A 1,050,767-nucleotide genomic window follows, 5' to 3' on the forward strand; every position below is an offset into this window, starting at 1 on the left:
CAGAGTGGGTCTAAGAATTAGTGTCTGTGTCAGGCCCTGTGTGACGTATACCAACCAGAATGGACATAACCCAAATACCTCTTCACACTCGTATCTCCTGCTCATACAGCCTCCCTGGTTGCTCTCTGGATACTGTCACCAGCAAGGACAGGCAATCAATGGTGACACTTTAATAGCATTTTTATTTGGGCTTGGCATCCCCTGTACCTTGTTGAGAGGGTTAACTTGTGATCTGATCTGACTGCTAGTCCTTATCTCTGGAAATGATCCAAAACCAAGAAGGAATGAAAGGAAAAAAGCTCACAAGGAACCAACTTTTTCTTGCTATTGTACCCAGAGTGGACATTTTGAGTTGCATTTGGATTTTGCATTTGGGGGTTTTGTTTCTGTTTTCTTTGCAAAGTAACAAAATTCTCACAAAACTGACAAGGAGAACAAAATGGTTTACTGTTGGGGTTTTTTTAAGCTAGAGAAAGGGGGAAATAGGAAGAAAATTCCAATCTTTTCATCAAAAGACAAAAATATCAGCCAAAAGAAAAAGATTTTCAACATTGTGTTTGGAAAATTTGTAAGAATATCAAAGGTGTAACTATATTAACTATACTTTCTCAGCTTTATACAAACATTTATAAAACATGAATGGATACTAGAGGGAATATTTTTATTAACAAAAAATTAGAACACAAGCTTTTAATACCTATACCAGGAAAAACAGTTCATTTACTTAAACAGCAGTTTAGAAACCAGAAACAAACAAAAAAGAATTAGTTACTTTCCTACGGATTTAAATTTTGGAGTTAAAATCTCTTGATAGCTTCTAGGGAAGCCTTAGGTCTGTAGTAATTCTCAGGAAACAGCACTGCTGACTACAGCACAAAACAACTCAAATTGTGCTGATTCGGTAGGCAAAGCCTTTGAAATCAGTGGAGCTTGTGGAGGAGTCAGAATCTTAAGAAATGCCAATATTATTTCAAGACGGGGGAAAAAAAAAAAAGCTCTTTTTCCAAAAGGAACAAAACTGGAAGGCAATTAAACTCAGCAGCATCCTAGAAGCCAACACGAGGCTTAATTTCTGAGTTCAGCTTGGACTGAAGCTCATGGTTGAAAGCAGATACGGGCTTTTCCTAGTGCAGGGATAGTTAAAGCGTGGTCCAGCAGGGCTGTAGCCTGGATATACTCTAATTCTGAGTGCTGAGACATAGCATGGACACCATGCAGTGATCTGGTAGAGTGTGGAGAGTAAGGTGGTTTATACATCGTTATTTCTAAGGCCTCACCTCTATGTTAATAATCGTTTGGATCAGTCCACCTTGTACGAACCAGGTTTAGCCCTGGCAGATTGTCAGTGTTGCCCAGGGCTGGGCAAGGACCGGCTGCCCCTGTTGAAAAGCATGAAGCATATCTGCACTGGGGCCTCGTGCTTGGAGTAAGAAAAACTATTTTCAGAAGGGAAGAAAAACACAAAACCTCTTCTTATACCTTTCTCTCCTTATGGTGCCCTGTTATGAAGGAAGGCTGGTTGAGTACCAAGACCCAAGAAATGCTCTGGTACATTACCACCACTGAAAATGTTACCAGCCATGGATACTGACGCCTTAATCTATGCTGCTTGAGCAGAAGTCACTTTGTAAATGTCTAATAAAGGACATGATGGATTTTTTTTTTTTTTAAACGAGATGATAACCAAGAAATGGGATTTACTTCATTTTTTAAGAAATTAGACTATATCAAATGTGTAATAAAAATATTTTCTATAGGATTTTAAAATATATACATATATAAACTACCTTAATTTTTAATGCCCTGTTGATATTGATGTGGTCTCTACAATATCTAAATGTAACTAAGTGAGGCTGCCCAGCAACCTCCATTAGACCTCAATCAGTGATTACAAAACTTGAAGCCTTGTCCACACTGTACATTAAACCTGCTTGAAAACGGGATCTGAAATTGTCTGCTCGGTCTGATCCAGCACCCACTAATACTCAGGCTAAGTCCACTCCTGACTGCAGGAGCTGGATTAGGTCCTAGACTCAGTCCTGACATGACGTAGTTTCCAACCCTGTTGACTGGGCAATGATAAAGGCTCTTGAGAGAGTTTCTGAGACCCTTGAGGCACTTCCTGGTAAAATAAAAAATATTAGATATTTTATTTAGAATATTTAGGGATATTTAGAAACAGTTTCAAGACAATTTGGGCACATCTGTACTTCATTTTGAAGAGGGCCCAAGCTACCAGTGTCCTGGACGTAGCCTTTGCTCAGACACTGGATGTAGAATTTAGTCAAGCTTAAGGGAGGTTGAGACCTTAGGAGTGATGATGGAGCAAAGAGCATTCATGCCTGCATTTCCTACAGCATCCATCTCCATATATCCTCTTGGCCTTGCTTGCCCAGCCCATGTGGAGGACGTAAGTTGGCACCAGATCTTTCCAAGAAGATCTCCTGTGTCAAGTGTCTGTAAGGGCTGAATGGGCACTTTAATCAAAGGCAACCTAAAACTGGTGACAGAGGTGGAGGGGAGTGCAGGTGGAGAAGCACAGATTAGAGTCTGGCCCTCTGTCCACTGAGGACATGGCTTTGGGCTGTGCCTCCAACACCCAGCCAAACACGGTTTGCATTCCTGTGTCATCTAGCACTGTGTCTAAAGCAAGTTCAGATTCATTTTCCATGCAAGATTTCAAGCACAGTGTAGACAAGGTGTGAGGGCCAGATCCTGATCTAATGCAGGCAAAATTCACCATCATTTGCCTGAGCAGTTACCCTTGCATTATACTTTAAGGTAGGTAGCATGGGAGTTCTCCTGCTTCAAAGAGTTAATATAGGGGATTTGACCACCTGCAGAGGAAAGTTTCTCACTGAGCTTTCGGTTCATCTGCTCCATGTGCCTGGTGTTTTTCCTGGCTTGTCGGAGAGACCTCTTGACTTTCTTCACCCGATCTCGCAGCTGCTTGTTGCGCTTCTCCAGCGTCGCCACTTTCTGCTGCAGCTTCTTCACTCTGTCCTCCTCCTCAAACAGGGCTTTCTGGACTGAGGAGCACATGAGCTGAGGAGACAGCGGAAATGAAATAGCAACAGGTGAGCTTTACACAAAAATGTATTAAAGCAAGAGTTAATTCAGGTGTTCCTTGAAACACCTCACAGCTCTTCAAAAGTAGAATGCTTTTTTTGGAAGTTCTGTTCTTCTTCTATACCTTTTTTAGTAAAATCCTCTCTTTCACTTCTGTATTCAGATAAGACTCAAAATTCTAGATCTTAATGATAGTAGTGATTCACAATTACTTTTACAAACTGTTTTGACAGACCTGTCCAGCCCACTGAGGCTACATCAAATTTATGGAGGAAGGCTGACCTGTTTCTGTATGAAACTGGAGTTCAGGCCAAGGCATGCCACTTTTGGAAAACTCTAGATTTGATTCAGCTTAGCAGCCCTTCAGAAACCCCAGACTTTGACGTGAGTCTGCCCTTTGGTCTTTATATCAACATGTGAAATAGCGACAGCACCTGCAAAACACAGAACTAGTTGGTTTTGTCTTTTCAAGAACTGAGTTGTCGTAAATATCTCATTATATGGGCTTCTTTCAGATTAAACCCTAAAGGGTAAAATCTCAGCAGTCTCTAGGAGCATTTAAGATCCCTCAACAGAAGTGATTTTTGGGGGGGGGTCATCGGCTGTAAACTGCCCCTCCCATTCTACCCACTACCAACTTATTGCAATATTGCCCCCAGTAAGGACATCAAGCTCTTGATGTCCACTTATGCTGTGGTTATTAGATAGGAAAAAAAAAAAAAAAGTATGGAGCCAGCTTCAAAGGTGCTGCACCCAAGGCATCACTGAAAGAGCAGCTCACAGGGTATTTTCAGATCCACTGGGTTGGATGATGGTCCAAATGAAAAACGTCTGTTGGACAATTGTTCTTCCTCTACTACCTCGTCCTAGGATGACCCAGAGGTCTATCTCTGCTATATGTGATTGCCATGTTCACTGTCTCCTACTTCTGACTTGCTTTCTGTCTGTAGGTGCAGCAGTAGGGATGGGATGAGAAACACCAGCTACAAAGTGTCTTGACTAGTGTCAATGCAGAGGAGTTGTGCTCCTGACGCACAGTGTTGGGACGGGATTCAGTAACCTCCTCTTAAGCAGGTAAAAGTGAGACTCAGGTCGGGCTCCTGTCTTTCAGTTTCACCTGTAATGTCTGCAGGGAGAGATACCCTTCAAGAGGGTGATCTCCACCTTCCACAGCAGTGGAAGGAATCACCCTCTGAACACAAGTCTTTTCTTTCACTGACTACAAAGGCACCAACGTCCATGTTTTCTACCTGGGCAACATCTTCCAAGCAGAAAAAGAGGAGGTGCTGGGGCTTAAGGACAGCCTCACCATAAAGTTTCTGATCTAGCAGAGCCACCACAGAAATCTATTTCTGCCCAGGGTGATGTCTCTCCTTCTTTTTTTCCTACAAAAAGCACCCTGAGATATTTTATTGTGCAAGTAGGACTTTTGGCTGATTGCTGCACTGGTGTGCTGTGAGGAAAGACAGTGTATTCTGCTGGATTTATCTCCTATATACATCTAGATTTCTTTTTCTCACGTGTGTCAAGTGCTCCTGGAGCCTGGATGGGCTTTCTCTGGCAGAACATTTGGAACAGACAGTGAATCTAAATAAACAAGTAAATCCTCACTGTGATGATGAAGGATTACATGTTTCTTTCCATCTTACTTTGTAGTATTTTCAACAACTGAAAGCAGGGGGAGGAGCCCACTTTGGTGATTAATATTTCATTTGCTTTGGAAACCCCCAGCAGCTGAAAACCATGGCCAGTCCGCACAAACACAACAACTGCTTCTAGTCACCACAAGATCTTGTTTCTTGTGCAAAAGCATTGCAGGGCTTTGCTAAAAGGTAAATGCTTGCCCTGACGGTCCTCTCATTAGGGCTCTTGTATAAATGCATGGTGGGGAAACTGGGAGTTCGCAGATAAGAGGGCCAGAAATTGCACTGAAGAGGAGGGAATTTGGTTTTGATCACGGCTCATTCCAAGTGGTATGTGAAAACAGCCAGCACCTCTTGGCTTTTGAGTTTGCCAAACTCTTGCAAAACTGCAAGCAGAACACTTCTTGAATTTAAATCCCTGCAAAGGAGAGCACTGAGTTAGGAAAAGACATTTGTTGGGAAGACAGGAGGTGGAAACTCTACTTCATGAGAGATTTCTTGCATTTTCCATTGATGCAGTGATAGGCATGGCATATGACAGAGTCCAGTGCAGAAGAACAAACAATTCATGTAGCTGAAGTGTGAGGTCGTGTGAACCTAATCGTGTTTCATCTGTCTGAGATGACTGGTGGGAAAATGGTAATGTCTGATGGCAGACATCAGGCATGGCATCAGCGTCATCCCAGAGGCACTCCCAAACCTTCTGAGGTTGGTCCTCTGCCAGCAGAGGTAGTTCAGCTCTACAGAGCCACTCAGAAACTTCTCAAACACCATCAAAAAGCCAGCCACCTCATTTGCTTATGCTGTTCCTCTTCCAGTTCCTGACTCTCCAGTCTGAAACCTATGGTTTAGTGGTATAATTATCTGGAGATTTCCAGAGACATCACTGGAACAACACAGTTATAAAAAACTGAGGTACTGTCAGACACGCACAGCTCTGCTCACCAACAGGGCAGACGATAGGGAGAGCCCAGCCTGATAATTGAATGCCTGCCTGCAATTGCAGGACTACCAGCTGAAAAATAAACTCTTTGTTCCTTCTGCAAGGGGAAAAATAACAAGGTGGAGTCCTCACATTCTCACCAGCTGGTTACAAACTGCATTTTTCACAGAGCTCTGCAGTGAGTATCACAGAATGGTTTGGGTTGGAAGGGATCTTTAAAGGTCATCTAGTCCAGCCCCCTGCAATGACCAGGGGCACCGTCAACTAGATCAGGATGATATTTAAATGTGAGTGCTGTCCTACCCTTGCTGTTACTGCTAGGGCTGCGGTTCACATGAGTGCAAACAAATTATTTTTAAACTGGTGCTGAGAACTGAGTAACCGCAACAGTTAGGAGCTCAGCACAGCCTGTATAATTAACCCAGCTGCTAAACAAATGGGTGAGAAGAAACCAGCCTTTGGTCTGTGTTGCTACTTGAGTACTTCATGTTTACAGCCAGATGAGATATCCCTGCATTGTGCAGTCATTCCTATGGAGCATATCTACAGACAGGAATTTCACACCCCATTTTGTCTGGTCTCATGCACCCATAAACGTGCACAGTTTGCACTAGTGACCATCAAGATCAGACTGTAGTCCAAAGGCATTGCTAAAAGCTACAGAGAACTGGATTTTGTTTCTGGGAGTGGCCTGTGCTCCCATTTTCCCTCACAGCTTGCCATGTCAGATACACTAGAGAAGGTGGGTTGTGTGAGGTGTTTTGTTTGGGTTGTTGTTGTTGTTGTTTGTTGGGGTGGGGGTGGGGGGTATGCAATGTTTAAGGGACAATGAAATCTCTGTCCAGCAAGGTAAGTCACTGAGGAGCCAGTTCCACTTGGTGCCACTGAAGGAAAGGATGGGAAAGAGTGGATAGCTGACAACTGCTATTCCCACAAGGAATAGGAAGACAAGACAATTATGCAAGAGCTCTGGAATGCCACACTTAGCATGGCATACATGCCCACAGACCTGGGAAATGGAGAGCAGGACCAGGAAATGGCTCGTCAGAAAAACTTATTCTTCTAGGTTTCCTTCACAAGCTACTTTGTCTAGTGACCCACAGTTCAGAAGAGCTGTTTGTTCTGGAGATCTCTGTTTGCATGTCTGCTTGTTCCACAGTTTTGTTAGCAAGGCATCCTCAGTAGTGGTTGAACTCGAGTCCAGAGCAGTACCAGGAGATGTAACAAGAAAGGTAGCACATCAAGAACTATACAGGTCCTTGGGATTTAGCCCAGACAGCCTACAGCTGTGAAACCACAAATTAAATATATTTAAGTATTTGTCTGAAACATCCTGTCACACATATACCTAGTTTTAAGTTTCACTGCATCTAGATGATTTACAAAAGCTGTCCATCTGCCAAAAAAATCAGGACTGTAACAAATCAAACTGATTTTCTGAGAGTCACAGTACAGGCGTGTGAGCTGTTTACCAAACACCATGAAGTGATGCATATATACATTTGCCTGATGACAGACACACACATCTGCCTTCTATAAGCTTCATTTGAATGGGACAGTGGCTAGGAAATGCCCAATGGATAAAGGCATGATGGTAGTGTTCATCCACCACAAATTGTCTTTAAAGGGCTAAAGTTAGGGTTACAGACCTCAAGTCACTCAAAACCCAGCAGTGACACTCAAGTGTTGCCCTTCATTTACCAAAGGAAGAGAAGTTGAATTCTAGCTAGCTGTCCTTGTGCATGTGACCTATGGGCAGCGCTGCTAAAAAGCACTGGAGCTCCACTACCTAGAAGTCTTTCATTTCAGGTCTCCTAAAAATATCGTTCACAGCTGACAGAATTTTTGACACTTTGATATAGGGTGTCATCAGGCAAGATGATTGTAGGAACGTCTTTAAATGTGTGACAGTAAGACCTGATCTCCTCTGCATGTACATGATGGTTTTTAGAAGACCTGGGCATGAGTTACTTTGGTTTCTTGTCCTCAAATCTTCCTCCTGACCCACACTGTTAATGGGACCAGTGTCTAGCTGGGATACTCCCTCAGCATCCCAGGCCCAGCATCACCCCAGCACAACATTTGGAGTGTCCAGTGAAAGATATGAGAGCATCTCCCTCTGGAAATGCAGCCTGAGCACTGCTGGTCGGGGAGCACAGTTCCTGCTCTGCTGCAGAGCCTCCTCCGCACTGCGTCCCAGCGAGCTCACCACGTCCCCGCACTGCTCTCACACCCTTCCCTGCTATAAATCTGCTCTGCAGAAAAGGTAAAAACTGTCTACTTTTTCTGCACACTGACTTGCTGCTCTATGCTTTACCACTGTTCAAGTTATATAAAACATCTTAAACCAAAGCCTTATGCAGCATGAAGTGTGTACCTCCAGCTCTATTTGTCTCAGCACAGCAATAATTCATGCACTCTCTCTTGTGGGGCTCAAGAGCCAAACATAGCTCTTTTTTTTTTTGTTTGTTTTGGGGGTTTTTTTTAACTCTACCAGGTTTTATTTCCCCAATCCCTTCTGTGCTCTTAGCAAGAGGAAGGGCTCTGTGCCCTGGGAAAGATAATACAGCTCACACAGGTGAACTTCACCTCTTCCGGCCAGGAAGGTCCCCTTTGAGCTCTGCCTTGCCATGGCCAGATTTCAGACCCTAAGCATCACTTTCTCCTTTTGTTCAGCCCCTTTGGGCAGGCTGCGTGGGAGTGAGCATGTTGGATAGAAAGACGGTCGGTGCAGCAAAGGATAGCAGGAGGGGTCTGGCAGAGGAGGGTATTGGGTTTGGGATGGAGTGACTTAACCTCCAGTTACTGGGACTTTTTAGCCAAGACTAACATTTCTGCTGAAGTGTGGAAAAGCCCCTGTCAGCACTGTTAAACCATCGTGTTTGGTGAAGTGGTGGGGGCATGGCAGTGCTGGGTTAAACCACCTCTGCTCGCTGCAAGACTGCACCTTTCAGAGGTACCGAATCAGGGTCCCAAGGGCAGATCTAGCATTACTAGCATTAACGAGGACAAGCTGGGATTTCACCATAGGACTTCATGTGAATCACCAAGATACATAAGACATTCACTCTAACTGAATGCTGGGTCACCATTTGCTGTAGGAGGTGTAAGGCTTGTGGCACCAGTCTCCAATTCATCTGAAATATTAGAGATGGGAACTTCATTGGGGTACGAAGCACTGCCTGCAGGCAGCCTCTGCCAGGCTACACCCACCCTAAGGTGTCTCAGCACTGCAAAGGTTTCTTTCTTCCCATTTTACTGCTCATTAAAAGCAGCTTTTCACTTTAAACACCAAAGAAGCAGCCAGTAAAGGCAAGTCGTCTTGCCTTTCCCAACCATCATTAGAGAGGAATGGGCATGTCCAAGGGGAGACCTTGGCCTTCTTGCCTACCTTAGACACCTTCCTTGGGTGAACTATTTTTAGAGACCCCTCTCCATTGCCTAGATAACTAGCTCAGACTAAGATGGATCCCATCCTGAGTCCCCGAAATGGCAGCTGGCATCACTGCCTACCCAGGGCAGCCTGCAAGGGCAGTGCACGGACAGTTTCCTTGGAGTTTGGAGAACCTTGCCCTGGAAACAGACTCAAATCTGCGTCCACAGGCAATTGGGAGTCTTTAAAAACAGCCCTGTTTTTGTTCCAATCTCCACCACTGCTTGGTGGAAAACCACCCAAAGAATCATTGGAGGGCCTGCCAGGGCCAGGTCTTGGCCAGCGTCTTGGCAGGTCTCTTGAGTGATACTTGGCCCTGACATCCCTCTGAGCTGAGAAGGGCCCATGTACCTGGAAAATGTGAACAGTGTTTACAAGCTGTGACGTAAGGCCCGAGTGCCAGCAGCTCCACCAAGACACTGACTCAGCACAGAGGATGGTCTGCTTTACAAGGAAGAGTGTTTTTCACAAGGAAAAACACTCTTAACCTATTCTTCTGATCTTTTTTTTAAATAATGATCTTAAGCTGAACAACAGATTTTTTACAAAGATTCTTCCCTGTGATTAAGTACTTTGAAAAACCAGACCTTCCTCCCTGGCAAGGTGTCTGAATTGCTGGTGGCTGTCATCTGCAATGGGTGTTGCAGGCATCTGTTTCAAAACCCTACCCTTTGCCTTCAAATTCACAGCCTTTGCATCCCCTGGCTGGGGGTGGTTTTAGAGGACACATGGGGATTAGGAGGCACTTTGGGGCTGGTGAAAAGACTCTTAAACCCAGAGATACCTGGAGACAGGTCCCGGGCCCCAAACCCACATATAGAGCATGTCTTGGGGCATTGCTTTCCTCATTTGAGCATTTGAGCCCTGAAGCCTGAGACGCTGCTGAGGGGCAGGATGCAAAGATACCAGGGACAGTCTCACCCAGTCCCCTCTGCCAAGATTGGGGATGGAGATGGAAATGTGTCTCCATGGTACTTGGTTTGGTCACTGCCAGTACCCAGGAAGGGATCAACACCTTACTCCCTATACTTGCAAAGGAAAAATGGCAATGGTTTAACGAGAAGAGAAACCACACTAACCAAGAAGACAGGAAAGAGAAAAAAAAGGTGTCGAGTATGAGCCAGGCTGCCTACCACAGGCACCTCACTTGTGCCAAGTGAGCAGATAAGCCAGTCCTGACAGTAAATCCCTAAATTCCCTGCCAGGCAGTGGGAGACAGAAGGTCTCCAGGAAGAGAAAAACAAATCAAGAGGGCAGGACCTCACTCTGGGGCATCTCCAAGTCCCTCTCCTCTCCTCGCTGACCACGCAGGCAGTGAGGGAGGCACACCAAGAGCCAACCAGCTGTTTTTCCCCATCGCTCCAAGGTGCAGGGGCTCTGTTCTTGCCTTGTTTCCTTTGAAAACATTCCTCCGAGCGATTTGCCCAAGATGCCACAGGAATGTGGTGGTGGATCTGGGAGAGAAGCAGCAGTGAAGTCTCGCGTCTAAGTGGTTTAGCAGGAGCAGCCATCCTCCTCCTCTCCTGGCTGCAGCCGCCAAGCACTGGGCTCACTGCTCAGCCCCGCCAGCCCATACCTTGTGCTTTCCACATTTCCAGGAGCTTCCCAGCACTGCTCCCGGCTTCAGGTTGGGCAAAGCACACCTGCTGAGATAGGTCAGGGTTGGGAGGAAGCAGAGGGTCTTTCAGCCATCCCAGGGGTTTAGCCCCCGGGGACAGGTGGTGCCACCTTGCCAGCCTCTTTGCTGAGACCCATGTCACCCCCTCTGACTCCCTCCACCAAAAATGCTCAGGGCAGCCAGTGAAATAACGACCCGTGGAACGCCACACGCCTCCATAGCGTACAAGAGCAGAGGCAGCAGCCAGACACTACTCCTGGCTCTCCACCCCTATTACAGGGGATGTACAAAGCTCATTGCAAGGGCAGACAGCTCGCAGACTTTGCAACACAGCTATCTGCAACTCGCAAATACAACCCAAGGCAATGCAGCGTCTGCTCTGCTTCCTTCTAGGTGCCATGCATGGGTGGGAGATATTCCTGATACACCTCTGTCCTGTTCCTGGGGAGCACACGGGGCAGGTATGGATTAAGCTGCTTACTTACAGGTAAATGACACTGAATGTTAGTGCACTATGGAGCTCAACTATGCTTAAAGGAAAATGCTTTGAGTAAGGAAAAAAAAAAAATCTTTTCTCTGTTACTAGAAACAATTTAGGTTCTGAGAACAAACATGTTTTTAAGTCTACCTTACAAGACAGGTTGCTTCATAGATTTCTGCATTTTGCTCTGCCTGAATTCTGAAAATGAGTGAGTTACTGCTTTTACTTTTTCGGGGTTGTTTTTTTTTTTTCTGTCTCAGAGGTAGGGTTGCAGTTTCAGCTGGGCTTCAAAAGTCTCTGTAAGAGGCTTTTTTTTTTTCTATAACAGAAACTTTCCGTTTCCACAGCTAACAAACTTTCCAAAACTTGCTATCTGCTTTAATTTCCAGCTCAGCTTTTTCCCATCTAGTATTTTCATTATCACAATAAAACTAATTAGGTCTGATACCCCTAAAACTACTTTGCCAATATACCTTACCTCAAGTGTATTGTTCTCCAACTGAAAGTTGCTGTGTGACCGCGTCTCCATCTAAACTTGTTTTACTTGGCTTGTATTTCAATAGGATTAGGTCACCATTCCCCCCCCACATACACACAGCAAATTAATTAAATACCAAGGAAGGGATAAAACCAGCAAGACCCAGAAACAGAGTGTATTGTGTCCTTCCCTCTCACTGATGGGAACGCAGGGAAATGAGAAACTGCTGATCAGAGCAGCATGACATCTCTGCGCTTTGCTCCTATTTATTGAAATGTCGGCGTTGATTTTTGAATGAGCCGACCTCTACCTCATGTTACAACAGCTCCTAGAAACTTCGTTTAATTTAATGGTCCTGTTAAATAGACAGGATACACCCTATAGCAGGGTAGCGGTTAGGCAAGTACAATATATTCAAATACACCATCCCCAGATGCAGCTGAAGCTGAGAACCAGCATGAGCTGGTGAGGAAATGTATTTATCTTTACCAATATTAATTTGCATGAGAATATTAGTTTAAACCAGGATTATACCTGGTTTGAGGTGTTTACTTTAAGTATGGTTTACTTCAGTCTAATGTATTACAACTCATAGGAGTTCCCTGGGGGTCCTAACAGAGGTGATTGATGCTCCAGTGTGGCAGGTGCTGTAGGGATGTCTGCAAGCTGAGGTTTAGATTAAATATAGCTGTTAGGGGTGCAAAATAACAGGTGGGACATGTGGGCTGTGGGAGAACGGGGCATATGGAAACAGTGAAACCAGGTTGATTAGGGGCTTAATGAATTCAAAACCTCCTGTGGGTAAAGCGATGCCAGACCTCTGCGTACCCCCCGGGAGATTCAGAGCACAAATGCTCAGTGCCTGCATCCTCTCTGCTGAGAAAAGCAGGGAAGGACTGTGATTAGTAACTATATAATTAAATATATTTTATATACAATATAAAAACCCCTTTGCTTCTCTGTCACCTCTAGGTCAGAATGGGGAAAGAGAGAAGCAGAGCAAATCCCAGTGGGCTGTGGATGGGTATTTGCAAATGGCCGCAGTGTGACCGCAATGCTTTAAATGCTGCCTCTCAAGAAAGCACAGAAACAGGGACATTTACTGTAAGTGGAGTCCGTGTCTCCTCCCCAGCAAATACATCATACCTAGGGGAAGCTTTATGCACAGGAGGAGAACCCGTGCTGAGAAAGGCAAATGTTTAAAGTTAACGCAATGCCTATAAAAGTCATGTTGCCCTATAAATCCCTCCACTCTGGACGTCTTGGCTTCATACTTCACATAAGCTGCTGCAGCTCAGCTGCCTTTACAAACAGATAGGATTTCCTTGGCTGCAGGCTCAGCTGGAAGCCCTGAGCATGCTCTGCTGCTGTGCAAAGCTTCTGGATTTCAAAGAGCAAATGCAGGTGCCCTGGGGCAACCTGCCATCCTCTGGTGCCGCTGGGAAGCGGAGGTGTCCGCATCGCTCCTGAGCATCCATAGGAGCTGCCGGAGCTGTTGTACTTCATTTGTCAAGTCCGCTTGGGTGCAGAAAAGCAGGAGGAGTCAAAAGGGCATACTGAGACCCATATTCACCTGGTGGGTCCCTTGGGGTAGTCTTTGCGCCACCTTGCTTAATGCATCTAACCTAGATCCTGGGTAGGAAACACTGGTTTTCTGGGCTCTTTCTACACTTAATGGAGAGACAGAAATTCCTCCAGGGGATGAGTCAGAGAAACTAATTTAGGGCAGGGAAACAGGCACTAAAACAGAGCTGAGTAGTATGGAAACAACTCCAGCACCGTGCTTACGCACACAGCCGGAGGCGCCCCTGCCACGGCAGGAGCAGGACAAGAGGCTCTAATGAAGCCTTTCCCTGTAAACAATAAGGGATCTGTGAAACCTTGAGAGAAATGACGGCAGCGGCATTGAAATCAGACTGGATGAAGCACAGGAGCTTGACAAAGGGCGTCTGAATCTGCTCCTGAGCTGCTCTGCAAGCCCAGAGCAAAGAGGAGACCTCAGCAAGAAGCTGATTACTGTGCCCCACGCAAGCAGCCCTGGGAGAGGTGACCAAGCGAGTGGTGACGAACAGGCACAGGCACAGCAGAGGACCAGGCTCAGTCCTCATCCCAGCGCGGAAGTGCCACAGGTTGCCACAGCGGTGAAGTGGAAAAGCTTCGGTGAGGTTGAAGAAGCAGAGACAAAGGGATGGAAAAACACACATCTGTGATCTGCAGGCGCTCTCTGGCTAACGTCAGCACGCCGGGAAAGGAACCGAGGAGGCAAAATGCCTGAGAGACTCATCAGCAGCTCTGAATAACAAGCTCCAAGCACTAACATCTGGCTGACGGAAGCACTCTGCTACTCACAGATATTCCCATCCCACCGGGCAGCTCAGAGCAGCCTGTCCACAGCTCTGGCCGCTGCGTGGGCTGTAAATCCTGAAAGAGCCCTGGACCACCCTGGATGCAATAAATGGGCAACAGGCTACTCTGAGCATGGCAGGGTTTGGAAAATAACCAGCCTTCAAGGTGCAGAGACGTGGTATTTAGGGGACCACCCTCCTGCTTGCCCGTGCTCGAATGGCCCTAACCATTCAGGGCATTAATGGCTTTTTCCCCAGGAGTGAAAAGCTGCTGTTTCACTCTAGTACAATCCCTCAGATAGGGTCCTGTTCCTGAGCCAGTACTTCAATTCTCAGTAGAAATTTTGGGCCAGGGAAATACAGCTTTACATTTGAAATCCAGTATTGTATTTTACGGCCCAAGTCTTTCCTTGCCACTTTGCTGCGCTTCATGTGGACGCAGAAATATCAGAAACTCCCATCACGTGCTGGCTGCACAACTTACTGCCTTACACAGGGAAAGCTTTTCACATAGGACTGGTTACAATGCCCATGTAAAATAAGGTCTTAAGGTATGCGTGAATTGGGTCTCCCCGCACACACAAGCCTGGAGCCCTCTTTCCAGCCTGATTTCAGGAGGAGGAGGATTGCAGTCACAGCTACACCGGACAAAATGCCTGCAGGGCTGACGAATGCCCGACGGTGAACTCTTCCCTGCAAGCATCTAAATTATAGAGCATGCACTCCACTGCTGGTTAATGTTACAATGGTGGCTCTTGACTGTTTAATCCTAAGTTAATAATTGTGTTGGAGCGAAATAATTACATAGCAAGTGCCACACCACTGCACACGAACACACGGCGATACCTCTGAGCTACAGTTCAATCACACACTGCTTTGGTTTTTGGCTCTTTTGTGAATAATTGCCCTGTGGTCTGCAAAAATCTTGTAAAATCCTGCTGTCGTGTACTTACCTATAAAATCTGGTATTGTTCCTGGTAAAATACTTAGGTGCAGGTAGCAAATGTATCCCTGTAAGTCTGTGTTACATTTGTGTATGCATCTGCATATGAAGGCTTTAAATTTCATTATGAAAGTAATTTTCTCTAACACTCCAAAATTTTTCTGTGGATATTCCTTTTTCTTTGCTCACATTTCCCTGACACAGAAGTTACCTGTGCTTTCACCAGCTTTGTATTGCATCCCTTTAGCAATAGCAAGAGCCAAGATCTGGACGGTCCCGAAGAGCAGATGATCTGAATTGCCCCCCACCCTTCCTGCAGTAGCAATCACAATATCCACACCAAGCACCATCCATACAACCCCACAAGAATTGCCTGACATCATAGCAACAGAAAAACCACCAAAAAACTCACTGTGAGGAAGCCAGGACCTGGGCTCCAGTCTAGTCTCTTAACTAGGACACTTTCCTTGTCTTTTGGCAATGGTAATTTTGGAAGATCAAAATTGCAATTATTTTGAGCTGCGTTATCTGAACAGTTTGTTCTCATTAAGCAACAGACACACTTCACACCTAATCAAAGAGGGCAGATAAAATTAATGTCCTAATCAGAGGAAAGGAACTGGATGTCTCCACTACAGAGAGGGCAATAATCGGTTAGGGGGAAAGCAGTCCCAGTGAGAACTAGTTTCTCTGTGTTTCGATTCCCCATCTCCAACACTGGGGATTACAGGACATTTGTGATTTACAGAGTTTTCTGAACCATTATAGTCTATGGTATATAGTGAATATAGACCTCCTGTCCCTAAAGCCAGGGACAGGAGCAATAGGGGAGCCAAGACTTGTAGTGAGATACTTCACTTGCGTGTGGAATGGCCTTTGTGCTTCTCTGTGCAAATTCGGACTATGAGCCCAGAAAGCACATTTTTCCATGCATGGTACTGCTAGGCATTGCCCACCACTGCAGCCTTGTCTCCGGTGATCTGAAAACTCATTTTCCAGTAAGGATCCTGGATAAATTGCTCAGCACTGGAGCCCATGACTGGTTGAGCTTTCAATAATTAGGGGTTTAGTCAATAAAAAATTGTAATATAAAAGCTGCATCTCTGAGTGTCATGGATCGAGGTATTTAAGTCCATGTTATCCAAAAAGGGGAAAATCCTGTCTACGTGAATTCTTGGCTTAGGCAGCTCAGCAACATCCATGGGATTTGGATGTGTGGTGCCTCACATTCATGACAGACAGGAGGAATTTTCAAAGCTGGGAGGATCACAGATCCCACTCAAAATCATTGAACATTTTTTGAAATCTCCCCACGTGTCTAAATGATTTACCATTAGTTTAAGTTTTCTTTGAAGAGAACGGTAATGGTGATTAAATGTGCTGCAATCCTGAACCCTTATTCCCTCAGATACTGAAGACAGGAGAATGAGCTGTAGGTGATGTATGTACTCAAGGCTTCAATCTCAGAAGTTTATAACACTGGGAAAAGAGACATCTCTGAGGCATTAAATAATTATTATTTTCTCTATATTTTTAATGCTTATTTGTAAACCCTCTTTACCTGCAGGACAAGGACAGACCTACTCAGCTTAATGAAAGTGGCGTGGCGCTGTACAAGTGTCTGGTAGGTTGAAAAGGACTAAGAAATGGTGGACTGTCACTTCACCATCTGCAAAAAACATCTTCTTTTGGGAGCTGAAGGGTGTCTCACCAGCTAAAACCTGGGCCATTTATTATTTGATTACACACAGTCATGTCATAATCTGTCCTCAAAATGGGACAATTGTGCCCTCTGCTTAGTGCACGATCGCTGACTTGGCAATGGGAATTGGAGAGGGCACGGACATATTCATACTTCTGCTCAGCTCCAGACGTACCCAGTGGAAGATGCAGATAGGTGGGTGTTATAGCCCCAAGACCAAAGGTTTCAAGCATGACTGAAGGGACAGCTTCCAGCAACTGCCCTCATGGGGACATAGATTACAAAACCAACCGTCCTTTTGGCACCATTCACCAACAGGCAACAAAACGGGTGCGAGCAGTTGGTCAACAACATGCCAATGGTCATACCTCTTATTCTTCTGGACCTAAGGGTCAATAAACCAGCAGAAAAGCCAGCAGAAGAATACACAAGGAGATTTTACAGGAAGGGAAGGAAACATTTATTCTCATTCTTTGGCTAGGACAGAAATTAATGGGAGTTTGAGTGAGTGTGGAAGAGTACAACAAGAACAGGGCACTAAGCCCCTGGAGGGATTGGTAGAGACCCTTTTCTGCTGGTATTTGAGGCCTCTCTCCATCAATCAGATGTGATTTAGGGTTAATACTTGTAAACTGCAACACAAGCTCAGCTGAAAAGACTGGATGACCAATTTGTTTAATATGATTCCCATCCAGACAGATCTATCAGTCCTGCCTTAGTCTGTTTAATCCTGTTAGTAAGTACTCACTGTACTGGCATTACAGCACCTACACTTCCCATAGCAGCCGGTGTTACTGAAAGACAATCAAACTGTTGATCTACACTGCTCCCTCAGGATATTTGTGAGGCATTTCAAGTGAAGAAACACAAAAAAACCCATAAAAATTTGCATAATTTCAAATATTTTTCCTTCCATGTTCTCCCCATCCTAGAGATCCTGCTACTTACTAATGTTTCCTTATTTAATCCCTTCCTAAAATAACCTTTTTCCATTGAGAAATTTGCAAGTGTTTGGGAGGGGAAGGAGTTGTTTGCTGTTTTGATGGAAGGAGAGAAACTAAATTATTTCCTGGCTGAGATTTATGTGTCAAGTTTTAGCTTGCAGCCAGATTTTTTTAGCCAAGTTATAAAATCTGAAGATAATTCCAACTTTCCTCCTCAGTGATTTTTATGAAGTAATTCCTGATATGTGCCAAAACAAAAGGAGACTACACACTATGGAGGTTTTCAAAGGAAACGAGGAGACCCATCACTGCGCAGAAGGAAGGGGCAGGAGTATACGTCAGTCTAGGCAGAGCTGTCAGAAAGCAGAAACTCAGCCCCATCTTACTAAAAACTGGTGAACGCGCTGATGAACCCGTGTCTCTTAAATGCTTTGGATGCCAACTGAGAGCAAGGCAGAGATTGCACTTGACCATGGACAAAATGAAGCTTAGTTTTGCTTGAGGCATCGGGCTTTTTGGAAACTTAAGAGCAAATGTCTTGATGAGCTACCTTAAAGATGCTCCTGATCTGCTGAGACTATTCAGTTAGAGACTGGTCAGCTGGAAGGTGTTATGATCATGTCTTCCAGCAAAAGGACCCAGAAATCCCTCACTAAGCCATGGGCAACGTTGCACTCCTCCATCCCTTCTGTCACATTTTCCATGCCAGACCAGCGCAACAGTGATAGCCTGACCCATGCCTGAGCAGTAAGGTGGCCAGAGCAGTTAGTTTCCCATGGACTGGATCAAAGCAAAGAGAAAAAAGGCAGCAGAGATGAGTAACTGTGTGTGCCAGAAACCCACAGTGAGACTTGGGTGCCTGAAACACAAGGTCCCAGGTGAGACACTGTGAAAAGACTGGGGCTGTTGGCTGTGTCCACATTAGCAAGTCAGTTGGAGCAAGAGGAACATACCTGCACACTGAAGCTCTAGATGTGTTTGGGGTGAGCAAATATACGGGGAAAGGGGATCAGAAAGTGTATGAAGGACCAACCATGGATCCCTGGATCCCTTGCGTTCCCATTAGGAGTTGGTGCACACCAGCTGGTGCACAGCAGCCTGGCTCTGTTTCCCCCAGGAGGAATCTACTCAGTGTGCACCAAAATCTCTCTGTGAACTGGACCAACATTTGTCAAGCAAAACTACATGTCTCCTACTCACCTGGCTCATTCCCTTCCATGAAGAAGATTACACTGATTTGACATGTCTTCTTGTTGACAAACCTAACATGGCTGCTATTCCCACAAGAGTTTTCCCTTAGCTCCGTAGCTTGGGAAAACTTCAAACAGTAGACCTCACAACCATTGCATAGCCTGAAATGGTTTCACACTTGCCTCCCATCCTTCCTGATGGGCCGGCTCCAGCCTCTGGAGGTCCCAGCACTGGGCTGGCGGGGGGCCCCTCGCAGCTCGGCTGTGGACAGGAGGTGGTGATGAATGTGTAATGCAGCTCCGTGATTGTGTAATCCAATTGTAACTCAGAAATAGCAGCTGGCGGCTCCCCAAAGAGTCATCTACCACTGGAGCTCGCTACGTTTCTCTCCCTGAAGTTTCACTTGAAAGCTCAAGCAAAGAGGAAGGCTGGCTTGGCTCTAAAATAACCCGCCTATTTCCCCCTACTTGACACACTGCAAATCCTTACTGGTGCTGACATCCACGCTCTCCCAAACTCCCACATTTTTTAAGAACAGTTGAACAACAAGTGCTGGGAGAACACAGAGCCCGTGAAGCCACCTTGGCTGTGTTTTAATGCCTTCTGGAAAGATCCTAATGCAAGACAGACATTCATGATATATTTGCACTTGTAACTAAGCACTGGCTACACTTGAGCTTGGCTGTAATGAGCTCTCCCCAAAATACCACACATGAAATGCAGGCAAAGAGACAGGGAAAGTGGTTTCAGAGTTACATGTGAAGGCAGACAGCTGTCTGGAAGCAAGAATTAGTGAGTAGATATGAGGATCCCCATATTGCCTCCCAGCTCTGCTAATGACTGTCCACACCTTAAAGCCAGCTAAAAATTGTTTTGATACTCCAGTTGTGAAGTGAGTCCCTCAGACACAACCAGAACATGATTTTCAGGTACACCATGAGGCTAGAGCTGGACTGAGTTCAGTAAAACCCACAGATGTTCATATCTACCAAAAACTGCCAAGAGAGTTTGCCCTAAACTTTTGCTTTGTATGAGGGGACGGGGAGTGACATATTAGAGGAGATGCTCTGCTGTAGACTTAAGGCAATGAGTCTAAGGCTTGCTTACATGACCAGGTAGCAATTTGGATAAGGTGACAGAAAAGAGATCAAAACTAATGTGATAGCAGCTAAAGAAACTGCCATTTGTCCAACAGCCACATGTCAGCTTACATCTGCCGTTTGAAGTCAGTGGTATCGTTGCTGGGGAGGTGTAAACTTGTGTCTTAGGTCACTAATTTGAATACTCAAATTTAGTGAAGACTATTGAAAATGCATGCCACATCCTTGTGTATGCCTTTGATTACTGAAGGAATATTTCCCAGGCATCTCAAAGCTTAGTTATTCAAAGGCCTTTTCAGACAATTAGAATAAAACTGATGCATATGTAACAATAATCAAAAAACAAGAAAATTACAGGGATAATCCAACATAAACACCAGCTGATTCAATTACTGGGCTGAACCCCAAAGTTCAGGCTCCTCCTTGGGTTTGCAGATAGCTTTTTGCCTCTTTGTTTGGCCAACCCCAAACCCAAGTCTACTCCAGACAGTGGTGAAAGAAGAGCTCACAAAGCAATGTTCCAGCTCTACCACTTATCTAAGTAGACCAATACCCTAAAGTAACAAAGCCACTTTTAACCAAAAAATTCTGAAAGTGGTTTCAGATTTCAAACTCATTTATTACTTTATTTTTGTACGTATGACTCATAGTTCATGAGGTCTACACAAAACCACATACAAGGGAAGAGGAAAAGGGAGGAATCCTGTAATAAATGCTACATTACTTGAAAAGATAGGTAAGTATCTTGAAGTATCAAGTCCCCTTGATGTTAAATCACAAGAAGGGGTTATATGCAGTTATACATAAACGGTTCTGAGCTGAATTTTAAATCCTGGATGATGACACAGTGGATGCATATTTGGGTTGCCTGGACTTTAAAAATCTTGGTTAAGAAACAACAAAGTTACAGTAATGGCCATAACAAAGCACATCTGTAGCAACCAGAGATGGGCACTCCTTAATCTTCATCCTGAGTGTGTGTTACGCATTAAACCACTATACGCATTACAGCACACAAATAATTCACACACAGCATCTGTGAGGCTTGCAGAAGTTCAGAGGAAGAGGACACAGCTCCGCTCAGCACTGACAAAGTACAAAAGTCATGGTTACAGATTTTTCATGTCTTCAAGGGCAATGTGGTGTTATGGGGCACTCTTGCTCCTTGTAGTCAGCAGAGTCAAAAGCTTCCAGAAGGCTACCTCAAAAATCCCTCTCCCTATTTCCATTGGGACCCCAAAAAAACCTGTAGTGGCCATGAGCAGATGTTATTCCAACCTCCCTTTCAACAGCTGCCAGGCACCTCCGAGCGTGGGGCTGTGCCGGCAGGATCAGCGTGATGCATTCTGTGTCCTCTGCCGGTGGCAGGTCTGGGGCGTGCTGCAGGCCTCAATCTCCTTCCTGCTCCTCTTTTAAACTTCACGGTGTCAGCTGAGTTGAACCAGTCTTCTGGATGCTTTCCCATTTCCTTAAACACTTCAGCAAACAGCACTAAGACTGCAAAAGGACTCAGTGCACATTTTTTAAAGGCACCCAGGCCTGAGAAGCACTATTTGGCTGTCACTGCTGCGACGGAGATGTATTGGCCCTTGCTTTCCCTCTGTTTTTAAAGCTGCTCTACAGCGTGTTTTATTGCATTTGATGGGGAACTTTAAAAGGTTCCTGTTCTGAAGTGATTTTAGAAGACAGCCTCCATACAGCAATGCTTTTTCTGCTATAGTCGAGCTTGGTGAAATGGCGCTCTGGACAGCTTCTGACCTTGCTTTCAGGGCTGCTTCTTGTTCACCCCTGTGGTTGGGATTTCTTTGCGATTACGACTGTACAAGGTTTCCCATGGCACACAGGGACACAAATCACTAAGGATGGGCCTCGGGGCAAGGACACTGAATTCTCCGTTACAGGGCATATAGCCCCCAAACCCAAGTTTTGTGTTAGTCAAACTAGAAAATAACATGCTGAAAACTCAGGTCTGGTATAGGGCAACAAAAATCAGTTCTGTTTAAACCAGGCTAGATCTGACTTCCTGTACAAAACTGTTGCAAGTCATCCCTTGCGCTCACCGAATGACCTCAGCAGGTGCATATCTTATCTAGAAAAAAGATCCAACCCCTTTTTCAGTGATGGGCACCCCTGGCAAACTAAAGATTAATGATCTACTTCAGTTTAAAACCCCATCATATTTAAGTTGGGTTATATGGGCATACATCGCTACCAATTTCCAGTTGCAGGTCAAAAAAAAAAAAAATATTTAAGGCAGAACAGTTCTGGTTTGATTTCCGAGGCAGGAAATCCTGACTGTAATTGCAGTCTCCCAGGTAAGTCACGCTTCCCCCCGCACTCCCACCCACACCACATCCAGGTGTTTAAGGAGGTGCTACTTTCCTCTCCAGGGAAACACGCTGGCCTCTAGCAATTGCTAATTAGCACTTTGCTGATCGACGGAGCGCCAAAGAGTGTTTGCTTCTGTATCGCCGCTGACTCCGTAACCGATAATTACATTTTTGTCAGGCTGCCAAGGTCCTCACACACACCTGCACGCTGCCCACACGGTTGTTATGAAGAGATTTATAATAATTAATTGTAACATTCCTATCACACATCTCCCCACCCGCTTCCAGCAGCAGCCTGTAAGTCCAATGATGGGCATGTCTGATTTCCCCTCCTTGTTAACCGGGTTCACAGCATTAGAATAAAGTCAGTTAAGAGTATCTTCTGTTTGCATCCTTTGAGGATTTGATTCATTTTTTTCCTGACATCTTAATGTAATTCTAGATGAGGAATCATGCTTTCTTTTGTTCTTCTTCTTCTTCTGTTTTCCCCTGGTTATTTGTTCACGCCTTCCTGACTAGTCTAGACAGCCCTACCACTCATGATTTTCCTGAGGTGGACACTTTCCAAACTGCACAGCTCTCCCTCCTACGTGGGCCAAGCTTCACAAAACTAAACCTCTTCCCATGGATCACCATTTTCCTGGCTCACAATTGACTTCCAGAGCTGTAGAGGTGGGAACTGAAGTCCATGCACGATATTCATCACCTCCAGGACTCTTCCCAATTTCCAAAGGCATCTACTGTCCATGCAGCATCCCACCAAGCTGCAACCCGCTCCCTACTTCGTGAACACCCTTGGAGCCTCCCAAGCTGCTAACACTGATGAGTCCTTGCTGTACTGCTCCTCTTACTGGTCTTCATGCTGCCTTTCCTTGGGAAAGCAAAAAGCCCTGTTGAAATTTTCCTTCTCCTCAATTTGCTTCTAATCTGTTTTGCATTTTATTCTTTCCTTTTTTTCCCCCAGCACCATGTTCTGTTTTCATGTCCTTCTCAGTTTTCACTTTCTCTCGCAGGTTGCTGGCACTATTGACATCCATCTGCACTTAATCTTTTTGGGGTTAAGTCTTACACACAAATATTTGCTTCCCCTGTTGGCACTTCCAGCAGTCTAGGCAAAACTTTGAATTTTCCCTGTGGCAATAGCAGTGGGAGGTCCCAGACAGTCAGGGAAGGGGATTTACTCTCTCTTTTCTCACGGACTTGCATCACAGAGCATTTGTGGCAGCTGATTCCCATCCAGGATAGGACAGAAACAACCTCCTTTGAGGCTCAGACATCAAGCGAGGTCTGTAACCTTGAGTCCTAGGCCATGAGAGGATATAGGATAGAGGTCTACACAACCACGAGTGCCAGGGAGGGAGTAAACAGAGACTGACAGCATCTTCCAGCAGAACTGGGGGGTATCAGATGATATAATAGGAGCCAGGTTCAAGGCAATCAAAAAGTGGTGATTCTCAACAGGAGGCTGGACAGCTTTATGGAAGATAAATCCACTGAAAGTCACTGACTATATAGAAACAACTTAATATACAGAAATAACTTCACCTCAGTGATTTTTTTTTTTTTTTTTTTTCATGATTACTTTGATTCACTTCATGTCCTCCAGCTCTGGATCCAGCTCTAGGTCAGACACCTGACTCTAAGAAGAAGATCCAGTTGCCCAACTGGAGGTGCCTACCCTCATTTTGGGTAGTAAGCATTACAGGTAGTGTGCATTTTCAGGCATATTCCTACCCGCCATCTGCCACTGCAGATGGTTGAGAGTCTTCCACAAGTTCTGTGACATATCTGCCAGCTCTGCACATCCAAGGACATTTCAAATGGTGTAAGGATTCTACAGATAGATAACCAAATCCTCCTCTAGGTGTCTACGTTATAGGTATTAATGTATGAGCGAAGTTGTGTACGTTGTCTAAGAAACCCTTTATCCAACAAGCCCTGACCCCTGCAGCATCCACTGTCCCAGCAAACCAACACTTGAGGACCCTGCAGCTGACAGTCTGAGGATCACCCCAGCTAAGCAAACCCATGTCTAGAACAAATCACATGGATTTTTCTTAATTGCATGTTCTTGAAAAGTTTAAGTTTACTGTATTGCTAGGCCTTCGTGTTAAATATGGCATGATTCACTGTTCCTTTCAAAGGGCTGACCAGGCCTTGACACTACTGCAGCTACTAGGCTAATTGATCCTTTAATTTAGAAAGATAATTTTAAGCTTCTTAGGCCTGGTTGGGTCTTCTACTTGCAAGTTCAGCTCTCCCCAGAAATGAGGCCATGTAAGGAAAGACAAATTCTAAATAATGGTTTGAAGCAATATAAACTGCTACAGTGTTTTAGTTCCTGACAAAACCAAATCTTCCTAGGATCATTGGTATCTTTCAGGCACCGTGCTACTGTTTGCTTCATCAGGGCAAGAGACAGCCCTATCTCCTGCCCTTTTCCTTTTCCAGAAATGGAGTTTTCTCCAAAAGCATGTCTCCTCTGTCTGGTATGGGGCAATCCTCTATTCAAAACTCATGAACAGAAGCAACATTGTGGTTGGCTTGGCTGGTTCTTCTGCACGGTATCTTTAGTTTCCTCCAGCCCAATAGTCCCTCACACCAACTTCTTCTATCACAGCCACAGATTACACACTTCTCAAACTACAGGCACAGGCTCAGGAGGAGGAGAAAGTGGGCTATATTCCTTAACACAATTCCTTTTCCTTTAAAATCAGCATGAGTTTCAGTGGACATGGGACAAAGTCCCAAACTGCTTCCACTAAGTAGGTTGCACAAAGCACAGTAGATTTGGCTATTCAATGGATTGCTTCACTTGAATATAATTTGATTTCCATTTCAAAGTTTTAAAATCAGACAGGCACATATCTTGTCCTTCTTTTGTAGCCCCAACTTGTATTGTCCCCTTTTTCCTCAGAAGACACTATTTTGTGTCAATTCAGGGCTTCCGATACTAGAGTGCCTGTCAAAAAGACTCCTATGCTGCACTCTGTTGCTGGCTGTGGCACTTTAGAGCCCTATATGGAATGAAATCCAGTCTTTACTCACATTTTGGGAGCAGTACTGAAGAAGATAAGCTCCCTAACTCCTTTCAACAACTACTTAAAAAAAATCCAACCAAGAAGCTAACCCCAAAACAGAATATTTATACCTAAAATGCATGGAAAAAATATGTTCAGAGTCCTATCTAGAGTATACACTTGGAGATCAAATAGAAAAAGCCCTAAAATTAATGTTGAAGTGATTCAAAGAGCCCCAGGTAAACAGGTGGTCTCACATGATGGTTCTGACAATGTTGTCTGGATTAGAAAGCTTATTCCGGTTGTTACTGCAAGCTTTGGAGTCTAAGGCTTTCCATGGTCAGAGATATTGTTCACTTTTGGTAAAGTATTGATAACATATGTGTCCTCTTTTTTTTTCTTTTCCTAACACCATTTTGAAAAACGCTTTTAGTTTCATTTACACATTTTGCACCATTTCCTGAATCAGTCTGTAATTGACCACAAGCATTTAAAAAAAGGGGGCCAGGGGTTTTGGAATTTCAAAACACAAGGAATTGCTTTAAAGCAATTTAGAAGATTGGATTTAAATCCACAAATAAATCTCAACATCTTACATGCATTCAGAAAATCTTATCCAAAAGGTTTTATAAGCTAGAAAATAAAGACTCCAAAATGCATCATAAGCTCCAGCCAAATTCAAGCCACCTGCTCCACACAGCAACAGATATGGAAGGAGGATCCCAGGCAGGCTGCGGGGCTTGTTTCAAGCCATAGACTTTTCTAGAATCCACTGAATCTAAGCCCAGAACTGCTATATCCAGAAAAAGCAGAAAGTGAGACAGAGTCATGGTCACAGTCAAGGTGTTGTAGCATAAATGGTCCAGGACCACATCAGTCCTTTCAGACACTAAGAAGTCCATACGGGACGAAGACCAGACCACAATGTGAGCTCAGATGAGCTCTGTTTCTGCAACAGTAATATATTATCTTTACGCAAAAGGCAAGCAGAATCTGCAACCAGTTATTTGCAGGGCTACCCTCACTGTTGGGTGCGACACAGGAGCTCTTTCAACTCGCATATTGTGCTGGGCGTGGATTTCCAAATCACTGTGCTGCTCTAGAGAAGTCAGGATCACTAAATGCAGCTGACACTGCAAGCACAACCTGGGTCACGGGAAGAACCCGTCTCAATATTTGGACTGATCCCCCCATCATGTGCACAAGATGCACATTCATTAACCTGTCACTTCAGTATCAATTTATGCCTGGAGAAAACATCAGTGCTGCCAAGCAGAGGACACAACGCTGGCATCACATAGCTCTGTTTTCCCAAGCATGTCTGTAAGCAGTAGTTCTGTTGGCAATTCTCATATTTAAAAGCCAATTCTCATAATTAAATAAAATGAAGTGTGATACAGATGCCCACCCTGTGACACCTAGTGACACCTGAAATGCCCGTGTGGGCTCCAGCTGCCGTTGGAGAAGGTGATATTTCAGTGATGAACAGCAGGCTTCCTGCTGTTCCCGTTCTTGTGCTCGATCTCTCTGATCCCTGTGGCATCTCAAACGGCAACAGGCAGTTGAATTGCTCCCATAAAGGTGGGTGTCTCGGTCTGGCTGCTGATTCCCACCCAGGGCTGGAACTGCTGGTGATGCCCAGTTGGCCTCATCTCTGAGCATTCTGGGCTTGAGAGTGGAAAAAATAAAGAACTTAATTTTTGTTCTTTTAGTGGTTTCCCTTATTAAAAAAAGGCATGACACACTAACTGAAAGCACATTTCTAAGATGCTGAATAGGAGAATACCACATTTGAACATCTGCTTGGTGCTAGTGACCTCCTAGGGTAGGCAGAGATGAACCTCTCCCTGAAAACACAAGACAAGTCTGCCACAACCTCTATTCCACTCCTGGAGTCCCAAATTGCTCTGAATCCTCATTTAAGTAGATTGAGAACCTGCCTCCTCTCCCTCTCCTCTCCTCGTCCATTGTCTGCCTGTACCACTTCCTGCAAGGACTGCTGGCGGGAAGGGGAAGGGGAAGGGGAAGGGGAAGGGAAGGGAAGGGAAGGGAAGGGAAGGGAAGGGAAGGGAAGGGAAGGGAAGGGAAGGGAAGGGAAGGGGGAAGGGGGAAGGGGGAAGGGGAAAGAGGAAAGAGGAAAGAGGAAAAAGGAAAAAGGAAAAAGGAACAGAAATTCCCTAGGATCTGTAAAGGAAGGGACAAGATACTGCCCCTGATCAATACTGAGAGCAAACATTAACACTGCAACAGTCACATTCCCAGCTCAGTAGCTGTGGGGTTGAGACCGACCCTGCACACCGCCAATGCGTATGTTAATGTTTAAAGATACATGTGTGTTTAGGAGCAGGTTAGAGTACACAATTAGCCCTGGGCAAGCCTGAGATCTCTCCATTTCAAAACATAGGAAATGCTGTAAATACCATAGCAAATGCAATTACCAGAGCGTGATAAACACCACTTTGTTAGCAGGGACCACGGGAGACTTCTCCCATTTCAGACATTTCTGACAATGAGCAGGAACCAGAGGTCAATCTTGAAGTGCGGACACAGAACAGGCATCAGGGATGTCTCCAGTCTGAGATTTTGGTTTTAGCCCTTCTCTGTCCTAACACTGATGGAAGGAGTCTGCTCCTTCACATCCTCAACATCTGCAATGTGTTTCTGGAGCAAGGACCGTCTGTAAGGAGAGGGATGCATTCCAGCGGCTCCAGAGTGCCACTGACTTGGAAGCACCAGGACATTTCCCGTCAGTATTTCAGCTGCTTCTAGACATGGGTTAAATATAGGAGAGTTTTGTCACTGAATGTGGTTTTGAGCCATTTTTATTGCAGCGGGAAAGATTTGAGCATAAAATATTCTTTCCAGGATACATTTAATCTACAGTTTCGCACCTTTGGGAAAAGAACCAAGAATCACATTCGTTCCCCTGCCCTTTGAAATCGAGACTTAAGAAAACACAGGCTCAATTAGGATTTCAAGGGACGGATTGTGAAGTGTTCACTGAACTCAGACAAAACATGCCTGAGCCTAAAACATGTAAAAGGGCAGAAACCAAATCACCGATGGCAGTAACAACCCTTCCCTGGGGTCTTCTTAAAATTGTTTCCAATCCACAGGCTTTTCCCAACATTGCATTCATGTCCAGCACGGCTGTAGCTGTCTGAAGGGCCCAGGGAACTTGTAAGTGATTTTTGGAAAAAAATCAACCCTCCAGGTTGTCTTTTAGAATCCAGCTGATGGAGGTGGGCTTTGGATGCTACCTGGTGCCTCTTGGAGCTGCTCAGTCACAGCGTGGTGGATCTAAACCCTCTGCAGAAGGAGCAAGTCACTACTGTCACCACAGCCATCCAGTTTGAGGATGGCGCTCTGAAACCTTATATAGTCACTCGCGGAGCCATGTCATGACCTGTGCAATGGATCTTCCTCCGGAGGCAGGCAGCCAAAGGAGAGTGTCTTCTTCTGACTGAGAGACCCACCGCAATCTCCAGCTTGACTCGAGTCTTGTAAGTGATGGAGATTTCACCACATCAGTTGGTTACATATTTTGGTGGATTATTTCCTCATTTCCTGTTTCCATGTTATTTTAATTTTCTTGACATCTGTTATTTTTTCTTTGCCTCTACTTAGAGATATCTCCCCAACAGAGGTACTTACAGGGCAAGAATAAGCTCCCTGTTTCCTTCTCACAGATAAGCCACGTACACAGAGATTCTCCCTTTAAGATATCTTTTATAGACCATGAATAAACTCTCTCCCACCCATCTGAGACCTCAGAAATCTTTTAAAGCATGGGCTGGCATCTAGCAGAACTCCCTCATGTTCACTGTGGCTAAGCTCCTTCCTCATTATCCCTCCTCTTCCACACCCCAAGATGATGCTTTTAAGGTAGAAAAGAGCTTTCCTGCTCTGCAAAAAAAAATGGAGGATTTTGAGTGCATGTGGTTGCTATGTTCATGCTTCAAAGGCTATGAAACAAGATTTCTTTACCATGTAATGGAAATGGGAACTTACAGCATCTGAATTTCTATTCCTATCCTCGGTCAATGTCAGTATAAGCTGTTCCTCCATTTTGACTTTCCTTCCTTTCTCTCCCCGACTACCATCCAGTTATGCAACTAACTGAATTTTTTCCACAATGAAAAATGTAATCAAAAACATCCAGAAGAACATGATCATGTTCAGATCCTGTCTAAAGGCTCTGGAAAGACAAAAAGCAAGCCAAACAAATGAAAGTGCTCTGAAACAGGTTTACAGTGAAAACAAATGGAGGCGATAAACTTATGGTGTTTTGAAGCAATGAAGAGGACACATGTCACCATCCACCTGAAGAAGGAAGCCAGGCTCTGTACCACCAACATACTTTGGTTTGAACAAACAACCAAACCCCCATTGCTCATGTGTCACCCACCTGTCAAAGTACAAGAAGGCCGGAAGACACGGAGGGGGAAGGGGAAGGGCACAGGATTTAGACTAGCAAGTTTATAGACCAAAAAAATGTTCAGACGGTTGTTTCTAATCCCGGTGGGGATAAATCCTGCATCAAAGAATATTTTCTCCACTGGACTGGGATACAGAGCCTAACATGCCTGCCTTGCTTTTACCATCCACGCTATCCCTGCATGGTGATGAAGATGAGTTGTTTGAGGATGACAGTGTGTAAGTAGTAGCTTGTGTTTTCATCCTACATCTTGTCTCAATACAAAACACTGCATTGACATTCCCCTTTGCAGTAGCTAGTACTTCTACTGGTTCCCCACTGATCTAGGAAATGCAAAAATACTGCAGAACAAGTCCATTAAGTGTTTTCAGATCTCAGGAAATATTTTTTTGCTTGCTTGCTCTTAAGTTTTTTGGGCAGAAATTCAGACCTGGCTTTCTAGCCATATTATTTCCCCTTCACATTATACAATGTCATGGAAACTTGCCTCTCCCTCAGTATATTTTTCCCTACCATCATTCATTTTAAAGATAACTGGACTAACAGTTGTAGCAGCATTCTTCAAAAAAAAAAACCCCCAAAAATCCCAAATTGGGGCAGCAAAAGGAGGTAGTCACTGCATCAGCTGCCAGAGGCACCTGCAATGATTTGAGCAGCAACCAGCCGCAACTGGTCACACTGAAACCACATACTCCCAGTCCCCCGAAACCGGCCGCCCTGGTTTGTCACTTTGCATTAGCTGCTGCAAGGGGCTGCGTGCTTCCAGGGCCGGCAGCGAAGCCAAGCCTGGCACCGCGTGGCTGCTCCTGGCCGATTGCAACGGGGCAAAGACACTTCTCCACGGGAATTTGGAAAGGCGCTTGGCTGGCAGAGGCAGGATGGGCTTTAAAAGGCTCCGTCTGCAGCTTCCATTAGGGATTCGAACTACCGCTGCCTTGGAGCCAACTTGGCTTGCCGTTTGCAAAAATAAACGTCAAAATGCATGGGCTGGGAGAAAGTATGTCCCAAATTGAAAGATCTCATCTCCCTTCAAGCCGCAATGGCTGATCCGGTTACAGGCAGCATTACAGGTGTCCTGGCTGCCAGCTGCCAGCTGGATTTTGGTGGCTGTTGATTTTAATAAATTTTTTGCTCCATCTTTTCCTGTATCTATCTTACAGGTGGGTCAGGAGAGAAAGAGAAGTGGAAAAAGACTTTTCCTCAGATTCAAGGTCAACTGGGGCCAGCAACTAAACCAAAGACCAGATCTGCCCACAGTGCCTGTGGGACCAGCGCATGCAAAAGGATAAATCCTGGCCCAGAACTGCTGGTCCACATGAATCATCCTTCCCAAGCGCTGACCAACAGAAAGCATGGATTTGCACACACACCTAACACATCTACAGACTCACAGATTTACAGAGGGGCTCCCATAATTGGGCTGAACAATACAGAATTTGGGGACCTCCCTCATTCATTTTGACTGCTCTTGGCCCGGAAAATTTGCCTGAGACACACTCTGAATATATTGCCCAAAACAGCTGGCCCAAACCAAGGTTTAGGAGAATCCAAGCAAGTGAAGAGCCAAGTGCACCCAGTTCAGATGTTTGCTTCTGAACCCAATCAAAAGCACTGAAATAGGCCCAGTGGGTTACTGGGAGACATATCTAAGCATCTTCCAGTAGCTCTCAGGCTAAGTCAGTACCTCGACTCTCTAAGGTTGAAAAATCATGTGACAAGTATGAATAATAAGCATGACTGGATCAAAAAACACCCATGATCTGCTCCTTCAGACTGCACATTTTGTTTCGCCTCAGGTCAGTAAGATAATACATCCCCCTTACAAGAACGCCAGCTTCAACTCTTCTCCTTGGAGGCCAGGTCCCAGATACCCAGGGGAGCAGCTTGAGTACAGGAACCTGTGTCGAGGAAGGTGATTTGGCCGTGAACACAAGTGCTTTCAAGTACATGTTGTCCTGAACCACTTCATTTCCCAGCTCCAGTAACCGCCCAAGTCCCCATCACCTGTCTCCCCTTGCCAGCCAGTGCTTTCACCCTTCGCAGTCCATGTGCAGTGGAATGTTCTCTCTCACCTTCCCACACCGTGAACAGGAGGACAGGGCAGAAAAGCAGAGGAATCACCAAATTGCTCACACACAGGGAAGGAGACAAGGGACCGGTCAGCCTCCTCGTGTCTTCTTCTTGCTACTTTTCCCATGACAGTGTCATCTCCACAGGGTATGGACGAGAGGTCCACTTCTCATTACAGTGCTGCAATTCCCAGCCCACCTTCACATGCAGATGCTTATGGGCTTAGCTTCAAATTTTACATTGCAGTCCCCAGAGGGAGATGTCTCACACTTCAGCCACTTCTGGCCTAACACAGAGGGAACGTGACCGGCTCAGCGAAAGTCCTGTCTCTCCTACCTACCTTGAGACAACAGCAGAAACATCCTACCTGTGCTGTACACTATGAAGTTAGCCCCAGTCAGGTTCCTGCATCTTTCCAACATGACTGGGAAAGACATTGCTTCAGCCCTTGGCTAAGAGTCAGCAGTTGAGGGGGCTTGCAAAAAAATCTTTATCCAGCTAAGCAAGCACTGTGGCAAGATTTGTGCTCAGCAGCACCACCACAGGTCTTTCAACCACCTCCAGGCTGGAAACCTCAAGGGTGCAGCACCCCTCCAGGCAGCCTTGGCTCTTTGTGCAAAACAGGAGGGACCACAGGTTCCCTTCAGCCCCACCTTTGCGTCTCTCAATGTGCAGACCTCAGCCACCAACCACTTCTGTGGCCACCAGCAGTTTCCCACCCCTGTGGCGGTGGAAGAAGCCAGATGGAGAGCCGAGATGGTGTTCTGGGGCCAGAGTCAGGTGCATTGCTCACCACCAAGTTCACGTACAGCAGCAGATAGCCTCATGACACAAAATCCAGAATGATTTAGTGCATTTGGCAGAACTCCTTTAAAGTGTGGCTCTGGATAATTAAAAGCAGCCTGGAGCCATGTGGATCTTCATTCACTGCCAATTCCTGGAAGGATCGCTGTTTCGCCCTTTGGAGGAGGCAGCTGTGTACATACACACACATACCCATGGCTGTCTGGGCATTTCCTTGCTCGGTGGGCTGGAAACCGGATATTTTTAAGGATATCATGTACTTGGATGTGCCTGAGATGTAGTCAGAGCGAGCTATGCTCTGGAATAATCTGTACTGGTTGATAGGGAGCAAGTTGGTCCAGACTCGTCCACCAGGAGCTGGGACCCTGATTTGGGACTCCCCTCACCTTGTCCTGTGCTCGTGCCAGGAGGGTGATAAGTGGAGGCCTCGCCTTGGCAGCTCCCCACCAGTCATGGTTGTCAGCAAGGAGAAGAGTTCAGATGGGTGGGGAAAAGCTCCTTATTCAACCCCAAATTCAGAGTGTTCACAACCAACATCAACTTCAAGGTTCCCATGCTACCTCAAGTCAACCCTCCTGCATTGTATATGGCAGTCAGCCAACCTGCCTTCTGATACAGAAATACGGTGCCTCTACGAGACACCCTAAAACCAGAGAAATTTCCCCATTTTCTCCTGGGAAACGCTCAGAACACCTTCTGGGTGCTATAAATACAAGAATAGACCATATGCAATGGAAACATCCCATGCATAAGACTATTTTGAACTCCTCCATGATCTTTTATTCTGTATTTTAGCACCCTGTGTGCATGTGGGAACACAGAAAACTGATAGGGAGATGCCAGTCAGACCTCTAAGAGTCGCCTACTACAGCCTGGGTGGGAAGATTTGGAAATGAGTCAACGTCATTTCTATGCCAAAAGACTCTTAGGGATGTTACCCAAACATATCAACTGTCTCGTGGTCTCCTCTCATCCCAGACACTTGTCAGCATTTCATCTAATATTGCTTACATGTATTCAAATTAAACACAGATTGTAGAGAGGGGATACGCTCTGGGTGGGTTTCTGGGAGGAAAACAAAAGCACTGTAAATCACTATTGAAACTGCCCAGAAGCGATGTACACTTTCTATCATGCTATTAAGCTAATGGAGCAACAACTCTTCTAACAAAGGGCAGGGCAAGAAACTGAATGTAAAACAAGATTTTCAAACCTCTAGATATTGGACCTCATTTTCATCTATTTTGAAGTCTTTTTGCCCTGCCTTTGCCACGTAGCACTGTTTTGAACTGAGAATATTTTCTATTATTTCCTTTGTGCCTTAGGACCAGGGAAGGGAGCACTCTTTATGCAGCTTATGCCACAAGCAAACACAAAGGCCAGTAGATGGGAATTAAAGAAAACTATCTTAACTAAGCCAGGCTGCTGCCTGCTCTTTTCCAAACCGGTCCTTCCCTTAAAACTGCTGGCTCTGGACTCCATGACTGGCATTTTCCAGTCCTGCGCTTTGTCTCCCAGCACTGAGAGCAGAGAGGGAGCTCCTCAAGTGAAAAAGTTCTTAACTTTTAAAAGAGAAAAACCAAAATGCTTTTTCATTTTATCTCGGTGGATATCATGGATGAAAATTCAGCTGAAATCCATTACAGTTACCAGCTTTTTTTTTTTCTAGCAGCCAGGCTTTGTATGATTCACATAACAGAGTCACCTTCAGCATCACCGACGTCCAACTCAGCCACAGCAGGAAGAGCTCAGGTCCCTGTATCCAAGGCAGCTCAGGTTGTCTCCAGAGATGCCACAGGCATCTCCCTAGCAGGTATCCATCCACACTTTCTAGCCATGATACTGTTTAAACTCTGTCCAGACTCAAAATCAGGGAGGTCAGAAAAATTATGGGGACTTCCCCAACTTGCCTTCTTCTTTTCTCCTCTCCAGGGGCATGTTGCGCTATTTCTCTGTGATTTAAGCCCTCACGGTCCTGTGAAGTGTTGCTGAATGAAAGCCGCTACCATTTGCCCGGTTTGCCAGAGATCATCACGGAAGAGACAGGCTGGGGCTATTGCTGAGCAGATGTGCTACTGCTCGCAGATGGATTCAGAGAATGATCCGACCCAGTGGCTCCCAGTTCACGCACACGGCTGCTGCTAAAATACAAACAGCTCTGAAACTATTTCCTCTACTTCCGCAGAGGAAGAATGCCATTTAATTTAATTTTTGCTTTGCATAATAATGGCAAGGCCATTTATGTAATTACATTGCTTTTCTTATCTGGTTCCCTTTTCAGCTGCTCCAAAGCCTTGCAGGTGTCCTAATCAGGTCATCAGGTTGTTACAGCAGCCCAAGTGCCACCGGAGAAGAGGACCCAGGCCCAAAGATGCTAAGGTATTTGTAGACAGCCCTGCTAACCCACTAATTACCTTGCTTTTTATTTGGGACACCGACTACTCTCATAAAAGCTTTATTATTACCCAGCTAAATCTCTGGAGGTCTCTCAAAAGGCAAGTCCATTCATCTAAATCAATTGAAGTAACAGCGTGGTTGTGGTTCTTGTGCTCAAGAGGAGAACAGGCAACGCAAGGAGAGAGGCTTAATAAAAGATATAATCTACCCCTGCAAACTCACCAGGCTTAATTGAGGTTATTGGACTCCTTAATATCCGTGGGCTTTATCACAGTACTAGTGCTCTCACAGTTGCTCACGATCAGTTTGACACATTGCTGTTATTCCCTTGTTATGATGCATGCGGGCTCATTTTTCAGCTCTTCCACGTGAATAAAAGGAGAGGCCAAAAGACTGCGTTTCCCCATCAAGCTATTGACAAACCCCTCTGAATAAAAAATAACGAGTGCTGTTTGACACTTCTGTAGACCTTATTATCACCAGACCTCACGTCACTTTGGTGTAATCCCCCATGTGCACACAAGGCAACAGGTCTTACTTACAAGATCGCACCACCCTGCAGAAGGCCAAGTCAGGAGAAGAAATTACAGCCTCTAGATTTGCACTAAAATGATAAAACTCTTCAGGGGGACAAGATTTTAATCACCCCCAGACTTAGCAGGAGGCACTGTGAGAGGGGGGAAACCACAGGGATGATTCCCACCTCCCAGCTTGAGCAAGCAGAAATCAATTCCCTGAGTGTAGAAAAGTGTCATTTAGCACTTAGCCATAAAAAAAATTTGTCATGAGAAAGAGGCAGTGGCACATACAGATGGTCTGTGGGCCTTCAGGATTTTCCTGTTCCCCTTCCCCATCCCTGCAGGAGGATGCTGGCTGCACTGCCGAATGCTCATCCCCATCTCCAAAAAATAACTCTGACCCCTTGGATTCCTTTTGAGCAAGAAAAGATCGCAAGGCTGCACCCTAAAAGCGTCAGTAATGAAACACCAGTGCCACCAGCTGCACCGGAGAATAACTGGGTGGCACACAGGGGTTCATGAGCAAATTTAGGGACACTGGGGGAAGCAGGGAGTAAAGGAAAAGAGGTGTCTGGGGTGGTTTCCCAAGGCAGGGGTGACCCAGAGGCTGCACACCAGCCGGCACAGGACAGCCTGGCATGCCCGTGTAGGAGGCTGTCAGACTTTGCAAACTCTTAGATACGTCTGAGGGTCTTTGCTCAGGGGGTTGACATGAGACTTGGGTAAAAACACAGAGCTTTTAAGAATTTTAATTAGGTTTTTATTACTTCTTAATTGTTCCTTTCTTTAATAAAAGCACCTTATTAAAAGAAACTGCTGTGACTGCAAGATTCCTTGGATGGGTGAGTAAGGCGTGCCTCCCAGGGGTGGAGAGTGGGAAGAATTGACTAAAACTGTAACTCTGAAGGGGAAAAAGAAGCGTTTCTGTGTTATTATCTCCACCAACATCAGCTCTGGGACTGGGCCAAGCCTGGGACCCAGGTACCTGCAACATGCTACAAGAAGGGGTCCCTTGCTCTGCAAGAAGTTGCAACCACTTGATACAAACCCAGCCCCAACCCCAAGCCGGGTGGGAACTCACGGCTTTAGCAACAACCTTGAGGAAATCGCTGTGGTGGAGAGTTGGAGTAAAGCAGGACGTCTGCAGACATCAGTAAGGGGCAATGAGAAAAGTCAGGATGGAGCCCAATTAATTACTGCCTCTGCAAACCTGGAAGCAAAATGCAAGTGCCTAAAGAAATGCCAGCCAGAGCTACCAATGCTCTCTGGAGTGGCCAGAACAAGCACCTGAGTGAATTTATGAGACTATGGGGTTATTGGAAAACTATGGAAAGCAGCACCTGGCCCTCAGCCCAGACTGCAAGGGGCTTAAAAACGCAGCTGGAATTAGCTGCCAACAACAGCAGCATGCCCAGGATGAGGAATGTATTATCCCCAACGAGATGTGCCTTAGGTCTGGCCTCCTTTCACCATGCACCATGGGGTTTTCCGAAAATTAAAAGGGCTTTCCTGCAACAGAAAAGGCAGGTTGCGCATTCCAGTGTATTGAGAAGTTCCTGCACACCTCTTTGCTCTCTTTTGCATCATCAGACACATTTGCTGGGTGGAAGAGAAGAACCTGTCAGGATTTTCCTCGTTTCACCCCATGGGACAGCATGGCAGAAAGAAGAGGGTGAGCAGGAGAACAGCACATCAGACGTCACCTTTGGGTGACCGCTCCACAGCCATCTCAGGCACACCTCGCAGAAGGAACCTCTCACTGGAAGCAGCATTACGTGAGGCTAAAGACATTCACCCATCACCCATCAGAGGGTTCTCTCACCCCAGCGCTACAAACATGAATTATTCATTGCAACTGCACATGCTTCCAGTGCTGAATTCTCCCTTAAAATGTCCACCCCAGAAATATATCAAGAGTAGGGCACAGGGCCATAAGCAAATACAGGGATTCAAAAAGTCTTTCGGAGTGTGGGATCCAGCTATAAACAGGAGATTTCATCACTCCTGTATTCCAAACCTACTTGGGCATGCCGCTTTTTGACAGAGCTGCTTTTTAAGATGTCCCTGCACACAGCTGTCCCAAGACCTGGAGGCAGGACCTTAGATACTAACTCCTGGAACCAGACCTCCACCCCAGCTGTCTTCTGCTCTGAGGATCTCAGCGTCTCCATCTCTTCCCTCTGACTGCACAAAACATCCGTGACGGATTTTAACTAGCAATTTATGTCAGTAAGTGGTAGCTAGTGAGACCCCTGACTCCTCACTGCAGTGTGAGTCTCATCAGAAGACCCTTTTCTCTCTGCCTAGGTTCTTCACAACTTGACACCACTGTGGATGTCCCCAGGCTCCCTAAGACCCTCTTTTCCAAAAAGCTTCAAGAACAATGCTCCAAGTAGTGCTCACTTTCTGTGCCACAAAGTCAGCACACCCCATAGGTTTCAGCTCAGGAGCCAGCATGGGACAGCTCAGCTGAGCGCATTGGGAAATGGAAATTGTTCACAGTGTGATGGGATGTAAGCAGACGTGGTGGCAATTGGGAAAATTACCATCAGATGCGACAAGGCAAAGAGAGGAGGAAAATGCTAAAGAGAGCTGCATCTTGGACATGGGCACCTGCCTTGGGAAACCAACCAAATTGAGACTCCTACTCTTGAACAAGTCAACGTAAGATCTCCTTGGAGTCAATAAAGAGTAACTTCTAGGTAATAATTTATCTATGTCTGTAATAGATGTATAAAATATTCGAATACCGTGGCAGCCAGAAACGCCATCCCCTTCCCAGGCTGGGGCACGCACGCACCAGGAGCTGGCGCTGGGACTGGGCAAACACAGATGCAGGAACTGAATGGGAGCACAGTCAGCCTGAACTATTTTTAACTGGTGCAGAGGAAGCTTTTACTTTTCATTACGAGGGGGAGACAAAGTGTCCGTCAGTTGCGCTGAATTTATTCACTGAATGGGTGGGTGTTGACGTACGTAAAGCCCCCAGCCCAGGTCTGTGCGACCAGCAGCTCTAATCCCCCCTAATCTGCTCACAGCTGCATGGGGCCAAAGAGTGCAACAGCTGAAATGCATTTTTGATACATATGCTTTTGGTTGCCCCAACTTACCCTGGGGGTTTCTGCCTTGTGATTTCCATTAAAGCCAACTGGTGAGATTCACTCCTGGCATAAACGAGCACCAGCCCATTAAGATACCCTGTGTTTAGCTCAGCACAGCTAAATAAACAATGCAGATGCATCGCAAGCAGATGCTGGGAGTTGGCTCTGGTGGTCCCCCAACGCCACTTTGCTCCCCTGGAGTAAAATCTGCGGATTTGGCAGCAGCAGAGCCTTTACTTGCCAAATACGTTGCTTGGGGCGCTGGGGAGCCTGCGGGCTGGCAGGGAGGAGGCAGGGCTGGGACCAGAGCTCTCCACCTCCCCCTTCTTGGCCAGCCAGGGTTACAGCTCTGCAATCTAATTGTAGGATAATTAATTTTTTCCTAGACATCAATTCATGCTGCTGTCCCCAAATATATATTTGAATATCACCATTCCTCATTTCCTCCCCAAAATATCAGCAGTGAGAAAATGCTCGCTCGTGGGGCATCCCAAGGATGTGTCACTGTCCAGATGGCCATGCAACAACTCCAACTTTGTACACTGGTGGCTGGCCAACTGGTGAAAGGAAAGGGCTCAGCCAGCTACCAAGTTCCCTCTGTCCTTCTCCCAAACAGGCCACCATCTGCTGCTGGACGCAAATATTGTGCCTCAGATGAATCCACAGAAGACGCAAGCCATGACACATGTCCTGTCCATCCTGACCTAAAGAGATGCTTGAAATGTACAGGTGGAAACCACCAGCCTCATAAAACAAGGTTTGATACTAAAACAGCTCTCCAAGTTCCACTTTTGCAAATGTATGTGCACATCCAGAACATGCACACACATAACTGCAGGTTATGTGTTACTCCTCTCTGCCAAGAAAGTATTTATTAAAATCCTGCATTTATTACACACACTACAGCCTCATAAATGGGCTAAGAAGCCACTAACAATGGGTACGGTTGGACTTTCCATACTAAAAATGTACTTTCTTAAGGGAGGATCGCCTAGAGGGTGAACTACTAGCTGTGGCCTCCCTTGAGCGAAGAAAGAGGCATTTCACTCAGCTTGTTCAGAAGTAAGTGCCGACATCGCTCAGACGAACCATACCCTCATCACTCAGACAAAACATGCCCTCAAGAGTCTATTTTTCCCCAGCTGCTACAAAGACAGCTTAGGGCGATCAGTTCAGTAGATATTTATGCTGTTATGTGGAGTTAGGCAAGAATAATCCCTTACAGTCTGTCATGGTCCAGGCACTGCTCTCGCTACATGACATGAACAGAGAAGTACAAAAGCAAAGCTCTGCTCCTCAACATTTTGCCTGAAGTTAAAGTATGGGGTCTAGAGATAGCAAACCCAGGAATGACCTGGGAGGAGTAGGACAGGATCACAAGCAATACTGGTTTACAATCTATTGAACATGAACAGGTTGATACCAAGCTTTGCTCAGGTCCATGAGAAGCTAAAGAGCTAACACAGAAGTCAGCTTTGAAAACAGAGTTTAACATCTCCCCACCAGTGTGTTACTTTGCCAGTGACACCACCAAAGGACCAGAAAAATCAGGGATCTGCTGCTCTGCATTCATATATACACATTTGCAAATGACATGGGAATGCCAGTGCCCACTTTGAAAACAAGCACTGGAAAGCAGATAAATCCCTTACCCGGTTGTCCTCTTGAATCTCCCAGTCACTGGAGAAACTCAAGACATGCTGCGCCTGCGAGCAGTTAGAAAACTGGAAAAGGCTGGCAAACATCCTTCTGTTCTCCTGGGTGTCCGGGAAGATCGCCTCTTGGAAGTTGACTCCATGCGGCAGGAGGATGTAGTTCTCATCCATTCTGAAACACAAATTGCACAGGCAGCTCACTGTGAGCCTGAACGGTGCTTTCTCTCCGGCAGAAGTCACCCGTCGTACTTCAGCCTGGCTCAACAAGTGCCACCAAAGTCGCACACGCAGACTTTTAGCTGTCATGTGGCTCTCAGCTCTCCTGACACTTAGTTGCCAAGATGGCAATTTCCACCACAGAGGATGGGACCTGGCAGCAGCAGTAAGGTCCTAACAGGCTCCTGCTGCCCTCCGGACATCAATGAACCCCCACGAATCAGGCAAATCTATATTTTGGCCCTTGGTTCCTACTGAATTTTCATCGCTTTGCCCTTGATCCTGGTGTTTAAGTACTCCTTCAAACAATCAATAAATAACTTGTGTAAAATGTGTTTAAAGATATAGCTACAGACAGCATCAAACCGTGTTTCCTTACGCACCCAGTGTAAGAACATACCGAGTATTTCGAAACAAGCCACTGAGTAGTATTTCGCAAACGCTCTTGGATTGAAAGGTCACAGCGATGGCTCTGTTCCTACATTGCGGTTTATTTTCTTTTTTTTTTTTTTTCTTTTTTCGATGAGCCCAAAGTCAGGATTTTGGCTGGGACTCGGCAGAGCCGAGAGAAAGCTATCGGGTGAGTATTTGGGGATGGGTTTTAAACTCCCATGCCAAACTTCGGCGAAGAGGCTCTGGCCCCTCTCCAGCGCCGTGACCGTCCCGCCGCAAAAACAAAAGCAGCAGCACGCAGGAGCTACTCGACAGCAGTTCCTCGTACATCTGCTGCCCGTCAATGCTGGAATATTATGGGTTTGAGGTTGTTTTTTTCCCCCGATGAAACTGTGGGTGGATGCGCGCAGGAGAAGGCGCAGCGGGACGGAGCGAAGCCTCCCGGGCAGGACCGGGCGCGCATCCCCCCGGCCGCGGAGATGCCCCGGAGCCAGGGTTCCGAACCCCACCCCGAACCCCCCAAAACCCCATCCCGGGACTCACCGGAGGAAGAAGAAATAAGAGTAGCCCTGCATGACGGTATGCGAGTGGCAGGAGAAGTAGCCGAGGCCGGTGAGGTTGAGGCGGGACCCGGCGGGCACCTCCAACATGCTGCCCCACGCCTGGTCGCACAGCAGCTCGATCTCGGCCGAATAAAAGAGCCCCCCCGCTTCTTGCTGGGGGCCGGCGGGGGGACCCCTCTGCCAGGGCAGGTAGTTGTAGGCGCCGTAGGGGTCGGGGTGCAGCGCCAGCACCTTCGCGTAGACGATGATCGCCGCCAGCTCGGCTCGGCAGCCCTCGCTGAGCGGCCGCCACTCGGCCGGCAGCTGGCAGCCCCCCCCGCCGCCCGCCCGCCCCCCCAGCCCCAGCCCCAACCCCAGCACCAGCAGCGGCAGCAGCCGCGGCGGAGGCGGCATCGCGGGCGGCTCCGCGGCCGGGCCGGGTGCGCGCCGCGGCGGGCGGGCGGGCAGGGGAGGGGAGGGGGGTTTAGGGGGGTTGGAGCCGGGGAAGGGGGGCGGGGGGGAGGGAGAACGGCCCGGAGCCGCTGCGGGCTGACCCGGAGGCTGCGGGGGGGGGGGGGACGGGGGCGCTGGGGGAGAGGTGCAAAAGGGCCCGGGTGGAGAAGGCAGGGAGGCGGCGATGCGAAGGGGCAGGGAAGCGAAAGGGCGGGGATGCAAAGGCGCGGTGGGGGGAAGCGGAGGGTGCCAGGAGGCAGATACCCAAAGGGCTGAGGTCCAAGCAGGCAGCGGTGCAAAGGGGCAAAGATGTAAAGGGTCGAGGGGCAGGGGGTGTACGGGGGCAGAGATGCGAGGAGCAGAGATGCAAAGGGGAGGGATGGGAAAAGGCAGAGATGCGAAGGGGGCAGAGAGGCAAAGGGGAGGGATGTAAATGAGAGAGGTGCAAAGGGGGAGGTGAAGAGGGAGGGATACAAAGGGGAGGGATGCAAAGGCAGAGTTGCAAAGAGGAGGAATGCAAAGGGAAGAGGTGGACAGGACAGACACTGAAAAGTGCAGAGATGCGAAGGGCAAGCACAGCCCGGGGTGGGAGCAGCTGCTGCCAATGCATCTCCGGGCACCGGGGTGGGCACTGGTGGCACCTAGGCCTTTGGGAGGCGAAGGGGTGGCTCGTAGGGTGCTGGAAATGCAAGTGTCCCAGGGGAGCAGGGGGCTGTATAGCTCCTGCTGGGAAAGAAGAGCCTGGGAAACTGAAGGTGTGTGGGGTGGGAAGCTTGTCTCCCCGGTCACTCACTTCTCCCGCTTCAAATGAGAATGGAGAAAAACTTGCAAGTGGAGGAGAGCAGCTCTTCTTAGCAGTCTGCAACCGTTTTTCAAAATACATCTGGTGAACAAGGTAAAAATAAAAAGCCAGGTCTCGATATATTTTTGCTTCCCACTGTTTCCTCCTAGAACTGGCTGAGGCAGCTTCAGGCTTCTCCAGCTTTTTGGCAGATGGCTCAGAGGCTGACCCTCTCCCCGCACATGAACTGCTGTGGAGCTTCTCCCGAGGATCCTCGGGGGCCTCGCGCCACTCGCAGCCCAAAATAGCCTCCTTCTATTTCAGTATTCTCCTTTTCCCACATCTGATCTCACTGAGGATAATAGAGTCAGGAATGGGCATGGGACACTTAGAAACTTTTGTTAGAATACGAATATCATGGATACATGGTCCCAGTTAAATCTCTCCCTAGCTGTGATGGTTACTAAAAGTTTGACAGCATGTCCTGGCTGGTTCCTTCAATCTCATCCTCTGTCTGTCTGTCTGTCTCCATCTCCCTCAGCAGTACTCTACAAGGACTAGGAGCTCTTGGGAGCAGAAGGTGCCTTTTTTGTTCCATGTTCATGCTGTGCCCAGTATAGGGGGGTCCTCGTGCATGACAGGCATTTGAAATAGTGTGCAAAATAATGAGTCATCAGTTAAATAATGCTGAGCCAAGTTCATGACAGTGAGACAAGACTTCTTCTGTGACAAGTGTCTCCCTCCGGAATAGCTCCATCAGACTCAGCTGTGTGCAGAAAATGGGCTGAAGACTTTAACAAAGGTAATATTCATATTTCACGATGGCACAGTCCTATAATGTATTTCATCATAGCTTTATGCAAGAACAGCAAAGTTGGTTCTTGCTAAAACAGAAACAGGTTTTGATAATTTTTTTTCCTAACAAAAGCTCCATAATCACAGAGCTTTTCTAACTTTTTTTTTTTTAATAGTCTGTTTCCTGAAGATCAACAAACTGCTTCACAACTTTCAGGAAAAAAGGTTTAAAGGCAATCTGAAAAGAATTTTTTGAAGAAAACATCCTCAGGAAATCCCAACAGACCAACAAGCTCAGTATTTTTTAATGTTAACCATCAGGAAAAATTGCTTTTGCTTTGGAAACTGAAGAGACTAAACTGGTAAAGAAGGTTTCAGAGCTTCATGCAGTAGTTTTCAGATACATAATAAGAACTAAGGAGAAAAACAAAGAATTGAGGCTGTTGTTGACTTCAAACAAAGCAGGGGCAATCCTGGAGGCATTTTGTGCAATCTAGTGTACATGGAAGCCTCAGGTTTCTGTTGAGAAATGGTGCTTTGAGATGTTGGCAAAGACAAGGGGGTCATGTGAAGAAAGAGAGAAGTGCTGCAAGTGATGGAAGAGATGTTCAGCCCATGCAAGGTGGTCTCTCCATGTCTCTCCATGTCTCCCCAAGGTCTCTCCAGGTGGTATGGCTGGTGTCAGAGCCTGGCGGCTTCAGGAACATGAATCTCGTGTTGCATGTGGGCAGCAACGTACGTTATTACTCCAGCACTGCTGCTGAGGAGGTAGAGCCCCAAGAAGTTGATGAGACATTTGTAACCTAGGTTGGTCGCTTTTGTCCTGGGAACCAAATTCTTAGCTTGTGTGAAATGCAATTGCTATTTCTGCTGTGTATACATATGAGATTGATATCTTCTGGGTAGAAGAGCCTCATATTTAAGCTTCATCTCTGTTTACTGTGTGTTGCAAGTGAGTAATGGTCAACTGCCCTCAAACCACTTTGGAAATATCTCATCTAAGCTGTGATTTGTTCTGCTATTCCTCACATTTCAGTTAGCCACCACATAGCAGCTGGGAAGGAGGACAGGATGAGAAAGGGAGGGACACAGGCAGCTCACACCCAAAATATGGATGTGTCTTTCCTTAATGCTACTGTTAATAGTCTAAATTAAACTGCTTATATTTGGCGAGAGTGTTTGAACCGGTGAGCCATCTGAGAAAACACAACAGCATTTGCTGGCATACACTGGCTCTGAGCGATGCTCTCCAACTGTCTTCCTGATTACCAGAGTGTGGAAGCAAGCAATTAACATTCTTTGGAATTTCTCTATCATCCTGCAGAGTGGTTGTGTCGGTGTTTTGAGGATACAGTGGGAGTCCATGGGAGCTGACTTCAGAGCTGAATGAGCTTAAAGGAGGTCTTGGCCATAACTCTGGAGGAGATGCAGTAGGTATGCAAGTCTTCATATAAAAATAAAAATACCTCTCACTTAAAAGTGTGCAATTTCCTTGTTCTCTTCCATTTATGTTTGCTGGTGCTGTGCCCAGTGCCATTGTAAGGGCTCGGAGTGGCTCGTCTTCTCTCATGCCCTCTGCAAGACGTCCCCAGCTGAGACCTCTCCCTGTCGGGAGGCTCTCTGGAGATTCATCAGTGTGTAACCCTTCCTTCCCATCCTGACAAGCTGGTCCCTTGGGCTATTTGCTGTTTGAGTTCATTAGCAACATTCAGATCAGTGTTTTAGTAAGGAATTAAAACTATCTACGTTCAGATCACAGTGATTAATGTGATTTTGCTCTTAAATTTCTCTCCACAGAAGCACCATCAATTTTCTTCTCTCTTCAATTTCTGAGGTAGTAAAAAGTAGCAGGAGTATCTGAATCAGTTCCAGGAGTCCTTTCTCTTCCAGCTCTGGTTAACAAGGAATTAGTGACATGAAGTAAGGATTTAGAAGCCCTCCCCGGAGACTGCATCCTTCAGATCTGTGTTTGCTGTTTCTCTGCAGGGATCCACTGGCTGATCTGAGACGTTCTTCAGTGCAGCGTGAATACTTTTGTGCTGTGAACTCAGCGTGGGTCTGACGAGCGCTGTAGCCAAAACCAGCTAATCAGAGGAGCACCAATAGAGCCAATTACCACTCAGGCTGCGCTTTCAGCCACTCATGCATGTGCCACAGTTATTCATTCACTTCCTCCGCTTAGATAGTCTTGTAGACTTTGAGACAGGCTTGTGGTTTTCCCAGGCAGGAGCTCTTCCTTTTCTTCCACACATCTTTACAGATATTTAAACCAAAGTTTTCTCCCTCCGGGCTGTGTCATTTTCTTTGCTGTTTCTGTGGCGATGCGGGTGATTTAAGCCTTTTAATAAAACATAGCTCTGCTCTGTCTCGTTCTTTGCCTTCAAAGTATGGACAGAGTTGAGCATTAGTCCAGGTATCAAACAAGAGAGCACGGTGCTCAGAGTCTGGCTGCCTTTCTGATGGGTGTAGGTGATCTGAAACCTCAACCCAGCTGTACTTTATTTATATATCCGCAGTGATTCCTTTGTAGTCCAGGGTACAAAATATCAAACCCAGATTTCTTTTCCGCTGCCCACCCCTCTTTAAATTGGGAGACCTACAAAGATGAATATTTGGCTGTGTTAGTGTCCCCACAGGAAGAGATGTTTTTGTTACCTTCTTCTCTCTATGCTTCTCTAATTTGAGTCATTCTTTGCATAGTTTGACATTTGGTCCATCATATGTCACTATTTTTGTACCAATGGCTGGGCTGGGTGATTCCTATTTAAAAACAAACAAACATATTCCCTGGCCAAAGTTTCCCAGTAGTTCTTTTTGTTTCTTTCTCTCTTGAAGAGTAATCAGGACCATGAAGAAATAGGAGCTGTCTTTGGGGATCAGCCGGGAATACACTGCTGTCTCAAAGAGTTTGCAAAAATTTCCTTTATGCGCAGCAGTAAAAAGACTTTCTTTAATGCCATTTACACTTTAAACAGAAAAGTGCGTAGAAGGATCAAAGAGCTGGTACGGATGGAGACCTTTCCCTACACCTTCATTTTATCTTTCTGCCCTTTCTTGGCCCCTTTGACCTTTACCCTTCCCCACTGTCCATCTTCCCCATCCTGCCCTCACTGTGCCCACAGAGTCCTGCTCTCCTCTCCCTCTGTCCCTGATCTCTGACAAATCTCACTTTCCTTTGGATATGGACCTCTGTCCTGTTAGCTGTGTCCTCCTACCCAAACTCCTATCTCAGCCTGGCTCCCTGACACCTGGGGATGTCTGGCCCTCACCTCAGACCCATCATGGCTGAAGAGGAATGATAACTCTCATTCCAAATGACCCTTTCTCAATCCCTGGTACTATCATCTTCTCTTATCCATCACTTGGGCTTACAACCTGGATGCCATCCTCACCTTAGACTTCCCTCTCTATTCTTAAGGTTGTGTAGACACTTTTCCTGTAACTTCTCCCAGACGTGGCCTTTCCTACCATTACACAACCAAGATGCTGTGCTGGCTCTTTCCTCTCATGTCTTGAGTCCTGCAGTACATTTTCCTGGGCAGACCCAGCCTTGGCCTACCAACTTGTTGCTACACACACTGTTTTTCTAGCTCATCACTACTGAGCACATTCATCACCCATCTTTTCCCTGGGCTCCCTTGGCTACCAGCATCCACCCCTTGCTTCATGCCAGGCTCTTACAGAAGAGCTCTGAGGCAAGGACCTCCTCAGCTCTGCATTTCTGCAGCATCTGGTTCGTAAGCCATGACTGCAGGTCCAAGAATAAGAGTAACAACAATGTGCAAGCTGATTCCAGCCCAAGTCAGCAGAGGCCAGAAGCTGCTGCGCTCAGAAATCTGTTCATAAATCAATGTGAAATGTGCTGTCTGAGCATAGCTCCCAGTAGACACACATCTGCATAACACATACCACTGACACAACTGGTGATGGGAAAAATATCTAAACATATCATTCCCACAGCTGTGGAAGAATGAATAAAGATGTCTAATTTCCCTGTCCCTGGGGTGAACCCTGGTCCAGGTAAATGAACTTCTTATAAATCAGAGGTTTTAAAGGCAAAGGGACCATTAGGAAAGTCTAATCTGACCACATTGGCTAGAAGATGTCACTCAGGGACTACTGTGTCAAAATCATACATGAATTTAGAACAAAGCAGAAGACAGACATCCAACCCTCACTTTAACATCTCAGATGGTGGAGAAGCAAGCTTGTCCTTTGATGAGTTGTTCAAATGCTAAAATCTTGTGCTTTTTTTCCATTCTAGATTTGCCTAGCTTCAGCTTCCAGCCATGGGATCATGTTGTGCTGTTGTCTGCTACTTGAAAAAAACCTCTCTTATTAGAAATCCCCACCCAGTTTTGGCATTTATAATCCACTAATCAAGGACTCCCTTGAATAAATTGAATGCAAACAGTTTCTTTTACTCAGTGACAGGATGACCAGACTATCGGTCATTGTTGTAGCTTGATTGCCCCAGATTTTCAACATCCTCTTCTCCTGTAGAGACCAGAGATGAACTCTGGATTGTAGAGACTTTTCTCCAAAGAGTCAGGATGAGGGTAGCACCACCACTCCTATTTGGTTTTCTGCTCCTTCATCCAAGAACCACATTTATTACACAGGTATGGGGCAATTTCCATTGGTTATTCCTGAAGAAAAAATGTATTGGCAAAGTACAGTTTACACTTCAATCCTAGCTCAGTCAAGTGAAGGCAATTCTGGCCTGGTTTGGGGCCAAAGTAATAATCCCTCCTGCACCCAGTCACACTGGGTCTCTTCAGCTGCAGGATGACAGGGCAGTGACAAAAAAAGTGATGCTGTACGTGTCTGATGCAGCAGTGATATTGTAGGACTTTGGCTTCTTTTCTGGAAATAAAAAGATGGAGATGTGAAATGTTTTGCCTCTGCTTTAATAGCTCAGGTTTTCTGGATTTATATCTTCTTCCTCCTATGTTTTCAAAGAGTTGAATCTGGTTTAATTTTTGAATCACAGATGGAGGTAAAATGTTTGACACTGTCTTTTTCTCATGAGAATTTAGTGCTGTTAAATGGGACCAGATTGCCAGGGCTGACTTCTCTCTGTGCCCCCACAGAAGAGAAGCAGAACAAACCTCAGCTGGGGAAGGGGCTGCCTTTCAAAAGGCCCAAAATGCTCCCAAACCAAAGCCCGCTCTGTCTTTGCTGAGCACAGAGATGATGTGCTGGTAGATTCAGCTGAGGTGGGTGATCAGAGATAACATCTCTCCCTGTGCAGCCTTCCAGTCTGCAGGAACCACCTTACTTTTCCTTTATCACTGAGAAACCACCATCTGACTTCAGGATCTTGTGTAGAGCCCCTATGGTAAGGAGAATCATGATTCTCATGCTATTACTGACTGAGCAGGAAGGGGCACGTGTGTCCAGAAGGTTGCACGACCCTGACTTGGGATGGTCCCACGCACACCGACCTTTCTTCTTGCAGTTCAGCTGGAAAAAACAAAAAGGGGAGAAAGGCATCTTATAATGAGAGACCTTGGCACCACGTATAGTTAATGCAATTGAACTCACACTCTGCTCAGTTTTCACAACTGGGTTCTTACTCTGATGAATTAATTCTTTTTGATGTCCCTTCTGTCCCTCCCCTGCTTTCGTTGAGCCTAAAATAACCCAACTGTCCATCTTGCTTATGGAATTACTGAACTTTTAAGAGAACACAAAGTGCTCTCACATGAGGATTTGGGATTAAACCTCTCTTGTTTATGTTAAACATAACATCTTAATTCTTCCACTGCTGGAGGGCAAATGAGTCTCCACAACCCCAAAGAAACCTGCTTTCAAGCCTTATCGCAAAGGTCAGCGTGATTTGTTTCTCATTACAGATGTTCTTTCCGGTAAAGTTGTCTCATGGTATATGACAGTTCTCTTACAAAACACCTTTATGCAATTTAAAGCATTTTTACTTAAATATTTTCCATTGTAAGACAACATGTGCTTAATTTTCAGCACATTTCTCTTTTCTCAAACCGCACTAATCAGTGGAGTACCTGATTTTTTTCCAGGGATGTGGTAAGGAACACATCTTTCTGACATCCATGTCTCCTCCAACACCCAAGGAGCTCTGGATTTGGAGCGGGGAATCACACCAAAGCTGGCAGTTTCCTGAACTGGGTTTGACTCCAGCATCCTGGCTCTGGGAGTACGTGTACATTCTGTACAGATGTGCCTGCACATCTGGAGGGGTAGACCTATGGGAAAGGGGGACAAGGCAGCACAGATTACTGAGTAGTAGATTACTGTGGACTACTACAGGGGTGAGAAGTGCACCTGCACCCCATGAAGTCCCACAGATGAAGGGAATAGGAAATAACATGAGAGATGAGGCAGACACAGCGATGTAGAGCCCAAGAGAAAACCAGAGACAGTGGGGGAAAGGCATAGGAATTGGGAGGAAAGGCAAGAAAAGACTCAGGACAGGAGAGAGGGGGTGGTGAGGGAAGCTACTGGTCAAGGAAAATTTTAGGCAAAGAAGGAATGAATGAAAGAATTAAGAAGTTTGGAATTTAACTTATTGAACATCATATGGTAAAACTATTGAAATAGGGACAAGAAATGAAAAAAAAGGAGCAACTAGAATCCTAAGCCTTTTTTTTTTTTTTTTTTTTTAAAGTGAGCACTGCTTGCAGGTGTCCAGTATAAATATCATGGAAGACACTCCCCATAGGAGCTGTCAGCCCTTCTGTAAAACCAGCATTCGCTCAGCAGTCTCACACTGACCAGCTTGCATTGCCTCTTGTCCTGCAGAAAGCTGGGCTTAGCTTGAGTGTCACACCCTGCTCCTCGGCTGGTCTCCATGCTCCTAACCTGCCTGCACCAGGACAGCTGCTCTCCTTCATCTGCCCCCACCATGGCCCCACCATCACCTCCTCTCTTGGGTCATGAGCATCCCCACATCTACTTCCATTTCTGGGCCATTTAAAGGAAGTACCCAGAGAAGGAGAGAGATGGAGTTTCTTGTCTGGGATGGCTTTACAAGCTGTGTCCTGGACAGTGAGCACTCATAGCTTTCCCACCAACATCCATCAACACTCACATGAGATGTGCCTGCTCCCCACAAACCACCTCTTTCTTTTTAAATGATACTGAGAGGGCATCAAACCGTCTAGACAAACCTCACAAAATGGCTCAATGCCCTGCTCCATCAGTGTATAAGCTCTATATTTTTCTGTGTCTTGAGTAGGTCTTGTTCTTCTCTGGTGTGCTTTTGCATAGGGCTTTCTAGGTCTTTGACACAGATGTAGCATTCACAGAGCAGCCGACATGAAAGCACATCCCCCCTGCCATTGTGCAGGAGGTTTATTTGGATTTTAGAAATTGCCCTCAGCAAAGGATAAAAAACCTACACTTAACTCTGTCAGTTAACCCAAGCACGTGGCCAAGGTAGTGAAACGGGCTCTGATCCAGCTCTCCCGCCAGAGATTGCTCCCTGCTCTCATGGCAATCAGCTCTCTCATTGCTGAGCAAAACTGCCCTGCTGACTCAGGGGAATGTCTTCCCCCGGGAGCTGGCTTAGCAATGCCACCAACATTCATGGAGGATTCACTTGGATGATAGCAATGAATGCTGCGCTGCTGGTGGTGTTGGTCATCCAGTCCTGCTCCCGACCTCCTTGGCAGTGAGATGCTTCCACACACCATTGGCATTACCAAGGAGGAAACACCTCTACTTCTGAACCTGCCTTGGCTGAGTGAAATGCATCCATGCGACTTGCTGATAACCCATTAGCAGAGGCTGACTGTTATGCTACTGCACAGTAGATTGGTGCATTTGCACGCACACAGCAGCCAGAGCAAGGTCTTATGTCAAGGCCAGGACAGCTACAAAATCCAGCAGCAGCAGCAGCCTAAGCAAATGATTTGCTGAATTTTATCGCCTGTTAGGAAATCTGTCTGGCTTCTCCTTGGACTGCACTAACTGTTTGGGCTGAAACATCACATATTGCTTGTTTATCTTGGGTAGATTTCTGTGGAAAATATTTCAATGGTCTCTTCATCAGGGAAAGCTAAAGAGCAATGTCTTGTTTTGCCTGTGTTCCTATGAGTAGGGACAAGACCTTCGTATCTGGCTGAAAGGTAGGGATGGAGAATGGGATTGACAGGAAGGATAAGATTTGGGGACCAAAAAGCCAAGCCTGGTAAGTCACATAGGTACCAGCTTCTTACTACATAAAGGGACTGTGAATTCACATCCATTAACATGTTTGTGGCACTCAGATAATGCAGAGACAAGCATCACAGGAAAGCCCATATAGGTCTTAGTAGTTCTGCCTCTCAAGTTCTGCCTCTCAAATCCATAGTGATTCAAGGACAGGGGATTTCAGGATGTTTGCACACTGAGCAGTGAAAACACAACTGCTCTCTAGAAGGGCACAGTCCTGCTCAGGGCTCACCACCCTGTATGAAGGTTTAGGAGATAGCAGACATTCTTGTGCTACTGAAGATTTATCATTACTCATTTGTGTCCATGTATATGTAGGGCTTGTTGAGACCCCAGGAAAGACCTTCTCTGCTGTTCCCATCTCCAATGCAATAGTTAGAGAAGAGCTGCCTTCTGCAGACACCCTGCTAAAAACCCTGCTGTACAGAGGCTTGCTGGACCTGGGCACAGCCACAGCCTGAGGACTTGGAGGAGTCTGAAACACATGGCCTTCACAATGCAGATAGCCTTCATTTTCACAATGCAGATAGCCCAAAGAAATTGTCCTCACTACTTGGAGGGCCATCCCATTCCAGGAGTTACAGGGAATAAGAGTACAAAGTCCCGTGCAGCCCCTCCATCCTCTTGCTATGAGTTCACTGCTGAGGTTCAGCTCGGAGCCTTGTCTGCTGCACAGGTGATAACATAACTACAGGGGAAGGAAAATATCTCTTTCACAGAGATCTATGTTAATCTCCAGTTCTGATTAAATATATCCCAGCTGCTAGGAACAGCTGTGAAAGATTTTTTTTCTTTGCCTTTTTCAAGCGTGATGCATTCCTCCTCTTCACCATCCCCTCGCGAAGGAGGGGAAGAAGTGCGTTGGATAAAAGCCTTGCTCCAGGGCAAGAAAAGATCCAAACTGCAGCTTGGCATAAATCTGTCACTTTGATTCCCCTGAGAACAACTGCAAACTTGAAAAATGGCATAGTGAAGCAGGCACAGGTGTTAACTCCTCTTTTTTTAATTGGTAAAAAAAAAAAACAAAAAAACCACCAAAAAACCACCAAACCAGGGAGAAAAAGTTGCTGCCAACAGCCCCCCGAACATTGTTTCTTTCACTCAGCTTTAAGCTTCATTAGCTCTTCCAGGACTATCTCTGTGTTGATACAAATCTTATTTCTAAACCAGAAAGGAAATGGGGAAATTGTCCTGTACCAATATTTGCTGCAAAATCCACATTAACCACACTTTGCTGCTTCTGCTGTTTTATTCTCTCCCTGGAAAAATTTGTAAGGGGGGGTTTCCTCTCACTCTTTCTCACTTTTAAATGCTAGTGCATCAAAGATATGATGGGTTTGGCTCAGGGGTGGGAGGGCAGTCTCTGAGGAGGCTCAGTGATGTCTTTCACCCCAGGGTCAGCTCTGTATCCTGCATTAAATTTGCCTCTTTTACTTGAAACAAAGAAACACTGTTGTTATAAACACTTCTCTCCAATCCAAGCACTTTCATCCCCAAACGCTTCAGCAACAAGTGGCCAGATTTCGCTCCCTCGAGCGGACGTGGCTGTGGGGGCCGAGTTCATCTTTGCTGGGGCCCAACACAAGGATGCCCTGGCTGTGCCCCAGGAGGACTGGCAGCACCGAGGAAGCCTGGAGGCAGGGGCTACCCCGAGACGGGTGCAAGGAAGACAAATTGCTCACATCAGGGGCATGCAGCGGCCCTGCCTGGGGCTCCTCTCGCCCCCGCCAACCCAGGCAGACCCGGCTGGCTGCGGCCCAGCTCCACACCCCTGCTTTTGTCCCTTAATCTGTCAAGCTCTCATTAAGCAGGAAGGTTTTTCATTAAGGCTTCATTGTAAAGAAGGAAATTGCTTTTGCCACTGCCATCCCAAGGGCTGTACATTTCTCAGGCAGTTAGACCTCTATCAGGCTCTATGCTGCAGAGATAAGGTTTGCTGAATATGTGTTGGCTGACACAGACTGACACAGATATACAGCTTAAATAATATAAATTAAATGCTTTGAAGTTCTTTTTTTCTTCTTTTGGGGCTGTTTGTTTGTTTTAAGTTCGTGCCCAGTTGATTGGTGAAACTATATTTGCAGTAAAAGAAGTGAAAATATTTAGGAGCGTGTTGGGTACCGCTAGTCACAGTGTCTAGACCTGGCAAGCTGCTCTCTCCAGGCGTGATGGACTTGGTGACCACTTCTCTCCTGTGACTGTCTCAGGAGCACAACCTGATGGGACTGGAGAGCCCACCAGATTGCTCACCACTTTTTCTTGCACTGAAACTCCCCAGGACTCACAGTGCCGAGCCCAGGAGACCTGGCTCTCGCTCTGACATTGGGGGAAGCTGCCCATACCAGGGCAGCTCTAAACCTACTCAGCTATAATCCGAGAGTATGTGGAAAATGGTTTACCCACCCAGGTAGTTTTGCATTTCAGTGCTTGCGTTGGAAGCCAAATTAATAATGTTTGGCCAAGTTCTGCGCAGGTTGAAACCTGACTTTTGGCTCAGCTTCTGTCTGACAAAGAGCAGGATTTTGGTGTCCCCACCAGCAGCTTTGCTTCTGGGGCTGTCGTTCCCATCCCAGCAAACAAGCCATGGGTGGCTTGCCTCCAGATTGAGGATACCTGTGGGTCTTGTGAGTTGTGGTGGAAGGCTTACATGGGATTGGGTTTAAATAGATGAAAAGTCAGAATTTGTGAGATTTTTGCAGCCTATGCAATTAATTCATAATGACAGAGCTAGCATGAGTTCCACCACTGCAGTACATGGCTGTGCCTGGGGACATGCAGAAATTCAAGCTAATGTACGGCTCTGCCCATTGCGTGGCAACTGATGGATCATACTGAATCATACCAGGACTTGTGCTGGATTGTGCTTGGAATTTCTCATTTCAATAATTTACCACCCCTCACAGAAATCAATGGGAGGCTGAAATTGTGGTTTTCAATGTGAGTTGGGTTGGCTGTTGAAACCCAACGTTATTTGAGATCATGTCTCTTACGTTGTCCCTCTGAGATCCAAGAAATTTACCACGGACAAGCGCTATCATAAGTAGATATGATGAATATATGATATGATTAATATGCCACAGTTCAGATCAGAGTTTAGACCAGATTTCAGATCTCTCTTAAGCAAAAAGATCTTTTTCTATCCAATATCCAGAAGTGCTAGAAGACAATTTCCTGAGAGGAGTCCTTGGTTCTTAAAATCATGTCCCTCTTGGTTCATCTTTCCTTAAAGGCATTTGAGAAAGTGATGAGTCCTACATGGATTGGAAATTGCAGAACGTTTTCTGAAAGGCAATAGAAATCCACTGAAAGACAGTACAACCAAGCCAGCCCAGCAGCAGGGACTTGAACCTGGCACACCAGGGTGTAATTCCCTTTTCTGCCACTGGGTTCCTGTGACTCGTTGGGGAATCACCAAAGGCCAAATACGAGTCTTAGTCCCATTTGTAAGCTGGGGATAACACCATTTTCTTTGATCACAATGGTGTGGTGAAGCAGAGATCCTGCAGTATCACAATACTACAGTAATGGGGACTACATGAATAACGCTCATGTTGTAGGAAAGACTGCTAACAAAGAATTTATAACTAGCAAATCGAGGAAAAGAAATACAGCAGTGAAATGTTCAGAATTGCTAACTGTGTGTTTAAAGGTTTGGGAAAATGCCTAGAGCCACAAGTAGGTGCCAGAGAAATTAATTATGATAATAAAACTTCTGGGAAGAGGTGGAAATGTTGGAATGATCAAATCATGTGTAATTATGAGGAACATTTTCTGTCTTCTTGGTAATGCAGAGCAGCAAGGAATGTGTGTGTTGCCTCCAGAAATGTTAGAGGCCAGGATGTCATTCTTTTAGAAACAAAACAGACAAGAACCAAAAGGGGGAAAAAAAAAAAAAAAAGGAAGAAAAAGAAAATAAAAGCCAAACCAAACAAATGCCTCACAGGTCACGATGTAGCAGCCAGAGCTTTGAAAGGCAGCCAGGGGAAATTCCCTGAGCAGCTTCCCTCTGCTCAGGTAGGAATTCCTCACCCCTAACCTTTGTTTGGGATCAGCTGAATCATGTTATACGGCCTTATTTTTCCCTCCAGCAGTACACCTCCAGTCTGCACATATCTGAGTGGATTATCAGGGACAAATATGCCTCTACTCTTCCTTTCTTTCCTCCTGCCTTGGTGTTTATGGTTCGAGCTTCTTTTCCAAGGTAGTGGCCTCTGCCGGAGCCACGCTGGCCTCAAGGGGCAGTGGGCAGAGCCTGTGAGACCAGCAGTGCCTGCTGCAGCAGCCAGCCACGCGATTGCTCCTTCATTGACATATTTAAGGGCAATGTTTGACAAACTGCTGCTTATTGCAAAAAATTTATTCCTAAAACCCCAGCCCTGCTGGCAAGTTGGCAGCACAATTACCTAAACTCTCTGTATAGAACCTCCAGGTCACTGGTGACTGTTTAAGGCTGTGCTTTTTCAAGACGAATTAATTGCCTCCTGGGTTTCCCCTGGCTCTGCAAGGCTTTTCCTGGATTCAGACACACTGCCAGCTGCTGCACAGAAAGCCAGTTGGGAAAGACAGGGCTGGGAGAGGAGATACAGATGGGCCCTGTCTAGCAAAGCTTTGGTTTCATGGGCTTCTGAACACCACAATCTCTTCGTGCTGCAGCTCTTGTTGTGCTGCAGGCCATTGAAAAGAAATAAAAAAACACATCGCAAGCCATGAAAATGAAAGGCTTTGATCTTGCTCTGCTGTTTGGGAGAAAGGCTGCAAACTCCACCCTGCTAAAGGCAGCATTAGCTGAGCTTCCTGGAAACTCACGCTTTACAGCCTTCATCCAAACTACAAGCTGGGTCCACAACTGCAGCCTGTGTTGTCCCTTTAAAGAAAGTTTTGATACACAGTAGTGGGATTCCCGCACACACCAGTACAGAAGGTTTTCTTCATTCCTATGCCTTATAGAAATGGCATGTAATTCTTAATCCTCATAGAAACAGCATGCAACTCTCTATGAAATAATTGCTTCGGTGTATCACATGGCTTGTCCTCAACACAGCACCCAGAAGCTCTGACACAGTGAGTGTTCAGCATCATCCCAGAGCACTGTCCTGGTGGATGCTCCCATCCCTCAGCAATATTTGAACACCTTTAAATCAGGCTGTCTGCCTCCTCACACTGCTCAGGATTCCGAACATTCTTCCTGGACACTCTGAAGAAGGATCCCTGGAGATCCCATGGAAGAAAGGAAATCTTTACATCGTATTTTGTGTCTGTTGGCTCTGCAGTGATGCTATCATGTATCTCCAGGATTGCTGACATCTTGGCATAAATTCTCATTGGATTTCTTTGCCAGCTATATCCTGATGTCTCAGACATGATTTATGCCTTTACTGACAAGTCCATCAATAGACAGTCTACTCCATTAAAACAAGAACACAAACCTGAGAGAAACCCCCTCTTCTCAGTATTTATAAGTGAGTTTGATCTAGAGATTCCCAAATCCAGCACTTACAAAGAACCCACCATGTGGGCAACTTCCATCTGTAAAGTGCACAAGCCATCGGGGCAGAATGACAATCATCTGACGTGCCATCCTATTGCACGCCTTCCCAAAGGCTGACGGGGATTAAGACCCTGTCCCATAACCACTGTGTAATTTTACCATGGGTGTTAGAAGTTTATTGCAGTCTTTTCCAGAGATGACAGCATTTCAGTGAGGGGATGCCGTGGAGCATCACATGCTAGTGGGGTAGTGGGGTTCTCATCCTGCACTGCAAAAGTGTCCAAATGCCCTACAGAAACACCTCCACCAGTGTGTTTATTGCCTGGTTGTTGGGGTTCTTTTTTACTCGCTAAGTTAAAAGCTATTTTTTGTCAGGCTCTTTTCTTCTTCATGTACTTTATATGATCAGCTCTCACTAAGTGCATCATTTAAGCTTTAGGATGAAACCTGGAAATAGCACTCAGACCCCTGGAGAGTTCATTCCTACAAACTAAAGATGCTTTCAGACCCTTCTGCCTGATTACATGCCGATACCAAATGATTCAAGAGAGCAATCCTTATTCACTTCTGCCGCTCTTTTGGTGAGAATCATGACAGCACAGCACAGGAGGGAGTAGGCTGTTTGGCTTTTTTTTTTTAATTTCGGTGGTTTTATCCCATTTTCCACCTCCGTCTACACCTAATTCTCAGATACGTTAGCTCAAGCTAAGAAGTAACTGCTCTGATTTCAAGTGAGATGGGGTTTACTCAGCTGGCTGCCTGCTTTGCTCAATTATTAATGTTGGAGGACTATTGATTTTGCCTCCCTGAGCTTAGTGGCAAACAAGTGCTGAAAAATGGAGGTGGCAAGCAAAGGAACAAGGAGAAAACAGCATCTGCTTCCAATGCGGTTCAGTCATCTGAAATCCAAGTGGCCCATGAATTATGTTAACCTGTGAAAAGTCATTCCCACAGAAGTTATTTTTTTCTTCTCAAATTCCTCTAGTTTCTTTCATTCAACATATTCTTCATTTCCTAGGTTCAAGGATGAGGTGTTTTGGGGTAATGGCTTTGGGCAAATGATACCTTTACATGAGCTGGCTGTAATCTAGGAAGCTCTTTGAGATTTGGTATGTAGATATTGCACTGAAGCGCTTACAGGTAAAACAAGTTGCAAACCCAAATTAATGTATCAGCCCAGCTCTCACTCTCAAACCCAAAATGTACTTCCCCTCTCAATCCCAAAATGTACTTTACTGGCTACAGTCTCAGGCAGTCCAAAATCTTAGATGACCCCTTGCTTTCTTTGAAATAAAGCAGAAAAAATGCCTCTTAAGAAGTTCACCTTCATGAGCTCTCCCCGCCCCAGTCATAAGCTACCCCCTAGCTTACACATCCTACACAAAAATCCTCCAGGACCCTAAAGGACCCTCCAACATGGTTTCTCTGCTCTGGGACACACTACTGCTGTCAAAACCCACTGTGTCCAGCTGGGACTCCAGCAGCAGCTGTGCTAGAGCCCAGCTTTGGCCTCGAGAAGGAACTACTGGGGCTTTTAAAGAGATTTGTACTGAATCCCTACCCAGAGCACAGCCTATGAAAAGAGGGGAGAGTTTCAGAGGGAAAGTTATCAGGTCAAGGAAAAATCTTTGCAGAAGTCAGAACTGGCCATGGTTTTACCATGATATCAGGAGGAACCCAGATCATATAGTAATGCACTATAGATAGAAAAAACCCAGCAAGTAGAAGCAATCCCTCAAACAGAAACCCTGTTGGGATTGATGCCAGGTCTTAGTGATATTTAACTGTGGGCTTGATTCAGATTTTGTCACAGGTCCTTTTCCTGGGGAAGAATAGACTAAACAAAAGCAATGAGACCAGGATAGGAACTCTGTCATTTGGGTCCTACTCTGACATTGCAATTCTATTAAGTGCATAAGATAAAAATAATATGTCAAACTAATAATATCTTACATGAGTATCCGAAACCTTCAGCAAGAGCAGATCCCTAAAAATCATTACATTTCCTTCCCCTTTCAGTGTCTCTTGCACAAATAACCCCCTTTTAATTGACAGAAGCTATGATGTAATGCAACCAAACATAAGCCTGACTTTTCTTTCTCTGCAGCACACAGTTGAGACCAGGTACGCCTTCTCCTTTGTACCCTCTAACCCAGTGGCCAGACAGAAGAATCAGGCAGCCAGGAAGAAAGGAAAGAGATTAAAAGAGATGGGTGTAAGTGAAACAGTGAGCACCATAGGAATGACTGCAAGGAAGCTCTCTGGGGTCCCATTTGGGCCTCCATGATGTCCTGTGCAACTCTGTTCATTTCGGGGGATCTTAGCAAACAGAAGTGACCACATGTGTTTACCGCCTGTACACCATATTCTCCAATAATCCACCCAAAGAAAACAGTATTTCTTTAGACAAGAAAGCAAGGGAACAAGTAAGTGATGAAGGAGGAAAAAATAAAACATGCGTAAAGCAAGCATCAGCTTTGAGGCTACAAGCTGTGGGTTAACAAGATATTTTAATAGGTTGTTTCTCTGTCCTCACGGAACTCAGCATGTCTAGAAACACATTTTTTATAGCTGGCTTTCTATAACATCAGCTTGTTCTCATCTCTGTAACTAGTTTATTCCAGCTATGATAATAATTGATCAACCTGTAAACCTGATTATAAAGTCTGCTCCCTCATCTGCTTTGTTCCTTGGTTGACTCTTGCTTTTGAAAGCAGCAAGGATTTACAGTGGTGGCTGTTTGTGGCATCCCTCCCCTCCTTGGCTTGCCAATAACACTGCCTGGTTTGGGAAGAGCAGTCTGGCACCCATGGAGTGGCTGAGGATGTCTGGTTACAGAGCCTCCAGCCATTAACTGCACCTGGATCGGGTCCTAGCTGAAAATTGGAAGTTGTGGAGGGACTCAAAAAGTCTGACAGAGGGGAAGAAATGCCTCGGTCTGGTATTCTAGCACCCCGCGGTCCTCATGGGTCGCACTTGTGAGACACTGAACTGCACAGAAGTGGATGCCCTAAGGCACGTGAAGGCCAAAGATAGACAATATATTAAGTAGGAGATATCTGAGAGGGATCACTTGCTACTGGGGACATCCACAGGCCATCCCTTGAGAAATCCAGTCTGAATCACCCCAGCAGAGTGATTCAACAAAGTGTCTGACATCTGGGTATCAGTCTGCATGTCGTCAAGAAGCTAGACCTGATTTCTGCATGCACCAGTGTCTCTCCCTTTAATACCCAGGTACATCCTTCTGTGGAGAAAAGAGATGGTTACTGTGCTGCCAAAGGAACTCAAGTGTTGCCAAAGCCATTTTTTATCTCACTGGAAATGCTGAAATGAGTTGGGCATTCCAGATTATGAGTACTGAGAAATGATGTTTTCACAGTGCAGAAAGCACCAGGACAAGAAAGAAGCATTTTGCTTTTTCTCTGCAGCACCGTGCTTCAGCCCTCAGTGAGGCAACCACGGAATTGGGTAGCTCAGGAGCCCAGTTCCATGCTCTGGGGTGAAAGGGAAATCCCACCTGCAGGCCCCATGCCAGCCACAGCCTGGCTGTGTGATTGGACCTGTCACGCAAGACAAAGAGAGGAAGATGTTTTTTCCATGACATAATGTAGAGTCTTAGATGCCAACGCACCTAAACAAAGCAAATGAGCCAGTCCACGCCATGCCATGAGGCTCTGCACAGCTTGAGTTAGGAATCAGTATTACAACCGCAGTCACTCACAAACCCTAAGTTAAGGCAATTTATCTCTGCATGGGGGAATTCACTGTGCACACGCGTACCTAAGAGAGATGAGCTAGATGCCCAATGTCAACTGGCCTTGCAAGTAATAGGTGCTTTAATTTAATTACCAGTGCTTGAAAACTCAAGTCTAAGCCTCTGTGGATGAAAAATATGGCAATTGAGTGACATAAAAATCCTTAACTTTCTAACCCAAGACGTCCTTTAGAGCTGGAACAAGTATTGAAATCATTGCTGCAATAACTAGATTAATCTTTCTTTTCAAGGACGTGAGGTATCCAACTAAGCAAGACTTTAGTAGCCGTAATGACTTGATTTAAATAAAATAAGTGTATGTATTAAGTGCATTTCAGCAAAATACACTGATTTTTATTCATATCATTAGTGGTAATAATAATGGTTAACAAATCAGAAGCACTGCTTCATGTTCTGAGGAGCTTTAGGAGCACTAAGGAATTAAGGATTTGCTGATAGACTGGTGAATAAACAAAAATCACAGAAGGATTTTAAGAATAAACTACAGAAATTGATGGAAGATACATGAGAACTCAGAGAAATCTGGTTTATATTAAAAATCCCTAAAAACAATAATGTAGCATGGTCTGGGTGAAATGAGGGCAGTGTGCCTCTTCCCATAACTGAACAGACATGCCCACAATGCAGAACCCATCACAACAAAGGTCCTTTTTCCAGGAAAGTTGGGACAGATAGAGATGGTGATTCTGGCAAAGGTGCGCCACGCCAAGAAGCAGATCCCAAGGACAAGGATAAACCCAAGATGGAAGAAAACCACAAGATGATGGTCAGAACATAAATATCCACATATATTAGCCTAACATCTTTCTCCAATGCTACTTTTATGGTGATACTTGAAATAATAAATAATAAATAAACCCCTGCTGTTTCAGAGGGTGAAATCTGTGATCTAAGAGTTCTTTCAAGATGCCATTAAAATTAAGGCATTAAATTTATGCTTGTACTGAAACACATAAGCAGCTATTTAACCAGCTTTGGGCTTTTTATTTTTCAGCTGTTGGCAATGTTAGAGCCTAAGCCCCTGCCCAGGCTTTGCTCACTAGCAGCACTATATTTGATTCAAGCACCAGTGCATTTTAGTGTTGGATCTTAAGCCTCAACCCTGCAAAACACCAGCTTCACTTAACAAGTGCTGAGCGCCCTCAGCTGTCTGAAAAGCACTTTGTTTTCTGCCAAAATTTCGAGTCTGTGTTTACGGCCTTAAATAGCCTTGGAAAAATTCTCCTTCTCTCCTTTTCCTTGCAAACCAAATTCTTCCCTGTATTCACCACTCTCCCAGTGACAGTGCAATGGCAGGCTCTGGATTTCTGGCCTGTTTTGCAGAGGACAAGTGCTGCATGTTTGCCACCAAGCCAGGCAGGTTACTCCTGTTGTGCCCGGGAGGCAGAGCAGACGTGCTGAGCAGCTGGGGCTGGCTCTGGGATCTAGCGCATCGCTGTGAGCTGGGGTACCCCTCTGTGGTTTGCAGGGCAGATGCCCATTGAAGGCCTCTCACTCTAAGTCCCCATGATGATAACATCCTTCCTTGATCCCACAAGGTCTCTCTGCCTTGGGATTCAAGGTTCTCAAACACACTACAGTTTCACGCAGTTTATGCCAGCAAAACCTAGCACAGCTGATGAAAGAATCAGCCCTTCTTCCCCCCCATCATAGAATCACAGACTGGTTTGGGTTGGAAGGGACTTTTGAAGATCATCGAGTCCAACAACCCTGCCATGGGCAGGGACACCCTCCACTAGACCAGGTTGCTCAAAGCCTCATCCAACCTGGCCTGGACTGTTTCCAGGATGGGACATCCACAGCTTCTCTGGGCAACCTGTGCCAGTCCCTCACCACCCTCACAGGGAAGAATTTCTTCCTAATATCTAATCTAAACTTACCCTCTTTCAGTTTAAAACCGTTGCCCCTTACCCTGTCACTCCCTGCCCTTGTAAACAGTCCCTGTCCAGCTTTCCTGTAGCCCCTTCAGGTACTGGAAGGCTGCTCTAAGGTCTCCCTGGAGCCTTCTCTTCTCCAGGCTGAACAACCCCAACTCTCTCAGCCTGTCTTCACAGGAGAGGTGCTCCGGCCTTCTGATCATCTTCGTGGCCTCCTCTGCACTCGCTCCAACAGGTCCAAAAGCCACTTCTTCACAGTCTTCCGCCAAAGTCGTGTGAGCATGTGGTGAGCCAGCACAATAGAAATTATTCAGGAAAAAAACTTTGATCCAGGTTAAAATCTTTGGTCTGGTTCACTCTGATCTGGCTGTCTGTACGTTTCCACCTGCGCTTCTTTCAATGGCACTGCTGTCTTATGCAGGCTTAAACACTCCATAAACTTTTCACTCTAAGCCTCCTTGTGGGAGGTGCATCCCCAGGTATGCCGGGGTGTTCCTACAGTCATTACAGAGATAAGCCAAGGCTGCAACATGAGACGGTCCCCTAAGTGATCAGAGAAGTACTGCAATTTGTGAGATGGGCTTGCAAGCTTCATTTCCACTCAGTAGCAGCCACAATCTGTCAAGAGCAAGATGAGGTTATGGCCCCATGTCCTCTGGAGTAGTGTTGAGGGTTCATAGCTTCTAGAGCCAGAAGATGCCCCAGAAACAAACTCAGCTAGTTCCTACCATGGAGGTGATCTGGGGTCTTTCTTCAGGAAACTCCGTACACAACCTCCACAATGTTGCTGTAATTGTTCCCTTAGTGGTTTGCAACACCTGACATGGTCTTCACTGCATCCTATCAAAAATGTCAGTGCAGCTCAATTCACTATGATAGCAATATTTCCCTCCTTCAGATTGTGTAAAAACAGAAATAGTGATGAGTGCACTTACACAACCCACCAGAAGTTATATTTTCACACTTAGTAGGAAAGCAGCTTGTGGAGTCAGAGGGCACTTCAACTAAATATCAGAGCATGATATTTGAGGTAAAAACAATATAAAGGACATTTATGACTAAAAATATTAGAAGGGGATTTTCAAAAGGATTTAAGTGGTAAAATACACGAAGAAGTGGATGCCAAAATCCATTTGCCTCCAGGCATTAGTTGAGAGTTATGTCATTTAAAATAATGTTATGCTTCCATCCAAATATTATGGTTTTGACCATTTCTGCAGCCAGGAAGCAATGTTTCCTTTATGTTAGAACACATGATGAGAGCCTGACTCATCTCTCCCCATGGCCCATGTGGTGGTACAGAGCTGCAGACACTGTTCTCTTTTAATGATGAACACAGGTTCATTTCATTTCAGGATAAAGAAAACAGTATTATCTGTGAGAGATTTTTGCCACAGTACTTTCAGAATAGAGGCTTCCTCAGCACCATTCTGGCTTAATTTCCCCTTGCAGCTTTATAGAAGCATGGCAGATCTCCCCTCCATGGAAACATTGAGGAGTCACTTCTTCCAAGAGGAGCATGCTGCGCTGGACAGACTGCTCTCCCTCAAGAAGGTGCACTGTCACTGCTCCTTGGCTGTCCAAGACTTCTCCATCCCACATGGAATCCTGATGTTCTCCTCTCTCCATGGTTCTCCAATTCCTTCTCAGTAATTCCCTAAAATAGTCCCACTTTTACTTTTGACCATCCTTAGGCAAAAATAAACCTCCCTTCCCCCATCTCCTAGCCCTGAGTCACGTTCGCTTGTTGATCTGCCCATGTTTTCCTGGCATGGCTGTACTTGGCAGCAGTGCCACATTCCAAGGGCTTCAGACATTTTCTCAGTCTGCTGCCTTCTTGGTCCAAATTTCACACTCAGAAAGAGCAAAAGAAAAGGGCAAAGATGCCTATGTTTTTAAACACTTGTGGTATTCTGGAGCTCCTGACCTGTTCAACTGACAATGATCTGGAAAGAGAACTGGTGCCATCTATTGGAAAGAGAAAACAAGGGGAGTCATTGGTTTGGCTTTTAGCTTTTCTGCACATTTATCCATTTTATTTTTTCCTTCCCCTTTATCACGGGTGTAAAGACAGAAAGAGCAGCACCTGCTGGCATGGCAGCTGTTGAGTGAAATGTACTGCTTCCTGAGTGGACACCAGTATCTGTTTAGTGGCCAAGAATGGAGAAGACAAGTCAGAACAAGGATCCTATAGTACTGTCAATGGCAGTTATTCTGCAGTCACAAGTCAGTTCATCTCTTCTGAACTGCCAGAGACAGAATCACAAAACCATCAGACTCGTGGTTAACATTTTGCTCTTCTCCTCTGCAAAAAGTCTAAAGCATCCTACTGACAGGCAGAAAATTACTTTGTCATCAGGGCTCCTAATGCAGGACTGTCTACCTAGAGGAAATAGTGTGGAACACTTTTCATGGCTGCTGCTCTTGTTAGACTGAGAATAAGTGGGGGCATTTTTGGCAGTTTGACTCCAATCACTAAATTTATTAGAAAAAAAGATTACAGATAATATTTTTGACTGGTGACAGAATGAGGTTATTTCAAGAAAGAAATCAGAGCTGCTGGTGAGGAATTTCAGCAACTCAGAACAATCAAACTGCAACTCATTTGAGGAAGGAAAAAGCTAAAAAGAAAAACCATTACATTACAATTTCTCTACATACCTGCAAGCTCCGAATTAGATCATCTACAAGCTGTGCTAGAGGTACTATTTTTACTCTTCTATGTCATTGCACAGGGATGTTATATAATCACAGTTGTAAAAGAAGTTATCCATTCGGCTGTCTGTGGGAGGGAAAGTGGTACACGACACGCTGTATTAAACTGCTCAGAACGTGCCAAAAGCAATTAGACACTTTCTTTGGCACTACCTTTGCTTCACATATCCTGCCTACAACAGGACTATTACACTGAAAACATGATCTTGGGGCACTTTTTTTCTACTGTTTTATTTCTGTCATCTCTTGGCTTCCTGGACCTCGGATTTGATGATTCTCCCTTTGAAGGTAATAACAGTATCAATAGCAATAGGTTCAATACTGGACTGATAATCAAAAATCCACGATGATCCCAGATTTAACATACCACACCATCTGTTAATGGTAGATAAACATTCAGATCATACATCTGACTTTGTAGCTGGTTTACTGTAGATGATAATCTAAGGCCTGACATCATTTAATGTAAATTTTACCAGCTGGCTCTGAGCCCTCTCCAGGCCATGGTAGCATTTATTTGTTGGAAGAAATGAATGCATTTCATTATCTTACTTCTCTCTAGGTTATGGTGACATTCATCACACAGTACTGCTGACTGCAGAAGTTGGATGCACTTCATAACATCCCCTCTCCCCCACTTAATCTGCTCAAAGCCTGCAAAGAACATATCTTTATGGTGTTTTCAAATTACCTGCCAATTGGAAATTAAGCTTAATCAGCAAATCTAAAGTCACAGCAAACACTCCAGCATTTATGTTGGCAAGAAGCCCAGGTATTAATCAAGCGTAGTAGTCCCTCCACGGACCCATAGATACCTCCATGGACAGAATAAAGCAAAGTCTCTTTAGGAACCTGAGCTGCTCAGAGGAAGCAATCCAGACTGGTGTAGTGTATATTCATAGTGTCCTGAGAGAGAAGTCAGTCTTTGGGCTACATCTGTAGAGTATCTAGGGGATCCTGGCCAAAATCAGAAGTTTCCAGCAGCTACCACAGCAACAGTCAGAAGCAAGAAGGAAATGCTGAGACTAGAAAGACAAGAACAGCAGAGCCAACATGAGAGAGTCAAAGGCAGCGTGAGTTCCACATAATATAAGACAGACCGATAAAACTTAAGCCCTGTGTGTATATATGTAAAGATATACATAGAGACATGTTCTTTGTATCAAAGCTTTCTTAAGTTCAAGCCTTTGTTCCAGCTTCGTTAGACTCTCAGGGTTCAGTTCCTGCACAACTGCAAGAACAGTATCCAAGCTGCTAGCCCAGGGCGATGTGAAGATAATTCAGCGCAACCCTCCGTCATTTCAGACTAAGCTAAGCTGCATTATCTCACATGTGCTGGGGAGTAAGGGTGTACACAAAGACTGTTTCCATGGCTCAGCTGCTGCAAGGGAATTTCTTAAGTAACTTGACTGAATCTGAGCCCTCAGACTCAGAGCTGACTGATGTCTATTTTTGCAAATAAATGTTATGGAGTGGCTTAAGGAAGGCTAGACACTTTTAAACCTCTTGCCGCCAAATATTTACCATCTGTGCAATACAGCATAGATAGATGAGCTACTCATAACTCAGCCCAGCAGCTCAGACCACTCGCCGGAGAGTTAGAACAGAAGTCTCCTTCCTTCACAGAGCCAACATGCTCCACTCCTGCATGTAACTCACAACCTGCAGAATGAACAAAACAAATCCATCACAAAGAGACTGTGGTGAAAAAAAGATCTGAATAAAATAGGTGGGCCCAAACAATTGTTTTCTCCATTGTATTCCCACAATGCTGACGTGTAACAAGACTTTTGTGCAAACACTTTAAAGTTCCTTAGATAAGGAACATGTTTCTTTTTATGTAAAAAACTTGAATTATCTCATTTTCTTATTTTTCACAAGGCCTCTTTGGTTATTTCCCTCCCTCCGCTATCTACAAGGACTTTAATTTTTCTTTGGCTTTTAAACAGCAAAATGTTTCATTCCAGTTAGAATCAGATACATCACTTGTGATTCCCAAGCATCCCCCCTCCATTTTACAACTGCAAGCAAGGACTGCAAGGACTGTTCTTGCATTTGGATCTCTTCAAAGAATTGCAAGAAGCATCTTATTGGCAGTGAAGCGCACATCAAAATGCTAAATCGTTCCCCCAAAACTTGGATATTTGTTGTCTGCATAAGATTTGTTTCCAAAAATTAATTCTGGGTACTAAAACCAGATCTGGGATTACTGTGGGAACAAACAGCTATCAGAAGTATAATAAAATAGCAAACACTTCTTTAAATTCCTCTGACAAGTAAAACTGTGGATCTTTGTTGCTCTTCTTTTGCCTTTGCTGCATGCACAGTGAAGTCCTGCAGTTTGCAAGAACTTAGCTCAGAGCTCAAATAAAGAGCTATGATGAGCTGCTAGTACTTCTGCTCCTTGTTCTCACAGAAGCTCCCTTTATTGCCCCTCTAACTCCCATATACTCCTGTCTAACATACCCGCCATGGATGCAGTGATGGGAGATGACAGTAATTCAGAGATCTCACTCCTGCAAGAAGAGATGATCTCGGTGTACCTGTAAGAAGCTGGGTTCCCTTTGTTAGCAGTGTAAGCAGAAAGCACATGGATTATGGGCTCACCATGCATAAACCCGCTATCAATCAGCTCTGTTCCTTAATACATAGGTGGTCCCAAATATTTGCTGGTTTTATTTGTAGGGAGATTTGTAACCTGCACCCTCAGTTTGAATGCTGAAGTGTCTCAGCTGTAAAAAGACTGCTCCCTGCTGCTGTTCACCATCCACTGTGCACCTCTCTTCTCTCTCTCGTGCCGTGAAGTCTCTGGCTGTGGCGCTCAAGGGCAGCTGGGGAGACCATCCACAGAAGGGCATGACTTCATTAAACAGCAGACAGTTCACAGCTCCTAGGAGATATCAAAGCAACATTTTCAAATCAAAAGAGCTTATTCTCAAGCCAGGTGGTTAATTAAAGAAAGATTGGTATTTTCCACATGGAAAGCTGACATTTTAGCTAAAACTACATTTTTCCCATTGAAAACAAAGGAATCAAAATATCATTGCTGGCCCTATTACCTAAGAACAGGCACTGTGGGGGTACATCCAGCCCAGCATGCGGCTAAGGACAGTCACTAAGCACTGGGACTGTGCGGGATCAGCTGCTCCAATCAACTCCATCCCTGGGAACCAGGCACTTAAGGACTTCCCAGGCCATACACTGCGTCCAGCCGTGATGTTTGACAGCCGTTAATGGACTACATCCCCATAGCGTGGCAAGCCCCATCCCAATTGATGTGACCCCATGGCAATAATCACTAACAGGTTACTGTGCCCTGTGCAAAAAGCATTCCCTTTCTCTTGCCTCACATTTACTGCCTGATCCTGTCTTTTAGGCCTCGTGCAAGAGAAGCCCTTTCTAATTATCCTCTTGACGCTCCACCATATCCCCCAGTCTGTCTGTCTTCTCCTGTGAAGACCCACAATTTTCCCTGTTGATGGGCAGCACGTTCCCACACAACCTCGCTTCTCCTTGGGAGATGTTGCTTCGGTTCTCGCTTGGTTCAAAGGCCCTGAGCTCCTCAGGCCGGGAACCGCGGCGGGGTGTGTGAGGGAAGGGAGACGCTGTGTGCCCGGGAGAGGTCGAGGCCGCTGGAGGCCTGGCACCAAAGGGTGATCGGCAACCTGCCCTGCCGCCGAGCCGGCGGTGGGCAGGAAGCGCGGAGCTGGGGAAGTCCCCGCGGAGGAGGAGGCGGGGACGGCGGGGGAGGGAAGTCAGCTGAGCCGGGTCGCTGCCGCCATGGGCGCACCGTGAGGGGGGAGACGCTCGGCGAGGGGCGGCGGTGGCTGCCCCTGAGGCGAGCCCGGCGCGGGGTAACAGCGGGCGGCGGCGGCCGGTTTCCCGAGCGATCGCCGTGGGCGAGCTCGCCCGGTGACTCGGCAGATCCGGGGTGGGCCTGCGGGCAGGGCGGGCCGCGCCGGGGAAGGGCAAGTGGGGGAACGCTGGTTTTCGGCTCCCGGAACCCCGGCCTGGGGGTGGTGGCGGGACGGAGCGGCCGTGACTGGGCAGAGGCGGGCGCGGGCGCCTCAGCCTTCCCCGGTACCGCGGCGAGGTGCTAGGTGTGCAGTGGAGAAGGAAAAAGGGGTCAGGAAAGCGAAAATGAAAGTTAAACATCAACAGAAATGGAGTTTCGGCGTGAAACGCAGCGTCGGGGCACGCTGGGGCCGAGCGGGGCGGCGGGAGGCAGCGGCACCCTGGGCCCTGTCAGGGCCGGGTCGGTGTCGGAGCCCGCTGTCCTCAGGGACGGGAGCTGCCGACCTCCCAAAATACTGTCAGGCTGTGCATGTCCAGGGCTGGTGAAGGAAAAGGGGGACAGTGGGTGAGACAGGGGTTCTTGTTGTTTCGTCCCCAGAGGAAGGGTCCCGAGAGCCTGAGAGGCGTCTCGGGGATCACTTGCTTTATTCATGCAGCCCTGTGAGGGGTTAATGGGATATGGAGACTCACAGATACTCTGGTGTAGCGGGGTCAGAGGGATTGGAAGGTGCCTGCGTGTTAGGACAACATGCGTGGCTTGCTTGTCTGGATAAAATAAAGGTATGATTATGGGTTTTTTGCCCATTTATTGGGCAAGAAATTGAGAGTTTTCTCTTTGCAAACCTTGTAGCAGACGCTTCAGAGATGTCCAGCAAGTTGAAGAGCCATCCTGATGAAAATGGAGAGGATCCCAGGAATAAAATGGAAAACGGAACAGACAGCATGACTGCCCCAGCCCTTAGTACTTACACCCCAGAAGAGATGGTACAACAGATGAAAGAACTAATCACTGAGAACAATGAGTTAAAAGGTGAATGTGCATGTGAACTGGTCTTGAAATGCAAAAGCCCTGAGTCTCTTCTGTGGGGTTTTTTGTCCTATGAGTATGAATTCAGTGTTCATTTGCTGAATAACATTTTATACCTGGGTAGCATTTGCTGTATAAGTAACTCTGCAAATGGCCAGGCCAGTTTGATAGGACGCATCAAATTAAATCAGTATGGAAGATTAGGGGAAGAACAGCCCAATGTATGGGTGATTTATTTGCTTCAGAATTACACATAATAAGCAGTATAGAACTGTATATTTTGGGAGACAAGGTGAAAAATCTCATACTATGATATGCTCTTTGCTCATCAAACTCTAAAAGCTTTTTTGGTGTGTATTTTAGGATTGATGGGCAGCTCTGTTATAGACAGACTAACATTTTGCCACTGCTGCATCAGGAGGGGTGGGTACTGTACAATGTCCACAACAGTTTGTGTTAGGATGCTCTCCGAAAGGAGCTGCATCCTCTTGGGCAGAGAGGGGAATTGAGGCAGGCTGTCCCACACTGTGTGTCGTAATGACTATGGATGTTTAGATGTGGCAGCACCTTCCCTACTTCACAAGGAAGTGACAGCCAGGGCAGGGCCTATCTGGGAGAAACCAACAGGTTTCCCTGAAAATGCCTAATAAGTTGAGCCTTTCACGTGAGAGAGCTTTCTTTCTGAATCCCAGGCGTTTAGGTGTCAGATATATATTTTTTTGAAAATGGATAGAGCAAAACCCAAGGGATTTGGGAATTTTCTGTATAAAAGACAGAGGTACCTCACTGTTTATATGACAGCAGAGCATGAAGTCACCTATCTTGTGTGCTGTGATTTTACACCAGTGTTTAAATTCCACCTGAATAATTTTTGGACTTGGTCCAAGTTCTCTGCCTTGGAATCCCATGGGTATCTGGCAGGAAAGTTGTTTCTAGAAGTGCCTCTGCTATTTTGCTAAAAGGTCCTATATCATATAAGATAATGTTTTGGGACCATATTTACAGCTGCAACTCATACTTGCAGAATCATTCTCCAGAGCTAGATTTATTTACATAACCTGATGGACTTGTTGGCAGCTTATACATCAGGACATAATGGAAGTTACTGGAAAATACAATGTATAAAAGATTTTTCAAGCAACTGGCTTTGAGTTTCTTGCTTTAAAAAAAGCAAGTCTGAAATATTTCCATTGACTCTTCCTAAAAATCTTGTAAGCATTTTGTAATATTAAGACTGAGGCTGTTACATACTGACTTTGATACACACACATAGCTTCCCAGCCAGGGGGAACTAACTTAACTGTAAGTTGTCAGGTGTATTTTTTCAACATTGTTGAGCATATTTGAGACTTTCGATTAGATCACATCCATTTTCATGCAGCAGTTTATCAGTCTAGGATGTCTCTTTTCCCTACCAGGTCTCAGTAGTTTCAGAATATCAGTTCAGTAGTTTCACTTGAGTTGATCATGTAAATAACACATGCAGCAAGATACCAAGTACCTCTTGTGAACAATACTTCTTGCTTGGACTTCTGGGTTTAGGAATAAGTCAAAAGTGAGAGAGTGTGGGCATGTGATTTCAGCAATATATTTAATGCTATTTTTTATAGTGCTAACTATAATAAGTTTCATTTTAGTTTGGTATTTAAGATACATGAGGAGGAGGTTCGCATTTCATACCTAATTATTGCTAACCCACTGAAGAATGCTGAGCTGACCATAGAAGAAATCTGCTGTTTCATTGACAGAGTATTAACGTGAGTCACTGTCTTGTCTCTGGCTATCATTTAGAAGCCATGAAGTTGCATAACCAAGCTATGAAGGACCGATACGAGGAACTTTCCATCTGGCGAGAGAAGCAGAAAGAAGAAAGAGAATTTTACGAGTTAAAGTTTAAGGAAGCTAAGCAGTGCTTGCAAGCCAAGTGCATTGAAAATGAACAGCTACAGCAACAACTTCACAGCTTAAAGGAAAAAGAAGAAGGAGCTGAAATGGTAAATAAGGAATTGGTTGGATTGATGTGATTTTAAATGGAAAGTCTGGAGAATTTGTGTCCCTTCAGCACACTGGGAGGTTTGGAGATTTGCTAACATCTCCGGTTTTATCCTTATGCTCTAACAAGAGGTCTTGGCCTGACTTATTTTATAAAGTGAGTCTACTCAGAGTGTATTAATTGTGCCAGACCTGAGATAATTTACATTTTAATTAACATTTAATTAATGATAATTAACATTCTTGACATAAGAAATTAATGTTTCTTGCTAACTTTTAATTCTTTATTTTGTTTAGTATTGAGTAGCTCTTGACTTTATCCCTCCTTTTGCTCATTAGATTATCAATCTCTCATGATCATTTAATTGCTTTTGTAGCAGATTATAGAGACAGCAGCAAGTCAGGTGGGTAGGGCAGTACTGTGGGATGAGACACACTGTTAGCATAGCAAGAGTTTGCAGATTTGGCATGAATGATCGATTAGAATGTAATTCAGGCTCCAGGAATTGTCCATAATTTACACTGATGGTGTGTGGTGTAATAAAGGCATTACCAGGAGGTGAAAGGCTCAGATTACAAAATAAGGAAGAAACAAACTCACATGGAAGGTTTCATAATAGGGTAAGGCATCTAAAGGAGAGAAAAAAAAATGAGGCTTCCTGGTTATGTAGAGGCTTAAGAGAGGGTTTTGAGGGTCCTGGGGAAAGGGAAGAGACAGAAGTTGAAGGAGACAGTCATGACTGTAAGGAGAGATTAAGTTTGGGGAGAATCTCTGAGGCACAGAGGCTTTGTGGAAGGGAAGGGATATAGGGAGAGGTTTACACGTGGAGATGGGGTACAGAGTTGTGTGGCAGGGAAAGGCTGAAAGCTCTCTGCCTGCTGCCCTTCCTAGAATCTTAGGTAGATTTGGGAAAAGAGGAATAAGGATATAGGTGAAAAAATACAGTAATTCTGGGCAAGAATTCTGTAGGTTGGCTGAGACCCTGTGTGGTAGTGAGAGGCATAGATTCAGGCAAAGATTTACATCGTAATTATCTGTGCATTCAGAGAACTAGGCCCACATTTTCCAGAAGCACGATGCTCATCGTTTGATTAACTTAGTTTCACAGTTTAGACTTCTTGCCGTCTAGTGGACAAAAGCATAGTTTAGGGATTTGTACACTGGGTTTTTTCAGGCAAACTTAAACAGAGAAGGGATGCAGGACACCATTGTTACATACAGGCTCTGTGCTCCTGGACTGGTATTTCCTTTTGGTTGGCTAACGCAGGGTTTGCTTATCCCAGGAGGGCTGCGTGGCTCCTGAGAAGGAAGTGAGGCAGCTGAAATCCCAGGTGCAGCGGCTCCAGGCTGAGAAGACAGATCTGCTAGCCATCATTTCAGAACTGCAGGTCAAGCTGAACATATCCTCAGTAGAGGATTCCTTTGTGGAGATCGGGATGAATGTAAGTGAGAGGACTAAAAAGAACACAGTGACGTGTGGCCAGAAACTTTGTTTCTAGCTTGGTCCTCCTTTACTTGCAAACTGAATTTTCTTCTCGTACCAGGCTGAATGTTGAGGAAGTCAGGTCTGAGTGTAATTACGGTGACGATGTTTACTTGATGACATTCTACAGTGAGGTATTTAGTACCCTGTCTTCCTTTAGTAAAAAGGGTGAATCTATGCCCATGTCAATGAAAAGTCTTTCTGCCCATTTGTGAGGGAACAGCAAACTGCTAGCACAGCAGTAATACAAAATACAAGCATGGTGAATTTGGGAGAAGAGTTGCATAGTCTCTTAGATTACCTGACATGGAGCACTTGTGTGTTACAAGATGTAGTGGTAAAGGACTTGGAATTTTTGTCCTTCCACTTTCATGCTCAAAGTAAATTAATTTCATAGGTAGCCTCCATCACACTAAAAATATTCTCTGAAAAAAACAACATGCTCCAATGGGTGACTTCTGACTGATTCAAAATGTTGAGTCTTATGTTAGTTGGAATTCCTGGGAACATCTGTACTATATTTTGTTAAGGGCCAACACCTATGCATAGAGGGGGGCATTCTCTTTTGAGAATGGGGCTCGCTTTCTACTGACAGATATGTAATGATGCAGGCAAACTAAACCAAGTGCAAAGCTGTAGAGGTTTGCTAGAGGCACAAAAATCTACTTTTTATACTGTTCTTGTGTCTGAAAAATCTTCACAGGCAAAATGTGAAAATTTGGGTGTCCTCTATCCCCATAATAGCAGATCCCTCTCTGGAAAGTACCAGTGCAAGAAGAAATTAAGAGAATTCAATTAAAACTTGTTTGGAGTTGCTGGAGAAAACTTAAGACTGCAGGAAACCTTCAAGGATGTGTTCTCCTTTTTGTGCTACAAAGATTGTCCTTTGGGCTACAAAGATCAAGGAGTGAGTTTTGTAGTGGAAAGAAGAGTGGTTCTTTTTGGAGGCAGGAGAGTGGGTTTTAGGCTTATATTTAACGTCACCTGCAGTGCTGTTGCTGTGTGGTGCCCAGTCATCTCTGTAGGGGAGAGTGGCCATGGAAGTTGATGATGAAAGGAGAAGACTAAATCTCATTGTTGTTCCTCTTCTCTGATCAGTCTGGAAGAGATGCAGGGAAAGGCATGTGAAGTATTTAAGTTAAGAATTTCCAAACATGAAAACTTATCTGTAGAATTTTTGCATTTTATTTATTTTTATTGCCACAACAGTAGTTTTTCCCTCTTTTTTTCTTCCTTCCTTAACTCAGGTAAATAAAATTGTGTCTAGTTTAGTCCACATACCAAGCTAATAGTGTTTTTTCTTTCCTAGGAAGGAGAAATAAATAGAACTGCAAAGGAACATCAAGAGAATAGTGGTGAAACGACCAGTAACGTTGCTATCTACATGTATGTGTGCTGTGTATGATCCAGACTTCTGCAATGTGTTTTGTTCTCAATGTGAGGGAACTTTTTCTGAGGAATGCACTATAGAAAATCCTGTTTTTCTGTGGACTTGGATGCCTCCATTGCTCTACCTTCCTACCATATCAGAAGGACCCTCAGCGCTCTGGCACTTTTCCTTGCAATTGTCGCTAGTTGACAAGAGGGATTGTGGCCAGTTGGCCAGGCATTTACATACATGCTGACTTGCTAACTTTTCAGGCTTTTAAGGAAGGCCAAACAGAAAAGATAAAGAGGGGCTGCAGGGACTCCCTCCCTTCTAGTCATTGGCGACCATCTAATAGAATATCTGTCCTCCACCCAATTACAATGATGTTGGTAAGAATCAGAGGTCTTGTAGTCTTGCAAATCTGAACCTGTCTGTTCTGTTTGTGCATCATGGTGGGGTAGACTGACAATGCAATAACATAGTCCTTATTTTTCAGGTTACTAGGCTTAAGATAACAGCATTCTGTTTAGGTTACTTCTCAAAATTTGATCTTTCCATCAGCTCCAGGGCACAAGGGACTTTCTTGCCCCTAGCTGAACCTTTACTGCTCATGGACATAGACAGCTGATACTATTAAACTTTCCATTTTGGATACTGCCCAATTTAGCAGCTAAATGGTTGTGGCTGAACTCTCTTACTCACTTTGTGGCCTTTGCTTTTGGAAGGAAAGGATACAGAAAATGCTAAGGGCATAGCAGGCCAGAAAGTTGTGCTCCATGTACAGGTTGTCACTCCCTATGTCACTGCAAGGAAGAACAGTGTTTTAATGTAATGACATAGAAAACCTGTCCCTCAGCATGCAGTTGAGAAGTTGAAAGGGGGAAAAAAAAGTTATGCTCATGGATGAAACTGAGAGAACTCACCACAGACCAGGCTGCAAGTATTAAGCTTGTCGACAGCGGTGGTTTGTGAGACCACTCTGATTATAAGAAGACATTCTCTGTGGGAGTTGCTTACCTTTTGATGAGTGTCTGGGCTGTATCTACAAGAACAGGGGTTATATGTACCTCTTAAAATATTTCCTGTGTCACCATGTGTCTTTGTCCAGCATTGAAACTTTAGACTGGTGCTGTTAACAGGTTCAGAGAAATGTGATCCCCTCAGGACAGGTTTATTTCTGTAAGAGTAGAACTGTGCAATAAAAATCCCCTGATAAAAGTTATTTACTTAAAATACCCTGGCTGAACACTGTCTTTGGGATATTGAATTTTGCTCACCAAAGATTTTGAGTTCTCAGGAGCACAGAGAGGACTATGCTTTACTTTCTGTTCTGAACTACAAAAGCAAAGTTTTAAACACATGCTATTTTACAGCTGAGCTTCTGAAATTTACAGTGTATATAACCTGCCTATCTTACCGTATAGTTAGGGGATTTTGACTTTCTGTGTAGATGGACATAAAAATGTAGGGAATGGAATACGGTATTTTATTACCAGGAAATTAACTTACCTTTTTTTTCAGATAGTTTTGTATTTGTTTTCATTCACTTCTACAGTAGCATAATGCTGTAGCTATAGAATATGAGGGAGGTGAAACATTGAAGAGATTTTTTTCTGAAAAAGAAAGCAATTTCTGATCACCATTTTTAGTGGAACGTGCCTTCTTTTCCTGGAAAGGAATGACATGGACATAAGAAATATTGCACGTTTCATTGGAAAAATGTTATTTTGGGAACAGACAGCAGTACTTTGCAGAAGGGGCTGCAAAGTAGGTCAGAAATGCACTGGCTTTTGTATTGTCTTGACTGCTTTTGTTTTCCTTGCTTAAGTACTAAATTGTTCCTGCAGCTTGAAGGGGACTCTGTGAACACTGTGCAAAGCAAGGACATATGCACGCACGAGGACTGTGGCTAGAGGCTTGTGGGCAGGTCTTGGTTCTTGGGAATGAGCCCTTTTCTCAGAATGTTGGTTTTCAGCACTGTGTGAAGTGGTGGTCTCAGACTGGATCCCAGAATTAGGGATAAGGGAGTGCTCTAGTGAAATCATAGGTGTTGTTACTTACTTCTGGTTTGGTTTGGAGCAGGAGAAAACCTGCAGATGAATCTAAGAATTTGGAATCTGAGGAGCTAACTGTGAGCCAGCTGCTCTGCTGCCTTAGAAACGAAACTCAGAAGAGGGAAAAACTTGAGAAGGAGCTGCAGGATCACAGAGAGAGGTATGAAGTGGGTGCACTGTAACATTTGGAGCTGTTTTCTTTCAGGGCTGCTGCAGTTACCAAGTCTGTGGATGATCAGAGACAAGCTGAAATATCAGTGTGACCTGGATGGGGAATTTCCTGAGCACTCAGTAGTAATAACAACTTATTTTTGTGCTAGTCCTTATAGGGATAAACCACGGGTTCTCTTCTGTGGGCAAAAGAGTTTCCATGTTTTATTATTTCCTGTAGCACCACAGATCAAGACAAATTATGCATTTCCTCTTGGGTTTGAACTTTCCCCAGGTTATGTCAGAATGATACGATGACTAGTTGAGGATGTTCACTCCACTTGCTCCTCTATAGTTATTTGGTTTTGTATGAATCATCTGCGTGTGGGGCCTTAAGTAAATCACTCTGTATAAAACAGGGATTACAGTCTTCTTCGTGATATCGGCAGGCTACATTTAGCAATGCGTAAGCTTGCAAAAGCTCCTTAGAAATGTCTAAAATAATTTTAAGTCCAAACTTGTCTAAGAGAGAGTTTTTCCAGTGAAACCTGCATGAGGATCTGTCTCAGCTCAGTTATGTTGGTATAAATTGGCATGGCTGTTCAGGCATGGAAAATTGCCTAAGCAGTAGCTGTTGCAAATCCCTACTTCGCAGAGACAGAGTAAGACTTTTTGGACATTATCTACTGTGAAAAGTTGGTGTCATGGTAATTGCTTCTACGTGGTCATTCTAGAAGAGGTAATGAGCCATAGCCAAATGATTCTTAGAAATCTCAGCCTCTGAAAATATCAAAGAAAAGTAGAGGCAATATTAGTTACTGGATTCAGTGAACAGACTGACCCATTTCCAAAGGGTTAGCAGTTTTGGACCATACCAAAGATCGCTCATTGTGGACTGAAGGTCACTGTCATTCACCACACCTGCAGACTTATACATCCTTTTTAATTAAATATACGTGTTCTGTGTTCTTCAGGAACCCCCATGATTGTGCAGGCTTTCCTGCATGTCTGTGCTTTCAGTTCTGCCTCTCATTTGTGGCTGTGATGTTAGGAAGAGAGTACATTGCTTACATGAAATCCTTGAATAGACACAATCTCACTTTAAATATTGGCCAAATCCATCATTATTGGCTCCTTCTGTTTTCCAGACTATCAGAGCTGGAGAAGGAAACCAGCAACTGCCTGGAGAGTGGGACACAAACTGAGTGGGAAGAAGAGAAGAGTTCAGAGGCTGTAAGTACCTGTCCCGAGCTGAGATTTAACAACATACAGCTTACTTGTTGAGGCCACCAATCTCAGGGCCTAGATTTCCACTTGCACTCAGAGAGCGATGGACAAATATCCTGCACAGGGCATGGAAGTGAATTTTGATCTCTCCAATCCACATCTTAGAAGTGGTCCCAGCCACCAAAAAGGGGTGAGATTGATGGCCAAGAATTAGGGAAGCATGGCATAACTGCAGATGCACTGCATTGTCATGGCAATGCCCACTAAACAGAGAGGGATGCAGTCATTTCCAGCTCCACTTCTAGACTGGGTGAATTTCCTGACTGCTGGCTAGGTCAGCTTTTAGATTAGAATGCAGTAACAGCATACTGTAAATCAGACTTTAAATGTGGAGCTCATATGGCATCTGGTATTTTTTTCATGTTTTTGGTGAGATGTATTACAATGGTGGCACATAACTGTCTTGGATTGAGACACAGTTCCAGGCAAACTCAGTCCTGATGTTTTTAGTTAAGGCTTTGAATGGATGTCGGGGTTGGGATTCACCTCCAGATTCAGACACCTACATTTATGTGCCTGCCATTGTAGGTGTCTCTGTGAGGTAAGTGTGTAAGCTGCCACAGCCAGAGAGATCCATTCAGGTTCAGTGCAACTGCATAATACAGGCAACTAAGAATGCCTGTATATGAGGTAGTGTGGGTTATCTGAGGTGCTGCATGGGGCTATCAAATATGCTGTGGGATGTGCAGGGAGACCTGTGCCCTTCTGAAGGCCAGGACAAGTATTTTAGGGCAGGGCTGGCTTAGTTAAACAAGACCAGTTTGTGGTCAGGCCAAGAGATGTCCTTTCTAAGGAAAGCAGATTATGTCTCAGTTAATTCTTTCCAGTATTTTTATCTCAACTTTGCCTGAGTTACAGCTTGAGCCAGATGCTCCTCATCTAAGTACTGATATTGAGGTCACCGTAGTGATATCCTTGTGATGGCACTCGTTGTTTCCATTTATATGCTGTTCAGTTTCTCCAGAGGGCTGTTGTCAGCGGAGCTCATGTTATCTCCCCCTATTGTAGAATTTCTGGATCTTTAATGAAACAGTGTGGGGGTGCAGTGTGGACCATTTGAGGACTCTACATTTGAAGACAACCTGGTACAGAAGGAAAAGTTTCTCAAACCTCCTTTGGCTTTGGAGAGTGAGGAGTGGCTGGGGGAGAAGAGACTAGAGCACATCCTCTGCCAAACAGGCAGACGGACACTAACCTCAGCCAGGTCTCCTGACTCGAGTCATCTTCAAGCACCACTGCAGTTATTGCTCTGCCTTCCCTGGGATGCTGCTTGCAAGCTTGCCGGAAGCAGAGACCTATGAGGCTATGATTTAGGCGCTGCTCCTTTCCTGGGCAGGCTAAGAAATGGGTGTTGGGGAGAGACGATCTGTGCTGTGTGATGGGACTTTTTGAGTCAGTTAAGCCTTTTCTTTCAGTGAGGCTGCCAGACTTGCTTTCTAGAAGCATGGATCAATTGTGTCCCATTTAAGTAAAATATCTTGAATTACAATGGCTTTCACCAGAGACCAAGAACTTACAGTCCTGCTTTATTAGAATTCAGACTCTTGCCAGTATTATATGGTTTCATTTGTTGACATATTTTCTGTAAGGCAATTTCTACTGATGTCTAGTTTTCTGCAAATTGAAATGCCACCACCTTTCAAAAATCAGTGCTTTCATCCGTGACTGTGATTGGATTAGTTGGATTGCTGCATGAAGTAATTTTGTGGCTTCTTTTGCAGCTATGATGGTAGAAGAATGATCCCTTTGCTTCTGAGACAGAAAAAGCGCAGTGCAATGTGCTTTGTGAGCGTTCACACCATTATGTTCAGTCCAGTTAGAAAACTGGAGCTTTTCTTCAAGGAAATAGGACAGCAGCATGCTCTTGATACACCTGATATCTTTTTGGCTACAGCCACCCGGCTCATTCCCAAGCTGGACTGGAGACTTTCTGTGCATTTGATAAGACATTTTAAATGAAAATTACAGTACTAGGGACAATTAAACTTATGGGATTCATATGTTTCTTTAGGAAAGAAAGCTCCAGGATGTTTCTCCAGAGACTACAAACCAGTAGGAGTCAAAGGTTGCACACCTTCCAGAGTGTGGAGATATGTTTTAAGAGTTGAAACTCTTATGTGTCCTTTGTGTCTTGGGTTGGAGGAGGAGACCTGCTGTTTCTTTCCTCGTACTACTTTTTTGCCTGTCTTCAGGATCCTTCAGCGATCTTCCTGTGGTCTGAAGCCCAAATGAGAGGGCCAGTGACTCAAAACAAAACTGATTACAATTTTACTAGAAATCATTTTCTTCTTGGTTTGCAAAGGTGATTCATGAATGAATGGTAATGGAGTTACCATTTGGGGTTGTATTTTTTCCTTCAAAAAGTCAAGAGCTGAAGCCTTCCAGTCCTGTGGTACTCGTACGTGTGGCGTGGGAGAGGCTGGTGTATGTAGGGAGAGAGCTATTTGGCTGGAGGGGTTTCATGCATAATTGAAATAAATAACAATGCATTAAGCCTTCTGTTTTCTCTGCTTTCTGCACAAAACAAGAATGGAGGAAACTAGAATGGAAGGGATAATGCCAGTGCAGGATGTAACTGGGAAGAGAAAGTCCAAGGTTTTAGTCTACTTCTCTACTTTCAAACTGCTGCTTCTGCTTTTTATCTGCTGTCACACCTCTTTTGAAAGAGCTCACTGATGCTAGCAGACTGGAAGCCTACCTAGGGACAGATCATTTGTTTATGTTTCTTTGACAGACTACAACTATTGCTTAGAGGAGTGGCAGAAATCACTAAGTCTGTCTGCTTTGTTCATGAGTGTTTTAAATTGTGAACTCTGAGAAAGAAAATCTAAATGTGTTTCCCATCTGCATGATGTGTGTTCTAGTCAACACTGGAAATCAGTAATAGTGTTGTCTTTTGAGTCGCCTGGATTTTATGAAAGTGTTAAGTCAAAATGGGGTTCTGCCGTATTTAGGAATAATTGGTAATTGTGAAGCCTTGTGGATGGGGCCTTACTGAGTATAGAGTGTAACAGTGCATACTGACTTACACTGTTTTCTCTAGAGAAAGAATGATAGTTCCTGGTTAGATCTCTTAGTTAGCCTGCCACTTTCCTATCTTGATTTGTCCATATGTAATTTTCCTTATTTTTTTCTCTAAAAGGTTGGCAGTGAAGTAGAAACCCTGAATTTGCAAGTCTGTGCTCTGTTTAAAGAGCTTCAGGAAGCCCATGAGAAGTTAAAAGAAGCAGAATTGATTCAGAAGAAGCTTCAAGAAAAGTAAGGTTCAGAAGAACAAAAGCTCTGTCATGACACCCAGTATATATTTGTATGACAACTCCCACCTTGGGAGGAAACTCACTAGCTCTACAAATATCAACTTAAAAATCTGTTTCACAGAAATGCTGTGAAAGATTGGTCCTTCTTTGTAAGTGGAGATGAAAGTACAGAAGTACAGTAATTGTCAGAAAATCTGAGCTGCCAACCTAGTTCTACAAATAGAACCCCAGTGCCTTGAATTTTAAGATTTGAGTTTTAATCTTTCCTGATGTAAAGGCAAATATTTCCTGTTCTCTGCTTCACATAATCAATCTCTGTTCTAATCTTAGGGGAAAAAGCTAATTATGGGGACCTAATTATGACCCTTTTCACATGAACTGTCTGGGCTTTTGAAGACCTATTGTGTATGTTATAAAAAGTGGTTACAAGACCATGGGTTTAGTTGCTTAGTTTTCTGTCAAATTCCAATAGTAAGAAAGTAAACATTGGTTTCAGTAGCTTTGTTTTCTGATGGTTGTGTATAGATTAATTTTTGTTTTTCCTTGTTCTTCATCAAAATAAACCTTTAAAGTGAACCACACAAAAGATTCTTTTTGTCTTATGCCTAGTGTGCCAAATCTGTCAGGAAAAAGTGAACAGGTGAGATCAACTTTTTCCTTGTTCTATCAGGTGCCAAGTACTGGAAAGAAAAAGCTCGGCTGCTGCATCAGAATTGGAGGAGAAGCACCAGCTAACATACACCATCAAGAAGCTGGAACTTCAGGTGGAGAGCATGCAGGCAGAGGTCAAGCTGGAGCAAGCCAAGACACATGAAGAAAAGTGAGTATGACTTGGTTTTATATTTCAGGAAGGTATTGTCAGTGAGGAAGGGAGTCCAAGGGAACCTGGCCAAAGGGGAATTTAATCTGAAATACAAGTTTTGTGTTCTGCACCCTTTGAAACCAGGTTATGTTTGTAGAATCTGAATTAGAAACCCGCATTCACCTCGGCATCTGTGTTACTTTGAATCTGAAGTCTCCACATTTGGCCCAAATTGTATTCTTTCGTCTACTGAACCCCTCACTTCTTAGGAAAATTTGAGCTGTAAACTCTGACTAGTATCTTCCTTTTGTAATAAAGTCAAAGATGGAATAGGGTCAGGTATAATATACAAGCAGAGGAAGCAGAAAAGTGACAACAGTTGTCCCATTGACTAGCAGGGGTAAATGCGTCCACAGTTTGGAGGGTAGGCTTAAGTCAGGTGGTGACAATGATGGGAAAGTGACATTACTGAAGAGGTCTATGGTCTCTACAGTACATTTGCAACTAGGAGAGTATGCAGTGAAGCTGAAGTAAAGACACTCCCTGTTTGCTCTGGCTTCCCTCTCCCTTTCACGTACAGTCCATGTAAGGAGTGTGACAATGTCAATCCAAGCTGTACAGAGAGGCTGAACTCCCTGAAGGACCTGTCTGTAGCTGCTGGAGAAGCTGCTCATTATCTTTGGAGTTGGTCTGATTCTTCTCCTGATGAATTCTCCTTCACTTGAAGTCTCCGAGTCAAGACTCAGATGTCTTCCTAAGAGGGGTGTTAGATTTTGAACAGAATTTGTGAGCTTGATATAAAAATACTGGGTGATGGATTCAGATGATCAGTAAGGACATTTGTTTGGACTCAGTCCATGGATAGAGCAGCACACAACTCACTGGAAGAGAGATGGAGCATATTTTCTCATCAGAAATGCAGATTCATTTGCAAGGAGCTGGTAGTGTGTTGTTTTTTGGGTTTTGAGTTTTTTTCTAAATTCTGACACATTATTTAGATTTCAAAGAATTTTTAAGTGTTTCAAACTTTCACCTCTTTTCTTGTCATAAACAGGGCAAGATTTAGTAGCTTGCAGGAGGCATACAGCAAACTCCTTCCTGATCTCACTGAGGCAATGAAAACAATCAACGAAATGAAACTTAAAGAGGTAAACTCATCACAAGAAGAAATCATAATTAATTAGAGGGGAGTTGGAAGGCATGGGAGAGTGTTTCTAGGAACAAATTTGGGCAGGAAACAACTGTCATCTTCTACATAATATAGCATGCAACATAGCAGCATTGCTCTGATAAACATACATCCTGTGCTGTCAGTTACAGAAAACTTTATCCACACATCAGTATTTCTGTGGTGTTTTCTAGATAAGGTGCAATCTGCAGTGCAGTATGGAGCCCAGTCCTTAGAGATGAGTGATAAGCAAAGGCATATAGGTGTTCCTGCAGCATAATTTGTAAATATGGGAAGGTAGACCCCTAAACATTTTTGTAAGCTTAAATAGAATGCCTGCCACTGCGAGGTGCTGCTCATAACTGAGGCTCCATGGAAATGCCAGATTCTTCTGTACAATTTTGGAAAATGGGCAAACAACCTTTGCACTGTCCTTTAGGGAGTTCTCTTTTAATTTTATACAGTATAGTTTGAAAGCTTAAAACTAACCTTTAAATTAAAATGTCAATCACCACTGCTGTCTTAGTCTCTAAGTTCCTTTGATGACCAAAATTGGAAGCTTTTTCAAGGGCAGGATGCATAAGAAGCAGTGTTGTATTCTGAGTTCATCTTGTAATCATAGTTCTTCCTTGCAGCTGGACAGAGTGGATAAAGTTGTGGTGGAACAACTGAATGCAAAGGTGGAGTTGGCAGAACAAGCCCTTGCTGCAAAGCAGCTCCAGATAGATGAAATGAAGCAGATAATTGCTAAGCAAGAGGAGGACCTTGAAACCGTGGCTGTGCTCCGCGCTCAGGTATCAGCTCTTCTTCAGAAATTGGCTAGTTCCCCCACCCAGTGTTCAGAAGCTATTTAATGGCTCACTCTGGAGTACTGAATACGTTTCCTCAATTCCGAAGCATAATTCCCTTACTCGGCCTGCCTTGCAGATCACTGCAGAACCGTCACCACCATATCCTATGGTTCTGTAGGAGGGACTGTGTATGCTGGAGTCTGGCACAACAAACAAAAGCTGGGAATAGATGTGTTTGTGTATTTAAAACCACTGTCTGCAGAATCACTGCATATGTTTTGGGGATGATTTTACTCAAACCAGCATGTGTAAACAGTGACTAAAAAGGGTGTCCCTCACATTTAAGCACAGAACTGGCATCTTGGCCCAGTTCCACCATCTGTGCCACAGATTTGTCTGCATCAAGTCTCCTCCTCACTGCTTGTTTATACCTCACTTCTGCCTCTGTACAGCAGAGGGCAATAGCACTGTCCCAGATCAGACACTTGAAATATCTTACACAGAATCCAGAAACTACTGAGTCTTCTTCACCTTGTAAGTAGTGCAGGTCTTCATTTTGCAGTGTGTAGGTGCTGTAGGAGAGTTTTGAGTAGATGCAGGCTGTGATACAGATTTGCTGTTTTGGCATGTGATACACGACTGGTTCCATCCAAGTTACAAACTCTCAGCATGATTTCATTTCTCTGATCAGATGGAGGTTTATTGTTCTGATTTCCATGCTGAGAGAGCAGCAAGAGAGAAGATCCATGAGGAGAAGGAGCAGTTGGCTGTCCAGCTGGCATACCTGCTAAAAGAGCAGCAAAACCTTGAAGATCTTGGCCGGTGAGAACAGATTTTGTCCGAGCTGTCTGTGGACTGTCTTGTTACCCTGTGTGCTGGAGTTGTTACCATAGAATCACAGACTGGTTTGGGTTGGAAGGGACCTTAAAGATCATCTAGTTCCAACCCCCCTGCCATGGGGGGACACCCTCCACTAGACCAGGTTGCCCAAAGCCCCATCCAGCCTGGCCTTGAACACTTCCAGGGATGGGGCATCCACAGCTTCTCTGGGCAACCTGTGCCAGTGCCTCACCACCCTCACAGGGAAGAATTTCTTCCTAACATCTAATCTAAATCTCCCCTCCTTCAGCTTAAGGCCATTCCTCCTTGTCCTGTCACTCCCTGCCCTTGTAAACAGTCCCTGTCCAGCTTTCCTGTAGCCCCTTCAGGTACTGGCAGGCTGCTCTAAGGACTCCCTGGAGCCTTCTCTTCTCCAGGCCGAACAACTCCAATTCTCTCAGCCTGTCTTCTTAGGACAGGTGTTCCAGCCCTCTGATCATCTTAATTGACCAAGATCTTTGAGTTGACCAACACTGTCTTGCTAGTATCTCAGTAGAAACAACTTTCCAGACATTTATTTCTTGGTTAATTTGAATTTTAAAAGAGGAAAAAAGTGAGTTGGCTGACTTCTCATTTTAATTTTGCAATAAAGTCCCTGTAAGGCATGCTAGTTCTTACTTGGGTGCCTTAGCAAGATTTCACTTTGGATGATTCATACTTTGTAAATTCTCCCTGCTGATTCAATTGAGTTTCTTTGAGTTCTAGCCTCAATTTTAGTGGTGAATCTGCAGCTAAGCTTGCTGCGTATCTGCCAAGGATATCTGCTACTTCTCCAGGTGGCAGTGGTAACTAAGTACCCGTAGTTTCAACTACTGTGATACCCTGGAATTGCACCATTTTAGCACTCCTAGCTGTAGAAGAGAAAAAAGAAATACTAACCACGTGTCTTCCACTCATCTTGTGGACGCCATGGGTACAAGAGTACCCAGAATTTGAAGAAGCATGTTACATTTCACGTTAACTATGCACTGAACCCTTTTTATGGTATAAGTTGCTTTTCTACTTTAATCAAATTTGCTGTTTGCCCTGAATAGCTGACAGTCCTTGGAGTTTCCCAGGGGAGTGTGCCCCAGATCCCTTGGTGTGTAGCTGCTCAAACCCTGCTGGTGTCAGTTGTATGACCCTGATTCCAGCAGGACCCTGGCACGACCTCACAAAGCAGCAGCGTTTCTAGGTCCTGTTTCTGAGCCGCAGTTGAGAACTAAACACATGACCAGTTGACATGATTTACTTGCAAATCCGTTGATTTATTTTGAAACCTCTTACATTTTCTGGCAACAAAGGGAAGATACCTTTTGTTCAGTCTTTTTTCAGACCCCTTGACTTACGTTTTTATTCTCAGAAACTCTTTGGCGGAGATGCAGAATCGCCACGGAGCCAGGGCACCAGATCAGGAACACTCACCTTGCCTTGTCCAAAGAGGTACTGTAAGCTCATGGGGCCAGGCCATGCTGTGTTCAGTTTAAAAACAGCTTTGCTTGGCTGCAAGCGGCTCTCCAGCTCCCCTGCGGCGATTCTGCCAACTGGGTAGCTGCAGAGAGCACGATTCTCTGGCTGTTAGAAGTCAGCTGCCAATCCTCTTTCAACTGCTCCACAAAAAGAGGGTGGAAAAAATCAAGTGATACAACAGGTAATCATTTATCTTGTCTGCTTGCAGGAACTGGTAATCAAGACTGGCCAGAGCAGCGGAATATCTCAATGTATTCATGTCCCAAATGTGAAGAAATTCTACCTGATTTGGACACGCTGCAGATTCACGTGATGGACTGCATTAATTGAGTGATGCCCTCCAATTCTTCACCTTCTGGAATTTCACCTGCCCAAACACTTTTGGTTTTTTTTCTTCCTGCTTGAATAATGCTCAACTCTGCATCCCATGAAGGAGGTTTTCAGGGTTTTTCTCATTAATTCAATGGGAAAAGGGTAAAAGCCATACCCTGCCCTGTATTCACTAATCTTCTTTTAATCTGCTTTAGGAAGAGAATTTTTATAGGTTAACAACACGGATGCGTTAAAGAATTCCCAGTGTGTCTGCTGCTGCGAAATCTTTAAGGAACATTCCTCTGATGTGCTCTGCTCTTATGGCTAGCCCGCAGAACAGGGCTGAATCACTGAAGTCAGAAGGGAGATGGCATATATGCTGATCAATTAAAGTACCGTGAGCCTGTAAATACTTCATCTCTCGTATACTATATATCAGGAAACCAATACGTTAAAAAAGCTGTTTGAGAAGCTTTCAGCAAAATGGAGTAGTGCTGTATTCGTTGAGCATTTGAAATGAACCCTGCTCTTTCTCCAGATGGCGGTTTTATTGCTGCCCTTGTGACCATACTAATCTGATGTTAAATTTTTGATGGCTTACGTAACTTCTTGCTTTAGCCAGCTGTGGATAAGGTTTACAACAGATCATTTAGGTCTGATACATGTAGCTCCTTGTGTACCTAACTCACTTGGTTTTATAGAACTGTTCATTTTTGTGTTGATTCCTCTTTATAAATTCATTTGAACCTGTACAGTATTGTGCTAGAAGGAGTGGAGATGGATGTAACCTAATTTGAAGAGCAGAGTATAATGGATTTTCACATCTCAAAATAAATCTATTGCAAGTATAAAATTAATCTATGCCTATGAATATTTTGGAGGCTGAAACAGGATTGTAAATACCTACAGGTGAAAGTTCTTGTAGCAAGAACTGTAGTGTGTAAGGTCTTGTTCTGTGGTGGGTCTGTTAAGCTTACAGAGGGGAACCAGCAAGGTCCGTTTGCCCAGTCCACTTCATACTGATTGCCAGAATCATGAGCTCGGTGTTCAGAAGGACCGGGGTGGGATGATCACACAACCTCAATATGGAAGTTCAACATTTTATAATGCGAACTTTGAAGCGATATTGAAAATAATAAGCCTGAACGTTTCCTAATTTGGTAATACAGTGCCCTGGTCTCAGAGGTGTTGGGTTGCCAGAGTTAGGAAGCCTGAATCCTCCTTCATATATAGGCAGTGTGATCTGTAGAAATACTAGAACCTCTGGAAGATAAAAGGCAAGAGAAACTGCATGTGTAACTAAAGCACCTACACTGGAGTAGGTTTATGTAAAGGGAAAAACTATAACAAAATGCAATTGTAGTTAGTTTTTGCTTGTTCAGTTGTAATGGCTTTAACAAAAGACAGGGTGCCCTGATCCCAAAACCTTACTCTCACCATGAGGTGTGGTTATCTGAGGGACTAATCTGTTAAAAAGTTGTTCAGAATAAAAACAAGCAAGCAGGAATTTGTGTCTCTGGATTTTAGGCAATTGCACATTCCTAATGCAGAAAGAAATGAGCAGAAAGGAGAAGGTGAGGGAAAGGTCTTCTGTGGAGATGGTCACCTAATATCCCCCCAAAGGACTGTGTGGATCACAAGCTTCCCATGGAACTTGTGTGTGTGAAAGTGACTGACTTCCTTTATGTACCCAGCGACCTTAGGTTAGTGCCACAGTCATCATAAACTGCTGCTATTGCACAGTCTGATCAGAATAACTACCTTCAGCATTAGTCTAATAAAATGGTAAAAGTAATTTAATAAAAGGGACATGAGTTCTACTCAGAACATAGCAAATCAGGGTAAAAGACCATTGTAGCATTAATTATTCACCAGGCATGCTTTAAGTAGTCCAAAGTGGGAATTTGTGAACAGAACTGACAGCTATGATGACAGTACTCAGTGTGTCCCACTGCAGGAGTTACTGGAAATAGCATTAGATTTAGTAAATCAAGCAAGGGACAAAGGTGGTGGGACAGAGTAAGGTGAGTTCAGGACTTAACAGATCTCCATCAACGCAATCTTTTTTTCGTTTGAAAAGAACAGCTACTTCCATACCTGTTGTGCAGATAATCACATAATACAATTTGGCTAGAATACGTCTTGAAAGGTCTTAAACATCAGAGCAATTTATGATCTGACTACAACTAGCAATTATTTTAGTCCTAGGAGCTAGGGTTTCTCCATTTCCACATACACCAGAAATGGAGAAAGCAACTGTCACTGCTGAGCTACAAAAGAACAGTCCCTTCCCCACAAGCACTGCACCAGGGAGGTAAGACCCAGCGTTCAAACACGTCTCCTCACAGATCTGACACCCTCACCAGAGCGTTGCATGTGTGAAGGAGTTGTGTACTCACCCTCCATGACGTGGCTTACGAGCTGCGTCATCCGTCCACAAGAAATACAAGACTATGACTGACAGCAACTGGTCTGTGGCCTTTACTGCTGGCTGACTTCATGTAGGGCTTTCACTTCCAGAAACACTGGATTCCAATTTTAAGAGAGATTAGCTATTTTTGTCATTGCTTGTCCTCTCTCCACTGCGCTCACGGGGTCCATGAGAAGATCCCAGCTCAATGCTTTGGTGAGGAGACAGGGTGCATTCATGCACTGGGAAGAAGGGTTCTGGTTTGAGGATGGCTGTTCTAGCATAATAGCGTATGTGGAAAACTCCTCTGGGCCCCCAGCTTCAAACAGGGTAATGCAGACCATTCTCAACGAAAAGCAGCCAAGCCATGGTACAAAGTCCAAGTGTTACTGCTGTCCATGAGGAGTGGCTGAGGGAACTGAGATTGTTTAGTCTGGAAAAGAGGAGGCTGAGGGGAGACCTTATCGCTCTACCACTACTTGAAAGGAGGTTGTAGTGAGGTGGGTGTTGGTCTCTTCTCCCAAGTAACTAGCAATAGGACGAGAGGAAATGGCCTCAAGTTGTGTCAGGGGAAGTTTAGATTGGATATTAGGAGAAATTTCTTCACCAAAAGAGTGGTCAAGCATTGGAACAGGCTGCCCAGAGAGGTGGTAGAGTCACCATCCCTAGAGGTGTTCAAAAAACTTGTAGATGTGGCACTTCGGGACATGGTTTAGTAGGCATGGTGGTGTTGATGGTTGGACTTGATGATCTTAGAGGTCTTTTCCAACCTTAATGATTCTATGATTCCATCAGCGACAGCTGACAGAGAGTAGCACAGCTTTTCAGGTACTGGGGCAGGAATGCTTTTCTTCCAAACGAAGGTAAAGGTCAGGTCATGTGTGGCTGATTAACATGTTTCTGTACTCTGAAGTTCATGAAAAGGATGGTACAATCTGTGAGAGAGATGCTTGTGCAGAAAAATTTGTATATATTGCTTATGTCATATTGTTGAGCTAAGGAGAATGGAACAATTGTACAGGAGAAAGCCTTGGAGATGTTTGATACTGTAACTGAATGGGCAGAGTTACAGCAGATATTTTGTACTTGCAAATGACAAATTCTCCTGTCAACGTACTTTCCTACATAAGTGCCAATAGTGGAGTTAGAAATAAAAAGTTTGGTGACTCAATATTTTACTCACTATTTAGCTTCCAACCTGAAACAGAAACTAATCTAGAGCTGATTAATTCAAAACAAAGGCCTCAATAGTGTAAGATTTATGTTTCACTCTCAACAGATGAATATTCTTAAAATATACACAAGAAAAATACCTGTTGATGTTTCTTGGGGCAAAGAAAATATTCCTTCAATGTATTTTTCATGTCATGCTGCAATGAATTCTCAGCCACCAATCCCAGCAAAAACAACCTCTTTTTTTGCCCTTGTAATTAAAGTAAGGAGCTGTTTTTATTCTGCTGGTTGTCAGTGTTGTTCTAATTCTCTCTTGCAGACTCTGGCTTCTTGTCTTCTTTTAGCTATAGCTCACACAGCTTCACCCATAATTTCAGGTAATACAAGAGCTGACTGAAATCTGTCATAAAGAGGAATTCATCAGCTTGGTTGCAACCTTCTTCATCAATTACCAGTACTCCCAGCAGATGCAATCTCTTACTGGCTTTTAACTGGTTCCTTGCGACAGTAGGATTTATGGGCTTTTTTCCCTGAATCCAATTTTATTATGGGAGCTTTGTGATAGTTATGGATTCTGCAGTGATCAAAACCTGATGGAAATGCTACTAGGCCAAAATCAAACTAATAGAATGATAATAGAGCTGATTTCATCTGAGGAGCATTAACCTTAATGAAAACACAGAAAATCTGTCTGAAAGGCCAAAGGAGGAATTACTTATCCATCCGTCAAGTAAAAATTAATCATTTTAAGAGGCGTCAGAAAGAGAAGGGATCTTACCACAGGAATACTAACAGGAAGACATAAGCATTAGTTGAAGTAGGTCCTCATAGAAAGATAACATACTAGTGCTAATAGTGCAAATCAGGAGGGTCAAGGAACTGCAAAGAACAAAACCACAATACACTGAAACCTGTTCATACAACGGGGAGGATTATTTGTCTGTTGTCATCATTAACTGCAGTCCAGAGGACAGACAAGCTATTACGCCAGCAGATGCTCATTAGCACAGGTTTAAAAGCACATCCCCTTTCTTTTCCCTTAAATGAAAGATAAGATAAAATGTATTTGTGTTTTAAAGTGACTAGATGCTACACGTCCATGAAATACTACTTGTCCATGAAATACTACTTGTCCACATATCCCTGGTTTTTAACAAAGGACATTACTGGTGTAGCAGTGTGTCCCATAATCAGTACCCTGATTCGATGTGGAACAGCAGCCAGAAGTGTTTCGTTCCATTTCAGATTTAAAGTCCAGACTGGGAAGGGGCCAGAACAGCCCTGTGGGGTGGACTTGAGATTTGTTACCTAGAAGGTATCTCTGGATTTGCAAACTTCAAGTCACAGGAGCAGGCAAGTCATCATTACTCCAGTTCGGTGGAGAGCAGGGAGGCTTGGTGGTGCTCTGTGATTAGCCTGGGTCACACTGGCAGTTAGCAGCCAGAGGGAAGGAAAAGATGAAAAACACAGCGTCCTGCTGCCTGCCCATGGATTTGCACCTGTGCCAAGATGTGGCACAAGGTGCTTCCCCGCTTCCATCGTGGATGAGCAGCAACATGGAGGAGCCCCCTCAGGCCCTCTGTGCCCACACACTCCTCCCCAGCTCCTGTCGTTACTCATCGCTCTGGCTCCTCAGAAACACCTTTGCACAAGTATAATGCAGGTGATGCATCCAGAATGAGTTAGCGCAGCGTGCCTTGGCTACACATGTGGTTTTCAGGAAAAATCCCCAAAACCAGAAAGTCTAACGTGACATGCACTGGACAGCTGGGTTGACAACTATTCAGCAGAGCATTTCAACTGCTCAGCAGTGCATTTCTCTCTCTTTTTCCTGCCATCTGCTGGAACTTTTTCTTGACTCCTTCAGCTACCATAGAATTTCTGTCTTTATCTTTCCTCAGCCGGTACTGGTACCGCTGGCCTTTACATCACAGAGACATCCTCCTTCTTTGTGTATCATCTTGCAGGGTGGATTCAGTGCAAAAGCCTTGGGATCTGAGCACAAATCCTTCTGTTTCAGTGGCAATTTCTGCATATAACTGATGCAAGGGGAAAGGGAGTAGAGCAATGAGCTGGTACATATTCAGAAATATTATTTTGCACAGAATCATAGAATCACAGACTGCTTTGGGTTGGAAGGGACCTCAAAGCCCATCTAGTCGCAACTCCCTGCCATGGGCATGGCCACCCTCCACTAGACCAGGTTGCCCAAAGCCCCATCCAACCTGGCCTTGAACACTGCCAGGGATGGGGCATCCACAGCTTCTCTGGGCAACCTGTGCCAGGGCCTCACCACTCTAACAGTAAAGAATTTCTTTCTAACATTTAATCTAAATCTCCCCTCCTTCAGCTTAAACCCATTCCCCCTTGTCCTGTCACTACACTCCCTCATAAACAGTCCCTCATCACCTTCCCTGTAGGCCCCTTCGGGTACTGGAAGGCTGCGATCAGTTTCTTGTACTGAAGAAATACTGTTGTCAGTACAAAATCCTGTCAACTGCACAGGACGACACCTCAGTTTTAATTTGCTGGCTTAACGCTAGTGCTGACATTATTTAGGTAATTCGGATGACCATGGCGCCTACTCTGACCAGACACTGGCAGCTCTTCACAGCCCAAGCGGGCTCACCCAGAGCCAAGAGCACTCACACCATGGGGCTACCCTGGAGGGCAAGCCCTGACACCTCATGCAGCTGAGGCATGTAGCAATGGCATGACGTCGTCACCCTCACACCCGTGACGTCTCTCAGCACAGCAGCTCACCCCTACGCCCCCACCTCCCCGTCGTTTGGCTCAAACCCCGGCGGGCATCCGCATCCTCCCCGCCTGCCCGCAACCAAGATGGCGCCGGCGGTTCCCCTGCTGCCAGGACTAACGATGGCGCGGGTGCGCGCCGCCGCCGCACGCAGCCGGGACCTGCGTCCGCGCATGCGCGAAGGGAGGGGGGCCGGGTTTGAGTTTTGGCGGGTGCCGGGCAGCGCGCGGCCGGCGGTGAGCGGGGTTGTGTGAGGGAAGGGCCGGTGGGCACCGGGGGTGCGGGGGCTGGGAGCCCGGACAGCGATCCTCGGCGGGGAGAGGCTGGGGTGAGGGGTCGGAGATCCGCGGGGAAGTCCTGGAGGAGAACGGGGGTTCTCTGGGTAGAGGAGGCGGCCGAGCAGGGAGGGGAGCCGTGAGGGGAAGGAGGATCCTCTATGAGAGGGGAAGGATCTCGGGTAGCGCTGGGGGAGAATCGGAGTCCACTGAGGGCAGGGATGGGGATCCACTGAGGGCAGGGATGGGGATCCCGCGGCTGCTGTGGCCCATGGGAAGGGAGGAGGGGGTGGGCACGGCACAGCAGAGCTCCTTGGGCCTCGGGAGCCCGGGGCTGGCCGTCAGGAGAGAGGCAGGGGCAGATCCCGGGGTGACCCGCCGCGGCCGGCCGGGTGAGCCCCAGCAGGACCCGCTGGGCTGCAGGGTGGGTCCCTGGGCCAGTGTCACCAGCAGGACGCGGGAGCCCGGAGCTGCGTGGTGGTCACCAACCACGCCTGCTCGTGTATGCTCGAGTTTTGTTTTGTTCTTTGCTGAAAATTAATATTCTGGAGCAAGTGAAACGAGAGAACTACTCAGAGTGGAGTTTATGGGTGAAACAAAGTCTTTGCAGCAGGAACACCTGTAAGCACAGAGTTCAGAGTTTGGGTTTGTGAGTTATCCGTCCTCAGTGGATCTCCCTTATCCAGTCTTCCCTTGGCCATTTATGTCTGCTTGTGCTGATTATTTTTCCTGGGCATGTGTCCACAAAATGGAGGAGCTGTGTGAAATGTAGACTGTATGTTCTTAAGAACTGTGTTGTGAGGAGAGAGTGAAACCCTGATACTTTCTTCCTTTTTCAAATGACTGAATCCATTTCAGGAGATTTGCTTTAGTTAAATGCTGATTATGATTATAGCACAGGACTAATGAGGTGGAAATGGTTATTATTATTAGAACATAGTAGGCATTTCTTAAAATCTGTGTCAGTTATGGGCTTTTTTCTAAAAGTAATGCCCTTGTGCTGCAGTGAGTGCAGCATGGGTCAGACTTTACACGTAGAAAACTTACATGGGGATTTTAAATTTAACATAGTTCTCATCTGCAGTTGTAAACAAAACCAGTTAGTTTGCAAATCATCAAATAAGCCTGAACACAACGTTTATTTCCAGTTGAGCTGTATCTATTTTAACAGTATCAATGTTGTTCTCCCCATAACAGAGAATATTTTCCTTGAGGGGCTCTTGAAGAAATCCTGGTGAAATCATGGATGGTAAGAGGGAAAGTACTCTTTTACTTTCAGTAGGAAAGTTATCTTCTGACTGAAATGTTAGTTAATAAGATCCAAGTGTTCAGAAAGCTTGATCAACCTTTTAGCAAGGGAAATAATGTTGCACTGACTTCACTTGAAGAGGCCTTTGAAGTCACCCCTTACCTTCATTGTTGTCACCTTTCTGTGAGGCTGCTCTGCCCCTTCGCTGGTTTTATTTTTTCTTCAGCAACAAAGGCTAAATACATTTCTTATTTTGTTCTTTCAGTTCTGCTCTGTTTGTCCCATTCCTCTCTCTGTACTTGGTTTTCTTTTTTCCATTATTTGTACCTTTGATCCATGTTTCTTTGCTCCATTCTCTTCCTTGAGCAAAGCATATATGAGAATACACTTTCTTGCTTGCCTTGCATCTTCCTCTTCAGCTCCTATTGGCAAAAGCCACATGGGTGTTTCTGTAGAACTCCTGGCTACACCTTTACAGGTCTCAGGGCTTTTCCTTCTAACAGCAGCTATTGTACAAGCAGCTGCATAAGAGGAAAAGCCAGCACTAAGTGGCCTGCAAGGTTTCTGCTGGCCAGCCAGCCTAGATTGCAAGCTGAGAATGTATGCAACCACGTTTCCATCTGACCAGACAGCAGGAAGCTGTTCTATCTTCCTTTAGCCAAAGCTGAAATAGTTTTAAAAATGCCACTTGCTACTCTGATTTAGTTTTGGTTGTCATTACCTTGTGATTAGAGTATCATGGATATTTTATTCCATGGTAGCATTCCTCTAACTGGACAGAAATAACGCTGAGTTTAATTTTTGCCTTAGCTGATGATGACTTGGATCTGTTGGCTTCCCTCTTGGAAGAAAACGAGGCAACTGAGGAGAGAAATTCTCCTGAGGAGGAAGATGCCCCAGAGGATGAGGGGGGAAAACCAGATGAATACGATGAGCTCTTTGATGCAGAAGATGATGCATCCTACACTGAGGAGTTTGATGCTGAGGACAGCATGATTGATGAGCAGAAGGAGAACCTGGCTACGCTGTTTGGAGATGTGGATGACCTGCTGGAAGAGGAGGACGAGGCAGAAGAAACTGTCTCCACTTCAACTCCCAGTCAGACAAAAGAGAAAACCAACCAAGAACTGCAAGGTTTCTGTTTCAGCATCTTTTATCTAATTTGTCATATATATATCTTCTCTCTAGAGAGCTAATGGGCAGAAGGTAGGGCCTGCTGCTTCTCACTTCAGGATGGTGCCCAGAGGGGGAATACAGAAAGTCCCTGTGAAAGTTTTTAAGTCCAATTTTCAGTGCTCAATGGCCAAACTCACCGAACTTATTTTCCCAAAAGAAAGAGGACTGAAGTAAGCCAGGGAGACTAAACTAGTTCTGCTGACCAGGACAGAGGAGGTTGCCTTCGTACCTGTGCCTTGTCTGATGAAGAACAATGTCACTTCAGTCTTGAGGGCTGTCATCCTGGCATCTTTCACCAGCACAGTATTTCCTTCCCCCTCAGGACTTACTGGCAGGAAGTTCTGCCATACCAGTCAGTGTTAGAACTGAGCTGGCCACTGAGCTTTCCTGTGTCTGGCCACATATTTGATTATATCAGTAGCATTTCTTTTGCTAAGGAATGCAATCATCAGCCATTTAAGTTGTCATGTTCGGTAGGAAAGATATATTCAGTGTGGCAAGGAACATGCCATGGTCAAGTAAAATGTTTATATGAGAAGAGTCAGCTCCAGGCTGTAGGGAAAAATGCCCCTTCACTGTGAGCTATGTAGAATCAAGTAAATCTGTATTGTGTCTCTAGTCTTTGTTTTCTAAGTTCCTATGATATAGTAAAACTGCCAGACTTCCAGGGATCTCATAAATCCCTGTTTGCAATGGCTTCCTGCTGTCTTCATGATTATCCTTTTTCTTCTCCTTTCTTTCCTAGCTGAGCTGAGAAAATTGCAAGAACAGATGAAGACATTACAGGAGCAGTTGCAAAAGACTGCTATTGGGCAGCAATCCAGTTCAGGCCCTGAGAAGAAAATCCCTGGTAATGAGACTAATTAAATGGGTTTATGATTTGTTGGCCTACCAACATGCAATTCATCGGCAAGACTCCAGATAATCCTAAAGTGGGCACTGAATAGTAAGGAGGAATGGTGATCTGGTGTATATATCAGGTTGTTTCCTGCAGCTACAGAGTAAATCAATGAGCTACAGTTTTGGTATCTGTGTAGTGGGTTGGTTCTACGTGGGGCAGCTTTCACGACTGAAGTGCTCCAGGGTCTTCTGCTGGAAGTGTTCCTTCTTACTGGCAGATGTTGGTACACCCAGAAAATACAGGTGTGTTTGTTGCTGTGGCACATTGGGTGTAGTAATAAAATTATATGGGAAAATTGAAAAGCAAGGGGATGTTCCTACTTTCCACAGCTTTGTGGTTTCGGTGGTGCCCGGAGTTTTAGTTCATCATGGGGAAGAGTCACTGGGGCTTTTCCAGCAGTTGCATTTTGTATGCTGGCAACTTAGCTGAAGGGTTTCTGCGAGGGACCCTGATTTGGACTTGTTATTCAGAGAATTACTTCGTTTGGATCAATTCTTAGTGTTTGAGTCCAGATCCTGAGATCTCATGGTTTTTGTTTCCTTGGCCAGGTAAATCTCCCTGTCCACCCTTAAAGGAAAGGAAAGTTCAGAAGCTGCAAGAGTCACCATGTTTCTCGGCCCAGCTGAGCAATCATTTACTGCCAGCCAAGCGAGGAATGCAGAAATCAAAAGCATCAGCAGGTACCATTCTCAGTCTGCCTTTCACTGGAACACACTGGGCTTTTGTCAAAAGCCTGTCTCGTTCACAGCAGAGGTGCAGACACATCCAGGATAGTTTTACACTAGTCGGTGCACGAGTAGCAGTCTGGTCACAGCAGAACAGAGCTAATTACAGAGTTAATTATTGTATTCTTTGCAACGGGTGCTATGCTCTGTACTGCTGTGGTTTACCTGGACACTGACAGCAGTCTAGTTTGCATCTGTGTATCCTACAGTTTAGTTTGCCTGGACAATGAGAGCTGCTCTGGGAAGCTCCCCACCAGGCAGAACTCATTGCTTGAGTTACATATGACTGATCTGGAGCTGTCAGTTCCCAGCTGACTGAGAGACCAGTTCAGTACAAATAAGACAGTTTTGCACCTTTTTCTTAAGTGTCTTATATTAGACTCCTGTCTCTGGTCAGGTGTAAGTTAGTGTTATTTTTATTTAGAATTTTTCTTTCATTATCAAGATATTTTTTTTCTTGCTTTTTTTCCTTCTAAAGAGAACAAGACTCCTCCTCCACGGCAAGTCCTCAGTCTGGCATTCCAGCCTCTCAAGTCTGCCGCAGGGAACACACCCAGTAAGGTGACCAGAGAGAAGACTCCTCACATGCCTACGTGCTCCAGTGCAACAACTCCGTCAGTGTCTGTGGAAACCTTCTCAGGACTGAGATTAAGGTCAGCAGCCCAGCACTGAGCTCTGTCTGGGGACATTACCCTCAAGTAGTGGGAGAGAAAATGCAATCAGTCCAATGTACTGTGACACTAGTCACAGAAGCAGTGCATGGAGGGCCAGATTTCTGATTTGCTGTATATACATCGTTTAACCATGGCAGATTAGTCAATTGTCATTAGGGTATGTAACACCTAAAGCCACAGCATTGGCTGCTTGATCAACGAATAAGTAACATTGACTTTTGGCTTAGTACCGTGTTTCTATTTCTGTTTTCACCTTTGCTCTTCTAACAAAAACAGCTATCATTTTATTCGCGCTGCCTTCCCTGGGATGTGCTCGGTTGTGGAGGAGGCAAGCAGCGGACATGTGGAAAGCCTGACTGTGCTCTAGTTGAGCAGATTTTACTCCACATGAAGTAGCCCCAGGAGCCACTCGCGATCCCCATACTCGATGTGGCCACAAGAGGTCTCTGAATACTCACGGTGTCTTTCCTCACCAGAAACCATGCTGGATTTCCAAACCTTGCTCAGACAGTCATGATGCTCAGTCTTTCCTGAAATGAGCAGAGTTAATGCAGGCTCGGGGCTAAGTTGCAGTGCAGCTATTTGGACAAAAAACAGCGTGATCAAGTAGTGTTCTGATATTTGTACAGTGTCCTGAGGGGTTTTGTTTCAAGTGAACTCAGGGTGAAATAAGGCACAGAGGCATTTTGCAGGGGGACGTAATCTCCCCAGAAGAATGCTGGATGGTTTTGATTGTCTCTGTCCATTAATGCCAATGGATATGTTCTCTTTTACATGCTTTCACTTGATCTAGAAAACCCCGGGTTTCATCGGCTGAAATGGACAGGAAAATGGCTAACCGGAAGCTCATCCGACTGTCCCAGCTGAAGAGCAAACTTGCTGCAGAAAATCTGGAGGAAATAGACTGGGTAACATTTGGGGTCATAGTGAAGAAGGTCACTCCTCAGAGCGCAAATAACGTGAGTAACTTTGTTGTATCCCTTGCTTAGTCCAGGTGAAATGCTAGTCTTCTTTCCTGAGAAACTAGTTAGGTCTTCAAATTAATCAGCCAACTCCATGTAGTTAATGAAAATCTATTTTAAAGATCTTGGCTCATCTCGTTTCATGCAGAAATGTGGCTTTTAGTCCTCAGGGTAAGTCCTTTGCTTATCTGGTGCAACGGACCCAGACACTAATGTAAGCAATGTAGCCATGGCACAAATGTGTCTAAATCTGTTCATCCACTGTTATGTGTTAAATGCCAGTGTGGAAAAAAGAACTGTGACTCTCAGTCTTTCTAGTCAGCCCTCTTGTTTTAAATGTGCTACCACATCCTGCTTCCATCACTTCCCTAGGGGTCACTCTGTCCTATATGGTGTACATGTCTATAGAAAGTCACTGATGAAACAGAGATCTGGATATGCCTTGGTTTTGTTTGCAAGCAAGAAAGCTGTCCAGCTTTAATATCAGTAAGATTGGTGGTAGCAGTATTATTGTGCTATTTTGGCCTTTAAGAATCCCAGAACTAGCTGTGTGTCACAGCTGGAGATAGCGTATCTAACCTCTACTGAGGTTCCAATTTGTGCTTTTCTAAATGAGGAAAACCTGGGGGAAAAAATCAGAATAGCTCTTTAAAAGCAACAGCTAGAGGGGATGCAATCAGTGTGGCCTTGCTGAAAGGAAAAGCGAATGTCTGTTCCAGGGCAGAACCTTCAGTATTTGGCGGCTGAATGACCTACGGGATCTCAATCAGTGCGTCTCACTCTTCTTGTTTGGTGATGTCCACAAAGAGCACTGGAAAACAGACCAAGGCACAGTCATCGGGCTGCTCAATGCTAATCCTATGAAACCTAAAGAAGGCTCAGATGAGGTGAGAGGATTTTTCACTTGGTCCTCAGCTGTAGATAAAACCCCATAGCTGAACTTTTCAATATCTACTTGAGATTTAGCCTTATAACACGTGCTAAGGCTGAAATTACAGCAGTCTGCCTAAACAGTTTGAATTGCATTCAGATATCTGTGTGGTGTGTATTTGCTCCTGGCCTTCTGGAAGACTGAACTTCAAGAAGACCTATTGAGCATCTAAAACCAGAGTTTATTCAAGTGTTTAAGCTGTTCTTGGTAGCAGTCGGCTCTTCTACAGATGTAGGGAGCGTATTTTCATTTCAGTTTATTCAGCTACTGCAGTGCAATGCCTACTTCAGCCAAGAGGTCTCTAAAAAGCTGAAAAAGGTGGGGAAGCTCGTTTCTCGCTTCTCATTTAAGCATGAGATGCAACTGCAAAATGTTTCCTGATTCCAAAATCATGACTGAGAAGAAGCAATATTTGATTTATTAAACAAATGATGTATTATGTATAGTAAATTGATATATAGTACTTCACTTGTTTAATCAATTACTTATAAATGCAGAACATGATGAATTACTTTTCTTTGTGTATCAAAATATTTAAGGTGGCTTCATTTTGCTAATAAATTAATTTTTTTTTAATATCTTTTTAATTGCATTGGAATGGAAACCGTTTTTACTGACTTCTGTCAAGGGTAATTTCAGTCTAGTAGCTGGTGATGTACTGTTTTGCATTTTAAATTCTCCAAATGGAAAAATTAGGAATCTCATTAATTGTCTATTAAGCTATATAATTGCTTAAATTAACATGAATAAGCAGTAGAAAGTCCTGTCGGTGAGTAGAAAGCCATAGCAGATTTAATGTACAAGCTGTATTTAACTGTTAAGAATGACTCTTCTCGGCTAAATGTACACATTTAGAACTGCATTAAAATGTACTTCTCAAAGTGTTTCTTACCTACAGATACAAGTCCCAGTATCTTTGGGTAGTGTGAAGATGACGCTCTTATTGTATCACAGGTGTCAGTTTTGATTGGGCCTAGACATATGGAGAGGGACAGAGAGCTCCAGTACATCTCCTCTTCACATTCCCTGCTAAATGTGGTTGCCATCGTGGCATCGGAGCTAAGCGGTTGTACAGGACTATCGTTAATAGCACAGCTAGATCTGCCTTTGCTGGTTCTTGTTTTCCTGAGGCTCTGAGCATAGAAATCCAATGTCCTTCATCTCTTCATGGGAAAGAAATTAACTTTTTTTTTTTCTTTTTAATTGAGCCTTTTCTCAATCTGAACAGAACATGTGGCTTGCGTAAACTAGACCTGCATTTTAAAACTGCATTGTTAATACCAGAGGTACCACTGGACCAGAACCAAGGCAGTGACATCTAGAGAGAAGCCCATCCAGTCCTGAAGGCATGTGCTGATTTTCTTCTAGGTGTGTTTGTCTGTTGACCATCCCCAGAAGATCCTTCTCATGGGTGAAGCTCTGGACATGGGCACCTGCAAAGCCAGGAAGAAGAACGGTGATCCTTGTGCACAGATTGTGAACCTGGTCTGTATCTCAGTAGTTAGGACATCCTTAAGCTGTTGGTAAAAATCTGACTGCTGATTTTGCTCCAACTCTTTCCCTTGTTTTGGATCTTGACTTGTAACTGATTAAAGTGGGTGGAGAAACTGAGCAATGAAACCCAGAGGAGCTGCTTCCATGATGGCACTGTAGCAGCAGCATGGTAGTTCCCTAAAAGCTGGTGCTGCAGTGAAAAGAGGTGGTCTTGACCCATGACTGTCAACCATCTCCACACCCTCTTACTCTGCTTTGAACTGCTGCAAACTTCCATGCACTGCACTAGAGAGCTCATCCAAGCTAAAACAATAGGAGGTTTTTCTTGGGAATAGTTGTGTTTTTTGGAGATGGTTTTAACTCCCTTATCCAGTGTGCCCACAAGCTTCCAGAATATTTATACCTGAATGTGGGGCACCGGAGATGACAGAAAAAAGGTGTTTGGATTCTTTTAGGGGCAGTACTGACTTGTCCTAGTTTAAAGGACTTGTGGACTATGTCACTTCATGGTTATGGTGATGTTATGATACCTGAAAGGAACCTTGTCTAAGTTGGAAGGGTTATTGTTAGCAGAGTAGCACTTGGGGGAGAGAAAATGAAGGAACAAAGAACTGGGGAGGAATTTAAAGTGTGTGGGGTGGGAGGAAGACAAATACAGAAGGTACTTGTAGCAAAGCAAGGCTGTGATTACAGACCCGCTCTGGGATGTGCCTGTGTGCAGGGCACTCAATGTCAGTGAGATGTTCCAGTGCCATGTGGAACAAACCGTAAATGGAGGCTGTCTGGCAGAAAAACCTCATGAGGGAATTGGCTGTCTGTTTAATTAGTGACAAAAAATGTTTGATTGTGGGGTAATTGTAGTTATACAAATCTGGGGCAGATCAATATCAACAAGAATGGAGGGATTATTTTTTTTTGTAAAAAGTTAAAAAATACCCCAAAGTGAGTACGTTTATGGCACTGCTGTCTCTGACTGGCAGGCTCACTAGCTTCAGCTCCAAACTCCCTCAGATTGACACTGAAAACTGCTGAATTAATTTTAAATGAGAGCATGAAATATCTTGCTACGGTGTTAGTTTTCCTTTGTGTTCATACCAGTAAGAAAATTGCATACAGTTCAGAGTGAAGAGCACAGAGTCTGGGCAAGAGGACCTGCGACATCAGTTGACTTGAGCCAAGGAATAACCTTAAAATTCCTGGGATGGAGAAAGTCCTTGACGTACAGGTTTTTTTCCAGTGATTAGTATGGGCAATTTTAGTTTTGCTTTTTATTGCTGGAGTGTGGGTATTTGTTGGCTGACTTGGTCAAATGCTGGAGTATTACAATAGAGGTGTCACTTCAGTTTAGCTATAGAAGGATGCATGTGGGTGAGAGAAATGAAGTAAATTGTAATTGCTAGTGTTCTGCAACAGGCTTCTCCCATTTCTTTTCAGAATGACTGTGAATATTGTCAGTATCACATACAATCCCAGTACAAGAAGCTCAGCTCGAAGCGGGCAGATCTGCAGTCCACTTTCTCTGGTGGCCGCATTCCCAAAAAAGTTGGTCGGAAAAATCCCAGTTTGAAGGAGAGGCTGTGTCAGGATGGGTTTTACTATGGTGGTGTCTCTTCAGCAGCATATGCAGCCTCAGTGTAAGTTAAAACACTTATTTCCCTTGCTTTTGAACAGAATTTCCCTCCCATATACAAGTGAGCCTGAAGCTCTCTCTAAGGGGGTCTATTTAGTTAGAGATCCCTTTGACTTAACTACATTCACCGAATAGGAATAAATGCCCCTTGTTTGATATAATCTTCCTGGTCTCATGGGGTAACAGAGTTGCTATTTGATAGAAAAACTGTAACAACCAGCGCTAAGATGTGGTAAGGGGTGTTTTTACCTCTAAATTAATACTGCGTTGCGAAGCCAGGCGGCATTGTGTTTCAGTAGATGAAATGAAGATTTATCATGAGATCCCAAACATTCAAGTCTCTGAGATGAGTATTTTTCAGCACCGTTCCCTTACTGTGTTTTGTTATGGCTCATTGCATTTAATCCCAGGCTCAGTGTATTCTGTATTTCCTCCTCCTCTCTTTGTTGCCTGAAATAATAAGGTATCCATATGTGTTAACAAAGAAACAGGAGTACACCCTGCGTATTAAGTGACCAAGGTCAGTAGTTCAGTATGCATCTCATAACAAGCACAGAGAGGCCAGGCCCTTCATCCATTCACCTGAAGACAGCTGTGGAAAGACTTGAGTCACAGCTGGATCAAGCTCTCTGCTTTCACACGGCTTTCATTCCTTACCGCTGCCCTCTGATAACTGGTGTGACTCAACAGCAATGAAGCAATTTCAGCCTCCTCTCCATCCCTGGAACTAACTGTGAGCAAAGCTTAGCCATTACCTACGTTTAGTTTTCTCACAATGCATAGGAAATACATGTCTCAACCCCAGGAGAAATGGGAGATCCATACATTGCACTAGAATTTGCAGTTAGATCCACGTCCTTCCCAAAGACAGACAGATGACAGGAGAGAGGCACCCGTAAAGGGTGGCTGGAGTTTTGTTGAAGCACTGGGCTAGCATTGGAGCTCCTGTCCTTGTTCTAAGCATGGGAAAACTGATATTTTGGTTTTGTTTCCTCTTTCTAGTGCAGCAGCTGCAGTGCCAAAAAGGAAGATTCAAACCACTCTCTCCAATCTGGTCGTGAGAGGAGTTGATGCAATTGTCCAGGAAACCAGGCAGAAAATTGGTACCTAATTACCCATGTAGTCTCTTCACCCTCCAGATATTTCCAGCTTGATGTGTAGATGTGTCCCAGGACCCTGCTACTTACTGAATGAATCTGGCAATTGGTTTTCTACAGAGATAGCTGTTTGCAGGCTGCTTTCTCAATTGATCAAAACTCCTCTCTTGAGATTGCGGCTGCAAGGCAAATGTAACTAAGCAACTGTGTAGCTTTGTGCATCTTATTTTCATCAATGCCTCTGAATTAATTCCCCTGTTGTGTCTTTGGACAGTGACAGAAGATCTTTGCCAGATCAACAGGAATTGGAAGTTTTAAGAACTTTGAACCAGAGAATTTATTTTATTTAAGTAAAATAAATGACTTCTGTCAATCTTGAAAGCTTCCAAGGAATACTAAGTATAAATCAGTCAGGTCTGCAATGCAGAGGACCTCCTGAGTACCCAGCCTGTTTCTAGTGATTTTCAAAGCATGTTCCTTCCATAACCTTTGGAATGCCACCCATCTTCTCTGCCTCCATTTTGTTTCTTTAAAGCACTTAATATTGCACCCTCTTTACACTCGGTGGAGAGCAGATGACAGATTATTCAAACTATGTGCTCTAGATGCCAATTAAAAGTCTTAATCACATCTTTCAGTTCCCTCAGTTGCCTCTATTTCAGACAACATAGCGTGTGTCCTGTCTCTAACTTTTAGCTGCTCTTATTTCTGTGGGGATAAGATGTGGTTTCAGGGCTTCCAAGCATTCTGAAAATGGGAATGGTGGGAGCACCACAGACAGCCAAGGGTGATGGAGAACTAACTGACTGATGAAATTGCTGAAGGGGTAGAAGTGTCTTTGTGATGTGCTCTGTGAGAGCAAGGCCTTGGGCAACCAAATAGAATGTAGAAGTTGGCCTTGCTTTGGGACTGGTGCTCACTGAGGTGACCTGCAGGGGTTTCTTCCAACCTGGACTGCTCTACATCTCTAAAGCCAGGCCTGCTTCCCTTCCTGGCTCCACATCTGTTGTATTTCTGCCTCTTCTGCTTCAGGTGCAGCAAAGAGACCCATGCAGTGTTCTGAGGAATTCAAGGAACTGCTGGCACAGCCAACCTTTGGAGCACGAAACCTCTGCAAACACTGGACCAAAGCAGGTATTGTCCTTTTGCCTGAAGGAAAACCCACTCCTGAAAACACTCAACCTCCTTCTGAGCAAAGATGACTGGCTTTTTGTTTTGAGTTTGTTTTGGGTGGTTTTTTCCCCCAGATGCTGAAAAGAAGCAAGGGCCCAATTTCCAGTCTGTGTCTGCTTCAGCACTGCTCAAGCAACAGAAGCAGAAATTGCTGGAGGCCAGAAAAAAGCGGTCTGAAGAGATCCAGAGGCGGTAATACATACTGACTTTCACAGGAAGGGTTTTGTTATTGTGGCCCTAAGTATAACTGTGGAGGTGTTTTGCTGTTTTTATGAAAAACTTCATTTAAATAGAAATACCCCAGTGTTCAGTGGAGAACCAAATGATCCAGCATGGTGCCCAGCAACTGGAAGGCATGATGGGAAGAGGCTGATTAGAGTAGGAAACTAAAGTCAGGGCTCCTGGTTCTGTTCATTGTTGGCTTGCAGGGGTCTTCTGAATCTTGAGACTGGCCAAGTGTTTTGTGCATATCTTGTTAACAAACCTAAGAAGAACCTATACAGGCCACCTTGGCTGAAACTGGGATTAGTGTAGCCAAGTAGCTTCAAAAGGCTCAACAGGAGCCAAAACAGAACCTGAAAGAGAATAATAAGACTAGGCACAATCATGATGATATATCCTCCAAATACTCTTCCAGCCTACAGCAGTGTGTATTTCAGGGACTTTCCAAGCTAAAGGTAATGTCTGTTACAATATCTCTGAAGGGATTCTTTTTTTTTTTTTTTCCCACGAACCTGTCCAACCTCCAGTATGACCAGTGTAAACCTAAACATTTATGTGACTCCTGTGACAGGGAGTCCCCCTGCTTAACCACTTGTTCTGCCAAGAAGCCCATTTTTCCAAGTGCTTTCAGTTCCCACTTCCCAGCTTCGTTTGGTGCTTCTCTCTGATTTTAGTTTTGAAAGCAATTGGTTGTTCACTCTTTCTGGTGACTTCTTCAAGTCACTCTTGATTTCAGCAACCCAGTGAGTTCCTTACCGGTCTTGTTTTACTTTTCCTGAATGCCTAAATTGCTGCATGTTTTTCTAGCAATAAAAGGCCAATTGGTGAAAAATCAGTCTGCAGCCCTTCTATTCCTGTTTCTGAAACCTTTCTGTCTCTTTGACTTGTGTCCCTATTTCAATGGATTATTCTTGTTTTACAAGGTTTCTCCAGAACACAAGTAAAGCTGGCAGTCCTGCTCTCCCGTCTTCCTCCAGACAGTCCTCGCTCCGTTCCCCAGTGCCTGGGGCAGAGTTTCCCAAAGCTCCAAAAATGTCAACTCCTCAAAGGCCCAGGCTAGGCACAGGCTTCTCGGAAGGAGAAGATATCCTCTTCTTTGATGGGTCTCCACCTCCAACACCAAAGCTAGACAGCTTGGCAGAAGCCAAAAAGGTAACAGCTCTTTGAAATCTTTTAAGTAATAAGAAGGGGAGGTTAAGGGAAGTTTGGTTTGTGGTAGTAGAGGAGTCTTTGACCAGATATAGGACAGCTCAATGCTGATATTGGTGAAGTTTCTGATCTGTGGGATCAGACTGGGCTGTATTACACAAGAAACCTGCAGCTCCTGACAGCTGTTAGTACCAGGGTCCATTCTGCCATCTTGCCTGTAGTCAACCTCCAGAGCAGTGGAACAGCTGCTAAAGAGGGGGCTGTGTCTGTGAGATTTGGCCACGGGAGCTGGTGTTTCTTGCTAAATCAAAATCCACCTCAACTGCTCAGGAATGAGTTGTTATGATATGTCTCATGTGATACTCATGAGCTCACTCTTGATCTCTGAAGACAAACATCACTGAAGCCACTGACACAACTGGCAATTTCAGCAAATGCCAAGTAAGCATGGAGAGGGGACAGACGCCTCTTGGGATGGGACGAGGGAAAAGGAGATGGGGAGCTTCTCTGAGTAGAACTGACTCCCTTCTTCATGACATGACATAGTCACCCCTTGGGCAAATTACCTTTGGAGAGCAGTTTGGAGCAGCTGTGTGCTGTCCTTATGCTCTATTCTTTGTGCAGGTGGGACAGAGCTTCTCTGGCCACCAGCGGCTGCTCTTTTGCTCCTGTGTTTTGGGGGTTTGGGACACCTTAAAGCATCAGGTTCTGGATGGGTCCTGGACTGGGATGGGAGGTGCTGAAGTGATTTTTACAGAAGAAAGGACAGCAAGGCCTGTCACTATTTTGATTGTTTTACAAGCATGAAAACCCTTAAGTGCTGGGAAGGGGCAGAGGATTTGTGCTGAAAATCCCTGGAGTGCTAAAACTGTGCATGTTTGTTCTTTGGCATTGCTGGTAAGCACCAGGGAACTAAATGGGTTTAGCTATGTTGTGCCATAGTTTGGACAAGTTTGATATCTATCCAGAACAGACTGCATCTTTCCTTTGCACAAATCTGTTCACATGTTTGTCAAAGAAACTTTTCTCTTCCAGCAAGGAAGGAGGAGTCTTAACGTTTTGGGAGTATGGAAAGGAATAGTTGCACGCAATTTTCTGTTAATGCCCAACTATTACCAATTTATGTGGAAATCTCAAGTGATTTGATTCCTTTGGAAAACTTACTGATCTGTGAAACAGTTAAAGCACAGCTGCAGAGATATCAAGCCTGGTAACACCCCTGGAGGAGTGATTTTTGTGGACTGGGAAGTCAAGAGGGGTTGGGTGATGCGGTGAATTAGATGTACAGCAGAGCTGGGAATTTTGTTGGGCCCCTCTTTGGCCAGCTCTGTGCTCAGGCCAGTGGATCTTGTCTCCTCTGTTTGACGGACTTCCTCTGCTACTTCTGGAAGTAGGAACATGGGAGCTAGAGTGATCACCAACATATTCGCTGCTCTTTCCTGTTTTCTAGCTGGCTGCGATACACCGACTACGAGCAAAAGGCCAGATTCTTGCTAAAACTGACCCAAATAGTATCAAGAGGAAAAGAGCTGATGTTGGTGATGTCCTAGAAATTGTTGAAAGAGTTGAGAAAAATGTTGCTCAGCCACAAGGTACAGAAGCAGAGAACGGTATGTAATTTTAGCTTCTCGAATAGGGAAAAAAGGTTATGTCCTACTGAACAGAGCACTAGTTGCTGAGTTAGGGACTTAATTGCTCTGCCAGAGAGGCCTAGTTAGGTCTGTTTAGAACTTAAAGGGTTTGTTGCAAAGGCTAAACATCTCTAACCCTATGGAGAGAGTGAGAGTTATAATCTCTGATAGCTCCCTGTCCTCATTTCTGTTCCCTTTCCTCCAGCTCATGAGCATCTGCAATGCATGGCTGACTTAACCAGGGGAAACCAAGAAATAGTCCCACCTGCGAAGGTATCTGAATTTTCTGTGGGAACTTGAGTATGCCTGCTGGTGATTCACTGTGTGATCTTGGATTAATTGCTTAATTCCCTTTAAAGCTTCTCCATTAGTCAGGGAGGCAACAGTGCTCTCTCCCCTAGGAGTGATGTGAAAATTCCTAGTACAGTATTTTGAGAGAAGAGGCAATGTTATTTAAAAAAAGTAGGGTTGGGGTTTTTTTCTGAAGCCATATTTGAACTTGGCTTCATGTTCTCCTGAACTATGAAAGGTTGCTGTTTGACCTGAACATCTGCCTGAGAGAACTGAGACTTCCAAAATCTCTTGCAGTGATCATGTTTAGAGATCACAACCATGTTTTGAACTTGGTCTCTGTAGGACTAAGCCTTTTTGTCTCCCTAGATATGGATGAACTGGAGCCCACCCAAAAGAAACGGCGTGAGCAGCTGGCCTATCTGGAGTCAGAAGAGTTCCAGAAAATCCTGAATGCCAAGTCCAAGCACACAGACGTCCTGAAAGAGGTATGGCCTCAATCCAGGCATGACTGAGGGCTCAGAACTAGGGAGTTGTCTGGACATAATGATTTCAGCAAGAAGCAGGCACCCAAACATGTCATAGGCTCCAAATCATCCTGATGAGTAGGGTCAGGGATCTCCGAGCACACAGGGCAGTGTCTGCAAGTCAGCACTATTGCCATAGCCACAGTAAGGTCAAGTTGCCATCGTCTTTTTTTTGCTGTGTTCGAAAGAATCGATGAAGTTTCCTAGTTAGTGGATGATCAAAGAAACCCGTCTGCCTTAAAACCAAACTAGCCACGTGCCTGTTTTGTCCCTCATTTCCTGACATCTTGGCCACATAAAGACAGCTGCCACCTTCATCTGGGACTCATATAAGTTGTGGAGCCTGTGAAATGCCAGCAGTTGCCCTGAAGAGCTAAGAGGTTGGATTTCTCCCATCGGTGGTTTTGCTGAGCATGTTCCCAGGCATGCAGCACTTCCAGTGGCAAGAGATTTTTGATGTTTCTCTAGCTCCCAGACTGCAGTCTGCTTCAAGCAGTCCTGGTAGTGATTCACCCTAAGGCCGTTTATGGAATGGCATCTCCCATATTTGTCTCCCCCACACCCTTTTTGTGTGCCACCACAGGCTGAGGCTGAACTGCAGGAGCAATACTTTCAGCCCCTGGTGAAAAAGGAAGAAATGGAAGAGAAGATGAGGAGCATTAAAGAAGTGAAATGTCGAGTTGTGACGTGTAAAACGGTGAGTGAAGGGAAGCCAGGGTGACAGCAGGGGAGTGGGGTATGGATTGTACAAAATGAGGCTGGACCTCATTTTTGGATGACAAAATAAGCAAAGTGCCTTGAAAACATAACACTGGGTGGGATTCCTCTGTCTGCATTTCCAGGGACTTTGCCATCAGGCAGAGGAGTGGAGCTTTGTTAGTCTCCTAAATGTGCTGAGAGGAAGGGAGGAGTTATCTCCCATTCCCAGAGTTTCAGCCCCTGCCGGACTTTCCCTCTCACTGCCTTTCCTTTCTGTTTTGGGGCTGCACAGAGGGCCAGCGTGTGCCCCGTGAGGTGCCAGGAGCTGGGCCACAGGGTGGTGGCAAAGAGGGGGGAGGATGGTATTAGAAGGAGCAGTGACAAAGCCTGGGGTGATGATCTCAGACTGGTGAGTTCCTCAGGATGGGAGAAGACTGAGATGCTTTCCTCTGGATGTTCAGCTGTCACCAACCCACAGAACAGGTCTCACGTGCTGGTGAAGCGCTCACAGCTCTCTTTCTCCTCCCTGACAGTGTAATTACACCTATTTCAAGCCTCTGGAGACGTGTGTGCAGGACAACCATGACTACCACTGGCATGATGCCATCAAGCGATTTTTCAAATGTCCTTGTGGCAACCGAGCTATTACCCTTGACAGGCTCCCTAAAAAACCCTGCAGGTAAGAAATGAGCCTTGTGAAATAGCGACCGGGGCTTTTCTACTGTCCGTTCACAAGTAAAGCGTTGTGAGTCACATAACCATGTCCTAAAATGGGAACATTAGTCCTCATGCTAAGCAGTGTGGGAAAGGTGTGGGGCTAGTTTGGGACCCCCTCATGCTGTGCAGCAAACACACACTGCAGTGGTCCTCACCTCCCGTCTTCATCTTTCAGTACCTGCGGCCTCTTCAAGTGGGAGCGAGACGGGATGCTAAAGGTAAGTGGGAGCCAGCAGTTTCTGAGCACCTCAGCGCTCTGGCTGCTTCTCTTGGTACTTTTGTCCCATGCTTTGCTTCAGTGCCCTTAGGAGCTCCCAGCAAAACCAAGCAGCTCTGCGTTTTGTCAGGTACATACAGATACCTGCAGGCTGTGTTTCAGTGGACGGTCTCTTCGTGCTTTCTGTTCTGGAAGCTTTGTTTTATTTAACCTTGGGGAATTTGGTTTTGACCAAAGTTGTAAGAATTCAGAATGTTGAGGTTCCTAGAGTGTCTGTCAATATTTAATCAGATAATTTAGCCCTATCACAACTTCTGTCTAAGAAATATTTGGGAAACATCTTGCCACATATTTAACTTGTTTTCTCCGTGGTTCATGTTTCTAGGAGAAAAAAGGTCCGAAGATTGGTGGAGAAACACTTTTACCAAGAGGGGAGGAACAACCAAAATTTCTCAATAGTCTTAAGTGACCTGGAGTTGATATTTTTCACAACATAAGGATGGATTTCTATGTCTAAAACACACATTTCTTTACTGGGATGCCAAGAGGGTTCTGGTTTTAGGGATGAACAAGCAGGGGAGTCAATTCCTGATGAGAAGGACATCTGCAAAGTCTCTGCCAGGCCACTGCAGGGATATTCAGCTTTGATCTCTTCAAAATTGACTGAATAAGGCTGCATGTGAAATGCACATTCATGCCTGTTCTTTCTTACTAATAACTTGTTTACAAGATTTAACCTAGAAAAGAAAGAGCTAGAGAGGAAACAGCTAGATTTGTACCAAATCCCACAATTTATCTTGAATGGCTGGTGTAGAGTGACTTCACCAGAATTTTAAGTGACAAATCATGAACTGGGATGCACTGTGGACTCCATAGCACTTGTGAAGTTAATACTGTGATGCGTGAATGCTGGCCTGTTGGGATTTTTCAGCTGATGGCCAAAAAGGGATGTGAGAGGCTGAACCTTTAAGGACAGATGTCAAACAGGTCCTGAGTTGTCTCCTTGGCTTATGTGTTAAAAACCCCTCCAGTGGCTTTGGCATTGCAAACCAGCGGTGTTCACACGGCAGAGTATCGGCAGCTCTTCGGGAAGGCCTTTCCCCATCACACAGCCCATACTGGTTCCCAGCACCATCCACACTACAGCACCTTTTATGGCTCTGAACCTGCAGCTCCCACTTTGAAAGGATTTTAATGAATCTGGCACCAGTTTGTGAGTGGTTTTAAAGAGCTGAGTGATTACATTTAATAATAGATTTTTACCCTTTTTCTGGCATTTTAAATTTTCCTAACATCTTTTCCAGTCATCACCATGTCACCTTGGCTGCTGGCACAGCTGCATGGGGACAGTAGCTGTCCCTGACCAAGCAGGACGAGGTGTCCAAGGGGTGGCTCCTGAGAAGGGCTGTCTTCACACAGGCATTTCCTGAAAGCACAGCTCTGTAGGGCTGCCTGCAGTGTTTGGCCAGCTTTTCCTGGACCTGACCCTTCCGCTGCCCCTGGTTCATGCCCGGTGGGATAGATCACAGGGTATTTTTAAGTGCCTAAACCCACCGGTGTCTCAGTGATTTGGTGAAACTGCCACCAACAGTCTCACATGTCCCAGTGGCCTTCTCAGAACCTCTTGTTTGCTTGCACAGGGGCTGGAAGAGAAATCAGTTACTTCACTTGAAGCAACTCAGCAGATTTACCTCAGTATTCTGCAGCCCTTGTCTCCTACTGGCGCTTTTGCTGGGCAGCTTGGCTTGGCACGTTACATTCATTTCAGTCTCGTGTTAATACCGTTTGATGGGGGGGGTGTCGCTAAACTGTGACATTGCCTGGCAATGTCTCCTGTGGATTCCTCATTCAGAATAAATACAGTGCACAATAAAACACTCCCTGGGTTTGTATGGTATCATTTCTCTGAGGAAAAGGATGAGTGAGTTGTTGAGCATCTTCATTTGCCCAAGAGCTCGGTGCTGAATCACCAAAAGTAATTGGTGCGTGGTTCGTAACTCCGGCTGCCAAGCGGTTTTCTCGTTCAGACCAACAGGAGTTTCTCACCTAGAGTCCACAAAATCCCACAGTGGTATCAGCCTTCAGCCAGCACGTTGAAAGCTTCAGGCTTTTTCCAGTTCCTGCCAATGGAAAGGAGATTTCTGCAGAAACCAGTGTCAAAGGTGGGTAATGCTTTATCTTCGCGAATGCCCCCGGGACTGTGACGTAGGAAAGGTGTGTGCCTCCTTGGGAGCCAAGGAACGAAAGCAATTCTCTCAATTCACCCTGGTATGAAAAACAGGATGGACAAACCAAGGGCCATTGCTTTACTTAAACCCCAGCAATAAACCAGGAGTGGAGGAAACTGATGTCATGGATTTTATGTGCCTCGATCTATTTTTGGAGATACTTCTCTTGTGCCAGAGGTGGCTCCAGCCCAGCAGAAGCGGGCAGGGGGCAGCTGCTCACTGCCCACCAACTCTTGGGAGCAAGAGCAGAGGCAGAGACCCACGAGAGGCAGCTCGGGCATGACCTGACCAGCCCAGCTGGATCTGTGCTGTCACTGGCACTCTCCCCATTTTGGGAATGTGATACAAAGACCTCCAACCTCGCACCGAAGCAGCCCGACCGCGTGCCAGGCTGTGTGAACAAGAGCAGCCAGCAGATCAAGGGATGTGTCTGCCCTAACGCTACCAGTGGGTATAAGTCGTTAAACTGGATTAACATTATGGAAACCTCTGCTGCCAGCATTAGCATCGCTGGTGAATCACGACAGCAGTGTTGCCGAAGCTGCCCTATCCCCTAAATTGTTACGCAAAATCACACTAATAATACTGAATTCTCAGAGCCGTTATTAAGATTTGCAGAGTAGTAAGCTGGTAAATCAGCCCTTTCCCCAGCCAAATTTTCACCTGTCTGCCAGGTTGTTTCTCCAGTTACAAAATGCCTTGTGTGTATGTCAAAATGGGCAGGAAGATCTCCAGCTTTTCTCATAAGAACTTCTTATAAAATCAGTCTTGGCTTTTAAATAAGTTAAGCATGTTGCCTCTCCTCAGCCTCTGCTGGAAGGTTAATTTAGAACACCTCGCCCTGCTGCCACAAATTATCTTTGCTTGGATTTTTACAAACACTTTGAAGAAAAATTAAACCTTTAGTGTTTTCTCCCTCTGCACTAACCAGTTTAGGCTTATTAACTCTTGAGTAAAATCAGCTTAATGAAAATTTAATACCCTTTCACAATAAATACACTGCTAAAGGACCTTCCTTTTTGCCCATCAGTTTTTCATGGCTGAGCCTGTGCAATGGTCTCTTGGTCATCACATGCAGCTCCCCGGCAAGCTGGACTCCCCCAGCCATTTCACATCATTTTATTTTTCTCACCCCCTTGCTGCCTGGCTTTTCCTTCCCAAAGTTAAGTATGTGAGGGAGAAGAGCGCAGGCAAAACTTTTCCCCTGTTATTTTATTCTCATTTCCCGTGCAAAGCCATGTTGCAGATCCTGTTTCATTTTGCCCTGAAAACACGGGAGAGCCTCAAGGTGCAGCTGGGGTCCTCCACTGCTGGCTGAAAAAACAGCCTGGGCGATCACTGTTTTGTTGTTTGTTTTACTTCTATTACTAACAGTGACTCCAAAATGGCAAAATAACCTTTGTCCATGGTCCCTTAGACAAAAACTCAAGCCTGGCTTTTAGAATGACGGGCAAATGCAGAGGGAAGGGAAACCCCTAGTGCCTCTGGGGATGTGTCTTCTCCAGGACAATTATTTTCACTATTAAGTTTGCGCTTTTCTATTAGATTTCTTCCAGACTTTCCTACCTGCTCGGGTGTGTACTCATGCCTTTCGTTGGCTGCCTGTCAGCTCTCGGCACAGGCAGCCGGACTTGCTGCTGTATCAATGTATCACACGTCTTCTTCTCCAACACAGCTGCTTATATCGTGTTTTTCTGTTCTGACTTCATAGACGTAGAGCCAAGAGAGGAGCAGCTCTGGTTTCGGGGTACCCACACCACTTGCACAGACAGCAAGCAGGGGAGCAATCAGAGCAAGGAGAAGAGGATATTTTGCAGAGGAAAAGGTAATTGCTCCCTCTTTCTCCCCACAGCAGCTAAGGGCTGGAGAATAGACACGTCCAGGCTGGTTATCCAGGCACAGATTGGGGCTGGGAAAGGCACAGGGGACGGGACACGTGCAAACATGAAAATAAGTGACCTCGGTGCCAGCTGCTGTCCTGACAGGTAGTACTGGCCAGGCGAGCCCCTGTGTTGTAACCCCAGATAACTCGGCACGTGTTGGCTGTGCTGCTTTTAGGGGAGGATGTGTGCTGCTGGACGTGAACGAGCATAAAATGAGCAGGTTCTTCCTTCCCTTGCAGAGCTGGAGTAAATAGGGTGGCTTAGAGGACATCGGGGGCTGGACAGGAGCGCATCATGGGCGAATCACCTGGTGCTCCTGTATCTGAGCCCATCCTGTACACCACAGAAAGTAATTACAGGAGGTCTTAATTTAGAAAGGCAATTAAGGCCTCAGCTACTTGCTAGCATATGCCAAGACTTGTATGCCCTGTGTGTTAAACCCGCCTAGTGCTGTCGGTCTGGCTTCATTCAGGCCCATGGCAAGCCTGGTGATAAAGTACTGAACACCCTGGTAAGATTCGCTGAGTTATGTAAATCCTTCCCAAAAATCTCAGTGCTCTTTCATCCCTGAAACTGCTGCTCCGCTCCTAAGAGAAGGCTGCAGATGACTGTGGGGTCTTTTAGCCAAGAAGTTGCTTGGAAATAGAGGCAAGAAATGCTTTCTCTGCTTTTTTTTTTTTTTTTTTTTTTTTTTTTTTTTTTTGCTGTTGCTGCTTTTGAGAAGTCCTTTTTGGGGATGAAATTCCCATGCAAGGCCTTAGCCTGGAAGGGAGATTTCTTGGAAAGGATGGGCTGAATTTTTTCCCTTAGTTTTGAGATTAGGAATTTTGAGAAAAATCCTTTTTCACGCAGCAATGGAGACAATTGCTGAAGACCGAAGCTGAACATCTAGAAAACTCAAGCCAAACCACAAGCCTAAGTGTGAGAGAGTGTATGCTTTTTGTTAATAAAGCAGCTTTGTCAAGTGCTGACAATTGAGTGGACCTTATCACACTAATGAAACCATCTTAAAGAATTGTAAGGACTAGGATCCCATTTTTCCACCCTTTTTTTTTTCTTGAAGAGGGTCCTATTTTTTCAAACTTCTGTATTTAGAAACACTGGGGATGAGAAGAAGACCTCTGCTTCCCGTTTTTCTCTAATTCTTGAAATCTTTGTGTGACCCAGAGAATTTCTGGAACTGAATCTTTAAGAAAAAAAAGGCCATACCCCAGCCACTACCAAACACGTAATCAAAATCACACGAGGGGTTAATGGGGTCAATACACTTAGGACCACTTGTGAATTAGTAATCATCAAGGCCAAAAATGCAGCCAAGGCCTGTGGACATACACGGACCTGCCAAAACCCCTGCCCTCCAGCCCAAACTGCTCTGTGGGAAGCGTCGGAGGAATGAGGATGGTGCTGTGCGCTGCTCTGGTCGCCCTCCGCTAGCCCTTGGGTTTGGCAGTGGTCCTGCAGGTGGAAGGGGACCACAGATCGCTGGGGCTGCAGATACGGGGGTGAGCCGGGGCAGGAGGGCGCCTGCTGCGACGGGAACGGCCGTGACCCCGCGTGGGTGGAGAACTGGGGCTCGGGCTTTAAGTGCACGTGTCGCTGCAGGCATCTGGGTGTCTGTCACTCCCAGGGGAAATGCAGCTTTGGTGTTCTGGAGATGCGCAAACTTAGGGAGTCTTGAAACAACAGGGGAGGCAAAATATGTAATGGAAACAATTTCTTTTTTTTATTTAAAATTTAAAAAATGATGCTTAGAGAGCAAATGAATGAGAGAAAAAGATACAAAAAGGGAGAATGAGAGGGAGACAGAAAGAAAGAAAGAATGAAAGGAAGGAAGAGAGAAAGGAAGAAGAAAGATAAAGGTACATCATAAAGAAGAAGATGGAGAGCAAGAGGAGAGAGGGAAAGGCTGCATCCATCAGGGGAAAGGTGGTCTGAAAACATTTTGGCTGTTGTGCAAATCTGGACATTCAGGACATGTCTCCAGCTCAAGTCACTGACAACACCCCTGAAGAGTGAGGGTTTCCCCTGTATTTCAGGGCCAGAAGATGCTGAGGGAAGGCACGTGTCCTGTGGAGAGCATCACCCTGTGCCCCAGCAGGAGGGGAGCTGGGCATGAGTGCAGAGAGGAGATCCACCCACTGCCCGGGAGGAGAAAATACCATCTGCCCACAAAGTCTTCCTTAGTCTATGTTCCCCTCACTTGGCAGCTTTGCCTTACGGTCGGGAGAACAAACACCCAATGGAAGGATGCTGCAACGATAAAATCAGGGCCAGGTCTGTCTGCACCGCGTCCCTGATGCTCAGGTCCTGAGTTCTCCTGCTCACTCTCACACAGCACAATGGGGCAAAGTGACCTGGGGAAGACCAGGCCACCAATGATGGATATGTGTAACATCACCTACAGCCCTGAAACCACGTAACTTGCCTGACGATTAGGGCCACAAAGATGATCAGAGGGCTGGAGCACCTCTCCTATGGAGACAGGCTGAGAGAGTTGGGGTTGTTCAACCTGGAGAAGAGAAGGCTCTGTGGGGAGACCTTACAGCACCTGCCAGTACCTAAAGGGGCTACAGGAAAGCTGGACAGGGACTGTTTACAAGGGCAGGGAGTGACAGGACAAGGGGGGATGGCCTTAAGCTGAAGGAGGGGAGATTTAGATCAGATGTTAGGAAGAAATTCTTCCCTGTGAGGGTGGTGAGGCACTGGCACAGGTTGCCCAGAGAAGCTGTGGATGCCCCCTCCCTGGAAGTGTTCAAGGCCAGGTTCGATGGGGCTTTGGGCAACCTGGTCTAGTGGAGAGTGTCCCTGCCCATGGCAGGGGGGTTGGAACTAGATGATCTTTGAGGTCCCTTCCAACCCAAACTCGTCTGTGACTCGATGATGTGGGTGACCTGATGTTTGCAAGGAGATGATAGGCTTGCAACCTCCTGGTTCAGTGCAGGTTGCCTCACACCCCACAGACAAGCTGTCTATCCACTCCACTCCACGTGTGCGGGTAAATCAATTGCATGAAACCTTGCTGCATACCTGTTGCTCAACAAAAATTAACAATAAGCGAAACCTTTCCATAAACATGTGTGTTGTTTTTCCTTACACAACAAGCTGTCCTTAGGCCTTCAGATGCAGCTTGTTCTGTATTTCACATAATAATTCCTTAGGACAGTCGATTTGCAATCACTGACACAGCATAATTCAGCTACTGTTGCACTGATATCCTGATTTTCGAAAACTTTGGTATAATGACGTGAAAGGCAGAACATGGGCTGGGACTAGGATGGTCATGCAGTAAGGAGGTGATTTGGGGTGGTTTCCCAAAGTTGTCTCCAAAATGATTTTTGCCATTGCCATGTCTATGAGCAAAAGCTGTAATAAACAGTCATGAAATATCTGCTAGGATTTAAAAGATGAAAAAAATGGCCTTAGCTCACAACAAGGAGATTGACTTCGATGTTAGCCACAAGAGTCATAACTGCACTGAAATATGGTGCCAAGGAAGCACCTACCAGCCCCTGGGAATCATTAATGTCTTCTGATGATATTTGGAGAAGGTAACAGAGAAGGGCCACTCCCGAACTGCTCCCTGGTCCTGCTGATGGCACCGGGGGGGCTCAGCGGTGGAGCACGGGGTTGCTCTCAGCTCCCCTGCCCTGTGCCTGGAATTCAGTTGCCTGAAGCATCCTCCAGGACAGGCAGGGCACAGGCAGGGCACAGGCAGGGCACAGGCAGGACAGAGGCAGTTGGCACCTGGGTTTTGGGCGACTCTCAGCTGCAGCATCCTGATGTTTTTCTCAGGCCAAACACCTTACCAGCATTTGCTTCTTTGGACAATTTTGTTTGGTTATTCAACCACACCCATCACCAGAATTTCTGAACCATAGAAATAATACAGAGCAGCCACCAAACATGGGTTTTCTCCAATTTAATCTTTATTTTTGAAAAAAATAAATAAAAGCCACTCCACATCTTCATCAGCTGTACTAATGACTTCCCACGTGAGCTCATACTGAAACTCGCATGAAGCTCTGATTCACCATGTTTACTTTGCATAGAAAAAGGATGTTAAAAACCTTAAAAACATAATCATGCATAGGATCTTATAGTAATAACATTAATTTCATCTAACTATAATATTTATTATAATTCTATTAAGATTATTAATACCCTTACATTAATAGAGCATCAGCCCAAAAGTATATCAAGAGATTAGAAAAAAATAATCAAGAAGTAAAGCACATCTCTCATCATCTTTTTTTTTTTAATTACCTAAAATAACCGCAGCAAATCTGGTTTTGTAGGTCAGGTTTTTCTTTGAAGTACATCAGCTGTTCAACCTCAGTGCAACTACTTTGTATTAGCATAAAATGATTTTGTAATGCAGTATTTCTTACATAGAAGGCAAAAAGCATGTATGTCTGGCTACTCAGAAGCTGATGCTGAGGCACATATTTTCCATTTTCCATCCTGGTCTTCAGAGGCCACTTTAAAGATTAATTCTTTTTCCTTGTATGATCTTTGCTCGCTTCTTCCAAACACCCTGCATTAAAAACAAAACAAAAAAAAACAAACCAAACCAAACCAAAACAAAACAAAACAAACACCCCAAACCAACCAACCAACCAACCAAAATACTTAGAAGTACACAGTGTTTCCTGCTTATTCCTGGCATGACCTTATCTGTTTGGCCATGTATTCATAAAAATACCCATAAATTTATTCATTGTCTCTTCAAAGTCTCCAATAGAAAAGACAACACTAAATGCAATAAAAAGCTACAAAGCCCAATGCACAAAACCACACTTGAAATAAGCCAAAAGGCTCATTGGATTGATGTGGTATGCAGAGAAGACACCACAAATGGGTCATGTATAAACTGTGCCCTCCGACCCTTGCAAATTCAGTGATGGTCACCTAAAGAGCTGCTGGGCTGATTTGGACTGAAAGGTACAAAGGCACATGGATGAAATCAGTTTTGGCAGCTCAGAGGTGGGAACGGTGATGAGCAGAACTGGAGGAGAAACTTGCAGAGCTCCTCCACTGCTTTCTAGAGAGGTGAAGTGGCTGCCTGGAGAGCCAGGGCTCTTCTCCAGCACAGGCAGCAAGAAGCAACCTTATCAGCTAAAAGGCCAAAAATTCTTGCTAGTTACAAGATAAGGTCATGATGTAAAATTACCGCAAGGTCTGAGACAGAAGGTCTGATGCATATTTTGCATATCCAAATAATTCAATTGCTTCTTTCTCCAGGATTGTCTTCTTGATGTCAATGTAGTAGCACTCTGAGCTGGTGAAGTGACAGCTTATACTCTGCGTGAGGAAATTGGGCATCACTCACTACTACATGGATTACAAATGACCAGTGGAAAAAAAGCTCATGCAGATCATGTCTGGATCGTGGACACACGTGACCTAAAGCAATACTTCACCTTCTTGATCTCATTACCAGCAACCAGAGTGGCAATCAGGGAAGTCAGGTCAGAACAGATCTGTGTGTTCATAAGGATCCTTACTCTGCACCCAGACAGTTGCATCAACCCACTTATTTTGCAATCAGTTCTTAGTTAAGAAGACTTTGATGGTGTTCAGCAGCTAAACAAATATTCCTACCTTTCAGAAACCTGATGTCTTGTTTGCTTCAGAGCCATGAATGAGCAGGGGATGGAAGAACATCATGTCTCCCTTCTGCATGACAATATGAATCCTGGGACAACTCTTATCATAATCCAGCAGCCTGCGGAAAAATTTGATTGACGGACTCTAGAAACCAAGGAAGAGTTGAAATAATTCAGTAAAATTAGAACACCACCAGTTTCTCCATGTAGGAGAAGAAGAGATGCACAGGCAGTTACTCATCTTCTTTCTTGAAGGCAGTACATTCAAGATACCTGATGAAGAGTCTGCATGTTCACCTATGAGCCTTGCTAATCAGTTATAAAGGACTCATAAAGAACCAGAATGATCCACGCTGCTTTCTGGATCATCTTTGCACACCTCACAGATCGCTCAGCTTCCCCAGTTGCACCTCATACACACATATGATAGGACTTCTCTGTTCACTTTCTCTTTTGACCTGCAAACCCCTTTGAGAAATTCCCATCTGACAAGTAAAATGTTCTTCATCTGCTTTCTGAAGTTGAATTCAGCCAATTAAGAACTTCTCTCCACTAGAGAGAATGAGAAGAGCACAAGGGCGCCCCGCAAGTGTTGCCTGATGCCACCTCTGGGTTGTCAAGTCCAGCCTCCTGCTCCAACCACAGCCATCGCCAACACTAGGCCAGGTCAGGAAGCATCCTTGCTTAGAAGAAAAATATTGCTCAAAATTAAATTCTGGTCAATTGTTTATCATCCAGTTTTCTTCTACAGGAAAATAAGCACACTTGCCTGGCAGGAATGAATTCAGAGAAGGAGAAAGTGTTTTCAGACTTGGCAACAATAGCGAAAAACACTTGATTGGTGTGAACAAAGATCAACAGATCAAACAGCTGTTTGTAACCAACAGCTTCCCAGACACAGAGTGGGTCAGAGTGTAAAATAGCCAAAATGTGGTCCCCTCATGCACATCCTCCGACCCCCTGGTGCCACTCTACCTCCCACTTTGGATAGCCATGAGGCTTCACGGGCTCCTTGTGCGTCCCTGGCTGCATGACCAGGCAGCCATTGTCCTGGTCAGCCCTCTCCATGGCGGTCCAGGAGGACACGAAGTGAGCCGAGGCTGGAAGGGGAGATGATAATTCAAGTCCTGATGCATGGGGTGGTGGGAACTCAGGTTACCTGAAAGACAGGGAACGTGGGTGGCTGGACTGAAAAGGCTCTTCATGTACTTTAGATGTGACATAGAATTGTCCTGGGGAACATCACATCACTTATGGTGGTAACGTGTCCCAAGGAGCTGCTCCAAAGCTGCAGGTGAAGCACTGTCTCTAAGCACACTCCTTGCTGACACTCAGTTCTGAGGCCAAATGAGTTTAAATCTCACTCTATGGCCACAGTATGAGCCCACACAGGGTTCTTGGGTCCATAGCTGATCTGAGGAATTGTTGGGAACGGCATGAACAAACTGAGTGTTCTAATAACTCAACATCCTCTGCCCATGCAGAAGCTGGACACTTCAGAATAGGAAACAGCTCAGGTCTCAACTCTGCTGAACTGCGAAAGCTCATGAAGAGTCAAATCAGCTTTGAAAAAACTGTAATGTAGTTAATTAAACTTCCTTTCCTCCCCCCCATTTCTCTTGTGTGAAGCAAGACTTTGATCTGCAGCACTAGAAGCCAAAGCCACGATTCAAAATCCTTCCTTTGGCACCTATTCAAGTGTCTTCACATCAAAGCGCTGAGATTGCAATCACTGTCAGCAAGGTCAGGAGTCAGACTAAATTTGACATTTCTGAGCTATTAGTCTGGAAAATAGCACATAAACTCTAAGCAAAGGATCTTCTCTGTATTTATTGTCTTTTACCAAGCTCCAGGAAACACTTGTTTTCAACACATGTGAAATGTCAAGCCTAAAAATAAAAGTGTCTTAAACAGTGGGACTTCATGCAAATGCAGATGGCTGGATAAGCAGCCGAGTGTCCAATTTTTACACGTTTCTTTCTGAAACTTGCATGCCACTTTTTTAAAAAAAAATAGTTTAGGGACAGTTAACATGGTGCAAAGACCTAAACTGCAGAAACATATTAAATTAGTTGGAAAGAATATTTTAGATGTAACATGTGGTTAGATATAACAGCGCTTCAATTTAGGAGGTGCAAGCATACCTCCCAACTTGTGACTCCAAACATCTAGAGCAAACTGAATGATAAGAAACTTCTCCCAGCAAGCCAGGGCTAAACTAACACACACTACTACCAAAATAACTTCATATATTTTCAGAACTGTTTTTAATGCAATTCAAACAACTTTTCTAAAAGGGTAAAAGTGCCACTTCAGTTAAATACACGGCAACCCAGGCATACATACGTAACAACTTCTGTGTCCCTCTCTTTGGACCTCTGCTTACCAGGATCTGGAAGTTTATTTATCAGCATCATCTGCATGGCCATTATATTTGGCCCTGTGAAGTATTCAACATATTTTAGGATCTACAGAGGAAAAAGCAATAGAAAAAAAGATGCGTTTTATGCAACGGTAATATATTGCAAGTAAAAAAAGTGTCCTGGTTTTGGCTGAGATGATAGAGTTAATTTTATGTCTGGTAGTTGGTATAGTGCTGTGTTTCGGGTTTAGTGTGAGAATAACATTGATAACACACTGATGTTTTAGTTGTTGCCAAGCAGTCAAGGACTTTTCAGCTTCTCATACTGCTCCACCAAGGAGAAGGCTGGGGGTGCGCAAGAAGCTGGGAGGGAACACAGCCAGGACAGCTGACCCAAACTGGCCGAAGGGATATTCCATACCATATGACATCATGTTCCATATGTAACTGGGGAGTGGGCTGGGAGGCAGTTTCGCTCAAAAACTAGCTGAGTATAGGCTTTGGTTGGTGAGCAATTGTGCTGCGCATCACTTGTTTTAGCTTTTTTTTTTTTTTCTTTTTGATGATTGTCTCCCCCATCCCACTGCGGGGGGAGTGAGCAAATGGCTGTGCCATTGTTTTAGCTGCCGGCCAGGTTAAACCACCACAAAAAGCTAGGCAGATCTAGACTATGACAGTTGATTGGGTTGTTTATGATGGTGGACCCTTTATCAGCGGTTTTATCCCAAACAAAAAACCGAGCACAAACAAACCACCTATAAACACTGCCATAGGTGCAATGCTCACCAGGGCTTTTTCTGCTGCAGTATAGGTCAAGACATGGCCAAAGATGGATGACTGCCAGGGCAACAGCCCAAGAGCTCTACGAAATCTCAGATGTCCACCTCTGATTCTCCAACACAACCAGACTTCTGCAATACTCCAGGATCCAGCACAAGCCCATACATGAGGAGCTGTACCTACACATTACATACATTAATGTACTTTCTTATCTTATGAAAAGTGATGGGAATCTGCTGCTGATAACTACCCTAACATGAACACCAAGTACAAATCCATCTGATATTGGACGGAACATGTATTGAAGTAGGCCTGTACAGAACAGAGCATCACATAACCTTCCAGAAGGGTTAGTTTGGCCTGCCCAGCTTGGACATTGCCTTCACCTTGGGATTAAAACATATTTCACAAATCTCTACTAGGTTCTCCCACCATCATCCCCGTATTGACTTTTTACCTCTGGCATCTTAACAACTCTTCATCTTCCCAGAAATCATGCACTTTTTATTAACTGGTTTTTCAGATGAAATGAAGTTGGGTCTGTGGATCTCTTCTCTCATTATCAGAACTCCAGGTGGATTCACCTCCTTGTTACAGATCCTCACATACTCCATCCTGCAAAGCAGAGGGAACTGGAGAAGCCAGAGCACATTTTAGTCACATTTGGCCAGATTACTCTTCTTAAAGACACTATTTGTATGGAAGAAGGCATCCAGCAACACCGCACACATTCATGTTGGGACAGTCCAGCTTCCTCCAGGTTCCCACAGCTCCCTTGGGATGCTGCTGACCACTGGACCTCCCAGCACCTTAGACAAGTGCCCCGTACCTGGAGTGCTCATGTCTGTTGCATGAGCCAGCAGTGTGCCCTCATGGCTAAGGCAGCCAATGTCATCCTGGGATGCATTAAGGAGAACAAGGCCAACAGGTTGAGGGAGGTTATCCTCTCCCTCTACTCTGCCCTGGTGAGGCCACATCTGGAGTTCTGTGTCCAGTTCTGGGCTCCCTAGTTCAAGACAGTGAACTACTGGAGACAGTCCAGTGGAGGGCTACAAAGATGATGAGGGGACTGAAGCATCTCTCGTATGAGGAAAGGCTGAGAGAGCTGGGTCTGTTTAGCCTGGAGAAGAGAAGCCTGACAGGGAATCTCATCAACACTTATCTAAAGGGCAGGTATCAAGAGGATGGGGCCAGACTCTTCTTAATGGTGCCCAGTGACATGACAAGCGGCAATGGGCACAAACCGGAACACAATATGAGGAAAAACTTCTTCACTTTGAGGATGACAGAGCACTGGAACAGGCTGCCCAGAGAGGTTGTGGAGTCTCCTTCTCTGGAGATATTAAAAACCTGCCTGGATGCAATCCTGTGCAACCTGCTCTAGGTGATCCTGCTGTAGCAGGGGGGCTGGACTAGATGATCTCCAGAGGTCCCTTCCAACCCCCACCATTCTGTGATTCTTCATCAGAAATGAGCTTCTTAATGAGCAGAAACCCATTGTCTTCATAGAGCTGCCTTTGCTCTGTAGCGAGGACATCATTGTCCAGAATATAGCTGAGACACAGAGAAACACCTTAGTAGGGCCGGGCAGAGCGATGGGAGCACTGATGGTGAGACCTGGCAGGAGGACAGTCCTGTGCTGGGGATCAACAGCTACGGGGAAGAGGCAGGCAGCTCCGGGGGAGAATCAGCAAGAAACTCTCCCCATAGCAGATGCCAAGGGCACTTGAAAGAAAATAATTAAAATTAAGTAGTAATGGAAATTCAATGGTTTTTTTTATTTTTGTATGAACGAAGATACAATTTACCAAAACATCCTTGGTTGAGCAGCAGCATGAGCTGCTGCTGGAGCAGGAGCAGTTATCTGGGATATAAATTAAGGAAAACACACTCAAGCATAATAGAATATGAAAACATTACTGCAGAGAAATTACACCCCTCCCGACATTTGACAAGGAAAGCATGCAGAAAGGAAACCTCCAATTAATTTTAACGAGTTTAAACAAACACGACTGTGTTCTGCCAGGCAGAGACAGCACAGTTTCACCCAGAGGACAGTTAACTCCCGCTGCTAATGAAGCCTCATGACTGCTTTGTGCCTGGTTTTGAAGCTTAAGCCTTACCTGGTAAAGAGTCACTCCAGGTGTGAGCACGGAAACACAGCCCATGCACACAAGTGCAACCAACAGCAGCGAGTCAGAGGAAAGCAAAGCGGGTATTGGGTTTGTGCGGCAAGGTTTTGGTAGCAGGGGGGCTACAGGGGTGGTTTCTGCAAAAAGCTGCCAGAAGCTTCCCCCATGTCCAACAGAGCCAATGCCAGCCGACTCCAAGATGGACCCGCCACTGGCCAAGGCCAAGCCCATCAGTGACGGTGGCAGCTCCTTGGGGATAACAGAGTTGAGAAGGGGAAAAAAACCCTGCTGTGGCAACAGCAGCCCAAGAGAGGAGTAAGAAGATGTGAGAGGAACAACCCTGCAGACATGTAGGTCAGTGCGGAAGGAGGGGCAGGAGGTGCTCCAGGCACTAGAGCAGAGATTCCCCTGCAGCCCCTGGAGAAGACCATGGTGAGGCAGGCTGTCCCCCTGCAGCCCATGGAGGTCCATGGTGGAGCAGAGATTCCACCTGCAGCCCATGGAGGACCCCACGCTGGAGCAGGTGGATGCCCGAAGGAGGCTGTGACCCCATGGGAAGCCCACACTGGAACAAGCTTCTGGCAAGACTTGTGGTCCCATGGAGAGAGGAGCCCACGCCAGAGCAGGTTTGCTGGCAGGACTTGTGACCCCGTGGGGGACCCACGCTGGAGCAGTCTGCTCCTGAAGGTCTGCACCCCATGGAAAGGACCCACGCTGGAGCAGTTGGTGAAGAACTGCAGCCCATGGGAAGGACTCAGATTGGAGAAGTTGGTGGAGGACTGTCTCCCGTTGGGAGGGACCCCAGGCTGGAGCAGGGGCAGAGTGTGAGTCCTCCTCCCCCTGAGGAGGAAGGAGCAGCAGAGACAAGGTGTGATGAACTGACCACAACCCCCATTCCCCAAAGGGAGAGAAATGGGGAGTGAAGTTGGGCCTGGGAAGAAGGGAGGGGTGGGGGGAGGTGTGTTAAGATTTGGGTTTATTTCTCATTGCTCTGCTCTGATTTGATTGGTAATGATCAGAGTGGGTCTCACCACCCTGGGTGGGCGAGGGGCAGGAGTGAAGGAACAGGAAGGTTTGGGAACAGGAGGACTTCTTGCTAGAGGCTGGGAAGTGGGTGGGGAAAGGTCAGGCACGCTCCGACATGTTCCCTTTCCTGTACCCTGCTCATTCGCAGCTGCCAGCAGCTGCCACGATGGCCCTGAGGACACAGTCAACAAGCAGGCAGAACCCAGTGCCTGGTGCGCTCAGTGACACACCACATCTGTGCTGGCATGGGTGGTTTGCTAAGGTGTGATGGCTCCTGTCCGCCAAGAGTGCCCTGCTGGGAAAGAAAAAGTCTGGAGGGGAAATCCTGGAGTAGGGAGAGATGGAAAATTGAAGCTAGCTTAAAAATGGGAAGCTGCAAACAGAGGTTGCAAAGACCTTGTATTCCTCTCAAGTTGGGACATCCTTAAAAATTATATATTCAACATACACTGTCCTTAGCAGTGCACTTGGTAGTCTCATCTGCATTAACTCTGTGAGTGATATTTGAGAGGAGATAAATGTTGAGATTGAATATGGATCCATAACAGACCTGCAGCACAGTTCATAAGGATATTTTTGACATCTTTGCACATGTCTCCTGTTGCCACCACGCCATAGAGCCTCACCGCCCCTGCGAAGTGGACTTCAGCGCCACCACATCAATGTTTCAGACTAGCTTGTGCCATCCCTGTGACAGTCAGTTCATCCTCACTTTTCCCTCAAGCTCTACACTGTGGAGCAGATGCTGCCGAAAGATGGGGGTTGTCCTCCTGGAATTTGCTGTCCCATCATTTTTCCCCTCTTCCTGGGCCAACTTCACAGCCCACAGGTCCCATAGGTCAAGGCACTTGCTGCGGGAGGGAAGGTGGAGGTACAGCTCTTGCTGCAATAACCAGGAGTGGACTGAATGCAGCATGTCCTCATTACAAACTAGGGTCGGCTTTTTCAGGCCCCATCCCTGGAAGTGTTCAAGGCCAGGTTGGATGGGGCTTTGGGCAACCTGGTCTAGTGGAGGGTGTCCCTGCCCGTAACAGGGGGGTTGGAACTAGATGGGCTTTGAGGTCCCTTCCAACCCAAACCATTCTATGATTCCTTCAGCCTCTTATGACTTCAAAAAAGTTGGAGGCCACAGGCTGAACATGGTCCTTCTCTTGGCAGGGTTGTTCTTTTTTTTTACATGAGCTTTTCACAGGATAGAAAAAAAAAAAATCCCTTTCTGATGGGAATAGCTTGATATTTTGGGATTGCAAAAATCATTGAGGGATGGGCAGTGTGTTTGGGAACAGCACTTGGGTTCCTGCACTTGTTCTTCATGGGGCTGTGGCACACCAGGCAAGTTTCCTCCTGGAAAAAAGTAAAACCTGGGGCAGTGGGCGATTTGGTTAATTATTGTTTTTCCTCTCCTCCCCTTTCTGCTGCCGTGGTGGCAGTTCAAAGAAGAGGGAGTTTGGACCTGAAGGCTGGTGAGACCTTGCCGCTCTCCTGTGGCAGCAGCTCCCTCTGCAGTCACCCGCCTCACATGCACTGTACTGCCAGGAACCCAAACCCTAGGAGATACATGGTTGTTACAGTTTTGTTTTTTACCCAGAAAGCCAAGTGCTGGACACCAAGATGAATTTCTAGTCGTGATTTTCCACTAGTGGGACGTGCTTTGGAAACCTGTGACTGCAGAATCTCTGCTGGCTGGGATGGGTGGGAACAGGAACAAGAAAGCACTTACCAGGTAGATCCCTCAACACAGGAGGTCACATTTATGTGAACTGATGAAGCATCCATTGGGGTCCAGGCCTTGCTCAAATATCGCATGAGGAAGTGCTTGTAGATCCTTACTGTCCCAGGGACACGGTCCTGCACCCATGAGCATGTAGCTTTGCTGGGAAGGAGCCAAGAACCCTGCTGGATCTAGCTCTGCCCAGCATCATTTCGGGGGGCAGGGATCAGACTCCTTGGCATTCCTAGGATGCCACTGAGCTGGCCTGAGCTTAGTCCTCCCCAGGCTCTGGAGTATCCTCAACCTGTTGTTGTAGGAAGGCCCCATCCCTGGAAGTGTTTAAGACCAGGTTGGATGAGGCTTTGGGCAACCTGGTCTAGTGGAGGGTGTCCCTGCCCATGGCAGGGGGGTTGGAACTAGATGATCTTTGAGGTCCCTTCCAACCCAAACCATTCTATGATTCTATGATTCTAAGTGAGGACATGAGTCTCATCAGGTGGGACAACTGCTGAGTTTAGATGATCTGCGAGGTCTTTGATGGGTTTGTTCTTCTGAAAGAGGAAATTTAAGCCTAAATCCATAGGCAGAGATGAGCAAATTTTAAAAAACAATGCTGAACTTCTTCCTTTCCTTCTCTCCCACAACCATAGTAAGACAAATTCAGAGTCTGGAAACTCTGGGCATCTGATGGACTCTTGTATCTCTCCTCTGTGGTCACAGCTCCCTCTGTAGTCAACTCAGCTACACCAATAACACCAGTGAAGCCTCTCCACAAATCCTGTGTCTTGAACCAGACGGGATACTCTAAGTCCTCACAAAAATCGAAAGGAAAGCACCAGCGAGACTGTGAGCCAGAGGTCAGAAAAGTCAACAGGGGAGCCTCCAACTCACTGGAAATCATTCGCTCAGGCCCATGCAGCAAACAAAGACCAGGCTGAGAAGGTCCAAGTCTGGAGAGGCATCCTGGCACATCTCCCAACGAGCAAGATCAGTGCCAGGGTTATACAGAGGGCATGGGAAGAGATGCAGGAACCAGGACACTCAAAATCACCTTCTGAGCAGGGCTGGGAGAAGAGTTTGAGCCTTGTGGGTCGAGAACAGGACTACACCTGATCTCCTGTCTCGACCAACTGACCTCCCAAGATGCAGGATAACAGAGCAGAAGAAGCCATGAGAGTCTATCAGTGCAGCCTTTGGTGCTGTTTTGGTACCTTCTTCAGGTGGAAAGGGGGAGTGGTGAAGAGCTGAGGATTTATGTTTTGCACTGGGGTATTCAACGATGCACCCACCACCAGAATTTCTGAGCGGCAGAAATAATACAACACAGCCCTTGAACGTAATTTTGCTCTGATTTAATCTGTATTTCAAAAAATAGATTCTGAAAGCAAAAGAATCTTTCAGAAAGCAAGGAAAAACATTGTGAAAGGTGAGAGGATCACTTCAGTGCACATCGCTCCATCCTGCCACCAGTGCATCCTGAGGAGCATCCAGCTACCTCCCTGACACAGCAGCACCAAAAGGCAACTTTCCCAGACCCACCAGACTCAAAGGAGGACTTCCTCATTTCACACAGCCTTGGATCGGTTGTGCAAGGCCAACAGGAGGCCGGTTGGCTGGCTCAGTAGCCCCCAACTCTGTCAGCCGCATATTTCACTTGTGCCAGCACTGCTTGGTAAGATATGATGCCACTCAGGTCATGTTTGAGGAACTCTACTAGCGATCACGTTCCATCAATCCCATTTTTCTATGGGAGTGGTTGCTGCTTCCCCTTCATCCAGTTCCTTACACCGTTGATTCTGCTGGTACTAATATCCATATCTTCATAGCTGTACTAATTACTTCCCATGCGAACTCATACTTGCGTGAAACTCTGATTCATTTTATTTCTTTTGCATAGAAAAGGAAGTTGGAAATGTTAAAAAACATACTCTTGCATAAAATCTTATGTTAGTATAGCATCATTCCAAAGGTATGTTATGTGAGAAACTTTTAAAAACCAAGAATGAAAACATCAAGAAAATCAAGGTGTTCTTTCAAGACCTTAATTCTTCAATTGTCTAAGATAACCACAGCAAATCTCTGTTTTTCTAGGTTAGGTTTTCTTTGACATACATCAGCTGTTCAAGCTCAGTGCAATTATTTTGTATTAGCATACAAAAATCATGGCTGTGATGCAGCATTTGGCTAAGTTGCCAATCCAAAGCACACGTAATTCTGACTGCCGAGGGAGGGTCTGCACTCTCCGATCGGAGAAGCTCATTCTCAGGCACGTGTTTTCCATCCTGCTCTTCAGAGGTTGTTCTACAGGTTAATTCTTTCCCCTTGCACAAGCCGTGCTCGGAAATTCCAGATATCCTTCAAAACAAAAAAGAGGCAAAGGAAAAGCCTTAAGGGCCAGCAGAAATGGTGGCCAGGATTCCAGTTTATGGAGATGGAAATAGATACAGCATTCTCACCTTAGCTACCTACCCATAAAAACATACCAAAACATTTACTGACTATTGTTTCAAATCCTAAATATCAAGAACAAAGATACAGCCCAAAGTAAGGAAGAGTACATGAAAACACACGGACTCCTCTGAGGCTTGTACGGGCACACACTCATTTCCACTGACGAGGAGGAGAGCGCCTCGCTGAGCATCGCTTTGGCTTTCACTGTGTACCTAAATAACTTCAAGAATCAAAAATCAAGCAAGCCGTAACTTTACAGACAACGTGTAAGATCAGGTTTGCACACAGCTGGACACCCCACCAGACCCAGGTACACTATGGGGAAAAATCAAAATAAACCCCCCAAAGGTGCAGAAGTTCTCTCCTCCAGAATGTCCTGGATATTATAATATCTGTAAAATATGTAAATTTTAAAAAAATCACTGGCTATTACATCTAGGCTTTACTGCCTTGATACAGGTTGTGCACGTGTTTGGTAACTGCTGCAGATTAAGAAATTCAGAACATTTCCACCCCTGTAACAAGGTTTATTTTTCTTTTTGTGGCTGAATCCCTGCAGAATTTAGATTTGCTTTCTATTTTACACAATGGTTTCAGTTATTCAGCAAGAGTCCATTATCCGCCCCCCCCTTTTTTTTTTGAGGCAAATGTACATCGCTGCTGACATACCTGCTGTAGCCTCAAGTGTAAACAATTGATGTGGGAATATATTTAACAGAAAAAAAAAAAAAATCAGCCTACTATTGCAGTCAGGTGTGGCTATTTGTTTTAAAAGGAAAATCCACCTGCCATTAGGAGGGGAAACTAAGAACTGCGGACATACAAACTCTGGACGAGCACTGAATTTATTGCACCTTCTTATACTTGTGAATTCAGGGCAAGAGATGACCACATCTTCCTATTTACATCATGCAGTCCAAATATAACCCCAAAGAGCTCTGGTTCAGACACAGTCCCCACAACAAACCATGAACCAGGAGATGCAGTGAAGTGCAAAGACGTCACCCTATTCCTGCCTTGCCACATTAGCCCTCCTCACTGCTACTCAGTAGGACAAAGTCTAGACCCCCTCAAACGGTGGAAGAAGTGCATGTGAGCAACCTCAGGGATGAGCCACGATGACCGCTGGGTCCACAGCTCCTCCTCACTTATGCGATGACATCAGTCGCAGTCACATGACAAAGTGCTGATCTAATCTGCACCAGCTCAGCCGGTACTGGAAGGGATCAATTCACGCTCACAAAACTCATTTTGACAAGCAGGGCTGGAGGAGGAACTTCCAGAGCTCAAGGGATGTGAAGGGGCCACCCAGAGAGCAAGGCCACTTCTCCAGCATAGCAAGAAGCAACCTTAGGAGCAAAAACGCCCCAAAAAAATCCTGCTGGTCATCCTCTGAATATCAGGTCTTTTATTCTACCAAACCCCCTTGCTTGGCACAGCTTGATCTGCCAAACTGGGCATAGCAAAAAGCACAAATCTATCGCATGAGAGAGACTTAGGAAGGGGAACCGACCTGGATTGTAACAAAGGGCACGTAGCCAAGTCTTACCCTGAGTTCCACGGAAGTCATGTTGTATTTCTTGCGAACCATTTCTACCAATTCTTCCTCCAGGTGCTCTTGGGTTGTGTTTTTGACATCAATGTAGTAGCACTCTGAGCTGGCAAAGTGACAGCTTATACTCTGCGTGAGGAAATTGAGCATCACTCATTACCACATTGATTACAAATTACTGATGGGGAAAAAAAAAAAATCTCGTGCATCCCAGATCATGGACACTCCACCCCTTCAGCAAATTCCTTCCTCCTTTCCAAGCACTCCTGCTCTCCTGAGTGTCCCCTTGGAGAGATACTCTTGCTGGAGAAACACTCTTGCTTGCTGACGTGCTCCTCTTCCTTCCCTACTCTCCCCAACACTCCTCCAGCATGAACTGTACCACTTGATCTCAGACTATCAGCAACTAGATTGGGAATAGGGAAAGTCGGAGTTGGAGCAGACCTGTGTGTTCGGTAAGGGTTCTTGCTTTCTGCATCCAGCCATATCAACCTACTTATTTTGTGATCAGTTCTTGTTTAAGCAGAATCTAGAAGAAATAAATAGCAATGCCCCACCAGAAAAAGCTGTTCTCATTATACAAGCTATGCCAGCTGCAAGCCAGATCATGCCAGATGTCAAAGGGCGCTGGACCACAACCTGGCTCAGATTGCTCCAGGATACTCACTGATTTACCCAAAAGGCAGACAAATGTTGGGATTTGGCACAGTATGAGGAAGGTCTTGTCCTTCTGTGGGATACTAAACAGGACTATTGCTCTACTAGCCGGGAAAGAGCCAGAAGATGAGACTCTCAGTACCTGATGTCCTCTCTGCTTTCAGGATTGCAGGAGGAAGGAATTCCACACCAGTAAACTGCTACTGGGGCTGAAAGAATGGGCCATATTGTAGTCAATGCGGGCAAAACAAAATAAAAATAGAGCAGCCTGTGTTGCAGGGGGAAATATCTGCTTGGCTACTAGTGGCTATAGTAGTGGCTACAGTTCTCCTACGTGCCTGGATGAATCCACTTCTGAGAAAGAATCAGGCCGCCAAAGGAGGGCACGTTAGCCTGTTTCAGTTAAATAAACATGATGCAAAACAAATACATTATGTGTAGTCAAATCTTTAATAGAAAAATGGGTCGTGTTATCATATAAATAAATATTATTTATTGGATGTTGGGAGCTCCTGCTGTCTAGAGATGAGATACCAAGAAGGCAGGGGGAAGAAAGTTAGAGAAGCTCCTGATATTCACAACAGCTGAAAGGGAACTATCAGAAAAACGAGTTCAGCCAGCCAGGCTTCAAACGTAGATTCAACATCTAACTTCTACTCCTGCTGTTTTTTGCAAGCAGCCGCACAGCATGTTCTTCTCCCAAAAGACACAGATGTTTAAAAATAAAAAAGGGAGTGTAAAAGCTAAAAACTCATTAAAAAGTTCATCCGTATATTCATGACGTTGGGAAGAGGGGGGGTTAGTCTGATCAGTTTTTAAAAAAACAAAAATATCAGAAGCTGTATCAAGATACGGTTTCGTACCTTTCGGAAACCTGATGTCTTGTTTATCCCAGAGCCGTGAATGAGCAGGGGATGAAAGAACACCGTGTCTCCCTTCTCCATGACAAGGTGAACCCTGGGACTCTTCTCATCCTCATCAAGCAGCCCATGGAAAAGTTTGTTGGTTTTACCCTATTAAAAAACAGGTTGAGTTGAAAATCAGTTGGCTAAAATTAGAGCAAGCACCGATTCTCTGTGTGAGGGACAGCAGGGACAGCTACTGATCTGCTTTCCTCTGGGCAGTGTATTCAGCATGCCCAGCTAAAAGCCTGCCCACTTGCCTACAAGTCTTCCTACTTCAAGCCTGAGGTACAGCAAAGTAACACTTTTTCTGTTTTCTGAAGCTGGATTCAGACAATTAAGAATATTTCTCATCTGGAGAGAACAGAGAAGATCATCGGGAAATCCCACAAGTGTGGCCTGATGCCACCGCTGGGGTCCAGCCTTCTGGACCATCACCAACATCAGGCCAGGCCAGGAAACATCCATTCTTAAGATGAAGATACCACTTGATATTTAATTGCATCCAGTTGTTTACTGTCCAATTTTTCCTCTTTGGGACAGTACACATGCTCACCAGGCAGGAACAAATTCACAGGAGGAGAAAGAGTCCTCAGATTTGGCAAGGGCAGTGGAAAATGATTACGTGTGTTTATGTTGTTATGGCATGACATGCTGAACAATTTCTAGGTGAAAGTGGAAATAGAGGCAAATCAACCCAGGTTACATGGAGTGAAACCAACCAAGCAACTCTCTGCTGAAGCAACAAGTCAGTGTTTGCATAAACAGAAAAAACATCACTGAAAACCTCAGCTTTGACCTGTGCATCATCCCTCCATGGTGAGCTCTCCCCAGCCACAATGTGACCCTCATGCACACCCTTCCCAAGCTCCCCGTGCCGCTCTACCTCCCACTTTGGATAGCCATGAGGCTTCAGGGGCTCCTTGTGCGTCCCTGGCTGCACGACCAGGCAGCCGTTGTCCTGGTCGGCCCTCTCCATGGCGGTCCAGGAGCACACGATGCGAGCCGCAGGCCGGAAGGGGAAATAGTGCAAGTCCTGATGCATGGGGTGGAGAAAAGTCTGTTTATCTGCAACATAGGTTCAAAAACCTTCAACCTCATCAAACATGACAGAGTCTTTTCCTTCCCGTTCAACCATTGCACTGGTTGTAACACATCCTAAGAAGCTGCTGCTTGCCACTGGAGAGATTTTGTGTACTCAGTGTCTGCTCCAGCCCACCACTGCCTTGGAACCAAATGGGTTGGCTTACACCCTGTCCCAAGATGGACCAAGACCACAGTGGTGGCTCTTGGGTCAGCAATGGCACGGGGACGCAGTGAATGCCAGGAGGCTGCCTGGCTGTGAGATCCTCAGAAGACTCCTTTTGCTGGCTTTCACCACCAACAAACCCCTGCCAAGTTTTCACCATTCACTTTGACTGCTCTCCAGTTTTGTGAACTTTAACCAGCACGGTGTTGCACAAACCTTTCCCAGTATGAAGACTTTCAAACAGCTGTGCTGTCTGTAGTCACTTGATCTATCACTGTGTTGCAAGCAGAATCAACCCTGTCTGTGCTGCACCCAACACATGGTTATTTAGCCTTCTTTTGAAGAAAAAAAAAAAAAGTCAATTTATGGACTGCAGCCTCCCCAGACAGTCTACCCTACATTCTATTAGCCTTCGCCCTAGAGGTTTATTTTCATGAAGTCTAAAAAAATTAAATATTTCTGAAGTTTTGTTTGTTACTTCTTTTCCCACTAAGGAAGTGGAAACATATCATCCACACCAAAACAGCCTTATACATATATTTTTATGTATTTATTTTGCCATTGAGTTTGCTCCTCAAATAGATACAGTTAGGAAGTTTCCACTTGCCTCATTTGCCATATTATTTAGTTTTGGGGCAGCCTCAAAAACCCTCCTGAGATCTGCACCTCTCCTAAAGTATCCGTCAAACATATTGAACGGTGACCTTACAAATATGGAGCAGCTTTCCATTTCTTGTCTGTTAATGTTTTGGTTTTACTTCAAAAATATTTTGGTTTGTTTTTACTTTACTCAACATCCTGTTGAGTTTCCAAACCAAAACGACACAGCTTTCTGTGGAGTATTTAAGATGACAAATGGAGATGACTTGGACAAACTCAGTTTTTTAATAACTCAACGTACTATATATCTGCTCAGAAGCTGCACACTTGAGAATAAGAAACATAGCTCAGGTCTCAACTTCACTAAACCAAAACAGCTTATGCAGAGTCAAAGCTACTTTGAAAAACTGTAATATGGTTAGTCTGGTTCTCTTCCTCTCTCCCTGCCCATCACCCTTGCATAAATTACGATCTGAATTTCCAGCAGTAAAGCCAAAGCCAGGCTTCAAAATCCTTCTTTTGGCACCTGTTCAAGTATCTTCATATCAAAGCGCTGAGTGTGCAACAACTGTCAGTGAGGTCAGGAGTGTATAAACTCCAAGCAAAGGATGAACTCTGTATTTACTGCCTTTTACTGAGGTCCACGGAAGCACTCGTTTTCAACACATTTGAAAAGTCGAGCTTAAAAAGCTTGTCATGGTTTAAACCCTGGACCGTTATAGAAGTGCAGCTGGGTGAACAGTGAGCTCACTTGCCTGCTCTGAACATGAGTGGTGCAGCCAAGACAACCACCATCCTCAGGAAACAAACATCCACTGAACATTGAGAGACAAGAGATGTTATCTTACTAAGCCAAAGTTAAAAGAAAAAAACCTATTACCAAAGTGGCCTTGTAAATTTTGAAAATTATTTGGTTTTAATTTATCTCACTTTATTCAAAGAGCTTTTCTAAAACACTAAGTTCCATTTTGGCCAGACAGACAACAGACACACAACAATTTACCTATTTGTTAATTATTCAAGTTTTCCTTACCAGAATCTGGAAGTTTATTTATCAGCATGGTGTGCATTGCCATGATATTTGGCCCTGTGAAGCACTCAACATATTTGAGGACCTACAGGCAAGAGAACATTAGAAAAAATATTAGAAACATGAAAGACAAAAGGAAAGATTTCTGGGGAAGCACTGGGACCTGGATGGTTGGCTGAGGACAAAGGTACAGGAGGAGGAGGTTGGGATGGAGGGATGCAGGACAGAAGGCAGGATCTGGAATGGCACACAAGCAGGCACGGTGGTAGGAGACCAAGGTAGAAGATGATGCAGAAGGCTGCTGGGTGGGGTTGGAAAGATATGGAAGGTCATACTTCCACAAATCTATGGCTTTCTACCACAACATGAATGTTGGCTACAAAGCCGGACCTGCCCAGAGAGCAGATGCTTTGCCTGGATAAAAGACATTGAGAAAATGTTGCTGATGTGCCCTGCTAGCCCGACATGGTTTGGACTAGTTGCATTCCTGACTGGCTCACCCACCACAGGAGCAGAGGAGCACTGCTTTAAGTCTTCCGCCCTGACCACCATGCATTCCTTGTTTATGCAGAACACTCTAAAAAGATGGCTTGATATTCCTTCCTCACATATATACTTGTGGGAGTGACTTACAGGTGCTCTAATTGATAAAGGATATAGCTTTAGCAGAACCGAAAAAAAGCTTCTTTGCATAGGCATTAAAACATAGATACATTCATATAGGCTCTTCCACCACCATCCCCCTTTTTGTTGGTTTTGTGGGGTTTTTTTTAATTTTACCTCTGGCAGAGTACAGTATCTGAACAACTCTTCATCTTCCTGGAAATCCTGCACTTTATTAACTACTTTTTCAGACTGACCATACTGGGATCTCAGGGACTCATCTTTCATAATCATAGCTCCTGGTAGATTCACCTCTTTTTTACAGATCCTCATGAACTCCTTCCTGCAAAGCAGAGGGAACATCCATGTTGGGAGAATCTGGCTTCCTCCAGCTTCCCACAGCTCCCCTGGGATGCTGCTTCCCACAGGAACCCCCAGCACCTTAGGTAAGTGCCCTGTACCTGAAGCGCTCAATGTCTTCATCAGAAACGAGCTTCCTAATGAGCAGATACCCATTGTCTTCATAGAACTGCCTTTGCTCTGTGGTGAGGACATTGTTGTCCAGGGTATAGCTGAGACACAGAGGAGAAACACGTTAGTAGGGCTGAGCAGAGCAACAGGAGCAGCGTTGGCGAGACCTGGCAGGAAGATGGTGACATGGTCAGACATTTTCAAGATGCATGGTTAAGCTTTAGTGTTAAACTGAAATTAAACAAGAGAGATATACCCTTGCAAAATGAAAGGCTATACAATATCTGGTGATCAACACGTGTGCTAGGGTAGAAAAAAGAATTGAGTTCTGCAGATTTATTTTTTTTTAATATCCCTACAAAGGAAGACAGAGCTTACCGAAACCTCCCTGGTTGAGGATCAGTGCTAACCTGGGCTGAAGTAGGAACGCTTGTCTGGGATGGAAGTGAAGGAATATACATGCAAGCACAATAGAGTAGAGGAACATCTATACACGTGTCCTGAATCCTACAATGTGATTCATCTTAAGGATAAGTGCTGTGCTGGACATTCAATCCATGTTCTTGTTTATTTTGCTTCTAAAAATATCTTTCCCACCTTTGGAGTCACACATCTGGCAGAGAAGTATAAAATAACAGCAGAGTACAGCCTTATCCACACATATAGAAAAGTCAGTACAAAATGCCTGAGACTCCAGAGTAGTCCACAGGCCTTGATTCATCTCCCAGAACATCAAGAGACTCAATGAGATGCTCAGTGGAGATGTTTACTTGCCCAATTTCCCTCCCTGTGCTCCAGAGAGCAGCCAGACCTACTCAAAACCTGTGTTGTCTCCTAGAAGTGCTTCTCCATCTCTCCCCTCCTAACATCAGTGCACCAAATTCGGAGCCAGAAGTCATATGGGGTAAACCTGGGACTTCATATTCCCATGCGGTGGTGCAAACCTTCACCTTCTCTCCAGTTACTGCAGAGATTAGGTCCCTCCCAAACTTGATATGGAGAGCACGAAGAGAGGAGAGTTATGGGCTTGTCCTCCGCCTCAACTCGTTTCAACAGGTTTAAAAGAACACAGTTGTGTTCTCCTATGCAGAGAGAGGCAATCTCATCTTCAGAGCAATTAAACCCCGCTTGATGAGAGCTTTGTACATGGTATTGAAGCACTGTCCAGGAGCAAGGACAAAAAAAAGAATGTTTTCATGCAGATCTCCCTGTGCTTCAAGGCTTTATGTAAACCCAAGTCTTTCCTCTACTGCTCACCACGACCTTTTAAATGTGCCATAAAAGCATGCATGCTTCTGGAGTAAGAATTAGGTTTCATCACAACAGTCGCATCTATGGTCCCTACACCAGGAAGCGGGTCAAGAGTCACATATGGTGGGAGAAGAAACACGACACATGGACAAGGGTGTAGCAAAAATTATGAACCAGAGGGAGGAAAAGGTGCTGAGAGCTGGCTGCAAGAGAATGGGAAGGAAAAGGACATGGGGAGAGCAGGTAGAAACCACCATAGCAGGTCCCAGAACAAGGGATTCCACAACCGAGGGCACTACTGCTCCACACACTACATTTCAGGTCCAGTTTCAGTGAAAATGGGACTGCTGGCCATTCAGGCTGCTAAACGTCCAGAGACAGCTGATGGAGACACAGGCACTGGTTGAACCCCAGCTGTGGTGCCCTCCTCAGCACACCTCCACCTCCCAGAACGGGGGACCAGCAGACAAGTCCACCAAGTGCTAGACCCTGTTTTAACACCTTCCTCCTGGGCTTTGCATCGCCTCTTACTCTCACTCTTTTTGCTCTTGCCACCTCCACAATGCTCAAAGGACAAGTTTGGATTGCTTGGACAACTGAAAACAAGAGATACACAGGCTGGGAAGGAGATGCCACCTCTGGCAGCTCATTTTGGTGAAGACATGGAGTATTTGAACGTTTCTCTTCCCCTCACACACAAACTTTTGGGAATAACGTATTCACAGACACATTAGCCAACGGAGCAGGCAAAAAAATACCACTCAGAAACAAGTAAACATTTTTTGAGAGACCAAAGCACAGGCACAGCAAAGTTCAGGATCCCCGGAATCTTTTCCAAAGCATCTCCCTGCAGAGTCTCAAGGGATGGTGCAAAATCCTGCGTATCTAAGACAAGCACAATAAACTTGCATAGTTCTCTTAGAAACCACCTCACAGACACCTGGTGAGATGGTCCTGGCCTGACAGCCACGGCACTGCCAGCACAATCAGCGTTTGACCAGAAGCAGCCGAACACCCAAATCACTCGAGAGGTGCAGTTGCTTTCTGAATTTCCCCTGTTTGTCTGCATTTTGAGGAAACCTTTACTTCTACAGTTGGTGTGCTGGGTTTTTTTCTGCTGTGTCCCAAACCAGGCAGCACCCAAGGTGAATTCACAGCTATAGGAATGGAGGTCTTCTACAGGCACTTGCAAATGTGGCTTTTTCTCAGCTGCCTTTCTGTAAGGAGATAAGTGCTGGCATTACTAACACAGCACTCCTCTCTGGCTCCTACACCAAGCTCCCAAGAAAAACTTGCCGCATTTCACCTTCTGCTGCTTCCTCTCCTTCGTAAGGCCCATGGGAGGACTCTGCAGAGTTTTTCCACTGTTGTGTAGAAATAACTCATCTTCCAAAAAAACAGTAGAACCAACATACACCAATCTCTAATACACCGATCTCTAAAATCAACTACAGGAGGAAACTAGGTATGTAGAAGATGGTACTAAACTCTCCATTACGCAGGTTTAATTTTAAATAAAGAGAGGATCAGGATGCTCTGGTCTCCAGGCTGGGAAGGTCAGAGCCTGGGGCGAGGCAGAAGGCAGCCAAGCCCTGCTGCAGGGCTCACTGAGCAGAGACAAGTGGGTGCACACATCTGCACCCCAGCACGGCAGCGCAGGCACCCCGTGGGCTTTGGGTGGTTTTCGTATTTTATGTCTCTATCAAGACATTTCTGTTACAGTATTTCTCCCTTCATAAAAGGAGAGGCATTCTCTGGAAGGAAAATTGACTGTCCTACCCAATTCACCAAGCCAGAAATCACAACAAAACCAGTGCAGGGAGGTAACATATTCTGTCATTTACTTTATCCGCACACTTTTCTTGTTCCAGATGAATTTAATCATAGTTTTGTCCAAAGCTCTTTGCATCAGGGCCACTGTAGCTGGATTTAAAAGCAAAACAGCTTGTGCAGCGCCTCTCCTCACTTACTCTCTCTTTACAACCAGGGTGCCTTTCTTAGCATTCATTTCCAATTTTGTGTTCCTACTTGCACCTTTATCTTATGGCAGTCTGAATCAACTACTATCCATCTAGCTTCATATTTTTAATATATTTGAAGACTCCTACATGCTGTTTGATCACATCCTCTTCGCCAGTTTATTAGAACTCAGAGGTAACTTGTCAGCATTCAGCTCTCACCGAGAATCAGCGGCATTTAAAAATCTTTAAAAAAGCACCAGGCAACAAGAGGTTTTTTGGGGTGGGATGGGTGCTGATCCCAAAACACCAGTCAAGGGCTGCCAGGGGAAGCGCTGCCCTGGCGCATCCCGGCTCACCGAGGGGCTGCATGGGGCACGACCCCCCCCTGCACATAGCCAGGGCAGAGGCAGGGACATTGCCCGGGTGCCCTTGTAGGGCAAACCACCACCGAACCCCTCCTCGGCGCCCACGCACACACAAGCACGCAGCGTGCGGGGAGCGATGCGCAAAGCTCACCGGGGCAGGGGAAGCAGAGCCCCAATCCCAACGGGACCAACATCCCGCTCCCCCCCACACACCTTCCCCCCCCACATCCTAAAGGATACAGGAGCAGGGGCTGCTCCCAGCCGGGGGGAGAGGTGCCGGAGGATGGCGTCCAGCCGGGCCGCCGGCCCTGACCGTTTCCCGAGCTGCTCCATCGCGTTGAGGCAGCCGGAGCACTCGGTGCCCAGCCTGACCCTACAAACACGGCCGGGGAGGAGCAGGGCCCCGTCGGCGTCTGCAGCCTTTGCCTCGGCTGCACATGCGCCAGCAGCCGTGCATGCTCAGAAAGGCCGCAGAAACCCTGCCGGGAGCCAAGGGTTGGCAGGGTTTGCAAATGGGAGGGCCTGCTGGTGGCTGGGAAGTACGTGGGGAAAGCTCAGTGCATGCTTTTGCACATTCCCCCCCCTTCCCCTATTTTCCCCTTTTTGTGCCAGCAGTTACTGAGCTGCAAGGATTTCATCAGCCCGGTGCAGAGAGCAACGCTTGGTGCTCTCGGGCACAGACCACGGCCAAGACCGGCACTGATATCCTCTTTATTTATCTCCCATCTCTAAGGAGACTGTCAGAGCTTGCCTCATGCCTCTATGAATCAGTTTGGAGAGATTTTTTTGGCCCCAGCGTGGTGGCAGGGCAGCGTGTTTCCCAAGTACCTCATTTGCACTGATAGAGATCTGGGATGTCTGCAGACCGTATCGAGAATCTGCGCCAAGGCTGGCTGTGGTGCGGGGTGGCCTTTCTGTCCAGCCTTCTGGGACAGCCCTGCTGCTTTTGAGTAAGAAAAGAGGGGAAGGAGCAAAAGGAGTCCCACCTGGGGAGGTGGGAGGGGAGGAAAAAAACGTGTGGAGGGAAAAACTCGGGGTAGGGAGAGGGAGAAGTGGTGTAAAAATGTGCAGCTGCAAATAGAGGCTGCCAAAAATAAGCTGTAGAGTGTTGGTGCTCCTTTGAAGCTGGTATATTCAATATACGCTGTCCTTAGCGCGCTCTCATCTGCCTTAATTAACATGTGTCAACTGACACATTTGAGGAGAAGAATATTAAGGGAGTGAAACCAGCCCCACAACTAAGACCTGCAGCAGAGTTCAGAAGATGATTTTCATCATCTTTGCTCATGTCCCTGTTGCTGCTGCACCGCAGAGCCTCACCAGTTCTGCAAAGCGGACATCAGGCCCCCCTGTGTCACAGCTCAGACGCGCTTGTGCCATTGGTGTGACCGTCAGTTCATCCTTCAAGCCCTACGCCATGAAGTTGATGCTGCTGGAAGCTGGGGTATGTCCTGCCCTTTCCCTGGGGCCGAGGGGATTCATCTCTGAGCAGGACAGAGCAGGGAGGTAGGGGCAGAAGTAACAGCTCTGAGGAGGATGAAGGTGGGAGGAAGGCAGTGTGCTGCCTGCTCCAGGTCCAGCCTTGCAGGCTGCTCTCCCACCTAATCTCCCAGGAGATGGAGAAATTGGGGATCTGGATGAGAGGGAGGAACGGTAAACTGAGGGCTGCAAACCCACTGACAAATACGTTGTAATAATGTAAGCTGGATGGCACATCAGGACTGGAAAGAAATTACACTAAGAATTTGTGTTATTTTGCTAACTCAACATACGCAAATAGATCCTCACACCTGCCAGTTTGTTCCTGAAACCCCTCTGCTCATGAGTAATCCAGCCAGGCCCTGCTCTCAAAGATGCACCATCAAGAGTAAGTAAGTCCTCCATTGCTCCAGGCTGTCTCATGATGATAGGGTGTGCCCCAAAACTCCACATCTACACAGCTACTTTAGGAAGCTTAACTCCATTTTGCAACAGGTTTTGCTGGAATCCAAGATGACATGTTGATGGATCAAAAGCTCAACTGCCGATGTACTAAGCTTCGTGTTAGTGCTACAGATAAACAGGAGCCAAGGCATGGATCGGAAGTGCTTTTGAACTTAACCTGTTTCTTAAAAGCTGATTGCCTTTAAAACTCAGTGGCAAAACTCCCAATGATTTCAGTAAAGACCTACCAGAGCAGGTTTTACACACTCCATTTGTGGCCGCTGCCTGGACTGGAGTGCGCTCCTGTTCATGGTTCTCATGGTCAGCGGCTCCACACGTGCTCGGTGCAGTTAGTCACTCCCTTTGGGGGCTACAGCAAAACATAGGCTGTTCACAAAAATGGGACAAACAAGATTAGGAACCAAAAAAACCCTCTCATATGACAAAACTATTTTGTGTGGTGGGAAGCAAGCGTACAGGCACTATGAAGGGACGACTAGCAGCAGTGGTGACAGCACGCAGCCCTTCATGGCCAACAAGATCAGACCTTTGACTCCTGAGCTATAGGAAAACTCTTAGTCATAGGTCAACAGAAAGTTAATAAAAGTCCCTCAAATCAAATTCAAGTGAGGGGGAAGGGAAAGAAAAGAAAAAGGCAATTAAAGTAACAGTTTTATTACTGAAGTCCTTATTATAACTGCACTCAAATGTCTATTTATAATTTAGATACATGTTGCAATTGCCTTCACAATCCAAACTGAAACAGTAACCCAAATGAATCTTCATCTGTTTCAAAATTCAGGTAAGAGTCCAATCAAAAAGATAAAGTGGAAAAATACTACACGCGCCAATTCTGACACAGACCTGTTTGCAATTGTAGGTATTTCTTCCACTGGTATGTGTTTGACAGTATCTTATTCAAAGGTGTCTTTCATACCTGAAAAAAAATTAAACAAGAAGTAGTTAGTGATTTTGCTGTCCTGATTTAGGAGTCTGAGAACTAAGATGCTTTTATACATTCATAATACACACTTACGTACATAGATACACATTTCCAAACAAGACGACCCTCAAAAAACTAATATCTCTGTGCATTGAATACAATTATTCCTTCTTACTTACTGCTTCTCCAGTAATCTTGGTAATACTTCCGGTAATACCCAGTAATACTGGCTTGGGCAGCAATTCCCCTGTCACTGGAGCACCCTGTTACATCACACCCTAAGATGACTCAGGATACGTCATCCACCTTGGCACGGAGGAGTGGGTGGTTGAGGTCACTGCCCTTTATTTGTACCCTCGCGCTAATACAGGCCATGAGCAGACTTTGATACAACAAAAGATCGATCTCGGGCGTTGCTGGCACCGCTCTGGGCTGCGGCGCCAAGAAGCACGCGATGACATCGATGGCATGACGGCTGGTTGTGGCGTAAGCATGGTCTCTTGAAACAGAAGTGTGTGGGCACATATGAAAAACCTTGTTGTTGGTATCTTACTCTGATTTTTATTAAAAAACAACAACAACCACCTCAAAAAAACCAAACCTACAAACCAAAACACTCCAGAGTGAGTAATTTTCAAATCTGCTGATAACCTTCACTGAAGTACAGACTGGATCTCATGAACCTAGGAAAAGAAATGAGGGAGAGATTTGCTTCGTTAAGAAAACTGATGGTGGCATTCATCTTTTTATTAAAATTAATGGCATTTAAGAGGAGCATTGTCTCTGCAAAGTACTTTTACAGTTATGGCTGTCAGTTTCCCAAATTTTATAGAACATTTTTATACAGCTGTTTTGCATTTGGCTCTTAGTTTTAATGTTTTCTGTTCGTTAAATCACAAAACTAATAGAAACTAAACAATTGAGATTTCTCCAGCAGTACAGGAATGGTCCTAATGCGCAGTGTTATAATTTAATAAGCATCTCAAATTACTATTTAAATCCACATTAAGATCAGAATTGTAATTCCAAAGATGAGGTCTTCTGAAAGCTTAATTTACTGTAGTGGGAAGTGGCAGCTGCTGCAACTCAGCAGAATTAGCTTTTTTTACTTAGATGCCAGGGAAGACAGATGTAGATGAGACAATAACAACAACAAAATCCAACACCACCACGTAGATTCATTTTTCATCACCAGAAGATTCAAGAAGGGCTTCTACAGACATATTAGCAGTGAAAGAGAGGCAAAGGAAAATATGCACCCGATGGAGAACAAAATAGGGGGCCTAGTGACAAAGGACGTGGGACTCGATGTCCTCTCTGCCTCGGGCTTTGCTGGCACAGTCTGTTCTTGGCTTCCTCGTGCCAAGCAATGGGGTCTGGGGTCACAGACCATCACCCACGCTGCAGAAGACTGAGCTGGAGACAACTGATGCAGATGGGCCATTTTCAAGTCCATGGGAAAAAAAGCCGCCCTCTCTCCTGGTGCCAGGAGAGGTTCCTGATGAACGGAGAAAGGCGAATGTCATACCCATCTCCACAAAGGGCAAGAAAAAGGACCTGGGGACCTCAGGCTCCAAAAAGATTAGGTATTAAGCCCTCCTGGATTTTGCTGTGTCCATGTACACCAAGGACAAGATGATTGCGAACAGCCAGCACAGATTTACCAAGGGAAAATTGGGCCTGGCCCACCTCCTAACCTTCTGCGATGGAATGACTTTACGGACTGGGGTAGGGCAACGTGCAGCCTGCACCCGACCTTAGGAAGGCTTCTGCCTTCTTGGGACAGGCAGACTGTAACGTGGGTGGAAAACGGGCTGAACCGTTGGGCTCAAAGGGCTGAGATCAGCAGTACGAAGTGCAGGTGGTTGCCAGTGGCATCCCTCAGCGCTCCGTAGCAGAACCGATGCTGGTTTCTCTCTCTCTTACTGACCTGGACAAGAATTAATCTTCAGGAAGCTGACTGGTGACACCAAGCTGGGGAAGCAGTTCCTACTGCTGGAGGGCAGGGCAGCCACTCGGAGGGACCTCAGCTGGCACCCCTGGAAGTTCAGCAAAGGCAGAGTGCTGTACCTGGCATGGAGTAACCCCATCCTGCAGGACAACCTGGGATTATATCTGGACACTGTGTCTAGTTTTGGGCTCCCCAGCACAGACACTGACATCCTGGAGTGAGTTCAGTGGATAGCCACCAAAATAAGAGGGATGCAGCACATGATGCACAAGGGAAGGCTGAGAAAATAGCTCAGCTTGAAGATGAGAAGGCTCCAGGGAGATCTTACAGCTGTCTGCAAGTACCTAATGGGGGGAGATAGAGAAAACAGCCAAACTCTTCTTGAAAGTTTACAGCAAAATTTAGAGACAATAGGACCGAACTGTAGCAAGAAAAAAATCCCGTTAGATGTAAAGAGAAAATTCTGCAGAATGGGGATGAACAAACACTGAAACAGGATGTGCACAGAGATTGTGTGATTTCTGTCCTTGGAGATATTAAAAGTCTGACTGCACACAGGCCTGAGCAACCTAATGTGACCTTAGGGTTGTCCCTGCCTTGGACCAGGAGACTGCAAGACATCTGTTCCACACCTAATTATTCTGAGTTCAGCTATGGTGGTAGGAGCATTCCTCAACTAAGGGGGGGATTACTACAATAAGGAATGTGCATCTAAACACAAATCTATTTTTACCGGGGCCATTTTCCTGATATTACTATTCCCCTGTCTCTGAAGGTTGAAGATGTGGGGCAACAGCTTTTTCATACCTCAAAAAATTACAACAGAAAATAGGTCAACATTGTAAGGACAAGCACAAAACAGCACTGGTTGGAATATCAGCATTAGCTTAAATGCGTCTTGGGTGACAGAAGGAAAGACGTAGTGTCGTGGCCTGGAGATGGGACAAGCAACAAGGTACTTACCTGGAATCAGAGTCTGGAGCAGCAAAGCCTGTGCTAAAGTCTAAACTGCTGCTACTGGAAGCAGAGCAAGCCAGAGTAAAGCTGGTCTAGACACACGTGGAGGAAATCCTCCATGCAGAGGACGCACGGTTGTCGTGCAATTCTAGTTTGTTGAGAGACAGGCTGCCACCAAATTGAACAGTGTTGCCTTCCACAAAAGCAAAGCCCTGTCTCTAGCTCCTGGCCTCCACTGAATTTCAAGCTTTGGCCAGCCCCTACCCACCTCCTGAGGCACTGCAGCCTGGCTTCTCTCTCCAGCTTGAGAAACGGGGTCTCAGGATTACAGCTGTCCCTAACTTCTGAGCTGGGGGTGCCCACCCACTCCTGAAGACAGATGCCTTCAGAAGTAGCAGACAGCTGGATCCATCACAGCCAGCTCAGACCACTAAGAGACCACTCAAAAAACCCCAAGCTCTTCCTGCATGGTTGGCTCTTGCAACACCAGCTGACCTCAGCTGTGAGTGAGCTCATATGCAGAACTCTCCTTCATGGAGATGTTGCTCCTATTGAGGTCCTACAGCTCCCCAAAGGGATCCCCTTCTCCCTCATGACCACCCAGCCTGGGAAAAATACCTCTCTATAGCCTGAACAAGGGGATATTTTATTACCTTCTCCCTTGTCAAGCACTGGCCAGAGGTTGCCATCACGTCTTTTAGTCAGAATGCAGATGTACCCCCAGAAGGTGACTCTTCCCAACTGTTCGCCAGATGTTCAGTGAAAAATCAGTAAAACTGTAAGTATTGGCCATCACGCCCATCTGTTGCCTCTGCAGTCACTCAGGTTTGCTGCCCTCTCGCTGCAGCGTTTGCAGGATTTTTCATCGCCTAAGTAGAAAAAGGGTCAGTCCTGAATTTCCAGCAAAACATGAAATCAAAATACTACCTGGAAAAAAAAAAAAAAAGACAAAACTACTCTGACTTGCCACAGAGAGTTTTAAGAGTTATTTTTCCCTGAGGCAGGGGGAAAAGCAAAAGGCTGAGAAAACCAATATATTAAAGGGACAGCAGATACTAGCTGTGCAAGAATATATGCTAGTTATCAAGTGTATTGCTCAGGCTAGTGAATATTCCAATTATTAAATTCTTCTCAATTTGGATAGTTTTACAAGCAGCCTTCTCACACAGAGGGATGGAAGTCGGTGCATGCAGAGGTACCTGTACATGCAAAGTACATTCGTATAAATGATCGGACATAACTAATAAAAACAACTGTTTGCTGTTGAGTTCTCGTACCTTTTTGACGCCAGCATCTCAAAAAAAACCCTTCATTTAAAAGATCTTCAAGTGTCTTGCTTAAAGCTGCAGGTCTTTAGACTTGCTACGCCCTCCGACAGCTTATGCTTATCTGCAATCTATTACTTAGGAAAACAAATCATAAAAACTCTTCTACAAATCACTGCACCCCCCAACTGATTAGGTGATGCTAACAGAGCCTCAGTGGCGTGTTTCAGCTGGCCAAGCCAGGAAGCACTTTGGGATGTAAATTCCAGCCACCAGGAAAGGCTTCAACCATCAGTTCACCCGTGAAGGGTTTTGATCCTAGCTGGCTTTGGCCGCTGTGAAGGGAAGTTTTCCTCTGAAAGTCCAGCTGAAAGTGGTTCTTGCCATAAAAAACTGGTGAGATGGTTGTGAATTTTTGCTCACCTTGCTGGCTAAGCAGTCTTCTTCTGCACGCCCTTCCCCTTGAAGACGAACCTTCTACTGTTCCAGACATGTCTAGGGAAGGGGAAATGTTGACTTCTCATCTGGCTGATGAACTAATCAACACAAGTGAAAAAAACCCCCAATATCTACCACCTAGTACATTTTTCTGCTTACACACATCTAGAGCCAGTTTAAAATACAACAGATCTTTGTAACAACCACTTTCACACAGAAGTGTACACATTTGACCTAGTTAGGGGTTTCTTTTTAACCTAATAACCTATGTAATGACAGTCTTGCCCACAACCATAAAGAAAATGAATAAAGCCACCTCCATGGTTTGCTATCAGGATACAGAACAAACTTCACAAAACAGCAGAAAAAAAAAAAGGATTTAAATCAGTAATTTTTGCACAGACAACAGGTTTCTGATGCTTTATTTTCAGAACTGCTGTGAAAACCCTAACAATTTTTTTTTCCAAAGCAAAGTCAAAAACTCAGTTACTGCTTTGAGGTTGTGGTGAACACACAACTCACAGATTTCTCCAGGAAAAGGAGCGTGAGATTCTGCATGGGGGGAGGGAGAGGGAGGGGAAACAAGGAAAAAAAATTTTAGGTGTCTGTTGAGAACACTTCTGAGTGGAAGAGAGATGAGACAAGATTTGCCAGTCTTCACTAGGAGCAAGATTTCAACTTTAAACCTCACATGATGCGCAAGACTGGTTCATCTCTAGTGACCCATTTTTCATCGACGGAAGCGCTTGTAATTCGTGCTGGTAGCAGTAATGATTATCTGAGATTTTCTTCTTCCTGGTCCGAATATCAAGAGGCAAATTCCACAATCTGGGAAAAGCTTAAAAAAGCTGGCTGGGTGAGGCGCGCTCAGTCCCATTCGGCAGAACAGCATGGTGGGTCTCGGCAGAGCAGTCAGCCTGCTGCCACGGGGCAGCTTACCGTGCCGTCGGGGAAAAGCTGGGTTTCAGCATCCGTTGCGTTTACAGGGCTGCTCACAAACCCCCGTCTAGCTCACAGCAGGCATGGCCAGGAGGACTTGCGGAGGAAACAATTCAAAATCACTTTGTGCTGATAAGTAAAATAAACAAAATAAAGTGGGTAATATACTTGGAGATAACCTACTTGCCCCCAACTTTGGCACGCAGGTGGAGATAACTCTAGATTACCACTGGACATCACAGCTTGCAGAATTGATCAAAGGAGTATTAACAACCATCAATATAATTACACTTGCAATAAAATAAAAAAAGGGAGGATTTCTCCTCTTTCCAGTTTGTAATTCATCTAGGAATCAAAAAAGTTCATGCACTTATACAAGAGCAATAAAAAAAATTAAATATTTATTTTGAATAACAAGCTTAAGTTCAAGCTGCAATGTTGGCAATGTAGATTTTAAACACAGATCACAAAAGCGTGCACAAAAATGTATTTGAGCAAAGAACAAAATAATACTAAGAATTATACTAAACAGCTGCTGATTTTAAAGAAACAAAAAAGGCTTGTAATCACTATACAAAATATAAAATGTATTAAACACTACCATCCACAGAACAGAGGTTTATTTTAGTTTGATTATATTTAAAAATTATTTGTGTAGTTATTTATATAGTGAATTGTAAATGAATATTATACAGTAACCTCCTTTTGGTCTGCAAAACCTTTGTTGCACTATAGCACATCCAATCACATTGCAAAAAAAAAAAAAAAATTATTTTTCCTTACTATCAATAAAGAAAATAATCGTTGATAATACAGTAAATATTGTCAGGTCTACAAATAATGAAATTAAAAATGACTCCTTCGACTCTGAAGCGCTTTCCATGCAAAGTCAGCACTTGCTCGTTTAAACAGAGTGCACTACCAAGCAATGCCCAGGGTCGTAGATGCTCTTGGTAAGACTAAACCTTACAAAAAAAATTAAAAAAAAAAATAAAATCAAAGATTGAATGTAATCATGCAACCCTCTTACTACTGGGTATACCCACTGTGTCACTTATCAATTTATTGCCTTTCTGGAATATCACTCAAGGCATCAAAATTAGACTTATGATAAATATACACATAATGAAAGGACACAAACTGCTATTCGACACTACTACTGGTAATGTCTGTGCTACGTGAAAGCACCTTTAAAAAGAGCCTATGCGGCAAGAGATAAGTGTCTAAAGATTCAAAATGAATCAACAGTATTGGATAACAATATAATTCTCAACTCAGAAGCTGCCTCAAGATTAGGTGCATCTTCAGTTAATGTAACAGGAAAAAAGGCAATGGATTTTATTTTATTAATTGTATCCACTCATAAACTGACCTAAGGCCACCAGATGTGCAGACACAACAAGTTTTCTTTTCTTTTTACAGTTCTTTAAATTGTAGGATGATAAAGGAATAGATCTATTTAAAAACAAACAGCTATTTCATCTATATTAAGAGGTGGCACCAGGCGTCGGGTTCACGTTCTGAGTGGCCACCTGTGGTGCAACTTCAATGATTCGTGGTTTGTCTATAATTCTGGCCGTGCGGTTGCCCTTCTCTACAATGCCGATAATCCATGCTTGGTGACCTTCGCCGTATTTTGGAGATTTGATCTCGGCACAGAAACGTGCTGCCTGTTCTCGTGGTAAACAGATGAGGAGGCCTCCTGAAAAAAAAAAAAAAAAAGGCAGAGCATTAAAACATCTGATTGCAAAGCATTTCAATCTCGATCTGCCAAATCCCTATTTAGACAAGCACTCGGTGACTTCAGTGGATTCTGTTGAACTCCAAGGACTCCAGGAGAAGACACGGTGGAAGTCTGAGCTCTTGCTTTACGGAACGAAGTTTGTTCCTGAATTCAGTTTTTAGTGGGTATGTAAATGAAGCCAAATACACAAAAAAGACGTTGGCAAAGGGACATCGTACTGATGCCAACAAATGACATACTGAAACAACACCAGCATTGTGAATTTCCAACAGAGGACTGCAAAGTGCCTCTACACTTGACCTTGGATAAAGGTCATATTCAGCTACCTATAACCACATACTGGTAGCAGCTGATTTCTGCAAGTAATCCCACTGCCTGCACTGAAATCATTCATCAAAGTAGGGACTACTACCAGAGAATGTAAGAGGCAGAAAATTAAATACAGGTTTGATCCAGTGCTCCCTGTGACAGTCCTGTCTTCTTAGACTTTTCTAACCTTTCTTAGCCTTTCACATAAGATTTTTTTCTCAGACACAACTGAAAAATATTTTATTTACTAATGAATGCTTCTCAGAAGCAGCACAATAACTAGTTAGCAAGCACCCTTGAAGTTATTAAACCAAAGAACAATTCCATTCTAAGAATCCCAGATCACTGAGAAAAGGCTTGGCGAGTGAATTCCTAGAATGAGTTTCATTGTCAGCTCTGGCACAAGTTTCCAGGGGGCTATGACCAAGTCATTAAATGTTCTGATGCTACTCTATATTACTATTCAGCTTTTCTACATCCCTTATGTTTTTTACATGTATGCTGCACTATACATGCACCACAGAGCTACAAACTCATCCACAGATGCCTAATTAAACCTCAAAGCATTGTATGCTACAAGCAATTCATGTGGCGCACGTCTGCATACTGTGCTGCATTCTGACACACAGCAGCCTCTTGTGAGAGATGTTAAAATATAATCTCCCTGTGGAAAATGCTTGGAGAGCATGGAAAAGAGAGTATATTCATGCAAACGGGAATTTGGGCACATGCTGAGGCTTGCTTACTCTTAAAGAGTTATTTGACCCAAAGTCTTCTCATCCAGGCAAAGGGCATCAGCCTGCAGCACAAGTCATGCCACCAGCTCCGAGCCAACCCTGGGGAAAAAGGGTCACCTGGTGAGCCGGCCACCCTGGACTCGGTGCCACCACCTCCTCTGCGGCCCTTGGACAGCTTCTTAGCACCTTGGGCACCTTTATCGTGACTTTTCCAAGCAAACAGTCCTCTCAAACAGCTACTGAAGACGAGGAATTATTTATAAGGATACGTGGAAGTGTGAAAGTTATTTTTTAGGTTCTATATGAAGCAAATGAGTGTGCCACCTAGAAAAATGCCTACCTCAGACATTTCAGAACATAACATCCAGGTGCTTCCATCAAAAACAACAAAAAATCCCAGAAGCTTGAAAGACTAAGCTAAGAAGATTAAGCTACTCCAAACAAATCAATTGCAAAGGAATTATGCGCCATTCCCATGGAAAGCTCTAAATCAAATTGAAGAGAAACTTATGTCATGTTGCAAGCAAATCAGGAAAGAGGTTTACAAGTGGTAGTGCAGAGAACATGCTAACTAGCCAGAAGGGAGGAGTAGAAGTATGGTGAAAAAGGGAAAGAAAGAGCACAAGAATAACCTTTGCTCAATTATCTTTTTCCCACACACTCTCTTTCTGCAATTTTGTATCACTTGTACGCATACTCTGTTAACACTCTTCAGCAAGATCAGAAAAAAATGTACAAAATCCCAGTTTCCAATTAAAAAGAAAAATAAATCACTTCCCACCTGTTGGCTGTGTCCCACAATTTGATCAATAACCCTTAATAAAGGCTATGGGCTACTCTCCATCAGTAGTAGGATTCCTGTCTGCAGGGATTATAATTATTTCTCTGGTAGACTGACCAGTCTCTTTAACCCCTAAGGTTTTCTACTACACACTCTAGTCTGTAACTGGCATTCCCAGCTGCTACTTTTTTTTTTTTTCACATGGACGACTACAAGAAGTCTTCACCTGCACAAGGTCAAGACCACCAGGAGCTTAAGTTCATGCAACATGCCTGCGGAAAATGAAGCAGGAGTGCCACTCTGCACTGAAGCAAGCAGCATTTCATGGTGTACCAAGTTTTTGAGGTCTGCATCAGCCACCACTGAAAACAAAAGCAAATAGGCTGCAGATGGAAGGAATGAGTGGCCGTAGTGGTTTGAGAGATCGTTGCATGCTTCCTTTGGTGGTTGAAAGGACACAGATACTTGTGCTGGTTAGAATGGTACTGGCTTACCATTGTAAATGTCTAAGGGGTGTTTTGGTAAGAGGTTTTGCACATTGTTGGTTTTAACTGTTCTAGTGCAAGCGGGGAGCTTGACAGAAAACTTCAAAAGCAGACTAGACAAAGCTTTGCAATGAAGAGCAGGGATATAAACAGTTCATGAATTGAAACCAAGAGTCCTTGCTCCTACTATTGGCTTTCTCCCACAATGACTAACAAAAAGATGAGATCATTAGCCTTGCCTCTAGTCAGGCACTAACATAGCCCTTCTTTTCTACCCATCTGCCTATTTACACAAAATTTTCACAAACACTGAGCTGTTGAGATACCTCTACTACACTAAAAAACTTGGCCGACAGCAGTCCACAGTTTCAAAAGTTATTAGGACTGGCAAAAATACACACATGCATAACTATCCTATACAGAGTCATTTTGTAACTTGTTTCTGTAAGTAGCCAGTCTAATAAACATAATTAATTCTTTTGAAACTGACTGTAACTTTAACCATTACCAAAGAGTTACCCAAAAGAGACTGCAAAATCATGTGAAAGTGCAATTTTAAGAAAATACACCATAAGGAAGAGCGCCTGGAGGATGGAACAGATGACATAATAGATCTTTCCAACACTGACTTTTGTCAACAGGTGCCCAGCAAATGCACGCTGGAAAAAACCACAACAGCCTTAAAATCCATTCAAACAGTTTTCCAGTAAATTTCTCATTGCCTGCCCACTCTGCTGAAAAACATCTGTTCACAAACGAAGAAGCTACAGACAGAACATTTCTGGAAGTGTAAGACAACAGAGAAAGAACGTCTCTATATTACACTACGAACAGCCCAGCAAAAGGCATCGTCACAACTAGATGTAGAGGCGCAGCAAGACAGACGCTTGTCTTCATATAAATCAACCCCAGACACAAAGTGTGCAAACAGCCTGGGTCTGAATGCTAACCAGCCATCCCAGCACACCATGCCCAAGCTAATAAATGCTGCTGCAATGTATCAGGCTATCCAGTGTAAGCCTAGAGCCTATGGGATTGCGGTTATACAGCTTTCACACCAGAGCTGTTGTGTCCACATGGCTACGGATCTTTCTAATACCTGGCAGATACTGCCCTGTAACAAATCCCTATAGCCACCTCTAATGTGATGAAATCAAATATACATATTTTGAGGCACCCAAAGTTCACAAATAACCAGATACGTCTTGCTGGTTTTTTGATCATCATCTATGTGGAAATGTAAGCTGTTCTGCGTTTCAAAGACACCTCTTGCTCTCAGTCCCAAAAGAGATTCTGAAGTCAACTGTTTTCTGCTTCTGAGTCCTCTCACAGCAGTGCGTACATCTGCACCATTTTACATTCCTTCAGTGAAAAGACAGAACTGGACATCCTCAGGGTGCAAGATGTAGAGCTTGGAGGACTCAAGTGCTCAGTTTGCAGCTAAACCATTCCCATGCCAACTGCTACACAAACCTCTGCCACAGACACTCACTTGGAAGAGCATCTTGCAGTTCCAGCTCTGTGTCCATGTATTTTTTAGACTTTTTGCTACTGATAACAAATGCTCCTAGCACTCTGGTTATGTGGACTCCTGGCTAGTAAGAATCTGTCTGGTACTACCAACCCCATTGACACAGCTTGCCAAACTGCCACCAGATATTTCTGGTCTCTGCTGACTGACGCTGGATTTGAACTCTTGAAAGGGTTCATTTCCCATATCCTATTACAGATCATCTGAGCCATACGGTCTCTGTAGGACAGAGGTCTGTTTAAACACAGATGGCTAAGGAACAATTCAGCAGATCATGGTAAGTTGTGTATTCACAAGGGGAAAAAGTTTATGGCTCTCACTGATGCTTCTTTCCAGATCTTCGGGCTGTTTTGCTTCAAGAGGCCCACTCTGCTGTGAACTACAGAGAACTTGGATAATACTTTTGGAGAGCAGGAAGAGGGTGGAGAAATGAGATAAGAGGAAAGACAGATTTGTTGCTACATCTTCTCCATTTACCAAAGAGAAAGAATGGTCAGATTAAAGACGAAAACCAAAACAGAACGGGGCAGAAGATTCAAGGGGAAAATAAAGTGTAGAGACTTCCATCAGAAGACAGTGATCATGCTAGTCAGCAAAGTGGCCTACAATTAATAGTAAGGCAACTCTCAAACATCAGAAGTTCTCGTCACCTGACGACTGTTTAAATGTTTATCTGACATGAACTTGGTGTTCACAGCCCAGTTTTCAGTACACGTCTGTTGCATTCATTGTCACTGCAAGTAGCAGCTTTATTAGAGAACTCAAGTAATGAATGGGTTGGAAACCAAATTCTTTTTTTTGGTTTATTTTTGGGGTGGGTTTTTTTGGTTTTTGTTTGTTTGTTTGTTTTTCTGCTAGTCACAGTACCTTAAAGTCAGATTTCATATATGTAAGGGAGAAAAATCTATATTCTTGGATGTCTGTATGCTGTGGACCGAGGTGGCCTCAGTTGCTGAGATCGGCCCATTCAGCACTAAACTTCACACATATTCATAATGAGAAACAAAAACCCACTCATTTGACTGGCAAACCTACTGCAGATGGCTTTACCTTTGAGAAAACTGTGTCAGCTGTGCTGGGATTTTCAGATATTCACTGTTCTGGAGTTAACAGCTAAGAGAAAAATAGGTTTCAAAAAATTCAGATCACTAACTTCTAACTGCAAAATGTTCTAGAAACAGCAATAATAGCATTTCAGAAGGAAGTAGAAAGCATTCAGAATAGGATGGTGGTTTGGAAGTTAGACTGAAAAAGTTAATTGTGAACAGTTGTGTGGCTAATGCTCATTAGCGTGGCGACATGCCAAACCAACTGAATGCAAAGCACATGATTTGTATATTTGCAATGTTATTAAATTCTAATGTGGAGGTGTAGGGAAGGAAGAGGGTGGTACAACTGTCACCTACCTGAAGTTTCTGGACAAGTCCCGTGCATGAGGCCAAACATATTGCCACAAGCCTTACTGACAGCAGCCATCTTAGCAAGAACAGGAAGGTTATGAATAACAAAGGACACCTCGTTTCGCTGCTGTTTGGCAAGGTTTTGTGCATGCCCCAGGATTCCAAATCCCGTGATGTCTGTAGCTGCATGTGCATTGAAAGTGTGCATGAGTCCAGCAGCTACAAGAGAGGGAGGGGGGAAGAACCACAAACAAATCAGAAAAAAAAAATTTAAGAAAAGCAATACTTCAATAATATTGTGTGCAGTTGAATGAAGTTGCATATCTTTAATTTGAATCAGGTTGGGTTACTGTTTAAATTAATAGCAATAAAAAAAATCATGCTTGAAGGGAACTGGAATTCACCAATACTGCATGTAACCCTCAAAAAATTCAAATTGTATTAAAGGTATTAAATCATGCTGAAAATCCAGCACCAAAGTTATATTTATGAGCAAGCTCTATTAGACATGTGCTACTAATTTTTATTAGCAGTCTAAGAAACAAGGGTTTGCTCCAGCTTCAAACTTCCCAAAGTTGAGGGCCAGAGAGATTCTGAGCTCAGCTTTGTTTCATTATCGTCAAGGACCAGACTCATCCTGGGTCAATTTTCTCACATCTCTTTCCCTGCCCCTCCGTAAAACGATCACATCAGAACTTAAGTTCTGGACACTTAGTTTAAGAGCTTAAGAACAAAGCCTGCAGGTTGTAGGGGAAGGGCCCCAGCCTCCCCACCTACACATTCATGAAATTCTTGGGCATTTGTAACTACAGAGCCCTGGGTGGGAGAAGGGCACCTCTGCATGCAGGACAATAGCTCCAGTTAAGAATATTTAAGTGTTGTCAGAGGTGCCTGACAAGAGTGAGTGGAAAAAAACAAAACCACGAATGCTTTGCCCTTCTTTGGTGCTTCCCAATACATGAGCAGGACCGAGTTCTTTTCCATAAGACAATCCTGGACATTTATTTTTCCTGGAAGACTTTGTGAAAGAATGAAAAACCAGTGGGATGACATAACAAATACCAAACAAAAACTGAATAAATGGGTAAAGATATTTAACTATCCCTGTTCCTTTGACTGAGAAGTAAGTAAGGAAACGTCTAATTAAATTCTCTGCTCTGCCAAAGATACTTTGTTCAAAGAAGGAAATCCTGGATTAAAATTTGTAGGATAAAAGAAGAACCTTCCCCCTATTAAAAAGAAGAAAACTCCACAGAAACAGATGAGGGTAGGGGTAAAAAATAAAAGAAAACACATGCTACATATTCCACACTCTGGGAAGCACATAACATGACAAAACAAAAAAAAATTAAATTAAATTGAAGTGTACCAAAATGAAGAGCTTTTCCTTTTTTAGCCTATTTCAATTTTTTTTTTTAAACGTTATTACAGTCAAGCCCTCACGAGTTCTCCAGGCACAGAAGATAAGAAGGAGCAAATCCAATATATTTCCCTTTAAAACATCCTCTAACTCGTTTGGATGTTACTTGCAGCACTCACATGAGTCATAATCATCTCCAGCGACATTTGTGTTTTTGCTGTATAATTAAAAGAGGGCGTTTGATTTTAATTTCCTTGCTTCACAAACACTGAACAGCAGAAACAGGGGGCAGAAGGAAGGGATAAAGTGCCTGTGCCACATTTCCCCACGGCAGCAAAATAAAATTAAGTATGGAATTGGAAAAACCCACAACCCCCCCTTCGTCCCCTCAAGATGCACATCTCTTCTTACCTGTTCTGTTCAGTCGTGCCATATTCATCATTGCTTCCTGGTATGCTAGTTCTACATCTTCTTGCGTTACCACTAGTTTGATTTTATTCCACTTTTCTGGCTAATGGACAAAATAAAGATGATTATTTTAGATTTTCAGCTGTATATTTTAAAGCACACCCTTAGCACTTAAAAAAAAAAATCCTTCCGCCAAAATGTATTTGTCCTTTATTTTTTTTTTTAAACTCAAAGAGGGACAAAAGGTTCAACAGTAAGTGTGTGCCTTACTCTGCTGTACCTAAGTGAAGTTCATTTAAAGATCTATTAGGCACTAAACACCTCCAATCTTGCTTTCAGCAGCAGAGTGGAGTGGAATAACCTACCCTAGGGCAAAGGCAACTCTGGATTGAACTCCACAGCCAAATGAAAAGAACTTTGTTGCTGGATGTGGAGATTTGTAATCTCTGGCTTCTTCATTTTTTAAGAGAAAATTCTTGATTTCTCATCTTGACACTTTGATCAAGAAAGGCCACTGATACCCACAAGTCCAGGTCTGAGGAATGTATGCTAAGGCAGGATGTAATCACTCTATTGAGTTAGGATTAAGGCAGTTTCATAAGCATCCATTGCAGTTTAGTATCAGCATCTCCTTCCACTCATTCTCCAGTGTCTTGTATGAACTCATGTCTCCATTCCATGCTAAGCAATGCTTTTCATCCCAAAGGGGTCTCAGAACAATTTAGGAAATGGTACCTTTATAAAGGGCTATTGTTTCATTCAAAGCTGAAGTAATTCCAGATACAGAATGAAACAAAGCAACCACTTAGCTGTTAAGAGCAACACTAAAAACTGGTTTAATTTTCTTCTTTTTTTGTAATGGAAATAAAAGTTACAGATAACTGAAAGTAAACAAAAACAGGATTTTTTTTTTTTTTATGCCACAATGCCTACACTGCCATTCCACAGAATAAATGCATAGAACAAACTTACTAAACCAATGGTGCAAAAACTACTAAGACTTGGTATATGACGCTGCAGTGGAGAAGGATCTTGTCAAAGAGGCTCTTATCCTTAACACGAGTCCTGACTTTGAGGGGCGTAAGAGACTATCCAGAAATGGCAAGAAGGGGAAAGAAGCTGGTCAGCCAAAACAAATCATTTGTTAAAGACCAAGGAAGTACAGCAGTAAGATCAGAGCTTCTGAAATTAGGTTGAACTGGGTCTGATCAATTAAGTAAGAGAAAGAGCAAGTAAAAGAAAAAAATAAATGAGGCTATTAGAGAGGGGACAGAATAGTGATTATTCTTACTGTGGGTATGACTGAAAAACCTGAGCAGTCATTCTGCCTTCGTTTTCAAAAACACAGTTCTGAGGCTGATCATAGGGTAGAAACCACTCAGATGATGGGAATGGAAATCACAAATGAGGTGGAAGCAGAACTCAAGGCTGAGGCTAGAAGAGCCACAAACACAGGTAGGATACAAATCAGATGCAAATTCATCTCCACTACAGCAATCAGATACTGGGGTTCGCAGAGAGGAAACAAAGGCAAAAAAACTCACAAAAATCCCCAAACAACTTTTAACAGTAAGCTTAAATTTCCAAATGAGAAAGGTCTGCAGACAACAGCAAGGGCTAGAAAACCCCTTGTGAAGGGGCACATCACAGCAACCTCTCTTGTGCTTTTCAGCTGAAAGAGGAAAAGGCAAAGGGATGCCAGTTCCCAGCTGTGGACCAGCCTCATCAGTCCACATCAGCAGTCTGGCAGCCAAAACCACAGCAAACAAACAGCTTCATCACCCCTAGCACATCCCTGACCTGGTTCCCTGGGGCCCCAAGGGGCCCAGCTCCCTGCAGGCTCTTTGCATTCTCTTCCTTTGCACCCCATGGCAGCTGCTGCCAGCAACACAGCTGGGGCTTGGCTGCAACAATGCTGGCAGGAACCAAACAAGGAGGACAAATTTTGCCTCCATTTGGATCGTCATTTCACTCGTCACCAGGAACTCATTCGCTACCACTCTGTTTAAATACCTCAGCTTTTAGCTTGACCTTTTTTAATCTGTTTTGCAGCCACATATCTCTACACTCCAGTTTTCCTTTCTTGACTATACATAAAATTGCTGTACTATATACCTTCTCCCATATACTTTTCAATACAAAGTCAAATCTCCTACCGAAATTTGATTTATGGGTGGATTTGTGATGGGTAATTTTAGTTCGCTTTCCCTACTCTTTCACAAAACAAAGCTGAAAAGGCAGCACTGCTACTCAGAAATTTTCCTACCACAATCAAAGATATATTCTGTTTACACATAATAGGAGGATTGATTTCCTTGCTGTCCTCATTTTTCAGACCAGAAAGTGTTTCTGGCTGACAGTCAAGGAAATTAGAAGTACCTGAAATATGTGGAAATTCAGAACATCCTTAACTTGCAAGTCTGTTTGTCAGTACAATAACAGATACGTTAAGAAGTAAGATTATGGCCAGAAAGCATACTATAAAACTAGTGTCTTGTGAAAATGAAGCGAAACAACATCAAGATTATCTGAGACTCTGATCCTTACATCTGATTGCAGGATTCTGCAGAGGTCAAAATTGCTAGTTCAAACTCTATGAAGGAGAAAAATGTTTTTTGGTTGGTTGTGTTTTTTTTTTTCCTTGTTGCTCATGCTTCAGACTCCAATGAAGGTTTAGGCTGGTTCTCTCCCACTTTTGCTAACACAGGCTTTGGAATTAGAATTCATCTGACAATGTGTGGCCAACAGCCAAGACAAAGCACATTCCAGCTTACTCCTCTGCCAGTCTATTGGCTCAGTAGTCCCAAAAGTAGAAGAGATACATCTTTTTAAAAGTGTAAACTGAGCAGTTAGAATTCTGAAGACACGTACAGGGAGCCAGACAACATAAGCAGATGCCAATTTTGCAGTCACTTTTCAGTTCAGTAGTTACATTTTTGCCTGAAGTAACAGATGGAAGTATGTCTACATACATAATGCTGCTAGAAATATTCTTACTGAATGCACAGGGTAATACATGTGAAACGTAGATATATTTCCATGTACACAAGCAGAAAGCCCATGAACGCAGACAGCAATCTTGGCCTAATTGCCATCAATAAGCTTTTGCCAATTACTTTGGCAGGTGGAGTAAGGCATAATTTTACCCAGGGTGCTAGTCTGTTGTTCTGTTGGTAAACAATTTTGTTTACTACAGCAATGCCCAAGAACTAACTAAGAATTAGATGCAATTAAGATGGGCTCACTAAGCACAAAATAGTAAACTGTCTTGATTCCAAAAGAGTTTTGCACATAAGCAGGTACGGCTGACACACCAAGGAGGAAGGAGGAGAAACAAGTGGTAGATCATTCCCAGCTGAGCCCTCAGTGTATTTATTACACTGCTGAACTTTGTCATTTTGAGGGTTTGAGGGAATGAGGAAGGTCACCGTTAACTTGCATGCCTCTTCCCTATTTCTTTTTTTGCAGTGTACTCACAATATCTAGCCACTGGTGAACAGCTACAGCCACTTGTGTTCCCAAGGGTTTAGTTAATACAAGCACATCTCCTGGCACTGCATTGTCTGGCCTGAAAACAAAGAATTCATATTAATTACACAGTGAAATTCACACACATTATTAGGAATAAATGCTGATGATTATGTTTTCACAGATCCACATATCTTGTTGCACAGTTAAAAAACTGACTAATTGCAGAATTACCCTTTGGGATTCATTGCCATAGGATATTATTGAGCAAAAAGCTGCAAACTTACTTAAAAGTGCTAATCCTTCTTTCTTGGAATAGAACAATGCTTGCAGTCAGACACACACAAAATTAAATCTTTTCGTGCAATTTACTGGAGACATAAGATAGGATAGTGAAAAAAATTGACCTTTGTTACTCAAGGCGTAAGATAACCATCACTAGGATCACACACAAATTCCTTTGTACAGTGTAACATGTCAGTGGGACATTCAAAATCAGCTACTGTTAAATGGACAGAATGCTGTAAACACAGCAATTCTGTAGTTCTCTATAGCCATTAATAGGATAATTGGAAGATGGTTTAGTATGTATTTATGTCCCAAAACAGTCTTCAATACCTTTAAAGGTTAGAAGCTTAACTCTCCTGTCAAAAGGAGAATAGGATCAAAAGATACTGGGGGCGGGAGGGGTGGTGGGGAGAAGTAAAAGGACATCCTGTTTAAAAAAGCAAATATGTACAAAAGAGATGTGGCATCTGTTGAGTGCTAAGGACAAATGCAAGCAGGAGAAGGTACTGCTTTATTCAGCAGGAGACAGATCACAAGATCACAACATGGTATTTAAAGGATTTTTACCGTATCCCTTCAGACCAGTGCCTTTGATTGTTTAGCGATTTAACTTACATTATAAATTCATTAGGCTGACAGACTGTCGTGGCCACTCCTCCTAAAACAATCCAGGGATTTAACACTGTTTGGCCACCAGTAACAGATGTTCCTGCCTCTTCTGCTGCATCTTTGAAACCCTGGATAATTAGAGGCATCACTTTGTCTCTTTCCTAGAGATCAAAACAGAAGTCAGAATTCCATACACAGCAGTGCTCGTCATTTCAAGACTGGTCCAGGGCTTTCAATCACTCAAGCCAAATGCCCTCGTGGTGAATAGTTCATGACAGAAAAGCCAGACTTAGGAAGAGGTTAGCCTCCTGAAAATTGCGTGTTATCCCATAGAGCTATGGTTTTACAGCTCTTTGTAAAAGAGGTGAAGAGACATTCTTATGCTGAAAAAACATTCTTCAAAAGGTCACATAAAAGTAAAGAAATCAGAGTTCTGGAAACTCAGAACAATTACCCTGCTGTTGTAATCAGGTACAGACAGCTACAGCAGTGCAGTGCAATAATGCAAAGTTAAGTCAAGCTGCATTTGGCCGCCACTAACCTGTAAAGTTTCAACTTATTTCCTTCTAAGGATAAACATCCCTTTTTGCTAAAGCAAAACAAACATGCTGGTCTCAAAGAGAGGAAAAAAAAAAGAGAGGGGGGCAAAAAAAAGAAGAGGGGGGGGAAAGCAATCTATTTCAGTTTCTTCTGCTTCAGAGAGATGTTACAAAGCTGGCATAAGCAAACCAGAAGTATCTATCCAGACTGATATATGAATTGATAATCAAATGCTGTCTTGGAGTAATATTGTCCTGAATTGACAGAAGCAGGGACACCATTTTGGTGGGGATGAAGGTATTAGCAGCAGCAGATTACAATGCCATAAACCCCTGAACTTTCAGCAAGTGACTCGGAATGTTTACGAGGCAATGGCAGGACCCATACTATGAACTGAGACATTCAATAAAACCATCTCTTCTTTAAAAGGGTTCAAACTTTGAGGAGAAAATACTCTAAGGGTAAATACATTCTAAGCATGTTTAGCTGTTTGGGTCTTCCTTCAAAAGTAAGTACCAAAAATCTTACCCTATCTGTCATTTTATTGCTGATTCCAAGGAGCATCAACATGTTGTCGCATTCTGTGACCCCCATGGCATAAAGGTCACTTAGGACATTGGCACACGCTATCCGTCCCTGAAAGAGAAGGAAAGACAGAAAAAAAATAATCTGCAGGAGTGTTTGTGAATGTTCAGACAAACACCTGTAATGAACAAAGCTTCCAGCATGAGTCCACACTCTTGAGACAGCTGCCTATTTCACAGGCTCCTGCATTAAGAAACCCACATAAAGATGTGGTATGATCCATTTCATGCAACATGCAGACATCTGTTCCCTTTACGGGTAAGGGGAGAATTCATCCAGGCTGTCTTGGTCAACATACTCTCTCACTGACTGACACAGGACTCCCACACTGGGTTTAGACTGGATGCTTAGTTTCAGAAGCTGAAGTTAAGATTGACAAAGTCTAGCTTTGATAACAAGCTCAGTTTACTTAATCTGATACATTCCCATTAACTTTATTCCTGCACAAAACTGTACACACTGATGAAGACAACCATGGTATTGTAATTCACAACTGCTAGGAAGCCAATCCGAAAAGCCTCTATTGCTGTACCCCTTCTGCATCAGAATACGTAGGAGACAGGGACCTCATTGAAAAAGTCGTTGTTTGTTCTGCACTACCCTGGAGGCCACATCTACATTCCCAAATTTTTTTGAAGAGTACTCTTCTTCCCGGAGGACAGTTGTGCTGCCAGCGCACAGCACATTGGGGTGCTTTTTCTGTTGGGATGTCAGTAAAAAGCCGTCTGCAGGAGACAGCACATGCTGGGGTTAAGGAGCTCAGGGGTCCCAGAAGCTGGCCTTGTCACCACCTAGAAGCATGCACAGCTGCTATGGGGAGACGGCTGTCCCCCACCACTTGTACAGTGAGGGAGATGTGCCTACTCTGTCACTTGGTCGAGTGACAAGATAAGGCTGAATTTTGGCACAGCGCATACATTTTTATTGACTTCTGGGTGTGTGAACATTTCCACTAGCAAAAATTTGTCCAAGACACCTGGTCGCTTGCTAAAGATTCCTCTAAGAAGTCGTGAAGCTGACAGGACTGAGAAGGGATCCCTTGCATCACATGAGCTTAGCTACTACTAATTCTTGTTTGTTGGGGTGCGGACCCAGCGCAAGATGAGACATCAAGTCTCCTAATGAAGATGCAGAACTTTCTGATATAGGATATGCCCTAAGAGATGGCAAGATAATTTTAAAACACAGGACAAATTATGTTGTGTTACTCTGGAAGACTCCATGCATTTTATTAAAATTGGTTTAGGTTTACAGCTGCAGAACTGTAACCAACATCTGGTTTAATGATTTTAAATCTGTGGTTTTTATAAAGTTCAGAGACAACACCACTGTGATAAAAACAACAACATGCTTATTTGACACAATTTAGACTACAGAAATATGCCTTTGCTGGAAGACAGGTTTATTGGGGGGGGGGGGGGGGTAGTGTGTGTATGTGTGGCTTTTAAACACATTCCCAAAACCTTACTGTCTAATCACACATCTAGGATTTTGGTAAAAATTAATGTTTTCAGGCAGTTCCCTCACTCGCAGATGACAGGAAATAACACCTCCAAATCACAATTAAATACAATCCAGTTTTTCATAAACTCAAGAGCTTCCAGTGGCATCAGGGGAATCTCTTATATTTGGAACTGGAATATGTTTTAATCATTTAAATCTTAAACTATTACGAGAGGAGTGAGCTGAGTACTGCATGGTTTGATGGATACTGGCTGTCAAATTTCCAGATGTTTAAGAACACTAACGCCTGCCATTTTCCTTTTCCGGAAGGGAACTATCAAACCATTCTCCGCTATCTTCAGTATTTACCAAGTAAACTGCTGGTTTATGCCCTCTTAGGAATGACAGATAAGTTTTTAAAACCACACTGACAACAGCTCTCTGTTCTAGTAGTCAGAGGTCAGTCTAACACCACTTCTGCCAACTGGCAAAACCACTACAGAAACAAATTCAAGGAATACAAGTCTCAAGTCTGAAGTAGTAGAGGGAGCAATACATGGCTTGTGAACACTGATAAACACAATGGGATTCACAAACAGGGGTGAGCCTGGGTGGGTCCCGCATGCTACCCGACCGCTTGCTTAGTCCCCCTCAAACACAAGTATTTATGTGCAATAGTAAGAACTATTTATCTGGGCAAAGGATGAAGTATCAGACCCCTGTCCCCTGTCTTGAGTGAAGGTTCTTCTTAAAATAGCACAAAAAAAGGCCCCTGGAACGGAGAGGGAAGGAAGTCCACTCTCAAACCAGCCAGTTTCCTGCTCCTGTACTCAAAAAGGTGTCTCCACAGTGCCACAACAGGGGCCAGTACCAGTTCTATTATCAGTGGCTGGATACTTACTACGAAACCTATTTTCAATTGCTTGTAACTTTTCCAATATCAAACCATTTAAGCTGAAAAGTCCTATGCTGGATACAGATTTTACAGGTGTACATCCTAGGGATACTTCGGACAACATGGATCAAGTATTTTCAAGAACAAAGCCAGAGCTGAAAGGGGAAAAGAAGGAAGAGGGGTTTTGCATATAACTGCAGAATTTTTTTTTTAAAATAGGCAGCGACAGAGCGAGAGAAAGCTGTTTTCTGAAGCAGAAATCTGAAGTTCAGCTGAGTCCACATGCAGTTTTGCCTCCCTCAGCCGTTTTCTAATCCCTTCTGTCACAGAACCCAGCTTGGAGTCCACGTGCACATTTGGCTTTCCCTCCTTGCTTCCTCTCCCCACAACTAGAAGAGAGATCAGATAAGGAGCTGCAGGTAGACACTGTGCACAGAGAAACAAAGAGACTCTAAATTAGGGAACACCCACCCAAAATCAGGCTCGAATTGACTAGGCAAGGAGACAGAACAGAAGAGCGAGCAGAGTGTCTACTGCATCTAAGTGGTAGCAAGAACAGAGATTGGTAACAACAGACATCAGGGGTCAGGGGGAGTCTAGACTAAAAACAGGGGGAAAAAAACAACTGGAGAAACAGGGCAGCAGCCGCCTGTCTCAACTGGAGCAGTCCAGAGCACGCTCTGTAGTGTGGACGCAAACTCAAAATTCCCCAAGTCCCACCATTCCTCTGCTCTTAACACCCATCCATAAATCCCATGGCAAATTGTATTTGATCATCCTCCAACTGATGTTGGTCCACACAAGAAAATGGCAATCTACATTGCTCCCACATACTCTAGTACCCAAGAGCAAGAGGTCCGAGTAGAAGATGCAGCGGCTCCAACCCTACTGGATCATCACTGCAGGTATCAGCAAGAAGGATTGTGACAGAATCCCTGTTCTCGGCTTTTTAAGAAGAAATACACACCTGCAACCAGATTGGGAAGTGGCAAGCCACCACATTAAAATGAATGTTGACAAGAATGAAAAGTGAAGGACTTGAGAGTTAGAAAACAACAAAGTTACAGCTGCTGGTGCATCACAGTATAGACTGTAACTACGATGAAACCACTGAAGTTGGACAAAGGCCAAATTTACATTCCACTCCTACCACACTGGCCTAAACTTCATCTGGGCACAGGCACATCCATCCGCTCCTGCGGCATCTCAGACTCTTTGTATCTCCAAACAAAACAACCCTCCCTTTTCACCACAGCCGTCCCACGCTGTCCCACAAGTTTTTGTTACAAGGTGAGAAAAGAGTTTCTCAGCTGATATACTTGAACACAGCTCTCCAACAACATATATATATATATTTTTCTCTGGTTGCTGATGAGTTCCCACATGATATTAAAGCAAGCCACTTGAATAAAATTTCTCAGGAGAGCTCAACAACTCTCTACTCTAGAGGCCATCCTGAGATCTTGGTTGCTCAGTTTGCAGAAAGAGAGCTCTTCTGGAACAGAAATCAAAGGTGCTAGGCTTGCATATGTGCACAACACCTGGTCAAGCATGCTAAAAAGAAAAAAAGAAAGAGTTGGTCCCAATCTCAAACTGTGTGTCCAAAACCTACCCAACAGGTCTCGCAGAGCAAACAATGAACCAACAACAGCAAATAAAGCATGCAATCATATAAACAGCAGTAAAAGCATGCCTTAAAGCAAAGGAGTCACATTCAAATCACAGGAAACATGAATTCGAGCATTTCTTAACTTTCATTTAACTAACACCTCCCATAGAATTCCTCACAGCTTTACTAAGTCCTTTTTTAAAGTCCATTTGTTTCCCTATGATCTTCTGTTCAAGTCAGTACTGAACACTGCCACACATAACACCACAGAGAGGAATCTCTACTGACACGGCCTAAATGAAATACAGACATAGAAGGAACCGAAGTCAAAGAGCACCCAACTTCCAACAAGTCATTTCACCTTACCCATCTGCAAGCGGAGGTAGTACGACGAGAAAACTGGTGCTCATAAAGCACTCTGAAGTTGCCAGATGCTATTGCCAACTACTGTAATTTAGGCATTTCCAGTACTAACATGTACCTGGTTATTTCAGAACCTCAAAAGAGGCCAATTACAATGCAGTTCTGCTTGTAAATGGAGTTTACTGTCTGCTGCTTCACAGGCAGCTCTTTCTCACCCCCTTTTGGGCTTTTCAAGGCAAATCCCACAGAACAAGAGACGGAGGGAAATTTGAATTAAAGGTGGCAGTTCTCCCAACCTTCACTTATAGAAAGCAGCACTGCAGCGTTCCTGGCCAACATGGAAAAGATTACAGGATGAAACTATGTCTTTCCCTCTTCACGTGTATTTAGGAAAGACTCTGGATGCAGTTAATCAAACAATTAGCACTGCACATCTAGAAAAAACGGTCAGAACTGCCATCAGATTGGTAAATAAGAAGCACAAATCAAATCAACAATACAGCTAGCAATTAAGTTTAGCCAACTTACCATCATATAAGGATCATCCACAATAGGATAAATATAATCTGTCGTCTGGACCAACGACAAACCTCCATGTCTTAATGGAATAACGCAAGTGTCCATTCCAATTCCTGCAAAGACAGAAATCCATCAGTGAGGTAATTTTGCCCTTAATTAGCTGTTGCTCTTAACAAAAGAACTTACAAAACGCATCTGTGAAGTACAACTCACAATATTGCCTAAACAGACATGGCAAATTCCTTCCTTAGAGAAAGCACGGAGCACAAAAATAGGAGGAAAACCAAGCAAAGAATGAAGACTCCTGACTGGAGCACAACAGAAGTGCAAACGGCTGAAAGCAAGAACTAAACTGCAATGTTCTACGGTTTGTTGCAGCATAATAATAGCGCATTGCTTTTAAGAACATGTGTGGTTGTATGTATGTACATTTAAAGTTAGGAGGAACTAGTGAATTGATATTGTCAAAAGCAAATAGTTTTCCTCAGTCCCAGCTCAACAAAAACATAGTGACAGTTTGAAAAAGACAGACCCTTTCATAAAGGGCATTTCCTCACTTCAGGAGGAACAAAAAGAATGCCACAAGTCACAGCCTAGGCCCTTGATGAAAGATGATTCATCCACTTGGAGCTTCTGCAATTGTGTTAACCTCACCTTATTTGTGAGGCTGAAAGGCAGCGAGACAACCTGCTAGACAGGGAAACTCCTTTGAGAAAACCACACCACCACGCTGATGGTGGGTATTTCAAACAGAATAAGTGATATTAAAACCTCCAGGCATTTGCTGCAATGCAAGACCCTGCACAAAAGTGACAGGTGACACATCACAACATGCTAACTGAAACAATATCCTCGTGTCTTGTAGCAAGGGCAGGTAGCTTACCTCCTTCCTAGGCTGGCAGCAAGCTGCCTAGAATTACTCTGCATACCTCACAGGGCAAGAGTCTTCAAACAACCTGTTTTCAGGGAGGAGATGCCACACAGTAGCTTTTCCCCATGTATTAATGAAACACACTACCTAGGAAGAGCTACAAGCCAGTATTTGGCAGTGTCCTGTACAGAAGGACATCTTGCCTTGGAAGAGAAGGGATACTGACAGAAGCTCACAAGCAGGAATTTAAGGTTGCTCATCCGCTGCAGAAGTTACCAAGCCACGATGCATGATGTCCAGTGTCTCCAGGGAAGTGCATATAAGCAGTTACACAGAGGTGGCTCCTGTATAGGAGCTGGTTTGCCCTTAGTTCACCTAGTCATGCCACAATGCTGCAAGACTGATTTCATTTATGCAGTTTTCCACAACTTCGGCATAAGTGCCGCTTGACAGATGAGCCAAGGGGCCATGACAGTCCATCTGAGGCTACCTTTCTGTCCCCCCCCCCCCAAAAGGATTGACTAAATAAGTGAATCTGTTCAGAGAGGTGACTGAAAACAGTGATTTCAAGGTCCATAACAGCTCTGAGAATTAATGTCAAACTCGCAGTTTCTTACCCATGGATATACTCACAGCCATATTTAAGATTGCTCTGGGTAACATCACTTGCAGAACTAAAAAGGAGCGAGCTTGAGCCTGCTATTGGCAATTGCTCTCTTGACTGCAGCTCAAAAGCATGGTGCATATGCACAGGCTGTAAAGTTACCTGTCTATACCTTTTAAGCACAAGGCATCAGAGGCCAATCACACCAAACTTATCTGAAGACACATTTGTTAAAGGGATACTGACCACAAAAAGCGTATTTTTAAGAGACTTGAACTCTTCACCTTCTATTACTAACAGATTTCCTGTTACATAACATCACACCTACCTATTGATGGCATTAGTCTACTTTTTTACCTTTTCATATAGCTGGAGAAGAAAAATCTATTAGCAGTTCCATTACTGTTTAGAGCCTGTAAGTTTATAAGAGGAAAAAAAAAATCCAGCTAGATAATTAAAACAAACTACTACTGATTTTAGAAATTTGCCAAATTGAAATGCTGTTGTGAACAACTTAATTTAGAAAAAACATATAAATAGCAATTTGGGGATAAAAGCAGCTGGAAGTGTCCTTCATTAGGGAATATTAAATTATAGTGCCACCCCAGCTCCACATACAATTGCTGCTTAGATATTTCATACAAAGATCGCCATTGTTTAAGCAAGAACATGGGCTCCTTACTAATCTCTCACTGAATTCAATCTCTACCAGAATAATGGGTTGCACCCTGTTAGCCCGCTAATAGACAATTAGCAATGTTAAAATAATTTTAAATAAGGTTATTGGACACTAAATTGATAATTAAATAACTTCAGAACAAATACTACATTGATATTCCTAAGCTGAGGAAAAAAATCCATTCTGCACTGCAAAGCAGACATTGAATATGCAGAGCTGAGTAAATAGACAAACAGAATTAAAAGTGTCATTAAACACATTATCTACATTAATTTATCTATATCAATATTACATACAGTAGCTGGTATCAAAATACCTACATTCGCCCTGTTCCCCATGTAGGTGGCTTGTGCAGGTTGTTTTCCCTTATTGCTTGCATCATTGTGCAAATACCAAAAAGTGAAGCTGGCAAGAACACAGAGGTCTTGGAAAGACAGCCTTTCCCAGGCAGCTTCTACAGATGAGCAAAAAAGTTAAGAGTGGGGAACAACGAAAGGACTGAAAGTGAAAATGACAACTGTGAAACAATCTGCTCCCAGTCAGCTAAAGCAAAAAAGTTTCCTCTTGCTCACTTTCTCTGACCCAGGAACAGAGGGGAGGGGAGGGAGAGGGCAACTTCACCTGTGAGTCATCTAATTGTATAAAATTCATTGCATAAATTTTCAAAGGCAATGTATTAATATAGAAGTCTAGAAATTGATACAGCTTCAGTTTGCAAAGCATCTACTGGGGAAAGGAAGGAGACTAACACCTATCACAATGACCATTCCTGACTGATTCTTCTTTGTCGTTGAGTGCACTGCAGGATGTTAAACAATTAAAATAATATTCTTGTATCCCAGATGCAAATAAATGACAACATGAGATTCATTCTTCAGATTTCTGCATGCTACACATGCATTATACAACATGCAATTTTCAAACTGATTAAACAAACTGCAAATGAGATCATGTCACTAAGCAGACCAAACAGAAGGACCACACGTGTCTAGAGGAGCAAACCACTTACCCAACCTGGGCATAACTGCCCCCAGGAACTGTTCATCTTCCTGAAAATGGTTTTCTTGTAAAGATTCAAGCAGTTTCTGTAAGACATCCTGCGGCACTTTGCAGCCTGTGCCTTTCAGTTCAGTGAATCGGGTCAGACGGAAGCTCTTGTCCAGTTCGTAACTTTCTGGGTTAAATGACTCCCGAACAGACATGGTTCTCTCGCACAGACTGCTGGCCTTTCCCACCCCAGAGCAACAGTATCAGTTTCTCTGCTGATCAGTCTAATTAAAAAAAAAAAAAAAAAAATTAAAATTAAAATTTGGAACATCAGAAATTCCTAGGACCTGCAAGACAACAGGTTTTCCACACAGAGCAAGTTAAAAAGAAAGCACTCGATGTCGTCGTTCACTTGTTAAGACAGATGGGGACATCTCACACAACTCATTTCTCTAAGACTACAAAGCAATGACTCCTCTTCCTACATTTACAACTATAATTATGCCAGGCAAATCAGAGAATGAATTTCTTTTCCAGATATGCTGCATAAGTCTTTCATTAAAAAAAAGAATCTAACACACTTACCAACCTCATTTAACACAGAGGTAATGAAAGAAATAATAGATCCCAGAGCACTGAGACGGATTTCCAAAAGACAACCTGGGCCCTGATCCTGCAACACGCTCAGCAGAGACATCTGTTTGTACTCAGCTCACTGCGGGGTCATAATTTTAGCCATTAACATATTAATTGCAAAAATAAGATGCTTTTCAAATAATGGGTCTGCTTCAGTTCTGATGAAAGAAGCTGAAACTCCATAATACACCTGTTGTCCTTGGGGGAAAACGCAAGCTGGGTGTTCTGTTAGTACCGGTAACAGAAGAACAAAGAGGCTGTATTTAAGCAGACTGGTTTACCTACAAACACCTCAGTTTACCTTTTAGTACGTTCGCAGACAGAAAAATGTTGAAAAGTTTCTTGCCTCTCCAGCCCTTTTTTAGTCAGCTAACGATACTGACAATAGAGAGAATTGCCCATTAAAATGGTAATGTAAAAAGACACTGATGCAACTCATTTAATAAAATTCTTAACAATGCATGTCTAATTTTAGAACGTTTTTCCACTCTGACTCACATACACCACACTCCAAAACTAATAAGAGGCCTAACAGAGACACTGACTTCTGAACAGGAATGGCCGTGATAAAATGCAATTCATCTTTCTCAGAGAAGAAGTTTTCAGGAATTACTAAAAACAACCTGTCTGCAGTAGTTTCTTAGAAAGCAAGGATCCTGCCTAACAACAAGAACAGAGTTCAGCAGCATCGCTGACAAAATCTGATACTGATGGTCATGCTGTTACGGGGTTAAGCTGAAAAGCAAAAGAACGAATGCAAGTGACTGGTATTTGCTTAGTTCGACAGCGCTAAACATAAGGAAGAAGTAAATCTACAGGCTGTGCAACTGATCTCCCCTATACAACACTTATTAACAAGTATGTCCATTCCATAAACCTTTAAGTCTACTAATTTATTGAATATACTTCATAGAAATTGAAGTTTTAAGCTCTCCAAGAACTTCTGATGCAAAGCCCAGCTCCCCTTCACAGTACTTTCCCTCCTTCTCTGGGAGGCGTGGCACTTATTTAAAACAAATCTTCCAAAGCCCAAGCTCGGGCAGTAATCCAAACTCTAGTTACAAGAACGTGTCTTGGATGAGCAATGAATTCGGTTCGTAGCTGTTGTCTCCCAATGCAAGACATTAAGCACTTGCAATCAGGAAAAAAAAAAAAAAGTGTCTGGAAAACAACCTGTCAACAGAAACGGGAGACAAAAGCTTTTCAAGGATAGGGGTTTTTTTTTCCCCTTCATTCTTTTTTAACACTTCATTCTAATTAATTCCAGAAATTTATAAAAAGCAGCTTGCCCCACAAGGGAAACATTTTCCTTCATCTAGCTAGCAATTGCAATATGCTTAGCACCCCCTACCTACTCATACAGGAGAGGATTCAGAGGCCACAGCCTACCAAGGAACTTTTTCCAGTCTTGAGAACTGTAAGACACAGCAAATTATGTTCCCTGGTTTGAAAACAAATATTGAAACAAACAAGACGATTTTATTTAATGGAAAACATCCACCGTGCAAGAACACAATAACTTTTTAATTAAGATCTCAATAAAGCTACATGCAACTATGTATTTTGCAGACTGCCATGGGAGCAACCTTCCTTGCAAGACCAAGTTTCTCGGGACTGCTGGCAGTCTATGCAGGCATGCAATCTGTGCGTTAAGCATCCCTCCCCAGTAGAAGAAAACACCTCCTAACCCAGATGTTTCTTACTTTAAAAGAACGGCATAATAAATATTAAAAACTAAAGTTTAACCCTTGCCTCCCTAAAGAGCAGAGAGAGGAGAGCACAGGAGCAAAAGGGGAGAGCGAGATAGAACTAGAGCCAGGTACCTACCCCAAACCAACCCAAGCGCAATTAGCAGCAACCCAACCGCCTGAGACCTACAAGGTGAGGAACTGCAACAACCATTTATCCACGGAGTGCGGCGAGGAGCGCTGCGGAGAGACATGGCTCTGGGACACCTTAAATTTCCAGCCGCTGCCTTTAAAGGCAAGCCAGGGCCTTCACAGTTGCTCTTTGTGCAGCCCGAGAGGAGGAGGAGGAGAAGGCGGGGGTGGAGGAAGAGCAGCCCGGCTCGCTGCATGCAGAGAGGAGCCGCGCAGGCAGCAAGCCCCTTTTCCTTACTGCGGAGAGGGCAAACCCCGCGGGGGGCGGCTGAGCCACGGGTAAGTGACCCCACGCACCCCCACACGGGTCCGGGGCACACGTGCGTGCAGGTAAGATGTCAGCGGGGCGGGGTTAACCCCTCGCTGGCGGAGGCAGGGTTTGCAGGCGGCGGCGGCGGCACGAGCCGCCAGCCCCAGGGCGCGCGCGCGCGCGAAGCGGCCGGTGAAACGTTGGGCGCGCGCGCCCGAGCCCCCCCCCCCCCCCCCAACCCCGCAGCCGCCGCGGCGGCTCCGTGAGGGGGAGGGAGGGGAAGGGTGGTGGGGGGGTGTGAGGTGGAAGGAGGGAAAAAAAAAAAAATGTCGGCGGGCGAAAAATTTAACCCGTCCATTACCGGCGCCGGATTTTTTTAAAGCGGCCGCGGCGGCGGCGCGGTGAGGCGTGCACCCCCCCCCCCCTCCCTCTTCCCCCGCCCTTCCCCCGGGGCCGGGCTGAGGGAGGGCGGCGGGGCCCGGGGCCAGGCGGGCAGCCCGCGCCCCGGCGTCGCCGAGCTGCCCCCCGCGCCCGGCCCGGCGTAACGGCGGAGGCGAATTCCCCTTTAAATCTCCCCGCCTTGCACCCCCACCCCCCCTCCTCCTCCCTCCCTCCCTCCTCAGGTCTCCCTCTTACCGGCTCGCCTCCTCGCCCTCCGCCTCCTCCCGCGAACGGGACTCCCAGCCCAGTCCCACAATGCACCGGGCGCGCCGGGCTCCCTCAGCGCCGCCTGAATAGAAATGCCGCCGCCGCGGCCGCCGCCGGGCACGGGGGGGTTAAACCTCCCCCCCCCCCCACACACACACCCCCGCCTCCCCGCGCCGCGCGCGCGCGCTCCCCGCCCCCTCCCCTTGGGCAGCCGCGCGCGCGCAGCGCTCTCTCCTGCCCCCCCCCACCCCGTCCGCGCGCGTTCCCGTCCGCGCGGCGGTGGCGCGCGCCCTGTTGCAAAGCGACTTGTTGCACGCGCTCCCCGCCCTGCCCGTGCACGCGTGGGCTGCAGGGGCACGTTGCTTTGCACACCCACACACACACACACACCCCCCACACACACCCGTAGCGCAGCGCTCCACGCGGGTGAAGGGGGCGCAGCCCCTTGGGGAGCGGGCGGGCGCTGCTCCGCGCTGCAAGCCCCTCGCTTTTTTTGGGGGGGGGGGGAAGGAGAGCGGCGTAGTGGGGCCACGCAACCACCCCCCCCCCCCCGGAGCTGCTGGGCGGGTGGGAAGTGTTGCACCGCGTGGCTGGACACGGGGGGGGGGGGGGGATATGCATCCTACTTGTGGGGGCTCGCCTCCGGGAGGAAGCGTAATACCGAGGTGCGGTCTAGGTTTTGAAACGGGGTTTAAGAGCAATCTGAGTGCGGTGAGGGCGAGGACAGACCCGGGGGCTCGTTTGGAGTCCTCCCTCCGCCGGGACGCTTTGTGCAGGTGTGCGGCGATGGCTCCCGGGGCGCAGAAACCCCGCTGGCCGCACTGCACGTTTCCTCGCTAAAGCCCAGGTCTCTCTGTGAAATCTACTGCTCCAAGACGTTGTCCGTGAATAGCCAAAATGTTGGGTTCGGGAGCGTTTTGGGGGAGAAAATATAGCTGGAGCTGAGGAGGCTCTGCACTCTTCGTGGCTGGCGTGAGAGACACCCACACCTCCACCAGTGCTGACTCTTGCCCAGAAACTGGACAAAAAGTCACGTTTGATCGACGTTATACCCAAAAGCCGGGCAAGAAAGTAACCGAGGGGGTCAGGTGGACTTGACGGTGGGCAAAAATTGGCCGACGTTAAGTTTTTCTGGATGCAGAGCCAAGACCGTGGCCCTGGGGAACCAGAGGAGCCCTCAGTATTGTCCCCGAGGGTCTCCATTGGTGCGTGGCCCTCGGAGGCTGCAGTTACCACAGCACGAGTGCTGCTACCTGGCTGGGTGTCTTTTTATTTTTCCCCCCAAATCTGGGTTGGAACACACTTCAAAAAACACGTAATCTTGTTTTTAAGCAGGTGGTGATGAGTTCAGTGCAGCCCTGGAAAGCTGCGCTGTGTTTTAAGCACCCGTTCAGCCAGGACATTGTTTCTTGTCTGAGAGTATTTGCCTAAAAATCAACCCTTTTCCATCACCGATTTGCAAAGCATCCCATTTTTTTCTTACACATTTCATGCATAAATCACTGGAATCTAACAGATCATTAATAGGTCTGATTCCCAGTGTCTTCTCAGTTTGTTTTTCTACCTCAAAGTGGTTTCCTTGCTTCTACAGCCCCTTTTCCCAACCAATTAAAGCCAAAAATGAAATGATTCCAACTTAAAAATTGTCTTGCTTTACGTGAAATCAAGTTTTCCCCAGAAAGGATGGGATTTCGGTGTTACGTTGCCAAATAGATAAAAAAGGCAGTTTGCTGCTTGTCATTTGCGATTAAGCACCTAATTACCTAATTGACCGTTAATTCAAAGATTGCCTTTTGTGCAACCATCTTGGAAAAAGTCCTGCCTAAAAACAAGCAGAAAGAGAAGAAATTAAAACGTCGCTTTTCTTGCTCGATTTTAATTACTCTTTTTATCTCCGAGCGAATGTAGCGCCCCTGGACCACGATGCAGAGGACCAGAGGTGCGTGGGAGCTCCCGGCGCCGAGCACCTTGAGGAAGTCCCTAATATTAGTTGTATAATTAATTTATTTTCAGGCTCCTCCCTGTTGCTCTCCTAAAGCATTTCAAGCTCGACACACAAAAGTTGTTTTTTTTCTCTGGGAGCAGCCGTGGTTCGTTTGACCGGTGGTTTTGACAGCAGAGATGAATTGAGGATGCGGCACCCGCAGTTCTGACCTGGAATTTGAACTCTTCTTCGTCCCTCCTCTCAGAGGGAGAGGGGGTGGAAGATCTCAGGATCTTCTGATTGCCATTGATCCGAGCTGATTTCCTGAGCATCGGGTTCGTATCGTGTCTACGTGCTCCTTGATAGATGATTCCAGTCTGAAAAAAACACCGTGTCTCGAGAGGTGGTAATTGGGTGCTCTGATCTAACATTTCTTCAGTGTTTAGCCATCACCCCTACCACTAGCACCTCATTTAAAAAAAAAAAATAATCAGGAAGCGTAAGGAAAGCCATGAGATAAAAGAAAAAAATGAACGTCACTGATTTTTAAGCCCTGACTTCGTTTTTTCCTTTCTGATTTTTTTTTTTTTTTGGAGCAGAGAGGGAATTGAATCATATTTTCATCTTTTTTTTTTTTTTTTTCCCCACATCCATGAGGGCTAGACGCTTATTTCTTTAATACAGGGGAGGAAAAAAAATAATAAATTGAGATTTCCAGGTGGTAGCACGACTGAAAGAAAACCTGAATCCATGTCCCAGCGGACACATGCACCGGGCCCTCGTGCCTGTGCTGGGGTGAGTCTTTGTGTGGGCAAGCAGCGGGCAGGAAAGCGGCTTTGCCAGGAAAACAAGCCAAGAGGGAGCAGCGAGCCACATCTCCGCTGCAGCTTCAGGTCGCTGTTGCTGCACCCAGCATGCACATGCCCCACACTTCTGCTGGGGCCCCATGGTTGAAATGGTGAAACTGGAGGATGTGTGGGATCCAGAAGGGAATCCAGTGCATCCGGGGGAACGTTCTTTTGGTGCAGGCTCATAAGCAAAACCCTAAAAGAGTAATGATGGATCCAGCAGCCCTGGGGAGAGCCCACGCTGCTGGAACCACCTGCTTCATGTAACATTTTCCTAGAGTTAAATGGTTTTCTAATGGTTAAAAAATGATCAGATGGCTTCCCCCCCCACCCCTCCCAAAGGCTTTTTCGCTGTCTGGCGTGCAAAAGCTCCAGCAGAAATTCCATGATCTGGAGCGATTTGGTCCAATGCCATGAGAACGGGCGGCTCTGCACACCTTAGTAAGTGTAAAAGGGAGGAGATCCAAAAAAAAAAAAAAAAAAGAAAAAAAAGACAAGAAGATAAAGAGCCCTCCGTGCTGCAGCCCCTGGGTGCTGCCTGATCTCTCGGTCACATCAAAGCTTGCTGCCTCCTGCGCCAACATGAGGATGCAACAGATGTCCTTAACCTTTACAGGTGCAGGGTCTGCATTTCTTCAGTCTTTTTTCCTTGGATGACTCAGAGCATGGATTATTAGCGGCTTAGATTTCTTTGGCCAAAGTGCATCATTGCATATACATCCGGGTTAAATCTAAGCAATATTTCTGATCCACGTAGGCTTCTGACTTGGTTCTGCATCTTTGGCGTTTACAAAATGACCAACGTTTGAACTCTTCCTGTTCTGTTTCTTAAATGTCAGCAGAAACTTTTTTTTTAAAAATAAAACAATGCAGCCTCCCCCTGCAATGTTTGTAACCAAGAAACTGCGGCATCACAAGAGCATGAGAAAATATTGCTGATTAAAACCAGGGTACGAAATGACAGCGAAAGTGATTTTTTTTTTTTTTTTTTTTTTTTCCCCCCTCATTGCAGAATTCACAGTAAGTGGCTGCTAAAATGGGACCAGCCGGTTCAGCCCCGCTTGTGCTGAATACTGGGTTTAATGCACTGAAACTGCTTCCACTGGCATGTGGGGCTGGTCATATGCTTAAACATATGCATTTACTTAACATCCACAGACTTAGGACCTTATGTGTTAGACAATCTCCTAGTCTAAAATCCAATTGCTGTGGTTTTTTGATATGAAAACTTTTAACTTTGGTGTGATAATTTAACTTCTCGTGTTATAAAACATCTCACCGCGTAGCTTTTCCCCCACCTCCTTCTGTTTTGACAAAGCAAAGTTTGTGCTACCGTCGGCTTTCCTTGCCTTGTTTTTCTCTTCTTCCTGCATCTCATTAATACACAAGTGGTATTAAATAATAATGATGCCAGGAGTGGCCTCTGCTGTGCCTCAATGTTTGCTCCTTTTTACTTCGAGGAGCAGATGTTCCCTGTCTTTGTTTTCTGTTGCCAAATGGGGACTTTGCCCCTTTAACCTTTGATAAGGTGCTTTAATCGTCTCTGACGTGAGATTTTATCAAAAGCCTTGGCAGAAGCTAAATAAATGATACCCGTCCAGTGGCTTTTATTAAATGTTTCCATCGTGTTTTACAACAGTTTAAGGAAGTGCAGTTTCCTCTGCGCTTTTGCAGGCTGTATTTATCCCATGCTCCCTTCGCCCTGTTGCTCTCTCCCCAGCCCCGGTGGGCTCAGGTTGGGCTAAGCCCCCTTGTCACTTCACCCAGGTGGCCATCCACCTCGGAGGGAGCACCCATGGGTGCAGGGGAACCGACCAGGGCTCTGCAGAGCTGGGTGCTGCCCCAGCACCAGCCCCTAACCAAGCTGCACTGCGTACCAGTCAAACAGGGTGAGCCTGCCTACAAACAGTCGATGGACTCCGACTGGTCTCGCCTGGACCCTGTTTTCCAGTGATTGCCGATGCGAGACGGGGAGGGTGACATGTACATGGATGCTGCTGAGGTCTTGGTGCTTGTTCTCCTCTTGCCATATACGTGGCCAGAGGTCACCGACTGCTTTTGCACCAGCAGTTAAACGCCATTGCGCATTAAAGCTGCTCTAACCCTTCCTATAAAGAGGCACCCTCACAACACCCATCTCTTCCTCATCCCTTTTGCAGCGTTTCATACCTTGCTCCTGCACTCGGTTGCCCCGAAAGCCTCAAGGGAGCATTCACCTCCCAATTTCTACCTATTTAATTGCCCGAGCCTCACCATGGCTCGTACCAACAGCCGTCAGCCCTGGGCTGGGTAGCGAGGGCTCTCCCAGAGCAGGCAGACTGAGTTGCAACTTAGATGGAAGCGTGCCTGGCTCCGAGAAGCCTTATGGGCAATTTGGGAAGGCGGCGCTTGGCAGCCGAGGCACGTCTGTGTGCTCTCCCACGGCCTCTTGCAAAAGAGCCGCTTGCAGCGTTAGGGGTGGCTTCTGCTGAACCCCCCTTGGCCTTACCCACATCTCCCCAAAATTGCCTTAGATTTGGTGTTCCCACCCCTGCCTTTGCTGTCTCAACCTATTTGACATCCTTGCCATGTCACACCTGGGGAACACTTCACTGACCCTCTTCTTCTGGGCTGGGTGGCAGACGTTGCAGAGCTGCTCTTTGTTACCGGCCGGTTGGTCTCCGCATGGAAAATCAAACAAGCGCCTGGGGCTGGGTGATGCAGCAGCCTCTGCCATGCTCCCGGCAGCGCTGCCTACACGTGAGCCACCTTATCCCCCTCCGGCCCCGAAAGTTCACCCGTGCTAATGACGCCTTCTTCGGTGGGCAAGCTTTGAGCCTTGCATTGTCCGCTAGCGCGCTCCTTGTGTCCTTCACAAAGGACAGGGCTTTGTTTCCCCAAGCCACAACGTCCCACCATGCTGAGCTTGGGCATCCCCAAAAATTTACCATCCTCCCCTGCCAAAAAAATCTTTGGCTGGGTCATACCCTGTGGAGAGTGTGTTGGAGCAGCAGCTCCTGCAACGTGGATGGCACCTGCACAGCACCATTATCACCGCGGTGGGGGTGCTCCTGCCTCACGCACAGCCTGCACACCCCGTGCTTTTCTGCATCGAGCTCCTCTCCAAGGCTGGAGCCTATCAATAATTCAGGAGCCTCACCTCCCGCCCCGCTTTGCACACCACTACCCCGCTTGTTTCAGAAAGGGCTGTGCCATCCTGCCAGCCAGACCTGTAGCCACCCGATACGGGCTCTCTTGGGGTGAGCCTCAAACGCTGACTTCCCGAAGTACCGTCTGGAGCGATGGGTGCAGCTGAGCTGAGCCAACGATCCTATTCCGGCTGCTGGCACTCGCCGAAACATCTGCCTCGCCTGGATCGCGCTTGTTGATGGAGCTGTGTACAGCTCCCAGCACGTCGTTTGGGAATATAAATTGAGTTCCTCTGAGCTGGAACCACCTGCTTCAGATAATTTCTTTGGCAAGGAGTCTTCTTACTTACTCTCCAGTTTTTTTCTGTCTACCCAGTAGCAAGGGGGGGTTTGGTATTGATGGGTGGGAGTTTAGGTGGACCCATGGGGGCTGGGGCGCAGCAGAAGGCAAATGTGCTGTTTAATTTATATAATCATAGAAGCACAGAAGGGTGTGGGTTGGAAGGGACCTTTGAAGGTCATCTATCTATCTAGTCCACCCCTCCTGCAATGGACAGGGACAGCTTTTACTAGACCAGGTTGCTCAAAGCTGCATCCAACCTGACCTTGAACACTTCCAGTGGTGGGGCATCCACGGCTTCTCTGGGTGACCTGTTCCTGTGTCCCACCACCTTCATCATAAAAAAATTCTTCCTTATGTGCAGTCTAAATCTACCATCTTTCAGCTTAAAAGACTGTGGTGGGTTGACCTTGGCTGAGGGCCAGCTCTCAGACCTCCCAGCAGGACTCATGCAGAGGGGCTGGGGCTTCATCCAGAGGAGTTTTCCCAAATCCCATCAAGACAGAGGTGAGACATGCTCCTCTCCTCCACCACTGACGGGCTGAACGGCCTCAGCTTGGACTTGAGCTTCTGTCTTCAAGGCGCCGGGCGCCCATTGATGCTGAACTGTGACCGGTTGGACACGTGAGCAAAGAAGGTGGCAGCTCCCTGGGCAAACACGTGGCTGTTGCAAGGAGCAAACCGAGCAGAGCGACTCAGCCTGCTTTGCCTGCTGGAAACCAGGGGAGTGATGGTGGGTGCTCCTGGCTCCAGCTTCCCTTTCCCCTCTGTAGGGTGACTCGCAGCCCTCCAGGTCTGTCCCTGCCTCTGCTCCTTCTGCTCCAACAGTACCCATTAGATAAGCATCTAATTAGGAGCCATTAAACACGCCCAAACCATTGGCTGCCGAAGCAGAGCTGACTCCCACCCTGGGATCGTGCCAGCCGGGCACCCAAAACTTGAGCAAATGAGGAAAAGTGGTTTATACGCCCAGTTCCTCCGTTGGGAAATAGGTGTAACGTCAGCAAAGCGCTCTCAGGGCTGCAGGCGAGGTGCCCTGGAAGAGGCCGTGTGTGCTCAATGCAACTGCTCGTCTCCGCAGGGATTACCGATGTGCAAGGGTGTGTTTTTCCCTTTGGAAAAGCAAAAATAAACCAACCCCAAACCCCTAAGCAGGGGTTCGCTGGTTTGCTCTCCTTGAGGGGCTGAATGTGAGCGTGTTGCCATAACAATCTCACAGCAGAGGAGGAACCTAAACATCTCTCTTGCATCCAGTCCAGCTAGCTGGGGGGAAGCGAGGTTTGCCGAGCCAAGCCCACAGGTAGTGACTCCCCCAAAAAACTCCCGGAAAGCCCCTGATTTAAATGCAGCGAGAGATGCACAGGCTGTTTCATGGGGACGATCGGTGGAGCTGCCAGGAGGTGAGACCCCTCCGGTGGGGCTGGACCTCCCACTGTGCTGGGACATGGATGGAGGAGGACGTTGGGGCTCCCCACAGCCTCTGCACCCCCAAATGCAGCCCTGCACTCACCAGGAATGCCTGGTGGTGGTGAGAAGTGCTGTAACGTGGTGATACACATTCTTCTCCTTTTTTCCAGCATTTAAAAAAAAAACCAAACCCCGGAACACACAGGGAGAGCAATGATCACACCGTTAAAACTTCCCATTTCTCCTTTTCTTTCCCATCCTCTGCATCCCACTGTCTGTGTCCCGTCCATCCCCCCCACTACAGCCAATTCCAAATGTATTTTCCCAGGATTTGTGCCCAGGATTGGCATTAAGTAAACTCTCCACAGCAGCATCCACCTTTCCAGGATCTCACGTTCGGGCAATGGGATAAGCCCGTGGAAAGGGGTGAATGCTCAGGGCACCTTGGGGGTCCCTGGGGGAGAGATGTCCCTCTGGGTGAAGTATTTTCCCGTGCAGACAGGAAAGCAAAGCCAGATGGGCAGCGCTTGGGGGAAAGCAGCAAAGCAAAAACCAGCGATCAACCCCAGCAACGGCCGCTTTGATTTCCAGAAATGCAATTAACACCCGCCCCGACGCAAGTCTGTGCCAGAGAGCGAACCAGCGGGAAAGAGCCGTTCTTCCCAAATGCAAAGCGTTGCCCCAAGCCCTGTCTGCCGCTTGCTCGAGTGATGCCTGCGGAGTCCAGGGAGTCACTGCAGAGCCAAGTCTGAGTGTTGTTTTTAACTCAGTTATTTGATTTAATCCAAGCTGTAGAGCCAAACTTTGCTATGACTAATATTCTTATCACTATCCGCGTCTGCTGTGTAACTAATGGGTCGGAGAATAGATTTGGGCTTCAAAAAATGAGTTTTCCACTCTTTTCTTTTTTTACTGGTTTATTCTAGGTGATTCCGCAAAAGCTGGTGCGAACGTCGGAGGGTGAGGAGTGGACGCGGGATGGGTGGACTGCAGCAGAGAAACACAGGGGGCTGCTGGCAGGTCTGCTTGTGCCACTTAAATTGCCACCAAACATCAGCGTCACGTGCAGCTCCTGACACTCAGCAGATAGCACCAGGGATGGAGCAGTGAACCCAACCCAGTCTTCCCAGTTTGAGCAAAGACCACAGGCACTGGAATGGCTCTTGCTCATGGAATCACAGACTGGTTTGGGTTGGAAGGGACCTTTAAAGACCATCTAGTCCAATTCCTCTGCCATAGGCAGAGGACATCTTCAACTTGATCAGGTTGCTCAGAGCCCCGTTCAGCCTGACCTTGAATGTTTTGATGGAGGGGGCATCTACCACCTCTCTGGGCAACCTGTGCCAGTGTTTCACCACCCTCATGGTAAAAAAAAATTCTTCCTTATATCTAGTCTATCAATCACGCCCGAGGTGATTTTGGTGGTGCATAACACAGGCAGGTCAGGGTGGTCCTGCATGGCTTGTGGTGCTGTCTTGCACTGCACCACCAGCGTCGGACCCAGGGGGGCTGTTGGCACAACTGGGACGGGCAGAGTTTGCTCCGAGGGACTCCTCGCTGCCAGGAGCCCCCTGCAATGTTCACGACATAGAGTCCACATACCCTTGTTGAGTGAGTCGACGGCTATTAGAAGCAAAGATAATATTTTGGAGGTGATCTCCTTGAACAGGCAATGATATTCCAGCAAGTTATAGACCAAGGAGGCAGAGTTCAGAGTAGAAAATTGCTTTTAAGTTCAGACATTTAAGATATCAGAGATAGTTTTGCTTTTAAAACTTCTCGAGTGTGAGCAAGAATCACCTCGCCCACCCACACTCACTAAATATTTAGTCATTTTTAACAAGTTAAACAAAGCCCTTTGATTGGATTTATGCTAATGGCTCCTCCGTAGGCATTTCTGATTCATTTACATTTCATTTTAAAATTGCCTGTGTACATTGCTGATTCTCACCAACACCATTAGCAGATAAAAGGAACAAGTAACAGGTCACAGACGCCACAAGATGGCAATAGTTGAAGAGCAATTTGTTTCTGGAGGAAGAGATCTGGGGTTCGCCAGCAAACTGTCTCTCGAAGGGCACCGCGCTGCCTGTGCATTAACCTTCGCACTTACAGAGGGGTTTGCGTCGGATGAAGGCAAAGTAGGTTGTGTGTGGGGAGGGTGGGTTCATCCTTCCACCCAGATACAGGGATGGAGAAGGATGGAGAAGACGTGAAAGTTGCCCAAGGTTGCCCAGCAGTGTCCTGCTTCCCAGTTTCATGGCTCTTTGACCAAAAATTGCAACGTGAAACGCGGGTGGCTAGCACACCTGGAGATGGAGTGGGGTACCCACAGCCCCCGAGTCCTGGCTATGGGTGCAAAGGTTGGGTGTTCCTGGCTCTGAGCCTCATGGGCGGCTGGCAGCTGGGCACGTCGCTGCACCGACCTCCTGCACACCTCTGATGTGTGGGGTCAGGAGAAGAGGTCTCAGCCCCACAGCACCCCCAGACCAACACAGAGGGTTTTGCAGCGGATGGGAGAGTCTCTGACTCTGTGACAGGGCTAAGACCCTGTGGTGGGCTGACCCTGGGTGGACACCAGGTGCCCCCAAAGCTGCTCTGTCACTGCCCTCCTCAGCTGGGCAGGGGAGAGGAAATATAATGAAAGGTTTGTTGGTGGAGATAAGGACAGGGACGTCACTCAGCAATTCCTGTCATGAGCAAAACGGACTCAACTTAAAAAAAAATTCATCTAATTTATTACCAAGCAAAACAGAGCAGAGCAATGAGAAATAAACCCAAATCTTAACACACCTCCCCCCACCCCTCCCTTCTTCCTGGGCCCAACTTCACTCCCCATTTCTCTTCCTCCGGGGAATGGGGGTTGTGGTCAGTTCATCACACCTTGTCTCTGCTGCTCCTTCCTCCTCAGGGGGAGGAGGACTCACACTCTGCCCCTGCTCCAGCCTGAGGTCCCTCCCAACGGGAGACAGTCCTCCACCAGCTTCTCCAACCTGAGCCCTTCCCAGGGGCTGCAGTTCTTCACCAACTGCTCCAGCGTGGGTCCTTTCCATGGGGTGCAGACCTTCAGGAGCAGACTGCTCCAGCGTGGGTCCCCCATGGGGTCACAAGTCCTGCCAGCAAACCTGCTCTGGCGTGGGCTCCTCTCTCCATGGGTCCACAGGTCCTGCCAGGAGCTTGCTCCAGCGCGGGCTTCCCATGGGGTCACAGCCTCCTTCAGGTGCCTCCACCTGCTCCGGCATGGGGTCCTCCACAGGCTGCAGGTGGAATCTCTACACCCCCTCATCCTTCCTCCATGGGCTGCAGGTGGAATCTCTGCTCCACCATGGACCTCCATGGGCTGCAGGGGGACAGCCTGCCTCACCATGGTCTTCTCCAGGGGCTGCAGGGGAATGTCTGCTCTAGTGCCTGGAGCACCTCCTGCCCCTCCTTCTGCACTGACCTACGTGTCTGCAGGGTTGTTCCTTTCACATCTTCTTACTCCTCTCTTGGGCTGCTGTTGCCACAGCAGGGTTTTTTCCCCTTTTCAACTCTGTTATCCCCAAGGAGCTGCCACCATCACTGATGGGCTTGGCCTTGGCCAGTGGCGGGTCCATCCTGGAGTCGGCTGGCATTGGCTTTGTCGGACATGGGGGAAGCTTCTGTCAGCTTTTTGCAGAAACCAACCCTGTAGCCCCCCTGCTACCAAAACCTTGCCACACAAACCCAATACCCGCTTTGCTTTCCTCTGACTCGCTGCTGTTGGTTACACTTGTGTGCATGGGCTGTGTTTCCGTGCTCACACCTGTAAGGTCTTTGATACAATCACCCCCCAACACTTCTGCCTCTAAATTGGAGATATGTGGGTTTGGTGGATGGGCTGTTAGATGGATAAGGAATTGGCTGAATGGCCATGTCCAAAAAGTTGCAGTCAACATTTCAGTGTCCAAGTGGAAACCGGTAATGAGTGGTGTCCCTCAAGGGTTTGTACTGGGACCAGTACTAATTAATATCTTCATCAAGATAATATCTTCATAGGCAGTGGTTTCTAGTGCACCCTCAGCAAGTTTGCAGATGACACCAAGCTGAGTGGTGCAATTGATTTGCTGGAGGGAAGGGATGCCATCCAGAGGGACCTTGACAGGCTTGAGAAGTGGGCTTATGTGAACCTCATGAAGTTCAACAAGGCCAAGTGCAAGGTAGGGGCAATCTCCAGTATCAATGTAGACTGGGTTGTTCAGCCTGGAGAAGAGAAGACCTTATTGTGGCCTTTCAATACTTAAAGGGGCCTTATAAAGATGGAGATAGACCCTTTACTAGAGCCTGTAGTGACAGGACAAGGGACAATGGTTTGAAATTGAAAGAGGGAAGGTTTAGACTGGACAGAAGGAAGAATTTTTTTATGATGAGTGTGGTGAGGCACTGGCACAGGTTGCCCAGAGAAGCTGTGGATGCCCCATCCCTGGCAGTGTTCAAGGCCAGGTTGGATGGGGCTTTGGGCAACCTGGTCTAGTGGAGGGTGTCCCTGCCCATGGCAGGGGGGGTTGGAACTAGATGGGCTTTAAAAAGTCCCTTCCAACCCAGACCTTTCTGTAATTCCATTCCTTGGCTCTCGCTGTGCTAGTGAAGCCGATGACTTTCTGCTCATGAAAAAGATGTGCCCACCACATACAACGTTGTGAATGGCAATGCAGAGCCCAGTGTTGGACTTGCAGGAGAGAGGGAGGTGACTGAAGTCGATGGGGCAGCAGATTTGCAGTTCTCCATCCTCCCCAAGCAGCTCCATCTCCCCCAGGGCTGGAGCTCACCCAGCACTGCTGAGCAGCAAAGCTACAGGCTGAGACCTCAGCAACGTCCTCCTTGAAGTGAAATCCCTCCCCAGCTCAAGCCATTACATTCCCTCTTTGAGCTTGTTTGATTTTCTGCCTAGTGCGAAAAGAAGTGCAGTGGTTTGACTCAGAGCAGGAAGGGCATAAACGTTGGCCATGAACCTGAGCTTCTCACCTGAACAGCAACAAATGCAGTTACCAGAAGCTCTCCAAAAGCAATCCTCAGCTGTGAGAGATTTTATTTTGGAGGAAACATACACCTCTATTCATAAAAGTGAATGATGGCTTGCATGGAAAGCCTGGCAGCCTGGGATGAGGTCTGTGGCTGCAGCTTCCCTGGGTTGGCAACACCTCCTGCTCCTGCCTGCAGCTGCTCTGGAGGACAGGGGCGTCACAGCAAGCAGGAGGTGCCCGTCATCCTTGGTGCAGGTCCATCACACCTGCAGGTACACCTTCACCTTGGGCTTTTCCTTGCCATCCCAAAGGGGCATCCTCTCTGCTGTGGGGAAGGATGGGGAAAGGGAGAACATCACCGCAGAGCAAGAGATGGAAATAAAAACCAAGGGAGAGGTGAGACATCCTGGGGAAGGAGGAGGTCCTCACTGCCTGGCCCTGGCCATGGGGTTGGATGGAAACCTCAGGGACACCACCTCCTGAGATGGGTGCTGGGAACTTGCATGTGGGTGACCTGAGGCCAAGGCTGGAGTCTCCACTGCTCTAAGGCTTCCCAAAGGGACATTAAATGGGAGATGGGGGATGATCCATCATGCTCGGTGAAGGGCGGCGAAGGAATCACACAGGAGCTCATTGCTGTAATAAATGTTAAATCTATGTTAATGCAGTGGGGTTTGGCACACTTTGTGCTCTCCAGGTGATGAAACTGGGAAGGTGATGCTGTTATGGGTAGAGGAGCCAGGAAATGGAGGATATCTTGCAGCAGCGCCCAAAACTCCATCTCTGTGGGGTGCAGCACATCTGCTGTCGTGCCCTGGCTCCCCTCCCTGGGGACCGGCAGCACCTGGGTGTCCCAGTAAGTTTTATGTGAACAAAGGGGTTTTCTAACTCCAAGGTAAACCCTGTTCCCCCCAAGGCATCCAGCCTGTCTGGCTGTCCTTGGCTCTCCCCATAGCATGGTCCCCGTAAGGGCAGGGGGGATGGAGAGGTAGGGAGTGGGTACCGCGCTGGTGCTGCCAGCATCAGGCAAGGCAACACGTGCTCCAGGGAGGTGGAGGTCTGCAGGTTTGGGGCCGGAGCCATCACCAGAAAAAATAAGAAACCCAAGGGTGGGTGGTATCACCATTCCCACCAACCAAAAAGGAGGTTGGGTGCTGCAGGCAGGACCCGCCACTGCCGCGCCGGAGTGGCAGGAGGCAGAGATGAGGCAGAGGGGAGAGCTGGGGTCTGAGCACACATGCAGAGCTCAGGAGAAGGGGAATCACCTGGGGCAGAGGTCCAACTAAGAGCAGAGCAGTTTACACACGTCCCCCGTGCCACAATGAATGGAGATATGAGATACAGTCAGCGAATCCTGAAATCTCTCGGGATTAAATGATTACATTAATCTTTGCTTTCTCTAAGCCGCAGTAACGGCAATAGCCGCATGCTGGTTCTAGTCCAGATCCTTCTGTGCTAACTTCACAGCGACTCGTCGGGGAGCTGGCACGGGTTCACAGCATCCTGACACGTATATGTCCTTCCCATCCCCCTCCAGCCCACACTCGCTTTCACCTGGTGCCTCCACGGTGGGGCCAGGTGCAGGGCGAAAGCGTAGCAGGGATGCTTTGGGATGGGAGCGTTGCTGCCAATGAGGTTTTTTTGGAAGTCTCCTGGACTGATTTCACTTGCTAGAGTGCAGGACCACGTCTTAGTGTGCACATGCTGTCCGTATAATGGTTTGCTGAACCACCCCAGGGCAGGGAAGGTCCTCTAGGCCACCTGAGCATCAGTGGATGACAGAGCTATGTGGGTTGGCCTTTTCCATCCACCCTGACCTGTTTAGACATCACCTGAAGATGACATTTCTCCTGGCTGCACTGCTGATGGACACGACCAGGGGACATCCCTGGCCATGGTGGTGGTTGCCACCCCAAGCTGGGCCTATAGCCGGGCTCCAGTAGGAGCCATGGGCCACCATGGTCCTCCAACCCATGATGGCTCTTGCTGGGCAGAGGTAGATGAAGGTCTTCACTCCATGCTGGGTGGCAGCTTTGGTGGCAATCGTGGCAGTGCAAATGCTTTAGTGCAAAGTTACACTGGGATGCTGTGTTCCCCACCACACTTCATAATCCTTGACAAACCTCCCTCCTTTCACAGGGCAAAGGTGAGCCAAAGCAGCTCCTTCTTGGCCTTGGCCCAACACTTCCAGCAGCAGTGCCTTGCTCACCCCTTGCAGCCACTCTTGACTTTCTCTCTGAGTGACGTTATTTCTATCTGGCAGTTACCTTCCTTGCTCTGCTGTGGTGAGGTCTTCTAGGGCTGGAGGGCCACAAGGTCAGCTTGAGGCAGGCTTGGACACCCTGGGAGGACTCCTCCTGAGAGCAATTTTGGAGCAAACCAACCCATCTGAAGGCAGCTGCTGGAAAGGTTGAATGGATGCTACGCGGGGCGAGCTCGGTGCCTGCATCCACCCGAGGGAGTGAGAGGAGCAAAGGGGAGAACGTGGGTGACGAAACGCAGCCTCTTCTCCTCTTACCACCATCCCTCTGGTCAACGATTACTTGCAATTACAAGCTACAATTACATCTTTGTTCCTAATTAGCTCCCTCGCTCATCCCGATTCCTCTATACCTCTGAGGATCTGGGTGGAGGAAGGAGCCAGCGCAGAAACACAAGGGGTGTGTCTCCCCAATTTCCAAATTCCCCAACTATTAGCTTCTGCCCCCATTAGCAGTCACGCATAACGACATAAGCATGGAGGGGAGGGGAAAAAGCTGATGGAATTATTTCATTTTTTTAAAGCCCAGAATCCATGTTTACACACCGAAGCTAAATTATTTATACACATAATGTTATAGGTTTCACATCGGTGGCTTTTATTAGCATTTGGCGGATGAGAAATCGTACCTGACCTACTTGTACAAACCCCTCTCATGCCTCTCCATGATGACAGCGTGGTGAGGAAGGGGAGAAGGTGCTTGCCCCAGCCTGGCTGTGGGGGTGCTCGAGCAGCAGGAGAGCCAGAGAAGGGAGAAGGAATGTCTTGGCATCTGCTATGGGGCATTTTGCTACCTGGGATTTGGGGGAGAATATGCACAAGGGGGTTATTTTTGCAAAGTCTCATGAAATCCTGGCTACCTGTCTCTCTGGGAGGACGTGGTCCTGTGGGTTTTTCCTGAGGCCGTGCCCCCTCCCTTCCCCAGCAAAGGAGACACGTTTCCCAGCGAGGCATCACGACCTCAGCACAGGTAGGTTTTTGGGGGCAGAAGATTTGTCTCCAGGAGGGGTGGCCGCATCAGGGCCACCCATCCCCAAACCGCTCTGGCGTGACGGTACGTGTTTGCCCCGAAAGACTCAACCAGCCATTTCTAAACCAACATGTCACAGGCACTTGAGATGACTTTCTTCTTGTCTCGTAATTAATGCATTTTTTATAAAGCCTGGGCTCCAGTTTCCTTTCACTAGGAGGATATCCTTTTTCCTCTTAAGCTTCAGAAGGATTTTTTTCACCCGAAGCATTAATCTCAGGCGTCCTGTACACAGGACAGAGGGACGCACTGGCCGAATGGCCCAGCGAGGATGCTGGACCTCAGCCGGAGCCCACGCGTGGGAGCTGGCAAAGGCGTTTGCTCCATCCCGAAGCCGTTTCAACAGGTAAAACTGCAGCCTTGCAGTAGTACTTGCTGGTGGCTTTGCAGCTCGGATGACATTTAGTGCCTTACGGATCCTGGCACACAGCAACATTTCTCACTCCTAATTGTATCCTAAAGACAGACGTTCCACTTAACATTACAAATAATGGTGTATTAACCTGCCCCCTGTTTAAAAAGCCAAGCCAAACAAAGCCACGCTTTTGGAGATGACTTGCAGAGCAGAGCAGGTGAGTGAAAATACTTGTTGTTTAGCGAAGGATGGATTTGTTCCATCAAGCTTGAAGATCCCTAATCGTGTGAGTGATGAGTTGCATTCAGATCTGAAGCCAATTTGTGGGCATAGGCAAACTCAATCGCTGTTGACCTTGGCAGGCTGAAGGAGCGGGCCCATGTGAACCTTACCAGGTTCAACAAGGCCAAGTGCAAGGTCCTGCACATGGGTTGGGGCAACCCCTGGTATCAATACAGGCTGGGGGATGAAGAGATTGAGAGCAGCCCTGCTGAGGAGGACTTGGGGGTACTGGTGGGTGAAAAGCTGGACATGACCCGGCAATGTGCGCTCACAGCTCAGAAAGCCAACCGTGTCCTGGGCTGCATCACAAGGAGCGTGACCAGCAGGTTGAGGGAAGGGATTCTACCCCTCTACTCCACTCTCATGAGACCCTCATGAGACCCCAGACTGCGTCCAGCTCTGGGGTCCCCAGTACAAGACAGACATGGAGCTGTTGGAGAGAGTCCAGAGGAGGCCACGAAGATGATCAGAGGGCTGGAGCACCTCTCCTGTGAGGACAGGCTGAGAGAGTTGGGGTTGTTCAGCCTGGAGAGGAAAAGGCTCTGGGGACGTCTTAGAGCACCTGCCAGTACCTGCAGGGGCTACAGGAAAGCTGGAGAGGGACTGTTTACAAGGGCAGGGAGTGACAGGACAAAGGGTGATGGCCTTAAGCTGAAGGAGGGTCGATTTAGATTAGATGTTAGAAAGAAATTCTTCCCTGTGAGGGTGGTGAGACACTGGCACAGGTTGCCCAGAGAAGCTGTGGATGCCCCTGGATCCCTGGAAGTGTTCAAGACCAGGCTGGATGGGGCTTTGGGCAACCTGGTCTAGTGGAGGGTGTCCCTGCCCATGGCAGGGGGTTGGAACTAGATGGGCTTTGAGGTCCCTTCCAACCCAAAGCAGTCTGTGATTCTATGATTTAGTTGCTCTTTCAGTACTCCCCAACGGAGAGGTGCTGAGCTGACTCACACCATGTCACACAGATGCAAGACGTGCACCAAGCTTCAGCTGATCCATGCAGCCACCGAAGCGTAAGGGAAACTCTCGCTAGACTTTTTACCCACAGTTTATCCTTAGCGCTCCTCATATAAAGCTGAAAAGGTGTGGTGAGCCGCTCTTTCACTTCACTGGCTCCTTGTAATTGATGGAAGATTACTGGGAACATGTTTTTGCAAGAAATATTTTCTAAGGCTAAACAACATTTGATGAGGGTGTGATAATAAATTACCAAGCATATATCTTTGCAGCTACTCCAAATTATGAGTATGCGTTTGTCCTTCCTATGTGTTGTTTCCATAGAAGCGGAGCTTAACCTTTTAAGTGCAGATTATAAAGGCACCTAATTCAATTAAAATTAGACTTCAAGCATATCAGCACTTAATACTCAAGAGTTATTATGTGATTGGATATAGACGTTGTCGTGATTGGCAGGCAGCGTGGTTTCCATCTGAACCAGCTGGAAAAACAGTGTCGTGGTTCTAACTTTTAAGGTTTTCCATACATTTCCCTATGTAGTCCTAGTAATTGCTAGGTAATTCCTCTGAAATACAGGAATCCAGCACAGAACACAGGAACACACGTGCAATTAAAGTTATTTATTGTAGGTTTTCTTTTCTGAACTGACAAAGAGGTTTTCCCAGAGATCGGTAACACGACACAATGTTATACACCATTTCACAACTAGTCCCTTGTTGCTTTATTAAGAACATAGTAATTTAAAAATATCTAAATATTTACATATTAATAAAACCTATATACAGAAGATTGAGACATTTTTACCTAAATATGGAATGATTTTTTTTTCTTCTCTCTAATAAACCCTATAAAAAGATTTCTGAAGAAAGTCTGAACAGTAGTCACAGTAAGTAAACACAAACGCAATCTTCCAAATTTACAAAACGCTGATTCTGTTGCTGAAGGGTTATGATACGGACACGACAGACCAGTGCCCCCTGCCCAACGCAGGCAACTCCAAGCCACGAAGGAAGGAAAGACTCAAATTTTAAGGTTTGCAGTGCACATTCGATCTATTCCACAGTTTCAGAGAGAACACGGTCATTCCTAAAAGTTCACGGTGGGTGGGTGGGGATGGGCTGGGAGCCTGGTTTCTCAGACGCCGACAGAACAAGCCGCTCCCCGTTGGCTTTGGTGTTATTTGTGGGCATTTGATGACCTCTGAGAAAACAGGCTTTAAGATCATTAAAAAAAGAGATTAAATATTTTTAAAACCATCCCACTCTGTAATAGCACTTCTGTTGAGACACTCAAAGGCCAAATAGTTTCCAAAAAAAAAAAAAAAAAATGCACCTAAAATATACACAGGGAAATGAAACACCGTTGTAAAGGCTCTAGCAAGCTCTCCCTCGAATTGCAGGAAACACACTCAACCGCTTGGTGATCAACAGATGTTGCAGGTAAGACCTTCTAGACTATTTCCCTACATTTTTAAAGTGAATTTAGTGCTGATGAAAGGTGCAGAAGTGAAGGTTTGCATGGAGGGCCGCGTACAATTTTACCTCAGCCCTGACCTGAAAGGACCGACCCCTTCAACGTCTAAGAGGGTAGTGCAATTTCTTGATCGATTCACTCAACTGCTGAGATATCAATAGTGTGCCAGTCAAAAGGTGACTTTTTTTTTTTTTTAAAAAATAAGTGAATATTGTCGCCATGGGCAGTGGTTGAAAAATCACAGTGTGCAGACCCTCTTCCTGGAAATCGGCAAACTAATAATACGTTTTGAGATTGAGGTGGCAGGGCAAGCTGGGGGGGGAAAACAAGGGGAGAATGACCACCTCCAGCAATCTGCACTACAAAGATGCTCGAGGACCATCCTGCTAGGACCACGTAGGGGAAATTGTTTGAGGAACAGCTTCTCCCTGCCATAGATTAGGAAATGGGCATTGGTGGGAGGAATCCTGCTCTATTTCCTGCTAAATCCAGCAAGGACATTTTAATCATAGCTGCGTACAACTGGTCATTGGTACCACAGCAACCAGGAAAGGAAAAGTGCTTTGCACAAAAAAACTTTGCTGAGTCAAATGCTCATCGAGGCCCTGGGGTTTGTGATGGAGAGAGATGCCACCCCGGTCCCCGGGGACGGGAAGAGTCACCCGGCTGTGTCTAGTCACCTTTACGTGGCTTAAGACGAAACACTGCTGGCAAGCATACAATCACGTGGAAAAATACAATCATGGAGGAAAAACAAAAGCAAGAGAATGTCTTCAGAGTGGATACCCTGCCAATTAAATAATGCCTTGGTTACAGAGGGAAATCATCTTTAATTAAGATGAAGAACAGTGAAGCAATCTGGCGGTTTTGTTATTTGAGGTTACATGGAAAAGGTGTGAAACAACACAAACTTGAAGGGAAAACGGTATGGACGTCCATGCCTTGTGGTACGCTGAAGTTCTTGCGCCGATCTTGCAGGAACATTATTCAAAGGAGAGGATGTTTCTATCTGCTAAAAACACTGATGTAGGATGTGAAATTCAAGCTGAAAAATCTGGGTTTGTGTCTATCAGATGATCTGTTGTGGTGTCGAAAAGGTTACCTGAAGGAAGAAAAAGTTTGAAGAAATCAGTTAAAAAAAAAGAAAAATTTAAGAAATCAGTAATTTGCAAAAAAATAAACAATAAAATTATGGAAATTACATATTTTAGTTCTAACTTTAATTTTGATGGCGCTGAACTGCTGGTGTGTACGCAGGCAGCGGGTGCTGAATTCCATTTAGAGTAGAGCCCAACTGGCTAAAGAAAGCAAATTAAATAGATTTTTTTGAATACAGAATTTGCCAGCCAACATATAGTGCACCCCACTTCAGATGTAAAGCGCTGCATTAGACTTTGGCACAAACTGCGCTGCGATGCTCACCCCTTTGAAGTTACGGTTCTGAAGAAGTGAAAAAAGCACCACATGAATTTTAAACCTAAAGTACATACTTTGGGATGTTCTTTGGAAAAAAACCCCACATCACTCCACAGCGGTCTAAATGCATATGGGAGAGTGTGTATATATATATACACATACATATATATAAAGGTGCGTGGTATGATTATATCCCATCTTTTTAAAGGCACTTTAAGAATGTGCTTTTTCTAAACAGAACAATGAAAGATGGACAGAAGAATTACAACTAGAGCGCTAAGAACACAGGGCAAATAGGAGACAGACATCAATCAGCCTGAGAGGCAAATACAATCCAATGAAAAGGGAAGACTCATACAATCATGCACTGAAAGGATAAAGATTTATATTACAATAAAGGATTTATATTTAAGGTTTAGAAAAGGGTTGGGTTTTTTTTTGAAGTTTCGTTTTCTTGATATTGTATTTCAAGAGAAAAGGAGACAACCTATATAGAATTGGATCGTTGCTATTTTCTTATCATCGGTTTCTTTACCAAGGGATTGCTCTCATCTTTTTACAAAGCTGTATCACCCCTGGACCTGAGGATTGGAATGTTAGTGTTTCGGCTTCTTTTAGGGATATCAAAATTCTTTCTCATCTTGAAATTAACCCAAGTGTGGAGAAACCATACAAACTCTCAGCACAGCTGCGGTCCAAAGTGCGAGTATAAGGAAGGCTCTCTCATGTTCCTGGGCTGCTGCATATATCTTTCACATGAAATTTTCAAGATGAGGATTCAAGAAAAAAGGTGTTGCAGCTGGGTTACAGTTGTTTCCATGTGCAGAACTTATGGGTTATGCCTTCCTTTTTTTTTTTTAAACACAAAAATCAGATGCTTCATGTAAATTACAGACCAAATTAAGATGAGCCTTTTTGTAGTGCCAACATATATAGAAAGACTCTAAAAGCTGCCACATCTTCATCCTGATAAAGATCTATCTCACACCTTCCAGGTTCCTGTATCACTGAGAAACCAATCAGTCTTTCCACTTAGTCCATGGTCATTAGCCTGGGAGCTGTCTGCTCTGTCTCAGCTCAGGTCTGGACACAGCCTTCAGCTTCTGGTAGGCGCAAAAGCTGGAACTGTGGAAGACCTGAGCTTTTCTAACATTTCTTAGAGACAATTCTTCTAGTATTTTCTTGAGATTTATCTGTCAATGCACCAAAGTTCCCAGCAAGTTTAACTGCCACAGTTCTTCCAATTTGCTTTAAACACCCTTCAATCAACAGCTTTCAAAGGAAAGGCCCTCTTAGCGTCGAGGGCGATTTTAAAACAGGAGCATGATTTCTGCTCGGAAGTGCTAAAATATAATTGGGCAAAAACGTCTTCCTTAGTTTTCTGAAGATGTACCAGCTCCATTTTTTTTCAAGGCTTTTGAGTTCCAAAAGAGGGTTTTGAAAACAAAACAACTCCTGTTCACCCCAAAGTCTGAGACTTTGCTAATTGTGGGCACAGAGGGAGCAGGTTCCAACCCGGCTGTAGCACCCATACCGATGCCCTGCACTGTGAGCCCAGTCCTGCCAGCACCTCCAAACACCACCTGAGCTGACCCGACCCTCTCTCGGGAAGCAGCCCTCTTCCCACCAACGATGAAGAGAGCTGAAAGCAACTGCACTTCTGACTGAGGTGTCTCACATGAAGTGTCAGCCATAGGCTGTGACCTGAAAACGCATAGGTTGAGACATTTCAGCATCGGTAGTCCATGTATACCCAGATCTTGTTCATAATGTCGTCAGCGTCACAGGCAGGGGTGACTGAGCACGAAAGGCAGATTAAAGGCATCTGAGTTTTCCCTTCATTTTGCACCAACACTTACCATTGATTCAAGTCATTCACTCTGGGTGCTTTTACATCACAAGTTTGTTCAATTCTTGAAGACCAAGAGAGCAACCCTCTTTCATAAATAACTTCCGTACCCCACCCTTTCCCCCTCTCCAGTCTCCTGCAAGACTCCCCTCGAGCAATCCAATTTGGTCTGGTTTTATTCTACCAACACACCAGGTTAACCACCGATCACAGAACCACAGAATCATTTAGGCTGGAAAACACCTTTAAGATCATCGAGTCCCGCCGTTAACCTAGCACTGCCAAGTCCACCACTAAACCATGTCCCTAAGCACCACATCTACACGTCTTTTAAATACCTCCAGGAATGGTGACTCAACCATTTCCCTGGGCAGCCTGTTCCAGTGCTTGACGACCCTTTCAGTGAAGAAAGTTTTCCTAATACCCAATCTAAACCTCCCCTGGCGCAATTTGATGCTGTGATTTATCTGATATTAGCTGTCATCTGCAACCGAGGCCCATTGCACCAGGCACTGTACAAACACAGAGTCAGACAGACTCTTCCCCAAAGATTTTTCAAGCTAAACAGAGAAGACAGCTGAATAAATCGCACAAAGGCTCTCTTTAAAGAACCTGTCAGTAGCACCCCTTTATAAAACCAGCTGTATTAAGAGATGGAAAGACCTCTGGAAGAGTTATATTCCACCTCTTTTGCTATACTCCTTGAGAAAAAGCATCTGTATTTTGGCTATTATAATTACTGTCATTATACTGTCTGTGTATCACTTTAAATCATTTGCTTCCAAGAACAGTATGATATTACATGGACACATACTATAAAGAGGCCCTCGCACACACATAATAATGGCTGTGAGTCAAATGCTTGGCTTACAGCCTGTGAGCATCACCTCCCCCACCGATGCAAATTGCAGCGTGGCTTATTTAGGCGTCCCTCCACAGATAGTACGGAGAGGAACACATCGCAAAGGAAACCTTTCAGCTCAAAAATTGCATGTATGGATGCTCAAAGGTGTTCGAGCAAGCAGATTGCAACGGTGATCTGCTGCGGAGTGGAAAGGGAGTCATCTCTACCGTAGTCATCTCGGCACGCTCAATGACGTACGACGCAAGTAGTAACTACAGAAACTGCGCTCAAAGAAAAGCACAGCAATCCGATAATTCTGCTCCTTAATATGATTACCAGAGCAATGAAAAGATAACACTACATCACATTAGCAACCTTTATGAGGGTCCTCTTGCAACGGAATCGCTTCCCTCCCCGATAAATGAAACGAACAGGATGTCAGTTGGAAGAGACCTTTCAAGCCAGAGCTTCCTGCATCTATTATCACAACTGTACCCTGAAATATTCAGCGGCTGGCCAAGAAAGCAGCACGGTGGCTCGCAGTCAGCGCGTGCTCCCAGCCCCCACTGGGTCCATGCCAGAACAAGACTATAGCTGCTTGTCCTCCCAACTGCTTCGCTGGTCCTATTCCTTAGTAACTGCACGTGCTCCGACAGCGGGATTTCAACCGACAGTGCTCCATGGCTGGCAGCTGCTGCTCCGGCACACAGCAGCGGGTGTGTGAAAGCGCCTTCTCCAGTCCTTACGCGACACAAGAGAGATTAGGAAGCCCTTGCACAAGAGACAGATGCTGCGATGGTACTAGTACTCTCCCGACCATCCCATAGCCTCCAGGTACTGTGCCCTGCGCTCAGCAACTCAGTATCAGCCCTGTCCTGTTCTTCAAAGTAACAGCATCACTGATCTCCAACCACCCTTTGTTGTTACACCTTAGAAATATGATAAAAATGCACCATAATCCACGACTCTATTTGTCTGCTCAAGATCTTCCCTTGTTTTAATTTGGCTTTGGGGATAACAGGTAGCATCTTGGTGAAATTACAGGGAAATGACGCTGTGATGCAGGAAAAGGACCATCTCCCCAGGCTCCAGCCCCACTGGATTCAGTTCCCCATCAGCTCAGTTACTATTGACAAGGCACCTATTGATGAACTAATTCTTAATGAGAGGGTGCTTCATATTTCAGTCTCAGCCTGTCTTGGTTTCAATACCACGTGCAACAGCGTGCAAAAACCTAATTTCCTAGCCCACACTGATGCATAGCTACAATGCTGTTTAGCAACTGTCAAGCTTTTAAGGCAGGGTGGCTGCACTTCAAGAAAAAATAAACCAATGCTTAACTAGCTTATAGACAGATTTGCAATCCTTCTGTGAATCCAAGATATTATTGTTAATACTCTGGACAACTGAACAGATGCTACAATACAAATTATTGTGTCTGTCCCTACCAAGAACTCTGTTAAGAATTCAAATCTCCCAGAAATACCAGAGATGAGCGTGAGTCCCTGTCTGGCATAAGAAGGGTAACTTACTGGCTTTGTTAGCTCAGCTGTTGCCATGAACCTTGAGGTTTTTCGAACAGGAAATAGAGGGGGAAACTGCAAGATTCTGATGCATTTGTTTTTTAATACAGGGCATTCAAAACTTAAGATAGCTGGGTCCTGTGTGCAATTACCTGACTGTATATGGCACACCAGGATTATTGAAAACTGCTTCTGTGCCATAAACAAACACACACTGGAAGCTGATAAAAATTTTAATGCATTTTACCTGTTTGTAGTAGAGAAATGTCCGGCTTCTCATCACAGTCGGTTGCTTCTGCTGATTACAAATATAAACAAGAAATCTCATTACTTTTACTGAATAAGGGAATGCGATTAAAAAGCTACATACTGTAGAGTGATTTTGCATTTTCCATCTACTTTCCTCAGCTGCAATTTGTTATTGCTCAGTTAAAAACTCACTGCTTGGAGGCAAAGGTCATATAATAAAAATGCAAACTCAGAAGAGGGAGTTGGGTATTAAGAAGCAGTAGTGCCAGCAATGGGATGGAGTAACACTTGCTCTTTTTAAGGTTTCAGGATATCCGGATGATAAAAGGAGTTGCAATCATTTGATAAAATCACATCAGAAAAGTCCTCAGCGGTCTCTGGAGGAAGAGCCTCTCATGCTGGTACTCCACCCTCTGACAGCTGCCATCATCCGACGCCTACAGGGAAAGGGTGAGTACTCCATTGTGCACCCAAACTTCCCGTGACCACAGGCAAGCTCATTTTGCAGGGGACAGATTTACTAGGGCAAAATGTTTTCAAAGATGCAGGTGGGCACCTGGTGTAATTACAAAAGCACGTAACCACTTAGGTACACAAGCAATTACCATCTATGTATACACACGTGCTTTCAACCCACGGCTTATGCAAGATCATTTGACTTAATTTAGCCCACGGTGAAGGAAGGCTAAAAGCCTAATTTGTTCATCTCGTATTTGCCACAGGCCAAGGGTATGCATAAAGATAGCTAATTTGGCTCAGCAGATGTGCAATGACTTGTTAGACTGCAGTACCCTGGAGCGTGCATGTGAACCCCAAGTAAGTTATAGGCGTGTAACAGGAAAGCAGTGCCTAACCTACACAAGCCCTATTCAAAATCCTATTACCTTTGTCTTCTGGCACTTCAGCATGATATTTAAGGCCTTTGAAACACAATGAGATCTTTCAGAGTGCTTCAGCAAACTAGGTGTGGGCCTAAAGGACCAGCCCATTACATTGTACACGGTCAGTGTGGTGGATATACATATACTCGCATCCATTCATTGCACAATATCCATAGGGATCAAATCTGACCAAGGCTACAGATGTACGGAGCAACTTAGTTCAGCTCCCACTTGAAACTAAGCTAACTGTCGTGGTCATCTTTACCATGGCTCTGTACATGAGGATGTCGAGTTGTTGCCTTTATGATGATATTCTAAGAAGAACTAATCCAGTTCCTGACCTACATTAGTTTCCTAATGTACTTAGTTTCCTAATGTAGATCCATCAACCTCTGTCTATCCACCCCAGGACCAAGAGGCTGCTCTCTCTCGCACGTGCATGGATGTCAGTTTAGTTTTTAGCTATAAGCTCTCTACTCAGTTCTGTAAAATTAATTGAACTAAACGAACTAAAACCCCTAGTGCTAAGCAGCTTTCCTCCCACAGAAGGTTTAAATGGAGAGCCCTGACAAGTACATGGCACAGACCTGCAAGTGACTCTGTGCCTTGAACCGACACATTTTTCTGCTCTCTGTGAGAAGGTGGCACACTGGGCAGAAACAAATTAAGTGGAAGGAAAGGGTGGCTCAATAAATGGAAAGAGGTTACCTAGGCTGGTTTGAATCTGGACTGGACGATGGAAGGATTGGATGTGCATGGGAGGAGACAGCACAGTGAAATGAGCAGCTGAGAAACAGCCAGCAGGATATACACAGCTTAAAAAATCTGGACTGACAGTCTGAGGCCAACTTCTAGCTATGCTAGGATGAACTACGTGCACCAAGTGATTCTGCGGCAGAGCTACTCAGCATACGAGAGACAAAGCTGTAACTGGTCCCTTGGGGTGAAGGGTCCCAAGCTATGGAAAGCCTTCGCTCTACCAACACCAGGGTTGGTGCCAACTAGGCTGTGCTCTCAAGTGATAGGTTTTCTGGAAATCTCAGCAGCAACTCCTGAAGTAGCTCTAGAGACGTGGTTACCTTTCTGCCTAACTGGTCTCCCTACACCTCGCTAAAACTGAGCTCAGAGGAAGGCAGTAATACAGGAAGAAACAACTAGGAATTACCTCGCTTTCAGAGGATAAGGACTTGAGTCTCCAACTTTGCAGAACCAGCTTTGTTGGTAACAGAGCTACCCAGCCATTTTAATCTGACACAAGCCTGATAGATGAAGTCCAGCTCTCCACCAATTGTTCCAGTCCTGTTCCTCAAGCCAGCACAAACGTTTATACAGTCACCGAGATCAGATCTAGTTAAAAACTGACAACACATGAATGCTTGTGCCAGCGCCAGAAAGGGAGTGGAAGCACGGCAGATTTATGAAACTGGATACGTAACCACAGCTTCAGGTGAAGTATGACACAAAGGCAAGACAAACACCTCGACCTCCTAACATGGATGTAAACCATCAGCTTCTCACATGTCATTCCAAGCAGGAAAGAAGGGTTTGCCTTCGACAACCGCACCCAGAGACTGCCAGCCAAACTTTACTTGTCCTGAGCCAGCTTGCAAGACAAGGCAAGCAGGAATAGATCCTACTGTGGGAATTCAGAGCCTCTTTTCTGTCCTTTGCTTAGAGCTCAGTAGCTCTTGCAAAACAAACCTGGTAGTCGTTTCCTTAGAATTTATTTTTTTTTCCCCAAAAAAAATTGTTTGGCTTCCAATGTACATGGTTGTCTGTTAAGTGTACACCTGCTGGTTTGCTCCTTGGACAGGAGTATATGTATGCTTAGGGTTGGGCAGATGAATGCAGCAGTTACTCATTTTAATATTGCCATCTCTATCTAAGATACTGGCCACAAAAGCACCGTACCAGATGTTGGCCTCATATCCTACATCTTTCCTGGTCCTGTATGAATTGCTAAGAAAAAAATCAACCTGATCTCTCGCCGACACATAGATACTGCAGCAAAAATGCAAACCAGAGAAATCAGAAGGATGAAGAGAAATAGAAAGCAAAAAAACCCTCATATGAAACAATGGAAGCAGTAGTTTGAACAAGGACGTGGGAGAAAAGGTGTATTTCCAGAAAAAAGGTAAGCATTTTTTCTTCCTTCATTCCCACTATTTTACGCTGCAACAAGTTAATGTTAATTTTAAACAACAATTCAAGGATGAAGCATCATGGCATGTAGTTTATTTAAATTAATCCTGCCTGAAAAATTTCAGCATGTTTTCTAATATTGTCATATTTTCCTTTATGGAGCAGGGCAATCAAAAGCTTCCAGGTTACGTGCAAGGTAATCACTTTGCATGAACAGCTCTTACCCTCTGTTATTGGGGAGTATTACTCATACAGTATCAGCTTTCCTGTCTACGCAATGGACAGCCGTTACAGAATAATGGCTTACAGGCTCTTCAAAACATAAAAAGGGAGGAAGAACTTACTGCGAGAGATGTGTGGCCCCTGACCTACTGCTTATTAGTGGATGGAGAGTTTAGTAATCAAAAGGCTTGGATGCTATGTCTGGCACAGAGGTGACAGGAACAGCGAGTCAGCTCCTTCTGATTTTACCTGGTTTAAGATCTCTGTGCTAATGGTTGACTGTCTCTCTGTGTGCTGCCGCTGGCAATGCCACCAGCCACCAGCCACCTGCCCATATTCTCTTTTGCAGGGTGAAAAGACCACGCCGTGGGAAACCCGCCACCGTAAATTACAAGGCAATTTGCATTGTAATTCACGCTGCTTTAAGAGAGGAAACCTCTGCACATGCCTTTTCCTTTGACTTCTTCCCTTCCAGGGCCACTTTTCATCCCATCCCAGCAGCCAAAAAGGTTCATCTTCTCTGTTGGGAGAAGACAGATCTGGCACTATGAAGCCGTGCCCCAGTACTGTGCTGTTGGCATGAAATGGGACTAGTAGTCAAGGCTGAAGAATATTATCATACTCTTTAATTTTAATTATAACATCTGTTTGTAACATTAACCTCACAGTCTCTTCTCCCCTTTGTGACAGCCAACTTGTGAAATTTTGAAAAGACTGAACAAGGCCAATAAAAATTTAATGGCAGTGACAGCTTTATTCTCAGATCTAACAAATAAAAAAAACCCTACACAAGTCTCAGATCTCAAGCAATAATCTAAAAGAACTAAGAAAAAGCCAAAGCAAAAAAAAAAAATAAAAAGAATATTTCCAGCTATGAAAAATATTGTCACTGATTCAGAACTTAAATGAATTTTTATTTGGCTTAGGATAACAACCTTTCAAAATCTACACAGGGGAACTATTTTCTAGAAAGCAGAATTTTTAAGTGTTTTTTTGATTAGCTTTCCAAGTAGGGAGCTTTTCTGTCCCTAATTCTAGGAGATGAGCCAAACATGATAAATAAGGTTGAAGCTGGGGAGCATCTACGATCCAGTGATCATGATTTCATTTAATTTGGAAACACTCAGGAGAGTACGCCCTACAGAAAAAGGTACAAAAAGCAGATCCACCCCACTCATTTGCTACAATTCTCTGAAATTATTAATATCACTGAAAGCTAGAGCAGGATTTACATTATCGGACTGAAATAATGTTTCACAGGATAAAGCAGAGAGGGCTGCTCATGAATGCAGTGTCTTACTGCCTGGTTTGAAATGAAGAACTAATCAGAGGATGCACTAAATGGCTCAGGGGAAGGCAAGCAGGATGGAAAGTCTGCCTCTCCTCTCTTAAATTTAAAATTTAGCGCAACTAAAAAGTTGTCTTGTGGCTTCTGTAAAATAAATGGATCATCTTAAGCTTTTTTCAGATAAAGCCTGCGCGTTACGACAAACCAGAAACCAATGTAGACAAATCAGTGCGATCAGGCACCGGAGGGACATATTGGCTCAGAAAGTCTCAGGTGAATTTAGTTTAAGGCTGGCGCAGATTTGTTCTTTGGGCACCTTAGCCTATACCCATGGACTTAGCCGGTGTGTTTCAGTGAGCAAGTGGAGACAAAACTAAGAGAGAATGACGTGGGGGGTCCGTACATTGAGGACACTCACTCGGAAGGGCTCAGCCTCTGCTCCACCGGACACACACGGACTGGAAGAGCTCAAGAGCTCAGCTGGAAGAGTGTGAGTCCCATGTCTCAGTGGCTGCAATTCCCATAGTTTTCAGATTCTTAAAAGCTATATTTTGCAACATGGAGTCCTGGGACACCTTCTCCCCATAGCAGATCAAACCTCTCTCCACGTCTGCCCTCTGCTCCTGTTTTGGTCTCCAAGTTACACACAGCTTTAATGATTTTAGTATGGCTGGCTTCACAATGAGTAGTTAAAATGTGCACAGTTCCCACATGACCAGTTTTATATCAGGATAAAGCTGCTGAGGGCAGTGAGACTATGCTAGCAAGCATTGCAACATCCTTCCCTTGGTCCTAGACCTCCCCGGGCATCTGCTAACAGCCAGCGCTGGAAACAAACTACGAGACTAGATGGATCTGTGGCCTGATCAGCTCTATGTCCCTCACATCAGAAGCTCATGGTTGTAATGCACAAATACTAACAAATTTTGTTTCAACAAGATGAAGATGTTACTGCAACCAGCTACCTGCTCCTGCCTCTCTGCTTTCTGCTGTTTTGCTGTCACAAAGGCTGTGGAAACTTCTCATTTGCTTCAGTGCAAGGTCAGGTTGGGTTAGCGTAGGCCACCAGTGAAGATGGTAGCGGAGGGTAAGGTGCAGATGGCCACTGTGGTGTGTTCGTCACTCCTGCTAGGTCGAAAAGAGCATGTCTGCCTGTGGTCTCATGTCCGAGAGAAACCGGTGCACTTCAGGGAACGGCCAGTAAACCAAACAACACAAAAAAAGATCTTTTCTACCCATCTAGGTGTCGTGTACTTTTTTTCAGCAAATAAAACTGAGGGGCTGCTAGGTACATTACTGCTCACTACTTATCCACATACCAGTTAACGAGTTACCTTCCCTCTGCAGGCAGAGACAGATATTGGACCCTATCTTATTCAGTCACACTATGCTCAGCTTCACTTATTTTTCTTCATAGCCTTACTAGCTTAGAGACAATATCCTCTGCTTAGATTCTCCCATCCTGAGAAAGGACCAGAGATGGAGATGGCCCCATTTGAAAGGCAAAAGCTGAACTTCATTGTCATTTTAATTAATATCCTGCAGAGGCACGAAGAAAAGCAAATAAAAAAGGATGAAAGAAAATAAAAATCAAAACAAAATTAGGTCAATCCTCTTTCCTGAGGGATCTTCTGCAGACAGCCTAAGGACCTTCTGCTCCCTGCAGCCCACGCTGCACTCGTCACCTTATCGAAGCCTGGCATCCCAATTCCACCCTCCTGTCCTGTGGGGGGGCAGGACAGGCAGCCTTGGAAGGGGCAGAAAGCAGTCCTGTTGTACAACACCAGTAATCTGACACTGTCTTTAACAAGATTATCTTGTATCCCTCTCTCCTCCCTCCCCCAACACGCACAAGAAACCCTTTTTAAGGCTAGCGCTGGTTTGCTTCTCCACTCAGAGAAGCTTATGTTACTGAATAATCTGCACTTTTTTTTCTCCCCCTGTGTGATTTCTGTCTCTGGGTGTTCCTCATTTTCCTCAGACTTACCCTTTTCCCTCCTGGCATTAATAACATTGTGGAGAACGGTTTCAGATGCCAGTCTAAGTGTGTGTTTCAGATACACAGCTTTGGATAGAAAGCGTTGGTTCTCAGAGACAGGGAGCCGGAGAGGACCTTTCCCGTGGTCTCTCCCCGCAACCCGTAGCCACGGGGACCACCAGCATGCCCTGCAGAGCCATCGGGTTTCCCATCCGTGGATGCGAACAGGCACTTAATTGTGGTGATGGGCAGAAGGGAAGAGGGGAAAAGGCAGGCAGCTAAATATGGTAACAGTGAAGGACCGTGTTTAAGGACATTGGCACAAGTGATGTGCCTCAGACAATGGTGTCAGATGCTCCGAGGGAGCAATGGGTAAGAAATACGACCATGAGAGAGCTTTAAGGAAACACTAGGGTGAGGAAGAGTAAGCGAAGCCTTGTATGAAGAAAGCCCCTTGTAGGATAGGAGGCATGAAGATGGGAAGGAGACTAGTTAAGGTTTATAAAGTAATTACACATCTCTTAATCAGTGATATTGCTTTCCCATGAATTCTACCGGGGATTTCAAGACTGCACGTTGCTGTTCATTGCTGGAGCTGAGAGCTCACCAGCTGCGTGCTGCCAGGGTGACAGCTTAGCGCCGAGCCTTCACCACTGGCTGGTCCCAGCCCCAAGCATGCAGGTTAACCCAGCCCAAGTTGAGCAGCTTTGCTGCAAAACCCTACCTATATTACCTGTTATTCGCTGCTGGAAAGCTCCCTCCCATGTACTGCAGGGCCTTGCTGGCACAACCAGGGTGGGTGGGTTTGGGTTTTTTTGCTACAGCGATGCTGATTCTTTCACAAGGAATGTGAGAAAACTCATCTATCCTTCCAGACACAAATAGTTTAGAGGGAAAGGTCGTTTGGGTTATGTCTTGACAGTACAGTGAGTGGCTTGTCAGATCAAGTAACACAGAATTAAAAAAACTTCCACTTGCAACCCTGGATGGATCAGCTAGTTTAGGACTCAGATTTCATCAAACACTGGGAAGAAGAGTTTGGGTGCTAATGGAAAGGGGTTTGAGACAACACGTGAGAAAGACTCAAAGTTAACTTGGCTTCAAAGACAGCTCCTAAACTTGCTACCATACCAAACATAAGGAAACACTGTGCTTTGCACAGAAACCTGCTAAAATCTCAGAGGTCTAATTTTCATGGAGTGAACATGTACAACTCTGCAGTTAACAAGAAAAACGCTTCTGTGGATACAAAGGCTGTAAGATTTTAACCTCACACTCGCATGTCGTTCCTTATATTTTTATACATACCTGAGCCTCTTTTTAATCGTCTTCTTGCCAGTTTAATTTGATCCTGAAGAATCTGGACCCAGTCCCTAGGACCAGGAAGTTTATCCACATGGTTAGCAGTGCAGTATTTTTCCGTAAAGACTGAAATAAAAAGATATCATCTTTTTAAAATGTGTCACCAGAATGGAGAAAAGGAGGATGGGGGGGATGATGAACAAAATATATCAAATTATCCACTTATAAAAAAACATGTAAATGGCCAAATCTAGGATTGCGAGAACAGTGTCCAACTCAGCGTTTCACAAGTTTATGATTCAGAAGTCATTCGTGTGTATAAATATCACAGCAATACCATAGTTAGTACTTATAAAAGCCCATCCCTGAGAAACTGTCTACACCTGGTGTCTTCCATTCATGATTTTCACACAAAAACATCACAGAAAAATACTAGTGTACTTTGAACTGAGTCTCCAGATGTGGCAGGCACTTATAAATGCCGCCTTCCATATGGTACGAGTACAGAGCTGAAGATTTGGTCATTTGGTGGCCTCTTGGTCAGGTTCCTAAGGCTGCAGGCAAACCGATGAAAAATAGAAGTCCTACCACTGCAGAAATCTCTATAGTTCTCATACTGCCAAACCAGAGGGAATAGAATTTTTATACAGCTACTAAAATAAAAAAAGCCATTACTGAGAAATAAAGAAGTATGCTATAGGCCTAATTTTATATTTTGTAAAAATGGTACATAGAGGGTCAACAATCTCTTTAATTCCATATTTATAGCAAATTTAGGAATGTTATACCAAAAATACAAAATTATAAATGGAGTGAAATTGATGCAATTGATTTTCACCACACACCTGAGAGGTGTGCAAAAAAATAAACAAAAGCAGAAATAGAAAAAAATATTATTACTGCAGTCTTGGTCAGAGGCCTCAGAGCTCAGTGTCCAATTATGACTGCAAACAAAGAAAGAAAACTGGTCCCAGCTCAAGGAATTTGTGATCCTTGAGAATAAATGTCACACGAATGCCAACAAAAAATTGACAAAATTCACTATTTTTAACACACGCTTTTGAAACAGCATTAGCTGATAAGTATAAAGGGACCAAAAGTAAACACACCCTCCAAACTCCTTCTGTGGTAACAACTCCACAAACCCATTGCATGAAAGGCATTAGCAATGTTTTCCTCTCAGCCCAACGCTGAGGGCTCCCCAGAGAGATCAATACAGCCCAACACATTGCCAGTGTCCGATTTGCAACAATTACGGTCTCTCTGAAGGTAGAAATCACCCTTCCCTTCTGAATCCATCCCGTACCTGACACAATGGGAACCTGATCAATGACTTAAGACTCCTGCTTACTTCAAACACGCAACTGCAGTTCCTGTTTGTGATCAGGGCCTGGGGACAACCTGTGACACCAGGCCACCCACCACAGGTGCCTACTGTGGGAATTACGTCTGCTGCCTGCTGTTGCCTGCACAGGAAGCCAGAGTCCAGCAGCCTTGGAGAGCCAGTATGTTAATTTGCTTCTCTTCTCTAACTTGCTTGGTCCTTCTCTTGAATGAAAGTCAAAATAGCTTTGATTGTTCAATGTGTGGTTAGGGAAACACCAACATGGGCAAAAATGAATGCAATAGGAAGGAGGCAGAAATGGGACCTCTCCTTTCTAGTCCACCTGAGCTGTACAGTGCTAACAACTCCCTGTATCAAGGAATCACAGACTGGTTTGGATTGGAAGGGACCTCAAAGCCCATCCAGTTCCAACCCCCCTGCCATGGGCAGGGGCACCCTCCACTAGACCAGGTTGCCCAAAGCCCCATCCAACCTGGCCTTGAACACTGCCAGGGAGCCAGGGGCATCCACAGCTTCTCTGGGCAACCTGTCCCAGTGTCTCACCACCCTCATTGTAAAAAAAATAATTCTTCTTTATGTCCAATCTAAATCTGCCCTCTCTCAGTTCAAACCCATTACCTCTTGTCCTGTCACTACAGACCCTGGTAAAAACTCTTTTGCCACTGTTCTTACAAGCACCTTCAGGTACTGGCAGGCTGCTATCAGGTCTCCCCAGAGCCTTCTCTTCTCCAGGCTGAACAACCCCAACTCTCTCAGCCTGTCCTCATAGGAGAGGTGCTCCAGCCCTCTGATCATCTTTGTGGCCTCCTCTGGACTCTCTCCAACAGCTCCATGTCCTTCTTGTACTGAGAACCCCAGAGCTGGATGCAGCACTACAGGTGGGATCTCAGGAGAGCAGAGTAGAGGGGCAGAATCACCTCCCTTGACCTGCTGGTCACACTTCTTGTGATGAGGCCCAGGATATGGTTGGCTTTCTGGGCTGCAGGTGCACATTGACAGGTCATGTCCAGCTTTTCACCTACCAGTAGCCTCAAGTCCTTCTCCTCAGGGCTGCTCTTAATCCAGTCATTTCCTAGGCTGCATTGATACTGGGGATTGCCCCGATCCATGTGCAGGACCTTGCACTTGTTGAACTGCTTGAAGATCACATGGGCCTGCTCCTCAAGCCTGTCAAGGTCCCTCTGCATGGCATCCTTTCCTTCCAGCGAATCAACTCCACCACTCAGCGTGGTGTCATCCACAACTTGCTGAGGGTGCACTCAATCCCACTGTCTATATCACTGATGAAGATATGAAATAGTAGTGGTTCCCAGTACCGACCCGTGAAGGACATATCTCACATACGTGTGAACACAGTTCATTGACTTCTGAAGGAAGGACTTCACTGGCTGGATTTCTAGTCAATGACATAAAGGAAAAATAACCACTTCTGATCTCTTTTTTTCTTTTTTCCCCCAGTCCTGAGTGAAAGATTGATGTGACTCACAAGGGAACCTGATCACCCAGGAGAAACACTACAACTGATTCAACAAGTGCCACTGAATACCCAAAGTAAAAAGAGAGAATTTCTCCCCAGCTAATCATCCTGTTATAGAAGCACTAAATTACTTGTAAGGATGGCAGTTAAAATGTTTTCAGACAGGAAGAGTGATTTTCAAGCAAACACTCCCTCCTTTAAGTTCTCTGCTCATTTTTGCCATGAATGTAGCCTTTTCTCCACTTCTGTATCTCTGTCATGGAAAAGGAGTAAAAGTGTATCCACTAAAGGATATCTGAGCACGTGATACAGCAATGTCCTACTGATAATAACGCAAACAACATGACGCTGTTCTTGTGGAGATTTCATACTGGCTCAGTTATTTCTTGGAATAATGAAACCACAGTGCTGGATAGCCCAGCACTTTGGGGGGGAAGAAGGGTGCTATTGGGGCCAGGCTGAGTAAAGATCCACAGGACGTCAGCTCTTGGCATCTTATTCCATCACAGCTTTTAGGGATGGGCTCCCCTATCAGGGATCAGGCACTAGCAATTGGGCAATACTGTAAATGCCAATAAAGATCACTGTTATTGTAGCGGTACCTCGTAGTACCATCACAGATGAAAATTATCTGTTGGAACTACAACTCCCTCCTTTCTTTCCCCTGGGCTCAAGGGAAGAGGTTAAACCAAGCTTCAGAATTTGCTCTGGTAATATGAGCTTAGCTACGGAGAAACACTGCTCTCTGCAGTGGGTAACGACAGCTATTTTAATAGTGCTGCTGTATCTACTGAAAAACATTTCTTTTATCACAGTGCTGCTCAAATTAGAGTTTGGTTTTCTTTAAAAAGTAATTGTGAACTCCTTTTTTCTTCTATTTAACTTATTTATTAAAGTTTTTAAGGAAGAATGAGATACAGATGGAGTGAATTCAACTTTTGCAGATTATTGAGCTCAAGAAAAGAAGGTATAAAAAGAGTTTGTGATTGAAACCTAATTATAAGCATAACTGTAAGAAAGTCTGCCAGAAACTCTGAAAGATGTGTTAGGACTATGACACGGCCACAACATACACTTTAGTGCAGAATTGCACAGGTTGAAAGGGTCCTCTGGATGTCTCCAGGTCCAGCCTGGTGCTCAAAGTATGGCCAACTAGATCATGATGCTCTGGACTGCAACCAGTCAAGTTTTGAATATTTCCAGGGATGAAGCAGCCCCTCTGAGCCCCTATTCCACTGTTCAACTACCCTTATGTTGAAAAAGCTTTTCTTGCTGAAATTTTCCATGTGTCCGATGCCTCCTGTGCCTCTGAGAAGAGTCTGACTCTGTCTTCCCTACATCGTCCCATTAGGTAGTTGTGGACACCAATAAGGTTTCTCTTGAACCTTCTCTCCAGTTCTCTCAGCCTCTCCTCATATGACACTTCACATACATACCTCACCTGCTTCAGCATCACAAGTCGTGGTGGCCATCCACAGGACTCAAGCCAGTACATCAACGTCTTTCTTGCATGAGGAGAGGGAGCCAAAAATGGACACAGAGGTGGCTGCAAAAGGTTCCTCTGCCTCCTTTTGCTGCCAATGGACTTATAGAAGCTCTTCTCATCGCCTTATGTCTCCTAGGTTAGCAATCTGTACCCTAGGATGAGTCACAGCCTCTAAAATAAGCTCTATTTTGCAACACAGCCAGCCTTTTGGTAACTTGGGTATTTTCCCTACTACGTCCGATTTCAAAATAATAGAATCCTGTTAGGAATCTCTGATCTAATACTAACTCTTCATATGTTGGGATCACAGAGTTTGAAGCTAGAAAGCAGAGATTGCTAAGAAAAACCACCCAGCACAGGGTCCTCACATCGACTAAGAAATTTGCTTCCACTGATGAAGGACCACCACAGTTCCTACGAGCATCAAACTCATCTCAGTCCCAATTTTACCTTCTTCCATGTCTCCTCAATCCAACCACCAACTACTAAACTATTTACGAACAGACACAGTCAGATACAGTGCAAGCCTCAGACTTGTGATTGAAGAGGATAGTTATGCTGTCATTATGTTTTCAAGATTTCTTTGCATCTCTGATAGCCAGAAAAAAAAATATTATATGAACACTGAGATTCTAACCTTACAGCCCGACTTCAGAAACCAGGATCATTGGCTTAAAATTAACACAAGCTCTCCCTGTAGAAGCTATTTTTAACAAATGTATGAAAGGGAATAAAAATAAGACTGCATATTTTAATAGGTCTAACACACGTCAGAAATTCTAATCCCCTTACACTCTCCTTCACTGAGAATATGTTCTAATTACACACAGGAAAGCAAGCAAAAACATACCTTTTATTGCACCCACAATATTTTGGTCTAGTCCTTTCCGGTTGTCATTGAGCCCTCTTTTCCTTTTGCCGTTTGGTAAAGAGTTAGCCAAAGTCTTGTCATCAAAAAATGCACAGACCAGTTTCCTAAAGAGCAGACTTCCTGAGCGAGTATAGTTTGATAATATAGAGTCCAGCTGAGATTTCGGCATGAAGACGTCAAAGCCTTCTGCAAGTTGCACTTCTGGCTACCAAAAGAATACAAATGTTTTAATTAAACGAGCATTCAAAGACATTATTTTACTTCAATCATGCATCTGGTGAGACTTTACAATCACTTCATCAAACCATGAATCTCTTCCCAGCTATTCAGTACCACAGCAGTCTACTTCATTGAAATCAAACCCCATCAGTGAATAAGCACCTTAAAAGGCAAATCAAATAATCATACTCATCTCTAGCCACTGTAATAGTTAACAATTTTTCTAGGTGTACAGCTAACAAAAAGAAAAGAGATACCTTTCAATATTGGATAATAATGACAAACCAGAGGATCGTCCCAGAGCAATACTCCTTATCGATGCTTTTTGGATATTTATCTAACCATTTTATGGACTTGTTTCACTGCTAAATGATGGGAATGGGTGTGCTGTGGGGCAGCCAGGCATTTCCAAGAAGCACAAATGCAGGGCTACCAGCCTGTTGCATGTGGATTCCCAAGAGAGCTTCCAGCACAGATATGGCCCATATGAGTAGAAGCAGATGGTGAGTTTGAGGTTGCCCTTGGAGCCAGCACTTGCTGATGATCCATTTCTCCCTCCTTTTCATATTCCCAAAATGCATCCTTAGAAGAGGAGCTTATTTCAGCACAAAAAACCTCAGTGGTAAATCACAGGGATTTATGTGACTGTTAGAAAGTCAGACGGAGGGAAAGAAGAGGAAGCAAAATCATCCTGTATTTCACAAGAATCTCAAGTACATTGTGGGCCAAAGCAGACAAAGGCCTTCGAGGAAGTCCTGTTACTAAGAGTCTTTTTGCTGCCCCTGTCTGTACATATCAGAAATTACACGAACAATATTTGCAGTATCTTCTTCTGTGACTACCACACAGTGGTTACACAAGATGTCTGTATGGAATAATTATATATCTAGAATGAAGATACATCATGAATAAGCTGAAATTTTTAAGATATTATCTGGAAGCTGGCAAGGGGGGAAAAAAATCAGTGGTTATGGTGTGAGAAAATAAGCTAACATTACAGCCTTGCTCCTAATAACTTGCTCTTTTTTTTCCCCTATATGAAAATATATCCACCAGTGATGGTGAGTTTTCTAAGATATTTACAGAGCAAGAGCAAATGCCATCTCCCATCAAATCACCTGCAAATGTCTTGAGTCTAGACAGAAGAAAGGGCTGCCAATCTCAGAAGGATATGGCTGTGTAAGTCTTTTCCCATGGATTTTTTAAAAATCAGTATCAAGAGACTTACATCAAGCAGAATATTTTCAAAGCACATACTATCATTGGATATGCATGGGTATTGTGTGTTAAAACTGAAGATTACAATGCTTTGGGAAGCCAGGATGAAGAATCTTAAAATATGCAGATAGTAATTAAAAAAAAATAAATCTAAAAAGCACATAAGTTTCTCAGCTTTTTCTGGATGAAAAGTTGTTCTTTTTACCTTGAGAACTTTCAAAATGCTGGATCCAGCAAAACAGTCAGAGTTACTCTATTTGACATTTGACAATCTTCTGATGTAGGTGGGGTTTTAATATGTTACTTCTAAACTTTCTGGTGACAGAAAAGATTTTCAAGAGTAAATAAATGTGGGCCAAGTTTACAACTTGGGAAAAATTGTACTTCATATTAATCAAAAACCAGTTGTCATGGTGATGAAGGCATCTTGTCCTATTCTGTTACTTGGGTCTTGGGTCTTATGATAGCTATGTAAGTTGACCTCGATGATACAAGATGCCTAGGGCAGACAAATCACCTTCAATAATACAGCTGTAAAATACATTTCAAACCTTACCAGTGCACCAGCGTGGAGGAGTCAACATTATTTTAGTTTTGGCTATTTTATTCTTACTGTATGAATCAATTTGTATAATAGTGAAATAATTTGAAGGCAAAACGTTGATTTATTCTTGCTTTCCTTGAGTGGCAAACTATTCTTCAATCAAAGGCAATCAGTACCTAATTGAACTTCATGACCACTTTGAGTGCGGTTTCTCAAAAGGAAAAGCATTTTTTAGCAGATAATGATCATGGCACAAGGAACTGCTAGGTAAACTATTTGTGTACAATAAAGTAAATAAGACCTGAATGCCAAAGGCTTTTGCTGTGCTAAAATTAACAGGCAGCTAATTAGATTTAATCCTGGACATTTTACCAGGTTGTACTACACAGATTAGGAATGATTAGATTATAAATGAAATATTGTAACAGTAAAACAAGCACGAGAAAGTTTACCTAAGAGTAACAGATCACTACATTTAAAAAACAGGTTCTCTGATTCATGGGCTGGATTAAGAGTTGGTCTCACAAAAACTTTTTCCGTCTCCATAAGTAGTAGTATTTCATCTCAACAAATCTGAAGTAATTGCAGTGTTTTCAGTAGCCCCAATTTTACACATATTAAACTGAGATTTTTCTTAAAGTTCAATAAACGTTGGCAAAACAACAGCAGCGACAGTCCTGGCGTGTGACACAGCAGACACTACAGACAATCCGTGCAATATTCTCAAGGGAACATTCATTTATGGTGGTGCGTAAAATGTCTTTCAGTTTTTTCAGGCACTCAGACATGCTGGTCATGAGCACAGTAGAGATGCTTATGAATAAATAGAAAAAGATAATACCGCCATTCATTCTGAAGTAAGTGACTTTCTTTAGCCTTCTCAAAATGTTTAAGGTCACATTTTATTTCGCTGTTAAATATATAGATTTTCAGAACTCAACTGGTTTCTTTCCAAAGACAGAACAAAATCAATTTACTTGTCTCGGGGTTCTGGCTCTGTAAATTTAGTCAAACAACCACTGTGGCAAGCAGGGGCCAAAGCATGGCAGGGCAGATGAGGACCTGATTTATGAGCCACATGTCTTCTCTTTTTTTTTCCCTTAGGTCAAATTGGCAACTACGAAAAATGGTGTCCAGCGATGGAACACATTCATAAAGCCAAATTAAATTCCATCGCAAGTATAAAACTGTTTTCAAAACCATGTTTCAAGCTGAAAAGAGTGCCACAAGCAAAGAAAAATTATAAGCACAAATTGAGTATTGGAGATAAATTACCAGTCCCTCCCCAAACCATTCCCTCAAACATTATTAAGAATAATACTACAAAAGAAAAACCTCTAAAAAAGCATTGAGCTAGTTACTCTGTATCACTACACTGACTCTATGGCATGAGACTGCAATCTAATTAGTGGTGTGGCTTGCATCTATATAACTGAATTATCATGACTGCTCTTTTTTATTATTAGTTCCCACTTCCAGAAAGGTAGAACATTATCTGCTGCATTGTTTTCATTTACGCTTATTGATACTGAATTTAATTATGTTATTCTAGCTCATAGTACTTAGGAAATTGGAAACTGCCTGCTCAAAATTAAAAATATATTAAGAGAAATTAATGATCAGTTTACTCATCAGTGAACTGGTTCAGATGACATCTACTTGGTCATTAAACAAAGCCAATCAGCCACCAGATACATGAAATTTCTATCATTGCGTACATGTTGTATGAATCAAGAAAATATGCTTATTGCAATTTTACATGTGACAAGTACACATTTTTAAAGTGGCAAATTTTGGCCCCTTTAGTCACACTGACATCATCAACAGCATCAAGGCCGTCATCCAGCAACCACAGCAATGAAGACCAAATGACCCAATTCAGCAAAGACTGAGGGATGAACTTTATAGAGGTGAGGAGTCCCCTGAAGCTGGTGGGACCAGCCAGGCATGAAACACAGCACATAAATACATCTTGGCAGGATAAGGGCATACGTGTGGACTACGCGCGCTCATCAGCAAATGACAGGGTTGTGAACGGTTTATACACGCAGCACTTTTCACGGTTCCTGATCTCACGGTGACTCTTGGCAACAGGAGAGATGAAGAACAAGTTTCCACTGCAAGCTCAAACAACAGGCAGCCTTGAACTCAAGGGAGAACTACATGCTCATGAAAGTTAAAAAAACAAAACCAAACCAAACTTTGTAATCAGCACTCCCTATGTCTAAACCTTCTGTCTCCATTCAACCCTACCCAAGATTTGCTTGTTTATTCTAACAAAAAGCGGGAACACATGTAACCTGATTTGAGTACTCATTCTCCTGAATGTATTAGTGCTTTAAAATCCTGTGATCCCACATATTAAAATATTAACTTACATCTGATGAAGCCGATTCAAGGATAATTCCAAATCCTGAAACAGGGGTTTCTGGTTTTAGGGGGGATTCAACTGCTGGCAGGCTCGATCGTTCTGTGTTTGTCGATAGCTTTTTTTCGTTCTCTGCAGCGTTGGGTTTCTTATTCATGGTAAGTGGTTCAACAGTTTTGAGGGGCAGTTTTTTCTTTTTATTTCTCTTTCTTGATATAGTTGACTTTTGCGTGCAAATCAGAGGAACAGGGGGCTGCTGTCTGTTTTGAGTCCCAACTGAATGAAAGAAAGTAATGAATTAAATTTACAGAAAAAAGAACATGCATAACCACACAGACGCAGCATTAAACTACCAACATACTAAACTTATCTTCTGGATAAATGGTACAGTTTTCAGGGCTGTTTGTGCACATGAAACAGGTACATTCTATCACCTTTGCATCATTTTCCAATCTGTACAATGGGGATAATGACACTGAGCTCCGCTATGAGGCTTTTCAAGACATACTGATGAGTAGTGTTTTAGGAAAATTAGGAATATATGGCTCTTTCCCAGTGACCAGTGGATGGCTGGTGACATGAAGAACTTAAGCAATGATTAATTTGTATATCCTCTTGAAAGACTGAGAATCTCATTGTCTTTAAGCACCTTGTCCTGATAAAGTAAGATAATACAAGTGCTAATGCAATTACAATTATTTTTATGAATGTAGTCACAAAGCTAATTAGCTCAGCAAGAACATTTCAAGTACCATTATGTCAAGAATGAGTGAAAACACTATTCAGTAGTTTAATTTCTGGGAAAAAAGTAACCCAAAGTTGCAACAGTTTGTTTTGCTTATTCACAGTAACTGACAGTTCATGTATTACCTCTGAAATCTATTTTATATTTTATATTTATCAATATTTTGCTTTTTCCAGTATCCACAGTCATTTGTATAAACTAAGGCACCAACCCTGAACCTGTATCAATGTGAGTCCTCCAGCAGAATGCTATGCACATACAACTATAGGTCTGGATGAATCAGTAAGATCACGGTCAAAAGTGTGACCAGCAGGTCGAGGGAGGCACCTTCTACTCTGCTCTCCTGAGACCCCACCTGGAGTATTGCGTCCAGCTCTGGGGGCCCCAGTACAAGAAGGACATGGAGCTGTTGGAGCGAGTCCAGAGGAGGCCACGAAGCTGATCAGAGGGCTGGAGCACCTCTCCTGTGAGGACAGGCTGAGAGAGTTGGGGTTGTTCAGCCTGGAGAAGAGAAGGCTCCGGGGAGACCTTACAGCACCTGCCAGTACCTGAAGGGGCTACAGGAAAGCTGGAGAGGGACTGTTTACAAGGGCAGGGAGTGACAGGACAAGGGGGAATGGGTTTAAGCTGAAGGAGGGTCGATTTAGATTAGATGTTAGAAAGAAATTCTTCCCTGTGAGGGTGGTGAGGCCCTGGCACAGGTTGCCCAGAGAAGCTGTGGATGCCCCATCCCTGGCAGTGTTCAAGGCCAGGCTGGATGGGGCTTTGGGCAACCTGGTCTAGTGGTGGGTGTCCCTGCCCATGGCAGGGGGTTGGGACTAGATGGGCTTTAAGGTCCCTTCCAACCCAAACCCTTCTGTGATTCTATGAAAACAAAAAAAGCCAAAAGGGCTACACATGCAAATCAAACTCATTCAAACTACAAGTGAACTACAAATAGTCCTCATCTACAAAGCCTGAGGTAAAAAAAAAACCCTTGGAATACTGTTTATTAAAAGATTTCTCAGGTATTTCATTTCTGGCAAGGATTTACAAGACTGTAATTTGTAGTTTATCATTTAGACAGAAGGGTGTTTGAATACTAAAATAAATATTACACTTTCACTTATATGTTTGCATTTTAGGTTTTTTTCTTTTAGCAACAAAAATGCCAAATGATTTTTTTTTTCTCTGCAAAACCATCATTTCATGCCTACCAGAAAATATGAACTACTCCCCGGCCTTTTCATGAAGAGATTCACTAATTAACAAGGTACTTTTACTGCAGATACATAATAAATAAGAAACATTCCTCCTATTGAGGAACCAGCTCTGCTGGCATAAACCCCAGTTCTGTACCTCTCACCCACAAGCCATTTTTAATCATGCACATAATTTCAATGAAATTGGTGCAACTGCATCAAGAATTCCCTGCCCCAGTAAAAATTGTAAAACCGGGCCTTTTTGTGCTTCTTTGTAAATAGATGACTTTTCCAAAAGCATTTCTATGTGTATCAACTGATATTACAAAACATGTCCGATCCCTCCTGTTGCTCACTCAAGCATTATACGCCACGGAGACAAGGAGTTTAGTCAGCCCTTCACTCCACCCATATCTCAGTTAATGACTCAACACTCCCTTTTCTTACAGAGGTCTTATCCAGCTACGCTAAGAGAAAAACCTCCATGGCTCCACTCCTCATCACTCACGATGGACGGGCAACTCAAATGACAAAATCTCCGACGTCTCCAAGTCCTCACTAGCATTAACACTAATTTTTAGGAAGCACAGAGGCTGCAGCTTCACAGTAGCCCATGATGACCTACCTAACTCCTAGCTGCCATGGTCTCTCGTTACCTTGTGGGCTCTAGTGCTCTTCTGGCTCTGCACCGTTCTGTTTCAGCTCCTAACCTAGCAGAAAACTAGACTCAATAGTTTTCCCCAATGAACAGATTATTGCTGGTTCAGCCACCAGAAAGAACTGGTAAACCAGCTTGAAGAACAGTGGAGGCAACAACATGCAGCTGCTGCAAGCTCGGTTGAGGCTACCATGGAGCTGTAACTTGAAAGATCTTTGAATGAAGTGTTATACAATAACTTTAAGTGGCCTTCCTTATCTTTTTTTCCTCCTAAGATTAGTGAACTGGTAAGCAGATAACAGGTAAAGTAGCATTTTTCACCTCTGATTGAATACACCGTGAAAACAAACTGGGGGTGGTTACGGCATATTGACCTACCCACTCAGCTCCCATTACTAGAGTATCTAACCACTTTTTTTTTTTTTAATTTAGCCTTAAAAGATTCTTACAAGATAATACTCCATGTTACAGGTAAGGATCTGAGAAGTAAAAATTACATTTCCACGAAGCCTGTGAAAATATGAACAATGATGTGTCCAGAGAGCAGGAAACAGTTCAGGTTTTCCTGAGTCTCCACATAGATTTCCGTCTTACTAGATCATTCCTCCTAACAAGAAGATCATAGAATCACAAAATCATTTGGAAGGGACGTTCAAAAATCATCTAGTCCAACTGCCCTGCAATGAGCAGGGACATCTTCAACTAGATGCTTGTCATGGATATGCATGTATGGGACCGGTCATTGTACCTGCTTGAATCTGCATCAATTTTCGCATGGTCTTGAGCTCTTGAAGAATAGCCTGCAGGGTTGACTGGCAATTACACGTACAACAGTTTGGTCCAATTGATGAATTCACCATTGGGATTTCTCCTGAACGAGAGAGGAACGAAACAGGGGAGAGACAATGTAACCCACACAAAACCACCCAAACGACAATTACCAGCAGGCGTTAGAAACTATTATCGATATACCCGATCGTGAAATTATATCCAAAACCAAAATTTTCAACATGGTCCCTTTCAAGAGGAAGGGGCCACTCGTTTTTATCCAATTAGTAGCATGTGCAATTATATACAGTAGGGGATGCAATGTTACATGGGCTGGAGAAGACTGCTCTGAGCGTGAATACAATGCACTCTTCACAGCAGGGCTCTATTGTCAGGCTAGTTCATCTTGAATAACAATAGCACCAAACCTCATTATAAACATACTCACTTTATCACACACACACACAAAAAAAAAGCCCATCTCCCGGAACAGTCTTACAAAGAATGAAGACAGTCTGTGTAATAAAGGTTTAAACTGTACATTAAATGAGGGCCTAAGAATTTTTAAAGTGCTTGAATGTTACATGTGATTCTTTACCATGTGAAGAATTGAGAATGAAAATAAAATACCCTATTCAGAGGAAGAAAAAAAAAACAACCACAACAGGATGGAAAAGAACCACCAGCAAGGAAAGCTTTCAAATCTGCCCTTCTGTTTGCTAGGGTGGGATTGCTTTCTATGGCTTGTTTTCCAGCACTGTGACCTACGAGATGGGCTTTCCATAGTTTGAAAATGAATATAGTAGTTCACCGGATTCTTCTTTTTCTAGGAATTTTTACTAGTGTTTAACTGAATTTACACTTAGTTCTAGCCCTTTGCAGTGCTTTTATTACTGCCTTGCTTTCCAGGAGTTTTGTATTGTAGGTCCTGAGTTAGGACAGGCTGTAACAGCTAAGAGATTTCAAGCTTTACTTCAACAGTTGTACCCTGTGCTTTAGTTTAAAATAGCTGTATCCCTAGCTTTAATGCTGCAAATAAAAATTTGAAAATTCAACAGAATACCTAGCAGAATCTGCTTGAAACTGAGGCCAGATGGGATGTGCCCCCCTTCATTTCAAAATGTGCTTACAGTCATTTAAATTGATGGCTATTTTACTGCTCATCAAAGCATGCAAGAGGAGGGATGATCATTTTATGAAGATAGGTACAAATGGATCTAACAAAAATCATCTCGCTTGGTGTCACGTGGTGGACTTCAGAGAGTGTATTTCCCTTTTTCTTCCATAGCCTGACAGTTGTCAGGTGCCCTTTAATCATTACCTAGCTAAACTGAACATAAGCAACTCATTTAATCTTCGCTCATAAATCCTCCCATTTTTCATTATTACTTTTGCTTTCCTCTGAAGCCAAACCAGTTTATCTATACCCTTTTAGGTTTGGTTTGCGTTCTTTCATCAGAGCTCCCTGATGTCACACACACAGATCCCCTGACTTCAATCCTCATTTGAAATGGATGAAAATCTGGCCACCACTAAATCGCTCCCACCCTTTCCTAGTTCTTCCAATGTGTCCCTCCATCCTCAAATCTCCCTTCCCAGACACTTGTTCTCTACCTCCTTCCATTCAGTCCTTCAGCTCTGAAGCAACATCTATCAGGCTTGAGTAAACTGGTGGTCATTCTCCCAAAAGTGAGTTACTTGTGAAGCTAAACTGATACATCACTTAAAGATTGCTGACATCTCCTGTGTGTCATGCTCCTCCTTTACTCAGATACTTAGATTGTCCACACTACTGCAATCACAAATTTTGGTATTTTAAAATATCATCCATGGACAAAATCTGTTAATGCTGCATTACGATAAATGGAGTACTTCAAGAATCCTGCAAATCTAGCAAATACAAATTCAATAGTTCCACTTGCTTCTTCTCTCCAAGGTTTCAGCTGTAAATAAAATAACTTTTTAAAAGTAAAAAGCAATCTGGAAAACAGGCTGAGGGTCTCAAATTAAAACAAAAACCAGGTTACTGACTCAGCAGGACTCTGCCTAGTTTGATCTCACCCCTCCTTTGTATGCTGTCTATTCAGACTAGAAGTTCCTTGGGGCATGGATGGGATTTTATCTTTTCAGTGGTCCACAAAGTGTTTAGCCCATTGTTACAGGTACACAGGGGGAAAAAAATGTTATCTTTAGCTTTGCAGCAGGTTACTCAGAATCCCTCAACTTGGCTTCACCAATACCCTTTATCTATCTGTTAGACTTTTAAGTAGATGAGGTTCAAGACTACTTAAAATTTAATAGCATCAGCATAACTCTGTACCCTTTAGTAAGACAAGCAGGCACCCCAGAAATGGAGTCCCAAGAAACTAGGATAGTTTTATTAATAAAAGACAAGTACATAGTAAGAACATCCTTCCTCCAGTGCTTTCTCAGATGTTTTCAACTAATAAGCTCCTCGGGACAAGGTCTATCCCTTCTCTTGATCAGAATCCAAGATTCCTGTGGGCCCCTGGAAATAATATCTGAAGGACTACAGAGGGAGACAGGCCTGGTGGCTTCTGTTTCCTTCTTAACAAAGACTCGACATTGTGGTGAACCGCATGTGAAAACTTGGACAAATTGTATCAGTAAATACCTGTACATCTTTCCTGTTGCAATGTAACGTGTTCCTAATGAAAGCACACAGGCACGCAGGCTGCTGATGGAAAACCAAAGGGTCTATTTTCTCATTGAGGCATGGGGGATTTACATTATAATCCCCATTAGCATTGATAGAAATTACCCACGTAAATCCACCATAGGTACTGGAAATGGGAAAAGAGACCACCAATATTTCAAATCAAAGCAGGGTTCTACTGACTTCATACATATTCATGAGGGTTTTTTATTTTCTTTCTATCCTCCCTCTTCTGATCAGTTACTGTGTTGTAAGAAACATCTTGTAGAGTGTTCTCAGTCATTGTTCCTAGCACTATCTTTATCATTTTTAGAGGACAAAAGCAACCCTTTTCAACTTGTTATAAATCAATTTTTAATTTTAAAAGGAGAACAGACTTTTTATTTTTATGAAGGAGTCTTTAAAGACCCATCTCCCTCTCTTTTGGAAGCTAGCCAGCAGGCAAATTTGATACCAGGTCGTATGATTGAGAGAAGGAGACGACACAAATACAGTAGTTGTTTCCCTCGTGTAAGCAGCAGGTAGCCCAGGACAGCGGTTCTTGCAGCTGGATCTACTGAAAGTGAATTCACCTGGTGTAACTAACATTGCTACAGCAAGGTTACATTAGAAAAGCATGCAAGTGCAATCCATTGAAAACAAGCTTGACATAAGCGAAAAGCAATTCAGCTGCTGCGTCACTGCTGGATTTGCTTTTCCTTTTCTCTGTTTTTGCCAATATCTTTTTCACAACTGCTTTCTACACCAGCACCTATTAAATATCCATTCCAGCCTCTCCTTGAGCCACCTTTACCATGCGAGTAGATAACTACGCTAGTTAGATTGACTTCGATGCCTGCTACATTCAAATTTGAGTAATTCAGACAGCCTACAACATATATCTTGGCTTCCTATACGGTGTCTAGCCACAATGGACAGAAACAGTTTCTGGACTCAGACCACCTGCTATAGATGCCTGGACATCTCCCCAGTGATGGCCGAGGCCTGACAGGTAGTATGTTTATGTCCTACCTGAACAGTTTAGCTCTGATGAGTTTAAACACCATGGTAAGTACCAAGCAGTAGTGTCTCCTTTGATGTATTGTTCAGCATTTCTACACCCAGCTTCTAAGGACTTTGTCCACCCTCCAAATCACATCTACAATAGAGTTAGATGCTCAGACTCCCAACGCAAGGGATAGGGGAAATCAGGCATGTTACAATGGCCTCCCAGAGAGCTGCGTGCTGGGTGAGGAGGAATTTTAGAGCTTGCTTACAGCTCAGAAACACATCAGAAGTTTCCCTTTCCTAGAGACCGAGCATCGGAGCCAAAGCAGCAAAATTGTCTGGCAGGATCGCAACACCCCACTGGAGGCAGACACCTCTAACCAAGGAGCTGTGCAGATTGCCTTTTCAAAGGTGGCCAGCAGAGAGGGCCCACACCCATCTTTATGTAATAACCTAAAGATTACATTCCTTTCTGCAGCCGGACAGCTGCAGAGGGAGGGGTGGAAGGTGCCTCCTGGTGCACTTCCCCAAGAGCTGGGAGCCTGGGCATCCACCCTGTCCAGCCCAGGAGGTCACTCAACCCAATCCTTCTACTCTCTCACAGACATTCTAACCTGTAGGAGATCATAAATCAGCCAAATCCTTCTTCCTCATATGAAAAATTAAAACACTGACATTTTCTTGCATATGGGGCCAAATCCTGTCAACACGTTTTAGCTCACATGCTGAATCAGGCCCCTGAGGGGACAGAGGTGCTGCTCCACCTACTTTCTGGATCCAGGAACTAGGCACCTAAGCTGTGCAGGCTTGGGCACTTCTGTGCATGCAGAGAACTGTCCCTGACGGTGCCCAGGGACTCTCAGGGCAAAGAGAAAGATGTGTGATGAATTTTGGGTCCTTCCACATTTAGAAGGTCATTATAGTGGGATTTCGAGAGGATAGTTTTAGACTTGGATGCTAATTCCCATCAAGTGTTTTCCTCTCTCCCCTGAATCTTCACCTTTAAAAACCTCACAACTATTTTTTGTATTATAAAATAAATACAACTAGCACAACTTACTGCAACATCTTTCTCCAGGTCACCTGCTACCTCTGTGGGAATCTTTGTCTCTATAGAGAAACAGTCTGGTGAAACTTAGGGCTGCACGGTTTTTTAGTGCAGTGACAGTAGAGGACAGTATTGAGAATAATAATAGGTTGGGGTTTTTTTGTTTGTTACAAGCAATAAGAACTTGTATGCCTTTAGAGAAGGACACACAGCAGATGCCCCTATTGGGAAGCATGAACACCTTCAGAACCAACTGGAAATTGTAAATTCATAATGTTTTCAGATGAAATCTCACTTTTTTATTTTCCAGAATTTAGAACTGAGGTACCCCTTTAAAATAAAACCACCCTGAGGTTAGGGTTGAGTATCAGGAGAAAAAACTTTCTGAATTGCATTTAGATTGTTAAGGAAGACCTTCAAAAATCTGGTAGTTAAACCTCCATTCTCTGGGACTTAAAACAACTCGAAAAAGGCATTTTAAGGGCACACTGCCATCTACTTCAGGGCAGAATTCTCTGCCAGCGCAAGATGGACCATGCTCTAGTACATGCTGTTCATAGGTAGATTCCATCACCTCTTTTCTCCAATGGTCCCATCAGAATAAAAGCCTAAGGCTGTGATGGGATTTTGTACTTGAAGTTCAGCAGCCAGTTATAAGGCTGATGCCATCCCCTTATGAAAGTCAGTAGAATCCTGCTCCGCAAGTGGTGTCACAAGAGCGCTACATTACTCATTGCAAAGAGGAGTGGTAGAGGTTGACATTTAATTAGCTATGAATTTAATAACAATGGCAAAAGCTGTTTTAATAAGTACTGTATAGAAATTAAGCCTGTAACAGCATTGAGTAATTCTGTCCTATCACCAGGAATCCATTTTAAAAGCTAAGACAGATGGTAGCAGAATGCACCGTGCCCACTTTCGCACCTTTTCAGAGTGGTAACTATGTGCTCATTTTGTAGACTCTGAACTATAACTGATTTCAGTGCAGCAGTACAATAAATCATCACAACAAAGGCAGAAGTTTGGTACAGTACAAGGAGACAAAATTAAAAAAAAGTACTTTTCTCAGTATCTAATGAAGATCATACCATTGGATGCCACGGTTCGCGTTTGATTTTGGAATGTTTTGGATCGAGTTCCGTATTGCCCTGAAAAATGGCTAGCTTGGGGTGATAATTCATTCCATGCACTGCTCTGTGAAGGATGAAGGCTCGCCTGGGACTCTGCAGGGGGATTCAGGCGCTGGGCCCAGGCTAAATCTAAATCTTGGGGCTCCTCCTTCAGTTTTTCTCCTTCTTTGCCAACTCGTTGATAGATTCTTCCAGTGCTGTCATTCAGTAATCTTCTCATCCCTGTAATTTGTTTTTTAATTTCCCGGCTTTCATCTCCTAATGAAAACAGAGCCACAGTTATCACTGTAAATTAGCAAAAACTGTAATGGGTAGAGATCAGTGATTTTAGATGCCAATAAGAGTTGGAGTATGAAAATAAATAAATAAAGATGAGAAAGAAAAGAGATGGTTGAGCAGTCGTTGGTATGTACCACGCTATGCTTTAACACAGTGATGGCTGACATCTCATGGTTGAAAGACCTGCTGAACTTGGCTTTCTTGATGCCATTTCTAAAGCTTGGGTGAGTAAGATTATTTTCCTCCAGAAGGAAATAATAATAGCTCGAGCATTTTTAAATAAACTATCCTTTTAAGAAACTGATCCTATTCAGGCATTGACATCAGTGGATATTTTCCTGCGTAAAGCCTAAAGGATCAGACCCTTTTTATATCAGTTTGCGATATGCTGAAGGATGGATCCCACAAAAAAAACCCCCACAACACAAAAAGCACCACACACATACACAGAGGAACACTGCATCTATTGATTTTAATGAACAAGATCAGTTCCTTAGTCCACAAAATTTAATAATACTGGATTATACAGGAATAAATTAAAAAGCAGCTAATATGCGTATAACCATATATAGCCTAACTGCTGGTTGTCTTAAAAATGTAGATTATGAAAATACATACAAGAAAAATGTGATGGTTCCAAATAAATTCAGGGCATTTAAATAATAACAATTACATACTTTAATACTCCTGGCACCATTTAAGTATTAATTTTACATACGAAACTGCTGATTGCACAATGAATATATGTGTTTTGGGTAGATAGTAGCTATTTTGCTCGTTAAAGCATACATTACAATTCACTAGTAATAAGGAAGTGTTCATAGCCCTTTCTGAAATAAGAATCTCCTGATTTTTTTTACTGGTAATAGAAAAATCAAACATCCTGAGCAAACGGAATAACGAAGATCAAGAAATTGATGAATCAACCTTCCTTTATAGTATACTTCATACAGTAATACTTGGTATCCTCTATTCAATTTACATTCGCACTTCCCAAAATAAACCTATTTTTGGCAAAACAACAGCGCAAAGGAAACTTCAGAAGAAAAAAAAAATAATTATGCTCCAGAAAGCAAGATGCAACGTGCATCATCTCCGGTTCAACAAGGTGTTTGAAAGTGTGCTGATGCTAAGCATGTGAACAATTTTATCAACTCAACAGCACTATTCAGTTGCTTAAACTTAGGCGCGCGCTTAGGTAACTGGCTAAACAAGACAGCTAAAAGAGCAGCAACCCTCTCTCCAACAGGGACCAAGCTCAACATGGCTGGGACACACTGCAAGGTCGGTGTACCCAGGATGCGTGGTACCCGAAAGAGGTAGTTTTTGCTCCAGAAGGTGAATAAGCAGAAGGGGAGACGAGCTGTAAGATCCGCTCCAGCCTCCGCTGAATCAGAGCATCTCCCACTTGACCTGGCGCACTGGTTCCCTGGGCCGGCGCCAGCTGGCTCCAGCCCACCCCGATCTAGCGAGGAGAGTGGGCGGTTTGCAAGAAAGCTCCTAGTCCAAACTTAGAAAAAAATTTGTCAACCCTGTAGAGCGATACTGTAGCACTGTTTCCACTCCAGCTAAAGTGGCGAGAAAAGCCCAAGGAAGTTCTGCTTTGTATTTATTTTACTGGTTTGCCGGCAGATTATGTGTGTGGGTGTGATTTAATTAACAAATCACAGCACCAATTCTTCTAAATTGACTCTTTTTGGCCCCAACCCAACCAGGGGTTGGCTGTTTGCGGTTCCCAACCTCAAGAGGCTGCAAAGTACCACTGGGCTGCAGTTATCGAGATACTCAGACCCATACACTGAAGCCTGCCTTTCTCCTGTACGTGGCTGTATCTGCGCATAGCCAAGCTCCAAACGCTCCCATGACACCGCAGCATGAAGCAATCCCTTACTGTTGTACCATCTAGCAGTACACCGGGCTCTCAGAGTTTTATGTTGGCAATTTGGATTTCTATTCAATAGCAAAATATATCAGAATATCAAAAAAAAGCTTCCCACTCACCTCCTCCTGCCAGGTGTAGTGACTGCATGCTTGTCGGGTGACACATTGTTGGAAAGATTAAATTCCCCTTACCCAATTACATAAAATATTAACGTTAATTGAGCTTATTCAGCCTTGATTCAGGTCCCTTGTTTCTTCTCTTATAGAGGCTTTCCTATACAGCGACATGAGCATACTTACTTCCAAGCAGAAAAAAACCCCCATATTTATGTTACAGCAAACCCTGAACTTGCATCCTACATAAGCATGTCTTTGCGTTTAGGTAGCTCTCTACTTCTAACTGGGAGATTCCCTCTTTGTGAACTTGTTTGTTGGGGGTTTTTTGTTGTTGGTTTTTAGGGGTTTTTTGTTGTTGGCTTGTTTTTGGTTTGTTTTTTCCCAAAATATGTCTTCTGTTTTGTAAGGAAGGACATTAACAACATACAGGCTATAAGCTTGGCTTAGTTTCAGTGCAAGTTTACATCCCCCCTCTCCCAATCATGACTTTTTACAGCTTTTAATTTGTAACTGGCCAGCGACAGCAGCATCTTTCCCGACAGAAGCGGAGAGTAGCTGATATTACACTGTCTGAATCTGCAGGCAGGCACAGGAACAGTAACAGATTTAACTTCTTGCTCCCTAGTTATCTCATTTGGCTATTAGCTCTAGAGCCCATTGATAGCGTTTTGTTATTTGCTATTCCACTGCTGATGATTTTCACAGATAATAACCATATAATTTAAAAACTTTAAAAAAAAAAAAATGGGGCACAGAGAGAAAACCAAACAGCTCAAGCTACTGTGTCCTAGGGAAGAGCCAGCCTTCCTTTTTAAATGCTGAATGGGATAATCAAGCACCACAAAAAATTAGTTTATTACATAAAAATATTCATTACCTATTGTGAAAAGCCTCCTGAGAGGAGTGGTGCATGTTTCAGCCTCTCCCTGTACCCATACCAGGAGTCTCCAGCTCTCTCGAGGAGATGGGGATGGCCCTGACCAGCAGGAGACAGGTTTTGGCATTTGGATTCCCCATATAATCCCTTTGGTTTTAGCTGAAACCAATGAATTTACTTGCAAAACACTAAAATACTTCCAAAACACTACTCAAAATAGGTAAGCATGGCAAATTATAGCCCTACGTAGGAACTTATATGTAAAGATGATAACAGTCGTAACAAAAACATGTTAACAATTTTTTAAAATTACTATTATAGTCGTTTCTATCATGGCCCCTTATATACAACCTATTTTTTTCCACATGGCCTGACTGTAATCTTGAAAACCAAAAAAAGGCAAACCAAAGCCCCTTCATAAATTCTACATCAAGTGTTCTTAAAAAGCAATTTCCCTAAAATTAATTTCAAACTCTTTCCTTACTGAAAGTGTGCACAGTATAAAAACTTCCCGCTTTGCAAGTTGTAAAAATGTTAAAAATTACAAATGCACAAATGTAAACCAGAACTGTCCCAGGATGAAGTAGCATCCACATAAGTGTGCACCTGTCTAAACCAACAGCCCTGTAAACAACTCCAGTTAACAAAATATTATTGATAATTCATTAATTCCATTCTTTGCCCCTATACGTCTGACCATCTGCTCACTATTATGTTTATTAAACTTAATATAAATACAACACACTGTCTACAAACAAGTTATTATCCTTTTCCAAATAATTTGTCAAATATTATCATAGTGCTACAAAGAATGATAAAATTACCTGCAACCATATCCAAAAGTACTTTGTATCTCTCAGAATTCTACCTTTGTATCAAATTAGGCTGAAATTGGTGGATGAGCTCAGAAGTTATCGGGAGGGTAGGAGCGGCAGCGACAGACAGCTAGACAAGCACATGTGAGCTGACAACATTAGCCTGGGTTGTAAAGAAACAAGTCTTCAGAGGTGAGAAAAAGTGGAAGTCGATGCATATGGCTTGAAAGCTCAATAAAAAGTAATAAATAATTGCAATGGGTTATATAATCAAACATATTAAATGCCAGTTTATTAGACACCACTTGAATGCTGCCCTTCCTGGAAGGAGGCCAGCAAAACTCGGCTGCCGTGTTTGAAGATTTTTGTAAGGGCTAATTCAGAGCAGCTCGAGGAATCGTGAGGCACGTGCGCGCACGGCACACGTCTCCGCTGCACAGCCAGGCGGAACTCCCCAAAACACCTTTCTGAATGTTACATGGTATTCAAGTATCTTCTTAAAGGACAGTTATCCTAGAAGGGAGCTAGGCATCCCTTCTCAGCAAAAACTATACCCACAGATATTTTTGCCATCTTGTACCGCAAGTGGTCCTGAAACAGAAAATTGTGAAGGTCAGCATGGGGAAAATAAAGGAGCCATGTGCATGATTCCTTATCAGATCAAAGGTTTCCTAAATCACATGGAAAGTTGTTGTGACTGCTCTGTGGGTAATCTGAATCTGGCATCTGTGTAGCTAAATTGATGGGGTAAGCATGCATTTCTCAAATAAGTGATCCCCAGTCTTTTTGGCATGTAAGAACCTCTATTGAACAAGTAACACAGGCAACAACATGCTTTGTAAATTAAAAACCTAAGCCCCAAGTCAGCAGGGAGAGCAGCGGTCACAAATCATGTCAGAGGGTCACGCAAGCAACCTGAGTTATGAGCCGGGGACTTTGAGTACCCTAAGTTTAACTTATAGGGACATACAATGGGGCACAGAAAGTTAACAAGCATCACAAACACTAATTCCAGCAAAGCAATTTTCAGAATAAAAACCAGGATCAGACCCTGGGACCATTCAGGACCTGAGGGGTTATTTCTCTGGAAGCTGGATCAGCCTAGGTGGCCTGGAGAGCAGCACAAATTTTGAAGAGTTTGGTGAAACAGTTTCAAAACACCCCACAGGAACACATACAGAAGTGTAAGTTACACACTTTCATGCCACACTGCAACAGCTAAATCACTCAGGAAAGGACAAGTGAGCAATTATTCAATAAATGTAAATATTAATGGGGTCATACAGTTAAAATAATAATAATAGATATACAACAACTTCCCCTAGTTCTTGGAAATATCCCAGGTCAAGATTATGCTTCAGCCCCAAAGGGAAATGCTTTACAAAGTTAAATCATTGGAGGACACGGATATATAAAATAAACTTTTATGCAGTCTTAATTACAGAAGGTACCATTGCAACAATCAGACTTGGGATATAATTCTATTAAAAATAACAAGTAACTTCACAGACTTGTGTTAAGTCAACTTTTCCTCTGTGAATAAATTGCAAAGGATATTATTTCTGGGACAGAATAAATTCTTGAAATTAGTGAGTAACTTATGCATCGCTGCCCTGCTCCAAGAACACATTATTTATTTTTACCATGACATAGCGAAGTTATTAATCTGCTGCCTTCCATTTCAACAATGCGAAATGCTGTAAAATGCACAGACACCTGCATTACAGTACATTTCAGTTCCACTTTATATCAGTCATAAACATCTCTGTTTTGGACATCTCTTCAAAACAAATGCTGCAAGCACACTGTGCGTAGCATTCGATTTTATGAAACTATAAAAGTTCTTCACTGTTAATTACACAGACAAATGTCTCATCACACATTTGGTTACCAGGATAATATAATTAGTTTTCTACATTAACCTTTCAAACACAGAGCCTGAATTTCAAGTTGAAAGCATTGTAAAAACACTCAGTCTGGAGGTATATTATACTTCCTCTTTTTTGTGATGATAATAAAATATTAAGACTGAAAAAACCCAATGTTGTGTTTGCAAAAGATATTTTTTAATAGACAAACTAGGTTTAACCAGCATTATCCACAAGACATGGGTGTACAATCCCCTCATGGGCTTGTATTTCCAAGGCTGGGCTAGCAGCCCTGTGACAGAAGGTTTATGCTGATAACCGGTAAAAGCTGAAGTCAGAACTGTCTTAGATCTTGTCCATATTTGAGGTTTAAGCATTTCACTCTGGGCTGCCGCCTCCTTTTCAGGTCGAGCAGTCTCCTGGTATCAGATAACTAAGCCCGTCCTTTCAAAACAAAACAGATGCCAGTCCTCATCTGCAAAATGCAGTAGCAATATTCCCCCCTGAATTTTGTAAAGCCTCTGTTTAGTACGTCCTTCGTCTAGAAGGCCGTGACTTCTTGTTTATCATCTTATCCGAGCAAAGGATTGGAAGAGAGGACAAGCCACCGTGTCTCCCACTCTGACACCACATCACATGAGTGAACTTCCCAAGCTCCATTCAAAAAGCAATTGGCCTCTACACCATCGCAACCGTCAGAGCTCACGTCCAGTATCATGTTCCTCTAATTGTGCTGAAGCTTCCTCCAGTTTTCAGCCTACATTTACACAAAGCCATGTTTTGCCCATCTGTGCTGGTGCAAAAAAAACCATCTAGGTTCAATGGGTCTTTTCTGACATTTGATCCTTAATTTATCTCCACCTTAAATAAACTGGATTCTTCTGATTTACTCATTTACCCCACTCTTCTCAACAGTGCACCTCTTCAGTTTGAGTTTACCGTTCTCGACTGTGCATCCAAAACATACGCACATCCTATTCCAGATTAAGCTTCACTTGTTTATATACTGGCATTAACATTTCACCTTTTCTAAAGGTAACAGTTTCGATGACGTATCTTAGCATTCATTCACACACTAAAGCCTGCATCCCATTGATGTTTCAACAGCTGATCCCCTGGATCAGTTCAAACACCTAAATTGGAAAACAAACAATTCTAAACCAACAAGTTGGAGTGAAAGTCTTCCTGGGATGAATTTTGGCATAAAACAATGAAATCAAGTGAATCAGTGATTATACCCTGAAGCACCTTATTAGTGGACACGACACCTAGCTGGGGAAAGTGGTGTGATCTCACCATCCCTGAAGCACAATATTACTCCATGCAATGTGAAATGTTTTAAAGGAAAGCTGGAATGCCAAACAGGTCCCTGCCGAAAGGTGAGAGCCCAGATTTCAAGTGCTTTCGGCCGAGTTCAGTCCCCGCCACTGCTTTCCCTACATCTCAGATCATTGCCTTTGTCACTAGGAATCTGGATAGAAGCGGACACCAAAGTAACCTATTGAAAATAAAGTGGAAAAGGTTATGTGAGCTCTGAATAACTTACTGAATTGAACCCAACTCCCAAGGGGAAAAAAAACCCCAGTCTAGCCTACAAATCTTGCATGATCATCATTTGGTCTTGTCAAAACCAACATGCTTTGAGGAAATCTGAAAGCTGGACACTCAGGATGTCGTCAGGAAATAGCACCTTTTTCTTTCCATAGCAACTGAAGGTGGGCTGCCAGGACTGCAACTCTGTGCTTCAGTACCTGGTAAGGAAGATCCTTGATACGACTCATATTCTTAAAGGTTAAAATCTGACCGGCTCTTGAAATAGGTGAATTTTTGGCACTTAAATGTCAGAGCATGTTCAGTCACAATGAAAAGCTGGGCATACTGATAAAATTCACCAAAGCAAACCCAAAAGACAACACAGCCAAACCAAAATCAAAATCAATTGGGCTGACCCATGGCACAGATGTTGAAGCACAGACTCCTGCACATTCTTAGAAGCATCCTAGCTTAAGCAGCTAGATGGTAACTCCTGCCAAAGCTTTATCATGATTTAGGGTTGGAAGAGAAAGCATTCAATGTAAACCTCTGGTGGTGGTCATTCCATCGGGTTTATCAGACTTCACCAAAAGTGCTTACAGAACATGAAATCCAAACACAAAGCACAGCAGCCACCTTTGCTTCTCCCTGGAAATGGGTGTAGGGAAGAAATATTTGCTCAAAATCCTAATGGTGAGAAGCTGAGAAGGGAATTTAAAGCAGCTCTCACCCCCGTGTAAATATTCCAACCATCAGAAGATTCCACACTGTCCAAGACATCCTCTTTTTCTCTCCCATTTGCTGCTGACCTCTAGAAGAGGATATGGCACTATGAATTAAGGAGACACAGGCATTCTGCGTGCAGATTGAGTTCAGTTGCTGATTCACACACTCAGGACCAATGCTTCTTGCTGGCTCCAGGGGGCAACATGCCCAGACTACAGAAACCTCAAATCACCCTACAAAAACGTTTAGGCTCCTGGTGCAGTTAAGGTGAGGCAGACACCCCCAAATTTCTCACTGCAAAGGCACCTGCCTTCTCCAAAGCCTGATCAGGGTGTCCAAGAGCTTGCTTTATAAGGCATGAGTCATTATTGTACCTCAAAATCTGGCCCTTACTCCTCTGAGTTTGGCCCACCCAATTTTTGCCAAGAGGTGCAGCACCCAGGTGAGGTCCTAGATGCGACAGGAGGGGGCTGGAAGCAGGAAAGGAAGAAGCACTCTGCAGCTGAGGACTTACACAGGACAAAAAACCACACAGATAGGAAAGATAAAGGTTCACTGATAACCAGTTCTATCATGCTGTAGTACATATCATGCTACAGACTCTATATTACTTCTCTGTTTTCTTTACACATTTTTAACTGTTGATTTAATTTCATTTTGCCATGACAGGATTAGCAGGCAGGCTACAGAGGTGAAAGGACATTACATTAAGACAGCACATTAATCCTCTATCCCACCCAAGGCAGAAGCAAAACCAAACAAATAGCAGCTTCCTGGAAATTGAATTTCTGTTATCCAGATGTCAAAGATGTAATACCCCAATTACACAAACTATTGCCAGTGAAGCATGCCAGCGAATATGCAATGTAAATGGGGTGAGCACAGAGCTGCAAAACTGCAGAGTCAGCATCTGGCTCTCTGAGTGAGTGATAATTAGCACTGTGTGTAGACACTAATAAACATTTATGTCTGAAATTACAACTTTTAGCAGTGTTAATAAAGGATATATTGGCAATTCGTGGAATAAAAGGGTCTTGAAAAGAACGTCATATTAAACAATGGCAGGCGCTTCCTGTGCTTGCACAGAGATTTTTTTCCTCCCTAATTGCAAATGGCCACGCTATGTTGCTCGGAAATTAATCAACACAAGCACATACCTAAAAAAACTGGTTGTGTTTCTTTGGTCTCCCCATTAACATCATTGCTGTAGTCAGAGATCTTATATATCTCATGATGGTAATCTGGAATGAAAAACGATAAAAAAAATTAGAACTCAAGTGATCTGGAAAAAATGAACACTGAACACATTGCTACAGTTTTACTACATAATTTATCAATATATCTGCAGTTTATTTCATGTACATCAAATTAACCACAGAAAACGTGCTGTGTATCCGCACCTCCTAAAAAAAAAACAACAAACAACTTTGCTCATACTGAAGAGACTCAGCTCAAATATTTCACAGATTTTAGGGAATAGCTACGCCTGCCCTAAATTACTGTGTTCATTTTCACAGCAAATTATCCCACCAGATGCCAATTATCTGGCTTCTTGCTTTACAGATGGAAAGCAGATTTATAACGAAAACTTTACCTTCCCAGAGACCAAGAGAAACTTTCAAACTTCACCTCAATCAGCAAATCAGCAATGTACATTAGGGCTGCATCGTTCAGCTGTACCGACTCACCTTGGTGTCATTGGCCTCTGAATTCTGAAGAAAGGAGGATCAGGGACACCTTAGGATATTCACCTATAGAAACTAATGTCTGTGATGACCCTAAGGATAAACATTAGCATCTGGTATTCAGAGATGTTACAGGATAAAAAAAAATAATAATTCAACATTGAATTTCTTTTTCAAATAAAAGAATATTTTGCCATGAAGGTAAAATATATCTCTACTGTAATCCCAGGCAGGTGTTCAGTAAAACCAGAACTTTGTTTACATGTGTTTACAGAGGGAATAGTAAGTCCAAGAAAAAAAATAATGTCTAAAGGCAGCTCTCCTGGATGCTATTTCTGACTTTGCTACTGGCACACACTTTGTCCTTCGGCAAATCGCTCAAGACTGAACAATATATTCAGTGTCTTGAAACAGCCACCTCCCCACCTAACTCCTTTAGCACCCTCCCAGTTCCCAGCACTCTCAGCTGCTCCCTCTGTAAACTGGTTTTTATGTTTACCTGCCTCACCAAAAGCGAGGTAGAGATTAACTTATGGAAGAGAACTTTGGGGAACTCACTTAAAAGGCACAACAGAAATGGAGGGTGGCATAAGCAGCTCCTCCTCCCGCAAGCAGCACACCTGCACCTCTGAGAAAACAGCTACAGGATCAGAGAGGTCTCCTGGAAGCCAAACTTTTTTTTGCTATGTGCCGTTTATTTGTACAGCACAACTGTCTCGAGGGCACAAGAGGAGGAACAACCCAATAAGTAAACTAGAATCGAGCTTAACACAGCAACGTAAAAGAAAGAAAAGGGCCTGGAAAAAAATGAGGGGGAAAAAAAAAACCACAACAGAGAGTTGGAGAGGTCAGCGACGAGGTGCTATGCAAAGGGTTTCTCTGCCTACCGAGCACGCCCAACAAGTGAAACGGTTAAAGGTGAAGTTTGAGATACGACGTCAAGGAAGTAAAGGCTTCTTTCATAAGGCTAAAACTATGGTGTTTACGCTGACTGCCTTCCATGGTCATTACTGTCCTGTCAAGGAGGGGGAGCGATGGAGCGGCTTGGTGGGCACTGGTGGGCAGCCAAGGTCAACCCACCACACTCTGCACTTTCATCCTCTCAGGGGTGTCCAAGATCTGCTAGGAGTGAGTATGTGGTAACTAGGAATTAAATGACTTAGAGACTCATGGTCCTTACATACATAGATTACACGTGGTTTCTTCTCTAGCACTTCCCTCTCTACATTCAGCTGGCCACAATATTCTTCTGACCTACAGCTGCTGCCCCAGAGGCGGCTGTGTTTTAGTGCAGGAATGGATTTCCTCTCGATCTGGTCATTGTTGGATCATCTCTATGAGGTGCTCTGAAGTTTTTTTTTTGGGACAGAATAAGCACTGTATTGGTGCACATCGTTAACAGATGGTGTGTTGCCAATGGATCGACACAGCATACCCTTTTCTCTTTGGTTTCCTTCTTCTGCCTCAGATGTCACAGTCCAGGCGCTGCGAAATCCATATCAATTTCACAACAGTAAACACCAAACTGTGACATTACGGAATGACTCCAGCAAGAGGCAAAGGCCAATTACAAGAGACAACTATTTATACATAATTATCTTTCTAATCAACTGTGATAGAAAAAGAGTATGCGAATGCAGACTCACATGCAAAATGAATTTTTATTTCCTCCACTCTCAAAGTACAAAGACATAATTTTCTCTCTAGGATGTGTTTTTAGTGTAGCTTTCTATTTGAATTTCCACATCCAAAAAGAGACCCCAGATAAAATATGAATTACTAATAATGTACCATCATAACTGAATTTACCTATTAAAACAAGGTTAAATAGATTGTCTTATACACTGATGCATATCTAAACCTGTAAGGAGTGGCAACTGAGAATTTGCAAAATAGTAATCTATTTCTGATAGTGCACATATTCTTTTTACAGCTCCATTAAGACAAATAAAACCAAGTCTTCAATTTCAGTTTTGCTTTTCCACATGTTTCACTTTCACCCCCCCAGGCTCTAGCCCAGTCCCACACTAACTCTGCCTCCGAGTCGGGAGCATGTTCGATATCAAAACCCTACAAACCAAACCTGTTCTCCGTAGAAATTAAACCCCTCGACAGGTTTGCTAATGCATACAGACCTCCAACACATTTTAGACAAGTCTGATGGGTCACTGCCCCTCTAGTTTTTAACAGGGGATATGTGTGGTGCTCCAGACCCCCTACAAAGATCCAGCAGTCATTATTTACCATTCCTACCAAGAGAGTTTATTTCCATCTTTAAATTTCTTCGCATTGAATGTGATTTTGCCAAGTGCCTGCAAAGACATCGCTCTTTATACAGCAAGCCTTGACACTTGCATGTATGTCCCCCCTTTCCCAAGTGTGACATTACACCCAAGCAGTCACCTGCCTTGAACTTGGCATGCAGGACACACACGGCGTTTCATGGAGATATTACCGTCCAATACTTGGAAACACAAAAGGAAAAAAAAAAAAAAAAAGGATCTCGAGTCAAACCCATCAGGGCAATAAGACCTCATCGACCGGAGAAGGGATAAAGCCTCAACCAAAATAAATCCCTAGGGCTGGGAAGTCCACCTGTTAAAATGCCTACCAGCGCCTCTATCTTTTTTTTATTTATTAAAAAAACCCCGACAACAAGACTGAAACACAGAGCTGTGCTTCTTCCCCGACATGGATCCAAATATTTTCCCCCGCGATCTCTCTTAAAATATCCTCTTTTCCAAAGCAAACACACCCCGAGTGAACAAGTTACACGCCAGCGGCTCTCCCCTGCCCACGTACAATTAATTAGCTGCATGGATTTTTAATAAAGCAACCTCTATTCGGCTTTTCTTTGAAATACGCGGATGTACGCAGTCAAGGGGAAGAAAAAAAACCCACCCAAAACACAATAAATCCACAGGAGTTGAATACTAAGAAGGTCCGTTGCTGCTCAAGTGTCATTATTTTTTGCTCGCTTCCCGATTTTACCTTTTCTCTCCCCCCCCCCCCCCCAAGCAGGATTTACCACGAAACACGATCCAACTTTATTTTGTGCGAGACCTGCTTGGGAAAAAAACACGTCCACCTTTGGAGGGGGAGGGAGGGGGTTGTTTTTGCAACAACACGTAACACACATGCAAAAAATAATAATAATAAAAAAAAAGACGAAAGGGGGGGGTTAAAAGAAAAAAAAAAAATTAGAAAGCGTGCAATGGTTTCGGGGAGTTGAACCACAGGATTGCGGAGTTAAATAACAGATACGGAGAGGGAGAGGCGACTCGGGGAGCGGGAACACGGGCGTTTCATAACGCCCCGCTCCCCCCGGTACAAAAGTCGCGGCTGCCCCCGGCGAGGGAACAAAGCCCGGGCCGCCCCCGCCGCCCCCCGGCCGCCGCCGCCGCCTTACCTTCGTTGATCAGTTTAAAGCTTTGGGATTTCCTGCTTCTCTTCCTCTGGGTGAACTCCATGGTGCGGGCAGGAAGGAGCGGGGCGGCCACCCGGCGGTGGTGGTGGTGGCAGGACCAAGGTCCGTCTCTTTAATCAGCAAAACACGCGGGGGTTGGGAGACGGCGGCTCCGGCGGGTGAATAAAGGGATCCGGGACAAGTTGGCTCCGGTCTTTCCCCCCCCCCGCCCCGTACCTCCCGCCCCAAACTTTGAGGGAAAGCGGGGTGCGGCGGGGGGAGCCCGCGGGGGCGATGCCGGGCAGCGCCGCCGCCGCCTTCCCCCCCGCCGGCTGCGCGGCCGCGGCCCGGCGGCGAAGGGCGGCCCGCAATGGCTCGCCGCCGGCTCCGGGACCCCGGTGCCACCTGCTGGGGGAAGGCGGCGCGCAGCCCGGCGCGCCCCGCGGCGGTTCCGCCAGCCCCGGCCGTAAGCCGCCACCCCGAGGCCGGCCCGTCGCCACACGATACGCCGGGGAAGGCGGCCGGCGCCGCCGGGCCCCGCCGCGGGGGTGGCGGAGAGGGGGGCTGGAGGGAGAGGGGCTGAGAGGGCAGCGCCATTTTGTGTCCCCCCTCCCGCCGCCTCCGCCCCCCCCCCCGTTCCCCCGGACACCCCCCGCTCACGGGCACTTGCGCGCTCCCCCTGCCGTGCCCTGCCGCCGCCGCCACAGGTTCCCCTTCCCGCCCCCGGGAAGGCGCTGAGGCCCCGCGGCTCCCTGGCGGGCAGAGGGGTGCCCGGCCGTGAGGGAGCGGCGACCTCTCGGCGCGGCCTTGCGCTGCCGCCGGGCGCTCGGGGCCGTCCGCTGCCCGCGGGCCCCGTCGGGGGCGATGGGTTCCCTGAGGGGCTGGGAGGGGGGGGAACGCTTCGTGTTTAGCGGGACCGGAGACGTTCCCGGGCCAAGGTCCGGCGGGGATGGGCTTGAACTTGGCGCTGCTGTGGCTGCGGCGTGAGGAAAGTAGCCAAACCTCAGAACCGGGGCTCGGCTGGCGCTAACAGCTGCTTATTATCGTGTTTTACTGTCATCATCACAGCGATGTGCCCGCTCGCATCGTGGACCAAGGCCCGGCGGAACACACTGACCCGCCGGCCGGGCCGAGGGATGCCGAGCTTCGCCCACGTCTGTTAACCGCGGATTGCCATAGCAAGAGGAAGAGTCCGGGTCCTCTGAGGAGTGAGATTTAGCACATCTGGCAATGCTCCGATGGTCACCAGGAGGTCACCACAGCCATGCGGATGGCCCAAACACAGCTGAAATTGGTGCTCTGATTTATTCACCACTTGACGCCTTCAGCCATACTTCCAGTTCCCTTACTCTTAATAAATTCGTTTGTGGTGTAGCTTTTTTTTTTTTTACAGTCAAGAGTGCTTTTGCCTAAATTAGTTTGTGTACCTTTTTTTTTTTTTTTTACAGTCAAGAGTGCTTTTGCCCGTTGCCTGTAGAAGAAGCACCCAGGCTTTTACAGTTATGACTACCGATAACTGAAAACACAGCTCCCGATCATCATCTTGTGTTTTAAGTGTAGTCAGGCTGTGTTATGACAAGGAGAAAAGTATGTGATACTTGCATACGCCCACTCGAACAGATGCAAATGCAGATCTTCCCTTGGTCTCGTCAGAGTACCCAGGAGAATCCCGTTGGCTCCAGTAATATTGACTGACCCTATCACTTGGAATGACGAAATAAAATTAGTAAGAGGAAAGCAAGCTGAGTATTAACAATAGCGATTTGTATCCTAACTGTCATCGTAGGCGCAGTCAGACCTGAATTCTCTCGTGCAAGGTGCTGTGTGGAGAGGATAGCCGGTTCTGAAAAAAAGCAAAATCAGGAAATGGGCTTAATGGTGAAGCAATATCAGAAAATATGCCTAATGGTAAAATTTATTAGACTCTGGAAAATTAAATTCATGAGGGAGGTTATGGAAACCTCACAGATTGGGTAAGGGTGTAATTTTCTATTAAATTGCTAAGTGGAAAATCCCAGAGGCAATCAATATGCTACTTTTGGAATTTTCCTAAACTTCGCTGTAAGACTTTGTGAAAGGAAACTGGGCTAACGTACTATTTAAAATCCTGCATTATATATTTTTGGGAGGATGCTGAAGCAGCAAAGGTAGATGGATGTCATCTGCTGTTTGCTAAATTGTGTGGGTCCAATTAATCTCTGGTACAGCGCAGTAAAATCAGGTCTGAAATGCAGCAGCAGCATGCCTAAATTTTATGTACAAAAAGAGTATTTTCTCTCTTTTTTTTTTCCCTCCCCTGCTGATTCCTGTCTGCTAACTTTATTTACAATACTTAGAACATTGCTGAAACTGTTGTGTTTGACTCTCATCCTTCCTGGGACAATAGGATAATTTTTATAAAGCATAAGGCCTTCATTTACTGTTCCACTCACATGATAGGCTTTATCTTGCATTGGCGCAAGGAATGTGCTATAAAAATGAAAAGGTCTTTTCTGTTTTCCTCTGTTACTCAATTTTGTGAAACATTTTGGGGTATCATTCATGAAAAAGTGATGGCAGTGTTTCATCAACTGCTCTTTTTCTCCTTTTAGTTCTTCCTTCTCTGAGTGGGATTTTTTTGGCTTAAAGGGACACTCATGATACGAAATGACATTTTGGTCTGAACTCTGCACGCTGCAGTTTCAAGTAACATTTTATGAGAGTTAGCACATCCCCTTTTTAGTAGTATTTCCCTTTTTCTTCATGTGAATTAGAGATTCACTCTTTTCTACATGCAGAATAAGCCCGATCCTGCAAGCAAACCTCATGATGGTTACTTAGATGAGTAAATCTTGCGATTTTCATTCATGGAAGTATTAGTCAGTTAGGGTACCGAGGCCCCGATCCTGTCATCTCATCTGCATAAAAGTGAATTAGAAACTAGGACAAGGTGACTTTAGGTCAAAGTCTTCTAGTTATCCACACAACACGTAGGAGGATCCGGTAGCTGAAAACCAAGCTTTCTCTCCTGTACTGCTAATGTTTCTGAGCCGTGACTTGGAAAAAGCTACTTTGAGAACTCAAAGGCTGCCGTGTACAGTAAGTTGTGAGCCCGTCGGGGGGAATTTTGGGGTGGGTATCCCGCAACTGCACTGGGACTGTCTGCTCATTTGTCACGGGCCACTGTGGCATTCTAGCTGGAGAAACCCGGCGATGAAAGTCGTCTTTATTCCGTTAGAATGGCTGCCTTGTGTCACCCCAGATAGTCGCCGGCTGCATCGTGGTGGCAGCCAAGTGACTTAGGATATAAGTGCACTGGCTCCGAGGGGCAGTCAGCTTTTAATTCCATCTTATTTCAGTGAATATCTCTGTATTGGATTATTATTATTACACATTAAGAACCTCTAGTTCTTTTTTTCTGGTGAAAATACAGAAAATTCAGAGCATTTTGTATATATTCATGAATAGTCTCAAAGTATTTCCTCAATCAAACCATTAATTGAGTAATGTGTTTTTCAAAATGCCATGAAATTAGCTAATAAGGGCTTTATCTTGCAACATATCCCAGGTCAGTATGATTATCCCTGACTATTTCCTAGTTACCATTTTATTATGCTGCAAGTTACTTTCAAAATATTCCAACTGATGTTAGTTTTCCCAACAGTTTTCTGGTATGTAAAATGCCTTTTTTTTTTTTTTCAGATGCTAGATCATGAGCTAACCAATTAAATAGAATTAATCTATTAATACTTCAGTATTAACAGCAACAGTGCTCTTCACATCAGGATGTCCCAGACTTTTTTCTTCGCTTCCAGGCTCAAAGGTGTGTCCAGTTAATTACAATATTATGATTATTGTTCAGAAAGTAGGATGATGTAGGACAAAGAAGACCGAAGAATTCTAGAGCTGAGGAGAATTACAGGGGTGTACAGAGAGCTCCTTCAGCTTTTCAGTTGGAAAAATTATAAGACTGGAAAAAGTCTCGCAAACTCGATGATTTGATCTGAGGCTTTAAGTCTAATGTCAAGGAATCCATGCGAGGCCAGGTGAAGTAGGAAGAGCTGCCGACAGGCATATTAATTAATAGCGCCATGATTACTACTCATCTTGGAGCCTGAAGAAGTTCAGTGTGGTATTAGGAAGCCGGAGAAGGGTGAAGAGGTAAATTGGAGATCAGGAGCTGCATAGGTGACAGGTTAATAGGTTAGCTATTTTGGTTAGTTACATGTAATGAATGTCACTGAGGATTTTATGAACTGCGGTAGCGTTTTCCCCTCGCTGGTTTCCAGTGATGTTTTTGTAGTCATAAAAAATATGTACTCCCAGTACTCCCACCTGGAGTACTGCGTCCAGCTCTGGGGTCCCCAGCACAAGAAGGACATGGAGCTGTTGGAGAGAGTCCAGAGGAAGCTGTGAAGATGATCAGAGGGCTGGAGCACCTCTCCTATGAGGACAGGCTGAGAGAGTTGGGGTTGTTCAGCCTGGAGAAGAGAAGGCTCTGGGGAGACTTTAGAGCAGCCTGCCAGTACCTGAAGGGGCTACAGGAAAGCTGGAGAGGGACTGTTTACAAGGGCATTTAGGGATGGGACAATGAGTAATGGCTTTAAGCTGAAGGAGGGGAGATTTAGATTAGATGTTAGAAAGAAATTCTTTACTGTGAGGGTGGTGAGGCCCTGGCACAGGTTGCCCAGAGAAGCTGTGGATGCCCCATCCCTGGCAGTGTTCAAGGCCAGGTTGGATGGGGCTTTGGGCAACCTGGTCTAGTGGAGGGTGCCCCTGCCCATGGCAGGGGGGTTGGAACTAGATGGGCTTTGAGGTCCCTTCCAACCCAAACCAGTCAGTGATTCTATGTAGGCAATACTTTTTCTCAGCTCCCAACTTGACAATAGGCGTTGTGGATGCTGCGCTGTCTTCCTACAAACCTTCTCTTTCAGAGGCTTTCATGTTGGCGTATCCAAGGACTGGGTCATTACAGAGGTAGGTTTCTGGATGTCCTGAAGAAGTCTCAGCTAGGAGTGCAGTTTAACTTGTTTTCTCATCCCCCTTAAGTTTTCCTGTACCATTTCAGTTACAGTACTTGACATCTGATTATGTCTCTAGCCTTTCTGTTTACTTTGGGACACTATTTTGAAATGGTTTCTTGTCCATTCTGCTGCTTGTTAATCTTCCTCATATAAATTTACAAGAAAAAACTACAGGATGGACCAATGTTTTCATCTGTTTGCCAGCTCAGGGAGACCAAAACATTCCAGAACTGTTTCAACAATAAAGAATATAACTGAATCTATGTACAAAGTGTTCTTTGTGTGTGTGGTTACAAACCCTCTGTATTATTTCCATATCAGAATGCAAACCCATTTTGACTGTAAGGCTGGGCTTTTCCTCTCCTCTGTTGTTTTCTGTGTAGCCTGGACTAAGGCTGGAAGGAAGGGCAGTATAGTCTAAGAGTCAAAAGTTTGCTGGTCATCCACTCTGATCAAATACTTGGAGGATAATTGGATATTAAGGTATTAACTCTTCCCTAGGACAAACCAGTTTTCAGATTTGAATTGGGTGGGGAGACTGAGGTGTCTAAGCAACAGATGTGGTTGGAGGATAAAGAAGAAAAGGTCTCAACAATGCTTTTATGAAAGCTAATGTGGAAGAGTAAAAAAAGTCTGCCCATGTACATGCATGTCCTCTGTTTCTCCACAACATGGAGAAATCATGAGCTGCACAGATTTTGCCCTGCTTCCGACTTACAACCCAAGATGCTTCAAGGGAACTGAGGGAACTGCGAGTAGGGCTCGTTATTTTGCCTAGAACTCTTTTTTGTGCTATAGAAAGAATAATAGTGCTTAGAAATCTTAGTCTGGATGTGCCTTTGCATCGCTACTACCTCTGTCTAAAGAGATGAAGTGTAAAGCCAGGCTGGCATTTTAGGAAAGGGCATGTTTGAGGTTTGGGTAGTTCAGGAGTTGACGTTAACCGTGGGAGCCTGACCACAGCTAGGGTAAGCGAGCCCGTTTCTGATGAACTCTACAGCCACAAATTGCGGCAAGCTCAGCTCAGGGTCCAGCAGCCCAGTGCGTCCCCTGGTAGGAAAAGTTCAAAGAGGGTCATGCTACTAATCATACCTCCGCTTTTGTGTCAGTTTGCTTCAGACACAGCAGCTGAAGGCAGATATAAGAGCACAGCCACGGAAAGAGTGAATCACTGGAGCTATGGACAGAAAATGAATGCAGAATCAGCTGCGGGAACAATAGCGTTTAGCAACGTTAGACAGCTCTGTGGGGCTGCGGGATGAAGAAGCCCAGACAACAACCATCCTCCGTTAAGTTCTGACTGAGACTGATGTGGGACATTACGCAGTGCCTCCCCAGCCCAGCCTTCTCGCTGTTCCCAGCTTGCCACAGGGAGCTGCTCTATGTCTCCATTCCGCCTTGATCCTCTTCCATTTCTCCTGCCACACATTAGTAAATGCACTTGCACTAAAATCAATGGGAGTTTGAAAACTAAAAGTAATGTGTGCTTTGGTATGCTACTAATCCACTTATTTGGATCCTCTTACTGCTCCTCTGGGCTACCCTGATCCTCTCTATCAGCCCACCCAGCTGCTCTGATCTGCTCTCTAAACTTCTGCTGTGGCTATATTAGCATCCCTGTCAACTCACAGGGCTGCTGCCTTGATGCCTTCAATCCCCTCTCCCAACGAGAGTCTCTACTAAATTATAATCCTTGTAGCTCAGAATACTGATGCAAGCTAAAATAAATTCATGAAAAGTTGCTGCAGCTCCTACTAAGATGTTCTATTTCCCTAAATGTTTTCAAACAGTACTTACATTTCAGGCTGGAGAAGTATCTTAAGACACGTTCATAACCACCTGCCTGCTTTTCAGTTCTAAAAAAAAAGAAATTTCCTTGCAAGGTACAATGTAGTTCAAAATCTACTCACACGTGCACTTTTTAAAGAGAGATTATGTGAATTTAATATCTGTGTCAGGCTGGAGACTGACAACATCTGAAAACGATGCTTTTATTCAGCAGTAAGATATATGCAGCAGTGTTTTCATTAATGTGCTCCGCCCCCCCCAGATTTACCCTCGGAGATGTGTAGATATTGAAGACTCCATCATGCATTCAATCCCTGACCTCTCTGCTGAGGCAGCCAATGCACCCAAACGAGTATTTTCTCTGAGATGGACACATCCTGTGGGGATCAAACTGACAACATAGAAGTATGATCATTTAGTAACAACTTTGAGAGATTTCTTGTCTGGGTTGAATAGAAGCTAATGAACTCAAACTTAGAAGTACAATACTTTACGCTCAACCATTTATCTTCTATGTACACATAAAAATAGAAGAAAAATAGACATTTTTATGAGCTTTTCTATCATCCAGTGAGATCTTTCTGGCATTTTTGGGGGGGTCTCTGTTGTGTTTATTCACCTATAATGTGAATACAGCTAAAATGTCTCCAAAACAAGGGTTATGAAGTATAGACCTTGCTTTGGGGAAGGCTGAGGAGAGAGACAATCATATGGATCTAAACCCTCAGTGCATGGCATTTGACAAACCAGTCTGCATTTGCAGGGATTAGTCCTGTTTCTGCATCTTTCCTAGCAGGAGTTTGCTGCTTGGTTATCTGTAGTGCAAACTGATGCTCAAAGTATGTTCCCTGCATAACGTGGTTTGCCCTGTAGTGCTGAAAGGCTAGAAAGAACATCTACAGAAATAACAACAACAACAAAAAAAAAGCATGATCATTTTCCTGCAAAGTGTTTTGAATTCTTTAACAGTCACAAATGGTCACTGCTGTCAAAAGAGCATGGTCTCCCTAGTGACATCTTGGGAGTGATTCATTAGGTGCTCTGATGACACAGTGCCATAAGCTGAGTTACCAATGCTGTTTTCTGAAGGAACAAAATTTTCCTCAGATAACTCCTGTACCAGCCAGTTTGACAACAATTAGCTGTTCTTAAATGTAAAACTTTTTTAGAAGCAATAATGACTTTTTACACCACCTCAGTTTTCCAGGTAATAAAGCTGCTGGGATAGGAATTGACCTATGCATCCTTTAGACAACCTAAACAATTGACCTAAATATTCCTTTCTCAAAACCAGAGCATAATTATCATTCAAACAGTTATTTCAAGCATGTTTCTAAAAGCCATGCTAGCCTTACTAACCAGTAACATCCATATGTATGTCACTACTTTCCTAAGCATTTTAACGGTGCATTACACGTTCCTGGCAGACCGGAACTATGGGGGTTGACTTACCATGAAAACTAATCAAGCAATACTTTAAAAAGCAAACCAAACCAAATTAAAATGCCACCTGCTTCTTTTACCCCTAATGATGCATGAGTATCATACACTTTTGAAGCCTTCTCTTGGCTAGAAAGGCCAGGAACTTTTTTTTTTCTGCCACTGCCTCACCTGTGAGCTTTTCTTGTCTTTGCTGGTGACTTTTGGACACCCATGGTGGAGTGCTACCACCCACTACTTCTTCCATCTTCGCTCTGGCTGAGTGTTTCTCGGTCTGTGACCTCCTGGTGATTGTGTGCTACTGCTTAGTCAGTTCTGAAAGGTAAATACGAAATAGCAAGCCTAGTATGAGTGGTTTAAATTCACATTATGGAGGGGATGGCCACATCCCCAGTGCAAGAATTGTAGGGAAGTCCAGTTTGCAAACCTTAGCAGAAGTGCTACCAGCAAAAACTGTCGCACATGCGAAGGTGACCTGTGGATGTGACACGCTGGAGCTACCTGTAAACAAACTAAATAAATGTGGAGGCAGAGCATGGGGAACTGGGTGGGTTAATCCCTTCCACAAAGTTAAGGACTGCTTTAATAACTGAAGAAAAGAGTGAGACTGGATGTGGAGCTCCCTTTGCCAAAAGTGGACATATTTAGTCACGGTATAAAGGCAATTTTATCAAATTTCTTTTTTGTTATAGTATTTTGAAGATGAATAAAAGGAACCATGTACCTATCTGAAAAAGGTTTCCAAGACTGATCTGTGCCCTGCATTACTTGAAATGAGCTCTTCTGCAATCTCGGTCAGCTGTACGGCACCAGTTCTGCCTCCTGTGTGCAAGGGAAAGCATACGCTGGCTGAGCCGGGGTTTTCCCCTGGTTTAATATCAAATGGAAAGTGAAACTGGATACTCATAAAGTATTGAATACAACCTGAAAGCAGCTAAATATAAACTGAGTACAACAACCGAGCGCAACCGAAATCATTCTGATCAGCTTTAGCACTTTGGCAAATAGATGACATCTGGGTCTTTGGGTGAAACGACGTATTTCTGAGCTGCCATCAATAATATTCCTCTAAGTTGACAGTTGGCTTGCAGCAGATAAAGCTGAGCGATCACTTCATCATTGAGAAATTGGAATGAAACACCTCATGTGTGTTTTAAGCTTCTATTTCTATTACTTACAAGGCTCTTATAAATGTTCCAAGATTTCAAGTAACTTCTAGATTTCCCTTTTCAGTCTTGATTTCATATGGAATATTGTGAAGCAAATTACTTCAAAGTAGCTTTGTGGTTAACTCCGTGGGGTTGTTCCAGAGGTCTGTGGAAACCTGGATCTAGCAAAAACATGGGTAAAACTATTGCTTCCAGACTCAAGCTCAGTTACAGTGAGCTCTCAAGACTCTGCAAGTGGTTTTGGGAGAGCTTAACGGCCTGGCTAGAGCCCTGACAGCAAATATAACATTTATTAATCACACGTGAGACAGAAATGTGCAGCCGTTGTGGTACCAAACCAGCAGCATTGCTCTGAAAAGCCAAACAGGAGCAGTAGAAAACAAATACTCAAACTAAGAATTTATAGCAGTGATCTAATCGACTCTAATAAGTAGAGTAATGCCATATATAATAAATTGATAGTTTGATATACAGCTTGGAAAAGCATCCATTTCACATGTTAAAAATATCTTAAGCACTGATTTCATCAAAAGGATCACTGGATGGATGAGGGACCGGCACAGGGAAGCAACTGTCCGCTTTCATAACACACTGCTAAGCAGTTTCCACAGTCTAAGGCCTCCCCAGAGCAAGGGGGACTCAGAGAAACTCTCCTGTGGTGCCGAGGAACAGTTTCCACTGCGTGGTCCAAGGAGCAGAGCTCACAGTGTGAGCTTTCATGTGTGCCATGAGTTTGTCTGGTAAGGGGAGCTCCAGATATCCACCCTACGACCAAGCAGCGTGTGTGAATGGAATCAGTCAAAGGACAAGAGATTCGTAACGAAGCAGGCAGGGACCGTAGCGAATTGCCAGTACAGATATACCCTCGGGAAGACATTCTGAGGAATAGAGGAGCTTTGAACAGAATCCAGCCCAGACTTGACCCAACGATTCATGTCCCTCAGAAAATGTTGCCCTGACCCCAAGGCAAAGAGGAGTCAAACAGACTTGCCATCTGGGAAATGAGAGAGCAAGCTGGAGTGGATCTCCCCGTGAGTTGTCAGTGAAAGAAGGCACCACTGCTTCTTACACATCAGATTTTCTAATTCCTTCAAAAAAGAGAAGTCTTGAGGAGATGTATGACACCAAATATTTTTCCCCCCTTTCCTTCTTCAGGGAGATATTAGTGAATGCTCTCAGAAAAACAGAGCCGACGTATATACATATTTGCATACATACAGCAACTCTTTTGGGAGATGTTGTACTTTGTAGATTGCCACTTCGCTTCCACAGGACAAGACAACTAGGGGATTTACATTAAAGGATGTTTTGATTTGGAGACAAGAGAGCACAGAATCAGGAGTACCGGAAGAAGGGCATCAAATCAACTGTGGAGGGTTGTGTCATCGTTAGGGAACTTTTAGACACCTTTTAGAGGTACAGCATTATTTTCGAACCTAGCCAAACTTGGTTTTACCAACATAAACTGTTCAGATGCTTTCGTTGGCGTTATACCCCTCCCTGCCACTTTGTTGGTTTAATTTTTATAAACTGGAAAATCTTTGGTCTAGGTAGCACCTCAGAGTAACGGCACCATCCTTGTGAATACTGTGTGTGAACTGGCTTTCCTCCTTCATTCTGCACTCTCTAATTGAGATATAATGTCAAACCAGAGCAGGAAATGAAGCAAGGTCTAAGGTTATGTCTACGCTACAGTTAATTGAGGGGGCAGCTGGCACTCAGACATGAGCATCCGGATTCGTTTCCCATAAAGTCCTCTACAGAGTATTCTTACAGCCTCAGGATTTATGCCCTTACCCAAGTGTGGGCACATCCCCCTGGACCTCTCTACTGAGACCTTCTTGGATCCTTTCACCGTCAGATGTGCAATAATTTCCTTTTAGGAGAACTATGAAAAAGTGTAGGAGGACTGTTCCTGCTTCCTGCAAAGCGATTGCATTCAAGCCTGAGGTAAAGGAGGGCACAATTTCTAAATCCATACCCCTCCAGCCTGGGTTTAAAAAACACCCGTAAACCAACAGGCCATTTTCTGCAAGAAAGAGCCATGGTGCACGTCTCAGATTATCTAACAGAGGTGAAAAGCCAGTTGTGGTTACAGCCCCCCAAAATAGCTACTGGAGCACTGGGGAAAGGCAAAGAAAAAATCTAGGAGAACCTACAGGTGAAAAAAGCCTGGCAGAGCTACGGAGGCAGAAGCTGCCACGTGCCATAGCATGAGGCTGGAGAAGACAGAGGTGCTGCCACCAGCCAGGCTGCTTCTAAGCAAAACAGAGGAGCTGAAGTTACAGCAACTTCCACCCTTCACTGTTCAGTGGCCTCTGTTTCCAGCAAAGGCCTGATGAATTTAAGCATAGTGAGTACTGGTTGTTCTTACCCATTCTTCAAAGCTTTTTCTGGACCTCTTGGACTTTACAAGCCACAGGATGGAAAATGCTGGACAAAAGCAGGTAAATAAACAAGACATTAAATTCAGAGTTCAGCCTCTCTTTGTGTTAACCTGTGTCACAAATGCCATGTGCCTGTGACAAGGACTCAAGCTAACGAAGGCAGTAGTTTTTACTTCCAGGATACGCACATTAAGCCCCCACTTTGGAGCTCAGATCCTGCCAGCTACCTCAGTCCTCTAGGAAGCAGAAACCAGGCACCACACTTAAATCCCAAGGCGCTGTCTCAGGTGCATGGACAGCACAGGGACAGGGAGCACAAATCCTTCCCATCTCCAGGGTGATTTTTAATACCAGCATCTAGGGACGGAGTGGGGTACTTGTGAGTGCCCTGCAATTAAACCCTACACTGTTCGCTGGTGTAGTTTCACCTGAGGGCATCCTGGAGTCAGCGAAACAATTCTGATTTCCCTCAGGGCGTTGTTAAGGCTCCTGCAGTGAACAAGCGAACCGGCTGGTGGCAGGGAGCAGCCAAGAAGGCGTCCTGCCCTCCCGTGCCACAGCCGCACCCTTGTATGGCCAGGCCCACACGCTCCTTGGGGCTGGTGACAGCCTCGTGGAATCGTTTAGGTTGGAAAAGACCTTTGAGATCATCCAGTCCAACTGCGAACCTAGCACTGCCAAGGCCACCACTAAACCGTGTCCCCAAGCACCACATCTACACGGCTTTTAAATACCTCCAGGGATGGTGACTCCACCACTTCCCTGGGCAGCCTGTTCCAGTGACTGACAGCCCTTTCGGTGAAGAAATGTTTCCCGACATCCAGTCTAAACCTTCCCCGGCACAACTGGAGGCCATTCCCTCCCATCCCGTCACTTGTTACTTGGGAGAAGACACCGACCCCCACCCTGCCATCCCCGGGCCCAGTGACTAGCCCCAGGCCCTCGCCAGCCCCAGTGACCAGCCCCAGGCCCTCCTCGGAGCCCAAAGAGCTCCCCCTGCGCACACTCACGGTGTCGCACTGTCGCGCACTGTCGCCCACTGTCACCGCACTATTGCCACCCCCCCCGGCGCTCCTCCCAGCCACCAGGCGGCGCTGTGTGCGTGCGTGCAAGCATGGCTTTGCGGCCCGACAGACCGGAAGTGACGTTATTGTTTTGCTCAGCCACTTCCGGCGGCGGCGGTGGCGGTCGGGGTCGTCATGGACATCCTGAAGCGGGAGATCAGCCGGAAGCGGCAGCAGCTGGAGGAGAAGGAGCTCGTGGGGGTAAGGGCGGCCGGGATGCGGCCCGGGAGCCGCCCGAGGTGGGGGACCGAGGCCCAGGAGGCCTTCCGGGATGGGGGCCCGGGTGGAGGGCGGAGGGAACGGCCTAAGGTGGAGGCTCGGGGCGGGGGTGAGGCGGGAGCGGCCCGGGCCGGGGCCGGGGGGAGGAAGCGAGCTGGGAAAGGGATTGGGGTAAGGGGATCCGGAGCTGCCCAGCGTGCCGTTTGGGAGTGCGAGGAACGGCCCAGGATGAGGTTTGTGGGAGGGCCGGGAGCGGCCAGGGTTCGGGGCCTGGGGAAGAGGCGGCGGAGTGGCCCGGAATGGGATGAGGGGACGGGGTCAGGAGGGTTCGGGGTTGGGGGACCAGAGAGTTGGGCGCGCAGAAGCAGCCTGGCTTCAGGGCCTCGCCGTGTGCCTTTGCCTTTCGGAGCTGGTTGTAGTTATTTCAGGCACTGAGAGATGAGAAGAATCTGTTCCACCTTTTGTGAACGATTTTCCTCACCACTGCTGCCTTCTGTTCACAGCAGTGGCAGGGTCGCAGAGATGTGTGTGTGTGCGCTGAATGTGTTAGCTTAAAAACACACAGAGTAAAGCAGAGCACTTTTATGGGGGTCTGAGTTTAGGTTTTGGCGTTAGTGGTTGAAGTAGGGAGCTGTAGTCGGAGGCTGCTGTAGGTCAGGCAGCAAAGTATGAAGACAGATGTAATAGTCCGTATTAATCAAGGGAAATGGTTCAGCGTGACCACAGTTGCCAGCTTATCAAGGTCTTATCAAGCACATTTCTACATAGGTGCACCAAGCAAGCTTACAAAATACTCTGTACAAAGCTGATTTCTCCTGCCTCCTTGATTTAGTGTAAAATGACATGTTTTATTTAAACAACATTCCTGTACTCCAACCGGGGCCTCGTGCACGTTTGAAACAAAGCTTTATGCTAAGGAGTACCATGGCCTGACATGACAGAGAATGTGTTTTTTTTAAAGCGATGGTGACCACATTGTACTTTTAAGTCTGCTTATACATATGTGCTGCAAAGTCACTCTATATTGCTGATTTTCAGAGGTGCTTCCAACTAGTTCCTCCTTTTACATGACAATGTAGCCATCTCTATGAAAGGATGTAGCTGAATTCACCGAATCAAGTAAGGAAGTTTGAGCCATTTTTGCCCAACTATGCAAAACTAAACCGTTAACAGTCTTCGTCTTTTTTAGGGAAATAAGAAATATTTCAAACGCAGTGAGTTAGCTAAAAAAGAAGAGGAGGCCTACTTTCAGAGATGTGGCTACAAGGTATGGTAATTGTTCTTCCAGGAATTTGTGTGTTTACTTTGAAGTCTACATTTTAATTACCAACAGTATAAATGTTGTTAATGATCATTGTTGTTCTTTGTTCAATCTGTTAATGTTATACATTAGCCTGTAAATGAGAAGCCACCTGGAGAGGTATGAGATTCCAAAACAATTTTCAATGCAGGAAAAGATATGCATGATATACAGCTACTTAAGTTTGTGTTATGGTTTGGCTTTTATTTATTTTATTTATTTTTTCGTGGAAAGCATGAAGTGGCTTGGGATTAAAGCTTGTCTTCCTTTCTTTTTAAATTGTGCTGTTAGGCATGAACACTGGATCTGATATAGCCACCTTCCCCCACCCTTATCAGAAAAAAAAAAAAAGGACACATTCGGATAATTTTATCCATTCAGATAATTTTCACGGTCTTGTCAAAATGTCCAAAAGAAATCAGTATAGTGTGGACGCATATTAAAAAGATCTGCCAACTTTCAAACTGTATATATTTGTATTTGGTTTTTTGGCCATCAGCCATCCAGCATTGAAAGAGTGCAACAACAGCATTTGTTTTCTTGCTGGCAAAAATATGAGAAAACAATTGGTAACCTAGGGCACATTTTGAAACAAATGAGTGATCTGGAAGGCTTTATCTGCCTTGTAATGATGTCAGGGCAATAGTTTACCAAGATGGAAAGAATGTTGTTTTCCTTTACAAGTGTGTGCGTCTGCCTGCCGGGCTGATTGTACGTGTACATGAGGGGGTTTGCATTCCCTTGTGGAAGATAGAGGCTCATAATCTTGTTTGCTGTTACTGGGCACAAATAGGGGCTTTGTTTTCAGCTGAACTTTACCCAGTTAGTGACTTATTCTGAAACCTTGATCTATTAGAATATTTGAACATTAATGCCAAAACGGTTCTCAGAACACGCAGCATATAGTCATGAGAAAGTGTTCTGTGAATCCAGTCGCTCTTCCAAGTGGAAATGACTACATGATGCTTTTTGAGCATCAGCTTGAATTCCTCAGAACCTCACATGGAGGTTAAAATGGAGTTATCTGTGCTGCTGCAGCACCAGTTTGGGTTTGAAATGTCACCCTGAAAACGGCTTTAAAATAAGTTGCTTCATTAAATTTAGTACCTTATTAGAGCCTCCCAGATTTCTGCATTTGATCTTTACTGTATTAATGAGATGTAGCATATAGACTGATTTCTTTTTAAATTCAGGTGCTTTTTTTGCTTTGCTTAGACTTAGTAAGTTCTAATAATTTGACTTGCTTGAAGAAAGCATTGAAACAAAAATAACTGTGGTAAAGATACCGCTTGTAACTTGGTGTCCAGCTGACAGAACGGATCAAATCTTTTCCCCCAATGCTGCTGTCTCTTTATGATTTCAAGAATGTTTGTAAGTTACAATTTGTACGTATCCTTCTGCCATGGGAGTGTATTTTTTTATATTTATGCACTTCTTCCATATTTTCTGTCCCCTGTCAATTCCCCCTTTCCTGCATCGATAGAAGTTTTATTTTTCCCCTCCCTTGATGTGTTAAGCATTGATTTGATTGTCCTTCCCTTGCTTGTTCCAAACACCTGTGGTTGTAGGATTGATGTCTGTGCTTGCTAGTATAGCTTTGAATATAGATTTGTGGCTGAATCTTATAGCTGGAGCCACAGAGGTGGATCCTTACAGCCGTATGGAGCCATACTGACACCAGAGTGCAAGACTGGCACATTGGCCTGAAAGAATAGAAAACCTTCTTTAAAAAAATCTGTCTAGTACATTCATCAAACTGATCAACCCGAATACAGACTGGAAATGACAGTGTACTGCCATGCATGGAGAATGCTACAGGGTGCTATAGGATTAAGTGAAGCATTTCCCTTTTGGCAAGAACGAAAGGGAAATAAATTCTAATAAGGAGTCTAGGAAAAAACAAGATGTGAGTAAGTACTGGAAATGTTGCCTTATTATAGGAATATTACCAACAGCAATCTGCTTATGCTGTCAGAAGCGTGAAATTTGAGCTTATAAAGAGAACTGTAGTTACATGACTGCTGTCTCAAAGTTACTTTGATCAAAGAGTTGGTTTGCATTATTAAAATATTTGAGAAATGAAGAAGGAAAGGTCTGTTTGATTCAGGGACCTTCTTTTAGATTAAGTAGAGTTGTTAATGAGATCCCATCCCTATGAAGAGTGGAGGTGCCTTTTTTTTTCCTAACCCGCAAGAAACTATGGCAAGCTCGTTAGAAAGATGTGTTACCTTAAACAAGCACCTCTTAAACCCAATAGAAACCATGGGTCACTGCTAATGGCACTCAGCTCGCTGAAGCTGTAGGTAATAAACATTTTAAGCTGATACTGCCACCGAAAGAAGCAGCCCCGCTCTCCCTGTCCTGAGATTTTCATTTCTGCCCTTATGTCGATGCATGTGCTACGACTGGTGAGCTGGATGAGGAGGTAAAGTGAAGTGGGCTGGGAAGAATACCTTTCTTTGTGTTTGCCAGATTATTTTCTGTTTGAATCATTTCCCCCATCTGGTTCATCACATAGCAATTCAAATGCTTTTGCATGGGTAAGGAGGATAGAGCAGGGGCAGGAATCAACAGGCAGAGGGTGGATTTGCTATTTTTGGCACCAGTGCTGACATCTGCCTGCTAAAGTGCCAAACTTTAGCAATTGTCCTTTCTATTTGCTATAGAGACTGCTTCCTGCAACCTGCAGAAGTGTTAGTTAAATCCTGATACTTTTTAAAGCTTTTATTGTTCTGTGACATTCAATTATACACAATAAAAACTATGAAACTCAAGGTTGAGTTGTCATATTAAAATCTGTGTTCCAGAGTTCTGCATTTTCACGTTGCTATCAGTATATGGGTTTATTTCCATCAGCACATTAGTAATTGTCTGTTGAATGTAGGTACAGGAGCAAGAAGAGGAGGAGAAACCACTGACTTCATCAAATCCAGTGCTGGAGCTTGAACTGGCAGAAGAGAAGTTGCCAATGACCCTTTCTAGACAGGAGGTAAAATCAATCGTCATGACCAGACTTTTCAGTTTACAGCAAATGCATCTGAAACTTCTTGCTAGGGCTGCTTTTTCTAGTGAAGTGTACTTTTTATGGCAGTTTGTATTAAATACTAAGCCTCCATTTTTAGTCAACGATGATGAGGCTTTGGGCAACGTGGTCTAGTGGAGGGTGTCCCTGCCCGCAGCAGGGGGGTTGGAACTAGATGATCTTTAAGGTCCCTTCCAACCCAAACCAGTCTGTGATTCTGTCATCTTCATTCATCAAGGATCTGCTGTCCGACTGAATGCATAAGGAGGTACAGATGGATAGAGCCTCTGTCATGTGGATTTGCACAGATGATGTTTTACAGCTCTTTCAGATGACTTCTAGAATAGTACCCTGAATATCAGTATAATACTTGATACTTGGATAATACTGAAGATGGCATGCTGGTTTTCCCCAAGATTTTTTCCCCCAGGTTCTTTTCTTTGTAGCTCATTGGTCTGAACCCAAATTTAGAAACTAAGTTTTGGAAGTTCACCTTGATTTCTAGGAGAAAAAGTCCTGAAGTCAGAGCAGGTGGTCTGTTCTTTGACCTTTCTAAGGATAAAAATACCTATATGAATGTGAGTTCACAAACGGATCTATACCCCAAAGCAGAAGAGAAACAAGAAATTCAGAAGTACAGAATAAATTCTAATCTTGGAAATACTGAAATTTACAGCTGAGATCATCCAGGGATGTCACATGTCACAGAAGCACAGACTGGTAGGGGTTGGAAGGGACCTCTGGAGATCATCTAGTCCAACTCCCTTGCTAGAGTAGGATCACCTAGAGCAGATTACACAGGATCGTGTACAGGCTAGTTTTTAATATCTCCAGAGAAGGAGACTCCACAACTTCTCTGGGCAGCCTGTTCTGGTGCTCTGTCACCCTCAAAGTGAAGTTTTTCCTCATACTGAGATGGAACTTGCAGTGTTCCAGTTTGTGCCTGTTGCTGCTTGTCCTGTCACTGGGCACCACTGAGAAGAGTCTGGCCCCTTCTTCTAGACGTCCACCCTTAAGATATTTATAAGTGTTGATGAGATTCCCCTCTCAGTCTTCTCTTCTCCAGACTAAACAGACCCAGCTCTCTCAGCCTTTCTTTATATGAGAGATGTCCCCTTAATTTTGCAAGATGCTTACTGTTTTTTACAGGAGTATACCACGGTATATCGCAGTATGAGCTATTGGTTTCATGTTTGGTTTGAGGTTTGGTCTGTATGTCCTGTGTAGTGCGCGCTGTCTCACTGCTGTTGATCTGCTTGGGTGCACATGTCGGTCAAGGTTTAGATGTTGCTGTGCCAGCATTCCATCCACCCTTGGTTTTGTGATATATTTACGAGTCAAATGCTTGCCAACGTACAGCAAGACACTTGAACTGAATAAACGAATTCATATCTGAATTCATTTAGTTTCTTGTTGTCCAGCCAGTCTATTGGTACGATGAAGTGGTGGCATGAAATGAACTGTAAGCCCTTCTCTTGATCACCAAAGTGTTGCGTGGTGATTCATATATCAATAAGCCTATTGCTTGATACACTAAATAATTAATGGTAGGTATAAAGAAATTTAGAAGCAATGCATGAGATAAGGAACTGGGAGAATAAAGTTCAGTTTCTAGCTCAGTCCATGACTTTGCAAATCAGCCGCGGGAGGATATTATACCTCTGTTATTTCTAGTTTTAAAGTAACTAACACATTAGATTATGCGACTTTAATATTAGCCAAATGCTTAAGGATGAGAATTTTCAGCAAATCATCTTGCAGATGTGCTGGGACAACCTGCAGCCTAGTTAGGGAGTATTTTTATTGCCCTGGACAAGTAGGTGCGTGAGATTATCGTCAAGTTCCTTTGTGATTTTGAAAACGGTTTTGAAGCTCGGCCAGAGGGATGTTTTTGTGTATTTGTTTAAAAAAGTCAGAGCAGGAAGAAGTTAGGCTATGCCAAACAGCTTGGGATTTTATGCAAAATTTAGATTGGTAATATTTGGAATGACCTTTCACTGAAATACTGTGGGAATTTTATATTTAGATTGTCAAGTATCTGGAACATTTTTCTACTGCTTAAAATATTGCCATTTCCTCTCCAGTCCAGCTCAGCTTGTTATTCTAAGCAAAGTAAATAAATCTGTCGTTCTGGACTTTATTTTGCTTCCTTTACGAGTTTGCGTAAGGGAATGCTCTGATTCCTTTCAGGTTATCAGGAGGTTACGAGAGAGAGGTGAGCCAATCAGACTGTTTGGAGAAACAGATTATGATGCATTTCAACGTCTGAGGAAGATAGAAATTCTTGCACCTGAAGTGAACAAGGTAAGAGTGGCTAGCTATTAGTTACTTATTTGTAGTGACATAACCAATGAGGAACCCTGTAAAAATTACAGAAAACAGGTTTCAGTAACTGTTAATTTTCAGGAGAGAGGGGTAGTACAGAGCAAAGAGAAATACCTGCTCCACCTCATTTATTGCCTGAGAAAGTATGTTCAATGTCATAGCTTTGTACACAACTAAAATTCCTTACGCTGGACAGTTCAGCCCTGGACCCTTTTCAGTTGAAAAAGAGGCCTTCAGGTGGCAGTAATCCCCCAGCCTGTGCTCTTACCTGCTTTTTAACCAGCAGAGAAGACAGTCATTCACTGTTAAAACTAGCCTGTGTCTGTGATTATATGTGTTTCTGAGAAGGTACAGGTAAGTTGGAAGAGGACTGCATTCTGTCTTTCTGCTATGGAAATGATTTGTTCAAATCCCTTGATTCCAGAGCTATAACTTGTTAGGTAAACTTCATTTTCACACACACCCCCCCTGCCAAGTAGCCATCAGGTCAAAAAATGACTAAAAGATATATCATAGTTAACTGATTTATTCCTTTTACCTTGAGAATTGGTCTGTTGAGGAGATGCGATTGGGGTTTGTTTTGCTGGTAACCAAAATTTGCCATCCAGCTAAGGGAGTGACAGTTTGGATTTTCTTCCCTAATTAGTGGCAAACTAAATTATTTGAAACTTCTTTGATGGAAAAGGAAAGCCTTTACCTGTTCAAGTCTTTTAAAAAAAGATAAACAGATCTGAAAGTTTTAAAAAAAAATGCTGTCAGTGAAAGCTTCCCCCTAGTGACATCAACGACTGTAGTAGGAGTATTAGGACATAACTAGGATTGTGTTGGATTTTTTTCACAGTCACTCCTGTTGCTATGTGTTGCTTAAAATGTGAGTAGTCGCTATAACCAGTTTGGTGTTCAGACATTTTTAGACTACTAAATGATTAATAGAAACACTCCAGACAGTCAAGTATGATGATGGAAGAGGGGAAATAACTATATATTCCCAGTGGAGCAGCTGAATTTATCTTAGGGTAAGAAATGTCATACTCCTTTACAGAGCTTTATAATTTATGTCTCAAGATAAGAATGCAAGTCCTCTAACTGTGACTAAGCCGAGTTTCTTACTCTGTTTAAAAGCAGCTCTTAACTACAGCATCAGTTTGAAACCCTGTATGTATTATTTTTATCACCTATTCTAGAGCAGGGGATTTTAAACGCTTATATATATAAAACATTCTGCTATATTTAAATCATTGATAATAAGGGGAAGACATAAATTTTTTATGTGATAGTACTGAAGGAGTGTTACCTACCTTATTTACAGGCTTTTTCGGGACAGATGTGAAGACTCTAGAGCTGATGATAGTTATGATGTATTTTCTGTTTGTTTTGGGGTGGTTCAGTGCATTCCTTGAAGAAAATGTCTGGAAGAAACTCCTAGAAGTTGATTCAATGCTCCATGCTTTTCTGGTGAAAATATGGTAAAAAGTCTTGTTCGTAGGTGTGAACATTGCAAAAGTTCATGCATCTTCTTTTTGTTAAGTGCTGAAGTGATCCAGAAACTGTTCTTTGAATTCAGTTTCAGTTCAGACAACAAAGCTAGTCCTTTATGCATGTTTTTACAGAATTGGGCTTTTCTGAAACAGAGGTTGGATACTCACTGTGACAGAACTGAATTGCTTTTATTTAGTTGGGTTTTTCTTTGTAAATGCGTCATTTCTTATCTTTTCCAGGGTCTGAGAAATGACCTGAAGGCTGCTTTGGATAAGATTGACCAGCAGTACCTGAATGAAATTGTAGGCGGCCAAGAAGCAGGAGATGATGACTCACAGAATGACTTGAAAGTCCATGAAGAGAATACTACTATTGAAGAACTGGAGGTATGTGATGGGTAGACTTTAATTAAAGGATTTTAGATGTAGTATATCATTCTTATTACATTGTTGTGAGAAAACTTTGTCTAAACCATCCCGAAGCTATCTTGTTTCCAACATCGTTCTGAAAAGTCGTTAAATATGTTTTGTTAGGAAATTTAGGTTTCTAAGCCATGAGTTGCACCATGGGTGCCTACGGTGGACATGTGAAGACTCAAGTGGTCTTTGTTTACAACACCTCACCCAAAAGAGGGCGGGAGTTACCTGCAAGGAAAGAGATACAGTTAGGATTCCCTCTGCAGGGGTTTTGGAAGTAGGGAATTTAATAAAAATACATTACCTGGTTGTAAATTCTAAAGCCTTTCCAATGAGGGTAATAAGCTTAGTACTGATGAATTTTCTTTATACAAGAAAGATGGAGTCTAAAAAATAGACACACAAAAGGAATGTTTGATATTAAATCAGCCAGGGCAAAAAAAAGTGGACATCAGAAGTAGGCAGATCACAGGAAATGTCAGAAGTGCAGAGATGACGTGTCCCAGAAACTTTAGTGCAAATGACTGCTATGTTCTGAAAGAATACCACAGTGTTTGTGTGAGTGGAGACTGAACGCCATGAAACGCGTTCAGCACCTGGGGTATGGTTTAGGGTATGGTTTTGAAAGGCGCATTAACTTGAGCTGAAGACTTTCGCTCTTAATCTTCAAAACTCTTTGCAGAAGCTAATCTTCATATCATCCTTCCAAAAATGTGTTTAAGAAATATTCTGATTTATAACTTAAAAGCTTAAATTAATAAATTATTATTAGGAAATAGCCTTTGGCTTTCTTTTGTTAGAGGTTTTGGTACAGAATAGTTGTAGTACCAGAATGGATAACAGTTGTAATGGGGCTGCAGTTACCGATCTGTTAGTTCTCAAAATAGCCCCTTTTTGAGGTATTAGGGCAGGCTTGATTTGAGCCATGAAAGTAATTTTTTGTCTCAAAAGTTTGAAAACACTGCAGTCTTAATTTTATGCTACTTTAACTGGATTCCCTTGAGTGTAAAGGCTTACAGTGAATTTGGTTCCAAATCTAAAAGATTTTTTTAAATAAAACTCACTTTGGAAATGTGAGGATAATGGAAATAGATTATAAATCCAACTATACCTACTGGAAAATATTTCTTAAAATATTGTTACTATTAACAGTTTTGAGGTTTTGGCAGGAAGCTAGAGAATTGGAGCATACTGTTGGGATTTTTTGGTGAGTTTTGAGTTTTTTCCCTGATTTGTTCCCTCAATTTCACAGTTACAATTAAGTGAAATGGTAAAAAGCCACAGTACATCAGAGGATTGAAATAGCTTAACAAAATAATTAGGTTAATTGATGGCTTTTGGGATCTCAAAAATGCAATACACCCACAGTTCCCCTTAATACAGTGCTGTCAGCTGCTAATTATGCCAATAATTTAGTAGTTAATGAATGAAAAATTACTGTTGCATCGACATTTCAGAAATGATCGTATTTGCTTTTTGACTTAAATGGTTTTAATAGATTAATGAATCTCAGTAACATATATAGTTGTTCAGTCCGTTTCCTAATGAGTGTTTTGTATTACTGGTGGAGTTTATTACAGATCACGATGCAGTGAATCGTGCTCTGCTGCAGTGGTGGCGGCAGCAAACTTCTCAACAATGTGGAAATAATTGCCTTTTTTCCTCCTGTTCCAGGCTTTGGGAGAATCCTTAGGACGGGGTGATGATCACTATGATATGGACATCATAACGAAGTTCTTGAAGGTAACAAACTCTGGTTTAGTAGATTAATTACTTTGTAGCCTGTGTCATATCTTCTACTGTCACACAGATACATTTGATGAATAGAAGGGCTGCTTCCAGTTGCTTGGAGAGAAAAACTTGCACATTATGCTTAAGGTGTGGGGTGGTTGGGTTTTGTTGGGTTTTGGGGTTTTTTTTTGTTAATGCTTGGCACTCCACAGCCTCGGTTAGTCACAGTAGTGTCTTCTGCTAGACCTGGGAAAGAGCTATTGAGAGAGCAGCTTTCTTCAAAATCTGGTTCTACTTTTCCAGACAAAATCAATATGGTTTTGATTTCCATATGATAATTGAGGCAGTTGTATGTAGTTGCTTCTATGTACAGCTATGGCATTAAAAACTTCCGCAGAGTCCCTGCCTCCCTTCCCCGGGAACAGTGCAAGCTGAAAGGAAATGCCAAAATGCCACCTGGTACTGTTAGGTGAAATAAGAGAATTTTAAAGGAAGTCCAGTGGCTCTGCTGAGGAAACAGGTTCAAGTGGATGGTAGAAAATAATTTCCTTGTTTCTTGGCAAGAAGCCTGCATTGCCTCTCATTTGAGTCAGCTGGTCCCTGTATAACTATTGTGATGAATGGAAGTCACAGCAAGAGTCGAAGCTTTCGTTTGTGCGTGCCAGATGCTTTGGTATTTTAGTATAGTTTGTCTGGGCAGTCAGACAAAGAAAGCTCAAAAATGGTTTTCTAGGTGGAGTGAAGGTATGTTTGACATATTTGCCTTCCATTGTGCTGAATTTTCACTGTGATCTTTACTCTTCCTTAGGCTCCTTCGCAAAAGTTACCCTGAAACATCATTATTCTACTTAGATTTTTGCTCTTATACGTACCCCTCCTCCCTCCCAGCACTCATAGCTGCATTGTTGTTTCCTTGTACATGCCTTTTCATACGTGCTCCTCCCTCACCCACGTGGTTTTACGATAGGAGAATTGTTCATATCCTGCCTTGCCTATCCCTCTGAAAGAGACTTGTCTATTTAATTCAGATTTCTCCAAAAAACTCATTTTGCCATGGTGGCTTAAACCACACTCTCCCCGTGTATTTTGCCGAGGTAGTCACTAGATGGCACTATGACACAATTTTGCTTGTTCTTTGTACAGTTTCTTCTTGGAGTTTGGGCTAAGGAGCTGAATGCCAGAGAAGACTACGTGAAACGGGGAGTACAGGGAAAGCTGAACAGCGCTACTCAAAAGCAGACAGAATCATACCTCAGGCCACTCTTCAGAAAACTTCGGAAAAGGGTGAATCGCTTTTAAATGTCACTGTTCTCTAAGACTTTAACTTCTGCTTTCCGAGTACCCAGTGGTTAGTGCCCTTTCCTAAAGTAATGTGTTCTTCACTGAAGAAGAGAGGATAAGTGAGTTGGTCAGGGTTTCTGTATCCAGAGATATCAAGATCTGTATCTTGATCAGTGAATTCTTCTGCCTACTCACTGCTTTTCCAGGTGTTGCTTTACGTATCACCTGTTCATTGGGTTGCAAATGTGATAGAGAATGGGGATTTTATTTTGCACTTCCCCACTAGCTACTAGGTGTAACCACTTAACCTCTCTTGCTTCAGTTCCTTCATCTAAATAACAAAGACATTTTCCTTTGTTAAAGTCCTCAAGCTAGGGTAGGTGCTAAACATTGCGTAAATGCTGAGTAGGATGATTTTCCTGACCTGCTGTTCTGAAGTAAAGATGTGTTGTGTTTTGTTTTGTTTTTTTCTTCTCCTGTAGACACTTCCTGCAGACATCAAAGAATCGATAACAGATATTATTAAATTCATGTTGCAAAGAGAATATGTGAAGGTATGTTTGTTTGCACTCTTCCGGCACGTTCAGACTGTCTGGTTCTAATAGATTGAGTTTGTTACTTCAACATTCTCATTTTTTTGCATTTTGAAGATATATAGCTGGAAATATGCACAACGTATATTCAAACAAAATGAAAAAAGGCTACTAAAGGTTAGGCTCTGGATCATGTTTGATCCACAGCCTGTCAGAAGATCTTTTGAGGTTGGGGAAACTGCAGAGCTTTGCAAGCACAAAGAGAATTTTTCTCAGAGATGGTTACATTAAGTCGCTGAGGAATCCTGAATGGGTAACCTGATATTGTAAGGTTAAATGAAGGCATTGAATTATTAGTAATAGGGTCTTGATTAATTAATTAGGAATTAATTGAGGTGAACTGAGTTATTGAATATGAGATGCGGTCCCTTCCTTTGGCTATGCTAATGTTAGCTGGCGTGGTAAGGTTGAGATAAGTTAATGAAAAGTTTTATGGACAAAGTCTGCCTGCTGGAGGAGGCAGAAGTACTTTGGTACACAAGATCAAAGGCAGCATTAGGTTTTGTTTGTAGCTGCCTTCAGAAGTGGAACTCAGATACCAATAGCATTTGCTTAAGCAGCTTGTGTATGCAGAAGAAATTGAGCTGTGTTGTGCCTTTAAATTTCTCATATTTCATATTATTCTTGTGAGACTTGGGATAATTTGTCAAGTAAGCAAGCAAACCTCCTTTCGTTATTGAAAAAACTTTAGATGGCCTAAGGCAAGTTTAATCCAAGTCATTTGAAAGCAGAACTGAAAGTGCGGGATGTATGATAGTGGGGTTTTGTTTGGGGCTTTTTTTTTTTTCTTTTGGTTGTCCTACTGCTTTCTTAGGTGAAATGCTCAAAAGATTTAAATTTTGAAATCCAACATGTGACAGTAGGTAAATGCCAGAATGCAAGTTGTCCACTCAACCTTAATTAACCCAGTTGTGACAGTCCTGGAAAGGTCTTTAATTGCATACTCAGGTACTATGTTTCATCACAAACCCATATTTAAGTTAGTAAGTAGGTATTTAACTAAGATTCTGCCTCATGTAGGTGAAGATAAAGTCATGTCCCTTCTTCAGGTTTACTCTCAGCTCCGTCTCCAACCCCCGCCTTGTTCATTATTCATGTCCCAGTTTGCTCAGTGCCAAATGGGAAGAAACTGCAGCCACTGGTCATGACTACTACTTGTTATTTTCTGGTCTGTAAATGAGAGTTGATAAATGAACTCTTTATCAGCGAGTCTTGTAGCTGCTCGCTAACAGTGGAGGAGTGTCCTGCTCCGCATCCTTCTTGATGCTGTTTCTGTAATTGCATATATATGGCTGTCCCCCTCACTTCCTAGTTCTCAACTGTCATTTTTTAAGCCCTGTACTTCTCTCTTCCTTTTTCCCTTTCTTTTTATTAATTTTCCCTTAAAGTTTTATCCCTGTTCTTCCCCAGGGATGTTGTCTGCTACAGCTTTACCTTAAGAACGGGATCTGCTATCTTGATTGGCACCTTTCAAATTAATTTACTGCTGCTCCTGCTCTGTTCATAAACATTGTTACAAATGTGCTTATTTAACTCAGTTTTGTGGAGAGCTGGTTCTCAGCCCCTTTGGAAGCTAGCTGTGCTCCACAAGAGCTGTCAGGCTCCAGTGCACTGCTGTGTACCAGGTGACCTCAGTTCTGCACACACAACATCAACCTGCAGTGGGCTGCACTTAGAGACAGGTTCCCTGGTCTAGTCTTCACCCGAAATGACAAGGGTTGTAAAGGTGATTACAGCAGAAAAGCTTATGGGAACCTGAGAAGGCAGAGTTGAAAATAGTCCCAGTAAACTTTAGTCTTAATCAATATTAGACTGCCTTATCCAGTGCTTTCTTTCACTGGGTAAAGTCCATGGTCCTTGTTTCCCTCATAGTTCAGCAAAAACTTGAATTGTGTTAGGAATATGTGTTGTAAAATTGGTTAATATCGTGCAATGAAACCTGATTCAGAGAGACTGGAATATGTGTTGTTGCTATATCCGGCAATGCAACAGTGCTCAGCTTTCTGATGCTCTTTCTGTTTTGCTAAGAGTATATGTGCTGTATTTTTTCAGGCGAACGATGCCTACCTTCAGATGGCTATTGGAAATGCTCCCTGGCCTATTGGCGTCACTATGGTTGGCATCCATGCTCGAACAGGTCGTGAAAAGATTTTCTCCAAGCACGTAGCCCATGTTCTCAATGATGAAACTCAGAGGAAATATATACAGGTAATGTTAGCTTTGGAAATCCCAACAGATTCGTGTTTGAAGTTAGGGGATATTTGAGAAATACTAGTTTCAGGTGATGTGGTAAGAAGGTCCTAGAAATGGAGAGTAGCCTTAGTTTAGGTCAAACATGACATCCATTTAATAGGTAGCTCATCCTGGACCTGAAGGCTCTTCAATGCTGGGCTAGGAATGGCATCTACTGGGTTTTTCTGCGTCTTAATTATTGTGATCCTATATGAACGCTGAAGTCGCTGTGAAGACATGCTTTATTCTTCTGAATTCCTTTCCTGCTTAACTCATGGTTTGAACATCATGGATGGAACTTAACACCATGAAATACAGTCCTTCTGTCTATTTCTGCAACTAGATAAATGCATTCATTTTTCAGACATGCCTTTCTAACAGTGTGGGCTCAAAATTCCAGGTTAAGTTACTCCTGTCGTAGAGGAACTCATTCATACTCATGTTGTGAACTTCTTTTGCTTGTGGAATTAGTAGCAGTGGTGTTTTTCTTGTCTGAGGAAACAAGTCTCCTCTCCTTGTACGGCTAAATGTATTTGCCTCTTGCCAGTTGCAGTTTCATTGAGATAAAAGCCTTCTGGCTTAACTCTAAAGCCTCCAGTGCAGCATCATGGAACTCAGAGGTTCTGGCAGGGGAGGTTTACATAAATGTCTTCCTGCTGCGGCAGGACTCCCATTGCTTTTCAGCTTCTGCAGATGTCTGCAAGCAGATTGCTTGCAAAATGCAACTTCCCCTTCTATCTTGAGTCTCTTTGTATTGGGGCTACAAGTATAAACTTTGGTTTCTCTTCGACTGTAGTTTTTAATATCATGACCTGAGAAAGTATCATTCTGAAGCTGCAGACACAGCCAACAAATTAAATTCAAGCAATTGGCATGTAGATTATACGTCTTCTGAGACTTATTCCAGTTAGTGTCAGACTTAGACTTATAGACTGGTTTGGGTTGGATGGGACCTCAAAGCCCATCTAGTCCCAACCCCCTCCCATGGGCAGGGACACCCTCCACTAGACCAGGTTGCCCAAAGCCCCTTCAACCTGGCCTTCAACACTTCCAGGGAGCCAGGGGCAGCCACAACTTCTCTGGGCAACCTGTGCCAGTGTCTCACCACTCTAAAAGTAAAGAATTTCTTCCTAATACCTAATCTAAATCTCCCCTCCTTCAGCTTAAGGCCGTTCCCCCTTGTCCTGTCACTCCCTGCCCTTGTAAACAGTCCCTCTCCAGCTTTCCTGTAGCCCCTTTAGGTACTGGCAGGCTGCTATCAGGTCTCCCTGGAGCCTTCTCTTCTCCAGGCTGAACAACCCCAACTCTCTCAGCCTGTCCTCATAGGAGAGGTGCTCCAGCCCTCTGATCATCTTTGTGGCCTCCTCTGGACTCTCTCCAACAGCTCCATGTCCTTCTTGTACTGGGGCCCCCAGAGCTGGATGCAGTACTCCAGGTGGGGTCTCCTGAAAGCAGAGTAGAGGGGCAGAATTCCCTCCCTCGACCTGCTGGTCACACTTCTTGTGATGCAGCCCAGGACACAGTTGGCTTTCTGAGCTGTGAGCACACATTGCCGGGTCGTGTTGAGCTTACTGTCCACCAGTACCCTCAAGTCCTTCTCCTCAGGGCTGCTTTCAATCCGTTCTTCACCCAGCCTGTAGTTGTGCTTGGGAATATTTAATGGATGAAATAGCTTTATGTTAAACTAATTTTGTTGTTAGGCTATGTTAAAAAAAGGCATTTGGACTCTGAAGGAAGATTGTTGTGGGCCTCAGCATGGCAATAATGCTTCTTTAGTTTCGGCGAATAACTGGCTGGCTGTCCATTTGCCACTCTCCTAGCAGAAGGATCTCTACTCTGTAGTGTTGCTTGATCTCTCTTAGCATACCTTGTGGAAGATACAATGTATATGAATTCCCTGGTTTGTCCCTTCTCTGCTTTTGGGGTTACATCTGTTGGTCAAGGAAATCTTCGTCTCCATCTTCCCACTGTGAATTTCATATTGGTGCTTCTGAATTACACAACTTACTGAAGCGCCAAGACAAAGTTGGCTTTAAACATGTATATTCTCCATTGGTTTTAAATACCAGGACTCGTTTAGCTAGTCTGGTTCAAACTGGAGCATGGAAGATTATCTGTGCTCTCAGCAGTTACATCCAGCTAACCTGTTTCTGATTTACACGGAACCTGAGATTGTCATCCTAAACATGGAGTCATTCTGGCGCTAGGACAAGCCTGCATTGAAAAGGCCAAAGCATCCTCTGTTGAATCATTTTTCCCTTTAGTGAGGAGCTGTCTTCCATGATGAGTGTCTAATGAGAGGCATACGACTCTCTCATCTTGGAGTACCATGTCACTGCTAAATTACGCTACCACCGCAGCAATTCTCTTTCTTCTTTGTTAGATTTTTCTGCATGACTTGAAAGAAAATAATCACAGGGTTTGTGTCGTGTTGTTTTTTGGCAATCGATGCCTTGAAAGAACTGAAGAGACAAGTCCACATTCTGCCTTTCTTCTTGATTACTTCTTCACTTTGCCTCCATGGTGTAGGTCAGGTGCGGTACCACCATGGGGGAGGAAGGACATTTCTCCTCCTGAGAAACTGTTTCTTCTCGTAGCCGTGCAGCTTGTTTTGGTGTCAGAAATTGCTTTTTGCTCTGTAGAGTTACTTTTAATACTCGGGTTTCTTTTAAATATCTTTTCTTGTGATAGTATCGTTTTCTCCTGTGGTGGTAAAGAGGGACTAAAGCATTACTGTGATCCTTCACTATCAATCTATCATGAGGGACTGAAGCTGTAGTCTCTTCAGTTATGCCACAGACTCCTGTAATATTGGAGATAACTTTGCAGGCAGAAAGATTCAAAAAACAACCCCAAAATAGCAGCCGTTCGTCTTGAATTCTTCTTGTTAAGCTTAAAAATACTGTAGACTATTAAGTTTGTTTGACAGCTGCAGTTTTATTACAGAATTGTCCTTGTTTCATTAATTCCTAGGGGCTGAAGAGGCTCATGACCATTTGCCAGAAGCACTTCCCAACAGACCCATCGAAATGCGTGGAGTACAATGCGTTATGAGGCTCCGCGGTGTCCAAGGCGTGACTCAAATTTTGATCTCCAAGAGCCAGAGAGGAGTGAAGAGATGGAGTTTGTGCTTTAACACCAACAGGAACCTAGGGTGGGCTTTGTGAAAAAGCAAAAAGCAGCAGATTTTCTCCACCTTCCTTTTTATAAGCCCCATTTATGCAGATTTCTTTTTAAATCTATGCTTTACGCTGAACACATCCAATATACAGTGGGAGGCGGGGGGGGGGGTTGAAGGGAGTAGGACCAGGACGATGGCCAGGGGACAGTGAACACGACCCTTGTTTTTATTTCAATTCATTATTCCAGGAACTGTACAGACTGACCTGTTTCCCATATCTTAGAGCTTTAGACGAGACTCAGCCCTGCAAGGAGCATATGTGGAGTTTTTTGGCTGCTTTCCCATTGGAGACTCATGTGGGGAGATGATTAGAGGGAAGCAGTTGAATCTGAATCTTGGTTATTTCTGTAAATATGAAGACTTTAAATGGCTAATCTTTCATGTGGTATTTATCAGGAGGAGGAAAAAAAAAAGTTTCTATATTTCTCAGCTGAAAAATACAGCCAGCCTCAGTGCAAAGAGGTTTTGATCTTGAATGCATCTGATTTGGCTTTTTTTTTTTTTTTTAACTAATGACATTTTTAATATAAACCTTCTGGGCTTGAGGGAAGTAATCTTACGGCTCTTGAGGCTTTCAAATCCCATTTTTATACATCTGGGGAAAATTTCAGTCTGCTGGGCATTACAGAGAAAATAATTAAGACCTCCCATGACCACGTACAGTATTTCTGCCAGCCACAGATTTTTACCATTGTGCATCTTGACCAGGAATGGTGAAGAAACTCACAGAAACACTGATGTCAAATTCTGCATAAACAGTGAAATATCGAAACTTTGTTAGTGGTGCAGGCTGACAGTTTTAGGCTGAAATCATGCGGGTTTTTTAATTGCAGGAAGAGCAGTACCCCTGCAGCAGTATTACCATGTCCTTCTCTTAAGGACGTGTTTTGGGTTTGTGTGGAAAGGTTTTGGGGGGTGGGGGGACACGACTACAGAAGTGGCTTCTGTGAGAAGAAGCTGCCAGAAGCTTCCCCTGTGTCTGACAGAGCCAATGCCAGCCGGCTCCAAGATGGACCTGCCACTGGCCAAGGCTGAGCCCATCAGCAGCAGTGGCAGCACCTCTGGGATAACAGAGTTGAGAAGGGGAAAAAACCACCAGGAGCAGTTGCAGCCAGAGAGAGGAGTGAGAAGATGTAAGAAACTCTGCAGACACCAAGGTCAGTGCAGAAGGAGGGGCAGGAGGTGCTCCAGGCACTAGAGCAGACATTCCCCTGCAGCCCCTGGAGAAGACCATGGTGAGGCAGGCTGTCCCCCTGCAGCCCATGGAGGTCCATGGTGGAGCAGAGATTCCACCTGCAGCCCCTGGAGGACCCCACGCTGGAGCAGGTGGATGCCCGAAGGAGGCTGTGACCCCATGGGAAGCCCACGCTGGAGCAAGCTCCTGGCAGGACCTGTGGCCCCATGGAGAGAGGAGCCCACGCCAGAGCAGGTTTGCTGGTAGGACTTGTGACCCCGTGGGGGACCCACGCTGGAGCAGTCTGCTCCTGAAGGTCTGCACCCCATGGAAAGGACCCACGCTGGAGCAGTTGGTGAAGAACTGCAGCCCCTGGGAAGGGCTCAGGTTGGAGAAGTTGGTGGAGGACTGTCTCCCGTTGGGAGGGACCTCAGGCTGGAGCAGGGGCAGAGTGTGAGTCCTCCTCCCCCTGAGGAGGAAGGAGCAGCAGAGACAAGGTGTGATGAACTGACCACAACCCCCATTCCCCGTCCCCCTGTGCTGCTGGGGGGGAGGAGGGAGAGAAATGGGGAGTGAAGCTGGGCCAAGGAAGAAGGGAGGGGTGGGGGGAGGTGTGTTAAGATTTGGGTTTATTTCTCATTGCTCTGCTCTGATTTGATTGGGGCAATTAGTTTAATTTATTACCAAGTCAAGTCTGTTTTGCCCGTGATGATAACTGGTGAGTGATCTCTCCCTGTCCTTATCTCGACCCACGAGCTTTGTGTTTTGTTTCCTGTCCCCTGCCCAGCTGAGGAGGGCAGTGACAGCGGCTTTGGGGGGTACCTGTTGTCCAGCCAGGGTCAGCCCACCACAGGTCTTTCTAGGACTTGGAGTGAAGCTCCAGACAAACAGTTGATCACTGAGGGGCTGCTAACAACCGCTGCATGGGAGAACTGCGACCTCCGCTCTGGCCCTGCAGGTGCAGCGGAGCCGGTGCTGAGCCCGCTCCTCTGCGGTCAGTGAGAGGGGAGGACCTTCTCCTGGCTGCCCAGGGTGGGATTCAGGCGGGTGTTTGGGTCTGGTTCCCACCTGGCACGCGTGGGCTGAGGACTTGTAAGTGTTTTGCTGCTGCAGCGGTAGGCCTGGGACGATGTGAGCTGAACCACCTCCTGAAGAAACTTGCTAATATTCGGTGTATTGGTTTGTCCGAGTCCTCACCTCGACTGGACGTGTGGAGCAGGAACTGGTGCCCTCCTCTGAAGGAGCTGCCTGTCTCCCGTGGGTATCCGCCATGTCCCGTGGCACTGTGAGACGTGACGGTGGGGGATTCCTGCTGGCAGTGAGTTTGGAGACACATCTTCAGGAACTCGGGCTTCTTCTGGTGACTCTGTATTCTGATGTGTCTTTTTGGACAAAGGAGCTTTTCAGTCTGGAGTGTCTGACCCCAGAGAGAATGTCAAGAGCTTAAACAGTTTAGAAGTAATAAAAATGAGGCTGAGGAGACCTAACCGGCGCTTGGGGAGGGGCCTGTGGGGAATAGACAGGGGTTTGGGGGGAGAAGCTGGGCAGATGTCAGGAGCACGGAAGAGTTTCATTAACAGTGGTGTCTGGTGATTTTTTCGCAGTGCTCCCTACAGATACTCTTCAGAGGCATTATAACAGGAAACGTTTATAAAACTGCAACCTTATCCCTCTCCCCACCCAGATGATTTCCTGAGCTGTTTCTAAATCTTCATCCTGACCTTAGTTTTGAACTCCTTAAATAATTGAGGGACAATATTGTCCCTTGTTTAGAAGAGCTGTAATTTCCCTGGAAAGTGCAGCAAGTGAGTAGCCAGGGGATGGTTTAAGGAGCATTGTAATGTTTGCTTTAGCGGGAACTGGATTCCTTAGGGCATTTGCAATCATATTAGATATTTTTTCCCCCCCCTCCCAATTTAGAGCTAATTATTGAGGAGAGTTTTAATGGTACCCAGAGCACCGGTTTGAGTGGGGATGCGCCTCCTGTAGGGACGTGATTTTGGGGTTGGAATGTTTTAGTCTGATCAGGTTTTAAAGAATGTAATTTAAGCAATGTGCCTCCTTGCTGACAGTCCCTGAAATACAGCCGCCTTGCTTGAATGAATCCCATGACGGAAGAACTTTATCCCCTTGCAATTCGTGGAATGGCGCTGCACAGGGAACCGAGGAACTGAGAAGTACTTTCTCACGGCATGGCTGTGTAAGAGTTTCCAGCTGTCCGGCACATGAGAGCCAGCTTTGGTCCTCGGGGGATCCCAAGGAGGGGGGACACTGTTACGGCAGCTGCTTTTCATCATCGGTTAGAGGCTCTTTGCAGCTGGATGGCCCCAAATTACAGCTACCAGACCATGATCAAATAGTTAATAATGCCTTTTAGCCAAAAAAAAAAAAAACCCTCCAAAACCCACCCGAGTCCAGTTGAGGGATGAGTGGGTGTGGTGCAGCTGTCACAGGGCTTGACAGTTTTTGTGGGGAGGGTATGTTTCAGTTTAGCGATTTAGACTTTTCCCTCTGGGCTTCTCCAGATGTTTATTTCTGATAATTCTTGCATTAGGCGGAAATAACTCTGCTGAATCCAAAGATGTGTAGCCGTAGGATGAAGTCATGCTTTCACCGTAGCAATGGCGGGAGTGTTTTTAGGAGTACAGTGACCCGGTTGGTGGTTGCAGCCCCTCACCCCTTCCCCAGCCCGGCAGCGGAAGGGGCCGTGTGAGTGCTACTGGCAGAGTACGTGATACCTGCCTTATATCGGCATTATCGTGCCCGATGGCAGTTAAATGCCTTTAATTCCTTTTTTTTGCTTTGTCTACACTGCTGAAAGGCTCTTAGGGTTGGTGTGTGGGGGATCAGTTTGTTTTGAGTGAGGAATGGACAGAAAATCTCCGTTATTGATCCAGAATGACTTCACTCCTCTGGGGGAGGAGGAGGAGTATGTGGCGTGGTGCCCTTGGAAAGGGCTGGTGTGAGGGTGTGAGTGCCGGTGCTGACTCTGGAGCAGGTTGTCGGGAAAGCTGCTCCTGGTGTGTTGTAGGGCTTCGAGAGGTGCTTGCAGCAGTATCAGAGGCACCGCTGAGCCCAAGTCCCAGAGTTTGGGGGATGTCTGAAAAATTTCACTGTTGCCACTTTGTCCTATCCTAAAGCCTTTTGGAGGTCTAGTGGAGGGTGTCCCTGCCCATGGCAGGGGGGTTGGGACTAGATGGGCTTTGAGGTCCCTTCCAACCCAAACCAGTCTGTGATTCTGTGATTCTACGGTTCACTACACAAGATCGTCCCTGTGCGGGGAGCGGGGATGATGGCCAGGGTGCCCTCCTGGCTCCCAGTTGGTGCCACTGGCGGCTCCCCATGGCGCGGGGGGGAATCGGGGGCGTGATACAAGAGATGCTCGGTGGAAAGGAGCGCCCTGGGCAGTGGGAGTAAACAGGAAGAGCGGGAAGCAGCTGTGCTGGGACGTGCGGACAGGTCCCGTGTGGAGAGCGCGTGGCTGCGCGGAACTGCCGGCCCGGGGGGTGCTGGGGGGGCTGCAGAGGTCACCACGGAGGGGAACGGCGATACTAAACGACGTCCCTGACCCTGTGCAGGGGCCAGGCTGCTGGCAAAGCCCCCTCCGAGCTAGAGCAGCGTCTGTGGGGTGGTTCTCGGTGCTGCTGCCTCGGGAGCAGAGATGAACCTGATGCTTCTTCAGGAATTCAGCCCAAGGAGCTGGCGGTTCCTAGGAGCGCTGGGGCGAGCGTGCTGGCGCTCAAGCCTGTCCTACGCACCTTGGCACTGCTGCCGAGAGCCTTGTAGCTCCTTCGCACCCAATTCATACCAGCGAGTGATAATTTTAGTTATTTCAAGTTACGTGAGTTAGAAGTAAATATTATTTTCACGACTTTGTTTCCTACTGTGGTGGGAAGTCAATCCCGCGGTTCCTTGCTGCTCGAGAGAACGCGCAATGGAGCGAGCGGGGATCTGCTGAGTGTGAGTGCTGAATCCCAAGAGATCTCTGAAGGATGGGCTTTTTGGGGGGAATGCCCGGTGTTTCCTGCCATCAGGCCCCTGGCAGCAAAGGAGTGGGTCCCTCCCAGGATCCCTGGCCAGCTGTGCGCACATCTGGACGGAGCATTTCACAGAGGTGGTGGTGCGGTTGCCCCGGTAAGGGTTCCCCAGGCACTGTGCCCTCTGGAAAAGACCACTGCAAGGTTTCATTTTGAAAATGCTTTAATAAGGAAGTGTTGACAACACCGTTTTGCAAAATGTAAAGGTAACTATACAAATTCTTAATACAAAAAGAATAAATTAAAAGCAGATCTTTTTTAATTCTGCAACTTTTTCTACAACATACATATTTTTCCTTGATTACAGTTGAACAGAATCCAGTAAAATCATTTTCCATGCTCTAAAGTCAATTTCAGGAGAGACCTAATTTTTTTCTTTTTTTTTTTAATCTTTTTTTAAACTAGAGAGTCCATTTTACACAACTTGTAATAAAACTATTGACATTAATATATATGTAAAACTTTACATCTAGTTAACTAAGCAGTAACTGGTCATCTGATAGCACCTGAATGGAGATCGGCTATGCCTGAAACTAAAACTAATACAGAGTGAAAACAAATTGGACTGTTTCAACATTTTCAACACTCGACTGCATATAATATCATTTAAAAATAAACCCTGCCTCCCAGCGCGGCCCGGTGCGCAGACCGTCCACCCGGCTCCTGGCTGAACAGAGGGAGCGTCAGACGTGAGGACTAAGAACACGATTGTGGCTTTATGTCAGATGGAGCCTTGAAAAATAAAAAAGTAAAGGAGGGGTTAAGTTGGTAGTCAAGTGCTTGTATATAATAGCTATGTATATACCCCTCCGTGTTATACTTAAATATGTTAATCTCATATGATTAACATTTTATGTACATTTGTGTTTAATTGAATTGAGCTAAACAGTAAAACCTGTTTTACTTAATCTGTCTTTACTACCAGACTGGCTGCTCACGTGTGCCTTGATTGCAAAACAGAAAAGCAGAACACAAAGCAAAACTCAATCCGTTTCTAGAAAGCTTTTTCTCTACTCCAGCCTGTTTGCAATTCAGGCTAACCATTTATTTATTTCTTTTTCCTAATTTCAGGGCTGCCACCTTTTAACCTTTGCTGCAAAACTGCAGATCTGGTCTTGGAGGAATTACTGTTTCTTCCTGTAGTGCCCAGAGGCCTCATAGTGCCGCTGTTGTTGAATTCTTTTTAATTAAAAGAAGGTACACAGAAAAAAAAAAAAACCCCGAAACAACCCAGAACCACTTACCAGGGAAATTAAAAAGAAAACAGACAGTTGCTCAGAGCCCCTAAAAATCCGTGGGCTAAATTACTTGCTGCAGCTTAATTTGGTCCTTATTTAATCCTTTCACTTTAGCTACCGAATCTTATCGGTAAACGTCACTAATCGGTGCTATCTCTTATCCAGCTAAAAATCCAATTAGGAGCTTGAAATAATTCCCATGTTAGACCCCAAAGCACAAAGAGATGGTGAAACCAGCATTTTGCACATCCGGATAACGGGTGCAGTCTCACCGCTGTCTGCTCTTCCCAGAGATGGGTTACGAGGCTTCAATTACTGTCAAAGGGGTTGTACTCCTGCGGCGATTCTTCATGGAGGTCCAGAAGCACGAGGCTTGCACGGCTACCTTTAAAAACCCCTCGCTAGTATGAAAAAGTATGCTCTTTTTTTTTTTTTTTTTTTTTTTTTTTTCCAGAGGGATAATTCATTTAGGCTTCATGTGTGAACTTGAAAGAGTTTCCTTCCCGGCTCTGGTGTGGATTTCCCTGGACAAACGACAGCCTCTGCTGCCCACCGCTGCCCCGTCTCTGCGAGGCCACCTCCCCTGCCTGCCCAGCGATGCGGGACGGCAGCAAGCGCAGAGAACTGAAGCAAACGCTTCTCACGTGTGTTGCAGAAAGGTATTCGCGTGAGCCGCTCGCATTAATTTTTAGACCCCCCCCCCATCATCTTTCCAAGCCTGATTTCGAAGAGCCCATTCTCTTTTAAAGCCTGGAATGCAGTTTTCCAGCAATCTTAATACCAAAAGGTGTGGCAGCCCCCCAAGTCGCGGTGTTTAATTTTCAACGTTTCGCCCTACTTTGTCTGGTAGACGCTGTTGTTATTCTTGGAACACACACACGCACACACACACTCGCACGTTTTTTTTTCCCCCCCTTTTTTTCTTAAACTAAAGCTAACTTCAGTTTCTGCTTTTCACAAAGTAACCCCCTCCAGCCGTTTCTTTTAATGCCTTTCCCATAGGAAATCATCGTTTGCACGCACAAACGGGGGAAGGCCGGGTGCCTCCCCCCATCTAGTGGCAATAAAAACAGCATAGCACCGCAATGAAGACTAGATGTGCCAGCTTCAACATCCACCTAGATTGTGCACTTGTTCGTTACAAAAGTGTCTTTGAGGCCTTTTAAAGTTCCATGGCTTGACATGTATAAAGCATTGCTCAAAAGTATGTGTAAACTTGCAGCTCCTTCCATGACGCTCTCGCACGATTCCTTTTGGTATCAGCAGGCAGCTCTCACTTGTTTCCAACACCTAATTTCGTCGTTTCTCTTTTCTTGTGGTCGCTTCTCGCAATGGGAAGATTCGCCTGGTCTGCTGGTTGTTGGACCCCGCTGCGGAGCCTTTCCCTTTCCCGACAGACCGGTTCTCCCACGCAGCGGTACGCCGGGTGACGAGCCCTTTGCTACACTGGTGCTAATGAAGGGAAGATGAGTGGAACAGATATGTTAATGCAGCTTTACCGTGTCAATTAGATTGCGATGTGCTTTCCCTTTGATTTCACGTTAATGCTTTGTGCAGAAATCGATTAGAATTTATTGGCTGTGTCTGTTTGTAGAAAGGGTTTGGGGTTTTTTTTTTTTTGGCAATTTTTATCTTCATCAGAGTATTAAAAACCAAACCAGCAGGACCCCAACCTCTCTATGCATTGCCAGGCACAGAGATGCTCTGAGTAGCAGTACTTGCCTCCGCTTTAGATAATGCCTTTGTAAACCTCGTTTGTCCAGTTGAATAGTAGCTTGTAGACAGCGATGCTGTGATACCAGCCCAGACCTCCAGTGTGTCTTCAGCACATTGAGTAATTTTACTTGCACGCAGGTGGGCTCAAAGCGAAGGAAATGCCGTTTTAGGGAGGTGGTCTTGTCTGCCATTGAGTTAAATGAGAGAGATGTTCCTGTCGCAAGAACTTGCTGAGCAAACTCACCCTGCTGACGTTGGTGTGGCAATCTTTAGCAGTGCAGATCTGATTGTGAGACTCTGACGCATCTTTGAAGTGACGGGATTTTGCTATTTCATAACAGATGCTCTTCCAGGACTATGATATCCATTTCTCAGCCTCTGTCCCATTTCCCCCCCCCCCTCCCCCCTTTAAACTAATGCTCCGTTGGCTTCAGATCACAGGTCATGGAAACCTTACTGCTGTTACGTGCCACAGAACAGTTAGATTTGATGTAAACCTTGAAAGGCTTCCATTGTTTCAAAGGAAAATCGATTTTTAACTTGCCGACTGGCTATTGAGATGGCTGCTCATCTGCACCCACTGTGGGGGGCTGTGCACCGGTCTGGCAATGGGACACACTGCGCTCTGTCGCCGTCATGGTGGATGTCTCGGGGCCAGTGTTCTGTAAATGTCATCTTGAATTGCATCGTGAGAAAAGTGCTTAAAGTTGAAGCTGGTGCTGGGTGACAGTGCATCTGGGTAAGGCAAATGAGAGGCAGTGAGGTGATCTCAGAATGGCATTGATGTGATTAACTTGAGGTCAGGGGTTCACACTAGAGTCCCAGGCTTGGCTTTTTCCTGCCCATACCACTGGACATCTGCTAATTCCGGATAGAGGGGAGAATCCAGGAAACAGCTATCATTGTAGCTCCTGCAGGAGAAAGGAAACTTCATTAGGACAACGAGGGCTCCTGGGAAGCTCAGCCCCAGGCATAAAATATTGTATTACGGGTGGGGAGGAATGCAGGATATTCAAATCCACATCTGCAGGTACCCCCAGAACTGATGTCTGGGGTGAGCTCAGCATGCGAGGCCCTGCCTTCACCCAGTTTGCTCTCGCCCAGTGGTCCCATTCCCCCCAGCAACCCGCCTGGTGTGAGAAGGCAGCAGAAGCCCGAGCTCTGGCAGCCTCTCCAGAGTTTTGGAGGATGCCCAAATGGCAACAGGCAGAGCTGTTGTGTTTTCAGCCCACAGCTGGCCAGTGGTAGGGGCTTCGTGAAGGGGACACACTAAAAGAGAGCAGAGCGGCTGCTGGAGAGTGAGAGCTTGTGGCCGACTTCACCAGCTGTGTCCCTCCCACCACCCGTGGTACCACACCTGCCTCTGCTTTCCCTGTTTGTGGCCTCTTCCCTCCGGGGGTACAGCAGCAGGGCTCTGCCTTGCCCGAAGGGCTCTGCCTTGCCTTCCTCTGCCTTCCTCTGCCTTCCTCTGCCCAGTAGCGAGCTAGGGTAAAGAGATTTTCAGTAGAACGCTCTCCAGGGAGCACAGCAGCCATCCTGGCCCCAGGCTGCATTACCTAGTGGGAACATGGGAGGAGGAGGAGGGTGGTGCTTTCCTGTAGCACTTCTGCTCTGGGCAGAGGCTCCTGCATCACCTGGCAATCCCGGTTACGTGGCTTCCCAGAGGTGAGCTAGCAAGCGACTAGTGGGAGGGTGCCAGGTCCAATGTGGAAAGGACCATGTGTTGTTGTAGGTAGCCTAGTCCTCATCTTGGGGCACCTCTCTTCACAAGCTTCTTTTGGTGTATGGCTTTTTGTTTGCTTGCACAGAGCAGGCAGGACAGTTTATGGGAATTCTCTTTGCTATTTATCTTAAAGCTCCAATCGCAGTTGGCTTCTGGCTTAGTCTGCGTAGCTCCTTGCCAGAGGAAAATACTGAGGTCAAAATCTTGTTGATATTTTGAAAAGTGACTGCTGTATCTGCATAGTAATATTCAGAATTTATGTCTCTCCTTCACGCTTTGATTTTAACCAACTTCCAAACTAGAGATTGCTTTGAGGCCAAAAGTGGGAAATGCATTTTGTATCTGTTTACTGTGGGGTTCTCACTCTTCTCACTCCTTCCTCAGCTCCCTCCCCGCCTCGCAGGACTGATCTCACATCTGATGCAGTCCGACAGTTCCTGCTTCCTCTGTCCTGTTTTCCACCTGGTTTCCCTGAGACCGGTGTCTGGGAGGAACCTGAGCAAGGGCATCACCGTCTGCGTGTTAAAGAGCCTTTTGTCTCCCAGCTCTCTGCTGGAGTACGGAGGTTTATGGGTTACCCCTAGAAAGCTGTGCTTGAAATATTTGACAGATGCCAGCTGTCAATGGTTGTAGATTCAAATAAGAGTGTCAGACATGATGGCAGTTTAATTAAAATAGGAATACTCTGAGGGTTTTTTTGTTCCTGCCACCCTTCCCCCTCTGTTTTCTCACAGGAACGGGGCCAGGATGGCTCCTCGCTCCAGGAAACCTCACTGCTGCTACCAGCCTCTGCATCATGGTAGGGAAGGAGGAGAAAGGGGTGCTGGGTGCCATGGCTGGAGTGCTGCCAAGAGCTCAGTCCACGTCCCCCAAGGTCCCTGTTTACCCGGGTTCGTCTCCCTGCCACTCTGCTCCCAGACTCTTCCCACAGCACTCTGCCCACGCTGCTTTGAAATGTCCCCAGCCACAAATTTTCCACTGCCACCTGCTCTCTGTGCCCGTTCAACCTCTGCATGATGGCAGAGTGGGCTGGCCTGAAGTTCTCTTTCACAAGGGAAAGCCCTGCAGCCGCAAACTTGCTGAAAAGGCAGAGAGAGGACTTCGAGGTGCTTTCAAGTTGTTCTTCCAAGAGCTGAAGGAAGCCTTGTTGCCAAACAGGCACAAAATTAAAAGGGCTATTCCTTGGGACAGCGGGATGCCAGTTACTGCCCTGTGTTCACGGACTGTAATGCAGAAGGATGAAAGAACAAAACGTTCCCTTACTATACCTCTATTCATCAGTACTTTGGTGGGTTGGAGACTGAGACTCATCCATAGTGGGTGAGTTGTCTGTTGCTTCTCTGAACAAAGGAGAGCAAAAAAGGAGGAAAGAGGAGAGAGGAAATGTTAAAGAAAAGAAGTGACACAGACATTGTTACGAGCTTATTAATCCAGTGGGGAAACAAGCTGATGAATCATCTTTAGAAAAAGTTAGTGACACAAAAACGTGTTGGGGAGAACTGTCAATCTTTTGAGTCGTGCTGGGAGGGCACAGCCTGCTCCTGCAGTGGGGGAGTTTGTGTTGTGCATCTAATGGCAAACTTTATCTGCTCCTCCTGTATTTGTGCGTACACCTTGGGTGTTACGCTCAGGCATGAAATAAGTGCTGATTTGTCTCCAGTTCTTTTTGCATTGGTGGTTGGTGCAGGACCTAAGCTATACATCTAGGTGAGAATTTGGCTTGATGCATTTTTGCTGTGAGAGACAGGATGCAGGAGTTTTCTTGAATGGAAAAATATGAAAAGTTGGGATTTTCCAAACAGGTTTCTCAGCTGGCGGCTCACCAGTTTTACTTCTGATCATCATGGAGATATTTACAGGAATTGGGATTGGGATGGAGACTGAGACTAAGATTTGAGTCTAGACTCAAACCCTTAATAGTGGAAATTTCAGTGTACATTGAAGATAGCTGCCATTTTGCCAATCTTGTGATCCCTTGACTTTTTGTAAAATGGCACCAGGAAAATTCTGCTGTTCTAAAGCTAGAAGCACATGCAAAAATCATGTGAGGCTGGATGTCCAATGTGTGAATTTAAAATCCAAGGTAGGTCCAAGGGGGTTGTGGTTATGGCTCTCCTCATCTCCATTTCAAAGTATTGTCATGAGCAGTGCTGGAGTAAAAACAGAGGTCAAATTTGCTCATAAGTGACCAGAAGAAATCAAAGAGCATGAGATTTTCCAGTGGCTGCAAAGTGAAATGTTTGCAAAGTTACTGGTCCCAATTCACAACTCAGGGGATCGTCTCCGTTTTGCTACTCTAGGGGCTATGGTATTTTGAGGACCGCAGTCTGAAACTTTCTAGCTGATCTCACCAAACTCAATTTAGATGCAAAAATCTGGGACGTGCTGAGGTTGACAGGATCTGGAAATGATCTTTATTTATGTGGCAGGACAGAATTACAGGAGATTGCTAGAGAATACCCACAGGAGCCTGCAGAAGGCTTTTTGTTCACTCCTGGAACTCCCTGCCTCACAAAGAGGTGCCAAAGAACCCAATTACTATATATACACATGAGTAATGGCTACCTGCATGTAATGACTCACGCTTTGGCAAAGCACATTTAGTTAGTGGTAGCTGAAAAAAGATGCACTTAATAGTCATTAAGACACACTGCTAGGGGAAAACCTAGCAGAAAAACGTGGTTGCTGCACACAGAAATATGGTAAGCATCTAACCTTGCCTTTACAATGAAGATCTCCTTGGTCTGGACAGCAGGCGTGATGGTTTATAAAAAACAGATGAGCTATTTCAACGTATGGAAAATTGGAGGAAGACGACTGTCCCAGCAGGAAGAACCTGCAAGGCTTCTTTCCCTGTGGATCCGGCACTGCTTGGAGCAGTGCTGCCGGGTGCACGTGGCACTGCCACATCTTGGTCAGCCTGAACTAGAGCTCCACAGCTACGAGAGCATTGGTGGGAGCCTGGAAGCACTCTGTGTGGGGGTAGGCTATGCAGCACTCGGAAAATGTTCCCTGTACCCGCATTCTCCCTTTGCTTGTGTGTGGGGAGGTTTTTCTCACCAGCACCGAGTTCAGGTGAATTCTCTACCCTGATCCCACAGACACTCACCCAGTCTGCCATGCGAGAATGTGGTGGGGACTGCCCGGCGGCGTGGCTGCTAGTTCACTTGACGGCGTTGAACTCCTCTGGCTGTGAGGTAAGGCAGCTGAAAAACAACCAAAGGGTGGAGAAAAATAACCGGTGAGGTGAGGGCACGAGGGTCAGGGTGGTTTAGAAGCATCAGCTGGTCGGACCAGCAGAAACACGTCCTGCTGTGAGTAAACACAGCCTGGGAGTCAGAACTTGTCCTGTTCTCAGATGGCTGTGCCCAAATGTGGCACAGGAGCAGCCAGCCTGGTGCGTGTCACGGGCCGGATCCATCCTCAGCTCTGCAGGAATGCTTTGTTTCAGCCCAGCCTCCGGCTGAATACAACCACCCAGACTCCTGAGCCTGCCTGGGAAACACCGCACCTCTCCCACTGTCACAGCTCAACGGTTTTGCCGCTGCCTGGACTGGCAGGAGATGCTCTGTGTCCCTAGGAGCCAGAGCTGGCACTGACGACAGTCTGGACAAGTACACTGCTTCACGTGCAGAGGAGGAAGACAGCACTGAACATTTCAAAAGCTACAACTACCTTTCACTGTGCTTCTGTAATAAACTGAAGCTGGGTTTTGCTGACCCTGTGGGACCAGAGGAAGGCTTATCTTACTTCAGTGAAGACAGAAGTGAGTAGAACTGAAAACGTGGTTTTCAGTGGTTCTCGGGGGAGTTTCTCCAGTGAGAGTCTAGCTAAGAATCCACCTGACTGATCTTTCCTCCTCCTCAAGTCCATACAGCGCTGACCCTCCAAATTTAATTTTATATGCCTAGAAGTATGAGGCTCTTTGAAGGACAGTGTGAAGTCCAACAGACCTATCAGCTAGGGCTAATCAGCTAAAAATGATGGATGTTTCTACCTGGCATCCCATTCTGTGCTGTTAAATTCTTTAGCTGCTGCCAAATGACACTTCAAGAGAAAAACAAATTTTAATCTGCTCCTGGGAGCCAACAGCCCCCGAGGTCAGTATCTTCCCACAGCTGTAACCTGGAGCTGACTCTGAACGCAAAACCCAATCTGTGCTGCCAACTGGTCATGACAAGCTGTGATTACTGAGCACACTTGCCACTGTGCTGCCCAGATATCACATTTAGATGTAAAGACCCAGCTGGGTGGGGGAACAGACTGATTGGCAGCGGTTTTTATGTGCTCTCCCCCCTGACTCCGCCATTTTCGTTTCCAGATTACCTAACTGAACTGGTATGGTTTCCAGAGCTAAGCAAGGCAAAGATTTCCCATGTTCAAGCACTGGATGGAACAGAAATGCCCATGAATCAAAGGGGGGAAGACAGATTTTCATATGGAGACACGGGACGGTTGCAGCAGCTACTTGATTGTGTCTTGGTTCACATCTGGGCTTCCTACAAGTGTTGGCATCACACATAAATCAGCCTCTTCTCGGACAGCTGTTGATAGTCCACGAGGAGCCTGGTGTTAAAACGCCTCTCTGACTCCACACTAGAGTCAGCAGCGAGCACAGAGCCCCGCTCGTGTCAGCCTGGTGGTCACTGTGGACCGGGCACGGTGCTGGGATGTCAGAAGGCCAACAGCCAGCATGGGTGGACCAGTGGTTCTGCTCAGGGAGGCTGCGAGGGCCTGCGGCAAGCCAGGCTGGAGCAATGGTGTCTGCCAGGCCAAGGCTGAGGCATGTGGAAGGGTGGGCATCGTGCAAACTGATTAACCAGCAGTCCTGTCCATGCGGGGCAGGATTCAGGTTTTTTTAAAAGTCCTTGGTCCATCCAAACTGGCTTGTTCAGCGGTGACTGATGGCCAGTAAATATTTAACCCTGGACTATTGCATAACACGTAGTGGCCTCCTCAGTTTAATGAATTCGACTGTTTTCTTACCATCTAATATTAACAGCAGAGAGGAGTGCAAAGCTCTGTACATGACAAAAAGGCATAATACTGCACTAACATAAGTGCTCTGAAATTCAGGATATTATCAGCAGAGCTACTGGAGCTACATGGGAAAACCAAGTCTCAGCAGTGCACAAAGACGTCATCGCTCAAACATTTTCGGGGGGGGGTGGAGGGGCTGGGATGCTCCCTACTTAACCTTTCTCATGCTTTTGGTGATTCACTCAGGACACGCATTCTCCTTGTCTGCGCTGAGCCCCTGCTTGCTTCATCACTCCCCTCGCTGTGCTTACTAACAGTGACCGCTGCCATGGTTTCTTCACTTTCAGCCCCTAGTGCCATCACCAAAACCCAACTGCAGTCTGAGGAAAGACTTGGCAACAATGGGGCTTCAGTCCCTCCCCGTCTTTTGAGCCCATCATTGCAAAGTGATGATTTCAATGGGAAAAAACCCCTGAGTGTCTCAGCCAAGGCTTGCCCCCCAGTGTTATGCCTACAGGCTTGGTGAGCAGCATGTGAAGGCCAGATAACGCGCAGATAATGTCTAGCATTGCCCTCCAGCTGGGGTGTAACGCCTGACATGAATCTGGGCTGCACGAAGCCCCCATTCCTCCTGCCCCTTTGCCCAGGACCATCTCTCACCTGACGTTGCTTTACACATCTGAGGCATTCTCGTGACCCGGCTGTGCGCCACAAAGGTGCTTTGCGAAGATGTGCTGTACTGGGAGCTGCTGTCTGAGGAAGTGGAGCTCGTGTGCGAGAGGCGGCTGTGCTCCTTGTGGGAGGCCGTGGACCGCTGGTACCAGAGCCGCAGCTCGTCTGACACGGCAGTCCTACCCGAGCCTTTCTCGTGACCCTCCCTGCCCAGAGATGGAGTCCTTATGATTTGGGAGCGGGAGGGGGTGAGCCTGACGGAGTCCACTTCATCCCCATGCCAGTTCTCCTTAAACATCCCCCCCGCTGTGTAGGAGTTGGAGGTTTTGAATTGTGCTTTCACGCTGTAGTGTCCCTCCTGGTCGTTCTCCAGGCTCCGCACCACCACGGGTGTGGAACTGCCCTCGATGTACAGGGGATACTCTTTGATCCTGTACTGGGAGGAGGGTTGGCTCTGGCTGTGCAGGTAGACGCGGTGGTGCCCTGTCCCGTTCCTCGCAGCCAGGTTGGGCATGCTCCCTGAATTGGAAGAGACCAGGTTGCCCGCTGATTTGTGCCTTTGCCTCTGCCGCTCTCTGGCTTTCGACGGGGAGTCCTCTGCCAGGGTGGAGTAGTTGGGGTTCATCTGAGCGGGGTAGTAGTGCTCAGAGCTAGAATGGCTGGTGCAGGAAGAGCAGTCGTCCATGGGGTCAGAGCCGTTACTGCTACGAGTCCTTGGAGTGTAGAAGTCGGGGCTCCCTGTCTCATTTTCTGAGCCGAGGAGCTTGCCTTGCGACTCCAAACTGGAGCTCCGGTGTCTAAAGTGCTGAGCTAAGCTGTGCAGTCTGGTCGGGCTGATGTCTACTGACCTGCAGGTACCAGGAGAAAAATCCAGGCTGGTAAGTCAACAAGATGAAGCACTCCCCATCCCCTTCTGCACAGGAGGCCAGCCTTGCTGGCAAGGGAGCCTGAGGGCACTGAAAACCTGGAGCCCCCAGCACTGTGTGGGGCTGCTGCCTGCAAAGCAACCTGCTTCCCTGCTGTAGGGTTTGGGGTGATTAGGTCCTATTCCTTTTCCTCTGTGGTCTCCTTGGTGGTGGCATCCAGTCTGCAGCGCCATGTGGGATATAAACCCTTGCCCAGCCCGATTCCTCTGTGGCTTGCGACCCTGGGAAAGACCCCATCTGAAGGGCAAAACCTGGGAACCTCAAGCCCCAGCTTTGGTGGTGCGGCCCCGTGGAAGAGCTTTTGAGTCAGCACCATTCCTGTGCTACCAGGTTCACCTCGCTCTAGCTCTGCAAATCCTGAGACCTTAGCCTATAAAAGGTGGTGGGATTCCCTTGCAAGTGACTTACTTGTGAATTCCCTGCACAGTTAGAATCCACCTGGCATGAGACAGACAGACAGACTGCCCATACTTAGCCCAGAATGCAGTGATTCCTCCACTGGCCTTTCAAAAAGTCACCTCTGTCAAGCAGCTAGGTTTTACTGGGGCCCAGCCGTGGGTAGCACGTGTAAGACTGTCAGTGGGTGACAGCCCTTCAGGCAACCACCCCAAATCGCAAGTTTACAAGGCTCGATTCACAGCCAAGTCTGGGTGGTCTCTGTTCACCCCGGCTGTTTTGAAGAGCTTCAGCCATCCGTTCAAGGAGCAGGAACACCCCACAAACAGTCACACACATGCATGACGGACGGCCAAGGCCAGGGCACGCAGCTCATGAATGAGCCACAGACTGATCAATGGTTGTTTCAAACACCCAAATGGCCCCTACCCAGTCAAGGCCAGTTCTCAAGCACTGTGCCAGGCTCGTTTCTCACGCAGCTCAGCTCCAGTGTTAACAAAACATGGCACTCTCAAAAGGTTCTCCCATCCAAAAACTTGTAACAAACTTAACCCAGGGTCTTAATGCCTTGCATTGTCTCTGCCCGAGTCGGATGTGTTGGCATGGCTCTTGATTTATGCCGAGCTAAATGATGTTAGCACTACGCCTTGGGGCAGGATACTTATTGCACATAGCTTCAGCTCAGCTCTGCTTCCCGCAGTGTCCATGGAGTTTGCCGCGAGAGCAAAATAGCAATGACGCTGAAGAGTTTGTAGAAATCCTGCTGAAAATTGGAGTCAAATTGGGCCACATCGAATGACCTCTCTTACACATTTCAGCTCTTTCCTCTGTCAACCCTGGGCTTATTCCACTGCCACCTAGATCCTTGGATTGCTTTATACAGGCTCTCCCTCCACATAAGATCACACACGTGCAAACATTTTATCTATGAGAGAGAATTAACACTACCTAACATTTTGTATCAGACAGGAAACAACATGTTATCTCTAGCTGGATCCATGGAGGAATTTACTGCAGAATTTAGCAGTAGCACCACATCCCTTTTAAAAGCGGTGTGGTGTTTGTAGTGCCTCTAAACAGTCCCTGACATGAAAAGTCCCAGTGGAAGAAAAGCTTGATTACTTTGATGGGGAGATGAAGGGCAGGATCACATTTATCTGAAGTGATTTCGGGATCTCGGTTCAGGAGAGATTCCCTACTGGCAACAGGACTCGAGTCTCTGATGTGAATAGGACTGGTTTGTGTCCTTTCCTGAACTGGGAACTAATTCATATCCTGGGGGCAGGATAAAGCAAAGAATATTTATTTCAGGGTAAGCAAGGGGAAATTGTTGTGGAGCCAGGAGGACTTACCGTGTGGAGTGGACGTAGTGCGGACTGCGTACCCGTAGATCCGGTGTTGACGGCATGCTGGACTGCGAGTTCCAGTGGGGAAGGCTCCGGATGGGGCTGTTCTGCAGTGAGCTGCTCCCTCCTGCCTCGGCACAGCTCCCGGTGCTGGGGAACCGCTTGTGATTGCTGCAGAGCAAACACCCTACTTCAATTCCTGGGCAGGAATTTGGGGAAGGAGCTCCCATGTTTCTCTCTAGATCTCAGGCATGTACCTGTGATCTCGTAGGGGTGAGCAGGAGCTGGGTCAGTGGCTGCTCTGAGTTGCATCCCAGAGCTATTGCTTCTGCAGGTCAAGATGAAGCCCCATCAAAGCCCTCAGATGATCCACCATCATCCTTCTTTTCTCAGTGTTTTTTTAAATATCATTGAGATACCAAGCACCACTCATGTGAGTGCAGCCTACTTTTTATGCCACACTTATTGGCCAAAACACCTAAAACTCTCCTTTTGGTATGGTACACTTTATAGATTTTGAAAGGGCTCACACCCATCCCTCCTGAAAGCAGAGGATGTCTATGTCATGGGGCTTCAAGATAACTGGCTCACCTGGAATGACTGTGTGAGGAGCGTTTCTTGACTTTCTCATAGGGTTCATCCAAGGATGACTCGCTCCACATCTTGGGTTTGATGGGGGACTTGTCATAGTCGTTGCGGTGGTAATGCATTTGGCGGAGGCCTTCCAGCGACTGTGGAGGAGGAGGCCTGTTGTGCAAGGGTGGCCGGGGAGGGAGTCCTTTGTGTGGGGACTGGAGAGGGGATATCGTGCTGGTGACCTGAGAATCCTCTGTGAAGAGAAGAAGGGAGAGAGGTGATGGCTGTGTGATACCTCCAATGGCAGCACAACCCTGGGGGACACCACCACACCTCCAGAGCCTGCTTCCTTACCCTGCTTCCCCTGGTTGCCTTCAGGAGCAACCTGAAGAACCGACTTTCAGAAGTGCACCGGCTGACATTCACATTTTGGGAGGGAATGGCCAGCAAGATGCATTAAAACAACCGAAACCTTAAGAGAAAATAAGGGAGCATTCTGGGACTGTCTTTTGAAAGAATTCAGAGCAGTAACCACAGCAATACTCACTGCTCCAGGCCTGATGTCTGACTACAAGTTAGACTCAGGGGAAACTGCTCTCAGTCCGGAGCGTTTTTGGTACTGAGAGTTCTGGGTGGACTATTACACAGAACAGTTCCTCCATTTTGTGTGTCAATCAGGAGTTCACACATCCTTCCCTGCTTTCTTCCTGCCCTCTAGAACATATAGCGGCCAACATACCGTCCTCAAGAACAAGGGCATCTGAGAGGGAGCTGTCTTCACTGGCAATGTTTCCTTCTGAGGGGAAGAAAATACAAAGATGGTCAGATGGTCCTGAGAATCACAGTGACTGAGTGCTGAACTGCACCGTGATCTTTGTCCACAGAGTCTTAGCCTTCCGCAGTCACCCACGTCTTCCTCCTCACATAGCCAAGAGGTGAGATTCCTATAAACAACTGACTCAGCCCACTCTCAGTCTCGGAGGGCTTAGCTGCAGGCCAGGTCTTTCACTAGCAGGCTGCCTTTCAAGGAGCTGCTAACTCTTTTCAATTAATGGGGATTAAGACTGAGTCACAACAGAGAGCTGAGATCCCCAGAGGATGCAAAATGGCATGGTGCCATTAGCGAGATTTATAACTTGGGCCTTAAGGACTCTGGGTTTGATCTCTGCCTTCTTAAAATGATCATCCTGTTGCTAACTAAAGGCCCACGCTAGGTACCAGTTCTGTGTAATTCAGGGAAATGCTTTCTGAGCATCCTCTGTAGCAGCAGGAGAAGCTCTCACGTCCTTGGCATGCACACATCTGAGCTGCCTCCCCCATCCCGTGTCCTCACAGCTGTCTGTTATCCCTGTCTGCGGTGCAACTTGGTACCCAGGTCACAAATACAGCAGCTCTAATCTCAGTTCCTGCTACAAAGGCACAGAGAAAAGCTCTGCAAGTCAAAGGGAAAGGGCAAAATCAGCAAGGGAGAAAGAACCACAGCAGAAAGTTAATGGATTTCATGAAAAACCAATCAACAACCCAGTAAACCATAAAGTGCCCTGAGAATTACATTGTAAAAAAAAAAAAAAAAGAAAAAAGCATTTGAACACAGCAATGACACTGCTACCACTTTGATTTTACAGATGCCTTTCAGCTAGAGAGCTCACCCCAATCTGCTAACATTAATTACATTTGTACAGCACCACTCTGGAGGAGACGTTAACAGAGCGATTTTATAGGTGAACAAAGGAGTCATAGTCTGCTTTCCTGACACGCTTATGATCTACAGCGTGACACTGCTTCTTGTGCTGTGAACCAGCACATCCCCAATGCACAGCACGCAGCCCAGACACCCATCTGACAGCACACTGGTACGGGAGAGGACAACCCAACTGCCAGCACCCATGGAGTCAGGAGAAGGAAGAGGAGGGAGGAAATCTGTGCCTCAAGCCACGAGTTCAAGGCAAAAATTTTGCTCCCTCCCCTCCACAGACCCTTTGGCGATGCCATGGGTGCTGAGCCTCACTTACCATCTATGATCAGGGAGGCTCTCTGGGTTGGCTTCTTTCCAGATTTGATGCGATACTCATTGATGGCATTTTCAATCTCCTGCAGTTTCTTCAGTGCGTTCAGGTAGGATGTCTTCCTCTGTTTCTTCAGCTTTTTGCTGACGTTCGGGTCGCTCGCCAGGCGCCGGGCAGCCTCTGTGATCTGGGACTGAATAGCAAACTCCCTCTCCAGGCGCTCCAGCTCTGCCTCCTGGGGAAAGGCAAGCGGATTCTGGCTACCACCAAACTCTCCCAGACCAGCTATGGGGAAGCTCCCCCTGAACCTGGCCAGTGGCCTCCAACCAAGACTCTCCATCAGCAAAGCCATCCACGATCATGCTGCTCTCCTCATCTCAGGGCCTCCCTGAGCACACTCCTCTCACCTTCATCTGCTCACACGAGAGCCTGGGAGCACAGCTGGTGGAAGGGATGACCCATACAAGTAGGATGTGTGCTCCAGCCCTAACCCTGCTGTGCTGTTCGGCTTTTCATCCAGTTCAGTACGGCTTAGTTCAATGGTGCTCTACTGCTGACAGTGCTACGTATTGATGCAAAGCTACAGTTTTAACCTTCCTGACAGGTTTGCTTGGCACCCACCAAACTCTTTGGGGTAAAAATGCCAAAGACAGGCTAATTCCTCCCTGTGTACGGCCAACAAAATCCAGGGGAGAGTATGAGATGAAGTAATTATAGGCTGCTGCAAATGATTGCACCAGAAAATTGTCTCCTCGAGGTACAAGCCAGGAGGGTGATTTCAGAGTGAGCAGTGTGTAACAGCAAGCTTGCTGTATGCCAAAAAGGACTAGTGTCTCCAACATTAGCCTCTGCAGGGTCTCAGCAGAGCTTTTAAGCGCAACGAGGCATACCCTGGAAACTACCTACTGATTTTTAGTTATCCTCCAAAGTCAAGGGATTTAGGCCAATTTATGCCAAGGCAGAAGCAGATATAGAGCTTCCTGCTCTGCACCGGGACCCCAAGCTGTGAGCTTCAAAGGTACTTGCTAATCTGCAATGGATCTGGCTACCTTCCCCAGCTCGATGGAGTTTTTGGTGTTAGTCTGCTAGAAAGGGGAACACAGTACGTTGCAAATTAGGGAAAAAACGCCAAGGTCTTTTACTTCTAGCGAATGATGGGAGTTCAGATTGCAAGCACTGACAGACACAGATTGACGGAGATCCCCGTTATGCAAATTCAAATTCTTCATTTAGTAGCAGCATATGCTGCAAGAGCTGATGCTGTGGAAATTAATCAGACTGAAGTAATTCTCTGAAGTTTATATTCTGGGTTTCTGGCTTAAAAAAATCCCTTTGCTGTCAGTGGTGAGTCAGCATTGCCTTTAATCTATAATTATCATTTCCCCCACTTTACTGAAGGCTGAACCCACCCCTCATCTTTTTAATAGATCTCTTTTTGCTTTGAAGACTTTATAAGCTCTATCAGCCCCAAACTTATTTAAACTTAATTTGACACCATGGAGTTTTAAGGCCTGGAACCTGGTTCACCGCCTTCTGGCAAAATCCTTCCTAGAGTCAGGAATTACAGACCAAGTAGAGGCGATTACCAAAAAAATGCAAGAGGATCCTTCCCTGCAAGTCTTGCTCTGACAAAGGTCTTTCTAAAAGTATTGCATTGGGTTTGTGTGGCAATGTTTTGGGGGGTGGGGGATGACGACTACAGAAGTGGCTTCTGTGAGAAGCTGCCAGAAGCTTCCCCTGTGTCTGACAGAGCCAATGGACCTGCCACTGGCCAAGGCCAAGCCCATCAGTGCCTCTGGGATAACATAAAAACAACTTAGAGGCACTTTTGCAGCCAGAGAGAGGAGTGAGAAGATGTAAGAAACTCTGCAGACACCCAGGTCAGTGCAGAAGGAGGGGCAGGAGGTGCTCCAGGCACTAGAGCAGAGATCCCCCTGCAGCCCCTGGAGAAGACCATGGTGAGGCAGGCTGTCCCCCTGCAGCCCATGGAGGTCCATGGTGGAGCAGAGATTCCACCTGCAGCCCCTGGAGGATCCCATGCTGGAGCAGGTGGAGGCACCTGAAGGAGGCTGTGACCTGTGGGAAGCCCACGCTGGAGCAGGCTCCTGGCAGGACCTGTGGCCCCATGGAGACAGGAGCCCACGCCAGAGCAGGTTTGCTGGCAGGACTTGTGACCCCATGGGGGACCCACGCTGGAGCAGTCTGCTCCTGAAGGTCTGCACCCCATGGAAAGGACCCACGCTGGAGCAGTTGGTGAAGAACTGCAGCCCCTGGGAAGGGCTCAGGTTGGAGAAGTTGGTGGAGGACTGTCTCCCGTTGGGAGGGACCTCAGGCTGGAGCAGGGGGAGAGTGTGAGTCCTCCTCCCCCTGAGGAGGAAGGAGCGGCAGAGACAAGGTGTGATGAACTGACCACAACCCCCATTCCCCGTCCCCCTGTGCTGCTGGGGGGGAGGAGGTAGAAACTGGGAGTGAAGTTGGGCCTGGGAAGAAGGGAGGGGTGGGGGGAGGTGTGTTAAGATTTGGGTTTATTCCTTATTGCTCAACTCTGTTTTGCTTGGTAATAAATTAGCTGAATTTTTCTCTAAGTTCAGTCTGTTTTGCTCTTGACCATAATTAGTGAGTGATCTCTCCCTGTCCTTATCTCGACCCACAAGCCTTTCGTTATACCTTTCTTCCCCTGTCTAGAGAAGGAGGGGAGTGATAGAGCGGCTCTGGTGGGCACCTGGCCCCCAGCCAGGGTCAACCCACCACAGGTATGGAGAGTTTAATGCGAGCTGTCATTTCAGACCTTCACAGATTCAGTTCTAAATCGTTCAGTATATCTTAGAAAAAACATATTAATTTTCCTCCCAGCCATAATTGTCTATTTTCTTCCAGTGAGGCCCCTATAAATAAAGTCTCAGAAAATGAGGGCTATCATCTGCCTTCAGATGGAAGCACCTCGCTTCAGGTCCTTGCCACAGTTGGTAACATCAGTCCTGAATTTACGTGACTGAGGGAGTATTGCACCTTTTGTTTTAAATGGAGTTTCCAGTGTTTGCACTTGCTGAAAAGCGCATGAAAATCATTGCTGGCCTCTCTAAATGCTCTCAAACTGGCAGCCAAATAAACACAGCTCAACATCATTCCTTGAGAACAGAAATTTATGGTTTTCAACATAGTCTTAAAGTTTGACAGATGAAAAGTAGAGAAAAGCTGAGTCAGCATGTTTGGATTGCTGATGCCAAAAGGCAGAGTGCCTGCAATGGGGAGGAGCTGCTTTACCTTCATGCTCTCCCCACCTAACCTTGCCAGCAGAGTAAGGACATTCCTCACCCGCTGGCCCCAAAAGCTCCCTTGTAGCAGTAAGACCTGGGGAAACTGGAGATCAGATTATAACTGAGCAGCCAACAGACTGCAGGGGTTTTAGGAGTAACTCAGCTAAGCCGTGCTTCCCTTTGAAAAGCTTAATTAAATGTGCTAGTTCATGAATATTTGACTTCGGTGGAATTCCTCTCCCAGGCTCCATTGAGAACAAAACTAAAGAGCTCCAGCTGTTTATTTTTTCAGCAGAAGGAAAATGCCAACAAAACGACAAACAGTTAATTCCCTGGCTGAACAGAACCTTAAACCGCACAGTCGCACCAGCTTCAGTTTCTCTTCTTACAAAAATAAAAAGGAAACTGAAGACTGGAATATACACAAGTGTCTTGAGACAAATGCGTCTCTGCAGACAATAGCTTTACTGTGAATCTGGTCCCGCCTTACAGCTGCTGCAGGCCTGTTTTCACAGCCACGGTTCAGGGCACTGACCCAGCGCATTGTGGGAGCAAGGGAAGAGAACAAACACTCCCTGGCAAACTTAGAAAAACATAATTCCAGCTCCCCATAGGTAGGGACGAAGGCTCTTTTGTTTAAGGACTGGGGAACAAAATGCTTTCATCTTGCTATTGCAGGGCTAAGACGGTTAATTGTGGTGCTTTTCTCCCCATTAGGGGAGATCTGAATTCGGATTGCTACTGAAGCAGAAAGCAAGTGGCTATTTGGCTGTTTGCAATAACACCACTGGGCAGCAGCAGGGCTCAGATGGCTCAAGGGCCTCCTGATGGGCTCCCCACTCACACAAGTCACTGCGCTTGGTCATCAGAACGCTCGGACTGTCACGGCCCAGTTGGTCACCCCGGCTATTTCTGTTACCTCTAGCAAAGCCAGGGCTGAACTTTGAGGGTTTAACCTTTACTCCAGGTCTGAACTAAGGGCACCAACTCTCTCACTGCCTAAAAAAAAAAAAGGCACCGTGATCAACTACAGTCATTTAAAGCAAAAATGACTGTAAGACTGATGCTTCCTATCGGATGCATGCTGGACATCTCAGAGACCCGAGGTGGGGAAAGGGGACTGGAAGGGAAGGGCACAGCCTTACCTCTCCCTTTGGCAGGATTTTCTGCTCATCCAGTTTAAAGGCAGTTCCTATTCTTCTCCTTACAATAGGTGGCTCCTCCCCAGGATCTAGGGGGTATTCTCGTGGCAGCTTCCCTGTGAGCTCCTGTAAGCAGAAAATGCTGTTAGTGATCTGGGAAATCCTGCAACAGAGCAAAGCACCTTGCCACCGCTCTTGAACTGTGATGGCAAAATGACAGGCGTTCATTAACAACATACCCAGTTCAGCCAGCTGATAAACATACAGGAGAGCACCCAGCCCTGTAAACTTGTCCCAGGACCTGACATTGAGGGTGGGGAACTTTTTTTTAACCTATGTGTGAATACAGACTTTTATGGCTTACCCAGGGTAGGTCTGTAGGTGGTGCCCATCCCTAGGGCGTTGGGGCCTGAGGCTAAACAGACTGCAGCACACACACTTTCATCTCTGCTGCAGGGTGAGCAGGAAAGAAGAGTTTCTATCTGCTGAGCTACTTCTGAGAAGGGGGTGAGCAGATCCAAGAGCCTTCAAACAGGATGCATGGCTGCTGAGTCAGAAAGCCCCACAGGCAACAGCCGTGCAGGTTATGACCTGCACAGAAAAACATTCCCACCTGATTCATGATGTGTCTGAGAGGAATGCAGTGAAAATGGTCACTAAAAGCACTGCCTGGTACCTCATTACCTGTCTGATAACACCTCATGTATCAGAGCCCCTTCCAAACCCCAGTGATGTCATGGGCAGCTTTGGAGCAATAGTAGATGATGCTTTTTCAGAGTGATGGGGTCATTTGCAAAGATTTGTTCAAAATCTGAAGCAAGCCCCACAGAACTGAGGAGTATCTGGAACACAGGAAGCAGCAAGCACCAATATTGACGTTAACACTGTGGGGTTTTTTTTCCCCCTAGACTACACAATACAGCCACACATATCTGAATTGAAGGCATTCAAATGCCTACAGAAAAAGGCAGGAGCCTCACTAGGAGCACAGCCTGACTCCTTGTACTCAAAAGTCTCCCCATGAAGGACAAAAGGCTTTTGTGTTCCTTAGCATCAGCCTTGAGAGGATCCAGCTGGCAGAGTAACCTAAATCATCTGAATCCCAAAGAACAGCAGCTGACCTTAATGGGAGTGTGCAGCTCAGGCCCCTGCCTGCCCTGGCCTCTCCCCCACTCCCTAATGGGGTTTTTCTTTCTACTCTTTTCAGGTCACTAGGAAGGACCTAGCCTTTTCAAATCCTTCCTTTAAGCAGTTCCCAGCAAAATGGGTTTGCAGCACAACTCTGTGCTGACGTGCACAACCCTCTTTTGCGAGAAGCACTGTTGCAAAGTCTCATGAGTCCCATCCAGTGTTGCCCCTCCAGCCCTGTGCAGTTATTTCAGGTTTTCTTCTGTAAAATGTTCCTTCTAGTGTGATGTGGCTCTAAGCACTGCATCAAGACACAGATTCCTGTATCCTTTCCGGAGAGAAACAACAATATTTTCTTTATAACCCCTAATTTAATATGAAGCAGGGCAGTGGGGAAAGAGTTAATATCTTCTGTAAAATGCCCAAGATTGGAGCAGAACAAAATTAATGTGGGCTACCATGCTGCCTCCATAAACTGAAAAGTATTCACAGGCACGGTCCTGAAATGTAATCTAAATTAATAAGTAACTAGAGTAGTGATGGCCCGAAGTAACCTGATGCCACTGTTATGAATGGCTCTGGCCACGCTTATTTGATTATGCCCCCACTTTTAACCCTTTTTTATCTCCTGGCTCCCTCTGTTTTGGCCATTCCTATGCCAAAGCAGAAAGGATGAAGGGCAGCCTGAGAGGAAATACTTCCAACAGGGGGCTGCTGATGGATGAGCTGCAGGGTTGCAAGACGGTCAGATTCCAAGCGTCCATCAACTGCCTCTCTTGGATCATCTACAGAAAGCACGAACGCTTTCTACCAGCTCTTAAGGTGCTGACAGATGTGCTCTGGCCAGCCTTGCTGCAGCACGCTAAGGAGATATTGCTTCTCATCGCTGGCTCCATGCCCCAGAGGGAGCTTTTGCCTGCATCCTGGTTGCTCACAAAGTGCCTGAGGCTGCACTGCAGATGGAGCTGGAGTTAAAGCGAAGGCACTGGGCTGTGAGATCCTGCAACTGTGGCACATCTTCCCCTGCACATGTGCTGCTGCAAGGCATTAGCCCTTGGCAGTCACGCAGCGTTAGCTTAGGGTGGTAAATTCCTTCAGGGCAAGTAGAGCACTCCACACCTTGTCCATCAGCCCCCAAAGAGCATGTGACTGCTTCCTGCAGATGATCTTAGCTCTGTACTCGATGGACTTACAAGACTGGATCTGGTCCTGTGACCTTTATCAGCTCAAGTTGTTTGCTGAAGTCAACTGGGACTTCTCAGGTGGGAAAGGATTGCTTGTGTGGAGTAAAGAACAGGAACTGGGGCAGCAGAGGTTTCTGCTGACGTTCTTTGTTGAGAGGTATTTTCGACGACTTATTCTTGTTGGCGTTAAAACTATACACTAATTGAAACAAAGTGCAATGAAAGCTGAATCAGTGACCTATGTCCCCCATTTTTTTCAAAGGTGAGATACACATCATATATTAAGCTACAACTGGAAGATCTCGGTGCCACTGTCTGCAGTCAGCTTCCTGTTGTGTTACACACCGTGATTTGTTCTTAAATTCAGATTTTCAGGCCTGGTAAACAAAGGAGGATTGCTGAATGACCCAAGTGTGCTGCTGCTAAGCTCCACACATATGCAGCAGGGCTGTGATTTCCCCAAACATTAAACTGATCTCTAAACTGGCTTCCTGTGTACTTCAAGAATGAACTGGCAGGTGAGTGGGAAGGCTTTGAGATCAGTTCCTGAGCTGTCCTGCATGTCCTGGGATGACCACAGTGGATCCTCTTCGTAAGGTCTGCCACCACACTGCCAGTGACTTACCAGATAAAGAGAGCCTACACAGAACAGCTGAGACCCTCCTAGCCCCAAGCCAACTGGGTGCCCAGCTGACATGGGGTCCCCCTCTCTGTGAGGTAAATGTCCCATGACCTTGCAATCTGGAGTTTAAACAGCTGGACCTTCCTGAGGCCTTTGTACAATGGGCTTTGCAAGAGGTGACTATGGGAGGAATCTCTTCTCCTGACTCCACACCACCTCCAAACAATGAGCAGGCTATAACAACACAAGCAACAAAGTGTTACAGGTTATAAAACGTCCATTGCCTACCGCTTCTCGGAGACACAGTTTCTTTAGCTCTTCCAAGCGTTGGCGCAGTGTCTCCTCCAAAGCTTCTTGCCTGGATTTCAGTGCAGCCAGCATGTCTTTCTTGGCAGACTGAGAACTATCTGACTCTTGGGAACCTATCAATAAACAATGATTTCATTAGGCCAGCTGACAGCAGAATACACATCTGGAGTGCTTGTAATTTTACCAAAGCCTGAATGTAGTCCTTCCAAAAAGAAATCAGACTATGACATGAAGCAGGTGTTACCCAGTCATGTTTGTTTACCACAAATTCTTAATGTTTAAGCTATCAGACAGAGATTGGACAGTGGGGCACACAAAGACATTTGTAATCATTATCCAGAAAAATAAAAGCAACAAAATTATTCATTTAAAGAGCCTAGGAAAAAAAAGACATATCATTGCTATGAAAGTTCCCAGTGGTAAATAACAGTACAGTTTAAGAAGCCCTGGAGATGCATTTTCAGGAAATAAAGCCTAGGAGAAACCATTTGACAATATAGCCTACTTAAGAACTGCAATTACCCTAGTAGCAAACATTTAATTCCATCCACTTTGCCTGTTTTATGAAAAACTGTAATGGAACAAAATTACCTAGTGGGATTCCTGTAAAACACACCAAAACAACAGTAACCCATAGGTCTTTCTGGGATAGTAGCTGTTTCTTGTGAAGATGTAGGTCAAGATACTTCAACTGGATGTCCAAATGGCTTGACTTTTCAAGTGGCAATTACCCAGCAACTTCCACTGAAATAAGTCCATGCATTAAGTCAGACTTTGTTGCTCAGATGTCATGACGGCATTTCTAACTTCAGCTCTTCAGGGGAACTTATTGATGGGGTTCCTGATTTTATTTTGGTTTGGGATGGTGCATCAATTGCTATCCATGATCTAGCATCTCAAAGAAGGGGCAATGTTGGTTGTATTCATTTTTGGGTCCTCAACTTGAGCGGCTGACTTTTCAGGATGTGTTTAGCATTTATCCTCTCTAATGCACCTCTGGGCTCGGGGATGAGTCTACAGTGAAGTCACTACTTCGCTCCGATCCCCTGGTTTGCATAAGGTGAGTGCATCCTTTCATCGCAGAGCATGAAGGTCACAGTGTGAGATGAGAAGCAAGGTTAAGAAGGGGCAAATGCCATCTCCACATGCTTTTCACTCATATTACTGGCTGTTGTTCAGCTACAGCTGTGGTTCAAAGCATCCACCTCACGTTTACAGAAAGCCGAGTTCTGGTATCTGTGGTGGATTCAGCGGTAGCGTCCCACGTCTGTCCACAGACGACACCGAGAGCTACAGCTTCACACACTCTAAAGCTCCGCCTCACACACAGCTCTGGAGCTCAGCCTAAGTCTGCATCTGATCCCTTTTTAATAAACTCCATAGTGGGTCTGAACAGACAGGGCTGTCATGGCTGAAGGGTTGCTGTTGCCTCAGCAGAAGTGTTTAGGTGATCTAAGGTAACTGAGATGTCTTCCTTGGGGTGGCAGATATGACACAGGACCCTGTGAGACCCATACTCTTTGGACTGGCAGTGGGCTAACTCCAACTCACCTAAAATGGCACCAGACACAATTCACCAGCTGGACTGTGCCCAGTGCTTTGCAAGGACTCCTTGTGAGGCATTTCGTTCACCGTAGGTTTATGCCTGCAGAGAAGCCTTTGACTCAGCAATGCTTTCAAGGGGGGTCCTAGTCTGCAGCAGTCCCTCAGCGGTCTCAGTACCTGCCGTCCCAGGGTGACTAGGGGACTCCTCTGCCCCTCTGGAGCAATGGCACAGAGAAATCAGACCTTTATTAGCTGCAGGAATCAGATCCTACATGGAGGTTTCTGTGCACCTGTGGGATGGGGGCGAGGGTGGGCTACTAGATACATTTGCAGCTCGGCCTCCAACTGTACAGTGAAGACCCTCAGCCCAAGTTGGTTGAAAACATTGCTGCCATTTCAGAGAGCTCTGGAAGGAACCTGGGAACAACTCTTTGTTTTGGCAGTGAACCAGAGTGAAATTTGTGCTTTCAGCTTCATCTTTCATTGCTACTATTCCAGCAGATTGTTAAAGCTAAACTGAAAAAGGATCGAGGCAACCCATGCCGTGAAACCGTGCATTGGCCCAGGGGGAGCAGAGAATCTCACAGATCTTTTCCACCACTATTTTCTGCAGTTTTCATATAGGAAGACAGCTGGCACTTATTCTGTAAAACGCCACCCTTCTTTGTTACACCTTTTATTGGGCTGTCCTGGAGTGGGGGAGATGAAAAATGGCTCTCTAAAGGTCAACCAGGTTGAGCATCATCAGATAAAGAAGGACAACCTCATGGTAAGATGTCTGTTTAGCTGCTGTAGTCACCCTCATTTCATTTGGGTTTGTTTGCCTTTACAGAGCAACAAAACTCAATTCTGCAAACACATCTGTGCTGCAAGAACTTGATGGGATCTTCTACAGGAGCCTGGTATTTGTACTGGCAGGGAAGTCCCCGCTAGCATTTAGTAATTCTTAATAGTAACCCTGATGAGCAGTTAGTAGAAAAAGCTGAACTACCGAATTTCTTCAATGAATTGCCAACAAACTGCTGAGTCCTGGTAAAAAGTTGCTCATGATTCCAGCAGATGTTTCAACCCTTTTTTTTTCTTTTAGGACAACTTTAATGACCTACGTTTTCCTTTCAACTGCTCTTCCTCTTTCCTTCCTGTCTCTGCTCCCTACATCCACACCAATTTCAGATTTATTTTTAAAAGCTATTCGTTTTTGCACTGCAGGTTGCCACAGCAGCTACATAGATGCTGAAACATTTAAAAGCATATGAATAGCCTGAACCCTGGCCAGATGCCTGCACTGATTTGGGGTGTGCCGACAACAAGGAAACAAATGGCTTCTGGCTGAGCTGGTACAGCCCCAAATCAAGCACACAGTTCACGGTGTTTGCTCCAGCTGTGCTCCCCCTGTGTGAGCACCATGCTGGTCTCAGTCCTGATGTGGTCGGTGGCAGTGTCCACCGAGTGCACATTTTGCCGTCTTTTTCACTCCTCCCAGAAAGCAAAGGAATTGGGGGAGATTCAGAAGCGCATTCTCACATTCTGAGCTAAGCAATGGGATTACTGCTGAAACCCAGGTCAACCTCTCCTTGGCACTAATGAATCAGTCCAAATTAACCTTTTCCAAGTGTGTCTTTGTAGACCAGCTCTTCTAGAGTAGCAAGGATTCAAAGGCCAGGGGACAGGGTGCTCAGTTCATGGCTTGTGATGCTGACTTTTTTAGCTTAACCATACCTGACTCGGATGATTCGTTGGGCATACTGCAAGACTGACTTAGTTCTTCAGACCTTCCTGAAGTTTCTCCTTCAGAAACTGTTCTGTTCTGGCTGATTCTTTTTTTTTATTTAAAAGCTGAACTATTTTGGGGTGTATTATTATATTTTTATGGGTAAGATTCTCTGCTTGTTCTCACAAGTGAAAAGCAAATGGAAACTTGGTCAAGAGAATCACGCCTGTGTGAGATGCTTGTAAAGGAGCAGAGAGCAGTGCTTTGTATTGCTGGGGTGCCTACCACTTCCATTAAAGGCTCTTTATTTATAAATATGGACTAATCCAGCCTCAAGCAAAGCTGTGACCACAGACCCACTTCTAAACCCAGTGGCAATTGACCCAAAAATGTCAGAATAAATCAAAAGACCATGAACACAACAAAAGAAATAATCAAAGACCAGCACAAACCAAACCAATCATGCAGCTACTACCTTAAATCAGCCTTATTAAATATGACGCTCACCGAGTCACAGCTACCCAGTGCCTTCCAAAGGGGATCATCAACAGAGAAAAATCAGTTCTGAAAGATCAGTCCTAAGATGAGGGACTCCTACTGCAACAGAAACGGTTGACTGGGAGGCTTTCTCAGGTATTTTATCTCCCACAATTAGGGTTAATTCCTAACGCAGTAAACCAGAGAAATGTCACTGAAATTTGTCATTTCTCTGTATAGCTTTTGAACCTTTCTGTGAAAATTATTATTCAGCCTCCTTCCCATTTGCTGTGCAAAGATCTACCAAACTCTGCATTTTAACACACACTTCTGCAGAACCATTTGATGTCCCTGAAAGAAAAAAGGTTGTGAAAACACATGGGGTAGCAAGCACAGGGCCATCTCTTTGGAACCTGATGAATTGGGGCCTGTTTTTATAGCCGATGCTGCTACTTTAATTTCAAAGCCAATGCAATTCTATATGTCCTTTCCTCCTTAGCATACAGGATGGGGTGCAGGTCTTGATGATCTGAACATCCACTTAATACCCCATTAGTTTGTGGATACACAACTCATCTCCTGATACCCGCTTGGCCTCTCTGGACAATTTCTCCATCCACTGACATTCAGGAGAACATGAGCTGTGAAATAGGGTGGGGAGAACATTGTCCTCCTTGCCCAACTCCAGTAGAACTCATTGCTGAGCTTCTTCACAGGCTGGGTTCTGATCACTCCGATACCGGTGATGTTGTGACAGTCTTGGTGATGTTGATGGGGACATGAAGCAAGTGAGTCACCCCCGCAAAGGATCTGACCAAGACGATGTGCTGTGCCTGTGCAGATGTGCAGGGGCTCCTGGCTACCAGGTGTCAGCTCCAAGACAAGCTTTGTTTTAAAGCTTGTCAAAGAAATGAGACCAGCAACGTAAGCCACCGTTTTGAAGAGGAAAGCCCTACCAGTGACTCACCATTTGTCCCCATTTCCTCCACCTATCTTAGCAGAGTGGAGTCAGCTTGGAAAAGGGATAAATGAGAAAGATGAAAATAAGCTCAGAGAATAGATGGGATGCTGAAGAGCAGACGGAGCTAAGGCTCGGTGCTAGCATCTGTGAGGGGAAAGGAGATGCAACAAAGTGGCTGAGCAGTGGTGAGGCAAGAGGATCCAAGCATGTCTCCTCATTTTCTGAGTCTCCTGCTCCAGGAAAAACACATCTAAATATGGCAAACTCTTCATGCTACATCCGGCTGCTGTCTCTCGCTCGCTGGTGTTTGGTTGAGGTCCCCGCGGAAGGCTGTTCCCCGAGCAGGGAGGGGAGGTCCCCCCACACTCGCTCTGTGCCAGAGCCCGGGCTGACTCACTGCATCAGGATATCAGCGCACAACGGCGAGCAACCTCAGACAGCCGCTATCTCTTGTCTCTGCCAGACAAATAGGATATCCTCCGTGGCGCGCGGGAGCCCAGCTGGAGCTGCTCCGCACAGGATGCGCTCAGATATCCTGTGGGTTACTCGTCTTCGTGAGCCCCCGTGCTTGCAGGCCATGCTGGAGGCCGCGCGGGTGCTGTTTATCCACGCCGACACCCGCTGGGGCGGTCCAGCTGGGAGACAGCCCCGCTGGATGGAGCGGTGGGGGCTGGGGAACCGTCTGGCTGGGCTGTGTCATGGCATTTTCAAACATAAACAGGTCCCTGCACAGGAAACCTCCACCACTGATGAAGGAATGGGGCTCAGGGGGCCGTAGGCTCCTCGAAATGTCTGCAGAGCTAAAGCAGAAGTGCTCTTCTGTGGTCTCTCCTCTGCCCACTGTGATGAAGAAGGCAGTTTGGGGTTCAGTCCAACAATAACCCAGTGATAACGGGGCCCCACACTAGCTAGGAACCCTGCAGGGCTCTTAGGGCACAGGCTGCTCTGAAGGAAATATCCACCTTAGACCTAACTTGATTTTGTTATGATAATTATCTCTGCTGGCTTGATTAGAGTTCATGCCAGTGTGAAAGCAGAGCTTTTATTCATGAGCCAGTCTTTCCCCAGATGTCCTGGGATGGCCCAGAGATCCTGAGCAGAAGATCCCTGAGCTAAATTGCAGCAGCCCACTGTTCTGGGGGGACCCTTTAGAGACAAAATGAGGACAAAAGTTAAAGAGCAAGCTTGTCAGAAACAGACTTGGCAGCATCAGGTATTAAAATTACAACTCTGCAGTGGACAAAGACTGAGATTGAGGGCCTGGGAAACATGGAGGAGCTTAGGCTTTGGCCCTGAATTGCTGTGACCATGGGGAAGTCACTGTGTCAGTATAAGATTCCATCTCCCCTCTGGTGTCTCTTGAGACTGTAAGTGATGTGGGGCAGCAACTGCCTCACACTGCACAGCAGGATCTTGGCCAGACAGTGTGACAGCTGGAAGTAACAACAAATACTTCCTTGCAGTCTTGCTGCAAACCCAAGGGAGACATGCCAGCTTTGGTGTGCTCCTTGTGGCACTGACATCCCCTCCAGTGAGGAGTAGCGAGATGGAGAGAGGAAATGGCTACAAGTAATTTCCAAGAAAAAAGGACAGAGAACGATAGGGAGGTGGGGGAAAACAGAGATTCAGTTCTGCCCTTGTGATTTCGAGTCAGTCAGGGTATTTATAGCCTGGAAATCTACTGTGGCCACTTAATCATTTGCACTTATTCTCTCCAGCACACAGGCTGTACCGCGATAACCCATCATTGTTGTGACTGTGCGCCAATAATCTTCGGCACAATGGGAGGAAATGCAAAGGCTGGGACAGAGCCGGTGACTGTGCCCAGTAGGACAGGCAGCGAATGCCCCCTCCCGTCCACTGGGACAGGGCTGGGTCACCTCTGCCAGTCAGGCTCGAGGGAAGGGGCTCTTGGAGCAGAGGGGTCTGGGTGGCTGTGTGGAAGCTATCCAGAGTCTCCAATTCCCTGGTATCTGTCCTCCTCTGCCAGATGTCTTCTCTCTATACTTCCTTGTAGCTGCTTGTAGCTGCTGGAAGGCACACAGCAGCAGTAAACCCCACAGATCTCCTTAACATTTTGGGGAGAGCCCTGTCCTCATAGCTGGTAGGATCTAAAGGCAGCTCTAAACACAGGAACTGGAGGGAGCCATGCTCGCCTGGCCCACTGGCAGCACCCTGACCAAAACAGAGGTTCACACAGTCCTATGTAGGTGTCCAGGTAGACTGACCCACCTACCCAGGCCTGAAGAAATGACTCACCTGGTCAATGAACTCTGCATGGGTCTAGTCACTAGTGCAGTTCTGCTGAGTCTGCAAACCCCATGCTCAGCCAGATGGGATTTGAGCAGGGAGCAAAAAAATACAGAAATAAAAGCATGGGCAGGTGCCAGTTTGGTATTTCCATCCACATAACCCCAACAGGTACTGGCCCTACATAAGCTTTTCTGGGCCTGATTTTCTACTGGATTTCACCTGGCTACTGCTCGCTTTTGGTGTGAGAGCAGAAGCAGACCCCCACGTTTTTTTCCAGGAAGGTGAAAAGTCAGTGTATTAACATGAAAACAGGATTACTACCAAGTAGCTCTCACAAACTTGGGAATGGTGCTCAGGAGGCTGAGATCTTGCAAAGACCTTAAGAACTTCCTTGGGGTACTTAACATTATTTACTTTCCAGCAGGAGAGCTGGAAAAAATGCCAAACAAAGAGGTCCAACAACCCGACACCAGAGCTGCTCAGCTACTGCAACTCCCGGAGCGACTGAAGGCACAGAAGTAGACTGTATATTCCATCAGGAGGACCAAAGGAGCAGAAAGGCATCTCTGTTTGCAGGCAAGGCAAGGAATTGCAGAGCAAGCTGCTCTGGAGCTCTGTAAGCATTGCACATTTTAACCCCTTGGTGGACATTTTCCATGCAGGAAAACATGGCTTTTGAGACATGAAGGATGCAGTGATGCAAAGCTGATCTACTACACAAGCGTGGGTTCAGTTTCAAAGCATTTGTGTTCTTAGATGGACTCTTGCCTTGTCAAGTGTGGGAAGGTAATTCTCTGGTGTTACACATCTCAACACAATTGGTTTTGATAACTTGATATGATGCTTAAGAGAGGGCATTTAATTGACTGGAACTGTTAATTATAGCTATACCAGAAACCTTGTCCTCCAAAAGAGCTTCTCACCTGAGCAGCTTCAAGCTCTTTGCAAACTATCAGCCCTTGCTTTGCCCCTGAGTGACTTTTAGCACTGTTTTACACACAGCTTGCCTGGTTCAGACTGACAAAAGATACCAAAGAAATACAACCTCCTGACTCCCCTTGTCTGGTCCTTCTCTTCTCATGCTCTAGCTCTCCTCCATATCACCTTCTCTTGCGTTTCTTTCACAGATGATGTCTTCATACAGGAAAGTGCTTTAACTAACAAAAAGAAACCTCTAGGTCCCTGGCGCTAGTTTGGTGGGGAGTGCTAGGGAATAGCTCTTTTGAGTGTGGGAAACCAGCCAAATTCCAGCAGCGGAGAGGCAAAGCAGATGTGCACTCTCTGAAGAAGCCACCCTGCCTCAGTACTGCTGAGGAACATCACCAATTCCCATCCTCAGTTTCCGTACTGGGCTGCACTGGCTGACTGCTTCCTCACTGTGGGCTGGGGGCTCCTTCATGAATGCATCTGCCTAGGGATGAGCTGGGTGCCAAGGGGTGATTATGGTAGAAACTGTGAAGAAAGACCAGGTCTCAGCTGGAAAGTGAGAAGTCGGAGATGACATCCTGGGGCCAAAGAGGAAATGAGCAGCGGTAATGAGAGAGGGGGAGGATGCTGCCTGTGCTGTTTGTGGGGCAATGTGCTGAGAGACAGACTGACACCTGGACAGACAGAAAGGCTAAAGGAAGTGACTTTAATTTCTGCAATGCAGCTTCTGGCTGCTCCCCATTATACCACAGTCATGGCCCTTCCCACCATATTCTCTCCAGTTACAGGACAAAGAACCTACCTGATGACAGAAGACTCCCGCTGCTGCCGCTGATAATTTTGCCTTTACTCCCCATGTTGGCCAGCTTTGAGGTCTTGAGCGTTCCTGTTTCGGTCAGGTCAATCGCGATCTCACTCAGGCTTCTTGCAGCATGAATCTTGGACTGGACATGGACACAGGAGTTAGTAATGATCTAGTGCTTCTTTAAAGCTCACAGAAGGAAAGAGTCCTTTTGCTGTGGCAGGAAATAGGGCTCCACAGCAAACTTTGATTATTTTACAAGAATAGAAGCAATCTGGCATGGTATTCAGTGCTGCACTTTTACATTCTTAAGTGGGTACAATTCTGGCATCGCTTCCTGTTGTTTGTTATTTTCTCTGCTTTGCCATGGACATTTTTCCCTCTTAAACAAACTATGTATGGACTCACTGTGTTACCACAAACAATAAGAAACCTTCAGAAGTGCCAACACAATAAACTGCAAAGCCCAAAGTCTGAAGACCATCTCTAGCATCTAAAGGAAGCCAGGAGGGGCCTTTCCAAATCTGCAATGAGCTTTGGACCAAGACATAGTGAGGACATGGCTTCAATGGGCTGTCATGAGAAGCTGGAAGAAAATACTGGCAGAAAAACATGTTCAGATTATGGTCCAGACTAACAACCCGCATGCAATGCCCCTACTGTGAGGGACCTCTGCAAAGCATTAACATTACTCCAGTAAGAAACAACAGCCAGCCCCAGCTCAGTAACAGCCGCACTACGGCAAGGAGTCACCCATTGAACACCACCAAATGTCAAACAATCTAGGCACCTCCAGGGGAAAGTAAGCGTGCATACTGCATAAATGAGAAGAGAAGAGAAGAGAAGAGAAGAGAAGAGAAGAGAAAAAAAGAAAAAAGAAAAAAGAAAAAAGAAAAAAGGAAAAAGGAAAAAGGAAAAAAGGAAAAAAGGAAAAAAGGAAAAAAGAAAAAAGAAAAAAGGAAAAAAGGAAAAAAGGAAAAAAAAGAAAAAAGAAAAAAGAGAAGAGGAGAAAAGAGAAAATTTCAGTTGGAAGGGACCTCCAATGATCATCTAGTCACCCTCCTATCTTAGGAGGGAATGAGTTGACATGCTAAGATGTCAACCTTTCTCCATTGGTTATGGAAGGATTTGAGACAACAAGATGCCTAGAAAGTTCAGGTGAGAACTTTCTTGTCATTGAGCAATAAGCTCAGTTGTGGCTATGCTCACAAAGCTAACAAAGGCAGAAAAGGTTCAGGGCAAGGGGGTTAATGGCACTGAGCAATGAAATGAGCACGGCGGCTGCTTGCAGGGTTGGGCTCACTCAGTCCTAGTCTCTGCCTTGCCTCTGCAATGCAAACCCCACTGTTAGCTCGCCATCTAGCCCCAGTCCATACTGACAGCATCTAGCAGGTGCTTAACATGAACAAGAGGATCAAGTACATTGATCAAAGTTCTTGGGGTGGCCCTTCAGTTATAGCCCTAGCACTACCAGGACGATGAACCCTACATATGAGCGTGTCTTGGGCGGCCACATGAATTTTTCAGTCCTTTTTCTGATCAGTACAGCCTCAGGATCACCTTAAAATGGCAACTGCCACATGAGAACAACTCCCAAGCCTCTCTAGTCCTGTATCTCATTTCTGACTGGGGTCATCTCCAAGCACTTCAGAAAAACACATAAGGAAACTTTTCATTAAGCCACTGTGGAACAATCTGTCCACACGGAAAATTTCCTCCTGCCTTTTCTGAAATAAAGGACTAGCTTATGCTCTGAGCTCTATTTTATGTATTGGTTGTTGAATTTGCTTCAGCTAATAAGCCATACTAACAAGGAAGAAACTCTGGCAACCAGGAAGCTCACTGTCTGTAACATGCTGTGTGTGTCACCAAAGATGACTGCTATTTCACCTCCAACCTGGAAGTCAGCTTCTTGCTTGCTGACTCTCACGTGAGCTCCTCAGTCATGGATGGAGGGAGTTTGGAGCTCAGCCCACTGCCCAAATCTCGCAAGTCCTGTGCTGCTGAAGTTCAATTAGCCTGGCCTCACAGGGCCACCGACCTGTAATTTCTATTTCCCAGAACCCAGAAAGTTGTTGGGACATTGCACCATCGCTGAGGCTCTCCAGTCACTCAAAAACTTTTGTTCAACAGGATGCTGAAGCCCCAGTTCACCGGAGCATTCACCTCTGCACCTCCTCAAGGCCAGAAGAGACTCTCAGCCTTAGTCATACAGTTCAGGTGATGGGCACATCATTATAATGCTAACAAATCAGAAGCTGATTGACATCCACATACCAGGGCGTTATCTGTTCCCACTGGAACTGAGATGGGACTAGAAGGAATGCTTGCCGTGATGGGATTTTCAGTGTTACTTCACATCCTCAGGAAGAAGAAAGCATTTTAACAAGAATTAGGGCTGAACTGATGGCTGAACGCTCACCACACTGAGCTTCACTCTTAGCTCTGTTATTGATTTGCTGTGGGGCTTTGGGAAGACACTTAGGGTTACGTACTTAGAGATCCCCTGCCTCTGTTTGCACATCAGTGAAATAATAAGGGAAGTAAAATGTCTCCCTGTTGCACACTGTATTTTTAAGATTAATTTAAGACTGCAAATGAAGACAGCATCAGGAGACCCTTATACTGAAAACATCCTCAGAAGTATTATCATAATTTAATATTCTTGGGTATTTCTAGGCTCCGTCATTACAATTCAGAGGTACCCAAATGCCTCACAAGCTTATTTCCACAAGAACAGGGTGTGTGCATTCACTCATTTCAGTGTAGAGGCTCAACTACCTGCCAAGATGTCAGAGCAGATCAGGCAACTGGTACTGACTCTCTTAAACTACTGCTACAACCAGTTAGACAATTCTCATTTCCAGCAGCTCCTCCCCAAAATCAGTGCCAGCAGAAGGACAGCACTCTTTCAGCTTCTTGGAATTAATGTTTCTGGTCAGAAACAAGGTCTGTGAAAGATGTTCTTCAAATAGCTGTGGAAGGTTAGATCTAGGTGAAGAGGAAAGTCACTGCTTTTATCTAACAAGATTTCCTGCTACTGAAGTCTTGATAAGGAGCCTGAGCATGAACTGCTGTCTTGCTGCAATGCCAGATCTTTGGAGGTAACAAGTCTTCCGACTGCTGCTGCCCTGGTGATTTATCCCCTGCAGGTGTATATACGTTGTATGACCCTACATATATGTAGGGTTATGTATACCTTGTATAACCCCAGGAAGAGCCATACTGATCAAACACAGTATTTGGCTAACCCAACATACCGAATCCTTGCAGTGGATGTCTAGGAAAGGTACAAACCCCAAGTCTGCACAGACAGATCCTGCCCTCCCACTCTGTGAGGCAGTGGTTATCCCGACTTTGTAGGATAGTTACAATAGGAAGCCCTGTAGTTTATTTCCACTCATATTTCGGATTGCAAATTAGATCACACTCCGGCCCTACCTGTTTGACTAAGCACTAACTAAAACGCTGATTGAAGGTGATGCAACTGGAGGCTGTGGTCCTGGCCAGCACACCAAGCCAGCAGCAGCTGGAAGTGTGCCCTACATAGGGCAAATGAAAAAATAGTGTTAAGACCGAAGCTGGCATCTCTGGAGCCAGAAGAGAGGAAAAGCAAACCAGAAAAGAGCAGACAAGGGATCAGCAGGGCAGAGTGATCTTCCTCCACAGAGGGTGCAACCCAAACCTGCTAAAGCCGGCGGTGAAGGTTTTAGATCCGACTGCAGCTGTGTTAATGGTGCTCTGCACTAAACAGTTGGGATGGAGCATCTCCTGAAAGAAACGGGGTTAATTTTCCATGCTGCTCAATCCCTGCTGCCTCTGCTGCCTACAGCAATGCCAATCAGCATCGGGTGGTCTTGTGCTTTGGACAGCCACTCGTCAGCGGCAGTAATCAGACCAACAGCTCATTTCATACAGGCCACTGAGCAGCAGCCAGTGCGAGGTCTGGGCTAGACTTTGTACTGACAGCGCAATAGTGGAAAGCTAGATTACATCCCATTAGCGCTCCCTCAGGCCCTGCAGTCCCTCCAGGCTCAAAAATTCTAAAGCACTTAGTGCAGACCTGCCAAGTCTCATTTACATGGAGGGAGACTGGCTCATTCATGAGTCATTTCAAAGCATGGGGCCAAACTGATCCCCAGTGCTGTTCTGACAGGGTCACAGGGTGAAGAAAAATCCATCAGTGAAAAGCAAGAGTAGATGGACACTAGGGATGAATTTATCCCTCTTGCTTGCAGTGATGGGGCTTTGCTGCAGGTGATTTTTTGAAACCCTTGGCCTATTTTCTACCGGTTCATTCAGCCAAAAAGCCCTGCGCTTGGAAGAACATGCTGTTGGAAATTCCCACAAAATGGGACTTCTCAAGGCTTCTAGGCCAAGTGCTTGATTGACTTCGTGCAGCCAACAGAGCACAGACATGCCTTGAAGTCCTGCTGCATCTGTCTCCTGAAAAAAAGGGAAGCTGACAGGAGTGCTGCATGCTGACATGTTCACTCGTAAAGCTGGGGATCTTTTCAGTCTCCATGTTACGCTTCAATTGCAGGGAGAGAGAGACAGATCAGCGGGGAGCGAGGCGCTGGGAACTCGGTGAGCTGGCAGGAGTTCAACACGGAGTGAGGCTGCAAAGAAGGCTGGGACCTCACTTCTTTGCAAGGGGGTCAAAATCCAGGCAAAGCTGATTTTATTTCTTCTTAAAATCAAGTGAAGGGGCTTTTCCAGTGGAGCTGTGCAGAAGGTCCAAATCCAACTGGCACCCGGTTATGTGAGGAGCATGGAGTTCAAGCTTGCTTTATCACTATGTCGTATCTCCTGCCATCTAATCTACATCACTGGAGTGAAAGCTCAGTGGCAGTGAGCTCCAGCAGGCTTTTTCTTCTAAGTTTGTTTTTATTTTTCTTTCTTTCGTCAAAACAATACGAAATGCCAAATGTGGACATGAAAGGAAGGAATATCTAAGTTTTGCTTTGAAGTTGAGGATTCAACTGAAGTGGGGACTGAGATTTAAGGAGATGTGAAGCCATGCGACCTGAAACTCAAATAAATGCTTGTCTAAGCCCTTGAGAGCTGAAACTAAGACATTTCATATCACTCCACTCTGTAATATGTTTTACTGGCTTTCAAAAGCAAAGCACACATGAGTACAGTATCCTGAAGTGACCCACTGGATGAACTGATCAATTAAAATAGATGGATCTATCAATCTTGACTGTTACGTCAAAGGCGAGGACAACAAACTAAAATACCAGCTCTTTTAAGAGAAAGAAACAAAAATATTTGTATGCCTTAACTTCAAAGCCTCAGCATGACCACTGGGATTATTGTGCACAGTATACTGACGTGGTCACAGACGTGACAGGTTGACAAACGAGGGCTGGTGGGTGGTGCTGTCTGTAGGAGTGTGAGAGAGGGGAGATCAGATTGAAACACAATCTGCCAACAACAAAAGAAGTCACTGAAGAGAAGTCCTGGGCGTTTAAGAGACCCAGTTTCTTACCAAAGAAATGGGAGGAGGAGGGAATCTCCTTTTGTTTGTCCATTGCTTGTGACCTAAATACCTTGCAGCTAGATCAGCAAATCCATCTGGCTAAAAGTAAAAAAACCAACAAATTTCTGTTTGTCTGCTGAGTTGCTTTTGTTGAGAGTGAAACAGAGTGAGCTATGCATTGCCCTAGTGGTGCTGAGCAGAGGAGGGGGACAGGAAAGCATTACCTGGTATCAGGTGAGCGTACAATTTTGTCCATATTCACAGCTGACACTTAGGCAGGTGTGGGAAGTTAGTTACATCCCTACATTCAATACAGCTCACAGCAAAACTAAGATGAATCCTGGTTTTTTTGCATTAGATGGGACATGGCCAAAGTGGGTGTAACCATGTATTCTGCCTAAGGCATCTGAAAGTCCTAACCACTCTAAAGTCACAGAGATCATGACGGTGAAGGCAAGATCAGAAGGGTTTAGAGTGAGCTGGACTACTGATGGCCCTTCACATAATTTCAGCAAGCCAATTCAATTCATTGAACTGGAAGAAAAATAATGCAGCGAAGAAAAACAGGAAAAAGAAATGTTTTTCTGTCAGTTTAGTGAGCTAAACTGGCTCACGAAGGGACCTGACAGGGCCTGACCCTGTGCATGGGAGGGAGCAGCCCCTGCCTGAAAATGCGGGCAGTGCTTTCAGCAACAGTAAGGTGTGAAGCTTGTTTCAGCCATTTTGAGGAGCATCACCTTGCAGACTCCTGCCATCCTACCAGAGATGGGGATCAATGCAGGCAGCTGTATAAGCAGGTACCCACTCAAAACACTTTTTGTCTTCTCTGTAAAGTCTTACACTAGCATGCTCATATGGAGAGGGGTGTCTACATGAGAAGTCTATCTTCTGTCTCAAAGAGATCTCAAAGTGATCAGAGCAATCTGCTCTGGGTATGCATAAAATTACTGTTGATGAAAGGAGCTAGAGGGAAAACACACACTCCTCTCTTTTCAAGGTGGTTTCTTTCATGTATTTGAGCAGCACCAGATCAAGACAGTTCCTTGTAAGGCCAGGCTGTCAGCATCCTGCCCCTCTCCTTCCGCTGTGAGATTCTGTGTGGAGAGAGAAATAATATCCCTACCCTTCATGTCTAGGAAAATATGGTCGTGAAAAGCAAGATACAGCAAGAAGGATTCAGAAACAGGTGGAGTGTGAAGCTACTTTGAACTCAGTTATTGGGAGCTGCCCTAACTTTATGACAGAGGTCAAGAACCAGAAGAAATGTGGAAACCATCCATCCAGAGACACGACCCTATCTGCTTGCAAACTTTGGCTCCTCCAAGTTGGCCACAGTTCAGTACAACCTTTCTCTCAATCCTCACTCCCATAGACATGAATTTGATACAAATTCCCTCAACTTGGCCAAAGCCAGCAGATATTTTGAGACAATTTGCCTTTTTTTGATCTCAAGTGGAAAGGAAGGGTAGAAATGGAGCCTACCTGGACTTGACCTTGCTGGGACTGTGGGGAGTGAGAAGGACTCACCCACTGCAACATGCACTTCCCACCTCCAACATGCTTACCTTGCTTTGCTTTCTGTCCAGGTAGAACTGATGTTGACTGATGGCCATAGCCCAGATAGACTTTATTAGTGCTGGACAGGCGTACCACGTATGCACAGCAATGCCACTATGCCCAAAAGTCCTCCTGGTCACAGATGCCCTGGAGAGAAGAAAAGAATGAACTGGGGTTACACCAAGGTTTCCTCAGACAGTTTTCTATGGCAGAACCTATCACAGACCTCATAGTAAAAGCTGTTGTCTTTACTGCACGCACCCTTGTGCTAATGGGAAAAGATGCTTAGAGAACAGCAATAAATAGCTACTAAAGCCAGGAGAGCATCTACTTTGAATAACTCCTCAGGTTAGCAAGCTCCAGAGAACTAACAGAAAAGATTACCCAGTTTGTCCAGTTCAGACTGTATTTCTGGGTTTGGCTGAGCTGATGCTGACCTGCTATGTGTCCCAGGGGAGTCACCAATGCCAAAGCATGTATGAATCCTGTGTGTCTCATCACGTGCTGAGACAGACACCTGAAGCCGAGTCCTCACACCCTCCACTACCTCTGGCTTTGGACAGTGGCTCTCAAAATATTTGGACCCAGGTGACAACTAAAGATCCACAAGATCAATGGCTGCTTTAGAGAATGTGGGAGAAACTCTTCAGGTACCTTGATTTCCCCATTTGTAAACAGATGTAGCAGGACTTGCCAGGTGGTATGGGAAAGGGGAGTTGTGAGGCTCGGAAAGGGCTGCCTAGTGCCCTGGAGAGAAGAATGTTACTCAGCGATTAGCTGAGTGAATATAAAAACAGGAAAAATAAGAGCTAAATGTTTCCTCTCTGGGACTCCCAATTGTCCTCAAATATTAGCAAAAAACACAGGTTAGGTTTCCCCATGCTTTCACAGCTGTACAAAACTGCTTGATCACTCCTCCTCACTCCTCAACTCTAACCCCACCAGTAGAGCCCCTGACACCGGCACACCAGCACACACGGGCTCGCAACGCCCTGCTCTGCAGAACCCCTCCCACTGCAGGGACGTTGCACTGGCTGGAGTAAACCAAACCACCGATCTACAGAGCCCCGGATAAGTGAGGTCCTCCACTCCAGTCTGTTAAGAGAGTCATGCAGCGGAGTATGAGATGGGTACAGAGGCTAGCTCAGAAACGTGGCACTTTTGTTACAGCCTTTCACGTAGGGGACGTGGATGGTGAAGAGGGGCTGGTGCAAGAGACAGCGTGGGGGGCAGGGGGTGCTACAGAGGGGCCGCCACAGTCCAGAGCCAGCAGGTACTCTGTGCGATGCAGATGCGGAGGTGATACTGCAGGACAGCCCAGGGGCCCTACCGTGCAGTACTAGGGAGGGTGGACTCTTTTCCCAGCACTCAGAAGTGCTCAAGTCTGTTAAGGCAGTGGTTCCCCTCCTGCATCTGCACTGGCCACCTCTCCTCTGGTGCCTGTGGGCTATTGCCCTGTCCAGAACTGGAGGTGAACGTGGGCAGGGGAGGCACACAGTCAAAGAAAATTGTGATAAAGCCAAGAATGAAAGAAAAGAAAAACTCTGCAGCGAAATGGGAACTGCTAGACAGATTCATTTGGGGAGAGGGATGACAGCTCTTGTGACAGGGCTTTTCAGTGATGCAAAATGTGTTAAAGTCAAATTGTGAAGCTACAAATCAGAGTGAAATTTCTCTGAGAAAACAGCTGCAGCCAATGCAAACAAGGTCTGAGACAACCAGGATCTCATGTTTCAGCATTACCCTGTGCTGAGCCCGTTACATGAGACTGAAGCAGAAGACTTGTCCCATCATGACTATTGCTCCTGTGATAAAACTCCCCATGGATGCAGCACGATGGCAGCTGATGGTCCTGATGAGGATGGGTGCTGGGCTGCCTCATCCCCATCACTGGGCAGGGAACGAAGGCTCTGCTGGGAGGTGCTTTTGGAGTTGAGGTTGAAGAGGGGATTCAATTCTGGATGCTTTATGTTGGTTTGAGGGACACAAACCACTGCAGCACATTGGCATACAAGGCTCTTAGGCATTAAGGCACTCAGACATGGGCTTGAACCTTAATTCTGGTGTCATCCTGTTCGGTTCAAATGCAGTTACTTGTTTTGAACTCTCAGAAACATACTCTGCAAGCCATTCATCTTATCTTAAAAGCAGTGACTTCCAATTTTTTTTTCTTTTTGGGATCTGTACATGTTTCCCATCAAAACTGCAGACCCCATTAGAAAGTCTGCAGACTTAGCTGGTCAGAGCTGTGGACTTGCTTTTCACAGCTGTCTTTTGGGGACCTGTGAGAGGTGGCCCATGGGTGTTTCTTCCATGACTTTCCTCCCACATGCTATATGCGCTGTGGAATTAACCCTGTTGATACCCCCTAAAACATATCATTTCCCCCCTTTATGGGATAAGAAACTGCCAAGAAGAGAGATTAAATGGCTTGTTCGGGACAGGAAGCCATGGGCAGAGGCAAGGCTTAAAAACATACATTGTGCTGCACAGCCCTGGCCACAACCATGGAGCTGTGCTTACTCTCCTGCGAGTGTGGCTTCGCTGACTCAGGCTCTGGTTTGGCTACACAGAGGAATGCGGAGAGAGCACTGTGTTGGCTACTCCTCTGCCTCCACACACCGAACAACTCCTCGCAGGAGTCCATCCCACTTGGCCAAGAGACTACAACCTTAGTTGTGTTCCCACCACGCCACTGCAACGTGCCTTGCTGCTTTACAGCCAGCGTATCAGTTTGACCTGGATGGTGGTACTCTCTGGATATGAAAATCAACCAATTGAATTCCCTTGTCGTGAAAAAGTACCAGGCTGACAACCTGGGACAGGGTTTTGTCCTCCTGGTGTTGATTCAGAGAAACAGCGCAATGGAATAAAAACCGGAAGCAATTCTGTGTCAGTAATCCCTATCATCTAAATAGAAATGAGACAGAAGAGGTTCCTCTGGTCACATTTCACACATGACACTGAGCTGCAAATATCATCATGGTTTTAACATCCCAGAGCTATTTGCTTTCTTTTCCTTGCAATGGGTGCTTACAGGAAATGGCCAGCCTGGGCGTTTAGAGGCTTCTCGCTGCTGGTTGCTTGCGGCATGCGTTTCTGACGCCTCACTCGCTGCCAGAGGCTCGGTGGGGGAAGGAGGGTTCCACCCCCAGCTCCCGCTGCTCCAAGATCTCCCAGTGTATTCTCAACTTTGGGAATTTGCTCTGCTAGATTTCATGCAACTATTTACATGCTTAATATTAAGCAGATGCTTCAAGGATCTGCTGACCTGGAACTGCTCTACTCAGTTTTTGCTTTAACAAAATACACCTATGGAGACAGGCACCATTGTATTGGTGTGACCATGTTCATATCAGGGCAAATAAGCACAGAAACTGCATGCAAAATTCACCTAATAAAAATACATATATTAGTAGACAGATAGGCACGGGAAACAGGTGAAACAGGATCACAGCTGAGCGATCAGCAAAACACGCTACTACCAGCAGCACATCAATCAGTCTGGAAAGAGAGCTGGTTTCCATCAGCTGTATTCATACTTACTTTCCAAGTGGAACATTGTTTTTAGCGAGAACTTACAGAGCAATATGCACACTGGTCACTGTCTGCAGTAACCATCCACTAAAGAAAATGAGCAAGGGGTGCAGAACACACTGATGAGATGCAGCACAGTCACTTGAACCCACTCTCTCCCACGTTAGGTCTCTAAAGTAAGAAAAAAAGACTCCTCTGCCAAAAAGACTGATGGGCTTTCATCCAGACTGCCGGTAAACCTCTGGTACCGTGCCACTCCTTTCAGTTGCACTACTGAATATTTATTTACAAGGAAGCATGTGAGTACAAAATCTGATGCCCATCTCCAGGCTCCAAGTGCAACAGGGGGACAAGGCAACCCCCCTTCCACGCGCGGGGGTTGCCGGCACTGGAGCTAGGGCACCGGAGCTGCACAGCCCCGGGGGTCAGAAGGTGCCATAACAGAGGGAAGGAAAAAAAAAAAAATACCGCTAGGATCCGAGGGGAAACACATCCTCAAAAACACCCACCAGAACCCAAAATGTCCCGCTGGAAGAAAGCAGCAGCCCCCGCTCCGTACTCGCTGCCCCTTGCTTATGGGCTCCCCAGCCACCAAGCACAACAAGCCCAGCACAGCGGCGGGGGGCTGTGCCACGACCCGGCTCGGCGCTGCGAAGCCCAGCTCGGCACTGCAGAGCCCGGCTCGGCATGGTTCGGCTCGGCTCTCACCTGCGCGGGTCGTGCACCTCCACGGAGAACTTCTTCTCGCGGAAATAGAGGTTCTCCAGCTGCCTCCATTGGAAGATCTGCGGGGAGAAGAAGTGGATGAGGCGCCTCCGCTCAAACCCTCGCCCAGCCCTACCCGCCGCGGCGTTTCCTCCCGGCGCTGCAGCGGGGCTGCCCCGCTCCGCTCCGCTCCGCCCCAGCCCGGCCACACGTCCCGCCCGCGCCCCCCGCCCAGCAGCCGTGGGGCAGCCCCGAGGGCGGGCGGCACCCCCCCGCCCAGCCCCCGCTGCCTGCGGCGGGCTCGGTGCCGGGGGGGAGGCGGGGAAGGGCGCCAGTTTCACTTTGCAGGGCGAAATACAATTTAAACGCATGCAAGCCACGGGAAAAACCGGGATTCAGGCGCTTCTTTTCCTTCGAGGGTGGGCAGCGGGTGTGTATCGGCCCTGACACAACAGCCTTTCCCTCGGGTGAGGTGTGCAGCGCAGACCTTGGAGGGGCGAAGGTGGCTGCCTGGGTAGGGGAGACCCCCACGAAGGCGACTTGCACCGTGCCGGTGACGTGCAGTACCCAGCTTTGCTTTTACCCCCACAGTCAACATAAAGCTCGCATGAGCGTAAGCCGAGCAGAGTCGGTTTATCAATCCCAGGTGCTGGCAGACTCGTGTTGGCAGTGCCCAGGGCTCCAGCGTGCTCCCGGCGATGCAAAACACAGCAATAAGCAAGTCATATTCTGTTTTACAGGCTGCTCCATCGGGGCGTCTCAAAGCAGCATGCAGACAATGCAAACGCTATCACCAAGGAGTGGAACTGAGGCGCGAAGCAGTCATGGGAGTAAAATGCAGGTCTCTTGGGTGCTGGCTGGGTGCCCGTGCTCCTGAGTCAGCTCGGGGCACGGGGGCTCTGCCTGCTCGCTGAGTGTATGTGCTCCTGGGCAGTGGGATGTGCTTACGTGGTCCCTGTACCCCACACCTCTGCCATGAAAAAACCCTCATCTCCCAGGGAGGAGGGAGGACTGACCTCGGAAGCAGCACGAAGGACGCGGTGACTGCAAAACACCGTGTCAGCTCTGCAAACCACTGCACCGTCACCACCGCGGACAGGTCCACCACCGCCTCCTCTTTACAAATGAGTAAGCCAAAACCCAAACCCTGGCTTCCAGGCTCCTAATCCACAGGGAAGAGGCAGCCTCCACCCCACGCGCATCTCCCACTTTGTCTTCCCCGTGCTGCCCATAGCAAGTAACCTCGCTGCTGGGGAGCGGAGCCAGCAGAGCATTCCCTGATTTATACTCCCTCTCGCACTACAAGCAGCTTCTGTGGAGTTCCTGTCCTGCCCCCAAGGAAGGCGCTGGCTCCTGCCATGCCGAGATAAGCCGCTTGCCAGTGTCAGCGCTCTGGAGATAAGTAAACAGGAGGTGTAATTTGATTTGCACTGATTAAGCTGCTGGTGGAGGTGAAATCTAGCAAATAAAACAAACCACTGCAGGGACCCAAACATTTTCTCTTTAATACTTAAGGGGCAGCAAAATTTAAATTATTTGTGTTTGTAAAAGTTTCCAACCAATAGTGTTTGTTTTGGTTTGGTTTGTTTGTTTTGATTTGGTTTTTTTCTTTTTTTTTTAATTGTATAATGGGGTGTTTGGAAGGAAGGATTGGGTTAGGAGGGCACTGAGCCCCGTACTCTGGGACTGTCTGCATTGCAGGAGGGTAGGGGAGGAAGGGGGCCAGGAGGGATGGGAAGTTTGAAGGGCTGGGTTACACTGTCCATAAGAGGATTATTTTATTCCTCCACTGGAGAAACTAATCACTGCATAAAAGGTGTAATCACCAAATGAAGCACAGAAATACCCACTATTTTACCCACTATTTTACCCACTGAGGGAGGACAGATGTGAGGTGAAAGGGTTAAGCTGGGAGCTGAGGTCTGAACTTGAAGTCTGTCTCCCCTGCAAGCACCCCGCAAGCTGTAGCCTAGCTTCAAAGGCACGGAAAGGAAGTATGGGGCCTAAACTCCCACTGACGACAACTTGGGTCAAGCCTGAGACTGCCGTGTGGGCTGTCGAAAACATCCCTCTCTGCTTCCAGATGCCCGTCCGCAAGGCGGGGAGGATAACGTGGCCGTGCCGCACGGCATGTGCAGCGGACGTGTTTGGGAGGCGCTCAGACATGTGGAACACATAAGAGTCTAAAAAACCAGCAGATCACACCCTTCAGAAAATATCCCTCTGTCCTCGGGTCCCCCGTTGTCATTTATGACTAAACTTCGGCGTGGCACAGAAGGAATTTGAAATCTTTTTCTGAGCTATTGGCAGCTGCTCTCCTTGGACAGTCTTCTCCTGCCCATCCTCCTCCCTTGGACTCTGCTGGACTGTGCCCTGCGCTCCAATCCTTTCCTATTTTATCCTCTCTGCTACCAAACCTCACAGTGCTGAGTTTGTTAACTGCAGCTCCGTTTCCCTCCGATGATTAACTCCAACTGTCCAAACACACAGGGCTCTGGGGAAGCTGTTCAGATGCCCAAAATGTAGGCGTCGAGTGCCATTTTCCATGCCTCGGGGTACCCTGCCTGGCCCCTGGCTGCTGCCCCAGGAGGGAGGGAGCCTGCCGTAGGTCTGGTGCCGTATCTGGCAACCCCAAGCAGATGTCTTGGATCCCCAGCAGTGCTTAAAACGGCATTAGACACCTACATTTTGGGCACTGGAGCAGCTCCCCAGATCACTGCATTTTTGTATTTAGTTTCTTTGTTTTTCTTGGCAGGGTATGGAAGGAGGCAAATCCAGACTCTTGGAAGGGAGGGGGGTGAAAGTGACCCCACAACCTGAGTTTGTCTCTTTTTCCATAGCCCTACTCTCCAGAACATACATGTGAGTTTTACCATTGCTGTAACTGCTCTCCCTTTGCTCCCCAAATATTATTCTGCAGCCTCCCACTCCTTTTGCCCACATTGATCTGAGAGGTCTCACTCTTCCTATACATAAGGACTCCAATCTGCAAAAATGTGAATACCCACAAGAAAGTATCCGCTTTTCCTGTTAGCCGATCACAAACCCCCAGGAGAAACAAAGCCTAAGGTCTCCCTTCAGCCAGACCTCCTAATGTAAGCAAGCTGTTCCCTTCACCAACTGCCCAGCTTATGTATGCTTTCAAATTGATGTTGTTAATTCAGTGACAGATGCACAAGGTGCCATTAGTGGGTCTTCTTAAATGGAAGCATAATTTTTACCCATCAAGATCCTTTTACCGTGCTGGTGCTCGCAACCTTCACTGGGGAATACAAGCCACAGCAGGGAGCTGGTCGTAATTTCAATGGTCTTGCAGAAACACAGTGACAACAGATGCGTGCTGGTTTTGGGGCTAATTTGAGTCAAAGCATCCATGTTCATGGCAGTTTTGCCTCTCCCTACACTGAGCCTGGGTCTAGTTTTGGGTTATTTGGCTTATGATTGTCTTTGGTTGATTTGCAGGGCCGAATCCAATGCCTGCCCTTGTGGGTGGGACAATTCATATTGGCTTTACTGGAGTTGTATTAGGGGCATAGTGACTTTTGCCAGACAAAAGGTACCTTACAGCAGGGACTGGGACAGCATCTCCCCAAACATGCTGGAAATGAGCCTTAGGAGAAAGTCATTTGGTAATACAAGCTGAGCGCACAGTTCCTCTGCCCTTTAGTAGCTGCCTTCACTCAGAGCCCTCAGACAAGGGGACAATTAGTGGTGCTTGTGGTGGGCTGAGTTTCTGTGATGTGGTGGTTTGCCCACTGGGATCTCTTCTGAGGTCAGCAGCCCATTTCAGATCATGCAGCACTGGGCAGCTTCAGATGGGAACAATTTTTGGTAGTGGCCATCATTACAGGCTGCACATGAAATCATTTAATCTTCAACAGATACTTAAGGAAGTCTCTCCGAGACCGGCTTTTGAGCACAGCTGCACACTCGTGTGTGCATGTGAAAGGGAAAGGGGCTACTAAAAGAGGAGAAAAGAATTACCCTTGTTCCTCTGGGGAACGGGGTGGGACTGTCCCCACCATGGGCTCTGATTGTGCCAATAAAACTGGAACCAACACTATCGCTTAAATTTGCAAGACTGCTTATCAACCCACAAACATTCAAGGGAATAATTGTTCCCCGTTGGACCATGTGTACTGTTTAAAATGCATTGGGGTGGGTGGGGAAGCCAGTGCCAGAAATGGCTTTTCTGCAAAGCTGGCAGCCTAGAAGAGGAGCCAGGGGAGAGATCCGAGAGCTGCATGGTGTGCTGCGGAGAATTCAGGTGCAAGCTACAGGAATTTTCTCATTGGAAACCCCTTCCAAGAGACAGGCAAGCTTGCCAGGCACCAGATGTTTGTGACTAGTTACAAAGAGCTGCAGTCAAAGCCCTTCAGACGCAAGCTTCTTTTGTGAGCACACTTGCGGTTTGCTGGCTGCTCCCTAATTAAGCTGAGCCTGGAGAAGGCCCAGGGATCTGCATCCGTTTCAGCCATGTGAATCTGAAGAAAGTTTTTACCATTTTTATTGACTGTGGGGCCAGTGCCGTGGAGTTTGCACACAGCAGGAGGTAGGGTCAGTGTAAGAGCATTTGAAAAATGCCAGAGGCTCCTGATAAAGAAGGGAGGGTGTTTTGTGAATGAAACATAGGGGAGTGTTTCTGGCTTGGTCACTCATGTCCTGGGTGACCTGGACTTCGCTGAGGTGTGGGGAGCTGAGGTGAGGGCCCAGCTAGGCACTGGGCCATGCTCTGTCCCTTTGTGCTCAGCCTGAGTATCCCGTGGAGGGACCATGCCATACATTTGGGAACGCCTGGCAGTAATTTCTGCGTCAAGCAGCTCAGGCACAGGACAGAGAGCAAGGCAGCACTGGTGTTTGGTGCACAGTGCTCTCTAGATTATGGTTCCTAGAGAAACATGCCCAAATAGTACCTTTTGGAGCAATTCTCAGGCTTCACTATTCTGGGGTTGGGGTACTGTGTCCCTGAGACTGTCTTTTGCCTGCTGTGCCCAGAAGAGCTGGGCTTGGCACTGAACTGGGCAGTGTGCACTGTGGCTGGACGACCCTGTGGGGACACAGCGTGAACTGTTTTGCACTGGGTCTATTAAGAACCTGATATAAATGTCCAGGTATTTGGTGTCTCATTTTCTTGCCATTTTCTGTGTGTGTATCTTCCCCTGAAGCACTGAGACAGGGCACAGGCAGAATGGGGTTACTCAGCGACGCACACGCTCTCAGGGGTTTCAGCTATCACACTTGGTGGCTGTTCAGAATCAAACCATCTGCAGAAGTCTACAGAGGATCTACCTGCTGTTTGTCTGCTCTCTTTAGTGACCTAAAGAGGATTTACAAAGGAAATGGTGGTCTGGTTTCGGCAGGGATAGAGTTAATTTTCATCCTAACAGCTGGTATAGTGCTGTGGTTTGGATTTAGTGTGAGAATATTGTTGATAACACACTGATGATTTTAGTTGTTGCCAAGCAGTCAAGGACTTTTCAGCTTCTCATACCAGCCTACCAATGAGAAGGCTGGGGGTGCCCAAGAAGCTGGGAGGGGACACAGCCAGGACAGCTGACCCAAACTGGCCAAAGGGATATTCCATACCATATGATGCCATTCTCTGTATATAACTGGGGGGTTGGCTGGGAGGTGAGGCAGCTCAGGAACTAGCTGAGCATCGTCACTGGGTGGTGAGAAATTGTGCCATTCATCACTTGTTTTGTATATTCTTCTTCTTCTTCTTCTTCTTCTTCTTCTTCTTCCTACTACTACTACTACTATTACTATTACTATTACTATTTCTCTTTTCTGTCCTATTAAACTGTCTTTATCTTAACCCATCAGTTTTCCTTTTTTTTCCCTTTTCAATTCTCTCCCCCATCCCACCAGGGCAGGCAAGAGTGAGCAAAGACTGTGTGGTTGTTTTAGCTGCTGGCTGGGTTAAACCATGACAGATGGAGACAGACTTCTCAGAGGTGCCCAGTGGAAGGATAAGAGGCAATGGACACAGGTTGTGGCAAGAGAAATTCTGACTAGATATATGAAAAAAAACCAACCCCACAATCAGTGAAGGTGGTCAGACACTAGGGCCATGAGTAACCTAATTGAACTCTGAAGTTGAGCAGGAGGTTGGGCTACAGATGTCCAGAGGCCTTTTTGACCTATATTTTTCTTTGATTCTAAGCATCTAATAAATGACCAACTGTAATTGCTGTTGGGCTTACTGACCTATACAGCGTCTCCCAGTCCTTCAAGTCTTGCAGCTTCTTAGATGATTAATGCCTTGTTAAATCATACTATGCAGAAGGAACAATCATCCCTCCAAATGCATGGACTACCACCCAGACTGGATGCTCTGAAAGGCTTCTAGGAAAGGCAGGGAAATAACGTGGCACATTTTTAACAGCCCAAATGCAACCCCTTCCCTCGCCTACGCTATGGGCAAGAGCCAAACCTGGATGACATCCTGATACTAAAACTGGTACTGAACAATGGAACTAAACAATGACAGTATTTTCTCACAGCTTGCATGAGTGCAGCTACAAACTCCCAAGTTTTTTGTTTTGCAGTTTAAAGACAAAACAAACATAACAAAAAAATTCCTCCTTGGAAATGTAATTCCCTCCACTGAACAAACCAGCAAGGAAAATTCTAGGGGCTGTTATGCAGGAGGTCAGGGTGGAGGTTATGAGCAGTCCCTTTTTGGCCTTAAACTCCATGAAAATCACAGCTCCAGCAAAGTCAATGGCAGTTTTGTCCCAGTGATTTCAGTGGGGCCATGGTTTCCGGGCATGGATTTGTGTTCTGCCTCAAGCCAACCCTGCTCCCATCAATCATACCTCTGTCAAACTAGTTAGAGTGAATGAGGAAGGATTTGGTCCAGGCAGAACAGCACCATCGCAGCTCAAACAAATGGACTCTTGTTTCAGGCGCAGATTTACCAAGAGATTTCCGTGGGCTGTCACCTGTGAATTAGTGTGACCCATAGCTGAGGGTGCCCCCAGGTCATGAGATGGGGATACGACTGCACCGTAACCATCCTGCCACACTTCCATTCATTCCTGTATTTCTATTAGTCTGGGGTATTTTTTTCCCTTTCGCTTCCCCAAACAAAAAAATAAAAGGTTTCCTGTGTGATTTGATGTGGGAAACAACCCCACCAATGATCTTCCCAGAGGCTTGCTGTCTTCCCTTCCCCCATGGAATGAGCGAGTGGCTTGGCTAAGTGGGACTTTCAGTGGTCTGTCAGCAATCCCAGCTCACTATCTAATTACTTCTTCCCCTCAGGCTTCAGGAGTCTTTTTTTGCCAATCAGACAAACAATTTCTGGTCCAATTTGAGATCCTTTTTGCTGTATGCTGTTCTCATGGGACCGCATCACCCCAACAAACATTTCTGGCTTGACCAAACAGAAATTGCATCTAGATCTATATAATCAGCACTCTGCATTCATTTCCATTATGGAGAGACAATTCCCTATTAAATTTCAAAAAGTGGTTTATTGGCTCAGAGAGACAGCAAAGCTTCAGATCACAAAGGGAAGAGCCGCTGTTTGGACAAAGCATTATTTGTCTACATATTGCACTGCAACTCGATATTTGTGTCTCTAACTGTATACAGACTAGGAGATCAAGCTTTGACTTTATATACAAGCAAATCCACCTTTGCTGCACATATATATCTGGTAGATACTGTTAGATATTGCATTGCTGTCACCATGCTGGGTCTGTCTAAAGCAATATGTTTACAGAAAACTTTTTTTCCTGATTCTTATAAGTTAAATTTTTCTCCCTTTTATCCTCTGCAGGCAAATCAAAGTGACTAGATCTTCCTGCATGGAAGATCTCTCCTTTCTGACATACTATATTATGTATTAGATAAAGGATGCCCAGCCTATAGCCTATAAATCAGCTGTGGCACCCTAGAATGATTTATGCTGCCCACAAACCATTCCTGCTACTCTCTTTCCTAAGGATCTTTTTGTCTTCTCTAGTTGGCATGACTAAAGTACATCTATCTTGGAACAAAATACAGGAACTGCCATCCCTGTCCCACACTGCTATGACAATGCACAGACATATTAGGTTGTGTGACTAAAAATACTCCTGTGATGCAGGGTGTCTGCATGTGGGGTGCCACAACAGCAGCAATCCCACATACACGGCCATGGGCTGCAATGCCTGACCTTCTGCGCCTCCTGTCCAGGCCACTGACTTAAAGATGCCTCATATTCAAAGCCACTGAATAAGTGAGCCCCTGTCTGGCTTCATCTGGTGATAAAAATTCCCAAGTCCTGGTGAACTAAGAGACAGTATTTGAGAAGGGTGGAGCACACAGGGAGCCTGCTCCACTTCAGAGCCAAGCACAAGTGCTCGAGGAGGTTTCAATCTCACTCCAGATCTCCACCCTAACGCTGGGGCACTGAGGTCCAATTTGTTTCACTTTGTGCTGTCAGAGTGATTTGTCTTTGCATCTTGCTGAAGTTCCTGCTGTGTGCTGCAGAATCATTTAAGACTTGGGTGCTGCTTTTATAGAGAATTACCCTTTAAGACATGAATACGACAAAGCACTTAGAGCGAGGGAGATTTACTTTGATGGGACTACTATATTTAATGGTAGCCATGGGCTTGACTTGGCTGGATCTGTGGATGAGATGTCAAGCTGTAGCCTTTGTGAATGTAAGTTCTTGCACAAAACTCTGCCTGACAGCATCACCACAGTACACATACACTAAACCACCAAAATAGTGCTGGCTTCCTTATAAAACAACAGTGCCTCGGACTATGGATTAATGTTTACAAGCATTACAGTTGATCAAGCTACTTATTTACCTAGATAATGGTAAATGAGCATGACTATTCTATGATTTTAACAAGTTGCTTTGCCTAGACAATCTACTTAGCGGTCTGAGATCAACTCTGTTTGGGAGAGACACTGAAGCAAACTTTTACCAGCTTACAAGAGAAAAAGTGGTGATCATGACCTGTTAATTCATTCTGGTTCAACCATGGCAAATTCCATGCAGCCAAACTCCTTCTGTCCTGTTCCAAGCTACAGAGCCCTTGTCTCACTCCAACAAAGTTATTCTGTAGGTTAATAGCAGTTTCTTTCTCTGGCTGCTGTGATTTATGCAGCCTGCACCCATACCCAGCTCCTACAGCTGTGCTGTTGAATACTGGTTATGGGCCAGATGGTGAATGGGATTGGGAACTGGTTGAGGTTAAAAGTGACATCTTTTTTTGGCTGGGTTATGCTGAGTTCTGATCCCTTCTCTGGAGCAGTTTCCTTCCCGACCACACAATTATACCAGCACGAGTGAGGAAGGGGCCCAGGGGAGGAAATGAGCTGTGGTGGCAGGACTATGATGGGGGAGGAGGGTGGTGAAGGCCGCTTCAGCTGGTACTGCTGCCAAAAGAAATGTTCACTGAATGACAGCCCAATGGCATGTCCGGCCAAATCCCATGGAAATCCTCAGTGTCAGGGACAAAATCCTGCTTTCCAGCCCAATGTGCTCTGACCTGATTTATTCATCTCCCAACGCTCTTGGCAGTTTTTTGGCACAGTGAAACACAGTGGTAAGGCATGGAGTGGTGGGTGCTGAAAGGGGAGGAGGCTGGTGCTGGGTAGTAGACAACCCGAATCGAGGGCAAACAGCAGCAAAAAAGGTGCTAGTGAGAACAGGCTCTCCTGCATAACAGGGGTGGAATAAGACATTTTGGCAGGGGAAGTTCTTAAACTATGGCTGCTCTTCAATAGTCACAAGTCTGGATCTTACATTTTGGTGTGGAAGGAAATTGGGTGAGCAACCTCTCTCCATGAGAAGAAAGAGCATGGTAAGGAACCTCACTTTGTATATGTCTCCCTCCTCCAGTGCTCGACATTTCCAAATAGTAAAGTAAGACTGAATTACTGCACTATAAAATGAGTTGAACCCGCCATGACCTGAAGACTGGTTCAGTTTACAGCCAAGTCCATAATCCAAAAAGCATGAAGGATCGGCGACGGGAAGAGAAATAAAAGCACTGAGCAGAAGGAGTCAGCAGGTAGTCCTTAACAGTCAGCTAATCACGGTGAATAATTTATTACGGCAATGCCACTGGGACTCCAATAGCTTTTAAACCAGTATTTCCTGGAAATGTTTTCTGCTCCTCTTGTATCATTTGTAAATTTGAAATCCTTTATTTCTGTCTGCAATGCAGATATGTGCAAAAGTCTTAGGAAATGATGCTGTTCCAAGAAGAGCCCAATTAGACACGAGTCCAATACGTTGTCTCTGACCCCACTTGATTCTGGATGCTCTAGAGAAAGGCCAGCCCTTTCTGAATACACCCTGTGGCTCAGTGGCATGCCAGTGAGAGGAGTGTTACGCATGCTCCATGCCTCTGACAACAGAAACCAACCTGCTCCCAAATCAAACACCCTCCTTGAACATGAGGGTTTATAACCCCTCCCAAAATACTGTTTGAAAACTCTGAATGGAGGATCACACTTTTAGTCCTGTCTTTAACCCTTCTGTGCTCTTGATCTCTATTGTATCATGTGGCAAGGAGTTATGCAAGTGAATCGGACTCCCTTTAACTGATCTGAATTTAATCTTTCTTTTGCCTGACTGTCCCAATGTTCTATGATCAGTCAGGACAGAGACCAATTTGTCAGCTTCCTCCTCCCCATCGTTCACTACTTTCTACACATTTCACATCAATCCCTACTTTATGGGGTTTTTTTAAGTTACTGGTCTGTCATTCCTTCACCACAGGAAGCACAAGTTTAACCACTCCATCAATGCAATTACTGACTTGATGGTGCTTCATTATGCCCTAAAGCAGAGAGAATCTCTATTTGTTCTGCAATAAAGCAGCCCTTAATTAGGCTATTGCTTCTCCTGTGTAAATATCTCATTTTGCCTCTGGAACTGGGAAAGTTCACTCTATCTCTCGCTGTTTGGAAAAGGCCAAGTGACATCACACAGCAATCTTTCACTTTCTGGACACAATTAATTTGCTGATTACTTTGCTTAGGCTGTTGACAAGCAGGAGATGTCTCTCTGATCAGACACTTAAAGCTACTGATTTTACTTGTGCTTTGTATTGCTTGGCAGGACAGGTCCAACTCAGCTCTTGTTTTTACATGTTTAAATGGGAGGTCAATCTGTTACCATTGCTTTGGATTTACAACAATACTACAAATTAAATTCTTCTGTAATGAGAATTCCTAGAGCGTTGTGGAGACCTTATGGCAAGGGACAGAGTATTTTCATAGCGTGCTTCATTTCATCTCAGAGAAAGGATAACACTGGGAAGAAATGGCAGAAACTGATGTTTGGCTGTCACAGGGAAAATCTTCGACAAGCTACATTCACAGCTGAATTTTGGGATGCCTCACATATTATCTTGTTTCCAAAACTCTTTCTTCTCCTTGGGTTCTCTTCAGTCAATCAGAGAATGCAAACACTGATAAAGTTTATGAGCCTGAGAAAAAAGGCCCACTTTAAGTTTCACTGCTGCTGGCCTTCTGTGGAAGAAAATGGGGTAACACTAAGTAGTGGCATTTCTTGCAAAGCAACCAATCACTACCAGACTCTCCTTTAAGGTCATTTTATTTTTGGTGATAAGTTAAACAGTTTCTCTGTCTGTTCATTGGCCATATGGAAGTCCTTTGGCTGACTTTGTTAATCATTCACTTTTCAGCTTGGAGTTAATTGTTTACTAACTGTTAAACTGTGTGCACTAAAAGATGCCTTTGGGCTCTTAAATCAGTGGGAATTTCTCACTAGAACAACAGAGACATGCATAGTGCTACTACAACTGCTTGGGCATGCAGGTCTCACAGCTCCAGGCTATGCCGCTTCTATTTCATGTAGAGGTCTCTTGGGATGGAGTGGAGTTACATCCCTACCTGCTGGTTAAAACGAACACACACCACTCACAGACAATATAGTCACACAGGGGGGCTGCAGTACCTTGCTTTTTCTTTCCAATCACTCTGCAATGCAAGAAAAGAACTCCTAATGACCCTTCTCTGAAAACGAAGGGTTTGGTCACTACAGCCTCAGTGGCTTGTGGGAGTGGTGCTGGCACATCCCATCTGAAGACCTGGCTCCAAAGAATTCACTTTCGTTCATCATGAGTATTGGATGGTGCTGACCTAAGATGGGTAGAGCCCATCAGGACACTGACTCCTTTTTGATGTGCTTTTTCAAGGCACACTGAGCCTTGAAGGACCTTTTCTCTTCACAGGGAAGAGTTAGTAGAAGCTAAGTCTTAACTAACATAGAGGGAGATGAATTTTGCCCATCCTGAATGCTGTGTGCTGCTGCTACAAAAATGACACTGGTTCTGCAAGCCACTACTAAACTTCCAGAATGCCTCAGCATATGGTTAGCAGGACAGCAGCCATCTTTCCACACTTGATACTCCCTTCTTCTTGTTCAGCTGCAGTGACAGATTTTGTGAAGTATACCAAAACTTTTGCATTTATTTAATACCTAAGAATGAACGGCTGTCAGGTCATAACTGATACAGACCAAATCTGGGTTTGAACATGTAACATTCAAGAAGAAGCCTTTGGCAGGGCTTGCTGAGTCTGTGAGCTAGCCCCTGAACATACAGAAGACTGATAAGCCTCAAAGTGATGGCTTTGGGTAGCTTCAGGGCTTCCACAGAATTCAAGCATAGGCAGGAGGGAACATAAAAATAGAAGCACAGAGTCACTTTAGACTCTGCAGCCCACCGCAAGCTGCATTCCAGTTTAATAGCCCTGCATTCCTATCTGAACCACCTCGGACTAGGTGCCAGATACCCATCTCAGCTGCATCCCCAGTAATGCTGGAGGACTTATGCCTGAGTGAGAATAGCGCAAGTAAGATCAGGTTCTCACCCTGTGTCAGCCTCAATTCTCCTCTCCGGACTCATCCAACTTGCTGACAAACCTAGTTAGTTTTCTAGAGACACATGGCTGATTTACTCCAGCAATTTAATAAAAACGTGGTTTTGACTGACTGCTAACGGGATCGCCTGAGATGATAGGCTCAGCTGCTTAGTGTGGGTTGCAGTTTTACTTGCAAACACAATAAGCATGGAAATCTATCTAGGATGACATAATAGGAAAACATTACAACCTCCCTTATAAGACAAGCAAGGTTTTTATATGCATTTAATATAAATGTCTTGGTTTCAGCTGGTTTCTTGCTACAATTTTCTGCTTGTGTTTCTTCCAGGGAGATTTATTTTTCCATTGTAATTTTTCAATTTGTTTCTGGAATTGGCAATGTGCAGGAACAAAAGAATAAAGATCAGAAAAGACATAATCTCTTTTCCCCTTCCCCCCTAATTTTACCTTGCAGAAAGTTCAGTAAGGTTTACCCCTCCCCTTTGCACAGCAAAGACTTGAACGAGCCCATGCTGGTATAGTGAAATGAATCAGATACTATGGTAAGCTCCCAGATACCAGGGTTATCAAGTGCAATTTTACAATCTAATTAGCAGAGGATTAAACATCACACCTTGCTGGGGGAGTTGAGCTGCTCTCGCCAGAGGCGTTTTACCACCTGTGTAGGGTAAAGAAGTCTTTTTACTTGCTCTTCAGAGGGTAAAAGAACACGATGGCGAAATAACGAAGCCTCAGCCACTCTGTCCAAGTCCTGTCTCTGATTTAGGTTGCACATTTTGGAATAGCTCTGCCAATAGATGGGGTTTGCAAGCATCGTGTAACATAGAAATGCTCATCTAGGCTGTCTTTTCACTGCTGTGTGGTCGCTGGATTATGGCAATGGACAAATTCTAGCCCGGAAATTCCTGCTCTCCCTTCCCACTCAACCTTCCCTCCCAGATTTATGACCGCTTCTGCTAAGCCACAGACGTTCTCAGTGGTTTATACATAAGGCAGTACCATTGGTTTGGGTCTCCTGGATTTCATACATAATTTGCTGAGAGAAAAAAAAAATTCCCAATAAAGAGAAAACTGGCACCCTATTTTTTAGGTTACACTGCAGAAAAAGGGTAGGAGGTACTCCTGATTTGATGGGCAATGTGAGAGCTAGAGGTAGGCTAGTGGGGACACAGAGAGGCTGGCCAAGATGCTATCAAGCTCTAAAATGAATACTACAGACCAGATCACCCTGAGCGGCTGAGAAGAAGAGAAAGTAGAGAAGCTGAGAAAGGAGGCTTGACTCTTCTAGTGGAAACAGCTGTCTTCTCTCACAGAGAATACTTGACCTCTTTTCTTCCTTCTTCTGATGCTCTCCACCAACCCTCTTATCCCATCAGGGCTGATGATAAAAATTGCTACAGCTTGTGAATGGCTGAGTCCTGTCATGGCAGGGCATTATTTTCCTCCAAAGAAATGTTTCTATTACTAAGACTGACTTCTGAAGGCATCTTTTAAAGACATGTCTTCCCTGGGGGGTTGGCACTAATGGAGATATGTGGGTGCAAATACCTAGCCTAGGCATGTTTTAAACTGTCATGAGTGAGTATGGCTTGCCCTGCAGGTAATGATTGATCCCAAATAGATCTTAGAGCACAGATGCTCTGTGAAGACCTCCTTACTCCCCTCATCCTTTCCTTCAGTGAATAAAAAGCTAATCAAGGCACCTGTTTCCTACTGCCTCCTTAGCAGTTCTGTTTTCTACCAAAACCTTGATTCTAGTTTGTTTTAATAGAAGATGCTATCTGTGAGCACCAGGCAGTGTCCAACTTGAATGTGATCAGAGGAGGTGAAAGGAAGGGAAGGAGGACCTTGGCACAGAGACAATGCAAAGAGAAATGCAGTACATTACTTCAGCGTGGAAGCATTTGCGTCCATAAAAGAGCTGCTGGTTGCTCCAAATCATCCAGTTCTGCAGCCTGCAAGCAAGCCTGAAACCTTGCCTCCTGATGTCTCCATGGGTTTGCAGTACAACAAATACTGTTGCTAACAGACTGTGCGTGCCCACCTGCAGGGCATGTGCTCAGAGATAAGCTTTTTTATCTTAGATGGCATCCTAGGTAGGAAAATCAGAACACATGGGTCCACCTAAGTAGGATGAGCTCACGGGATCAAAACCTTCCTCCTCCCAAATGAACAGGACATTCCTGAGCTGGATTTCTCAAAGGCAATTTGGAAGGACTGAGACAAATCCTGGTTTTCAGATGCACTGAAAGCCTCACAAAAAATAGTAATAAAGAGACCAGAATGGCTAGTCATCACTGACCAAACTCTAGTTTTGTGATCAGATCTATGCATGCCATGCCTTGAATGAGAACAGTTTCAAAGTAAAGTTTCTAAACAAATCAGATACCAGGTACAAACTTTTTAATGCCTTTTTTTTAAGGCATGTGATAAAAGTCATCTTTCCCTGCTAGCTTGTCATTAACTCTTCAGTTAGTGAAATTGTTGCTGATTAAATGTAATGCTGCTCCTGGGAAAACCATGCAATTTTTCTTTTTGTAATAAGTGGAAGAAGCTTTCCTGTCCCTTCTTCCCTCTCTCAGATCATTTATGGCTTGACAATACATTATCAAGGGTTGGCTGAGCACCCTCAATCCCACCGTAGCCAGTGAGGATGGAAGGTCTCCATCACCTGAGAGGATCAGTTCTTCAGTTCCCATTTATGTCTTATGAACCACACACAAAAAAAGGTGGAAGTTTCAAGATTAAGTGATGCTTACTTCCCCCTCATACCACAACATTTAATAAATTAAGAGCTACTTTTGCCCATTAATTCTTTGCAGACACTCAGACAAGTTTGGGAGAAACTTAACATCCTTCAAAATCACATGAATCAATGCCAGCATTTGGCATACATCACACCCTCAAATCAAGCTATGACATGTGTGGCAAGCCCAGACCTTGATAGAAAAGTAAACACTTACCTTTCTTGGTTTCACTTTGTCATGGTAGTCATATTGAAAAATCCCCTTGTAGCTAAGTCCTAACCACCAAGGAATTCCCTGCTTGTCCTGGAACAGAAAACAGAGGGAGTTACATTGAATGTGATGGACAAATGCTGGATATTTCCTACGTTGTTATTCAAGGTGAAGATTTGTTTCTAAGCAATATCTTCGAATGTCACGGGTGCTGTTAAATTTACCCCTGCTGAATTTCCTCAAGTCACAAAGCTCCATGGTGTTTAGGAGAGATCTGTTTCACTTTTGGCCATGATATAAAACCATTTAAAATGCATCGCATGTGATCAAATTACTCAAAATGCTGCCAGGGGAGGTGAGGAGGTTTGACATGGGTCCCTTGTGCAGTGGTGCATCCTCTTTCTCTTCCCTGTAAATTATTCAGTCTGAACACTCAGAGGTTGGAGAGGAAGAAAAGTGAATCACCCAGCTGACTTGAATTATGTGGAGGGATTTTAGCATTAATCTTGAAAATGCAGCAGTAATGGGATCTGAGAGCTACCAAGTGATAAGGTCTGACAGGCTCAGACCCAACTGCTTTGTGTCTGAGTGTGCAATAAAATGGCCTTGTGGAGTAATGGCTGATATCTGATACCAGCCTCTTTGCAATTTACCGAACTGGAGTTCTCAATGAAATTACATCTGTTCTGTTAACATGATAGAGAATGGCAGGATAAACCGCAGCAAAACCAAAGCCCCCACATCAGGCAGAAGCAAAAACTATTATGTGCAATATTTGCTGGCTCATTGCGACTCACTGGTACTTATTGATCATGGGGAGTTCACTGGAATAGCTCTCAAGTGTTTGCAGGCCTGAACACCCAGACCAATCCACCAGATCTTTTTTGGTCTAGAGTAGTCCAAGAGATCTGGATGCAAAAGGTGCTGGAGGGATCCTGCCCTCTGGCAAAAGATGAGGCTAATGCTTTTCGCAAAATGCCTTGCATCTTAGCAAGAATAGACTAGAAACGCATCTCCCTGACCAGGTACTGTCAGATATTTGTGTTTTTATGGTACCCCATGTGTGCAAGACATTACAGATGTATGAAAAACCATATGATCTGTGCAAAGAGATAATGATGAAACACATCAAAACTTCAGGGGTGATAAATGAGGAAATATGCTCTGAGGAGTGTGAATCTAGCTTTCTTTATAAGTTTATTGATTTCTCTACTTAAAAAAAATACCCTATACAGCTGGTCAGGCAGGGAAATAATAATAATAATATGAAACTAGAAGATCTGGTGATAAATCATTAAACAAAAAAAATTAAGGATTTCATGAATACCTGAATGAAATCCACATAGTTAGAAGTGGAGAGCTGTTTGGGGAGGGGGATGTATTATCTCTTGAGTATGGGACAATGATTTGGCATTAAAGATATGTACTATATCTGTATCCATCTACCTATACCTCAAGTGAAGAGAGCTGCAGTCTGCAAGTCATGGCTGGCCCTAGTTAGTTGTTCATGGATCTGCCGGCTGGGAAAAGTCTGACCTCCTGGAACTACAAAATGATTTGAAGCATCGAGTCTGCCAGCGATGTGGCTGGCTCATCCCTATGGTGCTCGTTCACTGGCATCACCAGAGCTTGCGGCTGCTTGTGGGCTGAACAGCTCCAGCACAATAGGACTCCAAGAGTTTTATCTCCAAGAACAGGATTTTCCTTTTTGGAGCTGTATTTACCAAACATTCACTACACAGTTGAAATAAGTTTATTCTACCACAGGAAGTGAAATGAGACTTTAGAAGCAGTGTATTGTATTCTGAAAGCAGGATGGCGATTTGTACCTCTCTCCCTCCCTCTCCAACAGCTTAATTCAATAAATGACCCTTTTTTGTAGCACGTACCTTTACTGCGTAATAATGCACTCCATATGTTGGGAGGGATTCTACAATGCTCATGTAACTGCAAAACAACACATAAGAGAATAACATGTCTGAGAAGCTGAGAGGATGATCTGGGGAAAAAAAAGCTTAAATAAATAAATAATCAAGTACAGAAATACTTAAAGCATTAGATGAGATGGGAGACGTAGTTACACATTGTATTTACAGTCCAGTGTAAATATTTCCTGATAAAACAAAGGTCACAAGAAGTCACTCTTATTTCACTTACTTCACAATTGCTTGACCTCTTGTCTGACCATTTAGTTTCTTGTAATGTTCAATGACTCGATCCTCACTGGAAAGGAAGAAATGAGATATTTTATATAATGGCAGTATCATGACTAAGAATCTTGCTAAAAGGTGAAGAGATACTTCTGTTAACACAGCTACTGACTGATCAAAACGATGCCAAGCAAAAGTGTTAGATGAAAGGATTTGATGCAGCCCAGGGTAAACAAGGGGGACTCACAGACTGAGAATAAAAAATATTTTCTAGGAGTTGGCTTTCTGCAAGAACCTTTTTTACTCACAAACATGGTTACTCTGTGTACAGACTTTACCCTCTCTGCATTACTTCCCTTGTCTACAAATGATGCCCATGATACTACATTGTGTGGGAAACAGATTGGAGCTGCTCAAGCTCTGCTTTGCTCTAGCTGGTGCAACTTCTTTCCAAGCCCAACAAGTTGTCTAAAAGCTAGCAAAGCTTTCAGAAATTGGTGGCCAGTAACAGCTCTAAGCCTCACAGATTACTCCTCACTGCAACGGCACAAAACCATGTACAGGAGCACTAGTGGAAGTCTGGAGAAATCTCTCTCAGCAAGGAGTTAAATTCCTCATGTAAACAGAGGCAATGTCTATAACCCCAGGTTAAACAGTGGCAAGGCACTCAAACTTGGGTCCCTTTACTGTTAAAGTACTGATGTGCCTCTGCATACTTCTGGGTTATGCTAACTTGCATTCCCCCCAGGCAACTCCTGCCTAAGCACTGGGAGTTAGCACGGGCCAGGGCCCATTCCCAGCACTGCTCTGGAGATGAAGACAGTATAGACGGACACTGTTCCACACCAGTGGGCCTCTGTGTCAGAGAACAGTTCTGGGTGTGTTTGATAAATGCATGTTGAGACATTCACCTATACATGGTAGAGATGTAGCATCCAAAAGTAGATCAGTATGACCCAAATGACAGACTGAGAGACATCTGTAAGTTCACTTTTAAAGAATCTCTTTCTGTCTTCTCCAGTGAATGGGTAGCAGGAGAGCACAGAACCAGACCTATTTGATGCAGTGGGTACAGGGTGCTGATTGAGGCAGTGACAAATTATGTGGGTAAAGGAATGGTCCAGTTCTGCCATTAAATCCCTCAGAATAATTTTAATGCTTAGAAAATTATCTGTAAGCTATAAATTCAACAGCTATGAAACCATATTCATCCCACTGATCCAAGCATGTACCACAGATGTTATGGGCATGCACATGAAGGCAGAGCCCGGGTCTCCTGCCATGATTATCATAAGCAGGATTACTTTTGGAGCACTAACTGAATTACATGAGTGTTCAGTACTGGAAGATCTCCAAAAAACATCATTCTTAATAAAAAAGATAGACAGAGAGTGTTTACAGCCCTTTGAAATTACCTCTTAAAACCACAATTACATGTGGATGCAATTCCTCTCTGTCTCAAACAGGAACAAACCAGGAGTGAGTTCTCCAAAAACAATGGAGTTTCTCCAGTGGAAAATGCTCTTAGCTTTGGTTTCCACTCTGTGCCATTTATTGTACAGATCAAGCTTTCATGTTGATGCCATTCAAGGAGAGGATAGATGTACCTACAGGATGATTACCTAATGTGATTCCGGATGCACTCTGCTTTCTTACAAATGATTATTATAAAATAATGGATATGTTCCCAGACCATACCCCTTGGGTAGGGAAGCCAATCGATGGCCCATTTCCTTCAAAAGGACAAATCAGATGTCAGGGAGCCTTCCTGAACAGTGGGATGAATACAGTTATGTTCTCAACCCATACTAAAAAATGTGCGATAGTCCAGGCTCTTTATACCTCCATTGCCTTGTTAGGATACTAATCTTATTTTCCATTGTATAATGTTTCGAGGTCTACATATGTCAAGTGCCAGACAAGTATCATCCTTGTTTCTACTTTTGGACAAAAAAAAAAAAAAAAGCCTGAATTATCAATCGTGACATGAATATTTAATAGTGGGATTTGCTGCCTTTCACCTTTCTACAACACTGAGCTACTTACACTTTGAGGAAAGCAACAGATACTCCAAAGCACAATTCATCCTGACAGCAAAGGGAGCTGAAGGGCACCTAGCTCATATGGAGAGGTCTACACTGAAGAAATGTTCATGATCAGATGAATCCCACCCCAGCTGCATGACAGTTGCTCATCTAACAGTTTTTTGAACTTCCTTTTCATTCCCTGTGCAAGGAGGATCATCCAGCACAGAGGTCACTTTCTGCCTCCAGCTCCGGGACAGAGGAATAAGCCCAGCATGTGCCAGGGAAAACAAGAAAAATCATTCACGGGTCAGAAGGAGCATTAGCAGAGCTTATAATGTTCTCTCCTATCATTTCAGCTGTTCATCTCTGAGCGGCTGCCATGCTGCTATTGACAGCTGGGAGAGTGCTGGGACACTGCCTGGACCACCAGCTGACATCTCCTCTCCCCCTGCTCTGGCAGTGACACAGAAACTCATTCATAATGCAGGGCTGACAGAGGATGCCTAACTAATGTGGAGACACGGAGGCTGCTGAAGCACTACCGTCTGTTTGCCAGCTCATAAAACATTCCCCCCAAAGCTGCAAAAATTAGGACATGGATGATGTCCTGCAGCAGACAACTCTGATAAAGATCTTTAGAACTACCAAGAATCCCTCCTGTCCCAGCAGCTTACAGAACTGGACGACAGACAACTTGCAAATGAATGCAGGGCCAGAGTTTCTTATCATCAGATCCAGATTTTCAAAGGTAATTGTTTTCCCCCTGTCTTCCCAGCACACTGAGCTGTTTTAAATAGTCATCCACTCATTGCTGCACCTTACTGTTGTTCTGTTTCTAACCTTTGTCCATTTTGTGTATATTCTCAAACTTACTAACATCTTTATTTGCAGTCCTATGCTGTCCCACTGAAGCCAGCAGAGCATCTCTTGGGCCAAAGGGACCAAGAGCAGGATCAGAGCCTTAGGTCCATGTTGTATTAGAGAAACTAGTAATTTTCAGATGATATTTTCAGAGGAGAATTTTCTGGCAATGCTAATACTTTAGGTTGCTAATAACAAGCTTGCATTCAAAGTCTGTTGGAACCTGGGAGAAGTCTATCTTCCCCCTAGTCTATTGAAAATCCCATTCTGGCACCCATTTTTGTGCAGTTTCATCTCCTCCTTGCATTCTTACTGGCAAACTAGTACTGGGCTGGCTTGCTAGGGAGGATCTGAATTGAGATAAAATGCAATGGCAATGGCTAGAAAGGAGTGCTGTGAACTAATGCAGGTTCTCTCCTGTCTCACTGTGATTAGTTTTATGTCTAAAATAATAAATACTGTCAGTTGTTTCCATGCATGGGCAAGAGAAATCAAAACTCAGGGCCCCAGTTCCTGGACTGTATGGGAGGACCAGAAGCTCAGCTTTCATTTAAAAGAAAAAAAAAAAACACAAAACCCCAATAAATTCCTTGCTTCACCAGTAATAAGTGATGCTAAGAGATGCTTGAGAACAAGATGTGCAACTGATTCTTCTTAATCTGTAGAGAGCTTGATGATATAAAAACTACAACCTTCATCTTTGTTGTGATGTCTACAAACCTCCGGGAAGAGGTTACAGGGAGGGGAAAGGCCTACAGCAAGGGTATGTAACCAGGAGACTCCATGAAGGTGGAGCCAGAGGCACCAAACTATGCTGATTCAGCTGTCACTACATCTAAGAAGCCAGGAGTCATCCCACTGGTCTTACTACATTTGACAGGAGCAACAGGTGAGGCTTTTTCATGGTGCGTGATGGAAATGTTGTATTATTTCACCCAGATCTATCATAGTATCTTGCTGAAAGTATTGGTATTTACTTGATTATCTATTTTATCACCTCTTAGTCCATTTCAGCCTATACAAATGTAGCACAGGGTTCTTTTGTTTGTTTTAAACTAACTAGAGCAATTAGCATCCTACCCCTCATGTTTTAAATGTTTTAAATGTTTCTTTTCAGAGCTGGAAATTGACTTGTTACTGCTAATGCTGAAGAACTGCAGCATAAAACTCACTGCACACAGAAAAGAACAGGATGAATATGTATCCTATAAGTAATCTGCATGAGATGCAGAAGTGTCAGAAAACAGTTTTAAAAATCTGCCCTCTTAGATCATTGAAGTTTGATCTGTACTTCAGAGGCTTTTAATCTGAATGACTAGCAGCCTCTTCTTGAGAGCACTCAGTGTTTCAGAGGGTGTTTATGAAAAAACCACCATTAAAAAATAATGAACTGCTGATATATATGAGGTCTCTGAGACCTGGTTACTGAAGTGAAATCACAAGGGAGTCACAGGACTGTAGCCACTTGTTTTATTACCTGATTGGAAACAACCAGCTGGAAACAACCAGCTGGAAACAACCAGTCACATGAGAACTCCCACAAATTTATGTACAGCTGCAAGAAGTGCTGTACCTTGTGTATAACTGTAAATACTTGCATTATGAGCATGCGGTTTTTACATGGCTCTTTTTGCTTCAGGTGACTGAACATAGCCCGAACCCAAGGAGAGGATATCGTCTTGAGTGCCATCATGCAGCACGTATAGGACAACCAGGTGATCAGGCCCAGTCAGCATGGGTTTATGAAAGATAGGTCCTCCTTGACTAACCTGATCTCCTTCTATGACAACATGACCCTTAGTGGATGAGGGGAAGGCTGTGGATGTTGTCTACCTGGACGTTAGTAAAGCCTTTGACACCATTTCTCATAGCATTCTAGTGAAACTAGCTGCTCACGGCTTGGACGGGCATATTCTTTGCTGGGTAAAAACCTGGCTGGATGGCCAGGCCCAAAGAGTTGTGGCGGATGGAGTTACATCCAGTTGGCAGCCGGTCACAAGTGGTGTTCCCCAGAGCTCTGCACTGGGGCCAGTTCTCTTTAATATCTTTGTCAATGATCTGGGCAAAGGGATCAAGTGCACCTCCAGTAAGTTTGCAGATATCATCAAGTTGTACGGAAGTGTTGATCTGCTTGAGGGTAAGAAGGGTCTACAGAGGGATCTGGACACTCTGGATCGATGGGCCAAGGCCAACTGTATGAGGTTCAGCAAGGCTCAGTGCTGGTCCTGCACTTGGGTTACAACAACCCCATGCAACGCTACTGGTTGCTGGAAACTTGCCCGGCAAAAAAGGATCTGGGGGTGTTGGTCGACCACCAGCTGAATATGAGCCAGCAGTGTGCCCAGGTGGCCAAGAAGGCCAACAGCATCCTGGCTTGTATCACAAATAGTGTGGCCAGCAGGACTAGGAAGGTGATCGTCCTTCTCTGCTTGGCACTGGTGAGGCTGCACCTCGAGTGCTGTGTTCAGTTTTGGGCCCCTCACTACACTGAGGTGCTGGAGCGTGTCCAAAGAAGGGCAATGAAGCTGGTGAAGGGTTGAGACCACAAGTCTTGTGAGGAGCGGCTGAGGGAACTGGGGTTGTTTAGCCTGGAGAAAAGGAGGCTGAGGGGGGATCTTATTGCTCTCTACAACTACCTGAAAGGAGGTTGTAGCCAGGTGGGTGTTGGTCTCTTCTCCCAAATAACAAGCAAAAGGGCAAGAGGAAATGGTCTCAAGTTGCACAAGGGGAGGTTTAGATTGGATATCAGGAAAAATTTCTTCACCGAAAGGGTTGTCAATCACTGGAACAGGCTGCCCAGGGAAGTGGTTGAGTCACCATTCCTGGAGGTATTTAAAAGACCCGTAGATGTGGTGCTTAGGGACATGGTTTAGTGGTGGACTTGGCAGTGCTAGGTTAATGGTTGGAATTGATGATCGTAAACGTCTTCTCCAATCTAAACGATTCTATGATTCTATGAGAGTGTCTTATGGACAGAGACAGTCCCAGACTTCATTGTGATTTCCCAGCAGAAGTCCTTAACATAGGCATGCTGACTAACACTTGCCAGCAGTGGGGGCAGACAGATTCTGATGGGCAGACGGGGCCTGACAGGCAGCCTGGGTTGTCACTGCTTTCCTGTGTATGGATACCATCACAGGCCACTGAAGCAAAGGCTATGTGGGCACTTGAATTAAAGACCTCAGTCCATGTTGCTGCTCAAGGGTCAGATTTGCCTTCCCTGTCCATGGCTACTTGTTCCCACCACTCCTCTGGTGGTGACTTCAAGTTTGAGCTACAAGTTTGTCAGTCACACCAGGTCGCTGATCTGGCTGGAAATGCACTTTTTTTTAATGTGGATTAATTTGTGCAAAAAGGAAGGTGGTGCTCTGAGCAGGGAGACCATTCTGCTTCCAGTGAAATGGCAGTCTACATTTATCAAATTTTCACAAACATTTGGTTTGATTTTTAGACAGAAACACCAGGAGACTGTGATGACCCACAGCTTTTGTGTACGTGTTCCTAACCTCAGCTTGGCATTCTGAGTCTCTCCTGATGTGCTCAGAAAGTGATTAGGAGATCTCACAGACTAGCTTGCCTACAGCTTGACACTAGGTACAACTAATTCTGGTATTGTAGTCATGCTAGGAAAAGTGGATGGCCTTCCTGGCAAAGGGAAGAATTGAGATAATAAACTACAAACTGATTGGTTTCCCCGTGCCATCCTCAGATTACCAAGATGCTGAAATTAAAAGAGTAGCAGATAAAGAAGTTCACTGCCACCCCCAGGCTTACAGCCTGATGCTTTAAACACAAACATGAAAGAGGAACAAACAGATAATCAAGTGAAAGCCTCTCCCCATTAATGACCAGTCTTTCCCCAAATTCTTTCCTATTTGCACAGATAAAAGGGATAGGCAGGGTGGCACAAAGAATCTATGTGTGGGGCATACAAAATTTAATTGTGACTCTGCTTCTGCCCTGGATTTAATTTTCAGTGCAATAAAGATAGAGCTCCACCTCCAAACGTCACCTAGTTCATACAAAAGGAGAAATACATCTCTTTTAGCTCAGTTTGCCATACAGAGACAACTTGCAAGATGAAGCTCTGTCACTCAAAAATAATACAGAGCAGTGTAAAACGTTGACATTTCAAACTGGGAAAACTTTGCACAAATGCAAAGTGCTGGGAAAAGGAAATGGCACATTAGGCCTCTTGATTTCATCAGGACACTTGCATATGTACAGTGAATTTGCTGGCCAGGTATTACTGCAGCCATTCTGCAGACAGGGAAACTGAGGCCCATGGTGGTAGCTCTACTTGTGTTGAATCATGCAATGAGTCAGTGACAGACCCCGAGCTGGAAGACAGGAGTCCCTGCATCCCAGTTCCACTCTCAGATCACTTATTGCCAGAGCCAGGTCCTGCCTAAGACACTGCAAAGCTGCTCAACAGAATGATACGTTACCAGTAAGCGAGGGAAGGATGCTCCTTCAGCGCTGGTGTTGGAAGGGCTGGCAGCTTCTTTAATTCATTCCTTACAACTTCATTGCTGAAAGAGAGTTCAAAAGGAGGATCAGGCTACAAGAAAACAACCACAATATTTGATATGACCTGACCTAGCTGGCAGGCTGCTACAGCTCTACATCTGTTCCTCCTTAACAAAAAGCATGGGGGTTTCCTTTTTCTTCTCTCTTTATTTGTTTTATGGCAGCTCAGTTAACTTTTCCCTCCATTATCAAAATTGGAGAGAAGTTCTCCCAGATGGTTATGTTGAAGCACTTCCTACCAATGACTGAACACAAAAGCCACCATGTCACATTTCATTGGGGAGGGTCCCATGGACATGTTCATACTGAGAAAGTGATGCTTTCAGCTGCAATAAAGCACCTTTATTTGATACCTCACAACCTGCTGCAAAGCCTAATGATTTGCTTTCTTAGCATCACAGGTTGCTCTGAGCCTCTTGCCCCAGTGGCCTGGCCTTTGCACAACATCTTCACTGATAAAACTCCAGCTTGAATTTGTGTCCTGCTACACAAAACTCTCTGTGGGACCAGGCCCAACCACTTGGCTAATGTTCTCCTCCTTCCAGCCTCTAGTGGCTACAATGGCCAGCTGCAGCAGCATCACTGCACACGAGTGAGCAGGGAGAGCTCATGAAACGGGAGGCAGATTCTCACAGATGAAATGAAACCATGGGATTTTCTCCTACAAACCCCAAATGCCTCCCTTTCCACTTTTAAACACACAAGGAATTGTGTGCACATGTAAAAAAATCCCTCAAAGGCTTGGGAAGGAAGGCAGGGTTGCTATTACTTTTAAAATCCTAGAAATACACAGCCAAGAGGGCCAGACAGGACACTGAGGAGTGCCAAAGAATTAATGTTTATTGGCTTTCTTTGTAATAGCAGGTTTTTTCTGCCTTCTTGTACCCTGCCCTTTATCCTGCCAAAAAGTGTGGCTGTCCTGGAGCTGTGGAGAGAGATACGTATTCCAGAGCTCTGGATTTCCCAGCCCGCTGGCTTCTCTTGAAGGGCAGCAAGGCCATTAACTGGGCAGACAGGTAGTCTTGGCATCTCCAGCCATCCTAACGTCTACTAAAGGCCCAAGGAACCCTTGGATGTGCCAGGTCACCCTGAATTTTGTTCTTGTCTCTGGGACAGTCTGTATGGTGGCTTGTAGAGACATGATACTGCTTCAGTTGTTGTAAAAATCTTCCCACAGCATTTCTCCATTTGCACTTACCAGCAGCAGGCTCTGCCTGAGACCTTGGTGGGTTTGTCTTAATTGGAGTTTGCAGGTTAATTGCTAGGTTGAGCCATAGGGTAAACCACTAACATAAATCCTGGAGCAGGCATTTTGGGTATGTCTACAGGCATTTATGGTCATGGTAGTTCCCTGACAATTAAATAGTTTTAAAACAGGACCACAACTTCTAGTCAAGACAAATCTGGGACAGAGATGCCCAAGTCTCAAGTAGGTTCCAATTTTGCAGAGTGAAGATGTGTAGAACAGCACTTACAAGAAACGACTAAGGCAACTACTTCCATGCTAAGCACACAGAAAACCACTCAGTAGCACCTCATGTACCAAGTCAAATGACTCTTGACAAACAGTGTTTGAACACCCACTCCTGCCTAAATCTCATGGTCATTTCACCATCAGAGAGATCCTCCTTTGTAAGTACAAATGCTCCAAAACTATTCAGGTTTTTTCTTCCATGGCAGGTAAATATCTGCACAAGTCTGAACAAGAAGCTGTTCTGTTCCATGTTATCTGCTGATCTGGCCACTCTGCTCTGTGACTGACAGCTTAGAAAACAAGCTGTTGCTGTTTACGGAGTTTACTGGGTCTGCCCAAAGACATCTTCCCCACAGCATGTGCATACTCAGCTCTTTCTGAGTTTTTTGACATTTTGAAAGAAACTTGGAAAAAACTCATAGAAGCCAGCACAATTGGAGCACAAGCAGCAGTCACTGCCCTCAAGTGAAGATTTTTTGAGGCTGGCTGCTCGTAGAAGGAAGTTGAGAAATTTCCAAAACTTTTCTGGGAAAACACAGAGTAATTTACAAACAGGGACTTTCTGAGCCCAGAAGACTGACAAATAGGGCAAGATTAGTGGTGACTAACTATCTTTGAGAGTCTGGGAAAAAAACTGAATCAATAATGGCTCCTGTAAAAGAAAGGGCTAACACTACTCAGCTCTGTGTTTTCTGTCAGTAAGGAGTAAAGCTTGCTTGTACTGTGATAAAAAGTCTTTTAATAATCAGAGAAAAAGACATTCTTAGTGATGTTGTTGGATGAGATTAGTATTTCTGCTCAGTACCCAGAAAATACTGTAAAGGTAGTGCCTCACAAGTGCCGAATGTATTGCAGGTAATCACTTCCAGGAACAAAAAAGGTATTTCATTCTGTGGTCCATATATTCACTAAGTCTTCTGGCAAGACTTTTCTCAAGACAAATGAATTTAGACTCCCAAAAGGATGTCAAATCAAGAAAAAGGAAAAAAAAATAATGACTCAGGTTTCATTTGAACTGGTAGCCATGAGGTCACTTTCCTCTTGGCTCCTTTTAAAACACCAAACCCCTTAATTTTTAAAATGTTTCCAGCAGGATCACAAGTGGTTTTGTACTTACTGCTTTTCCCACTCTTTCTAGTGAAATATCTCAGTTGTGTTTATTTTATTACTGTATTTAGAAAGTGTTTGTTTAATCCGGTCACTTGTGCTGCATTTATTTTATATTTGAAAGTGTCCAACTTCCCAGGTTGTTATATATGGAAGGATGCTTTTGAAACAGATTTATTAATATACAGGAGAAAGGCTCCAAATACATTTTCTCTATGTCCTCCAGACCACCTAATATCTGCACTGAGGTGGAAATTATAATATTTAAAAGACTGAATAACAATATGAAAACTGAACTGGAAAAGCCATCTGCATGGGTTCCTGAAAGTTGGTTAGATATCCAGAAATAAGGTCGACTGACGGGAGAATGGACTTAAAAGACAGGAACTGAGTTCTGGTCTTAGTTCTGGTACTGCCTGTTTAATGAGTCTTGGCCAAATAAATTAGTCACCACATCTCAGTATTTCTGTCTACACATGGGGGTGAAAGGCCTACCTAGCCACTTCATAAGCATTTTGTGAAAAACAATTTTTTGCAAACTGGCTGCAATAATTTTGAGCAAGATTACATATGCAGTTATGTCTCAGGAAATCCATGAATTTTCCAGCATGCATAATAACAATGATCAGTAACAAAACGAAACTGCAGGTTAAAGTTATCATCTTTTCTCAGCATGGTAATTAATTCTGTTGAATGCAAGAGAAAATGCAGAGTCTGAGATTCTCGGATTAAACAGTACCATTTGAAATACAATGTTTAGGATCTTCTCCATAAGGTTGCAAGAATGCAGCCTGGGATTTGTAACCCTTTAATAAATTCAAATTGGTTAAATGTCACTTGGTTACACAGAAAGAAAAGTAAGCCTGAAACTATGTTAGATTACCATCTGCCCAAATGTCGAAATTATTGTGAAATTGTGCTTAACAGGAAACTGGCCGTTAGCTTTCTTCCCTTGTTATTCTTTCATATTTTGCTGGGAGATACTTGGAGTTCACTCGAAATGTCTCATATTGCTTGACTGGAAGAAATCTAGCAATGAGAGGCTTGTCTGAGGAACTAGCTGCAACAGTTCAGGATTTTGTTTTACTTAGGGTTTTTTCTTGCCCTTCCCCAAACTGGGGGACACATGATCAGTATATGTTATTTCCAGCTGCTTGGATATAAATGTTGTTTAAGGTTGAAGAGCTGGATTCTGAACATTTAAAACCGAAGTCAGTGTGAGTTTCCCAAAGATTTTGGTCAATGTTAGACTGGACTCTAAATCCAGTAGGATTAATTCAGAAGGAAAACCTCAACTATTTTAACAGTATGTCATGCTGTCCCCAAAATTAGCAATGGCACCCTGGTTCCTTCCTCTATGTAGGCCTAAAAAGGGTCACACCTGTAGGACTTGTGTTCATCTCAGGAATTGAAATTTGTCCTGCCCACACTCTGCCAACCAAGTGTGACCGAACTCTCTACTAGAAACAAGATTATAGCTTGAGTTAATAACCTTTACATCTGTCTGCAGGATACTAGTTTAGGACCTTTATACATGTGATTTTGTGCCTTTGAAGTCATAATTTTTGTAAATAATATGAAAAAAACATAGATCAAATCTTAAGTATCCTATTCAACCTGACAATCAGGCGAACAGGGATAACTCAATTGTCCTAAATTCAGTGGTACGTCCCAGCCTAAATGTAAACCTTCTTTTGTCTTGTCAGCTGAAGTATTTGGGGATTCTCTTAAATAACATGAAAACCACTCTCCTTTAATGCAGAGGACTAGGAACTTCTTAAGGAGAATAACTTTTTTATTTTAAACCTTGCTCTGCCTAAATGTGTATCAAGTAATAGATATGCCCTTTGTACAACTCCGTTGCAAAACACTGAATTGGACCAGGCCACTTACAACAAACACTGAGAATTATTTTTCTTAGCTGATCTAAACAGGTTCAGGAGCTCAGGTTTTCTAATAGGCTTGTTTTTGAAATGCAACACACATTAGAAAGGGAAAAGGGCTTAGTCAAATTGCTCGCTATGGGTGCCAAACTGATCTGTCAGGGCTATTGTGGTATCTTAGTTCAAGACAGATAAGGGCAACTCAGACTATGTGCTCTCCCAGCTTACCAAACGCTGGGCAGTCATTGCGATGCCTGAGTTAGGTGGTACTCCAAGGTGGCAAGAATCGGTGATAAGAGACTCAGGCATGATGATGCCCTACCAGAGGATGTAGAACATGTTTGAAATGGCACATAAGTCCCTTTTGGGGAAAGGAAAGAGGAGTACTATGAGCACAGTCATTATTCTGAGGCATGGAATGATTTCATCATAAGCAGCAGTGGGAGCTGCTGTCATTGTAGATGCAGCAGTTCACAGAGGTAGAAAATTCCCAGAGGTAGAAAACTGACTGCTAGAGTTTGTAAGATCAGTTCTGTTTTTTGAGCTCCCATGAGGCCCAAAAAGCAGACTTGCAACTGCCTCAAGGAGTCCTGAGCCAGCTCCTTGTGATCCACCACCTGGGTGCAGTGGGGTCTGGCCACCATGGACAAGTGCCAACCCACAGCTGAAATTGTGACAATTTGGCATTGGCTATCCCAGCACCTGGAGGGATCGGCTGTGACTCATAGGAAAGCTCCCATGGGGAACAGCAATTCTCCCATGGCTACAAATGAGCCAGTGTTTATGCACTTTTCTGGGTCAGGGCCAGAGAGAAACTTGTAGTCTCACAGGCTATAAATCTGATGGTGGCATTAGACAGGACAGGTGTGGGAAATCATCAGTCTGCGTTCCAAGCATGCAACCCTTAGAATTAAATTATTTCTTCAAAAACAAAGCAGGAGTTCAAGAGTTCAGCCTTCACACAATGTATGCTGCCATGCACAACATATTATCTTTAAATCTCAGCAGCAAGACATTCACAACTGCAGAGCTTCTCTGTTTCAAAGAGTAGCCACTTCTATTTAAACAGCATTTCAACATCATCTAACTTCAAACACTGAAGCTTACTTCAGCCCTTAGAGAAGTCAGAACATTTGTCTCCATCTGTAGTTCCCCTGGCTGGCCCCAGGCTTGATTTGCCTCCCAGATTTTACACTGCTGATACGAATAGCCACAAATCTCAACAGGCAAAATCTTGACCACAATGACCTCATGTTGACTTCAGTAGCACCTGGATCTCACCCAGCACAGAAACCCATGTGAATGCACATTAGAGGGGAGCTGCTGGACAGACATATCTGAAGACGCTAAGTCTTCTCCTACACCATAGAGGGTCAGGGTAGCATTCTTCTACCTTCCTCCAAGAACAGGCTTTAAACTTCCCTAATATGGCAGATTGCTTTGCCACCAAAGCCCATTTATAAATTAAGATCCCTGGCAGTGTCAGCAAGTTGTTATTATGACACCACTTCTCTGTCTGACTTGGATGTAAGGATTTAGGATTAGATTGGATATTAGGAAAAATTTCTTCACTGAAAGGGTTGTCAATCTTTGGAACAGGCTGCCCAGGGAAGTGATGGAGTCACCATCCCTGGAGGTGTTGAAAAGAAGTGTAGATGTGGTGCTTAGGGACGTGGTTTAGTGGTTGGGCTTGGCAGTGCTAGGTTAACGGTTGGACTTGATAATCTTAAAGGTCTTTTCTAACCAAAATGATTCTATGATTTCCCCTTCCACTTCAAATCATTGTGATCCACAGGTGGAAAGGACTAAGAGCTAACTGTTTTAATGGGGATGGTGATGACTGCCACATTGATGTGGAGGAAGAGGGTAACACCATGTGCTGAGGTATCTTCTGTGCTCTCAGAGGAGATTCTTCATTTCTCTGTGGCCTAGAGAAATGCACTGTGATAAACTCAACCATTCTTTTTACAGGGGACATCAAACAGCTTTCAGCAGATGGATGCTTTCCACCAGCTGTTTCCACTTCTGATCTGGAAACAGATACTTGAAGATAAAATGCTTTCAGTCCTATTACCCCGAGCCATCTGATTCCTTTCTATTCTGTGTTTCATAGTCTGAATGTACACTTTCTGGGTGTGTTTTCATCATGTCCAAGATATTCTGAGAAATATTAAATATTGTTCTTCATCGCAAAACCAGTTGAAGATGTGGTTTATCACAGGTTTGAATGGCAAAACTCTGCTTGGTCCAGCTCTGTTGGGCTAGGCACTTCGCACTACATTGAAAACTAGACTGAAAAAGAGCCACATGCACTCCAGTGCCCCCTAAATAAACACTGCTGATAGCTGAGTTATTCCAAATTGGGTAGAAATGAAATATGAAGCAAGACTGGGCTTGTGTTTCTGTGGTCAGATGCATGTCAGGATTTTGTAAGTTGATTAAGGTTTTGAGAAATGGTAAGGCAGAACTTAAACTTCCTTTTAGCAAGGGTTACCTTATGTCATCTCAGATTTCATGATGGGCAGGAAATATTTGCAGTGCATTGTTCCTTTTCACTGTTTTGTCTCTATATTAACTGGCTAGAAGTCCCAGTCCACCAGAAGGCAGAACCTGCCTGTTATTCACAGCCTTCTATGTGTGCACAGAGTATTATTACCATCTTCTCTTGGTCTATCTCAATACTGACAAAATTAAGACACCTCTTTAAGCTCATCTGGCAATTCAACCTCACTGCCCATTCACACCTTGTTTTCTTCTCTGAAACTAACTTCAGTGGATATCATGGTCCTCCAGCTGAACTCATGTTCGGGTCAGCAAAAGTAATATATGAAGTATGTTAAATTTTTAGCATAGACAGTTCTCCTGAGCTTCAGATGAAGATCTTTAATGTTTCTCACATAAGGCATCAAACAGCCATCTGACCTTTGGTTGCTACTAATGTGTAACTGACAGATACTGTCAACTTAAATGAAAATTCTTGGGCATTTCATTAACAGTTTCCTAAAACACCAAGCACAGTCACCTCTTTGAATTTCTTAGAGCAAGTCTGAAGATTTGGCTCAAGGGATAGCGGAAGTTCAACAAAATGAATTATCTAACTTGTGATTTTGAGAACTCTGTCCAAATTCAAGCTGAAATATCAATTAGTGATGGAATTTTAATGTTGCCTCTGGCTGGATCTGTGATATAACAGTGATTGTAGAGCCATTTCCTTAGTAATTTCCTTCCAAAGACTAGTCTATTTCCTGAACTTCATGGGCATATAAAGAGATTTGTCAACAACAAAGTCACAAACAATGCTGTTTGCAAAGCATGCTCTGGTCAAAGGCTGTGTTTTGTGAAGAAATGATTTCAGGAAGCACAATGTCTATATTAACAATGCATTCCTGTTGCTACACAGCTACAACTGAGTTGCATCACTCATACAGTGATTTTACCAGATTCATTCTCACAAGCGCACAATGACAAAAACTTTTAAGATCACCTACCTTGAAAAATCTCCCTTTGCCTCCTGTAAAGTGAAGGAGAAAATTTAAAAATATATCATTAGAAATAGAAAAAAAATATTAAAACGACTGTTCAAGATTTTTCCATTTGCAAAATTCATTTAGCAGCCATTTCCTGTTGTAATTGATTCCTCATGTATTTTTTGGAACCAGTATCTAATGTCAAGTGCCATGATACATGCAGTGAGCTGGGCAGATTAACAAACAAAAGGTTTGCCTAATACAGGGTTATAAGATTTCTTATTCTGCTAGTGGATACCGAAGAAGCTGCAGGAAATAATGCTAGTAAGTAATTTATGTGGGTGCTACATTACTAGAAGATCTCTGAAGTCTTAGTGACTTTGCAGCTTCTGAGACTGCAACTCCTCTGACTTTTTTTACAAGTATTCACATTGTTTTCTAGTAACTAGACTTTCAAAAACTAGCTCACTGTCAGCTTTCAAGGGGATGCAAGACATAGGTTTCTCTAATTCCTTGCTGGGTGTTTGGGGGAGCATTTAGCTCCCTTACATATACATGTAAATATTTCTATTTATTACCATCACAGCCTGATGTTAAAGGGCTGGGTAATGTTCCACTCCAGCAGTTAGATTAGTACCTGTGTCTAACTGCACATCTGGCAAACCCTCAAAATCTGGTGACCCCCCTCCTCAGTAGATGTAATACACATTTTACATTTTCCATAGGCAATATGCATTTCATATGATGCATGCTAAAGCACCTCGTTTGCCAGCAGCTACGCAGAAAACACAGTGCAATAAAGTAATTTGTGCAGTCAGGGAGTTTCCACTGCCAAGAGGACCGGGTTTTGCATTCAGGTCTTTTGTCTTTACATCTGTCCATCCACCCGCAAAACCTGTCAGCCCAAGTCCAGTGGTGCTTCAGTCCCGAGGCTGGGTAAAGTTCAGAGCTTTTGGTGGTACTTTAATTTGTTCTGTTAACAAAACAATGTGAAATAAGGCTACAGACTAAATCACTTGAGTTCTGACAGTCCTTTACTATCTTTCTATTTCCCTCTGATTGAACTGAAGGGCATACAAGCTGTCCTCTGGTAGCAGGAAGGAGTCGTCAACCATATCGTGATTATAGTTCAACACAGTCCAAAACCCAAGGTATATGGCCTGGCCTGCACAGGGATGAGCATATTGAACTTAAAAAAAATAAATTTGTAGGGTAGATTCTCCATACTTCAGTTCTTTGACCTAAATGCTGCAGTGAGTACAACAAAATGCAGTATGACCCCTCTTGTTTTGCTTGGATCCTGTCACAAACATGGGTTGTAGTAATTTCTCGTTACAGGACAGCAGAGGTGTGGCTTGTTTTGACTGTTTGCATTCAGTTACACATCATACTACTACAGGAATAAATGTAACATCCTGTGTTTGTCTGTGATGAGAAACAATCACAGCAACAAGGGTTACAGTGGCAGATCAGGATCTGGCTGTACAATTACTAAACGCTCAAGTTATTCATTAGGATGAGCAGACAATAGATTCATAACCCTACTGCTGCTTCTCACAATGAGCCTGTTGTTTGATGTGTATTCCCCCAACGACCAATATGCAAGTTCTGTAATGTGCTTTTAATTGAGTCCCCCATCCTGACTCTCTCGCTCCATTTTTGTTACATAAAATGATTTTAATGAAGATTCAAATCCCTACGCATTAATTGCTTCTTTAACATGGAAAGTGCTATAGAAGTGCAATGCATTGTTATTTATTAATGCAATCTGATGAGATGGCTCGTCTGCTCACATGGCTCCTCATGGGGAAAAAAAATTGAAACTATACTGTACAAAAGGGGAACAAGGATCATCTGACAATTATCTCTGATCTGCTCCCACAGCCATGCTCCTAAAAAGAGATCTTTCACAAAAAAACACCTCCGCTACCCTGAAAAGATTCCTCTTTGGGAACCAGAGATTTACCAAATGCTGCTGGTAATTTGCTCTCTGACCCCTTCCCTCTTCCTGAAGACCAGGACTTTCAAAGACAATTTTTTTTTTTTCTGGAGAAGTTTTTTGGAAAGTGTTTAAGCCCTTCTGCCCATCTTAGAGAATACAGACAGTTGCATAAATAGAAGCTTATGGAGATCATCAGAGGGCCAAGCTCCATTGGGAAAACACATGCAAACAAAGTCACTTGAGAAGAACCCACTGTACATGGATTTCACCTAGGAAATTGCATTCATCACTTACTTAGATTTTCTCTGGTTTTTACATCATACCCCAGGGTCTTGTATATTTGTGTTGGAGCAAACATAATATACATTTATGTATGCAAAATATTAGGCATTGGATTCTGCTCCATGCATGGAGAGGTCTGATTCAAGAGCCTTCTGTACCTATTTTGCATTGGTACAAATGATGAGAACTGTGTAAAGACATCTTTCTCCTGCATTTGGAGGAACCCCTGCAGAAAATACAGCCATTTTGGATTTGGCAAGTCAAGAGACTTAATGCAACACGAGGAAACACAAAGAGAAGGCAGGTGCTTACCTGCAAGATGTATGCAGCCAGTTCAAACACCACTTCACTGTCAACCTCAATAAGTTCCTTGAAAGGTGAAGAAAACCAGAAATAAAAAGAGACTTGAGTCAGTTTGAGCTCCTGCAAGAAGGACATGCACTTCCTCCTGCCTACTGCACGGTGAAGCATGCCATGCCAGTTTTCTCCCCTGGCTGGGCTTCAAAGCATTCCCTGTGCTCCTGGAGACCAAAGTGAGGGAGAAAGCCAAATATTCAGCGTAATGGCTTGGTAAATGAAGCGTAACTGGATGTGGCATGAAGGGATTCCTGGGGAGGAAGGAGGAGAAGGCAGGTGGAAGAAGGAGGATCAGGGTAATTTTTATTTTCTTGTGTGATTTAGTGAAAGGTAGTCTGGGAAATAAATTGTTTCTCTCCCAAATGTCACCCATGCTTCAAGGGAACACAGGCTTGTCCTTGGCTCACAGAAGCAAGGAAATGAGAAAATTTGTCTTCACTGAGTTTGCGTCAAAGCCCCCACAGAACTCCTCTGGCACTTGCCCAGGGTAAACTCACAGGAAAAAGAGCCATATTCTGTCTTACAGGATGGGAGCTCTGGTTTTGGTCCCTCTACCTCCATGAGCACTGGGGCTGGGGTTGCTTTGAGAATGAGCTGTGACAGCACTTCTTTTGGTAGATCTTCACTGCTCCATCCTATAGGATCCAGCCCCCGATGAAAGCAATCTTGGAGGGTCAGGTGAAATTGTGAGCATTTTGCTTGGACACCATGGTCCCATGAAGGACACTGCTGGTCCCATGAGATCCTCTCAGGACTCAATTCAGCAACTAGATCTCCTATGTTGTCTCAGACGTATGTGGCCACATACAATGGGGCACTTCAGCTCACTCCTGTGGTGGCTTTTCTGTTTATTTATTTAAGCTGCTGTTTTTAATATTTTACTTCATCTGGCAAGAAACAAGGGATCTAAATATAGATCACTGCTGTGATCCATGCTCCAGCCAAGTCATGGCCACACCTCATTTACAAGCCACAGTCGCTGCCTTGGCTTGTCTCTGGCAAAATCAAAACCAAAGGGAACAAAACAGAGGATAAGATCCAGGTGTCCTTGGCTTTCACCAGTGCCAGCTTTTTAAAATAAGCACTTCCTTTACCTCCTTCATAACAACTCCTTGGGGAGTGAAGACCAGCTCTGCTACGGGCAATGAACACACCTTCCCCCGTTCAGCTAAACTGCCTGATTCACGCAGGCACCTGCACTAATGATGTGTGTGTGCCAAGGGAAGCGGCTGGTGTGAGACGTCAATTCAGCTGCAGGCAGGGCTGGGCTGGGGCAGCCAGGCATATCCCTTAGCAAGGGGCGACGTGGAGCAGAACCAGAGCGCCTGGTCTTCCTCCCATCTTGAAGCACCAGGCATCACACAGACAAACCGGCCTCTGCAACCACATGTTGATGTTATGGCAAGTCTACACTAGTAGGTAAAGTGGGCCAGAGCCCGTTCTCTGCCCCTAAGGGTATGTGGCACAGTATAGCTCATGATTAAACACTTTTCCTCCCTCCACCAGTCCCAGATGGGGTTCCCTCAGCTGTATTGCCTCTTGGGAACAGGTGCTCATCCCTGAGCAGCACCCAAGCAATGCCTGGTACAGGGCTAGTTGGCACAGGCCAGAACGTGCTAGTAATTAAACTGACTGACTGAGGGACAGCGTCTGATGCAAAGCCCCGTCTCGTTTGATGGCTTGGCCTTTCTGGGCAACAGCGGCTTGCTGGTCCTGTGCGAGGGTTTGGGTGTGCGGGTCCATGAATGCTTCATTGTACAACAGGGTGGGCAAGGAGGAGCTGAGGAGTACAGCACCCAAACCCAATGCAGAGCCAGCTGCAACCCAGGGGACCAGCAGCCCCAAACTAAACAGGCCACAGTTTTCTTTCCCAACTTGAGCAGCCCTGTGCACAGGGACGTTTTAGGGTGTGTGTCTGGAGAATGACCAGGCAAGGTCTGAGGTGCTAGCATAGCGTTATGAACTACACTTACACACAGTACAGTCTTTCCAGGCTGCAGGGGAGCTTGGGGTAAAGCCATCCGTGGGAAGTGCAATGAGGAAACTTTGTGTGCAACAAGGAAGGTTTTAAGGTTTGGGAGCACGCAACAGCCCCTGCTAGCTGCAGGGACGACAAGTGCTGGCTGTGCTTAGATGCTGAATGCCCCCTTCTACACCTAGAGGAATCCTCCAGGCATGCCGGCTGGGTGCCCTGCATCTTAGCAGAGGCTTTGCACCCAACTTTCAAATTCAGCGCCTTTTGTAATAGCACAGCATGGCTTACTGTGGCTGGAAGTCAAACGGGGAAGGACCCGCATGGGAGACCAGGAATCCAGCAGGGCTATTTTTGGATGGAGATGACAGTCAGCTTGAATGTGCAAAGTAATGGTTTCAGGAGAGGTCAGACTAAAATAGATCAACCTAGATCTGTAGGCACTCTTTTTCTTTTTTTTTTTCCCTCTTCTTCTTATTAAGCTTTCTCCAAAAAAAGAACAACAGTGTAAGCTTTTCCTGGCAATACTCCAAAAAGGAACTTTTCCCCAGGAACCAAAATGTGATGCTCACTGAGCTTGTTGCTGGAGAGGGCTGACTAAGCACATCTAATTGCAGCCTTGCCAGAGAGCAAAGCTCTGCACAGCTCAGCTCAAGCAGTCCTGCCTCTTTCCTGGGCACTGGAAAAAAGGCATTTTCTGGCTTCTACTCTGCACTTCTGTAGGAGGTGCAAAGTTAGTCCCTGCATTTTAGGACATGCAGATGTCAGCAAGCGAGGCTCTAGATTTGGTCTAAGCTAGGTGGCTTAGCAGGTCACAAACCTGCTGAGGGTTGTGGGATGGCAGTACAATCACTCCCTGACTAAAGCTGTCTTTTCCTACCACTTCCTCCCTGGCAGATGGAGGTGAGTCACCAGAAACAGCCCCTGCCAGCACAGAGGGAGGTAGGAGGGATCCTCCCAGGGAATCCCAGCTGCTGAAAAACCTCTCCCAGTCCCACGCATCAAGCTGGCCTTCCAGCCCACCTGGCTGAGGCCAAGGGCAGCCAGCCTCCACCTCAGGGCTTTCTGAGCCTGCTTAATTTTCTGGACCCTGCCCTTTCACTTGTATGGTTGGCTCAGGGCATCGGAGGGATCATCCTCACAGCTCTGCCGTGGGCAGGTGGAGTGGAGGCTGTGCCTTCTCTCTGGCACACAGCGTGCCTTGCGCTGGGCAGCTCTGAGTTACCGTGCTGGTGACAGCAGGCTGGTGTTTTCAATTGCCTACCTGGCAGGGCTGCTTCTGGTACAAAAAACATTTTGCTGTGCATGTTCCTGTACAAGGTGGTTTTCAGTACACACCCACAAACACCCTTCCCCACCCGCTATACACCCACATGGTCACTCCCCTGGCCCACAAACTCTCAGTCACACTGTCACAAACATGTAGTCATGTACATCCCTGCCACTTTTACACACACATGCACAAACTCTCACAGTTACAGTCATGCATGCACTCACACGACCCTCACACCCTCAGCCCCCCATGCCTACCCACTCTTGCACACACACAACCTCACGCACTCTCACACTTCCCTTGCACACTCTCTCACACGTACAATCTCACAAACTCGCTCCCGCTCCCCCACCGCCTGGCCCAGAAGATGGCGCCCACGCCGCAGCCCGCGCGGCCATTGCTGCCCTCTTCGGGCCGGAACCGCTAACGACACCCTCTCAGCCCAGAGCGGGCCTCAACAGTGGCGGGGTTTTTTTAACACAAAACCAGACATTTCCTTCTAAATACAAGCCAGTTTATAATTTTAGCAGCTGCAGATTGTCTTCTGCCAACCACAAGAGTTACTTTCAGGGGTGTTTTACCTCAGAACCTCTTTCCGAAAGGGAAGCTTGCTGCCAAGTGCCGGGGTGGTTAGCCAGAGGTGAGAGGGAGGGTGGGAGGAAGAGGAGGTCATTTCTTGGAAGTTGGGGTGTGACTAAGGTAAATTTTGGGTAAGGGAATGCAGACCCAGGTGCCTCAGTCCACCCCAGTGCCACCTAGAGCTCCCTGAGTCCTTACCTTGTAGATGCAGGACTTGGCGTTCAAGAAAAACAGCTCAATGGTGGCATTGTCCTTCAGATAGGAGATGCTTTCAATGTAGAACCTGAAAGGGAATGCAAGAGAGGTGAGGCACGAGGGAAAACTAGGGCAAAACATGAAAATGCACTCATTACATGGAAAATGTGGTCAACGGAGTCATGATGAGTGTGCTAAAAATGATGTTTCTTTGCTTATGACAGACTGTGGTGATGAAAGAGGCTTGTGCATGATCAGTCATCACCACCTCAGCCATACCAAGGAACTGGATCATCAAGTGGATGATTTTTTTTTTCTAAATAATCCTTTGTTTTGTTTTTAAACTTCAAATAATCCTTTATTCTGTTTACTTCTAAACTCCCCTTCATTCTCCAACACATTTTGGCATTTCGTCTTCACTCCTTTACCTAACCTGCCCATTTCTGTGCTGTTGACTTGTGTCATGTAAAAGGTTCACTGACAGAAATCCACTTCTGGGTTCCTTCCCTGTCCACTTCAGCTCTGCATAAGGCAAATTTTATAAAGGCTTCTTTGCATATTTTAGCAGCTACGGTCTAGCATGTAGCAGCTATGGTTGCAGAGTAAGCAACCAGCAATAGTTAAGGACGTTGCACAATTTACCAGTATTTTGACTAGTGATGCTGGGGATGACTGGGAATGCCAATAATCTAATTTTTTTATTTTTTTTTTGAGCTGAGATGACTTCTCAGAACTCAGTAGAAAGCTGGCCAGCCCAAACCCTCAGCGTCAGAAAACCCCACTCTCTTGCATTGACTGATTATATCAAGTATTTGCAATTATGTTGAACGCCCATGATATGCATGAATCAATTCAGTACTCTGTGTCCTGCCTGCTTTCAAGGTTTTATCCTTGAGAGGATCATGAGGATCCATGAGAGTTTTGCCACTGGCTTGAATCAACTCCAGCCCTTAATTCTGCTTCGTGACCTTTTGGGGATAAAAGCTCAGGATACCATCAAAGTTAATGACTGATCGTTATATTAAGTATGTTGTATGTTCCTGTAGTAACACTACAGAGAAAACTTGGGTAGGTTCAGCGAATGATTAAGGTGAATTTTGCATTTATTTCATGTTTTAAGTAAGGAAAAAAAGAAAAGTCAGTCTGTCCACCCCTTTTATAGTGATCTTTAAGTTGCAGTACAGTGGCAGCAATGTTCCTTACATAAATTCCTGTACTATCGTGCCTTGTCAGAGGCAATTAGAATAGGGAAGGTGCCAGGGAAATGCTGTCTGCATCAGGAACTTAAAAAGATGAGATACCTTAGGAATCTGGGTTGAGATGTGGGGTCCAGTTACAGAGAAACCTTACTCCCTGACCCTGCTGTCGGGGAGCAGAGCTGAGAGACCTGCTGACACTCCTGGGGCTTCACACAAGCGTTGGAGGGATTGTCCATGTTGAGCTATTTGCAGAATCGAGGGCCTTAAATGTAACCTTCTTAGGGGTAAAGGTCAAAGCTTTGTAGTGCTCCTAAGTGTCTTCTGAAGACCCTTCAAAATAGTTTATTTCCTGACAGATACAACCAACTACTTGCTTACTAGAGTGAGAGAAACATTTTGAGATCTTCTTACTCATCTGCTGAAAGTGCCCCTGCTATTGTCCCTCTTCCTCCTCCAGAAATGTTCAAATGAGAAATAAAAAAAAACAACTCCCAACCCAAAACATATTTGAATATAGGGATCATCAAGCACAAAATTTCAGCTTTTTCTTCTTTTTTTTTTCTGGTTTCCACTGGGTGGTACCGCCTGTCCTTGAAACTGCCTCTCTTTTTTTTTTTTTTTTTTTTTTTTGGTGAATAAAAAAATACTTGGCTTTAGAAATGCAAAAAAGATGCTGCATTAAAAAAGGAACCTTCTTACTAGATCTGGTCTCTGAGTGCAGCTGGCTTTCCATCTGCTGAATTCATGGAGAAAAATGATAATTTTGCACATTCTGTGATTCTTGAAGAACCTCCTCTGCTTATCACCACTACCAGTGCTCTGCAAGTTGTGAACGTAAGATCTTTAATTCCAGGGTGAGAAGAAAGCAGGAACATTTATGCCATTTTTTGAATCCCAGTGAAGGTTAGCCAAAAAGCTTTTCGTTTCATCAGCTCGAACGAGACCATCCTCATCATCACTAGAGGGCAATATTGCATTTCTTAGGCCGCAAGGGCCTTCCCCAAGGCTTTCCACATAGACACATACACAGATCATTTTCTATACAAAATTGAGTCTCTCAGAGCACAGAGCCTGCACATGATACTTCATCTTCACAAAGAAAACCCAATTCTCAAGTGATCTCCAGAGTGGAGAGTGTGCTGGGGAGCTACTGGCTCTCACACATGCACCCAGACAAATGCAAAGCATGTGCACCAGGGAATTGGTGCTACTTGAAAGAAAACAGATTTGCAGAGAGAACTCTTATGGGATTTGCTGTGTGGCAAGCTCAGAAAACCTGAAGTGGAGCAGTCTTCCTTGAATTCACAGCTGTCACTGGAACAACAGAAAGGGAAGGGAAAAACATGTATTTTGCACTGATTGCGAATCTCTGTCAGACCTCCTCCTGTGACCACCTTTTCCCAATATGGTGAAGGAAACCACACTTTACAATGACCAATGCCAGTGACTAAGGAGGCAGGCACAAGCATCCAGCTGCTAAGGCAATGAACCAAGCAAAAAATCTGGGATAAATTCCTGCCTCGGACACAGGTTTCCTTCATGACCTTCAGCTGCTTGGGGCTGTTGTATTGTATTTAGAAAATACTCCTCCCTCCTCTGCCCCCCTCTGTCTGTTTTGCCTGTTAAGCTTACAAGCCTTTTCTTACAGCTTGTTTCAAGATCATCAGTTTTAAGGGGCAATTCTCAGATTTCTGTTGAGGACTCCCCTGAGAGCAGCATTCCTCCATGTGCAGTGAAGCTGATACATCCAGGAAATAATTGATGGGCTGGACAGAGAAACAGTCAGTACAATGTGTCCGACACCTCTGCTCTGCTACCTGCATCTCTTGCAATACAGCCAACAAACAGCTTTGCCTCGAGCAGCTCCTACAAGAGGTTCCTTGAGAGCCAGCAACTCTCGCTATGAAAAATTAGGTGTCTGCAAGAAAGGAGAACACTCCACAAGACTTTGTGAGTGAAAAAAATCAGAGAAATCATATTGGAAGAAGTTTAAAAGATCAGCCAATGTTAATCTATTACTGCATTCCCCATCCCTCCCCACCCCCAGTAACTTATGATTCATCAAGTACATTTTCTAAGCATTAATTAAATAGTCCAGTGAATGTTATGCTGGGTAATGAACACAAAGTGCCTATCTTGCCTGCTCCCTCTCAGCGGCAGGAAGATAATAATGAGTACTGCAGAAAGTATCTTGGAAGACTTCAGAAGCTGCTGCATCTGAAACGTTTAAGGCTTTTTAGCAGCGAGGACATGCCTCGTACTGATCAGATTGCTCTATATTAAGTGTTGGTTAACTGACAACTTGCTCTGAGACAGCTTAACACCCTCATGCCGTGATGAATGGCAATTCCCATCATAACCAGCCAAGCACCGACATTTATACAGCAGTGCCTGTGAGAAGCAGCTGTGGAAACTCCTGATCCTTGGTGATGGGAAACTGGCATTACTGTAATTTCTCCCTTGCATTACACACATGCCCACCTCTGACTTGCAGCAAGGAGAAATGCCTGACTGAGTATTGGACCCACCAGTTTGATTAGTGGTCCTTCAGGAGATGGAGGATCCCTGGCTGCCACTGATGGCCTCATATGTGAACCCAGCTGTGTGTGTGTGCAGACGTGCAAATGTAGCAGTGTTGGGAAGGTGATTCATAACTAGAGCTTTGTTCTTGCAGTGGGGATAGGAGGCCTCAGGACTATCAGAGAAATCGCCTCCAAAAGCACCTGGACTGGTGATGTGCTTGTGTGGCCAGTGAGAGCTGAAATGAGCAGCACTCTCCATTTCCACACACCAAAAGAAACTGTGAAATATAAAATATTTAGCATTGCCTTTAACACACAGCCCTGGGCATATCCCCTCAGCCTGAACTTGGTCATCTATCACCTAGCAGGGACCAGGCTCTGACCAATCAAGTTCCTGACTGTGCAAATGTACTGTCATAGTGTTTGAGATCACACGCCCATGCATTTATTTCCAAGCAGAATCTGCCAAACTGTAAACATATTTCACTGTGGTCTTCAATGCAATGATATTTTGAAGCATGAGCACAGCAAATGGAACAGGCTGCCCAGAGACATTGTGGAGTCTCCTTTTCTGGAGATACTCAAAACCTGCCTGGATGCCATCCTGTGCAACCTGCTCTAGGTGATCCTGCTGTAGCAGGGGGGTTGGACTAGATGATCTCCAGAGGTCCTTTCCAACCCCTACCAATCTGTGAATCTGTGTAAATGGATGTTGTCTACTTCAGGGGTAGATCTGTCCTTGGGGCAGTGATGCCATCCTATTCTTGTGACATTTCACTCTCTTGGGAGCCAGCTGGCCCCAAAGGCTTTTATTCAACAACAAAAACATTTTTTCAACAAAAAGAAACACTCCAAAACTCCTATTCTGGTGCTATGGTGTTTTCTTCCAAGAAAATTCAAAGAAAACACTGAAAGGGCTTTAGAAGGCCTCAGAAAGGTAGCAACACTTGGTTTCACTGAAAAACAGCATCTTCCTGAGTAGTGCCCCTACCAGAAAAAACTGTAATTGAAACTGGAGCCCTGACTGGGACAAAGGGTCCCTCTGCTGCATGGAGAGCCCAGACCAGGCAAGGGCACAGCAAAGCGCTCTCTTGTTGCTGTCCTATCAAGCCTCACTCCTCAGATGTCTGGCTGCTTTCAGAGGAAGGCAGTGGGGTGACCACAGGGGCACAGGAGGCAGCTGGATGAGGGACATGCCAGTGCGTGTGGCTCCGGCATGCTGATACGGTGCTGTGTGAGAGGTCAGTCAAAACAGAAGCGAGCGGTGCCAGGCAGTGATGGGGAGGCTAAGGATAGCACTGAGGATGTTTGCTGCTGATCAAGGTGACTGTGACTGATAACAGTGTGGCAGTGATTTTTGGGTGAGTTCCTGCCTTTTCCAAAGTATTGGCAAGGGGAGTACCTTCCCTCCAGCCCTGTAATACTGTCTCCGTGCAGGGAGGCAAACCACCCCTCTTGGGCTTATTAACAATAGGAAAGGGGAAAAAAAATCACAGAGTAACAATCCAAGTGGCTCTTGTCTTCCCTGGTGAAAACATTGGTTTTCCCATGAAAAAGGAAAATAAAGGGTAAAACCGGATTTCATGGAAGAGTTCAGAATGAAGCAAAAGGATTTTGGTTTTGAGGTACAGTCACCAACCCCAGTGTTTTCTCCTGCCCTGAATGGGAAATAGGCTCAGTTCTGAGAGAAGGGATTGAAGTGGGCAGAAGTGTCTCCCATGTCCTTCCCAGCTGGCTGACTCCGTTCTGGTAGGATGCAGGGCAGAATTGTCAGCAGAGCTTGGTGGCTCTGTCAATGGACTGCCTCTTATTTCATTATTACAAAGCAGTGGATAAAGGAGAAGGCCCCTTGTCTGCCTCATCCATCCTGGGGTCTGGCTCATTATCCCTCAACATGTCATTTAAAACCTCAGAGGATAATTTGAAAAATATGAGGCCATTTGCTAACCAGGAAAAGAAAAATCACATGCATTTGTATAATGGACTTAAATGCAGATGTCATTATGTCCAGTGTCTCATGCTAAATGAGTATTCTGAGCAGCTCAGGCTGCAGAGCTTCTTTTATGTTCCAGCCCTGTTTGCTAATAGTCACGGGTGCACACTTTTATGTGCTGACACTTAAAGCAGACAATGGTCATGCTAAATAGTTGTCCTGTTAAGTAATCAGCCAGGAATGAAAATCAGAGGCGCTAAGAAGCTCCATTTACCTCCTCTTCTTGCATTCATTTTGATTCTGATCCCATGTCCTGTCCCCTGTGCTTGTGCCATTCTCAGACCCCCCTCGCCCAGCACCAGGGACTGGTATGCAGGGAACAGGATGCAGCAGGAGAGACCTGTGTCAACTTTTACCTCATTGCAAGGAAGCCACAAAACTGGAGGTGAATGTGATTCCAGGAATATAGGGAATTGCAGCTAACAAAAAAATGCTGTGGATATTGTTTAACCTGGTCCTGTTCCCTTCCTTGTTCCCACCGGCTGTACTGTACTACGAAGCTGTTTGCACCTTTACTCACCGCCCATCCATTTGTCTCAGTGTTTGTAAGAGGTTGGCCCACTGAACTCATGAAAAACCATTTGTTTTGGGGATATTTGCTGATTCCTATGCCTCATCTTCTCCATATACAAAATACTAAAGGATCTAATTTGGAATATACAGAGACTAGCTCTCTTCCTCTCTTCCAGGCTGTACATCCTGAGAGTCTTTGCAAACTGCAAAGTGCTCCAGTATCAACACAGAGAGGGGAAGGAATCGAGGCAGCAAAGCAGGCACATTCCTCCCTGATGTTTGGATACAGCATCAAGCATCGCCTGGAAAGGCACTGACCTCAGTGCAGTGAGGCCTCTGCCCTCTCACCAGGAGGGGAAACAGGCCTGACCAAGCCATAAAAGCAGCAAGTCAGCTCAATATTTTCTGCAAATTGCTCCAGTCCCGAAGTGTCCCATGGAACTTAGAATCATAGAATCACAGACTGGTTTGGGTTGGAAGGGACCTTAAAGATCATCTAGTTCCAACCCCCCTGCCATGGGCAGGGACACCCTCCACTAGACCAGGTTGCCCAAAGCCCCATCCAATCTGGCCTTGAACACTGCCAGGGATGGGGCATCCACAACTTCTCTGGGCAAGCTGTTCCAGTGCCTCACCACCCTCACAGAGAAGAATTTCTTTCTAACATCTAATCTAAATTGACCCTCCTTCAGATTAAACCCATTACCCCTTGTCCTGTCACTACACTCCCTGATAAACAGTCCCTCCCCATCTTTCCTGTAGGCCCCTTCAGGTACTGGTAAGCCGCAATTAGATCTCCTGGGAGCCTTTTCTTGTCCAGGCTGAACAATCCCAACTCTCTCAGCCTGTCCTCACAGGAGAGGTGCTCCAGCTCTCTGATCAGCTTCGTGGCCCTCCTCTGGACTCGCTCCAACAGCTCCATGTCTCTCCTGTACTGGGGCCCCCAGAGCTGGACGCAGTACTCCAGGTGGGGTCTCACAAGAGTGGAGTAGAGGGGCAGAATCCCCTCCCTCGACCTGCTGCTCATACCTCTTGTGATGCAGCCCAGGACACGGTTGGCTTTCTGGGCTGCAAGCGCCCTCTGCCAGCTCATGTTGAGCTTCTCATCAATCAATACCCCCAAGTCCTCCTCCTCAGGGCAAGTCCTTCTCCTCAGGGCAACTTAGCTTGCAGGAGAAGCACAACTTTGTACAAAAAGGCTGTTGCAGCTCCTCTTGGCTTGGAGTGATGTTGTTATCTGTTCCAGGTGTGAGGCAGGAGCAGTGACTGGATCACAGCAGCATGCTGCCTTCCTCCCCTCCTCTCCCTCAGTCACCAGGGGGATTTCCCCACACTCTCCTGGCTCCATCCCAGCTCTTTCCTGCTCTTTGATCCTTACTGAGAGTGACATCTTGGCTATTAGAGGTAACTTCCTGAGTGCACTGTCTTGCATGACACCATTCCTCAGTATTTGTGGAGCATCTTTCATCTGTGGATCTTGAACCATTTTGGGAATAGAAATCCCTCCTGCCATTCTGCCGTGTTGTCAGCAGTGCACCAAGGTATGATTTGCCTGTGAAAACTGGCATAGTGTTGACTTACTCACTGGCTCTACTCCTTTGTTCAATGCCACGGCAATGGGACCCCTCATAGCAGCCCTTTCTGCTTCCTTCACTGGTGACAGCAAATCACACCCACTGGTGGAAGGTATAAATGCACAAACTGGGATGAAAATGGGAACAATGTCTGCATGACTTTCACCCAGTCAGAGAATCTGTGTGTAGGCATTGACATAGCTGTTGCTGCTTGATCCAAATTAGGTACAAATCTTACACTGACAGCATCCATCATTTCTGCATAGTACCTATCATGCTGTCTAAATGCTTCCCTAAATGAGACAAGACAACGCTGCCAGCATCAACACATTCAAAATGCGGCTCAAAACAAGAAATTTTTAGAATGCTGCTTTTTCTTCCCCCTTGGGTGGCTGAATGGAAAGGAAAAACAACTTCTCCCCTTCTCTAAACGCAGCTCACTTATACAAATATATTCACAGTTAAGCAGAAAACAGAAATGATGTTATGGGACTCAAGAGCCAGACTGCTGTTAAGATGTGTGTGTAATGGATGGCTTAGCTCAGAGCTATGTGCTAAGTAGCAAAGCCCCATTAGTTCCCTTCCTCAAGCAAAGGTCAGTTTTCACACAAGTAAATCTTCCAACTGGACAGAAGTTTCTCATATCTCTAAAGAGACTCTGAGGAGCAAAGCCTCCCCGCAGGCAATTTATTACACCTTCCCCCTGGTGAACAGAGCAGGGGGCCACCCTGAGAAGGCTGCAATAAATTGTCTGCAGGGAGCCTTGTCTTCCAGCACAAACAAGGTCTGAGCGGCTGTATTTGTACGCTGCGGCTGGGTGGGAGGAGGGGGTTGGCAGGGCTGCTGGCTTTTGAGATCTTCCCCCTTAGTGTACACACAGCTGATGTGCACCAACCAGCAGAACACATGCTGTGCAAAGAGATCTGGGTTATGGCACAGCTTTGCCAGACTTTATAGACAGAGCAGCTCACGGGAACCCCTGAAAGCAGCTTGGTTGGGCTAGGTTGGTTATGCGGGTTTAATATTCTGATTTTTGCTATTGTTTCTACAGCACCTCAGCAGTGCATGGAGCTGCAGAGATATAATGCGGGTGGGAGATGTCTCTTTGTGTCCCTTATATGTAGCATAAACTGCCTGGGAGCTTGGTGTGGGGAGTTACCAGCTCAGTGCTGGTAGTGAGAGCGGGTGAGGAAGATAGCACAGCTGGAAGGAGCTCAGAGATGGCTAGCGATGAGGATGAGGACAGAGCACCCCAAGGTGCTGATGGTTCCCTGAACTATCTGGGATGATGAAGCTCCCTGGCAAAGTGGGGGCCAGCACCACCCTCCTTGCAGCTCCCCTTCCAGGGAGGTCTGCAGCAGACCAGGGAAGAGCAGAGGAGCTGAGCAATCTGTGTATATATGATTGTTCCCCAGCACCTTCTCCTGGGTGCAAGCAGGTGAGATGAAACATATCCATGGGTGAGAGCAAACTCTGCCACTTCTCTCCCTCTCCCCGGCTACAAAATTGATGTATTTGATAATCTATTCGAGCCTCTCTCCACAGTTCCTGGAAACCCCTGTCTCACACCATGGGGCAGAGAGAGGGCTGCTCCTTCTCCCTCCTCGGTGGGTAGAGACTGTAGCTGGCAATGTTGGGGAAAGATACTTCTGCTGCCATCTGTCCTCCCTCACCTTGGCATCAGCTTCCTGCTGGCCTTCCCTCATCCCACCCGCCTTGCTCAGGGATGTACTCAGAACCCACTGCAGCTCGTCCACCCCCCTCATTCCCTGCCTGGAGCAAAGCAGTGGAGCACTACATACCCCTCTCTGGTGGGGAAAACTGTGGATGGAGAAACACAGCCCATTACATGTGAGACAAATGAATTGCTCTGGTTAATTTAGTGTGGTTCTATTCCGCTCTTCCTGCCACAGCAGGCTGCTGTCATCACCACCCACTAATCTAATTTCTTGGAGAGATGCAAAGCTGAGTGGAAATGAATGGTACACACAACCATGGTGTGCTGGGATTGCCATGTGAGTCAGGCAAGTTGGGAGCAGCATACCTTGAATCTGTGCCCCATACGTGTCTTCTGGCCAATGTGGGAGGCAGCGCTGTATTTCAGCAACAGGTTGTAAGGTTCATCTACCCCTATGAACAACCCATACTAGCAACCACTGTCTGTCTTCTTTCCAGGATCAGCTGTTTCCAAATGGTCTCCTGCTTCTTTTATTTTTAACATTAGTCCTTTTCTAATGGAGTATGTGTTTAAAGACTGGATATAAAGGAGGGCTGAAAAACTAAAATAGCATAAGACCTCATTAGCAGCTGAAATCTGGTCCAATTCTGTTCAGGTAGTCATGCAAAACCTTGTAGATGGAGAATGACTCCTCAACCCTAGCTGCGCCAACCCTGTTTGAAATAATAATCTGAATTTATGGGCTGCCCTTGATGCACACAGAAGGGATTCATTAGGTGAAAAGAGGTAGCTACAATATAGACACCTACATCTGAGCAGGGATCAGAGGTCAGAGAAGAAACATAGGTATTTTAGACTGCAACTTAATGAATTCCAAAGCAGTCATCTAAAATGTCAGATGAGTTGTTCCTGAAAAGTGCCTATTTCTTTCCAGTGGTTATACAGGGAAGCTGCACTAATTAGCCCTGAGCTGTCTTCCAGGTAAACATCTGTTACCTGAGCTGTCTTCCAGGTAAACATCTCAGCTTTGGTGTGGTGAGTCCCATCACAGACATCTGTCCCATCTGCCTTGGACCCGGACCACACAGAGCTATGTTCCTTCAGGTTAAAGGAAGCAATGATGTGCATGAGCTTTGCACTCTGTGTTTCAGTGCTGATCTCCTGTTTAAGGCCACTTTGTTCTGTAGTAACTGTGGTAACCTGGCAAAATGTCTGGTCTCGATATTGAGAGCCCTGAGCCCCCACGGGTCCCATGCTGACTTCAGCCTAGCCAGTACGTATGAACACATGCCAGACGTTGCTGGACACAGGCATTCCTTTGTGGGAATGCTGCTGGGCCATAGATACAAACTCTGCCTCACAGTGTATTTGAGTACTGAGGATTTATTTCTGAAAGAAAAAGCCTTTCCATGTGAGAGATGTTCTGATTTAGCATGACGACTTCTGCAGTGAGTTGTCACTGTTTAGCTGGTGGAGCTACCCTGAGAGTACATATATTCATTCCTGGGAAAAGATCCACCAGTGAAGTGAATTTTATTTGCTGAGCTTGTTCATATAAATTAACAGCATGACAAACATCCAGAAGATAAAGAGATCAGACCCATGCTGGTGGTTCCCTAGCTAAGGATTGCTAATCCCACAAGGCCATTGTTTGAGGATGAGAATTCACTGCAAAGCCTGGCCAACTTTGCTTTCCATGAACAAACAGTGTGTCTATGCTCTGGTCCTCTCTCATCTCAAAGATTTACACAAAGGGAGTGACTTTGACTTCCTTCTCCTGCCTGTGTGAGTCAGAGCAAAATGCTTCCTTCCCTGCCCAAAGTAAAACAACCTTTATCTGAACTCCTGCTAACTCTGTTTTCCTCTGACCTCCTTGCTGCTCCTGGCTCTCCGCACTTTACTTAGGTTCCTGCCTTTTGCCATTCGGCTCATGTTGTGAGGTACAGTTTCATTGTCCTCTTCTGGTCTCAAAACAGCTCTGTAAAATCAACTAGTGAAGCAATCCCTCCTTCCTTCATCCCCATCCTTTGCTTCTCCTGGACTTCAGCTGTGACTCACATGTGGCTTGGTTTATCTGCAGTGTAAAGCCTCTGAGGCAGGGAGTGAGTTTCACCAACAACCAAGCAACCAGGGCTTTAGAGAGCCACCCAGGGAAGTTAATTCTCAGATGAGAACTAATATCACTCCCATCCTGTTGCCAGATGTCCCACCTCCCCTGCAAGACACATGGCACTCCCTCTTGCTTTCATGTATGGCTTTAAAGCTATATAAATGGATATTAGCAGAGTCTCATAAAATAATATTGCACAAGAATAGCCATGGGGCAGTTCAGAGCTGCCCAAGCAGTTCTGATTGCTTCCTAGATTCCTATGTTGTTCTCAGTGGAAAGCTTCCAGAGAAGCACTAGATGACAACCGGAAGACAGAGAGGCTTCAGTTAGCTTTGCAAGTGTACAAGGGCAGAAGCAATTTCTTCTGAACTAATGCTCAGAACATCCTTATAAAATCCTCCTGCTTTGATACAGCGCTGTGAAATTTTTGGTCTTTAATTACGGAAGAGAGTAAAGACACTGGACATCAATGTTCAACAATGTCAAACCCCAAGGAAATGTGTGTCAAAAGATGAAGCTTCAACAGTGCTGCAGAGATTTAAATAAGGGAGGAAAATTTCACACTGCAAAGCTTGTGAAACTTCCTATTTTCAGCGTGGTTCTTCCAAGAAGCCTTTGCTTAAAAAGGCATGCTTCCCTTTAAATGTACTTTTAGAGCAATCTAAAAACTATGGCATCTTTGGTGGGTGTGCTGCCCATCAACATTGCTGCAGGCATGTTAAGGGTAAAAACAATTTGATGATCACATAAAAGGTGAAAATGGTTTCTCCATAGCTTCTCCTCTTCACAAACTACCGTTTAGTGTTCTTGCCTGAAGCTTCATGTCTTCAGTAGTTACCCAGCGTGGTTGAATTGTACATTCACTTTGACTAGAGGGAAAACCCCACATGATTACTAAATCCTGATACAGTAAACAGATTTCTCTGTAATGAACATCTGGCACATCCAGCTACATGTATTACTATCCCCCCAATTAAGACCCCCAGCACCAGCCTAAGCTTTTTCAGCTGCAGTTCTTGAGAGGTAATGCTGGAAACATATCTGCAAACACAGGCAAACCTTTACCAATGATACAGTAGGGGTCATGGGCACCCAATTCCTTAAAAATTAGTACATTTGTAACTATCTGTAGTACAGCATTAGTTACCTCTGCTTTCTACCTCATGGCAGCAGGGGAGAGGGAGCGTTCTGTTTAAGATATGAATATGGATGTCTCTACAAGCTGCTGTGCATCTCCAGATTATCAAAATACAACCCTGTCTATGGATGGGTCTCTTCACAACCTTTCCTTCAGCCCTTGCTTTAGTTCCCAAGCCAGAACTGAAACCGCAGGGTAACAGATACCTGGGGCATAACCAGCTGGCATGGTTGGATTTGATTTCTTCTCCAATTGCCTTCTGCTCAGATTAGATTTGGGGATGGACATGGGAAGTCTTTACATGCTGGGGAACTTTTTCAACTTCTTGCCAGTGTCTGATATCCGCAGAGGAAATAAACAGTAGAAAAGCCATGGTAAGTTAATGCCCATTCCTAACTCTTGAGGCATCTGACCTTCCAGTCCAATTCAAATTGTAACTCACTGTGACAATCCACTCATTGCTACCACAAGTAAGAGTATAACCCCATAGTCAGCCTGGTTTTCACACACTTTTCAGACACTGAAGGCTGATTTTTCCCCTATGGATTTCCCCTATGAATTACAATTATGGAACAGGAGAGGTCACTCATTTACTAACTGTCATATGGATCCGTAGTCCTAAGGTGTCTCTTGGCTAATATCCTGCTAGAATGACTTGTCTCCACTCTGCTGCCAACTCTCATAAAACAATACAGATGGCAATATTTATGCTCGTTGAGTGGTCTTTGAAATGAATATGAGAGTGGCTCAGTAGCACTGGCTTTCGCATATTTAGCCGTTCCACTCCTCAAATCTGCACTTAGCTCTTGCTCAGTCAGAGCTTTCACTGGTCTCCATGGTATCCCTGCACTAGCACGAACTCCTTAAGTTGACCCCTAGACAAGATGCTCGATTAAAGAGCCGGTATGTTCTTAATGAGTTTTGTTTTATTTTGTTTTTAAATTTGCTTAAAAGTCTAACATTTTTGCAGAAGAGCACCAACTGTTTCATGTAATTCTAAGCACAGGTGGATCTGGATCATATACACTGGAAATGTGTAGCTCTGGATCTACCCTTACGGTTTGAAGCACCCAACATGTAGACTAAACTCTTCTCTTCGGAGACAGCAGGCCAGTTCTGGAGGCATGGGGCTTTGCACAGCCTTGATTTGTCCTAAGATATATCCACCACAAAATATGGGTACATAACAGAACAAAGAGTCTCTTCTCTTCAGAAGGCTCCCTTGTAATTGAAGTTAAATGAATGGCAATCACTAAGCGGGAAAAAAAGGTTTCACTCAGGGGAAGGAACTCAAAAGTAGGTCTTCATTTTTTGTGGGTACTATGGAATGAATGAGGGTGATGTCAGATGTAATATAACACTGGAGTGGAAAGGGTAACAGAAAAAGACAGTAACACTGCACTGGCTAGTTCTAGACATGAGCTATCCATTAAAAGTAAGTCAAAACCCTCAACTTAATTTTGTACATATGCCATCCCAACCCCCAGCCTCTCTCTGGGTGTTTTAAAGCTGCAAGAGCAAATTTGTCTTTTCAGAAAATATCTCCCTTGGAGGCAAAAACACTGTGTACACAAGAGCATCGGCAGCTTCTAGCAGCTTCCGAACACTAACAGTTCCTTGCAAAATTCCCAGATGAAGAGAAATTTTCCCAAACCTGCCACAATCTTCATTAAAATCTTCCTAGTCTGGTTCAGTCCAGTCTATGAATATGTTCTATGCCCATGCAGAAGCCAACTGGTTGCCATAAAATGCCATCATTTGCTATTTGCAGATAATTCATTATGCCATGACATGGTTGAGTCCAGAAGGCAAATATGACAGAGCTATACCAGGATTAATTTGGTCCCTGACATAACGCACACCCTGGGCACAATCCAGAGGAAACGGGTGGCTCACTGGCAAGGAAGCGAGTGTTTTCCCTCCAGGTATCTGGCTCAGGTTGGTTATCCTGGCAGAAAGAGGTCTTTGTTCTGCAGCCCTACCCTCCTTGGACTTTCCAGGAGTTCAAAACCCACAAATAAAAATGTGAAGACATAACGTTTGATCTTGCTCTCATACAAGGTTTCTCTCTGGGCAGCTACAAGTGTTAGTGTGGCTACTACTTATTTACACTTGTGTGAGAAGAGTTTTCAAAGCCAAAGAGCTCAAAAGAAACCTCTGTAAAAGTGTTTGTTTGTCCACAGGTGTTTCTACAGCGTGAGAAACCAACAGTCTCATTTCCTGGCCTCTGGGGAACAGGTCATCCCTGGCCGTATCCTGTGAGAAGGACTCGCCATCGCACACTTACCTGACACAAAAGTACAAAACAACCGGTCCTGACTTTTTGGGGAAGTCATGTTCCAGCACCCGGCGGTCCAGCTGAAGCCAGTTCAAGTGTCCCCTGGCAAGAGAAGAGACAGTTTTCAGCCTGGCACCAAAGAGGTTTCTCGCTACTCATTACAATGAGGTCTGAGGTGTTACAAAGGATGAACCGAAGTGCATGCTATTTGCCCTCGGCTATTGCATGATATTTGAAAAACGCACAGTAAATGTTGGAGGAGCGGAGGCGATATCATCCTGGCAACATTTCAGTCTGGGAATCGAACAGCTAAAGTTCAATCTGTCAGGGTGAAAGCTGGCAGCACTGAGCAGGCAGGACAGCCCAAAATGTTATGAGCTTCACCTTTTTATTACAACTCCCTGGAGCAGTTGTATCATTAAAAGTCTGTCAAGATTTTCATTAGAAATCCTTATTGTTAAGAGTTTCCACAATGCCTGCAATATTTCACTCAAGGCTAAACCTGACTCTACAGCCTCAGACAGTTTATTTACCACCCACATGCCTCCAATAGCCTCTTTAGGTTTGCCCAGCCTTTGTTTTTCCTCCTTCAGAGAGCTCCTGAAAAACAGCTGCTCCATGAAGCGTTCCAGCTCCAATTACCACATGCTGCTTTTCTTTTGCCTAGATAGTACCTGTCGCTATTATTTTCTCCTATAATTTATCCATTCGTGCCTTGCTGCTGGAAGCTTTCCTGGGCAGGAGCTCTGTTCTTTGTCACGTTCCCCACATTGTAGAGCGCTGTGTGTGCGTGAGAGGTATTTTATAAATACCATTATTTGTATTACAGGAGCATCTCACTCTCCAGCTGAGATAAAGGTCCTGTTAAATTAGGCACTGTGGAAATACATAGGGTAAAATTCAGGCCCCACTGAAGTCGGTGAGAATTTTGCCATCGCCTTCAGTGATGCTAGGGCTGCATCCTGGGAGCGTTTTGCTACTGATTTCAGTCAGACCTGATTTTAGCCAGAGGGAGAGGCAGCCTTCACCCTTGCCTTCAGCACTTTGCTGTCTAGACAAGCTGGGAGAGAGAACTGAAGTGATTTTGGGGGGAATCTTGCAGCAAATAAAGCAGGAAATAGAACTCAGATGTCCTGAGCTCTGTTCCAGTGCCTATTTGCCAGCTAATGCTAATCCTTAAGAATAACTCTTCATTCTACCAAAAATGGAAAAAAAAAAAGAGAAAAGAAAAAAAAAAGTCTTGGTTTAAAACCAGCATTAAATTAACTTCTAGTGTCACCACGAGCCTTAGCAATGTACCCTGTCAGCAAACACTCAGCTTTCACAAGGGCCTGCCCGTTACTCCTTAGCAGCCCTTGTGCTTTGGGCAACTGAGAAGTCCCTTTGAAAAGCAGAGCAACAACATCTACTTAGCAATTTAACCAGATTTGTAGCTCCCCCAAAATAAATAATAAATAAGGAGAATGTAGCAGATTCAGGACATTTTGAATCGCCTGGGTTCAATTTGAATTCTGTACAGTTGCCCTGGCTTACACAGATGCAGAAGAAGATGGGCAGCTAAGGGACCTTCAAGCCCAGGCAGCTCTGGGCTGCCCTGGAGACCATCTGGGACATCGTGCATGCTCACCTCAGTGCAGCACGCTGCTTTGCACTCTCCAAGGGATTCAAAATTACTTGGGAACTCCACTCATCACTCCAGTGCGTTCAGGAACAGACATTTATAAAGAAGCTATCCCACCTCAGATTTTGCCATATGTAAATCAGTGTAAATGGCCTTTGCATGTATTTCACGAGAATACCAAGTCTCAACTAGATACAGGTGATACATGTGAAGTTGGGGACTTTTCACACTCATCCTGGACATCTTTTGGTGTACAACAAGGATCAAAACCTTTTTTTATCCTCTGCTCTAGACACCTGTGTGTTTCTTCCCAAGTTATTTTAACTTTTTGTATTGAGTTTGTGCGGCAAGATTTCGGTAGTTGGGGGGACACACTACAGAAGTGGCTTCTGAGAGAAGCTGCCAGAAGCTTCCCCCATGTCCAACAGAGCCAATGCCAGCTGACTCCACCACGGACCTGCTGATGGCCAAGGCCAAGCCCATCAGTGACGGTGGCAGCACCTCTGGGATAACAGAGTTGGGAAGGGGAAAAAACCCACCATGAGCAATTGCAGCCCAAGAGAGGAGTGAGAAGATGTGAGAGGAACAACCCTGCAGACACCAAGGTCAATGCAGAAGGAGGGGCAGGAGGTGCTCCAGGCACTAGAGCAGAGATCCCCCTGCAGCCCCTGGAGAAGACCATGGTGAGGCAGGCTGTCCCCCTGCAGCCCATGGAGGTCCATGGTGGAGCAGATTCCACCTGCAGCCCATGGAGGACCCCACGCCGGAGCAGGTGGAGGCACCTGAAGGAGGCTGTGACCCCATGGGAAGCCCGCGCTGGAGCAGGCTCCTGGCAGGACCTGTGGCCCCGTGGAGAGAGGAGCCCACGCCAGAGCAGGTTTGCTGGCAGGACTTGTGACCCCGTGGGGGACCCACGCTGGAACAGTCTGCTCCTGAAGGTCTGCACCCCATGGAAAGGACCCACGCTGGAGCAGTTGGTGAAGAACTGCAGCCCCTGGGAAGGGCTCAGGTTGGAGAAGTTGGTGGAGGACTGTCTCCCGTTGGGAGGGACCCCAGGCTGGAGCAGGGGCAGAGTGTGAGGAGTCCTCCCCCTGAGGAAGAAGGAGCGGCAGAGACAAGGTGTGATGAACTGACCACAACCCCCATTCCCCGTCCCCCTGTGCTGCTGGGGGGCAGGAGGTAGAAACTGGGAGTGAAGTTGGGCCCAGGAAGAAGGGAGGGGTGGGGGGAGGTGTGTTAAGATTTGGGTTTATTTCTTATTGCTCTACTCTGATTTGATTGGTAATAAATTAAATTAATTGCCCCAAGTCAAGTCTGTTTTGCCCGTGATGATAATTGCTGAGTGATCTCTCCCTGTCCTTATCTCGACCCACGAGCTTTGTGTTTTATTTCCTGTCCCCTGCCCAGCTGAGGAGGGCAGTGACAGAGCGGCTTTGGGGGCTACCTGGCACCCACCACACTTTTAGTCAGTTTCTTCTCTAGATAAAGTTTTTAAATAAGTTTTTTCCGTTTTTTTTTTTTCTATTAGTAAAGGGCAGCATGAACTGTGTATTAGGAGCTCAGACTTATTAGCAGCATGACTATGGAAAGGAGTGACACAATGCAGCTTTTCAAGCCCAACTACTCATTTCATATGTTTCTATTGCACTACATAGGTTGAAAGCAAGTCTGCCCAGCCTGGGACAGCGCTGTGCAGTGATACTGCCCAGGATCGGGGTGAGGATGGCTGTGTTTACGGGGTCGGATGTTTGGGCTAACTGGCCTTGTTCTCCGCAAGCTGCGTAGGTGTATCCCTCCGTCATTCCTGCTGCTGGGATGCAGTCGCCCAGCACTAGTGCGAGATCCCTGCATCATGCCCTGTTGTTCAGCATGTTGTGTACTTTCACAAGGCTTGGTTTTTAGAAGACAGGTGCTCCAGGCTGTCAGAAAATAAGCCCCATTGGAAGATTCTCAGCCTGGGCACCCAAAAATTAGAGGTGTCCGCATTTTCCACTGCATCCCCCTTCTTGAAAGCTGTCCTTTTTCCTATTCTTTTTGTTTTGTCCCGAAGTGCTCTTATGTTCCTTTTAACAGGACTTGGGAAGGCTGAAATGAACTGTGAAGGCCCCAGTACACATGAGGACTGAAACTAGACATGCTCGCCAATTCCTAGCCAAAGTACAAACCGAGCATTTATCCATGTAGACCACGGTACGAAACACTGTCGGCGTGAGGAAAAGCCACACTAAGCCTGACATCCCATCCTGAACCCGTCCAGCTGCATTTGTGTCACCAAAGCGGCAGCCACCAGCAGCTGATGGCATTACACACCGGTTCCCACCGAGACTGGTTTGTTGACAATGGACTTACTGTCTACCTCTGTGTTTATTCGACAGCGATGTCTGGGTTTGCCTAGTATGTACAATGAAGGGCTGGGAAGCCATGGTGCACAGAACAAAAATTCACTTCAAGGTATTTCTTACTTTGAAAAGACTTGCTCTTTTCATTCTCACTGCATTTTAACTGGAGAAACTGGTTGATATAATCAGTACGAAAAGAATATATGCATAAATGTATGCATATCAGGTTACACATTTATGTTGCACACGTAGACGGTTGCGCATACTGAATAACACGTTTAATTGCCACCGAGTTTTTGGGTTGAAGAGTTTCATTACTCTCATCTGCATGGAGCTTAAATCCAAAGCTCCTTTGGCGGACGAAGGTCACTTAAATCACTGTACTCAATTACCACTTACAATCTTTCATCGCTGAGGGCTTCTGTGCTGCAGATTGTCACCTCACTCCTTGTTTTCAAGCATGCATGTGTGGCATGTAGAGAACAGCAGCAATGAACAGTCGCTGGCATCTGCCCGTGAATGTGGTCTGTCGGGGAGCCAAACTCCAATGCCGTTACACCACAAAATGGTTTGCTCTGGAAGCTGTCTTGCTGTCTTCAGCAGAACTATTCATGGAGCACAATCCCATGTAAGACAGGGAAAAGTATGGGCATATAACCCTCGGCATGTAGTAATCCTGACAGTTTTCATGGACCAATTTAGGCAGCTTGCACTGGGATCCCATTCACACATGCCTATGTCTAGCTGGATTTTCTTCACGGTTCAATTTAGAGACACAAACTCTCTTTTGTTTCATTATCACTATTTATTTGCTCCTTTGGATATTTATATCAGTGTATTTGCAAATAATTGTGCAAACAGTTTTGGGTGACCTATAGGGAGGTTGAATATTGGAAGCCAGATCATTTTTCTCTGTTGGTTGTACTCATGTTGGCAGTTAAACTGGTGTGTCAATAACAAATACATAATCGCTTTTAGAAAAAGAAACCGGATCCATTTAGTTACGGACTGAGTATGGATTTGGGTGCCCAGGGTTCATATTGTCAATTGTGTGCAGTAGTTCTGTTTTCTTTTATCAGGGCTTTCAGTAAAGAGTGGTACATCAATGAGTACTTTGCCTCCAGGTGGTTCTGTTTATACAGTTTTACTGGTTAGTGTCCAGTTTTCTGAAAAGTGAATCCACATTGATTTGTGTTATAAAGGTATTTGGACCAATAAACCAACTCACGCCCCTTCAGTGTCAAACTCATGTTGAATTGAATGGACATTGAGAAAGACTAGGTCACATAATAAAAACCATATAAGCTATTTTACATTTCCATCAATCACTGCAGAAACTAAAAAACCCTTTAAGCTCACAGATTTTCTTGTTTAAGGTCTTAATCCTTCAGCAGAAATATTTTCGAAGGGGCTGCAAAGCCCAAGGAGCTATATGAATTCAGCTGTACAGATTTTGCAAAACAGTGGACATGGTGACAAAGGAGCTGGTCTAACACCAGAGCAGGACATTACTCTGAGAGCTGCACCCTCCTTTGGACTGGCTGTTCAATCAGGACATGGGACATCTGGTGCCTTGCTTTGGCTCTGCAGGGTGGAAATAGGTTTCCCTCCAATTCCTGGAGGTGAGAGAATATTCCAGGGAAGAGTGGTAGCCTGCTCTCCCTCTTCTACTCTTCCCTTGCCATGCCCCTGGCCATAGGATCCTGGGCTGAGCAATGGCACTCTCTGCCGTTACCGTATCATGTTAGTACAGTCTCTAGCGCAAGTGTAACACAAATAATGGGGGCCTGAATCCTTTGCAGATTTTATCCTATACATTACCTAGCTGAAGAAGCTGCTCTGCAAGTTCTGCTCTGGCGAGGGAGGACAGGCATCAGCAAAAGGGTTTGGGTCAGCTTTTGGTTGGACCCATGGAGAGGGGGGAGCTGTGGGATGCAAAAGGTGGTAGTTCTCCATGGAGCAGGTGACTCATGCCTAAGGACAAGTAAAGGACGTGGAAAACCTGCCTGTGGCCCAGACAGGGCGTCTGCAGCCAACAGAAGGGTAATCCTGACCGCTTGATCTCAGTGAATGCTGGAAAAGCTGATGCCAAGAGAAAGGGTGGTTAGTGGAGATTCATCCTCAGCTGAACTAAATAAAAAAGCCCTTTCTCCATTCTTTTTCACTGTTAATCAACCAGCATATCGCTCTTCTGGCCTCACGTGAAGCTTGGCCCTACGTGCTGTACAGGGACACCCTTTTGACCTGTGCTCTCCCGCAGTTAATGGCTCACGCCATAAAGCGTTCCTATGATCATTAAAATAGGAGGCGTTATTTTCTCCTCCGTAATAGTCTGACAATCTAATTTTACTCACGCTGAATGCAGTAATGACCCTATATTATCACAAGAAACTATTAAGTCGCCAACGCAAAGGTTGTTCCTATTGATTTTCTTCTCAGGTTGTCATGATAGAGCACAACTAATGAATGGAAATCCCCAGTCTAAATCATTTCTAAATAAATTACTCTCATAGAGCTTTTACTCGTAAATAGAAGAATTGATTTAATACTTTAGTGGCTTTTCTTCTTTCTAAACTTGCAATTTAGCCAACCCCAGACTACATTTATGAACCGGGCTTGTTCTGTTTTAGCTGGTTATGAGTTCCCTTCAAGTAAGGCACATAGAAACTCAGTGAAGAGTGAAGAGAAGGAAATCCCTGAGGCCTTGCGTCACAGAATTAAAGCATTTCTTTTTGTGTGCCTGGTCTGTATCAGCTACAGGGTTGTGTTAGGTGCTCTGCAAACACACACTAAGAGACTGTTTTTCCTACTTTTTGATGAGAAGATTTATTTTTTTTTTAAAATTTCATTTCACATTGCAGGTTAAGATTTGTGGTACAGAGACCCCAGTTTATTTTCTGAAGATGACAGGGAACATCTATTTCCGAGATCCAATCCAACTCCCCAGGTATATTTTCTTGGCTGTGTTCAGTCACATAAAACAATTACTGTTCGTGCCAACTCTATTCAGAGCTTTTTACAACTGAGGATGAAATATTATACATATATTTTTTTGGTCAAGGTTGTTTTCACAGTATTGAAGAAGCCTCAGTGCAAGGGTCAGACTCACTATGGGACAGCAGAAGGGCTGCAGACCAAGCTTCCTATCGGCTGGGACTCACTGGCATGTTGCTGGGTCGTGTTTACTAGATTTAATAAAAGTTTCCCAAAATCTTTCATCTGGGTTGGCTGAGCTCCTGCTAAAATACACCCTGTTCCATGTTCACCACAGGTCAAGAAGGTGACCAAGTGAGTGGACGCCATCACCTCACCCTGTGAAATCCCGTCTAGACAGTGTGCATCCCTCTGCATCCGCTGCGCGTCTTTGAGCACGGCCTCGACAGCCTCTGTCAGCCTCTTGCGCTTCCTCCCATCGCTAACCCAGATCTTTGCTCATGCCGCTCCGTGTTAAACCTGGAAGCCCCAGGAGAGGCTGGGCTCTATCTAATTGCTGACACTTCCTCGTTAGCTTCCCTTGCTCTCCCAGGGGAGCCCTGTGCCCACTCAGCTGAGCTGAGAGCTGGGACTTGCTCAGCTGCTATCTGGTTGCAGTCTGACATGTGTTTCTTGTTTTTAACCTGTGCTGTTAGGACTGTTAAGGGAAGATTTTCATCTCAGTCTGCTTTGGCTTCCCTGCATGGCTTTCCTGCACCCCTCAGGCAGCACCTGCTGAGTAACTTGCTCTCTCCAATAAGAAATAACACCCTGGTGAAGAGTAACTTCCTCCTCCTGCTTTATAAGTTGCCAGTGCCTCCTACTGCTCCTTCTTTGAGGACCAGTCTCATTAATTTGGGTTGGGTTGGAGATCTCCTACAGGGCTGAGCTGCTCATGTCAGTGAGATGGAATGGATTCTGGGCTCTCCTCTGATTTGGGTCCTGCTTCTGCATGTGCCTGATGTTGAGCATCCCTCCACCCTGGAAACTGTGTCCTGAGATGGCCTCAGGCTGCCCAAAGCACGTGCTTGACAAAGGACCTGGCTCTAGAGGGTGACTGCTGCTGAGTTGAATGTGCATATGGTTGTACAATTATCCAGCAGCCTCTGATTACCTGATCCCAAATCATTATTCCAGCAGATACTTTACATTTTGCTGCCACTTCAGCAGGAGAGCAGAGCTGGCTCATGACAGCAGTACCACTGACTCAGCTGTTCTGGGAACACAGCACTGGCTTGAAAATCTTGGGTTTTTTTCAAACAATATAGGTGCAGGAAGCTTCTTCCTGATTAATATACAAAAAAAACCCTATTGCATACCGAGGTGGAGTACGGTGGGCGTGCACACAAGACACAGTCCATATGCCCAGGACAGTCAAACTACAGAGAGAAAACAGGCAGCCAGAAAAAAGTAGCAGGGACTGTGCAGTAGCACTGAGAGGTCACAGTGTAGGACTAATCATAGCATTTGGCAGACCTTTAATGTTTCCCCAGTGCTAACTTTATATTTGCATTTTAAACAGGGGGTAGAAATGACCTGTCTTGAGACAAAACTTCAAATTTTGTGGTAAGACTAGGACTCTGGGAGCTGGGCTTCAAGGCAAACAACCAACATCATTGCCTGAGGTAACTGCAATGTCAGGGTCCCATCCTTTGGTTTAGCTCAGCCATAAGGCTGTTGTGTGACTCCTGGTAAGGTCAAATCCTTTCCACAATGGAAATTTTATATTTAAAAATGCTTTTCATTCACATTAAATTTGGAAATCCCTTCCTTTCTGACACTTTCTTCTTTCTCTTTCTTAAGAAACTCTAATCTGGGATCTAAAACATCAGAAATAATAGAGTAATTTTGTGAGGGTTGGTTGGGTTTTTTTTTCTTTCCTTGAAATATTTTAGCATTACTTTTAAGCCTGCTTGAGCGAAGAAACTGATTAACACTTTAATTGAACAGTTCCAGCCAATCTGTTAATAATTTCAAAGCAGCGAGTGGATCTTAAGCCCATGAGAGTTTAAGCTAACCTTTTACCAATGCCAAATGACACCAACTCTTTGAACACGGGATTAGGAAGGGATTGTTACTGCCTCTGTACACCTCTGGCAACGCTTAACTTGCTGTGAGAGGCCACCAGCCCTCTGAAGAAGAGGCGGTGCAGGACAGACTCCCATGTGAGGTCCAGACCTTGGTATAGGACCTTGGGGTACACAGGTCTTCTACGCTGGTTGTTTTGCTTAGGAAAAAAACACCGAGATTTCCTGTGATCTAAGAGTTGTCTCTTAGGTCTTCGATTTCTCGCACTTACGTTTCATCTGTGAATGCGATTCCAAAGTACTCCTTCTCCTTCAGGTTGAAATGAGATGCCACCAAGTCAAGCAACTCCTTGGCCAAAAGCTTTGGCTGGAAAACAAGAACAAAAGAAAGTGATTAATGAGGACAACTTGGATATATCTGCACTGTGCTTCTGGAGGGAAACGCTATCCTTGAAGGTACTCCACTGCTGTTGCTTTTGTGTTCCCTCTGGTGTTCAAGCTAAATCTACAAGCAACATCAGCTTCTTGGCATGAGCAGTAGTTTCCCTCTGAGGTAAATACTAAAAACCTGGCAATTCTGACCTCGTCAGTGCTTAATGTCTCTGCAGACAGATGACCTGCTGCCTGCCAGTGTTCAGATCTACCACGACCAGCTCACTCATGCCTCTCTGATCATTTCAGTTGTTAAAGCTTTTTATCAAGGACCTTTGCAAACACATTTCAGACACCCACTCTCACACACACAGCAGAGATATATGCTCATAACACTGAGAAAATACATAGTGCCAAAAGATAGGATGTGACAGGACCAAATGAGAAGTAAATGACAGAACAAAATAGTTTCCCATTCAGTATTGCTTGTCCTTTAGGGGTAAGGATGTGTCCTCATATTTAGGCACTTGGAAGGAAAGAGAGGAAAGTGACACACACTTTCAAAATACCCTTTGTAAGAGTGTAAAAGCCAAGCTCTGAGAAGCTGTTCACCCCAAACAGAGGACTATTTGTTACTGCCCCATTACTATCATGGGGCAATTCTGCCTTTTCTGCAAAACCTTATTTGACGTTTAAGTCTAATGCTTCCTTCTCCCTGTATGAATTTCCACCAGCTCTGCTAAGCTCCTGTGTTTCCTACTGGGCTACTGAAGCCTTGGCCGTAGCAGTGCTCTTGTCCTGACTGTCACTGGTAGGAAACAGGGGTACAAAGGATCCAGGTAGATGCAGCCTGTGATCCCACAGGAATAGCCCCAGATCCCAGAGCTGCAATGGTTACAGCAGCACCTGGGTCAGAGATCCCAACAGTGTTCCCTGGTGACTGCTCATAAGGATTTGGTCTACAAATGTCTGTGCTGCAAGCCTCAGTGAGAATAAAGCTGTCTGGAGGCTTGATTGCCCCAACGAGTCTGCCAAGCAGCTGAGTCAGAATTACCCCTGGCGTGAACCTGTTGTTAAATGGAGATGAAATGATGATGCTGTGCAGAAAATGGGTGGTGGGGACCTGAGAACCCTGCTGTCCTAATTGACTGTCCTGTCTTGTAAATACAAACACAGCTTGTATTTAAAAAAGACTTGATTTGTACTTAATTTCCAAGTAGATTCATAAGACTCTCAACCTCTCTCTAAAAATGTCCCTAAAGCCAGCACTGTCCTAGTACCTGACACAGCTGAGCCAAGCCTGAAATACTTCTCTGGCATTCATGTGAGTGTTACACCGTCCTCCACCCGGGAGGATCCTTGGGATGCCTGCTACATCCTAATGCAGTTACCAGCAACATCCATACTGCTCCCATATGCAAGGGTGGTTTCCAGGTCATGCCAGCAAGGAAAGAAGCAATAGCCGTGCCTAAACGCAGCACTAGCTTAAAGCAGTCTCCGAATACGAGATAAGTTGCTGTGTAGGAAGAACAGCCTGGCAGGTAACAAATAGGTGGGATGCAACAAGCTTCGTTTTAATTCCCAAGTCAGACTTCTCAGGCACAGCTGTTGGAGTCTCTGCTGTGTCTATGCTGCCTGCTGCATTGCCTTTCCCAGACTCCTGAACCAGGTCCTGAACAGCACTCGGAGCTGCGCAGACCAGATGTGGGTCCTTTGACCCCTTGAGTCCCTTCAGGAACACAAGCAAAGAGCACACCAGCTACACCAGTCTCTTTGGGGACCCCTCAGATGCTTCTCTCCTGGCATTGTGCTGGGTGAGATGGACATTCCCAGCATCCCTGTCTCCCTTTGCCAGAGCTTTTTACGGACGAGCTACAGCCTGGCGTATGAGGTACCCAGATACGGTGATGAAGAAGATGGTGAGACTGCCATGTGAATTCAGAGATACGTAAGCTCTGCCCACGTATTTAATGGGGGCACTGGATGAGTTTTCAGTTTAACAACAAACACACAAACTTGTGAAGGAGAGAGAGGAAGGGAGTTTTGTGCCGATGTCAGTGTGCAGTTTAAGAGCCTAAGTCTGGCTTTTCCCCCACTCCTGCCCAAGCCTCCCTGCTCCTTTCTCTCCCAATCGGGCCAAACTCTCTGTGCACCAGAAAGGGATTTCTCCTCAGCCCAGGGCGACCACGAGAGGAGTGGTGGGGATGCATGGCCAGTGAAGGGGGTAGGGGAGGGCAGGACTGACCCCTCTGTGGCCAGGGCCACTGGTGGGGGCAGTTGGTGGAGGTGAACCTGGGCACCCCCATGTCAGTGTGCATTACAGGTGCGGCGCTGCGTGGCCGGCGCTGCCAGGCTCCCAGTGCTCTGGGGTGACTCAGTTATTTGATAAATGGGCAATTGTGCTGCCAAGCAAGGAAGCAAGACATCAGCCAGCCTTGCTGGGTGTCCTGCCTGAGAGGGCAAGGGTGGGGAAGGGTAGCAAAAAAGCACACCTCAAACACAGCCTGGGATAAGCACTTGAAGACTGAGCTTTCGTGTTTTGCAAGAAAGCACAACAGAGCAATAAATAGCTGCCTGTGGACATGGGGAAGGGAAGATGGGTCCCTTGGCTTCAGCCAGCCAGCACTGTCACAAGGGTCACTGGATGAGAGGTAAAACCCTCTTCTGATGCCCAGCCACATCATAGGGAAGTGATGCCCAGCGTCCCTTGTCCCATGCACTGCTGCATCCAGCCCCGGGCATCGAGGGAGGAGCAGCACCTGAAAGGACCTGCCTTCTGCCACCTTCCCCAGGCAAAATGGGTAAATGCAACATGTTGCCTCCTTATCTCTGCTGAGCGAGACCTGGCTGCTGAAAAAGCCACGGAGAGGTGGTCAGGATGGTGTGACAGCCTTCCCTTCTCTACTGCCTGGTGGTGGCTGCTCCTCTCCCAGCACAGCCCCCCTCCTGTCCCTGGGGCTCAGCAGGGGCATGATCTCCACTGCCCTTGCCTGGAGCCTCCTCCAAAGCCTTCGGTAGCAGATAAGGGAAGATAACCCTTTGCCTTGCAGGATAAGGGAAAAGAACAATAGATGCAGACCCAGCACTGGAGCGGTGCCAAGTTAGTTACTGGGCCAGTGTCCCCGAAGAGGCTTACGGCGGTGAAGTTAAGCCCTGCTAGTCCTCTCCAAGATTACTTTCCGCTCTCCTCCTAAGCTCTGCAAGGTTATTGTCCTTTCCAGTGGGACGAGTCCGGTGTTCTCCCAACACAGATGGGCAACCTGAGTCTTCGGAGGGGAGAGGAGGAAGGTGGTAGCAAAGACTCCACAAGACAAACCTGCAGAGCAAGGATAAGGGCGGGAAAACCCTGCTGAGCACCAGCCGAGCTGCAGCCCGTCCCGCTGTCTCAGGAGAGACCCACGCGCTCAAAGTTAACGGTTAATCTGCTTGCTGTTCGCGATGGGAACGGCTGAGCAATGACCTTCTTTCATGTGAGCCATGCAGACAAAGAGCTCATTAGCGATGCCTGTGGCAAGTTGTTTTAATTCATTATTAATTTCTGGACTTCATTTTCCAGAGGGATATTCATTTTGCATTAATAAAACTTCCGTCACAGACACACTGAAGAAGATGAGTACTGGTCTCTGAGAGCAGGGAAATCAACAGAAAGTGGGCCCAGGACCTTCATCTAGTATTTTTACTAGAGAAATGTTATTTTTACTAGAGAAATCAGCAGGGCCCTGGTTGTGGTCCCAGCACACCAGAGCTGTGGCGCAGGGGGAGAAGAGCCTGCTCGTGGTGAGGGCTCTCCCCCTGCCAGGAGGAAGGGCTGAGGGACCCATAGTCCCATGTAGTGGAGTCTCTGGCACACACACCAGACATTTCGTAGCCAAAGACACTGTCCCTGAAGCTTTTCTGCACAGGAGTAAGCCCCATGTTTTCACAGTGCTGGACTCCTACCTGTACCCCCCAATTCCTGTTCCAGCCTGGGACAGGTAACACTTTGCAGCCTGGGCTCTCTGGACTTGCAAACATCAGGGAACTTTCCACAAAGCTTGGTACCTCAATACTGTGTCAATGGATCGGCATGACGGTATCAATGCATCATCCACGGGATTCCTGGTCATCTGTAGGGTGGGCAACTCTTCTGTGAAGTCAAACCTGACTTGATGCTTCTCCTTTCTTGGAGAGGAAGGAGAGCATAAAGTCATTAGGGGCTGCCTCCTTATTAGCAGAATGACCCAGACACTCTTCACTGTGCCCTGGGCCATGCCTGAGAGGTTTATCTGAAATACTGGGTAATGTTCTGCAACCGCAAATCGCTTCTGCCTCAGCAGCGAGGAGCGCAGCGAACACATGGCTGGGGCTCTTCTGCAACCTCAGCTCCTGCAGCCTTGAAGCAGTGAACTCATTCTCTGAAACAACTTAAGTTTGTTCAAATAATGACTTTTAGAGCTTTATTAGTGGTTTTGGGAGGTGGCAGGGAAAGAACCAAGCCTCATTAGCAGCTCTGTGATTTGAACCTACACCAAGAAAGCCTCTGCAAAGGCACCAAAGGTGCAAGTATGGGATCTCAGCTGGCTGACGCTCCCAGCGCTGCCGACCTGAATTTCCCCGAGCTTAAAGAAGAGTCTCCCATACCCTGGGCTGCAGGCACAGTCTGTGCTGGAGAGAACCACACCAAGATGACTTCAGTGCATGCAATGCCCAGGCTCTATCTCCCTGGCTCTATTTTAAGGAGCATTCAGCACTGACAAATTAACCACAGGGGATGAGTCCCTCTTCCATGCACTGTGCTTATCTCTGTACAGGGACACTATATAGAGGTCCACTCTGTACAGGTGTCTCTTCCCAATTAGACGTGAAGGCAAATTCCCTGAATAATGGCAGAGCACAGCAAGCACTAAAGGCAAGTGGGGTGGGGAAGGGCAGCTCTGAGAGTGCCTTGGGAAGTGGAGATGGAGGCTGCACGAGGGATGGGTCATACTGATTCAATGTCAAAAAGCCCTGAGTGTCACAGCTCTTTCATGTATTTATTGGATGAGTTCTCATTAGTGTGACCCCACCAACATGGGCTGCTGGACCCACTGCGGGAGCAGTCTGGGATCTGCTCACAGGAGACCTTCCAGCACCGGAGAGAGGAAAAGGAGGAGCTGAGATGCAGGGGATGCAGAGCAAGGCTTTGTTACACAAGGTGACATGCAAAACCCATTCTGGTGCCTCCTCACACTAGGCATGGTCATTGTCACACGGGTTTAGTGATGATACTGCTGCATTACGAGCATGTGTTGGCCACAGGATGGGAGGAGGATGAAGAAGGCTTCTGGGGAGAAGAATCTCCTTGTAGCCTGGGGGAAGCTTCTAGGGGAAACTCATCGCATCCTAAAACAGGTTAAAGTCCTACAAATACGTTTTTCTCTCCAAGAGGGCTTGGTGATCGACTCAGCTGAGGATCAACACTGTAAATATCTAACCTGACTCGGGCCAAATCCTGCCCTGAGAGGGCAGTGCTGCCACTCGAGGAGGCTGACCGTGGGGGCTGCAAACCAGGTAGCCCAAGTACCACCATGGATGCGACTGGGAGCTCATCTCACCAAGCCACGGGTGCCTCAGCTGGCTCAGGGCCTGAGAAGTAAACATCCGCCTATCTCAACCAGCAAAATCAGAGAAGTGCAAGGATTTCTCTGTAGCTTTAGCAGATCATTCTGTCAGTCATCATGGAAAATATGGCAGAAACACAAGCATTCTAGTATTAAATATTCAATATAATTAAAAGACAATGTTACTGGGATTTGAGCAGCCAGAGGAACTCCAGAGTCATGTGTTTCCCCAGTGGAAAGACAGGCTGCCCACTTTTGGCAGAGAAGCGTGTTTCTCAGTGACAGCTTCCCATTACACTTAGAAATGAGTGAGTTATAGAGAGAGATTATCTATCCACAGTCCAGCAGTGCCATGAATAAAAAACAGATGACATGGTATTAGCAGCTGCTGGTACGTCCCTAGAAATGCCGAAACACACAAAGTATATTTTATTGTTTTATTAACTGTCAAACAAGCCTATCTATTCCCCCTCCCCCATTTCATAGCTTTTCCCTAATTCTTCGTGGCAGAAGGTTTCTGGGAAATGCATAGTTTCAACATATGGACAGGTGCGCACCGCCCAAATCCATCCAGCACAGAGACACACTGAACTGTGGGAACCAGGTAACTAGATCACATTTAGTAATGCCTCGTTTCATTAGATTAAAAAGACCACTACCACCCACTGCCTCCTTGCTGGAGGGACTTGCAGCAAGATATATCACGAGACTATAGAGATGAGACACTACTACGCCAAGTGGTCCAATGCTAAAGACCGTTTGCAGTACCGGTGCTCAGCCTGCACTAATTTTGTGCTGATAACCCAGCTGTGGTCAGGCACAGGCTCCAGGGCTGTCTTGAGTCGTTGCTGTATAACTGTGAGCACGTACTGGTGCAGGCTGGTCCATTGGCACCCTCCAAGCCAAAGACACCAGGGCGTAGCCCAGACCAGACACAGTCCCCAGGATGTCACCTTGCTTGGGGGAGAGAGGGAGTTTACCCCCAGGAACACAAGCTGGGCTGTGCCAAGTGGCTTCCAGCCCAGCCAGAGAGCCACGACCTGTTTTATTTATGAGCGCAGACAGGGAGATGCTGTCCGGTGAGTTCCCAGGCAGGTTTGGTTTCTGCAGGATGGACTGTGAAGTGTGTCTAGTTCAAACCAGCCTCCCAAATCTTGCTGGCTCGGTCCAATTTTGCAAAACGTTCAAAGGCTGGATATTTGAAAAACATCTCTTTGGTGGCTTGAGATGAAAGGTAGGCTGGGGGCAGTGTGCGATACGGCCAGCCCATCAGCGGGAGAGGTGAGGTGGAAAAAGGGGCGGTTTGCATGAATACAGAGTAATTCCTGCCTTGGCTGTGCCCAGCGTGGTAGTGCCAGGCAGGGTACAACGCTTCTTCATTAGCCAGCAGCGGCTTCCACCTGTCTCGAGCCTTGGGCAGTGCAATCAGGAGGACATAAAAGTGCAAAACGGTGATTTGCACACAATTCTTCCCCTCCACCAACTATCGTCATTTGCTAATGAAGCAAAGTCCAGGTGCCCTCGCTGAATTAGATTATCTGCTAAAACCAGCCACCAAACTATGCTCCAACACCACAGCAATAAGGGCAGTAAAGATGCCCGTATAGACCCTTTGTGTTCCCACTCTGTTTCTCAAGGCGTTGGTTATTCAGTGGCCAGCAGCCTTATCTGCTGAAGGCCAGCAGCACGCGTATACCCGTATGCATTAGGCAGTACATTACCCTATGATAGTTACGGACCATAACTCCCTCCCGCCCCTGCTTCCTTGTGCATGAAACACCAAAATCTCTCATCCAGGGGCCATTGAACTGTCACTCACTCGCAATTCTCTTCTTGTCAAATTGGCTCTGCCAGCAGCTCTGTCACCTGGTTGTTTAACCCATTTTACGCCCTTCAAAGAAAAGAAAAATCCAAAGCCACTCCATAGCAATGTTATGTAAATACCAAATAACGACCCTTCCAGCCATCATCTTGTCTGAATACAGCGTAATAACATTGTACAAAACTGCTCAGGCTGAAGGCTCGGGGCATGAGGGGTTTTGGCTTTGCAATTCCCCTTATGGGATAGATTCACCATTCCTCAGCTCTGCCTTACTCTGTCAATATGTGGAATGCACATAAAGCAGGCTGGGATGTAGTTGGGTGAAAAATTGTTCATTGAAATGCAAGATGCCTGGTGAAGGAACGCCTTAGTTTTTTTCATGAAACAGCTGAACTCCGTCAGCGCTGGGGACCGGCGGTGTGAGTGTGGCTGGCACTGACACACACAGCACCTCTTTCCCAGAGTCAGCGGTTGGCTCTAAAATCTCTTTTCTTCGTTTACATAGGAAAATGAGACAACTTGCCTCCAGCAGCCTCCTTGGGAACCTGGAGGGGGGTGACAAAGTGCCATTGATGTTTTTCTTGGAAAGTCAACACCCGCAGGTTGTGGGAATTAAGATTTATTAGGGTCAGAGAGACAAAGACAAAAATTCTCAAGTTTTTAAAAAAAGTCTGTTTGGTAAAAGGATTAGAAACACCCCACTGACAAGTTCCTTTAGAAATATTCAGAGACAGCTGCATTTCTGGGTTCAGTTAATACCTGACACTCAGTATCTTAAGTCAGAAGCCACTGCTGACACTCTGTAATTCCCCTACATATTAGCAATGAGAATCTGCTTAAATATTGTTGTAGTCAGAGAAGGCAGAGAGCATGTCTGCATGGCAAATTCATGTCAAAGCCAAAATGAGAAGCAGTTGGTGGCAGGAAAAAGACACTTTTGGGGCTGTAGCATCCCTCCTCCCCTTCTTGCCCGACACAGAGGCAGCTGAACGCTTCCCCTATTCAGATGGGGTCTGCATCGGTGCCCGCTGACCCCATTCATCTCTCTTGTCTTCTGTATCGTCCAGTGACTCCAACAGTGTTTTCAGGTGACTGCATCCAAAAGGACCGGCCAGCTGCTACTGGTGCCGGGATGGGAAATCTGCCCGTCATCCCCGCTCCACGCTCAGACCTCTCTATCATGCATGACAAAAGCCTCAGTGCTTCCCTCTTTCTTCCCTTAGCCTTCTGCCTGCTCCCTCTCCTCTCTGTCTCTGCTGGAAGCAGCTAATGTCCCCACGTACAGCTGAGAGAGCTGGCTGATGCACTGAGGATGGAAAAAGGATAAGATGAATTTTGTGGCTGGCCTCCACTTTGTGGACATGTGGTTTTTTTATCCATAGACCTGAAGCACAAGGAGATTTGGTGGCTGCTTAGATCACGACATCTCATGTGGGAATCTACATCGCTGTCTTCTGCAGGACTGGGGAGAGGAAGAGGATGCTGTGTCTGGCATTCAGACTGATGTCCTGGGCTGCTGCTGCTGCTTGGGGTACCAGCAGGAACAGCAGACTAAGGTATTTCTGCCTGGGATCGCCCAGAAGTCTGCACCTCTGCGCTGTGCAGTCTGGATGTGCTGGCTAGATGCACACCAACTACAAAGAGCATCTGTGCCAGGTCTGCTGCCCGCAGTGTACCTCCCGTATGCCAGAGTGCTGATCTGTGCATGCACAAGCTGCCCTTTGCACGGGATTTCCAGAGCCCTGAGAATCAAAGGCAAGTGGTCAAAATCCTGACGTTCCCCCTGGGTAATCGTTCTGGGCAATAACGGAGGTTGTGCAGGGTAACCTCATGTGCAGCCACCCTTGAGTCCTCTCCAACTGAATAGTGCCCAGGAGCGTGAACTGAGTGAGAAGATCTGGCCAACCACAGAAGCAAACCCAGATTGCAAGGGCAAGCAGGCATCTTTTTAGGAGAGATTTGATAGAAAGTGTGGAATTCCTTATGCTAACTGATGTAAAAATTGCTTTTGTAGCACTGCCAAGGTCACTGCCAGCTCAGCTAATCAGCCATGAAAACATCACCGAAATAAGTTAAAAAGTTGCCCCGAATCAAATTGCGCATACAACTTTTATTATATTTTATTTAAACTTTCTAGGTTTGTTTTTGGATGGTTGGAGGGAACAGATCCTTCCTCTATTATCTTTCTTTGGGTTTCTCCCAAAACCTATCATAACATCAAATCTGTTTTGTCCTTTACAAGACACTCCTGAAGACAAGCCTGGCTGGCTGCTCGCTTTGCTATGTTTATTCTAGCAAATACTATGTTTTCAGGAGACTACTCTGGGAGGTTTTATAGTATTGTCAGGAGCTGCATTCTGTAGATTAGTATGGCTTTAATGAAAATCCATCCCAAATTTGACAGTTTTGACCGAGATTTTGTTTGAGGAAATTTAGAGCAAATTTATGAGGCGCAAACTCAGAAAGACTGATACGAAAAAGGTACCCACTTACGTTCACCCAAACAATCGACTTTCAAGCAAATTCAGTTCCCACAGAGCAGAAGAAAAACCACTCCTAGCTATGATGGCTAGATTCACTAGCCCTTCAAATCATTCTCAACGTCTTGAACCTATTAATGATCTATTCAATAGCTTCCCATCTGCATGAAACATCTATGGGATTTCCATGTATAAATGAGAAGAGTATGGACAATAGATCAGCAGAGCAGAAGGAAGATACCAGCACACTGGAGGACTTTGACTTGGTTGAAGACCATCGGTTTCACATAAGCAGAAGACAGAACCGTCTGTGCTTCAAAGCAAGATACTATTTTCAAGGTCACAGTGACTTACTTAAGCATCTCCCAGTTCACCTAATCTCCAGATGACCAGGACCGGTCATATTTGGCACTTGGCTTCCCATGATTTAGCAGCATGTCAGTATGTACTAGTACTATGTCAGTACTAGTAACCTGAAGAAGGCCACACCATGGACTTGACTGATCTCCAGACTGCAGCACCATTTGCACAGTGCTGGCCTGTGCCAGCTGATGTTCTCCTAGACCATGCCTGAGCACCATTTGGGGGATAGCTTGGGCCAGGAACCACTTCTAGATGCCATTATGGATCTGTCCACCTCATTCAAGGGGAAAAGAGTTTAGCCAACTGGATGCCAGCAGATCCCATGAGCCAGTGAGCAACTTCTGACTTGTTTCTTCTACTAATATAGACAAAATTATTGCTTTTCCTCCCCTATGAGCCAAGTCAGAGAAAGGATGGTCCCAAATTGGCCATCAGTAGTCAGAGTCAGGTAAACAAACCCAGATTCCACATATTCCTAAAGAATTCTAGAAGAATTAGCTCATGGGGTAGCAGGTTCTGTAGCAACATTTTGCTCAGGGCACAAGACACAGCTCTGATGTGCATGGCATGTCCCATCCTTTCTGCCCGTCACCTAACTGCAGGCACAGCCAGCCCCACGCAATGCCGTCTTGACCCAACGGTCAGAGCACGAGGCTTTGTCCCCTCCCCTGGGTTTGGTCCCACGGTGAAGGACACTGCAACCTGGCCAAGCAACAGAGCTGTGTGCTAGATGTGGACTCCCCCAATACAAGAGAAGCTCAAGCTGTTGTTTCTTTCCTCTAACTTGTCTCAGGTGTGGGGAAGGAACACTGCTGAACAAGGGATGTGACGACCTTCTGAGTTAAATTGGCGTAACACCTTTGTTACTTGGGTTACAAGTTTTCTGCTTTGTGTAACTGTCCTCTTAGCATGCTCCTACACCCTGATATCTGCAAGTGGCCTGGAAGAAGCCTGAGTAGCCAGGTAAATTCTTCTGTCTCTCATCTTTGCAAAGAGTCAAAAAAGTCTCTTTGTGCAACACAAAGGCGTTTACCCTGTGGAAGCTGCCCCTGCAACAGAGATACCAACAGAGACACTGGCTGAATTTTGGATTTCATTGCAGTTATTTGTTATCAATTTAAGCAAGCAAAGATATTAGTGAGACTAATCATATCTCATGCTTTTCTCACAGAACTGGAGTCTGCGGAGGATTTTTCACGTTCCTTTGCACGTAACACACAGCAGTGATGGATACAGAGACCAGATTAGATGGAGCTCTCCAACTGGTGCTAAATTAATACAAACTGAAGCAGCTCAAGATGCAAATTGTACATGCTGGGGAGTTAAGAGGGTTTGTGTACAGGGCTTTGGTTCAAGCCCTTGTCTTAACGCAAAGGGAAAAAGACAGGGATATGGCGTTCTTTGCAGCACGCTGGGTTGAAAGTTATATGGCCTAGTTTAAGAAAACACTTCCAACATGACAAATTTATGCAGTTAATCTGTATTGTAAATGTTTAGCTTAAAATATTTTGGGTCTTATGTGTACTTGCCTTTCAGTTTCTGGAGATCTGTACAGTTTTGAAAAAGGGTAGTCAACTGCTGCAAGAAAGTCAATTGGGTTTCAAATCATCCGACCGTATCACATGTGGCAAATCAAAGTTTGAACATGAAGCGAGCTTCAGAGCCAACTTTCTGTGGCAGGAATCCATTTCACACTCAGCCGACAACAGGGTTTGATAAGAGCTCGGCCAGTGTGAATAACCAGCTGCCTTCTATATACATTTTGATTTGGTAGCATCTGTTGAAGTTTTATATCACTGAGAGATTGCTGGTATTCTTTTTAAGCATTAAAACTACCTTGACAAGGTCAACAACAATTTCTACAGAGGTCAGCATTTTTATTTTGAAATATTTGATCATAATTCTATCAAACATTAAAGAAAGAGTTTGGCTAGGGCACATAATGAAATTGGACAGCTCACACAATCCATTTATCTTTTGAACTGTAAACCTCTGAAGCGCTCTAGTTCATCCAGTTTCAAATCAACTGTAGAAATGTCCATCTCCCTTCATCCAGCCTACAGAAATTGGTGCTTGGAAATGCTCTTGATCTCTTATTGCTGATGTGGAAAAGTAAAAATAATTTCCCAAGACATACTAGCTTAGCTGCATTCTTATGTTCTATTTGCTTTTTAAAAATCTCTCCTGAATAAGGATGCTTATTTCCATCCTGACTCAAAGTCACTTCTTCATTGCTTGAAGTATTTAATAAGCTAAGTGAATGCTTATTTTTGTACCACATTTTCTAAACACATTAAAATAATTTATAAAAAAAATAAATATGCAAAAGCTACATGACCTTCTTATGAATCGTGATAAGCTAGTTCAGATTTTAGCAAATCTAATGGCAATAAAAGTAAATAAAATTAATAATAGTGCTAGGTCTGATGCATAGAATTAGATATTCCTATTTTATCCTACACACCATTTGTGAGTGCAGAGAAACTAATTAAACTCAACGAGAGCTACATCCTCATGTGCTGAGACTGGGGAAGGGGGATGCCTTCAGAAGCATAACGGGTACATAAGGTTTTGTGCATTCATCTTCTTTATCTGCATTTATACCTAGGGATGTAGTCAAGAGAGCTGACTCCACTGTTAGATTCTCCATACATACAGCAATATTAGATATTGCCTTCCCTAAAGAACTTAGAGTTGAAGCATATTGGTCTTCCTGGATCTTCTCATCAGTTTAATTATCTGTACATATACAGTTGCTAAATTAAGAACATACCACAATGTTTGAAGCTTCTGGCTTAACACACTCAAATGTAAAGCATGTTATGAAAATACTACACATCAGATGGACAGTTCTTCCCCTGGGAAGGTCAGGAGAGGGAGGCTGAACCTCACTTGCCAGATGTTGGTTACATTGCTCAATGCCTGGTGGCAAAGCTCAGGCGCTATGGGGAGGTGAGTGGTCAGAGACCGCAGGAAATGGGATAGCTAAGCAAACTGCTTTAACCTTGAAGCCGAATAAAAGAATGATGCATTGCATTGCCTAGGTCCAGCTCCCAAGGCACAATAAATCAGTGCTACTCCACTTACATCCCCTATGACAGTCCAGCCTCTAATCTCCTGTGCGTGAGTGTGGCCCCCAAGTTCACCAGAGTGATGGCTAGGACCTGCCCGTGATTCTCCTGGGCCATGGGACAGAGTCTAACACACCTCGTCCTGCAGCAGAGGATCCCCTCCACGCTTGGTGATCCCCCAATGGAGTCTTTGCTTCTTGAGCCAGCAGAAGGTGCTGAATATAATCAAGGATTAGGCTTGTGATAAAACCATGGGTATTTCACAGGGAATGGAGAACGTCACAGAATCACAGATTCACAGATTGGTAGGGGTTGGAAAGGACCTCTGGAGATCATCTAGTCCAACCCCCCTGCTAGAGCAGGATCACCTAGAGCAGGTTGCACAGGATGGCATCCAGGCGGGTTTTGAATATCTCCAGAGAAGGAGACTGCACAACCTCTCTGGGCAGCCTGTTCCAGTGCTCTGTCACCCTCAAAGTGAAGAAGTTTTTCCTCATATTGAGATGGAGCTTCCTGTGTTCCAGTCTGTGCCCGTTACTCCTTGTCCTGTTACTGGGCACCATTGAAAAGTCAGCAACTTGTCATCTACAAAAGGATAGAAACTCCCATATGAAGTACTGTCTGCAGTCTTCCCTAATGACTCCATACATTCAGACCTTATATACGGAGCTGACTGTGTGTGTCCCTGAGAAGGAAAGGTTTCTGTGTCCAGCATACCTTGGGACACAGCCAGGAAGCTGCCTGAGTTCTCTGGGCTAGTCCCCTACGGCAGTCACCACATCCATCAGTCACCCATGTCAACAGGAGAGACAGGGACAGGGCACTTCATGGGGCAGATTGAGTTGCAATGGAGAAACCCTGGGCACAGGCAAGTCCTGCCTCCATTTCTAGATGTTCAGTTATTTCTCCTGTGACGCCTTCTGAGCTTACACCAGGAATGCTCAAACTCAGTGCGGCTGAAGCACTTGGACCGTTCTGGTGCACATGCCGGGACTGCCTGCAGCCCAAACGGGTCCCACCACTGCCCCCTCCTCACAGTTCTGCTCCTAATGCCCTTGAAGGCACAATCCGCTGGTGGATGAGAAGGGGATGAGGATGCTGGGCTTCATTTCCTGACTGTAGGCTCACCATCATCACACAGCGACCCCCATAAATAAAGGGGGAGGCAATGAAGAGTACTGATATTGGCCACAGCTCGAAAGAAAAGAAAGCAAAATAATACTTGCTCACCGTAGGAATTAATGGGGAGATAAGAAAGGCTTATTTCCCCTGATATTTGTAAAAAGAAGTGCTGGTGATAAACCAGACCCATTAAAAAGGAGGAGGGCGAAATGAATGACCGGATGAGATAGTGAGTGTCTTTTATAAAAAAAAACAAAAAATCTTTTTTCCGCAAAGAAAGAATAAAGAAGAAATAAGACGGAGTGATTAGGAGAGAACTCAGGCAGGGCAAAAACTGTTAGTGATAAACAGCTACTAAGGAAATAATTGGAAAATGTAAATGCATACAAATGTGGGTGATGACCCATGTACTGGGGCGATAGTGGAATTAGCCAATAAATGTAATGAACTGTGGAAGGAGAAGCTTGGAGACTTCATGGAAAAATTGAGGAAGATTTTTCTAAGCAGGATGGGTACAAAGGCAAACAAAGGCAGTCTGGCTTCTGAAAAGGAGCGATCCTTGGCCAGTGGCTGGTGTAATGTCACGCAGGAAGAAGGAAGGGCAGAATGAGTGCACAAGGTGGGCTGAAGAAAGGGATCTAGGAAGGGATGCTGATGCCAGCTCCACCGCTTCCCACACTTGAAGGCAGGAGTGCCTCCAAGCCTGGAGGAAGGGGCAATGGCCAGAAATGGTCATACCCACTTCTCTTTCCATTAGCTTTCACTTCAGGTAGAGGAAATCCTTGGAAGCTTTATCTTTCTGCAGAATGAAGGTTGAGGACAAGGTTTGTAACTGGCCCTAGTGTTCTTTACCCACTGGTTTTGGCACTGGGACTGACTTCCAAAGGCGGTCTGGTTTCTAAACTGAAATGTCATGTGTCTGCCCACAGGCTTGGTGTCCCAGAAACAGGATTTGGGACATTTTCTGCTCAGGAACACTGTTGAGGAGCCAAGAGCAGACCAAGTGGGCCATGCAGTGGCAGGGCACAGGGAGCTGCTAGCCACAGGCTGAACCAACTAGAGTTATGGGGTCTGAGATAGGCTCCTAAAATGCACAGTCAGCTTTAACCCAACAACAGCACAACTCTTTGTCCCTCAAAATATCTAAAATGTTCCTCAGAACTGCCAGTAATGGGAAGATGCCTTGGTGTGATGTTAACCCAAACCCGACACTGTAGCTAATGCTCTCTCCTTGTGTTAAGGACTGACCTGCAGTGCCTCCAACCCAAGTACCCAAGTACATCTCTCTGCGAGCAGACCCAGGGACTGATGTCCTCCACTGCAGTTGGTGCTGAGGCCACTCTTCCTCCGTGAACAGGATAGCGGCTGCCTGCCCTCGAGCAATGCTGGAGCCCTTCCTCTTCCCTGAGGAAGAGTTGAAGGAGACTCCGCCAGCATCCAGAAAGCCTCTTTCTGTGTCTCACCCAGACACCTCCTCACTGCATGGTGCAAAAAAAGTGAGATCGGAGTGACTCCTGCTTTCGTTAAACCCAGCGGGAAGGGTGGGCAGGAGCAGATCCTAAAGCAGCAGTGCAGGCGAGGAGGTCAGAGAGACTGTTCCCAGTGCATTTCTTCGAGTGACAGAGCCAAAGTCTCATAAGCTGAGCCAGCCTGGAGATCAGAGCCTTGTCATGCTGCTGGCAGATGCTGCTGCTGGAAGCACAAAGACTTCTGAAAATGATGCAGGAGATCATGATGACCCTCTGGGAACTGAAGGCATCTCTGCTGACTGGCCAGTGGTCATGCTGCCTGTGTGACAGGTCTCTCTCTCCCTTCTGATGTCCTACCAGATGGCTGGGGACCCACCACAGCACTTGCTCCTACTGCAAGGAGTAAATGCCTTTACCATCTCTAATGCTGAAGGGCTGCAGTTTTGGGAAGAGCTGCACTTCATATGTGAAGAGAATAATCGTATTTAATGTGATTTCCGAAAAACTGAGGAAGGTGAATTTGGGCAGAGGGAAGGTGATAAAACAGGAGAGAGATCTGACTTGCAGTGGGGAATTAGCTTTGACTACTGAGGGGTTCTAGTGCCCCAGTGTTGCAATCCTGTCTTCCTCCATAGTCCCTTCCACAACTGTGTGGTGATCTTTATCCCTTGCACTGAAAGCATGCCATGAGCTCAGTGGATGTCTGCCTGTGACAAACATTCAGAGCTTCATTATTTAAATGGTGGGAACTGTGTTTGTATTGATTTTCCTTTCCAAATAACAGTTGTGTATTCAGTGAAAGCTTTGAAAACTGGGTAGCTGTCTTCTGAATCTATATCTCCACAATCTCTTTGGACATTGATATTAACTGGGACCGTTCAGCCATTTTGAACTCTGATTTGGCATCAGGAGAAGAAAAAAAGGACGTGCCCCATTCCCCCTTCCCAAAGTTTCTAAGTAGCCCTGCAGAAGCAAGGGATGGGCTGAGCGCAGCTTAGGAGATCCTTGCTTGCAGCACTGGAAATAGGGGTTGCGGGTCCTTGTACCTTCGGTTGCAAAGTGGGAATACCCTGTGCCATTAAATCACACTGTAATATATCCTGCTTTTTCATCTAGGGCCTAGCCTCCTATTGAACGGACTTCAGTAGGAAAATCTATATTTCTACATATCCCCCCCCCCAAACATTATCCCTCTGTGTAAACAGAGCGTGCAGACCACCTTCTTGCTCTCTTTAATGTCTCAATGGCTGGACTTGAAATAGATTATTGAGGACTACAGGAAAAAACATATAACTTTAGAAAGACATTTTCCATTCCACTTGCTAAAGGGATCAGGAAAACATTTGCCTGCCCATCTGCTCTTCCAGGAGGCTGTGAAGATGTGGCTGTGGTTTGTCCTAGGAAGAAGATCCAATGTCTCTTCAAAGAGAAAGGAAAATGGATAGCAAAGATATTTAGCCTACAATGCCTGAATCCACAAAGGAACTCTTGCTGGTAGGGAAAAACTAAGAAAAAGCGAGAAGAAATCACAAAAAAAAAAAAAAAAAAAAGGCAAAAGTTTCAAACACAGACTTAGTCTCAGACAAAGTAGTTATAAGAGAGCAAAGAGATATGTTATATCCTTCTAGTGTAAACCACTGCTGTTCAGTAGAGATTCATCCATCAATACCAGAAGAGAAGTTGGCCTATGGCTTTTTGCTGGTTTGCCAGACTTTTATTAAATGCATGAGAATGCCAAGTCTGTAATGTCTAAAAGTGAATTTATTTAACAATGAACTCTTTGAAAAGGGAGTCCCAGATGTGTAATTAATAATGAATCAGTGATTTGAAATCTGATCCAAAGCCTACTGAAGCTGATAGACAGACTTTCTGACTTCAAGGAGTTCTGGATAAGGCTCTCATTAGGCAAAAGGAAAAAAAAAAAAAAAAAAATTAAAAGCTGAGCCAGCTAGTTAGTTAAAAAAGTATTACAGCTTGGATTCTGCACCTAACAGAGACATACAATAATCTGCACTGCACATAAATCCCCTCTCTGCTGACAGGGAACTCACACATTTCTGTGTCTGAAACTGAACTTGAAATCTAGGAGATAAAATTAAAAAAACCTGCAAGAGGGTCCTAAAAAGGAAAACCTCCAGCGGTTTGAACCACAGCTCATTTCCTCTTGGCACGAATTGGGAGATTAACTGTCATATATGTGTCGTTTGGAGGCAGCAGATACTGCTCCTCTCTGCGTGCCGAAGCCCCGCTCGCTCCCCCTGTCCCGCTCCAGCCTGCGCACCCACCTCTGCTCCCTTGGCTGGCTTGACATCAGCTACACGCAACGCACGGCGCGGAGATAATCAACCTGAAATTCCTGCCAAGCTCAGCGTAGCGTGGTACCTAAGGGGGGGGGCGTGCAGCTTGTCTTCCATCGGTGCAACTTAATTCAATTTGTCAGGGACGCAGACGGTTTGGGTGAGCCTGATCCGGTCACCGCCATCCCCACATCGGCCAAATTTTGCACGAGCGCTGTGAGATGGGGTTGTGGCAGCCTCTGTTTTACATTTGTCTTTCAATATGACCCCGACGGGGAGGCGGAGGAGATGTTTGCTGATGAACAATTCAATTCTTCCATATCTTTTTTCGGGAGACATAAAGCGCACACATTAAATCGTCCCCTTGAGTCAAATATTTTTAAGTACAGTAACACAACTCATTTTTAAATAATCAAATAATAATTAAAAATAATCGGCTCCCATTTCTGCTGAAGAACCAATGCGTCTACATTAAATTTGCTTTTTTAATAGCAAATTGTAACTCAATCTAAATGTAAATTCCTGGAGAATCTGCTATCTAATTTTCATTATTTCCACTTGCTTAATGCAATTAGAAACATCTGTCACTGATCAACTGTCCACACAGTGAAAATAAATAATAATTCATGCTATCTGCCTCCGTAGTGTTTTTCAGGGAAAGGACTGCTTTAAAACCATTCTCTAAAGCCCAAGAGCTAGAGCTGTGCAAAATGCTTGTGACAAGCTCTGAATCATACCGAATGTGCCTGACCGGCAGCGTCTCTGTGTCTCAGAGACATTTGCTGAATAATTTGAGAAAATCCTGGATGTGTATAAAAGTGACCACAACAGTTTCTGGAAACATTTGGCTCCGGGGTCTCCATCTTCAGGGATACGTTTTGTCCTGCTGGGAGGCAGATCTCACCCCCTGCTCCCAAAGCCTGGACCCAAAGCCGTGCCGGAGCACGCAAATGTTTGTACTGATGGAGCTGTGGTTGGCGAAGGGGCATCGGGAGGCCAGTGAATGGGACATGGGTGCAGAGAGAAAGGACACTGGAGTCACTGGGGCTTGAGGGTTATCCCTGGTTTGGCTCTGCCCGTGAGAGGAGCGGAGGGAAACAGCAGAGTGGGGAGCCGTCAGAAATGGGTGCCCAGTCCCCATGAGATGGACCCGGTCAGGGGCGTGGATGGTCCTTCCTCCTCTTTAAAGCACATTACTACATATAACCTATCTGCATAAACTCTCTGGGTGCTCAAAAGACAAGAAAAATCAAAGAACTAGAGAAGATAAGCCTGGACTGAACCTCAAGAAACGGACTTGTTCATCCCCTGCCTGCTAGTGATGAGGATGGTGAAGGTGTATCGGCAGAGTCTAAGTGGGCAAGGTATTCTCATTAGACATGTACTGCTGAAGCATCCTCAAAAGAGAGAACTAAATTAATGCAAGAATCAGTCTTCCTAGTAACCAAGAGAAACCCAACGCCACAGCCAAAACCCTCAACGTTTTTGCCTTTGAGCTGCTCAGCAGCCGGAGGCTCGTCCCACGCAATGGCCCGGCTGCCGCGCGGGGCTGCCGCACGGATGTCAGGATGGCCTCCTTCCATAAACATCAGAGAGACTGGGGAAGCATGAGCAACGGCATTGCCCACATCGCCGTGTGGATCAGAACAACTCTACGCATGAAATGCTCGTCCCGGCTTCAAAGCGAGGAGAGAAAATGAAGTGTAAATGGCTTGGCTGGTTTATTTTATTTTATTCTTCAAAAGGGCAAAGGCAAATCTCTTTAATTCATTTCTTTTCCAGGAGACAAGTGTAACTTAGAGACATTATAAGATCCACTCTGACAAGCCAAAGTCTCTAACACTGTCTGGCTGCCAAACCAGGAGGGCAGGGATGAGCTGAAAGTTGCTGGCCTGTTCACGATCTCGTCAGGTCGCATCTAGTCACCGCTGCACCTCCTGCTCCAACCCTCCCTGTATTTCTCCATCCTCCACCAAAAGCCACAGGGTTATACGCCCAGCAAAAGCCAGATTTACCTCTGCAGCTTGGCAGCCTTTTGATCCCAGTGTCCCAAAATGTGCCTGTGCCTGTGTGAGGATGAAGGGATGCCTGTCTCGCTCACCCCGTGTTATTCCAGGGGGTGAAGGGGATGCAGCTCCTGGAGACAGATGTGACAGGGGCGGCACTGCTGGCCTGTGGTCTGCTCGCACCGGAGGGACTATTCTTGTTCAGCTAACAGGAACGCCAGAGACAGGCAGCACAGCGGAGGGCAGAGTCCTCTCCAAAACCAGGGATGAATCATCAAACCAGAATCTATATTATTAATCAATTTTCCCAAAGATAAACACCTTCCAGAGATGGTGTGTTTGCTGGCTTTACCTCCAAGTGTCTGGTTTGACCTGCTACCAACATAGCATCAGCAAAATCAGGACAGAGACTGAAGCTTCCTTCCCAGGAAAGTTTAGATTTGTGCTTCTTCCTCCCCAAATATGGGCACTTTCCCGGCAAAGGTAATAACAGAAGCAGTATCGGTCAAACATAGTGGTGATGAGCCAGCTCTGAGTGCAGATAGATGGGAAAGTAAAAGACATCCTATCTGTATTAACAGCCTCTCATCCAAAAAGATTGCTTCTCCAGGAGAGGTCGGGAGAGGAATGTAAGGGGAGAACGAGTACATGTCTTGTTGCTCATGATGAGGTCATGCAGGTTTTTTTAAAGCATGACCCAATTATAAGCTGAGAGCCATCTCCGCTGTCCTGAAAATTAGAAAAGCTGATGGTTTTTCTGATGACATCCCGTATCGTGGCCGACATGAATGCCACAGGCAGCCTTTCTGTGCACGCAGAAGGCGCTGTGCCTGCCTCCCTCCTTCTCCGGGCACTGAACCCAGGGGCGTGCTGCCATCAGCAAGCTAGTGCATCCCTGGGGGGAGAGGGCAATTCGGGAAAATAAACCACCAAAGAGAGAGGCAAATCCATTTTGACATCTGATCGCCAAAAGCTTCCTCATGAGTAGGCACTTCCCCGAAATAAAGACAGAAAGGACCGACAAGGCACACACTGGAAATACAGCGAAGGTTGGGGGATGGAGATTTGTTCTATCACTTGGGGACGGCATTTTGCATCATTTCCAAAGAGACCGGGCCTAAAAACACACTCCTGGGCAAAGGCAGGGGGAATGGATGGGGATTATAGAGGGAGAGGTGGGGTGGGCAGGGCAGGAGAGCACCCAGGTCTCCCTTGGGAAGGGCAGTGTGGTCTCTTCCCATCCCCGCGCTGCCTGTCCCCAGCCTCCTGCCCCCTCTGCGTGGTCACCGATGCCTCCTTTCCCTCGCGTGCCACAGGCAGCGGGGCAAACCAGCCCCAGAAACCTTTGCTGGTAGCACCACGGTGCCAGACCCAGCTCCTCAGTGCCACTGCAGGATGTGATGCTGAAACCCTTGTCTGTGTGAGCACATGTGGGCTGCCTTAAACTAACCAGCCCGAATGCAGCGCCGCGGGCAAACTGGTCCAACCTGACACGACGCAGCCAGGGCCAGCTGCTGCGTGCAGTTACCTGCAGCAAGGGAAAGGGAAAGGAAACCATTTCCCAGTGAGATGCTACAGCTTAACACCCGTTTTGGTCAAAATGTGTGATGCCCTGAAGCCCAGGAGCCTCACTTATGGCCAAGGGTCTCGCTGTGCCGTGCCGAAGGAAGAGCCTTTTGGATGAAAATTGAGATCTTTTGTCTAAGCTGCATTTGCTTGTGGCTGAAAAGGAAAGGGAAAGGGAATAGAAAACAATTTTCTGTAAGCCGAGTCATGTAGCTTAGCCAATCAAGCCTGGCATCTCTCATTCACTATCAACCCAGTATTTGTACTGCGCAGTCCGATGGCAGCAATAAGGGGAAATGCTCCGTCCTGAAATGCTAGCTCGGATTGGAAATGCACATTTTTTACCTTGGCTTGAAAGCAAATCTGCTGTGCTGCCTTGCTTGTAATTTCTTCTGAGCTACTCTCTTGCAGACTGCTCAGTATCTCCTGAAATTGTCTGGTACATATGTTATTATTTTTCAAAATTGCTCACTCAGACCATGTTGTAAAAAAATAATTTTCTATTTCCATTTCCATTGCCTTCCAGGAGGCAGCTCTTGTCCTGTGCCACATTTAGCACTTTCTTACCTGAATTTACTATTTAGATTTCCTCATCCGTCCAGGAGGACGTGAAGGGAGCCAAAAGCGGGACTGGAGCCAAAGCGGGACTGATCTGACCACACATAACCATCCACAGCGTGAACACCCACCCAAGACCTAACTGCAGTCAAGGAGAGAAAGCATTTCAGACGATCCATTTTAGGATGAGCTCAGCTGTGCCCTACAAATGCTCTGCTCACTCCATCCATGCCACGCTCAGGCACAGACACCCACACTGTACGTGCCTTACGTTAAATGAGATTAATCTCCCCGCTGCCTACCATGGACTGAATCGGGCAGGGGCTCAGACAAGCCAGGGCCGGAGGTGAGAGGTGGGATGTGGCACCAACACAAGGGCTGGTCTACCATGAAGGAGCAGCAGTGGAGAGCAGAAGGAGCTCTATATATTTCAGCCTCATCATCCTGCTGCTAAACTGAATTTATTTCCATCTTTGCGCTTGGTAGTGCCCCATGGCTGAGCCCTGGGGAGGGGGAAGCAAGGCTGGGGGACATTGAGTTGTCCATGGCTGGAACAGCATCTCACGGGATACAATGATGTGTTTCACAGCCACTGTTGGACACTCTCAGGTTGGCCCAGGCACGAACAAAAGCTCCACTGAAGCTGTGGAGCAGCTGAGCTGGGCGGAAACAATAGTGAATTTTTGAATTTCTCCCAAGTAATTGTGAGTGAGACGTTTTCTCTGTAGTGGAGCCATTAGATGCTCAATGTGCTGTTCCTGTACTGGGGTATGTGGTGGGAGGTCACCAGGACAATTGCTCATGTGCTACAAAACTCTAGGAGTTAACTCATTGGAAAAGAAAGAGCTTTTTCCCTTCACCAGACGTTTGACCGGGATTGTCACCAGCCCCCACCCCCCACCCCGTAAGTTTGAAAAGCTCCATGTGTGCTCAAAATTAAGGGTATTTATTTGACAAATTTTAGCAGAACAACTGAAAAAAACCCAACAAACCATTGAATATCTTCACCCACGTTTGGCCAGCTGTAAAGAATATCCAGCTCTCAGCATATGCGGTATGAATAAACATCTGTCTTCAGCTTATCTCTCTCCTGACAGCTCACGGATAGCTCCCCAGCCTGTATTAGTTTAAATGCAATTTATTCTGGAAGACTGATACTAGGGGTATTGATTATGCAGTCCCTGGGAAATCACACCCTCATTTCACTGCACGGAGGAGCATGATTGCCATTCCCTGCTTATTTTCTTACGAGGCCGTAAGCAGTTTGCTGCGGGAGTCTGTTCCCCCGAGGCTCCTAACACGGCGCCTGATAGCCGTGCTGGGTTCGGTTACAGGGGTCTTAGGGCACGAGAGGAGGAAATCTGCTCTCAGCTGTGTTCAGACACCAGCAGGCAGCTCGGAAAGAGGGGAATGCGGAAAGAGGGGAACGCGCAGCATTACCGTGCCAGGGAAGCATCGCCCCCTCCAGTTAACCTCCTCAGGACCCAGAAGTACCTCTGCCACAGGCAAGGTCAGCCCTGACCCGACTCATTCTCTGGGGTCACTTTGCTCCCAGTGGCTATTGCCCCCCGCCTCCACTTGTCCCATCTTCTGCTAATGCTCCTCCCATGTCTATGCTGACCCGCAGGCGGCTGAGGAACAAATCTGGAGGGAGTGAGCTAGCCCTGCTGGGTTTCATTAATTTTCAGCTTTGCTTTCTCTAGAGCTGCTGGACCAGATTGACCTTTGCTGCACAGCAGATCCCCTTGGAAGCTCTCCATGCTCCCTCTCCATTTGGGCTTGCTGATCCCTTGCCCTGGAGCTATGCACCCTGCTTGACCTCTTCAAATCCTACTTCTGGTGAACCTCACCGACTAGCATGACCTGCCAGCTTGCTCCCACAGCCTGCCTTGCTGGCATCTGACCTTAGAGCATATTCTCCTCTGGCAGGTCCATCCCTTGAGGGCTGTCTGTAGCACAGGGGCTGTGTCCATTCTCACTGAGCATCACGGTCACCCACGGTGAGCTCAGGGGAACCTGGAGCATCCAGCACGCCCGGGAGCTTCTGGGCTTGGAGCAGCCTCTCAGGGCCAGCACCACTTTGCTGGAGCCAAGCCAGGGTGCACAGCAGAGGCTATTTCACCCCTAGTTTCAGAGCCCTGCTCAGGATTTCCTTCTGAGATGCTCATTCCACCTCCTATCCCAAATCCCTTCAGTTTTGCCCTCGTAATCGAGCCTTTCCACCTTCACCCTTCCTGAGATCCCTCTTGGCTCTTGAGCTGAATCGTTCACTCCCCACCTCTGCACATCAAATTTCTTTCTCTTCTGCCTCTGTGCTCTCCCATTTCCCACAAAACACTCTCCCCTCCAGGCTTGACTTCTGTGGGCTTCTGGGTTCACTGAAGCCTAAGCTGAGAAATGAACCCCAGAGCTACAGCCCTCCAGCCTGACACCAGATGCTCTGTAGGCCACGGATGGCAGTGGTGGATGCTTTTTGAGGGAATTAGCGAGGCTCTGTAGGGCAGCTCAACACAGTCACGCCTTGCAGGCTGAAAGGCTGGGTTTGGGAGCAGACCTGGCTCTCCTGGTTCGTTTTTCATTTTTCCGTTAATCTGGTCTAAGGCAACATCTAGGTATTGTGCAACAACCTTGTCTGCAGGAGGTGCACTGGCTGGGAAAGCCAACAACGCTCCCAGTACCACAATCCCCTTGGAGCAATGCTAAACATATTTTCCTAAAGTTATTTTTCGGTAAACAGCCAACTTTTCAGCAGAAAAGCTCTTAACTCATGGCTCACTGGTTGCTTAGCGAGACCACAGACCTGAATCTCTGGTCCAGGCTCCCACCTCCCTTTGTGCAGAGCAGTCTCTCCTCCATCCCTCCCCATCCCGTGGTGAATCCAGCCATACATTTGCCCCATTTGCAGTCACGCTTGCTGTATTTAAGATGATCAAAACTCTCAAAGGAGGACCCAAGAGGCAGACGAAGGCCAGGAGGAGTCTTTCCTGCAGGAGAGAGAAAGCTTCACACCCTTCATCTGCCAGGGGCCACAGGCTGCAGAGGGGGAATTGCATGGTTTGTCCCGGTGATGTAAATCCCACTTCAGACACTTCTACAGCTCCCAAGTTGATCCAAAGCTGTGGATCTCAAGAATTTTTAATGCCAAAGATGTTAAAAAAATCTACTTTGTTATTTTCCAAACACTTACTGAGCTGGACGACAGTCTTACTCTTTCTGTAGTAAATCAGGATTTGTTTTTGAAATCAGACGTAGACCAGAGTCCTAGCGTTGCAGCTAGTTAGGGAAAATAAAGCCTCCTTTCCAAAGGGCAGATCTAAGCACCCCTTCATTTCCAACCCATTTTAAATTATGCTCCAAATCCAATTTTTGCACATTTTTCTCAGTGCAAGTGACTGGATCCTGCCAGATTCCTAGAAGAAAACTCCACTCAAGTTCAGCCTGGTCTCCAGTTATTTGTCAGAAAACATGCTTTTTTTCCTTTGGAGAGGAGCAACACGCCAACCCACAACCTACAAAGCCACTCAGAGGACAGTTGTCAATCCAATGCTGAGCCCTTGCATTAAGACGAAGGGACATTTTCCAGCTGCTTTGTTGCAGGCGTGGAGAGGCCGGGTGGGAAGTGGGGATGCAGGGATCCTAGCTCGGACACTCACCAAGAGCATCACTGCCAGCCCATCTCAGCTCTCCATGCCCTATAGGACATACCCTATAAGGAACCCCAGCAATATATTCACCGTGCTGTTCCTGCAAGGGTGTAAGGGAAGGCAGCGGGGCCGGCAGGGCAGTACTCACCCTCTTGCCTGCTCCTGCCTCCTCGCTCCTTGCCCAGCGCTGCCTGCTGCTGCCTTCCGCAGTGATGGTTAAAAGCACTTTTGGAGCAGAGCCTGCACGCGCTGCAGGGGACCGAGCTGTCTCTCCCGCACGGCGAGGATGGCTACTGGCACCCAAACGTCTCCATTTACGGTCAGGGCTGCACGGCTGCTTTTCTGCATCACCCTGGGAGCTGGTGCTTTTAAAGGGATCCCCAGTTTTGGTAGTGAAGAAGGGCTGGACTCCATTTTTCTGCAATTTTTGTGGCTTCCCAGGGGAGATTCAGCCTGGTTCCTGGGGCTTGTTTATCCTGCTCTGAGGATGGGATATATTGCTGTGGTCCTCACACAAAACTTCTATCCACAATTAGACAGCTTCTTCCCAACGGCAGGCAGGTGCCATCCTCCGTACCTCCTGAAGGGGAACCTTTGCTCACCATGCCAGCCCACGTAACCACCCTGCTTACTGGCATACAAAAGTGAGGCAGCAAGAAAACGCGGGAAAACCCCCGTTGACTGCAATTTCCTGACCATAAACAATACTGAAAATATTGCAGAAACTCTTAACAGCATCTTGGCAGGAAAGCAGAACATTTTATTTCTCCCTCTAACCATTATTAGTGGAGTTATTGCTCTCAAAAGGTGCTGCGTTGTCCCCAGGACAGCATGCCTCAGCCTGGCCCCAGCGAAGCTGAGCCTGGAGGAGCAAGGGACACCGGTGCTGAGCACCTCCACCGGGATGGCCACGCTGGTGACAGCCATCCCTGCGGCAGTGAGTCATGAGCCCACGAGGCATCTCGCCAGCCTGGCGTTGGCTCACAGCTACCAGCGTCTCCCAGTCTGGAGTGGTTGCTGGGAACGAGATGCTGAAGCACAGCAGGCATGCTGGACACGAGTCCTGGGCTTTTGAAGGACTCCTGATCCGCTCAAAGCAGAGTCCGTACACAAGGCAAAAAGGTTGGAAAGGGATGTTCTGCGCATCTCATTGATTTTGGCTGTGCGTATACATGCATCGCTGTTCACGTGGTTTTGGATGCACTTACATCACGGCTCGGAGATAGAAACACTGCAAGCTTACCTAGCTTACCCCGAGCTGTTTGGGTAGCAAGAGTTACTTAAGAAGCGGTAACACGGACATCCCGGTGGGTTAACCACCCAAATACCTACAGACGAGCGTGGTGCTGACCCCCAGGTCTCTCCCTGGCTCTTCCAAAGCAGGCTCAGTGCTCCTCGGGAAGAAGGTTAGAAACAAAAAGCCCGGTTATTTCCTCCGATCAAATTTCAGAGCTCTCCAGACCCCACGGACGGCTCTGCTACGAGCCTCGGATGAGCTCTATTTCTGCAATAACTCTTCCAGAGAGAAAGAATTAGGAGGCTTAACACTTTGGGATGACAGTTGCTGGAGCCGCTGTCAGATAACAGGCACAGGAGCCGGGAACGAGCCAGGCTGCCGGATTCAGCCAGCCCAGAAAAAAGCCGTGTTTATAAAAACCCACATGAAAAGGAACAAATTGGCAATTACGCAAAAGTCTTTAAATAAAGCAACACAACCTTTCATGTGCAACAGACGAATGATACATGGTCACAGGGAAATAATATAACAGATAGGGAGGCTGAGAGCGGGGAATGTGAGCAAATCCATTTTCCAGAAGCAAGAAAAGGGACTCACTCGCTGAAAAGGATTAGCTAGATAAAGCCAAACACTTAAAAAAAACTCCCAACATATTAGAAAGTAAACATGCATCAAACAGAAACAGGAAAAAAAACCCCAGATTGTAAGAAGATCCAAGGAGCCACGCTCTGCTCCTGCTCAGAAAGAAAACGCTGTCAAAAATACCCTACGTAAACTCGCCACACACACCAGATCATCAACAGGCATTTATCAAACGAAACACATACCAAATGCAACTCTTCTTCCTAATCCCAAGTCAAACAGGCTTTGAGTTTCAGACCCTCAGGAAGAGATTTCCATATGATCCTCCTCTGTCTCCATTTATGATTAGCATAAAATTTCAGCATTTATCTGACAAAACACATTGGGGAGGACTTTCTTTTATCTGCAAAGCCCGTGTTTCTGCTTTTCCTTAGCTGCTGCTGTACCACTCTGCCGCCGCTCCACTCGGGAGGAAAAGCCTTTAGCCAAGACCCTTTGATTGACTGAACCCAGGATCGCTTTCCTGGTGGTGGTAACCCCAAGCCCTGCCGTTATGTGCCAACACCGAAGCAAGCCAGCATTCACAGAAAGGGGGTAGAAACGCTGCCTCCGAGCCAAAATCTTACTTTTGGGGCTCGGTAATGCAAATAAACCATATGTGTGCGAGGGGTCCCACTGGCAATAGCTGTGTGGCCGGTCTGAGGAGTCTTTGCAGTTTTGGGAGAGAATTTGTGGTGTCGAAAGGTTTCAACGTGGTCTGGCGGAACCGTCGCGTAGAGCCAAGGCTGACTCTTGCGAGCAGCCGCACAAGCACGGTTAGCGCTTGCCGTCCTCCTGCAGCCTGAGGTATGGTCCTCGTTAACCATCAATTGATATGTTTCAAACGACATATTCATTAACCCCCGAGTCTGATCACAGCTAATTCACAGACAAAAAAAGGGAGTACATTTGCTTAATACACTGCTTTTTCTAAATGCCATGATCGTTCCCAGATGCGTCTCTTTCTGCCCAGCAGCACTCGAGGCAGCAGGAGAGGAAATAATTTCAGCTCCCCAGAGTCACCGGCCTAAGCAGTTTCAAGATGCTCCGGGAGCCCTCCTGCATCCGTTCGAGGGAGCTAAACTCATCAGATCCAGCTTCTTCTCCTGGTTTTTTCCACCCCAAAATACATCAGCAGGATCCCTGAGCCCTTTTCTAAGCAGAGCACTTGATATCACACGCACAAGCGCTGCAAGGCCGCGTGGAGCCCGATCCAGGTGAGGACGGTATTTTGACCTCGCCCGTGGCAGAGAAATCACTTCTACCGATTCCCAGCGGTCTCTCCTAAACTTGCCACAAGTGTGTGAAATTACCTACGGAAAAGCTTCCAGGAAAGGTTGAGGTTGGTGGGAAGGAGGAAATTTCACACGAGAATTTAGGAACTCTGCTCTCGAGCGATTCAAGCCAACGCAGGTCTAGATGTTAAGGCCCAACGCAGCTATGGAGGAACCCCTCTCATGGCATAAATCAGCAAATCAGCCTCCGCTTCAGCCCGTGGCAAGATACCCACAGAAAAATACAGCTTTGAAGTGACAGCCAGAAGCTCGGGGTTGGGTGAACGTTTTATTTACAGCTCCTTATTCAGTTCAGCTACGAGATAAGGTAATAATAAAAATAACGGCACTCAGAACTTACAAAGCAACTTTTATCTGAAATCTCACCACAAATTACAAACAATACGGGTCAGGTGGGGAGATTTCCCCTGGCAAAGTGCACGTTGCTCCTGGAGGGAGCCTAGTCGGTTGAGGACCCACCGGGGCAAAGCGCTATTCATCTGGGTAACATCAGCCCGCTCCTGCCCCGAGCGGAGCAGCCCTAGGACCACCCCAAAGCTGGTGGCTTTGACCGTGCTTTACAGGCAGGGAAACCAAAGTGCGGTGCCCACGCCTGCAAAGAATATCGATATTGGGGACATACTCGAGTCCAAACATCCTCTTCCTCTGCCGTCTGCTCCACCCAAAAGTGATTTATTTACTATTGCCCTGCGTAGAGGCTACCTAACAGCAGTGAAAAGCCTCGTTTAAGGAAAAAGCATCTGAGATGCCTCAGCGTGCAATCCTGTACCCGCAGGGGCACGGTGGTGCTCAGAGATCTAGGTCAACCTGCATGCAACAGAGGTTACTGCTTTTTCTGGGCATGAAATTTTCATAATCATCCCTCCTGGCTTTCCCCATTTCTCCATTCATATGTTACTTGAAAACAGCAGAACAATTTATTGTACGAATAAAATTCAACCACGGGTCACTTGCAAACTAGTTAGTGTGATTTACAGAGCAATTAGCTTCCTATATTGATTACGAGAAATTCCCATTGAAGGTGTGATCAAACACTTTAAAAAACTAATATTACGTGATATTGTTTCTGCTCACGCAGCAGTGGACACAGAACTTCCCAAACCAGCCTCCTCGACTGTCATCTTCACTGTGGTTTTTTTGTGCTGTTGATAAAAACCCCAAATAAGCAGCTTGGCCAGGGCAGCTCATATAGATTTCCCGCAGTATATTTTAAACTGGGATTATTAATATTGTGAGCAGTGCTTTAGCAGAGCTGTTCTCCAACAGCCCATTCATTTTTAATTGAACTAAGAAAAATTTAAAAAGGCATTTATATGAAATAGGAAGCCAAGTGCTGTGCACTTGCGATGAAGGTGGCTGAACTTCCTGCAAGCCCGGTGTGGCCTGGTGCAGGGATGCTCGCCGTGCCGAGACCATTTCTATGGTGTTTTGTTTTAATCAGTCATTCTGATTTAGCTGTTTTTATTCCAGCCCTGGCCTGGCTCGTTCACGGTTATCCAGGCACTCTCTGACCACACCGAGTGTCACAGGAAGCTGAGGAATTTCACCTCCTCGGTGACGATGTGCTTGAAAAAACGTTACCATTAGCATTTTGTTAATGGTATTTTTAAGCATCTTTCCAGAAAGCGAGGCTGAATGTGCTTCCGGTGATTCAAGTCACCGCCAGCAATCCCCATTCAGGGGGTAGTGCTGGGGAGGATCCTGCCCCCCTCCCAGCTTATCAGCTGCACTATGGGAAGTTTCATTTCCTGCTCCTTGGGCTGCCTGTGGCTGGCTGGCCGGCAGCGTTTGTGAAAGGAAAGGCATTCTTCTAATTCTTGTTATTAACCCGTTGGTGATCTCTGAGACACGAGCCAAAATTGTCAGAAAAGCGCAGGATGCTGCAGCTTCCATCAGCCTGTCATTACACAGCACCAGACTCTCATTTTTCCTTATTTTCCATTTTTTTTTTTTTTAAATAAAAAATAAGGCAGATGGAGCACAGACTTATTCTAACGCGTGTTTGTGTTTGACACATTTTACAACCTCTGTAACATCTCAAGCAATGCCTGCCCGTGGCCCCGCCACCGCAGCCTTTTCTCCCGGCGCAGGTGGGTGCATGGGGCACAGCCGCCTCCGGCGTGGGGCCCGGCATCGTACCCCACCAACTGAGGATGGCAGGTAGAGAAGATGATAAAAATGAATGCTGGAGGTATTTTAAACAGATGCAATACATTTCTCAAAGCTAAGCAACGCCTCAAAAATAGCTGAGGGATATAGTAACAGTGTCAGAAATGACCAGAGCTGCTTTTCTGTCTCACTGGCAGTGAATGGGACAGTTTTGGCACAGAATAAAGGAAAATATGTCTTGAATCAGTTCTTCCCACAGATCTGTCTTTGCAGATCCTTCCCACCCAACACTAATGCAGCTTTCCTGAGCTCTGCAGGCAATCACGGCGTGAAGTTGCTGAGAAAACCAGCTGAAACCCCTTTCCTCTCCCCACCCGGGCAAAACCCCCCAGCCGTAGCAAACTATCGCATGGCGAAACGTGCAGTTACTACCTGAACGAGGAGCTCCAGCTTCCTGTCGTCAAGGAGGTGCACTTGGCATCTGCGGCCCTCCGTCATCTGTAAGAGAGAAGAGACACGCGTGTCAGCGCGCTCGGCTTTCCAGCTCGGCACGTGGCTGCCGGCTCCCGCGGCACAAATTGGAGGCTTTCATTTGCTGCGGTGCTTTTAGTTTTTGTTTTGTTTGTGGGTTGTGTTTTTTTTTTTTTTTTTTAATTAATCCCCCTTCTTTTGGCATTGGCGAAAAGAAAAGGCTGGAAGGAGAAAAAGAAAAGCCACCCCAGTAGCTGTCACGGAGCAGCCTGTGGTGTCTGCTTGGACACAGCTGCTGGGAGGAGGTCGTTCCAGTGTGAAAAATGGGGCCAGGGGGACAGTTTGCAGCACGGGGGCCCCGACATTTCATACCTCAGCCTCTGGCTTCGCAGCCAGCTTGGCTGGTGGAGGAGACATCCAGACAAGTTTCCCCCAAGCCCCTCAACAGGAGTGATTCACACCCCGGAGGCAGCGCAGAGCAAGCAAGGCTCCTCCCTGGGCCGTGCTGATGGTGCTCCCTGGGGTTCCACCAGCTGCTCGTTTGGGCCTGGATCCCAAATGGGCTTGTCCTGCTTGGGGTGTCCTGTTTAAGATGTACCACGGGAGCCACTTGTGATAGTATTATACTGGTCCAAAGGTGCTTCTATACCAGTATAGTTTATTACAACTGTTAACAAATTATATCAATAAAACTTTTAGGTATAGAAGACATATAAGATTTCCAAGGCCAGGTTGGATGGGGCTTTGGGCAACCTGGGCTAGTGTGTCCCTGCCCATGGCAGTGGGGTTGGAACTGGATGGGCTTTAAGGTCCCTTCCAACCCAAACCATTCCATGATTCCAAGGTCCTGTAGATTGGTGTGCTAAGAAATAAATGAGCAGTGGCCTGAGGAAACTCCTCTACAGTCCTTTCCTGGCTCTCCTTGTGCACAGACCACCATAAGCGAGGAACAACTTTTTAGAGTTACAGCTCACAACTCAGCCTCGCAAAGCCCTTCAGCGCGCACAGGCACAATCCCACTATCTGCTAATGGGATATGGACCGCCTAAGCCTCTTTGGCTCTTGGAAATCCCTTCCTCAGCACGACTTAGGCAGCATGCAGCAGCCCCCCTGGCATTGGCTTGCCCCACAACATGCATGCCTGGACCCACAGCGGCACAGACCCAGCTCAGCCCCACGGCGTGGTTTAGTCCCCCAGGGACCCGTCACCCTCCAGCCCTCCTTCCTGAGCACTGCATGGATTCCCAGCTCAATTTAATGATATTTCTTCCATAGTGAGTCCTAAAGCATCACCAGAAAGGAGCAGAGGGTCCACAGGAGCCTGGCAGCGGGGGTACAGGCTGCTGGGGATGTGACTGCGCAGCACCCTGGGCATTTCTGTCCTCAGCCATCACCTCTCCCCACTGGTGCCAGCTGAGCTGAGCCCCCGATGCAAAGCTGCCTTGCAGAGAGCTGGGAGATGTGGGCTCGGGGGGTTAACTGAGGACAGCTCGGCTTTCTGCTTTCGCTCTGCGGGTTAAAAATCACCCACTCCTGTGGCTTGATGGGGCTGCATACGCTTGCATCCAGGAGGCAGTGGCGCATGTCCCACCACCAACTTTGTCTGTTCGAGAGCCCAGGCGGTGCGTGACCATTGCCGTGGGGTCTGCAACCTTGGCTGTGTACACCAGCATTGCCCTCATCCAGCTGGTTGCCGGCTCTTGGCACAGGAGCCTGCCAGGGTCTCCTGGGTGCTCCCGTCCTCCCTCTTACCAGGTCTGTCCCACATCCATCTCCCCCTTTCCTGGGGCCAGGACAGACGGCGTCTTACCCTGACCCCGGCCTCTTCCCCATAGCAAAAATTCAGATGTGCCAACAACTCTGTTGAGCCTCAAGCTGGCCATGCAAGATATGGAGTTTATTATGAGACAACTTTAGTCAAAACAAGCTTTTCCCTTCAACTGACCCCAAATTTACAATCCTGGAATGCACAATCCCTTGCGATCCAAGCAGACTTTACCCCCGTTGTTATTCACGCCAGGACGCCTCTGGAGTATCGTGCACGCTAAATAACATCGCTTTCCTTCTCATTTTCTGTGAGCACAACTGGAACCCTGGCATTGCAGCCAAAGGAAAGCCTTGTAAAACAAGGCTTCTCATAAATGTCAGCCAGTTACCGCCGTGGCAATAAATTGTCTTCTTACGAGAGTTTCCTCCGGTAAGTAATGCTATGCAAAATATGGCTTTTCATAAGGTATATTACTTGGTGAGTGAGATTTTTTCCTATGAACTCTGTATTAAACAGCTTTCAGCTCAGTTGTAAAGCTACGCCAGAGGCTCGCAGAAGGGCTTTGCAATGTTTTGCCCTGCTTGGAGTAAGAGTGGTGTGGGTTGTGTTCACCTGGGTGCAGGGAGCTGCAAGCTTTCTCTGCTGGGCTTCCCCAGCAGATAAAACTCCAAGTGGCTGAGCTCCGCTCTGGCATGTCTCTCATCCTCCTACTGCCACATATCTGCTGCATCCCCAAGATGGTGACTATGTACTGATATTCCAGTTTTAATATGAGTTGACCCAATGCAAGAGATAAAGCAGTGAGTTTATCATGGTGGTAACATGCGATGGCGGGGATGGAAACGCAGTGCAGCTCTCACGTGTTACGCTCCATCAGTTATACCAAAATTGAAATAAGAATAAAAGAAGGTGAAAGGGGGAAGAGGGAAAATTTTCTGAGATGTTTGACTTTGTGCTTTAGTGTTTCAGCAAAGCACTTGCTTTCCCTGTGGAGCTGCTTTAGCTCTCCACGCTTTTCCAACCCAGAGTTTTGTATCCCCTTAGTGCTTTCACTGCTTAAAGATATCCCAAATGCAAACAGCTGGCAACATGGAGTATCTGAATAAAGTGAAGCTCTGAAATGCGGCACATGATGGTTGGCTAAATGCAAAGCTTTTCATGAACCTCACTTGCAGGAAAGGGGGATGGAAGAGGAGTGAAGGGAAGGAGAGCACACTGCTTTCACACCAGCTAGTCCCCAGCGGTTCTGTCCATCAGCAAAGTTGGCTGTCAAAGACCACGATCGTTTTTACAGTTTGATCACGCAGTGGGTGAGCACACAGCAAGGCATGAACTTTATTTCTTTAGTGCCACCTTGTTTCTGTGCCTCTCCGTGGTTTGAAGGTTCATGCTACAGGCTAATGACCCCAGCTGGTGGCCTGCAGTCTGTTTCCACCTAGGCTTCTCTGCACAAGAGAGGGTGACGAGCTGCTGCAGGAGCTGGAGAGGATGCACCAGCCACTGCACAGGCTCAGGGGAAGAAAGACACCCAGCCCTGGCCCCTGCTCCCAGCCCCAGGTACCAACACAGATGATGAAGGACCTTCTGGTTTTGTCTTGGCTGATACCTTGAAGCTCAGAAGGACCACAATGTATGTGGTATGTGGCTGGAGATCTGCCACAGTATTTCCTTCTGTAGGCAGGATGCCCAGCCATGGGCCTTTTCACTTCCCTTTGAAACAAATGATGCTTTCCAAGAGAGAAGAAAAGAAAGTAGACAGACTTCCTACTTGATACAAGCTAAAATATGATGATCCTGCGCCCTCCCTCCTTTCTGTTTTATGATTCCACCAGGTGCCTGAAGCCCACGTTATGTGCTTTTTTCATCATCAGATCAATACAACCTCTGCTAGTTTGTCAGAGCAAGAAACAGGAACGTTTCAAAGCACAGTGAGAAGGAACTGATTTAGCACAGTCTGTCTGCGTGAAAGATGCTGCTTCTGACACATTGCAAATTGGCTGATCCGTGGTATCTGCTGCACTGCGATGGATGGGGCTGTGGCTGGCTCCAGGGGAACAAGTCATGGAACCCCTTCTGCTTCTCTATGTAACCAGAGAAGGGAAATCAACACCAAAGCACCATAGATGGGAATGTGGGAGCAGGAGGTCGCTAAGCATAAGCTGAGCAGCACCAGAGTTTAGATGGAGGATGACTACAAGGAGTGAATCAAGGTTCTCCACTCCCAAGGCTCTTACCCAGAGAAGGATGAGGGGAACTGAGAGCTAAGAGGCACAAAGGCATGGCTTTCCCTTAACCATGGAAAAGCAAAATCCCAGCAAAAAGACAAGAAGCAATGGTTGAGCAGAGCTGTTGACAGAAGAGAAGGATACTTGGTGTGGCAGGGAAGTGGGGGAGTTTGCTCCTGATCAAGTCCTGGCTTTCACTGTGAGCTCAGTGACTGAGTTTCCCTGTACCAACACACACCCCAGGATCATTCTGGAGTGCAAGAGCCCTCCACCCCAACTCCACAAAGTAAAAAGCCAAGTGTCTTGTTCAGCCTAGCAGTGAGGAAGCCCTTGATGCTGAAAGCAGAGAGAACTTTCAGACATTTCAAGTTAGGCAAGACAATTCCTAGGTGAGCTCCATGGTTGTGCCTGCTGCTTGCTCAGCCTTCCAACAGCCAAGGATGCTGTATCCACATCCCCCCCCCCCCCCCCCCCCCCCAAATTTCTGATGCTTCTCAAGATGTGCGAAGAGGTAGGACTGTGTTACACACTCCTGAGTGCTAACAGTTCATCCATATGGCAGGGAGCTGCACACGCCGGGTGTGAATATGGGCGACATGCATTTCATGGGCCAGACTTATCACGAACTCAGATGGAAATTATGCATCAAAATACAGAACAGATTTTTTTTTTCCCACCCAAAACAGCTTAGTACGTCAGATGTTTCTGAAAATCTGCCACTTTTAGTGCCTGCACATGCAGCATGACCCAAGCGTTTGATGAGCTGAACTCAAGCACTTTAAAAAAGCTCTGTCGCTTATGTACATGAGTGTGTAAAGACTAGGGATAATATATCTCCAATACACAAACACAGATGGTGCTTGTAAGGCACAGGAAGATCTGAAGCAATGTGTTTGTGTGGATGAGGTGGATTAGTGTGCAGGAGAGCTGATCATACACAAGGCATGCGTGCATTCTCTGCTCCTTGGCTCCTGCACCTTGAGGATGGAAAAACTGATGCTGACGTCCTTTGCAAAACGCTTTGAGAACCGTCAGTGACAACAAGACCTGACATACACACTTGTTCACTTTAATAAAGGGATGCTACAGAAAGGAAATATCTCTTGTGGTTACTCATGGGATCTTCTGGAACGTAGCTGTTTTTCTCAAGGAAAGGACGTTTTAGTTACCTTTATCACAAGACTTTATATCTCCTTTGGAGGCTCCTACCCAAATATTTACACAATATATTTCCTAGGGAAGGCAGGCTGGCGGTTGTTTTGCTCTGCGGCATGAACTGCTCTGGTGACTGCCCTCCTCTCTATTCATCTTCGCCGTAACTCCAAACATTGTCTCGGAGAATCCTGTAAACTGTCTGTGACACAGCCTGAAAACCCGCACCGTGCTCAGCTAATCCCTGTACGCCCGTCACTTCGTCACTAAATTATCAGCAACTGCCCACAGAACTGCTCCATCCAACACAAACAGCGAAGGCGAAGGGAGGAAACAGCTCCAAAGGGAACCTTTCCCTTTCAGAATGAAAAAACCCTCCTGGTGAAAGCACCGTCACACTAAATAGCTCAAAGGCACCAAATGCAAATGCTATTTACAATGGCAGTTCTATAAATATCCGCGGCATGTTTCATTAGCCGGTGACTGCAGAAATAAAGAGGAATACGGCTTATTCTTCCATGACTCAAATCAGAAACTATAATTGGAGGCAGAATATTTCCTAAATGCTCGCTGCCTATATGGGAGGCAATTACTGTGCTGAATACACAAAAATCTGTGTCGCTTTGCCCACCGTTTGGACAGACCCGCTGAAAGGAGATAGGGAGAGATGACAGCCCGCTGATTACAATAAACTATTGGATTAAACACCCTGCTCCCACTTGACCACTTCTTACTGCCTTCTCATTGTGGCAACTCCTAAGCTTGTGGAGAGAGAGAGAGGGGGAAAACGTAGTGTGCTTTCAATGTGTGCACAGTTTATTCTGTGCATGTGGCAGCACTTTGCTGAATCAGGTCTGGCCTTGCAAACGGCTGTCTGTCGCACTGACCAGCACTGTCTCTTCGCTTGCTTGCATCCATATGTCATCTCCTGTCCTACACTCACACTTCAAGATCCTGGAGGAATGGACTATTTTTCTTTTTTATGCCGTGTGTTCTGAGACCGTCCTCCACAGTCGCTGGTCTGCATCAGCACCTAATAAATAATTCCGACGGTGACTGGGATGAGGACGGCTGCGAGATAGTGTGCAAAGAGCTGAGCCACATGGCCGATTCTTGCACGAGCACCCGGGCAGAGGGGACACGGCCACAGCTGGCTCTGTGGTGTGGTGGGAAGGGCAGCAGCACTGGCCGGGCGGCTGGGGAGCAGGCAATGCTCCGCCCAGAGGGGCCTGCCCTTGGGGTTTGGCCTTTTCTGCAGTCCTTTGGTTATGACTCGGTGAAAGCAAGCCCTGAAGAAGGGGAGGAAGATGACTGTTAGTCCAGCTTGGTTCATCCATCCCAGCCACAGGGCTTGCACGCCGCCCTGCGCTGGCATGCACGTCACCGTGGTTTGCAGCACTGCTTGTGCCATCTCGCTGTCCACGTCCAAAGCCCGTGTGCACACTCGCTTCCCGTGCTCCTCCTCTGCACCAGAATGGGCCGTATTCAGGCAGGCTGGCTTCCACCTGAGCCTCCGTGGCTCAAAGCTCTGAGGATGGGGAGACAGTCAGGAGAAACTGTTGTTTCTGAGAACAGTCGTCATTTCTACCATTCAGCCTAGAGAAGAGGAGACTGAGGGAGATCTCACCACAGCCTGCAGCTTCCTCACGAGGGGGAGTGAAGGGGCAGGCACTGATCTCCTCCCTCTGGTGACCAGTGATAGAACCCATGGGAATGGAATGAGGCTGCGATGGGGAAGGTTTAGGTTGGATATCAGGAAAAGGTTCTTCACTGAGAGGGTGGTCAGGCACTGGAACAGGCTCCCCAGGGAACGGGTCACAGCACCGAGCTTGACAGAGTTCAAGAAGCATCTGGATAACGCTCTCAGTCATATGCTCTGATTTGGCTGGTCCTGTGTGGAGCCAGGAGCTGGACTCGATGATCCTTATGGGTCCCTTCCAACTCAGGACATTCTATGATTCTATGATTCTAATTTCCATGAGTCTTTCCTAAACCAATAGTGGAAAATCTGGTTTGTAATTATTTTTTGAAGAGAGAGAGAAAAATTATTTTGATTTGGCACAAGGCTCCCGGCATACGAAGCATAGGTCTCTATAGCCTGCCTTGCCTGTAAAGGTCAGCGACCCAGTACGTGACATGGGCTGAGCTTTCTGAAATAATCCCATACAGAAGTACAAATGTTGCTCACAACACTGCGTAGGAACCCATTACACAACACTTCTGCCATTCAAATTTGTTCATGTGATGATATTTTTAATTGAAAAGGTTATTTGGTGCACTGGAGCAGGAGAGGTTAGTTGCAAGCCAGGTGTTTTTCCCCTGGGAAGGGTATCCCAGCCATATCCTCAGGCATCTGCCATCTTCTAGCAGCACTTCTGTAGGAAAACTAAGATGTCACATATTCAAAGAAACAGGAGCATCCTTTGTAGGAAGGGACCTTGTTAGCAAATGGAGCTTTGGAACTGAAAGCATGGGCCCAGGAAAGATCTGTAGATGTGGATAGTGGCGAGGTGAAAAGAAGCAGCCGATGGCTGATTCATATCCAGACACCAGCTTCTGATGCAGTGTGAGGTTCCTTGTTACGGAAGGGCTCTGAAGGTCTGTGAAATACATGCACAGTCCATAGCTGGACTGAATGGCCGGAAAATATATGCCGACCATGATGCGGCACCTCCCACAGGTTTGGTAGGACCAGAGGAACGTATCACGTGCCAGGCCTTTGGCTTTCCCTGCGAGCCTCTTTATCCCACCCTTTGAAAAAATCAATGTCCTTACCCATGGACCAGGGAATGGAGATGAAATTGCTGAAACCATGGTTACAGATACAGCTCTTAAAAACCTCTCCTATCCTGCAGGAAGGGAGTGCTGCCGTGCCTTGGAGGAGCTTGATGTTACCCATCGCCTGGGGGATCTGCACAGGGGATGTGCAGGGGGGGTGCATCAAGCGTCACGTTCGTTTCTGCAAACGCTCGTTCACCAGAAGGAGAGGAAAAAACCAGCATCGGTAATTGGAAAGCAAGAGTCCTCCTTGAGAAAGGTGGGACGGTGTCGGCCACAGTGTCACGCCGGTGGAAGCACGCCATGAAAGGCGCGACCCAGCCATTGTGTGGATGCCGACGGGGAGCGATGGGAGAAAAATTAAGGCGAGCTAAAGGCTGAGTGACCTGGTAACTTCCCTGTTTTGTCTTGAGAGCTGACAAAAGAGTTCCTGGCCTGCCCAGGGGCTCCTCACTTCCTCCGCGCAGCGCTTTCCAGCCTTGCTCAGGCTCCCGCATCACCAGGGGACATCTGCACAGGTTATTTCTCATGCTTCCTCTAAACAGCACTCAGCAAAAATGCTCTGATTCAGCAAAGCACGTAGCTGTGTCCATAAATCCCTTTTATTTCAGTGTGACATAAGCAAGTGTTTAAGTGGCTTACTGTATCAGGGCTGAAATGAAAAACCGTCTCCTACGGTCCTTAAGTCCATTTACAACGTCAAGCAATAACTCTCAGGTGAACTTTAAAGCTGGGAATGCTGCATCTTAACCTCAAAACACTTGGTGCTTGAGCCATGTAGCTAGAATTAAACCTAATTCTGACGCCGCATTTTAAACCAACCAGGGTATTACCCGGCAGACGCCTAAATCACCGCTCTGAGAGCGGCCGGCCTCGGAGGCCTGATTTCAGTTATATCCTGAGACAAGAAAGTCCTTTCCTGGACAGGCTGGTTTCCTCACTAGAATGGAGGTTGTGCTGGTTTATGTCACGTATTGTTTTCTTTCTTAAAAATAATACAGATCTAAATCTTTTCACATAGAAAGGGAAGCAGAACATCTTGAGCCCTGCCTGCCTTCTGGTGTGGATGCAGGAGGAGAGGGCAATCCCAGTGCGTACTTTTCACTACCTTTTGACTCTTTTGACCTCATAACTCTTTCCATTCCCTTTCCTGGCTAGAAAAAAACCCAGTTGCCAGCTTAAAAGCATATCAGGATCCAGGCATTATCCCCACTATTTGCAAGGCAGGAGTGGAGAGTATAACAGCTTTGAGATGGTTGGTCAGAGCATCCTCTGAACTCTGGAGCTGACCACAGGGAGGTGGCACAGTTTTCTGTACTATTTATTATTTTTAGTCTAGAGGATTCACTGGCCACAGATGTCTTAAATCTTACAGATTTGCTAGCCCTTCTGCACTCAGGAAGTGTTTCTCAATAAATCTTGACTCAGCCAGTCAGTTGTGCAGGTGGTTCAAGGTGGACACCTGCTTCAGGCCAATGTTTTTAGGTCAGGAACATGCCAGAGCTCTTAAAAACTTGCTTCAAACTGGGATCCTGTGGATATCTCCTCCACTTTTCACCTGGGAAGCCTGTGTTGTTCCTACAGCCTTTCTGCACACGTCATGTGCTGGCTGCACCCAGCAATGGGTAAAAGGGCTGCGCGGGGAATAAATGATAAATAAATAATTGTGCAACGGAGGCGGCCCAGCTGCTCCTCCTCCCGCCACCTCAGGGCTCTTCCCTGCGGTCAGCGCTTTCGTGCAGATGGATTTTAAATGAGTCAGGGGGTGGGATTTCCATCTTTTCCTGCCGGACTTTCCTGCACAGCCTCATAGACCTGGTAGATCCGTACTATGCTATTCATCTGTATGCCAATGTAATGCCCAAAGGCTGCAAAAGTGCCACAGTCACAAAAAAACCATCGCAAACATAAGCCCCCTCATGCCTATGTTAGTGAGATGTCAGGTAGACAATCTTCCTTGCTGCACGCCTCCCAGTTAACACCTAAGATATCTTGCCCTGTACACAAACTTCTCTTGAGCTAGCTCAGCTCAGCCAAACTGTGTGAAGAACGTCTTTCTTTTTGCTTTTTGTTTTTCCCCCAAGGTGAACTTGTTTTCTAGGTAATAATCACTTTAAGGCAAGTTCTATAGTTTCATCCCATGTTTGCATGTTATAAAAAAGGGCCATGATCCATCATTTGAGTTGTAAGTCCCTAATGCAGTCAAAGAAATGAATATTAATTGCAGAAGTAAAACGGCATGCTCAGAGGGAAAGAGGATGAAGGATCTTCAGCGTATTTGCACCAGGACAAGCCGCGTGGTCCTGGCACAGGTACTTCATCAGCTTTTGGGCATGGATGTGTTTCAGAAAAACCAAAATATGTCTTGGGAGGGTCTTGCTTCCCCTGGAAGAGCTCTGTATTTACTCTGTTTGCTATGCACAAAGGACACAGCGTGGTCTAGGGGAAAAGGATCTGCATTATCTGCCAGGGCAATCCTTTACCAATGATGGACTCCACAGCCTTTTATAAGACTTCTCAACCTCTCTGCGGGAACTCCTGGTCACCTTCTGGTTCATTCCCTACTAGGTACTGCAGCAAGCACCGTGAGTCATCATCATGATAATGACCATGTGGCACCAAAGTACATAGCAATAGATTATTATGATTATTATTATTATTTTTCCCAAAGATGTTAGAATGTCTGTTAATCTCTCCTATGTCTCTCCTACATTTAACATAAACATACATAAAAATGTAATTTTTTGTCCAGTTTCACACTTCAAACATTGCCTATTTTCAGCAATAACTGTTCCAGATATCATTCATTTTTGCATGCAGACAGGGTGGTAATTACATGAGAACATCCAAGTCTTCTGGGAAAAAATTTGCAGGAGGTTTGGTTTAGTTGTAGAGGAGGAACAGGACGATTTATTTGCTGCTGAAACTAATGTGATTTGCTGGAGAGAAAAAAAAAAAATCAATGTAGGTTCATAAGAAGATGACCAAACTGACCCAAGGCAGTGAAAGCAGTCATATGTGTGAAATATTTTTGAAGGACAAATTAAGATTTAAAGCTTAAAGTGTCCTTTTAGCGCTTGTTGAGTGTTTTGTACCTACTGTATCACTAAGCATTCGAGGTGTAATCGCCCTGATCAATGGAGCCAAGGCACTGGGCAGTGCATCACTCAGATATTCTGTAACAGAGCGGGTCAATAGATAGCACTGAGCAGGGTTATATATAACACATAACAGAAAACACACTTGCAAAAGTCATTCCAGATGTGAAAAAAATGTAAAATGCTAATCTGTACACAGAAGTGGGTTGGGTTTTTTTTTTTCCTCCTTCTTGTTTTGAGTAACACTCTAAGAACTGATATGCTTCCAGTGGAAAAATATGTCACCGGGTTGTTTCCAGCCACTGCTAATCAGCAGGTTTGACATACATTTGATGTCGAGAGCCAGGGCTGCGGCTGGTGCCCAGGCTGGGCAGCCGCCAGCGGTTCTGCCTGAGCTGCAGCAGCTGAGGAGGTCGGTGCTGGGTGGACATCGTCCCCCAAGAGGGTTTCAGAGGAAGGGTGAGATGCAGAGCACATTCAAATGACAAGCGGCTGACTCATCCTCGGAGATGCAGGTGTTTTCGGAAACGAGCCCTGGTTGCAAAAGTCTAGTTTGACCATTTCTGCTCCTGCTTCGTTCAGGAGCGCAGCCCATGCTGAGCGGGGCAGAGCTGGGGCTGTGGGACTGGGACATCTCCCATGGGCTCTGCCTGCACACCTAGGTGGGTGAGGAGCACAAATTGGTCCTTTCCTGCCTTCCCTTGTCCTGATAGCTCCTAATGCTGAGCACTTGCATGTCTGGTGAGGACTAGAGCTAAGACTAGCCCCACTGTGGGCTCAAGCCAAGAAAAACGCCTCCAGGACACACAGCCTGAGCTTTTATACTCCCTACTCTACTTTTATACTTCATTTTCTGAGTGATGTCAGGATTTTGCATCGCCTGTATTGGGAATGATTTGCCTGTTGGTGCAGAAAGATCAGGTCCTCTCTGCATCAAAGACACCTCAACCATAATAAATATGGACGTCCTGTCACCTCTGCCCAGGAGGAACTTGGAATAAACACCTCTACTTGAGCCTGTCTTTGTACCACATGCCTCTGCCTTTTAAGAGCCGGGCAAACACGTTCCCTTCTGGAAGACACATCAGCTCTTTAATACCGTGCAGAATCAATGCAGAAGAGTTAAGGATAGAAAGCAAAGAGGGAACAGCCTGACGCAATGTCTGCAAACTCAGCGGCTGGATCAGACACTCCCAGGATTTGAGACCCATTTTGGAGCAGCCTCCTGCCATGTAGCAATCAGCTGTGCCTGCGAGAGGGGACTGAGAAAGCGAGGACATGGCCCAGCACTTCTACATTTGCAGATTCCCCTCGGAATCACCATCAGCATTTCAGAAAGCATCTTCCACGGTGCAACACAAAGGCAAAGCAGACTCAGTGCTTCCCTCCAGTTCTCCTTGGTCTTGGTGAGGCACAAGTCTCCTTGCCCCCCGTCTCCACCTCCCGCGGCACCGCCCAGGTGACAACTTCGGTGGCTGTATCACCATCCTCAGCAGGGCTGCAAAGCATCCCAGGGACCCCAGACCACTTCAGGCAGTGCTTTTATTTTTGCAGTTTTTTGGTCTTTCCAGTTCAAAATTGCAGAAGGCAGTGGAAGTTACCTTCCAAATTTATTTTCCAGTGTGCTTGCACACTGGGGTATGTATGTGTGCACAAAACAAGCACTGTATCTGATTACATGTCCCTTAAGTCATCTGTGTCCCTTTGAGTGCCCCATTTCACTGGGAAATGAGAGTGTCTGGTGGTACACAAGCACACACGTGGCAGCCACGTGTTGAGATGATGGTCACCTTCACAAAACCCTAGCTGGGGATAGCCGAGAGAGATGCTACCTGTGCAGAGCAAGGACAAAACTGATTTTTAAAGGTGGAAAGAGCTCAATCCATGTTCCCTTCTCTAGGACATTCACCGAGTTTCAGCTTCAGATTTTGTGCTGACTTTCCAAGCTGCTCACCCGATGCAGCAGCTTTCCATCCCTGGCTTGTCCTGCATAAACCCAGCGTGAAAGCAGCAGGGTCAGCCACAGGCTGCTCCTCTATCTCCAAAGTACTTCCCAGTGCGAAATATTTCATCTCAGATGGACGGGATGCCAACAGTGCTTACAGCACGTGTGGTACAGCTGTAGCTATGTTCGATCCCACGTGGTGAGGAAACCCAAACAAGGGTGGATTTATTTTGGTTGGGAGATCTAAACACAGAGCCTGAGCCTTGCGGGTTGGCAAGGCCAACAGCCGTTGTCAAAATGTTCCGTGTTACACGTGGAAGCATATGCATAAAGGAGTTGTGTAGCCAAAATGGGAATATCAACCTCTTTTTTGGTTTGCAGGTTTCTAGGAGATTTTTAGTGGACCCTTTTACAGTGAATTTAAGTAAAAAAGGGTCAACTTGCCTCCTTTTTTCTTCACTCAAGGATTTTTCCCAAAGATCACTACACTAGGTCACACCACATCCCACCAGTGCAGACAGAGAGTGAAAAGGGCATTTTGCTACCCACTAGTGATCTTTTCTTGAGGGTGGGACACAGCAACTGTTTAACACCACGTGAAAACATCACACAGCAGCTCAGGACAAGAGCAGAAGGATGGTGTATCATCTGCTAGGAAAGGAGCCAGAGGGGGTTGTAAGCAAGAACATCATTAACTGCACCAGAAGCGAGATGGTCCCTGCTCCTCTGGTCTCCTTTGTGCTTTAAGGCTTGGCAAGTCCCACCCCACCCCATGGGGATGCACCCAGGGTATCTGGCACCATGCATGGGGCCACAGAGAAGCATAACACAAACATGAAGCAGGGACTCACTAGAAGGCAGAGGTACACCAAGTTCTACGTATTTTGACAGGCAGCCTACTGGAGCCAGACATAAAGGAAAAAACCTTCAGGACCCATCAACCTGCAAGTAGGTGGAGTGCAAAGGTGACTTGGAGCAGAGGGAGGCAGGATCAAACCCTACGTGTTTGTGATTCATCAACATGAAAGTGCTCCCAGAAGCTTGGAGCTGATCAAACACCTGGCTGGGGCATCTTCTCAGTGTCAGGTCAGAGATAAAACCAGTCAAAGTTATTTTTGGTCCTTAATGGGATTCATCTCCAGAGCAGGAGACAGGGGCTCCAACTCATTATGCAGCCTCGGAAAATAATTTGTGGCTTTCCAGGAAAGGAGACATATTGAGATTTACAGGAGGGCTGGGGATTAAGTTGTTAAAAGTCTAGGAAAAGGAGAAATATCAGGGGAAGCTGTCAGCTGCAGTGGTCCCCGAGGCCATGCTGGGCAATCCACTGCTGGCTTAGGGAACCGTATGGCCTGGGAGCGGCTGGGACAAACTGGGATTTGAAGCAGGAGGAGGCTTGCAAGCAATTCAACCGCAGCTTAACCTTGTCAGACCTTGCTGCCTGCTGGGCTGCTGTGCTCTGCTTGCACTGGGGCTGCAGGGCAATCCCCCCCTCCAGCTGCGGGAAGGAGCAAGCCAGCAAAAGTGACTGGAGATTTGGCATTGCTGAGTGACCTTGGGATCCAGCTGTGCACCCAAGCACACCACATCCTGCGATGAAGCATGGGTCCCTGGGGTGCCACTGTCACCTGCTCTTATGGCTCACCCCACAGCACTGCCTCCCCCCAGCTCCCCAAGAGATGGGGCATTTGTGGGATGGCTCCCAGCTAGATGGAGATTTTGGGTGCAGCTCAGAGGCACAGGAATACTGACTGCTTCAAACCTAGAGTGTTTTGAATGAAAGACACCCAGGGTCCCTAAGAGCTGAACATGAGTGTGGCCCCAGGCCTGACAGCAGCCGCCTTCTTGTCCCAGCGATCCAGCCTGCTCGTGCGTAGCTCACGAGAAGTGAGTCACACCATGACTGCATCTTCAAGGGACTAAGCCCTGACCCCAAATTTGGCTGGTTGTGGATCAACACACTCTTTTTATACCTGCCCTGTGTGTCTCATGCCTCTCACAATGCATGACCCTTCCTTCTCCCTCAGTCATACTAGATTGGGACTTGAGACTTCAGTCACTCCCCAGCCCCTTTCAAATTCTCCCTAGTACAGCTTTTTCTCCCTCATCCACACCATGAGGTTTTACCTTGCCTTTGCTGTCTGTGAAGCTGCATTCAAACCTTCTGCTGTTATTCACGTAGCAAGCAACAGTAGCAACAAAGGGGATACGTATGACTGTAATTACCCGTGATATGTGGGACTAGACTCCGTGACTTGGGAAGTCTTTCCCAGTCCTGTGTCCCTACTAACAACATGCGACGCGCTAACCAAAGCTCCTGGCTTGGCTGAACAACTTGACACAATCTCAGCAGAAGATGCTCTCTGTGCCGTGACACTGCATTGCCGTACGGCCCTGAGTGACCCAGTGCCGTGCCCACAGGTATCACCGACTATTGACTTGCATTTTTAATGCAATAACCAGTTCAGACACATGGCAACGGGACCACCAGAAACTATCTACCAGGAGAAATGGGTACCTTGCCCCAAAGGGTTGTGAGTGGCTCACTAGTCTCTCTCTGCCCAAATAATGGCAGAGATCTCATATTTTTTTCTAGCCTGGGTGTTTAAAACAAAAATTCACCTAAGAATGAAATGTTTATCTTACATGTGCATAAATCCACATGCTATGCCCCACTGGCACACTTAACCCCACTGTGGGAACTGATTTGGATGGGGCAGTGTGAAAGATGACCATTGCAACTCCTCCAGCCTGTTTGGTCCTCAGAGAGACACAGCTGACCTTAGCAGCAGCACGAGGTGGTGCTGAGCTGAAGACCCTTCAAAATGTCCCTTCCTATTACAACAAGCAATATGTCCTTAGCTCCCCACAGCTTCTGTCACAGCTCCCTTCGCTCAGCATCACAGCAGGGCTCTGAAAACCACCCCACGAGCAGCTCTCCCTCCTGGGGCATGTGGCACGTCCCCTCCTGACGCCGGTACTTAAAACTGCCTTAAAAATATTAATATTTGGAAGAGGACAAGCTACCGGTAACTTGTGCCAGGAAGGTCACGACAAGCAGCTCTGAGCCACCAAGCTGAGCGGGTGCACCATTGCCCGGCCAGGGTTAGCATCGCGGGTTCAAGAAGTGTGCGGGCAGCTACGCAGGCAGCAGCCCTCCTGCCGGGCCCTCTGCCATCGCCGCAAGGAGAAAGGGGATCGGTCTGATAGCTTTAGCTCCATCGAGATCTCTCTGGTGCCTGGCAGGCAATTCTAGGCAGGGAAAATGGCACAGACAACCATGCCAGTGACGGCCCTCTCTGTGCACGGACCAGGGATGCTCATCAGACCCCGGGGGCCAGCGTAGAGGGAGACAAGTTCGAGACACCCCGATATCCAGCTGGCGCTGGGCAGAGCTGGGATTCAGCCTCTCTCCGTACCTGAGGCACCGGGAAAGCCCAGTTCAGCCGTGCCCATGAAGTGCGGCACGCAGGCACAGGCACCACACCCCCTTCCCGGCAGAAAGGGCGAGCGGTGCTGGGGTTTTTTGTTCAGGGCAATGTTTTAAAATCCCGAATCAAACCAACAAGCTGGGAGTTCAGCTTTCCCTGTGACCTGGCTTGCCTTGGAGAGGGGATTTGCTAGCTCACTCCCGCATCTGTGTGTGTTGTATTGCTAAACCGCTGCCAGGGCTATTATTAGAAACAATTGTCTCTCCTGGAAATTTTATATAGAGGCTTGAAACAACTTTTCTCATGCCCTCCCCAGCTGCAAGTGGGCTAACAATGTGGTTGAGAAACCCTCCTTACATGGAGCATGTCTGCAAGGCATGCAGATACACCCAGGCAGGCACAGTTTGGAAACAGAGCTATTTATTTGTCTTTTGTAGCCCTGGATCCGTAGGAACTTTTCTACTCCTGATTTAGGAAGACGTGCATAGGGGAAAGGAAAAACAGGCCAGGGGCTTTACCCTTTGCGAAGCCCCCAGCTCTGCATTAAACTTGCTGCAGCCATTTGGAAAGGGAAGGAGCAGTCCATCTTAGCTGTCCAGTGGGGACAGGCATCCAGATTGAGGGGGGGGGGGAAGAAATCACAGCACCAGCTTCTCTCCCCCACACCCTCTCCTTCCCTCTAGTGCAAAAAAACCCCAGCCGCCGAGCTCCTCTCCCTTACTCGCCCACCAAATTCAGGATTTGGGGGTTGGTTTGGGTTTTTTTTGGAAAGGATAGAGAAAGCAGATGCTGCCCACATTTCTCTCTGTTTGAAATAAATGGAGGGAGGGGGGCGTGGAGCAACCCGCACACTGCGGCTGGGCTTTCCCCGCGGGGCCGGGGCTAGAAGGGGAGTCCCGGCCCGCCTCGCCTCCCCTCCGCAGACAAAGACCCCGTTACCTTCTCCCGCTCCCTCGGCGGCTCCGGCGGCCCCTCAGCTCCGAGCCCGGGGCGAGAGCATCCCCGCTGCACCAGCGTCGGCAGGCCGCGGCTCTACCGCACCGCATCCATCGCCCGCCTCTCCGCGGTGGGATGCGCGGGGCCGGCGCGGCCCTTCCCTCCGCTCCCCTCCGCTCCCGGCGGGCTCCCCGGGCGGTCCTAGGGCGGTCCCATGCTCTTTGCCGGGATGCCGTAACCCTCCTTTTCCCCTTCTTCTTCCCTTTCCCCGCCTGCCGGCCCCCGGCGCCTGGCTCCTGCGCGGCCGCCGCCGCCGCGCTGCGAGGCTGGAGCCGGGGAGGGAGGAGGAGGAGGAGGGGAGGAAGGAGGAGGAAGGAGGGAGGAGGGCAGCGAGCAGCAGTTGGCGCTGGGTCATGTGAAACAGATGAACCCGGCTCGGGCCTGCCAACATCTGGGCTTCCCCTCGCCTCTGGGAGGAGGATGAAGGGATGGAAGGACGGAGGGAGGAAGGGTGCGAGGGTGGGGGCATTCATCACCCCCGACCCACGCGTGCACACCTTGAAATGGTAATGGAGAGGGGCGAGAGCAGCGGGGATGCTCGCTCGGAGTGCTCACGCAGCCCCCGCAGGGAGGAAGAGGAGCACAGCGAGGGTCCGGGGCACCCATGGGGCTGGGAGGCATCCCCAGTTTCCACCCCTTCACCCAGCAGGGAGAAGTGTGCGACTTGTGATGGTGTAAAAGCGCACCCACCAGCAGAGGATGCTGCCCGGGAATAAAGCAGACTGCACTAGCTGTAGCCCTGGTACAAGGGTATCACTAATAAATAATCAGATCGGTCAAGAAGGACAATGTGTGTGAGCCTCCAAAAGTGCTGATTTTTTGGCTTAAATAAGCACAGTGTGAAGCACCCACAGTACAACGCCTGCAGACTTACTGCCGCTGCTTTGCCACCCCATCAGCATGTTCTTTCTCGGAGTGGGCTTATTCCCACCAGATAAAACCCTGAGGTTGCTGTTGTGCCATGCTGCGGCACTGGCTGGCCAGGAAGAGGTCTGCTTTGGGAGGGGAGGTGCGGAGACGAGCCCTTTCCCTCATTTGTTTTCAGCTGGCATTTATGCCACCGTGAGGATGCTCGTGGCGAGGATGGAGCTGGGGCTTACACGGTGTACAGGAAATTTTCTCTTTGCCCTGTAGGAAGATGACAAGGTCGCTCTTATAGACTCATAGAGTCACAGACTGGTTTGGGTTGGAAGGGACCTCAAAGCCCATCTAGTTCCAACCCCCCTGCCATGGGCAGGGACACCCTCCACTAGACCAGGTTGCCCAAAGCCCCATCCAACCTGGCCTTGAACACTGCCAGGGATGGGGCATCCACAGCTTCTCTGGGCAACCTGTTCCAGTGCCTCACCACCCTCACAGGGAAGAATTTCTTCCTAACATCTAATCTAAATCGACCCTCCTTCAGCTTAAACCCATTTCCCCTTGTCCTGTCACTACACTCCCTGATAACCAGTCCCTCCCCACCTTTCCTGTAGGCCCCTTTAGGTGCTGGTAAGCCACAATTAGATCTCCCCAGAGCCTTCTCTTCTCCACGCTGAACAACCCCAACTCTCTCAGCCTGTCCTCACAGGAGAGGTGCTCCAGCCCTCTTCCAGCATGGTGGTGGTGAACAAGCTGGATGGCTGGTTTTAGCTGGGAGTTTTTCTGGGTTTGACCTGCTTTCAAACTGAAAGCCAAGACCGTGCCAGCATGGAGATGCCATGAGACTTGATGTCCTCTCCTCTGCAACGGGCTTGAGGGGCCAGTGGGCTGCAAAGTGCTTTTGGGTGCAACAGGCAAAAACTAGAGCAGGAGCACAGTTCCCTCCCCTATCTATAAGGGCACAGACATTATAAAAATGGAGCTGTGTATGCAGCCACAAGCAGGCTCACCCATCCAGCTTGCTCCACCCAAAGGGGAGGCTTTGATTAAGGGGATAAATATAGAGGCAGTTCTGGCCTCTGGCTGCTGAGGGATAAGAGCAAGTGCCTGAGGTAGCCCACCTCTGCTCTGGAGATGATCCCAGGTCAGGACACAGTGGCAAGAGGCAGCAAAGGTACCCATCTCTGCTCCAGGAAAAGCAGAGGGACCACAGCTATGTTGCAAGGGTAAAGATTGGGGTTTTCTGGGTGCATCAAATCCACGCCTAGATCCAGCTGCCAAAGTACCCCTGAGGGACAAACCACCAAACAACAAACTTCAAAACTTCCTGGAATTTTAAACCCAGAATTTCAGAGAGGGGTAAAACTTCAAGTTGCCTCCTAAATTCTGTTTTGCTCTTTTCCTTCAACAGAGGTCACAACATATCTCAATCAGGTTCTGCCATCTTCAGTGCTGGTGGCGAAGAAGAGTATATAAGCCTGAACCCCAGCAGCATTTCAGCCCTGCTCCTGAATCCTGCTCAGAACTAGCAATGAAAAATCACCTTCCCAGGCTGATTTTCACTAAAACAGGAGGTGAAGCTGCTTCAAAGGTGCATTCACCATGCAGCTGCCTGCTTGTGCTTGTTGCTTTATAAGAATATGTCAAGGCAACGGACTTTGCCCTTGGGGTAGGATGATCCTTCAACTAGCAAAGCCTCAAGGCAACTTCCCCACCCATCGCTGTATGGCACATTTTGTCCTCCAAGGTAACTCATCCTCTCCTGGCAGGATCTGCCTCCAAACCCAGAACGGAGCCAGGGTGTGGTGCAGCATTATTCAACTGGTGACAAAAGAGCTCACCTGGTGGGTTAAAGAAGCAGCAACAGAGATTGGAAGCCTCTAATTGTAATTTGTTTCATACATAGAAGCAAAAACTGGTAGGTAAAGATCACTCTGCCCAGAATTGCAGTTTTCAGCTTTCAGTGCAGGTGTGGGGAGTTTCATTAGACTTAGCCTGAAATTACAGGCTCCCTGCAACAGTCCAGTCTCTTTGGCTTTAGCCCGGATAAACAGGCATGGCTTTTGGACTAGTCTGGAGGCAGCAAGAACGCATCCTTTCTCATGCCCCATGTTACGGTGCAGTTGTCTACCAGAGGTGCCCAAAGAGCATCCCATCACTGTGTGATCCTAATGGTGCCCTCCAATGTCTTTGGGGCATCAGTTTATGTCACAGGGAAGGACCTGAATTGCAGACTGATTGACTGACAGGTGTCACGTCACAGAAACAGTCTGGGGTAGCAATGGATGGGGAGCCCTCTGGTTTCCCAGGTGCGATGGCTCAGCACGTCTGCAGCCTTTGAGCCCCACCATGCAGAAAGAGAGGCTGGATCATCTTACCTGTGAAACCACAAGGTGCATCCTCCTCAGATCCCTTTCCTACCCATCTAGGACTACATGCACAACACTCCCCCAAAAGGAAGTTAAATATGATGTGGTACAAAGGCTTAAAATTTCCTGCAGTGGTGAGAGATATTCCTGCTACATTTCCTTAATCCTCTAATTCACAATGCAACATTTGTAATAAAAATAAATTACTGGTCTGAGTGAAGGTAACACCCTCTACGTACCTGATGGAGCTAACAAAGAACTTACAAATGAGGACTGTTTCTTACAACGTGGAAAGACAGTTGAGCATTGTCCCTGCCAAGAGTTGACTATGAAAGCTCAACCAGAAAGAGTTGTTTTCCCCCAGAACTGGACAAGGAATTTCTTCCCGATCTTCTCACTGGTTCCTTGCACACCTCCTTACTAGAAAAACCCTGGCCAGATCTGGGCTGATTCATTTGTAGCAGGGTGGTACCCTGAGATACAAGGGCAGCAGGGTGGAACAGGTCTGTGGGGGGTATAGACCAACATTTGCAGACTGTTTGGGGTCTGTAAGTAGAGACAAACAGAGGCTCTCAGAGTGGCTGCAGACCTCAACAATAAGAAAAACTATCATCTGGGGTGGAAGAGTGGGAAAAATCTGCAAGGGGAAGATCATGCGTTTGGGATCCGTATCCTTCCTTCCAGTCTTGCCCATTTCAGGTAAATCAGTGAGCTGGGGCAGCAGAGGATGTCAAAGGGCTTCCTGGATGAAGAGCAACTGTTGTCTGCAGTTACGTGGCATCGCTTGCAAAGCACTGCAGCCGCAGTTAACCGATCCCTGCAGCACTCCCATGATGTCGAGGAGAGCTGCCAGCCTCCTTTCACAGATGGACAAGCACACATGAGTGCAGAATGGCACTCGGGGCTGTTCGGTGTGTGGGAAATCGAGATAATAAACTGGGGGGCACCACCCTGTGGGGTAGGTGTACACTGCTGGGCGTGCAGCCTGGTGTGTCCGTGTGGGACAGCTCCAGGTGGTTGCTTAGATGCTGGTAGTCATGAGGCCACCAAGGCTGGGACCACTAGCCCAAGGAGGACACCGAAGCCTGATAAAACGTTGTAATGCACGCAGGGCTCGCTGCTGGCTCAACAATACAGCTGCCAAAGCTCCCACCAGCTCAACTAAAGCCTGCAGACGTATGTCTGCATTGCAATGCAGAGGCAACGCCTTGTGCCACCCAGAGTTTACTCTCCGCTTCTTCCTCTCCCAGACATACACACAGTAATTCAGATTTCCTCAACAGCATCCTTTCAGGAAAAAAAAGCATTCACCTCATGCACAGTCCTCTCTAAATTTCCTAGTTATAATTCAGCAGTGGTAGCAAGGGTCCTTTTCTTCAAGGAGCTTCTGTAATTTCACAAGGTCTCTGGAGTTGTCAATATCCAAACAGTACGGCCCAGTAACAAACATTTAGTCTGGAGGCAGCAGAGCTGCTGTCATTGCAATGATTAGAAGCAGGCGATAGCTGCATTTCTTCCAAGCTGGTTCATATCATGGCAAGTCCCAAAAAGAGAACAGTAACCCAAATATTTAACTTTGACATACACAGAGGGAAGCCTCCAGCAACCAGATGCCTCTCTGCCAAAATAACACCACGCTGATTCCTTTTTATTGGTTCCTGATAACAAAGCAAGGAAGAAACACCATGGCCTTGTGATGGAGAACTATTGTTGACAATTCATTTCCATTCTCGTTAGCAAATGTTAAAGTATCAAAATACTTTACAGGGAGCATGGTGATAGGACTGTGGGTGCCATCAAAATGTGTGAGCTGTTACATGAAACTTTCTAGTATTTTCAGAAAAGCTTAATGAATATTGTCTATCCCAGAACTGCATTAATTAGCACCAACGGGTTGGAGGAGATGTCATGTCATGAAGCAATATTCACACTTACACAACAATTTGCATCCATAAGCAGTGCAGTGCTTTACAGAAGTCAATGCCATTCCCCCATATGGTATATCTGAAACCCATGGAAGGTGAAGGAAATGCTTCCAAAGAATAGTTAGGATTTACTGAAGGTATCTAACTGCCTACCTCCCTGTGGGAGGTGTTTAAGGGCTTAAATCCCATTGATCGCACAACTCTTAACTCAAAATACTTGAGTGGCAGTAAAGGATTAAAAAGCCTCAAAACTTAAAAAGCAACATGGACCTAAGTAACTTGGAAACTGAAATCCATTTTCAAAGATGATATATAATCACTTAAGCACATGAATCTCACTGCAAATCAATGCAGCTGACTTACTTATTCTAACCATGACAAGAGTTGACCAGCCCTAGCAAATGAAGCCTCAGGTTAGTCTATGGTTTAATTCATGAGTATAGCACTGTCTTGTCTGCTCATGAGCTCTGATGTAGGCTGGCTGGAGAAGCAGCAAGTGTCCTCACCTCTGTTCAGCTGAGACAATCTGTATCCTCCATGCCACAAATATGCCTCAAAGCTGGGAAGTAGAAAAGGGATTGGCGTGACCCAACCAGTCACCCAAGCCACCAGGCTGCTCTCACCTGCTCCATGAACAAGGGCCAGAAAAAGGAAGATGAAAGGTTGTGTGCACCACTACCAAACCAGTCCCCATCACCTCATTTTCCCTCTGGAACAGGTTGGGATGAGCTGTGTCCTTGAGCTAATTCATGCTGACAGCTTTGGAAACCAGGTGGAAACCACAGGGATCTCATTCAGAAAAGTAAAATGCAATTACTCAGGAGCAGGACCTGACTCAGATAACTGGGTCTGGACCTGCAAACCATCTAGGAGATAGAGCACATGCAATACCAACTGTCATGGCGCAGCGCACTTCAAACTGGGAAATCTCCAAATTTGCTGACTGAACCATGAGATGTTTCTAGTTAAGCCTTTCACAGAAATGCTTCACTTCTGAGATGAACTGTGGGTGTTATTTCCTACGCCCTGCTTTCATTCATTTCCAGGGCAATCCCTTAAGTAATCGGGGCACAAAAGGAGGGGGCAATGGGAGAAGCAGGACTTCAGCTTTGGACAAAATAAGCCTCCAGGGTTTCTGATTAATTTTCACACAGTGTCTACTTAAAGGATCTCTGAGACCTAAAGAGGGAAGTAAGCAGAACTCGACGTTCCTAAAGAGCCGACACAATAAATCCTCCCTTCATTAGGTGAAGAAAGTGCATGCTGTCAGGATTATTATGCAGGCAAATGAAGCTTGGTCTTCGTGCGACAGCTGAAATGGATGGTGAGGACAAGCCGACTCCAGCTAGTTGGTGCTATGTCTCTTGGGCTGGCAAATCCTACCTGCTGCCTCCAGCTCATGCCTGGGGCTGGTGTGGAGAGGGACAGGACTCACATGTAAGTCATCTGCATCCCAGTTGTCTCCGGGTAATCCTGGCATCCAAGAGGCCAAAGCGAACAGCTGAAGTGTGCATAAGGGAATAAAGATGAGCTGGGTGTACCGCCAGCCCTCCCTGGGTGACCCATGCCTTGGTGGGGTGACGCCAGGGGAAAGGGCTGTTCTTGCAGTCCCCTCCTTTTCACCCACCAGGGGCTGGGGGCGAGGAGAAGAGGGAAGGAAATCTGCCCGATGGGAAGTGCTGGGAGCCATCCCTGTCCTTCCAGGAGGAATAGGAGGGATGAGGGTTCCCCTCTCTGCTGAGGTCAGGTCCTCACCAGTCCCTTCTACCCTCCAATGGGGCAGAGGGGACGCGTGGGACTCTGCTGCCCTTTTCTTCAAAGCTGAGCAAAGCTCTGGCTCAGGAACTTCTTGCTATTCCCAGAATATTGCCATTTTCACCTGAAATGGCCTGAAAACAGAACAACGCAGGAAGAAGTGGACATGGTGGAGGCCTCTTTTATCCATAAAAAGGGCTCTGTGGTGGTGGGAGACAGGGAGGCCTTGCCTCAGGGGAGGGGAGCAGTGGGGGCTGGTGAAGGAGATGGGTGGTGGAGGCAGGGAGGAAAACCAGAAAACACTCATGCTGTTGGCAAAGGGCACTGTTTGGCCGGGGGAGACCTGGAGAGATGCTTGCAGACCACCAACGTGACCACAGTGCAGACAGAAATAAAATGCAACTCATAAGAGGAAATCTCATTCCTACAAAGGCAAGCGGACCAACCTCATTGATACAAGGGAACTGCTGAGTAAATAGCAAATGAGTAAATGGCAAGAACCTGAGAACAAGGCTGAAGAAAGGAGAGATTTTTCTCCCCACCCTGTCAGATGTTGCAGTTGACCGGTGCTGGTGAAAGCCACCCAAAAGCCTTCTTGGATGACAAAAGGCAGCACAGGTAATTGTGAAGGACATCAAATGAGTCAGCTGAGAGATCCAAGCCCAGAAACGTGCCTCCTGTTAAGCAAAATCTACACGTACCCCTTGCATGCAGCTACATAATGAAGTACTTTCTTTTGTATAGAAGAATAAAACAAACTAATGCTCATTTGTTTGGCTTTTTGTACTGAAGTAATCTTTGTACTTTGCATGAAGTCAGATATGAAGAATTTTTTTTTGTAGTTTTACACTGCCTTCTACTGAGGATTGCAAAACTTACACTGGTTGGAAAAGCTTTCTATTTCAAAGGGTGCCACATTTTGCAGAATATCCAGAGAATGTTCCAAATGACATCAAAATAATTATTAAATAAATTTTACAAAATCAAAAGCCAGTCAGACAATGCTTTCAATACATCACTGCAACATAAAAAAAAGGGATCATGAGATACTGAAGTGACACAGCCAAATGACAATTTTAGCAACTGAAAAAAAAAAAAAAGGCGTTGTTAGCTTGTTTTCCAATTTCTGTTACTTTTCGGTCATACTTTTCCATTTCTGAAAACGTTTTTCTCTCCTCTGTTTCTTGCCCACAAAACAAAATCAGGGAAAGCTCCTGGCTGTAGTAGGAAATAGCTGTTCTAGCCAAAGATCTTGTAGGTGCTAGTAGAGGGTAGCCTAATTTCAGATGCAGGTGTGGTTTTTAAGGTAACCTTTTCTTCTTACTGAAAGTTTTCGCTACCTCTGTGAGGCAAGATCATTACCTAAGTTGAACAGATGGGAAAATGGAGTCATAGAGAGATCAATTTACCTGGGTAAGTTCCCGTACCAAATTGGAGAGAGAGAGAGAGAGACCTGGGAATAAATTGCAAACCTTGTGACACCAAAGCCTTTGTGCTAACTCAAGACCCCTCCTCTTCCCCCGGCTAATGAATCGGTGATTAACAAAGGCTGCTCCGTTTCTGACAGTTTAATCGGCGATTTCTACTTTACACTTTGGTACGCTTTGGCTTTTTTAATCTTTATGAGGCAATCCTTGCAAAGAGAGGAAGCAAACAGAAAATAAATCTTGGAGCAAGTAAGCCCTCATGTCATAAAAGTGCAATGAACAGATCTTATTTGCCAGAAAATATTTATCTGACCAATAATGTTTGCATTTAGGCCCAGTCAATTGCTTTAATAACAAACACCCAAATTACATTTAATATGAAAACATTTAAAATGGGCTCAGCATCTTCTAAATAAACATAGCACTAGTCATAATGGTGCTCTGCTAGAGCCAAAGGCTCAGTGTTACTTGATTTATTGTTTAACTTGAGTCTAATTGCTGCCTATCTGATGTCTCTGGGAGCATGGGCTTCTATCACTCGTCTGAACACAATTTCCTTTTCATTACTGAAGCACACCAGGAATAAAACCCAGCTCTCCTGATACCCTGTCCAGGGCGGTCACCACAAGACTATTAACCCTCAGCTAAGAAGATTGAAGTGCTTGATTAATTCACTCTGTAAAGGTTGCTCATTTCCCCTCCGTATGCAGTGGTGGCCTGGTTTCTGAGCACCCTGTGGTCTGCACAGTTTGCTCCAAGCCATGTCTCTGCGATGTCTAGCTGTGTTTGCACAGGGCCACTAGAGACCAGCCCTGGAAAGGGCAGGAGAGCCTGGAAGTGGCCCGTCAATGGGACTTTTAGCAGTCCTTGCTGGCTGTTATTTGGGATGGGAGTCTTGGGTATCAATGCCTGCTTTGAGGACTCTTTATGTCTTTAACCCAATGCCTGTAACAGACCTTGCAGACACTTGTGAGGCTGTAGGATAAGTGGCATTGATACTTCCCCCACAGAAAAAAAAAAAAGAGGGGAGAAACTCAAATTCATACATCCTGAGGGAGGTCTCAAACCACAGAGCCCCTGCATGAAAAGGGTGAAGGTTTTGCCTACAAGCTATGGCTTCAAAAAATTCACCCCTTGCTCAGCTTTTCATTTCCTGCTCCATCTTTGCAGGAAAAGATATTAAACAGCCAGTCCTCACTTTGGGTACAGAGCTAACCTGGCTGATGCTACCTCAGAGCTAAGATTTACAGGCAAGACATGGGACTTGCACTGTAGCACCTTTTCCCCATGACCACCTTGACTCCTGGGAGTGGGAAGCAGGAGATATTTTGTCTCTGAAGACTGATCAACCCCATCAACTGCTCAACTACCAGCAAAACCAGTACTTGTTGGCTATTATAATTGTTGTTTGTGCAGCTCCATAGTTTTGTTGCAGTCTTTGGGCTATGGAAAATGAGGTGCCTGTTTTTAGGACAGGGGAGGATGGGTTTATGCTCTGATCTGTTCTCTCCCACCGATTTCTCAGTGACAGCTTGCCTTGCACTACCCCTCTATCCTCACCTATAACCTGCGTTTGGTCATAACACACTTCCCTCTCCTTGGAGGACTGTGAAGTGTAACTCGTTAAACTCTGAGAGGTGAATATAGACTTTGGATGTAACGCAAAAGTCAACTCTTGCTGAGGTGATACTTTTAACAATGACTGCTTGGGCTTGTTTTATTTAAAAAAGGGGGGGAGAAATTATATAATTATATTCAGATTAGCTATAGGAGCATATGCCACCAGTCAGATAAGATACATGACAATTAATCTATACAACAAACCAACTAATGTTTGGGTTTTGGCTTTGCAGGAGCACTGTGATGGTGACTGCAATCTTTGTTTGTAAGATTTTGAGTACATTGAAAATATTTTCAGATTAAGTGTGTTGGAAGGGTTGTTATTAAAGCAATTGAGCAGGCTTAAATACAATCATGACTGATCACATGCATATTTTCAGGCAAACCAAGAGTTTCCATGGCAGTTCTCATGGAAGGCTGCATGGGAGAAAGAGAGGAAATAATAAAACCCAAATGCCCCTCGGTCCCTGATGTTTGCGATATCACTGCTAAGGTGCAGGACGCAACTAAACTGTGCTTCCAAAGTAGGTACAAACACCTGCAAGGAGCTGACCACATTCATACATTATCCTTTCTTTGCACATTCAAGGTGTAACGAGGGAAATTAATGATAAAAGGATCCCCTGTGCCTTCTCTGTGAATTGCTTGGGAGCCACCACTGGATGAGGAGCCATCCTCACCGATGTCCCACTGCACCGGGGGTGGCAGAGCTGTGCCGCTCTCCATGGACCATGGCCTGGATGCACCCATCTGATGGGTGCATGGGCGGAGCAGGGGTTGCACATTCCCAACGGGCTTGGACCATCTCGGAGCGCAGTGATGCTATTTCCTCGCTGCAGCTCAGGCTCCTTGTTTACAGCAATGCTAATTTTCCCGTCCCCTGGCTCACAGGCAGATGCTTCACCCCCTCCTCCTCATTCCAGAGACAGCTGCCTTTCTGCAGTGACAGTGACCCTACGATCTGAGAGCGCAAGGTTGCCAAATCTCATGATAGATGATGTTTTTCTGAAAAACCTGCTCTTCTGGGCTGATTCCAGAAGGTGAAGAGAGCCCAATTCTATACATTTTATTAATTCCATTATTTTAAGGAAGTCTTAATATTTTTTGAGGCTTAGCAATTTTAAAAAAGGAGTGTGCTTTGCTGGTTAAAGTCAAACCAGTAGTTTGATATATTAGTATGAACTTTGTACTGTCTGAACACTTGCGTATGGAAGATGGATGCTTGCATATACTGACGAACACTTGCATATGGAAGTCCCTGTCCTAATCCATTTTATAATGACAGTAACCAGTTTTCACTGGTCCTTGTTTCATGAGGGACCACCATACTTGGTGGGTTCAAAAAGCTCAGCTGCCAGCTTCATGTGAAGTGAGGACTGAAATAAATGGGAAATAAATGAGAGGAAAATGGATAAAGCCAATAGTTAAAGGGTCACAGAGGCAACTCCTTTGCAGGAGGAAAAAAAAAAATTCATGCTCTTTCTCCATAATTTGCTTGGAAACACAGACTGAAAAGCTGACCTGGGTGGTCTTGTTTCAAAGGACTTAAAGGAATTATGTTTACTTTCTGCAGAGGGGCTTGGAGAAATAGGCACAGTTTTTTCTGTCCCAGGCAGGAGAAGGGAGTCAAGTGTGGGAAGAAGTGCTGGGAGGCAGAAAGGGGGACAGAAAATGGGAAAAATGCTGCCTATAAAACTGATCCTAGAAATCAGCAGTGCTGACATCAATCAAGAGGGCAAGTGGGTAACGGGGGCCGGTAGCAGGTTTTGTGTCGCTGATGACCCGACACACTGGCTGCCTGTCCCAATGACTGGGCTGGGACAACCCTTCTGCTGGGGCAGAGCCGCCCAGCCTCACTTGCCAACCCAAGTGAATTGAACTGGTAAGACACATTCATTAACAAAATGCAACTGCTATTGTCACTCTGAATAATAACTGATAATGGCAAAGTTCCCAACACCTCCAAGTGCCCTATTTCTACACAGGTTTTCCCTTATTTTGTAATCACTGTTTTCCTCCTTTTCCCCTTTTATGGTTATTATTATTATTACTGGAATTATTGCTGTGCAAACAGAGCGTCTTTCTGTGCAAAATGATGAAGTTACAATTTCACTCCTTACTGGAATTACTGCTGTGCAAACAGAGTGTCTTTCTATGCGAAACGATGAAGTTACAGTTTCACTTTCAGATGGCAGTATAAATTATTATATGGGCTACCCTATAATCTTTGGTCATGTTGTACGGCAAGGTAATTGATTCCCAAGTCACTAAAGCTAACTAACATGACTGTAAATCTAATGCTTGAACAGTGTTTGCTATTAAAAAGTCAACATCTACAATAGTTACTACACTGCAATTACTAGGAAAATGCTGATTTGCTCTAGACTTGGAGCAGGGAATAATTGTAGCCTCTCTTGAAACCTTGAGTGTGATAATTGGTGGTGAATGGTGGGTTTTTCCAGTGGTGATCACACAGGTTGTCCCTCTGCACACTTATGCCCAGAGCCCTTGTAGCATCGCTGTTCCCGCAGCTGCCAGCGCTGGACTCGGTACTTCCACCTTCTTGTGGCCAAAATAAATGAACTCTCTCTGAAGAGCACACAGACTCAGATTTTGAGCTGGTGCAGACTCAAAAGAGCTTTCCTAAAGTCTGAGGATTGTGCCAATACACCCCACAGAAACCTGCCCTTCTGCTTCTAGTTCCAAAGTCAGGAGAGGAATCCTACGACCTCTGAATTCAGACCTCTTGGTTAGAGCCTACCTAGAAATGTAAAGGTTTTTCAAGTCGTGTCACTACATTTTTAATTTTCACGGACAATATGTTGGATGTTTGTGAACCATGCTCTAGGCTTTGATGCTTTGTAGCTTTAGAGCAACTGGGGCAGTGTGCAGCAGCCACCACTTTGCTCTTCAACCCTGCTGGAGAAGCTCTGGAGATCAGGACATGGCTGGTCTCTGGCCTGGTGGCTTTCCATGGCACCACATCCATGGGAATGAGGACAAGGCAACAAGGCTCTCCTCGAGAAGAAGGATGGCAAATCTCAAGGTTTCAGATAGTTACTTCAGCTAAAATTCACATAGCACCCAGAACTGGAAATTGGAGACTCCATAACAGGCCATTCTGTTCCTGTCAGGGAGGGAAAGCACAACCCTTGAGAGGAGATGATTTCTATAGCAGCTTTCCAAATATTTTACATAGGGTTGTGTGAAATATCTGGAAGAAAATCTGGAAGTCATCCCCTTTCATGGCTTTCACTAAAAGTTCTTTTTCCTGCTGATTTCCCTTGCAGAGAAACAAGCAAGCCCAAGCAAATAAACAAAGCAATCCATAGGAAATTCCCCATTTCCCTCTCATCCTTTTACTCCCTCAAAACAAACTCCTTAAACTGCTGGATGGCTGAAGGCTTGCTGCTTGCGACAAACAGAAATGAGAAGCTGCCACCTGCTTTGATGCAAAATGAGCTTTTTTTTTTTTTTCGCTTTTTTTTTAATTCCACCACCATCACCCCACCCTCCCAAACTAATGAAGACAACTGATTTCTGCATTACCAAGTGACCGGGGATAAAATCACATAAATTATGGTGCAGGATCGTAAATGTTATTTTTATACACTCCCTGGCAGAAAAGCTAATAATACTAATAACAGCAACAACAGCAACTTAGAAAAAATGATTCATTTGACCCTACAGTTGAATACTAACGAGTGTGCAAGTTCAATACCGCATCCTCCTCGCCGTAGTGCCGTGTGGGCAGAGCTCATTGTGCACATCATTTCGGCTGGGGATGGACACAGGGCACGGGCTCTGCGTGGCAGCTGCCTGCAGGCTGCCTGCACGGGGACACCTTCCCTTCTTGCAGCGCTCGCCCCCCAAACTGTGATAACCGATCAAAATGATCCTAATGAGCAGAAGTAGAAAAACGGCCTGGAGGAAAGGAAGGGAAAGAAGAGGGGGGTAAAATTCCCACCAAAAGAAAGCCAGACGTAAGGAATACCTTTTAAATCAGTCCGTTTAGCAGCGACTGTGTTTATATTGCAGTTGAGCATCATTTTACTTGCGCAGCCGTTCATACATCATTGTGCTAACGAGGTAACGAGTAGCTAGGTGCCTGTATATTACAAGATGCTTTATTTCCACTGAACAACCCAAACCCTCTAAAAATAAGGTTTGAAACCCAAAACCAAACAGCTGGGGTGCTTTGGGAATAGCGGTAAGCGAAGGGAAGCGAGCACCGGGTTCAGCCCTGTCCCCTCAGGAGCTGGCTGGGGTTTTGCAAAGCGCCTTGTCTCGGCTTTCCTGCGCCCACGGACTGACACATGAGCCTGCGTTTGCTCTGCTCCCGCTGGGTGAGCACAAGAGGAGCAGGAAGAGGCCCCTGCTCTGCCTCCACCCTGGGAAACAAAAGAAAAAAGGAGTCTGGGTTTACCCCCGATTATCCTGCAATTGTCTGGGCCAGCACGGACCACCGCAACCTGCCCTCTGACCACGCTGCCCTGCCACACCAACCAAAAATCCTCCCAAAATCAAGCAATTCACAGCAGGATCGATTCCCAGACGGCGCACGCAGTGCAAACGATGGGCTGGGTGCTTACGGCGGGACTGAAATGTTAAATACCTCCAGCATGCTCATTTATTTATGACTTCTTCAGCCTACAGTAACTACAAGCAATAATTGGATTGCGCTCGGCATAGCTGGATTGATTTGCTACTTAATAATAAAACCAAGTCCTCTGTTGATAATGGCATCCCTAGAAATGAGGAGGTCGGGTGAAAAATGCATTCAAGGCGTAATGCTAACTCTGAAAGCTCCCGTGGCTTTTGGTGCAGAGCAGGACCTTTGCCAGATGCAAATTTTGTACTAGCGTCTGTTAAAACACACTCTTTGTGGCCTCCCGCGCCTTCGACGGAATATTTACCAACTTTGGCAGGGCTGTTATTTAGCGTCTTGACAAAGGACAGCAAATGCAGTGTATTTTTCCACAGTTTTCTGAAGGTCGTGGCTAACCCCCACTGCAATCTCCAGTGGCCTCTGTTTGCCTCCGAGTGAAAAGTGGCATTTAGATTTAATTACAGAGCCGCACCGGTGAGCCGGGATACCCAAACCCCCTTCTTCATCTGAAGCCAGCAGAGCCTAAAGCGACATAAATCTCACAAACCTAGCCCTCTGTGGATGGGTGCTCATGCAGACGGGGCTGTTTCTCCAGCGCTGCTCCTTGCGCCTCACCGGCAGCTCAGGTGATGGGATGGGAGAAGGTGGCTTGTACCCTGCTGGTCCCTTCTTCAGCAAAATGACCTGGCTCTACTGGCAGCAGCTTAAGGACCAGAATTATGGCTACAGCATCTCTAAGGTGTGTTTAAGGATGACAGCCTGCTCTGGAGGTGTAAATGTAATCTGACTTTCCCTGGGCTTTGCCTCTTTTGAGCAATCACGATGCTCTTGCTCTTCCCTGAGCTGGTGGCTGTGGGGAGCACTGGTACCTGAAGCCACCTGAGATTTTGTGGAGGGATGATATCTCCTAGGAGGGCTATGCCTCAAATTACTCCAAGAAGTGCTTGAGACTGCTTTGCATCCAGCATTGGCCAGGCTGGAGGAGCTTACCCTGAACTTTGGATGCCATGTGAGCATGGAAGATTCTTGTGAAAGGGCATGTTTTCTCCTGTGCTACAGTGGTTGATGAAACTACAGGAGCCATAGGCACAGCCCTGTGAAGGTGTGGGCACAGCCAGGGGTCCTGACTCCCAGGGTTTCTCCTACTCCCCTCAGCTCATCCACCCTGGCTGCAAAAAATCCCCATTACAAGGAAGAGGTGGCCAGGGAGGGATCCAGGCAAGGCGAGGAGATGTGCTCAGCACTGCCCTCCCTGACAAGCACAGCAGAGCACGGGAGGCATGGGGCCACCTCGGTTCCCTGTGGAGCACCCAGCTGGTGGCCAGGCCATTGTGCTTCCTCCACGGAGGAACTCGGAGGCTGTGGCTGTCCCCACACACCACGTCTGAGCACAAGGGTGTCCCTGGCCACATGCAAACTGCCTCCCCAGCCCTGCCAGGACAGGCTTCAGGAGAGCAAAGAAGAGCAACTGGTTACTCAAATGCACATTTTAGGAACAAAGTCAGCTTCAGGATGTTGCCTCCACTTGAAGGATTGCCCAACTTCACGTGCAAATAAGAAACAAGCAGAATACTTGAGGCATGCATGCTGAGGAAAACAGGAGTTTGATGGGAATGCGAGCATTGCCCAGCTCATTGCCTGCCTGTCAGGAGCTTTTATAGAGGTGGCTGCTCTGAGCAAAAGCAAAGAACACAGGCCTCAAAAATGCACAGGACTTTTGTGCCCTCCATCATCCCGCACCTGCAAAATGCTCAGAGCAGGCTCAGCTCCGCAGTCACACAGGATGGGATCCGTGTCTGGTGCCTTTGCTGGACCCCACTGTAAGATATGCAGTACAGTAAAATAAAAGCACAACCACTGCGTAGGTAGTGACCTGTACTGAGGTTGCTGTTCTCGGTATGGCAGACACAAGGTGCTGTCGGCAGAGGAGAGGCTGTCAAAATCACTTTGCAAAAGCATGAGTTTAGAGAATGTTTGAACTTATCTTTCTATTACGTGATTTTGAAAAGATGCCTTGCTCTAGTGATTGGCTTATCATTATAATTCTATAAATATGATTTATAATTATCCACAGACAGCTAGAGGAACAAGAAGGGTCAAAAGCAAGACTCCTGCTGAACTTGGTAGGTTTTGGTTGGGAAATCAGTTGAGGGAGGCCTGAACGTCCCCATGTTTAAACACACTGCCACATCTCATGCAAAACGCTGCCCTGGTGCACTGCCGAGAGAACTTGTGGACGATTGTCACACACCACCAGGCACACAGAGGACAGGTCTTGGGTCAGCCCAAATCGAGACTCAGGTTTGCAGTGACCTTGAGGCAACTCATTCGGGGCTGATGTGCCAGTAAATTATGAAACCAAACTGCTGAGAGACTGACTGCTTTTTTGAAGAGTTTGAATTGGCTTTTTTTCCACTCGGACTGGTATCTCCATTCTTGGCATTACAAGAAATGTCCCAACTTAGAACCCACCTTCCCCTCTTGAACATGCACACAGAATAAAATCAAAGTTTGCTGCAAGAAGGCTGGCTGTTTGCTTGTTTTATGGACTCTTTCTCATGCATATGCTTATGTACATTTAATGTTGCTCTAATGATGGATATACTTCAGCAAGAACCAGGGCTAGCAGATGGCTGTGCTGAAGCAATTTTGAAGGCAATCCTGAACCATTGCAGTTTAATCAGACCTTCTGCATCCAAGACAACTGGAATTGCAATCAGCTGCAACAGATTGTGTTTGGGGCATTTGAAGTTGTGAGGACTGCTCCTTCCCTGCCCTCTACATCATTAAATGGAGGTGAGTAGCGAAAAGCAGGTGGTGATGTGAGAGAAGTCCTTCGTGGCGAGCACCACGTGGAGCTTGCACTGCCGGCCGTGCAGGGATGAATGGGATGCAGTAGCTGCTCTGCTGGAAGTTCAAGTGACAACAGAGCAGGAGAGTGGGATGGGATTCCTCTAGTCTCATCACCTTCGTCGCTCTCCCCTGAGATGCATGGGAAACCCTTAGTCTCCTCCCAGGATTTTGGGGACCATGTGCAGGACTGTTTTCATTTGGTTCCCCCAGTATAACAGAGACATCACTGGAGTCCTGCCAGAGTCAAGGAGTGGGACGTCCATCCCCACCCCCTTTTGGTTATCCTCAGTAGCAAAGGAGCAGGGGAGAAACCCCTGAGAGGAAAACTATGGATTATTCACTGAATGATAGCATATCACTGTCCTGTTTTTTTGGCTGAGATATAGAGTTAATTTTCACAAGAAGCTGGGAGGGGCACAGCCAGGACAGCTGACCCAAATGGATATTCAATACCCTTTGACATCATGCTCAGTATATAAGGGGGTGGAGCTGGCCAAGAAGGAGGGATTGCTGCTTGGGGATGGGCTGGGCATCAGGTTCTGGGTAGTGAGCAAATTGCATTTTGTATCACCCACTCTGTACATTCTTTTATTAGTAGTGTTGTTGTTATAACTGTCCTTATCCCATCCCATGAGTTTTACCTTTTTCTTCCAATTCTCCTCCCTGTCCCACTGGTAGAGGAGCAGTGAGTGGCCACATTGTACTTAGTTGAGGGCTGGGACTAAACCACGACAGTCACCAAATAAATAAACAGAGCAGGAAAATCAGGTCATGCCTGTCATCCCCAGTGTGATTTCCCTCTGATGCTGACAGCCCTGATGTTTCACAATTTGCACAGCCAGTTCCCTTTCCTTGCGGGATAATTGGCAGCCAGGCTGGGTGACGTCTGACCGGGCCCTCTGCCCCAGGGTCACCCACGTTGGGTGGCAGACGTCCTGCCTGTGCCCGAGGAGGACCCTGGCTTGGGGAAGGGTCACTGGGTGATGCAGGGGTCTTCTGCTGTGCACCACCTTTCCCCTGCTTTATTGGCCAGGGTGGAAGGAGATGGGGAGGTCAAGTGAAAATGCTATCTCAGTGTTAAAAACACAGGTAAAGGCTTATAGCTTGATGTCCAAGGCTATGGGTGATGTGCATTTAAACCAGCCCTACCACTAAATCCCTGAATTTGAGGGAACTAAAGCAAGGCCCGACTCATGACACATGCTATACAGCCTAGCAGGGTAGTCTTCTGACCCAGCCTTGAGGTCAATGGGACCCTCTTGAGCAGCTACTTTCACCTCACATTTTACCTTCAGCTTTGGAAATATATCACTCTTGCTCTGAAAATGAGATGACTCTGGTCCGCACAAAGCAGATTCTTCCATGGAGAATGAGCTGAACTGCAAAATTCTGATCTCCTTTTGCCACGTGTAACTCTAATGAACCTGTTGGCACAGGGACAGAACCAGCCCCATCCTGGTCAGCAGAAAGGTTTAATGATGTCTGCATGGTCAGCCCCTCAGCAAAGTTGTTGTTTTGGTAAACTGGAAAAATGGTGATGAGACAGTAATATTTTGGCAGAGAAAGCACTCATGTCAAAATGCCCTGCAAACACACGTTTTGCTAAAAGTCATATTTGGTGGTGAAAAGGTGGGAATATTCCTGATAATATCTAGTTTAACTTTCCCTAAAAAATCAATTAAAAAAATCTTTAATTAGCCATTTTTTTAAAGCTTAAGAGAAATATGTAATATAAATACTGTCACAGTGAAGGCAATGTGTTTCAATTGTTCCAAACATTAGGTGGTGAATTTTAAAATCCAAAATGCCTTATACCAGGCAGGGCCCTCTGAGAATGAGAATTTAATTTCTTTCCACCTCTTTCTGTGGCCTAACCTCTAGAGGGTCAGCTGTGTTTTGGGATGGCAGCACTGCAGTAGCTGTGTCTTTCCCTGAGGGCAATACACAGCTTCCCCACACACCGCTGCTGCTAGCAGTGGGGAGCTGGGTGATAGAAACTCCCGTAGTCTGAGCCAAAAGCAGTTTGGTTTTGCAGGTTTGAGTATTTTGAAATATTTTAGATTTTATACGTGCTCCCTTGATCTGTGCACATTATACATTCTTATCCTTCTATAAGAATATGTAAGAATAATATATTCTTATTCTCTATATAGGAGACAAAATCACAGCTACAAGGCTCGATTTTTTCAGCTCAGGTAGCAAATGCAATAGTATTGTTGAGGACAACCGATCCAACGCGTGCCGTCGGCTATGTTGATGGCCATCGCAACAGGGGTGCCAGCTGCATCATTACGATACCCTCTGGCAGCAGATCACCAGCTGCAAGAGTGTACAGGATTAGTAATAAATCAAACACATCCTGTGAACATTGTTGCAGGATATGATTAATTTTCATGTATGCCAATAATGCAGTGAGCCAGCTCCTCAGTTAGTATAAAGCTGCCTAATTCTTGAGTTCAGGATTTGGCTTGGTATATGCTCGCTTGAGACTCATAGCCAGTTTGCCCATATCAGCATATATTATATTGGCTTCTGCGTTCAAGGTCAGATCCTGGTAAAATTTGCAATTTACAGCAAGGAAAAGTTTGCCTTGCAGCAATGCACAGAGATTAATCTGAGTTGCATGCTAACCGTTGCATTTCAGGAAAACATGTAAGATCAGGAGATCCAGGGAAAAGGGAGCTTGCATGGGTCCAAGCAACAAATCCAAGAGCCAGAAGAGACCACAGTGGGAAAAGCAACTAGACAAATGTGCAAACTGAAGCAAATGACATTTTATTTCCAACACCCATTGCAACATGCCAGGGAAACTGTAAGGGGATGGCGACTCCTCTGCCTCTGCTCCTCACCCTGGTGCCTAAGAGCCCATATCACCCTATGCCTGTGGAAGCAGCTGACCTCATGCAGCTCTCCCTCAGTCTGGTGTAAATCATCAGTAAACTCACTGTCATAATTCTCATTTACTCCTGCATAACCACGGACAGAATTTAGCCTGTTAATATTTCTCCATTTATCGTCCCTCCATCCTTTCCCCAGGTTGACTTGACGCCTGCCAGGAGAACGGGGCTGGTGCAGCCTGTTGTAGCTGAAACATCCTGGGTGGGAGGGAAGATCCTAATATCTCTCTGTAGAAACTCATCTTCCTCCTCACCGCCATGAACGGCTGAAAGAAGATGAGAGAAAGGAGACCTGTGGGATGGAAAACCTATTGTTTGAGGAGCAACTCTGCTAGGCAGTGTTCAGGCTGTGTTTTCCTGGTGCTTGGGAGGAGCATGTCTCGTAATGACATGATTATGTCCCTGCTGAATTGTTGCCCTTTGCAGTGTTTGGATTTCCTGGTGACTCCATTGTGAAGGGCCCTATTCACTCAGGCATGTTTACCCAGCTGTAGGAGCTTCTCCAGGGCTGCCGTGCTCAAGCTGGACGTAGCACCGTGGATTGTGGGAAAGAAAAAAAAGCAACAAGCTCAAGGAGGATAAGTCTAGGAAGAAATCCTGCTGGAAATGCCGTATTTACCATGGGATGGCTGTGTGCATGAGACGGCCTCATCCCTTGCCTGGCAGTGAGCAGGTGCTCTTGTTGGGCGGTGGCCATGCATTACCTTTTAGGACAGAATCGTGCTGGTGGCCCCAACAAATATGCCATTTCTTTGCACTCAGGTGCATTTAGTAAATTTTAGTGACTGAAGGAAGCGGAAGGGTTTGGGTTCCCAGCCAGCCTTTAGAGGAAGACCTCCACTGAAGTCAGGGAAGGTATGTTGATTTAAACCCTCTGAGAACCATCTCAGCTTGCCTGGTGTAGAGGTAAGGGACTGGCTACCAACTTGTACAGCTTCTAGCTGAGGTCCAGGAGAGAGTCTGAATATCCCTTCCCTGGGGAGCCCTTTCCTGCGTAAGAGGAAGAAAAGTCTAACCCAGCCATAACCGTAACTGTAGCCATAACCTTAACCCTAACCCTAACCCTAACCTTATGCATACATCCCCTCCTGTCTGCTCACACAAAGCACAGAGCCTTGTGGTGGCCCCAACCCCTTCCAGCCCAACTGTAATTCATACAAACATTTAAGGCTGCCTGCAGAAGCCTTAAATGTGCGTGGGGTCTCGCAGGGAGGTGCACTGCTCTTTTGCTGCCTCCCACGAGCTGCAGGACGGTACCCAGACACCGAGTCGCCTCTGCTCACTCACCCACACACAGAGACTGAGCGGAGCCTTTTAGCTCCCGCTCAAGAATATGTGTAAAGGGACCTTAATGAGGAGAAGAAATCAAATCTTTTTAAGCCCAGCTTGGATTGTGGGTAAATCTGTGGGCTGGAGTATGGGGAAATTCTATAGATCTGGATTTCTTCTAATTCACTTTGCTCTATGTAATCCCACCGTTGCCAAAAGATGACAAAATTCCCATCTCGATGCTGGGCTTGTCTCAGATAGCCACAGAGAGAAAAACACCACCCATGTACAGTAACTGCTTTCTCTTAAAAGAGAGAGCAAGGCAGAGTAGCAGCAATAATAATAAAAAAGGACAAAGACACACTCAGCCTCTAAGGCTTATAAAAAGCAGCTTAACCGTCAATAAGCAATTCTTTGAAAAGAAATTAATGGAAAAGGTTACAAGCCTTCTCTTGAGCAGAGCCCGTCACACTGCTCTTTCACATCGTTGCTACAAATGGAACAAGTCCGTGGCATTTCTTTTCATTTCAGATGCCCTGAAAGGCTGCATTACTCACTGGACCTTGCATTTTTTTCCTTTCCCTGTTTGCACAATGCACTGAGGAATTCCTCGTGGGTGATTCAGCGGGCGATGTGCACCGAGCCCAACCTGCACACCCCACGTTGCAAACAAAACGGCATCCACTGGCTGCCTCTCGCTGGACGCACGAAGCCCTGTCTGTTGCAACCCGAGTCTGCTTTGCAAAAAGGATACGATGAAAAGGAGGGAAAAAAAATCAGGGGTGCTTGAAGGGTGCTCTCCCTTCACCTGTGGGAGGTGGTAGTTCACGTGGTGCTGTTGGGAAATAGGATTAAAGATTGGATGGGGAAACAGACCCTGAATTTTGCAAACGTGGGGTTGCCCTTCTTATGTAGCCGGGCTCTGTCACTAGGTGGTACTGTGCGTCACAACTTCGTGCCTTCTCCTAATTCCTCGCTCCTGTGTTTGTCCAACCCTGCGTTGGATGTTTTGCTGGTAAATATTGTGCTTTGAGAGAGGGAACCTGTTGTTCGGGTCCCCTCGTATACTCCTGACTTCACACACTTTTATTGCTGAAGGCAATTAAAGGCTTCTGACTCAGCTAATGTTCACTGCTGGCGCCTGATTTGGGTTTCTGCTGTCAAATAGCACGTGTTTAATGCTGCCTCGCTGAGCCATTTGGTGATGGCTTACAACACCTTTCAACTCCAGATGCTCAGGCTCATGAAAGGGAAGGAAAACCCAAACAAACCAGGGACGGTTCTATAAAAACAGGGAAAGAAAAAATATCTTTGATTCTCTTTGTAATGAAACACTTTGCTCTTTGAAAGATCTTTATCAGTCCTACCACTGCCTGAGAAAGGACAATGGAGAGGTTTGTTGGATTTTCACTGCACTCCTTCAGCTTTCTGGCAAAAATCCAAGTTCAAGGGATTCAAAAGAACTTGGAAAGGGACATATTGCTTGCTTGTGCAAGAAAGTCTGAGCAGCCCAGGGGCAGCAGTGCCCCATCGCACACCTACTCTTGCTTCCACACCAGGTCCTGCTGTACATGTTTTGTGAAGAGAAAAAGTTTGTTAATCCAGCTCTGCCTCCTGATGTATGGTCTCAACCCTGTACAGTGACTTTCACTTCTACCAGCCCATGCTGTGGAAGCCATCCCTTGCATTTGTAAGACGAGAGCCCATGATGCAGACTATTGCCTGTACGAACTCATATGAACAACTGTGGTCTCTCCCATTAAAATATCTGTTTATTATGCATATTGCAGCTTTTATAGCTTGGCTGAAGTCTCTTGTGAAGCACACTGCTATAAGCTCAGATTATCCCAAAGCAGGTCTGAGCAGGAGGGAGGAGGAAACACCGACACACAGGAGGCAAAGGTCATGCAGGATCCCAAGTTCCTGCAGTCCCCTTGGCAAAGGTGGGTGCAGAGCCCAGTGTCCTTGTCTCAGGCCAGGACAACGGACCCAAGGCAAACTTCACCTATTAAATTAACATTGCTGATTTCTTTCTTTTCCCTCTTCCCTCCAAAATGAAGCAGCTTATCCAGCGCTTTCCAGCGTTCAGCTACCCTCCAAAAGCCTCCTCCAGTCCAAAACAGCATCAGTACAACTGCTGATTTGAGATCCAGCTTTGTCCCAGTCTGTCTCCAGATTTCACACTGCTGTAATGGTACTAATTTAAAAGTCACTTTCTTTTCATAGCTACAAAACTGTCAAACCATTAGTGATTCTGCAGATTTCTCAAACTGCCAAATGGCCCAGCAAAATCCTTTCAGAGTATTTTTTTCTGAGTGTGTTTCATTTTGCATGAAGGCCTTCTGGGTAGTTTGACATAAAAAGGAAAAGCATAGTGATGGGTGATCAAAATTAGGTCAGTGATGACTAGGATAGGAGTCATCTTCAACTAACTGGTCCTGCGCTCCACAGCTGCTGCAGTACAATGCTCAATCACTCAGCTGCACTCACTCCTGGGGTGCACCATGGGCATGTGAAGCAGTGCTTGGCATCCTAAATGGCATTAGGGTTTTGCTTCAGAGGAGCTAGAAGCAGTGTCATCTGCAAGCACTTTAATATGCTTATGAACAGGACATAGGGTGGAAATGGGGTGCAACTCCTGGCAAGAACAGCCAGAGCAAAAAATACTGAAAAGCAAGGGGAGAAACAGCAGATGGGAAGGAAGCAGATCTGCCTGAATGTGTAAGAGAGCAGATGCATGGTATTTCAAGGGCAGTACAGCTCTTCAAAGCCACAGTCAGGTCATCACTTTGGGTCTATCACCCTGCCCAGTTCTCATACCAGCCGCTCAGACAGGAGCCTGGTTGCACCAGGAGCTCTCTTTACATGACCAGAGCAAATAGTGGCTAAGAACGAAAGAGGGACAGTGTGTCCTGGGAAAAGATGCATGTGAACAGAAAGCTTTGGAGAAGACCTTTCCTTTGAAAAAAATCTTTGGAGAAAATCCCAGGAGGCCATCCAGATACACTCATCCCTAAAACACAACAAACTTATGAGACACGGGAGCAAATGTCCCACTGAGAAATCTTATGGCTGGCCTATATAAATAGCAATTAATCTCTGGAGACCTGCAAGGTGTCTGGTGCCCTGTTAGAGAAGGGGGAGGCTCTTGAACGGATCCAGAATAATGAGATCCACTGAGAGTCTGGTTAGTGAGAAGAAAAAGGGTGAGGTAAACCAACGGTTATCTGCTCCGACAAAAATCAGCTCTGCCCACCCTTGAGCATTCACAAACCATTTTGACACCATGCATCCCATATTCCCTGCTGCATTTTTCTGGCCAGGTTTCATTTACTTCCAACCCTCCCAAGTCTGATGCAAGAGGGACAGGAAGCTCTAATGGCTATCATCCCTTCCATTTCCACAGCTAATGGTTAAGACATCACCCATGTGTATTAATGAAAGATAGATGCTGGCCCAGGCTGAAGGTGGAGTGGGTGTGAGATGGTCCAGACCTGCAATTCGAGATCTTTGCAGGGCAGATGGGTCCATCTTTCCTGGTGACCCCCAGCTATCATCAGCACTGGCAGGAGAGATTTCTAATCTGCTTTACATATGAACTGTAAGATGAGATGAATCACAGGAATGAGCTTGTGCTTGTTAAAGCATCCACAGATAAATATGTGATTATTTATAAAGCGGCGTGGCTGGGAATCACAGTCCCCCACTCAGAGGACATTGGTGGATTACTTCTTGGAGCCAGCATTTATCACCACCACCCAGCGAAGATGGCTTAATCATTTCTGGCTGGTTTGGTGCTCACAAGGGGGATTGTCCTCATGGCTTATCACTGTGACGCGACTCCTTGGCAAAGTCAACGGCAGCACTTGAACCTGGGGCTTTCCACATCAAGAATGCACAAGTAATCCCTTATGACAAGTGGGTGTAAGCCAGTGGCAGGACAGCATCTTCAGGTTGGGGCGACTCTGAAACTGTGTGCCCTTTGCTGAAGCTGGATAACGAAGCCCATAGACGGTCCCTGCACAAAGGGCTTCTCACCCGTGCCGGGACATCCAGGCGCTGCAGCGTGTGATAACGTAAAGAAAAAGCCCCGACTGCAGCCCGCCCCCCCGGTCGCGCAGACGATGGCTGTTTACGCTGGCTCCTTTGCAGGAATTCAGGATTTCAGTCCTGCGCTATATTTAGGCTGCGAAACTACTGATATTTTTTAGGTCATTGGCCTTTGACACACAAGTGTATTTTCTGAGAGGAAAAATTTCAGCTCTCAACTAAGTGGTGGGAAAATACAACCCCCCAGAAATGTTAAATTTTCTAAAACTGGAGCCAGGAGTTAGGAAACGACAAGGGGAGTTTACATTACAAATACAGTCTGTCAGCTGAGCCAAATGTTTAAGGCAGCCCCGTGCTGGGGACCCTTCGTCTGGGTTAGCAGGACTTGGCTGGCCCCTGACACTTAGGATGTCCTGAATATTTACATTTCAGCTTTTACCATAAGAGGAAGAAGAGCTGTTAAGAGCTGATTATCTTGGGACAAGAGGAAAGAGGTTGAAAATGGGACACAGTCCTTTATTGAAACATATTGTTTGCAAAGCAACATCTGGCGTTTAGAAAAAAAGAAGAAAAAAAAAGTCATGCTTCCAGATTCCTGGTCTGAGTCTATTACAGGACTGGGATCCAAGGGGAAAAGATTTCTGTGAAAATGGCTTGAATGAAAGAATCCCTTTGTAGGAGGTTATGACTGAAAAATTATGGGAATGTTTGTGATATGATATAATGGTGGCAGAGACATTCAGATCATGAATGCCTGAGAATATGCAACGCAGAGAACTTCCCAGAACCTCTCTTTTCTAAGATGAACAGTGACTCTGTTCTCACTTTAATTAGAAATTATCCAACCCCTGTGCTGCTTATTCCCCTTCCTTCTTCCCTACCTCCTCATCCCAATGGCTGTTCTGATATAATTTGTCTGGCTCAAACTGTTCCTCATTTACAGTGTGGTTTTGCAAAACCCCTGATTGATCGCCTGAGGTTTTGCAAAGCCCAACTCAGCCGCTAGCCCCGCCGATACTCAAAGTTGTTGTCTCAGCTGTGGCTACATACATGAGGACCCGCCTGACTCTAGGCTCCTGTGGCTGTGGGGCTCTAAAGAGTATTAAAAAAACATCAAAAAAAAAAAAAAAAAGAAAAAGCAGAGGTCAACCCAAGTACAGCAACTTACAGTAACATAAAAATTCCCTCCAACAGGTCTCTCTTCACCACGAGCTGCCTCTTTACCAGCATGGAAGTGACCATACAAATGCATTAAGCCCCTAAGCACACAGGGGTTGAGATCGGGCCCCATGGAAGTGGAGCAAAGCGGGTTTGCAATGACTGTAAACCCCACATTCCTGCCCTCCTGGAGCTTTATGAGACCCTCTTGAGTCCCAGCGGCCAGCAGCTCCAGCAGCGCAGTGACCAGTGAAGTTAGCAAGTAATTGCACGCAACGGGGTTTGCAAGTTATGCAATGCTGCAGACATCGTGTGACTCCTGCCAGGTGCCGCACAGACGCTAATCGCTCATTGGGGTGCCAGATGGAAGTTCACAGCGTTGAGGAATTTGACCTTGGATAACTTTTTGTATTTAAGACTTAGCACTGGCTGTCATGCGGAGCTCTTCTCCAGGAGTGAGGGATAGGACCAGCTCAAAACTATGCTTTGTCAGCTGCTCTGGAGTCCCTGGTGGACTCACGTGGTTAAAAAAAATACCTCCCAAACTGAAAGGAGAAGAAGGAAAAAAGGCAGGGTTTGACATCTCATGACAATTTCCCTCCAATTTGTCCTCATAAGCTTTCCATTTAGGAAAACAGCCCTCCGTGAGCCCACATGAACATGTGCAGGGCATAGGAGATTTAAATTAAGAGTGTTACAGATGAATCAAAGTGAGTGGACACTAAAAATGGGTCTTTATATTTAAACTTCAGACATTATGAATGTGCAAGCATTGGTAAAAGACTTGCTGCAGCCACTTGCCAGTGTCAAATGTGCGTGGAGTTAAAATCCTCTTCAATCCAACCTGGGAGGGACAGAGGGGAGGAAAGAGAGGCAGGACATTCCCTGACTTCAGTGCCTTCTGGTACTGCAACTTCAAGGGCATCAAAAGCTTTGTTCAGTTCTTTTTTGCTATCACATGAGAGTCATCTTTCAAGTGCACAATTTGGGCTTGTTTTTCCCCAAAGCTCCATTGCCCAAGAGCGACTGTTTTTCTCTAAACAATTGGATGCTGTCGGTTGGATGTGAAGAGAGTTTCTGCAAGAGTGTGGATGATTCACAGCAGCATCTTGGATGCAGCTGCAAACACAGTTAGGCAGGATCGCATTAATGGCACTAGTCAGCTCCACCTTTGCTCCAGGAGAACATCAGAAAGGAATGGCTGGCATCCATTGCACAAAGTCTTTGGTGGAGCAACAAAGGCATGTTGCAAATAGAGAAGGAAAAAGCAAGGTTTTTTTCCCATGATCATCTTATTTTATGCAAGAGAAGAAACACCTGGAAGCCTGATGGGAGTGGGCCTGTTCTCAGGCTACTCTGAGCCATATATTCAGGATGGATTTCTCTGTGAGGGAGAAGGGGTTGAATTGAACAAAAATTCTTCAGGCAAAACTCCCCTGCTGGTTTCAATTACTTTAGAGGATTGAATTGTTCACAAATGTCTCTCTGGGGAAGGCAAAGATCTTTACCAAAAGCAGGTTCCTGAGGGCCTGTCCCATTACAGAGCATGTTGTATCAACTGCAGCAGCTGAAACTGGATGACTCGAGTGGCAAGGTTGCTGAGCACTCTGTCCTGATGGCTGCCTACCTTCTGGGGGGCTTCCAGCATTTTTGACTTTAGAACCTGGTCCTTGGATGACATATATTTAATCAGAACAACGTAACTGGTCTCTACCTCACAAGACTGTGGGTGTTAAATACTTTGGCATCTAGTTGGGTTTAGTGATCTTAGCTCTTTCTGGTTTCAGCACAAAGGGGTAGGCATCTCCAGAGAGTGACTTGTACCAAGACCCCCATCTTGGAAGGAAAGAGCATAGATGAAATGCCTAAATTTTGATAACTAAAGGAACATGAGATGTATCGCATCTCATGTTTCAAGACACTGAGAAGAAAATAGCTAAGCCTAGGAAACAGCAGGTCAGACCTGGCTTCTGCAAACCCAGGGGATCCAACAGTATTTCCCTTGCCTTGCTGGTGGGTGTATTTCTGTTATAAGCAGGGTGAGCTGCTAAGGATTGCCCCAGTTGAGATGGTTTGCATTCCTTCTGGAGAGCACAGTTTTCATCCCATGCAGCCAAAAGCAAAGACGGGGCAGGAACGCCCAAGTCACTGGTGGTGGACTTCAAGAGACCTCAGCTTTGGGACAGATTCAAATCTATCCCAGGCTAGAAATAATTCAGCATTGCTTGTGTTTGCTCCTTGGCCCGTGGCCTATATAAACTGCATTGGCAATCCTAATCCATTTATTAGTGGGCTAGAATTAACACCATGAAAGACTTTGCCCATGTTCGTAACGGGGGCAGCCAGAGTCCTCTCTCATGAACAGACTACTACTAAAGATTGAATATTTCTTACAAGGAGGCAGGTTGGAAAAATCCACACAGGAGTACAACAATGCCAAGTAATGTCTCCCCTTTTAAGAGGCTGCTGTATTTCTTGAATGAAAGAAAGCTAAGTCATGAGACTTGACCACTCAATCTCCTCCTACCATGCCTAAAAGTTCATGTAAAGACGGACAGGAGGGTCAATGTGGGTTTAAAGTCTACCTCATTTTCTAGCAGAACTAGACAATTTGCTACAGCCCATGGAAAACACTGCAATGTTGTCTTTGCAAATAATTGGTGAGTGCAAGCTCCAGCCTGGTGCAGCTCCATGTTAGCTTTTGTGATAAGTGGCACAGTGACCCCCGAGGTGATTAATGGTTCAGGTTCAACCATTGCCCAGAAAACCTCTGGTGCCTGTCCCTGCCCTCCAGGAAACCCCTGTGCCTCTTGGCTTGACCCACAGCTGCCTTGGGGCAGTGGAAGGAGAGATGAGACCCCACAAGCTGTCGAGGTGTTTGTCAAGGAGGCAAAACGGTTATTGCCCCAAACTTCGCAGGCGTGTAAGCCCTTTGTGCTCTTCTGGTGAGCTCCACCATGACATTTTGCCTTGAACCCTTGGACATGGGCAAGACATTCCAGGTAGCCCTCTAGCTTTACCTGGACTGGACTGTTACTGCCCTCTCGCCTGACACAGCATGGGATGGAGACCAGCCCTGGGCAGGCTGATTTGGCATGCATTTGGATAAGCACTCATATCTAGCTGGATATTGTGCACCGTTAACATTTTGACCTCCTCTCCACCGACACCGATGCTCTGTGGGGCTACGGTGGGACTGGTGGCAGTGGCACGGATCCTACCAGACTGCCCTGGCCCTTGCCAGCTCTGGAAAGGCAGAGGAAGCCTGTAGCAAATGCTGAGGGCAATTTTACAATGTGTTGTAAAAATACCTGGGGATGGGAATTTATTGAACAACTCTTGTGCTTTCTCCATAGATGCCTTAAGTAGAAACGGCTTGGGGTTCCTCCACAGGCTGTTTTTTTTTTTTTTCCCCTCTGTCTGTTTGGATATGTTTTCTGGCAAAGATGAATTTTTAATGTTTGCGTTTTCTCTCCCCTCCCCTGCCTGTCTAACCCTCTTTGCTTCTGCCTGTAACAAAGATAGGGTGAGAAACTCTGCAAGTCAAAATCTCCCGAGCGGCTTTTGGAAACATGTGAGGCTCATTAGCCCTTTCTGCAGCTCTGGGGCTTTTGGGTGGAGGGTTCTTTTCCTCTTTTTTTTTGTGATTCATGTCGGTTGCTGTGGTTGCTTTTTGTTTTTTTTTTAAGGGAAGCAATTCAAGTCTCATAAATGCTTAAATATGTAGCAATAAAGTTTGAGAAGACTCCAGGGCAGCTCCAGAGCCTGCAGACTAGCTCAGCAAAGAGTGCTGGGGAAAAAAGTCACAGTTACCTCCCACTAAAAGTGCAAATTAGGCAAGCTGAAAGCTGGGAGGGGCCAGATCCATTTAGGATACCTCATGGGATGGCTTTAGGGGGTCCCAAAGCCTCCTGAAAGCCAGCTGCCCCAGAGCATCACGGTGCCTTCAAGAACAGAGCAGCCACCAGCAAAGAGCCCTGCAAGCGCAGCTCTACGGGTGGCACTGGTACCCATGTCCACCGTTGTGCTTATGAGTAGACAATCAAAAACCTGACTGAAAAGCCCTCTGTCCAAAACCAGAAGACAAAGGATCTGGGTTCGCTGACTTTGAGGGAGTCAGAAACAACTTCAGCTACAACCTGAGACCTGGATGATGTCCCATGCTCTCTACTTAGTTAGCTAAAGTGAATTTTGTTGGCTCTTTTCTCCTGCTCACCCAACACTCCCACACACCTAATCCTCGTTTCCTCAGCCTTCATCGTGCTAGAGCTAACTAGATTAATGGGAAATGCTAATATATCAGGCCTGAAAGGAAAGCAAAGAGCTGGTTGTGTTTGAATTCCACATTAATCTACTTGGTGATGAAGCTATAAATCAAAACCTGGAAGTTTTACCAATCTGAAATGATGTGTTTAACATTTCAGCCCTTTCCTTCCTCCCTCTTGCCCAACATTGATTTGCACAGCCTTTTACAGCAGCAGGGCAGTCTTGCAAAATGCTGCTTTTGTTCCTGAATCCCTAATTGTGCTTAGGCATAATAAGATGTCTTCAAGGCAAGCAGGGTGAGGAATGAGACTGAAGCAAGAATGGATTTCCCAAATTGCTCCTTTATGAGGGGGAAGACTGCATTCCCGATAGGTACGGGGGTTGTAGGGATGTCTCAAAGCCTGTTGTGGGGTAGATAACAGCCTGTCCCTTTATCGATGCAATGCCCAGCAGGATGCTAGCAATCACCCAAGTGAACGGAGAAGAAGCCCCAAAGCCCAAGTCCCCAGTGCCCATGGCAGCTGGGTGAAAACCCATTAGCACCCGGTTGTCAGCAGTGGGCACTGTGTAGGAAGCACACCTGAGATGCATTTTCCCAAGCCAAAATAAAATTTCAGGATCTGGAAAATAATGAGAATGAAATACCTGAACATCAGGCCCACGGAGGACATGGTTTGGAGGCTCACATGGCTGAGTACCTCTGCGTTTACACAGATGAAAAACCAGCTTCTGGGCTCCAACACCTGCCAGCTCTGACCCGAGAGGGGTGACATGGAGTTAAAGTAGTGCAAAAACATCCTTAGTACTAAGGGGCCAGGATTCATGGGTGATTGTCACAGCTGGAAACCAGTTAGCGAGGTGGGATCTGTGACTTAATTCTGCCTTGCAGGAGCTGTGGGTTTCTACAGCAGCAGCAACCTCCCTCCTGGGGCTGAGGGTGCCCAGAGCCCCCAGATATCCCTCCCTCATTACAGGACCTTGGCTTCTGCATTTGTTCCTGCTATTGCTCCTTGGGCCTTTATCCTCCTGCTAGCATGGCAAAAGCTCTCTTCTCTTCCTCATTTTAGGTTAACATCCAGTCCCTGAACTCTACAGCCCACCGCCTTCCTCAATGCCATTACCTAGAACTGGATATATAGGGAGCAATGCGGTATTGAAGACAATTCTGCACTTGTGTCTATAGCCTGAAGTCATTAATTTTGTCCATCTCTGCCTCAGTTTCTACAGCAGTAAAACAGGCATGATGTTACTTAACTGCCTTTCCAAGTACTTGGAGTATCAGAAGCAGTGTATAAAAAATACACGGCACTACTGTGTACAGTGTGTAAGGAATTAAATGTCTGTGATATTGGTATTACAGCTCCTCGAGAGACTGCTCTGCGTCCAGCGATCTGCCTCTGACTTGGTAGGAGCAGTTGGTGGGATTTTAAACAGACAGACACATAAACACATTTTTAGTGAAGATGTAGTCCTGGCCTGCCTAATGTTCTTTGACACTGCACAGACATAGCCAGGAAACTAAAACATTTGTTGATGGATTTGGAGATTAAATAAATAGTGAAATATCTTCAGGATGTTCAAATGCAGAACTGACTGCCTATGCCATAATAAACCAGCCCTCCCCCAGCACTTCTTGAAATGTGTTTCCACAAAAGCAGGCACTGTGTTAGTTCATGGGGCCATTTTTTAGAAGGTCAGAGCAGTCAGACATCTTCCGGGCATTGGTAAAAATACACCCGACAGCTCTGTGGCATCTCGCACAACCAACTGACTTACTTAATTGGAAGTTTATTATTTGTTAATCTCCTTTTTCAAATCCGTTTGATCATGCAGTCAGAAAGCCACACGGCAGATCACAAAACACGAAATATAGCAAGTGTTCATCACAATTAAAATATAGCAACTGGTGAATATTAGCCCACTGAAAACAGAGCAAGGCAAGTGGTTTATTCAGACTGTGCAGTCAAATGCATCCCTGGGAATCGCAGAAGACTTGCAGGAGGATTTACTTGCCAGGAAGAGAAATGCAATCTGAGACAGATGATAGTACCTTGCTCCAGGGTGCCCAAAACCTCTAGTTCTTGGATGTTGTGAGTACCACAGCATCATGTCAAAACAATGAGAAATGGAGTTGCTCAGCATCTCTGAAAGTCATATCCAGCTTGGAGTCCAAGAACAAAGAAAAAAATTTTGATTGTTTTAATCTATTTTATAACAACTACTGCTCAGAGCACAACCTGAACAAGCCCAAACTTCCGATTGCTGTGTCAGTTTGGATTTGAAGATTGAAATCTCAAGAGGTCAGGAACCAGTCCTGACCACCACAACCAGCATCACCCCAAAATTGCTATTCCATCTACCTCTGCTAACGCATTGCCACTGATTTCCTGAGAGCCAAGAAAACAAAGTCTCACTTGTCAGAAATAAGGAGAATTACACTGAACATGTTGATGCCTGGAGTGCTTTCTTTTCAAGAACCCATCGCCTGTTGCATTGGCAGTAAATCTGGACCATACCCTCTGTACAGTATTAGCTTTGTTTTTATATATTTTGTAGATGGGACAGTGGAAGGGAGTTACCAAACCCATGGATGTTTTTCAGGGTTTGTGTGGTGGAGACAACAGTCTAGGGAACGGATACCAAAAATTTCTCCAAGTTGGCTTCATACCTGAGCAGCCATGTTCTTGGTTGGTGGTGCAAAGGAGGACCTGAGTTCTGCCCAGCGATGTCTGCACAGCAGCGTGGGTCGTGCTCAGCCAGGAACCCGGCGGTGCGGTACACTGCTGCGGTACCCCCAACTCAGTCTCAGCAAGGCTGAGCCAACAAAAGGCTCCAGAAGCACAGATGTGCTGGAATGTGATGAACTTGAAGAAAAAAAATCATAAAGCAAACTTTCTGGAGTATGAAAAAGTTTTGCTTAATTTCACAAAGTTGACTAATGTTTCTTTTTAAGGCTTTTTCGGTTCTGGTAGCATGCAGAGGTCCTACAGCTGGTCTGCTTTGCTCTCAAGATGCAGTAGCAATAGGGATTAATATATAGCAGCAACAAAAACTAACATGGTCAAGAGCTTATTTGTTCTTCTAAATAATAAACAGAGGAAGAAGTTTCTGTCTCTGGGAAGTGATTAAACTGTCAGGCTTTCTGTCCAAGCAATATTCTACTAAAATACTCGGTCAACATTTGAATTGGAGGATGCTGGCTACTGGAGGAAACGCTGTTAGGATTAATATACAGAAGTGTAGAGGTAGCTATTAGCTCATGCTGACCACTAATAATACCGCTGCTGCTGGCTCTCTGCGGTGATGAGCTATGAGATGACTTTCCCAAGCAAACCTCCACCCAGCAGCGGCTCTCCTGGTACCTGACCCACCATTTCGAGTCCTCTCCAAAGAACTGGAAGCTCATGGGCATTGACAAATAAAGTGACATAGTTTTTACTGAGCTTTTGCAGATGTTCACTGATTCTGTCTGAGAATCGGACAACTATTCAAGTCCATCCTGCCCTGCGACTGTCAGGCTGCATTGATGCTCGTGTAGATGGGAAGGGAGGCACCTTTGCCAGTACCATTTCCCTGGCGACTTTAGCAAAGGGGGATAACGTGCCAAGAACGTGGTATAATGCCATGGTGGATGGCTGAAGATGTGTCCATGTTGTAATGGAAAAAGTGCACTTCATGTCCTCAGTGCTCGCAACAGAGAAAAGTTGTTAAAATATCACTGATCTTGGGAGTTATCACAGGCAGTGGCATCCCCTGATGCACAGTGTATAGGCTGGGATAGGTTATTTGTAGTCTGAATCTGGACACACCTAATAGTTATTCCTTAGTTTCTGAGGATGGTTTTACATGGGTGGAGGTTAAAAAGGGGCTTCAGCATTCAGTGCTCTTGTTTTCCCTCCCCTTCTCCAACTCCACATGTACTAATTTGCTACAGGTTCAGGCTCCTGAAACAAGCTGCAGAAAGCGGATGGGGTAACCCCACACCATAGGCAGCCTCTGCACAGACTGACCTGCAGGTTCACACCAGACAAGACCAAGCGCAAGCCAGGTTCACTTGGAGCCATCACTATGGTACATCTCATGGGGGTGTCAAAGCTGTGCCCTGGGGCCACCAGGGCAATCAGTTGGGATGAGAGTTCCTTCTGGGTAATGGGTTTGTGTTACTGGCTGCAGGCATCTTCTAGAACAAACAAATACTTAAAATAAACACACTGCCTGTGCCTACTCAACTCCAAAGAAGGCCATAAAATCTATTCCTGAAGTCTGCAGAAACCAGAGCATGATTTGAAGCTGGTTCAAAGTTTGCTGAAATTACTAAGAACCTTGCCCTGGTCTCCCTCTAAGCAACACACATGAATTCTACAGGCTTTTAATCTGGCTTCTTCTGTATAACTTGGCTTCACACATGGAGACTTCCAAAGCACAGGAAAAGCAAAATACCAAGCAAATGGGAGTAGCAGAAAATGCCTTTTCCGAATGCAAACACAGATCAGTCAATCCAATGTCCTGCATTAGCCAAACCTGTGAAGGTGATAAATATCGTAATAGATTTGTCCCTGCAGAAGAATAAATGTCTATTCTCACTTGTCTAAAGCTAATAAAAAAACCAGACAAGCTGGATACTAGTTGGTTTACAGCGTCATTACATCTTGGATTCACCTACAGACTGGAATGAGTTGTTATTCAAAGAGGCATCAAGTTCTAGTGCCTTTGCTGTGATGTTCAGATTTAACCCAGTTTAGCCAGTCTCAGAAACACAGATAGTTTATTAGAGCTGTCTTGTTATACCTCAAGCTGCAAGCAGTTAGTGTACCTTTACAGAGAAGCCACTCAACCAAGCCCCAAATGTCTCTATATTACATAAAACACACACCAAGTAAAACGAAAGTTTTAGACAATCAGACGATTCCGACTTTGCAAGACTAAACAGTCAGAAGGCATTGCACAAGTCAGGTAGGGATAGCTAGTGCTACTGCAGTTTAAAGACCACCACATTTGCCCATTTTCCACAGGTTATGTGTCTGTAGGTGTTCTTTCCTCCAGGTAAGTTATAAATTACTCTTGTGCAGCTGCAGGGACAGCTTGAGGATGCAGCACAGCTAGGGCTGGCTGTACTTATGAGTATAAAGCTCAAGGAAAGGGGATATAGCAGACTGACCCTTAATTTGCATTCACTTATCCCCCCTCTGCTCTGTGGGAAGGAGAGTTTAGATCTGTGTTCAGCCGCGGGAAACCCCACCACCATCCTCAAAACCTGCGTTTCTCCTCCCAGACCTCCCCTGCCTGCGGTGGGACTTGTAACAGTCGGTAGGAACGATAAAGGACCCTGTGTGACTCCCCGGGGGGTTTCCCCTCTGCAGCACTGGGGTTTGAGGGTCTGGCCTGGTGTTTTGTAACCCTACCTGATAAACGGCTCTGGAAATGCACCATGGCTTCAACATGAGCTGCAGGACCCTCAGATTTCCAAAGCGGCAAGTCCTCAGAGCCCGGGATGTCAGGCTCCACACCAGGCTGTCCCAGCCGTAGAGCAGATCCTCAAAGCCAAAGAGCACAGCAGCCATGCCAGCTCCCCGTGTGAAACACCCCGAACTCCACGATCAACTAATCCCAAGACGCCTTATATGAACTGCAAGGTTAAAAAGTCACTGCAATTTCCATCAAAAGAGGAGAAGAAAAAGAAAGGAAAAAAAACCAACACCAAACCACCAAAACAAACCCGACAACAAAAAACAGCAGCCAAAATAAACTGTTTGGGGATGTGTCTTTCTCCCTTCACACACGCCCTTCAGGATGTGGTTTCTCCCTCTATGTATCTTCTCAAAGCGAGTTCTGCTGCACCCAGGGATGAGCAGGGAAGAGGTAAAAATACCTCTCCTCACTTAGGAAAGCAATTGCACATCCTTCGCAAAGAGCTTCTTGGTTACACTGCATCACTTCCCAGCTCTCCGCTGCAGAACCAAGAAGCAAACTCGGATCCAAAGTCATCACTTTGCAAGCTCAGTCCTGGGACTCCATCCAGAGGGAGGAAAAAACCGCTCGCTCTCCCTCTGCCAACATTCCCAAGACATTCCAGTATTGGGCTTAACTCTTTCAAACACTTCCAAAGAACAGCTGAGAAGACAGCTTTGCCACATGCAATGTTTCATCCTTTTGTTTCATATATTGACTAACCAATGCACAGTTACACCCTAGTCTTTTTTCCACCCAACTGTCTGTTCTGAAGCCTCTATATGTTTTGGACTCGGAAGGCTACTTAGTCTTTATATGAGACTTATGCAACAGTCTGCAAAACACCTTGTTTACCCAAGGGATGATGTCTTGGAAAGTTGCATGGATTAAATAATGCCCATTTACAATCAGTCTGATTCAGCTGGTGTGGACATATTTTTAACCCTTGCTGAGCTTGCATTCATAAGGGTGGGTCTCCTCTGAACACGCCCAGGAGAATGCAATACAGTTGTCTCCATCTGAGCTGGATGCCAAACCACCCTTTTTAGTCTGTGGACACAAAGATTCACTTCTGGCATCCCTTCCTAAAATAGGTATTGAGAAGAGATCAGTTCCCTGCCTGTTTCCCCCCAAGGGCAGCTTGCCTGGGTGGAGATTTCAATGATGTCAATGTCTATGATGAGGTGGGCTGAGGGAACTGGTCTGGTGAGCAGTCATCATTATCAACACAAGCGTTTTGCAGATCAGTTAAATAACCACAAAATCCATGCAGTTAAATTGCAACAGCTTTTCTGACTAAATCCCATGAGTGCTCCTTCTACCTACATGATAAAGTTTAATAACCAGGTGGGAAGACTGAGGTGGAAGTATTTTTACCAAAAGCACAGTGCAAACCCTTGGAGACAGCTGTCTGTAAGAGCTATTTTTCACTCATTTCATTCTCCCTTCAGAGGAATGTGCACGAAAAGGCAACAGGACTTGGAGGGAGCAGATGGGAGTCAGATGGGGAGTGCCTACATGGAGGCACTTCCGAGGAACCACTTTTTATAGCAGTAGACAAGACAACCCCACTTTGAGCTGAAATCATAAAGGACCTGCACACACTGAGCCCCTAAAGCTGCTGGTTTAGCAGAGCTGAGAAGCCATCATATCCCAAAAGCCTCGATGTCTTCTCTGATTCAACTCCCTGGATGGGGAAGGAGTAGGAATATTCATCTCTGGTTGGTTTTCTGCAGTTCTGTCCCACCCTGACCCCATCCATAACTTGATCTTTGACGACTGGAGGACACAAAGCTAGCAGTGCATCATGATAATGGCGCAAGGATGCTCATCAGCTTGTTGACAGGGCATGTGGAGGGCCAGGAAAATACAGCTGCAAAATTCATATTCTCAGCCTAATTGCTTCTTCAGGACATCATTTTTAGAGTGGCATCATAAAATATGGTAATAAAATCATAATAACATTTCCTTCAAACTTGTTAAAAGCTATTCATTCTGCAAAGTGTAGTTTTCTTTCCTCCTCTCTCTCGCCCTGCCTAACTGTTTGCTTAGTGTCCAGCCTTTGCTACTAGTCTCCCTATACACATTGTCTCTTGGTGATTTCTTTACCTGCCTGTAAACTAGGTAACACACTGCCTCCATTAGCAGCGATGTAGACAAGGGACCAGGAACATCTCCATTATAAAGCCTCATTTGGAGGAAAGGTATTTTTTTTTATTTAACTTGACTAGACAATATTTGCTCCAGGCTACAGCCTGGTGTATAAGATCTCTGCCTGGGAGCACAAGAGAGGAAAAGAAAGAAATGTGTTTGATAAAGGAAAACAGAGGGGGGGAAAGAAACCATAGCAAGTGATTGCTCTGGGATGTGATCTAACCCCTTTGGTATTCTGCAAGGGGGGAGAAGAGGGGAAATGGAGGATATGCTGCAGTTTTAAAATTAGCTCCTCCACATGTGCATCTAGTCTTTCCGTATGCTCGGAAGGAGACTCTTGGCCCCCTGTCCCAACTCAGTAATTACTCAACAGATGAGGGCAGCTCTGAAGAAGCCTTTTCACTCAGCTGATGACATAATCAGACTTTCTGAGAACAGTTACCCTACGTATATATTTAACTGATAGACTGGAGCAGTCTCCTTAGGAGCCACTCGAGTCTATAGGAGGCCCAGTGAGCATTTCAGTGTATAGATTTACCTTCATGATTAGAGCAGATTGTTTGGTTTCCTGCAGAGGTTTTCCTGCTGATTAGACACATACTATTTTTGAGGGGGTAAAAGCTGTCTGAATACAGATTACCCGTCCCACCTCGCAGCTTCCGAGGGAATTGCAACCGCGGATGTTTCTCAGGCAAAGGCAGACCATCCCCTCCAGAGACGGGGGATACACCACCAAAGGTGTATCTTTTCCAGGGACACACCACAGAAGGTGCTCTCACTTATTCAAAAAGGCCAGAAGAGGTCATTGCTACAGGGAATGGCAGAGAAAAAAAATATCAAGAATCAGCAACTTGGCTCTTCTGCTGGTGTACACTTTGAGTAATTTCTGTAAAATCATCTTACATTTCTATAAAACATGTTGAGCTTCACGTTCACTAAAGTCAATTAGGAAAAAAAAAAAGCCCTTTGCACTCTACATAGATCTACAGACATTTGCAGGTCTTTTCAACACAGCCTCTCTAATTATGCGCTGATTATTTCCCGCTGTCTCTGAGAAAATGTCAGGCAAACATTTACTATGAAACCTCCCACGTTTTACTGACAGTCCAAAGGCTGTTACTAGGGTGTAAAAATAGCTCCTTACTTCCCATAAAAAAAAAAACCCAAACCCTTTGGACTGCTGTGTTGTTTCATGGGGCTGTCACTGAGGCTTGAAGGCTGGGGGTGGACTTCCCAACCCAACCCAGCTGCTCCTCACCACAGACCCTGCAAATCAGTGCCGTGCACTGCTGAGGGTAGACGCTGCCTGCACTGGGGGCTCGACAGGTCCGTGTTTTGCCTTTAGGCAGATTGTATATTCTGGCCACGGAAAGAGAAGTTCAGCATCTCTTTCCAGCACGCTCTCGAGTAAATCTCTACCCACAACTTTCCAATGGGTGTGGATGTATTTGGGCGTGTTGACAGACAGACGTGCCGGGTGGAGGGCGGTTTCCTTTGAGCTTGCTGTAGACATACCAGAAACATCCTGCTTCTGCTCAACATACGGCCCCAACGGTCCCTGCAGCTCCAGCCCAGTGTGGTCTTTTAGGTCTTATTTCAAATCCATTACCCTTTTTGATCTTTATTTCTCTATAATGTTAAGAGGATTAATGTTGTTAGATCTTTGTGTCTAAAGTTCCCTTTCATGTTGCAGCTTCTCGCCTTCCTATGTTGGAGATGTTTCTGAGATGTTTAACTAGTTGCATTTTCCTCCTTGTGCCTTAATGACACATCATTTTCGCAGCTGATATGATGGGAACAGTTAGAGATGACCCACAACCAAGTGATCAAACACGCAGAGAAGGAACTGTCCTCTTCCTTCATATGTGCCCACACAGAGCCAGGAGCCTCGGTGGGGACTTACAGAAGTGACATCCCTCCTGTAACTGCACTGAACCACAAACTCTGTGAAGATTTCAAAATGGATGTTCGGCACCAAATCCACTTGAGAACCTGACCCTCTAAGTGTCCTATTCCCGTCCCAAACAAGGTGGTCTTGTCCCTCATGCCAACCCACATGGTCTTCTCTGTCTTTTCCCTGACAAGTGGTCTCGCTGCCACCCGAAAAGGGACCATGGAGGGTTTCTGCATGTCCGGGAGCTTTTGTACTTTGTTCAAATAAGGAAAGGTTTGAGAGAAGGGTTTTAAAAGGAGCAAGAAATGGCATTTGAGTTGAAGAAGCAAATCCTTAGACTTTGAAGCCTATATTATACATGTGTTCTAGGCAAAGGAAACTCACCTGAATTTAAAAAGAGAATGAAAATAAAGTATGGAAGTCCAGACTGCGTCTTCTGAGAGCTTTGATTGACTAAGGGTCTGCTGACCCAATTTTGGATTGCTAAAAGATCATGACCTCAGTCTGGCTGGGCCACAAGACCCGGACAATGATCATGCCTCAACCTTCGCAGACTTGAAGAGGAGGCACAGACACCCCTATCTCACCTCTCTGGAGCTGTAGGTCAAGAAGCTGTACTTGGAAATATCTCCCCAAAGATCTGCTTCCCCATGCAAATGTGATGGCCGTGCCTGCACCACTTCAGTTACCTTCTAGCTCTCACCCATCACACAGTACCAAAACCACAGATACAAACACCCCTCAGCCCCCTGGTCTGCCACCACTGGCAGCCCTACAACACTCCTGCAGAGAAAATGCAAGAAACTGAAGACTTCTCCACTGGTTACATTTTGGGACAAACATCACGAGTCAGAAATCTTGGCCAATTTCCTCAAGATGTTCTCACGAGTCCATATGGCCTAAAATGTTCCATAATGAAATGAACTGCTGCTTCACAGTAATAACTGAATGAAAATTTACTATTCCAGTCATCCACCTTGATCATAACATTTCTAAAGCTCTTTGGAAATGTGAAGTGCTCTGGTAGTGCTAAGTATTATCGTTATGCGAACAGCAGCTCCTTCTGCGTAAGGCTGTACGTGTCCTCCCTTTAGAGGGCTTTTTATTGACTGACACAGGAGAGTATGTCATATCTTCAAATCATACGCATTTCATTTCCTAAAGTAAGCAGCATTAGCAATTTAACAAGGTTTAAAAGTAGGTGAATCCTATAAAGCTGGGCTCGTACTTGTCCCTAATATTCCAGCAGCTAAAGTGATTTCACTTCTACTACGCAGAAACGTGAAAGAGATTGTGCAGAGATTTGCTATTCAATCCTCTTTCTCTGCGAACATTGCGGTGAATGAGTCTGCAGGAGGGGATGTAGGTCAGGACAACGTATTAAGTAAATAGTGTAGAACAGCCGCAGAAAGTGAATGGTGAGATCTTAAATACGATTATTCACTTTGGAAACCCAAGCTTATGATTAACTCTGATCCCGCTGGGGACTGTAACGTCCTGTGACCAGGGCATCCAATCAAAGCAGCACGCGCTTGCACATGCCCATCGCCACAAGGTTTAACATCACGCTGCTCTCTGGTATTATGTGCAGAAATGCTCAGGAGAATTATTTTTGGCCACAAGAAAACAGAAAAAAAAATCATAGCCTGCTTAGGAGGCAGGTATGAACATGGAACAATGTAAAGCTCATCTAGCAGCTGAGCTCTTTTGCCTCCATGTTATTTGCCTGTGTCTAAGATAGCCTCCAGCAAGGTTCAGGAGCGAAGCAATACGAACCTGAAACAAAGCCGTGTTTGGTTCCCCAATACCCTGTGTTCACATCATTTTGAATTATACATTTAACACCCCTTATCAGAAGATGATGGCCAAGCTGTCAAAAGTCAATGGCCTTGGCTGTGAGCTGTGATTTGGAGGACACATTGCGTCACGTTGCAGGTGTCTCTAAGCTGGCACTATTTTCTTGGGAGAGAGGACAAATCTGGTGGCTCAGAAAAAGCCAGTCTGCAGTTTTGCCCTATGGCAAAGATGGATAATTTAATGAAATGCAGCCTTACTGTCTATGCAAAACAAGCCTACATAAAGCACAAATGGCCCATTTCAGCAGAACTTTTTCCTACAACTTATCCTGCAGATATATTTAAGTAGTCTGTCTGATTTGGACCCAGTGGTAACACTCACTGCATTCAATGACCAATACAAAGTCCTTTCTGTTCACAGACAAGAGCTGAGCATTTCATTGGAAAGGAGGAGGGCAAAGGGAACATATTTTAGAAAATCAGTGGTCCAGATTTCTCATGTTTGATCTTGCTTATGGATTGGAAAGCCTGTTCCTGCCTAAGTTAAAGCCCATATATTTAATTTCATAGAATCATAGAATTCTGAAGCTCCTCATAAATGAGCACTACAAATAAATAGTGGTCTGGCTGGTTAGGATGTGATCGTCACTGGACAGAGAGGAAAGATATAATATAAGCAGGTCAAATATAACCTTCAGAGTAGAAATTAGGAGGCATCTGGTCCTATTCTAGAAAACTCAGCAGTTTCCTGAGCAACATTAGACGAGTCACATAACTTTATGGGTCTCCATTTCCTCAGTAGATTAATTCAATGGCATTTGTCACGTGCTATGACATCTCAGGGGAGCTGTTTTACATTAAAAAATAAATATGTGTTCAGCCTGCTAGAGAGCCAACTCATCATATCCCACAAGAGTTATGCAGCAAAAAAGCAGAAATACTTACAATATCTCAGATCAATAATGTACCTTCTGTGTTGAAAGCTCCTACACTATCAAAATGGGCATAACTATGGGTGAATAAATGTTCCCTGAAGTGAAGACTGGTTATGTGTATGTATGTTCCCTGTGGGAGTAGCACTGTATGCATCCAGGCAGTGCTAAATGCACGCAGGGAGGGTGCTGTGGAGGAAGGTGATGGCTCTGTTGGCTCTGGGATACTGAAATCCCAGAGCAAGCCATGCTGAGCTGTTAACACCACAGAACACACTGCATGCAGGCACTCACACACACATTCATGGCATCTTCACTGGGACCGGCTCACGTGGAGCGGTTTGGTTATTTCTATCACCACAGCACAATTAATCTGCAGATGGGAAACTCAGGAGTCAATGCAGGGGGATTACTGAAGCAGATCTTCACGCTGAGACATCTCCCCAGCTGGGACCAGTTAGACCTTCTCAGTAGAGCATAAGAGTTGACCTTCACCTCATTTGCTCCCAAAACACAGACCCCTGTGGGTTTTGCTAATGGAAAATCTCCATTTGCGTTGTAGGACAGCGCTGGATCCATGCCATCTACAGTGATAATGCATGCACAGTTGACAGAAGATGATAACTTGCACTTCTGTTGCTGCTCAGCTTAAAACCCTGTACAAACATCAGCTTCTATTGCCTCACGGTGCTTTGGGAGATTTGTATTTTTGAACTGCTACCAGAGCTGCGGATAAACTGGGACAAGAGAACTGAAGTGCCTGTGTAGGAAAGCCAGTCACAGAGGCTGTCAGTCCTGGATTTCCCTTTCTCTGGCTGTTTTCTATAGCTTCTATTACACCCACAGACCCACCAGCATATCCAGAGGGGGTCCTGAGTTTCAGGAGATATAAATAGTAGCCCAGACTCCATCTGCAGAGGTGGAGTGCAATTAACCAAACTCCCCCATGCTCTGCCTTCCAACGTGATGATTTGGAGTGTGGAATCCAAGCTCACTGTCTGGGTTGTTTGCTCATACCTCCTGAAAAGAGGAGAAAATGGATTGAAAGCTGCCAGATCGAAGCAGCAAGTCAGTCACTTCATTGTCGCTATGGACAGCAGACTGAAGCTGTTCAGAAGTTAAAACAAAGAGGATTTACACTCTTGATTTAGAAATTTATGACTCATTCCCATTTTGGCTGATAGAAGTGGTTGTCATTTCCCCTGCCCCCAAAACATCCATTCCATAAAAAATGAAACCCATAAGCTCTTTGCTGTCCTTATCTTGATGCACAAAGAATTCAAATGTTCACTGTTGCTATCTGGAGCTTGACTTCCTGTTAATTAAGAAGGACATCCTAGTATTTAACAACACAAGATTTTTATTTTTTTTCCACTTCTTCAAGCCAGGCAGAATGTCTAATGATTCTGGGGTTTGTTTCCTGCTTGTAATTAAGTAGGTCACAGCTGCAAAGCAAGAAAACAAGAAAATATTCAGATCACACAAAGCCAAGAACGATAAAATCATTTACAGCTGAAGGATATGGCAGATTTTCTTTTCTTTTTTTTTTTTTTTTTTTAAAAAAAAGGAAGTCTCAAGTCTAAGAAAAACAAATATAGGAACTTTTAAGAGAACGATGAACTTGGAAGTTCTGCCCAAGCACCACAGTAGCTTGGAAAAAAAGAGTGATCAAAACCCAGCTAATGTTGTTCACAAGTTGAATGGCTTTATGTGGTTGAAATAAACTCACTTCATTGCTTAAAGCTGTATATTCTATCCATGCAATTCTCTTTGAACCACATGCAATATTGCCCTCATTTCTTCTGGGCAGTTCCCACCAGGCCATATGTGACAGCCCTCTGCATCTGCCCGAAATGCCATGCTATGCCCTCTCCTGTAGGTCCCACACAGCACACACCCTGTGCAGCTCCAGATGCAATTCAGTCACAGCACAAGCTCTACCCAGACGTGAAGCTCACATGGGACCAAAGGTCTTCTGATCTGCAGCCATGGCTCTTGGTGTTATGTTGCGCTAATTTGTGTCCCACTCCATCTCTGTTTAGCATGGCGAGCTGTTCTTGGTCCCTGCACAACTGCCTTCACCCCACAGACAAGTATTGGCAGCACATGGTCCATTGCCCTTAATGAGCCATGCACACATGGGTTGAAGAACAACCTCTGAAGGGCCCTGACAGTAGGGATAGGAACTGGGGTTTAGCCTTGTCATGGACAGGCATCAACTGACAAAGCCATGCCACAACCTTACAAAGTCATAGAACCGAGGTGTCAGTCTGTGTGAACCAGGCACTTCAAGATGAATTTGGTCCTGACTGACCTAATTTGGGTTATTGCTGGATTCAGGAGGAGCATAAATGACTGCACATTTCCATCATGGTGCTTTTCACAGAATCACAGAATCACAGAATGGTAGGGGTTGGAAGGGACCTCTGAAGATCACCTAGTCCAACTCCCCTTGCTAAAGCAGGATCACCTAGAGGATGTTGCATAGGATCAGGTCCAGAAGGGTTTTGAATATCTCCAGAGAAGGAGACTCCACAGCCTCTCCAGGCAACCTGTTCCTTTTGCCTAGGCTTTGGTATAAACACTCCTCCAGGCCAGTGCTCAGCCAAAAAGAGGGCACAGACAACATCAATCCCACCACCCTCATCTTCTCCAGGTATGGTGCCTGGGACCACTCTGCTCCATCATGAAAAGGAGACAAAACGTGGTACTCAGTGATATGAATGGACCCATTAAGTGGCTGCCTTGGTCTAAAGTGCAACAGAGACATGTCCCAAATGCATTGTAGCTGTAACAATAGGGCTCTTATTCTGTGCAGTGAGAGAAATGGTCTTTGGGAAGATTTATGTCTGAAGCACACCAAAATCAACACTGTTCAGGACAGTGGTCCAGTCAGACAAGAATCGCTGCCTTGGCAGGAAACACCCTCTGTGAATCTGTTTGATTTCAAAATAGGGTATTTGGTTTTGTCAGAAGAGTGATAAAGATATGGGCAGAATAGCAAGAATGAAAGCATATTGCTGCTTCTATAAAAATTGATTGGGAGAGACATAAATCTCAGCAATTATAAATTGGTGATGACCTCATGTTTACTCAAGCTCTGACTGGGAAACTGTCATGGGAAAGAAAAGCCCACATAGATGATATTCTGGGCTCTGTCCCCAGCTGACCGGACGTGGTCAGTTCATTCCAGGATAAGAGAATGTGGACATTTTCATGCTGATATTTCTTAGCTTTGCAAGCTAGGAGCTAGGAGGCAGAGATGGTCAGTGCGTCCCTGATGGGCAATTGTTACGAAACACAAACAACGAAGGGTTTCTCAGAGGCCAGTGCCCGGGGAATTTGAGGCCAGTCCTGCAGTCTCTCCTTGCAAAACAATGACCTTACGGGAGATGGCCTGCGTGCAAGAGTGTGATGGTACATATCCTGGGCTGCAGAAGATCCCTGATCTGTCCTCAAGTGATTCAGGGTATCTGTATTTGTGGGTTTCCATCTGGATGTTCTCTAAAATGTGCCAACTTTCAGAAATGTTTTGCTCCCTTCCCTCCAAGATCATTGAATCATAGAATCACAGACTGGTTTGGGTTGGAAGGGACCTTAAACACCATCCAGTTCCAACCCCCCTGCCATGGGCAGGGACACCCTCCACTAGACCAGGTTGCCCAAAGCCCCATCCAACCTGGCCTTGAACACTGCCAGGGATGGGGCATCCACAACTTCTCTGGGCAATCTGTTCCAGTGTCTCACCACCCTTGTGACCGCAACTCTTTGAGTGCGACCATATAGCCAATTCCTTATCCACTGAGTGGTCCATCCATCAAATCCATGACTTTCCAATTTAGAGACAAGGACATTATGCAGGACAGTGTCAAATGTCTACAAGTCCAGGCAGATGATGTCAGTTGCTCCTCCCTTATCCACCAACACTGTAACCTCATCATAGAAAGCCACCAAATTTGTCAGGCACTATTTGCCCTTAGTGAAGCCATGTTGGCTGTCAGCAGTCACCTCCTTATTTTCCATGTGCCTGAGCTTAGTTTCCAGGAGGATCTGCTCCATGATCTTGCCAGGCACAGAGATAAGACTGACCGGCCTGTAGTTCCCCAGGTCTTCGTTTTTTTCCCTTTTTAAAAATGGGGGTTATGATGTTTCCCCTTTTCCAGTCAGTAGGAACTTCGCCGGACTGCCACAGCCTCTCAGATATGATGGAGAGTGGCTTAGCAACTTCATCCACCAGTTCCCTCTGGACCCATGGATGCATCTCATCAGGTCCCATGGACTTGTGCAAGATGGGGTCCTTTCACCTTCAGACCCTTAAATAGAGGACTGCTGGGGAAGGGAAGGTGCTGACTTCAGAGAAAACACCAGTATCGGGCTCTGTAAGGGATGTTCAGAGACCTCACAGCATCTCTTGGCCTTTGCAGGAAAACATTCATGCTGCCTACATCCTTGTCCTGAATCTTTCAGCAATTTCCCTTCCAGTCTAGAGCGTTTAACAACATCTGTGGATTAGTATAAAACAAAGCTCAGAAATGAAAAGTTTTCAAAATGCTGCTGCAATCCAGAGTCTGGCCAGCACCGTGCAGTCTGCTGTGATCAATTGTGAGGACAAGGGGCTAGATCATCTGTTGGCATCAGCCTGCTTATCTTTCCCCTGACACCATCCTCCAGAAGCTGGAGGTTGGCCCCAAGGCCACTTTAACTGCTCTCCGTTGACTGATTGGATGTGTTGGAATGCAGTAACATAACTGTGCTTTTAAAAATCAACGTCCTCTAGTTTTATGACTCTTCTTGGCTGGGTTCCCACTTGCTGTAACTGAAGCAAACCCTTTTTCATCTGCAGGAAACAGCCACTATTGGTGCATTTGAAAGTTTACAGGAGGATACACGATGGCTGCATGACAGCAAAGTCCAGGATGGAAAAAGGAAGCTTTCCAACATTTCAGAGTGGAAATTATGAAAATTAGAAAGCCTCCTCCTAGTCCCTTGTGTGGTTTGCAAACATGGGTTGGGTGGAGAGATGCTGGAGAGGGAGGAAGGGGGTGTGGATGTGCACTTCCAGCTAATGGGAGCCCTGAAGTTTGATCCTGCTTCAAACACACACAGATTTGCACGGTGTAGCCAGTTCACCTTGGCTTTTACCCTGAAAGCATCCTGGCTGCCAAGCGGGAACGACAGCTCTGGCTGGGTCTTGCAGAGGTCTGGAGAGGATCAATGACTGCAGAGCCTTTGTAATATGTAAAGCCCGATGTATTGTAAGGAATCATTTTAAATTGTGACCTAGGATTGCCAAGGTTCCCTCTTGCAACAGCCCATCCATCATATTAGCCTTGACAGATTTTCTTGGATGGTAGTTTCAAAAATTGGGAATTCCAGGCTCTGCCCTCAGGCAACAGTAACAGCTTTGAGCTTAGCTCTGAGGCAAGGACAGTCTGTGAAACATTTGCAACTCACTTTTCTTGGTTTTCTGTGAAAATCTAGACCTTTAATGAGGACAAACTACCTGGGGGGTTTTTACCTTGCTCCTCCTCCTCCCCGCTGTCTGCTGATACATTAAGATTGACTAAGGGAAGACTGAAAGACAGAAAGTCACTTGTTGCCATCCTCATTTAGCTTCCTAAGATGCTCCAAAGCATCATGGATAATATTACAACCAATGCAGGAAAAGCCTTGTGGCTAGAGAAATACCATGTCTACTGAATGTACAGCAAAAGGATTAATAAAAGCAAGATGTTGGAGAGCTTTTTTGGAGTACAGTGGAGAAGGAAAAGGACATTGGCTTTCTCCTCTCTGAAAAGTGGTAATTTCCCATGGATCGCACTGATCAGGGGAGCACACTGATCCTGTGCTCTTCCCCTGAGCACCTCACAGTGCTGTCACCCAGCCAGATCTCAGCATCCCTTTCAGATGCAGTAAATACAGGCATTTATGCAGAGAAGCTGATATGAGACACATATTGCTTTGAATGTCAGATTATATCTATCCTGCAATGAAAGAGAGGCTTTTGGAAAGGGTGCAAATACAGGATGCAGTCCCTTTCCTATCTCCCCAGCTGCCTGGTACTCAAGTGACATATCTGGCATTTTATCAAGCCATCGGTCATAAAGCCACACCGTGCATTTTCAACGATCTACTTCTGTTGCCCTTATCTCAAGCCTGCAAGCATGTAAATGTGGAAGACCAACCCAGAAGATGTCCATGGCATTGTCCTTCAGAGCAGGTTCAGACATTCCCTCAGGCTCTCTGAACACGTCTCCAAAAGAAACGCCAAGCACCCTGAGTTCCCCCCAAAAACCCCAAACACATAGGCTCCTAAAATTCAACAACTATGTCTGCAAACACTGTCTCAAGGACACAGAGAGGGGCCTGGAGTCCAGGACCCTGCTGCTCAGCACCTCCTTTATGCCTGGTGGAGCCATCCATATGGTGGACAAGAGCATGTGTTGCTGCTCTTGTGGCACAAGTTTTTGCTTTGCTGGGACTTATGCGATGATGTAGCAATCCACAGTGATAAGGAAGCAGAACCTTCTGCCTGGCTCTAACTCCAAAGACATCACAGTCATCATGTTATGCTACAGTTTTCCAGCCTGATCTAAAGGAGCAGCAGACCACCACCAAGGCTATGAGGGCAGGGCCACCAGAAGGATGGCAACATTGACACCTCTCAGTAAAGAGAATGGTAGCCACGTAGTTTGCTGCAAAATCAATAACTATATTGCAAGAGGCACACTTTTTGTTAGCATGCAGGCTTGCACTGTGCTTGCAAGCCTTGACTAGAGGAACAATGACACAGAGCCAGCTCTTGCTCATTTGATCTTCCACACAGGAAAAGCTGTGAGAAACGTACAGTAGTTCCAGCATGAATGACCTGGGCGGCTTTTCTGGCTATGAAATTGATTTATATGTTCTCTAAAAGGGGGTGCAGTCCTTCTGTTTTGCAGTGCACATGCTCCCCTAGAACTTCCCTCCAAGGACAGACACTTTCTCCCACAAGTCCCACAACTATTGGAGGTGGTACTGCAGGAACGAGGGCAAACCCTGGGCTGATAAACCAAAGATTCACAGGGCCATGTGCAGAGCTAGTGAAAATACAGTCATGGGGTCACACCTCTGTTGTGGGGATGTTCACATCTGAGCTGGGCTACCCTGGATGCTCCATCTGGATTTGGTCTCCAGGAGCAAGCATGCAGTGCAGACATGGCAGTCTGTGTTTATCGCCACTAACTAGAAAGGCATTTGCTTACTCTGCAGTTAATGGAAGATGGATGTCAACACAGAGGCCAATTCATCCCATCCTAAATTGTCTTTGAAGATATGAGGATATGTTGCCACCAGAAGATACACATTACTCTCTCCTCTTCTTTGACTACTGAAGAGGCCTAAAAAGGTAGTAAAAATTATTACAGTTGCATGACAAACTTATAAATGGAGGCTGGCTGAAGGTACAAGTGGAATGCAGCTGACACGGGAAATACACACTAGCAAGAACATAAACCACTACCTTTAATCTCTCTTAAATGAGTATCTCCAAAACACATCTCATCCCATCACTCATCTGTTGGGAGTTGGCAGGGTGGAAACTCCCTGTGGCAGAAACTTTTGAGTTAAGGTCAATTTGGTTCACTCTTGCAGTGATTTCTATTCTGATCTAAAATTGTGAAACAGTAAAATGGTAGTTGTTGTGTGCGTAGATCTCCAAAGGGCAGATGCTTAGTGCAGCAACATTAATTGCAGGTTGTCTGTCCTTAGCTATTGTTTCACATGGAGTTTACCTAATTTATGATGATGCAAAACCTGGAGAGAAAATAAATATCCATGGTCCCACCCCATCAAGACTGGGTGGCTTTTATAGAGGGAGTGCTGCAAACTAAAATGAAATTCAACCTCACTTAAGAAACTTGCTCATATATTTCAAAGCGTGCACCACCATAATTACACCTTCTAAATATATTCCAGAAGTACAGCTGGATTGTAGAGTGTGTGTGGGTGACTAAATCGCATCATTTGCAGCCCATTATCGTTTCAAAAGCTTTTCATGTGGGATCTCTGGGAAGTGGACACTAATTGCGCTCCTTGCCTGTGCAATTTGGAGAGTTTGGTCCCAACAAGAAAAAATTAAAGCATAAGAATCACTCATATTCATCTGCTGGTAAAATGAAAAGTCACCATTTCTTTGAAGCCATTAGAAATGATTAGACAATGAGGGTAATACATATTTCACCAGGAAATAAGCTAAGCTCATACAGAAAGTTTGATCAGAAGTTTGGAAGCATGCTGGAAATCTAAATCCAACTTTCTGGACTTTGTCAATCAGCAAAATAGAAACTGTGTGACTATCTACAGAACAGATTTAGTCAGAACAGCCTTTCATGATTTCTATCAGGCTGGTTAGAAGGGTCCTGCTGCTTGTGAGATTCACTGAAGTCACTGCTGGTGTTTAACCAGCCTTATGCTGGTGCCTGGTCTGGACCAAAGATGTTCCAAGAGTGAAAATGGAAAAGCTCTATGAAGGCTAAGTTTGTTGCTCAGCCACTGTTTTGGGGTGGCTTTTTTGGTGTGTGGGTTTGTTGGGGTTTTTTCATAAACTTACAGTAACCTGATCTAAATGGATGAAAAGATCGATCAAGAAATTAAGAACTGGAAAGAGACATGTATTATACTTTGCATTTGTTGTCTGAAGATGCTGTTAGTTCAGGAAATTTTTGAAGCAACATTTAAGCTATCTTTTGTATGGATCATGAATTGACAAAGTCTAGAGACTTTCTACATCTGGAGTTTAAAACCGAACTGAAGGCATGGCCAACCTCGCATGAAACACAGTCTCTGTATGGAAAAGCCCTTCCAGGAAGCTCCTTGTAGGGATGGTAAGTTCTTGCCTTTTAGGCTGTAGAGCACTACCTCGAGGCAAACTACTCAGGTCCTAAACCATCATAAGACCTGAGCTTTGGGCTGCTGGTGGGGGTATGGTCCAGACATGGTCCTAGCTACCTGAGAAAGCCCTTTGAGCAGGCTTATTAGCTTGATGACCAAAAGGGTCCATGATCTACAGGAGCATTTGCACCCCCTCTGAAGCTTTATGAGTCGATTCCCATGATCCCTCCCTTCCATTCACCAAAATTCAAAACATTTGGCTCATTTCTGGCTCCCAAATCTCTGCCCCCTGGCTTGCCCTTGCTCTATCCCCTGACCGACCCTTGCCTATGCAAAGGCAACAAATGTCAAACTGTAATGAAAAAAGCTTTTCATTTTCTGATCAAAATAAAAATCAAAGCACTGGAAACTTCACAAGTGAGCCTCTGCTCTTGAGGTCTCCAGGCCTTGAGAGCTTCCGATAATTCAATTAAGCTCCAACCATTTGAAAGCCAATTTGAGCGGCATCCCAGCTCCGAACTCTGCAGAGTTCACCAGTCACTACCCATTAGCTTCTGCTGTGCTCTCACCTCTTGCACTGTTAACCTGCATCCATTTTGGGGGGATAAAGTCTGGCACAGCTCCTGATCCATTTCACGGGAAAGTCTGTTTTGATTTGTTACACCTTTTAGAAGTGTCACAAAATATTACAACTTCCAGACACCTGAGAGGGTGCGCCAAACATTTATCTGTCTAGGTAGAGTTCAAATTAAACCAATTCATCCAAAATACTTGTGAACAGGTCAGGAGAGATAAAGCTCAGATGAAGAAGATAAAATTGATGTTTCGGCAGTCACAAGTGATTATATCAGAGCATTATACAGGTGACAGTTATGCTACTTAAGGTTATCCTCTTATTCTTTTTTTTTTTTTTTTGACACAATTATTTGTCTGTAGGGCTGGTGAATAATTCATTGCAAATAAAGTGTGTTGCAATTTGCTGCTTTTTCACCGCTCTAAGTTTGTATATTGGTTTTATCACCTTGAGAGTTGAATGACTTCCAGAAAAAAGCTAAGACAACAAGAGTTCCTTGCTTCAAGGTCTCTCTTCTCTCTTGGAAAACTTCCACACTCAATTATCTACTGTTCTTTTGTTACCCACGGTATCTGAATAACTCTGCTGTCACCTTGGCAGTCTATCAGATTGGTAGGGATGCTGTCAAGGTAAGAGACCCATCCAAAAAATGTCACTGAAGGTGCTGAGCAAAGGTCTGCAGAACCTGCATGCTAGCGTAAGAGTTTGCAAGTAAATAGCATGAACTGGAAAGATCAACTTCCCTTGAAGCACTCACTCAGTCGTGGTGTCAGAGCGAGTGCTCGCAGCATCACTCACAGAGCCTCGCACGAGAGGGTTTAACGAATGAGGATCACTCCACCGTGAACGCAGCCAGATCTGCCTTGCCCTGCACTACAGCCCATGGTATGGGTTTCTGATCACTTTGCTCTTGAATCCATGCTGGAAAAAATGATTAATAACAAGCCAAATGCTGAATTATGCTTTGTCCAGTATAAAAAGAAAATCAATAACTCAGAGTAGTAAAAATGCTGGTAGATGTAGTACAGCAGCAAGACAAACTCTTTTTGCCGGGTTTGCTTGAAGGCAACCTCCTCTCTTGCCAAAAACAAAGGTCGCCATAAGCTACAGAATAGCGTGGGAAAACCTGCCTCAGACTTGGCCTGCAGAGCAGAAAGACTAATTTTTTTTTTCTTTTTTTTTTTTTCAGCCCTGGGTTCTCTCTTCTCAAGAGAAATTTATTTATAAGAGGAATGACGTTTCCTGCCACATTCTTGACGTGCTTGCAGCTTGGGATAAGAACATGGGAGCTTTGTCTTCTGCCATCTGTTTTCTATGGCAATAAATATCCATTTACGGATTTATCTCTGCCTGGTGTGTTTTAAAGTCATGATATGAATGAGTGTTCACGGATATCCATTCAGAGAGGAAGTGTCACAGGTAAATACCAGTCCCAGCTCTGCGCTGGTGTAGATTTACACTTGTGTAATGGCCAGTGGAGTTCTGGCTTGGGGCTCTGGTTGCATTTTTAATCTTAGCTTTTCTTCTTCAGAGGCACAAGAAATAAAAAAACCAATCATCTGGACTAAAATCCTGCTGAGCCGCAAGCATCCACTAACACAACTGGGCACAGGGTCTTTAATTTACCGTAGCTGAGAGCTGGGACCTAAAGCCGGGGTGCAAAATGCAAGACCTAATTTAAAATGGCTTTTCCAGCCATATCTTTCCCAGCTTGATTTGTTTCTTTTTCACTTCAGTTAGTCTGGAGATGGCCATCCTTTTTCCATAGCATCTGTAGTGTCATCCTTTGAGCCTTGAAGGCAGAAGAGAGGGCAGACTTGTTCTTTTTTAATACAAGAAAGCTGCATGCTTTCTCTAGGCTTTCTAACTCAAAAAAACAATGCCTGGTGTTTGTGGTGAGAAACATTCCTGTGGCTGGAAAATAGCCAGTGAGGTCTTGAGAGAAGGAGTAAATATGTGTTCTTCTTTACCAGTGCCTTGCAACAGCAGAAGGAGATCTCTGAATGGCGCTAGGCATTTGTTAGACGTTAGCAGGACTCTATTCATCTTCCTCTCACACATCCGCAGCACATGGATACAATAAAGATAGCTCGCGGGCATAAACCGTCTCACATTAATAATGCAAAGGGAGAAAGGACTACATATTTAACGTGCATGTTTACTGGTGGGGGAAGGAGACCCAGAGAAGGAAGATCTGGTAGGGAGGGCTCTGTGTTGAGAAATATTGTGTTAGAGATGGAATTCATGTCACCTGGTTTTGGGGGGGGTGTTCCTCTTCTGAGCAAGGCGTCCCTGTATATGCTGGCTAAAGGAGAGCTGGCTGGGGTTTAAGGAGTTATTGATTCAGCCAAACATGGGTGTTCAGGGCACCACCTCTGCAACCCCCACAGAGTATTTTGACCACCTCTGCAGTGAGCTCGAAGGCAGCCCGAGGTGCTGGCCAGTGTGGAGATATCTCATAGACCTCAGCATTGATTTAGATGAATCCAACTCATGTCTCAGTCCTGACACTGGCTGCTGGTGTGCCCCACGGCACAAAACTTAATTGTACCTCAGCTGACATGTTTGGTGGTCTCTATGCCATACCTACTAATATTTAACACTGTCCTTTTTTATTTGGACTTGCAAAAGCCTTTGCAAAACCATGTCTTCTGCTGGGTGCATGCCACGCATTGCACAGATCTCTCACATCTCAGGCTTTACATGTGCAACTTGCTCACTCGAGACCGTGTTTCGGGCTCTTTCACTGCTGCAGCGGGATTTTGTGGACTCTGAGCTTAGAAACACACCTTCTGCACAGCTTCAGGACCTCAAGCGCAGGGGATCTGCCCTGCCACCTCTAGCTGGTGGGGAGCTCCAGGGAGAGAGAGCACGATTTATGCTTCAACCAGGTTGACCACAACCTCACGGGCCAGGTGCCTGGTGGGGTGGCTCTGTGATGAGGCAGAATAACAGCAAGGACAGAGCTTTAGGACAAAAAAAGAGACGGCTGCAAAGACCATCCTACCAAGTCCTCTGACAACCTTTATAGCAAGGCTCCAGCATTTGCTTGACAAGAATCCTAAACCACTGCAACCTGAGGTCAAGAAGTGGGAAGGAGAGAAATAAACTGTGGATGTGAGGGAAAAGAAAACAACACAGACCCCCCTGACAGAGGCCGGTCACTTTGGCTGTGCATGGAGCTGTTAAGTGTGTCCCCTGCAGCGCTGGTTATCCTTATGCATCCGTTCTTGCCTCCTATATAAATACTGACCTTCTCCAACACCTTCTCCTGCAGGTATTTCCATGCTCTCCCTTGCTCCCCACCACGAGGTTATCTCCTGGAAACACCCTGTGAGAGCACTGCTGTTTTTTACACCTCTCCATCACATGGACTAATGCACACAGCAGAGCAAAGACTCGGGCAGCTGTTGCTCAGGTAGGTCAGAATGGATAGCATGTTTCCAAAGGGGATGTGTGCGTGCATGGAGGAGAGTGGTGCCCCATTTTCCACACTGTTATATGACTTGTCTTTAGGCTCATTGGTCTCATGTATGGTCTGCATGAAAGCCTGAGCCCTTCCAGACGGGGAGGCACCCATCATGGCCAGCAGCAGTGGAGGATGGTTGCCCTGCAGCAGCTGAGAGCTTGCTCTGGCTGAAAAACCATCTGCCACCTTGTGGGAAGCCGCCTTTGAAGGCGAGACCAGACTCTCCGCCTCCCCACATTTGCAAGAGCAGCTGCAAGGCCACCAGACGCCGACCCACCTCCTGTGATCCAGGTCAGCAACAGCAGTGCCTCTCCGGAGGGGAGAACCCTGGCCGATGTTGCAGCGATGCTGGGCACTGTACAGGGGACACAAATAAACCCTGTCCCCAAGGCAGGTTAAGGCTGCAGGCAGGACTGCCCGCCCTGGGCCCCTCTCAGAACCAGCATCTTGAACCGCAAAGCCCAAATTTACCAGAAGGGACATTTCTGAACGCGCTCCAAAGCAACGAACAACAATCAAACAATGGCAGACCAAAGCTGTGTGAATAATTGATTATCTTTGGTTTGCTTGATGGACTGGAAAGGCAAAGAAAATATGTTTCAGGTTGACACAAAGTTATTCTGCTTTCCCTTCTGCCAAATGGAGAAGGAAGAAAAACAAACAAAAAAAGGGCTTTGTGTTTAACTGAAACAGTTTTTGACCTGCATTTAATTTTTGAGAATTTTTTTCATATCCCTTAAAAAAATGAAGACATTCATCCAGATGAAATAGCACTCTGTTTGAAATAAAATGTAGAAAAAAAATTTGGTTTGAAATGTCCAAAACCAGATATTTTTTTTGAGTGACACATGCAACAGAGTCGAAGTAAACTCACAGGTGGCTTCAGCTGCCGCAAAACTGCTTTTCAGCAAAACAGATGCCTTGAGCAAAGGTTTCCCTCAGTCCTGCATGGGGCAACTCTGAGCTGCTCTGGGCTCGTAGAGCTTCTTCACCTGCCACCAGCCATGGGCCAGTGGGCGCAGCATCCCTCGCCCACCCCTACAGCACCCTGCCCAAACGCCCTGTGGCCGGGAGCGTGCAGACCGTGCCCGTTCCCTTGAGCCGAGCACCGTTTTGGGGGATATCAGCAGTGACAAGCAGAGGGGGTGTGCAAGGTGTCCCCCCGGGGGGCTGTGCCATCCCTGCCAGGTCCGGCAGAGACAGCTCGGCAGGCAAAGGCAGCCCGAACTGCTCGGTGTGCCCTCGGTGTGCGCTCCGCAGGTGTGCATCGCTCACTGAGCCGAGCCCCATGTCCCAGCCACCGCCTCTTTGTCAGCCTGTCAGTCCTTCAAAATGATGGGATCCCCCCTGGTCCCCCTGGCGCTGCCGCTAAGGCGATGTGCTTTCAGGAAATTAATGACATAATTACGGCTTCCCCAGGACCTGCTGCTACGCCTGCTACAGCAAGAAAGCAACAGCATCGCCTTGGCCAGCCAGGGACTGCCAGCCCTGCTGTGGCACCGACCAGAGCAACGCGTCGTGCACTGTACAGCCCATATGGTGCTGTGCAACCACTGCTCGCTATACATCTCTGCTGGGACAGGCGCTAGTGGGCATCTGCATCTGTGTTCCCTTACGCAGAGCCCTTCCACATCAGCCTGTGCTTTCCAGTGGTATTCATTATTTGACATTATTATTATTATTATTATTATTATTATTATTTTTATTTACTCCCCACTGCTACAGGTCAGTGCTGCTGTATGCCATCACACTGCCTCAATGAGTACTGATTATTAGAAATTATCCTTTTCAGAAATTATTACCTCCAAATATTATCACAGAGCCTTTAACTAGTTTTAATTGCTGCATGTTATCTTATTGTTCCTGCTGGCACTGATTACTACCCCAAGTTATCACACAGCCTCTGACTAGTACTAATTCCCATTCATCACCATACAGGTCCCATCAATAGTAATTTCTACACACCATGGCACACACCAATAGTAATTTCTACGCACCATGACATAACCCCTATTAGCTCTGACTGCTTAACAGGGCAGACAACTGCTATCAAATGGTACCCTCCTCATCCTCTGGGCATGCATTCAGGACAAAGAAATCATGGCTTACCCTTTCCACACTGCGTCTCCTCAGTGATCCATATGGTATTTTGAATAAAAGTCTTCGGGTCCTACCCGGAGTCACAGCTGTCTGTACTACCATAGTGCAAAGCTAACTCGTGTGTGTGTGCGTGTATGTGTGTGAGAGAGTTCACAGCACACACAGGCTTCCTTTGAAATAACTTACAGTCTCATCTAGATTTCCCAACTATCAAATAGCCGAGTGGGTTTTCACATCAGACCATATGAGTCAAGATGTGGCTTGTTTGAAAGAAGGAGGGGGGGAAAAGGGAAAGGAAAAAAAAAAAAAAAAAGGAAAACCCAAGCCTTGTAACCTTAACAACATGCTTCAAGCAGCGTATCTTTAGCTTCCTTCTGTTTCTCGGTGTAGTTTGCTCAGCAGGATTGCTGTGCCACAGAGGTGGAAGAATTAAGCTTCTGGGGAGAATGTTCCAAAAATGTCAAGCTCGCTTCTTGTTGCTACAGATGGTAACCAGGTCAGTTGTCTAATCAAAGCTCTATCATCAGAGTTATTATACATTTTGCCATGTGACTGCAGACCCCTCTGGTTTGCTGTACAGTAGATCACATGTTCACCTTAAAAAGAATATCTGGTGTATCACCATCTGGTGCAGAGATTAATGTTAAATCCGACGTTCAGATATTCCTCTCTCCTAGATGTTGGAAAGCACATGCCCAGAGCACAGGGCTCGAACGGATCATCTGGGCTGCTCCGCTGAACACAAGCACTCACCGATTCAGGCTACGTGGTCTGTACGGCGCAGGGCAGTGCATGCGTAAGTACAGGGAACAGACACTACCACTCACACTCACGTCTGTATACATGTGTATCAGTGGAAGCCTGCCTGGTGATGCCTACAGCTTCTATCTGCACTTACAAAAATTGTTATATTACAGCTGCCTATAACTGTGAAGTGTTGTCTTCACAAAGTCAGTCTCTATGTCTACTTCTTTTTTCTCTTACAAAGCCACATTAGAGACTAGTAGACGATGATACTTCCTTTCTGTGGAAGAAAACTTTGAAATTATTTTTACACTTTAAATGGTACACAAGTGGTTTGGAAATGAGAAAAATATTTTCCCTTCCCACAGACTTTCTGCAACGCTGGGAGTTGTCCCGAAGCAGCCAGGTAAGAGCCCGTGTTTTTATAGAAATGTGTTTTGGATGTTGTGCTCATTTCCATGCCTCGGTTAGAGGTACTGGTCCAGATGCAGTTTAGAGTTAATGTGTACAAAGTAGGAGCTTCTCAGTCCACCAACTCCATAGTGGTATTCTGAATTTGCTTAGTAAAACGGAAAAGATGTTGGCCCACGCTCCTTTCCTTGGAGCAGTCTAGCTGGGAGAGCAAAATCTGCTGAGCTGTGGAGCCAACCCCTTCCTCCATGTATTGTTCTTGTTTTAATGCAAAACTAAAAATACTTTGTTTTGATCGAAGTCCAAAAGCCAGGATGAAGGTGTTAGGGACATGACTTTAAAGCAATCGTTTAAAATAAAGAAGAGAAACTCTGTATCTGCTTGGCATATGCACATGCATTAAAACCAGGCAAAGAAAAAACCCAGCAACTTGATGTGGGAAACTCTAAATATTAAAACAATCAGCCTTTGTTCATAATTAGTTCCATATGTCTCTTGCCAAAGAGAGTGAGAGAGACAGGAAAAGATGGAAATATCTTAAGCATGACTGACTTATATAGGTTCTTTATGTGGAATAGGTGCAGGGTTAGGGTCTTTGCTTCTTACGGGTTGTTTTTTTTTTTAATGTGATCTGCTTTAGTGGGAGCTTTGCCTGAATGAAAACTGAGTCACATCTGCATCAGGACCTCAGGGGCGAGTGCTTCATACGAGAGCAGAGAAGCAAAGATCTCCCTGCTCACCTGATCTGCAGCCCTGGGCTGGGGGGGCTCCTGCTCACACCAGCCCCCTTCCCCAGGAGCTGTCATATTCCTGCAAGCAAGGTCCCCCTCAAGCCCAAGTCTTTGAGACCAGCCTTGTAGATAGAACTTTATCCACTAGAGGGGACAAAGAGCCGTAACACACCATCTCCACCAGCGTCTACAAGCAACCAAGCTCCAGGACCAGAGGCAGACAGTCTAGTGGTACCAGCATGAAGCACCACATAGACTCATTTCCTCCACAGGGGAAAGGGGAGAGTATGTTCAGTCATTTCCACGAACTACAAGTTCTTTGCGTAGGTTTTTAGGTTTTGCAAATGAATTGCAAATCTGCATATTGCTTAAGGCAGCTGAATAGTAATCAAATATTCTTCTTTGCAGGAAACCTCTTGCGCATGTGAAAAGTAGAAGAAATCTAGCCATTTGCATGGTATTGGAACCAGTTCCAACGAGATCCCTGCATATTCCAATGGGCCTCACTCCTCCTTCCCTCCCTGTGCTGCACGCCAGGCACAACTCTACATGTATCCTCCACAGAAACCGCATAAAACTGGAGAACTGGACCCACTATGACAATTTCTCTTTCTTCTGTCTCATTCCTCATTTCCCAGTTGTTATGAACCTGGAGACGGGAAGCCAAACTAGAATCATCAGGACTGCAGAAACCATCTGGAAAGATGAGATGCTGGCTTTTTATTTTTAGAGTTGTTCAAGATACATTGGTAAGCAAGTGTATAGGGTAGTCTATTAGGATTAGTTTTATAGATTGCCTATAGGATAGGTAATGTCAACCATGGTCTCATGATGGTCTTTCTAGTTGTTCCCAGAAAGAGATTTTAGGTGTTTGTTGCAGATGTAGGCATGTCCAAGGGCATTTCAGTCCATCAAATTCTGAATTTCCCTCTGGAGAGCCCCTTCTCTCTCGCAGTTGACTGCAGAGGCAGATTAAGATGGCCAGACTCATCACTGAGGCTTCGTTCAGCTGTCGGGTCTGCAGAGACGATCTCCAGACTGAACAGCATGGTAGGAAATAAAAGCCAAACTATTGTAAGGGAACGTCCTGGCCTCACCACCACAGACCCTCAAAAGAGACACGCTGTATTTACTAACTGCTGAAAGACAAAACTCTTTAAAGCAGTGGATGCTTTTCAGTACTAATTGCAGACTGCCAGGAGCAGCGGTTTGCGGTAACAATGCATCAGAGGAAAGTGCATTCCAATAGATTGCTATTTAGACTAGATTTTTTTTTTTTGGTCTTTAATGAAAAGGAGGGAGAAATCATTTACTGCTGCAAAGCGTGTCTTATATTTGCAATAGAGGAGTCGAGTTTCAAATCAGTGTATGCCCAGCGGAGATCAGTGAATGGAAACCAGTGACAGCAGTGGCACAGAATGAAATGCAGTATGTGGTATCTATCAGATCTATCAATAAGACGCTGTTCTATAAAACTAAAAAGTCACTCAGTACAGAAAAAAAAAATCCACTTAAGTTCTGTACTCCATGAAGACACAAGTATGGCAACAGAATAAGAGGAGAACAAGGATAATTTGCTGCTCCTGACAGTATTTTCCGTCCTAGATGATATCTATGGTCTATATCAATAGCAAAGCCAAATTCTTCCCTGGAGTCCTGATAGAGAAACCACTTGCATTTAAGCTCTTCAGCAGCTCCTATTAATCTTGGTGGAATTTCTTACTTCCCACTGCAAGAAATCCTCCCTGGCTGATTTGTTGGGGCATGGCAGAACAATAGGAAGACAAGGAGAACAGGGTGATGCTTTGGGGTTGCAGTCCCTACAGTGACTTAGCTTATGTTTTACTGCACCCAGAATCAGACTGTAAAGGAAACTGCCTCACTGGGGGCGAAAGATAAGCACAGGTTGTCATTGCACATCCAGCTTGCCTTAAAATTACACATTCTCCCCCCTGATTTCCCAGTCTTATATGGTGTTTTACAGAGAAACATTATGATCACTCTAGCCTGGGGAGGGATGTGGTAAAACACACCAGGTGGAGCTCCATTCCCGTATGAGCCTTTTCCATCAGAGCTGTCAATAACCCAGCAGCTTGCTGGGTGAGAGAGGCTGTTTGCAGCCCCTAGTCGTGAAAGTCCAGGGGCTTCCCCTGTGTGTGGCAAGGCTGTGTCACATCTGGGGACCACACAGACCGTCACACGTCCCTGTCTCCTCTGGGCAAGCAGTGAATGTGAGGGCCTTTGCTGGGTGCAGCAATCCAGGCTGAACGTGAAGGTCAGCCCCACACTTGAACAGAGATTCTTGCTGTGTTTCACTCTGTTTTGATGTTCTGGGTTACGTAATGATCAGCACGGTGTTGGACTGTGCAGCATGTCCATCACTTGTACCAACCGAGATGATTGGGAATGTAGGCTCCTGAGACAGCTTTGCATTGTGCTACAGCATAGTTGGTTAACCATCTGCACTTCATAGACATGTTAGGAGGTCTGACTACCATAAGCCTAAACCGAAAACCAGAACCAAGCACTTCTGGACTCAGAGATCTGATGCACATCGCTGTAGGTTAGCCTAGAATGTAATGTTAGATGTTCCTAAATTTCCTCATCCATTGGTATTTCAACAGAAATATCCACATGGCCACTTACTTATCTGTTGCTTTTTGTACCTCAGCCTTGGGTGTCATGGGAAATGGCTGGCAGAGCAGTGTGAAACCCAGGATGTCACCTGCTGAGACTGCACCTAGCCAAGCACTTAGACCCATCAGTTGGTGTGTCCACTAAGCCAGCAAGTTCTTGGCACAGCCTCTAGTGAAAGTCATAGCACAGATGCAGACACCCGAGAAAATGTCTTCAGGAAAGGGGACAGAGCAACCTGCACCCTTCCTCTTCTCCTACTGCCACCAAACAGACTCTCCAGGAGCAGCCTCCATCTCACCTCCAGTCCTCCTCAACACCCACCGCCCTGTGCACAGTCCTTGCTGGGGAGAACGGTCCCAGACTCCGCACATCCAGGCAGATGGGCTCCTGGAAAACCCTGTCCAGAAGGACAGCAGCAGTTAGCAAGTGGGGCCTCTGCTAGATGGAAGGACATTTCCCTTGTGTTTTAGTGTGCCGGTAGGTCGGATCCTTTCCCACATAACTCAGAGAGACAGCAGTTAATTAGGGAGGGAACTTGCCTGACCCCATCACCCTGGAGACACGCCCCTGTAAACATCATGAAGGGATCGCAGAGGCCACCTCTGACTTCCAGGGCTTATATAAACAAAAGAGGAGATATTTGGCAACACCACCACATTCCCACATCGTGGATGTGTAGCAGAGGCTGGATGTGATGCATACAATAGCAGTCATGCACTCAACTAGGGTATGACCGTGCAGTATTTCTATCAGGGACCTAGTCTAAAGTCTTTGGAAATCCTGGCGACTGCAAGGAGTGTGCAAGTACTTGGTGCATCTCAGTATCAAGTCTTAAAATGTGCGTGGGCTATTTCTGCGTAGTGCTTAGCACTGCTGATTTGCTTCAATTCCTGAATAAATAGGGGTTTGCCTAGCATGGCATGGAAGACACTCAGCCTTGAGCTACATTTAAGGCTTAAACAGGATATGTGACATATGGACTATGTCAAACACTGTGAAGATAAATGCTTCTTTGTTCTGTGTAATTTTCCCTCTTTTAAAACTTCATCCTTGTTACACTGCTTTGATTAATCTTAATATATTGCGGGAAAGCATATGTGTCTATGTGAGGGAAGGAGAGAGAATTATGTTGCCCCAAGAGAAAGCCACATGGATAGCAAAGAGGCCAACATGTCCCTAAAGAAAGGAGGGAAGCAGAAGACATTAGGAGGGGTTTTTTTTTTAAGCCTTGCCAGACTTGGTAAACAGCCTCTCAGGCAAATTTTGGTTTGTAGTTGGGGTCTCACAGGCATGGAATAATGATGACTTTTCTCTGAGTGAGGAGAAAACTGGGTTTGCACAAAACTGGAAGAGGAACTGCTTAACACTGGCAAAATAAAAAACCAATTTGGTTATGTTCTGAGCTTTGTAGATTTACATGGACAGATGAAGAAATGTGAAAAAATTGTCTGACTCCCTGGATATTCAGCCTTGGAGTCTCTCTCTGTAATTCCTATAGTTTATATTTTATTGCTTCAGCTCTTCTGTGTCTGCGAAGCTCTAACACCCTACCTCAGTTGCAGGAGATATCTGGAGTGACATTTACCTCTGCTAACTTTGGTTGCTTTCATCTGACCTTGTCATCTGGACACCTTCATCAGCGAAGAGAAATGGGCACTTGCAAGGTTTGAAACACCAGACCTGCTTCAGCTGCCTATGTCAGTGAGGGGTGAATGATACCTAAAAGTGTCGATGTCTCCCCACTGATTATAAAATAAGCTTGATAACTGGCCACTCTTGGTCTACCTCTCCAGCAAGCAGAAGTTCTGCTGTGTCCCTTGGTAGCTGTACTTAATTATCTCAGTTTTGCTAACACCCCTGTTGACATTCGCATTCCCAGCTCTTGATTCTCATCTTCTTTTTGTCCATTGTTCTGCGTGGGTGAGCAAGCACAGACTGCTCCACAAAGCCTCTTTCTGTTCCACAGAGGCTTTCCAAGGGTCAACAGCACGACCTGACTCCCATGGGAGCGAGGTTAGGAGTTATCTGCAGTTGACAGCACTGTGCACAAGGCTGCAGCACAACACTATGGCTTTTCTTCTGCTCCAGGAATCTTCATGACAGCTGTGGCTAGTAACTCAGGGTTCAAAAAATGACTCAACAAATTCATGAAAGAATGTCTACTGTGGGCTGCTAAATTCAAAGACAACACTTCAGGGTCAGGAAACCCCCGAGTGCGAACAACTGGTGGTTGGAAGATGACTGTGGGAACTGTGGCTACGTACTTGCCCTGTTCTTACATTTGTCTGTAGACACCTGATGTTAGTTGCTGCCTGAGACATGATGCTGGACCAGATCATTCATTGGAAAGACCTGGTATGGTAATTTTTATATTCTCATTTTCAGAAGACTCTAAGCAAAATCTGATTAACCTAATCGGAACTCTTTAATGTCACAATCATGCTGAGCAACCACAGCTTTTAGGGCAGGTCAAGGGGCCCGATTCTGCTCCTACCCACCCCACTGGCAGAACTCAGGCTGACTCCCGTGGTGGAAAATGAGCCTTTAAATCTCGTGCAAACTGGACACTGAGGATAAACCGGAGGATGTTGCTGTTGCTAGCGAGCAACTCATTAGGAGCTGCTTCAAAGAACTGATTTCTCTGATAAATAAACATGTGGAAATACCCATAATATTGCAGAGGGTGAGGTTAGCACCCACACTTTTGCATTATGCATGAGTTGTGACTGCTCCAAGTACGAACTTCCTGCTAGCTCTTCGATTAGCAAGTCCTGGTAGCCCGGCAAAGCCACACAATTTATTGCCACTATAGAGGTTAATGGATCACTTTACATGTTGATAATGTCTTATTATTGCAATGGTTATTAAGAAAAATGTAACAGACACCAAGAGTCGATAGTAACTGCAAGAACGTTTGTTTGATTACAGCAGGGATGGAGACTGCTGTGTGCAGGGCTCACTGTGCAAATGGTGGTCGAAGCAAGTTCATTACAACCATCTTTCTGCACCTCTCCTTTCTCCAGATCATCCTCAGTACCAGCTGTGAGAATTGCTACTGTTTATCGGTGTTGATAGCATGAGAAGATAGGAAGGTTAATGGTGTAATTACCCCAAGAATGGACAAAGATAACAACTATCTATGCCAGACCATACTAAGAATAGATCCAAAGGCATACTTCATCCTTGGCACTGGGGATCTGTGTCCCAGACATTGATGATTGGATTATTCTGCAGTTGTGGTGGAGTATTATACTCCGAATGGAAAAAAATCACCAAACTGTGATTCTGGAAATTAGATTTCTACTCTCTTTTAAGTGGGAGGATGAAGGAGGTGCTGCTCAAATGGCTTCATGTCCCTCCGTCTCAGTTTCCTGATCTGAAAATGATAAGAAGAGCTGGCACTGATCACAGCTGCTATTTATTGTTACTAAAAAGACAGGTCACTTAAATGTCCTTGTCATGGCAGCTCAGTTTTAAGAGCTGGAATATGTGGACATCAGTAGCCGCCACTCCAGATCCTCACTGGGATGGGGTGGCCTTGTCCACCTCATGGTTCTATCCCCATTGCCAAGGTCCACAAGGGAACCCTGCCTCCTTTGGCACCTCTGGCCAGGGGAGCTGACCATCATTTTGGACTCTTCAGTGTTAGGGTTTGATTCCTCCTCCTTCAAATATCCAGCTTTAGATCTGGCTGGATGTAGGAGTTTGTCTCAGACTTTAGTTCCTGTTCACTGCTAGCTGGCAGAAGAATGAGCCAGAACACTTGCAGCATCCCAGGTAATTTCCTCTGACTTCCTCTGGCTAAGTTATGGTATTAGAAATGGAGATTTAGTTTCGTATCCTTGCTATTTTAGTGTTAACTCTGCCAGGACTTGACAATGCGGGGAGGGAGAAGAGCAGCTGTTTCTCAGGCTGGAGCATAGCAAATTCGGATTGCTATGTCCACCCAGGGCATAGCAACCACAGCCCTCTCTGTGCCAGGAAGCCCTCATGAAAGTCACTTTCATCAGAGAGTTTCCTAAATATATATATACACACAGATATTTTCATATAACACAAATATAATGGGTATTTGTATCTATACACAGATATATGCATAGGTATATATTTATCTGTGGAGTGTGGTGGGAGGAAGGCTGAGGAGCCAGCTATAGAAATAGATGTCTACAGGAATGTAGGTGGAGTTATGGAGCATACTGTGGATTTGGCAGGCTTGGTTGTGTTTGGATGATGTCTAAGACCGCCATGAACTCTGGAGACAAATTGCCTGTCGTTTCCCAGGTGTTATTTGGAGTGGGCCAGGGATACAGTGTTCACGGTTTAAAGACTTCATCTAAGTCTCTCTTTCTCCCCTGGGACATCCACTGCAGCTTCGTCATGCCTGCCTTCAGAAATCAGTCTGCTTTTTGAGGCCAGCTGATGTTTGACTAATTCAGGCTCAGTTTTCCACCAGGATTATTATCCCTTTGACTGTTTGCTTGAGAGTCTGTTTATTCTAAGTCTAAAGCCACATCTATAATGCAAGGAAAAGCATCCCTCAGCAGGGCAGGATCCACATCCCACCTCACTCCTGAACCCTCCCAGACATCCCATGGAAAGCGCCCCAGGCATGCTAGGCTTGGTGTATCATGGAGGCTCGCTCTAGCTGTGCCTGAGGCAAGGCTTGGAAGTCAGCACAGTTGGTCCTGAGGTGTACCTTAAAGGTGTCCTTTCACAGACTGCACAAGAATAATTAGCGTGTCCAGAGGCGAGGAGTGTTTGGCTCAGGGATGCAAGCAGTGAAACAAGGATCCAGAGCCTGTATATTTTACCCAGACCCTCTTCCCCCCCTTAGCACACCCGAGGGACTTGCTGAGCTTGTCCCTGCGCTGCGTCCCTACTTTGGCCTCTGCCTCCCTGTCCAGGTTTCTCCAGGCAGCCAAGTCCCAGCTCATCGAGCAGCTCGATGGCAGCCTGCCGGTGATGACAGCTAATTATGAAATGTCACATTGGAGGCTTCCCTTTTATCTCGCCTTGTAGAGCCCAGCAAAGCTCTCCAACGCCCTTTGGTAACAGGGGAAAGGAAGTGTCAGTGCAGCAACAGCTGCTTCTCTGATAGCGGGATGACAACGCAGCGAGTACACCATGTCCTGGAAGGAAGTGGCAGCTCATGTCATGTGGATGCAAATCTCTAGTCTCCACCAAAAAAAAAAAAAAAAAAGTTTAAAAAAGTGTTCCCGTGTAATATTAGCTTTCCAGAGGAAGCATTAAACACATCTGCTGCCCAGGCTTGCCATCCTCCCTGTGAAACTGCTGAACTCACTCCAGGTGAGTTCCTATAGGACAACTAAGTGAAAAACCTTGTCCAGCAAAAAGCTGGCCCAATCCTATAGTCTTTCTTCAGTCAGTATTCCTGCAGAAGCTAAATTGCATCAAGGTGGGTTGGTCTGAGCTGAGCTAGGGCTCAGTTTTCTTTAGAAACTGGTGGTTACTTCTCATTTTCTGTCCACTATAACCTTTCTCTCGGCACTGTGATAAAGTGGGCTTGCTAGCTTGGTACGAGCAGTTAAAGTGGGCTTTGTCAGGGTCCACTGATCTGGGAATGGGTTACTGCCCCTGCAGTCCAATAAGCATTAAAACCAGGTTTCTTCAAATGACAAAAAAAAGACAAGTCAAGGCTCCACAGACCACAGTTTCCTAATTTTGTAAGTAATCACCTGCTTTGGAGCAGTGGATGGCACTGGAGAATTGGAAAAGGAGCATTACTGTGACAGATGGCTTCATTCTTTCAGCAATAAACCTGACATGGATGAAGATGCATGGCACGGAGGAGGCTTCGAGATCATTCCCAGGAGGGTCCTGTTACGTGGCAGTCCATCAGCCTGCAGCCCGTTCAGCCCCACTGGCCTGGCCCCGTGCTCCTCACCCAAGTACTAGTCTGGCCAGTAACGGCAAAACACTTGGTAATGGATTGATGACCTCTGACGAACCTGGCTGCCAGAATGGTCTATAACAGCCAGAGCTTTATGATTTGCCCTTCCTTCATACTGAGTTTCATATTTACTTTTCTGTGTCCAGTAGCAGAGATTATTTTTAGCACTGCTCAATGGACAGGTGGTTTAAGTTCAAACATAGCCGCAAGGGAAGGTGATGTATGAGTAAAGCCTGAGAATTGTTCCTGATCGTGTCAGACAAAATGATTCTGCATTTTGAATGTTTGGTCTAGATTATCTAAAATTCTTCCTGCCATAATTCCTAGGTAGTTTTTAGAAGAGATCAGCTAGCTGAAAACATGGTTACTCATCAGGGAAAACTTATTTCCTTGATTTGCATACATTAGATTCACAGTCCTGATAGTCAAAGCAAGCTGTGAAGCCTGGACATGCTACCCTGAGTCTTCCAGCCCCAGGCTCTGCAGAGGGACAAGGGGGGCGAAGCATCGACACTACTGCAGTGTGCCCCTGCACAATGCTGCACTGACACACCAGCTCTTCCAGAGCCAGCTGGGGGTCTGGCGTGGCACAGCGTGGCACCGCATAGACATGTCTCTGCATCACAATTTCAGCTGTGACTGCAACGTCCCAGCTGGGGACGTGTCACTGGGTTTCTGTAATTACACATTTGAGGTACCAGTTCAGAACACAACGTGAGGAGAGATCCATTGGTTTCACAGACTGAGGCCACCTGCACCTCTGGAGAATTTGGCCCATATTTTATTTGGTCTACTGTCACCCTCATTAAGAAAAACCTCAAACCCCAAACCCCATGAGGAAAGACACTTGGATGGAGGCAAGAGGTGAACATAAGGCTGGACAAAGCCTAGACACAGCTCCAAAACAGTGCTCATGATGGCATGAAGAGCCATAGAAGAAATGATTCCCTATGACATCTCTCATAGGGCTGTGTGGTTCCCAGCAGGACAGGAGGCTTCAAACATGACAAGACACATGTAGGATTGTAGCTTTGGCTCTTTCAGCCTCAATTAACTCAGTCACCTCTGGCTTTCTAGATCCTGGCAGTCTCTCAGATACTGCTTGGCGCTACCCCGTGACAAAATGTCTGTAATCATCCCACTGTTCAATGACACCTGCCCCATGGAGGCTCTTAGTCTCCCAAGTGTCCAGCACCCAACTCAATGAAGTGATGCTGAGCTACAAATAGACCAAGAGGGATCGTGGTGCCAAGTTTATTCTACAGCAACTGCAAATAGTCCAAAGAAAGCACCGGCCCCTTCCCACGCAGACTAACTTACAGCATGCTGTGGTCATGAGATGCGGATGTTGCATCTTTGCTTGTCATGGGGATTTAAACCCTTAGGGATTTTCTCTGGGATGCATGGTACTCAGAGCTGGGGAAAGGAGTTGAACCCAGAGTGGCAAATAATCATTAGGCTGATTCAAATCTTACAGCCCAAAGAGTATTTCAGTATTTCATACCCTACGTAAAGGCTTTGACAGGGCAGCCTCCAACTATTTTCCTCTACCCCCTATCTCAGCAACCTGTGGGAAAGGGGACAGGGCACTCCCCAAAGCGCCGAGGGGAGATGCCAACCCAGAGAGACTTGAATCCATTTCACAGCACAGATGGACGCCTTAGTAACTGGACCACAGGCTAGAAAGCTGGCAAACTCTCCTGTTTTTCACTTTTGTGGTTGATGCCTAAGATTCCTCATCACTAGACCCTGAAATCGGAAGCATTTCATTTAAGCGATGCCAAAAAACTCTTCTGAAAATTCACTTGCTGTCTTATTTCTTACAGCCTGAATTCAGAGAGTATGCATCACCTTGGCATGACTTTTTTTGAAGAAGATAAATGATCTGGCAATCCCTTGTCATTGTTTTATCCCCACACCCCAAAAAACTTCCAAAACTCTGACCTTTAGGCACAGAAACATCAAGTTGTGTTGGAAAAAAAGGAAACTTTTTTGAAATATTTTGATATTTTAAATAAACTTTTAAAAAGAGACTATACAAACAGATTGTTATGTGCAGAAGCAAATCATACATTGCTTCACTGAGCTTTGATGATTTCAAGGAAGAAATTCCAGTTAACACTGGTTTAAAGTGTTTGATATATCCAGGAGGAATAAACTTGATTTTCTTGAAAACACAACTACTTTTGCTTGTTCCTCCATCTCTTACAAAACTAACCCAAAAGTCAAAGTGGTAAAAGACTGTAATCTAAGAGCTGTCAAAATCCAAAAGCCAAGGACACTTGATACTAAGCAATACACAGTTTAAATGCTCTGTCAGTGCACTTCTTTTACGGAAATATTCCTCAAACTGTTCTGACCAAATCTCTTCTCCTCTAGATGTCCTTCATCAAAATTTTAGATGATACACAAAACCAATGCAGAATATATTCTGCCCTGGAGTCACACTGTTCCAGTTTTGCATATTACCATTTACAGTAGATGCTTTAGCTATACCACAACACATTGATAGTGTTGCAGGCACAGTTTAGCAGGAAATGTAAAGGAATTAAGTCATTGCAACACTTGGATAGACCATTACATTTGTAGGCTGCCTTCTGGATTATTAGTGTCTCACTTTAAATAGGAAATAGTAGCTTACTTACGAACACATCCATTAGTAGGTGCTCCAGCGTCACTTCAATATCCTCTAATTTAGCTGCTAAAGTCATTGTGAATTCAAACGTTAGCTCCAGACGGAGAAGAGCCCTCAGGAGTCCCAATCCAAACCGTCTGTGGCCAAAGCTAGTTCTCAAACTGTAGCAAATGAGTTTCTTACAGATAAAGAAAATCCGAGAAATCAAAACTTAACATCTGAGTCCAGATGATGCCTGGACTCTGTGCCGGCTGTCAGTCCTGCTCGCGGGACTGAGGGTTATTCCATGTGTGCAAGATGGGAGCAGAAGCTGCAATGTGCGTGCTGCTTTCCTTTCAGAGCTCCCCAGTGAGAAACATGGAGTTATATCTGGGAAACCACAACAGAGGGAGGGAGAGACACACAGAGGGAGAGAGAGGGGAGGAATGGAATAAACTGCCTTTGACTATGACTGATATTTATAGGACTACTTGTTTTTGACTCCAGTCCATTTCTCTGTTCATTTCTGACCTTTCACAAATGGCTCAGCACACTAGAGCGTATTGTAAAACGGGGGCAGCAGGTCCCACAGAAGTTGGCTGTGACCAGTGCTGGGCCAATTCACACAAGCACACCATCAATAGCTCTTTGTCAGAGCATATCAGGCTCTGCACTGTAGCTAATGACAGAGGAGAGCACAGACGTGTAAAAAACAAGGAAACAAAAAGTTGTTTGGATACTAATTTTTTCCTAAGAATATTAATAGATTCCCTTACCCACTCCCCAAGGCATCGGGCTACAGTAGTGACTGCTGAGGTTATGTACGAAGGGGAATAACCTCAAATAATCCTACAGGGTTTGACTCTGCAAACACCCTGGCACCCCCTCTGAAATGTCCTCCTACTGCTCAACCCCTTCAGCTCTGCAACATCCCCATCCAGGATGCTAAGCACCTCTCGGAGCTAGACCCTTCCTTTCGCTGTATTTATGGAAAGTTTAAAGCATAGTTCTAAGTGCTTGCTGTTCCTCCGCACATCTGCTCCTACTTAAGTCAGTGGAGTAAAGGTGACATTTCTGCTTGCTTAGCACTTTTTGTCTGTAGCTCTCACAGCACCACATGTAGTGGTAAGGTACTGATGGACCTGATCCAACTGAAGCTAAACCCAATGGGGATCCTTCAAGGATTTTGGTTAATGCTAGCTGGGAACCAAATAGAAAGGAAACTGAGGCACAAAAAGGAGAAATACTGAGTCTTAGTATGGCCAGGAGTGGTGCTGAAGTCTCTTGCATCTTAGAAAGTGCCAAGTTCACCAAACTGCCCTCCATGATGTCCACATTACTTGGCCAAACTCTTTCTCTCTTTCTTTCTTTCTTTCTTTGGTATGTACTCACATAGTTTGAAATCTCAGAGTAAAATCTTGCATGTGATGTATTCCAGACACTGGAAAAAAACCACCAAGGCTGCCCTAAAGGATTCAGAAACTGAAGACTAGTATTATTTATAAAGGTGTGAGATGGATGGAGTTGATGGAGCTTAGAGGGACCTCTAGTCATAAATTCCAACTAAATGTGCTCAGAGTTATAGCTGAAATCACATTTTCAGACATCTAGCATCAGGATCTGAACAGGAGCTGCCTCTGATGGCCGAGTTTTACTAGACAACAACATGATAGACCATTTGGGACAGGATATGATGGATAGTTTCAATAGCAAAGAAGGGCATGTAATTCATTTTCCGGATGGACCAACTCTCATTCACACAAGGCCCTGCCTCAGATAATAGGTTAGCTGCTCCAGAAATAAACCCAGCACGGGAAGCTTGTCTACTGCAGAGAAAACCTGTTCATCATCCACATGCTGCCCTTTCATTAAAGCTTTGACAAAGTGTCTATCTTCACCAGTCTGAGCGGAGGGGTGTTTTAACGAGCATGGATCAAACCACAAAGAAATATATTTGCAGGGTATTACACTGAAGGCAGTCAAAACTCAGGGAACCATAGTGCAATATGCTGATGAGTGAGCTAGCATGCATTGCTCACCGCTGCACGGGGCCACGTGGGTTTCACTGCAGAGGGGATTTCACATGCTCTGCTCTTTAGATGTATTTGCAGAAGAAGACTTGGCTGCTGGTAAGCCTTCATCTCCTCTGACACGTGTGGAAATTCAGAGATTCCCAGGAAGCTACAGTCTCTACAAGTGCAGGGTACAAGGACATGTGGCTGTCCTTTTGCAGGTCCCTGTCCCTGGTCCGCAGCAAGCAGCGCTCGGGCTGTGTCAGTACGAGACAACAGAGGTCCACCAGGACTGAATCGTGCATTTGTCTGCCTCTAACTGATACTACTGTCCAACTCATCTGACCACAACAAGAACTTTACTGGAACCGAACATGTGATCACTTCTCCCCTCCCCACCCCATTTACTGCACAAAGGCTATGTGTTACATACTGAAATATGAAATTAAAGACCTTTTTCTGTAGGATCCCACTGTTCAATAGCACAGGGCAACCACGTCACTTGTGCCTCTTGGCTGTCCCTGTAGCTGCATCGTATTGGCAACAGCAAAAACAACAGGAGACATCTTCCAGGGTCAGAATGCAGTGTCCATGTGACAGACTCTTTGACTCCAACACAGGCTCATTTTTGTCTTCACAAAGATGAATTTCAAGATTATTTCAAAACTGATCAAGAAAATAGTGTCAGGCACAAGAAAATTGCTTAAGGGGACACATAATGGCTTCCCCTATTCCCATTCAAGAAACACCTGGCACTAAAAACACCACATGCTCCACTGGTGACAGCAAGGAGGATGAATGGGTTCACGGGTTCTCACCCAGTCTCAGCTTTACATGGCCTGGGCTTCTATTAGTTATCAACAATAAATAGCAGAGATATGAGATATACCAGCTCTTAGACTCTTGCAGTTATAATATTCAGCTTAGCAATTCTCCTACTGATCAATATTAACTGTCTTCAGAGATGGTCAGAGGTTTGGGAAACATGTTGTTGATGTAAAAATTTGCTTTGCTGAAGTCAGTCCTGTGAAATTTTCTTAATCCCTAGAGTGCAGGGTATTTTGTACCCAAAGGTATCTCTCTTTCCATTTTTCCTTCAAATTGCACTAAAAATTTCAGATTCAAAGAAAAGCACAATGGGAACAGTTCTAAAATATAGAAAATGTACAGAAGATGAGGAAAAAAAAAGTGTCCCTGTTCCAGTGATAACTGAAGCAGTTGGTGTGGTTGTGGTAAAAAAAAATTACTGACAGTAAAGAAAAAAAGGTCACCAGAGTGCAGAAAGTTGTTTCACTCAACCCCTTGCAAAAAGTGGGTAGCAGAAAGAGTCACAAAATCAGATCTAAAATCAGAACTTATTCAAAATGCACCACAGCTTAAGGACATCTCAATCTATCTCACTGGCTCTCTTCTGACTCTCACTTTAACGTTGCTCACCCCAGATGACCTCTTTTACAGAAATAGCCTCTCAAATACAAGAAACAAGAAACAAAATTTCACTGAGTTCCCCAGAGACTATTCCTAAACCCTCTGTGCATGTGTATTATAGGCACACACAAAAATGAGATCACATGTAGTAATGAGAAGCTCTAACTCGGTTAATTCTTTAATGCAGTAAGTCCAAACACTTTCTTTATTAAATCATTATTTCCATCTTTTCTAATTCCTGAGAATTTATTATTTTGGCCTTTGCAAGCATGAGACCTCTTCTATTTAAAGCAGAGCATCCATCTGACAGCACACCAGGGTATTTGTGCAGAACAGGATGTTCTACACCCACATTTTCCCCTCACTTCCTTCCTAGTTTTCTTCTACCATTTGGGAATAAGATATCAGAAGAGAGCTGAAAAGTGGAGACAGTTGGAACATTTTTGCCAAAATGATATTTCAGCAAAATATGATCTTTTTCAAAAGCTGAAATGTTATGTAGGGACACGCTGGGTCCCAGAAATGTTTTGTTAGGGGGGTTTCAAGGGTGAAGGTGGTTGGTGATGGTAGGAAAAAGTCATCCTCCAACGGCTGTCTTACAAAGACAGGGGTGTAAAAAGTTTAGTGAGTAAAGCCAAAAGCTGCCAAGAAAGGGTTAGAGAGCAGATCTGAGAGTAATTAGTCCCAGGATGCTACATTTGGGCCAGGCCAGCTTGCAAAGATGGCAGCAGAGGAGTCTGGGGAGGAGAACAAGCAGATTATTCTTGTATGAGGCAAGAAAGCATGCCTGGGTCATGGAGTCCATGAGCAAAGGCACCCTGGGTCACCTCCACTTGTGTAGCCAAGGGGTCAAGTCCTCAGTAATTGTGGATTATGAACATGTATGACAAACATGGGTGAAAGCCCATTTGGGGCAATGCCTTTGCCAGCCCACAAGTGTGGGATGGGATGGCAACTCAGCTGCAGCAAACTGGGACTTGTTACCACCAACTAGCGGAGAACTTTTATGAACTTCTCTGCTTTAAATAATCAAAGTGAACATTTGAAGATGAGTCTTTTGATGTCTTACACAGTTTTTTCTATGCTTTCTTCTCTTGAGAACAAATAATAGATCTGTTGCAACAAAGCATGAAGCTGCTCCCTTTGGGAAAGGTGAAGAGAGATGTCCCGTCTTCATGGTAAACTTGGATGACAGAGAAGCATCAGCTTCCAAAATCCTCTTTCCATCTCCAGCTTTCCTTCACACACAAAATCCTGGATGTAGGAACTCATCAACCTGACACTTCCAGGTTGGGTTGCAGTAATTCACTGAATCTGGAGGTAAGTGTGAAGCCTAGCAGGTTCCAGCTGGCCCAGGGCACAGCCATCTGCCTTCACCTTGGTTCAGGATGCCAAGTCGACCCCATACTGCAGTAGCTTTCAATGTCAGCTGAAGGCCTTGGTGATAATTTTCCAATGAATGAATTAACCTAATGCTGTATCAAAGGATGAAGATCAGCCTACGGCCCAACCTCAGAGCTATGCTCCAGGGTGAAATGAAACAAATTCTTCCGATAACGGGAATTAGCTATGACACAGTGTCTCTGGAGAAGGAGCCCTACAAACCTTGAGTCTGTGCAATCAAGGCAACAAGGAGATGGCCTTTTGGTTCTCTCCAGGCATCTGGGTGAGGACATGTGCTACTCTACCTGTTCATAGACAACCTGAGAAGAGAGGTGAGCAGTGAGGGAGCATAGTTTACAGGTGACAGCATGTACCATAGTTTACAGGTGACCATATTTGGGGTAGTGAGAACAAGGACCTACAGAAAGATATGAAGAGACTAAGTGAATGAGCAATAAAACAGAAAATTAAATTTAATGTAGCCAAATGTGAAGTAATGTTCATGGCAGGAAAAATGTTCTGAACTTCATGTATAAAATTATGGGCTCTAGGCTCACTCAGGAGTAAGATATTTGGATTATAATAGGTCTATGAAATGTCAGTTCATTGCTCAGTAGTGGTGGAATAAGCAAATTAAATATTCACAATTACCAAGGGGCAAGCAAAAGAGAATATTATTATGCCACTGAATAAAAACAGGGTGCACTTCTTGAATACTATCTTCTGATCCCTTTATCTCCAGAAAAGATATAGAGATGGAGAGGATTCAAGGAAAGGAAGTAAAGATGATTAAATGAAAAAAAAAGTAAAGAAAGGACTAGATAAGCAAAGTGGACTCTTTGGTCTGGGGGGGGGGGGGGGGGGGGAAGATGCCTGAAGGAGAAAATGAGGAGATCTACGGAATGATGGTGAGTTGACCCTTTTCAAGGGATCAACTGTTCGCTGTTTCTCCCAATACAAGAAAAAGGGTGCATCAAATGAAGCTGGCAGGAGCCATGCTCAGAACAGATTAAAGGAGGTGATTCAAACACAGCTAATAGTTGATCTGTGGCACTCCTTGCCAAAGGATGGTAAGAATGCAAAGTTCTACCTGGATTCAGAAAAAGACTGGACAAATTAAAGGATGATAAACCCATAGAAGGACACTGGACATCTAGAGGCCACACCCAACACAAGAGGTCTCTGAATTGAAAACATGGGAAGGTAGGAGAATATACAGGGAAAGTATCATGTATGTTTTCCATTCTCTTTGCATCACTCATAGCCACTGCTGGAGATGTGACACTGCGTGGACCTTTGCTTTGACCCAGTCTGACCACTCTTAAGTTTCAGTCCTGTATGTGAAAGCTGCCCCAAATTTACCACGAATTTTCCTAAATGCCTAAGCCAATTCCAGACTCTGCAAAACAAAGTTCTCCATGAAATGCTTTGACCGCCAAAAGACAGAAATGTCAGAGACTCCATGAAGTCACCAGACCTTTAGATATCACTGCTAGGCTTGCATGGAAGATGTGTGAACGCTGAAGCTGTGGAAGTGGTGTGATACTGGTTGCTGATCAATGGCCTAAGCAAACTGTAGCTCCGATCTACTGAATGGGAGCCACCTGTCTCTCTCACAGCAGGTATGCTTTTTTAAATTTTATTTATTTTTTATAAGAGGGATGTATGTATGTTTATTTCCCATTATTTATAAGTCTTGCCTTTGTCCCAAAGTGATGACACCCCATGGAGGGGCAGCTACTTGACCTGCTACTGTATTACTGCTGGCAAAGCTGACATGCAAGACCATCCGTGGAGAACGGGGCTGAGCATGGCTGATGGCTAATGTGCCTTTCCTTCGAGAGCAGCAACCCATCCTAAACTACGTGGGCCAAGCCTGCAGGTACATAGTGCACTGCCAGCCAAGACTACAACATGTCTGAGGGCTGCTCAACGGGCCAGCTGAGATCCCACGTGTCTGTCCATCTCTTTGCTGGCAATAGGATGGAGAAGTCATTGCTTGCAGCTGAACGGGCTTGCCAGGCTGGGGCTGGCCCGTGCCGCCAGATGAAGAATGAGTGTGGGAGTCCCATTCCTGACCTCTCGCCCGCAGTGGGATTGACATAGCTCCATAACGGAGAAAAAATGCTGCTTCCACACGACAACAAGATAAACGTTTTTATAAGAAAGTCCCCAGATGGGAAGCACCAGCAGCCCCGAGGTATTACAAAGAAGCAAAGTGATGACCGGAGTCACGCTACCCTAGCAGGTTTAGCATCAAGGCTCATCCCAGCCTTTTTATAGCCTTTAACGTGGATATTTCTGTTTTATTTTATGAAGCGAGCTTAGCGTCAGTGAAATGGAGTCCCAGATCATCCTGCCTCTGAAAAGTCCCAGGTGTCGTAGAGCACTCGGCTTTCAAGTTTAAAAATCACAGCTATAATTTCTGGTTTATTGTTGCTATATTCAGCCAGCATCTCATCTCCTTCCTGGGCATAACTGCTGCTGTCTGACTTTTTTCACTGCCCTCATTGCATTGCTCTTCGCACTGGGTGGTCCCTCTTCCCTTGATGGCCTCACACCGCTCTCTGTAACTAAGACATTGTTTTATTTTCATGATTTAACTGAATGCCCTGAAAGCCATCCTTTGGCTAGAAGGCATCTGCCTCCTGTCCTTCTCACATGCACTCTTATTTAAAGGCCACTCTGGAAAAGGGAGGGGAAACCTCAAGTTTTCTTTCTTCCAAACTTCCTCCAGGGCCAAACAAGCCACCCAAGGATGGAGGAACTGTTTTGTCTTTGGCACAGATGAGCTGAGCGGGTGATGCTCAGATGGGTCTTGGCTGTTTCAACCAGGGAGAGGGCTATGATCATGGAGAACATGGAGAACATGGAGAACATGGAGAAATCAAGAGTCCCCCAATCTGGTTAGTCTATGCATACCCAAGTCTGCCTCCCACAGTAGCACTCTCTGCAACACAATTCACCTGTGAAAATCACAGCAATAGAAATGTGGAGGTTTTTTACATTATCAAGAATCTTTCACCTTTTATAATCCTATTTGCCACAATTCAATGTCACACTGGCTGCTTCTCTTGCTTTCCTAATGCATCGTGCGTTTGGCTTTGGGGTCTCCCACGTCTCAAGGTGACATGCTGGGCAGGGCTTCCACAGCGATACCATTTCCCTGGGAGATGGCTGTGCTGTGCACACACTTGGAGATGTCCAGATGCCACTGAGCCACACGAGCCTATTATTTAGCTTGCTGGGAGGGAGCCCTCTTCAGCTCCCCTCCTTGATGTAGCAAATCAGCTGCATTATTAAAATGATTAAAAATAGACTGAGCTTGCCCGAGATTGCATCTATAATGGATCAATTGCTTTTTATACATTTTTGGCTCTCTACAGTGCTGCTTTGTCATGTCACTTTCACTCGTTTGGGCGAGATCTTGAAATAATAGGCACATTCAGGAGATATAAATATAGCTGTTTATTGCGTTAAAATGGGTCTGCAGACAAATCACAGTCCCAGCTTCAGGTATTTGAAAGTTAAATCTTCCTTCCTCTGTCCTTTCCCTTTTGGACCTGGATCAAACACTGGACTTTGCAGCTTGAGGGCTGATTTATCTTAAGCTATAGGCAGTAGTTCTGCTGCACAAAATTCATGCCCTCATAGGCTGTTGATTTAAGCAGCTCTTGGTGCTAGCCTGGATTTGATTCCAGTAAGAGTGCAGAGTTAACATTGAAAGGCTGCAGCAGTGAAATAAAAATAAATGCACTGCATTGTGTAGCTTAACGGGGTGCTAATTTCTTGGGAGCACATAAATAGGAGGCACAGAGCACATCTGTTTGCTGGCGTTGGGTTGGGAAAGAGCAGGGGAAATTTGGAGCTCTGTCACAGGGACAGGCTGAACTTTGTTCCCAAGTCTCGCAGCACTGCACAAAGTCTCCTCTGTAGAATATCCAGTTAATTAAAAATGATATTTATGGTCCCCTGGTGATGCATGCCCGTAATTCTGCTATTAGTATTTCTACAAAGTCTGGCACCGCAAGACATTTGGGGCCCCGGTGAGACAAACAGCGGTCCTCATCCTTGGTGCTACCCATGTGGCTGGAGTCCACAACAGAGGGGCTTTGGGCAGCCAAGCCCCTCTCCATCACGCTGTGTTTGCTGAAGGGTTTTATTGCCTGGGTCTTCCGCAGTGAACAGGGGACACCCCCTCCACCTCGCTCTGAGATTCCCAGGTATTTTGCAAGCAGAATACAATTAATCTGCCTGATGCGGCCGATGGTCTCAGCTCACATTATCACTTACAGTGAGATACACGGAGGCACAGAGGAATCCAATACACCTAAAAGTACGGGAACTATGTCCCATGCTTGACCCACCAGACTTCACATCCCCTTGCCTCCTTCCTCCTCTAGCTCACATCCAACACAGCTCACAGAAATTATCCCCAGGCAATGACAGAGTATTTCCCTGGCACGTCCTGTAAGCCTGGGCATTTAGGAACATTTGCAATGTTTCCTGCTATGTGACTCATGGGCTGTTAGCTCAGAGAGCTTGATGACTCAAGAAGAAGCAACGTCCTGAAACTTTAAAATATGCACATGATAAAATGTTGTAGAGGTGATGGGGGATGGAGGGAAGCAGGGAGATTTTCAGTGATTTTAACCCCCCTGTTTAGGCAGCTGCTCTGAACGCAGTCAGTGAGAGGGAGAAGTTTCTCTAGAGGCAGATTGGAGCAGAAACCTGTCCCTCTCCTGACCGCGGATGAGGCTTAGGGAGAATGGTTTTCCAACCTGCTCCTAACTGACCGCTCTCGGCAGCCCCTGTGGGCTCCCACTTGCTCTTTTAGCCGAATGTGAAGAGACTTAATGTAGTGAAGCAACCTCTCATTTAACCTGGCCAGAGGATGTCCCAGAGGTCTCCATCTCTCAGGGAAGAGATCCCTACCTTCTCATCCCACTCTGTTCCCCTCCCTTCTTCATCTTCAAAAGATTTCAGTTTTGGGAAACTCCTGCAGAAGTCACCCCTGCACTGTCCCAGCCCTCCGCATCCCCCGGCACCCACCTCCTCCCCGGCGCGAGCAGCTCACCTTCTGCAGGGGTGCGCAGACCCTGAGCTCGGCCGGCACCCGTGAGGGTCTGCAGAGCCGCGGGAGCTTGCGTCTCATTCTCGCGTATTTTTTCATGTCCTTATTTTGCGTAAAGATAAAGCTCCTCTTACGGTCCGTATCCAGTTGCCGACAGCTTCTATTAATAGTTGTTAATTTGTCCTAATAGCCAGACACTGACACTACAAGTACGCTGCAGTGAGTTGTTATAAGCTTGGTAAGAACAAGTTTCAGTTGTTGAATGTTTAGCTGATATTATATGCACAAAGGCTCTACCCTGATACCACTGAAAACAATAATAAAAATCTAACGTTTTATTACCAAGCCCTTCCCTCTATTCCTTTTTACACATTGCTAGTCAGTTAAAAAAGGACAGTGCCTGCTCATGGAAAAAAAGATGATGAAAGCTAGAGAAACTCCTTGACACACTCCTTTTTGGCTTTATGTATTTCACTTTGAATTAGGATGCCAAACCAGGAGAATGACACTGCAGACTTCTGAGGCATTAAAAAAACATGAATCAGACCTCAGCATGATTTTATCTGCTGAAAAAAAAAGCCTCCAACTATGGAACTCAAAAAAGAAAATACTGTTTGGGCTCTTTCTCATTGCCTCCTAGTTTTGTTATACTTCGCTGTACTTTAATGCTCTTCCCCAGAATGGTGAAGGGTAAAAAATCTTTTATTTTCGGACTGAGTCTGGCATTGCCAGGTAATCACTTGGTCGGAGGAGTCAAGGCTTTAGGAAGTGTGAGACTCCCGGGGGATGCCATTCTCCATGACCTGACATCTGGTCCCCCCAGATTCATTTCACGCTCAACGAGCTCCCTAGAGGGTATCTTGGCCAACACAGGCCTCACCTCGCTGTCCATGGTCAAAGACAACCAACAAGCACTTCCAAAAAAAGGCCATTCATGCTGTGATCCTTCTGCCTTTCCCTCCACTGACTGCTGGAGGGAGCCTTGGCAGCTCAGTGGGATGAAGCCCCTCCTCAAAGCCTGGCAAGGGTCAGCAGCAAGAGGAGATGGGAAGGACCACCTTGGTTGTATTAGCCACTCCACTCTCCTGCCACTGCAGGTAGTCCTGGGAATGATGTTTAGTCTAGGAAGAGCCAGAGGGTACCTTCTTCCTGTGCCCTCATCTTCACAAAACCCACCAGCAAATAAGGCTGGAAGCCACTTTGGTGCTGCCAATGCTCCTACACAACCCTAAGACGCATTAGCTGAATTTCCCAGATGGTTCCAGGGAGCAGACTGGAAGTCACGCCAGGTAAAGGCACAACACCGCTGACAATATGACCTGTGCAAATGACTTTCTGATCCTAAGTCTGGAGTGTGGCTTACCTCTGACGGTGTGATCAGATCGCACAAATCAGGACCAGGGAGGCCGTAACACCTCAAGTGTGCCATTGCACCCTGTCTTACATCCCCTCCCCACCCCAGCACAACCCCCAAAGCAGGCTGACCCCAGGGCCAAATGACTGACCAAAGAGAAACAAGTTTCTCTCTCCTTGTCCTAGAAACTGAAGCCTGGCTTAACATGGCATAAAACCAGCTTGAACAGGCAGTGGTCTCCTCTGCCACGGTGGTTTGCTGAAACGATCAGCGGCGATTCCTCCACAGCGATGGAATAGAGATGACAAATCTGTCACTGATTACGCTCCATTACATCCTCTCAAGATTTCTTGTGCTGCCTGCAGAGTTGATGTTCTTGCTTTGGTTGTTGAAGGATTTTAGGTAAAACAGACAGCCAACATCTCTGGTGGCAGCAGCCTGGTGCTTGGGGTTTGATCATTTCCCAGCTCTGCCCTGTGGATGTACAAAGGCGTAGGGGATGCAGAAATCACTATTTTTCTGAGTCATAATGGCATTTATCAGGAAAATACCTGTTAAAAGCACATGGCATCTGCTCCCTACACTCCTTAGCAGGAATCTTACTGCAAAAACAGTCTCTAGTACCTCCAACGGTGGGACCCAAACCCTGCGGCTCACTGCATGCCTCCTGGGGAGGTAAGTGATGCTGGGAGAGTAAGGCAGGGCTGAATCCAGAGATGCCAATACAGTTTTAGCAAATCGGGGGGCTGCAGTGGCTATGTGCATGGAGGGACTTGCACAAGTAAGACAAGACAATTCCCACCTATGAAGAGCCTCTGCAAAGAAGGACTGTTTGAAAATGCTTCACAGCCAGTGCTGGAAAGTAAAACAGTTGCAGAGTTCATTGTTTATGGTATGGGACCTCACAATCCCTAATAAATTTGCTTTCTGTGAATGGAAAACACAAAAAGGCCCTGGCTGTCACTTACTCCTCCTGGCTCCCTATTTCAAACAGCCTTTCAAACAGCAGATTGGATGTTTCTCAGCAGCTTTCTACCTGCCCTTCCCACTTCCCACGTGACGCAGCACTCAGCCATCCTCTACAACATCCCCGAAGGCTCCTGCTGAGGCTTTCTGCCCCAAATCCCTGCAGCCCGGCTGCTCACTTTGCCTCCTCTCGCTAAGTCAGCCAGCTGTCCGAGAAGAGCCCGTACTCTCCTGGTTGACTTCAAAGGGGACAAACGGAAAGCACTTGCAGGGACTCTGGAAATAAAACTAATGGTCGCTCCAGGGAGTGACGGGTTTTGCTCTCTCGGGTTGGTCTGACAGATCCATCAGGAGGCACTTAGCTATAAAACCTTGAGAGCTCTGCAAGGGAACCCGTCCTGCTTCTGTGTTTATGTTGTTCTGAACTGTCTTGTTGATGTAAGAGCAAGAAAAGGCAAGGTAATGGTCCTCTTTGGAGGGGTTTTAGGCACTTAGAGGGAAGCAAAAAGCCAAGGCCTGTATAATTAAATTGCTAATCTCTCACCAGATCTGGCAGGCTACGTACTCTTGTTAAAAACAGGTTTAAGCCCTGCAGCAATTTTTGTTTCGACTCTAGGTACAAGCCAGGATCCTTAATTCCTTCAGCCTTGAAACACTTTTAACAGTGGTGTGCCCTTCACTAGAGAGGTGCACTCTAGCAAAGCCCAGACACCAAACAGCGTCAAGAAGACCCTCTTCCTTCTTAAAAAAGGAAATTATTAATAAGGTGAAGGTGCTTATGCTCTCTGCTGAGGCACAGCGTCTACTGAGTCTTCTCTCTCAGCGATGTTCACTCACATTGTCTTTCTCTTTCCTCGTTCCATATCTAAGAGTCACTTGCATCAGGGACCCCACCGAGCTCAGCAGACCAGCCCCCAGGTGTGAGGTGTCACACAAACACCTACAGAAGGGTTTTCTTGCTGTCTCTGTACCTTTGCACACTTTCTATACCATACCAAGCCCTAGATGTCCTGCTGGCTAATCTGGAGCAATGGAGAAGGCCAATTTTGGAGCTGAATAAACTCATACATTTCTCACTGGTACATCCCTCCTCCTTCAGCTATCAGATCTTACATATAGACAGACAATGCTTGCAGACTACTCTTGTGTTGCTGAGGAAAACAGGCAGGTGTAGAGGCATGAGATGGGATATTTGGGTTTATTCATCACTTTAAGGAAAGCAACCAAAATGAAATGAAAAATTCCCATTCTTTCACCATCCTGGCCACCTACCTTGGGTTTTGTATCTCCCTACATCATTTTCTCACCTGCCTGGAGGTCAGGAGGGAGAAAGTGTCCCGAGGAGCACCATCTTGCATTGCTCGCAGCTGCTCAGGGGCTCAGCTCCGAGCCCTTGAGAGCAGCTTTTCTCTGAGACATGCTTCATCCCGCAGGTGAAAGCAAGGGGCAGCGGCATGAGGGGAAGGGGGCACAGATACGGGAGGGAAAAGCAGCCTGGAAATCAAGCTGCTCATCACTGTCAATGGGGCAGGTCCCCAACAGTTATATATGGCCATGTCTCCACTGATACTGAAGGGTACGTCAGGTGAAAATTGTACGTCAGTGCCCTGATCAAAGGGCTCGGAGAGGCAGAGAGGAAGGTTAGCAGTACTGGGCAGTGAGAGACCTCTAAAGATTAAAAAGCATACAGCACAGAGATGTTACACACGCTAAAAAGCAAGAGGAAAACACTCAAAGAAACAGTCTAACGGCTGGGACCACATCCCTGGAGATCCCTGCTGCTCTGGGATTGCATGGCAAAAGCCTTCAGTGCCACCTGAGCAATCAGCTGAAGTTTGTGAAAGTCCCACTTAACATCTGCGGTTGCGGCAATGTAAAATTGCTCAGCCTTTGAGATCCTCCAAGGACAGGATCTGGGCTGGGTTTGAGATTTGCACGTCTACTGGATTGGCCCTGGATGTGAACAGTGGGAGGCACAAGGAACATTTAGCCCCCAGGAAAGAAAATCACCCATTTGTTGTTCCAAACATCTTTCTGATGTCTGTGCACATTAAAATATATGGTCTACTTCATTTCAAAAGGATGTTTTGGTGTGCTCTGACTCAAGCACCAAGGACATGCAAATTTTATTTATGTCACTGCGGCACTCACCTGTCACTGGCTAAACCAGCATTAAACATTACACCTTTTCCCTCAAGAAGGCAGATGCACCGCAAGAGCTGAAATTACCGTGGCTTAACAGATTACTAGTCATCACCTTGCAGTGAAGATGTTTGCATGCTTCCAGCACATTGTAATATAACATAAACCATATTAATTTAAATTAATGTTAATAACTTGCTAATCTGTGATAATTCAGTCACTCGCAAGCACCTTTGCATACCCCTTGGTTTATATGACCTGTCTCACTGTGTTGAGGGAATGAGGAGACATTCACACACACGGGGCATTTCCCTTTGTAGATCATCTAGGAAAATACCTTTCTGATGTTCTTAAATACATATATCGAACAGAACAAAGATTCATAGTTTTAGGGTGAACAGGCCAATTTTCACAAACTTGTGGTGAGATGGTTTCTGTGATCAGCACAGAAGTTTTTTTGTCAAAATGAGAGAGAAATGTGTGCCTCAGCACCCAAATGGGCAGAGTGCTGAGCAGATGGAGGAGGAGTGTGGTTCTCCCACTTTTCTAGGACATGCTTTGCCATTCGCTTCTCACCTATTGCAACCCATTGCTTTTTCTTGTTCTGTCTCCCTTAGCTGTTGTCTCCTCAAGCTGGAAAAGTCTTATTTTTTTTCATTCTACTGTGAAGGGCAACTTTGAAAAACAAAACAGGATGGGAAAAGGCAGCAGGCAGGATTGCTGAAGAAAGCCTTTCTCAACCAGTTTTCGAAATCCAGCTTCTGAGAACAAGACCTGAGCACAGGGAAATGAATGAGAAACACACTTGAACCGTGGATGTGGTTGCTAACCCTGAGTTATTTTGACTCTGTCATGTATATTTGGACTGATCATTATAAATGCTGAGAATCTACATTTCCTAAGGGCCTCCTTGGGAGCTGTGACCACTAAGCACATCATGGACTGAGGTCTGAATGATTAGAGTAGCTTCTCTGTGGCTTCTCTTAAAAGGTTTGCAGACTTTTTGTGATCTGTGAATCCCAGAGAAGCAGCATTTCTGTACCCAGAAATGCACTTCCAGAAGACAATATATTTGAACTGGCTTATTATTTTCTTGCCTCATACATTTCCTCCACAAAGCCAGCTGAATACGACTCTGCCCATTCCCTTCCCTGCTCAGTCCTGGCACTGGGGACAGTCCAACGCCTGCTGTGTGCCATCTCAAAGGTATCTGTGCTTCAATAGTGGGCAAGGGGAATGTATCCTCACTGACCGATGTAGCAACCTGCAAGAAGCTTTAACCACAGGCTCCCTATATAGCTAGGAAACAATTTCTTAGGCGGAGGGACTACATAGGTAAGGAGCATTCAGGCAGGGAAAGATGACAGAGGGAAGATACGATCAAAGTGTATAAAATCATGAAGGACACAGAGATGGTGAATAAAGAAGGATTATTCTTTTTTAAATTATTTTATGCTATGACACCAGGACTAAGGACTATGCAATGACATGATGAGGCTGCAGATTTAGAAAATGAAAAAGCTCTTATTTTCATAGCACATGATGAAAGTAGGGAAAGTATCACCAGCAGATGCAGGGGAGGCCAATGGTGTAAGCGGGTTGGAAATATAATTAGGCAAATTATCATAGAATCACAGACTGGTTTGGGTTGGAATGGAGATCAAAGATCATCTAGCACCACCGCCCCTGCCATGGGCAGGGACACCCTCTGCTGCACCAAGTTTCCAAAAGCCCCATCCAACCTGGCCTTGAACACTTCCAGGGAGGGAGCATCAGAAAGGTCCATAAAGGGTTGTTAAACATGATGAAGTCAGGAAGTAGCTGAGCTAGTGGCTTTTGGGCAGTGAGAGGATGTACTGGGAAGTATGTGCCCACAGTTCCCTTGTTTTACCCTTCTCCTAAGTGTTTGTGGCTGGATGCTGTTGGAATCTGGGTTTTGAAGTAGATGAACCTTGGTTTGACCTAGCAGAGCAGTAATGTTACATCATGTTATCTCAAAGAGATTGTCCTCCTGAATGTGATTTGGAGCAGGAGTGTGATGCAGCTTTCCCATCCTTCCCACACCCTGCACGGACTGCAGAGCAATGCAGGGACATCGTAGTCTATATAAGCACGTGCATTAGACACCTGAATTTACTTAGTTTAAATGTCCTCTTTTCGATTATGATTTGCAAAAAGCAATAGCTTTTGGTGTCTAAACCCCACTGCTTTTAAGAGGACTTCTGTGCACTTAATCTGCTTAGAAGTTTTTAATAATCTCTCCAAGCACCTACACGAAACCTTTATGAAAATCAGGCCTAGAATGATCTCTTCCCTTTTATCTTCTGACACTCAGATAATACTTGCAAAATGCCTTGTGACCCACAGAGTGAAGCTACAGTTTCTTCACACTTTGCAACCATTATTAATGAGGCTTTTCAAATGTTAGATTGCCTGGAAAAGGTATATTTTGTCTGTTTGCAAGAACTATTTCAGCAAGTTTTCTTCCCACAGATTACAGACAGCAAATGCATTTGGTGCAGCAAGACCCACTGGTGTCGCCTCCATCAATCTCTGGCTTTTAAAGCTGATTCTTACACCTTTTACCTTCCCCATACGAGCAAGTTGAGAAAAGAGGAGCTTTCAAGCTTGGCTGGGCAGATTGCACATAACCATGCCAGGCTCCAAACAGAACCACAAGTGCTGGAAACATAAATCAGGTCTGTAACGTGAGGCCGCTGGAGGAGAACTCTATTTTATGTACTTGACCTGTATGCAGGGTTCATTTCAACATGACCCTGGTGTAACTCGCTTTATCAGCTGTAAAGACAAGCTCACCAGCTGTACATTATGTTCACACTCCAAAGCCACTGGAAAAATCAAGCAAAGCCCCAGAGCAGACCTATTGGAACAGACTAAGAAAGTCCCTCTTAAATATTTTGCTTTCCCAGCTATAAAGCTGAAAGAATTTACCTGGGGTAGACCCAAAATAAAATAATTAATTACATTTGCAGATATGCTTTTCAAAATAAAAAATTTAAATCAAGCTGAATTCGAAGATGAGTTTTCTTAAGTGAGTGATCTAAGTGTTGCATGTTGAAATGTTAAACCAGAGGTTTTCTGGTTTGTCAGGAAAAAAAGGGCCCCCTTTTTTTGTAACAGAAAACATTAGTTGAATTTAGCCTGAGTCTGTGGATAGTTTCAGTCAGCCTGAAACTGCATTTATTAGCGAATAAACTATCCATCTGAAAAATGCTATCTAGTTCTACCCCAAATGTTCTTCCCATTGCTTAAAAATATGCTATTTATAGATGAAGCTATTGTTAAGTGTAGATTTAAGCTGTTGTGCTTCATTGTCTGGCCCAGTATCTCCTTGGGAAAGCAAACCAATTAAGCTATTCTGTTTTGGAGCTGCGGTGCCTCTTTGTGCAGTTATTATGTCATATAAGGGACTACAGTTTTATAGTCTTTGACAGATATGACTGCACTTCTTATAAGCAAATACCATGTTTTCAGTAGCTTTGAGATATAAATGGTCACAACATAGCTTAGGAAGGCAGGAACAGCTGAGACCAAGGGAACATCCTGCATCCAGGTCTCTGTCAACTCCCTGTATCAAAAGCTCCCAAACAAACCTGTCAGACAGTAAAATAAAAGCATTTTTCCTAACCCTTGTTAGTGAGAGATGGCTTCTGGATTGAAGCATGGGGAACTATGTCTTTTTCAAACTTTTTATTATACAGCCAAAAAAAGAGAAAAAAGAAACATGAAGAGTGGAAAAAAAACATTAAAAGCTGCTGCTTGTAACAGTGATGCTTTTCCTTATTTTGAGGATCTTCTATAAGCCTGATTGCTTGCCTTGGCATTTGAAGTTTTCTCTCTCTTTGTGAAATAGGCACAGCACAGATAAAATGAATCACACCTGTCTTGCCAAGGTGTCTTGGCCTTCTGTTGCGGGAGACAAGAAATCTGTGCAATGTGCCCTTTGGGATGAGGCTGGTGGAAGCAGGGCTGGAGATGTGCTTTTTACTGTGACGGTGACTGAGCACTGGCACAGGTTGCCCAGAGAAGTTGTGGCATCTCCATCCTTGGAGATATTCAAAAGCCAGCTGGACATGGCCCTGAGCAACCTCCTGTATGTAGGTGACCCTGCTTTGAGCAGGTGGTTGGGTGAGATGATCTCCAGAGGTCTCTTCCAACCTCCTGCTATTTTGTGATACGAGCACACGTCCTGAGCATGGCTTTTTCTGGCAGTGTGCTCTGTGACCACGCTACCTCCAGGACAGTGTGTGCAGGTCCCTTAACATATGCCTGCTCATAGACCTGCACTTACCCTCTCAGGGTCGACAGCTTTCATTTCACAGACAGCACGCAGAATCCATCCTCTCATTTTATACTTTTTTACCAAGCAGATAAAGATGCATTAGCCGGTTTTACTGAATCGCTGCTTTTGCTTTGCCCAGCGCCCAGCTAGGCAGATGGACCAGGTTCACAGCTGCCTCGTGCCTCTGGGTGACCAAACCCAGCCTTCTCGTCTGCATCTGTTGGCTGCCACTGACTCAAACAGGACTTAGCCTGGTGACCTAAACAGCAGAAACCTCTCATTTTCTTACCAGTCTGCTGCATCTCAGGGCAATTTTCCAGTCATCAACTCAAGAATAGGGTTAAAAAGGCAGGCACAAGAGCAAGGTTTACATCTAAATTATTTGGTTAGTTGTGACAGGGAAAGGGCTGCCGGTCAGTCTGACTCCCTGGCTGTGGGAGCAGCAGGTGAGCTAGCCCAGCCCAGCCTGGACTGGGTTTTGGGGAACTGCCACCATTTATCGCCTGCAAATTATTTCTGGAGTTCATCTTTTCTCAGGTCTCTGAGATCCACAACACGTGTCCTGTGGCTCTGAATCCATGTGAGGTTTGTGGCATGCAGTTAAGGGAGGTTTGGTTCTGTCTGACAACATGGTTCATGTCCCAGCACATCTGCCACATGCTTTCTAGTAAGCGAAGAGTCCTCAGCACGTGATTTCCAGAAAAAAAAAATTGTCACTGAAAATATCTAAATCCTCCTCAAACAGGAGGCACTACGGACTCCATGAGCAGACAGAAACCAGCTCAGGTGGTCTATGTTTAGGCAAGAGATTGGACAAGAGGCTCAGGATGGTCCCAGCTGGTATGAAGCTGGATTAACTGGACCAAACTAGAGTGCACACACAGAACTGGCGTGGCTGTAGCCAGGCTTAAGAGCATCAGGCGGCACTGGCTGCTGCTTGCAAAGCCATTTCCCTCCAAACTGGCACTTTAACAACGCCGTGGCCTTGTGTTCGTCAGGTGCAGGAGCAATACACAGAATGGTCTTTGAAGTGCCACAGCAGCTACAACAGCTCCCTGCTAAATTAAAGGAAAATACTTAAAGCTCCTGTGTGCTGCTGAAGTGCGCACACGGCAATGAATTTTACAGAGCTCAAAATCCCCACACTGATTTCATGTATTCATTTAAAAGCCTTAGGGGGCACAAGCCGCAGTTTAACAGCAGGAACACAAAGAAAGTCTTCTTTGGGAGCAGAGAGTTTTCTTTACCTTACGAGGGAAACAAAGCCAATACAACGCTCATTTGAGCTCTTTCCCTACTGAGACACGGGATTACTTTGCAGCAGTTTGCTAAATGCTCAGCCTTAAGGTAGAGTGAATTCAAGTGTTCAACACACTTAAAGTAGTACAATAGACTCAGATGAAGCTGCCTCCTTCCCGCGCCCAGATGGCATTCATTTGTGCCTCGCGTCAGCACACAGTTGAGTTTGTATCCTAAGAGAATTCCCACTTTATTTTTCCCCTCTTGATGGGAATAGCAAGAAGACTAATTAAACCCTCCAAACTGTTGCTGTTATTCATCATTCGTTCCCTATAATATAAGTAGCATTATCTAACGTTTGAGCGCAGGAGCTCTGGTTCCCTATAAAGACCTGCCCTGCGCCTTTGGTCTGTGCTCAGAGCATTTCACACAGCAAATGCAATTAATTTCCTTGCAAGAATACCCGAACAGCGTGATCAAAGTTCTCTGCTAACCCACAGCAGAAAAAAAACCCAACCCTCAGTGCTTGTGAGAAATGTGCAATCCAGCCCCAGCACCCTGCACAAGAATTTGGGGAAACAGCACGACCTAGTGTTCCCTCTGCTTCTCGCCGCCTCTTGAAGACGGATGGTTCGTGGGCACGTCATTGCAAACGCTACCCCTACCAAGCTCCCACGAAAACAGGATTATCTTCTGTAACCCCATTTTCTTTTCTTCTGCCCACGGAACATCTCCCTCTAGAGGTTTATATCTCTGCCTTTGGCACATCTTGTCTCTTTGTCCAAAGAAGGAGAATCTTACACAATCCTGTACAGCATGAATGGGTTCAAAAGCAGCACGGGCTAGGGAAGGAGTCTTCGCAGTCACACTGCAAGGGATTTTGATAGATTTTCCTTTCCCTCTTTCAGCACTTGGAAGGAGGTGTCTGTGAACATCACTGACTGCAGGAGGTGCAGGGAACGGGAAGGTGCTTGGCACTGCCTGTCCCCTCTGCACCTTATTTGTGCAGGCAGTGCATTTTGAGATTATCAATCCTGACCTGAAACACAGCACCAGGCATGTCACTGCACATATAATGGATCCATAAAATGCCTTCTCAAGCAAGCCAGTTTAGCTTGGCATCTTTCAACTAAAGCCCATCAACAGCTTCTCCTACGCTGCTGGTGTGGTCATACATGTCCGTAATGGCAGGGTTGCCCACACACTGTCCTGCTGTCAGCATGACCCATAGAGAAAGGCTCCATCACAAGGACCCTCATGTGAACATGCAAGACAGTCCGCGTGTGCTCTGCTATCAATGATAGAGACAGAAAAAGTCTGGGTAGCTTAATGGGCAGCTGCTGACTGCTGTCTACTTTGAAGACAGACCTTATGCAAAAATTGGTCCTTCTCAGGACACATCTCCATGCTGGAAAAGCCTACCACTCTATCTCCTGGAGGCTTAGGACCATGTGCCTTGAAAGAAAAGCCCTGGAATTGCAAAGCAGCCCTAGCTGTGCAATGCTGCCCTAAGGAACAGTGTTTCTTCCTGACCTCAGGGTTGATCACCTTATTCCCTGGAGGCTAAAGATGCCCGAGAGATTTTTGCTGCAGCCAGTGTAATTGCAAATGTTACTTCTATTCAGGTAACTGCAGCAATGGAGGATGCTCCTTCCACATGCTCCTCAAAAAAAGATCTTGATTGAATGGACCGTTAGACTGAAGCCAGATGTCTCTCCTGCACAAAATCAGATAAGTAGGGAGATGTAAAAGACCATTTTTTACTTTCTGGGCAAATTGAAACCAGTGTGTGGACACTGGCAGACCTGGAAAGGAAAGGCAGATTGGTTTGCAGATCATCATGGCTATGGTGGGATGACCGTCATGTTTGTTATTTGATGAAAGAGCAAACAAGAATGGAGCTAGTCTTTGGACAGGGCTTCCACAAGCGCCATGAAGGGCCACAGGTTTGGCAAAGGTCATCCCTGCTACATCCGGCATTACGCAGCGTGGTATGGGAGTCACGTCTGATGCAGTTGAATTATCCACCCTCAAACTTCCCGCTGCTACTACTCTAGTAAAGGGGGGTCAACCCATCTTCGCCCTGCCAAGAGTTTCTCTGTTCTCTGTTGTATAAACACAAAAGCATATAACCAGACCTCAAAGCAAGACGCAGCTTGCCTAACCTTTAATGTAGGCTGGAAGCAACACTGCCCTGACAGCTACACCGGCACAGAGCCCCGCACGTCGATGGAGATCTGAGTCAGCCACAGAACTGGATGAACGGATGGTCTGGCAGCAGATAAAAAGAACGATTCCTTATCTATTGCCCACACCATCTGGGAACCTCACTCCTCGCCTTCTCAACTCTAATTATTTTTACTGCTTGATCTCAAGAGGTGTTTGTGGCATGACCCATAACCAAGTGAGCCTGCTGTTTCTTGCCCTCTCACTGGCAGTTGGCTTTTCAGCCACTTTATTACCATCTTCACCTGTGAATCAGATAATTGCTCATGTGATTCCAGTGTATTAGTCATGCTTGTGTCCTTGCAAGCATTTTGGACATTCCAATTTTCAGGGGATTATATGCAAAGCAGAAAATACATCAACCATGCCTTTCATGCTTTCCCCTGGTCTCTCTTTTCCCTGGGGACAACTCTTTTATCTCAGGGAGCCTTACAGAGAAATCAGCAATTCAATTGAACTATTTTTTTGGCCTTTAATTGCAGATACTTATTCCTGTTTGATCACGTCATGCAGCAACTCACAGGCAAAGAATGAAATTGTTCCTAGTTGCAGATGCCAGCTGCTTGCTATTTGCCCTTATTTTATGTCATCTTTCAACCTGTCAGTCTTGAGGTCTGTTTCTGTGAAATAGAGACTTTAAGCTATTTTAGCTGTGAGTTCACCAGATCTGACCTGGCTTATCTTTAAGCTCATACCAAAATTCTGCTGAAGAACTTCAGTGAAAGGAAAGGGTAATTCTAGGAGGCAACTCGAGCCTGGCTCCAAGCACCCCTCCTGCGGGAGAGATTCTGGGAAGCGGGCCTTTCCTTACACTGGTGATGCAGGAGTGAGAATGTAGGTCTGTGTCATGTTGCAGGGCAGATTAGCTGATCATAATGATCCCTCCTGAACACATACTCTATAGTTAATTAACATGGTATATTAGATACCTATAAGCCAGCTCAAACTTGCCTCTGGCCCAAACTGCTAACAAGCATGGATCTCAGCCATCTGCCATACATCCACATCCTTCAGGGATGGTGACCTGCAAATATTGCCCTTGTGTGTCCACTGCATCCCAGCCACTGCTGAGGTGAGAAGATGGCTTCAAACCCTCCTGTGTGGGTCTTGATGTGTGGAGTAAGGGCTGAGGTGTGGGTGATTATGCTCGTGGAGCACTGCCTAGTGTGAAGCCCTCCAAGCCTGTAGAGCAGAGGCAGAGAGGAGCAGCCCGCCGGGTTAGAAAGATGCTCATGACCTGCCCTCTGCCATGTGAGGGAAGCTCAGCCAAGCACAAGTCCCACTAAAACCCTGTGCTGAATCAGAGTCTTACTAGTAAAAAGCAGAACAAGTTTGTTAATTACCTCTTACTGATAAATCTCTAACTGATCTGAAATTTATAAGGCAAGTAATTTATTTTATGCATAGATTGTATCTATTTTAATGAGATCCAAAAATAGAGCTTTAACGTGGTGGCTTTAAGCTCTGACATTGCACAGGGGTTTTTTCCATGTGAAATTTTCTAGGGTGTTTAATGAAGCTGTTCTTTCCTAGAGATAAAGCATCTCTTTTTGTGTCGCAGTGCACTGAGGGGACCCATGGTCTGAATTTTGCCTGACCGGCCAGTCAAGGACTTGGGTTGCTCTTCATGACTCTTCTGATTCAGGCCCTAATCCTGCACTGCTAGGGGAAGGGATGGTCTCAGGGTGCAAAGGTATCTTTGGGGTCTGAGGCAATTCTGGTTAATCATGAGTTTTCATTCTCCTGTGTGTGAAACATCCCTGCCTCGATTCCCCATCCAAAGTATGAGATGGTAAAACACAGGGCTGTGTCCCCTGGAGACCTCCTCTGAGACAGTGATGTGCCATGGCTCAACCAGTGATGCCCTGCCAGTCTGCAGGAGTTTCTCCAGTACTTACCAGTGTAGAAGACTCCATTAACATTTGCCACCCTGCACTTTATAGAAAGGGGCCACAGAGCCATGTTTAACCTCAGGGACAAAGCCACTGCTGCAATAATCCACCAGAGAAGAGCAAGATGAACAGCTGGGAGGTCACTTCAGCTTCTCTTGGTGGAGGGTCCCAGGAGGTTCAGTCCCCAAGAACTGAAATGACCCTTCTGTTATCAAAGCCAGGGACTGTTGGTGATTTCCTTGGGGCAGGGGAAGGGGGAAGGGATGCTGGGAGCACAGACTGCTCTATCATCATGGTGCCTGGGGATTTCTGGATGGGCATTCCCTACGCAGCTTCATTAATATAATCAAGGCCAGGACTTATTTAGTGCTCATCCAGTCATTGCAAAGAGACTGATTACAGGCTGCTCTCCTGGGACACTATTTCAGCCTGGGACTTGATGGGAGAGTATAAATAGCATGGCAGCTACACCAAGGAGGTATTCCTACGTGATGGAGAAGCTAAAGCCCATGTCAAGGCCTCACTAATTGCTCAAATTATTGCTACTGTTAACAGGGCAGCAAATTATGTCAGGGAGCCTTTTAGTAGTCACAGTACTCCACCTACAAATGATGTACACTCCTAAATTAATGCTGACAAACAATAATAAAAGGGGTTGAGTTAATAAAATCTAAATGCTGGGAATAAACGTCAAATTAAAAGCAAGCAACACCTGAAATATTGACTTTGGCAAAATAAAGTGATACTAAGAGAAAGAGGAAAATGTTATGGAGAGAAGATTAAGAGCACAGTTATGCTCAGAGCAAGTTTTACCAAGCACTTTGGAAACAGAGCTCAGACATGTCCATATGCAGCCAAGTTCTGGTCTGCACCGATTCAGCTGCAAATGTCCTCTCCTGACAGAGGGTATGGGAACTGTAAAAGTAATCCCAAGAGCAAGACCCCAAGGTCACAGTGCTGGAAGTATCCTCTTCTAATGCTACTGGAATATTAAATATCATCAGCGCATCTACTTCTCCTTGTTGGGTGGAACTCTTCCACGTTGTAATGTCAACAGATCCAACGGGTCAGGGATGTATAGTCCCAATAATACAGTCGAAGCAGGATGGTTCCCCCCATTTTATTGTCGGGTAACTGAAGCTGAGAGGAGACCTTTGCCCAGGCTAACTGAGGAGGTCAGAGACAGTAGCAGGATTTGGAACTGTCAAACCTTAGCTCTTCTTTCTCCATGGGACAGCCACCTGCTCCTCTGAGTTCAAACAGTGATGAATTTAGACCAGTGTACCCACTACAGATACAAAGAACCTGGCTGATCTCTCATTTACAGCAGTAAAAAGCAGGACTAACTTACCAAAACCACTGACTTACACTGGTTTAGGTCCAATCCAGGTGGAGACCCAGCTCCACATTTGCAGCTACTTGTTCCTTAAAGCTGGAAGGATTGAGTATTCAGGTCTCACCCTGAGTAATAAACCCTCTTCTTCAATTTCCCATTGTTATAGCTGCCATAAGCCATTCAATTTACCATAGGCTGTTCTTTTAACAAGACTGTGCCCTGTCTGCTTGCTTATGCTGTCAGAGCCTTTCAATATAAAACATAACAACAGTATTGACAGAACAAGTAGTGTTCCTCAGGGGTCAGTATTGGGACCGGTGCTGTTTAACATCTTTGTTGGTGATACGGACAGTGAGATCGAGTGCACCCCATCCCTGGAAGTGTTCAAGCCCAGGTTGGATGGGGCTTTGGGCAACCTGGTCTAGTGGAGGGTGTCCCTGCCCATGGTAGGGGGGTTGGAACTAGATGATCTTTGAGGTCCCTTCCAACCCAAACCATTCTATGATTCTGTGATTCTGTGATCTTCCTCCCCCCACATATAGAAGTATAGATGTCACAGTACTTTAAGCAAACTGCTAAAACTCCTTGGATTCACAGTTCTGTAAAAATCATGATCTTACACTGGACCACATCTGGCTTGATTACCTACATGTGTGAAATAAATACAGCTAAACCAACATGGACTACTGTGAAGATGCTCCTTTTGTAAACACTGGAAGCTCCAGCACCAAGACAGACCTGTCCCTTCAGTGATGCTCAGAGGAGGTGTGTGTTGAAACAGATTGAACTGATGTGCAGATCAGGCACAGGAGAAGTAGCTTTCCAGTGCCAGTTGCTGAGGGCTAGAGAGATGCTCCCATATATTCATAGTATCACAGCAGGGATAAATAAGAGCCTCACACATCGCATTGCAGTGAATCCCACTGCCAAATCAAGGTTGAAATAATTCTTTCAGTAAACAGTGCCATTACTGGCATTAATTGGGTGGGAAATCTATCGTTATTTGTTCTGTATCATCCAAGCCTTCGCTCTGAGCTGCCAAACACGTAGGAACATGCTGTCCTAAAGCCCTTATGGCCTAAAGCATGTGGCACAGGGGATGCAGAAGGAAATCCAGGCTGGGGAGCCTCTGCTGTTTCTGTCATAGACTTGCTTCTTTGATGGTTTTTAAGAGAGCTTTTCTTGGGCTTTTTTTGAGAGGGGTCTGAGAGCAGGAACTTCTGCTTTTGATTTATGCAAAATCTAGAGTCACTCTACCTAAAATGCAGCTTAGCACCACAGGCCATATGCTCCCCTCCTCTGCTCAGCGATGTCATCCCATGAAACCAGTGGCAATTAATATATTCTCGAGAGCATTTGTCAGTAGTTCAGAAGCTGACCACAGTGGCGTGGGGGAGTTTGCAGGTGTGTGCCATAGGCTGTCCCTGCCGGGGGCAGGCACCGCTGTGTAACAGCTCTCCTTTAATCATCCTCATTCTGTTTTCTAAGTAAGTCCTCTACCAAGTGGGGATTTTTGGTCTCTCTGGAGGGCATTAGAGTCTATAATATCATTAGCAAGTAGCAAGCTGTGTTTCCATCTTCCTACATGGCAATCTAAAAGCTTTTAGAAAACAGCTGTTTGTAAGGATGGCACCTATGAACGTAGGGAAAATGCTGATGCTGTCCTTTTCTGGGTGGGATTGTCAGTTCTCTGTGAGTTTTCCATGGACTCTTTTTTAATTGGGACATTAAAATGTACCACATGTCGCTTTGCTTCCTAAACCAGTGCAATCAAAGGCTGAAACAATCCTCGCAGCAGAGACCACTGGCTTTGCAATAATTAGCAACAGAGTCTTGCAGAAGATACAACAGGCCACTGATTGCAGTAACCTCCCTTAAACATATTCACTCTTCTTAGTGAGGTGTAGGTTATATTACCTGAAACCAACCTTGAAAGCTCCTGATCAGCCACATCAATAACACGAGCGTTGCAGGCAATTCAGTGCTCTGGTCTTGCTAAGCTCCGTAGTAGCAAATTAACACGGCACAGCTGGTGCTTTCAAAAGCTTCGCATTCAAAGTAACTGATACACACTTGGAGTCCCTGCTGGGTTATGAGCAGAAGATGACTGTTCATGCCCAAGACTGGAGAGTCTGATATTATCAACGTCGGTGCTGAAAGTTCATTTTTACCTCTCTAAATAAATCCAACACTGCTGTTGCTTGGTTGTAGTAATTTTAAGAGGCTTAATAGCAGTGAGATTGAATGATTGTGGAGGCTTCCTGGGACAACATCTCACAGTTTCACAACTATGTATAAGGAATAGCTGGGTTTAATGTATTTATTTCATTGTAGCAACTTAATTCTAAGTAGGCATAAGGAACAAAAGGGAGTAATTTCCCATTCCCAATATTTGCTCTGGAAAGTCATGTGAGTGTCACCCTCGATGTCAGCGAGGCTGTATGGATCTCGCACAGCCAATCCCCCAGGGATAGCCAAGATGCATTTGGGGGCTGTTACCACCCATTAAACTAAGGCTGACTTTACGTGACTGAAAATGGCATTGTGTTGTTCATCTGTATGACACTTCAATGTCCCGCAGGAAAGGAATGATATCGAAAGGTGAGAAAATCTCTGCATAGTGCTACCTAACTTGTAAATCTATCCAAGCAGGAAATATTTCATTTGAAACCACACTTTAGAAAGGACTTTCAAATCAAAATAACTTCTGAGGGCTATAATGAAACCAGGGGGAATTGGGCCTTGCAAGGCTATTTCTGTTTGTAAGAGAAATTGATATGAGACATATAGCCTTGGGCTTCAGGTCCATTCTTTCTCACCCAGGCATCATATCACATAAATGTGAAATGATTAGCGCTAAGCAGGTCATCCAGACCTCCTAAAATAAGAGTCTATGTTCCCCCAAAAGCCAAGAGAGGGAGGGAGGCCCCTCCAGAGACCTCCACAGGTAGCACCCTCCATCTAAACTAACCCATCTCCTGATTTTAACCACCTGCCATCTATTAGAGACACAGGTTGTGAAGTTGGGAGATTGGGCTGCCAGGGCCTCTCTGTGGGACGTTGCAGTTGGTGCCTATGGGGAATGCTGTTACCACCAGGCTCATGGGCTTTCTAGGTGCAGAGACCCTCTTCAGTCCTATGGAAGATGGATCGTCACTTGGCCAGGAAGAAAGAGTCACAGATCTAGCAAGAGAGATAGTAAGAGGGACTTTTGCCTTTAATTTGGAAATGCTGGGGACAGACCAGACCACTGTTGTTTTCCAGACCTTGGTCCTTTGAATCTGTATTAGTTTGTATTTAAATTGTATATAAATGACAGCAGATGGGTCTCTCTAGCTCAGAAGTCTTCCTTGTCCACTGCTCTAGTGATCTCTGTGTTGACACTGCAAACCATTTCTCTGGACTTTTCACCTCAATGCTAAAATGTGAAATGATGTTCAAGCTTTGTGTTTGCCCCGGGGACACCCTGCTGTCTTCCCTGAGTCTGCCATGGAGCTGGGTGCTTTGTGTCTTCATGGCACAGAGGGGTTGGTAGGTTGGTTTGCTCCTTTGTGGGGCCTGGGATGAGAGCTGGCCAGAAAAAAAACAAACCACCAAACCAAAAAATTCTCATCTGGGTAGAAAGGTGAGATTTAAAATTTGAGATTTGTTGCATTTTTGCAGGAAACAGAACTTGAGACACCACTGGCCCTTCCCACAGGAGCCTGGAGAGGAGGTGTCCCTGCATCAGCACTGCAAGACCTGCCTGGGACGGGGGCTCGAGGATACTGTCTTACTCAGGAACTAGTCACCCTGCCACACTCCTTCCCACTGGCTGGTTGTGGAAGCCTCCCATTTGTTTTATTAAAACAAACCTATTTTGACAAACTCTGACGATCTGTCATTTCTGACAGCACATCCTGCCCGACTCTCCTCAGCCTGCTTTGACAATGTCTACGGGGAACCTGCAGGGAAAAGTCTCCTGGCAGCAATTAGCACCTTCTAGTCCAACGCAGCGAGCGGTTGGATTAACCTCAGATATTCTGCATGCTGTCTGATGCAGCACTGCAGCCTGCAGACAGCACGCGTGGCGTGGAGCAGGGCACTGCCACCAGCCATCCTGCCACCGAGGAAGGAGAGGAGAGGGGCAAGCCAGATGCCTAGATTCAAATCAAAGGGTTACAGTCAACACCGAGCTGAAGACTTCCTACCCAAACCAACTGGCAGATGGTGAGCATCTGATGTGCAGCAGGAAAGCCAAGTACTCGGCTGGCACTGATAAAGCTGCTATGGGGCTGATGCCCCCATGCCCTGGGGATGGCAGGACGGTCTCCCAGGGTATTGGGTGTGAAACGTCCCTGCACTTTGGAGACCCTTTGAGGTTGTTTTGAAGTTACATCAAAACTGGACACCCAAAGGGAAAAAAAAAACCCCAACAACCAAACAGCAGAGCAATGACCTGACAAGGTGACCCTGCAGAGGGAGAAGCTGTGAGGCAAGCTTCTGTATCCCTGCAGAAGAGATGGTGAAGGCAGGAGTTTTCCAGCTCAGACTTAGTCTCCTGACAATTGCAGCCTTCACAGAGGCTGAAGAGACATCAACTATAAATAAATCCTGATGTCATTTAGGGAGCTGCTCCTTCACAGGAACAGCCTCTTGTTTTGGGGTGTAATGCTGGAGAAAGCAGCTGGTCACTTGAGGTTTACTGAGTTCTTCTAAAATGGGGTTTCTAACTCATTTGCCTCTGCTTACTGCCATCTAGTGAAGCTTGCTGGGAAGACGATTAGCTCCCCCCCCCCCCTTCCCCTTACCCCAAAAACACATTAAAAGGAGGATTTCCTTTTAGGCAAAAGTTGTTCCAGGCAGGTTAGTGTGCAGCAGATGAGAGACAGAGAGATAGGAAGATGCTTTGTACTTGATGATCCCATTTCTGAAAGGTTTACTGACTCTGCAGAGATTTTCGATCAAAGAGTGGTTTAACCAGCTGCCCTGCATGGCTTTTGCTCCTGTGATTGTCCCTGTGGATCCCCCGGCATAGGTAAAGCTATGGATCATTTAACTTAGCCAAGTGGAGAGCTTGGTATGGGGCTGTGATGGTGAAGGAGAGCTGCCAAAGTAGTTTGTTTTCTTAAAAAAAGGTTAGGAAGATGGAGCTGGGCTCTCTTTTCCTCTGTTTTTAATCTCTAGAATACAATAATGAATGTCACTGTGGTCAAAAGATGGGGATCTGGATGAGGGCTGTGGACAGCTAGAAGCATGAGCAGTTGCGTGCTGAACCAAGGTCTGCGACAGCCAGACCTGAACCAGGGAGTGACAGGCTGGGAGCAAGGGTCCAGTCTGAAGGGAGCAGGGACGCCACGCTGCCGAAGGCTAGAAGATACCCAGAACCTCAGCTCCTCAAACACAGAAAGAGACATTTGCTATCCAGAGCTCCTAATCAGAAAGCTTTTGTTATAAGTAAAGAGCTTGGTAAGCTACATTAAATCATAGCCAATGTGGGGTTTTTTTTCTGATACATAAAAATATATTTATTTACCATACTCAAATAAGAAGTTGCTAATTGTTACAGATGCACAGCATTTCTAACCAGTACTTGTGCTGAATGTAATGCATCCTGAAATTCAAGCTACAAGTGTGCCAACTATCATCTCCCCATGTGCTCCATGAAGAGCACTGGGCACCTCAGATCCCATCCTGTCCCCAAGCAAGGAAACAACTAGGGGATTATTTGCTTGAAAAATATACAGCCAGTAATGCTATTCCACAAATATTGATCAGGTTCATATCCTGCATACTGTGCAACTGTCCTGACTGCAGCAGTTATGTGGCATATTCCAAAGCAGTGGGACAGATGAACTTCAGGTAGATGAAAAAGCCAAACAGGAACAACATAGTCCTAAAAAGTCAAAAGAGAGCTGACCAGGTCAGGACCCTCGTAAGAGCTGCATAGCTCTTAGAGATCAGGGAGGGGATGTAGTCCCCACTCAGCTCTCAGCTTAGAAGAACTGCCCAAGTCTGGAGATCCTGGTATTGAAGGTTTTGGAGCCAAACTTCATCTTTTCACACAGTCAAGTCAAAAGAAGGGGTGACTGTTGAGGTGGAGAGTTTAAAGACCTGCTGTGGATGTCCTGCCAATTAGGGCATATTGGGCTGCAGGTCTTTCAGGATTTTATTGCTGATTTTGCTTTGTTCTGTTATTTTATGCAAAGTCAAAGATGCTCAGAAATGAGATCTCACAGTAGATGAGTACATAGGGAAATGTGAGCAGCATGAGGCAAACGTACTTTCAATGCTGAGATTCTAAGAAGCAGGAAGGATAATATTTTTCTAAACCTAGCACCTGTCAGAGCCATCTAGCCATCATCAGATGGTGGAAGGGCTTTGCAAGCTCAGTCTACATGAACATGAACACAATGTCCAACAATAGCCAAATGCGTACAACGCAGCCGAGCCCCATAACTCAGTCCTGTTGCAGTCCACTCTCACCGGGGAGTACTTTGCACGTGGCAGAATTGCTCGGGATCGAGCATTTACCGCAGTGCTAGGCACCACCAGAGAGTCTGGGAAAAGCAAATTAATTCTTCAGTCGCAGAGCTTTGTTTTAGCAGCAGCCCAAACACTTACCGTCCCATTGTGTATAAAGACCAAGCATTCAGCGTGTGTGCATACCGAGCGCGGTATCCAATTAAGTGCATGTAATGCAGTCTCCAGCATGCCGACTCGTACATCAGGTCCTTAATTACACCAGACTTTATTCCAATGGTTGAAGATATTGCCCTTCGGTGAGGCCTAAAAACACCAAAGGGAGCTGCTGGAGCCAGTGCTTCATCCAGATCAATATAGAGGGGAAGGATAATACGATTACCGGTGGATTAAATTGGAGACAATAGCAATATCGTGATGTATTGGGAATGTGGAGCATTTCATCATGAGGAAGAGAGGGGAAAAAACCCAATGTGATAAAATTGCTTTTGAGAGAGGAAGAATGGCTGCATGCCTGGGATACTTAAGGATATCTTTCATAGACTTTTTAAGGCAATTTGACAATTTTAATTACTTAGTCTGACCTGTACACACCAGGTCATAGAATATTGCCTCATCATTCTTGCTTTCAAAGACTATTTCCATTTTTACATTAACTGGAACCACAGATAACAAAATTTTCCTATTCTCACAGAACCATTTTGAAGTATTCTGCAGAAAATATTTTCTAGAAGCTTTCCAAGACATTTTATATTCCAGAAGCACGCAAATTATGACCTTTTTGTAAAACCCTATCCTGGAAGCAAAATAACAACACGTATTGATTAAGGATCTGTGAAAAATAACCAAAACTATATGCAATTTTGGATAGAGCTGAATGAGTAGGTTTATCTCCAAAAAAGGAGAAAAATTGGTAAATATGCTAAAATGTTTTGCCATTTCCTTTTGAATTGTGGCAAATAATTAGAAAACGTTTCCAATGAAATGAACCATTTTTGAACTAGGAGCTGATATCTGACTGCAATTTAGCACAACCAATATGCACATCCGACATGACCCTTGAAGCCAAATATTACTTCAGGTTTTCTTTATACACAATATTTATTTTTTCAGCTCATTGCTGCCTCTGCCAAACAGATATTTTAATAACTTCATAGTGTTCCATTACATGGAAGATATAATATTTGGAATCAGCATCTTTATTTCAATTGAAGGCCATTATATTTTCCAATCTGCCAAAGGTTTTTCAAAACATTCCCTTTTAAGGCCAATTTCCTTTGACCTGAGCAGACCTTTATGTGATGTACTTTAAGGCTTGATGTCATCAGTGGACTTAATGGTGCCTAAGAGCAAAATATTTTTTCATAAATACATTTATTAAGAAATAGTGGCTGTCTTCACATCTTTGCTCTTGCAGTTTCAGCTCTGGATTTCTTGACAGGTATTTTTGTGCTGATGTTACAGCTCTAAAAGCAACATCCATGATGAATTTACAGTTTTTATGTTATTTGGAGCTATTCTGGAAGCACTTTTTTTAAAAATAGTCTGAAGAAATTTTATCTCTCTTCTCTGCATTGTCTCAACCTCTTTTTGACAAGCCACAGCATTTTTGACAGAAGGAGCTGACCCCACTAACCCCTGCAGATCTGCTGGGGGCTTGGGGTAGGGGAGAAAGACACTATTTCATAGATCATGATGAGGCAAAAACGGCTTCATCAGTGCCATAGTCATCTTCCATCATTTGCTTTTGGAAACACTGCTGTGGGGTGCAAAACTTGACGTCTTGTGTTGTGGCTCGTCTCCATCACCGTCTGCTCTTCATCCTCCCCTGGGAACAACTCCTTGTCTCTGCTAACCTTGAAAAAGCCTACTCAGCATAAATTCTCCACGTTCATTTCACTGAGAATCAGGCAATACCAAATACAGATAATAGTCCATTTATGTTGACTCTTGTTTTCCCACCTTGTAAACACCCTCTGAATTTATATTCCTGTCATTTTTGCTATAATACTGTTCCCTAAGCCATAAAAAGAACAATTCTAAGCTTCTTGACAGCTAATATTTCTGTTGAGCGATATTAATGTGTTGTAAGTCTGACCTCCATACTGATGCATCGCAGTCGGATCCTACTCGGTGCTGAGTTCCCACCATGCCTCTCAATAGGCTGTAATGTCTGTGGAAGGTGAAGGTGCTCAGCAATCAGCAGGATTGGACTCAAAAGCAGTGGTGATGGCAAAAACCAGAACTAAGATGCTTACTGTCACTCTAATGTAAAGGTGAGACACACGTTTGCAGGAGCTAAACTCTACCGAGAAGGATTCCTGTAAGAAATGGTATCTCCTTGGAATAGATATCAGCAAGAAAATAAAAAGCTTCATATCTTCATGCTGCTATGGGCAAAAGCAGTGGTCATAAGCAAGGCGTGTAACCTGTAATTCTAACTAAACACCAACAGTTTGCATGCCAGCATGTTTGTGTGAGGAAAGTTTAGATTTAGGTTTCTTTAGCTGTGTGATTAATTTTTATGTTAATTCCTGCATCAGCTAGAGCAATGTTCTTAATACCTTTGCAGCGTTCATGCTATGTGAAAGCCATGATGATGTTTGGAATCACAGTTGGCTTAAAGAGCAACAGGCATCTATCAAAAACCCAACAGTTATGAGGTATAAACACGCACACACCTCCACGCGTGGTGCATTACATCCGTTTCTCCAATATATATGAGCCATCTTGTACCTGAAACTGTAATTTACACACAAAGACATCCCAGCCTGGTTTCATCTCAGTGCCTCTTGGTCTAGGGGGGGTCAAAAACCTTCAGAAATAAAACCAGAGATCTCACTTGGCTGACTTGATATACAAAATTAAGCTCTGATTCTTGCTTCATTTATTACCATGCAAAGATGTTTCTAAGTACTTCTAGTGTTGTGTACTGGTCTGCAAGCCAGGATCCTGGAGGGGATGGGAACAACCAAAATGCAGAGTGGTGGGACCAGGCCACTTTTCACTTCTGTTCTGTCTTTTTCTGTCTCTCTTTTTTTTTTTTGTCCCCTAAATTTTAGTGTCCTTTTAAGCCTTGAGCACTCTGGCTAGGGAGGCACAGCCAACGGCGATGTCCCTGGAGGACTTCCCCTTCCTTCTAAAGAACCTTGACACAATCAGAGCTGTTTGAAGTAGCTTTGCTTTCTGGCTACTCCAGCACTGACTGATAAAGTCATTGAGATAACGAGAAGTTTGGCCAAATGAGAATGTAGATTTCCAGCTGTGTTGTACTCTGGGAAGGTTGGCTCTGCTCTGCACGCTGCAAAGCTTCCCCACAGCGGTCACCAAGGCTGGGAAAGCAGTGGTCAGTGTTCCCCAGACCAGCTCCCTTCCTGATCAGCTGCTGGGTGCTCCCCAAATTCTGCAGATGAGGAAGCTGATAATGAAGATTAAACCCTGTATTTTCTGCAATAAGCTGCTTGGTTATTTTCCTTGTCTTGTCATCTCACATTTGAAGTAAAACCCAAATTGCATCCCTGGACAGTTTATTAGAAGCTGAAAGCTGCAGCCAAAGATTGACACATTTGGGTACTTTGGAGGAATTAATGGATTAACTCCCAGTCAAAACCACTTTAGCATTCTCCCTTCATAGTCTGCAAAGTTAAATTACTCTGGGCAGTGAGGTAGAGCTACCAGCTTTAAAAAACCCCAGAAACTCAGCTATAATTTTCTCAGGCCTCCAATATAGAGCGATACCACTTTTCGCTCTTCAGCACTTCGGAGTAGCAACCTTCTAAGCTACACAGCAGGTACAATGAGTGTGTCAGGTGAACACAGCGTCTGCATCAGGACCCAACACCACCACAACCCACCACTGTCTGCAGGGAGGAAAGGTTCAGGGTTGCGGAGGGCTGAGAGAACAGATCCAACAGCTGGATATTGCAGGCTGACAGCATGGGACTGGGAATGTGGCACTCATTTCTTACTGGGAGGGATGCTGGCTGTGGGACTGGATGTCCCACGGTCATATCATGGATTTGCCAGCACTTCAGGCTTAATTTTTTATTTTTATTTTTAACAGAGATCACTGCAGCTTCTCCTAGGGAAAAGAGCATGATCTCAGGATGGAGATGCTTGTTCCTCAGCTACGCAGGGACTCAGATCAAAGTCTTCACTGGGCTAAATCTGACCTGAGTGAGCAAGTAACACATTGGGGAAATACACTCTTTCCCCATTAACCCAGGCTATAGCAATTCCTACTGCCTGCTGCTGGCAAACCAAGGGGCACTCAGCTTGATTTTCAAAACAGACCTCTCAGCCTTAGAAATCTGTGCCTCCATGGTGGGAGAGAAAGCAGCAAAGGGAGGGACTGGATGAAACATCTGGTGTCATACCTGCGACAGCTTCATGTGGCTTCACACGCAGCAGCGGCACTCAGGCATGGTGACCTCAGCATCATCACATGCGGGTCACCAAAAGCATGTCAAAGCAAGAAAGGAGCGAATTGTAGTCTTTTTCATTTTGCCAAAGACACCCCCTCACACACACAGAAAATAAGGTCCAAACTTGCAGCCCGTGAGTGCATTAGGCTAGAAACTTAAATGCATCAGCAACCATTTGACTGGCAAATGTTTGCATGCACGTAGTTTAGGTGGAAAAAAATGACAGCCACTTTCAGGATTACTTTCTGAGCATTTGGCTTATGCAAAAGACTTTCTTTAACATCTCTCAAGCACTTTGGAAAACCTTTGTGCCAGTGCCTGCCCTGGTCTGCTGAGTCTGGAGACTTCTGCATGGATTTCCTTTTTTTCCCCTTGAATGCCCTGGATCACAGCAGCTACATTTTGCTGCAACACTATCTACTGTCATGGCTTACTCACTGGGATTCCCAGTTGGGATGTACAGTTCATGTCATTATTGTAGTAGGTAAAACTTTAAGTGCTGCAATGATGTCAACTGCTGTAAATCAGTGTAAGTTAAGTGCTTTGTTAAACTTGTCCAGGTCTCTGGGTTTTGTTCCTCTAGGATCTGTGCAATACTTTGCTGTCCTGAAAAAATGTAGAGCAGTTGGGTGTCTACCTTGCACCTTGAGCCATACGTGCCCTATGCTAGACGATGTGATCCTCAGACCTCTCCCACTCCCAGGGCCAAGAAGAGGTGTGCCATTTATTTCTTACCTTTTAGGAACAAGGATTCAATGCTGACTAGTCTTATATATCCTGGATGTGAAAATTAGCTTAGGTTTGGTTTGTTTTTTTGTTGTTTTTTTTTTAAATGCTAGGATAACTCCATTATAGTGTCTTGTTTGCATGTGTGCTGAAGCATTTTTGCATCATTTCTCCCAGCTAGAAAGTCATAAGTGCAACAGTGAAACCCTCAACTCAGGTCCTGAAGGTTTTTGTTGTAAACGAAGCATTTAAGGGTATCTCTGTCCACACTATACCATTATCAAGCCAATAGACATAGACAGAAACACTCTCTTTGGCAGTTAGATCTGGAAATGCATCTTGTGGAAGGAAAGAGACAGAATAAGGAAGAGCAGTGAGAGGAGACATATGGCTGAAAGCCTTCATTAAACACACTGTGGAGACACACTCTGTGTCCTGCACTTAACTGAAAAGCTCATTTCAAGTTTTCCATGTACCACGTTAGAAAATTAAGCTGTCAGATCTGCTTATGGGCAACATGCTAACCTATGAAACACATTTGCTCTGTTTGCTGGGATAATGCATTTTAGCAAATCGTCCTGCTATTATTCCCTCAACATTATTGTCATTGCTAGAGCAAAAGCCATCTTCGTTGAGTGAGGTGTTGATGTCTGACTCTCAAGGTACTAATGGTTGATAGGTTGTAGGTTTGAAAGATGCCAAGGACCTACATCAGAGTTTCATGCCAGATCTCAGTCTCAAGTTGAGCAGAAATATATTGAAAAAAGAAACACTTGTGATATAATCAGTCTAACTTCTGCTCCCCTCCCTGGTGTGCCTGGCTCTGTCCATGGAGTATACAAGGAGCCTAGGGCAGGCCGCACTTCTTAATTAGGTATTTCAGATAGCAATAGCTGTGATCAATCCAGAATGCAGCTTTATGATGCTGTTCATGTGCTGAGCACAGAAATTTATCCCAGAAAATTTATCCCAGAAATTTATCCCAGAAATTTATCCCCATGCCAGGGGTGGCTGTAGCCACAGAAGGACAGAAACCACCAAGTGCTGGGCTGTGTCTCTCCATTAGCTGTAGAGAAGCCTGATCTCAAATAGGTCTACATTCATATGAGGCAGGAAAAGGTCTAATTTTTGTCAAAGTGTACTACACCAAAATACATTTAGCTCAGTACATCTTCCTGCAGGTATAATTTTCTGCCAGGTCAACCACCTGTACTAGAAATCAATCTAGACCTCTATTTTATCATTCCAAAGAAATTAAAATTACTGTGCCAATGTTCTCCTTCTTATCAGCAAGTTAATGAAATTAGACAACCCAAGCTGTAACAAGTAAAGGGTTGTCAATGAAGGATGTAGAAGACATTTTGGCTGAGAGGATTTTGATGCCAAAGGCAGTAACTGATGGAGCAGACTGGATTGCATGAGGGTAAACTGAAGGATTTGTCATCAGGTTACTCTTTCTGCAAAAGTATTCCGTGAGCTAACAACTGCTTGTGAATGTGCTGAATATCTAAGAGCTTTGAAGATGTTTAGCATGAATAATTCTGCATGTTACTTGCTTTTTGCTACTCTCCTTTTCAAAAGGCAAATCAGGGTTGTCGGCATTTTTAGGGTAGGTCCTCCACTGGTGTAAAATAGCTGCGTCTCCTCTGGCTGCAGCGGGATCTGTGATGGGGGTGAGGCAGCTCAGAAAAAAACCCGACCAACTGAAGTTTGTTAGCATAAACTGTTTGCTGAATAATTGGGCGTAAGTAATGCATTACTGCAGGGAGGAGCAGACTATGGCGCCCTGGCCATGGCCAGCGTCCACCTGGCAGAAGGCTGAACAGAGATCTCTCTGAAAGGTCTGGCACCAGGAACGGTGTAGGAAGTGATGGACGGCACTCGGATTTGGTCAGTGGCCTCCTTGCCTTAGCCTCGTACACTAAGCTTGAGTAGATCACATCGATGAGATGCTGCTGCCTCTGATGATGGGCAAAGCTGTGAAGAAGGGTACATCTGCTTTGGTTTTTCAATATAAAGGCTTATCCTTAGTAATGACTTCAAAGCAATGGACTAAGCACCAATGAGCACTTTAGAGACCTCTTCCTCCTGATGTGACTTTTCAGCTGGCCAGGTATTGTCACTGGCACCAGGAAGCATAAAACTCAGAGAGGGAAGGGAGGGGGGCTGCAGGACCATTAAGATATGGATTTTCCCTGCCTGGAAAATGTTTCAGTACCTTGCATAACGAACGTGCACATCAACCTGTGGACTTGGAAGAAATGTAATTTTCACACAAACTTGCAGAACATTACTTTTACAGTCTGTGAGCATGATTTTCTAGATTTTCCTAACAGGAAAATAATCTTGATAAGAAATAACCTTTTTATTAAATACACTTCTGTCTTGTCCTTCTTTGGCTCAAATGCCACTGAGACAGCTGCTGAAATGTAGCTCCAAGAGAAGTGTGTAATGAATTGGAGGGACTGCGGGCTAATTTTTAATGCTTGTAGGCACGTGGAGACCCGTGCACTCTAGGCTTTTACTTTCATCTGTAATCCTTTGCCAAGAAGCATGTACAATGTGTTGGTGATATATGAACAGTTAATAAGAGGGGAAAAAAATTAAACTAGACATGCATTTTGGGGAGCAAGCATTAGATTTTAGCCACTGCTGACTCAGCCAGAAGATAACTTTGCTCACAGTTCCTATTGTCCAAGTACCCGCTCCAAGGCTTTTTGCAGTCAGGGTGAATATTCCCAGTACTGGAGTGGCTTGTGGATTGGGAGATGCATCGGTCCTTGGAAGGACCTCATGGAGGCTTCCACGTGTGCTTGAGCATTGTGTGGTTTGCACGGGCAGCCCAGTAGCCTACACCTGGAATCTCCCGGCGTGAGGAATCGATTAAAATTCATGCAGTTCTGCGTTACGTTGGATGCCCTGGTTCTCTGTTCAGTCACTGGCATAATTATAATCATTACGTGGAACACACAGAGGGGTTATTAAATAGCTGTACTGTTTAAGTATGCACTAATTATATAAAGCACAGTGCAAGGACAGCACAGAATGTCTCCTAATAAGAGTAGCCTACATCTCTGGCATCCATCTAAATTAAAAAGCTTCTCAAAATGATAACCTTAAGTAACTGTGCACTTCAGAGGCAGCTGTGAAAGAGTTAGAACTAACTCAATCAACTAAATTATGTGCAAATGGCTCCATTTTTATTACTGGTCTCCAATGTATACAAATTTCAGTGGTAAAGCAGCCACAACAAATGGATTACTCCATTATCTATTATCATCTCTTTCCTCTCTGTCAAAACATTTCTCCAACCCTACAGACTAGTTTATAAATTAAAAAAGCAACCAAACAACAACAACAGCAACAGAAAACCAAACAGAAAAAAATCTCTGCTTAAAATTCCATCCCTTGGTTGGTTTTCCTGAAGATAAAAGATGCACTCTGCACTGAGATATTTGAAAATGTGTGGAGGGGAAAGAAAAAGGCCATTTTTACTAGGCACATTTTGGTAAAAGCACTGTAGACAATTATGATACTTGTAAGTGCAATCTACTCCAAACACTGCTTGCATAAAAAATACATGGGAAATAGAAATCCAGCTTCTCTTCTCTCTCTCTCTAAATATAGGCTGCCATGCCTCCTAGCAGCAAAAAAGGATCAGTACAAAAGAAATTCTCATTGATTCAACAGCAAGGATGGGATTTCAACTGCTTGGACACAGCTGCCATGTGAAGTACTCCATGGTCTGGCCAGGGATGGGGAACTGTAAGGCTGATAGCCCAGATATGACTATATGCTATAATGGAGGGGTTTGGGTATAGTCTGAAGATACATATGCTGTTAGGAGAGGCAGAATACACGCATCATGGGTCCAAGGAATTTTTAATTGAGATAAGAAAAAAGATGTCTGCAAAACTCAGTACCAAAATTTAGCCTAAATTTGATCAACAGTTTCCTGAACCAGAGGCTGGTTGCACAGTGTAATGTTGCAGAAGAGATTGCCTTTAGTCAGTAAAGGTTTTCAAGACAAGACAAGACAAACAGATGATCTCCTCTGAAACACTGAGAAGGACCCATGCTTAGTCATAGTAAATGGACAGTGGTTTTCTTCATATCTTATGCCTGAAAAGCTAAATTCAACTCCAGAAGACCTACGTGCATCTCTCACTATGCAGGGGATGCTCCAGCACAGCCATGGGTTTTGGCGTGTGGTTATTTCATGGTTCCTGGAGAAGGTAATTTTGGATGTCCCACAGATAAGGCTGTGACATAGAAAAGCATCCACAGTTCAGTTCTCTGGGCACATGCGTCCTTGTAATGGAAGATGCCATAAAAACCCTTGAATAAATGAATGTCTTATGGCTCACGCTGCACCCGATGAGTGGGTTCCAGGATCTCTGCCTGGAAGAATGTCTTTGTATATACAGAAGTACATTCACAGCTGTTTCCTCCACAGCTTCCACTGCCAGCTAAGGTCAAGGGCCTGAAGTTGTAAATGAAGGCAGCCAGGGAAAAGCCAGCACAGAAAGTAGACTCCAGTCCTGAAGTCTTGGTAGGCTTGGTATGCTGCATTTGCAAGTACTTCGTTCTTATTTATTTTTATAATACACCGCTCCCTCAGAGTTGCCCATTATCCAACTCAACAAAAATGTGCAAAGAGTAAAGCAAGGGAGAACTATTTAGATCAGTAAGACAGAGGGGACAGAAAAAGAAAGAGTACTGGTCATGTTTTGCAGGTGGGGTATGGAAGGGTGAGGGATAAGGAAAATCAAAGGCAGAAAATCTCCCAGTGGGGATGGAAACCACTTTTGCTAGGAATCAGTCTAGCTTCTAGGATTCTATGTCTCGCAGTTGTACTTCAAAATCCCCAAAGTAGCTGCACTCTGCATTGAGCTGTATTGGATAAAATAACATGGAGATCCTGGGAGAAAATCTCTCCTGCTCTTGAACGCTCCCTTTCTCTCCAGGCCAATGTGGTGGGAGGGCATCACCAGGCATGATGGAGAGTGGATATTATCTGAGGACACCTCTGTCCAGGTCAGATCATGCTCCTGGGAGCAGAGCAGTGAAGGTGTGACACCTCCTGACAGAGGTGAAAACTGAGCCTTGCTCCTTCCTTTCTTAGGAGGGCACAACAGTGTAAGACAAAAAGGGAGATTCTTTCACCTCTGTACTATTTTTCTTTAAATAATCCCTGCTTAATTTTGGAGGGGAAGGTTGCAGATAACTACTGTATATAAAATTTCAGAGTGTAAGCTCCCTGTCTTCTGCATTGTCTCTTGGCTAGCTGCAGGTGATCACATGTTGGGGACCACCTAGCATCCGTGTTGGCTCTTATGAGCTAGGTATTTTGATAACCTGGAGCCAAACACTAAGAAATACTAGGAATACATACGTGGGATTTGTGAGGTCTGAATATAACTCTGAAAATGTTGACTTCAGGCAGTTCCCCACTCAGTCTGCTCATAGTTTCTGTTCTGATTTTCATAGAATCATAGAATCATAGAATCATAGAATGGATTTTCCCCAATCTCCCCTCACACAACACAGAGAGTCACAAGACCCAAAGCAGCATTATGTTCCGCTAGTCCTTTCTTGGATCTGAGTCTTAGTCATAAGACCATTTATTCTGGGACTATACAACTCTCAAGATAAATTGTCAGATGGTGATTTCAAGCTGCAAGCTTTGCAAAGGAAGGAATGTCCTCTGTCTCATATTAGGGGTTTTTTCATTTGGCTAGCTTTTTCCAGAGTTTTCTGACACTGGCTTATCAGTGACATTGTCGCTCTTTAGTCAGTGGCTGATAAACCTGTAGAGCACAGAAATGCCACTCCAAAACCATGGATATTCCCCCTAAAGCCATTGAGCATCATCCAGTGTGCAATGCCAAGCTGGAGTGTATGAAAACTGCCTCAGTGGAGAGCTTATCTGCAGCAATCCTGGCTGGAAATTCTCCTGAAAATGCAACCAACAGAGACTTTTCTATAATCCATGTCATTAGTAACTTCCTTCACATTCAGACAAAACCAGGAATCAAAAAAAAAAAATCAGAGACAAAGATATATGGGAGTGAACCTTTCCAACTAGTCTGCAGAGATCTGGCAGTAACTGGGTATTTCCTACACCTCCAAAACTTGTTCACTCCTCCCTTAATGAAATGTTGACATATTGTCGTATGAACACTTTGTACGCTTAACTCCTGGTGGGTTCACCTGGACTTCTACCTACAGGGATCTCTCAAGGTTGGCCTGTAAATGACATTATGTACAGGGAAGGGTATGCCCTCCAAAGGTTGGGCTATACAACTAGGAGTGAAGCAACATGATGGCCACTATCGGCTTTCCCGAAGACTCGTTGTGTGACCTTGGACAGGGCGTCTTTTTGTGTTGATCTCCACCTGTAAAATACAGATAATAACTCTTCCTGTACTGTTCATCATAGGGTTGTTGTGATGCTTAATTAAAGCATTTAGAAAGTCTTTCAGGAGCAGCAGTCTATAAATGCTAAACGAGGCTGTTCTTCTTCTTCTCTCATGGTTACCGTCAATTGTGTTATTGATCTTGTCCATTATAGACTCAGGAAAAGAGTTGTTTATTACAGTGAGAACTTAGAGCTGGAATATTTCTTTCTTCTGCGCTAGACTCAAAACATGCTCCTACAGATGTTTTTAATCATTAAACATGTTGACTTAAGTCTACAAAAAGGGGCAGAAAAATACTGAGTATCATTCCCCACTAACAAAAAGCCTTTTTTAGATCTTTCCATAACAACTGACACGCTCAGTTTATTGGCATCAGTTGGGACTTTCCTGTGAAAGAACTTCAACAGAAAAAAATATCTCTGCTTTTCAGTTACAGCTGGATAAAAAACTAGTTGATATCAATAGGAAGCTTCCTGCTGTTACACAAGGCTTTGAATCAGATTATTAATGTCCTGCAAGCTGAGGGTACGTAAAAATCTGAAAGTATTTCACTGAGAGTTTTGCATGCAAAGAAATTGCAAAATCAGTCCTCAGTATTTAAATGCTTTTAGGACAAAGGAATTGTTGCCAGTGTAAAGAAATGATTAATAGCAAAAGATAATTTAGCTACAAGCACTGTTCAATTTTCTTTCTCATTATTATGAACATGTATTCATGCTAAAAATCCAAAACATGCTGTACTAGCTCCATGCAAAAGCAGCATTTCCAACATGTCAAAGTATCTTGGCAGTCCAATTATTACTTATAGAATCCCTGAGAATCCTACATACTTATATTATTCAAACAACTATTTTTAATTAGTTCACAAGTTAGGCAGCAATTGATAACATAACACTTAGCATTTCAGAGAAAGCTGAGCAATAAACAGGTGCTTTGTTACTGCAACTCCCTTCTTTTTCAATTACAGGGAGAATAACATTTTTACAAGGAATCAAAAAAAGGTTAATTTGCAATTAGAGCTTTATGATGGGAGCAGGGTCTGTTGGTGAGTCCTATGACTCACAAGTCCATCACTGAGGCACAAAAAGGAAATGGAGGTCAAAAAATACTCCACAGACATGTTCTGATGCTTGTCCATTGGCTGGCAGTTCCCAGCTCAAATTAGGTCTTATTACTGAGGCACTAAGCATGTACATCAGAGGTGGACTCTGCAGAATGAAGATGCAAATTTACCTACATAAAATAGAGATTAGGAGAAAAAGTGTTATCATCCCTTGACAAGAACGGGAAACTGGGAAATTAGGTGGTTTGCCCAAAATTGCAGGAAAAATAGGAACAGAACTCCTATTACTTGACTTCTAGCCTGGTGTCTCATTATAAGATAAATTCTGACTTTATGTTCTTTCTCCTGTGGTCCTACATAAATCACTGTGGGTTAGGTGAGGATTTGAATCTACAGGATGGCAATTAATTTACAGAAATAATCCATGACCACTTACTGTGATGTACTGGAGGGAATGGGAAGAGGGTGAGAACCTGTATCCAGGTATCTGCTGAAGGCCAGCTCTTGTCTGTCCATACGTGTAGTAGCCATACCATTGCCTCCATGGCATTTTAAGAGCTCTGTGCATTTTGGGTACCGAAGCGATACTTGGGTAACTTCAAATAACATGGCAATAATGACTAATGCTCATTCATTCCCAAAACCAAGATGTGTGCAGGAGAAAAAGGGAGATTGTCCTTAGAAAGGAAAAGTCAAAAAAATAAAATGAGGCGTAGTAAAGCCTCAGGAATCTGTAATGGGATCCTGTGGTCTACAGTGTCCTTGGCTGACATGAGCCACCCTTCCCTGATCATTATGGTAGGAGGACACCTCATTCATTGTCAGTTCATTAATGAAAGGTGATCTTTAACCTTCCTTAGACGGGAAAATCATCCTTGCTCCTCCTGACAGACAGGACATACATCCTTCCACTGTTAGAGTCATGCCTGGAGATTGGCATTATGGGTATGTTTAATGTGCAGGATACTGTTATAGCTGATGAGTCTAAGGCTCTTGTCTTTTCTCCAATAATAGAAATCTGTGTGTGAGAAGGCAGAGACAGTGTATTTGAGACTATAGGTACGTCCGTGTTCTTCTACCCACGGTTGGAACAAGGATTGCAACTCTAATCAGCCACCAATTTCCTTATTTTCAAATAAAAACTGAATAGATCTGCAAGACTTCTCTGATATTCAACTACACGTTTTGAACAAAAATTTGTAAATGCAAGGTATACATTTACCTTCAGCGCAGCACAGGCAAATTTAGGCACTGTTTTTTTTATTTTTTTTTTCCCTTTTTTTCCTAACCAGCTTGTGAAATGGCTGAACGAGAATCATTAGCAGAAGTTTGAAAAGCCAGTGCCAGGTATGGCCACACAGTGGCAAGCAAACCAATAATGCAGCATGAGGATATAACCTCAGCAATAGGAAGCTTCTGCATGAAAAAGGAGTGTGCAAGTGCTCCAGATACCTTGGCTCAATTGTTTATGAATATTTCTGCATAGCCTAAGACATTGATACTCATCATAAATCAGGAAAAAGCAGTACATGAAAAATAAAAATTAAAGTTTGTATATGCCATCTGACTTTCAAGCCTGTAGTAATCCTTTGGGTTTTACTGTTAAGCTTCTCCAAGCAATCATGAAGCTAAACTGTGCTTTAAAATGAAATCTGGCAGCCGACTTCCAGTATAACCTGACTCCGGGAGCTAAGGATCTAAAAACAATTCCACTAACATAAGGTTCAGTCTAAAATTACTCTAAAATTATGGGAGTTGGCAACTGCAGTCTCATAAACTGGCACTTTCCAAGTCCTAAGCAGAAGGTGGGGAGAAAAAAAGTAAAAACCAGTCTGCTCCCAGGTTGGAGCTAACATCCACCTACTTCTTCCTTGTACCCTCATTCACCTGGAGAAGAGCAGCCCATCAAAGTAGAATGCTTTATTGCCCATGCATGATTATTCTTTTCCCTCCTGAAACACAGACCTGGGTCTTGCCTAGGAGTTTAAAGAAGGTAGGGAAATGACTTCTGCTTGGATGTGTGCTCCAGGAGCTGAGTAGATATGATCAGCCTTGTGGCAGCATAGCAAATTACTGAGCATCTCCTGGGCGACTGCGTGCATGTTGGAAACTCACATGCACTTCCCAAGGTAACAAACAGCAATGGAAAAGGGTTAGGCTAAAGCATCATCCAGTGCTCCCAGGAAGGGTGTGTCATCGCAGAAGATGGCCCCAGAAGAGACACCATCATGGTCTGCTGAAATGGGGCAACCTCTCTTCACCTGCCCTAAGTCAATGCTGTTTCCAGACTCTCCTTTGCTGTCTAGCTCGTGCTTTCACTTGAGCCCATGGCAGCTTTCAAACTTCATGATGAAATTTGGAGAAGTAGCCTTGGAGGAGCCCGAAGCAGATTGCGGGGTGGCCCAGATGCCAGGTGCTCATCGGTGGAAGTCATGGCCAGCCCTTGCCATGATTGATGGCCCCAGCGCCGGGGCCAGGAAGCGCACGTGCCGGAGGGGTCACCACCACGCAGCACCTTAAATCAACCTGTCTTCCTTCACATTTAAAACTTCCCTTGATTAATGATGCTGAAAGCCTGATAAATGAGAATAGGCCAAGTTGTGCATACAGATATCTGGGCAGATTAAATAATTAATCATCCTGTAATTAATAAAGACAGATAGTGTCTTTTTCTGAACTTCCCTCCTCCTCTCCTTGCACAGGCTTTCAAAAGATTTTTGACAAAAATAACTACAGACACCAGCAGCTAATCCTGCTTTGTGGGGAGGGGGGCCCCGCTGCTTCGTTAATGTGGCAAAATCTGTGCATATATTTGAGCAGTAATGAGATCTCCAGGGCAAAGTATGACATCTGCTCCAGAACTTCTAAAATACAGGTTAATTTACAGCAGCCAAATCTCTTTGATGCCAGGCAGTTTGATTTTCACTTGTAGACTTAATGTAGTAGTGTCTGACAAGCATCCAGCCCACAAAGGCCTTGCCATTACTTAGCTCCCAGTAAACGAGCCTATCAAAGCACTTTATAAATAATAAAACCAAATAATCCATTGGCGGAGGAGCAGCAGAGTCCTTGGACATCATCATGAGAGTGGTTACTTGCCTCAGAGGTGGCCCTGCCTCCAAGAATGGACTGAACGCCCACAACATTGCCATTATTCCCACTACGATCATCAAGAAAGTCAAGCACGTGAAGACTAAACGAGAAATTATATAAGCAGAATCTGATAGACCTGGGAATTAAAAAAAAAAAAAAAAAGGTAAAATTGAAAGTTGCAATTATCTTCCTTCAGGGTAGACCAGGCTGTGTATTCCCCTTACTTTCCTGGTCAAACATTGCCTTTCCCTTTTCTTCTTTTTTTAAAAAAACAAAGAGGAAAATAGCCAAGGTATTACAAAATTATCAAAGTATTTAAAATACTTTTGATACATTTATAAGGCAGACTGAGCTAGAAAATTTGCATTGGCAGAGTTTATTTGCAGTGGGTGATGGCTGACCTGGGCTATTGGTTCAAGTGCTATAAAGAAATGATGCTAAGTCTGTTCCTGGTGGTCCCTTCACCCCTTTGCACTTTCTTGTTCAGGTCTCTGCTGGACTAGAAATGGTTCTTAGGTGAAACACAACAGAGGCCAAATTGGAGTCCAGAAGCTATCGAACACGAGTTCAGATGCCTGCACCCCAGCAGAACTTTTCACTTTTGTTAAACCAATTTATCTAAAGTAGTTTATCCTTGGGAAGGTTAAGAGATAACTCAATTACGACCTATTAGCACTTGCGTGAGATTTCACACAGTACTCAGCTCTTCAAGCTGAAGTAAAAGTGGTAATGACCTCTAAGGGGCAACAGTCGAGGCTGAGCAAATTCAGGCTGCAAATAAAGATCCCAGCTTTATCCTCTTGTTTCATTTTTTCTTTTTTTTTAATTTTTTTTTGTTGTCATTGGTGTTTAAGAAGAATGGTTACTAATATCTAGAACAACTTACAAGGGGATATAGCAGCTTACCAACTAGCTGCAGCCATCCAAGCAGGTCTTTCTAAAAATATGTGCCACTGCCTGTGCAAAAGTTATGGACTTGATACAGAAAATACTGGATGAGTTTCTAATGCAGAAGACTAAATGCTCATGTTTTCTGGTCTTTAAAAGACATGAACCCACAAATATGAATGAGATAAATCACCTGAAAAACACAGGCCACTGGGACAAACAGAGAATGAGTCAGGTCCAGATGTGTCTTTGACGGATCAATTTATTTCCCCTTGTCTGAAAAGCCCTTCCAACAAATTATTTAATGAGATTATTCTAAATCTTTTTCACAAAAGTCAATCTAAAATCTGATTTCAGAGATTACTTGCTGTAATAATCCAGATATAATTCCTAAATACATTCAGGAATGCTGGGTCCAATGTAGGACATATCTAGGCTACAGAAAAGCTACAGATATCCCAAGAGGTCCTGCTCACCGGGAAAATGTGCTGTCTATTTTGCACCCTTGCCAAACACAAATGAGATTTTTTTTTTAAAAAAAAGAGAGCAAAATTAATGGAACAATATGGACACTATCAGGAATGCAGCAGGAAGTAATCAAGTACAAGATCATGTCGCTTGTGTGACTGTTGCCATGACATTCAAAAGGCACTTACTATTATCATAGACTATGAATATTCTGTCGGCTGATTGATAGTCTGTGGCTTTTTTTCCTTGTAAGCAAATGCAATGACAATATTAAGCAATTACTGATAATGTCACCCAGCTGCTTTCCTACTGCCTGGGTGATGGGATTTCTGAACTGCAGAAATAACAACAAATTTATTAAAGCGTGGAGCGTCCCTCTCTGCTCACTGGCATTGCATTTGACCGGTGACAGCACAGCAGAAGGTTTCATTATAGCAAATTAAAGAAACACATCCTCAGTAAACTTTACTATGGGAAGTACCATGGGGCTTATTTAGCTCTGATTAGATCAATGAGACTCTTTAAACACAGCAATTAAAACTACAATTGGTAGCAATGTAGCCTGCTTTAAGGCATCTGCATGCCTGAGAAGTTCATACAGGAATAAACTTGCTAAAGTACATTTCCTGATTAGTAAATAATCAATATGCAAGCTAGTTGGTAGATTCACATGGAACAATGATGAGGGCCAAATTTTCCTCAATTAAGTGTCACACTAGCAACCTGCCAAGAGCCATTGTGTTGGGCTTGATTTATGGGTGATTTACCAAATTGTGTCCATCTTTTCCCTTAATTATCCAGCAAGGACTATACATCCCAGCATGCAATGCCTTGCCATGAGCCAAGCAGAAGTTTGGGCTTGGATCAAAGACTCTGTGTTGGCTCCTGCTGTCATTGGACGCAACGGAGCCACTGGAAGCATAATGGGAAGATCTGCAACCAACCCTAGTGTGGGATTTGGGGTTGCTCTTTGGCCACCAGCACTGATATCAGCACCTCATGTGACTACTTACAGCGCTGAGGACTCGGAAGATATCTCTATTATTTCACCCTTGAAAAAGAGGGAGTTTTAGCTGCACTTCTGTGCTGGCTTTTTATTACTTGTCCTGGAAAAGCAAAATCCAGGTCACACTTCAGAGATGCAAAGAGGCCACCTCCTCCCATCACTTATGCTGCTCCCTCCTTGCACGCATGAGGCTCACGAGGTGTGAGAAGATATGGTCCAAAGTGTACAGTGTCTCGGTCAGCCCTGAGAAGCACAGTTCCTGTGGCATGCAGTAGAGATGAAAGGCTGGCTCCTCACTTGCTGTGAATGAATATGGCTATAATGAAGTCAAAGCAGACACAGCAAGTTACGCAAGCTAAAGATTTAGCCCTAAATTCATAGGGGTTTGTTAGAGTTGCTCTAAAACCCTATAAAATGTAACAGAGATGAATATTCTGCTCATGGGGTATTAAAGCGTTTTACGGCAGGGCTTTCATTTTATATTAATTTTTACGGGATGGTTAAAGTAAACCTGTAGCAATAGTAGCATTTTCTGTTAAATTTTACAACAGTTTGCCAATAAAAATTGGCATGTGGATGTGTGCGGAGAGAAAAATATTGGAGGTTGGCAAATTAGAAAAGATGTGAAAGGTTTCACAACAATAAAAGGCAGCAACTTACCAGTAGGGTAAATGTCCATGCCATGTAGAATATAATTTAGATTGCAGTGTTTTGAATCCCAAACTGCACACGAATCAATAGCATGATGCTATATTGCAAAAAAAACCCCACCCCAAACCAAAAACCAAAAACAACCCAAAAAAACCCAAGATGCAAAGGCAGAGCTCATCTGAGGGATTTGTTCAAGATGTAGCAGACATATCTATGGCTTGGAGATTGGGTCCACATTTGCACACCACCTTCAAAGAAATTATTGGACAATTTCTGGAAGAGGGCAGTAGTAATGATTGCAATATAGAAAACAAGCAGTGAAGAAAGGTTAAATGAGGTAGATTTCTGTGGTCTGGAAAAGAGAAGCCTGAGAGGTTGTGAAGCAGTTTGTAGATAGAGCAGGGATTAAATGCAAGAGAAGGACAATCTGGCTTACTCTGCAGAGAGAAATGAAGTGGGCATTAGGAAACTCTCTTTAACCATAAGACTAGTTAAGCACTGGGAGAGGAGCTGGTTACCTGGGGGTCAAATCTCCCATGCTGGAAATATTGAGAACAGTTTGGACAAACTCCGACTGTGAACAGTGCAAATCTGCCTATTTTGTCTCTGAGCCCGAGTGCCTTCTAGCCCTATTTTTTTTATAAATTTTGCTGTATACTGAGAGAGTGTTTGGCATATGCTATTTCCTGAGCAGTTTGCAAACAAACAGAGCTTCAGAATATTCTTTTGAAAGGTGAGTAGGTGGGCAGGTATTACAACTTCAATTTAGAAAACTGGGGGAGATAAAACCAGAGATTTAAGTAACTTCCCTAAGGGCAGGGAAGCAACAAGCATGTCAGGCAAGGTTCAGCTACAAGTGTTTCTGAATCCAGCAGTCCTCAGGAGCTCACACCCACCCTTCCTTCTCAGAGCATCTTACCTTTCAGGGCTTGTTTTTCATCTGGCTCTGTTTTCCTGCAATTGCCTGGCAGCTTCCTTGTTTCTTCCTCCTGAGCACTTTGCTAGTGACCACATTAATAATTGCATACCTTGACTTTGTAGCTGCCTTACTACAGGTGAATACAGCTGCTAACCAGCCTTCAAACCCCATTATCAAAGCTCTGCCGGGCTGCATAAAGCATAGGAGTGACCCATGCTTTGTCCCAGTGGGCAAAAGCCTGCCACCGATGACACCACCAAACCTTTGGGAGCAAGAGTCTCAGACCATGACCCGGGTGGGACCACGACTGGAGAAGAGGTTGCTTTCTCACCTGGAAGATGGTCTGGTCAGCACATGACAAGAACACAGGCAGCAGTGCTATTGCTTGCCTGACCTGTTCCCTTAAACAAATCCCCAGAGAAAACCCTCCTGGCTAGCTCAGAATACCAGTTTCAAAGGGGAATAAACAATCTTTAGGACTTAATCACCTCTCATACAGCGTTGGGATAAGGTGAGGGCTGGTGCTTTGTGAGTTTGCTGGTGAAGGAGGTTGCTCACTCTGAGCATTTGTGGCATGCCACAAACGAATTTGAAGATGAGACCCCTGCCCGCCAAAGCAGCAAGCACAACAGTGGCATCACTTTGGATTTACAACCATTGCTTTTTTTCTTTATTTCCCACATTGTTTTTTCAATTCATTTATAAGGCATCCACAGCCTTGGGGGACTAGGAACAATCACATTAAGAATAATGCAGATGTAATTCACAACTTTTTACCCGTTCCTCACTGACACTTGTTCATTCACCAAAATACCCTTCCATTTTCTTCTGCCTTTCTACATAAGGTATGGAATATACTCACATTGCACTAGGTGTTAATTAATCTCTCATAATCAGCTGGCTGGAGGACCCTATTATTACCATGGTTCCTTTTTCATTAGAGTCAAACCAGAAAATCCTTATGCCTTGTGCCTGAGGATTAATACCAAACCATGGCTGACTTCTCTATGGAATTACCTCTTGTGTTTGTGTTAATACCAGCAGAGATCTTCCTGAGGAGCACTATCACTGTGCACACCAGCAATCGCAGCTAATTTGTACATATGCTTCCACTGGACAGAAGCCATGCAATTAAGAGAATGCCCTCAAGGCATTAACATTTCTTGTCTCGCAGTAAGTGCAGTGGGAGAACACAGCAGAAGTTTTTAGGGTGTTATCCATGGGAGTGTGTTATTTCAACAGCATTTCTATGAATCTGTGAGGCCGACTCAGAGCTGGGAAGGAAGCCAACACTAAGAAGTTTCTGAGGCCACAGTGGAAATCTCTCAAGTCTTTTTTTGCTGGAAGAAGACGATGAGGCAGCACAGGACGCTGATCTTCTATTTCCCTACTGCCCTGTTCTCTCCAGGACCCAGACACCAGGACCTTACCCACACTCTTCAGGGTGTTTGTAACCCCTAGTCCCAGCAAAAGGCTCATCACTTAGTTCCCTGTGAAGCCCTGACTACAGGAAGGCTATCAAGGTCTTCACCCTTCCCAGGGAGGAACCAAGGCACTTAACAGCAAGGACACTAGTGTGCTTAAGGTCCTCAGTACCAAACCAAAAGACCTGCAAGTTCCAAAGGACTGGGGCCAAGACCTTGCCATCCTAAGTCCTTTCCACTGGAGAACTGCTGGGGTGCAGGGAGCCTGTGGGTGAGTTTTCTTGGGCAATTGCAGAGCCCCTGAGTCTGGGGAATCCATCAACTGAGTGCTCTGAGATGCTGCTGAAACCTTGATGTGGACTGGGAGAAAGTCTGAGGCTAACATGTTTTGACCAAGACATCTTGGAAGCAGGCAATCTGGAAAAGCTTTGACAGGAAAATTTTAAGCCAAATTTCCACCCTGTGTGACTTTTAGAGACTCAGTGAATCCCATTACTCTCTGGCAGAAGGATCCTGGCATCATGATCCATCCCAAGCTGCGTCCAGACGGTCCATCTCTAGGACCACCTGGGAATGGTAAAAGTCCTTGCCTTTGCAAGTCTGGCATTAGCAGGACTCTGCTTATCCTCTTTATCAACATATCACATGGAGGAAAGAACTTGATCCTGCTCCCTTCCCCCTGTCTCACTCCTACACTTAAAAACCCGCAAACCATATGAAATAAATTAAATCAAAATACTGCAATTTCAGCTGCATTGGTTTTAAGGGAATAACATTCACCACCACCATGAGTGTGTTTGTCCCCAGGTGCTAAAATGATGTATATTGAGGCTTCAGTGCCACTGGCTAATTTAGGAGTGTTGTCATCATCATAAAAGGAAGAAAATCGATTCAAATCAAAAGCCCACAAACAAACTATGACCTTATTCAAATCAGAAAAAAACCCCAATCCCAACCTCTGACAGCTATGGTAGGATGTCAGAGAAGCCGAGAAGCCACGCAAGATGCACACTATTGATTACTGTGTAATAATGATTTCCCTTCAGCCCACAGACTCCACTGCATACTTCATTCTGCATTCCAGAGCACGTCTCTGAGCATCGCCAGGGCTGGGAAGTAACACACACCAGACATCGCTGGGGGTTGCAGGTTAAGTACTGCACTTAGGTTTTATGGAGCAGAAGAGTAGATAAATTCTGTCAAATGAATGTAAATGCTCAATATTAATTTTTGCTTCTGAGAGTCTTTAACCACTTCCTTTTTGGAAGTATTTCTAAGATATCTTATTTTGTGAATCACCATGAATCTCTCCTTGCTTCTGAGTTACAGTTTGGTTTGATTTTAGTTTTGTTCATACCAATGCAAATATTCCCCATTCTTTGCTAAAAATTTCCATGGCTTGTCTACAAAGGCACCATCTCTGGCAAGAATTTACCAGTTAATCTCTAGAAGTTAAAGTTTTAAAGAATTCCCAATTTTTGGTCCTTATTCTGCACTGTCTGGAGCATCACATAGACAAAGGAGTGGCCACATTCCTGACTGAATACAAACTGACACAGTTCCTTCAAGGTTGGTGGAATAACTCAAGTTTTCTGAGTCTCTGCCCTGCATTTCATTCTCTTTGAGTTTGGTCTTTTCTCCGCGAATTCTTTTGCAACATATGTAATAGGCTACGTAGCTCTATTTCATCTCCCTGTTTGTACCGTGGGTGATATGTCCTGGTGAAGATTAATGGCTAAAGCTGATTTAATGGTGTACATGCTTTTCACAGGAAAGAAAAAAAAAAACCAAGAAAAAAAAAAAACCCACATTTATCTTTTTTCCATCCAGATTGAAAAATACTAACTTTTCTTATTTTCTTCTTTTATATTTGTTATTTTCAAGCCTTTGATGGCCTCCCAAACAGCTTTACCATCTCTCTGTGCATCTGTGATGTTCCCATATTAATGTGACTCATTCTCACAAATAAGCCTGGGACTCAGCTGCATGTACGACAAACTGCAGTTTATCTCTACTGAGTTTCAGGAGTCATGCCAGCAGAGACTCTGACTCTACGCAATGTAATCTCAGTCACCTGCTTGTTCTGCCACCTTTCCCTTTTCTTTTTGCTGTATCCAGGAGAAATGCTGGCTCATTTGGTGAAAGAGGTTTGTGATGTCTGTGGGAGAGGTTTGAAATATTTGTCTGATGTTTTCCCTTGCACCTGCTGAAGCACCAGAACACTGTTATCACCCATTTAAGAGGATCTTCAAAAAAACCTCAAACCCAGACATATGTGATAAAACTGTGGTCTAAGAAAAAAAGAAAAAGAAAAAAAAATTAGAACCTGAAAAGACCTGGTTGGAGGTTAAAGAAATGCCAAAAATATAATGTTTTCTGCTTAATCTACCCAACAATCTACCTTAATAATAATAATAATATGTTTACTAATTAGAAAATCTACACTCAACAAGAATGCAAATACCATCAGTAAATGTGCATGAGTGATTTAAAATCGAGTAACTACTGGCATATGCAGACACATATTTCTGAAAATTAGTTGTAACACACTGTAAAAGTCACACCCATTTTATAAAGCTTTCTTTACTACCCTACCAAATGAGAGCAAATAATCAGACACAGCTTTTCATGTGGAATATGCAAAGACATTTATTCCAGGCAAAGGTGGTATACAGAGAGATGCAAGTGGAAGGAGACAAATTTCACTCCTCACCCTCAGCATATGGTTTTGCCACAGTCCCATATTTTTATTTGTGCTTTCAAAAGCTGCCTGGTCTTTTCATGTAGTCAGTTCAGCTCTGCTCACATCTACTCCCACGGCTATCTGTTTTTCAGTCTGGGTTACTCTGAAAAAGTGCAAGAATGATTAACTGCAGTCAATTTATCTTGAATTCTTAGGGGGAATTAATAACATGAGGTTAAGTAAAAAATAGCCATGTGACAACAGCCATATGAATGTTGGTATTTATTATACATGTGGAAACTGCACTGGGTGAATATCAGGGTGAAAAGTTAGAAAATGCCAGGCATAACTGGATGTTTTATGATGCAGTTTTTAATTGCATGATCATATGCTCCCTTCACCTTAACCTATGCCCCCATGGTTTCCTTCTTCCCTGTGTAGGGTGGAGCTGTTGTAAGGATGAATCAGTGAAGGCGTCTGCTTTCTGAAGGGCTCTTTGGCATTTGAGGCAGGTAGAAGGTGCACAGGGAATGAGGCTGAGGATCACTGCAGAAGATGAAATAGTCTTTGGGTGAAGACAGTTGGTGATGGGTAATTCATATATCCCAAAATTTTACTAACGATCCCTGACATCTAAGCTTTATTTTTGGGTTTGTGAACGACACCCCTGGCACATGAAAAGAAAGCCTGGGCTCTGCCAGAGGCAAATGGTGAGGGGCACAATGAACACAGAAAGTGCTGTATGATGTTAGAGACATGGAAAAGTCAGAAATGGCCCAAAACTGGAGGAGACCTTTAACAATTCCTTCATGGCTCAGTTCTGCATCAATTAAATGGCGACAAACCCAGAGTCTGATTACAGGTTTTGATTAACTTAGATACTGTTGCAATTAGTAGTACAGGAAAAAAAAATACATGAGAAAATGAATAATTCTGTTTTCAGGGCAGTATTCAGTAAGTAAGACCTAGGGTTATTCACTGAGAAATGAGGAGAATACAAAATCAGGAATAGCTGCTCATTATCTGACTACTGTCCATCTTAGGCACAAGATGAGAAGAAACCTGTGGAAAAACAATGTGGGACTGCATAATTAGATGGGACAGGGCTGCAGGGATGTCCCTTGCTCCAGTATTTCCCAGCTTTGCATCTTGATGGTGTTCCCTCTTTATAAATCACCTTTACATGTGTGCATTTTACCACCTGCATCCAGCTGGGACATGGGATCTGGGCAGAAGGAGGTTTCCACGCCATGGGAAGAAGTCCTCTGCCACCTCCTTGCCCCTCTATCCCTCACTCATCCTCTCCTGACCTCATCTATTTAGTCCTGGTTGCCACTTCTCAAACACCTTACTCCAGTCCTAATCCTCTGTCCACATCCTCCCCTGCATCCTAGACTGTTTATTCCAGCTTGGATTTTGCTTCCCTTGCACTTGTGCTTTATTTTCCATGCTGCTGTGGGTGTCAGCAGGGATCCTGGGGATGCAACACAGGCTTCCTGCCCCAGATGGAGCAGATCATCTTGAGTGCCATCACATGGCATGTATAGGACAACCAGGTGATCAGGCCCAGTCAGCATGGGTTCATGAAAGGCAGGTCCTGCTTGACTAACCTGATCTCCTTCTATGACAAGGTGACCTGCTTAGTGGATGAGGGAAAGGCTGTGGATGTTGTCTACCTGGACTTTAGTAAAGCCTTTGACACCATTTATCACAGCATTCTGCTGGAGAAACTGGCTGCTCACAGCTTGGACGGGTGTACTCTTTGCTGGGTTAAAACCTGGCTGGATGGCCAGGCCCAAAGAGTTGTGGTGGATGGAGTTACATCCAGTTGGCAGCCGGTCACAAGTGGTGTTCCCCAGAGCTCTGCACTGGGGCCAGTTCTCTTTAATATCTTTGTCAATGATCTGGGCAAAGGGATCAAGTGCACCTCCAGTAAGTTTGCAGATATCACCAAGTTGTACGGAAGTGTTGATCTGCTTAAGGGTAGGAAGGCTCTACAGAGGGATCTGGACAGGCTGGATCGATGGGCTGAGGTTCAACAAGGCTCAGTGCTGGGTCCTGCACTTGGGTCACAACAACCCCATGCAACACTACAGGCTTGACGAAGAGTGGCTGGAAAACTGTCTGGCGGAAACGGACCTGGGGGTGTTGGTTGACAGCCGTCTGAATATGAGCCAGCAGTGTGCCCAGGTGTCCAAGACGGCCAACAGCATCCTGGCTTGTATCACAAATAGTGTGGCCAGCAGGACTAGGGAAGCAATTGTCCCCCTGTACTCGGCACTGGTGAGGTCCCTCACTACATGAAAGATATTTTGCTGCTGGAGTGTGTCCAAAGGGCAATGAAGCTGGTGAAGAGTTGAGAGCACAAGTCTCACGAGGAGCAGCTGAGGGAACTGGGATTTTTTTAGCCTGGAGAAAAGGAGGCTGAGGGGAGACCTTATCACTCTCTACAGCTACCTGAAAGGAGGTTGTAGCCAGGTGGGGGTTGGTCTCTTCTCCCAAATAACAAGTGCTAGGACAAGAGGAAATGGCCTCAAATTGTGCTAGGGGAGGTTTAGATTGGATATTAGGAAAAATTTCTTCACCAAAAGGGTTGTCAATCATTGGAACAGGCTGCCCAGGGAAGTGGTGGAGTCACCATCCCTGGAGGAATTTAAAAGATACGTAGATGTGGCACTTATGGACAAGGTTTAGTGGTGGACTTGGCAGTCTTAGGTTAACAGTTATACTTGATGATCTTAGGTCATTTCCAACCTAAATGATTCTATGAATTTATGATTCTATGCTGGGAGTCATTGGTCTAATAGAGACAGGGACGGACCCCGGCTTAAAGCTCAGATGAGTTTCAGCCTGGATGTTTCTCAGGCATCCCTACCCCAGTCCCATCGGTACATGTACGTGTGCTACACAACTACCAGTGAGGGTGTGAGGATAAACTTTGAGGCAGTGGTGCCATGGAGAGGTATCTGATGTTACGAAGACACATTTAATCTCTCATCTCACCTGATCTCTCTCTAAAGACCACAGTACGTTAGGTGAGCGGTTGTGCCAGCTGTAATGAGGCTGAATATTCCCTTATTTGTACCATATATTTCTTGGGCCTGATTATGGAGTATTTACTGAAAAGATGAGTTCTGTATGTAATTAGTCTTGCTGGAAAAGAGTTTCAGTGGCACCAGATAATACTCTAATTCCCTCTATCCAAAATAATTTAATCTCTTCTAAATGAAATCCATTTTTCTAAAGAAAAATGACTTCCACAGTATTATTCCAAACCTGGCCGTAGAGAGATCCAGCTTTAGATGAAGAAGTAATGATTTCACCTAACTTCGTCTTTCAGTTCCTAAGCTACTAGAATTAATTGACCGTGTAATTAAGGAAGGATTTTCTTACCAATATGATCATGCCTATAATTAAAATCTCACACAAATATGTATGTGTAAGAATAGGGCAGAGCAGAGCAGGGGAGACCAAAGTGTCTGACAGGTTTACATCAAAGGACCTGAGCTCCTGCAGCTCTAAGCCAGAGGGAGGGGAGGAAGGGAAGACGGGACTGGCTGATAACTGACTTGATATATTGTTTTTGACCTCCTGTCTTCAAAGCCCCAAGTGGTTTAAGTGCTGTCTACCCAGGAGATTACTTCTACCTTTAATGTTACTTCAGCGGAGTCAAGCTTTGCAAGCGTTTGTGCTACCAAGCCCCGGATGAGCAGAAGAGCGATGATATCTGCGTGTTTTCAGAGAGACTGGAATGGGTTTGGCTGCTGCTTTGGTCTGTGCCTCGTCAGCACTGTGGCCCAGGGGACCCCATGGCACATCACGAGAGCCACCGCTTTCTTCTGACTATTGTTGCATCAGAGACCCATGAAGAAGATTTTGTAAAAGAAGGAGTGGTGCATTTTTATTACTGTTATTTATACTGCATTTACTATAAAATCAGCCTTTAATAGCAGTGTTCACCCTGTGATATGTGACCTGAGTCAATGGCTCTGCCTGGGGACATCTGCATTTTGGGAGGTTTTGCTGTTCTGAACGTGGGGAGAGGCTGAGTGCTGGCAGGCTGCAAATTCCTCCACAACTCCTGCTCAAAGGGGACAGGGGCTTTCCCTAAAAAACCCAAATGAGGACCTGGAGCTTGAAGAGAAGAAGCGATTGACTCCCTTAGATGGTCTGCCATGTGTTGTGATACCCTGTGACTGTGTTAGGGATAGGAAAAAACCCCACCTCCATAGTATAACCAAGCTGAGGACCAAAGCATCAAGGAAAAACACAGGTGTGGATGGATGTTGCATGAAAGAAGGCACCTTGAGCAGAAAACCTGCCCTCTCATTTGTTTGATACCTGCTGTGCTCAGGGAAACAGGACTTTGTATGTTTATTGACATTGTTATATGTTTATAAATTACATCAGAAAGACACCTGTATCTGTCCTCAGGTCTCCTCTGAACTGGAACAACATGCAGGGCCTGGGGTTTTTGTCTTGCTGGTTTGAATCACAAATGGGGTTGGACTCTTGGTCTCATAGATTTGGTGGAGTTTATATTGCAATGTAGATAAAAGAGGAATGTAGGGAAAGTTAAAGTACATTAGGTGTGCATTCTCAGGAAGAAAGCCCACACGCCCATTTAAAATCAGTAAAATATATGGAATAGCTGATTACTACTTAAGCATGTGCTGAGGTGTTTAGAGCTATACTGGTATGCGCTGGTCACGGATCAGACGTTTTGTACATGAAATATGCATTGTGCAAGTGCTTTATTGCATTCCATACAGTCCCAAACATTAAACGCACACAATCCCTACCAGTAACTGCCTTCAGAATGACCTAATATATCAGACAGCTGTGCAGGAGAGCTCTTTTCCGCCATAGATAACTACTATGCTGGCATTTTGGGACATTTTTGTTTCCATAATCATCCTCTCAACGTGCCCATTTTTTCAGCTTTCCCATTTTTACAGCACTGAAGACTTTATAACCTTCCCCAGTGGATACAACCTGTGATTCACAGCTAACAGTGGATGGGTCTGAGTTCTGCTTTTGAAAAGGATGGCCAATTGCCTCACCAACAGCCACCCATTAAGCAAACTGCTTAATGAAATGACTAGGAAGATGGGTGCTCACCAGTGTGTTTGCTCTGTGCTTATTAAAATAACCCTGAAGCCAGTAACCCACACACTGAGCTAGTGAGATTTACACTGCTAATGGTGTCATTGTCTTTGATTCTTCCAGTCCATGCCTTGTCCTACTACATTTTAAAGATGATGATGATGATTATTATTATGTTATTATTAGCATTGATGCTATTATTAATTTCAATTTGGTATCATTGTGGTCTTTACATAGCCCCCCAGTTTGCTATTCTGTGACCTCCCATGGGAGCCAAGAGAAGGTCGTTGGAACTTTCCAGGCAACCTCAGCTGCAGGAAGGTTTTAGGGACCTGAGATGTTCCTGGATACCAATGATGCAGCCTGGGCTTTACACAGACTGAGCAAGACGTGGAGAGTCAAGGCCAGGGTGCAGGCTGGCTTGACCTGAGACATGGTGTCTGAACAGTGGAAGGTGAGCAGGGAACTTTGGAGCAGTTCCTGTTTCCATCCCCTGAAAGGATCCAGTGGCACTTGATAGACAATGTGTGAGCTTTGGCTATCAAGGCATGCTGTGATCATCCCAGGCTCTGACATGACAGGGTATCGAGCTGATTTGCATCTCCCAGCAATGTATGTCTTGATGCTCAGCTGGCGATGGCAGAGGGGGGACCCCAACCAGACGATTGTGCTGTCTGTGAAAGGCAAAGCAGCCCTGGCGTTGTGGTCCTACTGGTCCATCTCCAGGGCTGTCTGATGGTTGTCACAGTAGTGCTCAGCAAGAGCTCAATCTGGTGTGCACCCGAAGGTGCTCCATGCTAGGATGGTGTAGCCTAGATTCATTTGTGCCACTGAAGATGCTGAGAAAGGGCAGCATCACCCAGTCATTGAATCACAGGTGATATATTAGAAGCTGCACTGCAATCCTTGCTTCTTACAAATCAGAGGCAAAATGCCTCCATTTCCTCCCAGTCTTCAATGAGGAGCATTTGGGGACAGGGATTGTCTTCTCATCATATGTTTGGCCAGCAGTAAGCATACAAGTCTCTGTGCTGGACTTTGACCCCCCAGTGCTACTGCAATGCAATTCTCATTAACAGCGCAGTGCCCAGCTCCTGCCCAGGATGCACAAGGATGCTTTCCCCCTGTACAGCAAATAATCCACCCCTGCCGTGACTATGTGCGAAGGCAGGGTCCAGTCAGGCATGGTATCTCACTGCACTGATACAAAGCACAGCTGGGGAGGAAAAATAACCTTTTGGCTTTATGTTCAGTGATATATTGTTTTTAAATCTGGATGGATTTAGGAAATGTTGCAGAACAGAAAGGACAATGCTTTTCCAGAGGCATAACCTTATGGTAGAGCTATTCCGAAGCCAAACTCTGCTCTGAGTTATGCCCCTACAACCTCTCTCCCAGGTATTTATAAAATTATGATTAACAGTAGCAGAAATAGGACTTCATTATTTCTTCAATTGCCTTTCTTTTTAACTATCTACAGGCTCAGGGAATTATGTACGGCCTCATTAAACTTAGTACTTAGTCGAACTGCTAATAAGGCAGAAAAGGAGGTGCCCCCTAAGCAACTCAGCAGACAGTGCGAGTGCCCCATGGACGGGCAGCTGAGGGGGCGCTGGTGATTCCCAGTCCATGCTATGACTTCATCTGGTCACGCCAGCTCATGGCTGATTGCACGGGAACCCAAAAGGTTTGAGTGCTCACTGTCCATGTGAAGTTACTCCACCCAGGAGGTCTGAATCCCCCAAACGACCTTGCAGATCCCAGTCTCTGAGTGTCATTAACACCTGTATGTGGTTATCTTGACGAGATATTCAAATGGGAGTTAAATACACAGTGGTATCAAAACAGGGATCTGAGACTCCAGAGGAGGAATGTGCATGCTTTTGGAGGGACAGGTGCCCCCTTTTGCCATTTGGTCTTTTGCCATTGTTAAAAATACCAGGAATGGTTTCATGACATATGCGAAGGACTTACTCTGCATCTTGGCTTGTACAAGAGTGCCGTAAGGTGATTTTAAGATGTGTAGCTCTTCATACAGTGCAGGATCCTAACTTTAACTTTCACAGGACAGCTTGTGAGCTTAAAGTTAAGAACTTGCTCAGATGCCTTGCTGGATGCAGCCTCATACTATAACAAAAAAACCTGCCTATGTCAACCTCTTTTCAGTTACCATCCAAGGGGGTTCAAGACTACAGCCATCCCATCCATAGGTGTAACTCAGACTCCAGACTTCCCTTTCTCTGGGGCAATTTTCCCTTCCAATTTCCTCTGGCAATCTCAAAGGCCAGCCGTTGCAGACTTCTGCTATTCAAGACTCACAGGGGTTGTGGTACCTCCCAAAGTTTCTCTGCTTCAAGCTGCTGTGAACTTCTCTAAGTAAGGCACAAAGGACAACTTAACCATTCTAGAGAGATCTAGCGGTCAAAAACTAAACTGCTTTGAAAGTAGAGCCAACAGGGTTTAACGAATAAACAGTAACACCATGGGAGTTTGCTAATCCCCAAAATCTATAATAAACAGATAAAGTTAATAAGATTCAATAACAGAGAACAGCTCCATTAACATTTTAAGAGTACTATCTAAACATTACACACATTATTTACTGAGTTCCCTAGCTGAATTCTCTGTACACAGGAACACTCAAAATTCATTATCTTTGGACGCAAAGCTTAGTAAATTCAACGGTAATTAATCTCCATTTACCCTCCGTGTGTGTTTCTGAATAGACGAAAAGTTCATTGAAAAAGTTCTTTCAGTCAGTCTGAAAGAAAAGCAGTGCTTTGATAAACAAAATAGCACCAAACACAGGCTTCTCAAGGGAAAATAGAGCAGCTAGCCAGTTCTGTGTGGTTCAAGCCAGGTGCTCATTGCAAATTCAGTAGCGTGCACTGGCAAGTGTCAGCGGCAGAGAAACTGAAATTACTGAAATTCTTATGCCAGTGTAATTTGCTGAGGGCAATGCACTGAGGGTTAAGGCAAATTGTGCATGTGTTGAGGATTATAAAACAAATTAAAATGGAGGCTAACAAAAGGAGTGCAATATTTATGCATTTCTTCATTCTTTTCACTCGGTGGTACTCAATCAACTTCACAGTCTCTTAAGGTGGCATGGGGACATTTCTATTGTGTACATTCATTTGCTCTTAAAAAGGAGGCTCAGACATCCTAGGCTACAGAATTCAACTGATTCTGGTAATATTTATCAGTATCACCAGTAACCCATCAAATATTTGCAAATAACTATTTCTTCTAGTCATGTGAAACATCAACATCATCAAACCAAAAATGCAGAAAGTTTTCTGTTCAATGCATTCCACTTATCTGCTTCAGTTTCAATATACCAGCCCATTTTATCATGTTTTCTTCCACTTTCCCTTAAATTTATTCATTTGTGCATCCCAGTTATACAAAAGTAGAAATGTATTAACCACCCATGACTTACTGTAGTGGAGTTCATTACATGGTGTAATGCACTTAATATTTTATACCCAATTTACCTCAACAAATATTTTAAAGAGTTTCTAAGTTATTCAGCACCCCACTCTATGATCACCCAGCACAGCCCAGTAACCAAATGGGTTATCACTTTGTGGAATGGGAAACAAGTCCCTGATGTAATATACTCTTGGTTTGTATTCCCAGCCTTCTGCTGGCAAGCCCTGTTGTGGAGATGGATGGAGAGGCGAGGACATGTGCCCATGTTTCTGCCCTGCATGCTGTGTCCAGCGTTTCAGCCCTCCTGCATGATAAATTTGGCTTCTGAAGTCAAGGTGTGCCCACCTCTGCTCTGATGTGGGGTGGGAACCTCTATGAGCAAAGAGGACCAAAGAGCTGACAGCAATCGTATTTTCAGTTGCGGCCGTGAGATTCACCCAAGCCTGCCTGCAGGGATTTGGACCTTATTTTAATTAGAGAGCCCTTTACGTGTTTGGCTATGAGAGGCCAATGCATGTTGTCCTCACCCCTTGGTGGCAGACTGTGAGAGGTGCCTGCAAGAGTCAGCCCTTACTCCTGCTCACCCATGGAAACAAAGCAAACTGGTTTTGGTTTTGTTTGTTTGTTTGTTTGTTTGTTTTAATTTTCTGTCTAGATTTGAGCAGACTGAATATAGCTGCCTGGGACTCTAAATATAACCCAAGCATTTACTTGCATTTCACTGTAATGTGGAGATGTTTTCATGCAGGTTAAAGTCTTGGAGCTCACAGACACTTTAGGCTCGCTCCACGCAGCACTGCCGGAGATGATGAGGACCCCACCAGCCTTCATGTCACCGTACAAACCAAAGGACAAAAAAACCTTCCAACTGGCCTCCAACAGTTGCAGCCTAAGCGTAAAACAAGTGACAACAGATGGGATCAGGCAGATGGGGGAGTAGAGGGGGAAAAAACCAGGCAATATTAGGGAATGTGACAGGCAGGGGTCTCGGCATGTCGGCAGCCTCGCTGTTGTCAAGTTTTTTTGTAGGCATCGCACATTAGGGTTGTATTTGGAGAGTTGTAGATTTTACACTCAATTTTCTCGCAAGTGAGCAGTGAGCCGCTGCCAGCTATAAAGCATCTCGGAAATGAGATTAGTTTTCAAATCTATTCAAGTAATCTTCTCATTGTTTTTTCTCTGAAAGGTAAAGATGTAAGGGCCAAATCCTGATCTTTATTACACAGAGTCTATTTTAATATCTCCATCAGCTGCCATTGAGCTACTCCAGATTAACAGCAACGTAACACCAACGTCAGCATCTGGATCTTCAAGAGAATCACGTCAGTTTTACATCATTGCAATCGATGGTTTAAAATCGCATTGCTTTGGATTGAGAAGATTTTCCCATACACAAAGGAGGTCAGAATCTGTCCCTTTTTCTGATATTAGAGGAGATTGTGTTCCAAAGGATCATGTCTATATTCGCAAGGAAATTCTTGTATAGGATCAATAAATAACCTGATCGTGGTAATTGCGATTACACGTTATGAATGGCATTATTAGGATTTACATTCCAGCTGCAGCCATGAAGCAAGTCAGATGAACAAACATAATACCCAGTCCCGGTCCACTTCCCTTACTCTGTCATTTTTATAGCTGCACGCGTGCTGCAGGTGCTGATAGTACACGCGTCTGACTGTAATCCACGCGTTAACCTGATAGCGCACCGATTCCGGGAGAGACTGCCTCCAGCAATCATTGCAACCCTGGTTAAAGGAGCAGAATGGAAACGTCAACTAAAATGTTGAAAGTTACGTTTTCTAATAATGGAAATGGGATCTATCGGGCAGGTTTTTTGTTTCCTATTCTCTGATTTTTTTTTAATTTTTTTTAAAAAGTAATACTGAGAAATGCCTTACAAAGACTAACACTAATGTATGTATTCCTCAGTAATGAGAGGTATGAATGGCTGGGTCTATAATCCCTTATAAATCTTTCATTCTATAAACTGCCCGTTAGCATTATTCTTGGTAATGGAGAGCTATATGAAGTTCGTAGGTCCTTTTTTTAATCCCCAACTTACTGAGCAAGATAGGAAAGAACTGATTTAAAGTGGGAAAAAAAAATTACTCCCCTGGAGAATTACAGTACAGCCACTTGCTGGCAAATTAAATCACTTTTCTAGCATTTAATATTGAAAATACTTTCAATCATTGAAGAGCCTTTAATTTAAGATAGTGGATGGCAGGGATGTAATCAAGGAGACCAGTCTAGCTGATCTGCCTCAGCACAGGGCTGGACCAGATGATTTCTTAGAATTTTTTCTAGTCTGGCATTCATATGAAACAGCTCTGGTCTGACTACACCTTCAAAACTGCTTGCATTCAAGACATAGGAATATACCCTGTTGCCAGCAAGAATTGTCATTGAGTTCCAGTTCTTCCAGTCCTGAGATACAATACAACAGGGTTGGATTGCATGTGGTGATGGACCGAAATCAGAAAGGCAGTTACCACATGGGATGGAGGCAGAGACTAAATAAAATACAATCAGGATTCAGTCTATCACCCAGGACCACACAGAAATAATAGCACAGAAGGAGATTTTACAAACTAAACCATCACTGTATTTGTCTCTGGCTTTTCCCTGCTGGAATTCAAGTTTCTTTAATAACGAGGATTAATGGCAAACCTTTAAAGAGAGTTGGGAGCGTGAGAAGGCAGCAGACAAGTGCAGCAATTCCTTAGGTCTGCATACTCAGTTCCTCTTTTACAGCTTTCTGATCTGGGTCCACACCAAGAGGTCTCCCACCCTGGCAGGGTATTTGGGCACAAAATCACCCTCTTTGCTTGTCTGTGCATCCCTTGCTGCTGAAAATACCATACTGGGGTAGCCCGCCGGCACCATCCATCGCTTCCCGCGCCGCAGGTACGCTTTCCCCGAACGGCTCCCTGGGGAGCACGCATAGACACACAGACACAATGAGAGCCTCCGACTGGAAATTCAAACAAAAATATGGCTGTCTACTCCAAAAGGCAAACTCATTTACAAAGGTCATCTCTGTCGAGGAAGAGTGATGGGTTACTCCCCTCTTGGAGACGACTGCTGTCGCTCTTCTGCCGAGTTACATTCACGAGTATAGTTTTGAAAAAGAAGAAAGAAAAAAAAAAAGAGAGAGAAAAGAAAAGAGACAAAAGCTCGGCAAGCCCCCTATTCACAGAGCTAGCCCTGCACCTCCCCTTCCCCTCCTCGGCTAAAAGCAGCTTCAAAAGACATTTACATCTTCCCCTACCTTCGTTCTCATCGGAGACAGAAGCCCTTCCATTTTGGTCCGATCCTCATGCCAATCCTCGTCCACCAACTTAGTCTCTCGTCCCTGTCTCAAGCATCCCACACGAACAGGAGCATGTCAGGGACCGCCAGCGACACCCTCACGGCAGCTCGGCCAGCCACCAACCTGCCAACTTGCAATCCTCAGTTGCGTGGAGCACCGTTCCTGGAGAGACCTTCCTCCCTCTCCCTCCTCTCTCTCTCTCTCTCTGCATAATCTGCCTGCAGCTATGTTTGTACCATCGCGGCTGACAAACGATCCCTGCCTTACGTAATGCATTCAGCACAGGACAAGCGATCCCAGCCCAGCCGCGGGGATCCGGTCGGCGGCAGCGATGGGAAGGTGTGGGACTTCGCCCTGCCTATTGTGCCGCTGGGTTTAATCTGGTAACGTCCCCGCGCGGGGCTGGCGGCTCATCGGCTCTCTGTGCTAGCTAGGAAAGCTCCGAGAAAACTTCGTCACCGTGGAAAGATTGCGGATTCCCTAGGATTACTTAAAAGGGTGTATTCCTGATCCCAAGCTTCAGCCTGAGAGGTTTTCCCGCTTGGGAAACACCAACAGTTGGAGCATTTTCTGCTGGGTGCGTTTGCTGTCAGCGAGTGACCAAACCCATGAAAGGGAGTTCCTGTCAATTGTCAGCCGGGAATTGAGGGAGAGAAAGAAAGAAAAGAGAGCGAAACAAAAGGAATATAGTCCTGCAAAGTTGGTCAGCAAAAGATACTTGCTGAATGCCTTTCTATTACCATTTTAATTCAGATCAGAGCATGCCTTTGTAGAAAATTCCCTAATTTCCCCCCGCTTTCTGCATTTTGGTTTCCATCATAGAGTGATGCTGGGACTGAATCTCTTTCAGAGAAAATCCGACTGGAAAACAGGCTTCAGACCTGCAAACATATCAGCGTTCAGTCCACAGGGCCAGACCAGACCAGTCCAAAATAAAACCCCTCTGAAACGCCATCAAATGAGCACCAGCTGCCCATCACTGCTCCAAAGGTCGGCTCCCCCCCGGGGCCACCCCACTTCCTAATACAGACACAAATAAGGCTCCCCTTTCCTGGCCCAGAGGATAACCTTCCACATACCAGTACCCAATTGCTTTCCAAAAAGGAAATTAAAAACCCTGTTACACCACTAGAACCTGATTTTCAGTGTTAGAAAATCGCTGTCAGGCTGGTTGGAGCTTACCACAGGTGGAAACTTGTAACGCACTTTAACATCAGTCTTTGATGCCCCAAAGCTACACACTCAGGGAGAGCCACCGTCTGATTAAGGCACTGAGCTGGGATTCAGCAGATCTGGTTAAACTCCTGATATTGTCACACATTCCCTGCATGACCACGGGGATTCACCTCATTTAGCTTCACCCTCTAAAACGCTGCCCTCTGGTCCAAGCCAGACACCGAGGTTCCAGCAAGGCCAACGAGAGAGACAGGCTCTCTCACGATTTGCCCCAAATGTCCGAAGCCAAGGAGAATCCTGTTCTCAGGTCCTCTGTGGCTCCTCACCCCTCCATAAACCTCTTATCTTGCCATGGTTTCATGCTTTTGCTGCTCAGAGCAGGGGCCATCTCTGCCCACATCCATCCTTCATCCTCAGCACAAGCTCCTGGAGGTAACACCAACGTGGAGAGGGTGCAAGGGAATACCTTCATGGTGCTGTATGAGGGTGCAAAGTCTGGGAAGAACCCAGAAAAGGGCATGACCCCTGCCCTGGCAAGCCGCAGCAGAAGTGCACCCAGACAGTGACACAGATCAGGGTGTTCGACCCCACACATCCCTTTTCCTCTCTATCTCTCCCTTCCGATCCTTTCGACCCTGTAGATCTTGCAGTTTTAGGGCATTTTTCTTATTATTCCTTGTGGGGTAAAAACTGGGAGGGGAGGTGTCCCCCTACAGTGATTAATATTCATTTCAAAGATAATTAACTGTTCTCAGCTGAACTCAGCTCCTTATTAAATGTGAATGAATCCGATCATATCATATTGAAGGCAGAGATAAGTTTTCCGGAGCTAAAAAGACACTGTATGATGCTGGCAGGCTCATCTATTTCTTGCTGGATGTATATAAATATATTTTGCTATTGGTATTTACAAGACTTCAATAAGTGGCTGAATAAATGGCAACAGGAATTCCAGCCTCCAGTAAAACACAGCAATTGTGATTTTTCTGATGTACAACATCATGTCAGACTTTGACGTGAGGTTTACAAGTCTGTGCCTCTGCAAAACATCCTCTCCTCCAAATCATCAGGGGAATTTGACTCTCCAAAGTGTCAAGAGGAATCTAAAGTGTCAAGAGGAACCTAAAGAGAGAGGATCATTTAAGAATTTTGGAGATCTTGGGTCACATGGGCAAGCTCTAATGCCATATGATAATGTGGATGGTATACCCACGGTGGCATATGAACATCCAGTTCTCTTTTAAAGCTCGGTTCTGCTTTGAACTAGGCTAAACCACAGTGACTCATGGGGTTTCCTGTGTTATCTCTGTTTACAAGCAAAAAAAAAAAAAAAAAAAAAAAAAAAAGGTGGTTTTCCTAAAGGCCAAAAGAGTAATTCAGTCTGGGACCAGAAAAGCAAGCCAGGGCCTTTCCGGTTCAGCAGCACTCAAAGCCTCTCTGATCTGAACGGATTGGGGAATTGTGCTGATACTGCATGAGTCAGAGCAGAGCCCAGCTCAGCAGGACGAGCAGGAACGGAAAAGGGGACGGTGCTGTTTGAGCAGCACCCATGGCCGTGGCTGTGAGCCAGCAGCGAGCCTGCCTGCCCGGGGAGCACCGGCTGCGACCCCCAGCTGCAGCCCAGAGGATGCTCGGGGCCCCCTGGGCAAGTTATGAGCCCCCCCACAGGGTTACCGTGAGCCACAGCTGAAGTGGTGTGTGACAGCGAGGTCTGTCCACATCCACCTTCACCAGTCACACCAGGAAAACCAGCTGGCTCTGCCTGGGCAAATTTCGGTGTGGTTCCCTGGGAAGCATTAGGGCTGGCAATTTCCAGCAAATGTGAGCTGGAGTGGCCGTGGATGGATGGGGATTGTGCATCATATGTCGTCCTCCTCTCAATTTCCAGGCACAAGGTAGGACTTGAGCTCTACTGGTGTCTGGGCAGATACTCTGCTTTAGCCTATGCAGCCACCAACCTGTCCTTCGTGTGCTACAGGAGCAGGACGACCACCTTCTGCGCACATCCAGCCTGTTTGCAAACCCCTTTCACATTGAGAGCAATAACTTTACAACTGTGGGAGCCGGAGAAGTTTATCCTTGTTTTAAAATGAAAGTTTTAGTTGCTGTAGCCAGGAGAGCGGTGCCATGACAGTGCCGTGGTCTGACACTTTGTTCCTCCCCTGGGCTGCAACTCATGGCAATGCTCAAATTACCGCAGACTTGTTCGACAGCCTCCACTCCTGCGATTTTCAGATCAAAGGCACAACAGAGGCAAAAGGAGCATGTGAACACTTGCTTTCTCATCGTCTTTCTGGGGAGGGGAGCAGCATTTGACTCAGAGCCTGGTCAGCTACACCCAGTGTATCTCAGGTTCTCCATCTGCAGAAGAGGGGACCCACTTGTCTGGTTCGCATAGATGTTGCAGAGGTTCACCCTGTCCTGGATTCAACCCACCTCATCCTAGAAGAAATGTTTAAGCTGGGAATATGATTACTCTTGGCTCCTTAACTAATCATGGGAGTGAGACAGATACCTTGAAACCCCCTCATATTGTCATAATCTAAATGTCTGCTGAAGTCTAGACAGCAGACCAAAGTAGATGTCTACCTGGAGCCAAAGTAGACCCTACCTGGATTCAGCCTTGGACGTGAATCTCTTTCTAGGTTCTGTTGACTGCATTGACAGACCTCCATGGACTGGAATGAGAGCAGAGATATCTGCTGACATTTAGCCAAGTAGACATAAATGGCTGAATTTAGGTGTCTGACTGGGGAGCTGAATCTTGCCTCAGGTACACAGTAGTGGGGAAAATGGCCCAAAAAAGCCTTATATTCATGGTGGGTGTGTCTAAGCCTGGATAAAACTTCTGTAAATTGAAACCCTTCCTCAACTTTGGGGTGGGGATCCCAATACAGAGCCAAGTGGTGCTGCCTGTAACAGTCCTGAAAAGCAGAGGGAGTTTGGATATGGACCCAGTCTCCATTGCTCTGATGCAAAGAGCTGCCATCACCTCCCACCTGCCACCCCCCAGACCTGCCGATGGCCAGGACAATAGGCGCTGCCACAGCCCAGCCGTATCTTGGATGCATGCCACCGGCCGACCTCGCAACTGGTCATTTCATCCGGCGAACAAAAGGTAGCATCGCGGTGTTGCCATGGCGACATCCCGCCATCCGAATGGCTATGGCATCATGTAAGGGAGGGGAAAACATCCCAGTCACATACCGGGGCTGCGCTGAAACGTATCTTATATTTAGAACAGGCGGCGTGGGGAATACTAATGAATATTTAACACTCAGAGCGTCTTCCATGCTTGTTTTTTTATTTTTGTTGCATACTTTCCGTAAGTGCAACATTTGCCTCCAAATGGTATGAATATTATTGCTACTGTGCTCCTCTCATCATCGCTTCTCCAGATTTCCCCCGCTTTTCATTTATCTTCTGCGAATAAAAGTCAAAACCAGCACACAGCTCTCACAAAGTAGCATTTGCAAATCAGGACTGATGCCTGCAGCAGGTCGGGGGGTTGAGGAGGGAACTGGGAGGTTTGTGTGATCCAGTTTCCCAGCCCGGCTCTGTTGTGTTTAGATTGTGACTTTTACTATAAGTCTGCTGATATGATAACAAAGGCAAACTCTTCACGGCTTATCTAAAAATGGGTAAGATTTGCTTATGTTCTGGAAGAACCAGTCCCTTTTATGGACTAGTCCCCATTAAAAATAGCTGTTTTCAACAATTAATTCTCTGTGTTGTGGGGGAAAAAAAAAAATCTAACTTTGTTTCATTCATCCAGAAAAAGCACACAACTGAAAATGTCCTGTAACTCCTTTCTTCTTCTGTTGTGTTTTTCTTTTTTCCCCTAAAGCGTGAATGGTGAAATAAAGAGGGTCAAACCACCCAGAAGCCCAAATTATGAACATTTTAATGTGCTTTTTTATATGACACACAAAGGCAAAGGTGCTGGGCATGGCGGTGAGTCCCACCTGCTACTGCCAGGGCTGTGCAGGCAGACTGAGCACCTCCTGGTGATGAGCAAGATGATTATTTGAGGATGGCAAGGGGAATTGAGACCCGCACTGGCTGGGGTGGCATGGGGCGCAGGTGCCCACCCGTTTGGGTGCAGCTCGTAGCGCTGCCTGCCTGGGGACTCCCGTCTCCAAGCGGTGCGGGGAGGATGCAGCAAGGTATGAATTGCAGGTTGTGCTGATGGCTGGGTGCATCCTCGCTGGGATGGCACTACCTCTCCAGTCTCCTCTTCAGCTATAGATTAAGTTATAAACAGGGTTAAAAACCGGTTAAAATTACTTCGTTCTGAAGTAATCTCCTGGCATATATAAAGCTTTGTTCTCGGAAAGGCCAGATTCTCAGCAATGATTTTTAGAGTGAAATGTGCTCTTTTTACTAGCCAGTGGCAAGGCATTGGGGTCTTTTTTGAGACTAGCAGCACTGCAAAAGCTGCTGGGTTCCCGAAAGCTTATCTATGTGCTTACTGCTTGGTACCGCTCCAAGGCACCAAGGATACAGGCGCAATTCAGCTGGCAGCTTTCTCGGTGATGCAAGGGGAACAATTGTGCTGTACTGGGTGTGTTGCTTTGGCAGCACTGAGAAACTGGAGCTGTGTTTATTTGTTGCTGGTTATAGGGTGTGTTTTCAAAACCGAGAAATGAGGTCTTCCTCTCTAAGATTGCCAGTGCAGTCCTTTGAGATCTGCCATGAGGCTTCAGAGGGAGAGGGACCTGCCTCTGGGGAAGTAAACAAGGGGCAGACCCATACTCTTTGCAAGCTGTTCCACAGCATTTGCATGAGTAAGTGTTGTCAAAATCATTTGCCAGCTTACCCTTATCTGGCACCAATTCTAGTGAGGGCTGGAAACACCAGTTACTTTTCTGGAGTTCATATTTAAGGCCCTAATGACCTGCTTTTTCCAGAATGGTTATGCTTTTTCCACAAAAGCAAAGCAATACGATGAATGTTAAAGTCTCAAGGTATTAATAAAATTGATTTAGGTGCCTTCCAGATTTGGAAGGCAGACATAAAAAAGTCATATCTGAAGATCTGAGGTCTCTGTACAAGGCTGAGAGAGACTGACAGCAAAGCCAGTTTAGCGTCCTGTCCTGCTTAGCATGGCCATCAGGGTCTGTCCATCCTCCTCCAACAACTGGAAGGCATTTACCTCTACGACACATCAATGATCTCAGCCATTATTTTCATGATTCCTGTTAAGTCAGTGTGGTAGTTTAGGAAGGAAAAGCTACCTCTCGACCACGCAAGTAGATCACCCCAGCAGAGATGGAGACCACTGTGTTTGAAGAAGAGATCATCTGGCTCAGCAGGGTCCCCAGGGCCAGGCTCTGGCTTGGTGACCTGGGCAAGGCTCTGACCACCTTGTTTCTTGTTGCCTGCATCCCAGCTCACCAGGATGATCTACAGATGCTTTGAGGATCCATAGATAAAAAATGGGAGCTATAGAGATGAGGCTTACAGACTCAAAATAACAACTGCTGTCCAGAGCCTCTGCCCCAGCAGAGAAAATAGTCTTTGTCTCTCCTGGCTCCCAGCCGGTGCAACCACAAGGCTGAGCATCCTGCTTAGTCTTCTGCCAAAACGTGTGCTGGAAATACGATGGGGCTTCCTTCCCTAAGCAGTAACTGGAGCTATATTTTCCTTTTGCTGCTAGGTATATTTGCTGTTCTGGATGTTAACACTCAAAACACATACAAAGCCTTTTATTAGAGCACTAGGTCTACATATCCATTTTCAACAGTCAGATAGATGATTTATTCATCCACTTCAGTAACCGTTGAAACAGGGCACGATGTTCGCTGCAGTGTAGAAAGCAACAAACGGAGTGCGTTTCGTTTGCAAGAACAAATCAACAGAACAGGATAACAGACGCTGTTTTTCCAATGTAAAGGACTCCTCTGCCATCCCTGTTAGTATCTTTGTCAAATTAAACACTGTTTCCCAAAGCTACAACTCCGCTAAAGCACGGGTATTATGCTCTTGGTTAGAAACCTGATTATAGCTATTTTATGTCTATAGAAAGACAATATCTGATGCAAGGTGACTCCCAGATACTCTGCAAATGCTCATAAATGCACTTGATGCTCTATAGACCCGTCTCTGTGTGTATTGGGAGAGGAGGCCCAGCTCTCACAGGGCAGGCAAGGCATTCAGTGAGAAATAGCCATTTCTCTGAAGTCTAATGTCATTACAACTGTGGAAATCCTGGACTGTGGTCATTTTGGCCTGGGGAAGAGGGGACAGGGAAGGAATGAATAGAAGTGCTTGGGATAAACCAGAAATAGAAGACAGGGGTGAGGGGAAGAAACGAGTTGAGAAAGTACAAAAGAATAATAATAATAATAATCTGGGGTTGCCCAAAAGCAGTCCTGTAAAATACTATTACATGCTGAGATTCTTTAGTCTTCTTTAAAGGCTGGGTCAGTTCTGAAGCAAATCAGAACTCCCAAATGAAAAGAGCAACCGGAGACCATCTCTTCTCTAAAATGTCCGTGAAGTTTTGGTCCCTCTGAAGGTGAAGGCTGGGGGAGAATTTCGCAGCTGCCCAGCTCTCAGAAGATATATATGAAAAATGCCCTGTAGGCAGGAGGATCACCTGGATGACAGAGTCCAAGGTAGATCCTGCACACCCCTTATTTGATGGAGACAGGTTGTCTCACAGGCCATGATCAGATACCTAAAAACAGGACCCAGGGAAACAAGCAACACCTTTTTCCCCCATGATGATCCTACATTTTTTCATTTTATGTATTTTTTATCTTGGTTTGTTCAAGCCCTAATAAATCCCACCCTCTTGCACCCATGAACTGTTGGTAAACTCAGAATCATCACTATCACTGTCAGGTTTACCTTCTGGCATAGGTGACTGACACCCCTCCCCTTACAGCTCAACTGGGGGCCCCATCACCCCCCAAATAAAATCAGTGTTTGGCTGATGCCAGCAGCATGTTGCTGCCTCATGCTGTAATGGATATGTCTAGCTACACAGGTGTACCTCCTTCAGCAGCTGCCTGTGAGCCCCTCCTTGGGTTCCTCTCCTCTGTGAGCTCCAAGCCTCCCTGGGGATGCCCTTTGGCTGACCAGCTGTTGGTCACTGCATGTCCCAGCTGCTATGGTTTCTGAGCAAGGTTTCATTGGTGTTGGAAAGAAGATGAGAGTTAAAGAGACTCAGAGGTCGGGGATCACCTTTTTCTTCCTTGCTTCAGTTCATTTAAATTCTTGGTCCTCTCAAACCCTTTCACCCCCTAGATTCAGGTCTTTGGGGCAGGAGCTCTAAGTATCTGCAGAGGTGCTAGCCCCTTTTGGGTGCTGCTCTCACTGCATGAGCCACAGCCATACAGATATTCTTCTAAGAATAGTTCTGATCCTAGGTCTCCCTGCTGTCTCATTTCTCCATCTTTACTGGGCTAATGGGACATTTATCCATCTCCCAAAATGTCAATAAAGATGTAAAATAACAATGCTGGCACAGCTTCTCCAGCAAGGCACAGGAGAGCTTCTACATATAATGAATTCATATCATCAGCCTGTTTTCAGCCTAAGCAACAATCCCCACTTACATCAAAGCCTTATCTGAATTAATATTTGATGCCGGAATTCATGCCACTATTAGACGCTGTTAAAATTCAGGGACCCCAATCTTTCTTCAGCTGGAAACAACAACAAAACTCACTGGGCTGGGTCAGTCTTCAGAGGTGGGATTCATCTCAGCTAACTTCAAATGTCTATGGTGTGGCTGGCTCCAGCTCAGCTTGTTCATTATCATTTCTTTATAGTAAGTGGAGTGAACTGGCACTTCCCTTGACCTGCGTTAGGATAAGGTGGCGCGTGTCCTAGCTGCCGAACAGAAATGCATTTTTTGTGTTTCCTGTGTCACAATCCTGGCAGAAATAAGGATAAAAACTTCTCATTAAGGTTTCTGCTCATTATCCTAACACCGTGATTGCCCGTCTGAGTTATCCTGCATGCAATAAGAAGGGCAGTCACCAAACTAGTGGAGCTGAACTTTTAAAAATGGTAGATGATATGGGGAAAAAGCTAAAAAATTGTGGTTTAAGGAGATGGGGTCAAATTGTACCAGTTGCCTGAAACCTGCCTGCTGTGCATGATATTTGCAAAGGTTCAATAAGTTAATCAGCTAATTCACTTTACACTACAGTCTTAGCATCACCTGGATGTAATGACTGCTGGAAACCCAATTTTTCTAAGTGTTTCCTCACCTGCTTTTTATATGCTACTACATTTGCAATGTCATCAACACTTCTTAACAATCCTTCCCTCTTTACCTTACTTTGCTTATTAAAAGCAATTTAAAAGGCAGTATCATTCTGCAAGCACACAAATGAATGTCTGGGGAAGGATTCCATTCAGTCGAAGAAAGAAATCTGTTGCATGGGGGTTGTCTCCTATTGATTCAAAGGAGGCTGATGTTTGTCTTCTATTAGTCCTTACAGGAGTTATACAGATGTAACCCAAGGTATTCATTATGTGTCTCCCTCTAACCCATAACACGTAAAGTCTCCCACAGCTTCCAGGGGGATGAAGTTCAGCCTTACAACTGGAGGACTGAGCTTTGATCCCCCTGAAGAGCTGTAGCCAGGACTGTTACAAACATTGATCTTCAAAGCATCAGCACGATCAATACAGCCGGTGCTGTGGTGCAGTTATTGACACTGGGATGAGTGAAAGCAAAAGCCAACCACGTGACGGCAGCGATGGCATTTCTCCATGAGCACTGGCCTGACTTGTGCCTCAGGGCTGACACGTGGGACAAGAGCAGCTCCACACTTCATGCCCTGGCCAGGGCCAGCAAATCCTTGCCCAGCATTTTGGGCAATGCTGCGGTCCACGGGGTGCAGCACGTGGTGGCTCTTACCCACATGGAGGATGATTTCTGGTGTGTCTCCATGGGAAAAGGGAGCCCACCTTGGGGATGCAGAGCAGGGACTCAGGTCTACTCTCCCCTACCTTGTAATCCCGTGAGGGTTTAGAGCAAGTTATGTTGCAAACCCCTATGCACTTGTTTTTATCACTGAAAGTGAAGATAATCTATACCTTAGAGGAACATTCCATGGATAAGTCAATTAACCATGAAATCACAGATGGAAGATGCAAAAGAAATGCAAAGGATTAGTTCTGCAGAGCAACCCTGCCAGGCACAAGTACATTTTTAGATCCTTTTTTTTTTTTTTCCTAACTAAAAATCACTAGCAAGCTGCTCCTTATAGTCCTGATTAACCTGTTAATGGGGTATTCGTACCAATACCAGCTACATCTGTAGCTGACTGTGGAAAGGTGGGAGTGAGGCCACCTGGGCAGCCCAGCCTGTCCTGGCACCAGGTCACCAGTGGGCTGTGGAGCCCACTGCTCTGTTGCCTTTGCCTGGCAAATACCACATGTCCAAGAGAACAGCAACCTTTCCTTGTCTGTGTCACAGACGTCAACCTAGAACAGGCAGAAAACCATATCAGGATGCGGAAAGCTCGCTGCTGGTGCTCAAAGGTGGGATGAGCTGAAGGGGACCCCATGTTTTGGACTTTGTGTGAAGTCCCTGGCTCTCCTGGGGCCCCAGGGTAAGATCAGGTATGGGCAGGGTCTTGCTAAGAAGACAGATGCTGCTCCTGGGTTGTCACCTGAGTGCATAAATTATAGGAAATATTGTCAGCAATAAGTTCTTAATGGTAATGAAATAGCAGTAGTAATGGATCTAATTTCAAGAGAAGCTACTGAACCACTTTTTGCCCATAATCACCAAAAGCATTTTCTTCAGATGTTTGCTGACTGCATTCTCTTTTGTATGGCAGTGGTCTCCAGCAAGGCCGGCACAGATACTGTAGCATTGACTCCTGCCTGGTGCTGTCCCATTGCTATTATTTATCACTGCTGTTACATGCATCTGCCTTTGGAGAGCCAGAACCGGGGGTACATTCCTGTCCTTGCCTCTTTCTTCCCTACAATGAATCTCTCTACTTCTTCCCTTGGAGCTAGTCTTCCTGCAGCCACAGTCCTTTGAGGTAACCTTGCTGGTGTGCTCCTCAAGGGTGTCCAGGACATTGCTGTGGCTGGGCTTGAGAACATCGCCTCGAGAGTACTGCACCATGGCCTTCATCCTCATCTTCAGAGTGTGTTTGCCTCTGCTGACCACTGCTGAATTGCTATAGTTTCTCCTCAGAGTGCTTTTTATTCCCACAGGGTCTCACATAGATAATCTAGAAATTTATTAAAGGTGGTATGATGATGACGATGATGATGTTTAAGAACATCTTTAACGTCTGGTATTTTGAAAAAAAAACCTGAACAGACTATGTTTAGTGTTTTACACTAAATCAGTGTCCCATAGATAATTAAGTGGTCCTCATTTTAAAAGGTTGCTGGAAACATCATTGGATTTATTACCCATTAGTGATAACCACCTGGGAAGTAAAATTATCTCACCCAAAGAAAACTCATCCTGTAGCACTGCAGCCTGTAAGCACTCGTGTCAGACATGCAGGCTATGGTTTTGTGTGATGATTTATCTAGCAGCAGTAAGTGAAGGGGCTCCTGTCCTTCCTCAGCCTCCCCAAACCCATTTCCCAGTCCCCAGAGCTGGTGTGCCTATTTATCTGGGAGATACTGGATTAGAAAAATAATCTCATCTAAAAGAAAAAAAAAACCATGAGAGGAAAAAAACCCAAAAGTGAATAGAGGTTTATGTTATCTGCCCTGTGAAGAGAAGTAAGATACAGCAGAAGGAGCAAACAGCCATGAGAAGGCAAGGCTTTCATCTGCTGCTAGAGAAAGTCTAACATGGGACTCCTGTTGCTGCTTGCAATATTGTGATTTTTCAGATCATTGGTGAGAAGTAGCTTACTGTATTTCGTTGTTTGGTTGGATTTTTTTAAAAGCAGCTTTTCTTATGTAGGCAAAGTCCTTAGGCACACTTGCATTAGCAAAATAATGCTTTTGCTGGTAATCTATTTTGTTAGAAAACTTCAGAAAACTATATCAGACAAAGGTCTCTCTTGCCTTGGGCTGCCCAACCCAGGAGGGTTGAGCTGTAGATCAAACCTTCACCAAACCTTTAGCAATAAGCCTTTAATAATGCAGAATAAACTATTGTGCAGATCAACTGCTTTCCTGAGTTTTACATAGAAAAGAAAAATGTTTTACAGCCCTTATTGTAGCCTCAGGTATCTAACATTTCAGTATCATTACATCTTCTAAAACACAGGGGTCAAATACTCAGTTGGTTAGATGTTGACAGGCCACAGTGATTCTGTACTCAGTGCATATCTCATAAACATGGTAGCAATAGGAAAATAGGAAAATACTCCAAAGTGAACAGTCTGCAGGCTGGCTTCATACCTACTTGTCTTAGTTTGTTGGCAACATTTCCAGCTGATGTGAATAGCCCCCTCTTATCCAAATGACATTAGCTTAGACCTGATGATGACATTTCCAGAGCAAATGTGCATTCCTTCTGTATAACTATCACGAGTTCCTTGTCAAAGCCATTTTGTTACAAAGACAGGAGAATGATTGTGATCCAGAGAGGAGACCGAAGAGACCATCCTCTTGTTTTCCTAACAGAGCAATGCTAGGTTTACTGGAGCTCTGCCTGGGATCTGCTGGATTTAGAGCAGTGGGCCAAGGACTTTCTGGCCCCCAGGTGAGCACTCCTATTGCAGCACTGGGTGCGTGGTGACTTCTCATTCACCCTGGTTTAAGTGCAGCCTGTTAACTTAAACCATTGACAACACTTCAGCCCAGGCAACTTTACAAAAGGCAACTTGGTTTGCATTGCAGATGCTCGGGATAGCTGTGAGGCTGACACTGATTTTCAGGCATTTCCAGCTTGGTTTTCTAAGCACTTGCTTGTAACATTGAACATTGTTTAGTTTCAAAGCAAAGAGTCTCCCACTGAAGCATCCCATCCTCCCAAGTAGTTCTGCTCCCCCTTTCTCTCCTGTTGTGTTGGTACTTCAGTCATGTCAATAGGTGCTCTACAAAATCATGACCTCATCAAGCCAGGGGAGGGTTTCTTTACATGAAAAAGGCTTATCAGGACAGAAAAAAAAGTGGATAGTCAACAATCTAGTCTCTCAAAAGACTCTTACCAGGAACTAAAGTATCAGATACATACATTAATCCTAATTGTGTGTCACCATCACTTGAAAAGCACCTATAGCATATTTCAGCTCTTTTCTGTTCCCTTGTCTCCTGTGGACAAATAAGGTTTGGCTGCAATTATGTGTTAGAGCAAACTGGAAAGAAAAAAAAGCCCATCTTTCTAAGGAAATACATCATTAGTGTGTGATCATGGCAGGACTTCTATTATTTAAAAGCAACATCTTTCTGCCTATATTTTTTTGACAATAACATTTTTAAAAACCAAATTAAAACCGGCATATTTTTCTACATACGGGTATTGTTGAAACTGTCACACCTAATAAGAGCACGAAAAGACAGATGAAAGCGCCGTGCTCATTTCTGAGCAGCTGGGAACAGCGCTGAGAAAAGCACAGCAATTGAGATTAAGAGAGAGCCTTCACAGTGCAAGATAACCCAGCTGCTTGGAAAATCAAATCTATTGAACATACAGATTTCATGCAACAAAACAATGCCTTGCTGATAAAGGAAAATAACAATGCTCAACGCAGAGTTGTATAGTCTTCGATTCAATTTGGAGATAAATGGGCAGTCCTATAGTTTTCCCCTTTAGAAAAAGTCAGAGTTAGCTTTCTAATTGTGACTATTCATTGCCTCTTTTTGCCAACTCTGAAAGATCAGCTCAGAGATTTTCATTTGAAAATAACATACCCCACAATTTACTGGAAAGGGCACCTGCACGGGGAGTTAGGACATGCAGGTTCCCTTCCAGGGTCTCACACTGGCTTTAGGTACCTCCTTCAGCTCTCCTTCTCTTCCGTCATCCTGTACTAAAGAGACATCAGTGCCTTTGTGAAATGTTCTGATGTCTCTAGAAGAAAAGTGGTACACCACTATCCCATCATTTCTGTACTCCTAGCTAATTCATGCTATGAAGTCAGGAATAAAAGGATCTACAAAGCTGATCAGAAAATGTTTTTCCCTCTGATGTAACCTGTGTACATCATAAGATGCCATAATTTTCTCTGGAAAACACTATTTGGGCCCAAACGTTTCAGCTTTTTGAGAAAACTGGATATTTTCTCATGGGAAGTGATACTTGGCTATGCTTTTTAAATCTTTCATTGAAATCTGCTTTTCCATTGAAAAATGATTTTATGTGATCATTTTTTGATCAGCTGTGGAACAGCAAGCTGCTCTACTGGGATTTTAAATTTTCATTACCATCCAAATATTTCACTTGACCTACGGTGAATGTTTGGTCCAGATATAAAGTGTTGATCATTCCCACCCATTCTCCATTCTCTTTTTTGCATTGTGGAAACTATGAACACAAAAGCACTTTTCCAACACCAAGACCCAGCCTTCCTTCCCAGACTCAAGAAATACATCAAACCTTGCACAGGGAATTATAAAACCCGCCTTCTTCTTTGCTTCAGGAGACCCTATTTTCAGTAACCTTCTAATAACCTATGAATGTGTATGGTATTAATTGAGAAACTTAATACTTCTGGAATTTTAGTTGGATATCAAAGAAATATAATAGTCTTAATTCTTCTAAATGAAGCCTTTTATTTATGTACTAAAAGATGGCTAATATGTTCCCTCTTATAGCCTTTTGTTAGGCTTTTGGCATTGTAATAACTAGTCATTCCTGTTCTGTTTCTTTCTCCTGGCCAGTTTTTAATCAATGACACAATACTTGAACTTTCACCAAATGTCTCCAGTTTCCCTAACAGCCTTTGTAAGAAACTTTGTCAACAAGTTTGCAAATTCCGAGGAAATCGTTATTGACCAGTTTTCCTTCAACTCGTTATTGTATTGGTGTGGAAGACTTCAGACAGGTTGGGGGAAGGATATCATATCACCCAGAACAGGCTGTTTAAGTTACAAGTAGAGTCCTCTGCAAAGAGCTACTGAAGGTGCCACAGTCGGAGTTCCTCCCTGCTCCTGCTTAGACCAGCAATAATATATATTACAACTTGTAGCCCTGAAATTACCCTCTTGGGATGAATTCCTAGCACCACAAGTCCTTTCTTGAGAGGATATAATTAACAATGTTTTGATTCTCCCTCCCTTCTTCCTGGCAAATCTGGACTCACTCCTTTACATCTTTGCCTTGGTATCCTCCAGCCCTTGAGAAAACGATGTGAGTTTTGGCCTTAATAACAAGCCATGCAAAATCTACATAATTGACCCCCTTTTCTGAAAATATTTCAAAGCTTTCTCTTTAATCTTTGAATATGCATGTGCGGAAGGAATGCCCTCATTTCAGCAGACCCCTGTTACATACAGCAGCCTTCTTGCTGCCATACAGAAAGAACAACTAGGGAGTTGTAAGAAATGGGGAGTTTTGCCTCCCAGATGCCCTACTTTCTGTGTGATTTTATGCGAAGGAGCTCAATCTCTTTATTTCTGAGGAAGGCATCCACAGTGTTACTGCTCATATTATAATCCACATATCCATGCCATACAGGGTGACTGGGTCTCATGTTGAGATCCATGGACCAGTGGTGATGTCTGGGGCTTGGGTGAATGGTCTGAAGTTATTTTGCAGCATCACCCAGGACAAAAACATTTCTATGTCTGTCTGCCAGGACAGAGAGGTTCCCCAAGAAAGTCTCAGAGGCGAGAGCTGGATCTTTGACCTTGACCCTTTCTGGAAGCTGCTCATCAAGAAATGGGAAGTGTTAAGGCACTTCTGCCTTTGTTCAAGGCATAAGCTGTCAATGTGGCCATTTTCCGTTGCGTATCGTTTGACTTAGTGCTAGCTGGTCAGATTCAGGGCTAATCTCTCATGACTTGTGACCCTAAGTCAGAGTCCACTGAATCCATGGCACCTCACCATTGATCCTGAAGAGACCTCAGAGCAGTGCTGATGCGGACCTGAAGCAAAGGAGGAGAGGGTGTTTGGAGGTTGGGTTTTTTGTTGGTTTTGTTTTTGTTTTTTGGTGGGTTTTTTTTTCTTTTATTACTTGTGAACATTACAGACCGCAATATGAGCTTTTGTTGCTGCAGCCAAAGGCAGAATTACACCTGTATGTAAGATCTTGCTGGTCTCCATGTGTTAGCCAAGTTTTCCCTGCTCTGGTTCTTGGGTGGGTTGCTGAGAGCTGCCTGATCAAAGGTAGCAGGCTTACCCCCATGTTTTCTGCCAGTTAATATTATTTAAAGACATCTGCAAACATTGCCTCCATGTCCCTTTTCCAGGAATGGGGTCACCATGGGAATCTTGTGCAACTGATATTGTGAGAACTTATGGTATGTGCCATTGTGAATAAAAGAGAGAAGACAGCTGCATTGTAAACGGGAAGGAGTGGGGTTTCTGTAGAAATTTTGGAGGAGAGCATTCAGATTAATCTATTCAGATACGACTCATGCCAAAAAAATCCCGTGAGAATTTCTGGGGATCCATCCACAAGCCATAGATCTACAGGAGACTCTGTCAACCATGGATGGAAAATCACAGTCCTAAGTTTTCATTGCATGTCTTTCCCAGCTTCTCACAGATATACTTCACCAAAACCTTTCTTCTTTTTCCCTTTAACAATTCCGTATCATTCAGATATCAACCTTTTCTCAAGCACTAGACCACGGCTCACTCACCACTTGCTTACATTGCTCTATCCATTGTCCCCCTTCTACTATCAATCCATCTAAACCACTTTGTTTATTCTTCATTCATTTACAAAGCCCTGTGGTTCTTATGCCTTTATCTGCCAACAGGATTGAGAGAAAGGATGCTGGAAACAGACTGTGCTTTCATATCTGTGACTGAAACCTGCCTTACCCAGTTCCAGAAAGGGACTTCCACTTTTCCATCCTTTGGAGCCAGTCAGTCCTTCTACTTGTTAGGAGACAGCTTCTCCAAGTCAATATTACTCACGTGTTTATTCAAAATCAATACTGCTTATTACAGCTTCTGCAATTGTGTCTCACTATTGCTGTCACCTAGTTAGCTCACAACTTTCCCGGCAGACTCCCAGCTTGCTGTGGAGTGTTGGAGTTGCAAGATTGAGAAAAAGAGATCATAAAGTCAGACAGAAATAGAGACCTGCTGACAGGGGATGTCACATAAGATACGTTGCCAATTCCCTTGTCTGCTTCTCATTCCCTCTGCTCAGACACATATGGCCAGATGAGAGACAGTGATAATCTTTGAAATCTCTGCTTTACTCTCACTTTCTGCTTTCCCTCCTGAAAGACAGAAGTGATAACTCATACCTAGTTCAGGGGTCACAGTACGGATCAGCCAGTGCTCAGGAAAAGGCACCATCTAAACCCTGCATAATATTTTTATACCTTGATGCTGGCCCTGCTGAAGCAGATGGCAAGCTCTCATTGACTTTAATGAGGACATAAAAAGCCCGTTGTGTGCATGCAATATGTAACAGCTCCTTTTGCAGCCCACACACTGTGAGTGTCGCTTTCCCTTTTGTTATCTCCATGGACTAAGGAAGCCTCCACTGACCCCCTGTGGAAACCCAGCTTCATCCGTATAGAGCTCCAGAAGACTGGAGGTTAAATTCACAGCAGTGGCAGGGTCTGCTGTCCCCCCTGATGCTAACTGAACCCAGGTGGGAGAGGCATTCAGGTGCCACAACTTGCAGGTGACACAAAGCATCAGGAGACCCAACTCCAGAGCCAACCGTGAGGGCCTATAGGAGGATCTCAGGGCACTGAATTACATACCATTAAAATGGCAGCTGAAATTCAGTGTCAAGTAATGAAAAGTGAGATGCTGGGGGAAAAAATAAACCTGCCTACGTGTATGCAATGATGCTTTCAAAATGCTGATATCAGTCATGAAAGAGATGCTGGAGACGCTGTGGGTAGTTTTCTGAAAACATTGGCTCAAACTGAATGGTGATGAGAAAGGCAAAGTGAACATTAGGAAATCTAAGGGAAAAGGATTGAGAATGAAATGAAGACTTCATTATACCATTGCAGAAATCTCTGTGCACCCGTATTTTTAAAATTCTGTGTTGTTCTGATGACTTCATCTTGAAAAACTAGAGAAGACAGAGAGAGATGAGAGGCAGAGATGATCAAAGGTGTAGAAGGGCTTTCACAAAGCGGAGGAAACTGAACAGAGAACTTTTGGGCTTGGAAAAGTGATAAAGAGGATCTAAAGATAAAGGTCTGTAAAATCACAAATAGTGCAGCAAAGAGGAATAGAAAAATGCTACTAATTTGTTTCTCATAATATAGGAGATATTAGGCATGAAATGCTGTCATCACACATTAGTTTAAAATGAACCTAAGAGAGCACTTTTCATACCGTATATCATTAAACTTAAATCTATTGCCAAAAGATACTGTGGAGTCCAAGGTGTAAGTGATTCAAAAGGAAACAGGTAAAGGAAACACATAATTTTAGAGAGGTTAAGTCCTGTCATGGCTGTTAAACACAAGGGTCCTGCTGCAACTTTTAGCTTAGGAAGACAATTTATTCCTTGCTGGGAAGTACTATGACATACATCCTTATTCTTGTCTGTAAGAACCCATCAGTGAACACTGCACATTGGGCTTGGTGGCTATTTACCCTACAGTTGTGGGGCGCCTCATACACTATAGACCTTATCCTATGGAGGTAACACAACTGCAAAACACAGCTCTCTGTGATGGCAAAATAAAGCCTGGCATAAAAGGACATCCCTTGTGTCACCAGGAGAGCTGCTGTTACCCTACATCAGCTGGGGACTTGGCTCGTGGGTGGCCCCTGAACTAAATGCTTGTGTGGAAGTTTCCAGTGAAGACCCCTGCCCCTTGTGTCTGCAAAAGGCAGGAATAAATACATATATTCGTAACCTTTCAGACTCTATCCTCATTTTTCCATTGATTACCTTAAAAAACAGGGTCTATTTATACACATTACAGTCTATAACTGTCAACCTTATGACAAATCACCCACCCAGTGCCTTGTCAATGATGTGGAAAACAGTAGGCACATGAACAGATCAAATGAAGTGGAAGTTAGATGGTACAATGGTGTCAGACCATAGCCTTTGATCTTTAAAGGCCAGAGGTCAAATCTGCCTGCACTGAGGAGTAAAAATGACTTGGGGAGTTCACCCTGATATGTAGGGAGCTATAAACCAGCATCTCTTCTTCGGAGAGGTGCAGAGGTGGCAGAGGTAAAGCCTGGGTTGCATGTGAAGTTTTGCACTCAGATTGCAGGAGCTGTCTAGTTAGAGCAGAGCAACTCCAGTGGTGGTACCAGCCTACCTGATCAGGAAGAAGGTAAGAAATCTGAATATCTGGGAGAAGTCCTATAGGACTAATAAGAGGCTTGTGGGGAAAAGATGCTCCTGTGTGTGGTATGATTCAGTCAGGGGATAGTGGGGAGCAGCACCCAGAACTACAACCAGGAGATGCTCTTTTGCGCTTTGTTTTGTAGCAGTTTGGCTTTATGCTGTCACTGTGGTTCGCTGGACAATGAGCAATCTCAGGCTAAGTCACTTCACTACTACTTCACCTGTGTTTTTCTATATAATGAAATGCCCTTGATTATTGGGGGAGAAATAGGTTATTTTCAGACTAACAAAAGCACTGGCTTTTCCATCCCACCCAGGGAACCATCCCTTTTATTTATTTTTATTGACCCATTCTTCTTTTCCCATTTGATTTACAATTTGACAATTGCCACTAACTGCACCTTTAACAGTTTCTCCTGGCTGCTTTCAACACATGAAAGTTAAATACTGGGACAAGAAATACATTAAAAGCCGTGGCAATTTTAAACTCTTGCAGACTTTTTTTTTTTTTTCTGCAAACCTACCAGCACACAACCATAACATTTTCACCTCCATTACCTCTTGCATTTGATAAAAATGTATTTACTTGGATGCTGTGCAGCTCTTGCTGTACAGAGAGGAGAGAAGGCAGGACAGGCAACACAGCCCTCTACCACTCCCACTGCTGCCTGCATGGATGGCAGTGCTGCCATTGCTGCCCTCGGGCAACACTGAGCACCGGTTGTATTCTGCACCGGATGAAGCATCAGGCGTGCACAGGGCCTCCATGTTCCTCGATTTTGAACCCCTCCCCAAGGGAGCTCATAAAACTTTTCACTCTGCCAGAGTGGCCAAAGAAAAAGAAATGGCATTTTTTGGATTCCAGCCTCTGAGGGGGTAAAGCACTTGTCCTTCTGCTTGACAGCAGACCACCTGTTCTGCTACATGCAGTGAATAATCAGCTCCACGCAATGTGCATTCACTGTCTGGGATTAATTCTCTTGCAGTCACGTGTACTTAGACTCAGCAGTCAGGTACAGCTGCCGCCTCACCTAGGTTGTCATCGCTGCTTATCAGGTAGGAAGTTCACAGCCTCTGATGATGGCCCAGGGGCTCCCAGCAAACGTTTTTTTCAGTGACGATGATCTGCAGTGCCAACACAGAGCAGCGTTGAGCCATCTGGCTGCACAGATGCGGTGGGGCAGAAAGGAGCCCCTCACAGCACCAAGGGACCTCACAGTTTATCTGGGGGAGGGACCTACCTTTCTCATGGGACCCTGACTGACCTCCCAGACCCTTGCCTCTGTGACCCACCACTGCAGTGGGACAAAGGGGCAGGTCTCCAAACTTTCCCTTCCCTTTACTCCATCCAGAAAAAGGGACAGTCAACATCTAGCTCTGAAAAAACCCACCCTAATATGCTCTGGAAAGAGTTCAGACGTCCAAGATAGCTTTCCCAAGTCCAGCCTGAAGGTGTGAGTTAGGCTTACTCTGAGTAAAAATAGTCATTAGGGGAAGGATTTCTCTCATCTGAACTCAGACATGTCAAAATCAGATGCCTAATTTTAAGTTAGTCACCCCACAGTATGTTTCCTCCTAGCCACAGGTGTCCAGAAGTCACTCATCTGATCTTAGACATCAATTTTAGGATGAGACGAACCACGTGTTGGATGCACCTACTACTTTTCATCAACTATAGGGAGACAGTAAGGTGAACAGCCCAGAATTAGATGTCTAATTTTTAGATGTCCTAAACTAGGTCAGAAAAATCAGCTCCTGCCCTTATGGGCAGGGCTGAACTGCTTGGGCCAATGCTCAAGGGACATGAGCACAACCGAAGTGGGTGCTGGCAAGCGGTGGCTGCATGAAGGGAGGGACAAAAGTGTCCTGTGCCCTGAATGAGATGAAGGGGAGGCAAACCTGAATGACCTCTGGTGATGGATCCAGACTATATAATCAAATATATTACATATGATATGTAATCAAATGGGGTGCACGAGTTTGGGGTCTATCCAATGAATGCAATCTCAAGATGACAGAGCACCGAGAATGGATAATGAAGCAGAAGAGAAACCACTAAGGATAATCTAAGTGCAGGGTCACGATCTTTTATTTCCTTTCACCTGTTCTTACCAGCTTTGCACCTGTGCTGTCTACTTTGGGTTTTGTAAATAAATGTTTTTATCTATTTGCAGTTTAACAAATGGTGTGTTAAAGGCATTTTAGAGAAAATGGATAAACATAAAGGATTTCATTATGTTGGGGTAGCATAACGATATTCAGGGTCTGGATTAAGGCATGACTAACCTTCTCTTTATTGTATTGTGCTTTATATATGAAACAAATATATATATTTCAACCGCATGGTCGGCACCGTGACTAGCAGGCATATGACGAGCACTGTCTTCCAGTGAGCACCGTCAAGCCTGGCAAGCTCTCCAGCGTGTGGGAAGAGAGTAGGAAAGAAGCATTAACATCCACTGTCTCAAAAGTGCTTGGCCGCAGCCACGGAGCAAGTGGCTGTAGCATGAGCCAAAGCAAACTGGGGCTCACAGGACTACATTCATCTACTCTTTCCCAATCAATTGCCTCAGTGAGATTATCGCAAACATGATGGATTGGATCACTTAATCCGGTTAGACGGCAGCTCAAGCGCATGGGTAAATAAGGGGAGCTGGGTGTCTGCTGGCCTCTACGGACCTGGAGCAGCCACCGGTCAAGGTGGCAGCTTTCAATGCTGGTCTTGACCTGCTTCTTGGCATTGATGTTGCTAACAAAATACACGCAAGTGACGCAAGAGATGTCCAATTTCAGGCAAAGTATTTGCCATCAGAAGGCCAGAGGATGGAAAAGGCAGAGGCAGCTATTTCTTCCTTACCTCGTGCACCTTTAGGAACAAGTAAAATGCTTCTCATTCACAAAACCAACAACAACAAAGAGAAAGAAAGATGAAGCTTGACAACGCATTTAGCTGCTCCTGTGCAAGACAGAGGACAGTGCTTTGAATACATGGCACATTGATATATAAGGCTGGAAATGGTGATTGCACCACTGGATTTTGGAGGGTAATGCAGCACAGCTGAGCTACATTTAATGAGGGTGCTCTGACACCACTAGATCTGCACAGCAGCCAGTCCCTCATGAGCAAAATGCAGTTATTCCTTCCCTGTGTATTTGGTATTAATCAGCACAGTGCCTTAATTAAAATTTAACACCTGAATTAATTAGAACGATTTTGATCATTAATGACTGCATGCAATGCCACACTCAGCGTGAACCATCAGATAAGCATTTTCATTTTGTATATGCAAATCCTGCAGCTGGAAAAGGCAGCATTTGGGTTGTTTTTTTTTTAAAAAATGAAATAATTCTACTCCTTACACCAACAAAAAGTGTGCTACACTTTATCTCCCTTTCTAAGAAAAAAAAAAAGAAAGATGCTCACAATGAAATAAAAGCACGAGTGTGTTAATATAATATAGTGATTCATTATGGTCTGATCAATGATTAAATGTGATGTTCAACTCTGCCCTCTTACAAAGTTTTAATAGATGGGAGAATTAGTGCCTGGGCTGGCAAACGGAAGGGTTGAGATCTAGAGCCCTGTATCTTTATACCGAGTAAGTGGACATCAAAGGACTTCTCAAGTAGGTTGTGGGTGAGGATTTTGTTTTGGGAGGGTGAGAACAAACCTTCCTTCAAAAGCCCAAAAATGCGGAGAAAGAATATTCATATGCATTTCGCTGACACCAAGCATTTGACTGCTGCAGTCAGAAAATACAACCGTAGCCAAAAAAAAGAAGAAATAGCAGAAATGAGCAGCAGAAGTCCATTCTCATTGAATAATCACCACATACACAGGCATGTAAATTTACAAATACACATTCAAATATATTTAGCTTACAGATGTTTTCAAAACTTTTAAAATAAATAACAGGTTTTTATAGTCTGGCAGAGCCCAGTATTTTGAGATAATTAAGCCTGATTGCTTTCAGAGCAGCCTGTTAATAGGCTTTCCTTGTTTATCAGGGGTCATTTAACATTCGCAGTGTACAAAACATTCCCCCAAATCATCAAGCCTCTTTGCATGAACAAGCCCACTTAAATAGATGACATGATGGCTCTGCATCGGACCTCTCCTGGCTCACAATGCCTGATACCAACTGCTCTATTTACCCTTCATTTTCCACCCTGAACACAGGCAGAGCACCTCATTACAGGTGCCTCAATCTTCCTTGCCTTAAAGCTGCCCGCGTGGGGTTTTGCATCTCTGAGGTCTTCAAAACTTGCTCAAGGCTCTTGTCCCACCTCCGTATAGTAGAGTCCTTGGGTAATATGGGCAAAAAACTCAGTCACTTCCAATGGCATAAAACAAAACCTGGGATCTTCCTACGGACCCCTTGCTGTAAGGTTTGCCTCCAAGTCAGACCTGAGGAGCATTGCCACCTCCTTCAAGGTCTGAAGGAGAAGCCAGCAACCCATTGGGTCCCTGCTGAGCACATCTACTGTCCATGGAGCTCAGAGGCCATCCTTGGAAGATTTGCAAGAGCAAATTGTTGACTACTGGTCGAGCAGAGGCTGATCTGAACATGAGGGGTTACAAAATGTCCTGGTCTTCTGGTTGGTGAGGGACAAAGCTGTGCTTGGATCCAGGGGGATGACATGCTGGGAGGGGGCTGCACTTTGTGGCTTTTCAAAAGCCATCATTCCCAAGAGCAGCCAGCCTGGAGGAAATAGGAAGCAGCTGTTTTGTGCAATTATTTCTTCACAATGTATGTATTGTAGGAGAGCGCATGAAGGCATGCGTTTCCATGAAGAACCTTTCTTTTGCATAGGAAATCAGCAGTAAATAATAGTCCCCGATTGTTTCTTGGGGGGAAATAGAATGACAGAAATATGAGTGCAACAATTTGCTTCCTCTCCCACAACTGCATCTTTTCTCTAATGATCTGGCAATGCTGGCTGCAAAATCATGTATGAACTTCAGTGGGTTTTGTCTGAAAATCACACAAAATTCTGGCTGTTTTCTAAAATCAACTCTTGTCTTAAGTACCTTAATTTACCAGCTCTGCTCTGCTCTATAGTTTGATTGCATTTGTCAAGTGGAGAGCAAAAGTGTCAGAGGAACACTAGGAAAAAACACAGATAATCCTTGACTCTAAGGGAGGGTGGTAGATGAGTAGGAGATATAGAGGAACGAGACTAAACTAAAATCATTTCATACTATTTGCGAACTGCCAGCTTCCATCATTGTACTGCAAATCTTACAGCTTTTCTTTTTTTTTTCCTGAAATCCACAGAGAATACAAGGCTCACTTTTATAGACATAAATGTCTCGTGGTTGCAAGGAAGACAATGAAAATAAATGCACGAATCTAAAACCCAAACAAATAGAAGGCGGCAAACAAACAGACCTAACCCTCTCCAAACTTATTTCCCACCCGCTATCCTCTTCCCTCAGGATTTATATGTGGAGTTTGGCAGCTTGAAATATGTGATAGCAAAATTAAAATGGTAGCTTGGAACTCTGTGGAAAGATGAGATTTATGGCAAATTAAACTTTTTGAGCATTTTTGCATATACATTTAAGAAAGTTTGAGAATGTTTATTTTGATTGGTTAAAATGCCAAAGTCTGAAACCCAAACCAACTGATGAAAGACATTCAGCTTTAAAGTATGCAAAACCAAACTAAGGAAACATACTCATGTTTTATTTAAAAACACACACATACACACTCTCTGATGAATAATATAAGCTGAGTGAAAATCACTTGCTCTTGCTAAAACAAAGACTGAACTTGTGGACTTGTTGACGTAGTTGCTGATCCTTCATTCTCATAGAAGACCATCTGCTCTTCAATCCCAGCTTGGATACTTGCAGAGGTGTTTTTAGCATTTTTGAATATGTACATCTCCTGGTACTTCCCTTACACACCATTCTGAAACCCACAGTCCCAGAACGGCTGTATTTCTCTCTCTTAAAGGACAGGTAGCAATTAAAGTGTCATTAAGTTTCGGAGTTGAAATCCCCCTGAGTTAAAGGGGTCAGCTGGCCTCCTCCGTGATACAGCTTCTCTCTAGATGCAGGAACACGCAAGATCAAATCTCATCTAGAAGGTTTTCTTCATAAGGAGACAGACATGACATGTTTTAAAGAAAGATAATTCTGAGAGGACTGATGAGGTCACTAAAGAAACACTGACACAGTGCATTAGCAAGGGCCAGTCTGATCTGACCTCTACCTGTACCATTGAATATTGTGGGATTGCTTTTAATATCGACTGTTCTTCAGGGAGCAGGAGGTCACGAGCTACATTTTTCATACGGAATGTGAGTGGTTTGCGGATGACTGATGCCTGCTGATCTTTGGGGCTGCATGGATCACTTGTAGTGAGAGGCACCACGTGTGATTAAAAATAACTCTTGGCTAACGCAGGATTGCTATGGGGCAAAAGGTTATTAAACCTGACCAAGTTCGTGCTGAGATGGTCTAGGGGCATTCACATGGTCTGTTAAGGCAACTGAGGTTGGGGGGTAGGGCCGAACCACAGCAGGGGCATCTTAAAATTGCTCAGATTATATCTGTGACAGTGCATCCACCTTTGAATTAGCAAAGCAGCCATGCAATAATCCGTCCTTTTTTTCTGGAAAATCACGGCAGAAGTCTGATCTGGAAAATCAGTGCCAAACTCTGAATGTCCATTTCATATGACTATTAGTTTGTCCCGGTGCTGCATCTTGTAGGATTTACCTTGCAAATCCTTTGTCTTTGATGGTCGTTAATGTCCATAACTTTAAGATCCATAGTCCTATAAAACTCTGACAGAGGTCCATTCATGTTTACAGTATGACCAGTGGAAACAACATATTTGCAAGCTAGATTCCAACAAACCTATTTCCTCCAGCCAGTAAATTTGTCTCAGGAAAGCAAAAAGCCTAAGAAATCTCTTGAAATCATACCTCTCGAAGGACCATAATGGCTATTGAAAACTGTATGGTGTGCTAAGACCTATACAAACATCTGGAGTGAATGTAGAAAAGATGCTCCTCCATGCCCAGGTCAGCTCAAATTTCACAGCGGCCTGAAGGTTTTGTCAATAAGTCAAGTCATCCTGGGTGACCTTTGTCTTTATCAGTCCAGATGAACTTTATCCTGCTTTATGCCCCTTGACTGACTACATGGCCAATGTGACAGCCAGAGCAGAGGATGGAGCTCATGGGCGTTTCTCAATTAGGACAACTGACCAAGGTGGTTTCTCCTACCTTTGGTTTGTCTCTCTTCCCTTTTCTAGCCCATTCTGGGCTGTTTCTAGATGCCTGAGTAACTCCATTCTCAGTGAGATTTGTGGGACAATTCCTGTTGATTAGTGACGCCTTGCTCTAGCAACTCTCGTGTGTGAAGCCATGAACCACCCAACTCATGACATCCTGAGGAGGAAACAGCAGCTTCTCTAACCAGCCTGAGAACCAGCAACACAGGTATTGCCAAATGAAAGGAGCACAACCCTCGCAGCTCTGCCATAAAGCACAAGCATGGAGCCAGCCCTCTCTGTCCAGACCTACCACTGCACCTTGCCCACAAGGACTATGTGTAAAGTCATGTTTTATTTTACATGGGGAATGATCTTTTGGAGTGAATCTTCTGGTTGTCTCCACTTACTGCTCTGTGGTCACCTCACAGAGTGGTCTTGGAGTACATGACCTGGATTCCTTCCAGGTCAACCTCAACTGAAAGATGCTGCAGAATTAGCTTAGGAACACCTTAGGAATACACCTAATGTACTCCAAACATTGATGAACCAGATGGCTCATGGGACATGGCTAGAGATAGTCTGGAGTAAATGCCTTGAAATGACTCTAGTGTATAAGAGGAGTCCTCAGCACCAACTGTTTCATGCTGTAGGCCTGCTGCTTGCTAAGGAAACATGGCCAACGGTTTCAAACACGGTGACTTTACCATAAAACTCATTATTGGCATGATAGAGTGACATTATGAAATGGTCTGATTACAAGACAATTTTCCCCTTGTACAGAGAAGAGGATTCCAGCTCTTTCAAGTCACAACACAGATGCAATAATATAAGACAACACATCTGTACTAGCTCAGCCTGAGTGGCACATGAGAGATGCTCATGAGCTTAGCATGGCAAGGACCCCTGATTCATATGCTGGCAAATGCTAAACCATTTGTTACTGCATTTTCTCTGCTCTTTTTTACCCCACTTATCACAGAAGTGGTGCACAATTGCCCCCTTTTTTTTTGCTTTATACAACATTTGAAGTTGTCAAGGACTTCCCAAAGGTTTCAGAGGTCACATTAGACAATCAGGTCTGGATGTCAACAGATTGAAGTGCTCTTGACTGATGATCATGATAGAAAATGCTGGTTTCAGTAACTGAAGAACTAGGGGAAGGATTGGCTGGTGAATAAGGGTTTGGGCTAAAATATGTGATAGATGAAAGTTCACTGCAGAGCTGAGAGCCCTCCTATCCCCACCCTAGCTGTGATAGCTCCATATAGTCTGTTATGGAACACAGTAGCATAAACAGATCATGGACTATATACAGCATATATCAGACATTTTCTTTGGTGAAATGTACAGCAGTATGGACTTGTCTGTACTTTAAACACATCATCGGGGGACTTCAGCTTTGTGCCTCATCTTTTTTTAAAACCTGAGCTCTGGGAGACATGGGAATTAAAGCTCCCAGCCTTTGTTCTTGAGGAATAAACCTTCCAATGTGAATTTCCAAAAAGCAGATGAAAAAATAAAATTAAAAAACCTGAACATGAGCTTTTTGCTAAAATAATTTTTAAGCTGATACCATCAGGAAAGGAAAATGACTCATGATTTTGAGTGTGTGGATCTGGCACTCCATTATAGCGTAGAATTTAAATCAGCTCTTTCTCATATGATGGTTCATCTGTCTGCAAGTGGAAGTACAGTTAATGTACATGCAGTGTTAAGACTCTGTATGACACTTGGTAGATGCACGACTTGAGCGCAATTGAGACCTGCAGAAAAATAAGAAAGGGGAAGTTCAGGAGGAAAAAATCAATTTCACTCTGTCCACGGTTCAGATCTGACCTGAGGTGTCAAGCAGGCTTCATAACAAAACCCACAATTCAACAGACCCTCTATAGCCAGAAGGGGCCCACGGTGGAGGGAGATCGAAAAATTAATTCTATCCGCCTCTAAGAAAGAGGCAAATGTCACTGAGTTAGGAATAACAGAGAAAGGGTCATTATCGGGGTCTCTTTGTACATGGTCTAACCAGTGCACATTAGGATGAGAATCACAGAGATGCATCAAGACCTTTCCTTTTCTCTGAGTAAGAACATATTTTATAAACAAATGCACAACTCCTTGCATATACTGTATAATTTAGATCCTGTCTGCTTTCTTATCACAAATCCTTGCTTTCTTGTGGCTTTTAATGATGTCTTACGTAAACTGCTTGGACGCCCTCTCCCAGGCTGAGCAGCTGCAGCAGGTTGGTTGACTCCATGCGCCCAAGAATTGGGAAACAGGAGATGTGCTTTTGTGGGGAGACCATAACCCACGTGGGATTTTAGAGTGCCTTCGAGCAGCACATCATCGGCAGCCTCAGCCCAGCTCTGGACATCTGCATCTCCAGAAGCGTTGTACCCATCTCTAGACCAGAACCCCAGCTAGGGACTCCAAAGAGCAAACTACCTAGAGGAAAATCAAACATTAAACGCGGGGAAAGGAGGCTGAGCCGGCTCCACCACCGGCCCACCACAGGCACCCGATTGCAGCAGCCTGTATCTCCCTCTGGAGACGTCCAAAGGCATCTACCTCTCTCTGCCAATCGGGCAGGGATTTTCAGCCCTCCCTCCCAGGACCGGGTTGCTAGGCACTTATAGATACAAATTGGGAGTTTAAATTAGGCAGGCTCAATCCCACACCTGGTACTTATATATTATGAAACAGCCTTTCATTACACGATCACATATTTTCTTTTTTTTTTTTTCTCCCTGGAGGACTGTTGCTTCATTTAGGATGCAGGATGGTCTATTGCTGAGGATGAATCGTGGCTGAGTGAATTAGGAGGGTGATGCCCAAAGATCCACTGAATCTGGGAAGTGTGCAAAGAGCGTGGCAGAGAGGTACAGGAAGAAAAAAGGGAGTTAGGCTTAACACAAGTGTAGGCAGTTATACAGAGAGCTGAAGAAAGACACCTGTCTTACAAGTTCAAAATTTGGATTTTTTTTCCATCCCATGCCAGGATGGTGAGACAAGTTCCAAAAAAGCACTGCTGTCTGGTAGTTCAATCACTCCTTCCTTCCTCTGGCCACAGCATTCAGTATTTCAGTATCAACTTGGATTTTAACTTGGCTGAAACGAAGAAAAAATTCCAAGCAAAAAAAAATCAGTTCACAATGGAAAGGAAACTGTTCATCTGAAAATGTCTGAAATAATTACTATTTCTGTCATTTACATCTTCTTTCTTTTCCTTTTTTTCCCAAATGTGGAAATCTGTTAACATACTCCTTTTCTACAAAACCCTCCATTCTAGCTAACCACCATTTTCCTGACAATGACACACCTTCTCACCACCATTAAGCGTTCCCAATTAGGTCTTGTTGAACAACCTGGGGGAGACCTGGACTCTGCCCCTTCCTCTGCTGCTGGCTTCCCACATGGCACCAGGCACCTCGCTTAATCTGCAGCTCCCACACAGCCTGTGCTTTCCTCTTCCTCCAGGCTGAAATCAAGAGGAAATTGATTTGGCATAATACTGAGCACTGACGTCCACCTTAGTAGCGCTTCAAGTATATATTACGTTGTATAATGCTTTGAAAAATCAAGTTCTAGGTGTTTCTAATAATGTAGCTAAATTGAGTGGACACTTTTGACCTTAAACTCTCTTGTACTGCAGCTCCTCATCTGTAAAATGGTAGTAATAGCATCTTCCCTTCTCATAGAGGTGTTTATAAAACTGACATTTGTGAAGGTCTCTGATAATATATAGTAGGGAGTACATTAAAAGCACCCATGAGTAAATTTATAATTCTGCCTTCAAAGCAGCATTTCAATAGTACTCAGTAATAGTGTGCGGGACTTTATACATGGTATTTTTGGTTGGAATTCATATTTGATTTTTCACTGTCAGTCAAACAACAAAGTATAAAAGTTTTTCAAAAAGTGACATTTTTCTATATTCAAATAAGAAGCAAACTGGCAAGGAAATTACATGATCCTAATTACGCTTTGTGCATATAAATCAGCTGTGAAATCATTTGAAACTCTTGTGTGTTTGGGATCTTTATCAATGAGGCAGAATAATTATCAACAAACCTCCATTAAGCCTCACTTTAAGAAGAACTCGTTATTAAATATGAACACAATTCTGCACTTCAAAGTCAAAATGACTCCCCAGCGGACTGGGCAGATATCAAGGCTTGTATGCATCAATGTGCATATCTCAAAAAAATTAAATTATAATTATTTTGTGTTTAAAATAGGAATTCCCCCTTTTACCTTTCATCAGGGCAAGAGATTGCTGTGACCTAGAAACAAAGTTAAGCTTGGTCAACTGCAACACAGCAGTCAAATAGTCTGTCTAAATGTAATGTCAATAAGCATAAAACAAGCATTGATACAATTCTCAATAACGCAGATTCTCAATAAGCATGGAATATTTTATCTTCCCAAGTAGCAAACTGTATAGATCAAGCGATAAAAGACATCAATTTCTCTCTTCGATCTGGTCCAGTGAACACCGATAATAGATCTTGCAAGACAGGCTGAAAAAAGTCTATTACTGAACATCAGCAATGAAATGTTAAATTAAAAGTTCCCATAAACAGATTCAGAAAATAAATAACAACCTCTCGCACAGCTCTTTTCAACAGAGAATCTCAACAGTTTTCAAAGAAGGTAAATGACCTTCTCCTGACGTCACGCTTGATGAAACAAGCACTTGGGAGTGAAGCCACCTGCCCTTGGTCAGAAAGCTCCCTGGCTGCCACACGTCCCCATTCGCAGGTGCTGGCCATCATCCACCTTCTGGGGTGACCCACGGTGCTCCCACATTTACCCTCTGCAACACAAGTGCCCGTCAGCGCTGGGAGGCACCGCGAGGCCTGCTCCCACGGACTGTCTGTGGACACATGCAGCGAGGCACCAGGGAGAAGCCTGTGTGTTTTCATCCCAGATTCCCTCCTAACCTTTTATACTTAGTCTCCCGTTTCATGAGTGAACAACAGAGTCCCCCCAAAAGCAGCACAGCTGAGGTGGCACCCACAACCCAAGGACAAATCTCGCTCCTGCCTTTGACAAGGGACCGTCCGTGCTGTCTCCCTGGGCGTCCCACCTGAGTCCCTCTGTGCCCCCCAGGCAGGCTGTCCCCACGCCTGCGCTGCCCACGCTCGCAGCCGCAGCAACAAGGCCAGGCTCTGCAGAGGACTTTGCAAAGAGGAGCTTTACTGCCCTGGGAAGGCAACGCTGCAGGTGCGGGACACACGTCGCTTCTGGAGGGAAAGGAAAGGGAGAACCTGGGTGTGCTCCTGGCTCAGAGAGCCGGGCAACCCTCTGGGAAATCACGTGCCGCAGCTCCCTCTGCGGGCTCTTCCTCCGGATGGCTAAAAGCATCCTCCCTTCACACCCGCTGTCCTTCAAAAGCAGAGGCTGAGCAGGGGTGGAGGGGATGCCACCAACCCAGCCGGGGACATGCAGGGATGGGGAGTGGGGGTCCATAGGCAGACATACGCATGCAGACCCCTATGATGTCCCTGGGATAACATGTGAGGTTTTAGGACGATAGCATTTGCTCCTGTGAGGTTTTAGGATTTATCATTTAGTAAGGCAGAGGCAGCCCCCTTACAGGACAGAACCCACATTTATAGGGAACAGAGAAAAGTGACTTAGAAAAATGTTTCACTTCTTCTGGTGGACTTATCCCCCAAATCAGAGTTGTCTTTCTCCTCGCTGGAGCAGTTTCATCCCTCCTGAACAGCCAGGGAGGGAGCTGCCACATCTCAGCACAGGAAGACTTGGGACAAATCCAGCCCTGCTTCCAAACACAAACTGTGCCGCACACATAGGAATCAGTACTGCACAGCACACCCGTGGGCTCCCCAGCAAACCTAAGTAATTCTGTTATCTTACTACACCCTTCTCTGTGCCTTGACCACCTCCTGCTCTTGCTTGCAAAGGTGAGTTTGAGCTAAGCCCATGTTTTGCAGAGGACGGACATCTGCTCCAGCTCCCAGCTGGGGAGAGTCTCCCCAAACAAACCTTGGGGTGTTTTCAGAGGCTGAGCAGCACGGATGGCTGCAGAACTTCTCACCAGAACTGGCTGGATGTTAGAAGGAAGATTATGGCACTAGATCTCTTTTTCCATGAGACATGCTTGCCTCTGACACTAAAAACACTCCTGATATTGCCCACAGTGGAGTTGTACTTACACAAAACATCACTCTCATGCTTGCTATAGAAAAGAACATGAATAACTATTGTAAAGGTGGAAAATGGAAGCGGTTATCAATGTGTATTTGAAATCACATACAGGTGTGTGTTAACACTTCCTTATAGACAAACTTCACCTCGTATTCCCCAGCTATCGCTTTGTGTTCACTTGAAAGGATGGGAGAAGGACAGGATACATTGCCAAGCTCAAGCCACCAGAGCCAGGATGTTATCTCTCTACTGCAACAGCTACAGTCTCTTTATTCAAGCAGTATTTTGTGTGCATCAGGGGAATCCAGGCTGGTCCCGGTCTCCTCTTTAGATCCCACTATTGCCCACCAGTGTGGAGAGAAACTTGCTGTGTAGACACGCTCCACAGCCTCGCACAGCACTGACAGCTCTGCCACGGCTTGTAACCCCACTCCTCTGACACTTCCCAGCTCCCCGGCCAACTCAACAGACAAAAGGGATTTGGCATCCCCCTAAAACAGCCTCACGCCCCAGGCACCCTCACCCGATGCGAGGATGCTGGGTCTCCCGAGGACACGGATGCTGCCCCAGCCTCTCCTGGCTGCCGCGTCCTGCTGTGACACACACTGACCTGACACAGCGCTTCCTTCAAAGCTTAGTCCACACAGGACTGTGAAACCCCTGCTTTAACGACTTTGAGTTTGGAGGCATCTTAACACTCCTATCACAAAGCTCTCACCGCTTTGGCAGTCACAACACTTACATTTTAAGCATTTAATTTCATTACTGAACCTAGCCCAAGGGCTCTTCTGTGTCCTCCACCTTGCAAGAATTGATCTGAGATCTACCTTCCTATCTTCCAGTAAATGTAAGTGAGATTTGAAACAACCAGGTTTAGCCTATTTAGAAGCATTAATGTTCTGTGAGGGTGGAAGCTCCATTACTTTAACATCCCGCAGCTGAAATTCCCTTGTAGCTGTTTATTGACCTATAAAGATGTGGCATAAAGGCATCCTTGACATGAAGAAAATGGTGAGGCAGGTATGACATTTCTCCCCAAGGCAGCTACTGCAGCTTCAATTATCTTATCTGCAGGAAAAGTGTCTTACAGAAACCTAATCACTGCTTAATTTACTTATAGCCGGCCAAAACCAGACCAGTCAGCAATGGCACTTGGCACTCTGTCCCTGAACACCCCCCACCACGGGCTGGAAGTGATTATCAGGTGTGCTAACATCCATTGCACAACTAAGAAGGGAATAATTAGGTTGCACAGTCATTTCTGACAAGTTGGCATAATTTTCTAACCAAGAAACTCTGCTACAAAATGGAATATTGGGGGAAAAAACCCCCACCTCACCACCGCCAAAAACCCCACTGTCCTTAAAAGGTCAATAATGTTTATTTTGGTCCTGAATTAACCTGCAGTCTAATACACCGTATGAACCCTGACATGAATGCAGAGATTATATTGATTAGCCAAATTGGAAAGGGTAATAGGAAGAGGGGAATTAACATTCAGGAAGTAGTTAAAGCAAAGAGCTGTAGGAGAAAGTAGAGACATAGAGACATGCTCCCTCCCCCTTACATATCCCTCTTCTAATTACATTTAGCTAATCCGTTCAATTAACATTGATGAATTTTATGATGAAAAGCATAATGAATCCATTAAACACAAAACAAGTATTGGCATAAACCTTTTTCACCCCAGGAAGTGAATTATATCAGAAGAGCTACAGTAATTTACTAATAAAGTGATCTAATGATGAAAAGAAGCCATTCATTTTGTGGCCAGTTAAGATTCAGGCTGGCGGAGGCTGGATCCTCCAGATCAGATGGTGATGCTGAGGGACTCGCTCCTCTCCCAGGCTGCAGCAATTGGCAGCAGAATTGGGCCAACACGGTACGTCACTCGCTGCTACCTACTAATAATGTTACACTGACACTGTCAGTATTTTTCATCCCTTCGCTCCTGCTAGACTCTTCCATAAAAAGCCGATTTGTTAAGCAGTTAGTCACTGCTTTATAATTCATAGACTCTCCTGAAAGTTTTAATGAGAAATCACGAAAGCTGTAAGAGGGAAGTACGGGCTGAGACGACTATTTATAAGCCAGCAAATATCCTGCTATAACACAGTCTCCTCTCGCGACGTGCGCGTTACATTTCTATCATGCGCACGCTAAATTTATATGTCATGCATTCCCTTAACAAGACTATTCATACAACTATGATAAATAGGGCCATAATCTGCAGCGATTTCAATCCTTCTGTATGCCAGCAGAAGTCTCTTAGCAACGGTTGTTAGGGGCAACACCAGCATCCAGCATCTTTCCTCGAATTCAGTGGCAACAGAGCTTCCACCGGCTTACGATGGAGGCTCCAGCCGTACCTCAGAGAAAACGGAGCCTCCCTTCCCCCTTCCACAAATTCACGCTACCCACAGAGACTCACTGCACAGTGCGTAAGGCTCACCAACTATTAAAAATTATCAATTTAGCACAATCCAAGCGGCCATTCTGAACGTCACGCGTATCCTATCTCCTATCGCACCAGAGGGCTATTAGCTTGTTTTGCAAGATCACAACAGCCTTGCCCTCTCCCCGCCTGCTTAAAATTCACGACATTGTCTTTAAACTGGGCTAGGGAACCTCTGTGATGTGGTACAAAGAAATCTCTTTACTAGTCCGCTGTTGAGATGTGTCACCGATGCACTTCCAGAGCCCTGGTGCAATGTGTATTCCTGTAAAGTACAACCATGATCTTAGCGCTCCTCTAATTTTTTATTCTCACTGTAGCCAAATGCCATCTCCTAATTGCTGAGCATCCCCCCACAAGAGGAGTTGCTATAATTCATCTGTTTTTACAGGATGCCTTTTCTTTTTCAGTGGGAACACAGCCAGTCCTTCTGAACGAGAACTCTCCAGATCATGCCACAATACTGAAGGGTCTTCTGGATTAAAGGAAAAAAAAATAAAATCTGGTAAAATCCAACCAAAAAAGTGATGGGGGTCCTATGCCAATCAAACCAAAGTGTGTATTGAGCAATGCCAGCTTTAATGATGACATCTGTGACATGGGCTGAGATGGGTATTGGGCTGCCTCTTCCCTGGGGAATACATGAATATTTCATCTCAAATCAATTACTGAGTTGCTATTCCCACTGCTGTCCTTAAGGCTGTCAGCCAACTCACTCTAAAACCCTGGTTCTGAGGCAGTTGTCATCTCGGCCTTTAAAAAAACCTCTAAACCACACACACAAAACCGCCTCTGGTCTGAAATTTGGCATCAAAAGGGCTTGCCCTAATTTCACATCAGAATGTTTTGATGAATAGCAAACTTATCTTCCTTGAAAAAAAAATCCCTGAAATTTTCATATACCTTTTTCCTCATTTGCATTTAAATTAGTTCATTAAGTGGTGTGCCATTTTCCGTGTGTTTTATTTGTCTTTTAGGAACAATTTCTTCCCTCTCTCTTTTAAACTTGAAAATTTTGCAAGTTTAACCCAAGCCCCACGTTGGAGCAATATTTAGATTCAAACCAAAAAGAGTAAGATGTGTCAAAGTTATGGGTGACACTCTCTTCATTGTAAGCGGTTGCACAGCTGTCAGATCAGTACAGGAGATGAAATATTATTTGCCATAATACTTTGGCATCGCCAGTTGATTTATGGATCTTATGTCAGACTTAGATTTTAATTTCCTTGTTTATCCTAGAGTTGAATCATGATTGTCTTGTTGCTCCCTCCCATGAGAGACAGTCAGGTATTTCAAGCTTATATTTGCCGGACAGGAATTATTCTGCTCTGCCTGGAATTAGCATCGCTTGCTCAACCTCAGTTGATTAAATATCCTTCTCTATCTCTCAGTCTTCAGTCCTGATCAGACCTTCAGGATACTGCAATGAGCCTAAAATCCCCTTTTTGCAGCTTTCAGAGACTTTTAGGTGAGGAATTTTCTCAAGTAATTTCAGAGCGCTGTACTGTAGATGTTACAACCTAATGCTGAGCCAGCCCCTTGACCACTCCTCAGAGTCGATGGAAGGAATGAGACCCAGCAACTCTCCCTCGGGATGAGCTGGATACAAAGGGAGATGATGGGCCCTTTCGACATTCAGGTGTCAAAATTTAGACAAAACTCTCCACCTTTACCACTGAGAGGAAAAGCAGGACTGTGAAGCAGAAGATAAAAAATTAAATCTCAGCTGTATTGTGACCTCATACAAGCAATTTAGGGTTAGCCACAGCCCTTCCCACTTGGATAATGGGAAAGCCCTTCTTTTCTCCCAGTGTTTATCTTGTCTTTATGAATCCCCGCTCTTTTGGGAGGGGACCATGCCTTGGGTGTCTTTGTATAGCTCCAAACACCGTATGGACTTTCCCTGCTCTGACAGACCCTTGGGCTGAGCTCAGCCCCTCACAGTAATGTAGACCCCTGTGCAAAGGAGAGTGAAGAATTATCCAAGAAAAAACAACATCTTGCTTCAGCAGCATACTAAAAAACATCAAAGTGTGGAGGTGATGGGAACAGCAGAAGCAGCATATTAACCCTTTTTCCCCTGAACATCAGGAGCAACTGAAAGGAGCAAGGAAAGACATGGTCTTCTGAGAGATCAGTCTCCTGGGTATTTATATGGTGATCACAGATTTGTTCAGCCTTAATTGCAAAACAGTTCAAGTCCTGGGGAAAGAACGGAATGGAAAGAAGGAAAAAAAGATCAAGAATGGAGAGAGGATGGAAAAAAGAAAAATAAAAAAGTAGGAGGAAGAAAGACTATTGTTCATGAAAAAATATCAACACAATGACATGCTGTAAGTCAGATATAACAACAGCAAAGGAGCCTAGGGCTGAAAGAGTAATTTAACCAGCTTAGCAAAGAGATGCCCTGTCTCAGCTGGATGAGGCTACTTCACCTCAGCGTACAAGTCACAGAACCTTGTCTCTAGGTGCCAACATGATCCACAGGTGTTTCCATTTATTTTTAAATTACACTTGATAATTAAACTCACCTACAGATTTAATTAGACTTTAAGGAAGGTTTTTCTGAAGTTTCTAGACACAAATAAGTTTTAGAAGACAATAATTGATATACTATACCTTAGACTTACTAGTACTCTCAGAGCTAACTGGCACCACCTCTGTGGTATCTTTATTGTGGAAGTTCTTTCTATAAGGCCGTGCGTGCTCCCAGATGTATCTGACTTCCTGCATTTGACATGAAAAAGCAGCCTTCAGGAAAATGGTAGCTGTAGGTTTGCATTAGCTGTAGAACAGAGACAATTTCTTTTGTGACTGGAACTAATGCAATCTGCAAGAAAATCAATGCAAGTTCACAGGGAAATAACCAGACAGTTCTGAGAGTGCACTGCAGTCTAACACAGCCATGGTCTGCTAACACTGAAAAATGCTCAATAGCCATGCTTTTGATCTTGCTTCCTTCATATTACAGCCAAGCCTTCCAGACTATCAGGAGTGCATCACACAGCTTCCAAACACATCAAATCAATCCTGCGCTCATTTTTGCTGTCTGCTCTGGTGTTTGCATTATGAAGACTGATCTGATTATTCTGCGCTGGATCCAGAAGTGAGTATTCTCCACGTTCACTTGGATTATCAATGTGAAAAACATACTGACAGGACTACAGACTAATTATTTTAAGCTGGGGGATTTTTTTCTCTCTTACAAAGGTGCTGGCTCTAATTACTTCACACCTCTGTTCAAAGACGCATTAAAGCATCTCTTTCTATCTGCAAATCAGAACTTCTTTCAGGCATGGTGTTTCTATGTGAGTCCTAGAGCTTCTTTTTTATGCTCATTTCAAATGCAATACTCGGTTGGGGTTTTTTTTTAGTTTAAAAAGGCTCTAAAGCAATTGCCCCATACTATGCCGAATCTGTATGGAAGGAGGAAAAAGTAGCTGTTCCTAAATCATCAGGGCAATGCTGGAAGAACTGTACATGTCCCAGAAGAGGATAAAAAGAACATAAAAACAAATGGTGTAATTCATGCACAGCTAAACATAGTGCTGGAAAGATGAAGAAAAGGTGCAATGCACAGGGAGGAACCTTGATTGTATTCAGGAAAAAAGGAGTATAGCTGACACAAATGGATTCCCTTTGCACATGGGGCCACACAACTGTTGGTGCAAAAAGCCCAGAAGTAGAAAATACATCACTTTCAAAATGCTTATACTTGTGCTAATCTGTAAAACACACGTAAAAGTCTGCTGCTGTATTTCACGAATGAAGAAGCAACAGCAAACATTTGGTATAAATGGATACTTGCAGGTCAGGAATAATTTTTTGCCTTGGATCACCATGGAGTTGTGTATTATTAAGCGTGTGTACCTTTTCCATATTGTTAATTATTTTCTCAGGTTTAATAATTGAGGCTGAAATTTCCATTCTGGATGTCTGCTTCAGGCTGATTGTTCCCCCCATCCCCTAAATTCAGGCAAAAGTTATTTATGAGAGTAGCACGGGAGGGCAGTGAGGGGAGTGTTTTGAAGGCATTTTTCAATACTCCCAGTAACCTCCAAAGTTGTAGCAACCTCAGGCCGTGCAGCAACCACTTGGAAGTTGTTAAGCATGGTCTATACACCATAATCACTCTGTAGAGTATTGCTGTTCTATGGAAACCCACTCAGTTAAACTGTAAATCTTTGCTTAAAAAAAAAAAAAAAAGAAAAAAAACAAAGTTTGCATTTTTTTGGTAAAGACAAGGTATGATTTAATTCTTTGGCCCCAGGTAGCAAGCTTTAACTCATAATATCTCCTAAAGTTCACCAGATTGCACACTTATAGTCTTTTTAGAGCAAGAGATCATGTTTCCTCCTGCTTGGAAAGGTTCCTCTTGAAGTGATTGCTCCCATGTGCTCCTAATAACTGGGATTTAATGATAGCAAAGGCAAGGGCAAGAAACAAAGAAGGAAACAAAGCCTAGAGGGAGAGGACAACTTGGAGGTTGTAGGAGGAGGAGATGCATGGGGACTGGGAGAAAGCGGGGACAGCTGGGATTAGCTGAGGATTTGGCGAAAGCCTGGAGCCCCCAAGGAAAAGGTATGGAGGACAGAAATGCGTCTAGCTGGACAAAGAATATAAAAAAAAGGACTTAAGAGAAGAAACCTGAGATGTGATAAGACAATTGTTGAGGGAGAGTTGGGGGAATGGAGAATGACCATCAGTGGGGCATGGCTGAAAATCAGGGAGGGAGAGACAGGCGGAGGAGTGGGAACAGGAGCGTACACCAGCAGGACAGGCTTAGACCAGGACACAACTGTGCAGGTTAGTTGCTGCAGTTGCCCAAGGAAGCTTGAAGCACCTCCGAACTTTCAAGTGCATGACCGTGCTGCTTAATATTACTCATTCCATTTTTTTTTTTTTCTAATTAGTGTATGAAAAGCCAAAGAACAAGAGAGTTTCTTGAGGCAATAGCAAAATCTCTCACATAAATCTCCCAGGATTTGTTGCAGGAAGCTGTATTTAATACTGTGATTACTGATGTGCAATGACGGGTCAACAGCAGGGCAAGAATCAGCGCACACAGGGTACGGAGCGGAGGGCTTGCTACCATGTGCCAGTGCAGCACGTTTGGTATCTAGGACAGCTAATAGCAGCAGCCTCATGAGCGGGCTTTTGGAGATGTGGATATATCACAGCATCTGCTAAACCCAAAGCTCGTTGGCTTGGTGAGACAAAGCCGCAATAACATAGGCTGTTCAAAAGGGATTCCACGTTCGGGGCCTCAACAGACAAGTCCCTATAGTGATGGGTCTGGAAGCACAAGGCACAGGAAGTCTCTTCAACAGTGCAAGTGGAGAAATATTTGCTAAGATTTGTACAAAGCACAGGAGAAGGCTAACCCAGAAACCCAACCCTCCTATCCCCTGTGGTGCTCACTACCGAGGAGCCTTATCCCATAAGAGCAGAACGTGACAAGCTGATCGCTTCCCTGCAGCAGTTACAAGAAACACACTGAAGATGAAGCCGACATTGAACACCGTAATAGCACACTAAAAAAAAAAAAAAAAAAAAAAAAGGTAATTTTTTCCTCCAGTTGGAACAGCAGTTGAATAAGTAACTTGTAAGGTAAAACAGGACAAGGACTGAGGTCCGTCAGAGCTCACTGGGGCAGCCTGCTCCAGGTTATATGGTTTATGGACGCTATACGGCAGGTTCAGTATCAAGTCAGCACCCGCTCAGGATTGATACAAGTACGAGCGAGCGGTCTGCATACAGATACCTTCTGGAGTCTTTCTGGGTTTGAGCACCAAGCATAACCAGAAGGGATATGTCAAGAGCATGCCAGCACCCAAAAAAGGATTTGAAAACTAGGCAAAGATGGCTGGATATGGATTTCAATTCTGAGAGCATCAGCTAAGCAGTACAGATTTTCCTGGGAGTACAGAAGTGCCAGAGTCTGATTTGAATCCCAAACAAACAGGATAAATTTACTCGCACAGAATTACCTGAGAAAACTTTAAACTATGTATAGATGAAAGATGATATCAGCAACGCCAGTTGCATAAATATCTATGAGGTCTCTGCTGGGGGGGATTTATGGCTCCCATGAGATCCCACAAATTCATTATTATCACTACAAGACTTGTTAGCATCAAGCCAGCCAAGCTGTGAACTTGATCTATAGTTAACACCTTTCACAGCAGAGTGGCCATAACCTCCAACGAGCAGCACCTCATTTTGTATGAAATGAAAAAAAGAACTGATTTTAGTTCTTAGCCATGGGGAAGACAAGCAGGTGCACTAAAGCCGATCAAAAACTCAAGCTTAACAGGCAAACAGATACACAAGCAAGCAGATACAGAAGTCTTTTAGTGGCCACAGCCACAGCAACGATATTTTAAGTAAATCCATTTACAAAGTTAAAACTGCAGACTGAAGTTGGTGGCAGCTACCGATCTGGGTTCCAGTCACCAAACTGGAAGTCTTCATACCCAAGGAAAGAAACAAAACCTTTTCTCTGTCACATACAGCCGTAGTGTCCGTGCCAACAGCACGGACCAGGCACCGGTTATGCTGAAGCGCCTCGTGCTGTCGACCACTGCAGCCGACCGGGCTCGGTGAGAGCCTGGATGGGGAGCAGGCGACCGCTGCTCTCAGAGGAGCCCCGACTCACAGCCGTGCCTGGCCCCTTGGCTTAGGTTGTAAATTCTGTCATGAAATACAGATGACTTGCAATGAACGTGTCTTCTCCATCTACATAACGTCAGTCACAGCAAAACCCTGTTGGGTTGTGGGGTCATGTTGATCTAGAGCTATTACGGTAATAAATATGATTAACTGCAGCTATAAAAAGCAATTTCATTCTGACTGCTAACCTCATGAAAGAAAAAAATAGTAAATAAACTAAAGAATGGGCTGCAATATGACATTTTTACATCCACATTGATTTGTCTTCTACCTTAGTACTGTGAATATGATGGCTCATGATGGGAACAACGGCTGCTTTTGCATGGTCAGCATTTGCCATCGCTGCTCTGTGGGATGGAGATGCCACAGGTAATTTCCATTACAAGGAGGAGGGAACTGTAGCATCTCTCCAAGATTGTTGTAACCATCGGCAAATACTAGTGACTTAATCATTATTTTATGTACCAAAGCAACTGGGGTCATTTGCCAAAACAGCTAAAAGCCACTCTTGCAACCTCAGGTGACCAGTAACCTCTGCTGAATGAACAGAGTTGCAAAGGGCAGGGCTGAAATTAATCCTGAATTTACTTAATCTAAAATACAGGCTCTTTAGAGGACTTTGTCGCTGAGGCTCACAGTATATAATGTCATGAACGTACATCAAATAGAAACTGCACGAAGAATACAGCCCTGTGTTAAGTAGTTCAGTTTTCAGAAAACTTTGACCAAACTGAACTTCAAACACATTATTTGCTGTTTTCTTTTCTTTGTAGACTTTTAATCATCAACAGAACATGATTTATCTCTTTGATCATCTTGAAGAATTCACTTAACATAAACCATTTTATTCAGAGCTTTTCTGATTTAGCAGAAAATCCTGTAACAATATCCAGTGGCTGAAAGCTGAGGCTTGCAATATAAATTGAGATGCATATTTTTAACAAGAATAATTAATTACGGGAACAATTTACCCAAGGATGCAGTGGCTTCTCCATCAGCTCTGGCCTTTAAATAACATTAGATTTTTCTGAAGGATTGGATGCTTCAATGTCCAATGTTTAGAGGGAAGACAGGAACTAAGAGCTAATGTGTATGGGTTATGCTGGAGTCATTTCCTATGACCGAGGAGTCTTTTCACTGGAGACAGGATTTTCCCCATGCTTTTTGTAGTTTTTATAGCCCCATTTACCAAACTCCGTATGCCATTCTCTAAACTTTGCAAACAAAGCCGCGTTTCTCATGTTTTAAATTAAAGGGAAACTTGAATAGACACTTCATACAAAATATTCACAGCTGCATAAATCAACTCAAAGAGAAGATTAGGTGTTTATTAGCAGGAAAACATAAGCTGTAGGAGCATGCTTTGTACCTTCATTTCTTTGCGCTTCTCTTGTAAAACATTAAGGATGTCCTAGGATATGAGGTAATTAGGCAGATGATAGTGTATTACAGGCAAATAAATGCCACATACTCTCTCCTCTCTGGACAGCTTGTAAGTCACTGTTTATTTCCTCATTACAATACAGGTTTTTCTGCAAGGGCTGCAGTGTCCTGATATGGAAGTTGTAAAAATATTAAAATATCAGAGTTTATTCTGTGCAGTCCCTTGAAACGCAAGTGAAGGGATGCAATCAGAATTTAAGGTGCACGGGAAACAAGCAAAATCTGAAATGGGAGCCAGACGAATGTGTCTGTACTTAGCATGCCTTCATGCTGCCGGGTTAACAGCAATAGAAAATAGCCACACACAGCAGCACGAGGTTCACCGTCTGCACTTTGTTGATAGCGAGGGAACATGAGATTGCACCCTTGGGTTTTTTGAGTCAACAAGCGTCGTGCATCCCCAGCCTGGAGCTGTGGTCTGTACCCAGTCCTGCATGCAGCACCCACCTCCTGTGAGAGGGATCCCATGCTCTTGCTCCCTCTCACTCCCATCCCTTTTCTCTCTCATCCTTCTCTTGGCAGCCCTGAAGGGTTTTACAGGGGCATGCGCTGCAGCTGATGTCGCGGTGAAACGTTTCACTCAGGTGCTTTCAGATCAGCCTCCATTAAAAGACAGCAGACCCCTGCCAAGTGGATTACGTTGTCAAGGCAACGTTTTCCCTGAAAACTGGACAACAAGAGAGATCTTATCATATAAGGAGATTATGTTTCCTTAAGTGATCCTCTGTCATTACTTCTGCACTTAAGAAATTGATTGTCGCATATCTGCAGATGGACTTTAATTGCTCGCCAGGGCTCTTTCCCATGGTTTCCACTTGTTTAGCCAGGACAGCTTCCTATGGTGGGCATTTGCTCCTCGGCGGCAGTTTCAGCTTTCCTTGCTTCTCCCCTCCAACCAAACGGTCTATAGAGACTACAGATGCTTGGAGAGGAACAGAGAGGGCAACTGGATCAGTGACCCCTTTGGACATCCCAGCAAAACCCCTTTTAGATTGATTACAGGGCTGTTAGACAAACCTGGAGGCAAAAAGACCTCAGAGAGGGTTAACAGCTACATAGCTAAACTAGAACTGGCAGCTTTGTAGAAAACCCGACAGATAGACCTGACTTCACAGGTAAACCTCAGTTTATCTATTTATGCACTTAGATAATTAAGACAATTCCAACTAATTGACATATCAGCGTAGGTTCATTGGTTAAAAGGGAGTCATATCTAAAACTCTTCTCTTTTATTTTCCAGCAGGTTCCATCAGGAACATCTGGATTCCAAGTCTGGCTATGGCAGAGAATTTCAATGAACACTTCTAAATTAATTGCATGCTAGTCTCACGAGCAATGGCTTAGCAATGCAAACGAGAGGCTGCACCCAGAGTCTCCTCACATCTGTGGAAGAATGGAGAAACATCTGTCCCATCAGGGGTTCATGTACATTTGAGAACTTTAAGGCCAGAAAGGAGCGAGATTGATCATCCAGCCAGATCTCATGACAGAAAGGAGAGAAGGCATCATCCCTTCTCCATAGAGAGCTTCTCAGAAAAAAATGACCAAACCTTTCTTCCAAGTGCTGAAAGCCACGTTTCCAGACAAGCTGCTCTGTTTTTAGCCCGTGGCATGTATCACCCTGCTGTTATGTTCTGTGTCATCAGAGCAGACTCTGCAGTTCAGCAGTGGCTGCTCGAAAACAAGAAACAACATCAGGTTTGTGAGACCACTGGGTCTCCTTCTTGGGTGGACCTTGGGCCCCTTTTCTCAACTTACAGAATTAATAATTTGCATCATTAGCCTCTACAGGGTCCTCCTGATGACCTGGGGCTCCAGGCAAATATCCCAGGCTCCCAGCCCAAAGCCTTCAAGAATGTCACCTCTCTTCACCAAAGGAGCTCATAGTCTCTTGGAACAATTTGTCATCTCCATGGAAAAATTTTTTAAGGAATAATTTGACCCCATAGAAAAGGCCTTTCAGAAAAACAAAACAAAACAAAACAAAGGACTATTTCAAGGGATCTTTCAAAGTACTGTAGCCCAAGATGTCTTTTTTATGTATACTTTCCTATTTTGTACCCCTTAGTACTTAGAAATTCAAAACCAATGTGCTAAGGTTTTCTTGATGGTTTCTCACATCCCCCCAGAAGGAATCTGTTCCCAGGCTGTGCTGCCATGTGACTTTCTTCAGCATCTACCTATGCTTGTCAGCTTGTGAGCATTAAAAATTCAACTCTAGACACAGAACGACCCCTTCTTCCCAGTCTATGACAACTAATGCATTATGTCCTTACAGTAAAACCGCTTTATTTTAACAGTTGTAACTGTGTTTTTTTCTTTTTCTCTCTCTCAGTCTCCTCAGGGTAATTAAGAAGTGAAGCCAGTTAAGACACAGAGCTAAGATAGATGCTGATTTTGGCCTCCATTTCTATCAGAGTGACCCTACGCTTCAATTATTTATTTGTGTTATCGCAGTATTTAGGAGCAGCTGGCATGGAGCAGCTGCCATGCTGCTACGACACTAGAAAGATTATTTTTCTTTAAGCGTTTCCTCACTTAGAGGATTTACAGCCTGAGACACTACGAGGGCAGACAGACAGACAGACAGAACGGAGGAACCAAAAGACAAACAGATAAGCCATTTTCCAGCAGTGAGCTGCCAAAATTGCCAGCTGTCCTGTGTCAGCCCACAGCATGAGTCCCACCTCACCCAGCGCTGCCTGGTCAGACCCAAAGTTACGCTGAGTCCATGCATCACATCTCCATCAGGCACAGCCACTCCTTCCAAACACGTTTGATGAACTGCTGTGATTTTTGCCAGTGAAATCAGAGCTTTGGAAATGTCAACCCTAGAGGCTGCTGTTTCTGATCAGGAAAAGCAGGGACATCGCTTCCTAAAGGCTGTGCCCCCAAAAGTGACTGCGGGCCTGAGGACGTTCCTCCTGAGGCAAGGTGATGCGAGGGCTGCTCCTCACCTCCTGCCATGGACCACGCCAGTGCTACCTCCTCTCTGCTGTCAGGAGCAAGGGCTATGGAGCAACCACCCCAGCACCAGAGAGACCCAGCGGTGCTGGAAAGGACATTGGGGCAGAGTGGCAACTCCTGTGATCTCCCTCATGCTTCAGGCAGTGGGCAGGATGAAGTCAGGCAGGGAGGATGAGGTCAGGCTCAGCCTTAACCTCAACTACCCAGATTTCAACCAACCAAACCCAGCTTTCAGACATTAACAAGTGTCCATTTGACCGTGCTGTTTGGTGGGTGATAATGAGCCCGAAGCAAGCACATACAGTAACAAATATATTATGAATATTTCTGTCCCACTCTCCAGGTAGCTGAAGTGAAAAGCACAAATAATTGCTGTGCTAAAGTCTCAGCGTCTGTCATCGCTTGTGAAAGGTCACCGTAACTGAAGCAGCTGGTCGGATCCCCTGCATGGTTGCGCTGTTTGTTCTGCATGGAGACAAATATCTGCTGCAGAGAAGGAATTTCACTTTCCAAGGCCTTTCTGATGCAGAATTACTCGTCGTTTTCCTCATCGATATCTGCCTTTGCAATTTACTCTACACAGGATCACTGTCAGCCTCATTTTCTTTGCTTTGCAGCTGGGAAAACAACTTCAGTACAAAAGGCAATTCTATAAAGACAGGACAGAAAGGCCACTAACGGCACAAGCAGGCTTTGCAGAGGCTCCACCTTGGATACCTTTTCAGTTGCATTGCAGGCTGACCCAGCATTTATTTTTTCAAAGATTTCTTTTTCCATCCAGCCAATTTATTCCACCTGAATTCTGAATGGGTTGTGCTTGCCCTTATGCAAACTAATAAGGAAGATTTCAGTCTCTGTAGCAGAACAATTTGGCAGTAGGGGACAGGACAGGTTTCTCTGACAGATGCAAATATTTACACCAGCTAGCAAACATGTCACAGGGTCGAGCAACAGAGCAGCTGCAATACCAGCATAAAGCCACATAATGTTCTCTTTGGCTCCAGGTTCACATAATTGATTGAATCAGCAGATAATCAGTTACACTAAACACCCACTAAATCTTCTCTTTGTCAGCAAAGATGCAGCTTCTTATAGAGAGAGACATTTAAAGGATGAGATAAAGCTATTTCCCAGAGTCATGTGTAAATACAAATGTCATTATTTAAAGTACACATTGCACACATTTAAACTAGCCACTGTGGCCTCTGGCACAAGCCAGGATGCTCATAACCTGATTTTCTCCACAAATTTCATTGAATAAAGAAAAGAAAATTTTGAAACACAAGTCTGGAAAGGGCTGTTCCCAGATGAGACAACTCATTCAAGCCGGCTGCCTGGGCTCCCTTCTCTTAATGGAAACAGGAGTGTTTAGGTCATGAACCGTCTCGTCCTATTTCAGCTAAATTGGGATGAGATGAGTCAAGTCCTCGAAACATCTGTTTCTCTCCTCTGATAATACAAGGTGTTGAGACAAATAGCACACATGTAAGCATATATATATTGTAGAGACTACATTGGGTCAGATTATTTCCCTGCTCAGCATCCAAATGAGCCTCGCTAAGCACCAGTAATAAAATCCTAACAGAGAAGTTACCAAGCTTCCAGCTTTGCTCAAAATACTGAAGTTCTACAGAAATCTGTCTTGAATTATTTTCCAAGTTTCATTCCACATGGTTGTCCGAAGTTTCTGCCCCTGTCTATCCCACCTTTCTGCTAAAAAGCATCACCTCCGTGCTAAGCCCCTGAACATATTTGATAAGCCTTCATCCTGACTTACACATCTCGAGAACTCATTCCCGTCATGCTGTCCATAGCAACGCTTGTTGATTTGTTCAGAAAAAAACCCCTTTTCATGGTTGTTTCTCTTTCCTGACAGCTGCAAAGCAGCAGACAACTTGTGGTCCTATGGTGGGCACACACCACCATTTAAGAGATGCCTGGAAGACTTTCAACATCCCTACACCACACAAGTAACGTATGTGAACAACCAGACCAAGGCTTACTGTGTCATGGATGAATGTGAGCCAGTTTATACAAGGTAGTACAGACACCTGGCTTGAGCAGTTTTGCTCTGATGCTTTTTGGGAGACACCTCTTCAGAAGAGGGCGTTGTCAAATGGTTGTCTTGGGGCGCTCCCAGATAAACAAAGACACTACATTTCGTATGGCTCTGGAGCATAGTTAAATGCTGGGATTTCTTTTCAACTCCTGAAATAGCTCTGCCCAAATTGTAAAAATGGAACACAAAAAAAGTCCTTCAAAATGAGTTGAGTCCTGAGAAGGGAGGATTGGTGACAGGGATTACGGGATTCTGCTTGGCTGGAGAAGTGTGCTGAAATTGGACTTTGCATGCAGATCAAGGAGATCACATCCATGCAAAGCCATGCACTTGTACCAGAAGCCTTTCTTTCTATCCATACATATCCCCCAATCTTCACCCCTATTTGATATTTATTTGGCTCCTTCTGTTGAAGAGGAATATTCCTCCGTAAGCCAATATCTATCTGAGCTCAGATGGAAGGAAAAGGGGATGAAAGACTCCCACTTTGCAAGTTCATAGATAACAGGAGGCCTAAAGGTTGTTTTGAACCTGTATCTGTGTCTCCGCAACCGTTTGCCTTACCTGAAAAATCCACTATAGTAAGAAAAATACACGGTGAGATCAGCTGAGAGCATTTCAGTGATGTTGGCATGAATCTGTGTTCAGTGTTTTGAGGACAGCTTTGCAGGATGCTGTTCCTTTTTAATGTAGAACAGCCTCCCCATTAATGATGAAAGTTTCCTCCTTGGAGAGCTAAGGAAAAAAAAGAAATCCAAGCTGTGCAGTCCCTTTTATTGTGCTTCACTGGGAGAAAGGAGAGTGTCAGCTGATGCTATCCCACAACATTTTCCTTTTGCTGGCTAATCATTTGAGTGCTTCCACTAGGAACAATAGTGTAAAGGGACATCATCTTTAAAAAAAAAAAACCCAGAGTTTAAATGTATGGCTCAACATAAATAAGTCATGAGCAGAGGAGCTCATTTCAAATTCATAGAGAGTTAAATGAAAGAGAGATGGATAAAATTCTGCCTTTATGCGATAGGCTTCACATCTGTCTCAGGTGTAAAACCCCAGTGACTTCAATGGAATTGCACCAGGGATGAATTTGGTCCCATATATTTGCCTTAAAGAGTTTATCTGCCCCAAAGCAATAGCCTGTCCCTGAGGAAGCGATAACAGCTCTGATGTGCATAATGGGGGAGGGTTGGTACCTTGCTGTCTGAATTAACCAAGTAACATGATGCATCAGCGGTGCAGGAGAGGACTCTGGAGGAGGCAGGTTTGCAGAGGGATGCTCCATTCTAAAGGAGCAATTTGCATTTGACAGCAGCCATGAGCTACACGGGTTGCCTGCCTCACTATTCCCCCTGCACCTGGAGATGAAACGAGGACAACTAAAACTGAACAGGCTGCAAAATTGAGTTTGGGGCTCAAATGATTCCTACTTCTGCCTCAGGTCTGCTCCTGATGGGAGGGTGAGACCCCATTGGGACCACAGAGCTGGTGAGGCCACCCAGTAAGGCCAGACTTCCAGACTTTTCCAGAGCAATTTGACCAATCTCTCCCACTTTCCCTGTGTTGTCTCCCACCTGTTCCATGCTCAGCTTTTTCTGCTGTTGTTTCAGTTTATTGAAACTCCCCTTTTTTGTGGTTTTTTTTTTTTTTTCCCCTTTTGGGGTGTCCAAGACACAGAAGTTCAGGCCATCTTGGCCTTCAGTTTCAGTCCTTGTAGTTTAACCATTTGCTGGGAGCTTTAGTTATAAGTGACCAAGGCATTTTAGGGGAAATAGTAAAGACAAATCTGAATGGTTTATGTGTATTTTGTAGCATGCAGAAGCCACAGCTGAGCTTTGTGTGTACATGGTACTTACAGAGCAGTGAACAACTGTTTCTCCAATAGGCTTACAAGATAAGCAGAAAAAGGTCAATTAATACTAACAAATGCTGAGAAAAAAGAAATAGCTGATGTAAATTTGACAAAGACCATACAGGCATCAGGTGGCAGAAATGGGAATTCCTGCAAGCCGCATCCCAGCATCCTCAGCACAAGATCATCCCTTTGCCAGCAGGATCCTCAGATAACGCATCACTGATTTTCTAGCAGTGCCCAAAACTGCGAGTCCAGTGACAAACTACAAAAATAAAAACAACTGTTCAGCTGAAGGTAATCTTCTGGTGAGGCTAGGTCTCAAGTTCATCAGATGGTATCAGACAACAGAAGGAAAAAGCCATTTCTTGCTGGAAAAAGCCTGTATTTTAGACTGAGTGCTTTGGGCAAATACAAACCTACTGTATATCAGAAGGACTCAGAAGGAGGATTTGGGTACTGAGCTTAGGCTCTGATTGAGTAAAATTGCCTGCCAGGAGAATCAAAGCTGGGGTGTCTTTTTCCACTTCACCTTCTACGACTCCTCTGACTCTATTACACTGCTTGGCGAGAGGGTAACTCATTACTTATACCCAAAACCATGCGTGAGAGAGGGGAAAACCCCCTAGAAATCTACAGTTATTTCCCTACTATATTAAGGAGAGAAAGCATTCTTTAGAGTGATGCATCTCGATCACCCTGAAAAAAGGAATCAAACCCAACAAAACGAGAGGTGAGAGGAGAGACATAACCCAGGCAAAACAGCAAATGGTTTGTACAGTGATTGCCTGGTGAAAACACAGCAAGTTTAATGAAATCTGTTGCTGCCCCTCTAAAGAATGCCTTTGTTTCCATAAAAGCATTGAACTACTTTAATGGTATTGATTTAGGTCAAAGTGTACAAGCCCTCCAATGTGGAGGCACTTATGTTGCTATAAAGAGGCTTTATTTCAAATGCAGGAATCTGGAAAGGAGAGTAAGTAACTTTCCTGTATAGCTATATTCAGTCTGGAGATTATCTTGGTATCAACATTTAGGTTAAACTTTTCTTAGCTGGAAAAAAAAAAGAAAAAAAAAAAAGCCTGAACTAAAGATGTTAAAGCACTACCCCAAAAAGTTAAACCACTACAGAACTAGGACTAAATACAGACTTTTTTCTATTTCTTGAATTGTCAATTATATTAGGGTTAACACAAAAGGTTTTGAACTATCGTAGTTCAAGAGTGAAGGTATACCTGGTCTTGCAGATGAACAGATTAAGCATCCCCCATTGTAACTCAGTCTTTTCCTCTGGCTTTGTCCTATATCTCTCGCTCGCAGAAGGGGGCTGTCCCATCAGCTGACGAAGACTATTTGTAGAAGTGAGAGCTATCCGTAAAAGAACAGCAGCTGGGTCAGGCCCCAGCACATTTACAGGAGATTAGTGCTTAACGGGTAGGAGTGTATCTTTGAGACTTGGGAAAAATAGAATAAATAATATATCCCTGAACCAAAAATCTCATTTTCAGCCCAAGAACCACTAAACTGTTTCATAAGACTCTCTAGGATTATAACAAGTATGATTCAGAGTATGTTCCAGGGACTCTTCCTTGCAAATAAATAAGCCAGATGAACACGCTGTGCCACACTCCAATTCATAAAGAGAACCAGAGGGCAGACTGTAAACAGAAGGAAATTGCAAGACGACCAATAAAATGCAATTCTTATCTCATACCATCAGCCGGACTAGGCAACAGGGATAAATAAACTCACAGACTTCTCCTATATTTATGATTCCTTATTGTTGCGGAGCTCTCCTCAGAACAAAAATGAGTCTGGAAGGGAAGCGGTCGAGCTCCTTTCGAATGGCAACGTTGAAGAAAGGAGAACCATATGGTTTTGAGTTGGCTCAATTGTGGCAGCCAGGAAACTAATCCACAGATTTATTAGAGCTGGCATACGTAACGGAGTGGCAATGCTCCTTTCATTTGCTGCCAAGAAACCCTCTGTGGTGCAGAGCTTTACCTTGAGCAGCAATTGCTTACTGGGCATATGGGCCTTATTTCTGCAAACGGGAGTGGAAGAGAGTCAATTTGCAAATCAAATTGTAATTCTCTTCCTCCTGCTGCTCCAGTTTACTACACAGACTTTATTCATAGTTAAAGAAGCCGGGATTTCTGCCTCTTTTTTTCTCTAATGAACTTGATTTAGGACATCCAAATGGGAGGTATATGATGAGGAGAGAAGAAACCATTTATATCATTGTCACTGACCAGATAAAAGTTATTGCAGTAAGTACTTTACCTAATAGCTTATTACGTTGTGCCCACTTGCTGGAAGATCCCTAGCTATTATCATTAGAGTTCCTGACATCCTGATTTTTCTTGAAAAGGTCGTATGAAAATGGAGAATGGCAGATCAGAGTCAGTAATCTGTCTAAGGTATATATGATCATCTGTTAGATAGTTTTTTCATTTGGGCTATGAAGTGCAATAAAAAAAATCTCAAATATCCTATGGGCATATTCAAAGAAGGCTTTTCAGAGTTCCCATGGGCTGGCTTCGAAAGAGGTATCAAAGGCTTGACTTCTGAAGAGAGACAAGGTGGCAGGGGGTGATTGATAGATGAACTGCCACCCCTTACAAGTGCAAATGGAAACATGATCAGGGTTTGGAATCAGCCCCCTTCACCTGGGGAACACACAACGCTGCATCTGAGGTCTGCAGCAAGGCATGGGGAATTTCAGGGGGAGACAGATGCTGCAGCAATGTTAAATCTATTTCAAAGATTTCCTATAAGCAACAGCTAGAGCCATCAAAAAATTTATATAATTTCTCTGGAAGCTATGCCTAAAAAACATATTGATCTATTTTACAGTAGATACAGTGCTATTTTTTTTCTTCAGCAAAAGAAGAGAAAAACAAAAGAAACTGGAAGCTCTTTACTTGTTAAGATCAATCATCAATCATACCGCAAACCTACTGTGCTCAGTGTGCTTGGTACCAGACACATCAGAGAAAGGTAGGAAGGACCATGCACGGGCAGTTCTATACCTCTGCCGACTTATCTTCATGCCCAGTTCTAAAGGGTTTGTGTCTAGAAACATCAGTGTATCCGGTAACAGCAATAACCTATGAATATAACAGCTCCATCAGCCCCTGATGCTAATGAGTAGAAGTCTGCAATGAATTAGGGGAATAAATCATTTTGCTTTTAAAGGTTAACATTTGCCATCTCTCTCTGCAAAATTAGTCCTCTGTGAAACTAAGCATTGCTCTCAACACAAAAATATTATTGAAGAAGTTAAATTGTCTTCTGAAGACTATGTTAAGTCTGAAGATGGCATTCAAATCAATAAAGTATGAGTTCAAAGCAGTCACCAAAGACAGTTCAATCTACAGGGAATCCCATAGGTCACTCAAGTTTGCTGTGACTTTGTTTTGAAACATCTCTTACAAAATGGGTCAGAACAACACTTTTCTTCAGCAAGTAACTCAGGTATTCACAGTTCCCTCCTTTCATTACTTGCTACATGTAAAAAACCAGAAATATATCATCTGATGTGAACTCAAAGGCTTAAAAAATGTATCATATTTATATATCATCATATTTATATAGCATATATATCAACAAATATAAAGAGATGCTTGAATCTAGAGGACTCCAGGGTTCAAGCATGTGTAAAGGGGTGCTTTGATTTTTGTTTGCCAATGCTACATCATTCAACACACAATACAGAACTAATTGCAGACAAATACCCTGGTTTTCATTCTCACCTCATGAAGAGCCAGCTTTGGGTCAACACCTCAGCAGGAGTCAGTTCCCATTTCTGTGATAGGGAGTGAGAAAGAAGAGAGATGCATTTTCATACCTGAAGATTCTCATTACTGTGTTGAATTGCCCATAGGAAAAACTGTGTATATTTTTCGTTCTGCCTACTGAAGAGGCAATAAAGCACATATATGCACGTACAGACAATGAAAAATTAATTACATGGGAATAATTCCCTATTTTACAACCTTAACTTATCACTTTGGTACAGTTGGCAGTAAAAATTCTTCATTTTGAAATAAGCATCTACACATACACAAATATATTAGTCTATATATTTGCACCATTGAACTAAAGTACCATAAAGGAAGATTTCCATCATCCACCTCATGAAATTAATGTTTCTTTGACCATGTAAATTATTTTATTTCAAGAGGTGGTTTTTGAAAGCAAGTATCTATAACAGTCATAAGCCATGTATGTCTGAATTTGTCTGCAATTTCTACTATGAACATTATGAACACTGAGTGATAAAAAAATCAGATAGCTGTCAAAATAACTGTGCTCACTGTGCAGAAAAAAGGAAGCAGAAAATAGTCAGTTATATCTGTACCACATCGCTGAAAAGCAGCACATGAGCTAACACTGGCCCACAGTAGCCCTAATACCATATCCTCATCTGAAAGATGGAGAACAAAAAACCAGTCTGATAAATTCAGAAAAAAAAAAAAGGGGGGGGGGGGCATCAATTCACCAGTGAGAGAAGATACAGATACTGCTATGTGTCTTTTGAAATTGCTTATTGGATAATGGAAGCAGACAAGAAACCTTCACATGCCCAGGCATCAGTTAATATGCCTTCCCTCTCTGAACTAATGAATTAAATCATTTGGAATTCAGAATGTGATTCTACCAGAATTAAGATCACCATCTAATGAAAGGAACAAATTGCCTTGTACATGCATATGGCGGGGGTCTCATTCCCTCTGCTATGGAATAGTCTAAAGAGAATGTTCTACCCCTTCCTAGCTGACATCTGGGGTGAAGAAACAATCCCATTTACATGGTGTAATTGAGGAATGGTCCTTTACTGCCCATGCCTGGCCACTGACTCTTAACAGGACTTCTTGCTGTCCACATCACTCCACTGGGTGAGTTCATCAGACACGGAGAGCATTGAGCTAGTGGGAATACCCCATCCCGGTACCCGAGAGAGCTGACCTGGGGTTTATATATGGACAATGCCACCACGGGTCTCCATCAGGGCTGGAAGCCAGCGAGACAAAGGGGAGGGTGAAGGCCTGTCTGCCCAGCTCCAGCACTGCCTCCTCCAGTGGTAGTCACTGATCTGCAAAACCCCACAGACTTCACATGTAAGCTATGACTTGGTTCTCTCAACTGTTAAGCAGAGATCTTGCAAACAGCTAAGCAAGAAATATTTAGTGTCAGAGACACTAAACACATTATTTTAATTGCAAGGTTTTGAACTCTCCAAAAATGTCATGTATTGGTCTTGCAAATGTTATAGCAAGCAGTTTGTTTTGCAACATGAAGAAACATTTTATATATTTCATGTAAACAGGCTTTTTTAAAAAAGGGGTCGCATTTTACGTAGTCTCAATCTTTTAAAATTAAAGATGCATGAAAAAAATAAAATAAAAAAACTCCAAAACCTTGAAGCTTCCAAAAGATTTCTCTCCTCTGCTCACTCCATGTTTAAAACGAAACAGTTTATTTCAGCCCACAGAGTCCACATTTCACTCTGTCAGTAAAAGAACACTGTTCCTCACAGTACCCTCCAAAGATGTCTTCCACTGCTGGTTGTAATCCATAATCAAAATGAATGGCAGATCACACAGCAGGATTTTTGTTTGCAGATCTCTGAAATCAGTGAACGCATCTTAACACCTCTCATCTGTATCACTTTGTCGCCGGACCTATTTGCTTGTTACAAACACGCCGGAACACCCTGATTTAACGGATTGCTGAGCTCTCCTGTTCACTTCTCTGTTCATTAATCTTCATAAAATAATATGGCAATGAGAATTGCTGGAGTTCTCCCTGTACTACCTGCTGCACTCCGGGCTCTAGTGAATAAATGGAGAGTATCTAATATGTGGAGAGAAAGGTTTAAGTCTGTATTCTTTTATGCATTGGAATGTCTACTGCCTCTGTCCCTATGGAAATGTAAAGCTTTGTATAGGCTGATTTGCTATGCAGTGCACACTCAGCAGGACCGTCTGAAGGCATGTTGCAGAGAAGTTAAAAAGTTACAGGTAGCACAGCGCTTTGTGGAATGTGTAAATCAGGCTATGCCGCGTGGTGAAATCCTGGTTTTTCTAGGCAACAGTTGCATTAAACATATTTCCAAAGGAATTCTCAAAACCTAATATTTTAGGCCAACGAAAAGAGTATTCCATTCAGTCTTTTGCTGCAGCAAAGGCATCTGCAGTCTGTAAAACTGGATCCTGAACAGAGATATGTCACTTTTGACAGGCATCGAGAGTTTCACCCGTAGCTGGAAGCCCAGAAGGAATCAGATGACCTGACTTCATGTCCTACATCTCAGAGTGGCAGAACTGCCAGTGCAAGCCCCAGAAGGATGCTCTCGAAAGGGAACCATGGCATCAGCTTGTGCTCTCAGCAGACTGCCAAAGGCAGGACTCCCGCTCTGCATCTGAAGCACAAGCTTGGTTGGCCTCAGCACGTCACTTTGAGCTTTGCTCATCACAACACAGCATGCTTGAGGTGGGAAGGCACATCTGAAGATGATCTTGCCCAACCCGCTGCTCTAAGCAGGGTCACCTACAGCAGGTTGTTGAGGGCCATGTCCTGTCAGGTTCTGAATATCTCCAAGGATGGGGACCCTACAACCTCTCTGGGCAACCTGTGCCAGTGCTCAGTCACCTCCACAGCAAAAAAGTTTTCTGTTAAACAGAATTTCCTGTGTTTCAATTTGTGCCCATTGCCTTGTCCTGTCACTGGGAACCATGGAGAAGAGCCTGACTCTCTCTTTAGTCCCTCCCATCAGGTATTTACACATACAGATAAGACCCACCCCCCCCGAGCCTTCTCTTGTCCAGGCTGAATAGTCCCATCTCTCTCAGCCTCTCCTCATATGACAGGTGCTCCAGTCCCTTCATCATCTTCATGGTCCTTTGCTGGACTCCCTCCATGATGTCCGTGTCTCTCTTGTACCGGGGAGCCCAGAACTGGACACAGTACCCTAGATGTGTCCCCCAGTGCTGAGCAGAGGGGAAGGATCACCTCCCTCCACCTAACGCAGCCCAGGAGGCTGCTGGCCTGCTTTGCTGCAAGGGCACGCTGCTGTCATCTTGGTGTCCACCAGGACCCCCGTTTTCTGCACAGCTGCTTTCCAGCTGGTTGGCCGTAACTTGTATTGGCACATGGGGTTATTCTTACCCATCTTTGCATTTCACTTGGCTGAGAGTCATGATGTTCCTGTCAGCCCATCTCTCCAAGCTGTTGAGCTCCCTCCCAAAGACAGCACAACCCATCTGGAGTATCGACCTCTGCTCCCAGTTTTGTATTGCTCGTTTTGAACACCACTTTGAAACCTCAGTAGCCCCAAATTAAGAAGCACAGTTGTCTGTTAAGAAAAACATTTCTCATTCTTGGTACTATCTGGTGTGGTTTGCATCTTTAGAGCGGGCAAAGGCCAATTTATAGTGGCAGCAATTTTATGAACCTGAAGTTCTCACATTAGGCTAGTAGAATGTGGCAACACTAGAGATGTAGGGAATGTTCCAGCAATAAATTAGTGTTAAAACTGACCTGTCTTTTGTCCTAGTTTAGAGAGAGCAGTCTTCATAGACTAAGATACAGATTTTTTCACACAGGAAATACTGGTCTGGGACATAAATAATATTGATGCCTCATATCGACAGGAGGTAACAAGACACTTGAAAAAGCACCTACTAGCAGTGCCTAGTTCAAGTGAAAATACATATTGAACTATATTGGACATGTCCTAGATGGTAGAGAGATAAAGACAATGTGCATGATATCCATGAGACCACTCACACACTCCCCCATGTAAATGGCTGTTATTTAGCTTCCCTTTTAATTAGAAATAACAACTTCAAATTAATTTCATCCTAAAAAGGCACATAAAATGGCTTACCCATGCTCCAAAGCTATCCATTTCTCTGCGCTGTCTGTAAGGGAGGTCAGAGCAGCTAGTTCAGGTGGAGACAACTAAGACTGGACAGAATAGAAAGGTTGAGGCTTCTCCAAGAACTGCTAAACACACGATGGCTCTGGAGCAGCATGAGTGACACCTTGTTAAGACAGCAATTTAGATAAGGGCACTATAATTTTAAAATATACTTTCTATGAAATTCTTTGTTAATGAGTGGCAGTTGGCTTTGAGAGTGCCGACAGACTGCCTGCTGCCCCTCGAAAGCCAGCGACGAAGGTACGGAGCTGAACTCAGACTTGCTGAGGTGATGCCACAGGACTACAGCCTACAGTCCTTAAATATGGGGGGAAAGGAACATGCATTTCCAGCTGAGCCTGATGGTGACTCGGAGGCTCAAAAAGGGAGAAGAGGAGGAAAAGATGCGATACTTGAAAGTAAGATGGAGAAGGATTGTGCATCTGCAAGTGCTATTGCGTATCCCCCAGTTGAGTGTCATACTCGAGAAAGAATTTTTCATCTGTCATGGAAACACTGAAAAGGGATATTTTACTGCTTTAAATTTTTTTAAAAAGATATAGTTAAAGGCAACAAATGCAATCAAAACTTCTCCTTTTGTGGACAAAGAAGAAAAACAAGTTTTGATTTTTACAGCTTTACTATAAACTGCTTTGATATGAAATCCCTGATCAATAATAACATCACAGGAAACAGGATCTTTCCTACTGGTGTGCATGATATAAACTGATTTGGTTTGCTTTTGTCAATATATATGTTACACCCGCACCCAGGCTGAAAATCAGACATCCTGTGGCTTTAACTTTTTAGGATACACAAAGCTGGGATTCTCCTGCTTGTTTTGGGCAGATCTTAGGCCATTGATATGGGGACGTTTTGTACTTCAAAGCCTTCTGCTTTTTTTTGGTTATTGTTGTTGTTTTCTTTTAAATAGATCACAAGAAACAAATAATTATCATTGTTCTGACTATTATTCCCTCCCAAAACTTCCTCCTTCTCAAGCCCACATTTACTCTGCACCTTCTACAGGGTATACCTTGCTTGTTTGAACAAATTTAATTAGCAAATGTCAATAAGTACACATGTGCTCACTGCAACAATGTATAATCACTGTGATTTCCTTGGAGCTTTAATGTGCTTGGTATGAGAACAACAAAAAATTTTATACTTTTAAATTTGAAGATTTGGGACACTGATGCATTAAAAATGGATAAATTCCAGGATACATGAAGACTTTCTTTCTAGGAAAACTGTAGTTTTATGAAATGCATCTACTTCAGTCTTTATATAGTTTTATTGCCAAGATCTTGTGTAATTCTAACCTCAAATTAGCGGAGCACTTAACCTCCATGACCGTGCTGAGACCAGACCAATGACAAGCATTTTTGGAAGGATCTGGATGTGGGAGAAGTAGCTATTGTGTTTTCTCCCTCCACCCTATGAAGCAATAGAAATTCATCATGCAGAGCAAGAGAACCGAGATGACAGAAGACAGAAAGGACTTACAAAAGAAGAAAGCAAAAGCAGAGGCACACAAAGCTTTGAGCAGAAGAAGGAAGAAACCATATGTTTTTGTAGCTAAAAGGTAGATTGGAGGGGACTGTGCTTGGACTGCTCAAACTAAGAGGTGCTACCAAAGAGGATCCAACACAAACTACCAAAATATGCCCGAGGAAGGAAGGAGGGGAAGTCAATGAAATGTGGAAGGCTTCTTTCTCTAGATCCAGACTCTCCCATGCTTCTGTCTGTTGACTAGAAAAGAGAGATGGTTGCAGGATTCTGTGGAAGCTGTGGAAGCAATGGCAGGTGCATTGCATCGATATTTGCATGAATACTTGTAGCATGCTCTGAAGGAATTAATTTGCAACCCTGATTAGCAGAGAGCAACACAAGATCTCGATGCCACCTTTTATGAACAGATGCTGATAGAGGATTTCTGCCCCAAAAAAGGTTCCAACGTGCCAAGCACGGGAAAGAGTTGAGGCACTATGTCTGGGTTATTTAAAGCTTACTCTTTTCACCCACACAGTACCCGTCGTAGCCTTGGAGTAGATGGAGAGGGTTAAGGGACTGCCAGACAGGTCTGTCTCTGGAGATGGACCAAAGCAAGTAAAGCCCTGGATGGGTGAATCGTGCATTTGGGATGCTCTAGTAACAAAAACCAGCAAGTGCCTTGTCCCCAGAGCAGGGCGTGGGCATTCAGTGTCCTGAGTCTGGGGAGGAAAAAAAGCAAAAGCTGAGGGTGTGATTGAAAGCTTCATTTCAATCAAAGCTCTTTGATATCAAATATCACACACCAGGGGAAAAAAAAGGAGAGAGAGAGAAAAGAAAATGGGAGGGAGGGCAGAAGAAAGCAGGGGAATGGGTGAAGTCTTGATGTGAATTTTACAGCTGAAAAGCATCTTTAAAGCACTTCTCTGATCTGCCATGTATTAGGTAACACGTGGCAGGACGATAGAGTCTGCTCCTGCTGTTTTCACCTACACCCATTGCCCAGGGAATGCACCTCATGTCAAAGGTTACCCATAAATGCCAAATTCCCCTTTGAGAGGGGCCAGTGGATTGCAGGAGAATATCGGCAGCACGGAGTCAGTCCAGACCTTCTCAGAGGGGTCCCGATCCTCCTCCTACGGGATCTGATGCACGGTCTCTTGGACCATGGCCTGTGTATTTCATCCTCGTTGCTTTACAAGAAGATACCGCAGCAGCAGCACGACCCTTCATTGAGCTGATGAACCTCAGAGACACTTTGTCCATCGCACAGATGAAAAAATATTTTCTCCAGTGAAAATAGATTGATTTGGCACTAAAACTGCAGCACACTACCCTTCAGACAGATGAAACTGCATCCCATTTACCCCTTTATCCCTGTCTTGACTTTATTGTAGTTAAGATGGTCAAACTGCCTGCAAGTTGTTCTGTGATTTGCACAGTTTTTCAGCTGAAAAAACTGAAAAAACCCCAAATTTCTCATCTTTACTGAAGGGTAGGTACAGGAGACAAAAATCTGGTCATTTTATGTACAGAAAGAAATAAAAACAGAATCAGGACTCTGCCAAGGAATGCTACTACTATACTGTTAATCTCTTCCATAGGTCACAGTGAAGCCTGGACTGTGGATCCATTTCCTTTTCATGTTTACTACTAGTATCCCAGACAAGCTTGTACATTTTCAGTATGGAAAAAAAAAAGTAAGTGGAGGAGAATAAAGTACTTAAAGTCTCAAAAGTATAGTATTTGAGAGTTTGGCAGAAAACTTCACTGTTTTCCAAATGAAAATTTGATTTTCATACATTTTCTTCATAAAAAATACTCAATTGTCTGTTTGGATTTTGATAACTTTGGTATTTCCTGCAAACCTAGTTTCTGATAAACAAAAGTGGGGTTTTTTTCTCCTCTAATGAAAACCAAGATTTTTTTTGCTGCTGTTGACAGAGGGCTCTTTCCGGTGTGAAGTTCTTGGTGAGAAATAAGCTTTAAATTTTATAACTAACAAGGTCAGAAGCCTTGTCAGGTGCAAATCAAGAGAGTTTCATAAGATTCAAAGTAGTTATGCTGCTGTATGGTAGCTGAGGACATGAATTAAATTCTTGAGGAGGAAAAAATTACACTTTGAAATTACAGCAAGATATACTTGAGCTGTCTATAAATTAAGACACCTTTTCGTGACTCACAAATAGAACAAATCTTTTAACAAGTGTTAAAAATTAATAGGGAGAGGAGAGAAACAGATCAAAGCTAAGGTAGATGCTTCAGCAAACTGTCAAAGCATCGACAGAAGAAATCCTTCAGCTTTAGTTCGTAAGAAGAGACCAGAAAAGCATTTCCCCTTTGGTGGAAAGAAACGTGCTTATATCGAACAGAATTTGAAATGAAATGTCTATAAGGAAAGAAGTATCTTAATTCTTCTCCTACTGGGAAAACTTGCTTGATCTGATATCAAAAGTTGTGAACTGATCATTCACTCTCTCACCCAAAATGTCTCCCATTGCCTTCACCACTGAAGAAAGAGGACACGTGAAATCCTTTAGACCAAGATGCACACACTTGCATGCAGAACATGCACTTACAGTTGCAGAATTATCCCAGCAGGATCAAATGATTTTGTAAAGAAGTTATTCTAGCTGCAGGTCCCACCTTCCAGGCTCCTCAAGGCAGATTTTCATCATGTTTATTCCAGAATAAGCTTTCTGCCACAGACTGGTCTTGTGCTCTCTGCTATTCATCTTGATTTATTTGGCTCCTGACACTGTTGGGTATGACTGCCATGAGGCATCCGCTAACACTCCCATCACTGCTGTTGGGCAAAGTCCCTTCTTGCCACCTTCAAAGAAAAGGATCCTTGGAGAGTGGGTCAAGTCAGCAGTTCTTGGATATAAGGATGGACTGTGACCATGAAGTACTTTGAACAGCATAACTCAGGCTTCAGAAATACAGTGAGGAAGAGGGAGGAATTCTTCATCCCTTCAAAGATAACCTCCCACAACCCTCAGAAATCTAAGGATGTGCAAAAAATGTCTTGCTCACATTGCAGCTACATGTCACGTAACACCATACACAGCCTGAAAGCTTTGTGACAACTGTGGAGACTTCAGAGATTGTATCTGGGTCAGATGGGGATTAACAAGGAGTTCAAACACTTTTGCAGTCCTACAGAAGTCCAGATGTTAGGTATCAGTCTAAGGTAGCCATCTGGTCTCACAATGTATTTGGAGAGAAGCAGGTCAAGTGGAGGTTTGTCCTAATTCTAGACAAACGTGTAACTAGAGGACCAGTCTCCCTCTCTTGTGCTCCCCTCCCATAGGCAGAGTCCTCCATCAAACTGAAGACGGAGTCTTAACTACTGGGAGCTTGACACTGGAAGAGAGGAATCTCACTCCACACAAATTGCTTGCCCAAGGTCACATAAGAAACTCATTGCAAAGACGGTTCCTAAATTCGAGTTTAGCTCAGGCACTTCTTCGTCACTGTTCCCTGGCAACAAGATAGGACACAGCTTCAGAGCTTCAATTTAGCCTCGCAGCCTTTGCATGCACGGCTAGCAGAGAGACCCACGCAGCCTGTGACAAGCCTCACGGTATGCAGACAAGCCAGAGAAAGATAAGGGCAGGTCACAGAACACATCTCTAATTCCTTTAAGGGAAAAAAAGAAAAAAAAAAAAAAGGAAAAAAAGAAAAAAGAAAAAAGTTGGTTCATCTTTCACAGCTCTCAGTACACCAACTAGATTTTATTTTAAGTCCATCCTGCCAACAAGTATCATTTTGATTTGTATGAGCAGAATGAAGGCAATTAAGCTTCCAAAAAGCCAGTTTTTGATAAAAATAGCCATGGCCTTATTTAGCAGCATACAGTATTTTTAAAGAAATGCTTTAGCTTCCATCTTCCAGTCAAAGGACACATTTTTTTTCTGCCAGAATTATCAACTTTTCTCTAGTTTGAAACTACTAAAGAAAAGAAAATGACAGGGAGCTAAGAGTTGTCCAACATCTTTCAAGATGTGCTGAAAAAGTAAGAGTTACTGTGCCTCTCCAAGCAAGTACCGGTCATATACTGTACAGCCCGTGTCTCTTGGACAGTTTGACACAATCTAGCTCCACTGAACCACTTCTGATTTACACCAGCACTAGAAAGGGGAGGGGGAGAAACAAGTCAGACATCATAAATCTTTTCACTGAGTGACATTTTGAACGGCTCATACATCACTTTGAAACTAAGGTCTAGACTCACAATACAGATGACCTGAAGAATGGCTTTTATGCCCCAAAGCCTCTTCTTTTTCCCTCAGATATCATTTGCTTTAGTAGAAGATATTAACTCTTCCTACAAAGCCTGTCTCAATGGACTTGCAAAGGCATTTAGAAGCCAAAGTCCCATTGACTTTAAGGCTAACATCTCCAGGATATTTACTTAATACAACCCACTAATATTAAAGGGACAACATTTTCATGAGCCATACAGCAATTTAACAGCCTGATTTTCTCTGAATGTCAAGGGAATAAAGTTTCTAAATAATTTGTGAAAGCATCATCCTTTATAGTTCATTATTTATACTGCAGAAAAGAAGCAAGAGTTGGCAGTCCATGATCTGGCCATGCAAAGACACAGCTGTGAGCGTTAGAAGACATAGATATTCATCATCATGCACTCAGTGGCTCTGCCAGGGTCTCTGAACAAGGGACAAGATGAAGCTGTGTTTTACTCAGTGCAGTATATCTCCATTTCCCATTGTGTTGGAGGCAGAGTAATAAACCAGGTGTAATTCTAGCCTGCCCTAGCACATGCATTTTTCATACAGAAATACCAGATTCTTTGCCCATTGGCCACACACACCTTCCCTGCAGCTTAACAGTTCATATAGATCAGAAAATGAAGGCAACATCTCAGCAAAGTGGCTTCTCCAGATGTACATTTCCCAGCTTTGATTCAACATGCTTGAGAGACACTTGGATAAGTCTCACTGGGCTGCAATAAGGATGCTGAGCGTCACGCCATGCAGCAGCACTGTGTAAGACCTCAGTTTTGAATATGCTTTTGGGCAGAATTCAAAGTCTTTAGGCTGAGACTGGCATCCACACAGGTCATATGGATACCATTATGGAAAGACAGAAAGGTGCAGGATCTCTTTCAACAGAACACAAGGACTACTATATTAAGCAGTGCTGTGATAATGTGCAGGTTTTATGAGTTAATGGTGGAGAAAGAGCTTCCAGTCTGGTAACCTTACCAATTGTAGGATCTATGTCACCTAAGATTACATGTCCACAGCGCAGGTCTGAGCATCTCAACAAGTTGTCTGATACTCCCATCATAGCATCTGAAGTCTAGTCAACAGAATTTAGGATGCAACTCATCTACAACTCATCTAGCCAAACCTAGGCTGCACTGACAAGACTCTGTATTTGAATAGCTCTATTTCTATACAAAGGGATCCTAGGCTTACTTAGATTTATATCCTATAGGCACTGCAATATTTCAAATTAATCCCAACCAAGTGTTCCAAACAACTAAAGTCTGATTTATTGTGTACAGAAAAGGATTAAACTTATCCAGCCTAAATGACTCAGTAAAAGATCAAGGTGAGGGAAGTGTTAAGTTCTCAATCAAAACAGACCTCAACTACATAAGCACATATGGCTTTAAACACAGAAAAATCCACCGTCTCACAAGCACCAGCATGATCAGCAGACAGCATGCCAATATATACCCACACAAGCACCAAAACTTGTGAGGTTAAAATGAGACTGGAAGTATCCATTACCCCTAACTCAGACACGAGGCTGACACACTATACTTGACCAGATGTCATATTCAAGCTCAGAAGCTTTATCTAGTGGTGATGATAAAATTACTGATCTGCTGGTGACAACTTTACTGGCCCTTAAAACTGCATTAGCAATTAGCCTACTGAAATATTAAAGATAATAGTTACAGCTCCAACACAACATACCATTATATGGTGATTCAGAGACTGAAAGCATAACTAATTATAGACTGAATTTTGCAGCAAATACATTGGTAGGGCTTGAGACAATCTTTAAAGGCATGTGTGGGCAGTTACAAAATACTTCCAGAAACCTGAACAAAGACTTTTGCAGAGGATTATAAAACTAAGTCTTTGAAGAGCAGAAGTAGCATTTTAGCCATGTCCTTTCCTCAAACCATATTACTACACTGTCACTTACTTAGCAACGGATTAAAGTGCTTTGTGCTGGAATCCTATTAGTGGCTAACACTAACGCAGTACAAAATTTTGTGTCTTGGAGGCGCAATGTTGCGGCTATGTCCTACTTGTAGCACTGGTGTAGTGAGATGATAGGAAAAAATTATTTTAAAAGTACAGTGAAGTTAGAACATCTCAGCACAATTTTTAAAGCATGTGTCTGTCGCTACCATTTTCCTGCCCCATATTTTCTTGTTACTGAAAGCCTGTTTTCAAAGCTAATAAACACACACAAGTAAAAGTGTTAACAATGCCAGGAAAGAGGGCAGTGAGGATCACTTGTACTTGTTCACCAAGGCTGGGTCGTATAGTTGAGTACAATCTCTTTCCATCCTCCCTGGGGAAGGGTTAGCATTCAGCTGCCCTGTTCCAGTGGGAGATTAAGCCTTATAAGCATCACTTTACCCACTGCTTTCCCTTAGGTGTAAACTGCATCCTTTGTCCCCATAGTCCATAATTTCCCCATCCCACTTGTTCCTATATATAGTAGAATGAGAAAATACCAGCAAAGCAATCTTTATTCCCTAAGTCTCACCTGTGGCAGACCTGCCCTGTGTGGTTGCACAATTGTATTGCATCGATATTGATCAGGATGGCTCTAGTATCTTGCCCTGGACCCCAGGATGCAGACTTGAGCCTCAGCCCAGACTGAAAGGCAAGGCTGACACAGAAATGCACCTGCAGAACCATCAGTGCCTAGGCAAATGCAAATTAGAACTATCAGCCTCACACCTCAGGAGACATCCTCAAAGCCTATGGTTTTATAGTCAAGAGCAAGCCTGAGGTTTCTTGACTCCACTTTTACCACACAGTAACCCTCTGAACACATCCCAGGTGCCCACACGCAGGAGTGTAGGTCCATTTGAGCTGCCCTTTGGGATTTTGCCCTGCCACTAGCTGCTGCTCCAGAGCTCTGGAGGTGTCATCCTCGTCCTGAGTCACATCCACCAGACACACATGGATAGATACCTTGGATATCTTAAGGCATCTCAAGTGGAGCTGGACACCTATGACTAGGTCACTGAATCTCACCCACTCCACATCGGTTAATACCATCAGTGGAAATTCAGTTCCACCTAAAGCAAATGCCTCCAGTTTGTACCATGTCTCAGCTCCACTGTCTAGATCTCCACTAATGGTAATAACATGAAGCTGTACTGCATATATAGGTATCCTAATGGAGTGTCTAAATCTATGAGCTGCATCTTAGGGGACAGGGATCACAAACTCAGCAACTTAAACTGATCTCTGACAACTGATTTTTCAAATTTCTTTAGTTTTTAGTATTCTTCAGATGCAGATTTTCTGAGGTTGGCCTAACATGCAGTCATTTATTATTCCCCAGTTGTTTACACTTTCTTTAAACAACATTTAATCTAATACAAACCAGAAGAGTGTCCAGGTGGCCCAAGAAGTTTTTGCATACAGAACCAAAGTGTTCAAATCAATCGGTACTTTACAGTTGCTGCACCTCAAGTGCATCCTTAGTAGGCTGGCAGCTAACCTGACTGTGCACATTGAGGGCCACAGGCACGTTAACTTACAAATCTGGACCAGACCCTTCTGCCAAGGAGATCTCAGAAGGAGCAGATGGGTGAAGTCCTCAGTATCTCAGCATGACAAGCCAATTACTCCAAAATGGAGTAAACCTCTTACTCTACTAGAGAAAAGCTGCAATTTGCCAGAACAGCAGCAACTTTCATGTGGTACAATGGAGCATCTTGCTGATTGACACTAGAATATGTATCTTACTGAGGGTGACTGTGAATCTTGCCTCCTTTGGGAGTTTATATGTGAGAATCTTGCTTAAAACCACTGCAGAAATGCCATTCTGCATTCCTTGTTTATATTTCTGGTATTATTTATCTGTTTCATATTTGTCAAAGTAGATTTTTTTTTTAAAAAAAAAAAGAAGCCCCCAAGAATCAAGTAAATCCTGATGGTGTTTTCTATCAGCAGACACCCAGATTACTATTTAATTTTATCCAGAAAATACTTTATACAGTAATTTCACAGTAGCATTGTCTAAGAGTCAAAGCAGACAATCTTTTATAACTTGGCTGTCTGCCATGAGAACTTTCCTGGTCCAGTTTCCATTTATTAATATTTATTGTTGCAGGTTTTTAGCCTCTTCATTGCAAAATACAGTGTTATAAAGAGATTGAAAGTGTCATAAGAGACAAAGGGAACATTATGAAGAGGAAAATAGCTCTAAATTTCCAAGCAAAATTCTATATGCTACGTAGCAAAAAACTGATGCAGTTGCATTTCTCAAGTAATAGCATCAGTACTTACAGTCCCAAGTGTCATCATTTTATTTCATCTGTAGAATATTGTTTGTAAAGACTCTAAAGAAGAATCTCTGGGGAGAAACCTTTCCTCAGTTTGTCTGATAATATAAATTTCAAATAGATTGGTCAACCAGGACCTAGCTGAATCATCAAGATCTGCTGATCAGTCTTCTTACTGGGCTTCAAGATCAGATATTTTTCTTTACTTTTTAAAATTCACTTTTTTAATCTCACTGAAGTTTCCTCTCTTCCTAATTATTCATTGGGCCATCATCTTTGTATGCATGTACCCGTACACCAGACTAGCCAGGTTCCTTGTAAACCAGAGACATGCTGAAGCCTGAGGACATATTTTGGACATATAACATCTTTATGACCAGCAAATACTAGAATTACTGGTTAAAAACTCTATCGCCTAAATTATTCATAAGGTCAAACTGCATTGCTATACTGATGTTGAGACTTGCACTCCAGGAACAAATGTTAGAACTGAGATAGTGCTGCAAGTGCTGCAGTTTGCTGCTTCTATAGGATCATACCTCTACAAAAGTATGTCAGGAAGAAGCCAGGGACTGCGCCCAGAAATCACCAAGGATGGCTTCATCTCCTTTAGCTTTAACCCAGTCCCTTACATTCCCTCTATGGTAAATGAAAGGAAAATGGATACCTCAAAGTCACAATCTGTCCAGTTTCAGATACCTACTTTCTCCAAAACAGGTCAGTGCCCTAGACATATCCATTTGCCTTCTTTGGCTTTCACTGGAAAGCAGATGATCAGACCAGCTGAATTCAACCCTGTGTACAATTTCCCTACACAGTGTGAAGTGATGTTCATAGCCCAAACTCTGAACCAGCCAGGCAATTTCATTAGCTGTTGTAGACCAGCTGGGACACTGGACATCAGATTTTTCCAAAGAATGACGCTCCTATTTAAGCATACAACAAAAGGAATCCTTATTTATATGTTTCTTTTAAACAGCACTCGGCACCTTCACACTCAGCAGAAAAACAAACAGAAAATGGCTGTTGGAGGATTTGATGAAAGCCTGTCTGAAAATGCAGTTCAACAGAAAAAATTTGCTTTCATTTTTCTTGTAACAGGTTCTGAGGACTTTTTTCTATGTTAGGGGCTTGGCATCTTCTCTTTCACCTTCAAATGATCTCTGGTTGCAAGGATGGGTAGCAAAGGTAGCTCATACCGTAAGTTTATATGTGGACAACTTGCTCCTGGTATGAGTGTTTTAGGAGCACAATGATTGCGCTGATCTTGTAACATGAATAAATAATAAAGATCTGTGACAACTGCGTAGTAAAATTCAGGACAGAAGTTCATGACTAAAAGTGCATGTTTATTGTTTACTCTAAGTTATAATTCTGTTTAAAAATTAAAGACTAGTTCATCAGCTGGTAAATCACATTTTATTTCCACCTAATTTATGAGTCCTGAGGTGTTTGGACAGAGCTTAACATGACCAAAAAAATGCTATATGCAACATCCTTTCATTTGCTTTTGGTGTGGTACATGAAATAATAGTCTCTTTATTTTAGAAAGCTTTTTCTTTGTGAATCAACATCATTAGCAATCAAAGAAACAGCTATGAGCATGGAATGCAAATGTTTGAACTTCAATAATGTGCATGTCATTAATAAGCAGGCTGGCAGAGTTTGGACATAAAGTTTACTTTTAAAGTTCCCATTGCTGTAACAGCTCGAGTCATGGTAGCAACGGTGAGATTTTAGATTCCAACTAATGAATGGTTTTAGGGAGCTAGGAGTCACATCTAGCATGGTGAACAGCAGCCCAGGGCTTGCCTGTTGGGGCATGAACCTCTGATGAGGCAGAGTTTGAATCCTCTCCAGCAAGAGCTCCCGTTTTCGCTACACGTTCATCTCTGTGCACAGGTCAGCTAACGGTTTTATTTCTCCTCTCTCTCATTATTGGATTAGTGGACTGCCAAAATACCTAGCACGCTGGAGATGCGCAAAGTGGTCCTGCAAAAAGGTTATTGAACTCATTTACAAAATCAGAAGATACCGAGAGGTGAAGGAGACTGCCCAAGGGCATACAGAAAATGTATGCCAGTGCTTGAAAACAGGTCCTCGAAATTCAAGTCTGTTATTCGGAGCCCAAGCAACGAAGGAGTAAGAACAGGCAGCTGTTATTGAATTATTGGTAGATTGCCTGGGGGAAGCAAAAGTAAAATACCTTGTACAATACAGGCAGAGCCAGAAAGGCAAAAAAAAATCAAACATAAAGTCAAACAAAACTCGGTGCCTTGGCTAGTCAGGTTTTCTACCTCTAAACTTCACGATCTGGATGGTTATTTTCATCATTTCGGTGTGTCGCAATAATCAGCAGAGTGGCACGAACTAAACTGACAACTGGGGAAAATAACTCTGATACCTTTGATTAAAAATAATCAATAACGCAGCGTGAAAGGCTTCAGCAGGTAGGAGGGACTGATAACTCAGGGGGCACAATGGAAAAGGCCAAGTGAGCGCAACGCAGAGCAGCCTTCCCCTCCTCTCCCGCAGCTGCTGGCGGGTAGAGCGGGGACACGGCTGCGGCTCGCAGGCAAGCGCAATAACTCTGCCGAATATTGCAATCTATAGTTCACCGACCCCAAATGATTACTGCGCTCCTCTCATGCGTTCAGTAATTTTCTGTCCTGATTCAGTGGGATTCAAGCGGGCAACCCAAAAGAAACAAAACTCTTTAGCCCTGATTTGAAAAACAAATAAAAAGGTGAAATCAGAGCCCCCAGTTTCCCCTCAAAGCATTTTAATGCCATGTGGGAGAGTTGGTTTTAAAACCTTTTTCAGATCTAGCCACAAGAGCAGCCACCTCACTGATTCACTGTGAAATGGCCTCATTGTTAGAGAGGCAGTTTGAGACAACATCCGAAACAACCTGCCACCAGACTACTTCAGCGCACGCTTGTGCCCCAGCTCGGAAAGGTGCTGAGGGACAGGCTGAGCCCCTGAGATCACTCTGATGCTCCCACACCTTGCAGAAGCCCCAAAATCCCTGCTGTGCTCAAGCAATTAGTATGACATTAAGACAAAGATATTTCTTCAAAGAGAATAAACTCACAAAAGAATCAAGAGCTCCAGCAATTTGCACAGGCTGAATTTTGCTGGTGCAGGAAAATTCTACCCCCAAGGTACCCCAAAACGTGTTTTTGGTGGGGTTTTTGGATGGGTTTTTTTCTATTTAAAATTGCCCATGTTACTTAAAAACAAGAAAATGTGACGAAATGCATGTTCTGAAGATGAGCCTGCCCCTGGCCACAGGCGTATCATGTCCCCTGCTCAAGAGGGACTTGGGAAGCTGTGACACCCCATCTTCATGCAAGAGGCTCTGAATATATTTGCTGCGATATTTAGACCCAAGACCAGGTTTGAGCCCTGCTATTCAGATCACTTCAAGCACACAGAGTCACCTTTCCTGGCCATTTCTCAGGCATTGGTGGTTCTTTGGTCCCCATAAATGTCCCTTGCCATCATGGAGCAGGACAGCAGAGAAGAGCCAGGCTTCCTGATAGAGCTCGGACTTGTGCAGTCCAGCATGTAAGCTACACCGAAACGCTGGAAACTCCTCGGTGTCTGGATGCAGGGGACTTCTCAGCTGCCACTTTGTCCTCTAGGCTTGCTGGTCTTCCATCTGTTCCAGTATGATCCCATAGGTGCCAGTCGGCTGGCAGGCTACAAAGACCACCATCCTCAAACCAGCCCCTTAGCTTAGACCAAGGCCAGAAAGTGACAGTGAACAGACTCTTAATTGTTCAAATATTCACTGCATGAAGCAAATTTTTATATGAATATTTCATACAGGCAATTTTAAAGTAAATTGCTACTCTCCACCGAATCTGATCTATCCAGAAGATGCCACCTGTGATGGCCACTAGAAATTATGAAAATAACACTGGTCTTCCCAGCACAAGGTGGATGGTTTATTTGCAGTTTAAAATTACCTTCTGTTTTTACTGCAGGCAGCAGCATTCTCTGGTGTTGACACTGCAATCCAGATGAGTTTTAATTCTGTTCAGCTACACAAACATATGCACATGTTCCTCCAGTAGTCATCAACAAAAGCAAAACAGATTCAACTTCTATAAGCATCAAACACAGCCCACATACTTGAGGTACATAAAAATGTTTGGCACAGTACAAAATTTATAGCAACCCTTTTAGTGCAAGATGCATCACTGCAAAATCTTGATTTGACTAAGTGTTTGATATTCTCATGCAGCCATTACTGCTAACAGGATTCATAAGTCACATTCCTTTAGCATATGTAACTTTAAAGGGGACCATTCACTTCATATTTAAATCTTACTATAAATTTTGCCAGAGGAAAACCTGCAAAGGATGCAGTCATGCTTAACAGCCAAGGGAGAAAAATGTCTAATTTACAATGATCTAAAAGATTTGAACTCGAGGATGAAAAGAAAATATTAAATTTTTTCACTATGTTTGCAAAGTTTCTGTTACAATAAAGCTCCTGCCTCCAACGAGAATCTAGGTGCCATACTAATGCAAACACAGGAGCAGTGTGGTAGCATATAGAGGTATGACTGTGAGCAAGGGAATAAGTTTTAGATGATCCCAGCTGATTATCTGGATGTGGGAAGGGAGATAGCAGGGAATTCCTAGCAGGAGGCTGACTCTGCTTTATAACGGAAAAAGAAAGCAAATCTATCTACCACTGCCAGTGGTGCCCCATCCTGTGCTAAAAACTTAGGCATACCTTCAAAACATGACATTTCTGTTTCCTTAAATGGTTGCATGAATAGTCCAACAGGGAATGATAACACCACCTTAACCGTTAGTTGAAGCAGCTGAGGTTACTGTTCCTCAGCTGACACCTAGGAGTTAAATTTTATCTGCTGCAAAGAAAGGGAAATCAATTCACTCAGACTGTCAAGGAAGAGTACAATGAGCAGAAGCGGACCATCCACACACTGAGCTACTGCATCTCAGCTGGGATGCAGATACCCCTTGCACTGGCCTGATCCCTTGGATGGCAAAGATAATTTGCCACAGGATGCCATTCCACATTCCCTACAAGCTTAATTTTCAGCTACAATTATCTCAAATTCTGTCCTGTGAAGGCTTCTTTCCCCACAGCTAGAAGAGATTATCTTGAAGAAAGACGGAGACCTCCTAGGACAAGACAGCCATCAATTTCTGCTTCCCAGCAAAGCCCTTCACACTCCTAAGGGAAACCTCGGATGGGAAACATTCCCCAAAACTGGGGAACATAATATTAATGTGTAGAAACAAAAATAAAATTTGTTTCAGCAGCGGCCTCTATCTTGAGACACTTCACATCAGGTTTTAGATGAGAATATTGACAAAACCCAACTTAACTCAAAGAGGGATTTAAAAATCTAATACTACCTCTCCTGTACTCACCAATTTAGGGCTCAGTACAGCTCGTATTTGCTGCTTACCAGCAGGAACACCTCCAGATAATTTGATTCTGGCAATAACATAACACTTTTTCTAATCACGGCAGACTCCCCCACCAGATGTTCTGCTCTGGAAGCCCTCGCTGCTGTTTCTCGCACTGTGGTGCCTTTGTAAATGCTGCAGCTCATAGCTGCCACGTACAGCACCACATGATGAAAATTAAGACACTTTATGTGAAGCTTTGAATACTTCTCTGAGGGGAAGCTGCCTTATTATTTAGACTGGCAGAACCAGAATTGACTCTAGTAAAGCTGTAGTGGAAGAGACATAGAGGAGACAAAACTCGTTTCTTCCCACAAGGAGCCCACTGCCTGGAGGAACAAGGGACTAGTCCCCTAGCATCGCTGACATATTTTTGGAGATCTGATGGTTATCACAAGCTGCAGGTTGTTAACACACAAAATAAACCGAGCAGTGCTGCAGAGAGCCAAAACAACTTCAAAGGCTTCTGATCAACGTATATTGTCACCTGCAGGTGATGTCTTCAGAGGAATGAGGTGTCACCAGAGCTGCTACTAGGCAGCTGCCATTTGAATGGTTAGTGGGTGTCACTAACCAGCCAAGCACACCCAAACACTTTGCATAGTTTCCCATGGAGAGATTCTTCCCCTGAAGTAGGAAATCTCCATCACCAGCTGTACCAAGCCTGGGGGGACATGAGCTCTCAGGAGAGTTCCATATCTAAGTGTCCCAGAGCACATTCCCCTCTCCTGCCAGAGCCGGACCACAAGGAAAGGAAGGATCCAGAAGGCAAATCTATCTGCTGAACTTGTCCCTAAGTCTCCTGGTTCGGGAAGCACTCAGCCAGGTCACAGGAGTCCTGTGGTCCATGTCCCTACCCCCTGGAGGAGTTCTTCACTTTTCCTAGCACCTTTTTTATAAAATTCAAAGGCACTGCAGGAGCTGAGACCCGACTCCCCCCCCGCATTCCCACTCCCAAACGGGTACCGCAGCCTCTTCCCTCCACTGTCATGCTCTCTTAGTCCTCCGTGCTACTGGAAGGAAAGTGGTTCCACAGCCTCAAGTCATTTTTAGGAACTGCAAGGCTGATAAGTATCCAATGATTAATTTTGACCCTTTTTATTTGAATAAAATTTTAATTTGTATTTGGAGTTTCATTTTTAAGCATGTGCGTTAAACAGTGATAGAAGACTGATTTTGTTGATGCATCGTGTTAATAGGAACTGAACACTTCAGCCAGGCAGTGACTAATATTCAAAACCATTTTCTCTATGGCTGATTGGTTTATCTGTAGTGTAGTACAATTAAGAGAACAAGCCACGTTTCGGCCAAGGGGGTAGCAGCAGGACAACGATGGTGCTGAGTTAGCAGATGTACATCACAGGGAGATGCTCAGCCTGCTCCTCACAAGATCTGGGATCCCAGCTTTACGCTGCCTCCATATCTGTGCAAGTTTCCAGCTCCCTTTAATCACAGTTCAGTCCCCTCTGCACATCCCTCTCTATCAGGCAGCCTCCTAATTTCTTGTGTGTTTCCCAACACACTCCGGGCTCAGCCTGAGCACTGCGTTACCCGTGCTGTGAGACTGCAACCTTCCCCTCTGCGGGTCATCTTCTCAGTAAGTATAAACCAAACCCGAAGAGGAATCTTTATGCAAGAAGCATATCCAAAAGCTTGTTACACAAATGAGAGAAAGATACCAGAAATAAGAAAAATAAAATAAAATAAAATAAAATACCCAAAAGAACACACAAGCAACAGTCTGAAATTTCTTTCCTTCATATGTTTTCATCTCTCCTGATGAAACACTTTCTGAGCAAGTGTTCAGCCTTGGGAAGACACAGGAGATCCTTTTGGATTACGCTGGGTGCCACATACAGGCAATGGCTTGCGAAAACGGAACGAGTTGCAACAAAATGGACCTTGTTTTCTCTGGGCACCCGGAGAGCTGACTTTTCCTGCAAGCCAGGCACTGGCTTAAGAAATTGTTACTCAAAATGTCTCTTGCCATGAAGCCAGATTCAGATTCTATACCACCAATTTTTGTTTGCTTTGAAGCCGAATGCAAAGGCCTGGGCAATCATTGCTACTCCGTAGTGAGTTTAACTAATGCACAAAAAAGCCACTGCTGTCAAAAAGAAGGGCAGCAATATAAAATAGAGCCACTAACCTTCTGCCATTTGAAGTTACTGGTCACATTTCCTTTCCTTTCAGCATGAGCAGATTCAGGCCTCGAGTATTCTCAGAAGGAGAATCTCAGAAGCCAGTTGTAGAGTAAAATTAACACCTGCTGATTGAGCGAGATTTTAGTGATTGCATTTCCCAAAAGTAATGACAGTGGGGGGAAAAAAAAAAAAAGGTAGCACATCTCTGTTTTCCCATCTGTTTAGAATTCACTGTTGTGGTTTCTAGCTCTGTTTTTTATTTAAATAATCTTTGCCCTGGAGAAAAGAGTTCCTTTGATGTTACGGTTGACCTTTTGGGTTTACTCTACACAAAATTTTTCCCCTGAAGCAGGTTCCCATCTCTGTGAAAAGGGAGGGAAAGGTAAATCCAACTCTTTTTCTTTAATCCTAGCTACATCCTACACTTAAATCAGTGCACAAAGGTAACCAGATTTGGGATCAGAATTTTAAGTTTTCCCGACAAGCTCTCCTATATTAAACCATGATTCTACAGGAATAAGCCACTCCCTTTTGAAAACTTGCTTCTTACTTACTCACTGGATTCCTGTAAGATTTTGACCTAGCTAACTGTAAATTATCTTTTAATGAATCCACCTTCTGAGTATCAGGGATGGCAGTGATACTTCTGGTAGGGAACACGTGAAGAGGAAAATTCTCACATGGGTATTTAGGATCATACTGTATAAACAATTACAGCATTCAATGTCTGCAGAAAATCAAGTGGCAAATCAGCAGTGAATATCAATTATACATCTGCTGCATCACAGAGGCAGATGGCACTTTAATTGTACATCTGAAACATTATGGACAATTTTCCCCACCCCAGCCTCATTGAAATAGTGGCTTTAGCACCTAAAAATATCAAGGCAGGATACGTGTGCAATGACTCATCTAAGAGTTTGTTTCTTTTTGAAAATAAATGTCCTACCAGTAAACCAATAATAATCTCCAAGTTTCATAACTCATACGCAGCAAACTTGCTATCTTGATCTAGGTAAAAACTTTTATCGATTAAAAGCAGTAGGGCGACCGTATGGGTCATACCACTCAGCTCAAAGTGTGAAATTGTCAAAGAGTTTGAAGATCAATGAGCCTAATTTTTTTGATTGCATCTGTAGAAATTGGAAATGTCATGGAGATAAGTAGAATAATATGGATTTACACTCTCCTCTCAGCTTGGTCGTCAGAGAAGAGAGATCAAATCCTTCTCCCTCAGACAGGAATGGTTTTCTGCAGTGGGGGAAGTTTTATGGCATTTAAACAGACTCAACTACAGCTACTGACCACGGAAAAATCAATTGGCACCAGCCTATGTATGAAAGAATGACTCTGGCTACCCAGAGACAGTTGTATTAATGCACAAATACCAGAAGTGTTGTGAATGCTTACTTAATTAAAGATTATTAAAAATTAAAACTGACTGCTGTCTTACTCAGAGATGACTATATATTATTCTGTTTGCATAGGCTTTGGCAATAAAGGCACCTCTGCTTTATTATACACGGACAATAATGCAGATTTCAAATAGGATTTGTTCTTTACTCCCATTATGTACAAAACTGCTGGGTTTTTCATTTGTCCACATGGTCCTGCAGTCTTAAAATGTCCAGTAAGTCTCTGACATCAGTTTACATTTCATCATGCAAGGGGATAGCACTCATTTCCTCCTCTCCTCCCCAAATATATTGGGGGCTAGCCACAACAGACACATTCTATTTGCAGTGTGAGCCCAGATGCATTTTCTTGGCAGAAATGTAGAAAGTTAATGACTGAAACCTGTATTTCGAAGTGGTATCTCAGGTAAAACACTAAACAGAGACAAACCAAACCGAAACATTTGAAACAGGATTCATGTCCAAGATGCCAGGCATCTCCGGACTTTGCAGCTAAGGTTTAATTTCTACTAGTGAATCAAAGCTTTCAGGGAAATATCACATTATATAGCTCTTCAAATTTAAATGGCGCATCGAAATATGAGAAATGCCCTAAAATGACCTAACCACTACCTGTCCAAAGAATTCTAGTAGTAAAACTTTGATGAAAGAATGGGTCAAAATATTCCCATGATACAAAAACGTTTCTGCTGGAACCAATGTAAGCAGCATGTTTAGTTTTTTCCCTCTTCCAAGTCATTGGACAGCAGAGACTACATCTAATATTAGACACAGGGGAGGAAGAGAATTCAGGAGGAGCAATCCATCATAAGTAGAGGACTCTGAACAAATAAGCCTTTGCTTATGTACTGCAGTAAGGATGGTGACAAAATGAATTTCTATATAGGTCAAGCAGGAAATGCAGGTCTCTTCATACTGAATTTTTAACTCCTGACTCCAAAACAAAATTTCAAAAGGAAAAAAACCACTGCTAGGAACTTTAGCAAGTTACAAAACCTCCCCATCATTTTTCTTGTGCCATCACTGTATCTTCTGCTGTCTGTAATTTCATCTATTTAGAGCTGAAGTGCTTCCTCGCAATCTCATTAAGGCCAGCAGTCTCAGAATACTGATTCAAGGACTTTTGTTCACGAGAAATATTCACCCTATTTTAAACACATGATTAGAGAAAGCAGCATTCAACATAAAGCTGTATTTAATATAGTAAATAAGTGCTATTATTATTAATATCTTGTTAAAGGAAAGTGACAAAAAAAAAAAAAAGCTTTCATTATTCTTTTCGTTTCATTAGCACTTTCTTTGCCTTTAACTAGAAATTAAGGAATTCTCAACCACACCAGTGTGCCAGGGGTGGATCCTTCTTAGAACCATCATTTTGGAATTTCAGTTTTCAGTAGAAGTATCACCCTGCTGCTCTGGGCACCCTGACCTACAGAGCAGTTTGGGGAACAGCACAACAGCAAATCTCCCTATAGCTCCTGCTTGATCTGGAAGTTAGAAGCCCCTCTGGAAACAGTAGGATAACTAGAATAAAGGCTGGTTTTCATGAGAAGACTGCTTTTGGTCCATCATCAAAATCCTGGAAACTCAGTCCAAGCCTGACATATCGGGACACAAACACCACTGGTCCAACACGTAGCAACAACCACCCTGTTTGCCCCACAGCCACCTACCCAGTGTCCGTGCCTTGCTGCTCAAGAAGTCAACATGAGGGATCAGTTGGGTTTTTGCTCAGTTGTTGTCCAGCCCCCTGGAATTTCCAGTACGAACGCAACCTCTGCCAGTCCTTTGGGAAGGCCAACATTTTGGGCATGTAAAGCTAGATGATCATTCTTGCAAACAGTTCAATTCATTGGTCTCTGTTTTTAAGAAAGTGGGCAAACTCTGGTTCCCTGAAAATCAGTGTAAATGCAGAATGATTGAGAACAGACTTTGCTCCCAGATCTCTGAAATGAGACCAGAACAGGGAGAATGGGTTTTTGAAAAGCTCATGCCAACATTTTTTCTGTTACGATAGCTTATATAACAGCAGTAATAATGACCTTCACTAGACATTTCCTTGAGTACTAATGACCTGGGGTTAATAGCCCAAGGTGTAGTTTTATGCAGTCAACTACCGCAGCCAGCAATTAATTACCAGGAAATACAATGTTCTTTGGCCACTACAGCTCAATTAGCCTCATATTATTCAAAAATGAAAAACATTTCAATCTTATTTACTGTGAAGCTGTCCCAGATTTTACTTTAATATATTATCCTAAAAAAACCCTCTAACATATATTAAGCCAAACACATGTTCTACAACACTCCTCCATTAACTTCACACAAATTATGGGGAGCCAAAGCTGAGTGTCTTGCAATATGATGATTATTACAGCCTGCCCACAGATTGAAAAATATTGTGGAGCAAGGCTCTGTGTAAATTCTGCCTCTGCACTAGCAAAACCTCCCTAAAAAATAATTTTCATCTCTCTGGTGGCTATAAATGGATCAAGAGAAGGGAGGGCAGTGGAGGACGCACTGCAGAGAGCAATCCTTTATTGGCAAGACATGGGCAGTGTGTTGGGGGTACAGCCAGGAAGGGGAAGGGATATTCTGTTTTCACCAAATTGTGCGGTGCCCTAATATCTCTGTAACTGATTTACAAAGAATATCAGGTAAATTATTTTTGCACACATCTTTACACTCTCTTGGTTTACTTCCATTCATTATGTTTTATTATTTCAGCAAGACTTTTGCAACATGCCCTGAAAACAAAGTACCCTGGGCTCAAGTCTCTTTATTCCTGTCTCAATACCAGTTGTGGATATTCCACCAGCTTTTTGGAGACCTCAAAGGCTAAGGGCAGGCACTACACCTAGCAGTAGGAGGTGCTGCCTTTAATTTGGGGATTACCAGCTTTAATCCCATGAAGGATGTAAAAAGCTGATAAGAGATTGTGTGTATACATCCATTCCTCTAAATAGGTTTCTGGCTTTTGTTTCCATGAAATACAAAGAGATGGACACTTCTGTGGGTCCCTTCACATCTGGGAGGCTTCTCGAGAAAGATCTGGTATCCCACTGCCTTCCAGCAAGGCTTTGGACATGCCACTTGTGCTAACAGGGCTCTCAGTAGGACTACCTAATACGATATGACCCTTCAAAAAAGCAAGCAGGAGCCTCGCTTCACGTCATGTGAGAGTTTCAGCTTCAGGCCAACCCAAGAATTCATTGAAACAAGAAAATTCATATCACTTGAAGGTGATGATGGGTTCAGGTTAGTTTGATACTTGGTGTTGTTAAAACCGGTTTGAGAAATGACTGATTTCAACTCACTTCTGCAAGTATCTGTGCTTGTTAATTTTTAAAAGCAGAGAGAATTAAGACATGTAGGGCCAAAATGTATGCATCTGCCTGGAGGGTGCAGGGGAGATGTTTACGCAAGGTTTGCCAGCGATGGTAGGGGTGGAAACACCCGTTCCCAGGCACCATTTACAGTGGCTGTGGAGAGCCAGGGACAGTGTAACGGCTGGGGAGAGCCCAAAATTTGGTCCAGTCCCTCTGACTAACCCCACATCCAGGTGGTGGCTTCTGTTTTTGTGAGACACATGAAACAAAGTGGCTGTTGCTGGTGCTGGCAGAGACAAGGAGTGCCTGCAGGACCAGCCACCTGAGCACAACAGCTATAGGTGCCAAATCACAAAAATCTGCATTTTCATGGGATTTACATAGGGAGGGATCCACACGGGAGTTTTGTATGTCTCTGAGCCCTGATGTGCTAACCACATCAGCCTGCCAGAGGGATGGGTCTTTACCACACTGAGAAGTTATGAGCACAATAATTATGGAAGTACGACATTCGTAACCAGAAGGCAAAGAATTGAAAAATTGCAATTGCTCAATGTTACAAGTCCTTCCTACATATCAGTAGCTATTCATAGCCTTGCATTTTAATTGTGGCAATTACAGCATTTTTAACATTTATTTTAAAAAACCCTTTATTTTAAAAAAGTCAAATTGACATTATTCTCTTATATGTTGTCAAAAGGAGTTGTCATATTTAGTGATCTTTTCAATCTATTAATATGTTACTTTACATCTAATCGTAGAAAGACTCCAATTAATCATAATGATCATTTACTCAAGTGCCCACTAATTCTCTTCTACAAATAGCGATGCTCTATAGCATCATAAAAAAAAAATAAATCAATGGCCACATCTCTGATGAGATAATTTTATCAGTCATTCAGAATGCGCAGCTGGAATAAAAGGCACAAGCCATATTCATAATAATAATAAAAAAAAGATAATAAACCAGTAATCCCTCTTACTCCTGTTTTAAAGCCTAGTAATAAATGAGAGAATTCAGATGTGCAAACATTATGGTCTGCTTCTTCTACAGCACATTCATGCAGAGGGACAAGGAAAAGAAAATTGATGGCATGCACTAGAGCAGAATCGAAGGGATAACGATTTTGTAGTCCTGCAGCTCAGATGGGTAAAAGGTGACATCCACCACAGGGAAGCCAAGAGCAATCCCAGGGAGTGTTTAATCTCATTCAGCTGAATTAAATCACCGTGTTTGAAGTCTTACTGTAAGTTTATGGAGGCATATAGTAAAGTTCAGATAGAATTCAGTGCTACAGGGGAACCTACCAACAAGAAATGGCTAAATTCTCAGTCCATGGTAGCAAGCAGCCACAAAGCACCGAGCAGGAATTTGCTACTCTCATCCCATCCTCCAAGACAGCAACCAGCACAGCTCATCTGTTTGCTGCTCGTGAAGCCCATTAGCAAATTACTGCCTGGCTGGACAAGGAAAGAGCTGGGGAGGAAGGGAGATTCCTGCCGGCACAGCTCCTCCCCAGCGACCTCCGGGTGCCGCGGCGCATTATCATCTCCCACCCAGACCTTCTGGAAAGGCTGCGGATGAAGCCCACACACCTGCATGGTGGAAATATCTGCAAAACAAGCACGGGGAGGGCTGCATAATCACCTCTCCTCACTGTTCAAATATCCCCACAGACCTCATTTTGGGCACGAAGCTGAAGAGGGCCAGATGTCAGCAGTGCAGCCGATTCCTGGGGGAAGGCGTTATTCATTCCCAAGCAATGCTGCTTACACCCAGACCCGTGCATGGGTCACACACTGCCGACACGTCACACTGCTTCAACATCAGATGGGAGCTGCATCAACACCTATGCCATGCAATGGCAAGAAACGGGTGGGGTTTGTTTTCGCAGGAGCATGCCAAGCATAGCTTGCCTTCCAGGTCAACATGATGTGTAGATGAGGTCGCAACAAGGAGGTTTGAATGTCAAGGGCTTTTGCATACTGTCAACACAGAGATAATTTAAGCCTGAGATGAGAGAGGCAGAAAATGACCTCATCCTTTTACTGTAACCTTGCTGCTCCCAAAGGCTTTAATATGATCCTGCAAGCCGAGCTGTGCTGCTGCAATCTGTCTGGAGGTTTGAGTGGGACAAAGAGCTACAAACATGATGAGGGGACTGAAGCATCTCTCGTATGAGGAAAGGCTGAGAGAGCTGGGTCTGTTTAGCCTGGAGAAGAGAAGACTGAGAGGGGATCTGAGCAATGCTTATAAATATCTTAAGGGTGGATGTCTAGAGGAAGGGGCCAGACTCTTTTCAGTGGTGCCCAGTGACAGGACAAGGGGCAATGGGCACAAACTGGAACACCACAAGTTCCATCTCAATATGAGGAAGTGATTCTTCACTTTGAGGGTGACCGAGCACTGGGACAGGCTGCCCAGAGAGGCTGTGCAGTCTCCTTCTCTGGAGATATTCAAAACCCACCTGGATGCCATCCTGTGCAACCTGCTCTAGGTGATCCTGCTGTAGCAGGGGGGCTGGACTAGATGATATCCAGAGGTCCTTTCTAACCCCTACCATTCTGTGATTCTGTGGTTCTGTGACAGAACATAGCTTTATGGTGTGTGTGGGTCAGTCCTAAGTCTAAATAGGGCTTAGAAGCTCTATAACTTTTTTAGTTAGTTACCAAATTTGCCTTCACAAGGGGAGACGTCAACCATAAAAAAATTAGCAGTCAAACCTGTGAAATAATTTATGAAATATTCAGAACATTGTCAAGTTGTCACCTCAGAAGCCAACCAAGCAGGGCATGGCCCTCACAGCATTTAGTAAGGATACAGTTAAACCTCTGAGTGTGTTTTAAGGACGATCCTACAGAGTTTAGTGTTTCAGAAGAATGATCAGATCAAGGAGATTCACATTATTTTGAGGACTCCAGTGTAGCTTTGCTTGAGGAATGGAAGGATGATTCCCTCTTTAAAAGGAGGACTGGAAGCGCAGCAGTAAACTGGGATTTTCCATGGACAATGACACTCAGATGCCAATTATTTAAGCTAAGGCTTAGAAACAGAGCAGTTTTCACATGTATTCCTGTTGCAGGTGTCTGCCTTAGACTTCCATTGCAATGCCTTCAACACAGTAGAACAAGGAAACACCGAGGCCAGCAGCCCTGATGGTGGGCTGGCCAGCCAATTTCTCACTCTTCATACCGGGCATTGTGAACACCACAGCCTGAGTTAATGCTCCAAATTCCCTGTTGGCAACCTTTTTCCCCTTGAACTATAGAGGTAACTGAGTCCCATGTAGTGAGGGTCACCTAGGATATCTCACATGTACCTCTATTCCAGCAACTCAGACACAAAATAATGAATTTTACAGTGTGAAAGCATCACACAGTCCCCTGAAATGAAAGATGCTCCTCCAAACACAAGCAGTTACCATTAATTTACAAGTGTACTTGTTTTCTAAATGGTACATTTTTATTTCTTCAATGAAAGCTTTTATATATACAGACCAGAGAGAGCAAAGCTGGATTATAAACATGGAAAAAAATTCAATTTGATGAAGGGGGTGAGAGGAGCTAGCTTTTCTGGAAACAGAAAACCATGTTCCTCTTCCCTACCATTTTAAGATCATTTTAGATTAATTGGTGCACAGTGAGCTGTATACCTTGTTTATCTGAACCTCCATTGTCATTTAACGCAGATTAATTAGAGTTAGTGTTATGACCTACAGTAGTTTGAAGGTCAAGTCCCTAAGATGTATTTTCATGAGATGCAGTAATGCTGTCTCAGGAGACACTAGGTATCATAACTTATTGTGCTGTTAAAATCTGTACGATCAATATGTCTGCCGCTTTAAAATTTTACAATATACTAATAAGATAGACATAAAATCCTACTGGTATTGCGCTTACTCCCATCAGCATTAATGATCTTAACACAGCAGGTGTTATCATTCCTAACAAGACATGGTATTTGCTATTTCATGCTTAGATGCTCCCTCCTCTTGGTACACAGAAGCTGAGGAAGCTCTGTTTTAATGATTTGATAATGCTACCGGCAGAGCCACTTTGGGGACAGTTCAGCCCAATTTCCTCCATGCACGCAACGTCCTTCATCTGCTGTGATCTCTGGAGCAAGGTAGAGGCAGGGGTCCTACGGACCACACACAATCCAGTCATTTGGAATACAAGTCATTTACCAGAATGGACAAGTTGCAGTTATATTTGCAAATTGCAGTCTTTCTATGAAAACAGTATCTTTATGTTAGGAAAATACATGTTTAAGACCAAAATTCTCCTTCATTGAGCCTTTTCCCTGGCCTGGGAGAAAAAAAAATTGAAAAAAAATAATCACTAAAACCAGGGAAAAACCCCCACATGAGTCTTAAACTGGCTAGAAAATTATCAAAATAAAACCAGATTCAATTTAGGTTATTTCATTGTATGGTCAATATTTTTTCACTGAAGTAGGACCTGTCCACCTAAGGCTGCAGGTTTAATGAGTTTCTCTGCTGTGCTAATGGCCGCACAAGCAATGTGCAACTCCCCGCAGACTTACTGTCTGGGAGCTGCTTTAGGCCCTGTCAAGTCCATGTCCTGGACTAGCATTTACCAGGCACAGGTATGTCATCATGAGATGTCATCATGGCTGGCACCCAGAAATGCCACACAGTCCCGTGTGCAGCTCTCTCTGCTGGGGTGTACTGATCCTAGATACCTATGTCCTATAGATGGTCCTTCCATAGGAAGGAAACCCCATAGCCTGGAGACGTCCATCTTTCTTAATGGAACGGAAGAGAGTTTGGGATGAACAAACTCCTAATTTGTGTCACTCAATTCAGTGCATCAAATTCCAGGGAAGTCAATCAATGGCTTTGCACCTTAGTTTCTTTACCTGAAACACAAAATGCTTTGAGGTACACTATTCAGAAGGAGATATTTTCAGACTGAGTATGATGCAGCACCGCCAAATGCTGTTGCTGATTAGGTCTCATAAAAAGTGGATGGTTGGATGCACATTCTGCATTCTATTGCAGGGGAAATGCAGTACTGAAATACCCCTCAGTGCTAAAAGAAAACTCTCAATGGAGAAAGCCCATCAAAGTATTAAAAGCTACTTTTGTGGACTTCCCAAAGACATCTAATCCTTTAATCTCTGGAGGGTGGCAGTTTTAGAAGAGATGCCATTATGGGTGCTCATTGTGGGATGAATTATATAAGAATTTATTATTGATTTAAGGGGAGCCTGCTTAAGCATGCAATCAAAGCCAAGGCAGAGCAGAAGGGAAAGGATGAGGTTTCTATAGTTAACTGAACTGCTTCAGACCCAAGAAAAAACTAAGGCAAAAGAAGCAGTTGGCAACAAGCGGAGCATTTTACATACCAAATCATCTTTTCTGCACCCATAACCAGCCTCTAGTACCAGACCATCCCGGAGCATAGCCCAAAGAGTTACATGAGTGCTCTTGCAACCGAGAAATACATCCCCACCACCCCAACCATCCACAGGGTCAAAGGCAGGTACTCCTTTGGCTGTGGACCCCCAACCCAGCCCATCCACCCAAAGCTAGGAGACCACAACAGCCCTGCCCAGGGCTGTGCCCAGTGTGAGGAGACCTGAGGGGTCCAGGTTATGGGCCAGAGCTGTAGAAACACCAGACCCACCTCAAAATGACAACTGGGGCAAGGCCATGTAGCCGCAGAAAGTCACATTTTAAGAGAGACAATTTGTGGACAGCTTGGCACTGTACCAGAGTTTGACAAGGTCTGTTCAAGGAGTGCAGAGGTGGGGGATGGAGAGGTTTAACTTGAGAATTAAGGGGGTAGTGAAACTAAAAGCATATACGGCCCAAATAATGACACAGGTGTGACAGGCACCCATCAATTTATCTTTGAAAGGGAAATAGAAAGAGGCCATTTAAAAAGCCAGGAAGGCCGGACATAAGCAAGAGGAAATAAAATGAGCTTACACAGCAAGTCAGTCACTAGCAAGTATAAAACAAACCATGGAGAGGCTTAATAGCATGTTTAGCATTTTGAGTAATGGACATAAAGTTTGCTTTCCTCAACTTGACCTTTGATAAGAACCTTAGGCACTACAGGGCTATTATCTTGCAGCATTCTCTTTACTAAACTCATCATGTCTCCAAGTGCTAGGGACTGTTTCCTAAAACAATCAGAAGAGAAATCAGTAACAATAATTATATAAATGTATATATAATGCATATATATCTATGCATTCACATACACACACACACGTGCACACACACATATGCTCTTTGCTTATAACAACTCTCCAGCAGAAATATTACTGTGACATTTAGGCAGAAAACCATCCAGCAAAGATCTTACACTAAAACCATCCTTGATGCTGCTGCATAGAAAATGGCAACAAGAGCAGGAGGGGGGGGGGAAAATCAGTAAAGCTAGACAACTCTCTAATACCCCACTGAAAGGGTTTATTTTAATTGCAGCAGGACATTGGCATGTTTCTGGACTCAGCCACGTGTTTTGCTAAATAATCTTCTTTACAATATTATAAATATGCAGAACTTTGAGAAGTAGGTCAGTGGCTCAACATGTTGTAGCAAATAGCTCAGATAAATGCTAGTCATTACCCTGCGGTCTCCAGTCAGTAGCAGGTCTGACACACTCTGCAGCTAGTCAAATGGCGATTCACTGCATTATAGGACCATTCCCCAAATGATAAAACATCTGAGTACCTGATCGTAGCTAACAACATGCCTCTCAACTGACAGAGAAATCAAGCTCTCCCTCTCATCATTTAAGTTGTCTCACAATCAGCAAGGGCAAAAGCAGGAGAAAGCAGGAGGACATGAGAATTCAAGACACTGATATAATGAATAAAATAAAAAACCCTGAATGCAAGCATCAGCACTGCTGGAAAGGTGACTTCAAAATCCTGCTTTGAACATTGGCCCAGATGCATTAAAGCCCGTCGTGGGAAGAATGTCTCCTTGCAAGCACCAGAAGAGCCCTTTGCAAAGTTCCCCGGGACCTGTAAAAGCCAAGCGGCGGCTCACGCAAAATCCTCCTATGGATTTGGTGCCCTGAATCCTTGCGGTGAAGCTCCCCTCGCCCACCCCCCTCTTCCCAAATGGATTTCAGCGAGCACTTACCATCAGCAAGCTCAGAGCAGATTCGGGAGCACGCTGCACAGCCATCTCCTCTCTTCCTACATACAAATCCTCCCCACGACTCGGTCAGTCCTCGGCCCTCCGTCACAGCAAAGCATCCACAGAGCCCACAGCTAACTGCAGGGAGAGAAACCCCAAATCAGGGTCGGAGAGCATTTGCAAGAGGAGGAGAGGATGGATGAGGGGGTGGGGAGGAGAGGAGGGAAGGAAATAACCTTCTCAGCCAGGGAAAGAAGCTTAAGCTAGGCCAAATTTTACACTAGAGAGAGGAGAAAAATGAAATGGAGAGCCTGCTGGAGAAACAAGATATCGGGAACTGCAGGATATTTAAAGCTCAGGCACACGCTGCCACAGCAAGCAGCAGCAGCAACACAGGACATGTATCAAACACCTACATGACAGGTTAGGTCCAAGCCATCCTCCCCCTGCCCCAGCACGCAGACTACAATTAATTGCTTCTAATTGCCACTGTCCTTCCTCCACCTAAAGAAATGCCTAGGTAGCATAAAACTGCCATGCCCCTGACTCTGCATCTTCCTCCCTGCCCTGGCAATGCTAGCCCAGAAACAATGTCAAATATCACAACGTACCGCTTCCAACAGGGTCAAATCTCTTCTCTCTTCTGCAAAGCCCTGCTTCGCCTGGCTGTGAAAGCAGACGCCTGCATAATACAGACATGAGCAACGAGTGAGAGGAGCCAGAACCAGGAAGCACCCGGCGTTCACTTGAGAGTAACAATTACCTTTATCATATTCGAGCGAGAGCTGGGTTATGCACTGACCCTTTTCACCTTAGCCCCCCCACAAAAGAAAGTCTCTGTCTCTTTCTCCTCCTCCTCCTCCTCCTCCTCCTCCTCTCCAAATGGACTCAGCTCCCTGTGGAGCTAACACACTTCCTAGAAACATGTAATTACACAGGCTGTTGTGTTAGCGCTCTGATCACGCTGCCTGTACCGCATGGAAACGGCAGCCAGGCAGCCCCCCCTTCCCTCCCTTCGGAAGGAGACATGCTGCAATCCCCTGCCGAGCTCCTGCGGCTCGGGGGGCCCGAGATGGCTAATTGTGAAAACGTAGCCGGTTAAGACACAAAGACAAATTAGCCTTGAAAATAAGCCCCTTGTTTAAAGGTTATTTGTAAATGGAAGATGAAAAAAAAAGTCTTTAAAAATAAACAGAGCATCCCGGTAGGAAGGCCAGTACCCTCACGTAGATGTGCCCTGCCAGACCTGTAGGACCCCTGTTTTTGTAGGGCTCAAAAGCCTCCTGGACTTTACTGTATCAACTCTCGAATCTCCCCTCTGAACAAGCAGAACTTTGGCTTCATTTCCTAAAATGTTAGGCTTCATGTAATGACGATGTCTGTTCATCTTCCAACTCCCACCTGCACATTCCACACACACACCCCCATCCCCACCCCCATGATTTTAGAACCCAGTTAAAAGTTTCAGACCAATTCAACCAGAGTTGAATTCTCTGACACATGTCATTCCTGTAACTTTTATAGAAATTGGCACCAGCATAGAAAAGAGAATCAAATTACTGTCTCCATGAAGGCGGGCAGCAGTAGTCCAGCCCTTGTGTTCTGCAGGCTGCATCTGGCAGGTCAGCTGTGGCCTGTACCACACTGGAGTACTTATTTGCCCAACCTCTCATTGCTCATCTATCACCATGTTTTAGCAAAGGGGACACAGAAACATGGGAGATTGTAAACATTGCCCTAGGAAGGTCATTCGGGACATCTGTGGTAGACCCATACCTCCCAGCACGCTACTCTGTGGGCCAGGGGACTGCCCTTCTTGTAAGGCATGTAGAGCATGTGCCATATAGAGAAGTTTAGCTTTTTTCATGTAAATACAGAGATCAGTGAAATCCCTTCCCCCCCCCCCAGCCTGGGTGTTGTATGGTGATGGCAGGGGCTTTCTTACCACAGCAGGTTCTCCACCAGGAGATGTGGGACAGGAAAGCCACTAAAGCACACAGAAAGGACATCTCTCCAGAGAAAGTGTAGATTCACTCATGGGCACACTGGAAGGCATTTTTTTAGTTCCCCTCTCCTTGGTTTCGGGTTACAGGCATCAACACTCAAGGAGAGTCTCTTGTGTCACACCTGGGGTGGCATTTACTGCCCTATTTCTGAGACCCTGACTTCCTTCACTGCAGTGAATGTAGCTCCTGTGAAAGCACAATGCCAGCAGCCGCAGTTATCCCTGCCCTCAGATGCAAGTCATCTCCATTGATGGAGAGTGGGGGCCAAGCTTCTCAAATGCATCTAGGTACCTGAGCACCAAAGAGCTCTGGGCTTCAGAGATCTTCTTTGATCAGACCAGAGAGCTGATGCAGGGTTTCACGGCGCTTTCTAACCATAGGGCCCGTCTTGGCAGTCTACAGTGAGTTATTCTTCGCCTCACAGTCATTGGAAGCTATGAGCTATCATATCATGTGATCTGCTGCCTTCCCTCAAAAAAGATTTGTCTTCATCCCTGAAGATGAACCGGTTGCTGACTGTTATAAGGAATGGAGAAGCAGGCTACTTAAATGTCTCTTGAAAGGGGAAAATTTGCAGAATAAAAGATGAAGGCAAGTTTTAAAAAACATCTCAAGGCATCAAATTATAAAATATGTAACTAAATCTTTTTCAATGGTACCATGACAAATATCCCAAGGCTATTACATTTTTCCCTGCACTAACCGAATCTGAAGTACTGTAAGGAGGTAGCTGTAGAAACAACGCATTCAGTAACTCTCAAGTCTGACAAGCAAGGTTTCTCCTTTGCCAAGCAATTTCAAGACATCAGGCTATCCCTACATTTTTGGACTCAGCTAAAATGAAGAATCTGGATGTGTGATGTCTCTTCCACCTCTAGCTCCCAAATTCACTCTACAGTTGAGCAGGGTAAAATCCCAGTCAAACATTAGGAGCTAGTTATGATTTGTGGTGTCCTTGAAAACATTCTAGGTTTTTCCTGAGTTCTGCAAGTCTTAGGGCAATGATCATACATAGGGAGCCATCTGTGTGCAAGTATATGATCTGTGGTTTCAGGGTACCTTTGCAAACTTACCTTACTTGCCACTTTCTACTATTTAGGTGAATAAATTTTGTAGCACAAGAGGGAAAAAAATCATTATTTGCTGCAGGTTGTCAAGAGAGAAGAACCAGCCATTTTAAAAAGGAACTTATTGGATAGGTGGTTAAAACTACAGACTTGTGGTCTAAAGTTATGATGCTAGAAAAACAAAAGAGTTTCTTAGTTGCATTTATTTTTCCCCCTATATTTTAAGGTGCTGCAATTGGTTAATAAAGTAACTGCATGCAATTGCTCAGAGAAAACCTATTATGGCAAACTCTGGAATAATAGAACACTTGATACCAGTAAGAAGACAAAGCACTTGCAGACTGGTATATGGAGAGGGTCCTCCAATGTCACTGTTATCACTGGTATTCCTTTGACAGGGAATACATGAGCATAGATACGCCATGCCATGGTTGGTCACCATCATTTGAGCTGGTGGTTGCTGGGGCTGTGATTTGAGGTTCTGGCAAGGCAATGTGGTAGGAAAACCCTCTGCTAAACGCACATTATGTTGACTGTCCATGGACATACAGAACCTGATAGGCACCTATCTTCCTCAACAGGAGATATGGCTTTGGAGGCTGAGAAGACAAAGACATTATTAATGTAACGAATAAAGGCAATACAGAGCTCAGAGTTAATTTCAAGACTTGATTTAAGCTGGTGCAGAGCTTACATTTCTTATTAATTTCCTGGTTTTTTCCCCAATGAGCAAACAGGACCTCTAGTTTTCAGTGAAGTGAAAATAAATTTCCCATGTATTGCTACCATATGTATTTTAACCACTAAAAATCAAAGTCCTTCCTCCAGTCACTTGTGACATTTGTGAGAGATAAAAATCCTGATATGAATTTTTTTTTGCCTTCTTGCATCACAGATGTGTGTTTGAGTGAAACGTTGTCCAGTGATATGACAACTGCCAGGAGGTCACTTCATAGAATCGTAGAATCATAGAATGGTTTGGGTTGGAAGGGACCTTAAAGATCATCTAGTTCCAACCCCTCTGCCACAGGCAGGGACACCCTCCACTAGACCACATTGCCCATAGCCCCATCTAACCTGGACTTGAACACTTCCAGGGAGGGGGCATCCACAGCTTCTCTGGGCAACATGTTCCAGTGCCTCACCACCCTCACAGAGAAGAATTTCTTTCTAACATCTAATCTGAATCGACTCTCCTTCAGATTAAACCCATTACCCCTTGTCCTGTCACTACAATCCCTCATAAACAGTCCCTCCCCACCTTTCCTGTAGGCCCCTTCAGGTACTGGTAAGCTGCAATTAGATCTCCCTGGAGCCGCCTTTCCCCCAGGCTGAACAATCCCAACTCTCTCAGCCTGTCCTCACAGGAGAGGTGCTCCAGCCCTCTGATCAGCTTCGTGGCCTCCTCTGGACTCACTCCAACAGCTCCATGTCCTTCTTATACTGGGGACCCAGAGCTGAATGCAGTACGCCGGGTGGGGTCTCACCAGAGCGGAGTAGAGGGGCAGGATCACCTCCCTCGACCTGCTGGTCACACTTCTTGTGATGCAGCCCAGGACACAGTTGGCTTTCTGGGCTGCAAACACACACTGCCGGCTCATGCTGAGCTTCTCATCAATCAATACCCCCAAGTCCTCCTCCTCGGGGCTGCTCTCAATCCATTCTCTGCCCAGCCTATAGCTGTGCTTGGGATTGCCCCAACCCCTGTGCAGGACCTTGCAATTGGCCTTGTTGAACTTCATGCGGTTCACACGGGCCCACCTCTCCAGCCTGCCAAGGTCCCTCTGGATGGCATCCCTTCCCTCCAGCGTGTCGACCACACCACACTGCTTGGTGTCATCGGCAAACTTGCTGAGGGTGCACTCGATCCCGCTGTCCATATCACTGACAAAGATGTTGAACAGTGCCGGTCCCAGTACCGACCCCTGAGGAACACCACTCATCACTGGTGTCCACTTGGACATTGAGCCATTGACCACAACACTTTGAGTGTGACCATCCAGCCGATTCCTTATCCACTGAGTGGGCCATTTGTCAAATCCATGTCTCTCCAATCTGGAGACAAGGATGTCGTGTGGGACAGTGTCAAATGCCTTGCACAAGTCCAGGTAGATGATGTCAGCTTCCCTTCCCTTATCCACTGACGCTGTAACCCCATCATAGAAGGCCACCAAATTTGTCAGGCACGATTTGCCCTTAGTGAAGCCATGTTGGCTGTCACCAATCACCTCCTTATCTTCCATGTGCCTTATTTAACCAAAGGTGTGTACAAAGAAAATTGTTTGATTAAGAGGAGTTAAAGTGTTTACCTCAATTTACAAGGACTAAATAAAACAAGTCCTGCTATTGTTTTGGCAGGAAAATGTCAGTTAAATTTGATGGTACTACCTTAAGGAATGACGTGACCAGAATCACCCCCATTTACAAGTCTCTCGCCCATCCAAGAAACCAATGGAGAACTCAACAAGCATCTCTGTAACTTGAAGTATATCAAAGTTTATGCCATGCTTGTAAGTTTTTAACCTTAAATTTAAGGACAACAAGCTTTCAGTGCTGTGAAAAGAATGTATGATGTGAGAGTATGAAAAGCTGTCTGAGTTTATTGAATTTCCTTCAGCCATTCATGTGTTCTTCATGCATCTCAACTGTTTGCTGGAACTTAGGTGATTAGTTTCAAGTATGTGTTAGTCACAGAAATCAAATTTGCATTATGAATGGCCGTGGCAGAAGTGCTTCTGCTTTAATCCACAAGGGAGGAACCACTTCATACAACAAACTGCAACAAAGCAACAGGGCTGGGATGTGTAAGATGCCTAACCAAGCTACAGACAATTACACAAAAAGAAATATTCACATAATTCAAACAGACAAATTTGAGGACCTAGATTTTGCTTGTAGCATATTCCCAAAGAAGATAAAAGCCTGATGCCAACAAGTAAATTATTCATTGTGAATTATTCACTCAGCTTTAAAAAAGATCTGGAAGGAACTTATTGCATTAGATCTTCTCCTTACCTTCCTGTGCTCCCTTCCATCAACCCAATTGCTCTAAAAATCACTTGTCATGCCCCACAAACAGATCCCAGCAGGGCTGGGGCTGTTTCTTTTGAAAACTCTCTTAGAAGCTTTTGATAATTAAAATTGCAGTGATAAGGATGATTCTCCAAGCTGCCAAATAAATACTATATAGGAAGAGAAACTTCATTCCTGGAGCCAGAAGACTGTCAAACGAAGCCACCACATGTGGTATATGAGGGGAGGGGTCTCTGGTCAGCCTCTTCCTTCATCACCACTCTTTCTGGAGGTGGGAGTTAGTGAAGGGTTCCCTGCCAAGTGTCTGGGAAAATATTTCCTTGCCTTCCTCAATAAGGAAATATTACAGAAAATAATGCTAGAAATCTATCCAGGTTAGGTGAACACCTAGATTATGACAGAGACTAAGAGAAGGATTAAACTCATCTCTAATTTCCAGTTTAGCTGTTGATTGGCAAATTTCCCTTGCCTGACTTTTTTTGGCAACTGTTCACTGAAAAAATAGTGCTGTTCCTGAGCGGTATAAGCCAGAGGCTCTGCCTCCATCTGAGTGCTGAGTGCTTCCCTGACTGAACCTCTCTGGATCATTTGTCTTTAGAGCTGTGCAAGTAACCCACAGGCTGCTCCCACTCCCAAGATGACTTCTGTCTGAACACTAATTAGCTGTGATAGGCACTGCTTTGGAATAACAGTCCTAGAAATGTCTTCTTGTTGCAAGGACAAGGGCAAGAGAGCACAGAACTTTCCTGATATACCACCATAGCTAGGGGAATAGATATTTCTTGGACCCTTTGAGGACACTTCTTCATGACGGTGACTATCACTGGAGAACAAAGATACTTGCAAGAAAAGGTCATTGCACACCTCTTCCACAAGTGTGAGGGTGAGACCTGGCAAAGCAAGAAGACTAGACCAGAGTCCCCTAGAAGACAGGAAGAGAACTGAGGCTTCTTGTGGTCTCTGTGCCAACCACGAGGCAATGCCCAGCATTGGAACACTTTAAAGAGTCCTAAGCAGGCAAAAAAAAAGCTCTTGTATGTAAATATGAGAACTGCAGTGTCCAGAGAGAGTTATGACAGTAGTAAGAGCTGAAAGTAACAGGCTTACAGAAGTACACCATAGTCACATAGAAGAAATATGTGTTGGAAGTAGAGTGGCTTCTCATCAGAAGCGGTGAATGAACTCTGATGTATGAGCAGACCTACTGCTCTTGCACAAGACCAGCTGCCTCTCTCAATTTCGAGATGAGGTTGGTCTACTTTTTTCTGCCTCTCAATGTAAGAGGTCTACGCAACACCAGGCCTGCTGGCGACAGACAGGGTACGCCTGTCTCAAAGGAGGAAAAGGTTCTTTGCACAGGAGTTAGCAGGGCTCATTGAAAGAGCTTTAAACTAGATTTGAAAGGGGAAAGGGATAAAACCAGGCTCGCTGGAGATAAGCCTGGGGGTGACACACTGATGTTGGAGGGATGGTGTGCTAGCAACATCCTTCAGTATGCCATCTCAGTGGAGGTAGGGGATAGAGATCCATGCAGCAGCAAAGATGTAGGGGTTATTAATATATTAGACACCACAGAAATGCCTGAGAATGGTCAGGTAGGAATTAGGGATTCTCCCCCTAAACCAGTGGCAGGATCAATAGCCCAGCTGAAGTGCATCTACACCAATACATGCAGTATGGGCAACAAACAGGAGGAGCTGGAAGCCATTGTGCAGCAGGAAAACTATGATATAGTTGCCATTCACAGAAACATAGTGGGATGACTCGCACAACTGGAGTTCTGCAATGGATGGCTATAAACTCTTCAGAAGAGATAGGCAAGGAAGGAGAGGCAGTGAGGTAGCCTTGTGCATGTTAGGGAGTGTTTTGATTGTCTAGAGCTTAATGATGGTGACATTAAGGTTGAGTGTTTATGGGTAAGAATCAGGGGGAAGACCAACAAGGCAGATATAATTAATTTGACAGATGGACCACTCAGTGGATAAGAAATTGATTGGATGGTCACACTCAAAGAGTTGCAGTCAATGGCTCAATGTCCAAGTGGACACCAGTGATGAGTGGTGTTCCTCAGGGGTCGGTACTGGGACCGGCACTGTTCAACATCTTTGTCAGTGACATGGACAGTGGGATCGAGTGCACCCTCAGCAAGTTTGCCAACAACACCAAGCAGTGTGGTGTGGTCGACATGCTGGAGGGGAGGGATGCCATCCAGAGGGACCTTGACAGGCTGGAGAGGTGGGCCCGTGTGAACCGCATGAAGTTCAACAAGGCCAATTGCAAGGTCCTGCACAGGGGTTGGGGCAATCCCAAGCACAACTACAGGCTGGGCAGAGAATGGATTGAGAGCAGCCATCAGGAGAAGGACTTGGGGGTACTGGTGGACAAGAAGTTCAACATGACCCCGCAATGTGCACTTGCAGCCCAGAAAGCCAACTGAATCCTGGGCTGCATCACAAGAAGTGTGACCAGCAGGTCAAGGGAGGGAATTCTGCCCCTCTACTCCGCTCTGGTGAGACCCCACCCGGCGTACTGCATTCAGCTCTGGGTCCCCAGTATAAGAAGGACATGGAGCTGTTGGAGTGAGTCCAGAGGAGGCCACGAAGCTGATCAGAGGGCTGGAGCACCTCTCCTATGAGGACAGGCTGAGAGAGTTGGGGTTGTTCAGCCTGGAGAAGAGAAGGCTCCAGGGAGAACTTAGAGCACCTGCCAGTACCTGAAGGGGCTACGGGAAAGCTGGAGAGGGACTGTTTACAAGGGCATGGAGTGACAGGACAAGGGAGAACGGCCTTAAGCTGAAGGTGGGGAGATTTAGATTAGATATTAGGAAGAAATTCTTCTCTGTGAGGGTGGTGAGGCACTGGAACATGTTGCCCAGAGGAGCTGTGGATGCCCCATCCCTGGAAGTGTTCAAGGCCAGGCTGGATGTGGCTTTGGGCAACCTGGTCTAGTAGGGAATGTCCCTGCCCATGGGAAGGGGGTTGGAACTAGATGATCTTTAAGGTCCCTTCCAACCCAGATTATGGTGGGAGTCTGTTATAGACCACCCAACCAGGATTAACAGAATCACAGATCGATAGGGGTTGCGGAGATCATCTAGTCCAACCCCCCTGCTAGAGCAGGATCACCTAGACCATCTTACACTGGATTGCATCCAGGTGGGTTTTGAATACCTCCAGAGAAGGAGGCTCCACAACCTCTCTGGGCAGCCTGTTCCAGTGCTCTGTCACCCTCAAAGTGAAGAATCACTTCCTCATATTGAGATGGAACTTGTGGTGTTCCAGTTTGTGCCCATTGCCCCTTGTCCTGTCACTGGGCACCACTGAAAAGAGTCTGGCCCCTTCCTCTAGACATCCACCCTTAAGATATTTATAAACATTGCTCAGATCCCCTCTCAGTCTTCTCTTCTCCAGGCTAAACAGACCCAGCTCTGTCAGCCTTTCTTCATATGAGAGATGCTTCAGTCCCCTAATTATCCTCATAGCCCTCTGCTGGACTCTCTCCATTAATTCTTGTTTTTCTTGAACTGGGCAGCCCAGAACTGGATACAATATTCCAGATGTGGCCTCACCAGGGCAGAGTAGAGGAGGAGGATAACCTCCCTCAACCTGCTGGCCACAGTCTACTTCATGCATCCTAGGTTACCATTGGACTTCTTGGTCACAAGGACACATTGCTGTATCATGGAGAGCTTGTTTTCACCAGGACTCCCAGGTCCTTCTCTGCAGAGCTGCTTCCCAGCAGGTCAACCCCTAACCTGTACTGGTGTCTGGGGTTAAGGATGAAGAGGTAGACAAAATAATCTATAAGCAGCTGGGAGAAGTCTCACAATTGGTAGCCCCTGTTCTTGTTGGGGACTTCAACTTACCAGATGTCTGCTGGAAATACAAGACAGCAGAGAGAAAACAGTCTAGGAGGTTCCTGGAGTGTGTGGAAGATAACCCTGACACAGCTGGTGAGAGAGTCAACTAGGGAAGACACCCCGATGGACGTGTTCTTTGTGAACAGAGAAGGACTTGTGGGTGATGTGATGCTTGGAGGCTGTCTTGGGCATAGTGATCATGAAATGATAAAGGATGAGGAAAAGCCTGAGGCACTTAATGCCTTCTTTGCCTCCGTCTTTAATAGTAAGACCAGTAGTTCTCCAGGTACCCAGCCCCCTGAGCTGGAAAACAGGGACAGGGAGCAGAGTGAAGACCCCATAATCCAAAGGTAAATGCTTAGTGACCTGCTACACCACTTAGACACACACAAGTCTATGGGGCTGGATGGGATCCACCCAACGGTACTGAGAGAGCTGGTGGAAGTGCTTACCAAGTCACTTTCCATCATTTATCAGCAGTCCTGGCTAAATGGGGAGGTTCCAGTTGACTGGAGGTTAGCAAATGTGATGCCTATCGACAAGAAGGGCCAGAATGAGGATCCAGGGAACTACAGGCCTATCAATCTGGCCTCAATGCTGAAGAGGGTTATGGAGCAGATCATCTTGAGTGCCATCACATGGCATGTATAGGACAACCAGGTGATCAGGCCCAGTCAGCATGGGTTCATGAAAGGCAGGTCCTGCTTGACTAACCTGATCTCCTTCTATGACAAGGTGACCTGCTTAGTGGATGAGGGAAAGGCTGTGGATGTTGTCTACCTGGACTTTAGTAAAGCCTTTGACACCATTTATCACAGCATTCTCCTGGAGAAACTGGCTGCTCACAGCTTGGATGGGCATACTCTTTGCTGGGTTAAAAATTGGCTGGATGGCTGGGCCCAAAGAGTTGTGAATGGAGTTAAATCCAGTTGGCAGCCGGTCACAAGTGGTGTTCCCCAGAGCTCCATACTTATAAATGATCTGGACAAGGGGATCGAGTGCACCCTCAGTAAGTTTGCAGATATCACCAAGTTGGGCAGGAGTGTTGATGGGCTTGAGGATAGGAAGACTCTAGAGGGATCTGGACAGGCTGGATCGATGGGCCAAGGCCAACTGTGTGAGGTTCAACAAGGCTCAGTGCTGGGTCCTGTACTTGGGTCACAACAACCCCATGCAACGCTACGGGCTTGGTGAAGAGTGGCTGGAAAACTGTCTGGCGGAAACAGACCTGGGGATGGTGGTCAACAGCTGGCTGAATATGAGCCAGCAGTGTGCCTGGGTGTCCAAGAAGGCCAACAGCATCCTGGCTTATATCAGAAATAGTGTGGCCAGCAGGACTAGAGAGGTGATCGTCCCCCTGTACTCAGCACTGGTGAGGCCGCACCTCGAATACTGTGTTCTGGGCACCTCACTACCAGAAAGACATTGAGGTGCTGGAGCATGTCCAAAGAAGGGCAATGAAGCTGGTGAAGGGTCGAGAGCACAAGTCTTGTGAGGAGCGGCTGAGGGAACTGGGGTTGTTTAGCCTGGAGAAAAGGAGGCTGGGGAAGACCTCATCGCTCTCTACAACTACCTGAAAGGAGGTTGTAGCCAGGTGGGGGTTGGTCTCTTCTCCCAAATAACAAGTGATAGGACAAGAGGAAATGGCCTCAAGTTGCACCAGGGGAGGTTTAGATTGGATATCAGGAAAAGTTTCTTCACCAAAAGGGTTGTCAATCATTGGAACAGGCTGCCCAGGGAAGTGGTTGAGTCACCATCCTTGGAGGTATTTAAAAGACGTGTAGATGTGGTGCTTATGGACAAGGTTTAGTAGTGGACTTGGCAGTGCTAGGTTAATGGTTGGACTTAAAGGTCTTTTCCAACCTAAACAATTCCATGATTCTATGATTATAAAGACTCCTGTCTTATAGGTCCCCCTTCAGCCTGTGCTGTGCAAGATTTCAGGAATCCTGGTAGTCTGCACCTGAGAGACAAAGCATCTCTTCCTGAGTTCTGGTCAGTGGGAGCTGACACTCAGCATCAACTCCTGCATCTCCCATCCATCAGTACCACCTTTCCATTCTGAACTCAGCAGGGGCTGGACAGCCTTGGCATTCAGGGACATGAATTATTGCTGTCCTGAACAGGTCAGGTTTTACAGCTCCTTTAACCAGACCTAGCACCTCCCTTCACCCATAAGCAGCTGTCTCAGCCCACAGCTGGGCACACCTCTGTAAGTGCTTGGCACTCAAACATCTCAGACCTATCTACAACTTTTGTCTGAGCTCCCATTCCCCAGTATACCCCCACGCAGTTATCACAACTCAGATCAAGCAAGACAGAAGAGCCCAGCTTGCAGCAAAACTCTGAACTTCCTCTACTTCAAGAAACAGCCTGTGGCATTTAAACTTGTTGCAGGAAAAGGTGTAGATTAAAAGAAAATTCTAACATAAAAGTCTTCCAAAACCTGACCTCTGAGATTCTTCCATCTTATATTCTATTTAATTTAACATGTGAGAACTTAACACGGTGCACTGGGACAACCCTAATTTAAAAAAACCTGAAGGTTAATAACTAGAAAATAAACATGTCATAACTCAAAGCATGACTTAATAGTGGTATCGTAATTAACATTCAGTAACCATCTCACTCAGTTTGAAAGCCCTGGGTTTCATATTATGATTGTTTAATATTAATTTGACATTTATAAGATGATGGCCTCAGCAGAATCAGATATCATGAGTCCAGCTGAACACAGAGGGCCAATACAAGGTGTGGAGTCTGCAAATGTGCAGTTATGTTTGTTTTCTGAAAATGCATTCCCCAGTGCTGTCACATGAACTGTTGGGCTATACTTGTGCTACTTGATCTAATTTGCACCTGTGCAAGTGCAATCTTAGTGAAATAAAGCAGCACTTCTCAACTGATTCCATTTTCAATTTTTAAATCTTTTTTTTTTTTTTTTTTTAAGTATTCATTTAAAAGAGCCTGGGGGGAGTCATCTCTCATCAACAAGGCTAGTTCCTCTTCTACAGTCAACCTCTGCATAGTTGTGCTGAAAAACTTACCAGCTTTTGTTTTACTGTGCATTTTTAACTTCCAATCTACATTTATTCATAACCAGTTCTTAATCTTTGTGCTGACACTCTATTTCAACTGAAGTAGCTCTAGCTCCTAACGATTTATCTCTAGATGTATTTGAGATAACGAGATTTCTTCTGAGCCTTTATTTGCTCTCTACGGGTTTTCTAGCAGTCTGCCAAGGAAAAGACTGTCTCTTTCCATTAGAAACCCTTTGCTACCCATACCATCTAGGATTTATCTTCCCTCAACAGCATTGACCAACACCATCTACATTACTTCAGATGAGACTTGATGTCTCTGCTACACTATGCCGCATATTTGTGCATATTATGCAATTGCCTTTTCCTCTAGGCAAGGCTTGAGCATTCAAATACTTTTCTTCTCAGTGCATCTCATTATGCACTCATTCACCTCTTAAATATGTCAGGTTAATGCATTGCACCCATCTTTAAGCCCACCCAAGTCCCATTAAAAAAATCATGACAAACAGGGATGACTACATATGTACAAGGCTACATGTAAGTGGTTAGGGATTATGGAGGGTCTAGAACTTCCAATCTTTGCCCCACGCACTGCCCTTGGGTCTGAAAGGTGTATTTGACCTTTTGAAATTTTTCTAACAAAACCCTCAGCACATCAAGTAGACCAATTTTCAGTGCCTGGAAAGTGAAGGTTTGAAGGCTCTACACTTTGAACTCAAGCCCCATGCGTCCTTTTAGGGCAGCACTATAGGAGTTGCCTGTATTCTCAAAGAGAGTCTGTAATACAGCCAGGGACTGGATGTCCATTTCTTCAGTCACCTATGCCTCCCATGGGAAACACCTTTCTTCTCCTCACAGAGCTTCTGCCTTTCAGCCTAAGAACAGTTTCTGCATGGTGTGGACTTCATACAGATTTTGTTTGGGTGGATATTAAGTAAAATGATTTCTGCTACATAATGCCTTAGGGCAGAGACTCAGACAAGTTAAAGCAAATACTACCTACCTGAATGCAAGTGTTACTGAGAGCAGTCTCTTCTCAGCTTCTGTCCTTAGACCAGAAGTCACCTTACCTAATAAAAGCAATTTATGAGTCAGATGTCTAGCCAAAGATAGCTAATTAAGGCTCCTTCACCAGTCAATGGACTAATACATGCAGCTCTAGAGAGTAGGTTACACATCCCATTAATCTTCAAATGGGATGAGTGCTCTCTGGAGAGCCTGGACTCTCTCCATTGGCTACTACAGAATCCTAAACAACTATTTTAGCATTGTCAGCAAACCTCAGCTTGAGCATCACCCTTGGGAGCTACCCTCAGCTACCAGTGTTGCTGGTTGCATGTGCTGTGAGCATCTCAGCTCGGGCCTTCCGGGAAGCACCACTCCAGTGCCTTACTAGAGTAGGGATGCTATTATCAACTATTTGTTACCACTCCCACATCAGATCAAATCATGAGTCCTCATCTACTTCAGAGCAATGTCTGGGCTTAAAGAAGAGGAAAGTGATGAACACTTTCACAATCTATTCACCTGGCTTGCAGCACGGTACTGTAACCTCTCAAACTATCACGGTGTCATGGTTTCAGCTGAGAGGGTTAATTTTCTTCATAGTAGCTAGTATAGGGATATGTTTTGGATTTGTGCTGGAGACAGCATTGATAATATAGAGATGTTTTTGTTCTGTGGACCTAATGTTGAGCAGTGCTTACACAGAGCCAAGGCCTTTTCTGCTTCTCGCACTGCCCTGCCAGCGGGATGGCTGGGGGTGGACAAGAAGTTGGGAGGAGACACAGACATGACAGGTGACCCAAACTGACCAAAGGGATATTCCATACTATATGATGTCATGCTCAGTTTATAAGGAGCTTGGGGGAAGAGGGAGAGGAGGGGCGGCGATGTTCAGAGCGATGGCGTTTGTCTTCCCAAGTAACCGTTACGCGTGACGGAGCCCTGCTTTCCTGGAGATGGCTGAACACCTGCCTGCCCATGGGAAGTGGGGAATGAATTCCTTGCTTTGCTTTGCTTGTGCGCGGAGCTTTTGCTTTACCTCTTAAACTGTCTTTATCTCAACCCAGGAGTTTTCTCACTTTAACTTCTCCAATTGTCTCCCCCATCCTGATGGGGGGGAGTAGGCAAGTGGCTGCATGGTGCTCAGCTGCCGGCTGGGGTAGAACCACGACAGTCCTTTTTGGTGCCCAACGTGGGGCTCGAAGGGTTCGAGATAATGACAGATTTGATTGGAATGTGCTAGATTGAATTTATAGCTGGTATTAGCTGTTTAGCTATTAATTGGCAGCTGCCTGTGCTTGCCATGGGGCTTGCTTGCCTTACTGTATAGCAGAGCCTAGTGCTCGTTAGCGGCTGCTTTTTGCTTTCACTGCTCGCTGTACTCCTGTACTGCTTATCACCTTACTGTGCTGTGCCTGGGAACATTTTGGTGACAGCAATGGCGATGTGCCTGGGCTGGCTGATGGCCAGGGCATGGCTGCTGTTTCCGTGCTGCTGTCCTAGACAGGCTGGAACTCCTGTGTGCACTCGAGTCGAAGGGACTGTGACCTGTGGATGAGTCTACGTCGGAGCAGGACACCCCAAAGCGTCTGTGGCTGTGGTTGTGTCTGTGCTGCAGCAGGTGTATCTCAAAGTGTCTGTGGCTGTTGTTGTATCTGTGCTGCAGCAGGTATACCTCTGGAAGGATTGTGAGCCAAGGATAAGTCCATGCTGGAGAAGGTACACCTCGGAGTATCTGTGGCAAGGATAAGTCCATGCTACAGCAGGTACACCTCGAAGCATCTGTGGCTGTGCATGGGGTCATGCTGGAACATTTCAAAGTGTGTGGCCATGGACGAGCCCACAACAGGGCAGGTTTATTTGTGAAGTGACTGTGGGCAAGGCCACACTGGAGCAAGTATATCTATGAAGGCATTGCATCCCATGGAGAAGCCCATGCTCTAACAGGTGCACTTCGAAGTGACTGTGGCTGTGGGTAAGTCCATGCCACAGCAGGTGTACCCCTGGAGAGACTGTGGCTCATGGATAAGGCTCCACTTGGAGCAGGTACTCCCCTAAGGGACTGCAGTCTGTGGATAAGTTCAAGCCGGAGCAGGGGCAAGGGGAGGTGTTCATTGCAATGGTAAACTTGATGGTCTGACTCGAAGAGACCAGGGGTGGAGATTGTAATGGAAATACCTTTAAATTGTTGTAACCCTTGATTTGAGTTGCATGTTACAGGAATTACTGTAGCAGAAATCACCTGAACCAATGGAGAACAAGCCTTACAAGAAGCAGCGCAAGTGCAGCAGTGGACCTGACCTGAGCTGGTTTTGGTGCCCAGTAACTCCATGTCAACCACCTGTCCTGTCCTGAGTGACCACCATGGTGGACGGAGCCCAAGGTTGTGGACCGAGTGAACCCAATGGACATTTTGTGGACATTTACAGACATTTTAAAAGGGTGGTCCAGAGACTAAGGGAACGATAACCACAACACACGGCTATTTCGGCAGTGATTGCTGTGGCACAACCTAAGTAAGATGCATTGCTCACGCTGACAAGTTGACACTCCACAGTGAGATGGAGGGACTGACAGTAGTTTAAGAAGGGGAAAAAAATTGCACTCACAGCAGTAAGATGCAAAGGCTTTCTGCATTTAGAATATGTACAGCAATTCGTATATTGATGCTTGCCAGAGCAAGTTATCAAAGCACTAAGTTTATCATTCAGTTGCTATTTCATAATGTAGTCAGAGTAACAGTGTCATATTTAACAGAAGTCAATTTTAAAATAAAAAGGAAAATTAGTTTTATTCACATATGAATTACTGTTGCAAGTAACTAATTTATAGGAATAGTAATAAAAGCAGAACTGTGTTCACTAGGTAACACCTACAGTTCTGGAAGAGTATGGCCATTAATAAACAGAAGTGAGTGCAGAATTTTAAGTACCCTTCCTTAGTCCAGAAATATGTTCTGTGAAAACCTCACGTAAGGGAGTGAGCAATTCAGCTCAGTCCATTAATTGCCCTAAATATCATGGCTGGTAATCTGCAAATTAGATTATAAAACCTCATTGCATATAAACAAATACTAAGATAGATTGCCTCTGCTTTCTCGGCAATTAGTTTGCAAAACAGTTACTGTATTTTATGCTTAACTGTATTAAAGAGCCAACAGTGATTTCACAGTAAAGCAGCTTCATAATGAATATTGTTTTTATGAATCCTAAGTCCAGTCATTACATGTTTATGGTTGCCCACATAACTAGACTTTGAAAGATACTTCACTTTATCTAATCAGGTCCTCCCTAAACCACCTCTGGGCAGCCAGGAGCTGGGGCTCCAGGCCCATGTAAGGACATCGTATGTCCAGTTTTCCCCAGATGTGCTTTTTTTTTTTTTTTCTTTGCCAGGAACATAAACTGGTGGGATATTGAGAAGTTACTACATTAGCCAAGGTTTTCTGAACTTCTGGTGTCTCTGACAAGTGAAGTGGACAGATAATAGCTCTGGCTGGCATGATCTACAGCTAGAAATCAGGGGTGACCATAGTGCACATTACTCAGAGTAACTCACATTATCGGGAAAGGAAGAGTTAAAAGTGTTTAAATGCCTCTCTAGACCACAGCAATTAACAACTAGGTCCACAGAATGCCCACCTCTTCAGGTCTGCTGCGGGTGTGAAGGCAGTGACACAGGCCTGTGTACAGAGATGTTCCTCACCACTTCTCATTTGTTGGTCAACACACACATCTGAAGAAAGTAATCTCCATTTTAGGAGAGAGTCAAACAGATCAAGTTCAAATCACTAGACAAACTGCTACTGGTGTCAGGCTGCAACTGGGAAGGCTGCTTCCCAGCCCTCCTGCAGCTGTAGCTTATGGCAAGAGAAATGTTGACTTTTTTCCTGTCCCCATGTTGGGCTGCCATTAAAGCAGCTATCAAGCTCCTCTTCCTCACCACCTCTCAACCACTAGTTACTGGCTCCAACCTCTGGCATGGGCCAGAGAGGTGACAGCTATTAGATGCTAGCGGAGCACAGGGATGACAACGGAGGACTCGACATCTCAAATACCGTAAGTACAAAGGACATCAGGACGTGTGTAAGCTCTCTCCCAAGAGCCTGGGATGACCAAATGGAGGGCCAGCATGCCCTGTGTGGACGAGCAGTGAGGAGATGGAAAGCTCTTCTGTCTCCTTGTCCTCATAGATTTTGGCATCTAACCAAGCTGAGGTGATATCAGAGGAGTCTGCAACCTAAAAGCACCTGCTGGGCTCAGGCATCCTGGCTGTTCTTTCAGAAACTCGAAGAGTGCAGAAAGGTACAGATGAGAGATACCTAAAGCTCAATTGCCTCAGTCAAGCACCAAGAGGCTGGGACACCCCCAAACATTGTGGGACACCATGGCCTGGTGCCCACAGTAGACCAAGTGAGTTCAGACTCCTGTGACTCTGTAGTAACCCAGCTGAGTTGTTTGCAGGACTTGCACTTCTTGGCAGCACTTAACCACCCACAGCTACTTGGAGATGTTGTGTCATGCTGCCTTGCAGGGCATGGGCACATCATCTTGCAGATGCAATTCCAAGGGACTCTTCCAGATTTCTGTAGTCTTTATCAGTCCAGAGAAGCACCTCAAACCAAATATCTTGTCTCTGAGGTACTACAGAGGCATCGCGCCTTCTTTAGGAGACATCTTCTTATTCCATTATATCATTATAGTATGTATGTTCTGGATGGTATCTCCCACTGAATTTCTAGCAAATATTTAACAGCAACAACAGAATGGAGACAGGAGAGCTGCACTTCACCCTCCTAAAGCAAGTACGGCAAAACACACACTTCAAGGGATGCTGATGGCATAGCACTTGGCTCCACACACACATACGTCTAACCTTGATGCTTTGTAGTGCCATTCTGTTGCATTTTTGTTTCCTTAATTTTCCAGATTAAAATATGGTATTAGTACACTAAGTTCCTCCTGCCTCAGACACAGCCATTTGATTTGCAAACTATTGCAAACCTTGCACCAGCAGTTTAAGCATGCCACTTTTCTTACACAGACAGCTGAAAAGCCATGCTTCATTCCTTCCAAAGCAAATAAATGTAAAATAATATTTTATTCTGCATTTTCAGCTATGCTAGGTGTCTAAATTAGAGTCTGCTGAGCTCAATAGGTTTTCCTACTAAAATCAAGTAGGATTTAGATCAGTTTCTCACTGAGAAAATATATTTCAGCTCTTCTACACACACAGAAACAGCTGGTAGCTCAGAGATGTGCTTTTTACTCAGATTGCCTTCCCTTGGATAAGCCAATGCCTGTTAATTTCTGCAAGATGTTGTTACTCGGGGAAGTACACGCTTGAGCTAAGGGCAGTGTTATCTCCGTGACATTCCACAGTCCCAGTGCTACAACGCTTAAGTGCTCAGATATGCAAAGGCCACTCTGAGATGCAATATTCAAACCGTGAATTTTGCACCATTATCACAACTTGACAGCTCTCATTTCCCCAGCGTCCTCAGCAGAACGTGTAGTGGCACAGGTAGGAATGCAGAAGAGCAGTGCCTTTAGAGTGGCCGTTAACAAAATACATAGTCAAAGCTTAAAAAAATATGGTGGTAGCTTGGGTCTGTGTCACCAGGGAATGACACTCCATTTGCATGACTAATACATGGGATTTTTAGAAGAGAACAGGAATATTTTTCATTGCATTTCCCAAGAAGTAGTGCTTCAACGCAGTCTCTACAAGGACCTCAGCTCAGGAGATCCTGGCTGGATTCCATGCTCAGGGGTGGGAGTGTTTTCCCTTCTCAGTAGACGTCTGCAACCACTGTTCTCAAGCTCAACATGGCCCTGAGGGCCCCACTGCCCTCTTGGTCCACACATAGTGCAAGAGACCATCAGTGCAAACCCAGGGTCATGGGCAACTGCCCGTTTCACCCAACAATCTCCTGAGCAAAGCATGTCTCCAACTCCTCAAGGTACCTGCACCTTGATAAGCCCTCTTGGATTTAGCAAGAGAGTCACTTCTGGGCCAGTATGGTTTATCAATCTCAGCAGACAGTGCACAAGTCATGTATGACTACATTTGGTCTTCCCCTATTTGAACTCCTTATGGCTCCATGCAGGAGCCACGACAGAGACATCATGGGACACCCATTTAAGTATAACGGACAGCTTTTCTTAACCTGTTTAAAAACCAAGCAAATAAACAACCAAACCTAGACACACCAAGTTCAATTAGCTCAACTACACTTTCCCGTGCCAGTGAGTTTTACCTGCCTGTGACAAATTGGGTGTCCTTGGGAAGAAAAGCCAAGCCCAGCATCTGGAAATTGGGAATCAAGCAGCTGAAGTTCAGCCATAAAACCTGCATCTCCTCTCTCCTGGCCAGGGAAATGTTAATATTCTGCAAACCATTCAAGTGCTTGCTTCAGAATGTTAGATTTTCTATGCAAACATAAAATTGCAACCTTATACTAAAAAAACCCTCCAAAACCAACAAGCTATTTCTAAGGCCAAAGAGATTATAGAAACCTTACTGTTATCTCTGATAACAACTCTTCCTTCTTTCCCAGAAACCATTCCAATTACCTCTCTCCACGGTCCTTCATTTAAAATCTTCAAAGGCTTTTGATCAAAAGGCTTTAATCATTGGATAAGTCTCACCTGGGAGACACCTGAACGAGCACAGGTGCAGTTATGCCCAAACACCACCAGACATCTCCTGAGAGTCAGAAATAGGTGGCAAGACACTTTTTCCCTTGAGGCTTTAGACAATATTGAAACATTTTCCTACAGGATGTGCAAACATCAGGCAGGGTCCGTGTACACAAATGGGTGCAGAAGGTCTCGTCCTCTGGGCTGACTGCACATGGTTAGAGCAGCCCCGACCTGCTGGATGAACGCAGCACCCTGGTGCAGTGCTGCACCCGTGCACCCATTTATTAATAGATGGCCAGTCTACAACTGGATCTTTGCATGTGGAGGCTGCTGGGGGACTGCTGAAATCAGTGTTCTGCAAAGCCGTGTCTAAGCTCTCCTCAAGAAGGACAGCACTGAGCCTGTGGGAGTAACACGTGTTGCCTCCCTCCCATGCTGAGAGCATCTCAACAGCTACTCCTGAATGCATCCAGTCACTGAACATTTTTTTTCTGAGGCAAGAAAATTCCCATATCCCTGCTCTGTAGCTAGTGAGCTTAAAACAAGGGAGAAGTTTAAAAGTATTTAGATGGGTTCCAACGAAAGTATTGAGGAATGCAGCCACATCAACAAAAGACACCAAAAACCCCCACAGAACCAGATTGACTGTAGCTATTCACAAAATGAAGTCACATTTGGCACACTGTCCAGGGGAAAATGAATGAGAAGAAAATTAAATTGAAACAAAATGTTGTATTTCCATGATTTCTATACTTTATAATGAGGTTATATTTAGAGATGTAGCTAATATTATACCCCCATCATAAAGATGTATGTATTTTGTTTGGGAAAAAAATAAATGTTTAATTTGATTTAAGAAAAATTAATGAAAATTAAAAATATTACTTTTGGTTTAGGTTGACCTAAAATGTGCCTTCTACTTCTGAACTTAAACAAACAGAAAATCAAAAAAGTCAATTATACACTAAGCCTTGTGAGTGACACACACACAGAAACAGGTAATTGAACTTCAGCCTCTTGGATTTATTTTCCCACCCTCCTTTTCTTCAGAGACAAAAAACACTGTCTGTTTTCATTAAAATACAGTTAAATACTCTAATTCTACTAATGCAAATCTTTCCAAGTATATTTTGTCATTTGAGGAGGTCTGCTTAGAAACGTGTGACCTTTTACAGTGCCAGATCTAAGCAAAATGAAATCAGTTTTCTTTACAGTCATTCGGAATAGCTCCTTGTGAATTAGATAATGACAATTTCCTTTAAAATGTCAGATTAACTTAAAATCAATTTAGTGCTCCCAGCTTGCAGTATGACTCAAGTGTTCTTAGGCACGTTCCTATCCAGATGACATATTTAATGCTATGTTTACCACAAATGGCATAAATAGAAGCCCATATAGCTTATATTAGGTAGTGATGTTTGTTAAACAAAAATGTGATGTATTTGTTTTATGTTCTGGGAATACATCTAGAAAGCAATTTGTAGCCTCGATATTACCAGTGACTGAGTGATTGCTACACAAGTGTAAGTGCTGTGTGCCTTTTAACAAATAATGAGCCAGAATGGCTTTATTGCTTTGCTAATTAATACAAAGTTTAGTTCAAGGCTCTAACTTAGCATGAGATGGTGTGTATTTCCTTAACACAAGAGTGCCTGAGTTTCCCTTATTGAGTTGTAAAGAGAGGAATATAATTTCTACAGGATTTCTAGGATACTCTGTGGAAATCAATAGCTTAGCTAAAATTTTCTGCTCTCTTTTATCAGAGACTGTGAAATCCTGTAAGTGAAATGGGGAGTCATGTCATTGCTATTGCATTTCAATGGCTTACTTTGAAGTTCCCCATCTTGACTAGATGCTGTTTAATAAGGCCAACAAAAAAACCCACAAGAACAAAAGAAAACAAAAAAATCAGAAGGGAAAAGACAAAGAACAATCAGATTAAAAACAGAAAAAGGAAAAGTTTGACAATACTTTTTCAAAAAAAGAGTGGAAAAAGGCATTGAAAGAACAAAAGGTGAAAAAAGATTTTAGCAAAAAAATATAGATTTTTGGCTGTTGTTTCATCCACAAGTTCCTTTTAAATCAGCAGCACTAACGAGTCACTCTGGACTCAGCTGACACTAGTCAGCATGTTTTGAAGGAATTATAACAACTTACGTGTTTGTGTGTGCCAGAGATGTAATAAGAAGGACATGAAGAAAAATAAAATGAACTCTAGGAGATCAATAAAATGTAACCCTTTGACTTTGTAGACTATCCCTATCCATTTTCAGAGTTAGGTGATAAAATCAGTACAGCATAAGGTTTTAATCTGGCCCTTACTTCTACCTTGCATCTGTGAACTTGTGCATTCACTGGCCATGCAGATCTATTCTTTAAATGTAGATAGAGTGCCTCTAGAGAAGAAACCAAGTTCCTGATTGGTATTAAAACTGGCTTTGATAAAATTAACATTTGTTCTCAAACTGTTACAGTTCTCAAAGCTTATCTCAGGAAAAGAGAGGGCTTTGTCTTCTCTGCTAGGGGTAAAAAAAAAAAAAAGGCAAGATAACAAGAAATGGAGCAGATGGAGCAAATTCTCAAAGCTGTGTGTGGGAGTCGAGCATTCAGATCCCATTAACCAATATTGGAATTGGAGGATCAGACTCCTACTCACCAGGCTTCGAAAAAACCAGGTTCACTTCCTTCTTACGTGTCCCTGACGCCATCCTGGCTCCTCTCTAACAGGCTGACATTTACGCAACAGCACAGGGCCAAATGCGTCTTTACATTTGGGGCAGGGCTCCCCATCCAGCAAACAGAAATGGAAAAACATGAATTATAGATCTGAGCTTATGTATATACCACATGTGTTTATGGATGTGGTACGGAGAAGGGCCAAAACTGTGCAGTGGCTGCATCCCACAACCAGAAACAAGCCACACGTCATCAGTAGTTTGGTACAGAGACTTTACTCCTTTAGGACAAATGAAGGGTGAAAAGCAGGTAGACAGCTGGTACGGGTATTCGGTGATGCTCCAAAGTCTGTTAAAGAATGTCTGACTGTATACATCGCCCTTGCAACCCCTTAATCATGAGAAATGCACTGTTCAGGCCAATGCGATGACCTCTATGAGTAAATATGACTAGTGCCAACCTCCCGCACCGGAGGAGCTAATGAGCACTGCTTTCGGCACTTATCTCCATCTCTTGCATGCTGTATGAAGAGTGCAATGGCCCCATGTGTTCAGCTGGGATGGGCACACATCGTCCAGGACTCTTCTCCCCTGGGTCATCTCCACAGTTTTCTATTATGGATTAAACATTCTCTTCTGCAAAACCAGGTTCTCTGTCCTTGATAGCTAATGAGAAGCAACCATCTTCAACTCCACTGTATTTTATCATGGTAGCTTTATTTTTAACTGACATTAATCACCCAATTATTAAAAGTGACACAGCACTTACACCCTATCGTTGCAATCTAATTAACTTCCAATCCTATAAATCAGTCTTGTACATCAAATATGTAGTATCTACGAGCTGAATCTCTTATTTGCTCCATGGGGACACTCAGCAGTGCCAGTTAGGAGCAAAATGCAGTACAAAAGAAGAACAAAGCAGTTCTTGAAGAGGACATAGATACACTCTCTTCCTTCCCTCCTGCTGAGCTTAAACCACTCTTTTCCTGAAGATGGGCAGTGAAGGCACAAATACCTGGCCACTACTGAGGGCACCCCAAAACACTACTCCCACCACAGAGGTCTGTGGGGAAAGCAGGAGCATACCTGGGATTGCCATTCATTGCCCCCATTTCTCTGTGTGTAGAGGATCTGGAAAAGGTGACACAGACTCAGATTTTGGTAACTTGCAGCTCAGGGCTGGGGGCTGTGAGATGTGGCCTCTTGATGTGTGTGTGATGGAGGTCGATGCCTGGTCCTGGTCCTCTTCTGTTTGAAATAAGAAGGGACCTGGGGTCACACTTTCAGCTAGATACATGTTCAACGGCATCCTTAGAAGTAATGTCTTTGAGTTACAGCATCCTACAAGTCCTGCAGAGTTTTTACCTGAAGGCTTAGCTGCTAATTTGTTTGTAAAAGTACAGACAAGCGCTGTCTTCTGGAAAGTTTGTTATAGCAGACACCCTGGGGACACTTTGGGTCTGGGCTCCTTCCCCACCCCAAAGGCTCCTCTGGACAGCCCTGGCAGTCAGAAGACACTTCTTTCTCTTCCTGACCCGGTGGGGTCAGATATGAGGGATGTCTTGTCAATTCTCACATGACCAGAAATCTTCTTTAACTTACATTAAGGTAAAGTGAAAATAAATATCTTTATTTACACATCTAAAAAATCCCCATTGTGTTATCAGTGTTCATAAAAGACATAGCTTGAAGAAATCAAGGAACACTCTTGAACAACCTGGTTAAAGGGAGGTTAATTCTGCCTGGTGTCTCTGTCTCTCTCTCTCTCACAGCATCCCGATGACTTGCTGCACATGCCATCCTGACGCATCCTTCGTCAGGGGTCCAGTCTGGGCTGCATCCTTCAGAGAACCTGTTCATGCTAGATGGCACTAGATTTTATAGATAATTTCATTCTTGGAGCCCTCAGGAGTGTCTGTCCAGATTTAATCTTTCTTGTTGAAAGATATTCCTTTCTAATATCTTCAGAAAATAAAACCTGATGTGGCTTTAATAACAACAAGCACTGTTCCACTTCCTTGGAGATGCAAGCACAGCCTTGCTGCAGCAGATGTCACATCCTTAACAGTCTTTGACTCACTGAGGGGGAAAATTTCCCCTCCCTCCTCTCAGTGTGAAGTGTATCCACTGAACCTTATTTTTTATATTCATCTGCACAAGAGCAAGCATAGTATCAACATTTAAATGCAGTGACAAAGGTGACTAACTACAGACACCCTTCTAGGACTGTGGCAGCAGTCAACATCCCTTGCATTAAAACATGGAAAGTGTAAATGAGGAGGGGGCTTTGACTCAGTCTGGCAAGGCAAGCAAATGTCATGGGGTTCAGCAGACGCCATGTTTGCAACATGAGACACTTATTCCAGAAGGAGCCAGGCTCTGATCTCATCCCTAGAGGAAGGTGATCGCTTGACATTGCAAGCAGAGCACAAACAGTAGGCAGGAAATGCATCTGAGGAGCAAGGCTGAAATATTGCTCCGTGCACCTGCATCCCCACACCTGAAATTTTACAGATGTGGGTGCAAGAAAGTTCATCTGTTGCTGCACCACACTGTAATGCAACTCAGGGCCTCCTGTGCCAGCCCATGGTGGCTGCGTTGCTGCAAGCTTGCTCACTCCAGTCACATCCAATGGAACATGATGGTCTCCGTGAAATTTATTTTGCTTCCATTGACTAGATGATCAGCGCTCCTAGCAAATGTGACAGTTTCAAGCATCGTCCATTACTGCTTTCACTACACAGTGACTCTTTCTGTGTCACACTTTCTATCTGAAATCTGTCTTTGAAATCTGCTTTATTTAAAATGGGTAGAACTAAACAAGGAAAGCCCAAAGTAATTCCTCTTTTCAAACCAGTCTCCTGCTAAAAATATTGCACCTTAATAATAGGAATCCAACAAATGTCTCACCTGATATGGGAATTCTTCCTCACAAAGTTGGCAGGCTACCTGTTGGAAAGTTATTCTCAGAAATGCAAGGCTATTGCCCATGTCATTTTGTTCTTTATAGCTACGGATTCACTGCTGAACAGAGTGAAGCCACTGAAGCAAGGTCCTTGCCTGCAGAAATATCCAAATCTGGTGGTGTTCATGGTCAATCATTGTTCCCCTGCTCTCTCAGTCCCTCCATGGCAGGCCCTGATGCTGCTCATCAGAAGGGCAGAAGTTTTGTGAGATGACTAAATACGAACTGCCTGTCAGGCATGGAATCGATGAGCACACAGTGCTACATCTCCATCCTGCACAGCTAGAGGGAAGGGCTTACAGGGTCCTATCTCCCCGCTGTGCAGAGACACCTACCACGTAGAAGCCCTCTGCTCAGGGCCAGAAGGAAGAATGAGACCTTTGCCACGAGCATTGCGTTGAAGTGCAAGAGAGCTGAAGGGCTGGTTTCTCCCAGATCACGGCTGAAGGACTTGGCTATTCCCCACTTCTCCAAATCTCCATTCCAGGAACAACCACTGCAGTTAACTGTGATGGCAAGGCCAGTAAATGTGCCAAGGATGAGGCAAGCCAGAAGACTTGCAAATCACCCCGAGAGGTTGCTATGCTCTCAGGCAGCAGCATGGTGGGATTATCTGACATCATGATTGCCACGTGGGAGGAAAAAGAGCTTCACTCCTAGGAATAAACATTTGCTCACTTCAAACAAGAAAAAACCAATGAAAACACTAAGTTGGAGTATATATAGAGATCAGAAGTCTCAGCTGTTAAGCTAAGCTGAATTAGACTTCAGAAGACCTGGGCTTGATCTCTGGCAGAGCCACTGGTTTCTGAGTGACCCAGAACAGGTTGTTTTCCTGCTCTGTGCCTCAAGTTCTCCTCCTGTGAAATGAGGCCAATGGTACAGACTTGATGTAAGATCTCCTCATGAAAAATATTATATAAGAACTGGTACTATTATTATTTTTCCCCACCCAAACACAAGCTGTGATGCTTTTTTTCAAATATCCTTAGCAATAAAGAAAATACAATCTTGTTCACTGAGTGTAGGTCTGTATGAAAGCGTTTCACGACAGCTTCTCTTCAATCCAAAGCGCTGGGGTCTTTTTAGGAATGCAGTTTTCCTTCTCATTAATTTCCTGCTTAAGGATTCTTCACAGCAGCAGTAAGTGTTATGTTTTCCCATATACAATAATGACCTACCAGTTACTTCAGCCAGAGTGACCTTTCATTTCCTAATAGGAAGAAGAAAATAAAAGCCAGTGAGGAGTCTCCACCAGGCAGGACAGTGTGCGTCACAGCTCTCAGCAGCTGAGCAAAACTGGCAGCTGCCTCCAACTTGCCAGCTGGCTCCCAGCAGAAGAAGATGCAGCACACAACACCCCTGATGTAAGGCAAGCAAAGGGGGAGAGGTCCCCAAAAAATTATTTCGCAGCATCTCATCATTCAGATCATGAAAGGTGCAAATGAGAAAATTCTTTAAGTTGTAACACTCTCCATGGAAGTGTCGTTTAATGGCATTATCTGCAGCTCACACCTAGTTCCATACGTGCCATTTTCAGGGGTATTTAAATGCTGTGGTTGAGGTTGTGTTTAAGTTTGCACATGAGGTCATCTTCCAAACATTGCAAAACTCAGTAATTAAAGAGCCTTAAACTTTGGGATGCTCAGGGGCCCAAACCTGTCTAAGTTATTTCTTTCTGCCATAGGAGGTTACAACAAAAACACCCAGCTGCCTATTTTGTCTGATGCATGCAGAGCAGAAATCACTCCATGACTCCCAGGGTTTCAACTAGTCCACAAGTCTTCATATAAACTAATCACAGTGCAATATTATTCCACTTGTCAACAGTTCGGGAGGAACTGACAGATCCTAGTTTAACTATTTAACTCTGCCAGGGGTAATAAGTTCTCTCATGCATTAAATTAAAAATGACACTTGAAAATAAGTACATTATGGACCAAATACAGCACACAAATGGGGGGCAAAGATTTAAACTGCTGCCTGGTGGAGAATTGCCAATGAAGCAATATGCATCTCATTATCTGGACTGACTTACACTGAACACATCCAAGAAAGCCCTTTGCATATAGATGCATTTGCTGTGGGCAAATGCCTGCTATCAGCGTGGACAAACACGACTGCTTATTTTCCATTGTAACAATGTTTGAGTTAAAAAACCTGCCGAGGGCTCCTCATGGTGGGCGGACTCTGGACGAGGCAATCCATGCTCACCCTCAGCCCCCATCATTTTTACCTTGCAGTCCACGGTCTTTTTGTAAAACTCTCCTTCCCTTCTGCCACCATTTGACAACTGAGGAAAAACACTGAGTGGCTGAGCTGATAAGACACACTTACTTAAGCTGATAGGAGAAGCAATATTAGTAAAGACAGATTTTACTTGTAAGAAGTGGAGTGTATTCCCTTCAGAGGGAAGGAAATTTCTTTACAAGCTTTGTGTTCGATAGTCTTGAGTTATATCATCTTCTTCCACTGCCACTGTGGTTTCTCTGTAAGGACTCTGCTGTGGGGTCGTGGCAGCCCATGTATTATCCTCCTTTCTGCATTTTTCTTTGCACCACTTTTTATCCCAGAGATACTAATTTTGCAGCAATGATGTCCCCCATGCAGCTACAATTTCATGCACAGATACATAGCTCTATTCACTCCTAGTGCTGGAGCATGTTTCCAGTCCATCAATAGGCATTTAGGGTGGGACTGATGCCTCAATCCAAAAATGTAGTCATCTGTCTGTCAGTTGGTCTCCTTTATAGTCAGCGGAGAGCTACAGGAATTTGAAAGGAACAATTCATCCGCTCTTTCTGAATGAAATTAATTACCCAGCCAATAAGTAGGTCTTATGATCTGAATCTCTCCACATTTTTCCAGGTTGCCAAACAGTGGTAGGAAGGAAGGACTGCAATAGAAAAGACTGCAGACAGCCTAGCCAGCTGGCTCAGGTTTAGTCATCTATTCTGCAGACATCTGAAGTTAGGAAACAGGAATTCCCCCCACTTAAGTTATGCTTTCAAGTGAGAAGACACCTCAAAAAGGAAATGTTGGGTGAAGAGCATGTGAAATACTCAGGGCCATTAGTATGATCTGAAAAGCAGGACGTAAAAGGAGATGTGATGTAGACTGAAGTTTGCCAAAAGCTGAGAGCCATGGGCTGGAGTTGGGAGCGTGCAAGGGCCAGCTTTTATAGTCAGGTTGGGAGCTGTGACAACTGACACAGGTATTTATATTATATATTCGAGACCATCTAAGGAACCTGAATGTGCACATATCTATGGGACCTGATGAGATGCATCTGTGGGTCCTGAGGGGACTGGCAGATGAAGTTGCTAAGCCACTCTGTATCGTATTTGAGAAGCTGTGGCAGTCCAGTGAAGTTCCCACTGACTGGAAAAGGGGAAACATAACCCCCATTTTTAAGAAGGGGAAAAAGGAAGACCCAGGGAACTACAGGCCGCTCAGTCTCACCTCTGTGCCTGGCAAGATCATGGATCCTGGAAATGATGCTCAGGCACATGGAAAATAAGGAGGTGATTGGTGACAGCCAACATGGCTTCACTAAAGGCAAATCGTGCCTGACAAATTTGGTGGCCTTCTATGATGGGGTTACAGCGTCAGTGGATAAGGGAAGGGAAGCTGACATCATCTACCTGGACTTGTGCAAGGCATTTGACACTGTCCCGCACGACATCCTTGTCTCCAAATTGGAGAGACATGGATTTGACAAATGGACCACTCAGTGGATAAGGAATCGGCTGGATGGTCACACTCAAAGAGTTGCAGTCAATGGCTCAATGTCCAAGTGGACACCAGTGATGAGTGGTGTTCCTCAGGGGTCGGTACTGGGACCGGCACTGTTCAACATCTTTGTCAGCGACATGGACAGTGGGATCGAGTGCACCCTCAGCAAGTTTGCCGATGACACCAAGCAGTGTGGTGTGGTCGACACGCTGGAGGGGAGGGATGCCATCCAGAGGGACCTTGGCAGGCTGGAGAGCTGGGCCTACACGAACTGCATGAAGTTCAACAAGGTCAAGTGCAAGGCCCTGCACATGGGTTGGCGCAATCCCAAGCACAACTACCGGCTGGGCAGAGAATGGATTGAGAGCAGCCATCAGGAGAAAGACTTGGGGGTACTGGTGGACAAGAAGCTCAACATGACCCAGCAATGTGCGCTTGCAGCCCAGAAAGCCAACTGTGTCCTGGGCTGCATCACAAGAAGCGTGACCAGCAGGTCGAGGGAGGTGATCCTGCCCCTCTACTCTGCTGTCATGAGACCCCATCTGGAGTACTGCATCCAGCTCTGAGATCCTCAGTACAAGAAGGACATGGAGCTGTTGAAGTGAGTCCAGAGGAGGCCACAAAGCTGATCAGAGGGCTGAAGCACCTCTCCTATGAGGACAGGCTGAGAGAGTTGGGATTGTTCAGCCTGGAGAAGAGAAGGCTCCAGGGAGACTTTAGAGCAGCCTGCCAGTACGTAAAGGGGCTACAGGAAAGCTGGAGAGGGACTGTTTACAAGGGCATTTAGGGATGGGACAATGAGTAATGGCTTTAAGCTGAAGGAGGGAAGGTTTAGATTAGATATTAGGAAGAAATTCTTCTCTGTGAGGGTGGTGAGGCACTGGCACAGGTTGCCCAGAGAAGCTGTGGATGCCCCATCCCTGGAAGTGTTTAAGACCAGGTTGGATGGGGCTTTGGGCAACCTGGTCTAGTGGAGGGTGTCCCTGCCCATGGGAAGGGGGTTGGAACTAGATGATCTTTAAGGTCCCTTTCAACCCAAACCAGTCTGTGATTCTATTTGTCTACCTTTCATGGCAGAATATAGATGTACTGAATTGCTTTAGGCACTGTGGGCAGAAAGCAAACCCCTACAGACATGTATAGGAGAGTGTATCCAAATAGCCCAAGTTAAATGTTGGCTCTGTGTTGTGCCCATCTGTTCAAGGGGGAGGAGAAACTAAACACCAGCAAGGTATCCTTGCAATTGCTGCTAGCTTCATATCTTGCATGTTCCTCCATAACAGGTTTGTATTTTGCATATCCTTTGAGAAATAGTCACAATCGCTAAAAGGTTGCAAACTGATTTGAAAACCTCTATTGAAAATCTATCCACTGGTAGAGGATATTGAAAATTTTCTACTGAAAATGTGTTCTCTAATAAGTGGTGGAGATTTGTAAAATAAAATTCTTATTGATTGGACAATCTTTCAATTCTAAGGGTAATATAAAAGGAATTATCTTAATGAAAACAATCCTAATCAGAGCACCGATGCCCGCTGAAACTAGGAGAGAGGCATATATGAGTAGTAGTTTTGGGGTCGAGGCCTTGCACGCTATGTCAGGTGTGTGAAGATATCCATCTCTAGAAGAAATAAAGACATCTACTCCCACAGCTACTGAAGGATGAAATTAAAAAAAAAAAAAAAGGAGGTTAATTAGGGTCCACAGTCTGGGTTTGGAAGTCTCGCTCCTGAGACTATAAAACCAAAACAAGATAGAACATGAGAAAGAGGAAAATCAACAAAAGTACAGTGCCCATCAATATTTAAATGTCAAACAAAGCAAGCCCCACTTCAGGCTGATTTTCATCCTCTCTCATTCCCCAAGTCCTACTACTAGGCGAGTGGATGTTTAAGAGAAAGCAATGAGTGATCCCACTCATTTTGCCAAAGCACACAGAAAACTGAGTCTTGGCCCTCTAGAAACTGAGAGGGAACACCCAACCACCCCACTCACACCTCTGTCATTACATTTGCTAAACTGGTTCCCACTCCTGGCAGAGCATCCCTGGTGACTGGTTCCTCCAGGCTGTCATGGCTTCATCCCATGGGATGATCTGTGACATGACCCAGAGGGACCCACAGGCAGCATCAAGGGTCTGGTGGGACGTGGCTGTGCAAGAGGTCCCTGCCAGGTAGCCTCACCTTATGTGGCTGAAGGGGGGAAAAAACAAAATCAGTCTCTTCTCAGCAGTTCTCGGTGTCGTATCTCAGCTCACTGCTGCCGTGCTGGGCTCCCTTGAACAATGCCTTAGGTGCAAACAAAATTCTCAGAAATCCTTTCCTGAATTACTCAGAGTCATTCATATTCATTAGTGGTTATCAGCACGCAAGCAAGGCCCACATTAATTAAATATCTTTGGCATTTGGGAATTGAGGAGTTTAGTCTTGTTTTGTTTAAGTTTCCTTATTTATTAGGAGTATTAACTTATTCTGACCTAACTTTCTCTGACATCTTTCCTCATTACAGTAATACAGGCTTATAAACAAGATATTTGGAAATGCATCCACAAGGATGCAGAGAGCGTAGCAGAAACTCTGGAACTGAAAACTCCAACCTCCATTTTTAAAAGCTCATTTTAAAGCATCAAATGGGAAAAACACAGGTGAAGTTCTTCCCCCCTTGACTCTTTCTCAAGAAATCTTTGTACCAAGAATGCTAATTACCTTAGAACCTGCATCTAAATGAATTGCTTCCATTACCAAAATAATTTATACAAATGTAACTATTTCCATTTCTTTAGGAATCTCTTCAAAATGTTAACACACACGGCAGTTAACAGCGTTGTGGTCAGGGATGTGAATCTACTTACAGATCTGTTGTAAAAGGCAAATCCCCCTGTTCAAAACCATAATTTTCACAAAGTTCATTGCCTGTTTTTATTTTTTTTTAATAACATCACTCTTCTTTGTTGCTTAACAAAATAACATTACCTAGATGGCCTGCAGGGTCCCATTTCAGCAATAATCCTGCAGTGACTGCATCTTGGCATTGATTTATGTTTGCATTTTTATAAGATAGAAAACCTTTCTATTGTAACAGTTTCCTTGTTTACTGAAGGGCAGAAAAAATAGCTAAATTACTTCAAAAGCATGAAGTAATTTGTAACAGGTGCTATTTTACTGATATGAAACAACTGGTCTAATGGGGAACAAACTGCAAAAATATTAACAGTTATGCAACTTTGCATCACAAAGAAAACACTGTGGAAATCTTTTCTGCAGAAAGAAGCTCAAGTTTTCCTCATCCACCGAATCACATCTCTGCCATTAAAATCCCTTGCCTCATGCAGCCTTAGCTCCTGGAAGGGCTGAGGATTTGAGACAAGGGTCGAGACTTACAATTAAAGATGACAAAATTATATAGAAAAAGCCTCCTAATGCTGCTGGACTAGATTTCCACAGCAGATGGAGATGTTCAGGAAAGAACAAAAAATGTCTCAGTCCCAAAAGGAAGAGCAGACAGCTGAAGATTTGGACCATGGAAAATCCCTGCTTTTCCCTTACCCTTTTTGCACTCGTACCTATCTCTGCTGCTGCTATACTAATAGCACATGACACTTTCCTCTAAGCCACGAGAGTTACAGATGTTTTAAACATATATTCATAACGAGGTGGAATTTTTATTAAACTTGTCTGTGGAAGCTATTGTGGAGCCTGAATTTTATTTACTACAATATAATAAATTTCCAAAGCAGTGGTGACACCATGGTAACAATATTGCTAATGTAATTATGCCTGCCTCTAAAATAGAGTCAAGTCTTTGTACCATGTAGCAACGCTATACAATAATTGAATACGATTAGGTTTCCTTTTTTCTAAGCAGGAGGTGGGGAACTGAAAATACACTTCTCCATGGTAATTTGAATCAGTAATTATTTGCAGAGATCAATGGGAGGAATTACCCATTCACAACCCATAGCTTTCTGTTTGGTTGTTTTTCCTAAATCAACTGAAATGGAACAGAGACATTATGATCTGGGCATCCTAGCAATTCAGGGATGAGGTGGCTTGTTCAAGGTGTAGGCACACACATAGGAAATCATAGCTTCTGAGAATACATAGTTTTGCAGAGCTAATGAAACAAAACAAACCGTTTTCATGGTTTGCATTTTAACATTGTGTTGCAAATTTCTGGAATATAACGAGGCAGAAGGACAATCTTATTCAGATAAATCACACATACTTTGGTGAAGTGTCATTACTTAGCTGCACTGTCAAATTTAACCTTCAAATGGAAATACCTAAAAGAATTTTATAAGGCTTCTTATCAGTACTGACAGAAATATCTGAATGAGGAGGATCTATGAAATATCATGAGAAAAAGTGTTCATCTGTAAAATGACCAATGTCAATAAAACATTTATAAGTCAGTGGTAATTTTTTACTGTTCTCATTATATCAGTATAACTGTGATCACACACCGCTGCTCCTGTGATATAAAAAAGAGATGAACAAATGGGCACATGAGCCCCTCAAGAAACATTAGCTCTACAAGCATGCATTACATATATGGCTACTAAACGAAGGCTGGAGCTACTGCGCTGGGATATACATTGATGTAGCTCAGCTGAAGCCAATTAAATTCCACTACAATCTGCACCAGAAGATGCATCTCTCTCCTGCATTTTGCTAATGAGGAGAGAGAAGCCTTTCTAAAATTATCATTGTTAAAATTAAGTTTCCTCATTTAGTTTCTTCTATTCAGAGAGAAGGCGTTTGATGGAGTGGAATGGAAAATCTCATGGAAAAGGGGCTGGTCTGTGGATTTCAGACTGTTTTGTGCACATTCACTGAACTTAGACCTTGACCTCTGAAGCAGTAGGAAAACAAGAATATTACAAGGACTGTGAGTAGAGGAAAAAGCTGTATCACACGTGGAAGTATCTTGGTCCCTTGAGCACGGCAAAGGTATTGGCTGCATTTTAGAAGGTGTATTCAGCGGTCACCTTTGTCTGTGCCCTTCGCAAAGACTGCTGAGCATTTGTCACACCCCTGGAAATACGGTCAGGAAACACCTGAAGAGAGGCAATGAAGGGACCTCTATCAAAGGAGGCTGTATTTGCCAAATGCCCGTTGCAGTCAATAGCATTACTTGCGTGCTTAAACATGCGCTAAAGTGCTTCGCTGGACAAAGGCCAGAGGGTTCAACTCTGCAAAACTGAGCTCTAAATGAAGCTTCTCTGGGGTCTGGCTGTCCATCAGCATGGTCCTCCTTGGCCTTGTCACACCATGGCTCTCTAGAGACCAAATGCTGAGCTGTTTCTCATTTATGTCAGTTCAGAAATGACCCAGCCTCTTTGCTGTTGTGATCATGAATTCTCTAGAAATTCCTTAAATAAACAGATGCAAGTAACGTATTTGTTAAGAGAATATTAAATTTGGGCTATTTTGGCTTCTGACCCCAGTTAGACATTGTAGAGGCTGCATTGCGGATACAGTTGTTGGGCACTGCAGTTCCCTCCACAGTGTGTTGACTCAGGCTCCTCAGAAGATGCATTTCAAAAGGAGATGGCATTTGGAGCAGAAAGCTCCCTATGTGTAGACAACACAAAACAGGGATGCTTCCAGGCCTGCTCACAGAAATCTTTATCTTTGGATCCAGATTAGCACCATTTCTTGAGCTGAGGAGGTCTCTATTTCTCACAAGAACTGAGCACATCCAAGTTTTCTCTTTTTAAAACACATCTTGTGATGTAGTGCATCCTCCTGTCTTTCACTCCCCAGCCAGCCTGGGCTGTAGAAGACTTCCAGTCAATGTATGTGCCAGGGCAAACCCATGTCTTTCATGAAATGACCCCAAAGACATGGGCAGAGCAGTGTGTGCTCCATCCTCCTGCAGAGTCAGTGAAAGCAAAGGATGCCAGTCTGAGGGGCAGACAGAAGCACGCAAGGCCAACAAGGAGCAAGCAAGACCCAGCAGCAGGGTATTAGCCTGGGAATGACAATTCAGGGGTATTCCTGGGGTTTGTTTCATGTAAAATATATAAAAGGTGCTGAGCACTGACAGTCATCCCAGAGCTTTCCTTTTTCAGACAGATATGTTAACTGCCAAGCTCAATTTTTATGAACACGCTTTGATACATGACTTTTTCAGAGCCTAAGCAAATAGAGACACTGAATTACTTTCATTCCGATCACAGATGATGAAATTCAGCAAGGCTGTGGTCAAGGTGGTGCTGAGTATGAAATTCTGTACCCAGTCCAAAGATAAAATTTTAGGAGTTCAAGTGCAGGAGGAGATAAATGAGTCCCCTTGCACAACACTTTGTACTGTGAGAAAAGAAGGGTTAAATAAAAGTTTGTATGAAACTGAAGTTAAAAAAGAGTGTTATTGTTTCTTACGTTAAAACCCTGTCCTTTAATTTCTAACCCTATTGCTAGGGTGATTCAGACACGGGCTGTCTGACCACAAAGATAAGGACAGATGCGATGGCTGGTCTGTACGCAGCGTTATATCTTTGTGAAGCTGGGTGCTGTGTGAAGCCAATAAACCTCATAGCTATTGATCATGCTGGAAAAGGAAATTAATGCGGACATGGCTTGTTTTTGCAATATGATAGGTATGTCTGCACATCATCACCTGACAGCCTCGAGCTGTTTGTGCTTGTTTTAGTTGGATGGGATGCAGCTATCCAAAATCTGGATAAATAATAATCAGTGGTGACCTTTGAGAAACTTCAGAGTTGTAATCAAAATGTTGAGAGAGGCATCCGGGAAGTGACTTACAGGACCTTTTTTGATCAACATGGCATATTAATTGGTGTTAGAATAAGCACAGTGAGAAGTGCTCCAGCCAACAACCTGCTCTATCTGCCCATATGAGCTCTGCTTCAAAACATCCACATAGACCCACATCCACACAATTTGCAGGTCTCATCCTCTTCTTTTCAGGTCTTTGCCCTTTCTTTGGCAGTCATTATGAGGAAACTGCTCCCTGTTATGGTCCTCTCCATGGCACTCTTAAATAAGCCATCCCTGGACTGTCACCCAGGATGGAACCAGCCTCATGCCTGGCACTGCCAAGAAGTGGTGTATGGAAAAGCAGGTGGAGTAGCACCAGCTCGCTCATCGAGGGCTTTTCGTTCCCAAATCCCAGCCCGACTCCTCTCACCTGCTTGTGAATCAGTAGGTCCTCCCCTACAGTCAAAATATTTAGATGGATGGAAAGAAACTCTCCCTCTATTACCATTTATATCAATCATACTGTAAGAGATGTATGGTTTTCATGGGTTTGAAAGATCAGCACGTGTGTTTTCATTTCTGTAGGCTTAATATTTGTAGGCTTGGCAGCGTGGCTCCTGAGTGCTGTTTGGAAGAAAGTGCTGTTGCAACTGGGCTGTTTCCATCACACAAGCTAGGCATCTCAAAGTAGTTTACGGTTATCATCTGAAACTGTGCTTCACTGGGACCTAAGCAGATGCAGAATGCCCTAAGTTCATTAATTCATATGTGCACTGCTCATAATTCTAAGACATGGCAGTATTCCACTCCTACCAAGTCTCATATAGATGATTATTTTTATTCATAAGCAGATCTACAGATACCAAAGTCAGCTCAGGGCATAAGGTTTGTAAGGCACTTCCCTTACTTTGCTCAGTGGGCTTTTATTAAAAATGTTACAGATATTATAATAAAGTTCCTTGCTGGTTTTACACTTTGGTACATTTCTCCAGTAATCCATCACTAGCTATGTCAGGGAAAAACCCACAAAACTTAATCAGGTGGAAGTGGTTTGTTTTTCAAAGGAAGAAATTTCCCCTGAACCACAGTGCATTATGAATTTTCCAGCCCTAGTAGATCGACAGAATGATATTTGAGTCACATTGAGAAATGGAGTTGCATGGTTGGATGAAAGCAGTAAAAACAATCAAGTGCCTTGCTGAGCATGTGGTGTTGCCTCTCTGCTTTGCTCCATCTCTCCAGGAATTACTATCAGTTTTGCTGCATCAAATCAAGGAAGACACTTTGGAAAACCACTGAGCAGAAAAGTCCTAGCTCTGCATAGCTTTCTGGACTTCTTTGGTAGGCAATTTAGATGCAAAAAATTCTTCACAATCTTTCAGTCTACTAGCTTGGAATTTCTGGCTGGTATCACACAATCTGTAGAGAATTAGCATATACACATCCGACCGAACCCATAAAACCAAGTGGTTGTACCAGTGCTTGGCATTTCACTCGCTGATGCTTACAGCAGTAGAGATGACATTACCAAAGCCAGCAGTAACAAAGGACACAGTTACTGCTCCTTGCTGTCTCCCTGCTGCCAAAAGGCACCAGCCTTGAGCCCCTTTATCTGCTTTCACAGTCCTGAGAAGACAGTAGCCTGTCCTGCCCTTGGGTGATCAAACACTTGTCGGAGATAGGAGATATGTGCCATCAAGATCTGGCTTTTTCAGAGCAAGCAACCTCCTTCGCAGTGCAGCCCAAGGCTTCATGAAATGCTGCAGACAGAGGGGTGGACTGGAGTCATCATGTGCAGATAATTCTCATTTACAGCCTTTGTAGCAAGCTTTAATCTTTTCTAAACAGCTCTCTATGGCTCCAAAGGGACGCATCTGAATAGCCCTAATAGGTTGTCATCATTTCACTAATGGGGGTTTAGCGGCTGACTTATGGACAGAGACCTGATTCCACTTCTCACTGCTCTCCTGCAGAAAGAGTGGTCCTGCTTCACCTTTCCCCCTTCCCGTGTCCCTCTGTCAATAGGTATGATTATCCTGACATTAGGAAGGACTGCAGATGAAAAATCTAATTCCCTTCCACAGTTTAACTAAGCAGAGGACTTTGACCATCAAAGTTTTTAGTAGAGATGGGTGGGAGGATAATTAAAATCTTTCCATGGCCAGATCCATGCAGTGTTTCTATTATTTGCTTCAGTGTTACTCCAGATGCATATGAAAGCCATATACAGTGTGATGTCCAGCATCTCATTAGGAGCAGACATGCAATGCCAGGAGGCACAGTAGGAGGAAAAAAGCTCTATTTTTAAAGCACACTGAGTGGCTGCTGTACGCAGAGGCTTGAGAGAGAGAGAGTGGACTGGACTCTTGAGTGGACTGGACTCTGTCTCTCTTGAAAATTTGGTCCCTGTTCCCTGCAGGTCACAAATAGCTGGAAATCTTTCACCAACATCATATCTAGCTACTGTTGTGCCTGTGGCTATTTTCTGTATTCTTTAAGACCCTTCCATTGGAAGAGACACCAACATTTTCTGGCATTAGGAAACAAATATTTTCAGGCTCCAGCTGCCAAAAGCTGCACTAAGGCTCCAGAAGAGCACATCTGCTGCAGGCTGTGTGGGTAACATTGGGCCAGTGAAGACATTCCTTTGTCTCAGACCTCTTTGTTGCTAGCTCTCAAACTACCTGCACAAGGGGTTGCATTCTGACGCTTCGAGGGAGGTGTTGGGAGGTTGGGGCTCAGTGTTCTCCCTTCTAATGGTGAGCATGTACATGAGACAGAGACAGTCTGTTCTCAGGGTTGCACAATGAAAGGTAGACAAAAGTTACTGAACAAAACCTGGAACAAAGAAAGGTCCAATTGGTCACAACAAGAAGATTCTTCACTTTAAAAGTGATTAAGCACTGGAGGAGGATGCCCAAAGAGGCTGTGTTATCTTTATCTTTGGGGATTTTCAGAATTCAGTTGGACAAAAAGCCCCAAGTATAACTTGACCTAATTTGGAAGTTAGACCTGCTTTGTGCGAGATTGGACTGTGGACTTCCCGAGATCCCTTCAACCTATATTATACAATGACCCTATGACTCCATGGGTGGTTCAGAAGCTGGGCTACCAGCAATACCACATTCAGAATTATGGAACATCTTGATTTTAGCCTAGTCTCTTAAAATCACCCTAAACTTCAAATAGATGAATCTTAATCATAAATCTAAAGCTCAAAATAAACAAAGAAAACCAAACAATCTACTCATTCAAAAATTAAATTCATTGATTCCTTCTCCATGTCCATCTGGGAAGATGAAGATCTAACTCAGATAGATAGAGTATGGTACCCCAGCCTCTGTGCATGTAGTATATCAGGGTGCAATCACAGGTGAGGAATCATTTTTTTGGCAGTAGATCTTCGTATTCAGTTATTTTCCTGGAGTCTCCTTTTACTTCTCGGTCCATAACCTCCTCAGCAGGCAGGTTCAGCACTTCCCACTCCAAGCTGATGGTTGTCCTCACTTGGGAGATGCCTGTGCTCTACTGGGCAGATTAGGTTTACGGACTTCATAAAATCCTGATGAGGATTCACCCCCATTCTCTTGGGAAGTGATGTAAATGTCTCAGTGCAAACCTTTACTATGCATGATAGTCCACACACAACAGCACTTAATCCAAATATAAACAAGGAGTTATGTTGTGCTGCTCATTGCTGACTCTCATTTAAAGCAAGTCATAAGGATAATAAAATAACTGAGGTCATACTGGGTTAGGCACAACTAACCAGTTGTTGCCAAACCCGTCTTTGAATAATGTTTTGAGTACTCCTTAATTTAAAGGATGGGCTTATCCCTCGAGCAAAAGCTGGAACTACATTACGTTTCTAGTGAATAAAAGGCAGAAAAGGTGAGGATGCTGCAAACATCAGTAAATGAAGAGGCCGAGAGTGTTAGTCACTGTTTAAACAGCAGCACAGTGCTCAGCATGGACTAATTGACCTAGTTTTTCAGGATCTCGTGACAGACTAAATTACCCTAGAAAGCATGCCCTGACCTCACACCTTCTGCTGGAAGAGAAGTCCTACATCAAACCCACATCCTGGCCTGAATTCACCAGGGGCTCTTACGAGAGTGCAAAAAATATTAACGTTAAACAATGCTAATGCACATATGTTAACCCAACAGTGGGGATCAGGTGGTGAAACGTGAATCCAGAAAGCCAGGCGTAATTTCCAAGTCCTGCCTATGCCTCTGATTATCCCAGGTCAAACTATTCCCTAGGCTTCCACCTGTAATTCTGTTTCAGGTTTCCCAGATACATCTTTTGCTTCAAAAATAGGAGAGGTTTGTACCCTGGGAAATAGGCAGGGGGACTGGCTCGGGGAAGCTGTAGTTACCCTGCATCCACCATATGAGCTGAAATTGTTCTTTCTCCCAGCTCCATGACCCTATAGTTTTAGTTCATTGATGTCATGTTTTTCAACTCTAAGTGCCATGAAGTGTTGTGTTCGATTGCTGGGAAAGCTCATGCATTTCCTTTAATACCTCATACACATAACACATGTATCAGTAAAGAATGCAATTTCACCATAAAATCTATGTGTTTCATTATGTGCTCCATATGATCTATATAGTCTATCAAGAAATGTTGCCCTCTGTTTGTTACTTTATGTTACATTTCTCATGAGGTTACCTTGACTTTCATGTGGCTTCTATATTAGGGGTTTTTTATGCCCATATAGCCTTTTAAGATATACATGGTTTTTTGTTACAGGTACAAAAAGAGTTAGGTTCACATATTGCAGCTTTTATTACTGCTCACAGAGAGGTCTCATTACCCCAAAAGAAACAATAATACCTGCTTTAAGGCAAGACTTTGTCTTTTCAATAGCCACATATGTTCCTATTGTCGGCAGAGTAATTTCTTTTCTTTTGGTACTAAAACAGGAAATGTGCAGAGAAAAAAAGGTCTGTTCTTTATTGACTTCACACAGCCTTTTTCAAATCATTTCAAGGGATGTAAACCATTGCAAAGGCAGATTCACATCGATAGTGGGAGCAGCACTTCATACAGACAGCAGTCCTGAGACTTTGCTGCTGAAAAATCAATTCTGGTCTATTGGAGTCAAGAGCCTACAATGGTATAAATGAGAGAAACAACTGACCTATTTTCTTAGCACAACTTTTCTAAGACAACTGATTGATTAGCTCATGGACATCTTTGGAAATTGCAGCCATTTGTTTTCCATCACTTTGTCCCAGTTTTAGACTGTTACACCACCACCGAAGTCACACCAGTCAAAATAGGAGCAATGAAGTGCTGAACCACTGTCACCAAGTCCACGGCACAGGCTTGGGTGTGATGGCCAAGAACTCGATTTCTGCAACAGATCGCTCTGTGCATTGAGTAACATAGTGCACTGGGTAACGAAAGGTGATTCACACACAAAATGTGTGTGATAGTGGACAGCCTCCATTACAAGGAGCTCGTAAGTGATCTTTCTGTCTGACATGAGATTTCAAAGAGCAAAATTATTCTATCCAGAGTGGGACTACAATGCAGGAATATGGCAGGGTGTTTAAACCCATGTTGCATAGATATTGTCTATGTTATTGCTATCCTGGTAGTTTCTAGAGTTTTTCTTCTTAACTGAGATGAAAGCCCCACCATGATCCTAAATCAGCAACTTCACTCACTTTGTAGTCACTGGACAGAGAGACATGTCCAGAGGGCAATCCAGATCTAAGGGAAGAATAATTTCCTCTTGGAACTGTCTCAAGAGACAGCAGACCTCAAGGGTGTTCAGTAAATGTCATTAATCTAGCGAGATGACTATGAGCCACTTTTCTCACAGTCAAACATGGAGCATGGGGTAGAAATAGTGACTCAAAACAGGAGTCTTCAATCTATGTCTTGACAGCAAAGGGTGGAATCCATGTTATCTAATGCAGGCATCTACATTGCATCTGGATTTTAGGTGCCAGTGAAGCGGTTCTAAATTAAGTGTCCATATACGGTCGCTGAAGGGAAACCAAGACCTCTAAAGGTGTGCAAAAGTAAGTCTTGTTTGGCTCTTTAATCTCTGCCTCCCTTCTTTTTTAGGATTCCTAGCCCAGGCAGGTTTGTTCTTAGGCTGACAGGATCAAGCTGTGTGATGAGTGATCTGAGCTCTGTTGTACAATGTCTAATGACTGAATCCAGATTCATGGGGAAGGCAAAGCTTGTTTAATACTTATCTGTCCAACGCATTTATTGTGTGACTTCCAGCAAGTCTTTTTTTATTCCTTCTGTGCCTCAGTTCCCTCCTAGAATAGCAGGAATGCTATTTCTCAAATTATGATTGGTTTAGGATAGAAGAAGTAATATTTGTGAGATGTTCAGGTATCATACTGAGAAGATCCACAAAGGTTATATGGAAACATCCCTATTTTCAGTGCATAGGAATTGTTGATTTTATTTTTAGTTGAGGCATAAATACACTGAATTTCATACACTGAATGAAAAAGATGTGAAAAAATGCAAACCCGCTACACTGCACAATGAAAGTACATTTTTGAAAGTGAAAAGGGGCTGAGTTAGGATTAACAAAGTTATCCTCATTTTGTCATTTATTAACTCCTGAGCTCAGTGTTAAGCTTGTCTGCCCTGGTAAGAAGAGTTTTGCCAGGAATATTAAAATAAAACACAGTTTATTTTGTCTTTATTTAGGAGCAACTCCTATCAATATTGATGGGACTCAGCTAAACAAATACAGGAAGGGAATGAGGAATGGGAAAGGGAAGGGGCAGGGACAAGGGAAAGAGAAAGAAAAGGGGAAGGTGAAGGAATTTTAGTATTCAGATATTAACTTTCAGTGATGGACTTTAAACACTGAACTATGTTTAGACACTGCCCTTGGCACAAACAGAGCCTAGTGCTCCTGATTTTCCTTTGCCTCTCAGCTGGTAAGCTCCCTGCACAACCATGGGAACACTGCCGTTCTCATGAGATGTTTTATGCTCATTTCATTGGAGTCATCTACCAGAGAAGATGGAGAAACAGAAGCAAAGCTCTTAGGATTAAGCACAGGATTCACATCTCCAGGATGATGTTTCCCCCTGTCCTGGTTTCAGCTGAGAGGATTGATTTTTCTTCACAGTAGCTAGTATGGGGATATGTTTTGGATTTGTGCTGGAGACAGCATTGATAATATAGAGATGTTTTTGTTCTGTGGACTTATTGTTGAGCAGTGTTTACACGGGGCCAAGGCCTTTTCTGCTTCTTGCACTGCCCTGCCAGCGGGATGGCTGGGGGTGGACAAGAAGTTGGGAGGAGACACAGACAGGACAGGTGACCCAAACTGACCAAAGGGATATTCCATACTATATGACGTCATGCTCAGTTTATAAGGAGCTTGGGGGAAGAGGGGGGGGGGGGCGACGGCGTTCGGAGTGATGGCGTTTGTCTTCCCAAGTAACCATTACGCGTGACGGAGCCCTGCTGTCCTGGAGATGGCTGAACACCTGCCTGCCCATGGGAAGTGGGGAATGAATTCCTTGCTTTGCTTTGCTTGTGCGTGCGGCTTTTGCTTTACCAATTAAACTCTCTTTATCTCACCCCACGAGTTTTCTCACTTTAACTCTTCCAATTCTCTCCCCCATCCCGATGGGGAGGGAGTGAACGAGCGGCTGCGTGGTGCTCAGCTGCCAGCTGGGGTAAAACCATGACACCCCCAAGAAGAGTTCAGCCTACATTCATAAAAACATTCATGAACAAAATACTGTGAGCAAAGTTCACATTGCTGAAAATGCCTTTTCTGTGAAATTCCCATCATGTATTTACAAAACCTCTGCCCCTACTAGATAATAACAGATTACAAATTACAAATGAATGCAGCTGTATTTCATTATTAATTGTAACATGTTCCCAAGCAGTTAAGTCTCATGGTCTGCTGATCATGCCTGACCCACAAATGGAAGTACGCAGCGCAATAACATTTCACACACTCTCGGTGTCCTTTCTAATTAGCGAATGAGTCATGCCCTATATCTGCAGAGCGGAACTGCACTTCCTTTTTCTAAGAGCATCTATAGATCGGTGTGCAGATGTCAATTCAGACTGTGTTGCACACCACAATTTTGGAAGTACCAGAAGATTGGGAGCTAAGTTTTATGCCAAAGCTGCAGGTACCTCCAGGAGTCTGCTTTTGGAGCTGGCTCCTTCAAAACCTTTTTGGGATTTTATTACATTTTTTCTATTAGGTACACTTGGGAGGTTTGGGTGATCCTGAGCATAGATTAACTCTGTGCTTGTCCTTTTTCTTGTGTGTGTGACAGTAAAGTGTCCTTCAGCTGCAAGTGGATGCAGGGAGGCTGTTTCTGAGGGTATTGTCAGAACGTCAACACATGGTGTACACAATTAATTGTGATGTACAAATCGCTGCTCCAGCTAAAGGGCTCTCCACTGACAGCGAGGATTGCTCTGCGACCGAAGGGACTTGCTGCCAAACAGTTCCACTGTTCAGGATAAAGAATAGGTTAGTTTAAATGAGGTCATTAAGTCACTTGGCCAAATTCCTACCCCAGGCATTTATCCTATATGTCTCCTCCAATTCTGTAGCACAACTGTTAATTGAAAGCTGGATTTTGCCTGAGAGTAATGCAAATCTCACCCTTCCAAGTTCTCTGAACCACGAGGGAACTTATAAGTCTCAAATACTAACAGAGGCCAAAGTGACCCTTTTCTAAAACCTTGGAGCATTACCTAAATGCCTGTGGCATAGACTTATCTCCCTAGACAACACAATGCACAGGCAGTTAGGAAGATCCCATTAAGTTGCCCCAGCGAAAGCCAAGCTGCCTTCTCTAGCAAAGCCTTCCAGATGGGTTTCACCTGATATCTGATCAGAAGGGCTGATGCATTTCTGACCAGCTGGCTGTCCTTCCTTCCTCCACAGCTGGATGAATCGCCCTCTCAGCCCACCACGTGGATTAGAGGAGAGCAGCAAGGGCACATCAGAAAGGGAAAATAGCCCCAGGTGATGGATTTACTCCAAACTCATCCGATTTTCTGGACAACAGAAGCTAAATTTTCCAACTTTGCAAAAGAAAGGGACAATTTTTCAGAGTAACATCTGAAACACCACCACTCCACTGGGCAAACAGATTTTGCTGTTGGCCATTCCCCTGACACCCAAGCTCTGTGAGTGCACACCACCTCCCTTTCTCTAAGCAGAAGTGCAGGGATACACAGCAGCTTCATATTTTGGCCAAATGGATGGCTTGCCCATCCCTAAACCTGCATGCAGGTTCAAAGAGCTCAGCTGTTTTTCTCTGAAGGTACCTGACTCTATCATCCCCGTGTCAGCCACAGATATAATCACCACAGAAATACACATATTGGCATACTGGGGGCATGCAAAGAGAAACAGAAATTAAGCTGTCTAGGATTTTAATGGCACTAACACAGATTAAAATGTTATTTTTCCATCAGTCCTTTTCTTCCTGCATTATTTTGTTCTAACAAACAGACCTCTCATAAAATTCCACGTTAATCTAGTTGTATTTCTATCAGTTCAGTAAATTTCCTGGTGGATTTATTATCCTCATTATTATCAGCAGGTGCAGGCTGAAAGAATGAGAATGCAAGAAAAACACACACAATAAATGTATGAGGCTGAAATGAGCTCTCACATGAGGTTACCAAGTACTGCCCTCACGGTGATGGGCCCTAAATAGAGCACAAACCACAAAGCATCATGTACCTGTGCAGCTTGTATGGGTGTTGGCTGGACAGATGAGATGATAGGAAGGTATGGGGATCTTGCTGTGGAAGGAGGAAATTTGGGGTCTCCACTCACCTGAATCACTGTCTGTTGTTGCTCTTTCCATCTCAGAACTTCCTGAGAATGGTCTGATTCATGTAAATATATATAAAATGCCTTTGAAAGTCATCTGTATATGACTTGCTTAGAGTCATATATAAGGAGTGACCCACATCAGTGTCTTCCCTACACTGTCCACATCTCATTCTGAGAGCTTCGCAGAGAATTTTCTTAATGTCACTTTAAAAAAGGGAAATTCCACAAATATTCTCCATAGTTTTACATAACATGGGCTAAAGTGTTTTACCAACATACAAAAGTAGGATATCTAACAATTTTCTCGTTCTCACACAATTACACTTTCCCTGACAGTAGCACATGGGAAACAGCTGGTTCCCAGAACAAAGAGGGATAGAAGCAGCAAAGCTAGAGTTAATTACGCTATGGTAGATCTAGAGCTGCAGCAATTTAGGTCTGCCAAATGTAAAGAACCAGTTCTCAAAAGATACGGCTGGAAGTAATCATCTCCTAATGCTCCTATCAGGCGGTTAAAAAAAAAACAACAAAAATTCCTCCACTGACACCAGTGGGAGCCTCACTTATAAACTGGGGACACTAAGCTCAGCACATAGGAGCTTTGGAGGACTGATAATTCCCCACTAACAAGTGCCAATACCAATACTTTAATACCAAAAGAATTTTGCAAAGAGTGGGAAAATGTGTGGAATTTGGCATAAACTTGGAAGATCCTTTCATAAATCCATCAATAAAATAAGTTGGAATTCACTCCCCAAGGCCACAGGATAGAAGCAGTAGCTCCAGCCATCTTCTGATCATTGCTAGAGCTAATGAGACAAGTCCATCAGTAACTCCATTATTCCCCACTCAGAATTTTTTTTGCAGCATCAAAGGGATGCAAAGATAACTCGGGTATCTCAGCTCTAAAGGACCTTCTACTCTTGGCCCTGGTTGCAGGCGTGATTTTGTGTAGGGAAGGCTTGCTTGGAGTCGCTGCTGAAGCTGCAATTTAGTCAGACTCCAAACTAAATGCTAAAGGTGGTTGAAATGAAAAAGAGGTTGACATGAGTTCCTCATTTTCCTAATGAAATAATAACACTGCCACATCCCATCAGGAGCTGTGAGGCATAATAAACATGTTAAGGTACTTAGTTATTCTGGCAGCCAGAACCACCTGCCTGCAAGAAATAAGCATCATACGTACCCCTTCACAAATAGGAAGAGGAGCTTCATATCACAAAAGCACAGACCTACAGGACAGTTTCGGCTGAAGGGACCTTAGGAGGTCTCTAGGGCCCCTGTACAAAGAGGGGGTAACTTCAGGGCTGTGGCCAATTGAGTTTCAAAATTCTCCAAGAATTTTCTTCCATCTAGCATGTGAACACTGCATCTCTGAGTAGAGCCTGGATTTGTCTTCCGTATAAGTATCAGAAAGCTGTTATTGCACTCTTGCTTATCTCTTCCAAGTTAACCAAGCCCAGTTCCCTTTGCCTCTCTATATCATGTGCTCCGGTCCCCTAACCATCTTATTTGGTCGTCCCCAGTTTACTAATAAATACTTATCTTGGTATAGAAATACAAGGTTTCTAGACCCATCCAAGACATTACACTTCAGAACTGACATGCAGTTGTGTACTTGACAGCTAGTTTGAGTTCATCAGCTTCCAAATGTATTAGCTATATATGGCTCTATTTTAATCTTCTTAAGTCACGTAATTTGGACACCTGGCTTTACAGATGGTCAGACAGTAAAAATATAAAAATATTCCTGGTACATCTGTTTCAACATTTGCAAAATAGTATCTCCTTACAACTTATAGCATATGCAGCCTATGGCTAATATTCCTAATTTATAATAGTTTCCAAAGGCACCACACAGTCAGGAGAAGAAACTTTCTGAGTGCTGCACTTCTCTGTGGGAGGAAACCAAGTTGTCTCAAACAGCTCAGCCCAAGGAGTCTGCAAACTAGACTACACAAATTGCAGGAGGGGAAGGAGGACACAGAAGCGGGAAATGGAATATCTTATTCACAGAAATTGCCAACTGAAGAGCCAGAAATAAGACTCAAGTCTTCAGACTCACAGTTCACTCTTCCTTTTGCACATCTTCTAGGGGTTATTGGGACATCTGTTGAACAACACTTACAGAAGTCCTCTGATGTCTTCAGCTTTTGCAAGAATTATGAAACATGAAGTGGCCATTTCTGGCTCAAACCATTAAACCCCTGATTTTCCATCTCTCCATCATGTATGTTTCTTCTGTGGATTCCTTCCTAGTACTGTGCTTGTGCAAAGGCTCATGCTGAACACCATAATGCTACCCTAATTTCATGTATTTGGAAGTGGATGAGGAAAGCACACTTTTGGACTGATTTTATACACATTTATAAAGGCAATATTGCTGACCTTCAAAATGAAACTTTCTTCATGACAAAGCAGACTGTGAGACTGAAAGGGATTTGAGAATTCAGTAGGAAAGTATTAGCACCAAAAGCCATCCAATGGATGTTTGGGACTACTTGTAGGAACACAGGACAGCAAGGATCCCTTGGCTCACTAGCTGCAGATAGACATTTTTCTAATGGGAAATGGAGTCATATAATCTCATTCAAATGTTAGAATTTTTTCTTCCTCTTCCTTTATTAGTTCTATATTTGGCAGTCAGCTTAGGTGGAGGAAAGAAGATGGCCTAAGCCAGAGGCTAATGCCACTGGGCATCAATAACAGGACTCTGTGCAGCTTTCCCCTGGGCCTATCTACATGATAAATCAATTAGTTATCCCTTGATATATTTAAGGCCTCTGCTATTTATAGCACAACAGTCCCCCATCCCATCTTCACATTGCATCTTGAGAAAGTCTGACATATTTAATCTAAATACATACTTTTCCATACAGAAGAGGGCTTCAAATGCAGATGGCTGCTCAGATGTATATCATCTGTTGGTGTTTCAGGTATGTGAATTAATGATTTTCCTACATCTCCTGACATTCATTCTCCTTACATGGGTCCCACCCACTGCAATCGTTGGATATGCTCTGAGCACCTCGGCGGCTAACTGTCCTGTCCCCTTGTATGAGGAGCCCAGCAGTAATTAGAAGAGCGGTTTTAAACAGTGGCAGCTCGTACAAGCAAGTGGCAGCTGGGAGAGATCTGCTCAGAGTCTGGTGTATTTTAATAACTCTGTCTCCTACCCATGGCGCCTGCAATTGAAACACAACTAGTTTAATGGGAAAGCAAACCACAGGCAGAGTGAGTAGGGACCAAAGAAACAAATCTATTTAATATATAAAATAAAGCTTTTGATATTGTGATGCCAAATGGATTATCCAGGAGAATGTGCTGAAAGGAAACAAGCATCTCCCCATTCAATATTTATATATCCCTAGATAACAGCCTTCATTGAGATGGATTTGTCAGAGTTACAGTGCTGAGAATCTTTTTATGGTTAGTTTCTCAATTTTATGCCTAACAATAAATGGCAGCCATTCTTTCTATTAGAAATGCACAACAGCTGGATCTGGCATGAAGTTCAAAATCTGATTCCAAAAATGGCAGCAATTTATGAGTCTTTGACAAAAATACATAAATGCAATAAGAAAATATTGATTCTTCTGACTTTCGTTTCACAGGTTTGACACATGCACTTATGGCCCAATATAAATGAATAACAACAACAGTAATAATGATTAATTTCCTTCTCAGCTTTCAGACCTCACCTTTGAAACTCTTCACGGCTTTTTCTTACCTCCATTACTGTTCAAATTCCCTCACGTTAATCTTTCTTTTAATATTATTGGTTATATTGCAACATCTCCAGAGGTTGCAGCAGTTTAAGGCTTCATTGTAAAAAAAATGGGACCTATTTGTTCTGTTGCCAACATATACAGTCTCCACACTGAAGAGTTTATGACCTAATTATAGGTAAGACAGAAGCAGTCAAACATATACAATATGAGAACATTTCCTATTGTCTGTTGTAATCTTGCTTGATCTCTCATTTCTCTCTTTTATGCATCTTGTCATACCTTGTAATGGATGGGATATCTTCCCATTGTTGGTGGGATAGATCCAATGGGTGTACAATTGGATCTTGTTGGTGTAGAAGATCTCCATGGGCTCAGTTCAGACTTAGCTTAAAGCACGTTCTTTGTGAAGCTCTTCATTGCCAACCCACCAAAGGAAGACTTCATGCTGGCAAAAGTATCATGGCTAGGGTCTTAAATTTGGGTTGACACTGAGCATCAACCCAGGAACAGTTCATGATGGCTGGTATCAGTCTTGGCATCACAACTTTACCTGGATAAGAATTTGCTTGCTCCACAAATAAGATGTGAGATGATATTGACCAGAAGTGCTGATAAGAACCATTGTTTCTTGTTCCAACAGTTAGCTTTGAATGAATAAGTTGGAGTCCTGGGAATCTGCATTATTTTGCCAGTGAGGTTTAAGACAGTTTGTCCTGAGTGAGAACTTCAGCTGACTTAAAGAAAGAAGGGTTTCTATAGTTCTCCAGATCAAAGAGGAAAGCTCAGAGAAGTGAGTTAATGCACGAAAGTAAAATCCAGGAGATACAGTAAAAACACCTTGCCTCCTTTTTTATGATTTTTTTTTTTTTTTAAAATCCTCTTGAATCTTGGGCCTCTTTGATGTTTTTGTGAAGGGATAGATCTGACAGGATGGAGGTTTAGATTCTATGATTCTTGGTCTGGGAATCAAAAAGGACTTTAAAAAATCCGGGATTTGACATGACTTCTGTTGAGTTGGAAACTGCACAGAAACAATGGTGCATTGGATGTTCTTGATCAGTGCTGAAACCAGGAAAGTCCATAGACAGTCCCAGGAGAATTAATTAAAAAGAGGCCAAGGAGCCCTTTCCCAACCACAACTGAAGAGTTTAGAACAAAGTCTTGTCTTTTTAGCTAGAAATTATGGACATTTAAAGCCTGCATTTTATTAAAAAGTTTTTTAAAGACTGGAAAAATTACATCAAAGACAACAAGCAGATGAAATGCCTAAGAGAATAGATGATTTTTAGGTTTTTAAAACACTACTGAAATCCAATATACTGAACACAAATTTTGCCACCAGGCTCAGGTTTTCTGCCTTATTTTTCCGTGTGATTCCGTTAATTGTCTTTCATACACCTGGGGGGAAATTGCTCAAAAAAAGCCTTTGATATAACGTCATTATGTCCCTAGCTTTTTAATAAAGGTTGAAAAAAGTTTATAATATGCATCAGAGATCGCTGAGTCACTCTCCAAAATCAAAGAACAGAAGTACTTTCTTAATGTATTAAGATGCCAAAAAAAAAAGGCATCTTTTTGAGGACAAGCAAGACAAAAAAACTTCCAGATTTCTTTTTACGCATGGAGAGAAGCAAACCACAGGGAAAAAAAATCCCAGGTACTTTCTTCCTTTGTGAATTACTTTTAACTACTGGGGAATGTCGCCACTGTGCCATAGGTGACAACTGCATCACGTCTTGTCCACTTTGCTGATGTTAATGTACTCTTACTTGCTCCCCTATTAAGAGGGAAGGCAGGAGACAACAAGAGCCCAGCAGTCAACAGCTTTGCAGTGAAATTGCTGGCTGTTTTTGAACTTCAATCCTAAGTCATTCTCATCCGCTTCAGAGTAGGTCTATTGATTTCATCCAAGGTCTGGGGATTATTTGTAAGGTTCTTTGAGCCTCTCTGATGAAACTACTTCTGGAGTGCATCAGATTATTGGATTGTCTTTTGGAGGCAGATGACTGCAAAAATCTATGTTTTAAACTATGATTTTTGGAAAGGGAGAGAGATAAAGACAAGAATCTGACAGCTCTGTTAATCATATGACTTGCAGCTACAGGGTTTTTTTAATACATCAGGTCTTTGTGGGTATTTCTGATGGATCAGTCTACTCATTGGTATTCTGGAGGGGCTCTACAGGAGTTCAACTCATATTTCTTCCATCAACACATTTTTCAGCAACTTCTTAGCATGTCTGACATATTATGAATACATGGTTGTGGAATCAAAAATATATCAAGACTGAGACATACATTTCTGACACTTGCTATATAGACTGAAGGTATTTTACTCTCATAGGAGTCCCAGCATCCTCTTTGGAAATGTCAGTCATAAGAAAAGAGATCCCCATACATTTCCTAGCAAGCCTTTTAAATATTAAAAATAACACTTAAACATATATTTAATTTCGTCTCAATTCCAGTAGCTCATATAATGTTCCTTTTGATTAGAAAAATGCATTCTTTTACTCCAGTAATGAGCTTTGCAGTGCCACAAATATGAAAACAATAAAATCTTCTGTTCCCATTCAATTCCATTTCCATACTACCATTTTCTACAGAGTTCACCTCCAGACAGACCATGGACTTTCCCCCTATCCATTTTTCTAGGGAAATTAAGCTTTTAAAGCAAATTTGCTATCTGCTTTTCATGGAAATAAAAGGACTTTTTCTTACAACTCATTGGATTGAAGATTTCCTACTGAAAATCCTACATCTTATCAACACCCCCTCACAGATGTAGGGGTGGAAGCTGGAGTGAAAGGTGATTGCCTGGGGGAAAAACATCTTTAGAGAAATGCTGAATATTCCGGCTTTTTAATGCAGTGGTATCTTCATAATGCCAATGCATTTTTAAAATAAGCTCCCTTTGCAACAAGATCTGGTTTTGATCTTGCTGTCTAGTGATTACAGATTTTTGCGCAAGTTGCAGAAATGCCTATGGTTTGCTAAGGGAAAAATCTTTCTCAGTGCTTCAAGCTCAGTTTGAGCAAAATTTCCTTGATGGTGTGGTCCCTCCCTCCTAGAGAAGGCTGTGCACTGAGTGCTTCAGAGGTGAGCTGGCTGGAGGAGGCTGGCTCTGTATCAGCTAGAATCATAGAATCATAGAATATCCTGAGTTGGAAGGGACCCATAAGGATCATCGAGTCCAACTCGTGGCTCCACACAGAACCAGCCAAATCAGAGCATATGACTGAGAGCGTCATCCAGATGCTTCTTGAACTCTGTCAAGCTCAGTGCTGTGACCACTTCCCTGGGGAGCCTGTTCCAGTGGCCAACCACCCTCTCAGCAAAGAACCTTTTCCTGATATCCAACCGAAACCTCCCCCATCGCAGCTTCATTCCATTCCCATGGGTTCTATCACTGGTCACCAGAGGGAGGGGATCAGTGCCTGCCCCCTCGTGAGGAAGTTGTAGGCCGTGATGAGGTCTCTCCTCAATCTTGGCTGAACAAACCAAGGAACTTCAGCCTCTCCTCATACGTGTTCCCCTCTAGACCCTTCACCATGTTTGTTGCCCTCCTTTGGACACTCTCCAATAGTTTTATGTCCTTTTTGTACTGTGGCGCCCAAAACTGCATGCAGTACTCGAGGTGAGGCCTCACTAGCGCAGTGTAGAGTGGGACAATCACCTCCCTAGACCGGCTAGCAATGCTGTGCTTGATGCACCTCAGGATACGGTTGGCCTTCCTGGCAGCCTGGGCACACTGCTGACTCATGTTCAACTTGCTGTTGACCAAGACCCCCAAGTCCCTTTCAGCATGGCTGGTCTCCAGTGTCTCATTGCCCAGTCTGTATGTATAGCCAGGGTTGCCCCTACCCAGGTGCAGAATCCGGCACTTGCCCTTGTTAAACCTCATGTGGTTGGTGATTGCCCAGTTCTCCAATCTATCCAGATCTCTTTGCAAGGCCTCTCCACCCTCGACAGAATCAACAGCTCCTCCCAATTTGGTGTCATCTGCAAACTTGTTCATGACACCTTCTAGTCCTACATCCAAGTCATTTATGAAAACATTAAAGAGAACTGGCCCTAAAATGGAACCCTGGGGAACCCCACTAGTGACTGGCTGCCAGACTGATGTAACCCTGTTTACCATAACTCTTTGGGCCCGACCCATCAGCCAGTTGCTCACACATTGCGCTATGTTTTTGTCAAGCTATATGCTGGACATTTTGTCCAGAAGGATACTGTGAGAGACAGTATTGAAAGCTTTACTGAAATCTAAAAAAATGACATCAACTGGCTTCCCTTGGTCAACTAGATGGGTGACCTTGTCGTAAAAGGAAACTAAGTTTGTTAGACAGGCCTTTCCTCTCACGAACCCATGTTGGCTGTGACCAATGACTGCGTTGTCCTTCAGGTGTTTTTCGATAACTCCCAGCATAATTTTCTCCATAATATCAGAAAGCTGATAGCTTAGTAGTTTAGCTTAAACTGAAGATTCAGGCTTCTACTTACCCTGGGCTTACCACGTTCAAGGAGTCACTAGCTTAGCTATACCTATGTCAATGCATCATTCCCCAGCCTGCATATTTGGGTTGCAGTCATTCCCCTGCGTGATAAAAGCTTGGAGTTGATAAAAGTAGTGTTTCATGGCCATCACAGCTACTATCTTCATGGGCTTGTGCAGCAATGAGGGTTAAGATAATGTTCCCTGATGTGGTCTGCTGAAAGGGACATGAGACATTTGAATAGTCCTAACAGTTTGGACCAAAATTGAGCTGATGGCATTTTTGACAACAGCTAATACTGGATATTAAGAAAGGGCATAAGAAACTGGGCAATCCTTACCCTTGGCACCTCAACAAAGGTTGCCTAGCCACCAGCTATGCAGGCACTTCCAAGTCACATGCTGCTTCTGGGCCATCATATTTAATAGTCCAGGATGGATGTATTTGCCTTGAATTTGTCCAGTCTCTCTTCAAACCCATTTTAACTTTGGATTCCCTGATAACTTGTTACAACGACTGCCCCAGTTTCACTGGTGTTTTGGGAATACATGTTTCCACTGCCCACTTAAAATGTACTGCTTTGTCATTTTGAAGATGACCCCTGAGCACTATGTAATAAAACCATAAGGATAGATATATACATGAAGACCAAAGGAGAGCCCAGTCTGGTGCTGTCTCTGACAGTGACCAAGAGTTTTCCACAGAGGAGGACAAGGGTATATTTTTCATGCAGGAAACTCTTAAGCCGCACATTTCTGGGTCTGAGGAAAGTATTCTGAATACTTTCCCCAGACCCAGAAATCTGCGGCTTAAGAGTTTCCTGCATCAGACTCAGTGTCTTTGTCTTTAACAGTCTTTAACGGATTTTATTCCACCAATTTGTCTAATTTCTCTTTGAACTCTTTTAAATTTTCCACATCATCCTACAGCAAAGAGTCCCATAATTTAAGTCTGTGTTCTGTGAGAAAACCAGCTTAGTCCCTACAGTACACCCTTGCTGCTGTGCAACAGCAGTACTCTTACTGAATGGCTGTTTGCACGTTCTTTAGCTTGTTTTCAAAAGCCTGGCACCTGCAGGTCTGCTTTTGTGCAATTCTTGATAGTGAATGAGAAAGCTGCTCGTTCTCAGGCATCTTCTGCTTTCTACCAAGATGCTACAGCTTTGCTCTGCCCCCTGACCCCCCAGATACTTTTTTGTCTATTTCCCCAATATATTTATTCATGTGTCCACTGATTATTTTATATTACATTTTCAGCAGATTTTCCTGGTGTGGAGGTCAAATACACTCATCAGATACACTAATAAACAGACATACTTGCACAAGTATAGTAAATAACTATTTCAGTCCAAGTAATAGTTCCCTGCACTCCCTAGAGTCCTTTTTAATGCAGAACTGATTTTTTAACAGAATTTCTCTGCTAGTGCAATTGATTCCAGTGATTGGTTACACACCGCTGCAGGTAGTTTAGCAATTTCCTGTCTGAGTTCCTTTAAACTGAAAACCTCCTTTGGCTCACTTCCATCCACATACCCTTCAGAAGGGCTGTAAACCAAGAATTTGGAACCCACTGAAGATTATGGGGTCTTTTCCCTCATGCTAAGCACAGGGTCCTCTCCGGTCCTAGGCAGCTGCTGATCAGTACAGAAGGCTGTAATCAAAAAACATCTATGTTCCCTTATCAGAAGCAACTCAGGCTTTTAGAGCCTAATTACTATCCTTGTTCACTTAAGGTTTCATCTTCACAGGCAAGTAATTCAGTGTGGTGAGAGAGGAGATGGAAGCTGCCGGTGATGAAACCCCTGCAACTGTCCTACAGCAGTTCGGTTTAGTCTGGTGCCTTGCACTGGATGTCCCCACCACACAGGTGTTTTCAGGATATCTGAAGGGCAATCATTGGTCTCTTTGGACCCCTATATACCCACAAGGAGATGGAGAGCATTAGCGGTGGTAGCAGAGCTTGTGTGTCCTCCAGAAGGAATCCAATTCATGCACACCAAACTCGATCCGAAAAGCAAACCAAATCCTGCATGGGGACTACTGCTGGGGGATTCACTTCAAAATCTCACCAAGGCTCTGAAGCAAATGGCTAACGTGGATGTAGCTTTAGATTACACAGGTTTTGAAGAAGGCCTCGATCCTTGCTAAGTCTCTGCATGTTACTTTGGTACAAATTATCGTCTTGACAATGCCACGCTCCTTCAGGAGCAATGTACAGATCTGGTTTCGCCTCTATTTATGTAAACTGAAGTAGGAATAGCTCCATTCCCAGGGCCCAAAAAGGGCTATCAGATCCCTATCCGTGTGGCTGGAAGTTTAGGGGATTTTTAAGCTGCTTGTAGAAACGTTGCCAACACTCCCGCCCTTATTCAACATGCCATTGCACAACAGTGTCTTTATCTTGCCCAGAGCAGTATGGGTCCACAGTGTTCCTGTACACACCCATGAACTGCCCATCTGAAAACTGGTCCTGGTGTGTGGCTACTCCTTTGTTGGTTGGGAAAGGAGATGGTTGCCGCCTTGCTAAACGTCTTCAGAAAGGAAGCTGGAGAGAAAATAGAGCACTGTCCTGCCTCCCTGAGCAGTATCACAGCTTGGTCAACAGCACCAGGAGTCAAAAACCCCAGCTCCCTTCTCAGCTTTGTTCTTCACGACTGTCTTTGTTTCTGCAGCCAGCTGTAGGCATCTTGTGTGGCCCTGGGCTTCCTGCCCTGTGGAGAGAGAGGTGGGCTCGCCTCTTGGGGCAGGCTGTCCTCCTGGGTGGTAGATGTCAGGGGTTTCCTATTCCTCTCTGTTCACTGGGCAGGAGGCCTGGGGTGACAGATCAGCTTTCAGACTCTGGAAACCCAAACAGGAACCTGAATGGAGTCAGGCTGGTTTTGGACTTCTTTCATCCCTTCAGACCAGGATGTTGACAGACAGTGCTGAGTTCCCCTTCTTGGTTAGGCTCTCTAGATCAACCCGAGCAGAGAGGACATGGAGTGATGCAGGGATAAATTCTCCCAGAGCCCTGTCATATGGCAGATCAGCTGAGCAACTGAGCTAGCAAGTGATGCTGATTCTCCAACTGCTCCTCCAAACCCATACGCTCACTGGAGGTACTCCTGATCTGCATCAGTGGAAGGACAGTTTGGGATTACTGAGTCTGGCCAAAGCTCTGCAGAGGGAGGAGGACAAGGAGTCTCTGCACTGACTTCAACGAGTTTAGGATCAGGTCTACTGCAACCCTCTCTAAAACACACTAAGCTCAGTTAATATATATTCACAGCTAATTCCTTGTTACTGTATGAGGAGAAGCCACTTTTGTTTCATAACCCAAGATCCTAAACAAGGTATTTTTCAGGTAAGACTATGAAGCAGAAATAATCTCCCTCTTCAAAAGGAGTAAGTGTAAGGACAGGTCTGACACACAGAAGTGCTTCCCAGACCCTCTCCCAGCCTGCCATGATTTGTATCCCAGGGACTTGCTGAGCTGGGGTGATACCACTGCACATATATGTTGTGTCAGAATGGCAGGCCATCAGGGTAGCATACAGAAATGCATCTGCCTGCAAGAGTGACACCACCAAAATCTGAAGATTTGCACAGTGGGGACAAGAGATTGTCACAGTAGCACAGCATCACAGGGATGTTCAGAAAGCAACAAGAGATCACCAGGCCATTCAAATCCAGGCTTGGTTCAGAAGTGCAGATCATTTGTTGCTATATTGATGGAGAAGACAGCTTTAGACATGTCTCTTGGGAGCAGCTTGCTTTGGCTAAATAGAGGATTGCTCTGTGTGGCACTTATTCCCAGGCATGAAAAGGCTGTTTTCCAAAAAACATACTAGTGTATAGCTAAAAGATGGGCCTGTTGCTGTGGGGAAATATTTGGGGACCTGGGTGAGTCCTGTCTAATCCTCTCCTTTCCTCCCAGGGAGGAGAGCTTGTGGTTGCCCCTCTGGCAGAGGGGATCTTGTCCAGAGGGATGGTGTTCCCACACGGGGGTCCCACTGCTACCTCTGCATGCCCCTGCCTGGGGCTGATATTTGGGGATGTGCCAAAGCAAAGGACAGCACTGAAAGGCCAGACTCTAACGAGATTAACCTTTCTTTTATGTAAGCTCTGGCAGTTCCTATGACTAATAAAACACAGATGTATCTAGCAAGACAGACTAAACAGAGCTGCGGGGAGCAGTTTCCTAAGAGGGCATCCCAGGAACGAGAGACATGCGAGCCACCACCCCTCATGAAACCCTTCCTGTGGCGAGCTGTCCTACGGAGGCATGGGATATAGCTCTGAGGGGCTGTATTTGGCCCCTTTAGCCACAGGATTAAACCCCATTTGCTATCTTTGCAATCACCCACAGCTGCAGCAAGCAAGGCAGGGTACCCTCAGCTGCCAACCCATCCTCACTCATTGCTCTGCATGACGACAGTCAATCATACAAGAAAGCATTATATCAGTGGACATGACAGGGATCAGACTGGGTTATAACGCCAACTCTGCCCTCTCCTAATTTAATATGCCTGACTTCTCCCACTTAATGTTTCAAATCTGTATTGTATATGCTGTGTGCAGGAGCTAGGTATTTACATATCTATCCCTGTGTCTCTCCACCTAAAGAAAATACGGTCTCCATGCATATCAGATGCTTGGACCACTGTCCAGGATCACAATGGAGCAGCACACTGAGTCCTCCTCTTCTTTCGGAGAAATGTCCTAAGGGACAAATCCTGAATAGTGCCCAAGGACAAAGCAGCTCTGCTGCCTCCTTCAGACCTGACACCGTTCCAGTCTCCTCTTAAGGGTACGATGACAAATAGGTGAGGGAAAAAGGGAACGTAATGGGGGAGGAGGTGTTGGGAAAAAAGGAAAGCAGCACTGCTCATTAGAGACACAGGGAAATGATGCCTTTCATACCTGCTTCGCTCCCTTTTGCTCCTTCCTTTCTTCAGACAAATGAGATACCCACGGTGCACACAGCACACTGGCGTGCTTCCTCAATTATTAATGGGAGATGCTTTGTTTTATTTAATGCCATGGTTTTGATTAGTTTATTCTCCCGGGACATGCTTTTTCCCCCCCTCATCTCCTTGTTTCTTCCTCCTTTCTCTGGTCTATCTTTAATCTTTTTTTTTTTTTTTTTTCTTGCAGTAATGATGCATCTATGTTGCTGCTTCTGCCACCATGTGCTTTGCTAACACAGGCTCAGGTGAGCCAGGCGGGCATGATGTTTCTCCAAAAGGCCATATACCGCCAGAGCCCCTTCTTGGGAGAGAGTGAGGCTTGCTAGAAAATAATGAGAACTGGCAGGTCTGATGATCCAAAGCCAAGAAACATATGCCTGGCCTGCCTCTTTCATCTCTGTAATTGGGTTTTTCGACTCCTGTCAATTAGGGCTTTTTTCCTCCTCCTCCTCCTCCTCCCCCGGCGTTTCTCCTTTTGCAGAGCACAGCACGAGTGTCTGAATGCCCGATCACGAGGGCGGCCCTGGGGTAACGGGTACCAGGGCAATGTGCAGAGGTAGGTTTGTACGGGATCGCGGGAGACCGCTGTAAAATCCTACGGGTACTTTAACATTTCTGGGCACAGAGAAGTGGAGGTCTTATCTTATTGTCTTGTCTTCAGAAGAGCCTGGATGCTACATGCTGACATATTTAAAGACAAAGCAAGGGTTTTTTCCTACTTTCACTTCCAGCTGTGAAGTTCGTTCCCAGCAGTGCACTTACAGGGGATTGCTCTTAGCTACAGCAAAGCCTCCTTCTGCTGCGTTGGTGGTCAAGAAGGGTTTAAAATAGGTAGCATCTCTACTGCTATCCTCTAGCAGTGTCTGCAGAGGATGACTTCTTGCCTCCCCTAGATTTGACCTTGCACCTTTTCTCTAGCCCCGGTCCCCGCTCTCGACACCCAGGGCCATGAGGCTGCAGACAGCAGGCAAGCCTGCCTGCCAGAGCCAGGGGAAGCCTGCCGTAATTCAGCCTGGATGTACAAACCATCCACGCGGTGGTTCAAAAGGACAAGCCAGGTAGAAATAGTATTTCTTGCTATTATTCATGTTTCTCAAGCCTTTTAAAAATCACTGGCTTCTTTCCATGAATGTGTCTGCTAGTGGGAAAATGTCAAACCCAACAGCTCAAGAGTTGGTGGGAAAGGTGAGGGTTACGTTTTAAATTCTGCCAAATAATTTGAATAGCTCATCCTGTTGCTGATCAGGACAAAAGCCCATTGCTTTCATCTCTCATCACAACTAGCAGTTCATTTCAAAGGGGAATTCAGGGCTGGGGACCTCAGCTCCCAGGCTGGAGGTGGTGACTCTACGTTGGCTGCAGCAGTCGCCGCTGTGGTCACCAGCTCAGCCACCGGTCTGCATGCGCTGTTACAACTGGAAAATACTGGGATTTTTTCCCATGGAGTGGATTTGAAGACATTTTTGTCCCATAAAAGAAAGGGAGGTAAAAGTTATTAACTTTGAAAAGTACTTCAATTTTCATATTGCTTAGCACCATCTTTTTTTCCCTCTTTTTTATTGGGAAGGTAATGTGAACATTTTTTTTTCTAATTTTTCATTTTTCTTGGCAACTGCAAAACAAGTTTCAAAAATGGCTACTTAAACAGCAGTGTATCCAAAAATTCCAGTTATAAATACAGCTGCAGAAAGCTGACAAACCCCTTCCTTCCTCTTGTGCTCTGCTTGTACTTTTTGAGCTGGTGTTCAGAAGTCTGCCAAAAGTATCTGATATTTTGTGACTTGGGAAGGATGTGAGCGGCCAAAGATCAGCTGCTCAAGGACCCTTCTGGACTATGCATCTAATACCTGGGTGTTTGCAGTTATGGATCCAGCAGGGTCCAAACCCTCCACAACTGTCCAAAGGAAAGGATACTGATTTTCCAGAGAATTGGGCTATATTACAGATGTTGCAGCTAAAGCTCTCCTCTCTTAACCAAATACAGTGGAGTCGCAAATTAGACTTGAAAGATTGCTTTGTATATTACATAAAAAATTTCTGCATTAATTTTACTGCCAGGCCATGCATGTCTGTGTATGCAGGAAAGGAGATAGCACTCACACTTCTATACTTGACCAATTTTTCACCTGAAAAAATGGTGAAATGGCCAAGTACTATCGTATTTCATATAATACTCATCTTTGCACAACTGAATAGGTTTATCTGAGTAGCTGTCAGGATCAGATGTCTGGGGGTAGTTATACATCAGCCTGGCTGATAAAAAAATGTGGTCAGATTTGCGGAAGACAAATTATTTCACAAGCTTCAACACCAATTAAATGTGTGTTTCATTTTCATATAATATATTGCAGGTATCTGTAAAAAGGGCATATTGCTGACCGTCTCCTTGTCTGCATAATTGATTTCCCCCCCAATCTGTCCCTCTCCAGAAGCAGTACGGGCAATGCACCAGCAGAACAACACGGGTCCCTCCCCGGACCTTTGCTCTGAGCACACTTGCAGAGACGTGCTGGTTTTCCAGCCGTTCATGGGCACCGTGAAGAGGAAGCGCAATTTGGAGGACATGAAAACGGGGCTTCCCAGAATCGAGCACTGGAGTAATTAATGTTCCTGAAGAATGAACTCCAAGGAGTCTGCGACTGGGAATAGAGACGCGCTGACGCGTCTGCTTAATCAGGGCAGAGAATTAAACAAATCCACTGAGTCTGTATAGATGAAATCCCACTTGGATGCTGCGATTGAAATTACGCCGGACTCTGTTGAATCTTGAGGAATTATTCTAATGTTTTAAGAAATAGTGCCCTACCTGCAGGGGAGTGACACCTCTCCAAATCTCATGGGAGCAGGTGAAAATGAGAGAAGAATACTGAATATCACAACTGAGATCCTCAGCTGATACACAACAGTCTAGTTAAGCTAAAGTGTCTGAAATTACATCAAGGTAAACCAGCTGTTGTTCTTGCTGCCCACTCTGCCCAACCACCAGGAACCCAAAGCAAGAGCCACAAAATCAGGTTTTAACCTTAACCCCTGTAGCTGTCAGAAGACAGAGGACTGAATAATAAGCTCAGCCTTAAAGCTCTAGGTGGTGTCATGCTGCCAACCCATTCTTCACAACGCGATGATCTGCATAATTAATTTTTAAAAATTGGCAACAAAATAGACTATGTCAGTTGCAAACCTATGCCTGAATTTTCTTTAAGAATAAATGAGGGCATATTATTATCTGGAATTTTGAGTATTGGGTCTTTTGATCATTTACACCTTTTAAAACACATATAATTTTATAATACCTTACATTTGCTGCCCCTCACAAGCTTTGCCATTTATTTGTTCTTCCACCATCTCAATTATCATAGAAAGTGGATAAACGCCCGCAAAGACAGACACAGCTTACGACATCTCTAAATGCCCAAGAGGTAGGCAAGTCCCCGAGGAGGCAGAAGTCTCGAGTTCAATGCAAATTTCAAGCAAAGCAGAGGAGGGACCCGCACCTGGCTCTTTCACACTTGAGAGAATGATCTAATTGCTGGCTATTAGTCCTCTATATGACTCAGAAATCTGGCTGTGCCAGTGCCTTTTCCTCTTACCAAATCTAAACCCAAGACCTAATCACTAGAAATTGGGATTAGATGTTTAAACAGAGCTATCTACAGCAATAAGCAGTAAGTCAGGGAAGGAAATCTGATGCTCTCCTTTGTCTCGTATATTGGTTGCACGCCTGAAGCACAATGACCCAGCTTATGTTTGTTTGGGCACACCAGTCTCAGGATTTTCTGTCCCAGTTTTCCGGTGCATCAGATTCTGCTTTGGCAAGTAGATCCATTATCCAGTAGAGGTGTAGCTCTCCTACTGCTACTCCAGAGACTGCAAATGTCTGCTTCAGAGTCAGATTCCTGATTTCCAAGGCCATGATGCCTTTCTAAGAAGTGCCCCCAGATGCCCAGGTCACATCCCCTTCATATCTTGCCAGTCTCAAGGAGCTCCCTTGATCTCACTGGTCCAAGTGCTGACTCTAACCAAATTCTGACCCCTAGGAACCAACTTCAGTGAGGTGAGGGATATCAAAGACACAGAACATGCAGCTTTTGTAGAAACCAAGGGCTCTGCCATTTCCTTCACCCTTTACCAACTCTTATTGCATGAGATTCAATGTGCAATAGCCATAAAAACAGTAGAGAGGTTGATTTCCCACTGCACCTCAATTTTTATCTTCTTTCCACCTTGCCTTAAACCCTCTCTCTGATCAGCTTCACTACATCTTGACAGCTCCAACATCTTGGTGGCAAGAGAAGGAGCCCACTGAGAAACAACTGATACATTCCTCATTGCAAGCCCTGCCACTTGACATGGATCTCCCAAGTCTCTGCTGCCTCCTGGTGAGTCCCATCTGCGGTGGACGGTGAACCTGTGCGCTTGGAAGGGGCAAGCAGGGTGTCTGAGAAAAACCAAGTGCTGGGCATTGCCTGGGACAGAAGTGTGCACCACAAAGCCATGGCCAAACTTGGACTCATCAGCCTCCTCTCCTAGCAGCCATGTTGTGCTCCCTTGAGTCGCAGTTTCTTCTGTCCATCCAGAATAAACACGGGAAGGTCATGCTGTGCTAGTGGCGGCAAGTTAAATGAAACACCGGTGTTTCATATCTGAGAAAAGTGTAGACACAGGAGGCAGTGGGGAAGGAACAGCTTTGAAGTTTTGCTAGTCAATGCGTCCCTCTGGGTTGTGGGTTTTTTTCTTACTCTCATTTTTCACTTTTTAAATATATGTATGTTAAACGGTTGTGTAAATAAGTGAGGACCTGGAGAGGATCTGCCACAGCATAGAAAGCTTTCTTTTCTATACACCAGCCAAAGAAATAATCCATGAGAGTACGTTGTACAGCCCCCTCTCTCGGTAGCAGTCGTTAATAATACCAAGCTGGAGCAGCAGTGTTTGGATGTTCACACCTCTCCATGCTGCCCTTCGCTGCATCCTGGTGTACTGAAAATTGAATTTTTCCTCATGCTCAAAAGCCCCAGGGAGGAAGCATCAAGAAAGGAAATCTCTCCTACTTGCTACCGATCTGAAGTCCAGTGGGAAGCCCCCCAAAACCCTTCTAGTCTTTCCAATAAGCTGTAGGGTGAAACATAAAGTGCCCCTCCAGGATCTGGTGTCTCGGCAGTTAATAGATATTCTGCAATAATTTGGGATAAAAGAAAAAGAAGGAGGAAAAAAGGAATAGGAGGAAAGAGATTCTTGCTCTATCCCATAAGATTATATTTGTTTCCTAAATGAATTAAGAATCAAAGCAAAATATATTCTCTTTAAATTAGAACAATTTTTTAAACAGTCTTTCCAGATTTTTTGGCATTTTAAAAAATCAGAACAAGGAAAAAGAAAGTGTTAAACTACTTAAACTGAGCAATGTGGAGCTGAGATCATTCAGTGCTGCAATAGACACAGTACTTATTCTTTTTTATCTTCTCCTTTTAGCCTAGAGACCAGGGAATGAAAAAAAAAGCTCATTAGGTGATGAAGGGTAAATCAGAACTGTTCCAGCACCGGAGCTCGATGTGTTCTGTGAGATTTTAAGGTCATCTTGCTACACAGAAAAGGAAATGATTACAGGAAATATTACTCTTCATGCTTCTGCAGCTGAATTAAGTGTTTTATTACTTACCACTGAGGACACTTCTGTCTGACACAAATATATTTGTTAGAGTATTTTATTAAATTACAGCAAACATCTGAATTCAGAATGGGGCTATTGAGAAGCTAAATGTAAGAAGAATTGACATTACAGTATCTCAGCAGCAGTAAAGCAGTAATCAGTTTTGACAGATCTTACTCATGTGCTTTAGGCTCAACTAGAAGTTGTTCAGATACCACCACGGTGAAGCAGACAGGAACAAAATATCAGGAGCTTCCTGAAAATGCAGCACTATGGAGAAAGGCTCTCCAGAGATGCTTCTGCCTATTTTTTACCAGCAGCACTACAAAACTGAAGATTGTAGGTAAATAACAGCTAAATACTTTGATATTGAGAAAGATTTGGCATATTTGTTAATAGTTCGGCCCCCTGACCTTACACAACTGCATGGATAGTTCATCTATCAATTTAAAACATCAGCTTCTGGCCCCCAAAACTGTAGACAAATTGTAGGAGAAAATGAAATGGTCCCACTGAGTGTTTTTCAAGCTCTTTTCTTAAGGCTTGTTTCATGAGTTTTGTAATTCTCATTTGATTTTTTTAATGTTTGGGACCAATAACTTTAGGTCCTTGATTTTGCTGTTTCTGGCAGAGAATTAAGAGGAGCTGGTTGCTAGTGCCCGCTTGTCCTGGTTCTGGCAAGGATAGAATTAATTTCCCAAGGAGCCAGGACAGGTGACCCAAGCTGGCCGGGGGCTATTCCATGCCGTGTGACGTCATGCTCACCATAGAAGGGGCTAGTCAGGCAGGGGTGGGCTTGGCAGGGCTCCGGGGCGGGCTGAGCCTCAGGTCCTTGGTTCGGTAAATTGTTCTCTGTCATCACCCATTGTTACTATCTGTTACCAGCACTGTTGTTGATTGTTTTCCCTCTCCCTTGTTGTCCAGTAAACTGCCCTTATCCCAACTCTCAAGGCTTCACCGTTGTTTTTCGGTTCTCCTTCCCATCCCACCGGGGGAAGGGTGCTCAGCTGCCGGCTGGGGCTAAACCACATCACCGCTGTACCCCAAGACAGCCCGCACCAGCCCGGCAGGACCAAATCCCAGGTTAGGGCAGCTGAAGGGCAGCGGCCAGTTCTTTCCTTCTCCATTGGACATGAGATGCAGGAAGAGAGCTATAAAAATCACTGGCATCTCCCCACCAAGGCCAGGAGATCCCGAGTGGGATCCTCTGCTCAGTTTTAAGTCTTTTTTAATCTCAGGCCAGAAGGAAATTATATTCAGCAACAATTAGACCAGTCTTCTGTAATGATGTGGGGTGCAATATGGTCCCATTTTTGTTATCTCTCACATGAGAACTACCATGCAGGGAATATTTTTCACATCTGCAGTCACTAGGAGGCATTTTCCAGGGATTAAAGGCTTCTTGCTCATCACAGGACAAAGAATTTCCCAGAGGAATGTTCTCAGGCTCATCCCTTATCCCTTTCGCTCTGCTTTATAGTCCTGGGAGTTATTAGAGCACAGGTACATCTCGAGTCATTTTTGAAATACCACAGGAATTGCACAGCTGAGATTACTTCCTCCTTCTAGCATGCAAATCATCCCTAAAAGGGTTTCCCTGGAAAACAATTCCTTACATCTTTTCCCAAGGGTATGTGCTCTTTTATTTGTCAGGGATCAAAATACTTATGTGAAGATGCATAAGGAGCTGTTTAAACCTAAAGTACTTTGAGGTGGCAGCAGCTTTTTCTCCTCCTCCCTCCATTTTTTCTCATTCTCTTTACTCATTCATAAGACCTCCACTGAGCCAGAAACTCAGAAAAAACTTTACATGGTTGTTCAACATCTCAGTGTGCTGAAACGAGCCCATTTCTCTGCAAAATGCACTTAGGCACCAGATGATAACCTGTCACTCCTTGTTATGGACAAGTTTTCCCTTATAGACTCCTTGGACTTCTATTTTCCTTACTCAAAGTTTGCATGTAGTCAAGAGTATCTCTTGCAGTGAGCTCCATTCCACCTAGGTTCAGTGGTGCAGGATTGTCCTTGGATGTCTGCCACATTTCTCTTGAAGTTGCTTGACCATAAGCACGTCCTTTAAATCTCCACCCAGAAACATGCAGTAGGTGCCAGATGCATGAAACTAGGTACTACATATTTGCTCCTAATGAAAAATCCTCTTGAAGTATCCAAACCCCTCATGTAGTTAATGGAAAGAGAAAGGTGTCTTGGGAAATTTCCAGGGGTCGAACCCAACTGAGCACCCTTACTTGATTGCATCTCTCTGAAGATAGATATGGGTGATCTCTCCCGAGGTTAAGTGCCCTTCTAGATGGTGATGTTAGATGCATACTCATGTTCCAGTGATTTCATAGAATCATAGACTCACAGACTGGTTTGGGTTGGAAGGGACCTCAAAGCCCATCTAGTTCCAATCCCCCTGCCATGGGCAGGGACACCCTCCACTAGACCAGGTTGCCCAAAGCCCCATCCAACCTGGTCTTAAACACTTCTAGGGATCCAGGGGCATCCACAGCTTCTCTGGGCAACCTGTTCCAGTGCCTCACCACCCTCACAGGGAAGAATTTCTTTCTAACATCTAATCTAAATTGACCCTCCTTCAGCTTAAACCCATTACCCCTTGTCCTGTCACTACACTCCCTGATAGTCCCTCTCCACCTTTCCTGTAGGCCCCTTCAGGTACTGGTAAGCCACAATTAGATCTCCCCGGAGCCGCCTTTTCTCCAGGCTGAACAATCCCAACTCTCTCAGCCTGAGAGCTAGTTCCTATTTTGATAGGAATTAAAGGCCCAGACCCAGGTCACTAACAAATTGCAATTTGGCCATTCACATCACGACTGAGATTTACATAACTAAGCAAGAGCTTTGGTGTCCAATGTACAGAGCCTTTCAAATTCTTTAATCATTTCTGAATTCAGACAGACTGCCGGCGCTTTGGGTTGGGTCTTTTGCCCTGTGCCAAATGCACAGGCTGTGCTGGCATGGAAGGGGCTGCTCCATTGACTAGCTCCACAGGGAGTCCTTCCTCCACACTTCGTTTTGTTGCTTCATGAAAATAAAACTGTTACAGTTCAGGCGGGATTTCTAGTTCCTGGAAGCTTCCCTTAAAATAAAGCTGACTGATAAAGTTGTGCATTGTTTTTCCTGGTGTTAGCCACCCCGAGTCAAAGCCACTGGAAATGATAGCATCGTGCAGATGAATTCAAGGGTCTAATGGAACAAAGGACCTGTGTGTTCAGCTCTTTTTCTCCCTTACAGGAGCAAAGTCTTATTCTTTTTCAGTTTCCTCTCTGGAGAGAGCTTTATTTAAAATTCTGTTTGTACATATTTTTTTTTTTTCTTCAGTGCCTTTGGGTCTTGAGAAATCTGGAAGCTCAAGAATTCAAACTTCAAGAAGGTTGTTTAGAAAAACTTCAGTGTACTACAGCATTTTGTAAACCCCAGATGCAGGCTGGCGCCTTTGATTATGGATATATGCCATTCAGACTCTACCTTTGTCAAACATTTTTTATTTTCACACTGTCAGGTGAAAAATTCCCCATTCAGCAGTTGCCTTGTGAAGTGGAAAATGCTAATGTTTGTGTCTCTTGCAATCCACCTCCGGCAGGAAAAACAGAGGCTCTGTGCAATGAAATCTTAGTGTTGTCAACCTCTCTTTTTCAGGTGGAGTATGCACCTATATCACATTTTTATATAATCACTGTAGGTTTGTCTCAGCAGAGAATAAAGAGCTTAAATTTATGGCTTGCCTGACTGTGGTTGTCCCCTGCAGCTCATTTGACTATTCATCATGCTCCACACCGTCAGCCTTCCATACAGCTGAGGATGTCACCTGACAGAGGATAAACCCTTGGTCATGTTATAAATTTAACATCATACATTAAATATCTCTATTATTATAATACTGACATAAGATATTTTTTATCTATTAAACCTTTAGAATTCCTTGCAGAGAGATTTTGAGTGTCATGTCCTGCTGAAGTTGTAGCTCCAGTGATTACGTGGTATTCCTGTCATAACAGACCAGATCTTTCCTTGAAAAGCCAAAATCCATGTAATGCCAGTACTGCAGTTCTGCTGATTCACAGCGCGATGGACTGGCAGCACCTTCCTCCCCTTTATCCCGTACAAGCTGCACTGCGAGCTCTTACTCCAGCTCTCCAGGGACTGAACCCAAGTTCAGCATTACCTGAGTGCCTCAGGCAGTGCAGATCATCAGCCAGGGGAAGGAGGTTTGATCCTTGCTGGGCACGGAGAGGCTGGGCAGCTGCGAGGCCATGGACGCTTTGGCCTGGCTGCAGACACAGAAGGTGCCATATCACTTTGACTCCACAGGTGTCCACTGGAATGGGTGTTCATGTTCTCCTGTCCTGTGCCTTAAGCACCTATGCAATGCCAAGACATCAGCATCCATTACCTGCAGACACTTTTGAGTTGCTTCCTCCTTTGAAGACCATTGCACCTCCTGCTCCTGTTGCTCCTCAGGCCATGCCCCAGAGAAAGCCCCATATCTCTGCTGGTGATCCTGGAGTGCCCTGCTGCAGCAGCAGTGTTGCAAAAGGATGGCAGTACAAGGATGGCAGCAGTCCTGAGCGCACTGGTCCTTCCCACAGGTACAGCCCCACAGCATGGAGCTCCCCCACGAACATTTTCTTGGCCTAGGCTGTCATACAACTTCCAGTTATCTCCACCTCCAGCCGCCATGCAACCCCACGAGCGGGTATTACCTGAGGTGACAGTCCCTCAGTACCTCAGCAGCCTCATCCTTGTGCCCAAGGTGCCCAGCTGCCACAACATCCCTGTGAAGGTCTCATCCCTCCCAATGTGTCCGCTTTCCACAACCTTTTTTCAAAGCCATGACCACAGAATGAGGTTGCTAAGCTTGGAGTCATCAGGGATGCTCTGTCAGGGTGCAGTCTATTGGGCAGGAGTCAGTGGATGGGATTCAGGTGTCTTCACATGGCTGCCTCATGCTCTTTCAGTGCTCTTCTGTAAGCCACCAGCCTCTAGCTATCAACCCAAAAGGGTGCAGGTTTCCTACAGGTCCTGTGTCACATCTGCCAGCCCGCATGCTGGCCACTGAAATGGCCTCCCAGAGGCTAGGCGGGATCCCCACTAGCACTTAAAATGGGCCTAAACACCAACATTTAGGCAACTCAAATCTGCCAGTGCCCACACCTAAACAAGCCCAAAGGGGAATCCAGAAAAGCAAAAGAAGTACCAAACTGAAGGGCAAGGAACATGACAAAGCACTGGAGCAAGCTGCTCCGAGAGGTTGTGAAATCTCCACCCTTGGAGATATTAGAAACTCAGCTGGACGAGGCCATGAATGACCTCCCCTAATCTGGCCCTGCTTTGAGTAGGGGGTGCATCAGAGACACGCAGAGGTCCCTTCCAACCTGAATTATTCTACAAACCTGTGATCAATGGCCAAGCTGACAGTCAGAAAGCCATTCTACCACACACAGGGTGAAACAAAATTCTACAAAGGACAGAGGAGGGTTGTGCAAGCAGATCCAGAGCAAGGGGCAGGGACAAGCAATAGAAGTGCAAATGCATCCCAGTGAGAAGCTGAGCAGACAACAGCAACTGGCTAAGATTGCCTGATGTACCCACAGATGGGATAAGTCAAGATGAGGCCCACAGGAAGGACTGTGGCACTGTTTGGGGTTGTTGATTATAGGTCTTGCTCTGGCCCCTCCAAAAGATGGGGAGGGAATGATATGCATCTCACCTAGTGTCATGTTGTGATTTGATTTTCCAGAGAGAAAACACAGCTTAAGAGCAAATGCATTTATTTGATTTTCATTAGCTAGGCACAGAAATAACCCATGTCACTTGATCTCTTGCTTTTCAGTTTAACAGACTTTTTTTCTCAGAAACCTTCTGAAATATAGAAATATTTCCAGGCAACTTTCCAAAACTCAGAAAGTAGAGAATACTGAACACTGTTTTCCTTCCTCTAGTCTACCTCATCAATTTTAATCACCAGGGAATATATTTTCAAAGTGGCATTTAGAGGCAGAAAAAATCACGTTAAAAAGTAAGGGGATTTCCATCCCTAAATCACCATGACCAGCTTTAAATCATATCTGAAAACAGTTCATTTTCCTGTCCAGGCAAAGAGCAAGGCAAAGGGAAAAGCTGTGAGTGCAGGAAAAAGTCTGAAGCTTTTTTGCTTGAGGAACCTCCTTCCTTTGCACAGGTCCAGGAAGGATCCCAGGAGTAGCTGGGACCTGTGTCATGTGGGACCTATGCGATAACCTCGGTTTTGCCACCCACTCCCCGAAACACCCACACCACACAACATCAGAGTCTCTCTGGTTTTTTAATGTAGGGTGAAAGTACAGATGTTAACTCTGCAGGTCTGTGCCTATATAAACAATACATCAGCTGAAATGGCATCTATCTTCTTGTTGCTGCAAACGAGATGTCAGCTTAATTGGTGTTCTGGGCTTGCGTTCTTAACGCTGCATTTTTGTTTTAATTACACCTCATTAATTTTTGCCTTCTGAACTATTACAAATGGCAATGAGAAACCCAGATGCAAGTATATTCACCTCCATTTCTCATGCACATTCATATTTTTTTCATTCTGGGTCTGTGATATACATGGCATATTAACACCAGAACACTCGCTACCAGAAGATTAAGACCCAAACACAAAATATTTAGTCTGTTGGCTTCCAACTTAAGTCAGTGGGCTGTTCAGAGTCTCAAAAGGAGCAAAGAGCTGCAATGGTTGGCTGAATCAGAGCCTTAAGGAGGAGGCCAGGACCACACAGTGAGCTAGAAAGTGTGCCAAGAATAAAACCCAGAAGCTTCTTGGCTCTTTGTTCCCCATTCAGGACATGGGATCAGGCTTCCTCTCTCCACTGATTTCATGTAAGAGCAATAAGAGATGACACTAAGTGCTGGTTTTGGCAGAGGTAGAGTTAAATTTTCTTCACAGTAGCTGGTATGGGGCTGTGTTTTGGATTTGTGCTGGAAACAGTGGTGATAATTCAGGGATGTTTAAGTTATTGCTGAGCAGTGCTTACACAGAGTCAAGGCCTTTTCTGCGAGTAGGCTGGGGGTGCACAAGGAGTTGGGAGGGGACACAGCTGGGACAGCTGACCCCACCTGACCAAAGGGATATTCCATACCGTATGATGTCATGCTCAGCATATAAACTAGGGGGAAAGCTGTCTGGGGTTCTTTATATGTGCTACGGGGATCTTATCCCCTACCACAGTGCACAGGCGGTGTGATTGGGCAGGGCCAGGTCGACTGGCAGATCCTCTGGTATTAACTGAAAAGTGGCTGCTGCTAAATGTGTATCCCAGTGCTTGAATGTCCCGGCACCCATTGTTCCCAGTGTAGTTTTTAACAGTTCATTGTATTGTCCAATTTTCCTGGAGGCTGGTGCATGATAGGGGATGTTATACACCCACTCAATGCCATGCTCATTGGCCCAGGTGTTCATGAGGTTGTTTCAGAAATGAGTCTTGTTGTCTGATTCAATTCTTTCAGGAGTGCCATGTTGCCATAAAATTTGCTTTTCAAGGCCCAAGATAGTGTTCCAGGCAGTGGCATGGGTCACAACTATGTTTCCAACCATCCAGTTGTTGCTTCCATCATTGTAAGCACATGACACTTGCCATGGCAGATTCGTGGTAATGTGATATAATCAATCTATCTGCCAGGCTTCTCCATATTGATATTTTTATCATCATCCTCTATATCAAAAAGGCTTTAGCCACTTAGCTTGTTTGATTATGGTGCTTTTGACATTCATGGATAAGCTGTGCAATGGCATCAATGGTCAAGTCCACCCCTTGATCACAAGCCCATTTGTATGTCACATCCCTTCCTAAATGTCCTGATGTGTCATGGGCCCACTGAGCAATAAATAGCTCACCCTTATGTTCCCAATCCAGATCCACTCGAGCAACTTCAGTTCTAGAAGCCTGGTCCACCTGCTCATTGTTTCGATGTTCCTCAGTGGCCCGACTCTTGGGTACGTGGGCATCTACGTGACATACTTTTATAACCAGGTTCTCTACCCAGGCAATAATATCTTGCCATAATTCAGCAGCCCAGATGGGTTTGCCTCTGCGCTGCCAGTTGCTCCGCTTCCACTGCTGTAACCACCCCCACCATCCATGAGTCAGTATAGAGGTAGAGCATCAGCCACTTTTCTCATTCAGCAACGTCTAAAGTCAGCTGGATGGCTTTCTGCAAACTGACTAGATTCACCTTGTCCTTCAGCAGTTTCTGTGACTCGTCATGTAGGACTCCGTACAGCAGCTTTCCACCTCCGATGCTTTCCCACAGAATGACAGGATCCATCGGCAAACGGGGCATATTGCTTCTCAATTTCCGGCAGTTTATTGTACAGAGGGGCATCTTCAGCATGAGTCACCTCCTCTGGCAACACTCTGAAGTTTTGGCCCTCCAGCCAGTCCATGATCACTTCCAGGATTTCCGGGCGGTCAGGGTTTCTTATTCGAGCCTGTTGCGTTATCAGTGTGACCCACTTACTCCACGTAGCATCAGTTGCATGGTGTGTAGAGGGGACCCTCCCTTTGAACATCCAGCACAGCACTGGCAGTCGAGGTGCCAGGAGGAGCTGTGCTTCAGTACCAACTACTTCCAAAGCAGCTCAAACTCCTCCATATGCTGCTAATATTTCTTTTTCAGTTGGAGTGTAGCGGGCTTCAGATCCCCTATATCCCCCACTCCAAAACCCCTGGGGTCGACCTCGAGTCTCTCCAGGCACTTTTTGCCAGAGGTTCTGGGTAGGGCCATTATCCCCATCTGCAGCGTAGAGCATGTTTTTCACATCTTGTCCTGTCCAGACTGGCCCAAGTGCTACTGCACAAACTATCTCCCATTTAATTTCTTCAAAGGCTTGCTGCTGCTCAGGGCCCCATTCAAAGTCATTCTTCTTCCAGGTCACTCAATTGAGAGGGCTTCTAATCAGACTATAACCTAGGATATGCATTCTCCAAAATCCCATGACACCTAAGAAAGCTTGTGTTTCTTTTTTGTTAGTTGGTGGAGACATAGCAGTTATTTTATTGATCACATCCATTGGGATCTGACAGTGTCCATCTTGCCATTTTATTCCTAAAAACTGAAGTTTCTGTGCAGGTCCTTTGACCTTTTATAGCAAAACCAACTTTCAAAAGAGTCTGGATTATCCTTCTCCCCTTCTTAAACACTTCCTCCGCTGTGTTGTCCCACACATTGATGTCATCAACATACTGCTGGTGTTCAGGAGCTTCACCCCATTCCAGTGCAGTCTGGATCAGCCCATGGCAAATGGTGGGGCTGTGTTTCCACCCCGGGGCAGTTCATTCCAGGTGTACTGGATGCCCCTCCGAGTGAAAGAAAACTGTGGCCTGCACTCTGACACCAAAGGGACTGAGAAAAACACGTTGGCCGTATCAGCTGTGGCATACCACTTGGCAGCCTTTGACTCCAGTTCATATTGGAGTTCTAGCATGTCTGGTACCGCAGCACTGAGCCGTGGTGTCACATCGTTCAGGCCTCAATAGTCCACTGTTAGTCTCCACTCTGTGTTAGATTTTTGTTTGCACTGGCCACATGGGACATTTAAAGGGTGAATGAGTCTTAGTGATCACTCCTTCACTCTCCAGTCAATGGATCAGCTTATGGATGGGAACCAGGGAGTCTCGGTTGGTGCGATAGTGTTGCCAATGCACTGTCATGGTAGCAATTGGCACCCTGTGTTCTTTAACCGACCGCAACCACATATCCTTTGAGAAACCAGGCAGGCCAGACAGCTGTTTAATCTTCTCCATACTCAACGCAGCTGTACCAAAAGCCCACCAGTAGCCTTTTGGGTCTTTGAAATACCCTCTCCTGAGGTAGTCTATGCCAAAGATGCATGGAGCCTCCAGATCAGTCACAATAGGATGCTTTTGCCACTCATTCCCAGTTAGACTTACCTCATCCTCCAACGCAGACAGTTCTTGGGATCCTCCCGTCACTCCAGAAACACAGATGGATTCTGCCCCTGTGTAATCTGATGTATTAGAGTACACTATGCACCAGTGTCCGCTACAGCTTCATACTCCTGTAGGGCTGATGTGGCCATTGAGTCCACATGGTCCAGTAAACCCAGTTGTCCCTTTCCAGCAACTGGCTGAAGGCTGGACCCCTCTATTCCTGGTCAGAGTCTTCATTACTTGATTTCTGTAACTGCAAAGCAGAAGTCTCTTCATCAGGGTCAAAAGTACAATCAGCCCTTCTACTCTGCCCAACAGAGACCAGAGCAGCAGTTTTCCTGAATGGATGCTTTTTCACTGTTGTTTTTCCTTGCAGTTCCTGTACCCCAGCTTCTAGTCTCAGGGAGGTTCACCATCCCACTTCATCATGTCCTCCCCTGGTCACGCAGGAAGAACTACATGGTTGTATGTGGTGTGAACCACCGGTACCCTTTCCCTTGAACAGAAAATAGCTGATGCCTTGGTTGGAGTACATGAGGAAGACCTACCCTTCTTGGCTTGCCCAAACATTTTTTGGGTCAGTCTGTCCACAGCCAAGACACAGGCACACATGGAGGGAGTAAGATTATCTTTGTATTCTCAGCATTGCCTGGCCAGTTCATTTATAGTTGGTGCCTCCGTGTCTGTCCAGCTCGTTATTGCTGTGCTATGGGTGTATGACATTGGTGTATTTCATGTGAACTTTCACCACATGGACTGCATGCACCAGATTTCATCCATGTCTTTGGATGCCTGGTCATTATAGATCACCTCCAACACAGCTAATTCCTTCAGACACATTGAGGGATACATCCCTCAATGTTGGTCTATTTGCTTCAGGAATTTGCAAGTTCTTCCTTGAAGAACTGTCCTTCACACTTGACAGGAGTCGCTGCCAAAGACTGAGGACTCCTGCCTTTTTTCCAATCCCTTTGTCAATGCCTTAGCCTTAGGATCCCAACTGCCAGGCTTCCTTACACGCTGCTTCCTGACTCCAGTATCGCAGCATTGGAGTAACCAGCTGAGAATTAGCTCACCCGCTTATGGCTAAAATATTTTCGTATATCTTGCAGCTCACTTAGGGATAGGGATTGGGTGGTTTCTGTCTCGTTTATGATTTCAGCCTCTTCCTTCTGCTGTTCTTGTGACTGCTCTGCTGCAGAACAGGCTGCCTCATCTGATTCATTCTCATGCTCCCTCTTAGAAGAAGCTTCTTCATCCCTTGCTAAAAAAGCTGACTTCATTTCCATTGTTGTTTTTTTTTGTTATAGGGGTGACTGATATAGTGTTTGGTTTAGCCACAGTGCCTGTTGGTTTGTTTTCCCTCTCTTATCCCTGAAAATGCTGCATAATATCGGGCAGTGTTTGGTAGGTGCTGGCCAGGGCCCAGTACTGTGCGGTAAGTTGTGCCTCTTTGGGATAGTCATGGCATTTTTTTTTTTCCAAGCATTTTATCACTTCATCTGGATCCTGTAGTTGTTCGGGAGTGAAGTCCCAGACCACTGGAAGTGAGAAGTTCTCTAGATACCTGCCCATATTCTTCCACATCCCGTGCCGTCTATGATAATACTTTAGCAGAGCCTGGGTCATATTCCTAAATTACTTGTTAACCTTAGCCAAAACCAAAGTGATATTTCTAAGAAATACCAATAGAAGTATTTTAACTACTCAACGATATTCAAGATACCGAGAAGTTGTTGTAATGAGGGAGAAAACATCACAGAAGAAGGTAGCAAAGGTGCCATTCTGTATTTCCTCCACAAAAAACCTCACAGAGGAAGAAGTATAATTATTAATTGTCTCTACAAGATGGTGCCCAAAGTACAGTAATGGCTTCAGTACAGAGCCCAAATGCAAGATTAAGCTCAAAGTTAGTGTTTGAATAACAAGGCTCCCAGGCAAAACACCACTAATCACTGCAGAGCACAGCAAACTGCAAAAGCCAACACCAATCTTTAACAGGTACAGCAAAAATAAAGAGCATGGTGCAGATCAGATAAACTAATATTGAGAACAGATGAATCAATGTTGTGACCCACAAATGTTAACAGACATAAATCCCTTCTAATATGCTCTGGTCAATCTGTTACTATCGCAAATCCTTCAAGCCCCACATTGGGCACCAAAAAGGACTGTCGTGGTTTAACCCCAGTTGACCACTGAACAACAAACAGCTGCTCAATCACTCCCCCCCAGCAGGATGGGGATAGAAGAGAGTTGGAAGGGTAAAAGTGAGAAAACTCATGGGTTGAGATAAGAACAGTTTAATAATTGACGATGATGATGATAATAATAATAATAATAAATTTCAATGAAAAAATAACCAAAAGAGATAGAAATAAAATCCAAGAAAGACAAGTGATGCAAATGAAAAACATTTGCTTACCACCAACTGACCGATAGGCAGCCAGTCCCTGAGCAGCAGCCCCCTAGCCAACTTTCCCCCTAGTTTATATGCTGACCATGATGTCATACGGTATGGAATATCCCTTTGGCCAGTCTGGGTCAGCTGTCCTGGCTGTGTCCCCCTCCCAACTCCTTGTGCACCCCCAGCCTACTCGCTGGTGGGGTGGTGTGAGGAGCAGAAAAGGCCTTGGCCCTGTGTAAGCACTGCTCAGCAGTTACTAAAACATCCCTGTGCTATCAATGCTGTTTTCGGCACAAATCCAAAACATAAGCCCCCTACCAGCTCCTATGAAGAAAATTAACTCTACCCCAGCCAAAACCAGCCCACAGTAGGAGGCTACATGCATGGCTGGGCGATGTGCTGTGCATCTTTGCATTCAGGGTGACTGACGCTCCAGGTAACCAACAGAGAAAATATTTGAGCAGAGGGAAGTAACCAAGTCTGAACACAGCTAACTGAGAGAAAACAAAACAGAGCTGCACAAAGAACTAGGGTGAAAGCTAAGATCTAAAAATAATAAAATACATAGGTCACAACATTACTATGTACAGCAATACGCAATTAAAACAATGGACTTCTGGGAACGTGACATTTGTAGATTTGCAGGAGTATTAACAACTTTGTATGAAGCTTAACACTGTGTTTCTTCAACCCTCCTAACAAAACAGAAATGCTAAAATACATAAAAAGGAACACTGATTTTTTAACAGAAGAAATGGTTAAAGTGGCCGCTTATGACGCAAAGCCATTTCACCAGGTAAGTCAACTTGGGTCCAGGCGTATCTTCTGGGTAGCAGACCATGTCACTCCTTGGGCTGCTGCTCTTGCTCCTGCCTCTGGGAGGGCAGCATCCCAACACTGGAGAAGACAGACCAGCACAACTGGAACTGGAGATTTGACTGGGAAGCAGCAGATTAGATGATCAGCCAAAGTAAGGACAAGAACATCAGGGCCAGCTTGCTGCTGTCAGGATGGCACAGCCTGGCCCTGCCATGGCTTTCAGCTGAGCTTGCTTAGAGGGACAGAGCACACCTCTGAGCTGACAGCAAAAAATGCAGCTGAGGGTCTCTACTTAAGGGAGCACTTCTCTCTCTGGCAAGAGAACCCATAGCACTTACCAGCTTCGTTAAAGATGTCCTCACTTCTTCCTTGGAGGATGGAAAACTCAGCACAAAGGGGCACCGTCACCTGTGGTCCAGGAAGAACATATGATTCCTCCTGATGGAAGAGTGGCAGTAGCATGTCAAATTTGTCTGAAGCCTTTTCCCAATTACCAAAACCAGACTGTGTGAAGAGCCAATCTGTACACTAAGCCAAAAGCATTTTGCACCTAGAAGTTGTTTTAAAAAAGAAAAGAACAGTAGCCTTGGAATAAGGGAGCTCTTGAAACCAGCAATCCAAGATGAACTGAAAGCTACGTATATAAAGAAGTACATTTATGTTGTGGTCGAAGCCACAAAAACACCAAAAATATCAGTAGCTGATATGTAGTTCCAGCTGCAGGCAAGACTGCAAAAACAGTTAATTGCTACAAGGAGCAGAAACTGCTGTAAGTATTCTAGCTTGCTTTTTAATTTCCTGGTTTTGAAGTGATCTCACTTCAGTTAGTGAGGACGAGATACAAATGTCAAGGGGCTGGAGAATTTAAAAATGCACAGAAGAGTACTTTTTGGGAACAAACTCTCAGCGGGTCTCTTTAGCTGCATCTAGGCACCTTGCTCATCGTACGAACACAGACAGCACTGGAGGAGAGCAGCTCCTGGGGCTCTCTAGCCCACCAGGGGAAAAGACATAATTTAATATTTGCAACCCCCAGATTTCTCCTGACCTGGAGCCTGGCATGGAAAATGCTACAGGTAAAATGACAGCTGGAGTGCTTTGATATCCTGAGGTGATCAGGTGACAGAGGACATGGTGTGGTTCCTGATGTCCCACCAGTCTGGTGTTAGCCCAGGAGGCTGTCCTAGGCCTTCTTCAGCATGGCAGTCAGAAGTCCTCGTGATCAGCCCCGGGAGCAGCCGTCTACCCAAGGAAAGGGCATCAAAACTGGAGCTCAGCAGGGAGGGGGAGTTTGGTGCCGTGCTTTCCTGCCAGAGGGTAGCTCACCGTTTCCTACCAGCATCTTCCAGTCTGCTGCTGTCAGCCCCCAAAAAGGCTTGGGAAAAGAACTTTTAAGTGGAGCTCACGATCCAGGTTGGAAAAGCCACCGAGAATACTTGCTTGCTGTGGGGTTTAGCAGGGCCCTCAGGAGCTCAAGGGTGGCAGGGCTGGTTTTCACATTCTCTACAGGAACAGCAAGCTCTGCCCGCAGCACCCGACGTCCAGCTTGCAGTCACAGAGAGGCTTCACCCAGCACCAGCAGATACTCCATGGGCTGGTCTGGAGGCTCAGACCACAGGGCAGGGACACCCAGTGACTTTGCTTTATAATTATTTTTTTTCCCCTGTACTTTTGTGCCTTCCAGGTTTCAGACCACGCCAGGATACAGCCCTGGACACATCTTTTTCACCATATTTCAAGCAATCCACCCATTTTCATGTATTCATAATTTAATCTGCATGGGTTTTATGGGCCGAAACAGTGGTCTTTTGGCTCAGAGAGCGTGTGGGACAGTAAATGTGATCCACATCAAGCATATGGGTCTGCCTGGGGGCTGCAGAGCATGCACAGAGGGGGAAGGAGGCACATGGCGGGGTGCAGAGGGCCAGCAGCCCCCCCGAATGGAGCAATCTCCCCCTCGCAGGCAGATGGCGAAGACTCGAGGAGGAAGCGAGTGTGTTCGCACATAGGGAGGTGATTTGGATGCAGGCAGGGACGTGTGGCAGGGTCTGGCCGATTTGGCCGGGCTGCTGCTCGTTGTTATAGCAACAGGAGGAGTCTGCTGTCAGCCAAAAGGATGGAGCGGGAGGGTGGGGAAGGGGACATTTTTAGAAAGCAAAGGAGGGAGTTTGGACGGCTGAAGAGAGGGAGAAGTTGAAGGTCTGGAGACCAGGATGGAAACTGCAGAGGGACGGGCAGGACATGCGTGAATGGAGGATTCTTCACACCTGCATTCAGATGGTGTCCCATCGTGACCCTTCCCCATGGTAGAGCGAGGGTCTGGCCAGGGTCTCCTGCTGGGAGGGGGAAGGTCTGTGGGCCATGAAGGGCACAGCAACGCTCTCCACACGGCAGCAGGACAAACACCACTGCTGGTGGGGTACCAGTAGGAAGGGGGCAGGGGGGAGGGAGCACAGCAACGTTGTGCTCCTTGCTGGAATCGCAGTGGAACGCAAATCCTCTGCAACGACCCCAGAGTACAACAGTGGTTGCAATTGTCACTTAGGGTACAGGACCAGCAGCTGGAGAAGGCTGTCCCAGCCACAACCATTTGGACTTAGCACAACTCCAAAGCATCCTGATAACTGTCTTGGGTCTCTGCAGTGATCTGTCAGTGCAAAACAGCCTTGGAGACTCCACAACAGCCACCACAGACCTCTCCATGGCAAACCAGACTGAACGTTTTAACAGAAACTGAGGCACCAAAAAACCCTTTGTGAATCCAGCTCCTGAATTACTGAGATCTTGAAACGCACTCAAGGCTTTTTAGCATGATGTCTCAGCGCAGTGGAACTGTTAATGACATTTGCATCACAAAAATCCCTACATAATCTTGCATTTCCCCAAGAAAGCTCCAGTTTACAGCACAGCAAGTCTCAAGAGCTCAGCACTGTCGTGTTTTCGGCGGAAAGTTTTGGAAAGGGAAGGAGGGAAAGCCATCGCAGGGCCATCCCGCAGGATAAAATCCTCCAGCCCGCTGCAACACCCCGCTCCGCACCGCTTTGCCCAGGAGATGGCAGCAGCGTGTGCGAGTTCAGCGTGGGGCTGTGGGAGCCGGCCGAGACGCGGCCCCGCGGGGACTCCCCGCACCCCAACAGCCCCGGGAAGCTGCAGCCTAGTAAAGGGGAGGAAAAGAACCCGGACGGTAAGTCATGCAGCGAAGCATTATATCACTTTAAGCCAGGTAATTTGACATTGCCCAGGGATTGCTTCTATGTATTTTAGGCTTCTTGCTAATCACACAATGTACTTCCATCCTTCTCACCCCATTGGGCTTTTATCATCGTGGTCCTTCCATTTAAGTGGGGCTCTGAGATAAAAAACTTAGATACAACTATATTTTGTTGGAGTGAGTCCAGAGGAAGCCACAAAGATGATCAGAGGGCTGGAGCACCTCTCCTGTGAGGACAGGCTGAGAGAGTTGGGGTTGTTCAGCCTGGAGAAGAGAAGGCTCCAGGGAGACCTTAGAGCAGCCTGCCAGTACCTAAAGGGGCTACAGGAAAGCTGGAGAGGGACTGTTTACAAGGGCAGGGAGTGACAGGACAAGGGGGAATGGCCTTAAGCTGAAAGAGGGGAAATTTAGATTAGATGTTAGGAAGAAATTCTTTATGATGAGGGTGGTGAGGCACTGGCACAGGTTGCCCAGAGAAGCTGTGGATGCCCCATCCCTGGCAGTGTTCAAGGCCAGGCTGGATGGGGCTTTGGGCAACCTGGTCTAGTGGAGGGTGTCCCTGCCCATGGCAGGGGGGTTGGAACTAGATGGGCTTCGAGGTTCCTTCCAACCCAAACCAGTCTGTGATTCTATGACTCTATGCTGGTTGCTCATTTATGCTCTGCCAAACATCCACTCTGAATTTTTATTCCTACCTTCTCCTTCCCCCTGCATACAGAGTCTTTCTCATTTCCACTCCCCACATGCCAAGGGTTTGGGCTGGATTTCCCTTCGCTGTGCACGGCAGTGCAGTCGTCAGGCTCAAACGCCCATTTTAGGATCCATCCCAAGGATTCCTCACTAATTAAATGCCTTTCATTACAAACCAGCCCTGGGAAATAATCCAAGGGCAGGGAGGCCTGAATAGGCAGCAAGAGCTTGGGGTGAAAGGAAACAATAGAAAAGGAATCAAAAGCACAATGAGGCTTCGGGGGCGGGGGGAAGACATATGGTACATTAGATGTGAACACAGGAACATACTACACCGTGTGCAGGCTATGCATCATCCTCAGACTTGCTGTTTAACCTTGGGTACAAGGTGGAAATCTTCATCAGTCAGGGACTCACCTTCCCACTGTTTATTCCTCCTTTCTAGCACCTCCTTCTTCCTCCCCAGGTAGCGATCCATGCTCTTCAGCATCAGGATTGAGTGGATCTGCCCACAGAGGGACCTTTTACAGCGGTAGGTTGTTTGCAGTTCACCTCTGGTTACCAGCACGATTTCCTAATACGCAGGGAATAGAGTTCTTGGTGCAAAACAGAAGCAAGTCCCTTGCAATAAGGAAATTATAAAAACTGCAAGATCTGTGTTTTGAGGAAAATGTACTCCTTGGTATTTAATGAGTTAATTCAATTTATATTAGAAATGAGAGGAAAATTTTGCTAACAAACCAGCAGTTGTGAAGTGTAGGATTCACCGCACTCAGCAAATTTCCAAAAGCCACTTTTTATAATAGCACCTGAGCTCAGCTCGTGAAGCCAGTACCCTGAAGTTGTACAGAGGAGAATTCACCCAAACAATTAGCACAGAAATAAAGCTGGCTGAAGACAAGCGTCAAAATTGTACATCAGGGAAAATTACTCATTATGGTCCACGACTGAAGTGATGAAGGGACTTCCAGGTTTGACAATGTTAAGTTTAAAGGGTCTCTCTCTTTTCCTGCTGCTACTGATGAAAGCAAATTCCTGATCAGCTTTTCATCAGAGAAATCTTTTAGACTTCATTTACCAAAGGAGAGTTAAAAGACAGATACCCTGTCAGATGTGGTTTTACCTTTTTCAGGGATACCTTTCAGATGTGCTGGGCTGTTGTGCCCTGACTCCAGAGCAGGTGGGATTCGGCATTCCCCGGGGAGCTCCCTTTGCCTTTCTATACCGAGCGATACACACTTCAAATGAACCCTGCTAAGGGGCTTAGGCTTGCTGGGTGCTCTTTCATTTTCGAGCACAATGCAGCAGACTTGGCATTTCAATTGCATTATGAAAGATTTGTTTCCGAACAGCTGAAGAGGGAGAAAGAAGTACATTTCTTCTTCCCACCTAATCAGGCTGAAGTTTCCCGGTGCCAGCCTCAATCTGTGTTAAATTGCTCATGCCATCCACTGGAGAGATTAGACTTGGGTACATAATAGAAGTTAATTCCAAAAATGATTACTCAGATAATTAAGTACTACAGCTGTAGTGGGTGAATCTGGCTCTTGGAGCCCCATCTGAGGTGCTTTATGTCCCCCATACTTCCCTCACCACCACTGTGGAGATACCACCTCCCCTCCCGCTGGCCGGCATTTGGGCTGGAGCAGGTCCCTTCTCCCCAGCGCCCTGCAGAGGCCACACGTCCCCCCCAGCACTTTGGGGGCTCAGCTGAAGACTCCATGGCACCAAGCACCAGAGTTGGCGAGCGCAGTAGAGAGACAGGCTCTTCATCAGCTTACGAACCGCACAGCGATTAAGGGCTGAATTTACTGAAGGTATCCAGGTGTCTCTTCTTTCCTGTGGAGCAAAACTCCATGAAAAAGAATGAGTGGTTTAGAGGTGGCATTTGAATAGCCCAGCTTGAGTCCTTGCAACCTAGATGACGTCCCCTCTGAGTCAGGTGTTGCAGGCTCCTTTACAGTCAAAGAAAGGAAGGGAACTGCACTCTACAGGGCTGATTTCTTGGCACTGATGTAAATGAAAAGCAGAGGATTAGCTCAAATGCACCTGAAGTTCAGCAAAACGGACTCCTGGGTACCCAAAGAAGAATAGAAGTCCCTGTCTAACCTCGGAGAGGCAACGCAGGCCGTGCAGTCAACCTGATGCAGCCTTTACCTAGGTCTGAAACGGTGCCGAAAGATAAGATCGTGGAAAACAAGCACTGGAGTCAGGATGTCCGTGCTGTGTTACCACCACTAAATATTCCCTCAGCCATGGTTTCCACCACCTCCATCGAGGAGAATCATCCTTAATATTGACAAGGCCCCACAAACCTTTACTCTGACAGATAAAAGATTTCAAGTAGAACACAGTTTAAAGTGGTGGGGCAAAAGGTACCTTGTATTTCCACTCCTCCAGATCTCACCAAGTGTTTGTGCTCTTCCTATTGCAATGTCTTGAGAACCCAACTTGCCCTCCCATTCTTCACCCTGAAGACGTCGGTTCTGATCCTACAGAAACTGTACCACTGAAGCTGTTCTGTCTCCAGCTGTCTTGCTCAGGTATTAAGTGCAACTGGTCATCACAAGTGCCATCAGCCATTTTAGGTTACGAATGCTATCCATGGACCCCATAACAACAGCCAAGGGACCTCAAGGTACTTCTTTCCACACAGCTATGGTATGACACAACCCATCTGTGTATGGCCACAGGAGCACAAGCGAAGGCTCCAGCATACTAGTGCTTGCAAAGCCACATGACAAAACAGATTAGCTCAACGCAATCCAAAAAAGCACACAAAAGGAAGATTGTCTCTTCCGCTGGACATGCTACAAAAGCAGATCGCATGCCCTCACTCCTCCCTTACTGGAGCTAGAGTGAAATATCAAAAGATAATTCAAAACACACTTGGATATGCATGAGGTAGGAGAGCACAGGGCAGTATCTCCAACAGCCACAGAAACACACCCCTTATTAACTCTCTGTTCTTTCTTACCTCCCCCACATTTGACAGCTCCTGGAGCAAGTCCAGCATCGTTGCATCAGCAGTACTGCCAGGACCCATTCCACATGCCGAGCAGTGTCTGAAGGAAAAAGCATTTCCTGACATCTGTTCTGAATTCACTGCTCTTCTCCTCCTCCTCCTGCCCCACATGGCTTCACCCCGTGCTCCTTTCTGGCTCCCCCTCCATCACCACCTGTCCCCCACTGACCAGGGCTCACTAGTAAGAGCTGAGGATCTTCCTGGGGAGCTGACAGCCCACACTTGCGCCAGCCCTGTTCCTCCCCTGCTAGTTTTCTCTGTCTGCTGTTCACACAGGATTTTGCTCTTAGCAATGGCACCCAGCAATCTGACTCTAACCCAGCAAATCACTGGTGCACGCGCTTTCTTTCACATGTCCAAGTTTCTCCTACTAGAACCACAGGCTTGAGCCTTGGCTAAACAAAAAGGACCTTCGCAGGACTGAACCCAGGACCAGGATCACTCCTCTTTCCTCACCCCCTTTTCGGATGGAGCTGTTGCAATGCTAACAATCCCAAGGTTGAATTTTGCCTGGTGCACTTTAAAGTTAGCAGGATAGGGAATGATTTCCACAACTATTTGATTCCCATCAGAAGTTTTCCCTCTTGCTCTGCCTCACCTTGCGCTAACTGAACAGATACACAGTCCTTTTAAAAATTTTCTGCATTAAAAATATTCAAAAGATAGTAGGACTAAGAGACACAAGAGGCTTTTTCTGCCAACTAATTTGCCAATAATTTTGCTTACACAAACATGGATGTAGTTTGAAGGAACCAAAAGTCATCATGATCTTGATACTTCACCGTACGTTGCAGGATTTTAAATAAGCTGGATATCTCAGCGCAGTCCCCAAGGTTTTGTTTTCAGCAGGACATGACAGACACCATGGCATAAGCCAAGCATGTAGTAGATTTTATTAAGCATAACTTTGGTTCTAAGTATTCCACCCTCATTCTTGTAATACCTTTAGTTAAAAACAATTATACAAGAGCAAATACAAAAAATATTAAATTATGAAAACAAATCCATTAAGGCTCCCTTTTTATATTTATATATATTTATATATGTACACTCAAACAAGTGCAGATATTAACACAAGGTTAAAGCCACAAAAATGCTAAAAAATTTACTACTATACTATCAAAGCAAGAGTTTTAAAAAAATACAAAGTGTGAGCCATTTTCAAATCACTGAAGTATTTTCCGGATTGCTTCAAAACCCATAGAGCTACATGGCAGATCAGGAATTGCTTATGCTTGCTGGCAAGTAGTTTCTTACTTGAGAAGCCACACAGGACGCTTGTGGTGTGACTAGCTGAACACCCATTTAAGGGTTGCCCATTCTAGCCCAATCCTGACTTTAAAGACAAGCTTTTACCTATCAAATTGACATGGAGGTGGCTGGGATTCCTAGACTAATGGGATCAGCAGGATTCAAAGATGTTCTAACGCACACGCGTTGATGATCTGTTCACACAGAGAATTAATCCCCACTGAAACAAAAAACCAACTTCACGCTGTATATACAAGGGAGTTTTCTGGTCTCCTGTGTTTCAGCAAGAGAAACTCTACCCTGAATCACAAGCTAACGTGGAGAGAAAGTGGAATGCCTTCAGCCTTGAAGGGCCCAATCCAACACTCGCTGAAGCCAAAGAGCGGTCCTCATCCCCCACTGCCTATGGTGCCATTTGGATCGCACCACCTTCATTTAACTGGGCATGCACGGTAGGATCACCATGTTCCAAGGGGAAATGGCTGAGAAGAAACGGTCTGCTCAAGCCAGAGGACGGTTTCTTCACCAATTTCTGCACATTTCCACATAACAAGCAGAAGGTTAATTGTGGAGTGGAAACTAAAAGGCATGAAGTTTGGTAGACTGGGAGCAGCTAAGGTAAAACATGAGCGTGGCGTGGAAGGCTCGTATATAGTCCTGTCTCAACCACATGAAACAAACTCAATCAGTGCAAGTGTTGAATAATGTGCTGCCAGAAAGGAAGATCCTCTCCTTCCAGAAGGAGGGAAGGAGAGAGGGAAGAACCTGCAGCACTCAGGGTGTTCCTTTATTGAGAAAATACATGGAAGTTTCTTACGTTTGGCCTTTGTCTTTTGTATATCCATAATCTGAACAGTCTGGTAGACCATCTTCACATTTAATCTCCTAGATGCGAGTCACACTGCAAGTCTAAATCAATGGCAATACACTTATCACAATTCAATTTACTCTCGATCTGATTACATCCTCATAAAAAATGCCTGGATCTTGACAAATTGAAGTCTGTATCTAGGAAACATTTCTAATTGTGAGCATTTTGTCCCACGTGCTATGCTGAAATTGTATTTAAAATGTCCAATACTTACAGGAAAGGCAAAAGGAACTAAAAAAACAAACCAACAAACCCTCCCCCACCACCTTTACAATACAAACACGCCACTGTTGATATTAATAAAAAGTGTTCTTAAACAGTTATGTCAAATGTAATTACAAAGTAGAAATTATTTTGTTTAGCATCCTAAGGCAAAGACTAGGATTAGATCCTCAGTTGATATGGATGAACACAGCTTCAGAGGGAGCTAGGACTGTGCCGACCAAGGAAGATGAGGATTTCTCCTCAGATTCTGAACATAAGGTATCTGTACCCATTCATATCAGATAAGAATCCAATTCTATAATCCTACATGAGTAATCTGTTCCCCTCTCCTCATCCCAGGCTTTCCTGGGTAACTAGTAGTCATAACCATGAAGGATCAGATTCTGCCATGCCTGTGCAAGCTGAGCAATATTTTATTTAACGGCAAGTCACAGGGGCAACTTGTAGAAAGGCAGAAAGGCAGAAGGTGACAGAATTGGACCCTAAGACTCAGTGGTAACACACTTCCCTTCTTTCTTGAGGCTAAAGGGAGTATGGGATAAAATTAATTTCATTTTATGCCTCACTTCAGGGAAAAAAAAAAACATTTCAGTAGATCCCAATTATCAGTTTGGTCTGGCTTAAACATTGCTCTGTTGCAGTAACTGCAACAAGGTCCTGCAAGCAAAGAGCAGGAACTGATGGCAGAGCAGACTCCTGTTTCAGTTCCAGCAAATGAGTTTAAACACTACCAAGTAATTAACACTGTACATGGATCAGCATGTCCTCGGAGGAGAAAGGCCACAACAGCAAAGTAAGCAGGATTTCAAAACACAAAAAGTAGAAGACAAGTCATTTTGCATTGAGAGGTAAATCCACAGGTAGCACTGCACAGGCCTGTATACAACGGTGTAAATTGAGACAGAGATAAATCAACTTCTGGATTCTCTCCCGTGAGAGGATCATTAGATTCCTGCTCTTCCCATAGCCCAGATTTGACGTGCCAAACAGGGAGAACTGGGCTTTAAGGCTGCTTAACTGTTCACTGCTGGTGAAATTTAAGCATTCTCAGTATGCCCACACCTGCCTACCCTAGTGGGGATGGGCAGCAGTGATCAATATACCTCGTATCCTCCCAGATTTGATAAAAATTCTATCTAAACACAAATTATTGTGGGATATACACACGCTGTAGGTCTAGATGGAGGAAATTTATGTGCACAGCAAAGCTTCATAAGAAATCACAGGAGGACTTTTGTTCTGGTTTAAAGCAAAATATAATCTGTGTTTCTCCAATAAACTAGGATCACAAGAGATAAAGCAGTGCAACACTGAAGGAGTTTCTCTAGTATCCCTGGTTAAAATCTCTGAGTAAGCACGTCAGACTGGTCCATGACACTGAACTGACAAACAGACTCCTTATCCATTGATCTCAGGACTGCATTTGGCAAGTCGATCTGTTTATGGTACTGTCTTTTTAATCCACACGTGCCAGGAAGTAAAAATCTCATCTTCAGTAAGTGTCAGCTGGATGCTGTTATCTTCCCTCTTGAGGGGCAAATCTGAGACAACTTGCAAAAGCCTCTCTCTGCAGGAAAGCTGGAAGTCTTCGCAGGCGCTGGCTCTAGGAGTCTGGTGCTTCTGTTGCTTCCTGGACCGTCCTCCTCAAGTTGCCCTTGACTTTGACAAATTCAGGTGCATTTTCCTGCTCTTCCTGTATCTTCTGTTGCTCCAGTTCCAGCTTAAAAGGGAATCACATGTAAAAAAAGTATATAAAACAGATCATTGAAATACAAGACAAAAAAACTGAAGGTTTCAATAACTGACCATGCAAAACTCTTTAAACTGCTTTCTTTCTTTCTCTCGTGGAAAAAATAAAGTTGCACTTCTTTGGGAGTATCTGTTCTCATAAACAATATATCTTTTCAAATCCTTGGCTCTAGCTTGTTCCAGATGTCTACCTTTGCCAGATGGACAAAAACTCTACAAGCCAGGTACAAGATGAAGCATTTTTGAAGATATTCTTGGACATCTTCATTAAAGAAACAACCATAATTCCCATCTCTGGCTTTTACAACAGGACAAGGACAAATGTGCCTTGTGGGAGAACACATGTGAACAGCTACTACTGAGCACACTTGCAGAATTTATTTCTGACTGTTTAGGTATGATTTCTGTATCTAACTTGAGCTTCTTTTGGTGTATGTTTTGTTCATCACAAAAAGCAATAAAAATAAAAATCCTCTCCGGCCCTCGGTTGTTAATTTTTGAGAGTCCATTCACTGAGACTTTTAACCCACCTGGAGCTCCTGCCCATGCAGACACTCAAAATTACCATGTGAGGTTAGACGCTCTGCTCTACAGGACAAGGCTATACTGGGCCCATATAGAACATGGCTTACGCATTGTACAGAATACCAATTGCTTAGCAATCTTCAGCGAAGGCAGATAAATCGGCAGAAAGGAAGAAACAACCCTTTAGAAAACCAACAAAAAGCTCCTGAAAGGAGCTTCTTTTTTTTATTAACAGACCAAGGTCTCCCTGATTAATGGGGACCACGTACAGCTCACCTAAATAATCTCTCCTTTGTCTTTGGTTCACTGGCAAGGGACATGCCTTGTTACAATAAATCATGACAATGTTCCTCCACAAGTCGTATTGTCAATTAATGCTATTCCTATCATGTTTACAAAGTCACAACATTGTTTGCAATGGGCAGGCTTTTCTTCTTCTAACAGAATTTTCTATTCTACATATGCCCTTGGATGGCTCAGTTGCAAATCAAATCTTCCCACAAGCTGAACCATTTGAAGCTGGGCCCTTAAGAGCAGAAAGAAAAAGTGACAGGAAGATACACTTAAAAATTCAATAGCTTTCTCCCTCCAAAAATATTTCTAAGTCTAATTAAAAAAACCCATAACAAATCCCTCAAAATCTAAATAATGATTGGATTACACCTCATTTTCAATAGAGTAATTATCTGGCTTAACTGATTTCCACTGAGAAAAACATGAGATACTCTTTTAAAGCATTCATTTATTTAAAAATAAATGCAATGCTTGATGAACAGTGACTTGTTTGATGAGGTGTTTCACTACAGAAATATTTCCTCACAGTGGCACAGAGATGTTTGGCTGGCCCTGTGCCTAGCAGTAAACTTCACCACAATGAACTCCAACTCTGTATCTCCATACTCAGGGTCTGAGGATCTTTTTCTTCACTTCAAAACGCCAATGGGCTCATATGTTTTAAGGCTACAAAAGATCTTTTTAAAGTAATTTAGTTTGTTACATAACTCAGGAGAAAGAATCAATTGAATTTTTTATTCATTAAGCATCTAGTTTTGATGCACTGCAGTCTAACAGCCATTCTTAGTGGATCGTCTTTTAAAATTTAGACTACAAAAGTTAACTAATTCGCCACAGTTTCAATGGTTAAATAAGGTCAGTGCTCCACACGCATTCCTGCTGTCTGGTGCAGGATTCATTTGACCAAAGGCAGACACCATATGCAGTTCCTATACAGTAAATGACAACAAATATGTAATTGTAGAGTGTGATTTGACTCATCCTAAAAAAGATGCCTGCATTTGATCAGAGGAAATGTGCCAAAAATCATTTGCTGCTTCTTTCCTGTATACGAAGGGAGCCTTGGGTGAGTGGCTCAGATGTAGATGTGTAAAGGTAGTAGTGTTATTCCCTGTCTTACCTGCTCCAGTTTCTGCTGCCGTTTCAGTAGCTCTATTTCCAAGTCTGATTTCTTCTTTTGTGCTTCCTCTTCTTTTTGTTGTTTAATAACTTGATCTCGTTTCCTCTTCTCCATCACCTTCTGTAGCTCTGGTTTGTTCTGAGGTGCAAGACCCCTTCAAATTAATTGGGAGGAGGTGGGGTGGGGGGAAAACAGGGAAGAAAGAAATCAGTTTTAATTAGCAGAAATTGTAGGCAAGTTTTCTAAAGTCAAGTAGTTGCCTACTTAGATACATTTGAATATAAATAATTAATTAAAAGGGAAAAAACCCCACCAAACATGCAGACATTTGCCTGGTTTCTAACCAAAACCCTAAACTTGAATTTAAGCTATATTATTACTGAGGATATTTCCCTTTAACACGCATGCTAGTATTTCTCCTGGATAATTCACTATTTTTACTTTCATCTTTCGTCTTCCCTCCATTCTCTCAATTCCAAAAGAACAGATTAAGGAAAAAAAAATAAAAATCACAAATCAAGACTCTAGCAGAACTCAAACAAAATTTTGGACAAAGACACTTCCCTTGCTGGCTGATAACTGGGAGAGGTTGTGTTCAGACAGTCCTATGCAGGGTCTTTGGACAGACAGAACTAAAAAGCAGTCTCCCTCTGGATTTTGTCACATTGCTCCTGGAAATTGTGGATTCTGTCGTTCCTTGAAAATCTGAGAGCTTTACCCATGCCTGGCTGGGAAGCTATTTCCAGTGACAGCTCCCAGGCTACACTCAAAATCACAAAGAGGCTAAGACAACAAAAAAACAGAATAAAAAAAGTTGCAGTCACCTTGGAGACCAGACAAAGGCTGGAGGATTCTCCCTCTCGCGTGACTTTAGGTACTACATCAACTGAATGTTTCAAGTCTGTTCAGCATAAATTGTTTTCCAAGCCAGCTACTCTAAAATGAGAAAGCTCTCTTTGGGAAGATGCATGACTTTATTTATACAGGCACACACACAGATGCACACTCACTCCTACTTATTTTTGTGACTTCAGCTATTTCTTTTATCTGTTATGCTATGATATTTTCTAAATTTGTTATGATAAGATTCAAAGCTTTCTCCATTATTCAGATATTAGCGTCAGTTAAATCAGAGCAGAAAGATCTGAAATTTGCATTTGTTGTTGTCATCTTCCCTGTGAAAACTATTACATGAAAACATCCAGCATTGTTTAACATCAACCATTTATTTCAACTTTAAGAAATTCAATAATCTGAATAAGCTTTCAGAGAGCATATTTTTACCCTTCCCTACTTACTACATATCTGCGGTTGCCTAATTCTTCCATTACATGCATATCTGACAGCATGTCCAATAATACATTAAAATGCCATTTTATGGTGACATCTATGAATGACTCCATATATCATGGAACACTCTATCCCTGTACATTTCCCTGATAGCAAAATCAAATATTTAGCAACACCAAATGCTGTTCCCGGTTTCTCATAATAGATCTTATGACCTGAATGCAACAGAATTGTGTTAATATTTTATGTTTCATACTATTTTAATTACATTTTAACACATAAAGTTTAAGTCAGGCAGTGAAAAGCTGGAGTGATTTTTTTATTACTACTGCTGCCACTGGGTCACAGTGAGCGCTGAATGAATGGAAACTTCTGTGTTGGCAATTAGCAATCAAGATAGCCATGAACCAGAGGCAAGCTGGTAAGTAACATTACTCAGTCCCGCTTTTTTTAAGTAAGGTTGCACCGTGACAAAGCAGAGGCACAAGAGTGATTTAGATGTGTTGTAGCTATAATAAAGGGGACCCGCAGAAGATAGAAGTAAATACAATCTCTCAGGCTAATCAAGGAGGGTTGGTAGTCAGATCTGTAACAGAATAACTGTAATGTCAATCCTATTTTTATTCTCCTATGTAAGAAGGAAAAGCAACAAACAGGCAGCTACTGGATTAACTGGGAGTCTTGTATCACCTTCTGGTGATTGTTCTGGTTAAATAAAAAATCCTCAAGCTTTGATACAGAGTAAGCTAAGTGTGCTACAGTGCAAGTTAGAGCTGATAGGGTCAAAACTTCTGGAAGGGACAGAACCAATACTCTGTAGAGCTGAGGCTGAGTCCTAATAAGTAAATAAGTAAAAATAGTTTAAGATAAGGGGAGGTTTAGATTGAATATTAGGAAAAATTTCTTCACCAAAAGGGTTGTCAACCATTGGAACAGGCTGCCCAGGGAAGCGGTAGAGTCACCATCCCTGGAGGTATTTAAAAGACGTGTAGATGTGGTGCTTAGGGACACTGACTTGGCAGTGCTAGGTTAATGGCTGGACTCGACTATCTTAAAAATGTTTTCCAACCTAAATGATTCTATAAGCAACCAGTACCTTGAGGTACCACTACCTGGATCTTTGTTTGCCCTAAACAACTACCATTTCTGCAAGTAACTAACTACATCAGTTCCAGACCCAACAGACACGGCTCACAGCAGGCATGGAGAGTGATCGGACCAGCACTGGCTGCTATCTTCTAAGATCCAGAAATGGCTGTTCAGAGCTGACTGGTCAAAAAATGAAGCTGGTGGTGCCTACACTGAATCTTCACAATAAAATAAGGTGCATGTTAAGCAGGCTTCTATAAGAGCACTAAAAGTCCTCCATACATACGGCAATTTGCAATAGCAAAGCAGAACACAAGCCTAATATCTACAATACCAAAAAGCCTCTTATCAGAGGTAGTACAGTGGCACAAAGCACAGACTAACCTTCTTTTTGAAACTGCTAGTTTTTCAGCTGGTGAAAACCCTCAAAGTATTTCATTTCTGCACCAATAAATAAGAAACTAAAATTAACAGCTGCAGCTAATCAAAATCACAATAAGAGAAGAGTGGGTATTGAGGGCTGCACAACTCCTCTGTGTAATAGGATATTCTCCTAGAAGAAAAGAACTCCATACTATATAAAAGTGCTTTATGCTTTCACAAACTTAAAAGAAAAAAAAAATAGCCTTAATTTATTGCAGCCTCTACATCCTTTAGAATAAGATCATAAGTCGGGAAACTTCAACTATCTTTCTTTCAATGACTATAAACTTCTTGGTGCTAGGAGCTGACTTTGATGTTTAATCCTGTTAATGAAAAATAGGACAAACACCTATTTAGGCCATTTTTTTCCAATTCGGTTGGCATTCTGTAAAACATTTCTACTACTTCATCATGTATTGTGTATGCAATTCATGTAGAATTAAGTATCTAACCCTAGCATTTGTGAGGATTTTGCTATTACACATAGAAAAGACCTCTTCTCCCCTTAAAATACTACCCTGCCAGAGGGGGTGGGGTGGGGGGGAGAGAAACTTTCATAATGTGACTCTTTCTGCTAAATAGACAAATCCAGCTGTACTGGAGTAGCCAAAGCAATAGCTTCCTCCTCTCCTTCATCAAGGTCCTGGGTCTCAAAAAGCCTGAATGGCTGCTACCACCAACTTTATTCTCAAATGCACTCTGAAATACTGTCCTACTTCTGTTTTGTGGGTCCCCACACCCTTGCCTTTGGAAAGTCCATTTTGGGTGGCTTCCATGCACCAAATCACTAATTTATATCGTAGTTAGTTTCTGTTTGTTTAAATGGAGGCTTGGTGGCTTTTCCTCCACCGTGTGGTCTGGTGGCTATTTTCTTAATATGTTTTCTAAATGAGTTCTCCATTGCTGAAGAAAGTTAATAATAGAACTTCAGCTATTTCTGGGCCAAGTGCCTTTTCTCTGAAGTTGATGAAATCAAGTTCCAGTTATTTACATCTTTAAAAGCAATATATAGAGCAACAGCTGTGCATCCTATCCCAGAATGGAGGAAGCAGCATTTGCATAACATACAAAGAAACGCTTGTGCAGCAGCAGAGCAGAAACCAGACTATCACACTGCTTTGCAAGAAAGATCACGTAAGTATAGAACAGTTTCATGTGAAATAAAATATATGATTTCTTTGCTTTAGAAGTGGCCCCATAAACTCAGTGTGCTGGGAATGGTGAAAACCCCCAGATTTTTATCATCCTGCTGGTAACAGAAAAATTTTGTCAAATACCTGATAAAGTTTAGAGTTCAAGACAAATTACAGTGCCTAGGTAACCAATATAAAATGTGATAGTGGAGAACTGAACTGCTTCCTCTTGAACTGACCCTTTGTGAAGTATTCACAAAAAAACAAAATGAGAAGTCTTTTACAGCGAGCTTTTGCACAGCAACTGAAATTCAAACAGAAATAAATGCCACAGTTAGGAATCAGAGTCTTTCCATCTACAAGATCTGAATCAACAAGAGGTGTCTGCTGGGTTTTGGGTAAAATGTCATTTTGATGAAACTAAAACTCAAGCTGCGTGTTTGGGGCAGGAGGGTGGAACAAGTGATTTTTAGACTCTTACCTTTTCTGATTCATAAGCAGCTCTCTATGGAGATCTTGATGATTCCGGGATGACTTCACAGGATTAATTAATTTCTGAGGTCTAATTAATTCAGGATTGTCATCATCTATGTAGTCTGGTTCAGCCATAATCTTTCTTGGAATGGGATACGGATCTTTCGGTTCAGTGTCCTTATTCACAGTATCTGTAAAATGGGAAAAACTGCAGTAAATCTACATTGAAAGGCCTTTTAAAGATGTATTAAAACATAAAGGCAGAATATTACATTGGTAACAGTTATGCTTTTCCTAGATTAATTTTGTCTGTAGTAAGTAAGGTGCTCAGAGCAAACATCAGTAGCATCTTTTTAAATAGTCAGCAATTTCACAACAATGTCATCTCCAACAGCCTTCATCCACTGACTTGGAGACACAGATTCCCCCATTTTAAGAAGAACTAAACAAATAATTTAAGTTAAGCGCATGAAAAGCCCTATTGTTTTTAATAAGCCTACTCAGAAGAAGCATTTTTAGATCAGCAATATGGAAGACCTAATACTGACAATATTAAATACAACTGTTTATCAAAACCATACAGAATCTCATTTTCTGCCATCAGTATCATACCAGCTATGGGGAAAACACCTTCTTTGGATAAGCCCTGAACTGTACTGTACCAGGCAAAAGCTTCCATGTGGAAATTGCCAGATCTGCAACTGTTGGGATGGGGGACAGATTTTTGAGTGATAAGGTAGAGGAGAAAAAGTTGGGTGAGGTTGTTTCTTAAAGGCCACATTTCACCCAGTGAAAAGCCACAGATACCCACTGATCTGAAGGCAGTGACGTCTTGATGATTTGTATCATCTGGAAATGTGGCATTTTCCTATCCTGCAGTAGAAAACATATCTATACACCAAATCACAACACTTTTAATCACCAGCTGACAAGTAAACGATAGTTTTCAAATAATTTATATGTGACAATTCATACCCCCTTCCATTAAAATGCCTCAGTCACAAAAGGCTCAGCATCTGAAACGAAGCACATTCAGAGCTATTCTACCTCCATTCGCTGTTGTGGAAACCTGCACGCACAATCTGGCACACTGCAATTATCAGCTTGATGCAACATTGGCCCCTCAAACAGACCCCCAAAAAATAATCTCACAGCATGTGGGTTTACAGAGATGAGTCAACGGGACATGAAAGAAAAGGCGAGAGACCTCCATCAGCCTGCCTGGCAGAACAGCTGAATGCTGCACACTGTACAGCATGGGGCTAGGAGACAAATCAGAGAATCACTGGGATTTGTCGCATATTTTCCAGTAAAAGCTGAATATGTGATTTAATTTAGATCCCACTGTTCCCAGCCCTTCCTGCTCTCTCTCACTCCACGGGCTGTAAAACCTAAGTTCAGTCTCAGTTTAATCCCTAAACTATTTTGTTTCATTAGGAATCTCATATTGTTGCTCAGAGGGTCTGATTCAAAATCTACTTGATATACTGGAAAGATTTCTACTAATACTTCAGTACATTAACACTGAACAGTACTACCATCACCCTGCTTGGGCTGCACGTGCACTTACAGATGAAGAAGCCAAACGACAGGACTAGGTTTTCAGTGGATGCAGGAAACCACTTTGGATTTGAATGTGTCCAATGGATCCGGCATAGCCCTTTCAGCTTCTTTGCTTGAATGGATGATGTGAACTGTGTTTTATTGCTGCTACATCTCACTCACAAAGTTTCTACAGAGCAAATCCGATGAGAAATAGCTTACCAGTGTGAGCTGCTCTCAGGGTGGCCCCTGCATTAGTTTTTCAAGGCAAGTTTATATGTAGCTTTTTTGAACTCTGTGGGGGTGCTAGTTCTCACAGAGACCTCTGAAACTAATATAAAAATTGCCCACAGTTCAAAACTATGTAAGTATATTACTGTACATTACATAAACCTCTTACTGACATTGATTATGCAATAAAAATACTTCTCCCATCACCCCTTCACAGTCCTTCTTACTTCAATCAAGCAACCCGCTATCACTACACGTGCCAAATACACAGGATCATTTTAAAATTGAGGTCAGAAGAAACTTGGAAGATTTCTAGTCCAACCTCCTGCTGAAAGCAGGAGCAGCTATGAGATCAGACTAGGTTGCTCAGGGCTTTTACCCAGTAAGGTCCTTAAGTCCTCTAAGCCTGCACAGCCTCTGTGGGCAACTCTGCTAACCTATCTTCATGGTGAAGCTTTTCCTTACATCCATATACACCTGCGCCCTGGTCCCGAGCCCATCTTGGTGGCCCTCTGCTGAACTCATATCTCAAATTCCTCGCTGTTTCATTGCATGCCAAATTAAAAAGAAAACAAAAAACCCCCCACCTACCCCACCCCCCACCCGCAAAAAAAAAACCCCAACAAACCACAGGATACTTCTCAATGTATACTATGTAGCACCATGACATTAATAAAAAGTGTGTGGAAGTCTATTCTCTTTACCATAGACATAGAATACAATAGCTACAGGTTTTTTCTGGTTTTTTAAATAAGGACACGATTCATACTTCCTCAGTGTTCACGTCAGGCTTATCACAACTAAAACAATTCAAATGTTACATATCCAACCTCCACCCAAAATAAACCTTCTGTGTAAATATTTGTTTTTAAATATTGTTATCAGTTCTGCTGCACTTATGGGGCTGTGAGTCTTCTAGAAGGCATTTATTATCGACGGCTCTCTAAAAATAACCTGCTGCTTCTTCAAGACAAATCTTCTGTTTGCTTAGGCGAATATGAAAAACACAGAATTACCCTAACTGTCTGTCATAAACACTGTACAGGTTTTTTAACACAAGTCCCTGAAAAACAATATGATTCAGTCATTTCTGAGAAAGTCTGATATAATATTTTGCAGCACGTAGATTTGCTTTTGTCAAGCCCTTGAAATGAAGTCTATTTATTCTTCTTTCTTTTGTCTCATCTCTATTTTTAAAAACATGTATTCAACTCAAGAGGTCAGGAATCGTGGTTTCCTAATGTAACATGAACTCTACTAGCAGCAAACTTGAATGAATAAAACTCCCTTGGGAACTGAACATGCTTTCCATGTGTGATTAAGCTGCAAATGATTTCAGCTAGGATTTCCAAACAGAACCAGTGAAATAGGGCACCCGGTTCCCACTCAGTAAATCCTCTCACACCATTTGCAAACCTCAGTCTGGCTGGAGGCCACCAACTCAGTCCTGCAGGGTCACTGCGTAACATTATATGCAAACAATATAATTAAGATAGTGTGATTTCCACCCACACACTTTCAAAGCAAATGTTTATAAAAGCCCAGGCAAGTTTCACATAAAAAGGAAATTGAGGCACAAAGGATTCACCACGCAACGGCAGACAGGAACAGAGGTGGCAGTGCAGCCCCAGAGTTTCATTCTGAAATTCAGGCTCACACCAATAAACCAGTCAAGCTCGATGACAGAATCCCCTTAAAAGTCCTTAAACAAAGTTTCAATGTTCAAGCAGTAACAATTAAAATAAATATTAACTCCATGAGTCTCTAGGGCTCATGATCACAAAAGTCACAACCCATAAAGATGCTTTTAGATCATCACTAGGTGCAACAGTGGGACATGAATAATCCAAACAATCACTTAGCAGCAATATGCTGCCTTAAGAGCATCCGAGAGGCTCCTTTTAACCATCTGCTGTTTCGAGAACAGACAATCCATTTCTGTGTTTACCCGTTACCTTGCTCCAAAACAAAGGAAAGAGATTTGGATTCAGAGGAGGATTTAGCTGAGCTTGGCTCAAGTTTAATACACCCACTAATTTGGCAGGTGCTTCCCCAGCGTGTTTGCTGAATTAGCTATTGCTGCACAAGCAGGACAAAAGCATTTATCTACCCTATCTTCTCCTGCCTGAGTAACTCTCACAGACTTTGTTCGTGACTTCTTACGTAGATGTGGATTTTCATCCAGAAAGAATAAATTGGGGATCCTGCATGGAAGAGGAATATTAACTCCTCAATCAGAACTGCAAAGCAATTTCAATATTCCTCCACAAAGAAGATGTCTTTGTATAAAAATACTTTCAAGTATCCTCCCAGACAGAAGTTTAATGTTTTCAGACAGAAAGATGCTCTTAGAGTAATCAAGTACCACCGTACTGGTACCTCAGTCTTGGAGGGCCAAGACCAAGTGGTCACATACTTGCAATTCTCTCGTTTATTTTCCTTGGAGCACAAGTAAATTCAGGAATAAGAGAAAAGACCCTTCAAATTGATCATACAGAATAGATACAACTGAACCAGGGTGTGCCAGAAGCATGCAAGTTATATTTGGGGGAACACGTCCAACAGAGATGTTTGCTTTCAATGTTATTTATTTTTTATTCTATCTATAGAGGGGGTTTTTTCAGCCGAAGTCCCTTACTGGTAGTAACACTGGAAAGGTGCATGCAAAAATGCTACAGACAGCCACTAGTATTTTTAACAGATCCAAAGTAGATCTTAACAACGTCAGGTTAAGGAGTCAGCAGCTGCCAGACCTTTTGCTACAACAGGGCTCCCGTGGCTTCCACAAGAGAGGGAAGTTGATGCCAAAAAAACCCTTGTGTTTATACGGCATTCAGGGAATTGCATTTATTTTCTATCTGGTATTCCTTATACCAGAAATCACCCTCTACATATGGAATCTGAATATAAAAATTCCTGTGAGACACCATATATTTATATTATTATACATATATATGGCATTTTCACCCTTCAAATGGTTCCCACAATTATTTCCAGCTGTGAAAGCAGAGGCAGAGTTGAGGCCCCTTAAAAAGCAGATAAATAAATGCATAAAAATACTGATGAACATCAAAATAATAGACTAGTCCAGGATCCAAAAGTTACATTAAGGCTAAATTTACGTGATTTCCTTTTTGCCTTAATAAATTCTTGAATTAATATTTTCCATAGAAGCATTAGCTCAAACCCTGAATACCTCTTGAAGATTTTATTCTCAAAAATGCTACAACATCTGTTCTGAGCTGTACTGTAAACCATCAAATGCTATTTTTTAAGACTTACATTTTTAGCTCTTTAAACTACCGCGTAGACTTGTGGTTTGTTACAAGTAACCCAAAGGCATTCTTTGAGAAGAAATATGGTTTTACTCTCCCCCTTCTGATCTGAAGAGGAATCAGAATAAAAATTCTTCAGCCTGTCTCTGCTCAGACGTTACACAACCAGCACTGCATGGGCCAGCTCGGGTGGAAAGCAAAAGAGCTACTTAAATACAGAGTGGGCTTTCCAGGCACCATCTCAGCACTGTTTGCACATGAAAGCTCACCACTGCTATCATTTTTTTCTATATGCTCTCAGTGCAGTAAGAGGCACTTGACTAGAGAGATTTACTTGATTAACCCTTGATTACAGATATCATTAATAACTTCCCACAGTTCACCCTTTAATTCAAAGTAAGAGTTCCTGAAAACAGAATACAAAATACTCTTCCCACCCAAGATGCTCAAGCCAGCCATCATCTAAGGGGTTTGGCTCTTACGCACACTGTCTTTCATGGCTGAAAGGGAAGGTCTGGAGAGGTGCTGGCAGGTGCATTTCCTCCCAGACCCTCAGGCTTTGTTCAAAAATGCCGCGATTTCCCAGCTACAAGAGTTTTGCTTCAGAAAAGGAGATTGTCCTCACCTGCATCAAAATCGAACACATTTAGGGCAGTGTGCACCTACTGTCCCACACAGATTGCATGTTTAATATCCTCCTATTACCAGATTACTTTCTGTATTACTATTCTTCAAATGAAATGAAAACCATCAAATTTTTTTAACCCTTTGGCAGGTACCTGGGTTTTGTTTCTGGCTCCAGCCTTACCTTACTGATCTTAGGGATGCAATAACCTGCCTATGTGCCCAGCTCACGCATATACAAGAGAAGAACATTTTAGAAACCACTACGAGCTTCTGCAAGGCCAATCCCACTGCTCCTTGTAATGCACTTTAAAATCTTCAGATCCCAGTAGACAAAATGAAGTAGCAAGACTGAAAATTTTCTGTCCATGCTATGCCAGAACAGTTTAACTCACAGAACCTTCCTTACGTGGGGTATCATCAATTAACATCTTCATCAGTTGCATGGCTGCCCAAAGACTGACAGACCACGTAGACTTCTCTCAGGAACAAGGGTACGTTCACTTGACCAGGGCAGCTCAAAGCAATCTCAGTGATGTCAAGGACATGGAAAGAAGCGGGGTTTGCTGGCTACTGAAGCAATTCCTGTTGTCACTTTAGAGGATATTAAAATGAACTAAACCACTCAAAATCTCAAGGAAATCCAGTTAACGCCCATTTTCTTCCCTTAAGTACTGCTGAGAGTGTAATGTCAACAAAGCACAGATAAAACATCCATTAGATGAGAAACCAGAAGAAAGAGGGTCATTTTAAAGATGTTTGCATTGGCACTGACACCTAAAAGGAGACAAGAGTACGAGATTTGGGGCAGTGCTCCACACTGTTACAATTCTCTCAAATGCAAAGAGCTGCTTATGGCTCTCATTCAATGTAAATACCACCAGGCAGTCACTGTTCCTGTGCTTTGAAGCTGAGTCAAGTCTTGGGTGCTAAGGGAAGAGCGTAGATCCCCCCACAGGCTAAGGGCTAAAGAGCAATGCTGGTGAGGACAAAACCACTGGTTCCTCTTGGTCTCTAATTTACTTGGAAAAGAGAGGCAGAAAGACACAAATGGGTTTAAGAATAGCCTCACCTTCCACTAAATTCACCAGGCCCAATGAAGAGGAATTTGTATTAATCCAAACAACTTTTCCCTCAGGCTGCAGGGTCTGCAATGAAGCTCTCTGCCACTGACTTTGAAACCACCTCAAAGTACCAAGTCTAAATAGTTGCATTTCTTTCTTCTCCTGCTTATTTAAAATGCTGAGAGGTATCAATGCAGCTGTGTCATTAGAGGTGGAAGATGAGAGGAGAAAAGTGCCTCTCCCCTCCTACTGCAATAGGAGGTGTCCACATAAGAGCACTGGGAGAGAAGGAGGAGATGGAGATCTTCGTTCACCACTGCAGGCAGAGACTAGATCCTCTTCTTGTCAGACGCAGGCAAAACTCGGATATAGACTTTCCCTGCAACAAACTACTTAGAATCTAATTTTTAACACAGCCAGTGGAAAAGATTGAAGACTGAAAGACAAAAAGACACAGGACGAAGACTTGCACACTGTGAACAGTGCCCATCTTCCCTAAATCCTGGTCTATGCTCAACCCACCATAACACCATGGTTCCAATCTGACACTAGCAGCAGACAAAGCAGACTATGCATCTTACATTATTCCTCTTCCCCAAAAGTCCTGCATGTTTATATTCTCCATACTCATTTTGCTCAGGTCTTTGTGATTACTGAAATCCCTAGACAGGGTTGGGGATGCAGAAAGCCATTCTGATGGCAAGGAGAAGACCGAGTGTTTTGGACACCTCTCATCAAAAAGGCCCTTAGTAACTATATTGCTTTCTTCCTGCGGAACAACAGCATGTCATGCACACACCCCCTCCCCTAATCTCGTCTAATGTCATTCATTTGGAAGGAATAAATCATGACTACCAAAGGCATGCAACTGAATATATATATGGCTTTCACCAACCCATTACACAGGTAATTATTACACTGCAGTAAACGTGACTTTCAGGAGATTACTGAAATTATGCCCCCTAGGAAATGCACTCCACAGCAGTTTGCAACTAGATTAATCCCAAAAGGTAACTAACAATTTATTTATACATGGGTCAACAGTCATCCATATGCGATTCTGAAATGATGCATTTTTCAAAGCAATTTTAAGATTAGAAAAGCAAATAAAATCAGTTTATACTCCCTGCAGCTACAGTGCACCATCAGTGCTCTAGAGCAGTCAGTTTGGACCACTAAATTAAAAATCAGGGCAGGTTTGGCTGAATCAAACTTAACCTCATTAAAATATGGGATTTTGCATGAAAACTGAGCCTTGAAAGTCCAAAGAGTGCAAGGACAGTTTCTTCAAGGCTTCACTGTTGCAAATGTTAAGAACTATCAAACAGTGTCACCCAGTGGTAAAGGACTTCCTGCAGACAGGAACAGAGCAGAAAAGGTGGGGGGGAGAAGGGGGAAGACCGACCCAAATCCATGTTTATATACAAAACCACTAAACTTAAGAGCAAACAAACTGAATCCCACACCATTTTGGAAGAAAGGCCTACTTCTAAGTCATTCTGTTTCTGAAAACATCAGCATTAGAGGACAGTGATTCTTCAAATATAAAAGGTTTACCACTAAAGACTTGTATTTATGAGGAAGAGAGGGAAATCCAGAGCAGCCAGCAGCCTCTTATTAATTGAGAGAGTGGAAACATTTCAAGCATCTGACTTAAGATGCTTAAAAGGAGACTGGTAAATCCTGAACGCTCTTAAACTTCAGTTCAGAAGACCATCAAGATTCTTCCAGGGAAGAGAGAAACATGTCGATGGTGGCTGTTTCTGCACTTGTTCTGTATTTTGTTCCCTAAGATTGGGTGAGCAAGGTGAGAGATTAATGTGTGTCCCAGTGAGGCCAAGCAAGATCCAGGAACAAAAAACTGTAGGTCATGCACCCTGAAGAGAAATACTCTTCTGGATGTTACGATGCTGCTGCTGCTGAAGGATCCTGGTAAATATTCAACCAGGCAGAAGTCTATGTCAGATATAAGCCAAATAGGGTAAAATGACCTTTAATGTATGTGACAAAATTTTCGAGCAAGATTAGAGACAGGTTGCTTGGCACCCATGTAAACAGCATTGGCACAGCAAATAGTTTTCTTATTTTTAAAGAAAACAGGATGTTAAAAAACAAATGGAAGTGCAACAACATCTAAGAACTGGAGAACATGCCCCTTATTGAGGCAGTTATAAGAGCTCAGTCCATTTGGCTTTTAAAAACTGAAAATTAAGACCAGCCTTATTGTTGGTTTGAGATGTTTCAGTGACTGGAGATCAGGGCTAGGAAGCAAATTCCTAAAATAAGACACACACTTTTAAAGCAAGGGGAATAAAATGCTAGATTTACTAAAAGATTTGTGGTAGGAAATCAGAAATGGTTCAATTGCATAGAGAGACCAAATTACAGGACCATAATTATCCCTTCTAATTCTACAAATTCATAAATCTATGAATGCAAGTAATAAGTGTTGGCACGGGGGTCTGAAGATTAAAATCTCTGCATTAATCAGGTAACTGTGCATTCGGTAGCTACGGCAGCAAAAATAAGACCAAGAGAGCCAAGTGTTTCACATGCTGCTGAAGTTATACCAGCACTGTAAATCCCCGAGTCTTGCCAATCGGCGCGTAGCGCGGCTGGTGAACCGCCAGATACTGCTTCGTGCCACGTGCGGTTCCGTAGGGCAGAGCAGCATCCTGCCTGGAGTTCGGGCATAGCACGATCTGCTGAGCTGCCACTCCTCGCCTCCCCTCCCCTCCGGGTGTTTCTGAATGACAACTTAAAAGGAATTCTACCACCCGTAAAAGCCTGTTTTCAACAAATTTAAAAACACTAACATAATGAAAAACACACAGTTCACTGCAGCTTGCCAGCTTCCTAAATATATTCATAGGTAGTTATGTAAAAGTTAAGCACTTCTTCAGGCCGGGCAGATATGTATCAATTACCTGCCAACTAAACAACTCAAGTTTTCTTCATTTTCTAGGAAGAAACCCCTTTCCTGGGGGGGGGGCGGGGCGGTGTGGGGGACAAAAAATATGGTAAAGATTGCTCTTTCTTCTCTCTTCGGTGGCAAACGACTCAGAGCAAGCATCCAGCCTCTGTTTTGATTTCTTAACACAAGGAGTATCTTTTCTTAGAGAAAAGGAAACAAAAAGAAATAATTTTCTTAAACATATCACTACTCCAAACTAACACACTCCCAGCTTACTCACAGGAAAGAAATAAAACCTTCACCTCAACGAGTTAGTCTTGGCTCAGGCAACTACATCCACATTCCAGCCTGCTCTGTGTCCACAAAGAGACACCCTTCCTTGCCCAGACCTGTTTCATCCACTCTCAGCTGGCAGAGATGTATTTTAGGTGCGTGGCTCCTCACTGCAACTCAGTGGAAAAGGACACCACTACAAAGGCAAGGAAGAAAGATCTGAAGGAAAAGGCAAAAATAAGGAGACCAGTAGAACTGATGACCCGATCTTCCAAAAGCGAGGTGGAGCAAGCAATTAAAGAGAAGGCTGTTCCACATCCTACTCATGACCTTAACCAAAGGCTCAATGTCCTAATGGGTTTAAAAGGAACAACTGGGTGTAAGAATGTATGTCAGCCAGAGCAAGCCTCTGGGAATGTATGCCAAAGGAGGCAGGGCAGAAACCATATGGGTTTAGGACAGCCAAGCCTGATATAAATGAAGCTATTAAACTGCAACAGTGATCAACAGGAGCCCTGCAAAGAACATGACATGCCACAGGGCATTTAGTGGAACATCATTTTCTCACTGTTTGGTGGAAGAAATGTGAGTTCTGAAAAACAAGAATTTATAGAAAACAAAAATTGGAAAAAATGTTGACACCGGGTCACATCTGTCAAAGCTGGTGACTTTTTACATGCTCTTTAGGAGCAGCTACAATCAGCAGCTTCTACTGCAACCTCATAAATCAGGAAACTCTGACACCAGGGCAGGGCTGAGTATCAGTCAGTATGCTGCACATAAAAGGATAACACAGCCTGCCTTGCTTCTCAGACGGAAGGGCGTTGTTTTCTAAAGAAACATGCCTCCATCTGAACAGTATATTGACGTGTTGCTCACGGAACTGAGCTGCCTTTGGCCTTTTAGCCTCCCTGGAATGAAGAACCCAGAATGTCAACACCTAAAACAAAAGCAGTGACACAAGCTCATAGCATCACATGGGAGATTTTAGCTTACACTCTGGCAGAACAAATTAAGTTGTGCATGGTGACATGGGACTGTTTCTAGGATGTTTTCTACATCATCTTCTTTTTCGGTTCTCTTAGGCTTGAAAAGGTTCAGGAAGGGAGAAACAGACCACTACTCCCTAATCCCTCCAGAAAGGAACTGCTCAACAAATTCCAAGTAGTTAATGAAGAAAAATACGAAACTAGAGGGATGACCCCAGTCTCTCCACAAAGGGATTGTTTGTTGAGCTTGTGAGCTGGTGGCAGGAAAGGAATTTCCTACAATTGTTACCTTTCTGCTTGACAGACCACCTGGAGGAAAGTCTCAGACTGTCCTTCCTCAGCAGCACTCATGAAGGAGGCCAGCCGTGCCACCGGAGTTAGTAGAACTGCTCAGCTCTGCTCCTCACATCCTTCTCCAGGGCTTTTAAGAGGATGGCTCAGTTGCTTTATGTACTACAGAAGTGGAATTGAACTGGACTTAAACTTGAACTGGAAGAACTCTTAAGTACGTAAGTTGAACAAGCAAGAAAATTTTCAGTACTCCTAAGAGGCACTACAGGGATGTCCATCAAACTCTTAAAACAAACAACTGCATCCCAAAAAGTCCCATGCTAGTTCACAAGAGTCTCATAAAGGAAAATAAAATGTGCGGATTCTTGTCTCTTCATGCTCAAAAATAAAGAAAAACCTTAAAGAAGCTAAAACCCAAAGGGCTGCAAAACAAGACTCACATAGAGCCAAGAAAGGGGCTGAAAGTCTTTGTCGTCAGATGCCTGCAGCTCAGGAACAAAAGCAGTATTAGGTCACAGCTTGGCTCTTGCTAGTCAAGGTTCAAGAAAGCAGTGTACAGAGCTTCCAGAGAAGAGAATGTCATTTGTCATTCGCACATAGACAACCAGACAGCCATGTCTCTGAAAGAGGGTGCTGTCAGCCTGAAAAGAGTTTGAAAAAAACCTTCTCATAAGCTTTGGAGCTCTTTTATTAACACCATTTCACAGGTGACTCAGCTTACTTTACAACAGGGAGGCTGAAAAGCTGTCCCCTAGCTCTGGCTTTAACAACAGCAGCTTAATTAATACGATGAATACCTATTGATAGGCAATCATAACTGCCAATTGCCAGCTGCACCTCTTCACGCCTGAAGCCATCCCTGTTCTTTGTTCCTCTGCTGAACAGGCAACTTGGGTGCAACTCTTAGCACCTGCTGGGCCTGCAATCGCTGAGGGAAACTTTCAGGTCAACAAACTTTATATGCTGGCAATAAACTGCATGTTAAGGACTCCTTAAAAATGTCACCATACACTGTTCCCAGCAGGATATCATCTTACTGTCTCAGATGGTTGCAGAAGGAAGGAAGGAAGAAGTGACAAGAGGTGTTTCTGCTGTCCTTTTTCCGTTCTCCTTCAATAGCTAAATGGGCTATTTTAAAAAAAAAACAAATACAGAACAATTTTAATTAAAATTCCAACAAGCCTATATGATCCCCATTTTTTTTAAAAGCACACCTGTTTTGCAATCAGAAGACACTCCAGCAAACGGTCATGGGTGAATACTTGGCAATCCAGTGAACACATCACGCCACGTCACATACCAGCGAGTGCTGCCTTTCGTGTTTCCTATGACTAAATTAATTACAAGTTTTCTCCATGACTATGTAACCTAGAAAGATGTTATGGGCTTATTAGAAGGAAAGGAACTGTCTCTGTGATCAAGGGTGAAAGGGGAATTGGTGTTTGTGTAGGTATCTCAAGCTTTCTTGATTCCTCAGGTCATGTCTCACTATAGAGAAGGTGGTCTGCAAATGTGAGCACTATTTCTGAAAAATAAAAGGAAATGGAAGCCCCTTTCCTTTACTGTAAATTCTTGACCTGTTACTAATCCCATAAATCTGAGTAAAACAACCCAACCTTCCACTATATTTTCAAACATTTTAACCCAAGTTGCTCAAGTTCCTACACCCATCACAGCTTGTCCATCATCTTACAACACAATCACTTTCTCAATCTGTTTGCCTAACGAGTAGTGGAGAATTCCAGGTTGCCAAAGCAGAAAATCAACATCTGCTTCTTCTTTTTTTTTTTTTTTTAATTAGACAATAATTTTTGCCATGATTCACTGAGGAATTATGTTTTAAAACAGAAAAAAAAAAAAACTGAGCAAGGGGAATTCATCAAAATATAAAGTGGCACCTGTTCATTATAATGGATTTGGTCACAACAGAGGCTTGCTCACTCAGCAGGAAAGCTGCCCCGTAATTACAGCCAAGTCGCAACAGAAGAGAGTATCTATTCTCAGCTCTATCAAAAAGTGGATTTGTGATGCTGAGCAAGTCACTGAGGCCTAAATTAATCTGGAACAGGCTGTGGTTGTCAACACAAGACAACATGTCGGATACCAAATGCTGAGAGCGCAAAACATGCTTTTTTGGATGAGCAGATCAGTAAGAAACATCATAAATTACAACAGTGCTATGCTTTGTTCTATTATAGGCAGCATTTTGTCAAAAGTTTTGGAGCCATTTCACGTTAAGCACTCTTTTTCATGATTGAACAAATGCTTATTTTAGAATCAAGAGGCAAAATCCAAGTAGGTAGTTTGCTGAATGAACTTTAGAAAATTAAATTGATGATGTTTAAAATAAGCTAAAAAATTATGGATAAACAGATACACAGAAGAAAATTTAGTAAAGATGTTAGATTTGATAACACAAAGGCTGTGGACTTCTTGGTGCTGCAAAAGAAAAGCCAAGGACTTATGAATCTTATGCCTGAAGGACCGATGACATGTTCACCCCAAGACTATTTTTATGAATTTCTTCCTTTCCAAGTTATTAGTGAAGTCCCTAGTGTTTTCTTTTTTGTTATTCGTCTGTGGATTTATCATCTCAACAACAAAAAAAGGACACATTAAACACATGCTTTTGTAAGCTGCAGTACTAAATACATTCACAGAAACAACTCCAAGATGGAGATCCACATTGAAAAGGCGGAATGAGAGCTGGGAGCCTGAGGGCTTTCCTATCCCACTGGTGAATACAGCACGTTCTTCTCGAGAATGTTAGTAATAAGACAGAGACCCATTTATCAAAATCTGTCCTCTCTAAAATAGCATGTACTCCTCAACAGTCTGAGTGCTCAGCAGGGTCTCAATACTATATCTTCAGACACTACATCAATGTGAGTTCAACATATACATTAGTGCTTAAGATTACAGCAAATATTTGCTGCAGTTAAATTTCATTTCATCAGGAGAATGTTAATAGTCATCCTTTAATGTGAATGTTAACAAGTCAGCCTTAGCTTTGTTCATATCATCAAGATATATGATGTTATAAAGACAGGATTTCTACCCTCTACACTTAACCCAGCAGCCTGCCTGCACAGAAGATGTTGCCCCATCTGCTTTAACATTGGTCCCAAAAAGTGAAACCCAACAGAGGCAGAATTTTTACTGACACACAGCAACAGGATCCATTTCCAGTTTAGGACTGCATTCGGTTATGAAAGCAAAGAGGCTATCAAAAGCAATCCAGAGCCTTCCTCTGCACAGATTTGCCAGTAATACTTCTTGTTCTACCACCTTTCCGGCACTGCTGAAAGCAGCAACATCACAGGTACCAATGGCACCAAACTACAACTGGTAAATGTTTGAACATGGCAAACATGATTTGAACATGGTGTTAGCTCAACCAGGTGTGCGTCTTGAGGATCTTTGCAGCAGACAACAGCTTTCGGATGCAAAACCCCCAGAAGAGACAGACACAGTTGGCTGGGATCATGCAACTTCTGCCAGTGCAATATACGACTGAAAATCAGCACACGGGTATATCTGTATCAGTGTCAAGCAAAGTTATTCCAGACTGGGAACAGCTGTGCCAGCATAAACACAATCAGCTAGTGCGGAGCATTGTACCACTTCAACCCTACAGACAAAGCAGTACAACTTGTAGGAAAAGGTTAGAATCCCAGTAACATTTAAGATCAGACTAAAAAGTGCAGGTGAAAAAGTTAAACATTTCTATTAAGGACGTTGTCAGAAAAAAAATCCTAGCTCCTTCGTCTTTCATGCTATATGTAGGCAATGAGGAAGGAGTTACAAAAGGCTGAGATGACAAGATTTCAATCAATTATTCAAGTTTCATTAGAGCTCATATTATACATATATTTTACAAACAGCAATTAGAACCAAAATTAGAGCAACCTCACTGTCCACACACACTTAAGAGAGTCATTATGTTCCACACGCTTACAGTCTATGCAGAGGGCTGAACTGTTAATCCCTATTTTATATCCTCTATCTTCCTGGAAGCCAATGGCTTTTGGGGCTTACAAAATAGAAGAACTTTTGGAAATTTTACTTTTGACTGCCCTCAGTCAACATTGCATCCCTCCAGAAAGACATGACTCTCAGCTCGTCTTTCACACAAAAATAACATCCTGCTCACGTTTTAGGTAACTGTTTAATTTAGATTTTCCAAATAAAAAAGTTATTGGTTGCCATCTTCATCCCCAAACCTCACCTTGCCTGCACTATTAACCTGTTTGCTGCAAAGTTGGACAGCATGATATGCAATATTATGTGTTTTTGAGAAGGACGACAGTCACCTCCATGAAAGTTCACCAACATGGCAGCATCTTGTACGTAGCTAAGCTAACAACTCCACGGTTTCGGGTTAAATACCTTCTTTCAAGAGCCATTTCCCTCTTACAAACACACCTAATTAAACACACACCTCAGGAACTCCTGGTGGAACAAAGAGTAAGTCTTTGTGGTTGTACACGGGTGCAGATTTTGATTCAGGAAGAATTAATTTGTCTGCAAATTAATTTTGATCCATATCCTACTGTGCTCAGTGTTTTCCTATGGCTTCTATTCAACATAAACATTTACTACCATTGAAAACCCAGTGCCTTCAGGAAAACAACGTTTAGTTAAATTCACAGTGTTAAAAAAAACTTACAATAAGACCATTAAAAGTTTGAAGGCAATGGATGAACTTTGTAAGCCAGCAGCAGTGGGATTACTAGAGCGCATGCCAGCAAATGTGCCTGCCCATCATCAGAAGTACCAGTTTCACTAGTAGGGAAATTAACAAATTTGTTAGTTGTTTCCAGTAAAGTCAAAATGGAAAAGTTTGTAGAGGTTAGAGCACAGGCTTTTATCAGGGAAGAGAGATTTATGCACAATTTCAGAGTTCTTTAATCTCTTCCGGGGGGGTTATTTTCGTTGCTAGAGGGTGCTGCCATCCATTTTCAAGAAAACCTCTGAATGTATCTTTTAAATATCCCTTCCCAAAAAACTTCCATGCTGCATTACTTCGACAAGTGACTGGAGAGGCAGGAGGAGACAGTATGTTAAATGCGTAAGGCAGACACACAGAAGGCCAAGGCAACAAGAATTTCATCCAACTTCTCACATCTCATTCTCCCCTTCTGCACATCAGATAAATCAACATAGTTCAGCCATAAACACCTTCTATTAATCTTACCCAAGACCTCAGCTAAAAATTGAAGACATCAACCACTTGTCTCTGTCTAGCTTAAGACCTTTTATATATCCCACTCTAACCCTTGTTTATACCATTATTATTATTATCTAATTATAAGCAATGGCTTGATTAAAACATACATATTTATAGAAGCATTCATGTCACCTACCTTTAGGCCTTTAACTGCTGTAGCTAAAATGGGAAAGCAAGCTCCTTACAGCATTAGCATGGTTATCCAGAGGGCAAATCAAAGCAGCTATGCTGAGCGCTATGTCAAATGTCACCGCTCTCAAGCAGCTTCCAGAGACACTTGCCTTCTTCCACTGGGGTTATGAGAAGTCCAGGGAGCCTAGGCTCCCAAACTTCTTTTTAACAGCACTGGGAAAGGTCCCTTCAAATATCAAAATATTTAGAAATTCCAGCTCAAATTTCATAAACTACAGTAATACTGAACAAATCAAACCTTCCACTGCTTTCTACAATACCTCCAGTATGCCAGTTACTTCCAGTTTCACATACTGTATAATGTAAAACCATGGAAAATGCTCAGTTTAATAATTTCCTGTATTATTCACTGCATTGTGTGCAATACCTTGTGGATTAATTATCTAGATAACAAAATGACTGCAGGTGCCATTAATGTTGTCGGTCTGAAGTAGTCATCTGAAGAACCAAAGCAATGTGCTCTGGCAATCTGTGGCATGTGGGAAGCAGAACTGAAGAAGAACCCCTCCTGCCTGCTACATACGGGTGAAAAAACCCCCTTCCTTCCTGTGCAGGAAGGTGACTAAACCATTATGCAACTGTGGAAACTCCCAAAGATTAAGAAAATTGAAGAGACGAAAGGGCTTTCATACCTGGAAGCCACACTGTTCAAAAGAATGGAGAGAAGGGTCACCAAACACATCTGAAATCTCATCTTCATCTGAAATCCAGTGAGGAGCCCAAATGTCTTATCAATCACTACATTAACTTATTATGTAGTAAATGCTATACAGTGAAAGCTGGTTTTTAGTCCTGTATGTAGAATCCGAAGGAGTAATGCAACACCATCAACGGCTGAACTCACTGCGGAGCCCGCTGGATCCCCAGTACTGGCTGCTCAGAGGATGCATACACCCCCTCTTCTCCCCAAGCACCCAAATTGGCCAGAAATGCTCACCTCCTGGCATGAAAGTGGCTAAGCTAAACACTGGGAGCAGGCCATGGGTGGAACAAAACCACAGTCACTGAGTGGGATGATCCACTTCATCTAACAGTGACATCTAAAAGGTATGTACCCAGCCTAAGATGGTCCTTTTAGCTGGTCTAAGCCAACCTAGACATTTTCTGTAGAGAAGAGAAGAGAATAGCACCTCCAGGAAATGACCTGTTAGAGCAGGTCCAGAGGAGGACCGTGAAAATGGTCAGAGGCTGGAACACTGCTGCTGTGAGGAAAGGCTTAGAGAGTTGGGGTTGCCCAGCCTGGAGGAGAGAAGGCTCCAAGACAACCTTATTGCAGCCTTTCAATACATAAAGGGGGCTTGTAAGGACGACAGAGAGAGAGACTTTTTACCAGGGTCTGTAGTGACAGGACAATGGGCAACAGTTTTAAACTGAAAGAGGGAAGGTTTAGATTGGACATAAGGAAGAATTTTTTTTACGATGAGGGTGGTGAAACAATGGCACAGGTTGCCCAGAGAAGCTGTGGATGTCCCATCATCCAAAAGTCAGGTTGGATGGGGCTTTGGGCAACCCGGTCTAATGAAAGATATCCTGCTCAAGGCAGGGGGGGTGGACTAGATGAACTTTAAAAGTCCCTTCCAAGCCAAACCCATCTGTGATTTTATGACTGTTCACATTTATATTAGGATGGGATAAACATGGTTTTGAGGGTGCTATTACTGATTGACAAAAGCAGTCCAACGTTGAGAGGGATACCGCACCCAAGGTGCTGGACCCAGGACACCCACACCAGCAAAGGAAGCCCTCGAGCAGAATGACTGCTCTCCCTAACCATAGATGTGGCCATATACCACCACCAGGCTCAGCTTGCACAGCTGGAAACATCTCTTTCTGTGCGTCCTGGTTAAGCAAGAGGCACAGATTTCTGTTTGGAGGCCATATAAATTGCACCACTGGAAATACCAATTGAAATATTTCTGTTATTTCCAGGCCACCAAACACAAGTAGCACTTAACTAGTTTACTACTCTGGTTTCCAATTTGAGAAATGCCTTTAATGGAAGTGCTTTCTTGAACATGTACCAAATGCCACTGAACATAAATGTGCCTAAACTGTGTCTCCAAGAGAGCTCTGTTTTTAAATTAACTTTGAACACGTTCTAACCTAAAAAGGGAGGAGGAGGGGAAAAAAAAAAAGGAGGAAAAGAGGAAGAAGGTCTCTTTTGTGGCATTACTCTTTCTGCGAACACAGGAGGAAATAGATGTTGGTACAAGCAGAAAGGAAGACAGATTTACATCTCCCAGTTTCAAAACAAAGTGCTATCAGCAAAAATATTAGATTATTGATGCAGAGAGAGAGGAAGTTGCAAAGCTGCTTAACATTTCAAAAAGCTATGAGGCTTTTCACTCAGTACTGTAGCTGGGGAAAATAAAAATATTCTTTCAGTAGGATTTAGTAACTCAATAACAAAAGTCAAATAGATTAAATGCTGCATCTGTGGTTATAATTAAATTAACAACGTACTGATAGAATCATGCATGTTTTCCCCTTGTGTACCATACCCTGGGCAAAGATGTGCTGTAGTTGTACATATTTCCTGTGTTATAAATTAAAACACAAGCCAAATTTGCCCTTCCTGCAATGCTATTAAAAATCAAGGAAAATTACTCCAGGGATAAAACTGGCCCAGAGATGTTTTTCAACAAAGATGAGCTTCAGCATTAATTCTACCAAAATAGGTCTGTGTGGAAATCCTTGAAACATTTTCACTAGTGTTCCCAGAGCACTTGTTTAAAAATATATTGGAACAGATAGTTCCCAGTATTAAATAGGTGGAAAATTTGAAGACAGTGTTTTAGAATACTCTGTTTCCAGGTGATCAACATGATATTCTTACAGTCTGGATTTGTAAGGGGGGTTTTTTTGTTGCTGTTGCTGGTTTTTTTTTTTTTTCCCATTTCTTTTGGGGGTGGGGAGGGATCGTGGGTTTTTTTTTGTTTTGTGGTGTGTTTTTTTAAAAAAATTACCTAAGTATCTGCAGTCTTAAATAAAGGCCACTTCATATGCAGCTCAACTTGGGTGCCAAGAATTGAGGAGCTCAGAAACTATAGGTGTACTTGGAGAATCAGAGCCATGCATTCAAGAGATCACAAATTTTTACATCCAGATTACACAATCAGATAAAATACTACTATAAATAGCATCAGGTTAGACTCTCAGCTGGCATGAGCTACAGCCAGTCTACTAAAATCAATTAATCTTCCTCAGCTTATCTGACTCACTCAGGGAATGTGTACAATTATTAATATTACATTTCTCCATAGAGTCACATATGTAGAAGTGCTGGAAAGGGCAACGGCCTCGGTTAACCTTCATACGCAGTAGCACGATGCTGGAGGCTTGCATGAATGCGCCTGTAACACTTCTCTTGCAAGAACGCATCAACTAAAGTGATAAAAACAGCAATAAAACACACACAAGTTGCTGAAAGCAATTTATGTCCAGCAATTTGCACAGATAACAACCACTGTAATCGCAGTTTTGCAGAATCATAGAAAACCAGGCTAGAAAGAACTTCAAGAGGCCATTCACCCCTTCCCTGCCCCAGGGCGAGCTGTAGCACACCTACACACTCCTGACATCTCCTCCTTCCTTGGAGGGTTTTGAGCCAAAATGTTTCATTCTTGCTCTCAGTCCAAAACAAGATGTGATTTAAACCCAGTTGTTCATCTTGTTTTAAGCTCCAGGTGTTGGCCTTTAATGCTCATAAATGTACAGAACATCAAACTAGCTGACTAGTTCCTACGTGAACACAGAGCTGAGCTTTTGCTAACATGGAGACAGCAGAAGATATAAACAGGTAGGATTAATGATTTTTTAAGAGCAAGAGTCAAACAGCAGAAATAAAAAATCTGTTCAACAGATCTCCATTGCAGAAGATATTTTTAGAACATCTGGAGGAGACCACGGAGGTCATGAGAAAATCTGCAGTGCTGTCATTGAGGCCAACCTCTCCATGACAGGCACTGAGAGGCAGCGGGTGTACATACCCTCCTGCTGCCATACAGAAGAGGCCACTCTGTTCCCAGAGAGCACTATTCTCTCCAGCATTGCCCTGACCAAGCATGTTTTCCATTCCCCAGCTTTTACAAGCTTGTGACAAAGTCCCCTTGCGATGGCAATGGAGCATGTATTTCTCCCCTCCTCTGTTTTCCCACCAGAAAGTCACAGGCTCAGAAGAGAGTCCCACAGAGCAGACAGCTCCCGGCTCCCCTGCCTCCCAAACCTCCCGGGGCACAAATCCAGAGATGGAGACTGTGGAGGGAGGGAAGGGAGGGAGGCTGGGGGGGCTGGCAGGGAAAGCCATTAAACGTGCCACTTTGCAAAAACAGTACTTGGATGGTTCTCACCAGTGCAGGCGGAGTCAAGACTAAAGCGCTACTGACGGTGCTGCTGCCATAAGGTAAATGGAGACGGGCCTGGACATCAGATCCTAGTCTTCAAAAAGTTTTAAATTATTAAAGCAAGGCATCAATTCCTATAATAAGGAGCTGCAGCTTATTTAAAGAAAATAACACACTAATAAGAACATTTTTTTCCTTCCACATCTTCCAGGCATGGCATCGCTAGGATCTGTTTGAAAATGTTTCCATTGCTTCTGCCACAGTCCTGAAAACAATCTTGTGCTTGAAAGAAATGCAGCCCAGTCTCCTTATTGTGATTCTAAACCAGAATACATATTTCTTCTATTTTTCCCCATATATTTCTTTGCATGCAATTATTCAGACAAATCATACGCCTCAGTTTATTCCAATAATCGAGAGGGCTTTTTTCTTCTCTGATGTTCTGTTTTTCAGGGCAAGGGGTTTTTTTCTGTGTATGATCCTTTTTCAATTATGCAAAACCCAAGGCAAAAGTGTAATAAAAAATGCAACAACTCTCTTGCTTATTTTTGTGGTTTGACATTTTCATTTCATGTCATAATGAGTCTAATCAATCTACCCTGCATTACACATATATCACATTCCTAACCAGTATCAATTAGAAATAGATATCCAATTTCTTTCTTCCAGAATTGCATGAAAATTAATGTCACTTGTCACAAAAAGAGTTCAGACTACAAAGAACAACACAGAAAACACTAAGTATTTTAATTTGACACTGTTCTTCATGCAGTTCTCAAATCAAAAGCAACAATGTTAAATTCTATTATTAGTCCTCATGCTTGGATCATCACTCTGAATAAAAGAATTAATGAGATGGAGACCTGCAAAGAGTTGTCTTAGAAGCCATAAAACATTAAATTAAAACTAAAATTGAACAATTTGGTCCTTGCGATCCTCAGTAAATCATATAATCACCAGGAAAAGGCTTAAGTACTGCACAAGGAGCATCTGTAGTGGCTCTGTTCCTCTCTGTACAAGTGACAGGCAGGGTATCTCTCGGGTGACAAAGGCACAAGTCTACTCACGAACCGTATTAGAGGTGTTGTACCCATCGTGGTCAGGGAGCCGCGCTGGCAGTTTTCCATCCTGGGGCTCAAATTCTTGCAGCTGCCCATGCAGGGGACTTCCCTGCTCTCCTCTGACACACTTGCCCTTATTTTCTGAGAGGCAACAAGCACAATTGTCCCAGTTAAGCAGGAGGTGTCCTGCACCAGTTCATGCCCTCCCAAAGACCCAACTGGTCTCACAATGGCAGCTGCCATGAAAACAACTGCTCCACTTCGGCAAGGAGCAGCCAGTTGTTGCAACAGCCAGCTCTGCCCCAGCTGATTGAAGTGGAAAACGGCAACGTTTCTTCATATTGGTTACAGAAGCCTTGCCTTTAATTTCACTTGGAAGCTTGTCCCTGACTATCAGGTTTGTTCACTTGCTATGTCAGCCACTTGTTCCTTAAAAAGGGAAAAAAGGATGTAGAAGCCAGAGTAACACTGAGGTCTTCTGTAGCTATGGCTTCTGTATCTGTATCTCTAGAAGTGGCTGTATCACATCCAGGTATGTTGGCTTACCACCTCAGAACTCAGAGGGCTGCCCCAGTTTCAATTCCCAGTGCTGCCCATCACTCAGTCATGTGCTGTGAAATACAGGCTGCAACTACAGAAAAGATGGATACAGAGTACCAAAAATTCAGTGATTCAGCCTCAACTCTCAACCATTGACTCAGATGTCACATCCGTTTCATAAAAACATCAACCTGTTCTGCATCATTGTTAATGGGGAGAAAAAAAGCCGAGTCTTGCAGATGTGCAAAACTCAGACAACAATAAAACAGGTCACTGATCAGATAAACTCTGTGGACATGTTCACTGAGAAAGACAGCATGAATTTTGTTTCCTTGCAAGGTAACAAGACAGACAGTGATGCCTACTGCAAAATTGTCTCACCAAAGTTGAGTGACACAGTGAGGGGTCCAGGACGTTTGTATACAAACCCGTTTAAGCTGAATCCCATATAGCACGTACAGGAGTGCGGGTGCAAGAGCTGCACAACTGCTAGCTTGCACATTACCTGAATCTTGAACAAAATGCCTGTGGCCAGCTGTCCCAGGGATTTTCAGGGCAGACTTAAGAAAGTCTAACAGCTCACCAGCTGGCACTGAAACCCATGTTCGACAAGAGGCTAAAAAAATACAAGATGATCTCTTATTAGGTCCTGAGTTGCCATTAAACAAAGCAACAAGACAGACAGGATCCAAGGAGTCCCCTTTATTCAAGCCATCCCTTGAGGCCCAGTCCCTCTTAGAGGGACCGCAATTATAAAACTTTCAGTAGCGAACCATTAACCTCATAGTTGCCAAAACCCCAAAGTTTTAGTTAGCACACAAAATTTTCTCATACCCTTCTAAATCCTTTATACAATCAGCATATCAGCAAGTGCAGATTACTGGTTTTATCTTCATATACCAAACTGAATATAAACCTGACAGTTAAGAGTAAAATAAAGAATGATTTGCAGATTTTGAATACTGATGGTTATTCCCACTCCAATATTTGTATGTACCTTCCAAATACTGAGTAAATCAAAATCCAGAGAGAAATACACACTGTGGGCCAGATCTTTCAGCAGGTATAAGTCAGCATGGTCTGAACGACTTTTCATACATAATTACGCTGCCAGATACTTGATGAAAAGAATTGAATGGATGTCAGCATATGCTTAGTGTAAAACAGACAAGAGGACCTTTGTCAGACAAGAATTAAATTAAGACTCACTATAGGAACTGTATCATACAGTTTAAAAGAAAACCACACTACAAACACATGTGCAGGCCTGAAAACAGGAGTAAAAAGCATGAGGAATGTCAGCTGAGGTCTGCTCCTTACAAGGAAGGAGATTCAACAGCAAGGGATATTATTACCCACTGCATGGAGAGAACTGGTTTTATAGGAACTGGCAGGCTCGCTGCTCCAAAGCAGCTGCTTGAATATTTAGCTTGAAAGGCAGACTATTCCTTGCATTTTCTTTGTGTGTGTTTTAGCTGTACTGCTAAACCGCTCTGCTGACACAGCAGTGCCAAACAGCAATATGTTTCATACGGGACCTTTAGGCTGAATGAGAGTGTGGTAAAAACTGCACATGGTTCATATGGCACACTGCAGCGGAGACCACAGCACCGTACTGATGCCAGAGGCGCCTGGAAACTGTCGCATAACTTCTGAGGACACGGCTCAGTACATTCGCATCAGCAGGGTGGTTGTACATGAGCCCTTTTCAGTGCTGGCTATTTTGTTGTAAAGAAAGACAAAGAAGGAAGCAGTCGGTAAGAGACAGAAACCTGTGCAGTCAGGACAGCAGCAAATGACTCATATACTGTAGCGATGCATGCAAGGCTAGTCCACGCTAGTCAGAACTGAGTATTATGGATAATAACTCCAACAGCCTGAATTATACAGATGCCAGGTTTGCAGCCTACACATCTGCCAATTTTCTTGCTAGATACTGAAAAACGGCATATATCTAATCACTTACCAGCAATAATACCCTTTCCTGCTTCAATCTTCTGTTACACAGTTTCATCTGGTCCAAGAGACTTAAAATATATAAACTAACAATATCTGATTTTTTTGCTGGAACAGTGCAACAAAGTAACTGATAAATTGAAACTTAAAAAAGAAAAAAATTGAAGTTTGCCAACTGAAAATAATTTCCAAAGCCATGATTCAACTTTGTGTGTGATTTTACACACACATAGAGACACAGGTTTTCCACATATTAAACTAATGCTACCTAGAACAAAAGATGTGCTCAGCTTTCCTTTGAAAAGCTCATCACACAAGTGATCTAATAAATAATGAGACAACTGTAGTTTGATACAATATGGCTATTTCAATCTAACACAAAATCTTGCTGGAACTGAGGCTGAAGCCACACATTCTAAAGGAAAACTACCAGACCTTTCCTGGTGTGAATATTTAATATTTTGAGAGAAGGGAGAGAATTTTCTGTTTAGAAGTTACTTCATCAGAAGCACATAATGTTTTCTTAAACACTTTGTTTTAAATTAGGGATAACCAATTTGTAAGATTGGTTACAAAATCTCCAACCCCTCAAGCAAAGCAAGAACTCAATCAGAAAAACTGTGGACAAACAGGATTACCAGCCTGGCTTGCATGTGAGAATAGCCTGCAAGAGAGAATAGCCTGTTTAAAAAAAGGCAGAATCATATTTCCATGTGGAAAATTTTGAAATTATTATTACTAAATATAACATCTCAGATTTTTCCTCCCTATTTCATTTACAATAATACACATAGACTCATCTCTGCTTGTTCCATTAGATAACAACAGGTAGCAGAGCCAAAGTCACGTTCTTGTTCAAAATTGCTTAGGACTAGAGCAGTCCCTCCCAGGTTCCCCTGGAGGGGAGCAGCAACGCTGAGACCACAGGGCAACAGGCAGGCATGTGCAGGGGGAGAGGAATAGGAAATACCTGCATGGGGCTCTCAAACCCATCTTCTTCATAGGCCCCAAAGTATCTGCAAGGCAGCCAAAATTCCAGTACAAATCCAAACCGAGGAGGGGGGAGGGAAAGACTCAAGTATTAGGATGTTCCAATTTGAAAGTGTCATTGAGAATTATAATTCTGAGCTAATTACACTGGGAGGGGATAAAAATAAAGCAAAGATGATACGTTTGATATGGCACCTCGATGGCAAGAGAGAGAAGCATTTATTCTACCACACAAATATTTTATATTCACAGTCATCGCAGCAGTGTTGAATAAAGTGAAGTGTTGCTGCTGCTTGTATCATTCTCTGCTATGGCACCCTCTGCCATCCAAATTCCCACTCCCTCTCACACCTTTACAAAATGTCAGTGCAGTGACTTTCTAGGAATTTGGGCCAGGTTCAAGAATCCCCATCTGCTCCCATTGGAGAAGAATGAGATCAGACTGTAAATGTGTGGCAGTCTCCTACCAAGGAGACATGTGAGCACAATTTGGACACATATGAAAGTCAGTCCCAGCTTTCTTCATTCAAATTAAAACTTTAGACTCGCCTCTGTCTCTCTCTAATGAAGCATTCATATATTCAGTTCATCATCTATTTAGGTTAAGTGCATGTATAGTCAAGTACTCTCAAGACATTTCATTAATCTGCATTTATCTTAAAGATGTTTAGAATTGTAGACATGCATGCACAAGATGAGTTTTTCAAGACTTGAAAGCAATTAGGTCTTGAGAAAAGTGGCTTTGGTAGCACATGTTCTCACAGTTATTTAAATAAATTCAAATCAAATATATGTTTAAATCAGCAGAAGACTTCTTATTAGACACTGGCATTTTTTCCACTTTTAAGAGCTTTGTTGAATTGCTTTTCACTGCGTACTCAGGAGCATGCACTTATGCAGGTAGTGAGCTTGCAGGATGGTTCCCCTTGACAAACCTACACACAGTCCTCACTGGTTGAAAAATGAAATTTATAATACTTCGTCATTACAGTTGGTAGCACTACGGAAATACATATACAAAATATGTCTTTCATATCAAAATGTGTCTTTCAAGTGGCTTGCAAGAACAAACAGCAGAAATAGAGCCAACAACTGAAGAGCAGAGCAGCATGTCTACTGGGATCAAGTGCTGGAACAAACCTGGGTCAGTGACTCCCTGACTGCTTGGAAGGAAGCACCCAGAATAAAGAAAGGTTCTAACAGTAGAAAAGAAAGAGAGAATACACCACAGCTTCTGGACAACTCACATTCACTTCCTTATCTATTCTCTGAAGTACATAAATCTGGAGTCACTTTCTGGAGATGTTTCTCCGTACCTGACTGGTTATCACAGTAGTCCAGGGCTAAAGTTAGGAGCAGAAGCCTGCGTTCATCCACTTCCCAATTTACCTTCATGGCGGTCTGTGGTGCTGAGATCAAACTTCCTTATTTTGTAAGATAGGGAACATTAAAACAAAATTTAAAATTAACAAGACCAAACAAATCAAGCTACTTGCCCAAAGCTATACAAGAAATTAGGTAGAACTGGAAACTCAAAGTGGATCATGCAAGTCCCAGTTGAGCCCTGTAAGATTTGCCCTTCTGCATTTGACCATCTACTACACTTCCAGATGTGTAGTAATTTCAAATCCTGCCTACTTAAATTCTAACAGAAGACTCTTGAATTTTCCATCATTGGAAAAAGATGACCCTGACTCTGGTGGAGAATATTAGACTTCCTTATAATCCCAAGTGTCTCTCTTGCTTCTTTCTATTTATTTTCCTTTTAAGTCCATTTGTGGCCTTAAAAGAAGAATAGTCCATTTCTTGGCCAAGTCCATTTCTTGGCCACAAATGTGGCCAAGAAAAAACAATGATTACATTCTGCATGTGCGTAAAGCCTCAAGCCTGCTGTTTTAAAATGTACACGTAAGCATACAGATACATATGTACATACATATATACTCACACATACATACAGCTTTTGTTAATAATCAGAACAGATCTTGATGATTCACATCTATTTGATTTTTTTTTACAGTGATTCTTGTAAATAGCAATCCTCAAATGTGCAAACTATTAAGAAAATATGTGAAAAAACAAAGTCTGATTGGCAGACTAAAGTTGTAGGCTGAATAAGGCATAAGCCTGTTTAGCATTAATGCCAGAAGATCCCCTCTCACTCTCAAAACCTGACATACCATTTGCTTTATTAGCTCTAAATCAACTATTCATTTAATTTGCATTAAAAATAGGAAATTAGAAATTAACACAGACGATTTAGAACTGAAGTCATGCAAAGACAGCACTTCCTTTTTAATAGACTTTCAATTTGGACTATTACTGCACACTGCTGAATTGCTACGACAGTCCACATGGCCCACACTAGAAGTCTGTTGATAGAACTATTAAGATTTCGTTTACTAAAAGTTGATTAACTCAAGACTTCCTTTTCCACTAAGTGAATACTACAAACTGCCACCAACTATTATGAGTTTAGATCTGAGTGTATGAACTGAGTGTAGAACTGGGCGAATGTTATGTTATGCACCATCTAGAACTACAATTTCACACATCCAGGAAACAAAACTTTTTAAAACTGGGAAAAGAGAAAGAAAGGCAAGATAGTGCTTCACCCTTGTCAAAAAGTCACTGCAACTCAGATTAACTTAGAATTTGTGAAACTTTAGTCAAGAAAGTAAAAATGAAAGCCTGACCCTTAAAAAGTAAGGTCAGATGTTCCATTAATTTCCTCTTACATTTTTGTGAAGCATGTGGTCCAAGGTCACAGAAAAGTCTACTACAAGTCACAAATATGCCACCCGTCGAGATGCAAGAGTTTCACTTCCAAGCTACAGACAATTACCACCAAAACAGAGGACACCACTCCAGCACCAAGCCGAATAAAGTGAGCCAGAGGTCTTCATCAGCAATCACATTTAACAGAAAGGACAATATAGAGAAACAGCTCCTGTGGCTGGCACAGCTCCCGGTGCATTGGGGCAATTAACTCCACCAGTCGTAATGACACTGCAGTCGCTCACAACCCCTACTCACTGCAGGAGCCTTGCTAACAGTTGTGTTTACTACTCTAGGTCAATGCCCATAACTTCACAGTCCTTACCTACTGAAAAGTGCTACCCTGCTCTACCTTTAACCCCACCACGTTGCCACAGTATTAAGGACATGCCTCTTATTCCAAGCACCTTAAACCGCATCTAAGCCCATTTTAATCACTCACACAGAGGCTTTGTTCCCTTCCAATACTTTTAGTGAACATAATGTTAGAAGAGGCTGAAAATTTTTCCTTTCTTAATCGTGACAAACCCTTTTTCTGCTAAGTACTTTGTAAGAGGGCTGCTGCACAGCACCATTACTGGAAACAAGGAGTTTATATTGGAAACAGTGATGTAATCTTGAACACAGCACCAAGCTGCATGAAAACCCTGTCATGCTTCTGGAAAGAACATGCATTTAAAACCTAACAGACTCTGTCATCATCATAAAATGCACACACTACTGCTGCCTGCTCTCAAAAAACTTCATTAAATGGGGCTGAGCACAGCAGCAATGAAGTGCAGCCTCCCCTGACTTTGTACAGTACGTGGGCTCATTACTACCACCGGCTGTGACCATCTCCACGCTAACAAGGAAGGGGAAGATAAAAACCTGCACTAAATTAGAATCTAGTTTTGTGATCACAGAATAAGGGAACAAAATTGATGTGAACAGAAGTCAGTGCTGGAGGGTACCTCTCACTACCTGTCCGTTACACACTTAGTTATTCTTTGCCTAGCATTAACACCTACTCATTTCTCCAAACCAGGGACTCTCGTTATCATCCTCATTCCTTTGTTGTTATCAAACTAGCCTTCCTCTGGGGAAGTTTTATCAGCTTCAGTGAACACTGGCCACTGTACTTCACATAAAACTTGGAAATTTTGAAATTAAGACAGTAAATCATCACTACTCTGCACACAAGAGATAAGTCCAGGTATAACAAAGATAAAATTATGCTATTTTATTAAATCAGTAAAAGAATACTGAAGAGAAGTGCACAAGACTTGGCCTTAGTGAACATCTGAATAATCCTGGTAAGGATTACAGGAATCTCCAGGATTTTAACACAGCATAAGTTTTATTATTAAAACTATGCTTACACCTAAAGTGCTCTGGATTATTTAAGATTTACAGAAATGAGAGCCAGGAGACCTCATCTCATCAGGAATATGCTGTAATAGCCTCTGATTTACTTTGCATTCACAGACTATGTACAACATACTATAAAATGAAATAATAAAAAGAGAAAAAAGGAAAGAGCTAATATGGTGAAAGACCCAAGCAATAGCAAGGAGGGGAGGAAAAAAAAAAAAGACATTTTAAAGACAAACTATCTGCATGCACAGTTCTGAAATTATAATTCCCAACTTCCCTATAACATTACTGCATGTACTGCAGATGAAACAAAGCAATGGAGAATAACAGGGCCATGTTGCCTCTTTTGAAAGGAAAATTCCACCACCATGTCTAGCTAATAAAGAGTGGAAAAGCAACAGGCAAGACTAAGAAAGCAGAGAATGAAAAGTAATAGTATTGATTCAAGTAGTTCATTTTTTATTAATGGATATTCTTTCCAATGGACATCATAGAAGCATTTTATGCTTAATAGGTGCCATCGCTGTGCAAATGTTTTCTAAAGTGAAGAATGATTTATTCTAAAGTACAGAAAAAAACCCTTTACTAAGGCATTAAATGGCTTCATTTCCCCCATCCAAAGCCTGCACGGAAGGACGTATGTGAGAAACAGCAAGAATATGCACAAGTTCTTTACAAAAATGTCATCATAGGAGACAGCGTATGCAGAATTCAAGAACCAAAATGAAGTGTGGACCCTGTAAAACAAAGTAAAACTTATCCTCAGTAAAAGCCCTTTGATGTTGAAACAATTTAATAGAAGGTGAGTACTATAGATGCTGAAGTATTCCGTTGTTTTAAATTGCAAAGCAAAATAAAATGTTTTCTTTTGGTAACCCTGGTTAATTTGTCTGTCAGTGATCCTTGACTTCTCAGAGGAGAAGGCGTGTGTATTATTAACCACTGTTCAAAGGGCTCCAAAAGAGAAAAAAAAAAAAAAAGATGCATTCTGTGTCCTCAAAGGACAATTGAGAGCTTTATCCAAAGCCCTTCTGGGAACTTCACTGAACAGCAGACGGAATATGCATGAATTCTTCCCACCTGGTCTAGACTAGTCACCCCAATTCACTGCATTTGCTGAAAAGCTACCACTGTCCAGAGGTGCAACTTGATGACTATAAAGGAAGATGGACAGTTCAGTTGGATGGGCAGCGTTAGATGGGGTGAACACAGGTTTGAATAAACTCTTCAAGAAACCATCAGGTGCTTATAATACTGACCTGACATAGTACTGAAAATAGCATTAAAACTTTGACAGTTAAAAGATGATGGTTTTTGCATAAGCATGCAAGTTACCCTCTCCTCCATTTACTCTTTTATCCAGTCACTATGAAGTTTATACAAGGACTATTCAAGAGCAGGGTGGCCAACTAACCTGCACTGGTATCCTGACAGCATTTGTGTCCTTGAAGCTTTAATACACACTAAGGTCTCTTCTCCCAGGACTTAAAGAAATATTTTATTTATTTTAATTATTAATTTAATTTTAAAAAAAAATTTTTCTATCTACATTTTCTAATACAGTTTTCTATTTGGGGTATAGCTCTAATACAGTAAATACACCTCTGTTGTTAACTTAATCACCTAAATTGCCAGACAAATCACAGGAATTCACTGCAGTCATCCTAAGATGTATGGCTTTGAAACACTTTATAATTAATTTTCAGCTTGATCCATGTGATCAACTGTATTAAATATACATCAGATTTCAATCAGAAGTTTCTGCTTCTTAATTCAACTTCTGTTTGCATTTACAATGGCACTTTTCCATACACGTGAGACATGGGAAGCAAGATGATAACCTAAACTATGTACAGAAATAATATGTTGCTGTTTTCTGTTATTCCCAGAAAAACATGCATATCTTGCATGGGTGTTTTTTTTTTCTTTCCTTAAAAGAAAATCAATATTCAATAATCTACGGGGGGGGGGGGGGGGGGAAGAAAATAGGAAAAAAACCCCTCAGATGGATACACAAGTCCTAGTCTCAGAGCCTTACAGAAAGGGACCAATTGCTTCCACCTTCTCCCCCTTCCTGCTTCTGATTTAAATGTTTGTGATACTTATGTTTTGAGTATTTATCCCCAATTCAGTCTATTCCACTTATTTTAACTATGAAACTCTAATTCTACTAACAGACTAAATCCCATTGTTTAAACTACAAATTTTAATCCATAATTAAAAGGCAAACCAAGGCCTCTTTTTATTCTTTTTGCATAAATTGCTCTCCTCCTTCCCCAGTCTCCACAATAGAGAATGTCATTTGTTGATATTTTGCTTTGTAATCTCATTAACAGTCTCTTCTCTCTGCCATCGGTTAGCTTTTATATTTAGATAGAAACGTCTTCAGATACTGCTAGCACCAATTACAGCAATCACATCCAGCTGGAATTGAAAATGCTGTTTAATCTATTGTGATTTTGTTGATATCATATTCAGATTAACTGTAAAGGTGGTTGTGGTGGGGAAATTGTTACAGGTTTGGAAGGATGTAACGTACTTGATACCCATTTCCTTTATTTATTGAGCAAACATGCAAGGAAGCATGCGTTTTCCTCCAGTGAGCCAAAAAGGCACATGAGACAGTCATAGTGAGGAGACTGTGCAGAAGCAGGACCCTTTCCTGCCCATGTGTCCTGTGTACATCCATGCGTGTGCTGCAGGATACTGGCTGGAGATGACACGGGCAAGCTCAGACTCAAGGAATCATCCTCTCTGTTGCCCTTAGAGGTGCCATCCTTTATGCTATCTTTTGCAGTGGCTGCCCTTGGGCAAATGACTATCAGATGACTAATAGTCTTCTGTGTGAAAGGGAGCCAGGAAGCAGACTGTTAATGAAGCCTTCCAAATGGCACCCCAAAAGCCCAAAGGGTACTGAAAATAGGCACCGGGATAGGATCAGCAATCTTCTTACAGAAACCAGAGCCTCAGTGGTGCAGCTGACCTTCATTTTCCAACTTCGTGTTGAAGGACTAGCCTAAACATGCATAAATAATGGGTCCTTATCAGCTGGATCTACAAGCATTCCATGCTGGTGAGAACAAGTCATCTCCTCTTGTGTCCTATTGTGTCACCAGCCACAGATGCTAAATATGATCCCAAACCACATCTGTTTTCACTTGCGCAAGGCCCTTCACAGACCAGACTATCTTGCCAGAACCTCATGTTAGATTGCCATTTATTGATTCTGGTGCTGGCGGTGAAAAATCCAAGGTTTTAAATGACCAACATAACCCTCACTTTTGAAATCTAATTCAAATCAGTTTTAAGACTTCCTTCTTATGACTAATTCCCTTTATCCATGCATCTATTAGATTTAAGAAATCACAGCAAGCTTCAATTTTTAAACTTGTTTTTAACCAAGGTAGCCCTTCCTTGAAAGACCACAAAGGTTCTTCATGATCTGCACATCCAAATATTTTCTTGCACAGCCAGAGGCAACTTGTGCATATTCAAAGTTTGCAGTCTGTGGGTTTCAATGTTTTACATCATGAGCAAAGTACACGCAGGTTCCAAATAATCCCATGCCTCCATTTTTCACTTCAGTGAAAAAGGATTCAACAAGACATACCAGAGGAGAAAACAGTGGTGTTGATATATATTGTAGAAATGAATAGATGCTAAAAATGAAAATTATTTAAGCGGAAATCTTGATTGTTAAACTTCTGTAGCATTTTCTGTTTCAGTTATCCTTTGCAGAAGGGTTGCTGTAACATGAGCCTTTTCTTTGTTAGAGGCAGATAAATTACACCACTAATCGGTCGCATATAACACATACTTATTCAAATTCTTTATTACACATGGAAAATGACTCAGTTCTAATGTTCTAAGTGAATACATTTTCAGCTGTTATTCCTATCAAGGTTGCATTAAGAGACATAAGTGAAGGCAGAGTAAGTTCACAAAATCATCAAAGTGAAACTAATTTTATTTACTTAGACAACATCACCTGAAGCAAGCTGGGCACAAAGTGGAACATACATTTTGTTTACAGATCAAATTAGATAATAGTTTTATAAAAGTTAGCAATTTGATTATTTTTGGTCCAGATTCCAGATTTAAGAACTAGTAGAGTTATCCTTTTCTATCTTAATCATATTCCTGACTCTTCATCACTTTCTCAGCTATGGAATAGCTTAGTGAATTGAGATTACTAGTTACTGAATTCATTGAATGGGGAAAAAAAAAAAAAGAACAAGAAAATATCTCTGAATTTGACAGAAAAACTACTGTCAAATTTTGCTTGTTTCTCAAAAAAATGGGTTCCAACCTCTTAACCAGTAAATTTCAAACAGATCATAAATGTTCAGGGCAGGGGGGGAAGCCTTACGGTGCTTAGATCAGGGTGGAAGGGGAGGTTAAGTTAGACTGAATATTTCATTATGGCTAAACTGTACTTGTAAATAAGATTTTTTTCCCCCATTACTTCTACGTATTTCTAATCCAGTTTAAATTAATGTTTTGATCTACACAATCCTAAAGACCTTCATCCATATATACATTCAACAATTACTGAAAGAAAATCTCAAAGTGGACAAACCAAAATCACGAGGCATTCCATCCTGAAACAGGTCTTTGCCAATCTTGAACTTACAGTTAGTGAGTGGTTAAGTCTTATATCCCCAATACAGAACCTAAAGTACAGTCCTCTGACCTCATCTTGGGCAAGACTCGCTCCTGTATCAAACACTGGCAGGATGCTTGTACAATAAGACAAAGGCACAAATGTAGTGGATGCTTCCATACCTCACTGAGCTACCAGTTAAATAGCAGAGCAGCGAAGACCACAGCGGTGCTGCTTTACCTCACACCAGGCACCCAGAGCAGGATCAGATTCATGTCAGATTTATGTCTGGCAGAAAGTCTTCAGGCTCTGCTCACCTGTGTTATTCTTTCCTGGAGAAGCGGAAAACAATTCTTTGCGAGGCACAGTGCTCCAAGAGCTGAAGTCTTCCTTTTCTTCCTGCTACAGCTCAGTTACTGCGCTTGGGCGATGGCTGCTCAAGTATAGGATGGCCCCTCTTTCCTGCCTACCTTCTACCCTCACTTTTACTGGCAACCACAGAAACCACCTGGCTGCTAGATCAGATAGCAGAAGCTGTCCTAATTGCCCTGCAGCAGCTGCTGCCTGCCTCTCTCCCCTCTCTTTTCCCATCTCCCTACATCAGCCCTGCTCTGGGCGGCTGGTAGAGGAGTCTGTAATTGCACAGGGGATGTGAGGGGCGCCCAGCTCCACCTTGGGAGGTTTCAGTGTCTTAGAGCAGTCCTGCACAGAGAGGTGGAACCACCTTGTAATCTCGGGCTCTGTTGGCTAAAAAACACAAAGCAAACATGGGATTGTGTGCTTTTGTGTACACAACAGAATAAAAGGAGGCAGAGATGGTCAAAAAGATACGGCTGCGTAAGTGACTGTAGGAGCTTTTGGCGCAAACGCAGAAGTGCCAGGGAGACACACCAGGCAGATGTGTTACAATGAGAGCAAGGATAACAGCACTGTAACAGAGAAACCCGAACTGGTTCAACTGGGTCCTTCTCCTTATAAAATAGTTATAAAAAGAAATGTGAGATTAGAGGACTAGCTGAAACTGGTGTGCTAATAAAACACAGGAAACCATTGATCTCAGTAAGACATTTACTGAGTATGTACAGAGAACTGGGTCTGTAGGGCTAAAATATCTTATTATTTCTTATTAAATTTTTTATACATGTACAGTTCCTTGTAAAAGTCAAACACAACAACTAGAGAGAACCCATACCCAAATGATTCTGCAGTGATCATGGCTTTCCTGAAATTCTGAAGGCAGACAATACCAAGGCTTTTCCTGCACAAGGCTGACCATTTTAAAAAGCTTTTCACAACCTGCCAAAATAACTTAGATGATATCACGCCATCTCAAAAAACACAGATGAAACATAAGGATTTCAAAGAAAAAACACTCTGAGATATATACATTTTTACTTTTTTCTTTTTCACATGAATAACTGTGCAACTGAGGTCCCTTTAAACTTAAGCATCACTAACAGCATTAGCCTGTAGCACAGAGAGCCAAAAAGGAAACCAAGAATACAAAAGGAGAGATAGAATTTACTTAACAAGGTCTACAATGCAACGAGGCACATCTCTGCCTTAGGGAAAAAAAAAATGAAAAAAACCCAAAAACTGAAAAGACACTTACCACAGGATTTTGTAAATATGGGTTGATGCTCACATACTGCTCAGCGTTACATGCAGTTGTGAAAAATTTACTCTGTCTCATGAGATCATATACATACACCCTAAGTTATAAATTTATGCAAGCTTTTGCCAGAACCAGTCAGACGTTTTCCTTCATTTCTACAGATGCTGAAAAGTATTATCGCATCCATACTCTATCATGTCCAAATTTTCCTGGCTTTTGAAATGATCCACACTTCCTATTTAAAGCTTGAGCTGGAATGGATGTTTAACTCATTTCACAAAGAGTTTGGTTATACATCTCCCTTTATGAAAAATTTAAATTGTTTGGCTAAGAAGCAGTGTCTTTTTACCCCAAGACACTACTCCAGCAGCAGTTAAGTAAATATCATGAAACAAAAACAGGGAAAGGAACCAAAGTGTTTTGTAACTAACACAGAAGAGGGTTTTGGTTTGTTTTCATAAAGTTCAAACAGAAGTTTTATGACTTAAGTAAAACGAGTGCAAAAGGGTTTAGAGAAGGAAGGTTTCCATTAAAAGAGATCCGAACTGGTCAACAGTAATTTGAGCTCCATATGAGCTCACTTTTTGCCATCCCACAGTCAGCAGTGAAGCAAAAGCTCCACAAAACACAGGAGGGAGCTGATGACAGATGAGAGGGCAAGAGGCAACACAGGGGCCATCTCTGAAATAATTATTAGCACTATATTACAGCCTGCCATGAGTACACCTTTCGTACATTTTTAAAGCTGCAAACGTAAACAGCACTTAGAAGGAAATTTAACTTGAGTGGTGAACCAGGAAATGAAAAAAATTGGGCTGGAAGAAAATGATGGATTTTCCTGTGTCCCAAGGAACAGCCCCATGAAGTCCCAGCTCCCAACTGAGAATCCCACTTCATGGTCACCAGGGCTCTCCATCTGCAGCTAGTGGGATTTCAGGATGCTGTTTGCTTTCCCCACCCTTTGCTGGCTGTCATGAGAGGCTGGTATCAGCTGTGGCAAATCCTCCCTCTGGAACATGGAGAAGCTGTAAGGCAGTTCAAGACAGCTAACGTCCAGTAAACCTCAACTGCTTTAGGGGTCTGGCAGAGACACCCAGGCTTAGGGAATGTCTTGGTTTGGGCTGGGATAGAGTTAATTTTCTTCCTAGTAGCTAGTATAGTGCTGTGTTTTGGATTTAGTATGAGAATAACGTTAACAACACACTGATGTTTTAGTTGTCGCTAAGTAGTGCTTACACTAAAGCAAGGACTTTTCAGCCTCTCATACTGCCCTGCCAGCGAGTAGCTGGGGGTGCACAAGCTGGGAGGGAGAACAGCCAGGACAGCTGACCCCAACTGACCAAAGGGACATTCCATACCCTGTGATGTCATGCTCAGCATATAAACTGGGGGCAGTTGGCCGGGGAAGGAAGTGCAGAGGTGCAGATGCTGTTTGGGGACTGGCTGGGCATCGGTCGGCAGGTGGTGAGCAACTGTTTTTCATTTGCATCACTTGTTTTTCTTGGGTTTTATGTCTCTCTCTTTTTGTTATTTTCCTTTTCAATACAATTTTATCATTATTATTATTATTTTATTTCAATTATTAAACTGTTCTTATCTCAACCCATGAGTTTTCTCACTTTTACCCTTCCAATTCTCTCCCCCATCCCAGCGGGGAGAGTGAATGAGCGGCTGCACAGTGCTTAGTTGCTGGCTGGGGTTAAACCATGACAGGGAGTCATCCCCCACCTGCACTTGTTTTAAATCAGTTCTGATTCACAGCAAAATAATTTTTTGGATTGTGAAAAGCAGCAACTAAAAATGCAACCTTGCAACAATGGTGCCAATGAAAAGCTGAGCCAGGACACTCTCTGACAGAATCTGCAATTTATGGGAAATGGCAGACCAAGAAGCAAGCTCAGGCCAGGCCGAGCAGTAGGTAGTGCTGCCTGGAGTTCGCCCCTGGCTGCCAGCACCCACATTGCACAAGGGCAACCTGAGCACAGTCCCACCATTTCCTGCAGCAGGTGATGCGGGTGACCCTTTGGGGAGAGGCCCCCACAATCCCCCGGCACTGGCCCACAGGAGGATGGCCTGGGGAGAGTCACGACAACCCTGCAGCTGACAGGAGCGCAGTGTCAGGGCCACACTTAAAGCATGGTGTGGATGCTGCCCCTGCACCTTCCTCTCGTGCAGCATGGGATGGCGCCCAGGGACCCCCCGCAACTCCTGCTCCGACAGCTGGGCCCTGGAAGGACACAGTAACATGCGGGCTGCCTGACAGGGACATAACAAGACACCGCTTCATCTCGGGCAGCGCAGCAAGTCTCCCTTCTGACAGCTTAACTTTTCATCTGCAGATCTGTGCGTAATCCGCTCAGCGTTAGAATCTGCAGTTAAACCTCATTGGTTGAGCCTGAAGATTAGAGATAAAAAATGCGAGATTCAGGAACAAAAAGTAAAGCAAGGCAGTCTGATTTGTTGTTTCGCTCCTCATTACTTATCACTGTAACTGCACCCAAAGGACAACCGCCTGCGGGCAGCACTGATACCCGTTCCTTCCCTTCAGGAGAGCTGGGCAGGGTATTACTGGTCTCCAGCAAAACAAAGTTGGGAACTTGCAAAAACATCACACAAGTTTGGAGCAGAGAGGTTCATTCCTCTTGGGGAACGCAAGCTGAGCCACCAGCTGCCCAATACCCGCTCAGACAGTTTAAATCCTGACTTACTAGGTTGAGCAGCACTTGCAGAAAGACCTTGCATCAATAGGAACCAGGGTAATGGTATAGAAGGAAGCAAGGCACAGGATTTGCTGAACAGGAATTTTCCTCTCCAAAGAATTCTGCAGGTGGCATCCCGCTTACTGCGGTAAATCAAGACAACCCTGAGCAGACATTACAAGCAAAGGCAACAGGAGTCCTGCTGCAGGATCCCTACTCGTATATACTCTGTATATACAAAGGTGATTTTAAACACACATTGACTCGACAAAGGTGATACTTTAGGACACCAGTGCAACCACACAAATGTAGAGAACCGTGTACCCTGAATAACCAAGATTTCTTTGCATATAGAGACTTGCTAGCCCATTTTTCTTCAGCTTCACTGTGCGATGGAAATGTATATGGTAACATAAGTATTTCTGATAACAGGTAATAACAACTTAGTAGAGTCTCTCTGATTTTTATTTATTACATGGGCAAGAGGCCAGACAAAGCATTTAGTTAATTAAAGTTTTATTGATACTAGTAACGTTCTGACATCCTTTTTTTTCCTCCCCCCTGTAGATTGTGGTCCTTAGCCTTCCTTTTATGTACAAAAAAAAAAAAAAAGAAAAAATAACTGTGTAACTTCCTGCAATATCCAAATAAAAAAAGCTACTGCTAAAATAACTAAATAAAATAAAAAATGAAGTCATCATTCAACATAGCCATCCCCATAGAAAGAAGAAGAAATGGGAAAGAACCTTGCCTAGGCTGTTAAGGGGAAATACTGTATTAAAAAGGTAAGTTTTGAATAAAATAAAAAAAAAAGGAAAAAATAATGAGATCCTTATACTCTGCAAGTCGGCCAAATGTATCAGCCCTTGTTATATTTATTTGCCATGTGTTACTCACTAGGCATGTTCATGCACTGGGAAGAATACCAGATAATATATGTGGTTATTGGCCAGCAGAGATAATACAGCTAGAATGCAAGCTCTGCAAGGTCTGCAGCAGTTTTCCTTAATAACTATTTCCTATTTACACAATGACTGATCCTACATGATGTGACAGGCCACTGATACAAAGAAATTGCTTTATGATATGATCCTCGACTGTAAAAAACAAAAAAACTCACCAGCCAACATATTCACTGTGGGCTTACTGAGTTTCAGACTACTGTGTCAAAGTTTCCACTTCATGTAAGACCAATTTTTCTCTTTCTGTGAAACAACCCAGCAGCACGTTGAATTCAATGGTTAGTGTTTCGACTCAAAGGACTGAAGCCAGTTTACAGATACATAACAACGTGAAATAACAAGAGTTTCCTATCTGTTCTAATTTTCAAGACTTTGCAATGCATGTGTCACTGAATTATAAGCACAGTTCATTCATTTACAAAAAGCATCCAGAAGGAAGCGATAAATGAACATTGCACCATCATAGCTGTAACCAAATGAAGGGACCAAAATACATAGGGGTTTTCCCCCCGCCCCGTCTTCAGCTTTGCAAAATTTTCCTGTGGTTCACTGGTCAGAAAGTTAGCAAGAATGAAAGCGTATCTACTATTCCCCATCTCAGCTACCCACCAAATGACAGTTAAATAGAGCTGAAGGAAATTGGTGTGGTTTGCTTGCACAAAAGGCTTTCTAAAAAGGTAGCAACCATGTTGTAAAGCATTTAGACACAAAGTAGGAAGAATCTAGATGCTATTCAGATACCCTATTCAGATAATCTTAGTTAAATCAGCATGGCTCTAGCACAAACCAGACTGCAGGAGCTGGGCTACAAGAGCCACCACGTGGAATTCCCTTGGTGCAAAGCTAAGCTGCAAAAAACACATCCAGAGAGACCATTTCATAACCAAGAAGCAAATATAGGACCAGGTCAAGTATTTAAGTTAAATGACCTACTTAGATTTCTTATATGATAATTTAAGCATGCACTCAAAACTTAAGTTTTGGCTGGTTTCAGCCAAATTTTTAAAGGGTTTGAAGCCGCCAAGATATGAAGGTCCCCTAAATTTCATGTAAACTGGTGGCTGAGTAACAAAAGACTCCAGCCAGGAGTCTGGGCTCTGACAGGGCTCATTCCAGTGCTGCTAGACAAGAGTTGCAAGTAACAGCCTTTGGAAGCACACTAAAAAACACCACCAACACCCCACAACTCAAAGAATTTGGATCAAGAGGAAATAAAGTGTCAGGAAAACAAGCCCAAGGTTTATGAAAGGCAAAACTGGAGGATCCCCACATTGACTACATGTGAACTGGATGACCACGGGGATTTAGTTATGCAACACAGAACAGTACAAGCTTGTGATGCTGGTGTGAGAGATTCTTGCAAGCTTGTCTCGTGCAGATCAACTAGAAATTTTACAGCTTTGGTTTGTAGCAGAAATACATATGGTACAAACAGATAAACTTCAATAAATAAATAAATAAAATTGGGGTAATCTCACCTTTTATTTTCTTTCCAGTCTAGTACTGCAGTCTGATCCATTTTCTTCCCAAATCCAGAGATCAGGTCAAAATTTATCAAATATGATTCACAGATTTGTAGAGGTTGGAAGGGACCTCTAGAGATCATCTAGTCCAACCCCCCTGCTAGAGCAGGATCACTTAGAGCATGTTGCACAGGATGGCATCCAGGCGGGTTTTGAGTATCTCCAGAGAAGGAGACTTTACAACCCCTCTGGGCAACCTATTCCAGTGCTTGGACACCGACAGAGTGAGGAAGCTTTTCCTCACATGCGGATGGAACTTCCTGTGCTCCAGTTTGTGCCCATTGCCCCTTGTCCTGAATGACGATGATGAAAAGGTCAATTCTAATGTACCTACCTGCCTGCATTTCTTCTCAAAACAGGTGTCTTGTAGGATACTTTTGGCTTCTATGGCATATTTAAGAAGAAAAAAGAAAAAGAAAAAACCCCACACCAAACCCCAAAAGCTCAAACTATTTGTGCTTTAAGTACAAAGACCTCTTCCATTAGGAAAAACACATCGAGAGGAACATAATTAAAATCTCAGATTCTTGCAAGAACTACTTTCAGTCATTTACAAACTTCTGTCGTTTGCCAATTACATAATTGACATCTATAATCTAAAGCATCTTTCACTTTAGAGGGGGAAAAAAAAGAAAAATATTAACCTTTAACAAATTGTCTTATATGGGAAAAGGTAACAAGGTCTAACCCTGCTGCAATGAGAATAAATCCAGTTTAATCCTGGGCCAGTTATTCAGCTGAGGAAAAGTCCTATCATCAAAAGTCTTTCCAGTTCCTCTCCACTTCACTTTTACTTCTCTTGCTTATTTTGTTCAAGCTTAGAGCAGAATCAGGCACAGACCCAATGGTCTGCTGCAGTTCAATATCATCATTCGGGTCTGGAAGATACATACAACTTGTACTGAGCCACACGGCTTCGCTCTGTGCTTTACAACTTGCCTATGAAAAACAACACATGGAGTCCAGAACAGGGCTGGGAGGAGAAAAATCATGGTGCCACCACAAGTAACAGCAGCAAGGCAGCTTGCTTTTATTCAGCACACACATACGTGTACACCTTAGCCGAACTGCAACTGAGGGCCTTTAACTTCTGAAGTTAAGTTTTCAGCTTAAAAACAGCTGGCTTTGGATGAAAAGTTATATATTCTTAACAAACACTACTCAGGCAAAGGAGAGAAGAATTGCACTGTAAATTCAAGTCTCCCACAAAAGAGACATAGAAGATATGCGCATCAGAAAAAAAACCCAAAACAAGCAATTCACAGTAGAGACTAAATTGTCAGAGAGTTGAAAGGAAGACAACAGAAAAATCTGATCATTTAAGCTGACCACCCTACATTTCAATAGTATGTCCATACCCCTGCTCCAATGCCAAACTGACCCTGTAAACTTCAAGCCCTAGATTCAATTATAAACCCTAAGCAAAGATAAAGAAAGCCCTTTTAAAAATGCTGTTCTACTCCCCTTCCATTAAGGACTTCAAAGTAACACCACTTAAATCTTGTCTAGGCTTTAAGTTTCCCAAACTTCAGTGATTCAAGCTTTTAAACTTCCATTCATCCACTCTTCATTCAACAATTGGTTTACAGAAAGATTTTTAAATTGTTTTTAAGAGCACCATGGCTCACAGTAGGACCTTTTGATTCTCTAGCATGCACTATCACTTATTTACATTAGGTTTTCCATTAGTCAAGTGCTGGCTAGTTCACATTCAAATGAATCACAAGCACCAGAGCAAACAATACTATTAAGGCAAAGGAATCCAATTCAAACAACATCCAGTACAGAAGACATTTAGAAGTCCAGAAAACTAAAAGAAGTTTGCTTTTTAACTTAGCATGTTTAGAAACAAAATATTATCATTAAGAAAGTCTGGAATTGCTTAAACTTACACAGTAACGCCACTAAACTCCCTATATCTTAATTTTCTTCAGTGACAGAAAGGCATTGACTGAAAACCCTAGGTACTGCAATTAATTAAATTGTTTCCAAATGCATCTCTAGAAAAGGGAGGGGAATCCCAAACCCTGTTACAGGACCACACTGTTCTCCCAAAACGCACAATTACTAACCGTGTGAGTGCTACCACCCCTCCAGCATGCAATTTAGAGAAGCAAGCGAGTATTGTGCTTTAAGATGCATCGTCCTTTACATTAAAAAAATAAAGGTCACAGCCTTTGTGATCCACAGGGCTTACCAAAAACAAAATAGAAATGTTTACTCTATGCTCAGCCCAAATTGTAATGGAAATTATCGTTTGACCAGGACAGAGGGAAAACTGCAATTTAATGAAACCACAGTTAGTGATACCCCATAAAACGATGCCAATCACTTGTCTTCGAGTCAGCTATGTTTCCACATTTAGTGCAACTGCTTCAGTGACTCACACCAATAATCTATCTGGGAGATAACTAAAGCAAGTTTCTAGCATGATTTTGTTGCAGTTTTTCAAGATGAAGTGTAATTTGCCTGGTGCTCCTCATTTGAACCTCAATGATTTGAAAATTTAATTTGAATTCCAATTTGTCTTTAGGAATTTTCTCAGAAGCAACAAGCTTAATGAGGCCAATGCAAGACGCACAAAATTGGCAAGTAAGATAATGATCATGGTCTAACCAGATCCTGTTTTCAGTAAGAAGCTGCTTTTTAGTCTGCCTACTTGCCTAAAGGCCTTTATGGGAAGATGATTTCTATATTGGGGTAGTGACTTTATGCTTGAAATATAAAGTTTATATTATCTTTTCATTATGTTTCTGTTTGCAATATTTCATCCTGTTTGTTTTTCTCTTGGTTCAAAGTCCCAAGTTCAAATTCTATCCTTTCACTAATTAGTTATAGCTGTAGGCAAGTCAATTCAGCCTTTGTTTCTCAATCTGTAAAAGGAGGACAATAATAAGTACTTATCTGTTTTAAATAGATATTGAAAGAATTTGTTTAACCTGACATAGTTTATTTTTCAAATACACAATGACTCTATAAAATTATAAGCAGAAATTACCTAGTTTAACCACATTAACTGGAATGATTGTAATTTTTGTAAATGGCTTGTTGAGCTTTCATATCCTTTCCTTCCTGAGGGTTACCGTTTCCTACAGTACATTTCTAAGCCTCCCATTTAGCAAACCATGGTACTCTAACCTGAGTTCATGGCATCTTGACTATGGCATTTAAAAAAAAAAAAAGGAGAAAGAAAAAGAAACAGTACACTGATTACAAAGACATTTAATCTTAAAAATCTGAATAGTTTATTTGAGTGCAGATTTTTTTTTTCCATTCCCCTTCCTGGGGCAAAATACACAGTAGGAATGGGAGCTCCTTATTTCATTGTTTTTACAGTAATGAAATATCTTTGATATTCAATGTTTTGTTGACTAGTATGTGTAATCTGGTGCTTTATAAATCCAATCTTTGCCTGACTTCACAGCACTCTCAACATCTGCACTTAGAAAGTAAATTAACTACATCTGCGGCTGTTTTAGCAGTCAATTAATCAGCTTCCTATTAGAAAGAAAAAAATACCCTAAACCAAAGTGTGATTCTGGAGATAACATAAAGATGAATCTCAAGTCTTGTGAAGCATCAAACCTAAACAGGAAATCAGCTGAGGCTTCTTCAGCATTAAAGATAAAAAAAGGAACAGATGAACTCATCACTGGCTCAAATTTTAATACATAATTCTACTAGTCCTGATGTTACTTGTAATAAAGAGATTAAGATCCAATACTAAAATGTGAGGAAAGGGTCAAAATGATGCCTTAGAACAGATATTTAATGAAGCACCATTTTATCAATGCATGCTATGCTCACTTTGATGGGACTCTTCATTAATTCAATTTCAGACAATGTTGGAAGGAATAAGCTCTTTGAAAGCACACACTGCTCTACCTTAAAGTTCACTACTAAACTCTTGCCTTTCAGTGCACAGAATAGGCGTTACAAAAGCAGCCCTCTCCCCCTGTATGCTACCAGATGATGGCAGTCAAAAGAATAAAGCATTAAAACAAAGCCTTCCATACAGAGAAACACAGAAAAGACGGGTGACTGCACTGTGCTTCAGCAGCTGAACAGTGTTTTTCTCTTGCATAATTCGGGGGGGGGGGGGGGGGGGGGGAAGGCTGTGAAAAACAGTTTTACTGAAAACTGATACGGGGATACTTCAGCAATTAAGAATTTTGAACGACAGACACCAAGACCTTAATTAGCATAGCATTATAGAACCTGGGCACCCTTCTGAATATATACACATCTGTATATATATATACAAATCTGTATACACATCACAGATTGAGCCCACCACAACCTCAGCACCACAGAAACGAGAGCCTTTTTGCGTCAGATGCTGTCTGTAGTCATCTGACAGCTTTGGGGAAAGGAAGAACTACTTAGCTATAGGAAATCACAGCAGTGGATTAGGAAGAGCTATAATGGATACCTGAATTACAAATTGAGCAGAAAATTTAACTACTTAGGTACCCATATGGCCCACTGCTACAGCATCCAAGAAGTCCCCCAGGATTTAAATACTTTGCCTCTTTTGAAGTTCTTCACCCAGTTCCTTTTAAAAAGCTATACCAGCATCACTGACCAGACTGATCTCTGACTCTGATTTTTGAACTGACCCCCATTTTTAGAGTTCTCTGCTATAGAATTTCACAATAAAAGTGACATCAGTTGTAGAAAATTTCTAGCAAAAAGTACTGGTCTAACTTCTTTTAAGTCCTGTTTTCTCTGAAAGTAAGATTTACTATATAGACCTGTGCTGTTCCTCCTTGCAATAACTTTTGGCTGAAGCTGGCAAATGGATTACAGTTAGCTAAAGGAATATGTTGTCTTGGATCAGTTAATCCTATAGTTACCTGGAAACCAGTAACAAGGTTGAGGAGATGCCTTTTTAGTGCTTCTACAGAGAAAAAGTAGACCTTAACTAGCTGGAAAGTATTTAGAACTCTATGGGGCAGCTTACAGTTCTAAAATTTCTTCCTGTAATGCAATAAACATGAATGATGAAGCATCTTTGTATAGATACATAAAGTTACATCTACACTGGAAGTTTCAGTAAAAATCTGGCTCTCCAGCAAAGCAGCTGTATTCAGTGCAAAACCAATCTCTGATGCAAGAAAAAGTTTTACTTCGGGTTTGCAAAAACACTGAGCTGGTGTCACAAAAAAAAAAAAGCAGGTCACTTTTTTGTATCTCTCATGTCCCTTCACTCACTCTCTCTTCCTTATTTAAACTGTAAATTCCTCAGGGCAGAGACTGTCTCTCTAGGATAGTGCTATGAAGGAAGGGCCCTCAGGCCACTGGAAAACAAAACAATAGCTGGCACACATTTTCTAACTTGATGTGCTAACTTGTCCTCACATCCTCCGGCAAGGAAACTTATTTTATTCTGCTTATATATTACATTGCAAAAAAATTCAAAGTCATTGCACATTCAGTAAATTTTTCGGCTTATAAAGGAAACTTTGAAGGTATGGCACTTTTGCATGATTAGGAAAAGGATGTAGCATAGTACACAGCCAGTTGATGCCTCCAACCTCTCCTTCTTTTGGCTCAGTTTCATCAGTCACTAACTGAAGACAAAGCAAGACAGGCCCAAGAACGCAGATTTGAGCTTCCCCAAGCGAGTCAAGTGTTTTGATCCAATGGTATCTGAAAACACGTACTTCAGCCTTTTAAACCATATCCTCCATCTGAGACTGATTGGCACAGACATTCACAGACTACAGTCTTCAGGCTTTCTATTTGCTGGAAGTTCAGAAAAATAGTTTTGTAAATCTTTTCAGCAGGATATGGCTTCACCCCAAAAGATACATGCTTTCTGCTTTTCAGAGACATTGAATTTCTTGAATTCTAAAGCTATCTTTTAAAGTTAATGTCTGAAAACAGGAAGTTATGTTTGCTCACATTTTGTGTAAGAAAGATATTTATGACTTGTTCAGCCTTCTCGTACTTGAAAGAAGAAGCAGGTAAGTGAAGAGCAACAGGTATACTTAGACTGCCTTTACAGAGCCACCCTGCTCCCCACAGTTGCTATCTGTGGTAACAAATAGCACACACAGGACAACCCTGTGCACTGCCAGGGCTTCCTTCCAGAAAACGCAAGACTCCCTGCGCCTGAGCATTCCTGATCAGTTAGCGTGTTGTTGCACAGCTCAGTATGACAAAAGACACAGGAGAAAGGTGGGAGAGCGGCAAGGCAAGCCAGCAAGCCAGGCTGGGCTTACTGCTCACGCTTACCCTAGCGGCCACCTACGAGAAGTCGTCTGTTCACCTTGCAAAGCCTACTGCCAGCACAACTGGCTAGTCGGTTACCGTACACGGCGCTCCACTTTGCCTCTGCATGTTACGTAGAAGGATGGCCTCAAACATACACTTCTGGAGCTTGGAACAAAAAGTTAGTTTACTTTTAGAAATACAAAAAACCCCAAACATCTCCCACCCAAAGGAGACCCCAAACCACCACAACTCTTTCCCCACCTTTTCTTCCATTCTTTTAAGAAACCCAAACCTGGCTATAAATTTTTGCCAGGCTGTTTTCAGGGGGCATTGGTGATGTCAGGTATTATGTGACTTAAATCCAGGTATTACAACTTGCATTCCATGTCATAGCTCATCTTCAAAAACAAGTAACATGGGAAAGCTCTAGGATGGGGAAAAAAAAAAATCATAATAAATGCAAAGACTATCATAACCCAATCAAACTCTTCCCTATTCTCTCCAAAAATAAGCCCCCCAAATCCCAGATGCTTCAGATGAAAATCAGCTTTCTTCCTCTACCAACAGCCAAGCCCCAAACTGCATCTCAGGGCAAGCCCAGGCACCCACTCTTCCCTGAAGGGCACCGAGGAGCTCAGTTACTGTAACAAGTCTGAAGGACACAGCAGCAATGCAGAGAGATACTCAGAAAGTCATCTTTTCCCCAATGAGACTTAAGAGGAAACTGAGGTAGCAGAGACTTATTTCAGCTGAAACAGCAGAGAAGTGCACACATTTGAAGGGCTGCTCAGCAACCCATCCTGCCAGGAAGAAGAAAATTTCCTTTGGCTCAAACTAAACTCCTTGCTCTTCAAAGATACTAAACAGTAAACCTTTTCCTCTACAGTCATATTAATACGCAAAGTGACTCAAGACCATCCATAAGTGCTCTGCTCAGCTAGAGGTGCATTTCACCCATGTGACAGCATAAACTCCAGCTCCCCTGAAATCTTTTCAGCTTGTTTAGAGGCATCCAGCACAGGCACTGGCCTAGATTAGGAGTGCAGTTATGCACACATGAGTGGTCTTGACCCACTTCTCATCACATCATCTTGACTATTCAGAGCTATGAACTCTGTTTTATTATTAGCACCAGAACAAAAGCCTGTGTATATACATGAGGTCTTATGAATGCCTATTCACTGTACAGGCAAGGAATTAAAAGAATCGTTCTATTATTTCCCATCATCATCCTCCTCTCATCAACCCACCAAAAGAGCCATTGAATGCCATCACTATTGAAACACGTTTGACTGGCAGTGTTTGGCTCCCATTCAGAGCAGATGCCACTGGACCTGGTGAGTTGACTAGCACCAGTAGGCACAAGCATGGTGAACTGAACGTCATTCCGAGACACACAGGAGAGCTCTTAATATTCAAGTAAGCAAAAGCAGCTTAATGTGGGTTTCCCTTTACGCAATAACAAACAGTTTCAAGACTCAGTTTCCCCTCCCTAAAACATACTATACTGCAAAGCAGAAGGACTGCTTCAACCAAAGTCAAACATGAAGACAGTTTCTCCAGAAGCATTTGTAGGATAAGCTCTCCAGCTTACAGGAAAGGTGAATAATTCCTGGGTACAAGGTAAAGAATAAGGCCCATCCCACCAAACCAAGCAGCAAGGTTGCTGTCCAGGACACTAAGGTAGTCCTTAGAGCAAGAGCACATTTAATGCTTCATCGTCGTAAAGACAGTTCTCTACAGGGCTCTTATCGCTGCTCATACAGAGGGGCAGTGAATGTAAGAGGCTGACATTTGCTAAAGGACAGAACAGGGGTTTTACAGTTCATCCTGCAGGCAGGTACACTGTCTGAAATTGCAGTATAAAATGTAAAAATAAAGAAATGAATCTCATCTAAAAGAAAGGAATTTGCCCCCACTATTCCTAAAGGACTATACTATTGCTCTCTGAAGAGCGTGCATTTGCACAAAAGGAAATCTTCTGGTTTCATACTGCCAAAGAAATTTTTAAAATGTAAGCAAATCCAGGAGTTTTGTTTCTAGAATAAATAAAGCTAAATAAGGCAAAGGTTATTGCATTTGTGCTCCCTGCTCTCATCATTAAAGTAGGACCCTTGTCCCATCTCAGCAAGCTGATGACCTGCTGAAGACTCAATTAACTCCAAACCAGACTAGAACTATACTAGAAAGCAAACTGCACCAAGCCACCACAAACCTTGCCCTTTCAACTATAGACTCAAGCTAAAAAAATCAGATTAACTGCTTATTTCAGATGTTATTTTAAAATGTGATACAGACCAGTGGATAGAGCACTGCACACAACTGCTCCAAAATCTTTGTGGCTTGTTCTTTTACAGACACAACTTGGAAATGCTTCTCTCCCACCTGTGAGTTTCCTACCCTTCACCGCACAAAACTTACAGCATTGGCCTAAACACAAGAAGTAGGCTGCCAGCTCAAAACACGTTTTGAAACTCAAATTAAAACTATGACAGACTTTGCAATTACAACAGTCAACGACCAAACACAATGCTGTAAGGAGAAGCATTACTTCAATTTTCCCAGTGTGACAAAACACAGAGGTAGCAGGTACCCTCTGGTGTTTTCAAATTATATAGAAAGGAGAAGAAAAGGTTCTGTTTGACCACATCCTTCCTCTTGCAGATTCAAGCGACCCCTGCTCATACAATCCATATAAGATTTCTGCCACAAGAGAATTGCCACATGCAGCAGCCCACTGTCGTGCAACACATACAGCCCTTCGCACCAACGTCCTGAAGCGGAAGAGCAGCCAGGTAAGAACAGCAGCTACATGAGCATAGCAGAAGTAAGAGCAGCTGCCCTTTTAGAAGCCATCTTTAAAGAGAAGCACATGCCTGGCCTCTCAGGGTAGGGATCTGCACTGGCAGCACCTCACCCAGGTGCTGGGGTCAGAGAGATACAGTCCTGGTCTTGCCATGACCTTCCCAGCTCAGTAAAGCCTTCTCTTCCCTTCTGCTGGCACCTACTCACACCCAGCTGTACAACAGGCCAGATGAAGGAACCCCCAAAGATCCAGCCAGAGACCCATCTGTAAAAACAGCACCCGCTATTTCAAGGCAGGTGTAGAAAGGAGAAGAAAAGCGTCCCTTACTGTTTTTTCTCTCTCCTATGTATGCTGAATGTCTTTGTTTAAGCACTTACCATTACAAAACCCTCCTGGTTTTCATAGTCTAACAAAGACCAATATGCATGTTGTTGGTGGAAAAGTAGTCAACTACTAATTGCATCACAGCCAGGGAACCAAACTGATTTTCATGCTGTGCCTCTTCTCTTCTGCTCCTTCATGTGGGGGAAGTTCTTTCAACACTAGGTAATGGTTCAGGAGACATGAGTTCAAGTTCTTGCACCACTAGACAGTTCCTGTGTAGTCACGGACAACCCACTGTCTTAGGCTTTTATTCCCCATCTGCAAAGGGAAGGCGTCTTCCCCACAGTGGGAAGACACAGCACCTTTCCACTTCAGCACAGTTTTGAGAGGATTAATACAAATGAAGCATGCAGAAATAGGCGTGACAAAAACATGCAAGATGTGGAAGGAGGAAATATCACTGAGAAATGTAGTTCTAGCCAGATAATTTATCTGTCTCCTAAAAAACATTTTTCCTATCAAATTTGCACCTCTATGTTCAGGTTAGCATGGGACCAATTCCTTTTTCACAGCTGAGTCCTTCCGTTGGCTTATGTTAAAATTAAACATCAAAACTCCAAGTCACATGCTTTCTAATTAAATACAGAAGAGTTGCAGGCTCTTTGCAACATCTATATGTTAAGCTACAAACCATACTTCCACTGATACTCAAGAACACTCTATGTCTGGCCAAACCAGAACAAACTTTAGACTGTTCACTGAACTTAAGAAGCATTAAGTACATTTTTTTCCCCTCCAAAATTAGACAGCACATGGATCTTGGTCTTTGATGCTTGCTTTTTCCAAGTGTCAGAACCATATCAGCTGTGAGTTGTGTCTGACACGCTCTTTTTGTGTACTTACGAGATGCAAATAGATCCAAAGTTGTACAGCGCAGATGTCGGATACAAAACCAGCTCAGAGACTCTGTGAAGGTGAGCATTGAAACTTGCTCAGTTTAAAACTACCACAGTGCCAGAATAGCCTTAGAGTATTGGCAACACGTATTTAATACTGTTAACTGCGTACAAAGTTAACAGTTTTATTCAATAAAATCTTTTTTTGAAACTTTGATGGAGCTAAAGTTCTGTTAAAGCCAATTACTAGTTCAAGAGTTCCACCTTCCTTCCCACAGCTAGTAAACAAGAATGTTTCCTTCTATCTTTCTCTCTTTTTCCTTCTGCTCCAATTTTTAGCTGATTTTCCTGTCCTTACTCATGTTATGAAGGGGTGTACTCAAAACCCCTCAAAGTTGTTTCTCAATGTCACAAGTATAGCACTATGTAAAAAAAAAATCAGTGACTCCCCCACCCCAGTCTACTCCCTCAGTCTCTCTCAAGCCTGGCTGTTCCACTCTGTTACTCTGTCAAACAATCTGCCACTTCAGCAAACACACTGACCATAGCCACCACACAAATCAGCTTGTAAAGAAGAGGCGTGTGCATGTGCAAGAAAGATCTCCCAACCGCAGCTGCCACACAGCTCCTCACTTACCTAGTGGTGCAGGGGTGGCATAGGGTTCAATACAGTTAGTCTCAAGGCTCACGGGTGAGCTGGAGTTCAGAGAAACTTCTTAAGTTTGAAGGTAGAAAAAAGATGCCAAGACTGAAAAAGAAGGAAGAGAGTAAATTAAGGAATAGAAGATCTGAAGCAGAAAGGAGAAAGCAAATGGGAAAGGATTTAGAGGACCCGATGAGATGACTCTCCCACCTCTACGCCTTACTTTCAGGAAGCATCGGTATACCATGCTAATTAACAATACTTAAGTGCTGGAGGCAGAATAGCAACATTACTCTTGAGCATTTTGGACTCAGAAAAACACAAGTGACACTTCACCTGCCAAAATCATCCCTGGCAAAACTCCACTGACATCAGTGGGACTACACCAAGCATGAAATTGGCCCACAGTTGCTTTAAGACAATAAAGGTTTTGTTTTAGGAGATATGGGGCATTTGTGGTTCCTTTTAATAAAGCCCAGCAAACAATTGTTTATTGTCCCTGAGCAAATATTACTGACAATAAGCGAGCAGCTATCATATTCACAATACACGCTGTCTGTCCATATATTGCTACGAAAACAAACACCAATAAAACAAGAGATTCTCAGTGTCGTGTTCATATCACAGGGAGATTAGAGACAGTTGAAATGCCTCTCAAATTGCCTACAAGATCCACAAGCAATTATTCCCATTTTTAGCAACGTTCTTCCATGGTCCTACTTCTCTTCCAGGTCAATGCAAGTTAAATATCCTCGTTGGTGCTACAGGATTTAGCGCACACATCTATGTACCACAACACAGAACAGCACCGCTGCCAGAGACTTATTCAACAATACTCCCACCACAAAGTATACACAGAGACCACTTTATGCTCACACAGAAGCATCTTTTCCTCATTTTGTTGCATTTTTGTTTGACTATGCAAATTCTCAACAAAACCCAAAAAATTCACGTTGCTGCCTCTCTCAAGTTTGCTGCAAGCACTGCCTTGAACTTACAGGACCAGACTTTCCTTCAATGCCAGCCACTGCCATACACCACATTCGCACACTACCAACATATGCCAGCACTGATTAAACTATGGAAAAAAAAATCCAACAGAAGAAGCAAACAAGTAGTTAAGTTGCATAAAGCTCCTGTGTTGCACCCCTTCCCCTTCTGAGCCCCCAAAAGACATTTATCCATGCAGTTACACTGGCCAGCCGTACCACCTTTCAACCACATGTGTAGGAAAATCTGGACTTTCGGACTCCCAGGGCCCTTCAGCAAAACTTTGACAGAACTGCACTGTGAGGGATGGAAGCACGGGATACAGTCCTCGGGGCTTGCCGCGCTCCCAGCTTTTACTTTTTTTAAAGATTTGTAAGGAAACAGCCCCCCTCCGCACCTTAAGTTCAGCTGCTCTGAATTCCCTTTTAACAGGGCAGAACATACAGCAAATAAAATATGTGTATTTTTTATTTGGTTTTCCTTTCCCACCTCTTTTTTCTATCCAACACCACACACTCCCGGCCGTGGGGGGTGTCCGGACCTCAACAAAAAAGTCACCAGAGAATAAAAGTTGCCCCACCAGCGAGCCAGGGGGAAACCCGCGAAGCGGCTCCCGGCTTGGCCGCGGGGGTCGGCGGGCACCCGGCCCGCGGGACCAGCAGCTCCCCGCCGGCACCCTTCTACTTCGCTCCCTTTTTTTTTTTTTATTTTTGGCAAAGCCACGATTAACTCCCCGAATTTCCCTTCATGAATGAAGAAGAGATGGGGGGGGTCCCGCGGGAGCGCCACAGCCCGGGGGTGCCGCCGCCTCTCGCCCCGCAGAGCCCTCTCGCTCCGCGGCATGCCGACAGCTTGGGGAGGGGGCTGCGGTGCTGGGATCCCCCCTCCCCTCACGCCGCGGACCCTCACAGGGAACCGCCTTCCCTCAGCCACCCCCCGGCTGTCCCGTCCCACCCCGCCAGCGCCGCGCCTTTGTGTGAGGAGACACAAAACCTACCTCGCCGGGGCGGCTCTCCCCGCCCGGCAGCGCGGGGGACAAGGGCAGAGAAACCCCGAAGTGCCCGGCGGAACGAGAGAAGGAGAGGCCGGCAGCTGCCCCTTCGCTGGCTGGCTGACTGACTGACTCACTACCCGCCAGCACAGCCCCGCCACACGCGCGGAGCCGGCCCGGCCTCGCCTGAGGGGAGCGGCGGGGCGGGCCGGGGGCGGGCCCGTCGCTGAGTCACCGCCGAGGCCGCCCGGCCGCCTCCTTTGTTGTCAGGCGTGGAAAAATCCGGGGTGGGGGGGTCTGGCTGGGTGGAAATCCTGAGAGAAACGAGGAAGAAAGGGGGGGTGTGGAGGCGGAGGTGAGCGCCGTGGAGCCCTGCCTGCTCGGGGTGCCGGGAGGTCGGCGAGGGGGGCTGCAGCTGGGTCCAGGCCTCCTTCCCCCCCCCCCCCCCGGGAAGGACGATACGCGTGGGGTGCCCACGGACGGTTTTCAAACGCCTGCCGAGGCCGTTGGTCCTCTGGCGTGGCCCCACTCACCTGCAAGAGCCACCTCTCTCTCCATGGAAGAGGAATCTCCCACCTGTGCCTCCGTTTAACTTTCCCCGCGTCGTTTCTTCTCCCTTCCCGTGGCCCAGAGCCCTGTTCCCTGTGGGTATTTCCACCGGTCACTCTGTAGGAATTAAGGTCCCCACTCTGCAAGCGTACCCATCCAAGTAAGAGGCTAAGAAATCATGGCCAACCAGCCCAAATGTCCCTCAGTGTGCCCCAAAATCTGTTTCATAGCAAGGAATAAGTGATGGAGACATGACAGAGAGGCTGTGACACAACATAGCATGCACAGGCTTTGGGAATGAACTCAACAAAAGACTGACCTTTGTGGGCAAAATGTGTATTTATACATTGGTGTACATACTTGGATTGAATTGATTTGTATATATATCACTGGGATTATTTTGTGTTTCTTCAGAGCAGATGACTTGAGTCACAGCAAAGTGACAGAAGCAACTTGAGTCATCCCAGAGATGGAAAGCTTCACACTGATCTGAAGAGTTCAGCAACTTGAGGAGCTGAGCATTAAACATCGCCTGGGCTGTGGAGACAGACCTTTCACCTCCAAAAACCACCAACCCCAAGAAATCCCTACAGGAAGGATTTTGGGTGCTCAGTAGATGGTGCTGTTTCCACCGAATCTGTCCTATATAACCCACTGGCCCAGCATGGTAAGGGGAGTGAGTGGATGGGGAGAAATATGTTTTCTGTGGGGCAGGGCTGAAATCTGGAGTGCTGGTATGTACTAAAAGATTGCTTAGGTCTTTGTGTGTGGCTGTTCTTTCACTAGGAAAAAAAAAAAAAAAAAAAAAGCAGCCTGGGTGAAACCTAACAAACCGATGAAATCCAGAGCATGGGTGGCCACTGTCAGTTCTGGTTCAATTTGAGCCTGTTGCCAAGCTCCAACGTATGCAATCAGAGCTATGCTGTGAACAAATGAAATGTTATAAAATGCTAAGTGCTCCTCAAAAACTCATTTGTGGCGTGACAAGTTTGACACCCACTTGTGTTGTCCATGTTCACAGTGTCAGCCCTGGTTATAGGCAGCCTCATTCCTCCATGGGAGCATTGTGAGATATGGTTGTTCTGTATGTAGAGCCCATCAATACTGTATGGAGAAAAACCTCATAAAAATTGATTTTTTTTTTTATTAAATGCAGTAAATTGATGTGCCTAGATGAATGAGGGAGAGTATAAATATTGAATAGTTCCCTGTTCTGTGAGCAACCCTCCATCTGAAGCATGGCAGGGGGAAATGGTATATGAACAGGGAATTGCAAACAGCAAAGAAAGAAAATGAACTGCAAGGCCAGCTGGAATGCTGGATATCCCTATCTTTTGCATTCTTGACCTTACAGACCTCTCCATATCATTTCTGTATGTAAGCATATTTCTGTATGTAAGCATTAACCATTTGTATTCTAAAGACACTTTGTAGTCCTGATTGAGTTTTTATCTCACTTTCCTTAGACACTGCACAGGCAGTTGTCCCTGCTCTGAAATCTGACACTTTACATCAGTGTTTCCCAACCCTTTCTCAACTCAGACAGCTATTTTGCTGCGATATGTACCATGTCCCCAGCAGATCCTGCACATCCACACCTTTAAATGGAATGTAACACTTTGCTCAGGCTACCAAAAATTTCTGGGTATCTTGCCATGGCTTGTCAAAGGAGCACAGGCGTTTTTCATGGTGATTGCTACTTTGTTCTAGTGTTACATTCAGTTTAAGTGCTTGGTTATGTGGTATTGCTGGTCATACCAGGTGCAGATTTAGTAAAGTCCCTCCCTACACACACTATCAGCTCATGCTCCATGAAATGACTGTAATACCCTGCAACCCCAAGGCTACCATGGTTGTATCTGGGCTTGAAAACTGTTGCCGGACATAAGGCAGAAAGAGGAAGATTTGGGAGAGGCAGAAAGTTGAAAGGACTCACCAAGAACACATCTGAGGACCACCAAGATCAACCTGTTATCCTAGAGTCTTAATTCCTCACTCAGTGCCTCATACAAGACAGTGGCCAAATGATAGCTCTAAGTTAAACATCTCATAAGTAATTTTTTAATTGTGTCATCAGGTTGCCTAGTTTTGGTGCAAGAGCTGCTAGGTACCCCAAATCCCTGGCTGGGGAGAGAGTGAGTCAGTCCAGCTCAGCTCCAGCCCATTAGTGAGGAAGGGGGACACATGAGGAGTCAGTACTGTCTCCCATCTGTGAGCCACTCAGGTCCCTGGTGTTTCCCTTCCCTCCTTAAGGCACATCGTATGTGCCTCAAGCCTCTTAACCACATGAAAATTGCAGTGCGTGGTTCACGTGATAAAGAAAGTTGGCCACAAGTGTGTTTTACTCATGACAAGCCTTCTTCCTCCAGCACTGTGGGTACAACGACTCCAGAAAGCACCCAAGAAGGCCTCAGGGATCTTTCTAGATGAAAAGCACTATATAAATGTAAGACATTACCATTTTATTTTAAATGAAAAGCAGTGTATTGGAATCCAGAAAAAAAAGAATAAACTGGCTGGACTTTAGAACAACTCTCAGACAGAATGATGCACTGGAAATACTTAACAAGATAAATCCTTTTTTTTATTAACATTATAGCCAAAAGTATATAGTCATTCTATTGTATAAGTGTCATGGGATGTATGTAGTATGTAGTTTGGCATTTTGGTATCTTATGAATCAAGTATTATATATTTTAATTGCTTGTTGGGGTTTGTATTTCTTTTCAGTCAAACTGCAGAATTAAAAGCAAAATCATCCTTTAATTACTTGAGTTGTCCTCTTTGTGGGGTAGGGAGTTGCATTTTACTCCATGCCTGCACCATTCCTGGCCTTTGAGTGTTACCATAATATAACCTTAAATAATAACAACAACAACAATTTTACTGTGGCAGAAACAAAGTGGAGTAGAGTCAGCTGCTGTGGGATTGCCCTTGCTTAATTTTAGCTGTCTGAAAGCAGACGTCTTGTCTAAGCAGGTCATGTAGGCTGGGGGAGAGGTAGGTACCTCCGGAGGGAGATTCATGCCTCCTACCTTAAGTGTCCGCATCAGAATTGGATTGATTGCTACTGGAAGTGCTTCTGCTGGTTAGACAAGGTTACCAGTATTTTTATTCCACATAACACAGAGAAGCACTGACTTACATCATAGGAGAATGTGGTTTTCTTTATTTCATTGTATCCACTTTAAATGTTTTTTAATTCAATCCAAGTAAATCAACTGGAATGCAGGTTGCTATGAAGGTTTTTCCATACCATAATTCTGCAGGAACATCAGTTAAGTATCTGAAGAAACATCTGCTATGCACATAGTTGTATAAATATATATAGGAGCTGTACAATATGACTTTTGAGTTTGCAGAGTTTTCTTTACACAAAGCCAGGGGCATAAAAGGGATTTCCTCCAAGTTTTCCTGTGTAGTAATAATGAAGATCAGGATGCCACCTTTGTTTCCTCCCCTTCTGAACATACAGTGAAAGGAAATGGTTCTGTATCGAATCACAAAGAGCCGTGGAAAAAAAACAGACTACACTCCACGCTGGCACTCAGAAGTTTAATTATCCAGCATGCTGCATCTTTATGGAAGAAGGAGACAGATATATCCCATATGTTAATAGTTGGCCCCCTGTGGCTGACCTTTGGCTCAAATATTCCATATTGTGATTAATGTTGCATGGTTGGATCCAAAACACGCTCATTCCTCAGGCTGCAGAAAAAAAAAAGGGGGATTTAATTTACCTTTCAACAGCAGAATTTCATTTGATCACTCCTTTGGAGACTGATTTTATCCCTGGCTACAGGTTGGCCATTCTGAAGAGCTTTTCAGCGCTTCCTCAGCTAGGACTCTTAAGACCCAGCTTCTCGTACGGCCTCTACTACTGGCTCACTGGACAACCTGAAATAAGTCATTTTGCCTCAGTTTCTGGTCTAGCAGAATAGTGAAAATAACCGTGACTTCCTTGCTGACACAGTTTGAAATTTGCAGATAGAAGATGCTACACAAGGTTCATCTTCAGACAAAATTAGATGCTGACCTCTAGAATCTAGAGATTTCACAAGATTAGGTCAGAAAATCGTAGCTGTGCTTGGATCATGGTTTTCTGGTCACCTTCTCCCCTAATCTTGCAGTTCTTATATGCCATAGATTGTGTTTGCCTTCTCATGTCATTGTAGTGATCTTACATCATTCTAATGCCATAAATTGTATGACTGGCCCTGGCATAGAGAAGCAGGCATCAAGATTCTGGATCTATGTGTCAGTTTGATCCTAAAGGACACACGCATCCCTTATATTACACACACATGGTGCATAGCACTCCATGGCACTTTTCTGGGGATATCAGATCCTCAAACATATGGTAATAGGTGGGCTCAGAGTCGTAATGCCGAACATTTTAACAGACTCAACATGTCACTGGCATCTGCTATAGGGTTAAAGCCTTGAGGTGCTGAGATTAATAATACCAGAATTCCTTCCCGTTTGACTTCTCTAGAGTCAGGTCCGACACAGAAAGTCTCATCTGTAGCTAATTAAAGCCTTTGCCAAAATTGCCACACCACTCAAGTGAGTTTAGACTGAGCCCTCATTTCTGCCTTCCGCCTAGATGAGATGAAGAGGCAAAGCCTGATGAAGGCTTGGAAACTGCTCCCGCTCCTGTGGAGATCGCAAGGAATTTTGCTTGGACCAGGCCTATAATGATATGCCCAGCTGTCTTCCCAGGGATGACACAGAAAAGTCTATAAAAATACAGCTGAAATAGCTAGAGAAACAGAAAAATGTGAGACAAAGCCTCTGAGGAGATCTGTCCCTACCTCCAGCCAGGACATGTCTGGACTGTTGCACAGGCTGGGCAAATTTTTCCATTTCCAAGCTGTTTTTATTTACCAAAGATGACAGGCTGTTAGTAGACTGTACTCAGGGTGGCCTTACAGCAATTGGAGAAGACAATCTCATATCGTTTCCCACAAAAGCAAATACTCAAGTGATCTTTCCCTCATGAAAGGAAAGACAGACAGATACCCTCCATGCTCTGAACCATAAAGGACATACAAATTGCAAGCGGCAAGTAGCTTGTTTTCTGTCTTTCATGTAGCAATGATTGCACTCCAAAGACTTTCTGTGGGCCACATACATGTTTGCAGAGGAACACGCACAAGGATCAAGACTCTACAACATCTTCCATCACAGGATCTTAAGGTGCTGGTTAAACCTAACAACTGGAAGAAATCAATAACCATGACATTTCCAGCATGTGACCAGAATATAGAAGCATGTCTAATTTAGAAATGAAAACCCACAGATTTTCATTTTCTGAGGACTGCCAACCCTAGCTGAAGTTTTAATGGGAGCCATAGATATCACCACAAACTGAAAATAAAGTGAAAGAAAAAGAAGAAAAAACCCACATCATACCTGCTGGCATTTGACATCTAAAAGCAGAAAGTTTAATCTCTAGGTGTTGAGTTCCCCTTATTTCTATGTCTGATTTCCTGTGCAGAAATCCATGAACATGGATCACGCTGTGCCGAGCAGTGAGTCTTGTGCAAGCTTAACATCTTGGACCTTCTGTGCACGCTCTGCAAAATCAGTGGGTACATGCACAGCATACCCAAATAGTTTTGAGTGTGTCCAAGTCCCCTTGCACAGGCAGATTAACCCTGCTTATAATACTGCAACAGCTGCTGAGCACCTAGAAATCCCTAATATTAGCCAAGCTGTTCTGGTTTTCCATAAATTCTGAGAAAAACAGAAAAAGCCACAGAATGGCAGATGACTTAGAGAAGTGGTACAGTTGACAGAGACACCCAAGCCAACACACCGGGCTAGTAGCAGTTCTGGGAACAGGCGTCAGAGCTCCTGGTTCTCACTGTCCCAGGAACACGTAGGTTGCACACTGGAGTGCGTCTCCAGCCCAGTACTGGTTCAGGTCTGTGATCTGTGTGTGACATCTCCGGCTGGCTCAGGCACGTCTTAGGAAGTCGCACCGTGAAATTCTGCCTGCATTATCTCTGGCCCTGCATGCTACTAGGACTTCTGGGGTCATTCTTCCTGGGGAAGTTGTGCTAAAATAAGTTCAAAGTCTCTCTGATTCTTTCTCAGTGAGTCATTCATCACGGGAGTGCTTGTCATGGTCTTCTAGACACATGGGGAAAACTGTGGGAAGAAACTGAAGAGACAAAGTAAATGAGTTAGCATCCCAAGGGAAAGCAGAGCCATAGCCTGCGCTTCCAACCATGGCTTCAAAGCCAGGTGACGGTGCATTGTGTATGGTCAAGAAAGACAATGTGAGGAACACTGTATCAGAGCCTTCAACAGTGGGTAGTGAAGGCACAGTGTGAGCACAATAGATCCATTTCAGCTTAATCAGCTTATGATCTCAGCTGAGTCTCTAGTCACCAATTCTAATACAAATAATAATAAAGAGTAATGACAGCAACACAAGCAATTAACAGAAATAGGTTTTCAACTTTTTTCCTGGTTTCCCACTTGAAATAAATCATTGTTCTGTCCCTAACTCTTCATTTTTATTGTCTACCCCCTGTGGTTTAGTAACCAGCTGGCATTCCTTATAAAGAAATCAGCAGGTTGATTGAGGCTACCCTGAAGTCCTCTGAGGCTTTCTTATTGACTGACCATATCTTAGGTAAGGTTGCCAGTAAATTATAGCTCTGCTTAAGAGCATCTGCCTCAGGGCTGCTCTCCCCTCATTACAAAACCTGATCTAATCCTGCATGTCTCTTCAATTATTGGAGAGTACAATTCAAGAATTGGCTTCCCCAGTGAACGTGGAATGAGATAAACTATTCCTGAGTGGGGTAAACATGAATACTCAGGAATGAAGCTAAACATTTCCAGGCCGGTCTCCTTCTGATTTCCACATGGTTTTCAACAGAATAACATATCACTGCTCCTTTTAATGTTGACTGTTATTTCACCAGAAAAATGAGTTAAACATTGGATGTCCATACACCTGTCAGTAGAACTACTTGTAAGTATTTCTGTCTGCAAGAACCACGTGTGTGACAATTCAGGTGACAACCCTAGAAAAGGTGCTGGATAAGTCACCTCCTTTAGACTCACCAGTCTGACACAGAAAGCCTTGGGGGATGCTTCATCTCCACGCCAAGATACAGGAAAGACATTTCATTTATGAGATTAATGAATGTCAGAGAGCAAATGGAAAAGAAACAAGCTTATCTTAACATTTTTTGTGCGTTAGGCAGATAAATTATGTCCTGGATTGCAAGATGAGTTCAACACATCAGTGCTGATGGAGATGAGTTAGTCTAGTTTATAGCTCCGTGAACAAAAATATCTTGTGCTGTGGAAGCATCCTACTGTCCTGAACAATGGGTGAATAAAGGAGCCTGTTAGTGCTCCGGTTGGATCAATACCTGCTCCAAGTTCCAGCAACTGAGACAACAGCCATCACTTCCTGTGGCCTTCCACACCCATCATAACACCAAGGTCCAGCTTTGCAGGTCCTGCCTGAGCTCTGGCCTTTCTTGAACATCGCCTTTCATGAGCACTCTTTCACTGGATAAAGCGTTAAGTTGCATATTGTCTTTATACAAATCTAAAAAGTATGTTTGAGCACTAGTAGATAGATGACTTTTTTTTACAGCTTTGTATTTTCATGTGGATAAATAGGAAAAAAGAGAAGGATTTATTTCATTTGGGGGCAAATGTGCATCTAGCAACTAAATTAATGGAACCTGTGAACCCAAGCCAAGGTTATATGGCAGTTTGACTCAAAGTAACATTAATGAATTATTCTAATTATGCATTAAAAACCCAGATTATGTTTATTCCACAGCATTTCTTTCTGTCTAAGGGAAGTTTATTACTTACCCAGCTCCAAATACAGAGTGAATTTTGCCATCTCTGATGGGAAATGAACAAGCTGTCTCATTACTGCTATCATCTATGTGTGCTGTTTATTAGATCATTAATTTGTGCGAAGGAGGGCAAGCTAGATTGGGATGTCAGATGATAGAAGGAGGAGCACTCAGCAGAGGACATGGTGGGGCTACATGCAGATTATCCTTCCTCAACCTCAACTTACATTGCCAGCCCAAGGAAGTTCTGTCTGTCCTGTGGACAGGCCTCATAGGATCCTTTTGGAAACCTCTTTTCTTGCACTTCGTTCTGATCATTTATAGTACAAAAAACATAAAAAGACTGTAAGAGTGGCTGCAGTGTTCAGATCACAAATCTGTCTAGACCCATCTCTGGCAGTGAACAAAAGTAGATGCCTCGGGGAATACAAGAAGAAAAGGACAAACATACCTGATACCCCAACCACAGCCTCCAGCCACCCACAGCTTTCTGGGCTGGAAGTAGATTTCTACTAATTGCTACAAATAGATACAGATTTCTGTAAATAACTTCCGATAGGTCTTTTTCCATTGAACCTGTCCGGCCTCCCCTTAAACTCACCTTAAGATTTTGGCAATATCTTTTGGCAAGAAATTGCAAAGCTAAATAGTCCTCAAGGAAGAAGATACTATGCTACCACTGGTTAGAAATTTGTTTTGTAATTGTTAATCACTAGCACTTGGTACAATCTTTCTTGCAGGAAACATGGTCCTACAATCAATGGAGACAAACTTCTACAGGCTTCTCTGGTGCTGGATCTCAGCAATATGGTCTAACCCAAGACCCTCAAAATCAGCAAGAGATTCTTAATTTTAGTTAGGTCCACAACTCCTAACTGCCAGAAAAAATGATTCAAAATTATGACTTAGTCAAAGTGATGTTTAACCTATTCTAAGTAGCAGGTATCCTTTAATGCAGTTCTAGCTTTGAAATACTGCTTTGGTTTCTAGTAGAATCCATCAAAATGTTGATTTCATTTCAAAAAAGCTACAGAGGGTTTCTTAAGGAAAGATGAAAGGATAAATGCTAATGAATGGTGAGTGAGGCTGCCCCACTACAAACAATTATGGAAACAAATAGGTCCATTAAAAAGCTCTGCTCTCATTTACATGGCTACAGTGCTCATGTAGCTAAATTGTGGCCCCTTTTATCAAAGGATTTAAATCTGGATGATCTCCTTGTAATTCCCTCAAATTTATACCAGTTGTATTCTGGTTTTGATCAGTCATTTTCTACTGTGCTATTAACTAAGGCAGAGGTACCCTGTAAATACAGTATACATCAGTGAAGAGGACTCCCTAATTTATGTACTTATAGACAACTTCAATATTTCCCCGAACTAGACGTGCCACCATGACCCATACAGTCAATGTATCTTGCATTTGCATTCTTTTATAATGCAAGTCAGTTGGAGTTACGTACAAATAGACCTCAGGGGGCCCTGGCATCCCAGCTGTATTAAATAAATCCCCATAAGCACAAAAGAAGAAGAAAAGGAAACAAAAAGCTTCCTGCTAGCTTTTCCTGGAAGCATAGAAGTGAAGTAATTAATTTTATTGTCCTGTGGAAATAAAGGGTAGTTAGAAAACACCAGAAATGAACCTTACAAAAATACAGTCCTAGAAGCGAAGTAGCAAACATCTTGCCTGTAGAGAGGAATGGAGTTTTCCCAGTGTGTTCCATCACCATCACAGCCCTGCAGAAAGTACTTAGGCTTTACTCAGAGAAAATGTCCTTGTACTGTGGAAATCACAAGGGGAAAGCGCACCACTTGGATGGACACAGTTCCAGGGTGGGGGGTTGGCAGTAGTTTTATATAAACTCCTCTGCCCTGTTTTACTCACTTGCAAATTTATGTCTTTATTGATGCACATACAGTTCTCAAGCTAACTCTGATCTGATAAAAGGAGCTATTTAGACATAATTTCTGGTTTTCTTGCAAAATATTTAAATGAAAACTTGAAAACAATTTTGTTTCAGTTTAAAATAAAATATTTTTTCAGGGTATGTTCATGTATTAACCAAAGAAGCACATGCCTTCCTAAAACTTTTGACACGTATTTCCATTTAGTCTAAAACCCCATTTCTGGAAAAACAAAACAAAACAAAACAAAACAAACCCCAACTTCTTTTGGAGATACCAGTTCTTCTAGAAGACCTGATGTTAGACTTATGGTTATCCTGGGCAGACCCTGTAACATGGGTGATTCTCAGTTCATTTTTCCTTGTGTGCATCTTACTGGGCACTCATATGCATTAATCCCTGGACAAGTGACATATCCATTGCGTTTAACATCAAGTCCTCCCCGGTGTGTATTTTATTGTCTGTATTCCCTGGATTCAATGGGCAGTGATATTTCTTTCATCTCCTATGATGAGCGGTGTTTTTCCATATGTCCCTTCCCAGAAAGAGACAGAATGGAAAATCAGTGGGGTTTTTGGTCTATGTATGTGTTGCAGGACACAGCTGGGAGAGGGAAGCTCAGTAGTGTTTAGTCATGGCCCTTTGGTTTTGTTGTCCACTGATTTCATTGTCCTGGTCTCACAGCATCCAGAGTTGAGACACACATTTTGTTAGTAATTAAGTGAATGGAAAAAGGCTGGAAAAAGTTTGGCCTATGGCACATTTCATTTCACAGACCATGGAGATCAGAGGATCAGAGACAGCAAGCTGAAGCTGACCATGTATCACCAGCTGTCCTAGGACCTACCATGTCTTGCATGCAAATGTAATTTTACTAGCCTGAGCACCAAATCCGAAGACCTGTTTGCATATGACAGCATATGCCAGATGAGTTTTGTTTTGCAGAATCCAAAGTGGGAATGACTGGGATGTAATCAGAAGTCTCTGACTGGGAAGGGTTAGATAAATGGTTCTGGTTTCAATCGATCTCCTTTGTTAATCTCATTATTCAATGACTGCTCAGAGTCATCCCATGCTCATTTAAACTAAATACATAACCCAATTAAAACAATCCTGAGCTATTTAGATCTACAGAAGCAGACTAAATTTCAGTGCTTCTGACATTTTAGATTGTTCAGTCCTCGAGAGCATGAATATCTATATTGTCACTTTATCTTCTTTCATCTCAACCATCATTAATAAATTGCACATATGGGTTAGGAGGTAGTCATATTTCATATATGATGCAATAGTTCCATCCAATTTCCTTAATAAACCAGCACCTACAGAAATTACTGGATACCGAAATCCCCTGGTAAAGCTCTATGTCTGACTACAGGATACAGGACTTAGGTCTGCAAATCCACTTGGGTCCTTGGGATCATGGGAATGTGCTGAAGTGATGGCAAGAAAGGACAGAGGAAGAGGGTGGAGTTGGAAGTATTCAGTCCACCAGCACATGGCTTTCCTAGCAGAGCTGGAGTCTTACCAAAGGCCTGATGGTTCTCTTTTGCTGTAGGAAATAATCTGCTAGTGAGAGAGTTCACAGTGGAAGGAAACAAAGAGAAGGGGGTAGTTAGAGTGAAACAATGAAATGCTTTTCTCATCAACTGTACTTAAACCCAGCTGCAAGCTGATCTGTTTGCTAGGAACAGGCAAGCAAGGTCTTTCCAGGGGATTCTCACAAGGTTGCAATTAAAAACAAGGAATGCTGAAGAAATTAAAGTGAGAAGTTAACTAAAACAAGGGCAGGAAACTCATGGCAAACACGGAGCTCAGCAAATAACTTCAAGCATTTAATTTCTTCCATGGATTTTATACCATTTAAGTTCATAAACTGTTCATGAACAGATTGCAAAATAAAAACAAACAAATGAAAAAACATTTATTCATTATTGGAATAATTGATACACATTGTCTTATGAGTTAGAGACAATTCTTGGTCTCCAAATTCTATCAGCCAGAATTGTGTGACTGTCATGATTTGCAGAGTATAACTTTGCCACATGAGTCAGATGGCTCTGCAGGACTTAAAACCAGCACAATTCATCTCAGCAGTGAACTGAAAGCTTTGATGTATCAAAAACAGCGGAGGACCTTGTGGAGCTGTAGAAGGGACAGAGAAAGGCAGCTGAAGTCAAGGGGATGGAGAAGCTGCCTTAGAAGGAGAGATGGGAAAGGCTGGGACTCTTCAGTTTGGAGAAAAGGCAGCTGAGAAGGGATATGACAGAGGTCTACCAGCTCACAAAGATGGTGGGTAAGGTCAAAGGACAAAGTTATCCACTATCCCTCAATACTCTTGGGACAGCATCCCAAGAGCACCAACAGCTGCTTGGGGGATCCACAGAGCTGATGCGCTGCTGCCACGGGTGCTCTGCCCAGGGACACAACAGCACCGAGGCAGGCAAGCAGGCCTCCCAGATAAAACAATGGTCATGGCCAGAAGGTGGTGGAGAAAGACTTGCAACTGGACCATTGATCTGAGCATTCAGACATTTCTTATGTCTGAATAAGAACATTTGGCATGGGGTGCCCTTCACACAGGATAACTAACCTGGAAACAAAATGAGTCCCAGTTGTATAAACTTGCACAGATGTGGAAGAATGTGTGAATGACACCATCATAGATTTGCCCACTTTGATTTTGGTTTGAACAGTTCAGGTCAGATCCCACATCCCTGCTCACGTGCTTGGACTAGTACATGGATTCCTTGCTAGTCATGCAGAGCTGGGCTTCCCAACATCAGAAATGCTATGAATTGAATGGTAGAATGAACAAAAGAAACTAAAAAAGACAGTAAATCCAATTTAATTACTGTTTGCACAAAGTCTCAGCTATAGGACATTCTTGTGTTCATCTCTTTGGTCAGTAGCAGACATTAAGGGCGAGGAGTTCATTAATCAGCATGCAGCCCTTCACACTGCATTTTATCTTCTCAGTTTGCTTTCCTGCTTTTCTGCTTTCCTGACATGGCTTTAAATTCCTCACGGTACTGACGAAGCTGCTTCTCTTTCTCAGCCGTGCCTTCTCCTTTTGCTCCCCCATGCTCTTTCACACTCTGAATATGCATTTGAACCTGGCAGACACGGATCCCTACTCTGCAGCAGGGCCTTGACTGCTTTTCTTCCTTTTTTTAAAATTTTTTCTTCTTTTGTACCTGCAAATGATTGTCGGTGTGATTTTTCTGTCATCAGTTATACAAGAGTATAATTTGTGCCTCTCGGAGGACTTAGCAAAACTGCAGGCACTGCTTCATTTGTGCCCAGTTCTGGAAAAAAAACAACCCAAAAACGCACTTGCAATTATGTATGTGTGGGTGCAAATTATAAGGATAATGCTTAGACAAGATTGGGAATTTTCCACTGAGATGGCTTTTTGCTGGGAAACAAAGAAAACAAATCTGATCTACTTGAGCTGAGGTTTTTTGTGGGAATATTCACACCAGTTTCAACGATGGCATTTCTGGGAAAACCCATGCAACATGACAATCAGCTTGTCCCACCTCCAAATAGCAAGAACCCAGAACTTCGAGCATTTACTTAAGAAGAGGGTGCCAATGTCAAATCTTGCTTTGCCTAATTCAGAACAAGTAATTCATTCTGAGGTCTCACATCTCCAGTGCATGCCCTGCCTGCGAGGCTACCAGTGATTCCTTCTCAATGTCTTTGATTGAAGTTGTCTCACCTAAAATATTGCCTCAGCACTCGCAGGACTTACTACGTCTACAAAAGCTTGAGGATCACAGCTGGTTCTTCATTTAGATGGGGCGAAGCCCTGGACGATGCACACCCCAACCTTTCTGAGAAGCCATAAATGACTGAGTTGAGGTTCCAGGTGATCTCCTCCCTTCACGGTTGGCTTAGGGCTTTGGAGGGGTTCACGCTGAACAAACAATCTCCCAATAGTCTTCATACCTTGTGCACTTACCTGAAAACATATTACCTCCAGGCAAAGCCCAGAGACCTGACTTTAGAACAAACCCTTCAGATTGAAAATGGTATGAAACTTCTAAAGTCCTAAACATGTTATGCATCGCCCCACCTTCTTGAGGCAGAACAAAATAAAGCTTTGATAGTGTTGGTTTCTTAAATGGCTGTTAATAACTGTAAATAACCTTGAAATTTAAGCAGGCTTATCCAGATGGATTTAGGTAATCCATGGGCCATATCTGCCAGCTTTTTTTCAGTAGGAGGATACATTGTTAATTTTTTTCCATGTGCGAAAACAGTGCACATCTTTTACAGCCCATTTCCCTCTTCCTAGAAGACTGTAATCACATGAGAAGAAACCAGCTGGTCTAGCCTGCAACAAATAGCCCTGGCCAGCTGTAGTTGAAGCCTGAAGAGGTGTCTGCAGCTGTACACTGGGCTCCTGCTTCTCTTTCCATGCTGCAACACAGCTGAGGTGTGGAGATGAGGCCAAGGCAGGGAGTGAGACGTGTCTCTCACAATGTTTTGCTGATGCAGGTCCTACATCATGGATGTCCTCTCCTAGATTCAAGAGTGCTACTCCACAGCCAGGACCAGGTACCAGAGCACTTTCCCCCCCTGAAGCTGCAGACTAGTCCTGACCTATTTGTAAATATGGTGGTGAAAATCTTTGGTGAAAAGAATGAGGAGTTTGGAAGAACTTTTTTTGTTGTAGGAGCCTCTTACTTCTAAAGAACTAATCTGAACAGAATGAATCTTAACTCAGCCACTGCTGAGTCCTCTGAGCTTCATTGCTCAGTGACAGATGACATTTCTCCTCCAGTCTTGTTGAAAAAGAACAGCACAAAATTGAAGCTCTGTCTCATCCTGCTTCATTAGAACATAACGAGGCAAAATTACAGGGTTTGCTGGCATCACACAGCAATTCAACACTGTGATCGTCCTCAAAGGCAGCAATGTAAGAGAGCTACCAGCCCCTCCTGCAGCACGTGGAATTGGCTTGGGGTCAGTGCAGAAGATCCACAAAGGCTTTTCTAAGGGGTCTGCTGTTACGATAGTGTCTGGCATACTAACAAAATCAGAAGTACCCCCAAATGGACCACGGCCAAACAGGGCAGACATAGCAACTGAAAGACACTGGAGCAGAGCCGCTCTGGCATTGCCGTTCCTAAGGGCTGCAAGGGGCGTTAATGGGCCCCATGTGCTACAGGAATGCAAAGCTCTGCGTGGGCTGGGAGATTTATGCTCTTGACATTGGGGGGAACTTCCTGACTAAGAGCTAATTGCTTTGGACTGTGAGTGCCTCTGCTCTGAATAACTGTAACTTTATTGAACAGTAAACCTAAGGGAGCAGCAAAGCCAAGGACAGATGGTTGTCCTTGCCACTGGTCTAACCTCCCATTTCTGAGGATGTGGAGCATGCAGTATTTTTGTTTAATGAAGTTCATATTTAGTTGTCCTTTAAGTGTCATAAAAAGATGAGACTAGTCTCATTATACTTGTTTTCTGGTTTATGTTTCCAACAAAGGACAACAGGAAAGGTATGTGGAAGAATGCAAGAGCAGAACAAAGATGTAGTACTTTCCCAGTCCTCAGCAAGCTATGGCATGTGCTGAGCCAAAGATTGTGGCTTTGTATTTTAGTAACCTTCAGTGACTTCTGTGATTTTTATGAATTTGTCCATTAATGAACTCATGTAAACTGTTGGCAGCTTGAACATCCAACAGCTTGACTGAACATTGCATTCAGAACTGTCTCTTTTAATTTGTTTTGTAGCTGTCATTTGCCAATCACTACATTTCCTAAATGGTTTTTAGGTGATTCTCTTCTTTTAAGTGTGGGTTGTAGCATAGTTTAATTGACAGAATGATATACTTGAGAGCGACAGAATGATATAGTTGAGACTAGACTCAGAGATCCAACTGTCCCATTTTTTGTTCATCTCTGACTGCTGACCATCAAACCTGAGGCTGAGCTCCCCATGGGGAAAGAATCAATGTGTTTGAAGGATCTGCTTGAGATGAGATCACCTGAAGACATGAAGTCATAATCTCAGTGGTCCAAGAACTTGTGTAATCTATTGAGGCACTCAACAAAGGTTTGGATGCTCAAACAGTGAAACATGAAAGCAGGTAGAGGGACATACTGCAAAAGGAGAGGAAAACAGCTCTCTGAGAGGGAAGATGAGTGGCTCTGAAAAGATCTGGAGAAGGCACACACACAGAGGTGCAGTAATAGATGGAGATGCCAATGGGAAGGAGGGAGAAGAAAGAGACATCACGTTCAGTGATTTAGGTTAGTCTGCACCCAGTTTGCAATAGTTTGATTTGAGTGTGTACACAGAATTAAGAAAATCAGACCATAAGAATGCCGAAAACTGAGGTAACCAAGTCCCTTTTGAAGGGTCCCCTGCCTCTTGCCACCACATGGTTAACAGAACCTTTATTCCCCAGCCCCTTATTAACACAGAATTTTCAGGCTTCACTGCTAACCTTGAATACTTCTAATTCATTCCTGTGGTTCCCTGAGCATCCAAACAAGACAGAAATTTAGTCAGTTAACTTATTTAGGAAGGCCTTCTCCTCTTTCCTGTACTGGTCACATTGCGGTATATTGCTGGCATTGTTTAAAGTATTACTGGCAAATAATATTGCTTTGTGCATTATAAATAGAAATCAGGCAGCAAATGAAATTAAATGTGGACTGAAAGGCACAAATTCCAGAGCAGAACAGTCTGTGTGTCTGACAGGAAATAGAAAAACTTTGTTAAGTTTGCCCATGGCCAGCTTAATTTGATCTTGGATTTTTATGTTGTTTTTAAATGTGGTATTGCATGTCTACAAAATGTAACAGCTTCTTGAAACAGAAAACAAAACCACCGATATAAGATCTCTCCAGGGCATCCCAAATTATTTAAAACTGAATTTGTTTGAATTCTGCTTTTCCAGTGTTCCTGTGCAACAGATAACAGTAAACAGCAGGTTAAAAATATACAACAGTAGGGTTATACAGGCGAAAAATAACAGAAGACATCTGTGAAGGACAGGTTAGCAACAAATCCCGGCTTTGGTTATAAATGCCTTTCATCTGTAAGAAAGATTGTGGTGACATTCCAATTCCTTAAACTACATAAAACATCAACTATGCTGCAATCCAAGATGCCCTGCAGTGAGCTGGTGGGGAATCGTACCCATCTTTCAGGATTTTCACTTGCCATCAGTTCTGTACCACTCAGGCATCTTCCACATAAAATATGAAGCAGATGTAAAAGTTCTCACTGAACTTGTCAGAGTCTTCAGCTTATTTTTGTGTATGTTGATTAATTTTATGTATTTTTTTTAGGTTTGCTTCCAGTTGTAACTTTCACAAGAACATTGTGGATGTTTTTGGTGGCAATTAGAGTGAAGAATGTTGAGTGTCTATCATTTTCTGCTGGGGTAGCAGGGCCTTTGGAAGATTAAGATTAATCTTCCCTGCTTCCTGGCTCCTAAAGATAGCATCCAGGCTCTCTCCTAACTGCTCTGCAAGTTCATCTCACAGCTAAAAGCTCTCCGTTATCCATGATCTGTTAGTACCCCTCCCTCGCTTCTTCCTCAGCTTGCTTCCTCTTTGGTATGTTAGAGAAAGATTTAGCCACCCTGACAGTTTCCATATCAATATTCAATATGAGTCGTAAGAATCCAGTCTGGTAACTGCTAACTGGATGTTTCCTGTACAGGCATCTTTGGGGCTTTTTGTAAACCCAAAAAATCAAAACTGTTGGGTTAGAATGAGATAATTTTCAGGTTTGCGTTGCAAACCTTGAAACACTTTCATTTTTTCAATGAGATTTAGATCTGAATTACTTGAATAACATATTTCCCCCAAAAATACTTTTTGGTTTTGGAGAAGCCCAGCTTTTCTCTCCAGTTCTGCTGGAAAAGCATCTTTGCTTTGCTGGAAAAAGCTATTGCAAACTCTGCTAGGGAATGAAGGGCTGCATGTATCCCCAAAGCATGAGGAGAAATACATAGAGATCTGAGCTCTTCTTTAACTTGGCTGGAGATGAGCCTGCCCTGATCTGAAAGCCAAGTGGCTGAGCATTCCCAACTCCTTGTCTTTGCAAGATGAGTGCTCCTATTTTCCCAGCAAAGGAAGAGACATTGGGTGCAGACACCAAGCACGAGTGCGGTATTGAGGCACAGAAATTGCAAAGAAAGGACTGAATCATGCTTAGGGCTGTGCTGAGGTCAAAGAGGGTCCTGTGCTGACCCAGAGACCTGGAGCTTATTTCACGATCACGACCCGGATCAGTGTACATGGTCCTACACGTATGGCAAAGCTCTCATTGATCTTCATTATGTAGGATGAGGGCACGCATGAGCTGGGACTGAGGAAACACTTAACGCGCAGAAGAGCTTTATAAGGATTTTAATTACACCCCCTTGCTTTAAAAATGTAACCATGATCTACAGTCGTAATTTGTACTGCAAATTTGTAGTACAAGTATTGCACAGTCAATGTGATACTGCAAATGGGAGTTTAATAATTGCTGATTACTTTAGAATTGTTGTCTTGTAAAAAAGTCATAGAAATAAGTGATAATCAAGGGTGAAAGGATTACTGCTGTTGATTTAAAGCTCGCTGAGGCAGATTTGAAATCCCAAAGCTAGAGCATTTGTTTTAGCACATAAAAATGCAAAGAACAGACTGGTAGAGCCCTTGTTTGAACAACTGGCAAGCAAGTAGCAATAAATCATGAAAAAAACCTTTCCTAAACTTTTCCTTTTAATAAATTAGGTGTTGTTTGTAAAATAGCTTGGGACAACATGTTAATGCAGAACTGTTAGTTAGGTAACGAGCCAAATCCATCTCTGTGTTTCCACCGAGTTGCACCAGGGATGAATTTGGCTCTTTCTCTTTTTAAACATGAATCAAGCTGTTTGCGTTTTGTCATTACACTATCCCTGACCCAAGAGGATACATTTCCTTGGCAACAACAATTAAGAGCTTGACAAAAACACTACATATTATCTGCATAATTTTTTTTTCCTTAACAAAAGCTGTATTTTCCCACCCCTACCCCTCCCTAAGTAAGGAAGATTAAGGGGCCCATCTAGTTTCCTGTGAAATCAAAGATAAAATTTCCCCTGGTTTTGATAGCTACAGCAGAGCTTTCTTCATTTTTTAATTATTTATGGGATTGATAGGCTGAGCCCGGCAGCAGTCCCAGCTCTGCTGGCTCTGGTGCTTGCATTTTGCCTTATGAAACTTCTCCTGTCCACGGCGAATGCAAAGAGAAGAGGAAGGTGGCTGCACCAGTGATGTGCTGGGAGCCTTCTGGGTTTCCAGGTGTTTGGGGGGACATCACAGCAACTAAAAGAGTTTTCTTTCGGAAATTCCCAAAAAGTAAGAGCTACACAGGTATTCTGGGACCACGTGCATATATTTAACCAAGAGACTCACAATATGCATCAAGGCTTCCCTGCAATCAAATATTTGGCCAGATGGATCCTGGCTATGTAAAAGTGACTCCTCTGGCTGTGCAGAGGAGCTGGCCCAGGTTTTAGGTCCTGTGGCCATAGATACTCCCTTAAATATAAGACACTCTCATAGGCACTGCGTGAAGGAATGTTACATTTTGTGGATGTCTCTGACTGATTTTGCCATTGGGAAAATGAGGTGATTGCTCTTTCCTTTTACTAGACGGTGGCATCTTTAGGATCATCTTCCAGTTTGTATCTGTACAGCAGAGCTTGGATTCTGGCTAGCCCTTTAGGAGCAGCTGTAATCTTCACCACCACCCTTCTAACATGACAAACACAGAAAATCAGTATATATTCCCTCATGGTTTTATTCTCTATAAAATATTTTGATGAATGTAAACCCTCTCCCAAAACCTTATCAGGCTTCTCTGCCTGATCCAATACAAACCAAGACTAAATATAAGTGTATAGCTAATAATTGCAGGAATTTCCATCATGACTTTTCCCAGCTAGATATTACATATTAGGATGAGAGGAACTGCATGTGCATCAGTTAAAACATGTAAGATACTAATTATTGAGCACCAGCAAACCTCTGCTCAGAGCTGCGCAGTCCCTGTCTTTAAGGAATTTTGTATGCAAAAAAGCAAAAAAGCGTAGTACTATCAAACTTCATTTTCAGAGGAAACCTCAATGAGTGTTTCAGGATTTATGTGCCCAGACTTTAGGCAATCGCTGCATCTGTAAGCGGTGTATTTACTCCCTTGTATGAGCTGAGCTGTTGACAATGCAAACTGACTGTAAAGAACACTCACCTCTGTTGGAGATGATAAAACTTGCTTCTGCTCACTTGAGATGGCTGAACCTAACTCGCAGCCTTTTATCTGTCATTGCAAGGAGCCAGGAGGCAAGTAACAGTCATCACATCGAGCCACTGCAGTCAATGGTACAAGAGAACAGTATTGCCATTGACTGCATCTGAGAAACCCACCAAGGCACCCTGTGAAGGTTTTACCTGACTGATGGTAAGCCAGAAAAAATAGCAAGACAACAAAACAAAATCTGTTTTCCTCCTCTTGTTTGCGTGGCAACATGATAACCCCACTATCAGGATCAGCAGCCCTTTTCCGTTAGGAAAACTAAGCGGTCGTTACCACTACACTGAAAAAGAGCCCGAATCTGCTTTTTGCGGCTTTTGAGCGATAGGCTGGAGGGGATTTTCCACATCTGTTTCCTCCGTTCGCCTCTCGTTCGCTGCCACGGGGCAGGAAACGCATTGCTCTGTGCACCAGCCACTGACCCCTCTGGGAGTCAGCCTGCAAGCAGGGCTGGAAGTCCTTCACACTTCATCTTGCAGAACTTTAAAAACATTGATTGCTGTTCAACCCAGCCCAACTTGCTGCATCAGGGCAGGAGTCTGAACGGAGAGTGTGTTTACTTGGGGTGTAGTAAAGAAAAAAGGGAAAGAAAAAAAAAGAAGTCAGTGAAGGGAAGGGGGAAAAAAAGAAACCTGTCCTCATGAGGAATATTTCAATTGCTGTGCATGTCAGCGTGAGGAGTTGGCTCTTGCGTGGGTATGCTCTGGCTGTCCTTTCACACTGTGCTACAATCAGTGCTACTGAGAGTTCCATTATTTCCCACCTCTGCCTGCTTCACAAATCTCCTCCAGGATGTCCTCTCTGCAGGAGGAGCCATGTTTGGGTCATTCCCGCTACGGTCAGGTCCCTGGAGGTCCATCACCTGGATGGAATGACTGCAGCACCTTCCCTGCCGCACCCCAAAGAGCCCAGCCCCCAGGCAAGGTCGACTCCTCTCCGCTCTCTGCCCCTGACTCCCATGAAGTTCCCCTTCAACCTTTATGTGCTTTGGAGTGCCACCAGCCAGTGTTACCCCCTACATGATCTGCAAGAAACTCTCCCACTCGCTCCAGTGCTTCCTCGCTGCGTGTGGCTCTCGTATCTTGCAAATGCGTTTGCTGTAGCAAGGATATCTCTCTTTTGCTAATGCTTCAAAGCATAGAAAAACATGTTGTTCTTCCCCACCATCCCCTCCTGAGGAAGAATGCTTATGAGCAATGAAAGATAAACACTTGTCATTCAAAACCCCTTTTCCCAGTAACCTCTAGGCATCTGGCCCCTGTCTCTTACTGCAAAGCCAGATAAGTTCCCTTCCTGATTTCATCCAGCTCATTTTCACACTTTCCAAAACTTGAAACTTGCACACTGATGAGCCCTTGAGACTGATTAGAAATAGCCTGTGTTAAGCAAAAACACCAGCCAGGTCTTCACTGTGCAACAGCCTGTCCCAGGATCTCACACAGCACCTTGTCCAACACTAATCTGGTGGAGGCTGGGGTGTCATTTCAGAGTTCAACTCTTGGGTGTCCCAGCGCAACTTATGGGGGGCCCTACTGAAGACTGACTGTCCTCATAAGCAAGGGACAGGAGACAAAAGGGGAAAGAGGTTGTAATTTTAGAAGATTTCTAGATGCTACAGCAGATAATGAGAAGGAAACGTTGAATTGCATCCACGAAGGACCCAATGGCTTCTTCTGCAAGGCAGGCAGAGTGTGCAGAGAGACTTTTGAGGTCTTTCTGGCAGTGCTGCGCCCTTCTGCATATGACAGAGTGTGCACAGATGCCCACTTCTGGGTAAGAGAGGAGAGCATGCAAGGTAAGCAGGAGAGCAAGAGATGCAAAGAGTCCTAGCAGAGCAAGGAGGCAACAAGGTGCTCTGAGATAACATCATTACTCCCTTCAACGTTTGTCGCTTTGTAAGCAAAAATCAGTACGAGGTAGTGTTGTTTATCAAACACTGCAAAGGATGTGCTTTCATCTTCAGTTCACCTTGACCTTTTAATCCCCAACATTCTCCTTTACCAGACGTGCTCTGAATGCTCAGCAAAGATGAGTGCAAATGAATCCTGCGTGCACAGAACTGCAGGGCTTAGTGTGGGGTGCTCACTATAGGTCTGGGATTATATACAATTAGACTGCCTACACCACATTCAAAGGCCACACGGATGGGGTGAGGATTACTAGCACGGAAATCAGATATTCAGTGAGAGGGTGGGAAGCTGGGCTGGGGTGGGAGAGGAAGCCAAGTGGAAATGTAAGAAAGCACCAGATAAATTGCCACTGGGCTGGATTTATTGTACGCCCTCAGCTTCCTTGCGTTAGCTATGTCCTGTGCTCCTACTGCAACATCTGAGCACCTTGCAATCTTGCATGTTTTTCTTCCTCTGCATCCCTGTAAGCAGAGAAAGTAGCATTGCCTTCCATTAACACCGGGCCAGTAAGACACAAATTGGGTGGTGATGTTCAGGTAAGATGAGCTTCACCTCCCGTCTGCCTTCTGTATGTGCCCTGGTGCTTCGGAGACACCAAGCTTAGACATCTCTTGGACAAAAGAGCACATGGTCCTCTACGTGTTCCTATTCTGTCCTCTTGGTTCATACAGAGGGTCTGTGGCAGCCCAAAACCTGAACCCAGGCCCCCAGGTTCTTCTGATCCTTGGACTGTGCTCCCACTCATGGCCCTTCCCTTCCAATGGCCTGGGATGTTCACCTTACTGCCAGGTGTAGGACTATTCCTAAAAAAATCAGTACAGAGTCACGATCTATTTGACATCCCACAGTGAGTACTTCTCACATTGAAAACAGAAAAATGTCCTATTTTGTTCGTCTTGGTGTTCCCTGCAGGCAGCTGGGCCCAACTCGATCCTGCACCGGTGCTGAGTATGGGAGAGACACACAGGGAGATGACTTGTCCCTCCTCAGCCTGATGCTCATGGCAAAGATCGGTCTTCCTGGGGCAAATCACAACAGCACTGAGTGTCATTCTTACTTATATCATGAACTTTAATACCCTAAAGTTACCCAGAATGACATGACCTCTTCTTCTCTTCTGCCTCCCTGGGGTATTCTCCAGAGAAGAAGATGTAGAAATGTTTGATGGCCACTTTGCATGGCCTCTGCTGGAACATGGTGACCACAGACCACCCTTGGTAGATTGCTCCTGTTCTTGCTCCTTTGCATTGGACCATGCTTTGCCTGGTGTTTCGGAGCCAGATGGTCCTCCAACTTGTTACTTCTTGCAGTTGGGCTCTGCCAGCCTGAGCAGATGGATTGGAAGAGCCTCAGCAAGAGTAGGAAACTTTTTTTGCTGAAGCGTAAGAGCTATTTTAAACACATCAGCAAAGTCTAGCGTGGAGAAGACCGTGCTGCCTCAGAAGCATATTTATCCAATCTGATACTGAAACCTGACCATATTTTACAGAACTTACAATTTACTCTGCTCCAGGCAGGGCCTGGCCTCAGGAGGCTTCATGCAGTTCCAGCCCTTAGCAAGGAGAGCCCTTTCTCCAGCAAGCAGTTGAGGAAAAACACATTTTTCACTGCATGAGCTAGAAAACCAAACACCTAAGTTCACTGCTTCTTTATTTACTCCTCCATCAGTGCAGTTGGATGACCTGCAGGTACCTCTTGGCATCACTCTTGTCCTCTCCCACCCTCCTCACTGAAATAGGACAGAAAGTTGGGGGAAAAAAATGAAAATTTGTTGCAGACCTGTTTAAGCTGTCCATGCTAACCCCTGCAGGCAGCAGCCCTGCATGTGGAGGTCCTGCCTGCCCTGACCTCAGAGCACCAGGAGCCTTCATCCCTGCCTGGGCTAACTAACCGGTCCTACGCTCAGGGCATGCCTTGTTGCTGAGGGGTGCAGGACCTTTTATACTGTATATAGCAGAAACTATAGAAGCTCATCTCTCTCCGCTCTCCTCAGTCCATATATCACAGATATTACACAGTCTCTGGCTCTTTGTAGTTCCTGGGCTCTGTGTAACAACTTGGTGGTTTTCCCTGTCACCTCTTGGCCCTAAGAGGAGCCGTGCTGCCGCTCTCTGACATCCCGCTTTCTCCAGGGTGGATGCAGGAAATACTCTGCTAATCTTTTTGGCACTCAGGAGGCACTTCCCAGTCCGAACAAACCCAGAGAGAGTTTGGGTTTTATTCCCGGTGGATGACAAGCAGCAGGCGCCATAGGTGTGGGATGTTTGGGATGTATCCCACTGCACCGCAGCTGGCAACACAAATCTTTCCACAAAGTTTTCACCACCTGCCCAGCTTCCTCTCTGCAGGAAATTCAGCCTCCCCTGCTCCCAGAGATGATAGCTGGAGCTTTGTTTGCAGCTCCCCTTTCACAAATAAAACCAGCGCTGAGTAGTAAACACAGTGCCACCAAACGTGAAAAGCAATACTCAAAGCTTGGAAGATAATGATATTCTTTTCTACTGACTTGGGTAAGAGCAGCTGCCAAACCCTTGAACTTCTTGCAAATAGCTCCTTGTAACTGTAATTTGCTTTCCAGCAGCACCCTAAAGCCCAGCTGGGACTGGGGTCATGCTCCATGCCTGCTCTGCAGAGCATACACACGCACTCGCTTTAGAGGCTGGTATTACAAACCTAGAGAAGCAGGGGCAGATCCAACGTAGGTACAAACCTGACTCACCAGGGAGAGTTTAGCTGCAGAGAGTGTTGATGCAAATGGAAAAAAGGAACATGAGAAGTGCTACACTTGATCTGAAGTCCTGTTAGCTCAGTATCCAGTCTCCCAGTAAGGCTGAAACCAGTGGCTTCAAGAGCAGATAAGCATATCCCTTCAGCCATGAGGATTATATTCCTTAAATTTGGTCTTTTCATAGCTCTCCTGTCCTAACTGTCCCCATACAAGCCCTGTATCTCCCAATAAAACAACAGAGACTCAACGCTGAAGAATCTGAGAAATTTTAACATTATATGAACCTCAGTTTACCTCGTCAATATATAGTATTTCATGGTCTTGATTTAAAAGAAAGGAGATGGTAAGAGGAAGAAATAAAAGACTGATATCACCTGGATCCTTGCACACAGACTTTCCTGAAATATGTTATGGCATGCAATATTCTTAATAGAAAACCTCATTTTTTTTCTTTTTTTAAAGTCTTTTTCTAAGAACTCTGTTAGCTTGGAGCTGCTGGAGAATCCAAAGTGACAGGTAAATACCTGGATCAAGTCTGTAGTGGCAAAGTGGCTGATCTCCCCACCGAGCGCAGGGGCAGACCTAGTTCTGGAGAGGAAAAATCTGTGGGATACAAAAGGCTGGTGGAAATCTCCTTGGAGGAGCTTCCAGAAGAGAATTTCTATCATCTAGCCGGTCTGCCAAAGGTTCAATGCTACCTAAAGGCCATGCCGACAACAGATTGCTCCCTTGGAATTTGCCTTGGGAAACAACTTTTATGATTAAAAACAAAAGCTTTAAATGGTCAGAAGTTTTGCTGACTCTGTTTCATGGATACTGGTATTTCAACTGAAAGCATTAGGTTCTCCAGTAAGATGTTTTTGATGGCTAGGGATCTGTGGTGGTCCAAAAGGAATTTAAAAAGAAGTGATTTACATTTTCTATAAAAAAAGCAGGAGGTGAGGAAAGCTTCACTGAGCACAATGAAAGAGCTCTGGATTTATATGGAATAAAATAATAACCAGGCTGAACTGCCAAACCCCTTAATGACCACGTTCCCTTTCCAGAGATGGAAAAAAGAAGGACCAGAACCTTTTTTTTAACCTCATATTTCCAGGAATCTCTTTGTTTTGTTTTTCATATCAGGATTAGAAGAGGTAGGGTTAAGATATCGAGATAAAGGTCATCCTCAAGTATATTTAGCCTGACTGGAAGTAGGAAATACCAGAAATCCCTCCAGATTCCCAGCTCCACTTGGCCACTTCAAGAAACACAGATAAATCTCCCAACATCTGCTTGCTTATCAGACACACCGAAGGGAAACTGCAAACCATCTGCTTTTTGAAAAGCGATACCCAATGCAGTTTGCTCCTGCATTGGCTGGTGCACCTTCTCCACTCCAGCCACCAAGGGCAGGGGAAGGGACCTTGCAAGGGACGTGCCCGGCTCCTTGGCAGCTCTTGCATCTGGTGGAGCTGCCAGGGAAACCCCTGCCTTTGTTCACCTTCAGATGAGCTATTATAAAGGCTCCTGCTCTCAGGATGGCCAAGTCAGGAGGTAGCTCACCTGCAAATTACATGAAGGGATCTGCTTTCTGAGCCCTGATGTGTTACGTGGCGTTTGTATTTTGGATCAAGTCACATGTGCCACGGGTTGTTATTTTAAATTACATTCAAGGTGTGTGATGTATATTTGCATCCTGTGCTGCAAGAAGGGATTTTTTTTAAAATTCTTATTTTTATCTCAACGTAAACAAACGGGCCATAGTTTGGAAGGGTATCTGTGATGCTGCTGATGTTTTGAGCAAAAAAAAAAAACCCTTAATTTTTGTTACTGGAGTGCAAGCCACGTTGAGTAAGTTCCTTGTAATAAAACCTGCATACACCCTGTGCCATTTCTCCCCCTTTACTTCCAGCATTCCCTGTGATTTTTCAGCTTTCCAGTTGTATGTGGCATTGCAAAGAGAAACACGCACAGACCCTAAGATATGGGTGCTATGTAAAAGGGATGGAAACAGAATCCAGTTCTTCCTGCCCACAGCCTCAAGTCCTTGTTGCAAGGTCACAACTGGCTCTACTATTGGTCACGCTATCCCCTTGCACGCACAAAGAAAACTGCATACGTGCCTGGGGGAGATGGAAGGGACGTAAACCTGAAACATGAGGTATTTTCTGGTTTGCCAGACCCAAATCTATCTCTGGTTGAACTCTGCTTGGCACCAGTGGGTTACTTCAGCAAAACACTTTTTAGACCCTACTCCATTTACCATTTTTTAACCTGCTGCTCCCTTTCTGCTCAAGCAGCTTTTTTGCCAAGGATATAAACATCTTGGCCAGTTTAGACTTCTCTTGTGTAAGCTACTATCTCAGAAAAGGAAAAAGTTGCAGATAACAAAATATTTCATCCTCCGGTAGCTGAAGAAGGAAGTTGTGGCTTAATGGAGAAGTCCTGCAAACCGTCGAAAGCCATGAGCGGAGGACAGACCTGCTGAACCAGGAAAACCATGTTCGTTTTGCAGCTGAGCAACAATGCAGTTGCTTCAGCACTGGTTAAAAATACCTGTGGCGTGATCCTGCAGCAATCAAAGGAAGTCTGGCCTGGGTTAAGGAAGGCATTTAAAAAAAATTTTTTTTCAGTGGTGCAGATGTTTGCTTTAATGTCACCAGCAGTATAGGCTGGCCTGAAAGGCAGCAGAAATGAACACACACCCATGTCTTACTGGGCAGCTTACCATCCAGTGCTGCCATTTCCATCTTTTTATCACTGTAAGTTGATTTAAGCATCTTCCTTCTCCAACCCTGGTGCAGAAGCAGATGAGCAACACGTCCAGTTGAAGTCCTTAATATCTTAAATTACTGCAGCTACATCCACTTGCTGGTTACCTGCAAACTCTCTGATTTCTGCTCAGAAATGTGCTTTCTGCTTTGCTTGGATCGTGGCCAGTTCACTTGTGGTGCAGCATGTAACCACCCCATGGCAGCAAGAAGAGAGGAGCCACCTGTGGATTTACTTTAGCAAGAAGCCAGAACGTTGGGGTTTTTTCTTCATTTCACTTGATTTCCTACTTTGGCTTTGCTTTTAAGGTGTATGGAGGAAGGATGGGTCATTTTTGGCTGGTCTTTCCCTGGACACTGCGTCCCTGTGATATTGAGACCTGGTGCCGGCATTGCTCCTGGCATCTGTGCCAGGAGAAGTCCCAAACGATGGGGCTTGTGAAGACGCAGTTGCAAAGCAGTGGTGAGAAGGCTGCCGAAACTTGCTCTCTGCATCGCACGGGGTTTATGCCAATGCCATTAGCACGGATCCCTATGCCATGGATGCTTAAGCTGTGGCCCAGAGCTAAGGAGGGACCTGTCCCAGAGAGCAGAAGAAGGAACAGTGTGACAGCCTGCTCTAGCCTAGCAAGCAAAGATGGAGCAGGCCTCCTGCAGCAAGGTTAGAAAACACTAAGATGAGGAGTTTATGGCAGAGCTTCCCCTCCCCTTGCTGCCCCAGGCAGTGAAACACCCGCTCCCCTCCTCCTGGCTCTGCCTGGGGGTGCAATGGACCCCATCTGCTCCTTCCTCCACTCCTCCCTCTCTTCTTCACAGCTTTCTGGGACCTGCACTTCCACCAGGAGGGTCCAAAGCAATACATAGGTACTGCTCGGAGGCAGAGCTAACCCCTTTTTGCCAGTAACAGGTCATGGGCAATCACAGCAGTGGAAGATATCAATCTAGTCCTTACATAGAGGTAAGTTTAAGGAAGTGCAAAGGGGGAAAACTCCCTCTGCCTTGGTATGGAGGGCCCAGAAAGCAGCTTCACAGCCACCAGCACATCTCCTACCAGCTTCACACCAGCATCATGTCCAACCTTGCAGAGGTCTGGATGGGCAAAGGCTATTCTGTGCTGCAGAGTCATCTGCAGATGGATGCGGATGGCAGCTGGATATCAAAGTGATTCCTGGAGCTTTGGTCTCTCCTTCCAGTTCCTCTTGGCATCTTGCTGATCCTGAACTGAGTTTTGTTCAGATATTTATGAAAAACAACCCTTTTGGGTTTTGGGTTTTTTTAAAGACTATTTTCTTCTCAAATTTGCATTTCTTTTGGTGCCATCTTGTTTTTAAGCCAGGAAAATATGTGGTTTTTTATTTTTAAAAATGACACATTCCTGTGAGCAACGCTAAAAAACAATCACAAAAATTATATCTGAATTTTTCAGACTTTACATGGAAAACATTTGCTATTCTTCTGCCCAGAAAAATAAATAAGTTGCTCAGGTTCTCTCTGTAGTAGAATTTAGATAAATTACAATTCAGAGGGCAACTCTTCAGCTCAGTATTGATCTCCAGTTGACTCTTCATACACCAGTCCCAGAGCTGTGTGCTACCCAGAGCATCTCTGCTCCCTAATTTGTTGGATCACAAATGCAAGAGCCAGGAGGTTCACTTTCATTTCTCTGCCACAAAAAATAAAAGCAACCTTGCAATTGATTCTAACTGACAAAGGGTAAAAGCTACATCAGTAAAAATGTTTCATTTCATTGCTGTTTTCTTACAACGCTGCCTCCGGGATGTGGCACAGACGTTGTACACGAAACCCCCCCGTGTTGAGGCCGGATTGATTCGGCTCTGACATGAGTGGGGATGACGGGAGAGCTTTTTTCTTATGTTTTTTTTTTTCCCCTACACTTTTTTCTATGGCTGCATCAGCTCAAATGCCGTCCCTCGGCAGCTTTGTCCTGCTGCACAGCCCCAACCAGCGCGGGCAGCCGTACTGCAGGAGCTGGGATGTCCCTGCCCAGCGGGGACCCTGCCCCAGCCCAGTCGGTGCTGCAGCATTTTCCCCTCTCCAGTCCCAGCATCCAAAGTCTCAGCATCTGCGGCTGATAACAACCATTTACACAAAGTCTTCTATTATCATAAATAAACTGCGCTTCAGAAAATTTTATACACTCTAAAAATAGATGTACAGGCAGCTTTTTCCAGGTTCTTTTTCCAGCTCTGATCTCTCGCTTGCTGTCTGGGTGGGCCCATGGTAAATGCTGATCCCACTTCAATCTATAACCACAAAGCTGGAGAGGGACCCTTTACCAGGGTACATAGTGATAGGACAAGGGGCAATGGAGAGGAGATTTAGATCAGATGTTAGGAAGAAATTCTTCCCTGTGAGGGTGGTGAGGCCCTGGCACAGGTTGCCCAGAGAAGCTGTGGATGCCCCATCCCTGGAAGTGTTCAAGGCCAGGTTGGATGGGGCTTTGGGCAACCTGGTCTAGTGGAGGGTGTCCCTGCCCATGGCAGGGGTTGGAACTAGATGGGCTTTGAGGTCCCTTCCAACCCAAACCAGCCTGTGATTTTATGATTCTAATTTCCTCTTCATTCCTGCTGCAAGGACATACCTCTGTGGTGTATGGATTGCAGGAGAAAACAAATACTGCACGTACCTTTAGTCACTGTTTTTTGCAGGGAATAAGTTCAAAGACATTTTTGATTGCATTAGCTGCAAGTACCTGTCATGTTGTTATGTAGGCCCAGAACCACCATGTTAACAAACTGAAATAAAATCCTGAGACAACGGACAGACTATAATAGACATTCAACAAATCTGAATTTGTTGAATGTCTATTATAGTCTATTAAATTTCATTTGCCTTGATCTGAATGTCATCACATTATTATCCCAGCTCAGGACAATTTAGAAAACATAAGTTTTAATTTGCACCACAGAGAGGAAGCAAACTCCACATGTCACATACCTGGTAATGGCTCATTCTCCAAGACTGGCAAATCCAGCTCCTTCTGTAACTCCTCTTCTTCTTCATCGTCTTCCTTTTATATTGCATTTCCCAAGAGAAAGCAGAAAAAAAGAAAGAAAATGTCAATCATTAAATTGTTTGTCAAAAAGGGACAGAAAACTTTGAATGCTTCTAATAACAAATAGAAACATGAATTACATCAATAACACCTTTCATCAAGCAGTCATGTAATTCATGCCTAGCATGAAAGTAAGCCTCCTAACAGCCCTGTGTCAGACATCACTTCCCCATGATGCGGCTAATACAGATAGAGAATGTGAAGCTCAGAAATCATGTGAAACCTCACAAAACCCACCCAGCACTTGAATGGTAAAGCTAGCTAGAGATTAAAATCCAAGATTTAATCTCAACATTAAAAGCCAGTGTTGCCTGCCTTATCCTCCAGCTGAAGACATTAAGCTTCTCTGTCCATTTATGAAGAGAAATAAAGTTTTACTAGAATTAACTCCATTAATTTCAAAATCCCATTGATGCTAAATGCAGAGCAAAGCAAAAGGCATGATTGCTTTTTCTGTTGAGACTTTGCCCCTTGGAAAGTGAACGTCTTCAGCATTCAGAGGAAAAATTCTGTTCACAACTAAACTTCTGACTTGCCATCTCCCAAAGTTTAGTTAAGAGAAGCAACCCAGTATTTCCCATAAATATGTTTAAATCAGTAATGGTGTAACCCAATGGCCTCTGGTGCTGAGCAATGCACATATTGATGGGGTGGAAATAGCTTTGTTATCACATTTTCTAGAATGAGGGGAAGGTGGGACTGGTGGATCACCGTAGGACTGTGGAGGTGGCAATGGAAGTCACTGTCCCCACAGCACCCTTCGTCCACATTTTAGGCAAGTTCGCCCAAGAGGGATCCCTTTCTCCTCAGTTTTATCTGCCTTGAGTCTACTCTAAGTTTGCCCTGTAGGTCCTAGACACAAGTACCTCCAGCTGGTGACCTGTCCCATCTCAGAGAGACACCTAAAACAGGTGAGATGAGTCTGGAGACAGCGTAGGATGAACCCCAGATGGACCAGACACACAGCTGTCAGATGTCATGAGTGAGATCAGGCGGGCCTTGCCATCTACCGTGAGATAAATCATTGCTGGGCACTGAACAGATGCTACATGAATGGAGCTTTGCAACTCTTCAGGACTGCAGCCAGATACAGTGAAAACTAGTCTGCAATTGCCATCGTGAGGTGTAACTGAAGACGAGCCGAAATCGAGCTTTTACTCTGAGCACTTTCAAGTCTCTTGGAGTAATGCCATGACAGAAGCATCCATGCGATTTTAAAGTAGAAAAGGAGGGACATGTTGGAGAGATCTGGATGGAGGTTTGAGTGCATGATGGAAGCAGGTTTCATGCTGCCAGGCTGGAAGATGAACATTGTTCTGGGGAAATCAGAGCAGCTTTGACAACACAGACTGTAACCCTTCCTTGCTGTAAATCATTGTATTTCAAATACCAAGTGCATTTTCTGCTTTATTTTGCTTCATTACAGTAAATGGCACAGACAGCTTGACCTCGTGCAGCAAATGAAGCCAAGCAGATACTCACCAAAAGATGTGATTTCATCTAACCTATCAAGATGGACAAAAATACCATCGGCAGAGCTTTCTCAGCAGCAATGGTAAAAGAACATAGTGTGCATCATGCATCATGTCAACGTGCTTTGCTCACCACGGCACAGCCCAGCGGTCAGCCTGCAGACCAGGTTTCATCTCCTCCTGCTCACACGCTTCCATCTCTCCATGCCTCGGTTTTCCACCCACAAGCAAAGAAAACCAACAGCCTTCCTGCAGGCTCTACACCGTGCATAGTTGGGATATTTGGCAGTGAGCTGGCCATGAGTGTGAGCGATGCAGCCCGGAGGACTCGGTGCTGGCAAGGACGAGATGCCACCCAGCTGCTGGCAAGCAAAGGAGGAGCTACTGGTGCATAAAGCAGGAGATCATATTCGTCTTTCAGAGTAGTATTTCCAGATTAAATATAAGAGGGAAGCTCAGAGAGGTCAGAGGCTGAGATTGACTTTCAGAACGATGCGTTTGACATCCAAAAAGGGATGCCAGGCTTATTAAAAATGCAGTGTGGATTGCAAATCTGTCACACACCCAGGCCACCACGTGGAGCAGGAGGATGGATGAGGAGGTTATGGAGAACCTGCTGACAACAACAGTCTCTCAAGTGACGAGTCGGTGAATAGTTTGCAGCTATTCAGCATTGTTTTGACAGAAACTACACAAAGCAACTGTGTGGGGGGCGAAGAGGAAACATTCACATCGGCTTGGAGGTTTGTTTATAATCTTGTGGTGGGGAAATATGACTATGAATAAGAATTAATCCCTGCATTGGCTTAGGAAAACCAGTTTAATGAGGCAGAATAGGGAGGGAAGAGAAGCAAAGGGGGAAATGTGGACGTGGAGGGGAGGAGATGGCAACAGCAGTGATGGTGAGGAACAGCAGGCTTTGCCGCTGGGGCACGCTGGGTGAAGGCTCCACCAACTTCTGCTATCTCCCTGGCTTTCCACTGCTGTGTCTGCTCTGGACCACACTGGGTTTCACCTGCCGTACTATTTCTTGGTCACAGTGACTTTAATAGGCTAAAGCTGATGGTGTCCAGTGCAAGGGTAAACAACAGGCAGGGAGCCACACTATCTGCAGGCAAAGGTCTTGTACACCCCTCATCATTTCACTCCCCCTCATCTTTCATCCCCAAGCAGCTGCCTGATAGCTGCCTCGCCACCCTGTTCACAACACCACTACTAATTTGCTGCGATTTGAATCTACCCCATAGAAAGGTCCTCAGTGGAAAATTCTTAATGTTTGGTGAAAATGAGAGAAACAACAGTATTCATCAGACATTGAAGGCAGCAGCTATGGAAATGTTGTCAAGATGTCTCATGGACATTTAGTTTGGGTTTGAGCATATAGATGAGTGGTTATACTATAAATGCTCTGTTCTTGTCTATAAGCAATGCTCCATCTCCAAAACCATCTCCCTTCTCAAAAAGTGGAATTTTCAGGCAGTGAAGCACCAGGGAGAGAGAGGCCAGGTATCTTCAAAGATACAGATCAGGATGCAGTGAGGACCCGAGGTAAGGGAACTATGTTCCATGAGTCTTCACTGCAGCATACCAAAATTTTTGGTAAAAGGGAGGCATTTAGTGTAGTTTCAAGATGTGACCTTCTGTATCAGAAGTAGATTTAACATCAAGGCATCCAAAAAATGTGGCTGACCACTAAATAGTGTCACCACTGTCTTCTGTCAAAGTTTAATCAGACTCAGGTATTTCACATCACAGACCAATGAAGTGTCTCCTTTTTGTGAGGGAACTGAAGACCATTTCCATTTTACACACTTATAACAAGATTGGAAAAGGTTCCATAGGAAGGATACAAAGGATATGTGGCTTCATGTGGGGCAGCTAGATGAATACACAGGACACAAGCCGGTTGGGGGTTCCTGAATATGCAGAAACTACACCTAGCTCAGACCATCCCTGAGCTGACTGCAGCATGTGGGGATGCACCATGTGTGCCTGCCTGTTCTCACTGTAAGTAAAAATTTCAATTTATATGGCACCACAGAAATAATATTTGCTTAGAGCTAGATGTAGTGTCCAGCAACAGTGTCTAAAACAGAGCAGTAACCAAGGAAGTCAATAGTATTTACTGTCCTGGGTTTTATCCATTAAAATTAGCACTTCATATCTGCTGTGCACTAGCACTGATGCTACACCAGACCAGCAAATAGCCCAACTGCTTGTGTCAGAGCATCACGGGGAAAGAAAATCCCCTCTCTAGGTTGTTTCTAGGATCATTAAGAGCATGCCATCTTGGTAGCTCGCAGCAAAAAGTTAATTGCAAGAAGTGCCTTTGTGCTTCCCACTCCTGCTGATATATATATCTATATATCTATATATATACGTATGAAGGTAGTTGGAGGTACAACTTTAACAACATCTGAAAGAATGAGACATTCCTGGTAAAGCTGCTCACATGCAAGCACACATCCGTGCATTTGAAACCAAAAAGCTATTGTGAAATCTCTTTAGGACTCATCAGTCTGGTCTTGCATGACTTTCTCCATGCACCTCCTGGGATGGCAGGGCAGCGTGACCCAGTCCCAGTGTGTTCTTCAGCTGGGAAAACCTTTTCCCCCTCCTTATTTTCTATGGCTGCTTTACATGTCATTTGTCTTCCACTGTCAGTGGGATCACGGTGCTGGTGAGAGTTAAGAGTAATGCAGGACTTATTAGTCAGGAGCTGCTGGATGGGTTTGAGGAGACACTGTCACTTTTCTGATTTTTGCAGAATAAATGCATTTTAATATCTACCAGAAAAGCAGATGCCTCAGGCAGTAAAGGGAAGCTAGAAGAGAAGCTACAGGGAGTGACATATTCCCTGTTTAGTAAGTGCTGTGAATGTCTTCTCAATGCCAGCTACAGGTCTGGTCCAAGGACCCTTCTGGGAGAAAGGAGGATGCTCCTGACCCTGGTGCTTACACCAAGTAAAGGTTTACCCTGGCTTGGGTCCCAGGTGAACTTTTCCAGCGGAGCAAAGAGTCTGGAGGCTGCAAGCACTACGCCCTGCATCTCACCTCGCAGAGAGGGTCAGGCGCCCAACCCAAAACTGGGCTCATGCACCCAGGCAAACGGATCAGAAAACGAAGGGGGACAAGCAGCACACGGGCACTCCACCCTGTTAGGAGTCGGCCGATAAGGAAGGGACGGCGTGGTTAATGACATGCCAAGGGGATGAAATAATGTCTTGAATGAAAGCACAGTGATAGGCGAGAGCTGTATTTATGGGTGAATGGGGCAAGTAACATTTCATACATATTTCAGCACTTCCGAGATAAAAAGAAAAGGTTTTCTTACGGGCCTTCTGGGATAGATAAGAGGATTTATAATAGCTACATTTCTGGCCCATAATCCTTAGAAATGCATGTATTTGCTTTGCATGCCAACTATGACATAGAGATGAACTACATGATCAGCTTATTCCATTGTGCAATTTGTAATAATTACAGCTGATCTTTCTGTGTTTCTCCCCGGCCCAGCAGAGCATGCAGCCGTACCACCCTGCGGAGAAGTCATCATATTGCCGAGAGCGGACCGCAGTTTTGGCAGTGGGGTGCATGTCATGCAGGGACTTGGCCCTTTAGCTCTTCCCTCTCCTCTTCTGACCCACCTCCTCTAGTGAGTCACCTCTGGTTTCCCACTGCCACAACTGGTTTAAATTCAGTGGCACCCTTCTCATATGAGAGTTATTTGGGGATCTATCCAACAGGCACTCATCATCCCCATCCCTCCCCTGCAGCACAGCTGAAACTCATTGAACACTTGGGCAGAGGTTTGACGCAAGGGGATAGCCCCGGGGAGCAGAGCCCTCTGCCCCCCACGAGCTGGCCCCACAGACAGACAGAGGCTGGAACGCTCTGCTCAGGGAAGAAGCTTCTTCAGCTGCCTCTTATAACTGTGGGTTAAATCCAAACCTGAGGCCAAGGGAGACCTTTCAGTGACATACCCAGGATCACGTCTGGACAGAGGGTTTCCTTCACTTTGGCTACCAACAGTTGGTTTGAGCCCGAGATGTGAGCTGGATGCTCCCTTCCCTGTGCATTAGCATGAGTGTGTTGTATTGGTGTGCAGCACGGAGCTATAAGAGACTATAGGGTAAATAATCCATCCCTCAGCCTTCCTGCTTCAGACCTGACGGAGCCCGTGCGATGGTACCTGTGCACATAGCAGGACAGCTGCAAGGTTGTGCACTGAAACATTTAGATTAACGTGCTCTGGTTTTTCAGAAGCAAAACAAAATCTTGCCTTAGCACCTCTGGGAAAAGCAGCCTGGCAATAAAACTCTTGCCTGGCAAGACTGGAGCCTCTGAAACAGCAGCTGAGGGTCATCTCAGTGGCGTTGGCAAAACCCACTTTGAAGACGTCAGCCAAGTATTGCCAAGGAGAATGGGCATCTCATGCTGACCTGCACACACTGTGCAAGGGCTGATGGGGTCTGTACATTTACAGGATGGGACAATAAAGGAAAGTGCTGCTGCCCCTGTACACCATATTTCTAAGATGATCCCTAAGGTCGTCTTGCCTTAGGTCTTTCTATGCCTACTCATCAAGAAGGATGTAAAAAAGAGGGTTAAAAAGTGTTCTGGAAACAAGACTCAGGGTGTAAAACATCCACTGTTCATACCCAGCAAAAAGGTGGAGAGAGAAATGATCAGAGATACAAATGCCTGGGAAAAATATGGCCTGCACAGAGTTTACTGGGTATGAAGCATTAGAGGAGTTTATTTTCCTTCCCAAGTCATTCCCTTGCTCCATTGGGGTTGCTCCTTGGCCCCATGAGATGTGGTAACAGCATCCACTTTTCCCCCCATAGGATGAGGGCTGTCCTCCTTTCCCCAGATCACATTTGGAGGTGTTTTGGGCTCATGGACGAAGAACTGATAGGACTCAGAGGCTGGAAGCTGGGGCTGGATAAATTCAGTCTTGCAGTCACACCTCATGCCCTGGCAGTGCTCACTGGAGAGGTGCTGGATTCACTCATCCTTGTCAGACCCAATAAGAAGCATTTTTTTTAAAGCCCTAGGACTCTTCTAGAGGTCAAAGCAGATGATCCCAATCTGGTGGCCCCCGGACATCTCCCTGTGATACAAGAATACATTTTGCACACCATGACATGCATGTCCAGTGGGTTCCTGAGATGTGATCTAACTCTGGAAGGCACATCTCACCTAGGTCACACAGGTTGAAAAGGGAGCACAAGGATGTGGTAAGTGGTAGATGAGTCACCATCCCCTAAGCTTGAATAAAGGATCACTAAACCTTCCTAATTCACCTCTCCAAGCTTAGGCCCAGGGGATGCAGACATGATATGAGGACTATGGCTCTGACTGGACTTCCAGCTTCGATCATCTGTTTCTGAGGTACTACCACTGCTCAGAGACAGGCCACAGCAGTTTCCCCTCAGCAGAAAATCTGCCTTTGTGTCTCTCCAACTCAGACTTTGGTCCCTGACACAGCAAAACCCACCCAGTCTCCAGGGATAAAAGTAAAGCTTGGAGAAAGCTATGGGATCCTGAAAAAGCCATTGATAACAGGATGCACAGGAAAGCTGGAGGATGGGTGTTCACATACGTGCTGTCTGCTGTATCTTTTAACTGCCCAGCAGGCCAGCAGTGAGCACTTGATCTGACAGATGGTTTTCTTCAGCCCGGACAAGCCATGGGGGACATCACACCCACCCACACTTCCCAGCTTCCGCTCCCAGGCTCTCCTAAATCCCAGCAAGGACCCCCCACTGCCCTTTCACACAAACGCCTGGAGATTAGCAGCTGCCCTCAAAATGTCCACATCCTTCTCTGAGAACTGTCAGAATTACTCCTCCTGAGGAGAAAGGACTTTCTGGCTCATCCTGACCAAACCCCTGATGCCTCGCACAAGCTCCGAGTGTCCCTCTCCTTGGAGTGGCAGAAAGGTGCCACTGTGAAGGTGATTTTAGATCCCAAGTTTACAGCATGACCATCACCAACTGCGCTCCAAATAATTTAGAATAGTCTATGAATTGCTCATGCAATCTTGAATTTGCCCACAAGGGCCACATAACAGGTGACAACAGCCAAACCAATCTCCCTAATCCAGGACATAGATGTTGAGGCACAGCACCAGCCATTTACATTGGCTCCCCACCATCTGAATCGTTCTCCACAAAGAAGGGGAGGAAGGATGAAGAGATGGGTAGGAAACCTGCCTAACCATATCTCACTGTTTTCTTGATTTTCTGCATGATTCAGATAAAGTCTGGAGAACACTCTAGTGACGTGCTCAGCAGTGTCTCTGGAGCTGGGTTTTGTGACAGCCAACTGAACTGCTGGAACCACTAGATCACCAAAATGCAGATGCCCCATTGGAGTTCACTGCTAGTCAGTGTCACTGTAGCTGAGCTTCAGACCCTGTGGCAATGTGCTGCTCAGGGTGCTACGGACTAACAAAAGTTGCAGGAAGAGTCTCATTCTGGGTGTCAGATGTAATCTCCTACCTCCAAAATGGTGGACAGTTATCTCTAATCCATCCAGACTGGCACTCTTTGTATGGTTGATCTTGATAAACTCATATGAAAGAACTCCACTTGATCAGGGCTACAACTGGCTTTAGTGAGATCCTCAAAAATGTTTATTTCCACACATATAAAACTTGATATAAACTAAAAAAAAGAGAAAACACCCATCTTATTCCTTCAACAAAAAAGTCTTGAAATTTTTTAGGAAATACTCTCTACTTTGACCTCATATCAGGAAACCTAATGAGCCTTGACAAGTGAGTTTGACAAAACTCTAACACACGCAGAAATCAGGGGGGCAAAAATGTGTTACGAAGAGGAGAGACACCATGACTGTTTCTTTGCTCATTAGCTTGTAAGAAATTAACAGCATCAGTACACTTGTATGTTAGCCACTGTTAGCATTTTGTACCCCTTCATAGTAACTGAGGACCAGGCTGAAGACTAACCAAAAAATGAAGCTCATGTAACTGACAATGGTCTTCACAATGTTCCTAAATGAACCTGACTTCAGAAGTGCTGAGCCATCAATTTTGTCCCCCAGCCATGTCAGCTGGTTCCCTTACCTTCTTTTGCAAAGCACTTATGGACTGCACACAGTCTTGTCATGATACTCACCAAAGACCACCAATACCACCAGCTGTCTCAGTCAACAATGGGTACTGGCCTACCTGGTCACCCACCTCCTCCTCTAGGAGGTCTCCAGTCCATTTTGGAGTAGTAGAAGTCCCACAGCATTTCTTGACCTTGCCTCTTCTGCAGAAGCAGCTGGTGCCAGCAGCAACACCTCCTTACACCTCTGTTTTTAAGGCACATGTTGTCCCACCATCTGGGACCCATGTGGCCATCTTGATCCCTACATTCAGCTTTTGTACACTGTGAACAATGCAGTCTCATGGTGGGACAAATTGCTCCAAAGGCACTACGTATGTGGTCTGCCACCAACGCTGATTCCCATCTGCTGTCCTCTCCAAAGTCTCCAGGCTCACCTCAAGGTCACAAAACAGCTACTGGGCCACATGGCCATCTGTCCCTCACCCAGGTTAGAGGTCCTTGAGAAGCAGAGATTCCCCTCATCTTTAATTTAGGGTGCTGGTCTAAGGCAGGCACGTTTTTCTTCAAACAGTGCAAGTCACACAGCCCAAAACCATGTGGGAGCCAGAGGCTGCTCTTGGCTCAGGGTTTTCAGCTCTAGAAGAAGCTTCCAAATGTGTTACGGGTTGTATGTATGTTGTCCACTGCTGTGGGGTCTGAGCTCTTTCTGCATAAAATTGATAGCAAGTCACTGGGAAGTTTCCTGGACTCTTGTTTGCTTCTCTCTCCTTTTTTAATATACAAATATGTGTATAGAAATAAATAGTATTTCTCAAAATTATATTTGGAGAAAATTTTTTGATTTTGAGAGGATTCACTCCTCATCTCATTTATTGTTTGGCTGGTGGAGTTACGAGATTAGCCACAATGCCAGCATTGCAAAGTGTCATCTTTATGGTAGAAAGGCTTTTTACAAAGAGGGAGTCATTTTAGGGGGGGTTAAAGCTGGTCTCGCCTGATCTCCTCTGTAGTTCGCTCCCTCTTGCTGGTTTTCCTCAAGCAAGAACACTTTGTCACTAGCTCTCTCCAGCCTTGCCCTGGGCTTTGTGATCAAACACTGAAGCCCGTATAAACAGCTTTTGTACTTTCTGCCTGGAAAACCTCTTTGTCTCCTTACAGAAACATTTTCTCACAATTTCTTTGGGCAGAAACCATTTCCAGTTGAAATAAAAGCCTCACTTTGGCTGTCTCTAAGCCTCTTGATTGCACTAAAATGCACTGGATGCATCAACAAATTTTAATTCCACTTCAAGATAAAAAAGGTCTCTCAAACACTTAACTCTAATATCTCTGCTTGGGATCGGATTCCAGTCTCCATCCTTTTTGTCAGAAATAGAAAGTCGTTCCTGGTCTTCCACCTCCTAGGTCTCAAAGGTGGCCCTGAGAGTAGGCTGGGTCTGCAATTTTTGTGTATTTCTAAACTGAGAAAGAGTTTGCAGATAGAAACTGAATGAAGGGGAGGAGGGAAGATGTCTAGTCTTGTAATAAATACAGAAAAAAACCCCAAACCTTGCTGGGGACCTGACATTTTATAGGCTTCTTGCAGGATGCAGGAAGTTTGTGGAAAATTTTGAAAGCTCTTGCTTTTAGACCAGTTTGGAGCAAAATCAAATTTTGCTGCTTTTTGTTTTCCCAGGAAAAAATACCCACCAGAAAGACTGTGATTTTCAGACAGCTTATCTACCGCCAGCTCACCACTATGACACAGCACATTCCCTGGCTCAACTTGTTGATTTCCATGGTTTTTACTCTCCTGGTTTCTGCCTTTCCTGCAACATTTGTTTCTGCACTTGCAAAAAGTCACACACAAACTCCTGGCTATGGGCTGATCCCACTCCCCAAAGACAGAATTTACTGACAATCGCATGGAATAGCCACATTTTTAATAATCATAGAGTGAGTAAAGCCATCAAGAGAGTAGAAGGAGTTGAAGAGATTAAAGCTATGTGTCATTACTTTTGGAAGTTAAGGAGACAGGAGGCTACAATGGAAAGTATTACTTGATATTTGTGCAAAGGAGAAATCCCTTTATATCCCTTTTCTAAGACATTTACAGCACTGTGATGTATCTTCCTCAAGTCAGAAAGGGAGGATAAATCCCACAAAAATCAATAGTGAGTCAGTCCAGTGCCAAAGAGGAGATGGTAACCCACTGTGTTACAAGTGGCAAACAGCTCAAGCAAGATAAGGCCATGAGACATGGCCAGATATTTGTCACTGAGAAGCCTGGTAGAAACTTTCTCTGCATAAAGGAGTAGGACAGAGGCAGAGCAGAGAAGATCCATCCAAAAACTGGCAGCAAAATGTCAATGCAGCAGTTAACGCTGGAGTTTCTGGGCAGTGTGAAGAGGAAATTTAAGATGGGAGCTGGACACAGGCAGAGGGATCAGCTAGGTCTCCCTACCCGCATATAGCAGACATGGACTTTTCTATATAGAAGACACAAAAAAAGATCATATTTATCACAATAAAAGTATTTGCACAATTTTTTTTTGCAAAGAACAAGTCATGCAGGCATCCCTCCACATCTCCAGACACTTATTCCCACTTCACATTAAATAAACCTACAGATAGCCATTATAAGTTGATTTATGTTCTAGAAACATGTTTTCTATCCCCAAATGGTTACACTTCTCTACTTGGAAAGAAGATAAATTAATCTTTTTAGGAAACACACTGGGGGTTATTGGGAAGCGTTTGAACATAAACTGGCAATTCAGGCACATTATCTTTTCCCATCTGTGCTAAAGGAGCACCCCAGGGTTGATCGACTTGTCCTTCTGCTGAATAGACTTTTATTAGGCTTGGTGAGGCTCCACAGCCTAAGTCAGCCACTCACCCAAATTAGGGTAGAAAAGTGTCACAGACCACGGGAAGTGATCCTCAGCAAGACATTTTAGAAGCAATAAACTTTTCAGTGATAACAGCCTGATCTGGTTTAACCGCAGCTTGACCATGAGGTAGCAACGCTGGCGGAGCTCCTTGCCACGTGTGCATGCATGGAGCTCTGCCCCAGGAAGCAGACCACTACAGAAGGTTGTGCTCTCTGTTTCTCTAAGGCTGAGCTACTGCGCAAGCTGAGCTTCCCACCTACAGCTCTGCAAAGATCTTTAGTCTCTGAGGAACGGTAAGGTTCATCACTAATAGGCTGGCTCCCTGCTAGTGTTTCTTTGACTCTCAGAATGCAAAATTTAAAATATTATGTTTGTTTTTTTCTTTAAGTATATGTGTCTCATGCAATATTTGCACAGCATTTTTCTCTACTTTCACTGAAATTTGCTCAAAGTCTTATCCTTGGGATGTTTAGTTTCTGAGGACAGTTTCCTTCAACTTCCATCGCATCCCACATCACTTCTGGTGATCCTACCAGTGTGTGTCTATATTTGAAAGAGTGGATATTTAATTAGCACAGCCTAGAACATAATTGCCTTTAATAAATATATTCCCCCATCTTCTCACCCTTGCTGCTGCGTGTTAGTGGCCTCAGCTTTGGTGCTCAGGGAAGATGCTGCAGCAGGCTATTACCCAGCCCTCCTTGGCACAGCCATTTTGGAGCTGAGACCACCATTGGCTGCCTACCCATGTTTATATCCTTCATCTATTTGCAGCTGAGGTAATCTCAGCTGGAAGGGCCAAGGCACAAGAAATTGTTCCTGTGCTGGCATCCGGCACGTGCCTAGATTTGTGTCACCTGTGGAACTGGATTTGCTGGATGTACTTGGACACCGACCACGTCAGGAGAGCTCACAGACTTCAGGGGTGAAGCAGCTTACAAAAAGCCTTTAATTAGGCACCAACATAAAATTAAATTCAGCCTCATTCACGGCAAATGATCATGCTAGCCTAGGGAGGATGGGTTGTCATTGTATCTGCTACAGTTAAAGGAAACTATGTCCCATTGCTATCGAAGACAGGCAAGCAAGTTTACCTAAAGCAAGCAACAGAGTTGAAAGCAAAGGGGGAAGAGGAAGAGGGACAGAAAGGAAACCCTCATCAAATCCTCATTTATATATTTGCACTTCATGCAGCAATACTGCCAGATGACTGACACGTGAGGTCAAGTTGTGCAATCCTGCAAAGGGCTTTGCAATAAAAATTGAGAAAGCAGAAGTTGCTAGTTTCTGCAGTTAAAGCCAGCTGCCAAACACCCAGGACTGGAAAAGGTCAGGGACCACATCAGGGACGTACCTGCCTAATCTCAGGCCTCTGACACCCCAGCACAGATTGCAGGTGATTCTCCAAACTCGCAGGAGATACCTACAGTGAGGAGCCTTTGGGGACCCCCCCTTTATCCTGGGAGTGGGTTGTGCTCTGGGACACCCCCAAACCCGCTCACACCTCTTGCTCCTCTCCCTTCTCTAAAAGCCCCTTTTGCCCACGCTGCTGCCCCTGGGCTTTTGCAGGAGGTAGAGTCCCTGTATCAGCTGCAAACCAGAGATCCCAGCACATTAACCGCCCCAGAGAAGCGGAGGAACAGGAAAAGTGTGGAAACGGGGATACAGGCTCTGTGTCACACCACCATGCTCCTGTGCTTGATGCACAGCTTCCAGGCAGGGACACCACTACGATCTGCTAACTGACCGCCAATGGGCAGCAAACTGCCTTCACCCAGTTGTGCAAGTGGATTTACTGGATTAGCAGATCTTGGGTATTTGGGTAAGAGGGGTCCCTTCCACAGAGGAACAGGGGAAGGGGCAGTGGCAGCACTGCAGTTCTCTCTCATTTATTAATTGGAGTTTATTTTAAAAACAGATGTTTGTTCAGACATTTTCCCTTCTCATTCCAGCCCTTCATGTTGCTATTAAAAGGGAGAAAATGGGGTGGGGGGCAATGTTTCACTTGTCAGTTTGATGGAGAACTTGGAGGCTTCAGAAATTTGCAGATGAGTCTAGGGGACACAGGTTTAAAAAATGTAGGGTTTTTGTTAGAAAAGTCAAACCAGTTGTTTCCCCATTGCCAGGAATTAAGATCTCAGATGACCTCCCGACCTGCAGGTCACCCACAGACAAGTGTCCCTCCCAAGACCAGGTGTGTGTGGGTAGCTGACGCAGAACAGGTACTGTGCTTGTGTTGACTTTGATAGAGAAATCCTGCAGATAATCAGATTATAAAAGCAAAGCTTGGAGTCTGCAGCACTGTCTTCCCCCCTAACTGCCTCGTGACGGCTTTTAAAGTGCTGGGGAATGTTTGTCATTTCCCAGTAAGTCCTTTTCCAGAAGGTAGGAGCTAAACCCGCTCGCAGCTGTTCCCGTGCTCCCGCGCAGCAGGGGAACAGCTGAGAGATTTTCTTTTCTTCTCATTTTTCCCTTTGTAACACTCAGCTGATTTCCCCCGGGCTACAGCAGTGGAAGGAAATAACGCCGCTCCGGGATGGCAGAGTATGCTACGTGCACGTGTCCTGCAAGCGGAGCCATGACGGGGCAGGGAGGTGCCTTTGGGTCCCCGCACGCCACCATCCAGCCTTGCGTGCCCCTTTGCTTGGGGAGCCTCCGTGCCAGGATGGGCCAGCTGGGATGTGGGATGAGCATCCCGCTGAGCACACTGTCCCCTCGTGCCCTGTCACCCTCTGTCCTATGGGGTTGGAAAGATGCTGACAGCATTGCCTGGGACTTGCGAGGGATCACTGCAGCTCCCAAGGGAAATCAGAGCAACCCAAAGGCTCATCCAAATCAACCATAACCACACACTTGGATGTGAGTGTGGGTACGCATTGCCTGGCAGGTTACGAAGAGAGGGAGAAGCCCATCCTGTGAATATCTGACCACTACAGGGCAACCTAAGGGCAAAAGTAGGTGCCAGAGCCAACTACAATTTATTGGAAGGCTTCCAGCCTGAATCTTCACTATTTTCTGGACTTTTCAGCAAGACACCTGGCACACTAGAGGCCTCAACTGACCCAGCAATCCAGATGTCACTCGGGTCAAAAGGCATTGAAACAGTATCAGCAGAATGGCCAACATGGACAATGCATCACAGGACATGAACTTCTTGAGATACATCGCTTTGCAGTACAGACTGTGTGTAGACACCACTAGTGCACCACTAAGCAGATCTTCCTGTTTAGAAATGGATTCTCCAGCAGCCACAGTGACTTCTGGGCTTTCCCAAGTAAACTCAACCAGAGCAGGAGGTGAGGAGTAGACATCCCTGCCCAGCCCTGCCGTGTGGTTTACAAGTCCTGGTCCTGTTTCGCATTTCCCATGATATTCAAAAGTACCACGTACACATGAATGTACACGTGCCTCCGGCACGGCTGTCACCTCCATTCCCTTTTTCCAGGTTTCCCAATGGCTTTGCTCACGCAGTGACACAACACCCTTCCTGCATTAGCATCTAGGGTCTTGGCTGTACAACTCAAAGCAAAAGCATCTTTGTCTCCTGCTCCTCACACCTTTACAGCACCCCATCTCCCTCCTCTCCAATGCAAATGTCCCCCTTGGGGTCCCTTAGCAGACACGTTCTTCTTGGCCATGGGGACACGTTGGGTGTCTTTTACATGTTCCTCAGTGGGTTTCTCTACCCCCATACCCTAGAGAGCCTCTGACCCCTGGAGAGCCTCTGACATCCATCTGTCCCAGCCCTATGCATCCAGTGATGTACTATTCTTAGAATAATTAAAAAAAAATACGGAGCAAGAGACATAGCTATCAGAATCAACCTTACAGTCTCCTGTTACTTTTGTCTCAGAGTGATTTGGATTCTTCTGCATCTCACAAAACTATCTGTGAGCTAAAAATATGTGACCTCTACAAGAGGAAATACATAAATCTGTCTGGCCTCCACAAGTCACCAAACTTTCAGGGTAAAGAGCGTTCTGCAGTCCCTGGTTTATTTTTCAACTTCACTTCTGCAATCATAAATGTCTATTAGGGCTAAAAAACTGGAATTGAACTGCACTTCGGAAAAAGTGCAGCATGCCATAAACTAAACTCAGACTAATGTACAATTTGGGCTGCTCAGAAGTGCAAATTATTCATGTAGTGTTAAAATGTTCAGACAAAAATCTCAGAAAGACAAGTATCTTTATTTCATGACTGGTACTTGGCTATTAATAAATTAAGCAGTGTAAGAACTATGGTTCTTGGCTATGAATTAGTCACTGAGATAGGAGTCAGTCTAGTCTTGTGCCAAAAGCGACTTGCTTTTATTCTGTTGTAATCTTATAGATAAAGACTTCTCCAATCTGCTGGCTGCTACCAAATCAAAAGCACTTTAGTAAGCGTCCCTGTTTCCCTACAGAGCGCACTCTCCGCTGCGAGCTGTGTCTGCTGACCAAGCACTGAGGTCCATGGGTACCCAAGCCTGCAGAGCCTGACAACGCCCAGCTCAGCCTGGGTCATGGAGAGTGCAGTGAGATGTCAGCCCTGCAGAAAACCCCGTTATTTCCCACGACTTGGAAGGAACAGGTTGGTGATCTTGTGTAGTCAGAAGTGGCTGGGAGAGAGACCTGCCAGAGCAAGTCCCCGCACACGGCAGTGGCACGTGGGTATGTCAGGCTGGAAGAACCCTCCTGAGTCATGAAGCAATCACCCCGAAACCTCCCTGACAACCCTGCACTGAGGGATGGGGCAGCCAGCAGTGAAACAGCAGCAGTCTCTATGCTCCTTTTTCTGCTGGAGCTGGAGCTTGGTAGAACTTTTTGGGGGGAGGAGGGATGAGATCTTTATCAGCAAAGTAGCTTTTACAATTATAACAATAAACGTGTTGTCTAGCAGAAAAGTCCTATGGGAAGCGTGCAGTAGAGCCTTTTGAACAGGATAGGGGAGGAAAACTGATGGGGAGTCTGGCCTGAATGAGTTTTGGGTTGGATTCAGAAAATAATAAAAAGTGCATGACAGGGGCCTGAACCTGCTCACTAGGAACTTGGACTGCCTTAATTTTACTGCAAAAAAGTGGAGTTTTCTAAGCAGTATTCAATATAAAAGCATTGAAATTGGCTGTTGTGGTGTGTCTTACTGTTTTGACTATTGCTCATCCTCTCCCTGCGAGCAACCAGAGCTGCATAGTAAATGTGGTCAGGCCGCTCAGCAGGAGAGACGCAGACAGCCAAGAGCAATGCCAGCGCCTGCGACGCAGCACAGCATGAGGTAAGGACAACATCTGGGTCCTGCGAGGTCTCGTGATCCACAAAACAGCGATCCACACAGTCTGGGGGGAGAGGGAGAGCTCCAGAGAGGCACGGCATAAGTGCGGGATGGATGCTGTCTTTCTCCCTGGATCAGGCCAGCACTGAAAGCCACAAGGTGAGCTTCAGAGGAGCAAACCGGGTTGGGGTGAAGGTCTTCTCTGCTGCAGTCAGTGTCAGCATTGCAACTCTAACAGTGTAATGCAACAGTTTTCATGCCGGCACAAGGATGGCAAGGTGGGGAAGGAAGGGGGAGAGGATGGACTGCCCTTTTTGGTGTTCTGCTGGTCTGCAACAATAAATTTGATCTTGAATTTATGCTGTAGGAGCTTTGAAGGACAGTTTCTTGGCCTCAACCACTCTGCCTGTTCCCTTGCCTTGCTGTATCTCTGTCCCTAGAGCTCCGGCCAGCCCAGGATTAGGAGTCCCATATCTCTAGCTGGGATTTGCCAAGTGGAAAACTCCCCGTGATGTTTGGGAACCACCTGATGGCACATGTACAGTGCAAGGAGGATGTGCAGCTGCAGCAGTGGTGGCTGGGATTCCCTGAACATCCAGAACCCAGACCAGAGAGGCTGCATGTCTCTGCTGGCATTAGCCAGGAAAATGAGGTAAAGACCCTTGAAAAACTCTTTCATCTTTAATCATCAACAGTGTTGGTAGAAATATGATCTAAAAATGTCCTGCCTTCACTAGATGCAAACAACATGCACAACCCTACGACGTCTTAGTGCAGGGGTTTGTCACGTCCCCCCTTAATGGGCATGTTCCTTCTCAGTGATTTATCCTCAACTTTACTCCAACCCCCTTCTGTGCAGGTGGCATGTGGGAGGCCTGAGCTGTACGCCAGCCACAGAGCTGGAGGCCGAGTACAGCATGCATCACAGTATGAAGCATGCAAAAATGCAGACCACAGAAACGATATCTGGAGAAAGACATCCCCACGCTGAGGTTATATTAAAGCCTGTAAGCCAAGAACAGCCCAAATAATGTGCGTGTTGGGGGAGGACACAGCGGCAGTGGGAACAGAATTGGTAACATTGCGTGACTCATTAAATGCATGTTACGCTGGGCAGTAGTGATGGGGAGAGGGTTACCCCCACCTTTATTGCCCCAGGAAATCCACCTTTGCCACCCCTGTGCAGAAATACATGGAGTTTGTGAGAGGAAAGGGTTTGGAGACACCCTGTGTCCCTTCCTACAAATATATCATTGCCTGTCCATGGGAAAGAGATGCCACCACCACCTCTCACATGGGATATCATGTGCATTTACAACTTTATGGCAGCATGAGTGGAAAGGGTTAGGATTTTATAAACCAACCATGACAAGCCTTGGCAGTGTAGAGCTGGCGACATGCTCCTGCACTTGGGCACTGGCTGGGCTGCTGGATTTGGGTCCCATCACACTTAGCCCACATTCTCCATGCTCTGGTTGCAGTCAATACCAGTATTTCTCTTGAGCAAGGTCAAGAGATTTTTTTGGTCTCTGTTTATAAAACCCTCTGAGGGAAGCAGGACCTCACTGTCCTGGACCAGGACCAACACTGGTATGTCCCTTCAGCTACGCCCATGGTTCACAATCAGTTTAAGCCAATCTATGACCATGTTGTCACCCAAAGGTGTGGTCGTGCCTACTCCCTGCCCTAGACCACAACTTGTTATGCGGCTACCAGCAAGTTGGGTCAGTTTGGTGGGTCATTTTTCAGCCAAATTAACAGGCTGACCTGCCTCGCCATGTGGTTTCACAACTGCTAGCTTGGCATGGTGGTGGTGGCAGGAATGCATGACCAGGGATGGGGAGAAGCGGGACGGGATAGAGAAGCAGGACTGTCCCTTTTGGCAGCCAGGCAGAGCTGGATTGGCTTGAACTTCGTGGAAACCTGCTTTTCATTTTCCCTTTGGTAAATACGAATAATTCTCTTTTAATAGGGAAGTTGTGAGGCTCCATTGTGTTTTGGAGGCATTCTAACCACAGCATCTTTCTGCAGATCATAACCAAGTTAAGTGTGTTGAGCAAATAATATTTCAGCTGCTAACAGTTGAGTCAACAGCAGGGTGATCACAATTTAATCTTCTATTTCGCAGGGGGAGAGCACGCTGCTATTTCACAAAGCCTTTTTCATCACAATAGGATTCCCTGAATCAAAGACTCACAGGTGTGATTTTTGGCTGGGAACAAACAGTTGCATTCCTATCAAATGTATTCTGCTTTCCAAGCACAAATAACCTTCAACTCCTTGCCGTTCAAGAGAATTGCTTTCCAGAAAAAGAAGGTATTGCCTTCCCAGGAGTTCAAAGGCCCATCAGGAATGTGGTGGTTAGGATGCTGCTAACAAAGCATCCTTCATTACCAAGGGACAATTGCTAGTAGTTAACCAAGAAAAAATGCCTACAGGAGGCCGAAGACTGCAGAATTTGGAGAAGGAAGAAAAGTAAATTCAGCCATCAGCAGTGAGAAGGCGGCTGCCTCTCTTTTTCTTTTTTTTTTTTTTTTTTTTTTTTTTGCAGTAGCTAAATCAAAAACCCATGCTTCCCAGCTCTAAGCAATGTCCCTTTCAAAACCGATGGAGTAAAACGGACATCTCTTTCAAAGACAAGCTGAAATGCTGCTGGATTTTCTCGTTGATCTTTGTAGGGATATTACTATGTAATAGTCAATAGCTATGCTCTTTGGGAGGTTAGATTAGATGTCCATAAAGAGTCCTTCTACCCTTTCAGGCTATTCATTTTGTCATATGGATTTCTTTCAGAGTGCCTTCTTTTTATTACATCAAAATTCTGAAGAGAGGCAGTGATTTCTAATTCTCTAGAGGATGCTGCCATACCAGCAAAAATGAGAAATTTTATCCCACAGGGATGTGGGAGTGTCATAAATGAGAGGCTCCCGATGTGCAAGATGTAAAGGAAGGCAGTTTCTTTCCCAGGAACGTGAAGTGGGCAAACCTTTAACAGTCAGCTACGGTCTGATTTCAAATATCTCATGAGACATCAAAGGGGTTTGCTGCAAATTCATTTCTTGGGTGTTTTAGTATTGACTGACTTTCTTGCAGAATTTATGCAAGCGGTGGATTGAGGCCAATGGGATCATCTCAGCCTGCAGACCGCCTGCCGGGGCATATCCTGGATTAAGGCAGGAAGATGGAAATAAAAGGATGGAGCGGTTCTCCCGTGTGGGTGGGATTCATCTGTATGTCACCGCTGATGCAACGTCGCTCTGGAGGGAAGCCATTCACCCCAGCTCTTTTAGGACAGCTTCTTATTCTTAGGATATGCTGTGGATACCCTTAGGAGACACGAGGTTAGAGAGCAGGGGACTGAGTGGGGCACGGGGCCGGTATCTCGTCAGCTACTGCTCACCACGGTGAACCGCAGTGTTTGCACGAGGTGGAGCAGAGCCCTGCTGCAACAGGCGCTGGCTGTTGGGGTTATTGCAATGAGACTGCTCCCTGCTCGGTCCTGTCCTGTGCCAGGAAATCCGGGATATGGGGAGAAGAGGGGAGAAGTTCAGATAGGGGCAAGGTTGAGCCATGTGTCAACCTACAGGCCAAAGCTGGGAGGAGAAACTGGCCCTTACCCCGTAGCAGAGGGCTCTGGAGGGGAGGAAGGTTCTACTGGGGAGAAGGGGAGGTGAGGAGCGGCTACACAAATCTGGAGCGTGTGCTGTTTGCGTATGCTGTTCTGCAAACTCTGGGTTAAAAAAGGAGCCTGTCCAAAAGTGGAAGAAAGTATCTCCTTGTCATAAATGTATGACATCCTGGGCCAGCAATCCAGATCTAACATCCCAGAAGGAACGGTAACCCTGGTCTTAGGCAGTACCTTGCAAGCTTGGGGTACTGAAGTTGCAGAGTCAAAAGAGACTCTGTTGAGGAATTTTTTTGTAAATAGAAGGCAGGAGACTTTGTAAGAATCTCCCTGAAGTAAGAAGAAGGAAAGTCTGCTTAAGAGGTGCCCAATAAGTTGAAAACACACCACAGCGCTCTGTACTACATGTTTTTTGCTTAGAGAGCAGAAGAAACCAAAGAGATGCCACTAGCAGAGCTGTACCAATTTGGGGGTGCAGCTAGCAGACCCGCTATATAAAACGCCTTGATACAGTAGGAAGGGGGACAAAGGAGGGGAAGGGGAAAGGGAAATGAGTTGCTGGGAGGGGGAAGTTGCCACAATCTGCTTCTCTCAGCATGGCAGGGCTTAATGCCTTCTGCAGGCAAGGAAACAACCTTCCACCGCTGCCCCTTCCCAGCCCATGCTCACAGCAGATATCAGGGTAATAAATCAGTCAGTCCCCCAGCAGAGAGACACCTCCCCTCCGCATTCCTGTGCAAACCTGCAAAGGATTATTAGCTAAATATCTCCCTTTGAAATCAAAGCTAAACTTCCAGAGCTCCTAATCCAACCCTGGCAGTGTATCAGGTCGTAAAGCCGCACAAGTCTCCCAATAATAAGAGATACAATATGATATCACATGCAGTAAAGAAAAATCTGCATCAGATCCTTCCATCCCAGTTACCTAAGGGATTCCTTTTCAGACATCCCCACCCTTGTTTTCAAGCCAGCTGAAGGACAAGGATTAAAAAAAAAAAAACTTAAGCAGGAAAGTGGAATAGCTCACCTCTAATTTATTCCTGAAAAAAAGTTTACCTTGCCATATTAGATTACGCGTGTCCCCTGAAAGACCCAGAACGTTAATCGCATATGTTCACCACAATCCCCTTAGGTAAGAAGAAAGCCAATGTGATGCCAAATTCCTGTATCAGTTCAGTAACTGCTAAACTGCTCCTTATTATTCCACTTACAGACCTGATGTGCAATGTAACTGTTTTGGGTACTTGCCCTCCAGCTCCACCTGCATAGAGCAGCCTGGCAGGATGAGTGAAGCACAGCATTGGAAAATATATACCCATTATCTTATTACCCTTTGCCATTGCCAGAAATCCATAATGACTGAGGTCCAGAATACATTAAAAAGCCTTTGAAGTGATCATTTACAGAAAATCACAGCATCATTGTAGTTGGGTTTTTCTAGAGGTTAGCAGCTGTCATGCTGCTGTTACGCATTTTATGATACAACCAGGAAAGACGTAAGAGCAGAGCTGAAATATCTGATGTTTGAATGGTATCAAACATCAATACTTTAAGACACTGTATCATGAAACTAGTTTTCTGATGTACAGCCACAGTGAATACTAATAAACTTATTAGAGAAACTCCAAGTTTTCCATCGTGGTTTTTTGCTTTGCTTTGTTTGCCAAACGACAACAACAAAAATGTCTTTAGCAGAAACAGAAATCATTTCAGGCATGATGTATGCTTGTGCTTTGGGGGAAATGAATAAAAACCTGCAATTACAAAATACATATTCAGGTCTCTGTGCTGCTCCGGTTCAAACTACACTGGCTTTGGTAGGAACAGGAGAGGCAGCAGGATCGGGATGGGTTTTGGTCACCTCCCAAAACTCACCTCACTTCCAGTTTCGCAGCATTAAGGGATTTTCTCTTTCCCTCCCACGTCTGCCTTCCCACCGGCCATGCTCTCGGCTGACAGGCTGGGTTAGGGACTCACATCCCTCTGCCTTTACCTCTCAGCCCTTCCCTTCCTACAAGAGTCCACCACCCCTGCGGTTGAGCTTGAGCCAACCGGGTCTAAAGCCGTGAGCAAAAACAGCTCACGGAGCTCATCAGCCCCAAACCCTACATTATTTGGTTTGTTTTGGAGGAGGCGGGAAGGAAGTGGGGGGAGCAGCACCCTCCAGATCCCACGTCTAGCGTTTCTTGTTATACATTACACAGGTTTGCTAAGGAGTTTTGAAGACTAGGTTAGGGTTTACAACAGCAAATGTGCTTTAGGGAGAAACACTAAGAAATAAAAGACAAAAGGCAGGCTCAGAGGAGAGGAAGGAAAGGCATGTGGAAAAGGACAGAGGAGCCAGACCCACATACTGTGACAGCTATCAGAGCAGATGTTAAAATCACAGTGACACTATATTTTAGAAAAGAAACCCATCATGTGAAACCCATCAGATCAGATTAGACTTCTTTCCTCTAACACCTTGGTGTATCTTGGAGAGCAGCATGGTTTCTTTAAATAACCTACACAATTTACATGGTCCTGCAGGTTAGGGAGAGCATTCAGGATAGGCAAAAACTCAGCCCTGGGCTCAAATATTCCCCCTCCTGTGCTGGAGCACGGGTGTGCGTGCACCAAGGGCAGGTACAACCAGTGTCTGCTCTTGCTGCACCCACCTCCAGGACAGGGAGATGATGGGGGAGCCCACCACAAGCCCCCAGAATTTCACCCTATAAAACGGAGGAGTGGCAGCACATCTTCTCTGGTTATATTGCCCATATGGGCTGAGCAAGACATTACCTCGTCATCTCAATGTAAACTACTAAAACGATCGTAGCTTTGTCTAGCACCCAAAGTAAGTCTCCTAGCAGCAGCGTTAGAGCAAGCTGGGCTCCAGATGCTTCTTTATATCTGAATATATGCATTCCTCCCTCTTGGGGTTTAACTAACTAAGCTTTGCTTCACAAGAGCTACCCATTCTTGCTGTCCTTGCAACAAAGGATGAACCTCTGAAATGAAATAGCACAGCATGTGCACATTGGAGTAATGTAATAACCAACACAATCCATACTTTCTTATTTATCTGCCTGTTCTCCAGAGCTGAGCAAAGTGTGAGCTCATACCCTGCCAGGCCAGAGCAGTTAATCCTAGGATATTCTGCTTGCTGTGGGGTTTATTTTACTGTTTCAGATGGCAATCAGAGCTACTAATGAACTGACAAGTGGGTGAGAAGAGAGGGAGATATGCTGACTGGGGGGCAGAGGAAGGCACCCCCCACCTCCCCGCATCCCTGCTCTCCCTTCCTCCAGACCCGTGCCACTGTGATGCCACTGATTTCCAGCTCTCCCACTTCAGTGCCTATTCAGACAGTACCTATTTTTGTGTTTTTTTTCTTTTTCTTCATTTTATTGACAAATAATGCCTCTATCCAGGCAGATCTTAGTGAGATATTATGCCTGTCCTCTGCGTGTGCAATTTTGCTGATTTTGTTGGAAAATCAGGCTCCTTCCTGTTGCTGGTAACATTTGCTCTTAGGCTGAGAAATGATGGCTGAAGGGAACTGAAACAATAGAATTCAATGAGCATTTGCATCCAGGGGGGTTTCTCTCCAATGCAATTCCACAAGCAAAACTAATGATGATGAAAAATGACGTAAGTGTTAATATTATCTCTGACAAGAAGCTAAATTACACTAGCCTGGGGAGCTAAAAGAATGGTTTAATTAAAATCTGCTTGTGTCAGCCTTCTTCCCTATGCATACAAGCAAAGCCTGCCGGGAAAATCTCCTACGGAAAAGATGAATCCCTCTGAAAACTGGAAAATCCTCAAAAAATTAAAGCCAGAAAAATCAGCGAGTCAGCCACTGAAATAATCTCCCCAGGCAAGTGGTGGATTCCCCAACATCGGACACTTTTAAGATTCAGCTGCACAGGGTGCTGGCCATCTTCTCTAGACAGTGCGTTTGTCTAGACGGAACTTTTGCCAAGAAAGGTTGGACCAGATGATCCTTGAGATCCCTTCCAACCTGGTATTCTATGATTCTATGATGAAATAAGAGCAAGCAGCTGCCTAAGGTCCCCAGCTTCAGGCAGAGCCCCAATAACTGGGTCCAGCCCCTGCTGTCCTGGAGCTGCGCTGGGGCAGGGTCAGCAGGAGCCTTCACAGCCCTCCTTGGAGTGTCCCCTCTCCCCTTCTCGGCGGGCTCAGGATGTAACCTTCCCTTCCCTTCCTGGGAAGCTTTTAAACACCGTTCTGTGAGTGTGCGTGCATGTGTGCATGTGTGCGTGGCTCCGGGGATGCTCAACTCAAAAGCCAGGCATGCTCAGAATAACGATATATGCTTTGATACTATGGCACTGTTAATTTTATTTGCTTTCTGCGCCTCTAGGGTGTTCTAGCTTTTCTCAACGTCCATGAGGACTTGGAACGTGCTCTGGTTTTTAAAAGACAACAGGAACTATCATCTAACTTTGGGCGGATGTCAGACATGACTGCCAACTGCAAACCATCTCAGATGAGATGGAGAGGGAAGAGGCAGGGCATGTGCCCAGAAAAAAAACCCTGCAGTGATGGGGGTGAAGGAAGGCAGAGCGGGCCTGCTATGACTTGTGCCGAGAGGTAACAGCTTTTATTGAACAAGCTGCGGTGCCGAGGGGGAAAGCAGATGAGCTCTGACGTGCACAAGTCCTCTCCTGTGCCTACCCATCGTGGTTGCAGCTCTGATTTCAGCCCATTGACGACAGACTGGAGAAAAGCACCAGCAAGTCATGGCCAGGAACCAAATAGAAACCTGGTAATTTCCATCTATGACTATTCCCTTTGGACTAAGAAATGCTAAAATCATATAAGGAAAAAAACAATCCCGAGGTAAAGGTGAGGATCAGAAAAGGTTATGGGAGCAATTAGTTGCTCTCAGTCAGTCTTCAAGAAGCCACCAGCATGAGGGACCCAGGCCACCTCAGCCTCTGCCTGGGGCTGGAAGGAGCGCAGACCCAAAGGTTATGAAAGCCCCAAGCAGCAAAGATGAACCTGAAAGGCTGTGCCATCCAGGTGATTGCTTGAACTTTTTTAGGCTTCTGGCAGGAACAGTTTCATTTGACTAGAAAGGCCACAGTTGTATGTGAAAAGAGTCTGAGAAATGTCCCAACACGTCACAACAGTGGGTGACCTCATCTGTTGAATTTGGGCCAGCTAAACCTTGTCAAGGTGAGAACCAAGGGAAGGAGAAGATTTTCAAGGTGACATTGCTTTGTTTTATGCCCCTTTGCTAAGCTGGAGCACAATGCCTGGAAATGTCCATCTCCAGCAAACAGGAGTCGTGTCAAGAAGTATATTGGCAGTTACTGTGACTGTCAGAGAGGATCTTGTGGACACAGAAATTCTCTTCTTCTCCTGCTCTTCTACCTCACCTATGCATCTGCCGTCATGTGTCATCTCATGGCAATTTTTGGACCTTAAATACTTCTCTTTTCCACTATTCTAAGACCCCATCCTACCAGTGAGATTCTTCTGCCAGTGGACAATGGCTCGGCATAAATAATTTTCATGTACTGGTTCAGTTCATTGTTTGCACTTCCTGAGAGATGGGACTGCCACTCTTTCCTTTCAGAAGCTGTGCATGATTTCAGACCAGAGGATCTCAAGATCTAGACTTGATTTCACATACTTTTCTTTTAAACAAAGTTATAATACCAGATGATATACTGCTGAATTCTTGTGCAATGAAAACAAACTTGTCTTGAAATTATGAGATTGCAACATTTGAAATTATTTACATTATTATATTTGGCTGAAACAAGAAAAATCTCTATTTTTTTTTTTTAATTATTCATTTGCAAATGTCACAATTAAGAAAAGCTGCAAAGGGTGGAGGTTGTGTATAATGGGAATTGTATGGTAACAGCATAATGAATGTTATGAATATTAGATGCTTCTGTCAAAGGATCATATCTGATTGAATAATAGCAGAGAAACTGTAAGCAAAATTCTTATGTATGTCCTCCAGAGAATGGAGAAAAACACAACATGAAGGACTGAGGTTCACTCGGGTTTTGAAGCTGAGTGGAGAGAAGCAGAACTGAAACTGGTTTTTGCAGTGTAAGACTCGTGTTTGCTTTTAACCTCCAGCAGGCCATATATCTTCTCAGCAGGGAGACAGCGAGTACCAGGGAGTTTTGGCATGTGAAAGGAGGGATCTGTCGAGGTCTGGCAGGTCCGCAGAGGAAGCTGGCAGCAGACAGAAGAGCTTTTGGACAGGTTTGTGGAAGCAGAGGAAGAGTTGGGCTTAATATCAGAACAGGACCTGCCCATGGAGACATCCAGAAAACCTGAACACGTGTTACTGTGGTCCTCATAGGGCAGAGGGCAAATTTTTGCTCACATAAATAAATTTAAGTCTGAAAAATACCCTGCTCTGGTGGGAGATGGGCCTCATCCCACATGTATCAATGGTTATCTGGGTCACTTGAGTGCTTGCTCTTCCTAGTGAAGACACCAGTCAGTCAGCAAGAAATTATGTATGTCAGCCATTTGAAATCTCACTGAGCTGAAACCTGGACAGCAGAGTCATGCTGCATTTAATTACTTTTTTATTTCCCCAGAAGGGTCTAGATCACTTAGCTGGGCTATGGAAGAAATAAAACCTAAACTCTGCTTTTTTATTAGTTTGTCTGGAAACAAGATTTAGGTGTACAGCTGAAACAAGGCCCTCCCCTATTACTACCTTTTGATGCCCAGTTTTGGTTACCTGTGGTTGGTTCCTACAGATGCTGAGTGAAGTGCTCATGTTCCTTGGCAGCAAGAAATATCTGTCCAAATTTCACTTGAGCTATCTAAAAATTAATTGAAGCTTTTTGCACCCAGCTAGAGTTTTCCAAAATATGCCAAAGGACAGACACAAATTCTGTTACCAAACAGATCAGTTACAAGAAAGAGATTCTTTTTACCCATTCCCACCATTACAATCTGAAATTGCAGAGCAAGGAACACATGTTTTATGGCATGTGGGTCTATATATTCAAAAACTTTAACCCACTGAATTATTTGTTGGCTCTGTTATACACCTTTGCTTAGCTTTTCTTCTCGGAGCCACTAAAACAGCAGGACTGGAGGGAGCTATATATGTGTATAGGTGAAAAGACTGTCCTGTCCCCAGAGAAGGCATCGTCTTCTCTGCACGTGTCTGCTTTGTGTCAGGGCAGGAAAGCTAAGGGTCCCTTCTGCTATTGCTGTGGTGTTCTCCTGCTTAATTAAAGAGCAACAAAAAAGCACTAATTTAAACAGAGCAGATGGAGAGTCGTGACCACTGGTGTATGGAAAAGAGGGTGACGGAATAGGGCTACATTCAAAATGTGTAGCTGGTCCCAAATTACAGGAACCTGCCATTATTCCTGAAGGGGTTTTAGTCTCCGTGTAGAGTCCTTACCCAAAATAAAGCTACGTGTGCATGTTCTGAAGCCTGCAAAGCTCAAATAACAGCATTTTGGATCTGATGCTCAGGCACTGAAATCAATGACAATCTCTCTTGGGATGGACCCACCACATCAAACAGTGAGGTCTGGCTGTGCCCAGTTGTTTCATTAAGGGAACTAATGGCCCAGATGATTTGTTTTGCTGCTGTTGGCACACTTATTTATGGTCTAAATGCTTCCATTAAAATAATCAAGAAATAAGACCTTTCTTCTTATGGTTTAGATACGACTTTTCTAAAGGTCAGTATTTAGGCACGTTAGCTGGGGAGAGCCTGAATGCTTGTATCGTTGTATAGCTGGACTACTGCCAAGCCATTGCCTTTCAGATACATATTTTGTTTTATTGCCTAGCCCCAGTGTATTAGGTATTATAATATCTCTAGGTACAATAGTCCTCAACCTATGGCTATGGGACAAATAAGAAAAGCAGAAGCAAAGAAAGATAAACGTTGTCATGCCAGAAGCATGTGATGCCACAGGGAATGGACTCTGCAGGTCCCAAAATAGCTATACTACAATCTATTATGTCTATAATGATATACATTGTGTGTGTGTGTGTGTGTGTGTATATATATATAAAAGATCTATAAAGTTTTGGATTTCTTGACATTGGTCTCAAGAAGAAAGCAAAACTGAGCCAAGATTTTGATAATCTTCTCATGCTCATCTGTTGTGAAAACCTGGAGCAGAGGGCTGCCACAGCTGATAGGGGAAAAACAGCCTCATGGTTGCAGCTAGATGCCCCAGGCTGTGCAAGCTGAGCATGTCACTAGTCTCTCTGGCTGGGTTTATCCTGCATGAGCTCTCTGGTTGGGAGAGCAGTCAAGACTTGCATGGTCCCAAGCTCTTGTGTGGTCTCTGGGAAGCCATGTGTCCTTTGAGGTATCCTGAGCTCAGCCCTTCTTCTTCATTAAGGAGAAATGTCATAAAATCACTGAATGGTTTGAGTTAGAAAAGACCTTTAAAGATCATCTAGTCCAACCCCCCTGCCATGGTGGGGGACAACTTTCACTAGATCAGGTCGCTCAAAGCCCCATGCAGCCTGACCTTGAACACTTCCAATGATGGGGCATCCACAGCTTCTCTGGACATCCTGTTCCAGTGTCGTCCACCCTCATTGTAAAAAAATTTCTTCCTTATGTCCAATCTACTCACAGTTTAAAACCATTGCCCCTTGTCTTGTCACTACAGGCCCTAGTAAGAAGTAAGCCCCCTTTAATTATTGAAAGGCTGCAACAAGGGCTCCCCAGAGCCTTCTCTTCTCCAGGCTGAACAACCCCAACTCTCTCAGCCTGTCTGCACAGGAGAGGTGTTCCAGCCCTTTGATCATCTTTGTGGCTTCCTCTGGACTCGCTCCAACAGCTCCATGTCCTTCTTATGTTGAGGGCCCCAGAGCTGGAAGCAGTACTCCAGGTGGGATTTCATGAGAGCAGAGGGGCAGAATCCCCTCCCTCGACCTGCTGGTCACGCTTCTTGTGATGCAGCCCAGGATACAGTTGGCTTTCTGGGTTGCAAGCACACACTGCTGGGTCGTGCCCAATTATTCACCCACCAGTACACCCAAGTTCTTCTCTGCAGGGCTGCTCTTATTCCATTCATCTCCCCATCTGCATTGGTACTGAGAATTGGCCCAACCCATGTGCAGGACCTTGCACTTGGCTTTCTTGAGCTCCAGGAGGTTCACATGGGCCCACTCCTCAGCATGTCAAGGTCCTCCTGGATGGCATCCCTTCCTGCTAGTGAATCAAAGGCACCACCCAGCTTAGTGTCATCTGCAAAAGTGTACACTCAGTCCCACTATGATGTCATTAATGAAGATATTAAATAGTATTGATCCCAGTATGGACCCTTGCAGGACATCACTCATTGCTGGTTTCAGCTTGGACATTGAGACTTTGACTGTAACTCTTTGGATGTGGCTCTGCAGTCACTTACTTATACATCTAATAGTCCATCCATCAAATCTGTCGCTCTCCAATTTAAGGCAAGAATGTTGTGGGGGACCATATCAAAGGCCTTCCAGAAGTCCTGATAGATGACATCAGTAGCTCTTCTCCCATCTACTGATGCAGTTACTCCATCATAGAAGGCCACTTCTGCGGCAACTTAGTCAGGCACAATTTGCCTTTGGTGAAGCCCTACCAACCCTTCTCTTCTGTTTTTGCTGCTAGTGAGGGGGTGGCCATGGCTGTATCAGATGGAAAGATTGCTTGGCAGCCAGGCCTGGATCAGTAAGAACGTACAATATTGACAGAGTTTGCTTTATCAACGACATGAACGCTGCAGAGCCACAAAACAGCAGAGCTGCGATGTGTCAAGTCATAAATAACTCATTGTGAGGAAAGTGTACACTGTCTGGGCATGGAGCCATAGCATTCATCCTTAGATACGCATTCAAATCAGCTCCATTAGTATCATATTCTTCTGTAATTACTCCATTGATTCAAACTGCATCTTATCTCCCCCCGAGACCTGTGAACACCCTTTAATTTACTGAAAGGCAGAAGGAAGGAGAATGCTAACTTAAAATCCATGCTGTGTTCAGAGCAAAACTATGGAGAACATGCAAATGGGGCATAAAAGCCTACGAAGGCTGAACAGTACCAGTTCTGCAGCTGCTAAAGTCAGCAAAAGAAAATAACGGAAAGCTAATGGGATGCCAGTGTTTACTTACGTAGCAACATCCCAGGACCCTCGTGCTCACCCTAAGAGTGGAAGGGGTATGAACTCTTCAGTGACCCTTGGCTGTTCTGTGTTGGTGACGAAACCCAAAACCTGTCAAGTTTCATGCGGTCTCTAATTTCCTAGTGGAGGTTTCAAAGTGCTCTTGTTACAATATCTTGTTTTCAGAAGTACCTTTCATGAAACTTTACAAATTCTCCTCCTTAATCCCCTTTGAATGAGGGTCTTATGACTTCCAAGAACTCCCTGAAAGCTTTATTATTTCTATTATTATTGTTGGCACACAGGAGGTTCGTTACTACCAAGAGCGGTTGGAATAGGTTTCAGGGGGAGAGAGGGCATGGAGGAAGCACTTAGGCTGTCCCTCATCGCTCTGCTACGCAGGAGCTGTTGCAGAACAGCAGCTGAAAGCTGCGTGACCCCTCTGCAAAAAATAACCCAGCTGATGCAAGCTGAGAAATGAAGGGGTAGGAGCTAGAGAAAGAAAAAAGAAGAGCTCTTGTTGAATAGGGGAAACTGCACTATTTTGGTCAGGGTCACATCTGGAGTTGTTATGCATCAACCAGCTAAAGCAATGCCATGTGAAAGATGCAAGGGAAGGTTGCTGGATGGGGAATGCTGCAAGCAGGAGAGGGGTGGTGGTGCTCGTCGGTCTGTGCAGAGACGTGCCAGCCTAGCACTAGCAATGCTGCTGTGCGCCAGCCCGGGACAGGAAACGTGGTGTCTTTGATGAGAGCTTGCTGCTTCTACTAGTAGCATAGATTTTATTTTGCATATGTGTGGGCCACAGAAGTAAATGAGTTGTGCGTCGGCCGGGATGAAAGGCTCTGCGCTGCGCAGTGCCATTACCTCTGTGTTTATGTGGGAGTGGAAAGCAAAGGAAAAATGTAATGAGAAAGTCTGGTTTCACTTAGGTGCTGTTTATATTGAGAGTCAAGAACTCCCGGCCCACACACGCTCTCCTCAGACAACTGCCAGCTCGAGAGTCAAGATTAAGAGGAAGCGATGCCGGGAAAACATTGCAGTAGCATACGCTACTAAGAGAGGGTTTGGTGGTAAAGCACAAGGAAGCAGAGTTAAAAAAAAAATGAATTCTGTCCAAGGACTCTCTCAAGCTCTGGCCAAGTTACCAAGGGCATAATCTCCCAGATGAATTTGCCAAAGTGTTAAAATGTAAATGTAATTTAAATAAATGACAACATTTTATTTGAGGTGCTAAGCTCCTGCAAATGCTGGAGGAGCCAAGGGTGTTAATGTTTCTCTGGCAACCACAGCGCATATGTGAGTGCCCGGCTCGAGCACTTTGAAGGGATGGGGTTTACCCTCTGGATTTAATTTGCTTAAATTAAAGCAAATTTGCACCAGAGTAAGTTTGGAGAGAATAAAGGTAGCTTTTGCTTGTTGTGCTGGAGAAAAGATTGTCCCTGTGCAATTTCTACAGTCACGTGATAAAATGACAGCAACCCTCTTCTGCTGAGGGGTGGAGTGAAACTTTTGCAAATGTAAGCATAGGAAACAGCTCAGTATCAACTAGCTGCCATTCACCAAGTAATGCTGTTCACTTCCTGGCAATTTTTAGCTGCTAACTAGTCATCAAAACACTTATCAACTCCCAAAGAGTACTTGAAACACTTCCTTCAGCAGTCAGACACACAGCCCCGCGGGGTCAGGGAGAGCTGAACACAACCGCTCTTGGCCGTTTTCCCCGGAGAGCACGAGTGGTGCCAGGAATCCTCCTGAGGGTTGTGTCCCCAGGAGCTGGTACTACTAAACCATGAGTACGTGTGAGTTTGACTGTGAGAAGTCCCATTATTTCCAATGGACTGTTCCTGTTTTCCATGTATTTATGGAGTTTACCTATGGGGTAAGCCCTTCAGTGTAAGGCTTCACCTAGGCAGCTACTGGCATATTTCTTCCATCTCAACTGTGCTCATCTCTTGCAGTCCCGTATCTCCCTTCAATGAGCACTTTCCTCTCCTGTAAACATGTGCCAAGTTGTGATCAGACTTTGCTTTACAGTTGATCTGCATGGGTGAAAACAATTGTGCAAAGTGTAAAGCAGGGAGGAATCAAGCAAAACAATTCTATGATTTTATGATTCTCGATCAATGCATTAATTGAACACCTTAGATATAAACCATACCTACAATGACCAGAGAATGATCCAAAGCACAAAATGAGGATGATAATAGAAATTTATCTTCTGTGTGGGGAGGGGTCATCAGACATATCATTCCCAGAATCTCTCATTTAAAGTCTCAGCTCCTGATTTTCTGGTGTCTTAAACAGCTGGAAAGGGAAGGAATGATTCCATGATGCATTGGGTGATGTTTGGTTTTCTTTTGTTTCAGAAAAAAACCCCAAGCTGAACTCTGAAGGTCAACAGAGTTCACGTCAGATGAATGATATCGCTAGTGGAAAGGGTCACTAATATGCTTCTGTCAACATGAAACATTTATTGGAGTCACAGCACAGTTGTTGGTTCAGAACAATAAGGCCTTCTCCTAAGCTTCCACCTCGGAGTTTATCAGTGGCTAAAACTGGACTTGGAAATAAAAGATGGGAAAATTTTTGATGTTGTAGCTGAGGTTGAAAGACTATGCAAGCAAGTTTCAGTGTGTAGTTCTGGCAGCTTTGATTTATGGCCTTGTAAAGTCTGATAAAGACCCTCCAGGCAGCACACAAAACACAAAAGAATTAATTCTTTACATGTCAGAATCAGGAAAAAGATGCTAGATATGGAGAACTTCATTGACATTTAATCATACTTTATTAGTGAGGCAATCTCTAAATATTAAAATGATGGTCAGTTATTTACAGGCACATTGCTGCCACAGTAATCTGTGGCCAAATGAGTCTAACTCAATCTCTTTGGCAAAGATATATTCAAATCTAATTTCTATTTGGATCATGTTTATATTGGATTTAAGGTTGACTCCATCTGGAGCAGATGCAGTCTTCTCATAAAAGGAGTAATTGATCAAATTCTGGATTTGGTTACATGCATGCAACTCCATTGTAATCCAAAATATGTGACTACATGTCCCAGTGGGGAGGGTCAGCTGGAAGATCTTGTTAATTAGTATATTATGTGCTCAAATTAGAATTTTATGCTGCTATTAGTGAAAAATGGGCTGATCCTCTGCTTGAAAAGGATTATGCTGACAGGTAGACAGCAGGTCTCTTGGTGCTGAAAGTTCTCAGCATATTTGGCCTTAGCCTCTTGCTGATGTCGTTTTGAAAATGAAAGAGACAAAAGAGTATGAGCATTTTTCCTGACATTACTTCAGCTTTTGTTGAAGAATTTGATGCAAGAATATGAATTAAAAGTCTCCTGAATAGGACTGTGAGATTCCTGTGTTGACATAGCACATTTGCCTTTTGCTACTTAGCAGGTATATGTTATTTTAATTTATAGGTTTCAGCATGACTGCATAGGAAAGAGGACGAATTTGTCTGTTTTATAGCTGGAGAAACTGAGATACAAAGGGAAGTTCAGATATGCCAAGGAGGATGGAAATTTGTGTCTTTTCCATTGGGCCACTGGCTCCTTTAGCGATGTCCAGTATTATTATTTTTGGACAGGCATGAGCTCTGCCTCGGGGACTGAAATGCCTCCGGCCCCTCTTCTCAGGCAGCCCTGTGCTTTCTCCTGTCCTTTCCTCTCTGCCCTCCCACCAAGGCCACCCACGCCTTGCTCACGGACACCCTGTGCTCCTCTTTCTCTCCTCGTGGTCCACATATTCCCTCAGCCCTGGGTTCCAGTCCCTTCCCTTAGATGTATACCAGATGTCCTGTGTGCCTCCCACCTTTTCTCTCCATCTTCTTCCTCCCTCTCACGCCAGGAGCTGTGTGTGTGGTCCCCAGCCCATCACACGCCAGGACCATAACCTCCCTCTTTCTTCATTACAGGGCTCTTCCCCACTCTCTGCTGCAGTCCCATTGCTGGCACCTTCTTCTTCCTCTCCATATTTATCATGTTTCTTGCCCTTCTGTGGCAGAGAGTCCAAATCCCCCAGTATCTCCATGTGCCATGCTCTCATTCTCATCCCATCAGTATCGGTAAGCATTCTGCATGCCTTCCTCCACCCATAGCACTTCTACTTCCAACCAGTGCACCACTGTGAATAGCCCCATCTTGTTTTGCTTCAATCATTTATTTTCTTTTTGCCTGGGAAGGCAATCATTGAGGGTACTAACGTTTTGAGACCGGTTGTGCTGATGGGCAGAGCTGAGAGGGAGGGCACTGTTATGCAGTAAGGCTCCGAGAGCTGCCGCTAAGCAAGTCTCTGATGTGCAAGTCTCATAGAAAAGCTGGACGTGGATACTGAGACACCGAGACTTCTGTGGGTCTCCTGTTTCTCTCCAACATGCCACAGCATGCTCAGCTCAGCCCGTTGGTGGCAGGGTGCCCTGACAGCCTGGGACTGATCAGACGCAACATCTGGGCTGTATGTGACGTGGAGAGAGAAGTACTCCTCATGTGTGTGGGACTTCACGAGTGTCACCAACAAGACCCCACAGACCTTGGCAGGAAGGTCTCAATGCTGAAAGGCAGCAGGAAGCCCAGTTCCTACCTGTGACAATTTTCCTCGCAGGTCTCCCCAGTGACAGGAAAACATCAAGGCACTTAGAAGAAGATGTTCAGCAGGAACTTCAGGGCAGGACCACACATCATCCTGATGGAGGTTTTAACACAACAGCGATGGACAATTCGATGTGGTGACTTGGATGATTTAATAATTTGAATCACCCAGATTGTCCAGAGTGGTGGGGTCCATTCCTGACTACTCCTCTCACCGGAGATTGCTATAAATTTCTACTCCTAAATTTGACCATATGTACTCCTAGAGAAAGCCCTGGTGCAGGTCAGTCAGCAGAATCCCTGCTCCACCACTGCAAAAGCATGGGAGCATCTTTGGATCAGTACGGTGTCAGCCCTTCAGCATTGCCTGCTCCAACACCGCTGACCCGTGGAGGTGCCCAGCGTAGGGAACCTCTTCTGCTACAGCAGCGTGAGATAGGTATTGGCAGTGGCTTTGACAGCACAGAGAAGAGCAGCAGATGAGTGAAGGCAGGGTGAAGTAGTCGGAAGGGAGTGGGTAGGAGCAGGAGGGGAGAAATTGTCACTAAATGTCGTAAAGCCAAGAGCACCACCAGCTGTGTTGCTGTCTCAGTGACAGAAAAGAGATGCCTCAGTCTGATCCTGTTTCCTCATGCTTAAAAGCAGCATACATACATCAAAATCCATACGTAACAAAACCACAGAAACGTTGACTGTAAGGAGCCTCTTGAAGTCTCTTGTCCCACATTCTGCCAACACTATGTCAGGTCAGCCATGGCTTTGTCCAGACAAGTCTTGAAATCCTCCAAGAATAGAACCTTCATTACATCTGGGAGACCTCTTCCCATGCTGCACTACCCTCCAGGTGAGAAAGACTTTCCTAACAACCAACCTGAACCTCCCAAGCAAAAAAGAAAAAAAAAAAAAAAAAAAGCAAGTGAAACTGCAGAAATGTGCTGGTGGGGGAGACCTTGACAGCATCTGGTTTGGCTCCTTGAATGACAGCTGGACTAAATATATGTACTCCATCTGCAGATAATGGTCAGCTAGGTCTTCAAAGTTTCACGTGAAAGAGAGATCGCAGCACCTCCATAGCCAGCCCTCCCTTTTACACTGGGGCAAATTATTGCTCTCAGGCAGCTCCAGTTGGTCCTTACATTCTGCACAGGGGCTCTGGCTGATGGCAACAGGACTGAAACGGTGGTCTACAGAGCCCCCAGTTCTGGTAGTAGCAGCATAACCCACCTGGAAATCCTGATTCTGATAATCTTCTTAATTCCAGCACCTATTATCTCATAATAAAGCTTTTTCTAACACTTCTTCTACAAGGATAGGTATCTTTGCCAACCACAGTATTACTTGACTGTGAAGGGGAAGGAAGGAGAAGCACTCTGAATATATGTGATTTGGCAGGGAAATTAGTAGAGGAGTGGGCTATTAAAATAAAAGCTGTGGTATAAAAAAGTTGAGTCACACATGTGGCTTTTATTCCTCAGTGTTTATTGGGAAAAAACCCCACGTGATCTCCAGTTACCTAACCAAGAGAAAATGAGAACAGTACTATTTGCCCATTACTATTCATTATTTTAGTAGTACCAATGGCAAAATACCCAACTTTGTGATCTTCTTATTCAGGCAAGAACAAATTGAATTCACCAAAACTACTCAAAACCTTACTGTCGCCTCCAAGCACACACAAGCTAAAAAATAAGATGGAAAAAGGATTCTGCAGTCCCTGGTGCCACAGCCTCAAGGCACCTGGCTGAGGTGGCAAAAATGCAGCATTCACTCAAGTCAGTGGGAAAAAAAAAAAAAAAAAAGTCTGTTCATTTCAAGGGATTTTGGATCAGGTCCAAAATAAGTGAGGATCACCAAAAGATAGGAAGACGACTGAATGAAACGTACTGTAAAAGCACCCGGTATTATCACAAACATCGCTTAAGGCTTCTGATAATAGCGCAGGAAAGCAATAGCTGTCATATTGTATTATTTTAGTAAGAACAGCCATTAGTCCTTTCTTGACTGCATGCCAATCAATACAAGATAAATGCTGCTATGGATTTTCCCCCCCTTTTTGTACTTTGTTAAAGTGAGCCAATTCTCTTACTTTGTTGCATAGCGACTTCTAGAGCACTCACCTTTGGCACGTGGATGATGGATGGTCTGGGGATGTGAGTACAGAGTGCAATAACATCATGGCTTAGCTCGTTAGCAGCAAACACTGATGACTCTGTGGTAGCAGCCACTGACTGAGCAGCGATATGATTGCTAGAATTGCTGCTTGCGTGGCTGTGTTTGTCAGAGCATCTGCTGGCTTTGAACATCATCTCCTCGCTGTCCTTCTCTCTCCCGTGCTTGATGCTGCTGGCTGCTATTGCAGATGGCTGCAGACACACTGCTGAGGTCCCCTCGGTCTTCTCCTCCTCCATGCCTAGAGGGCTTGCGTTGGGCTGGTCGAATGGAGTGTTTTCGTGTGCATTTCCAAAGCAGGTGAGCAGAGCTGAGCAAGGGAAAGGATGCATCTTGGATGACAGGTTATCGGATCCGCTTAGCCTGCTTTCCACATCCGCATAATCAACAGGCTGCATTCACATCCAGAAGAGTGCCCAAAATGAAACGTCGGGCATAATGTCATTCCAGCCTTCCTAGGAGAGAGCACCCCTTTTTCTGCTGTCAGGAGCATTCAGAAGTGGGACACTACACCTCCTGCGCTGTCCTCCACCGAAGTCAGCCCACTATCTCCTCGCCGCCTCCCTCTCTTATTGTCTGCAACACAAAGAAGTGCAGAGACAATAAAAGCGTTTGCAACCCTTGCGTGCTCTTCCTTGGAGCTGTCAGCAGCTAAACAAAGCCCTCACAATAGCCCCATAACCCCGGCGGGCTACGGTTACAGGAGCGGACGCTACAGCACCAGGCAGTCCTCAATCAATAGTGCCGCAGCCTCAAGTTACCTGGTGAAAGAGGCAAAAAGATAAAGTAGCCCGAGCTCTCCAGCCATAACAGCATCAACACGTGTATCGGTGTCATCATAACAATAGTATAACTGGCTCTGATTACGCCACTTAGATATTTATTAGTGATAAACCCCCAAATCGTTCATCTGTCACTGACTTAGATAAAACTTTCAGGCTGGGCTGTTCATCATTAAGAAAGGAAAATGAGGGGCTGCTTTGGTCAGGGAGGAGAAGATGGGGTGCTGTGTGGGCACCCCACATACTGCCCAGTGTGCTCCTATGGGGCAGGCAGGATCTGTCCCCACAGCTCTTCCTCCGGCCACGCAGCTCGCTCCTCGCCAGGCAGCATCGCCTCTCCCAGCTCCTCTCAAAGGCACCCGCTGCTCCTCCTGGCCCCCTCCGTTCCCCGGGGAAAACCGGGAAAGCATCCTACTAAAACTCATCTGCCGTGGGGCGGGTGTAAGGGGAGACGTTTCCTTTTCCAGTGTGCAGTGGCTTGACGCTGGCTGTTAAAACAAAAATATGTGGGAAGTGAGGGAAGGAGGGAGAGTTTGTGGTTAGAGCATCTGCCTCCAGAAAATCCCAGTTCCTTCTTTTTTCTGCTGCCACAGGCTTCCTGTGTGATAGCGGAGATGTTATTTGATCTCTATCTCCATCTGTAAAAGGAGGAAAGTAATAATTCTTTTTTTCCACCCACTATACATATCCTGTCTCTTTATAAAATGTTATAAACTCTTGAGGGCAGTGGCTTGCTCTTATTTGCTTTTAAGCTGCTGGTACAAAAGATCTCCAAACACAAACATGGCATCTACCTGCTAATAGTATCTAAAGAGAAATTTTCAATATTTCAATCTTTCCCAATAAACCCATACTCCTCCATTTACTTTTCTAGCCTGGTTAGTTGTTAAATATTGTTAGATGCTTGTCATACCCTCCCTGTAACTGTGCCTTTCATCTTACTGTAAGGCTTGACATTGAGCGAAAATGTGATATATTAAGAGAAACTCATGTTTCCATCAGGAACCAAAGTGCCGAAGGTAGAGGGTTCAATTCCTGTTGTGTCTGAAGCCAAAACAATCTCAGGTCCCTCATCCCCCATTAACCTTCATGTTCTCTTCGTACCCCTTCCTAACCCACATGTCCTGTACATCAGCTTGTCTCAATGGCTGCTGTTGGGTTTCAGAAAGGTCCGGAGTGGCCTCCAGCTTGGGTAGCAATGCATTTTGAGCTGCAGGGGCTCCTGCTGTCCTGTATCGCTCCTCAGTTTGTAAATATTGCCAGGGTGGGGTGAGGACTGTACAGCAGCTGGAGTGAGAAAGAGATACCTGCTGACCCAAAAAAGCTTGAAAAATGTTAGGAAAGAATCTGATAGTGGGGAAAGCAAACTCAGAGGGCGGAAATGTGCTGAAAAACTGGAGATTCTGTAAGTAAGTGAAGTGTATTATCTGTCTTACAGTCATGGAAGAAGATGATTTTGGTTCGGGGTCCATCTTGCTTCACTTGTGAGGTGAAAGCACCAGCACTGATCTCAGTATTCCCCTTCAGCAAGTGCCAGGAGACAAGAGACTGGCGGTGCCGATACGCAGCAACCTCCCCCGGCTTTGTATCCCTCGGGGTGGACACGGATCCCTCTGGAAGTGGATCCATTCCAGATGGATCTGTTTTCCACCCACCTGGATGCCCTGCTCTTCTGCACAGCACTGTCAGCGCCTGTCTGAAAGTTTTGGGCTCTGCTTTGGGCAGCAGGTAGTTAAAAGTTCAGGTGGGTTTTTTTCCTCTTAACTTTTAAATCACTTCAGTTTTTTACTGGATCTGACCTTGGATGTTTCTTTCCCTCTGTTTCTAATTTATCAAAGGTAGATAATAGTACCTCTCTGTCTCATGGATGTTAAACATTGTGAGTTGTTCCAGCATCACAGCATTGGAAGCCTGATAGGATCATCCCTCAGATCAGGGAACTTCAGAAGCAGAGCAAACACCCACAAGCCTGGGTATCTACTTGAGTTTTACAGACCCGTTGAGGATGTGAGGCTGGCCCTGTGTCACAGAACAAGCTTTCCTGCGGGATTTCTGGTGCCTCCATTCAGTCCTGAGCCCTGGCAGGAAAATGGGCACAGGCAAAATGTTTTTAAGAAACTACTGAAATATTCAGATCCTCAGAAGAAGATCAGTTTGAGTCTAGACATGAACAGAAGTTTAGAGACTATCTTATTTCTTGTAGAGCAAGCCCCCCTAAGTACATTTCCCTTTATTAATCCTGAAGCTTCATTAAAATGTCTAAGAGAAACTAGTACAATGCTCAAGAAGGTTTTTCTGTGTTATCTTCTAAAGTTATGGTACCATTTGGGTACTTGATGTCTTATTACATGAGAATATTGATAAAGTTATTTCACCATGACTGTATTAAACAAGGGAGCTCAGGTGCCCTCAGCATGTCCAGAAAATCCTGGATATTGGCTGCAAAAAGGCTTTGTGAGATTTCAGGTGTGGATGGACACCAGACAGGTTTCATGGCTGTGAAAGATCAGACCAAGAGGCAGGACTAGCTGACCAAAGGAATAAATGCTTTTATGTGGGAACATCATTTGGTGTTGAGATGTGAAGAGTAATTTCAAAGAAGTGATGCACAAATAACACTTTCGGTCATCTGACACATCTTTAATTATACAGTAAGGTGTTCCTGGAATTAAAATAATTATTTCAGCAAGCCAGTCAGCCAACAACCTACATTCAATTCTTTCCAGGCCTCCAAGTGGCCACACGAGCCTTTCTTCATCTCTGAGATCCTTGCAAGTTTATAGGGATGCTAGTCAATGCAAAGGCTAGCTGCGTGAGTGAGTCTTGATGACTTAAAGTCACCGTGCAGCACAGATGCATGCCTGTGTGAAGAGGGGTTGTTCTAAAAATCCGGTGTCTGCCTGTATTACCTGTGAGGAGGGAGGACATTCATTGCCTGCTTGCTGTGAGAGCACAGACATGCTTTTTCAGTCAACAAAAAGGGCATGGGTAATTAACCCAGGAGTCTTTCCCTGAGTTTAAAGAGAACATGAGAAATCGCCACGAGCAGAGAACGTCCAAAATGAACTGGTGATGATATCTAATAGGTGACAGCCGTGAGCCCCAGCAGTCAGACCTAGGCCCTATCTCCTCACAGCTTGGGGCTTTGGCTTAAGGCCATCACACTAGCTAATGCTAAAGACACAATTCAAGGTTTATTTCATTCGAGCAGACATCCTTGCACCAATCAACGAAGCGTGCTAACCACATTTTTATGTGCAACGAGACATTATTAGGACAAGTGACAAGACTCACTTTATGCCTCCTGAATTTGCTCATAAATTAATGATGAGCTGAAATGTACTGGCTTAACACCTCAGCAAGCTGGACATGTTCAGTAAATGGAGAAGGTGAATTTCAGCCAACTCTTGACCTGTCTTAAGTATTATTCCTTCAAGAGAAATTTTTCCTTCACGTGGTTGATATTATACTCTCTTCTCAGCAGGAGACATGGGTCAGATTTAGCTCAGGCACCCCACACTCACAGCAGGGACTCAGCCTAGCTGGTTGTCTTACTTTGCAGGAGCCAGTTTTACAGCATGTCATCCTGCTTTTGTGTTTCTATCTTGTCCCTTCTTTCCTCATCATTGTGCCCCTCAAGTAGCTCTGAGTCTCTAAACATCTCCCAAACCCATGTCTCTCTGGAGGGGGTTGGCCATAGCTTAGTGTTCCCCAGCATCTCCTCTTCCTCATCCTGCCACAAGCCCCAGCTGTCTCTGCTGCCTGCAGAAGGAATATGTTCATTGCACCAAAGTAAGTTTTAGGTTAAATCTGAGCTGGTGACGATCAGTAGAGCTCCACTGCCTTCAAATTATGGGGGTCTGAAAGGGTGATCAGAGGAATTAAATCCAGTCTCCTGCTATCTCCTCTACCTCCTTTCAGACTGCCCGAACTTTAGCTGAAAACCAGCTGAGCTTCTGGCTGCCCCTACTTCATATATACTTTCTATATACATGTAATATATACATTCTATAGAAAAAGATGAGTAGGATGTGAAGAGAGTGTACCTAAACCATGAAATACAGGTAGAAGCAACTTGGCTCTGCTTAGATGGAGCTTAACAGAAGAGAGTTCAGAGAAGAGCAACGCAGATGGCAGAGGGACCAGCTCACAAGGGAAGGTTTAAAGAGCTCAGCTGGACATGCAACAGGAAACCACTAAGATAAGCAATAAGATAGAGTGCTCTGTGTTTGTCTGAGAAGCACAGGGATACAGGTTAGAAAAGAAGCTGATTATGGTAGTGAAAACACTCCCTAATAACTTCAGAGTTTCTTTCATCTTCTGTTGTACCTGTATTAGGCATCACTGAGGGGAGGTGACTGGGTTAGAGGAACCATTAGTCTCATCCAGTTATGGCAAGGCCTGTGTTTCTTGACAGGAAAAACTTAGATCAATTAGCAAAATAATTTACTTAATAGTAAACCATTTTTTAAAAATGCACAGGAAACTTTTTGAGGTTTTTTTAACTCATTTTCTGAAATTTCTAAATCTTTTGATACTTTTAAGACTTAATCACAATGTCTGATGCTTGAAGAAGCATCCAGCTAACTCTATAGCTCAAGCATTCAACAAAAACCACGCCTTTTTGTCAAAAAAACCCTCCAAAACAAAACAGTCCATTGGAAATCTGAATTCTGAAGGTCTTGAGTGGGCCTGTTGAGTGAGATGCAACATCTTGCTCCCAGGAGGCTGCGAAAACCTCCTCCCTTGGAACACCTAAAACCCAACAGGACTACAGGATCGGCTGGAGGTAGACGCTGAGTATGCCCCTCTCTGCCTTCTCAGGAAGGGTTGTCATTTTGGGGGGCTCTGAAAATGCTTATCCCCTTAAGGGATTCATGCTGGCCACTGAGTAGCTGGGTAAAAAAACAACAGGTAAAAAGTAAACCCAGCTGGTGAGATTACAGAAGACTGGAAATGAAGAGCTAAACTAAAGTCCTTTTCGACAAATTGTGCCATCTTACTACAGAATTAAACCCAGAATGATTCCCAAAATTGGATGGATGTACGCACTCACTCTTAATGTTAGAGGAATTCATTGTTCAGGTTTTCTATTTTTGGCCATGCAACTAATATTCATGCCAAACCAAAGTCCTGGGCCTGGGAGCCAAAAGCTTTTGTAAACCAAGTCTTGATTCTGCTGCTGAAAGGGGTACAATGGAGATGATGACATTTACTTCACTATCTTCCAGCTGGGCAGGCTGCTTCCATCAGTGAAAGCTGGGAAAATCTGAAGGCTGCTTAATAAATAAGTTCTTTTGTAACAAGCGCTACTAGTTTCTGAGGTGGATTTAGAGCCTTGTTCTCATAGCTGGCTTAACAGCAATTCAAATAAAACTCCTGTCTGAGCACAAGTTGTCCTTGAGACAGGAGTAGAATCTCTTCTGTCTGTAGTTTAAAGGATTCAAGATTAAAAACTGTATTATTGTTCTAAAATGTCCTTTCATGCACTAAGGACACTCGAAGCTTCTGAGCCAAAAGAACATTTTAATATAATTGACACTTTGTAACTGATCAGCTTCATTTACTTTCTGCTCATTTCTCAGTTACACAACCAGCCTTCACAACTTTATACATTTATAGCAATTTTCCTTTTTTTTACTCTCACCCACTGATATTAACATGGCGTGACTGCGAACATTATGTAAAACAAAAGAGCAATGACAAAATACTTCCTTAGTTTCAATGATTTTACTTCATAGAAAGACTTCTGAATTTACAAATAAGCAATCTAGGCTCCATGCAGTTCTTTGAAAATAACACAGAGCTGCCCGATGGCCAATTTTTAGCAATCACCCCAAAAGGCAGGTCACCTTAAAGGAATAAAAAAAAGGGGGATTATCTTGTTTGTAACTTGGAATCATAGAATAATTTGGGTTGGAAAGACCTTTAAAGCTCATCTAGTCCAACCCCCCCTGCAATGAGCAAGGACATCTTCAACTAGATCAGGTTGCTCAGAGCCCCGTCCAACCTGACCTTGAATGTTTACACAGATGGGGCACCTACCACCTCTCTGGGCAACCTGTGCCAGTGTTTCACCACCCTCATCATAAAAAACTTTTTCCTTATAACTAGTCTGATTCTACGCTCTTTTAGTTTAAAACCGTTACCACTTGTCCTATCAATGCAGGCCCTATTAAAAGGTCTGTCCCCATCTGGAACAGGCTGCCCAGAGAAGTGGTGGAGTCACCATCCCTGGAGGTATTTAAAAGCCGTGTAGATGTGGTGCTTAGGGACATGGTTTAGTGGTGGACTTGGCAGTACTAGGTTAACAGTTGGACTCGAAGATCTTGAAGGTCTTTTCCAACCTAAACGATTCTGTGATTGTATGATCTTTCCTATAAGCTCCTTTTATATATTGAAAGACCACAATAAGGTTTCTCTGGAGCCTTCTCTTCTCCAGGCTAAACAACCCCAACTCTCTCAGCCTGTCCTCATAGCAGAGGTGCTCCATCCCTCTGATCGGCTTCGTGGCCTCCTCTGGACTCGCTCCAACAGCTCCATGTCCTTCTTGTACTGGGGCCCCCAGAGCTGGACGCAGTACTCCAGGTGGGGTCTCAGGAGAGCAGAGTAGAGGGGCAGGATCACCTCCCCCGACCTGCTGGTCACACTTCTTCAGACCAGAAACATATCTTAGATGCAGCAGGTGCATCTCTGGACCCTCATGGCCTGATCCAGTGCCCCAGAGCCATTCTCCATCCTCCTGGCCACTTGCTGGATGACTGCTCTGCTTGCACAGGTTGGCATACGGATGCAGCAGACTGCCAGATGCCCTTTTGGATATGGATGAGCCAAAGGCCACTTTCCCAGTGGGGATTTTCTCAAACAACTCTGATTTTCTGAGCTTCTGCATAACCGGCGGGGGAAAGCTGGGGGTCAGCTTTCCCTTCGTCTGCAGCTGCGTTACTGCTCCCCACAGCAACGGGCAGGGTCCGCTCCGGTGCAAACAGAAATGCTGACCGAGCCTAGGTTGGGGGAATCATTCTCTGGCTGCCCCTTTCCTGCTCCACTGGCTGAGCCAAGTCCCTTCCAGTTGCACACCACAGATGGCTAATTAGGATCATGGAGAGAGGAAATCTGCTCTGTGGCCTTCTGTGCTGGGAATGGGCTCTTCGTTATGCAGATGAGATCCATCGCTGCGTAATTCTGCCTTTACAGCATGCCAATACAGGCAATCGGAGGGAGCCCGCACGTTGCAGCCAGAGGACGGCACAGCACCCGAGGCCACGGCCCTCGGGAACCAGGAATCTGATGTTGGGCACGGATAAAGCGGAGAAATGGGGTATGCAAAAGAAGGGAGCGATGTCTGCAAGCAGGAACGGTGCGCTTCCAGGTTCTTTTCATTCCCACTGATCTCTTCTTTGAACCCTCCCCATATTCACCTAAAAAATATCACTAGTGCTATTTAAATTCAAACCGCTGTCATTACCTCTCACCCTTAAAATTGCCTTTTGCTGCTCGACTATTACAACGTGACAATTACCTGTCAGTATAAATTCACCCAATTCTTTTGACTTTGTGAGTCCTTAACCGACCAAGTCCCTGCGGCTAGCAGGAGGACCCGCAGATCTCAGAGCCACGAGGAACCGTGCCAGGTAGCCTGCATCACATACGGGCCACGAAATCTCGCTCTGAAATTTCTGATGCAGGGAGAAGTACTTGTATTTCCTTCTTCCCTCATTGAGGCTTCAAAATACATCATCATATAGCATTTCAGCCATATATTGTTCTTTGCATTCAGTATGCTTGCTGACCAAAACCTGGTCTTCATCTCAGCGCAGTAGTGATTTGTAAGTAATAAAACCAGAATCAATTCAAAAGGGCAACATAGTGAGATATTTTAAAAGTGTATAATTGCATTTTGGTATGTATTTCCCTGTGAACCTTTGGGTGTTTTGTAGAAACACTTCAAAAATATTAACATTTCATTTACACGAAGAAAAACTCCTCTTTTTTCTCTGTGTAAAGCAGTCATCTTTCTTGCTAAGAACATTTTTATGGAAAAAAAGAACGTACCAAAGCAATTATCATCTCACAAAATGATTACTTTGGTAAGTGACCTTTCTTTTTTGGGAGTCTATTTTTAAAAACTCTATATAAAACCTGCACTTGCGATGGCTTTGGCCAGAGCTAGGTGATTAATCCAAACAGGGTCCTCAATCATTTTGCTACTTTCAATTTAATTTTGGCTATGTCTGCACACCACTTGGCTTGTTTACTTTGCAACATTCTTGTTTGATGCTGGGGAAAATGGATAGTTGTGCCTCTGGCCAAGATCCTGTATTTAATCAAGAAAGATCACAGAATCACAGAGAGGTTGAGGTTGGAAGGGACCTCTGGAGGTCAGTCATCCAGTCCAACCAGATTGCCCAGGACAGTGTCCAGACAGCTTCTGAACAACTCTAAGGATGGAGAGTCTCCAACCTCCCTGGGCAACCTGTGCCAGTTTTCGGTCACCCCCACGGTTAAAAAGTGTTTCCTGATGTTCAGAGGGAGCCTCCTGTGTTTCAGTTTGTGCCCAGTGCTTCTGGTCCTGTCACTGGGCACCGCTCAAAAGAGCCTGGCTCCGCTTTGCACACTCCCTTTAGGTATTTATATACATTAATAAGACACACACACCCCCCACAATCCTTCTTTTCTCCAGGCTAAACAGTCACAGCGCTCTCAGACTTTCCTCATAAGAGAGATGCTCCAGACCTTTAATCATCTTCATGGTCTTTCGCTGGGCTGTCTCCAGTATGTCCATGTCTCTCTTGTACTGGAGAGCCCAGAACTGGACACAGTACTCCAGGCGGGGTGTCACGAGAGTGGAGTAGGGGGAGGGATCACGTCCCCCCACCTGCTGGCAATACTTTGTCTAATGCAGCCCAGGATACCATTTTCCTTCTTTGCTGCCAGGGCACAGTGCTGGCTCCTGTTCAACTTGGTGTCCACCAAGGTCCTTTCCTGCAAGCTGTTTTCCAGCTGGGTGGCCCCCAGCATATACCAGTGCCTGAGGTTGTACCTCCTGATGTGCAGGACTTTGCACTTCTCCTTGTTGAACTTCATGAGGTTCCTGTTGGCCCATTTTTCCAGCCTGTTGACATATGGATGGCAGTACGATCCTTCAGCGTATCGGCCACTCCTCCCAGCTTGGTGTCATCCAGTTTATAACTGCATAAAATCCATCTCAAGTAGAAGTGGGCAGCTTAACAAACTTCATTTATTGAGTCCAGGAACCACAGCAATCAACTGTCAGCTCGATAGCAAAAGTTGGGTACTGACTGCCTGACCCGAATCAGCACGGGCAGCTGGTGGAGGGGGCTGCCCTCCAACACCGGGCTGCCTGCCTGCCCGCATATGCAATACAGGCAGTTTCCGACTGACAGGCTGAAATACGTGTGTGTGTTGATGCAATGCACTTGTTTAACGTTTGCTTACAGTGCCTGAGCTAAACACAGATGGTAGGGTTTGCTACTGCCTCTGCACCAGGGCTCTGCAGGCATTTCACTGCCTCAGCTCCTTGTTGACTCCTCACAGGCGACGATCCAAAGGCATCACTGTAATATCCTTAAAGCTAATTATCCAGAACTTCGGGCAGTGGGAATGGTAACCCAGCTACAGAAGTTTTATCAGGGGGTTGTCGATTTTACAGACATTCGGAAATTGTCCTAAGCACAGATGGATTCTCACCATGATGCACCGAGTCCTCTCTCAGCTGAGCCTGCAAGATGGTCCGCGATGGAGCTACTGCCATCTGATCTCCATACAGCTTCCACACTTCAGGTTTCATTTGTTTAATCAAGTCTTTAAACTCCTTTTTTTTTCTTCCCAAGCCCACAAAAGGCGCATACACAGCTCGCAGGTGCAGCTTTCCACTGCTTGACTTGCCGGGGTCGGTTTTGCCGGCTGCAGCTGGCTGCCTGATTAAACAGGCAGGAATTCCCATCTCAGTGCCCACAATGCGTCTAACAGCTGTCTTGCTCTTGTAGACTGCTCTTATTTCGATGAAAATGGTTTTAAATAGCTGCTTTCCCCTCACACCCACGCTTCAACTTCACGGCGATTTAATCAGGTCATGACAAACCACAGCACGGGTGTGTTTGACTCTACCTTCAAGAACAAATATTTGGCAAGAACAAAAGTCACGAGCGCATTCAAGGTGCTTCAGGCTTGGAAAATTTGGCCATTTAATTCACACGCCTCCAATGTGAAGTTAACATCTGAATTTAAGGAGCAACTTTGAAAATCTTATTGCAGCAAAATGTCTTCTGTAGATGGGAGGCAACGACAATCCAGAGTGTGATTTGGGTGTGCAAGAGCTGAGGCAGTTGTAGGGTTGTTTCAGGCTGGATGACGAAGTCGGTACTGCTGTGGTTAAAACCCCTGGTTCCCAGAGGCATGTGATAATGCCAGAATTTCAGATTCCACTTTAAAAATATGTCTCTGAGCCCTTGGGCTTGTACAAGAGAGTCTGAAGACTTACCCTGGGAGTAATCAGTAATGCACTGACATGTGCCTGTGGCCTTGCACAGCTTCTAGCAGGGAGGAGACAGCGAGTGCCCTGTAGCCCGGAGGGAACAGATCCTTCATCACCGCACAGCATGTGCTATCAGGCCACTGTTTCACGCTGCACCCGTCTTCTGCTCTGCACCCCCCATAGCAGACACAGAGGATCACCCCATCGGTGTCCCGCCAGATCCAGCTGCATCAAGTTTGGGCAACTATGAGGAGAGGAGCAGCGGAGGCTGCTGGGCTCTGGAGGGGACCAATATAACACATCTCCTACGCCCAAGGGCACCTCATCCTGCTGCTCCGACACTCTGGAGCCGGTGTTGTACAAACAGAGAGAGCAGGCACAGGCAGGGACTATTAAGAAGGCAGATTTTAGCAAATAAAAAAGATGCCAAATTTGGCCAGCCTGAAAGCTGCTCAGTGCCACCCTCCTGCTCTTTCCCGCCTCCTCCAGGATATTATTTAATTTGAGATAGCTACCAATTTCATAGCTGCCTTTTGAGATCCATGGCAATTTCTCAAGCAGCAGAAATCCCTTGGTGGAAAGACTGAAGCATTGTCCGTGTTTCTGACGTGGACCCGGATCTCTGCCCCAGCACTAACAACGCTGTTCACATCCAAGGAGTTCTTGGCTGGGCTCAGCACGCAGCCCGCCTCCGGTGCTCCCTACAAGTGACGGCTTCACCTATACACAGTAGCTGTGAGCATAGCAAGGGAGGTCAGATCCCAGCCTGCGTCCTTTTGGCAGAACCCTCCCTTATGGCTCACTTGCCAGCAACAGTAACTAGTGTTTCACAACTTCCTTCTCTGCCACTAGCTCTATTGTAGGTGGACAAAAGGCTTTCTCTTGGCATGTGATGTTGGGAGACAGAAGGCATCTCTTTTGCCAGAGTCTATGAAATGGTGGTCTCAGCAGTAGGGAAGAAATAGCTTTTCGGGCTGCTGAGTTTGCTGGCAGCAGCAAATGTCAACTTACAGAACGAGACAGCTCCAGAACGCTGCGGGCTGATGGCAGCTATTTCTGCATCAGTTAATCGGGTACAGGAGTCCCACCTGGTACACAAAACATTTCCATTCCCATGTTTTGTCCAGAGTGAATATTTTATTTCCTAATTTTAAAACTGCTACTTAAGCATGTATGTGACTTCAGTGCCTTTCCCTCTAAATAATTTTACATAGGAACCTCACTCAAGCCATGGGACGATGGAAATTGTTTGCGCTCTGCTGAGCTCATTTGACTCATGGCAACTGCGACTCTATCCTTACGTGCACACCTGGCTCCATGGTCACTCCACAGGCAAATAAGTCATAGCTGAGGGTCTTGAACCAGAATTTAAATATTTATATATCTTTATTTATATACATATATATGTATAATATATATATATTCTTGGCCACAAGGAAAACTCGTACTTTGCAAACTTTAGGCAACACAATTTAACCCATTTATTGAAATGCTTTGGCAATAAAATACAATTTGTATATTTTTTACATAGTGTTATACCTCACTGCAAAATGATATGGTAGCTTTGGATGGGAAACGCAGAATATCTTACCCAGATGCACCTGGGAGGAAAATGGAGGTAGACAAGAACCTTTCAAGTAAGGTGTGTCTGGCCACATCCCTAAAAGTAATACTCTGTTCTTTGGTGGAGAGCTAGAAAATCTTAATAAACTGGAAGGAATAAGGAACACAGATTTAACTTCCATGACAAGGCACCTCCGAAAGACAAGTAACATTAACACTAAAGCAGGTCCTTTGTTTATTACCAATGTGGAAGGAGCAATTCTTCTCCAGAGTTTTCTTTACCAGCACGAAGACTGAATTACATGTTTTGGCTGATAATGAATTTCTACCCCACCCCCTCCAAAATGTGGCTATTAGTATTGTCATGGGGTTGTGCTGCCATTTTCGTGGAGGAGGCGAGCATCAAAGTGCTCACATAACAGCTGGTTGGGCACCATCTTCTCTGGCCCAACCCTCCAGAGCTGGCCCGGCCACCAGCATATGGCCTGCTGTGAAATGGAGATCTCAGCTCTGAGACCCAGCCACCTCATCTGAAGGTGGAGGAAGATCTCATCAGGAAGATGGCTGAATTAATAACTGATAATTAATGAATAAAGGAAGAAACCTGGTGCCTTTTGGTGGTTCTAGCTCTCACTTGTATTTTCTTGAAGCTACCTAGAAATGCAAGTTTTATATTACATGGAAAATTGTTTCCATCGTCCCTTTCTCAGAGAGGAGAAAACTGCATTTTAAACTTATTTTCAGTCCAATACAGTTGTGATCTTTCCTAGGCCCAGGTCAGCCTGGGAGATCTGAAAAGATTAGAAGACAGCAGAAGACCCCTAAGTGGGAGAACAATGTTTATTAAAGAGATTTCAAACACTGGACTAGAAGTGAATTCAATGAAACCAACAAACGAATGAGTTGCTGCTGAAGTCAACAGAATTACACCAATAGATACAATACTTTCAAAGGTCTGGATTTTCTGATGGCCTGTGGTAATGTAACTCCTGGCATCTGTGAACGTCTTCTCCCATCTGCAAGACCAGACTGTTGGCCCTAAGAATGCAACACTTCACTTCTCTCCCTCGTACAAGAACTGCAGCGGTGGGCAGATGGATTCAGCCCTCCAATTAGCCAAGGATAAGCCAACTGGTTTGTAATAAAAATATAGTGCATTAGTGTAAAATCTATTGAGAGTCTTTACCTGCTCATCAGAGCATTTCAACCACATGTGACAGATTAATTTTCATGTAGTTTTCCACTTCTTTTTTTAAAGTAGATGTACCCAAATGACCTAGAAATATATATATATATACACACACACACATAGTTATCCATACATCTATCTGTCTACCTATGTTTGTAACAGGAAATACTGAAAATTCACTGCCAAACCAAAGAAAGACAGGCTCAATTCAGTGACCTCAACACATGTATCTAGTGCCATTTCAAACTCTCTCAGCTGAGACACCCGGCGTGGGCAGAGGTGACACAGGACCTCCTGGAGATGCACATCCCTCCACACAGGGTATCCTAGGGCATCCCAAATGGCACCGGAGATGTATGCTCAGTCAAGCGATTCAAGTCCAGGTTTTCCAGGCAAGACAAGGCTGCCAAGGTTCAGATGCGAGCTTTTAGGCATTTCTTAATTTGTAACATATCAGAAGTTTGCTTTTTACCATTGCATTTAACCAACCGCGATCTGAGTCCCTTTTCTGCTGGCGTTTGACGTAGCACTGAGCTACAGAAATAACAGCATATTTCAAGGGCTTCCAATGTATTAACTAGCTTCTTGCCCAAGTACTGTATCTTGGTTTATTCTGCTCCTCCAGCTACTAGAAAGCAGATCTCACTTTCTCCAGGACAGGTCAGGTTATCAGAGGAAGGTTTCTTCCTGCCATTAAGGAATCTGCTGCCAGTCTCAGGCTTTGGGACCAGCTCAGATCCTGCCCATCAAGGCTGAATCTGTTCACTCAGGACTCAGTATGTCATGGCCTGTCCTGCTGCCACCCACACCTTTCATGGTATGAGGGTGCCTGGGCAGTGCAACCCAGGATGGGAGATGGCACGCTCCTTTCTGGTGGAGCTGGAAGGGATTCTGCTCACACCCACAGGGAGACAGGGGCTTTTTGAGGTAGAAACACAATGAACAAGCCTTCTGCTTTCCTTTTATGGTTGCACCATGGCCTTCTGCTGGTTGTCCTGCACCTTCATTTTTTGTACTTCAAATTAAGCTCACAGGCTCTAACTGTATATATGTCAAACAATTCCTTTAAACGAGCAGAATGTCCCAGAGTAGTGGGATTTTCTGGTTGTGTTGCCATCCATTGTATAAATCCCTCATAGCAAGGGATTTGAAGAATGCCAAAACAAGAATTAAAGAGTTGAGAGCTCAAATTCTATTGAAATCCTCTGAAAACTTCAGTTTAGCAGAGTGAAATGAGGTGGTGAAGACCTTGGATATCTACAGATTTCAGCAAAGTATAATACACCAAGGTGGGAAAAGATGTATTTAGAGTAAGTCTAAAGAGCTAAAGTTTTTATTTATAATAGCTTCAAGTGCACTAGACTGCGTATTAGTGGCAAACTGCTACAAAGACAAGCAAAGGCCTGTTCAAGAACTATTCTCAAACAGCAAAGACCTATGGATTATGGAATAATCCCCACAAGGGAACATGTTTGCACATCTATGCCATACTGACTCTCCTATCCATTATAAGATTACAGGTACAAGGTGAAACACTTTAATTTTGTCCTTTAATTTTTGTCCTACATTCAGAGTTTTGAAAAACACTCTCAGACCGTTCTTTCCAGGATTCTGCCTTATTCAGTAACGTGTAATGGACAGGGTTATCCGCAGGGACCCTGTCTCCTTCCTTCACTGCTAAGATGAAAGGCAACAGCCTTCCAGGAAAGCCAAGATGGATTTGTGGCCAAGGAGCTGCCTGTGGAAGTTGCAGCCGGTGCCAAGTATCTCCACGTGAGATTATAAGGTGATGTGATTTCTGGCTGCTGCTGATCAGTGTTAGCAGCTAGTGCTTTGACTGCGACTTCTGCTGGCCAGTGCTTTCCTTGCCCTGCCTGGAACAAGATGATGGCACTCCCGTACTGCTGATGGCATTGCGGGCAGAGCCCCTTCCCAACCCTGATAGCATAATGATGTGCCTTAAATGAATTCACCTGAAAAAAACACCCCAAAACCCCAAACCCCATGTGTTCTGCTAATTTTTGATTTTCTGATAGAACTGCATTGGGAAGCAGTCACACATCATGTTTTGGCAGGAGACCTCACATATCAGCAACCAGCAGTAAACTGGGAATGCATCGTTTGGAAACCCTCCTCCAGCCCCCAGCCTAAATCTTAGCAGAGCTCAGACGTAGCTCGTGCAACGTGGCCAGAGAGATTTAAAGCTGCCTCACATCTATGTATCTTGTACTTGTAAATTCCAAACTCTACCAGTGTCAGGCACGCTTAAAATCAATGGAGAACCTAATCTCCACTCCAGTTGGGTATTGATTTAACTACATTGACTTAAATTCAAATATAGTAAATCAATAGAGCTCCCTAGCATTGACACAAAAATGCAGGTTAAAGGTACTTCTATCACTGTAGCTTGTCTTAAGAAAAATAATTTTAGCAGGATTTATTTTTTTTGCCTGAGTTTTCCTTTGGATATGGTTGGACAGTCACAAGCAGGCAGATTAGTTCCTTAAGATACATAAGAGGTAACAGCATCACTGAAAGGAAGAAACCTCCAGGAAAGGCTGGAAAACCAAAAGGCAGCACACGCTGCTATGTCCTGCAATGCTCAGCTGCCCCTGTTTGCATATGCCCATGTGCAAAAATGGCCATGTGAATTCTGCCAGTTTTCTGCCAGACTAAACCAGAGTAACTGAAGCCACTTGCACCCACAGTCTGAGGTTAAATTAAACCACCAAGAGGTTGGGTTTAAATTGATCTGCTGGATCTGGAGAGGACTGGATTCTGTTCCAGCTTATAGAGGGAATTTCTTCCTGGGTCTGAAGCAAAGAATATTAATAAGAAAATCGGAAGAGCAGATGCATACAAATGGTGGCAATGCATAGTAAGAGGCAGATTGTTTCCTAGCAACACAGGCTTTAGGCTAGTTAGTTTTGGTTAGCATTTTCTGACTAATAGCTGCAATTTTTATCTGTAGTGCTGCTCACTTGCCTATCTATGCTGAAGGAGAGGGAGAAAGCAATAGAGAACGTAGGATAGGATCCATCTGTGCTAGACTACATGTCTGAAAGTGAGATCTCTGCATGTGAGGAACTTGCCAGAGCTTAAAAAAATGATGGGCTGAAAACGTCTCCAGGGATGCCCATTTCTGCTGTGTGTGAACTAGCTCAGACCTGGACCTTGTGCTTTAGCTAAGCCAGGGCATACGAGTTTCACTTCCGCTGTGTTTTGGCACTTCCCTCCTTCCCCATCTCCATCCCACAGTACCATGTGTTCCAGGAATAATACCCCATGGCTAGCTCTGCTCTCAGTATCATCAGCGAGAGACCCTTGACTTCACTGGTAATAGGGCAGAGCCCTTACCTTTTATTTATTTCTGGATTTTGTCTGTGATCTTATTTACACCGTGTCCTCAGAGATAATGTAGGAAACCACCTTCTTGGTATGTAAGTTCATGCCCCCGTGTATGTGCACGTATAGGTCTTGACATATTGGGACCTCTGCTCACCTATTGCAAGGTAAATAATTAATGATTGTATGTCTGCTAGAATCCTTTTCTGAAGGTGTTTGAAAAATGCTTTGCACAGCTAGGGTGCTACAAAAGCAATTCCTAATAAAAACCCCAACCATCCCTTTAGACGGTATCTGTGACCAATATGGCCTTGATACTGGTGACAACTAAAGGTCCGATCTGGGGTTTCTGCACATACACTTCAGGACCAGCTCCTTAACTGGGCTCACAACTTCTGCTTTTTCCATACAGACACTGCTCACTTCTCCCCAGCTGTCAGTACTTCCAGAGCTCAGCCTCTCTCATTCTCCTGGAGAGCTCCATAGATTTTAAGTCCAGTTTCCTTTCTGCAAGAGGAAAGAATGCGAGAGATGCTTTAGAGAGCACGTAAGTTTTCACGTTGTCCTTAACTCCTCTGTGCTGCCGGAGAGGAAAAAAAATCACCCAGTTCATGCAAATGCTGTGGAGCTATTGCTGTAATGAAAGGGGTGGCAGAGTTGGGGAGAGCAGCTGCCGCACCCCAAATGACATGGGCTTGGAGTCCTGTGTCCTCCAGTGATCCGTCTGCAGCTCCAAGTAAAGCCAAGGACCAGGGCTTTGCCAGTCCATGACATCTCTAGAGATGGTGGCACCAGCTCCTCTGTCTCACTTCCTTCCCCATAGTCTGGGATCTCCACAGCCTTCCCCTCCCCAAGAGAAAGGCTGTAGAATAAATCTTACTAGACACCAGAGAAATCACATGAGAAATGAATCACGAGAAGTGACCAGCCAAGAGAAAAGCTTTTGCCAACCCTTGCACTTTACTAGGACAAAAGCAGCAGATCCACAAGACACAAAGCCACTGGAAATTGAGGCTTCATTCAGTCCATGGAACTGGCTGTTTATGTCCTACATTCAGTTTTCATCTGCCGTGAAAAAAAACGTCTGGGTAAGAGGAAAGCAAGCAGGGTTTTGACATACAAAGAAAGCAAGTCCTGATTAACTGAAGAGGGAGAAGAGATTTCATTTATTCGGGTTATTTAAAACTCTGCAGTCTTTGTTAACAGCTGCTCATCTTGAACAAGCAACCTCTCTCTGAAGGAGTCGGCACCATTCCTCCTTCAGTGCAGAGCTGGGACAGTGCCCATCCACATGTGAGTCACCCGGACAGCCTTCCAACAAAGCCTGCTCTGGCTAGGAGGAAAGTGTAAGCCCCAAACTCTTTAGTTTTCCTGGCCTAAGCTGTAAGTAGATGAGACGAGGGAGGGAGTACAGAACTATTTATTTCCCTTTCTGCTTAGGTTTAGAAAGGCTAAAGGACGGAAAGAGACCCAGAAGGATAAATGAATGCGACTAGGCAATGCGACCCCAAAGACCAGCAATTTGCTTTAAAATTTCAACCTACCATATCTGAGCTCGCCAAGGTGAGTATCTGCCATTTCAAACTTTTCACAGATCATAGAATCATAGAGTCATAGACTGGTTTGGGCTGGAAGGGACCTCAAAGATCCAACCCCCCTGTTACGGGCAGGGACACCCTCCACTAGACCAGGTTGCCCAAAGCCCCATCCAACCTGGCCTTCAACACTGCCAGGGATGGGGCATCCACAGCTTCTCTGGGCAACCTGTGCCAGTGTCTCACCACCCTCACAGGGAAGAATTTCTTCCTAACATCTAATCTAAATCTCCCCTCCTTCAGCTTAAACCCATTCCCCCTTGTCCTGTCACTACACTCCCTGATAAACAGTCCCTCACCATCTTTCCTGTAGGCCCCTTCAGGTACTGGTAAGCTGCAATTAGATCTCCCTGGACCCACCTTTTCTCCAGGCTGAACAATCCCAACTCTCTCAGCCTGTCCTCACAGGAGAGGTGCTCCAGCCCTCTGATCAGCTTCGTGGCCTCCTCTGGACTCGCTCCAACAGCTCCACGTCTCTCCTGTACTGGTGCCCCCAGAGCTGGATGCAGTACTCCAGGTGGGGTCTCACAAGAGTGGAGTAGAGGGGCAGGATCACCTCCCTTGACCTGCTGGTCACACTTCTTGTGATGCAGCCCAGGACACAGTTGGCTTTCTGGGCTGCAAGCGCACACTGCCGGCTCATGTTGAGCTTCTCATCAATCAATACCCCCAAGTCCTTCTCCTCAGGGCTCCTTTCAATCCATTCCTCACCCAGCCTATAGTCGTGCTTGGGATTGCGCCAACCCACGTGCAGGACCTTGCACTTGGCCTTGTTGAACTTCATGCGGTTCGCACGGGCCCACCTCTCCAGCCTGTCAAGGTCCCTCTGGATGGCATCCCTTCCCTCCAGCGTGTTGACCACACCACACAGCTTGGTGTCATCCTCAAACTTGCTGGGGGATCTTTGGCAGGGGCATGTGGGCACTCACCGTGCAAATCACTTCAGCCAGGATTTTTGTGGGTGCCGTACTGGCAGCTCCACAGTAACTGAAAAACACAGGACAGAGAGTTAATGCCAAGATAAAAGAGAGGGGATGCTGCAAAGTGGAGAATGCTTTCGCACCCCCGGAAACCCGCAGCAGCAGAAGGCACCCAAAAGTCAGGGCTGTTCACTGCCGCAAGCCACTTGCTAAGATGATGGGACTCCCTCTTCCATGGGGTAAAACAGATGGCAAAGCAGAGCGCACAGTGGTTCCAGGCCTCCTCGTAAAGGATGCTGATAATGCGTAAATAATGGATTTTCAAGGTGATATTGAATGATGTTATTACTATTTGGCAACATTTTGTTTAATTTCATACCTATAATAAATCCTGAAGGTAAGCCTTGGATTGTGTCCTTCTGTCACATGAGTAAACATAATGAATGTGCAATTAAATGAATTAACGAGTAAGGTGATACACCAATGCAGCACTCCTCTCTCATGGTACACTGCATCCCATTGAAAGCAGTGGGATTCTTCTTCTAGCTTTCACAGTGTAGAAAAGGCAAGCAGACCACCCGTGGTTTCAAATCAAGGATGAGAGTCTTCTGCCTCTACCCATGGTGGACAAGCACTCTTCAGCAGAGGAGGAGGAGGAGGCTGATCTGCTGAAACCTCTGCACATCTTCTGGCCAGACTGATTCACTGCTTCTCCACACCCCAGGGAATTCCTGTTGTTTTGGCTCATTACTTCACTTTTCACTTTTATTATGACTGTAAGTTCTTCGAGCAGATCTTGTCTTTTTGCTCTGTGGTTGAACAGCATGCAGAGGAATAACCTCTGGGCATGAGAACAGGCCACGAAAATCCCCAAATGATAGCCTGGGAAAATCCAGAGCTGAAAATGCAGTGTATGCCTTTCTTCAAAGAGTCGGCCCATGGAAGAGATTGGTGCTGCAGATGTGTCTGCTGAAGTTGGCCCAAAACTGCTTCTCGGTGGAGTGGGACTTGTCCCTTGCAAGCTACCAAAAAGCAGTGCATCTTCTGCAGTAGCTCTTCTGCAAAGACCTCTGGGATTCCCCTCCCACTTCCAAAGAAGTGAGAAGCCCCTGCAGTATGACTAACATCAGAGCGTGGAGAGATTTTACAACCCAAACTGCCTGATTGCACAAAGCTCCTGTGGTAGGATCAGCCGATATAACGTGTCCCAACCACCTGGACCCCAGGTCTGCCCTGAATGAGAAATCTTTCAATTCCCATAAACACATGTAGCTTCCCACAGAAGTGACTGGTATTCTTTTAGAGGCAGCTATCTGGACCCAGGGCATCACAGAGTAAAAATTACCGGGTGCCTGAAATACCTCTGAAGCCCTGCAGCGGTCACTAAGGAAGAGCAGTGCAGTTGTTTGTTCCGCAGCACTGCAGCCCCCCTCCTCCGTACCCCTGGCCTTTCCCTGTTTCCCGTCTGGAAAGGTGGAAGGGGATTTCAGTGTATCTATTCAGTCATCAGCTGATGAGCTGCCAACAACTATGTTAATTTTCCCCTGTTGTAATAGGCCGTTTAGGGCCCCAGCCAATGACCAGGGAAGCTGCTGGAAAGAGTCCCGCTGATTTCAATGGCTGTCCAACAACATGCAGCCATATATGCCAAAAATTAAACACAGATCCTCCAAATTTGCTTCACGCAGGCCACAGGACTGTCCTCTGTTACTCGTAATTGTCATTATCATTGTCATTACTGGATTTGAATTAATGCCCGTGAGTGCAGATGGACAGAGATATTTATCGATCAGAAATTCTGTCATTTAACTATGACTTTCTCAGAACTTTACACAAAGGAGAGTGGTTCCAGATGCTGCTCTTTTCCTTTTAGCATCCCCACAGCTGCTGACCAGCTATGGTGTCCACAGCAAAATCTGAATTTCTTTTAAGTGAATTGTAAAAACTGTCCAAAAATTCTTTACATACTGCAACAAGAAAATAAAAACCTTAAGCTGAACAGCAGAAACTGGTAAAGCTGCCAGAGGAATGTTAACAAGTTAGCTAAAGACAGGGATCATTAACACTTAAAAAAAAAAAAAAAAAAAAAAAAGAGACTGCTCTGTACTTTTAAAAAAATCTCTAATTTCATCTTTTAGCTTTATAGATAACGGTGGGTTTGTGGGAAAGGAAATCATTCTGTCAGCTCTGCATGGATCCCATTAACACTTTTTAAATAAAAGGATCTCAGATTCTATCACCACTTTGATCTCAGTTCAATAAAGCTAATCTTAGCGTTCGTTTTAACATGGACATTTAATTGTGTTTAATCACTTTCTGCAAAAATCAATTTAGTTGACATGATACTGACCAGGACTGGTCAGCAGAGATAAGGAAGAGCTATGTTCTAGCTACTCCATCCTATTACACTCACCTCTAAGTAGGCAACTAATTAATGTAGTTATCCTCATAACACCCTTGGGAGGAAAGGAAAACTCTACTCTTGGTGGTTGCGTTTTTTCAGATGAAGATCTCAAGAAACAGTAAAATGAAATGAATTCCTCAAGGTCATATAGTAAATCTCTGACAGTGCACAGAATAAACTTCTTGTTTCGAGCTGGCACCCTCACACTTAAATCAGTTCTTTGCCTAAAATTAAGACATCTGTCACTAACGGACCTGGTGCTGATTGTGACCTATTTTGGTAGCCGGCTCTTCTTAAACTGCTGGTTTAAACACCGCTCAGTTTTGTATTGAACTTGTCCTACAGAGTATACACTTTATGCTGGTGTTCAATGAATACAAGGTTTTCCACCCAGAGCACAAAAATGAATTTCAGGCATATTTTTCCATGGAGCTTGCTTGGAAAGTTCTGGGATTGCCTTATGGCACTCTTTGTAATTCATGTCATAACTTAGATCTGCATTATTAACCATAACATTTCATATTTACAGAGCATCCTCCAGCCAAGGATCTCAGTACACTTCTTATCTATTACTAAAACCGTTCAACATTTCTGCAAAGTGAATTTGACATCATTTAGGAGATGGAAAAACTGGGACACGGAGAGGAAAAAGGCCAAAAATTTAAAATGAAGTTATTTGAAGATTTTTCCATTATTTTTCCAATTATTTTCATTTGGGGAAAAAAATCATTTGTATATATGTTTAAAAATTTTCAGACTTGACAAAAGTAATAAAATTGTTCAGCCAGTCGTGACCATCATAGATGTGCCTAGAGATGATACTGCCTGATACAGTCTACAGCAATTCTCAAAACAGCAATGAGAATATTACCTATTTCTTGTTTTATTAACATAGACTGTACGTGAAATTATCTGTGGCACATGCTTATTCTTACTCTAAAGAAAATCATACATATTTGATTTTCTTAATAGCCAACAAAGCCTTGTCAAAGATGACTTGTGCCAGTTCTCAGTTCTAGCTATGAAGTATGTTTGCTGTGTTCAATTAACCATTAGTGCCTCCTTACTCCTGTCAAGAATAATCCACAATTGGCTGAATAGCAGCAGAGAAGAACTGTACCAGAGTCACTCGAAGAGGTTCGTATCTTCAGGACAATGTTGCTTTCAGACAAGCTATATCAGCTGGAGTCACTGGCGGATTCCTTTGGAATACTTCAGCATGGGTCTGCAGATCATCCAGTGAACACTGATCAACGTCCCAGGTACAGGTTGGAGGTTTGGTTGTTTTGGTTTGTAAGAAAATCGGATTTTTCCTACTTTGTGATTCAAGTTTGTGGTGTGGAGTGCAATAAAGGATGGTTTATTTTGCAGGCGCTCAAAGCTTTTTCAAGAAGAGAAAGAAAACTAGCATTCTTTACTTACAAGCAAAATCAAAGAGACATTTAATATGCTTTATGTCATCTAAAATATAAAAAAATCTTGGGATATTCTCTGATAAGCACTCTGGTGTAAGTATAAAAAAATAAATCTGGCTTCAACTTTACTGCAAACATACTGAGCTGCCAAACAGACTAAGCGTTGCAGATGAGTTGTGGCATTGCAATTACATGCTGCATTTATGCCACCTACAGGCATTAATACCAGCTTTTCAACAGGTTTGCCTGCCAGGCTTCCTGTCTACTTCATCTTTTTTGGACTGGTGTGAGAAGACTCCATAGCAGTCAGCCCTGACCATCGACTCATAAAAACATCCTGTTCAGTTTATTAAAAATTAACACAAGTATTTAATTAATCTGATCCATTAACTGAACTCACCTCTTCCCTATCACTTAGGTACTGTGACTATGAAACAATGAGGATACTGAAATTAACTTTATCAAATGCCTTTTGTAATGAGTAGCAAGTGTTACAGAAAACCCAGAAACAGGCTACAGCCTCCACCGAAACCCAGGAGCTTTGGGGGTGATACACAGACAGGCCTCCCAGGAGCATGTATTCCCATGCCCAAAATAAGCAATGCAATTATTTGGGGGGATTTAGGTAATGAGTTTTAGGAGCCGTTTTTAGGCAAAATAATAATAAAAAAAAATCTCATGGATGCTTTTATGAAGGCAAGCAATGGGGATGGAAGTTTTCAGTAGGACGTCACATCTCCAGTACAGTCTCACGCTGTCTTGGGGAAGAGGCTGTTTTCAAAGCTGGGGGGCCGTGCCACCCAGAGAACCACTGTCCAGGTCCCCCCACAGCCAGGCTGTCCCACAGCTTTCCTGAGAATTGACTCCACTGGTGCTGTTCACATCCCCACGCCAGAGGCAATCACAGGCCACGGTCATGCAACTGCCACATCTAGCCTCCTTGGAGCTTCATTTCCTGAGAATTAAGTCAGAACACACACAGATCATTAAAGTAAGTTCTCTCATCCTTTTTCCCTCGCCCCAAGGGACATTTTACAGTATATACTATTTACCAGACGCAAACCAGTCTGTTTTTCAATAGAGACACTTGCTTCCACTTTAAATAACTCAGCAGATGTTACTGTTTTGCCATAATCTCTGTGTGCTTTTCCTACATTCAGCCTGCTATGGACAGTGCCAGGGGGATCCCTTTTTGCATTCAAGCCTCTTGGGCTGCCTGGAAGCTCTCAGTCCAGAAGGAGCTTGGGCAAGCCCTCATGGTACTGTGCTAACAGCCGGTCTCACGGTGGCAGGTCTGGTTCTTGGATGACTGAGAGATGTGCCACAGACTGGGAGAGAAGGGGCAGCTCTGATGCTGTGATGGTTTGGGCCACTGGTTTGTCAGCTGGGAAATAATATTACGAGGTTTCAGCAGAGTACCTGGCTAAATCAGAGGTGAGTTTGTTGCAGGGGGAGCATGGTGGGCTTCCTTGATGTAGGTACCTGGAGGTGTGCAGGACTCCAGTCAGACTGGGGCTGGATTTCTTTCCCAGAGGTGTGAAAGGTGAAATTCTCCTGCATCCTGAATCCAGACTGCTGCTCAGATCACTGTTAGCCTCCTCAGTCCTGCCTTTAATGAACAAGCAGCATATTAAGGCTTTCACTCACCTACAGAACTGTCATAGCAAACAGGGCAGCCTCCTCCACTTTTATTTAGAAGTCGGATGTTCACCTCATCTCTCAGCTCATTCAAGCTCAGCGCAACCTCAGAGCTTCTCACTTGCTAAGGACACCACCCAAAAAGATAGGAAGGGCACAGACAGACAGGTCACTCCTCAGCGAACACTGGCTGCCACAGACCCTTGCCAAGGCACTTCTTGCCTGCAGGTTTGCTTACACCTGGAAAGAGCACTAACTGCTTTGGTTAAAAGAAGCAGAAGTTCTGTGTCCATCCTGACGTGTTCATGACATCACAACAACTGGAAAATAACCGCAAATGTGCTTAGTTGTGTAGATGTTAGCAGTGAGGCTGCAAGAACTTGTTGAGGTACAGATTGCACATACTGGTCTGTTGTCAACAAATGGTGCAACTGGTATTAGGATTTGGGGAAAAGCACAGGAAAACTGTTCTTGGATGGTTTTCGTACTGGGGGGGTGTAGTGATAAGACAAGGGGGAATGGTTTTAAACTGAAAGAGGGGAGATTTAGATTAGGTATTAGGAAGAAATTCTTCCCTGTGAGGGTGGTGAGGCACTGGCACAGGTTGCCCAGAGAAGCTGTGGATGCCCCATCCCTGGAAGTGTTCAAGGCCAGGTTGGATGGGGCTTTGGGCAACCTGGTCTAGTGGAGGGTGTCCCTGCCCATGGTAGGGGGGGTTGGAACTAGATGGGCTTTGAGGTCCCTTCCAACCCAAACCAGTCTGTGACTCTATGATCCTTCTCTTTTCATTCCTCCAGAGGAGGCAGAAAGGAGCTACAATTTGGACACACTTCAAAGCTCTTGTTTTCCTTTGTACAAGTTTCATCTTTATCAACACTGCGATCACTATCAGAGCACAGAGTGCTGGCAATCGGAGCTCCAGCCTTTGGTCAGACTTCAGCCAGCTCGGTTACTGAAAGGAAGATTGTCCTGTGACTTAGGAAAGGCAGGATCAGTGTTGGGACACAAAAACCCCTTTGAAACTCCGGGTAACTCCTTTCACCTCCATGTGATCTGGACTCATTCCTTTAACCCTTCAACATATCACATATAAAGCAAGGGTAAGGACAATCTTTACTTCGGAGTGATGCAGTGAGATGGCATTGCACGGCATTTAGACTCGCGATGGAAATGAGGGGCAGCTCTGGCCAGGATGAAGGGAGTCCTACGTGAATTATGTTAAATTCCCCCAGGATTGATTAAAATAATCTCCTTTTTTTTTTCTTTTCCCCTGTGGTAGTGTCAAGATGGATTTCTCCAACAGAAATGCAACATAACGAGACACTGAGCTTTGCTTCCAGTCATTGGTTATGCCTGGTGAGATTATGTAAAATCAGCACTTCAGCCTGACTGCCTCACTAATAATTACAGCACTTGCATAAAAAAATATTTACACCGCCTCCATGTGCTTCATTGCTTGCAATTAAACCATGAGAAATGCCGCTGACATAAAACAAACGCGCCCCAGTACATGCGTGACGTAGATTCGTTCGCTTTTCTCCATTTAAATCTCTATTTTCTTAACGGCTGGGTCTTCTGGGGTTAATTAAACTCGAGCCCGCGCCTGACCAACTCCCCTCACCGGCCAGCCACCGCCGGCCCGCCCGCGCCTCGCGCACCCACTCTGCTGCGTCACCATGCTTGATGACGTCTCTCTCTCGATTTTTCTCATTGGCTGCCCCGCCGATGACGACAGTTCCAAGTGCGCCTCTCCGTGACTGATTTGCGTGAGAGCGCCGCGAGGGTTCTGATTGGCGGCCGGGGAGAAGAGGGGAACGGGATTGGTCGGGAGCGGGGGAGAGCGCAGTGCATTGTGGGGTGGCGGGCGCGCGTGGAGCGGCAGAGGTTCATGGCGGCCATCGGTGTCCACCTGGGTGCTAGCTGTGCCTGCGCCGCCGTCTACAAGGTGAGGGGCTGAGGGGCCGCTCTGCCCGTCGTGTTCGGGGCGGCCGTTGCCGGGAGGGGGAGGCGGGCCGCGGTCATCTCTGTTACCTCACGGCGCCGCGGGATCACGCAGCGAGTGAAGCCCTGAGGGGCGGCTGACGGGTGGTGCCTCTGTCCGCAGGATGGCCGCGCCGACGTGGTCGCTAACGACGCCGGGGACAGGGTCACTCCTGCGGTCGTCGCTTTCTCGGAAAGCGAGGAGGTGAGGCTTCCTTCTGCGGTGGCGGTTTGGGGAGGAGGGGGGCTCTGCTTGCTGCGCACTAACTATTTTTCTTGTTTTTCTTTACTTTCCGTTCAGGTTGTGGGGTTAGCTGCAAAGCAGAGTAGAATAAGGAATATTTCAAACACTGTAGTGAAAGTAAAGCAGATCCTTGGGCGAAGGTAAGAGAACAGGTGTGAAAGGCAGGTGAGAAGTTCGGGCTTCCCCGTTAAAGCTGGACAGTGAAATGCAGTGTCAGCCCTGCTATTGAAGGCCCTTTAGTCTAGTGTAAAGTTAACCAGGCATCCACAGGAAGGTATGTCAGATCTTAAGGTTCTTAACTAAAATGTCTTCTTGTTACCTTAATGTTTTCCTGTGGCTAAAATCCACTGTGGTTTTATTTGTGTGAAACTTTGTATTGCTTTTATTACGACAGTGAAACGCATTGACGTAATGCCTGTTGTGGCTATTCAGTTAGAACTGTGTCGATTGGTGCTGGCACTTACAGTGACACTAGAACTAAACTTCCTGGTTTAGGTCTAACATCAGAGATGTGACGAAACTTTTCAGTGATGACCTAGCTGTGTGGTACAGCTCTTCCACTGAAAGGAGCTGACAAGATGATGTCCATTCTGATGTATTTATCAGCACTATTCAGATGCGTAACTTTAGTTAGTAGAGTATTAGGGATAGTCAGCTTACGGCTGTCACCCTATTTCAGTCGATACAACAAAGGTGCCGCTAAAATATTTCATAACGATTATTTGGGATAGCAGGTTAAAACAGTGTGTTGGTTTTTGTTTTCCCTTTTCACTAACTAGTCGCTATTTTTTCTGTGATTAGTGAAAGGGGATTGAAAGATACCAGCAGTCAGAACTGTTGTTTTTTCTTTTCCTGTGTGAATGTATCTGTAGAGCAGAAACAGGAATTTTAGTTCAAGTGTAGCTCCGTATGCTGTGGTCGTTATAAGGAATATCAGCAGGATGAATTTGTGCAGGTACCCTTGAGCATATGATTTATTTTGTGATTTTCGATTTGTCTCCACAGCTCTGGTGACCCACAGGCAGAGAAGTACATTGCAGAAAGCAAATGTTCGGTGAGTATGATCTCGGGTTTTTTTGTTGTTCTCAGACTAATTTGTATCACTTTATAGTGTTGTTCTTGGCATTGTTTGTACCACACTGTGTTTATGTTCTGTAGCGATCAGCTCTCATTATATATGGTCCATTTGCTGCCACAGAGAACGTTTCTCATTTTATAAAGTAGAGAACTTCAGTGTTCTGAGATCTGCCATTGTAATATAGCCTAACAGAAAAGGGATGATTCTTACTATATTTGGATAATAGCATTATGGTGATTCTTAGTGCTGGTAGAAGATGCTCAGGTTACTGCACCGTGTGATAAAAATGCTTAACTACTTGTTTTAATCTCAGTATTTAATTTGGGTACTACTGTGCTTGTTACTAGAAACCTTTTTGCAAAACAATAGAAAAATTATCCTGGAAAACACATTTATAAAGAAGGAACAAGAGGGTTTTTTGCTGGTTTTTGACTGTTCATATTGACATGCTTATATAAATAGTTGTTACTCTTTCTTACAGAATGTAAGCAGGCAAGTACTTTTCTTCTAAACGTTGCTTTTGTACTAAGGAAAACTTGTTAATCGAAAAAGAAAGTCTGAAGTCTAAGTTCATCTGAATGTCACCGTCATGTCTGTTGGATAATACAAGGGGGTTTTGTGATATTTGATACGCATCTTGGAAGTATTTATTCCCTTGTAATACTAACGCAGAAAGTATTTACACAGTCCAATGCTTTTTACTTTGAACAGAAACTAAATTAAACATTACTGTTTGTTAATAAATTACATATGTAACAAAGATATGTTGACTTTGCTTACAGATAATCGAGAAGAATGGAAAACTTCAATATGAAATAGATAATAAACTTATTAACCCAGAAGATGTGGCAAAACTGATATTCAGTAAAATGAAAGGTATGTAACAAGTAAAATCATAACCTATTTTAGTTTTATAAGCTGTCTTCATATTTTTCAGATGTGGTATGTTGATTTTTTTTTTTTTTTGCTTTTAATGGACATGTTCTGCCTATGTTTATAAACAGAAACTGCTCAGTCTGCATTGGGTTCAGATGTAAATGACGTTGTTATCACTGTACCATTTGATTTTGAAGAGAATCAGAAAAATGCCCTTGGGTAAGAGGATTAAGATTTTTCTGTTATTTAATGTGCCTAAACCAGCCTGGCTGGCAAATCAGCAATGGCAGTTCTCCTGCTGGACTTTAGCTTGTGACTATCAGTCAAGACATTGAGATGTTATTTGAATTGGGAAAATAGGAAAGCAGGAGATTAAATCCTGAGTTTAGAAACTTTTCATGGAATTCACTGTTGTAACAGAAATTAAATTCTGAATCACTTGAAGGAATTTTGGTATCACCAAGCATAGAATGTCGTTTCAGGTGTGTTACTTCTAGCAGATCTTCAGTGTCCCCTCTGAAATGCAAATAGTTTCTCAGCCCTCTTCTGTAATTTCCCATCCCTTCGTACAACAGTACTCCCCAAAGCAAATGGCATTACATGACTTTATTGAGGACTGTTTTATCAGAGAGCAGATACAGAATACACAGTAGTATTCTACTTGGAAGTTCTTGGAAGCGTAGCTGTAAAAGTTCCTCCATATGAAAACATAAATAGACTTAAAGCTGTGCATAAATGGCAGCATCTATTTCTACTTTCTGGTATGCAGAAGCCCTTATGTTGAACTGTCATGAAATATGTAAAGCACACTTAAAGTTGGTCATTACATTAAGGAACTGGGTACTTGCAGTACATGTAATGAAACATTCTACTGCTTTGGCATACAAGTTTCAAAATAACTTCAAAGTGAAGGAGACGACTAGCAGGGTGGTCCTAGGGTTACTGAAGTAAAGAAAACGTTAGAAGTGAAGTGCAGTAACTTGATTTGGGAGTAAAATCAATTTTCGTAGCATGATACCTGGTGAGATAATGTACCAAAAACTTGCAATGCCACGCCTGAAGATAAATTACCAAGTTTGAGGGTTGTGTTTTTCATCTTGTAGTTAAGGCATTTTTTGCTGGTTTTTATGGGACACGTAGACTGATATGTCAGTGTTTTCTTTGACAATAAGCACACAGCAGATCCAGCTACCTGAAGAACACAGTAGCAACTGAACTTCCTGATACCTTTCCTTTCCAGTCATTTCGCTTTGTTAGTACCATGCTGTAACCAAGTTCTGAATTGGTGGCATATGTGGTTCAGATGAAATCTTAATAGCGTGTGTGACTATAGTGAAATCATTAAAGTAAAATGAAATGCTGTTATGCCTTATCACAGGGAAGCAGCTGCAGCTGCTGGCTTTAATGTTATGAGATTAATTCATGAGCCGTCTGCAGCTCTCCTGGCTTATGGAATTGGCCAAGATTCACCCACTGGGAAAAGGTAAAATCCTAATATTTTACTAGTTAAATTTAAGCTGCTGTACTTAAATCCTGAGAAATCTTAAATGCTGTGTTGCCTTAGCAGTCAATACAAAATTAATGACTTGAGGCTTGTTTTTCTTTTTTCCTCTCAATAAAGCCAGTAACAATTTAGAAGTTGTAAATCCATAGTGTTTTAAATCCCTTTGCTCTGTTTTGTGTTTTTTTGGGGTTTTTTGGGTTTTTTTTTAGAATTGTCTTTAAAGGTTTGTCCCCAGCTTCTGTCTTGCTCTTTAATGAGTTGATTGGCTTGAGGAAAAATGTATCCCTTCTTAAACAGATTTTGGCATAGCTGTTTAATTATGGGAGATAGGTTCATTTTACATGTGCTAGAAGAACTAAAGCAGAGTTCCTGGGTTCAGTAGGTGCATTGGGTTTCCCTTATGAATATTCAGATAATTCACAAGATTTTCAAAATAGCAAAGATTGCTGTCAGGGCCAATGGATGTCTTGTCTTTTTTCTTCTTGGTTGGTATTTTTTAGCCTTCTCATGTAATTCTTGAGCATAATGTTCGATTCTCAATTGTGTTGTAGCAAAAATGTTGGCTACTCTCACTGTGTGAAATAGACCAATTTTATTCTTCAGGGAACATTGTCAGGTAGTCGGTGATACTAAGATGCATTAAATAGAAACACCCAAATCAAAATCTCTTGACAAAACTGATTAAAACCTGCAATACATTATATAGTGATCATCTTTTTAGGAAGTGTGTCAAAGTAAACATGATTTTAGATAGCTTGTTAATACTACTTTCCGTTTTTTTGGCAGCAATGTGTTGGTTTATAAACTTGGTGGAACATCGCTTTCTATCACAGTCATTGAAGTAAACAGTGGAATATATCGTGTACTTGCTACAAACACAGATGATAGCATTGGTGGAGTTTGCTTCACAGAAGCTCTGGCACAGCACCTAGCTTCTGAATTTCAGAGGTAGGTTTTGAATTCCAGGCATGCTGCTGTTAGGACAGGAACTTCATTATCTGATGCTTTTTAAAAAAAAAAAGAATTCATATTAGGTTGTTAGGTCTGGCAGACTGTGAGTGAAATGGCTCAAATGAAGATATTAAAGGAAAGTCTGTTTTTGGGGGCCAAGGAGGAAGACTGGGAAATACTTGGGTTTGAGTAGATGTTGCCTGAAGTCAGTGTTGAACTATAAGGGCTCAGCTATGAACTGTTCTGTGTTTTGAGTCATGTACGTGACTACATCTTTAAGCTTTTGGGGTGGCAGGGAATTCACCTGTGTGGGTTTTGTTTGTTTTTCTTGTTGGCATGAAGGACCGTGGCAGGGTTTGGGTCATCAAACTGAAGTCTGTATGGCATGTCATCCTGTGATGAACAAAAATGAACAAATGCATTACCTACCATTAGCTCTAGTGATCTTGAGGTGGTCAGTTGTGTACTATTGCAGAAGGGGACTTTTTGAACGAAACATACTGTTTTGTTGATGAGTCTCATGTTTGATTTTTCATTTCTTAATCTGTGGTTTAAATTGGTTAACTTGCAGACCTTTTTTTGCAGTCACAGAATTTGTTCAGCTGAGAAACTGTTCAGAAAGACTTAAATCTGTATGATAAACCCAAATGCCTGAGTTCAGGGTGCCTCTACACAGTGTTCTTTAGTTGAAATTGAAACAGGCACTTTTATTCTTCACGAGTTTTCAATAGAGGCATTGTAGATAATACTAAAATGTCTACAGAAAAAAAAGTTCAATAGCTTTAACCTGTTTTTCCTCAATGCTTGCCTTTCTCAACTAATATTTCTTTTAATTTTTTAATGTAGGTTTTGTAAACATGATATTAGAGGAAATCCCAGAGCCATGATGAAGTTAATGAACAGCGCTGATGTTGCAAAGCACTCGTTGTCAACCTTGGGAAGTGCAAACTGTTTTGTAGATTCATTGTATGATGGATTGGATTTTGATTGTAATGTGTCTAGGTAAAGCAAATCTTGAAGCTACTGCTTTTATATAAAACCGTGCTTGAAATAACTCTAGCTGGTATTTAGGATATTCGGTAAGCTTTGATTTTTGGTGGCATTAATTTTAGAAACGGAAGTAAGATAGATAGACCAACTTGTTTTGTTTCGTATTGCTGGTTCTGTTATGCGATCTATAGTAGGTACAGTAGTAACACTAACAATGTTGCCCTAGTGGTTAGAAAATAAAGTGCAAAAAGGAACAGGGAGACCCATCTTTGGAATCAGGTTGTTGATGAAAGGGGAATAGATACTGTAATTGCTCAAGGTGGGAGGAGCTTTCCCTCTATTACTGTTTCTTGGTGGTGGTTTTTCCTTAAAGAAAAGGCAGCTTTTGGACTATTTCATCTAAATGAGCTCCAGAAGGATAGGAGTCATGGAAGTCTTGGTGTTGTCCCTATTTGATAGCTGAAATAGAAAGATGTTTTCTGTTTGTACTGCTGTGTCCTACTCTAAGTCTTTTCTCTCTTGGGACAATCTCTTATTGAGATGTTTAGCTAATTTTGATTGCTCTTCCAGGCAGCAGTAGCTGTAGCAAAATGAAATACTCTTCAATTCCAGAACTCTGCATCCACTGCTGCAGCAGTTGGATCTGGTAAAATAAGGCATGGTATGTTTGCAAGTGTGAGAAGCAATGCTTTATAACTTGTTTTGGACAAGGATGCTAGTCCTCTGGACTAATGTTGCAGAATTTGACTTGCTCTATTTGTACAGAGTAACACTTCCTTTTCAGGCTTAAAGAGCCCAATGCAAGCACAAATTTGTTTTTCAATTTGCTTAACCTGCTCCCTGTGTGCAAATCAGGACACAGCTTGATTTGCCTCTGAAAATTCGAGGCACATTTGAGTCTTTGTGTCTCCATTTTAAAGATGATGAAGCAGTTCCAGGATTTTTGCTTCTTTTTTTTTATACTTATGAGTCAGGACAACAATACTGTTTTTTCTCTAGAGTACACTGAAGAAGAATGAATGTGCATTCCCTGTAGATGTTAATGATGGAATCAATAGCACAGATATTTTCAGTGCAACAAAAAAAATCACTTCAAGATTAATAACTGGGAAATAAGATTTTTATTTTTTTAACAAATCAGTACCAGGTATAGCTAGAGAACAAGTCTATTCTAAAAATGATTGTTCTTCCATTTCAGGTATTTGTCTCTAATGGATGAGAACACTTCTTGAAATTTTTTTTTTTTTTTTTTTTTATTTCTAGGGCCAGGTTTGAACTTATCTGTTCGTCGCTTTTTAGTAAATGTGTAGAAGCAATTAAAAAGCTCTTGCAGCAAGTTGGATTTACAGCAGATGATATTAATAAGGTAATAATAGAAATCACTTTTACATAATATGCTTTATAATGCCGTAAGAATAATATTTGAGGCCTGTTTTCCTTGCTGAGATTATTTCATAATGTGTCCAAGCCTTTTTTGGCTCAGATCCAGCAATGTAGACTCAAGATATTTAGAACTCCGATCTTTGCTTTTATTTCAGTTACTTGAAGTTAGGTATAAGCTACAGTCAGAGTCAACAACGTGTTTTTACTGCTACATATTGAGTAAATGGTAGAGGATTTGTCTGGGTTTGGTGTGTTTGTGTAACTCTTGGTAGAACCGAGGAGTAACTTCTTTTCAGTTTAGTATATAGACTTTCTTCTGCCCTCACTGACCTTTGGGTGGGGTTTGCTGATGCTTCTGGAAAAAAGCCTGAGTTTCAACTTTTTTTGTCTTATGATTTGAACAAATCACTTGGTGTCTACTTGCCGCCTGTGTTCCTCCTTGTTAGCTTAAAAAACTTAAAAACACATTAGATGCCAAAACAGAGTGTTTTAATGCCCAAGATGGTGAGTAAAGTAGCAAACATTCACTTCATTCAAATGTCTTGCTTTAGTATGAGAAAGTAACTTCATCTCAGCTCCTGTGCACCTGTGTGTGGCAAATAGCGCTGCGTTTATTGCTGGTGAAATTGGCACATAAATTCTGCAGGAAGAGTTAGCTGATGCTTTTAATGATATTGATGCTATTTCATACTCTTCGTTAGTGTTGCTGTGTCACACCTGAGTTTCACTGGTTGGGTAATGAAGTATCCTAGGCCAATGTTCAGAGAAAGCCTTGTTTTCTGTTCGCGGCACTTTTTAAGTGGCCCAATGTGTTGTCCTCTCAGGCATTAATGCTTGGGGCAGATACCATTTAAATGTAAAAAAAAAAAAAAATAAAAATCTAACTTAGAACTCAAAAGTTACGCTTTCCATGAAGAAAAGTGAGGATTAGCTTTGTTTGCAGATCTGGTTGACCTCAACAAAGTTACTGTAATAATAAAAGGGTTTTAAGGGTTTGTTGTTTTTTTTTCCTTGCAAAAGATAGTGATCTAGTATCATTTAATGTCTCTGTTAACATGGATGATGGGTTAGCATGTGCTCTCAGCAAGTCTGCAGACAGTACCAAAACAAGGGGAGCAATCAATACCACTGTAAGTCTAGGCTGCTATTCAGAGCGTTGAAAAAGAACATTATGAAGTTCAACGAAGGCAAATGCAGAGTCTGGCATCTAGGATGGAATAATTCAATGCAGCAGGATGGACTGGGGATTGCTAGAAAACAGCTTTGCAGGAAAAGATGTGGAGGTTCTAATTGACGGTGAGTTTAATAGCGGTCAGCGGTGTGCCTCTGCAGTGAAGGCGGCCAGTCGGCTGTAATAGTGAGGGTGTAGCCACAGGCGTAGGAAAGCACTTGTTTCCCTCTGTATCTGGACATTCTGTCCAAGTGCCAAAATCTCTGAATTCTGGACTTCACAGGAGACAAAAGGCACTGACCTACTGGAGGCAGTCCTGTTGGAGAGCTACTGAGATGGTTTGGTTCTGGAGCAAACGGTGTACAGGGGGAGTCCAGGAGAGATGGGTTTGCTCACCCATAGGAAGAGAAGGCTCAGGGGTGACCAGTGCTGCCAGTAGTTACTGAATAGAAAGGCATACGTGAGACAAAACCTGACTTACTCCTTCCTGTAGGTGCGTGATGGAAGGTTGAGTGGCAAGCAGCACACATTGTGATACAGAGAAATTTTAGATAGCAAGAAAAGAATTTGTAGTGTGAAGGTGATCAGACCCTGAAACAAGGGCCTGCAGAGCTTGTGGAAGCTGTATCCATGGACATAAATTCTGAGCAGCCTGTTGTAACTGGGCCTGTTCTGGTCAGGAGCTTGGACAAGATGTCCTCTGGAGGGCCCTTCCAACCTGATGATATTTTACGATGAATTCCTCTTATTTTTCAAAAGTTACTTCATCTAGCTGATGCCTATTATAAAAACACTTTTTCAAGATACCATTTCAAACTTGGAAGCTATTTCCTTTAATTTCAAATACAAAAGTAACAGAACTCAAGCAAAGATGGCATCAATTTTTATCATCTTAGTTGCTGAAATAAACTATCCCAGAGCAGTTTGAATTTCTGTATTTCAGGTGGTGGCCTGTCTGTTTTATCTGTCAGAAGAAAGGTTTGAAATCATTAAGGCATGTTTTCCAGGTAGTTCTGTGCGGTGGGTCTGCTCGAATCCCAAAGCTACAGCAGCTGATCAAGGACATTTTCCCAACTGTGGAATTACTGAATTCGATTCCTCCAGATGAGGTTATTCCCATTGGTGCAGCCATAGAGGCAGGAATTCTGCTAGGGAAAGAGAATCCTTTGTTAGAAGACGAAGCACTTTTTATTGAGTGTTCTGCCAAAGATATTCTTCTTAAGGTAAGGCTAAAATTATTTAAATTAGAAAATTTTAGTGCTGCAATGAATATACAGCAGTACTTCTGCATGATTGATGTTAAAACAATACTGTTTCTCTATTGTTAGTTCTACAGATTGGGTATAGATCCACAGTAAGTGGTAACTTAGGTTTATTGACAAAAAAATTGACAGGGAAAAACTGCTTGATTTTAAGGGGAGATAGATTGTGTCTTTGCGATGCTGTAATAGCTGGACTTTTTCATTTATTTATAGGAATGTCATGATTTTTTACTTGTTGTGATGGTAAACGTGGCAGAGAGAATGAATCTTGGATTTCTTTTCTCATGGAGCACTGTTATAACACTTCCAGCTCACTAAAGTACTTAGAGAAAGGCATGAACTCTTTTTTTCTTTTTAAAGGGAGTAGACGAGTCAGGGGCTGACAAATTCACAGTGCTATTTCCATCAGGGACACCACTACCAGCTCGAAGGCAGCACACCCTGCATGCTCCAGGAAACGCTTCTTCTGTATGCCTTGAACTATATGAGTCATTGGGGAAAAGTCCCATGAATGAAGAAGGTAAATTTGCACAGGTGAGTATATACACATTCATATGCACTTTTAATATCAACCACTTGGAAACCAAGGGGATCTGAAAGAACTAAACCAATCACACCCTTGCCAAAACTTCTTGTTACAAAATTAGAATGATATGCATCTCTTTGGAAATGGTCTTTAAGCATTCTTCTATAAATGTGTTGTGAAGTATTGAAGCACTTTTTAAAGAAACTGACTTTTCCCTTTTGAATTTCTGAATGGCTGGCTGGGTCTGACATCTGGCACTGCTGTAGTAGGCTCACCTGGGATGAGAGATCGTTACTGGTCATTCCAGTAGTGCACAGATCTCCAGTGTTTTAGAAATAAAACTGCTGGAGGTAATGGAGGTAATATAGCTGTTGTACGTACTGCTGATTACTTTTTGATCTTCCTTGACTTGCCAGGATCTTGGTATTAAATACCACACTGGATTTTTCACAGTGGCAAGATGATGTAATTAAACCCTCACTGATACAAAGATACTATTCAGGAGTCAACCTGTTGAGAGAACACAGCTTGTTTGAAATGATGATAATGTGCTTACCTTGGCTTCAGTGCACTTAAAGCATCAGGGAGGGTGTAAATGTGGCTGAAATGGATGGAATACTTGAGAAAATTGTTATTCCACCTTGGTCCTGCCCTAAGATCTTTAAGGGGATAGGGAAAGGATGTTGCCTAATAGTTACAGAACTGATCCAAAGTAAAGGAATGTGCTCAGCTCTTACTGTAGTCTTTGGGGATTGCAGGTACTCCAGCTATCTTGCTGAGAGATCCTGAAACAAAACCACTGAAACATTAGTGCAAATAGCAAAAAATACACTGATTTGCACTACAGATGAATGAAGTCCATGAGAGTGTTAGGGCTTTGTTGTTGAATTATTAATATGATGCTAAACAGAATGAATTGCACACCTTCACTGTGGTGTCACTGCCATTACACAGCTGTGTAAAGATTTAGAGAACTCTATAATTTAACATCTTTTTTTTCTTTTTAAGATTGTACTCCAGGATTTAGATAAAAAGGAGGATGGCCTACATGATATACTAACTGTTCTCACTATGAAAAGGTACCCAAAATGTTTACTGTTCAGCTGTTTAACTTGCTATGTCACACTTCTGACAAGCAGTCTTTTTCTCCTGTTACAGAATGTTTAGTTTTGTGTTGAGAAATTTCAGCATGTCACTGCTTACAGGGCTGTGTCCTAGCTGGGGTAAATTCTGTAGGAATGTGGGTTTTATGCAGTATCTTCTACGCTTTCATTCTTTGGTTCCTAAAGAAATAAGACTTAACACAGTTACAGATGATTTTAGCAACTGTTGAACTGTTAATCAGTTTAACCATACCTGAGAGCAATCAGGATCTCAAATTTCTTGTGGAAGGGGACAGGGATTTCTGTTGAGTGCCCACACTTCTAGGAAAAACTGAAGTAGAGTCTGTCTTTATGAGTTGCTAAGGAACCCATGAATGACTTCTCATATGCAGCATTTGTGATGAAAACCTGTCTAAATAGTTTATAAAGATACCAGAAGATGGAATTCGAAGTAGTCAAAGTTTGTCTGTCTTCTGAGGACTGTCTTGAAGTTCATACTGCTTTTCTAAATATGAAAGTTGTCTAGATGTTGCTGAAAAACTAAATCTCTGCTTGCTATTTGAGTTCAAAATACTTCATTTTCTTACGTTAACTATCAGGTGTACTAATGCTTGATTAACAGACTTCACCTGGAACACCTTGTTAGTCATACAGAGACTTGCACTTAGCATTGTTAAGAAAAATATCTTAGGGATTATATATGCAACTGTGTAGTGCAGAAAACCTGCATTATTTTAAAGGAGGTTTTAGTGTATTTAGACGAAAAAGATTAGAGAAAGTTCAGTAGAACACATCTGTTTGTGTCTAAATATTATGTGACTGTTGTATGTCTAGAAGTAGGATTTAATATTTTCTTTAATTCTTGGATTTTGAAAATTAAGGTTTTCCTCCTTGAGGGAGATCCATGGTATTTAAAGACCAGTACTACTTTTTAAAAGTCAAGTTCTCGTGCTTTGAGAAGACGTGCTTATCTGTTGGTTGCTGTTACTCAGAGTTCTTAAGACCAATATTTTAATAATATTACTTCATATTCTGTTTACAAACCTGTACTAAATAAACTTAGTTACAATATTTAAACATGTTCCTCAATCTTTTCTACTGTATGTAGAGAAGATCCATGTTTTAATGGAGAGCAAGAAGTGCATATCTAAATACTTGATAAACTGAATTTAATTTCATAAATCCATTTAGTCTATGTTGAAGCATGTTCTTCCCAGGATATTTTGATACTAATCTTTTTCATCTGCGTAAAGAGTATTGCTTATCCTTTCTGGAACATGTAGTAAAATACGAAATGTTGTGTTGAGATAGTCCTAAACGTACCTTTCTCTTTTATCTAGGGATGGGTCCTTGCATGTTACATGCACAGATCAAGATACCGGGAAGTGTGAAATCATCACTGTTGAAGTGGCATCATAGTCTCTTTTGAAAGGCAACATTTTTCTAAGCTGATTTTTGTCTCTTGTTGGCTTTTCTGCCAAAGTGGTGACTCTGAGGTGTCTTTAATGATTCTTAGAGGACTGTAATAAACTGAAGTAAAATGTTAATTTGCCACCAAGTCTGTTTGGAGCAGAAAGCGTGGTGCAAAATGTTAATCAAGACATGCAGACAGCAGAGCATTGAATTATCAGCACCTGTTTTAAAAAATGCAAAGGGCAAATCCTCATTCCTGGTGTTCAGCAGCAAGCATATTGCATACTCTTAATGATTTTTTCCTTGGACTAATCAGGTTGTGTACCCATTCAACCAGTACATCTGTGGCCTCAGCAGCATAGCATTGGAACAGCAAGAGCTGAGCTGGTGAAAATTCACTCTGACTACCAAATTGTACTGGAATCGTGTGTGGTCCTGATACTGCCTGAAACTGGGGGTGATGCCCACTTGTGCTGGCATCTTGAGCAGGATTTTTTTTTTTCTGGAGTTACTGTAAGATGGCTTTGTGGTATTACCTGAAAAATGTGTGTATGGGTTATATGTACTTATTTATGTGTTACTGATAAAATAAATTTTTTTTATGCAGATCCTGGCATCCTCCATTCTGTGTGGCACTGGATTTGAAGAGACCTGTGTTTAGTTACCTGTTTTTCTACAGGCTTCCCAAATAGCCCTGGGTTTGCAGGACATGTATTTCAATATTCTTCCCACCTCACAAAAGCGATAGATACTGTATAGCATAGACATAAATCTTACTGCATCCCAAACAACTGTCTGTATAGTGTGGCTTACCAGCCACTAGGTTTTGGACTTGTGACACTTCCTTGAGTGGATCAAAGTTCTGTCTCCCTTATCCATGGGTCTTTTATTGCTGAAAAATAAGTGAATAGCTCATCAGTTCCTATGTGGAAACCTCTAAAAGAGGTCATGGAAAACCCAAAGTCTGGTTCTGTCAGGGCAGCTGAGTCCCATGGCCCTTATAAGTAGAGACAATTAAGCACTATCTAGTGGCCAGACATCTTTAAGGGTTTTTTTTGTGTAATAGTGCCAGCTGAGGGGGGGGGGGGCTGGTATGGGCCTTAGGGCTAACTTGAAAGCTGTGTTAATAGGAAAGACCTCTTCTGAGAAGCGTGCTGTGATTAGTTCATAACTTTTTTTAAGTGTCCAAAACTTTTATTTGTGGTTCTTACTTTCAGCTCTGCAGCTGGCAGAACGTGGTGGGGGGCCCGGTGCAATTCTGTCTGCTGCCTTGAGCCTGCCCCTCCCCAGGCACTGCCACCTTAGCAGCGCCATGAAAGAACAAAGAGAAAGCGCTCTATGTTTCGCCTTCTCCCCCCCAACCTTTCTCACCGCCCTGTTCCTCCCAGGGAGCCTGAGGCGAACCCCGCCTGAGGTACATCCCGCCTGAGGTACATCCCGCCGGCGGCCGTTGCCGCCAAAGCCCTTCGCGTGCCGGTGGGGGGGGGAAGGGGGCGGAGCCGCTTGCTCGCGCCGGCGCCGCGCTCGCCCCTCCGCCCTCTTCCGGAGGGGGGCGGAGCCGCGCGGGCTCCGACACGCGGCTGGCGCCTCGGGCCCCGAGCACCGCCCCCCCTCCCCCCCCCAAGATGGAGGGCTGGCGAGGAGGTGAGGTAGCGGCGGCAGCGACTCGGGCCGTGGCAGGGCTGGGACGGGGCCGCCTGCAGCGCCTCGCTCAGGCTTCCCCTCCGTTCTCCTTACGTTGGGTGGGCTGAGAGGGAGGGCGCGGGGAGGCCTCCCGTCTGCTCTCGGTGGTGGGGAGCCGGTGTCCGACTCCTCGCCCGACTCCGGCCGGACCGCTGCTGCCACCCCTCGCTCTCGGTCACCCGGCCGCAGCGGGGCCCGGCGGCGGGGCGGGGTGGGTTGGGGACCCTGCCCTGCTCCCTTGGGGGGGGCTCTGCCCGCTGCACGGGACGGGCTGTGGGCGGGAGGCGCCTGAGGTAAATAGGGAGGTGGGGCGAGGGTAGGGAGCGGCGCTGGGGGGGGCCCGGGGTGGCCGCGGGAAAGGCGGCGGCCGCCCCCTCCCCGCCTCCCCAAACTTGTGGCGGTGAGCGAACCGGAGGGTCCCGGAGGTGAGCGAACTCCTGCGGGGCGGCCCTTGCCCGGCCGGGGCGGGGGGGCTCTGCGCGCTGCCGGCGGGGGCTGAGGCAGGAGGACCCCGCGGTGTCCCGGCCGGCGCCCGGGGGAGGGAGGCACGGCCCGGCCCGGCCCGGCCCTCGCCGCTTCGCAACTGCCGGCTCCTGCCCTGAACTTCATCCCCCCCCCACCCCAGCCGTGTTTCCCGGGCTCTGGCAGGGAGCTGGCACTCTTGCCATGCCGCTCTGCGGAGTGTCGCGTCCCTTTAAATCCGCTTGGCTGACAATGCACCCGCGATCCTTCTGGAAGAGCGCCGTGGATCTTTCTTTCCTCGTCCAGTCACCATGGTTGCATCGCAAGTGCTCGATTCCACTTGACTAACTACAGATATTTGGCGGTCTTCTTAAAGAATGGAGGTTTCCTTGTCACCGTAGTTCAGTTATGGGATGCTTTAATCGTAGGAATTATTTGGTTCTTAGCACAGCTTTCACCTGTGGAAGTCACTGCCCTCCAAAATGTTTTTTGTTCTTTATCAATGTACATACTGTACAGAATAAAGGCACAGGAAGGGAATCATTGATGTGTTTCACTTTACCCATTAGAGCAGGGTTGAGTTTGAGAGACACTGTAGTTGTACAAGAGACTCGTGGACTGCTATCGCAAATGATAATGTGGGGACTCTGGGATAAGGCATGATTTCAATTTAGCCAAGACATTAAATAGGATTCTTTACTAATTTTCTTATTGTAGCTTGGTATGTGCCATGTCTAGCTTCACTTGAGACCCTCCAAGAATTATGTAGGAAGGAAAATCTCAGCTGTAAATCCATTGGAATCACCAACAGGAATCTAAAGAGTTATGAGGTGGAATATTTGTGTGACTACAAGGTAGACGAGGTAAGAGAAACACAGACCAATTTGATCACTCTTTCAGCTGAAATTTGGAAGTGAGCCAAAAGGTAGTTTTGCTCATAATAAAAAGTGGCAAGCTGTGAGGACAAAGCTCTTGCTGACGTTGAATGAAATATCTTTTAAACTTTGAACTGTAAACAAAGCGGTGTAACGACTGCTTTTGGTATGTTGAAGGAAAGTCTGAAATTATGGAGATGCTAGAATATGAAATGTTTTGCCTTTGCCTATCTAGAAGTAAAGCAAAATGCTGATGCTTTTAGGTTGTAGCGTGGTATGTATTACGATGCTTCTCCTTTATTTGCAGGTAACAGTCTGTATTTCTCTCTAGACTGTTGTAGTCTGATGACAAGTTAGGGCCATGTGGTGCAACTGGATTCCTAACAGCTTGATCGTGCTAGTGAAATTCAGTCTCAGGATTTGGCCTTGTTACAGTTATTTGGCCTTTTTAAAAAAAGCACAAAATGTATGCTTCTCGATTATAAATACAATATTATGTATTTTGAATGGATTACTGTCTTGGGACGATGGTTGATACGACAAATAGTAGGTTTTAGAGATTTTTTCATTAAGTTTAAAATTATTTTTTGTTCTGTGATACAACTACATTCTGCTTGTGCATACGAGTCATACAACTACTTAGTATAACTTACTTAACAGCCTTAACAAACTAGCCTTCTCCAGGTATAATGTTAGCGATCAGAGTTCATCGGTTTATTTCTTTGCCCTTAGAGATGATATGTAAAGTATCCAAAGTTGTGCTATAAGTTAATTTGCAAACAGAAAACTTGATTTATTTTTTTTTCTTTCTCCCCAATTCTAATTATTATGGGGACATCAAGACCTTCTGCTCTTTAGGCCATTTCTTAACTCCAGAGCTCTTTTGTGTTTGTCTGTGTACTCTGTGATGCTGGACTTCAGCAAAATGAAATGTGGCTAAATCTTGTATCTGTTTCTCTATTTCAAGGGTACAGAATACTATCTTGTGAAATGGAAAGGATGGCCAGAATCTTCAAATACTTGGGAACCTCAGAAAAATCTGAAATGCCCATTGCTTCTTCAGAACTTTCTTAGTGACAAGAATGAATATTTGTCTCGGATGAGAGAAGGCAAAGCACTGAAAGTGAGAAACCATGTTAAAGCTTTGAAACCTGCAGTTGCAGATTACATTGTAAAGAAGGCTAAGCAAAGAATAGCTCTGCAGAGATGGAAAGAAGAACTCAACAGGAAAAAGAATCATAAAGCAATGATTCTGGTAGAAAACACTGTGGATCTTGAAGGCCCTCCTTTAGACTTCTACTACATTAATGAGTATAAACCTGCTCCAGGAATAAATGTAATAAATGGAATAACGACTGGCTGTGAATGCACTGACTGTCCTGCTGAGAAGTGCTGTCCAAAGGAGGCTGGATTTATTTTGGCTTACAATAAACGAAAGAAGTTGAAAATCCAGCCTGGCTTGCCCATCTATGAATGCAATTCGTTTTGTAGGTGTGGGCCTGACTGCCCTAATAGGATAGTACAGAAAGGTACGCCGTATTCTCTTTGCATCTTCAGAACTAACAATGGCCGTGGTTGGGGAGTAAAAACCCTCCAGAAAATTAAAACCAACAGTTTTGTGATGGAGTATGTTGGAGAGGTACGTATTTATCTCATATAGATGAATTATTTACAATAAAGGAAATGTTGGAGAAAATCTTGATGAGCTTTGTCAGTTCTAACGCTTCTTGACTTCTACTATATAATAGATAAGTCTACTTTTGAGTAGAGGAATATGATAAATAGACATTCTAGATGACAGAAAAAAATACGTTGTCCAGAATATTGTCCAATATCTTGTCTATTTTAGAGCGATTGTAAAAGGTTGAATGTAAAGAGAATACTTATCCTGTGTGTCGCTAAACAATTATTTAAGTTACGTGTCCTAATAGTATTTCTAAAGACAAGTCCTTCTTTTCTTTCATGGCGGTCATATTCTTCATTCTTTCCTGATCATCTTTATTATTGTAGTTTTTTATATTCCCCAGGCACAGTTGTTACCAAACTCCCCACCCAGTCTGTCAGTCCTTTCTGTTTTGTCTGAACTTCTAAGGTAGTATTTCCAAACATATTTATTACTTTTGATTAACGTCAAGAATAAGACTTGTGGTGGGGACTTTATCTGTTTACTCAATCTCGTACTATTTCAAACAGAACTTTCATGTTATAAAATACAGACCTTGAGTTCCATTGTGTTGCCCTGTGATTGTCTGGTTCAGCCTCTGCTCCACGTCAGGGCTCTTTACACGAGTAGCTCCTGGCAGCCTTTCTGATCCAGTCTGTTGTATTTGTGCCACAAATCTGCCTTGCTACTGAGTTGACTCAAAATAATTCCTCCTGTCCCTTTGTACAAATGTTTATGGTCTTTATTGTATTTCCTTCATGGTTCCAGCCCCAAATCTTCTGACCTCTCACATTCATACTTTTCTTGTAAATGCACAAGAGGTCAGTCACTCAAAATATCTGTGTTGAAACATTAATGCAGGAACATGATTACATAATTTTGTTGCTTAAATGGAAGAGTATTTACCCTTTCACCTGAATGTACTTATTCCCTACTGCTAAGTTCTCAAATCTCATCTGTCAGAAAGATTTGTGAGGGTTTTTTGCCCAATTACACTACATTTCATATCTGTCTTGCTGCCAAATTGTGATTTCTTTGCTGAGTCTGCACAACAGAATACGTTTAACGTAACAGGCTGCAGATGAAATTGTTTAAGCTGTTGCTTCTTGCAAAAGTGACTAGTTCTTCTATTCCTTTGGGGAGTTTCTGGATTTCTACCTTGTGCTAGTATGTGCTAGCCTAATTGCATAGATTCAGCTTTGTGAAGTGATGTATCTGTCTAAGTTGTCATGAATAGGATCTTTCATTGCAGTCAAAAATAGCAGGAAGAGATGCTTCTAGGGAAGGCAGGAGATGGGTGCTGGACTGTAAATGTGACTGTGTTGTAAAGACTGATACCTGTTGATCTTCGTCTGGGCAAAGGGAGAAAGTTGCAACTTTATTTTACGTGAAGTAAACAAGATTATCTGGGTCTAATGAAAAAATTGTGGGTATGGAAACTTCAAGTAGAAACAGTTGATTGTCATCATGAAGACTCTTAATAGTGCTGATATTTTTTTCCTGAGATGAGGAAGGACATCAGCTGTTGACAAATTGCATCCAGAAAAGCCTCAGTAACTAATTGGTTTAGCTGTATGTATGTATTCTTTATTCATTAGATACAGAATGCTATTTCAACATCAAAAAGCAAATTTAATTTTTTTTTACAAAGTACAGTTCTTTTTCTAACTTGATTGTGACTTTTGTTTTAATTTATTAGTAGTTAATAATATGATGCAGATTTCTTTTTTTTTTTTTTTCCTCTTTTTTTAGGTGATTACAAGTGAGGAAGCAGAGAGACGAGGCCAGCTCTATGACAACCAGGGAAATACATACTTGTTTGATTTGGACTATGACTCAGATGAATTTACAGTAGATGCAGCTCGATATGGAAATGTGTCCCACTTTGTGAATCACAGTGTAAGACCTTGTTTTGTATACTAAGAATTTGGAGAATTATCCTAATTGTGCCAGAAATATCTTCTCCTACTGTAAATATTTTCTTACTATATGCACAGTTTTTCTGGAGTAGTTTGTTTCATGCCAGCACAGTCCAGTCAGTCAGATGACATAATAAATAGAACAGAATACATAACTTTACTCAGCGTAGGACTACCTACAAAAATTTGGGACCAAGATGCTGCTTGAAGTGGGGGCATTTGGTAGGACTGGGATTGTCACTGAATCTCTTGGTTCTAGACAACCAAAATAGCATTGGTTTGGGTGTGTGTGTTTCCAAGTCACTAAAAGACCTAACACATGAGAAGTGCTTAATAAAATTAGTGAAGAATCAAAGACGATAGGAATTGATGCATTATTGTGTAGCAGGGCAGTGGGGTGTTATGCTGAATTTCATCTTTCAAACATTGTTAGAGGAAAAAATGAAAATTTCTGCGCTTTCTTTGGGGTATTTGTGCCCTGCAGATTCCTTTTCCCCTCCTCATACCAAATCTAAACTTGCCAAAGAATTCAGAAGTAAATTTTAAACAGGAAGTTTTGTTAGTGTTTTATTTCCTGTTCAACTGAAGTACTTAAAGCAAGAAGGCTGAATTGCATTTGTAAAGATTGCTGAACTAAAAGTTACTATTTCTTACTGCTGTACTGTTTGTGAGATATGCAGCCAGTGTTCTACAAATACAGTAAATTCATGTCTTCAGATTTGTGAGCTGATGATGTCTGTATTTCATGTGGGCTTGCCAGGCAGAAGCATGAAGGAAGAGTTTTAGATACAGCCAATTGCCCTTCACTTTCAGAAATGAGAGTGAAGTATTCTTACTCTTCAGTGTAAAATTAAATGTCTGACTTCACTTCTGATTCTTTAACCTGAGATATATTTTACTGTTAAAGAGAAAAAAGTGTGCAGAGTTTAACAAACTGTCTGTGACTACTGACTTCTGACATTTAATCCAGAAAAAAAAAACGATAAAGTGGTTTCTAGTTCCTGCTTAGTGTCCTTGACCCTCCCACTGCCACCCAGCCCGTAGCGGATAATTCAGAAGCTGGGCAGGATAGCAATTGAATATAGAAATTTATTCGTAGTATGAAAATATTGTATCTGGCCTGGAAGCAGTGCTTAAACCTGAATACAGAATAGTGAGTGTGTGTGACTTGAGATGCTAGGTTGTCTTTTCTTTCAACTGTAATTCTTTTTATGGGTTTCATAGGTAAATACTAACTTCTGAATGTAGTTTTAATGGCTTTGTTTGTCATCTTTTTTGTTGTCGTCTTTTGAAGTTACCTTTTGCGGTTTTTAGTAGGCTGTTGCATATTAGTGTAGTCTGCATACTCTGTAAAGGTTGCCTTCTTGAAAGGACTGGACTCTAAGCTATGAATATTCTCCTTTAATGCTGTTTCAAGAAGGTAATTTGCTGATATCGGAAGATAACTTAATTTCAGACTTCTGTCACTGAGAGAAGAACTAGTTCTTCCTTTCCTGTAACACTGGTTTACTTAAACACTTCAGTGAAACTTACTGTGTGTTTTTCTTAACAGAAGCTACATTAATTTTTGCCTTACAGTGTGATCCAAATCTTCAGGTCTTCAATGTGTTTATTGATAACCTCGACTTGCGTCTTCCTCGAATAGCGCTGTTTTCTACACGAACCATCAAGGCCGGAGAAGAGCTAACCTTTGACTATCAGATGAAAGGTCTGCAGATTTTTGCACTGTTCTTGCGGGAGGTTTGGGGCAGTGGCGGATCCTGGTGCAGTCTGACTGACGATAGCATCTTAGGTCAGGCACCGCATCTCCCTAACGCAGCTCTGTGGATTCTAGAACAGACGGCACTCACTGATGTGTGGCATAGATAGAGCACACCCAGAAACTTTTGCATGCACCTCTCGTGCGTTACCTCCTTCAGTGTCCCTACGCACAGCGAGGGGTTGTGGTTGGAATGTCTGGCAAGGCAAATTATTTTGAAGATTTGTCACGAGAATGGTCAAAAGCTTCCCTTTATTCAAACTGGCATTCCAGGTAAACTACTTTTGAAGTAGTCTACTAGTGATAGTTGTAAAGACAGTTGTAGCAGCTGAGTGGTCTAAGGCACTGTAGGTTTGTCGTTGGATTCTGATGTCTGTAGGCCTCAGTTGTGGATGTAGATGCATAGGACAGAAGAAGGCCAGTCCAGAGTTTTTACAGTGAGACCATCATTGACTGGAACAAGCTCTTCAGGCACGTGATGGAGTCCTCATCACTGGAGGTTTTCAAGATGTAGTTGGAGGAGATGCTGGATAATCTCATCTAAGCTCCCTTTCCCACGAAAGGTTGTACCAGGTGATCTTTTGAGATCCCTTCCAACTTGGGCTGTTCCATGATTCTTTGATAACTGATCTTCCTTTCAGTGTTCAAGATCAGGTTGAATGGGGCTTTGAGCAACTTGATCTAGTGAAAGATGTCCCTGCCCATGGCAGGGAATTTGGGCAGGTCTTTAAAAGTCCCTTCCACCCCAAACCATTCTATGAGTACTTTGTTGTTTTTTCTTCCCAGTACAATAGAAAATTCTTGAGGTTTGCTGACAGGGGTGTTGCATGTGTCAAACTGTGCGCAAACCATTTATCCACAACAGCGATGTATTGTTCGCTGCATTATTTAGTTTTCAAAGAAGCATCTCTACACTCCAGAACTGTACCTCATTCTTGTAGAAGCTCTCTTTTAGTGCTGACAAACCGATCTTGTTAAAATCCTGAAAACTCCTCTTTTTTTGTGGTGTCTGTGACACTAATGGTCAGGCAGGCTGCCGTCTCAGCTGACCGGTGGATGCAGACCTGTGGGTACAAGGCCGAGTTTGTTGAGCTTTGGATTCTCTATGTCTGCTAGGTGTTGTGTAAGTAGTTGTAATGTGGGTGTCAGTAAATTTCAGTACAGCTTCACATATAATTCTTTGAAGAACTGGGGTGTTAGAAGGCTTTTTGAAACCATTTGAATACCTAGCACAGTTTCAGTCTGTCTTTTAAAACTTCCTTATCTGTGTTTATCTGTGTCACAGGTTCCATAGATCTGACTGCAGACTCTGCTGATGGTCTCAGCCCTTCCAAAAAGAGGATCAGAACTGTCTGTAAATGTGGAGCTGTGTGTTGCAGAGGTTATCTCAACTGAGTTCGGGTATCCAGAGTCACAAATAGTTTGTTCTCTTTTAAATGTGTTTTAAGAAGACTCTTCTTTCACACATCTATTCAAGTATTCTTACATCTAATGTAAATAAGTACAGTGCAAACAAGGCATTACGTTTGTAATTGAAATGGCTTTGCCAAAGAGAGAGATGTAGTGTTTCAGGCAAATACAGAACTGATAATGGGGATTAAAAATCGACTTTTCTAGAACTGTTATTTAGGAAGCAGTAAATTGTACGCTAAGAAAACTCTTTAAAATGTACCTTGATTTGAATATTCGAGTGTGAGCTTACAGCCTTTTAGGAACTGATTTCAGTGGGGTGAAGGAATGTTACAGATTTTCTACTCCTTGAAAAGTCTGGAGGCTTTTGATTTGAATCCTAAATCATAGCTAGCAGTTCTTTTGCCTTTTTTGTTGTATAAAGAAAAGCATCAAAAGATTAGCAATAACATTTATGGCACCGGGGTGAAGGATTAAGGACAGCCATCGGACTGTGTCTAAATGAAGGCTCATAGGAATGCAGATTGTAAAATGTCCACTGAACTCCACACAAGTAAAGCAATTGGTTTTAGCAGATTCTAGATGTAAGATCAAGGTCTCAAATGGTTTTTAGCTGATGTTATGTTATTTAGAAGTTTTACATATATACTTTTTTTTTTCCAATTGTTCTGATTTGTAGTTAGGATGCTATAGGAGGTCTGCAGTTCTACAGAGAATTTGTAAATAATCGGATTATTGGTAGTAACATACGCTGTTTGTTTTCATTGCAGAAATTTGGCAGTCATTGCTGAAACAAATTACTGGCTACAGTTTGGAAATAGATAACAAAAGAATAGGGAGAGCAGCCCATTGTCTAACAGAGCTGATGCATTACAGAGATACTCTCAGTTACCTGTATCAGTTATCTGTTAGGTGCAAAAATACTGGGGGAATTGATTTGTATTCAACTGGGTTTGATTAAGTTTTTACATACTGTGACTTTTTTTATCTAGTGACAGACTCTTAAGATACTAGGCCTGTTTTTTCTTGTTGCAAAAATGTTAACTTCAGTGAAGTTAGACTAGGGGTGAATTTACCCATTTGCTGTAGACATTTGTAAGATGTTCTTGAATGTAAAGGCTGAGAAATGTACTGTTCTTCAGCTGCTTGAGTTGTCTTTTTTATTATTTTTTTTCCTGATCATCTTAAAGTTGTCTCGATCTATTCATAATGTATGCTAAGTTTGGCTTGGCTTCAGAAACACTGAAGAGCAGTTGAGGTAGGTTATGAGTGGAGTTACAGCCAAGGTCCATGCTCCAGGGATGATCCAAGTGCTTTATTCTCATGGATTAAAAGCTTGTAAAACTTGCATATTGCTTTACAAATCATGTAAATGTTGATAGGGTCAGGCAGAATAATGTTGCTCCATAAATGGATGCTTCATAAATGGATGCTATGTATCATAGGTCAGCTAGTTACCTTTATAAGGTGCACAGCTGTTGGCTCAGGTGAATGAAGTCGAGTACCCAGCATATAACCGTTTACTTAATTTGTTAGAAAATGCCTTAAATTTCATGTGGATTACTTGCACTCCAAAAAGAGTGTTTCAAAGGATAATGCAGGTTGTTTTTTCATTAAGAAGCACAGTTGCATTTGCACTGAAGATCTGGCTCTTTGGCAGAAAGTGACATTTTATATGCTACTGGCCAAAATCAGTTTCATGGTTGGGGTGAAGACCGTGAGCCACTGAAAGTGCTGTGTAAGTTTTGTAATCTGCAATACAAAGAGATACACGTTGAAATAAGAGAGTTTGCTTAGATTTAAAAGTATTTGTCATTACCAGGCTCACCTGTATCCACACACTTGGATAAATGCTGAATCTAGTCAATTTTTATTACACCACATCTCTAATGACTTTTTAATATATATGAAGTTATATATATATATAAAACTTTATATATATTTTGTGGAGCTTTAATGTTAGCAAACTCTAGATGATCTTACATCATTTGGAGTCATTAGTGCTTTCTCTTGCATGTAGCCCGATTCGGCGATGCATTCCACGTGGATGGAATCTGCAATCTCCAGCTCCTTAATCCGCTGCAGTCTGCAGCCTTCCCTGTCGGTACAGGGTGGCGAGAGTGGCTTCAGCAAGAAATGGATTCCTTACCAAATCAGTTTCTCTGGCCTCTCCTGTACAAGATGACGCAGGGCTGGTTCGACACTCTTTTTGTCTATTTATGTCCATGCCCACTTTGATTTAAAAATGGCAAGTAAATGCATTTGAAAAGATAAAAGTCTTAGAAGTTGTACTTGAGTTCAGTGTCTGCCTTTTTCCCGAGGCAGTATTTGTTACCAGCAGCATTGGAATAACACTGCTGTTCTTCAAGGTTGTGTGTGTTACCTCTTGTGTGATAAATAAAGGACCGTTAATTTATCTTCTGGGAGGTAACAGTATTTCATATTCATCTGAAGTAAACTCATGTTTCCAGTTTAGAGCCTTGAACAGTATTTTATATTCACCTATTCACAGTGCATTTGGATCGCAGTCGGTGAATTAGCTTAATGGGACACTGTGTCACTTTTAAAACTCCTTTTGCTGTTTTTATGAGTTTGGAGGAAAATTGCCAAATCGGAAAAGGAGAAAAAGCTATTTTCAATTTCTTAAGGAGCCTAAACCAGCCCAGCTTCTGCCTTTGTTTTGCTTTGTGGTCTGTTAGCATCATTATGTCCACCGGTTCAGTTGTGTATACGCACTTCTTAGAGACTGGTAACCTGTGATCTATCCTCTAGCTGTTCTTTTTTTGTTGGGTTTAACTTGTTGGGGTTTTTTTGGTAGCAAAACTAAAGCTGCAAGATCACCTGTAAGAAAGCTATTGTCTATTTAATCTCCAAGTCAATCTTTTGGTTATTTCTAATGTATGTTTTAGGACTGTATACATTAGAATATGCAGTTTGTAAGCTCAGGAACATTTTCTTTTCATAATGTGTGATCTCAAGTATTGCTATCTTCCTATAGTTTTTGATAAAATAAATTAAATTTAGTTTTTCTTTTGTTGTTGTCATTCTTAAAAAAAATAATAATAATCTTAGTCTGTCACAATTAGCTGTAGCTGGAGCAGCAGAATTTGCCTTAAGGCTGTAACCTCTTAATGCCTGTCCTGTACCCAAATTTTCTAGCACTATGGGGACTGTAGTAGAGGAATCAAAGTCATGTTTCCTATTCAGTTTATGGCCAATAAGAACTGGTATAAATTTATACCATCAACTTGTCTAAAGCAGACTGGGTTCCTGTATATTTAAGCACACTGTAAATACAGCCCTGAACTTCAGCGTATAGTACCATTAAGGAGACAAGCCAACATAAGAAATTCTGTTCTGTGTGACTTTATTTGCAGAGGTAGGTACAACAGCAGTTTCACTCACTCAGGCCCGCTTTAAAAAAAAGCGTTGATAGACCACATTTGGGAATTATGTTAACAAATCCCAGGAAGAGAATGGGCAAGGTGACAGGGCAGAAATACATAGACTTGAATATCCTTAAAACCATACATAGCTGATGATAGCAATTATTATTTTTTTCCTTCCCCTCCTGCCGCTGTTCCTAATAGCAGAATGCTGGCTGGTTTAATATTCCCGTTTCACTAAAGACAGCAGAAAGACTTACGATGTACACAGGGGGGGACAGCTGTCATACTGAAAGTCTGTTTAATTCTTTCTGTCTTAAGACCACATGGATGGGAAATCTCACAGATTTTTACATGACTTCTGCTGTTTGTTTAGGCATTTTTGTAGGCACTGCAATTTAACAAAAACCTGAATTACATTTTCATTTTAGAAGCTAAAGATTTCGGCAAAGATTTAGTTATGACAGCATATGTGCATGGAGACTATTGTCTTGATTTTAAAAAAGAAATCTAAACATGTCTCAGGTGAGTGTAGGCAATGGAATGTTGCAGGGGAGGTGAAATTTGGTAATGCAAGAGCCTTGAGAAACAGAAGAACCTGCCCAGGATAACAGGTTACCTTCTGTTGCTGTGACAGCCTCCAGAGCAGGCTGCTGTGGTGGCTCTGGAGCCACGTGCCACAGGACTTTACTTTTAAGTCTTTCTGAAAAATCAGAACAGTCCAAGCCATGGAGAAACTGATGACAAGTTAAAACCATAGCCAATGCCATATAGCACCTCATTCAGGAGTTAGATCGGCTAACAACACTTGCTCAGTGTGAAGAGAGACTGCTTGAAAAGAACAATTTGATTTAAAAAAAACCAAAAAAAACCCCAACTTTTGCCAGTAATTCTCTAGTCTGTTCTGCAGTTGCTTTTAGAAATAACTGCAGTGAAAACTCAGGATTAAAGTCAAAGTGCCACTATTGCATTGTTTGCGTGGTTGTTTCTGAAAGATGTTGTGTTCCTCCCCACAGTTAAAAACATGGTATTTTATTAAAACCTGAGATCATATATATATACCAACAGCAAACTCTTAGAGCTCGTGATACGGAGAAACACTAAGTTTCATCTAGTGTTCTACCCTTAGTTTTGGTCCATTTTTTTGTCCTGGAGACAAGAACCTCGGGAGGTAGAAGGCTTTTACAGTCCCTCCTACAAATGCTTCCTTTTCAGTACTTCATGGAATTAACAGTAAGGTTACACAGGCTGCAGATTCCTAGATCTGACAGTAAGATATTTCTTATAAAAATTCAGGAATTAGCATAGCAGCAGATAGTAATCAGCACTTAAAAATGATTCAGGGTTTAATAAACAAAAAGTTCAGCCTTTGTTATGATGTAATCAGTTACATCTGTCTTCAGGAGACTTTTTTCATACTCAGTATGTTTTCACCTGCCGCTAGCTTCTTATATAAACAGTGCAGTTTATCTGGCTGAGGTGCTTCAGCATCAGGAGTGGAGGGAATTTCGAAGTCGGAGGAGCTCTGCGAGTCCCTCCTCAGTTCCAGATCAGGCGTCCTGGAGTTGTCACTTCCTTCAGCCAGCACATCCTGAGCATGAGCAGTGCCAGCTTCTGCGTCTTTCGCACAACATCTGTTTTGACCCAGTGGCTTCCACCGACTGTTGTCAGGTTGACTGTCTTTGGCGGTCTCCTGCACTATGGAAACGACTGCTCTGCTCCCACCTCTGCCGAAGCAGCTACAGTCCAAGGCGTTTCTCTCTTGGGAGGTGATGAGTACTGTGTCCATTTGGCTATCCCAGCCCTGGCTCCCCTGCTCCGATATGTGCGTAGACTGAGAAGAATTTTGGGAGGAGATGTGTGTTGAGTCGCTTACGCCATCTGAATCACTGAAGAGTGACTGGGACCCACCAGCATCTGCTGAAGATGGGAAGTTCTCCTCATTTTCAGAGCTCTCTTCTGGTTTGTTACACTTAAAAAATGCATCCCAGCGAGGGACGTCGGCATTAGACTCCTGTTGGTCACTAGTTGTTACTCCATCAAAATTTGCTGTGGAAGTGGCATCTGGCTCATGGGAAAGAACTTGAACTACATTTATTTCAGATTCTTCTTCATCGTCATCATCATCATCATCATTTGATTCCTCACAGTCCATGAAGTCTACCTTGGGGGAGATGTAAGTTGCGGTCACTTTGCAACCTTCTGTGCTCTCAGACTGTCCTGTGTTGGAGAGCCTGCTCTCTTCTCCCTGCTGTTTTAGAATCTTAGGCCTTGCAGAAGTTAATTCTGAGTCAAAGAGATCATCTTCATCTGTCAAGAAAAGAACAGAGGGGAAAAAAAAACCAAACCAACACTAAGAAAAGTTCAGATCTCTGACAAAATTCTGTGAGAGCAAAGTTTTAATAAAAATCCATTTAGTATGAGGAGAGGAAAAAGTTCTTTAACCCAGATGGACACTTAGCAGGACATTATTGACAGCGTTTGCCTTGCCTCGTCCAGCACAGTGCCTTACAAGGAAAGCTGCTAGTTGTCACCCTCCATGTCAGATGCAGCAGATCAGATGTAGCACCGGTAGTCACGTTTATTCATTTATTCGGGCCTCTGACATGCTTTGGTAGGACTATATCACCCTTGGCGCTTCAGAAATAGCTGCAGAGAATGCAGCAGGCCCAAAGTTGTCTTCTAGTTCCCATGTGGCTTTCCAGAAGCTGTGCACAGCATCCACCTACCAGCAGAGCTTAAAAAAGCTGCTGGGCGTTAAACAGCCAGCAGCACGAGATAATGAAGAGGAGCAATTCCACTGATACACCACTCTGCCCCCCACCACGCAGGAGGTGATAGAAGCAAAGTTCCGTTAGAAACAGCTCTACTAGGGATGGTCCAGGACTGCAAAGTGAAACTCTTCCAAAACTTAAAGGGCTGTTAAGCATGAAGCACATTTTAAGATCATAAACAAGCGTGCTTGTGCTCTTACACAATTAGTGCTCTCTCACCCTCCTAAAACCTAAGTTCATTTAATTTATGTTTCTCCTTTCTAACCGTTGCTTTGAGCACAGACAGACTGTGGTGACCCCCATGGCTTTTGGCACCTCTGCTTAGTCCCAGACTGACACTGGAGGCACAGCAGCACCAGCAGAACCTTTACCTGTGTCAGATGAGTCTCTCTTGTGGGGTCTCTTCAGTGTTCCTAAGGGCTTGTACCTGGGTTCCATGTTTCTCCTGTAGGACCTGCATAATGGCTTTAATCTGAGGTGAATGAGAAAAGCGATTCACATTTAGAACTCAGCAGATACTTTCAGGAGCTCATAACTTCATCTAAGTACACTGCGGTAAAATTGTTAAAGGCAGCAATAGCTAGGGAAAAGTTCTTAATTCATTGGTGAGTTTAGGCAGCTTAAAGGTAGAAATCTGTCATTTCTATATATTTACCTTAAAACACGTACACCGGTTGGAAACTGTCTTTTAGTGCCTTGCTTAGAGAAGACAAGATGTTCAAAACCTGACTGCAGTTTTATTCAATAATTGTAACGTATCTCCTTTCTGATTAAGGAGGAAAAGAAAAAGGAACAAAGAAACAAGCCTTCATTTTGTTCAGACCAAGTGACACCGCTGCTGTGCTGCTTTCTAAGCTGCTAACATCTGGAGCAGCACAAAAGTACAGGCCTCTGATGCCATACAGAGGCTAAGAGTTCAAGTCCCCAGAAAAATCCTCTTTAAAAAGAAACTTCTGACAAGTAGTAATGACAAATAGAAATAGGTCACAGAATAAAATGAGATGAATGTGTATTCAGATTCCACCCCGAGTTTAAGAGCAGAAAAGCCTCTATACACAGGTGTAAGTAACATGTGGAATATAAACTCTCAGACTTAGCACAACATACAGGTGATCTTCAGAAAGCTGAAGTCTGCAGGACTGATTATAGGGGAAAAAAAATCTGAATTATCAGACAAGTAAAGCAAAAGGCCATGGCCTGCTTGAGAGGCTGGGATTCAGGAGGGGGTTGTCCTACAAGAACAGAGATCGGATCACCTCCGTTCAGCAGCCACCGGTCACTTACATTTCCATAACTTTGTCTTCTGTCCTACCCACTGGCAGCACATTGGGATACACATTCACAGGGCGGATATAGCTCAGGAAATCCTTAATCTAAATTGAAAAGAAGCAGCTGGTTAATAAGTTACATCAACAGTTAATAATTTCACTTAATGGCAGTACTGATCAAAGCACACCCACAACAAGTACTACCAGTTGCCTTGTGCAAAGACCAGTATGACCCACGAGCCAAACTCTTATCAAAGCGGATAGCTCCGTAACAGAAAAACATCCCTGGAAGGATGCTGAGAACTCAGCCTCACCTAACCACCTCACAGCAGTTATCGACTACTACACGCCTGGCCATCACTATCTCTGAAAGAAAAGGCTAGACAAACCTCTTCCTATGGAACGTGATCCAATGCTTCACTGTCCTTACTGCTGTAGGTCTTTTCAGACCTGCATTTTTCTTACTGGACTTCAAGTCCCTAGTCGTGCAGATCAGGTATTTCCTTCCTGAAAGACTTTTCCTAAAGTCTTCCTTCGGTCCACTATAAAAGCCCATTATGACAAAACACGTCACTTTTTCCAGGCCTTACTCTGTTGACTTCTAGATGCTCTGCAGACTGTAAATTTCTGGAAGAACTGTGTCCAGTTTGGGGCACTCCACTCCAGCTGAGGCTTTATCAGTGCTGAGCACTGAAAACACTTGCAAGTTTGCAGATTACACTCCTATCTATGCAGACCAGTAGGATCCATCTATTTTTGCATGTGGAGGTACGAGTCTGTTACAATACACGACCCTCCATATTCTGCCAGCAAAGCTGCCACGTTGTACGTACTGCGCTAGTACCTCCATTTAAAATTCTGCATGGCAGAGAAAATTGAAACTTAACCAGGATCTTAACAAGAGAACCATCTTCCTAGGGCTCAGAACAATCTCCATTTTGTATGTGCGAGGCTTTGTGACAGGTTAATTGTTAGCACTGATCCCGTTTCAGTTCAGTTTCTTAGGAGAGAGAAGTATTTTAAGAATTGGATTGAGTCATATGAAATGAAAGTGTGTGATGCTGGAGAAGAGCTACCATGACCAATTTCCTTTTAGTCTTTTACACAGAAAGAGGAGTAATAGCGGCAGCTACAATGTGGAAAAATTCTGTTTAGATGTGTGGGCAAGGAAAAGGCAGCAAACCCGCCCAAAACTGAGTCACAGCAGATAATGTATTGAAAACCAAAATGCCAAGCTTTAAGCATTGCATAGTTACACAGTAATCTAAAATAAAAAGGGAGTCAAAACAATTGTAGCAGTGACCAATACTTTGAGAGAACAAAAAATAATAGGCTTATAATCCTGCCCTACCTTGACATGTTCTTCTGCACCTATGTTAAAACAGACTTCTCTGTCTTCAGCATCCAGAACTTCCTATCCCCTATGTCTTATTACTGAAAAGATTTTTTTTACTGTGACAAGTCATGCCATCCACTCCAAAATAATCAAAGCTCCTTTATTTTTTAATCAATGTATACTCAAGTACTACAAATATACAAACCTCACTGTATGAAGAGTGGAAAGAGAAGCAAGCTCTGTAGGTACTCTCACCAGTCCTAAAAAAAAAAAGAGGAGGCACAAAAATTAGGTAACTGCTCTTCATCCTCTGTCCACAGGCAAGCATAACCTACTCTTAAAAAGTCCATTTTGAGATTCAGTTACACAAGCATCAGGCAAGATATGCACCTGAAGCAACAAGTTTCCGGATGGCCCAAATGCTCACCTCACTATTACATTGGTTTTCTTGATCCTTTCTCCAAACCACATAGTGGAGGGTTTGATGCTGATGATGTGCAAGGGAGTTCCATTTTGGCAAGTCATCCCACAGGGCAGTCTGTTCCCTCGAAAGCAGTCATCATCCTGCCAAACGCAATAGAAAATTAAGTGTAACCCTGACCTTTTTTCCCCCAAAATTGAGCAACATAATATCTAGCCAGACCAACTTTTCATCTCATTTCCAACTGCTCTGAAACACTTTGCTGCAGCATCCTGCTTCCACAGTGCACTTGACAAAGTAAATCAATCACAGAGACCAATGCCCCAATGTGCCATCCCCTGTTCTACTGGCTCTCCTCCAAGTTGGAGCCTTCAGCTTGATAGACATCCTGGAAAGGGAAGGCCATACACTACAAGCACACTGTGCATGGCTGCAGGACAGACCATATGAACTTGCTTTTTTTGTATTTAAGTGGGTAATACCTGACAGATCTAATCTGCTACTTGTCTTCACTTAAAAATACAATTGTAAACTTTCAAATACAATTAAGTTATTTCTAGCATATTTTTTTCCTTTTTGTTCTTTAAAAAAAACCCAACAAACAACCCACAACTTCAGCCCACTAACTAAAGTTCTCACTCTCTTTTGCACTAAGCTACCATTTAGCCCAAGCCTTCATTAGCACAACAGAACCAAAACATTAGCACCTATAACCCATCAGTCACAGCAAAGTTAGCAGAGGCTTTGCAAAATGCTACACACCCGAGGATGTCGGCAGGCATGAATCTGAGTGTGTCGGTCTCTAGTAACGTGGTAGAGAATTTCTGGCATGTTTCTGAACATATCAAGTTTGTTCACATGCACCTGGAGAAAAGCAGAGTTTACTCTTAATTAGCTCAACGTCTTAGCTCCAGACTGCAGTTGGAGCAACTCTGCAGATGTGGTTCTGCTCACAACAAATGCTGGTAGGCATTTAAACAATTACTACCCATTAATAATGTCCAAGTGGAGAAGTGTTAGCCGAAAGAAACTTGGACATCTAGAACAAGCAGAACATACCTCCTATGCTGAAGAGGGATGAATATTCATCAATGAAAGTCAGAATATATCTGCTAACTATTAACGTCATGTGTAAGTGAGAAGGCTTTCATCATGCACAAGTGTTTTGGGTTTGTGTGGCAGGATTTTGGTAGGGAGGGGGCTACAGGGGTGTCTTCTACAAGAAGCTGCCAGAAGCTTCCCCCACATCTGACAGAGCCAATGCCAGCCGGCTCCAAGACAGACCTGCCGCTGGCCAAGGCTGAGCCCATCAGCGATGGTGGCAGCTCCTCGGGGATAACAGAGTTGAGAAGGGGGGAAGAAACCCACCAGGAGCAGTTGCAGGCAGAGAGAAGAGTGAGAAGATGTGAGAGGAACAACCCTGCAGACACCAAGGTCAATGCAGAAGGAGGGGCAGGAGGTGCTCCAGGCACCAGAGCAGGAGCAGAGATCCCCCTGCAGCCCCTGGAGAAGACCATGGTGAGGCAGGCTGTCCCCCTGCAGCCCATGGAGGTCCATGGTGGAGCAGAGATTCCACCTGCAGCCTGTGGAGGATCCCATGCTGGAGCAGGTGGAGGCACCTGAAGGAGGCTGTGACCCCATGGGAAGCCCGCGCTGGAGCAGGCTCCTGGCAGGACCTGTGGCCCCATGGAGAGAGGAGCCCACGCCAGAGCAGGTTTGCTGGCAGGACTTGTGACCCCGTGGGAGACCCACGCTGGAGCAGTCTGCTCCTGAAGGTCTGTACGCCATGGGAGAGACCCATGCTGGAGCAGTTGGTGAAGAACTGCACCCCATGGGAAGGACCCATGCTGGAGCAGTTGGTGAAGAACTGCAGCCCATGGGAAGGGCTCAGGTTGGAGAAGTTGGTGGAGGACTGTCTCCCGTTGGGAGGGACCCCAGGCTGGAGCAGGGGCAGAGTGTGAGTCCTCCTCCCCCTGAGGAGGAAGGAGTGGCAGAGACAAGGTGTGATGAACTGACCACAACCCCCATTCCCCCTCCCCCTGTCCTGCTGGGGGGACGGAGGGAGAGAAATGGGGAGTGAAGCTGGGCCAAGGAAGATGGGAGGGGTGGGGGGAGGTGTGTTAAGTTTTGGTTCTATTTCTCATTGCTCCACTCTGTTTTGCTTGGTAATAAATTAGATGAATTTTTTCCAAGTTCAGTCTGTTTTGCCCGTGATGGTAATTAGTGAACGATCTCTCCCTGTCCTTATCTCGACCCACAACCCTCCCCTGTCCACTTGAGTGGCTTTGGGGGGCACCTGGCCTCCAGCCAGGGTCAATGCACCACAAGATAAAAGGGAGAGAGGTAAACACTGGGGATCAACTTCTCCCTGGAGAGCTAAACCATGTCAAGAGCCCAGATGTTCCAGACTGAAATCAACTAGTTAACTTATTTTGGGCACAACTGTAGCTTTTTAAGTGTAGGTGATGAAAGCATGTACATCTTTCACATACAGCAGTCCTCTGTGCAGCCATTTCCAGCTCAGTGACTGGCCACAATCATTCCTGAGGATCAATTCTAAAGCAACAATTACAGAAATGTTACCTTGATTCCAAGTTCCTCACTGAGGTTTATGAATAAATATTCATATCCGTAAGCAGCTTTGCAATTCAGCCACACAACATGATAGCGAGTCAGCGAGGTCCAGCTTCGCACTAACTCTAAGATCCCTTTTAAACACTCCTCCTGAAAAGTTTAGAAAATATCATCTTTGAAGATACTTCCAAAGTACTGTGATTTGGTAACGCAAAATGGCATTGCCTTGGAAGACTTAACCCTAACAAAGGGCTGGTTAATTAATTAGCAGCTTTAAGGACCTTTCCTCTCACAGCTTATTTAGACTTACCCGGCTTGGTATATGATAAAATTTGGGATCACAAAAAGTGGTGTCCAAATACACACTCTGGATGTCTTTTACTCTGAAAGAGAAATGTGATATCAGAGTGAGCAGTGCATCACAGTAGTAAGATACACCACTTCCTCTCTCTTCTAAAGGAGGCGATTCTTCCTCTTTATTACAAAGAGCAAGTCAAAAGGGGCTTGTAACTGCAATATTGCCTGACTGCAAATATATTTAATCCAGAATAAAAAAAGAGGAAAAAAGATGACATTATTCCTGAATTGTCGATGCCTGTGAGATCTTTTATTCTTTCTAAACCCCATGAACAGCTGAAGTCTCACCTGCTCCCTGAATGCAAAAGCTCCATTCTGGCTGCTTCTCCTTTTGCAAGCCTGAAATCCCCTGTATACAGCACAGTGCCATTCTCACCTTCAAACAAAAACCTACAGACAGAAACACTGAGTCAAACTCAACAATATAAAGCATTAAATGCCCGGTGTCAATTTGTTACCTTCCTTAGAGCAGTCTGCATGACTAATGAATGATGTAATAGAAATACTGGGCTGAATCTGGTCCTAGAATAATTTCAGATAAACCAAATAATTCAGACTCAGTATGCCTGGAAAATAACCTGTGCCTAGGCTGGTCAGAGTTGAAGACAAAAGCCTCACAGATTGTGAGGGTAGCCCAGCTGTCTGTTGCAGCCAAAGGAATCTATTATGTATGTGTACCAGGAAGCTGGGCACCTTCTTTCTAATGTCATACTTAAGAAATGAAGGATTTATTTTTAATCACAGTTTTGTATGTAATTTTTAAGTACCATTGAAAACAAAAAAGCTGTTATTCATAGGCATTGGGAAAAGTAATCTGCCCCACCAAGGGAACAACTTCTGTCTGGACAGATCCCAGATAGTACAGTGGTTTTCCAACCTTGACCAAAGCTGGTGGGCCCTGCCACAACACTCTTATCTCCAAGTAAGAATTTTAAATTCACTAGCTTTTTCTAGTTAGAAAAACCACAGCACTTAGTGAGAACTCTATAGGACAAATTTCTCAGCAGAGTCATTTAGAGTACTGAAAGGACGTACATGACTGATCCTGGACAGTGACCAGCTGGTAGAAGTGTCACCTCTATATCTTCTTTCTGGAAGAGATGGTTAGCATTATTTTCACACTGTAATAAGTACTACCAGGAGTTTTACTGACACAGTGAAAGCAATACATAACTCCCCAGGGCCTCTTGCAGCATTCAGCATTGCTTTTGACAAAGAGAAAGTCTCTTCGCATTCCAAGAAGCCCTGAAGAGCAATGAACACCCTGTCATGCCAGAAGAGATGACTGAATTTTGTATGGTGCTCATGAAAGCCATTCAGCCAGAAAGACAGTCCTCCTTCCTTGGTTTTTGGTGAACAAGCATCACGGAAACATCTTGGAATACACTTTGCCTGGAGATGCTCTACCAGGCCTGTACCTGACTTTTAAGTCCTGCAGTTAAAACTTGTTAAAATAAGCGACGAAATATGGAGGTGAAAAAAATCACAAGAGAAAAAGGGAAGTTGGAGATCACTAATACAGTGGAAAAACATTTTAAAAAGAACCCCAAATGCTATGAGAATAAGAACAAAGTAGGGAAGAAGAATTCATGTGGCTACACACCTTGGAGAGAGGAAGGGGAACATACATTTTAAAAATAGCTTGTCCACTTTGGGTGTTACAGGCAAGATCCACTTCCCAAGCTTACATAAACGGTATTACTGCCCATTACAAACATATGAATTTTTTTTTTTGTGACTTACCTCACCAGATGTTTCATCCACTAAAGAAATCTGAGTTGGAGTTTCAACTTCCAATGCAACCTGTAACAAAATGAATAAATGCTTTACGGGATTTACTGAACATTTTGTTTCATGCTTATGGCTAAGTATTCATTATGTAGACATCTTTAGCACTGACTGCAGCTAATGCTAAGCCTGTAAAATTAAGCCCATTTTCCCATAGTAACTCATGCATTTCCATTTCCAGTGGAAAAAACAGGTTTCTAAAAGTTGTCTAAAAATTAAATGGAGATACCCCTATCAAGGTATGCATGCCTAAAAAAGTTAGAACGTTGCACTTCTAACAGCAGCAGCTCAGGTTTCTCTGGCTGGATCATATGCCTTATTTTTGGACAACTGCAAAGCCCAAGACATCTCAGTCCCAGAGCACACCGGTGGATCTTGCTCGGACAGGTCTCTGTGCCGCAGCACAACTTCTCCTCACTGTTCCCTATGACCAGACGCAGAGGCCACAAATCACATGCAGCGGGTATTTCTGTGTTTGTGTAGGGGTGATTAATCTACAGACTGCAATTAATCCCCTGTTTTGCCACATCCTCTACTAAAAACAGAGTCCCGCAACATAAATGCTCTGTGGCCATCTGCAAGGTTAGCACCGCTACGCAGACTCCTCTCCCATCCTCCTGGTTTGTTCTTTCCCTTTATTTTAAACAATATTTGTATATCATTTTCCTGCCCAAAAAAGCCAAAGTGAAAAGAAAGTCTCCTGTTATTACCCTCCTTGGGTAGAACGTCCAGCTTCTCAGCCGAGTGGTCTCCTCAGCACATTGGGGTTCACAAGATACCGCATCAAAAATTCCTGGGCAGTGAGATCCATTCAGCTGGTACTCAGACAAAGAAGGCAACATTTGGCTTCTCTACCAAAACCCGCTACACCAATCAAACTCGGAGCTTGCTCCAAAACACAAGTGCATGTGTCAAAAACCTATACTAAGAATCCAAGCCACTAACAAGAGTTGATTTTTTTAAACATCAATACTAATTTCATCATCTACAAATTCTGAAGCTGAATAAACTCAGGAGGCTGATCTAAATTCTGCATGTTCAATATTTCTCAGTAATTCTCAAATTTCCTACTGCAGTGAAACAATTGTCAAGTTTAAACTGCCCGAAGAATTCTTCACTGACAGCCACAGTTTAACTTCATGAGCATAAATGATATCTCCAGCAGAGTTCTCCCCTCATCTTTGATGACAGTTTAAATGTTAAAGCCAGCAGCAGATTCAAAGAGCCTTTCATGCCGTACGTACAAATAAAGGTCAGACTGGAAATCATAAAAACATTTGTCTGGAAGCTGATATCGTGATTGCTTCTTTCAGTCTGGTGAGTATCAAATCAGCTGTTAATTCATTTCCCAGTCATGCTACAAGTAGAAAGCTTATTTATTGTAAGACAAAGTTTGTGAACAAGGCATCCAACAGCTACTATCTGATTTAGGGCCTGTGTAGCTTCTGCCATTACCAGCAGTCACTCCTGGGAGCACCACCTGCAAACACCTACGTATTTTTTTTTAATTGTGTTGATTTGTGTTAATTGTGCTTCATCTTAGACTGCACCATGGGTATCTCTGGCATCTCTTCCCAGATTAATATTTTCGCAAACAGGGATGTCAAGATCAGCATTGCCTACTTTCCTTTTACGGCTCATACAAACTCCTAATAGCTTACAGGTATCTCCCTGCAAGGGACCTCTTCCTCTAGGTTAAACTCAAGGGATACTGGAAGCAAAAGGAAACAAGCTTAAAAATGAAAATAAAAACCCCAACCAACACCAACAAAAAAACCACCACAAACCCATCTTGTATTTTTGCTAGTCCAAGAAGATTACGGGCTTAGAAAAATTGTCACCTACGCACACTGTGCTCCTTCACAGATCAAAGATGCCTAAGGGACATTCTGAGTCTTTTTTACAGAGTCCTGAATCACGTTCATGCTACAAACCATTAAATGTTTCCACTTCTCAAGGCTTCAGTATAAAGCTAGTTATCTTCTCCCTCAGCTTCACAATTAAACTAGGTCCCAGAACAGAAAAGTTCCCTACTTCTCTTTTTTCTCTTAGCCTGACTTACTTCCTAGGTCCCACTTGTACAACTTTCGTTGGATATAAAGCTTAAGACCCACACTTAAAACCTACTTAAGGAAACTCTAAGTCATAACTCCCCCAAGAAAACAAGCTTCAGCTTGCCCGAGATCCTTCTTGACCTTCCACTTGACTAGAAAACTCTCCTGTCCTTGCTTAAGGGATACAGCAAAATCCTTATGCTATGTGATGATGTATGTACGTATAGTAAGATGTGAAAAGAAACACGTTCAATTTCAAAGCCTGCATCTGCAAAAGGAAGGAAATAAGTAACTACAAGTCATACCCATACGTGACCACTGATCACTTGAATTCTGGCTCCAAATAGTGGAAATCAAGCAAACTAATTAAGTTCTTCGGTGATTTTACATCACTAAAATATTTTCATGTTAGAGAGAGTCCATTTTACAAAAAGTAAAAGGAAAATAATGTAACTAAAAGATTATACATACTCCAAGCAGTACGAGACTTTAAATGAAGCAAAAGGAAAATGAAATAAGGACAGGAGCAAAGAGATAGGAGCATGGTAAGGAAACGAAGGAGCAAGACAAATGATCAAAGTACAGATGGACAACATTTAAAGCGGAAGTTAAGAGCAAAGGATAAATTTTCTGGAGGGAAAAATAACATTAAACAGTAAACAACAATAAACCGATCCCACATAGCAAGCAGCAAGGAAAGGCATACTGACGTAGGTACTTAAGCCCTGAAACACTGTATCAACACCAATATTCCAACATTTCTGAGGAGGGAAAGCTGCTTCTTCCCTAGAATCACCGCTTAGAAAGTGATAATTTAAAAATAAACAAAAACTCACAATGTGATTCTCCCAAAACTTGTATTTCCGGCTAGTCAGCAGCAGTTCCTTAGTTACCGGTGAGCAGTATAATTTAACTTTCAAGCTGTGAGGAGACAAAAAACATAGATGAGTGTTTTATAAAGTAGAGGCATGGAACAATCTAACGACGCATCAGCACCTGGCACCTAGTACCTAAAACACATGCTCAGACCCCTCTCTCATCTGAAGAGACTGCAGAGCAGCAAGCCTGCAGGAGCAGTTTTGCCCCGACCTGACACGGGATCAAGGTGAATTACTCCACCTTGTTGAGAAGGATTTTCTTCAACACCGCAAACGCAAAGACTTACCTATGTGTGCCCACGCATGTGTATTTTGGCAGAAATAAATAAAGCGTGTGGTACATGGTCACATGTACACATATATTTGCTTGTTTCTATACCCATCAAGGTCTGTTTCAGATGTGCATGCTTTCCCTGGAACAGGCATTTGGGACAGTTAGCGTTCAGCAGAACATAGAATACTTCCTTGGTGTGGTTTAACCCCAGCTGGCAGCTGAGCACCACGCAGCCGCTTGCTCCCTGTCCCCCAGTGGGATGGGAGAGAGAATCAGAAGAGTGAAAGTGAGAAAACTTGCGCATTGAGATAAAGACAGCCTAATAGGTAAAGCAAAAGTCGTATGAGCAAGTAAAGCAAAACAAGGAATTCATTCCCCACTTCCCAGGGGCAGGCAGGCGTTCAGCCATCTCCAGGAAAGCAGGGCTCCGTCACGTGTAATGGTGACTTGGGAAGACAAATGCCATCACTCCAAATGCCGCCATCCCTGCCCTTCCTCTTCCCCAAGCCCCTTATAAGCTAAGCATGACATCATATGGTATGAAACATCCCTTTGGTCAACCGGGGTCAGCTGTCCCAGCTGTGTCCCCTCCCAGCTTCCGTGCACCCCCAGCTTACTCAATGGTGGGGCGGTGTGAGAAGTAAAAAAGGCCTTGATTCTGTGCAAGCACTGCTCAGCAGTAACTAAAACATCTGTATATAACAAAACCATCTCTATATTATCAACACTGATTCCAGCACAAATCCAAAACACAGCCCCATACCAGCTGCTATGAAGAAAAGTAACTTTACCTCAGCTGAAACCAGGACATTCCTATAAAGCTCCAGCTTTTGCACAGTGCACATAGAGACCTGATGAGCAGAGAGAGATTCTCTGCTCACATTTGAGGACATGCAACATCTACTCTAATAAATTAAACAGCACCTGGGAACTGGCCCACAACCTCTCTGTGTCCATGTTTGACCATTCTCATAGTGAAAAAGAAAAGATGTCCATTGCCCTTTCGTTATGCACCTCCAAGAAGAGTCTACCCCCATGTGCAAACAGTGATACACAGTTTTTTTCCTACTCTTAAGGCTGAAGACACCCAGCTCTCAGCCTCTCCTCACACATCATGTGCTCCAGCCCCAGACCAGCTCAGCAGTCCTGCTCCAAAACAGTGATGCTGTTTTTTGTCCAGGGGAGCCCAGGACTGGACTCAGTACTCCAGACAAAGTCTTACAAGGGCTGACCAGAGGGAAATAACTCTCCCTCAAAGCACTGGCTACCTGCTTGCTCATACACTTCAGAGCGCAGCCAGGCTCCTTCACAGCACAGGCACAGCGCTGTCTCCACACACTGACACACTCCCAGGGAGCAATAGCAGTGAGGATCCTCATGAAATTCATAGACTGGACAAAGTTCAACAAGGCCAAGGGCACCTGAGTCAGGGCAGTCCTCAATATCAATACAGACTGTGGGATGAAGGGATTGAGAGAGGGACTTGGGGATACTGGTGGATGAAAAATTGGACATGGCCCAGCAATGTGCACTCGCAGCCCAGAAAGCCAACCGTGTCCTGGGCTGCATCCAAAGAGGTGTGAGCAGCAGGTCGAGGGAGGGGATCCTGCCCCTCTACTCCGCCCTTGTGAGACCCCACCTGCAGTACTGCGTCCAGCTCTGGGGGCCCCAGTACAGGAGAGACATGGAGCTGTTGGAGCGAGTCCAGAGGAGGCCACGAAGCTGATCAGAGGGCTGGAGCACCTCTCCTGTGAGGACAGGCTGAGAGAGTTGGGGTTGTTCAGCCTAGAGAAGGCTCTGGGGAGATCTTAGAGCACCTTCCAGTACCTAAAGGGGCTACAGGAAGAATGGGGAGGGACTGTTTACAAGGGCATGGAGTGACAGGACAAGGTTTTAAATTGGAAGAGGGTAGGTTTAGATTAAAGAAGTAGTTTTTTTTAGGATGAGGGTGGTGAGGCACTGGCACAGGTTGCCCAGAGAAGCTGTGGATGCCCCATCCCTGGAAGTGTTCAAGGTCAGGTTGGATGGGGCTTTGGGCAACCTGGGCTAGTTGAAGATGCCCCTGCTCACTGCAGGGGGCTGGACTAGACGAACTGTAAAGGTCCCCTCCCACCCAAACCACTCTATGGACTCTACGATCCATAGCAGTTTCCTCACCCTACTTTGCTCGCGCTTTGCTTTGAACCAGCCGCCTCCTCAGCGCTCCTGGCTCGGCGCTGCTGCGTCCCAGGCCGGGCCGGGTAAGCAGCCGCTGAGGCCGGACCGCACCGGGGCGGCCCCCAGCAGGGCGGGGCAGCCTCGCCCGTCCCCTCTCCCCCCTCAGGCAGCCCCGCCGCCAGCCCGTACCTGCCCTCCAGCCTCCTCTTCAGGGCGGGCGCCCGCAGCCCCTTCATGTGATCTGGGGAGACAGGGCACGGCCATCACTGGGGGGGCGGGAGGGAATGGGGGGGGGGGGTTGCCATGGGGACGGGCGGGGCGCGAGGCTCACCCTTGTGGCAGTGCGAGAGGAAGTAGGCGCGCGCGCGCAGGTTGTCGTGGTCGAAACGGTCGATAGACACGCCGGGATACTCGCGCACGCGACCCCCAAACCGGCTCATGGCGGCGAATGGCGTGCCGCTTCCGCCGTTCTCCCCGCGGCCCCGCCTCCCCGGCCCTCAGCCAATCGTGAGGCGGCTCCGCCTCCTGACAGCCTATCAGACGCGCGGAGGTAGAGGCGGGAACGGCGTCTTAAAGAGGCGATGGAAGGCGGTTGCCTAGCAACAGCTGGGCGGCGGTGACCGTTGGTACCGTGAGGAACGACGCCATCGCCCTTCGGCGGCCTCTTCGCGGCCTTTTGGCGCAGCCGGGCCCCGCTTTGCAGCCCTGTTACAGAGGTGGGTTGTCTGAGGGCTGGGCGGCTGCATCGTGGCTGCGGCAGCGGGAGCAGGGTGGGGTTACAGCGGTCACTCGGGCCAGGGCCGAGTCGCTTGTCTCAACGTCTTGGCAAACAGAAGCTCTCCCGTACAGTCTGCGCAGCTCACTGGAAATCTCTTACTGACTGTGCTAGGATTCCAGACAGGTCCTGTGAACGCTGACTTGTGTTAGCGATGTAAGAAGGGTGGTCACTTCTTCCAGCTGCCCTGGCCCGGGCCCTCCCCTGCCTGGCCGCTGTGAGCCCTGCCTGGGGCCTCTGCCCGGGGTGGGGGGGTGAGTGCTGCTTTCCCGTTTGCAGGCTCAACCAGTAACAAAGCTGAGCATGTGTCACAGGTATACCTGGTCAGACAGACTGCCACAGACAAGGTGCTGCCTTCAACAGCACCTACATACAGGGCTCACATAAAACACAGACTAGTCTCTTTCCCTCCGCTTTGGCTTGTAGCGGTACAAGGTCACTAGTGCAGGCACGTGTGCACCACTCTAGGTTCTCAAGCACGCATGCATTTGCAGGTCCCTCGACCGCCAGCATGGCCCCTCTGTCTGCCTAGCACCACTGCACAGATCCCAGGTCTCCTTAACTGCTTCATGGATTCCCTGCTTGCCTGCTAGTCCAGCTTGATGCTTACTAGCAAACACACATTCACACACTTGTCCCTCATGCACTCCAAATTCAGAAGTCCCTTGGGCGTACCAGCACGGACCCCCTTGCCTGCTTCAGACTCTGGCCTGGACCCGAGTTCCCTCCACTCGCCAGCTAGTCCAGTAGCTGACACCGCAGGTCACGGGTGCCCACACCCCTGGTCTGACTCTAGCAGCTGGCACCCAAATCCACTCACGCTGTTTCCCCCAGTAACTGACATTCTGGGCACAAAGTCTGTAGGACCCTCCCTAGATCCAGAGAGCCTGGCTCCTTCCAGCTACTGATGCTGGGACCTCCACTTGCTCCAGCAGCTGACAGCACAGGCGGCAGGGTGTCCATATCCAGTCTGACTCCAGGAGCTGGTACTGGTTTTCTCTTACACAGGTCCCACTAGTAGCTGGCACTTAGTCCTTGCAGCATGCATGCACACAGGTTAGAAAGTGAGATTACACAGAGAGATAGTTAAGATTTAATAAGAAGATATAAGAAGGTAGGACAGCCTGTGATCAGGCACGGGGCTCAGCCAGACAAGCATACTGACCGGCCTTGTTTGACACGACCGGCCTCTTTTATACTCCTTTCTGTCTATTCCCATCTTTATTCCTCCTTGCTCCCATTCCCCTGCACATCCCTCACAGGTTTGTACAGCTTTATCAATTCCTGCACGCCTCCAAGTCTGAGGTCCTGTCCGTCCATGTTGTGTGTGTGTCTGTTTCCCCAACCCCCCTGGCCGGCCCTGGTTTATAGTCTTACAGTTGCAAAGTCCTGGTTGATCTTCCTGAAAGTAGTGCCTGTAGTTTCTTGATAGCCCATCAAATAGTGCGAGTGGTGATGTTTGTTTATTGTCATGGTCTCTGTTTGTTTTGTCAGGTCTGTGTCTCTGAATTTTCCTTCTGGTTTTCCCTGTCTGCCTTAGTTTCCCAATTGACAAGTTCCTGGATCAGATAACCTTGCTGGAATAAACATTCTCAAACTCCCACATACCCCATTGATTAGCGTGACAGACCAGGTTTGGTTCTCATTACTGCCTCCCTCATAATTTACTGGTCAGGTTTGTGTCTCCATATGTTCTTGTTTTATGGCTTCCTCCTTTTCTTATTATCCTTTGTTGCGCTGGAAAAGGTCCTTGACCAGATACCCTTAAATGAGCACACGCTGTTTTCCCAAAGCCAAAACAGGGGTGTATGAAATCTCACTGTTTCCCCTAAATTAAAAGTAGGCAAACACTGTCGTCTTAGCAAAGTCCAGTGTTCAACAATTCCCTTTAAATAAAAAGTGTTAGTATTACGCTGAATATTTTCTAACCATTGTCTTGCATTCTTTCATTTGCCTACATCTGTCTGCTGTCTTTTCTGTTTTCCCTGACTTGCAGGCTGCCTGGAGTACAGCTCATCTCCTGCTGCTGTACAATGCAACCAACTCTATGCTTGGAACTCCGAGGCACTACAATAGACAAAGAGTACAATTTTTAAAAAGCTTAAATAGCAGCCTAAAAATATCAGGATGATGCTTTTATTATTTGAAGTCACCAAGCTGGCCCTTTAAATAGGGGACCTTTATGTGTATTTTTGAGCTGGAACACCTGTGGACAGGCCATCTGAAATAATGGTGACTCGGGAGGTGCCACACATACCTAAATGTCTTGAAGAAGCAGACTCATTAGATGAATTCAGTCCATCCTATAAAGCTGTCCTTAATACTAGTAACATGTAAGTTATCCTAAATCACTTAAATTCATAATAGTTTAGCATTTATTAAGATCTAAAGTTACTGCTAATAATATTGACTGTCTAAAGTCCAAGCCTGACAACAGTTCTCATCAAACTTTGATGAGCATATACAGGGCATGAAAAATTCTGTAATGGCTGCAAAAGGGCCCTTCGCAGGAAAGGAATTAAAAAAAATATGCTGAGATAAATATATCAAAGACTACACTAAAGATTTATAATAAGGATATATGCTTACCATGTTAATTCGTATGTGACAACTGGGTGGGAAAATTACCTTTTTAATTTTTTATTAAATGGCTGCCTTCAATTACAAAATGCTGCAGAGCCTGGTAAAAGAATGTTCGGAGTGCTGAACTGCAAGAAATAGTTTAGTGTTGCCAGAAAAGAGCCCTTGTGCATATTTTTATTGATCTTTAATGAAGTGTATACAGTAAGAGATGAAAGGCCCTTTCTTTGTTCAATAATGGCTCTTGTATAGTTAGACGACAGAGATGCAGGCTTCTGCTATTTCCACATTATGTAACAATAATTCTTGATATCATTTTCCCAAAGATTTGTATGTTGTGATGCAATTTTTTTTTTTTCTAACAAGGCATTTGTGAATTTGAGAAGACATCAGAATTCAACTTTTCAAGCTCTCAGTTGATATAGGAACTTGCTAAGTAAGGAAATTCGACTTTGTGCACAGGATTTGGTGGCAGCATACTGCCCATAGGGAATAAGACTATGCTTATCCTCTGACTACAAAAACCAAAAGCTTTTTCTCCTTCCTTGACAATACCTTCCTAATTATGAAGCTGAAGCTTGGTGACATTACAAAACTGGGAAGGGACTCATTTCTGACAATACCTGCTAGGCCTGACAGTGTGCTGTCTGTTTTGCCTGCAGAAGCAAAATAAAGTTCTATTTTACTAGCAAAATAAGATACATTCAAGAAAGCAAATGCAGTGAAATTCAGACATAAGGTAGAAGTAAAATAATTTTTTTTATAGTTCAAATCCATCCCTAGTAGTTTCCATGGAATTTGCAATCGGGGGTTTTTATTGCCTTTTTTTTTTAATAGTTTGAGTTTCATCTTTTCCCAGTTCTGCTCTGTTCGGGTTTAGCAGTTCATTGACATATTTACTATTTCTCAGCAGATTGATCAAATGGGTTTTGTGTAAGGAGGAAGTCAATGTCAGTCAGTGCAGATTTTGATGGGGCAAGGGTAGAATAGGATGAGTTTTGGTAGGTTGTGTGCCTTGCCTCCTAATCCCATCCAATTTATTTCTTAAGACCTCTTCTTTGTCACTGCCACTGTGGCCATGTGTCTGGAGGTGCATTTCGCTTTTCCCCTCCTCTCCCTTCCTGAGCATTTGCTCATCTTCAGTAACAGCCCAGCTCTTCATTTTGTGGTTCCCACTTTGGTGTCCTTTCAGTGGGAAGAAAGAAAAACATAAAAAACTCCCTACCCCAAAGGGATAGCAACTGTGAAGATGTGAAATTAAAAGAAAATTACTGGAGTTTTGTTTGGTTTGTTTTGGTTTAATATATCAATATGCACAAATAAATTTTAGGTAGTTTAAGTCGAGGTGTATATAGAAGTATAGGTGAGTTGGATTTGTTTCAGGTCAAGTAGTACATTTAATCTGATTCCAACTGCTTATAACACTTTTCTTTTTTAACCTCAGACTTTGAGGGGAAGATAATATTGTACTGTCTGTAATTTCTTTATTTTAAAATTTTATTCTACCCATTTTTATATGTCCCTAACAAAATTGCTTGCTTCTGTCTTCTGTATTTCATTTTCAAAAATCTAATTTCAGGAAAACGTCTGAAGTTTCTGCAGTCATGGCTAAAGCTGACGGCAAACCAAAATCTATCCATCATGCCAAAAAATGGTCAGATGATGTTGAGAACTTATACAGATTTCAGCAAGCTGGATACAGAGATGAGATTGAATATAAACAAGTAAAACAAGTTGATATGGTACGATTTAGAACTCTGCAAGGGTTATTACTTTAAACCTCTGTTTCATGTTAAACGATTTAATAAAAATGGAGGTGCTGCTTATTTCCTTTCATTTAAGCTAGTTTCTGATACAGTTTTAATCTCCCAGGTTTGACTTGAATTCTTGAGCCATTATAAAATGCACAGAATTACTTATTTCACAGAAGTGAAACAAACACTACCCAGCCTGTGTTTTTTTTCCCCTTCTCTTATGCATTTAAAGCATTATGGATTTCTTTAAATAGATGTAGCTGCTATCTAAAAGAATAACTCAGTTTTGAGGAAAGAGATACATCAAAGTGAGTTTTCTGTGAAGTTTCCCCGTTACTCTGCCAATAGACCTGACAGGAAACTTGTTCATTGTCCAGGGAGTCAGTCCGGTGTCATTGCTACCAACTTCAGTTTTACAGTTGAATTGTGTGGTAGCATAATCAGACTTCGTGCACACTCAAAACTTGGCGTCTATTGAAACTGTCCACAATAGAAATATTTGATGCCAAGCGTGGTAAAGGGAGTTGTGACACAGGCTTTTATCAAACTGAGAACATCAAGGACTTAGTGCTCTGCTCACTAAGGTTGATGGTGATGCTCCCTAGCATATCAAATGAGCTAATGAATAATGGCCAGATATTTAGCAGAGATTCAAAATAGCAACCAAGAGTTTAATACAGCAAGCAACATATTATCTCTATTACACCTCAGTGATTAATCTTCCAAAGCAGCATATCTAGTATAAAAAATCCACTTTTAAAAGATCTTAACCTCTTGTGCAGAATGATCCTAAGAAAATCATGCCTCATCCAGTTAAAACATAGCAAAACATTGATGTGCATAATAAGATGCAGTTTATTCTTTTGTTGTGGGCTCGGATACCACTGTAAAGGCTGCAGTGTGAATTCCTTTAACCATGAAAAAGGAAATCCTGCAATTAGTGTGGCAGGGTCAGTCTCTAAGATTTATGACAGTGTAAAACCATAAACAATTAAACCCTGATAAAGAGCACCACTTGGTCAATGTAAAATGAGCGTGCCTTCTGTTCAAAGTTGCCAGGATCTGGTAGTGGTTCTCTTTCAACTTAAGCATTTTGAAATGTCTTGTTTACTCCATATTATGTTTCCATAAAATAACATTAAAGCTGTTATGTTTAGACAGAGAATGCAAATAACTCAGCTGTATGTCTAAATTAATAAGGTAAGTGATGAAACTACCACTTCTGAGACTCTCCAGTTAGAGAACACTCTAGTTTGACATCCCATTGTCAACCCTGCCTGGAAGAGAAATAAGATTCATATTACCTGATTTTTAAGGTTCAGTTTGATCAGAAGTAGTCGTAGATGTTTGAGCTGCAAATAGTCACTGAAGCCATACAGCTGTTGAACACACAAGTGCTCAAGCCTTTAGAGCTTCATATTGTGGAACACTGAACAGCACCAGGATGGTGCTGGTTTCCTGCAGGGCTGATACTGCTGTCTTTCATATAGCTCACTTTATTTTTATGACATTGCTAATGAAAAGCACGTTTTTCATGGTCAGAAGGATCCCGAAGAAACCTTTAAGTGTGTGTCAGTGTTACAGAAGCTGAATCTTTCAGCCTCTCAGATTACTGAATAACTGAACAGCATCAATGTTTTATTCCTAAATGAGGTACTTTAAAAGTTTTGACTAGTCCACTTTTTAAATTACTCTTGTTCTTAATCTTTTTTTTAAAAGTTAAGCAAATTAATAGCAAAGTAGTGTTTAGATACGAGCGAGGTTTTCCCATGGAAGTATGCCCTGTATTCTTTGTAATATAATGCACAAACATCATTTAATGTGAGCATGTTCAGGTGAATGTATATCCTTTTTATTCTATTCCTAGGTAGAGTGTTGGCCAGAAACTGGATTTGTTAAGAAGCTTCAGAGAAGGGACAATACATTCTATTATTACGATAAGCAAAGAGAATGTGAAGACAAAGAAGTCCATAAAGTGAAAGTTTATGTGTATTAGCTTTGTTATTTTTCTAATTTGCTTGTATTTTTTTATAAATCTGTTAGAATCTGTAAGTAAATGAGATTGTGTAATCTGACTTACTGTAAGTATCAATGTCATTCTTGGATAGAAGGGGGAATACAGGAAATGTAGAGAATCCTGGAACTACAGACGTAGGGATTTCATTTTTTTCCAGCTATAACCAAAAGTCTTATTACCCCTCATTTTCCTAATTACAAATGTTTTGACTTAAAAATCTGGTAAATGGTCATCATATATTTGGTTTAACTGTGTTTGAAGTCTATGATACGTACAGGCATCAATCTTTATTCAAAACAATATAATCTTGTTGACACACTGGCTAATGTCAGCCACAGTCTCTTGGTCTAGCTAAGAGTTATGGGACTACGAAGGGCCAAAATAAGGCCAAAAGGCTGAAGTTCCCTTGGAGAAAACCAAGAATAACCACCACAGGATTTAGTAAGGATACCAAACAAACAAGTAGTAGGGACCAGTGCTAAGCTGCAGATGTAAAAACTAGTTATTGGGATAGAAATTTTTGTTGTGACTGTTTCTTTCTGAGCAATAGGTAAGGTATCCCCAAAGTAAGTATTAATTACTTGAGGAGGAGTATTAATTGACTTGATGGCATATGCCTTTTTATGGAGGGGGGGAAAAATAATTGTGGATTTACATATGGTGGGATGAGGGAGTATAAAACTGCAGGGAGAACATGGAATCCATACTATGGAATATTTGAGGTTAGGTAACTTAGTGTGGTGGGCTGACCCTGGGTGGACACCAGGTGCCCCCAAAGCTGCTCTGTCACTGCCCTCCTCAGCTGGGCAGGGGAGAGGAAATATAATGAAAGGTTTGTTGGTGGAGATAAGGACAGGGACATCACTCAGCAATTCCTGTCATGAGCAAAATGGACTCAACTTAAAAAAAAAAAAATCATCTAATTTATTACCAAGCAAAACAGAGTTGAGCAATGAGAAATAAACCCAAATCTTAACACACCTCCCCCCACCCCTCCCTTCTTCCTGGGCCCAACTTCACTCCCCATTTCTCTTCCTCTGGGGAATGGGGGTTGTGGTCAGTTCATCACACCTTGTCTCTGCTGCCTCTTCCTCTTCACACTCTGCCCCTGCTCCAGCCTGGGGTCCCTCCCAACGGGAGACAGTCCTCCACCAACTTCTCCAACCTGAGCCCTTCCCATGGGCTGCAGTTCTTCACCAACTGCTCCAGCATGGGTCCTTTCCATGGGGTGCAGACCTTCAGGAGCAGACTGCTCCAGCGTGGGTCCCCCATGGGGTCACAAGTCCTGCTAGCAAACCTGCTCTGGCGTGGGCTCCTGTCTCCATGGATCCACAGGTCCTGCCAGGAGCTTGCTCCAGTGTGGGCTTCCCATGGGGTCACAGCCTCCTTCAGGTGCCTCCACCTGCTCCGGCGTGGGGTCCTCCACGGGCTGCAGGTGGAATCTCTACACCCCCTCATCCTTCCTCCATGGGCTGCAGGGGGACAGCCTGCTTCACCATGGTCTTCACCACGGGCTGCAGGGGGATCTCTGCTCCAGCGCCTGGAGCACCTCCTGCCCCTCCTTCTGCATTGACCTTGGTGTCTGCAGGGTTGTTCCTCTCACATCTTCTCACTCTTCTCTCTGCCTGCAACTGCTCCTGGTGGGTTTTTTCACTTCTCAACTCTGTTATCCCAGAGGTGCTACCACCGTCGCTGATGGGCTGGGCCTTGACCAGCGGCAGGTCTGTCTTGGAGCCGGCTGGCATTGGCTCTGTCAGACATGGGGGAAGCTTCTGGCAGCTGCTTCTCACAGAAGCCACTTCTGTAGCCCTCCTCTACAAAAACCTTGCCATGCGAACACAGTACACTTACGCCAATGATATGTTGGGTTTCTGGGCAGAATTCACTTCCACTAAGTTCAAAGGTCACATTGTCAGCATCTACCCTTGATCCTGGCATCGGGACACCCTCTGTTCGGAATGGAGAGAAGCTGGATCTTCTGGGCACAATTAATTTTTTCTGAATGTAGATATGTAACATTTTCTTGGAACATGTTGCTGTGACATTAGCTCTGCAGAAGCTGTCCATATGTGTGCTCCTACTCTGAGACACCTGGTAAAGGCGAGGTATCATACTTGCCTTCGCTCATTAAGGAATTCAAGTAAAATACTTTAAGATGCCAAAACTCTTTAGAGAATTGACCTGTAGAAGAGGTTATTACCTAAACCAGTAGGTGTGTTCATGGTAGTTACACAAAACTCTTATTAATATCTCCTGTCTGTAGAGTGTAAAGCAAAGGGATATCTGAACTGAGTTTTAGGCATGGATTAGCAGATTGACCATCTGTCTGATGGATATTCTTCCCTCATTTGAACATAAGATGGTGGCCCACTCACGATGGGAGATAGAGGACTTACAGCTCCAAGATGAAATAAGCAGTATAGGTGCAATGCTCAGAAGATCTCATTGTCAATAGGTGATGATGATCTAGTCATCTTATGTAGAATACTTGGAAATTTTTAGCTTAAATTTGTACGAGCTCTGTTAGAGAAATGACTGAAAGGTACTTTCTTATGCAACTGTGAAGCTTTTTTTATTTCAGAAAGGTTTTAATGGCATATAAATAGAGAGTTATTGCAACGATAGAAATAAAGTATTGCTACAGGAAATTTCACTTCAGATTTTCATTATGATTTCTTTTTTTTTTTCTTTGATTGCTCTGGATGTACTTTTAAAGAGACAACTTTTTGCATACTTTGCTATCAAATAGTGTGAACAGGACAGTTATCAGGATAATCCATCTTATTTTGTCACTTTAAGATAGTGGACCTCACTTTGCTAACTTCATAGATTCCTAAAAAAAGAAATCTTCCAGTGGATATAAAAAGAGCCTTTAAAATTCACAAAACCAGATGTGTTGTATAGCTGGCTCCAATTTATTGGCAGAAATTGTTGCTACCAGTACACGCAGAATAAGTAAGAAAATTTGGTACAGCCATTTTCTCAATCTGTAAACATGACATAGTTGGGTGTTCAAGAACAGGAATTAAAACTGCAGGTAACTTTTTAGAGCTTACTTTTTTTTTTTTTACAGACAGACATTTAAAAATTGAAAAAACTGTAAAGAATTATTTTTCTTTATTCCTTCATTTTACCTGATTACACCTCAATGTTTTTGCAATACTGCTGGATGCTTTCTCTCTTGTATTATGTTTTAAAACAATGAGTGTGCATTTCATACAGCCCACTGGGGTTTATTTCATTTCAAACAAGCGGCGAGGGAATTCGTGTTCCACTTCTGAAATGCTGATTCTGTATGTTGGCAGATTCTTCTTGCTTTGAGAGAGTGAATTACCTAGATTTTATTACTAACATTTGTCAGTATTGTCAGTGTGCTAAAAGGTTGAATCTCACTGTAATATTTAAAAGAATAATGGGCTGAAAAGGAAAGTCTTATAATTAGTGCTGGAGACCACTTTTAGACAGCTTTTGTCAACCCTAATGCTGTGTTTGGGAGTTCACTTCACTAGCAAAACAGCAGTGACAGTTTCAGTTATAATTGTCCTTTGATGCTCAGTTCATATCCATATTTCATTCCAGTTCATGCTAAACTTGAGGTTACTTAAAACCATTCTCTTTTTTTAAAAGACCGTAGCTGTGTAATGGCACTAGCTATGAAGCTAAAGGAGTTCCTCTCTTTAAAAAGAAACAGGTACAGGCGTTCTTTCCTGAGTTCAAGTTTGTCTGTGATCACAAGATAACGTTAATCTAGTATAAGGACGTTTGATTCAGTTAATTCTTAGAATCACAGACTGGTTTGGGTTGGAAGGGACCTCAAAGCCCATCTAGTTCCAACACCCCTGCCATGGGCAGGGACACCCTCCACTAGACCAGGTTGCCCAAAGCCCCATCCAACCTGGCCTTCAACACTTCCAGGGATGGGGCATCCACAGCTTCTCTGGGCAACCTGTGCCAGTGCCTCACCACCCTCATCATAAAGAATTTCTTCCTCCTATCTAATCTAAATCTCCCCTCCTTCAGCTTAAGGCCATTCCCCCTTGTCCTGTCACTCCCTGCCCTTGTAAACAGTCCCTCTCCAGCTTTCCTGTAGCCCCTTTAGGTACTGTAAGGCTGCTCTAAGTTCTCCCTGGAGCCTTCTCTTCTCCAGGCTGAACAACCCCAACTCTCTCAGCCTGTCCTCACAGGAGAGGTGCTCCAGCCCTCTGATCAGCTTCGTGGCCTCCTCTGGACTCTCTCCAACAGCTCCATGTCTCTTCTGTACTGGGGCCCCCAGAGCTGGACGCAGTACTCCAGGTGGGGTCTCACAAGAGTGGAGTAGAGGGGCAGGATCACCTCCCTCGACTTGCTGGTTGCACCTCTTTTGATACAGCCCAGGACACGGTTGGCTTTCTGGTTTGCAAGCGCACATTGCTGGGTCACGTCCAATTATTCACCCACCAGTACCCCCAAGTCCTTCTCCGCAGGGCTGCTCTCAGTGCATTCATCCCCCATGCTGCATTGATACCGGGGATTGCCCCGACCCATGTGCAGGACCTTGCACTTGGCCTTGTTGAACTTCATGAGGCTCACCCAGACCAGCTCCTCCAGCCTGTCAAAGTTCTTCCTGAAGCGTGTTTGGTGTTGAGCTGTGCTTGTTAAGCACGAAGCTGATACTTGAGTACTAACAAGTTTTCATTTGCTACCGCTATGCTGGATGTACCTCTTTCATTCAAAAAAGATGTCTACAGAATTTAATGTGTCAGTATTTTCTCTTATTTGATAAATCTGTAACTGAAAGGTCTTGTCTGCAACCTCAGTTTTAAGCGTGTTGAGAACTGTTAGCTTACTTGTGTCTTAATTTAAGGTCACTAAGTTGTGAAAAAGTCTCGGAAATAAGTAATCTGGGGAAGCTGTGCTTCACTTTAGGGGTGACAAGCAGTTCATATCAAGATAAATAACTTATTTCTGAATGCTATTAGAAAAACTTTTTTTTTACAGAACCTTAGTAACTTACAAGAGAGAGAGATAAAATCACATCTCTCCATTTTATTGCCTAGAGATGAAAATATGTGCTATTTTGCTGATTTGAGTTGCAATAAAAAGCAATTCCGTGAAAATACTTTCCCAGGTACTTTTCTTATCTGTTGTTATTCCCCTTATCGGGGATACGGTCATGCTTTCAGTGACCATCTGCAGCAGCTCGACAAATGGATGATGGCAAGTCTCCCAGTTAGCAAGTGCGTACTGGCTGCCCAAGCCTGATGTACTTAGTCTAATTCACTTCATGGCTTTGTACAAGACAAGAATAAATGCTTTCTGTGCCTGTTGAAGCTCATAAAAGGAGGTAAAATGAACTTTTCCAAGACTTTTCAGGCTTTGTGTTTGACGGCTACAAGCGAAATGGCAAAGGTGCAACCTTTCTGAATTCAACCAGTTACAATGGGGAAATAAAGGCTGCGTTTGTGTGTTCTAGGCTGGTTTTCTATGTTTTCAGCCTTTACTTGAATTCATTATGGAGCAGTGTTGTCTGAAAGTGGTACTACAGTTATTTGATTGCTTTACAGCCACAGCAGCTCAAAGCACCGCACAAAAAGAATGTTATAAGCATTTTAATTTTCACTCCGATACCTGAGTGGACAGTTGTCTTTCCAGTTCTGAAAACGCTTGAACCTCAACCTTTTGATTTTGAAACATGGTTCCCTTGTTTCAAGGTGTTGAAAATGATTGACCAGCTTCAAACTGTTTAAAGACGACTTTGTAACTCAACAGCTGTTGATGCCGTTGTTCCTCACGTTACCTGATACAAGAGAAGTCTGTCTGAAAGCAGCTTGAATGGGGTTGCCTTACGGTCTTCCTTGGTAGCCTGTGCTGACCACCTGTTGGCAAGTTGTGATTACTTAATAAAACACGTTTTCTTTCAAAGGTGAGACTTTGCATTTACTGTTTATCAGGGAGTGGAGTGATAGGACAAGGGGGAATGGCCTGAAGCTGAAGGAGGGGAGATTTAGATTAGATGTTAGGAAGAAATTCTTTACTGTTAGAGTGGTGAGGCACTGGCACAGGTTGCCCAGAGAAGCTGTGGATGCCCCATCCCTGGAAGTGTTCAAGGCCAGGTTGGATGGGGCTTTGGGCAACCTGGTCTAGTGGAGGGTGTCCCTGCCCATGGCAGGGGGTTGGGACTAGATGGGCTTTAGGGTCCCTTCCAGCCCAAACCAGTCTGTGATTCGATGATTCTATGCAAGTCTGCAGCTCAGCGCACTCACGAACAGCATTTGAGAGGGTGACTGATGAGTATGTGCCAGGGGCTGGCCCACAGGATGGACAGTGAGGTGACATAGAAAAGGTAATTAACAACGGGATTTAATAAGAATGCAGGCCAGGCTGCAGGGATCAGGGGCAGGGCTTGATCAGGTGAACGTCCTGCCTGACAGCCTGCTCACACGTGTCCAACCCCTCCATCCTTCCTCCTCACCATCTTCCCATACTTGTTTCACCCAGATCCGTCCCTTTCTGTGTCTGTGGTCCTTCCCCATAACACCTCATAGTAAGTTTTGTGCAGTCCCCCAAATCCCCTCAAATATCGCTTAATAGTCATGCTAACCATGTTTCCTTCTCATCAGTTACAAAACCAAGGCTGACCCTCTCCAAAGTAGTAATTCTTCTAAAGGCCCATCAGTCAGTACCTGACAGGCTCTGGCCTCCATTCTCTCTCTCATCACCTGCTCATTAATGTTTGTGTGTCTGTGTGTTTAATTTAGCATTTTCCTGCTTGTTTGTTATTTCTATGATATGGAATAGTCCTGAACCAAATAACTTACTGAACCAGATGCTCTCATATTTCACACGTCCTCGTGCCAGCCTCCCTGAGGCACACAGCTTAGCTGCAGCGGGAAGGATGATGCTGCGGCACCTACTCAGCAGGACCTCTGTCCTGCTGCTGAAGATGTCCAGGCAGCATGTAGGCAGGTTGCAGCTCTAAGGACATGGAGACAAAGGGAAGGGAATGCCTAAAAACAGGAGGAAGAGGAGGATGGGGAAAACAGGAGGGAGGGGAAAAAGGGCACACGAGTTCAGGGAAGGACGAGCATGTGTAGGCAGTCAACCACGCAGATGCGTCAGAGCATTTTGCCAGCAATCCTGTACCCACAGAAACCTCCTCCCTCGCTGGCAGTAGCTCACTTCTTGCTGGCTGGGGAAGCAGGATGCGGTCCCAGCTCCTCGCTGCAGATGTTCGTCCTGCCTTGGCAGCAGCGCCCGAATGCCTCAGCCAAGGGGAAGGTGTCCTGCTTGGGTGGATAAGCTGCTGGCAGCTGCTTGGTATTGCAAGGGTGATGGAGCAAAAAGAGGTAGACAGGATGCGTGGCACGTTCTTCATTTTTGCCCAGGGTGTCTAGGGGACGTCAGCCGCGCTGCACTGCCCTAGGGGACATGCTTATGCCAAATACACAATGTTTTTGAGGAACAGCCAATGCTGGGATGTGAGTGGGGAAAAGCCAGCAGGTGGGATGTGGGCACTGGGAGATGGGTACCAGGATGCTGTGAAGGGAGAGATGGGCCGGAGCCAGGCACGCTCGATACAGGGACGTGTTCCTGAATCAAAGCGCATGGTGGCCCTGCAGATCTGCCTCTTTCCTTGGCTCTGGTCTCCTGAAGCTATAGACAGTGGAGCTCTTGCTCTGTAACCGTTCTGTGGCTGCAGTGGATAGAGCCTGCCAACTCCTATCCTAACCTCCCTGACAGAGCCATCCTCATCTTGTTCAGAGGCAACTTGAGTCACAGCCCAGAGCGACCCTGTTTCTCTCCATCAACTCGTCAAAAAGGAGGAGGTCTATATACCAAGGGCTGAAAGGTCACTGTTCTGAGGAGACGCTCATTAGAAACGTGAAATATCTCTTCGATAGTCTATCACCTCTTACAACTTTGGTTTCAACAAGTGAGAAAGATCGCTACACTTGCAACTACAAAGACAGAGATTCATATAAATGTCATTGGATTAACATTTTGCCACACCAGAACAATATTTCAGGAGAGAAGAAAGATTTGTGTATCTGAAGGATGAGTTCAGAAGAGGTGTTTAGAAGAGACATTCATTGGTAGTACATATATTGCAAGCAGATTGTTGAGAATGCCAGGCAAAAAGAAACAGAAGAAATATAAAGGCTTAAGTATGTGACAGACAGTAAGAAGACATTAAAATGTCATACGGGAATCTTAGTTCAGGAATAGCTTCTCTGTTATTTACAGTTTTACCATTTGCATCCATCAGATGGAAAGAAACTCACCAAATATTCACAGTTCCTGCTGTACTGTATCAGAGCAAAGTAGGAGGCTCCATCCACACCAGATGAAATAATTTACCATCAGTAACCAAGGAGGATGGGAGGCATCACCTGCTAAATATAAACACTTTCAGTTGAGAAGTCCAGGGTCTTAAGGCCAGTAGTTCAGGACTCTCTAATTTACTAATTTTTAGATCTTAACAAACTGGAAAATTGGAGAGGTGCCAGAGGACTGATAGAGGGTCAACATGATCTGCTAGTTAAAAGGAAAAGGAATGATACTAGGCTGGGTAAACAGACTCTAATCAGGGATAAATTAATGAAGTGGTTACACTAGGATTCTGTCAAGAAAGAACAAGGGGCTAGAAAGTATTTTCCTCTCTGCTCAGGTGCATCTTGTCTGGTTTGAAGTATCAGTGACGAACCACAGGAAGGATGAAGAAACAGGCGCTTCAGTGGTACTGTTTCTGGGCCATCTTACTTTACTGCCTGAGGACTAACAGTTTCTATCATCAGTCTCAGCCCAGAGTTACCTAAATAAAAGCTGTGGCTGGTGCTGTGCGAGACCCCGAGACGAGAGGTTCACACCTCTCACCTGGGATGGAGCCCTCCACCCTCACACTCTGTGAAATCCATAAACTTTTAGTAAGATAAGAGCTCCCCTGGGCAAATAGGATTTAAATGACTTGCTTTTCAATTCAGAAGTTGTAGCTGCCACAGATTCTGAATTTCATAGCCCACGGAGAGGAAAAAAGCCTGTGGTTGTTGGCAGTGCCAGCTGGAAATATTTCAGTGCAGGAGGCAGCAGTCTGGATTTCAGGCAGGTGTTTTAGTCATCCCGTGGCTAACCATCATGTAATAGAGTGAGTGCCTCAGGGACACCGAGTTTGGGGCAGAAAACCTCCTTCTCCTGGATGCGCTGGGCTGCCAGGTAGCCCTGAAGTGACTTGGGAAGAGGCAGGAGTCACGCAGACCATGGCTGCTGGTGGGATGACCTCTCCTGGCATGGCGAAGCATGCTTGCTGCGGGCGAGGAAGGTTTTGCATCTCACCTCTCTGCAGAGCGTGTCACAAAATCCTGTATTTCAAGGACAGTGCCAAGGGGACCATATGCACAGAACGAGGAAGGACAAGAAGGGGGAGATTTTTCTTTTCAGTTCATCCTGCTGTGGAAAGCTTAAACGACAAGATAGAAAATCTGCAAAACTGGGAGGTGCTATTGTTCCATGTCCTTCTGTGATTTATTAAAAGTAGCATTTTTTTCCTCTCGAAAATGCAGTAACAGTCCTGTGATGTTACTGCCACCGTCCCTGGGCTGACAAGTGATGTCTGATTTGCAAACGCAGCAGACGAGAGGGCTGGCTTCCCCGTTCAGGGGGTGCACGGGCTCCACACACGGAAACGGCTGGTGCCGTTCGAGCGCCTTTCCTCTGCTCTTCAAAGGGATGTTTAGAAGCCGTTGCACAGGTGCTGCCCCACTTAAAGTCGGCCACCAACCTGAAGAGAAGGGTTGGAAGTTGCTAAATTGCTTATACAAGTATCAAGGCTCAGAAGGGAAATGTTCATGATAAATATGTATAAATATATATATATATAAAAATGAAACATTTATCTTTTTGAAGACATTTTTTTCCTCAGAAAAAAACCCAGCCTTGAAAATATTTTTTCTCTAAATCTTCTATCAAAAGTTGTGACTCTTTCAGCTGAGGTTTTGGGGCATGAAGGAGCAGATGGTAAAGCTTCTGTGATACATTAAATAAGATAATGTAAAAGAGGGAGAATCCGCAATCCTCGTGAAACTCAAATTGCTGGAAAATCTGAAGGAGAGGGAAAATTACAATGAATAATTTGGACAACGCACCCATGACTCTGAATGTTTCAGCTTCTTAATTTGTTCAATCTCTCATCCGATCTCCAAGAGCTAAACGTAAACGCGGGAAAAGTAAAATGCAATCGTTTTTGCGGTACCATTTAAAACCTGCTGCCTGTATTTCCCGGCTCGGAGGGATGCCACGGACTGAGGCTCGCACTGAATCTGTGAGCTCGTGCCTCCCTCTGCTGACTGCCTCCCCCAGATAAAAGCCCACGATTTTCTTTTTTTTCCCCCCTTTTTCCCCCCTCCTGTCGGGCTAATGTTCCTCCCCACGTCCCGAGCAATGCCACGTCCAGGGGCTGCTCCGGTCAGCCCCAGCCCCACGGTGCCGGCGCCTGGCGCTCCAGCAGGGCCTTGTTCCCCTGCGTGGCACCTGCCCCTGGGGTCCCACTGCCGCCGGACCTCTCCGTGGCACCGAAATAATGTGTGAATCCCTGCTTAAGGGACGATCTCTGAAAGCTGTAAGGAAACGACGCCAAGAAAGTTGCTGTAGGCCGAGAGAAGCAAGCAAGGAGCTTTGGCTCGATCACTAGATTACAGATAGAGTACGCTAGAAATTATTTTGCTAAATTTTTTTTTTTTAAATTTTTTCAGTTTGATTATGTCTGCAACACCACTTGGCATCAGTTTAAAAACCTCTCGGTCCTTAAAGGCAGCCACTAAGTAAAACTGACTGTTGGAAACTCCAAAACATGAAGGTTTTGGTGTCCCTTCTCTTTTCACGAGCCACCTTCAGAAAACTCGTGTCCTTGCAGCGGACGTGTCCCCCTGGCACATGCAAAGGCACAAAATGAACAATCTCAGCACTGCAGGATTACTTCCAAAAAATCATGCCCCTTGCTCTGGGGTGGAGGAGCAATGCTGGAAGTCCTCTAGCTGTTTCCCCCACAATGATCCGCCAGAGTCTGGTGGCCCTTCCCATAGAGGGAGACAAACACAACTCTTCTGGGATGACGGAGAGGAATCTTAGTGCCATAAACGTGTTGTCCATTTTTCCCTCTTCCAGAGCATCTCCTCCAGTTGGGGGCCGTTGGATGATTTGTTAGGACAGAGATGAGTTTAAAGTCCATTGTAACGAAGCAAGTTTGTTCAACAGGTTCCCTTTGGGCTTAAAAACTCAGGTGAAAACAGCTCCTGGGTCCTCCAGGAATTTGAGGCTGTGGAAGCTTTGTTAGAAAGCTCCAAAGAAAATCAAACCAAAGCATACCAAACAGCATAGCCAAAGGGCCACCGTGCTGGGAGCTGAGGGCTGATTTAATGGTGCAAAACCCAATTACCAGGCTGTAATCACTAACGGCTGTGTCGGGAGGCTGTAATCACTAACGGCTGTGTCGGGAAGCTGAAATCACTACGGGGAAGGAGACAGGAGAGCAGCGGCTGCTGTTGCTGGAGCTGTGACTAAGATAAATCGCAGCAGAAAGCCAGTGTTAACAAAGAGTTACAGGATAAATTGATGCATTAGAAAGCCCAGCACATTAGATCACTTGAAAGGACACACAGAGCATCAGAGAGCCGGGTTGGTGAAGAGCTAAAGACAGCTTTGCCTGCACAGATGAGTTACTGACCTCCACCCTGGGACTCGGACAGCCAGCTGGTGAGTTATGGAGGCAGCAGCATCAATGACAGTGATATATAATTAGCCTTGGGATATAATAAAATTTTCATATATGTGCTGAATTAAATCTTCGCCCAGAGTACAGGAAAAACCACATGATGGCCTTTAGAATAAATAAAATATTAGACAGGAGAGAGCATATATTTTTTTACAAGTCTATGGTGCTGATGTTCTGAAGAGACTCCGAAGCTCTCTGCAATTTATGGGCCAAATCTATTTCTTGGAAGCAATGCCAGGACTATTTTTGAGAAAGGAGAGCTCAAGCTCAGCATGTAAACCTTGGAACTGCTCTAACACTTAGATGCAGCCAGCTATGATAAATTTAAAGTGCACTAAACAAGGGAAGGCAAATCATGTCCAACCTGAGCAGAGCAAACCTTTGCAATGTTAAACCATTTGAGATTTCCTTTTTTATTATTTCCTCCATTAAAAAGCAGGTTGTTTTTCATTTCAGACCTGAAGAGCGTACGTACTTTTCACTGAAGATTGATATACTTACTTGAAATTGTAGAAAGAAGTGAGTCAGTGTTATGGGGCATCAAAATTGTGGCAGTCACGGATGCACTTGTTTTGAACTTGATGTTAGCAGCTTGTCTTTATTCTCAGACAATACAGCTTGATTCAGATTTCGCAAAAAGTCTGTACGGAAAAGTGAATAAATCACCAAGAAAATGGGGCAAATCATTTTGTCATTTAGAATTATAGAATGGTTTGGGTTGGAAGGGACCTTAAAGATCATCTAGACCATCAAGCAATCCCTGTGCTTGAGATTGCCCTGACCCACGTGCAGGACCTTGCACTTGGCCTTGTTGAACTTCATGTGGTTTGCATGGGCCCACCTCTCCAGCCTGTCAAGGTCCCTCTGGATGGCATCCCTTCCCTCCAGCGTGTCGACCACACCACACAAACTTGCTGAGAGTGCACCTGATCCCGCTGTCCATGTCGCCCACAAAGATGTTAAACAGTGCTGGTCCCAGTACCAACCCCTGAGGAACGCCACTCGTTGCTGATCTCCACTTCGACATCGAGACCTTGACCGCAACTCTGAGTGCGACCATCTAGCCAATTCCTTATCCACAGAGCGGTCCATCCATCAAATCCATGTCTCCAGTTTAGAGACAAGGATGTCATACAGGACAGTGTCAAATGCTTTGCCCAAGTCCAGGTAGATGACGTTCAATTCCACTGACTAGTGAAGAGGGAACAGGGGATCCCCAGGGCTTTGAAACATGGCAGAAAACCAACAGCTCTGTCGTGTGGGCTGTGCCATGAGCAAGCATCAGCAGATACAGAGTGTGGACACCCTGCACGCCCACGCGGCATCACTGCCCAACCAAGTAAGATGTGGAATATCCATGAAGAAGATGTATAGCATTTTCACTGCAGATGAGACATGTATTTTGAGTACTAACGTAAATGTTAAGGTAGAAAGGCCTTTAACCACATTTGCCAGGACTAGAGGCTTGGTCTCATTTTCCCAGGAAGGTTTCAGAAGTTTGATGAGCTCTGAAACACGAGCTCAGTGTATTCTGCACCCCGATGTGTATCAAGCTCTTGATGGCAGCAGGGCTTGCTCCTGGAGCTCTGAAACCTGAAAGGTTGTCCTAGAGCTGCACTCCTTTGACTGACTGAAATCCCCCAGCCTGAGCACCAGTGCATCCTTCATAACCATTTGCTCTTGTGCCAACATAACCCATTAACTTAAACCTTTTATCTCACTCCTTAGCATTTACTCCTTCCTATGCTGTGTATAAAACCCACAGAATCCCTTCTTGGCGTCCCTTTCGCAGGGCTAAGCCAAGCTTTTCAGTCTTCTCTTGGAAGACAGGCCCTTGTGCTGATCATCCCACCGTTGAGCTCCTCCTGATACCTGTTTCAGAACAAAACAGTCTCTCCTGAGCTTGAGTGGCCAAAACGATGAACAGACTCCAGATGGGATCTCACTGGTACCATGGCAGAAATTACTCCTTTTTCCTGCAGAAATTCCTCGCCTGGGATCACATCAGCCAGCTGCTATACCACATTGGTTCATGGACATCATATGACCAACACCGAAAGCTTTCTCTTCCTTTTCCATTTCTGACAGAGGAAATCCCAGCTTAGGGCAGAAATTCCTGTTTGTCCCTAAGTGACCCATGAGTATTGATACATCCGCACCACGCTCAGTGCTGTCACTGCTGTACAGCCTCCAATAAATGATCTCTCAGAGAAACTTTTCAATCTCAGCCTGTTTCCTCCCTTCCCTGAGGACTACTGCTACAAAGAGGAATTCCTTCCTCGCCTCCAAAGGAATTCAGCTGCATCGTGCACTGTTGGAGAGAACGCATCTCGTGGATGGGACCACGTGCACAAGCAGCGGTCTCGCTGAGATTGCTGCTGGGGAGCATCACCTCTCGGGTGAAGCAGACCGGCTCCCATGGGACATTTCTCACCTAATGATCCAGGCTTGAGAAAGAGGACCCAGCTTCATGAGACACATCATGTGCTGAACAATTTTTGTCATCCACTGGAAGGGACAGAATTTATCAAACCATTTGTATCGTGAAAACAGACGCTTGGCCGAATCAGCTACATCCGCTACATTATCTGTTGGGTTTGTTACGTTAATGGCTCGATCAGATTCTCACTCATCAAATTAAAGTTGCTGCCTGCTCACTGAACGTGTCACCTGGAGAAGCATTTGGATGCACAAGCAAGTGGTCCAGGTAGGAGATGCAGATCGGTTAAGTGGAGAAGACATGTAGCATTTGAAAAATGAGATACTACAGCAAAGCATGGGTTGAGTAACTCCCTGTTCTGATCTCAGCATGGACACCTGAGCACTTTGTCCCCTTCAAGGTGTATTTGGCTTGTCCCATGGCCACAAGACAGCCTGCAAGGACTGGGGCTGTCTCACACCACCACCGAGGACCAGCTGTGATTTCAGTGCTGCCATGGCACCAGCTCACTGCGGCTGTGACCCGTCTCTGAAGACCACAGACTGCTGCATCCTGGAGGTCAACCTGATGGCTGTTATCTAGTGGCATTTGATAACGGAAAATATTGTTCTAGTGATCTAAGGATGAAGTCTCGTCTTCTTACTCCTGACCAGTCTGAGAGGTACCTTTCAGACCAAAATCTTAGAGCTTCAAGTGTTGGGGGTGCTGATGATGGGTAAGGAAGGAAGCAATAGAAAGAGAGTTTTTGTCAGTTTTTGTCCTAAAGAGCTTGAGATAAGCACAACCTACCCCCCTTGGCCAGAAACATGAAAGGAGTCTTGAAATGAGCTACACAAGTGAAACCCTCGGTGAAACAACAGATAAACAGTTTTGTCTGTCTTATGGAACCCCCTACTGTAGACTGTATTGCTGAGTGCCATTGGTTGGCATCTTCATCTCATCTGTTACCTATTTACTGATGCTATTAATGTTCAAGTAATGGTTTGTGTTTTTCATCAACTTTTGCCTGTGTTTTGCATTTGTACTTAATTATTGGTGATTAGTCAATAGATGTTGGAAGAAGGTTGTGTCCATTTGTCCCGGTGAGCCGTAACTCCAAGCACAAATGCAGTATGCAATGCAGGGGACTCCCACAGTCGCTCCCCTCCAGTGACCCAGTGCGTCCCTGGCCCCAACCAGACCCTACCCCACCCTCAGTATTTAATCCGGGCAGAGCCAGAGCCTGGTCAGAAATATATTTAAGTGCTGAAAAATAAGCATAAAACCAACCGGAAAGTTTCTGTAGGTCAAAAGCACTTGTGTGTCAGGAAGCCACATCCTTCATCCCATGGGAATTTTTTTTCTAAGTGGCTCAAGATGACATGAAGGGTCTCTCCACTGAGTCCTGGAGACATTTCTTCACCAAACAGTGAGTGTGGAAACAAATGCCAGGGGGTTACAGGTGGTGTTTCTGACTTTGCACCCAGTACTTCAGCTCAGGATGAAGTCAAGCTCGTTGAAATCTTGATAATTTCCCAGCCTTGCTTAAATTTAAGACCTTTCATCTTTGAAGTTGCGGTGCTTTGGTCTTCAAGTGTGTTGAGCGCAGGAGTTTGAGTGGTGATCAAGTGCCTCTGGAGCCCTGTGTACACAGCACGTGCCCGAAGGTCGAGCAGCCCTGGCATTGCTTTTCACCTAAAATGACTGAAATATTTTGCAAGAAAAGTGACTGCTGTCACTGGACTCTCGTTCAAGAGTTGGGAAGCTCCAAAGAGCCGTGATCAGTGGCTTAAAGAGGGGTCTTGGATGACTGGGGGTGAGCAGGAATCAACCCCCAACCCAACAACTGCACAATTAATATTTGCAGCTGTTTTTCATAGAATCATATCATAGAATCACAGACTGGTTTGGGTTGGAAGGGACCTCAAAGATCATCCAGTTCCAACCCCGTTGTGCCATGGGCAGGGACACCCTCCACTAGACCAGGTTGCCCAAAGCCCCATCCAACCTGGCCTTGAACACTGCCAGGGATGGGGCATCCACAGCTTCTCTGGGCAACCTGTGCCAGTGCCTCACCACCCTCACAGGGAAGAATTTCTTCCTGACATCTGATCTAAATCTCCCCTCCTTCAGCTTAAAGCCATTACCCTTGTAGTCCTACAATTACATGTATTTTTTTTTCTTATTTCTGGTCTTTTTACCTACCGATCTGGCCTCTAAATTTTTTCTATCCAGCAAGAAAGCAAATGCCCGTGCTATTTCTACTAAATTTCATTGATATTTAGTGGAATTTGTCTTTCAGGGCAAGAAACCTCCTGGGAAGTTGTGGAGCGGTGTGTGGTGGGGAGAACTGGGTCAGGAGGGAACAACAGAGCCAGTTTGAACAAATAAGTAAAATCTGTCCTGGGAGACGTGATGTTGTAGCGCATCCTTTGCTTTATTTTCATCCTAATTTTAATTGCTTTATTTTCATCCTAAAATGCACTTGGAGAAATGTTGTAACCATGATGATCTGGGGATGTCCATGAGAAAAGACGTTTTGTGAGACCAAGTGATGTAGTTAGAAAAAATAAAATGAATAATAATAAAAAAATAAATTTAATAAAAAATTTTAAAAAATAAAATACATAAAAAAAATAAAAATACCTCTCTCAAGCTTTCTCGCATGCAAACCCACCTTCAGCTCTGAGAAAGCAGCAGCAAGCTTTAGGCGACGCAGAGGCGGCGTGCGGGATTTCTCTTGGTGAGTCTGGGCGAAAACTTTGGCTAACGTATAGAGCAAAAATATTTCCCTGCCACCAATCCCGGCGCCGGGGGTAATCACTCCCTTTTATCTAAGTGCTGTAGATAGCAGAGGTAGGTGACTGGGAAGACCGTGTACGTTCATTTTTCAGCTCTGCCAGTGTCAGATGTATAAAAGTGAAATAGAATAGAATAAAATGAAATAGAATAAAATAGGATGAAACAGAATAGAATACAATAGAATAGACTAGAATAGAATAAAATGAAATAGAATAAAATGAAATAAAATAAAATAAAATGAAATAGAATAAAATGAAATGAAATAAAATGAAATGAAATAAAATGAAATGAAATGAAATGAAATAAAATGAAATAAAATGAAATGAAATAAAATAGAATAAAAATAAAACGAAATAAAACGAAATAAAATAAAGTAAAATAAAATAAAATACTTAATTTCTCCAAGTTACAATAATGAGATTTATTTAAATAACGCGCCTTTGTTTTGCAGTCAATACAAGAAATAACAGACCGGTGACCGTAACTCCTCTCCCCCCCCCGCCCCAGGGCCGGGGCTGCCGACTCCGCAGCAGCGCCCGCGTAAGGCTCGGCATGCCGGGGGGACACGGGGGGACACACGTACACACACACACACACACACACACACACGTACACACACGTACACACACATCCCACACCCCCCCCAGACCGGCAGACGGATCTCCGCGCGCGGACCCCGCCGCAGCTCCCCCCCCCCCCCCCCCCCGCAATTTCCCGCGGCCGGGCGGGGGCGTGGCCGGGCGGGCGCGCGGGGGGGGGGCGTGGCCCGGCGGCGCGCGGCGGGGCGCGGAGCGGCGCGGCGCGGGGGCGCAGCATGAGGGCGCCCCCCCCTCCCCCCCGCCGGCCGGCCCAGCGCCCCCGCGCCATGGAGGGATTCGCCGCCCGCGGCTACGGCACCGGCGGGACGGACAACCGGCCGCTCTTCGGGGAGACCTCGGCCAGGGTAAGGGCTGCGGCGGGGGGGGGAAGGGGGGGGGGGGCGGTGCGCCGATTCGCCTCGCCGGGGAAAGGGAAAAACGCTGCCCGGAACCCAAATGGGGACCCCCCCCAAAACACCTTCCCCCCCCCCCCCAATACACCCCAGCAAGGAAAACGCAGCAGCAAGTTCCCCCCTCAACATAAATGCCCCCCTCCCCAATAATGAAGAACACCCCCCCCCCCCCGCAATAACGGCAGCCCTCCCCCGGGCTCAGCAAAGGCAAGGAGCACCGCAGGCAGCCGAACAGCCAGCCCCTGGCTGGGGGAACCTGCCCAAATCCTGCAAACAAATTAAAAAAAAAAAAAAAAAAAAACCAACAAAAACCCATAAAATAAGAAAGAATATCCCCAGCCCCGCCAAAACAGCATCAAAAATCAGCAAGGTGACAACAAAGCTGCACCCCGATGGAAAAAATGTGAAAGGAGCCCCCCAAATTTCAAAAGAAAGGAACCCTTCGCACTGGCAGAATTATTACAAAAAAACAAACAAAAACTGGAAAAAACCGAAACCGACCCCCTCCTGATCAGTGTCCCAAAACAAAAATAATCCATCAAAACCAGCCCAAACAAACAAAATTAAAAAAAAATGAACACCTCCCCAGAGCAATCCCCCAAAGCAAGCACCCCTCCCCAAATAAAGCCCAAACTCCCCAACCCCCCCTCCCCTCCCGAAGAAACAAACTCCCAAATAATCCCCCCAGACCAACCCCCCGCCCTAAGCCCGCGGCGGGGGGCAGCCGCTCGGGGCGCAGAGAGCCCGGGCTCGGGGGGACCCTCTGAAGGCACCTGGGCACAGTTTGGGGGGGGGGGGCACCCCATCTGGGTGCCTGTGGCCCTGCAGCCCCCGCAAAGCACAGCCCGGGGCTGCAGCCCCCTGAGCTGCATCTCACCAAGTTTTGGGGTGGGGGGGTCTTTGCTTTGCTGGGGGGGGGGGGTGTGGGGGGGGTGCTGCTTTTGGTGCCCTCCTGGTAATTAATTTATTTGCATCGGTTGACATGCGGCGGTGCCGACTCTTCAGGTGTCAATCCCCCGTAAGCCGCTCAGCCGGGCAGCTTTGGGTGCCTGCTTTGGGGGGCTGCGCTGGGGAGGGGGCCTCGAGATCCCTCGGGAATGGCGATACCCGTTTCCAGCGGGGTGACGGGGGTTCGTGGCTTGGGGTTTGTGCCCTGTTAGGAGAGGTGACCCATCGACGTGCGGGTGGGTTTGGAGGGGTGCAGGCTGAAATTGCGCTAAGTGATTCATGAACGTGTATAAAATACATCGTCCCCCCCCCCCCAAATACTTGGAAAAGCTGCTAAAATGATAACGTTTAATAAAAATATAAATAAAGTGATACTAGCCAAATTTTTTTGGGAAAAAAAAAAGAATGGTATGGGATAGGAGGAGGACAGGTGGGACCTCCGAGAGGAGGAATTGAGGGGGGACGGGTCTCCCCTGCCAATGGGTGCTGGCCCTGATGGGGAGCACTGGAGGTGAGGGGACCTTCACCACAGCTCCCTGGCGGGGGTCACGATGGCTGATGCTTGGTTGAGGATTTTTGGGAAGCTTCCAGGGATGGGGACTTCTGGGGACCAGGATGTACCATTGGAGCTGAGCAGTGATCCCAGCAGGCAAACCCCAAACTTTCCAACCCGGGACAAGCCTTCCTGACCCCCCTGTCTCTTTCTGGCTGTGGCTCCACTCACAAAGGAGAGCAGTAAATAATAAGCATGGGATGCTCGTTCCGATTCCTGGGCTCAACCAGGGATCGAGTGTCCTGCAGTTCATCCCCTGTGGCTCCTCAAACCCATCGTACGGGACTGGCCCATGGCCTCTTGCTGCCGTGCCCGTGTCCGACGGGGAAGGCATCGCTGTGCTGGCCTGGGGGGGGTTCCTTCATGATTCGTTGGGGTTGCTTAGACAGACGCTGGTGAGGTCCAGAGCTGGAAACGTTCCGTCTCAGAAATGGTGAAGCTAAACTTTGCCTTAAAATGGGAGCAGGTCTGCTGGGAGAAGCACGGCAGAAGCACTGGCTCTGCTTTTGGGTCTCTGCGAGCGATGGCCAGTGCCGGCAAACCAGGACCCTCTGCTCGGGCTGGGCATGAGGCCGCGGGCAGGGGCAGGGGCAGTGCTCATGCCCCAGGAAGCCCTGCAAGCCAAATCAGGGGTCTTGCACCCTTGCCGGCGGTTGGAGATGGATATAGAGATGGGGATGCTCCTGGTCTCCAAACTGGTGGCTGTGGGGCTAAAGCCAGGCTCTGGGGACAGGGGAGCCAGGCAGCAGCATCGGTCTCCTTCCCCTGCTGTGGTCCAGCTGAGCCTGCCAAGCTCGCCCTCCTGTGCTGGCTGTCGAGCAGAGGTTGGGGGCAAACTGGTGCCAACAAGGTCTCTGGTGGGAAGGGAGAGTGTAGCAAGATGATGCCGATAAATGCAGAGCGCTGTGGATTCAGCTGTGGTTACTAGGGATGCAGCACTGGCAGCGTGCGGGTATGAGATGATGCAGAGCAAAGGCACGAGCGGTAAGGCGGCAGAGAGGAGGCAGAGCATCACAGATGCAGGACTTCTTGGGAAAGAAATTGAAAGCAGAAACCGCTCGGGTTCCTCTGCGATTGGAGCATTTAAATGTAAGTGGGTGGGTGTTAATTACTGTGAGTTGGAAGCAGAAGGCCATAAAAAGAGACTGAGCCCCCCCCCAGATGGAAATGAGGAGCCTTTGAGGGCACAACAGCATTTCCCCATATCTTGAAGTGGGAGGGTGGCCAGCGTGGCCATGAGCCCAGCTCTTCTCATGTGCAGCACGTACTGCCCGCTACTCCGTGCAGTTTAACCTGGCGCTAGAGGAAGGTATCCCCTATGGCTGCCGTGGGCTGGCGTCTCGCTGCGATTGCTGCTGACCATCTGCACTTGCTGATGTAAGGCATAAAAATGGCTTTTCTGTCATGCCTGCGGAGATGCCACCAAGTACCCACCCTCCAGGGGACAAGCCCGTTCCCCCATCCTGGCCAAACCTCTGTCAGGAGCTTGTTCGCCGTGGGTTCAGCCCCCAAAGCCGCTGACTTGGAGGCTGCGAGGTGCTGAGCTGGAACGGGGTGAAGAGCAAAGCTGTCTCTCTGTCAAAGCCTGTGCTGCAGGCGCAGTGGTGTGGATACACTGTCAGTCCTGCCTCGGTTTCCCTGTTGCTCAGAGTAACCCTGACCTAGATCCCAAAGGATCCTGGATTGTACCCTCCTGCTCTGCAAGGACTTGGTGCTTCCTCACCTCGTCTCCCTTGCTCAGAGACAGCCGGAGGGAGAGCTCTGCACCACAGCAGCTCCCTGGGGCAGCCGGGTGCCTCCAGCCCCTGCAACGCCCTCCCTGGAGTGAGAGGAGAGGGCAGAAACCCTCCTGTTTGGAAATGCAGCTTGTGCAACGCTGAAATGCAGGATTCATTGCCTGTCTGCTGAACCAGCTGCCGGCTGGCTGACTGGGGATCCCCGTCAGCACATCGCGTGCTGCCAAGCTGTCTCAGAAGTTAGTGTCCGTGTCCACGTGCCCTGCGCCGGTGCGGGTTATCTCCCAGCAGCGCCAGCTGGGCAGCGTGCGGCACGCGTGCTCGCGCTCTTTTTTTTTTTTTTTTTTTTTAAATCTTTTTACTCTAGCAGCTATCATAGCAAGGGAATACATAGTGATGCTGGAGGAAAATCCGCCCTACATCAGCTGTGCTGGTTGCAAGAGCTGGCTGTGCCGTCCGGCTGCGATGGCTTGTAGGACACGCGGCTCATCGTAGCCTGTTTCTGCACACCCGATATCCACGAGTGCCTGCCCAGGCTGCGCTGCGTGCTCGGACACGGCGCGGAGGTGAAAGGCTCCGTCATCCCCAATCCCTTTAGCCGTCTCGGCCTCTGCTTGTGTATTTTTAACCTTTTTGCTGTGCTAAGCTGCCTGGGGCTGAAGTGTCAGCGGGCACCGGGGAATACAGCCTCTTGCCGCCTTGCCAAGCCCGGGATTTCAGGATCAGTGGCTCTAATCTCTGGATCCTGAAATACCTTCTTCTGCCAGTGGCGCATTCGGAAAATTTTAGCGACTGCAGGTTTAACCGCAGGGAAAGGGATGCCCTGACCCTCAGGGACTGGCTGCCATGAGGCAGAGCTGCTCCACTGCCGGCATCCATACCCCATCCGGCTGTCACCGCGATGCCCATCACTCGCTGGCGTGCGATGAGAGGTCCCCGTGCCGGGGGGGGGTGCTTTCTCCCACGCCCTGTAAAACAGGCAGAGAGAAATGCTCTGTGGTCACCACCGAGTCCAACCCTCTCGTTTTCTCCCGGCAGACAAGTCTCTGTCCTGGCAAAACAGGTGAATTCTCTCCATCTTAAAATTCCCACCCTCTGAGTCTCTAATTAATCAGGAGAAACCTAATCATGGCTGATTTCTGGATGGTGTACCCTGTCTGTAGGTTTGTGACCGTGTGTCCGTCCCTCCGAGCCTCTCTGCAGGGAGCAGGCTGGGGCTGTGCTCACCGGGTTAGCGGTACGGGATGGTGACCCACTGCTGCTCCTCGGCTTTCCCTCCCCTTCCTCTGCTGTTCACACCCCATCTCCCCACGGCACTAAGGGAGAAGGGGGGTCCAGCTGCTCACCTCCTGCCACCCCTTTTGTCCCTGGGGAGCCGAGCCCGAATGCAAACTCCGGTCCCCCTCCGTAAAATCGCCTCGGTGGGTTCAGCTGGGTCTGCAGGGCAAGGGCAGAGCAAAACTGTCGTCTTCTCCTGATATCGGAGTTGTTTTTTGGGGTAGGAACCCCTCCATATACTGTCTAAAGTTAGCTTTGAGTTTATTTATTTATTTTAGGTTAGGTGGAGGAGCCCAGCTGAGCTGTTGTGATACGCTCTCGTGGAGGCCACGTGCTTGCATTTTGCCCTGTTGCTTCCGTTATTTGCCTGGATTTATTTCTCTTAGCTCATTTTTGGGGGTTGGTGGTGGGGTACCTCGTAGATGGCTCCCACATCACCAACACCGTGTGTGGAAACGCCGGTGAGGAGAAGGGGGTTGTTCCTGGCCGGAGGAGGACCTCTCACAGGGGCTGTTGGCGACGATTTCCCACCGAGGTGGATCACTTCGCACTGCTGCAGCCACCGCCGTGTCCCCGGGGCTGCAGGAACATAAATGCTCTGGCTTTACGTAGAGGAGCCAGGGGCTAATAGAAGAGGTTTTTAAAACTCAGCTTGCTGTGGTGCTTGCTCTGAGAGACTGAACAGCCGGTGACCAGGCGCAGCGTCCGCCTGTTACAGGCACCCGAGCTCCACCGAGCCTCAGGTCAGGGCTGGTGGTCTCCCGTGAGAGACTTGGCTCTCTGCCTCCTGCTCTTTGCTTTCTCCTCTCGCCTGGCTGCTGCTGTGCTTTACTTCTTCACAACCTGGGGCTGTTCTCTGTATAAATCAGCCTCCAAAATGTAATGGCAGGGGAGAGGAAGGGTGCGTGACCAGGTGGAGGGAAATCGCCCCACTGGCTGGGATGTCTTTGGACAAGATGCTCACAAATGACTCTCCTTTTCTCACTTTCTTTTAACCATACGTATTTAATGACTCTCAGTAAATTACTTGACGTTCTGGGTTTTTTTCTCTCCACGCATCTTTCCTGCTGTAGCTGTTCTTCCAGCATGTTATTTGGGGAGCCAGCCATCTGGGGTGTTACTCCTGACTGCGTGCAACCCGGTCTGACTTGAGTGATGTTCCCACTCAGAGCAGCGCCACGAACACAGGGGGGAGGCAGGTATCCCGGCAGGGACCGGAACGTTCTCCTTTTGCACCAAGTCCTTTCTTGCTCCAGGGAGTGCGTCAGTGCGGGGTCCTGCCCTGGGCGCTCCCCTGAGCCTGCGGTCACGCAGCCCGGTGTCACTGCCAGTCCCTGCCCGATGCCATCTGGGGTGGGACTGCAGTGCTGACACCAAGGAACGCCTCTTCCCAGTTGCAAAAAGGTTGTCTCCTCCCAGGCAAGTGTGTTATACTGACAGGGAGCAGCAGAAAGAAGAGGGGAGAGACAGCTGTCTGTCCAAGCAGGGCTGCCCTGTGTGTTCGGATCTGCTGGTGTTGAGGGGGAACATTTGGGGTGCAGGGAACACTTCACCTCCTTGCCAGCAGCCCACAAATTCCCACCTAAGACACTATCAAGCTCTTCGTTGTCAGGCACCGAGGCTAAAATAAGCTTTTTCTGATAACCTCTGTCTGTGCACTCCCGCTTTTTAAAGATTTTTAAAAAGGATTTGCACAAGTGTAATCGATTCGCACGTAGCGAAGAAGCCAACTGCAAATGAGCAAACCTGCCGCACGAGGACTTGGCCAGTGCAACCTCCCAGAGGTCCAGGGAGTCAGGGGAAACCTTCCCGCAGGGCAGAGCTGGGCAGGGAGCCTCAGTGGTGCTGCGGGGTGTGCTGGGGATGACGTGGGTCCTGGTCGATGTGGCGCTCTCGGCGTTGTCCATTACTGTTCTGTTTTATGTGGGGTTTCGGGTTGTTGGTTTTTTTTTTTTGACAAGGCGTGCGTGTAACTGTCCTCTCTCTTCTTCAGGACAGAGTCATCAATCTAGTTGTTGGCGGCTTAACATCCTTGCTGCTTGTAGTAAGTATCCCCTGTCCCGTCCCATGTTTCGTGGCTCCCTTAGGCGACGGGGTGAAAACCAGAGTTCCTCCCCAAAACGGGCGGCGAAACTTCACTGACCTAACAGGCTGTAGTTTGAGGCCCAGGTAGTGACTTTGGGTGCATCTGTCTTCTTTTAAAACTCTTTGACAACGGGGCAAGGAGAATACCTTCCTTCAAGCCGTGTTTTAAGATCAGGCTGTGCAATAAAGCGCCCCAAGTCCACGAGCAGATTGTCCATCCTGGCTGAATGTGAGGCTGGGTGAGATGACAGAGTGCTTATGACACAGGAGAACTGGTTTTCTTCTCTTGATTTCCTTCTATTTATGGACTACAGGAGTTTTTCCAAAGCTTGTCACTTTGTCTTGAGCTAAGCTTGCCTCAAGCTTTACAGATCACGACTGGAGAGCGTCAGTTCTGCGCTCCAGGCAGCAGCATCGCTTGCGAGCTGAGGTGCAGGGAGGCGTTGGGGAGAGCTGCGGTGCCAGCTGGTGGAAAGCTCGGCTGAAGGGGTGCTCCTACACGCGCAGCGTGCCCCCCCCGTGCCTGCTGGCTCTCTGGGTGTTTGGAGGACAGTTTCCAGTAATAAGCCAGAGTAGCAAAGTTTTCATAATTTTTTTTTTTTTCCCCACCCCCTAAGTCTGCAGCTGTGTCAAAGCAATTCTCCTGCAGTATTTTACGTTTCCCTCCAGCTCTTCACACAGTGGGAGTTAAGAGTTGGGGGGGACGATGTGCAGAGCAGGACATTTCTCATAGCGGCTCTGAAGAGAGCAGTGTCTTCATCTCTGTTTTCCTCCACACAGGTCACTCTAATCAGTGCTTTTGTCTTCCCGCAACTACCTCCAAAACCTGTGAATATCTTTTTTGCTTTCTGCATCTCCTTGTGTTGCATTTCTGCTGGCATACTTGTAAGTACCGCCACGTTTGCTGTGCAAGCTTTTGAGTGTATGACTTGAGAATGAAATCCGAATAAAATCTGCTTTACCTAGTGCTGCCTGCTTTTTTACACTCTCCTAGAAAAGCTTTCCCGCTTCCATAAAACAAGCTGACAATGAGAGTGGGGTAAGCAGTTTTGTATTTACTGCAGCACAAGCGTGTGAGCTAAGCCAACTCCTGAAGACCAGCTGTGATGCAAGAGTTGTCACCTCTGTGACAATGCCACCTGTGGCTGCCAGTGGAGACAAAGCAGGAAATGGGAGAGCAGAGCAGTGAGATGGGAACGCAGGGATGGATTCTGCTGCAGAGGACTAGGGGTGAAGCAAAACACTCCAGCTGGAAGCAGTGGGGCCAGCCAGGCATGTGCAGATGTTGGTGGCCTTTCAGGCACAGGGGATAAGTGACAGTGGCGGGAAGCTACAGCACGTGGCATTTCATGGGCTTGGAGCAGAGGTTCCTCTGTGGCATCCCAAGAGTAGGTCCCAAGTGTAGGCAAAGACAGGTCAGAGTTCATAGACTGGTTTGGGTTGGAAGGGACCTTCAAAGATCATCTAGGCCAGCCCCCCGCTGTGGGCAGGGCCATCAGTGGCTCCTTCCTCTGCTGGAGCTTTTCCTACTTGGAGCATTCTCCTTCTCCCAAGGGTTGTGGCCCTGAGCTTCTGCCCGTCGCTGCTGGGTAAGCTGGGAAGGTGCTCTGCGTTGCCCAGTTAGTACCAGTTTCTGGTTCTACGGCTGGTAGCCGTGACTCTGCCTACAATAGATTGTGTAGTGCAAAATCTTATGTTTGTCCTCGTCGACCGGAGTGTAGCCAATTTCTAATGTTTAAGAAACCAAACCAACCCTCTTCAACAAAGCTGACAAGACACCTCATGTCTTCATAGCTAACCTGGCACCCTGGTTTCACAAACAGCTTTGTTTTGGGGAGAAACACCTTGCCAAATTCTCATTTCTGTATTCCACAAGCATGCCAAGAAAACATAGGTAGTATTTAATTGTTAAGAAAATTCGCTGGACTCTACACCTAGTCTTCTCTGGTCAGATGAAGCTGGGTTCTTTTACCGAAAAAAACCCAAACAAAACCAAACCCAACTTCTAGAAGTTACCCGTTCAGTTACTAGAGAAAGTTTCCTCAGGAGTACCGGGCATTTTTAAGTAATACAAGCTCCTTCTCTCTTCTAGATCTACTGGTATCGACAAGGAGACCTGGAACCTAAATTTAGGAACCTAATTTACTATATTTTATTTTCTATCGTCATGTTATGTATATGTGCCAACCTGTACTTCCATGAAGTGGGTAAATGATGGATGTTGGGGATACCCAGCAATGATGCTACTGTGTCAGACTGCTTTCAGCTCAGCCTGAGATATTTAAGTGAGGACAATCAGCCTGAGAGGAAAGAAGTGGGTTGTGCAGGGATAAATCAGTACATGATTTTCATGTAAATGTATATGTAATGTCCCTCTTGTTGGGGAGAATTATTGCCATAAGACATGACATTCTGCTTTTTTTTGAAGAGCTACTGTTGCACTTAATGAACATTCCAGTTGTACTGATGTTTCAGAATGGCACAAGCTTTTTCATTTTGGAAAAAACTGCATTTTTTTATTACTGTACAAATAAACTGCAGCATTGCAAAGACTTGTAGCAGTATAAATAAATGGCATCTTACAGTTATGTAAGACAAATACTCTTTATTTCGTTTAAACTGAATATACAATTATTTCTGTTCCCTAGGCAACCATTTAAAACTACAACTTATTTTTCACATTAACAAAACCACAGACTGAAAAAGACCAACTCTTGATTATGAAGAGCTAATTACAGAAATAAATAAAATAATTTATACATGAGTCTTTAGTTTCTATAGCTTTTTCTCTCAATCCCTAGCTAACAGGCTGCTGCTCAGCCTAGTGTCTGTTTCAAACCCTTGAACGTAGGAATTAATTGGCTCCCTTTGCCTCGGGGCTCTATGCCCAAATTCTCACAGACCTTTTTCTCCAAGACTTTGCCACCTCCACGCCACTCCCCCATCTACTAACTCGCTGCATAAATCACCTCTGGAGAGGTGGCTGGTAGTGTCATGTAAACTGTAAGAGAGACAAATGTTCCAGCCTACTCACAAACAATCTTCAAAGAAGTTACAAGCTTGTGGGGGGAGGCTAGTGGGTCCTAGTAGCTTCCCTTTCTCATAGCCCTTCCCTTTTTATTCAGCTTGCTGTAGTGATGAAGGAAAAGGAAAAAAAGAAGAAAAAAAAAAAAAGATTTTCCACAAGTGATCTTTCTGAGCTATATCCGTTGCCAGCAACGGACTCCTCAGGAACAAGCAGACCAGGCAAGTCCCGTAAGCATGTGTGTCTTCTTCCTATGCCGTAGACGTACTAACAAGCCAGATGAGATGGGAATACAGACCATGTCTTCATGATGCTGCCCATGCTCCCTGAAGTCTTTGATGGAATACATTTCTTCCTGAAATGTAACAGTCTCTTACTCCATGTATTACAAGAGTCAGTAAGTGCAGAAATCCTCACCCATTCTTCATGAAACATGTGCAAACTAATTCTTGCTGCGGCACTAAGAGGCTACAGTCCACAATCCTTGACTTCTGTCCAGTTTTCCAGATGTGCAGCTCAGCACACCAGTAACCAGTCAGATCAGAATTGACCACGTGGATCCTAGCAGTGAGCACTGCAACAGAGGTTCTTTAAAACACCGAAACACCCCGGCTGAGACGTAGTACATCAGGCCTCTGTTGGCTGCTCTCTAACCCTTTACAAATGAGGTAAATAGCCTGAGCAGAGAAAGTGCACTGTAGTCATTTTAAACTGGAAGTTTCTGTTTAAAGACACGGACTGACTGCTTTCTTTGGAAGTGTGGCACAGAGTTGTAACTAATTTCACAATGCAAAAACGGTCAATAGAAAATGGACACGATGACTGCTTCTCAGTGACAGCTCACTAAATCTTCAACATCCTTTGAATCTTCTGAATCAGGACTGCCCAATGATGAGCCAATAATGTGTGACCCATCTCCGTGATGCTGCAGGATAGGATCTGTCAAGAGACATAGTATATTAGTAATATGTACTTGACTGTTAGTCAAGATACATTGTACATCTTATAGCAGCCTTCCAGTACCTAAAGGGGCCTATAGGAAAGCTGGAGAGGGACTGTTTACAAGGGCATGGAGTGATAGGACAAGGGGGAATGGCCTTAAGCTGAAGGAGGAGAGATTTAGATTAGATATTAGGAAGAAATTCTTCACAATGAGGGTGGTGAGGCACTGGCACAGGTTGCCCAGAGAAGCTGTGGATGCCCCATCCCTGGCAGTGTTGAAGGCCAGGTTGGATGGGGCTTTGGGCAACCTGGTCTAGTGGAGGGTGTCCCTGCCCATGGCAGGGGGGTTGGAACTAGATGGGCTTTGAGGCCCCTTCCAACCCAAACCAGTCTGTGATTCTACGTTTAGAACTATTATTTACTGTGCCATTATAACAAGATACACAATACACACTTAGGAGATAGAAAATGCAGTCTGGAATTTTAACCAATTTTAAGCAATGTTGCTCAAACTAGGCAGCTCTCAATTTCTAGTTTCAAGGTAAGCCGTGACTAATATAGATGCAACCGGTGTGACTCACATTTGGATTCATCAGGTATTACTATATCGGGCCTAGTGCTGAGCCTCTGATGGCTCTACAAGGAGATCCTTCCTCTGGATGGGAGTATTTGTTAGGTGCAGCAGTGGGAGAACATACCTGTGCTGCTTCCAAGTCTGAGATGACTCCTGGCACTGGGAAGTGTGGCACAACCTAGCAAGCCCTTCCAGGTGAGTGTTGTGCAAACCCCAAATAGCCCAGCTCCTCACCATGAGAGCTATCAAGTGCATTTCTGATATCTCTAGTCTTCTCTCAAATAAACAAATTTCATTCAAGCACCTGGCATGAAGAAATGCACACTAAAGAAAGAGTTACTCATTAGCCTATGTGTACTAATTCAAGGCTCAAGGATGATGAAAACAGCTCAGCAAGTGATGAAGCTGCTGTTGTTCTAACGCTTTTCCCATGAGGTTAAATGGGACTTCCTTTCACGTCCACTGATACAAGTGGGGTAACCAACTTGCTTAAAGTTTCATAGCAAGGACATGGAAAATTATTTAAGAGAAAGCAAGGGATTGTAAGGCATTTACAGGAACTCAGAAGTGCCACACTGCTTTACTGAATCCTAGCTCCAGCACCAGCCACATGAAGGAACTGCTGTACCTGTTAGGGTTGTCAGGGGCAAGACTGATTCGCTGTCTATGTCATCCGTTGTCTGGATAAAACTATGCGAAGAAGGAACAATAAGCACAGTCTCATCGTCTATTGTAGGCTGATCAACTTGTTCTTCTATTGTTGGAGAACCCAGGTCCTGCACAACACAGAACAGGACATGAGAGTGTATTCTTGGTAACATAAACAGAAAAACTTGCTTTGGTTAGCCATACTCCATAATAAGCAATAGATTCCCTGGATTAATTTTATCTCATTAAATTGAAATGTCATCACCTGAGCTAGTTTACTTCAGCATTTATAGGGCATGTTTCATCCTAGTGCAGGCATCTAAAAACAAGATGAGAAGAATTCTAACCCTGTGAGCAGCATGAGGGCAGGGGGAGAGGAAAGGAGAGACTGCAAAGTGGTGATAAAAATGTTGTCTTGTACATCAAACACTTTGCCTATAAAGAGGAATAATTAAGCTTTTCCACTACTTGCTGTTTAGATGTTCTGAGATACTGAAGCAATACCTTTATAGTACTTACCAGCTCCACAAAAGCAATAGCTTTACCTGAACTTAATACTTAGTTTCACAACTCCTGCTTCTCTGTCAAGTTTTCACTACTGGACACAGAGCTCAAAAGACCCATTCTAATCACTCTGCCTTGCTTGCCCTGTCACTTGCTGACTGTAAGGTGGCTCCAAACTGTTTTAGCTGATCCTCATTTTATCAAAAAATTGACAACACACCGATTCCTTCCAAGTACAAATTGTCAATACCCCAACCCTCTTCCAGTCCCATGACAGCTGCGGTCTCTTCGCTGGCTCTTGCAGTGCTAGCACTGAAATGGCAGTGATACATCTGGCTTACTCAGTGTCACAGCACACTCCGGAGGACTCCTGGTTCTGCAAACGCAGAGAAAAGACATCCTAGATAGTACTGCCAGAATAAGCAGAGAGATTTGAATTCCAGTTTTTGTGTGTTAGATGCGTAAGGTTTGTTCAAGCTTCAGGAATCACTGATGCAGGACACTAGCAAACGTTGCTGGCAGAATGGAAGATACCTGAATCTATCCCCATTTCCAGAGGGAGCGGGAAATGTTTGGGAGAGGTAACAGCCGTCTCTGTTCAAGAAAATCCTTAAGTTCCTCCACCTAGTTATAGCAAAACTTAATTTCCTACATAGTTTCACAGTATTCTTGCAAAGGCACTGCCTGAAAACCCCTTCCCTGGTGCTGCCAAAGGAGCTGACCACCTTTGCTGCAGCTCAGCGATTTAAACTCAGCCCGAACATGTACCCATTCATGCAAGGCACAGTACGCCCAACCTGCAAAAGCAGCTTTCTGCAGAGAGCACAGCTGAACCTGCCCACGATAAGTAGTATGTCACAAGGCTTGAAACTGGGAAAAGGAGGCGTGAAAAACTAAAGAAGCCATTGTGGCAAATGGGCACCTTTCCCAGCCAAAAATAATAAAACCCTGCAACATGACTGCCTGCTTCCCACCACCCACACCCACAGTGGCAATACAATACTGGCAAGTGCGTAAAAATAACACTGACTTGAAGAAAGCAAAAATTTAGGCATGTCTTTCTAGAGTAACTTTTCACTTACACTCACAGTTCGCTATTCCCTGGAATTTAAATAGCCATGTCAAACTTGAATCTGACTAGAAGTATAAACTAATTAGAATTACAAACTCAAGTTTGTTTTTCTGTATAGAAAAAAAAAGTTCAGCAGCTCTTTATACCCTGCTAGCCATAAGCCATTTCTACAACGTGCAATTAGGAACTATGTTTATAGCAAAAGTTTACAAATTCTAGCTTGAGAAGCTAAATTTTAAACTGAGTAGAAAGCTGTTGGGCTGCCTCAACTGTTGAGAATCTTATCACAACTATGTCAACCACGACACAAGAAAGAGAAAATGGAAGAACAATCTCCAGCTTCAGATACATTCAGGATCCAAACACTGCAGTAGCAGACTGTTGAGATGTACTTAAGAGTGCAAATGGTACAAAGCCTAACGAAGTCCAAGCATATCAACAATGGATCTTCAAGATGGATAAAACAGAATTACAGCAACTGTAGAGCACAGTGTTTTAGAGAACAGGAGGGTGTATTTGGATCTAACATATCTTTCCACAGTCTAACCTAATCAAGGAAAGAGGTATTTTCTACCCACTAAAGAGAGTTATCTTCTTTTTAGCATCTCTGTTTTCCTTGACTTACTCATTATGATAGCTCCAACAACTGAAAGATGGAGGAATTTAGTATAAACAATCCAAATGCCTGAAATCATTTGGATAAACTCATTTCTGCATCTCAGAATATTCAGTTGGAGCTGAATAAAACTGAGGCCAGAGAGAGCACTAGCTTAAATGCTTCAAATTCTAATTTAATGGATACTTAGCTGGAGTAGTATGTTTAATAGAAATCCTCAAAAATGGAAACTCTGGTGCACCTCAAAATAGGTTATCAGAATCATAGAGCAAAAACTAAATACTCTACCTCACCTCCCTTGCTCAGCAGTCTACCTACCTGTAAAGGACAGGTGTTGGACAATTAACAGCCTAGTTTAAAGCAGCAGCATCAAATAGCAATCAAAGGCAACTGTTCCATGCCACCAATATTCCCACTTTCCACAGTTATCACGCAAAAGCATCCTGAGTAGTGAAGCAGCTCCACAGCTCGTGAGGTATTCAGTGCTCCAGATGAAGTCAAATATAAGCCAATACAAGTTCCAAATTAAATGCTATCACTTTCACACTCACGTTAATGAAGCTCAAGGATAGCGAATCTGAACAAAATGTTCTTAGAACTATGATATACATGAAATCACTGACATATTTCATACAAATAGCTTAACATAAAGGTCAAAGATGCAATGAAATCATTCTCCATGCAGAAAAGGGGAAAATATCAAGCATCATGCACTCCCTTACTTCAGTAACGTAAGCGCTGGGTAAATCAGAGTGAGAATCCTCTTCTTGTTTCAGGCTGGCATCCGCAATCTCCTCCTCGGTTCTTACCATAACTCCATCCATCAGTTCACTACTATTCCTGCTGCTGAATTTGGAGGCATCATCTTCATTGTAGGCTGGCTGCTCTTCGTCACTCAGCTTGGACTGATGGATATCATCTGGGAAAGTATTTGTTTCTAGGGTATCAGGAGGATCCGTCAGGTCAGCTGACTGAATGTCTGAATCAACAGTAAGTTCCGCCTGAGTGACAGAGGAGGAGATATCTTCAGCAGCAACGGTGCGGATTATGACACTAGGCGTGTGGCACTGAACTGTGACGTTGTCACTTGTATTTAACAAGTGCTCTGGCTGCAAGCAGTATTTGCAAAAAGAGACACAACCAAGAACCATCAGAGACTTTCCTCCAAGTATCCTCAAATCTTTCAGCAAATAAAAGCAAAAGAATTCAAAGAACTCATTGCTAAACGTAGTTTAGAGTTTTACATATATAGTACGTCAGCCCAGATCATCTGTTGACCTTTCCTGGCCTTAAATGATGAATCTGTAGACTGAATTTGTGTCAACTGTTCTGTAATTCACAAATAAAGTAATAATACTATCACTACTACACAAGTTTTGTGAACAGCAGTATCAGTTTGTGAGAGTAACATCAGGAAAACAGTGGGACAAGCCACTAGGTGGAGACATCATATTCAGCCACAGTAAGAACAAAGTTGCTTCCTAAGTTAAGTTTTGAAGCAACTTCAAGTTACTTTTCAAAAACAATACAAAAAAATAAATTCTCCCTCTTCAGTATTTTAAGCAAAGTAACACTGCTATGACTTAAGAACTGCTTTACAAATGTTAACATGCGCATATAGGGGCCTGCATTATTATGTTGCCCTGCCCCCACTGCCCAAACTCCCGTCTTTTCACTGCTCAAAATACATACCGATAAGGCATGAACTATGATCTGTTCTGGGGAGGCTGGAGCAGCAGCAGCCGTTAGGGTCATGGTAGGACTAGTCGTCAGTGTTAAAGGAAGGCCTTGGCTTGAGCTCGTCTGTAGTAAGTATGTACCTGGTGTTCCAGTCGGCTGGAGATGGAAAGACTACAAAAGACAGCACAAGTTTAATACCCAGCACGCTGCCTTCCTGGGACACACCGAGCACTCGGAGAATGCTTATTGACATGAACTCCTCTGGAAAACAAAGAAATCCAATCTCTGCTGCATCGATTGCTGTACTGCACTCAAGAAGTAGAAAGAAACTCATCTATAGCCTTAGGCTATCAAGACAAGTATTCAGGCTAAAAGTCAACCAGGACTGTATTATTGCTGTACAACAGCAGGTAAGAAAGGAACAAATTCAACTTACTCTTAACATTGAGATGAAAGAGAAACTGTGTTATAAATGACAGTACAATGAATCCTTACTTGCTGGGAGCTTCCTCTCACTCCATTATGTCAGATTTCAACAAAAAAACCCCAAAAACAAGCACAAAGGAAAACTTCATAGCACTAAGGCATTAAAACAGATTTAAAGCAATGAACTGTAATTCCCATTTTACTCCACAGCCCTAATGAATTACACCTTTAGAAATACATTTTGCTTTGAACTTTTAAGTTTTAGATCTCTTAACTTCCTCTTTCCACTTGAGAACTGGTTTTTGTTTTTTTTTTTTCCTGGAAATGCACAATTCCATAGTCTAAGAAGTAGCTGTGCTTAAAAGAAAAAACACAGTAACAAATATCAGTTCTCTGTTACTTACTGGAAGAATCTCAAAGGTCTGTAGTGTTCCACTGTTTAGTGTTATTGTCTCAGAGTCAACAGTAGCAGCAGGGGAATCGGTTGAGGCTGCAAAGGTTAAAAAAAAAAGAAAAAAGAAAAAGAAAGTATGTAAACCAAAATGTTTCAGCCCTGAAGAGAGAATAACATACTATAATTACTACGTAGGAGGGTACTGTTAATTCTGGTAATAAGAAAAAGAAAACTGGCTACAATCCTAATGACAAGGTTCTCTAATTGCTACCCAAGATGCAATACTATTTAGAGAGGGCATTCTACAATCCAAAAGCGCAAAAGAAAGAATGTATGGTTTTAGTGCACAGGGATAAAAGCAGACAAATAAAGTTATCTGATGTGATGAAATTACTTTTTGTGAAGAGATTTGTAAGAGGTTCTGGTGTAACAATATCATTTGGATCATGTATTACACTAAAGTGGTGTCAGGTTTAATATCGCTATGTTTCCCGCAGACCTCAGGGTTTTGTGTTTTTATTTTTAACCTTTTCTGCCCTCCACAGTATGTCCACCACTGATGAAACATCAGATGCTCCCCAAGATATCTGCTTACCCTGTGCATTGTGATTGCACTGTATAAAAGCTATAAGTATTCTTATTACAAGTGTGTAACTATGCAATTATCTCCATTAATTCTAAAAGTAACTAAGAGAAGCACTGAAAACAGTTTATGTATCAGACATTTCAAGATCACCAGGTCCAACCAGCTCATACCCAAAGATTTATAAGATATCAAAAAACCTGTTCAGAACCATAATTACGATTTTTACTTATTCTTAAAAGACTCACAAGTTCCAGGAAGCCAAAGGTCTATTAACCCTTTGCCTGGGATTATCCAGTAATTCCATAAGTACCATAAGGGCAAAAGATTTACATGATGACAGCAGCGCTCCAAGCGCTGGAAACTTGGCCATCTCAGACTCTGGCTTCAAAGTAGACTAATTTTGGTTTCTTAAGAAGATACAAGCTCCGATTTTTGAAGCTTTTATTGTTTTAGTGGCATGTTCAAGGCTTCCCACATTTCCTGGCATCAAGTAGCAGACAGCTGTGAAGTGTGGCCTGCCTGTTACCTAGCTAGTTATGTTCATAAAATTTACAGAAATTACTCCTTTGAAACCTTGAACCTTCTATCAAATGCAGCTGCAAGTGGCTAATAGATTCAGGTCTCATGGGATTGAGAAACAGACAAGACACAATACAAAACTCACTTGGAATACACAAACAGAAATTCTTCAGGAAAGCAGACTAAAATGGGGAAAAAGGCTTGTTAGGCAGACAGGTGCATCACAAAATAACCATTACAGTAATGGTTACCAACTCAGAAAGGACTAAAGGTTCCAGAATACCAGCACAGCTTGCCTGCTCATCAAAACCCAATAGCTTTGACCGAGCTTGGCTCAAAGTATGAGACCACTTATGTATTACTACAGATAAAAAGTTCTTGGCTTGGTGTTGTGTGATATTTTAATTAAGAAATAAACCAGATAAAATGAAGATGGCACTTAAGTAGATTAAGATAGGCTAATATAATGAAATTATAAACAAAAAATTGTCTAACAAATGCCTATCTACTCATAGTCTGAATAACCGGTTCTTGGTCTGATTAACTAATTTTGTAATCAGCAAGATTGAAGCACTAAATTTTCCTAATAAAATTCACACACGACAAACAGTGCAAAATAGTACACAATGGAGATGACAGGCTGCATACGGGGTACCGGACTGGAGTGACTGGAGTTACTTAATAAGAATAGTTGCAAAATCAAACAATAAGCACTACAATCAAAGTAGACGTGGTAATAAATGTTCGATAATGTGCAAAGTTCATCCTTAAGAAGATGGGAAGCACCAACTTAAAAAAGTAATACAGTGGTTAGAGCAGATCATCAGCTGAACATCAGTGTGACTTGGCAACTAGTGCTTTCTAGAGTCTCTGTGCCTAGAAATAACTGCAGAATACAGAGCAGGACTAGACAAAACACTATATACCTTCCTGCTTAAGAGTCCTTCATCAGAGCTTAGGCACAGCAGTGTATATGTTATACAAAAGGAGATCTCGTACATGATGTTCATTGCTCTAGACAAAAGCTACCAGAAGAAATTTAACGAATAAACATATATTCTGCATCTCCATTAAGAAGCCTGCGTACGGAAACCTTTTCAAAGAACACATTACATGGCAAGCTCTTGTGTGCATGCAGACAGACACCTACAACCCCTATGTCCAGGCGCTCCAACTGCAGCTCCTTGGTACTATTGTCATGGTAGTATCTACATTTGCCTAACAAAGTTAGAAATGGGCAAATGGAATCCAGAAATTCTTAATCTGAAGTTATGGCAAGACCAAAGCAGAATTAATAAAATTCTTTAAGATGTGCCCGCTCCTCCTTCACCATCTTAACATAAGAAAGCTTTAGGTTGCATTAGAGGACAGAGTCTCATTCGTTTCAGCTACTTACAGACATGCGTAATCTGGACTGGAATCTGCAAAGCTGCCATGGGGCTTGGTGTGTTGCCTGTGCTCTCCTCTAAGCGAGCCACTCGAATCTGCACGTGCTGAACTCCCGAACTGGAATTAGTGTTTGGTAATCCACTTCCAGATTTGTTCTCCGAAAGCTGGTGCCCTGGATTGTTTTTTTGGTTCTCATGGAGTTGTTTAAGACCCTTTATCAGCACTGAGAGAAAGAATACTCATGCTAAAGCATGTTGAAGAAGCATATTTGAAATGCTGCACGTGAGATTTATCCAAGATGAAAAAAGTAACCAAAATCCTTCTGGATTTGGAACCTAAATGATTTATAGAGATATATCAACTAGAAATTTAGCACATACATAAACAACATTTGTAGCTAACTACTGGAGTGAACCTTGATTTTCTCAATTAACTTAGCCATCTTAGGATGCTTGGAAAAAACCCTAAAAGTCATAAAAATTTGGACCTCTCTAAAAACATGTATGGTATATCCCCAAGCTACAATCAAGTGCCAGTATCACTAGTTGTGTAATGCTGCTATGAGAAATGAACCCTCCAATCTTAGAGAACATGGAAGCGGATTTGTTCAAGAGGTTGACAGAAGCGTCACTGGAAATACGGAGCAAGAGAGAATTAATCTCGCAGTGGCTATACTACACTTTTTAGCCTGTGCATGAAGTGGCCCATTGCTCCAGTAAAACTGCCCACCTTTTTTCCCCCTATGACCACTTCAGTCCCACTGAGGGAGCAGTTGATATCTATGAGGTTACAAAAGTTGAGGCCGCTGCTTTTCTAGCATTCGATACAGTGAACTGCTTAAACATCTCCCACTCCTGACAGCGTGACATTTTGTCTGGGGAAAGTGAGTGACTCCTGTTGATTTAGTGGCGTATTTATGTTATGAGTTATTTGATGCAACAACTGTCTAATAACATATGGTTTATACCATATTAAGCATAAGAGGACTACCCTCTCAACTGCAGCCTCCAGGCATGACTAATATATAACTACTGTGATGACCACAGCAAAAGTGTCTATTAAATTACCCCTTTCATTATGACGTGACTAATCTCTCTTTTTTTTTTTTTTTTTTCCTCTCCTCAAGACAGAGAAAAGGAAGACTGAATGAAAGGTCACAGAAATACCCTTTGGCTCAGCTGCTAGTTTCTCCGACCGAGAATGAGAGCTATGAGAAATGAATTTGAGGAGTTTTATACTCCCCATTCCTCCCCTCCTCCTCACTGTGGTAGATCTACCTTCTTTCTACAGCTAAGGTTCAGCACCCCACACAGATTACATGTTAACATTTTAAAGGTAACAGATCTAACCTGAGATGACAGTTAGGCTGCGGATACATATCCTCTTCCACCTGAAGAGGTCACTGCCCTCCAAACCAAAGATCATCATCATCTGAGATCTGCCAGCTGAGCTGCAGACGTGCTCTCACTTTAGCCAAAGTGAACAGAGTTGGCAAAATCTACTGTTTAGTTGTATACATCAGCTTGGCCTGTTTCAACTGAAACACTTAAGGATTGCTTGTAGGAGCAGATCCAAGGGGTCAGTAACTTCTAGCAAAGGAGCAATGTCCTCTTTGGCCAGCAGTGTTGCAAGCAGACAACAAAATACAGCCTTATTCCTTTGACATTTGTGAACGGAGCTTTCAGAAGAGAAGTGTTCGAGTAGTACATTACCAGGGAATGAAACATCTTTGTGGTTTGCAATCTGCCTTTTAATGGTCCACCATTTACTCCGAAGCCACTGTGGCGAGCGGACACTACTCCATCCTTCAGCTAGTAAATCCCAATTGATGTCATTTTCATCAGAAACTTCAAGTTCCGCTATCCTGGCAGGAAACAGAAAATATTTACCTGTTAGAAACTACCCTCCAGACTAGAAGGGGTGTTGCACATCTCCAGTCCTGTCACATGTAACAGCGGCAAAATGGCATGCTAGTGAATAGTCCACCAGAGCTCATGAATCAATATAGGCTTCCAAGGCTCCACGCTGCCAGAGGTCAAGCAGAATCATAAACAACAGAAGATGGACTAGACCTGTTAGATGATCCAGTCCATCTCCTTGCCATGCAGGATTATTCTCCTTATTTACATATACATTAGGAGTTTGATCAGATTATTGTGAAGCATTCCAAATGATGGTACTTGCATCTTTTCTCTTTGGAAAACCATTCCCCAAACACATCTCCAAGGCAGGAAATACTTCCTGAGATTCACTCTGAACTTCCACTTAATTAATTTCATGTTATGATATTTACTTCTGTTTTCTCCTAATTAACACTCATCCGTCCTTAACATAGATTTTTGCCTCCTCTCAGATGCTTCTTAGCCAAAGTAGATGAAGTTAACTACAGTATTAAACAGTTCCTCACAAATCAATCCCATTAGGCTCTCCAGGTAAGGGACAGTCTTCACATAATTTTGGCAGATGTTATGCACATACTGGATTCTACCAGAATCTGTTTGAATACTACAAATATCTCTGAATTGCCTCCAGCTCATCTGTACCTGGAGCATATGAAAGAGAGGTGAACAGTGAGAGGGAAAAGATTTTTGTGAAAGTTAAAAGTTCTCTTCACAAAGCAAGAAATAGCACTGAATACTCTTGCTAGCTAAAAAAACCCAAACAAACCCACAACAAAAAACCCCAAAAACCAAACAAAAAATGGGAAAAAAGAAAAAAAGCTACCCAAAACAACTAAACAACCCTGTAGGATGAATTAAGGATATCTGGACAGATCAAAACAAATACCTTTTGTACAGAAATATTAAGAATTATAACCAGATAACCAGCACATTCTGAAATATGGAATCAGGTTCCTCATTTTGAGTTGAAGTCAAACAGCTTCAGTAAATTAGTAAATATAGCTCTGTAGATGTTTAGATTCCCTGTATGTCTTGGCTTTTTTTATTCCCACCCAAAACTGTATCACCCCATAAAAATCCACTGGCTAAAAAGCCTGAGTTAAAGGCATTCAAAATGGGAGGAGGACTGGAGAGAGCAAAAGATTTCCAAAGTTACTACCAGGTTGCCAGTTCAAATGTAGTCAAAGATGCTGATATCCAATCAGTGTTTGGTGGCCTACATGAAATTAATTTGCAGTCTCGGTTTAGTTCTTTGTAGACAAGACGTCCACATCACAGAAACCACCACCACACTTGACCCTTGTTGGTCATCTCAGCAGAGAGGCCAAGGACTGAATGGGCAGGGAGACTGAACTACCCTCCAGTTAAGGGTTAAAGCGCATTGGTGGGGCAACGTGTGGGAAGCTTGCACGGTCGCTGCCTGTGCTGTACCTTTTCTGTGGAATAAAGAAGACTTCAGTCTCCAGGGTTTTCAATCTGACACCTTTCACGAACACTAACATTCACTAAAAAAACAAAAAACAAAAAATATGTTCAATAATAAATCTCTGGGAACTGTAAACACAGCAGTGATTTTTGGAGGGTTCTAGAGTTTTTAGTGTCTAAGTAACCAGCAAAAGGGACCCCAATGGAATCCTGCTAGCGTCATGTATTACGAACCTTTACAAGTAATTAAAATAACAAACCTCAAGATCAGATTTATTTCATCTTCCTTGGTCCACTCAGTGCCCCCACTTTGTTTCCAGTTGAGATAGTTGAGCCATTTAGAGCGGCATTGCTTTTCAGAGCGTGTCCCAACCCGTTCCGCTACGGCAGCCCACGATACACCTTGTGTGACAATGTCACCTGGTTCTGTGCTAGTTAGCTCATGCACTACTTCTGCTAGTCTTTTTTCTTCTTTCTCTGTCCATTTTCCTGAAAGAGAGAAAAGCCCTCCAAACTTAACTAACAGCAGATGCCCTCTGTTCAGATCTGTAACATGTCAACAGCCATTTATCTTCAGTGCCTAACACCTTACTCCAGATGCAAATAATGACTTGCTAAGAAGACATAACTGTTTGTTCTTACTAATAATTTATATTATATCCAGTCTTGCTTAACAAATGCATAATTCCATGGTTTTGCTGCCATGTTTCTTTCTCTTCTCTTCCTCTTGCAGATAAATGAAGCCACACAGAACTTAACCAAAATACTGACCCAAAACAAACTGGTCAAAGCTACCATAATTGTATTAGTTGAAGTAAATTAACCATGAAACAATTTAGTATACAGTAATTACAGGAGGTCTGACTAAATTTTCCTTCCATTTCAATATATACACTACAAAATAAACAGTACTTTACTCCTAAAGTGCATCTGTCTCTTAATTGACATCAAATATACAATATATCTTTATAAACATTAAACACAAGAGAAAGTACTTTTAAATCCACCTCAATCAAATATGTTCCAGTGGCATAAACGTATGACGGATAACGGACTGCAAAAATAAACTGAGTGTTCTGATCTTTAAGAACTGAAACTGGAGAAACTTATACCAAATACGTTCTAAAAATGTCCCCAGATTTCACTTTGTAAGTTCCTCAGTTCAGAGTTACACATCTCTGAAAACACCACTGACAAAAGCAAAGGTGCCAGAGTTTTAACTAGAATATCCATTACAGCACTCCAGCATTTACCTCACCTGTGTTGCAGGTATCCTTCATCAATCTACATCGATCTTTTACAGATGAAGCACTTCTCCCCAGCGCAGCTCCTATTGTGGCCCAATCATTACCATGCTTTATTCTCAGCCTGGATAGAAACATGTTCATCAGCAGTATATCCAGTTAAGAGATTACCAAAATATCAAATACACTCTAATAAAAACAGGATAAATGTGCAGTTTACAGGCTTAAAGACAGAATGGGGAGTAACTTTAATACTACAGCATTAACATATTTTCTATCACTGCTAATTTTTCTGTGTGTTTGTAGAAGCCTTTTGGGTCAGCTAAGCCACAGAATACTCACTTATAAAAATGTTTAATATCTAACTGTCTTGCAGGAATGCCGTGAGGCTTAATTACTGCGTTAAATACAATATGAATGTTTAGATAAACAGCCAACATCCTCAAGATTCTCAAGTGGTACAGAGATCACTTGAGAAATCTAAATAATGCCTGATGAAAACCCAGGCATCCTACAATTTAAATGAGGAAAACCACTGCATAATCATGGTTGTAATTTTAACTATTATTTTCCTCCCACACATGACAACAGGTTGCTAACATGTTGAGCCATGACTACTTCTGATACATTTGGAACCACAGGCACCTTGTGAATGATACAAACCAGCTAAACTGATCCAAACATATCCATCAACACAATGAAACAGACTCCCTTCCTTCCTTCAGTCCAAAGTGTTTTCTTCAAACTGCTAAACGCTGGAAAGCTGCAAGAGGTGATAAAGTCTGCAGCCCCTCCATCTATCAGGTTCCTAGTCAAAATCAAACAGCCTTACCCATAACTTATGTATCTCTCTCATACTTCACAGGGGAGTCCTAACCTTGACCTGCCACTTCTTTTAGAAATAACCTTTGCTCAGGTTTCCTAAAGAAAGGGAATTTCTGTTTTTCACAAACATAACCGCAAATGTTGACTGTGCTTGTAAAAATCTGAAACACTGCTAATTTCAGCAGGTTTACTTTAGAACTTTGTTGCGTACTGCTTATGTCCTAAATACACGTTAGATAATACAAAAAAAAAACAAAACCCAAATGTAGTTTCATTTCTCTTCAGATTAAGTTAGTGACTACTATTTTCTGATAGAGTTGGAGCAGTCAAATTTACTTGCAACTTTTCAGTGATAACATGTAACAAAACCTGTAAAAACTACTCAAGCTACCAAATATAAAAAAGGTAGCATGACCTTGTTAATAAAAAGACTTACTCTTTAAGCTTTTCAATTTCCTCAGGAGTATACCTAAGCAACAGGTAAATAAAAAGACATTATTTTAAACAGAAAGCATACAGCACAAATATTTTTCTTTTACTAACCACACGGTACACATTTAGTTACAAGAGATTAAGGAATTTCAGCTGTAAAAAACAATCTGACTGAATACTTCAAAAGAACATCAAGAATAAATGCCATTTTCCACATTAGCATATTTCTAAGGTGATGTGGACTAATACTTCGCTCATTTGCCAGTAAAATTCCTCATTCTCAGTGATCTTACTACTAAGAACAGAATTAGAATTTTGTGTATTAGTTTCCTTTTGGTCTCGGTTCACAATCATCATAAGGATGACTTTCCATTAAAAAAATCAGCACGGAGATGGTATTTTTAATTTTCAACTACCTTTAAAAACCCAACATCCTTTTCGGCACTTCTGGATGGTGCCACGCCAACTGCTTTACAGATGGGCAAACTAAGGGCACAGGGATGAATATCAATTAGCTCAATGTCACGGTTCTAGGAAAAAACTACATCTCAGCAGATCCGTGCTTGTGTCAAAGGCTTCTAATCATATCAGAATCCTCTCTGCATCTTTTTTTTTTTTGGGGGGGTGGGGGGGGGTCGGGGGGGGTGTTTTTTTTTTTTTTAAATTTGCGGATACCGTCAATTTGATAGAATCACAGACTGGTTTGGGTTGGAAGGGACCTCAAACATCATCCAGTTCCAACCTCCCCTGCCATGGGCAGGGACACCCTCCACTAGACCAGGTTGCCCAAAGCCCCATCCAACCTGGCCTTGAACACTTTCATGGAGGGGGCATTCACAATTTCTCTGGGCAACCTGTGCCAGTGCCTCACCACTCTCACAGTGAAAAATTTCCTAATATCTAATCTAAATCTCCCCTCCTTTAGCTTAAGGCCATTCCCCCTTGTCCTATCACTCCATGCCCTTGTAAACAGTCCCTCTCCAACACAACTATTGTCAAGGCTGATCTACTAGAATTCAGCAGAGGCGACTTATGATTAGGAAGAGCTAGGTGTGTTTGGCTAGATTCTTCTGTCTCGCATACAAGATGTCAAACATTAAATACATGACCCTACTCATACCAATAAAACCATGCAGCATTAGAGGTTTTCATACTTTCCAACATGGTTTCTGTCATCATACATGCGAAGAACTCTTCTATAGACAGCGAAGAGAGGCCGATTCAGACCCCAAGCTATTGTCCTGTAGAAATCTTTTCTTTCATCTTTCGACATTTCAAATATAATTTCAGTGGCATCTTTTATCCCACGGGCCTAGAAGAAAGCATTTTAAAAAAACAACCAAACAAACCACAAACAAAACACCTTAGATAAAGTCTCCTAGCAATTAAGAAGTAGAAAACTTAAGAACTGAAGCCTAGCATACTATTAAACAACTTTCCATGTATCTCAAATACTATAGTCCAAAAGTTAAACTGAGTATTTATGAATTAGCTACCTCAAATACAAACCCTTGAACATTAGGTTTTTGGTGGGGTTTTTTGGTTTGGTGGGTGGTTTTTTTTTGTTTGGGGTTTTTTTGGGGGGGTTTGTTTGTTTTTTTTTTTTTTTACACTGGAGTCCAGGTAGACAGGGAAGCTTTAACTTTCATCTACATTTTAAAAAAATCTGTCCAATGTTTATTTTAAGATCAAAAACTGAAACATCATTTAGAACGCCATGGAAAATATTGTCTAGTGGAATTATCCTGGGGTTATACAGCAGAAGGTGCTATATCAATTTATTACATAATTACATAATTTTTAGATATTTTTTATCTGAAAGCCATTTTTTTTTTCAATTAAACTACTCTTCTTGCTCTGATGGAAACTAAAAGCAAATTTGATACAAAACCACTGGAGTTAAGTATAAACGGAAAGCTTTAGTTTAACTTCAGCTTAAACTAAAAATCACTACATTTCAATTATTCGAAGCAGTACAAGAAAGCAGACAAATGGCAAAATAATCAAATGAGTTATCAGTAACTCAAAAAAGTTATTTAGCCATCTTAAAAAAGCTTCTCTAGATTTCAAAAATATTACCTATGAATGAGTTTGTGGCAGAAATTCTAATACACTTGTGGGCAGGCACACTTTCTACAACTAATACTGAGGATTTTTATACCAATGAAGACTAAATTCAGGGCTTTTTTTGATTCACAAATGAAGGCTGGTGAACCTGTAATATCCAGGCTATATATTCTCAGCTGTAAGCGCTCAGCTCAAATATTCTCAGCTGTAAGCGCTCAGCTCAAATATTACTCATGGGCAATTATCACTGTCAGCATGTTACCAGAATGCCTATTTTTACACTGAACTCTGATAACAATATATTAAGGGGAAGAAAGCGGACACAGGCATCCTGATAGTGTAGTAAACAAATACAAATATGGCATCAAAGAAGTCTGGAAGTTGTATTCAACATTTTGTATGGAAAATTATCTCTATTCCTAGTACAATTTTTTCCTTTGTCTTCACCAAAGATTTCATGAGTGATATATATTCAGAGAAAGAGATTAAGCCACTTGAAGACCCTGATGTGAAATTTTAAAATGGGATATACTCACAAATTAAAAGCAATGTTACATTCAGTAGTCTTAAATCCTATGTATGGATATAATTATCTTATGAATTTCAGATGGGTAATCGCCATTTCTATGACGAACCGATCAGAATCCCTTATTGCACATTCTAGGAAGTACTAAAGAAAGTTGGTTTCTAGCAGGAGCTGCATCACCACGCCAACTAGCAGGTAACATACTCTTAACACATACCTTTAAATAACGCTCAATGTTACTCATCAAAATGTCAATTTCTTCCTTTGACCACATCCCTTGCTTCCACTTATGGCCTGAAAATAGAAATGACAAACTAATTACTGAAGTGAAAGTCAGCAAAACAACAACAAAAATATCAGAAAAACATGACCCTCGTTATTGCAATTAACAAAGAAAAGAGAGTAGTAATTTTATCTACTTTAACTAACTAGCATTAATTTTAAACAGATGTTATTTCAGAACTGATAAACAATCCTTAGTAACTGTTAACTAATGTTTAAATAATGTGAGTCAGATCCACCTTCAAAAACATCCATTTTTTAAAAACAGAACATGGATTCCTCTACGTGCTATCAAGTCACATTTTTAGGCTTTCTCTTCAGCCACAACTAGAAAATTTCTGTCTTTAAACTGGCAGCTGAAATTTCCATGCACTCAAATGATTCCAGAAGCTGGGACTTCAAATGTGCCTCAAAATACTACTTGAGAAATTGACAACAACGTGGGGTTCTTTTATACACCTCAGCACTTCCCAACATGTGAGTAGTGCTACCTACTGGGAGTGCTTTTCATAGATGCAAATGCTCTACCTAGTCAATTTTGACAAGCTAGTCCCCATCTTTTTTTTTTTTTTCCTCGCATTGTGCAGTGGTCACCATTAAGATAAAGACTCACATTGAGTGCTTTATTTCCAAATAAAAGTGGCAAACCAATAGAAACAAACATTATGTTTCCTCTCTGTCCATGCCCTTAGTAACTACAATGCTAGCTAAGCTTTAAAAGCAAAATCAATCAACTTTATTCAGAGAGAAAATTTCAAACCCCAGGTCTATCAATAAAACATTAAAACATTCCTACCTTGAATTTATATACAGACTCCTCTTTTTTTCCCCCTCATGCTCATACCATACTTAATATTAACGATCACTTATAATTAAGGTTATGCTGGTGACCCAGTTTACATACTGGTGCGTGCTGGCTACCTGCCCGTCTCTGCTCAGAAAAATCAGGGTACTTCCTTCTCAGCCTGCTAATTACCAGAACTGAGAGGCAGAACACACCAAAGAGACTGTTTACTCAAATCCAATTATAATGAAAAGTACAGGCATTATTACTAATTCCATTGGAACTGATGAGAGAAAACTCTTCCCTTGTGCCTTAGAGCTTCAATCTCTTCTTCCAAAGCTACAGAGACAGAATAACCTACTAATGTAGGTGTGATTCACACCTCTATCCAAGCATCTGAACTGTCTTAAAGGGACACTGCTACTCTTTACATGGAATATTCTTTACCACCCAACTATTTTAGGAAAGGAAGCGTATTTTGCACTTCATGTGTTTGCATATTCAGTGCCAAGATTATTATAACCTGCCCACAGGTCTTCAAAGAAAGCACTGGAGCAGTGGAGACTGCTATAAAATGATGAGCTCAAGCAACAAATGCCAAACTCCTTGCTGCTGTTAAAAGGAGATGCACAGTGGGATTCCTTCACAGCTGATCTCTGTGATGGGGCACAGAGACTTCAAGAAAAGTTCAGCTAGTATGGAAACTGAAACTGTATTTCTAGATGTATTTTATTAGAAATGTCTTCCCCAAATTATTCATCTCTTAATTAGAATCACCAGATTTAGTGCCCTCATTCATTCACAGCCGTAAATGCCACTTGTGATGCATGGTCACTTGAAATGCCTGTGAGACAGCTACAAAAGGAACAAATGCAGGAAGTTTCTAATATGTTTAACAAGACACATATCAAACATGAGGCCACCAAGTCACATGGAAACAGTAATTTCTCTGCCAAATCACCAGTACATGTTCCTCCAGTCTCAGCTGAGAAGGTACTGCTCCCAACCAAAGCCCTTCACCACTGGCTACTGGAAGGATCATAATCTCTGTGCTTCCTCTCACCCCAGAGACTGCAGGAACCTGATTTCTCACTACTTCTACGCAGCTGCCTCAGTGCTGTGATGCAAAGGGATCTCTTTGCTATCCCATCTCTGCCTCAGACCTTGGACTGAACACTGAACAGCTTTGAAGCCTGATAAATTTAATAAATAAGGACAGAGAAAATGGGGAGAAATTATTTATTGTCTGTTAGACAATATTGTCTGTTAGAACTGTTATTGCACACTTGGGATCAGTGAGTGAAACGGTGATTGACAGAGTTGCTCAGCTCCCTTTCTTTGAATTTTCCATATCCAACACCCAGGTTCTGTGTGCCTCATCCACACTTTTTCACTGACTTAGTACACTCAGCTCTTTGGAGTAGAACTCACTGGGTAAGAGATCATTTGCTTCTGTGAGAGAAAACCATTACTTTTTTCCCCTAAAGTTTTCTAATAAAAAAGGGAGTTGCTTTGGACAGACTGAAAAAGATTTACATTTTTTCCCCCTAGAAAGGGAAAAAGTCAGGGTAAGAAAAATAGTAGAGAGACTGGAGAGAAAACAGGTCTTCATTTGACACTAAGTTGTTACTCTAGGTTTAGAAAGGCATTTCCCCTGGTGGGGAAAATCAGCTATAAAGTTCAGCAGCTACTGCATGATTGTGCAGATACGTATGACACCAAGCTGTGTGGTGGGATCAACATGCTGGAGGGGAGGGAAACCATCCAGAGGGACCTTGACAGGCTGGAGAGGTGGGCCCGTGCGAACCACATGAAGTTCAACAAGCCCAAGTGCAAGGTTCTGCACGTGGGTCAGCGCAATCCCAAGCACAACTATAGGCTGGGTGGAGAATGGATTGAGAGCAGCCCCGAGGAGAAGGACTTGGGGGTACAGATTGATGAAAAGCTCAACATGAGGGGGCAGCGTGCACCTGCAGCCCAGAAAGCCAACTATGTCCTGGGCTGCATCACAAGAAGTGTGAGCAGCAGGTTGAGGAAGGGGATTCTCCCCCTCTACTCCACTTTTGTGAGACCCCACCTGGAATACTGTGTCCAGCTCTGGGGTCCCCAGCACAGGAGAGACATGGAGCTGTTGGAGAGAGTCCAGAGGAGGGCCACGAAGCTGATCAGAGGGCTGGAGCACCTCTCCTGTGAGGACAGGCTGAGAGAGTTGGGGTTGTTCAGCCTGGAGAAAAGGCGGCTCCGGGGAGATCTAATTTGCAGCCTTCCAGTACCTAAAGGGGCCTACAGGAAAGATGGTGAGGGACTGTTTATCACGGAGTGTAGTGACAGGACAAGGGGTAATGGCTTTAAGCTAAAAGAGAGTAGATTTAGATTAGATATTAGGAGGAAATTCTTTATGATGAAGGTGGTGAGGCACTGGCACAGGTTGCCCAGAGAAGCTGTGGATGCCCCATCCCTGGTAGCGTTCAAGGCCAGGTTGGATGGGGCTTTGGGCAACCTGGTCTAGTGGAGGGTGTCCCTGCCCACAGCAGGGAGAGGGTTGGAACTAGATGATCTTTAAGGTCCCTTCCAACCCAAACCATTCTATGATTTTGAAAGGGAGAAATACCAACAGGGTGGCAGTTTTAGGAGTAGCAGTGATTATTTCAGTAGATCCTGGCCTGTGTGATCCGTCTACTTCTGAAGCAACTCCATTGCAGAAACTGCTTAATATGAATCACAACATAGTGGCCAGTAAGCCCTGCTCAGAGGAAGATGTATTAACCTGAGTAAAGATTATTTTTTTTCATGGTATACCACCCTCTGACTGCAGCTGCCTGTCCCCTAACCGCACAGAAGTGTAAATGGAGCAAACACAACTGCTCCGTCTGTGCTGATGCACTATCTACAGCAGTTCTCTACCACAGCCACTAGAATCACTGTCACCACTGCAAGCTTGGTCCCTCTTCTTCTCCAAGTGCACCTGGAGTTCTAATTTTCTTCTTGCATACAAAGTGTAAGTGGGATGGTGAAGACTTAATGCATTCGGTATCTCAGCATTTGCTGAATCAGTCTTCTCAAATATCTTCACTAAAAAAGACAGACTAGAGGCTACTTTATGCAACCTGCAAAATGTCCTGAGACATTTGGAATAGCTTACCTTTCTACAGCATGGGAGAACTGCATTTGCAATATCCTACCTTTATTTGTTAGAGAATCCTTATCCTCTTTGGTTGTGAACCAGGCCTGACTAACAGCTGACACTTCTTCATTGCCCATTGGGGAGATTTCATCCAGCTGCTCATTCTGAAGAATCTTGAAAAGACCAATATGAGATCATCCAGTAAGATGTTCGGTTCTTTCTATCACCTTGCATTTAACATGGAGGCGTAACTTGAAGGAAAATGAAACCAGCACACCTACTTACCTTGCTGACTGCTCCAAAAGTGCCACTTTTTAGATAGGGCATTAAAAGTACATTCACCTTTCTTAAAATACCTGAGTAAGATTTAGCATCTTAACATATAAATTTGTGAGAATTAATTAGATAACATTCTTCATCCTGTTTAACGTACAGTGAATAGGAAGAGTCTCACTGGCTTTGGTGGAAAGAGCATCTCCAATCTAGAACTTTTAAACATGGTACATCCACAATGAGAACTGTATGTAACTGCTAGGACTGGTGAAAGGCAAACCATGTTTAGGCCTGTTATAAAGTTTAATTTATAATCAAAGAATGACAGAAATAAGAGATAAACTTGTCTTCTATGCAGATCACCACAGAGCAAGTAATTATAGTGGAGGGTTACATCTATTACTGTTACTGCGTTGCTCTTTGGGCAGTAAGTTACAATATAAATAACCTCTTTCATATATAAAATGATTCAATTGTACTTTTATAGAACATTTTACAAACAAGATCTGTGCTCAAATACATTAGTTTCATACTAAAAATAACCTTATTAATTTAATAAGCCATTTCTGCTATTTGTTTCCTTTTTCATTTCAATTTAAATAAAACTGTACATCAAATAGGTCAATTTTGAAGTTTTACTGTACCTGAATCTGAGTAACAGTTCCTTCGTTAATCTCATCTTCAGCTACCTCAGTGGTAGCAGTCATGGTCACCTCAAAGCTCTGATCATTTTCTGAAACTTCAGAATGGCTAAGTTAGTTGTCTATCTTATTCCTGTAACATTTTTTATGCATGCTACAGGTTTTATAAATTGCTACCTTTGCACTGAAATTTTTAAAAAGGCCTTATTTGGTATTTATTTATTGACACAGTAAAATCATCAAAATTATTATCAACTGTTCCTCTTTATAAAATTTAAATATGAGTTTTGAAACCTTCAGTTTTACATTGGACTACAACTAAGACCTAATGTGAAACATCTAAATAAAAAGTGTTTGATTTCATGCAAACATTTGGAACTGCATTAATGCTTCCTTTCCATCCCTATCTTCAGTATTTTCCAATTGCTAAAGAATAATGTTAAAATCTTTTGGCTGCATTCTTTTCCCCCAGTTTTCCTTCAATTTCAACATGATAATGCCTTGACTTCTAAGGAGTTTCTACTAAGTTCCACCAAATAAACAGCCACTCTAGGTTTTGTAAATTGGTATTTCAACTTGCTAGATCTGGTTTTGCCTCCCTTTGGGAGATTATATTGAACTACCTAATAATCAATCAACTTCCTTAAGACTAATTCAGTATTCAGCCTACCTTTTGTACAACAATCTCTGCCTTAAAAAGACCATATATCTCAGTATTACGAAACGTGGAAATACTAAGTTATTATTTTGCTAGCACTGTATAGATAACAATTGCTGCAAAACCATCCAAGGCTCTGAGTGGTAAAGATGATACCTAAGTCTATTAATAAAATTTGAAAATAAAACATGCAAAATATTCTAATGTGATCCAAAGAGTCCAGTTTTAACCAACAGAAACTTGGCTACAAGAGTACAAAAACTTAAAAGAACTTACTTGGAACTGCAACAACAGAAATGCACGGAGTGGAATCATCAAGGCTTTGATCATCCTCTGATAAGCAAAGCCTCTTGTGTGGAGGTTCAGTGCTGTCTTCAGAGTCTACTTCATCAGCTTCTAACAACAAAAACATACACAGGTTACCTTCTGTCCACAAAGGGGAGCTTTGGACAAAGTTCTGCTAACAAAGTGGACCAAAACAAAAGGTAGAAGCAAATGTGATAGGTTGGTTCGGTGCTTTACTACCGCCCAGGAACTTGGTGTAAGTTATGGGCAACAACAGTTCACAAACTTTATTCAACATACATTTTCTGTGAGATTTTCTTTGTAAATTCCATCCACAGTCTGTCACACACAAACCAGTCCCTTAAGTCTACAGAAATTTGGGTACGTGCTTGGTTCTAAGAACCCATTTCCACTGAAATAAATCAGAACAGCTATATCCTTGTTGGACAGATACATACATAGTTCTGTGATTTACACCTAATTTGACAATTCATCCTTCTTTAAACTGAAACAGAACAAATTGCAGCACAGTAAGCTGAATCCAAGTAGCTCATAGAATTTGGGGGCAGGGAATTATGATGGCTGGATCAATGAAAAAAAGAAGAAATAATACTATGCAATACAATTCTATACCATTTTGAGGGCAATGAAGTATAAGGTTCCCTTCAGTGTCCTGAGTCAAAGTCACAGAGTTCACCGTTTCTACTGTCACTGTGTCAGACTCTTCTTCAACTGTGCTCATACTCAAACCTGAAAGAGCAATACACAGATTACTTTTCTGCAGTCAGACTGCCACTTTGTCCATAATGCTGCTTCCTTTATTTCAAGCAACCAGCATCATCTCCCACAGAGAATGACAAATGTCTGTCCTTTCACATGAAAAATTCCACGGTTTAAGACATTCGGCTTTACTTTTCCTGCATACTCATACATTGCACAGGGTAACATCAGCTAGCTTCAGAGCTACTTTTCCAGTTAAAAATAGTCCTTAAACTCCCTATTCAGGAGCATTTGCAATTTACTACTACTATTATTTTTTTTTAAACACAAACCTAGGCTATTACTTTTCAGCATTTCTGCATTCTCCCCATCTGATACTTTTTGTCTAATATTTGTTCCACTGCCCTTTTAATAATTTTATTATTATATAACCTAAAGCTAGTCAGTACTGAGAAATATTTTTGTAGCATCATAGTACTCATAATTGCATTATTTATATAGACTGCTAAATTGCAAAGTTTTACTCTCCTTCCATGCATAGAAGTAAATGTGAAGTCAGAATTTTTTCTTTAGCATTAAAACAACATAAGCAACAGAAAAATTGGGTGCAAGCAATCAACAGTATAAAAAATTACTCAGAAAATAACTTATCCAGGATAAGCTGTATTCACTGAAGTCAGTGAACTAGGGCAATACAGAATGCTTCTCGTAATCTCATTTCCACTAAATATATATATAGGCACTATGACGAAACTCAAAGCTTGTAAGAATTTCAGCGTAAACTAGCACTATTACTAAGTCTGAAAAAAAACAAAACCTCACAAAAAAGTTCTAATCCACCAAATACAAAGAAATGCAACCTTTTGTGCTGCTGAAGCGAAATGAAATCACATCTAAAATATCCAGAAGCTTTGCAATGATTTCATCAGTTTTAAGCACCTGGGTTTGGTGACTTCCTTTGGCAGAGATTTATAAAAAGAAAACATCATCTCTTTCTCCCTGAAATGCTCAGTCCTTTTTATGTGTTTTCTCATATGTCAACAACAGGAAAAAAAAAATACTTGTAACTTTTATTTTGAAGCCAAAATACTGTTATCAACAATTTTAACTTAGGTTGTTAAAAAAATCACTGACTATAGCTTTAAAAAAATAAATCACAATTACATTAAAAGTTTCGATGTACCAGGCAGGAATACCCATATACCCATACGTAAGTGGAATTTACAATCTAGATTTTAAATCTCCTGTATAACATTAACAATATTGCTTCAGCACAAAATGATTTAATTTTTATTCAGAAAACATGTTATTTGGTATTGAAGATTCCCAAGAGTATTATTTTCTTGGAAGGATAAAACTACTACCAGTCTTTCAATAAAATTACTTATCACCTCTCAAGCTTGATGAAGATTTGGCACATCTTTAAGCACGTGTGGTGACCGATTCCTAAAATGAAGCGATATTACCCTTCTGAACATGTCAGAAATTTCAGATACCATTGATATTTTAGATCAGAGGGTTCTCAAATTTACTTTCATATCTACCGTTAGCAACAGCTCCTTGCCACATGCAAGCGTAGGAGGTAGTAACTTCCTTTGGATTCATCTGCTTCTGAGTGTTACAGCCTCTGCCCTATCCTTTACTGGAAGCGATGCTTGCTGCATGACTATAGTACTGATTTTTAAGAACCAAAAGGGGCACCCTTAATTCTAAAACATGAAGAAAGAAATCCAAAGTGTTTCAGCTAAATTAGCAGGCTGTAACTTCTTCAACCGAGTTTCGACTTACTCATTTAGCTTTTGGGGAGTGAACAAATTGAACCATTCTGGATGGCCGAAAAAAATACATAGATTCTCTGTTTCATGTTCACAGGTACTTTCTGAATAACTATTACTACAGGGAACGCTGCAGTAAAAATTCCCAGAGCTGCTTGAAATGCCATGGAGGATTATTCTTTAATTTTACATCAACAGACAGTGATAACACGTATTTTTCTATAATCAGCTGAAAGCACCTATTTTTCTTCTCACCACTATAAAGGCTTGAAAGACATGAGATTTATTTTTATAAAACATATTATGTCAATCACGTACGTCACCTAAAGCTGATCTAGAATCAGTGGAAACCATAGCACCATCCACAGCGGAAGATACAAAAGACCATTCCTTCTTTTTTATTGAGAACTCAATACAGAGACAGTAAAGCTAGGCCATTCTTCCATCAGTTACTCAGGGCTTGCTAAGAATCAAAGAATATGTTTACAGGATCAGGCTCCCAAATCAAAACCACAGTAGCAATTAGGGTTGCCCATTCACATTCTCTCCCTTGCTGGTTTGCCAGCATACAGCATAAAAGGGGTGCATACATCCAAACCTGGCAGTTCCATCAAAGGTGGGGAGGAAGATACACCACCATCAACAGCTGCGACCCTTGACACTTCCACACAAACAGAGCCCTAACAGGACTAAACAGACAATAGCTGAGGCACCACACCTAACAGCAGCACTGATTCTTCTGATCAAGTCAGGAATCTACAGTTGTCTGCCCGAGCTCCCAGGCATTCCTTTCAAAGCACTAAAAACTCTGCACAGCACATTGTTCAAGGAACTGTGATTTCCTAAGTACTCCTCAATGTAATTCTGGGACTAAGCAGGGTTTTATAACTTTTTGCCACCCTCCCAAGAACAGTTTATGCCAACAATAAGTGTAGGCTCTCCAGAAAAAACAGTAATGTTCTGTGTCAGATACTTGAGATTTAGCATATCTCAAGTTTTCTGAGTAAAGGTAATAATCATTATCAAGCCTCGATAAAAACTTCGGAAGAACCAAATCCTTCATTTGACTGGAAAAATTCTCATCAACTTTTACGGATATGGCCTCAGACCTCAACTGAAAACTGACTGCAAAGAACATGAGGAATCAAGTCAAATGCATATTTGGGTCATTATTTTTTATTCATTAGACTACACAAATACAAGAAAACTGAAAGAAACAAACAAACTTGTTGCTTCAAGATATATTTACACCAGGACAGGAGTGCTAACCCACAAAGACATGAATTAGTGACCAAGAGGTGAGGAAAAAAAAAGTCTCGAGTAGCTGTGGTGGTGGTTCTGTGTGAACAGGTAACAATCTCCAGATCTTATAAAAATCACTGCTTTACACTTAAATAATGATGGAACTACCACGTAAGCTTAAGACACATCAAATACGACATACGATGGGACTACTTGGAGTTTACGGTGAGCTCAGTGGAGAAAGCACAGTGCTGCTGCAGGAGACAACGCCCTCTGATGCAGGCTCCTTTGATACTGGCTGCAGGGACACTGTACTCGCCCGATGTCCTCGATTTATCACGGGATGACAGCTGAAGCCATGCTAAACAATGCCGTACCTCTGCAGAAGTCTTTCAGGATGTGCCATGCAAATTCTGTTTAATACAGACACCTGCACATCCACTACATGTCTGCTCTTGAAAAAGTTAAATACAAAGTTAATGACAGCCAGTGTTTCTTAATTAGTGAGAATTATGACATGACTAGTCTCGTTACCTCCAAAAGATCACCTTCTTTTCATAACTCCACTAAGTATGCTTTTGAAAACGCATTGCTTTATATTTAAAACAAAAAGCTTGGTTTAATTTTAAATGCATGACCCAAGACTTTTCTTTAATCCTTGATTCAAACACATTCTTTTTAGAGATACCAATCTACCACTAATATTTTATGCTCTGAAGGAGGGTGTTAGCTTGTGGGGGAAGGGAATGCTGTTGGATGCACATACACAAACAGTATGGATGCGTACTATGAAATGCAGTGAAGATAGTGTAATCTTAAATTTCTAAGATAGCAGCTTAGAAATCAGTGTAAATTTAATAAGCACTTTTTGGCTTGTCAGATTCTTGGGTGCATTTACCAAATTCAACATTTTTAAGCATTGCATTACAATTTTAAACAGGTTTTAACAGGCAACCAAAGAGACAGGAAAACACTTTGCCTACAAGAATAATTTAATGTAGAATTCCAATATAAATTTTCCACTAATGCCACATAATACAGCAGTTCTTATTTATTTGGGAAACATGCAGCAGATTTAGGCAGGAAAAAACCCACAAAGCTGATTTTATACCAAGTTACAAAAAAATCTGACCATTTTAATACAAAATTCCTGTAATTCTAAATCATCTTCATCAGGCAGATGGGCTCAATTATTCTGTGAGCTGTAAAAATTAAGCACTTCTAAGAAACAGTATTTTTACCCTTGCAGACAGAATTCTGTCATTATGCCTAGTGATTAACTGAATGTTATGGCTAGCCCTGTGGACTGTTGTAAATCTTTTAAAATTTCTACATGAAATTGTATTAAAGGCTGTGTTTTCTGCACTGGGCAAAAAAGTAAAAGTATGTTTCACTAAATCCTGTGAGAAGTAAAAATTGACATTTACTAAGAGAGGCATCCAGCTATTGAGGCATTTAACTGGAACAATCACACGGGATGCACTGGAATTTCTAGGCATTCATTCAAGAATAACACAAAGGAAACAAAGTCATTACAGGACCCCATATAGCTCATATTTAAGAAAGACTGAATGCTTAGTGTATTCCATACCATGGCTCTTACATGGTCAATACTTACAGTATATAATCAGGAGTTTTTGCTATTCAACTAGTGCCAATTGTCTTATGCTATTATTCAATAAGAAACCTTTTCTTCACACTAAACAGGTTCCACTCAAATCTAAAAATCCACCACATAGAAACTGCCTTTAACAGCTGCAACAACGGGCCTAAGAGGGGACCAAACTGGCAGATATCAAAGAGAATGACCCAAAGACCTGATTTCAAGACACACAAAGATTTATTAAACTGTATCAGCATGAGATTACAGTCCTTTAGGAACACTTATGTTCTGCTCATCAATGGTATTTAGATAAGGGGGCCATTCCAGAAATGGAATATATGGGAGACACAATGGGACAAACTGTTCCCATTTGCATCAATCCAAATTTGGCAGAACTCCATGAATTCTAGCCTATCCGTGATATTTTAATAAAAAGCACTGAGTGTGCTTTAAATGTCACACAGGGAGGGAAAAAAAAAAGCTAAGTCCTATCTCTTTCAAAAGAAAAAACACAGAAAGTTCTAAGTTTTGTTTTTGAGTAATAGAAAAGGGCTCTCAGGCACAAGGTTATGACTGTGGATAAAAATCTTTGTAAGACTGGTATGTACTAAAATAAATATTCTTTTACTTTCATGTAAATCCAGATTCATTCTAAGCATTCCAGTAACTTCTTCACCTTTATAAACAACAGGCAGAAATTTAGCATGCAATAAAATATGAAAAGTTGACTCTTATCCTAATTGTACAAGGTGTAAGATTGGTAAGCAAAGTCACAGCTCTGTTGCTTCCTGATGGACAGATGAGCACAGAATTAATGCTTAAAATAAGCGACTATTAGAAAATGTAAAATACAGTACAGACACATGGAGATTTTTGTCTCTTATATACCCACCTTTTATAATTTTGAGTGGTTAAGACAAAAATCAGTATCGCTAGGCATTCTATTTAAGGAGTTTTAATTAACATTCAATCTTTTTGGTAAGCCATAAAACATGATCTATGAAGTTTCAGTAAGTGTCTGGAAAATAAGCATGAAGTTGTTGCCATTATTATATTCATATGGATTGATGAAAATCAGAATTTGAATGGGATGTGTCCATTTCATTGCAAAGCCTACATCTCCTGGTTTTGCAACGGGACTTTAACTACACTGTCAGGAAGCCAACTTACATCTATGGCCAGAGCAGTGCTGGCAAACAAAAAGCATTTTCTAGATTACTTCAACACATAACTTACAATGGCCAGATGGGGCTGAACAATACTAACTCTTTGTGAATAAATACATACAAATACTATCTGTTGGCTAAGGATGTAGCTAATAGAAGCGTAACATGCTTCACCGAGCCGAAGTGCACAACCAAGAATAAAGACACCTCAAAAAGAAAAAAAAGGACAGAAAAAAAGGCTTGTTCGACCGGAATCCTTTTTTTTTTTTTTTTTTTTTTGGCAAAACAGAGAGCGTAACTCTAGTGCAGAAAAGCCTGGTACAGCTTTTAGAGGAAAACCCTGATACCTAGGCAGAGTTACACATTACAGACTCCACTTAAAAATAAAGCCCCAAGCAACCTCAAATCGCAACTCTCGGGGGGGCGGGGGGGGGAGAAAACAGATAAAAGACACAAGCTTAGGATACCCCAACCGCAGACCCAGCGAGGGGAAATCGGGAGATTTGAACGTGTTCGTGCAGGTGGCCTTTTATTACAGACATCAAGGTAAGGGGAAAGGAGTTTAAAACATAAATAACAAAAAAACCCCAAACCCACACGCCGCCCTCCCCTTCCCCTGTTGCCCCAAGGCAGCCGCGGTTTGGTAGTTGCCAGGTTTTCCCCTATTTTGCGGTCCCCCCCCCTTCCCAAATTTTTTTCTGCGCGGCGCTCCCGACGCCCGGTAGCTCCCCGGGCAGCCGAGGAACAACGGATCGCGGCCCCAGGGAGAAACCCAGCGGGACGCAGCCGCCCTGCCCCAGCCCCCGGCACTGCCCCCGGGGCGGGGGCAGCGCCTCGCAGGCGGCGGCTCCGCGCCTCAGGGCCCGCCTCAGCCCCCCGCTGCCCCCCGGCCGCCAGCGCCGCCATTTGGTCCCGGGCCGCCGCCGCCGCCATTTTCCCGTCCTCTCGGCGGGCGGCGGCGCTGGCCGAGACCGCTGCCAGTTCCGCTGCGAGCCCAACCCGGCCCGGCCCGGCCCAGTCCGGCCGCGGCTGAGGCGTGAGGCCGGACATGGCCGCCTCCCCCCTCCCGATCTCCTCAGTCTGCTCCGCTCCGCCGCCGCTGCCCGGCCGCTCCCGGCCCTGTCAACCCGCAGGCCCCCGCTCACTTACTTCCTGTTTTGGGTCCGGGCACTTGAGAAACCAGGATGGAGACTCCCAAGTACCAGGATGGAGGCGCCGAGCGGCAGCGAGCGGCGAGTGGGGGAGGCGGAGGCAGCGGCAGGGCAAGGCGCAGGCAGCCCGCGAGCCCGCCGGAAGGGCCCGCCGCCCGTCCACCCGTCGCTTCCGCCCTGCCGCGGCGCCACAAAGCGCACGGCGCGGGGTCCGCCGAGGCGGTGGTGCCACAAAGCGCACGGCGCCTTTCCTTTCTCGCTGCTCGGGAGGCGGGAAGGGCTCCCCCCCCCAGCCCGGCCCGGCCCTGAGGAAAACCCCCTCTGCCCATCCACACTGACTTCATGGGTCGCTTTTCATTTTCCTCCTGCCTAATGAGCTGGAAAGAAAATGGTCTGTTAATAAAAAATGAGACTTAAAGATGAGAATAAACAAGCAGCTAGTGGTGTGCGGCTTGTGGTGTTCACCGCTTCGTGGAGCGTGTACCTGCAGGCACCCTGATCCTTGGCAAAAAAGGTCACCCGCTGAGCCTCCTCACAGACAGACCGGGTAGATCAAGAAGGTGAGCGGAATCCCTTGCGTGCGTTTTTACGCTTGCACCACAAAGTGCCTTATGGCTACTTTATGGATTGAACCTCTAGCCACATCCTCCCCCAAACCTTGGGAGCTTTAAAACGTGCCCTTGTCCCCTGTAAACAGCTTTTCTGCAAACCTTCCTCGCAGGCTGTAGGCATCCTGAAGTCTCAGGAGAGGCTTGCAGAATCTGTCAGGCAAGATGCAGTTATCCTAAACATCTGGGGCCTTTTAATACCTTAAAACCCCCAAAGTGTCGAAGATGCCTGCGAGGGACTGGTCAGCGTGAGACCTGTGCACTTCTGAAGCAGCAACTGGAGGGAGGCAAGGCAGGAGAGATGCTTCATCTAGTCTAGGATATTTCAGATGGGACGAGGTGACTATGGCTAGGCAACCTCATCTTACCCGTAAGGTTTCAGGTCTTTCTGTTTGCTCTGAGCTTGCTACAGCTTCAAGATACTGGGGCAAACAGGGTCGGATGTGTTGTAGTGAGATACGATGACAAATCACCGCTGCCAGATCATGCGGCAGCACTTTGTGGACTGAGGCACCAGGAACTGTATGTCACTGTCCTGTGTCTTAGTCACAGATCTGCAAGAGTTTTTGCATAGTTTTGGGATTATGACCCATATATGTGCCCCATTCCCTGTTTGTGCTTTGGAAAGAATATCACTTTCCTCACAGGTACATGATATAATCACACTTGGGAACATTTACTTTATATCATGATCAAGGTAAATGTAGAAGAAGTGATGACTGGAGTTCCCTGGTGTTTCATGAACAGAATAAAATCTTACTCTGTAACTGCCGTGGTTTAACCCCAGCCAGCATCTCAGCTCCATGCAGCCACTCACTCACTCCCCCTCCTCCCTGGTGGGAGAGAGAATCAGAAGGGTAAAAGCGAGAAAACTTGTGGGTTGAGATAAAGACAGTTTAATAAGTAAAGCAAAAGCCACGCACACAAGCAAAGCAAGACGAGGAATTCATTCCCCACTTCCCATCGCAGGCAGGTGTTCAGCCATCTCCAGGAAAGCAGGGCTCCATCAGGCTCCATCATGTGTAACAGTGACTTGGAAGGACAAACACCATCACTCCAAACATCCCCCCTTTCCTTCTTCCCCCAGCTTTATATGTTGAACATGATGTCATGTGGTATGGAATATCCCTTTGGTCAGCTGTCCCAGCTGTGTCCCTTCCCAGCTTCTTGTGCATCCCTAGCCTACTCACTGATGGGGTGGTGTGAGGAGCAGAAAAGGCCTATGACTGTGTAAGCGCTGCTCAGCAATAATGTATTACCAACACAGCTTTCAGCACAAATCCAAAACAGCCCAATACCAGCTACTATGAAGAAAATTAACTCTACCTCAGCTGAAACCAGGACAGTAACGAACTCTTGTTCTGTGGAGCAAATGAAATTCTTGCATCCTGAGTCATCTTGTGTTAAGGGAACAATTCCATGCTACTTAAGCTGATGAAAGACTCAAACACAGAGTTTGCTATGGACCTAACAATCCCTTTTTTAAAGTCGCAGTTTTTACCATCCATAGTTTTCCTCCAGAGGGCCTGTGTTCCTGGTAGCCACCAGGTGTCTCTACTGCAACGTGCTCTGGACCCACCAGTTGCATCATAGAGGTGGAACTTTTCTCTTTGCTGCGATTAAGTTAAAGCTAAATTAGCATCGCTCTGTAGGTACAGTACACTCACGCCTCATCAGGCATTCGAGAAAAAGTGAGACTGTGGTGCTGCTTGATAAGAAGAAGATGTGACATGGAGGATCATCAACATGCTGATGACTCACCATGGTGTTCAGTAAATCCTGAAGGCAAAGCATAAACTCTAAATAATCCTAAATCTGATTACGTGGAGAGTGACAAGAAGTACAGGAGACTGAAAGCTCAGTGTAGATCCTTTATCTTAATAGAAAAAAAAAGTTTTAATCTGCAAGATTCAAGAGAAGAAAAGCAAAAAGTACAAGTTAGAGAAGGCCTTGGATTGTATGTATTAAATACTGGGAGATGGGTAGGGTGGGTGACGTACAAGGTGACAAGCAGTGTGGTTGGCCTTAGTAGCTTGCTTTTGAACTGACCTGTAAGAATGTGTATGGTGTAAATATAAAGTAGGTGACATAGAAGAGTAGTAATCAATATAGGAAGCCCTGAAGCAAATTTTGATGTAGCTGGAAGAGAAAATCATAGATTTTGGTTATATTATCAAGTCTGTGGGCTGGGGTATGAACACATCGCTTATTGTCGTCTGCCTCTTGGCTTAGGGAGGCTGGCATCCCCGGTGAAGTGCAGCTAAGGGCCCAGGGGCAGTAAAAGTGGTGGAGCAGTTGCAGGAGTGGGCATGCAGCACCAGTGAACTGACATAGGGATCTCCCTGATGTCAGGTCAGAGCAATTAGCAGAGGTGCAGGAGATACTTTGCATAACTCTTTTATTTCTGTCTTTCACTGTCATGTTAATTGGCTGGGATCAGCATACCTAAAACTTATGTGAATTGCTTTAACCATTGAAATCCTGCAGATCCCAGCAGGCAGTCAAAACTGCTAATGCTTCAATCAACCCAACTTCTTAGGACACCTCGATCTGGGAAGTTCTTTAGGCTCCTAACTTTAGTTTCTCAGGGATATGTGAAATATTTTTGTTCTGAGACAAACAGCTACCTCCTGTCCTTAGCTCCACTGAGATGCACTTTCAGACAAACATTTGGGGTGAAGCTGCTCCTTTCCTTTGGTGTAGAGAGCACCAACATCCGAATAGATAAGCCTTCTCCTGCAGTAGACAGGTACAGGACCATCCTCTGGAGCTTCAGAGGTCCTAGTTGTGGGAAAGAGTTTCAAATTTGGAGGAGTTTTTATTTATTACCAGTTAGCACCAACTTCTGATCACCAATTCAGGTATCAAAAAAGAACATAAACAATCAAACAAAAACTTAAGTGTATTTTCTCCAGGCTCTTTCTGCAGGCTAAACTTCCCTTCGGTGCCCTTTGGGTTATGCTCAGTGCCTTTGGTAAGGTGACAATGCAGCAGGTTCTGATTAGATGTGTAACAGTTTCTTTCTGCTGCTTTTTGCTTCTTAATGATTCTCCTCTGCTGGCCCAGGTCACTGATGGGCCGCAGTCCTTCGGGGGTGTCCCTGTCCTGCTGTGGGTTACCCATGACTCCCTTGGGAGTGCACCCCTTTGGCATGGAACATCTCCAACCACACATCTCCTCAGCTGTGTCTCCCTTCACCTATCTCTTTACCTGTATCTCCTCCTTTTGTGGCTGCCTCTCTGTCTTAACTCTGCCTGAGCAGGGGCTCCACACGCTCCCCTGACCAGCTGGTGTTTTGGCACACGATGGCTCATTTACAGCAGTTTCAGAGCCGGCTGGAGCCCAGTGCAGGCCATGGCCTCCTCCCATGCAGGGCACCTGCAGACCCCGGCTGCTCAAACCCTGCCCCATTGTGCCTCCTGCTTCTGAGGTGAGATGGCTTTCCACTCCCTGTGCTGCAGGAAGGATGGGGATCGCAAGCGTTTTGATTTCTGGAAGTTCATGTTATGCATGACATGATTAAATGCAGAAGGAACTACTAATTTCAGGGGACTGGATCTCACCAGGGAGGTCTTTGTTTGTATGTCTCTGCACTGGCAGCAGCAGGAGTTGGTGCTCACAGGGCAATGGTTCTTCTGCTCTGCATTGGTATGTAAGATATGTCTTCCTTAATGCAGTCTGTTGCGCTTGTCCCAGTTCAGACCCTGGACTGGTTTACTATTCTTGTCTGCGGTGTCACGGAAAGTTGCTGTCACAAATCGTGCCTTTTTCCCCAGCTCGTTGCAATCCACAGCTCCAGAGGTGTGGCTCCTCATTTGGTTGCGTTTATTTATCTGTTGTGCCGACTTAACGTGAGGCGCTCCCTCTGTTGTTTTGGGCTGGTAGAGCTGAACCACTGATTTGACCTGCCAGATATCTCCTGCTGTAACTCCATCCATTCCCAGTCACACTGACAGGCTTTGGGGTGCTGAGCAGTGGTTCAAGATTCACATTCCAAAAATGCATCTTCATGGCAGTCATAAAAATTTTGTTCCAGGCAAAAGGCCAGTCCACAGAGAAGAGCTGGGCTCTCTCTTGCGGATTATCCCCTGCCTAAGCCTTTTTGCGTGGGTTTTTCCATCCTTTCCCAAGGAGCTGTGTCTTGCTGTTGCAGACATGGAGATGTCCTACTCTCTAGGACAAGGAATTTCTGAGTGGAGGTAGTAGTTGGCACAAGCTGGAGGGAACAAACCTGGAGGGAAAGACACCTCTCCTCACTGTACCACCCTGCAAACAGTCTGATTCCTGTTTGTTTATGACATTATTCGTATTTACATAGATTTCTATCTGTATAGCTATGTATCAAATTACATGTGGGTATAGCAAATATATTCATTACTTATTTACAGAAAAAAAATATTTTTATACATAAACAATCTAATATTTATGTAACACATATTCATTTATATTCTCACAGTTTGGTAGGTGCTGGCTATGGAGGATTGCTCAGGCCTGGAAGAGCTGCCAGGAAAGAGGCAGATGCCAGAGAAAGAGTAACAGAGCATGGTGCGAGCTTGTGTGTCTTCTCCACTGCTGAGTGAATCTCCTGTAACAAAAAATATAACCTTGGGGTCTGGCCTAGGAAGAATCCTACAGAGAGCGGTCACTCATTTTGAGACCTTGCCTTTGGTGACAGTATCTCATCTATTTCCTCACTTGCATCTGAGTGAGTCTGTAATGGACTGACCCACCTTGAAAACCTCTGGTGATATGTTTTGCATGCATGTCACTTAGAATAATTTAGGTTGGAAAAGACCTTTAAGATCTTACCCTCTGCTAGAATCCTGGAAAATATTAGAGAATGTCAATGTTTTCAGAAGCCTTGATACGCAGTCTGTGGAGCTGGGAAGGAGGGCATTTTCCTTTTTTTTTTTTTTCTTTTCCTGAAACCTCTACTGAGACACTTAAATTACGATCACAGTCAGCCTAGGCTGCATGGGCAAGCACACTTACCACTTGGGTTGCCATCTTGGGGTGCCTGGCTCTCCCCACAGACTGGGGCCCTAGCAGTAGTGATCCCACTGAACCGAACCAAAGACTCGCAATGTTTGTATTGATGTAGCTAAATATGAAGAAGAAAAAGGAACAGAGTCCCAGAGACAGTGAGAAGAGGGCAAGCTGCCATCAAGGTCTACATGGGTATGAGCTGTCAGCAGCATCGGGATGATGCATTCTCCTACTATTGAGTATAGCAGGAAGGGAGCTGTGCAATTCATGGTATCCATAAAGGATTTAGTGGCTGGAGGGGATATCCGGGAGAACAGGAAGGAGGAACAGGTTTCTGTAAGATGGATGTATGGAAGGTAGAAGAGGAGAAGGAATGAGGCTTCACAGAATCACTGACGGAAGAGAAAGGAGAGGACAGAGCAGATGGGAGGAGCAGATGGGTCCCAGTTGGGAAGCGACTTACTGTGTGCCACTGAAATCAAAGATGCTGATGCCAGGGTGAGGCATGAGGAGAGGGTGGCAAAATTTAGTTCTTGCTGTAGGAGGGACAGACAAAAGCGGACGGGTGCTTTCTGCGTGGCATTGTACACAGATTGTGTGCAGGGGCTATGGGCGGGCAGGGGAGCCGCAGCTGTGTTTGGGAGGGAGGGACCATGAGGAACAAGAGCTGGTTGCTTGGCCTATGTCACCCATAAAATTCCAGTAATTGGAGCTGTATGGTCATAGTCTCGAACTCTCTGAGGAGCTGTGGCAGGAGAGTGACGTATTCCATGCTGGAAAAAAGTGTCCTGTTTTGGAGCTGCAGGTTGATTTAGGTTTCATGTAGGTTCAGCTTTTGGGCAGTGTTTACCAAATGCTGGTTACCATGAAAACAATGACAAAACTCCTGTGCATTTGAAGGGGACAAAGTGTTTTCTTCAGGCAAAATGTACCATTTATCATGTAATTCTACTCTCTGCTGGCAGATGGTGCTGTGATATATCCAGGAGCTGGGAACCAGCAGAGGGGATATGAGCAAGCAGCATCTACTTTGTATTTTCATTCTGGTTTGTTGCTAAATTTGTTTTACTATGAAATGAAATTCTTTTCCTCCTTGTTCTGCTTCCAACTTCAACTATCTAAGCAGGTTGGCTAGTTTTATTTTTGTCTCTTTGGGTTAGCACAGAACTGGCAGGCAGACCTCAGCTACAAACCCAAATCTTTCCATTGGAAGAAAAGCTATTCATGGCATTATTCCCCTCAATGTAAGGTTTTCTTGTATTTACAAAACCTGATTTTTGAGCCCATGCTGGTCTTGCAGCATTCCTTTAATAGTGATCTGAAGTTTCTGTCAGTAGATACACCAGAGGCAGAACCTAAACAACCTGAGGGTCACTTCTGCCACAGTTTTTAATGTTTCTTTTTATCTCACTTGCTTGATACTGTGGCCCGTTGCTGATTGTTTTTCTTGCAATGTACAATGTGATTAAAGGTTTCTCTCAGTGGTTTCTTTCTGGGAAACAACAAAAAAACCCCCAAGCTAAGCCCTTTTCTATTGAAAAAAAGAATATTTGGAAGGATTAGAGAAGGATGGGATCAGCCTATTTAGTCTCTAAATTTAAAAGTCTAAAAAGCTGCCGAAAAATCAGTGATAGACCTCATCTGCTTCCTAGAACTGCTGTCCAAGAGGTGCTTAAACTCTTCACATGTGTCCTTGCTTTGCTTTGGAGGTCCCTGGAGCCCTGCACCCGTATTAGCAGCTGAAAATGCTAGAGCTGAAGACCAGACGCACCAAGAAAAAGACCGTATTCCAGCAGCCAGCGCACTTGGAGCCAAACAAGGATTTCTATCACTAGCTTCAGATTTCTCCAGTGAGAGTGTAATGTAAAAGTCCTACACACTCCTCATCTTGTCCTGCCCAGCTGAGCATCAGGCTTCCTACCCTGGGCTCATCATCAGGCTCTGTGTAAGAAGAGAGGGAGCAGAGCCCCCCCGCCTTCACCATCCCTGCTATAATGCAACATGACTGAAATGATCTGGGTTAAGAAAAACATCCAAAATAGGTATTTTCAGTTGTTTTTCTGCTTTGCCCTGGATCTTTTCAGTGTCCCAGTTTTCGGCACAGACCCACAAAGCTGTCACAAAGCCACAGAAGAGGGCTGCAGGACATGTGAGCAGAAGTGGTTGCAGGGGGAGTAACTTAGAAACCTCTTTAGATGGCTTCACCACTGAGAATGTGCCCATGGACCCATGTCTCATGCCGAGGAGGAGCCTGAACAGAGGCCTGCCAACTCCCAGGCAGAAGCCAGAAGCCCTTTTGTAAAAAGAAGTGAGCATACTTCATAGATAACATCAATAACATCAATCCAGTCCTGCATGACCGAGTTCTTCAGATACATTTGTGCATTATTGCAATTCTACCTGAAGTCACAAAGAATTGAGGAGTCTCAGTGCCAGATTGTACCCAGTGCCAGTGCCCAGTTTCAGTGGTGATTTGAAGTGTCCATGTCCCTCATCTTGGGCTCTCTCGTGTTCAGAGCAAGGCGCTGACATGCCATGTGCTCTATGGAGTGGACTTCTGTTACTGTATGCTGATGCGCTGATGTCGGGGAGGTTGAGTACAAGTGCAAGAAGTTTGTCTCTTGGAAAATTCATTGCAGAGTAGGACTTGAAACCCGAGCCACAATTCATCTGTTTTTTCCTATCATCACAGATGTGGAAAAAATGGTAAGAGTAATCTTCAGAAGCAATCAAAGCAGTGAATCAAATTTGGCAATTTACAGGGCAGTGGCCAGGATAACGCTATCCATTTCCAAAAGTGACAGAGTGATACGTTTCTGGACCTTAAAGAGGCCTGTGTTTCCACGTAATTTAGCAGAAATATATTTCACATTCTAATCTGATTTCCCAGGCTAGAGAAAAAGTGACTAAATGAGTTGATAATACTACCTGGCAGCTGTCAAATGACTTTTTGCCATCTAGAGAGAAAACGGAAGAACATATGTTCTGAACTCCTGCTACTTAAGTGAGAGGATGAAAGAAATAGAAAGGGTTTAAGTTGGAAATGAGATCATGCATTATGCCCTTTGGACAGCATGTAATCTGGCTAATGGCATCAAGGAGCTATATAAATAACTTCATTAAAATGAACTTGTTTCAAATGAGCTAAATAAATCAGACTCATTTGTCAAGGAGCTGGGATGAAATAATCAGGTTAATTTAAAGCTGCTCGCTGGGGGCACAATTCCTGAATTTGTTCCACCAGTGAAGCTGCCATCAGTAGCTTCAGTCACCAGTGGGAGCCCTGAGCCTGACATGAAAATGCAGTCTAGGCTTCCACATCTGCATTTTCAGGAGCCCCTCTCTTGCATCTGTAGCATGGTCTCCAGAATCCCACAGCTGGAAGTATATGTTCCAGGGCATTTAAAGGATTGTTCAAGAACCACCAGCTCTAAATCCTTCGCTGGTGGTTGTGAGCCGTTCAGTCCCTTAGTCTGTACTCCACTGTCCACTCTCTGCCTCTGAATGAAAGGTGAAATGAATTGTCTGGAAAACTAATTACTTTTGGTACCTATCCCTGCTTTGATGGGAGAAGCTACATGATGCAACAGGTCTTTTCCCCACACTTACTTCAATGCTTTGTGTCTATCTTTTCTCTGTTTTCATTAAGCCCTTTGCTTTAGCAGTTTCTGCAGAAGTCAAAATGATAAATCCTGTTCTTCAGGCTACAGATGGACTTGCTTCTCCATGGTCCCAACAACCTTTACCTTTCTAGGGATGTATGAATACCTGCTGTAAGCCCAGTCCACTGCAGTGGAGTCACTTGAGCCGTGCAGATTTAGACCAACTAAGGATGTGACTGTAGAGAGTGAATGAGTAGGAAGGTTGTCCTGTCCAGATGCAGGCTGTCTGTCTGTCTTTTCTGGTTTACTGCAAACCTCAGTTCCGAGTTCCTTGGATTGTACTCCGATGGAGCAGGAGCTGCCCATATACCATCATCATGCATTGTACATCCCACCTTTACCATATAACCAGCTTTCCTCTCTGTTGCATTTGGGATCCTTTTCTTCCACATATGCAGGGAAAGAATGAGGACCTGGACCTCGTGGAAAATGAGTTTACAATCAGCATTTACAGACAGCCGCATTTCAAACAAAGGAGTGGGAAATTGATTCTTCATGTTTACATCTGCCAAGATCAGAGTAGGGGGTGCGGCATGTTCTGCTCTTATGCAACAAATCTGCCCTGAGGTGTCTGTAGCTGGCAGCTATGGATTTATCAAATGAGAAGGTGGACCATGAATTCAACTTTCAGCAATAAAAAACCTTGCGGCTCTTTAATACATCTCGGTCCTGCCCTTTGGTTGTGTTCCAGCAATGAACCCCCAGTTAGGTAAAGGGTTGTGCAAATGACTTCAGGCTGCAAGAGAAATTCCTTGTTCCTGGAGCGCTGATTTATCCAGCTTGGTTGCTGATAGCAACCTCTGGGCTACTTTAGCCCTGTGAGATGAAAGCAACTTTAGGGGTCTGTTCACCAAAGACATGGACACCCCAACCTCACTCCCTCCTTCTCCTGGCTGTCTCAGTCAGCTAGGTGACATACTGCCCAAGGACTGTCCTAATCACAGCTTATCCTCTAGTTTCCAGCCCAGTCTGGACCTGTAGATGGTCCAGATAGCTGTGCGTCCCTGTGGAGCACTCTGACCCCATAGGGTTTGGGTTGTTGTTTTTTAAGCTCAGTGATGTATGTTTTTAGCGATTTGGGAACTCACCTGGTTGCGGTGAAAGGCGTGCAGTCACCACGTACCTCTCAGCGGGGCAAGCTCAGGAGCAAGTGTAGAAGCTAAAACGCCTTCCCAGAGTCTGGGGTACGGGGGAGCATGGCAAAGAGATCCTCATCCAAGAGCTGCAGGATTCGGCAAACAACTAGCTGAATAAAAAAAAGGGGGGGGGGGGAATCGAAATAATAAACCCTAGACTTTATTTTCAGGATTTTTCCATTGGCTGAGATTCCCTCTCCCCGCCAAGTCCGAGTTACAGGTCAGCTTTCTCCTCTGGTAGGTGGTAACAAACATGTGAGCTCACCTGGGGCTGACACAGCTGCAGCGTTCTTGCAAGTCACATTGATACCAAATAGCAACCATATGTGTGGGGCCAGAGGTTATACTGCTGCGGTGTATTTGATGTGATGCAGAATGATCTGCTAATCCGTTAGTAAATGTCAGCATGCTGTCTGTGGTGGAAATCAAATCATATCCAAGCAGAAAACTTTGCTTTAAGTATGGAAATGATTTATGTTATTATGAATTTCTTCATTATGATAATTTTGATAGCGGCAATTTCTCTCTATAGGACTGAAGCATATTATTCCCTCACTTTTATGAGCAGAAAGGAGTGATCCTCTTAGGGATTTGAATGCATCTGGAACATCTTTCCGTTATGTGCGTTTTTTGGGTTTTTTTCCCCCCATGCCAGGTGGGTCATATCCTCCTGATATATACTGCTGTAAATTGGGATTTATCCCACCTGGCTGAGTCTTGTCAGAATCCGTCCAATATTTTCTGACAGATTTTCAGTTTAAACTGATGGAGTTAGCCAGTAGGACCACTCTTATAGTGAAGTGAGCAGGATTTACATTTCAGATATCAGCCTGATTCCTTCAACTCATTTGTAAAAGCTTTCTAACCATCTTGAGCCAACCAGAATTGAAATAAAGCACAAAATACTACACTTGTGAACATATGGCTGGTTTCCTGTATTGTAGCAGTGACAGCTATACTGCACCCTGCATCCTGGTTCCCATTATAATTTCTCTTTTCACCTGCTCACTTGTTTTTGAGATGAAAAAATTTGTTCTCAAATTAAACCAGCACAAATCTTTAACTACGGTGTGTGGCTGCTGGCAGGGCACCTTTCAGTGCAACTTGTTATCTAGAAGGAGCAGGACACGGGAGAAGGAGATGCTGGTGATGGCAGAGGTCACTCGACAATAAGAAATTTGAAGGGACTTTTCAGCCAGAAGCACAATCTGTATTTCCATCTCCTTCTCTCACTCAATCCAAAATGTTTTGAAAATCAGAAACATAGCCTTTTCAAACATTGATAACAAGGCAAAACTACCGGCAGAAAACGAGGCATTATATCATTAAAAGACCAGTTTTAGCCATCAATCTAAGGAACAGTGAAAGGACACCTGGCCTGCCTCTAACAGGTGATTCTGAATTATCTGTGCAGGAAATTCTTTTTTATGCTGTGCAACTGATGAGGCATGTCACTGGTGACTGGAAAAATCTGTGTTTGGGGGAAAAAAGGCATCTCTGCTTACAGGACTGACAAGAAGAAAAAAGAATTACAAAATCGCTTTTTTTCCCCTCAGATGAACAATATGCCAATTAAATATTCTGTCATCAATTGGCTAGTTTGGAAAGACTTTTGGAAAGTCATCTATATTAAGATTGTAGTCTTGAAATCCACTTCTTGCATGTTCCTCCCTTTAAGACAATGTGAGCATCCATATGAGCAGGAGGAAACGTGCATTCCACGTCTGCAGGATCTTCACCTTTTTCAGCACAGTCCTGCTGAGAAATTAAAAATATCAGCCCTCAGGACTCCCAGCTTGTAAATACTTAAGTATATTCTTAACTTCAGTCATGACTGGTTCTATGAATTTACATCAGGAACATACATATTGGGAGACAATGCTATACAATTTTTGGAATCGATATTTGAGTATTTAGAGCCTTTTTTCAGAATGGCCAAAATCCAGGGAGTCATGGAATTTAAAGAGCCTGAATGTGAGGTCCTTGCACAAGTATTGCAAATCCCTTTTAGACTTTTCTTTGCAAATCCCCTGCTGAGAAATACTGGCAGCTATGGCAATTAGAAATATTTGCCATATGTAATATCAGAAATATTAACAGCTACGGCAAACAGCCCTATGATTTGAAAGCCTAGCAACTCCTAATTATTTTGGAAAAAAATTCAGTTCTGGTTACATATATGAAAAAAATTTCGATAAATACCCAAACTGAATGCATGGTTGAAAGAATGTCAATTGTAACATAAGCCCTTTCAGGTATTTCATAGCACCTCATTTTTAATGATTCACATATCCCTGTAGTGTGTATGAGATGTCACACACAGTTATGAAGAGTAAATGGGAAAATACAGAAACAAAGCCAAGAGGAGTCCATTCCAATTGACAATAAATATTGAAGTTTTTCATTCAATGAAAAAACACATAAATGCTGTGGATATATATGCAGTGATGTGGCTGAAATCAGTGATTTAATTGTTCGGGGTTTGGGGTTTTTTTGCTTTTTTGCTTTTCTGTACTGTGCCTTTAATCTCAGAGCTGTTTGCTGCCTGCTGCGGCAGCAGCTGTGAGTCAGGCCAGTTAGTCTTTCAGGTCTGAGGCAGGATGCTGTGCACTGCGTCCTGGCTTTTTCCTCTGTCTTTCCCTTTCTAATGATGATTTGACCATAGAAGCCCTTCTAACTGACAGTAGAGAGGCTCTAGCCTTTTATATCCTGCTCTTTCAGGCTGATGGAATTGCCTTAACTCTAAGGTGCTGTGCATTGGTAGCAAGAAAGTCAGACTCCAGCATTAAAAAGTAGATTTCAGGTGCAGATTTCCAATGTGCTCCAAACTCGACTCTGAATATTTCCTAAATTTGAAGCTGCTCGTATCTGAAGTCAAGGCTGAGAGGCAGCAAAGGCCACTGGTAGAGATGGTATCTACATCCAGCCTTCTCCCAGAATTGGTAGCATCCAGATCAAGGGGTTTTTATGTGGAACCCTGTCTAAATTTAGCAGGATAAGATATTTTCCCTGAGTGCTGTGTGAAGTCTCTCTCGCTCTTTGACCTTCATGGAGTCTGCCAGTCAAGTTCAGTTTTCTCTATGCAGCTATTTTTTAACCTCACGGTGTGTAATAGCTTCATTATGTGCATGAAGAGCACTGAAGAAGTGACAAAAGCAGGATGCGTTTTCCCAGAAATTATTTCTATGCAACTTCATTACGTTGGTTAGTCTCAAAAAATTGCAAAGAGAATGAACTTCTTAATAAATTAACAAAAATATCTATTTTGTGCTTTGGCAATAGGAAAAAGGTGAATCAAATTTTAGAGTGTTTATCACAAGGAGAAAAAAAACTGTGAAAAAACATTTCACCAACAGCCCAGCAGCATATATGAGAGAGAGACAGATTTCTTTAGACATGTCTGTTTTCTATTTGCTCATTGCAGGTAATCACTACCTTTTGAACAGCTGTGTGCAAATTCATTTCATGCTGCACCTGTATGTAGGAAATCCCTGACTACGGTAAATACATGGAAGGAAATGTGGTATCGTGGTAGGGTCACACAGACAGCAGGGAGCCAGGAGTTTTGTCTCCTCACTTCACTTCTCTGTTGCTCCTTAACCTCACATGAAGTACTTATGTCTTTTCTTGGTCGAAAATTAGAACTACTCAATTTTCAATTCATCTTTTTTTTCCAAAAATGAGCCTTTTCTCTAAAAAAGTTGTTGATAAAACCACTATTGGTAACAGTATTTGGATGTGATCACACACACGCAAGTTTTAAACTCTGTTTTCAGTAAGAAAATCCTAAACAAAAATATCCTTTTTAAAAAAATGTATTGTTAGTTTCCTTCCTCTAAGAAGGAAAAGTCTGAGCTGTCCTTTTAAAATACATTAGTCTCTGGGGCATCATCCGTAACACAGCTGTTCTCATGGTGTGGCATATCCCAGTTTGGGCTCCTACACAGGTTTTCACAGTTTCGTAATATGGTTATAGCAGAGTTTAGTTCCACTCACAGGTGCAAGACCAATTTTAAATGCCAGTCCAAGCACTGTCGTATTCTAGTGTGTTTTAGTACCTCTTTCCTGCTCTGTCATCGTGAACCTGGCAGGTTTTCCATTTTTGAGATAAGGAGAACATTATTTCCTGTCTCAAAATGCCGTGAAGTTTTATTAACGTTGCTGCAATATCCCCAGACTACATAATTAACAAACAATTGTATCAATTTCTTTTTTGAATTTAAAATTGCCTCTTTAATTTTGCCTTCTAAAATGGCCACTTAGCTATTGCCAATTTGAGATAATTTTCAGGGCTGAATAACATGTGTGTTACTGTGCGGAGGATGTGTGGCTGTGTGACTTTTTGTCCACCACAATTTTGGAGCCACAATCCTCATTAGAGCACAGGAAGCTGGAGAAGAGCTTCTTTACCTCTGGCTGTCTTTGCCTCCAAGTTTCAAAAGTAAAATTTCTCTGTTGCAGAGACAGGACAAAAGCGATAGATGAAGGAGAAGGTGTGCAACTGTACCAGGCTTGAATCCTGACCCAGGGTGGTGAGCCAAACACTCAGCCTACCTCCAAAGGCAACTCCTTTGAGATCTTTTATGCTTTATCTAATCCATTAAATAATCCTTGGGTCAGTCAGAGATTTCTCTGCCTTGGAAGTAGCCGGTTTCAAGACAGTTTGGACTCAGAGGTCTGTTCCCCCAGCCCAAGTTAATACATTTAATACAATGTTCTTGGCTATTCCAATGTTGTTGTTTTGTTTTTTTTCCCTCTACCTTTTCACAAATGAGCTTGCTCCACGGTGCATAAAGCAAGCTGACAGTAGACCCCAAATGTCACATGATGGAAAAAGTATTTCCTGGCCATCTGTGTTCAGGTTACTGCACTGGCAAACAAAGAAATAAATAATGGGATAAATTGTTTATAGAGCTATTAGGACAATTATGAGATTTTTTATTTTTTTTTTGTTATAAGCATGAAATCTGATTATTATTACTTGCAGCTATCTGAGGGCTAATGCTTCTCATAGGAGCTGAGATTGTGGATCAGTATTGACATCCGTGTGGCTCAGCATCCTGCCCCCAGCATGTCTGCACAGCTGCATCCGAAATCTCACACGAGCAGATGGGGAAGAAACCAACTCCAGCAATGACCTCACCAAGACTGACCTTCCCCGGGTTTTGACCTGCAATGAATAAATATCCTCGATATCTGTATAACTGCTGAATCTCTTCCCTAAACATCAGTGCTTGGATACCAGTGCGAGTTCTTCTGTTTATTTCCAGGCGCTCTGCACACGTTAGTGATTAAGGATGAGATATTATTATGAGGCTTTGGGCAACCTGGTCTAGTGCAGGGTGTCCCTGCCCATGGCAGGGGGGTTGGAACTAGATGATCTTTAAGGTCCCTTCCAACCCAAACCAGTCTATGATTCTGTGAGTCTACGATCTATTACTATTACAACTGCTTCCATAGATTCAAAGTGTCAAAACCAAGACCAGAACTCCTTTGTGTGACCCACCACACAAAGAAAGAATAAAAAGATGGTTTTGCTCCAAACAGTTTGGAATCTGTTTATCAGAGAAGAGATGGCAGGTAGATGCGAATCAACATATTGGGGAACGGGGAGTTTGGATCAGCAGCAACTTCAGTCTCCGAGGTGCCTTTTCATTGCTGGTTTGTTTGGAGGCACCACTCCTGTATATGCTAGGAACTGAAGCACTGCTGGGGAAGAGTTGTCAACATTACTCACAGAATCAAATGGGGTTTTTTTGTGGACCAAGCTTTCATTTTATTTGTTGTTTTGAATCAAACCATGTTGTTAAAAATCAAGATTTGACCTTTGCTCTCACTTTATTAGCATGCACAGTTCCAGCCTGTTGTTTATGACCATTACCTGAAATTCATATTCGTTGAGCCACATGCTGTTTGCTTTGTCTCGTTTGATCTTTTTCTGTCGTAGTTGCGTTGGAGGTTTTATCACCTTCCCCTTTCCACAGTGCTCAGAGAGAGGGGCAGAGAGGAAGAATTTCTCGACTTATAAAGTGGGTGTAGGCAAACAGTCACCACAACATACAGTATCCAGTGTGCTGAAAACAACCTTTGCTGGCAGGTTTCTTGTTCTCCACATCAAACCTTTCGCTCCTGGAGGGGTGAATACTGTGCTGAGTGTCATCATCTGCTCAATGAGAGTTTATGAATTGGATGTGGAGACCTCATGTGCCTGTTGTTAGTAGTATCATTTTGCATTCACACCTACTTTCAGTAGTGTCACAAAATAAGGTTTTACCTACAAGGGTCCGTTGTTGCCTCTAACTCACTCACCTCTTGCATAGCACAAACCTCTGAATCCAACTTAGTAATTTCTGCATGGAGTAGGAAATTCCATTTCAGCTGTAGCAGACCTCTCAGAATAATATCTAGCCATGATTTAAAGATTTCGGGTAATATACAACCCACAAAACCGTACACATGTTGTTCCATGACTCACCTTTCCTGTCACCTTTCTATGCCTTGTCTTTTTTTAATGTGAAATTATTTAACATCAGCTTCCAGCTGCAGCTAATTTTCATTGTGTGTATTTTGGGGAAGGAACCACCTAGAATCCAAAATACATTTCTTGTACAGGCTGTTAACAAGACACCTGCGAACAAAGCAACTTTTAACCTTCTTTGAATAAATGAAGGAAAAGGGGTATCTTTTCCCTCTTGCTGCGAGCCATGCTTTTCGAACTTGTTTAGATTAATTACATGTCTATTTATTTTTTTCAACTGCAGTTAGGATTGGAGTCTTAGGTGCCTGCATTTTGGTTCCACCGTTTAACAACCTCAGAAAATGTCTACGGCTGAGCTCACAGTCTCACCCTATAAATACTCTGTGGAAAGGTACAAACCATTACACATACATCTTTTATAGCCATGAAGAATCGGGGACCCTCAGCGTTCCAGCTCCCATGCATTGAATGAAATGGTTATCATCTTGATTAAGGAAGTAATCTCCATGCTGAAGCAGAATTAACTTGAAGAGCTGTGATTTCAGGAGCTGCAGCAAGCCATTCCTTTTTTATTAGAGTTCTGTTAATTGTATATGGAGAAATCAATCTAATCAGGAATATCCTTGCTAGAATGTTATTGTGCATTTCCGTTTTCTTCAACAGATCTAAAGAGACCTGTAGGATCTCTTTTTGCTCCAAGCAGCCTAGGGTTTGACTTAAGACCATAAAGGAACTTCCTCTGAAATGCAGATTTCCTAGAACATGTTAAGTCAATACATTTCTTAAGTGAACAAATAGTTAATAGTGAAATAGTTTAATGCGCTGGCAATGTAAGCTTTCTGAAAAGCATTAAATAGTCAAGAAAAAGAAGTGGGAAACAAGTACTTGCAAAGCCTTTTTATTGATTTGTCTATACCCTGCTAATTTCTGCCCTGACAGTCTTTCATGCACAGTTGCATCTGTTTCCATTTCAAGGGCACATATCCAACAAGGGATTTCTGTCAAAAAATCTAAGTCTTCCCCTGTGAATACAGAGCAAAGACGGTCATGAGCTCCTGCAGGCTGCCTGCATGGTAATGCATCATCTTCTTTCAACTTTCAAACTTTTAGGCATTAAAAAAACGCTTTCCTAGCCAAAAATACCTCTGCATGCTGATGAGAATTAATGACATGATGCTTTCCCTTCCCTTCCCTTTCCTTCCCTTCCCTTCCTGTCCGGTCCTGTCCCGTCCCATCTCATCTCGTCTCATCCCATCCCATTCCATCCTATCCCATCCCATCCCATCCCATCCCATCCCATCCCATCCCATCCATCTCATCCCTTCCCATAATTGTTTTGGTAGCTACTATTCTGCCTGACACTGCAGACCATCCAGGCACAGACAGCAGTACTCTACTGACAGCACTACAGGAACATCTAATTTCTCTTTTAGGGAGTTGATTCCATATTTCATAGAATCATAGAGTATCTCAAGTTGGAAGGGACTCATAAGGATCATTGAGTCCAACTCCCCGCTCCTCGCAGGACTACCTAAAACTAAACCATATGACCAAGACCATTGTCCAGACCCTCTTTGAACTCTGGCAGGCTTGGTGCTGTCACCACTTCCCTGGGGAGCCTGTTCCAGTGACTGACCACTCTCTCAGGGAAGAACGTTTTCCTACCGTCCAATCTGAACTTCTCCTGATGCAGCTTCATTCCATCTCCTCGTGTCCTGTCGCTGTCCATCAGAGAGAGGAGATCATCACCTCCTCTTCTCCTGCCCCCCTTGAGGAAGGTGTAGACTGTGATAAGGTCACCCCTCAGCCTTTTCTTCACCAAGCTGAACAAACCAAGTGACCTCAGCTGCTCCTCGTACGTCTGGCCATTGAGGCCTTTCACCAAGACTTGGTCACCCTCCTCTGGACACACTCTGATAGTTCAGTGTCCTTCTTACATGGAGGCACCCAAAACTGCACACAGTGCTCGAGGTGGGGCCACACCAGTACAAGTGTAGAGTGGGACAGTCACCTCCCTCGACCAGCCAGCTACACTGTGCTGGATGCACCCAAGGGCACGGTTGGCCCTTTTGGCTGCCAGGGCACAATGTTGACTCCTGTTCAACTTGCCATCAACTCAAACCCACAGATCTCTTTCTGCGGGGCTGCTCTCCAGCCTCTCGTCCCCCAATTTGTGTGTATAACCAGGATTACCCTGTCCCAGGTGGAGAATCCGGCACTCGCTCTTGTTAAATTTCATGGGGTTGGTGATTGCCCAACTCTCTAGCCCATCCAGATCTCTCTGTAAGGCCTTGCTACCCTCGATGGAGTCCACAGCTCCTCCTAATTTAGTATCGTCAGCAAACTTACTTAATATATATTTGACTCCTGTGTCCAGATCATTTATTAAAACATTGAAGAGCACTGGCCCTAAAATTGATCCCCATGGAATCCAACTCCATCTTCAACCACTGGGACTGGTACTTGCACAAACCAGCTCCACAAGGACAGTAAGAGGCATCGTAACAGCGTGGAGTTTGACTCAGTGCGACCTGGTCTGGGCTTCATGTGGCTGAGCCGCTTTGTGGCTGCAGACTGGGTCGAGCAGGGCTGCAAGAGCAGCAGAGCTTGGTTCAGAGGGAGAAAAATGGGGTCAGTCCACGGCAGCGGTACAAATGTTTTGCAAAAATGGTTGGATTGTCACTCTATTGCTAGGAGACAAAATAGCTTAATTGTCTGGCAAACCCTGAAGTGAACGCTTACTTATAGTCTGGGCGTTTCTATCGTATTTAGAGTATTAGTGATTTAGAAGGAAAAAAGGGAGGAAGGAGGGGGAAGGAAAGAAGGGGAGAGAAAAAGGCAGGTTTGTGTTTGAACCTGACCTTTGAGTAGGAGCCATCTGGATCCTGCAAGAGCCCTGACATACCCAACTGGATAAATGAAAGAAAACTCACTAACTACTTCTGTTTAAGTTTCATGGGTGTTTTAATGCCATTGGGATGTTTTACAGGGTCAAAATATTAATAAAATCTCAGTGTCTAGCCTTCAGAAAATCGCAGAGAACCTGAGCTGACATGAAGAGCCCTCTGATATTTCAGCTCTGTAAAAGGACATCTGAGATTTAAAAATCAGCCCCGAATAAAAGCACATGTGCTTGTTTTACCATTGCATTGTTTTAATTTTTACTGAGGAAGTTTCTGATATAATAAATGTCATTGCATTTAAATAAGACTACATAAAACCAGGATGGGAACAGGTGAGGTTCTTCAGGACGGTTGCACCAAAGGGTGATTTTCAGTGTTGTGCATCTCTACTAACTTCAACAGGGTTGCAGCAGAGCTGGCCTCGAGGAAGCTGTAGGTTATTTATCTATAGAGCCAGCAGCCCACTGGAGACCTCATCTGCAAAAGACTGAATCACCCAACTCACATCGTCAATACTCCAGTGAATAGAGATGAGCAGAATCACTTTTTGAACAGATGCTCGCTCTACACAAATTAGCTTTCGTACCAAAGAGAAATTTCTTGCCTGGCGTGCAGCTATTTCAAGCCTGGTGTTCAGCGTTGTGCTTTATTCCCAGAGGAGAAAATGGCTCAGGCTTTATTTTGCCCAACGGGGGAAAGCTCGCATAGCTGGGAGCACCAGAATGACACACGAAAAGGCCAGAGATGACACTTCAGCTCTGCCTACTTCCAAACTTCGCTTGCATTGATTTTTGTGGACATCCAAAAGGAAAGATAAAAAGAAATAAGGAGCTGAAGAGGGAGTTCCCCTCTAACCTTTTCTCTCTCTCCTATCAAAGCTTTCACCTGCGTCTTTCTTAGCAACGCGCTCCGCATACTTTGCGTTTCACTACTTGACGGTGCTCTTCTGAATTCCTACAGGCAGTTTCAACAAGTGCCTTAAAGATGTGTGATAATTAAAATTAAAAATGAACTGGTTATTTCTGTGCAAACTTCGCCAGAAATTTAGCATCCTACAAATTATAATTGCAAACCATCGCCATGAATATTCACCTATTAAAAAAAAAAAAAAAAAAAAAAAAGAATGTGAATGATTTATTAGATTCTACCCAGATTTGGAAGCAATTTTGCAGCCGGCACAAATGAAAAGAGCGAGTTTGTCTTCATGAGGCTACAGTAATTTACAGAATGAAATAACCTCAGCATTTTCTATTTGTTCCCTGAAGCTTTTATAGGAAGGCGTTCAATGTATCAGGAAACCCAAAGGTATATTTCACAGGAATTAAAGATGACAGTCTTGAAAATTTCCTCATGATTACATCTGATCAGCTTATTTGTCTTGGCAAGGGTATAGGCTTTTTCAATCCAGGCACCTCAGTGCACTGATACGTGCACCTTGTGTAATTTTTCCCGTACAAACTAGAGGCAAAGGGGGCAATACTGAGAGAGTGCCAAGTGTACAAATTAAACGGGAAAGACAGAAAGAATTGGAGTAAACCTGGTCTGGTGTGATCTGAGATATTTTGATATTTAAGTATTAAATGCTGTAGCAGCTGGATGGTTCAGAGAGTGGATTTTTTTGGCTTTTCCTAGCTTATGAGCATCACATTAACAACGATGACTGAAAATGCCTGTATTTGGGGTGGAAATGGTACTGGAGATGAGATTTGAAGGTAGGAGCTGGATATCTCATTTCCATTGTAATCTAAAGGCGTGGCCGTTTCTTCCTCATCATGCACATCACGCATAGGCGAAAGGGCAAGATTGCTACTATCTTTGAAGATTTAAAATGTACTTATATCCATATACTTTTAAAATAACAGCCCGAATAATCTAAAAGTCTTCTGATTTCAATTATCACTTAATATAGGTTAAAAAATCCTAGGGAAAACCATATGACATTTGCTTTTCGCTGTAACTCATCTAGAAAATGAATTTAATTTAGCTTTCCCTTAACTGGGTAAAGGGAATAAATTGCATTAACTGCTCTTTTCCTTTAAAAGGTTTATTTGTCCCAGAGTTTGGTAGGACACAAATGTTTGATTTTAACTCCTTATTTTCCAGACAAAACTAGAAAAATATACGGAATCTGAATATTAGAGTTTTAGGAACCTGGGATTTTACTAATTTAGGATATGTTTTCTGAAGCCCATTTGAATTTCAGATAATAAAGACTGATATAGCCAGAATTTACATAATTTACTGAACACCCCCCCTGCCTTGTTATCAACAATAATAGAAAGGAATTAATTGTTTTTACAGAAAGGTTCAGGGACTTTGCCAGCTTCTATGTTACACTATAATTTTTTATACGTTTTGATGTACAGTGGGAAACATATTGTGTTGGTTTTGTGTGGCAAGGTTTTGGTAGCGGGGGGGCTACAGGGGTGGCTTCTGTGAGAAGCTGCCAGAAGCTTCCCCTGTGTCTGACAGAGCCAATGCCAGCCGGCTCCAAGACGGACCCGCCGCTGGCCAAGGCCAAGCCAATCAGCGCCTCTGTGATAACATATTTAAGAAAGAGAAAAACAGTTAGAGAGAGCTTTTGCAGCCAGAGAGAGGAGTGAGAAGATGTAAGAAACTCTGCAGACACCAAGGTCAGTGCAGAAGGAGGGGGAGGAGGTGCTCCAGGTGCCAGAACAGAGATTCCCCTGCAGCCTGTGGTGAAGACCATGGTGAAGCAGGCTGTCCCCCTGCAGCCCATGGAGGGAGGATGAGGGGGTGTAGCGATTCCACCTGCAGCCCGTGGAGGACCCCACGCCGGAGCAGGTGGAGACACCTGAAGGAGGCTGTGGCCCATGGGAAGCCCACACTGGAGCAAGCTCCTGGCAGGACCTGTGGCCCCATGGAGAGAGGAGCCCACGCCAGAGCAGGTTTGCTGGCAGGACTTGTGACCCCGTGGGGGACCCACGCTGGAGCAGTTTGCTCCTGAAGGTCTGCACCCCGTGGAGGAGACTCATGTTGGAGAAGGCTGTGAAGGACTGTCTCCCGTGAGAGGGACCCCACGCTGGAGCAGGGGAACGATGAGAGGAGTCCTCCCCCTGAGGATGAAGAAGCGGCAGAAACACCGTGTGATGAACTGACCGTAACCCCCACTCCCCGTCCCCCTGTGCTGCTGGGGGGGGCGGAGGTTGAAGCCGGGAGTGAAGTTGAGCCCGGGAAGATGGGAGGGGTGGGGGGAGGTGTTTTTAAGATTTGATTTTATTTCTCATTCCTCTACTCTGTTTTGCTTAGTAATAAATAAGATGAATTCCCTCTCTAAGTTCGGTCTGTTTTGCTCGTGATGATAATTAGAGAATGATCTCTCCCTGTCCTTATCTCGACCCGTAAGTTTTTTTTTCCATTGTACCTTTTCTCCCCTGTCTAATGAAAGAGGGGAGTGATAGAGCGGCTCTGGTGGGCACCTGGCCCCCAGCCAGGGTCAACCCACCACAGCATATGGACATAAACAAATCTTGCAGGTTTTAGTGAGTATTTTTAACAGGGCACAAATGTATCTTGCTAGTAGATTTGAGATAAACAAGATTACAAGGAATGTGTGCCATGATTTGCTCTGGAGTACTTTTTGGTATTTTGCAATATTTTTAGCTTTTTTGTTCATTGGTCTTTTCTTTTGGGGGTACAAGTAATGGATTTTATCACTGTTTTATCTCTCATTTCCTTATGAAATCCTTAGTCCAACCCATCCATACTACCAGGAAAAAGCTAGAGAAACCAACAGTCCCAAACGCAGTGGTCATGCTCTCAGAGTTTCTGATGCTGTCTCCTGGATCCTTCACTCACCCTGCCCAGGTAAGAGCAGCCATTGACCATTCTTATCTACCCAACCTAGCCATGTTTCAGAATCTTTGGAAAGCTTGCTGTGACCTCTGTGACCACCAGGGATGGCCATGAAGAACTGACTACGGAGTATTTAAATACAAGAAAATCTGTGGTTTTCCTATGACAGGGCTATTCCTCCCCACCAGACAGGTCAAGGAAATGTGCTTGTATCAGACCCCCTCTACTCCCCTCTCGTGAGACCTCACCTAAAGTACTGTGTTCAGCTCTGGGGCCACCAGCATAAGAAAGACATGGACCTGTTCCATGGGGTCCAGAGGAGGGCCGCAATCAGGGGTCTGGAACATCTCTCATATGAGGACAGGCTGAGAGAGTTGGGGTTGTTCAGCCTAGAGAAGAGAAGGCTCCGGGGAAACCTTATAGCAGCCTGCCAGTGTAATGGTAGGATGAGGGGTAAGGGTTTTAAACTAAAAAAGCATAGATTGAAATTAGATATTAGGAAGAAATTCTTCCCTGTGAGGGTGGTGAGGCACTGGCACAGGTTGCCCAGAGAAGCTGTGGATGCCCCATCCCTGGAAGTGTTCAAGGCCAGGTTGGATGGGGCTTTGGGCAACCTGGTCTAGTGGAGGGTGTCCCTGCCCATGGCAGGGGGGTTGGAACTAGATGATCTTTGAGGTCCCTTCCAACCCAAATCATTCTATGATTCTATGATTCTGTCTGCCTGCCCACACTTTATAAAGATTTCCCATCCTGAAGATCTGTAGAAGCTTGGCCACCTCCAGTTAGAGCACAATCCTTTTACAGAAAGGCAAGGTTTGGCCACACCACCAGCCCAGTGACACCAGCAGTGCTGGGGATGCTCAAGGAGTGCTTCGCCCAAAACAAGGTCTTGCTGAGTCCTTACCTAAGGACCGTGTGTTCTTAAAGTGGCTCCTTTTCCCTTCCTTTGCCTTTGCTGATGTCAGCCCTGCCAGTGTGACCCTGCCTCGGTTCCTTGTTGCAGCTCTCTCAGCCTGTTGGTCTCTGAAGCTGCTTCACTCCTAATTCAGCTCCTTCATGGTGGACTGCCTCACCCTCCTGTGTCTGACTGAGTCCAGTTTCAGCTTTCTGAGTTAATCGTGAGTGTGTCTGGTGTCCTGACCCACCCTAAAGCAACACCAGATTTTGTTCTCCATTTTCCCCTGGCCATGCCCTACCACAGTTGAAGAAATCCCTGCAAGGTGACAGCAGTGCCTCTTGTGTTGGGCATAGCCATTTATGAAATTGTATCTGAGGCTCCTAATATGTTTTTGGGTCAGAGAGGCATCTTTGTGCCATTTTAACTTTCTACTCAATCTTCATTTTGTGGGGCATACATTTTGCAGTCTTACTATATTGGGATATTAAATTCCCATTTACAGTCAACAGGAAGAGACTCTTAAATGCTTCTCAAAGAGATGATTCAGGGTAAGAGCCATTTCATTCGGTCTGACCCAAATCTGATGTTTATAACTGCATACGCTCTGAGTACACGTCAGGGTTTTCTTCTGTGCTTATAACAAACTCATCAAATTTGTGGAGAAGTCTTTTTTATTCTTCTCAGAGAATGAAATATTGGCTTTTCTTTCTTGGTCGCCATGGGAAGGAGCTGAGAAGCAATTTTGGAGCTGACAACTTTTTGCAAGGCTGATCTGAAATACTAATTCAAAACTCCTAAAGTCACATTAAACATCTGATCAAAGTGTTTTGAGATCCATTATCGTGGATTTCTTAAATAGAAGCAGATGGTATTTTACTGTGTGAAAGCATTGCAATTTCTTTCCTTTCAGTTTTATCTAGGGGGAATACTATTCATATGAATTCTTATGTAATTCCTAAAAAAACCCCCAAAACCCCCACCAAAACCCAAAAGAAATAAAAAGCTAGATTGATTCACAGAACTCTTCCTATTGATGTAACTTGTGCATCTCTGTATCGCTCTTTGTCGCATCTTCCAAAACAGCACTTGGAAGCTCGTGACTGAAACACTAGCACGTAAACAGGTTTCCTGTGATTTATATCTTTTGGTTCATCAATATTCCCCTTACCATAAAATTTGAGCAGGAAATCATGACTGTCCTTAAGCAGCATTATAGACAGGACTTAGCTAGGAAGCAAATCCCAGTTAGGAGGGTCACATTGAAGTCCTTTCTCTTATAATTTCAATAATAACCTGAAGTTACGTATAAGCTGAATTCTCCCATGAAAATGACAATGGGGGTCCACCCAAATTTGAGGGTCTGCCCATGCAATCAGCTGGCTGGGAAGGGGCCCAAGATTGATGTTTCTATATTTTTCTCCTGAAAAATTCTTTTATCAGACAAGCACAGGTGGAACATTGCTCCCTCCCCATCAGCTTTACTTCTGCTTTATTTATTCTTTGTCCCAGAATTACAACTCAATAACTGTGTAAATCTGTGGGTTTGCCTCTATTTTATTTTATGAAGAAATGTTATTATTACGCTCCAGGGTTACAGTGAAGACTAAGAGACTAGTTTATGTTATTTTCTGTCCAAAACTGTCTCTGAGGCAATCCAGGGCAGTGCTGCATTATAGCAGATCTGAGAGGTGATTCTCCTAACAACGTGATTAAAGGCAGAACTTCTTTAGGTGACAAAAGTGGATTCTCTGAGAACAATTTTATGACTTAAGCAGGCAAGACTGGTTCTGTAAGCCAGGATTTGTCCTGTCTGGTCTAATTCACAATGAAAACTGAATATATATATTTTTCTTTGCTGTATGGAATAATAAGGACTTCAGGAGTGTCAGACTATTACCATGACTGATGTAAAGTGAATCCTGGCTCTCAGCACTCTCCATTTCTATGAATTTTACATAGAGGTTAAGAAAGATAATGATCTTCATAAAAGCAGCTCCCAGAGTTGCTGCACGAGGCCGGGAGTTTTAGTGCTTGGAATGTGGATGAGATATCCACTGCCCTGGAGATTACTTCCAGACCTGTGCTTCTAAGATTAGCAAGGGCTCTGCTTTTGGGTATCCTGCATAATGGTATCACGTCAATGGGGTATGTTAGTTTAGTATAGATTGTACATGATAGCTTTGCATTTCTGTTAAAAAAAAAAAAAAAAAAGGACGCTTTTTCCTGGCCAAAAACCAAAGCACTGTTAAAAATTGTAAAATGTTTAAAATTCAGTTTTATTGTGGGGAAAGATGCAGGTTTTTACAGTTTTGGAGAATAAGAAATTCCACCTGGAGCTAGACCTGCGGCAGTTCAACTTCTCCAACATTACCCTGCTGTGACTTGTGGATCCTGGCTTGGAGAAATAACCTCATTTTTGGACAGAGTGTTGGTGAAAACAACAGTCTTGATATGGGCTCAGTCATTTAAATACTTTGTAGGAGATTTGTAGGGTCACATTTAATCCTTATTGTAACAAATGGAAATATTCTTAGCAATGTCAGTGATTTTTAATTATCTTCGGAAACTAGCAGTAGTTTGGGATGCCCCTGAGCAAGTGTGTATCTACAGCACAGACACCTGCATTTCAACGAGCTGCCTAGACCATTCTGTTGGATGTCATTCATCCTATTTTAGTGCAGATGTCTGAAATAAGCCATGTGAATCCAAATGTGCAGCAGATGGCTCTGAAATGTTTGATATTCTGGCTGTTCCACCTTAAAAATCAGAGCGAGCTTTAGTCTATTTTTAGCAAATCAGTGTAACAGGACAAAATCCTTCGATAACTGAATGCATCCCACAATCTTTTTCAATCAAAACTGCGGTTGCTACAAAACACTCATATTCTTAGCTCACTTACTAAATATGTGTTATAAACTCACTGCTACAATCGCATGGAGACCCCACGATCTCTCCCCTCACAGCCTTGCTGAATATTACAGCAGCTTTGGTTAACACTTGCTGGTGAGAGTCCCTTCTCCATAAACTCGGTTGCCAGCTTCGCAGCAGCTCCGCAGTTGCCAGCTTTGGGGACTCCTGACACCGCTTCGGGATGTTTGGCACGGCAAGCTGGCTGTGTTTTAATATTGCTCTTCCTTCGGTGACACTCTGCCAAGAATTTTTTAAATCTCTGCAATGATTAAGGAAGCTTTAAGGTAAGAGTAAAATGAGCATCACTTACTCAAATGCAAAATTAGAAATCAGTTTTTAGATTTAGAGTGACGAATCAAAAGATAATTGGTAATATACCTTGTAGTTGCCTCTGCGCTGGCAATGGGATGTCTGAAAACTAGGTGGTGAGTGTCTTACAGACGGAGAAGGTCCTGGTCAGCTGGCCTGATCCTTAGCCCTCCTTTTCTTGCTAATGTATTTATTATTGTCGTTTACAGCAGTAGCCAGATTAAGTTCTAACTGGGCTTTGGCCTTTCTAACGTTCTCTCTACATAACCTCACAACAACTTTGTAGTCCTCCTGAGTTGCCTGCCCCTTCTTCCAAAGGTCATAAACTCTCCCGTTTTTCCTGAGTTCCAGCCAAAGCTCTCTGTTCAGCCACGCTGATCTTCTTCCCCATCGGCCTGTCTTTCGGCACATGGGGACAGCCTGCTCCTACACCATTAAGTTTTCCTTCTTGAAGAATGTCCAGGCTTCCTGGACTTCTTTGCCCTTCAGGACTGCCTCCCAAGGGACTCTGCCAGCCAGCCTCCTAAACAGGCCAAAGTCTGCCCTCCAGAAGTCCAAGGTGGTGGTTCTGCTGAGCCCCTTCTTTACTTCTCTGAGAACTGAAAACTATCATTTCATGATCACTATGCCCAAGACGGCCTCCAGCCATCACATTGCCCACAAATCCTTCCCTGTTCACAAAGAACACGTCCATTGGGGTGCCTTCCCTAGTTGACTCCCTCACCAGCTGTGTCAGGAAGTTATCTTCCACACACTCCAGGAACCTCCTAGACTGTTTCCTCTCTGCTGTATTGTATTTCCAGCAGACATCTGGTAAGTTGAAGTCCCCCAAGAGAACATGGGCAAGCGATCGTGAGACTTCTCCCAGCCGCTTATAGAATATTTCATCTGCCTCTTCATCCTGGTCGGGTGGTCTATGACAAAGTCCTACCATGATATCTGCCTTGTTGGCCTTTCCCCTGATTCTTACCCGTAACCACTCAACCCTATCATCACCATCATTAAGCTCTAGACAATCAAAACAGTCCTTAACGTACAGGGCTACCTAACCTACTCCTTCTCCTTCTACCCTACACCTCTCCTTCCTTGCCTGTCCTTTCTGAGCACCCAATTCATCTTACACAAGTGCCAACAAAATGTCTGTATTTTGCCTCACAGCAGGAACGCAAACATGTGGTTGGTTCTCCTTGTTTTCTTCCAAATGGGGGTTTTGTGTGAGTTCCTGGGGAGAAGAAAAGGAAAGTACTTGGCAGTATAAGCCAGCTGCATTGACTAGACAGGGAAGTGTTGTAATTGGAAAGAAACTATAGTTTATTCATTTGATATTTCCTGACATAGGACTTCTTTGTGGTTTGGCTTCATGTATTTTTGTCTTCTGTGTTTGTACTGTGCTCAGCAAATTAAAGACCTATTGTCATCAGCCTCAGGCATTAATGGATTACCTATACAACAACAGCCCGCACGTTTAGCCGGCCAGCTCATTGCCTGTGCCCACGCCTGTGGAGGTAATATCAGTCTCTGTTCCGCTGCTTGTGCCACAGCAGGAAGAGGGCTGAGTCACCTCTGTTATCCCTGCTGCTTAAAGCATCTTTTGCCTCCCGGGTCGTCTAGAGCATTTGGGAGTCAGTTGGGTTACCTCTGTTTGGCCATTTCAGTCACCAGAAAGATATATAGGTTTATGTTATATATTACATATGTATACTTTAATTAAATATATATATAAAAAATAAATATATGTATATTTAATTAACATTGAAGTTTAGCAGAAATATGCTGGCAAATAAGAATAATCAGTCTGCAGGACTTGTCCCCACACGTGGAGAAGTGATGGAGAAGTGAGATGTCCAGCTACAGCAAAAACACCTAGTTAATACGATGGGTGAGCTGACTACAACCTCTCATCAGCTTTTGAAAAGGACTGTAGTATTTTCATTACCTTGATAAATATCAAGGGTCACTTTGAGTCTTAAAACAGAGATTGCTTCAACAAAGCTTTTAACTTCAGGCTGACATTTTACCTTACCTCCACGGCAAAGCACGTTTTTAGAGATTAATTCAAACACACTATTCACTTTGCAAGGTCAATTTCAAATTCACTCGGGCTGATCTCTTGCATGTCTGTGGGTTTCTAATGACGTTAATGTTTGTATTTTTTAAAGCCAGGGGTACTAAAGATTCACCTTGCCCTCACCTTCACTATTTCTTGGAAATATCTAGGGATGAGTTAATGCCTAGCCTCACAAGGGGCTTAAAAAAATCTTTTCAGCCCTTAGCAGGTAGTGAAATACAGGTAAAACAGAGGCACAGATCTGACATCTTTTCAGTAGGGGATGGCACTGTGTTGGCTGTTTTGGTCCCATCCTGAGATGCCTGGTCCTCCTCTGGAGCCCGTGGAGTTTATGCCAGGACCAGGCTCCTCATGGGTCATCCTGTAGCTCTCCTTGGGCAGGTCTAGGCTGGAATGAGCATCCGTGTACCAAGGACAAGCAGACAAGTGCTCCAGCAGGAGCATCTGTGGTCCTATAGAACCTTGCATCAAGGAGACTTGCACTCCAACTTCACGTGCTAGTTACTGCACTTTTTTGGCTATAATCAGCTGGCAGATAAACCCCTTCTGTCCTGCCATAAGTCCTTCTCATCCCAGCATCTAAAAGGCTGAGTAAATACTAATTAACAGAAAAAGAAATTGAAATAAATAATTATAAAGTGGCTTCCCTGAGAGAGCAGAAGCCACAGTTCAGTCTGGGGAGGAAGACCCATAAAAGCATCATTCATCTCTTGAGTTTGTTGAAGTCCTGCCTTGAGCCTTTAGAGCCTAAATAAGGTGTAAGTTTCAGGTTGATGTTCTGCAAAAGAATAATTTTTACCCAGAATGAGTCAGTGGCAGTGATGTGAGTGGAAAACATGTCCCTGGAGTGCTTGTTTCACCCACCAGTCACAGCTCTCTTGCAGGGACTCGTCCTCACTGTGCTGCTCTACATCTTCATAACCAGTGGGGCTGGCACATGAGCTGAATCTCTATTCAGAAAACGGGGTTTAAAATGAATCGGTGTGCCTCACAGGCTTTTAATTCAAAATATTTTCTTTCAAGTGAGTTTGTAGGGAAAGGGGGCACTGAGAAAGACTTTGGGGAAAACACATCTTTTTGTAAGGTAGTAAGTTAAGCAGCAGTTTAAAGAGGGTGGGAAATCAGACACCAAGAAAAGTGGTAAAGAGGAAAGAAAATCCATGAGGGAACAATTAATAAAGCATCCAAATTACAAGTATTCTACTTAGCTTAGTGCCACTTGAGCACTAGTATGTTAATGCAGTATGCTATTTAGAGTGCAATAAATCACTTCACCCCTTAAATTGCAAATTTACATTTGTGTATTTTGAAGGCTGTGGTGTGTTACCAAATTTAAAGGTGCTGACAGAGCAATCGGTATTTTGTGGAGCAAATCAAACTGAGACACTGTCAAAACAACATCATCCTGAGGGAGCTGGAGAAGTAAAAATGTGCAGCCGAAGGTATATTCCCCGCTCAAGTACTGCCATATTCCTTGTGAGTGAAACAGCTTGTACTCCTAGAGACACCATAATACTCTGACTCAGACCCACAAGAGACAATTCATCCCGAAACCACGTGTGGAGCAACCCAGGCCGACTCTGCGGCATGTCCTGAAGGTGGGGACAGGGCTGCCGTGGTACGTACACGTCTGTCTCCTCCTCCTGTAGAAAACCACACAAAGCCCAGTCATCCTCCAGATCTGTGCATCATTTCCACCCAGGCGGTCGGTCCTCCCTCTCGGAAAGGGGTGAAAGCCCTCAAGCTGGGGGGGCTGCTCCTCTGCTGGGTTTGGCCCCAAACCTCCCCCTTTCTCTGAAGATCAATAGAGAGAGCTGGGTTTAATGAATGAAAAAGCGTGGGAGTTTCAGGTGAGGAAGGCTGGAAACTCAGCAAGACAGGCAAAGTGTTTATGCAATCCTTATTTTTGAGCATGCAGGCATTTGCCTGCGGCACCTGGATGGCTGCAGAAATTGTTTTCAGAAATTAAACATAACTGGGCGCAATGCACTGCGTAAACACTCTGTGACTCATCCAGAGCTGAACTACAGAAAACCTGAACGGCGACTGTTGCAGCGATAGGACATAATAACTTCTCAAATACATGATGCGTGTGACAGTTAGATGTGCTCATCTAATTGCACTAACCGACAGAGAGAAGAAGAGCTTGTTATTAAGGTTTTGCATTAGCGCACAGGTTTGATCGTATTTATTGCTTCCGGGACTGGTGATGATGGAGACGAAAGCCTCCCAGATGCTGAGGGCACTGCTAACAGCACTGTGCATTTTAAGCTTTCTCCGTCATAGCTGCAAAACCATCTACCACCACATGCTCTGCTTTAACTTACATAGATCCTTACCACGCTGTCGCAGCATTAGGAGTCAGGCGTGACGTGCATGGCTATAGCCTCCTTGCAGCTGAAGCCCCACAAATATAGATGGGACTTTACGTTGACTTGTAGGTCAGCCTGTCAGGGTAGATATGGTTGCTTGGTCACAGCATCACCTTGGAGTCACCTTGAAAAGACCTATTTCAGCCGCGCGCTCGCGTAGGGTCAGCGCCATTTCACACTCACGTACGCGAGATCAGAGTCAGTCTTCTCACATGATAAATTACATCTCTGCCTTTGACTAAAATGACTTTGTTACAATCTCTGACATCTAGTTCGGTGCTTTATGTTTGGAAAAACTGGGTTTTCAAAGTTTACAAAGGCTCTCCCAGGAGCAGAAAATCAATACTGTTGTTAATACTGAGTTACAGCTGTTTGTTGCCATTGTGTGTGTCAACACTATCAGCAGTGTCAGCTCAATTAATTTTGCTGCCAACCATAGCAACAATATGGTAATAAAATACGTCATATCTACAGAAGTTCCTGTTTGATAAACAGGTGGGACTTTCAAAGCTTTTTAATGTTGGTTCAATATGGTTCCCACCGATTTCCCTGGGAGCCCAGCGTTGCTTTCTTTGAAGCTTTTCCAGAGTGAGGAGATGTCATTGATTCAGGGGAAGCAGAAAGACCTTGGAGAAGACCCTTGAAAATTCAGCCTTTTAATCACAAAAGCCTTCATCAAGATCAAGCTGGTTGATAGAAAATATGAGCCCCTTTTCCTTCCAGGGGACACTATTATAGACTCATAGAATGGTTTGGGTTGGAAGGGACCTTTAAAGGTCGTCTAGTCCAACTATGTGAAAGCTTTGTGATGTTTTTATTTTTCTGGAGAAGCAAGATGCTTCTGGTGGGGTGGGTGGGAAAGAGAGTTCTCTCCACAACACCGTGGGATTGTGGCCCCTGACACTTTGGTGATGGTGCGAGGGACAAGTGGTGGCTGGAGAAGTTGGGTAATGTAGGGACCCTTTGGGCAGGGATACAGCACTGCGTGGAGGCCTCTCTGTCTTCTGCTCTTTCCCAGAGCCAAGGATGTGCATCTGCAGAGCCCTTGCTAACCTGCAGTGAAGATGATCAGCCTCAATATGCCCGGCATCACTATAGAAATGAATACAGGATTAGCCCAAATAACACTTCTTTACTGCAGAAAGCTATTTATTCAGCGTCATTCATCTTAACTTAGTTCACACCCCCAATCAACAGAGCCAGAGCGTATAGATTTTAGCTTTCTAATAGTTTGAACTTAGTGCCGTATAAATAGAGCTACGTTACTTTTCAGATTGCTCACCCAACCCCCCCAGACAGCATGTCCTCTTTGGACATAACCATGTCATGATGGGTCCTTGAGAGTCGTCTAATGAGGCTCAGTTTTGCACGCAAAGTCAAGGGAATCATCATTACTCAACACACTCTTGCCACCCGATAGCAGATAAATAGGTCTGCTGGGAAAAGGCGTCTGTGGATGAATGGCTAAGAAACTCTAATAGCAACAGTAAAAGGCTTCAGACACTGATCCTGCTGTCTATCAGCAGTTATCTTATCTTGGAAATATTTACCACTGTTGTTCCTCCGTACTCAAAACAAACAAGCTGATTTTAATGCAGTGATCGGCACTTTTTATTCTATATGCACTGGGGAAAAAAATCAGCTGGCCTATATATTTTAAAACTGAAAATGAATATTTTCCCCTTAGTCTGGAGAGCAAAGAAGGAACTGTCAAATCATATGGCTCTCTCAAAGGCAGAGAAGTTCTTTTCTTATGGCTGAATTTCTTGTGATTCAGATTCAAGCAAGGCAGCTTAGCTCTCTAACCTCTCTTCTCCAGGTCCATAGATTAAAACGGTGCAGTTCTTTGGGTTTTTTATGTCTTACCTTTGCACAACCAATTAAATTGTATTCAAGGAGCTCTTCTAGTGCCAAATCATGAGCAAGATTTACAGGAAAATTCAACTAAAGTCACAATGAGGGAAAGGATGAACAAAGAGATCGCAACTGGAAGGCTCCCAGAGATTTAAAGGGGATCCAAAAGATGCAGTTTGCTAGAAAAGCAAAATACAGGCACTCTAAACATCTCCAGGGAGAAGAGGCAAAACTACAGCATTCAGAAACAAAGGTATTAAGAAAGGAGGGCAAGGGATAAATGCTGAGTGTTACATATAGGAGGGAGAATTATGAAAAGGCAGTACAAGCTGATCCTGGCTTTTCTCTAGCCAGAGAGCCTTTTCCCAGGGTTTTGCAGGTGTGGGTTTACATAAGGAGGCTATGGCTACGTGACGAAGCCTGCACAACCCAGATCATGTAGCCCAGCAGCCACTGTCCCAGGTCCATTCCACTGTGCTGCACTCTGATTTGGATGCAAATGGGGCTGTAGAGTGTAGTATAGACCAGTCAGACATGTACCGTGTGATACACACCTAGAGCTGGAGGACATGTACCTTGTCTAAGAAGCATGCTAGGGAGCAGAAATTTATCTAGGGTGAGCTTCATTTGAGCATGTGGAGGTGTCCATATCTGAGCTACCTATGTAGTTAATGGAGAGAAAAAAACCATTTCTAGGGTGACATTCAGCTCCTCCTAAAACTGGTGATTAAAACAAGTGCAATGGGTGCTACCATCCCTTTCAGCTCTGGACACCTTTGGGTACCTTTTAAAACATGTATCTGATGGGTTTATAACTTCTTGTTAGGAGAGGGTGAATGATACTCCCAAAGTACCCCAAGCTGTTGGTGACTAAGGGAGATCTCAGCATCGGGCTCTTCCATGCGCTGCAGAAGAACCTTAGAGAGAGAGACCACTGCCAATGTCACCCATTTTATAGTGACTGTGGCTCTTAGCCTCTGTCCTGACACGTCAGCTTTCTCAGCACGGTTCTCCAGACCCTCCTGGACTCATGATGGTCCTTGAATGACTTGAAAGCAAAAGTGATGTCTAAGTAGGTCAGAGCTGAATGAGAGGTGCAGGTACAAAACATTTGTTTGCTATTGTTATGTATCTTGAATTTCCAAAGAGCTTGAAGAGTTTGAGAATCCAAAAGTGAAAATATGTGCATGAGCAAGAGCATATTAAGGCAATCCCGAACCCCACTTAGTAAAGCACCACAATGACGCTACAGCTTGAAAAATTGTTAATTTTTATCTCAGATAAAGTATACCCTCATACAGAGTGCACAGATGTCCAGGTTATATGGGAAAAATATGGGCCATAAGAAAAAGGAGATGTCTGAGCAAAACACACTGTGGTAGAGCCCACAGGTGGATGTGTTGGCAAATTAAAAGAACATGTTACTTTCTGTGGGAAAACCAGTTACCCTTGTAGAGGGATCACGTCATTCAACCATGTGGAGAGTCACCAACATCGGAAAATGACTTCCAGTGAGGAAACTCCATGAAACTGCTCTATATTGATTACCTTTTCCAAAAGCTGCAGTGAAATGTGAGTGCAGGCAAGGTCTTTCAAGAGTTTTCATCAGAAGCAGGCACAGCAAAAAGGGTTAATAGCTTGATTTACCCTATGATGTATTCCCATGCAAGCCAATGTCAGCCTACAGGCCTGAGTAATCCCGAGTGTAGTTACTAATTGCTGGCATCCAAACAGTAGCTGGCAGCCATTTAATTTTCCCTTTCACTTGGTGTTATTAACATTAGCGACATATGGCTGCTTCCCTGTCACGGCTAAAGGGCTACTGGAGGAACCTATGGCTTGAGTTCTGCAAACGTGAAAGTCCATGACTAACTTTAAGCATCTCACTGATGTCAGAACTGGTTACAGACCTGGATCCTAGATGCTTAAAAGCTGTTGGATTTTCTGGGCACAGCTAACAACAAAGGTATACTTTTAAGAGCATCTTTAACTTACACCAGACTAATGGAGAGGCACAATAAACCACAGGAAATTCTGGAGATGTAGCTTGAAGCACATCTCACAGTATAAATTATTACTTACTACTTAGCTTTCTTCCTTTCTTTTTCTTTTGTACTTTAACATAGTAGAGCAGGGCAATTGTTTTTAACTCAGATTGCATAATTCTTCTGAATTACTTTTGTATCCTCTCACTTGAATCAAAGTATTAGGTCAAGATTTCAGATACAGGTCTCAAAACTCCCAGTTTCACTACCTGCTATCTGCTTTTACTAGATTTAAAAATCCTTCAACTCTGCTGCCTTATATATATGTGTTACTTTTTTTTCTGTGTTAAACTTACATGATGTTTCTCAAATCCAGCACTGCTTTCCTCTACCTCATTTGTCCATGTCTATCTAAGCTGATTAATTTTTTAAATAGTACACTTTTTTTTTTTTTTTTTTTTGCTGGCCTCATGCTTACTATGCACGACAGAATTTTTGCCATGCTGCCTTCAGGTAAGATTTGCAGGATTTAATGTCACAAACATTTCAGATCCTGTTCAAATAACACAACAACTGAAGTGACAACAGTGCTTTTAAAGCTCAAGAAATTCCTGGACCTCTGTCACTTGGAAACATAAAGCAAGAGAAAAAAATTCTCAGATCTTCGTAATTTTTTTTGCTAGAAAGACAGCAAGTCCCACAGAGGACAGTAAATAATTTTTGGCAACATACAGCGAGCACTGAAGACGAGTATCTAGCTTTTTATTTGTAAATTGAGTTCTTCCCATTCTGAGTTTTAAAATTAAATAATGTAGTGACACAAGAGGGTAATGGAGCAGCTGACAGAGCACACTGGTGCTCCTTTTCCTGGCCCATCCCTATGGCACACGGGAAGCCTGCTCGCTTGAGCTGACTCCTGCTGCTCCCATGTTAGTGGCCCCGTTGCCTCCTCGGGAGTCGCTGGTAGCGCATTGGGGGCAGGAACCCTCACGTTGCAGGAAGCAATTCAGCGAGCAGCCCTGCCAGGTCTGCTTCCCACCCTGAATTTTTATTCAAGGCCAATAATTGTAGCAAGAAGTGCACTTTTCTGGAAGTTGACCGTATATCCATTTTTCTTGTATGAAAGACATGGTGTATCCAACCAATATAATTTTCTTCCATATATTTTTCTGGGTGACTTCCTTGCTGCGTGTCTAGGAGTGCCTGCAAGCTTTGTGGGTTTTATTTTAGAAAATGTAAAGAGAATTGCTGCTCCCGCTGAAATCAGTGTTCCTCAAACATTGGGTTTTATCCCACAGTTAAGGTGAACAATGAGTCCTTGGGATGGACTTTGTGATCTACCTGGTGCAGGAGCACCAAACATAAAGCAGCGTCACAGTTTCTATCCTGTTCTGCATTTTTTCTGGAAAGATAGTTTGACTTTTTAGTGTAACAGTTTACACAAGCTGCTTCATTTGGTACCCCGGTGAGGGATGGGGACCATCGGTGGAAGAACAGATAACCCATTTTCCTTCCTCCAGCTGGAGCTGAAAACAAGGGGAAATTTCAAACTTGTCTCTGTTAGCAGAGCATCACAGAGCTCCCTCCAGACCGCTCCAGCAAGGTCCTCAAATGACATAAAATGAGCAAATGAATCCATTTTAGTGTTAGCGTACAGTCACAGCGATGACACCAGCCAGGGATGGTGAGAGGGGTTACACAATGCAGGCGAAGATCTGACTCTACCCTTACACTCCTCATCTCTTTTCAAGAGATGAATAAAGGCTGAGTCAAACCTGGATTACAGGAATTGCGGTAAAATTGCTCAAAAAATAGTCACTCAACAAATTAGA

General features: G+C 44.6%; 15 protein-coding genes, 5 long non-coding RNA genes and 1 pseudogene across 58 annotated transcripts; 10 read left to right on the forward strand and 11 right to left on the reverse strand.

The window, feature by feature from the left end:
- Window positions 1-423: 423 nt before the first annotated feature.
- Window positions 424-42,077, reverse strand: CCDC3 (coiled-coil domain containing 3). The gene is made up of 3 exons (XM_075765751.1): window positions 41,376-42,077; window positions 40,221-40,395; window positions 424-3,045 (listed from the first exon to the last, which is right to left on the reverse strand). Exons 1-3 carry the CDS (start codon window positions 41,786-41,788, stop codon window positions 2,770-2,772), a joined length of 864 nt encoding a protein of 287 aa, XP_075621866.1. The 5' UTR covers window positions 41,789-42,077; the 3' UTR covers window positions 424-2,769.
- On the forward strand, window positions 40,425-45,940 carry LOC142603745 (uncharacterized). 3 transcript variants are annotated; one of them, XR_012837641.1, is made up of 5 exons: window positions 40,425-41,019; window positions 43,153-43,410; window positions 43,580-43,765; window positions 44,728-44,837; window positions 45,390-45,940. It is a non-coding gene; the product is annotated as an uncharacterized LOC142603745 (long non-coding RNA). The 3 variants fall into 3 exon arrangements; XR_012837644.1 differs by lacking the exon at window positions 40,425-41,019 and adding an exon at window positions 42,365-42,722; XR_012837636.1 differs by lacking the exon at window positions 40,425-41,019 and having other exon boundaries at window positions 42,365-43,410.
- An 18,940-nt stretch (window positions 45,941-64,880) lies between these two features.
- LOC142600031 (uncharacterized) lies at window positions 64,881-66,469 on the reverse strand. The gene is made up of 3 exons (XR_012833496.1): window positions 66,146-66,469; window positions 65,401-65,521; window positions 64,881-64,985 (listed from the first exon to the last, which is right to left on the reverse strand). It is a non-coding gene; the product is annotated as an uncharacterized LOC142600031 (long non-coding RNA).
- Window positions 66,470-69,186: 2,717 nt separating this feature from the next.
- OPTN (optineurin) lies at window positions 69,187-88,123 on the forward strand. Of its 4 annotated transcripts, none has more exons than XM_075766027.1 (14): window positions 69,187-69,385; window positions 70,100-70,279; window positions 72,068-72,270; window positions 73,553-73,711; window positions 75,062-75,138; window positions 77,204-77,335; window positions 78,474-78,558; window positions 81,755-81,870; window positions 82,540-82,689; window positions 83,726-83,819; window positions 84,475-84,633; window positions 85,322-85,452; window positions 86,852-86,931; window positions 87,167-88,123. In XM_075766027.1, the coding sequence occupies exons 2-14, from the start codon at window positions 70,114-70,116 to the stop codon at window positions 87,286-87,288; spliced, it is 1,674 nt and encodes a 557-aa protein (XP_075622142.1). In that variant the 5' UTR covers window positions 69,187-69,385; window positions 70,100-70,113; the 3' UTR covers window positions 87,289-88,123. The 4 variants fall into 4 exon arrangements, with proteins under 4 accessions (XP_075622142.1, XP_075622206.1, XP_075622373.1 ...); XM_075766091.1 differs by having other exon boundaries at window positions 69,212-69,385; window positions 70,103-70,279; XM_075766258.1 differs by having other exon boundaries at window positions 69,250-69,385; window positions 71,927-72,270.
- Window positions 88,124-95,086: 6,963 nt separating this feature from the next.
- Window positions 95,087-113,227, forward strand: MCM10 (minichromosome maintenance 10 replication initiation factor). Of its 2 annotated transcripts, none has more exons than XM_075766378.1 (19): window positions 95,087-95,132; window positions 95,943-96,266; window positions 97,054-97,158; window positions 97,758-97,889; window positions 98,413-98,587; window positions 99,402-99,567; window positions 100,290-100,457; window positions 101,870-101,986; window positions 103,430-103,629; window positions 104,628-104,728; window positions 105,755-105,856; window positions 105,970-106,087; window positions 107,041-107,269; window positions 108,717-108,876; window positions 109,558-109,676; window positions 110,299-110,412; window positions 110,948-111,093; window positions 111,307-111,349; window positions 111,734-113,227. In XM_075766378.1, the coding sequence occupies exons 1-19, from the start codon at window positions 95,126-95,128 to the stop codon at window positions 111,815-111,817; spliced, it is 2,610 nt and encodes an 869-aa protein (XP_075622493.1). In that variant the 5' UTR covers window positions 95,087-95,125; the 3' UTR covers window positions 111,818-113,227. The 2 variants fall into 2 exon arrangements, with proteins under 2 accessions (XP_075622493.1, XP_075622562.1); XM_075766447.1 differs by having other exon boundaries at window positions 108,717-108,858.
- A 7,355-nt stretch (window positions 113,228-120,582) lies between these two features.
- On the reverse strand, window positions 120,583-124,821 carry LOC104639512 (phytanoyl-CoA dioxygenase, peroxisomal-like; annotated as a pseudogene).
- Window positions 124,822-130,413: 5,592 nt separating this feature from the next.
- LOC104630734 (phytanoyl-CoA dioxygenase, peroxisomal) lies at window positions 130,414-142,620 on the reverse strand. The gene is made up of 9 exons (XM_075766563.1): window positions 142,409-142,620; window positions 138,970-139,025; window positions 138,582-138,692; window positions 138,298-138,463; window positions 137,521-137,602; window positions 135,525-135,706; window positions 134,600-134,749; window positions 133,077-133,208; window positions 130,414-131,431 (listed from the first exon to the last, which is right to left on the reverse strand). The coding sequence occupies exons 1-9, from the start codon at window positions 142,499-142,501 to the stop codon at window positions 131,378-131,380; spliced, it is 1,026 nt and encodes a 341-aa protein (XP_075622678.1). The 5' UTR covers window positions 142,502-142,620; the 3' UTR covers window positions 130,414-131,377.
- Window positions 142,621-150,968: 8,348 nt separating this feature from the next.
- On the reverse strand, window positions 150,969-176,340 carry SEPHS1 (selenophosphate synthetase 1). 3 transcript variants are annotated; one of them, XM_075766758.1, is made up of 9 exons: window positions 176,202-176,340; window positions 172,822-173,083; window positions 169,668-169,771; window positions 164,773-164,880; window positions 163,711-163,865; window positions 162,817-162,907; window positions 159,343-159,442; window positions 157,578-157,790; window positions 150,969-152,286 (listed from the first exon to the last, which is right to left on the reverse strand). In XM_075766758.1, exons 2-9 carry the CDS (start codon window positions 173,012-173,014, stop codon window positions 152,072-152,074), a joined length of 1,179 nt encoding a protein of 392 aa, XP_075622873.1. In that variant the 5' UTR covers window positions 173,015-173,083; window positions 176,202-176,340; the 3' UTR covers window positions 150,969-152,071. The 3 variants fall into 3 exon arrangements, with proteins under 3 accessions (XP_075622873.1, XP_075622959.1, XP_075622791.1); XM_075766844.1 differs by lacking the exon at window positions 176,202-176,340 and adding an exon at window positions 175,314-175,443; XM_075766676.1 differs by lacking the exon at window positions 176,202-176,340 and adding an exon at window positions 175,263-175,401.
- On the forward strand, window positions 175,462-180,600 carry LOC142603919 (uncharacterized). Of its 2 annotated transcripts, none has more exons than XR_012837802.1 (3): window positions 175,462-175,598; window positions 178,227-178,932; window positions 179,127-180,600. It is a non-coding gene; the product is annotated as an uncharacterized LOC142603919 (long non-coding RNA). The 2 variants fall into 2 exon arrangements; XR_012837803.1 differs by having other exon boundaries at window positions 175,519-175,645.
- A 13,728-nt stretch (window positions 180,601-194,328) lies between these two features.
- On the reverse strand, window positions 194,329-241,622 carry BEND7 (BEN domain containing 7). 5 transcript variants are annotated; one of them, XM_075767909.1, is made up of 10 exons: window positions 241,460-241,622; window positions 240,803-240,930; window positions 236,866-236,949; window positions 227,571-227,870; window positions 221,751-221,873; window positions 218,429-218,694; window positions 214,049-214,274; window positions 208,897-209,016; window positions 201,076-201,126; window positions 194,329-196,298 (listed from the first exon to the last, which is right to left on the reverse strand). In XM_075767909.1, the coding sequence occupies exons 2-10, from the start codon at window positions 240,861-240,863 to the stop codon at window positions 196,237-196,239; spliced, it is 1,293 nt and encodes a 430-aa protein (XP_075624024.1). In that variant the 5' UTR covers window positions 240,864-240,930; window positions 241,460-241,622; the 3' UTR covers window positions 194,329-196,236. The 5 variants fall into 5 exon arrangements, with proteins under 5 accessions (XP_075624024.1, XP_075624274.1, XP_075624106.1 ...); XM_075768159.1 differs by lacking the exon at window positions 241,460-241,622 and having other exon boundaries at window positions 194,329-196,217; window positions 201,076-201,123; window positions 240,803-241,346; XM_075767991.1 differs by lacking the exon at window positions 241,460-241,622 and having other exon boundaries at window positions 201,076-201,123; window positions 240,803-241,345.
- Window positions 241,623-242,522: 900 nt separating this feature from the next.
- On the reverse strand, window positions 242,523-253,716 carry LOC142604120 (uncharacterized). 4 transcript variants are annotated; one of them, XR_012838037.1, is made up of 6 exons: window positions 253,597-253,716; window positions 252,574-252,632; window positions 249,202-249,345; window positions 247,600-247,658; window positions 246,895-246,979; window positions 242,541-242,642 (listed from the first exon to the last, which is right to left on the reverse strand). It is a non-coding gene; the product is annotated as an uncharacterized LOC142604120 (long non-coding RNA). The 4 variants fall into 4 exon arrangements; XR_012838032.1 differs by lacking the exon at window positions 242,541-242,642 and adding an exon at window positions 243,838-244,958; XR_012838036.1 differs by lacking the exon at window positions 242,541-242,642 and adding an exon at window positions 243,838-244,958 and having other exon boundaries at window positions 246,895-247,220.
- A 22-nt stretch (window positions 253,717-253,738) lies between these two features.
- Window positions 253,739-271,905, forward strand: PRPF18 (pre-mRNA processing factor 18). 3 transcript variants are annotated; one of them, XM_075768357.1, is made up of 11 exons: window positions 253,740-253,851; window positions 255,059-255,136; window positions 255,263-255,289; window positions 258,054-258,158; window positions 260,382-260,495; window positions 262,235-262,381; window positions 264,086-264,154; window positions 265,286-265,426; window positions 265,906-265,977; window positions 268,069-268,224; window positions 271,222-271,905. In XM_075768357.1, exons 1-11 carry the CDS (start codon window positions 253,786-253,788, stop codon window positions 271,300-271,302), a joined length of 1,056 nt encoding a protein of 351 aa, XP_075624472.1. In that variant the 5' UTR covers window positions 253,740-253,785; the 3' UTR covers window positions 271,303-271,905. The 3 variants fall into 3 exon arrangements, with proteins under 3 accessions (XP_075624546.1, XP_075624472.1, XP_075624625.1); XM_075768431.1 differs by lacking the exon at window positions 255,263-255,289 and having other exon boundaries at window positions 253,739-253,851; XM_075768510.1 differs by lacking the exon at window positions 255,263-255,289 and having other exon boundaries at window positions 253,757-253,851; window positions 255,043-255,136.
- Window positions 271,906-276,785: 4,880 nt separating this feature from the next.
- Window positions 276,786-659,824, reverse strand: FRMD4A (FERM domain containing 4A). 10 transcript variants are annotated; one of them, XR_012837828.1, is made up of 24 exons: window positions 469,649-470,156; window positions 415,756-415,821; window positions 383,985-384,079; window positions 374,762-374,854; window positions 359,751-359,835; window positions 355,684-355,740; window positions 353,169-353,191; window positions 345,135-345,218; window positions 337,806-337,871; window positions 337,538-337,595; window positions 335,655-335,741; window positions 319,825-319,901; window positions 315,588-315,726; window positions 308,538-308,679; window positions 299,841-299,974; window positions 296,622-296,744; window positions 292,226-292,454; window positions 290,953-291,009; window positions 290,229-290,466; window positions 289,644-289,808; window positions 286,958-287,817; window positions 284,427-284,523; window positions 280,176-280,505; window positions 276,786-279,330 (listed from the first exon to the last, which is right to left on the reverse strand). XR_012837828.1 is itself a non-coding variant. In XM_075767470.1 (23 exons), exons 1-23 carry the CDS (start codon window positions 659,807-659,809, stop codon window positions 280,403-280,405), a joined length of 3,123 nt encoding a protein of 1,040 aa, XP_075623585.1. In that variant the 5' UTR covers window positions 659,810-659,824; the 3' UTR covers window positions 279,181-280,402. The 10 variants fall into 10 exon arrangements, 9 of the variants coding, with proteins under 9 accessions (XP_075623585.1, XP_075623754.1, XP_075623334.1 ...); XM_075767470.1 differs by lacking the exon at window positions 469,649-470,156 and adding an exon at window positions 659,765-659,824 and having other exon boundaries at window positions 279,181-280,505; XM_075767639.1 differs by lacking the exon at window positions 469,649-470,156 and adding an exon at window positions 571,932-572,290 and having other exon boundaries at window positions 279,181-280,505.
- LOC142604151 (uncharacterized) lies at window positions 491,834-493,954 on the forward strand. The gene is made up of 4 exons (XR_012838053.1): window positions 491,834-491,980; window positions 492,162-492,280; window positions 492,597-492,634; window positions 493,779-493,954. It is a non-coding gene; the product is annotated as an uncharacterized LOC142604151 (long non-coding RNA).
- Window positions 659,825-746,144: 86,320 nt separating the features above from the next.
- FAM107B (family with sequence similarity 107 member B) lies at window positions 746,145-809,821 on the reverse strand. 5 transcript variants are annotated; one of them, XM_075769262.1, is made up of 5 exons: window positions 809,645-809,821; window positions 775,613-775,727; window positions 755,726-755,909; window positions 751,310-751,463; window positions 746,145-749,341 (listed from the first exon to the last, which is right to left on the reverse strand). In XM_075769262.1, exons 2-5 carry the CDS (start codon window positions 775,722-775,724, stop codon window positions 749,225-749,227), a joined length of 567 nt encoding a protein of 188 aa, XP_075625377.1. In that variant the 5' UTR covers window positions 775,725-775,727; window positions 809,645-809,821; the 3' UTR covers window positions 746,145-749,224. The 5 variants fall into 5 exon arrangements, with proteins under 5 accessions (XP_075625377.1, XP_075625206.1, XP_075625287.1 ...); XM_075769091.1 differs by lacking the exon at window positions 775,613-775,727 and adding an exon at window positions 790,153-790,302 and having other exon boundaries at window positions 809,645-809,795; XM_075769172.1 differs by lacking the exons at window positions 775,613-775,727; window positions 809,645-809,821 and adding exons at window positions 790,153-790,302; window positions 807,652-807,757.
- A 95,277-nt stretch (window positions 809,822-905,098) lies between these two features.
- HSPA14 (heat shock protein family A (Hsp70) member 14) lies at window positions 905,099-918,340 on the forward strand. 2 transcript variants are annotated; one of them, XR_012838120.1, is made up of 14 exons: window positions 905,099-905,196; window positions 905,356-905,436; window positions 905,533-905,615; window positions 906,481-906,529; window positions 907,336-907,429; window positions 907,558-907,648; window positions 908,808-908,912; window positions 909,720-909,881; window positions 910,731-910,886; window positions 912,138-912,240; window positions 914,436-914,651; window positions 915,100-915,224; window positions 916,225-916,295; window positions 917,660-917,727. XR_012838120.1 is itself a non-coding variant. In XM_075769385.1 (14 exons), exons 1-14 carry the CDS (start codon window positions 905,140-905,142, stop codon window positions 917,736-917,738), a joined length of 1,521 nt encoding a protein of 506 aa, XP_075625500.1. In that variant the 5' UTR covers window positions 905,099-905,139; the 3' UTR covers window positions 917,739-918,340. The 2 variants fall into 2 exon arrangements, 1 of the variants encoding a protein (XP_075625500.1); XM_075769385.1 differs by having other exon boundaries at window positions 915,051-915,224; window positions 917,660-918,340.
- A 942-nt stretch (window positions 918,341-919,282) lies between these two features.
- Window positions 919,283-930,532, forward strand: SUV39H2 (SUV39H2 histone lysine methyltransferase). Of its 4 annotated transcripts, none has more exons than XM_075769698.1 (7): window positions 919,283-919,376; window positions 920,595-920,740; window positions 921,720-922,391; window positions 924,168-924,314; window positions 925,913-926,042; window positions 927,379-927,494; window positions 929,524-930,532. In XM_075769698.1, the coding sequence occupies exons 1-6, from the start codon at window positions 919,358-919,360 to the stop codon at window positions 927,486-927,488; spliced, it is 1,224 nt and encodes a 407-aa protein (XP_075625813.1). In that variant the 5' UTR covers window positions 919,283-919,357; the 3' UTR covers window positions 927,489-927,494; window positions 929,524-930,532. The 4 variants fall into 4 exon arrangements, with proteins under 4 accessions (XP_075625813.1, XP_075625737.1, XP_075625657.1 ...); XM_075769622.1 differs by lacking the exon at window positions 929,524-930,532 and adding an exon at window positions 928,274-929,405; XM_075769542.1 differs by having other exon boundaries at window positions 927,379-930,532.
- A 519-nt stretch (window positions 930,533-931,051) lies between these two features.
- On the reverse strand, window positions 931,052-947,241 carry DCLRE1C (DNA cross-link repair 1C). The gene is made up of 14 exons (XM_075769907.1): window positions 947,102-947,241; window positions 946,960-947,011; window positions 944,298-944,382; window positions 941,363-941,422; window positions 940,655-940,710; window positions 939,908-940,009; window positions 939,573-939,645; window positions 939,272-939,412; window positions 937,451-937,552; window positions 936,695-936,831; window positions 936,473-936,527; window positions 934,948-935,036; window positions 934,035-934,135; window positions 931,052-933,199 (listed from the first exon to the last, which is right to left on the reverse strand). Exons 1-14 carry the CDS (start codon window positions 947,208-947,210, stop codon window positions 932,289-932,291), a joined length of 2,073 nt encoding a protein of 690 aa, XP_075626022.1. The 5' UTR covers window positions 947,211-947,241; the 3' UTR covers window positions 931,052-932,288.
- Window positions 947,242-947,357: 116 nt separating this feature from the next.
- On the forward strand, window positions 947,358-954,108 carry MEIG1 (meiosis/spermiogenesis associated 1). Of its 2 annotated transcripts, XM_075742836.1 has the most exons (4): window positions 947,358-947,486; window positions 949,542-949,878; window positions 951,705-951,867; window positions 953,747-954,108. In XM_075742836.1, exons 2-4 carry the CDS (start codon window positions 949,775-949,777, stop codon window positions 953,873-953,875), a joined length of 396 nt encoding a protein of 131 aa, XP_075598951.1. In that variant the 5' UTR covers window positions 947,358-947,486; window positions 949,542-949,774; the 3' UTR covers window positions 953,876-954,108. The 2 variants fall into 2 exon arrangements, with proteins under 2 accessions (XP_075598951.1, XP_075598952.1); XM_075742837.1 differs by lacking the exon at window positions 949,542-949,878.
- A 17,546-nt stretch (window positions 954,109-971,654) lies between these two features.
- TMEM243 (transmembrane protein 243) lies at window positions 971,655-981,035 on the forward strand. Its single transcript, XM_075770334.1, has 4 exons — window positions 971,655-971,803; window positions 978,360-978,410; window positions 979,232-979,336; window positions 980,544-981,035. The coding sequence occupies exons 1-4, from the start codon at window positions 971,675-971,677 to the stop codon at window positions 980,664-980,666; spliced, it is 408 nt and encodes a 135-aa protein (XP_075626449.1). The 5' UTR covers window positions 971,655-971,674; the 3' UTR covers window positions 980,667-981,035.
- Window position 981,036: 1 nt separating this feature from the next.
- Window positions 981,037-1,013,140, reverse strand: DMTF1 (cyclin D binding myb like transcription factor 1). 3 transcript variants are annotated; one of them, XM_075770038.1, is made up of 17 exons: window positions 1,012,949-1,013,140; window positions 1,005,927-1,006,043; window positions 1,005,285-1,005,404; window positions 1,004,354-1,004,448; window positions 1,003,495-1,003,609; window positions 999,464-999,540; window positions 997,808-997,965; window positions 996,658-996,690; window positions 995,411-995,520; window positions 994,413-994,641; window positions 992,539-992,690; window positions 990,834-991,049; window positions 988,343-988,428; window positions 987,525-987,683; window positions 986,555-986,941; window positions 983,621-983,768; window positions 981,037-982,415 (listed from the first exon to the last, which is right to left on the reverse strand). In XM_075770038.1, the coding sequence occupies exons 2-17, from the start codon at window positions 1,006,033-1,006,035 to the stop codon at window positions 982,306-982,308; spliced, it is 2,304 nt and encodes a 767-aa protein (XP_075626153.1). In that variant the 5' UTR covers window positions 1,006,036-1,006,043; window positions 1,012,949-1,013,140; the 3' UTR covers window positions 981,037-982,305. The 3 variants fall into 3 exon arrangements, with proteins under 3 accessions (XP_075626153.1, XP_075626242.1, XP_075626336.1); XM_075770127.1 differs by lacking the exon at window positions 990,834-991,049; XM_075770221.1 differs by lacking the exon at window positions 1,005,927-1,006,043 and having other exon boundaries at window positions 1,012,949-1,013,139.
- Between the last annotated feature and the right edge of the window lie 37,627 nt (window positions 1,013,141-1,050,767).

The sequence above is a fragment of the Balearica regulorum genome, chromosome 1 (genome assembly GCF_011004875.1).
Source record: "Balearica regulorum gibbericeps isolate bBalReg1 chromosome 1, bBalReg1.pri, whole genome shotgun sequence".
Lineage (NCBI taxonomy): Eukaryota > Metazoa > Chordata > Aves > Gruiformes > Gruidae > Balearica > Balearica regulorum.

Coding starts and splice junctions, on each gene's coding strand:
- CCDC3 (XM_075765751.1), bottom strand. CDS start 41,788: ATGCCGCCTCCGCCGCGGCTGCTGCCGCTGCTGGTGCTGGGGTTGGGG. Junction 40,396..41,375: donor TCTTATTTCTTCTTCCTCCG/GTGAGTCCCGGG, acceptor TTTGTGTTTCAG/AATGGATGAGAACTACATCC. Junction 3,046..40,220: donor AGATTCAAGAGGACAACCGG/GTAAGGGATTTA, acceptor CTGTCTCCTCAG/CTCATGTGCTCCTCAGTCCA.
- OPTN (XM_075766027.1), top strand. CDS start 70,114: ATGTCCAGCAAGTTGAAGAGCCATCCTGATGAAAATGGAGAGGATCCC. Junction 70,280..72,067: donor TGAGAACAATGAGTTAAAAG/GTGAATGTGCAT, acceptor GCTATCATTTAG/AAGCCATGAAGTTGCATAAC. Junction 84,634..85,321: donor TGGCTGTGCTCCGCGCTCAG/GTATCAGCTCTT, acceptor TTCTCTGATCAG/ATGGAGGTTTATTGTTCTGA.
- MCM10 (XM_075766378.1), top strand. Junction 97,159..97,757: donor CCCTGAGAAGAAAATCCCTG/GTAATGAGACTA, acceptor TTCCTTGGCCAG/GTAAATCTCCCTGTCCACCC. Junction 98,588..99,401: donor TTCTCAGGACTGAGATTAAG/GTCAGCAGCCCA, acceptor CACTTGATCTAG/AAAACCCCGGGTTTCATCGG.
- LOC104630734 (XM_075766563.1), bottom strand. CDS start 142,501: ATGGAGCAGCTCGGGAAACGGTCAGGGCCGGCGGCCCGGCTGGACGCC. Junction 138,693..138,969: donor CCTCAACCAGGGAGGTTTCG/GTAAGCTCTGTC, acceptor TCTGTGTCTCAG/CTATACCCTGGACAACAATG. Junction 135,707..137,520: donor AAATAAACTTCCAGATTCTG/GTAAGGAAAACT, acceptor CCTATGTTGCAG/ATAAACAGACTTTTCTCCAC.
- SEPHS1 (XM_075766758.1), bottom strand. CDS start 173,014: ATGTCTGTTCGGGAGTCATTTAACCCAGAAAGTTACGAACTGGACAAG. Junction 169,772..172,821: donor GGCAGTTATGCCCAGGTTGG/GTAAGTGGTTTG, acceptor CTGTCTTTGCAG/GAATTGGAATGGACACTTGC. Junction 152,287..157,577: donor GACTTGTCCAGAAACTTCAG/GTAGGTGACAGT, acceptor TTTTTTTTTCAG/GAGGCCTCCTCATCTGTTTA.
- BEND7 (XM_075767909.1), bottom strand. CDS start 240,863: ATGGAGTTCACCCAGAGGAAGAGAAGCAGGAAATCCCAAAGCTTTAAA. Junction 214,275..218,428: donor TTGAATCGGCTTCATCAGAT/GTAAGTTAATAT, acceptor TTCTTTTGGTAG/CCAGAAGTGCAACTTGCAGA. Junction 196,299..201,075: donor CATTTCTCTACTACAAACAG/GTAAAATGCATT, acceptor TTCTTCCTTCAG/GTAACCTTTTCGACACCACA.
- PRPF18 (XM_075768357.1), top strand. CDS start 253,786: ATGGACATCCTGAAGCGGGAGATCAGCCGGAAGCGGCAGCAGCTGGAG. Junction 253,852..255,058: donor AGGAGAAGGAGCTCGTGGGG/GTAAGGGCGGCC, acceptor CGTCTTTTTTAG/GGAAATAAGAAATATTTCAA. Junction 265,978..268,068: donor TGCAAAGAGAATATGTGAAG/GTATGTTTGTTT, acceptor GTATTTTTTCAG/GCGAACGATGCCTACCTTCA.
- FRMD4A (XM_075767089.1), bottom strand. CDS start 469,807: ATGGCTGCTGTGCTCTTTGGCTTTGAGGATCTGCTCTACGGCTGGGAC. Junction 415,822..469,648: donor TTTCCAGAGCCGTTTATCAG/GTAGGGTTACAA, acceptor TCTCTCTTACAG/ATGACGGAGGGCCGCAGATG. Junction 280,506..284,426: donor ATTCTCGCATGGCAGACTGG/GTGAGTGTCTGT, acceptor TTTCTCCTGCAG/GAGCTACAATGATAGCTGTT.
- FAM107B (XM_075769262.1), bottom strand. CDS start 775,724: ATGCGTTCTTGCAAGAGAAGTGTTACAGGCGCATTCATGCAAGCCTCC. Junction 755,910..775,612: donor TTTCCAGCACTTCTACATAT/GTGACTCTATGG, acceptor CCCATTTTACAG/ATACTGTGAATAAGGACACT. Junction 749,342..751,309: donor GGCAGCAGAAACTGGAGCAG/GTAAGACAGGGA, acceptor TTCCCTTTTAAG/CTGGAACTGGAGCAACAGAA.
- HSPA14 (XM_075769385.1), top strand. CDS start 905,140: ATGGCGGCCATCGGTGTCCACCTGGGTGCTAGCTGTGCCTGCGCCGCC. Junction 905,197..905,355: donor CCTGCGCCGCCGTCTACAAG/GTGAGGGGCTGA, acceptor CTCTGTCCGCAG/GATGGCCGCGCCGACGTGGT. Junction 908,913..909,719: donor GATTCACCCACTGGGAAAAG/GTAAAATCCTAA, acceptor TTTTTTTGGCAG/CAATGTGTTGGTTTATAAAC.
- SUV39H2 (XM_075769542.1), top strand. Junction 920,741..921,719: donor GTGACTACAAGGTAGACGAG/GTAAGAGAAACA, acceptor CTCTATTTCAAG/GGTACAGAATACTATCTTGT. Junction 924,315..925,912: donor CCCACTTTGTGAATCACAGT/GTAAGACCTTGT, acceptor TTTGCCTTACAG/TGTGATCCAAATCTTCAGGT.
- DCLRE1C (XM_075769907.1), bottom strand. CDS start 947,210: ATGAGCCGGTTTGGGGGTCGCGTGCGCGAGTATCCCGGCGTGTCTATC. Junction 941,423..944,297: donor AGTTTTGGGAGAATCACATT/GTGAGTTTTTGT, acceptor ATTTTGTTACAG/GTTGCATTGGAAGTTGAAAC. Junction 936,832..937,450: donor ATGCCTGCCGACATCCTCGG/GTGTGTAGCATT, acceptor TGCGTTTGGCAG/GATGATGACTGCTTTCGAGG.
- MEIG1 (XM_075742836.1), top strand. CDS start 949,775: ATGGTGACTCGGGAGGTGCCACACATACCTAAATGTCTTGAAGAAGCA. Junction 949,879..951,704: donor GTCCTTAATACTAGTAACAT/GTAAGTTATCCT, acceptor ATCTAATTTCAG/GAAAACGTCTGAAGTTTCTG. Junction 951,868..953,746: donor AAGTAAAACAAGTTGATATG/GTACGATTTAGA, acceptor TTCTATTCCTAG/GTAGAGTGTTGGCCAGAAAC.
- TMEM243 (XM_075770334.1), top strand. CDS start 971,675: ATGAGGGCGCCCCCCCCTCCCCCCCGCCGGCCGGCCCAGCGCCCCCGC. Junction 971,804..978,359: donor TCGGGGAGACCTCGGCCAGG/GTAAGGGCTGCG, acceptor TCTCTTCTTCAG/GACAGAGTCATCAATCTAGT. Junction 978,411..979,231: donor TAACATCCTTGCTGCTTGTA/GTAAGTATCCCC, acceptor TCCTCCACACAG/GTCACTCTAATCAGTGCTTT.
- DMTF1 (XM_075770038.1), bottom strand. CDS start 1,006,035: ATGAGCACAGTTGAAGAAGAGTCTGACACAGTGACAGTAGAAACGGTG. Junction 1,004,449..1,005,284: donor TTCTGTTGTTGCAGTTCCAA/GTAAGTTCTTTT, acceptor GCCATTCTGAAG/TTTCAGAAAATGATCAGAGC. Junction 1,003,610..1,004,353: donor GAACTGTTACTCAGATTCAG/GTACAGTAAAAC, acceptor GGTCTTTTCAAG/ATTCTTCAGAATGAGCAGCT.